The sequence below is a fragment of the Triturus cristatus genome, chromosome 3_2 (genome assembly GCF_964204655.1).
Source record: "Triturus cristatus chromosome 3_2, aTriCri1.1, whole genome shotgun sequence".
NCBI lineage: Eukaryota > Metazoa > Chordata > Amphibia > Caudata > Salamandridae > Triturus > Triturus cristatus.
The window spans coordinates 97,210,766-98,232,025 of record NC_140584.1 but is presented as its reverse complement, the minus strand read 5'-3'; the positions used below and the strand labels follow the sequence as shown (position 1 = coordinate 98,232,025).

Sequence of the window (1,021,260 nt, the reverse complement as noted above, 5' to 3'; positions counted from 1 at the left end):
GGAAGGCTGCTGGACCGGATAAAATTCCACTTGATCTCTATAAGGTCCTAGGCAAACAAATTCTACCTTATCTACTGGACCTGTTTCTGGGGGTTCAATACCACTCACTTCCACCGGAGTCATGGAAATATACCAACATAGCTATTTTTCTGAAAAAAGGCAAACCCCCACATAATCCATCGTCCTATAGACCTATATCTCTGATAAACTCTGACTCAAAATTATATGCTAAAATTTTAGCTAATCGGCTGAGTGGGATCATTGAACATCTTGTCTCCCCATGGCAACATGGCTTTATCCCAGGCAGGGGTACCACGGACCATACGCGGAGAGCCATCACCCTGTTTAATATCATGGGCAGCACGGGGGGCGAGATGTCGTTGATCCTTCTCGACGCCGAGAAGGCTTTTGACCGCGTATCATGGAGTTTTCTTTGGAATATCCTGGATTCTAACAACTTTGGGAATAAGTTCGTCAGAGCTATAAAATCCCTGTATATTGATCCTAAAGCAAAAGTCTCCATTGGCGGTGCTGAGTCAGATTTTGTTGATATACAGAGAGGCACGAGGCAAGGATGTCCCTGCTCTCCTATATTATTTTCTCTTTATATTAACCCATTAATTGTCAAACTGCTTTCTTCACCCGTTATTCGGCCTATTGATATTGGTGTGTCATCAACGAAAGTATTGGCCTATGCCGACGATGTGGCCATTTTAACGACAAATCCTGTTGAGGCCATTCAGGAAATCGAATCAATCACTCAGTCCTTTGGGCTCTTTTCAGGCTATTCCCTCAACAAGGATAAAACAATGGTTCTGTGCACAAATAATACGGTCTTTGATAGCCCCCTAAGAGTGAAACAAGCTACTTATTTAGATATATGTCTCTCTTCTGATGTAAGCGAAATTGATCATCTTAACTATACTCCCTTGATTAATAAAATTAAGGTCGACCTTAGGAGAATAGATAACTTACATCTATCTATAATTGGCAGGGCCAATTATTTAAAAATGAATATTTTCCCAAGAATACTCTATCTGTTTCGTGCAATACCGCTTTTACCTGGAGACAGCTTTATTAAGATCATTGATTCCTCCATGTCTAAGTTTATTTGGAGCTTTGGAAAGATTAGAAGAGCCCTACCATTTTTAACTTTGCCCCAGAGGAGAGGCGGGCTTGGTATTCCCAGTTTAAAATTATACTTATGGGCAACTTTTCTTCAACAAATGGCTCCATTATTTAGGTATAAAACTAACATCTTGCCTAGTATGGAATATCATATCCCTTCTATTTATGAGCTGAGTCTTGGTAATAACTGTCGAGGTTTATTTTTAAGACAGGTTGAGCAACTATACTATAAAAAAATTAAATTAAGGGTAGTCACGGATGCTTGGAAGGTTTGGAAATCTGTAGCTAAATACTTAGCGATTCCAAAATATTCGAAATACACCCCCTTATGGCGCAGTGCAATTATACCTATTAGTCTTAATGATTCTACCACCCGTAGGTGGGAACTTTTAGGTATTAATACATTGGATGATTTCTTTGGCAATGATATTACTCTGTCATTTGGACGGTTACAACAGAAATTTAATGTTCCTTCCACTGACTTTTTGAAATATCTGCAGGTGTTTACAAGCATTCGTGACCGGATTCCCAGTATTAAATTGGATGATATTAAGCTGCTCTCTATTATTGGGAAACATTTCACTAGGATTGGCACATTTTATCAATTGCTGAACCAAAGTACTCCAGATGATTTAGAACGGGTTGAACAGGCCTGGGCTATAAGATTAGCTAATCCAAATGTTGATGTTGATTTTTGCCTGGTTCTTTCAGATGAGCTTTTTATTCCCTCGAATCTTAAAGCCCAATATTACAGGGTCCTTTATAACCTCTATTTTACCCCCGCTAAGCTATTTTCTTGGGGTCTTCGGGCTGATGATTGCTGTCCGAGATGTAATCAACCCCAAGCAAATTTAGTACATATGTTTGCAAGTTGTTCCAAATTAGATTTATTAAAAGGTTCGTTCATGGGCTTTTGGAACCGAATATTTGGTCATCATATTCAAGATTCAATAACTCTTTATTTATTGGGGCATGATGATTCGCTCGGTCATAATACGGAAGAACAAAGGATACTTTTTTTGGGTACTGCTATTTTTCGTATTATTTTAGCCGCACGGTGGAAAGATACAGAGTCACCTACTTTTCAGATGTGGCTTAGCCGATTTTTAGCAACATATAAACAAGAGCTCTTAATTTATAGTTCTAGAGGTAAAAAAGCTCGGCTTCTTGGGGCCCAGATCTGGGCTCCTATTTCTAAATGGTATTTAAAACATAGATCTAATGATCCACCTCTCTTGAACTAAATAAGCTGTCTGCTTGGCTTTCTACTTGCTTATCTGTTTGTTTAAATTTTTATTTGAATCCCCATTTCAGATCTGTTATTGTGTTTCTATGTACTGTTTTGACTTATTATGCTGTATGAATTTTGCTCGAATAAAATAAAAAAAAAAAAAAAAAAAAAAAGGAAATTTCCTGATTTTTTTTCGTTAATTGAACATTTTATAGCATACGTGAACAAGTATTTTCAATTCGATCAAAGACACTGAGGTGAGGATGCCTTCTCTTCTTTGCTTTATTTGAATAACAGTCGTAACATAACCATAGAGAAATAAATGTACAGACGGTCACTGACTACAGTACCCAAGATACATGGAGAACAAGCACTGAAATACAAGCACGGCCCAGTGGCCTCAAAAGTTAATTGTGAGAGGGGGAGCAGGAGGTGAGCCTGCGAGTGGTGCGCACGCGCGCGTTGGGGAGAACAGTCTGCTCTTTTTCAAAGCACATACTCGTGCTTGTGGCGCGCCCCTGCGCGCTCTCACAAGGTGTATGCAGCCACAAGCACGAGTATGTGTTTCGAAAAAGGCAGAATGACGGCTAAAGGTCTCCTATGCAGCGCATGCATGCTGCGTAGGCGAGACCTAAAAAAAAATATATATACTAGCAGGGAGAGCGGGAAGGAGAAGCAAATCAATCAATCTGCTTATTCGGAGCATTCCCCCATTAAACCACTCATTCATATAATAATTTACAATCCATGGTAATATATAAAACGTCCAGAAGATACAAAAGAATCTTAAGAACCATTAGAATTTTAGTCCAAAAGATGATAAAACCAAGTTGCCAATACATCTCCTTTGCTAATACAGTACTTCCTTCTTACATTCCATACAGACATAGGATATTTTACATTGCTTGAAACAAGGGGTTCCTTAGGATCATATTCTTAGAGCCGCTTCAGAGCGCAACAGTCCTAAATTACGTCAAATCGGTGCATCTATTTCTTAGGAGAATGGGAATAAGCTTTACAGCAAAACATTAGTTGGCCACTGTAGTGTCCTCCCCCACCCGGTAACATGCAAATGACCACACCACACACGCAGCTCTTTAGTACACATCTTTATTCTTCAGAGTGCAACTGTTAACTGCACACAATGTCTCACCAACTTTATTAACCACACCAAGACACACCCAACCAATTGTATCATTCTCCTACTGAGTCCACCAGGGACCAGAAGGGTCTTGCTATTCATATTCACAAGACACTAGATCTCCCCCTTCGTTAAATAAAAAGTAAAAATATTACACATATACATTATATTTCCTCAATGAGTCGCTGAGGTGCTCAAACCAATCTTCCGGATGTCGTTGTGTTAGGTTGTTGAGGCGTAGGAGAGAGACTTACCTCGGGTACAAGTGATGCAGAGGCAGGTGTATGAGTTGGGCTCTCCAGACTCTCTGGTGGACATTCCTCACTTCTAACATCTGGAGCTGAGAAACATCGAGGCAGGCCCTTGAAATATGATGAGTCTCTTGGGGTGAACTTTCTGGAACGTCCAAAGGTCACTGTAGGAAAGTAGGATCATTCCAGCATAGATACCCCCACTTTTTGCCTGCTGTCAGTGTGTTTTGACAGTAGTTTGCAGGATCCTGCTAATCAGGACACCAGTGGCAGTGCTCTGTCCTCTAAAATCTCTGGTAAGTACTTTGTACCCCACACAATCGGCATACTGGGGTACCATTATAAGTCCCTTGCATATGGTACTGAGGTACTCTGGGCATTGGTACACCAGGGGTCTCCTATGGGCTGCAGCATGTATTATGCCACCCATAGCTTGCACCTTTCACTTTGGATATAAGGTTCACCTTATAGCCCGGTCACTGCACTACTAACCTATAAGTCACCCCTAAGGTAGGCCCTTCAGTCCAAGGGCAGTGTGCATGGTTCTAAGTGTGTGAGTACCCCTGCAAGAGCAGAGGTACCCCTACAAACCCCGGACTCCTTTCTCTGGCCTTAGTAAGTGCAGGACAGACATTACAAGGGATGTAGTGGACACTGACAAGTTGAGATGTCCAACTACATTATGGCTGCCCGAACCTGGTTATGTTTAGTATCAAACATGTTGGAATCATGCAACTATACCGATTTCAGTGTTATTTGCATGATACAATTTACTGGGTTTCCTTAGAGGACCCCCATACCTATCTGTTGAGCCTTACCAGGTCTGCCTGACAGCCCTGCGAAGGAAAAGTGTGACCACCTCTCCTTTAGAATTAGGTAGGGTGGGGTCGCTTCCAAGCACCACCAGGCTACATTGAAGGACGCATTTGGTGCCGTCCATGCATGTAATGGTATGAGGCACCTGAAGGGCGTGAGGGATCACAGGACGCCGTAGTACGGAACACGTGCTTTTTTCAGTTCAAAAAGATTTTATTGATAAAAAATAGAAAGTGTCACAACATGTTACAACATAATAAATGTACGTCATACAAAAGAAAATCCAGAATGTTATTAATGAATCAGGTTAAAGAATAAAATTAAGGGTAGTAAAGCATCAAAAGCAATAATACAGAATACTTGAAAAACAATTGAATGAGGAACGGTTGGGGTTATTTAGGGGGGTTCCGGGACTTCTTGTTGGGACGGACGCAATTGAAAAGAATGACTAGCACATGCATCTAAATAGGTGGTAATAGGAGACCATAATTCCAATCTTTTTGACATCAAGTGGATAAGGTATACAAAGGAAGTGTCCAACCTGTGATTATGATAAACAGCATACCACCATGTCCTATAAGAAATTTTTGAGAAATCTTTCCAATTAGCTGTGATTTGCTGTAACGCAACTGCTAATAATAAATCGACAATTTTAACATTGACCGCAATATTCTCCCAGCAAGAGGACAGGCTTCCTAAGAAAACATGAGTATAGGCAAAAGGAAATGTAGTGCCAAAAATCAAATTGATTTGAGACTAGACCGCTTCCAAAAAGCATATACAATAGAACAAGAAAATAACATGTGAAGAACACGTGCTTTTTTAATGTGCTCTTCTTAGTGGAAAAATAGTCAGGATTTTACATGTGAGGACAATTCTAAAAAAAAAATAATAATAAAAATAAAAGGTAACACAAGGCGCAGGAGATGGTTCCTCTCCTGGGTTTGGAATCCTGTCCATGAAGGTCGGGTTATGCCTGTTGTCCGAGTCTCTCTCTCTGTCTCTTTCTCTTGAACTCTCGATGGGCCGGGTAAAACAAAAATAAACAGGCTGGGGTCAGTCAATGGCCTTGTGGGTTATTGCTTTAATAGTGCTACCGCCACCAATCCCTGCGTGCTGGAAGAGGAATGTGTGGGTTTCTTTAAGGCGTTAACTACCTGTCACCCAAGTGTCCTGCCTCCCCGTACCTCCTCACCATCCCCACCAAAACGAACTCCTGATGGTTACTCGCCTTAAGCCACGGTCTGTCTCCAGGACCATGGCGTCGGGACCCAGGGCGTCTTCTCCCCTTTTCGGCCCACCGGGTTTCGTCGCAGTATACAGCACACTCCTCTGGCTCTGCCTCTTCTGCTCCCCTCCGACTTTGTCTTCCTCCGGCTCGCGGCTTTGCTCCACGTACTCCGTCCGTCTCCGTCCGTAGCTGTCTGTCTCCTCTTCCCCTCCGGCGTCTTTTGAGTCTCTCTCTTCTGCATTCGTCAGAGGCCCCTCCCCACTCACTTAGGCCGATTCTAGACCGCTGCTTGCTTCCAGTACAGGTGAACTCGGCTCGTTCTTCCCCCACTTCTGGTCCGCCTCAGTGCCGTCCTCCTTACAACGCATAAATCAGTTGTGCTCAGTTCTGGAGACCTTGGCTCCCGCAATGGCATGAAACCACCTAAAAGACAGGGGAATGTCCACCCACTGTCTAGCTCCTCCCAAAGGGAGGTGCCCAGAGTTCCTTGAGGTGGCCACTTGATTCTGCCATGTTGAATCTTGGCCCTGGGAGCATCTAACTGGCTAGGACAGCTGAGTAGTGTCTCTGACCCCCTCTGATAGGTGGGTCACCATCGAAGAAGTCCTTCCCCTTTTTAGGGGTACTTAAGGGCTCCCCTGAGGGTGGGCCCTTAGATTTGTCCCCACAACAACTTCTGGAAATGACTGCCTGTTGCTGAAGATTGTTCAAAGAGTCTTCTGCTGGTGGACACTGGAACTCTGATGTTTTTCAAGTCAAGACCCACGACAAGACTGCTCCCAGTAGGAAGAATCCTGCTGCACCTTCACCCTGTGCTTCTCCAAAGATCTGCAACTCCATGGCCGTGCATCCTCTGCAACACAGGTGGGGGTTTGTTTGTTTTCCAGAGGACTAACCAATCTTCCTTGCAAGTGGAGAGACCTTAATTCCTCTCCAGCCAACGTGGACCGCCTCCCTGAGCACCGCGTCTGTTGAGTGTTACCAAGGCTTGTTGGCTCTCTTAACGAAAGACCTTCATGCTCCAAGTAGCCCCTGCCTCCAAGCACCTCGTCCTGCCTGCAACCTATGCATCGTGTGCCTTCATCTCCATTGTGCTGCTGGGGCTTCCTTGCGAACTTCTGTGCCTGCTGCCAGAGGGTCCTCGAAGGGGGCTCCACCAATTCCTGCTGGCTCTCCATCGTTCTGAGGGCCGTTCCTGACTTACCCGTGCTGGGTTAGTCCCTCAGACCTTGCTGGTCTGCAACCAAGCATCTCCCTCCGCTAACCATTGTTTGCGGTTGCCAAGGCTTGTTGGTGGTCCTGCCGGCCACTGACCCTCCTGCACACTTCAAAGGGTGTGGGACAGCTCTTAAAAGGCTTGTGCACTCCTACAATGTCACCTGGTCTCCACAGCTTCTGTTACTTCTACTCAGTGCTACATCAAGAACCCTCAACCAGGGCTGGCATTATCCTCCATTGCCCCCTGGTCAACTCCAGGCGGTTTGGACTCTGTCCTCTCTGCTTTCAGGTTCTTCGCGTCTAGATTCTTCATCCTGATTCCACCGGCCTGGTCCACGAGATGATGTAGCTCCTGTACTTCCACAACCCTCCATTGGCGTCTACTGGGGTTTCTGACACAATTCACCCCTATGCACCCGGGCTCTCTAGCGTCGGATTCTGTATCTTCTGGGTATCCATGGGTGGGGTGACTCTTCAAACTTCCTTGAGCTAAGTGGTTTCTTTGGGGTCCTTTGCAAAGGGTCCTAGAACCCAAAATTTCCAACCACCGCTTCCCGTGTGTTGTCCTGTGGATGTCTGACCCAGTGTAACCACTCTGCACCAGGTCGCATTGTGGTCCCTGGCTACTCACCTTGGATGGTTCCTTGCTTCCCCTGGGTTTCAACCTTGAGTACTAATCCTGTTTTGGTACTCATCCCGCATCCCAATATTTTAGTTGGGCCCTATGTGTTTTTCTATGCTACTTACCTGTTTTCTATGTGTTCTTTGTGTGTAATTGATATCTCCGGGTAGGAGATATATCAAGTTAGTGTCTAGTGTGTAGTAATAAATATAAAGTATTTTTCTACTCATCTGATGTGGTTCTTTTTTGTGTGAAAAGCTTACTGACCGACTATAGTGGTACATGCTACTGCTTTACACCCTCCTGGATAAGCCTTAGCTGCTCTCCACAGCTATCCCTTGAGAGCTTTGGTTTTCAGGGACCTAAACACTATTACTAAGGGTTGCCTGGACTCAGTGCACAGTGTCTCACCATGGGTAGACACTATATACTGAGCCACCCTCCTACTGTCATCATATTTCCTTTGCTTGTCATAACCCTAAGTGGATCTGCATTAAATGGAGCGTCAGACTTGTGTTTCCTTTTTTGTTTGACTAGTACCTGGTCTCCTTACTTGAAAAGCATGTCCTGAACACATCAGTGTTTGTCAGCATAGGTCTTCATTCTTGACTTGTGAAAGGAATCGTTGTACAGATCTTGTCAGCATTTGTCGACCTATTAGTGTTCCATTGTGCACATTTTGTTCCTATGTCTCTCCCAAACATCAAGGTGGTGGGGCTTTCACCTGCTGTGGAATGGGGAGTTGACATGTAAGCATGAAGGGCTGAACATAAAGCTGACTTGAGGTCACTTCCTTCAAGCGCAGCACGCTAAACTACTCTTTTTAGCGTTCCCATGAATCGTATGACAACACCATTAGCCTGTGACATGAGAGGTGTACTTGGTGTACTTTTTGATGTTTAACATTCATATTAGTGAGAAAGTCCTTAAACTCCCAGCTATTGAAATGTGGTCCATTCTCAAACTTAAGGATGGAGGCAACACCCCATGTTGCAAAAATGTCATTTAATGTCTCAATTACTTTCTCATCTGTGGTTAATGATAGGTCTTCCACAAGGGGAAATCGTGAGTGCTCATCATTGACTACCATGAGATGATGTCCATTGTTCAGGGGTCCAAAGAAATCAACTGCAATCCACTCCAACACTTGCTTCGGAAGATCGGACATAACTAATGGCTGTTGTGTTTTTTTGGGAGAATAGCAGTTACACAAATGACAGGCCTTTAATCCTCTTTCAACTCTTTCACCAAAGCAAGGAAACCACACTCTTTCTCAGGGAGCACTTTTAGTGGTGACAAAGCCACAATGACCCTTGTGTGCTAATTCAGTGACTTGTCTCAGATTCTCGGGAATGACAAATCTTGAATCTTTGAATGTAATGCCTTCTTAAGTAACAGAAAGTTCTTGTCACTCATTTTTGAAATTTTGATATTCAAAGTCATCCGTAATAGATGGAGTATGTTTCCTCCAGGATTACTGTACAGTAATGTCCTTGAGGGCAAGCATATCTCGATCAGTGTTCGTAGCAGCAAGGATTTGTTCTACAGACATAGCTGCAGGCACACTTGACTACAGAGTTAATATATGTCTCAGCCACCTTAGACATTGTACTGTGACACTGCAATGGCACTCGTGAAAAATAGTCAGACGGATTTTGATCTTTCCCTGGCCAATGCACAAAAGTGTAATCATACTCTCGCAGTTGCAGCCCCCACCTCTCGATGCGAGGGGGCAACTTGGCTTTTGGATTTCGAAAAATGGTGAGCAACGCCTGTTGATCAGTGACAAGGGTGAAGGGTTTTCCATATGGAAATGCATGGAAGTGTTCACAAGCCCACACTACAGCTAGGCTTTCTTTCTCAGGTTGTGAATAAGCATGTTCACTCTGCAACAGGCTCTTGGGGCAGATTTACAAAAAAGTCACGCAACGCAGCCCCCCGCGAGGCTGCATTGCGCAACAGGGAGGGAGCAGGAGAGCGCCATATCTTCAAAGATAAGGCTCTCTCCTCACATTTCCCTTGTGCCAGTGCTGATTACAGCTGCCGTGTGCCATGCACACACCTTAGCTCCGCAGCTCTAGGGTGTGTGCATGAGTCCAGCATAGGTTTTGTACAGGAAGGGTACCCTTCCTGAACAAAATACTATTTGAGACACAAGAGAACGTTTTTCCCACTTTGCATGCTTGCAGCACAGTGCAGCACGCATGCAAAGTCAGAAAAGAGAGGAGAAATGAAAGTATTTCTCCTTCCTTGTGCCTAGTTTAAAAGGGCGCAGTTTTCTCATGCTAAATCCAATCTACTGTTTTTAGTAAATTGGGTTTAGCGTGAGAAACCTTGGGTGGTTGCATGGGAACACCCATCCCTCACCCTTGGTACGCCCCCATGGCACAAAGTAACGCGAAGCAGCGCAATGGGCTGCTCCGCATTACTTTTACGTTATTTCCAGCGCTCTACAAGTTTAGCGCTGGAAAGTAAATGACACAAAAAAAAGATATTGCGGCATTTTGCATCACTTTTGTGATGCAAACAGAGAGCAAAAGCTTAGTAAATCTACCCTTTGGTCGCATATGCCACAATGTGTCTCTGAACATTGTTGTGTCCATTTTGCTGGGCAAGAATCGCACCCAGCCCCACTGGGCTTGCATCTACAACAATCTCAGTATGTAGTTTTGGATAAAAATAGGCCTTTTCAGTCGCTTTCTCAATTGCATGTTTGATTTTCTTAAAGCTCTGATCACATTCATGTGACTACTTGAACAGATCGTTCCGTTTTGTTAACTTTCTCCATGGGGCACTGACTGGCAAAGTCACGGATGCACCTGGAACAGTAACTGGCTATGCCGAGGAAAGATCGCAGCATGTTCACATCCTGTTTGGGACAAGTAGATGATAAGGCTTGCACTGTAGCGGCTATCCACAAATGGGAGCTTAGGGGGAAAAAAAGGAGGACAGGTCGCCCCCCACTCAATAGCTACAACTCAACAACAGACCTGTTTTCAACTTGATATGTGAACACCAACACGATGTGCACCATATACTTTTAAAGGAACCACATAAGTTTACGTGTCCATGCAGAGAATTCAAATTATACTTCTGCCATTCAATTGCCTAAATCACTATTTATACTTAATTGTGATATGTGCTGTCTACTGATGCAGGATTTCCCTCAACATGTATGTGTATGGGGAAAGAAATCAAGAGAAAGAGGAAAAAAGGTGAGGAAAAGTAGACAGTGCCTCATGGGAGCAACACCAAGGAAGGTAACAGGCTGGTACTCGCCTGCAGCCTCAGGTTCTCATCATCAGCAACTGTCTACTTGAAAATTATGAAAAATTGTGAGGAAAAGTGAACCAAGTGTGTTAAAATAAATTTAACAAGTGACCCGTAAAAAGAAAGACCGGGGTCTGACATAGAAACCCGGAGTGTCTCACTTTAAAAATGGGCTAGGCACACTGGCTGTATTAATTTATTCCTTGCTGTGTGTCCACTATGTTAAAAAAAAAAATGATAACGGGTCGGCTGCGCAGCCTGTAGTAGTTAACCCGTTCCTCATACAAATCTTGCTCTTAAATATTTGTCGTGATCGGCAAAACGCCACAGTGTACCTAAAGAAAAGAGGATACCGTCCTACCGATCTTGCAGAAGGTTGCGGCCACAATTCGGTCCCTACTGTTTTCCCGCCCGGCAAGCTCCTTATCTCGCCAGGAGAGCGTGTCGGGCTCTGCGTAAGTCCCGCCCCATTTCCGGTTATGTTCCTTGTGTACCGGGGCTAGAGCTATCGCGGTGGCCATCTTAGAATGTCTATAAAATAATGGGTCTTGCAGGGGCTCATATCATATGTATAAAGAATTGAACAGTGGCAGCGAGTCCTCATCTAACCAAAGATCCATGCCGTGCTCAAAATGAGTCCCGTCCTATTTCAGATTGTATTCCTTGTGTACCGGGGCTGAGGCTAAAGCGGCGGCCATCTTGAAATGACTATATTAACCTGTTCTCACAAGAGCTCATGTCCTTAATATAGAATGCAATAATGGTAGAAACTCGAAGTATGATGTTTATGTTAAACAAAGTGATATATAAAAATTGTACTCATTAAATGGAGTATATTTTTGATGATTTATTCAGTCTGAAAAACCATTTCATTAATCAATTGGCTTTGCATACAGATATGCAACCCTCAGGGAGTCTGTAGATGATCAACAAAACAAACGAAGTATGTAAGGAGGTTAGTATCAAAAGGGGGCCATCATTGAACAAACCAAATCACCTTGCATCAGTCTTTCACTATCTGTATTTGCCTAAAAAGGTACCACTTTGTTCCACTCTATATGATCATTCAGCCCTTCTTGGTCCGCCCCCTCTTCGTAGATCCAACGGGCTTCCTTCATGATGAGTCTATTCTCCAGATTGTACTGATCGCCTAGTACCTTTTCTAGTACTACCCATCGTATATCTCTGGGTCGGTGTTTCTGGGTGACAAAGTGTTGGACCAATTTTGTCGTAAGTTTGCCTGACTTGAGAGTACTTAGATGTTCTTGAATTCTGACCTTAATTTTGCGTGTCGTTCGGCCAATATAATGCAAGTTGCACGGACACGTTATCCTGTAAATTACATTAGTCGTGTTGCAGTTGCTAAACCTATTCAGATGCCAGATATTCCCATGCGCTAAGATAACTCTCTTAGTGGGCACAGTGAGGTCACATACTGAACATCCCCCACAGGGGTAATGCCCCGAAGGTACACTCGATTCTCTGGGTTCCTGCATTACATGTGTGTGGACCAACCGGTCTCGAAGATTTGTAGACCGTTTAAAAGCAAACCTTGGTTGAGGCATTTTCATGTACATAGGGAATGAGCTTTTATTTCTTTTTCACTTTCTCTATACAGATTGACTTATTGCAGTAAAAGGAGCTGTTAGGCAAACACAAACCGGGATTGCAGGTATGCCGAATTGAGGCAACCAGTCGGTAACTACATTGCATATGTCTTTTTGATACCCTAAAGAGAGAGTTGTGAATTGGATGTGTGTCCAGGTATGTGTTGATGAAACATGGTGTGTTGTCATTTGCAGGTATACATAACGGTGGAAAATGGTGCAGTGGGGATGCTGACCCTAGCCCTGATGAAATTGCCATAAAATCTACAAGGCAATGAAACATGTTGGTTTTATTTTGAGCAGACATGTTGAGGGAAATCCTGCATCAGTAGACAGCACATATCACAATTAAGTATAAATAGTGATTTAGGCAATTGAATGGCAGAAGTATAATTTGTATTCTCTGCATGGACACGTAAAGTTATGTGGTTCCTTTAAAAGTATATGGTGCACATCGTGTTGGTGTTCACATATCAAGTTGAAAACAGATCTGTTGTTGAGTTGTTGCACTGCAACGGATCAGGTGTCATCATCTCCTTTTCATAGAAAATATGCCCAAAGAATTGGAGTCTTGTTTTGTGAAACGCACAGTTTTCTGCTTTCAATGTGAGACCTGTTTCAGCAATTAAATGACTTACTTGTGTTTGTCATGTTCCTTTCAAATGGCCCCAAATACCAGTATATCATCACTGTAATTAAAAGAATGTGTGACCGGCTGTATTATTTGGCAAATGACATCCTGTAATAGTTCTGCAGCTGACGACACCCCAAAAATTAGACTTTTATATCTGATCAAACCAACATAGGTTGAAAAAGGTAGTAATGTACCTGCAGTTTCCTTCTAGTTCTAGTTGATGAGACCCCTTGTTCAGATCAAGGCAGGAAAAGACTTTGTCACTACTCTGTTACACAATAATGTCTGCATTGTGGTGACATGGAAGTTGTTCCCTCTCAATTGCCTTGTTAGCAAAGCGCATCAACACAAATGCGCACAGCTACACGGTCAGACACCGGCCATGTTAGCGGCAACAGGCGCGTTACACGGCACAGACGCAGAGTGACACTGAACCTACCCTGGATTCATGAGGGAATAGGTATACAGAATGAAAACACTAACATACAGGAACCATACAATGCTGATATCGATGACATTAGTCACAGAAGAATATGACTAAATACTACGTCCTGATGAAGTCCACGGAAGTTGGACGAAACGCTTTGGCTGTTTTATCAATACCGATGTGAAGAATAAAGGATTTGGGGATTTACACCAATTGGATGGACAAAATCATTTTGGAATTCTTATTTGGTGGTGCACTTCACATTTGTGACAAATGTGCGCAGCCTCCATTGTACATTTTTGGCACTACCACTATTGGCGAAACCTATGGCTTGGGATTAGGAGAGAGTTCAATGATATCATGCTTCAACAGCATTTCAAGTTCTTTCCCAACAGCTTCATGTAGATGGAAAGCACTTTGATGATGTCATTGAGAAACAGGACGAATGTCCTCCTTAATCTGAAGTTGCATTGTCATTGTCTTAAGCTTTCCTAGTCCATGAAACAACAATGGGAACTGACTCATTATTTAAGCATCAACATTCAGTTTATAATTGATAGAGATTAGCCCCATGTCAGCAGCAGTACTGAAACTGAGTAAACATGCACTTGACGAAGTACCTTGAAGAGCATAAATTGGCACTTGTACTTTCATTTTTTATGTTGTATGATTGCTGCAAATGATCCTTGACTTTGCAATGGCGTGGAGGCAGCCCACTTGTATACTTTACTCTTAGAAAGTGTGGGACAGGGCGCTGGAGGCAGTTCGTTGTATTTTTCTGCCAGCATGATGTTTATCGGTGCATCACTGTCGATGATAAAAGGTATGGAGCAACCATTCACCTTAAGTGTGATCTTAGGGCACTGTCCAAATGAATTTGGTTGTTTCACGTGGCAATATCTCTTGGACTTGGGCACTTTTCTACATGCAGCCAAACCTACATGTGCATATCTTTCAGCGGTTAAAATAACCCCACAGCCACCGTCTTCACTGTCGCTTGACAATGAAATTGAAGAATCTTCAGAAGACAACTTTAATGACGATTGACATCGTTTATTTTCCACTTGCCTCAGTTGTTGTCACAGTTTGGCCTTGTGGGCATGGCTAGAATGTTTCTGGAATTTTTTGGCATCCATTTTCTCTTCTGGACGGGATGCAGTTGGTTTCTCTTTTGCTTTGCAAACCGTTATGAAATGGTTTTCTTTCCCACAGCCTTGGCATACTTGTCCAATGTCAGCACATTTACCTTCGTGTCGGAAGGAGAATCCACATCAGAAACACAATTTATTTTCCCTCTGAGACATCACTTTATGGCGCTCGACCTGGTGTCTCTGCTTACTTTTCATGTTCAATGCTGATTCGCTCTGGGCTATTCCACCTTCCATATCAGCAGCTTGTCGATCTGCACTTCCTCTGCTCTCACAGCCATGAGTACCTTTTCTAGCCTGAGCATCTCTCTCAGCACATATAAGTCCAAGATTAGTCGATGGTTGTCTGTCCGACTCGTTCAGATGACGTCTTCTTCATCATTGAATTTGTTGAACTTGCAATGCTTGATGAGGGTATGAAGTCTTTCAACAAACTCATCTATTGTTTCACCAGCTTGCTGTCTTGCCTGGTTGAAAATGTACCTTTCATAGTTGACATTCGGCATTGGATCGAACTTTGTTTCTAATGCCTCCTTAATTTGATGCTAAGATATTCCATCAGATTGTGGTATTTTCTTTATCACTTCTTTCACTCCTTCACCTGCAGGGTTCTTTAAGTATATGATGACCATTTTGTCATCTGCTTCTTCTAGCACATGAATGAAATCATCAAATGTTTCGATCCATGTAGTCCATCTGATGCCAATATTCTGCTTTTTGGTGGTATTGAATGAAAGCGGTGGTTTGAGGAAGGCAGCAGCATTGTAGCCAGTGGTGGACCTTACTGCCGTTGAGAGAGGGGCCTGCTCCACCGACGTCTGCTGCCCAGTTGGACCTGCACCTCCTGTAAGCACTTGCCACGTGCTTACATTGTTATTATCACAGGCGATCTGATGTCTTATGGCCTCTGTTTCATCTTTGGCGGTGAGTGATGGGTTTTGTCTCTTGCATATGGTTGTCATAGTTCTCAACCTTCTGCATTGTACCCAGTCTTCACTGCCATTAGTATTTCTTTGCACCTGGAGGCTTCTGCTTTTGGCGCGCATTTGCATCTGTTACAGCTGTCTTCAGTGCCTTTCTATACCTTGGTGTTGCTGCTGTTATCGTTAACGTTCTGTACATATGATGGCTCTGTGACATGTTGTGGTGCAGTACCTCTTCTTCTGGCCTTACTAGCAGCTTCCGGGCTGACTGTGAATAGGCTTCCCCATGGGGCCTTTGCCTTCTTCAAAAGTCTTGCACTGGCTTGAGTGGCACTTTAACTCCACATACGCCAACAGTAGACTGCTTCACTTCTATGGAGGGGCACGGGGCATACACAAGCAGTTTCCTGGACCCTGGCAAACTCTCAGGGAGAGCAGTCTTGTTTCTTTGGGGCACATATCACCTATTCGTCCCTAGTTGTAGCATCCTCCCCTGCCCGGTAGAATTCAAATAACCATACCACACACGGAGCTCTCTGATGCCCATCTTTATTCTTCAGAGGGCAACCATTAACTGCATGCACTGCACCATAAACTATATTAACCACTGCTAGACACACCCAACAATTATGTCATTTTCCCATGGAGTGTAAATAGTGAGGTGTGCTGTTCCTAAAGGGAAACAGGGATGGAGTATCTCCTATAAGGAGCAAGGGCCCTCACACACCCGGGAGAGTGTTATGCTTCATCATAGGGCAGCTCCTCGTTGGGCCGGTGCTGCAATGCCCAACAGGCGCCACAGGGGGACTCTGCCAGAGATCTTTTACCCTGTATTCCTGGTCGTGGATGAAGCGGGTGTGTGTAGGGCGTGGATGTATATACAAGTGTGAGTAGTGTGTAGGAGATGTGTGAGTTTAAAAATAACTATGGGAACCAGCTGGACAAACTTTAATTAGGGGGTTCCATGTCATGATTGAAAACCGTACTGCTTGCATGGGAAGACTCTAATAGTCTAATCAAGCATTTGAGTGAGAATAGGGGTCAACATGTTGCATGCCTGATGTTGTCTTAAAGATCGTGTCATTTCATCAGGACCTAAATAAACTATTAACTACTCATCGGGGGTGGTTCACATCTAGATATGAGAATAGGAAACTGTTATAAAGAAGCAAGCGAAACAGGATGACTTGTAGACTCTTCTTTATTCGTACCTTTCACCATCACAGGTTCCAGTCAGCTGGAGTCAGCTGTGGAATGTTCAGTACAATACAGGTTGGCATGGACCAACAGGGGAGGAGGTAGAGGGGTGGCGGGGCGTACCAAGTGCAGATTATAACACATCTCCTTACATGGGGAAGGGAAAGAAGGGAGTAAGGAAAGAGGATAGGGGGAAACAAAGGCAGTCTGGGCACTACCTTGGATATGAAGATAACTATACCATACCAGAAGAATATAACATTAGAACAAGGCAATTACACAGTACAGTAGTCTTTAGTCCACCTATGTGTAGACCTGGACCTTAGTGATCTTCTAGGTACAGCAAAATCCCTCTCATCCCCTTGAGCAACAACCTGAGGAACAACACCCTGCCGGTGAGGGATAATTCTTTCCAAGCTCCAAGTTTGGCCATTGGCAAGTTGAATTACATTTCTGCCCACATTAGTTACCCTCATGGGTTCTGAGAACCTTGTAGCCTCCCTTCTTCGTGGTTTAGGTAGGTCTACACGAACCCAATCGCCCACTCTGAAAGTGCGCGCTTTAACATGTTTCATCTCATCATACCTGTTTTTATATTTAGACTGATGAACACTTATTCTTTTGTCAACCTCGTTCCGGTCTACACCACAGGTGTATGATCTTTTCCAAGGAGGCGAGAGTCTGGTTTTGGGGACTCTTCCCTTCAAGGAGCTGAAAGGGGAAACTCCGGTGACTGAATTAGGGGTTGAGCGATAGGCCCAAAATGCATCTTGCAATGCTTCTTTTGCAGAGATTCCTAAAACCTCTGCTCGCTGCAGACATTCTTTCACTAATCGGTTCATACGTTCCACCAACCCGTTGGCCCGAGGACAATATAGTGCCGTTTTATGATGAGTAATGCCCATTTCTGAAAGGAACTCTCTCATGCTTTCTGATGTAAATTGTACCCAGTTGTCAGTTACCAGGATGTCAGGGATACCTTCATCGAAGAATTCATCCTTAAGGAAATTAATTAGTACCTTGGTGTCTATTTGGTGTACACACTTGTAAACTACGCAACAGGTGTGGTAGTCCACCATGACTAGTATGAACCGTTCATTTAACGTTTTGAGATTCAGGGGACCAAAAATGTCGAGGGCTAGTTTTGACCACGGCCGATCTGGCACAACCACCGGAGACAGTGGGGGGTCTCCGTGCTTGATGAATTTTGTCAGAGCGGCTACACTCGAGACAATCCCGTTCTGTGTGCTCAGCCATGGTATCCATCCCCAGCCACCAATAGTCCAACCTGATCTTATTTTTAGTGAGGCTGCGCCCTAGGTGACAGATGTGGGCAAGGTCCACAATTTTCTGTCTAAACTTTACAGGTGGAACGATCTTTTCACCCCTACAAACCGTTCCCTCTTGAATGCTCAGCTCCAATTTCACATCCCAGTAGCCGCTCAATGGTGTGGCAACTTCTATCTTATCATTAGGCCAACCATTGACTATGAGATCTTTGAGTGCCTTCATTTCATCTGAATGTAAGCACTCGTTTCATTTCTCTTTGTTAAGGCAAGTCAGCTTAAGTATTATTTCATCAGAATCCACTACGGTTTCACAATCATCAACCTTAGGTGGTGAGCGAGACAGAAAATCCGCCACAACATTTTTATTACCTGGAAAATACTTAACAGTGAAATTGTACCCCTCCAGTCCCAGGATCCATCTCGCGATCCTTGGTGTAGTTTTCACAGACCCTTTTGTGGTGAATGCATACAATAGGAGCTTGTGATCATTCTTCACAGTGAAGGGATACCCCTTACAAAGAAATGGAAATGTTTAATGGCCCAAGCACGCGCGAGTGCCTCTTTCTTCATCACGGAGTAGTTGGCTTCTGCTCCTTTAAGGGCGCGAGAAGTAAAGACGACCACTTGCTCATTGCCATTGACAACTTGGGTAAGACTGGCGCCTAACCCTTTATTACTTGCGTCAGTGCACAGCAAAGTGGTTTTGGTGGGATCAAATCTGCCCAAAGATGGGGCGGTGGCAATACTCTCCTTCACTGTGATGAATGCTGACTGACACTCTTCATTCCACACTAAAGGGGTTCTTGCTTTTAGCAATGTTCTCAAAGGCTCCACTATACTAGCATAGTTACGGACAAATTTAGCATAGTACTCAGATAAACCCAAGAATGATTTGAGATCTTCGACACCTGTGGAAAGCCGCAGTGCCCTGAATAACTTCAACCAAATCTACCTTGGGCTTTATTTCATCATGAGAAATAGCGCGCCCTAAGTACTCTACCGATCCCACCCCTATGCGACACTTTTCTTTCTTCAAGGTTAGACCTGCTGCCTCAAGTTCGATTAGTACATTTCTCAGAATAGTGTTGTGCTCCTCCAAATCTTTCCCATAAATAAGAATATCGTCCTGGAAGCATAGCGTACATGGGAGGTCCTTCAATACATGTTGCATGATCCTTTGGAAGGCAGCGGCTGCTGAGGCCAACCCAAAGGGCATGCGAATATACTGGAACACCCCAAGAGGTGTTATGAATGAGGTTAAGTGATGGGAGTCAGGGTGCAGCTCCACCTGGTGGTAAGCCGATGATAGGTCGAACACACTAAAACAACTTGCACCTTTGATGAGGGTAAGAACTTCATGTATCCGGGGCAAGGGATGCCTATCCACCCAAATGTTCTTGTTCAAATCTCTCAGGTCAACACATAACCTGATCTCCTTGCTGGACGATTTGGTGGTAAGAACTATGGGGGCCAACCATTGTGAACTTTCTATTGGTTAAATAACCCCTTGTGACAACAGTCTATCTAACTCAGCTCGTAGGGGTGCCTGCATCATGTGTGGTATGGGCCTGACTTTGTGGGTCACTGGTCGAGCATTGGCTTTGAGCTTGATGGAGTACTGGTAGTTTTTTAACAGCCCTAACTTATCTGTAAAGACTTTGGGAAATCGTTACACACTTCAGCGCCCCCTACTGACGGATCTACTAATAGAACTTGGTCAGGACTGTTGGGGTCTAGCTTAATACCCAGTTCTCTCTGGTGCTTCCACCTCTATTGTTGGATCCTTTCTGTGTGATATATATGTTTCCAACTGTGCTTCTCCCTTTAAATCCTATGTTCATGGTGGTCCTACCTATCAAGGGTATGGGGTCACTATTGTACCCCCTGGATGGATGTCAGGGGGTTGCATGTCTTGTTGCGATTAGGGAAACATTTTTGAGAAAACCTCAGCTTGCACTAAAGTATAGGATGAGCAAGAATACGCAAAAACAGTGACCTCTCTCTTGTCTAAAGTGACAGTACATGACGGAAATTCTGCATTTTTATCAGGGTCATTGAGTTGAAAGACATGTTTGGTTTCTTGGGGAGGCTCTTGCTCAATGGACATTACTGCTTTTGAACGTTGATCTCGGCAAACCCTAGCCAAGTGCTCCCTTCTACCACACTTGTGACATGTGATTGTTCTGGCTTGACAACCTACGAAATTGGCTAAATGACTTGGGGTGCCACACCGGTAACACTTTTGGTGCCTGCTGGAAGAACATTGGGTACTTTACTTTTGCTCTCTTTGCTGACCTCCTGTTTACTTATAGCATTAACCTCAGCATGTTTGTTCCCATCCTCCTTCATAGCTGCCATGTAATCTGCAGTGTGCTCAATCCCCACTGCTATCTCTATAGCCTGTTTAAGGTCTGGGTTGGCAACTAATGGCCTCTCCTTTATTTTAGTGTTGTTCGTGCACCTTACCAACTGATCTCTGATGAGGGAATCTTGTAGTGTTTCAAACTCACATGTGTTTGCTAAACCTTTCAAGGCCACTATGTACGTCTTAACTTTCTCATTCTTACCCTGTACTCTCGAAAAGAATTTATGCCTTTCCAATACCACATGAATAGTTTTACCAAAATGCTTTTCTATTCTGTTAACTGCAACCAAGTACACATTGTCATCATCATCGCTTTCAGTATCTGCTTCTGCAGATGTTGTAATGTTTTCATAAGTTTTCCACCCCTCAATACCTAAATTATGTAGTAGAGTATGTAGTTTGCGCACAGAAGAGAATTTTTCTCACCCTATTGCGATTAAGTAAGACTCCATTAGTCCAAACCATTGTTTCCACGGTAAAAGAGGCTCTCCAACTTCGTTATGGAAAGGAGGAAAGGAGGTGGTTGGGACGTATTTGAAGTGGCCATGTTCATTCCTGCTTTGTGTGGCTATGTTAACTTGGAAGACACTGTGCATGAAAATAAAAGACAGTAGACACACTCAGTCCAACACAGCAAAGAAAGTTTCTTCCCTGTGATGGTGTACAAGCACAAGCTGTGCCCGTCAGCGTGAAGAATTTGCAGTACTGGGAGGAACTTCGCAACGATGAGACACCCAACAAGAATCAGTCTAGGAGTGTGAGGCAGACTGCGAAGCACAGTGTCCAGTTAGGCTAGCAGGGTTAGGAAGATAATGGTGATAGCTGTGCCTGTCAGCATGTGGAAGGCAAAGACAGACAAGAGAGTGTGATGGCCGTCGTGTAATGAACTGCAACTCCTGTAGAAATTGCTGTGTCTGTCAGCGTGTAGCAACGGTGACAAGCGTGTTAAACCTCTTTTAAAATTGAGGCCTCTGTTAGCTGGACGGAGATGTCCATTCGACTGAGAATGGTGATATAATAAAGGGGAACCAGGCGTAAGAGGAAAGGGACCAGGCACGCAAGAGTTAATCTCACCTGCCTCCTCTCTAAGGAACGCCACAGAGGCCGTCCTAGCGCTGCTCCGCCTCAGAAATATCCGTGGGGAAGACGGAAGCAGCTTTCAATGCGGATCGAATACCAGAGCCTGACGGTTACTTGAGAAGGCTGCGCAGCATAACGGTGGGAAAGCAGAAGCAGCGTCCGATGATTGAAGTCACCGGGGCCTGCTGGTCACATGAGGAAGTTGAGTCGTGCGACCTCCACTCCGCACTATTCTCCACAGCAGCAGTCTCGTGAGGAAGGTGTGCCGTGCGACCTCCACCCCGCTCTCTTCCTCACAGCGGCAGCGGATGAGACCACATGCCTTGCAGGCACACCACGGACGCTTCCTCAACACTGCGCATTCAATGTGCTCTCCCCAAGATCCTTGTCAGAATGGTTCCTCACAACGGCAGTCTTGTGAGGAAGTTGTGCCGTGCGACCTCCACTCTGCTCAGTTCCTCACAGCAGTAGCGGATACGATCACATGCCCTGCAGGCACACCACTGACGCTTCCTCATCCACTGCGCATTCAAAGTGCTCTCTCCAAGATCCTTGTCAGAACGGGGGCAAACTCAACTCCACACGTCCACAACAAGATACGCTTCAGTACCACCACGCTACAGATGACATGAACAAGCTTCACAGTAGTTCAACACCGCAATTCTCTATGATTCTTCTTCATAAGGGTGAAAACGACCAGTATATATACTCGCTCCGAAGCAAGTAGTCAACACTTCGTGCAGTAATTATCCAAGTGGAAGCAGCAGTTCAGGTAAGACAAAAAAACTTACTTATTCTCTGTAAAGCTTCCTGGTATCAGCTGTAACTGGATTACGTATTGGGGGTGATGGTGAACCGTCCCCACATGGTTGTCCGTCGCCAGTGTTATAAAGAAGCAAGCGAAACAGGATGACTTGTAGACTCTTCTTTATTCGTACCTTTCACCATCACAGGTTCCAGTCAGCTGGAGTCAACTGTGGAATGTTCAGTACAACACAGGTTGGAATGGACCAACAGGGGAGGAGGGAGAGGGGTGGTGGGGCATACCAAGTGCAGATTATAACAGAAACCATGCCCTCACCGGATACACCAACAGCAATAAGGGTCCTCCCGAGTAGGGCCCTAGGTAGAAAGAGGGGAAGCAAAAAAAAGGGGGGGAGGGGAAGGGGGATTGGTTTTAAGGGAAGGCAAAGGGTGTATGTTAATCAACATGGACAGTAAAAAAACAGATTCTTAAACAGACAGACAGTGTGTGGGTGCTTCAACCGGTCCTATTGAGCATATGGAGAGTCATAGATCCGGTGCAGTTTCAAGAGTAAAACAACAACAAAACATATCAAGTGTCAGCACACCACCCTGTGTCTCTGTGGCAGTCATGTTTCTCTCACACCTTGTTCATGCTCAGATATTTTCTATACGTTTATTTATATAGAGAACCACCCGTTAAGGAATACTCCTTCTTGCCAAGCTGTAAACAATCAGCGCAATGCGTGGTGAATATGCTTAAGGTAATAAGGGTAAAGTGCGAGTATGCTCGTGCCCCCGCATCGATAGCCCCGACATCCATTAAGCAAGGGTGGTTAGTGTCCAGTGTTGTCTCCAGTGGGCTAAATGAAGGTCCCTGTTCGGGAGCTTCGCTATAGTATAACAAACGTACAAGGGATGAACTGTTGGAAGAGCTGAAGGCTCTGGAGTCTCAGCATGCCTACTAGTGTCCCCACAGACTCCTGCAAGTTAAGAGAAAAGCGCGTAGTGAGAGTCCTGTGCGGCATCAAGTGGGGGTAGAAAGAGGGACGAGAATGAAGACATGGGGTGACCCTAGAGAATACTCACATCCGTCTGGTTGCGCAATTGTCCGTCAACCTACCCTTTGTGGATTCCAGAGCGGAGTGGAGTCTTGGGGTCCTCCGTGGTTAAGGAAGGTATGCTCAACCGGAAGGTGATGTAACGGAGTGTTGCGTATTCCGGAGGAGTGCTAGTGCTTAACTGGGCAGGGATGCTGGTCACAAGCTGTGTGCAGCGCGGACGCCATTTTGAGAGGGAAGTAACTCACTGGTAGTAATAGGGTACAGAGTATTTGGCCAGGTTCCAAAATACCTCTGTGCATCGATCGGTCATTGCGCCGGTGTCGGTACCGATGCAAGTGCCGGTATTTGAACGGCTACATGGTCTTCCAGACTATTCAAGACATGGTCGGTTAGTTATGCCAGGACAAAAAGAAGAAGGGGGGATGGGTTGGTGGAGCTCAAGGGTACTTTGTACCACGGTTTCCAGACTCGTGAAGCGAGTCTCAAGATCAGCACTAGCCTAGTGGCGTGTTGCGCAGGGGCCATGATGGAATAGTCTGTATTGTCATCATAGTTCGTGAATGGGTTACATGTCCTGATGTATGTGGGCCAAGGCAGAAAGGTATGCTAAGAAGAACAGATGCTGGCCTGTCGTTCCTATAGTGGTCAAATGAAGAGAGTGTGATCATCTCTGGCCATATGGAGGTAATACTCATAAGAGGATCAATCCACCAGTGTGGAGTCAGGAGGGGCTGGATAGGACCTGCTCCTCCAGCCCCATGAGGAATGTACATAGTGAATTTTTTTTATATTTTTGATCATTACTTTGGGAACCAGCGCTTCTTGTTAGACGGAGCAGGATTATTTTGCTATGGTGGCCCTCAGAGGAAGTAGTGCTAACCAGAGCCAACAGAATTTATCGTTTGAGCTTGCTCCAAGGTATATCATTGTTTAAAACTGTCAAATTCGTTGACAGGTGGAAAATCCAGCATTGTTCTCTGCGAAACAGGTCAGCTTTTTTTATGAGTATGTGGGTTTCTAGGAGTATCCAGTTCAAATTGTCTGGTGAATGGCCCTACTCTGTATTGGGAACTCATCTTAGTGGTGTCTTTTCTACATCTAACATTACTGCAGTGTTCTGTTATTCCTGTCTTGAACTGTCTGGTAGTCATGCCAAAATATTGTTTGGAGCATAGACAAATGATCATATATATGCAGTTTCTTGTGTTGCAGATGTTGTGGGTTGTCTGGGACCATGTGCTGGTAGCAGTCAACTGGATTTCTTTTGAAAAGCTTGTCATGTGGCACACACTACACGACCCACATGGATAATGTCCCTTAACAGGTGGGAGACCCCCACAGTGTAATATGTGCTGTCCTAATGAGGCTTTTTGGTCTTGTGTGTACAATGTTACCTTTCTGGTTGGTAGAGTGCTTGAAGGCAAACCATGGTAATGCCAGAGGCAGGCTCTCTGTGTCTAGTATAGGCCAATATTTCTTTATGCTTTTCTTAATCTCAGTAGAGTTAGGAGTGAAAGATGTTACACATCTGAGAGCATTATCCACTGGTCAGTTCCTTGTTTCCAGGAGGGCCTCCCTGTTATTATTCTTAGCTCTTTTGTATGTTTGTTCCACCACTCTGGTGGGATATCCCCGATTGATCAGGTTGGTAGTGAGGGCATTTGCCTGTTCTTTGTAGTCACTGATTGTTCTGCAATTACGGCGTAGCCGTAAAAACTGTCCAAACTGTAGATTGTCCCTGAGATGTTTCGGGTGGTGGCTATCATATCTAAGGAGGCTGTTACAGTCAGTTTGTTTTCTGTAGGTGGTGGTGTGTGGTCTTCCTTTCTTGATGGATATCAGTAGGTCTAGGAATGGGATGTGTGACCCTGAGATATTACTAGTGAATCTCAGAAATGGGTTTAGTGTGTTTACCCAATCACAAAATTGCTTGCAGTTGTCCAGATTGCCTCGCCATAAGAAGAGGATATCTTCGATGTAGGCTTGCCAGATGATAATGTTGGTGAAAAAGGGGTTCTCTTCAGTGAGGATGTCAAGTGTTTCAAAATGTGCCATGAATAAACAGGCAAGACTAGGGGCAAAGGTGCTGCCCATCAATGTTCCCTGATTTTGGTGGTACAGTTGGTCCTGGAACTGAACTTTTTTTCTTTCAGAGCCAGGGTGGCACACTCCATAATAAAGCTCACAGGAGTCGGGGATGTCCAGTTCTGTGTGAGTAGGGTCTGTTCAATAATTAAAATAAAATAAAATAAATAATTTCTAGGGTTGCGGCTTGAGGGATATTAGTGCAGAGGGCTTCTACATCTAGGTGACTAATAGATCAATAGAAATACCCTCCTCTAGGTTCTGCAGTAAATTAAGAACGTCCTTGGTGTCCTGCAAGAATGAGGGTGTCTTGGATACTAATGGCCGTTGGAAGTGGTCACAGAATGAATATATACTATTACTTTGTATGCGCTACATCGCATGCTTTTACAACGCATTAAATACAACGACCTCGTTGTTACAACGCGAGCCATTACATCACAAGTCATTTCAACGATTTGCTGTAGGGGGCATGCTGGATTTAGGAATAGTATAGTTTACTATTCCTACTCCAGTTTGCAGAACAACAGGTAAGGTGTTGGATATTTAATCCAACACCAGTGCGCTCCCTACAGCAAGTCGTGGAAATGACTTGCGATGTAATGGCTCGCATTGTAAAGATGACATTGTAAAAGCATGCAATGTAACGCATGTGATCTTATGGCAGTTTCACCCAAAGAACTGCAACAAGGGTTCCAGCAAAGACCCTATGCCTGATACTATTGGTCTGCCTTGAGGGGGCAGGCTACCTTTAAGTATCCTGGGCAGAGTATAAAAGTATGGAATCTTGTGGTCTTCTTTGATCAGAAACTCAGATTATTTTTTTGCTGATCCAGCCTTGGGTTTCAACAGAGAAGACTAATGACCCAATTTGGGTTTTGAGTCTTTTGGTTGGGTCAGTTGTGATGGGAGTATAGTAACAGGTATTGGCCAGTTGGCATAGGCAATCTGTCACATAGTCATCAGTGTTCATGATGGCAGTGGCTCCTCCCTTATCTGCTGGTTTTATGGTAATAGAGGTGTCATTGCCCAGGGTTTTCATGGCCAGAGACGCCAATTTTGACATGTTGTTAAAATTAGTTTGTTTCGGGAGGTATTGATCTCCTTCAGAACAGCTTGTTCAAAGGTCATCACTTCGTGGGGGACCATCCCTGAGTTTGGAGTGAAGGTGGAGGGGTTGTGTAGCCCTGTGTCAAACTTCTCCATCTCAGGTTTGTCTTGGAAGAACGCATGAAGACGTATCTTCCAGAAAAAGCCATGCAGTTCTTGGGTTGTCTGGTATTGGGCGTCACTAGGAGTTGGCACAAAACCCAGACATTTCTCTTGGACCGTAATTTCTGTTGAGGTTAGTGATCTCAAAGAGAGATTAACTATTAGTTTTTCTTTGTCTGTCTGCATGTTTTTCGTGATGTTTCTGCTGTTGTCTCCTGCCACTGTACATGGTTTTTTTGATGACCTCTTCTACTTCCTCTCCCTCTGCCTAAAAAAGGCTGGTAAAATGGTTGGGGATATGCTTGTGGCGGTTGTTGTTGGTACATTTGGTAATGGTGATTGTTAGACCTGGCATTTCTTGGTGTGATTACCCCCTGACTTTTTGCCTCTACCCCCTCTATTTTTGATGCTGTGATGGATTTCCTTTTACTGGCTTAGATGCTTTGGGCACTTTGACACTGATCAGCAGTGGCAAAGTGCAAGTGCTCCCTGTGTTAAGTGTAATGGTAATTGGTTGTTGATAATTGGCATGTTTGTCTTACTACTAAAGTGCCTAGTAAAGTGCACTATGTGTGCCAGGGCTGGTAATACAAATGCAACTAATGGGCCTACAGCACTAATTGGGCCACCCACATAAGTAGCCTTGAAAAGAGATCTCAGGCCTGCCACTGCAGTGCCTGTGCGCAGTCTGTTAAACTGCCTTGTCCTGACAAGTGCAGCCACTTGCCAGGCCTTACCCTTCCCTTTTTATGCACATCAGACACCCCTATGGTAGGCCCAAGGTCCCCCCTGGGCAGGGTGCACTGTGTGTGAAAAGTTGGACATGTACTAAGGTGTGTACCATGTCCTGACAGTGGAAAACTGCCAATTTTGTTTTTCACTGTTGCAAGGCCATGTTGCCCATAGGACAGAATGGGAAAGGCTGTATAATATGCTTCCAGCCTATCTTACCATAGGCTTCAGATAGAGAGTTGAAGTTTAGTGTGCCTGAACTCACAATTTAATAACATCTTTTTGTGAAGGTGTTTAGAAACCACACTTTTAGAAGTGGCTGGTTTTCTTGTTCTAACAATTCTGTGTGTCTCTGCCTGGTTGTGAATTGACTGTCTGGATTTGAATGTGATAGGATCTGGGAAATGTCTTGACCCAGGGGAGGGGTAGGTGAGACAGCAACAGGCTGACCTGCATCTGGCGTGTAGGAGGGAGGAGTAGCCCCTGCAGGTGAAGAGGCCTGGGCTGCCGCCATAAAACAATGGCTCTATCTCCTGCTGAGTGATTGAGGAACCAGACCGCCACTATCAATGGAAGAAGGTGCCACTGGCAGGGCAACTCCCAGAACTGATTTAGACAGGCGTCAGTGCCCCTTAACACAAAGACTTCAAAGACATTTAGGGGTATAACTAAGAGAGCTGAAACCCCTGAACATTGGACTGATCAAGACTGAAAAGGATTGAAACTACTTCGCGGTCAGGAGGAACCTCTGCCAAGGAAGAACAGCTGAAGAGACTGAAGAGAAGGACTGACCCTTGCTGTGTGTTCTGGGGCTGGCCTGTAGTTTGCATATTTAACTAAGGAGAGGCTAAGGGACTTTGCTGTGTGCTGTGTCCCCCTGCTTGAAAGGACTTTGCTGTGTGCTATGTCCTGAAGTGACGTGTCTCCAAGGGCCCGAGGAGAGCTGGCTTCCTGTTGTGGAAACTCAGGAACATAAACATTTCCAAGTGTGTCTCAGTGACGATGTGGGCGTGTGCTTCTTGCAGCCTGAGACCGTCGTAAGAACTGCCCCGTGATCATGTGCACCCGGAGCCCAAGTGAGTCTCAGCGACGCTGTGTGCGTGTGCTTCATGCAGCCTGAGACCTTCGTGAGGATTGCCCTGTGATCGTGTGCACCCAGGGCTCAATTGAATCTCTGCGACGCTGTGTGCGTGTGCCCTGTTGCAGCCTGAGACCTTTGTGAGAAATTGCCCCGTGTGTCCCGGAGCAGTCTTGTTCTCTGCTTCGATCGACAGCGTGACCAGAAGTGCTGCGATCGTCATTGCCATCGGCCGAGACCAGCCTCCCCAGAGGAGTTGTGAAAAGTCACTGCCGCCGGCCCGAGCATGACTTCGCCAAGGAGAGACCTCGAACCATCACCGTTGGGTGTCCGAGTTCTACTGCCCAAGATCAACTAAGTCACACCGGAGGCCCAAGCCGCAAGGAGAGGAGAGGAGAGTGAGATCGCACCCCCCAGGTAATGCTCAGCGAGCGTGCTTGTGTCGCTGCCTGGGGCGGGGCGCGGGCTACAAGAGAAACGCTCTTGGCCTTTCCCATCTTTGTAGCACGAGGCTCCGCTTGCCGAGGAGTGGCAGTACCGTGCCAGAGTGTGGAGCTGCACTTTGTTTTCCATCATAACAGTGTTGGGGGCATATTTTGGCAGTAGCTGACCGCGAGTCAGTAAGTGTGGCATAGAGACCATCCAGAGCACCGCGATCGGTGCCGAAGTACATTATTTTTGCATTACGAACTGCCTGATTGTTGCCTTACGAATTGTATTCTTTTTGCATTACGAACTGCCAGATCGTTGCATTACGAATTGAATTATATTTGCATTACGAACTGCCTGACTGTTGCATTATGAACTGCATAGCATTGCATTAGGACTGCATTGGATCATGGAGAATTGCTCATTAATACTGCAACAACCTACAAGTGCTTGCTGGCCTAATAACCGGCAAGGTGAAATATTACAAATACGCATATGTTGGATTTTTTTATTGGGTGGTCTCATAGTATATCTTTTTTTTATATAAACATATAATTGGTTTTATGAAACTTGTGTGGAGTCCATTTGTGGTGTTATCACTGTGTTACCGAGAGCGTGGTTGCAAATACTTTACACATTTGCCTTGGAGATAAGCCTGGCTGCCGAGGGGGTGAGCAGGGGCTATCTGAGAAAGTGACCTTTCTTTCCCTGACTTAGAAGCAAGGGTCTCTATCTGGACTAAGGTATCTACCTCAGCCAACTAGAGACCCCCAGTTCTAACAGTGATGCCATCTCATTGGTGGGCCCTGATACAGGGGTGGCTCATAGCCCATTAGAGGAGGCGGCAGTTGGCCTTGATGGGTTTGGCAAAAGTTGCTGCTATTCCTGCTTCCTTGGCTGGAGTTGCTGCTAAATGACGAATTCTGTCTGTGTGAAGAGCTGCTCTCGTCAGAGGATAAGGATTCCTCTCCTCCTATGAAGTCTTCTCGTAGGTACGGGTAGACTTTTGCATTTTCAGACTTTTTGTTTTTTTTGATAAACAAATTTTTATTGTGTTTTGCGGCATAAAGGACAATATCAAGAATGATATACAGCAGTGCATTGAACATGGCATCAGTAACTTCAATCCGGGAAGCATCAACAAGCGATTGTAAAGACCCCCCCTTCCTCCCCCATCCCCCGTCCCCACCCTTTGTGCCCCCACCCTTCAAAACAGGCCCCCCAGCCATTTCCCCCATATCTTGCGGAATTTGTTGGGGCAGCCCCGTGCAGCGTATAACGACCGCTCCTGGGCCGCGCACCAATCCACCCCTCTACTCCAGGTAGCCCTTTTGGGCGGGTCTGGCTGTGACCACACGGCCGCTATATCCCTCTTAGCCACCATAAGGGCAGTAGTGAGGAAATACTTCTCGTTACGGGACCCATCCATCCCGTCCGTGATGCCCAGCAGGGCCATTCTAGGCTCATGGGGAACCTCTCATCCCAGGACCTCCGCTAGTTCGGCTTCAATCGCTGCCCAATAGGCCTCCAGGCGGGAACAAGACCACACCATATGGAAGAAGTCCGCCGGAGCTACCCCACAGCGAGCGCAGGAGGCATCCACGCGGAGGCCCGCACGATATAGGCGGTCCGGGATCAGATAAGCAGTGTGGAGGTAATAGAGTTGGGTGAGCCGCAGCCTAGCGGAGGAGGTAAGCGACCGAGGGGCCATAAGGGCGTCCCTCCAGTCCGCATCATCCAGGGGTCCCACCCAGGCCTCCCATCGCTGTTTTAGCCCGCTCCAGTCTACCGGGGTATTGTTAATCAGGGATTTATAAATGCGGGATATACCCCCCTTCCCCAGATACCCTAACATCACCTGAGCCTCAGGTGGGCTATGGGAAGGCAATCTGGAGTCTAGAGGGACGTGGGCCCGGACCGCATGGCACAATTGAAGGTAGTGGTAAAATTGAGAAGGCTGCAGCGAGAAGCGGGCCTGGAGCTCCTGGAAGGAACACATGTGGCTCCCACGCCATATATCGCCCAGACAGGAGATACCGAGAAGATCCCACTGCCGAAAGCCCGCTAGTCCCACCACCTCCCGAAGCCATGTCCCTTGCCAAAGCGGAGTGAGTTGCGTGAACGTCCCCGACCATCTGGTGTGCCTCAAGGCTGCGCGCCACGCGAGAAAGGGGCCCGCACAGAGCATGTTGTGGATAAGGGAGAACCCGAGGCATTGCACCTCGAGTCGATAAGCCGGGTCGCCCCAACCACCCGAGAACCAGTCATGGATCACCAATAGCTGGGTGGCCAGATAATAGAGGTATAGGTTAGTCATGCTCATGCCGCCGTCATAGGAGGGAACCCTGCATCGATCTAAGGCCAGCCGAGGCCTACCGCCGCCCCAGAGGAATTTGGTCACCATCTTATCCAGGTCCCGGAACCACGGGCGCGGAAAGGGGCACGGAGTGTTTTGTAGCATGTACAGAAACTTGGGGAGGATCATCATCTTATATAGGGCGACTCTCCCTAGCGGATTCAATGGGAGGGACTGCCACCGGAGCATATCTGATCTGGTCTTGTTGACTACAGGAGCCACATTGAGGGCCCAGCAGAGTTCCGGAAGGAGGGTGACCCAGATCCCCAGGTACTTAAAGGAGAGTCTCCGGAGGGGAATATCCGATTGCCAGTCGAAACAGTCCCATGACGGGTGTAGCGGGACTAGAACGGATTTTTTAGGGTTCAGATGAAGACCCGACGCTTGGCCAAACCGACGGAGAATCCTGCGGACCTGGGGCCCCGAGGTCGCCGGATCAGAAAGATAGAGGAGGACGTCGTCTGCGTAGAGGGTAATCTTATCGGGGGCCACACCCGGCCAGTCCCATCCGCGAAGAACGGGATCAGAACGAATCAGCACCGCCAGGGGTTCCATAGCCAGAGCGAAAAGGAGGGGCGAGAGCGGACATCCCTGGCGCGTCCCCGGCCCTATGGGAAACGGGCGAGATAGAGCCCCATTGACTAACACACGGGCCCGCGGGCTCGCGTACAGGACCGCTACCATGGCACGGAACCGGGGACCGAAACCCATATGCTCCAGGACGTCACCTAAGTACGCCCATCCCACTGAGTCGAAGGCCTTTTCAAAGTCGACCAACAGGAGGGCCAGATAGGGGGAAAGGCGGCCGCGGTGCGCCATCGCGAGGTGCAAGCGCCGCAGGCAGTGTCTGGTCCCCCGATCCGGCATAAATCCACATTGATCCGGGTGGACCAGGGAGGCAAGAGACGGGCGCAACCGCTGCGCGAGGACCGTGGCATAGATTTTGAGTTCGGTGTTGATAAGGGATATCGGCCGGTAGTCGGAGCAGGACCGCGAGGGGGGCTGTGTCTTGGGGAGGACAACTATGGTTGCTGTGTCTGTTTCGGGCCGGAATGAGCCCGTCTCCACCACGTCCGCAAAGAGGTCCCGAAGCCTCGAGGCCAGAGTCTCACGATAGTGAGCGTAGTATTCCTGGGGGAACCCGTCGGGTCCTGGGGTCTTCCCAGGCGCCAGGCGGCCGATCGCCTCTTCAATCTACTGCAGCTCGATAGGCGAGTCGAGGGTATTTTCAGACTTTTTAATGTCTTTCTGTAATTTATTGACTTTTTGTTTCAACAAATGCTCTTTACTTTCATTGATTTCACTGTTCATTTCTGCTAATTTAGCCTTGGAGGTTAAAATTTGGATAGTGGTTTTTAATCCACTTTCTGCCATATTGATCTTAATGGTTAGTGCGCCCACCAGTCTTTTAGCTGTATTTGTAATCAGTATTAGCCAGTCCCTGGTGCATTTCCATGCTACCAGGGACCAGTCTTTTCTTGAAAATGGGATCCTCAAGAAAGATGAGCGGCATGTTGGTGACTATCAGGCCACAAGGGGCTATATTTTCCGGAAGATACTCTGTCATCAGTATTCCATGCGGGGATACTTTGATTAGTTGTTTTTTGAGAGATAATAGAGATGGTTCTTTCAGGATCTCATTGAGCATGGCGTCGTCAAAAGCCAGTCATGGATGTTTGTCCATGTTGATAGGGCATGGGTGACAAGTTTAGGGGGGCAAAGGAGTGAAGGGGAAAGAAGAGGCAAGACCAGAAGGCCAAAGTCCTGGTGGTCTAAAGGGCGCTAGTAAGCTGCTTATAAATCTGATCCCACGGCTGTGCAGCTGTACTAAATAGAACACATCTGTGGAAACTAGCAGAAATCGCTGTTAGCATGAGTTGAAGCCATTTTGGTTATGGAAGCCATATTAGTTAGCCATGTGCTCGCCATGTGCTTCTCCCGTCTTCACGGTTGCCTGCCCTTGTATTCTGCTTGAGTCATCAGTTACAGTTAACTCCTTCAGCACTGAGCTAGAGCAATGTATGATCAGAAAGGCCTGTAGCTGCTTAAAAGCACCTGTCGCAGACTTAACTGTCAGGCTATTTTAACTAATGTCAGCAACTATGTAACTCCTCCCACTCTGTTTACTAAGTGATTCTCATGTACCCTTATATGTGAAATGCTATTCGTGTGTACACTTGTACTGCCTCTTTTTGAACCTCCATGCTTACACTGCAACTATCACAGTATATAAGCACCATGCTGTCTGTACTCCTTGGACTTCCTCATACAGTGGCCTGAGGGTACCGTATTGATGTAGTCTCCCTCATGAGAGGTTAATAAATCTATTTCCTTTGATATTACAGCTTCCGTTCCAATCTCTATTTTGTTAGTCTAAGGACTTAAGGACAAAGAAGGGTGAACCTGAAAAGGCTCACCCCCACAAATTGGCGCCCAACGTAGGGCTCATCAGGAGACGCGGTCGCTCAAAAGAATAGTCTCGATGGAGGATCGGAATCTCGCTGAGGATGTACACTGCACGATGAGACCCTTGTCTTTGCAGACCAAAGTGCTTTTCCGATTTTCCTGATTTGACCCTCCAGGTGGTGACCGGTCCCTGACTGAGATCCTTTAGGCGTTCGTCTCAAAGTGACCATTAGGTCGATTCAGAACATGGCAGTTGGAAGCTGAAGACTTTTGTTTGGTAAGGTTGCGATGCGACACTCCTGTTTTGGATTAGCTTGGCCAAGAGTCTGGTTTGTATGTTTGTTTGCTGCAGCAAATAAAGGCAGGTAATGAGGAGATTTTTCTCTACTTTTGGATAATTCTCAGGATAAATACGCTTTGATTATAATACCATATTGCATTGTAATATCTTTGGCATGCCCGCTCCTAGCACACTTCGTAGAATGTGTTGCTGTCTTGGTGGTAGCAATATGGATTTAGAAAGAACTCAGCTGATTCCCCTAGAGGGAATACCTAAATAGGCTTATGTACATTAAATATGGTATTTCTTCTATAATGTATAGTACACTGTGGAACAAATACACTAAAAAGGATCCTGATCTACGCACTTAGTAAAATTAATAAATGGTGATACAGAGCGCTTTTGAGTGTTCCGCCAGCTCCATTGGCAATTCAGTGTATTTTGGAAAAGGTCTGGGGCTAGAGCCTGTCTTTTTTAACATGGCTCAGTCTTTGGGCTGTTTACTTGTCTTGGTGCAGTCTCTGTTCTATATTTTTGAGAGTCCTTTTATTTGTAAATATGATTTACAATTGGTATTTACAAATGGTTTGGTTTGAGTGCAGTCTGTGGGCTGCCTCTTGCTTTTGTCCTAAGTGTTGATTGTTTTTTTTTTTTAGTGTCTATGTGGTTTGTGGACTGACACCGGTGGTGATGCTTGTGAAGTACTTTTTAAGTGAGTAGCCACTGTATTTTGTGTGTTTGAATGTCTTGCCTTAGCAAGCAGTGTTGTGTGTTCTGAGTGTGTGGCCCCCTTCTTGAAAATGTCTGGAATGAGCTCAATTTGGTTTGTTGTCGTCATTGTGTTCTGCAGATGACATTGGAAGAATTCCACTTTAAAATTCAAAGGATAAATTATATAACATATGCTAAATTGCTGCACGCTACTATTAATAGTAAAGCAGTAACAAAGTATAGATGTCTGAAACTTCAATTATTATATCGCCCCAGTGGTAAAACACAAAACTAGAATTAACACTCAATAGGAAAAAAATAGGCCTCACAGAGAAAGAAAAAATGAATTTGTGTGTTTTACACAACTAGGAATTAATTCAAAATGTTACAGCATTATCCTTAGATACATTATATTAAATATTAAAAGGCATTCACATTATCTGAGTAATTAGTTGCTGCTAAAATAAAAGCGCCTCTTGTACCACATTGCAAAACAGTAGATTTTGACTGGCTTGGAATGCCTGGGTTTTAAATAGACTGAACCGTGCTCATTCCCGGTGCTAGAAAGAGAGCTTTTAAACAGCTGTTCAAAGCGGTCTGTCCGAAGGAAGCTGTCTGTCAGAACAGACGGAGGTAATCCATGGTTTACAAACTTTTTGAGGACATTAGAATACAGAAAAGGGTTTTTCTCCTGAAAAAGCGTAAAAGTTGATGCCTGCTGGTTGTGAAACACAGCTGAGTAAATAACACATGGCTCACAAGCTACACTCCAACTAGTTAAAATATGTTTTTGCACCAAATTAAAAAGGTGAATGTTAGTTTCTCAAGCAATGACAATATTACTGTCTCTTAGTGACAAACTTAAAATATGATTCCTATTATGGCCTACTGGCTGCAGTCTGAAATGCACTTACAAGTTATGCAAAGAGTATCTGTACAGACATGAAAATTACATTGCGCGCCTTAAGGCACGATCGTTTTGAGCGAATTATGGCATTCTGAAAACTGAAATTTTGAGCAAGTTCTTTAGGTGCTAGAACTCACATTTCACAGGAATAAAAACAAAAATAAGACAGCAAAAGTGCATCTTTCCTTTAAATTATCAGCACACAGGCACGGAGCAGGAATGCTTTTCAGCTGTGCTTCTCCAGAGGTACTTTGAATTGTAAAGGCCGCATGGAATAGCCTTTCTCAGAAAGAGGACAACAGGTTTAAGGGTCTGAGGCCAAGTTCTGTATTTAGAATTGACCCGCACTACTGAATGCAAAATGTCCACGCAGGGAGCCACTGTGACGGTGTGTAGTTTCTACATTACACTATGAAAGCTTGTAACGTTGAAGAGTAGTTTAATAAACTGATTTCTTTGTATTAATTAAATTTCCTGATTCTAACATTGTAGGGTAAAACACTACAGGTAATGTAAATTTTGCTCTAATGATGTCTGAGGCTATAATGTGCCTAGGGAAATTAGGGTAAAATTAATTCTCAATTCATGTTAATAATATTTAGGATATCGTCATTAGTAATTTAACTACATTTAAGAAATGGAAGAATTTACTTAGTTATTTCAATGAACTTATGGCATTGATTAAGCCTTCCTGGAACAAGATTGGACACCACAGATCTGTTTTAGGTAACATTAGATAAAGGAAATATTGCATATTCTGTTAGGAGCACATGGGGATATCACTGTGATCTTGAGAAATAATACAAGTGTAGGAGATATGCAGGTGGGGTTTATCCTATTGAATAACATTATCAAGGGGCAGCAGCGGCTGTAGGCCATGTGCAGAGAATAGCTCTCTCATTCATACAGAAATACTGGTTTTCACTCCAAAAAGTTTGCATTAATGTGCTATTATGTTACACAGCTCAATAAGCTAAAGAAATTGGTAGTTGGTTATTAATGTTTTCTAGTTAGCTCAATGTGCTATTTACCTCCTACAAGTCTGTTTGTGCCCAACTGCCAAAAAGGGGGGTAAATATTGTCGACAGGAGGTCACCTGTTTAGGTGACCTACTGTCGAATGGGGGAAAGGAGGCTAGCTCCTGGGCAAATTAAGGGTAAGCAAATGTATGTGCTCTCTCTCTCTCTTTTTCTCACTCTCTCTTGAGCTGTCTAGGAGCGGCTATGAGACAATTGGTTGGGCTCGCTTTAGTCATTCATTTCACAAGATGCTGTGAATATGTTCTTAAATAAATAGAGACAAAAGCACCTCACCAGTGCATGCCTAATTGGCTATTCAGTAATACTGTTTTAAAATTGCTAAGATTAAAAAAATGAATACATAAATATGCCATGTTACTGCCCAGCCTGTCTGATGAAATTATGAAAGGATGAATAGAATAGATTGATGTTCCCTTATTGACCTTTAAGGGGAACTATATGTGGGTAATTTTTGTTCTAAAATTCTCAGGTGATAACACCATTATTGTTTGTTATTGTCAAGCGCTATACAGTTTTGCAAAGGCATTACTAGTCTCTTATTAGTTAGTCTGTGTAATTGAGCTGACAGCCCTTATTAGAGCTGGTGAATAGGTTTTTTATCTGAAAAAGATGTTACATAGTCCAGATTGTGAAAAGTAGAATGCACAAGGTTTCACAATGTTAGGAAAGACGTCTGTGTGATCCTCACCAAACATTTTGAAGGAAAATATTGCTTTATAGGAGTTTGTTTGCCACAACCGGTTCTGCTGGAGAAATTCATGTACCACTATGTTGAGGTTTTGTTAGTTATTTATGTAGTAAGGATCCCTGTTAAATTAGCAGTTTTTAGATTTTTCCGCCGTGCCTATAACATGAGAGCATGGTTCTAAGCGTAAAATGTAGGTGTTTTTACATAAGAAAAATAATTTTAGAAGTTTCTGCAGTCCTGTACAAGTAGTGGAAGGTTCATAAGTAGACTTCCTTGGCTGCTTGGCATTGGGAGAAACAAATGAAATCGTGTAACGTTTTACTCTTGTCAGTTCACCAAAAAGTTCCTTTTATACTCGCTAATAGGTCCATGGTGTTTTTCTTTTTTTTTTTTACTCTCAGATAGATGAAGTGGTTCTTGGGTGCTCTGCTAATGTATGGGGCGCCCCAAGACTAAAGAAGTTTTCTGAAATAGAGTATCCTCTCTGTTGATAGATTATTTGTATGCCTTTTCTAAACATATTTTGTTCTGACCACCAATAAATATCTGCTGCCTTGCAACCATTGCCAGAGGGGCCCGGACATCAAATCCAGCCTGGGGAGTCAGCGGCGATCTAGCTTGGAGCCGAGGTAAAGGGAACCAGCACAGGCGTTGCTGGCAACTAGGACTGCAGTGAAGGTAGAAGGCCGGAAGCACTGGGCTCATTAAAACGGCGTGAAGTGTGACCCCTACCACTGTCTTGGGTGAAAGACGGGGTCACAAATCAGAACGGAAAATTGATCCTTTTGCCTTGTTCCAGTTTTTGATGCCCAGCTGAGAGAGTCACAGACCGACAAGGACGGCAAGGAGACTTTGTTTGAGGTGACCCCCTTTGAAACAAGGGTTGCTTCAGATACTCCAGCAGCAGGCCTCTTCGTCCTGGTCCCTAAGTAAATGCAAGTCTGCACCTCTGTTTGTTGATCAGGAGGTGCCTGGGCATACTGGGTACAATCTGTGGCCCCGACAAAAGAGCAGTGTGCCAGAGGAGCAACACAGGAGTTAGAGAAGGACTTGAGTTCAGGGTACCGGTGCTGTGCCTTTGCTGCCTGTTACAATAAAGTGAAGAAAACTGGTGCACTGTCTGAGACACTGGACAGGATCGTTGAGGGTGTTTGCCCTGCAAGGGGATTGCCCTATACTGAAAGAAGTAGGTTTTCTTATTCAATCTGGGCTGTGATTGTTTTCCTGAGTTGCAAGTTGTGCAGCTTCACCGTGGGAGAAGTGAACAATAAGAGCCTGCCTGTGAGGCTCAGACGGACACAGGGAGAAGACTCCCCTCTGGCTGGTTGTAGAGCGGCTTCTATTCTTCAAGTACTTTTTAGCAATGTGCCCCTTTGGTCGTCCCATTTTTGAGGAGGAACAGCCCTTTGCGGCTCCTCGTCCTAATTCCCATGGCCCCGTTTGGTCCTCCTGGTCCCCTGAAACGAAAATTGTTTTTGTAATAATTTGTGTATTCTCTTTAACATTTGTATTTGGAATACTGTTTTTTCTGCAAGAGAAACGTTTTTTGCAGACTTTGATAAATACTACTCCGCTCCCCCCGAATATATCATTGGTACCCTAGCCCTCATAATGAAGAACACTGGAAGGTTTATTATTTTTTTTTAATGTAAACCTTGTATCCAAAATGTGCTGTTGGCTATTTCCAATCTGCCTAAAACAACCACTGAAATTCATCCCGATATAGGAACTTGGACTTTAATTGGCTGGTCAGGTTAGGGAAATTGTTTGTTACTTGGGGATGGAAACTGTTGACAATTCTATGTATATTCTTTGCGATCCTACTGTCATGCTGTCTATGCATACAATGTGGCCCGATGCTTTGTTCCCTTTGTGTCTCTACTTGTATACCTACCAAGCGCAACGTCAAGAATGTGAACGCCCAATACGTATTAGACCAAGAAGTTAGCAATATGATGAGAATAAATGTGTAAGATATTTTCTATATTCCTTCTAGATCATAGAGATGTCTTCAGCTAATGCTAAAAGGGTCATCTGTGGAAACTAGCAGAAATCGCTGTTAGCATTAGCTGAAGCCATTTTTGGTTATGGAAGCCATATTAGTTAGCCATGTGCTCGCCATGTGCTTCTCCTGTCTTCACTGTTGCCTGCCCTTGTATTCTGATTGAGTCATCAGTTACAGTTAACTTCTTCAGCACTGAGCCAGAGCAATGTATGATCAGAAAGGCCTGTAGCTGCTAGAACTGATGTCAACAACTATGCAACTCCTCCCACTCTGTTGACTAAGTGATTCTCATGTACCCTTATATGTGAAATTCTATTCGTGTGTACACTCGTACCGCCTCTTTTTGAACCTCCATACTTACACTGCAATTATCACAGTAGATAAGCACCATGGTTTCTGTACTCCTTGGACTACCTCATACAGTGGCCTGAGGGTACCGTATTGATGTAGTCTCCCTCATGAGAGGTTTATAAATCTATTTCCTTTGATATTACAGCTTCCGTGCCAATCTCTATTTTGTAAGTCTAAGGACTTAAGGACAAAGAAGGGCGAACCCCTGCACTGGTGGGCCCCTGAAAAGGCTCACCCAATCAAATCAAGGAAGGGGGGATCAGGGCGATAAAGGTCCAGCACATGAGCCCCAAGGTATGAACTGTAAATAGTGAGGTGTGCTGTTCCTAAAGGGAGACAGGGGTGGAGTAGCTCCTATAAGTAGCAAGGGCCCTCACATCCCCGGAGAGTGTCATGCTTCATCATAGGGCAGCTCCTTGTTGGGCCGGCACTGTAATGCCCAACGGGCATCTTTTAACCTGTATTCCTGGCCTTGAATGAAGCGGGGGGTGTAGGGCGTGTGATGTATATACAAGTGTGAGTAGTGTGTAGGAGACGTGTGAGTTTAAAAATAAGTTTGGGAACCAGCTGGACTAACTTTAATCAGCGGGGCTCAATGTCATGATTAAAAACCTTGCGGCTCGCATGGGGAGTTCCTATTAGTCTCATCAAGCATTTCAGTGAGAATAGCGGTCGCCATGTTTCATGCCTCATGTTGACTTAAAGATCGTGGGATTTCATCATGACCTAAAGAAACTACTAAGTACTCATCAGGGGGTGGTTCACATCTAGGTGTAAGACTAAGAAACCATGCCCTCACCAGATACACTAACAGCAACAAGGGTCCTCCTGGGTAGGGCCCTAGGTAGAAAGAGGGGGAACAAAAAGGGTGGGAGGGGAAAAGGGGGTTGATTTTAAGGGGAGGCAAAGGGTGTATGTTAATATATCAACATGGAGCCCATTGGCATTTGCTGCTTAGTAAATACAGATTCTTAAACTGACCGACAGTGTGTGGGTGCTTCAATCGGTCCTATTGAGTATATGAAGAGTCATATATCCGGTGCAGTTTTAAGAGTAAAACAACATCAAAACATATCAAGTGCGGGGGGCGTGGCCTGGCAGCCAAGATGGTGGATGTGTGCTAGGCGAGCTCCGTCCAGCCTGAACATTCTTCCTTAATTTATCCTGTCCTCCGATCCTCTACTCACATCTGGTTCGTGTCCCTGGTGGGGCGCACTTGGGGGCTGTGATCTGCACCTATTCTAGCCCCGCATCTCAGCGTGGTGAGCCGCTGTGGCGGTGGCCTGGGGTTTGGCCCGGGAGAGGCAGAGCGGCGCCGTAACCTGAAGTGGTGGCTGGCGCACGAGGAGCGACGTTCTTGGGGCTTTGGATGGTCTGCCGAGCCGATGACCGTGGGCTTGCAGCGGCAGCTTGAATGGTGAGGGTGTCGGGCGATGGCCGCGGCCTCTGGACATCTTCCGCGCGAGCCTAGCGCGAGGCTGCCCCCCTTTCCCCCGCTCTACTGCTGGGATTGTGGCAGACTTATCGGCGGCCTTCTCGGGCCACGGGGGGACATGGAACTGTGCGGTCAGCGGTCTCATCCGGCCACGGGGGACGCCGAACGAGGGGGGTGCTGTGTGCCGTGCCCGGTGACCGCCTAGCTGCCTTGAGACGGGAGTTGGGCCCGTACCCCTGAGCTACTGGACGCCTGGAAGGCCGCTCTCGACCTAGCTCTGTGGCGCTGTGCTCTCGCTCCGGTGGCCATATCGGGTCGCACGTGGTAGCGGTGTGGGCAGCTGGTGAGACCGCTGGAGGTGGTGGTGGTCCTTGGCTGTAGCCTGGTGCCCTATAGAAAGGAAGGCGGAAACTTCAGGGGCCCTGGGGAAAGTGTGAGTGACCCACTGGAACCCGGTCCTTGAACCCTGCTAGCAGCGGCCATTATTATCGGTGAGACTGTGGGGGAACCTGGTAGCGGCAGGACAGCCCCTCTACCCTGGGAGATCGCTTTCTAAACCAGTCTACCGGATCCTGGTCATCCCTTGGGGCCCCCTCCGCTCGTCGCTTTTCACTCGAGGCCTGCTGTGTTCCCGTGCTCGGTGGCCAGGTCGGGTCACGCGGGGTCCAGATTCACAGCACGGGGGTCCTCTCTGCCTTGCGTATCCTCGTACCTGGAGGATTGAGTAGGCCAGCTACGTGCACAGGAGTGTGACGCTGTCCCCCATACGCAGGTGGGCCTGTGGTCCTCGGGTGCAGCGGCCTGGCAAGCTGGTGCTGGGTGGCCTAGGGATAGGAGGGCCCAGTGGACACTATGACGAGGGACAAGACGAGTGATTGGTCGGCCAAACAGAGCAAGCTCGACAAATATACTGGCCCTGGGGCTGTCGCTGTGGTGCCTGGAGGGACGCAGGGAGCTGTGTCTTACATACCAGATAATGCTGCGCTTATGGCTGCTATCGCGCAGTCCAGATATGTCCATGATGCTAAAACCGGCGCGGTCGGCTCTGATGTTATGCTCCTCCGCCAAGACTTGTGGAACGCTGTGGCCCACATCACGGAGACCGAAACACGGACTCTGGAGTGGAGGACGAAGTTGCCATTCTGCAGAAGCGGGTGGCCACCCTTGAGACAACCGAGTGGGCCTGGAGGATGCAGAGGGTCGGGGCAGGCGTAATAACCTCCACTTTGTTGGTTTTCCAGAGGGGTGTGAGGGGGGACATGGAGCAGTTCCTTACACAATGGCTGGAGAGCTGGCTTCCCCCGGAGTCCCTGTCCCGCTGCTTCGTGATAGAGCGTGCCCATAGGGCTCTTATGCAGAAACCTCTGCCTGGGGCCCGTCTGACGTTACAACAAACAAATGATGGACGGAATGCTGACAATGCAGACATTCTCCCCCAGTCAAAAGATCTGGGTTAAATCCATCGTTTTTTTGCCCACTACGCCACCCCAGTTTAGACATGGCCATATGCAAATCAGTCTTGACCCTGTGCCTCATGGGAACAGTCCAGCCTGAACTGCCAAGCCATGTCTTCCCTGGACCGGAATCAAGCATCCTAGGACCGGTTTCTGGCTATCAGCCGTCATCAGCCAGGATAGCTTGACTCCAGTGGCGTAGTGAGCACGGGTCCCACGTCTGGGAATACCCATCCCACTTAGGGCGAAAAGCGTTACAACAAACAAATGATGGACGGAATGCTGACAATGCAGACATTCTCCCCCAGTCAAAAGATCTGGGTTAAATCCATCGTTTTTTTGCCCACTACGCCACCCCAGTTTAGACATGGCCATATGCAAATCAGTCTTGACCCTGTGCCTCATGGGAACAGTCCAGCCTGAACTGCCAAGCCATGTCTTCCCTGGACCGGAATCAAGCATCCTAGGACCGGTTTCTGGCTATCAGCCGTCATCAGCCAGGATAGCTTGACTCCAGTGGCGTAGTGAGCACGGGTCCCACGTCTGGGAATACCCATCCCACTTAGGGCGAAAAGCGTTACAACAAACAAATGATGGACGGAATGCTGACAATGCAGACATTCTACCCGTCTGAGGCCAGTCATCGCAAAGTTGCTGAACTACCATGATCGAAATGTTATTCTTAAACAGGCCAGGGCCAAAGAACCTTTGCTATTTGACAATGCACACATTTTGATCTTTCCCGACGACACAAAGCTGGTCCAACAACGGAGACAGTCCTTTTTGGCGGCCAAGGCTCGACATCGTGATCTCAAGCTTCCATACGCCCTGCTGTATCCGGCCCGGTTGCGGGTGGTGTATTGATCCCGGACCCATTTCTTTGACTCGCCGGAGGAGGTGTTTCAGTGGACAGATGAGACAGTACGGCTGCGTCTTCATATACGGAGTTGGCGGGAATCAGACTCTTCCTCCAGTGAGGCAGCTCGTAATCAGCCTCATTCGAAGCTTAAAGATCACAGACATTCTAGATCCAGCCGTCGATCCCGCTCCTGCAGTGCATCATCCCAGGCTAGATCGGCCTCCCGACAGACTACACCGGCCTCCTAACCAGCAGGGAAGTTCGCAGTCCTTTGTAATTTAGACATGGCTGCTTGGATCGGAGATGTTTAAGTGAGGGCCGGCTTCTCTGTTGGGCTTCCAGCGGAGAGGGTGCCTGCCGATTTTGGGCTGTAATTTGGGCATCCATTCGTCGAGGTGTGCCGGGACTCCCCGTTGGGGTCCGCAGGCGGCACCCGCCGTGACAGATGCTTCATTGTTGTTGAAGTATAGGGTGAGGGGTTTGTTGAGTTGTTTATGTTTCTGTCAACATGTCACACTTCACTGTAGTATTTTTAGGCCTCTATGCTCGCACCACATACTTTCTTTTGCACCCGTCTATTCCATCGGGTCCTCCATGGCCGACCCACTTAATGGCGCCTGGGTATCTTCCGGGATTCTCAAGGTCGTAAGCTGGAATGTCAGGGGAGTATTTGATAAAATCAAGCAAGGGGCTATTCTCCAACATGCTAAGAGGGCCCATGCTGATATACTCATGCTACAGGAAACACATCTTATGGGCTCGAAAGCGCTCTGCCTCCAGCGTTATCGTTATGCTCAGGTGTTCCATTCCGGGTTTGTGCGGGGGTCATGAGGGGTGGCGATTTTGATTCACCACAGAGTCCTCTACACACATATTAAGACGTGGGTGGACACCTAGGGGCGCTACCTATATCTGCAGGGCACGGTCAGGGAGGAACCTCTGGTGCTGGGCTGTGCCTATGCCCCTCGTCCGCTTTAATGGGGACTAGTAGAGTGGCTTATGTCCCTATGGGCAGACATTCCGGATGGCCTATCCGTGATAGGGGGCGACTGGAACGGCGTGCTGGATGTGGCCTGGGATTGTTGGAGGCCCGGGGAGGGTACGGTTGCTTGCCAAGTTGCGAAACTTTCCTTGTTAGTGTTTGGGCTTGATTGGGTGGACCCCTGGCGCCGGATGCACGGAAAGGTCCAGGGATATACATATCTCTCTGCGGTTCACAATTCCTATTCTCGTCTCGACTATCTGTTTGTACCCCAGGCGGTTGCTGCTAGGGTGGTGGAGGCGGATATTCTTCCGAGAGGTCTTTCCGACCACTCGCTCATTACTCTTACGCTACAGATGGGCTGGGCAAAATGGCCCTTCCACTGGTGCCTCTCGATGTGGAACCTTCAGAAGGCAGACTACAGGGAGTCCCTGGAGAGCACGCTTGATCAATACCTGACGCTTAATGTGGGGTCGGTTTCAGAGGCCGCACCTCTGTGGGAGGCAATGAAACCCACCGTCCGGGGTGTAGACATTTCTTTTCGCACGGCAGCCCGTAGGACTCGGAGGGAGGCTCTGCTCCAAGCAGAGGCGAATATTGTAGACCTTGATCATCGTAGTCGAAGCTTGGGGGGTAATCAAATACTGCAACAGCTGCTACTGGCGCAACAGAACTATGCAGCCCTTCTCATGGATGAGGCTTGCCTTACCTGGCTGGCAACGTGCAGCAGGGTCTACCAATGGGGGGATAAATCTAGCAAGATGCTTCGCAGGCTCTGTCAGGGAATGTTCCATTCCCAGCCCCTCCCTGGGCCCGAATAGACGGCCTCTAACAGACTCCTTGGATATTGCTGAAAGCTTTTCTACATATTTCGCGGAGCTATATACCCCCAGAGAATGCCTCCACGAAGACGAGATAGGCCGGGTCCTGGATGACCTCCCGCTTCGGGCTCTGTCCGATCAGGCGAGTGCGGAGCTTGATCTCCCGCTCATGGAGGAGGAATTGGGTGCAGCCCTGGGAGACCTCAACTCAGGTAAGGCTCCAGGGCCTAATGGGTTCCCTGTGAGTTCTTTAAGAGATGTTTCCTGCAACTAGGACCCCATTACCTTAAGGTGGTGGAGGAGTCCCGTGAGCAGGGTTGTCTTCCTCGGGATTGGAGACATGCGGAGGTGGTGGTGTTCCATAAACCCGGCAGACCCGGACCAGCATGCTTCGGATTGTCCCATCTCGCTCCTGAACGTAGAAGCTAAAATATTGATCAAGGCACTGGCCAACCATTTGCGGTCCCACATTACCACCTTGGTGCACCCCGACCTATCCGGTTCATGCCCCAGAGGGCGACCCAACATAATATTCGCCGTGCACAGGTAGCTGTTGCGGCCATCCGGGGGCGTTGTGACTGGGTGGTGCTCTTGCTGGCGGATAAGGACCGGGCATTTGATTCCCTTATTTGGGTGTACGTATTCACGCTGCTACGTAGATTAAATCTTGGACCGCACTTTTGTCCTACCTGTCCCTACTCTATACTGATCTTACTGCATCGGTATGTGTAGCTGGCTCTACTTCCTCCACCTTTTCTCTTAGACGGGGTACCTGGCAAGGCTGCCCGCTGTCTCCCTACTTGTTTGCATTGGCGGTAGAACCGTTGGCCGCCTGGGTACGCATGGATGCGCAGGTGACCGACTTTGAGTGGGCGCACGGATTGTCAGATCGTATTGCATTATATGCCGATGATGTGTTATTCTTTCTCACAGACGTTGATCGGACAGGCCCGCGGCTGCTTCGTATTATGCAGATTTTTGGGGAATCATCGGATCTCTATTTGAATCCCAGCAAATCGACCTTATGGCTTCTTGGCGACACATTGGGTTTGGGCGCCTGGGCCTCGTCGGTTCGGGTTGCTACCAGCGGGATGAAGTATCATGGAGTATTCCTATCGTACTCATCCACAGTGGCATGGGAGAGGAACTTGGCTGCGGTCTGGGCACGGGTCCGGGAGGATCTTAAGACATGGTCTCACATGCCGTTGTCTATCTATGGTCGATCGGCCATCTTCAAGATGGTCTCGCTTCCCCGTTTACTGTACCAGCTGCAGAGTCACCCCTACCCGGTTCCCCCTAGATGGTTCAGGCAGGTTAATGCAGCCTTGGGCCAATTTTTATGGGCAGGAGGTGCGGTAAGAGTTGCCTTACGGACATGTTTCCTCTCTACGTATTGTGGAGGTCTGGCAACCTCTGACATACTGTCCTATTACATGGCCTCACATCTACTTGTCCTAAATGAGTCGTGGTATGGGGGTAGAGATGACCCCGCTTATGCTGTAGAGCGGCGCCTTATGGGGGATCTCTCCGTTCACACGATTCTATACTCAGCACCGGTATGTAGATCCCTGCCGTCAGCGACCCAGGTGGTGTTCCAAATTTGGCGACAGGCCTTGCCGTGGTTGGGGTGGTGGAATACGCTGACTCTGGAGACCCCCTTATGGAAAAATGGCCGCCTGCCACAACTAGCCACTTTGTCAGGGTTTTGTGACTGGGACAATCTCGGTATCTCTACCCTGGGGGACGTAATGCGGGGGCTAATCCTGAAGTCCTTTCAAGACCTACAAAACGATTTTCAAATACCTAAAACCCAATTTTATAAATACTACCAGTTTCGACATGCCCTCTACCCTAGTCTGGATAGCCTGGAGTCACTGGCGGAGTTCAGCCCGATAGAAGCCAAGGTATTTATGGGGGACCTTCGGGACCACAAAATATCTAAGATCTATCAGTCCCTGGTAACTCACTGCTCCCCTACACTGCAGAAGCTTAGAGGGGCCTGGGAGGGGGATGTTGGCTCGCTTGATGAGGAAGACTGTACGGAGGCCCTGGCCTTCCCGCGGGTGGCGGCCATAGCGGTACACCTATGCCTTGTCCAGTTTAAATATCTTCATCGGGTTTACTTTATGCGGGTCCGGTTGTGGAGAGCGGGACTTGTGGCCTCCCCGGTATGCCTTAGATGCGAGCGAGAGGAGGGGATCCTGATGCATACGATCTGGCACTGTCTCTCCTTGGCATGGGTCTAGAGAGGGGTGGTGTCCTGCCTCTCTAAGGTGCTGGGACATGCCCCAGTCGCCGAAGTTAGTGTTTTTACATGTCATGGATGGGATTGGGGGCAATATTTATAAATGCCATCTTATGTTGCTGGGGTTCACTTTGGCGAAGACAGTGTCGGTATGGAAGAAGGGCCTGGACTTCAGTATGGGCTTGGAGCTTCCTATTTTCATGGCAAGAGGGTGCCAGCAGAAACATTTTAAAATCTGGAAGCGGTGGGCAGATTATCGGGGCTTGCTGCTGGAGCCGGTCGATGCAACGGGGCTCCTCCATCCAGTTTAAAATCACCCTGCTGGTGCAAGATGTAATTTATTGCATTTATGTGTACTGTTGCGAGTGGTTGTGGGGCAAGGCCACGGCTAGGTTGTGTCTAGGAGGCTGTTAGTGCGAATGGGGGGGGGGGGGTGGGTTGTTGGGGGGGGTTTACATATAGTTTCTTTCATCTGTATCGCTCTTTCTTTATCCTTGCTCTTATTATTGAAAAGTCAAAGTCATGATGCTTTGTACTTATTGTGCAGATGTCTCTGGGTTACAGAGCCCTGCTCTATATGTGTCATTTGATGAATAAAATGTTTTTTGTTTTTTTAAACATATCAAGTGCCAGCACACAACCCTGTGTCTCTGTGGCAGATAATATTTGAACATGAACAAGATGTGAGAGAAACGTGACCTCCCTGTGTCTCCCCTTGCCTCGCCCTGTTCACGTCGGGTTTGTGGAGGAAGAATGGGGGGAGTCGAGACCCTGACCTCCAGAGGCTGCAAGCCTGTTTGGGATCCCCTCATCTTCGACTTTGATTAATCTGAGGACCTCCTGAATAAGAGGCTGTAGTTGTGGTGGCCCCAGCACAACTGACCCTCATCGGTAGAGAGGTCAGGCAAGCACTGAGGCTGTAGTCAGCTGCTGCAGAGTGAGAGCCCCGACCCCTGTGGAAGCGTCCTAGCTAGGTCTGTGTGGGGCTTGCTTGAGCAGCTGGTGAGGTCCAGCTTCCACACTCCACGTGGGTGGAGGAGCGTCGCTCACTGCTTTCTCGCAGTGCGAGAAGCAGAAACATAAAATGTTATAAATACCATTTTATGTTTCTACTTCTCGCACTGTGAGAATGCAGAAGAAGGGTTAGGTTGAGGACGGGCAGATGGGTGGGTCAGGAAGGAGTGGCTAGCCCAATGTTTTGTGCACTGACCAAACCAGTTATGAGCACTCCCCCCTTTTCTCCATGTAGGCTGCATGCAGCCTGCATGGAGAAAACGGCCTCCCCATAGACGCCTGTATGGACGGCGTCCTAGCCAATCACAACGCTGCCATTGCAGCATTGTGATTGGCTTAGGGGAGGAGAGGGAGGGGTCCTGCTTCTGCTTCCTGTTAGCAGAGAGAGAGCAGGAAACGTGACGTGGTACCGGAGGCAAAGGTAAGTTTAAAAAAAACTTTTATTATATTACCACCCTCCCCGCGCGAAGAACTAACTGCCAGCATGAACATCAGCACGCACAATTGCGCCACCCTTTCGTGCTTTGTTACCTCTATTTACAACTGTGACACAGGAGTTTACATCAGTCTTCAAATAACCTCGGTGCCTTTTGTGCGATAGAAGATTATAGAAGGAAACAGGAAGTGGGTGATTTCTCACACTGTGCAGCCCAGCTTCCACCTAGCCTCCGACACAGCTATTTGCTCTGCTACTTTGGTGAGTTTATATTTTGCTAGAATACCCACAACTCCTGCATGAAATTGCTGCTAATGCAATAAGGTGAAAGAGGCTTTGTGTAACTTTCGGGCACACGTAAAACATACCTATCCCTAGCTCAGGCTTGCTTGGTTTACAATCACAATCTCTGATATTTTAGAAAATCAGTGCCTGTAAGGAGAGCTTGAAGCTCCCTCTTCTTAATGGCTCATGTCAGAGCGCAGAACATGATTAGGAAATAGAAAGCAAGAATAAAAGGCCAACTTTCATTGAATGTAAGAAACAACAAAATCTTGTGATCATCGCCGGCTTCTGCCCACCAAACTGGTCAAGAAGCCTCAACTCAAACCGCTTCAGCTAGCCAAGCCTTCGGCAAAACAGCTGCCCAAAGGCCTCAGCAGAATCAACAGACAAAACCAACATTGAGGCCTCACACCAAACCGGGCAAAACAATTCGAAAATATTTTAGCCCTGACAATGCAAACCAGGGCATAGTAGTGACACCTCTAAAAAACTTGATAGGCGCACCTCAATCTTGGAGATCCTTCAGTGATACTGCAATAACCTGGGACTTGGATTCAGAAAATATGCTTCTGTCCTCATGGCTCCAAGGGCCCATGGCTGATCTAGAGTTTCCCAGAGACCTTAATGTCATTGAATCCCTCCCTCTACCATGCTCCCAAAAAAGATGCTACCCCTGTCTCCTGAAATTAAGGTACCGAGGCATTTGGGGCAGTAGAGGGACAGCATCTTATTTTTCGACCAAGAGTCTACAGACCAACCACACAAAACCAACAGTCACAGGATCTGACAAGAAGAAATATTGTCAAGCATGGAAGTCTCCCCTTACATAGCTCATTGGAACTGATAGCCACTATCACACAGGCATGACATCAAATCCCCTTGGGTCAGCATTTATAGCACAGGAAGAAGGAGTAGGCTGCCATGAATACACGGAATTGGGGTCGAATTGCAGTCCAAAAGGACAGCAACTAACCCAGCCAATTCACATGAAGGACCAAAAGACTAGAAACCTGATACCAGGAAGCCCCTAATTAAAAGCCGAACCTCAGACAAGCAAAGCTTACCTGGAGAACAGTACAGGGCAGAAATACCAAACACTAAAGGTCTTGACTGGAACAGGTTCCTCAAAACACACTCTGCAATAACAGCTGCAACTACCATGAACACTGACAAATTAAACATACAGATATCAGTTCTTCAAACACTGGCTTCGTACACAATGTCAACTGACTCCAAGCTGGAAAGACTGAACTCTCTGATAACAAGAGCCCAACATGCTGTGAAGGAGGGACAGGAGCTCTGTAGCTTGCACCAGCTGTGGAGAAACTGAGTTATATGATGTAATGAAAAATCTTATGGCGGAGATAAAACATACAGTCTATCCTTAGGAGAAACAAGAGCTGATGTTAAATGCTCTCCCTCCACTGCAAGTAAAGGATCACAAAGCTAACATCATAACAGTGTGCCCAAGGCCAACCATCACACCAGCACGCACCCCAAATCAAATAGTATTAACTGCTCTCCAGTCAGAGGCTGGCACTGAAGAAATCAAATCTCCTTGCGAAAGCACTCTTCCAGAAAATCAGTTTCATTCAATACTCTCTAGGAAAAACAAAAAAGGCTGAGGAAACTCAATAAACATCTCCCAAATCAGTTGCCCCTTACAAATAAGTTGACTGGCACCAAAAAACTTTAAGCAACAGAAAGCCCTCAAATCTACCCGCTCTTCAAACTGGAAACTAGTGCCCAACTCTTGGAGCAACTGGAAACCTCTACAAAGCATAGTGAAGTAGGCAATGTAGGCAAAAGTGTGGTCGAAACCATTCTGCGCCCAGCAAATAAATACCTTATGAGTAATGTACCCCAGGAGCCTACGAGTCTGCAGTGCCTGCCCGGCCAGGTCCCACAACTGCAAACAACCAACACACCAAGTATGAGCGAAGGACCTCCCCCACTGACTCAAAATGAATGCACGCACAAGTTTCTGGAACATACAGACAGGCAAAATAATACCCTGTCAAGTCCTTTCGTCCCAGGCAGCAACAGTCTAATTGGGGCACCCAGGGTATGTGCCAATAGAGAACAGGATAGGGCAACAGTCAACTAGACCCCAGAAATACAAATACCCGACAAGGGACCAGCAGACAACACAATATCCCAACAGGGACACCAGGGTGCCACCCACAACAGACGACCTACCACAGAAGAGAATCCTCATGGAGATTAAATACAAATGTATCAAAAACAACTGACTGCACAAATGCAAGCTCCCAATAGGAGGCCAGGGGGGAATGCAATGCCTGAGCTGGCACACTGGGAGCAGGAGTACATGACACTCTCAACTAATGATAAGAGTTAACATGAGGTTAAAAGTCAAACCTCTCAAAAACAGCAAACAAAACAAGAACAAACTGACCGCCCAGACCCACATACCCAAGCGGGCTAAACAAATATTCAAGCATTGCTGGAATTACTTGTCATCGTAAAAGAAAACCTTGGGTGAAACTCAACACATCAACAAAAACCAATCTGGCTCTATGCCGTCAATGCCCCAACCTCAACTCTCACCCAAGGGCAGACAATTTATAAACCAGATCCTACTCTTTTGCCCCCAAAACCAGGCCCTTTAGTCTTCTGCCCCATGTACAATCCCCGTGGCCCCTAGGACATACTAAACAGGTCAAACATAATCAAAATTTGTTCGGCCCTTCAAGGCCTGGAAAAGATTAATACCAAAGACTCGGCGCCTTGAGCCGGCGAGAAAAGAGAGCCCACCGAAATGCGCTTCCATGACTCCACCATTGCTGGTCTTATACTTAACCACAGTGCACAACTGGAAGAATGGGGAATTACCCTGCGACAGGGAGCACCAGAAAACTATCCATATTTGCTGAACTTTCAGCCAACTACGCACCCACAAAACGATTACCAGTGCCAGAGAAAAAGGCATTCTGTACCAATAGGTGCGAAAGGACCCTAAGTCACTGCACAGCAATCTTGGCATAATTTGAAAACCACCACTCCCTCAATGCTCGTAGTTAGATATATCAGCCAAAATACAGCTTGCAACCCAAATACTGATTGGCTCAAGGAAGCTCACACACGTTCCTAGCACTACGGAAGCCTTCTGCAGAAGAGCTGTGACTCTTCACGTTTTCAGGCTGAACAGTGTTTGGGTAGTCAGAAAACCACTTCTCCACATGGGGCCTCTGGACAGAAACGTGCGAATGTTATCATATTTGTTACTTCATTTATGCAGCAGTTTTAAAAGCCCTGCAAAGTTCCTTGTATATTCAGCAGTTTGGGGCCACAATAAAAGTGTCAAGATAACTCTGGTGATTAATGTACCTGCTGGAGAGAGATGGGAGTTTTGTGTAGTGGCAGTTTTGACTTATCTAAGGTTGTGCAGATAGTTAATATGCCTGCTGCAAAGAATGTGTACCATGCGCATCAAAGAACTGTATTTTTTGTGCATAGCCAAGAGGGTTACTGCTAATCGAGCACAGTGAGCTTTGAACTGCCATCAAACAGCTGCAAGCAAACTGCATGGTATGAGTTAGAAAGTAATTTTTTTTCCAAGTCTTTCATTATCCTGATGCTGCTAAAAAGATTTTTATACAGAAATACATTCTTATTATTAAACTCAACCCTATCCACTGTGTTATGTTCTGAATCCTGAGTGTGTGCTTCTCCAGACCAAGCACTCTTAAAAAATGCTTATCAGAATGGATGACATGTGCTTCCTACACCTTGCAGTCCCCTTTTCCTTATGCAACATGTTCTATACACTGATTTACACACGTATGATTCATTGTCTCTGTATGTGTGTGATGTAAAGTGCTCCAACACCCTACCTACACTGGTATGAGAGTTGCTATATAACAAAGGAAATACACGTGACAGAAGGGCTAAGGAGAGATGAGAGGCACTGTTGAAGGGTAATAGTGAGGGAATCATTGAGGAGCCCCAACAAACATTGTCGTATTCTAGAGCACAGTAAGGTCATCATTTACTATGCTTTAAATGCTAATACAATTGAATATACAATGACAAATGTATTGTAGAATGCACAATTTTTTCCCAAATTTTGTTGGGGGGAGACCCCCCAAAGTCTCCTTTTGTAATGGTCAGACTCGCTCGCTGCACTCACTATGAACCATACAGGGGCTGGTCTCACAAAATTTCCAGGGGCTGCTTTGGGTTCCCTGTCCAGCCCTGGCAGGAGCCTTGTGCTGCTAAATAGACCACTATATGTGTACATGCCAATAGACCTGATTCAGGCGGTCTCCCGTCTGAAATTGCCTCTGCTTCAATAGAGGTGAATGGGGGAAATACATTCTCCTGAATATTTTTCTTAAGTCTCCCACTTTCCTCTTCTAAAACGTTGGCAGGTATGTGTCTGCATTTATGTGAACAATCTTTCTCAGTTCTTACGTATCTAAAGTAAATACAGAAATCATTTGGGAAATGTAGAATCTGACCTGCGGATTCAACTTTCTGAAATACAACCAAACATTTAAAAGTTCATTGCTGAGACGCAGCACCAACTTTCCAATTACATGTTTAGTTTTTTGCATATTTTTTCAATATGAAATGATTAACTCTTTAGTAATTTGAGCATGTGTTTGGTATGTACTTGTTTGTGTATTTTTTGCAAATTACTGTTTTAATGTTTGAAGTTTAAATTGTACAAATTGCTTGGGGGCCCCCTGCTTCCAGTAGTGTTTCTGTGGGGGTCCTCAGAAAAGTTTGGAAATCACTGCCTTAGATCATTAGATCATTTGATATAACATGCCTCCAAGAGACCTGGAGCTTCAGAGAAACTCCATTGAATAGCTACACAGAATGCCATCATAAAAGGTGGAGCCAAAGACAGGCTTAAAGTTGGGCTAAGCATCTATGCGTCTCTTAACAAAGACCTAAATGCAACCGAAGTCAGAACAGATTCTGCCTTCATGCAAGCTCTACAGATCAACAACTGAAATCAGATGCACAAGTGAAAAAGGTTTTATTAGTGAATGTTTACCTGAACCCAAAGGAGGCCCGAAAGTAAAAGGCAATTGCATCCCTGGAACACACAATTCTAGAATTAAACAGTCACTATCATAGCGATCAATGGATATTAGCTAGCCACTTTAATTTAAACCTGGCAAACCACTGAAGGAGAAGGAAGAAAGCTCATGTCCTAGACACCCATCAAACTCTGGTGGCAATAATCAAAATATTCTGATTCAAAAGTGATTCCATTGCAATATTAACTTCAATATAAATGTGTGAGAGGGTCTATGGATGGCTCTGAAAGTGCGATCATTTGTAGACGTTAGGAATTCTTGCATTATTAATCGTAATGCTTTATGGTTGCTATGATTGTGGTCAATTACCACCACAACTCTCATCATTGCCCATATATGGACATCTAACACTGTATAGTCCATTCTGCTTGTTCATACTATTAAAGATTTGCTTACCCTTTACATCAGAGCTAGAGCGACCCTTACAAGACCTTAGTCATAGGGACAGCGTTACTCTGCTTAATTGGATTGCAAGGCTCACCAGTGTTTGATTGGGAATCAATCTAATCTCGTCTTCTGCCTTTGTACTGGAATGTTCAGCGTCGCATAGCAGCTCATATGTAAAATTAAAATCTCTGCCAATATCAATGAACCTCTTTCCATATTTGTTTTATGTGGTGATATATTGTTTCAAATTGTGTGCGCCCTGTCACAGAGAGTAAATTCATTCCTAAAATACCAAATGAGTTGAGTCATGAGATCTTGATTTTACTCTTTAGCAGCTTCTTTACCCAGCTTGCTAAGCACCTGGAGGGTTTTCCCATTTCTGAAGAAACAGCTGTGATACTTAAGTTTGTGTAGCCAGATCTAAAAACCTGCTCGGTACACTAAGGGGCCGATACGATGCGGTCCGTGAAGGTTCAGGGCCCCTCGGTTTCATTTCCGACCGCCTCATTATGATGGGGTGGTCAGAAAGAAAACTGGACGGTCATTCCGGCTGGTCTGTAAAAAGCTCGGACAGCCTGTTGGCCAGTCAGAAGCCAGTCAGTTATCTCAAGGGTAGGCCTTTCTGCCCTTGAGATTGCGATGCACGGTTTCTGGCATGGCTTCCATGCCGGCCTGTCTGACATGGAAACCATGTCGGAAACGTATTTGGGGGCTTCCAGCATAGGGCGCCCCCTATTGATCCCTGCACCTTGTGGCAGGCACATTGTGCAGGGATGAACTGCACCTCCCTTTCCACAATGGGAGATTGTGTTATGGCTGGTGTACGGCTGTAACACGAGCTCCCATCGAAATGAGTTGGTCGGGACTGCCGACTGGGTGTCGGTCGGTCTCAAGACCGAGTCGGTGTTGCACGGAAGCAATTCTGCCCGACATCAAAATAAGCCCCTAGGTCTCTTGTAAAATACATATATTGAGCTACATTCCACAAAATGATGCTCAGGGGCTCTGTCTGTTTGGTCTGTGAATACTCACTATATTCACTTGGTTTCTGGGTTGCACCCAATATATACATTGAAAAAATCCCTGGTGCCTAGGGTGCTGTCTGCCCCGCCCCCTGGGGGGCAGATCAGGAGCTACTGCCCTATCTGCCTTCTGGGGGGCAGAAAGGACTGATCTGGCCCAAAATATGGGGGGGAGCAAAAGCCCTTGCCCAAGGGGCCACTTTCCCCTCCCTGGTGCCTAGTGGATTGATTCCTGAGGTGACCACCAAGCAGGGATCCACTAGGGATACTAGGGTACCATTGGAAAGGGCAGATTCTCCCCTTTCCAATGATACCCCTCCTGTCTGCCTCGTTGCTCAAGGGGCTGATATAGCCCCCGAGCACTGAGGCAGTGAAACTGAAAATGAGTTTTAGTTTCTCTGAAATGACATCAGTGTGACGTGCACATCAATCATCATTTCAGGAAAACTATCAAAACACCCTCTGGAGCTGAGGAAGCTCTTCCCCAACTCCCAAGGGTGTTTTGACTGTAAGGAAATCCCTCTGGCGCCCGCACCATCTGCCATGTGCGAGGACGGCCAGGAGCCACTCTACTCACATGAACACTCTGGCATCGGACAGCTCATGGCCATCCGACACACCAACCAGGTTAGGCGAAGCGTTCGTATATTAGCCAAAGCAGTACGCCTGAAATGCAAGCCTCTGACAACTGTCGCTTTAGAATTCATGTTCTAAATTTCATGTGCACTTTGGAATTGTTCTTTCTCACTTTTTGCATTGCAGGTGAAGAGGCATTCTTTAGGCAAAATAATGTCTATGTTTTAGCAGCTAAGACAGGAGAGAAGAAGTTACAATCGTATGAATCGAAGGCGATAAAGGAAAGACGTGGGTTTCACATGGGAGAAAGTCTGGGAATCAAGGATGAATTGTTGCAAAAGATGTACATGGAGAACACAGTGGAAAAGTTTGATCGTGACTGTACTCATCATAGGATTCGTGCAAAGCTGTGCATCATGGGAATCTACCTGTGGATAACTGGTTGTTGGAACTCGGGAAAGTCCCCACATCTGCCTAGCCGTTAGGGAGGGAGCATCTCAGAGCGAGCTCTTTCTGTTGTGATATTGGCTTTATGCTATCTGGCCCATCTTGACAGTGGAGAGACTTCTTAGGAAGACTCCACAACTGACACCTTGTTTCCTCTTTACTTGAATTGTTTATGTATTAACAAAGGGATGCCATTTTAGTGATAGAGTAGGGATAGATTTAATGCTCTTAATGCACCAACCCTCGATGCAGGGAAATTTGGACTCATGCTTCCTGAACATCTGCATCCTCTTTCTTGAACTAATAGTTCTGCTTATGTTGCTCCGCCTGAATTGGGCTGATAGACTTGGCTTTATGCTGTTTCCTTTGTATTTCCATACACTCCTAGTGAGGTGCATTTATGTCCAACTATTTTTGGTGTTGTAATAAATCAAACTAACCTTTCTAAATCGTCCTTTGCTTATTATGTATTCGGAAGTAGTGGCTTAAACTGATTGTGTAATAATGATTTTCTTCCCATGACACTTTTATACTGCTAAAAAGATCAATCAGAAAGTGTCTCTAGAAAAGTCCAAAATTAATTTATGGGCTCCCTTTCAATGTGCATACCTGGGTTGAATAGTTTGTATCCAAGGAGTTGGGTTCAGATTAACCCAGGGCCCGCACTAAAAGAAACAAAACATCTATCCAAGCTTTAATTACTCCTCACAAACTGGGTTAGTGTATGCAGGTATACACATCTGGTGCTGATTTTGTAGGTGCCAGTTTACATATCAATGGATCTGAGTAATCAGTGGCAGTATGCATGTGTCTGTGTGGGCGTATGCATGTGAGGTTGTGGAATCATCTGTGGTTGTGTGCATTCATGCGTTTGCATGTGTGTTTGTGTGTGTTTCAGATTGTCTGTATACATGTCTGCGTGTCTGTGGCTTAGAGAATGCATGAATTTGAACATATATTTGTGGGTCTGTGTACATGTGTGCGCCTCTGTGGCTTTGTCTTATTTGCTATCTGCTGTCCTTTGTGAGTGTGCGTGTCTGGGTTTTGAGAGTGCATGTCTGGAGTTACCCCTTGCTCAGCTTCACAGACTCATGTATATACATCTGTATTTGAGTTTGCATATGCACCCATCTGTGTGTCCGAGCTTGTGTGGACATGGGTGCGAAGTTATCTGTCTCTTAGTGTGTGCGTCAAAATGTATCTGTGGGCCGGGTATACATAGCACTGGAGTTATCATCCTCAGAGTTTTAGACATGGGCCTGTCTATTGGTGTGTGTCGGTGTACTGTGACTCTTGGGTAGCGATACAGTCTTAATCTTGAACACTCGTATCAGCATGGTACTAAACCAGAATATGTTAGGACTGAAGTTAGAATAGTGAAATGGCCCATTTTGACATTTTGGCATAGAGTTTAATCGAATCGTAAATGTAAGGCAAGAGATACTTCGTTTTGAGATTTCCTTGTCAAGACTTGTGCTTGTTGACGCGTTTGTAGTCAAGATTATGGCCTGAAATCATGTGATGAAGCACAGCTGGTTTAAGATTTCTATTTGGACAAACTCACTGTGAAAGAGATGTATTCCTCAAACTAGGTTCAAATGCTGACTTATTGGGAGACATAGAAACTAGGGTGACCAACTGGCATGGGCGCAAATTCAGGGCTATGATCGTAAAAATTCAAGACAAAGGGCCAATATTCAGGACACAAATTCTGAACAGAACACGACACAAAGGACAGGGTTTTGAAGTATGTGGTAGGAGGTGGCGCCTACAATGGGTGTGCGTGTCGTATAGTTTCCATGTGCGCCGGACGGTGCCACAGGAGGGGGTCAACCCTGAACCCCCTGGATGAAAGACCAGAGGTCATACACAAAACAACAAGCCTGTGTACACATCAACAATATCAACAGAACAGTTCTCTGTATCGTGTCTTCTCTCAGAATGTCAAAACAGTATTAAAAGATACAGTAAGTAAAGGGTGAATAGTCATGAGAGTTGTTACGCTTCTTTAATCCAGAAAGGTTGCCAGCCAACATGTGTTTCGCCTGGGGAAGTACCCCAAGACTTCTTCAGAGTTTATGGCAAGGATGAAAAGAGATTATAATCTCTCTTCCGGCTGGTCGAGGGAAATGAGTATTCTTCAGTCAAAAATGTAGGCCGAGGCAGAGACCAAGAGTTGGAGCCGGAAGAATTAGGCTGTCTGAAAGAGGGGCGGCGCGCTGAATCGGTGCGTCCTATCCGCGCACCGGGAAAATTCAAAATTTAAAACAAGTGAGTGCACCTGTAACAGCCAGCGTGCTGTGTACGTCGAGTATGCAGATGAGGAGACTGGAAGGTTAAAATTCAGGACAAAACTTCAGAACAAAAGGTATGTTTTACAGACACATCAGTACCATTGTGAGATGTAAAGTGGCACACATAAGACCTGCAGTGCTGGTCTAGAGTGCAGTCCTCCGTGGGGCCAGCTTTATGTGTCAGATCGCTTCAGGTATTCCATGTTTGTTCAGCTGGTGATGAGTGGTTTAGGGACTGGTACAGTACTGACTGATGGATAAGACCCATAGCGGACAGGTCTTGTGTGAGGGTAAGAGCATGAAGCAAGAAAAGAGAGTTATTAACCAGCCTGCATGAGCTATAATTGGCTGCAGACGGCTGAGCGTTATGGAATTAGTGTGGGTTAGGATAGTTATATAGGAGTTGACATTACTATACAATGCCCTGGCTAGCCATATATCAGCCCTCCTTATTTTACCTGTAAATGGGAAAATAGTATACTACTTGGCTTGTTTATATTCTGTGAGCTGTAACTGCAGATTCTCATTGATGCCCAGAAGTGTGCTACAGACTAGAAACTGTATACGCTGTTGAGGCACTATTGTAGGGCGGAAGGAGGCACTGTCTTTTACATACAGAACATTTTCTATTGAATGGAATCAAAATGCCAACATGCAGTCTTACTGATAAAACTATATAGCGCACAGAGACTAGTTTGTGGAAATGTAGTTTCGGCAAATATGTACCATTTGAACTTCACCAAGTAAAGTGTCTTGATTGTTTTGACCCTATTAAAACTCTGTTTCCAACACACTTCTGATTTACAAACAAGTGGTCCATTTGTGGTTTCCTAACTGCTGATATGTTTTGTATAGTTCATTTACAGATATTTAGAAGTTGTGTGTTACAAACAAACTGACAGCTTACAACTTTTGTTTTCGCACCCCAAGAAAATTTGCTAGAACATGGTGCATTCTACAACACATTTGTCATTCTATATTCAATTGTATTAACTTCTAAAGCATAGTAAATGATGACCTTACTGTGCACCAGGCTACGACAATCTTTGATGGGGCTCGCCGATGATTCCCTCACTATCAACAAAAGTGCTTCTCTCTCACATGTATTTCATGTGTTTTATATCGACTCTCATACCAGTGTAAGGTGCCAGAGCACTTTACATCACACACACACACACATACAGAGACAAAGAATCATAAGTGTGTAAATCAGTGTATAGAAAATGTTACATACGGCAACGTGGACTATAAGTTGTAGGATGCACGCCACCCATACTGGTAGGCATTTTGTAAAAGTGCTTGATCTGAAGAAGCACAAACTCAGGTTCCAGAACATTACATAGTAGTTAGCATTGACTTTAATGATAAGAATTTATTTCTACCCAAACAAACCTTTTTTTAGCAACATCAGGATAATAAAAAACTAGGAAAAAAACATAACTTTGTAACCTGTACCACGCAGCTTGCATGCAGCTCTTTGATGGCAGTTCATCGCTCACTGTGCTAGATTACATATGTAACTTATGAACTGCATGGTAACAAAAAATCTCAGTGACAAAAGCAGTAACCCACTGAACTGTGCACATAAAATACTATTCATTGATATGGATGGTACACATTCTTTGCAGCAGGCATAATAACCCTCTGTGCTACCTTGGAGGATTCAACACTGCCACTAAACAAAACTCCCATCTCTCTCCAGCAGACAACTTAGTCACCGGAGTAATCATGACACTTTTATTGTTGCCTGAAAACTGATGGATATACAAGGAACTCTGCAGTGCCAGCCCCCAGTAACAAAACCGCCCTCCCCCCCATCCTTCCAGCCTCCCAGGGAAACGCTTGATGCTGATTCCGGCCTTGCTACCACCCTTCAATGGCGCCCCTCATCTTCACATAGACCCTCTCTCATGTGTATTTAATTTCTTTTATAGTGCTACTCATCTAAAGTATGTACGGCAGGGTTTTGGGGTGCCTTACATCACACACATATTATATAGAGACAATGACTCATAAATGTGAAAGTCAATGTATAGGAAATGTTACTTAAGACAATGAGGGCTAAGAGGTGTAAGAGTCAGATGTCATTCGTACTGGTAGGCAGTGGCGTAGCGTGGGTGGGGCCACAGGGGCAGTTGCCCCGGGTGCAATATTCTTAGGGGTGCAACATTTTTAAAGAAAAAGAATTGTGGTGGAAGGGACTCGAGTCACTTTGGTGCTGTTGTCTGCAAGTGCAGGTTATGTTGTCTTGCTTTTCTTTCCCCGCAGAAGGGCTGCATGGAGCCGTGCCCTCATGCATCTCTCATGGCCTCGGGCAGGTGGAGGGCTGCTCGTGCTGCTTCCCGGTGGCATGGGAGCAGCGCCACCCAGTGGCACAACAGCAGAACGTCTCTTGTGGTACCACGGTGCCGTTCAATGAATTAGTTTCTGCTTTTTGCCAGGTAGAAGGAGCCTTTCAAGTCCGAGTTCCATGCCTGCTGCCAGATGTTATCTGTCTGATTGGGATGGCGGGTTGAGTCACCCGGGTGTGGGGCATCCATTCATTGTTGCATCCATCATTCAGTCTTTCACCATTCATTCTGTCCTTCCAGCTGTGTGCCCATCTATATCTAAACCTTTTCAACCATTTCCAAACCTATCCATCATCTATCCTTCCATCCATCATTTCACTCATCCATCCCTCCATCCACCCTTTCACTCATCATCCATCCATCCTTTCACCATATCCATCTTTTCACCCATCCATCCATACTTCCACCCATCCATCCATTCACTCACCCATCCTACCATTTACCCTTTCACCCATCCAGCCATCCTTTTACTTTGTCATCCATCCATTCACCCCATCACTCATACGTCCATTCGTCCATCCATTCACCATTTCACTCATCCATTCATCCTTTCTTGCAGCTCTCCACCCTCCCTTTCACTCATCTAAGCATTCTTTCACTCATCGATTCTGACATCCTTCTTTTCATTCATCCATACACCAATTCACCCATCCATCCTGTCAATCATCCATCTGTACTTTCTCTCATCCATTCACCCTTTCTTTCTCCTTCCCCTATCACTTAACCATCCCTTCACCCATCCATCCACCCATCCATCCAGCCACTCATTCATCCACTCATGAATCCATCCATTGACCCTATCACTTACCCATCCTTTCACTCATCCATTCTTTTTCTCACCCATCTTTTAACTCATCCATCGATCCTTTTGTCCATCTACCTTCCCTTTCACTCACTCATCCATCCTGAAATCCACCCTTTCACTCATCCATTTATTCACCCTTTCACTTGTCAATTCATCAATGCATCCATCACTTCACTCATCCCTCCACCCATTCACTCGCCCAGCATCCACCCTTTCACTCATACATCCATCCTTTCACTCATCCATCCACCCTTTTACCCATCCATCCACCTTTCCACCCCTACATCCACAATTCCACCCATATATCTATTTATTTACCCTTTCTCTCACCCATTTTACACTCACTCATCCATCCATCCTTTCTCTCATTATCCATCCATTCACCTGTTCACTCATCCATTCATCCTTTTACTAATCCATCGAGCCATTCACCCATTCCTTCACTTACTCACCCACCTTTTCACATTAATTATGAGCTGAGCCTTTGTCTGCAGAGCTGCAGACAGAAGAGGCCCATCAAGAACTCCACCCTCACTGTAGTTCCTAAAGCAAATGATGGGGTGGAGGAGGGTTCACTATGCCCCTGAACATAGGCAATCAGAAAACTTTAAAGTCATGAGTCTTGCATGATGCACAGTGCCAGGATGTGAGGTGACTGTGACATGATGTCGTTTCCAGGGCTTTAAGTGAGTTGAAAACACGTGGGGATTTCTCCAAAGGGTGTGTCCGATGTTATTAAGGGTGTGGCTTAAAACACATATGCTGAAAATCTGTGCTTAGCATAGTGTGCTGCCTGACAGGTATTCTGCTACTTCTGTTTTCGCTTCAAGATATATAATGCATCAAGTAACATTATACCTACAACAAGACAGAACTATTGGCTTTGCCAATGGTTGTTAGTTGCAAAAATTAAAAAAGCAGCAACTATGGCTTCATTGTATATAATATTAAAAATGATTCAGTTCTAAAATGATGAGACTGTGAAAGAACTATAACCCCTTCTTTTTAAGTTCTTTTGCTGGCTTCTTTTCATGAACTGGATTCTGTAGGTTTCTTCCATCTGGTGAGGTGCATCATTTTTCTTTATGTACTGTTAAAACAGAATGCCCTGCCATAGACCCAGGCAGGAGGAGGCCACCACATGCTGAAACAGCCCAAACTGGCCCATCGTCATTCTGTACCGCATACAGAATGACACTGGGCGGGTTGGGGCTGCTCTTGTGCTCTGAGAGTGCGAGGCGGCCGCAGCAGGGACGGAGGCTTCTTGCAGGGGAACAGCAGTGCTGCTTCCTTCAAACCCGAAAATTACAGACAAAAGGCGTCCGTAAAAGGATCATCACGGACAACGGATGTGAGATCCAAATAGCGGACGGTCCGTGCAATTTACACCCTAATAGGAACTGATTTATAGGTGGGCGGCTAATATGACAAAAAATAGAAATGCCTCTTCCGCCCTCTTGCCCCATCTCCTATTTCATCCAGAAATGTGTGGATCACAGCTTTTCCGACAGCACATCGGTCTCTGGATCTATTGGTGGAAAACCCTTTAGGCCATCTGTGGTTGATGGGAATGCGGTGTTAGCGATGCAACGCTATTAGGTAGGGTCACCAGATTATGTAAACAACAAGCATTTGCAATGCAATAGGTCTCGCATTTACGCAAGTTTGAGCTATTGACATTGCAAATGACAATGCCTTTTATTTTTGTTTTCATTTTTTAAACATAAATAAAAGGCATTGTCATTTACAATGCCAATAGCTTTAACTCACTTAAATGCGAGACCTATTGCATTGCAAATGCTTCTTACTTATGGCAGGTCCAGGATTCCAAGTTCTGCAGTGCCATCAGGTGCACAGATGCCAATGTCGTATGCATTCGCCATTATGGGAGTTCTGGCCAACTTTCCCCCCCCCCCTCATAGGTGGGCCAACGAGTCATCTGGGAGGACTTTGCTTCTCCTCAATCTTTTTGGGTCCTGCTTAATAGACAGGGCAGGCACTGTCTCTTGTCAGACATATTGTGGACTTGGAGCCCACCCATTGCTTTCCATGGAATGGATTTCCTGTCACTCTTATTTGCCTGCTTCTAATTTGTGTTCTAGCTCGTCCATATTGTCTTTGTCCTTCCTATAAAGCATAGCTTCTTTATCATCTCTATTGATTAGCTGGCTTTGATGCTTCGGTCATTCGATTTTCAAGTACTGCTTTTTTTGGGGGGATAAGCTGTCCATTGGAGTGCATGTGTTTTCCTGCTGTCTCCCTCATGGACTTCTCTCCCCTTGCACTCCATGTTGCTTTCTGTTCCTGCATACTCGTCACCGTCCCCTTGCATGCTGCGTTCAATCTTGTATCTCCTTGCCCCTCGCATCTCCCCTGTCCACTACACCTTGTCTCTTGCGTGTTCCTTCTACTCCTCACCCTCCCAGCTGCTTTCTGCCACTCATGCTCTCCTCTCTCACCTGTTGCTTCTCCTCCCAGCCCCACCCTCCATTTTTCCATTCCACCCACATCCTTCTTGTTGCTTCCCTCACCCCGGTATACTTTACATTAAAAAAAACTTGCCTCATTTTGTAGGCGCATGCATGTATAGAATAGTGCCTTTGTTTAACCATGTGCCATAGCATGGCTAAAAAGCACTTGCAAAGCTAGGAGGCCCCAAAAGCAAGATCTATTGGCTTTGTCAATGGTTGTTTCAATCTCGGAGACTGAATATTCCTGTTTTGTTCAGGCCTCTTTCTGTCGGTTGGTAAGAGCTAATCAGGGATGTCGTCTGCAGTGAACCACTTTGTGATCTTGGACAAATCCCTATATCTAGCAGTGCTTTAGTAGAATCACTGCAGATTTTAAACAGAACTTTCCTGATGCCGCCCCCTCGCAAGAAAATATTGACCTGAAAAGCTAAATGAAATAATTTAATACTGTTGAGGGGTCTTGAGAGAAGTCAGACGAAGGCCCAGTTTTTATTACCACTTGCGTATTCCTTCGAGGTGCCCATTCCGCAGTTTCTAGCACTGAATTTTATAAACCGCACCCCTCACAGTTAAACTTTGCATCTGTCAAATTGGAGAAAAATTGCCCTGAGTTACAGTACCCGCTTGTTCAATAAGAAAAAGAGCATTTTAGCTCAGCTTTAAAAGTTTATTTCTTGCAAAAGAAAATCTCCAGTAAGATATACTGAGGGTAATAAACATGGCGACCAGTACAATGGAGTTCTTTGTAAGGAGTAAATGTACTAAGTGCGCGAGATAATGAAGCTCTTTATACACTCTTTAGGAGTGACATGAAATATTGATATGTACGTATTGTATAATAACATTCGTGGACACCCACGTCATCAAATGGATCGTTGTGCAAACAATAGATCTGAAGGGAGAGGTTCACGCGACCCCCTTCCTGTACCACAGCTTTGATCTGCGATGGGCTCTCACTGTAGGAGAAATGCCATTAACTGTAAATATCACCCCCGCCTATGCTGCTCTACCCTGTTTGAGGAAATACCGCTGGGTGTTCACAGTTCATTGAAACGCTGGAAAAATAGAACGAGGCAAGATGCATGCTGGGTAAAATGAAGTCAGAAGGGAAGATAGTAATTTACCAAGAAACGAACTTGGTAACAAATGGAAAGAATATTAGACAAGTTCAATAATAATATATGTACTGAACTGATTGGAAAGCCTAACTAGGAAGAAGGAAACTAGGTAGTAGATGGAACAAGGGAGGTAGGCCGGGCTGGCGCGCAGTGCATGCGCGTGCACGCATGGCGGCGTGCTTTCACTTTAAACTTCGTTTAAAGTGAAAGCACGCCGTGTTTAAAGTGGAAGCACTCGTGTTCAACACGATGGCGGTGGGCTGTCCACTATCCTTACATGCACGCGCATGCTGTTAGGTTTGGACAAATGGCGAGAGCAGCCATCTTTCGGAGAAGAGATTCCAAAAGGTATTCGCAATAGCGAGGGCAGCGCATGCGCTGCTTTCGCTAGGCGAGACCTAAAAAACCAGGACAGTCCACAAACATAGAAGTAGGACTATAATTGTGCATCTACTTATGGGCACAGGAAGACAATTGACAGTACAGACAAACATAGAAAGGACAGATAATAGGTACTGCAGCAAATTAAAAACTGCTTTTGCACTTAGTATTAACTGTTTGAACTAAAGTGCTTTCTGATAAGGGCTAATCATTAATTCTGCACCAAATTACATGAATACTTTCGTCCCTATCTACTATCTCCATTCTACGAAAACCAGGGCATGCACTGAAATTTCATAAGAAAACAGGTCCGGCTCCGCAAATTCCAGGAGGCGAGGTCACATTAACTATAGTGACTTCACTTATTGTCATGGAAGGACTACACACATTCCATAAACCATTTTGTTAATCTTTATCTAGCTGAAGAAAGACATTAGAAAGGTCTCAAGTTGCCTATTTTTTGTTGCAGATTTTTATAGCGTGAATTCGACCCGAAGGTATTGGAGCGCTTTACATGAGCACCGGTCACGTTACACAAGGACACATTCATATATTTCTTCTTTTAGGCACGGGAGATTAAGTGATTTGCCCAGAATCACAGGATGTGGACGCGACCCCGAGCCTCGAACCTTGGTTTCCAGCACCAAAGTCGGCAGTTCTAGCCGTGAGACCACATCCTCTCCCTTATGAGTAGATCATTGAGCCTGTTGGCATTCTGGGACTTGTAGTCTTGGCTGCACCTATAAAAGGCACACACACAGCTGAGAGTGACAAAAGCAAATTATAAAACCAAGACTTTATAAAAGTACAGACGTGCCTACAACATATAACGTGGAGAGATGCACAATGATCCATAAAAACTATATATTTGCCTTTGCTACAATATGGAACCAAAAATAAAACAGTCAAGGTTTCTTTTTGATGGTGAGATAGCATTAAAGTTGTGCCCATGGCCCACAATCAAACTAGAATAGCATAAACATCGTTTCCATTAAATAGACTCTCTCCTCATTCCCAGATGTTGTGACCAACCTAAGGGGATAGCTCAAAAGCTTGGGTGTCAACTGAGGGTCTTTTTAAATTCTGATGTGCCCCTATTTACATTTACAGTGTGCTTAAATGACACTGCATCACACTACGAGTCTTTAAAACGATCGCCTCCAGGCTGAATAGCTCAGAGCAGTGGCCAGTATGAATTGTGAACACATTTGTCTCTTGCCCCCCCCCCCCCCTCGCCTAAATTACATATTCACAGGGCTTTAAGTAGTCCCTCCGGGTCTCAATAATTTAAAACGGGCATTGAAACAGGTCTCTTTCGGCCCTGTATTTATGTCCTTAACTCTCCCAGTAAAAACAGCGATTAACTTCTGAACGAGTGTAAAATGCGTTGAGGTAAATCACGTCGTTGCTGCTTATATTTCACATGCTTTGCTTAATTGAGCTGGGGAACCATGTTCAAGTCCCTGCATCGGCTCAACATCCTGTGATTCTGGGCAAATCACTAAATCTCCCCGTGCCTAACAAATACATGAATGTGTCAAGCTTGTGCTATAAAAAAACTGTAAAACAAATCTTACATTCCCTATGAGTGGTTTTTTTCAAGCTGTTGTATTGCGTGTTTTTAGGTAGCATTTTACTCCTGTTTAGCACATAATTTGAATTGAGTCGCATTCAGGTGTTTATAATTGGATACAACTGAGTTGTGACTGAATGCAGTGTGAGTTTCTCTTAGTGCCTGTCGGTGGGGCAAAAAAGGTGTACAGAATATGTGATCATCCAATCCTTGGCCTCTCTGTAAAGCCCATAGAGCAATGGGCACATATGCCATTTGCAGTTGGGGTTCTATGCAAATGTGTGGGTGGGGTGGCACTCTATGGGAATTATAGTATATATGTTAAACCTTGCCCTAAATTATATAGGCCTCTAGAGCTTTAAGTGGCCCAGGTCCTGCCAGTGTTCAGCACCGGCAGTTGTAACAAACATTGGTAGATGCATTAGGTTTCGCCTATGTGATAAATAAGCTGTTTTTTGTTGTAAGTTGTAGCTTGGTGAGTAGTTGTACAATATAAGTTACAAAATGTCTGTTAAAGTGTTCTGACTTGTTTATGTACAAAAAGGCTATGTAGTGTGCTGTTACTAGTGGTATAGTGCGGATAGGGGATAGCACATTTGTGATAAATGAAATGGAAGAGGGAAATAATAGAATTAATTGATGTAATAACAATATTAAGTGTTTAGAGGAGTTCTGACAACTGTTGGGTCCTGTGCCACTGCAACTGCTGCACCATTCAAATTACGCCCCTAGTGTAAGGGTTCGCAGGATCTTCTGCAGGAGCGTCAGGAATCAGAAGAGTAAGTCTCCGTCCTCCCCTACGGCCTTCCGTCTCTATCAAACCCTAGAGAACCGGATGGCACGCCAGGGGAAAACAGGGTAACAAAACAAGGGAAGGAGGGTGTGACTTTAGAGGTGTGGCAGGTTGGCGCCAATGACGTGGTTCTTCTCTGTGCGTGCTGTAATAGAAAATTCTACTTTAAACTACATATCACCTTATGCATTTCCCAGCCAGAGACAAGTCCCTAATCCACATACCACGGGGATCTTGTTTAGCATAAGAGATGTCACCTCCACTGGATTTGTAAGGGACTAAGGACGGGGGGCAGGCGTGGAGCAAACCAACTTCTACTTCGTATACCCTATAAGACAAACAATTCAGTGAATGGTCTACCTAGAACATTAACGATGATACACAATTCTTATCGACCTCTTACTCACTAGGAATATATACAAATGCGTCCCTCTATTTCCACATGGAATGTAATAGCGAAAGGTGTAGTGTGAATAGGATAACTCCTAGGGAGAAAGACAAAACAATAATAATTATATTCGCCCACCCAGTGCTAAATTCTTAAGTGCAAGAAAAAAGAGTAGCGCACAGCGCTGTTACCGTGCTTCAGAAGAACTCTGGTCACTATGGCGTGGTCCACGCTAGCGTCCCCTATGGATAAGTCGGTCTTCTGTTTCAAGGGGAGACCAGCACCACTGAAGAGAGGTGGGTGAAGGGCTGAACCGGTGCAAAGAGGGGAAGGAAGTGTGTGGACTCAACTGAAGATATGATACAACTTGGGCGTAATGATCCGTAGAGGAGTTTGGGAACACTTATCCTTAGTGAGGGGAACCGAGGGCACAGTGCGTGGGATATACTTGTGTCTACACCCAACCACCACCCAGGAGTGAGCACCCCCACGACACAGCTGCCCTGGGGAAGGAAGATTACTGGCACTCACTCTGAAATCCGCCGCAATTGGCGGGAATCAAAAAACATGCTACTTAAGCAGAGGCGAGCCTCCAGATGGTCGAGGGGCTCGCGAATCACCGCGGTATGCTTCGTGAGCAAAAGCGGGCCTCCAGATGACAGAGAGGCTCGCGAATCACGGCAGTAAAGTCTCTTCAGAAATACACAGAACACACGGGCAGAACCCGAGAAGGCTCAGCGCTGACTAGCGCGACAACGGAAACAGGAAGTACAATCCGGAAGTCAGGCAAGCTAAGCGAGGACGGAAACCAGGCATCCAGCTAGAACGCTAAGCGCGTTCGTACGCGTCTTAGGTCCTTATATACTGGACCGTCTATCGATCCGGATCACGGGGCATGACAGCACACTCCCCCCACAGCGGTCCCCCCCCGCTTTGGGCTTGTTGGGATACTTCAAATGAAACTGGCGAACTAGACGAGGGGCGTGCACATTAGAGACCGGTTCCCACGTACGTTCCTCTACTCCGTATCCCTTCCAATGTATGAGATATTGGAGTGTATTCCGCACCACACGGGAATCTACAATGGATTCCACCTCATACTCAGAATCATCTGAAAGAGAGACCGGAGCCGGACGTCGTGGGAGTCGGGTACCAGGTTCAACGGGTTTCACCAAGGAAACATGGAACACGGGGTGTATCTTCATAGAAGCAGGTAGTTCCAATTTCAAGGCCACTGGGTTTATTACACTGTGTACCGTGTACGGGCCTATGTAAGTAGGGTTGAACTTGCGTGGACCACGAAGTGCCAGATGTTTAGTGGAAAGCCACACCTTATCCCCTGGTTCATAAATGGGTTCTAACCTTCGATGTTGATCGGCCCCTTCCTTATATCTTGTTTTTGCTGCGTCTAGGTTCACTAGAGTGTTCCTTTGTATGTCCTGTAGACGAGATAGAAGCTCATTAGCCGATGGGGTAGGGCCGTCCGGGGAAACCCCTGTGGGTAACAACTTGGGATGAAACCCGTTAGCACAATAGAATGGTGAGTAGCCAGTCGAGGAATGGGGGTTGTTGTTGTAAGCGATTTCTGCCACCCACACCCATTCATCCCATTCCCCTGGGTCCTGTAGGGCCTGAGTTCTTATGTATTGCTCAAAACATTGATTGACCCTTTCGGTCTGCCCATCTGACTGCGGGTGATGACTCGAGGACAACCTGACGTCTATCCCAAGTAATGAGCACAAACCCCTCCAGAATCGTGCTACAAACTGGGCCCCCCTATCAGATATTAAAACAGAAGGACACCCATGTAGCCTGACGATCTCACGTAAAAACACTGACGCAAGTTCACTGGCAGTAGGTAACCCACGCAAAGGGACAAAATGAGCGGTTTTAGAAAACATATCCACCACCACTAGCAAGGTATTATGCTGAGTTTGGGTCATGGGCAGCTCCACAATGAAATCAAGGGACACGGTATGCCAGGGTCCAGGAGGAACAGGGAGAGGCAAGAGCAAACCCACGGGGTTTTGGCGGGAGATTTTAGCTTGGGCACATATATGGCACGTCTTGATGTACCTCACTATGTCTTTCAGCATGCTTGGCCACCAGAATCGCTCACGTATTGCTTGTGTGGTCTTTTTGATCCCGGGATGGCCTGCCAAGGAATGTGAATGGTACCAATCCAATACCTGGTGTTGCAGTTCCTCAGTGGGCAAGACCACACCCCCTTGTACACATACACATCCATCTTGAATGGTAGTTTCTTGAGTTCCTACGATGTCCTTCATCCCTGATGACATCTGGTGTTGCCGAACCTTGGCGAAAAACCTTTCTTCAGTAAGTATCCCCCCTACAATAGCCGCACTGGGAACAATGGTCGGGGTGTCTATGGGCAGATCTGGTTGATGAAAACCTAGGCGAGACAATGTATCCGCCTTCCCATTCTTCCGTCCCGGACGGTAGTGAATACAAAAATCGTATTCGCAAAAGAATTGCGACCAACGTAATTGTCGCATAGACAAGGCCTTGGCAGACTTCAAATATTGGAGGTTACGGTGATCAGTTAGGACCGTTGTTTGATGCCTAGCCCCCAATAAATACTGACGCCATTCCTCGAAGGCCTTTTTGATCGCAAGAAGCTCTTTTTCACCCACAGCGTAGTTGTATTCTGCTGGGGTGAACTTATGTGAAAAATAGGCCACAGGGTGAGTTAGGCCGCTAACGGGGTCTGTTTGACTGAGAATCCCCCCTACAGCCACTTGCGAAGCATCGACCTCCACAACAAAGGGTAAGGCAGGATCCGGATGGTGAAGAACGGGGGCTCTGGTGAAGGCTAAACGCAACCGTCGAAAGGCATCTTCAGATTCCCTAGACCAGGTATAACTGACACCCTTCTTCAAGAGAGCCGTGAGTGGTGATGCCAATTCCGAAAAATCTTTGATGAACCTTCTATAAAAATTGGCAAAACCCAAAAACCTCTAACTCCTTGACAGTATTGGGCGCCGGCCAAGAAAGAACTGCCTTCACCTTACCGGGATCCATAGCCAGACCCCATGGAGACACAACAAAACCGAGAAAGGGCACTTCTTGCGTGTGAAAGGTGCACTTCTCTAATTTACAATACAACCTGTTGTCATGGAGGCGTTCTAAAACCTTCCGTACATGCAACACATGATCAGACAAGGAAACCGAGTAAATCAAGAGATCATCTATATAAGCTATTACAAACTCCTCCAGCATGTCTCTCAGCACTTCATTTATAAAAAATTGAAATGCTGCGGGAGCATTGCAAAGCCCAAAGGGCATAACCAGATACTCGTACAACCCGTATTTGGTGCAAAAGGCTGTTTTCCATTCATCTACCTCCTTGACTCGCACAAGATGATAGGCTCCACGTAGGTCTAGTTTCGTGAAGTATTGTGCGCCTCGTACCTTGTCAAGGAGGGAGGAAATGAGGGGCAACGGGTAGCGATTCTTTATGGTAACCTGATTAAGCCGTCTATAATCAATGCAGCATCTCAAACCCCCCTCCCGCTTGGGAATGAAAAACAAGGAAGAAGAGGCTGGAGAACGCGAGGTTCTGATGAACCCTTTTTCTAGCATGTCGTCCAGGTACTGTCTTAGATAGACGTTTTCCTTTTCCGTTAGCGAGTATACCCGACTGCACGGAATTCTAGCTCCCGCCTCCAAGTCTATACGGCAGTCATATGCTCTGTGAGGGGGTAGGATTTCTGCCTCTCGTGGATCGAATACAGCCTTCAGATCGTTGTAGCATGTGGGTAACTTGGGCAACTGTTCCAATGTCTCCGAGGCACTATGTCCCAGAGTACCTGCTATCACTGCCTCCTGCCCTTGGGTAGGTCGGAACGCTAGGGTGGAATTCTCCCAATCAATGATGGGATTGTGGAGCTTTAACCATGGGATCCCTAATAAAACAGGAATATGCGGGGAACGGATCAGATCGAAGGATAGGTCTTCCTGGTGATGGGGTTCAATACTCATGTGTAGCTGTTCTGTTTGATGTGTTACAGGCCCTGAGCTAAGAGGTCTGCCATCAATAGCGGTAACCCTATTGATGACGTCTTTCTTTATACATGGTATGAGATTGGTCTTAGCCCAATCAACATCCATATAATTCCCTGAAGCCCCAGAATCGATCATGATTCGTACATGAAGACCCTGATGCTCATGTGCGATATAAGCTGGGACGTAAAAGTGTGAGGTGGAAGCTATGTCCTGATCAACAGGGGAGACCGCATAACCTGTACGGCCCGGGAGCCTGGCCTCAAACGACCCCGGACCCTCTAGTTTCCCTGTCGGTTGATAGTGCTTGGCTTGACCGGGCAGGCCCTTACAAAATGGCCGGCTTTACCACAATACATGCAGAGTTTCTCTGCTCGTCTTCTTTGTCTCTCTTCGAGTGTCAAAGGGCCTCGCACCATGCCTATTTGCATAGGCTCACTCTCATCCACAGACTTGGGTAAATCGCTCTTTTTCTCCTTGGAAAGGACATACCGAGGTTCACCCTTTCCTCTTTCGTGTTTTCGCTCTCTTAGCCTATGATCAATTTGGACTACCAAATCTATAAGGTCAGAACAAGAGTCGGGTAAATCTACTATTTGGGATAACGCGTCCTTTATGTCATCCCGCAACCCTCGGTAGAAGAGCGTACCACGCTTTTCCTCTGGCCAATTGGCCTCCACCACTAATCTCTGGAATGAAGTTATGTATTGAACCAACTCATGACTGCCTTGCTTCAAGGCCAACAGCTCGGTATCCGCCGCATGAGTATACATGTGGCGATCAAATAATTTACGGAATTCCCTCCTAAAGGCTCCGTAATTATACAACAATGGGTCGTCTCTATCTACTAGGGGTATCGCCCAATCCGCTGCGGACCCGCTCAAATAGGATATGGCAAAGGCTACCCTGGACTGCTCCGCAGGAAAGCAGTTCGCCTTGCACGAAAAGTGCAGCTGGCATTGGCTGAGGAAAGCGGCACATCTCGCCGCGTCTCCTGCAAAGCGCTCAGGTGGAGCTAGAGGAATGGACTGGGGAGTAGTGACTTGAATCACGGGTTGTTGGTTGGTGCTTCTCTCTCCCGCAGAGGCCACTCTCTGTTGACCCTGTAAAGTATCTACTCTGGCCGCCAAGGCCTGAGTTTCGGCCTGCAAATTGCCTATCATGTTGGCTACATCTGCCAACGTTACTGTTCCCAGGTCCATGACGCTCGGGCAGAACACACTGTTAGGCTTAGCGTTCTGTAAGGGTTCGCAGGATCTTCTGCAGGAGCGTCAGGAATCAGAAGAGTAAGTCTCCGTCCTCCCCTACGGCCTTCCGTCTCTATCAAACCCTAGAGAACCGGATGGCACGCCAGGGGAAAACAGGGTAACAAAACAAGGGAAGGAGGGTGTGACTTCAGAGGTGTGGCAGGTTGGCGCCAATGACGTGGTTCTTCTCTGTGCGTGCTGTAATAGAAAATTCTACTTTAAACTACATATCACCTTATGCATTTCCCAGCCAGAGACAAGTCCCTAATCCACATACCACGGGGATCTTGTTTAGCATAAGAGATGTCACCTCCACTGGATTTGTAAGGGACTAAGGACGGGGGGCAGGCGTGGAGCAAACCAACTTCTACTTCGTATACCCTATAAGACAAACAATTCAGTGAATGGTCTACCTAGAACATTAACGATGATACACAATTCTTATCGACCTCTTACTCACTAGGAATATATACAAATGCGTCCCTCTATTTCCACATGGAATGTAATAGCGAAAGGTGTAGTGTGAATAGGATAACTCCTAGGGAGAAAGACAAAACAATAATAATTATATTCGCCCACCCAGTGCTAAATTCTTAAGTGCAAGAAAAAAGAGTAGCGCACAGCGCTGTTACCGTGCTTCAGAAGAACTCTGGTCACTATGGCGTGGTCCACGCTAGCGTCCCCTATGGATAAGTCGGTCTTCTGTTTCAAGGGGAGACCAGCACCACTGAAGAGAGGTGGGTGAAGGGCTGAACCGGTGCAAAGAGGGGAAGGAAGTGTGTGGACTCAACTGAAGATATGATACAACTTGGGCGTAATGATCCGTAGAGGAGTTTGGGAACACTTATCCTTAGTGAGGGGAACCGAGGGCACAGTGCGTGGGATATACTTGTGTCTACACCCAACCACCACCCAGGAGTGAGCACCCCCACGACACAGCTGCCCTGGGGAAGGAAGATTACTGGCACTCACTCTGAAATCCGCCGCAATTGGCGGGAATCAAAAAACATGCTACTTAAGCAGAGGCGAGCCTCCAGATGGTCGAGGGGCTCGCGAATCACCGCGGTATGCTTCGTGAGCAAAAGCGGGCCTCCAGATGACAGAGAGGCTCGCGAATCACGGCAGTAAAGTCTCTTCAGAAATACACAGAACACACGGGCAGAACCCGAGAAGGCTCAGCGCTGACTAGCGCGACAACGGAAACAGGAAGTACAATCCGGAAGTCAGGCAAGCTAAGCGAGGACGGAAACCAGGCATCCAGCTAGAACGCTAAGCGCGTTCGTACGCGTCTTAGGTCCTTATATACTGGACCGTCTATCGATCCGGATCACGGGGCATGACACCTAGTGCCGGCAAGATAACTGCATTTGTGACTGCCTGTTTAGTAGGGACTATGTGGTGTTTAGAGGAGTTATGACAACTTTTGGCCCCTAGTGCCACTGCATCTGCTGCAACATTCACATCATGACCCTATTGCCTGTAAGGTAACAACTTGTGACTGCTTCTTTAGTAGTTAATTATAGCAGTATTTGTTGTAGAGGAGTTCTGACAACTTTTGTCCCCGGTGCCACTGCACCTGCAGCACCATTGAAATCATGGCCCTAGCGCCTGCTAGATAACTGCACGTGTGCTTGCCTTTTTAGTAGAAAAATGTAACAATATTCTGCATTTAGTGGGGCCACTAGAGCTTTTGGGTCCAGTGCCACTGCTCCTGCTGCACCATTCAAATCAAGCCCCTTTTAACTGCAAGATAACTGAAATTGTGTCTGCCTGTATAGTAGTAAAATATAGCAATGTTAGGTGCTTAGAGGAGTTTTGACAACTGTTGGACCCGGTGCCACTTCCCCTGATGCACCATTGAAATCTTGTCTACAAGGTAACTGCACTTGTGACTGCCTGTTTAGTAGTAAAATATAACAATGTTATGTGTTTAGTGGGTTGACCCAAGCTTTTGGTCCTGGTGCTACTGCACCTGCTGCACCATTTAAATCAAGACCCTTTTCACTGCAAGGCAACTGCAAATGTGACTGGCTATTTAGTAGTCAAATATAGTAATATTATGTGTTTGGAGGAATTTTTTTTAACTTTTGGGCCTGGTGCTACTGCACCTGCTGCACCATTCAAATCATGACCCTGTTGTCTGCAAGGTAACTGCACATGTGGCTGCCTAAAATATAGCACAGCTCTTGTATATTAACTTTATTTTTAACGTGCAATGTTTATTACAACATTTAGAATTTGATCATAATGACCAAATCAATTAAGTTTAAAAAACACAATCCAATAATGCCAACAAAGTGTAAACGGAAGATACAGAGGCATGAATAGGACATGCCACACATGTTCAAAGGCTAAAGCATCTGCTTTACACAACTAAGTAATAAAAAACAAGCATCCCAGCATACTGTTAGAAGCTGTCTACCTTTTCCGTAGGAAGAGATCTTATCTTGATAGTGAATGGGGCTTAAACATTGTGAAGTGCTTTGGTAGAAGTATTGTTAATGCGTGCAGCCAGGGGAAATTAACAAAGTCACGCATTGCTGTAGTCGTGTCACAACCATGATGCAACTCCAGAAATGCATGGGGCCAGCCTATCCCTGTGGCACTGCATCACCCTTACGCCTGCCATCAGGCATGCGTAAGATACTGATGCAGTGCCGTTCTTGATGAGTGCCAGGGTGTTGGCGCAGCTGGAGATCCATCGGTGGCGGTTGCGCACAGCGGTGTCGTTGTCTGTAATCGCTGGCATAGGGGTGGTGCTGAGGGAGTTGACGAGACATTCTTTGGTGGCCTTGATCCAGCTGCGAGGGGGGCGATGATGGTGGTGGTGTATGGTGGGCATCGTAAAGACGTGATGTATACAATGTGATGGTCGGTCCAGTGGTGTGGCTGTAGTTGAAGTTCCCGCTGGCGGAAGAGACGTACTCAACTGTGTGTCCTGCTATGTGCTTGCTGCGGTAACTAGCTGCTTGTCTGATGTTGGGGAGCTACCCCAGGAGGGGGCAGTGTTCTGGCCACTGGGGTTGTTCAGGTGGAACTTGACTTCACCCAGTAGGATGTCGTCAGTATGGGAGAGCCTGGGGTGCAATGAGATCTACAATGGTATTGGAGAATGGGGGTCCATGGCCCGGGGGGCCTGCAGAGGATGTTGCCGCACAGGATGGGCTTGGGGTTGGTCAGGATCTGGAAGTTGAGGTGTTCCATGGTCACCGTTAGGTCATTAGAGTGTGTGGCCAGTCGGAGTGTGCTTCTGTAGGTGATGGCAATGCCTCCTCTTGGACCGTTGGGTGGTCCTTGCGGGTGATTTAGTAGCCATCAGTGATGGCGATGTCCGGTCTGGAACAGAGGTTGGTCCTGGCAGGCGATGTGGCATCCAGGGTTGATGGCGAGGAGGGTGCTGGCGTTGTAGCGGTGGAGTGTCCAAGAGGAAGGGTGCTTGGTGCTGAGCGCGTTCCAGGGGCAGACGGACGCAGACGGGCTTGCTTATGGCTTGCCTTTGGCAGGGGAGACGTCCATTACAACGCATGCATTACATCGTAGCCTTTACAACGCAACCCCAACAATGCAGGTGCATTTACATCGCATTCCATTACAACGCATTGTGAGGTCAGTAATGGGATATTTTTAAGTTTAAGGGTGGGTATGGGTTTCAGGTGTCGGAGATGAAATTTTAAGTGTTTTATGGGGTAAAATTTGACATTTGGGGAGTGTTTTGGGGTCAATTATGAAAACTGGGGTGTGCATTTGGGTCAAATATGTGTTTTGGGGGCTCAAAGATGAATTGATGAATTTTTGGGTTCAGGGTTTGCTTTGGGGTGCAAGGGTTAGTTTTAGGGTTCCCCTCACTGATGTGGGCATAGTAATATTTACATCTCCGCTATCCAACACCTTCCTTACTGTTGCAATATGCCTAGTATTACTATGCATTGTAATGGAGTGCAATGTAATGGTATGATTCATAACTTCATATATACCTTTGGCACACAAGTGGTATGCCCGCTGCGCATGGCTGCACAGCAGCCGCTATTGAGAAGTGCTGCGGGGGGACTGGACAGCTGAGAGGTGGGAAATGCCGGAAAGGACACTGGATTGGGCGTGGACGCAGGGGTGTGTGTGTGAGCGGGTGTTGTAAATATTTAAATGAGAGAAATCTTACCTCGAGGCCGGGTCCCGTGTCTTCGCTGCTCCTTCTCTCTTAAGTCTGCTTCCAGGAACAGGAAGTAAGCAGCCAGGCTCCCTCTCCTAAGCCAATCACAACGGTGCAATGCGGCGTTGAGATTGGTCATTGGTGCCGGGACAAGGTGTTCAGCCAGTGGCTAGAGGGGTGGGCATGTTCTCCATGCAGGCTGTAATGCAGCCTGCATTGCGAACAGGACAGTGCGCATGAATGAGTGGGCCGACCAAACAGTCATTGCGCACTTGAGTGGGCATGCCACTCTGTTCCTGCCCTGGTCCGTGAGTGGAGCAGCCCTACCCATGCTCCTGACCGCAAAGGAAACATAGTACGAATACATCAGGAAGTTAACATCATGTGATGATTTTTCCTCTTCTTGCACTGCTTGAAAGCAGTGGGGTGACGCTCTTCCGCCATAGTGGATGAGCTGCCACTGTGGGTGCGTCATCTACAGGTGCAAAGCCTGGGCGACTCGACTCCCGGGCCTCCTCCGCTACGCATCCCACCTTCTCCTTACCTGGACATTGACACCGTGGTGCAATTCGCACACTCTCTCCAAATCTGTGACTCAGCCAGCAGGTGCCTCAGCCAGGTGGGATTTCACAAGCCTGGGTACAGCAGTTGCCGATAAGTCCCCCTGGTGAACCTCCCGAAGCAGTTGATGCAGCAGGGCCTCCCTTAGGCGGGAAGTTGCAGCACTCCCGCCACACAAGTTTATCGCAGCTCAGGGGCCTCACCCTCCACAGCGTCCGGCCAGCGCAACATCATCCGGCCTGTGATGGAGAGAGGCACCGCACACCATTGCTAATCTCCTCCATGCACCCCAGTGTAGTGCTGGATCTTACTATGTGATGCAGACCTCCCTACATTGGTGCGCAGGAGCGCCTCTACCATTCACAGCTCCAAGGGGCTCAAGGTAGTATTCTCACACGGGTCAGCAACGTGTCTCCATACGACCTGCCAGACTTCACCACCAGGTACAGGCGATCACCGCACCTCAATTTCTACCGCCACAGTTCATAGACTCCACAGCTCCTCCGCATCCCACTCCAGGCTCCAGACGCAGGTCCAGCAAGGCATCCATGCTCCAGATGCAGGTCCACTGAGGAATCCAGGTTCCAGACGCAGGTCCAGCAAGGAATCCAGGCTCCAGACGCAGGTCCAGCGAGGCATCCAGGCTCCAGGCGCAGGTCCAGCGAGGCATCCAGGCTCCAGGCGCAGGCCCAGCGAAGCATCCAGGCTCCAGGTGCAGGTTCAACGAGGCATCCAAGCTTTCATTCTGGTCATCCTGGATGTTGGGTGGCTTGAGGTGGTTGTTTATGTGTGCTGCGCTTGGCCCTGGCTACTCCATTCTGCATTTCATTGTTTTTTTGTCTATTTTCTATTGGAGGTTGCCTGATAGGCTATTTTTTCCGATAGGGGTAAAAAACTCACGTTGGGCTGACTAACGTGCGTTTTTTTGCTGCTAATGGTCCTTTCGTTGGTTTACGCCCGCTAACGCTGGAATTCCTTTCGCCATCACGCTAATAATAGCAGCAGTTTTCGCCGCCGATCCCTGAAGCTATCGCCATGTAGCGACAGCTTGTAAATACGTCACTAACATGGAGATAGTTTTCAGCGGTACACGGCGGTAAGAAAACTGCGGCTAACTAACGTTAGCAATAGTTTTTGCCAGCCCTTGTACATATGGCCCTTAGTGACAAAGTTAAGAATTATCCTGGAAGCGATGGGAACCTAAACATACAACCCTGCCAGGTCATCGGGGAAGCCAAACAGTGCTGTCAAGTACAATCAATTGCAATTAAGGTGATTGTAGAGCACAATCTAGGTAAGAAATATTATCAATGCAGCATGTATATATTGAACACCCAGCAGACTTAGTGTACAGTTTGGCTGACCGATATGGAGTGTACGACTTGAAAATTATATATGTGATCCAAACATTCTGTGGCGGCGGAGGTCAATCATTATCACTAAGTCAGATATCTTCAGTGGCACCCCCTCCCATGGTGGCCCGCTTTGTATATTTAAAGGCTGAGGTGGCATCTGTGAAGAGGTGCAATTTACCTTCAAAGGAGATTTGCAATTTCGCTGGAAAGAGGAGGCCATATGGTATGTCAGCTTTCTGGAGGAGTCGTAAAACGGGAATGAATTTGCGGGGTTTCACCTGTACTGATAGTGTGAAATTTGGATAAAAGGAGATATTGTTTGTTTGAAGTTGTATGGATCCTCGCTCTCGGGCCAGTCTCAGGATTGCGCCGCGTTCACGGTAATTCAGTAATCGAGTGATTATTGGCCTAGCTGGTTTACCCGGGGTCGATCTTCGTTCCAGAGCACGGTGAGCGCGTTCCACAACAAAGACCTCGTTGAAGAGTTCTTTAAGCAGATCCTCAACAAAGTCTTCCATTTTAGAGATTGCTGTTGATTCAAGGTGTCCCCTAATCTGAAGGTTGCTGCGTCGCAAGCTAGGTCCTGGTTTTTAGCTTTGACGAGTTCTAGGACTTAGTCCATTTGTAGCAAGGGTTCTTTGGACTCAGGTTGCATGTGGTCGAGGTCAGAGATGCGCTTTTCAAGGTGATCCAGTCTGTCATCGTATTTATCGATGCGTTGGTTGACACTGTCTAAACAGCTGGTGAGTAGATCTAGTTTGGCGTCTATAACCTCCAGGCTTGTCTGGACGTCAATTAAGATTTCCCTGAGACCAGCTTCTTGTTGATTGTCATCTTCGGATGGATTTGGCGGGGTCTCAGAATGGAGATCCTGGTTCACCTGCCTGGTGAGAATCCTTCTATCGAACAAGAGCTTGAATTGTTTTGTGTCATGTTTGACCATGATCGAGATGCCCAGGGACCTTGCCATGGGTGCATTCTCCACGGTGGACAGCAAGGGAAGATAAGTGAGGTAGAGCCGGTGAAAGTAATGTCACTGCAATGCACCAACCTCCAGGCTCCGATCAGAAGATAGTCCACTAAGCTCCTCTGAGTTAACCATGCGCTCTCTGCAAGGCGCAATAGAGAAACCAAGCGCCCTAGGGGCATCCAGTGTAAGTCACTGCGAGTTGCCTCACAAGTCATGGAATGTATACGTAGTTGAGCAATACAGCCCTCCCCCCAGGGACACGTGGCAGTGGGGGGAGACATGGAGAGTTCTATAGCAGGATTCGCCCACTGGGCCACATGAGTTCATGGTATATCAAGGAGTAAGGTGCCAAAGTCTAAATTACGGATCCCCAATGATAATGAGTGGTGGGGATAGCTTGCTGCAGTCTGAGCATGAATTTAATATTTTTAGCCTATCGGCGGTGGAGCCACCAGTCTTTTCCTTGGTGCCCTAAATAGAGGATAGAGGAGGTGCTAGGCAATGATCCCCACCTGGACCAAATCGGCCGCAATCGGGAGCACAGGTCCACCAGCCTCCACTCAGCGTGATGTCCACCTCGACCAGGCCGCAACCACGAGGTGCCTCAGGCAGCAGCAAGCGTGCAATGTGGGCTCCTCTCCAAGTCTGGCTGCGGCAGAGCCATGCAGCCACAACTGCCAATTGGGGCTGAAATCAGTAGTCTGTATGGCTGCAGGAGGAGCCGGTCGGGCCCAGGTGGGGGAGCAGAGGGCAGCAGCTGGTATGCGACGGCAATCGTTTACTGGATTGGGGGCACCTCGATTTCTCAGAACATGTCCCCCTTGCTCTTCTCTGGCTCTTGTGGTAGGCCATGTCCCGGTGTCAGCAGGCCTTAGTTTGGACCTTGCCGCTGCGGGTTCCAGCAGCCCCCTGGAGCCCACAAATTGCACCCGCTGGGCCCATTGACGATCAATGTCACAGTGTGGACTTGCTTCTGTCAGGGTAGCTCGTCTTGTAACAGATTTCTGCCGGATTTGGCATTCAGCCTGCAGGGCCACTCAAGGGAGCAGCCATTTTGCAGCTTGGCTAAACGCCCCCCTATTCTGAGGTTCTTTGAAGTTCTGTTAGAGGTGTTTCTGGGCCAGCAGATAATCTGTAAGGCCCAGCTAAAAGAATGTAGGACCGACTCGGGGTGACTGAGTAAAGGCTGAGGGACTCTCAGGGATTGCAGGTGTTCTCTCTGGGCATGCTACAGGTTTCTGGGAAAACACCCAGAGCCAATGAGGGCAGATAAGTGGTGTTTAAGGAAACTCTGTGAGTAAATGAGAACAAGATGAGGATCTCAAATGATGTGCTAGGGTCCCTCAGGGATGACTGGTGTGTTAGAAGGTAGGCAGAGGGCCAATTGGGTTCATCTATTGATAAATTGCTTTGTTAGAATGCTGCCTGGGGCCGCTGAGTGCCTGCTGCAAGCATCTGAAAACATGCAAATAGTTTCTGAGAGAAATCAATTGCGTCTAATGACTAGCTGGGGTTTATAAATGTGCTTTGAGGTCTAGCCAGTGGGATCTAGTGTCAAAATTGGTGTTGGAAGGCTAGTTGAACCATAAACTTTATGAGGGCAATATGGGAAGATGTAAGAGTTGGTCTGGAGTATCTGGGATGGGGCAAGATGTTTGGCAGGTGGCAACGAGTGTCAAATAGGAGAAAAAGGTCCGTGGAGCATGGTTGAGGGATCACCAAAGGCCCTCTGGGAGTGCATGAGTACATGCTGAGAGTTTCTGAGCCCTTATGCCAAAGGAAATTGAAGGACCAGCTGGCTGTGTATGATAGACATTGAGCTGGTGATCTCTGAGAACTTCCTAGAGATGATTAAGAGGCAGCTAGGGGGCAACAACACTCTCTAAAGGAGACTGTCAATGTTTAAAGATCAGCTGGAGGCATTTGAAGCAGGGTCTTAACAGGGTTCCATGGGGAAGCCAGAATATTTTTCTACAGATCCAGTGCTTCTGATGGTTCAGGTCTGTGATGAACTTCCAGATATAAAAATATAGCAAGAGGTTAAAAAATTGAAAAGCTCCTTTTCTCCAGACTTGGGCCTGTGCTTTAAAGGAATGTGCAATAAAGAGCACATGTTGCTTAGAATGTATCTCTGCTGGGCTCTGCTGAAGCCTGGATGCTTTCAGTTTCACCTTCCACACTTAGTGTTCAAGGGGCCATCCAGTATTATCAAGAGAAAAAAACCTATTATCTTTGCCAAGTCCTTAATCTCTAACAATCACCAACAGTAGCCATTGAAGAACATTTGGTTGATGATGTCAGCTATACTTTTTAAATATGGTGACGTCAGTCCAGGACGGCCCCTTAAAAGTGAAATGAAAAGCAAGAACAGATTTAAGTGACATGACATGTATTTGCAGGGACTTCTCTGCAGACTCCCTTTTCACCTCTAGCTATATCAGTTTTTGTGGTTGCTGTTCTTTGCAGTACCTTAAAGAGTTTCCACTAGCTGGAGAAAACTAACTAACGCAAGGAAATTCATGAATTGCCGGTGATATAAGATGCCAGATTGAGGCCTATATTTTTTGCCCAAAATGCCTTGGGATGCCCATGAATACTGACCTCCTTCTCAAGTGCAAATGCAGGTGGCTCTTTATGGACCTCAATGCTGACCAAATTTACACTTGGAACTTGGAACCAGACACACTGATGCATCACAATTCTGAAATCCTAAACCTCCTGAGATCTACATTTCTGCTGCTTGATCTAGATGAGAATGGAGGGATCACCAGAACAACAAACTCCTAACGCCGACATTAGCCTCAAATACCTGTGTGTAAACACCACCCTTTGAACCTAAAGCAAGGCAATGACTAATAGAATAATCTAGTTCCAGGTACAGGTGAGATATTGAAAATATGGGAGCAAAAGCTAAACAAACGAGTTCCAAACAGCCAGAGATTCATGAGTTGGAGTACAAATATGAGTCCTCACAGTTCAGGGTAAACTGTTGCATAGGCAAAGAGGCATAGACGTGAATTGGCTAAGTAGCACCTAAGAAATGTGACCACCATGATAGATTGGAAAGTATAAATAAATCTTTGCAGGACTTCCCTGCTCTGGGCTGCTGGTGGGTGACCTGCTTGGCTGCTGTGTCCCTCACACTGCCTGTCTACTGTAGGGTGCTCTCTTGTTGGTGGGCCTTCTTGTACAGTTCCGGAGAGTTGTTACAGTCCTGCGAGCCATAGCTGCTGCTCGAGCTGATTCCTTGAATTCAACACTTTTCACCTGGATGTCTATTGATTGAGCACTACTCATCATGTGTTCTGTAACGGATCAGGTTTGTTGTCTGGAACCCATTTTCATCTTTGCGCTATGTGCTTGTGTGTGGCTGCCATCTTAGTTTGGGCTTTCTCATTGCTTTGCTTCTGGTCACACAATTGACTGCTAGATTTTAAGAATCACAATTTAAATCTGGCACATTTCTCTTCATTTACTGGACATCACAGGTACTGTTTTTTATTGTTAACTTTATTTGTTTACATTTTATAACCATTTTGTGAAACTTCTGGGGCACTCCATCTCCCTTTAACATCGTGGACACTTATCAATATCCTGTTCAGAAGGCTCCATTTTTACAGAATCTCTGTAAACTGCCTATTACTTGGAGCCAATGCTTCTGCATTTTTGAAAATTATTTAGTAGTCATTGATGCCACAAAGTTTAAAGCGACGAGAAAGGCAGCTTTATTATTTAGTCAGTTGGGTTAAGAAGGGCAACAGGTATTTGATAATTTACCTGCCTTGGCAGCACCTGGAGGGGATGGTGTTGCTTGGGATGTCATGACTGCAGAATATATTTTCTGAACAACCTAGTGCACTTCTTGAAAGATTTAACTTCTTTAGAGGCTGACAAAAGCACTGAGGAAATTATTTCTAGTCTCAGGTTCCTGGCTTCAACATGTCACTTAGGCGATTTGCTAGACGCTTACATTAGAGACTAGTTTGTCTTCTCTGGACATTCTAAGAAGATCCAGGAACGATTGCTGAGTTGCAGGGACCCAACACTTTTTGCTGTGATTGATGTTGCCAAGGCCATTGAATGGTCTATGGTCTCCAGATAATTCATTGCTGTAGAATAATCGAATAATTCACATATTAATGTCTATCAGTGTTTTTAGGAACACCATTTTAATGCCTTATCTTTGACAGACAGGTCTGCTATAAATGCTTTAAAAAAAGGGCAACCTATTTGTTATAGACGTGGTTCTAAATCCCATTCAGGGATTTATGATAAATATCTGGCTATGGGCAAACATTCTAACAGGTATAAAAAGGTTGGTCTCTTTCGGGCTTTTGTAAGGGTGGTAAGCTGTCTTTTAAAATTGATAGTGTGGATGTTGAAGTGGATGATTGCACCAATGATTGTGCTATCAACAGTGTGAGTAGTAATGTTAAGGGACCTTGGTGTGAGGTCAACATTAGAAATATGTACCTCAACATGATGGTTGACTCAGATACCCCTATAATTATGTTATCTGATGTATGCTTTTATCAACATTAGAATAAGGATGTTACTCTTCAAAAACCTCATGTGCACCCCAAAGCTTTTGGGTAGCAAGACATTGATTGTTGGGGTACTTTCTTGTCTCTGTTACATGTCTGGGAAGGACCACATATACGTTGTTGTTTCGAACTTTTATTTATAATAAACTTAAGCTCTACTTACCATTCCTGCGTACATCCCTACTTCCACAATGGGGTCAGTGAGACTTGCTTGGCTTAGGCTGTCAGGCACCTGTGCATTTGAGCTTTTAATGTACTTGGCTGTCTGACATAGTGAGTGTCTGTCAGTCTGACCTTTGTTCAGCCTGACAGACACTCATCATGCTTAGAAAATGGAGGGAGGTGGAGCACCTCTGCCGATAATGATGGACTGCCTCTGTCGGGTACCCTCATGAGAAAAAAGTTAAATCAGATTTTGGATGTTTGTGTGTGAAGACATTCCTAAATGTCTTCTTCTCTCAACATTGTCCACCTCCACCTACACCTTTGCTTGCATCTTCATGTCAAATCAAGTGGGCGATTGCCTTAATCTCATGGTTTGGGGAAAGCTAAAGTAATTACAACTCTATCTGTGTCACCATGATCCCACAGACTGTTTCAGAATGCTGTTTGTATCAGAGAGGTTTTTGTGTCGAAAGCCTGCAAGTCTAAAGCTCTGCGGTATCAGGTTACATGCCCCAACCCTCTCTCCTTTGCTCGTGTGGAAGCAGTATTTGGATCTTGGCCACACCCACCTGTTCCACAGAAAATTCAAGTACCAAAACAAGGTAGTGGTCATAGGTTTGATCCTATTTTTTCCAATCTGAGTTATATAGTCGTGAATTTTCTATGGTCTGACAACTCTGCGGTACCTTTTCCTGTTCCTAAGTGCAATCCTCCTTCTAAATCTGTCTCTGGACTTAGAATCAGGTCAAGGAAAGGGGCTAAGGTTACCTCCATTAGCTTCACTAAAGCCCTGGCTATTAGCCCTCCTAAGCTTGCTAACTGCATTACCACAGTGAACACACAGGTAGAAGATTGGACATCTGTGCTTTGGACCTTGTCACACAATTGGCTGAAAGAATAGTTCGCAGAGCCAAGCCCACAACGGACTGGTTCAATGAAGAACTAGCTCTGCTTGAAAAGCAATGCAAACTCTGTGAGTGCATGTGGCGTGAGGATTTTGATGAGGTTAGCAAGGCCAATTATCACTATGCTTAAAAAACATATAATTGTATTAGACAAGTGAGGTGGGAATTCTATACTAATAAAATTGAAGGGGCCCGGAATTCACTGCGAGAAATGTTCTCTCCTGTCAAGTCTACGTTTTTGATGGACCATGTCTCAGCTCACAGGCGTCCCACGGAGGAGGGCTGCAATGCTCTTGCCACCTTTTTTCGAGACAGAGTAGCATCCATCTATTGCTCTTTTCCGGAGATTTCTAGAAATGCTCTGTGTCTACAGGTCTGGTTTGAACATTCACAGGATCACTCAGGATTGCTTCAGTTTAAACCTATTGAATTTGATGATTTACAGCCTCTGATGCACTCCATAAAATCTGCCTCTACTCTTGACGTGGCCTCTCCTGCTATCCTGGAACTGGGAGCTGAGGAGTTTCTACCAGTGCTGGGAAATCTCATTAATAACTTTGCGGCTTGGCTACTGCTGATCCTTCCCAGACAGGCTTCAATGGGCTCTGCATGAATTCCACTGGCTTCCGATGAAGAAGCATCTGTCCTTCAAGACTCTCTCCTATTGTTACAGGGCCTTTAACAAAGTAGCTGCCATCTATCTTCACCGCTTCATCAAACCCTACAATCCCCTGAGGTGTCTGAGGTCTTCAGTGGCTCTGTCGGCTGAAGTCCCCATAGTTAAGGAAGCTTGTATTGTGGCGGCTTTTGTTTAGCTTTCTGGCTCCCAAGCTATGGAATTCTCTTCCACTGCACCTCAGAAAATTTAAGACAGAGCTTTTATTCCAGAGAAAGCTCCAAACGTGTATTTTTAGATAGTTCCCAGGTTTCCAGTGTCTCTTTCCAGTAGCTAGACCTTATTAGGGCTGGGACACTTCTGATGAAGTAGCCATGTGCTTTATAAATTGTTTTATTATTATTTATTGTTATATTATTACATTGTTTGCTACTAAAATTGGAATGTGATTGTATGATACTTTAGTATCATGTGCGCCAACTGCAAGAGAGCTATAATCAATAAAAAATAAAGTTGCAGTTCCAAAAGGGCACAACCGATTACTATAGCTGATGAGCGATGGCCAGTTAAACAATGTGCCTACTCCATATAACACTAGCACTGTGGATTTCAAGTGCTGATACAGCCGCTGCGCCAAAACTTATCAGCATGCGGTTTCCACACTGTGTCTGTGGCAGGCTTTATCGTTAGATGTTTCTGAGATAAATTATTTTCCATGCAACAAATGAGAGTTTATAACTGACATCATATTTGGAAAGGGTGCTAGCTGGTTAAATAGTTCAATGTGCTACCTGCTTGCCAGAATGTTTTATCCCAGCAGGCCTGACAGGCTATAATCTTTCTGCAAGGAATAAAAGTATACAACTGAGTTAGTTAATGTAAGATATAAAGTACCACCTGTTGTGCATTATAAGGATATTGCAAGTCACCAAGGAGTCCCGTGACCATATAGAGGAACAAAGCCTAAGGCAAAGTTCCTTGATAAGGTTATGGAACTCCGAGGTGACTCGTAACATCCTTGTTTTATATGGCATGGAGTACTTTATTGCTTATAATACATGGTCACACCATCACCCATCCTACAAAATGCTTACATCCATGGCATGTTGCTCTTTCATGTGAAAGAGTTAGGGTATTTCTAAAGAATAAAATAAGAATCTTTAGTCTAAAATTAAGCCCATCAAAAAGCATTTAGAAATGTATGCAAAGATATATTATAATCAGTCAGGCGAGTACAGATTAAAATTAAAAAAATGCTGTAGCTCAGAATGTGCAGAAACATGTAGAGAGAATCCATCTTTTCTATCATTACCTAAAGAAGGTAACAATAAACATGTTTCCATAAAAATCTCCTTTCTTATTACCATTGTTCCTCTAGATAAACACAGCCATGTTTTGTTTTTAAAACTGCAGATTTAACTATGCTCTGTGACCTGCCTTTTTCTGGGACGAATTCAATGTGGCTTAAGAACTTAACAGTAATAAGTTATTACAATTGAGCGGCTTAGTCATTTTTTCATTACAGATGACTAGGTGTGTTACAAGTAACCTGTAATAAGGAAATTACAGAGTGTCTTTTTTATAGAGATTGCAGGTTTCTACGTATTATATATGTGATTAAGTACCCTCACTACTACATTATAAGGATTTTGCAAGTCACTGAGGAGTTCTATAACGATGCAGAGGAACAAGCCTGAAGGCCGACTTCCTTTAAGAGGTCATGGAACTCTGAGGTGACTTGAAGTATCCTTCAATGTAAGGCAGAGGGTATTTTATTCCTTATAATACACCATCACCCTTCCCACAAACTGCTTAAATCTTTGGTCTTTCCTTTTTTATATGAAGGAGATAGCATGGTTTCAGACAAGAATTAAAGCACAAAATGTAGTGTGAAATTAAATACACTAAAAAGCAGCTAGTAACTCTAACTCTAACATAGTCCGCCGTGCAGGTTTCAAATAGTAGCATGCGCTGAGCACTGACATCCTATAATGACACAATGGATCGTTATAATGCAGTGCATATTTCTCAGTCTCCTTACTTGACGTCTGATAATGGCAACAATATAAACACAGTCTATCTTGCAGATCCATAAAATCTAAAAAAAAAAAAACTCTTGGCATCGCCAACAGAGGGAATGAGATTGGGAACATATAAGAAAAACTAACAACAAAATATAGGGTCACACAGAGGTAATCAGTGCTACCATCATTCTGGAAACCACAAAAATGCACGTCTATCTGTCATACATCCTCATACACCACATTGCTAGGCACTGTGTGCCATAACACGATAATCACACCTCGTGGTCATCATGAAGGAATTGTAAACACTTCCCACATAGGCTCAAAGCAAAGACAACACACTTCTAACAACACACCCACACAGTGGAGCAAACCGCACATCTGGATAAGTGCGTCCACTCCCCACACAGGGGTAGTAAACACTAAAGAAATATCATAATACAGTACAGGACTACAGTCCAATGTCTTTCTGATCTGCAAAGGAGGCAAGTTACTAGAGGCCGACAAGCAGCGGCGGCTCCTCCGCAATGGCAGAGGAGCGTTGCCCCACTGCCTGGCTCAGAGCCAGATAATGAAAAATAAAACGATGTTCTAGCAAAATTTTATTTTTCATTGCCGGCACTGAGCCAGCACTGTAGGGAGGGGCAGGGTGGAGGCATGGGTGGGGGAAGAGTAGTGCTATCATCACTCTATAAGCGTGCATATGTGTTTTGGCCGGCCATCTCACCAAAACACACATGCGCACTTAGGTTTCTCCAGCCCGGCTGCTCAATGCAGCTGGGCTGGAGAAAACCCACAGACTCCCTGACCTGAGAGGAGTGTTTTTTCAGCCTGCTCAGGTCAAGCCCCGCGCTACTCTACAGCACGATGATTGGATGGGCTGCTGTGACCATGAAGAGGAGAGGAGGCGTAACGTGACACGGGAGGCGCCGGCGGCTTCAGGTACGTTTTTTAAAAATTATTATATTACTACCCCCGTGTGACGCGACCCCCCCTGTTCCCTCCACCCGCCTCACCACCCTTTGTTTGTGGTGGCCGCCACTGTGGACAAGCTACATAATTTATGTAGAGAGGAGCCAGAGTGGAGGCAGTGGTCTGAGCCTAAGTACGGGTCGAGCATTTGAAAGAGTTGTGTAAATCGTTCACGAGATTACAACACCAATATATAAACACTCATTAAAGTTCAAAAATAGTTAATTTTCTTTACATATGCGACGGTTTCAGTTTAATATATTGAATTAGCTCACTGTGTGATAGATTTAAAAAAGAACGCTCTGAAAATGTTGAAACAGTAGACATCTACAAGACATGCATTATCTATTATTTATGGAGTAATATTAGTCAGTTAAATCATATGAAAAAAGATTTATACGTATGGCGCACTTTTTTTTTTTACTAAACCACTTTTTTGTGGTCTCAAATTTGGCAGCTGAGCAAACGGTAGCACAATGAAGCAGAAATGATTTGCTCAAGATCACACAACTTGTTGGTTTTGGAACCTGTGCTTTAAGTTCAATTGACCAGGTCAGAGTCTCCCTCCAACCAAATCACGTAATAATGCTTTTGTTTCTAGTTTTCACTTAGAGGGACAATGCTTTAGCATTGTTGCTTTGAAGAGAAGACTTGTAAAAATTACATAATGGAAATCTTGCTAGAAACAATTTGGGCGCTTCACTTCAAAAGTATATGCATTACAAAAGGAGTCTGTCTTGTTCTCCCAAGTACAAAGTAAAATTCAAGGAAACAGCTTCCCTGGCTTAACAAACAAAACTATTTCAGAAGAAGATCTGAACCCCAGTAGGGACAACAAGCTTTGAGTTGGCTAGACTGGCCATGGTACTCCTATGGAGGTTGTTCTCTGTTCCCGGGCTACCATTTGGACAGATCTGTAAGGGCAGCATGGCTGATTGGCATGATTTATTTATGCCAAAGTGGGTTGAAGCAGCCGCTGTTCATTTAACGGGTGATATATTGTGTTATTTTTCTTCACAAAATTGTATTAGAAAGGCGAGAGAGAGCGGACAATGCACTAGCACGACTCTGCTGACAAAATGGCACCTAGAGCCGGGGCAAAGCCACATATGGCTCCAGCCATGCTTGATAGTCAACAAATTATAGGTAGTGATGAAGTATTGCTGGCGTGCAGGTGATATGTGCTAGCCTTTCAATCAGTTTGTGGAATCCAAAACCAGAATTCATTTTTAGGTCAAACTTACCAGACAGTACAGCTGTCGAGTTACAAAGACATATTGTGTGCTTACCAGGAACATAGAGGGGCTTGCAAGCCTCCCAGTGCTTACCATTGGTTGGGTTTATTGTCACTCTTATTTGTCTAAATCTCGTTTGATGGTTTGGCTTGTCCATAATTTGTTTATCGTTCCCATGGAGCTTGGCCAATTTACATGTGTCCTTCCACTGCTCACTTTTATGGAGCTATTTTTTTCTTGCATGCTTCATTGCCTATTTTCTTCCCCTGTGCACTCCCTCACCCATTCTTTCCCCTAGGCGCCACATTGCTCTCTCTTTCACGTTTGTTTTTTTCCACCCCCCCCCTACCCCTCCCCCAGTGTTGCTTCCACTTACCCATGCCCTATTGCTTCTTTCACCCACTTTTGTTAAAAAAGACGCCTTTACACATTAATTTTTCTTTTTATACACTGATCAAATTCTGATCAGTAAATAAAAAGAAAAAAGAGAGCCTGTGCCATTTTGTAAGTGAGAAACTGTGGCCAGCTGTGTCATAGGCATTTTAAAAAAATCTTATTTTGTCCTGCTGCTCAGACTCGGGGATATTGTACAGCAATGATAAAATCATTTGACAAAGCCAATAAATCCCAAAGGGGAGACATATTGGCTGTGCCAATGCTTGCTAGAAAGAGTCTACAATTGCTTTCACTTGGCTTTGCTGGAAAGCTAGGTGATAGCTAAACAGTGCTTATGAATACTATAAGTACTGTGGCATGATCAGTACTGAATTTGTTACAAAAATAAATAAATAAGTGCAAGGACCCAAAGCTTTTACTGAAGACTACTGGCAACACTGCCAAATGCTGGGGTAGGTGAATACCAAGGATCCATAGTCTTGATTCCAATCCATGTATCTTTCTTCCACCACCACCTACACTTTCTCTTTATCTTGCTGCTGCAGGTTCCTTTTCATTCCTGCTTTCTTCCTTTAATCTATTTCTTTCCCCAGCTTCTCTTCTTACTTCTTTCTGCCTTGTCTGCCTTTCTCACTTTTAATCCGGTCCAAGTCTGATGTTGAAAAATAAAGTTGTGGTCAACAAAAATGAGTGCCTGTGCCCACCACCTGCAACCACTGGCAGACTAGAGAAGCAACTAGCAGCACTGTCTAGAGGACTGAGAATGAGAAAATACCACTGGGACCAGAGAAGCAGCTAGAAGCACTATCTAGAGGACTAACGAGGAATTACATCTGGGACCAGAGAAGCAGGTAGCAGCACTTAATGAAAAGGTTGTAAAAACGTTGTTCAAATTATTAATCGCGATTTGGCGATGGTGTTTTTGTAAATGTGAATAAAAGAAAGCAACAATAACACATATCTTCCTTAACACATGACGCATGTGCTACGGGTGCTAAGCTGTTAAACTCTGAATGCTGAAGAACAGTTTGCAAATGTATGAGCCTTCTCAACACTTTGCTTATGTATTTCAGGAAATGTCTTCTTCCTGATGTAGGAAGAGTCTAACATAATTTGAAGGAACAAATGCCACAAATACAAATGGCAAATGCCATGATTGATTGATTGAAGGAATCACCGAGTAGTAAATAAGAAAATCAGTCAATACAAGAACGAAAAAAAGAAATTGAAAGCGTTTTCTGGTGGATACATCTTCCTGAATATTCCTCATCTTTAGAGTATTCCTCAGGAGACAGACTGGTCCAGAAAATGTTTTTCCAGCAGCAGTTCTCCAGCATTATAAGGTTGTGCCATGAGGCTCCAGCTGACACCACTGATGCATAACAGGCCCAACCTGCACAGATGTCAGTTCCTGTTTTTCTGCATCACATCCATTTGGTTCAGAACTCTATTTCAGTGCCTCATTGACAATATTTATTTTTCTCAGAGCCTAAGTGAAATGTCTTCTCAGAAGGTTCCAGGGATCAAGCCCTACCTACAATGCTAAAACTAAGTGTCTTTATCACAGACACATGAAATCTACATGCATGGTCTTTCATGTGACTGTGGTGCTGCAGCCTGCAATTCGTGATCAATGATGCAGCAAAACACCATCAGGGGGTGCAATGTCAAGTTATTTCTAGTCAACGCGTGGAGGGACATGCCAACGCCAACCTGTGTGAGGTAATGATCTCCCAAGTGAACCATCCACAAAAAAAAATCCACAAAAAGCAGTGCAGGAAGGAGTAATCACCTTTATTCACGAGGAGATGGTTCTGCATCCAAGACCATTTGGAATCACAAATACCAGGCTTTTTCTCGTCCTCAGAGCTGATTCAGAAGCTGCAGAAAATTGAGTCAGAATTTCCGACTCTTGCTGTTGACCCCATCTGGGTTGAGGCCTTCCATCAGGCCAATGTTTGACATCTTTAGGACGACTCTAGTACCCTCTGAGTGACACTTCAAGGCCAGACTCCTCCAAGCTTGACGAATCTGACAGCTCTGACAGCTTTCACTCAGTGCCTAAAAATAAGACTCAGACCATGGCACCATCCACGTTTCTCCAGCACCGTCCACAAAGTTGTCCCTTGAGTGGCTCTATCTGCTGCTTTAAGCGTGATTTCCAGATCTGCCCTCCACGTTAGTAGATGTTATCTAGGGGAGAACTTGCCTTGAATAACAATCTCTTGCTACTTCCTGAAAAATTGCCTGAATTAAGGTGTTGTTCGGCTCTGATGCCACGGTTGATAAGGACTATGACCACACAGAAAATGATGATTTGGATGCAGACAAACTGCTCTCTCCTTCTTTACCAGATGTAGGTGTTTATCTTAACTTGCAGAATGCCTGTGGCCTAGATGCTGCTCCTGAAGGGTCATCACTGGTCCTACGGAGCTCGACAGGTAAATATGCTCCTAAATTTCTAAAGGGATTGTGCCACCGGAACGTCACTTTTCACAACGTTCCAGTGGCACAATGCCCTGCACCATATTTACAAAGTGGCGTAAAGCCACTTAGCGTGGCTTAACCCCACTTTGTAAATTTGGAACTCGTTCACACAGTTTACTACGTGAAAGGGGCATGCAATGGGTGTTGCTGTGGGCGTTCCACCACAACACCCATTGCTTTTTGACGCTTCCCCAGATTTACAAGGATCTGTAAATCTGAGGGATGTCCAAAAACTAACGCCATGCAAAAACAGGCGTTAGATTAGTGCAACACGAAAAAATACTTTTATTTCTCCTTGTTTTTGCTTTTTCTAGGTGTGCTGCATTCTGCAACACACATACAGAAAGAGCAAAACAGCTTTAGTGATTGTTTATGTGCGGGACGGGACACCTTCATAGACAAACAATCATTCCCTGCAATGCAGGCGCCCTTGCACTATGGCACAAGGGTGTCTGTGTTGGCGCTAGGTAGCTATTTTTATTTCCAGCCCAAAGGAAAACACAGGGGTGTGCCGTATTGTTTTTAATACAGTGCATCCTTGCGTTTTTGAAATGACGTGGCACTGCCGCATTTCCTTGTAGGTATAACCTATAGTCCTTTACAGCAGTGGTGCTTAAAGCTGTAGAGATTCAAGATATAATAGTGCCCTCAGAGGTCTTAGGTCTAACATTTTGACTGAAATCTTACAGTCCATGTCTTCATCCGTAGAGCCTTTGCTACTGTTTAATAAGGCTTACTAGGAACCACTTGAGAGCAGACCTTCTTGGCCTCAGCAGTCCACAGACAGATTGCCAGACAACATAGGCCCACTCAGGTGTGACCCAAAATTCTGGACCTCACATTCATCGATGTGATTCAAGAATAATTTTCTGAAAAGTAATCCCAGGGGGGCGTGGCCAAAATGGCGTATGGGTGAAACGTGTTTCTAGGTCTCTCTGTCCTCTACATCTATCCATCTTGCATGCCTGACTGCACACTGGTGTAATCCACCCTGATCAATGAGCTCCATTGGGGCAAGCAAATGAGCACCGGCGGAGCAAGTAGAGAAGCCAGCTAGCCTATGCTGCCGCATCCATGGCCGATGAGTGCAGGGAGAGGAGAGTGGCCTGCGGCAAAATGGCGGTGCGTCAGCCTGGAATCAAGTTAGTCATGACTAGCGCTGGCAGACCTAGATTCACCCTCCAGTCATATCGCTGAAGTGACCGGCGTGGGCCCCCCCTGTGCTGCTGGCCCCCAGAGGCAGTGAGTCCTGAGTGCACCTAATAGCTCCTGATCAGCCCAGTGTGCCCCTCATCACTCCAAGACCTTCCCCAGCTGCTTGGTGGGAGGCAGACTGTTGGTACATACTCCCAAAGGCCCTGAGATAACGGGCATAGTGGCCCGCCATCGAACTGCCGCATCGTATACCCCTCCACAACCAAACTGGGCCCTGAAACTGCAGCTGTGAATGACTTCCGACTGAGGTCCCTGCAACAACCAGAGACTGGCATGGCCTAGCTTGACCCAGCATCAGCCCCTCCCATGCGGCTGGGACCTAGGGGAAACTGCCCTTGGACTACGGCCCTGGGACCTTGCAGAGGATCATCTGGGGGTTCCCCCTTAGAGAGCTGGACTGCTGCAAGGACTAGGGCACCCCCCATGCTGGGCGGCCATGGGGTGAGCCAGATCCCTGGGCCCTCCCTGCTCTGCAGTGTTGCAGCACCGCACTTACCAGACCTGGGTCCTACCTAATCAGGGGTCTCCCAGACACTGGCGAGGAAGCTTGGACTCTCTGCCTGTCTTGCCTCGCACCACGTACCTCCCCGTGGCCCAGAGGACAGACTCAGGAACCAGGAGCCACACACACCTCTTTTCCACCTTGTGGTGGTGCACCTGCAATTGGACTGGGGTGCGGGGACCGGGCCCTAACCATTGCATCCAGACCAGTCTTCACTGTTCCCGATCTCAACTTGGGACCCATCCCGGGCCGGCCCTGCACCATGCTTGCCCCCACGAGAACGGTCCACACTCATAGGCAGAAAGGATGCAGGATGCCATAGAGACTATTTCTGCCTTGTTACACTTCCTCCAACAGACAGATTCCATATGTCATTGCAAGGCAACTAGTCACAAGTGCGCAAGGACGACCCTCAACAGCCTAGCGGCCTGCAGACCTCATCAGCTGGTGACTCCACAGCATAGCAACTTTGCAACTGAGCACCCCATCGGCTATGGCTCCTTGAGATTGTGAGGGGAGAGGAGAGTGGCCTGCGGCAAAATGGCGGTGCGTCAGCCTGGAATCGAGTCAGTCATGACTAGCGCTGGTAGACCTTGATTCACACTCTTGTCATATCGCTGAAGTGACCGGTGTGGGCCCCCCCTGTGCTGCTGGCCCCCAGAGGCAGTGAGTCCTGAGTGCACCCAATAGCTCCTGATCAGCCCAGTGTGCCCCTCATCACTCCAAGACCTTCCCCAGCTACTTGGTGGGAGGAAGACTGCTGGTGCATACTCCCAAAGGCCCTGAGACAACGGGCATAGTGGCCCGCCATCGAACTGCCGCATCGTATACCCCTCCACAACCAAACTGGGCCCTGAAACTGCAGCTGTGAATGACCTCCGACTGAGGTCCCTGCAACAACCAGAGACTGGCACAGCCTAGCTTGGCCCAGCATCGGCCCCTCCCATGCGGCTGGGACCTAGGGGAAACTGCCCTTGGACTACGGCCCTGGGACCTTGCAGAGGATCATCTGGGGGTTTCCCCTTAGAGAGCTGGACTGCTGCAAGGACTAGGGCACCCCCCATGCTGGGCGGCCATGGGGTGAGCCAGATCCCTGGGCCCTCCCTGCTCTGCAGTGTTGCCGCACCGCACTTACCAGACCTGAGCCCTACCCCATCAGGGGTCTCCCAGACACTGGCGAGGAAGCTTGGACTCTCTGCCTGTCTTGCCTCGCACCACTTACCTCCCGGTGGCCCAGAGGACAGACTCAGGAACCAGGAGCCACACGCCTCTTTTCCACTGTGCGGTGGTGCACCTGCAATTGGACTGGGGTGCGGGGACTGGGCCCTAACCATTGCATCCAGACCAGTCCTCACCATTCCCAATCTCAACTTGGGACCCCTCCCTGGCCGGTCCTGCACCATGCTTGCCCCCATGAGAACAGTCCACACTCATACGCAGAAAGGATGCAGGATGCCATAGAGAGTATTTCTGCCTTGTGACACTTCCTCCAACAGACAGATTCCATATGTCATTGCAAGGCAACTAGTCACAAGTGAGCAAGGATGACCATCAACAGCCTAGCGGCCTGCAGACCTCATCAGCTGGTGACTCCACAGCATAGCAACTTTGCCACTGAGCAGCCCATCGGCTATGGCTCCTTGAGATTGGGATTGTTAATGGACCTCTCCCTCACCTTCTGGGGCAGATGTCTCATCAGCAATAGGAGCTATGGCCACTGGACGGGGAAACAGGGATCGCACATTGAAGGACATGCTCACTAAACCTTCTGGATCGCAGACAAGAGATCTTTCACCACCTCCAGGCTCGGAAACCATGCCAGATAGCGGTCAGTCGGACTCCTCGGTCACCCGCCTCTTCAAGGAGGCCCTTTTTCCTTCACTTCCTTCACTTTTGGATGATCTCCAGACCAACCAAGAACGATCTCTCAAACGACCTTAAGGAGGTTCACCGGGACCTCTACAGCCTGGGCGACAGCATTTCCTTATTAAGTAAGCCGTGATGAGGAGATCGAGCAGTTACAGCATTCGACTCAGGGACCTACAGCTTGACCTGCAAGCTTACGCCAAAAAGTTTGAAAAACGGTGTGGCGCTACAATATCTGTATTAGAGGCATACCTACTGGGATTAAAGGAACTGCTATAATCCTGTTTTTCACGGAGCACTTCCATACCCTCCTGGAGGTTACATCAGAGATAAACATCAGACTTGATAGAGCACATAGAGCGGAGCCCAAGAGATCGGACTCAGCACCACCAGCGGACATATTAGTTTATGTGCATGATTTTCCAATAACGGAACGCATCTTTCATGCAGCTAGAAATCGACACCCAAAGCAGTTCTAAAGTTCTAAGCCAATACTTTAGCAGGATTTAGCTGCTTCATTCTACCCTGCAGAAATGCAGAGAATGTCACCCTGTCACTGTTCACCTTAGAAACGCAGGCATTACATACTTGTGGGGGCACCCCTTCCGGCTTGTCTTCTGACTGAATGGCAAACTCCCAAAAATGTGATTCTTTGAGGACACCTGCCAGCTGCTGGGGATTGCTGATGTACCATCTGATCCATCCCAGACTAGTCAGCGCAAGCAAGGGGCCCAGAAACGTCAACGATGGAAGGGCGCAAGGGCCCATCCATGGTGCTCCGTTCTGACCCGGCGACTATGGCTAGAATGCGGCAGGCGATATTAGAGACACTCTCCGGAGACTATGCTGGTGCATCCATTAAGGCTTTCGGTTTTTCAAGTAATTATGGGAAAGCGTAAACTCACAGCTGTTGCATCAGGCAGAAAAAATAAAAATGCCAGATTGAGCGCTCCCTTAACAAACTACTTAAATACCACTATGGGCTTAATTAACAGCGAGATTGTCAATGTTGAGGAGCGTCTAGCAGCTACCAAAACAGCCCTCACTGCAGTAACCACAGGGACAGTATCGAGCGAAAAAATACCAGAGTCTGGTACAGAGATAAATCCTCAACAAAAAGATATAATAGCCAAAATACATAATCCCAATACAGCGCCTTGCGTATCCACAATACCACTTGAATTAACTGTCCTAACTGAGACCACCGACCCATTGATCACCTTAGTGAATAAAAGAAAACAGCCACTAAAAGGAAAAATGAAAGTTCCCTGTAAGCAGCCTCAATCTTAATCCAAGAGACAGAGTAAAGGCATACGGATTCCACAAGTATTGAATGTCAGACTAATCTGGAAATTGTATTTGAAAAACTATATGGGAATATTGACTTAATTGAAAGGAACTTGATTTCAGAAATAACAATAATTAAGACCGATGTAGCTAAGACCTAAAAAATAATTACAGATTCGATATTAACAGAAAACCGCTCCAGTAAATCTGGTCCAAATACCACATCTGTCACTGAACACAAGGAAACATTTACTTTTAATGACACTTTTCCGGGAATACAACCATCGGGTGGCAGGGAGAACATTGCGGAACTTATGACCACAAAAACTAGGCATGCGGTGTTTAACCGGTGTTTAACCCTGGGTCGCAAAATTCCAGCAATACAAAAATTACTATAATAAAGAACAAAAACATGGACAAAACTCATTTTCTCTCGCAAACCACAAGAACCCACCAGAGATCTCTTCATTTGCCACCTGAGGCAACACCTTACACCATTGATCTTAAAAATGTCCCGGAGCTGAGGTAGGGGGTTGAAGAGGGCTCCGGAGACTGATAAATAAGACTGTATGTTGATTTACCAATCACTGCTACTATAACCCAAACACCTTGCCCAAAATATTATCATGGCAGAAAGAGTATCTTGGGTTGGGAATCTGCCAAAAGATTGCCAAGGAGACTGTGTTGTCGTTTTTTTTTAGAAACTTAGAAATTGTTAGATCGCTGTTTGAGGAGTTATATAGCAGAGGGATAATGCTAATGCAGCCTCAGAAAGAAGTCATTAGCCCAGCCCCCTTTGGGTTCTTTCATAAACCAGGTATTGAACATCTAAGCCACCCTGTAATCAGATGAGCACTGGAGGATAGCCCGACACCAATTACTTTGTCAATCAGATTTTTACCCCTTAGGAGATGCAGCGATTTAGATTGACTACCTCGTGATGCTGAATATAATCCTCACTCTACTGAAACAAATCAAATTTTAAAATCAACCCAAAATTAGGAATTTAAGACCTTGATGGTGTTTTTTTTTTTTTTCTAACGGAGTTTTATATAGAACATTTTAGGCATTGATAAGAGATTGAGTGATGAAGCTTGGTTGGATGCGTTAAGCTATTGTCAAATCATTTGCATGCAAGAAACCTGGCATACTAAACCCTTCGTTATCGATGGTTTCACAACAATTGACACGCAAGTTATCCCCCATCGAAATGGAAGGGCAAAGGGGGTTTAGTAGTCTTAATTTCCGTCACATGCCTATTGATCTTTAAGATAGCTTATATTGATTCACCGTATTTTCAATGTTTGTGGTTTGTATCTGCGGATAACCAGTGTTTCGTAATAATCAATTTTTATAACAATGTATTTGATAATACTAGAAACCAAGTTATACTGACCCTTGAGAAGGAGCTTGATTTATTTCTAAAAAATACTAGAAGTGATTGTTTTTTCATTTGGTCTGGCGATTTTAATAGTAAGAAATGTGGAATCCTAGACGGAAAATATTGTGGATACGGGAACGAGTCCGGCGAAAGTTACTCCCATTTCCCACAGAACACGTATGGTGAAACTATAAAAGGGGCCATGTATAAAAATAACCTCGAATTATTGGACCAGTTTATCCCAGAGGGACAACCCAGGTTACCAACCTATGAAGGTCATGGTCAGGGTTCAATCATTGATCACATATTAATCTCTGTATCTGGGAGGGATCAAATTGTGAAAATGGAGGTACTAAAAACTGTTTTAGTGACCATCATCCAAATTTTAAATGAGACTTCTCAGAAAGGGCCCAGTTTAGCACCCTTTATATCAACGCAGGGAGAGAATGGTCTGGAGTGAATCCTAATGAGTTTATAGATTAACTGAAGCATGACTGTAAAAATGAAATAGAGATTTGTACTAAGGGGGACTCCACCGACCATCAGATTATCAGGGCTTTTTGCAATATTACTTCGGCGATATCAGGGGGTCTGAAAAGCAGGAGTAAAAAGAACACTTAGAAGAAAACTAGCTGGTTTGACCCACAATGTACAAAGGCAAACAAATCCTTAAAATGCCTTAAAAACCAGGCCCAGAGATAGTGTACTTATTAGCACACAGAGAATGATATACAAAGAATCCATTATAACAAGCATTGGAATAGCCAATGGGTCTCGCCTTTGGGACCTTATAAGTGTTTAACCATGCAACAGTTAATGTTGTTGCACCAAGGATATTGTGCTGCATAACTAAATACTTATAAGGTCCCAAAAGCGAGACCAATTGGCTATGCCAATGCTTGTTTTATATAGTTATTACCCCAGGTCCCCAGTGATCCTTGGGACTCCCTTGTTAAAAGGTAAACTCTATATAGATAGTTAGACTAAGGCAGCAGCTTCAACAGCACGCATTCCAAAATGTTACTTCCAGCATACAATACATGGTATTGCAACTGCATTACTGGGCCTTTGCTGATTTCTGTATGCTCCCGATTTTTATACAAAATTTCGACTGTAACCCCGACTGAGGCAACAACAGACCACATATTGTAAAGTATATAGAGAGAGACTTTTGGGGCAGAAGTCTATATATCTGTCTCAATGCTTCAGGGTTGACATTATCTGAGAATTCCCTGCACTGAATTAATGAGTAATCCCATGATGGGAGCTAGTTTGGAGAGCAGGGTATGGAACTCTCTATTTTTTTACTCCATGGTTTCTAGGAGAACAGATGCTCTATCAACAAGCTTCACGTCTCAAGGAACAGGGCCACACAAAAAAGAAAGTTGCATTTTTGGGAGTTCAACAGTGAAAAACTGTGAGGTGAACCAAGAATTTAATATGCGATTACAAGTTCATGAAGGTTTGGATGTATGTATACTCAAGCATAAGGCTAGGGGATGTTGCTGAATTGCAAACAATAGCTTCTATGTTCATTTATGTTGTTTTGCTCAGATTGAACAGTCAATTAAGACTACATTTAGCGATCTGTGTGTGGCAGATAGGCGATGTGTGTGATACTCAATTTTACAGTTTCACCGTAAAGAAGAACAATATCACGGTAGAAGATTTCAAAACCTCGCAATGGCGGAAGGAAAAAAAATGAAAGAACTGCGCACAAACCGAATGAGGTTAATGAGTCAATACAATCAACCAATAACTGGGCTAAAAGAAACAACACTGATGCAAGCTGTAACGGTAATTAGAAGACCTTCCTTAACAGCTTTTATGAAAGTAGGTAAGAAATGTGGTCTAAAATCATCTTTATTGAGAACCACTCAATAATATTAAATCCGAAAGTATTACTGCTACTGGTTGTGGAAATACTGATTGACAATGTAAAATCCTGTGTCAAAATAACAACAATAAAAAAAGGTAATACACATTTTTCCCTGACTGCTGCTTTAAACTGAAAATGCACCGGTTATTATGAGAGTTAGAGAGGCACTGCTCCATCGCTACAATACATATCAGTTTCCAGTAATTAATCTCTCTTAAACTGCCTATGCACTCCCACCCACACAGAAATAGTACTGTGACTTCCTCATTTCTATCTATGTTTGCATCTGTTTCTCACTAGAGCTAGGGGCTGCACACGCTTACCCTGACACAGTAGTACTCCTTTAACATACTGGATGCTACGCTTGCCCCGTCTCACACCGCCCTGTGAAGCCCCCAGAGACACTCGGATGTAACCCCACCCTCTCGCAGATGCTGGACTGCGGGGACAGCACACATGGACCTTGGAATGACAGGGAGTGCATGCATGCCTCTTACGCTGAATAAGAAAACACGGCTCGCCTACCCCGCCTGCCCCGAGTGGAATCCCTTTCTGAAAAAAATCCACCATAGAAACATTAACCCTGACGACACCTTATAAGAGGCTGGCATGTGGAGAGAACGCTGTGATCGCCCGCCCATCGCTCTCTTCCCGTCAGACACACGATAGGCTTGGAGCCACGAGAGGCACTTGGGAAAGGTCTAGCCGTATACGAGGGCTCCTGCTGTAGGTTTTTTTGTTTGTTGCAGTTTTATATAGCGCAAACTCGACCCGAAGGTAATGGAGCACTTTACACGAGCACCAATTATGTTACACAAGGATACATTAATTTTTGGTATGCACCGGGAGATTAAGTAATTTGTCCAGAATCTCAGGATGTTGAGCCTACTAAAGCATCCATCAACTCCTGATTACAGGTTACTAAAGGACTTGTAATGCAGTCTGTTCTCTAGGAGTGTTTTGCCATCAAGTCCAATGGAACAGTATTTGAAATGTGCTGCATCACCACATGCCGCCGGAGCTTAACGCAGGAACTTTTAACCACAGCGGGCAGCACCTCATCTGTTACTCACTATGTAGTGAAATGTGTGACAGGGCTGGGTGGCAAAATTAAGGGTGGGTTTTTGGCAACATTTTAAATGAGGGCGGTCGCTCTACACGCATGGCGTTGACATTCTAAGCACTGACTCTTTAGGCTAGAACCAAAATCGTTCATAGTGATGATATGAATGTCACAGGTTCAAATCCAGGCACGGCCATCCCACCCTTTCATCCAGTCAAGGTCAACCAAAAACAAGCATTGGCTGCGCGGCCCGTGAAAGTGACACGGCCGCGCGGCCCGCAAAAGTGAAAGTGATCGCGATTGCGATGAAGCGCAGCGAGTTAAGCGATCTGTGGTGGGGGAGGGGGAGAAGCGATCAACGGAGGAAAGACAGATGGCGGCTGCTCACGTGCACGCAAGCTTTAGGCCACCAAAAGCCTGTGGCAGCACTTTGAAATCCCACCTACTAAATGTCTCGCAGTGCAGCGCATGCGCTGGCTCAGGCGAGACCTAAAAAAGAAAGGAGATATCCAAGATCATGCCTGGGAAAAACTCAACCAGGCGGCAAACACAAAGGATGCTTCCTCATTCTGGAAGACGATTAATCACCCTCATTTTAAAGAACACAATGCAGCTAAAATTGAGACCCTGGTACAGCCGTCAGAGTGGGTAAGCTATTTTAGTCAGGTTTTTAAACCAGAAGATGAGCCTACTACTTTTTTTTGCAAATGATTTTTATTAATTTTGACATAATGATATCATTAACATCTGCATGATAACATAATCCAACATTGACATTATAATAGCAATGAATTGAATGTCTTAGGTGGGTTACCCGGAGAATCCAGTTCAATAACAAATAAAGTCCGCCTTGTCATCTGTATCGCCACATTTTTCCGTGAACCGGATCATTTACCAACTGTTACATGAGTCATAATAGTAAAAGGAAAAACCAGTCATTATTGCACAGATCAGTTCCAAAATTAAATCTACAAACAACAATGTGAAATGATCATGAAAGAAAAAACTAAGAACTAAAGGTCGATCTCTATATGTAGGCACAGGTCAAAGTGTGTATACGAGTGTAGCACTGTGGCAAGAATTACGTATGCAGCTGGGTGGTCACAGCAGCCCACCCCGAGGGAGTGGGCTGGGTGTGCGGATAGCGAGGGAGGGAGGGGAAGAGTAGGAGAGGGGGAGAGGAAGGCCGGAGGGATGGAGGAGGAGATGCGAACAAAAAGAGGGGGAGGCCGAAAGCGTCCTGAATCCGGGCAGGCGTGTAGTTATGTGTATATATACGAGAGTGCGAGTGCCACGAGGTTGAGGAGGACAGAGCCCTGTGTTGATGTCCGGGATTCAGGGGGCGGGCGCGACGCAGACAGCCTGGTCTTGATTAGTGTCAGATACTCCTGCCATTGAGCAGTGCTCAATCTCGTGTGCGCCGACGCCCGTGCCATCACTGTCATCTGGTTCGTATGTTCCAACACTAGCGCCCCTTGGAGGTGGCGTAGCCATGAGTGTATGTTGGGGCCCAGATGCGCCTTCCATGCCATGGCTATTGTACATTTGGCGAGAGCCAGGGCTAGATCTAGGAACTTTTTCAGGCCCTTACGAGAAGCTGTGCGCCTCGTGATGCCCAGTAGGAAATGAGTGGGCTGTGCCTCCACTTGGGTGGCAGCTGCCTCCGTGAGAATAGTGGCTACCTCGGCCCAGTACATCTGAATAACTGCGCATGTCCATACATATATGTAAATGTGGCCCCCGAGTCCTGGCACCTGGGGCATCTATCCACTGTTGTTGGGTCCATACGTGCTAACCTATGGGGGTGTGAGGTATGTATGATGCAAATAATTAAATTGAGTGCACTTCAACCTAGAATTAGTCGATATGATTTTCGGGTGTCCTGAGCATTGCGACCATTGTTTGTCAGCAATAGTTGTGGCCAGCTCTGTGTCCCAGTGCACGCGTAGTGCCGTAAGTGAGGGTGGGTCGTCCATTCTAAAAGAGGATGAACATCCTACTTTGGCAGAAAATTCAAACTTAGATGGTAACCAGATACCCATAGAAAGTACACATTTTTTTAGATTTGAAACCCCCAATTTAGTTTATCACAATACAGGAGGTCGTACTGGCCCTTGATAGATGTGCAAATGGAAAGGCACCAGGCCCCGATGGAGTACCAATAGAAATGTTTTAAACTGATACAGATCTCTGGGCCCCACTCTTACAAAACGTTTTTGACACTATAGCGGGCGGCCTAGTGCCAAGAAACTGGACGGAGAGTATAATCGTGCCAATTTTCAAAAAAGGTGATAGAAGTAATGCCAAATGTTATCCCCCTATTTCCCTCCTCGACACAACCTCCAAACTGATGGGTAAAATTCTTTTGGAGAGGTTGGAAGCATGAGCAGATGAAAATTAAATCCTCTCTGATTCCCAGTATAGCTTTAGAAGAGAGATAGGGACAATTGAACAGTGCGTAAACTTACACCTTATAATCAGAAAATATACAATTGTTAAAAACAAGTCATCTACATCTCTGTTTTGTCGATCTCACTAGAGCCGTCGACTTGGTAAACCATGCAAATCTATGGCAAACATTGACTCACATGGGAGCACCAAATGACATCATTTTATATCTCTCACAAATATACAGTTGATTGAGCACTAGAGTTCATTATGGAACAGAAGGAGAATGCACAAATATCTTCCGGGTAACATGGGTAATTAGGCAGGGTTGTGAACTTGCTCCACTCCTTTTCTCCTTATACATCAATGGAGTAGATGAAACCTTGCAAAAACTAAATGCTGATGCCCCTAGAGCAGGCAAACGTGATATACCCACTTTGCTCTATGCAGACGATGCAGTTCTGTTACCAAGAACTGCAAATGGGCTGCAGACCTTAATCGAGAAGTTTGCTGACTATATGCAGGAGAAGAATTTGACATTGAATTTGAAAAATACCTTCACAATGGTGTGTGGGAGGGGAAAAACAAAGACTAGGTCCCACCACAGAAATAATGTCCCTATCGCAGTAACAAACTCTTTTGTTTACCTAGGACTAACATTTACAGCAAATGGACATTGGGGAGCCCATATTGAACATTGTAAATTAAAATGTATTTGGATAATGGAAACAATGTTTAGATTTTCAAAGAAAATGGGTAATAAACCCATTAGGGAAATCATGTCACTGTACAAAAGAAAGTGTCTTTCAGTACCATGTTACGGTGCTGCGCTATGGGGAGTAACAAACCATTCCATACTCCAGACCTAAGAAAATAACTTTTTACTGAGATTGTTAGCTGTTCCAAATTCCACCCCCATATATAGTGTACACAAAGAGCTGGGTGCTCCATATATTAAGGATTTTATGAGCCTGGCAAGTATAAATACCTGGTATGGAATATAGAATAAGGAGGGTACAAAATTTCCCCGGGACATTGTCAAGGATTGCCTTGTACTAGAACATGGGAAGAAGATACTGTGGCTGATGTACATTAGTAATCTTTTAAATGAATGTGCTGAAAATGTTGATTTTAACAACCCCCTCAAATACTTGAGTATAGTAAAAATGATTTGAAAACTGCCATTATAGAATCTAGGAGCAAGTCAAGGGAAGCTGAAGCAAATTCAAAACAGATGATTAAGGGACTTAAAGATAAGACACTAGGGATAGGGATCAACATTATTTAATCCCATTTACAAAGACAGGACACAGAGTTTACCTCACTAGCTTAAGAATGGGAGTAGCCCATTTTTAATTGCATTTCCAGCTATGGGGAAGTAGACTGGAAATCTCCCAAAGTGTCTTTTTGATGGAAAGTCAGGCCAATCAACCTTGCATTTCATTTTATTCTGTGACTTCTACAGAGATCTAATGAAATGTATATTATGACCATTGTTTCTTAGGAGAGACTGTATACATACAAAAATAATTTTGAGTAGATCTGTAATTTAGCAAATATTAGAGTCTGTAATGCAGTGGCAGTCTATATCCAGCGGGCGATTAGAGTAAGGAAAAATAATTCACATCTCGAGGCCCTCAGATACGAAGAGGATAGGAGGCATATTGACAGTTGATAACTCAGGACACGAGAAATGCCCTAGATTGTATTTTTTGCACATGACACTTTAAGTATAAAGTTTATTGGGATTGCTATTGGAACTCAATCACACTTTACTGCACTCCCCTGTGATGAAATGTGAACATGTTTTGTTTGTTTTTAAGGTTGTATATCTTGCATATGACACTTTATATATAATGTTTATCAGGTCTGCAACTGGAACTTAAATGCACTTTATTGTATTCCCTTGTAAATGAAATGTGAAAATGCTTCTTTTGACTTTTTAACTGGAATTTAAATGCACTTTATCGTAATCCTTTATTATGAAATGTGAGATTGCTATTGTTTTTAGTATGCTTTTATGGTTTGTATTTTTTTCCACAACAAATTGTATTAATTTTGGAAGGTACAAAGTGGGCAGAGCCGTCACAGGCAGTACATATATTATATATGACATATAGTACCTGGTTGTAATATTCGAAAACAGCTTGTCCTGCAGAAAACCAGGCCGAATGTGTAATAAACTACACCGAACACCCCCAAAGAATCGTAATTGCGTATTAATAAAAAAACCCTGTTTGTAAATAGTCAGTTTCGCCAGACTATGAAAGTGGATAGCTACCCACCAATCATTCAGTGGGATCGGGAGAGTCTGGATGTGGTAATGCGGATAAATCAATGCCTCTATATGTTGCCCAGGCGGACCAGATTTTTCTGTGCTTCTATGGGCATCCCCTCGCTTGAAAGACCACGATTTCAGCCGCCATACACCTATCCATTGCTTTCTTCCACCCCGCTTTGCTGGGTGGGGACGTTGCCTTCCAATTCTGTGCAATATCTCTTTTAGCAAGGGTGAAGCTCAGGAACAGAAGGTGCTGCTTGTAGCGGTTCCCCCCGATCTCATCTGTGCAATGAAGGAGCAGTAGTCTGGGGTCGAGTGGAATGGTCCTGGCCAGAAACTGTCCTAGACAAGACGTCACGCGCGTTCAGAATGGTTGTATCCCTGTACAGCTCTACACAGTATGGAGGAAGGAACCCTCTTCATTGTTGCAGCGAAGGCAATGAGGGGACTGGATAGCAAAACCAAAGGAAATGATGGACGGAGTGTTGAACATTGCAAGCACTCACCCCAAGTCAACTGATCTGGGTTTAATCCATCACCGTTCTTTCGCCCACTCTGCCACCCCAGTTCAGACATGGCCATATGCAAATCAGTCTGACCCTGTGCCTCATGGGAACAGTCCAGCCCGAACTGCCAAGCCATGTCTTCCCTGGACCGGAAACAAGCTTCCTAGGACCGGTTTCTGGCATTTCAGCCATCTTCAGCCAGGCTTGCTTGAATCCAGTGGCAGAGTGAGCAAGGGACTCACGTCTGAGCATACCCTGCCAACTTATGGCGAACAAAGCAAAACCAAAGGAAATGATGGACGGAGTGTTGAACATTGCAAGCACTCACCCCCAGTCAACTGATCTGGGTTTAATCCATCACCGTTCTTTAGCCCACTCTGCCACTCCAGTTCAGACATGGCCATATGCAAATCAGTCTGACCCTGTGCCTCATGGGAACAGTCCAGCCCGAACTGCCAAGCCATGCCTTCCCTGGACCGGAAACAAGCTTCCTAGGACCGGTTTCTGGCATTTCAGCCATCTTCAGCCAGGCTTGCTTGAATCCAGTGGCAAAGTGAGCAAGGGACTCACGTCTGAGCATACCCTGCTAACTTATGGCAAACAAAGCGGTACAAAAGGGGGTGGTGATGGACGGAGCATCGGAACCAATCAAACACTCACACCCAGTCAAAAGATCTGGGTTTGATCCATCACCGTTCTTTAGCCCACTCTGCCACCCCAGTTCAGACATGGTTTGTGCCTCATGGGAACATTCCAGCCCGAACTGCCAAGCCATGCCTTCCCTGGACCGGAAACAAGCTTCCTAGGACCGGTTTCTGGCATTTCAGCCGTCTTCAGCCAGGCTTGCTTGAATCCAGTGGCAAAGTGAGCAAGGGACTCACGTCTGAGCATACCCTGCCAACTTATGGCGAACAAAGCGGTACAAAAGGGGGTGGTGATGGACGGAGCATCAGAACCAATCAAACACTCACACCCAGTCAACAGATCTGGGTTTGATCCATCACCGTTCTTTAGCCCACTCTGCCACCCCATGTTCAGACATGGCCATATGCAAATCAGTCTGACCCTGTGCCTCGTGGGAACATTCCAGCCCGAACTGCCAAGCCATGCCTTCCCTGGACCGGAAACAAGCTTCCCAGGACCGGTTTCTGGCTTTTCAGCCGTCTTCAGCCAGGCTTGCTTGAATCCAGTGGCAAAGTGAGCAAGGGACTCACGTCTGAGCATACACTGCCAACTTATGGCGAACAAAGCGGTACAAAAGGGGGTGGTGATGGACGGAGCATCAGAACCAATCAAACACTCACACCCAGTCAACAGATCTGGGTTTGATCCATCACCGTTCTTTAGCCCACTCTGCGACCCCAGTTCAGACATGGCCATATGCAAATCAGTCTGACCCTGTGCCTTTGTTGCCAAAGTTCTTGTTTATCACAATGTATGTTGTACACATTTATTTGCTAATAATCTTTATGTTTATGCTTTCTTTCATTATTTACTTATTCATCAGTTTATTTCATACTTTGAAACCTTTTAATAATGTTACTTTTCTGCACCCTTTTTAGGCCTTGCGCCTAGCGGTGCAGTGCGTAGAACTGCTCGCGCAGCGCGAGACCTTTAGTATCTGAAAAACTGGGTTTTCAAGCTGACCTAGGAATCGAACACACGCTCGTGAGTGTGCTTTTCCTTATGTGCGACGCGATTGGCCTTTGCGTGCGTCTTTTTCTAACAGACTGCACGCAATAGGCCAAAGGCGGGCGCATTGCTCCGCCCATGGCCTATTGGTGTCTATTACGTGCTTGGTGTGCGTAATAGGCACCAATAGGCCATGTGGTTTCAATTATCGTGCCCAGACACGGGCGAGATAATTGAAACCACGTGTGTCGCAGTGTGTCACTGTGGTGCGCGCGCACCACTCGCGGGCCTGTTTTGTACAATAGCGATCGGTTTTGCGATCGCTTTCACTGCCACTTGTTTTCTTCTTACCGAAGCAAAGGGAAAGGTGACTGCAGGTGAAGGGGGGTGAAAACGAAGCCGTTGTTTTCTTCTTCCTGACGGCGCCCAGAAATCTGCCAAAACGCCGTGTTCAGTGCTTCGAGTGAAAAATGGCACGACTAAACTGGCCAAGCCATGGGGAGCGCTCCCGGGCTCTACATGGAGCGGTCTCAGAGCCGCATCAGCCTGTCGGCTTCCTTCGAGGCCCTGTCCATCTACTTCCCCTGCATGAACTCGTTTGATGAGGAAGATGGGGGTCAGTCTTTGCAATGTAATGTCTCACTCATCATCACCGTGGCTCCGAAGCCTGCGTCATGATGGTCAGTCTGTGGTTTGTGATGTCTCACACATCACCTCTCACAGGCAGCGCCCTTTGAAGACAAGACCATGTCCTGCAATGTCTCACTCATCCCCCCTTTCAAAACACCTAGATTTTGGAGACCAGTCGATGTCTTGCAATATGTCACTCGCGACCCTCACACACCTGCCTGGGATTAGAAGCTATACAACATGCCTTGTAATGTCCCATCCGTCATCTCCCCCAAAACAACTGCAGTTTTTGGGGCCACATCTTGAAACGTGTCACTCTCACAGCCCTTTCACTCAAACATACGATTTTTTGAGGCCATTCAATCGTCTATAGCGTCTCGCTCACAACCCTTTCTCGCGCACACCTGTAATCTCGTGGTCAGACATTGTTTTGGAATACCTCACACATAACCCTGTCTCCAAACACATCGCTTTTGGGGGCGCTTGCAGCCAGGTCTTGCCACACCTCACTGACCAACCAAACTCCTGAACACAAGCATTCTTAGAGGCCAGTCCATGTCCATACTTTGCGAAATGCTGCCCTCTCGCCCAACAGCGAGGGGGAGAGGAGTTGGCCTAACGGCTAGGGCGCTCGACCTCGGACCTGGGGAACTGGGTTTGAGTCTCGGTAATGACGCTGAACATCCTGTGATTCTGGCCAAATCACTTAATCTCCCCGTGCCTAACAAAGAATGAATGTGTGTCCTAATGAAACGTAACTGATGCTATGTAAAGCGCTCTGATACCGGATTGGATTCGGGTCAAGTTCGCGCTATATAAAACTCTGCAAAAAAACGAACAAATAAAACCAGCCTGGGGTTTGAATAACCGTCTACACCTGGCAATATCTCACCTTTTGCCCTCTCTTCTAGTCACCGGATTTTAAAGGCAAGGCCATGTCTCACTCACCACAGATCTCCACAAAAGCCCGGGGTCTGGACAGTAGCAGAGCTAGGATGCCATTGGAACTGGTTCAAGCAAGGAAAATGCTCCCTTTAACTGCCGCTGGGCAGTTAATACAGCAATAGGTGGGGTCGGATGAGCCCCGGTGCCACTGCATCTGCTGCACCAATAGTAGTTACGCCCCAGGGGGTTGGAACCCAATCCATCTGTTGCACCGTCTCACTCTCCGCCCTTTCTCTCTCTCGCTTTAAATGTCTGCTCCCTGTCCTATATGCTGAATTTCTTACAATCCGATTTAACGTGTGTGCGGCATTACGGTTTTGGAGGCTGAGCGAATAAACACAGACAAACACACAGCCCACTGAACACCTGTGGCGAGGTTGCATCTGTGGTGGCTGGAGTGCGTGCAACAAAGAAGTGGCCACAATCGCGCGCACGAAACACGCACACCTCCTTTAGTGCACTTGCAGGCATCTGGAAGTGGGGGGTATGCGCGGGTTTGGTAACGCAGGTGCGTAACGCGGCGAGTGTTGGCTAATATAGGCTTGCACCCCCCCCCCCGCAACCTGTGAGCCCCGTGTTGGCAAGTAGAAAATTGCGTGACAGCCTCGTATTTGAAACAGAGTGTGACGTGAAACGCGATTTATCCCGCTGTTTTTTGTTTAAATGGACCATCTGGTTAGGATTAGCCGGTCTGATACCAGCACAGTGTGCAGAATAAGCAGCTACACCTTGAATTTCGAACAATTATTTGAAAATATCACTAGATGAATTGTACTGTTTCTGTGACACTTCAAGAACGGCGATGGAGGCCATCATATGGTCCGGATGCCGTGCCGCCGCTCGCCATCATTCATCCACGTATTTTCTTTATGTTGATTTTCTGTTAACCCTTTCAGAGGACCAATAAAAGAAAAATCCAATTTGCGGTGCACAATGAAAACAAAAATGCAGTGATTGAACGCAGGACCAGAACGCTCAAATAGCTTATTGGGACTAACGGTGTAATATTTATAGAAAGTACTGGAATGTCAGCTTTCTTGAAAGCCAGATTGATGCTAACACAGCCTCAGAATGATGTGTGCCCGAGTGCGTCGCATGTAGCGCTCCGATGTATTTACTTGGGTGTTTGCAAAGCTACTGTTTACTTACGAAATAAATTCTGTTTTTCTCTGAAATGTGATGTTTTTTATATAGGTTTAAAAAAAAACAGTGCTTGATTTGTCCCCCCCCCCCCCCAAAAAAAACATCAGTGGAGAGGCCCTAAGGTTTGCTTTGGACCCTGCCTTTGGTGATGCTGAAAGCCGTGGCTGCCGACTATCAAGGTTGTCTAGTCTTGATTCCATCTACGACTTCTACTTCCACCGCCCTACATTTCCTGTTTCCTTGTCTCACTCCTGTAAGACCTTTTTAAGCTCTCCTTTCTCCCTTTGTTACTGTTATGATTTCTTTCTCTTTCAACCTTCCTTGTCTTCCTTTTTCTCTCTTATTCTGGACCAAAGTCTGATGATGACAAATTACAACAAGTATTTGCAATGCAATCGGTCTCGCAGTATTTAAAGTTTGAGCTACTGGCGTTGCAAATAATGATGCAACGCCAATAGCTCAAACTTTCAGTAATGCGAGACCCATTGCATTGCAAATGCTTGTTCTATTTGCCTTCTCTTCTACTTTCCTTTTTGTAATTCGTTTTCTCTCTTCTCTCTCATATTACTTATTATTTACATGCTATCATATAAAGTTTTTCATATACTGTATAACTGATTACATTGTTTTTTCCTCTAAACTGTATAACTTACTATGCTTTACAATTGTTTATTTTGAGGTACGTTCTTCAATAAATCTAATTTTAAACTTAAAAAAGAAGGCAATGCCAAGAATGTTTGCCCCATCTTGTTGTCACGTCTTCCCCCCCTAATTAGTCTTTCATGAATTCCTACACAGCTCTGAGGTAGGATGAGATTCTGCATGGCAAGGCAAGGCAAGGCTGTGTGTGGGCACAGAAAAAGACTGAGAAAGAGTACCCACTCTTCACTCTTGACATCATTCAGCTTCCAGAAACTATTATAGCTTTATTGGGCAAGCTGGGTAGGATAACCAAAAGTACTTGCTTTGCCTTCCTCCATGCTCATTTTCTGGTCTGGACAGAAAGTTATATTTCAAGGATGGGTTATGAACTCTTTGGCTGGAAGCCATTGTGTAGGAATTGCTGCTGAGGGAGATTTGCACATTGGTTTGAGGTGAAAGTTATGCACAAATTTGACATCCCTTTTTTAATAAGCCCATTATTTGTTTCTGATAACACATGCTCTTCATACAAATACTATGGCCATTGGTCTTCAAGCAAACAAGACAGCTTTGTTGTCTGTCAGCAATCACCAACTGACTGCTACGTTCACTCCAATAAACAACTGACCCTTATCCCAGCTTGTATTCCAGGTTGTGATTGTAGGGGATCCACATAGCTTGATCACTGCAGAAATCAAATAGAACCAAATATTTTTAAAATGTATTTTATTAAAGAAATGCAAGTGTTTCTTTTTTGTCCCCACTCAAGTGGACTTACAAAAACACTGTACAACAATTAGAATAAAAACATAAATGGAAAAAAGAGAACAAGAGCAAGTTGAAATGTAAACATTCTAATAAGGCTTTCTGGAAACGGCGACAGTCTTGCATTGTTTTTTTTTTATTCAACGGCTCGCAGTAGAGCATATAACAGCTGAAAGACAAATCCAAACCTTTGGGGGCAAAACTGGAAAAAAATCACCTCCAACATGGTTTGATGATGAAACATAAATCCATTAACATGATCGGTGTAAGCTGAAGATTGACGGGGCTGGCCAGTGTTGTAAGAGAGTAGTCCCAAACAAGGTGAATTCAAAGTGATGCCAAACTTTGAAAATCATGGCAGCCATTTTGAAAAGGACATTGCCATTCAGATAAAGACGTTATGTGCGTACATCACATGAGATGTGTGCAGCAGTACATCCTCAAATGAAGAAAATGTTACACTTCAATTGCATTTAGGAACATTATTGTTTTTCTTATAATAATACCTGCCAATGCCAGGTCCGCAGACCTCAGATACGACAGGTGGGTGTGCACTTTAACAGCGGTTGCCATATTTGGCGCAAGTGAACAAACACGAGTGACATCAATCAAAACTGAGAAACCAGCAGGAAACAAATGCAATATATACATACAGAAGACAACAACATATAAAGGAACCTCAACGTATTGTTAGTGTTCCGATGAGAGCATGTAACTCACAGAATGTTATTCTGGTTCTGCTTCATTTCAGAATTATTCTTTACATTGTACAATATATAAAAATACTGAGTACCAAAAAAAACAAAAAAAGAAATTCACAGTGTCTAAAGGCAGTGATTACCATCTAGGTCACATTATATTAGTTGTACCGTCAAGTTCAATTGCATAGGAAGGGTTATGGCACGCTCACAATATCGCACACGTGTCTCCACGCTCTTTACATGTGAAAACTATTCTTATACCAACCAAACTGCATTTCGGCTCCTCATATTTTCCTCAACTATGAAACCATTCAGATGAATATGAATATTGATTAGCGCTCACTACATTATTCCTCATCTCTGGTGATTTGAAATATCCTTGCGTGGACGATAGTGGGAGGCTGGCACTAATCACCATGTTTGGCTACTCGATCATATCACTGCTTGATCAGTTTGAATGAGTGAGATCATTTCTAAAGCACCCACCAATCTTGGTTCTGAGAACTGAATAGCATGCGTTTTCTGACCCACAGTTAGTTCCCGTATCAGAATTTCAAGAGAAATATTTTGCTGCCTGGAATGTTTCCTGGAAGTTTGATAGGTAAAATTAAATAAATTTGAGCCAAAGCAATAGAGTATCATTTTGGTGATCAGCAATAGCAATACTCTCCCTCTGTCAGAGGAGAAGTGGAACAGCAGTGAGTGCAACAATACTCGACCTTTTTTTTAAATTCAAAATAACACTGGTTCCTAAAACAGTACAGAATGTATGTCTCACCTTCATTTACATTATCCTATACCAATTGGCTTCAGATGCCTGGTTGCCAGTAAAAAATGACCAGGAATGCATAAGTTAGGTTTTGTGATCTCTTCCTAAAGGGCAATGAAGTGTATTTAAAAATCCCTTTAAAAATGGCTTCAGATTACCTGTTAATAAGAAGTGTCTAAAAGCATATAATGAGTGTGATAGTGGTCAACAAGCTACCAAGCTGCATTGGCCCTCGTTGGAAGATTTTAATAATAACATTAGACAGGGCCAAAAATACATATGAGTATCTTTAACACATGGTATGGCAATAAAAGATGTGAGTTCACATAGAATATGTCCCTTCTACTATCTCACGGTAGGATAAAAAATAGATGTGATCTGGTTGCGTACTATGGAACCTGGAGACCTTACATTTAATCCTATCTTAAGCTTTGTGATCTTGTCCAGTCTCTTGATATCCCAGTGCCTCTGCTCTGCAATCTTTACATGTATGTGAGCTCTCTGCTGTGTTCTTCTCCCTGCTGCATTCACTGCACCGAGGGACAAGGCACTTTGTAAGCAGGTAAGGAAAATAAAAACAGAAGTGGGTAGAAAGTGCCGGGAGGGGGGAGTAAACCATGTAAAATAAAAAAGAGGTTGTATTAGTTTTTTTTTAAAGCAGCACAAAAGGGAGATGGGCTTCTAATGGCTTTAAAAAAAGCCTGCTTCCTTCCCTGTATGCTGTGCCTCAAAACAGAGAGGAAGGGTGTTTAACTTTCTGGGGAAGCATACCTAAAAAAAAAAAAACACGGAGAGAAACACAGCCAGGAAGCCGTTAGGGAGGGAATTCACCGCAAACACTGGCACTAAACATGAGTTAGTGTCTGTCCCACTGTGAAAAGTCAAAGAACTGTCTTTAATGACTGGATGTACACATAAATAACCAGAATTGTACTATTAGGCCGTAGACAACAAGGGTACATTTTGAGTTCTATTTTCATGGTGCAATTGCTTGTTCTCGTTCTCTGGGAACTCTTTTATTATTGCTATCCCTGAATAGGAAGTCATAACATGTGGATTACATCAGCCGAATACCATAGGCAAAAGACTACATGCAATAAAGGCCTTTCCAAACTTTAATTTTGTTCTCCTCATGCAAACAAAAAAATGCATGTTGAGGGACTGGCAGAGCGACTAGTGGCTCATACTGAATAATACTAAGGATTTCGTTTAGCAAAGCAAACATCCAATTGACTAATTTATGCTAATTTCCTAGTGTGTTCACAGCAGTTCATATCATGTTTTGTGGTGCCTTTCTGTGCGCCACTTAAGCTTAAAACCAGGCACAAATTACTTTCACCCACAATTTCTCGAATATTGTGCTTGGCCACGAATTTTTGCCCTGCAATTTTCTCTAGGTAATGGAGAAATCTATGTGTTAAGGGGAAACACATGGTTTTACCAGTTGCATTAAATGTTACCGCGTGTTATTCTCCATTATCAAGAAGAAACTCAGAGGGGGGCATAAAAACTGACTCAATATCATACAATAATAGTACATTCATTGGCAGTTTTGCATTATATTTCCCCCACTCTTGGAAGGAGGCTGTTTATTTCTTGTTACTATCACATTCTAGTAGAGCACCATTTTTTTCAGCGAGATCAGAAGGATCCTATGATGCGCCTATACAAACCTTCGCATAGACATTTCCTACTGTTCTCGTAGATGTACTAGTCTTTCTGTAAGATGCCCATCAGAATGCACATGGTATAAGAAGTAGGAGGACAAAAAAATCGTACAAGTGTGAGTTACGTACTATGAATGGTATCACAGTTCATGTTTATATGCTAGAAAGGCATTGATCAATACTTGTCCAAAACTTCAAACAAAGAGCATAATTTGAGCGGCATAAGGCATGGTGTAAGCCTAGGTGCAGGTACACAGTTCACCAGAAAATTAATTAAAAAAGAACCTATGTGGAATATAAGCCTAGGATAGATGTATGCATACTCCCTAAAATACGCTTAGAATTTACTCAAATTCCATCTGTAAAAGCCTAGGGTCTAATCTATACATGCAAGTTCATATGCAGAGAACTGTGTGCGTAGTTTTGCAATGTTGGAAATAAGTGCACAACTCACAAAAAACTGGCAAGTTCCTCATATGTCAGTGAATGCCTATGAATTCCATAATTTACTGATAGTTAGTGTTTTAAAGATATGTTGATCATTCTTAGGTAGGACCTAGGCAATGCGCCTTCCTGAAGGATCTATAAATTTAGTACTGCAATACGTGCTGTAACATGCAAGAGCAAGCTTTGGGAATGCCAAGACAATTAAGACCTGGCAAATACTTGTCTGACACTCCAGTAGGAACTCCCTCTTTGCTTCCATCATATTTCTTTAGACTACAGAAACTCCAGTCAAACCGAACACTATCTGCAGCAGGAGAGACGATGTAGCCTTACGAGTAGAGCAGTCAACCTCGAATCTGGGAACTGGGTTTGAGTCTCGGCACTGACGCTCAACATCCTGTGGTTCTAGGCAAATTACTTAATCTCCCTATGCCCTAAATATATGAATGTGTCTGTCTGTAATTCAACTGGTGCTCTGTAAAGCACTCTTATACCTTCGGGTCTAGTTTCCGCAATATGAAACTCTAAAAAAATATATATTTTTTTAAAGCAGGGAGTGCCAGCTGTACCCTAAAAAACAACTTTGCAAATTGATACGGTGTGCTAAAAGTCCTATTTTTCATAAACACCAACTAACTACAGCATACAGTACCGAGGTTTCACAGTTCTGCCATTTGATAGCGCCATTCCTTCTGGCAGGAAGAACTAAAATTGTTACTCCTGATACTGACAGACTGAAAAACTAGAACTATTGCCATCATATTAACTAGTGACCAACATTTAAATCACGTTTAATACAAAACACCAGATTGTGGGTTTGAAATACCAAGCGCAGTTTATTATGTTATTTTAATTTAATATGGCGCACGAATCGCCCACGGAGAAGTATCTCAGCGCTGTATACAGACGCAGGCGGAATAGAACTCTAAGTTGAAATAAAGCTGTCTTGAGCAGTTTCCTGAATTTGATATGGTCAGTACTTTAAAGGAAGTATACTGCCAACCTGGCCCCACTTATGAGACGCGAACATGCACACTCTAGAGTGGTTTAAAAACACTGCTTCTCTTTTCACAGAAACAAAACTACCTGCTGAGTGAATACATAACATTCCTGTAAAGTTCAAGGAGCATGAGCATATCTCAAAAATAACTTTAATGGTAATTATGGGAGTGAAGGTTCTTTTGCCTTTTTACCTTTTTGCCTTGAAATAGTTTGTAGTTAAAGTGACAGCACCTTATCAATTTGACTGCTGTCTATCACCAAGAGTCCCAAATACAGCCTTCATCAAACTACACCACTGTAAGATTTTGAGGGGGTATGCAGCTAACCGTTCCTCAGAACTTGACGGAGTGAGGCTGGATACGAAAGGGATGCAAACGGATACAAATGTTCTGAAAATGTGTGTCTGAGCAAGCCAGAGAAAACATCCACTTTTAGTGGGTGACTTTTCTAAGGAAAACTTTTTTTTGTTAAGTTTCTCTTGTAAGTGAAGAGGGAACCTTTACAAACTGAGCGAAGTGCAAATTTGACCATATTCACTCAACTCTGCGAAATCTACTTATAAATATATATTTTTTTCAAATAGCATTCCATCAACTGCTCCTTTCAATGCAATAACCCCTGTTACGCAAGAATGGTGGGGGGAGCCTACTGTGATGTTGATATTTCTGGTTTATATTCTCGTTTCCCTTCCTTCTGCAATGAACTCTCACAAAGTTCTTCAAGACACTTTGCCTTTGATCACTAAAGCAGTTCTTCTGAACGTCTTCGTCATATAAAAAAAAAACCTCCTGCCTGACAGATGCCTGGTATTTATAGTGCTTTGTATTCGGTGGAGCGTACCCACATTCTTCAGAATTTCCGCTTATAGCCATTTTATTTGCCTGTAGCATAAAGTAGTAAGGAAGGATATCAGTCGATTACACAGAAGGCATCTATTATTATCAGTAATCGTCCCATTTAACATGACTGCTACATGTCGCTTCATATATACAAAATAGAGTTATATGGGTATGGTGGATTTGTTGCTCCTGACTATTGATGCAACAAGATGGGAATAAAGACCATATGCCTTTGGAATCAAATGTGCTGGCACTAAGGAATTGATTAACGTGTTCCTCTTCTCTCTATGCGTGGGTCTGAAATGTGGAACAGAGTGCTCAATGGCTATGTTGGGGTGAGGAAAGGGACTTTTTCCTCTAGATACCAGGCAGGGGAACTGGGGGACAGATATCATTTAGTAAGCTTCTGCATGGCCAACTGAAAAAAAAGACTGATTCTAAAGGTGGCCTAAAAACCATCCATACGAACAAGATTGAGGAGCTATGTATAGTTGTATACCTCAAAAGCCAGATTTACAAAGACTGTGGGAGGTTTGCATTACTTTTTTTGCCGCAGACCAGATGGAAAGAGTAGTGGTGGTATTTACTTTCCAATGCAAATCATGATTTGTGTTGGATTGTAACAAAAAGTAACGCAAAGCGCTGCCTTGCATTAATATGCGGCAAGGGGCGTTCCACGGGTGATGTCTGGGCTTTCCGAGGCAAACACCCATAGGTTTTTATGCAAATCTCCATCTACGAAGAACTGTAGACAGGAATTTGTGCCAAAATCCTCAGTCTCCTTAAGGCAGGCGTAATGAGGAGATATGTTTTCATTTCTCCTCGTTTTAAACTCTATGCACAAGAGTTGCATTTAACAGCCCATGTACAAAGTGTAAATGCTTTGAAACGTAGTTTGTGTACTGGAAGGGACGCACTCCTGTACAAAAACTATGCTTATTAAAACACAGACCCCCTTAAACTATGTTGCAAGGGTGTCTGCGTGGAGCATGGCAACCAAAAGTGTGCCAGCACAGGAAAAGAGCAGAACAGTTCTACATCTTAGTATGTTCTGCTCTGTTTGGTTCACGCAAAGCAGCAACTGTACTTGCTGCACTGCATTGCATGATTTTTCAGTATATCTATAACTTGAAATTCTTCAGTATCGTGTAAACAACCAGTGCTTCCAGAATGCAAAGTTAAGGCAGTAGCCTTAGGGCACCATTATTTGATGGTGCCAAATTACAAGAGAAAGCCATACAAAATGATCTATTTCTCAGGGAATAGAGGAGTGATTCAAAAACAAAAAATCATCCTTGCCTAGAGTGCTGTTCATCCTTGCACAATTACCCTAATGGCATTTGCCAGCTGAAGGTGACAGCCTGGTAAATATTTGATCACCACTTGGTAACCTTTTTGAGGCCTGGCAACATTTGATACCCCGGAGACAATCACTCCGAAAGGCAGGGGTATGACCATAAAACGCATTGCCTCCTGACTCCTTCAGTTTTTTTGTAAGGGTGATTATTATTTTCCTCACCCCATTATCTCATTATTGGTACCTTGTTAAAAGCGCTATCTTACGCAACCACCAGGGGAACACAGAGCAGAATTTGTCTCCACCTTAGCTGATACTGCGGTATAGGCAAGAGATAAATAATTATATGAGTGAAAAATGTCCATGTGTTCCTAAACACATCTTACTCTAAACATGACTTAAAAATATCTACATTGTGCCTATGCATTGGAGTACTGCTCTTCTATGAAGGGGGCACCAGTACGCATTTCATGAAAGCCACTACAGTCTACTCTCTAAAAAGAAGTTCCCTCATGCTGCAGGTTTGGAAGCTGAAAAGTTGCATCTCTCTTCAGGCCTTCTGAACATGCCACTTTTCAGTAAATTATGGGAAACAAACCATCTCACTGCTAACCTGTGATGTGAACTCTGTTTTCTGGCCATGAAGATGGTGAGGTTTTAAGAGTTTTTTTGTCTACACCCCATTCCACTACTGCACAGATCAGGATAGGGCGGGTTGCAATCACCAACAACCTGAAGGACAAGAGCATCAAACCTGCATCTGACAACTTCTATCCACTCCACACTTCTCCAATTTGTCCACCATTATATAATATGCACGTGGATTGGGACGCTGAGAACTAAAATCCCATGGACTAAATGAAAAACACTGGAGAATAAATGCAATGTTCCAGTGTTAATACCACACTGACTTCTATCAAAAAATAGATACAATGATCTGATAGCATACCATTTTGTAACCGGGCAGTAAAATAGATCACCTTTGAGGATTGACCAGATCCCCACCAGTTTTTTTTTTGCCCAACCAGCAGACTAGACTTCCTTGGTTTTAAATGCCTACCTTGGAGATTTATTTACTGTACGGCAATCCTTATTTTGAAACTAACTTTCAGGAAAGTGAATTAGGGGATTACATCTTGACTACTTTATGATAGCTACGATAAAAGTGAATATGGCATTTTGCACGGAACAGCCCAAAAGGCTGAGAGGGTTGAATCTATGTCAGAACCCTAGACACTGGCACATGACCTTAATAGAGGGTAACCGACTGATATAAAAGTGATCATTACATTGGTCCATGGCATTCCAAGGGGTAGAACTAAAAAGACCTTATGGCCTTTCTCCTCAGTCAACATACAAAGTTTCTCTGTCTAGAGAGTATACAAACTACACATTATTGCCAGCTCACTGCCAGTATCATATATTACAAAATGTCCAAGGAACTGGAGAGGCTGCTGAGAAATGTGATGAAACATATGGTGCTATCTCTCAAAATACAGGTGCATTTTGGGAAACCACTTCTCGAGATGGGTTTTTCTTTATTGTACTTTTTTTGGTAAAAAGGTGTACTTAACCAGACCAAAGACTTTCCTTCACATTAATTTTGTTCAGGATTACAAAAAAAAACACAAAACATTTTTCATTCATAGTGGCCCACAACCAACTATTCTAGCTCAAGTTTAGGCACATCTTTTATGGTTAAGCATGGCCATGAGACAAATTTTACAAACAATCAGCACAGTTAGCTGTGTTGAAACATTGCAGTTTGTCATGAGCAGCGGATTGACCCTATGTGACCCATATCACCTTGGCCAGGTGTCTGTCGGTGGTGCTTTATTTACATTCACGTGTGAAAAAATATATGTCCTGCCTAGAACAGTCACTAACTGATCACATGTATTTTTCACACAGCCTGACAAGATGGCGTGGGTCCCCATTATGGACAAAAGAGTCCTTCTGTGGGGTCGAAGAGGCACAATCATTATGCCAGCCCTTGTATTACTGCCAGAAAAGAAGAAAAAATCCTGGCCTATGTACATTAGCATGAAGGCAGGCCATTAAATGAAGCCTGGATTTAAAGTGCAGCCATGCTGTGACCGGAGAATCTTCTGAAGTGAAAATCAGCAGTCTTAGTCAAAAGCAATCAAGGGATATACACTGAATGCATGCCAGTATCTTGAATAGCATTCAAATGCAATGATCACCGCTATTTGCTGCTCAGTGAGTTACTGCTGGAAACTGGTCTACAAATGGCAAAAACAATTCCCTCAATGTAAAGACTTGGAAAAAGACAAGACAATGGTTAGCAAAAACACATACGCTTCTATTCATTAAAGAGTTTCTGTGGATTGACATAACTGAATTGCTTTAGGATTATTTTTAGGAGGGCATAGCAACTGATGTAAAAACTGCAGTTATGTTTGTCAGGCTTCCTGATAAGGGAGGCAATGACATAGTAGACCACATGAACAGATAACATGTGGCATTACAATATTTGTGTTTTCCCTTCGTAATCCCAAAGAAAGCTCAATGATGAACACTAGCCTTTCTCATACAATGTACCTACAGACCATACCTATGTTCTAACAACTTTGACCCACCCACCAAATGAAGGCCCTATGGCTTTCTTTAGAGTCAAGCATCAATAAGGGATGCAAAGAATGAAATTCTACATTGGTTCTGAAACCTGTCAGCACTATCATCAACACATCTTTCTTTTAGTACTGGGTAAACATATTTATTGTCTACAAGGTCAAATAAATCGAATGGAATTTGTAGGGAAAATGAAGAAGCAATTGTATCGTTTGGAAGACATACCGAATGCTTGAGTGATGGACCAACAGTGGACTAGTGTGCAATAAAAATGATGCTGAAAACAGGTTATAAACAGTGCTGCATTCCTTCTCGTGGTATGGGCGCTAATATGATCTATGCAGGAAATATTGGTATGTCAAGAATAGATAATAACAAAATGTAAAGAATGGTGATAAGACTATGGATCCATAGATTTCCACTCTTTTCTACTGGAAGAAATTGTAAAATGATAGAACAAACATCATACCCATCCGCATACTTTAATTGACAGCAATGGAGCTCTACCAGTAGAAACAAAACTGTTTCTTTCGGTAGAAATAGTAGCATTTGTTCTTTTGTCTTTTATCTCTCATTGAAGTAGAACTGAACACTGACAAGGAAGGATTGTAGGCTAATTGGGTATTGTTGTTAGGCTGTGAAAACTGAATTAGAAAGTTAATTCAACAAACTTGTTAAAATATCAGTCAAGCTAATAGCATGAAGGGAGTCTCAGCAGCCTATCATGCAGGGTGTAGGCCATTCGATGTACCGCTATTTTATTTGCCTTTGTCTTATAAACAACGCACTTCCGTACATTTATGGGACCCAACGGAAGAGACTCCAGTTGACAAACCTCTCATCTGGGCTTCTTCAAAAGATTGACCCATGAGGTTTCAGTCCACATCCAAGGGTCGTGTAGCATAGCTTCAAGACAATGTAGGGATTTTCCATCCGCCAGACAAACTTACTTGTTCCATGACCAAGTTAGGGTGACTTGTCCATCCAGGATTTCATAAACGTCTACACAGAAATAAATCTGTTTCAGTAGATCCTTTCGATGGTAATATCCCAACTATACAGGAGATGTAATGATCTGAGAAGAACTGGGAATGTAGGCTCAATGTATGATAGCAACGTCATGAGAAAGGGCCAGATATGGTCCACAAACCCAACTGCGCTAACAGTATGAATGAAAAAAAATAATCCATTGCTTGAGGGGGTCTGTCCTCAGCTGTTGGTAAAGGTTCGTCCTGGAGAGGTCTCTGGCATGTAGTCATATTTGTTCATTGTTGTGGGGTAATATGTTGTGGTGTACACATTAGTCTGCTGCAAGGGGTAGAAATTGGACCTTTCATCTGGGATTAAATTGTTCTTGTTTAAAGTCTGGAAAAGGAAATAAAAACAAGCATGTTAGGGTTTTGCATTACCATAGAAGCTCTTCATTTTTAAAAACTTGATACACTTCCAGCATACCCACCCTTGAGAAATAAGTGAGAAGCCTGTTTTCAAACCCTTTCATTCCCTGAATTTTTGATAGCCAAAAGGTTTGTGGATGTCCTTTTCCCAAAGAATGAATTAATACATCAAAAGTATTGTGAACATTACCTCAGAAATGATGGTTTAAGCAACAGGGCTGTTAATTTATTATATAACATCGGATGCACAGCATAAAACAGCAAGACTGGATTAGGATCAAAAGATAGGCAATCTCAACCAAGAAAGTGTAAGTTAACACGTTTTCTACTCTTTGCCTTATCTCTCTATTGCCAATTAATATTAAGCCGTCACATGATTATTTCCTTACCATAATTTTAGAAAGCATGCATTTTGCTCATAATAACTTATTTTGCAGTGAAATGCAACCACTAATTGCAAAAGTGATTAGAGTTTTGAGGGAGCTAACGCTGATCAAGGAGTGTGTCTGTTGTATCTAGTAGATTTTTGCAAGAAACCATATACAATCTAGCTGATGGGTGAATCCTTCTTTAGTGTCTAGCATCACCAACAACTAAAATTAAAGAAATACTACACGTTCCAGAATTCTTCTTTGGAGTTCGGTCTATTCGGTCACAATTAGTTGCGCCTTCAAGACTAGACACTGAGGAAAGATTGTATTACATTTTGACGATCTAGGATGTTCCATGAATGCAACGAGGAGAGTCAAGGTACAAATGGCAGAAAGCGAAGGAAGGAAGGGCCAGGAGGCACTTCACATGAAGTTGGGGCAACGAATATTTAAATTACAGAAAAAAAATAGAAAACAATATTTACTTCACGAAAGTGTGGGGAATATTAAATAAGCACTCTCAAGTATAACAAGAAAACTATTTCTACCACAGTTACCAGCAAAATTATTAAACCAAAATAATTGGAAACAAAAGAAATGCAAACAGGAACCAACAGTACCAACATAATACATACCTATGCTCCAGCCCCATATATTTAGGAGCCAGCTATACAGAAATTGAAGTTAAAGTATGAATGGGATACAGGACACGGCTAAGTATGGTTGGCTGAGGAGGAATGATCAAATGACCTCAATATAGAACATCTTTGGCAAAAGCCTGGCACTTCCCACAAAGCAAGTCTATTCCTGCGTACCAAAAAGAGAGAGAAATAGGCATTTGTGCTGTCCGATAGGTGAGAGCTAAACAAATGTATATGTGATTCAGGAGGAGAGTTGGGTGCTAGCGAGAAGGTAGAGAGTAAAATTAATTCAAAGAGTACAAGGTGCACACAAAGGTTACATTTGCCCCTATTAAAAAATTGAATAAACAGAGGCAGGAAGTGGTAAAAGATGAGAATATAGGGATTCTGCCAACCTAATAGCAGACTAAACCATACAGCTATGCTGTGAATTGCCTTACCACAAGTGCAAAATTGCTCACTGTCTGGTGTGAAAAGGCATTTAACCAGCCTCAGATGTCACGCTTACAAAATTTACCGGTATTACTTATTGACATTAGAAAGCCAATAAGGTGAATCGACCACGCTACGATCTGAACTGGTGAAGTGCAGGTTAGACAGCTATCATGTCCAAGTGCCTAGTTCACTGAGCTACCGGACGGATGTGCATGATATAAGTATTTAAAATAATTTAATAAAATACAATTTTGAACTCACAAACTCCATCACTTGTCCACCATTTTATGTTAAAAATAAATAGCACTTTCAAAGGCTCCCAATCGCACCTGTACAGTTATTTTTTTGCAAAGGACATTAGAGTTTATGCAAAACACCCAAAATATTGAAAGCATTCAGGTATTTCAATAACTTCTTTCCATGTCATGCCGTAAAAGTGTGATAATCCAGCTGAAGGGCAGAGATGAAAGGCAGGCGGGAAGTGGCGTGCTCATCATGGCGGGGGACTGAAATCTCTTCAGATATTGCCAGGGGAGGACCAAAGAACGAGTGCCACCACGACCTGACTGATTTAACCCCAACAGGAATTAATTCTGACCCCGTAAACTGTACCGCCATCTTACAGAGAAGATCCATAAGCGATGCAAATGGTGAAAATTGCTCGAGGTTACAGAAGTATTTGACACCAGTAAAAAACACAGCCAGCTTAATGAGATTTCTTGTATCTATGAGCATTTCGAGTGTGTCTGCTATCAAGTTTAATTAGAGCGGAGTGGTCAGAAGTGTCCATTGGCTCCCGCTGCTGGGACATCCATCCAAGCTCGTTCCACACGGTCCAATCACGTTTTCCAAGAAGCACTCTTGCAGCCATGCTGGGAGACATTGATGGCAGATAATGCAAGCACCTGAAATCAATTCAATCTCAGCAATCTGCACAACGACTCATCAGGCACAGAATACTGGATTTCATTCCAGGGTCTGGCAGCTCAAGCTGTCTGTGTCTCAGACTACATGGGCACATCTGGAGTTAAGTGCAATCAAATTAGATGTTTCCAAATTTCGGAGTTGAAAACAGTAAAAATATACAAAGCTGCGAGCTAAACTTTTTTGGGGGAATCCTATCATGTTTTAATCTTTTTTGAGGATAATAAGTTGAAAGGCTAGCGCTTTAAATTTTTTGTGGCACTGCTTACTTTAGGAAAAAAATAAACTTTCAAATTATGCTTCTTGTTGCCATTCGATGGACTGTATTATCGGAGTGCAATGAGGGCGCAAAGGGCCTTTGCGCTCGCTTTGCGCTCCCCCAGGGCACTTTGCTATTACAGAAGGGGCTGCAGAAACTTGTGCAACCCTTTCTGTAATACTGATACATCAGAGGGAGTTCCCTCATATGCATGGGGGTGTTGGACTCATGCAAAAGAGGTAATCACCTTGTCTCGGCGCCATATTACAGATTCGGGCACATGGGCAAAGAAGCTGTCAGGAGGCGCTTTGTCAGTTCGCCCCCTGATGGCAGTCCTCTGGAGGGCGGAAAGCGAGTCCCATGGACTCCAGAGACATCACCTTGCAAGTGGGTTCAGTCACTCACAGCACCCGCCTGCAAGGGAATCTCTAATCCCCCTTTAAAGTGCAGGGCCAGTTGCCACCTGCACAGTTAAACACAGAGCGGCTTCAAAGCAGCCGATCCGTTTTTCACCTGAATGCACTGCCCCCAGGGCAGCACGAGTTTGCGGCTGCCCCAGGGTCAGTGCATTCACTGTATTATAGTGCATTTTCCTGGTTAGCGCTGGGAGCACCTTTTGAGAGGTGCGCCCAGCGGCAACCAGGAAAATGCACTGCATACGTAATACGGCCCCAGGTGCCTACGTTTTTCCTCTGAGTTAGGTTTTTATCATGGAAATACTTCAATTCACAAGTCATTGGTCCACATATAAACACGTTGGTTGGGATAATGTGATTGGGTTGTGTTACGTACAAACAACTGTTTTTCACCAAGTGTCTTCCTTTAGTCACCTCCTTTCTGCATACGGCTCATTATGCTTGTTGTTTTCCCTTTTCTTGCTAGTTATTCTTTTAACGGGAGACCCTCTTTATCCCACAGATTGTGAAGTTCTTTCTACTTTTATTTCCATCTCTTTTCAAACTCCTGACGTATTTCCCCGGTCTGTCTAGTTCTAACCCTCTTCTTGTCCTGGTCAACACTCCCTCCATTCACACCATTGTCTCTACTTTGATCTCACTTTGCACTTGGGACTCTTTTTACTCGCACTCATATTTACCGTCTTCCTCTGCGCAACTAGTGTATTGTCTCTGCCGGATGACCTCTGCCTTTTGGTTTGTACTTTTTAAGTCTCAGTTACAGACCGTGTGGAAAGACCTTTTGTTTCGAATACATTACAAATAGAGTGACCTTTCTTGCAGCTCCATGCTCGTGATTGGATGGCATTATTATCTATCTCACTTTCATGTTCCAGATTCCTTGGCTTTCCTCCTTATTCTTGTATTTGTACCACCCCAGAGCATTTTGCTCTCAGTATCCTAAATGGATGATGTATCCGTCCTCTGCTCACGTCAGATCTTGCTTTGCAGTGCATGGGGGAGCCTGATATTCTTCTGCTCTCTCCCTGCTCTGCATCCTTCCTGATACTCATCTCTTCCTTCCCCCTCACTTCCTCACCTAGCACCCTCTTGCTCCTTTTTGAAAACTTTTTGCGTCCGCCTACTATTGGCAGGTGGTGGTCTTAAAAAGTTGTTATGTCCATTCCAAGATGGCTGCCTGCACATGTGTGACTGGCATTTCCAAAAAATGTTTTTTTTCTTTTTATCAAAATAGACTAAAAGATGGCCACTCATCATGTGCTCTCTTCTCTCTGCACAGAGCTACTATGACCGTGCCTTACTACTATGTTATTACTTTGAGCGGGGAAGTGGAGGACAGGGGTGCAGACTTTACCCTCTTTCTGCACTTTTAAGCTATGTTTGAGGAAGGCGGGGCCGGCAACGGCCCCGCCGCCATTATGGTGGTCGGCCGTGCCCCCGTATCTTTCCCGTTCCGTTGGCCCCCGCATTGGCTGGGGGCCGTGCCCCGGAAGCGAGCGGATCGCTTCCGGGTCATGGAAGACTCCACCGTGCCCCGGAAGTGATCGGATCACTTCTGGGGCGCGGGTGATCCCCTCACCAGGAACCAGTTTCAGCTGGTGGATGTGCGGTAGAATAAAGCCGGGGGGAGCGCGAAGGGCAGTCTCTTTGCTCTCTGCTCCCCTCGGCAGCACACCCGTCGCGTGTGCCTCCTCCCTCGGGAGGACCTTTAACCTTTTTTCTCTTGTGTTTCAGCTTCGTCGCCGACGGACTTGCTGGACCTGGGTTTCGCTTTTGTTGAATTTTTTCCCGCTTACAGATGCAGTGGAGCGGCGAGCGGGAGAGCGGCGCCGGCCGTTGCGGCGTTTCAAAGATTTCAGACGGCGGGATCCGGTGAAGGCTCGCAGAGGGTCCTGGTTAATCGGCGGGTCTCGTGCGCATCGCGGAGGACTCCTGAGGAGGCGTTTTCAGAGAGCTGCGTCGCAGAGCGGATCAGAGGGTGCCCGAGGACACGGACAGGGTCTGCATTCCGGCACTGCTAGGGGCCGAGCGGGTTCGAGCCGATTGCTCACCTGCCTTACTGGGCTAGCCAGTAGTGAGGCCCTGGTAGCGTGGGTGCTGTGGCCGGTCGTGTTCCTCCGACGAGGTAGTATCTTGGTAATGGAAATATATGACTTTGCATAGGTTTAATGACTTCTCCAACTGTTCTGTTGCAGTGCAGAGAAAGCCTGAAGCTTTCATAAACGTATTGGGTCTTGTTAAATCCAATCTTATATCCCTGGCATGTGAAGAAACTGTATTTGAGAGCGGAGAACAGAGCTCGGCATGCTATCTAGGTGAACACTGCGTTTGCACAGGCTTAATATTTAAGTGTTTAGCCGTTTGTAATAGCAACAGAAATGAGTCATATGAGGTCCCAGAAGGACGTGACATGTTATGGAAGAAAGACTTGCCAGGCATTCCTCAAGTTCGTCTCCTTTTGCTGGAGGCTTTTATTGCTTTGTTATGTGATTTCCTATGCGTATCCTGGCGCCCATTAATATCCCGGCAGACGGCCTATGCTAAACTCCTTCCCACAGGGTTCCTTCTAATAGTTCAATAGCACCACATTTTACTGTCTTTCTGGAGAATAAACTGTGCAACTTAATTTCGTCTGTGGCTTTAAAGAGTGACCCAGCTAATAATCTGTAGCTGACGAGCGTAATTTAAACAGGAGCCGTAGCTCAGTGGCACTGTTGTCAGCCTTTGGTGTTGCAGGTCCCTAAAAAGCAAGGGTCCAATCCCCAGCAGTGGAGGCACGGTCATCTCTGACGGGCGAAATCTAGAGCGATTGTTAATACAAAGTCGGGCGGCAGAACTCGGTTGAGTCCTCGGCTCCTTGGCCACACTCAACCTCCAGGCACCCCGTGCTGGTTTCTCCGAATGGCCTCGTTTTCCAAGGCTATCCCCGATTGGGAGTGTCTGAGACACTGACTCTTAATCAACAATCCAGCATAGAAAGTTGCTGGCGGCGCGCCAGTGACAGTGTATTAATACGCCTTTGTGTAGGTCCTAAACCTAACAATGCCATTTTATGTGTGTGGTGAAAGACGTTCTGGTGACGCAGCACAGATGTTTTCTACCGCGAGTATTTCAAGTAGCAGCCCGTATGTTCCTAAAACGGGCATACGTGGCATGCTCATTTTTGGAAAATGTTCACTGGCAGGGCGCAGCGTTTGCTTCAACCCTCGACAGTTTCGTGAGAGGTCGCAGCCCCGGTGTCCGTCATCCTCTCATCAGTGGCCCTGGGTGCATTCACGGCGGTTTCTTTACAAGCTGTGAATGTCTGACTTTAAATATTTTCTATTGCGTCCTGTGTGTATGATTTCTGGGAATTGAGTTGTATGTAGCAAGCCTCTCCTTCTAAAATGTCTTAAATAAGGATTGGAGTGTATAAATGCTGGACTTATAAAAATATCATATGGAACCTTAGATTTAGTGTTTGAATTCTGGAATTTAGTGTAGCTTTACCGATTGCAAATGCAGGACTGCCTCAGGAAGCAAACTAGGCTCGGTCAGCGCATGCAATTACATACATTGATCTTGGATAGTCAACATAACTCTCAGTTTTGAATTCCGGTACCAGCAGCATATACTATGCTGCAGTTGCAGAGAAACATGTTGTGCTCATGTTGCAGGTGTTGGGTTTGAGTAAATTGAAAATGAGCATGCTATGTGCGTTAAATTAACTCGCAATCTGCAGAAACACTTTGGCATGCGTGCTTGTGATCTTTGTAAAGCTTGGCATGAAACATGCATCTGTAAATTAGATGTATGCTTTCATTGATAGATTTCTACTAAATCAGAACTTAGCAAAGTTCTTAGTAAGGTGATTATTTAACCTCAGCAGAATGTGTTTGGAGGCGCTGGGGGATGGGAGAGATGTACCATGCAGTACCGGCCTCAGTGTTTAGTGCTTGACCTGCGGGCTGGGAAGTGACCATGATTTGCATGTGTTAACACCTGCGTGATTGCTAATTAACGTAGTCGGGAAGCAAACCTTTGTGTTGTTCATGTTGTGCTTTACTCTCCTGGTTTGTGCTTAGATAAAGGGAAGGTTTAATCGCAAGCTCTGCAAGGGTGGCCATACAATTTCGACTACAGCACAATAAGCTTATTGGTGGCCCCAGATGCCATTGTAGGGAGGATTTCGAGCTGCTTATAAGTGTAGCTCTTCAATTAAAGGAAAGCCTGATGTTAATAATTTTAAACGTGTAAAGAGCGGCAACTGGTGGGGTAAGAGAAACGTCCAGTCTTATATAAGTACTTACCTACACCTACTTCCTCCATGAGTAAACAGTCTTTTGAATACTGTTATTGCACCTACGTATTCGCATACATCACATAGTGGAAAGAAGGTTTTTCACCTGGTTTGCCACGAGTGTCTTCTCTAGGGTCCATCGTTCCTCATATTATTGAACTGGCTCTATGCTAAGTGCTCCCACTTTAAATACCAATTACATTGGTGCAACGGGTACAACAAAGGGTGCCATAAGTGTTCTAAAATTGTAGAGTGGGGCCCGGTGGTTTAGGGGACTATAGTGGCCTGTGTTTGACCTCAGGGCCACAGTGTCAGATCCCTATGGGTCCATCCAGCCTTATTGCATTCAGAGATGGATAAAATGAGTACCATTGAGTTGGGTAGCAATAACCGTCTCTGATTCAGCAACAAGAGATCTTGGACCTTTGCAAATACATGTTAGCTTACGTAACATTTGGGCACCCGAATGCCAGCCAGTGGCATACGTGCACATGTTTCTATGCAGGAATTACTTAGATACTCGCCATGAGAAGTTTTAATGGTAATACTGTGCATGCAAGCTACATATTACATAGGCAACAATGTTATATGGTTGATCACGTGAGGCAGCCACGACTAAATCTCACGCCGCCTGGTGCTAGAAGCCCACGTTCAGCCAGCGATCACACTTCCTACCTCTGAGAAACTCTCCGGTCTGTGCCTTAGCTGTATCCCATGGGTTTACAAACAAAGTGATAGGATTAGATCCATCACTTTATCATATTACTGTTATGTTTCAGAGAGAATGCGTTTTTGACGCCAATACGGGAATACGCTCAGATTCTGGCATTCCATGAGCTGTGGTCATACAAGAAACTTTAGTTGAGCACGACCTTTAATAAAACTGGTGCTATGCTAAGCACTCTCAGCGGACAGGCTAATGTTAATGCACTTGGGGCTATGCTAGGCCTCATTGAAAAGTATGATTTCAAGGTACTGCACAGTACGTTATTTTCTGAATAGGAAATTAGGAGCAAAAGGTTGGCGCTCCCATGATGGCTTGTGACATCATGCATGAAAAAGTGTCCTTTGGTCGCGTCACAGGGAATGCAAGTAGGGATTTGGCATGGGTAGGTTACAATTGAGTTTGGGCCCCTTTACAAAAATGCGAGTGGGAGATGTCGCGACATAGTATGTAATATCAGTACGTTCCATGCCTTGCTGTCACGCAGTATTGAGTACTTAGGCACGCGTGTGCGGTTACACTTACAAGTAAGGGACGGCCGAAAAGCTCCCAGACACCCATTGCAACAATTTAGAAACCCGTTAGGTCGCAAGGAGGGTGCAGCAATATATGCTGGTGGTTGTCACATGGTACTGGTGCACCCATGTGCTCTACCTGTAGGTATGTATACTGCTAGGTTATGGGGTCATACAATAGCTCTGCACCCACGTGCCAGCACACTGGTTCATGGGATATCGGTGTTGTGCCACTCGCTACCGGTCCGCCCTCTATACCTGATCACGCATTAGAGGCCTATGGTTTGTCACGCGGTATCTCTGCACTCGGGTCTGCGATACACTGTACCTATCGCTCGCGGCTTGTGCGTTGATAGTGTGTGGGATGCCTATGATATCCTGCATTTGTTTGGTGTCACACATTGTATCACTATCTTTTACAAGAACACTAATCATCTGTGTTTGATTTTTCATTTATGTATGGCTGGATCCATGACGGTTACATGGGAGGCGCTCCACACCACAATGACTGCAAGATGTGGGCAGGCAGGTGGACCGAAAGATCCAGGACTGGAGTGGCCTGTCACGCAGGAAGGGAGACAGCGACACCTCATCACGAAGAAGACACAACCACGACGAAAGTCGATTCTCTGGACGCCAAGTTGGAACGTTAGGCATGTGTTTTCAGCCATTCATATGTCTCCCGTCTAAGTAACCTTTTTATTGCAGGAAATGGGACGGCCCACGCAAAGCGCTTAGGTTTCGGGGGCTCCTTTTTTGGGGCACGGGGGGCTGCGTTTTGACAGGTTCAGGGAGCAGATAAGTCACATGCTTGCTTCCATGGGCACTCCCCCCGACGCTATCAGTTTACATTTTGGTGGTAACGACTTGGTGCACCTAAATAGGAGGATCCTGATTTAAACAGTACTGTCAGAGTCAGCATGGCTGGCCAGGCGCTGCCCAGGTGCGCCTATTGTGTGGTCACACAGGATACCAAGGTTTCAGTGGTGGGAAGGGGAATCAGGGGGGGCTCTTCATCACTCGGTTCAGAGTTTCAATAATGAATAGACAAGCTGTTTAGGGCACCGAGATTACAAGTGATTGCTCAGGGGTGCATAAAAGGGGGACGTCTGCTACTGGCGAGATGGGTTCACCTCTATAGATTGGGGAACGAGATATTCCTGGGCAACATTTTAGCTTGGCTGGACCAATTTCAATGGTGAGTATGACCTTGGGTTTTTGGGGGGGGCCTGATAGTCGGTCAACTATGCAGGCCTGTGCGGTAAGGTCATCGGTTGGACAGACTAAATTGACTAATCTTTTGGGGCACCTTATTAAGTGGGGCGCCCAGAGGGGAGGGACATGTGGCTCTCACCAGACTCCAGGGGCAGTTACAACCGGTTGGTTGCAACGGTGCGGGGACAAACGGGGGTTATGCTTTCCATTGGCTGGTTGGCCACCCCGCACGCGGGCGTAAGTAAGCTGCGCTGTCTGCATGGCCCCTTTATGGAGTAAGTCTTGAACGTATGGGGGTTGCCTGGAAGGAACTACTTCCGGGTCAGCTGGGCCCCCTGCGCATGCGCACCTTGGTTGGGGGGCGCGGGACAAATATGGAGTAAGTCTTGAACGAATGGGGGTTGCCTGGAAGGAAGTGCTTCCGGGTCAGCTGGGCCCCCTGCGCATGCGCACTCTGGTTAGGGTGCGCGGGACAATTTGGATTAAAGGGGGAGGGGCCAGCGTGTTGACCTTGCCGTAGGCCCAAAAGGAATACGCAGAAATGTGATCAGCAATATGTTTAGACTAGGATAGGAACATTATGTATTAGAGCTTGGTTAAAGCTAGGAATTAATCAAATGTACCGAATCCTGTCTTGTCATTTAATTTCTGCGTAATTATATATTTGTGTGCAATTATGTGTGTTTGTTAATAAAATACGATCGGGGGTCGACGACCCCCTATTCCAAACAAAAATGATTGTATTGGTTTCTGTCACAACAGAAGGGAGGAGGGGGCGGTAGGCCGTACCGGACCATAGAGGAAGGCAGGGTCGGCATCGGCCCCGCCGCCATTATGGTGGTCGGCCGTGTCCCCGTATCTTTCCCGTTCCGTTGGCCCCCGCATTGGCTGGGGGCTGTGCCCCGGAAGCGATCGGATCGCTTCCGGGTCATGGAAGACTCCGCCGTGCCCCGGAAGTGATCGGATCACTTCCGGGGCGCGGGTGATCCCCTCACCAGGAACCAGTTTCAGCCGGTGGATGTGCGGTAGAATAAAGCCGGGGGGAGCGCGAAGGGCAGTCTCTTTGCTCTCCGCTCCCCTCGGCAGCACACCCGTCGCGTGTGTCTCCTCCCTCGGGAGGACCTTTAACCTTTTTCCCCCACCCACCATCCCTGAGATAGATGTTTGTTGAAGTGAAATAGGTTAGTGTGTTTTTTCCACAGGGTGTCAATTACGAAGAAAATTTGGATGTAAATGCCTTTTTGTCGTGTTTTAGGCGGTATTTCAGGTCAGGCGGTAAGGTCATCGGTTGGACAGACTAAATTGACTAATCTTTTGGGGCGCCTTATTAAGTGGGGCGCCCAGAGGGGAGGGACATGTGGCTCTCACCAGACTCCAGGAGAAGTTACAACCGGTTGGTTGCAACGGTGCGGGGACAAACGGGGGTACGCTTTCCATTGGCTGGTTGGCCACCCCGCACGCGGGCGTAAGTAAGCTGTGCTGTCTGCATGGCCCCTTTATGGAGTAAGTCTTGAACGTATAGGGGTTGCCTGGAAGGAACTACTTCCGGGTCAGCTGGGCCCCCTGCGCATGCGCACCCTGGTTGGGGGGCGTGGGACAAATATGGAGTAAGTCTTGAACGTATGGGGGTTGCCTGGAAGGAAGTGCTTACGGGTCAGCTGGGCCCCTTGCGCATGCGCACTCTGGTTAGGGTGCGCGGGACAATTTGGATTAAAGGGGGAGGGGCCAGCGTGTTGACCTTGCCGTAGGCCCAAAAGGAATACGCAGAAATGTGATCAGCAATATGTTTAGACTAGGATAGGAACATTATGTATTAGAGCTTGGTTAAAGCTAGGAATGAATCAAATGTACCGAATCCTGTCTTGTCATTTCATTTCTGCGTAATTATATATTTGTGTGCAAATATGTGTGTTTGTTAATAAAATACGATCAGGGGTCGACGACCCCCTATTCCAAACAAAAATGATTATATTGGTTTTTGTCACAATAGAAGGGAGGAGGGGGCGGTAGGCCGTACCGGACCATATTTATTTTTAGCAGTCTGTGTTATTTATCACCCAGAACGAACGTTTCTTGTTTTTTGGGGGGGTAATTTTTTTTTTAATCCTTATACATTTTGCAGGACAAAATCTGCAATATATACACATTCATTTAGTAATTATATTTAAATATCGCCTTCCAAGTAGGCGAAGGGCAAAATGGGAAGTTAATCCAGCAGTGTGATGCCACAAGAGGGTTCAGACAAGAATGTTGCTGGCCACAGGTCTTTGCAAAGCGTATTCAAACCATCATTAGCAAGGGTCCTCAAAGTAACTTGAGAGGCGCATGCAGTCCAGGGCTGCTTTTTTTTAATCATCCATCCACATATTTTGCTAGGAATAACTTGATGATAAATACTATGAGTCTGAACCGTTGTCTTTGGTTGGTACCCAAAAAGGGGAACGCTGAAAATGTATCCGCGTATCCTAATCTTGGAATGAAAAATGTAAATAAACTGCAATTAAAAGTAGATACATAATCTTTAATAGCCAAGTCATGCCTGTGCCCACCAGCAAATTGTTCAAGTGATCTTGCTTATTGTCTCCTCCTGACAATCTTCCGCACTCTTTCACTCAAACAGAACAGTGCTCTTTCCTCTATTTTCTCTAAAAAGAGATTTCTTACACTGCGCAACCTTTCAACCCCTTCCATTTTAACTATGCAGTATACTAGTAGCATTAGCTTTTTTCCTATTTATTTAAGATGCTCTAGGCATGGAGCTCACACTGTTCTGTGCCATTTGATTGCCGTCCACCACCCATGCATGACACTTCTGGGCCTTTGTCAGGGAGGGAAGAGGTGCCCTTGGATATGGAGAGTAAGATTGAGAAAGATGGCTCATGTCTGGTAGTGAGCTTCAAGGTTGTCTGTGACTAAATTTTGGTAAATCAGAGAGAGGTGATCACATTTTGACCCAGCTATGTGGGATGGTTGTAGCCCTGTAGGTAGCTGATAATAATACCCTGCAGTAGTGTGAAGAGTGACAATAACGACAAACCTCTCCCTATGAATTAATTAATATATTAGTGGTACATCCTAAATTAGAAACAACATCATTGTCCCACAAGCCAATATGTTTTTTCATGTTTTATTTTATCAAAAAAGCTATTTTTTTATAATTTTATATATAAATTCATTTGTATAAAATTCTATACTGTATACAATACAAGTAGAACAGCTCCACAACAACATGACACACGATATGCAAAAACAATATGACACCACCCAACACACAAACCCCAAACATACCATACATAGCTCAAATGAAAAAGACAACAATACACACAACAAACTATACACACAAAAAGTTACAAAACATGCAATTTATAAATCATTTCAAAACAACAAACAGCGCCGACGCGTGTTTCGGGATGGAACTTTTGCCAACAGTTCCTTCGTCAGGGCGCAGAAGATACAATTCACTGGGTGGTCAGATACCTTCCATAAGTCATAGACATATATTTATAATGTGGTGTGAGGGGCTCCTTGTCATAATATATTCATGCGTATACACATAATACGGTTACTGCGGCAATGCAGATGCAAAACCTCAGGCAGGGTCTAGTTGTCATAATAACGTCATTAATGTTGGGGATACGAAGAGTTAAAAAACAAACAGAATAAAGCAGTGAAGAGGCTTCTAGCTGCAATACCAAGGTTCTCGAAGTTTCATGGACGTAGAAAGCGCTGGATAAAGACCACAATAAAATCCAGTGAGTAGGGTCGAATTAAACTAACAGATGATGTGGGCAACCTGAATTAAGGACGTCCCGGATGATTCATGGCCAAAACTTAAAAATCCTTCTTGGCCACACAACAGGGGGGGGTCTCGGCCTCCGTCAGAGCCAGAAGGGTGAAGTGTGTAAATCAAGGTGTGAGTAAAGCACCCAACCTGGTGAGTGAAGAGTTGATAATCAGTCGCAAGTAGTGACACATATATACACATATGGGACCTGGGCTTCAATAACCACATGTAAGCACTAGAATATATGATGATTTAGAACAATGTAGTTCCCCGCAAGCGCTTCGCCCAACAGACCAGGAATGTGAGGCTGGTCTTGACCAAGTTAGCGCAAACCTGGGAATGCAACTCAGCCAGGGGAGGTAAGTGGGGAAACCACTGCTACAATAACTTTACTGAAATGTCAGAGGCATAGATTTTTAATTCAACTATCTTCAATGGTGAAGACATGGCAAGTTTTATCAAGTCTCGTCGGGATAGACAATATAACTTTCCAAATGGAAAACATTTAAAACTCGCAACAATGCTTGGAAAGTGTATCCTAGTCATAGCTGCACTGGGCAATCAGAATAAAGCTGGCCATTGCGAAAGGTTCGTCTTTCTTTGCTGCTGCGCGATTAATATTATTTTCGCTATTTTATCAATGTGAAATCTGAATACATTTTCTATTTGAATTTCAATGGCCATGCTTGATACACCTGTTGTAAAGTTGTAAACTCACCCACATGCGCACTCAAGCACACGTGAAAGAATCGCTTTCCCTTCCTTCTTCTTGCACTCAAGTACTCCCATCCACATATTCGACTTAGAAAAGTAATAAGACCCTTGAGGAGTGAGTTAATACTTTCCAGCCTCAGCGGCAAAAAGAAATTTGGCGGGAAGACGGGGGAGAACGAATGAGCAATAAGGGAAAACACTCCAGTTAGCTACAGTGATTTTCTCAACGCAGAGAACTAAAGAAATTCCATCGACATTACCCTCAAATCCAATTATCTAAGAAAGTGAATTGTGTCGATGCTTAGCTCTTTGTTAGTATTTATCTAATTTATTGCAAACTTGGTTTTGTGCCTTGGGCATTCCACGCCGAACGACACAACGGAATCTCGCGAGGTAAACAAAAGCCACTGCTCTCACACAGCGGGGGCGCACTGCATGAATGTTCTTGCCTACGCCTTGCAGCTTTGTGCTCAGGCTGCGGAAGTTTCCCTGATACATGTATGCGGAGTGCATCAAAGGAGGCAACAAAAAGACACCGAACGCGGGCTGAGGAAAACAGGAAATTCTACAGAACACGTTAAAACGTAATTTTCCCAGAGATGGCTCTTCAGCATGCCCTTCAGTATGGGCAGAAGACGGTCACAGAGTCCCGTGACTGTGAGAGAAGACTGCGCGAGAGCAGCAGAGCACAGCACTCACACATGCGCACTCTGTGTCCGAGTATAAAGCATATTGGGGCCTGGATGCTACAGTGAAGGGCGAGGCACGGCCATTGCTGGCTGTACCTGCCCTTGGTGCTGTGTTAAGTTTCACCCAGCCTCTGACCTGGCTGGGACTGGACATTGGTAGAATGTCAGCCCCTGGGTGCAGGAGTTAGAGATGCATTCATGCAGGTTATGCAGAGGTTGTCACAGGACTGGGTGTGACTCTTGCACAGACACCGCAACCCTACTGCTATCTGGCAGCACAGTTCTTGCAAGCATGGCAGGCCTTGGAACAGCTGGGCCCAGGCCAGAGCCGGACTGGCCATAGCGGGAACCGGGCGTTTCCCAGGCTAGGGTGATGGCCGGTTTTGGGCCCCTGGGGGGCCGTTTTTGTTACAGGGGTGATGTAGCGTTTAAAAGTTTGAGAATTGTAGGGGTGCGTCATATTCACGGTTAGTCGGCACCCGTATATAACCAAATGTGTACTCAGGGATTTCGTGTGCAATGTATTACAACTGTATAACCTATATCGATTTTAAGTAGAAGTGCTAGCTATGTACAAGCACATGGTAAACGTATTAGAGAAATGTATAGTGTTTAGCTACGGGAAATGCAATGTGGTGTTAGAAATGTGTACCCCAGACTTCGTGTCTGTAGGTTGTTTAGGTTGACCACACATGAAAGAAAGACGTAAATGTCAATACTGTGATTGAAACCTGCTTGTGTAACCGAAGTAGTGGCCAGAATTCGCATATATCGTTGAGGCGAAAGGCCTGGTATTTTCTTATGTTAGCCAAGGGCAATAGGCCAAAAAGGATTTATTCCAGTAGAGGTTTTAGGCTGTAGTAAATTGCAACTTAAAAGATGTGAAGAATGTCTGCTTTGCATGATCTCACCCCAGGTGCAAGGACAGTTGCTCGTTAGTAGAGAAGCTCTTTGTTCATAATTTGAATTATGTAGAGAAAGCCAGACATGGGAGTGTATTGGAATGTGCCAATCGTAACTCCTAGTGCGGATGGCGTCTGGGACTCAAGGCCAAGCGATGGACGATGGAACTGGACAGCGCTCTGTGGAAAAGTACTGAAAGACGACCCCGGAAGGAGAGGAGGCGCAAAGGGCGTGTTCGGAGACTTGGGGTACTGTATTAGGGACAGCGCCCCGAGGGTGGAGGCAGAGCAGAGCGGGGCAGCCCAAAGCAGAGGACGGCTAGGCGAAGAGATAGAGGGGGCAACTTAGACCAAGCTCTCTAAGTGAGGACTTCTTATGAAGTTTCACTCTGACACCTTTTATTCTGATGAGGGTCTCAAGGGATTGCTATGTAGGGATATCACCTAGTACAGAGTAGGGACAGAGATGGTATGGTTCAGTGTCCCTAGTATCGACATTTGCTTGGTAGTGTTCTACCTCATGCTTTTAGAGATTGTACTTTTAGTTATTCTTAGCCGGATGCGGATTCTTCGTAGAGTAGCATTTGTTTTAGTGCCTATGTACTTGTTGTGCCTCGTGTTGAGGACTTTGTATCTCCAAATCTTTATGTTGATAATAAAAACCAGAGAGCCAAGAGATTAAGTTTCGAGTCTTTGATTACGGAAAATTGCAGACTGTAATTGTGATAACGGTAATTTTCCCTCCATGCTATCAGGCAAGTAAAAAGTTCCATCTGACCAGAGTGGGTTCCAGTAGATAATTACGAGATACTAAAATAGGCCGGAGCAGTTGGTAGCAAACGAGGATGGTTCCTTACTGATAGCGAGGGAAGATTAGATAAGGATAAGTGACCCTTGAGGCCCAAGAGACGATAAGTGATGCTGAATCATCAGATGGCGAGCAGCAGACGGCGGCAGATGAGCATCGACGGCGAGTAGCAGCGCGGCAGAAAGCAGCAGTTCCAGGAGTGAGTATGAACATAATGAGATGTTGTAGATTGCGGTGTTGATTTGTTGTGTGATGTCTTGCGGAGTTGTTGTGTATGTCGTGTGATTGTGAGATCAGGCTGTGAGCGCGCGCAGCCCGGGAATTGTGGTGTAGAAGACACCTGAGATAGATTTTGTTGACCACCCAAAGGAGATCGTGAGGTACCATCGATCACCTGGACCGAGATAGGGGGAGCGAATGCGTGTGTGTATGGCAACTTAACGCTGGTCGTGGGTTGTGGTGAGCAGATCGGAGTGTTAGTAACCTATCAGAGGCGTTTTTGTCTGGCCGGACGGGGGCAGACGGGCGCCAATCGAGGTCAACAAGGTCGAGAGACTGTGGACGGACAGTCAGAGGCTGTGGACGGACAGCCAGAGAAATAACTTAATTGGTTATTTCAGTGTATGAATGGGACGTGAGTAAGCGTGAAACGAGTTTGGAGAAGGGAACTGCTGCGAACGAAGGAAGGTGACGTCAGAGGGTGTCGCGCTGTGATAGGCCGGTTGGCGTGAGTCGCGCTGTTATTGGAGGATTTGAGAATAAGAAGTAAATAGAGCGCGAGATCGAATTTGCTCATTATGAAGTGTCTTAGGGCTTTGCGAGAGTTGTGTAGAGGTGATAGGCATGTGGTTGTCCGCGGGGGAGAAGAAGCTCCTCCCGAGGATACACCGGCACATTACATGGCACAGAATGTGGGGTTACATACTATCGTTTGGATCGAGAATTGGCACAAGGTTACACAAGGTGAAGGGGAATTAGCTTTCCCGAGGTACGGCTCATTTAGATTAGCGGTGCTGTACCAACTGAAGACGGTGATGGGGTCCTTAAAACCCTTGCCAAGACCAGCACAGTTTGAAGCATTACATGCGTGGATCCGAGCAGCGCATGATAAGGAAAAGGGAAGAAGTCAGGAGAGGATGAGGAAGTCGATTAGGGCGTTTCAGGATGCCAGATGGGACGCAGCAGAGAAAAGATGGAGAGTGCAGACAATTGAGGAAGCGAAACTGTATCCCGCGATAATGGAGGAGACAGGGATAAGGAATGGGAAAGCACAGAAAGAGGATAGTGATTCTGATGATGATATATTGCAAAGATTGCTAGACGAGAGACCACCCCCTTATAACCCGGATGAGGCAGATGATAGGTGGAGCGAGAGAGAGGAAACTAGAAGGGTAACGATCCAGCCCGAGACCCGAGTGGAAGGGTTGGTCTCGTTTGAAACAGCGAGTTCACAGGGTCAGTCGGGGACCAGCCGAAGGATTGAAGGAGAGATGAGGTTACCGGATGCATTGAGGGTACCGGTCACCATTGGACCGATTGTGTCTATATACAGCCCGGAATCAGAGGCGAGAGAGAGGTCCGAACGAGAGGCAGAGAGAACTAGGCGAGAAAGTGGGGAAAGTGAGTTGGAAGGGGCAACGGCCCGACCTCCAAGCCCTGTGCAGTGGAGTACACCATTAGCAGCGGTGTCGGACACATCTAGGGGCGAAGAGGACGAGAGACCGGTGAGGCCGAGGACTCCGATGGAGTCGAGACCAGATTTAGGGTCATGGGTATCACCCAAGAAGCAAATGAGCTGGAATATGGGCCGAGCGGGGACAACCCCAGTTGCCTTTAAGAGCCACTCTGCTCCCATAGAACTACCAGAGGAAAGGAGAGAGCAGGAACCGGAATGCGAGTATGGTGAGGGACGTGGAGCAAGTTGTCAGGTGTTGAAAGGAGCCTTGAAGGCAGGAATGATAGATGTAGTAAGACTTAAGGCAGAGGCGGATGAAATAATATATGGGAATCTACCTCTGGAGAGAGTATTGACCTATACTCCCGATGAATTGCTTTTTGTGGCAAAGGATGTGACTCGTAAAGCACGAATGGCACATGAGAAACTGGCGGGTTTGGCTAGAGAATATGGGGTGGATCTATCCAAGACTAGAGCATTGCAAGGGAGCCATAGGATGCATTGTACCGAGCGGGAATTGGAAGAGAAAAGGGTTGTTGGTCTAAGGTCACATACCAAGGAATTGATTGTAGCTATGAGAATATGGTTGATGCTTGACAAATGGCAAGAGAAATGGGCTAGGAAAAAGAATTCTAGGGGAGCGAAAGGAGGGAGCTCTGAAGGAGATTTGCAGGAGGTAAAGATCCTTCCGTTGAGAGAGGTGGCGAATGGAGGATATGTGCATGTACCATGGAGCAGGGGGGATTTGGCATCATTTACGAATGATTTTCCCAGGCTCAGGGAGAAGCCTGCAGAGTGGTACAAGCAAGTTGAGCGTTTCGTTAAGATTTCGAAGGTGTTGTGGATAGATCTGAACACCTTATTCGATATCGTAGTTCCGGGAGATCTGTGGAACGCATGTAAAATTGCTGTTGATTGGCCGGACTATGAGCCTGATAGGAACATAGTTACTAATGGTCCGTCGCCCGTGGTAATGAGGCTGTACGATAAGGTAATTACCTGGTTGAAATCGAAGGTTTCACCCCAAGATATCGATTGGGTGAAGATAGACAGGACAGTGCAGGAGCCCAAGGAGACAGTACATGAATTCTATGAGAGACTTTTGAAAGCTTTTAAGCAGTACAGTGGGTTAGATGAGCTGGAAACAAAGGACATGGGACAGTTTGTGTCTAAGTTCGTGCTGGGTTTGAAGCCCGAGGTCAGTCTTATGATACAGCAGCATTTGATCTGTTGGCAGAATAAGCCCGTAGACGAGATCTTGCGGTACGCCAGGTACTGCACCGATGAGATTGAGTCAAAGCACAAGAAGATGAAGGATAACTTATTGCTCATTCAGATGCATGCGGCTCAGGGACCGCCGAATGGGGGTCCAGTGGGGCGAAGACAGGGAAATTATCAGACAGGGAATCAGAATATGCAGGGTCAGGGAAGGCCGAGACCCGTAGACCCTAGGACAGGAATAGATGTAGCGATCTTGAAGAAGACGACTGCTTGTCACCAGTGTCACCAGGTGGGACACTGGAGGCGCGAGTGTCCCTTGAACCCCTATAATCAGCCGCAGATGGAGGGAGGAATGGGTCAGGTCCCTGGGGCGGAACAGGTACAGACGGTGACTGTACCGAGAACGATGCAAGGGGGGACAGGCGTCTCGCAGGTGCAGGTTCCCCAGCCACCCAGGATGCAGAACATACAGCAGGGAGCTCGGACTTATTTGCAGATGCCCATGTTCGAAGTGGAAGAGGAGAGGGATGCAGATTTGCTGGCGCAGTTAAGTTTGGGTCAGGACGATGATTGCCTGCTCAGGGCCATACTAGAAGTAGATCAGAAGGGACCCTTTGTGGAAGCCGAACTCGATGGACGCCCTACTACCTTTTTGGTAGATACGGGGGCTACCAGGTCAACCATAAGATCAGCAGTAGTTCCGGGGGTAGCCCTCTCGGGAGAAAGCATACAAGTGGTTGGAGTGGCGAATAAGAGATTAGTTAGCCCCTTGACAGAACCGATTCCCGTCAGGATAGGAAACTTTAGGGATCGACATCAGTTCGTGGTGTGCGATTCTAGTCCTGTTTGTCTGTTGGGAAGAGATTTATTGTGTAAGCTCAATTGCACAATTTACTGTACCCCGAGGGGAGTAGAGGTACAGACCAGAGATGACGACGCGACCTTTAAGGTTGCAAATCAGCAGGGGTGCGTGGAAGTGTACCCGGCTCTGACAGTGGAGGAGCTTCCACAGGACTTGAGGGAGTCAGTTGCGACCGATGTGTGGGATCTAAGCGGAGAGGAGATCGGCTTAGTCAGGGGAGTGGAACCAGTGAAGATACAGGTTAAGCCAAACGCGGAATTCCCGAGAACCCCTCAGTATAAACTATCGCCTGAGACGATTGCTGGGATCAAACCTGTGATTGAGTCTATGATTAGGCAGGGAATACTGGTGGAGATCATGGGTAGTCCATGTAATTCACCCATTATGGGACTGCAGAAACCGAGTGGGAAGTTCAGGATAGTGCAAGACCTGCGGAAAATAAACGACATAGTTGTTCCATGTTGTCCAGTGGTACCGAATCCGTCTGTGATACTGTTCCAGATCCCATGCGAAGCTGGATGGTTCACAGTGATTGACTTGTGTCAGGCATTCTTTTCGATTCCCCTACATGAAGAGAGTAGATTTCTTTTTGCCTTTAGGCTAGAAAATCGTATATTAACATGGTGCCGTATCCCACAGGGGTATACGGAGAGCCCATCGATTTTCAATCAGCTGTTAAAGAAGAATCTGGAAGGTCTTGTGTTGCCGAAAAACTCTGTTTTGGTGCAGTACATTGACGACCTGCTTGTCGCGTCAGAGACAGAAGACGCTTGCAGGATCGATACCATTGCGTTGTTGAATTTCCTGGGAGAGAACGGTCACAAGGTGTCTCCAAACAAGCTGCAATACTGTTTACCTGAGGTACAGTATTTGGGGCACAGAATTGAAAAGGGTAAAAGGAAGGTGTCTCCAGATCGCATTGATGCGATTTTGAGAATGCCAGTTCCCTCGACGCAGAGGGAAGTTAGAATGTTTTTGGGAATGGTGGGTTATTGCCGCCAGTGGATCCCAAACTTTTCCTTTGAAGCGAAGCCTTTACAGCGGCTGACGCGAAAGGATGTAAGTGATCCGGTACCATGGGACGATGACTGTTTGAAATCATTTCTGAGGCTGAGAGAAGCCTTATGTAGCGCTCCTGCGTTGGGAATGCCGGATTATAACAAGGCATTTGCATTGTTCTGCTGCGAAAGAGAAGGTTGCGCATTAGCAGTGTTAACCCAGAATCATGGAGGTGTCCGTAGACCAGTTGCTTATTTCTCAGCTACTCTAGATCCAGTAGCTTCTGCGTTGCCCGGATGTCTCAGATCCGTTGCGGCAACAGGTGTCAGCATCGAGAGATGTGAGAGCATTGTGATGGGTCATCCACTTACTGTACATGTGCCACATTCTGTTGAATTGTTGATGACTAGGACTAAAACACAGCACCTCACGAATAATAGGCTGACTCGTTATGAGCAAGTTATTCTTGCAGCAGATAATGTGACATTGAAGAGGTGTGCTGTTTTAAATCCTGCTACACTGTTACCTGTTCTAAAAATAGATGATAATGAAGATTGTGAGGACCATGATTGTCTCGATGTGACTGAACTATGCACCAAACCGAGACCCGACATTGTCGACGAACCGCTCCCGGTGTCAGATGAGATTTTCTTCGTGGACGGTTCATGTTTAAGAGACAGTGTCGGCCGATTGAGAGCAGCGTTTGCTGTATGCACCATTACGGGTGTGGTTGAAGCCGCTTGTTTAGAAGGAGTACACTCCGCGCAGGTGGCTGAGCTCATTGCTCTGACTCGTGCCTGTTTGGCAGCCGACAAGATCCGTGTAACTATTTACACGGACAGCCAGTACGGGTTTGGTGTGGTTCATGACTTCGGACAGCTATGGTCCCAGAGAGGGTTTATGACGTCTTCAGGTTCTCCTATAAGAAATGGTGATTATGTGCGGAAATTGTTAAAAGCATTGCAAGGTCCTGATGAAATTGCTGTTGTTAAATGTGCAGCCCACACGAAGGGAAGCGACTTTGTCTCGTTGGGAAATAACTATGCAGACGAAGTAGCTCGATTTTGTGCAGAGCAGGGATGCAACTTTACTGAGACCCACATTGAGAAAACTGGGGAGGAGGTGGTGTACGGTCAGATGTTAGCAATGGCTGACACATGGGAGGAACTGAAGCAGCTTCAGGAAGGGGTCTCAGATCAGGAACGGGACAGCTGGATACGAGCTGGATGTGAGAAGGGAGATGTGGATATATGGGTTTCGAATGATGGACGAGCAGTGTTGCCGGAAAGTTTGTTGAATCCCATGGCGAGGTTGATACATGGTGCTGTACATCTGGGTAGGGATGCCATGATGAGAGTGTTTCGTCAGACTTGGTACAATCCGAAGTTTCGTGCCGTGGCCGAAACTGTGTGCCAGAGATGTGTCACTTGCCAACAGATGAATGTGGGGAAGAGAACTGCTGTGACATTGAGCCACATAGGGAGGTCAGGGGGACCTTTCAATAGGATGCAGTTGGATTTTGTCGAAATGCCGAAGTGTAATGGGTTGAGGTACATATTAGTGATAGTATGTGTCTTTTCCAGGTGGGTGGAGGCGTACCCTACACGCAGATGTGACACACTCACAGTAGCGAAACTCTTATTGAGAGAACTCATTCCAAGGTACGGGTTCCCGACGTCCTTTGAATCGGACAGAGGAACCCATTTTCACAGCGAAGTTATGAAATTGCTTTGTGCTGCTTTGAATATAGATCAGAAGTTACATTGTAGCTATAGACCAGAGGCTTCAGGGATAGTGGAACAGGTGAATGGAACTCTGAAGGCTCGGATGGCGAAAGTGTGTTCATCTACGTCTCTGAAATGGCCTGACGCATTACCTTTGGTCCTTATGAGCCTTCGAAGTGTGCCTGATAGAAGAACTGGGTTGTCACCCCATGAAATCCTCATGGGAAGAGCGATGCGTTTGCCTGCAATACCTGCCACTGCTCTGATAAATATCACTGATGATATGATCCTGGACTATTGTAAAGGCCTTGCTGACGTGGTCCGTTCTGTGTCTCAGCAGGTGCAGACAGCAACGGTTCCAGCTGCGAGTGACAGGTGCCACGACTTGGACCCAGGCGATTGGGTCCTGGTCCGAAAGCACGTGAGGAAGAGTTGTTTGGATGCTAGGTGGCGTGGCCCTTTCCAAGTAATCCTTGTTACGAACACTGCTGTCAAGTGCGGAGGGTTACCGAACTGGGTGCATGCTTCTCATACCCGCAGAGTTCCAGCACCCTTGGAAGATACAGCCCCTCTCGAGAACCAAGATCTCAGTGAGCCGACAGAATCGCCAGAGAGGGCCAGTCAAGCTGTAAGGGTTGCTGAAGCGGCCGATGGTGCACTGAATCGAGTTGGGGAAGAGCGTGAAAGAAGTACTGACCCAGAAACCGGCGAAGGAGCGAGAGGTGCAGTGGGTAGTACAGAATCGAGTTCTGCCGAAGAAGAGGAAGGCAGTGCACAGGGTATCGGAGAGAAGACTGGGGGAGCCACCGAAGCGGAAAGGGTTTGGCCCGCAAAGCAGAATCGGGTAAACCTGAGGTTGGCCCCAGACACCGACCTTGCACCAGTTTCGGAAGAACCAGAAGAAGAATCGGGAGACGAGGGAAATCCTCAAGGTGGTGTGAGAAGGTCCAAGAGAACTCGAGTGCCAAGTCGGAAGTACGCTTCCCCGGAGTGGGCATACCAAGTGACTGATGCCAGAGTTACCGAGCACGGGAAGATTGAGGTCGATGACATTGGTCAACAGTGTCCCGCTCCAGAGGGTGGAAGTGTTGCTGAAAGTTCCGGGATTGGAGATCGAAGGGATTCTGACGATTCATATCCCAAGTCCGCCCTTCCTGAGTACCATTCGAGGTATGATCTTGGACAATTTGGAGTTCCCGACGTTCACGACTGTGCCAGATCCACAAGAACTGATCATCCTTAAGCTCGAAATATTGCAGGGAGTCCTGGAGCTGTTGGGACCAGCGCTTATGTTAGATTGATTTGAGAAAGGTTGCCAGCTAAAAAGAAGATTACCTAGAGCCGAGCGGAAGAAGAACAAAATTAGGGATTTTTCCGTTGTAGAACGAAGAAAGTTAGGGAGGGTTGCCTAAATTCACGAAAGAGATATTAATGAGAAAGAGACTTATCCTTTCAGAGACTGCATTGGACATTGAGCATATTCCGAAGATGGCAGATCCTGTAAACCCACATCGTAGGGCTAAACTGATAATAGGCACATTGATCGGAGTTGTAGTAGTCACCATATTTGCGGTAGTGATCAGTTCCTACATGGTGGCTCACAGGCAAGAGGGGAAGGTTCAGGGAGCACCCACACCTATTACCCCAGGGCATAGTGGTGTTAGTATTAGCGAACAGGAATCATCGGAATTGAGAGATGTTCGCAGACTTCACATGGATTTGTCAAAGGGTGATTTTAAGCTTAACGCGTATGCAAGGTTGCTGTATGAGTATGTTGATGCGATGGATGTGAAGGATTGTTATGTGTGCATGCAGTTGCCTGCTTCAGTGGATGAGGGTATCAAGTATCATCATCTCCCATTGACTTATGGGATTTCTTGTAGCATATGGCTCAGTTTATTTTACGACAGGAGACAGTTCGAGTATTTCTTCTCAAATTTTGACACGGTACTTCCCGAGGTGCCAGCAATCAAGCATTTGAATAGATATGATCTGGATAAGAAAGAGGACAGACTCCTGAAATATTTTAGACCGACTGTGAAACTGGATACGGCGCATGCTCACAGGAATAACCTGACGTGTGCGTTATCAGAGATAGAGAAGAAATTCATAGACCAAGTAGAGGACAGGTATAGAAAGTTGACCGAGACACGACACACCGGAGATAGCCCAGTAGATTGGACGGACGAGGAGAGAGCTCACAGATCTAAGGGAAGTTATGGACCAATAGCATTGGATGAGGCACAGAGAGGGAATTTGTGTATTGCACGGCCTCAATCCAAGACGGAGAAGGTCGCAGTAGGACATAGCATTTGTTCTCAGACTTTTACAATGGAAGCTTATGCTAAGAATTTTATGCAAGGTCCGGTAGAAGTAATCCCGACAGTGTATTATGTTTGTGGGACGAATGCTTATGTCAGACTACCCGACAATTGGTATGGAGTATGCTATTTGGCTATCATATTCCCGAAGATTTATCACACAAGGGACTTGGAGTTGTTAGAGACGAAGCGACCGCCCAGGAAACGTAGGGCTACAAATGCCGGTGCAGTGATTGGGGATATATTCGGAGCAATGATACCTAGTATGGGTGTGGTGTTGAATGATGTGAAGATCCGAAGGTTGGCGACTGTAGTTGATGAGTTGTCTATGAACACGGCGAGATCTTTGATATTGGTGGCTGGAGAGATGTTGTCGATCCGGAATATGGTTTTGCAGAATCGCCTTGCTTTAGATGTGTTGTTAGCCAAAGCAGGCGGAGTCTGCAAATTATTGAAAGTTCAGGAATGCTGCACGTATATTCCAGACAACTCGAAGGAGATAGGGAAGTACATAGACAACATAACGACTGTTCACAAGGAGATTACGGATCTAACGGAGGTGAATGTGTGGGAGAAGATTGGATTAGGATTTGGAAGAGTGGGAACTTGGTTTGCGAATCTGGGAAGTGGATTTCTAGGTTCAGTGTTGAAACCAATTATTATTGCCGTGGTTTGTGTGATCTGTTTGTGGGGATGTGTGAAGGCATGGAAGTGGTATCAAGGAGGCAAGGTTGAAAGAGCTTTAAAGGCAAACGAGAGGAGGTTGGCAAAGCTCCAGGAGCAGCAATATGAGAGTCTTAAGAAACTGGAGGGAGTCCGACATGGAAATGTTATGACTAGCACGGTTTAAATCAGTTCTGAAGAAGGAAATGTAATGGTGTGATGACGGATGTCATCAAAGGGGGGAACTGATGTAGCGTTTAAAAGTTTGAGAATTGTAGGGGTGCGTCATATTCACGGTTAGTCGGCACCCGTATATAACCAAATGTGTACTCAGGGATTTCGTGTGCAATGTATTACAACTGTATAACCTATATCGATTTTAAGTAGAAGTGCTAGCTATGTACAAGCACATGGTAAACGTATTAGAGAAATGTATAGTGTTTAGCTACGGGAAATGCAATGTGGTGTTAGAAATGTGTACCCCAGACTTCGTGTCTGTAGGTTGTTTAGGTTGACCACACATGAAAGAAAGACGTAAATGTCAATACTGTGATTGAAACCTGCTTGTGTAACCGAAGTAGTGGCCAGAATTCGCATATATCGTTGAGGCGAAAGGCCTGGTATTTTCTTATGTTAGCCAAGGGCAATAGGCCAAAAAGGATTTATTCCAGTAGAGGTTTTAGGCTGTAGTAAATTGCAACTTAAAAGATGTGAAGAATGTCTGCTTTGCATGATCTCACCCCAGGTGCAAGGACAGTTGCTCGTTAGTAGAGAAGCTCTTTGTTCATAATTTGAATTATGTAGAGAAAGCCAGACATGGGAGTGTATTGGAATGTGCCAATCGTAACTCCTAGTGCGGATGGCGTCTGGGACTCAAGGCCAAGCGATGGACGATGGAACTGGACAGCGCTCTGTGGAAAAGTACTGAAAGACGACCCCGGAAGGAGAGGAGGCGCAAAGGGCGTGTTCGGAGACTTGGGGTACTGTATTAGGGACAGCGCCCCGAGGGTGGAGGCAGAGCAGAGCGGGGCAGCCCAAAGCAGAGGACGGCTAGGCGAAGAGATAGAGGGGGCAACTTAGACCAAGCTCTCTAAGTGAGGACTTCTTATGAAGTTTCACTCTGACACCTTTTATTCTGATGAGGGTCTCAAGGGATTGCTATGTAGGGATATCACCTAGTACAGAGTAGGGACAGAGATGGTATGGTTCAGTGTCCCTAGTATCGACATTTGCTTGGTAGTGTTCTACCTCATGCTTTTAGAGATTGTACTTTTAGTTATTCTTAGCCGGATGCGGATTCTTCGTAGAGTAGCATTTGTTTTAGTGCCTATGTACTTGTTGTGCCTCGTGTTGAGGACTTTGTATCTCCAAATCTTTATGTTGATAATAAAAACCAGAGAGCCAAGAGATTAAGTTTCGAGTCTTTGATTACGGAAAATTGCAGACTGTAATTGTGATAACGGTAATTTTCCCTCCATGCTATCAGGCAAGTAAAAAGTTCCATCTGACCAGAGTGGGTTCCAGTAGATAATTACGAGATACTAAAATAGGCCGGAGCAGTGGTCGGCAATATCGCCCCCCCCCCCCGTAACAAAATCGGCCGAAATGGGCCTTGCAAACTGCTCGGCTGCACTCCCCCTCAACCCATCAGGCGCGGCTGAGCAGTTTGCCAGGGCCGGTTTCTGTTCTCAGTCTGGCCCTGGCCCGGAGCGCTAATATTCCGAGGGGCACAGTAGGGCCCCAATCCTAACCAATGTCCTCTGCTTGGAATTAGATAAGATATCCCCTGTATTATATATGATAAACTGAATTACCGCGCCATATACTCCCTCACCGCCCCCCATATCAATAATCCTAATTTCCTTTTCCTAAATCCCTTCACAGCGTATAAACTATATTCCAAATTATAAACATTGAGAAACTTAGAACGCCACATCTCAAAGGGCGGGGCCTCTTGCTCTAACCACAAAGAAGCAATTGTCAGCCGAGCAACCTCCGTGGCCATAAAGATTAAATTCCGGTGCTTATATAATAGCTGCCCCTCCCCGACCTCCTCCCCTCTTTGTAATCAGCTCTTAATGTACCTCAGCGTAATTGTTAGCACCCCATCAGCCCCCTGCCCTCCTTCCATCTTCCTCACACGTCCTGCCATCGCACCTACCGCAAAGAACCCCCGCCCCCACAACAAACACCACATTTTCGTTCAGCCCAGGCGCTGTCCCATTCAGTCCGATTTAGGGCCGATGCTGATTGCCAGCCCAAGGTGAGCACACTACAGAAGAGGGAAGGGAAAGAAAAGCACAATAGGTGAAAAGGGCTAGACCAAAAGAAACCCATTCCCCTCTTTTCCTTCTATGCTCCTTTGCAATCGCCTCCTGCTCTTCCATAGCAGATTACAGAGTTCCACTTATAGAACATTCATGGTTTAGGCTTTACTGTTAAATATAGATTTTATCTTGATACTGTGACAAAATACTACAATGCATAATTTTCACGTTCTCTACGTTATTGTAGAACTTGAGTTTATTTTTAATGGAAATATAAAAATGAAGAAAATAAAACACATTTTTCCCACATAGTTTTATCATCCATTAAAAGGCAGAGGAAAAATGAGTGCATGCTTTAGCTGTGTGTAATGGCTGTAGGAACGATGCATGTTTTCTGTGACATGAATTCTGAGTAGCAAAATGTAGGGCCCAAGCAAGAGCATAAGGAAGGACCCGTGCTCTCCTACTGCCTCAGCATACAGATAAACAGCCTACATGCGCCATTCCTGGCGCCACCGAGCACAAGGAGGGGCTGCACAGATTTCCATGTGCTGTACGATGGATACAGGGGACACCAATCATAATAGAGGAGTATTTACATAGTGTTGCAGATCATCACTCTGCACCCTTACTAATATGCATAGTGGGTCACAGGGCTGGCTTTAGCGCTGGTGGCGCCCTGTGCGGTAACCTGTCTTGGCGCTCCCCCATTGACCTCCTTCGCAAGGGGCTCCCTCACCACCACCCTCCAAGAGACCCTCTTTCACATGCATTTCATTTGTTTTATAGCGCTATTCATACAAATGTAGCGTGTCAGAGCACTTTACATCACACACACATTATAGAGACACAATGAGTCATATGTGGATAAGTCCGTCTATAGGATATGTTGCATAAAACAACGACATTACACGGTGTAGGAATCACATGATCCATACAAGTAAGCAGTATAATTAAAAGAGTGTTGGGTCTGGAGAAACCCAAACTCAAGATTTAAAACCTACGACAGTGGTTGGGTTGGCTTTACTAATAAAAATGTATTCCTACCTAAAGGAACCTTTTTAGCAACATAAGCATAATGAAAGACTAGGGAAAAAACATAACGTTCTAACCTATACCATACAGTTTGCATGCAGCTTTTTGATGACAGCTCATAGCTCACTGTGCTATATTAGGGTTGGGACTTATGAACTGCAAGTAGCAAAAGGATCTCTGTGACTAAAGCAGTAACCCACTGAGCTAGCCAAATAAAATACAGTTCTGTGATCCTCATGGTACAAGTTATTTGCAGCAGGCATATTAACCTTCTGTGCTACTTTATGATGGGTCAAAACTGCCACTAGAAAAAAATGACATCTCTCTCCAGCAGGAACATTAATCACTAGAGTTATCTTGATATTTTTTATTGTGGCCTGAAAACTGCTAGGCCCACAAGGAACATCGCAGCAGGTGCTTTTAAACGCATACGTTATTAATAAGCACAGCGCCAGGTCCGACTGCACCAGTTGCACCGCCCTAAAGCCAGCCCTGGTTGGTCATTTGATTATGAAATCAGAAATGAGCCCATTAATTTGAATATTCTTCTTAGATCTTGCCTTCAGAGAGCTAGAAGTGTCTATCGTGGAAAGACCTATTGTGTATAATACCAATACTTTGTATCAGCACATGGCTTATCATTAGTTGTGTTTCTTATAAATCTCATTTGACTGCTTCTCATTTGATGGCTTTTTAGGTAGAGCTTACCATAGACCACAATATGTCTGATAGCAAAAGACATATTGTGGGCTTCCGAAGAACATACAGGGGCTTGAGCATTGCTTACCACTGGTTGGCTTTCCTATCACTCATTTGCCTGCTTCTTCTTCATATCCTAGCTTATCAATCTTGGGCTTGTCCCTGCCATGGGGCATTGACTCTTTACCATCTCTTTGACTGGCTGGCTGCTATGATTCCAGGTCTTGTTTATAAGGAACTACTTTTTAGGTCTCGCCTGGCTATCGCGTAAGCAATTGCGCAGCGAGACTTATGTAGGGGCTTCAGAAAATGCTCCCAAAGGCTTCCCAGGCGGATCGGGTGGCGGTTACGCACACAACCACGCGCATTCCATTTGCCACCAGCTACTTCCTGCGCGTGCGCCGCCCCACGCATTCAGAGAGATTTAGTAAGGGGCACAAGACCTTAGGAATGCGGTTTATGGCCACTGCATGTGAGGCATTCAAGCGCGAAGCTGGCATCTGGCATCGGACTTGAAAGCAGCAGACTGCTTTCGCCAGCGCGCGCTCGGCCTCACTTCCTGCATCCCCACTTACAACAATTAACTTTCGTTATAACTCACACCCCATATGCTCGTTCCCTCCCACCCTTCCTTTGATGTCCACTTTTCTTGTTGTTTACAAACCACGCCACACACTGCTGCACGCCACACATTGCTGCACGCCACACACTGCCACACGCCACACACTGCTGCGCACACTGCTGCATTACAGACTGCTGCATTACACACTGCTGCACGCCGCATACTGCTGCATGCCGCACGCCGCACACTGCTGCATGCCGCACACTGCTGCACACCTCACACTGCTACACGAAACACTGCTGCACGCCTCACACTGCTGCACGCCTCACACTGCTGCACGCCTCACACTGCTGCACGCCGCACACTGCTGCACGCCGCACACTGCTGCACGCCGCACACTGCTACATGCCGCACACTGCTACATGCCGCACACTGCTACATGCCGCACACTGCTGCACGCCGCACACTGCTGCACGCCTCACACTGCTACACGAAACACTGCTGCACGCCTCACACTGCTGCACGCCACACACTGCTGCACGCCACACACTGCTGCATGCCTCACACTGCTGCACGCCTCACACTGCTGCACGCCTCACACTGCTGCACGCCGCACACTGCTGCACGTCTCACACTGCTGCACGTCACACTGCTGCACGCCACACACTGCTACACGCCACACACTGCTGCACGCCACACACTGCTGCACGCCACACACTGCTACACGCCGCACACTGCTGCACGCCGCACACTGCTACACGAAACACTGCTGCACGCCTCACACTGCTGCACGCCTCACACTGCTGCATGCCACACACTGCTGCATGCTGCTGCATGCCACACACTGCTGCACGCCACACACTGCTGCACGCCACACACTGCTGCACGCAGCACACTGCTGCACGCCGCACACTGCTGCACGCCGCACACTGCTACACGAAACACTGCTGCATGCCACACACTGCTGCACGCCACACACTGCTGCATGCCACACACTGCTGCACACCACACACTGCTGCACGCCGCACAATGCTACACGAAACACTGCTGCATGCCACACGCTGCTGCACGGCACACACTGCTGCACGCCGCACACAGCTGCACGCCACACACTGCTGCACACTGCTGCATTACTCATTGCTGCATGCTGCACGACACTGCTGCACGCCGCACACTGCTGCACGCCGCACACTGCTGCACGCCGCTGCATGCCACACAGTGCTGCATGCCTCACACTGCTACACGAAACACTGCTGCACGCCACACACTGCTGCACGCCGCACACTGCTGCACGCCGCACACTGCTGCACGCCACACACTGCTGCACGCCACACACTGCTGCACGCCGCACACTGCAGCACGCCGGACACTGCAGCATGCCGGACACTGCTGCATGCCGCACACTGCTGCACGCCACACACTGCTGCACTCCACACACTGCTTTTACGCGAGTTTATGCTACTGACATTGTAAATGACAATGCCTTTTATTTGTTTTAAAACCAAAACATAAATATAAGGCATTGTAATTTTACAATGCCAATAGCTCAAACTCTTATAAATGCGAGACCTATTGCATTGCAAATGCTTGTTTTGTTTTGGTTTGAACACTCCATGAGACTGCATGTCTTTTCAAGTTCTATCCCAGTGTGCTTTTCTCTCTGTACGCATTACTCTTGCTTGCCCATATGCTTCTCTCCTCCCACTCGAACTTATGCTGTGCTCTCTCACCAATGTGTGCTTTTACACCTGCTGCAGCCCCAGCTGCTATCTTTCGTTTCTGTTGCTTCTCCCTCTGCCTGCTGTGTCACATCTCCCTCTGCCTGCTGTGTTGCTTCACCCTCCCCACCCACTCTCACAAAAGTAGTCATCCTTTTTTATCTTTTTCAAGCACGTTCACGGTGTGTTTTAAACCTGTTCTTCCACACAATTTTTTTTATTAACAGATCCTTCCCAAATCAGTAAAGAAAAAGGAAAAAACACAAAGCCTGCAACATGTTGCAGGCATGCATGTGTCTTACATGCCTGCACACACCCACAAAAGAAACCAATAAATGTGACATAGCCCTTTTTATCTTATAACCATGCTGAACAGCAGCTGCAATGCTGTACAGCATTGCTAAAAAAGATTGGCAAAGCCAATAAGACAGACTTATGGCTTTGCCAGTGCTGGTTTTCATGTTGTTGCTGTTGAGGAGCATGATTTCTTTACCATCTCTCTCTTTGAAGGAGTTGTATACTTCCACTTCTTGCATTTAGGGAACTACTGTTTTCTTTTTCTTTGAACACTCTACGGGAGGTGTTTCCTCACTCCCCTCTCTCCCCGTGTGCTTCTTTATCCCTCATCTCCCTATCCCCCTGAACTTTCTGTTGCTTCTCATCCCATAATTCATTTGTTTCTTCCCTGTCAATCCACGTCAAAATTGGATTATTTTCATCCCTCATAGACCCTCTTTTTCTTACCCGCCCCACCTCATCCAATTCCTAAAAAATATTATATACATACATATATACACACACACACACGTATATATAGGCTGCTCCTGCTGTGTGTGTGGTCTGCCATGCATTGCTGCTGCCTGAGTGCTTCCTCAACCTGTGGGTAACTTTGTAGCAACATATTTTCGCACATGCCCAGCCGTGGAGGGAGCACCACCGCTAGGATTGGCAAAGCGGGCTAGGAGCTGGAAATATGTGCAGTTCCACATGGGGCAAGCTGGGCCAGGAATTCAGACTGCGCACACAGCGGGGCCCATTGGAGGGCTATGCATTTTGGACCCAGAGGACACGGCACCCATCAGGGCAAGATTGCTGCACTACATTTCCCAGAATTCCAGAGGGGCCTGTGAACTAATCATGTTGTGGCTTATTGAAGCAGCCTATCAGAAGGCAGTTTAGGCAATAATTGTAGTGTGGCCCAAACGCTGTTTTAATCTGTGGGACTGAGCCTAAGAAGAAGGAGGTTTCTGAAATGAGTCAGGCTGCTCCTGCTGTGTGTGTGGTCTGCCGTGCATTGCTGCTGCCCGAGTGCTTCCTCAACCTGTGGGTAACTTTGCAGATATATATATTTATTTTTTTAATTTATTACTCCAAGATAGGCATCCGCCACATTGGAATAGTAAATGTTTAAAAAGGGTTGCCACAGCTCCAGGATATACAAGTGTCTACGTGTGGTGATGATTCGTGAGTAGGATTACATCATTCCACTGGCAACAGCCATACAGTTAAAAAAAAAAAGGCCAGTGTAGTGTCATGACACATATGTGCACTTGATTGGTGATGGATGGGCACATACACGTCATCACACTGGGGCTGGCTATTTTTAGGTCTGGCTTGACAGCACAATTGCCAAAACAACCTATTGTTATCAATTCTTTAAAGTAAACATAGATTGTGTTTTGGTTCCACACAAAGGAGTATTTCTTTATCACCTCAAGCTGTTGGTTGTTTGGTGTAACATTTTAATTCCTAATGAGTGTAAGCTTTGTAATGTCTGAGATTATATTGTATTTTTATATATAAAAAGTGCATTGATTTATGATACATTTAATGTTGTATCTTATAGATACATTCCAGACAGAAAACAATAATATCTTTCTTTGTCCAGTGCAGAAGGCTTTTTTAATTATAACCGAAAATTCAATGCAGACCTATTGGCTTTGCCACTGCTGGTTTCCGATGATACTGAATGACCAGAATTGGTACCATTAACTGGGAAAGTTGAAAGGTTTGCTAATGACTTTCAAAGAAGAGACCTATGAGCTTTGCCAATACTGGTTTTGTACTAGGCTGTGGAATATTTCATTGACTTTCAGTCTAGCTTTAATTGCAATGTTTTCACTTAGTGCATTCTCGGCAAGGTTCTATGACATCCTAAAGATTGGAACAGTGCTTAATTTGAGCTAGTGGTTTATGGTGCTGGGCACTGGAACTTAATCGGCAACACCGATAGTTAAGACAGGATTCTTAATCTTAAAATGAACACACAAACAGTAGTTTAATAATTCCAGTTACATTGAAAATGACTAATACCTGTTGCACCAGCCATTCTTATAGGTTGGGGCCTGGAATGGACCGAAATGTCAGACTTATAGGAGTGTGATGGTTTGTAGTTGTGTTGGTACTGTCATTGCCAGTGCTGACAGGGGCGATGATGTAATTAGCAGTGGGTTCCTGATGCGGGCTCTGGCACTTATTTTCTCCTCAAATTAAGCCCTGCAAAATGTATTCATATCTCAAAGAAGGAGGCAATCAGACAGGTAATGGCCTTGGCCACTTGGCAGTGCTGTAGGCTGAGTTGCATGCAAATGTTTCAGGGACATGGATTCTTTTGTGAATGAGGAGCTCCCTGGTGCTGAAAAATTAGAGGGGCCCACATGAAGTTAATAACCTAGGGCCCCACAAACGCTTCTGACTTGCCTGGGCCTTAACACAGAATTCAAGGAGCTTGAAGGGCGCAGAAAAATATGTTAGAAAAACAGGCAGGCATGTCTTGCTTTGCGGTTACAATTAAAATAATTTGTGTTTTGAGAGCAAAATATAGGATATCTATTTAGGAAGCAGTGCAAGTATGCTAGGAGGGTCTTTGCACAGAAGATTGCTTTAAAGATGGTCTATGTGTAACCCAGGTGGAATAGAAGCAGGCGCACACAGAGACATATTAGAAGTTTATTGATGAAGATGGTTTTCAAACACTGTAAAAGCCAGGAGAGAGATGAAGATAGGTACTATATTATGGTATAAGGCAGTAAATGGGCAGACAGGATGTAATATCTTTTTGGGCTAAAAATTCCAACATATAGAACAGCTTTCTAACAAAGCCTTCTAGCAAACAGGATATTAGTGTTTCACAAGCTACAAACAATGAAACCATTGGCACACATTTCTCCTGCAGCTGGTCAATGTGATGTTTTATATGAGCTGCTGTCCACACCGTTTGCATTTATTATTTTCTCTATCAAAGCTGCATACCCAATAGCGCAACGTGCTGAAATATGCTGCGCTCATAGGTTGAGAACAATTCTTTTATATTGAGAAAAGAGTTTTCACTAAATTGCTAAAGTCTGTTTCAGCACACCTTAAACAGACTCGAGCGAGCGTTTCCAAAAATAAAGGCAATGGACAACAAAAAACGCCAACGACACGGCAAAAAAACTTTTTATGTGACATATCTAGTTCTTAAGTAATTTACAGGAACACCTTGTGTTTCATATGCTCCAAAATGCGACATGTTTTAAAAACTGTCACGTTATTTTTCAGTCACTGAAGTAATCGCTTTAATTTTTTCTGCATGAGCTGTGCAGCACGTCAGGGCTGATCCACGTCGCCACTGAAGTGCAGCCATCAACAAACAGAGACACCTCCAGGAGGCGAGGATACACCTGCCACCCCCCACCCCAAGCTACAATTATCACCGTGACAGACGCTCTCCGCTTAGTGACAGGCTGATGAATATGAAATGGGAGGGGGGTGGTTGGAGGCTAATGCAGATATTTATGCATCCCCGCACTCCATCTTTTTAAAATCTCTTCAGCTTCTGATACTAGACGAGGGCCGAGACAAAAAGGGCAAAAAATAGAATCATGTATTTGAACTAAAAAAAGATGACATGACAAAATAACCTCAGAAGCAGGTCCAGTGGTGAGCAGGGGCATGGCCGTAATGCAGGTAATTTAGTGACAGCCAGAGGTGTGGCGCGCCCTCTCCTTACCTTCCACTGTGCGATTCAAACAGCTGGAATCAGTGAAGGCCAGACAGTTCAACTTGAAGTTAAATGGGTGGGAGAGGCCTTGAGTGGGGGCGGAGTTTAAGCCCATCACAGGCGGGCCAACCATGGAGAGGGTGAGCGGCCAAGGAGAGGGGCTGATGCTTACAACCTGCACTGCTCATGCAGAACTTCAAATTCTCTCCCCCAAAAACAAATTACAAAGGCTCCGAGACTGCTGCTGATGCCCTGGGGATCAAACTCTGATCAATGTTGGCTGCGGAGAGTCTCTAGACGAGGGCACAAGTCCTACAAAAAAGAAGTGGGAGGACTAACCGAGTTAGGCACAATGCAAGTGACATCATGGCACGTGACATCACAGTGCTACATTTCAGGAAGTGGCATTGCAGCCCATGACCTCATAGGAAGTGACATCACAAAAAGGGACATCAGATCTTAACACCTCACACATATATTTAGCAGGTCTGTCATGAGTACATTTGAGCGCATTATGAGATTTAACACAGCAGGCTTTGCATTGGAGTTGTGCCAAAAATGTGACGCAACACTGGCGCAAAATCTGGGCCCCAATTTATAAACATTTTTTTTAACTCTGCTGCAAAGAAATTGGCAGTAAGGAGAAGCAGTAAATCTGTTCTACCTAATTGGTTGCAAAGTCTCCATTTTATAATATCTTATGGGCTTAAAGAGGAACCTGCTGCAAAAATCTTTGTGTGCCCAGTAAATATCAGGGAACAATAATAACGATAAGATAACACTGGAGGTTAAGCATTTGCTGGATAGTTCTGTGCTCTGTCTAGTCCCATTTGTTTTAAATCAAAGTAGCACCAAGGGTTTGTCTCCTGCACAACACATCATCCAACGTGCAGATGACAGATTTATATTTTATATAGCTAGATAAGAGGTTTACTACTTTTAACAGAGATCTTTTTGTTATTGGAAATCATAAATTGTAATCCTTCTAATAAGGAACAGTGAGCTAGGAAGGACATGTGACTCCCACAGCTCATAACCCTCACTGCCTTATGTAACACATCCTGTACATTAATTTGCACAAGTGATTTATTGTCAATGTATAAAGTCTACGTGTGATGTACGGCCCTCTGACTGTCTGCATTGGGATGAGTAGTGCTATAAAGAAATAAAACGAAATAGTGATATTTAAATTGTTATTTGTGTAAATACTAGGACAGGTTAACAAATTCGACATTTTTACAATGCATGCTCATGTCTTATATACAGGGTCTGAACAAAGTCTAACCATGTCTCAAGTACTTGTGAAGTGATAACAGGCTGCGTGCCTTTGTTTTCCCTCCATTGCATTTGCATCTGGGTGTAAGGCACCAGATTGCTCCCAGCGAGGATAGAATAAAAGGAGGCCTGATGGCCCCTTAACTTCGGCCTTTAACTTCAGCCTTTGTTTTGGGCCCATGCAGCTCAAATTTTAAATGAAGCCCCTCACCGCCTACATATTGCTGCTGGAAAAGGAAAGCAACGTGCAGCCGCTGCTGAATGTGCCCAGCGTAGGAAAATCACACCGGGACAAGTTCAGCATATTTCAGTGGGGCCTAACTTCTTGGCAGCGTAGACAGCGTCCTCCCCGTGAAAGAAGTGGGTGGACGCCATTTACCAGTGTGCACCCCCGACTTGTGCCCTGCTTCACACAATGAGCTATAAACCTGGTATCTGCCTGAGTTTCCAGCTAACTGTGTGATATCGGCTCATCGCCAGAGGATAGTGTGAAGATAACTGATATCACGTGACACACGGTGGCGCAGTTTGAGTTGGCAGGTCTGGAAATCAGTTCCTCCTCTTCAGGGCAATTCTGTTCCTCCTTTGGTACCAGAAGATGGAAACAAAATCCCAGGGCAATATACAATATTTATAATACTAAAGCACTCGACAATACCCCTGATGAGCATCCAAAATTCCACAAGTTACTTTGTGCTGTGCTAGAAATGCCTTCTAAAGCTAGTAATACTCTATGTTAAGTATTGAGATCTAGACAAGGTGCCCCAGGTGAGGCCATACTAGTGAAGTCTACTTTGTACACTGTTTTTTTAGGTGTTTTATATGTCACTGAGATGCCGCCTTATGCCAGCGTCAGAAGCCCCATACACTGCTAGCATGCAGGCACACTACAGGTGCAGCTCAGTTCACGGAGTTTGCATGATGCATTAAGGGGTACGATGTAGGAGAGGATTCTCACTCTCTGAACCCCTCCTGATGACCCCCGATCTTCTCCGTTCAATAGTTAGCAGATTAGCACTGAAACTGGCTACTCACCAAAAAAGCGCTTCGCGCTTCAACCTCATCAAGGGTGGCAAGCGCTACCCCTCCCCTATCCTTCTCAATCCATATAACAGACTAACATAGCCACTGCTCAAATTACTTTCATATTCCACTATAGTAAATCACCACTAATCCTTTATTGGTTCTGGAGTAGCATGCTACTAGCCGAAAAAGCGCTTTGACACCATGTCACAGTAAGTAAGCGCTATATAAATGCAATTACAGAACTAGAGACACATTGAGGTGAGGATCAGTTTCAGCCTGACAGTCCTCGGAGTGCAAGACCTCTAGTCAAGGCCCACGCGTTGCAAGCAGCCTTTGCCAAAGGCTGGGCCACGGTGGGGACTGGTCTCATCTGAGGCCGGACGTGCTTACTGCCGCTCATTTTTTTGGGCTGAAAACTAAGCATAATGTTTCTTCTGGCCAGAGCCTGGCACCTCCCCTGGGATCACTTGAGGCCCCCCTAGGGGGGCCCGCCCCCCAGTTTGAAGACCTCTGCCTTGGGTGAGGGGAGGGATGTGATGCTGCAGCCCCTCTGTTCTTGTTCTTTTAGATCTGAGATTTCCTTCCACTCATCTTCTACCAGGTGTGCGTTGGACAGAAAAAGTGAATTGTTGCTGCATGCGCTCTCCCCATGTGAGAGAAGCTTGCAGGGCTGTCCTGCCACATAGTTGCCTGTTCAGTGTGTCATGGAAGCTTGCACAGCTGCTGCCAAACTGAACCTCGTGTGTGTGAGTGTAAGAGACGATACTTGGTTCAATATTTTGACTGCACAAATCCATAACAATTGTTTTTCTCAGTGCTTGGTATCACTGCAATGGTACGTTCCCGGACTCTTCCACCTCCCCCTCCCCCCCCCCCCCTCCCCACACACACCCCAACTGCTGGAGCATGTACAGCAAATGGCAAAAGCTGTTTGTTACACCAACTGTCGACCAATCACCATGCAGAGGAACGACACTATAAAATGACTCCCAACGCTGTTAATAAAGAATAGAGGGGAAACAAAACACACTTCTATGAAGGATGTTGAAAAAATGATCTTTAACTCCCTATACGAAAAACTCGTTTAGCAGAAGAATGTTCGCGCACCACCTCATAACATAGTGAAGAGAACCCCAATTAGGCGCTGGCATCCCAGTGAAAGGATTTTAAAAATAATTCGAAGGTGCACCAATATATTGTACACGTAATGGTTCTTTCTGTCTTAGGATTTCAAGGAAGGGGGTAAGATGCCTTTGTGTTACCAGAAGCGCGCCCGTACATGATGTCCGCTCCCGCCAGATTTACAGAACTGTTCTCGTTCCGGCTGAAGACCTCAGCTAAATCTTCCACTAAGCCGCGCCGCAAGAGCGCCGTTCCAGGGGAGAGGAACACTTTATAACTTTCTTTATTGGACCGCGTTTTTCATCGGCTCCTGACTAATGTCTTAACTTTATGGCCCGCCACCGCGGCCGTCGTTCATTTCAGAGAGCGCCATTGAAACCACTGTTAACGACGCGTCACCTCACACGAGCATCGTACCATGACCGCCTGCGCAGGAGGGCTCCGATTCCAACAGCAGCCCATCAGGACAAATGAGTGGTTTATCATTTGGAGAACGTTTGTGCACGGGAGGGCAGTCTGGTGTACAGAAGCCGAAAAGGCAGAGTTTTTGTAACCTAGATTACAGTCTGTATTTTTATAAACTACGTTGAGGAGGTCATGTGTCTAACAGATGCTGCCACCCAAAAACAACCCTACAAATAAACGTACAACAGGACCCATTAGGCAGAGGATTTCACGCAAGTATTACAAAAACAGAACACACTAGTTAGGACTCCCCACACAAATGTAACCTATAATAGATCTTTTTCATGCCCACGGACAACATGCTTAAACCATTTCCATTGCCCGGGCAAAATGGCCAGGTCTAGCAGCTTAGATGCTTCATAAGCAATTGCTAAATCCCTCCGCTTTCACCTTACAACTCAGAATCATGCTCCCAGGACTCAATGAATAAAACATAACCACCAAGCCGTGACACTTGCAGAATGCAGTACCCATAACACGTCATCACTTGCTGAAACAGACTTGGGTTTGCGAAAGAAACCTTGGAGTCAATTTTACGTCATCCCAGACTGTTGAAAGTACTATAACGCCATACCCTTGTGTTAATGCGATTTCCATAGCGCATGGTCTGCAACATAATATATCACGCCTCAAGATTACCTATATACCATACATGTTATTTGCACCTGTGTTTCACATGCTTTACTGCACAATCATCTTTCAACCCACCATTTGGGCATGCTCGTACATAAAATAAATATAGAAGACAAATTTCCTCCAAGTTGCTTTATTATTGGAATCCAGATTATTGTAATTAATTGCAGACCATCGACAAGTAGAATCTCTGGTGATTAATGTGGGAAAGGTTTGAGCATTCTATTAAGAGATCTTATCACTCTATCTAGTCTGTAAGATGGATGGCGTGCGATGTATAGTATTTCTTTGATATGTAGCCATATGATTTCTTGCAACTCTTCTGCTCTGACCAGATGAGCGCCACATGTGTAAGTGAAACCAATTCCTCGAGGTTCTAGCCTATCAATCAATTGGAGTTCAGCACAACCTATGCCATTTGAACTATAGTAACTGGTCAGGTGACTTTGTGGCATCATCTGCCTCAGATGGGAATTTCGAGCAACCTCTCTTTGCAGTCTTCTGTTTATGTATTTTCCTGCACTAATGGCAAGCCTGCTTAGGAATCTCTGGGTGAGAAGCATACAAGATGAACTGTCCAATAGGTAAGTGGGGGTGTGGGGAGGGCATACAAATACCACAAACTTTGGATAGTGAGGTCTTGGTGGAAGATCACAATGTTTTGCGAATGATAGATGTACACAACTGACAGTATTCAAATGTGTCCTAATTAGTGTTGAAAAATTGCCACCCAAGAATGAGGGAGAGCCATGCTCATCCTTCAGTGAACACCCTTCATGTGCTCCCTAGTCCTTCGAGTCGCGATTGCTTTCACGTAAGGGTTGAGAGAGCTCATGGATGACTTAAATTAGAGTCGGTGCACAAAATAGCACATCTCGGATGCCGTCAGCCCCGAAGAACATCAATATACAGGGCGACCACAGGTCCTTAACTGGCTGTGGATTGATGGAGGGAGCTTTAAGGAGCTGGGGAAAGTAGGCCCATCGTGGCACTATTAATTATTTAATGATCCACGCCCCTCCTGAAGCCGACAGCAAACTGAAGTCTGTGTCTTCTTTCCCACCAGCCACTAGAAGTCACTGTTGCTGCTGCATTTCTTTCATCCTAGTGTAATCTTTCTGAAGCTGAACTATTCTAAATTTGATTCAGCTCTTACATTTCCTAATACAAATATGCCATCTTTCTTTCATACATGAAACTAAAAGAGGTGGTGTTGCAAGTTGGCCAAATACAGTCTTCTGAATAATCCATACCAAACACAAAAAATTCACAAATGCCACAGAATAGTAAAAGGAATGGAGCTTAAGTCAAATGTCCCTAAATTTAATAATTCTCAAGAAGAACAAAAAGTTACAAAATTGTCAAAAGAATACATTTGGGGAGGATTAGCCAATTTCTGTAAATTTCATAATTCTCGATAAGAAGAGAAGGTTGTGGACATGCTCCGAATCATATATGTGTGAAATGTTGCAGAATTCTGACGTTCCATTTGGTTAGTAGGTGATCCACTGAATGAGGTGAGCAGAGGTGTGGTCAAATTCCGCCAAAGCATGCATCCGTTTAATTTCTCCCATTATCCCAACTGGCTGAACCTACTTATCCTTTCTGGCGCATTTAGAAAACTATGACAGGGAGTCACACTTCACTTGCAGGTGTCCTACCTTGAATTCCATGGGTGTGTACTTCTCGTTTTTGGGCGTGGTGTTGCCTTTATAGTGCAGGTGGTTCGGGGTGGCCGGGTGGATGACCGTGGACTCCTGGGACTGCCTCTGGCACCTCTGGCAATACACGTAAATCACAAAGGTGAGCAGGCTCGAGCCGAAAAAGCAAGAGACTCCGGTGGCGATGAGGTGGATCAGGCTGAACCCTGCAGGGAGAGAGTCAGCACCACATGGTCACAAAAAGACACAGAGGGCACCAGTTTACAAGAGAGAATTTCGCTTTTGGTTAAGAGTAACATCAAACTATTTTGGAAGAAACATACAACTGCGTTTGACAAATCCATTTTTAATTTGACTTCTAATTTATTCAGAGCCCACACTTTCAGTGTTCCATGTGAAAAATAAAGAAAACAGAGGACGCAGATTACAGAAGGACTGCGTTTTGTTCATTATGAGCCTACGAAATGGGGGACTGTCATTTAAGAATTGTTGGGATTGGGAGAATGTAGTATATATGAAAAATGGTACTCCAATTGGATACCAATTATGGATTGATTTCCTTCTGGCGCAAAAAATCCTTTCAGGTGTCAAAATTATTGACTAGCTAAATTAAATACTCTAAACCCAAAACAGATTAATTCATCATTGGCATCCCTCTTTGCTTTGTTTAAAGACCATTCACATGTTACTAGACATTTCTAATTACAACACACATTTTCAATTATTCTTCATTTCTTTGCTAGTTAATAAAAATATTATACACCGCTCTCATAGAGGGCCAGTAGCATGAATGAGTGAATTGTAAATCCAGTAATTCACTGATATGATGTAGTAACTGTGGGTAACCGAACCAGTTAACCACAGCTGCATCATAAAGAAATTGCAGGCAGATATGACAGGGTTCTTCAAAAGCCTGTCCTGAGCTGTGCTGGAAAAACAAGTTACTTACCTCCGGTAACGCCTTATCTGGAGGAGACTATCTATCCACAGATTCCTTACCTTAGAATATTCCCCAGGCATCAGACTGGATGCAGACATTTTTGAGCAGTACCCCTGTGGGCTGGTAGGTGGTGTCGTTTGGCTCCACGTCAGCGTCATCTATGCTAGATGGGACGTGTGCGGTGCCTTTATAGGTGCCATCCCAGCGTGTGGATATGAGTTTCATTTTGAGACTCTCCACAACAGAAGCATGGACCCATAAAGAATGCTGACAAACTGGTGTGCATTATATAGTACCTCAGGTGGGAGACCCTACTGAATCAGTTCACAGAGTGAGGAGAATGGGAGGGTCAGTAAGAAATTTGCGGCTAGATAATCTCTACCAGATAAGGCGCTACCAAATGTAAGTAATTTTTTCATCTTATAGTGACTTCTAGCTGCATATTCCTTACCTTAGAATAGATACCAAAGCAATACCTCTCAGGAAGTGGGTCTGCACACACATTAAACCAAAATGTCCCGCAGGACAGAACGGGCAAACTGCCTGTCACGATGCACCTGACCATCCAGGCAGTAGCGCTTGGTAAACATGTGCAAGGATATCCACGTTGCGCCTTGCAGATACAGAGGACAGGGACTCTGCAAGCGAAACAGTGGTTGAAGGCTTGGCTCTGGTAGAAGAGCCTGCAAGCCCTCAGGGGATTGCTTTTTGGCTAATGAATAGCAGATCTTGATGCAGAGTACTATCCATCATGAGATGGTCCATTTCTGCACTGACTTCCCTTTCTTAGCTCCAATATATCCTACAAAGAGTTGAACATGCAACCAGAACTCTCTTGTTCGATCAGTGTAGAACGACAACGATCTTTTTGGTTCCAGGTGGTGGAGTCACTCCTCTTCCTTAGAAGGGCGAGGCGGAGCAAAGAAGGAAGGCAATGTGATGTTTAGACGTACATGAAAATATGTCACAACCTTTGGAAAGAAGGAGACACTGGTCCTCAGAACCAGCTTGTTTTGGTAAAAGTTGGTATAAGGAGGGTGTACAGAGAGGGACCGCAGTTCGTGGACCCTCCTGGCTGAAGTTCTGGCCACTAGAAAGGCCGTATTGATATTCAGCAAGTGAAGTGGGTAGTTGTGTGTAATGGCTCAAAGGGAGCAAACATGAAGAAGGTAAGATTCCACTGGGTCATGATGAATAGCCTGGAGGAGGAACACCTGTTGTAGTCCTTTGAGGAAACTAGTCACAATGTTTGACCTGAACAAATAAGTTTGGTCCGGCAACTGCAAGAATGCTGAACTGACAGACAGATAACCTTTAACAGTGCACAGTAGAGCGCTGCTGGCCAAATAAAGAACTAAGAGACAAACAAGGGATAATGGTGCAGAAAGATGGTTCAATGTTTCTGGATGCACACCATCCCACAAATTTGTCCCAATGGCAGGCGTTTAAGTATCTTGGTGGAAGGATGCCTGGCTGCTAGAATAACATCACAAACTTTGGAATGAAGGTCGAAAGCTGTCAACTGTCACAGCTCTAACTCCATGGGTGCAGCTGGATGGTGCGCAGAGACGGGTGCAGAACCCTCTCAAGCTGTTGCAATACAAAATCCTAACAAAGGGGCATCCTGATACCAACCAGGATACCAATTTCTCCGTGCCCAATCTGGAACCACAAGAATGACTTGGGCCAGGTCGTTCCTGATCTTCTTGAGAACTGTGGGCAGAAGTGGTATTAGCAGAAAGGCGTACAGGAAGCCAGAGCTCCATTTGAGACTAAAAGCGTTTACAGAGCGAGAACCGCCTTGAAAACCTCAGCTTACAAAACTGCTGACCTTGCGCTTTCTCAGCGGTGGCCAACCGATCTAACCAAGGAACTTCCCACTCTTTAAAGAGACTTTGCACCACCTCTCGGCGAAGACATCATTTGTGATGTGCTAGGCATCGGCGCCTGAGTTTGCCTGCCCTAGTAATCAGAGTACGTCAGGTGTTGAACTTCCAAGGAAATGCCCTGACATTCCAGCCATGTCCATAGGCGCAGGGCCTCTTGACAAAAGGGTCCACAATCCCACTTCACCATGTTTGTTGCAGTACCACATGGCGGGTGTGTTGTCCGTAAACACCTACACTAGCCTTCCCTTCATCAAAGGAAGATACTCTTTCACTGCCAACTGATTGAAGCCCAGACTCCGCCAGGGACCAGGGTGCCCTGATTTCCACCTTTCTCAGATTTCCGCCCCAACCCAGGAGTGACGCATCTGTCACGACTGTCAGCTCTGGGTGGGGAAGGGCAAGGGGTCTGCTGCTTATTCGATCACGGTCCCTAAGCCACCACGGCAGGTCTTTTGCAATTTCCTCCAAGATCTGGACGAGGTTGGAGAGTTTCCCCTGATGCTGTGCCCAGTGGAACTTCAGGTTCCACTGCAGAACCCTTATTTGCCAACTGGCATGTTTTACAACATGGATGCAGGACGCTATGAGGCCCAACAGCCTCAGAGTCAGTCTCCCCAAAATCTAGGATAGAGGCAGAAACATCAGAGTCATAGCCAGAATATCCTGGACTCGCCGTTCAGGAGGATAGGGCCAAAACTGTAGTGTGACCAGAATGACACCGATGAAAGTGAGCTTCTGAGTGGGAGTGAGGTGTGACTTCGGTACGTTGATAGTAAACCCCAGCAGATGCAGGAGGTCCACCAGAGTCTAGAGGTGGGAGACTACTGCCTTGGGTGAGCCCACCTTCAACAGCCAATCGTCAACCCCTGACCACAGCAGATGTGCTGTAACTTCTGCCAACACTTTGCTCACCATGAACCGCAGGCAGTGCCTGTGCTGGCAGGACGGCCTGCAAGTCCCACGCCACCATGCATTCTACAGGGTCCAGAGCAGACAGGATTTCAGCTAACGTGAGCATTTTGAACTTTTCGTTTTTCAGGAAGAGGTTGAAAAGATACAAGTCTAGGAAGGCCTACGTTCTTTTTGGACACTAGAAAATAGCATGCATAAAAACCACAACCTACGTTTGATGTTGGCAACCTCTCAACGGCTACTTTGGCTGAAAGAGCCAACACTTCCTGACAGATTAAAAAGAGGTGGTCCTCCATCAGTTGGTTGTAAGTAGGTGGCATGGGAGGAAGGGTTTCCAGAAAAGGGATGGAGTAGCTCTTCTGGAGTATCTGCAAAACTCACTCTTCGTATGCTATCGACTTACAGTGGGACAAGTGATGGTGAATCCTGCCTCTCACTGGGTGCCCATGCTGGTGTAAGGGCAATCTAAAGGGATTTGAAGGCTGTGATGGGTGGTGGGCTGACCCGATCTCTGGTTGGTGGTCCCACGTGATCTGCTGGAACCGCGTCCATGGTCACAAAAGGGCAGGGAACCCTGTTGGCCTTCATAACTGGGCAGGAAAGGACACTGTTGGTAGCCCCTACCGTAGCCACGGATTGGGCGAAATACTGACTGGGGTGGGTGAGGGGTTATGGATAGGCTATATGGATCTGACCGTAACTCCACTAGCCCTGAATCACACTGGTGCGGAGTCTGCCTTCTCACCAAAAAGGTGAGAGCCATCTAAGAGCATGTCCTTAATCGAGGCTTGGACATCCCCTGAGAAGCCAGTGGTTCTCAGCCAGAAATGGTGTCTTAGTTCCACTGACAATGAAATTGTTCTGCCCAGCGAGTCGGTCGTGTCTGATGGTGAACTACGCTGCTTATCGCCTACCAGCAATTGCTTGAGTATGGCTTGGATCTCCTCCGAAACTAATGACAGCACTTGCCCTATCGATTCGCCATACAATTTGCTGCTTTCAGCCCAAAAGGCATGCAGTGTTCATGGACCGCTGTGCTAGGATGGTGAAAGAGAAAATCATCTTACCAAAGGTAAATAACTTGGGACCGAGAGAAAAGGCCTCGTTATGTATGGTTCCACACCATTACTATGCCCCATGCGGAGCAGTTGAACAGGGGGAGATGATTTTGGGGAGTCATACATAACACAAAATTAAAGATTGGAGAAAAGTGAATTAATGTGATGTTTTTCACCTCTGGGTTTTGAGTGATGTCATAGACAACTCTAGCTTTGCTCTCATTGTCTATGTGATGTCACGCAGAACCCCTCTGGGAAAAACATCCTAGTAAATCACTATTCCCCATCTATAAATCTGTATACTACCACCGTCCGTTAAGTGTGCACATAGGTTAGCACTGTAAATTTTATACAATTGTACTATTTACAATAATGTTAACATGACTAAATGATTTCCTGTAAGAGGATGCAACTCAGAGTTTTATCCTGTCTAAAGAAACGTAGATTTTTTATAGCACAATAGTGTTACTTTTGAAAGGCCCACTGAAAGGAAATCAATTTAATTAAGGTGCATTTTGGTCCACGTTTTCCTATCCTACTCATCTTCACTTTTGTGTGCTCTGAAAGAAAATACCCAGTCTCTTTTTACATACCACTTCATAGAAGAGGTTAGCCTGGTTGCACCCATTCTCAATGTTGGTACATAAGTGAACTGTGGCACTAAGCATTTTATTCAATCTCACACAATTTATTCAAGTATGGAAGCCAGGATTACAACTCAGGTTTTCAGAATCCACCGCCATCAGTCTAGTGACCAGCTCCTATCTGTCACCTTGGTTTGGAAATGCATCATGTTAACAATGTAAGAGATAGGATGTGGCCTAACGGCTAGGGTGGTCGACTTCAAATCTGGTGAACCGGGTTTGAGTCTCGGCAACGATGCTCAACGTCCTGTGATTCTGGGCAAATCACTTACTTTCCCCGTGCCTAACAAAAATGAATGTGTCCTTGTATATAACGCAACTGATGCTCATGTAAAGCGCTCTGATAGCCGATACCTTCTGGTCAAGTTTGCGCTATATAAAACTCTGCAAAAAAAAAAATAATGGTCTGCCACCAAATATAGGGCAAGTAAGACTAAATATGAAAGCCTACGCAGAAGTTGGTGGAATCAAAATCATCTAATCACGTCATCAGGTGAAAGACGTGGATGTACATTTTGACATGGTATCATGTAACTTGGCCAGTCCTTTTTTTGAGCTTGAGTGATTATTACCTTCTCCTTGCTTGTGAAGCCCCTGCATAATACTTATTTGTGTATAGCAAATACAAATGGTTTTTAGATTGTTGCTGAGCGTAACCTGGTTAAAGAGATCAGGGAACTCAAGCACCTATATTAAAAACGACTTGTCAAGATTCATACAAATTTGTTTTAATGGCTATGCCTGAGTTAGAATCGGGGTCTCTTGGTTTGAGAGTCAGTAGAAGGTGCCCTAGACCCTATCTCATTTACAGTACTAAGTGTTTAATTCGTAAAGCAAAGTAAAGTGCCAGGGCTCAAAGATTTCTCACAAAGCTACGGTCGGTGCAACCAAGTATCAGGGATACAGAATATCAAGGCTGTCAACTTTTAGTTTTACCTCATGCTTTTCATCCACCACCATTCACTCTGTGTCCCTTCTCTTTTCCGCTCGTGGTTTCAACTTTTGCCACCGTCTTTCTTTCCTTCTCTTCTCCCATTTTCTGCATTTCTCTCTCCATTGTTCTGGGGCAAAGTCTGATAACTCCTGGTCCCCAAATATGATGCCAGTGGACCCCACTTGAAACCACCAGCTCAAATGAAGCACTGACTGTACAGGACGGGTGTTACAATCTCCCTCAGCCCAGTCCAGGATAGACTTGTGCAGGGACTCTTTTTCCTGCACACGTTGCAGAGCCGTTGCACTCGTGCCGCGGTGGGATTTGTGCGGGTCCTGCTCATTAGCTAAAAAAGCTGCCGCCAGTAATTTCCTCAACACCTGTTAGAGGTTGGTGAAGCTCTACTTCTCAGATGCCTCTAATCCTACCAAGGCTCGTTGTGACAGCATTTAATTGCCAACACGTTTTCACATTACATCCTCCACTGACAGAAGCCGCAATGCAATCAGTGTCGGGGCCGCAAGCTGTCTGGTGGAGTTAAATAAGTTTGCGCGTTCTGCTCTCCCAACCCACTTCCTTTCACCCTCCGAACTGAAACGAGCTGATGTGTCAGGCTGACAGCAGCGAAATGAGGCATGGAAGCAATACACCTTGGTGATTGCAAAAGTATGTTCCTGCCGCAGGGAGCGGCATGCCTGGGCTGCTGCACGCCAAGATGTTGTGCTACACTGCTCTAAATGCCTACAATGGGCTCTGGAGTTCTAGCTTTGAGGCTCGCAAAAATGTATGCCCAGGACAGCCAACATTAAAACTCAACAGCTAAATTTGCAGATAATTTTGAACGTTTATGTAATGAGTATCCTGGAACCCTGATGTGGTAGCTTCTCTCGTGGACTAGATTTCTTTTTTCTATTACCCCTTCTTCATTTTTGGTTTTCCTGGTGTGTGTTTCCCACTTAATTTATGTGTTTAAAAAATGCCGGATTTCCCCTTTCAAAGTCATTGGGATGCTAGTTTCTGACATAGATATTACCACATGAACCACCTCCCCTGAGAGGATGTACAGTGGCTTCGCCAAAGCTTGTGGTAAATAATATTGCCTTGGCTAGCTATAATGTCCCACAACCTCCTATAGGGACAATAAAAGATGCCTATTGTCCATTTTGGTTGATAAGATAGTTAGGGACTAGCAGAGGAACTTGAGGAGGAGGATGGCGCGGGGTCCCATTCCAGACGAATGAACTCTGGAGCCTCTAGTGGTCACTCACTGAACCAGACTGCGACTGTCGGGTTAATTTCTTGAACACCATTTCCACAACCACCATTAAGAAAACGACCACTTCAGTCTATGTTTTCAATGATAGCGGTTTCCTCACGCACAGACCTCTATCTATGTTGGGCAAAGGTCCACTTGAACCAACATTCAAACAACTACCATATCAAATAACACACCAAACACCAATGACCCATCAGCAGGCTCCCTGATTCAGCATAAAGCTTAGGAATATATATATATATTCATTTAGGAGTGTAAACAACATTTTGTTTTTCACAAAATGTGGATTTACATCTGTAAATTTGCTGACACGTAATATTACATTAACATAACACCCTTTCTTACAATTGTTTACAAAATGGGAAGCACAGAGGCCAAAAATCAATAAATCCATAGGAAAGGAGACAAATTTGTAACAACATAGATCCTGAAAAACAAATTCCAGATTTCCAAATTTTTACCATGAAAATCCGTGGACAATTTATAGACAAGAAGAATATTCTTAACATGAAGGAGTGTTACTAAACTGGCCTCCAACTGTCATTTCCTTACCAGAGGGGGAATCTAGCCTAGTAAGGCTCACTTTCTCTACCACATATTGAGTACAACTTTGCCTCAAATTCTTTGGATTGAATACTTCAATTGTTTTACGCTGAGAAAGTAAGCGGACGCATTCTTTATGTCCATCTGAAAGTGCTACTTTAATGTCCCACTTTTGGATGGGTTTGGGTTCACGACTTAAACAATCCAAAAAGACAATGAAGAGAGCTAACAAAAGAATTCGGTAGTGACCATAAGATCTAAAATGTAGTCATTGAGTAGAATCATTCATTTACCTTTAAAGAAATATTTTCTAAAACTGCTATAAAAACAGGCACAATCTAAGGAAAAAAGTAATTCGTGAACATTTTGTGAAAAGGCATGTTTCCATATTTTGATGGTTGCCTGGGAGTTAATGGAAGTGATGTTGGCAAAGGCATACTTTTCATACCTTTATGGTGAATTATTGGTGTAAAAAAAAAAACTTTTAAAAGTTCTGTATGTAAAACCGTTCCCACATCTTGTAGCATAGTCCATAACATATCATTCTGGACACCTGCTAACAATCAGAGACTCCTAATACCCACTTGTGCCACTGTGCACTTCACAGCTCACTCTGGGGTTCAATCACAGCCTTACATTTTTCAGGGGTGAATTCTTGAAGAGTGTGGTATATTTTGAGCAAATCTTCGAAGGAAATTTGAACTTACCAAGGAGGACTGGATATTGTGTATTTCCTGAATATGAGATTGTATTTAAATTCAACACCTACCTGGACAAAGACACCGTGTTTACAGGTTACATAATGGGACACTGACCAATCACATGGACACAAAGGTGTAAACCTCAGCTACAGTCAAAACGCCTTCTGTCTGTGTCTCCAGCCAACACACCCGCTGTAATATCCTAATGCACTTACATATCCTCACTTGACACTACAATTGACTCCTTGTTAGTTGTACTCTTGACACCTTTCTTGCACCCACCTTTCCTCATCACGCTCCACACAACTGGCAAGTATTTCCATGTCTTACCGCTTTATTACATTAGGGCCCTAATGCAGTGAGATACTTAATCCGAACCCACTGCTCCTCAACATTTCTTGAACACCAACACCAAGCTCTGTACTGATTCACTAAACCTATTTCCAGATGGAAGTCAGACTTGCGCCTGATAATGGTGATACTTACCATTGTGTGCTTTACACTTGACTCCGAAAGTGTGAACTATGCATAAATGCATGCGACAAGTGGTAACAGGGGTTAGACATGTGGGGATTCCCAGTATCAAGTGGGCACTCACAAATTCATAACTCTGTGGGTATTCAAAAACATTTTGCAATGTACTTTCCCTACCTATCCATGTAACTAACTTACACCCAGAGGGCACAGGCCTCTCTGATGCCAAAAGTGTAGGAAAGTGCCCCAATGGCTTGTGTTTTCACAATGCACATGAAGGACAAAGTGTCAGCCATTTTAAGACATGCCAACCCTTTGCCTGCAGAAGTTAGTGAAGCAGCTAAAACACTGTGCCCTTGATTAGGAGTGGTCCGAAGATTACAGACCTCTGAGTAAACCCAGTGTTTGTGCAGGGGTCAGATTTACAAGTTGGGTGGTGTTTACCGCATCCAGTAATGACGGATGCCCCTAATAGCTCATCCTTTGTTAAATTTTGGCAAGTCAAATCTTCTGGAATCTAGAAGGGAAACAGTGTACGGTATTTACAGTACCATTTGGATTTTTGTGTGGTAAGCATTAAAATACGCATGCTATCTCCCACAAACTCATAATTGCTGCTATTTATCCCCCCAAATAAATAACTTATTAGGGATATCGTTATTGATCAGGCGTGATAAAGAGCGCCTAGATTCCAACAAACTCTTAATCAGGGCCTAAATAGCTCAATTACCACCATGCATGTGTATGTAAAAGATATGCCCTAATTTACAACAGTTTTTGCGAATAGGCCCCTTTGTCACCCAACCCTTTCATGTACTGAGAAGCTGATCTGCCACATCCTTGATGTCTCGAATTCCACGTTTTACCCTGATCTACTGTTATACAAGACAGGGAGAGGACTACCAATCATTTCCGCTCATGCATCCATGACGATATACCTTTTTAAAGGATGGGCATGTGCTCTGGAGAAAGGTGTACTTTAGTGGTGGAAAGTCCGGCATGGGCTTACACACTTCTAAATTTAAGCCCCAGCTCTGTAGACTAAATGAAATTCTGGGCAAATCAAGGTCTCCCTCCATCTCTCTAAGTCACCTATGGCCTGGCTAGAAAGTATTCCACATGCCCCTTCACTTCATTTCGAATATACATCCATGGGCATCCGTGAAGCGATTTCCAAGTAGTACATATTCGTCGAGCCACTGGTACAATGGTCTCGCAGTGACACGTTGGCACGCGGTTCTCCATTTATTCATGTTGATACAATGGGTCCCTTTTCTTCTGAAACAAAGACCCATTGTGAGCACGAATATCATTGTGCGGGGAATTTTCTTGGGATCACACTGAATAGAATTGAATTCCTCTGCTCTTCAGAAATATTTCCAACAGTTAATGTTGTGTCCTGCACTCGTTGGCACTCCCCTATCATTGCCATCAGCATTTTAAAGGTGAGGGCCTGCTGCGCAGCCAGCCCCCATTGTGCACTCTCAGCTCTGCCAGCTCACGCTTTGATTGGCGCCTGTGGCTGAAGATGATCGACGAGCCGGCTCCGCTCCTGGTCACAGTTTGAGCATTTCTCTGCAAGCTGCCAGTGAGGGGGATCACTCTGCCCGGCTGTCGAATGATGTATGGCTCAATCGTGGTATAGATTTATCAGCTGGGACCACGTCTGTCACTATTCAGACATCCTGGTAGAAGATCGAGTTTTTCCTGAAGCATTAAGGGGCCCGCTAACCCTAGGAAGAAAGGGAAAGGGCCCACTGGAGAGCACATGGAGAGCCGAAGGAGCGCACAGTCTAACTTTGCAGTAGGGAAGGGCTCAATGATGAAGAGAAGCTAGGACAGTGGCATCCATCAAATCTGCACTGCCATTTATTTTTGCTCTTCATCTTCCTCGCGCCCTGGCTTGTTTTTAGCATTGAAAAATTCTTCTTCCCCTCCTGCCTCCCTCCGTGTTGTCTCTTGAAAACCCCCTGCTCGGTCTTGACACCTACCGCTCATAGCTAAATAAGAATGTCTGTACCTAAATGTTTTGAGCTGCGCTGTTACTTGTATACTTTTTCTTGACAGAAAACGGAATAAACAAATTTACAAATATATATATATATATATTTTCCTTCCACACAATCCTCGTTTGACATGCGACGCCTTTGGTATTGGTACACATTTGAGTTAGTGGGGCCTAGAGCAACTCTGTGTTTATCCCCTTCCCCTGCCACCCCTACCTACTTTAGTGCGGTGCGCTGTTCCTCCATTTGCAGGGTGCACTGATTGGCTATTGCATATTGCAGTGCCTCTCCCCAGTACACTTGCAGGGACCTCTCCTGTACACTACCTGATCAGTCCACTCTGGATCACCAACACCAGCCATGTACGATGTTCCCTTCAGGCTGCAGAACATACCTTTTTTTTTTCTTCGTTAAGTCCTCATATAAAGTCCATAGTATTGTATAAGCATCCTCTCGGTACTAGCAGCCCAATTGCTTATATCTTGGGGTCTGATCTCAGCAGATGTACTATGGGACTGTCTGATCTCAAGAACATGCCTTGAAACTCATTTATTCATTAACCCATATTATCAAGCAGTTATTCTACAGGAAAATAATTAAAAGGCCCATTCAAAAAGATATTTATTCCAAGAGACTTCAATTATAGGGAATTTCAGGAGTACTCCAGAAAACCTCCGATTGTCTCGGCTTTCCAGGAATACTCAATATGTAGATAGTTACACATGCAGAAGTGTAACACCTATAAAGTGTTCCTTGAGTAGGTATAACTCAAAAGTGCATTGCACTTTAAATCATTTTGTTTCTCTAATGGGGAAGTATTTTTTCTCTCAGGAAAAGCTTTTACCAATTTATCTTATAACCTCACCATTTCTGCCTTAGGTAGGGTCTTATACACGTTCTTGTCAGGAGTAATTCCTGATCAGGTCCAATGTGGGAACATGACTTTCACAAGTTTGTCAAAACCCGTTAACTCACAACTTTGCTGGTGTTTCCCCAGTTAGGCAATCATCCCCACTCTAGAAAGCCCTCCCCCTCAGATCAGTTTTACCCATATGCCAAATGACACCATTTTGTGAATGCCAGAAATTAGCTTACCCGCACAAATGAAAAAACAAAGGTGCACCTTTTCTTTGGTGTGCTAGCGGTGCGCATTTTGGCTCAAGTGTCAATTTAGAAAATCTCCACAATTCTCAGGCAGGAGATGTACACATGGTATATTCAGTTACAAAGAAAAAAATGCATCATTTTCGCGTTTTTCAAAGTCTCAAATTCTAAGTAAAGTTAAAGCAATTCCCTTCTTTGAGTTGAAGCCTTGGACTTTCCAATCTATTTGTCCTTAAATGATCAGGCCATGGAAGTAGCAATACACTGAACAGCCCTGCTAAGAAATGGCTGAAACACTGAGGCTCGGTTTTCAGTCATCAAATGAAAAAAACATTTAGCCAGGCCATCAATATTTCTGCTAGACAGTTCAGCAGAAAGTGTCGCTTTGAAACGCTGCTGAAGATGGAAGAGGTGGGGGAGGGAGGGCTGGCGTGGGACCACCAGATCTATTTTTTTGACATTGAGAATTAGGTGATATGACATCCTGGCAATCTGGCCCAGACAATTAGACTCCCCTGGGCTGGGAGCTCGCCGCTGCATGGGAAGCTGCAGATTAATGCTTGTCGCCGGAGGTGTCTTGAATTAAATCAGAGGCAGATTCATAAAGAGGAAGATTAAAATACAAAATGTAGTTCACTCTACCTCCACAGTGCACGCTTTCATCAATGCTGGATGCCGGCAAGATCACTGAGCACAGGAGGGAAAAAAGAAAGTTATTCTTCTGAGAAGCCACTTTTTAATCACCATATAATCATTCAATATTTTTTGTTATTTAGCATTTGCTGCTACATCAGTGATACTGCAAGTAAAAATAAAAATGCACTCTATTGTGTAGTATAAAAAATACAAGCCCTCTGACACAGTCGCCTTTAGAATGCCACTGTTGTAGGATCATGGCAGGTTTGTGGATGTTGCCCAAAATCACTGAAGCAAAAAGGATGGGCAAAGTGAACATTTCCATACTAACTGGTTTTCCTTCTGACTTGATTGGCAGTTAAAATGTATCAATGCACCGCTGCAACAAGGGGCTGTTTTGTGTGTAGTTGGTAATTAAGAATGTGTATTTTCATATGCATTTTCTTTGGTGCGAACAATGACAATTGTGAAACAGTGAGCAGACACTAAAATGAAAGTTCTGCCTCTTGTCATCAAGCAGCAGGAAATGTCTTTTTTTCTGAGGGAGGATAAAAGATTTGTACCTTTTCTTTATTAATATATTGTTTTTGCTTATTAAAGTGGTACAGCATTTTCAATGTCATAATTACGGTGCACTGACCAAAACCATTTTCAAGAGAAACCTTATGGGATGAAGTTGCTGAATAGTGCAACATATGAGGGGGACAGTCACCTTCACTGTTCTTTACCGCTCTTTTTGAACACCTGTAACAAGTTTTTTCATTGGCTACAAAAAAATGGATTAGTATGCATTTAAAAAGAACAGTTGTGCCTTCCATTATTCTTCCAGGGTTACAGGCCTTGCGAGTTGGGGTTGTACATACCAGGGATTTCATTGTACAGGCACTCTCGGTACTGGGTACTGTTTCCGTTGCACTGGGAGGGGCCAGGGTTGTGGAACTCACAGTAGCGGCTTCTGTACTGAATCCCTTCCTCGTTGCACAGTGTCCATTCGGACCACGCTGCCCAACCACCTATAAAGAGAATTGAGATGAATAAGGACATGGAAACACCAATACACAAGCGACCAATGCAACATGACCACACAAGGTGGCATCGGCCTAGTCATTACAACGTTGTAAATTGCAGGCTCTTTCTGAATTGAGATACATACTTCAAGGCGCTGTGAAGTAAGGGCTGCCTCCTGATTTTGTATATGCTGTAAAACGCGTTTCTCTGTATTTGCTGGCAGGCAATCACTTCAACACACCAAAATACTAAATATGGCTTTCACGGTCTACCTTTATTCTTACTCCCAATGGCCAACAAGCGGTTAACATTAATAATAAACTGGGGTCTTAGACCGCACCACAAAGTACTTTTTCACTTAATACTTTTAATAAAAAGTGTTCATGTTACCCAAATGAATAATGATTGTTTAATCAATATTGAAATTACAGAAGGCGGAGTAACCCATCGATATTTAAAGCTATGATGTGTAAGTTTACTCTTTGCATCTCTATTCAAGAAACCACCAACTGGTGGAAACACATTCTCCACCCAGACAGGCACATTTTAAAACTCACCACCTCCTCGAGTAAGGAGTACTGACGAACATCTCGATTCCCGGATAGCACAAGAAACATGGCTTTTTTCCCTAGACTATGCCCACTTAAGTTTATGATCTATGCTAATAAATTGGAAAGTAGGTATGGGCAACTGCATCCATCCTGACTCTCTGCAACATTACATGCTTAAGTACTGCTACAAAGGCTGCTCCATGTTTGGAGCATGTCCCTGAACCTTAATGCACCTCACCTGCCTCCTCTCACATAGAGCATTCTCCAATAAACACCCTTCCAATCACTCCGACTGAGTATTGATGACAATCAAAGCGCTTTCCAGCCTTCCCGGAGTTATTAACCCATTTTCAATACAATGCAACATCCATTCACCGAGCTGCAATATGAAACATTGGTATCTATTTATGAGTTTGAAATTATGACACCACACATCTACTTTACTCAAAAGTCTCTAACACTCTTATTTCTTTTTCTATTTTTTCCTGGCTATGAAATCAGACAAGGGAAAGAGGTGAGAGCTTCACCTGTTTTCATTAGCAGCAAATACATATTTTATAGGTGTGGGCCTCCAATATGCTTTTCTTTAGAAACATTATTCAATATATAATTAATAGGTATAGGATTTTAGTAGGTAAAGCTTTGGAACCATCTTTATTAGTTTCCTGTTACATTTTGGTCATTATGGTGATTTTTGTTTGACATGCTTGACCATCTTCGTTGTTCTTCTCAATGTTTGCCAACCACCAGCCCCCAATGGGCCCGACTTTAATAACCTATGATTACATTCTGAAACTGCTGTAATTTTACCTTAAACCCTTGAAATTAAATTTTCTTTTACAGCAGCTGCAATATGTAAAGATATTTGGGTACACATATTTAATGAAGAGCACTGCATAAGACTAAGAACATGAGAATACGCTTTATCTTCTGATTAGCTTCAAGAAGACTGACACAAAAGTCACGACATATTTAAACCAAGGTGCAAACATGTATCAAAATATATAGAGTGAATCACGATATCTCCACCAGTTCAAAATGTTTAAAGTTTAATGTCTAAAATGGTCATAATGTAGTGAGATAAGATTAAAGCCTTGAGCTGTTGAAGGCTGAAACGTAGCAAATGTGGCAGCAGAAAAAGAGAAAAAGTATGCAAAAGTTCAAGTGCCCCATCCGCTCCACCTGTAGTGTTCAGTAGAGTCTTTGGGCCAGATGTACGACCATGTTATTTTGCGAGTAGCAAATTGCGCTCAATTGTGAGTCGCAATTTGCGACTCACAAAATGACATGTACAACAGTGTCAGAGACACTGTTTGCGATTCCCAATGGGGTCGCACATTGCATGCATCATCAATATTCATGAGGCACTCGCAATTTGCGGCCCCATTGAGAATGGCTGGCCCTCCCAGGTATGGTGGCCTGCTGGGCTCAACAGACCTCCATGTGTGGGATTGCCTTTAAATAAAGCAGTTTTTTTCTTTTAAGTGCAGCCCGTTTTCCTTAAAGGAAAACAGGATGCATTAAAAAAAAAAAAATGAAACGTTTGCCTGCCCCTAAAAAATATTTCCCCCCTGCATTTGCAAAGGGGAAGGGGTCCCCTGGGAACCCCTTCCCTTGAAGAGGGCAGTAAATTGTGAGTGTTTGTCGCTCGCAAAACATTCGTACATGGCTTGTGAGGTCGCTATTAGGAAGGGAATGCCCCTTCCTAATAGGAAGTCGCAAAATAGTGTTAGTACATGACCCAGTGGAGTTTTGCGTGCGCAAACGGGTCACAAACCCGTTTGCTTATGCAATTTTCGGTCACACATCTGGCCCTTTGAACTGGTGTTGCCAACATGCAGAAGTAGGAGGGACACTCTCACTTATGACAGCAGTGCAGACCTGAGGCAGAATTTTTTATTTTCAAATTTTTACATGGGTCACATTACAAAAATGTACCAAGCGGCTCTCCTGAACATAATAAAAATTGCAAGTAGGACTTGGTCAGATATGCAGATATCCCAACAAGGATATCTGCATATCTGACCAAGTCCTACTTGCAAAAGTGATAGATTTCACACCTTTCCTGATGCTTATAGCGAAAGGTAATTTTTGTTTCCCAAGGAACCAATTACGGGAAATCCGTTATATCTAAACTGAGCTCTTTGGTTAATTTCAAGTGTTAAATTAGCTGTTTGAAGAGACAAAATGGGGCAATGTCTGCTGCCTTCCTCCCAGAGGCAGAGTAGAGCCAGATTATTAAGGCGTCTAAAGATTAAGCCTAAGATTGTATCTGGACCTGTTTTGCAGTTGGAAGCCAATGTAAGGAGGTGATACCTTCTGAGATCCTTTCAGTCCTCTGACATTTAGAATCAGATGCCCAGCTGCATTTTTAACATCTTGCAGTATTGGAAAGCCCCTCATTAAAGAATTAATGTTGCCAATTTTGGAATATATAAGCCCTCCAACAACCATCATATGGTGTTTCTTAGGAGTAAAGAGGTAAGCGAAACAGCTCAGGATTGTCCTCATGTGCCTTGATTTTAGGTTACCACCAAAAAGAATGACCTCTGTTTTTAGTCCTGGCGCTAGCCATGATCTTTTTGATTTTACTCAAATTCTATGTATAATAAACTTACTTTTACGGGAATTCAGCCAGTCCCTTTTATCCATTGGTCTGTTATTGTGTCATTCACATTATTCTTTCGCCAACTACAGCACACACCACGGGGCTATGGATCAGCCCACTTCAGCCGTTGACTAACATCACTTTGAGTGACAGCAGTCTCCCCTTTCATAAGGAGCACATCCAAACACAAAGTATTTCTCTTAAGTATTGGGAATCACTTCGGAAATTTGTTCTTTTTGAGACAAAAAATATTATTGTTTTTAGTTAATTTCTTTTTTTAATTCACAAGGGCCCCACAGCTTTCCCAACAATGAACAAAATAAACATTGACAAAGCCAAAAGGCTGGTGCTAACCCCAGACCCACTGGCTTTGCAGTGCTGGTTACTCCATTGAGCTTACTGCCACTATTGCTTATTCAGAAGGCCGTCTCTTCTAATCATGAACCTAAGGCATCAAAGGCGCAATATGGTCCTTTAACACGCAAGTACATTTGCATTTAATTTGCACAGGAGTGGCAGCACATAGTTTTGTCTTTGACAATTTGCCCAGACTGGTTTAATAAAAGTATTGAAAAGTAAAGATGCAACCTCTTGTGGGTCTCTAGACCTTAACCTTTGCCAACTGAAATGGACCTAGTTTGACACAATGGGCTTTACCTGTCAAAAAAAGATCTGGGCCACCGTATTGCTGGGTTAGAAATATTGGCTTCAGTTTGCCACCAGTTTCAAAAGCAGGGGATTATATCAGACCTCCAAGGTCCAGCTTTCCTGATGGTGGTAATGAAGTAATACACCCACGTTAGCTTAAGTCAAGAAGACATACACTTGTTTAGCACAAAGTATGAAGCCAATCATGGTGAAAATAGACTCCGTTTTGAATATTTTCGTGATACTGGAGGGGAAGGTGGATGGAATCCATCAGAGGTTGTAGATAGCAGCCAGGGAGAGGAAGAGGTTCTTTTGGGGAGGAGGCTCACTGATGGGCTGGCCAAGTTTGCATTGATTTGGCTCTTTCGTGCATTTGTTTTCAAACATATGTCTTTATGAAAATTTGCCAGTTTTGAGCACTCTAGTATTCACGATTTGGAATATATTTTTTTAGTATATTGCAGCAGAGAGGGGTGGTGGAAAATTGGCAAAGTGCTAAACCAAAGCTTGATGTTTCAATAATGGCAAGGGATGCGACTTGCCTCCACAGCCGGGGAAAACACAGCCAGGTTTGGAATACTTGAAGTTATTCCGACATGCTGATTTTGCAACTAGAAATGTTCCTAAAAGCTGGATTTGTTAAAATCTGGTTGCTTAAAGCAGAAGATTATGTACAAGTGCATGACACCCTTGATGTGTCAATCTAAGACAAAAAAAACACAATGATAAGCACTTAATTTTCAGAATAGTTGGAGTGAAGCAAATATTCAGTGTGCTGATAAGCCTGTATCTGTTACCAGTTATTACAGCGACAACTTGGATGATGAACCTATTCAATGGATTTTGTAATAGAACACGTTCAGCTTATTGGGTGGAAGGAGATTTCAGTTTAGTACTCGATTACATATTACACCCTGGATACACTTTTTCTTACAAATGTAAAGAGATGGTTGCCACCTACTGTAAAATCTAAGACGCATTAATGCAATTAATCTAAGATTTCAGCCTGACAGAATGATTTTGGGTTTACGATCCACTATCTCTAGTCAGGGACACATAAATTACTCTCTTGAATAGAATCCATAAATCAGTGATTGTTGCTGGCAAATCTCGAGTGTCTTTGATATGGAAAAGAGCGATTTTAACGAAGACTTGCTAGAGATAACTGTAGGGACTGTCTTCCATGCTTATTGCCCTCTAGGTTTAAACAAAGTTGTGAAAAAAGGTGCATACCTGAATGAGGAAATTCCTGCATGATACCTCATTGTTTTACACTCATATGGCACATGCAAATTCATATATGCAACAGTATTTCCACCACCCTATTCAGAGAAACTCCGCAACTCGCAGCATACTCTCAGTGCAGAATATATTGGAGTTTGTGGGCCATATTTGGACCTGGATTACCATATTGCGGACCAGCAACCCGCAGCATACTGACTATTGGTGAACTTTCCAAATAGTGGGTCTAGTTGGATCTACAAATATTGGAGTCTTACGTTTCCACCATTGAGCTTATTCTTTCTCTGAATAGGGTGGACTTGTGGCTTGTGCTAATTAAGAGCAACATTGTGCATATTTTGGGAATTGAGATACGAAGCCCTGATGAAGTCGTAACTATGACAACACGTGTGCTGGCTATTGTGAATAACCATTTGAATTGCAATACAGTGGTTGTGAAGAACAAGACTAAAGTAACAACATCTGTCGGAGACTACATTATTACGAAATACTGCTGCAAATATGAATTTTATGTGTGTCATATGGGTGCATATATATGTCTTTATAGAACCTCAAGAAAGGCTCTAATTTGTGAATGTTGGGTGAACATTCTTACCTTGTGAGCACTGCATTTACTTGGTGTGTGTTTAAACAATTTGTAGTACTTCTCTAGTGAGCGCTGTAGAACCCCTTTTCACCCTTTTTTCGGTAAAAGGATACCTCATTGTCATATTAGGGATGAAACAAATTTGCCCCTTGGGTCTGTAACATGTTCTTCATATTTACACAGAAATGGGATACAAAGCAAAAATATCGATTTTTCCAAGATCACACAATTTGATTAAGTGGGGAACCACCTGGATCTCAGGCCTACTGGTTCCCCCCACTGTTGTCTTCCTTAGTGGACCACCTGTTGTGGATAAAATGGTAGATCTTACTGGTTGAATGTATACTGTCATGCCATTTCGCCAAATGTTTGTTAATTAGATTGTGTATATATGAACTTTTCCAAGTTTAATCCATGGCAGAGTTTAAGTTAGGCACATGTACTATTTAAGTGTGTATAAAGTGAATGTGGCTGATGGAATTCAGTTTTTGGAGTTTGACATTTTTGCAATAAATTGGCTTCATGTTACCCAAGAATTGGCAAATCTGCTGACTTTTGCCAAAATCCATACTTTCTACCACAAGAACTCCATCAATTTGACAGGTTTGTAAATGCATTAAGGGCCTGATCAAGAGTTAGATGGAAGCACAAATAAGACTGCGCTGCACCCTTATTACACGTGCATTAAACACTATGGCACTTGTATTAAGGCGGATGGGATATCCGTCACTTTTCTGATGAAGTAACCTGTCAGCCAAACTCTATATCAGGCCCTTGATTTTCCAACACTCTGTATTATTGTCCTTATATAGTTTTATTGTGACAGATTCTTGAATATTGTATTTATTCCGTTTTGCATTTAAAATTGTTGACTGTAAAATGCTACTCCGACAGTAACTGTGGTGAAAAAATACTCCAAGCTCTATAAATGCATTAACAGGTTTTTAACTCTAAACATTATGTTGTTTTTTGGGTTAGGATAAAGACATCTTTACTAATGATTTTCATCTGCTAAAAGCACTCACCAAATGTACAAATCGAGAGGCAACCAATTGATTCCTCAGAGCGTGCAGGCACTGACAGATCTGTCTGTCTTTTCTTATGGACCAGGGACCTCTGCACGATAGCCAAAATCCTATTCCTTTTCAACTGTTTGAACGGTATCTACTGGTAGCAAGATTCTGTACCGACGTCTCTTCTCATTTCCACTACCGAATATAAGGCCCGGTCGCTGCACAGAATCTCGTTAACAGTGTATCTATCACTTGTCACAGAGTTTCAAGAGTCCTACTGTGCTAGACTGGGACTTAAATGAAACTGCATCCTCTACCTTCACACGGGTATGTGTTACAGAGAGCTTCTTCAGTATGGAGCCCAATGCAGATGTCTCCTCCGTTGGATGGTGCTGGGTTGGTACAAGTCCGGGTACGTTGATAGTGTCCTCCGCCACAGGTGGTTGAACACTGGGACCACGAAGACCAGCAAGACCAGGATCCTTTTACTAAAAAGCAATGATTTCAAAAACAGGGACAAATGTTAAAATGCATATCAGGGTCTTCTACAAAGATCATGTTCAATGCTGCTCAGTCAAAGTGTGTTACTCAATATTTCTATGTCTTCGGCAAAGATTATTTGTTCACTTATTGATTCCAGTCACGGCTCCTGAGCCACAGGTTCCCCAGAATTTTTTCTATTGGAAATATTTACTTTATTTAAGGTTATGGGAGTATGAACTATACCTTTGATATAGTTAAAAAATGTATATACATATGTGTATATAATATGTATGATTGGTTGACGTATAACCGTGCCAGTGGGGAGGTCCCTCTTCCAATTCCTTGGACATCCCCTAGTAACTGGAGAGAGCTACCTTCCCGGCACCATTTTGTAATTGGAATACACTCCGGGCCCTCACTTCAGAGTCACTGTCACCCTGATTTCCGGATAGACACAAGGCTGAAACTGGAAACTTTTCCATCGTGACTCATGACGGCCGGGAGACGTCATGAGCATGGAAGAGGTTAAATATATGTATTATATTTGTTTACATTTTGTGTATTTATTTGTAAAGTTCTTTTGTTTTTTTAACAAACCTCAGTGATCATTTTGGTGATACATACTATGTTTGATATGTTCATATCATTATGAAAACATTTTTGCTGCTCTTTGGATGTATTGCCATAGGCATTCCAAGATGGCGCCTGTTTACCATTGTTTGGTACTATTAGTGGCTGTCAACACTGTCTATTACTGTGTATTTATTTAATGTGTACTGCACTGTTCAATCACTACCCATGAGCACTGACGCAGGGCTGAAACACGTAGGGTAATTTTTTCATCTCTCTCTCTCTCTCTCTCTCTCTCTCTCTCTCTCTCTCTCTCTCTCTCTCTCTCTCTCTCTCTATATATCTATATCTATATCTATATATATATATATATATATATATATATATAATCTACTGGCGGTCGCCAGTAGATAGTTCGGACCGTGTTTCCATAGGAAATCTCAAAATTCTATTTTGAATAACTTTGGCGCCGGTTGACGAATCTTCGCGAAATTTTCAAAACTAATGGGGCGCTCCGCTCAGCTCCTACCCTGAAAGTCTCGGGGTGATTCGTCAAGCGGGGATCGAGAAAAAAGGGGGGGTCCCAAAATGAGTTTTCCCCATGCATTTTTCCATAGGACCTTTAGTCGAAGGTACAGCCCGAACGGCTGAACAGAATTACTTTAAATTTGGCAGAGAGGTAGTCCTCAAGTCAGGGAAGTGCCTTTTGCAGGTCTGGTGTCAAGCTGTTCAGTATTTCCTGAGAAAATAGCATTTAAAAGCATATACATATCTATACGCGCGCACACGATGCTGTGCGCGAGCGAAATTCTGATTGGTTGTTAGATGTCAGTCAACATTCGAATCGGTCGAAATCAGGAAGTGTCGGCCGCCATTTTGTCTCTCGCACTGAAAAGGAAAGGGGGAAAAAATGTGGAAGACGGGAAAAGGGGGCAGGGAAGAGAGTTCCTGACCCCCTAGCCTTTGTCAGGGGGTAACAGAAGGACCCCCCAGGGGGAAAAAAACATTTAATTTTTTTTTAAAAAATCGCGGGTTGCGCGCACGGTGCACACACATTAAATAAAATTTAAAAGAAAAAATATATTAAGAAATACATAACTTAGCATTTAAAAAAACGAACAAATTCACTTAAAAAACCATAGGTTTCACACACGTTATAGTTAGGAATTAGCATTTAAAAAACCTTGCAAATTCACTTAAAAAACCATAGATTTCACACAGGTTATAGTTAGGTGGATATTTCTCTCGTAAAAAACCAATGAAATTCCCCCGTTATAGTTAGTTCAGATAACTATAACTCGCGCGACCGCCACTCTATCACAAGGATGATATCATCAGTGATGCCACTGACCATGTCTTGAGTGATGTAATATGTGACGTCATCAGCAGTGGATTGCGGGCGCGCGAGTTATAGTTATCTGAACTAACTATAACGGGGGAATTTCATTGGTTTTTTACGAGAGAAATATCCACCTAACTATAACCTGTGTGAAACCTATGGTTTTTTAAGTGAATTTTATATATATATATATATTTACTCTAACCTACTACCTTACCTATTCACTTACTTGACATCACAGCATTACTTCAGTGGATCTGAAATTATACCAAATCTGACATTTTGGATCAGAAATAAATGTGATCTGAAATTGTGGATCCGTAATTTTTGGGGTATATGCACCATATACAGTATAACACGCCAACCTCTAGTTAATTATGAATGGTGCTGTTTTAAACTGAAATGTTTTATTTAATATGTAACATCACAGGTTTGAAGTCATTTAAAAGGCAGACTTGAATTTTGGGCAGTCTATCTTCCTTGCACTCATGTGAACAGAAAGAATACTGATCAAAGCTCAATGAACTTATGTCCTATTTCTCATTTAGCTAGAGAGATCATCAGAAAAAAACCTAACTGGGTAAATTCGCAGGTAGGCCGGTGACAACGTCTGTAATGTTTCAGCTTGTGCTTTTAAGTCTTTTCTAATTTTTAAATAGCCAATTTAATATATTATTGGGTATCATTTAAAATCATGAAGGAATGCATTTTTAAGAATCAAAAGACAAAAGTGTGTTCTCGTATTGTGCATCAGTTCTAACAGAGTGAACATTTCACATGTCTTTTGCTTAGGACTGCCCCTTTTCACAAAACAGCACAATGCGCTCTCTACATCTGTCTTTCTATCTGTTGAGCAATTGCGCTTTGGTGTGGTAGATTAATGCCACACAGTGTTTGCCAATCATGCTGACACTACAGCGGTCTCTTACTCCATCCTAAAGTTCCTCCTTTTTCCTGAACTGTGTGGAGACAAACGTCTCAAGCTCCCACAGTTACTTCTCATGCATAAAACAGAAAATTAGCCTTCTGGTCGGTTCATGTTGTACACCATTGTCACTCTGCTCCCTCATTACTGGCACTATTTCATCTCGCCAGCCCAGATCTTAGACTAGCAACAGGTCTTTCCTTTGTATTGAACGCTGTGTTTAAGGGGCGTTAAGTGAATATTGGCAGACACATCTCTTTTTTTATTTGCATTGAAAAAACGATTTCCTTTGCAGACAATTCTAAAGCAAGATTCTGAATAATTTTCCTGGAAACCAGAATGTTGAAATATGGGAAATTATTGTGCAGGATTTAAAAAAAGGTACATGCTACTGAGCAATCAGGTTCCTCCTTTTCTTACATTTTGGAGTCCACTGACTAGTTAAATAGGACAGTTTTTCAATTTACTGTCTTCTCATGCTGTGATCCTTCCCTTACACTTGCCGAAGCTCCTCGAAGGTGTCTTGAGACTCACAATTCAACTATATCACCCTTGCGCCTGGTGGTGTTGCTCAAATAGTCCCACTTTTCACGATGAGTGAACAGACTTTTTCTAGCCATTCCATTCTGGCTGAGCACCATCTCAGTAGATAATCGAGGTGAAAGCGTGGTCAATGTTTGAGCGGAAGGCTCATGGGAACACCTTGTGCTAATGTGCCCAGGTGGTGTACTTTTTTGCTCTCCGTCAGTCCCAGCATGGACGTCAGAAAGACTGTTCCAGAAGACAGAATGACTATCTAATGAGCTCTTAAAGCAGGCCGGACTCGCTTTAAAGAAATGACAGATCCCAAGGAAGCTGTTGTTAAAGTACAAGGCAAGAATGTGGTCCCAGGTCCCTGATTAAATTTAAACAAGGACTCTCTATCCTCATCATTATACAGAATTGTGGTGTAAGTAGAACAGTCTTCTACTTTTCTGTTTGTTATAATGTGCCTTTTCATGGCCACTACAGAAGATTTATTTTAGTGTACAGATAATAATTGTCCTTTGCGATTTTCTAAAACTAACAGACTGTGTTACAAAAATAGAAAATAACAAAAAACCTATACAGTCTCCTAACATGCTAGCTACTCCGTGTACTCGGAGTTGGAAGGAAAAGGCTGAGAAGCAAAACACAGATAGAAAAAACATTTGTTATGCGGTTTAGGAATTTTAAGTCTGGGTTGTGAAAAAGGAATTAAATTGCACACAAATAATAAGGGCTGATTCAAAAACTGCACTTTTGAGTAAGTTTACAGTTTTGAGTAAGTTTACTAATTTTTGGTATTCACAAACTGCACTTTTGCAGAAACTTACACTTTTGTATTAAGCCCAGCACTACATATGGCCAACCACAGGTACTGTAACGTTATCCAACATATAATAATGGAGGTAGGGACGTAGAATCCCATTGGAAATAATGTTACGTTTAATTCCTATATCTTTTTGGTAGAATCAATGCTTTCACCGAGTCAGAATGTTTTACAAGAAGGTGGAAAATGGATGTGGATTTGGCCCATTATTTCTCCCAGAAGAGGGAAAATTGAGTCCATGTTTTATTTCCCATTTTGGAAATTAATTTGTTATTTCAAGATTTAGATGCGTGCATACCAGTTGAAATTGGACCTTCGCATCCTCAATGGTATGCCAGTGTCTAAATCTGGGGAGTTGATAATGAGGGACAAAGTGTCTGGGAGTGTCAGAAGAAGGTACGAGTTCCTCAGGAGCTGACTGTAGTGGAGTAATGGGATGGCTGTAAGTAGTGAAGGTGGGTGGTGCAGCCCGGGTTTGAGAGAGAAGGTCAGTAGTTGTGGGGGTCCACTGACAGGAGCACACATTAGTAATGTAGTTTCAGGATTACACATGGGTGATGGGGCTAGCAGAAACCACTAGCATAATATACTATGTAAGGATCTGCCGTGGGCATGAACATGCTTATGGGGCATTGGTTATGTTTTGATTCATTGAAATTAAATGAAGGATCACGACATTAAAAGCAGGATCACAGGTATCAATGGACGGCAGGATCACAGGTGTCAATGGACAGCAGGATCACTGGTGTCAATAGACAGCAGAGTTGGAGATCAGTTTCCAAATTCCAACAGATGACACTCCAGAGTAAGAAAGGGATTCCTGGCTCAGTGGGAGATCCTACAAGCAGCATACAGGAGCAGGATGAAGGGTGACTGTTTCATGTGGAGGTCATACAGCAGATGGAGGGGGACAAAAAGCGGCTCATAATGATCAGTGCTTATACAGCAACAGGTCATTGGCAAGGCAACATGCAAGTAAGGAGCAGGCTAGCACGTAGGTAAAACAACAAGGCTATCGTCAAAATGAGTGATAATTGTAAGGCTTCTTGCTTTCCCTTCATACTTCACTACTGCACTCAGAGATAAACCTCCTGTCGATGGCAATGGGTGCTATCGAAACCCCAGCGTTCTGCTAGTATCTCTGGCTTGCCTTTGTTCTTAGCACTGTGATACCTCTATGTACACACACACCCTACAAATACACTTTCGTTCATTCGGGATAAAAAGATGCACATTGATTTGTAGCACCCGTGCAAATAAAAGGAAGATATACTAGATTCCTACTGAACTCATAGGGCCCAAGGCAAACATAGGTGTTTGCCAGTGAGCTCCCTCAATCTTGATCTTTGCCACATTGGCCATCATTCTCAAGTGTGCTCCACTTATGGGTATAGTGTAGTCCATGCTGTTAAAACACAATTGTAGCTCTTCATGCAACTGTTTTTCATGCTAATAGACTGTGACCACATCAGATAAATGAGCCTCAGAGTGAACGACAAGAGTGCAATAGTTACATGGAAGGTTTTGAAGTTGTAAACGACTACATGCAAACTCAAGTCTGTACAAACTATTTATCAGCTCACTTTGAAAGGGTTAGACGAGGGAGTCCTTTAAGGCTCAAGTTGCTCTAGTGCTAATAAAGTTAGGGTTTTTACAGGTCTAGGTAATCATAGAAAAACAAACATTCTGTGAACATATGGCCACTATACACTTGCCAAAGGCTCCATTTCATTCCATATCTTTCCATATGGAGGATCTAAATACTACATTACTGTATCCCTTTAGTAGCATCAGCACTTTCATCTATTCAAAATGTGTTGGACAGATACATACCTTCACCAGGGTTATCAAGCTTTAAATAAACAATGCAAATAGACTACCCAAAAAGCACTTTAGGCTTTGCAAGGGTTTGAAAAGCGACAGATCAATATTATTCCAATATAATATAATGTAATACAATGCCTAGCATAATGACCTACTCGCATCACATCCTGTATAGTAGCCGCCTTACTTTCTTGTAATTTCAACCAAGAACTTTGAAGATGCGTCTGTGATACATGAGACCCCATAGGAACCATAATCACAACCCCTGATCTGAATTCTTTTCAATTCCTAAACAAACTGGTTGAAATTACACTCATATCGCTCAAACTCTGTATAAAGGGGCCTTGTAAAAGAAGGAAGGCGAGACATAGGAAAGGATATATGCAAGAGTCAATCAAAATCTGTGAGAACAGTAGAGCTCGCTCACCTGGACAGGGCTGTAAATTGCAGTCTTGATATTCCGATGCTGACCCTACACAAGGCAAGCCGCCATTTTTCGGTTCTGGGTTTGTGCATGTTCTCTTCCGGCTCTTAAACCCCACCTCACAGTCTTTGGAGCAGGACGACCAGGCACCCCATGAAGACCAGCCACCACTGATGATGCGAGTTGGGGACTTTCCGGATCTCAAGAGATCTTCTACAAGAGCTAGAGACACAGCAGAAATCAATGAGATTCGCCAATGGAGCCACAGATCACATTACTATTACTGGAAACTAACACTGCACCTTATTAGTACCTATTAAGAAAGACAGAGGGGTAAAAGCAACATATCCTGAACATGTAATCAATTAGTGAGGTAACAGATTTATTGTAATCAACACTAGTGTGGATGTCGTGTCCTAAAAAAGAGAAAACTCAATACTCATATTAAAAAGTTACAGTCTACCGAAGATGTGTAAGCAACTTTTTAAAGATCACTTTGGATTTTCATTTCTTTAAAAATGCGCTGAGAATTGCCAGACAAAATGATTTGCCCCTCAGGCTTTTTTCTAAATCGAAATATGCGTTTGCCCCCCCCCCCCCCCCCCCTCCCCCAATTGTCCTCACAATGACGCTGTGAGTTAGTCTATGGGATTCTGTCTTTGTGTATTGACACAGGTGTGCTGGTTTATGGTAAATCTGCGTGTATTTGATTTGCCCAAATAAATTAGTCATGCCTGAGTTGACTTAACACAGGGCACTGCACATCTCTTTGTTGTATTCCAGTACTTAAGAAAGGCAATCATTGTTTTTTTGGATGTAGCTCACGGGGTAATTATTCATCTCTTGTAGGTTCTGGTGTGCAATATTGTGCCTATGTTTTTTATTCAAGTGTTTTCTCTAGTGGAACATGGAACACTTTAGAGCGCTTTCGTACATTGTTACAGAGTAGGACAATTATTATCCCAGTGATTACTTGGACATGAATCAAGCAGATTATAAGGCACTGAAGGAGCAAAGTGAAAGGCATTAGTGTGGGTAGCTTAGGTGTATTCCTATGGCACTTCACAGAGATCTCCTCGAAAGAAGTAGGTGTTCTCGGGAGTGGTGGATGGGTGTAGTAGAGGGAAAATGGGGAAAAATAAAATGTTAGCTTTGTGTATAGATACAAATTGTATTCATAACATCATACAACTCTGAAGTCCTAAAAAGTTTAGTTTCAATCGCTTCATGAAGACGAAGGCGTTCAGATGCCACCTTAAAGTGCAGGGTGAGGGTGTTCCACGGCTCTGGGTCCTGCGCGTTCTAGACTCTAGCCCCATGTTGTTGCTCTTTGACTTTTTTGTTTGTGGAATCTGTGAGACATGGTTGAACCGCAGCCCTGGTTTACTACTTAAGTCTTCAAAAAGAAAGCAAGATTCCCCTCACTGCCCACTGGTGGACGTCAAAGATGCTCAGGTGGGTGAGGGGCCATCTTGCTTTTCCAGTCCTAGATCTTTTGTGGAGCCTGTGAGAAGATGGAGCACTAAACACCGATTGTAAAGAGGTTTCCACTAATTTGAATGGCCGCTTACTGATATAGACCCTAAAGTACTGACATTTAGTCGGTGTTTCTTGTCTGCTACACTTAGCCGCTATTGCAACTAGGGGACTGCTAGATTAAACGACCTTTCCGGGATGCCACTATTCACTAATGAGGTGGGAAATGGAGGATTAGAACACGGTTATCCAAGTTGCGGTATGCTTGAAGAACATTCTTTATTGCATAAAGAAAATCAAACTAAGGAGGACAGAATGGTTCCGCAAAGGAAATAATGTTTGCCTGGGCACAGCCCTGGTCCTTGGCCAAAGAGTTAAAGAAAAACCTAGCTGTAAACCCCGAGATTAAGAGCATGAATACAAAATAACAGTGGCGACTGCTAACTGGAATCAGCAGTGGGGTTGAGTGAAGGGGGAAGGCGCGGGGTGGGGGGGTTATAAGATTGGGCTAAAAAAATAAAATAATCACTTACCACCTGGCCGGCCGGTCACTGCCACCTCTCCTGCGTCCCCTTCCTGGCTTCTTGGGGGAAACAGGAAGCAGGAAATACCAGGGCTACGACACTCCCTGCTGCAATGGAGCATTGTCATTGGTCTGAGCGCCACGACACAGCGCTCAACCAGGGGCTGGAGGAGTGGGCATGTTCTCCACACAGGCTGTAATGCAGACTGCATGAAGAACATGCTATGTACGCATGACTGTCTCGGGTCAATCACTCATGCTCACATAAGGAGTGCAAACTACTCCTCCCCCTACTCTGAGAGCAGCCCCGCCCCACAAAGACGACAACAGGAACAATAAACAATAAGACAGCAAAAAGCAGCGGAGCGACGCTCCTCCAACTTAGCGGAGGAGCCGCCAATGCAAAATAACATCAAATGGACTTAATAGCTGATTACTGTGCATATGGTTTACTGTTGTATTAATTATGCATGACTACCCTAGAACCAGATGCAAAAGGTGGAAAGAATTCAAAATGATTCTATTAAGGTTTTATATCAGATATAAAGATTACCAAGGCTGCAGTCCAAGACACTACCCTAGATAATTGCACCAGCTGCCTCCCCAGCGTGGCTGTTGTGCGCACACAAATAAACCTGGGGTCCAGCCGCACCTTCCAGTCTGCAATCCAAGTTCAAATGAAAGAACACAGAAGCAGATATCTCAGGCCACTGTGTGAACATCTTTGGAATGCCTTTGATCTCCCACTGAGGCCACACTGAAGCATCTCTCATGTGGACGTTAAAACATCAGTCTTCAAGGATGAATTTGGACCATGAATTTGTCACAGAAAGGCCAAGCCATCATCCCCGTTATAGAGGGACCGGGAATGGCCTTGACTAGAACAACAGCCACGGCTTCCTAAACAACGGGCACTATTTCAGATTCTTATTCTGATGTGGTAGCGCCTCATGAGAAGAATGTGCAAGAGATGTGAGAATGCTATGAACAAGTGTAGGCAGCCAGTAGCTACACTCTAGCCCTAGAACCAGACTCATACCATCTGCAAACTGGAACTAGATACCCAACCCACTTCACAGACACCCGACAAAAAACACCACATCGCAATAAATTCTCATCAACACCTCACTGTCATATTCATATGGGGATTTAGAGGAGAACCCACCAGGGTCTGTGAAGGAAACCACAGAGCCATCCCTTTACACAAACAATAAAAATTACATTGCTAAACTGATTTGTTTTTAATATTGTATTTACTGAGATGAGGTTTGGTTTGGTTTAAAGTGGTCTGATTATGGCCACTGGGCCCATTAAGTTAATGGTTTATGTTGGAGGTCAAAATGTCATGAAAAGACCTGTCTAGCTGAATCAAGTCTTCGCGGTAAGGTCATTTAGCCTGTAGCAGTGACATTTCAGGTCTGCACGGGATGTTTCCGCATGACAGAGAACTGCATACACATCTGAGCTTTCATGCAAGCCATACCCACCTTTCCAGGAATCCTACTAGGTTGAACAGTTCTGCTTTCGGGAAGAGAATCTGGTTTGCACAAGTGTGCTTCATTTAAGTTGCAAACAACGTATACACAATGGCATACATTAACACAAGTCTTAGTCCGAGATCAGCAAGGCCAGATTAAATGCACTCTGCTACGGAATTTACCCTTCGGCCACGTTCACACAATAAGTGGAGCTGCTGTCCTCTCACCAATAGGCAATCCAGTAATGCTCATTCATTTTTCTATAATTGAAAGAGTATATCTAAAAGAGAATATTAGGGGGGAAAGTAGAAACTCTTCAATCTTACACCTGAGGAAATGACACTAACGGACTTAGGAAGATATTAACTTCCATATTAAATATTCAATTTTGCAGATACAGTGTGTAGTTAGTTTTCTGCAGGAACACTGAAATCAATTTCTGCCACTGTTGTCTAATACTAACAGTTTACTTACTATAAAACCCATAAACCCGCAATTAGTTATGCAAATGGCGATGTTGCTTTTTGTATGCTTGTACGCAGGGCCGGCTTCAGGGCCGTGCAACCAGTGCAGCCAAACCTGGCGCTAAGTTCGGGGGTTGGGGGATGGAAGGGGGTTCGATGAGTTTGGGGGGCTGTGTCTAGAAATAACTTATGAGTTTAAAAGCATAAAAGCAACTACTGCAAGGTTCCTTGTGTGTCCAGCAGATTTCAGGCTACGATAAAAATGTCTAGATAACGCTGGTGATTAATGTTGGTTCTGGAGAGAGATTGCAGTTTTGTCTAGTGGCACTTTTAACTCATCATAATGTAGCACCGGGGGTTACCCTTCCTGCTGCAAATCACATGTACCCGTAGATCACAGAACTGATTTATGTGCATAGCTCATTGGGTTACTGTTTTTAACTCAGAGATCCTTTTGCTACTTGCAGTTCATAAGTTACAACCCTGATATAGCACAGTGATCTAGGAACTGTCATCAAAGAGCCAACTGCATGATATAGGTTAGAAAGGTATGATTTTTCCCCCAGTCTTCCATTATCCCAATGTTGCTCAGAAAGGGTTGCTTGGATGGAAATGCATTGTCATTAATAAGGACAACCTCAACCACCATGGCATGTTTTAAATTTTAAAGTTTCTGCTTCTTCAGACCAAACATTAACAAATATACTGCCTACGCGTATGGATGACGTGATTCCCACACCTTGTAATCCTCATTATTTTATGCAACTTTTCCTACGCAGTGATTTACTCACATATGATTCATTGTCTCTGCGTAGTTTGTGTGCTCAGACATCCTACACTGGTATGAATAGCGCTATAAAACAAGTTACTAAGAAAGATGCATCTTTTGTGTTTTAGGAAAATGTAGGCACCAAAAAGGTTCCTTTTTAGGTCTCGCCTGACCCAGCGCATGCGCTGGTCTGGCGAGACTTATTGAGAGGGCTCCAAAAAGTGCTACCAGGCCAGCCTAGAGCCACAGTGCATGTGCGCGGGCGCGCGCGCCGCGTTTTACCGCAATTACTTTCACTTTCGCGGCCGCAAGGCCGCCTTGATGTTGATCACGATCGCAATCGCGATCACTTTCACTTTCGCGGCAGCAAGGCCGCTTGGCATTGCCAATAGGTCTCGCTTTTGGGACCTTATAAGTATTTAGTTACGCAACTGTTGCATGGCTAAACACTTATAAGGTCCCAAAGGCGAGACCTATTGGCTATGCCAATGCTTGTTAGGTCTCTCCCAGAGGCAGGTTTTAACCGAAGAGCCTTTTGGCCGGCGCCATTACCCAGCCTTGTTGGCATTCAAAGGAGAAAGGCCGAAGGGCTGACTTAACTTCAAATATAGTGCATCTACTGTCAGAGTACATACTCGATCCTTACACACTCGATCCAAATTTGTAGCAGAGCAGCAAACCTGCTCTGCCTTTAGGAGCGTCACAATGCATCTGTCATCTTTGACGAGTACTTAAAAGTCATATCAAATTTTAGGAAGAAATATGGACTATGAATTGAATTTCTGCACAAACACAGGAATAGTGAAGAAAAAGGCTCATGAGCTTCCATTGGTTCGTCAGTTGACTCCCATTGTACTGTGACTCTTTGATGCTATATTGGGCAAAGAACATGACCCCGCATCCATGCACCAGAGTCGTCGATCACTATTGATAGACTGATGTCTTTTTGTTGCAAATGCATCTGCTAGGTCTACAGACAACCTGAGATGTACCTGAAGGAGGGAGTTCACCGGAAGCCAGTCACAATGAGGAAAGAAAAAACACTCAGTAAGTCAATCAGTGCAAATCGGGGTAGGCCTGGAGTGGCGGCAGTGAAAAGAGAACAGAGACGTAGATAAAGATTTCAATCGGAGCTGTAATTGAGAAAGGTTCCTAGAACTAGGAACGCCAGCTAATGGAAAAGCCTAAAAACACTCTGACTGTAATTCCAATCCAAAGTGAAGGCGTAGTTCGTCTGGTGAGACAGCTCACGGAAGGAAGACGGAAGCATTTACTGATCTCTAGGTATCCAGTAGCTGGTAGCCCGAGCAGTTGTCGATGGACAGCCCACACGTCAATCAGCTTGTATCAAAAGATAGACGGTCACATGAGCATGTTCTATATTTGGAAATACCGAGGGGCAGAACACATACGTTCCAGTAAGCATAGCCAGTGTTCAGGAGTCAATACATCTCTTTTCAACCATGAACGACCATCATACATGAAAAGGTGCGCACAGAGCAAGATTAAAAACCACAGTAATTTCAGTTACATTCCTAACCAGAGTGCGGGGCAATCCTTCAGCCTGAGACACTGCACCATGACGATGCGGAATCAAATGCAGCATTTGAATACCGTCCTGATTGTATAGACTGGAGATTGGTTCAACAACCCTTTTAAAAACAAATAACAGACTGTCTTCTGACATTTCTCTTGACTCAGTTCTAGGCAAGCAACCGCAAGCTAGTCGAGAGACCATTGAGTGCGCTTGGGCTCTGCTCATCATCAGCCACTTTGGGGCTATTATTCATCTATACATGACAATAGCTACCTACTGCACACTATAAAGGCCTAATGGACCCTGGTATGGGCATAGCACTACGGAATTCAACAGACCAACAACGGCTTCCTATTCGACAGTTTGTTGTGTATTACCGCACACCCCAGATCTCCTTTTTCACAATCACATATAGCCCATTGCCCTGTATAGGAACATTAATAAACTTTATATATATATCTATTCCTCTGTTGTTGTTTAACTGAAGAGAAGAAAGACTCCCGACAGTCAGTTCATCAGTGAGGCAAAGAGGGCCAAGAATTTACTTTTAAAGTACTTCGGCCTTCGGTTCACATCCCACACCCTACACTCCACCACCTAACAGGGCAGACAGTACAAGACATTCCTAATTTTAGTCTCTAGTCACCACAGAATCTTAGCACTCTGCTCAAACAAACTCCCTTGAGGTATCTTCTGAACACTCCTTACTTACTCAGGAGAAGATGTAGCTCCTGGTGTACCCCAATAATAGACGGCTACAAAGATGTCTTTAAGGTGTGTTTTAAGCACCGTACAAAAGAGCCACCATTCACACACTGACACACTGATCAGCTCAGTTACCATCCTAAATCAAGGAAACGTACAGTCAGTTTCACAAACCGCAGAGCCATCACTGGGACAAAACCGTGACTCTGTCTTTTTCCTCCCAAACTGCAGCTCGTGGGGGTCGGCCAGCTGCGCACGGCAGGTGTAGCGGAAGCGCTGTTCCTGTCGGGCTCCATTTTGGGTCACGTTGACAGGCATCCATGGAGTCCAAGGGGTATTCCTCCGAACTTCAGGGCAGTTCTCTGGGTTACAGGTCCTAAACTCCTATAAGAAATAAAGACTAATTTTCAATGTAATTGTCTCAAAATATTACAGAAAATATTTTGCCTACCTGCTTAGTCTGAAACAAAGGAATTGGAGATTAAGCATTGGGAGGAATTAATTAACTTACAATTATAATAGTTCAATATCTTAGAATTCCTGCACTATTCCTTCTTTCAGTCTAAACTCTTTTTAGGCCATCCAAAAGATTTACAAATAACTTAAATATAACATATTAAACAATCTGGTCCAAACTTCGCCGTCACTGAAATTCAGACAAATTAATAGTTCTTCTGTTGAATGATATATATTCTAAATTTACCTAAACATGCTGATTTCATCTCTATATGCTTTTCTGTTAGTACCAGAGAGGGCTTATGAAGAGAAAACAAGAACTGGGGGATTCGACCAGACCCAGGTTTTTGGCTTGAATCCACCTTTGTAATGGACCACTTCTGTGTAAAAATATATTTAGATGAAACTGGCATGCATAATATAGAAAGTATAATTATCTGGGAGGGTCTTTTCTCACACTTGACTTAATGGATACCATAATGAGATGCTGTGCCTAACACGTGCACCGCTTGTTTCTAAGAGGATGTAAATTATATTCTTCAATTTATAGAAGTAGTTTAATTAACACCGTACACTGACTACAAGAACAATACTTCCATCTGGTTTATTGTCCACTGAAATGTACAATGCATCTTTGCTTCCAAACATCTTTATAATATGTCATTTGAAACTTCCAATATTTCCATGTTACTTTGACTGTACAGCACAGCTGTTTAAATATCTTAGAAGGCTTATGACAGTGGCTACCTCTTTGCATAAATATGCCACCAATTCATTTGTTGCAAGTTCACCTAGTGCAATGTAACTTACTACTGGTTGTAACATAGGATTCCTTTATGCTATTAATCTCGAACTGCAACAACAACAAGGTGATGGATAGAGTGCTGAATTTATCTCAGCCACTGGCAAACACTTGGGGCTGCAATCCAGTCCATCATTTTTTACCCACCGTGCCACTCTAGACAATGGCTAGCCAAATGCAAACGAGTACCGACCCTGCTCTCTTTGGGAAATGTATGTCCTGAACTGCCAGACGGGGTCCCCTCCGGAAGGAACCACAAGCAACACTAGACCAGTTTCAGCTTACTTCGGGCTCATCAGTGACATACAGCTTGAGTCATATTGCACAGTGAGCACTATGCCCAGGTAGGGGTATACCCGTCGAACCTAGGGCATAAACTGCAACAGCATCAAGGTGATGGACAGAATGCTGAATCAATCTCAGTCACTAGCAATTGTTCAGAGCTGCATTGCAGTCCATCATTTTTCGTCTGCCATGCCACTGTACAAAAGGCCTGCCTTATGCAAATCACACTTGGACAGTTCTACATTGCTATTGATGGTCTGTTTATCAACGGTATGCATGGGCCATATGGGGAATCAAACTTTCTTTGTTGAGTATTGTCTTCTTCCTGTGCAGTTCTCATGTCTTCTCACAAACATCTTGGGAAACAAGTACTGTCTGTTCAAACGGTTTTCATTTAGTGTGACAATAAAAATGTAATGGCTTCACTAGGTAGCGAGAGAGGAGAATCACTCTGCCTCTGGAAATGTAAAGGCTGAGTGATAGATTCCTTTGCATATGGAATGGTGTCAAAAGTGAGGACTGCGCTAAAAAAAAAGGCGGCTTCGGAGAAGGAATGTGGGAATGGATAATTTCCACGGAACAACAAACAAAGACAGGATTCAGTTAGGCTGTTTTTAGAAGACGTTAAGTATTATATAATAATTGTTTTATCTACCAAAAAGCCATTCTTTTCGGCTATTCAGAAACAAAATGAAAGACCCCACTTTAAAGTCTCTGGCAGGTCTGTGCAGTCTCCAGTTTGAAGGATCGCGTCACTGAGACGCCTGTCAGTTCTATCAACTCTGCCGACTCATAGTGCACTGAAATGAGTCTGAAGGGCAAGAGAGATCTACTGGGAAGGCCAAAATCCCATGCTTCAGCCATACTGTTTGGTTCTGCTAAATAGTAAAAAAGGTAACTCACCAGACTTGCATTGTTCCAGAGTACTCTCTTAAGGTATTTTACTTAACAAAAAAGGGGTAGCTTGGCAGGTTAGTTACCAGTGCATGAGACACTTGCGTGTAAACTTAAGGTCAGGGATTTGAATTCTGCTAAGCAAAATGGGGCATTCATCCTTACAGGAAAATGACTGATCTTACTATAAAGTAAATCCTTCAGAACTGGCCATTAACTGATGGCAGTCATTCTGAGTACGAAGGTCTGGCAAGATTAGAAATGTGGCAAATTTAAAAATCTCCCACGCTAAGAAGTTTGAATGAGTATCGCCCATCCGGAAAGAGTTAACATTTTCCTTCTTGGGTGGATAGTTTGTCAAATACCAAGCAGAGCAGTTCCCAAGAAGGACTTCCAGGTCCTTTTAGCTAGTGAAAAGGTGGCAACACAGACACCCTACCCCCGAAGCGTGATGGGAACCATCTGGAAAATGTTTTGTGGGCCCTGGACCAACAAATGAGGTCATTGAGAGAATGTATACTGAGCGTGATCATTTAATTCATATTCTGAATGGTTAGGCTGGTATAACATGATTCAGGGGGTAAATACAAACATTTGGCGTCTGATTTACAGTTGGGTGGCACTAGAAAGTTCTCTAAAATCCGGAGCGAGTGCTAAATCCAGTGGAGAATTAACTAATTGAAATTTCCTCATGAAAAGGATGGATTGATAGAAGAAATTCAGCTAAGCAATTGTCATCAAGGTTTGGCATTCATTACCACCCGACTCCAAATCAGTCCACTGGCCAATACAACAGTATAAGGCCATCCCGGTCACTTATTACAGATGAGATATTGCAGTGTAATATATGGATGACAGAAACACTTTTTTAATAACCTGCAAATAGTTTCCTACCAATGGAATTGCAATAACCTTGTGCCCTCAGCTTGAATGCTTCAATTACCTTTTGTAACTTTATTGATTCTATGCCATTTATATTGGAGAGCACAGACCAAACACAAACCATCAGGGCATGTACAAGGCAGGCTTTAGGTTTGAAAATGTTGACTGTATTCCTGGTTTGTTTCAGTTAATCACTATGCCCTGGCCACCAGAGGCTTAGTTTATTGGCTTTCATTTCCTATAACCCCAACGCTTGTGAATGTTGTCCATCTTTATATTTCGCAGTATTTACCACTCCGACGTATTTGGATAGATTTCTAGTTAAAATCTATGATGGGAGTGTTAACAGGAGAACTCTGAACCTACACACCCAAGAAGACAATCATGCCGATGACAAGTGCTCTATACCTGGGAAGTCCTGAATTGGCCTTTTTATTTTAGCAAATTCCTCCTATTGTGCAAAGTATAATTCTGACTCGTTGCCCAGTCTTCCTTTCACTTGATACCTCGGCGATTTGAAATTAAGGATGTGAAGTTTTGTCAGTACATGACAGAAGAGTTACTAGAATGACTACTTCAGGCCCATAGGAATACACTGCAAGTTATGCTTCAGGCCTGAATGCTTTAAGTAGCCAGGAGTAAATCTTAATGATTCATTGAATAACTAGGGGAAGTCAATTTTATGAAGGATACAGAACTAGTCATTTAGCTTTTTAGGCCAAGGTATTTGTCAGACTGGCTCGCTTGTTTGCGGCATGCGTTGTCTTTCTGGTTTACACAACTGAAATCATCTTTCTAAGCTGTCGAACAAATTATATGGCTCACCACGCGTGTCACCACTCAGATGCAGCATCCTTCTACCTTTGCTCCAAGCATCTAGCATTGTAGGAATATGCCAATAAATAGTATTTGCGATCTGATGAATGTAGGTTTGCCATCGCCGCCAGTCGTGCGGTAGTAAGGGGTTCCCTGCAACCTGCTTGTATGACCCATACCCAACGTTCTTAAACGAACAAGGCAGGCAAAGGCTCTGCTTTCCCAGAGCAGATCCAAGCTTCACTACCCAAAAGACTCAGTTAAAACACAGCTGGCTGGGACCAGAATTCAGAGGGGTTGAATTAGGATTTGTTCAGGACAGGAAATGCCACCAATTGGCCACTATTGTTTTAGATCAAAGGCCTCTGGCTACGAGTAGTAGTTGGGTTAATGGGCACCAGAGGAGTAAAGTGGGACTAGACCAATAAAAGGTGCTTGGAAGGGAAGTTAACATCTGGAAGCATACATAAAAAGCGTTTTTCACAAGGCTTACAGAAGAGCAGAGCTTAGTTTGAGCAAAAACAGAACTACCAGATCAGTCCCATGCTGCTGCCCTAGCCGAAATAATGTAAGCATGGTAAGTTTCCTTTCATTACCTTGACTCTTTTTTACCCTGAAATGTCATTCACTACTTATAACGAAAGTGGAAGTTGTTCTGGTAGGAAATTATCTAATGTCATGAGGATGCCTCATTATGTAAACTAGAAAGAGCAAGGGTCTCTGGAAACCGTGAATAGTATGGGGCACACAAGGAGGGGGTGAGGGCAGCTGGTAACACAAGGCAAGTCAATTTTCTCTTGTGCCTTCAAAGCACCAAGCTACCAAGTGCTTCACCTCTCACCCTTGCATATGCAGGATACCCCTCTATTTGGGGGTCTGAGCTTTGACCTGACTAGTGCTCACCTGACTGTTTCTCTTCTACCTTTGAAAGCCTCAGAGGGGCTTGGGGCATGAACTCCTGCTCAAACTCTGACCTTCATCAGCCTTGCGGGATAAAGTGGAATCTGTGTCCTAGCCCTTTTGACATGCTTTAACTCATTCAGCAGCATCTCTGCCTGACACGTGTCACTATATGGATTATTGGGCCTTATCTGATTACCCCTCTTTTTGGTGTTCAGACACACAGCATTCCACTGTTTGTGGCTAAGTGGATTACTCCTTATTATAATTATAAATTGAGCATCTGATTCTCACATATCCTCACCCGTCAAACCTCCAGGCTCTATGACCCATAACACAATAACCACACCTCAGTGGTTATCACACATGGCATGATAACACTTCCCATACAGACTCAAAATAAAATACATCCCCTCCCCCCAAAATGCACAACCTACACAGTGTACCTTGCTGTGCATTTTTTTAAGCACTTCAGCACCCCACATATGGGTAGTAAGTGCTATTCAAACGCTACTTTACAATAAAATCTCAAGATGCACCCAGTAAATGAACCCCTGCACGTCAGCCTGCGCTCATATGCAGCAATGCACCAGAAGAGCTGTAACACTGCCTCAATTCTCAATTCCAATAATCCTCAGTAACATGATCTTTCTATTAAACAAAGCAACCCTGTGACTCAAACTCTCTGCTGAAGCCCATCTCTAAACTATCCTGCAAGTCTGATGAAATCACAGTAATGGCAGAGCTTTTCCAGGATCTTCCCCATGAAGCCAGCTTCTGGAGGAACCTCCCTGTGCGAGCAAGGCAACCCACAAGATTTAAAAGTGGCCCTTCACAATAGAAAGGTGAACTACCAGGACCACAGTCTGCTGCGACCCATTCTGTGTCTGCGCTAAGAAGCGGTTCCTGTGGTAATAATAAGATAAACAAAAATACATTAGCAAACTTTGAGGTGGAGCTTGTCCGACTCAATAGGAAAGTCCTCTTTTCTTCAGGATTTGGAGCAACTCCATCTTTTGGAGATCATTCAGCGGCAAGGACTCTGAGGTGGGACAATTGCTCCTTCACTTGAGGAAGAGACTGATATAAGATGTGAGCACCCATAAACTTGCCTCAAGCCCACACACTCCACCAGAGCACCGGAGCACACAGCTCTTGGAGAATAAAGCACATGGCCACTGGCTCAGCAAATCATTGATACACAAACTGACTGCAGAGGTAACCCAAGACTACTATCTAGGTTTTATTTAAATATTAAAGTGAGTTGGTTAGCCATGGTGCTCACTAAAAAAGGCAGGCGAACACCAAAACTTCTTCAAGGAGAGTGCACATTTAGAATTATGAAGTCTGTGCAATGTATATCTGCTTCATGGGATACAAGCACTCCAAGCAGAAAAAAAGACAAGTACCCTGTTGTGCTTTCCTAGATCCAGATGTCTTGTCTGACTAACTCCCTGAGGATGTAATTGTTTGAAAAACAGAGTATCGCCCAGAAAAACAGCGGAAATAATTGAATTGCAAACTGGGCAGGCTTAGCTAAAGAAATCAGAATATTCTTAATAAGCAACACGCTGAAATACAGGAAACACAAAGGGAATCATCCTGATATTCTTTTGCACAATTATGTAAATTAGACCGCAAAGGGTGCAGTATATTAACAAGAAGCTGATTTGTATACAGTTGGAAGTCTGTAAATTTAGCAAACCGTGAAAAATACAATGTTCACATTGTGAGAAAACCCGGGTTTGCGCTCGGGTAGCTCAAGCAGTTTTGGAGGGTATACAGAAGAAGATGCTCCAGAAGATGGGGGTCTGACCTGGTGAGATTTGTCTGCATCTAGGGCCTAGTGGTCTGATTTGATGTGCCAAATCTTGGTGAAGTTCCAGGTGTGCATTTTATTGGGTGCAATGGCACTTGGCAGTCAGTCATTTGTTCTCTGCTCTCGGCCCCTTCTCCCACCAGCAACTCTGAGGTTAGTTGCACTAGATCCCACAGAGCATTTCCTAGACCTGAGCTAAAGTTTATTTACACTTGCAATATGTGAGAAATGTGCTTTATGTTAAGTTTAAAAAAACAACCCGTTACACAATTTTGTGTAATGTTTTGGATGTGGGAGACTAATTCGAACAGAAAATGTCGAAGCCAAGAGAGAGAGAGATTTTCTATTAAAACCAGTCTCTGGTTGGTATCTTGCACTTATTGTATGAGGTGTGGGCTGGAAAAAAAATTCACAAAACATATATGCAAACTATCCAACCATATTTAGACAAAATCGCCTTACTTTGCAGAATTTCCTCCAACTTTCACACACAAAATTATGCAATTTCACACACTTAATTTCTACCTAAATCCCAGACAAGCCAGGTCACCAGCTTCCCGCGGTTTTCATATTTATACTTTTGTTGGTATGGCACTTACAATATACTTGTTCTTACCTATATGTGCTATTGGTTCGTGTCTGTTTATTAAAAAAAAAAAACAATTTACCAGACGCGGAGGAAATTCAGAGGCTGCTTTGGTGACATATGCACAGCACGCGCATCGCCTAAGGTATACAAACGTAAACAACCTCCATAAAGCAGTATTCTGTTAGTATGTCTCATTTGTCACGCTTGTCAGAGCTGTTTTACCCCTGGGCATCGGATAACTACTTCTTGCTTCCAATATCAGCATCAGGAGGATTCCTTTGTTTTCACCTCTGCGCTAAGACACATTGTTGTTTGGAATATTTAACCACTGCTAGCGAAGCATACAATCAACTGAGCATTGCATTTACATCAGGGAGTTCAATCACAAGAAGCAGCGATGAACAATAATACGCACCACGGTACATCCTAGGCACGTGTTCCCATTTTCACAAGACCGCTGTCGCGAATGAATCCCTCCGCCGCAGTTGGCGCTGCATTTGGTCCACGGGCCCCATGAGGACCAGAAGATCGGCAGCGGGCACGGATTCTTCTCATTGCAGAATCTGGAAGACAAAAGACCTGGTTTAGGGGACTGCTTTAAGTGCATCATACATGTGTGAAATGAAGTGCAGATGCCTACGGCTCAAAGCTACTTCCTTCCAGGCAAACAAGGTCATTAGCTGAAACGGAATGGCAAGGTCTGTGGAGATCCTGATGAAGCAGTGATATCCCTCAAACATTAGGGAAATACAGGGGTAGTCAAGAAGAGCAGCTGCCACCACTGGATCCTCTTGTTGCACGTGTACCCCAAAATATTGGTATGCCTATGATCTCCCTGAGGGACCTCAAAACTGTCTAGCTATAGCCAAGTGCCTGGTGCGCTCTCTTGGGCTCATCTCTTCTCTCTCCATCAGCTCCAAACGTTAGCAACAATGATCACAACTTGATAGTTTTTTGGGGCCCTTTTTAGATTTTCAAGTATGTCACTTCTTAAGAATTAACCCTTTCTGTTACTGCTAGTAGCTTAATGTTTGTTATCCTTCTTCCTCTACACCTGTGTCTGAAGATGGACAAGCCGCTGGAAGCTGAAGGCAGTCACCCATCACCCTCTAAACAGAAGATGTGGGACACTCAAAGAGGTGCCATTTATATTATGAAGGAATTTGAGCCTCCTACCATTCCGTCAAAGGTCCTGGTTTAGTTGGGTGTCTCCAGATTTATAAGAAAAAATACCTTTCTATGCTCCTGCTTAACAATGCTCCACTTCATTGTGATTAATGCGTAAATTAACTACCACATATTTTCTCTTCTAAACCTCCCTCCTATCTGTTCCCAGATATTACGTCCGTGATGGAGATCCAACGCCTTCCTTCTGGTTCCTTGCTCACCCACTCAGGACCCAGTTTTTAGAGCTTCTAAGTACGGTGGGAACCCACCAGGAACACCCTTAACAAGTTCTACCTAACCTTTCTAACAGAAATAAAAATAATACTATTAAATGTAGACATGTTACCATTTATTATGTCACAAAGCACCTGGATAACTTTCAGAGTACGGATATTTGGTCCGTTCTTACTAGCACTCCGGCGTTGCCTCTCACAACCTAAAGCCTAGTGATATGCTCATACTAATCTATTTCATTGAAAGTTTTATATGGCGCATACATGACCCTTGCGGGTATCAGAGCGCTTTACAGGTGTTCAGAAAGCAGAAACAAATACAACAACAACAAAAATAATAATTGAAAACGTTACAGGATATATTGCATTCCCAGCTGATCGAGGATTCCTTTGAATGAAATAATATTCAATGAATTTGTCATTGGTATAATTCCTTCAGGAATGTTGTTTGTTGATTACTACAGCAGCGCCTGGAAGTGGATTGGGGGCTGGTGTTGGTTATTCCTTCACAGTTAAGCCACTCCACTCCTGCCCGGCCTTATAGAGTAGCCAACACCCTATCTACTTGAGACTCAACAGCATCAGCCATCTTCTGATGATTTTGCAAATCGTGCTACCTTCACCGTCTAGCAGCCTTCGCCGTTTATCATTGTTTATGGCAAAGCAAAAACACTGAACGGGCTACATCTCACATTTCTAGCCTCAATCGCTAAGAGGCACCATCCGATGAACCTCCAGAGAGCAGCACGCCAACGGTGTATTTGAGTTATCTTGCACTAACCACTAAGACAATGTTTTACAATAGCTTTTACTGAAGATCCCTTACCATTAAAATCAGGGCTTCATTTCAAGATGACACAATACATTATTTTAAATCAGCCTTCAGAGTTGGTCTTCACATGAAGGAGCAAAGTCATTTATTTTAAAAGGGATTCCTTGTATTACAATGGTGATAATAATGGAGCCGAGTAAAAAGGCTCAAAAATGGCTGATACGCATAATCACAATAAGTCATTCTGTACAGTTCGAAGTTCAAGAGAGTAATGGTTGACACATCTGTATTATATTCGCCCCACACCCCATGAAACCTATCACATACAAAGTAAACGGAGCAATTTTTGACCACCACTCATCATAGATCACTCACACCCAACCACCCTGTCTGATTTTGCTAATAAAACTATGAGAAAACATAAGACAGTAAAATCAGCTTTTTTGGAAGGTGCACAAGATGGTGACACTTCTGATCGCACCATGAAAAGTTGGGCCAGAGCAAAAATTCCTCATTATGGTACACCGGCCAATGAGCAAGTGGAGAGGCAGGGAAGTACAGTCTACCCCTTCCCAGTTTAACATATACTTGCTTTCAGCCAGTGCTGCATGGTTCCAGAGATCAGCACAAGGGCTGTCTCGGGATAAATAGGAAACTTGGCCATGGTAGCTGGGACTGCTCCATTTTCAACTTTGCAATTACAATGGAAACTAGATTAGGTCAAGGTAGAGTTGTTGACATGTTGAGGTTTCTTATTTTTTAGGAAAGTGAATTGAATGATATGAAAAACTGTGCACTGCCCAATTTGCTGTGTCAAAATCCTACATTCCGACTGGCTGCTAACTAGTCAGTCTTTATGATGAAGAGGGTGAGTTTAGATTGTGACACTTTCCTTGACATATATAGATGACGGAGGGGAACTATGAAAGTCCCTCCATTTGTCTGTCTGCTGGGATGAAGGTTTCATATTGCAATGAGTGCCCGTTTACTTCTTTTGCCAGTTAGCGGAGAACACTCCCGCTGTCCCCAAAACCATGGAAAGCTCTTGCGTGCCATTCTAGCCAGCATGAATCTGTGTTGGCATCATGGGAAGAAGGTGGTGTTACTGGTGGAGGTTTTGAGTACGTGGAAGGGTTTGTCCGCAGCATGGGAGGAAAGAGGCACCCGTTCGACAATGTAATCGGTCTCCTAGCTCTCTAGATCCAGTGAAAGGAGCAGTAAAGTGGAGATTCCAGATAGTTAGTGGCCCGGAGTGTAGTAGGGTCATGTGCAGCTCCTCAAATCCTCCGGACGTTCTTCCAGATTATCAATTAACTGAAGTTGCCCTCTCTGTTGGTCAATACTGCCTTATTAGTGCACGATGTTGAGAACAAGCTTCAGTAGACGAAGGTCTGAGGAAAAGAAGGTATGAAAGGGAAATGAGTGACAGCTGCCAAGAAGACAGAGAATGAATGAATTACTGCATTTATATAGCAGATTCTGGGGTGGCTGGGGACTGGCAGAAGTACAAAACCCTTACAGGCTACATAAGGCCCCAGAGTATCCATAGACTGATGTCGCTATGCAACAATGGCACCAACATCCACAGAGTCACCAATTTAAATTTTATGATTTTATTTATTTGAAGAGTTTTATATAGCACTGACTAGACCCGGAGGTATCAGAGCGCTTTACATGTGGATCAGTGAGTTACAGGTTACATCTGTTACAATAGCATAGTCAAACATAGGACAAAAAAGCAAAGTTACGGTAATTCGTCAGAGGGGAGGGGGAGAAAGGAGACAGAGCAGGGAGATGGGGAGAAACTGTGTCCAATGTCCGGCTGGGTAGGTGACGGTCGAGGGGGTGAACCAGGGCCAATCTCCTCTATAGCTGTCTAGGCAGCTCTACTGGGCATCAGCCATATTGCTCGGACTCCGCCGTCAGGGTAATGAACAGAGATTAGTCTGAAAAAGGCAAATTCAAACGAGGAAGCATCACACACAAGAAAACAAGGCCAACAGACTAATGCAGCTACAAAAGACCAAGAAGGTTATATCGTGAAAGAAGACTGCAAGGTGGAAAAAATCGCACTAGAGCAAAATCAAGACCTGCATCAGTGTTCATTAAACGCTAACAGCCAGAGGAGAAGGATAGGAAGGTCTCCGGAACGACCTATAGTAAAGTTAGATAGATCGATGAGGACCTGTTTGGGGCATCAGGCGAGCAAGAGAGGTTACATCCTCTGCAAAAAGTGTGTCTCTGCAGGAGATGGGAAACAGAAAAAGTGCAGGCAGTATAAATATTTTGGAAGATAGTACGTATAGTACGTACTGAGAGCGCAAAAGTGTTTAGTATGCATCTGTACATGAAGGTAAAAAACACTCCACAACTCCCAAAGAGAGGTGAAGACACAACAGAAGAAAAGAACTCTCAAGTAGAGAGATCACAAAATCAAAGAAGAACTGGTACAACAAACCCTGAATGAGCTAGATGCATAAATATGTTCTGTGCAGGAAAAAAGAGAAACCTTCGAAGAAAAGAACAGTCAAGAAGATGAACCAAGTTCCTGAGGAACCACTCCAGAACAAAAGGAAAACAAAGGGTCAAAGACCCTCGTTAAAATAGCCACACAACAGCCAACGCAGAGAACAAGTTGTCTAAGGTGAGGCCTGAGGGTTGAAGAATAAAGGGATAGACAGAGTCCATGTCATCAGCTGACCTCAAACAGCGGTTCGTGTGGTAAGAAGAAGGGACGAGGTAGGTCCCCAAAGCAATAAGATAGGATGTAGCAGCTGAAGAGACCAAGGGCGGTGGTCCAAGACAGCAGGCCCTGGAATTGCTCAACTCACAGGATGAGTCAGAGCAACTGCACAATCCAAAAACAAACCATCAGGAAAAGGGGAGGAAGAAAACGTCGTCACAGTTCCACAAATGATATGACATATATATTATCTTGGGCCCCTATTGGTGCATCTTGCACTGCTTTAGCGGGGTGCTGTTGATATTCCGGATGGGCTGGCCTGGTCGCTCCTTTCCTGGGTGCTTGTTGTGCTTGTAAGTTTAAAATAAATAAATAAACAGGACCCCATACAATCCAATGCAATACAACATTATATAGTGTTGTATTGCATTGGATTGTATAAAGCCCTGTCTAAGATTATTATTTCTTTTTTTTACCAACAGCACAACGCCTCTCAAAACACTACTAGGGAAAGATAAGCGTGTTAGTAACACTTATGATTCCTAAGGATGTTACAAAGTTCATTGCTAGATTGGAAACCAAAATCAGCCCTGGCAAAAATGCTGCTCCATACTGTTATAGCCCACGATTAGTATAGGATCATCGTGCATGGTTGAACCTTGGAAGCCCATCCTGCTCTGGAAGCAGCCCCCTAGGGTGCAGCCCACTATGAAAATGCTGCAGTGGCAGAACGACCTGTCAGGCCCTGAAGAAGCTCACCGAAAGATAATGGCTGGCAGAGTCCTTAAGATGGTCTGTCAGCCAGACAGATGCAGTAATGTACAAACCATTCAAAAGGAGACTTGGAGGTAAGTGAACTCGTGAATCGCTGCTCCTGGAGAGAAGTTTCAAATAAATACCTACACAAGCAGTATACATCCTTTGAAAACATATATCAGAGTTGCTTATAGCAGAAAAGGTGCCCCTTAGTGAGAGCACGAAAGATGTATGAAACTTTTGGTCGTCACCAGGGCCGAACATGCCTTTCATTCCACTGGGCATTTCCCCGGTGGGCTGGATACACTAGAGGCTGTGTTTTTGGACAGGGGGCCACTCCTGGTGTCTCTGTCACTGTCATCGGCTCTCCAAGATGAATTGCAGCAGGCAGAAGGCTCTCCAAGATGAATTGCAGCAGAGAAAGGGGGAAGAAGCTACAGAGAAAACGATCATAGAGAGACAAAAGAGAGAAAATGGATGGACAGAAAGAGAGCTTGTGTGAGGCGATGAAGGGAGCGGGCCTGGCTTGAGGATTTTAGCCGGGGCTGCTTTCGGTTCCCCAGTCTGGCCCTGGTCATCACAATAATGGAAGGCAGTTGCTGGGTGAAGGACAACATGCGTAACTTCCCTGCTCCCTACACATTAAAAATACAGGTAATTTTCGAGATCAATCACGCCCAGTGGGAAAACTTTTATTGTTCAGATGGACTCTTTTGTGTCCAGCAGGGTAGGTAAATGCACTACTGGTTCATGCCCTTGAAACAATGCTAGGCAAACAGTTTTTTTAACAAACTTTGTCAAGACACAAGATTTAGCAACAGGCAAAAATGGAGCAAATTTATTTTGCAAAATGTTTGCTGTTAACAGAGAAAGGAATGGCAGAGATATAATCCATATCCATTTAACTGAGATTTCACTCCTTTTTGAAAATGTACGCAGCAGCGTGGTGCCTGTTCACCGATAGCTTTTAAGACACCTCATCAACAGCATGAAGCGCTACATACATGCAACTGCAAATCAATGTAAATTAATTTACTCTGGTTTCAAATGTCTATTACGGGATTGAGCTTGAGACCCAAGGCTGCTCTGTCCATCTTTATTGTAACCTGCAGAAGGGAAGCATGCTGAATTTACTCCTACCGTCTTTCGGGTAATGTTGCTTTGAAAAATGAGCAAACTAGGTTTCTCATTATTTCCTCATTTTCTAAACTGCAAAAACTGAGGAATGTCCGTTTAGGTACATTTTGTCCATTTCGAGACTTCATCAAATGCAATTATGGCTTCCCATTCAGACCTGCAGAGTACATGGCCAGGCACTCACACCTTCCAAAGCAACACAATCTAGACATACCATCTAACATTTTCATACCTGCCAACTCACACGGTGCCACAGTGTGACACACGATATCGGCTCCCATCACACAGTCTCCTGGTGAGGAGCCGATTATCATACTGTGGCAGGGAAAACAAGCTGAAAACCACAGTAGATATCCAGCTCGTTTACCGAAGCTTTGACCTGATGACGTCCATTAAGGGGTGTGAAAACACCCCAGGACATCGGCACCAGCCTCAGCAAGCTTTTTATCTGGTTTTAGAGGAGGATGATTGGGGGTGGGGCGGTGGCAAAAGTGCATCTCAGGTGCTTTGGCTGCACAAGGCCACACCCCTCCAAGGCCCCATCCCCTCCTCACACTCTGAAGTTTCTGTCTTAGTTGACAGATATGCATTTTGTTGCACAACCTAAATGAACAGAGATCTGACAGGCACACAACGGATCATTGATAACACATGCCGCCTTCAAGAAGACCAAACCGTGGAAATACTGTTGTTTAAAGGTCTAGGGATCTCTTACCGTTCTTCCCTGCTCTGTCCCACGCAGACTCTGCCCCCAAATTGTGGGGCCGGATTACTGCAAGATCGTTGTCGCACCTGGAAGCCGATACCGCAACTTGTGCTGCACTGAGCCCAGGATGACCAGGATGTCCAGGCTCCATTCCTTCGGGAGAAAATGAAAGGGTGCAATGTTTAGCCATCAATCTCTCTGAGCAGTGGGGCTTTCTAGTACAGCAAGATGAAGAGACGCGGACTAGTGAGAAACGTTGTGCTGCTATGTCTGACAGGGCCAGTAAATCTTACCATCAACCACGGCAAATAGGGCACGTAAACTGCGGCTACCATTCCCTGTCACCCAAGTACTTTCATGGCTCGCGCACTATATCTAATCTTGGATTTTTTAAAAATTTGTACAAAGTGTATATGGGAAACAAATAACTTGGCACATACATCAGCCATGTGAAAATCCCAAATTTACCCTGAACAGTACATTACTGTGGATCAGTCTTCTACAGGAAAACATACAAATTCTAGATATGTTTTGAATGAACTACTGTTTAGCCCCTTAATACTAGCTAATAGTGAAGCTGCATTTCTAAAGCGAGGAAGGTTGAAAATACCAGATGAGGTCTGAGGAATGCATCACATATTTCGGAAGTTTAGATTTTTATGAACTAACACAACAGATTGACAGTAGACCTACTTTCATTCCTCTTACCTCATAGGTTACTTTGAAACCTGCAGCAATGTCCGCTACTGTCGTTGCTGGTGACATGTACTTAACTGGTGGTCACCTTCCTGAAAAGATTGTATGACGTTTTCCAGTTCAACAGAATAGGTGAGCCCTAGAGAAGAGTTCTGGAGTGGTGTCTATCAACATGCAGAAAGGAATATCTCATCTATCATCAGCTATCTCTAAAGGGGATACATGATAGCCTTGTATACCACCCAAAAATCAAAAGCGATAAATATTGTAGTGCACACATATAACCAAATGTGGCTCAACACAGGTTGACTTGACTTGTAACCACTGACAATTTTCTGTGTCCACTTGGTTTAATTTATTTGACTTACGACAGATATTCCCTAGGAACTAATTTGGAAAATTGTAAATTACATATTCAAGATGCAGCGTCGGGTAGTACCTGGAAATATATTAGAATAATGACCTAACCATTGTCCCTTTGACCTGTATATCAATTAAAATGGAGTTAAAGCCATGGGAATCGCTGCTATAAAACCACAATACTTTCCAATGCAAAATCTTAGAAAAATGTATACTATTGTACTGGATGAAGCCCTCCATATTGCTATTTGATGTGTGACACATTTTTCCAATATTAGAACTCAAATTCCCATGATGCAATCCTTTTTGGAATTAAAATAATTAGTCTTGAACACTATTTCACTTGAACTGTTGGGTGCAAGTTCCTCACTCCAATTTTGGTCATCCGCCGCTTTCAATTCAGGAACAACCAGGGAGAAAAAGGACTCGAGATATCTCAATGGATTAAAAAATACATACATATGTAAATTATTTATAATGTTGGTGCTTTGCTGATGTGATATTAGTGTATCCAATCAAACAATTTACACGAGTGGTCCACAATGCAAATTCCCTAACGCCTAAAAACTCTCGAAATCCACAAATTTCAGCAGTCTAAATTTGTTACTTACACCCTAACTTGATTATTGTTATCAGGAACGAAATAAAAAAATTATCTTTGCCCTTAGTGCCAGGAAAATAGGTTGCATTCAAACACCAAGTATCTCTGCTGATCATACTAAGAAAAAAAAAACCTTGCCTGACAAGGACAAGATGCTAGCGAGACAAGAGATCCCCACCACAGACCCTCACTAACAAATAATAAACTAAAGCCAGCTTTCTCCAATCACTCTTAACGTAACCCCTGAGCACTATGGGCTCATTATCTAGTGAAATCTAAGTCATAATCTATCTTTGAATGTAAGGTATCTTTCATCCAGTGCATTATATATACACACTACGCTATTGATAGAGCCCTGGAGACATAATAAAGTGAACATTGCACTATTTCGTATTATGGTGGTTTTAACTAATCCACCAATAGAGGCAAAGAAAAATGAGTTGCTTATTCTCTTCCGCAACCAACCAACACTTGTTCTGAAGACACTTCTAACATAGTGTGGTAGGTGAGACTAAGCTGCTTATAATGCTAGGAGTAGCCTTGGAATGCACTCGTCCACCAAAATTTCTACTCAAGGGAGCGGTCTTATTTCGATTATCCGATAGTTTTCTGTTCTTAAATAAGTAGCACAAATTTTATTTCACCTTCGATATGTTCAATACCTATCAAAACCTGTTTTACTTCAATTCAAGACTATAAACACTACACAACTGAACCACAGTAATATGGATCTCAGATTAAATAGAAATAGCCACTCTACTGAATTTATAGGGGAAATCGATGGGGGAGGGCACTACTTTTGGAACGCAGCACCACTGCCTCTGGAATACTCAACATATCCTTCAGAGCACACTTAAACTACTTAATTTTCAAAATAGCTCTAAAAATGTCGTTTCCCACACAAGCTTTTCACTTAAACTAGGTAATACTGGATAGACATTACACTGTGTCTTGTATGGACTCTTGCTGCCGAAGTCCATGCCATACTATCCATAATCTGAACTTTAATAACTACCTGTCCCTTTTTTTTCTCCTTCCACCTCCATTCCAGACCCATACTCAATATGCCTCTTCACCGAAACACAGATGGACCATTCGTCTTGTGTTCATATTTATCCAGTATCACCAGTGGCACAAATTCAAACCATCACACAAACATGCCCAGTGCTTGGGGTCACCAGATTATTTCTTAGTTAACTAAGAACTCTAAGGTCGGTGCACTACGACATACGTGTGGCTACACATCTTATGTTATATTTTGTAAACGTCTTCAGGCCTATGTGTTTCTCTATTAAATTTTAAAAAATAGAGTTTCAAAGTCAACAATAACTCTTCAACTGTTTTTCTGGAACCATTTGGCAAGCCCTTATCGGAGCCTCCATGAGCGCAAACGGAGGAAGAATGCATCAAAATCAGATGGCTTATCAAGTTTCCATCAAATATTTCTATTTGCCATAATTTCATATGTATTTACATTTTTATTTATTATGCCAATATGCCACTTTACAGCCACTTTGCAGTGTCATGCTTACAACCTCAAATCAGCCGTGCAAGCTCTAGTGATCCCAGATTAGACTATGGGAGTGCAACCCTATGTGGTTTGCAGAGATCCAGTTTGGCCCCACAAAGGGCATCCCTCAATTCGGCTGCAAGGCTCATCACTGGTTCCAAAAGAAACAACCAAATCACTCCTGATCTGACGGCACTACACTGGCTCCCTCATGAGGCAAGAATACAGATGAAAATTGCTTGCATGACAAATAAAGCCTTGCACTTCAACACACCACAGTATATAGCCGATAAACTGGAAGTGTCAGGTGGTGTCAGATTGTCAAGAAGCACCAGCACCTTAATATTGAAACTTCAAAAGTTTCAGAAAAAGAAAACCTACAGCTGTACTTTCTGCAGACTAGCACCTAGAATTCAGAACTCCTTGTCCCCTGAAGTCAGGCTGAATGCTTCAAGCACATCCTTCAAAAAAGAAGTCAAACTGTTTTTAATGAGTAAAACTCTACCCTCAACTCAACGATCTGACACGGTTCACCAGCCTGGGTCTGCACTCACAGTTACGCCCTGATGTTAAACTCACTCGTTCTTATCCTGATCTGTAACGGGTAGTGACAGCATTTATGTTTTTTGGTTGTGTTATTTCCTACTTACATTTATGTTTCTAGGTTATCCTTCTTTCTACTTGCTGTAATATTTGCAAAGTGCTCTGATACCCTTCCAGTGTCTAGTTCGAGCTATAGAAAACTTTATAAATAAATAAAAATATGTTTGACTCAAAAAGGTGATGGTTATTGTTTGGAGTCTAAATGTTACTTTTGATGTTAACGAGTTAAGGATTGTTCCTGAATTAACAGCCACCAATTGTAAAGCAACATAGCTGTATGTTCTGCAATTACTAAGGATAGACAGCACAAGTAAGTAGTGCAAACATAGATAATCAGAGGGTACAGTGTATGTCAGTAGCCCACATCAGGACCTAATTGTCTGGCATCTGTTTTTGCTGTCTTCGTGGTTTTCTGAAGTCAAATTATTGTTTGTACAAGTATGTTTTGGGTGGTTTTCTGAAGAATATGTGGTTTGACTAAGATCCTTCTGATGAGCAGACAGGAGATCCATAGCTATGGCCCTTTTATTCCCAGGATTGTACCCCCATCTTGTAGTTTATTTAATTTTGATTTGGAGGTGGTTTATTCTTTGGCTGATTGGCACTAACTATTTGATGTCCTTTTGCATGTATTCCGGGCCCTTCTTCCAGATCTCTTTGTGCATCATGCATGGAAACGTTAATATGCTCCTGGATTCTGCCAATCGCCACTGGGACACTTTTAAGACACGTTTGATAGGATCCATTTTGTTCCATTTAAGGGCTAGCTATGCAGACTGAGTTTGCTCTTCCTGTACGCATTGTCTGCTGTCAATGGGTTATTCGGTAAGCCAGACACACTACAGAAACACAACTGGGAAATTTTACTCATGATCCAGTTAGTTCCTCTCTGTGCTCAGGTTGCTGCAGCAGTACAGCTTTGCAGAACAGTAATCATTGATAATCCAAGTCATATTGTAGTAGAGATTAAAGAAGTCGCTGGATCTACTCTTGTGCCATGCTAATAGTATTATGCTTCTTTCGGTTCTCCCAATATTTCCATTTCAGTTTTGATGCTGTAAAGAGACGGAAAGCCACCACAATTCAGCGATAAAAAGGTGTGTATCCTTGTGATAGTGGAAGTGGGGCAGGGGCTGCTCCTCCTAAACATCGGAGGAGCGTCACCCCACCTGCTGAGAGCGCAGACAGTAAACAGAAATAAATAAAATGGCATGTCAATACCATTTTATTTTGCCATCGTTCACACGTGAAGGTGGGGGCAGGGCTGAATCCTGCAAATGCAGGATGGCTGCACTGGTCTACAGTGCACATGTCGGATTGGCTGGCTGTCTTGCGACGGCCAGCCTGACATGTGCACTGTAGTCCCAGCATCCAAGAGCTGTAAAATAGCCTGGGGATTGCTGCCACAGGGCCAAAGCCTCAAAATGAGCGCTGGGTTAGCCTGCTCCAACCAATCCTGGAGCTGCTCTCATGCTGGAAACAACATGAGAGCAGCTCCAGGATTGGTTGGATTCACGTTCCACGAGCAGGAAGTAAGTAAGTCCTGCTCGTGGACACCAGGATCCAGCAGATGTGACACACTGGACGGTACAGAGGCCTGCAAGTGCAACATATATGGTGAATGTTTGGGGCATCGTGCCCCACCATATTTTAATGTTGCCAGTCGTGACTGAAGTGGGGGCTAGGTATCATCCGCATATAATAGGAATTATGAATATCGGAGTCACTTACTTGAGCCCACTGGCTCATATATATGTGGAAAGGTGATGGGATGGTGAAGAGTACTAACGACAACCAAACTTTTGGGGTTATCTGTCTCTGCCTATGCTGTCCTTTCTTTCTAGGTCATTTAGCGCTACAAACATTAACACTTTACAACCATATTCCATATGTTCATCAGTGAACATGTGGAAGCATCTCCAGGTGGTTCCAAGGCCAAAGTAATAAAATCAAATATTACATTTCAAGGATCTGGGAATCAGGGTCGTGAAGGAAAGGAAAAGGAACGTGTGAAAAATGTACAGGTACTGTGGACCAGCTAAGGTTCTGACATTTAGTGTGAACTTGGGCAAGTCGTTATCCTTTCTTAGCATACGGTAAACCTAGAAATGTAAGTTTGGCTGTGACTCTATGGGTCATCATGTTCAACAGCCTGTTGTACTGTGGGAACTTTTCCTGTTCTGGTATAATTATTTCAAACTGACCTTGTTTAAACGATTTACTTGTTTATTTAAGACATTCAGAGTCTGACTTAGAGTTAGGTAGTACTGAACATTCCTCCAATTTCTAGTGTGTATGCTAAATTCTTTTGGGAAACCATCAGCGACATTTCCACCTCCACTACTCTATTACTTTAGTGTTAGAGATTCCACCAAGGGGTTCGTCTCTGCATTTACCATTTCTTCCATAAATTGGACGATTTTCCATTACAATCAAATTCTCAATCAGCCCTTGATCAAATGTAAACCATTCCCTGGTTTGGATATCAGGGCAGTTATAAATAAAATAATGCGATTTGGAACTAAAAAGAGCCATTTAACACATTAAGCGATTAGCTAAGCGCGTCAACGTTCAGGTGGATATTTAGGAGAGGCCCCGCATCAAAGAGCTTGCAGGGGTTGTGATGAATATTTAGTGAACCTGACTGCCTTTGCTTCTGGTTTTTATATCCTCGTTCTTCTGTCATTTGCTGTTCCCTTTAGTAAGGAAACCCTCGCCTTGCTTTGGTACATCTCTAAACCTGTAATGTTTTGAAAGTAGGGCATTGGCGAGGCTTGTCTTTTCATAACATTGACTGGGTGTGGGGTTACCTTGAGCTCATAACTAATGGCCTTTCATCGATCAATACCTTTTAGAAGCACTTCTGAGCGCCACTTAGAGCTGTTGTAACCAAGACTCGGAGACGGAAAGCGCAGTCTGCGAGGTACGCAGCAATTAAGGTCACAAGTGCCAAGAACAGAGGTGCACATTTGTAACCCTTATTATTGCACCCAAGCTAAAACCACTTGAGACTTTAAACAGAGACATCATATGTATCCCAGTTAATAATTGATAAACTCTGAAGATTAAGAATTCCCCTTGTCCAACCCCGCTTGATCCTGAGATTCCAGTAGGGATTTTAAACCCTTCACAACCCACGTATACATTATTTATTTCTTCCCTTGCGTTTTCTGTAAATATTCTTTTATGGCGATGCGATTCCTGAAATAAATAGGTCTGCCAGACTCGGACTGAAGAAGGAAGCGTGCGTGTGGGTCACTGGGAGGTTTCAGAGTGGGCTCTGCTTTCAACCGTGAAAATTGACCAAGTGTCCCCTTTGGGCTCCTGGTTCTCTAGAGATGAGCTGCAAGCAAGTCAGAGGATCACAATCAGGGACTGCGCTGAACAGAGACATGGGAGATCCGTAGTGTATAAGAACCCACTTAACCATTACCCGACAGCTCGCCAAGTAAAAGTATTAAAATACTTAATATATTTACACAAGAGTTTAATAAAATCAGATGGACTTCGTTTTCATGGCAAAAGCTAATAGGCGTGTTTGCTAGTGTCGGTTGCCAGTATGCGCCAGGAGAATGTGAAATCAGTATGTGCACATCAGTGAAATGGGAACTCAGTGCAATGGTTTAGGACGTGGGTTCAGATACAGCAGTAAAAATAATTTCTTTAACATCACACAGTAACCAACAATGGATCAGAAATTAAATCCGCACTGTGTAACTCGGGCAAGCGAATCTGTAGCATGTAGGGCAAACTAAAGACCACGATTGCCAATGGTCCCAGACACCATACCGAAGGTGGACCCCAAACCCACCTCCAGACCACACATAAAACCTATGCACACTACAAAGGCAGTAAAAAAAAGTACCACACCAATGTCCCTTTTTTGGTCCTCCCTCACATGTCAGTCTCCTCTTGTGCAGTATTTCCTTAACGCGTCTTCTCCTGAGATGGGCTTCTGCTCTGATTGCTTCAGCTTTGACTCCCTCTCACACCTTCTAGATGCAGGCCTGCCACAAGCCCCCTGTTCAGGACATTGTTTATTACTGCACCTTCTACCAATGCTTGTCTTGTATGACCCTACTTGGTTATGCTTATCTAATACAAACCTCTTCTACAATATTTGAGATGTTTGTTATTGCAGGTACCTGCAGTGCTTTAAATGGGCCGGTACTCACATGTACTGAGTATCGGCACTTCTTATTTTTATCACTCTGAGTACCGGCACTTCTCTACTGCCGAGGAGAGTACCGGCACTTCTTATTTTTATCACTCTGAGTACCGGCACTTCTCCACTGTCGAGGAGAGTACCAGTACTCATGAAAGGTTAGGTGCTTTGGCTGCTAGGGGTGGTAGCCTCATTCCTTGGCACTTCTGTAGTGCGGAGCTCACGCTGAACTATTTGGGGTGGGCTTATTTGCATGATAATCCGGGTGTTCACCATCACGCTGTGTTACAAGGAATAGAGGCAACCCAGTGACAGGCCATGATGAAGGCCATGGGAGGTAAGGAGGCTAAAATGGCTTTAATCCCTCCTGTTTCTTTTGTGTGAGTGTCTGCTTATGTTTGTCTGTTTACCTGCTTGCCTGTGCGTGTTTTGTGTGAGAGAAACGCGAGAGAAATATTGCAACACGAGGAAATGTTAAAATATCACTGTGTTTGGTTTTCAGTTTGTATAATGAATTAACCTGTTTTGGGTATAGAAACGAATTTCTCATGTGTTTTGGTATATGGTGCAACTAGTATTTACGTCAATAAGCATCGGCATGTCTTGCCTTTAGCCCCGCTCCTAGCCCCGCCCTCTCACCACATTTAAATGAGTACCTGCACTATTTTGTCCTCATTTAAAGCACTAGGTACCTGTGATAAACGCATTGCTGGTACAAACCTCTGCTAATAATGCATTCATAACACAAGAATCGGTTCTGGATGTCAGCCTATCAGAAACTCTGCTGATGAGGCCTATGTGTTTTAAATCTAGGTCAATAACACCTGTTTTTTTATGAACCTTGCACAGACCACCATCCTTTTAAAGATTCTGATAACCAGTGCTTAATTTATAAAGAAGTAAGTGCCAAGGTCGACATCAGGAGGCGACTGCAGCTTGCCCGACCAATTGCCCCTGCCAGAGCAGCCAATGATAGTACCAACACAGCTACAAACCATTCCACTCCCCCAAGTGTGACAATGCAGCCTATTCCAGGCTCCCAAAGCTCTAAGAATGGTTTGGGCGCCAAATATTAGTGATTTTTAATGTGTATTGAATTATTAAATAACTTTTGTTGTGGTTATCCCTAGATAAGACAAACAGTGCCACCATGTGGCAGACTGTCATAAATGCCAGTGCTAACAATTAAGTGCCAGTGCCGAGCATCAGAAACCACCAGCACAAATTAAGCACTGTGATAAGACTATCTGCCTTTATAGATACACCTTTGGTTTTAGTGACAATGGCACTGCCAGAGAGACAGAAATTCAGTCTTCATGCCCGCTGGCTTCCCACTCTTTCTGAAACAATCGGCCATGATGCCAGCGTGTTTTATTTATTTATTGGGAGTTTTATAAAGTGCACAAATGGCACAAGGATATCAGAGTGCAGTACAATATACAAGGAAATTACGGGTTGAATTGAGAACAGTTCAAGGATAAATACAATGTGGGAAAATCTGTACATGCGTTAGATGGAGAGAGAGGGAGAGAATCAGTTCAACACACTGGAGGAGTTCAGGGATAACGACTGGTCAGTTCATTAGATATCTTTCAAGCAAAAGGGATTTAAAGCTCTTCTTGAAATAAGCAAGAGTTCTGATGGTGTGAGGGTTATTTTGTAAAGTTCACATGCACCGATGGACACTGAATTTAGACCACTTGCCCATTTCACAAAGGACTGCCAAAGACCACCAGATAGTAATGAAATCTGACTGGAACTGACCTAAGCAGCTTTATAAATGGTGATTGAGGGTTTTCCTAACTCCTGCCAACCTGGTGAACCACCCTGTTCCTTTCTTTCTGCACCAGTACCTCGGAGCCATCAACATTTTCCGGCACAGTACTCCTACCCTTCCCAGAAGTTCAAGATAGCACAGAAGATACCCCTATTAAGCCTTCATGGTCAACAGGAGGTAGTTAAATTGTTGCATTTTCTGTGCAGCTTTCACTCATGCCAGGTTGATTTTGTACTGTTTTCATGACAGTCTGCTAGTGCTCTACATTAAAGTGATTCTTCCTGGTGAATGATGCGCCCAACACAGGGACGGCACAAAAACATGTTAAGAAAGCTCAGAACCCAATTGGTTGAAGGACCAATTGGGTTCTGTGCTTTCTCCAAATCCGATAAATGTCAAACTCGCATAGGACAACATCTAAATGTTAACTTACCTGGAGCAATTCGCAATCTCGATCCGGGATCCCTCACAGGCACGGCCTCCACAGCGCGGAAGTGGCCTGTCGCATAACCTTGAGCGACACATACACGATCCTGTACTCGCACCATCTGAATGCTCGCAGGGTTGCCACGGAGACCATGGCCCAAAACCTCCATCTGTCGTCAGGTTTCTTACCTAATTAAAACAAAATACCGTCACTCGGACCTTCTGATCTTGATTGACAGCAGAGGAGTCACAAGACAGAGACAGGAGAAGTCTGGTACACCGAGATGTCTCCTAGCATCTCGAAGGACCTTAGCAAATTAAATACGTTGATTATTCTATTTTCACACATTTGTTCCTATTGTGCCAAGGTCTGATGTCTATGCAGAGGTATTATTTTAATAATGATTTGTCCAAATAAATTGGAACTTTGGAATAGTTGAATAGCAGGAGGCAATGGACGTTAAAGACTCCCTGAAGACTGTACATTGACTTTCTGACATTAGCTGAATCTGTGCATGACCATGTACAACAGTGCTGGAGAGAGGATGACAACCTGTCAGGTCCCTATTCCAGGATCCATAACACCAAGCCTGTAATCCCATTAAAAAGAGAGGGATTATGGTGTGACCTTTTAATATTTCCACCTTGAGACTGAGGCACTATCGCTTCCCATGGGGTATTCCAAATGCCAGATACACTTTGTATGAAGGAGTGTCTCCTCGAGTTACTTTTGATGAGTAGGGCGCCGACCTTGTGACTGTCACCTCTACATTTTTACTTTCCATTAACTCAGTTTCACCTGATGGTTTCCCAGCATGGCAAGGTTTATTATCTGGAGAAAAACAGGATCCGTTTCTTCTTTGAGACTGCAAACCTGACACTTATCTCCTCTTCGCTCAGACTAACTGCTGTGGTGGCACTGGTCAAATCACGAACACAAATTCAACAATTTGTTATCACAAAGAAAGGCATCAACCCTTTTCTGGGTGCTTTATTAACTGTCTGCCCTTAGGAAAGGACCAAAGTGCGGTATCCGGTGCCCACATTGTGTCAAAATGACTTGGGGAAACAGATGGAAGACCATATTTAAAATGGTGTTATTGCACGTATATGCCACTAAAACAAATAAAAAAAGCATTGGTAAAGGCAACAGGAATGGCATTTGCTGTCAGTCGTTTTGCTTTGTTAAGGATTTTGTAAAACGTTATTGTTGGTGGAGCTGCTTACCCTTCTCTTATAAAAATCTATCTATCTATCTATCTATCTATCTATCTATCTATCTATCGATCGATCTACATATATATATATATATATACACACACACACATACACACACGCGCACAAACACACATTAGCTAGAAGCAAAATATTTTTTTGTATCAAAAAGCACACATTTTCATAGTAGTCCTTGGCTATGAAGGGATCTATTTTGTGTCTGAGATGGAGCAGGATGCCATCACTCACAGTGATTGGCTGACTCTCTGTACCATTAGGCATGTTGTAGTGGGTGGAAGAAAAATGTTAATAACACCACAACAAAGCCAATGGCTGAAGAGGGCTGTCTGAAAGCCTGCATAAGTATATTATATATATGATTTTAGCAAAATCAAAAGTTTTTTACTAACACTAAGCTGAATAAAAAAAACATGCAGTAGCCTAAACATAGCTGTCACATGCTTAAAATAAATATTTTTAAATAAAAAAAACAATATTCACTGAAGACACCGTTTTGCCAGAGATATTTATTAAGTAATAGGCCTTCCAGTTGTGCCATGCATATAATTTAACTTGGCACCCAAAGTGCAGGCAAAATAAAGAGTGCGCAGTTGCATTTAATATAGAAAATAAAGTAAAACAAACTGTGAGACAGATGCGTCACTGAAAGGAAAGGAACACATTTCAATGTACATGAACACCGTGCAGAAATGTTGTGCAGTCAATCAAAGTGAAAGTGGCCAATGTGCAAAGTGGGCGGACACTGTCTGTGTGGTGGGCAGAACCAAAATGCAAATGACAATTTAACAGAACAATGGATGAAGCCCAATGACCAAAAGCCACAATGTATGTACGAATTTGTAGAAAAACAATCTACAGAGATGGCTAAAGTGATCTCAAAGGCAAGTCCTAAAAAACAAAATCTAGAAAAACATCACCAAAAAGGTCACGGCTAGCATAAATTGCAGGTAAGTAAACAATTAAATAAATAAAACGAATTTCGTAGCGCGCGCTGCATTGCAAAATGCGATGCAGCGCGCACTACGAAATTCATTTTATTTATTTAATTGTTTACTTACCTGCAAATATCCATATTCCGGTTTTTAGAACCCCCCACCCTGCCCCTCCCCCGCCCCGCCTTACCGCCCCACGGAACTCCCTCCACGGGCCGCGGCTGTTCCCCACGCATGTTCTTTTCCTTGAATGCAGATTTTCACTGGGCAAAATCTGTGTACTTATGCAGAAAAAGAGTGCTTTTATTGCACTTTTTGCAGTGCAGGAAAACGTATGCTCAATACAGCAGGACTGAGTTGGTTCAGTGGCTTAACAAAGGCCCACGCAGTGGGGGGGGACCCAAGCTCCAGGGATATACTCTCGTGCCAAGCTCCAGGGGGGGTCCCTCAGCACAATACTCTAGTTGGTGAGCTCCTGATTGAGTCCGGAGGGGGGGACCTCCACGTCCCTTGCAGGGGGGACCCTCAAGTTTCGTTACGCCAGTGAGTTAGTTATGATAACAACACCTTAATCCAGGCTATAGACCACATTTGTTTATTAAGAAAAGTTACAACAAAGGCAGTAGGCCTGACTGGTTTATTGTGAACAGCATATTTTAAAGCCAATAAGTCTTTAAAGGTGTGTGGTCATTACAACATTACACTATTTAAAGCATGCAGACCAGTATATATATATTTTTTTTTTATAGGCACCTCACAGATTACACAGTATGCCAGGATTTTAGTGTTGGTTACCCCATGTTACAAACCCTCTGGATAGAAGATCTGTACTTTGAAAATCCTTGTCGTATTTTTAGGAAGAGATGTATATTGTAATTTCATGACTGTATACTGATAGTGTGGAAGCTTAAACTTAATACTTACTGTGGGCCTGAGTTGATTTTGATAACAATCCAGTGATTAAGGTTATAGGCCCGATTGGTTTATTGGAAAAATGTTATGTCAAAGACCATAGGTCTTTCAAGGATATTTCTATTATGAAAATGTACAACCAAAGCAGTAGGAGTGACTTATTTATCATATGTTAAAGTCAATAAGCTGTTGAGAGTGGATTGTTATTTGCAATGTTAAAGCCAGTTGACTTGCATTGTGTTGCATGGATTCTCACAAATTACTGTATTAGGCAAGTGCTGTGGTCGTTTAATCCTCCAGTTAGCTCATTTCTGCCATTGGCTCTATTGTTCTGCGAGTAACAGCATTTGCCTGTTCACGTGTGCACAGCTATCGGAAGATAATTGAGGTTCACTCATTTACTTCTAGATTCAATCAATCAAGATTTGTAAAGCACCGCAAATCAACCATGAGGGTCTCTAGGTGCAGGAGGTGGTAGCTGCTTCGTGGTGATCTGTTCATTCGAATAGCCAGGTCTTAAGTCCTTTACTGAATTGCTGTAGCACTGGAGTGGTCCTGAGGTGCAGAGGAAGGACAGAGGCTTTGGCCGCCATGTTTGAGAAGAAGTGTCTTTCACTGTTGCCTTGGCAAATTCGAGGGATGTCTGAGAGGAAGAGGGAATTGGATCATAGGTGTCTGGTTGGTTGGTGGAAGGTCAAGCATTTGTTGATGTCTCGCTGGTCCCTGGTTGTGCAGGGCCTTGAATGCATGGGACAACATCTTGAACTGGCATACCTACTGGATTGGGAGTCAGGGTAGATCCTTGAGATGGGGCTTTGATGTGGGTGCTTCTGGGGAGGTCAAGGATGGGTCTTGCAGATGAATTTTGTATTGTCTGTAGTCTCTTCAAGAGGTGTGTGGTGATTCCTTTGTAGAATTTGTTGCCGTAGTCTAGCCAACTGGTGACAAGGGCCTGCATGATGTTCTTTCTGATGCTGACTTGGAGCCACCTGAAGATCTTTCTAGGCTTGCGTAGGATGTGGAAGCAGGTGGATGAGACTGTATTTACCTGTTCTTCATGGATAGCTTGCTGTCCAGGATGATGGCGAGGTTGCGGGGGTGGTCTATTCAGGACGGGGGAAGGGTTGCGTTCTGCAGGCCACCATGCGTCGTTCCATGGTGAGGTGTTGTTCCCAAAGATGAGTACTTCCATCTTATCCGTCTTAAATTTATTTTTCTTTATAGGTCACTTTTTTATAGGTCCCCTTTCATTTCTTTCCTGCTTCTCCTGTTGACGTGTCCTACAGCTCCCCCAGACTGGCCTACTGGGCTGCTCACTTGCTGTTCATTTCATTTGCAGTGTGCTGCATCCTGTTCGACCACTATTCTAAATTGAGGTGCTACTATGGAATAGTATTGTAATTATATGTATCATTGTTTTACTGTATCAAGATGGCCACCATGTTTAGATGCATTATGTTTGCAGCCTTGGAACAGTACAGCAATGATACACTATACATTTAACTTTCTAATATGGCTGCCCAGTGTGAGGTTTACTGATTGTATTAAAAAAAGAGCTTCCCTTTTGTGTTAATTCAAAGTTATCCAACAATGGGATTATGTATAATATATTATGAACCCAAGACAAGAAATCTACAGACTATAGCACCATAAAACTAGGGTATGACATATTTATTAAAAACTTTCAAATTGTATTACAGTATTATATCCAGGACTGCTTAATATCTTGCAGTCTCCATCAATAAATGGAATTCACATAATCACAACCATAATTATTCATTCACAATAGTACACATTTAACACTTCTAATCAATAATTGCACATAATTAAATCTGACATAAAGTAAAACACTTGATTGAAAAAGACAATACAATAAAAGTAAAAAATATAAAAACAGCAAATACAATTGTGTCCTGTTGTCGACGCGTTTCGGTGCAATATATAATGTACAACACCTTCTTCAGGACCAACACTTTAAAACAGCTCTCACTATCGAATAAAATCAATCTATAAAAAAAGGGGATACATACAATTAAATTACATATTTGTGCTTATAGTACTGTGTCTTTTCTTTGGTTCAAAATATTTAATTGTGGATGACTAAATCAACCAATATATTGTGCTGTGTTGCATCCAATGCTTTGTAAAATAAGTACCGAAAAACCGTACTTCATGTTTATCTACATTATACGAGCTAAATGCAGAAATACCTAAAGTTACCACCCCACAGGACACTACTAATGGTCGTGGTAGAATCTCAGTGCTTATATTAGAAGGTCTCTTGGAGTACGTTTTCTAGTTATTTATAAAAGAGACTCATAGGGCATACTCCATCTGCTAATCGTCTCACACCTGCCAGTTAGTCAGGGACGTATAGATCATATTACCCTTTATTCAAATCATATATAGTAATTATACTTACACAGAAATGGGGCTTCACAATCGTTATCTTAGATAGCCATGGGGGAGTGTCTCAATTCACTTCAACCTGATTTACCGAAACAAATGCAAATACTTTAAGCATTTTTATAGTGATTACATTTCTCATATTTATGTCGATACTTCCTTTTTAAGTTGCTTAGCAATTAAGATAATAATAATTTTAATCTTGAAGTCACCGCTTACCCTATTGTCACACTTGTATTTTCTAACGATGATTCCTCAATTCTTATCTGTGTTTGTACGTGCAAAGCGATTAATGATTCATAGAACCTATTGGGATACAATATTTAGAGGCTAATATTAGTGTCCATATAGCGATGGAACCTAATTGTTAAAATTTTATTTAAAGAATTTTTTTTTTGTGAAATAAGCATTATAAATTCAGCTCACCGTTTGAACAGTAATAAAGATTTATATCATTCTTTGCTTTTCCAATTGTTTTCCATGTGGTACGATCCTTTTAAATTGCTTCTCACAGTGTCAATGGTTCTCTTGCTATTATTCAATTCAAGCAGAGGCCAGTACCTAGGATTTAAAATGAGATATCCTTACCTCATACGTAATTATTAGTATTTCGCTATTTTGTAAACGCCCCTATTGAGAAGGCCGAGTTCTACACTTTTTAATGTCACCAGCTCCTCTTAGCCAAACAGATCGCTTATAGCGCTGGGGGTCCTCTTTCTGAATCGCATGCTTATCTATCAATACCATTTATAATTTTGTTTAGGGGCCTTCTCATTTTAAAGTCTCCTCCCGCTCCCAAACAACAGGGGTTCCACCTTTTACAAAGTACGCCATATAGTCTGTACCGAAGGGGGTCACGTTACTATACGTAAAATTTCGTTCCATAAAATCATATTCTAATTTCTCAATTTGTATTGTCGTTCATGCTATCTCGTTCAAAGTGATGGTATTATGCTATAGATGGTATCTATGCGCTAATCTATAGAATGCACAGCTAGAGTATTAAATATCATACTATAATCTAAGCCACCACAACGGTTTTTGTTTTACAAAACGGATAATGACTTTATTTTCGCAGCAGCCTTAATAATAATGAAAAGCAGCTGCATTTGTTATGCTTGAAATTCCCTCAGACGTAAAATGTTCAGCTTTATATTAAGAGGTAGCGCTCGAGCCAACTCATTTGGAAAATTATTTACTTTGAAAGCGTTAAATATACGTATTGCAGTCGTAGTGAGAAGCAGCTGCATTCGTTATACATGAAATTCCCTCAAGCGTAAAGTATAAAGCTTTATATTAAGAGGTTGCGCTCGAACCAACTCATTGGGAAAACTATTTTCTTTAAACCGCTGAAAATACGTATTGCTGCACCATCAATATTGGGGACGCTACCACTTCTTGTCACAGACGATCCCCCATTGCTTACCTTGTTCGGACACGTAGCGTCACGTCTAACGGGGTTCTCAGATGCTTGTTGCACGGGCAACAGCGTCACATCCTTTCTTTTTATACACTGCAATGCACGTAATTACGTATACGTGCGGCCATTTTGGTAGTTCCTTAGGTCCCTGTCTGAATTCCATGAGCTTTATTAAATCCTACAAAGTACACATCAGAACCAGGGAATAACATTTTGTTTAAAGCTCTCCATTTTTATTATGTTATATGAAACAATTTTGACCTATCACTATTCCGCTGCAAACTAAGTAATTTCACAGTTGGTGTTACATTATTTATTAAAATCTCTTAGTGAAAGACCCTTTTGTTGTTGACATACAGCATACAGATGCCGATGTTCCCATAAGGTTTCCATAGTGCACAATTGTGCAGAACAAAGATGTTCGTATGTTTAGAAATATTAGAACATAACCATCTGAGGGTAAAATCGAGATGGTATATTAGAGTCATATGGGCCATTTTGAATAAACTCCTTCTTTTATTTAGCAATCTTGACTAGTTCGGTTTTCAAGATACACAATATTTTACACTGCAAACTAAAAAATGTGGTATATCTTTTGATTTGTCCCTGACAGAAGGGATACATAGGAGAAACTAGTAGAGAGATAAGGTTTCGCCTAACTGAACATAGATCAGCCATTAAGAATGGCAAGAAGAATGCTCCGTTGGTAGAACATTGGCAAGAAATGAAACATAAGGAAGATGATCTAAAATGGTTCATCCTAGAGAAGATGAAAATGTCAATAAGAGGAGGGGATATTGACAAAAAAAGAAAACAAAGAGAACAATTCTTTATGTCCAAATTTAAAACTTATCACCAGGGTTTAAACAATAGAGAGGAATGGGAAAGAATTATCAGGTAATTGAGTATACAACGATGTAGTGTATTGAACATGACAAAATACATCCTCCAATTGAACCTGGAAATAAAAAAACAATAAATGAAAATTTCTTCAATGATAGTTATATCTCTAGAGAGTGTGTCTGTATATACATAGCTGCTTCTTGTATGAACTCCTATAAGCAGTAAATGATAGTGTGATTTATATATGACTGACTGAGAGATAAATGTGCCCAATGAACTTGAGAATTTACATTTGGTGCTAACTTTGACTATAATTATCGACTATTGATTATGCAGTAAGAGAGCAGTCGACATAGCTTTATTCAATATAAGACGTTGGATTATCTTGTATTCCGATGTACTAATAACAAAAACTGATCTGTTAATGCTGCCAGATAAAATACGGTGAGGCATCAAGATAAACGATACACACCCGTGACCTAAATAATCTAAGCATACCACCAAACATAAGACGGTGTAAAATATTGTGTATCCTGAAAACCGAACTAGTCAAGATTGCTAAATGAAAGAAGGAGTTTATTCAAAATGGCCCATATGACTCTAATATACCATCTCGATTTTACCCTCAGATGGTTATGTTCGAATATTCTAAACATACGAGCATCTTTGTTCTGCACAATTGTGCACTATGGAAACCTTATGGGAACATCGGCATCTGTATGCTGTATGTCAACAACAAAAGGGTCTTTCACTAAGAGATTTTAATAAATAATGTAACACTAACTGTGAAATTACTTAGTTTGCAGCGGAATAGTGATAGGTCAAAATTGTTTCATATAATATAATAAAAATGGAGAGCTTTAAACAAAATGTTATTCCCTGGTTCTGATGTGTACTTTGTAGGATTTCATAAAGCTCGTGGAATTCAGTCAGGGACCTAAGGAACTACCAAAATGGCCGCACGTATACGTAATTACGTGCATTGCAGTGTATAAAAAGAAAGGATGTGGCGCTGTTGCCCGTGCAACAAGCATCTGAGAACCCCGTTAGACGTGACGCTACGTGTCCGAACAAGGTAAGCAATGGGGGATCGTCTGTGACAAGAAGTGGTAGCGTCCCCAATATTGATGGTGCAGCAATACGTATTTTCAGCGGTTTAAAGAAAATAGTTTTCCCAATGAGTTGGTTCGAGCGCAACCACCTTAATATAAAGCTTTATACTTTACGCTTGAGGGAATTTCATGTATAACGAATGCAGCTGCTTCTCACTACGACTGCAATACGTATATTTAACGCTTTCAAAGTAAATAATTTTCCAAATGAGCTGGCTCGAGCGCTACCTCTTAATATAAAGCTGAACATTTTACGTCTGAGGGAATTTCACGCATAACAAATGCAGCTGCTTTTCATTATTATTAAGGCTGCTGCGAAAATAAAGTCTTTATCCGTTTTGTAAAACAAAAACCGTTGTGGTGGCTTAGATTATAGTATGATATTTAATACTCTAGCTGTGCATTCTATAGATTAGCGCATAGATACCATCTATAGCATAATACCATCACTTTGAACGAGATAGCATGAACGACAATACAAATTGAGAAATTAGAATATGATTTTATGGAACGAAATTTTACGTATAGTAACGTGACCCCCTTCGGTACAGACTATATGGCGTACTTTGTAAAAGGCGGAACCCCTGTTGTTTGGGAGCGGGAGGAGACTTTAAAATGAGAAGGCCCCTAAACAAAATTATAAATGGTATTGATAGATACGCATGCGATTCAGAAAGAGGACCCCCAGCGCTATAAGCGATCTGTTTGGCTAAGAGGAGCTGGTGACATTAAAAAGTGTAGAACTCGGCCTTCTCAATAGGGGCGTTTACAAAATAGCGAAATACTAATAATTACGTATGAGGTAAGGATATCTCGTTTTAAATCCTAGGTACTGGCCTCTGCTTGAATTGAATAATAGCAAGAGAACCATTGACACTGTGAGAAGCAATTTAAAAGGATCGTACCACATGGAAAACAATTGGAAAAGCAAAGAATGATATAAATCTTTATTACTGTTCAAACGGTGAGCTGAATTTATAATGCTTATTTCACACAAAAAAAAATTCTTTAAATAAAATTTTAACAATTAGGTTCCATCGCTATATGGACACTAATATTAGCCTCTAAATATTGTATCCCCAATAGGGTCTATGAATCATTAATCGCTTTGCATGTACAAACACAGATAAGAATTGAGGAATCATCGTTAGAAAATACAAGTGTGACAATAGGGTAAGCGGTGACTTCAAGATTAAAATTATTATTATCTTAATTGCTAAGCAACTTAAAAAGGAAGTATCAACATAAATATGAGAAATTTAATCACTATAAAAATGCTTAAAGTATTTGCATTTGTTTCGGGTTGAAGTGAATTGAGACACTCCCCCATGGCTATCTAAGATAACGATTGTGAAGCCCCATTTCTGTGTAAGTATAATTACTATATATGATTTGAATAAAGGGTAATATGATATATACGTCCTTGACTAACTGGCAGGTGTGAGACGATTAGCAGATGGAGTATGCCCTATGAGTCTCTTTTATAACTAACTAGAAAACGTACTCCAAGAGACCTTCTAATATAAGCACTGAGATTCTACCACGACCATTAGTAGTGTCCTGTGGGGTGGTAACTTTAGGTATTTCTGCATTTAGCTCGTATAATGTAGATAAACATGAAGTACGTTTTTTCGGTACTTATTTTACAAAGCATTGGATGCAACACAGCACAATGTATTGGTTGATTTAGTCATCCACAATTAAATATTTTGAACCAAAGAAAAGGCACAGTACTATAAGCACAAATATGTAATTTAATTGTATGTATCCCCCTTTTTTTATAGATTGATTTTATTCGATAGTGAGAGCTGTTTTAAAGTGTTGGTCCTGAAGAAGGTGTTGTACATTATATATTGCACCGAAACGCGTCGACAAGAGGACACAATTGTATTTGCTGTTTTTATATTTTTTACTTTTATTGTATTGTCTTTTTCAATCAAGTGTTTTACTTTATGTCAGATTTATTTATGTGCAATTATTGATTAGAAGTGTTAAATGTGTACTATTGTGAATGAATAATTATGGTTGTCATTATGTGAATTCCATTTATTGATGGAGATTGCAAGATATTAAGCAGTCCTGGATATAATACTGTAATACAATTTGAAAATTTTTAATAAATATGCCATACCCTAGTTTTATGGTGCTATAGTCTGTTGATTTCTTGTCTTGGGTTCATAATATATTATACATAATCCCATTGTTGGATAACTTTGAATTAACACAAAAGGGAAGCTCTTTCTTTGAATATTTTACGTACCCGGTCCCTTTTGGTCAAACCTGGGAAACTCTCTCTCTTTGTACCCAGGTTTACTGATTGGCCATATAGGAATGGTATTATGTATAGTCTATCAGTGCTTTTAGGGGTCCAAAATGGCCAACACACATCTTCACAAGATGGTAGCTATCTGAAACATTAAAATAACAATACACTCTTTACAATACCACTACAAGACAGCCAAATGCTGTTCTCTATAATTGTATTTTGTATTGCAAGGCTCACCAAGATTAGATGGTGGCATGTTTTCTTTTTTCTACATTTAGAAAAAGACATCTTCCACATGCTTGTTGAGTTTCTGTATGTGTTTCATTGCAGATGAGTAATTGGGTGAATGCAAGAATGAATGGGTAAATCAATGGGTGTGCTAGTGCAAACATGAATGACAAAGTACATGCAGGATGACTTTAGTGCCTACATATATCAGTCTCTGAAGAAGCACTCTCAGTTTTAAGCCAGAACTGTTGGCATTTCAGTGCCGTACAATTTTAAAAATGGTAAATTGAAGTTGCGTCCTTGCCCAATGTTCCTTATCCTGCAACTAGATTCTGTAGGAACTATTTGTAACTAGATTTTTATGAAACATCCAACCCGGCAGACACCAAATCAAAAACACAAAATCAGTTTATAAGTGACGTCATATGGTTCAAAGGCCTTCACACAAATGTAAATGTATGTTAATAACAAACAGCGAAACCATTGGATGTAAGCCAACTTCATAAAGAGAGAACGATGGGCATACAGGGCCAGACTGGCCAATTATCTTAATGGACATTCTCTGGTGGACTAGAGCCATTAGAGGCAGGTTTATGAAGACCCATGAATGACAGCTGGTGTCTGTCACTCTCTACAGCAGGGTTGGCTTTAAGTTGTTGTGACCGGTGCCGCTGCACTGGGAGCCAAGGTCAAGAGGGCTCCCTCTGCATGACAGTCTGAACTGAGATAACAGCAGCCTGCAGAGAGCTTTGTGTGTGCTGCATATTACAAAGGCATGAAAATGGTGGTTAATGCATTTGCGGGAAAGATCTATGATTTGTCTAGTCACAGTTTTGACTCAATATAGTAGCATAGAGGGTTATATACCCGCAGCAAAGCACAATGTATGACATGCAGATCACCGATTCATATTTTATGGTGATAGCTCAGTGGGTTACTACTTTTGTCATAGAGATCCTTTTGTTACTTGCAGGTCATAAGTAACAATCCTTCTAATATGGTACATTGAGGTATGAACTAGCATTAATGTGCTGCATACATATTAAAAAGGCATAGCTTTAGATCCTTGTTGTTTTTTCCTCTCAATCTTTTGTTATTCTAAGTTTGCTCAAAAGTGTTCATTTGGGGAGCAATTCAATTGTATTAGTATATCGCCCTAATCATTGTGTTATGTTTATGGGGCAGATTTACTAACACTTTAAGCCTGGTTTGTATCACAAAAGAGATGCAAATCTGGTGCAATGTGTTCTTTTGGGGTTTACTTTCCAGCTCAAATCCTGAATTGTGTTGGTCATTGGCCCTTAAATAATAGAAAGAAGCACTATGCGTTACTTTACGTCAAGGAGGCATACCGTGGGTGTTACATGAACGTTACCGTGCAGTTGCCCATGGATTTCAATGCTAATCCCAATTTATTACTTTTGGTAGAGAGAGATTGGCATACAAAAATTCTGTATCCTCGAGGCAGGTGGAAAGTTGGAGAAATGATTTATTTTCTCCAAACCTTTTTAACTTTGCATGTGAGCTGCACCGTACCACATACAAGGTAGTAAAGTGTTAAACGTTGTCAAAGAAGGGAATTTTGTGATGGAGAGGTACTCTTCTAGTATAACACCTAAGTTTAACATCATGTAAACACCCCTGCACTATGAGGCAAGAGTGTGTGCATTGGTGCCAGGCAGGTTAAGGTACGCCAGAGGTAGAGGAGAGAGTAACAACACCGTATTGTAGAAGATATGGTGCTGTTTTGCTCTTTCCTTTCCATGCAACACAGCACGCCACCTTTGGTTAGTGTGCATCGTAAAAACTTAATCGGACTCTTCATTGCTCAAAAGCAAGCACTCTTAACATATAATGCCTACCAGTATGGATTACATGTGGCTCCTACACCACATACTCCTCACTATCTTAAGTAACATTGATTTACACACTCATTGTCTCTGTATATGTATGTGATACGATACAAAGAGATCTTACAGTCCACATAGGAAAGAGTAACTGTATAAAATAAACCAATATGAAAGAGGGATTAAGGAGCATTTAGGGGTACGATTGGAGGGTGGTAGTGTGGCAATCTGTGAAGGATGTCTTAGGGAGGGAAGCCCCAACAACGTTTATCGCTTCAGGCACCACTAACACTAAAGACAGACCCGCTCAAGCTTTGAGGGGTTTAATGCAGCCAGCAAAAAGGGGGGTGTATAGGAAGAGAGAGGGAAAGAGGAACAGAAGTGAGGAAAAGAGTGGAAGGAAAGAGAGGGAGGAAAGGGAGAGAAGAGAAACGGAAAGTCAGACAGAGTGGATGGATGAAAAGATAAGTAAAGGTAGGAGCGGGCTGGTTTGAACTTTTTCGCCACTTTTAGTTCTCGGTCCGGGGATGTGGACTCATGCTCAGCAAGCCATACAACTGGAGGGACATGTCATACATTCACTCACAGATGCAACATTCTTCTCCCTCCGTACAACACATGGCAAAACTGAGGTGGTCTATGGACACGATCATGCGTAATAAATGAATGCCACACAGCGGCAGACATGATGCCCACTTACCGGACAGTCAGTGATATTCTGGGTCCATAGACTCATGTTGGAGCTGTCCTCTAGGGTGGTGCACCGGTTCTGCTTGCTATCCCAACCACAGTATGGGTCTCTGGAGCCAAGGCAGATGCTGTTGGGAAAAACATTATTTTACTGGACTGTCTAATTTCTATTCATTTCAGGTCAGGTTTATACATGCCACATAAATCATTCAGCAGAGTCAAGGATATCAACGTCTTTCTGAAGTCACAGGCCAGGGGGTGGGAGGGGTGGAGAGATACAGAAAACTTGATCTCGTTTTGTTTTCAATTACTGACCAGTCAACAGAAAGGAACACAAATTAGGTTGGGTGGGGTGGGGAGGTGGTAGTAACTAACTCAGCCTCGAGCTGTAGAATACCTTGCTTGATAGTTCCCACTCTGGCCAGCGTTTGCATTAAACAAGACAAGCACAAGGAGGTGGGGGCAGTCACTTGGTTCTGCTGGGCCGTCTCGTGAATGGAGATGATAGCCATAGAGCGGGGTGGTCTCTCGGGAGCGGGGGAGGACTTAAGGGAGCATAGATGGTGTCTCTGGAATGGGTAGTCTCTTGGGAGCAGGGGTTGTCTCTCGGGAGCAGAAGTGTACTCTCAGGAGCAGGGTGGTCTCTCTTCAGCAAGGGTGGACTCATGTGAATGGAGGTGGATTGCAGGTGGCGGTTTGCTGTGTTTGGAACCAATGATCTATAATTCCCTGATGACTTCACTGCCGTCAGCCACTTTACCCATGCTCATATCTCTGCTATTTAAGAGACAGCTTTTGCTGTCAGTCTGTACTCTGTTGGAAAGTGAGCCCGCTCCCAGATGTGGCTTGGAAGAGTTAGCATAGTAAGCTGTTCTTTGGGAGAGATCCCCATAAGATGTTACCAAGAGTACACAAAGTGTGTGAGTTTGTCATGTTCTCTATTTATAACTAACTATGCCTTGGAACAGCCTGTGCCTGTTCTAAGTTGTATTGTATTGTAGTGCAACATTAATATAGTGCTGAATACTTCAATGCGGGGCACTGAAATGCATGCCGTCATGAGCAGCATGCTAAGCCTTGTAGGGTCTGGCGCTAGAAGCGAGTTTTTCTTGTTTTGACCTATGTGGGACGTGTTTAATGTCGTGCATAATGGCCATGAGATGCAGCGCTTAGCGTTGTAATGGATGAAGACAGGGGAGAGAGAGATGCAGAGTTTATGGTTTCGCACCTCCCTCATTATGTGCAATGTAAAAGCCAGCAGATGTTTGGTGCTGTCCTCTGATTGGACAAGGATACAGTAAGAGCTGTGCCCTGTATGGATGAGCTCTAGTCAAGCAATGCCCTTGTTGAGATTGCAACAAGTCCAACAGGTAGAAGATGCTAATTTTCATGGGTGGGAGTTGGGTATGGAGGACAGTGACATCCATGGGGAGAGCCAAGGTAGGTGTCTGGCTTGGGTCCAAGAGTCGAGGAAAGAGCCGAGCCATCAAAAGATCCATATCATGCAACAAACATCATGTTAAAATATGTCAAAGTCTTTCACATAAAAAAGGCAATATTTTTCAGTGTGGCAATTGTGTACATGCGATTATATCCATGAACTAAGTGCTATTTATCGAAAGTAATATTTTTTAAACATGAAACATTGACGGAAAGCCCCATCCCCTTATGACATTGCCACGAGTTACACAAAACGTGTACGTTTGTCATGTTCTCCATTTATGTAGCCTGAATTGTTATTGAACGACATTCAAGATCATTTTATATTAACCATATATAGGTAAGGTTTTGCGTAGCGCAGATTCTTTACTTAGTTGCACCAATGTGTGCTCAAGCCTGGTGGGGAACATGCACAGGCTCCCAAAGCCTGTCTGAGCGCCAAACCACGGCGCTCAGACCAATCACATTGGCTAGGGAAGCCTGTTTGTGCTTCCTGCTTCAAGCAGGAACAGAAGAGGAGGACGCGAGGTGGCGGTCCGGAAACAAGGTAAGTAATATATATATTTTTTTATTCTATCCACACTCCCCGCCCTGGCCCAGTGGTTAATTTGTAAAATAAAAAGTGCCGGGTCTCTCCTCAGGAGGCAGCACTAACAGGAGAAATGTACTGGGGCCAACTGCCTCCTGACGAGAGCCCCGGCACTTATTATTCTAGAGAGGACTTGGCTTAATGGCTACAGCTGCTGATTTCGGAGCTGGGGAACTCGGTTAGAGTCTTGGCGTGGCCCAACATCCTGTGAAACTGTGGAAAATCACCTGCATTCCTAATGAGTGTGTCCTTAACTGGTGCTATAAGCTCCGGTGCTGAGGATTAGGTGCCGGTGCTGAGCACCGGAAAGCACCTGCTCAAATTAAGCACTGCCCTGGCCCCACCCGTGCTACTTGTTGGCAGCTGCCACGCTTTGCACATTGAGCAGTTCAGGGGCTGTAGGGTTGCATTCTTGTCGCTTTCATTTAAGGTCAAAGCTAATCAATCATGGTTATTCAATTCGAGTTAGTATATGGAGGTCAATAAATACAATTATTACACATTAAATCAAACTGATACTATACACACACTTATGTATTTGTGTGCCTTCATAAGATTTAAAGGGATGGTTTTCTCTCTGAAATGTTTCCATATTCACTGAAGATCAAACACAGTGACTGAACACGCCTGCACTGTGCTAGACTCCTTAAAGCTCTTTATGCTAAGGAGAAACTCTGTAGGTGCAAGGGACCTCTAAATTTCTGTTAATTATTTAATTGTGTTTGGTGTTAAATGTCTCCTAAAATCGGTCTTTTTCTCAAGACAGCCGAGCCAGCAGAAACATTAACATAAAACGGCATGTTCGGACTTCCCTTCCTCTGTCGGCTTGCTAAGCTTGACAAGCAGGCCTATTATAGGAGAGTTTCAACACCTCAGTGACCGTAATTAAAGAATTAGCAAAGCAAAAATCCTTTCAGCTCCTGCAGAGTTTTCTCCTTAGGATCAGGGTCACTGAAATTATGCGATTCTGCGTACACTGCTTTTTTTCACAATTATAGATCTGCTGCATTTGCTACATAACCCATCAACCATTGCATGATCTACAGATATTTACCCCCAAAAAATTGTTTCTAGCTCCATTGGATCAAAAGTTACTAAAAACGTTGCGACATATGTTCACATGCAGTGGAAGGCCATTCGGAGAGATTAACTGATCATCTTTAAGTTGTTTATTTCTATATTTGGTTGTTAAACTGATACTGATGAGGTGAAATTCTTGCCCAAACAGTATCACGTGAGAAAAGTACAAAATGATGAACTAATACAAGAATAAATGTACTGCATTATCTGCATAATTTTCCTTTTCTTATCACATAATTTAGTCAATCCTACTGCTTAATTTGATGCTCTCTGCCACATAATTCTAGTGGCCCTCTTTAGGATACAACACTGCAAGGAGACAGACGAGTTGCACTATAGCTTCAGAGAGACATGTTTTTTTTTCTCCTACTGTCTAATCTTTATTTTCCACTTCGAAATCTGGGGGCGGGGATATTGTCCCCTGAGTACCCCCACTTCAAAATCTTGTGGGAATGAATTCCTCCCCCCATGGCTCCTAAGTCCATGGCCCAAACGTTAAGTCCCTTGAAAAACAGCAACTGAAAGCAGTGTACCCTGTGACAGAAGCTAGTCAGATGTGCCCTGTGGGAGACACAGAGAGCGCTGCTCTGCCTGAGACCGCACCTGGGCAGAGCTGTTCCGTGGAGCAGACAGCATCTTGCCACAGCTCTGCTCTGTATGAGTCAGCTACTAATCAGTGCTATGGTATGAATGAGACAGCGCCTAGTCAGAGATCTGCTCTAAGGCGGCGCCTTCTCAAATTTGTACCACCTACGAGACATCACTTAGTCAGAGTTATGCTCTTTGTGTGTCTGCCCCTAATTAGCTTTGTCATGTATCAGGCAGCACCAAGTTAGAGATGTGCCCTCTATGTGACTGCACCTTGTAAGAGATGTGCTCTCCTGCGTAAGAGACAGAACGAGTCAGGACTGTGCTCTTCTGTGTAAGAGACAGCACTAGTCAGTACTGTACTCTTCTGCGTAAGAGACAGCACTAGTCAGAGATGTGCTCTTCTGCGTAAGAGACAGCATCTAGTCAGAGATGTGCTCTTCTGTGTAAGAGACAGCACAAGTCAGGACTGTACTCTTCTGCGTAAGAGACAGCACTAGTCAGAGATGTGCTCTTCTGCGTAAGAGACAGAACGAGTCAGGACTGTGCTCTTCTGTGTAAGAGACAGCACTAGTCAGTACTGTACTCTTCTGCGTAAGAGACAGCACTAGTCAGAGATGTGCTCTTCTGCGTAAGAGACAGCATCTAGTCAGAGATGTGCTCTTCTGTGTAAGAGACAGCACAAGTCAGGACTGTACTCTTCTGCGTAAGAGACAGCACTAGTCAGAGATGTGCTCTTCTGCGTAAGAGACAGCACAAGTCAGGACTGTACTCTTCTGCGTAAGAGACAGCACTAGTCAGAGATGTACCGTGTGTTAGGCAGCATCTAGTCAGAAGTCAGTGCCATGTAGGAAGGAGACAGCACCAAGTGGGAGCTGCGCTCTGAATGTGGCTGCACCTGAGAGAAGCGCTTGTCTGTGTAAGAGACAGCACCTAGTCAGAGCGCTGACAGCCATGCATGAGAACCACCTAGTCAGTGCAGGTCCCTTTAAGACCTCTGCATAGAGCCGAGAAAACAAATGTCACCTCAATAACAAAGGTGGCAACACGCAAAGCAAAAATATCACTCATGCAGTCTCTAGATTAAAAAGCTGTCCACATTCTGCTCCCAGAGCCAGAAGAAATTGCATTTCAGATTTCGCCCATGAACACCCGTCATTGAGATACCCTTGCGCACCCCGGAAACCATCCGTCAGGCCAAATGTTGCACAAAGCAGCCTGTGTGAAGAGGTTTTCTGTCACTCAGCGCATCGGCAGCGGTTAGACAAGCGGAATTAACCAATGGTGTAACAACAAGGCCCATCTATTAACCCTGGCAGCCTGCGGAACAATGGCCACCTTGTTGTGCGACAAACTAACCCGAGATTGACAGGGGCACGGTTTCTATTTTCCTGACTAATCTGTATGAGAGCAGATGTTTATGTTCTCTTTAAATACACATTTTCCAGCAAAATGTGTTTCCATCTTGTGGGAAAATTGCAATTGACCAGCAACAAATGATTTATATCGAATCCATTTCCTGGCCCTTTGGACCTCAATACCATGGGCAGAACTCAGACCACTGTCCAATTGTGCCAGGTTTCGTTGCATCTTTCATTAACCAGGATAATTACCTTTGTTTTTTTATATGTGTATATATATTTTTTTTAAACATGTTTGTGTGTGTGTGTGTGTGTGTGTGTGTGTATATATATATATTTTTTTTTTCACTGAAAAAAACAAAGGTTACAGGAACATTATAGTTAGGTTCACTTTTTACCCAAACATACCTTAGAAATCCAGCAGTTATAGTTATACTTATACTTAAGTTACAACACTAAAACTCGTGGCCTAAATTTACTTAACTGCACAAGATATAGTTTCTTCAGATAAATAGAAGTATAACTGCTGAATTTATAGTTTTGTGTGGGTAAAACGTGGACCTAACTGTAACGTCCCTGTAACCTTAATTTTTTTCAGTGAATTTGTATGTTTTTTTTTAACAAAGTGATAGATAATTGGATTTGCGTGTACCCGCAGAGGATCTGCGTCCCTAGATATACAAAGTCTTATTTCTTTAATAACTTCAAAACTACAGAACAGATTTACACCAAATTACAAAAAAGGCCTATAGCCTTGTCTAAAAATTGCAACATCCCCGAAGACATTGTATGGGCAAAAATCGTTTCCACCTCCCCCTTTTTCTCAGCCCCCACTTCACGAATCACCACAAAACTTTCGTTGCAGAAGTAGGCCACTTTTTGGAGAAAATTTTGTGAAGACACATCAAACGGTGCCTAAGTTATTAGCAAATGAAAAAATGCTTTGTCTATGGGCAAAGTTGGTACTAACTAGAACTACCTACTGGTTATTGCTAGTTATATATATATACATGAAAATACACGATCCTGACACGCTTCTCACAGCATTAACCAGGTACGGACCACAACATGCCTTTTAAGGTTGAATGTGCAGGTTTATTCCATCCACGAACAGCTACATATCAAACAGCAAGTGCTCTGCATATATATATATATATTCACTGAAAAATACAAAGGTTATTGGGACATTATAGTTAGGCGCATATGACACTTGTACAAAGCCATAGAAATTCTGTAGCTATAGTTACCCGAGCTAACTATAACTTACACACCCGCAATGCACTGCTTATGACCTCGCATATTACATCACTCATGACATGGTCAGTGGCATCACTGATGACAGCATCCAGTGATTGTGAGTGTTTTCTAAAAGTTTTTGAGTGATCAAGATATATAGTAAAATACTACAAATGTTAAATTAGTAAACTTTGTGTACTGCTTATGAGTGATACTATTTCTAACAAATATTATGTGTTTGACTGTGTGTATCCATGTGTGTGTAGGTGTCTGAGTGGTTCTATGGGTGTGTGAGTGGCTGTATGGGTGAGTGATTGTGGCTGTGTGGGTTAGTAGGTGCGTCAGTGGTGTGTAGGTGAGTGGGTGTATCAGTAGTGATTGGTGAGTGGGAGGTATGTGAGAGGCTGTATAGGTGAGTGATGGGGTGTGTGATTAGGTGTTATGGATGAATGAGTGTGTGCTTGCGTTAGTGACTGTATAGGTGAGTGAGTTGATGTGTTAGTATATGTATGAGTAAATGAGTGGGTGTGTAAGTAACAGTTGTATGATGGAACTGCACTATGCATTTACCACGCATGCCTTTACACCACAGTCAGTATCCTGACTGCGACATTACCACACGTTTGTTTACCATGCAAATCGCTACAACAACTTGCTTTGCGGCAGTGCTGGACTTTGGAATAGTATAAATTACTCCAGTGGGTGTATCGGTAGGGAATGTGTTTGACCTAAAATCCAACATCAGCCCAACACTGCGTGCCCTAAAATAAGTCGTTTTAACAACTTGTGGGATAAAGGAACGTGTGGTAACATTGCAGTAAGGGTAGTGAATGCATTGTAATGGCAGGCATGGTTCTGTCTTCCCTGTAAAGGATGTTTCACATGAATAACTGTATGGGTGAGTAAGTGGCTGTATGGTTGAGTGAGTAGGTGTGTGAGTAGCTGTATGGGTGACTGACTCAGTGTGTGAGTGGCTGTATGAGTGAGTGAGTGGGGGTATGAGTGGCTGTATGTGTGAGTTAGTGGTTGTGTGAGTGGCTGTATGAGTTGGTAGATGTGTGAGTGCCTCTATAGCTCATTGAGTCGGTGTGTGAGTGCCTCTATGGATCAGTGAATGGGTGTGTGAGCGCTTGTGCGGGTCTGTGAATGGGTATGTGAGGGGTTGTGTGGGAGTGGGCGTATGAGTCGTTATATGGGGGTGTAAGTGGGTGTGTGAGTGGTTCCGTGGATGATGTCATCAGTGATGTCATTTAAGATGGCATCAGTAATTCCATCAGTAATGTCACTGGCCATATCATGAGTGATGTTTTATGTGAGGTCATAAGCGGTGCATTGCTGGGGAGTAAGTTATAGTTAGCTCAGGTAACCTGAAGGACTATGTTCGCTGGCTTGTCCATCCCGTAGCACTAGACCTTCCACCACAAGACATTCTGCTGGATCGTACACACAGGGCGGGCCGACCTGCCAGCTCCCCAGGCATGCCCCAGGATATTTTCCTGTGCCTGCACTACTGTAAACAGAAAGAGGCAATTATGGAGGCAGTGCAAGATCGCAATGCCATGGACTTTGTGGGAATCCAGGTCTGGCTCTGCCAAGATCTCTCACCCATCACACTGCAGTGGCAATGGTGAATTAGACCACTCACCGAAATTCTACAGGAGAAAGAGATCCCCCTCCAATGGAGACACCTATTTCGCTTAACGCTTGACTGGGAGAATGAGAAACGTGTGTATGTACCATAGAGGATGCAAAGAAATTGATGGAGGTTGACACACAGTCAACTGGCTTGAGACAATTCACACGAGCGAAACAGAAAAAGTCAGTCAAACCATCAGAGATGGAAAACCATAGGAGAGAGCGACCTTGCTACATCAACTCCAAAGCGTACAGGGAAACTCTGATAACTCCCTCCTGGCAAGCTCCACTCTATGCCATTGCACTCTACACTATTCCACTGTATGCAACTCCATAACACTCCACTGTACACCCACTCCACAGCACACTATTACCTGTATGACACTACACTCTACCCCTACACTCTACCCCACTCCACTGTACAACACTCCACTCTATGCTATTCCACTCTATAATATTCCATTCTATGCCACTACACTGTACCTCACTCCACTCTACTCCATGTACGCCACTCCACTCTATGCCACTCAAGTATATGTCACTCCAATCCATTCTATTCCAGTGACCGCCACAACACTGTACCTGACCCCACTCTACAACAGTCCAATCTACAACACTCCACTGTAAGTCACCCTACTCTAAGCTATTCCATTATATGCCATTCCACTCTAACACACTACAGCGCACTCCACTGCACTGTACACCACTCACTGTAATTCCACTCTATTCTGCTTAACTGTATGATACTCCAATCTATGACACTCTAATGTACTCTGCTACACTATACGCCAATACACTCTGTACTATTCTACTGTACTGCATTCTACTGTATGACAATCCACTTATGCTATTCCACTGTATCCCACTCCAATATACACAATTCCACGGTACGCCAATCTTCTTAATGTTATGGCACTCCAGTCTACACCACTCTACTCTACCACAATCAACTCTACGCTATTGCACTGCACATCAATCCATTCTATGTCACTACACTATATGCCACTCCACTCTACACTAATCCCCTCTACGTTACCACTCTACCCTTTTCCACCGTACAACACTTAATTCTATGCCACTCTACTATACGCTATACCACTATCTGCCACTCCACTCTGTCACTACACTGTTTCGCCAGTAATATTCACTATTCCACTCTACACCACTCATATATGCGCCACTCCACTTTACACTATTCCACGTTATGCCACTCCACTCTAGAACACTCCACCTTATGCCACTCCATACTACGATATTACGCTGTACGTCACTACACACTGCACTGTACCCCGTTCCACTCTATAACAGTATACAACACTCCACTTTATGCCACTACACTGTACGCCACTCCGGTCTATGCTATTCCACTGTATACCACTATGCTGTACCTCACTCCACTCTATTGTACCCCACGCCACTGTATGCTATTCCAGTCTATTCCACTCCACTCTACCCCACTCCAGTGTACACTCTTCTACTGTATGCCACACCACTCCACTCTACGCTATTCCACTACATGCCACTACAGTCTCTGCAGCTCCACTGTACCCCATTCTACACTATTCCACTGTTCACCAATCTACTCTACAGCTATGTGCTTGGTGGAGGGGGTCCTAAACACACAACAAACGTGAATGTGAGACAATCATAGCAATATTCATTTGTTTTTAATATACTGCTTCACTCCACTGTTTTGCCACCTCAAAGAGCTTAACGACCAGGTATTACTTTAACCGAATGTAATAATCCTCAATTTGCTGACCTTTGAAGGATGTAAGCCTGAGTTAGATCTGTTGAATTCTGAATGGGAGACCTGCAGAGCACAGCAGAGGTCTACGGCAACCGTTTAACTCACTCAGCCATCTTCTTGCCTCGGAATTACACAGAAGACATGCAATAATTTGTTGTGTTCCCCTAATGCGGCAATAGAAAGAGAGGCTGGATAAAACGTGAGTGAAGTAAATTTACGAGGCAGAGGCTTTCATTTGACCTCTATAGTGGCAGCGGGCCACTCCGTGTGTACAGCCTTCAAGCAAGGAGCAATATGCCCGACAAACTCTAAGAATGAACTGTACAATAATAGTTAAGGGAGAGGTTTTTATGAGTATGGGAAACTTCTCATTTATAAACGTGTTTCTTTTTCTTTCTTTCTATTTTGTTTAGATGTTACTATCTCATTGTGTACTTGAAAACCCTATGTTTAGGAACATCAGGCAAGTGACTTTACTTTAAGGCTTAGATATTTTAATGTAATGTTTGAGGTATTTTTTTTTTTTTTTTTTGAGTTTTATATAACGCGAACTAGATCCGAAGATATCAGGTATCAGAGCGGTTTACAGGAGCACCAGTTTCGTTACAAATGGACACATTCATTTTTGGCAGGGGGAGATTAAGTGATTTGCCCAGAATCACAAGATGCCTAGCGTCCCTGCCGAGACTCGAACCCGGTTCCCCAGCTTCGAGGTCGACTGCCCTACACGTAAGGCTACAAACTGATTTCTAATCTGTTCTTTTGTTTCATTGTCTCCTATGAAAACAGTTAAACTGATTAAAGATTTTACGATAAAATCGTCTACGCATAGTTAGATAAAATATAAACCTGCCTCTTCTATAAAGTATAAATGTTTTCTTTGCTTTAGAATAATTGAAAACATCAATACATTTATTTTTACCCAGTGTAGCATCGCAAACAATCAGCAGCAAAAGGCATTCCAAAATGTTCCTGTATTTGCGTCATTCACCGGATAGTCCTTTTAACACAAATCATGCCCCATTCACCATCCATCAAAGCCACAATCCTCATGCCATGCAAAGAGAGAGTCACATTTTTCTGGAAGGAAGAAATAGAATGCAATCTGGCCTCCTACAGAAAGGGGGCGCTGTAGCACTACAGGAACTGTGCACGCATGTGTTACGCCGAAGTGATAGGGGGAGGAGGGGGGAGGAGGGGGGGGGGGGGGTGCGAGTCCCATACACCATTGCAGCTACTGAAAGTGAAGGGAGTTGGTTGGACTAACAGAAAAACAAATAAATAGCGTAAACATACGTCTGTTTGCAAATGGCGGCAGACCTCAAAGACATGCAGAGGCATTCATTGCTAGCCCAAAGGTCAAGTGTATTATTCTATATTTTCTATGGTCTTTTCACTAGGACCCAGCTTCAAAATAATTTTCCTATTTGAGGAAGAATTAAAAGTAAATACACCTCCAGTCTCGCCAATGGCCCCATAGATTCTATCCATAGAACAAAAAAACATAGTGAAAATGAATCCAGTAGGAACTATATTTAACTTTTCAATGCGAACTAGGACTAAGGACTAAGAAAATATAGCTTGGAAACACACAATCGCTGCTCAGATAGTCAAACATTTTCTTTGTGACATGGAGAGGCAAACACAATAAACAAACCTGCCTTGCTAACTAAAACCTGACAAATAAAGCTGTCCATGCACAGGAATACCAGTGCACACAAACGTCAAAATGAATGAAATTTGACATTGCCAAATAACAAAGGTTCAAGGTTATTTTCTTTGTCACAATGAAACCTGTTTTGATGCCGACAGAGCCTATTAAAGCTGAATAAAAGCCTGGCTCGAGGAATGAATCTGCTAAGAAAATGTTGTTTTGCACATCAAGGCCTGCCTTTAGCACTTTTTTTTTACTGTAGAGGACGTGAATGCCTAGGGTTACTATTATCACCATGCATTTCTGTGATCACACGAGTTTACATCAACTTTTAGTGCTTGATGTCAGAAGCGCTGCTTAAAACCTCCAGAACCATAAAGAAAATATTTAGCCGGAAATAAACTAAACCCCCCTCTTCCGACAGCCAAATATTGAAGCACTGAATCTATTCCCTCAGAGTTTGTAATCCCTACCTCCCTCCCATTCACGTCTTTGTTAAAACTTCAAATAAATTTCAGAAATGTCACTGAAATGGCAGCCGTGCCCCAAGGGGGGAAATCCATTTTGGGAAGCTAATAAGGTTTGCAATGGGGGATGGGCATCTTGGAGCGATGAATGACATGCCGGCCTCAGACATCAAGTAATAGGAGATGTGAAGGGTTCTCATGCAGAAATCTTTGTAATCATACTAGCCCACGTGACTAGCAGCTCAGGAAAATTTCAGCCCCAAAGGCCCAGCAGCAAACAGTCAAAGGGATGGAGCTGGCCAGAATGGTCCCCATGCAATTTCCCTCACAAGCAAACACCATGGGTCTTGGGCAATCATCCTTTGCCCAGGTTGTGCGCGAGGCATATGAATGCCATAGACGTAGCGGCGAGCATGCTTATGAGGCGGCTAAAGGAAACCAATGAAAGCTGCTGGAAAAAACGATCATGGATGGTGTCAATGGTGTCCGCCCGCATGTGTGCAAGAGTGAATGAGGCATGCTAACTCTCTTTGGCAGAGAGAGTTTTTAATGGGTAGTTCGCCAGGTCCCCAAATCACATTTTTTATATAGCGAACATGCAAATGAACAGAATGCACATTTATTGCTTGATTTTTAACCATCAGTCTGAATCCAGATCTAGTTGATAACTCTCGGGGTTAATACAGTGCTGCCGCTATACCCCATCGTCCATAGCACCCATTTCCCATTCCCATTCCCATTTGGTTCTCGGCCGTTATTAATTAATGCCCCGGGTACTTACCAGCAATCTTCATTACTCCGAGTTCTAGTCTTTCTCGCCACAGTAATTCACATGAGCTTTAGACCTGGGGGCCATATTGGAGGGATGGGAGACTAGTAAGATAACTTTTTACTTTGAGATTCTGTAGGAGCCTAAAGCTCGTGAATTACCGTGGCAAGGAAGATGGACGAGGAAGTAGTGTTTTGTGTGTCACGGTTGTTGTCCTATGCCTAGTGCTGCTGATTTATGTGTCGGGAAGGACCAAATTATCGGGCAGGGTTTACTAAATTATGTGGTAAAACAAGGGAAATTAGGTAGTGTAATATGGCCGATTTTGTGAGGTAATGCCTCGTTTTCATATTCTTACACGTTACCACTATCTGGGCAACTTTTTCACCTCATTAGTAGCAGTCTTGCACCCAAATACAGAAACAAGCACCAGAAAGGTGACCACGCAACATTTCCAAAGGGCCTTCCACTGGACATCATCACATGTTGCCACGTTTTTAGCAACATTTGACCCATCTAAGCTAGAAACAATTTTTTTTGTTAAAATCTGCAGTCTATGCAACACATTATGGGTTATGGATTATGTGGCAACTGTGACAAATCCTTAATGTGGAAATTGGCGAAGTCGCAAAATCGTATAATTCCAATGGCCCTGCAGTTGCCCTAGTGGTTCTGACAGCACTCTGATCTCAAGCAGGTAGACGCCCTCAAAATTCTGTGGCTATTCCCTATATTTTATTTGGGCTAAACATGTTATATTGATTTTGCATATAGAAGGTAAAAAGGTAAAACAAGATGGCACATCATTAGTTTGCTTTAGAAAATTGTACAGCGTTTGATCAAGGCAATGACAATCAGGGGACACAGAATAATTATACAGATCAACACCACCACCCCTTTTTTTTAATCAAGATCTTAAGCTAATTGGCCCAGCCACTTCCCGCAGATTTGACCATGATTATGGGGGCAACCTCTTGCCTCGTAGACTGGCTTTTCTTGCTGTGCACACCAATCCACTCCGTGGCGCCAGGAATGATCACTCAGCTCTCATGCCTCAAGTGACCTCAAGGAAACAAAGCAGTATCAGCAAAGGGGAAAGGGGAACCTCCCAACCCAGGACCTCGGTTAGCTCCCTAATCACTGCCTCCCTCCAAACTTCATCCTCATTGGGGCCTATCCAACATTCCCACTGGGTTCTGAGATGGTCAAGTGTGCCAGGAGCATTGACAATCAGGGTGCGGTAGATCTTGGAGATTCCACCCCGGCCCAGGTCCCCATAAAGAGCTTGGCTTCTAACGGGCTAAACTCTGGAAGAGTTTCAGTCAGCAGGATGTGAGACTGAAGAGCATGCCGTAATTGAAGGTATTTATATAGTTGGGTATGGGAAAGGTGATTTGGAGTTCTTGGAATGATTGCATGTGTGTCCCTGACCAAACGTTGCACAGTTAAGAGATACCAATAAGGTCCCATCTCCCAAAGCTCTGCAATGATGTCCCCTCTCTTAGCCAAGTGCCATGCCAAAGAAGTGTTTGTTGTGTAAGTTTGGCGTTCCAGTGCTTGAGACGGAGGGCAGCCCTCCAGGCTAGAAGAGCCGTGTTGGTCACATGAGGCATAGAATTAGGGACAGGAGAACCATATAACATGGCTTGTATTCGATGGAAGCACAACAGGGATAACTACAATTGATAAGCAGGATTTGACCTCCCTCATCGAACCAATCATGAATGAGTAGAAGGTGAGAGTCTAAGTAGTAGAGATAACGATTGGCTATCCCTAGGCCACCGTCATATGGACCTCGTTGACAACATGTGTAGGCAAGGCGTGGTCGGGACCCATGCCACAGGAAGGAGACTGCAGTCCTATCCAAAGCCCGAAATCATGGCTGTGGTATGTGAAGTCACAAATATTTAAATATGTATAAGAACCGTGGTAAAATCATAATTTTATATAAAACTATGCGGCCCATTATGTTCAGTGGTAGGGATTACAATTTAACAAGGTCTGTTTTAGCCTTCCGTGTCAAAGATTGGAGATTGTGGCACCAAGTGAGTTCAGGATTTAAGGCAACCCCAGATGGCCAGGTATTTCAAACTGAGACGATGGATAGGAATATTTGTTTGCCAATCAAAGCAGTCCCTGGACAGAGCCGGGGGAACCAATACCGATTTGGAGGGATTCATTTTTAAATGATTAGGATCAAGAGATACACGCAAATCTTGCATTTGAAGTCTGAAGCTGACTCGCTCGGACGCTACGGCACATACACTTTCAGTTGGAATTACTCTCCCAGGGTTTTATTGTGCCGTCGCATTATCAAATACATGCGAACGACACACAAGTTTACTTCTGCTATTTGTGCGACCACTTCTCTGGAGGACGAACCGGGTTGTCTAACATTAAAGAGGAGCGCCGATTGGTAAACACAATTTCCAGGCAATCTTAGCCCATAGCGGGCACTGGGAAGTTAACATTACAGTCTGGAGGACCGCACCAGCAAACAGGACAGACTGTTGAAGATAGCCTTGATAAAGTCGTTGGGAAATTTCCCCCAAGCGACTAAACACGTGTTGGCTAAAGCTCTGCAGAAGTCACACAAGCATGGAATAAACCCATGAAACCAAGAAAGGAAGTCTTCTTTTTGCTATTTATATCATATATGTAATAGAATTTGTCTGAAAACTGTTTGCATGTGCCTCTTGATCCTAAGAATTTTTGCTCAGTGTTCGGATTGAAATTTTGGGGGATTTGGGTGTATCTTTCCATCATTTGAGAGCACTGCGGGTGAGAACCCCCAGAGGTAAACTTAGAAGTGATGACTGTATGAGTGCCCTAAACCTATTAAACACTCACTGAACAAATCTTTGGATTAATTTTAAGGCGTGATGCCTCTCCAAACCACTGCAGAAGGCGGAGACAGCGAGGGCCACTCATGGCGGGATGCGCTAGGAAAAGGATGGCATCGTCTGCTTATAAGTCTATGCAGTCGTGGTGGCTGGCACTCCACATACATCCCTGCAACTGAGGATCAGTACGGACAAGTTGCACTAGTAGCTTGATTGTGAGCACATAAAGAAGGGGGGTAGGGGGCAGCTCTGCCTGGTTCCCCGGTCAATGGGAAAGGCACCGGAAAGAACACCATTGATCTGAACCCACGCCATAGGGTTGAAGTATAGGGCCTGAGCCAAGGAGAAAAAAAAAAAAAATCGGGGTTCAATCCGAGCCCAGGCCAGCACCATCTGGAGGTAGCCCCAGTCCAGCAAATCAAACGCCTTTTCAAAATCAATAAATAGTAAGGGTAAGTCCTGAGGCAGATGATGACGATGGGCCAGGGCCACGTGAAGCTGCTGGAGGCAATGTCTTGTGCTGCGGACTGGCATGAAGTGGCATTGGTCTGGATGTATTATTGTGTGAAGGACTTGTTTGATGCAGTCTGGCAAAGCTATTGACCTCCCAGTTAATGAGGGATATTGGACGGTAATCGGCACACACTGTAGAAGGGGGTTGCATTTTGGGGATCACCACAATCGTGGTAGAATCTATCTCTGGGGAAAGTTGCCTTTTTGACCCACCTCGTTATAGATAGATAATATAGATAGATAATAGGTGAGGAGTTGGGATCTCGCAGAATGTAGTGTAGTACTTTGTGGGAGAAGCCAAAGGGACAGGGAATTTTCCCAGGAGCTATATTTGTAGGGCTGCCCACACCTCCACAGTCGTGAAGGACTTGTCCAACAAATGAGTTTCAGTCAGAGATAGACACGGGCGAGAAAGCAGAAGTCCCTCTGTGCCTGGTTAGGGGTGGGCGGGCGGGTGGGTGGTCCTGCTCGAGGGCAGGGGGGAGTGGCTTTCCCACTGTTGTGGGTACTGACTGTTTGGTCGGCCCTGGAGCCGACCAAACAGTCAGAACAAACAACAGTGGGTAAGCCACTCCCCCCCTGCCCTCAAGCAGGACCGCCCACTCTCCCTTTCTCTCTATGTTGAGAAAATGTCCCGGCTGGGGCGCTCGCCTGCTGCGCCTACCAGCATTGTAATTGGCTCGTGTTGCGTTGCTGTAGGGGAGGGAAGCTGCCTGCTGGCTGCTTCCTGCAGCAGGAACACGCGGAGGACCCACCAGTACAACGTGGCCGGCCGCGTTTTGGAGCGGAGACGGTGGGGAGGTACGTATTTTCACTGTTTAATTCCCCGCTGGTGACACCCCCCCCACCCCTCCCTCGAGCATGCCACTACTCGCTAAGGTCCCATGAACACCAGTACAGAGAATGAGAGCTTGGCTTTGGGCAAGAGGGACCAGGCAAATTCACAATCCGATTTGTTGACGAGATCCCGCTCCTGTCACAAAAAATGATGCAGACATGAACCTGAAAAGAAACACAAAAGGCAGCATGCTACCCGACATAACATCCCACATGGTGGGTTGCTTTTCTCTCTTCCGCAGTGGAACCCTCCCCTGCGCACGTTTAGCAGGGTATTGGTCTCGAGACATCACGCTGAAGGGCCTGTGATCTCTCAAGTGTTCGGTTCCCAGAGTTCAGTTACTGGTGGTCCTGCGGAGGCACGGCCGCTTTCAAATTTTAATTTACTTTGAAATCTTTTTTTAATAAGATTACATAAAGAAAGAAAACAGGTTGACATCATTGAAAAAATGTTTTAGAATGTACGTATTCACCATAACGCTCCTCCTCTCAAACTCTCTGCACAGAGCACATTCGATTTATATGAAAGGATTCTCAAATCAATTTTAGAATGTACGTTTTTTTCTCATTTAAAATTAATGACTTATTCAATATAAAGTTCCTCACAAACGATCTACACGGAGCGCATTCGATTTATGAAACGATTCTCACTAGGCCACATCCAGATCTCTGTATCTCATCTGCTCCTCTCCTCATGCCCAGTAATGTTGTTCAAACATAAAAAAATACTTATTAGGAAAGACACTCACATATTCTTAAATTGTGCTTTTTTAACCCAAGTGACAGAAGGGATGAATCTACGACTCTCGCCTCAGGAAACCTGTAGCTCGAACCCTGCATCATTTCGGTAGTCGCCTCAATCTACTCTTGTGCTTCTGGGGATCTGGCTTCTCTTGATGGACCTGGTTCTGCTGATGAGGTCTGGCCTGAGGCTGTGATTAGTGCAATATGGGCCTCATTTATGGGATTTGGGCTTAGGGTAGTGCAGCAAGGCACCTTACTGCACTGCTCTAGGACAGAAGTGAAAGGGCAGGAATGCACCGTACTTAAGCACTATGGTGCATTCCTGTTTACTCTTACTGCACTTGCATCGTTTCAGCATCTGAGCGCCAATGTAGGGGAGTGTTTTTTAGTCATTTGTGACAGTTCAGATGCGTCTGAGGATGCGTCGCAGGACGTAGAGTGCGACGAAGGAGGTGGTTGAAGATAGAGTGCTATGGGATATGGGTGCATTTTTGGCAGGTAGATACGGTTAGCAGCCCTTTAGTATGATGGTTTTATTTAAGTTTTCTGGAGAGGTGCAGGAGTGCACAGGGAGAGGACGGAGACGAACAGATTATTATAAGGTCCCAAGTAGAGCAAGGGACAGAGCGATGGATACGAGATAAAGTTAAAGGCAAAAGTGAAACAGATAGGAGAGGGAAAGACACAGTAACTGATGCAGAAGGGCCACAGAGAGCAAAGGATCTAGGTGTGGTGGATAAAGGCAAAGGGGGTTGCGAGGGAAAATAATATATACAGAGGAGTGATCTGTAAGGGCACGTGGAGAGGCAAAGACACAGAGGTGTGATGTATAAGGGCAAAGGGAGAGCAAAGACACCGAAGAGTGATATGTAAGGGGTCTGAGAGAGAAGAGACAGACAGGAGTGATATGCAAATCACAAGAAGAGGAAAACAAACAGAGGAGTGATATGTAATGACACGGGGAGAGCAAAAACACACAGTAGTGATATGTAAGGGCACATGGAGAGGCAAAGGCACAGATGAGAGCTATGTAAGGACACGTGCAAAGGAAAGACACACAGGAGTGATATGTAAGGGCACAGGGGGAGCAAACATACAGATGAGTGATATGTAAGGGCACTGGGAGAGCAAAGACACAGAGGAGTGATATGTAAGGGCACAGGGAGAGCAAAGAGACATATACTGAATAAGCAGCTACCTATGTTATATGACATGTCTTTAGTAATGTAATAAATGCTTTTTCACAATTTCTTTATTAACCTTCCTGCTTTCTCAAATTTGCTTGAAAATGCACCATTTGTCCACTCTTTTTTCAAAATTTTCTCGGGGGGAACCCCCCCCAAACCCTCCGTAGGTAGTTCCTGCTCGCTCGCTACGCTCGCTCGCTGCGGTGCATTAGGACAATAATTTTACGTCTCACCACTTTCAAATGTCACCAGCCGCCACTGAGTCTGGGGTGGGTAAAAATGCCATGTCTATTTGTGAGCGACTGTGGTGTGTGGCCGATGTGTGCGTAAATTGTTGATGCCTTGGGTTCCATATCCTTCAAGCATTTCAGAGGCCAAGATTAGTGGTCTAATCAGAGAGGTGATATGCCCCACAGCACCTAGAAATGGAAGGAGGCCCAGTGGCATTGATTTCCCCAAGAGGATAGGCCAAACAGTCATCCGCAATTGGAGAGTGAAAACCACTCCTCCCCCTGGCCCCTGCTCTGATCAGCCCCGGCCCTCCTAACACCTATGACTGGAAGAATAACATTCACCTATTATCATTTTATTTAACAGATAAAGGAATGCCCTTTGGTGTGTCGAAATATTGGGTGCTGCACGCCTCCTTAAACCCCTCCCTCAAAGTCGGCCGGCCACAGCCCTTCTGTGCCTAGCAGTAGTGAGGCACTTGACCAGAACAGCATGATAAATCAGGCTGCTCGAATCCTCCTCCACCTTCTCCAATACAATGCATGTGACACTTCCGGATTGAGTCTTCAATCATGCAGACAGCTCCTGAAATATTGCATCCTTAAAAAACTGAAGAGAGCGGCAGACCAGCTTTTCCTTGTCACAGTATATTGGGTAGCATTCAAATTACCTTGTCATTGCATGCAAAATTAATGTTAAGAAGAACAACTTTAAAATCCGCAAGCACTATGCTATCTGTTAACACCTACACCTAAAAACTATTGCGCATAATCAGAGTCAAAGCTCCTTAAACTGCTCGTGACTTCAGCACTGTAGTACTCTGTTTTGATGTGGTATGTGTATTTGTGTAGTATAAGACTCACTCGGTGGTCATCCCGGCGCTCAATCAAAGTCGTATGAGCCAAGCCAGGTCTAGGTGAAGAGCCAGGTCTTCAGTTTCTTGTGGAATTCAAGAACTGAGGGCAGCTCTGATGTGCAGGGGCAAGTCGTTGTAGAAATTAGGAGCCAGACAGGTGAAGGCACGACTGCCGCATCTGGTTCTGTGTCTGCAGGGGGTGTGTGCGAGTAGCAGTCCTTCTCAGTGGAGGTGTCTGCTAGGTTTGTGGAAGTTCATGCACATGTTGAAGATGGTGGGGCCAATATTGTGTAAGGCTGTATAGTTGTGTGTGAGGAGTTTGAAGAGTGCTCGTTTGTGAATTGGGAGTCAGTGGAGCTTCTTGAAATGCCGGGGATGTAAGTGCAAGGTGGGAGTTTGAGGGTGAGCCTGTCCCCTGAGTTTTATGTGGTCTGGACTCTTCTGGTCAGTTGAGCGCTGATTCCAACATAGAGTCCCCTGACGTAATCCACATGGTGTCACATAAAATGCTACCAGTAGAATTCATCACACAACATTTCCTAATTTCTGTTGTTTTATCAAAGCAACAATTACGTCACTTTAACAGAGATTTTCTTTTAAATTATTTTATTTTTAGGTGTAACTCAATGAAAGTTGCATGCAGCATTCATTCATGCCATCCTTTTTGGAGATCTAAGAAAAGAGGCATGTGTGCGACAAGGATTTCCAATTGTTTGAGCCAGCGAGGCATAGATGTGTCACGCTTTAGGAATGGAGCTTAGCTTCTGCACTTTGCTCATGATCCACTGCTGTTTTCATCTGTGCCACTATTAGAAAGCAATTCTGTCTATACAGAAACAACCACTCGAGCCAGAAATGTGCTTTAACAGTCTGTAATGTAATGTAGCTATGGCATAGCCTGCATTCACCAATTATTTGGTTTCTTAGTACCAGTGGTGGCCATCACAGATTGGGGTTAGGGGGCAGGATGGAATATGCGGGGGGAAGCGGATGCTAAAAAAAAGTAAAGAAAAAAACGTACCTTCTCGCCGCTTCCTCACTGCGTCTCCCTCCGTCGTACCTCTGCTCCAGCTGCAACAAGAAACACACCCAGGCTCCCCAAAGCCAATCACAACGCTGCAGTGTTGTGATTGGTCGGAGCATCGTGGTTCGGCACTCAGCCAGGGAATTGGGGCCTGGGCATATTCTTCACGCAGGTTGTAATGCGGCCAACGTGGATAACATTCAAATTGTGCATGACTGTTTGGCCCGCCCCAGAGGGCCGACCAAACAGCCATGCCCACTTGGAGTGGGCAAACCCCTCGCCCTGCTCCTGTCATGAGAGCAGCCCTGCCCCGCAAAGCTGCAGGACAAAATAAAATAATAATAATAATAATAACGCAAGTTATTATCATTTTATTTTCCCTTTTTTGCACTGCTGAAAAGCAGTGGGGTGACACTCCTCTGCCTTAGCGGAGGAGTTACCACTTCTTAGTGCTCTGAGGCTGAGCTCGTCCGTTTTTTGAGGGTGACTAAAACTCACACGACTGACTAGAGGTGTAGCATATGGCAAGGGGCTGCTTGGTGGGTATGCAAGTGTGTGTAGCTATATTCGCCTTTCTGTGTGCCCTTGTATGTTTGCGTAGAGAAGTGTTAGCATGTCTGTTGTCGATGTGCATAGCGCCTCTAGAAGTGTTGGTCCGAGTGTACCTGGAAGCCTGTACCGCTCATACCCGGTGTGACTTTAAGCATGTGTCTATATATGTTGTGGGTCTCTGTGCATTCACTGTATGATAATAAAAAAAAACAATTGGCTTGGGCAGTGCTTGTTTAAAGCAGGCTGCCTCCACACTCCCCAAGAGTAGAGTGGTGCACTTTACTTTAACTTCAGGCTTGAAACATCAATAAAAACAAACTAGAAAGTAGCAGGGGAAGGCAACTAGAATGTATTTCACTGCTGCATATTGATTTTCTGACACAAATACCCTATTTGTTGAAAGGTTCTTAAATTGTGCTCGGAGAAACATCCGAACGACTGAGCTATGAAGCTGCCGCCTTATTAAAGAATAACGTCCGTATATCTAAAGAAACATGCGGCAGCGACGTTTCGGAAATTACACGGCTACCTTAAGCATTATTTAACGCGTTATTTACGATGCTTCGGTCCCCAAGCTGGTGCACACGTGTCCCTCGTTCATCTGACGTGCTCTGCAAGCAGTCTCATAATATACACTAAAATGTCACCGTGGGGTGACAGTGCAATATCTTCCCGGCACGAGGGGTGGTTAGGGAGTGCTGTGCAGATGCCATATTCTGTAAATTACAACTCATTTTCATAACCCTTCAACAGAAGTGACACGTTTCCTTCGGAGAGCTTGTGCACGACACCACATAGCCAGATTTTTTTTTATCCTGCTCCTGACGTCTAGCACAAGCTGGCATTATATACTACAGAGCAGCTGCTCTTAATATGCACTGGGATTAAGTGGTTTGTGACAGGTTTTCATGCATGACAAAGACTGGCCTTCCGGGTGTCACCATATTTAGCATCCAGACCTACACTAGGCAAATAAGTAAATTCAAAGGTTAGCACAACTCCCTCTGTGGACACACCAGATCTTTTCAAGAGGCACAGGGGCAGTTGAAGTCACACTTAATCCAGGCCAGCGATGTAGGAGCAGGGAGGGCAGTACTAGGCCTGTTCGGTTGCTACCGCAGTAGGATGGGGGATTAAACAGGGCATTCTTTGGAAATTTCTTTCTTTGGGGGGGGGGGGGGGGGGGGGGCGGAGGGGGGATTTTAGATAGTGCAAAATCGACCCGAAATCATACAGCTTCGAGGTCCACCGCTCTAGACGTTAGGCATGGTTGACCGACTTCAATCCAGGAAGACAGGATATTCATGATAATTACTAACTATACAAATGGCTCGAATTTTAATTAAAATTAAATAGCATTCAAATTTAAGCTGGTTAAACGAAGGAAAATTTGGAATGGATCGGATCCTCTGGCACTCGTTTTGGGCATGGCTGTAGTAGAGAAATTTCCTAACAATGCTCTAGTCTACTGCATTATTTACAGCGGAACTGTGATTTTGCGCTCTCAAAACTGTTGAAGAATCACAAATCCACTGCAGAATGATAATATATAATTCGATAATTCACGCTGCACTTGGCCACTGATATTTAAAAAGCTAGTTATCCACCAAGTGCCTCCCAGGACCTACTCTAAATTCAGGAGGACAAATTATGGTAGGCCTGAAATGCATCCATCTTCTGGTAACAACCAGTCATATTCAGAAAAGTTGGACGAGGCCCTAACAGAGAGACAAACTTAGCTGTAGGATTGGAACCTATGTGGGCACTATCATTTACCAATGGTGGCCTAGTACCCCCAACACTTTTGTACTTCAATTGGATAGTCAAGTTACTTCCTTTGGGAACCTGACTCACTCTCAAGGGATAGTGAAGTCAGGCAGTCCAGGCTTATGCCAGGACGTAGTAGTAGTTATGAACTCTGATACAACATTGCACAGTAAATAAAGCATAATAAATTAAATGTCCAGCCGGTGTTGTAATTTCAAAGAAAAATAGGACTTTTACCAACAAGACATAAAAGAGTAGTTAAAGCTGAAATAAACCGAGAAAATAATAGTTTTCAACAGTTGAGGAGGGCTACATACGACCCTGAATGTAGCCCTGTTGGCGTGGTTATCATCAGTGGCGTAGCTAGACGTTGTGCCGTCCGTGGCGGTCACTACATTTGCCGCCAAGCGGCGGCAGGTGAGAGTGGGGGGGGGAAACCCACTGCCCCCAAAACTCATGCCACCCATGGCGGACCCTCCCATCCTTGCTACGCCACTGGTTCTTATATGACGGAGTGTTTGAGGTCAGGGAGACTTGCAGGAATTTACTACAGAATTAGTAAATAGTGGGTAGCTACTGGGGCAGAGATGTAGGACAGCAGGCCACAAAGTAATAGGCTTGCTACCTTGTGTCTGGCAAGCTAGTTTGAGTGTTTCTGGCACAAAGTACAATCAGGACAACTCAGTGGGTTTAACACCCTGCTGCTTAATTTCCAGTTAAACAATCCAAAAGCATACATTTCCCAAAATCTACCACTCTGACAAAACAAGGGTTTCAGCCACGTCAAGACTGGTGGTTTCCAGTTCAATGGGACAACTGAGGATCCGTGTTGTTGGTGTCCAGTCAGGCATGGTTCTAACAGAGACCAGTTAAGGTCTTATCGGTTTTCAAGTCTTTGACAGCATTTTCAAATCGGACAGATGTAGCACTGGATCTGAACCCACTATCAAATACCATGGGAGTGCCAAATTGTAAGGGGCTGTATCTATCTCTACATACAGTCAGAATTTTTCAACAGCAGGAGCACCGTGAGACTGTGTCGAAAAACTCGGCCCAAAGCCTTAGCCAGTCACAACTGGGAACTTGAAAATTAACAATAGGGTTCCATCATTTCTCCGGAAGCTACTGAGATAGTTCAAACTTTCCTGGACTGCAGGCCACCAGCTACCACAAAATGAACACAGTTACAATGACAGGGGTGAAGAGAAAAGACAAATCTGTCCCTCTGGGCTTGAATGGGGAACAAACCAGCAGGCTTAGGGTACTAGTCAAAACAGGACGAATCCAGGCCCACTGCCTTAGGTGATGATCTTCATTTGTTTTGAAGACCATGGGCAGATGGGCACAATTCTCTCGGCTGAGGAGCCTTCCACATGCCAGTCAGTCATTCTGGGCCTTGTGCAGATCTTCCCGTCAGAGAAGGGTTCTGTCCTCTCCATGCTGGACAGTACAACTTACCTTCTGCTAGTGGGTCACAGCAGCAATGGTCCTCAAGCATCGTAGGGTTATCCTCTGCCTTAAGGAGGTCAGCCACTTTCAAAGGCTCTGTTCCTGACAAATGTCTCTCCCAACTTGAGTAAAGGGCTCCCTATGTGTCCAGAAGAAGTCTGAGGTACTGATGAAGTATTGGCTCATTGTAGACAGTATTTTGGGAGCCGAAGGGTCGCTTTACAGAATGAATCCCACCACCATTCATGAGGAAGCACACTTTGAGCTATCCTGCATGAAAATATCTATTGTGCAGAGCATTTCACAGGACAACAAATGGATCCCACCTATCTCTCTCACAGTCTTCTGGTCGAACAGAGTGACATACACAAACACAAATCTTACACTAGCAAATCACTTACAGGGGGCTTTGACAGCACTTGCAATGACAGGGCTAGTAGACAGCCTGCCAGCAAGGGGCAGAAGCAAAATGGACCGTGTCCCAGAAGTATTATCCATTGTCACCACCACTAGTCATCTCATTGCATGGTAAGAGGAGGCAGGGAGGTGCTCTCACTATAGGTAGAGTATACTTTAGCATATTAACTTCCAGTAGAGCTAAACTCTAGTACAGTGAGTCTCTTTTTGAAGTACAGCACCTCCTAGGGGCCCTTACATTACAGACTCCACTCCTGGCAAAACAAAGCGGGTCCGAAAAAGCAGTCTGGGGAGGCAGCACAACTTTTCCAAGTCATCTGTTCCAACAACTTCCACGTTCAATCCCACACCTTCCAGGGGGCACATTAGAAAACCAAATACCCACCTCGGTCCACAGCCCCCATAAGCCATGCATGCAAGCCCCCCTAAGCCTAGCAGCAAACCTTAATTAGCATTATTGCAGCCATTAGCCATCAAATACAAATAGATTCATTTTTATAAAATACCCACATGGTGAAAACTCACTAAACCGAAGGTCTATTTCGTAGCACACAAACAGTTCAAGTGCAAAGAGAACCCAAGAGACACCATCTCTGGTGGCTGTGGACATGCCCACCCACACCACAACTTCATCCATAGGGCACTTTAAAAGTGGCATGAGATTACTGTATACATTAGTTAGCGCATTAAAATATTGCTAAAGCTAACTGTAACGAAACATGTGCATCAAATCAAATGAACAGTGGAAAGAGAAGGCATTCTCACATCACATTCATCTATATATAGGAAACAGATTTCACACTGACTGTTGTGTAGCAATAGAGAGGCCCAATGGTGTTGGTGGGGCAGAACTGCCCTGCTTCACTACATAGATTAGAAAATAACCGATTTCTGGCCATTTCTCCATCTTGGACGAAATCTTGATCGACCTTGGCAAAACTGAATATGTGATTTGAGGGGTAGTCCCAATCCCGTCACGCAGCTGCACATTTACTTACACATCATTATACCACAGTAAGGATTTTCTAAGACCTACGTTTAGTAAATTGCGTAGTTTAAAACGTCTTACTCCTAGAAATTCATGCAAATTCATGTATCTGTTCTACCTACCTATGTCAGGAGGAACGCAAGAATATATTCACAAAAAAAGCTTTTTGCCTTGGGCCCACGTGGATTCATATCAATCCGTCAACCACTTTTCCATTTGGGACTTTGCCTTTACATATCATTGTTATCAGTGGTGTTGGTCCAATTAGTTCAACTAAAATGTACCAATACTACAACTCCCAGAATTCTCTCAGATTTAAAAGCAAGGTCCTGGAATGAAAAAGTGGCGTCACCCGATCCTAAATGCAATTTGACTCAAAACACATAGCATGCATTTGATCAGCCAGCACCTTTCACATGTTTCAGCTCACTAATCTGTACATAACTCAAACCAATCTAGCTCAGCTGCGGGAGGGACACATTATGAACACGGTAGCAAGAGGGCCATGTGGGCTGTAATTCTCTCTCTCACCACTGGTGGGTTTTTAAAATATTCTGCTAATCAGGGTTCAGCGGTTCTTCCGGGCTCCAGTGCCACTGCACCTGCTGCTCCACTGATAACTACACCCTTAACGGTTGCAATGCATGTGGTTGAGGCGCTAATGCGCTCCCCTTGGCCGCGAGAACCGCTTCTCGCGCCACCGCCTGCGTCGCGTGCCGCGCACGTGGAGCCTTCCCATGACCCCGAGTTGATGAGACGTTCTGTAACCGAATCCTGAAATAAGCCAACGTGGCAGCGCTGCGGTTTGGCTCGCGCCCGCCACTCTGTCTTCCCAGCCGCGCACCTGATGCGCTGGGATCCAGTTCAGCGCCATTTACCCGCGCGCCATTTACAAGCGAAAGTGACACTATCGGTCCGCCCGTGCGTCAAAGCTATAATTTGACATCACTCAGAGGGAACTGGACCTTTTCCTTTTAATAGCAGCCTGCCAAGAATATCCAAGGCCTAAAACAAACAGATGCCCTTCCATTCGCCGGGAAATACAATACTCAATCATCTGATAACGCGCTGCAAAGAAACCTATTATGTGAAATGGAGAGTTACAAAAATTCACGCGTGAGGAAACAGCCTTTGCATACCGAGTCACAATCATTTCCTTTGTTTGCACTTGCAAACAGCTTTTGTTTTAATAAGGGGGCTCGTACAACTTACTTCAAAATACTATTTTGCAGCCAAGGGATTTATTAATGTGAGAGTGCATTGTCTCGGTACTTTCAATTGTCTGCCCTCAGGGCATATTTCCCAACTTGGCCTAGACAACCAAGAACAGCCAGGGACTTTGTGCTAAAAAACGTGTTTGTGTTAATAGAAAGGTACCTAGGTAATTAGGATTTGGTTGCCAAATAAAATAAAACTTTGCCAACGCCTATAGCCTTGTCACTGTATATGAGTGGAGTCAGAGCATACTGTAACATGCCCCAGTGGGTGAACTTCCAGAAAGTCGTATTTCTACTGTGCCATGATGCTCTTTTCACTTGTCCTAGAGCAAACGGCAGATTTCGAAGCAGCAACTAGTCTATGCCTGAACTCACAATTTAGTCTTGTGTTTAGAAATGTAGAGCCCTTCATGGTTTCAAAGATTTGTATTTTTTTTTTAAGTTTTCTTTAAAAAATACCATATGGGAACAACACCTCGCCCAAGCCTGAACTCACAATTTAGTCTTGTGTTTACGAATGTAGAGCCTTCTGTGGTTTCAAAGCTTTTTTAAAAAACGTTTTCTTTAAAACAATTCCTATATCCTAACTTGCAGTAATAAAAACAAAACTATCTTGGAAGGCATGGCCAAAATGAAGATTAGAAGGCTGTTTTTTTTGTTTCTCGCTCCTGAATACTGAACACATAAAATCTTGATAAAGAATTGGCATCTGACCCCCGACGATAGAGGTGGGCGAGCCAACAAATTAACTGGGAGAGCCGAGCCTAGCTTGCCAAGGTTCTGGCTGGGCTCAGGGAGCCCGTGCACCAGCTGAGTCATAAAATATTTGAGACCTAAATCATGCAAAAAACATGACGTGAAGATATAATAGTGTCTTCAAAATTAAAAAAAGGTATTTGTTCACATGCAGAAGCATTGACTTTAACACAGGAGATTATTTTGTATAGCGCACACCATGAACTTAAATATTGGAAGGTGCTCTCGAAAAGAAAATGAGGCTCTCTAAAATAAATTTTCTTGCCTAGGATCACACAATTTCCTCAAAGATGGCTACCTCTTTCTCTCCGTTTTTACAGCAAAGGTTTAAACCTTCCTTTTAAGATTATGTGCATGATGGCAGAGCATGGGCGGCAGGCAGAAGCAACATTAAACCTCGCTCATTTTAGGCTCGAGGTTCCAAGAGGACCTCGAGCCGAGCCAGAGAAAGGCCTCTTGCTCAAGCCTTCAGTGGGTCGCCGACCTCAACTCGACAACTGCAGCATCTGAGAGGTGGTGCTCCTGAGAAGAAGACCCGCTAATAACTGCTGACATAGCGAAATCAAAAAGCACAAATTGCCTTTGCAGCCCCTGGTACTGAAAAGAAATACATAATGCAGATGGACGTTTGTGTAAGAGCAGAATGCCATGCTCACAGTGAAGTAAGACAATGGCTAAAGATGGCTGAACCATCGCTCCATGTTGTATGCTGTACTGTGTGGAACAAAAATGTGAATGAAACAACACATTAATGGATGAAGAGGGCTGGCAGAAAGCCACCATAAATAAATGCTATATGATATACTTTTAGTAAATTCAAAAGTTGTTGGTTAACTTTTGACCTAAAAAGACGTGTCCGAGCAACAAGGCAAGGCTGAGCCCTAATCTGCTGCACAACCTGGCCTTACCATTCTTAGGCTACCCAGTTATAGCATTAATTGGAAAGTGGCAGGGGGCAACCTTTTAGCTTCAGTTTGCTGAACATATTGTGGGTGGAGCCTAAGGCAGCTAATGAGCTACTGATCCAGATTCCAAATTCTGGTTTTGAACACTCAGACAATATGGCGACCCTAGTGAGGCAGACACCAGAGTACTTTCAGAAGACATGTCAGGGTGGGGTAATAAACTAGTTAGGAGAACACTGACCATTAATAATACAGAATAATGTGCAGAATAAAGGTGGAAGAATATTACCAACACTGATGGGTCATCAACTCGGATGTGTTCTGCATATATGGAATTGGCAAAAACAATATAGTCAGTGGTTAGAGGCGGCAGAATAGTCACTGACCTGATGTGGCTGGTCCACCAGTGATGGTGTCTCACTAAATGGAAATGGAAGGATAACACGGAGACAAAGATGTGTTTGCATATGAATGAGGGTCCAAATAACTTCAATTTAAATCCGATGAACAAGGTGTACATATGTATGATCTCGAGCCACTCACAAATATGATAGTGTCAGGAGGCAAGTGAGGGACAGTTACTGCCACTGACAAAGTCTGCGGAAACAGAATTTCTGAGCTTTATGACACCTAATGTATGCTTGCTTGGAAAAGTGGTGACTAAGAAAAAGGGAAAACGGTCTTAAAATCCATATTTTTTGGGCCAGTGCTTAAGAGGCGGTTGACAATTTAGGCCGTGTTACCATATAGAAAGCAGTTCAGAAATGTACGCTCCAAATGGTGACGACTGATTTGAAGAGGACAGATGCTGGATCAGGGACAAACATGGAATGGGACACATTTTTGCATTGTCTACTTACCCTTTGACCCTTTCCATCCGGGATGTGGTAATAATTGGGGGGTAAGATTCCGAAATAGCATATTTTACAGAAAAATGGTCAATTGCAAATTAGATTTTGTGAGGAAAGGTCGGAAGGAACGTTCCCTATTTTTAATAAATAATATGAAGAGTAAAAATATGGAAACTGACTAATTTTTTCACCTCCATAATATAAGCAAAAGGCCTGTAACCTTAATTATTAATACAAACTCTATCTTCAAATGTATAAAAAAGGACACATTTGTGAGAAATGTCAGAGAAGGTCTAATATCGGCCCCCTGTAACAAAAGCAGCTGCAGTGTTTTCCATGCACCCCCTCACCAGCGCGGCCTGTGGTCCGACTCAGTTGCCAGTGGCGGTTTGCTTCCCAGTCCAGCCTTGGTCAGGAGCAAAGCCAACCTAGCATGTAAGTAGTCAAATATCTACTGTGTCCATTGAAGGTGATCAGCTGTATCTTTCTGTGCGCAAGCGTGCATGTTAAAAAGGTGTACGCAGTCTTGCAGATGTGACAAGCAAAGGTCTCAATTAAATTTAGACTAAACTTGAGAATTAAAAAGAAAAGGGAACAGGGTGCCTGATTTGTCTGAGGTTGTGACCACAATCCATGCAGCAACTGAAGCCATCAGTGACACCTGAGACAGTGCACACATTCCAACACATACACACTGGGCTGCTAAATGTCTCATAGCTCCACAGGCCACTCCTATGCTCCTTTGCTTGTGGTGTATGGCCCTGCCACAGCAGTCGTGGCCCGTGCAGGTAAGAGCGGTGGGGGGATTGGGGGTGGGGGATTTCAACAGACGACGAGGGAAAATTATTTATTTAATTTTCCCTTGTGGTAGTCGGTTGAGATCCCCCCTCCACCCCCCCAACCCGGCCCCACCGCTCTTACCTGCATGGGCCACGGCTGTGCCACAGACAGAAGTGCTTCTTACTCTTTATAGGGTTTTAAGATTGAATTAAACCTATGAAGGCGAGGTATTGAGCTAATGGAACAAAAGGGTTTGTGGAGCCAGTGCATAGTGCTTCCTCTGCTCACCACTAGAGACTATTTCCAATTTTATTGGATCATATTTGGATGGTGGACTTTGCCTTAGTTCTCCTACACATGCCTTTTGACCGTCACACCAGCTCTTGAAGAGCTCTATTCAGTGGAGTAACAAAACTTGAGGGAGCCCCTCTGCAAAGTACATGCAGCCCCTGCCACATGCGCTAGATCCAGTCCGGAGCTCAGGCCTGGGACCTGCCAGTGCCAGAAGGGGGAGGGGGGGTGTAGCTCGTGGCCCCACCGCACTGCGGAGACTGCAGGAGCTTTTGTTACACCACCGGCCCCATTACATGCACTGCTACTGGCAAAAAACACACACAATTCCTTTTTTTTTTTTATCAGCAGCCTGAGTTTATGAAGACAGGAAGAGATTTTAACCCACCTAGCCCTTTGGCAGAGTCCACATTGGTTTATTAAATCCTCCGAACCATCTACTTAAGGGCAGATGCGTGCTGCCAATGGATTGCTTGCGTGTTGCTTTCCCCTGTGTAGGAACATACACTTCCTGGTTATCATGAGGCAGGACATGGGATGGAATCGGCCCTGGTGGATATTTACGATCCGCTCTTGCGGGTCAGAGAAGTGATAGAGAGAAGGTCCCAATCGGTTTCACACAATGGCTGTGATTGATACTGTGGATCCCCCTCTCTTGCTAGATGGAATTGGAGAGGTTGTCTCTTCGCCAGAAGACCAGGACTGCAAAGACCTACTGTTTATTTGGCAGAGAACAGCTAGTCCAGTTAGGTAATTTCTGCCCCACATGCATAGTGTTGTTTTAGAGATGTTCAGGGCCCAGGGCAAATCCTAATTTAGGAGCCCCTGTTCAGAACAACTTTGAATTTGATCAATATTTTTACGCTAATTCAGACTAGCATGATAGCAAGCAAAATGTCATAACTGAGGTCACGCAAAGACATTTGAAATATGCTCTAACAGGGCCCCAAAAATACTAAGGATGACCCTGGGCATAAAGACATAGGCAGAGAAGAAAGAGGATGACATACATACAAGGCCGGACTGGCCATACCGGGCATTGGGCGTTTCCCCAGGAGGCTGTAAGGGTGGGGGCTGGTTTTGTTACTGGGGTAGTTTTTGTAGCTGTGCAGCAGTTTTGAAAACACCAGTGCAAAGTTGAAAGTGTCACAATAACTCTGGAGATTAATGTATCTGCTGGCGAGAGATGGGAATTTTGTCTAGTGGCAGCTTTGTCTCATCAAGGTAGCGCAGAGGGTTTAAATGCCTGCTGCAAAGGACATATACCATGCGGATCAACAGTATTTTACGTGCATAGCATTTTGTAGATTACTGCTTTGTCACAGAGACCCTTTTGTTACTGTGCAGTTCATAAATTACATTCATAATCTAGCACAGTGAGCTATGAAGTGTCAAAAAGATGTATGCAAGCTACACAGTACAGCTTAGAAAGTAATGTCCCCCACACTCCCTCACGTCTTTCATTAGCCCAATTTTGCCCCAATTTTCTTGGGGGGAGAACCCCCCCATACCCTCTTTGTAGTGGTCAGGTTCCTTTGCTGCACTCACTGTGCACCGTACAGGGGCTGGTCTCATAAAATTTGCCAGGGCTGCTTTGGGTTCCCAGTCCGGCCCTGCATACATAAATAGACAGAGGTCAGATCAAGAGAACATTCTCTTCCCCAGGGGGGCCCTTTGAAGGCGAGGGACCCTGAGCGATCGCACACTTTGTCAGTGCCTCAAATTGTCTCTGCAGTTGCTTCCTAGGGATGAGGCATCGACTCAGGGCCGGCTCTAAGGCAGTGTTACCGTTGCCACTGCACCGGGTGCTGACCTCAGGGGGTGCCAAATCTGCAAGTTTATTTTGTTTTTAAAAGCACCTGGTGCCGTGTTCCTTGCCTCCAGCAATTTCCAGGCAACAATAAAAATGTCAAGATAACTCCAGTGATTAATGTTCTTCCTGGAGAGAGATAGGAGTTTTTGTCTAGTTGAGGTTTTGACTGATCATAAAATAGCACAAAGGGTTAATACGGCTGCTGCAATGAATGTGCACCAAGAAGATCACAAAGTGTGTATAATGTAAATAGGTCTTTTTTAAGAGACATCCTTTTGTTACTTTTGTTACTTGCAGTTTCTAAGTGAAAATCCTAATATAGAAAAGTGAATTATTAACTGTCAAAGAACTTCATGCATACTGCAAAGTTTAGTTTAAAGCAAAGGTTGTTGCAAAAGGGTTCATTTTGGTGGAAATGGATTCTTATTATTAAAGAGAATCCTGAACTATGGTGTTCTGTTTGCAGTTCTGACTTTGTGCTTCTCCAGACCAATCATTCCTACACTATACTACCTACTAAGATGGATGACATGGCACTCCTACACTTTGTAGTCCTCTGGCTTATGCAACATTTCCAATACACTGATTTACACAGTATGACTGATTGTCTCTGTGTAATGTGTGTGTGATGCAAAGTGCTCTAACACCCTACACCGTTATGAGTGGCTCAATATGACTAATTAAATGCATCTGAAAGAGAGTGGTTATGGAGACTTGAGGGGCACTGTTAAAAGGTGTCGGTGAGGCAATCTGTGGTGGAGGTGGCCACCAACTCCACCGCAGATGGGGGGGCCCCAACAAACACTGTTGCACCAGGTGCCACTAGCGCTAAAGCCGGCCCTGCATCGACTATCAGATGGATGCAGATGTCAACTCGCTAACTGTGCAGTTGGAGAAAGGGAAAGTAGAGTTCAAAATGGAACTTCTAACAGACACTTGGTCTGGAATGAGGGAGCACAGGACCAAATGGGAACCTTGGTTTTGGTTATGGATAATCCGATAAAGTCTTATTTTGATTGGCCTGCCTCTTTCGAGGCTTAACGTTCCATCTATGGAACAGTGAAAATAATCTAAACTTCTGATTTGATTCCAAACCCTCCCTACATAAACAAATTGCAGAAGTAGTAAATAACTGCTAGCCTCTACTCACAGTGGTCAAGAGCATCACTCCCTACCTGAAAACACAAAATACAACAGCTATTATTGAAGGCCGACTACTCTTTGACCTGGGTTACAGAAATTTGTCGTTCAGTTAACTCCCCTCTACCCTATCACCAGAATCCAAGACTGGCTCGACCTAAAACACAATGTCTAAAATATAGACACCGATGGTCATGATCACTCAAGCAAGAAAGGTCAAATATAGATACATGCAGAAAAACATCAAAGAAACTCGTGCACAAGTAAACACACACGCAGATAGATCAAAGACACGTAAACGACAAAAGTGCAGAAATCGGCAGCAGCAGCTCGCGCAGGTAAGCGCGGTGGGGCTGGGTGGGTGGTGGGGATTCCGAAATACAACAGAAAATTAATTATTTATTTAGTGTTCCCTCGTGGTCGTCTGTCGAATACCCCCATCCCAGACAGATCTGCTGCCTACTTTGGAACTGGGAACCCGGTTCCAGTCTCAGCGTCGGCTCAACATCCTATGATTCTGTAAATCACTTAATCTCCCTGTGCTTGAAAAATGAATGTGGCTTTGTGTATTGTAACTGGCACTCCTTGAAAGCGCTCCAATATCTTCGGTTCGAGTTCACGCTATAAAAAACGGCAAAAAATAAAAGCGAAAAATAGTGCATCGCTGTGTACAGGCAGGGCAGGACGGGTCTTTTTATTTGTTTACCCCAGTGGGCTGGACTATTTGAAGGCCGGCTTTTTTGTTACCAGCGTTGCTGCTGGTACCTGCCACTTTATTGCAGGAGCCACAGCTGGGGTATAAGCAAAGAGAGAGAAAGGAAGGTGAGGGAGAGAGGAGGAAAACAGGGAGCACGAGGAGGGGCCAGAGATAGAGAGGTGGAAAGGAGGGAGACTTAAATGGATGGCAAGATAGCGAATGGGGAAGGAGTGAGGGCGCAGGTTCGGACATTTTTTCCAGGGCTGCTTTTGGTTCACATTCCGGCCCACGGTCCAGGGCATAATAGCACAGTGTGATGTTTACAAACAGAAACTCTCCACCGTGGCCCCCTCAGCTGCGAACGGCCTTCACTCCAGCCTGCTCGGGCCCAGTTAAATAACTGTCAGGGAACCGCTGCTGACGCAGCAAATTTTTTTGTACTACTCAAATAACCGTTTGTTTGAGGGGAGGAGACTGGGAGTGAGAACGATTCCAGGCATTTAGTTATCGTGACTGTAAATCAGCGCTCGGCCCCGGGCTATAATAAGCACTGCTAAGTCTGAAAGGAGCCCAGTCATACAAGAGCTCTTTTAATGGCCGCGGGGCGCGCATTCTCATTTAGGAGAAAGAGTTCCACGCCACCAGAGAGGCGCGGCAGGGCCCGGGCGACCGCCAGTGGAGTTGTTAGATTAGCAAAAGTGCTGAAACTGGACTTCGTTTGACAGCTGTCAAAAAAGTTACGAGAGCAGCAAAAACTATGTGCGGGTGGGGGGAGGGGGACAACCTCGCGCCTAGTCTAGAGTTATTTCTTGACATGTGGTATATATAGCGAGGCTGTGGACGTACTTGATAAACAACAGCCCAGGCACATCTTTAGGTGGGAGAAGTAACAACCTTCTCCAAAATGTCAAACCTGGGGAAAAAAAATGAAAAACAGGTTTAAAGCGGTCACTCAATTGGCTGAGCGAATCCTTCTCAGGTCGCATTCATGAATACTATAAACGTGGGTTACTTATACAGGCACCCATCGATAAATAAATATGTCCATACTAACCACACATTACACTTGGATAATTGAAAAGGTGTAACCTGACGTTTCCTATTTGTTTAGCCCCTTTCCTTCCTCACCACTCTGCGCCTTTTGTGTACCAGCTTCTGGAACTCCAAGATCTTCCTTGATTGCCCCAACGACTATCTCAGCCATACTACAAATTCTCACTATTGCTATACTGCTCGGTCCATAACCCCCTTCCAGCCCGTCCCTCATTTACCCTTCATTGTGCCTCTCAACTCGCATACCTTTCCAAACCCCTCTCCATTCCCTCTCCTATATCTAGGCAGTGCTTAATTTGTAAAAGAATAAGTGCCATGGCCCGAGGCATTGCTGAGACGCCTACGGCCAGTGTCATTCAATGTCAGCGTGCCAAATACTGAGGCTTTATAGTCCTGATTCCGCCTCATGTCTCTTTGATCCTACCACCAAACACTCCCTGCCCCTTTCTTTCTCTTTTGCAGGTTACTACATTCTCCCTTTTCACATTTTTATTTCCATCTTTCGCTTTCTCTTCTGTCTGGCTTTTGTGTTTTCCACTTTCTTGCTCCTGGTGAAAGTTTGGTGAGGGAAAAAAAAGCCAGCCCCAAAACGGGTGCCAGTGGACCTCACTTGCAACCACCAGCTCTAATTAAGCACTGACCCTACTGGCTTTGTGTTCTCTGCTCCTATGTTCTCTCCGCAACCCCTCGTGCCCTTATCTCTCCTGTACCCCCTCGCTCTCAGCCATCCTTTCCTCTCTATGCCGCGTCCCCACATTTATGTTATATCCAATGTTTTAAGTTGGATGAAAAGTGTAGGAAGCTCTCAAAATAGAGAATAGCCAAATAAGCACAACTAGCCTTCCTTTCTAAGAGGCATGGCCTACTTAGCTAATGGTGTGGCTTAAAACAAGTAAACTAGAATTCCATGCTTCACAGAGCATGCAGCATGACCAATAACTGTATGCCTCTCTATGAGATCTCTATTATTGCATCCAGATATATAACACCACAACCAATGCAAAACAAGCCGGACCTATTGGTTTTGCCAGTGCTTGTTAGCAGCAGCAGATTAATGAATAACAATAATATTACTGTGAATAATTAGAAACAAAAATATTTCAATTCTGAAAATATGAGCCTGTAAATTAACATTAGTAAGGTCTATGGAAAGGACATGTAGATAGATGCCTGAAAAGGAGTGCACTTTAGCGCCAGATCTGGTCTGCTTGGCTGCCGGGCCACTTTCCTTTCCATATTTTTGGAATGAGTTTTGCATATTGCATACACTTGCTAACTAAAACAAATTAAACAAACATGCCATCTTGCCAAAACCAGATCAATAGGCTTTGCATTACTTCTTTTTAGGGCTGGGTTTTGACAGCACAGCTGTCAAAATGACCTACTGCTAACAATACACAGAGTGGGTTTTGGGTCCACCCCTTTCAATGATTAGCTTTCCTCAATGAGTCTTTGTCTATGACTTCATGGCTCAGCCCAATGGTGCATTCAACTCTTAACTAATACTATTAGTTGTTTGGGTGTATCCTTACTCCTCCACGGGAGGGGTTGCACCCAATGGCCTGAGGGACTACTTTACAACAGTATCCTTCCCAGGCTCTAAATAGCAGCCAGGTGGAGTGGTATGTCCGAGTGGGATACTAGTCCACTTGATCACGACTGGCCCAGTGTTGGATGCGGGAACATGGTACACAATTCGGTCTGAATTTACAATCCCCTAAAATCTTATGGGGCTATAGCTGTAATAATAGCTAGGCTTCTGTCTCACCCCTGTCCGACCATATTTTGACAGCACAGGGTGGCGGGGGGAGAGTCATATAAAGCTCCTCCTTACCGGGGTATATTTTTCCCATTCCCTCCACTACCCTCTCAACCCCCCTCTCCCACCACCTCCCAGCATCTGTCCCAGACTCACATTTACCTCTTGCTTTGAGCAGGTGGCAACTGTTAGCGTTAACTCCACAGGACAGAGAAAATTGTGTGGAATTCTGCCTGGTAAAACCAGGCCCTAATAGTTATTTTCAATTAAGCGTGGATTAACTTGTAACTGTATGGTACCAGTGGCGGCTCCTTGAGGGAGTGCTGCAGGGCGGTGGGCGGTGGAAGGGCAGGGTGGGGGGTAGTAAACTCCGGAATTGGGTAGAACGGAGTGGAGTAAAGAAATAAATAAATAAAACGAATTACATAGCGTGCTGCATTGCCTATTTGGCGTTGCAGCGCGCACAATGTAATTAGTTTTTATTTATTTCTTTCTTTACTCAAGTCTATTCAGGCCAATTCCGGAGTTTACTACCCCCCACCCTGCCCCTTCCCCGCCCCACCCCGGCCCACCGCCTTGAAGCACACACCCTTGAAGAGCCGCCACTGTATGGTACTGGTGGGTGTTACCATATGGTAACATGAAGTAAGTGTGTCTGTGTGTGTCTGTGGGCGGAGTTTGCTCCCCGACAGTACTATGCAACTTGTAATGAGGGCCTCTGTCAGTTCCTGCTTTCTACCTCCAGTGTGTGGCACTCTAATGTGCTATTGCCACCTGCTTTGGAACTTTAAACCCAAACCTATTGGATTAGCAAATGCTTGTTTCTTCTTCTCTAATCTTGCGTGTTCTTCCTTTTTCTATGCTACCACTCTCCTCCCACTTCAATGCCTCCAAATAGTCATTATTTTCACTTCTCACAAGTCCACCATCAGCACTGTTCCTGGCTCTCGAGATCGTTCCTCTATTCTCCACATAACCTGAATTCCCTGTAGCGCTCTGGGGATAAACGCAAATTCAGCACTCCTGTCGTAACTGCACCAGTAAGCACCTTCTCAAAAGCATTTCCAAGAAAAATATGCAGGGAAATGCTTCTCAGCCCTAAACTTGTTTATTTCACTAAAATCTTTTTTGCTGTCAGTGTTCGTGCTAATCACGACCAGTACTAGTGGCCCAGTGCCCATCAGTGTTAGGGTCCCCAAGAACCATCGGTGCCAGGGCCATCAAGGAACCAACAGTGTCAGGTCTCCTGAAACCATTAGACCCCTGGTACCTGAAACCATCAATACTGGCCCTCCCCAAGAGCAATCACTGCCAAGAGACCACCCCCTCCCGAATACATCCATCAGTGTTGGGGAACCGCAAGAGCCATGAGTACTGGGGCCCCAAGAACCATCAGAGCCAGGGCTCTCAGTAACCATCAGTGCTATGGCTCCAGGAAACATCGGTGCTAGGACCCAGAGTAACCACTGGTGTCAGAATCCAGAGGGACAATCAGTGCAGGCAGTGGCGGCTCCTCCGCTAAGGTGGAGGAGCGTCGCCCCACTGCCTCAGAGCAGGAAAAGAAACGAAAAAATAAAATGATGATAACTAATGTTATTAATATTTTATTTTGTTCTCCTGCTGCTGCAGCTTGCATGAGGGGGCGGGGCTGAAGAGCAGGGGAGGAGTGGTGTAACTCTCCTAAGTGCTCAATGACTGTTTGGTCGGCCCAAATCAGTCATGCGCACTTCCCCCCTTCTCCGTGCAGGCTGCATTACAGCCTGCATAGAGAACATGCCCACCCCTACAGCCCCTGGCTGAGCGCCGTGTCACGGTGCTCAGACCAATAACAACACTGCATTGCAGTGTTGTGATTTGCTGCGGGGTCCCTGGTGCTTCATGTTTCTAAGAAGATGCCAGGAAGGGGACACAGGAGAGGCATAGGCAGCAGACAAGCCTGCCGGCCGGGAGGTAAGTGATTAAATTTTTTTCCACCTAGCAAAGAGGTAATCTATGTCCTTTTCAATTTTGACCAGATTTAAGAGGGGTATTTTCTTCAGATCCTTCACTATCTTTATCCCGAGATATTTAAACTCCCCACTCTTAGGGCCTCGCCTATATGCTGTATTCCAACACATAATTTCTGTTTTATCCGAGTTAACTAAATATCCCGACAATAAGCCGAACTCCTGTAACAATATCTCGATCCGGGGGATGGCAATGTTGGGGTCACTGGTGTAGATGATGATATCATCGGCGTAGAGTGCGATTTTACAATGGTAGTCCTGTGATTCAAATGGACTTATATCATTGTCCAGCCTAATCATCTGTGCCAAAGGTTCAATGTATATATTGAACAAAAGAGGAGACGGAGGACATCCCTGCCTTGTTCCTCTCCTTATTTCAAAACTAGGGATCAAAGAACCATTTAGCAAGATTTTCGCCGATGCCCCAGCATAGCAATTTTTTAGGGTCTGGACAAATATCGGGCCTATACCTGCTGTCTCTAACGCTCCCCATAGGTAACTCCAACATACTCGATCAAAAGCCTTAGCAGTTTCTAAGGCCACTACCGCTAAGGGATCACCTCTAATCTCTGCCAAGTCAATATTCCCAATTAAAATTTGGGTTTGTTCCTGGATAGATCTCCGACCATAAAGCCTTTCTGGTCGATGTTTATTAGGCTTGGTGCCAATTTTGCCAGCCTCCCTGCTAATATGCCGATAAAAACCTTATAGTCGGCATTCAGCAGGGAGATTGGTCGATAGGAGTCTGCCGCCAGGGGATCTTTCCCTGGTTTCAATATTAAGACTATTATGGCCTCTTTCCAACATCTGGGGACCACTCCAGAGGTACGGTAGACTGAAATAAAAAGTGTATGGAGAATTGGCAGGAGTTCATCTACTAACAATTTATAGACCTCATTGGGGAGAGAATCAAGCATGGCTGCTTTTTTGTTTTTTGCCCTCTTAATTTGAGCCCTTATCTCCTCAATAGAGATAGGCGCTTCTAACAGATCTTTAGCGGCTTCAGTTAACACAGGTAGGGACTTATCCCTTAACCATGAACTAATTGCTTCAGTGGAAGGAGTTATGTCCTCACTGTACAGCTTTGAAAAAAGGGACCGAAGACATTCCTGCATTTCTACTTGCTTACTAGATTTAGTACCCCCACTGTCTATGATAAGTTTGTTTATATCATTTTTTGCCCGATCCACCCTAGCTTTCCAGGCCAGTAATGCTCCGGCTCTTAACCCATATTCGAAGTTCTCCATATTCCGTACTCGCCACTGGGCCTTGCATTTCTCATCTAAAAATATCCTGAGATTCTTTCGAGCATTCTCAAGTTCTTTTTCTAGTTCGTCCAAATCCCTAGTATTCTCATGATTAATACGATTCCTTTCTTTTTCAAGGGCAGATATTCTTAACTCATACTCAGGAGTAAAGGTGCATGGTCTGAAAGGTGACTTGGAGGGATGGAGATATTGAGGATCCTGTCCAGGGCCTCTTTATTTATCAAGACATAATCTATCCTGGCAGAATGGTGATACTTTTGACTATGAAAAGTAAAGCCCTGTGCACTACCCATCTTAGATCTCCAAACATCCACCAAGTTGATATTTAATAGGAGGTATTTCATGACCCTTCGAGATCTTGGAGAGCCGATGGTATGACTCTGATTAGACCTGTCCTTGACCGGGTCAAGCCGAACATTGAAATCACCTCCCACAATGAGGGGGGGGGTACTGAGATAAGATTATCCTATAATTTAACCAGGAAGGAGGGATCGTCCACGTTGGGACCATGGAAGGAAGAACAGGTCAACTTTTCCCCTCCAAAATCCAACTGGGCAATAATCCATCTTCCTGTTTGATCTGTTAAGACTGATTTTATTTCACAGGAAAGTCCCCTTTTAACCAAGATTGCCACCCCGCGGCAGTTCACTGATTGTTGAGAGTGACAGAAAGATTGTATCCACGGGAGTTTGGAGAAAATACTCTTAGACTCTTCTTGGTTTAGGTGAGTTTCCTGCAATAAACAAACCTGAACTGGTAACATCTCTAAATACTTAAAAATCAATCTTTGTCTTCTAGGACATCTTAAACCATTTATGTTCCATGAAATAACTTGAATCTTACTACCCCCCTTTTCTTTTATCCTTCCGAGGTGGATTCTCTACTTAACAGATAGCACTTACAATTTGATCTAAATAACCGGTGAGATGAGATTTTTTTTTTCTTCTTTTTTACCATTTTTCCTGCCACACTGTGCCCCACTCCCCCCACGCCCTCCCTCCCACCCTCCCTTCCCTAACCCTTCGTGATCCCCTAACCGCCTTACACCCTTAAAACGTGTACGCCTCAAAGTTTTAAAAACTGCTCTGTCAAACTGGTACAAAATGAGGCGAATTCTGGGTATAGGCTATTTTTCCAACTTTGCTCCAATATGGGATTCACCGGGGACTCCAGAATGTTTGAAGGATAGCCTAGCGGCCCCTATAAGGAAGGCTGGCTTGTGGAAATGGTCGGACTTGGTTGATTTAGAGGGGGTATTCCCATGGGAGCTGTTAGAGGTCAAGATTGGCCCCACCCTTTCAAGGTTCAAATACCTCCAGTTAAGATCATGGTACGAGGCAGAAGTGAGTGAAATTAAAGGGAATTGGGACCTGGAGCAATTACTTCAAGATCCGCATCCAAGGAAAAAGAAATATCTCTTTGGTATGCAAACTTGCTGGAAGCGGAGGATAGAGAGATCCCGCCCCAAGCATTGGTGTAGAGCCCTCTTCCCCAAGCCTACCCCATAGAAGCCCGTTTTGAATCCTCTCTTAAATTACTCTACAGATTTATAAAGCCTGCTAGGCTAAAAAAAAAATCACTTTTTTGTGCTGAACAGGCTTTATTACACCTCGGCCAAAATTGCCAGGTTTGCCCCGGTTCCGACCCCACAATGCCCCAGATGCAAAAGTGACAAAGCTGACGATATTCATATGTTTTTTGAGTGTATAGAATTGTGTCTATTTTGGATGAATGTGGGGGATATCTTGACATCCATTTTTGACATAGAATTAGAAGTTGATGCAAACCTTGTGATTTTTGGTTCAAATGATCTTATTAGGGAAGCATTGTCGCAATTAGAAATGGGATTATTACTATATCTTATTATTCTGGCTAGAAGGGAGATCTGTCTAAGGTGGAAAGATCCGATTCCCCCCAACAGAGAAAACTGGGTAAAAGCTGCGCTGAACATGGCTTGTTTGGACCAGGGAGATAGGACAGAAGTAGATGGAAACATCTGGTCTCCCCTTTTAGTGTGGGGAGGCCGTCTGCAACTGATCAACCGGTAGAGCTATAGTGGCCGAATCCTGGTCCAATGATTACACCTATCCTCAACAGCGTGGGGAAGCCCAAGGGGGGCAGAGACCTATGCAGTGAGCCGAAGGGCGCCTAGATCCTTAATTCTCAGCTTGTAAAATCTGCCTTGGTTTAAAGGTGAGATAAGGACAAAAAAAAAAAAAAAAAAGGTTTTTGCATACCTTTGATGTTGGGGAAGCTGCTGGACCGTTGTCAATCTAAAATGAGCATTGGTAAAGCCAGTATGTCTTACAATGGCTGCCAGCCTTTATAATTTGCCAAAGCCAGTTTTCTCTTATAATTGGCTTTTCATAGATTTATAGGTGTGGAGGTTGCCTGGACCTTGTCAATCGAAAAAAAACCATATTGGCTAAAAGCAGTTTTTGGGTCGCAAAAAGTACACAATCAATCAATCATTTGCAATCAATCTATCATTTGTAAAGCGCACTACATATCCGCGAGGGTCTCAAGGTGCTGGGGGGGGGAGGGGGGCGCTACTGATCGAACAGCCAGGTCTTGAGTATCCTCCTCAAGGTCAGCGGTCAGCAGGTCTTGGGGCTGTCGCCGGCTCAGTGGGAGGGCGTTCCATGTCTTGGAGGCGAGGTGGGAGAAGGATCTCCTGCCGGTGGTTGTTCTTCGGATGCGCGGGACGGTGGCAAGTGAGAGGTCGGCGGAGCATAGCTGGCGGTTGGGGATGTAGAAGGAGAGCCGTCTGTTGAGGTAGGCTGGGCAGGTCTTGTGGAGTGCTTTGTGTGCGTGGATGAGGAGCTTGAAGGATATCCTCTTGTTGACAGGGAGCCAGTGCAGGTTTCTCAAGTGGGGGGTGATGTGGCCATGTCGTGGTACGTCGAGGATCAGTCGCGCCGAGGTGTTTTGGATGCGTTATAGTAGTTTGATGAGCTTGGTCGGGGCTCCCGCGTAGAGGGCATTTCCGTAGTCGAGTCTGCTGCTGACGAGGGCCTGGGTGACTGTCTTTCTTGTATCTGTTGGGATCTATCTGTAGATCTTGCGGAGCATGCGGAGGGTGTTGAAGCAGTAGGAGGAGACGGCGTTGACTTGCTTGGCCATTGAGAGCGTTGAGTCGAGGATGATTCCCAGGTTGCGTGCGTGGTCGGTGGGTGTCGAGGCTGCCCCCAGTGCCGTCGGCCACCAGGAGTCATCCCAGGCTGAGGGGTTGGAGCCGAGGATGAGGACCTCCGTCTTGTCCGAGTTCAGCTTCAGGTGGCTGATCTTCATCCAGTCGGCGATGGCCTTCATTCCTTCGTGGAGGTTGGCTTTGGCGGTGATGGGGTCCTTGGTGAGGGAGAGGATCAGTTGAGTGGCGTCTGCATAGGAGATTGTTGAGGTCGTGCTGTCGGGCGACGTGTGCGAGCGGGGCCATGTAAATGTTGAACAGTGTCGGGCTGAGGGAGGATTCCTGGGGTACGCCGCAGATGATCTCGGAGGCTTTGGAACGGAATGGGGGAGGCGGAAGCTCTGGGTTCTGCCAGAGAGGAAGGAGGTGGTCCATTTCAGAGCCTTGTCTCGGATCGCTGCGGCGTGGAGGCGTGCGCGTAGTGTGTGGTGGTAGACGGTGTCGAAGGCGGCGGAGAGGTCTAGGAGGATGAGTGCTGCGGTCTCACCGTTGTCCAGCAGGGTCCTGATGTCGTCGGCGGCGATGAGGGCAGTCTCAGTGCTGTGGTTGTTGCCATAATAGTGCCTTAATAGTGCCATAATAGTGCCTAGCATTGAAGGGAACTACTTTTTATATCAATGTTCTCCTTTTAAATGCAGAATGCAGTTAATCAGAGTGAAGTTAGTGGATGGCTAAAGTGGGATGACCCATTGCCTCATGTTGTATGCTGTAGTTAGCAGAAGAAAAATGATTACAGCAGCAGACCAATGGATGAAGACGACTGACTGACAGCCCTTCTGAGTACATTATACATATTATTTTAGTAAAATCAAAAGGCCTTGGCTAATGCCAGACTGAACAACTTATCATTTACATTTGCTGTAAGATAATATAGAGGGCGCCTTTTCCTCGTCCTCATGAGTAACACAGCCACAGCGTTCCACAAAATCTCACTACTTGTCATGTTCATGAGATTTTAACAGGCACAACCAAATGCCACATTTTGGCATGTCGTGGTCAATCACAAAAAGATGCAGCAGAAGTAATGTTTGCAAGTGCAAACTAAAGGAGGCAAAATGCAACTGGCTGAAGTCATCAGGGCAAAAGATAGCAAAACTCAACTGTTGATGAGTGTTCCAGTTGCCTCAGTACAAGGCTATGGTTGTGCGAAGTTGCTCCATTATTTGTAAAGTCTGACTTGACAGCGAGGTAGTGCAACTGTATGCAGACCTACAGTTACTAATTCTTTAACATATACATAAAGTGGGCTTTAGCTAGGCCTACAGCAATGCTTCTCTTTCATCTCATGCTACTGGCCGTTAGGGGTATCATTCCGCAAGTCAATGCAAGTCATACCTATTGGTTTTGCAATTGCTGGTTTCTTCTTTCCACCCTATGTGAAGGGTTATAGAAAAATGCACAATTTGGCGATATCTGGACATTTTTTCTCTGTCGCATCTGCATGAAAGCTGTGACTTTTTAAGCAATTTATCACGTGTACCTCCTTATTTGGGACTGCCAAAATGATTCTCCATGAGCTGAAACAGGTCGTGTTCTTCGCAATGGGGCAACATCCTTTGTACTCTCTTAGATGTAAAGCCTCAGTTACTACTGCGCTGGAGCCCAAAGAAGGTTAAATAATCGGCCCCAAACTCTCTACCCCACTAAAGCCTTATGCTTCACACAGTCCGTTGACACATTCAGGTCCAGCTACGCCTCCTTTCCTCAAATCACATATGTGGTATGAGAAGTGATCTCAATATCCACACCATAGGATGGAATCTGTAAATAGGTCTCTTCATTTGGGCTTTCAAGAAAGGAGTCAGATTTAAAAACAAGTGGGATACAGAAGTGAGTGTGCAACGGTCAGGCCCCCGCTGTGACCCTTGGAAATATGCCAAACCCCATCCCCTACATGCACATAAGAAAAGCAGTACCCAGCCATGCTGAATAGGGTCTGGCGAGACACCAAGCGGCTACCTACACGTCCGTAGCTGATGTGGCTCAAGCAGAGGGTGAGAAGACCCCCACCATCACTGCAGCACACCCTGCAGAGACAACCCGAACACCTATCGACACCACACAGGTTTGGACGTTATGCTGCAAGGTCCACCATAGCCTCCCACCTCCAGACCCTAGTCATAGAGAAACCCTATATTAACTCCTCACCACACTAACTATAAGCGCTGGGATGCCTCATGGTAACCGTGCGCGGTACAAAATTCAATAATAATAATAATAATAACTTTCTGAGCATCCCTTCCACAAAGACCGGTGTGGGGTCCATCAACAACAAACGCAGCACTACAACCTTAAGAGACCTAGTAATTGTTAAGCATGCACCGTGTTACTTTACCTGCTCAAAGGGCCTTGAACATTTCTGGTTCATGCCGTCAACAGGGACACATTGCAATATTCCAGGCATGCATCAAAAACGGGTTGTTTACCCTTCTAGAGCACTGCGGAGTGCGCGGAAGCCATATCAATCAAAATCATGATCCATTTTATTCAGTTTTCCTTGATATCGTCTTACAGTGTTTGTGTTTAGCTTTTATCACACAGCACTTCGCAGTAGGCGGGTAGTTAAAGCTTTAACAACTCTTTAAAAATATAAAGACATGAGCAGTGCATTGAGGAAAGATGTGGTGATCGAGGTGTGTGACTTTTGTAGTGGGGTGAGAGGTGGAGGATGATAAATGCATTAAGGTAGGGCATATGTATGCAGGGATCAGATAAAACAATATTTCAGCACTGACTGCTATTTTTGCAGGCACTAAAGATGGCTATCAGACCAAAATGCATATTTCCCAAGAGGGACCAATTTCAATTTTAAATACTTGTTTAAGGCTATAATAATGCAAGTTGGACTTAGCCAGTGTTTGTCCAGGCGTCATTTCGTGGGCTCGGAGCTTCCATTCCATTAGAGCCGTAAACATGCTCAAGGGACCCCACTGTCAATGTGGTTGGAGGTCAGCACCACATGAGTGTCAGCACCGCAGAAACAAGATACTCCAGTCGGTAGCGTGCATGCTGCAGAGTTGTTTGGGTTCTGATGGTTACACAGGTGTGAATCCAGGTATGTTTGGCTCAGACGTTTATGCCTCAGAGGCGGATAAAATTAATACTATTCGTCAGGATAATCCTAATATTATGCATTTTGTGGCATATAGTGAGACCTTAGCTACAAAGTAGCAGAGAGCTGTGCACAATTGGGCTATCAGAGTAGCTAGTTCTTATGATGGGGCAGCAGGGAGAGCAGGTTATAGGATCAAGGGGGCAAGTTTAGTGGTGAAGGGTCCTGTGCTGAGGCTTTCAATGAGGGTTGGGCATCACGGGATGGGGAGAGATAGAGGAAAAGGAGTAGCTAGGTTTGGAAGAGGGGGGGGGGACCTCTTCAAGGGTGGGCCAGCATCCCGGTAGTAACCCTGGTTATCCAGAAGTCAAGGCCCAGGTGACAATTTATTTGTGCACTATATACGTATTTATGAAAACACGGTTTTCATCAGCCTCCAGTGCTCTTCATTATGCAGACATCACAAACTCAAAACAAATAAAACAAATAATAAAGGAAAAATGTGTTTAAAAAAAGTTAGCCCTCAAAAAAGTGAGTAAATATAACCTGAAATGTACAAGCCTGGTAACGCACCCTACAGTGTCTTATAAACATAGGGATGCTTAAGGGCTGCACATGTTGTACATGTGCAAAAACAAACATAGCCCACAGTTTATAAAATGTAATTTCAGAGCATCGCTCTGAATCTTGCAAGCAATGTACACCCGCTTTCCGAACACCTCCGGGCCAATAATGGACATACAACGGTGAATACAATGAGCATATGTTCTCCAGTGATTTGTGGTATCTAAAGCTGTGAAGAAGTAAATAAGAGCGATAAATTTGCTTACCCTTCTGTTCTGTACATTGAACACCTCTCCAGGGGAATCTTTAGCACTCCATTAGTCAGGCCCACAAAGAGTGATCTGTCACTGTGAAGAATTTGCAGGTTTCTGATTGGCTCTCGATGACCGCTGGGCAGAATTTGCATTTCCTCTAAGTAACAGCTCCTCAGGCTCTTGTTAGTGGTAGAGAGCGCCTTTAAGACCGAGCCATACTCTGAGGGGATAAGAGGGGGAAGCGCGTCAATCTCTTTTATCATGATTGAGTTTTGTGCCTTGCACACAGGAAAAAAATCTTCAGCTAATTTACATTTCTGGATAAATCACATATTTTTCATTCTTGTTTGCTCTATGAAAGGGCCTTTCCCCCACAGGAAGTCACCACCTTATGGGTAAGGGCTTGAAGTGTAAACTACAACCTCAAAATAGGAATCTGAACTGATTTATCATCAATTTCCACTGAAGCAGTTATGGAGCAAGGGTTGGGGGAACGGGGCTGTGTTAAGCCCACTCCAAATACGCCTTATGGCACCACCACGAATGGCCTCAAGCGGTTGCCAGATTTCTACACTTGGCCTAAATAAATGCTGCGTTACGAAAATCCTTGCAGAGGAGATGTACAGGAGGAGAACGGCAACACTGCACTGCAAGAATCCCCTTTCTGCCACTCCTCCATCAATACTACTTAATAGGTTCTTGGATGTGACACAGTGCTAGTTCAAGAAGCCTTGCAGAGCAGTGAAGGCTAATGACTACATACTAAGCAAGCAAAGGACAATCCATTTGGAACTCTGGGGAGTCTGGTCAATTATGTATTTTTAATGGCTGCCATTTGACTAGAACATCACTTCTGCAGCACCACAGGGCATTTTGTATTTATAAAACTAGCAAGCATCTGTGCAGCTTAAAATTAACAAGATAAAAGATACCAGCTTAAAACTGTGAGAGATATCGGTTAGTCAAGCAACAATTCAAGATATTGCACATGCTCAGCGAGGACACTCAAGGCTGCTGGCTGGCGCACCGAGATTTAACCACCATTGCTGCGATTCTTACCTGTTCCAATGTACATCACATGGTATAGGGTGTCCTTCCCCTGCACAATGTCGACCACTAGCTTGGAAAAGCGAAGGTTGTCCTGGGTGACGAGGGGGTCGACTGAGACAGGCTGGACCACGTCGTTCATGAGGAACAAACGTTGGGCGTCCTGAAGGCTTCTCTCCGTCAGGTTCTCGTTGGGGCTGTCATCGTTCAGGATGCCGCACTGAGGACAGACAATGGACCACATTAGAATTTGCACTGTTTGGTTCACACTTTCACAAAACGGATACACTCTTCGTGCCACAAACACACCCTTTTGAAGAGAGCAATGTTGCCCAAACAACTCCCAGTTAGTGTACAAGGATTGCCCACACCGGGTGAAGGGTGCAGCCATGGAGTAGCAACAGAAACTTTTGGATGAACCATCACCACAGAAAACAATCAATACGTACCACTAGGTGGATATTTTTCAAGTGCTTAGCATTTAAGCAGATAACTGAAATCGTGCGGCTGGAGAAACTGTGAATATATGGGGATCAGATGATTTGGTCATATGGCGAACCTAAAGTTAGAACTAAGGTCTCTTGGTTTCACAGTGAACAGCTTAGCCACTGGGCCACACAATGATCATTTTGTCTGCATTTAGAATGTGCTTAATATTTTTCTGACTTTTTATTTCCATTTACATGACTTAGTATTTCATCTCAGTGGAGGAGTTTGATTGGCAAATAATTTAAGCATAACTTTATTTTCATACAAATTATTTTATTACTCAATATCATATATAAACAAATTAAAATCATCTCACAAAAATAAATAACTTCGGCCCAGAATACATGAATAATCCATCTAGCACTTAAATCTCTAATCAATGGTCCCACAAAGATGTGCAATCGCTTTAAGTGTCTCTGGGTCTTGGACCTAGTTTGATTAGAAAGTTTAGTAGAATTTAAACAATTTGCCATGATTAAATATTAAAATCCTTAATATTCACATTATTAAATCACAAACAAGAAAAAAGCAGCAGCGCTTTACCAGTAAGTACAAACTGTCATCAGAAAAGATAGGTTGCATCTGGTTACAACAAACTCTACTACTCGCTCTGGGCGGTGTGAGCTTAGCTCAGGTCTAAATATACTGGTGAAACCCTTTTTTCTGATGGCTGTGCCTTAGTATTTGTTTTGGGCCTGCAACTTTTGGATAACTCTGTACAGTGGACCAGTAAATAAATTAGTTATGTCAGTGTCACCAGGGGTATGGCATAGGTGGGTGAGCCAAGCGAGAATAAAGCCTTCTCCGCCAACTCTCGTGGTGTGGCCCAACCGTTGACCCATGGGAACTGGTGAGCCTAAGTTTTATTTTTTGTTTTATGAAGATTTATATAGCACAAACTCAACCCAAAGGTATTGAAATACGTTACAGGAGCACAGGTTACACAAGGACACATACGTTTGTTTTGCAGGCACAGGGAGATTAAGGGATTTGCCCAAATCGCAGGATGTTGAGCCGACTCTGAACCTAGTCCCCCTCTTCAAAATCAGCAGCTTTGCTGTTAGGCTACATCCTCTTCCCTAAATAGCAGACATCCAAGCAAGACACATTACGTTTACTGCTGTAATGCAGTTTTTTAAAATGCACAAACTGCTAATTGCAGCTCATTTGAAAGTATACATCACTCCAGAGTAGCTTATAAAGCATTTCTACATACAAAGTTAAAGTTCAGTTATGTCCCAGTGAGGACCTGTAAAACAATGGGATATTAATCAATCATTCAGGATTTGTATGGCGCAGTTGCTTCACCCGTGAGGGTCTTCAGGCGCTGTGGGGTCATGCTGCTGCCTGTTCCTATTGGTTGAACATCCAGGTGTTGAGGTACTTCCTTAAGTGTTGGAGCGATGCTGAACCACTGAGATGCAGGGGGAGGGTGTTCCAGGTCTTAGCCGCCAGGTGGGAGAAGGAGCAGCCTCTGTTGTTTGCTCGGTGGATGCGCTGGGTAGCTGCTAGGGAGAGGGATGTGGAACAGAGATCCCAGGTAGGTTGGTGGAAATTCACTTGTTTGTTGAGGTGCACCAGTCCTTTGTTGTGTAGCGTCTTCTAAGCATGGGTGAGCAGCTTTATCTGGCATCTCTTCACAACTGGTAGCCAATGGAATTTCCTGAGGTAAGGGGTGATGTGCGTCTGTCTGAGGAGATCGAGGAAGAGCCTGGCGTGCGTGTTCTGGATTGTCTGAAGTTTCCTAATGAGTTCCATGGCGAGTCCTACGTAGAGGGAGTTGCCGTAGACGAGTCTGGTGGTGACAAGAGCTTGCTTGACAGCTCACCTGGTGTTTGGTGGGAGCTATTTGAAGACCTTCCTGAGCAATCAGAGGATGAGGAAGCAAGTGGGGGGGGGGGACAGCTGGCCTGCTTCTTCATGTATAGCTGGCTGTGGAAGATGATGCAGAGGTTGCAAGTGAGTTCGGAAGGTTTGGGGGTAGGGCCACCATTCATTAATCCACAGGGTGTCCTTGCCTTTCCTGAAGATGAGAACTTCTGACTTGTCTGTGTTGAGTGTGAGACAGTTGTTGTTCATCCAGATGGCCACATCCTTCATGCATCTTTGGAATCGGTCTTTGATGGTCGTTGGGTCGTTTGTCAGAGAAAGGATGAGTAGAGTGTTGTCGGGATAGGAGATTGTGGCTCCTAAAGATGTTGGCCAGGGCTGTCATGTATATGTTGAAGAGGGCTGGGCTGAGGGATAAGTCTTGAGGTACACCGCAGGTGATGTTCTTAGGGAGCAAGAAGTAGGGAGGGACAATGATTTTCTGCATCCTTCCTGTGAAGTAGGAAGTCATTCACTTGAAGGTTACTCCTTCGATTCCGATCTGGTGGTGATCAGTGTGTGGTGGGCTGCTGAGAGGTCAAGGAGGATGAGGGCTACTGTATCTCCATTGTCTAGCAGCATTCTGATGTCGCCTGTGGCTGCGATTAGAGCGGTCTTGGTTCTGTGGTTTGCTCTGAAGCTGGCTTAAGAGGGCCCAGAAGGTTGTGGTTCTCCAGATGTCTGGTTAGATGGAAATTGATAGATTTCTCAATGACGTTGGCTCGGAAAGGGAGCAGGGAGATGGGAGATGGGTCGGTAGTTCTTGGTTTCTCCTCAGTCCGCGGGTGATTTCTTAAGCAATGGCTTCATGTCTGCATGTTTCCATTTCTAGGGGAAGTGGACCATGGGGATCGAGGACCTTGGTGAGTTCTTTGCCGATGGGTTGATTGCGGAGGTTGAAAGTGTGGTGTGGGCAGGGGTCTGCTGGAGCTCCAGAGTAGATAGATCTCATGAGGGACGCAGTTTCCTTCTCAGTGATAGTGTTCCATCAGGTGAGCTAGTGTGGGTGGGTGTCAGTTGGCGTAAGAAGGTTGATGTCCTCCTTGACGGTGTGGTTGAGGTGTGAAGTCTTTGTAGATGGTGCTGATTTTATTGTGGAAAAAGTCCAAGAGAGTGTCGCTCAGGGCTTGCGAGGGTGTGATGGTGTTTTTGGATGCCGAGGGGTTGGTTAACTCCTTGACTATGTTGAACAGTTCTTTGCTGGTGTTGGAGCTGTCATTGATGTGGGTGGCTAAGGTGGTCTTCTTGGTGTTTTTCAGGAGGTGGCGGTATAGTTAAGGATATCTTTGAATTGTTTTCGGTCCCCAAGGGTCTTACTGGTGCGCTATCTTCTTTTCTTCTGTCTGCAGACAGATTTCTCGGTTTTCAGTTCTGCATGAACCTGTTGGGGTGTCGTGTTTGTTTCTTGGAGTTGGTGCATTCCTTGATGCAATTTCGTCAGTGCTTGCTGTGATCCAGTTTGCAAAGTTTTCTGCCACTTCTTCTGTGTCTATGGCGGTGGTGGGTAGGAGGGAGTTGAGGGAGTTGGTCCATTGTTGCTTTGATACCTTTGACCAGCAGGACCGTATTTCACAGGCAGTGGATGTGCGCAGTTGTTGTTGTACAGGCTTTAAGTCTCGAAGTTCGTCCAAGGTGAAACGCTGGCGGCCCGTGGGGGTTAGGGCTCTGTCACTGGGTGTGATGCAGGTGGGTGCTTCTATTTTTATTTACGATTCTTAAGAGTCCTACTCACCAGGCAGCATTAACAGCCCACTTGTGTGCTGCTCATTTCATCTGTGGTGTGCTGCATCCTATGTAGCCACTTCCTCAAACCAAACCATTCTAGAATGCTGCTGCCCACAGTCAATAATTGTTTTACCTTTACAAGATGGCCAACATGTTGGCCTTAAATGTGGCAGCGATGCTGGAACTTTAAAGCAATGATAGATTATGTACAATACTACTGCAAGACCGGTATCTGCTGCTATGTTTAGTTTTATTATTTCAAGCATAACCCTGCCGTGTTTAGAAGGGAGCATATTTTCTTTTCTTTTACTTGTATTCTTTTAACTTATTTTACATGCGTTGTTGAGTCTGTGTGTTTTTTATTGTGGTTGTTCCAGGGGGGAGAATACAAGAATGAGTCAGTGGATGGATGAATGGAGGCACACGTGCAAGGATGAGTGACAGAGCATGTTTGATTGCTTATTGAATGCCTAAACCCATCAATGACACAAAAGGCACTGTCACTCTTAAACCAGACCTACTGGCATTGCCAATGCTTGTTTGAATTTGAAGAGACGTTTTCATGACATTTGCTGCTTCTTTAGCATGCCAATTATATTGATGGCTTGGCTCTGACTATTCTCTCCCTGTTAATTTGCTGGCTTTCTCGTCTCTAATTTAAGGCCTAATGCTCGGAAGGAGGTCAAGATGGAAACTGTCAGCACAACACAAAATAAATCGCTTCTTTAATGGTGATATTAAGCCAAATTTACCAAAGCCTCAGGTTACACTCCGTAGAGTGCTGCTGCAAGGGTGTTTTCACTACAGTATTTAGGTAACATCACACAACATAATTTAACATCAAATAACATCACATAATGCCACAACGTATCACATTAACATCACATAGCATCACTCTATATAATGTGATATTATTTACCGTCAAAAAGTAGAAGAAACAAATGACGCAATAAAACAATACTAGGTACTTAAAGAAATTGCACAAAATAGAAGCTATAATCTGATAGTTCCAGTAAGATCCCAGCCCTGCTGCATGTACCTGGAAGTTCGGCATGGGGTTTATGGTTGGCAGCCATGCTGACCTAGGGTTCTCCTGGTAACGGAAAGGTCCATTGAAGGCCTGGGTAATGGCACTGAGGTTGAAGGCACACACTGCCGACGCGGCAATACTGTTCCTATAAGAAAGTTAAGAAACCAATCCTGCTGTTATTGCATAAGTAACATCTGCGTAATACAGATCTAAAGTCCATTAAAATAAGAATAGAAGAATGTTGGCGGATATAAATTATTAGCAACAAAAGCTAAGGTTAGTAACTATACATATTTCAAAGCTGTAAATTCACACTGTGCCACCTTGTGTCAAACCATGTTGAGTACCTCCACACATCGGTCCGATATCTCACAATAGTAGGGAAAACAAGCTGGAAACCACTCCTCAGTGGCGGCTGGCACAGGTAAGAACGGTGTGGCAGGGCGGGTTGGGTGGGAATCCGGTAGGTCGACATGCGACGGGATTAGTAAAATTAAATAAAACCATTTACCTTGCACTTGCCGCATCGGCAATGAAGCGAACGCAAGGTAAGTGGTTTTAATTTGTTTTGTTATTTAATTTTAATAATCACATCGTATGTCGCCCTTCCAGACCCCGACCCCGCCCCACTGTTTCCACCGCTCTTACCTGTGGCGACCGCACTGCACACAGTCGGTTTTATGCTCTTCTTTGGGGACTCCAGGACATCGGCACCTGCCTCCGCAAGATTTTATTTTTTTATTTTTTGGAGGGGGAAGGCAGGTGGTGGGAGTGGTAGAACTGCTTCTTCGGTAATTTTCTGCATGAGGCCCCACCCCCTCTAATACGCCACCCCTTTACACAGAGTCAAATATTTTTGTAAGTTAGCAGGCCTGATATTTTAAGAGGACAAACGAATTTGCTAAGGTTTTCACTATAACGTTTCTAGGAGCCTGAGCCACTGAATTGGAGGCAGACCCAGGGGCGTAAAACAGGCCCCCGCATCCTTCGCGGTGCAGGGGGCCCCCGAGCTGCAGGGGGCCCCCTCAGCCCAGTAGAGCTCTGGATTAAATCCGGAGTGGGGGCCCCTCCATGTACCCTGCAGGGGGGGACCCCCTGAGCTTTCGTTGTGCCACTGGGCAGACCTGCACTTACATTACTGTCCTCATGCACCCTTGCAGTTGCGTCCCAGTGCAGTCTGGGAAAAGATAACCCTATGCTTGCTTTTGAAAAGATTCATAAGTGGGGTGTGGAGGGCCCCTCACAGCCCCAGTACCACTGTACCACTACCTGCTTCAGCACTGATAGTTATGCTCCTGCATCTGCGTTGTTCTTAGAGTCAGGGCCGGACTGGGAACAGCACCAGCCCTGGCAGTTCACTGCTCGACTGGCCCTGGGACCTGGGAGGGGGGGAGTGGGCTAGCAAGAAGCACCACTCCTGCTTTTCTTACAGAGGGCTGATATTGCAGCACTGCTGCAAAAGCTGCCCCCAATGACAAAGCGACACCAAAGGGGATGATGGACTGAGCGTTTGAGCAAATCAAACACTCACCCCCAGTCAACTGATCTGGGTTTAATCAGTCATCATTCTTTAGCTCACTCCACCACCCAAGTTCAGACATGGCCATATGCAAATCAGTCTGACCCTGTGCCTCATGGGAACAGTCCAGCCCGAACTGCCAAGCCATGTCTTCCCTGGACTGGAAACAAGCATCCTGGGACCGGTTTCAGGTTCATAACCCTCATCAGCCAGGCTCTCTTGAATCCAGTGGCAAAGTGAGCAAGGGACCCACGTCTGGGCATACCCTGCCAACTTAGGGCGAACAAAGCGATACCAAAGGGGATGATGGACGGAGCGTTTGAGCAAATCAACACTCCTAGGATGCTTGTTTCCAGTCCAGGGAGTACCTGGCTTGACAGTTCGGGCTGGACTGTTCCCATGAGGCACAGGGTCAAGACTGATTTGCATATGGCTGGGTTCAAACTGGAACTGCATGGTGAGCAAAACAACAATGGATTTAGGCCCAGATCTCTGTACTGGGGTGAATGTATGACATTGTTCTGAATTCTGTCCATCAACTGTTGTTTTTGCATTTGTCACCCCGAGTGGGAAGGGTATGCCCAGATGTGTGTCCCTTGCTCTCCATGCCACTGGAATCAAGCTATCCTGGCTGAAGAGGGGTGAAACCCCGAAATCGGTCCTAGGATGCTTGTTTCCAGTCCAGGGAGGACCTGGCTTGGCAGTTCGGACTGGACTGTTCCCATGCGGCACAGGGTCAAGACTGATTTGCATATGGCAGGGTTCAAACTGGAACGGCAAAAAAACGATGGATTTAGGCCCAGATCTCTGTAATGGGGTGAATGTATGACATTGTTCTGCATTCTGTCCATCAACTGTTGTTTTTGCATTTGTCACCCCGAGTGGGAAGGGTATGCCCAGACGTGGTTCCCTTGCTCTCCATGCCACTGAAATCAAGCTATCCTCATTGAAGAGGGGTGAAACCCCGAAACCGGTCCTAGGATGTTTGTTTCCAGTCCAGGGAGGACCTGGCTTGGCAGTTCGGGCTGGACTGTTCCCATGAGGCACAGGGTCAAGACTGATTTGCATATGGCTGGGTTCAAACTGGAACGGTATGGTGAGCAAAAAAACAATGGATTTAGGCCCAGATCTCTGCACTGGGGAGAATGTATGACATTGTTCTGCATTCTGTCCATCAACTGTTGTTTTTGCATTTGTCACCCCAATGACAAAAGCAGCCCAGTGGGCACAAAAACGACCCCCCACCCTGCCGGGGAAATGCCTGGTGCCCGCTACGACCTGTCCGGCCCTGCTTACAGCAATGCACCGTAAAATAGGACTCCAAGTAACAGATTGCACTGTTAGCAGTTTAAAAAATGTTGAACACGAACACCTTCAAGACTGCTTTTCAAGACGACAGAAAGCTGAGTCGACCAATTCCTGAATGCAGTCAGCACATATAGGTTTATAGAACAGTTGATAACAGTGCTCCGCCCCCAGCCCACAGTGGCAAATAGGACAAATCAGCAGAATGTCCCTTCGGGACAGAAGGCTCATGACATTAATCATGCACTTTATTTGGTGTTTCATGTTTTCTGTAAACCAAAGCTCAGTGTCTACTAATAACACCCATAAATCACATTTATGTTCTGCTATTATTTCCATGTTCACAGGTAGCAACCTGGGCAATTTATACATCACTGTCAAGGTATCGCTGGAAGCAAGGTTCAGGGAAATTGTATACATTCATCTACATGAAGTCGCTATGAACATAACTAGAAATTCGTGTTTTTCACTAAAGGAAATGAAAATGAATGTCAGAGAAGTAGATAAACATGCACTTACCTGACCATGGGGAATACAAAGCTAAGCCTTTTTACTGTATGCGATCCACTTCAGAACAGACCCGGGGTATAAGGCTTTGGAGGCACAAGAGGTAAAAGTTGTGCTTTAAAGGCCTGGGACTGATATCACAGGAGATAAATGTGTCATGGTACCAGTACCAACTGGAACAAGATGAAAGCAAATGTAAAACCATGACGGAGTAGCGTTTATTGCAGTTTTATATAGCGCGAACTCCACACAAAGATATTGGATCACTGTGCATGAGCACCGGTTAAATTACACAAGATCACATTCATGTTTTGAGGCACAGGGCGAAGTGATGTGCCCAGAATCACAGGATTTTGAGCACACCGAGATTCAATCATGGTTCTCAAATACGAAATTCTGCAGTTCTGGTTGTAACGCCACAGTCAACCCTGCAGCTGGACAGACATGGAGATTAGGACGCACAGCGTCATTAAACGGAGCCTTGCTGGTGGTCGTGTACGACAACTTGTATTTTGCTGCTTCTGTCATTGCATACAGATATATAATACTGACAAAGCAAGTAACCTTACACCTACAGCAAGCCAGGGCTATTGGCTTTGCCAATGGTTGTTGTTTGTGTAAGATAAATCAGCAACAACTACGGCTTCCTTGTATATAACTTTGAAAATGCTTGCGTTCTGAAATGATGGGACTGAAAGAACTATAACGAGTCTCCTTGAAGTTACCTCAAAAGAAGTGACGAGTGGCACTTGCAGAGGTAAGATTTCTTTTTTTTCACCCTGAGGGCAACAAACGCGTCTGATTGTTATTGCAACACATTACACGAATGGGGAAAAAAATGCCTAGCTAATAATTAAAGGAGTGTGTGTACTGCCTCCAGTAAGAGATCCAGTTCCGGTGGGCAGTGCCAAAAGTGGACATGGCGTCAACAAGGAGGGACTAAAAAGCCTCCTTAACAATAGAATGCCAGCGTTTAGCCGAAGCTATGACGCGAACCAATGGGAAGAAGGGGCGGGGCTTCAAGACCCCCTCCGCAACTGTATTGATTTCAAGAAGCTCTCGAATGCCGAGAGCAGTGCATGCGCGCTGCTGTCGAGAGCAGTGCATGCGCGCTGCTATCGCCAGCCGAGACCTAAAAAGTGGTGAACTCAGCTCTTAATTTGTGCTGGTGGTTGCATCAAAATTAATTTCTTGGGACCCTGTTTGATTTCTCATCATCAGACTTTGATCCAGAGCAAGAGAAGGGCAGAAGATGGAGATAGAAGGTGGAAAAGAAAGATAGGATATCAATAGTAAAGGGAGAAAGAAGGGCTGAAAAACAACGCACAGGAAAGATAAGGAGACAGAAATTGCAGGGTGGCGGAAGAAAGACATGAGGCGGAATCGAGAATTAGCAGCTTTGATATTCGGCAACTCCAGCATTAGGCAAATACTTTGGGCTCTAACGCTTACGTTGACATAGTGAGCACTGCATGCACTGAAGTAGAAGGCATTGAGATTATAGGGCTCACCTGGTGGGTGTTCACTGAGGTGTTGAGTAAAAATGTTTGACTGTTTACAGTGATGCACCACGCCGACACAGACTCAGTGGTTGGCAAGACTTTTCCGGGGGCCATGTTAGCTCTCAGGATAGAGCTTTTAAATGTGAGCTATAAGAGCCCCATGCTCCTCATGCGACCACCTACTATTGTAACTCCATGGTTACAATATATTGGCCGACTGTGAACATGTACAGCTGCTATTGGCTTACAGGCAGCCACTAATGCTAGACCTCAGCGTAGTGTTTGGCACCATGTCCTATGGCCTTCTAAAAGAGGGGCTATGGAACTGTGGTGTTTGAGTTATTGCCCTGAGGTGGCTAGCCTTTTTTTTTCACAATCGCACCTTCCAGGTGGCCCAAAAGCCTTTCTCAACCGAAGTGCTACCTTTGTCTCAGGGGGTGCCTCAGGGCTCCAGGCTGAGCCCGACTTTGTTCAATCTCTCCATGCGCCCCCTGGCAGAGGTCATCAAGCGAGACAATGTTACCATTGTGTCTTATTCTAATGACATACAGTTCAAGGTCACTCTTTAGTAGGATGAAGGAGGTGCCGCTGAGCAATTTAGATATTGCTTATTATAATTGGCAGACTGGATGGATAGGACCTTTTTCAAGCTCAATGCTAATAAAACAGAGTTCCTTATTTATTGTTGGGAAAATTCCTTCTGTTAGGTCCTCCGGTTATTGGCGAGATGCTTTGGGCCTCATTCTAGCCCCCAGGTCTAAAGTTAAAAATGTGGGGTTTTGGTTTGATTCCAACTTGACCTCCTGTATGGCTTGGAAATGTTTCAGTACGCTTAAGATTTTGAAGAAGATCATTGATCTCCTCCCTATAGCCGCCAGGAAAACCATTGTGCAGACCCTGATAACATCCCAATTGGACTAATGTAACATACTACATTGGACAGACTGTAAAAGCTGCACAGATCCATAACGCGGCAGCTCGGTTATTGCTAAATCTTCCTAGATCAGCCCACCTTTAGCCATGCTTCATTGGCTCCATTTGAGTAAAAGAATCTCTTTCGAAGCAATGTCCTTCTGTCACAAAATTTTTAATGGCAATGGCCCCCACTATTTGTCTTCTTGGTGAAAATGTATCAGCCTGGCTGGAGCCTTAGGTTGACTGGTGCATTGTTGGCGGCTGTCCCCAGGGTAAGAAGAACCCGATGAGTGGCTGTGCCTTTGGGTTTAGAGCCTCGAAATTATGGAACATGTTACCGTTCCATCTTAGGTCTGAGGCTTTTGAAATACTTTTTGTAAAATGTTGAAAACTTGGCTGTTTCAGTCACTATAATCTGGACGACAATTGACCAATGTCTGTTCTCCGTTGCGAGGTTGTAACTAGAATTTAATCTGTTCCTCCTTTTGTCAGGCTAGTGTGGTGTAGCTGCTACAGGACGTTCTCTAGCGTGGGGATGTCCCATTTGGAGCAATCAAGCGCTTTATAAATCCTATCATTATTAATGTTATAGTTACATGATCTGAGGGGTGGGGTCTAAGCCTCATTAACAGGAAGGAAGGCAGTTTAGGGGGTTGTTCTTGCAGCCACATGCTCTGCAACAGATAGCAGCAGCAGACTTCTTCTTAGTCTACATGGGTCGGGATCAAGCCAAATTGTCTGTAACCACATCAACTGATGGAAAAGTATATTGTGTTTATTTCCTGAAAATATTGCAAGGCTCCTGTACCTGTGGACTGGCCATGGCCAACCCTGCCTCAGTGCATTGTAGAAGGAAACAGAGGCACCACCAGCCAAATCCCGGGACTTAGAAATGAGCCGCCTATCTATCTGTTTTTATCTAACCAACAATTGTCTCCATTGAAAAGCTTGATGTATGTTCAATGAAATAGCATATTACCCTCAGAAACCTAGAGGAGACACCATATAGGACAGCTAAATGCAAAATATTAGATGCATTCTTCAAACTTGTAATGAATAATATTTCATCCTGAATAGGGGAAAGTAAGAAGGATTGTCTGTTTGTTTATGTTCCCAATTGTCTATCTGCAAAGGTGTCGCCCCACAAACATATTCCATCATCTTAGGTTAGCTGATTTCAGTCTGAGTACCAGACAACTTCAAAATTGTTTTGCACAACTTACTTATGTTTAAAGTAGTGAAAGGTCATATTTGAATCTATGGTATCATTTTAATTAAGTGATTGATTGCTACAACCATGCACCACGTTAGAGAGCAAGTTCATGGATGCCGGTGGAACTGAAAACAACTTGTGGATTGAAGTTCAGGGTCCGCCAGCACAAGCAGTCGATACCCTACTTGCCACTTGGTGGGCATCAGTCCTGTGGATATGAAGGGAGCAATGGAGAAAGCGAGTACCCGTAACTTACTCCCAGGTAATGCGAGTGCTGCTGTAATTGACTTTTTCACCTCACTTGATGTCAGCCAGATTTATATCAGAGGCCAACATTATGGGAAACTGCAATAGAACTTACGCTGCAGAGTGTGGTTGGATATGCATATGGCAGACCATGGCTCTAGCAGTCCAAGAGTTCTGGTGCTTCAGCACCTCTTTCCCCTTACTGCACATATATCTATCTGCAATATCCCCGCCAGGTTTCATTCAGTACGTCTGCCAGAGTCCGAGATCAGCTTGCTATAGCACCAAGGACTAGGACTTGGTCAATGCTTCTGGTGGCAAAGTGAGCAGCAGAACCAAAAGAAGGAAGTAACACAGCCACAAATTTTCAGATCAGCATTGTCTGGTTCCAGACCACCTCATAGATTGCACTACTGTTGCAGGGGTCCTGGCAGCTTGTTGGTTGTTTATTTCTGATCATTGTAATTTACCTTTGACTCTGGTGCCATGGGCTGACCGGAGGAGGTCAAGAGAAGAAGGGCTTCAAAAGTGTGTAGCCACACATTTTCAAACAGATTAGAGCCATGCATCGAAGTGTAGACAAGTCTGGCCGGATACTCTTTGCCTAGGTTGTTTTGCATTTCCATACCCTATTGGGTGTCTACCTGGAATTGCTAGGAACATAATATTTCCACAATTGTCAACTTAGAGAAAGTTTCACTTTCAAAAATCTGTAAAACATTCTACTTTACTGATTGACTTTTTTGTTTCTACAGAAAAGCCAGTATGAGACTCCATGTCATCTATTACATTTTGTGCTTTCTGCATGGCTATTCTAAAGTTATCATAGTGGGATCTACTAGGCGCGATTCTCTATCCTTCATGGCCCACTGCTGGGATTGCTTATTAGAATCAGTATGCTAATACCATAGAGAATTTTTTTAATTTACATTTATGAATTACATGAATATGTAGCTCAAATGAGTTTAGTGCCCAAGCTGGGTTTTGGCCAAGCAATATTACTTATTAATATATTATATTGTAAGTTTGTTAAGCAAAAAATGTGCAGGCGCTCAGTGGATCCAGGTTATCCACATGCTTTCTAATCCTTTTAGAAACTTCTTCCCCTAAGGATTTTCTTGAGGGAATTTAAATTTATTTAGTGCCTAGAGTCTATGATTTTGGATAGGTGGATTATCTCTTACTACTTTGTCTACCTATGAAAGAATTTTCATTGCCATTTGCATTTATCATAGAGTACCAATAAGTTAAATTGTATGATGGATTTGTAGAGTGCTTCTGGTCACCCATAAGGGTCCAGGCGCTAACAGAAAGATGGAAATGTATATACCAGACAATGTGTGGCGGTGAAATCAAGATGCCGTAGTGAATTTTCAAGGGAGCTTCCACAATGCTTTGTTGCGCGTTTCGGGTGACATCATCTTGGCAGACTCAAACTTCCATTTTCACAAGTGCCCCATAATTGTACAAATCCACCTTACAATGTAACTTCTTTGCCTCTATGCTTAAAAATAAAACGCAAATATAAATTCTTCAGTACTGCTTATTATTAGTCCATATCCATCTGAAAGTCTAAAGCTGTCAAGCACACACAGAATCCCCCGTAGAAACAATTAAGGCATCCTACTTGGGTGCGTGAAAAAATCTACCTCTCTTCTTCTTCCTGCTTTTGATTCATCCAGGAAAGAATTAGCATCATGCCATTTTACATCGCCAACAAGTCCTTGATTAAATCTGAACTCCGTTGACTTAATTTGGATTCCATCAATGGCTGGAAGGTTTATTTTCTGATCCGCTTTCCTGGTGAATCATTCATCTTTTGGAAAGATTGAACATTCCTTAATTGCAATATGTTCCCCCACCCAAATCTATTTATAACTTCCTGTCATACCAGCCAACCCTCAGCACACGCCAACTCATGAATAACTGCTTGCATGGTGAATGCCTGTGATGTGCTTTTTCAGTTCAGTAGAGTATGTCAGTGTGAGTCACTCACTGATTCTACAGCAGGGAACATGCTAGAGTTTCAAGGTTTTCTAATAGAACCCATGGCTATTTAAAAGGAAAGTAATAGAGGGTTTAAAGGTTGAAAGGAGAGCAGAAGTAGAGGAAGGATGGACTAAGATCAGAAGGATCAGAAGAAGGGAGGCGGAAGAGAACAAGGAAGAAGACGATCAGAGAATGTAGCAAGAAAGGAAAGTGGGTATAAAATAGATGACAGAATGTTTTAGTGGACAGAATGAAGTCAATCCTACAGTGCATCCATTAAACCACAAGGTTTCAACAGGAATTCGCGGTACATGCCCTTCACTTGAGGTCCTCAAGCCACATCTCGACCTCGGTCAGCGACTGTTCAATGAAACGCATGAATTGAGTTAGGTGGTCTCATCTCGCCATTGTGAGTGGGGTATCCATTCCACAGAATAGGACAATCAAGGTTACATCTAAATGAGTACAAGTGATAGATCCATCCCAGCCATTTCAACAGAGCTGAGGGGCAGATGTCAGCAGCATTTCTGAACTGGATGGGTGCCTATGAAACAAAAAGGTTTCTTATTGCATGGAGTGTTTTTTTCAGCTTCGCAAATGTTCTGGATTCACATTGTGCGCATTGTTCTGCCATCTAGTGGTGGGGTCTACACTTGTCTCTTTGTAGTCTCTTCCTTGTTTTTGAGTGGAAGTCAAGTTGCTGCATGACCTCTTGAAAGGTGCCCTTGTATCGGAGTGCCCCTATAGCGTCTGCTGGGTCACTGTCCTGTTCATGTGCTGTGGTGTCTCTTTCACTGTCTCTCCAAAAAGACGGTCCCCTGTAAAGGGCATGTTAATAATGGAAGTGTGTACTTCCTGTTTAAATCCTCATATTTGTTGCCAGGCATGCTGGCATTGGATTGTGGCAATGCATAGTTGCCTACTGGCCAGGCCTGCCGTTTCAAGTGAGGATTTCAGACAGGTTTTGGTAATGATCTTGCCCTCTTCTTGAACTCTTCAGGCAGATGTTGCATGAGTTCTACCATTTCCTCCCATTGTTGGTGAGCATACCGGTTTAGCAGCATGTTGAAACTAGCTATGCACCACTCACTGTGCTGCCACTAATCTCTCTATGTTTATGCCCACCATGTTCACCCTCTTGCTCTCCCCTTGTCCAGTGTGGAAACTGGTGAGGTGTGGAATTTGCTCTCTTTTGAGCTGCTGCTACAATGAGAGTCAGCTGGGACATTACTCCTGATGTGAGGGTGGTCCCTGATGGAGAACCGGTATTTCTTTTCCACCCTTGGGGTGATTGATGGTCTTTGCAGCCTCATACATGTCTTGCCAGTCGTCTGTTAACTCTCCTGCTTGTGATGAATTGTTTTTGAGGAGCTATTCTTCATTTTTCTCAAAATGGAAAAGCTCCTCCTCAATCTCCTCCAGGGGTTCTGGTGTGAGTTGTGGTTCCTGTTCCAGTTCCAGAATCTTCTGCTCTGGCTGTTGTTTGCCGAGTTGAGGCTTCAGAGAGATCTTAAATCGTTTCAGAGTTGTCAAAGTCTCTCTTTTCTTGTATGAGGGATTTCAGTGCAGCCTCAAGGTGCCTCTTTTTTTGCTCAACATCAGAAGATCTTTCTGTTCCATATCAACCGTTTCGCTCTTTTTCTTTGAAATCAGCATGTTCTTGCCTGAAGGAGTCTTGTCCCTCCTATGCTATAGATCCTCCTTCGAGGTCTAGGCTGATTCAGAGGGTTTGCCTCCAGTGGTATCCTCTGACTTCATTCTGTGGAGCTCATTTGACTTCTGCCTGCTTTCTGGAGCTGAAGTTTTCGGCACTGATGACGGTTTTGCATTCTTCAAGTCTCAGATTTTTTGCTCAATTGCCGAGCACCTTTGTGGTGTTACTTTGCACTTCATCTCAATGTCGGCTTGTTTCTCTTCATTGACTGTTACTTACATACCTCTTTGAGGTCTTCAACAGGGGCCACCTATGTGTTCTTAAGTCTGGCTTCTTCTTTGCACAACATCCCCAGATCTTTTAAGGATTCTTGTCTTCCCTGGGACGAGGTCATGACATAGTATGCCCCGCTTTGCTTCTTTCTTACCCTGATGGTCTTGAATTGGAATTCTGCGCATGCTGCACACCCCTCCAAATGATGGTCGGTTGGAGACAGATGTTGCAGACCTTGTGGTTGCCTTTCCGTGTGTACTTATGGTGGTGCGGGTGGCAAAATCTAAAGGGTGTGTGCTCCATACCCCTCTTTCATACTCCCACTTATGTGATCGTAGTGAGTATAGCCCATCTCATCTCTTCTGTGTTCCTAAATGTCTTTCTGTTTTTCCTCCTCCCATGATTTCCTTCATGAGGACTCCCGTCTTTGACAGTCTTTCCGTGTTTTTAGTGAAACCGATCCTCGGTAATATGGTTTCTTCCTCCTTGACTCCTGCACTTTTCGAAAACGAAACAGTGGGAGAAAGAATTTTAAGATTGCGACCACGTTGAAAAACTTCCAAGGTGTGCATCTGATGTCACACAAGGAGTATCATAGCACCAAATGGTTGTTGACTTGATGAAGACGCCCACTCCCTAAAAAAAACCACACACAATAAAAAGTCTACAACGAGACAATTCTGGACCCAACCAGTAGACTGCAGATTCATGCACAAGATGCGAATACAGAAAAGATTTGTGCTGCAAAATTATTCATCCCGAATGCTGCTGCTGGGCACAGGATGACTTGGCCTGTAAGGGAAACCCACTGTCAGCAAGGGCGTCTAGAAACCCTACTCCTGTTGGTTAAAGCTGCAGCAAAAAATAAAACACACAAAAGAATTGGCAGCTTATGGTTCTCTGTTACATGAAAGTGAAACAACATTGCAACAGAGGGAGTGATTTAGAGCAGTTGTGTCAGACCTTGCAGATCAGCGTAAGGTGTGGATGACAGATAGCTGAATTGTGGCAAACGCCACCTTCAATCTGTGTGCCTCATTCCTTGAAGGTGCTGATATATGTCAACAGTAGATGATTTTCTTGACTAGCTCACCTATCCCTTCTTAGCCGGCACGAGCATTGAAGAGATATCCATGCCAGGCAGTGAGCAAAAACTCTGAATACCACGAACACCAAAAGGAAGAAGCTCTGCAACCAAAAGAACGCAAGGATAGCTCTATTTAAAAACAGAGGGCGGAAATCCATACTCTACTGAAGGGATAACCTTGTGCAAGGGCTGCGGTGCCCTCTTCACCTGTATAATTTACGGTGTAAACTTGGCATACGGAAATTCAAATAGATCTCTAGGTACACCACTGCATACCCAGTAGTGCCACAAAGACAGAAATGGGTGAGATGCTAACTTCATTGTAGCTCTTGCAGTGCCATCTGGCTTATCAGAGATTGATACATTTGGAGGTCTGGCTATCAGGGCCGGTCCTAGGATTTTCGGGGCTCTGGGCAAAAGGGAATGCGCGAGGCCCCTGAAATCTACATACGTGACACCTTCTGATCTCAGGGAAGCTGCTTTGTGCAGACTCCACCTAGGCCGCAGCTCCTTCTCTCAGCTACCCTCAATCACCTCTTTTACAGCCCAATTGGGACTGAAGGTATGAGAATTGCTTGGGGTCTGAGTTAAACCTGTATGGGCTAAAGTGCTGACAATGGGCGCCCTGCAGAATCTCTGAATGGGCAGCCCGAGAGGTGTCCCCCTCTCCTAGGCCTTCCCACACCATTCCTTTTAGAGGCCCCAGGAGGGGGGCCCACTCCCATGAGCCTAATTGTAAAGAGACACATTTCTTTCACTTTGATCGGCAGGGGTACAGGAGGACTGGAGGGGTGTTGCCATTGTGCGGGGCCCCAACTGGTTGTCAGAGTGCGAGGCCCTGGGCAGCTGCCCACACTGCCCATGCCTAGCGCCGGCCCTGCTGGGTGTAGATCCAACACTGTGAGTGATGTTCAAGGCCAGACTTGCTGTAGTGGGCACTGGGCGTTTCCAGGGTGGGGCCCTGTTTTAGGCCCCTGGGGCCGTTTTTGTTACCAGGGGCCAGTTTTGTAAAGCGGCACAACGATTTTCACTAGCACGTTTTTAAGAACTGTTCAAAAGCTTTTTTCTGAAACAGAATACCAATATTGTCTCATAGACTTTTTCCTATGAACATTTACAGATTTGATGTGTTTTTGCCTCCATGTGTTGTATTTAAGGACTACTTCAGATTAGTTTTTTGAGGGTTTTAGTCCATCTAGGCAACTACTGCCCTTAGAAGTGCATTAGGCCACTGTAATTGACCACCAGAACTTGGCAGGACTTAAGGACCACTTTAAAGGAGAGCTTGCAATTAGTTTGGAAATGCATTGATAAGCAATCAGGCCAGTAATACAGGTAGGGCTAATTTGCAATGGATTTCAGCTTTCTTTCCCATGGAATTTCTGCAGAGATTACCTGCCATTTTTGTGGCATTTTAGGATAAGGGGAAATAAAGGCCTCTTAATACAGTAATTGGAGTCCTCACCAAGGAACTTGATGAAACTATATAGCAAATTACGTCTGGTGACTAGCTTCTACTCAAGAACACCGGGGTCTCTTAGAAAGAGATATTAAGATTGCCTTAGAAGCTTTTCAAAATTAATAGCCGGCAAATAAATAAACGGAAAAAAAATGTACAGGAAGAACTTCGTTCACACTAAATACCACAACAACATGCAGAGCGAGAATATGTATCCAGTTCGGTGCTGTGGGACATGGACCGAAAAAAAACCTGACCACTTGCCTCATACATAGCACCGTAAATATACAAATAAAAATGCAGTGGGATTCCTGGGCACCGCCCATCCTTCCCGGATATTTTTCTAGTGTAAAATAACTCCCGCGAGCCTATTTATACAGGGGGAGACACTTGTTGTGATGACAGCCGACAGCTACTTTGCAAAGGGCTTCAACTGTAATGTAAACATCACATTAAATCCCGAATCCTCCACTCCTCCCTGCCATTAAGGAGACAGAAATATCATTTTCTATAACCAAAGCACGACAAAGTTAAAAATATAAACAAACGCACCGCAGGGCGTGGGATTTACTTGCCTCACAGCCCAGGCCTCCTCCCAAATGACGCAGTAGTAATTTCAGCGCAGCCCAGGAGGGCTTTATTGCCTTTTCGCTGTTGGGTGTATAATATCAAGGGTATAATTGTGCTTTGCTCGGTTGAAAAACATCCTAAGCGGCCATGAACTGGTCGTCCAAGGGTCATTTCTGTTTTGGAGGCACATGGCCGCGCTGTCACCAGACACTGCGGAAGCTGATTGGTCAAGCGGTTGGACTTTAAACAACGATGCAATGGGGGCAAACTACAGCTAAACAGGCGGGGAGGAGGAAAGAACGTGAAAAGGTGGAAATGAGATGCGTGAATGTGGTGAGAGAGAGAGTGAGTGTGTGTGTGTGTTTGTTAGTGTGTTTGTTATCTACACCAGGTGTGTCCAACAAGTAGCTCGTGAGCTACAACAAGCTCTCCATCTACCAGTGTGCAGCCCAGCCTACTACTATGGAAGCTTCTGCTTGATCGAGTTATTATACACACGCCAAAAATAAAAACCATTTATTAAAGACAAAAATGTGTGTATTTTCAGAATTCAAACTAATGTTTTGAGAAAAATAGCGGAATGTTCAAAGTGTATTTAAGGCCATTATTTGAGTTGTGGAGATTATTACTCATACTTTTTACCTTGGTGCCAGGGGGATTGTTACTATGGTTTGTATGTAGTGCCCATGCAATATTTCAGTTCAAATTGTCAACGCCTTTTTCCATTACTGCTGGAAACCCTGCCTAATGCACCAATGTGATCATCGCTGACAATCTTGGATGGGGTGTTCACTTTTACATCACTAGTATTGGTAGCTCGGGATGAATTTCACTGAACGTAAGCAGCTCTTGTTACAGAAAAGGTTGGAGACCTTTTATCTACACACACTTCCTGTCCCCAGATATGTATGGGCAAACCTGCAGTTCTGATTCTGAATGTATTCTTGTAGAAGCAAGCCGGAAAGGTACTGAGCATGCGCAGCTATCCCAGTTGTGCCTCTGGAAGGGCTTCGTTACTGTCCCTACATGCATACAGTAGGCCCCTCTATACCAGTGTCACGCAAAAAGGCTTCAGGGGACTGGATCCATGTCAGATTTTCAGGATACCCACATATCGTCTTGTATTGCAGAATAGGTAAGGCTAGTGCTTTAAATGGGCAGGCACTGTCCGGTACTGAGTACCTTCATTTCTTTAATTTTAAAGGGAGCGTAACTGCACTTCTCAGCACAGCTGCAATGCAGTTAATGGTACAGTACCAGCGCCTCTCAGGAGCACAGAGATACTCCTAACTGTGAGTGCCTGCACTTCTATTTTCCAGTTAAAGCACTAGTGATAGCGTTTCCTACAAGTGACATGGCCATGCGGGTCAATGATTTGCATTTGGCTCATGGATGCCATTTCGGAGTCTATGGTTATAAGGATGTGGATTGTCCTACAAGAGGGGAGTTGGGTAAGATGATAAATTCACATATAGTGAATCTTGACACTCATTTGCATATATCTTATTTATTTAGAAAATCTGTCATGGATCCAGACTCCTGAAACTAAGGGGATACTCAGCCTTCAGAACAGACTAAATTCTCTGGGGACTTAATGAAGCTCTCATTCATATAGGCAGGTTATCACAAAGCTTTAGTGTTCCAAGAACCCTTAACTAGGAATATGCATGTCCATGAAATTTACTATGTCTATGCACGCTATAGCTAACTGTTGAAGCTAAATGCTACTGGTTCTTTAGATTGCATGATGTTCTATATGTTTACATTTTGTATAGTGTATTGCAATTGCATTTATATAGCGCTTACTGCCCCTGACGACGCATCAAAGCGCTTTTTCGGCAAGTAGCACACTACTCCGGAACTCATAAAGGATTAGTGGTGAATTAGTATATGGAAATGTGAAAGTAATTTGAGTGGGCGATATGGTAGTCAGTTATTTGAATTCAGAAGAACAGCATCACAGTCTGTGTGATTTTGTAGATCCATGTTTTAGGGCTCTCTGGTAGCAGGTCACCTGGTGTTATCCCCCCCCACCCCTCTTTCTTAACTGTGTTTGGATCCCTCTTGGAAAGTGCACCTGTTAATCAGAAGAGAATTTAGGAAAGAAAGTGAGCACTTGACCGACAAACAGCGGAGAGGACATTCCAAGGTCAACAAATGATTTGCATAAATGTAGGCTCTAAAATGTTGATGTGATTATACACGTTTATGAACCACAATGGAAAAATTCAAGTGAACTATACTTGTTGGCCACATTTTTGCTTTAAAGGAAACAGTTCATTCACAATGAGTTTTACTTCGAGAAACATCAACAGCTGGTGAATTACTGCCATTCCCTTAAAATTAGCGTTTTTGAAGATTTGCCAGAAATGCATGACCAGTAGTGTCATTTGTGATCAGTCCCTCCCTGATAAAAACCTCCTCAAAAGTTATTCTCTTCCTCTCATGAACTTCTCTTCTTTATCTGCAGCCTCTTTTGGTATGCAAGGTAGCAACCAAAAACTCATTGTTGGGGGAGGAAGAAACTCAGCGCTAATTAAAGGTTTTGGTTTTCAGTTCCAGTGAAAGGATGTTTGGAGTCGCAGTAGGGTTAATTTGTGAAACAATAAGTGCCAGGGGCCTCACCAGAAGGGTCCGGCAGCTTGCACCATCTATTGCCTCTGCCAATTACAGTACCACCACAACTACTAACCATCACACCCCTACAAGTGTGGCAATGCATACTATTAAATACCCTTAAAGCTATGAGAATGACTTGGCTGACATTTATTAATGATTGTTAATGTATATTAAATTAATGAACAGCTGTTATGCTCAAACACAAATTTGGCAGACAGTGTCACCATGTTGCAGACTGTCTCAAGCGCCGGCGCTAAGAACTAAGTGCCGGGGCTGAGAATCGGAAACCACTGGTTCAAATTAAGCACTGAGTCGCAGGCAAAATGGTGCTTTACTGTTTTGACCCAGTCTGCTTGGTAGTAAAAATAAAAAGTCATTTTTGAGGCAATGTTTTGCAATCTAGATCGATCTTGTGGCCAGGATTGGACTGGGACAGAAAATAGACACTGGAACCAAAATAAAAGGCCCCCCCTTAGAGAATTACATAGCTAAAAAGTGGCCCATTTGTGCAAATTAGGGCAGTTTTGAACTTGTAAAAACTCGCTGTATAGGTGGTTTGCAAGGTATGGAATTCCGCATGGATTTGAGCTTCCTGCAAGCAATGCTGGCTTTAACAGCAGGAAACTCAAAAGTCATAAATCTGGACCACACACTGACCTGTCAGACCAGCCTATCGGGCATTGTCTGATTGCCCCGTTGGCCAGTCTGATCCTGCTTGTGGCCATTAGTTGTAGTGCCACAAGAAAGGTACCTCCAGTAGTCTAATGAACCAATGACCATCCCTTTAACAAGTCTGGGGTAAATGTCTTGACAACCTATAGTAACAGTTTCAGTTTAGTTTTCATTTTAAGTTTTGCTACATGTACTAGTGCAGGGGTCTCCAACCTTTTCTGTAACAAGAGCTACTTATGTTCTGTGAAATTTATCCCGAGCTACCAATACTAGTGATGTAAAAGCGAACACTCCATCCAAGATTGTCAGCAATGATCACATTGGTGCATTAGGCAGGGTTCCCAGCAGTAATGGAAAAAGGTGTTGACAATTTGAACTGAAATATTGCATGGGCACTACATACAAACCATAGACACAATCCCCCTGGCACCAAGGTATAAATATGAGTAATAATCTCCACAACTCGAATAATGGCTTTAAATACTTTTTGAACACTCAGCTGTTTTCCTCTGGACATCAGTTTATGAGTTCTGAAAATACACACATTTACGTCTTGAATACATGCTTTTTAATTGTGGTATGTATATAACAACTCGACCAAGCAACAGCTTTCATATTAGTGGGCTGGGCTGCACACAGGAGAGCTATTCACAGGTTGATAGAGAGCTACTGGTAGCTCGAGAGCTGCTCGTTGGAGACACTAGTACTAGTGGTAGGGTAACATTTGAACCAATTTCATATCAACCGTCACTGCATTGCACAGCTGATATTTGTAGATAACATGCATATCAGTTTCATTCCCTTCCATGAATCTTGGCAAATTACTTCATCAGGTTTCCAACTGATATAGTGTTTAATTGTGATAGCCCTTCCTTTCCCAGTTCCTAAGCCCAGTTTGCATGCAATGTTTTATTTAGTATCCCCAACATTCTTTATGCACTATTCAAATCAATATGTAATGGCTCTGCCATGGGATCCCTCAGAATGCACATATGTTCGGTTCTGTACAATTCACTGCTAGCCCTATAGCGCAACGTCTAGAGATCTCTCACAAGGAATCTCTATGCGTGTTCCTCTTGATTCACTTGGGGTGCACGGTATATAGAGGATCTATTGATGTGTATCTCATGTAGAGGGAAAAAATGCAAAATATCGTCACAAACTGACGTCAAAAAGAGCACAAGATGGAACCTTGACGTTCTTAAAGCCTTAAGTGCAATAGACAAGAGTGCAATTTCTGAGAGCACTTCCGGCCTTATGTTGTAAAGGTAATACTTCCAGTAGTGGACTTAACCACAGAAGTAAAAATGTTCTTGAAGGAGGGTGTGGTGCTAGTACATCACAGTAAATCGGTGGTACTGGCACCATCAAAACAAGCTATGGCAAAGCCACAAGAGCTCACCTTCTTTTTTTTTTAAACCGTTTATTGCAATCTCAAGAATATACAAGTATGGGCCTACAACCTTCCGGCCGGCCGCTAGAATGACAGGAGCATATGACATACGTTCAAAAACACTTGGCCTTGCAGAGAAGCAGAATCAGGAGGTATCAACGTCGTGGGCCACATCACTCTGACCCCACAATACGGTTTCATTTTATACAAACAACACGAAAAATCACACCCGCAAGGCAACCCGCAATCGAAAGTAAGAGCACGTGCTCCCCAAATGGGGGACCCCAGCCATTCACAGGAGTCTAAAGAGGGGAAGGGGAACAGATCGAGGACTGGAGGAACTCTGTGCCCGGGGCTGGGGAAAGGAGTCAACTAAGGGGACGGGGTTGGTGAGGCAGTAGGCAGCAGTGGTGGCGCGCAGATACCCCCGCGGTAGGCGTTCCAGGGGCCCCATACTTTCACCCATGCCCCAGGCTTACCCCTCGCCACATACACCACCTTTTCTCGGAACATGCACCAATCCATGTGTTCTTTCCAGGCCGACACCGCCGGGGGCCTCTGGGATCCCCACAGTTGAGCAAAAGAGCTCACCTTCTTAAGCTATTGGCTTTGTCAACACTTTTTGCTAACACCGGCAGCATCGGCAAAAAGGAAAATGCTTCTTTGCCGATACTTTGCAGCATCAACAAATAAAAGGCAGGATCATGTAGGCGCTGCTAGTTGCTGTCATTCCGCTGGCACATGCATGCGTGATCACATATGCGCAGACATGCAAGACCACGCATGCACTCTGCTGCACCTTGAGACCCATGTGGGTGAGTATTCACGCTTAAAAAGACTGACTAATTGAGAAGCTAAGGCCGTATTGTGTATTTAGAGCCAATTTCTATTCATTGAAACACGTCACATGTGATTTCCCAGAGAAATTCTTTCCATGATATCTAGAAGCCATGAATGGACATATGCTGTATGTTCAAACTATTAACATTTTTCTAAGATAGTCCTGCCTCTTGGTCTTCTCAAGTCCACTGATGTCATCGAAAAGGAATCCTCCTAGAAGTTACTGTCAATGAGACTGCAAGCTGTCAGTGTGATAGAAAGATGCTACTAACAAGATCAGATCAGCGCAGAAACATATCCGAGGTGCTGTCTGGCACGCCATTGGATGATTATGTATTGCATTTGCTTTCCACAGTTGATGGACACTTTTAGAGTGCCAATTTACAGGCAGATTGAGCATTATGAAACACATTCAGCATCTCCAGGATAAGCACACCTGCACAAAACCATCTTCAGTCAAACAGCACAGCCACCACAAATATTTCATTATTAATACTGCCACGCGGTAATGGAAAAAAGATTGATAGAACAGCCCAGAGGTGCTCTTGTTTTATGGCCTACCAATACTTCTAGGACCTAAGCACTGAATGAGTCTCAATGCGAGAACATACTGCAGGCAAGGACAGTGTAGGCGTGTTTTTTGGATGATAAACTACTTTCAATTCATTGCAGCGGGGACATTTGATTTGTTCTGCAGCAGAGCCGCGCCAGTCCTCTCAACCAATATGGCATGGATGCCAACTTGCCCTTAGCTTGCTACTGGTGGCTTTGGGAATTTAGCTCCAAGTATTATTTTGTGTTGGATCAAATTTCTTCACTAGAGTTGGATCTCTTTCCAACTCGAGTTTAGCACATTTATTGGAACCTGCCAGCAGCGATTAAGGGCTGTAGCAAGTATTCATCATTTTGCCTTCAATGAGTCGCAAGTCGAAGCTTTTGACTACTACAGTGACATTAGTCTAACCAATTAAGTACAATCACATTAATAAGTAAAATCTATAAGAGCAAAGACAACAAGTTTTTTACACTTGCATCGTGCTATACTGAAACAGATGGTGACCGTGTCGTGGCTTTTGGCAATGTACAGTTCCCAGAATTTACTTGGACCTTTCTTGTGGCTACAGGCAACAAAAGTAATATCACCTAAGCAATCCCAAACAAGACTTCATCTGCTTCCACCGCACAACCTAACTCGGTAAATATTATTTACCACGCAAGCAATACAATGCTTGCTGTTACAACGCAGTCATTACAACGACCCCGTTGTTACATCGCACACCATTACAAGGCAAGTTGGAACAACGACTTGCTGTAGGGGGCAGAAGGTGTTGGATTCGAAATCCAACACCTTCCCTCCTGTTGCACAGACTGGAGTTGGAATAGTAAATTATACTATTCCAAAATCCAGCGCCCCCCCCTACAGCAAGTCGCTGTTCCAACTTGCGTTGTAATGGTATGCGACACAACAACATGGTCGTTGTAATGACCGCGTTGTAATGGCATGAATTGTAAACGCATGCGATGTAACGTGGCCTATTCCCTAACTCTCCTTTTTATTAGCTGACAAGCACTCCATCTTTGGGAACTAGAGCTTCAAAACTTAGCCAAATTCCCCCGCTAAATGCTTTTGATGTAATTCAAATAATTGGGGAGAGGATGTGGCCTAACTGCTAGTGCAGTCGACCTCGAAGCTGGGGAACCGAGTTCGAATCTCAGGGACGCTCAACACCCTCAGATTCTGAGCAAATCACTTAATCTCCCCATGCCTAACAAAAATTAATGCATCCATCTGTAACGTATCTAGTGCTCATGTAAAGCGCTCTGATACCTTGGGGGTCGAGTTTACTCTATAAATAAAATAAAAATTCACCCATGCTTCCTCTCCATAGCTGGTTCCCTAGCTTTGTAACACTAGCCTAACATTCAGGACCTGTTGGAATTTTGAAACGGCATGTAGTTTCCTGTTTGAGTGCCCACTCCCCCTCTACTTACGTGCATGTGTGTGCAGTCTGCTTGAGTGTACCTTCTGCTCTCATATTAATTTCACATTATTAGGCTCTACAGACTCTACTCTCCGAGGGAGTCCTCACTCCTTTTCATTATGTCCCTAAAAACTGTTCACATTATACTGACTGCTCAGAGGCATTGCTTCACCAAGATGCCAAGGGTATTGGAAATTACGTAATAGCCCTAGGACTACTGATGTCACACCCTCATAACATCTTGACTGCCTCCCATTCCTACTCTTACTGAGGGCCTAGGGCAGCGACAAGGAGCAGAAAATACACAAAGTAAAATGGCCGACATATGGCTGCCTATTTTCTGTGTCACTGTCTTTAACACTTCAAAAATGAGTGGTGACAAGGGCACTGCCATGCATACCAAAAGGGCAAGCCAGTGGATAGAAGTTGCTACCCCAGGCTGTGCCAAAATGGCACCCATCCCTCCTCCCTCCCTGGGTTCCGTAACAAACCTAACAAGATTCCATGTCCCAAGAGAGCAAAGGAATTAAATAAATTAAATGCATCAATCGACGTGAAAAACAATCTAGCATCTGAAAGCGTTTAAAATATTTTTCATAAAACTGTGTATGGACAGTGGGGTTGTATGACATTAGAACACATTCTTGATTTCCAGAACACCAATTTTAAGCATCCGTTCTCTACCGCACAAATTACGCACGGTTCATCATTGCTCGGTACTCATGGGGGTGAGCTATCACGTTCACGTGTCTGTCTAAATTAGAATTCACTGCCGGTAGTGCATTCAGCTAAATCAGTCACAAAACATTTCTCTTTTACCATCGAGGGATAAGTTGTCAAATGCTTCATGTTTCCAGGACTCATTATGAGCGTGGCAAGCGCATATGTTATGCTCACTTGCAGGTGAAGCTGTGAAATGTCTTTCCTGTCACTATTTATGTATGTTTCCACAGGAGCTCAGCTTTAGGAATGACGACTTCCCCTCTGAACCCTCAACTAGATTAAAATAACCCAAGATCTGTCTTAGATCTGAAACTGAATCAAAATTCCGGTCTACCTTTCAGTGGAAGGCATAATACAGCGGACTCTGGCAAAATAGAGGTTAGAAAGATGGTGTATGCACATATATTATTAGGAGACTGAGAAGCAGCCTAACATAAGCATGACAACTATTCCCTTCCTAGAGCTGTAGTGAATGGCTCAAATTTTACACCCAGTGACAACATATGGAGATGACTCCTGTGGTAAGAATTTGCATTACCGGGACTTAATTTGGTACAGAAACATAATAATATAGCTCAGTAAATAAGAGGCAGAATCCGTGGTATTAGAGGTTCGGAATGGGCTTTATTCCAATGATCGATTATAATCGGTTGCTCCAAGTTCCGTCACCACGAAGGTTCAGGAAGTGAAGTACATACTTTATTGACAAGAAATGACTTTTATAGAACATACATTACAATGAAGCGAATACGGTAGGCGTAACAATTGATAAGGAAAATGACGATTCACATGCGTAACCGAAAATGGGTGTAATAAGGAGTAAAAAGGAACATAATTGGTTATGATGTCATATATAGGTGGATCTATAAGATAATACTTGGCATAGATGCGCGCGCAGCAGCATGACGTGTGAGTGACGTGCAACTAGGGGGTGAAGGGGACTTGACATTTAGCTCTACATGTGGAGACGAAAAGTCTGGGGGGTCAAGTCAACCTAATCCCAAATCATATCTAACATCCTATGTTTAAAGAACTATGTTATCCACAAAAGAAGGACTCTCGGACAGAATCTATTCTATACTGCCTGTGCGTGCGTGTACAAGCGTCTAAGTGTCTATATGAGATGCAAGGGGCAGAAACCTTCCATGGTAACAGGGCTATGAATTACTTGCATAGAGACAGAGAAGCCGAGCCTTTGCTCGGTAGCTGGAAGAATGTTTACTTAAACTACCAGACAGGAATGCATCGGCTGAGGAACGAAGCAGATAACTCGAAGGTGAAATACAGTTCTTGGCAGAGAATAGGCTGATGTCAGGCTTCGTGAGCCGCGCAGAGAATGAGACAAAGTTCATGGTCACAGATGCAGGCTCAGACTGGAGTTTTCAGAGACAGAAGGCAAGAAGAGTTTGAAGACAGAATCAGGGCCTACTTGCCTGGACTGTAAAATGGCATAAGTGAACCATATAAAGCCGGTGGCTTTTCATACTTAGGAATGAAATATCCGACCTATTCATGGCGGATCTGACAGAGGACATGTTGACGGTGGACGCACATGTGTTTGCGTCTTCAGAACTAGAACTGGAGGGAACATACATGTACTTGTGATTCATACATGGAACCGTTGGGGTCCAAGATAGGGGACATAACTGATCAGAAAAATCCATATTTCCACATTCCCTCCTTGTCCCCTACTTGCCCGTTAAGAGATATCAATCTTCATCAATCCATTGATCTGTTCATATAACATCATTTGTTCTTCTTTCTTCTTCCGTGACGAATGAAATCTTGGTGGTGGAATACACGATGTGGCACACAGACCACAGATCGCTGGTCCACATTGTAGACATAGACAGCAACTGAATAGTATGAGAAGGCCAATACCTAGGAAGGATAGAACTCTCCATCCCCAGGCTGATATCACACTCCAAAACCAACTGGACCAAGTCCAAGTGCCTGGGTTCTGGTGTATCTGGCTTACAATCTTATGAAGGCGAGTTATAGCTTTATATACAGATGGCGAATTTTCTGGTATGAATACGCAGCAGCTTGATCCGATGACCCTACAAGCTCCGCCCCTATCAGCCAGGATGACGTCAAGGACAAGACGGTTTTGAAGCACAACAATCCGCATAGCAGACTGCTCTTCTGTTAAATTGCCTAAAGCGGAAATAGTTTCATTCACTACTGCTTCAAGGGTTCTAGTTAATCTACGTATCAGTTTACTATTAGTAACAGTACCTATATAGGGAAAGATGCCTTTATTAAAATCTACATACTTGTCCCATGCCGTCTCAGTATAATCGACAATTGGGAGATCTCTCCGCTTTCTGTTGTGTACTAAATGAATATTTCTATAATAATCAGGAGGTGCTAGGAAAACAGGTGGCAAAAGAAATGCAATGTAGCAGGTACCATCCCAATCTAGAGGTAGACGCATATATGCAGTCTGACCACATATAAAGTAGGAGTGGCGATAAGCTCTAAATGAAGATTTGCCTTGATCACTGAATTCTACTATAGTAGTGCATTTACTATGGCCCATATGTAGGGAACCAACTTTTCTTACACATAATTCACCCTTCGCTGGGAATACTGACATTGTCGGTAAAACTAGTTCAACTTCGGATTCGACATTTAGAATCATGAGATTAGGTGTAAAATTACCTAATCCATATACTTCATTTTCTAGATCAGTTCCTGTTCCTTTGGGGCGACCCTCCTTGTCAGGGTAACAGACTTTGAATAAAACTAGGTTCAGATTTCCCCATACCCAATGGTCTTGATAAACTGCTGTGTCTGAGTCTATGGAATTGATTAAACTAAACCATGCTCCACAGGAGCCATTATGTGTAAACGGATGTGGAAAGAAAGGCAGGACTCCTTCATAATTCTGATAGGGAGGGAGCCGGCCACACACCCAACAATTAGTAGTATTAATAGTCTGATGGGAATGATGTAACATACTAATGAAAGTGTTATTGCGCAGCGCAAGTCTATAGGACAATTCATGCGGGGGTAGGTCACTAAAAGAATGTTCAGCAGTAACATTGTAAACGTTTCTGGCAATAGGGTAATATATGTGCAACAATATACTTGCAGTAATTATTAAAAGACTTAAGAAAAACAATGTTAATAATGTCACTATGCAATGACTACGCAGTGATTTACAATACGCCTGTCGTTTCAACATTTTTCGCGATTCTCCATGATTCAGGTCTAAGGGATACATGTCGGAGACAGATTCAACCGCTTCACCTTGGAGAGGACTTAAACAATCAAATCGTCCGACGGTCTAGGCCTGAGTTTTATTTTATAAAGTTCCTGACTGTTGGCCTCAGCCAAAGGTAGTTTGGAGTCAATGGGTGAAGGCACACGAGGTGGGCTATTCACATCCGAAGGAAGTCCATGAAATTTCTTGATATGACTTGAATGAATCCATCCTTTTCTGCCTTCAATCTTCACGGCTGTTCTTGTGGTCAGCAGGACCAACTTGGGTGACTTCCACCTGGGCTCCAGCTGAGTCTTTCGGTCGAAGTTCCTCACAAGAACGAGGTCCCCCGGAACTACGTCAAGGGGTTTCACCTCAGTGTTGTCGGGAAAGGCTGCAGCTACCTGTGAACGACAAGATTGTAGTGCAGACATCAAGGAAGCCAAGTAATCTGTCAGCATATTACAGTCAATATCAGTTATTTTGCGTGGCATAGGCGTCCCCCACATATTTGGTGGTCTGCCGAAGATCACTTCATACGGGGATAGCCCTGTTCGAGAGTGTGCTACCATTCTCGTGTAAAAGAGTGCAACTGGTAGTGCTACTACCCAGTCGACACCTTTCTCCCTGCATATTTTGGACAATCTAATTTTCAGGGTCTGATTATGTCTTTCTACGAGACCTGCTGCCTCAGGGTGTCGGACACAGTGGAATTTCCACTGATAACCTAACAGGAGTGAAACATGTTTCATTAGTTCGGATGAGAACGGCTGGCCGTTATCTGAGTGAACAACACGTGGTAAACCGTATCGTGGGAAGAATTCTCGAACCAACTGTTTGGCAGTAGTCGGGGCAGTGTAATCTGAAACCGGGTATGCCTCCGTCCAACGGGAAAGAGCACAAACAACTACGAGGACGTATTTGAATCCTCGACATCGTTCCATCTGGATATAATCCATCTGGAGGACTTCGAAAGGGTGATCAGGAGGATGAAATCCACCCTGTTCTACGGGAACGCTTTTTCCTGGGTTGAACTGGCAACAGATCATACAGGTACGGACCTTTTGTTTGGCTGCTGCTCGTAAATGTTTATTGAACCAAATGTGTTGAATGCTATCTAGCATAGCTTTTTCTCCTAGATGTGCTGGACTATGTATAGTGTTAATTATAACTTGGACCATTGAATCAGGAAGGAACCACACAGACTTTTCCTTCATCATCCATCCTTGGTCCGTTTGGATCCCTCCCAATTCGGTCCATTTCTTTATTTCATCTGGTGTAGCATGTGTCTGGATGTCAATTACGTCAAAAGTAGGATCTTTAACTGTCATACAATGTGTCGGCATCGGGACTATTGTCTTTGTCATGTCGGAGGTTTGAGTTTGAGCAGTCTGTTTAGCTGTTCTGTCTGCTAGATCATTGCCTTGAGAAATGATATCAGTAACCTTCGTATGAGCCTTACATTTCATAATTGATATTGCAGTGGGTAGATGTATTGCATCTAATAAGGCATGAATGAGGGGTCCGTGCTGAATGTGGGCACCGTGGGAAGTTAAATAACCTCTCTCTCGCCACAGCACGCCGAAGTCATGTACAACTCCGAATGCATAACGTGAATCAGTGTATATGTTGACTTTTTTATTCGTGGCTTGAATACAGGCTTGTGTCAGAGCGATGAGCTCTGCGGCTTGAGCTGACAAAGTATTTATACGATTTGTTTCAATGACTTCAGTATCTGTTGTGACTGCGTAAGCAGCCACTAACTCTCCTGTACTTGTTCTCATACATGAACCATCTACATACAATGTCAGGTCTGGATCTGACAATGGGACATCGGTTAAGTCTTGTCTGGGTTTCGTCGTTATAGTAATAACTTCAATACAGTCATGGGCTAGTGGGTCTGTTCCGGTTACTGGCAAAAGTGTGGCAGGATTCAATGTGTTACAGCGTCTGATTTCTATGTGTGGCTGAAACAATGTAAGTTCGTACCCTGTAAGTCGCGCTATAGTCAAGTGTTGTGTTTGCGTTCTATTTACAAGAACCTCTACTGCATGTGGTACTTGAACTGTCAATGGATGTCCTAACACTATGGCATCGCTTTGTCTGATTGCTAAAGCTGTCGCTGCTACTGATTTTAGGCATGCAGGCAAAGCCTGAGCTACGGGATCTAATGTACTAGAAAAATAAGCACATGGTTTGTGTGCTCCTGCTTGTTCCTGAGTGAGTACTGACAAGGCAGTACCTTCGCGTTCTGTAACAAAGAGTGTAAACTGTTTTCTGTAACATGGCGTTGCTAAAACAGGTGCTTGGCATAAGGCTTTCTTTAGGCTTTCAAAAGCTTGTGTATGTTCCTGAGTCCAAGGGAGAACAGTCGATGTGGCTGCCTCCTGTGTTGTCAACTGAATGAGTGGTTTTGCTAGAAATGCATACTGAGGGATCCACTGCCTACAATATGAAGTGAGGCCTATGAAAGCCCGTACCTCCTTTTGTGTCTTGGGTATTGGCATGTTAGCTATTAACTGAATGCGGTCGGGTGTAAGCTGCCTTCCCTCCTTGGACAGCGAGTGTCCAAGATAAACAACTCGCTGGACACAGAATTGCAGCTTAGAAGGGGACACCTTGTGCCCCTTTTCGGCTAGAAATTGTAAAACTGTCAGTGATGCTTTTTCACATTCCGGTTCGCTTCTCGCGGTGATCAGCAGATCATCGACATATTGAAGCAGAGCAGTGTTAACTGGCATGTGGATACTGTCAAGTTCTCGTTTCAGTGCTTGGCTATAGATGCTGGGACTTTCTGTAAATCCTTGAGGTGCGCGTGAGAATTTAAAGCTACGTCCATTTAAACTAAATCCGAACAAATATTGGCTTTCCGGATCTATTGGGACGCTGAAAAAGGCATTCTTGAGATCAATTACAGTAAAGAATGTTGCTTCGGAATCAATAGCTGTCAATAATGACGAGATATCAGGGACCACAGGGAATTGTGGCACAATGCATTTGTTTAATTCGCGCAGATCAATAACCAATCGATATACTGGCGGGGCCTTTGGATCTGTTCGTTTAAGAATCGGAATTATTGGTGAATTACATACATTGGAGTCTGTTTCCACAACTACTCCTTGGGCAATGAGCTCGTCAATGATTTGCAGCAAAGCCACTACAGCATCTGGTGGTAACTTGTATTGTCGCATTCGTGGTAGTACCACTCCTGCCTTTAATGTGACTCGATATGGTGTAATATTCATGCAACCAACATCAGTAGGGCCTTGTGCCCATAGATGTGTGGGTAAAGTCTGCAGTCGGGGATCCATGTCTCTAGATACATAGTGACCTTTAAAATCACGTAAAAACAATCTTACTCCTTCCGGAGAACAACATATTATGGCTCCTAGAGCTTTCAGTGTTTTTATTCCTAACAGATTTTCTGGACATGATTTAGTAAGCAATAAATCTGTAGTTCGGGTCAAAGGTCCTATCGTAAGTGGAAGAGGTTGTGACACTTCATTAACAATAGGTTTTCCTGAAAAACCAAGGGAAATATTCTGAGAGCCTGAGAGGGGTGCCCCTGGAACTTCACTACGTTTTATGGTTGTTCGACTTGCCCCTGTATCGAGTAAAAATTTTCTGTCTTGGCCTAATAATTCACTATGTACATAAGGTCCTTCTTGATCTACAGGGATCTCGATAAGGGGTAAGTCAACTTCCCTCTCTAGGCTGGTTCATGCGTATCGTTGGTAATCAGGATAGTCATACTGTGCGGTCTGGTACAGTTGTCGTGTCGTGGTTTGTGTGGCAGCAACAGGCAGCGCTGGTGCAGCTGGCACGAACTGTACAGACTGTGGTGGAGCTGGCATGGACTGTGCATGCTGCGAGGCTCCTTGTTCATTCTGATCCTGTCTAGGTGGCCGTGGTCTTTCTTTTGTATTACCTATGGCGATATTATGTTTCAAAACTGGACAATCGTGTACGTAATGACCTGGCTTTTTACAATAATTGCATGTCCCTTTTACAGGTCCTGCTGAATCACCGGAATGTGTCATACCCTTTTTATGTCCTTCAGCTGGAACTGTCTGAGAAACTAGCATTTTCATTTTCGTGTCTTTCATGCGTCTGTGTTCATGTTCTTGTTCCTCTCTAATTCTATTGTGATGGTACTGTAACATTTGTAACATTTGTGATGGAGTGTTACCTTGCCAGGTACTCTCGAATTTTAATACTCTATTCTTTACTTGGGGCAGGGCATTTTCTACTAATTTTGTTACAAACAGATGCGGGTATGATTCGCTACTTGCTTTTATGCCACTATTTATACCAAAACATTTTTCAAATCGGGCATAGTAATCACTAGTGTCTTCATCTTGCTTCTGCTTACAGGCTGAAATTGTACCCCAATCTTCCTTTTTCGTAGTTAATAAACGTGGCAGTACCTGTACTAATAAACCTGGTAGCGCTTTAGTTTTATCCCCAAGTCCTGCTCCTGCAGTTCGGGCCTTTTCTTCCGCTTCTAATACTGACCATTCTATCTTTTGGTCTCCTACCTCCCACTCTTTTTCCCTGAGTTTTTCATAAATGCCAGCAGGCATCAATACCTTTAATATTGTCATAATGTCGGGATAGGTATACTCTCCCATGAGTAACATGTCTTTAATTTCTCGGTGAAAACCCGCTGGATCTTTGTCATGACTGGGTACCACTTTCTTCATTTCTAACAATTCTATTTTCGATATAGGCGTATATACAAATACGCGTTTAAACTCATTGTCCTCGCCTTTTATTGGGTGCACTTCTCGTAAAGGATTCTGTCTATCCATGTAATACGTGGTTCTTTCCTTGATGGGCAATGAGACACGTTCTGAACATACAAAAAGAATATACTGCTTTCTTGATTCTAGAATTTCTTTAATTAATTTAGTACCTGAACCTCTCCATCTATTCATGAGTAATTCAGTCAATATATCAGGCAAGGGACCAGGGTCCGAATGCTGACTCTGATATAGTATGAGGAGTTGTTGAATCATATAAATCCCAGCTAACCGCTGTTCATCTGGGGTGAGATTCAAAAATGTGCGTGCTACTGTATCATCACTATATTTTCCGGGACTGTCCACCCAATGGACAGCTGACCTAGCTAAATCTTGTTCATCCATAGAATCGAGAAAATGATAACCCCTTCGTTCTCGGAGTAATTTGTCGGCGGCTTGGAACGAATGCTCGTTAGACCTTATATTAATTATAGGTATTTGGAAATTCCTGTTATTATCTGGACATATCGGACGTATCGGGTCAATAAGGCATCTATTACTATTACAAGATCTTCCTCTACCTACATAGGCTATGGTGTCTGACTGTCCTGCGGGCAGTCCTGACCCTTCGTCCTCGCTTTGTTCGAACTGGTCTACCGCTAATCTTTCTTCGTGTAGGCGTTCTATTTCTTTACGGATCTTTCGGCACATGGCTATTATACAATTTTGCTTATCATGTCTACCTTCTGATATATTCTGGCTCCATCTGGTAAGAATTTGCATTGCTTCCGGGTCTACCCCCGGTCGGTCTTGATTTCTGATCACACAATTTATGAGGAAACGTAACAGTTCCCCCTGTATCTCCACTTTCTGGTATTCCATAGCTCTGTTAATACATTCTGAATCTTGCCCTGTTTGGACAAAATGATATATTTTATCTAGATGCGCAGTCATTCCTGGTAACTTCCCTAAATACACTGCGGCTCGTCTGATACGCAATGATGCCAGGGTCATTTCGTCCTCTTTGCCGGGCACAGGGTCATATCTACAATCTACAAGAAGTTCCTTAAGCGTACGGGCATTTATGAGTTTGGGGGTACGTGAATGTGCTGACTCTTGAAAGGTAAGTTTATTTATTCTGGGTGGCGTAGAAAAAATATTGGTAGCACCTCCCGTAGCCCCATCTGGGGTGTCGGGTGTGAAAGGATTCGTTGAACGCGACACAGCAACTATAGGTGTGGACACAGCTATAGAAGTATCTGTAGGGACAGATGTAGAAACAGATGTGCTTGCCGGAACTCGTTGCTGTAGAGATACGGGTACTGGATCTTGGCGTTGAACCTCCCTGGTATGCAGTCTATGTGGGGCGGAATTAGCATATTCGGGAGCTGCGTCATCTAAATATGAGGAAAGAAAAACATCTTCTGCGGTTCTAGGATGCCCCTTAGGATGTACCTTTATTGGGAATAATGGGGGTGGCAAGTCTTTCGGTATCTCTGGAGTAGCCTTAGGTAATCCTTCGGCCAGAAGGGGATACATACCATTCATAAGGGCATTTCTTTGTCTGTCTACTTGTTCTGATTTCACTCGGATACCTTCCTCAATTAATAGATTTTCTCGAACTTTATTTGAACTCTCTTTATTCTTCTCCTCCTGTCGGAGTGCTTTTTCTGTACGTCTATGAGATTCTTTACGCCATAACTCAACGGCATCTTTCTGTGACTGTCTGACTTTCCTTTTCCATAACTCTTCCTCGACTTTCATGATGCACTCTGCATCCCAGGTCCCCGCTGCGGGCCACCTCTGACTTTCTGGTAATTCCTTGGTGTAGTCTACCCATAAATCAAGAAATAATATAGCGTCTAAGCCATGTTTATGATACATGAAGTACCCTGGAGTGTCCCTAGGAGGAATAGGAACGGCTTCTTCGAGTACCCCTTTTCTTGTAGTGATCTGTCTTAGTTTCGAAAAGAACGGCATATTGAGAACTGATCTGATACTTGATTTTGAACAAACTTAATACAGTAAACACGATAATGAACAGTCATTCACACCACAATATGCAGAACGTACTTAAAACATTTAACATTTAACATTTACCTGAGCACTCAATAATGATGACGGTCTAAGGAAAACTTAAACACAAAAACATAATACTCGACTTTAACTGATTTATATACTTGATATACTAGATATACTGCTAAACAGTACAGATACACTGCTGAAACAGTGCAGACCGGATTTGTGTACCCAAACCCGTCTTGACCGGCACAACCTATGTGCACGTCAGAAATGCCTCCCCAGTAATGGTACTCACCGGGTAGCTTCGGAAACGGAAGGCCTCGGAAACTGAACTGAACTTGAACCGGACTGGACTCGACTCGACTCGTCGGAAACTGGACTCGACTTCGGACTTCGGGAACTGGTGGGCCTCTGTGTACCTCGGATCTTGCTCTCTCAGCTAGGCTCTGGTCGGGATACTTCGCACTTCTCACCGCCTCGTCTGGGTGTTGATCGCAGCCTCAGTCGCCCCCGCTTGACCGGAGGGAGATACAGGAAATCCTGCTGGTACGCGTTATTGTCCGTCCAGCTGTGGCAGGAGACCGTGCCTGCAACTCACCGCCGGCGCGTGAGATGAGAAAGTGTCCCTGTTCGGGCGCCATTCATGTGGTAAGAATTTGCATTACCGGGACTTAATTTGGTACAGAAACATAATAATATAGCTCAGTAAATAAGAGGCAGAATCCGTGGTATTAGAGGTTCGGAATGGGCTTTATTCCAATGATCGATTATAATCGGTTGCTCCAAGTTCCGTCACCACGAAGGTTCAGGAAGTGAAGTACATACTTTATTGACAAGAAATGACTTTTATAGAACATACATTACAATGAAGCGAATACGGTAGGCGTAACAATTGATAAGGAAAATGACGATTCACATGCGTAACCGAAAATGGGTGTAATAAGGAGTAAAAAGGAACATAATTGGTTATGATGTCATATATAGGTGGATCTATAAGATAATACTTGGCATAGATGCGCGCGCAGCAGCATGACGTGTGAGTGACGTGCAACTAGGGGGTGAAGGGGACTTGACATTTAGCTCTACATGTGGAGACGAAAAGTCTGGGGGGTCAAGTCAACCTAATCCCAAATCATATCTAACATCCTATGTTTAAAGAACTATGTTATCCACAAAAGAAGGACTCTCGGACAGAATCTATTCTATACTGCCTGTGCGTGCGTGTACAAGCGTCTAAGTGTCTATATGAGATGCAAGGGGCAGAAACCTTCCATGGTAACAGGGCTATGAATTACTTGCATAGAGACAGAGAAGCCGAGCCTTTGCTCGGTAGCTGGAAGAATGTTTACTTAAACTACCAGACAGGAATGCATCGGCTGAGGAACGAAGCAGATAACTCGAAGGTGAAATACAGTTCTTGGCAGAGAATAGGCTGATGTCAGGCTTCGTGAGCCGCGCAGAGAATGAGACAAAGTTCATGGTCACAGATGCAGGCTCAGACTGGAGTTTTCAGAGACAGAAGGCAAGAAGAGTTTGAAGACAGAATCAGGGCCTACTTGCCTGGACTGTAAAATGGCATAAGTGAACCATATAAAGCCGGTGGCTTTTCATACTTAGGAATGAAATATCCGACCTATTCATGGCGGATCTGACAGAGGACATGTTGACGGTGGACGCACATGTGTTTGCGTCTTCAGAACTAGAACTGGAGGGAACATACATGTACTTGTGATTCATACATGGAACCGTTGGGGTCCAAGATAGGGGACATAACTGATCAGAAAAATCCATATTTCCACACTCCAAGAACTTGGAAAACAGGTCTGCACAAGAAGTGCGACAAAGTTCTGGAACCCTTTTGTGATGTAACATGCGCCAGTGACTTTGGGACCATGAGAGGTGACACTACCAGAAAACAAAGTGATCCAAAAGACTGGAGTCCAACTTAGAAGCCAGCCTTTTGAAAAAGAACGCCTCAACGAAGTGCCCCTTCAGAAAGTGACCTGGGAAAGTACCACCAAATCGCGAGCTAACCAAACCCATCATGGCCAACTAGGACATCCTTCCATCCACACTAGACACCTTCTGGTTTGCCACACACACATTTTTCACTCTTCTGAGGGCAGACACTAAAGACAATTTTGTTTTTGTATAATGCAAATTACAGACAGATGCCCTAACTCTAAGGACTCTTCACTGATAGAGATGGGTGAGCTGAGGCACAGGCTTTGCTATCAAATCTACCAGCGTCTGACGTCTTGCAAGGGCAAAATCCCTCACCTTTGCAGGCCTCACCTGATGTCAGGGCATTTCGCATCATGCTGTTTACATAGGCGACAGCAAGTAGGTCCTACAATCGGCATCCTAGTGTGAGAGTCTGTGAACCCAACAATGCTGGCATGTTGCAGATCAACACAGGGAGACTTTGGTCCTGGTGCTCACATTGGAAAATTGATCGGAGGTTGATTCTTAGGAAGATGTTGAGCTAGCAGGAAGACCCATCTGGGAACAGCCAATAGGAGTGAGCAAGTGTTGTTCCAAGGAGAGGTCAAGAGCCCATCCTCCAGTGAAAAAAAAAGACATACAGAGATGGGGGAATGGGATCGAACCTGGAGCAGGGGATATATAGAACCCACAGTTGAAGCACTCCGGAAAAGCATCGGGACCTCAGTTTCACTTTAACATTCTCTCTCCTCGGGCAAGGGACCTCTCAAGGGTTGAGTAACCTCTCAGACAGGTAATGTAGTCGTGGTGGGGAGGAAGATCAACATTGGAATATCAGGAGTTACAGTGATGTCCCCATTCTCTTTCATCAGGACTTCTGGGACAGACCTGGAGGAACTAATTCAGTCAGGGGCAGACAGCCATACACATTACAGACCTTTTTTCATCCCTTTTCTTGGATTTGAGACTCATGTCTCTACTCTTTAAAAATTCTGGTGTATGAAGTATTATTTCAAACCTGTGTATGAAGTATTTAGGCAACAAAGAGAAAGGCTTCCAGATGAACAAAGGTTGAGATTTCCTATTTAAGCCCTTTCACAATAAAATTAAAATAAACAAGGAAGATTGCCAATTGGGTGGAAAATGAAGCAATAAGGTTCCTGGTAAAGAGAGGCAGAGGGGCTTAAAGATGTGTATACACCCAGCATGACAGCACAGTGACCGGTCGAGGCCACGTCGTGGGCCAACCAGAACCTGGAAATGTATCAAATACTTGCTAAGCAACATTTAATAAGGATAACACATTTGTGTTAATAGTTAATTTACCTTCATGGTGCATGATTTACGAATAATGTTCTTCCACGAGAACACGAGTCTTTCAAATAATTAGGCCCTCTTTTGGTTATTCATTATGGTTAATGGCTCAAAGCAGAGCCCATTTGTTCCATGCTCTCAATAACAGGGCTGACCATTATTCTGGAGTAGGGCAAGGAAAGACCTTTGCACAACCAGAAATTTATAATAAAAAAAGTTATAAAAGTTATAAAAGTGAAAAAAGCCTCAAAGAGAAGAATAAAAACAGAGCAACTTACACATTGGTAGTGAAGACCCCATAGATCATGTCTTGCTCTGGAAGGTAGAAAGTGCTCTGCAGCTCATTGTAGTAAAATGGGATCTCGCCCGAGCGTGAGCAGTTCAACCGGGCTTTCATGAAGGTTGTCCATGTGTCCTCCAATAGGAATCTGCCTCCAAAGTCATTCTTGCACACCCGGGCCACCCGAGAGTACACAGTCTTCCCACAGTCGTGCTCCACAGCATTCTCCCGGAAGAAGAAGTATGTGAACAAGCCAATGTCATAGGCAGCTACAAAGTTCGGTTCTGCAAAAAAAAAAAAAGAAAAACAATTGGACAAATGATATGCTGTATTGATAATATAAAATTGTTAAATATATCTAGGGCTTCCTAGTATGGACAGGTTGTGTCCTAGTGTTGTAAATGTTATTAGAAAATTGGAAATGTGAGCGCTCCGTTGAAGATAAAGGCCCACTCCCTTGTTAAAGTCCCTCACCTTGACTCAGGCCTTTAACACTGGAGCGGACCTTTAATGGTTGGTAGAGCCCGCTATGTCGGACTCCAAGGCTATATTAGAACAATGGTATGTTGGGCGCTCCATTGTAGACAATAAAGTGGCTCAGGGTGAATTTTTGATGGTAGACACCTCCTGCTCCAATATTCCAAAGTATTTCTTACTGTATTTTCCCGTTTATTTTTTTTGTAACCCTCAGTGGCAGATATTAAGTAGCTCCATCCCTGCACATGAATTATTCACAGTGTATCAGTGGCTGCAAAAGCCTTCCAACCCTTGACAAAAACCAAACACCACAATAACACTAGTAGCACGATCAGCAAACAATTTCAGAGGAGGTGCCTACTGTGATAGAAAGGGCCATCACTTCAGTAAGGCGGGGTCAGGTAGCAGCTGTAGGGGGCCATCTACTGGTGGTGGCAAATTACAATGAAAGGCCCCAAAAATTACATGCTTTTCAGCGTACGGGGAATGCTCCAGTTTGTAAATCTTGTTTTGCATGAGCCGCTAAAACTATTGTGCTATTGTTCATGACAGAGAGCCTTTCTCTAATTTCAGTTTCCAAAGAGAGGTGTCCAACAAGCTTGTCATTTTCTCATATTGGACATATACAATACTTATAGTTTTTTTAACTACAAAAACTTCCTGAATCTTCTTTGATCTTCAATTTTTTTGTTAGTTGTTACCAAGGGAACGACCTCCCTTTCCACTTGAGGAATACCACCGATCTCTTGGCATTTAGGTAGAGATTAAAAACTTGGCTCTTTGACAGGTAAAATTTGTCCATAGCATTCATTGATCAAAGTACAGTAACTAGCATTAGGACACCCTTGGGTAACTGCTGCGCTTTAGAAATAGCTATAACATAACATAACATAACATTTCAAATAATTTGCCATGTAAAGAAAGGTAATTTTATTCACAAAGAAACTTTCTCCACAAAAACATAAAAGAATAAGTATAGAAAAAACTCAGTTAGACAGAAAGAATTCTTACTTTATCAGGTTATATAATATATACTTGACAGGAACCCATTTGTTAAGGTCATATAATGCCAAGCATGGGCATCTGGTGGCATTTACAAATCAGAATACCTTGGGTTGTCGGGTTTACTGTTCATCAGAACTCCTTGAAACGCATTATAGGATCATCTACTCTGGTCTGTTATATTTATTCTCTCTGTGCAAATTGATTTTACACACACCATATACTTGTTACTACAGTGGGTGTAAAATGCAGCAACGCACCTGATTATGAACTGCCAGAGAAGGCAGTCTGTTTGTCATGGCCTAAAGCAACTTGACTAGCTGGCAGTAAATACAAGCATTAACAATGCCAATAGGTATAGCTTTAAAGGAATATGCATTGCAACATGAAGCATTAGAAGTAAATAGCATGGGAAAGAAAATGTATTTGTGTGGAAGCAAAAAACTGCAGAATAATGTTGGCTTAGGATAAAAGGTCGGAGATAGTTGCCCAGTAAAGCCATATCTAAAAATCCATGTAGGTTAATGAATATCCTCCCATTTGTGCTGCTGCCAGACATAAACAAATTATTTAGTTATCTAAGAAACGTTAATAGCAATACAATGTAATGTGTGTGCCCCCGAAAGTTCAAGCTACGGCAGCCGGAAAAATAAAATGATCGCAACTGTGTGAAGGCCAGCACTTTTTTGTCGAAGCATGCAAATTCTGCCCAATCAATACATGTACTCCTGGCTCCCAACATGTGGGTGGCGCTAAAGCCCCTCTCCGGGTGATGCTCACATAATTATCTGGTGACAGTTTGGCTGCCAAGCCAGGCCATAAAAAGGGTCAACTTTAAAGTCATGAAGGTTACCTTTAGAGCCATTCACAAAAAGGGGCTTTGCTACCTCTGTAGCAGACTTAGTGAATATATATTTTAGTCAGAGAGCTTTGCGGCTCAAACCAGAGATTTTTAGGCTTTTCCAGAGTTCGAAAGGCTAGGAGGGGCAACAGCTCCTTCTCTCTACTGGCAGCTAGGCTGTGGCATGGTCTGCCAAAAGAATTGAGCCCTATTCAAGAATGGTCCAAAGACCTTCCTTATTGTGAAGCTTAATACTAGGAATAGTTTGCCATGCTGGCTAGCACTGGGGCGCTTCCTTCGGAGCACCTGTTGCACTGTAAAGATAGCAGTTCATTCATGTCTGGCACTGTATTGAGCATTAGTCTCAGGTTGACGTTTTTCTAACCACCCAATGAGTCTCCAAGCATGATAGTGTATTTAGATAATGAAACAATCAAAATATACTGCCATGCTCAACACAGCCATGTGTTTAATTAGAATTCTTTCCAGGAAAGGTGAATCTGAACTCACCAATTTAATTGTAATCATTGCCATTGTTAGCTAAACCACAAAGGCAAGTTGATTAACCCTCATGTCTACGCTTCAAATAATGTTTGCAAGAAACCCAATTTTCGCCATAATCTAATTGGCCAATTTTCATTTTTTTTTTTAAAATGAGAGATAACCAAATAATGCAGTGCATAATACAAAGTTACCGGTTATGTATAGTGCACACACAAGCTGAAGAATAGTCCAATGCCATGCCCAGCGGGTACTGTAGGATGAGGTGCTGGACTTAGAATGTGATCCTAGGCCATGCCCTAGACCTGTCCCTACTGGGAAGAGCTACCACTCTCCCCTGTATGTACTGGTGGCTGTAGCAGTGAAACTGGGAAAGGCAGAATGCAAGCCTAGAGGGAGTAGGGGTAAGGGTGCAGACACAGAAAATGTTCACTGAGTTCTGCAGGCAGAGGTACAAAGCACACGACTGAGCCTATGGGGTCCAGCGGAAACAGCACTGGGCAGTGCCACAGGCAATGTCCCAACATGTGCTCTGGTTAGGGGATATTGGGCCATATCCTCCACCTTTCACCCAATGGTGAACAAATCTCCACATCATACTGAATAGGTTTTTGGAAATTGAAGACAGGCAAAAAAATACAACTTATAACAATATAGAGTCTGCTCCTTTTATGAGCCAATCATGACAATTTTTAAAAACTTGATACATTCATGCTGCCAAATCAGTCACAGGGGTCCTTAAAAAAGGGGCAGCCACAAAATAGGTGAAGTAGAAATTCTTGGACTGTCAATGGGTGATGCCTTGTGCCCAGGACCCGTTCAGTGGTATGCAGCATGAAACACAACTGAAGGAGTAAGCTGGGCACAGCCACAGAACATGCTCTACTGGTACAGGGTGCTTGGATGCCAGCACAGGATGGAGCCAACACTCTTTCCTAGTACCCACTGGGCAAGGCACAGGCTATGTATGCCCTACAGACACTTGGTTGTGGTACAAAGGGGCAAAGCCCACTGTGCATGATGTCTTGATTTAAGGGTCCACTGAGCACCGTTCCAGACATAATGTGGAAGTCTGGACACAGTGTGTGGCCTTCGGTCATTCTTAGTTCACACTTCCTATGTACGCAGAGCCTACTGTACACGTCTTTCAGTACCCTTAAACCCTATTGTTTCTCTTTTGATTGGTTAGTAGACACATGGGAACATTTTCTAGTTCACCCTTTTGAATTAAAGGAGCAACCAAAATTGTTCATGTTTCCGATTCGTCAGTGGATTCAAGAAACTTGTTACCCTTACTTTAGAGAACATATCTTAATAACCACAAGACCGATGTACCTATTATTACAACAGGCACTTAGAAGTTAACTGTACTCGTATTCAACCCACGTCTGGCCATCATTCCAGTGTTATGTATGAAGCCTGACCTATAACTTCCCTATTTGAATTAAAATAAATAAATATATGTTTTGGGCCCCCCGGACCACTTTGTACAAAACTGGATGAATTACCCGTGGTTTACATTTACTCTAGAAACTTTTTTGCAGACGCATCAGAAGGAGCCAAATTTATTATGCCCAATCAAAACATTATTTTCCCATAAACTATAACGATAGCTATTGTTAAGTCATTGGTAAGGCTGTAATCTATACAATTACACATACGTGTAAAACTACTGCATGTCTGACCATGCATTTTGCATGAAACAAATCCCTTTGTATTATTGGGTGAGACAAAAAATCTTGAGTTTCATACCTCTGCATATGCCAATGATGGGCCTACCTGTTTCTGAGGCAACCACTGACACGTAACAGCTCTCAACCCTATGTACATTGCTTTCAACCCATAAAAGACATAAATAGGTTACATATGTGAACATTATTTGTTTCAAGCAGACGCTAATAATTACCGTTGAGCCACTTTGAGTTGTACTGCGCTGTTCTAAGAGGAGGAACACTTCCGAGGCTGCGGTAGATGGCGGGATCCCGTCCAGAAAAGTCAATCACCGTCGCGGCGTAGAGTTCACCCCGCAACGTAATCACAGCCGTCGAGTTGTGCCTTGGGTCATACGGGCACCGTGCCACACCATTTATCTTGTCGATTGTTCTGCTGAGATTCCCTACCTGCATTTCAACAGAGAGAGGACACTGCTAACACAAGCGGCTTCTGTTAGACATATGGGGACACAAACCTTTTCATGGGGATCAGTCTTGTCAAACCAGGCAAACGGCGCGATTGTTGATTGCAATCAATAACGACAAATTGCTTTCGATGGTGTAATGAAATGACACACAAGGGATCATTTCTGTCAAGAAGGTCTAGGGAGCAGAGCAATCTAGAGGGATACCGCATGTTAATGTGACAGGAAATTGAATTATAATGGATTTAGCAAATGCAAACCAAGGTGCAGGAGCCAGAGTTGTCAAAGTAACTGCATACATCAATTTGCTTCTTGCAACCTGTAAACGTGTTCAAGTCACTCATTCCAATGGATAAATCCAAAGTAAACCAGGAGGTGATGTGCCCCATTTATTATGAGTGATATGGCACTGTAAATACACTTCAATTACAGCTATTTGGCAATGTCTTAATATGTAAACTCATGAAGCAATACACTTTAGAGGACTGTAGAGGACACAAAACACTTTTGGTAAATTTCCCCATGTCTATTCATATTAAATTATTTGAGTGTTGAATGCTTAAGCAGAATTTTCCCACTGCAGGCATGTAACATGTTCCGTGACATAGCTTTGAAAGTGGCTCACAGCTCTGTTATTTTCCCGTGTCTCTGCTGTATCAGTCAAAAAACAAACAGAACATGTTCGTTTTTATTTCTTACTTGATTGTTTATAAATTCACTTCCATAGCATATGCGCCATGAAACAGAATCCTGCTCATCTGTTGATCAAACTTTTCTTTACAACTGAGTCTTCCTTTAGTTTCTGTAAATGGTTAACTTTTTTAAGTGAAAGTGTCTTAATTCACCAGTAGACTTCCGAAGATTACTTGAGTGCTTTAACTGTTTACTCTTAAAGTGGCCGTTGTCTCTCCACTAAGAGCCGGTCCTCAGTAAAACAGCAAAATCACATAAATAAATATTTTATTTGACAAATTAAGTTCTTCACATTTGTATAGAACTAGCCGGTTGTAAGTGATTTCATATAAACTATTTAATGCAATACCATTACTGAGAAACCGTTTTATTTAAATTGTTTAATGGGAATTTTCTGTTGGATGACACTTACCATGTCATAGAAACCAATTTATAGAATGTCTTTTCTGTCAAAATTAGCTTAGATACTTATTTTTTAAGGTGTAAATGGAATGGCTGTAGGTCTTACTTTCCCAAACATTTCTGTGGAACGTATTTATTTTAATCCTTTAAATCAGGGGACATTATTTTTTATTTATATCTTTTACACTATCAAACAGTTACTTTGGATAGTTTTAATTCGTTGAACCCACACTGCCCCTAAATACCATTAATCTCTTCCCGCCAAAAATACCTCCCCATGCATAAACTCCACCCATCCCTGACCCTTAAACTCCATTGATCCCTGAACGCTAAAAGCCCTTTCTAATTCTAAACTCCACCTATCCCTCAACCATAAAAAAAACCCACACCACACCTAAACTATGGGGAGAGGAGTTGGCCTAACTGCTAGGGCGTCCGGCCTTGAATCTGGGGAACTGGGTTCGAGTCTCAGCAATGACGCTAAACATCCTGTGATTCTGGACAAATCACTTAATCTCCCCGTGCCTAACAAAAAATGAATGTGTCCTCATGTAATGCAACTGGTGCTATGTAAAGCGCTCTGATACCCGATTCGGGTCAAGTTCGCGCTATATAAAACACTGTTAAAAAAAAAAACATCTCTGACCCGTAAACTTCACCAATCCCTGAACCCTTAAAACCCTTTCTACTCCTAAACTCCACCCTTTTCTAAACCCTCAAAATCCTTTGATGCCTAAACACATCATACACACCACTCATCCCTGAACCCTGGAAACCCCTCACCACCCATAAACTCCACATATACATAAACCTTAAAAAAACCCTTACCATCCTAAACTCCACCCATGCCTAATCGCTAAAAAATCCTCGCCACCCCTTAACTTTACCCATCTCTAATCTCTAAAAAACACTCATCGCCCCTACACATCACCCATCTCTGAACCCAAGAATCCCTCACTTCCCTCTAATCTTCACCCAAGTGTGTGATTTTGGATGTTTCTTAAACTCATCTTTCCTTTAAAATGTGATTTATTTGTATTTCCTTAAAATTGTCTTTCCTTAAAATTGTTTTTTCATGATTTGGTTTTTTCCAATGTGGTTTCTCAGTTTTCACTTTTCCATTAATTCCCTTACATCAGTACCAGCCACCATTGTCTTTGCACTGTAGCACTATTTCTACCTGGGTGCCCTTTGGTGAGGATCTAGGAAGGCCATCAAACGGACCTATATCTCTTGCAGTCTTGCAGTGCAGGTATCATCTACGTTTAGTTATTGATAAACATAATGGTACTCATTTTGTCAACCTCAGAAGTGTGAAATGCTGGCCTGCAGACATTTAAAGGTCAGGCAAAATTTCTAAACCTGCATCATAAAACCACTGACCTCTGCATGTAAAATTGTGTAAATTGGAAAGAAATAAAAATTCTACCCTTCACCTAAAAATTAAAACATGGTTAAGAATGGCAATTGCAAACAGGCATTGGCAAAGCCAACAGGGCTCACCTTTGAGACCTATTGGCTTTTCCAAAGCCTTTTGTTCATGCTGTACAGCATCTGCAAATATGGTCATGCTATATAACATGGATAAAGTGGAAAGAAAAGTGTGATGACATGGCATGTCATTTTTCAGACGTGCAGAGGCATCATGATGTATGCACATGCATGCATGGTGATACATTTGCACAATGCAGGCATCAATTTATTTAATTTATCGATCAAAGTTGAATCAGTAAATAGAAAAACATTTAGATTAAGTAGCGCAAAAATACTTTTATTTATAAAGCAGAAGGGCAGGAAGCAATTTGCCCTACACAAAAAGAAAATCCACCCCCCTACTCCACTCGCTACCAAGGTTGTGGTAGTGGGTGTTGGGGAGGAAGGGAAAAGAAGCACACAAGATAGGGAGCTACAAGGAGGGTGGGGTAGACGCACATGAGGGAAAGAAAGAAGAAGGACAAGGGTTGAAGGGAGAAGCACATGGGCGAGAACAACACATAGTGCTGTGTGGGAGACAACCACACAGACAAGTCAGAGCAACATAGAGCTTGGGGAGAAGCACAGAGAGCGAGAGCAACATGGAACACTGAGGGAGAAGAGCACATGAGGGAGACATCTGGAAAACACATGCACTCTAATGAAGTCCTTAATCAAATAGAAAAAATTGTTCCCTAAAAGTGAGCAGTGTAAAGACACAAGTAAAGAGGCTAAGCTCCAGCGGAGGAATACAGACAAGATGCACAAGGCAAGCAATCTACTTAAAATCAAGAAAATGAGCGACAAATAAAGCAAACCAACGGACTGCTTAAAGTCCACTGTTAGTTCTTGGTAAACTGACAATAGGTCTCTTGCAACGAGACAGCGTGAACTGTCTGGTAGGCTGAACCTTAAAGGAAAGCACCAAAAACTGGAAAAATGGAGCAAAGTGCATTCTAATTGCAAAACTCACATTTTCAGTGAAGAGTATGGAAAGACATTTCAAGAAAACAACACTTTGTTCAACTCTCTGCCATTCGGTTTGTTTAGTGCACATGTACAGTTTTGTTCAATTAGTACGGTCCATCAGCTGTGACTGATTGATGCTTGTTGTGAATTGTTCATGAGGGCACAGCACACCTATTTCGTTTCACAAGTAACCCGATCACCTCCCAACTTGCACCAGACAGTGGCTTATTTCTTCAAAATTTCACAGCAGACGGATAATAATTGACGTGGAAATCCATATTCATTCCATGAGCTTTGCAATTACACTCAATGGCCGCGTGGTTTAAATGAAAACACATTTACTACAAAATACTTTAGAACATTTTTACAATTGCTGTTTTGTGTTCCTTCAGAGAACAAGCACGCTCGCTCCAGCGGAGTCCATTAATGTACATACCCCCAACAGACGAAAGAACCCTCTTTTGAGTAAACTGGATCACGTGAACAGTACATTTTATTGCAGGGTTTTAATAATTTGTGACCTACAATTTACCTTCGATTTTTCACCTTGCAAACCCTCTCCATCTCGTTTAATTAAAGAAAAGCTTGAGAACTTGCCTTCTCAGGACCACATTCTGAGCAAACGGCTGTATTGCCTCCAGTAGGGGGCACTATTGAGAACTCCGTAACCAACTCTCGGATGCGTACAACGTTGGCTATGTTAAGGAGCGGGAAAGAGACAACTGAACTTTATTTTTCTCTCATCTCTTCATCCACACATTCTTTTGAAAATGCATGTTTGCACAGATGTTCGTCCTCAAATGTAAAAGTGTAGTCCAAAGATGTTCACTGGTCAATAACTGCCCCTGGCCATGATTTGCTATCCCGCTAGCACCTTCTCTCGACTACAACCCTGTCTGATCACACTCTGACCGTTTGGATCAACGACCATTAGGCCCCCAAACCCTGTACATTATCTTAGTTGCTATCAATTGATTTGCAGATTTCACAGCTGGGAAAAAACTGATGCACTCTAGAGGCAATTTTTGCCCTGTGCTATTTTATTTATTTATTTACGAACGGTGCCTTTCCATGCCTTAGCTCCCTCTCCCCACCCTGCCGACAGACATTTTCCCACCTGCATCGGCAACGATATTTATTTACACGGTGTAGAGCAGGAGGAAAAATGGCGATCAGCAGGAAAGACACGAACAAAGGCTGCACCCACTATCAATCTACACAACCAACTTGACAAGTGCCTCCTACACAAGGCAGGTAAGTTAGGCATGTCCGTCTCACTCACATAAGCTGTCAACTTCCTCCAGCTCCTTCATTTGTCTACAAGTTAGGGGCCATCAAGCCTTTGCCCGACTCATATTGACAACTGCATTTTCCATAGCAGCCTAAAACTTACTCGAACCATGGTAGGGTGGGCAGTTGTTGAATATCCTCACACAGCACAGCTGACAAACATCTTTCCTACAGCAGTAGAACATTTGTCTTGTCCCAGTCTTCCTGTAAAAGAGAAATCTGTGACCGTATGGTGTAAAGGGTGCACTGCCCTTTAAATGGGTGCACAGGGCGCAGACCGGGCCAGTGCACCCTATTAAAGTGCTGCCCCCACAGCAGCTGCTAACGTTTGACTGCTCAGGGGGCAGTGCATTAGTGAATGGTGTATCAGCTGTTTGAAGCACTTGCTCTGCCTTTCAGAGCGCTGGCTGCCACACTATTGCCTTACAAAGGAAGTCAGAGATCCCCCCTGCTGGCGGGTGCAGTGAGTGACTGAGCCGCCAGTAGTGGGATGCCCGAGGGGTCACTGCAACCACTTTTACCCACTTTCAGTGACCCCCCACATGGGGTGCACGGTCTGTTTGCCACCTCATATGTGGCTCACAATCAGTGCACCATTTGACAGGTTCTTGCGCCTTTGAAATAGGACAAGAGTGCAATGGCAAAGTGTTCCATTATTTGCATATGGTGATACCCCCCTTTAAATTAGGTATTACCTCCTTAACCTCTTCAATGCCTATGACGAGCTGGTCTCGTCATGGGCCGCGGTTGCGCTGTGCCCATGACCCCGCCCGCTAATTCAACGGCCGGCAAAGGGCGGGGAAAGGGGCGGGCACTGAAGGGGTTAAGATGGTGCATGCTCACATATAGTGCCAGTAAGATCTGTATTACAGAAGTTGCTGCAAAAGGGTCTGTGGTCCCTTCTGGGATATCAAAGTGCCCTGGGGTGCAGAAAGCGGGCACACAAGCCTACTGTGACCCCGGGCACTCTGTGTAATATCGCCCCTAGAGTCTTACTCCTACTTTAATTTTACTCCAAGTTTCCTTTGGAATGTAATCTTAAAACATGCCTCACCATTCCCAATGTTTATTTACAGATTCAAGGCAAACATGTTCTCGATACTCTTTAGGAAAAATGATTCATGGCAGGTATCTCATGAATCGTTTGATTAGTCACTGGTAATCGCAATACTCCGGTTTTGCCTTCCTCAATCCGGTCCTTACTAATAATACGAGGTGTTGGCACTTCCCTGATACGCACCCCACTGTCCATTTAAAAACAAAAAACCTGCCCAAGATCCTCTTAGAGGGAGACTCCACTCCCTCCAGGGCTACCACTCAGCCACCCACCATCCACCAACTTCTAAGTAGAGTACCCTAGTTCCAAATGCGGCCATAAATTCATTCATGGTATGTTTTGGGGATGCAAAGATTGCGTTAAGGAATCCGAGTAAGCAAGTTACCTCCTAATCCACTTCCTTTTCTCAATCTTTACTAATATGAGGATGTACCCGTGAAAACATATGCTGTCAAGGGTAAACAGCCACCAGGACAATGAGGACAGAGCACACAGAAGCTTTAAATGAAATAAACTACAAAAAATAAAGATGACCATTGAGGCCTTTGTAGCAATGCAGGAGAGAGCACATAGCAACCACATTTAACACCTCCAAAACCCACTTCCAGCCAAGAAGCAGATCCACCTGTTGGAAAAAATCCTGAGACAATGGGCACAGGTAACCAGAGAACCCAAGCGTATCCAATCTACGTGCCCCTAGAAACAAGCCCTTGAAGCAAAGGCTTTGCAGCGGGCATTTTATAAAGGTTGAAAAAATGAACACTGTTAAGCAGAATAAATCAAGGGTGAATCCCATACTGCAGATGAACAATTGAGGATGGGGACAAAAAGAAAAACGTTAGCACCCTAATTGCCAAGAATAAATCTCCACCACATCACCTCAATGTTCACGAAAAGCCCAAATGTCAGCCCATTGGACCCAAAGGTTGGAAGAAGACAGACCTAGAGAAAGTACTTCCTTTAGAAGCTGTATGATTAGGGTAGGGTAACAATCAATCAAACAAACAATTGCATTGTCTGATCTCCTTACTCTCACACAAAGAACTGAAAGAAGACCAATGATGAATATAAGCATTCAAATAGGCAAGATGCTGGGAGACTTGATGCTCCAGGGACGAAGCATGAGAGAAACCTAAATGCCAGAGCCCCGAATCTTTAAACCTTCAGACCAAAAGTTGATGCTTCCAGGGGTGTGGGGAAAAGGGAGAGAATCTACTCCTTATGCACCCAGCTATTTGAATATTGTTGGGGACAGGGGCAACAAGGTATTAACTTTTTTGAGGTAAGGAGGTTGAGCAATGGAGCATCAAAGCGCTTGCATACAGCTTCAGAGGCTTGCCAGAAGAGACAAAAAAGTTGAGACAAATGAAAGATTCAAATCAAGGAGTCTGCCAATCAGATGACTACTTCCCTGATATGTACCATTTCGACGATAGTAGACGATCTTCTCCCCAGGAGCAAATCTGCAATGCTACTACCACGAGAGATCTCAACCTTGTCCCTTTCTGAAGACTGATGCACTGTGTAGTTGGTGTGGACTTCACCGACTACCACCGGAGAGAAAGAACAAAGGTCCAGAGGACAAGGTGAATGGCAGCTAATTTTTGTGGTTTGAAATCTAGTTAAATCTTTCTTCAACCACCACCCCAGAGAGTTCAGAGGCTCTCCAGTGTTGTTCCCCAGCCAAATCCCAAGACTTCTTTTGGGAGAATAACAAGGGTCATGAGAAGGACCATGGGGACTCCCCTTACTTAACATGCTCCTGTGAGACATCCACCATTGCAGCTCTCTGTGAAACGCCATTGTAAGGTAGATAGACCGAGGTATCCAGTATGAGAGTTGAAGGCTTCCAATGCAAAGACATGCCGGGGGAGTTCCCCAAGGTGAAATCTTTTCCATGGTAGTACAATCACTACAGCTGAAAAGACAGAACATCACAAAGAGACTTTAACAATTGTAACTTCAGAAAGAGAATGATATTATGATTGAGATACCCACTGTGTTTCCGTGGACACAGGACTATTCTCAAGCTGGCACTCTGTGCAAGAAGGAGGACTCATAGGTGAGAGCCGAATTTGACAGCTCGAGCCTCTGGGAGGAATACACTCCTCATTTCAATACAGAATCTAGCCCTGGAGAATTTTAGATCCTGAAAGGGAAGTAGTTGATACTTCGAGAGGTTAATAAGAAACCCATGTCGACATAACAGACTGCACACCTGGGAAGGTGCAATCTGTACCCCCATTGCGGAACCTGCATGCACCATTTAATCATCTAGATATGGATTGAAGCAATCTCATCATCAGGGGTGGTTTCTCCATTACGGCTCTAGGGGTTGTGGCCCAATTAAATTCCTACACATTGCTGCACAAATATTAAATAGATGTATTTATTTAGAGATACAATCGTATCTCTATACAAATCGATGTATTTAAATCTGAGCTGACTGTCCCAGGCTGCGTGCCCTGCCTCGCTCTGAAGCAGGAGATGGAAGCCAGGCAGAAAAAACAACTTTCTGAACTGTGGTGCACGACGCAGGGCTTACTGTTCTAAAGGTCCACTTTGCCATTGTAGTCTATGGTAGTATCCACTATAGGCCAGGAACGCTTTCTGCCTCATAGTTTCGGGTGTCGGAGTCTCCAGCTGTTCGTCATTCACTCCTACCTTTCCCATTCGTCACACGTATGTCTGGATGCAAGCACGTGTGACTTGATGCCTTGTTCTCGGTAATAGTAAGTGTTATAATGGTAATCTTGTGTTATGTATATTGTGCTGAGACCCATTGTCACGCTGACCCCCCACCCCCCCTGCTGTGACACCCCAGGCCTATGTGTGCAGGTCACTGGACCCTTTAGAAGTAGAACTGCTGTATTTGTACCCCCGCGAAATCGATCCAAAAGACGGGCAGGGTTTTTGTTGCCTTGCGAAGTTGATCCACATATCCGAGTCAAGCGGGAAGGGATAAATATTTGCTTATAGCAAAGACAGTTATCTCCTGTATGCCGATAAACCTGTCCCTATCTTCATGCCCTAAATATTAATGCCAAAAACATGGATTCTTTAGAAACAATGAATGTTAAAATCGTTAATGCATTGGCAGCAATTTAGTTCCTCTCTTATTTCACGTGTTTTACTTAATCTTGCATTACCCAGTGTTAGCTATTTTATCATGTTGTGTTTCTGTTTTTTTTCCTCGCATCTTATTACCATTTCATAGTGCATACTTTGAGCCGTGCCAGGTGTTTATGAGGGGCTTTGATTGAGAGCTCTGAAGCTAAGGCTGAAGCCACAGCAAAGTGCATGTCAGAGGTTTGGCATCTCTACAAAGCACACAGAACAATGGTCATGTATTCCAGTTGCAATTGAAATTCTGTGGAAATATGTGTGAAGGGTGTTGACAGATGTCAAAATATTTACAAGGCAAAACGCAAAAGGAAATAAATTGCTTAAATTTGAGTGAGTGCAGTGTATGTTTGGAAGTGGTGAAGTGAGGAAGATGAGAGGAAGTGCATTCAGGAAAGAGTGAAAAGAGAATACTGGAGAGGAAAGACAGGCGGTTGAAGATGTGCAGATGAACGAGATATGCAGAGAAAAAGGGCATACATATCTAACAAAGTGCACATAACTGAACTCCAAAACTCCTTTCATAGGCCTCAATAGTATTTAACTCACAGACTCACAATTTCAGAATTGAAATATTTTCAATGTTAATTATTTATAACAAATCATTGTTATTACTCATTTATCAATCACAGCTAACAACCATTGACAAAGCCAATCATACAGACAGGTTTTATGTGTATATCAGTTGTTGTGGTATACACCTGGATGCAATAACATCTGTGAATAACAGACATTTGTTTTACATGTTCACTTTTAGAGAGCCCCCACCTTTTTCATCCCACTGAAAGACCTGTCTGCTAATATTTCTATGCAACTGATAGCAGCTGTGAGTGCTTTTCAAAGCCTGGTTAGAGCATTTTCTTTCAAAGTCTGGGCGTGTCAATAAGAGTTTATTCTCGTGTAAAATATATGAGCTGCAACAACCATTAGACAGTAGCAGAGATATATGATTAGCAGTACAGTGAATATCAAAGGATAGTACAGTTCTACCATTTTACAATAAGCATGAATAAATACATGAATATAAAATGCATGATAAAATTGTACGTACTCCTACGATGCCTATCTAGATGTACTTAAGTGTACCTAGCATGTGAGTAGGTGTGAAACCAAGAATCCCTCTAGGATTTAGTCGAACCCCATTACCTGGAGTGTGAGAATGTAGGAACCCTTCTTGGACTCGAGTTGGACACCTCTCGAGGGATGTTCAGCCTTGCTTTATCACTAAACTAATTTGCTTTAAAATGCATCAACTCCCAATCTTTTTTCAATTTGTTCTCGCCAGGAGGACCCACCCTTGACCCCACGTTTGTCAATTGAGATGGATCGTACCGCTTGCTACATAAAAGTCAGACCCAACTTTTAAACCCACCACTTTCAAATGTCACCAGCTGCCACTGCTCTTCATAGTGGAGAATACCCAACAGAGGAGCGAAGACCTTGGTAAAGTACGTGGAGATGATTTCAGGCTGAAAGGCAGGACCTGTTATTGCAAATGAAGGTCCCCCACAGCAAATTGCAGATATTGATAATAAGCAAGTTAAAAGGGTACATGCAGATAAATGTCTAAGTCCAAAAAAGACACAAAGGGGCATATTTACAAGGGGATATTGCCACCAGAAAGTCACTTTGTGTTACGTTCTAGTGCCAATATCCTCTTCTCCTTATTTACAAAGCAGCCTTAAGTCACTTAAAATGGATTAACGCTGCCTTGTAAATAAGGCACCTTTTCACGCTTCATTTAGCGTGAAATGGCTGCTGCAGTGGGCGTTCTGCCGCAGCACCCATTGCTTTTTAACGCTGCCCCATATTTACAAGGCTGGGGCAGCGCCAAAAACGAAGACAAGGAAATACCTGGTTTTAGACTGGTGATGCGAGGAGAAATTATTAGTTTCTCCTTGTTTTTTGCTCTTTTCATGTGTGCTCCATTCTGCAGCACACAAAGAAAGAGCAAATCGGCTTTCAAGATTGTTTATGAGCAGGAAGGTGTCCCTTGCTGCACATAAACAATCGCCCCTGCAGTGGAGGCACCCTTGCAACATGGTGCAAGAGTGCCTGCGCTGGCACTAGGCAGCATTAGGAGCGCATCCATGGGTTTTAAAAATGTCGTAGTGCGGCGTTACCAATTTTAGCTTTGCACCGCACTCTGACATTATTTGTAAATACGCCCAAAATTTTCTTGAAAAACTAGAGGTATGATGTGCTGTAAACGGTCCATCTTAAAAGGAACGGTACTAGGAAGAGTGCCTTCATTTCCAGAAATTTCTGCGAGCTGTTTTGAACTGCTAATCTTTTGCTGCCAGTTGGTGGATTGGAAACTTGAAGTAGAAAGAGATTCTGAGAATGATCAGGTGCTGAGGGAAAGGAAAATGGACATGCTTTCTCTGGTCTCCCGCCCCCCTGTAATTTTTCAGACCAAGTCTTCCATTAACTCCTTTACTTTTTCTCTACATGGAGAGCGACAGCAAGCAGCTGAACTAGGTGGCTTCTCTCTGTGCTTACTATGTTTCTCTATGGTAGCAAACACTTAAGGACAAACAAATTAATTGTTTTTAAGAATATGTAGCGGAAGTGTGCCATATCTTCTCCTGACCAATCACAAAAGGTCCAATTAAAATGCCATCCCATCTTGTGTTATACATTAAGCTATGAATACAGCAATAAAGTTAAAGACCTATCCAAAGATGGTGCCTGAGACATTATCATGTGTTCCTCTTCTTAAGGAACATCTAATAAGCAACACCTCAGGCAGCAGGTGAGACCAAGGCACTGACCGAGTGGGGTACAAACCATTGAAATGTAGGTGCGTGCATGTTGAGAAAAGGAGAAATTCTATCAGGCCACTTGAATGCTGCTGGAGAAGCCATAACATATTCCTGCGATGTGTCCTTGCGGAAAAGTGTATGGTACTCAGAAGGTTGTCAGCATCAAATCCTTTTGCGGTCTGTATCATACCAAGACAAGAACCTGACCAAATCAGTGAGTTTAGAAAGTTCTGCTCACCAACAAAGACAGGGCAAACTGTGCTAGAAAAAACTTATTTCTGCCACATATATTGAATAAAAGGGAGATATACTAGTGAACATAAGAAGGGGTATACGTTAAAATGTGACACATTCCTTTCTTTCTGTTTTGATGTGGGTGATAGCTCCTCGACCATGCAGGGTCCACCAATGTCTTAGTCCAAATCTAAAAATCAACACCATCCACCCCCTCCCCTCCCACCCCCCAAGTCTTTGCATTGGCTGCTAGTGGTAAAATGTATGAACTAAGTGACTGTGCCATACACTGTGGTTTTCCACAATAGTGCCCCTTAACATCCGCAGCATTTTATCTTGATGACTATTGCCTGCTCTTCAACTTAATATTCCTAGGACAAAGATGAAACACATAGGTGGTTGTGCATTCTCAGTACTGACAGCAGAACTATGGAATGTGCTCCCTTTTCATGTTAATGCTATAATTGATCACTTTTAGTTGATGAAAACCCAAAACAACTGACTTTTTCAACAACAAATTCACAGCTTGTTGATTGTGTTTGCTAACCTTGACTTTAGTCTTTTCAGAAACCATGCCTAGGCTCCTTTAGATTGAGGGAGATTAGTGACTATATGGAGGATTACGATGTGTTACTAACTCATGGCCATGAAAAATGGCATAACCACTCCAACCGGTATCTATGGCAACAAGTCACAATTCATCAACCCGAAAGTGCCAGTTGGAAGAGGCTACAAGCATAACAAAATCCATAAAACAGCCTTAGGATTCAGAGCTAGAAAGGAAACAACTTACCTGTCTACTGGAGCAGACTGGTGAAAAAGCATTGGTTCCACACGTAAACACCTTCTTTCCATTAACAATCAACACCCGCACATAATTCTGGCACTCCTCCTGCAGAGATAAACGACAAACAAACAGTCACCCTCAGCAACAAAGCTGTGGTTGAACTTCTCCACACTCACTTTGGCGACAGAGACAGAAATGACCATGAATGGCCTACACAAGCCAGAAGATCTTTTGTTGCAAATAGATATTACAGGAAATAAATGTAATAGACAGTTTGCACAATTGTTTATGACCATTGCCAGTATTCGATTGATAGGTATCACCGTAGAGACCAGATGTAATGGTTTACTAATGCTAGTTGTATAAATGTAGATCTTTCCTTGTACAAGGGCTTCAATGAATAGGATGTCACAAAATACAGTACATTAAAAAGAAAAAACAATAATAATTATTAAATAAAGGAAATAATAATGGAATGCTGGCTTTGTATTATAATCAGCAGCAAAGTGCATGCTTCTGGATTGTTTAAAGTGTTTAGAAAGCAGCAAGAATATGCCTGATAATCTTGAGGAGTGCTCCTATCCTCAAAGACTGTAGGATGTTGATTATGGTCAATGGAAGGGTGGGGGTCGACTTTTGATTAACACGGTTTTAATCCAAAGTTCTTAACAAACCGTAAGCAGTGGCTAACTGTAAGGAAATGCCTCTTTTTGCATAGTCACACCCAAAGATTTGGACTTATCCTATTTGTTTTTCGACTCTGAGAATGCACTGAAGCATGCTAACCAGACCTCAGTGCCAGTGTTCTAACCCCTTACTAAGTGTATGTTGAATAAGCTACCCTCCCTCCCCCATTGGCATAAGCTGACTTACTTATAAGTCCCTAGAATATGGTACCAAGGGTACCCAGGGAGTGTAAGACAGTGCCCCCTCTCTCCCCACCCAGAGCTGCAGCAGTGGTTGTGCCACCTTGAATGACACCAAGTACAAAATGTCTCCCAGCTTGCCACTGCAGCCTTGAAGAGCAGTTTTAGACTGAGCTGCTAGTTTGACTTTGTCATTTAAACCTGCGACAAGGCCCCTATTTCCTGATATATGCAAATCTCCCCTAAGGAAAGCCTATGGATCCCTGAGGCAGGGAGCTGTGTATTATTGAGTAGGGCATATAGTTTTTATGTGTCCTTACAGCAAAAATTCCAAATTGTTGTTTTTGCTGTGGAAATATTAGTATCCCTGTTGGTTGAACACTCACCCCGGCTAACTTCTGAATGAGATTACTAAAATGGGTACTTCAAGGTATCAAATTAATCATGGCATTGAACCCGATTTGATGCATAAGTAAAATTTCATGTCTCTGTTATGACAAAACAACTTTTAGAAAGTTGCTGCCAGGGGCCAAACATGGTCACTGGCCACCAGACAGCCTTCTGCCCTCCTGGGGAGTAGTGTGAATGACCCCGGGTGTGGTGATGACAATTAAGTGCTGATGCTGAGCACCGGAAACCACCACCTCAAATTAAGCACAGCACAAACCAGTTATGGTTCGTGTGTGTCCTTATATGCTATTTCTAGCATATAAGGACACACGTTATCTGTTTTTTAGGGTAATATGAGATTTGGGGATCATTTTAAGGTGAATGGTTTTATTCTGCCTAGAGAAAAGATGGTCATTTATATACTTTCAAGTACTTATTAAGTCTATTGACGAAACATATATTCGCTAAACTGGAAATATCCAAAAAGTTAGAGTGAATCAACTCTAATAAAGAAGAATTGGAACACCATTGGTTTTTGGACTATTAATTATGGACTAAAATTAGGATTATGTGCTCCAGGTCATTTATTTAGTTTATCCTACCTTATGGCTTTGGAGAAATGCTTTTATACATAAGTGCTTTATTTTGTGGGGAAAAACAAAATGATACAATTTAAACAGAAATTGTATGAAAATATTAGTTCATTTCAAGTTATACAACTATACTTTTTGCTGATTCAGTTGGTATTTTTGTGATACAATTCTTGGATTAATTGTTTACAGCATGTTGCAGCTTATCTCATTTGATCTAATTGCAAGGTTCACCAAGGAAAATAGTAGGGGTGATCTTTACGCCAGGGCCTTCTTTCTCTGGGGGTTGTGTTTTACTGTATGCTTTTCTTCTGCTTGACCAACAAGGCAGTGTGAATAGAAACAAAATGACAGTGAATGTTAGTGTGAGTTATAGTCACTTATTAAACATCAGTGGCCTCTTGGCGCTGAAGAGTACAGAAAACAGGGTACAGATAATGTGCAAGCTGATCTGTTTGTGCACAAGAGTAAGTTTTTAAGAACTTTCTGAAACGGACATCTCGAGTTTTACTTCGGATATAGGGGAAAACATGTGTAAGTGTCTGGGTGTACTTGAGCACTATTGTGCATTTTGTCTTCTTTTTAGGTTTTTCATGGATGATAAAAACAATATATTAGATGAAAGCTATTCCAAAAATGAACAGTGCAAAAGAGAACACTTTTTGAACTGTGTGAATTGTATACACTTTGTGACTGCCTCACTACTTGAGGGATTTGGCCTTGTCCTTAATACGTATTGTATTTAATCCACCAGGCCGCTGTTGATCTCTACATGTGCTAGATATGATGGTCTGGCCTACCAACATTTCTTATTCTACTCTGAACCTATGAAAAAAGCTTTGCACAACCATTTCGCGGAGCTATGTCACTTTCTTTTTAGCCTTCGTGTCTGGTGCTGGGCGCCATCTTGGGGGTAGTGTGGAGCGAGTGTGCCACTTGTGGGAGCGCTCTAGCGCTCTTTTGTAACACAGGTGAGCCCTACTTAAGGCGAGCTAGGTAGTAGCTCGACCTGGAGAGAGGGAGTAGCACGCACGCGCGCTATTCTGCTGAAATTTACACTATCAGCGCTGCTGTAACTTTTAAACAATTGCTTTTGCATTTTGCTTTTTAAATTGTATTTACCTTGTTTTTAGATTCTTCTTTGTGTGCCTTCTCACTTGCACTCTAAATTGGGCCCCCCACCGCGCTTTTCGCGGAGCTATGTCACTTTCTTTTTAGCCTTCGTGTCTGGTGCTGGGCGCCATCTTGGGGGTAGTGTGGAGCGAGTGTGCCACTTGTGGGAGCGCTCTAGCGCTCTTTTGTAACACAGGTGAGCCCTACTTAAGGCGAGCTAGGTAGTAGCTCGACCTGGAGAGAGGGAGTAGCACGCACGCGCGCTATTCTGCTGAAATTTACACTATCAGCGCTGCTGTAACTTTTAAACAATTGCTTTTGCATTTTGCTTTTTAAATTGTATTTACCTTGTTTTTAGATTCTTCTTTGTGTGCCTTCTCACTTGCACTCTAAATTGGGCCCCCCACCGCGCTTTTCGCGGAGCTATGTCACTTTCTTTTTAGCCTTCGTGTCTGGTGCTGGGCGCCATCTTGGGGGTAGTGTGGAGCGAGTGTGCCACTTGTGGGAGCGCTCTAGCGCTCTTTTGTAACACAGGTGAGCCCTACTTAAGGCGAGCTAGGTAGTAGCTCGACCTGGAGAGAGGGAGTAGCACGCACGCGCGCTATTCTGCTGAAATTTACACTATCAGCGCTGCTGTAACTTTTAAACAATTGCTTTTGCATTTTGCTTTTTAAATTGTATTTACCTTGTTTTTAGATTCTTCTTTGTGTGCCTTCTCACTTGCACTCTAAATTGGGCCCCCCACCGCGCTTTTCGCGGAGCTAGGTCACTTTCTTTTTAGCCTTCGTGTCTGGTGCTGGGCGCCATCTTGGGGGTAGTGTGGAGCGAGTGTGCCACTTGTGGGAGCGCTCTAGCGCTCTTTTGTAACACAGGTGAGCCCTACTTAAAGCTCGCCTCCTGCGCGCAGCGGTGACGCGCAGCGGGAGCGCCGGACTCTCGCCGGAGTCAAGCCAGAGTCCTGCCCGTCAGCGTCCCGGAAGCGGGCGGAGCGGCGGGTGGGACTCTACCATCAGGGATGATTTCCCCGGGGTCTCTTCTGCGCTATTCCTCTGGCGATCTTCGCTCATTCCGTCCTCTCGGCAATGGTTGTCGTACAGTATTCCCGGGCCGTTATCATGGGAAAACCCGCTGCCCGGCTTGTGGCTGGCGCCCGACCCGCTCGCTCTTCTCACGGCCGAGCACCAATGGCTCTAGTATGGGCTTCGGGTGTATGCTACTGAACACCAGGTCAGCCTGCAAACATGCGCAGGACATCTATGAGCTTCTGGATGTAGATAAACCACTATGTCTCATGCTCACTGAGACATGGTGGGGCGACTTCTCTAACCCTGATGTCGTCCTGGCAATCCCGCCCGAATATAACATCTTCAGAAAGGATAGAGCCATGGGTAGGGGAGGCGGAGTAGCGCTAGTGGTCCGGAAAGGAACTCCTTGCGAGATCCTGCCAGCTATTGACATTCGTGGCTCGGAAAGCCTAGCCTTTTCTATCACTCTGTCCCCCCACCAATCCTTTAAGGGATTGCTTGTTTATAGACCGCCTGGCTCCCCCGGCACCTTTTTTGAAGATCTGGATATGGTGCTGGTGGAGCTGGCCCTGAAAGCCGAACATTTCATCGTGGCTGGCGATTTCAACTTCCGGATGGATGATTCATCCGACCCGGCGGCCGCCAAACTTTCGGAGGCACTGACCCCGCTGGGGCTCATTCCCTATTTTCAGGAGCCTACGCATGAGAAGGGGCATACCCTCGATCAGGTCTTTTCGTCTGTGCCTCTCGAGGGTATTGAGATCACTCCTGTCTTATGGTCTGACCACTTCCTTGCAAAATTTGTGATCAAGGGCATAGTTAAATCTGCGGCTATTCCGGTACATCATCAGGGTCGTGTCTATAGGCCTCTCCATTGCGTTACCCTGGAGATGCTGGCCCAGGCAGCTGAGGCCCATCCCTGTCTTCTTTCAGGTGATCTAGACAGGGATCCGCAGACCTTGCATGATTGGCTACTGGATAGGCTCAATGATCTTGCCCCGGAAGTAACATCACGCTCGACACCAAAACGGGTCTCTGCGCCTTGGTTTACCGCTGCACTGTCGGCTACGCGGCAGCAGTGCAAGGTAGCCGAAAGAGCCTGGCGGGCACATTATGACACTGTTGCCAAGTTGGCATACAAAACGGTGGTTAAGGCTTACCACCGGGACATCCGTTTAGGAAAAAAAGCTTATTTAGCCAGGAGAATCGATGCGGCTTCAAACTCTTGCAAAGAGATTTTCTCTATTGTGAGAGAATTCACCTCCTCTTGGTCTAACGCCTCGGACCAAAAACCATCTGGTACCTGGGCCACGGACCTTGCAGATTTTTTTACGAGCAAGATCCTACGCATTCAGGAGTCATTCCTTGCACCAGTGTCTGCCGGCCAGGCTGAACTTGACATCACCATACTGCCACAGGCCGGGCCAGGGGCGACGTTGAGTGTGTTTCCCTCCATCTCTGCTCCGGACTCCCTGGCTCTTATGGGCAATTTAAAATCGGGTTCTCCTCTTGACCCATGCCCTGCTAAATTTTTGGCGAAAGTGGCGGAGGTGATCAACCCGTTGGCCAATCCGCTTTTAAATCTTTCACTGAGGCTTGGTGTCGTCCCGCAGTCCTGGAAGCAGGCGATGGTGATTCCATTGCTCAAAAAATCTGGTTTGGATCCGAAGGCCCCGGTTAATTATAGGCCCATCTCTTTGCTGCCGGCCCTTACGAAGATGCTGGAAAAGCACGTCCATGGCGTGCTTTCCAACTTTGTTGAATCTAATGGGATCCTGCACGCCACCCAATCGGGCTTTCGTCCCCATCACAGTACTGAGACTGCGCTCCTGGAGGTCTCGGAAACCATTAAAGGGGTTCTGGACTCCGGGGGCAAAGTCATGCTGGTGATGTTAGATCTGTCGGCGGCATTCGACACCGTTCCCCATGTTGGTCTTCTCGCTAGACTTTTCGAGATAGGCCTGCGGGGGACGGTGTTCGACTGGTTTTCTTCTTTTCTAGCCGGCCGCCGGCAGTCGATCTGGGCCCCGCCGGATTCCGCCGTGATGCCGCCTCTGGGAGTCGGGGTCCCTCAGGGCTCTATTTTAAGCCCGACCCTCTTTAACATCATTATGACCCCATTGGCGGCGTTGGTGGAGTCGCATGGTGCCCAGATCGTATCCTATGCGGACGACACCCAGCTCCTCTTCTCTTGTAAGAGAGGAGGCGACTTTGATGGGGAGAGCATTCGGGATTGCCTTGGGGCTGTTTTTCATTGGTTCCATCTAAACAGCCTTAAGTGCAATTCCGACAAGTCCGAAGTACTTTTCTTTGGGTGTGATACAGAACCAGACTGGCAGGCCTGGTGGCCACGGGATATGTTCCCTCCGTCCTGTTCCTCTCAGGTTGCTAAGAATCTGGGGGTGAAGATGGATAACAGGCTTACCTTGAAATCCCAGATCCTGGGGGTGTCGGGCATTTGCTTTGGCGTCCTCAGGATGCTGCGGAGGTTTCTTCCTCTGTTATCCATGGAACACAGGACGCTGACTGTCCAGGCTCTGATTGGGTCCAGGTTGGATTATTCCAACGCTCTCTACCTGGGCCTTCCAGAGTACTTGTTGCAGCGGCTTCAAGTGGTACAGAATGCCGCTGCAAGGGCAATCTTTGGCCTTAGCAGGCGATCCAGGGCCTCGGGCCTGCTGGCAACTTTACACTGGCTTCCTATTCGTAAGAGGATCGCTTTTAAGGCGCTGACCTTGGCCTATAAAGCTCTTCACAAGGAGGGAGCCAAGTACCTCCAAAAGAGACTGGTTTTTTACCATCCAACCAGGTCTCTGAGGTCGGAAGCCCTGCATTTTGCTGTCGTCCCCCGGGTCAAGAAAGCGCGCCTCGGAGGCCGCTCGTTTGGATTGCTGGCTTCTCAGCTGTGGAACTCTTTACCACTGGCCCTGCGGGGAGCCAGCAGCCTATTAGCTTTTAGGAAAGGCCTTAAAACCTGGTTGTTTTCTCAGTAGCTGGTTCTCCGTGAATCTTTGGCCCATTCTTCTGTTAGTTCTATTTGGTGTTATGTTTTTTATGTTGCAGTATTATCTCTTTCTCCATTAAAGTGCCGGGACACTCTTTTTGAGTAGCCGTGCGCTATAGAAATGAATAAATAACATAACATAACATAACATAACATTTTGTTGAGAGTAACATTTGGTGACTTCATTTGTTGAGTGACAGGCCATATATTGGATAATTTTGCTATATTTTCATACTATACAACTGTCTTGTTACTTCTGATTCTGCCTGATCATAGTGTTTTATGTTACTGACGGTTGCATAGAGCCTACCAATGTTCGGTTCTGTTATGCTGGGCTCCCTCTGTTGTGTGGTTTAAGTTGTGTTGTTTTGATGCCCTGCAATGTTATGTTACCTTCTGCTCTGTCCAGTTATATTATGTTCTATTGTGCCCCATTGTCTTACCAGGATCTTTATAGCTGCTCCTATCTTTTGTAGGTTTTGAACCACATTCTTAATCTGGGCACTGTTTGTCGTTTTTGGCTTCTCATTAATCAAACACACTTGATGTGAAAACAAAATATATTCTGTGCTTCATGGCTGGCTATCCTCTGTTGTCTGATTTGGTTTCCTGTTATCGTTATATCTTTACAACAGCATCGGTCTTGGAAATTCACCATTCTCTAACACATCATTGTGAGTTTATAAGGGGTGGCAGGGAGATACTTTGTGTTACTTAATTCATGATCAGTCACCTGTAATGAAGATCAGTCCATGATTGTGCTTTGTGTGCCTTTACTGCTTCCTTTTTGGCAGTACATGACTAAAACCGAAGATCATAGGGTGCTGCTACATTTTGACTTGAAAACAGTGAGGCCATCTACATCGCTGGAAGCTCTGGGTTTTAAAAGCAGCAAATGAACTATTTAAGCTTCCAACTTTTTCTGTCCGAACGTGGCGCGGGGAGTTCCCTTGGCCTCTTCAGCTGGAGGGAGTTCGAAACACATCATCAGGCATCTTTGTTTTATACCATCGTGTCCCAGTGTCTATAAAAGATCCTAGTATGCGGGATTCAGCGTTTTTGCCCCTTGAATGTCTCTCTGATCTGATTCCTTCCATATTTAGGTGGTCCAAAGCCTCTAACTTGGCTCACAAAAGGTCTCTTCTACTGTCTTCCCCTTTCTGATGTTTTTGATCAAGTGGCGCCTGCAGGGTTTTGCCCAAATTTCTCGGAATTTGTCTGGTGCCATTTAATATATATACATACAAATGGTAAAAAACAGACAAAAATATACTAGTGACAATCAGAGAAGATTTATCCAGCAGAAATGTGTTCTGCACAGAACTAGACCATACAGAAATAGGGGTCTGGGCATCCATACCTCAGGACCATGTTTAAGCCAGGTGAAGGACCACTGGGTCAGGCTGCATGCAGTAAGAATAATGAAGGTTCCTGGTTGATGAGCCTTGTCTAGCACAGACCAACCAACTGTGCAAATCTAAGATCAAGACCCAACAGGATGTATAATCCTTCCTTCTAGAATTCCTCTGAGAAATGGCGTGTCCTCCTACATCAAAAGCAATTAGTGTCATGCTCCAACACGACATTCACATTCCAAAGGTGACAAAGGTGATTGAACACTGTGCCAATCGTTTTTCTCACATCCCACCCCTCCCCACCCTCGTCCACAATAAACTGGAATTTTACTCTAACACTGCAAAGTTATTCTTGGAAATTATCAATTCTGAAATTGAATTTATTTCAGGTCACATAAAAAAAACAAAATGCTGTATTCAAAAATAAGAGTTTAACTCATTTGGTTTTCATTGAAAATATTAGACCTTCTAGGCGACAAAATATTCTCAGAAACGTGATACTCCATGCGGTTACTAATTTCATGGTTATGATTTTAGACGAACCGGGTAGTTATTGATTATTTGCTGGCTTGGCTCCTGTTCTTGTATTCTGGATGTTTTGGATCAATTAGGCAAAGATCCCTAAAGGTCTAGTCATATTTTAGTGCAATCATGCGCAAGTGCCACTAGAGGAAAGTAATAAAGTGTATCGATCTGCTCCACTCTATGCCTCTTACACCTATATGCCCTTAAACCCACCCATTTTGTTTCATCTGTGTATCTGTCTCACTTTCCTATTTTTCGTCTCCACTTGCGCAGCAGCTCTTGCAGAATCTCACACCCAGACATGCAGGCTAAAGTGGGTGAGAACAGAGAATATGCTTTCAAACAAATGATAACATTTTCATGGTATTTTAGGCTGCAAAATGTTTCAGTCTGTTTATACTCGAGGTTCAAGAAATTATTGTCTCTGTTCAAGGTGCCCATCATGTCCCCCATTGATTCAGCCCCTGCTGGTACTAAAACCAAGGCTACAGGTACAGGTACCTACTTTAGAGTGAGTTAACACGAAATCTTAGAGGGGCCAGGAGGATCCCCTGAGAAATGGTAAATTACCAGAGAGAGAGTCAGAAATGCTGCCCCTGATTTCTCTTGTAGTTTTTAATTCCCAATCCCCATCCCCCCAGTATTTTACAGGGAGGCTGGATCTGCATTCCGCAGTCAGCATTCATGTGAAATCTTAGAGATCCAGTGGATTTTGTCATCTTGATTCACCTGACAGCTTATTCGGTAACTCCTGTTACCAGACAAATCAGGATTACCAGGGTAATTGGGATCCGCCCGAGTGCATATATGGTTTTAACCGCGGAGAAAACAACCTTGAAGGCGTTTCTTTAAACTGTCAGTACAAGTATACAAAATATAATATTTTACCAGCTGAAGTGGAAATTACCAGTAGTACGCCACAGTTTGCACTGACGATCAGTGCAAAAATGACCTTTGCAATAACCAACTTGTGGAAAAGCACAATTTTAGCACCAGTCCGTTGCAGCAAATTGCATTTCTGTGGGTGGCAGTTGATGCAGATTTCTTAAAAGTGCAAGCAAATTTGCAAAGAGATTTCAGTCAACCAACCACTGCTAAAATAATATCTGCATACTCGAACGATGATAATTTTTTTGAGCTCTGTTTGGTCAATAACCTTTTTCCTTTGGTTGATCAATAAAAAAAAATTGCACCGGTTCAAAGTTCATGCGTCTACCGTATGGGAATTTTTGTGTTACCAAAATGTCATCATGCCCTTCATACTATACATAGAAGAGACATTATGACCCCTTGCTAGAGTGAGAAGAAGAGAGTGTGTGTTACACCTCGAAATTGAAAGGGGAAGAGACATCACACCCAACGGTAAGGGGGGTCACAGGCAAAAACATGAACCCTTTGCTGCCACAGTGAACGCCCTTTTAGAGCCTATGGCTGTCGAGCATCTTTAAAGAAGACAAATACACTGTAAAATGCACTGTTTGATCACATATTTTCCAAATTGATCTTGAGGGAAGAACCGTAGTAATTCATGTTGAGGACTGACACTCGCTTCCCAGGATTGCTGCGCTCCACCTTTGGGCGCAGTCCATGCAGGCAGTAAGTAAGTGCCGCACCAGTTGTTGAAGTGGTGGCATCAGTGGTGGACCAACTGGTGCTGCTGGCGGAACTGAGTGATAGCCTACTAAGGAACATTTTGAGCACCTCCACTTGTCTTTTTACGTGTTAAGCGGTGGTGACACACCACCATGCCCCAGACACCTTAGACATGCCTGAAGTCGGATGTCTAGGAGTTAAAGTAGTTATTTTCGTTCCTCATAGTCTGATCTCAATTTGAACACGCAGAGTCTGCAAGTTTCACCCATCTCTTCCTCCCCTGTGATGAGTGCTTCTGAAGGCAGGCCCACCATTATTCAGTCTAGGTCAGCGTTGTTGAAGTGCCATTTGCACCAGACAATGAGATTGCAATTCATCGATATGCAGATGACTACCAACTGTGCCTAAGGATGTTTTACAAGTATGGCATGACTTAACAAATGTGGCTCCTATAGTTTAAAACTGGAAAAAAACCTTTGCATGAAAGCCAAACTGTAAAAGAATTGCAGCTACTGTGTTTGGAGAGCTCAAAGATATTCAAACGAGGCTCAACACTCCCAGCCCTCTTGAATTCTCACTGAAATTAATTAATTTGGCTGAGTCACAGTGCTGGACTGTGGAAACCCTTAACCTGCATGACCACACGCCTGATTTCACTGGGAAAACACCAGTGAGTTGCTCAGTGTTGTTTAATACCCAGCAGTCTTCCATCAAGCTGTATCCTACTTGCAGGTCCACCCAAGTTCACTGGCCTTCAAAGGTGTACATCGCCTACAACATCGAGACAGACAACTATAGGGCAGACATACTGTCACATTACTCTCATCTTGTAAACCTAGAGTGGCTCCTGCTTAAGTCAAGGATAACTTTTATGCAGTTCTGGATTACCAGATAGGCAAAGTAGGCACCGCTTTATGGGCCCCACTCCTTTTTGGGGGCACTGTGACAACGGATCAAAATTATATTGATTTGATCTTGAAAGAAAATTACAATCAAGCTTTCTTAAATTGTTTCCAATTTATTTTTGTTTAATAACATTAATAATCGTTAATGTTTAGTTTTGTGTAATAAAATTAGTTTATTAAAATTGTTGGTTGGTAAAATTGAAAACTTAGTAGGAGAGGGGCTCCCGAAATTTCGACTGCCTACGGGCCTCCATAGAGTTTAATCCGGCACTGAGTCTATAGTTCCCAGTCAAACATACAAAGCACTCCACCTGAACCAGATACCTCATCCGCATACAGAACTAAGGCTAACTGTCAGGGCCGGAGAAACTTGAAGAAGATCCAGGATGTTATTGAACATTGCTCTGGCCTCTAACTCAAAAGGGCCAACCAGGATGTCACCTGTTTCTGGCTAATACTACGGTTGTCACTACCGAAAATCCTCAGACTGTTGCCCAAGTAATACATACATTAAAACTTATCTACTTATGCTGGCTGGTCCTGGTGCCAGTTATACAACAAACAAATACACTCAGGTTTCTCATTGCGAGTGGTCGCGTATGCTCACGACCGCTTGCACTGTGCAAGATGCCGTTTGCAATGATTGCACAGTGTGGACAAGCATCCGGCACTGTGCAATCAGTGCGAACAGCATTTTGCACAGTGCACTACGCAGTTCGCGTAGCTTGCATAGTGCACTTCACGTAGCTACGCGTAGCACTACTACACAAACTACGCCTTAATCCCTAAAAGCACAATGTACAGTGATGTTTAATATTGTAGTTGCACTTATGTAGCATTTACATGTACTATTTGGAAGCCTCGAGCCTTTAGCATTACATAGCACATCATATCCGTGACATGGCGCCAAAGATGGAAGATAAGAGTTTTTGAAAGCAGGAAATCTAAGCATGCCAGACTTTTTACTGTCGTAATATTATGATTAGGGATGTATGAAAATATGGATATTCCAAGGCGAGAGGCAAGGACTGGCCATACTATCCTAACACTGTGGATATTCACAACCTTCCATGCAGCATGTGGCCCTTCGCTTAAAGCAAAAAAGATGTATAAAAAGAATGCAGGCTGAGTCTAATAAACATCCAAATTCATATTTCGAGAGGATATATAGGAACAATGCAGGTGGGGAACAAAACAAAGTTAAACATGCCAGGGCACCTTTCTGCCACATTTACTCATGCCGGTTGTCTACTGTTAGCGATACCAAAGGGGATGATGGACGGAGCGTTTGAGAAAATCAAACACTCACCCCCAGTCAACTGATCTGGGTTTAATCCCTCATCATTCTTTAGCTCACTCCACCACCTCAGTTCAGACACAGGCTATCTTGAATCCAGTGGCAAAGTGAGCAAGGGACCCACGTCTGGGCATATCCTGCCAACTAAGGGCGAACAAAGCGACACCAAAGGGGATGACAGGCTATCTTGAATCCAGTGGCAAAGTGAGCAAGGGACCCATGTTTGGGCATACCATGCCAACTTAGGGCGAACAAAGCGATACCAAAGGGGTTGTCTACTGTTTGGCAGTCCCTGGCACTAGGGTTCAGGGTGGCAGGAGCCTGCATAGATTTTGACATGTACAACTTTTTGATACTTCAGAATTCCCAAATACTAGGAAATCTATTCAAATTATCAGAGGAACCAGAACAATGAACAGATTTCCACTCTTAAATGCTTCTATGTACATCTGTCCTGGTATGTGTTGGGAGAAAGCCACGTAGTCAAATTGATATGATTTTATGGGCATATAAAGCTGAATGGACTATAGAATTCCTTAAAAACATGTCTGTTTGATCTCTAATATTAATGTACTGTGACCTGTGTTGGATGATCCAGCACCGAAAGATCCACTCAGGGATGATTTGTGCGCTTAATAAATCCATATAACCAGCAGCGGCTGCTGTCAATCTGACTTGAGGGGGCAGCGCAGGGGTGAAAATAAAAAATATTTGAAGTTTAAACACTTATCTTTCGCTGACAACCTGCGTTCTTCTTCTCCCTCGCCAGTTCGCAATCTTCTGCTCCCTCGTCCTCACTTTATGCCACGCCTGCTACTCCAGGAACTACAATCCCCTGGAGCACAGGCTTCCAGACCCCACCCAATCCCCGCACTTCTCCCAGCATAAGAGAAGCACTGGGATAGGGTGGATTGGGCCTGTTTACCGACCTGTGAGGAATGGGATCCTGAGCACTGGATATATCTCCCAGGACCAGCCTGGAGATATCAAAATGGGCATGTAGGTTTAGCCGGCCAAAGATGGCCGGCCAAACCTACATGCGCACTTTCAGTGCCTACTACCACTCCTCCCAACAGCTGACTCAGAAACAGTGCCCTGCCAGTGCTTAATTTGTAAAATGTTAAGTGCCAGGGCTCTGACCAGGAGGCCACTGCAGCTTGCACCACCCATCGCCCCTGTCAACGCCGCCCAAACAACTACTAACCATCTCTCTCGCATGTAAATGCGACAGTTCAGATTATTCCAGGTCCCCAAAGCTAAAGGAGGCAAGTATTGGTAATTTTTTAATGTATATTGTTTTCTTAAACAACTTTTATACTGCTCATCTCTGAATTACATGAGCAGCGCCACCTTGTGGAAGACTGCACTAAGTGTGGTGTTGACGATTAGGTGACGGTTCGCTCCAGCTCAAATTAAGCACTGGACCCTGCTCCGCCCCAGGCGCAAACTAAAAGTGAAAAATAAAATGACAATGAAATATTTTTATTGTCATTTTATTTGTTTTTGCATTTCACTAGTGGGGCGACGCTCCTCAGCCATAGCGGAGGAGCCGCCCCAGCATATGACATAACAGACATTCTTTCAGTTTAAAACCTTAGATTATACTTATTGAACCATTTCTTCAGAATAGTATAATTATGTTATAATTGCCTCTTCCTTCCCACCATTACTGCCATGAGTAGATGCAGGATGCACAAAAATAGATGACAGTTTTCTGCATGGAGTTCCCTCCACCCCATTATACCTCCTGTTTGCAGAAAGTAATGATTGTAGGGTATTTATGCAGTAGCTATTTATAGCAAAAGTGGGAGGAGCTATGAAGTGTTCGTTATGAAATGTAAATTTAAATTAAGTGCTACACAAAAAGCTTTTCAATGAGCCATACTGAGACACAGACACACATTGCAAAGCTCCTTTGCCATTTGCTGACAAAATATATGTTTATTTCTATACAATATTAAACATATTATGTATTACGTTGAAATAAAAAAATAAATAAAAGGTTTATAAGCACCTATAATACAAATTGCACAGCTAAATTTTAAAAAAAACCTTTCTTTTATACTTGACAGCGATCAAACGTGCCTGAAGATTATGTTAACCTTTATAACCTACAACCAAAAAGAACATCAATGATCGCGCTGATCTTTGACTTCATAGAAAAATAAAAATCCGATGTAAATATTTTCTGCAGTCTGAATAGATTTTTTCACCAAACAGAAGGATACGGGTAAGATCTTATTAACCTGCCAAAAACTATGACATTTTCACTTTACTTATGAATACTATTTGGTAAATGTATTGCATATTATTCCCTGTCAAAAGAGCAATTTTAAATTGAGTAGCATAAAAAATCATATCAAGGGTATTTATCTGCAAGTAAGTGAAATAACTGGTGAACAACTGATAAATGAACAATTAAGATCCCGAATTTCCGTCCAAATCTTAGCCCAATCCCAGATGTAATGCCTATATAACTGAGTAACAGACTCATCCTATGAAACGTACAGTGACAATGCCTTTTACCAATCAGAACGTGCAACCTCAGATCAGGAAGTTATGTTAACTCAGCAGAAGGCACTTCAGGGGTGCAACTAGAGCCATATTTCCGGCGGGGGGGCTTAAACATCCAGCAATGTAGAGCCAAATTTCGGGGGGCTAATACTTGCAGCAATGTGCCCTTGTAGAATGCAACTGGTGCTAATGCAAAAGTGCCTCAATACCCACGGGTGGAGTTTGAGCTGTATAAAACTTCAGAAAAACAAAGACTAAGGCAACTTTTCAAGAAATGCATTCACACACTGTGGCAGCAAAATTAATTAGTAACTTTAAGGAATAGCCAGAGTGGAGATGCAGGGGCTCTAGGAATGGTTGAAAAAACATCAAAGCCTTGTTTTCAAGTAAATGGTTTTTAAAGACCTGTGAAATACTCAGGTGTGGCTGTATTAAGACACCAGGCCAGCCAGCCCACAACAGCTCAAGAACTGTGTGTGTGTGGGGAAGCTGCCTCAGTCTGGGCTGTTACACACGGGAGGGGGGCTGAGGTGCTTTGAGCCCTATAGGCACGCCTGAGTCACTGTAAGGATCAGAGTTTTAAAACTGTTTTATTAGTTAACAGAATGACCATGGAAGAGGGTACCTAGACCAAATATAATTTGATTCTTGAGTTTGTTTTTTTTCTCTCCCACAATTATTCTGTGTAGTTAATTTAAGAACACCGTAAATTATATGTTAGTTTTTAGATCAACTTGCCTGCCAGGCACAATGTACGAGCAATAGCTCTGAATCTGTCTTGTCTCGATATCAGTCATTAAGCAAGAGAAACATTTATAGAGAACCGTATTCTGAAGTAAAGCTTACTTAAGATGATTTTGTCTGGAGCTATAATTGTACTAGAAGAAAATGTGTGCTGTCTGCTTTTCATCGGATAATGACACTGCCAATGTAGGGTAATTTTCTACCAAATTGTTTACTGAAAATCAAAGAGGAGACACAAGAGCATACATTCCCTAAACAAAGAAATATCTGATACTTTAGAGTTGAAATCTAATGGCGCAGCTTGTTGTCTTGTTAGTCTCCTAAAATAATTCAACTCAATGATAGAACATAAAAAAGGGGAGAAAACCCTTCCATAGTCACGAATGGGGCAAAAAGAAGACGGGGATGTATGGACACTGAGAGGCTCAAGGGCTTGGCTGCTGCCCGTAAATCCTTAAAGATCTACATGGCCATGTCTGCTCTGTCTCCGAAAAGACAGTGCCATCAAATGGCTTGTCCATGAGGGAAGCCTGGACATCACTGGCAAAGCCAGAAGTTCTCAGCCAGGCATAGCATCGAACATCCACCATTGATGTCATCGCTCTGCCCAGTGAGTCGGTTGTGTCAAGCTCACAACGAATGCTGAACTTTGCATCATCTCTCCCATCTGACACTGCTTAGGAGAGGATGGCCCGGGCTTCCTCCTGAACCTGTGGCAACACCTACGCAACCGTTTCCTACAGGAAGTGGAACTAACAGCCCAATAGGGATTCGGTATTCACTGACCGCAATGCAAGGCTGGCAGAAGAAGAATGTTTCTTAACCCAATTATCCAGCCTCTTGGATTCTATGCCCAGAGTGTGGAAGGAAATGCGCCGGGTGATGTAGAGGCTTGGACCACCAAGCTCTCAGGGTAGGGTGGTTGGCGAGGAAACTTGGGTCACCCAGTGCAGAGAGATAGCAGCGGGCGATTGTCCTATTCACAGGAGCCCCTCTGCAGGGCTTGGACCAGGTTCCTAGTAGGACATCAGTCCAAGCCTGATTAAACATTGGAGCAGTTCTGAAGAAGAGACACCCGGCTGCAGGACATTTGACAAGATGTTAGTCTTGACTGCCAGGACCTCAGTTGCCCTTAGCACCACCATAACATATGAAGCTCCCTCCTCTGTAGCCACTGTAGGGGAGAAAGACTAGAATCTGGAGAAGTGTCCAGTCCACTGGCCTCATCCATTTCCTCATACAAGTCCATTTACTGCTCTGGCTGGTCTTGTAAAGGGTCCAACAACCCCTCCCAATCTTCCTTCATTCCTAGCCATTCAGAATAGGGCTGGGGAACTGACCTAGGACCATAGGGTTCTGCCAGCGTTGGAAGGTGCCGATCTAGCTTCGGGTTGTCAGGGATGAGAATGAGGCTGACGCCACCGGTGGGTGCTGGTGGCATTGGAAGTCTTGGCATGGGGACCGGAACCGGGGAAGGTCACAGTGGCCCAACTGGCATCAGTCCGGATCCATTACCGGATCCATGGGGGTTTATCGGCATCGGGGCCCCCAGCTCGGAAACCGATGAAGCCCCCTCTGAGCCTACGGGGCCCTATCGGCTGCCGGTAGGGTCAGGCCACCTCAATATGAGGAATGAGAAACATGGCGCCATAGAATTGTTTAAGGTGGGCGGGGTGCTCCGGATACCGGAAAGGCAGAGAAAAAGAGTCGAGCCGACCCAGGTGCAGGTTCAATCTAACGAGGCCTAGAACGCTGAGACTCCTCTGTCGTGTCAGCCACCTGAGAAGGAGAAGTCGAAGCATGCTTTGACTTGTTGTGTTTCTTATGCCTCTTACCTGACCTACCCAATGACTTTGAATGGGAGGAAAAAGACTTGGGACTTCTGGAGCGGTGCCCAGGCCTTCCTCTCGACAGGGACTGAGAACGAGACCTCCAGGGTGAACGATGCAGTGCCCAGTGCCAGGCCACAAGCAGTTTAAGGACCACTCTCTCAAAGCTTTCGGGGCCAAAGCCAGGCAGTTGGAGTATGACGAGTCATGGTCACGCTGCAGGCACCAAAGACAAACCAGGTGTGGATCTGTTACTGACATGGCGCATTGACAGGCGCTGCATGGCTTGAATCCAGAAGTCTTCTTGGACAGCCTACACGCCAAAAAATGTTCAACAAAACATTGAAAAAAAGCCTGTCAAAATGCGACAGCTGGTAGCTCTCTTCATGAATCTGCGTTAACCGGCACGGAAAGAAAAGAACTGACATAAGCGTGCTGAGGTGGAACTGCTATAGGTGATGTGGACGTCACAACGGCGGTGACGCCGACGTCAAGCAGAGCTGACAGATGCCACCTACCGGCACGCCAGGGTGATGCTCAAAGAAAAAATGTCCAGATCCAGTCTGATGTCTGGGAAATCCAAAGGTAAGGAAGGGGTAGCTAGATGTCTCTATCAGATACAGTATTGTAGGTGCAGTCAAGAAACATCAGGCTTACTGGCTTTCTCAGGGTGTCAGCTCAACAATTAATAGGAAAATGACATGTTCAAAACACAATACAATTAATATTAAAACATTTCAGGATGGTACTGTCTTTCAGTAACATTCAAGAATATGTGCGATGATTCACTGTTAATACTGTTATTGCTAATAAAATATTTAATACTCACTTCAACACAGTGTACAAGTCTTTCTTCTACTTTTACACCTGCGGCCAAACAGTCTTCAGACCTAAAACAAAGGTCAATCTACCCCAGGGCTATAAAGCAGCTCAGGGAGTTATTATAGAAAAAGGCATTGAATTGTTCTCTAGGCCCAGCTGGGCAAATACCTTACATCATTACAGAAGTTACACTATAGGCAAATAGAAATGGGAACATTTCTAACTGAATGCCCAACTAAATTGTAAGGCAGCACAGGCCATAAACAATTTATTTTAAGGTTGCATTGGTGACAAGCTACTTGTGTGCACATACCAGCCTGAGTTAAATAGTAGTTCCTCTAGCTCAACCCACATGTATATACATGCATGTGCAACCAGCCCAGGGCTCTTAACCCAGTGGTGCAGCAGCTGACCTTATTTTAAAACGTGGGCACAAGCAGTTAGTACTCAAATCAATTTTATCCGAGGTTACAGTAATTGAGACTCAGTAAGACTCACAGCAGATCCAAATAAATGTGTGTTTCACAAAGCAAAAAATCTACAGGGGCTGAATGGGTCGGAGTCCATTCCTCACATTTGGTTTACTAATAAGTGAGAGGGTGAGTTAACCACAGCAGGATGCAGGCTTTACATATTAAAAGAGAATACCGTTTAAAAAATATTTATTTCATCAAATATTTTCTGCATCTATGGAACTTGGCGGGAAAAGTATGTTAAGTTCTTATGATTTGAAGTGTTGGGCACTTTGTGTTGCTTCTTCAAGGAATTCATTATTCAAGGCAGAGTTTAATTTTTGTGATGTGGGTTAAGATTCTAGGCTGATCTGTTCAAATTCAAAATGACAAAAGCCAAACCTTTGAATGAAAAAGTGAGAAACGCAATACAGTCAATGTAATTTGCAATAAATTTAAAGACAAACATTTGAAACTTTATATTTCTTCAAAAATATTTTTGCAGATATTTATGCAAGTGGTAATGTTTCCTAACCCAAAACTACCCCTGATCCATCACTTACTAAATCCCTAACCACCAACCATAAGCCTAACCCTTTCTACACTTCCAATCCCATGTATAACCCCAACCACCAGCTATATATACGCTTACCTTAAAGCTAATCCTAATATTATCCTTGCTAAGAGCCAGATTAAATGTCATATTTTAAAATGTTTTTCAAACCTTTAAATGTTAAATATCCAACTTTTCGTATTTCTCAATATTTAATTCAAACTTTAGAACCTCATAGCTGTGAAGGTCTGAGATAGCTTATGTGTGACATTTTTATAATTTAAGTGTAATTATGAGTGACATTCAACGACTATGAGTGACACTTTCTCGCAAGCAAACATCAAACAATGAAGATGAGGGAAACATATAAATATCAGAAATGACACCCATGTGAGCAACAAGAAACTCTAGGAAGATCTTAAAACTGCTGTAAAGCACCAGAAATGGAAGGGCACTAACAAACATAACCCACTGAATGTCTGTCCACATAGCTGCCAAGATTTCAGGTTGCATATGTGTGACATGTCCACAGTTTCAGTGTTGTTACGAGTCACATTCTACTGCCTAATGTGTTACGCCTCGAGTGACACTTTCTCATCAGCAAAACCAAGCAAAAAAGTCAATATAAAATGCTAAATATCTTAAATTGCCACCTTTAGAGCAATAAGCAGCACTAGCCTGACTACATGGTCCATTCAATCATCACTAACAAAGAATCAGCATGATCCAAACCAAGTTCATCCTCACACCATTAACAGTATCAGAAATAGCCATCCCACACCATATGTTCACACCTTGTACACATCCAGCAGATCTACCCTTACTCAATATGCTCTAACCCTATTTAAATAAATCAGCCCAGTCATTTCATAGCCATTCTAGCACCATTCCCATCCACCAGCACCAGTGTGGCCCAGTCAAGTCCATCTTAGCCCCATTAACAACCATTAGGACCAGCCTTTGTCAAGCCCAGCCAGTTCCAACCATTCTCCCTCTTGTACATCAGCCAGAATCAGCCTTAAAAAGGGCTGCCACCTGGCCCGATCAGTATTTTAATGCCCTGAACCCGCACAATAAGGAAAATCATTTTAAGTCATTATTTTATTCCCTCTTAGTACATATTTAAAATGGCAAACATAAGAACAAATGACTTTAAAATGTCTTCAGGAGCTACTTAATTGTCAGTCACTGCCAATTAAAGTAAAAAAAATAATCAGAAAAGTAGTTTTAATAATGTACAGGGACGGTTTTATATCAATCCTGTTTACTATGTTCAGGCCTTTGCTGAATCTTGAAATAAGAATGAATATAATATTATTTTCTGTGAAAGGTGGCAACACTTCTGGCATAGCCCAATCTCAGTTTAACTCCATTCACTGCCCTTTTAACTCACCTGTGCCAGAGTCACAAGTTCTGGCCCTTTTCCTCACTGTCAGGCTGAGCCAGGGTGTTTTTGTGTGGCCGACAGAGCTGGGGAGATCTGGTGGTGCAGATGACAGCACCAGGAATTATGCCTCAGGCGATTGTCGACGAGGCTGAGACAGAGCCACACACATAGGTCACAGCCAGGCGGCCTCAGGCTGTATTATTTCAAAAACACTCGCTGTTTACTGTTTAGCTCACGGCATGGCAGAGCCACAGCCACAGCCAGCACCAGATCATACACCAGCCGCACGGCACAGCCAGCAACGGGCTGCACAGAGCTTGGCAGCTCTCCTGAAGTAAAGAGATGGAACGGGGAGCACATTTTTAAGCATTATAGCATTAGCAGCATGAGCAACTAGCATAGTAAAGCTCAACACTCCAGGCACTTACTTCTGCAGAAAGAGCGAGGTGAGTAGGGTGACCAACTGGCATTGGTGCAAATTCAGGACGGGGAGTGTAAAAATTCAGAACAAAGGGTCAAAATTCAGGACACATTCAGGACAGGAGGTCAAAATTCAGGACAAAACTTCAGGACAATAGGTAAGTTTTACAGACACATCAGAGGAGGTCGCACAATAGTATATCAGTAAGCCCAGCCATATCCAAACATATTCAACCATTTGCAAACCTATCCATCATGTATCCTTCCATCTATCATTTCCTTCATCCATTCTTTCACTCATCAATCCATTATCCATCATCCACCCTTTCACCCTATCCATCGGTACACTCATCCATCCACTCTTCTACCCATCCATCCAGCCATTTACCCTTTCACCCATCCAGCCATCCTTTCACTTACTCATCCATCCACCCAGTCACTCATCCTTCCACCCATCCACCCTTTCAGACATCCATCCATCCTCCCTTTCTCTCTCTATCGACCCTTTCACTTAGCCATCCTTCCTTCCATCCATCCACCCACCCATCCATCTACTCATACACTCATGAATCCATCCATTGACCCTATCACTCATCCATCCTTTCTCATCCATCTATCCTTTCACTCCTTCACTCATCTATTCATCCTTTTGTCCATCTACCCTCCCTTTCACTCACTCATCCATCCTTACACCCACCCTTTCACTCATCCGTCCATCCATTCACCCTTGAACTTATCAATTCATCAATCTGTCAATCATTTCACTCATCCATTCACCCACTCACTCATCATCCACCTTTTCACTCATCCATCCACCCTTTTACCCATCCAGCTACCCTTCCATCCATACATTCAGCTATTTACCTTTTCTCTCATCCATCCCTCCACTCACTCATCAATCCATCCTCTCTCATTATCCATCTATTCAATCTTTCATTCGTCCATTCACCCTTTCACTAATTCATCCAGCCATCCCTTCACTTACTCACTCGCCCAACTTTTCATATTAATTTTGAGCTGAGCCTTTTTGAGAAGAGGCCCATCAAGAACTTCACCCTCGCTGAAGGAGCCATTCCAGGACTGGGACAGAAGCCACCCAGGGCGGAGACGGGATCCACCACAGGGGGGGACAGGAGCCATCACAGGCGGGGGGGGGGGCAGGGGTCACCACATGGGGGACAGGAGCCATCACTGGGGGGGGGGGGGTAGGAGCCATCACAGGAGGGGGAACAGGATCTACCAGGGTGGGCACAGGGGTGGGCATGCAGTATTCTAGTATCATCTTGGTCTCTTCCAGGGTGGGGTGGGGATCCTCACCCCCTCCTGGACAGGACAATGAGAAGACAGGCTCTCTTTCCAAAATGTTAGTTTTGCCATCCCCCACTGTGATGTACAGTACTTAAAGGAGATACTCCAAGAGAACTGATGCAACTGATTGTCCTCCATACTTTGTTAATCAGTGTGGGTGCGATTACGCCATTTCTTATTTATTACATCATATAGACTGCATGTTTGAAGAACCGAGGTTTGCTTACAATTTAGTGACAGTAATTAAGCTCTGTGAAGAGAATCATGTGCTGCCTGGTGTAATCAGGGCCGGTTCTAGGATGTTTGGGGTCCTGGGCAGAAAGGGAATGTGTGAGACCCCTCTAAATTGCAGAGACATGACGCATTCAGGGCTGTTTGCATCTGAATAGATGCCCCTGATCCTGAAGCTGCAGCCCCTCCCTCTCAGTCACCTTCAAGCACCTCTTAACAGCTCATCGAGGGCGGAAGGTGTGAGGGTAGCCATCCCGCTGTGCCTCTCCAATGCTGCTGGGGATCTGAGCTTTGGTGCTGCATCGGAGTCAAGAAGGGAGGTGGGTGAAAGCTGTGCCGGCTTAGGGTGTTGCGACCGGTGCCTGGTTAAAATTACGGACAAATGGCGTCCGTTAAAGAATCCTTCACGGACAACGGACAGACGGCCGAAATTACGGACTGTCCGTGAAATTTACGGACGGTTGGTCACCCTAGAGGTGAGCACAGCAGTTGAATTCGGTAACACGAGTCAACTAGCCGCAACGACTCGGACTACTCCCACCAGCGAGCCCCGGGGCAACAAATTGTACAGAACGCTTGGGCAATCATGATTGATGATTCCGGGCTGCTGGTCATGTGTGCTCTGGGCTTCAGCTGCACCGTCATGCTACGCTGCAAGCAGCCAAATTCAGATTTGCCGCTGCGGGCAGCAGCCAAAACTTAATATCACACCTGTGCACGCTCGCGCCGTGCACGGCAGGACCAAACCACCTATTATTGTGAGTGTCTGATAACTCACATGATCTCAGTAGTAGCCATTGGCCGGGCAGAGTGTGACTCCTGTGACGACGTCACTTGTAATGATGCGGTCGAGTGAAACCAACAATTGTTGGTTACATTGTAGCAGCATCCACCCTACGAGCAGCTGAGCCAACCCCCAAGCCTGAACCGTTTAAAGAGAATACACAGAATAGAAGACTAACCCGGTCGGTCGCTGTAAATTAGAAACACATCTTAATAAATGTAGACTGAGGGCCCTATTGATGTGTAAATCTACTCCTGCACCTAGGTTTAAGTCTACACTGTTTTGCCGTTTACCATTTCTGAGTGTAGATTCACATTTAAGTGTAAACTCTACCCCTCAGTTCAGAAGGTGGAAACACCTAAGATTGAATTTACGAGTGTAAATTTACTACTAGTAAGCCTAATTCTGCTTAGAAAAGATATGGAAGGGGCATGTGGGCTGCATATAGGTTTGTGAAAATCATTTTGTAGTAAGTCAGTAATACAGCCGTAGTACAGCTTCATATACCACAAAATTCAGTTTGTGCGCTTTTCTCATGTGCATTAATTCATAAGAACGACAACAACAGGAGCCTTATTAAGCTTACCATTTTGCTGGCCTACATAAATAATCTATTGCTCACTCTAACACCTAAATGCATTACATTAGGACAACCACTAATCACAAGTGATTTGCAACATCAGCACGGCAACTACTTTCAAATCAGATGACTCCACGTCTGCCTCGCTCTCAAAAGGAGCATATCTAGACAAAGAGTACCGTCATGGGCCACCCTATTTGTGCTCATAGTGGCATGGGTCCTCGACAGCTACTCAGTGCTTAATTTGAGACAGTGGTTTCCAGTGCTCAGCACCAGCATTTAACCATCAATCATTCACAATAGTGCTTTTCATGAGCACCAGTTCAAGACACATTCATTTACGGGGAGATTAAGTGATTTGCCCAGAATCACAGGATGTTGAGCTGACAGCAGAGACTCAAACCTGGTTCCCCAGCTCCGAAGTCGCCAGTTCAGGCCATTACGCCACACCCCTCCCCAACTTTCATGGTTTGCAGTTGGTTCTGTTTTAGACGGCGCTAACAGGAGAAATGGGCTTGTGCAAGCTGCTTCCAGACGTGAGCCCTGGCACTTTTTTTTTTTTTTACAAATTAACCACTGTCTGCTACTGAAAATTATCCTTGGATTGTGTGTTTTCCAGGCACTCTGCACGCCTTTCTTCATTCATTAAGATGATTTACTTTAGGTCATGTGACTAAAATGGAATCGAAACCGTCATGTCTGCCCACCCACTCTCTAGAAGGTTCTAAGCAACGGCTGGTCATTTAGAGCTATTTCCTTTTCTTATTAGAGAAACAGCCTTCCCAGTTTGACAGCTCCAAAGCCCCCTGTCTGAAACAAGCCTATTAAATACCTAATGTTTGGCAAATCATTCACGGTGACCCCCGGATGACCTCCCCTACTTGTTCTCTGCATGCTACACTGCTGTGTGTAACTCTGGGTGATGCGCCCGGATTCCATGCGCTGCCACAGGAATGACCTACTGTATCGCTGGTATAATACATTCCAGGGGATGGTGCCTCGATTTCTGTCACCCAATGCAAATCACAGCTTTAACTGCATTCGCCTTACAGTGGCCCCCTGATAGCCGTTTCATGTTCCCATGCACCCCTTTATCCTCGCAGTTTTGTGCACCTGGTTGTTTTGCCTGCTTCTTCAAGCTGGCTCCGTTGATATTTGTATGTCATATTACATTACTGTGAGAAGCTTGCATCCTCTGATCTTAATTGATCACTTTGGTCACAGGCGTAACAGTTTGTTTTACACAAGTAGCTGACACCCTAATGAATTGTCGGATTGAGGCGTGAGATCCCAAATTATCTCTACAGGTCTTTGATCAGTGGTGAGCCGTTCTCAAGTGTTGCTTTGTGTAAATGCTGTGCGTTTTGTAAGGAAAACCTTGAGAAACACTATGAAATAGACGCCATCACACGATTACTGCAGATCAGCAAGGTGGAGATGCTACATTCAGTCAGTGAAGGGTCTTTTTGATGCAGACATGAATATTGCAGTCTGTGGCTAGGGTTGGGGGGATGTGAAGATGGTGGGGAGTGGAAAAGGTCAGGAGTAAGAATGCGGGCATGCAGGCGGTCTAAAATAGACATGGGGACATTGGCTGGTGAGCTGCTCAGGTGAGCAGGAAAGGATTGACAGAGAAGGATGGATGAGGATGAATGGAGGATGTAAACAGTGAGGAGAAGCAGCAGCAGGGCTTAATTTGTAAAAATAAATAAATGCCAGAGCCCTCGTCAGGAGGCCACCGCAGCGTGCACCGTCCGTTGCCCTTGACATCGTTGCCAATGACAATCCCAACACAACTACTAACCATCATACTTTTGACAATTCAGACTATTCCAGGTCCCCAAGGCTATAGGAATAGCTTAGGATGCAGGTATTAATCATTTTAATGTATATTGTACTAATAAATAACTGCTATTGTGATCATTAGTAAATTGGCCAAACAGCACCACTATGTGGCAGACTTTCAAAAGTGCCAGTGTTGACAATTTAGTGCCGCGCCGAGCACCGGAAACCAGCAGCTCAAATTGAGCACTGGGATTGTGGGGGTACCATGAAGTGATGCTGGGGGTAAGCGGGAACTGCGGTTAGACTTGGACAGCTTAGAGAGAACGGTGACCAGTGAAAGGCAAGTTGCCTGACATGCAAGTGGAGCAGAACACCACAAAGAAGATTTGCAGGTCATTGCGACGTCATGCATGTTTCTGTGTTATCAGTAATGTGTCACGAAACACGGCAAATAGAAACCAAAAGGGAAATGTAGAGATTGTACAACGAGGTCATAAACTTGAGCATGCCCCACAGACGTGCAGCAGGCCAACACATCATGTATTGTTTCTTCTATGTCTAGAAAGGCAACAGTGCGCTAGCCAATTTCACACATCCTATTGCTTTAGATAAAAATTTGCATCACCAATTTCCGACCCAGCCCTTCTCTGCTTATTTCAGATGAATTATTAGCAGACCCTCTTCTACAGCCTCCTATAGAGGGGGACGAGTCACCAAACTATCAGGGACAGCTAAGCCAGAGCCGAGGCAAAGTTCTGGCTCAGATCTTAGAGCCCCGTGCACCAGCCGAGCCCTGAAAATATGTGTTATGTAAATCATACAACAAACCAGGTAAAATATGATGAAGTCTCTTAAAAAAGGGAAAAAAATGCATTTCTTTAAAATGTGGAAGCTTTGACATTAATAGGGCACATTGTATCAATTCATGGAATAATACTTATTAAAAGTGATACTTTTGTACAACTGGTAGTCTGAACTCACATACTTGAAAGTGATTTATCCAGGTTTTCTGGTTTCAGTCAGTACAAATCAGTCTGTAAAAGGGTATTTTTGGTCTTTTCTTATTTTAAGGCTTTGTGTTTAATACTTAGTACATTTTTCGGCACTTTTCAAAATATAGCTCAAACTCACCCCAAAAGTATATATTTTTGTTTTACATGAGCACCAGTTACATTACAAAACATCACATGCATTGCTTATAGGCATGGGGATATTAAGTGATTTGGCCAGAATCACATGATGTTGAATCGACACAGACTCGAACCTGGTTCCCGAGTTCCATAGTCTGCAGCTCGGACCATACTGCCACATCGTGGGTAGAGAGAGGGAGGGAGGCAGGCAGGCAGAAGCAACATGAAAGCTCAGCTCGTTATGTGGTCGAGGTTCCAACAGGACCTCGAGCAGAGCCAGGCTTCAGGCTCAAGCTTTCATGGCTCGCCCACGGCTATACTCCTTGTGTCTTATCTCATCCGCTTCTTTAACATCTCCTCATGGTGTCTAATGGTGTCTAATGCCCACATTCTGTTTTTATTCCCAGAAAGACCACCATTCTCTGCTTTTTCAAGGGATGCCTGCCGCTTCAGTCCTTAAAGCCAACTTCTTACCAGACGATACAACTAGGAGTAGGTTCAAGCTCCGCTCCGCCTTCTGAAGGGCCTGTCTTTGACATTTGCCTCTATCCTCTACATACTATCATCTGATTAAAACTTCTGTTTAGGAAATTCGTAATGTCGAAAGTGAAAATGCCATGCCATTATGCTACACAAGAAAAAAAACTTGTTATAGCCAAGATGCTGGTGCATGGAAATATGAACAAATTAATGGCACATTGTTTTTTTTCTAGTTCAAGCCATACTGCTATGTATTTAATAATAAATAGTATATTTTTTTGCCTCCGCTTTACTGTTGCCTCCTAATAAGAGCCCCTTGGAACTTCTGTTTTTATACACTCTATAACGATTGCAAATATATACATTAATTGCTAGTTTAATTGGTGTCATGCGAGTCAATGAATAAACTACAATTAAATTGATTACCTTTTAGGAGATGAAAGCAAGCTGATCTTGTCTATGGGGTGAGTAAAAAGAGCCATAATTGGGTGAGATGGTTTTGTTAACTGATGGAATCAAGTCACTATCAATGTTGTGATGGCCAGTAAAGGGAGGTTGGTGCCTAAAAATGAGCCCCCCAAATGAAAGGGGACGAATGAACAATATAATGGAGACTTACCAATTCCACTGACAGATACACCCATTGGGAAGTTATACCAATTTGACTATCTTGTAAAATTGTAAAGCACATTATCAAGGCCTTAGTTTTGGGTTGAGAGCTAAACGTGTTTTTGTGCCACTGTGGATGACTTTGGCGTTTGAACCATCAACCCGCTCTATTTACTCGGGTGGTTCTTCCTATAAAATGCTCAGTCTTGTGTGCGTTTATCTTCTACACTGCTTGCAGCCCATTTACTGACTGAATGAGCAAACTTGCTTTTGATTAGGCAGAACATGGCACATGCCACATACAGGATGAACTTTCTTCAACACAGATTTAACTCAGCTCTTACAGGTCACTGCAGGGGGCCACTCAGGATGTTTTTTGTTTAGGTAAAAGTAAAAACTGTTGTTTTGCATTCACTTCTAGCTGAGGTGATGTGCTATGATGCTCGAGCTGCGTAGAGAGCGCCTTCGGCACGCCACGCACGCAGCAGTCGTCTCACAAGAGAGACGGCGAGGGGAAATAAGTGGCACAACAAACAAGTGCTGTGGTACGTGGTGGAGTGACAATGTGCCAGATCAGGAGTAATTATGGTCTTTGTGAGTTCTGTGAGCCGAGCGGAGCAGCTGCAGGCAGCAGGGGACTGACTGTTCATCAACTGCTGTTTGAGGAAGAGGGAGAGCAGCACAGACCACTGACACCAGGTTTGTGTGAAAAGGTTTGTGTGAAAAAAGCAGCTTTATTGAAACAGGTGCACATAACAAAACAACCTGGGTTTTCGCTTACAAAACTAGAGCCTCACTATACAACTTTGCTCACCTATCTTAAGCTACCTTCCTCCACTAAAATCTCCCTCCCCTGAACAACAACTTAATACAGTAATTGTGTACCTGCTGCTGAACCGTAACTGTGACCTTTAAACTCCCCAATCCCTTTCTTCTACTATAATTCCCTACTCAGCTAGACTTCCTACAGAAGCTTTAACTTCCTGGCACATCCAGGCATGAACATTCCTACCCCCTCCCTCTCAGCCTGATTTGCAGCTGTCAACAAGAATAAACTTTGTTAAATGATGGCAACTTCTCTGCCAACCGCCTATGCACCTGCTTCAAAGAAACAACCCTTAGTAATAAAGAACCCGCTGCACACCTGTCCGAATGAAGCCAGCCCGACATAAGGGCCCCAAAAAACCAGCCACCCCCCCAAAAAAAAATACCCAGGATCAAGTTGCGGGTAGGCGATGCAAAAGCAATCACTAGCTAAGTCTTAGGCCCTGTGTCACCAAGACAAAATGGTGGCTGCAACCACAAAATGCCCGGTTAAAAACCCCTCGAGCTTCAAAAGTAGCTCAAACCTGCAAAAACCCCTGAGCAGGCATCAGACTGCTCCACTCTCCCAAATTACCAGGGGGGCAGACCTCCCTTTGGTCAGTTGCCCCCCAAATTTGAATTTTAGATGACACAAAAGAAGACTCCCGTCCTTGTCAGGTGTGATCCTGACTCCTACTGAGGTGTGTTTTGACAGTAGAGAAGTATTGATTCTGCAAAAACAGTTGGTGGAAAAAGCCAGCCTTTTTGCAGCATCCATCATTGTTCGGCTTCAAGGTTTACAGAGTACTCGCCAGAAGACATCACATGCCAGTTTACATGAATGGATGTTAACTGAGGGTAGTGGAGTAGAAGGGCTGCGAATGTTGTAGATGAGCTCTCTGATAGCTTCGAGAGTGATGTAGGAGCACTGTCTGCTGCCACAAACCCCCGGGGAGTTGTAGAATGACAGATAGTGGCAGTCTAACTTCAAAAACTCGTGCCGCCCATGGTGCACCGCCCGCCATACCCTTGCTATTCCACTGCATTTAAGTGACATGAAATCTAGAGCTGCATCGCGAGACTTAAGGTCGTTGACAAAAGACGGAGCCCAGTCAAGGACTGACCTGCGATATTGCCAAGTATAACCGATCCTTCCACTGTGTGGTCTGCAGCATTCTCAAACCAGCTTATGTGAGCCTAATACAGGTTTCTGAATCGAGCCATATATATTTTTCATCCATCCATCCATCACGCAATGCAATTGTACACTATTTACCTAGCAACAAATATGCTGGCGGGTTAGCTTATAATGCAGAAATTATTCACTGTTTGTAAAGAATAATGTAATGCTTGTTTACTCTAGTTTTTAGGTCTCGGCTGGCGTGGGCTGCGCACATGCGCAGTCTCGCTGGCGAGATTGAATGTTTAGGGTATTTTCTGTAAATGGCTTTAAGCCCCGCCCCTCTTTCCCATTGGCCGGCGTCACCGTTTATGCTAAACGGTGGCCAGCCATTGGGAAAGAGCTCTTTGTGACGTTCACTTTTGGCTTTTTGAGCCGTCCCACTTGGACTGGCTCGTCTGCCTTCAGTGCGTCGCAAAAGGTTTCTTATCTTTATGGGGCCATGTGTTTCAAACACATGGCCTCATGAAGACAAGAAATCGGCTGCAGCGCGGTCCTCTTTCACTTTTGGACCGCGCAAGCTGTTTGCGAAGCACTTTACAGTCCATACAGTGCGTGTTGTGACATGTTCCACAACATCCACGTATGGGCGTTATTTTATTTGCTTTGATTAGGAGGGGCACACATTTTTGTTTCAACGGGGGCGCTGTCTGATAAGCTAGGACATTAATACACACCTGACAGTAAGTGCTGGGTGGGCCCCGCTGGCTGGTGAGCAGGCCCCGCCCCTCACCAGACAGTATCAGTCATGTAATATTGACTGGTGCATGTGGGTCTCAGACACTGGATACCTCTGCCCATGTTCTGAGCCACATCCTCCTTAACCCCTCCCTCATGCCACCCCCCTTTGCAGGCAGCATACTGCCCCACTTCCCACTCAGCCCAGACCCCCCTCCCCCTTCCAGACGTGCTCACTGTCAACCCTGGGTTTTTAGCGCATTCCTGTGTCTCTGTACGTTTTGTGTTTTGTCCCTTCTCTTTCTCTGTCTCTCTCTCCCTGACACCTTCTCTGTCCTTCCCTCCTCTCTCATGCCTTGACTATCTCCTCTCGCCACCTTGTCCCTCCTCTCCCCTCTGTGTCTCGCCTCTCACTTTTTGTTTCTACTATTTTAGATCTCCTTTGTGATAGGCTGTTTCTCCGCACCCTCTCTGTCAATCTAGCTGCCTCACTCATGTCAGTCTCTGTTCGGTGTCTGTCACATTCCCTCCTCTCTCTCTCTCTTCAGGTATTCTTCCCTGCCCACACCCTTTCTATCTTGTTCTGTTCATAATATCCCCCTTTACTAGGATGCCTCTCTCATCTCTGCTCGCGCATACACCATGTCATCTCTTTGTCCCTCTGTCTCTCTTTGCTGTTGGTCCCGGCTCTCTCTTCCCTGTTGTTGCTGTCTTTGTCATCCATGTGGGTTCCACAGCCTCTCCTGGTCTGTCTTTTGTCCCCTCTCTCACTCATCAAGCCCTCTGACTCTCTTTTCGCCTCTGACTCGTTCTCTGGCCTCTGTTGTTCCTCTACGCTCTTCTGTCCTTCTTGCAGCCTCTCTCGTCTCTGACACCACGGCCCTCTCCTCTGCCCCCGTCTCACGGTCTTTCTCCACCTCCATTGAGTCTGCAGCACTCCCCCCTCCCCACTCTCTTTCCATCCCGTCTCCCCTCTGCCGTTACTGCATCCGCACAACCTCTTGCTGCCTCCCCTACCTCTTGTTCTCAGATGCCCTCAGACAGCAGAGAACCCTCCCTCCCCCTCCAGGGTCACTGAAACTCACTCCTTCACCCCTCCCGCCCCAGACGGAAGAAGCAAGGAGTAGACATCAGTGACACTCACGGTGAAGGATGTCTGCAGCACTCGTCTGTGCAGCAGAGTCCTCAGGCGCTGCTGAAATGCGGCTTAGGGGATTAATGCACCTGCTGCAGAGACCTGTGCGTAATCTGCGCGGTACGAGTTCCACACACCGGCAGGACAGGGACAGATCTGTGTGTCTGGTTTACAGAGATTAGGGTCAAATCCGAGCGAGGTAGCTCAAGGAGTTAATGCGCCCACTGCAAAGCACTCCCTGTGTTTTAAGTGCATGCGTGTGGTGCTTCTGATCACGTGCCTGAGTGGCAGGAGTAAGACGGCTGAGCGAGTCGATGCATCCGGGCCATGTTGGATGCAAACGTGTGTGTGTGCGTGAAATGCCTGTTACACGTTGTAACCCGTCATGCAGCTTTCTGGATTAAAACAACTGACTCAATCTTTCATCCTCCCGAGGCCATCAAAAGAGTGCCTCTGCTGTTGCTAGTTGTAACATATGTTACAGGCAGCAGCATTAAGACACCCTACCGGGGTCTAGGCGCTATACTGAACACATACCTTCAATGACCATCACCGAGGGATGACAGGGGAGCAGTCTTTGCAAACGGCTGACACTGCTGTGTTTGTGCCAGCCGACCTTTGGAGTTGACAATGGTTGTCTAATTGGCAAAGCTCTTGGATATTGTGTGTTCTCGTTGAATTTCTTCTGTAAAGCATAGTAAATTATTCTGTGGCGCTTTCCCCAGTCAATAATGGGGTATTACGGTAATCTGAGACAGATGAAAGGCATGCTGTGCACCTGGGCTGGTCCAGAAACTGGTCCACGCCTGCATCCGCGCGTGCGGCTGGGATGACGGATGCAGGCAGCATCCTCGCTGCATCAGAGTCGTCACCCGGGGTTCCCACCAGCCAACGTCCCCTCGTCGGCTCCAAAGGAGTCCAGGTGTGGGTGGTCTTAGGCACTTCTACCACCCCCTCAGCCACACAGCCGCAGCCCCCCCTACCCACTCCACCCCACCCTCTGCCATCAGCTGTAAGAGTGCGCTCAGAGACAGGTCATGAAATATTCAAAACACATGACAAGCTTAGGGGGAAGATGGATTGCCCTCGGGATGGCATGGTCGGAGGGGGCGCACCCCAGTCTACCAAGCAGAGGTATCAGCACCTGCTCCCACCCCTGCCCCATCCCTACACACACCTCTAGCGCCGCAGATCGAGATAAATAAATAAATATATATATAACGCCCACTTGAGCAGGTGTCAGAAGGTTTATTAGGAGTGCTTCGCAAACTGGTTGTGCACGCTGGCAGTTGTCATGCCTTTGAGGAAGTGCTACGGCACGAAACGCGTCAGGCTGGACATTTAGACTTAGCTGTACCCCTCCTTTTTCCCTGCAGCAAGCTTCCATTAAAACATTGAGCATATTCTTCCTGTGTGGGCTCTCCCGTTTCGTGGCAACTTTATGATGGATATATAACGGTCAGCCAGGGCCGTGGGAGGAGCCCTGCTGGTGGAGCGTACCCGAGGTAACGCCAACCGGCGGGATCTACAATCGGGACAGGAGTCGCTGATGGAAGCGGGTACGTGTCTGCTGGGTGAAAGAAGGTGATAACAGCTGCCCACTTGGACTTCTATTCATTTTATTTCTGCCGCGATGCACAACAACTCACGGAAGTAAGACTGGGGCACTACCGATACCAGAAGGCTGTGCGAGCAGCAACGCCCACTTGAGCAGGTGTCAGAAGGTTTATTAGGAGTGCCTCGCAAACTGGTTGTGCACGCTGGCAGTTGTCATGCCTTTGAGGAAGTGCTACGGCACGAAACGCGTCAGGCTGGACATTTAGACTTAGCTGTACCCCTCCTTTTTCCCTGCAGCAAGCTTCCATTAAAACATTGAGCATATTCTTCCTGTGTGGGCTCTCCCGTTTCGTGGCAACTTTATGATGGATATATAACGGTCAGCCAGGGCCGTGGGAGGAGCCCTGCTGGTGGAGCGGACCCGAGGTAACGCCAACCGGCGGGATCTACAATCGGGACAGGAGTCGCTGATGGAAGCGGGTACGTGTCTGCTGGGTGAAAGAAGGTGATAACAGCTGCCCACTTGGACTTCTATTCATTTTATTTCTGCCGCGATGCACAACAACTCACGGAAGTAAGACTGGGGCACTACCGATACCAGAAGGCTGTGCGAGCAGCAACGCCCACTTGAGCAGGTGTCAGAAGGTTTATTAGGAGTGCCTCGCAAACTGGTTGTGCACGCTGGCAGTTGTCATGCCTTTGAGGAAGTGCTACGGCACGAAACGCGTCAGGCTGGACATTTAGACTTAGCTGTACCCCTCCTTTTTCCCTGCAGCAAGCTTCCATTAAAACATTGAGCATATTCTTCCTGTGTGGGCTCTCCCGTTTCGTGGCAACTTTATGATGGATATATATATATATAGATGCATGGATATATATATATATAGATGCAGCGATAGAATGACCCAAGGACACAGCGGGGATTCTTTCAGGAGCCCTTTATTCACAGGTTACACAGCGTGATGCATTTCGGCTATTGAAGCCTTCCTCAGACGCTGACTGCAACCGGATGGAGCCGACTCCCTCCTTCAAATATTGCCACGGTGCTCCCATTGGTGGGAGAGCAGCTGACCCTGATTGAAGCAGCTGTAGTCAGATGCGAGACCACAGCTCCCAGAATGCAACAGATGGATAAATCCAATACCAGGGACATTACAACTGAATGTTGATGCTGCAAATACCATGTGAAGGGGGGGCCCATGTAGTGGCAGGTACCATCCGCATTAGAGAGTGTCCAGGGCGCCCTCGAGTCCCCTACGCCCCAGCCACTAATACAGAGCAGACCAGGCCGTGGAAAACGCGACAATAAGCTTTTTCCCCCGTGTAGTCACAGTCTGCCTCCTGGCAGCAGCCACATGAATGGTCCGTCTTCGTGGCGGTCCCAGGTAAACCAATCCCTTGGTAACAACAAAGTTCTGTGCCAGTGACACCCGGGACTCTTGGTGGAGCGGGTCCTTGTACCGCGTTTCTGGCCTACGCGGAAAACATCAAAAGAAGATCAAACGAGGAGGAATGACCCAAGGACACAGCGGGGATTCTTTCAGGAGCCCTTTATTCACAGGTTACACAGCGTGATGCATTTCGGCTATTGAAGCCTTCCTCAGACGCTGACTGCAACCGGATGGAGCCGACTCCCTCCTTCAAATATTGCCACGGTGCTCCCATTGGTGGGAGAGCAGCTGACCCTGATTGAAGCAGCTGTAGTCAGATGCGAGACCACAGCTCCCAGAATGCAACAGATGGATAAATCCAATACCAGGGACATTACAACTGAATGTTGATGCTGCAAATACCATGTGAAGGGGGGGCCCATGTAGTGGCAGGTACCATCCGCATTAGAGAGTGTCCAGGGCGCCCTCGAGTCCCCTACGCCCCAGCCACTAATACAGAGCAGACCAGGCCGTGGAAAACGCGACAATAAGCTTTTTCCCCCGTGTAGTCACAGTCTGCCTCCTGGCAGCAGCCACATGAATGGTCCGTCTTCGTGGCGGTCCCAGGTAAACCAATCCCTTGGTAACAACAAAGTTCTGTGCCAGTGACACCCGGGACTCTTGGTGGAGCGGGTCCTTGTACCGCGTTTCTGGCCTACGCGGAAAACATCAAAAGAAGATCAAACGAGGAGGAATGACCCAAGGACACAGCGGGGATTCTTTCAGGAGCCCTTTATTCACAGGTTACACAGCGTGATGCATTTCGGCTATTGAAGCCTTCCTCAGACGCTGACTGCAACCGGATGGAGCCGACTCCCTCCTTCAAATATTGCCACGGTGCTCCCATTGGTGGGAGAGCAGCTGACCCTGATTGAAGCAGCTGTAGTCAGATGCGAGACCACAGCTCCCAGAATGCAACAGATGGATAAATCCAATACCAGGGACATTACAACTGAATGTTGATGCTGCAAATACCATGTGAAGGGGGGGCCCATGTAGTGGCAGGTACCATCCGCATTAGAGAGTGTCCAGGGCGCCCTCGAGTCCCCTACGCCCCAGCCACTAATACAGAGCAGACCAGGCCGTGGAAAACGCGACAATAAGCTTTTTCCCCCGTGTAGTCACAGTCTGCCTCCTGGCAGCAGCCACATGAATGGTCCGTCTTCGTGGCGGTCCCAGGTAAACCAATCCCTTGGTAACAACAAAGTTCTGTGCCAGTGACACCCGGGACTCTTGGTGGAGCGGGTCCTTGTACCGCGTTTCTGGCCTACGCGGAAAACATCAAAAGAAGATCAAACGAGGAGGAATGACCCAAGGACACAGCGGGGATTCTTTCAGGAGCCCTTTATTCACAGGTTACACAGCGTGATGCATTTCGGCTATTGAAGCCTTCCTCAGACGCTGTCTGCAACCGGATGGAGCCGACTCCCTCCTTCAAATATTGCCACGGTGCTCCCATTGGTGGGAGAGCAGCTGACCCTGATTGAAGCAGCTGTAGTCAGATGCGAGACCACAGCTCCCAGAATGCAACAGATGGATAAATCCAATACCAGGGACATTACAACTGAATGTTGATGCTGCAAATACCATGTGAAGGGGGGGCCCATGTAGTGGCAGGTACCATCCGCATTAGAGAGTGTCCAGGGCGCCCTCGAGTCCCCTACGCCCCAGCCACTAATACAGAGCAGACCAGGCCGTGGAAAACGCGACAATAAGCTTTTTCCCCCGTGTAGTCACAGTCTGCCTCCTGGCAGCAGCCACATGAATGGTCCGTCTTCGTGGCGGTCCCAGGTAAACCAATCCCTTGGTAACAACAAAGTTCTGTGCCAGTGACACCCGGGACTCTTGGTGGAGCGGGTCCTTGTACCGCGTTTCTGGCCTACGCGGAAAACATCAAAAGAAGATCAAACGAGGAGGAATGACCCAAGGACACAGCGGGGATTCTTTCAGGAGCCCTTTATTCACAGGTTACACAGCGTGATGCATTTCGGCTATTGAAGCCTTCCTCAGACGCTGACTGCAACCGGATGGAGCCGACTCCCTCCTTCAAATATTGCCACGGTGCTCCCATTGGTGGGAGAGCAGCTGACCCTGATTGAAGCAGCTGTAGTCAGATGCGAGACCACAGCTCCCAGAATGCAACAGATGGATAAATCCAATACCAGGGACATTACAACTGAATGTTGATGCTGCAAATACCATGTGAAGGGGGGGCCCATGTAGTGGCAGGTACCATCCGCATTAGAGAGTGTCCAGGGCGCCCTCGAGTCCCCTACGCCCCAGCCACTAATACAGAGCAGACCAGGCCGTGGAAAACGCGACAATAAGCTTTTTCCCCCGTGTAGTCACAGTCTGCCTCCTGGCAGCAGCCACATGAATGGTCCGTCTTCGTGGCGGTCCCAGGTAAACCAATCCCTTGGTAACAACAAAGTTCTGTGCCAGTGACACCCGGGACTCTTGGTGGAGCGGGTCCTTGTACCGCGTTTCTGGCCTACGCGGAAAACATCAAAAGAAGATCAAACGAGGAGGAATGACCCAAGGACACAGCGGGGATTCTTTCAGGAGCCCTTTATTCACAGGTTACACAGCGTGATGCATTTCGGCTATTGAAGCCTTCCTCAGACGCTGACTGCAACCGGATGGAGCCGACTCCCTCCTTCAAATATTGCCACGGTGCTCCCATTGGTGGGAGAGCAGCTGACCCTGATTGAAGCAGCTGTAGTCAGATGCGAGACCACAGCTCCCAGAATGCAACAGATGGATAAATCCAATACCAGGGACATTACAACTGAATGTTGATGCTGCAAATACCATGTGAAGGGGGGGCCCATGTAGTGGCAGGTACCATCCGCATTAGAGAGTGTCCAGGGCGCCCTCGAGTCCCCTACGCCCCAGCCACTAATACAGAGCAGACCAGGCCGTGGAAAACGCGACAATAAGCTTTTTCCCCCGTGTAGTCACAGTCTGCCTCCTGGCAGCAGCCACATGAATGGTCCGTCTTCGTGGCGGTCCCAGGTAAACCAATCCCTTGGTAACAACAAAGTTCTGTGCCAGTGACACCCGGGACTCTTGGTGGAGCGGGTCCTTGTACCGCGTTTCTGGCCTACGCGGAAAACATCAAAAGAAGATCAAACGAGGAGGAATGACCCAAGGACACAGCGGGGATTCTTTCAGGAGCCCTTTATTCACAGGTTACACAGCGTGATGCATTTCGGCTATTGAAGCCTTCCTCAGACGCTGACTGCAACCGGATGGAGCCGACTCCCTCCTTCAAATATTGCCACGGTGCTCCCATTGGTGGGAGAGCAGCTGACCCTGATTGAAGCAGCTGTAGTCAGATGCGAGACCACAGCTCCCAGAATGCAACAGATGGATAAATCCAATACCAGGGACATTACAACTGAATGTTGATGCTGCAAATACCATGTGAAGGGGGGGCCCATGTAGTGGCAGGTACCATCCGCATTAGAGAGTGTCCAGGGCGCCCTCGAGTCCCCTACGCCCCAGCCACTAATACAGAGCAGACCAGGCCGTGGAAAACGCGACAATAAGCTTTTGCCCCCGTGTAGTCACAGTCTGCCTCCTGGCAGCAGCCACATGAATGGTCCATCTTCGTGGCGGTCCCAGGTAAACCAATCCCTTGGTAACAACAAAGTTCTGTGCCAGTGACACCCGGGACTCTTGGTGGAGCAGGTCCTTGTACCGCGTTTCTGGCCTACGCGGAAAACATCAAAAGAAGATCAAACGAGGAGGAATGACCCAAGGACACAGCGGGGATTCTTTCAGGAGCCCTTTATTCACAGGTTACACAGCGTGATGCATTTCGGCTATTGAAGCCTTCCTCAGACGCTGACTGCAACAGGATGGAGCCGACTCCCTCCTTCAAATATTGCCACGGTGCTCCCATTGGTGGGAGAGCAGCTGACCCTGATTGAAGCAGCTGTAGTCAGATGCGAGACCACAGCTCCCAGAATGCAACAGATGGATAAATCCAATACCAGGGACATTACAACTGAATGTTGATGCTGCAAATACCATGTGAAGGGGGGGCCCATGTAGTGGCAGGTACCATCCGCATTAGAGAGTGTCCAGGGCGCCCTCGAGTCCCCTACGCCCCAGCCACTAATACAGAGCAGACCAGGCCGTGGAAAACGCGACAATAAGCTTTTTCCCCCGTGTAGTCACTGTCTGCCTCCTGGCAGCAGCCACATGAATGGTCCGTCTTCGTGGCGGTCCCAGGTAAACCAATCCCTTGGTAACAACAAAGTTCTGTGCCAGTGACACCCGGGACTCTTGGTGGAGCGGGTCCTTGTACCGCGTTTCTGGCCTACGCGGAAAACATCAAAAGAAGATCAAACGAGGAGGAATGACCCAAGGACACAGCGGGGATTCTTTCAGGAGCCCTTTATTCACAGGTTACACAGCGTGATGCATTTCGGCTATTGAAGCCTTCCTCAGACGCTGACTGCAACCGGATGGAGCCGACTCCCTCCTTCAAATATTGCCACGGTGCTCCCATTGGTGGGAGAGCAGCTGACCCTGATTGAAGCAGCTGTAGTCAGATGCGAGACCACAGCTCCCAGAATGCAACAGATGGATAAATCCAATACCAGGGACATTACAACTGAATGTTGATGCTGCAAATACCATGTGAAGGGGGGGCCCATGTAGTGGCAGGTACCATCCGCATTAGAGTGTGTCCAGGGCGCCCTCGAGTCCCCTACGCCCCAGCCACTAATACAGAGCAGACCAGGCAGTGGAAAACGCGACAATAAGCTTTTTCCCCCATGTAGTCACAGTCTGCCTCCTGGCATACACACACACACACACACACACACACACCACCAAAACGAGCATCTATAATCCAGTTGAAGATTAAACATTAAGTACATATGGAGAAGGCAGACCCCCCTCCCGAGGGCTGTACCTCAACCCCCCCCCCTCCCGAACACACACACATTGCACGGGGCTCCTACCCAGCTCTGCAGCACGGACTGTAGCGGTGCAGTATGGATGCGCCTTGTCTCCCTCTCTCCGGCATCTCCGGCTGCAGAAACAGGGATGTGCGAAGCACAGGCAGCCTCGCCCCGGGCCCCCAGCCCCCACCCGCCGCCTCACAGCTGAGCCTCAGCCCGACACCCCTCTCATCCTCCATCCACGCTGTCCCTCCCGCCTCCCACCCCGAGGGTCATCATTGCATATGCCATGCCTCCGAAGAGGACCACGGCGGCCGACCCATTGTGGATGGCTAAAAAGGTCCATCTATACTGGCCAACTTCTCGCGAGCTGTAACTTTATACATCACGTTGAAAAATAGGAATTCTTCGCCTCGGCTTGTGCTGTGGCAGCAATCATTACTATCGTTGTTGCACCTCAAATATTTGCCACTTCCATTGACCCCTGCAGAGATTCATTTCCAGGGAGCACTCCATACACACAGTATGTTAACATTTGATGGGAATTCAGTCCAGAGAGTACTCCATTTACCTAATAAATTCATTTGGTGACCCTATTTGGGACCTCGTTGCCCACACCCAATTGTGCTCGCATGCTTCCAGTCCTGAGCTTTTAACCTATGATAAGGTCAACACATCATCAACTCTTATAAAGCCAGAGTCCTGGACCTTCCTTTCTGGTGCACACCATTTCTATTGAGAATTATTTGTCTTTGACTAGTCTCTTTATTTTCGGAGTCCAGAGTCAGCTTATTTAAACTTGTATAGATGCACTCTTCATTTTGTCTTTTAAGCACAGTGCAATCAATTTTTAGCACAAACGTAAGCAATTTGCATTTATATGGTTATGTAAATTAAGTTGGTCACTGCACTACTCACATAAATGTTTTGTGGAGTAATGGCTGATCTTACGTTGCATTCAGAGCATAATAAGTCCACAATAAACCATTTTTGTACCTATTCTGTTACTAGCATTCCCTACACCCTCTATCATTTTCAACCCTCTGCTCAACCTTATGCCATAGTGTGGCCATCAAACCATATAACCAACAAGCATTAAAAATGCAATAGGTCTCGCCTTTGATTAAGTTAAAGCCATTTGCTTTGCTAATGGTATTGTATAGCAAAGCAAATGGCTTTAACTTAATCAAAGGCGAGACCTATTGCATTTTCAATGCTTGTTTAATCTAGTTTCTGTACACATACATCCATTTAAACGGATTCAATCTTCTCTGCAGCCACGCACTTAGCTACATTTAATCAGAGCCTGAGGCTATTACGCAGTCAATTGCATCATTTCGATGTATTTTGCAGACCTATTACTGCATTGTCATATTTACGTGTGTGGGATGTTATGCACAATTTTTCTACATCTATTAAGTAATAGAACTCAAAAATGTATCTTGGGGTAATGGGTGAAATGATCAGTTACAGGACGCAGCATCCTCGAACTCTGCCAATCAAATGCTAAAACTGAAGAAATGTCCCTAATACACAAGGAGAAAATTCTGCTGCATCAGGAACTTTTATTTTTGTTTCTTAGAACAAGCCTCCACTTCGACAGCCTGTATCTGAGACAAAAAAAAGCTGATTGGACTGAACGACATGGAGGTCCGACTGGCAGGGATTTGTTTGCTGAAAATGATCGAGTGTTGGCAGGAACAATTAGGACGAAAAGTCAGTGTGGTGGAACCTTTGCTAGAGGCTGTGATTGAAAAAAATGTGTGACCCACTAGCACATAAATGATAGATGCGTAACACATGCCCCTAAGTGAGTAGTGTTAGCGCGCTTTATTATTGGCTCAGGAGATGGCGTCTCTGCATGAGGGAGCGGAGCAGGTATGCCTCTTGGCGGAAGAGAGATAACTGTTTCAGGAGAATAAAGGGGGGCAACGCCCATAACCTCTGCCACAGATGTCTTTGTGAACAATTAGCATAACTCTAATGTTAGTCCACAAAATTCTAAAGTGAACTGGTGTTTGCATGGTACATGCCCCCCAGCATGAGCGAGAGACATGAATGGCATTGTTTTGACTACTGAAAGGAACAAAAAACCTATTGTCTGATCCCCAGTGGAGGACGGGGTAATTCTAGAGACTTGTTGGGCCTTATGAGGTCTATGCAGATGATTAAGGGGCACTAAATGCTTCACAGATACGAAGTCATCCAGTGGATACCATCTGCAGCTTCTTGACCATCAGCATAAATCCAATCTGGAAAGGCCGGATCAGAAAATCCCTTGACCGTCAGGATGAAGCCAATCTGGAAGGGCAAAACAATCCCAAGTTCTCCTTGCTCATCCCAGCCCAACAAATTTGCAACTTCCTTGACAATGTATACTGGTTCTATGGCAGAATCTCCATCAACCTCTAAGTTAGCATCATTTGGTTTCCAACAGGCCCTTTTACAGTAGATGGTATGAGAGTTCTCATGTGTGTGGGCATTTTTCAGAAGAACTAAGTTATGTCCCAACAAATATATGCCAAAGTCCCAACGTCAGTATGTGTATGAAGTAAGTGGTGCCCAGAACTGTGAATGCCAAAATGGAATTATGGGAATGGATTATCATAACACAACTTGAGTTTAGGAGGGGCATGGATGAGCAGTTGGGATACCACTAAGAACCAGGTGCACAAGGCAAACACCCAATGTTATTCCTTTTTGGAAAACCACATTGTAGGGTTGTGTGCCACCTTGAGGTAAATTCTTGTACTGAGGAACAAGACTCCAGGGTGAAACCCCACAGCTATGCCAGGTTGACACAATGAGGCCACACCTACCAGCACATTTACAAGTAAGAACCACCTTTCGATTCTAATGATCCTTTTCTAGACCGCAAGGTAAGACAAATTGTCTGGGACATGACCCTGTAATAAAGGAGATCCTCTTGTTTTCTGCTTCTGTGAATCAAAGTCCTGATAATCATATCACGCATGCCAGTCCTGAAGATGTCTAGCCAGTTGAGCAACTAGTGCTCTACAGTCCTAGATGAAAAGAATCCACTTCCGTGAACATCAAGTCACACACTTTCTTGGAATTGGGGATGGACACTGCACTGCCCGATTAGCTTTGCGTCAGTTCCACAATCCTCACCCCCCTCCAGCGATGCAAAATGGCATGCCTTGTTCCGTGCCCGGTAGGTTTGGTGGAGTTCGCAGAAAAGCTGCGGCGGCTGAAGGTGGTTATTTAATGGAAAGCAGAGTACCGAAGTGTTTGAGTGGGCATTATGGAACAGCTTACCCCAAGAAGAACAGAGTGGTGAGCGGGAGCAGAGAAAATCGAGATGGCAACAACCGGTGTGAGGTCTGTTGAGTGGTTAAGTTTGGACACTTTGTGAGAAAAGACAGAAACTGGTAGGTGCCATGCCTCCCCTACCTGGTAGAAGGGGGGTGGGGCAGACATTAGTTATATCGCTCATATCCTCTATCACAGGGGGCTTCCGATTGAATAGAGGATCACTGGGAGAAGAAGTTCCGATGGATTTGGTGCAAAGGAAGGTCTGGAACCTCCCCCCTGCACTCAGAGGAGCCTATGGGATTGCTGTTAGTGGCCTCTACTGCTAGGTCATGATGTTCTTGGCAGTTCTTGGCTGTTAGCGAACAGCGACTTTTGCCTCCTTTTGCCTACATTATCACAGATCTGGTTCTAGTGCACACCTGGCATTCCTTCACTCAAATTGTAAGTGGGTACATGTGCAAGGTGCATAGTAAGGGTGTGCTGTGGAAGTGAACCAAACTGCGAACTTTGGCTAAATACAGGTTATCGTTATCCAAGCTAGCCCTACCTCAGAGAAGCCTGGCACAGCTTATGCCACCAAAGGGTCCTAAATCCAGAGGCATGAAGAACAGCAAGCAGCAGTCAATTGTCTCTTAATCCACCTCGAGTTCCTTCACTCTGCATCAAAATATGAGGCAGTCAAGTGAAGCAGCATCATCCACTCTAACCGCTCCATCTGCTCCATCCACCCTATTGCCCTCTGCGCAGTTGCCACAGGTTTTGGGCACAGGTATTCACTCTTCAGATCCGATTGTGGCAAATGGGGGCAATTCAGAGATTGGACTGATAATAGCAGATACCACAAAGGAAAGTGAGATTGAGGCTGACAATTCCAGACATGATTCCCGAACCTGAGGATCAAGGGGATACCAATAGACTACAAGTCTCACTAAGGAAACTGTCTACCTCTTCCAGCATGGTACTAAGCAATGAGTCTATTGCAGATAATAGTGTATGTTCAACAAGCCTGGAGATAAAGTTGAATATAGTGAGATATATATTGGGGAGAGGAGTTGGCCTAACGGCTAGGGCGGTCGACCTCGAATCTGGGGAACCAGATTCGAGTCTCAGCAATGACGCTGAACATCCTGTCATTCTGGGCAAATCATTTAATCTCCCTGTGCCTAACAAAACAAGCATTTGCAATGCAATAGGTTTCGCATTTGCTAGAGTTTGAGCTATTGGCATTGTAAATTACAATGCTTTTCATTTATGTGTGGGTTTTGAAAACAAATAAATAAAAGGCATTGTCATTACAAGGCCAATAGCTTAAACTCGAGCAAATGCGAGACCTATTGCATAGCAAATGCTTGTTTTTCAAAAACCGGCAGTCAAGCGGAACAGGAACTCTCTGGTGGCCAGAGTGCTCCAAATATAATGTGGTGTTTCCTTTGAGTGAAATCTGAAAATCCTTGATATATACGAAAAACTCGCGCTAAATTGAATCACTTTGTCTTGCATCTTGGCGATGACAGGAAACAACTTGCAGCCCGGAGCTATTAGCTGGATACCTCCAGAGCTTGGAATCCTATTAAGATGTAGGCTGCAGCTGGAAACAGATGGCAGTCTAAAGTGTGAAACGTCACACCCGATCTCCAGGCCACGCTCAGAATGTAGATGCTGTGACGAGCGAAACGTCGCTGGCGCCTCACGTTCCACTGAGCATCGGTGAGATCTCGTTTTCATGCAGCACTTGAAATGAAAGCGCCAGTAAACATTAATATGAAATCAAGGCCAAGTCAGGGAGGTGAACTGCCGAGGTGTAAGGTTTCATTTTCGGTTTGTTCCATTAAAAAACATTCTAATTTGTAAATGGACATTGCACCGAGCCAAATGAAATTCGTCAGGCAGAAAATATGCGTAGTGAAAAAAGAACACGTGCCTTGACGTCCTACGAACCCCTTAAGCAGAACAAGACAAGCCCGGCGGAGCGTGGCGCACGCGCTTGGCGGGGGAGCGGAGCTATTAGCTGGATACCTCCAGAGCTTGGAATGCTTATAAGATGTAGGCTGCAGCTGGAAACAGATGGCAGTCTAAAGTGTGAAACGTCACACCCGATCTCCAGGCCACGCTCAGAATGTAGATGCTGTGACGAGCGAAACGTCGCTGGCGCCTCACGTTCCACTGAGCATCGGTGAGATCTCGTTTTCATGCAGCACTTGAAATGAAAGCGCCAGTAAACATTAATATCAAATCAAGGCCAAGTCAGGGAGGTGAACTGCCGAGGTTTAAGTTTTCATTTTCGGTTTGTTTCATTAAAAAAAATTCTAATTTGTAAATGGACATTGCACCGAGCCAAATGAAATGCGTCAGGCAGAAAATATGCGTAGTGAAAAAAGAACACGTGCCTTGACCTACGAACCAAGAAGAAAAAAATTATGCGCGCGCTTGCCTTGAAGTACGGGAAACACACAAAGTCTGTAAATATCAGCGCTCTGAAAAAAATATTAAGCTGACGAGGAGGGAGTGGGAGGGGATTCACTGAAAGTGACACGGCAGTGAAAGGAAAACAAACAAGACAAGCCCGGCGGAGCGTGGCGCACGCGCTTGGCGGGGCGGAGGAGCGCATTCCAGGCGGGGGAGCGGACCCTTTGAAGTGCTCCCAAAAAGCAGATTGTATGGCGGCACGATGCGCGTGATTGTGCGCGTGCTAGCCATGCAATCCGCTTTTTGGGAGCACTTTTCAAACCCGCTTACAATAGTCTCGCTTTGCGATCGCTTACGCGATAGCAAGGCGAGACCTAAAAATCAATGTGTCCTCATGTAACGCAACTGGAGCTATGTAAAGCGCTCTGATACCCGATACCGGGTCTAGTTCGCGGTATATAAAGCTCCGTAAAAAAAAAAATTGTATTAGGTTCAACTGGGCAAGGGATTATATCAGACATCACTGTTAACCCACTGGATACTGTCCATTCCTTTACTGAAGGTAGTCTTGAAGGCATGTTTGTTAAGGGAGGAAGCTTCGGTCAATAATATCAATATTTTGTCAGTGTGTGTGAGCGGAGCTGTATTTCAGACATGCAAAACAACAACATCAAGTGAAGTAGGCACGGGGGTTCAAAGTACTATAGTAGGCCACATGGTGTCTAACATGAAAACCCAAAGCCTGGTAGCCAAGCAACTGACAAAACCTCTCCCTTGGAAAGCACTTGGAGGCTGTCTGGAAATGGATGCTTCTAGCCCTTTGATCCTTTGATCTTGTTGCTTAGAGGTGTACTTGGTGAAATTAAATATTCGAGGAAACAGCAGATGGACCTGGCAAATGAAATTAAACAGTGCATGGGCAACATAAAGGAACAAATAGCACAATTTGTATATGATGTGAAATACTAGAACATCAGGTTGCGAGGACAAGCTACAGGAAGTCTCCTCTCAGAGAATGCAGTTGGAGAAAGATCAGGTCCCTGTATGAATCATTCAAGATGATCAAATTTGAGAATTGTGGGGGTGCCTGCGAGAAAGGAGGCCAGCATAGGTCCGACTGCATTTGTTGAATCTTTAATTACATCTCATGTCCTCCCAGAATCATCCCTGGGTCTGTTTAAAATGTGGGTTCATACTGTGCCATCACATATCCCGCCTAACGTCAAATACCCTTGCACTTTGTTAATCAACTTCACAGACTATAGGATTGAAGAAAGGGTCTTGGCCGAGGGCATTAAATAATCGACTCTTTCGGGGCAAAATTAGTTCACTTTTCGGATGTTTTCCGATATGACTCTTGAAACAGTGGGATGGAGCGGGAATTAAAAAATATGATCTAATTATTTCAGTCTGCTAGCGGCCAGGCTTCCCTGATTTAAGTTGCAAAACCGAAAGTTTTATTTTAAGTATGTTTTCATTTATTTCTCAGATAGCAGAAGCACAATCTTTTGTTTTAGAGATAAGACAGAGGGCGTCGATTGGTTGGTTAGACTGAATCCTGGGGGTAAGCATCTTTCACTACAGATTTTGTCTAGTTATTGGTTGGGCAGTGCTTGATAGAGAGTGCAAGGAGGGGAGGGGGGCTTTGCTGGGAACTGGAAGCAAACAACACCCTGTCATGGTGTAGGTCCCCTGAGGGCTTGGGGGAGGGAGTGCTTGCGGTGGGAGGAGGGGTATGGCTCCCACTATAGCAGTGGGGGGGGGAGGCGGGAGTGCAGGGGGTGGCAGAATGGGGTGCTGGGGAAACAGGAAAAATAAACGGGGTACAGGTTCGGATGCCCAATTTTGAGACTGTTGAAGAACAGTCTTGTGAATTTTGTAAGATACCCCAATCCGGATGAGCCAGAGGAATTGCTATGAAGTTAGTGGTATGGACATTAGGTGGTGCCAGTCTGGATTATGACAGTACATTATAATGAACTTTACAGAATATGCACTTTAATGTGGGTCTAAATTAGATGCACTTTAAAGTATGTCTTTTATGAGGTTGATGAGAATTATGAAATGTATATTCTGTACTTTGGTGCTTGTGGTATGTATGTTAAGCACTTTCAATGTAGGCTTGCGGGCCATTATACGAAGCTTGGTGCTGAATTGCATGTCCGCATATAGGAGGTTGGAGATATCAAAGCTATGGGCAGATGGATTATTAGTGTTAATTTTCTCTTAAGCGGTTGATATGGTGAGGTTGTTTTTGCTTAATATCAATGGATTAAATAATGGGAGGAAAAAACAGACGGTTGAGACCTGGATTAAAAAGCCACTAATTTACAGTAATTTTCTGACAAGAAACCCATATATTCACCTTAATGGGTTAGCTAAGTTTGATATGTAAACATAGGCTTGTTTGAAATGCTTTTCCTTGGGGGTGCAGCACATAGAGGGGTAGCAACTTATATTAACAAAAATGATAAAGCAAAGATTCACATATGGCAAGCAGATACAGAAGGTTGTGGTGTTGGGTGAATTGCACGATTCATTTGCTACGGGTAGCATAAATTAATTTATATGCCCCAATAGAAGATGACCCAGCTCCCCTTAACAGGTTGTTTCAATCATTAGTTACGGTTGATAGAGAAATAATTATTGTTAATTATTTGCAAGAGCTAGGTTTAGATACTACTAAGAGTAAAAAGACAGCAAAAACCAAAGATAGCAAAAACGCTTGTGGAATATCAGAGCATTTAAATGGAATATACTTGTTTCCCAGCCAGATATAAAACAGTCCACCCATCTACCTAGAAGATGAGAATTGGATTGGGGCTTCTAAAATGGGGATTGAGAGCTTTTTTGAAAGAAAAAGGGTACTGCTGCAGAGAATATGGTATGGGATACCATGAAGGCTTCTATGCGAGCTCATGTGATTTCTAGAGATATTGGTAGATTTAAAACTGAGGAAGAGGAAGAAATTAGACAAGCTAACTGGGTGATTTGTGAGTAAAATAGATTTCAAGTGAATGGATCACATGAGAACAGGAAAGTATTAGAACAGTGGTTCTTAACCTGTGGTCCAGGGACCCCTGTGTGTCCACGGAGCCTACTCGGGGGTCCACAAATGCTTAGAAAAATGAATATTAAAAGATTCATGAAGTGTATATAAATAAAGAAGCAAAATGTACAGTTGGACATTTTAAAATGTTTTGTAAACGTGAAGGGATTAAACCTAGAGGCTAAACATGTCATTAGTATCCTCCAAATGACCCTTGGGAGCAGTAGAAGTGAATCAAACTGATTATAGTGTGGGCGCCGAGTGGCCTCAATTGAAGTTAAATAAATGTTTAATCATTTGTGTATTTGTTTGATGAATGCTTGTTTTCGTATTTGTTGTGCATTGTTTTGTGGTTCAAATCATCGAAAATGCTTACGCTGAGGTCCCAGACTATTGGTAATGACATGGTGGGGATCCCGGTATTCCAATAATGATTCAGTAGAGCTCCCCGGCTTCCGGTAATCATTAAATGGGGGGATCCTCAGAAGTCAAAAGGTTAAGAACCGCTACATTAGAAGAACCAAAAAACATCCTTTGGGAACATTATTCGGCTTAATTGTAGAATTATGTGCAAAACTCCACTTATTTGCAAAAGATTTATGAAGAGAGTGATTTTCTGGGGAGGTTTATGGCACGGTAGGCTTAGTACTGGGGTTTCTAGTAACTATCAGTGATGTGTAATGTCCTAGAACAGGGCCAGGCTGTATTTCTGAGGAAGAGATCAATGCCATTTTTTAGATCATTTTAACAATAGTGACAGGATGTCTCCTAGTGTTCATATGTCTGAATTAAATCATTTTTTAGATCTTATTTCGATACCAGCACTGTCAGAGGAAGATCGGTGGATCATGGATAGCTCATTGTCCCTGCAAGAATGAGAGGAATTTGTGAAAGTCTTCCATGGGGTAAAGTATGTGGTCCGGACGTGTTCTCCTCTAAATGTTATAAGGTATTTGCAGAATTTTAAATCCCTATTTGCTGGAAGCCGCTATCTCTATTTTAAAAGGAAGACTGCCACCTCCTCTTTTAATTTAGGGAATGTGGTTAGTTTTCTTAAAAAAGGAAAAGACCCAATGGATCCAAATTCCTATTACACTTTTAAATACTGATTATAAAATCATAATGAAGTGGCTAGTGAATAGATTTTAAAAAGTAACATCCCAACTGATCCACTGAGATCAAAATGTTCTTTTATAGTGGGACGGCAGCTCTGCACAAACACCAATTATTTAGTAGAAGCTTAAGCAATGTTTGCCACAAATACAATTCCGGCTGTGATTTTTTTTATTGGATGCAGAAAAGGTGTTCGATCTAGTGGTCTGAGAAACTCTTCTTTGTTTATTAGGGAGATTTCCTGAGATTATGGGGTTTATGAAGAAGATGTATTATAATGCCAAAGACAAATTGATTCTATAACCTGTCAGAAATTGGGACATTTAAGGTCCAGTGCAGAAGGAGGCAAGGCTGTTTCTTTTTGCTTTTTGATTCAACCATTAGCATTAGCTATCCAAAACGATAATATAATTCAGGCACCCATTTCTCAAATGGCTAAAATTAAGATATATGCCGGCAATATTATGTTATTGTTGACTGAAGAAAGAAGTGCAGAAGAGTTCACATTTTTGGAGGCTATAAAAATCAACAAATCTAAGATGGATATTATCTAAAGTAATTCTTCGACAGAGGATTTGTTGCCAGAGCTTTGGAATTGTGTACATGCTACTTAGAGGTTTTTTAATACAGAAGACATGGGAAAACTTTTCTATATAAATTATCAGCCTCGTTTGGTATAAAGGAAGTTGTAATAAAAATGGCAGACCTCCCTCAATTTAATATTCTACATGCAGCCCTCCCATGTAGAATACATTCTAGTTTTTTTTAAATATGTCAACTGTATGAGCTCGTCCTTTCTGTGATGTAATTCTTCTTCAAGGTTAGCACTAAGCACTCTAGCAGGAGCACATAGGAAGGTAGGTTGGCTCTTCCAAGCTTGAAGTCATTTTATTTTGTCCATTTTGAACAATATGTATTTAGGTTTAGCAAGACTTGCACTTTACATAGCCATCTACAGAATGATTTGATAGACATGATGCTGGAAGAAATCAAACTAGAGATATTTGAAGGCTAACCAAATCCCCCCCAAAAAAGTGAGGTGTGAGTTGTTACAAGGGTTTTTTTCAAAAAGAAGAGGACAATTCTATAGAAGGTATGATATCCCTTATGTTAAATCAGAAACTTAGTTGGATCAACTTGAATGAGATAATGGGGGTACCAGGGCGCCTGCAATCGCAGCTAGGTGGAGAGTCAACAGTTTTGTGAAATTAGATGCTTTTTTGGTCAATGATAAGTGAAAAACCAGGGCGAGATTAAATCACAGGTTAGTAGTGATAAACTTGGTTGTAGTGATCCTATAGGGCTCTGTAAGGCTGTCTACAGTATATCGACCCTAATACCATTTTAGTTAGAAAGGAGTTGGTAATTAACTTAATTAATACCCCAGATATGAAGAAATTAGAGTTTTGGAATAAATATTTGCTATCAACTGAGAAAGTGGGTGGGATTGGTAGCATTTCTGCTAAATGGTTAAAAGAGGAGAATGTGGTATTGACCCAAGATGTTTGCCAGAGAATTAACGAGCTACATTTTTCCACTTTGAGGGGGCGTAACTTCCTTAAGAAGCAATCTGTCTTAAAATGTTTGATATATAGGACTTAAATTAATGGGGTGTGATCTAATAAGGGTTTTAGGTGTGATATGGCAGGTGGCGGAGGATGATAACATATTATATGGAACTGTACTAAACTAGGTACGTTTTTGAGAAGTATCTTTAGATTTTTAGAGAAACCGTTTCAGATACAAATTCCTCCAAATTCTACATGTGCAGTTGTAGGCTACTGCCCAATGCCAGGCACTGCAGCGAGGCATCAGAAACCGATATTTATTTTGATGATGGTGGTGATATCATTGCTCCTACAGAGACGGAGATCTAAGCTTGTACCCTACTTTTTAGACTAGTTAGAGAAACTGAAAATGGTCAGAGAGAGAATGTGTTTTCTGCCAGGTGAGGTAATATTAGGAAATTTCATAAAGTGTGAGACCTTTTCTGTGACAAAATAAGGACTGAAAAGGGTTGAATTTATTTTTTAGGGTGGGAGGTTTGGAAAAACGGGAGTCTTTTAGATCACGAAAAATGTCTGCTGTTATGAATTTATTTATGGGTTGGTTGTATTTATAGTAAAAATTAATGTTCAATCAAGAGCAAAGGGTATTTAAGTGGCTTTGATACATTTGAATTGTTTGTTTTTATGAAACGCTTTACTGTGGTGACAAAAAAAAAAAAAGAGGCATTATCTGAATGCGAAGCCTTGCAGTATAATTTGGACCACAAGAACAAATAGAGGAATAGGGGCATGCGGGAGAAATTTACTGGTAATGAAATGGGCTCTTCTTTTGCCATGGAATAACTGACACATGAAAAACAGGGGAAACTGTTAAAAATAAATAATTCCTATCTTTAAAAGCAATGCAAATAGACTGAAATACATTGGGTGTGTTGGAGGGCCGGGCCTGAACTTTGTTATGGTCACAATCCACCCACCTTCTATTAATGTTTGTTTTTCTTCTTTTATATTAATATTAATGCATTCATATACTTCCCTATTTGCCTGTTGGGTGGGCAGGGACGTAGAAATAAATCACAACAAAATATTGCATTTTCTCAGTTTGTATTTAACATAATTAATCTTACTCCCAAACTTTTCACATACTTTTCTTGTACATCCTGCTTTTAAAAACAATAACGGCAGCATTCAGGAGTCACCATGTGACCTTATGAAATAAACAGGAGTAAGAAAAGAACTACAGTCCTTATATATTAATATCTGGTAACAAAATACTGATCACAATTTGTGACCAGCATTTTTAAGATCAGTAAAGATTTTTAAGAACTGACTTATTTACTAACAAGTGGGTTCTTAAAAATCTGAATCATAGTGGGTCAGAATCGGACACACATCATGCATATTAATGAGGTAGGCCACAAATTCTGACTCACTGTAAATTGTTGTCACCACAAGGATGGGAGCCTGTTGAGGTCAGTATACCATCATGACTGATTGCTTTTATAAAGCAATCTTTGTTATTAAAATGTAGCTTGCTTTCCTTAAAGGAAAATGTTCTGCACTTTAAAAAAAAAAAGAAAAAGAAAAAGGGGTTACCGTTACCTTTCAGTAGTCAATAAAACATTCATATTTGATGACTTATTTTGTCACAAAACACTAATACATACAATAAAGAATCAGTATTAGGGAGGGATGCTCAAGATATATGCCCCTTCCAACTACCGATTTGGTATGGTTTCCTAAGCCCACTTAGCGTTTCAGGTACCTGTTTCCAAAAATTATATAAAATATATTATAATAAATGGATTTAGTACATTTGAAAAACACATTTATTGGCCGCAAACCATGGGATCTACCGAATCGCAGGATTTGCAAAAAGTCAATATGTTTGTACATTTGGGCCATAGTTCGGCTCGTCTACACTGTGCAAGTACAACGATCCCCCTCAAGATTAACTTCCTTCATATGCAGCATGGACAGCAACGACCACCCCAAAACAGTGACTTTGTTTAGCCGCAATGAGAAGTCTTTTTGTGTTCTTTGGGATCCATTATCATTCTTTAGCCCAATCATATTCCTTTCTTCTAACAAGGACACATTTTAAAGGATAATATTAATCCCCATTATTCAGACACAATTTACTGGGCTTATCCTCAAAATCAATCATCCGACCAGATGTGTCCCAATGAGCACATAAGAAAATGACTGTAACAAATACTTTAGCGAGACAAGTTGGTTCACTAAGGGATGAAGGGTGCATGTGTCAGGAATTTATGAGGTGCTGACACATGCACGGACTTTAATCAGACACACAGTCACAACACTGGTTGCAAAAGGGTCTAGTCTCCTGAATCACAAATTATAAGCATATAAAGCCAAACGTGGTCCTTCAAGAGATTTAATTATTGAATTCAGCTGCTTGCTATCAAGTGGACAAACTTTAAGCTGCCTCAGAGTAAAATCATGTTCCTCTTTTAGATAAGTTTAGTTAGAGCATCCAAAACTTGACTGCATGCCTTGAGGCAAAACTCCTAATGGTCTTGCCACATTTGCCCCAAATGTTCATTTGAAAAGACTGTGTGGCTCGTGTATACCACAGGGAAGGTTTAGTTGGTTTCTTTCTCCTTTAAAGGCCTAGTAATGATATCCAGACTTAAACTATAAATCAAGGAATTGCGTTCACAGACCTGGCAAGTGTCACGCATCTCGTGTTAGACTAATGCAATTAGGTAACTTGACTTCCCACAAATTACTACAATGATGGAGATCAGTTATTGAAATCAACTGACCAAAGTAGCCGAGTATGTTTTCACTGTGCTTAACTGGCTCCTCAGTTTCCATACTGAGCTGACACCATGGAAATATCAGGCATGGCCCAAACTTGAAGCTGAGGTATCTTGCCCAGTAGGGCTGTCTCCTTCTGGTGAGTTAGAATTTCACTCTTCATCAAAACATTTTTTTTAAACTAAAATATTGAATGCACATTTCTTCTCAGGGATGTAACAAATCTAAAAACATGGCATGCTGTGGTGAAAAAAGAATAGTTCTAAAATGCAATAAACAACAAAGGCAATGTGGCAGGGCGCACAGGCTTTACTTATTGGCTGCTATCAACATTACGCATATAGAACACAGGTACAGCGTCTGCTCATATTGCCTAATTTTTATCATCATGTTTTTGTATCGTTGGTATGGGGTTTCAATTTGCTTTATAGTACCTTAAAAAACTAGTTAGAGGGAACCAAATCAACCACTTGGACATGTATACATGACAGCATCTGAGAAAAGAAGTAATTCTGAACGTGGCAGAGTTGCACGACATTTCCACCCTGTCAACAGACACTTACAGCAATGCTGCACAACCTCCTCTGCTCAAGTAAAAGGCAGGCTTGACATATGGCACCAGGTTCATTGTGTAATAGACAACAGCTTCTGTACTTCATTGAGAAATGCTAGACCTTACATTATGCACCATTGGATTCTTGGTCGGCCATGTTTTATCTTCAACCGTTTTGAACAGTGCCATAACTTCTTGGGTGGGGGCTGTTGACCCCTGGATGGCGCAGAGAGAAATTGTTCTGGAACAGTTTGGAAACGATGCAGTCTCTCACTTTCCAGCTGCCGAAAATCTTCTTGTGTCAAAAATGCATTGTATCCGGGGAGCTGCTGGGTGAATTTCATCACCATCACCGTAGTTACATTGTTGTCACAGCGTATTATACCGACACATGCCCTCCTCAGTCATTGAAAGGAAAGCAAGTCTGGTATGGCCAGCATCCAGGAACTTGCTGTGTTGGGGCTGGGAATGAAGCAATCAATCCAAGAGCTCCGCCTCAACAACACTGTGGTCTGGGGACGCCACCATGCTGGCCTCTGAATGGTCACAAATTATCCTTCTTCCAGCAGCGCATTACGTCAAAGTTCACACCGGGCAGGCCCAATAAACGAACTGCGGGTGCCCTAACGACTGCCTTTTATGCGCTTAACATATGTCAGGCTGTTATTCTAAAATATTGAGGCTTTCAATACTGTAGCGGGTATCAGGATTTTGTTGTATTTGTTTCTCAAAGCATGTGATATAATGACTTGGAACTGTAGTGTCTTTGTGAGGGGCACAACTTACCTCAGTCTTCCCTTTACTTTGACAGGACCTCCTGGTGTCGTCGTCTGAGCTCCATTCTGTTGCCTAGGGAACAGAGAAATGCACATGGTCATGTGATGCTGCGGTGAATTTCCACTTTTTGGCCACCCTCCCTATCTGTGAGGGCCTTCAGGCGTAGCAAACTAAATTTAAGCTAGGCATCACGTTTTATTTAAGACATTGCGGTAATAAGCAAGACATGATCCTCCAATTCTTCCGATGCCATCAGCGTAGTAACAAACATTTATCAGACCGCTGTGTGGAAAAAGAAGCTCTAAACAGGATAACACAGAGACACGCTTGTTAATTTGAATCCCAATAGAACACCCAATTATAATTCAAGTGGTGAACACAGTCTCAATCCCATACAAACTAGTTCAATTTTTAAGGTAGGAAGTCTGTTTTCCATTGTAACTTTGAAGAACCTAAGTGTTTATAGCATTTTATGAAGCTGGTTTATTTAGTAAACACAAAAGTGATTAGGGAGAGAGCAGGTTACTACAAAAAAAAAGGATTTCTACCCACCTGTTTTGTTTAGGATTTTGCACAATTCTATTTTCAAGAATTCAAAATAGGTGGAATCATTTTGTAACTGGTAGAAAGTGCCTTGAATTTTTTAAGTGACTCTAGCAGGCACGCTGCGCTAACAGAAACTAGAAAATTGCATGTTAGACTCATCACTCCACATTGTCAGACCCAGACCAGGATTTTTACTAGTATCCTGTGAGAGCCATACTCTAGTTGACCACGCCAGGCAACATCTTGGATGTTGGATTTTATCACTAACCCCCATTTAAAGAGACAGATTATTTATAGATACCCGTCTTTGAAGCATAGTGAACTTTCAGAAATCTTAGATTATATTGTATTTCAAAGTTTACATGAAAACGTTCTGGGCAACAGTGAGTGGACGTTCGAAGATTACAACTTTTAAAATTTGCTTGATCAATGTTTGAGAGCAAATTCAATTCTTCCACCAGTTCAAATACGGTTATTAGAACAATGGAGAAATTAAACACTCTGTAAATGTGGTGTGGATTACATACATATATACAACACATCAGTGCTCCATTTTTTACCTGCCATATCTCAAACAGAGTAGAGCACTTCAATCATTGTTGAAAGACGTAAAAAGAGAAGTCTGTATTAGGGTCACAAAAGCAGGTTCAAAAGGACATTATATTTCCATTATTTCACTATTTTTTTTATATGAAAATCCAGCAGATATAAGATGACGTTTTCCAAAAGAGAAATTTCATATCAAAGCGTCCGATCAAGCTATGAACCGGGGACGAAACCAAGAAACGATTATGGATTGTGATGTTTAGATTACCTTATGCCTTGCAATAGAAAAACTTCCTGAGAGGCGGAATGATCCACTAAACAGCCAACAGGATGAGGTGAGAAATGGACATGCCTCTAGGTTTAGTCAAGACGTGATTTATTCACTCTCAAAGCATTGGCAGAATTAGCAGAAGAGCACTGGCAGCCCTTGGGATCCAGACTCCCATCCAATCCTGCGCTGCCCTGCTGAACATGCAGGAAAAATGCCCTGCTCAGACCAGGGAGTCTGTGGGGTTTCTCCAGCGGTTGGAGAAAACCTAAGTGCGCATGTGTGTTTTGGTCGGCCTGAGAAGGCCGGCAAAAACACATATGCGCACTTAGGGGAGTGGAGTGCACTAGCACTCCTCATCCCTCCCACGCGTAAGCCCCGCCCCTCCCAAAACCGCTGGCTAAGAACCGGCGGCAAATGTAAAATAAAACGATGCAAGAGCATAGTTTTATTTTTACATTTGCTCACTCTGAGCCGGGCAGTGGGATGGCGATCCTCCGCCATTGCGGAGGAGCAGCCATAGCAGATCGAAAAAGCCTAAACGCTTCTGTCTAGTCCCACACACTGCAGGCTGTTTGGTTTACAGCTTCATGTTGTTTGGCCAGTCCAGGACCCAGCAGCAGAAGCGGTAGCAACATGGAGTCCACCTGCTCACCTATGGCACAGTGATTGTGTCCACGAGGCACAAGACTGTTACACGCGGTATAAACATGCCTTTTTACCATGAAGAGAAAAGTCAGAAAACCCTATTCCCAGATACTGAAAAATTTGTAAAAAAATAAACATAAAAAAGGTTCGGGCATCTGCTACAGATTTTTACATTATGTCCTCAATTTAAACGTCTGCCACGAAGGATTACTTAAATTGCCCGGGGGTGCTAATTAGCTTGCTGTGTATTTAGCGCCATGTTGCATATATAGAAGGTGGTGTTATTTTGTTTTATTTCTTTTTGCTTCAGGCTGGGCGCATTATTGGAGCACCAAGCAACAATGTTAATGTTTTACACACAAATTGCGGACAATGGGCTTTGCTTCCACAAAACACAGACTGTCATAAATCTAAAACTAAACCGAACAAAATAACAAGCATTTGCAATGGGGATAAAGGCATCACGGTGCAATTTAGCTCCACCAAAGCAGTTTCAATAGCTTACTTAGCCCATATGAACAACAAACACCTTGCATTTAGAACTCTAGCTACTGTAAAACAAGAATGCTTAGTTTTGATGGCCGGATGGTAAAACCCTTAAAAAACATGAAAACAAAGAAGTAACTATTCTCTTTCCTGTTCCACCCCTGTCCCTTAGAACCAACACTATATAACGTGGAAAGATTCACCCGACCCTGCTCAACTTGTGACAAGTGGAAAACACACAGAACCAATTGTTCAAGCAATTTCTGCTATTCACTCATTGGTGAAACTTCCCCTTTGTAACTTAGCAGACACTGACAAGGCGAGATAAAAGCATATATTATTGTTTATCTGGTTTAATCACTACCAACAAGACCAACAGAATTACAAAGGCCTGAAATGCCAATAATGCAGCTCTTCATGCCAAGGTTTACATAAAGCATGTTTCAAAATGGATGGCAGTCAAATAGCCTATAGTCCTGTTATTTGCCATTTGGCCAACCAATGACACTTCAGACCCGTCCCATCAGGTCCAGATGGTGTGAGGGATGAGTTTCTACCGACGGTGGTAGCTCAATGTGTGACAACCCTGAAAAGTATTTAATATCGCCCACCTCCATAATGCACGATTTATAAATTAAATAAACCCATCACTCTCTGACATAGACACTTATTTTCGATCAGGGACTTTAGCAGAAACATCAGGAGAGATTCATCTAGTTTGAAAAGAACTTCCTTTTCCATGAGAAATGATGGCCTGGCACATTCGGTCGCAAAAGAGGATGCTTCCTCTACTGCCTTGGACAGTCTTTCCCTGCTGAAGGATGGCAAGGCAGACGTAAGCTAGTCACAAACGGAAGCAGTGATTGGGAGAGAAGTGCAGTTAGGTGCTGCTTCCTGGTACAAGAGTAGTATTGGTGGTATGTCTTTATTTTAGTTTTATTAGTACATTGTCACATTATATGGATTCCACCAAACCATGGACAGAGCACGGTGCAGTCAGAACTGGAAACAGATCTGAACAGTGCAAGGATGGAAGCCGCCAGGATATAGCTGTAGACAGCAAAGATGCCATGGGCCTTGATGCAAGCAAGAAAATGCCCCCTTTGACTGCTGTTGGAGTAGTAAAATGCAACAATAATCAGGGTTTGATGGGCATGTCAGGGCTCCGGTGGCACTGTACCTGCAACACCAATTGTAGCTACGACCTAGGTATATAGATACAACAAGGCTTAAAGAGTAATTACGGCTGCATTTGACAATGCGATAAACCAGGGTACTGAAGAATCATACAGTGCGAAAAAAGAAATACACACAGTTTGATCCCAAATAAATGATTGCAGGAAGGTTCAAGGAAGATTGAATGATAAGGTCAAAAACCAACAAGTTCACCGTGAAAGGTATTCCCTAGCAGCAATAAGAACATATTGACATCAGTATGATGGGGACATACTGGCACGCTAAATACGCCTAGTATCGCTGAAGTAAAGCAGATAAAGAAGAGGGTTTTAAATCACTAGGAGATAGACAATACATCTCTGAAGAGAATGGTAAAGAGTGATGCAGATGTTTCCAACGTGCACGTTCTTAAGTAAGGATATAACAATTTGCATAGATAATATGAAGGAGGAAAATCCAGATTCGTAATATGCTCTAGCTTGGCAAGAGACCTTCTCCATTTGATTGAGAATGGGTGAGAGCTTTCAAAGATTTTGATATCCCAATTCTATGAGAGTGCTGCCTGGCGGGGGTGGTCAAGTAAAGAAGACACAGCTTACTACAAGGACTTTTGTTGCCCTGTTAGGCAGAGGCTCAGCTTGCAATGCAATGCCTAATTTATAATACTTTGCTTGAAACTATCCCACTTTGACAGAGAGTGGTGAAAGGATATCACAGGGTCTTATAAAAGTCTTATCGAAAGGGTTTTCTGCCACCCACTCACCTTCCATGGGCTCTATAAAAGTATGCCAAACACTACAGCTTCTGGAAACCTTCTTTAAGAGGCCATTCCTCTTCTAGAAATGAAGCCACGCATGGATTATGTTTCCCCACAAGCAACGTTCTTGTGGCTGAGGCCCTGCGAAGGTCCCCACAGCCATGGAGTGGCCACTGGAAGGACTGAGATATGAGTGCATTTATTAAATTTTTTTGTTAGGCTCTAATACTGCCGAAAGACTACTAGTTGTTTTCTGGAGGAGTGGCATATGAGGAGAGTTACTGTGGCTTTCATTAGGTTGGACACAGACTGGTACATAGAGTGGAATGATCCATGATTGGGAGGAATATGTCAGCTGTGGGAGTGGGTGAGGTTATCTGCAGTGTCTGGTGTTGCTTGGGTGATTTCTTGAGGCTACAAGAAGGCACTAGATAGGAGGATTCTTAGTCCATGGGTGTCTAGGTACTGAAGTCCAGAGAGTGCAATCCTGTGTATGCTGGGTTCCTCCCCCTAAAAGGAATGGTACAACTAAGGCAGGAGATAGAAACTAAGTAATAGTAAAAGTAGAGGTAGTGTTACACTTCGAATCACCGTTTCTGCAGGTGAAAAGCATATGATTTTCGAAGAGTAAGCTCACAAATTATTTTAATGTATTCCTCCTTTTACGCACATTTGTTTATGCGATCATTGAGGTAGACATAATGGCGCCTAGACTTCACCATCACCAGGAAGCAGGACACTCTAAAAAGGAGACAGGTCTGTGACACAGGAGAAACGGCCCATTATAAATCACCAGGAGAAATAAGATGATTATACTGTGCCAGGAGAAATAGCCATCAAGAAACAAGGGCCAAAGATTTATGCATTTTAATCAGGTCATATGGACCTTCTGAGAGTTCTTATAACGTATGTAATCATGCTTTAGCACATGCATTACTCCAGTTTTTACGTGCCAGATAATCTATATGATAGATACCGAACCCCAAAGACTTCCTTCTCTCTCCCATATTAGCATTCCATTTAATTGTGCTGCAATTCTTCTGCTAGTATTCCTGCCTGACAATTTCTTCTGCTCGTGATCATGTCCGAATATTGTGCTCCTGCCAGTAAATACACTATTAACACAGTAAATGTACTTATAATCATACCACTCACACAATCTTTAGCTATTACCCATGGCTCAGGCATAGAGATGCGAGTAGGAATATTTCTAACAAAGGTATTGTGCCAGTAATAATGGCCTGCTAGCAAAGTCATTGTGCCTGTAATCAATTGACTTCCCTGCAGGATTTGTGTCTGTAATTACTGCTCCCAGCACGAGTCACAAGAGCCATCATTCCCCCAGAATATAATCTATTTCCGCAATCATTGTCCCCACCAATGTCTTTTTGCCAGTATTCAGTTACTCCATAAAGATTTTTGCCATTCTTATGCGTGACCCTGAAGATGACTTATGGATAATGGCCAATTCAGCTGCTCCACTCCAAAAGAGGTAGTCAAATATAGATTATTATGTCTAGTCTGGGCAGCGCATGTGCTGCGCTGCGAGGCATGCTGTATGCACATGAAGTTCCGCCCTCTCTCCGCCCATATTTTTCATTGTCTTTGTCCTTTGTAAAGGCTGGCTTCTGATTCAGTAATTGGCTTGTTAGTCCCTCTCTAGTACCGCCTTGTCTTCATTTGTAAGCTCCCATGAGGACTGGCCCTAATACTTCGGTTGTTACACCGTCTGTGTTATTTACTCTGTAAGCACTATTTTCTTTACTGGGTTTTGCTCTACTGGAGGCACGACGTGCTTTCCTTATATTCAGCGTGCCATGTGTGCTTTCACTTTCCAAGCAGCCGGGGACAATGGCGCCCGCTTGTTTGCAATGCCATAGGTCTTGCATTGAGGAGAGTTTGAGCTATTGGCATTGTAAATGACAATAGCTTCTACTATCGCAAATGCGACACCTATTGCTTTACAAATATTTTTTTTGTGGGTTATTTACCAGTTCCCCTTTACTGCAATTGCACTTAATATAGGCCACGGCCCTTTCTTTAGAACCGTCTCGTCTAAAGAAAGGGGCGTCACCTCTTAAGTGCAAGCGCAGCATGGGCTCTTGGAAACAAATAATTGCAATTCAATAGGTCCCGCGTTTGCGATAATTTAAGCTATTAACATTTACAGTGCCAATAGCTCAAATTCTATCAAATGCGAGACCTACTGCATTGCAAATGCTTGTTTAGGTCGAGCCTAGCAGTGCGCATTCGCGCTACTCCACGAGGCTTCTTGTGTCTACTCCGTGTGGGTCTGACTCCTACCACACATTGGATTGGCTTTGGCGTGTGTCTCTCAATAATGAAAGCACGCAATTGGCTAAAGGAGGGTGCATGTCCCACCTCGTTTGTAATGTTCACTCCCACCGTGTTTTGCCTCGGGAGCAGGCAGCGGCGTGCAGGGTGGCAGCTGCATTCCTCGTGGGTCAGGTTACTATCTACACACAACGTGCCGTGCTTTCTCTTACAATCTGGGGGCTGCCTGCTTTTGCATATGTTATTTTTTTTGTTTTTGCGCACTGTGCTTTTCACAAGCGCTACTGCCTACTTGTTAACAGTAGTCCACTTATAAGATCCCAAAGGCTAGACCTATTGGCTATGCCAATGCTTGTTTTAGACTTGTGACTGCTCTATTTCATTTTTAATACTAAATGACATTCTAACATGGGTAATGAAAAGCAGATTTCTACCTCGGGATTCTGTCAATTTTCAAAGACATAAATGGCCATTGTTACATACCAATGACTCGTAAACCCATCATCTTGCTTCCATCTGAGATGTCACTGGCTTCCAGGCAAAAGTCAATGACTCCAAAAACTGAGCCACTGAAAAGATCTTATTAATCTTTAAGAAATATATTTAGAGTTTCCCGCTATTTAAAAAGTTAAGAGGAGTCCACACTCAGCAATGTCCACGTGATTTCTCAAACTAAACTATAAGGTATTTACCAGAAATCTCAAATTGCTTTCGCTGCTTTTAATAGCATCTTTTATGCGACCTACTGTGGGCATAACCTGCAATAAGTCTACAGAAATAAGGCAGTGGACAGCTGTGAAGGGTATAGTGGTAACATAGTGATGATGGTCTTAACATGTTCAGAGATTTGAGTACAGTTTAGGTATAGCTTTGGTTCAAATGAAAAGAAATCAGTAAAACAATCAGTGGAATTAACACGTCTAAACATTTGGGCAATATTAATTGGAATGTTATATTAGTAGTTGTACTACAGAGTTCTGCGTGAAAGTGTTTAATTTATTAGTATGCCGCGGATTGTCAACCTTCATTAGGATTCACAAATGTAAACAGCCTATCTACATCATTGTCTTTTTTCTCTTGAACGCATGTGTGTTAGGGAGCACACGTCCACCTCATTGACCATATTCCCTGGGACTCGCATGTACTGAGTTGCCCATCCATATCAGGGTCTTCCCTTCCCTGTGACTCAACGACACTCTGCTGTTTCGCCACTTCACTGAGATCCATCCCTAGGTATAGCAAGCACTGAATGGCCCATCACCTCCTTGATTTTCTTCTCTGGTGGCACTGAGGGTCCCACCACTACCTTGGCACCCTTGTCTCTGTTGCCCACCCTACTGTATTTATCTGAGTTCATTGAGAACCTTTGGCAGGAAACTATACACTTGAGGTCACAGGTTTCCACCATGCCAAGCTAGATTAACCATTTCATCCTTCCCAAGGTAGATAAAAAGTAGCAATGTTGAGTTGTAATAATATTAATCAAGTTATTAACGCCAAAGAAACAATTCACTGTACGGTGTGCAATATAAAGAGATGCTCCTAATTGCACTCCTAGTCTGGTCAAGTTGCACAACTTGCGGTAGGGGTCAGCCACAAATTGCCCAAAGCCTAAATTTGCTCCTTGATTGGAAGGAGCTGCATTTATTCATCTGGTGTATAGCTACCATTTAACTAGTGTTTTTTCTTACTTTTAACACAGGCACTAATTAAATTCTAAATTATGTACTGGAAATAGGAGTGGGGTGGGCGCACACCGCGTCACACTGCAGCACTCGGTTTGCCCCGATGCATCATAATAAATGCAGTGCATGGTAACAGCACTGGCTGCACCAACAAGGGTGAAAAACTAAAGCCTGACAACAAAGAAAGTGTTGTCATGCACTGCATTTGTTATGATGCATTGGGGCAAACTGAGTGCTGGAGTGTGAGGAAGTGTGCGCCCAACCCCCTCCTATATGTACTGGAAATAGTTCACTTTAGGACTTGGTCTCTGAAACCTGCCTTCATGAATATACTGGACTGCAATTATAATCCACGATGGCTAGACAATTGTTGCCATAAACAAATTTGAGCGTGAAGAAAGAAAGATATTCTGCTGTGTGAGACTCGAGCCGGGGATTACTGTCAGAGTTTTGATTCTGAAGTAGGATTCACCCTACTTGCCGTTAATTACCAAAGAACCTGGGAATATTTCTTTAGAGGACTATCTTGTGCCAACCTCTTTTAAAATAATTAATTTGATCAAGAAGGTAGTATTTGTGGGAGAATATACTTGTAATGTTAGAGAGGAGATGAGGTTTAGTGTCAGAGATCCTACATGGGAACCTGGGAACTCAAGTTTGAATCTTGGTCTCAGCACTTGACTCAATGTTGTGTGATTCTGGTCAAATCACTTCATCTCTCTGTACATACAAAACTAAATATAATGTGTGTAAGCTGTATTTGTGAAACCCCCACTTGATGTACACAATTTTGAAGAATGTGTCCCAACCCCTCACTACTGTACAGTGCTCTGTTACTTTATAGTTGGGTTCAGCCTACATCAATAACAGTGCATACGTACATACATGATGTTCAAGCAGGGGTGTAGCTATCAAAAGTGCAGCAGGTGTAGTGTATGTTTCCCACTTGATCCCAAAGGGATGGGAGCAATTTTCCTCACTTGCATGTGGCCCATTATGCCCTTGGTACCCCCACTGTGTTAAATGTTTGGTTAACTGACCCTGAGGGGTAAACAGTCCTGAATCCCACTCTCATAATCTGCCACTTTTCATTTTAGTAGTTTCATGAGGGAGAAACTACACTTTTAATTTGTTGCTGAACGCAACCATGAGTAAACCATGTTCACTGATCACATAACCTTTTCCATAGTTAATGACCGCAGACAAGAAGATGGATGGCTCCTGGTGATACCAGGAGAGGGAACAGACTGTTAATATCGGATAGGTTTGTGTGGGCCTGTGTTTACTGACAACTTCCAATGATAGTTTCACCTCCCTTGGACTTGTGAAAATTGAAAAAAGGGTCTCAAGAAGGCCGGGGGGGGGGGGGGGTGAGAAAAGAGGGGAAGGGGCGAAGGTATTGATTTTCTTTTCTATTTCCTTCTACTGCTAAAGGTATGGAAATAGTTCATTACCTCCTCGTTAGCCTTCCTCAGTGCATGACTAACAAAGTGAGCTTCAGCTCCACACCAGAACCCTCCAAAGCAAAAAGAGTCAGCCTCCCATGCCTCCCATCCCTTCCCAATATGGCCAACCCATTACACTTCATGACCACTGTAAGAGGAGGGCCGGCCCAACCCCAAAGCCTGTTTTTTTAGTTCTGCGCATGTCTCTCCAGATGTGTCAGGTAAGTGGTGACTGCAGTAGCAGGTACGTGGGTCTCGGGTTGGAGGTCCTGCTCTAGCAGACCCTAGGATCTTGGACTCTCTTTTCCCCCCTTTACCCCGGTGTGTTCTGTATGTAGCAGGCTAGGCTCTGCTCCAGCGGGCCGAGGGTTTCCAAGGGGGATGGGATGGCCCGGGTACTGTTTGGGATGGTGGCCGGCGCCCTGCTGTGCCTCCACTGTGTGGGATTATGTCTGAATGTCCCTTTACCCTGTGCCTGGTTTTGTCCCCGTCCGCCTGCCTTTCGTGGTGCTGCAGCGGGCAGCGGTTGTGCTTGTCTCATTCCCTGCGCCAGGGTTGGTTTGGGGGGTGAGATCCGGTACAGTGGAGCGGTGTCACTACATGGCCTAGACTGGTCAGTCACAGCTCCTTTTTTGTCTCACCGCCCGCCTGCCCCTCGTGACTCTGCAGCAGGCGGCGGCTCGACTTTCCTTTTTTTCCCTCCCTGAGGGGTGTACGGCCATCAGGGTTAGCTCCAGGGCGCCTTTTTACACTCTGCTGTTTGCACGCTGTGAACGCGGCCTCGACGCCCGCCTTCCCCTCGCAGCACTCCGGCGGGTGGAGGCTGTTCAGCGTGGTTTCTGTATTCCCCGCTAGCACCGCAGCAGGTGGCGGCTGTTTTGTGCCTGTCTGGGGTATCGATGTGGGGCTCTGTCTCGCTCTAGGATGGGTGAGTTTCCTACCTGGCTCCTGCTGCTCTCGCATCCCACCTGCCCTTCGAGGTGCTGCGGCGGCGGTGCTGCGTGGCTTTTGCCGTGTCCGCGGCGTGGGGCTCTCTCCTGTAGGCTGTGACCTCTACTGCGCTCCCCGGCCCCTCTGGCTTACCTGCCTTCCTCCCTGCGCCTCTCCTGTGAATCTTCCTTGGGGGCGGGGTGCCCCTTTCGGCAGCATTGTGGTCCGTCCGCCGGGGGCGGGTCTGGTCTCGTCCGGTTTCCCACGCAGCTGTTTTCTCTCGGGGCTGGGTTTTTCTGTCCCGGTGCTGGTTGGTCGCACTTTCGGCTCTGTTCCACGGACGGCTGGTGGGCTCGGTTGGCATGGACACTTAGCACTGGTTGTAAAGGAGGGTGGGTCCCGATTCTCTCACTGGAGCTTCTGCATTTTTGCCCTCCTTTTCTGTTACGCCCTGGGACTGAGCCGGTGCGTTCTGTGCTTGTCCTGCCTCTGCCATGCCTCCATTTTCCGCGCAGCCCCCCCCCCCGGTCCATGTTGGCGCGCTTTTGGCCTGGGGCCGCTCGCTTCTACCGTTGCCTCTGTTGCCTGATTAGTTAGGGACTTGGGCGCTTACACTCTCTGTTAAGTGTTCTATTCCTGGTTTTTCGCTGTCTCCCTGGTGTGTGTATATGGCCTGTTGGGAGTTCTCGCTTCGGCTTGGCTCATCTGCGGCTGTCCCATTTTCCCGAAATGAGTCACTCTGGCCTAATGGTTAAGGTCTTGGACTCTTCCTCTGAAGATAAGGTGTTCGATCCCTGGTCTTTCTATGTCACTGTTTGCTCGTCTAAAGTGTGGGCAATGGTATTTCCTTCAGTAAGGTTGGGAACTTTTTTTTAAAGAGTTGCTGTACTCACTTTGCTCCTTGTTTTTTAGTTCATGACAGGGTGTCGGTGCGGTTTCCAGATTTGGCACTTCGTCCCCCGCATACTGCTATGGTTGCAATGTGGTTACGTTTTTGTTATTCCCTGCTGGTCATGTCTATCTGTTTTGATGATGCAGTTTCTACTTCTCTGGGTCCGGCATCGAGGAGGCGTTTGCGCGCCCTTCCGTGCTGTACATGACCCTGCATTGGGGCCTTCCAGGTGTTTCACCAATCTGGTTTTCTTCAATGTTGGCCTCTGCGGGTCCCATTGGGTTGTTCTATCCATTTTTTCAAGGGGTTCTCTGGTTGCCTTGGGTGGCGTTCACCTGTTCTGTTATGTGGCGCATGTGGCGTTGGGTTGCGGGGCCTCAGCTTCATTGTTTGCTGTTTTGTCCCTGTCTCCTTCCTCCCTTACGGGCTTTTGGCCTGTGGCCCTTTCGTCCTGTTGGCTCCTGTTCCCGCCGTTGTTGTGCTGTCCCGGTCAGTTCCTAGGTGGTGTCCTCCGGGGGTTCCAGGGGCTGTGGTCTGCGGCGTCTCTGATTAGGGCGGGCTGCGGTTGGCGCCTGTCCGGCCTTCGCTGGGCTGCATGGGTGGTCGCCTGGTGTTTCCTTGCTGGCTATTGATGCTCCTGGCGGGCTCGCTGTCTCGGCGGGCGGCTCCTGCGCCCCTTTTCTGATGGCTTCCTGATGTCACTATGCTTCTCCTCGCCTCCTGGGGGTCGGGGTTTTGTTGTGGTCCTTCTGTCGCCTCTCCTCTCGTCCTGACTGGCACGGTTCCTTGGCTCCTGCCCTCTGCCTGCCCGCTCCGGTTGTCGGTTCTTGGGCTCCCCTGCTCCTGTCCTTGGTGCTGTGGCTCTTTGGTTGCTATGCTTACTTTGGGTGGTGCCTGCTTGGTCGGGTCGGGGGTTCAGCTCCTGACTCTGGCTGGTGGGGTGTGCATTCTGCCCTTTTTTGTTGCGGGGTCGCTTTTGGCGGTCTCGCTGGTCCTTCTGTGATGGGTCCTGTTCATCGGATTAAGCTTGGCCCCCCCGTTGCTCCGGTTGGGGTTGTCTGCCTTGGTAGGGGCCTTCCTCGAGTCGTGTTTTGGGTCTTGTTGACTGGCGGTGTTTCACCCCTGTCTGTCCATTGCGGATCCTCCCCTTCCTGTTGGGCTTGGTTCCTCTGGCCCTTCCTTGGTTCTTTTTGCCCCAGCCCCTTCCCGCTCTTTCTCTTGGTGTGGCTAGGTACCTCCTTCCTGAGTTTTGGCGACTTTTGCCCGGTTTTCCAATCTGGCTTCTGTTTGCCATTTCTTGGCTTCTCTGGGGTTTTCCCCTGCCTTGCTGGGGCTTGTTTGTTGACACTCTGGTGGGTTTGTCCCCTGCCTCGTGCTCCGGGGTGTTTGCAGGGTTCGCCCCTGTTGGCTTTTGGCACTTTAGTGCTGTACTTGCCTGGGTCGTTTTGGCTCCGACCGTTCCACCCTGTATGCTCATGTTCTCATCGGCTCTCATTCGGTGATTTGTGGGGCGAGCCCCTTTAGTGCCTGGTTGGGAGTTCTCCTGGGTACGTCTGGTGCTATCTGCTTCCTTTGGGTCCCCGGGGTTGGCTCTTCGGCCTTGTCGTCCGGGCTCCCGGCTTTGCGCTTTCCTGGGGTCCTTTTACTAACAGGGATTCTGGGCTTGTTTGGCCTGGCCTGGCCAGGGCTTTTTTCCTGTTGGTGGTGCTCGCCTGGGTGCAGCTCCGTTGGAGTCTGCTTCTGCGGTGGTTGTCTTGGGCCCTGTTGTTCGTTGGTCCTTGTTTTTTGCCTATGGGGGCACGGGTTTTGTGTCCTGCCCCTGCTTTCTCTTTCCCTTGCTGGTTTTTGTTTCCTGCTGGGCTGTTGGGTGTCCGGGGGTGCTGGGACTCCTGGTTCTCATCTCCCTGGCAGGGTCCCTGCGCTTCCGGTGTGGTTTGTCACTGGTTTTGGGGTCTCGGGCCTTTTGGCTCTGGTGGCTCCCTGGGAGTCTTGGAGTGGCACAGACTTGTTTTCGCCCTGCCCTTCTGTCCTTCTCGCCTTTGGCGCCACCTCTCGCTGGACAGGTGTTCTGAGCCTGCCGATTTGTGTTTCTGCCTGTGGCTTTTTCGTCCTGTGCACTCCTGTTCCTGTCGGTTCTTCGTTGTCAGGCTGGGCCTGGTTGTTGGCTGACTGAATGTATGGCCGCCTGGGTGCTCGCTTCGGCGGTTCGCTTCCTTCTTGTGGTACATTCCTGGGTCAGTTTGCTTGGTCCCTGTGCGGGGCGGTCTCGGACCGCCGCGCTGCATCTTCCTTCCTTCCGGACGTGGGCGGACATCTGGGTTTTACGCTTTTCGCTGTTGGCCGGTTGGGTTCCCTCCAGGTCTCTTCGGTGTCGTTTCCGGCGCCTTCCTGGGTCCGTTTTGCCTTGTGCCTGCCTGGGTTCTCTCCCTGGGGTCGCGGTACCTTTTGGGGGGTCCTTTGTGTGACTGAGGTATATCCCCCTCCTGTTTCTCTTCTTGCGGCTCTTGCCAGTCTGTTTGGTTACATCTGGTTCCGCTGCCCCGTTCCTCTGGTTCGGCTCTCTCGCGGGTGGTGGTCACCCTTGTGGGGTTGCTGTGTTTGTCGGACAGCGTCTCTCTTTCTGCTGTGGCTTTTTTGTTGGGTCGCTGTGGTGGGGATGCCCTCTGTTCAATTGGTTCCTCTCTCTGGACTTTTGCTCCCCTCTCGCTTTTGGGCTGTCCTGGTGTGTTTGGTCCGGCGTGCGCTTTTCTGTTCTGGGCCCTGTTTCCTGTGGCCTTTGGCTCCGTGCGGTCTGTTCCCGTGCCTTTCTCTGTCCTCCTTCGGCTTTTGCTTGGGGCGGTTTTCCTGGCGCCTCTTTGTGTCTCTGGGGTACGGGTTTTTAACCTTCCCGGTGTCTTTCGGTCCCGGGCTGGTTCTTCCTAATCGTGGATGCCTCTCTCCTGGGTGGACTTTCCACTCGTACTGGTCTGTTGGGTTTGCCCTCTTTCGTGGGCATCCCCTTCTGGTCTGTTGGTTTCTTGTGAGTTTCCATGAAGCCGCTTGGCTTTGGTATGTGCTCACTTTGTTGGTCATGTGGCGAGGAAGACTAACGAGAAGGTAATGCCCTGATTACTTGCCGGTAATCTTCATTACTCCGAGATAGTCTTCCTCGCCGCATGAGTTCCTATCCCTCCCTCCCTGTCTGGCTATCGGCTTCATGTTTGGGCTTGGTAGTTTCAGGCTTTGGGGTTGGGCCGGCCCTCCTATTATAATGGTCATGGAGTGTAATGGGTCGGCCATACTGGGAAGGGATGGGAGGCATGGGAGTCTGACTTTTTTTGCTTTGGAGGGTTCTGGTGTGGAGCTGAAGCTCACTTCGTTAGTCATGCGGCGAGGAAGACTATCTCGGAGTAATGAAAATTACCGGTAAGTAATTGGGGCAATCCAAGTGTTTCACTACATGCCTGGTTTTGCTTTTTAACTTTGAGTGCTGGCTCCGTGCATTTTGATGTAGAGCTCTCCGCCTGATGGGGTGTACCTCTAGGAAGCACATGCTACATTTAAGTTGTACCACTGTGAACTACTTTGCAATCACTAGGGTTTAACTAATCGGACTGGTGATCTTTTAAAATTAAGCATGCATTTAGGGGTTGCTACTTTAAACATCAGGTTGTTTGTGTCTCATGTAAATCATGGATTATTAACACGCGGCAGCCCTGAGATTTCAATAAGGACATTTAAAAATAGAATGACTGGTATGATGTCATCAGTTGAGGGCACAGAATTTGTGACATCACTTCCACTATGATTATGAATTCATTAATCTGCCTGTATCCTCTTCAATCAACATCATTTAAATGCTTTAATAAACATCTACACATAAAATCTATATTTTCTTATTAGAAACATAAACTGCGTTGGTCTCTGAATATTTATTAGCACTGGTAATGTGGGAATGTTAATGCAACAGAGCCCCAGAACATCTGCCAATGGAGGTATAAAGAGAGAGTGGCAAATTAAAGAGCTGAAAGCACTATGAAATATATTGCAACAGGACATGGCAATCAGATGTGCATACATTAGGATTAAGCTGTGAAGACGTGTCTAAATTATAGAAAATACTACAATTAGAAATACTGAATTTATATTAAAATTTTAAATTGGCATAAATGAAGATATATTTGATGAGGTGCCCATTCATCGTAATGGTACATAAGAAAGTTGCTAACGTGATGAAAAAAAGTAATTTATTCGGTAATAACCACGTAAATTATAGCAACATTTCACTGCATAGAGCCTTCCACTGAGTTCCTTGTGTCCTTTTAGAATGAGATACGATGTTAGGAAGTACTGTGATGGTGACGGACCTAGAATGGTAATAGCTAAAATCAACGTGCATAGGGAAAGTGGCGTGGTCAGGCTTCCTGCAGTCAACTACAATAGTTCTTTGAGAAACAAATAACAGAAAAATTAGAAAAGTGAGAAATATCATTATAGAAAAACAGAAGAACGCAATGAAAATAGAGATCGAAAATGGAAAGAAAACGGGACAGAGAGAGAAAAAAGACATGGGCAGACAGAGGGAAAGAGGGAGAAGAACTCTATAAATCACACAAAAGTTCTTTGTGGCTTTCACTCAATCATGCAACACATTTGTGGAGTGAAAAGATGTCATCGCCTCCCCCCCTTTCTCTCCCTTTTTAGGGACATTCTTATAGAGCAGCCACCCCCTTTTCCTTCAGTTCATTGGCAGATGTGACAGGACTCCAAAACAGACCCCCTTCAATGTCCTGTCACAATGATCTTTGGAATAGAAAGCTCACAATCCTTCCCAATGGACTGGCCCATATTCACTCCAAAAATCAATTTACAACGCCGGCAGCCCCCTTTGTGTTTCTGCATTAGGCCAGCTGATTGTATTTTCCCCTCATTTTTCTGCCTTCGAGTTCCCCCATTGTCGTGCCCATTTACGGCAGCCACCCTTTGGCGATGTCAAGTCGCATGGGTGGGGGGAGGGGACTTTTCCACCACCTACTTGTAAGTTTCCGTTCTCAGAAAGTCTCGATGAGCCTCGCACAATCCACTGAACCTTTTGTGCAAGCTTATAAAACGGGCTTTAACACACAGCAACATCCTAAATAAATGTCCTGGGCTTTTGAAGCCTCCTATGAAGTATAACTGGGAACAAGCAAAACTTCAAATGCAAATATAAAGAACATATTTTAAAGATATGATGTATCTTGTGGAGGAACTAGCTCCGTATAACGTGCATCTGGATTTGATATGAAATTCTAAAGCAATTACCAGATCTTTAGCAAAAAGCCTTAGTGATTTTTTAGTTTATCAACATTTCCTGTTAACTGGGGCTCTATCTAGAAATTGCTTTACCCGGTCTTTATTAGAAGTTAAGCCCTGGAACACAAAGTGAAGAAACCGGATGGTAGAGTTCCCGCTTGGGGAAACAGAAACAAAGAGTTTTAGGTGGCAGTGTACTGCTCTTGGCCCATTTTATCACTTATTTCAATTAAATGTAATTAATCGAAGAGCAAATTTATTTGTTGGCTCTACTAACGGTGCCTAGCCCTGAAAGAACACCGGGGCAATAAAGTAGATTCCCAGTTGCAGACAGCAGTTCCGAGATGAAACATTGCCGAAAGTTATATGTTTCACAGAGGTAGTGACCCATGTTTACAAAGGTATGAACAGGAATTGGTTCTGAAAGCACTACCTACCCAACAACAGTGTGGGTAGATCAGCGTCTGGGTGTTAACCCGTATACTGTCAGACTTAAGTTTATAAGACATTATTCCAGTGCTTAATTTGTAACAAAGTAAGTGTCAGGGAAGGAGGGGGGACCCAGGCTATTGTTCTAAGCTTCACAATTCGTGCTTAAATATGTTTCTTGAAGCACATTTCGGGTATGGACACAGACCAGACCAGGTGGATAAACAGGTAAAAGGGCCTGACATATGTGAGGGTAGATTTGGTCCTAAAAGGTTGTATTTGTGTTTAACATGTTGTTGTTATTCTATATAAAAGTGCGTGAGTACAGTGAGACTCTCCCGCTCGCACTCCAGTTCCAGAGAAATTCACATTGAAACTTGGGAAGCGATATTCTTTGTATTCCAACTTCCCTGACCCACACCTCTTTTGGTTTAGGTGGTGTAGAAGTGTGGTGATGATCTGCCCGTTAGCACTACAATAATTGTGGGCTGTAAGAGATTCCGCACTAGGAATTTTGATGTTTTTTACAAGAATACACAGACATTGAGTATTGAACCATGCACTGATGGGTTCTGACTTGGTGTTGAGCTGTATCATGTGTGTGTATGGAAAAATGCATTGGTTGTATTCATTTAGGTTGTTTGTCATTTCGGGATAATTCGCAGTTGGTTACTTAGGAAGTGGCAAGTAAGGTCATTATATTTTGGATGAATGTATCCCCATCCCCCTTAGCTAAAACTATATGGTAGAGGTAGATAAGTAAGGAGTACTCCAGAGGAAGGCCGAATGACCTAGTTGGGCAATTGAGAACTGCCGAAACATGTCAGCAAAAGAGCAGATAAGAGGATGAAAGGACACTAATACCCCCATTTCATCACCAGCACTGATTTATAATCCTATCCAGGGAGCCCAATAATAAAGAGAGTCTAGGACGTCCCAGAGGTAGTTTTAATCACGTTTTTTGTTCTGCAGATTAGATCCCTTTATATCTGTGTATTGTCTCTCAGAAATCCCTTTGCTCGATCCCTGACATTGGTCTGCGCAGGGATGTTGTAGTACGCCCAATGATTAAACATTCCACTATTAGTGGGTAAAGGCATTTTTAAAGAACCTTGCGTTTTTCCTATGTGACATTCTCGAGTCTATAAAGTCCTCCTTTCCTCTTTTGTGTGTATACGTAGGGTTGTCAACAAAGGGAGGACGGAAAAGGAGAAGTACCTCTCTCCCCTACTGTGTGTGTATGAATTTGTGTCTATAGTAACAAGCATTTGTATGTTCATAATGAAAATCTGTTTTGTCTTCAGTTTTTGAAAGATGATGTATGGGAAGATTGAGTGTGTGTTAGATATGAGGGTGATAGCTGTTCTGTGAACCAAGAAGCTGTACTTATTTTTTGTATTTATTTGTTAGCCGCCATAGCATGTCGAACAGAAATGCATTTGTTGTCAGGGTAATCTGTGTTTGATGTTTTTGGTGTTTGAAGGACTTACAATGATGGCATAGACAAGTAAACATAATAATAAAGTATATAAAAACATTCCAAGCATCTATAAAAGGTTGTATCAATGCACACCTGCAAGATGTTAGATGCTGATTGTCCAAGTGTGCTTGAACTGAATGTAACTGCTTTCATCAGTTACCTTCTACTTTTCCAAGATTCATTTTATCGCTGTCATACGTCATACAGGTTTGATTTTGCAGTGATTTTAAAGAGAGTGGGACAGTGGTAGTTTGGGACTGCACCCATATTGATTTTAGAAATGTGCTGGATAGCACTAGCTTCAAACTAAGTTTCATGAGGCTTATCGCACTGTGGCAGTATCAGATGAAGGCTCACCTATGTCAAATAGGGGGACGTTTATCTCAGAAGTTACTGAGAAAGCAACAGGCTGGGAGGTAATGGAGAGTTTGCCACTGATGTGGTATTCTGAGCCCATACCCATAATTACTATAAGGCAAGTCAGGATGGTGAACAGTACTAGCCGCTCCTTCCAGAGCGAGTTGAACTCTAGTAGTAGAACAGTTGCTATTTTAAAAAAACACAGGAGGGCACTCAAGTGCTCATGAAGGATTCATGCCTTACTCCAAGCAAAAATAACTTGCACATAGTCATAGAAACATGAAATTGCAGCCCCAGGAGAAAGATTTGACACCTGATGAGGCTTACTCAGTATTGGTACTGGGCCAGAAGAGGTTAGACACATCTATATAATTGACCACAAAACCCAGTAGAAAGAGGGCAGAGGAATAAACTGGGTAGGGCTGCATCATGCAGGATAGCATATGGCAGCTTCTGGAGAGATATGGACATCTACTTAACCCTTTGTAAGTATTACTTGCACAGCGCTAGCGCTGTACTTGCGAAATCTCTTGTGAACAAAAAACCTCCTTCCCCCACCCCTCCCTCATGTTGCCTTCCTATCCTGCCCTTCTCCAGATATCTGTTGTTTGGGCCCCCATCTAATCAGCACTCCTCCACCCTTGTTCCGCCATGCCACAGAAAACAAAAAACACTGGCGAAGCCCTGTAGCTCATGCATATGCAAGAGCTGTTTGGCTTATTTCCCCTGAAGTTTCCACCCATTATTAATAGCGGCTCAATTTTGATCAGGGCCAGTGTTTGCTATGGAGGCAAGAGGGCAAGGGCTGCTGCACTTGTGTCTTGCATTGGCTGGAAGAGTCATGTGCTGCTGGGCTCTCGCGAGTGTTCAATAAGAACAGTGAAATGGACAAGTTATAGGTTTACTCCATTCTATCCACACCTGCGCTTGCCCGGTAGACGCCTGTTTGTGAAGAAGGATGTTTCACATCTTCTATTTCAGTATGCCTGGAATAGAACCTGTGTTGGTGTTCCAGCTTGGCTTCCTAGAAAGTTAGTTGTTTACGGCAAAGTTGCAGAATGTGTTGTTTTTTTCAATACAGGGTATAACAGGTGTCTATGAAAGCTCTGGTTTGAATACTTGCACTAGCAAGGCCCTGTGGACAATAATATATTGTAATTGTGTAAATATGTGGCTACAGAGCTTTTACATTCTATATGATCCTCAAATCAGTTCTCAATGCAGGGTTTTATTTGAGCATCACTGCTTCTCACACTACCTTCGTCCTACTTTCACCACTCATTCTCCGCCCTTCCCTTTATGAGGATTGGTGGAGCGCCTTTGTTAGGTGTGTTGCCAAGCGAACATTGATTTTTTTCATTTTGCTGAGGCTATTGCAAGGCCCATAGTGGCCAGGTTTTCTTAACTGACTCTTCAGAGAAATGAGGGCATAGCCTCTATTAATGAAATCTCCTTTGTCGGTGTTCTGTTTGCTTAAGCAGCTTCTGGAATGAGCCCGAGGATGTATTGTTTCTCAGTGAACGTGTTTTGTGTGAAGTCTCTGACAAATTATGGGATTAGGAGTCACACTACTCACCTTTTCCAGGTACCTGCAGGTGTATTTATAATTAGGTCATGTGATCTAAATTTTAAAATATTTTGTAGAAATGCTAACATTTTGTATGTATGTTTTTGGGCTTTTGTGTTTTACCTTCAATGTGAAAGTTGTTAGCTTTGCATCTTTTCTCCTCTGCAGGTGCAGTTTCAAGGCTTCATTAGTTAGAGAAAGACATTTTGTGTACTGTAGAGATAGCGAGGTGCAGTAAGAAATCTTTGGCAAGAAGGAGACGTGCTAACGAAGTAGGAGACTGACAGCCATGGCTGCAACGAACGCTCAAGTTGTCCTGATGTTCCAATCGGAAGGTGGGAAAATGAAAGGATGTTGCCAATGTCTACCATGAAGACGATTGAATTTTACAGGAGATAATGATGAAGATTTTGTATGTGGTAATAGGTGTTTTTTTTCATTTTTTTTTTTAAATCAGTCCCTCCCCCTCTCTCCTTCCTCTGTCCAGGTTACCAACAGAAATAGAGCTAGTTCTTACTTTTAGAAGAATACGGCATTAACCATAATATAAGAACTACATTTCATCATCAAATACACTTTACATCAGCATTTCTTATCCACATCGTAAATCAGTCAGTTATAATTTATAAGCTTGCATCCTCTTAAAAGATACTTCATTTGTTCTCGAGGAGGCCATCTCGTCCGCCCCTGTCATCCCGAGACTGCCACACTGTCCGAGACACAGTTTGTCTCATTAATTCCATGCTCATCTCCCTCACGAATCCACCTTCTCAGTGGCGCCCAGATTTCCATCCCTCTTTTCCGTACTCTGTGCCCTCTCCGTGCACATACTGCTGATTCCCACTGATATACCGGCAGGAATCTGCCCATCCACTGTTGACTATTTGGCGGGGCTAAGTCCAGCCAGTGAGGGGCTAAGCAGAGTCTCAATACTGTCATAGCGATGTATACCTATGCATGTCCCGGTAGTGCAATATCACCCACCCCTAGCACTATCAACTGCGGTGACATGCCTATCTGGCGCCCCATTTGCAGTTCTGGAATGCCGCAAACATCTCTTTTATGAGTATCAAGACTGGGGTAAGATTCGAACATATGTATAATATCAGCTGCTTGGCAGCTACAGCGAGGGCAATGTGACCCAGCCGAACTTCCCCACTTAGCAATCTTAGCCAGAGTAATGTACAGGTTAAACCATGTTTTAAAGAATTGCATCTGTAGGTTGGCTTCTATGAATGATGTCTGGGTTAAATGTAGTGAATATTCGGATTCTCCAGATCCCACTTGTAGGAGTTCATGCCAGCGATCATAATGCCTGGTTAGATCATCCGGCATTGTCTCATTTAACATTTTATACATCATACCTAGCGAGGTTGCCCCTTTCAGCAGCACCTCCATCATTGTCACCCTGGCGAAGCTGCACCGAACCGAGCCTTTCTAGCCAAGAAATCTCTGATATGGAGACATTTTAAAAATTGGCTGTTCTCCACCCCATACCTATCCTTGATCAGATCGAACTGTACTATCCCGCCTCATCCATAACATTACCAACCGTCCTCACTCTTTTTTCATACCAGCATTTCCTATGTCCATCATTAAAAATACCAGGGAGTGACTCATTATTATAGATAGGGGTATAGACATTCACATGGACCAAATCAAGTTTTTTTCCGGACCGCAGTCCAAACCTTGAATGCACAGACCACAGTCTTAAACTTAACCCTTTTAAAATAGTTGAATTCGGTGTGGCGCAGGAGACACCCTCTAGCTTCTGTTTCGAATAGTAACTCATATATTGAAATGGGGACCACCCTCTCTGGACTTGCTCTTTCCCCATTTAGTAGCAAGGCCATCCTCTGTAGTATCGAAGCCCAATGATATAGCTGGAAATTAGGGGAAGCCCAACCACCTCTATCCCTTGGAAGAGTTAGAAATGTCAACGCTCTCCGAGGGCAACAATTGGCCCAGAGGAATCTGGAAACCAACTGGTTTAGGGTCTTAAACCAACCACTGTCTATGATTAATGGAATGGCCCTAAAAAAATACAAATTTGGGGGCAAAAATAGCATTTTAATGACATTATTTCTCCCAACCAGTATAAGTTTCAGGTTGTCTAACCGGGCAAAATCCGGTTTGAGCTCTGGGAGTAGTGGACCTAAATTTGCTTCGACAATTTTTGTCACGTCTGTCATAATTTCCACCCCAAGATACATCGCTTTCCGAACTACCCGCTGATCGTTCAGCTGTACCACACTGCTGATCACAATTTGGGTTCTATTTTGGTTAAGCCGGTAGCCTGAGATATGTCCAAAGACGTTGGCTTCCCTTTCAAATTCTACTAGCGCATCCTCAGGGATAGGAGTGACAATCGCTAAATCGTCGGCATAAGCCAAGATCTTTGTGTCCCCCCCCGTTACTGTGTATCGCTAAGATGTTATTATTCCCTTCGATCTTTCTGATTAGCGGGTCAATGTATAAAGCAAACAGTAGGGGGGAGCAGGGGCAGCCCTGGTGAGTCCCCCGGCTGATCATAACTGGGTCAGACATTTCCCCCATTACCGCTACTCTGGCCACTGGGTTAATGTACATCATTGCAATGGCATTAATAAAGCCCCTGCCTAGCCCTCTGTTCTCCAAGTTTGCCCACAAAAAAGGCCAGGAACCCCTATTGAAAGATTTCTCTGCATCCAGCAAAATTAGCGCCACAGGGTCTCTGGCAATCGCTACAGCATCAAAGAGCGTAATAGCCCGTTGAATATGATCGATGGTGCTGCAGCCCGGGACAAACCCAAGCTGGACTAGGGAAATCAATTTCTTTATTACCCCCGCAAGTTGCCTAGCTAAGATTTTAGCATACACTTTTACTACGCTATTTACAAGCGTGATTGGGCGCTAGGACCCCAGCTCCTCGACCGGCTTGCCCTTTTTGGGAAATACGACTATATTAGCCGATCTCCATGAGTCTGGTGCCCTCTAACCCAATTGAGCCTCTAAAAATTCTTCATTCATAAATTCATGTAGGCATGGAGCTAGTTTCTTATAAAATTCCCCAGGAATAGAGTCTGTTCCTACCGCCTTCCCTATTGAAAGCGATTGATTTTCACCCCTTACTTTTTCCTCCGTAATAGGGACCTCTGGCACTTCCCTTTCTTCAAGCGCTAAACTCTCCCCTGGTAATCCCGCCAGATAATCCTCTATTTCTTTTTCCCCATAGTTGGCTTGCTCGGTATATAGCTGCTGATTGTTGGAATGCATCCCGTATATCCGCAGGTTCAGAAACTAAGCCAATCAAAGGATCCTCAATTTCCTCAATCCCCCCCGAACTACCAGCTGTCTTGTGTGCAGCGCAAGCAGATGTCCCACTCTCTCATTACATTCGAACATTTTAGTACGCCAGGCCATGTATTTCCCTGCCACTTTTTTCGGCGAGATATCAAATATTGCCAATATTACTAGAGCCACTCTTGTTTGTGCCTGATCAATGTCTCCCCTATTTGTGATTACCCCACCAGCTGTCTTTCGGCCTCTAGTAGCTCCCATACAATTCCTGCACATGCTGTTTTTCCTTCCTCTGAGATGCTCAACTATATCTTGATGTTTCCCCCCTCCTCCCTGCTTTTAGGGCATCCCAAACCACATCCATCCTCGCACTTCCCTAATTCTCGGCTAGAAATCTTGGGATATAATTCCTCATATGTTCGATGTATTCTACGTCCTAGAGGAGTGCTCTATCAAAGGTCCAGCGTGATATCGGGGATGTTGGTGTTTGTATTGAAACTTCGAAAACCAGCGGGTTGTGGTCAGACATGACACGAGGGAATATGGAAATACAACATGTTGACATTACCCCAGAGACACAAATAAATAGTCCAGTCTTGCATGCGCCTGATTTGAGGCGGAGAAGAGAGTATATCCCGGGTCCTGGGGTTCTTGGGTGGCCCATACATCTGATAACCCATGCGTCATACATAAATAAGCTAGAGATTTAAAGACCTTGGGTTTACGGGCATGATATGATCTTTCCCCTAACTTAATGTTACTGGAATTCATACTGATATTGAAGTCCCCACAAATTATTAAGGGGAGAGGCCAGCCGACTAGCTCAGTGTTCAACCAGACGAACAAGGCAGGGTCATCCAATAAAGAACCATACACTGAGCAGAGCGTGAAAAAGCTATTGTCAATACAGCATTGAGTAATAACCTATCTGCCCATTTTAGCCGATTTCGAACGCGGGAATCTTATTGTAACTTTGCGAGCCATAATCGCAACCCCTCATGTACGTGGTGTTCCCTGTGATGTGCTAGAAATAAGATGATATCCTGCGAGTTCTGCCACCCTCTGTCTGCCTGGCTCTATATGTGTCTCCTACAGGCACACTTTGTCTGCCTTCAAATATTGTATTATTTTAAGATCTATGAAGTCACACGAGTTCAAATTCGTATATATTATATCATTAACTCCAAATAAACGGAATTTAAATACAGATGAAAACATACCCCATTGCGTCATCACCTCAAGAGCTGTTCCCCTTGAATGTTTGTCTTGGACGCTCATTGAGAAATAACACATTGTGTGTTTTTTGTGCCTTTAAGTCAATGACCAGTGCCTGCTATCCATCATAAATCAATTTGCTTCAACATGAATTTTAAGCCAATTATGGTATTTTATGACTGCAGCTTCGGAGCGATGCTGAGAACGAACAGCACAAACGTATTCCCAGCAGAGTGCAGTTTGAAAAAAGGTTTCTCTTTCTCAGCCCAACATCGAAAGAAATTGACTTTAGGTGAAAACCAAATCTAGCTGGATCCAGTAATTACTTATTCTTAGGAAGTTATTTTTCAGTTAACTAAACCTGCATTATTAGTATGGATCTCACCTTACCCAGATTTGCAGAAAACCTAAGTTTAGGATATTGAGGAAATGTTGATTTCAGGGTGCCATTTAAGGAAGAGTGCTGAGAAGTGCCGGTACTCTCCCATTGAATGTATTGCAGCAGTGCTGAGAAGTGCCGGTACCATTTGAATGAATTGCAGCAGTGCTGAGAGGTGCCGGTGCTCTCCCATTGAATGAATTGCAGCAGTGCTGAGAAGTGCCAGTACTCTCCCATTGAATGAATTGCAGCAGTGCTGAGAAGTGCCAGTACTCTCCCATTGAATGTATTGCAGCAGTGCTGAGAAGTGCCGGTACTATTTGAATGAATTGCAGCAGTGCTGAGAAGTGCCGGTACTCTCCCATTGAATGTATTGCAGCAGTGCTGAGAAGTGCCGGTACTCTCCCATTAAATGAATTGCAGCAGTGCTGAGAAGTGCCGGTACTCTCCCATTGAATGAATTGCAGCAGTGCTGAGAAGTGCCGGTACTCTCCCATTGAATGTATTGCAGCAGTGATGAGAAGTGCCGGTACTATTTGAATGAATTGCAGCAGTGCTGAGACGTGCCGATACTCTCCCATTGAATGTATTGCAGCCGTGGTGAGAAGTGCCGGTACTCTCCCTTTGAAATTAAAGAAGTGCAGGTACTCAGTACCGTTTAAAGCACTGGTACTGTTGAGTTGCCTAATATTAAACATTCATTATCTGCCAATACAGCCAATGAGACCTCCCACTTTCCAGACCCTTTGTGAAGAACGAGCTCTCTATAGAAACACCTTTTATATAGGTTTCCCATTGTATGCGCACAGGCCCACAACACCGAGCATGCGCAGGCCATTGGCTCAAAACCTAGCACTGCCTGAAAGTCAATCTCACCGTAGGGGTCGGTTAACAACCAGGCAATAATACTAGCCTTGTTTGCCACCTATGCTTCATCACTCACTCAGAGGCAGTGTTAAATAATTGACCAGCTTCACAGCAAAGGATTAATGTTGTTTATGTCTCCACTATCTCTCCACACACCCTCATTCCAGAAAGGCCCCTGGTCCTGGCCTTGACTGTTTGGATTAGTCCTTGGAAAGACTCGAGTCCAGGCCTGCCCCTGCTCCAAACACCTGGCTCTCTATCGATGTTTAACTATAAAGCAAACACAAACCCACTCAGCCGCAGCCCCTCCTTGACAGCGAGTCACGCCATGGGGGATGCCAGTCACGGGCGAGGCAGGCCCCTGCACGCGGAGGGCAGCTCAGGCCCTGGTCAGCCGGCCGGGCGCACCGACTTTTATCTCACTAGTCAATCGGACGAGCTGTGACTCCCGTCCCAGCCCCGGGCGGTGCTAATCCTGCAGCATTAGTTCCGCAGGGGTGCTCCGAGTTACAGGATTTGTAAAATGGCGTATCAGGTAAACACCAGCAGCAAAGAGCGGTGAATAATTTACTCGCCCATTCTACAGTGTTTAACTGCCAACATTTCACCGGATATGTTTGTGGAAGTTTTGTTTAAATTATTTAGTTAATTATTAGATCTTTCTGAAACAGGTGTGTCAAACTTCGCTCCATGCTACATTTTCAGACCATCCATGTGAAATGCCTTCACATAAAAGAAATCTTAATAAAAATAATTTAGATAGCGGTCATCCTGAAAATCAGGCACGGATGCAAAACCTCTTGGGCGTAAGCTGGATCCCCTAGTCTAAAATAACTGCTCATGGTGCATTCACAGACATGGGTTTTGCCTGTCTTGTGAGTCAAATTGATTATTACATCTTTCAACATAATATTCACCAGGTATAAACACTGCTGTATTTAATTCCCAGTCTGTTTCTATTATATTAATCCTTTATATAAAGCACATCGCGAAAGGAACTGTCCTTTTTGACCAGCAGCGGCGCGTGCAGGTTAGAGTGGTGAGGCTGGGTTGGGGGGTATTCAACAGACGACCACGAGGGAAATTAAATAAATAATTCATCTTTCCTTATCGTCGTCTGTCGGAATCCCCCCCCCCCCCACCCAGCCCCACCGCTCTTACCGGCACGGGAAGCTGCTGCTTTTGACCCTGGTAATAGACACAAATAAAGAGACTGCGCAAAAGAACATTGCCCACCTAGACAATCTATTTACCGGCATGCTACAGCTTCAGTGCCTTTACTTAGTTAGCCTCCAGCTTTATGCAAGTGAGATGGACATTTAAACATACTTGGCATCGATGAACGCGGCCAGCAACACTCACAAACCTCAGAGTGCTCCTAAACATGGATGAGATCCTTTCCATGTGATCCCTCACTGGGCTACTCCCTGCCCTACATCCGGGGCAGGGGATGGGTTGCTTCTTAGCTCCATGCCATCGGAACTCCATATTTCCTGCCCTATGTTGCTTTCAGTTGTTCAAGGAAAACAACCCATGACTACAAGTTTCAGAAACCACTAGGTTGTCCAGCAAGATACCATGGCTGGAAACACAATGCTAAAAAGCTAAAATGGTGGTGTTCCTACTACAAACACAGGATTGAGGCTAGAGTGAACGTTGGTTCAGAAGCCCAAACTAAATTGATACTCTACAGAACTGCATGGGGATACTTTACATAATCAATGACTACTATGAAAATCTGCATTGGATTCGATCTCAGGAACAACGTTGGACCTCCTTGGGCTAGAGACTTGTACAAAGCGTGCTACCCTGAGAACATAGCTGACGAGGACGGTATCTGGCCATCTAAGGGTCCCTGGACCGATATCCCATCCCTGGTAGATGTGTCCAGATGCAGAATTTCTTTTTTAACTCTACTTCAGAATTGATGTGGCACCCATGAAAACGCAGTGCCTTCCAGCCCCACTTTTGTGTTAAATGTCGGTCAATTTCTTCTTTTCTTTGCTTGGCACCATTAGACATTAGGTGTGTGTTAAGTTTGTGAATCACTGGAAAGTCATGCTCAGTGTTCTGAGGGTCTTGAGTGGGGAGGCTGAAGAGCCAGTTGCTGAAGATCAACGGCAGCAAGAATGCTTTAAAGTTGATCATAAATTTTATTAGAACATTGGAATGTTGGAAGCTCCATTGAAAACAATGGAGTGCTCCGGGCTTATAATGGCTGGTATAAGCCCGGAGCTCCAACATTCCAATGCTTCTTTGTTCACAGATCTGGCTGTGAACAAAGGCTTCAGGGAGCCTGAGGGGATTTTAATCCCCTCGTGCTCCCTGAAGGCTTTGTTTTATTTGTTAGAACATTCTGCCCTCTAGTGGCAGAATGTCCTAATAGGCTTATAGCCCTCAGGGCTATACCGGCTATTAAAGTCCCGCTGCTTTGTTAACGTCCCTCGCCTTCGGCTCGGGCCTTTAACGATGCAGCGGGCCTTTAATAGCCGGTATAGCCCGCTAAGGCGGGCTATAAGGCTATAATAAACGTACTGCTTTAACCATATAAGCCATGCAGCGAGATTACAACACATTACATTTGAGAGAATGGGTACATGAAGAGGGAGCGATAGAGAAAATGATTTAAGCGACTACTCCATACTCTATTTTGGAGTGGAGCCGTTACATAGCATTCATATAGTAAGTCATTGGAGAGGGGAGGGGGGCGTTTGTTTTTCCAATGAAGCACAAATATTTCCTCTCTTAGCTCCAACTCATCCAATAAGAGCTAATTTGTAGGCAGGCCCGATGGTCTCCGACCAAGCCTGGTTTTGCTTAATGGCATGGTTGATTGATCAGTGCTTTATGTGTAAAAAAATAAATGCTGGTCTCCAAACCTTTCCTGAGAAGGCAATGTGAGTCGGAGGATGGTATGCCCCACTGGAAAGTGCCGTGCCACTACCTAGGGAACCTTCAACTACTTCTTTATGTTGCCCCCCAGGCCAGGAAACGGAGGGAATAATCCAACTTTTAGTTTACTAGAAGAAGGCCTTCAATACACTTAAATGGTGAAAGATCAATGATTTGGCTGTCTTTCTACTATTTCTATGTCCGTAATAAATTACCTCAGCCATTAGCACTGCCCACACATCTGTGAAGTCATTGCTGTCAGCAGTGCTTGCCACATGGTGGAAATGTTATGTTATTTTAATTTATGCAGCGCACAGCTACTCGGAAGTGTCCCGGCGCTAACAACAGAAAGGCGGCCTAAAAACACAGACGTCCATTAAAACAGCAGAGTCTTCAGGGACTTCCTAAACAGACGAGGATCACAGATAGCCCTCAAAGTCAGAGGAAGTGAATTCCAGGCAAGGCAGGCTCTACGGGCAAACGAGTTGCCCCCCAACCGTTGACGCTTAAATTTGGGGACCTGCATCAACAGCAAAGAGGACGACCTCAGCTGTCTCCTAGGAATGTAAAAGGAGAATCTGTCCTGCAAATACAAGGGGCCTAAACCATAAAGGGCCTGTTGCACGATAGACAGCATTTTGAATTTGAGTCGTGATTCCACAGGAAGCCAATGAAGTAACCGAAGCTGTGCCCGAGCACTATGCCTGGGAGACAGCCCCCCTAGAAGTCTGGCAGCCGAATTTTGGACCACCTGCAATTTCTTTACAAGGTAGCCCGGGCTGCCCACTAGGAGGGCATTCGCGTAATCCAGGCGGGAGAGAATCAGTGCACGCACCACCGTCTCTCTGTCCCTGTATGGCAGCAAGGGAAGAAACTTCTTCAGACTCCTCGGCAACCCAAAACATGTGCCGGCTAGTTTTTTTACATACGATGCAAAGTTCAAGTTCTCGTCGAACCAGACGCCGAGATTTTTTACGGCCCCATTAATCACTGGGGGACATGGAAAGCCCGAGGGCCAGAGACTTGCTCTAAACTCAGCAGAAAAAGAGCCGAACAACAGGACCTCCGACTTTGCCTCATTGCATTTCAGCTGTGCATTAGCCAACCACTGAAAGACAGAGGACAGACACTGATGAGGTCTAGCCACCGAGTCGTCTTCCTTGTTCCAAGTGAACAGCAGCTGGGTATCATCAGCATAGGCCATCACTTTAGCCCCCAGAGACTCCGCCAGAAAAATCAGCGGAGTCACATAGATGTTAAAGAACAGAGGGCTAAGTGACGACCCTTGTGGTACCCCCGTGGTAACCCTCAAGGGTACCGAGGCACACGGAGGGAGCCAAACCTGCTGCATCCTTCCCTCCAAAAAGGAGCTGATCCAAAGCAGAGCTCTCCCAGATACACCAATATCCGAGAGGCGGTCAAGAAGCATGGCATGGGGCACCGTGTCGAACGCCGCCGAGAGATCAAGCAGTATCAGTGCAGCTCTCCCGCCGGCATCCAGACACTCCCGAATCGACTCCGAAACCTCCAACAGAGCAGATTCGGTACTGTAGGAGGCACGGAATCCAGATTGCGCCGGATGGAGCACACCCGCTTCCTCGACGAAATTAGTCAGTTGGGACGTGACCGCCTTCTCGCAAACTTTGGCCAAACTAGGCAGAAGCGAGATGGGACGATAGTTTTCTGGGAACAAAGGATCAAGGGATGGTTTTTTAAGAAGAGGCAAAATTAAAGCATATTTCCATGCCGTGGTCACATGCGCTTCCCTTAATGAATGATTAACCAGGAGATTAACCTCTAAATTGATGGTATCAGCCACATCCGAAAGTAGTCTAGCAACGCACGGGTCGTTAGGCGAGCCAGACTTGAGGGCTTTAAGAATTCTGAGGGAGCAAGTCAAGTCAATGGGACAAAACTCAGAGAAGCTGGAAGTCGGAGAAGCCCTAGGCAGGAAAGGAGCCTGCTCAGGACTACCAGACCTCCTCGAGGGCCGAAATGTCTCCTGGATGCTAATAATTTTATCCCTAAAAAAAGATGCCAAGGTATTACACTAGGCTTCCGAGACAGGGGCTACTGCCACCTGAGCACTAGGGGCTAGGAAACTCTGCACTATGGCAAAGATCTCTTTAGAGTTGTTATTAGCGCGTTCAATACGGGCTGCATAATACAGACCCTTGGCCTCCCCTATCTCTCTGTAGTAAAGTTTTTGTATTCGTGCCAAGCCACCACATCATGCCATGGAAGAAAAGCAATGCTCATGCACTGCGTTATAAATTCTGGCTACTTACTTACAAAGCTGATTGCATTATATTGCTATTTGTGGACTTAAGAGGAGGTGTAGGGAAGTGGAATATTATGTGGTATAGCTGGGTAGCCTTATCATGTAATATTATCACAATACCAAAAAACCGGTCTTTGGATTTACACTAATAAATCCTTAGCTTAGTCCTGGTAGAGTGGCAAAGAGCAGTCAGGCTTAACCAGAGGAACATGTGTTAAGCATTTGAGTACCAACATAGATGATAAGTAATTGAGTAGGCCTGGGTGGAGTTCTGCTACGGAGAACGCCGCAGTGTGCCCAAAAAACTACACCACGCTACTCGAAGTTCCGGAAGTGGCGAAGTGCAGTACGTCGCGCTGCCTGAGCTGATTTCAAGCAGCAGGAGCTTGTCCCACGCTGTAAAATCAGCATGAACAGCACTATCCGTCTCGCCAGAGGGCACTGCTTCTTTTGACCACTTGAGTAGATATTCTACTCGAGCAGCAGCTTCCTCAACGCAAGTGGCAGATTTCTCAATGCGAGCATTGAGAAATCTAGCCTGGAGGTCTAGCACTCAATTTTTCTCACTCGCTAGCTTAACTTTGGTGAGCAACGGGCGAGAAAAACACTGTTCCGCATAGCTTCATGGAGTTTGCCAAACTCCGCACTCCATGCAAAAACTCTGCGAATTCCGCCGACGGAGTAGAATTCTTAGCCCACCTGTATATTTTACATGACTCAAGAGAAATCCGACACCAATTTACAAAAATAGAGTGCTTTTATATTTTAATTTAGATACCAAAACGAATGGAATATCGTACATATAACCGGAGTTATAGATTTTTGAAGCAATATTAAATCAGTGGAGGGAAACACATAGACAAGATAACATTGCGGGTGCATGCCAAGCCACCCGGGGCACAAGAATTGTGTAAGTGTGAGAAGACAGGTTGTTTGATATTAAGCATGACATTTTAGTGGTACCCTAATGGAGCTGCCAATCTCGAGAGTGCCCGGTTGGCAGCCCATGTTGCCGGTAACACTTATAGTAGTTTACAATGGGGAATGCTACTATAGGGACATATAGGTTTGCGCTTATATGTTCACATCTTTAGTATAATGCACCTTGCCTCCTGGTTTGAGGAGGCCTACCTTAGGGGTGCCTTACATATATTAGAGGCAGGGCATTTGACTGTGCTACACATGGTGAGGGCACAGTCGAGTTCGGGCAGTTTGCACTGCTCCTGCAGTTTGCAATGACAGGCCTGCTGTCTGTAATTTGCATGGGTCACCCAGGGTGGGTGTAAACCGTGCTGCAACCCTGGGGACCACTTTGCCACCAATGCCCTGGGTACCCATGGTAGCTTATACTAGGGTCTTATAAGGGGGGAAAGTCTTTGCCAATTTTGAATTACCAAGTCGAACATAACAGTTTCAGGAGTGAGCACAGGCACTGGGGTCTGAGCAACAGACTCCAGTCAGCCTCATAACCTTCAGCATTTAGAACAAAGAGTGGGATGTGACCATACAAAAAGGGTCTCTTTCCTACAGGAGAACTTTTGAAATGCATATATTTAGGAGTCTGTCTAGTTCGAGTACCGTTGGTTATAATTTCCATCTTCTCCGCAAATTTGCAAGTCCTCATGTTATAAATGTAAATTTTCTTATCGTGCCATCCCTTTCTTTTTTTGATTTTTCAAATGGATTGTCAACACAATTATTGCCCCAGACACATTTGGCCTACTGGCAAAGTGGGCCAGAAAAGGAGAGTTGCGTTTAGAAAAAATTCTGCCTTTGAAAGGTCAGGTGGCATGTTGTGAGCAGGAGACAAAGTCCCAAAAGGCTGATTGTAACAATCTGAGCTACAGGCTGGACTTCTTTCACTTTGTTTGTCGCAGTAAATGCATGCACAGTTATCTTCTGAGCACCAAAGTTCAGTTGTGAGGCATGGTGACCTCAAGCACAGTCCTCTTTATATAAAAGACTTTATACAAACATTTCCCAGAAACCCTGGATGGACTGGAAACACATCAAATACTTGGAGGAACTAGATGACACACAGTGGGAGGAAGCTTCCTGGTTGGTGAGAGGTGGACATCAGAGCTGGGTTCAGCCTGATGCAGTCTAAGATATTACACAGGATGTACTACACATGTTCGCCCTAAAAACAAATGGGGAAGCCAATGACATGTCTCTGCAATCGACACTGAGGACAAGTTGGAGATTACTTGTGTGCTTGTTGAATGTGCCCCAGGATAAAATGATCATGGGACAATGTTAAAATCAAGCTTTTAGCAATAAGTGAAATCAATACTCCCCAGGACCCCAAAAGTGGGCTCCTAAGGATCTGGGGAAGGATACAGGGCAAACTGGCATCACCCAAGTGCACTATATTTTTCTGTGACATAGGTCTGATGGTGTCTCACCAAGATGTTGTCAGATTAATGGTAAATGCAAGACCACCCTTAGATAGATGGTCAGTGAATAAGGACTAGTGATGACTGTCAAAAAGTGGGTACAGGAAGCAATGAATTTTAAAAATCTGGGGAAAAAGGCAAGTGTATAGTAGACGTAACAGAAGAAAGTAAGGCCAATAGATGGGACCGACAACACAAAAGGGTTAGCGAGAAATATTTTGTACAGAGGAACACTACTGTTTGGTTAATGAGAAAAGGGTAATTTTCATAGTACACTGTTTTAAACGTTATGATCTGTCCATTAGACATGCCAAATTTGTATCAACAACAGTTATAAACGTTAGCTGTGTTTCAAAATGGAAAATAAAAAAAAGAATTAAAAAAGAGACTTCAGCAATGAGTGGCAGATCAATTCTCCACCTGCTGTTTTTACCCGTGTAGGTGCCGGTTCCATGACAAATATTGGTGTTGATAGAAGGAGCGCTCAGGCTACTGGGAGCATCAGGCATGCTTGCAGATGTGTTATCAAAAAGGAGTATGCTGTTTTTGAACTAGGGAGAGGAGGTGTAGGAAGGTCGTACCCTGTTCCAATGGTGGGAACAGGGGGTACTCCTATTTGGGAAATAGGGCCCTCACACACCCAAGAGTGTCATGCTTCATCATAGGGCATGCTCCTCGTCAGGATGGCACTGCAATGCCTGACGGGCACCCTATGAGGGTCTCTTTGTCGGAGATCTTTTGTCCCAAGCCGTAAGGTGCAGTGTGGGTGAGGGGCCAGATGGTGTAGATGGGCTAATGTGGTGCAAGTGTGAAAAGGATTAAAAATGGTGGCCAGTAGTACTCCGGAACAACAATTTTAATCAGGTGAGCCCACTGGTCCCTTTTAAAAATCTGATAATGAAGGCCACTTAGGGAGTAATGTCCAGTAGTGATCTACACCATCTGGCCCCTCACCCACACTGCACCTTACTGCTATATCGGCATGCTCCCGACACCAGAATAGCGTGTTTCATTTGTGGGTTGGCTTTTTTGCTTCTTAAACTTCTTTTTGACAACACGAGCCCTCCCGTAGTGAATTCCTTTCCCACTCTGTTTCTCTAATTCTATAAAAAGGTATGGTGTTTAGTGTCCATTTTGTCACGTTGGCATTTGTTTAGTGCTCAACAGCATTATGCCATAATATCACATTCTCTTTTGGACAGCATTTCTTGCGCGCCTTCCTGAAAATGCCTGAAATTATTTACAAAGGTTTGTTGGTGTTTGGCTGTTAAGGTATTTAAGTTTGTGTAGAAGTGGTTTGAATAGGTTATTATGAAAGTGAAATCGGTTTGACTTTGGAAGATCTTTTTTTTTTTTAACAACAGATTTCATTGATTTTCCATAGTACCAGATGGGTGAAGCCCAGCAAGCAAAGTGCATTTGAAATACATACTGCAAGGTCTCTAGGTACTGTACATTACCCACCCCTAAGATCTGCGGAACATCAGAGCAAAGAAAACACCCCACCCACCACCCCCCCAAGCGCACACCACACATACTTTAGAAACATTATATGCACATATCGTAGAGATTCCTGTGTAGCACCAACACTTTAAACTGGTACATCGCTCCCCACCAGCTGTTCTATAGTTTCCCGGGTGGCTGGCTGCGCCATCAATGACAAATCAATACCCCTGTACTTGGCCCACCTAGCCCAGATCTTCCCATACTTCTGCGGGCAACCCCTCACCTGGAACACAGCAACCTTTGCCGACATGCACCTATCCATGGCCGTAGTTTTACTGGGCGGGACGTATCTTTCCAGTGTTGTGCTATGTCCCTCTTTGCTAATGTTGGACCGAGAAACAGTAAGTGTCTTTTGTACCTGTTCCTCCCGATGTTTTCCGTGCTGTGTAAAAACGTCAGTCTGAGGTCTGTCGGGATGTCCCATGTCAGAACGCGTCCCATGCAAGACAGCACGCCAGACCAGAAGAGCTGGACCTTGGAAGATCTTTGTAACGATCCTCTTATGGGCCTGCTGAAGACGCATTATGAATTTATTTATTTTTCTCCTTTGCGTTGTGTGCTTGTCCTTTGCTTGACTGGAGTAAAGTGATTTCCGTATTTGTGTGACAATCCAGGTAGATAATTTTGTGATGTAACTTGAGGCTGTGGTGCATATGTACTGCTTGTATCGTGGTGATCGTAGGGTGCGTGGCAGGGCTTGAACAGCTATATGGATTTCGGGTTCTTGTGCGCATTTTGCTGTAATGTTGTGGCCTGTGTGTACTGTTTGAGGGTGACCGTTGTAGGCGTGGTTAGAACAGCGGTGTGTTATAATATTGGCAAGCGGAAAATGCTGTAGAATATCGGATGAAGCAGATTACAGCATATCAGAACCCTTTTGGGTGCATATTGACAAGGGTTTTTAAATGTACTGACTGTGTTGTGTCTTTTGGTTGTCTGTTACATGTACATCCTAAATATTCTGTAAACCAGAGCCACTGTATTGGCACATGCGATGTTAAACAAAATCACCTCAGGGGTGTGAGTAATCACTCCTGTAGGTGTGAAGTAATAAACATGGCAGGCACTTTAAGCACGTTCATAGTTAATAATCGCAGCATTGTTAGAAGAGGTAAAACTATCTGTATGACTCGGGCATGATTTAGAAATGACATTGCAATATCTTAACATTACTGTTATCATGTTTTATCTATCGAAATTTGGTGAAAACAGCTGGTTTAAGGAATGAAAGCCCAAAGAGAGGTAACACAAACTTAATTGGCATATATCAAACTGCAGCACTATGACTCATCACAAATGGTAATTCATTTGTGAGGGAACTTTTATATTCAGAGCAACTGAGGCTGCAATTTTAAGCAAAATATCTGTTGGAAAACGGCACTGGGTTGCTTTAAAAATGCCTGTCTTTGTATAGAATTTGAGGCAAAAATTTGTTTAGACTGGGAATTTTGTGGCTCAAGCTTCCGCCAGTAGAGTGAACTCCAACTCGTTCCCCACGACTTCCCTGATAGAGAGCTGAAACACCCTGAGACTTTGGAGAAGCAGATTTTTTCCCAGGCTAGCCTTGGCATCCAATCAGTCAATACCAGTTGCTTGCTGGGGTGGTATACCCATGCTTTATGGGACGTGGTTATCTTTTCAGTTGTCCCTGAGGAATTTTGGGATGATTTGGCTCAAACCATTAAGGATGGTCGGGACACCGCAAAGTAGATTTTTCCTTTGTGGGCTGGACAATACGGACTGCTTACGCAGAGCAGTTGGCACTAGCGTGATACTTGAGAGGCACCCTTGAATGCGATTCATATGCTTCTCTGGAGACTTGCAAGCCTCTTTAATGGACATGCCATTTGATGGGTATTGCCTGTATGTCAAGAAGACTGTGTCAGTGGTAGATTGCTGTAAAGAAAACCGGGCTGTGGCATGTTACCTAGATCTTTCTACACTCGCAAAACATTATTCATCAGTTTTGCCCCTTTCATGGCTTCTGCAGAGAATTCACGTACTGCCAAGGTCATCTGCCCAACACAAGCAGCCAGTCTTTTCAGGAGCAGGGATCAAGCAGGCAAAGCCCAGGCCATCAAAGGTAGCAAACTTCCCAGTCCTCTGCTTCTCTGGCATCCACCTCCAAGCCTCTATAGCACACAAACGCCAGTTTAGGAGGCAGGATAAGACATTTTCTCCCCAAGTGGTAAAGGAGAATATCCAACAGGTGGGTCCTGCAGGAAGCCCAGCCAGGCTATGCCCTACCATTCATTTTAGACCCACCGCACCTCCCACCTATATCGGAGCATCTTTCGTAAGAGCCCCTTTTCATTTTGCTCCAAGAAGTGCAAACTCTTTTACCCAAGGGTGACTTGGAGTGCCTTCCAGCCCGAAAATAGAAACTAATTGGTACTCTCACTAAGTTATCTAGGAGGCACAGAGCGGGTGCTCCGAACACATAAAATCTCTAATTTCGAAAGAGATTGAAGAACTCTGCAAAGCGAACTCCCAAGTCAGAAATGAGACTTTAAAGGTGCTAGACTCGCATCACCTCTGGGAAGTAACTTTACCTCATACCGCTTACAAACTGGCAATGAACAAGCAAAACTATTGTCGCGTTTGCAAGATGAGGAGTGCGTCAGAAAGCGCAAAAACACTTGACTATGTATAAACACATACAAATTGCCAACCCCACAGAGCTATCTGTTTGAAACAATTAAAGGTATCCCCAAATCCATGTTTTTAGCATTGAGGCTCGGCCTACCACCCGCAAGCGATACACTGCCACTATGGGGTCCCAAACCCAAGTTCGCTGCTATTCAGGCTGTGCTTGTGGTCTGAAGAATCCCTTCTGCATACATTATGCATATGCCCCACTTTGCAATTCGCACGTAGAAAGCCTTGGCGTAACATCTTCAAAGGCCTGCTTTAATGGTAACAAGGGTCTAGTGCTTACAACATATTGCCACGTGTTCTGTGCTATACACACATGCACTGTGCTCAACTTATACCACATTTCCCGGGTTTTACATGTATTTGTGCTCACTGCAGGGGACTTTGTTCGACCTCATGGTAACAGGTCCAAATCCCAGAAAATTCACTCAGCCTTTCATCCTTTCTGAGGTCGAGAAAATTAGTACTATAGAGTTGGGTAACCAACAGACGTCTGTTATTCAGCACCAAGATGCCCCTTTGCGGGTGAAAGTGCGCTTTACAAATACACGTTATGTTATGTTACCATGATGAACTGCCCCATCTGACAATAAAAACTATAACAAAAAAGCATTAGAACAGGCAGGGAAAAATTGACAGCATTGTATAAACCAAAAAACTAGAACACATTTTTGATGTTAATTCTGGTTTTTATTAGGGTACTTCAGTTGTATATATTGTTTTCTAGGTTATATATAAGGTGACAAAAATGGTTATAACACTTTTTTTATTATAACTTATAACTTTTAAACATGCTGCACAACATTTACAATGCTCTACAACACATATTAAAAACGTTAACAAAGCCAATAGCTCTGTCTAAACACTTATAAGGCCAAAGGCAAGACCTATTGGCTATGCCAATGCTTGTTGATAATACTGTCGAACCGGGGCATGTGTGCTGGACCTCTAATAAACGCCCCCAGTCCATCGCTTGTGCATAAGCTTGCAGATGTGACTGAAGCTGCACACGGGTTCTGATCCTGCACACCCATTGCTCAGAATTTAACAGCTTTGATTTATAGAAGGCCAGTTTTCTCAAACATATTCAGTACAAAGGCTATGGAAGCTTCCACCAACACTCCTTAAAGCTGCGGAACTGTATTAGATTAAATTTCTGTGAAGAGCTGTGTTTCCTCCATTTAATTGTGCTTCATTGGCTCCTGATGGATGTAGTCTGCCATGCCGCAGCTGCATCACTCATAGGAGAGGTAGTCCATTTGGATTTCACTAGATCCCTTAATTTTTATTGCAATGATAGTGCCAGAAGTGGGGAAATGTTTACAACTCAGCTACTTTTTTTAAGAAGTCCAAACGTCTAGACCTGCCTGAAGAAACTAGCTCCATACACTTCCAAGAACAAATCCACAATCTTGAGTAATTCAAAAATAGATGCTTGAACTGCTTCCCACGATTATTGTTGAGATGTATTTCTGAGGTGAAGGACCTGCCTCCCTGAACAAAAGATGCTGGCAGCACCCAGATGAGTTCAGGCAGGATCCAAGCAGATCCCTCCAATGGGAGGAGGTGCCTGTCCTTTACACCCAGGCCTCTGTGAAAACCACACTTCCTTTCTTATGCATTCTGAGCTATCCTCTCTGCACGCCGCCATAAGCCGGCGCATACTGCAACTGTTCTCAAACCATGTGATGCTAGACAGAATGCCCTGATCCATCCGTGTGAATGGGTACACTATCTAAACAGTTCAAACAAAATAATATACGTGAGGTTAAGGCAAGGTTAAAGGGAAGCGACTCAAAATGAATATGCATGGCACTTATTTGCATAATGTGCATGTAGATTAAGGTTATTTGCATACCCATTGGGCAACATAAGCTCCTGTGGGCTCGGCATAATCAGGTCCCTCAAATGTCTCGTTTGTACGATGTTCCAATGTTGAATAGCACAAGCCTGATATGATAAGGGTAGCACCGGGCCGCCATTTTGTTAACAACGTTTGGATTTCACCAGTTGTCATAACGCTCTATTCATTCTCCGGATAAATAATTTTTTTTTCTAAACGTCCTCCTTATGAAAAGTAAGTTTATTGCTTTTGCCTCAGGAGTGCAAGGGAACAGCCATCAGCTTTCATTCACAGAGAGAAAACACATACCAGGCGGGGACTTCGCAGAATAGCATGCCAATATGTCAGCCTTATCTGCGAGTGTCTGAAGTGGCTAATTAAATCTTCAATATTTGACTCCAACTCCGAATGTTTGCTGACAAACTCCAAGCCCTCTGTGGGTACGCCACTGTTTGTATTCCTGGTCCGGAATACTAAAATGTTATCTATACTGGGAGCACACACTAGCCTCAGACTCAGAAGAAGTGCTTCTCATTTCACAGGCTGGTGTGAGCGCCGTGTGAACCTCTGCAAGACTCGAGGTTTCAACTACCTGCCATTTTAGGTTTCTGAATGGCCCTTTTCACCAGCTGACTGCTGCGTGTCCCTCTAGCCACATAGCACTGAGAAAGAAAGTGTGATGTATTTTTAATTGTGCGTGATACACAATGCACTGGGCTTCCAAATTAGATCTGTCAGAAATAGCCTGTGGATTTAGTCTCCTCACCACTCCTGATATATATTTATTTTGTAAAGCGCTAGCACAACCAAAATGCTGAAATGGGATAAGAGTGGGTAGAGGAAATAGCAAACCGTATTAAAAAAGTAAATGAAGAAAAAAAGTTTGGCGAGATCCTGGTGAGTCTGCACAAACCTCTGATGTTCACCTCTACACAAAGAGGTAAAGCAAGAGACATCCAAAAAGAAAGAGAACTTGGTAGAGACCTACAGCAACCCACATAAATTATAACATAAAAAAGATTTCCCCAATTATTTTTTAAGAATATTATGACAAGTTTTTATATAATGCATCGTACCACACTTCTGCTGTTTTTAGTCATTGTAGCTAATAGGCGCTATTATTATCTACGTAATTGATACTCAATTTACTAGTCAGTTGGATTGGAAATCTGTGTTGGCCTTAGTGGGTTTTAAACTTGTGACATGCAAATCACATCAGATGTCAGCTTGAGTGTTTACCTCAAGGAGCCATTTTGCTTGCTAGTATAAAAGTCTCTCACAGACTGAGGCATAATGCAATAACCCAATCAGTCTGGAATCCCACAGTTTGGTTCAGGGAGGAAGGCTGAATAAGAACTCGTGACTTCTGATTTCACTGATAAACACCTAACCACTATATTATGTTGCCTCTGAGTCTTGTGTAGCGTGATACAATCAAACTGGCTAAGGACTTCAAATTAGAATTTGCAGGCCTCTCGCAATGATATCCGCATCCACAAGGGGTTGACTCCACATCCAACAATGAACTGAAATTCCTCCCAACGAACACCATTACATTACTAAAAGCAAAAATAACCGTTGGTCTAAACAACAAGTGTGATCTGGGAAAAAACACCACCTCACAGTGAAGTAACATCCCCACCAACTCCCAAACCCCAGCTGTTCCTCCAGTCACTTATTGGCTGCATCTTCGCCTTTAACTCATACAGATCTACTCTGAAAGTGGTTCGACTTATGAGATATGCCACATGCATACACACGTGTGTGTTCAAACCAGGTGTAATTATTATTCAAGTGCCCATATCAGAGCTGCACAACTATGATCAGTAGTGTCATGCTTGCGTCGATCAGTCCCATGGTGCCAGTGATGGGCAGTAAAGACTAAATATGGACTGCAAGCTTTGAATCCTGAGGACGCGAGTCACAATGAACACAATAAGGAATGGGACCCCCTTCTTGCTTTATCTGTGAGAAGGTCGAGTCAAAACTGCTTGCTAACACTAAGGGTATTGGCAACCCATTGAGCTCAACACATATCTACCGGCTCGGCATAGGCCTTTGAGTGGCGGCATCTTGATAATAATGAGGAGATGGTTACGGTGCATCAGAAAGAGTCAGTGTTGGGGTGGAGGAAGCAGATCCAAGCACAGTAAGAGGGCACTCAGTGGTGCAAGCTACTGATGATGCGATGCAATGGCAATTACACTTAGGTACTGGTAGGCACAACAGGGACTTCCATGGAATCCAGCAGAAAAAAAACAGGTGGTCCTATTATATGCAAACAAGGGTGGTTAAGCCAGCAAGAATGGGTGATGCGGTGTTGAACAATCCTGGGCCATTAAAACCAGCTTGGGATAAACAAGAAAGACGTCAAAAGAAGAGCCTCAAGGGAATATAGCGCATGAAGCAGGCAGTCATTCGGATGCAAGTCCGGAGGGCAGCTTTTTCCACACCGAGGAGTGGGCTCTGCAGGGCGCCCAAATGGCTCACATAGTGCCTAACAGCTTTACAAACTACACTAAAGGAGAAACTTGACTACAGCTCAGCCTCTTCTTGATGGGTCACACATTGTTAAGAAGCATGAAAAGACGAGGGCGCTAGCTCTGTGAAGCATAATGTGCATGAATGGTTGGCTCATTTAAATGATCTGTTATGAGGCAACGCTATCATGTTCCTGCTCATTGGAAATGTAATCAGGAATGTGGATCCAGTGGTTAGATGTTCTCAGCCCCTTACCAACATGCCACATTGTCCTTTTCGTCACCTACTCTCCACAGACCCCTGCACACCTGCACTATGTAATGCACCTTCGCTTGTGATTATGATGCTCCTGGCATAACAAAGATATGTGCTGAACTCTCTGTTGACCTGGTGCCATCTATGACCATGCAATATCAAATCCCTCAAAGTGCCTGAAACATTCACTGAGTTGAAACTGGGCAATGCGGGCTCCGTTTGCTTTAGAGGGTCTTTGACAGTGCCTGAGACAATCACATTTTTTTCACGGTGGTAAAAGTTGAATCAATGCCTTTCTGTACTTCCTATTGTTAACACCTGGTGTTTGATTTGAAAACAGGCCAGAGTATGACCCATTTCTATATCATCACTGCCTGACATTTTATGGTCGATGAGCCCATAAATGAATAAAGCTGCTTCAAATCAGGGCAGCAGTCTGAGGGCAGCCATTTAACAATTGAGATCGGGCCAGCGGCCTGACCGCACAGGCCGCACAGACCATCAATCTGCGCCTGCAACCCGCATTGTGTCTTGGACCAAGATGGATGCTTTGAGACTGAATCCACATGGCGGCTTGAATTTGCAACACAGCCAACCCCAGGTCTCTGGCAGCTGCTATGCCGGTCGACTTACCCATGGCCTGTTACTTACTGGCAAAAAGCATCATTTAGCGCCATTGCAGTGGATAGCCTTTAACTGTGACATTTCATCTCTAACATATCCCTCTCCCAAGGACACTCCCACCATCCGGCCCCCTTCCATGCACCGCTGTATGCTGGACAAATGCAGACTACATAGGTTAGGGAAGGTAAGATGGCGGACATCAGTCTCTGAATTAAAGTTTAGTTTCGGTTACACACACTCATTTCAGTAGAAAATGTCTTGCACAGCTAAACACATCAGACTCTTTAAAGATAGGTTGTGAAAACGCATTTCTCCAACAAATGGATTAATTTACAAGGGGATTTCTTTCTCTAGATAATTATTCTTCCCCATATCTCAATCCATACTTTCAACAGTGGCGGTGGATGGCAGCAAACCGAATAGCATAAAGGGGCTCTATCAATCTTTAGTCTAATTATATTTAAACTAAATTGATTACGTGGCCTCCAATTTACATTAGGCTTACCCACAATTTATTTTGCAGTTTAATAGAGCGCAAACTTGGACTAAGGGCATTAGAACGCTTTACATGAGGTATAGAATATATTAAACTTTTATTTTGAGAAGACTAGGTGATTTGCCCTGACTCACAGGTTTTTGAGCCGGGGCTCAAACCCGGTTCCAAAGTTCGGCAGCTTTGTTTGTTAGGCCACACCTCCACACAATTATAACCTACCTACTCTTCTCTCTTCACCTGAATCCCCTCTAGCCAAAACCCACCAACACTGGATGGATTCTTCCAATGTAACTATAATTTTAGAAATTCACAAGCTACAACACTCTCCTCCCTAACTATGCTCGTTCTCTGCAATTTCGTTTTTCTAGCCTGGCAGGAGCCCTAAACGATTTGAAACACCAATCCCAGCATTTATCTTCTCACGTGACCATACCTAGTAATGTTGAGCTTTATGAACTGTATTGCATTCTATTGTATTGTATGCCTCACCGGAAGAGTCTGTCCTGACTAAGCCACATACTTGACCCTGCATCATGGACCCATCTTCCACGCCAGTTGCTCTCCTGTGTAGGACAGGATGATATTTTTTTTTGTTGCAAATTGTGACTCGTGCTGGAAACTCCTAAAATCTCCGGATTCCATGCATTTTGAGCTAGCCGAGATTTCCCCACATGAGCCACTTTTACAAACTGATTGAGTTTACTTTTTCCACCGGAATCAGTTTATTCAATAAATCAATCAATCAATCAGGGTTTTATATAGCGCGCTACTCACCTATGAGGGTCTTAAGGTGCTGGGGGGAGGGGGGGCAGCTCCGGATCAGTTGAAGAGCCAGGTCTTGAGCTCCTTCCTGAACGTGTGCAGGGTCGGGGAGCGTCTGATGTTCACAGGGAGCTCGTTCCAGATGTCGGCTGCGATGTGGGAGAAGGCTCTCTTGCCTGTTCTGTTTCTAAGGATGCGGGGGATCTCTGCCAGGGCGAGGTCGGCGGATAGGAGGTTCCTCTTGGGGGCGTGGAAGGATAATCTCTTCTTAAGATATTTGGGTCCGATGTTGTTGAGTGATTTGTAGGCGTGGGTGAGGAGTTTGAAGGTGACCCTATTCTCGACGGGGAGCAAGTGGAGGTCTCGTAGGTGTCGGGTCATGTGTTTGTGACGTGGTGTCCCGAAGATGAGTCTGGCTGCGGCGTTCTAGATGGTTTGGAGTTTGTGTAGAAGGGTTCTGTTGATACTGGCGTATAGGGCATTGTCGTAGTCCAGTGTGCTGGTTATGAGTGCGTGGGTGACGTTTCTTCTACAGTCGGTGGGGATCCATTTGAAGATCTTGCGGATGATGCGTAGGCAGTTGAAACTGGTGAAGGTGACGGCGTTAATCTGGCGGTTCATGGAGGGGGAGGAGTCAAGGATGATGCCGAGGATTTGTGCGTGGTCAGTGGGGATGGGTGGGCTCCCGAGGGCGGCGGGTCACCATGTGTTGTCCCAGGCGGAGGTGCAGGGTCCGAGGATGAGGACCTCGGTCTTCTCAGAGATGAGCTTCAAACAGCTGTCTTTCATCCAGACTTCCATATTCTTCATTCCTTCCTGGAAACAGAGTCTGGTGTCTTCAGGCTTCTTCGTGAGTGAGAGGATGACCTGGGTGTCGTCGGCGTGGGATACAATGCTGAGCCCATGCTGTCTGATGATGAAGGGCCATGTGGATGTTGAAGAGCGTGGGGCTGAGCAACATTATAGCTTACGACTTCAATCTGAACTTCAAAATCATTGCCTCTTCTATTTTCAGGGTGTCTTCTCAACCAGAAAACACAAATTCCTGAAAAATAGAATATGAAGTCATCAATAAGTGAAGCTGTACTCCTATCTCTAGGCTGCAAAGAAATGTAACAGGCTGAGTCTGGGATTCCCTGCATAGTGTTAAAAGCCTGTGTGAAAACTGGAAGGCAACAGCTTTCCAACTGTAGGCTTAGCTGTCAATAGTGCAGCAGGTGCAGTGATACCAGGGCGCAGAGGTGTTAAGGTTCCAGTGTGCCCAAATTATGGCTTTATATTACTAGCCAAGTAGAGGACCTGGGCACGTTTTTGTTGCACTAGACCCCAAAACGTCCTTGCAACTCCACAGTTTCTAACAATATACTTTTAACACTCCACAAGTAATCCTGGATTCCTTATTGACATAATAAAAAGGGGTGAAGAGGGGGTATGGCTGTGAAATCAACATCTGCTCTAACAAGAACAGAAAGTCTATATCTGCCCCATAAAGCACAAACTTGAAGTTTAAATAGTTTTCAGGTATAAATTTATACTTGCTTGATTAACAGAGTCATGCAAAGATGGAGGTGCCCTCTACTCACTGGATTACATCTACTCTCATTGCCTTTAGTTTGCCAAACATATCCTTATTGCAGTTCCTGACAGTACGGCCATAACAGTCCAAGTGATAAATGGTCCAACATGGTGTCCTGTGTACAGTCCTTTTTTCACATTTGTTTACTGATCATACCATTCTTTACCTGTTTACATTTGGAAGACAGTGGGAATGGACGTCGTTTCTTCAAAATGCCTGGGGTAGCAGAAGTGTCATCACATGCCAGGTAACCCGCGCCTGATGTCGCAGAAGGTGACATCACACAAATCTTACCTGGTGACATCACAGGAAGTGATATCACTTGCCCTTTGACCTACTCTGATGATGTCACAGGAAGTGACATTGCAAGGCATTTGATCTGATGACATCATAAGAAGGAACACTTTCTGACCTTTGGCTTGGTGCTATCCGAGGAAGTGATGCATCTAACTTTTGGTTACTTACATCACACACAAATCTCTACAGATACAAGCGACAAACCCGGAAAACAGACATACTTAAAAACCTATTGAAAATGAAGCTAATTACATTGTTTCAGGTAGTAGCTTCAGATATACAATTAAGATAATGCAGCATTGATTAACAATCTATCAAATATTGTACAACAATGGAAAATACGCTAGTCACGTTGAAATCAGCCATTGTCAATATCAAATAACTTATAAAATGGGAAGGTTGATGGGTCTGTAATGTTCAAAACATGTTCACTTTATCATTTATTTTAGAAACGATGACTACCATGTAATTAAATCTCAGTCTTGGAACGTAGATAACAATGTTATTTAATGCAGATCAAGTGTTCCCAGCAACCTTCCTTTCCATGACATGGTATACAGTCTTCTAAACCTGTGAAGCCATTGAATCTTTCCAGGTCTGCTAATATAAATTTTTTCTACAGAAAACATGCACATCACTGGTATAGAACATGTGTTGATCAATAATATGCTTGTTCTGTATTAGCATACCTTACTAGCAACAAACATCTTGACTAATATCCAGAATGCCCAAAGGCATGAATGCTTGCTTTACAAATGCAGATGTTACAGTCCGCATTTAAAACTGACTCCACTGATCACTTCTCCTGAAGCAAAACATTCTACATTCTCAAAATCCATCTCTCTTTCACACATGCACGCGCGCACACACAAATCACACAATGAGACAATGAATCACACGTGTGTACAAAAGTGTATAGAAAATGTTACATAAGGCAAAGGAGACTACGAGGTGTAGGATTTGCTTGCCCTCCACACTTTTTAAGTGTGCCTGGTCTGGAGAATCACAAACTCAGGATTCAAAACATAACACCATGGTTATGGTTGACTTTAATAATAAGAATTTATTTCTACCAAAACAAACCTTTCTTAGCAACATCAGGATATAAAGACTGGGAAAAAAACATAACATAACAATGACCGGCACCACCACAAGGGGAGTCGGAGAATCGAGACTCTCATCGGGTCTCACTCTCACATGACCTCACCTGCCCACAGCCTGCCCGAGGTCAAACCATCTGGCTCAGTCAGAGCGTGACACTTAACTAAAGCAAGTCACTCACAGCCTGGTCCCGAACTTGCGTTGATTCTAGTCACTCTAGAGTCTTGACACCCAGCACCCACACAGCAGAGACGAGTCTGACTTGACTCCAGGGCCGCACTGCATCAGTGTGTAATAGTTTCTGCCAGGGCAGTCATCCTTGGTAGCATTTTCGTTCTACCAGATTGATGGTCCTGGGACCGAGTCAAGGGTCCCAAATACGGAGCTACACATACCACACCAGACACCACGTTCTCAACTAGGGTAGGGTGCAGCAGGTGCACGCTTGCACTTACACACACGTGCTGCCAGCTGCAGCATGTATAGTTAGTCACTGTCCAATCATGCCCAACCATGCTGCACACGCATCATGCTCATTCACTCAGCTTCCTGTGCCAGCCCCGCAGCAGATAAATACAATGTATGAAATCAAGGGCTGAATCGGCTGGCCAGGGTCACCATCACAACAAGTGAGAAGAGTTCTTTCTTCCACCCAGGCCTAACTTGCAGGCCATCACGATGTCTCTGCAGGCAGAGCTTCGGCACAGCAGTGCAATCGAGCGCTGGCCACACTGCAGCTGATCTTATGCCACCAGTGCACTTGCCAAGACTGACAATGATGCAGGAGTCACAAGAGAGGTGGCAGGGGTCGCAATGGGTGGCTTAGGGGTCACAGCTGAGATCCCGGGTGACCGCTAATTGACGTCCATAACAGTGGGGCTTCTTATATCAAATGTATAAGTTAAGAGCTACTTTATATGTCGTACTGGTATATGTAATATTTGCTGTCATAACTTGCAAGTCTCAGCTTTGCTTCATTAAGAGTTTAAAATTAGTGGAGTACAAAATTTGTGTCATATCCTTTTGGTTAATAACACAAAATGTCCAAAACATTGTGCGAAATTACGTGAAATGGAAATCTGACATTTAGTGCTATATTTTAGGTGTTTATTTTGGATGGGAGGACGCAGTCCATGCAAAAAAAAATAAGTGGAAGAAAACAAGTGTTGCAAACAAGTGCTGTTTGCGTTCTGGTCGTTCGCATTGTTCTTATAGTACCACAATTGGATTTTTCTCCAGCCTTTAATTAAGCGATCAGGTGTAATAGCGTAATTTTGCCTAACAAGCTTAACGCCAATTAAAGGCCAGGTGAGTGCGCCCCTGTAGAATGTGAGGAGTGGTACGATCCAAATAAAATTCAACAACAGGCCTGACACCGAAAAGGTCAGGAAGTTGCTAGTGTAGGAAGAGAATGGAAATATTTCATCCAATACCTTCATCACCTCTGAAGAAATTCAATTTGAACTACAAGACCCCTTCAAAGAGGCCAAAGCAGCCAATTTGAAATATATGACTTCAATCAGGTTATTCAGTGAGAAGGCCCAAGTAAGTCTGAACACTAAGATAGGGCCCAAATCACTGAGAGGTCAAAAGTGAAGGTCAAGAGACTTATCGACAAATCTAATACAAAGCAACAATCCTCACACAAGATCATTTTTTCCTGCCTATACATTTATGGACAGGCTTCATGGTGCTCCGGGCAGTCAACTTAAAGTGGACCTGTCAGCTGTCAAACTTTATATCCTGCAGAGTCAGCTTCCAGTGAATAACCACGGTCATGGAGCAGCGTGGAGCTTGATATGCATCTGCAGGCGGCTTCCTCTCACATGCATCACATGCACTTATATCGCAAAGACTCCATTCATCTCCCGGTGAGCATGGAAAGCAATACGAACCCCCTGCCTGCCGTCCATAGGCAGGAATGCACAGCTGGCACAAGACTGCAATCTAAACTCATGTACAAATCTACCCAAGGGGGCAAATGACAGATTTTATTTCAAAAGAGGGAGTTTCAACTCTTTCCTCGCTCTTTCTCTAAAAGAAATAGTTACATTGTGTTTACTTCGATTTGTTTTGTAGCTTGCACTGTTTTATGAATAGGGCTTTCTAGTAGGGCTGCCTCCAGATATTCATCTAGTTAGGTTTCAAGAATTTTGCAATATTTTTTACAAGTTATCACAATGTTGAGCTGCATTTCTTCCCCACAGTGGTGTAGCAAGGGTGCCATGGAACGTATTGATGCAAGCATGGGAAATGGTCCCCACTAGAGCCTCCTGGAGAAATAAAACACAGCATTAATTTGGACATAGTGGCACCTCTCAACCTTGGGCCCAGTCCCATTCCACCTGGTAGCTGTGTCACTTCTTCTTCAGATGCAAAGAAGCCTTGTAAAGGAACTGGGAGCCTTGTTGCTCGAGTTTGCATTTGTTTGGGCTTGTTTGGAATTTCAGGGTCCACAGGTCCTAAATCAAGAGTGAATGTACGCCTAAGAGAAGATAACCATCAAAGTTTACAATAAGCCCACCCTCGGTCAATAGTGTAGAAAAATAACCCCAAGGTCAACTCAAACTTAAAAACAGCTTAACGAATGTGTGCTTAAATAGGTGGGAGACATTGGATGTCCCCCCTGTCTAGTGGTTGGTCACAGGTTGTTGGGGCAGAACTGGCCCCATGCATGACTCACCTTGTACCCTTGCTTCCCGCTCCCCATAATGAGTTTCTTTTGGTTTTGATTTTTGACTCAACCCACATGACAACCATTCATATATGCTGAAGGCTCCCTTGTGACGTAGATTACCATCCGGAGCACAGCTCTGTGGTTTAGAGGGGCACATTATGTGCCAGCAGAAACATAATCACGGTGGGTATGGTCTTTTTACCCGTTCTGGTGTAGAAGAGTGCCTACTGGCCTCTCCTGCTCAATGTGGTATGCTAGTCCCAGGCAACCAGGTTCTTCGCTTCATCCATGATGGACAGGTCTATTGCATGTGTGCCTACATAATGTGCATATAGTAGGGTGAATGTGAAGCATGACACACCACTTGGTAGCAGTGATGGATGGTACGGAATGGCTGCAGGGTTTTTTTTGGAAATGGTAGCAGGGTGGGTGGAAGTGGCAGTGCCGGGTGGGGTTGGGGGGGGGGCTTGGGGGGGTTAGGAAAGAAGAGAAAAAAAACTTACCTCGGGTCGCTGTTGCCTTCCGACATCTCTCCTGCAATGCAGGACCCAGGAAGACCACAGCCTCCCAGAATCCCCTGATCAAACACAATGCTACCTTCCAGCAGCGTTGTGATCGTTCTGAGCACCGTGGTTTGGCTCTCAGACAGGGGCTTGGATGCTGTGCTTGTTTTACACCCAGGCTGTATAGTACAGCCTGTGGAGAACATGCAGTGTGCATGGCGGTTCAGCCGGCCTGAGACGACCAGCCAAACCACCATGCACACTTAAGGTGCAGCCACCATGCCTCCTCCGGCCTGGACATCAGAGGAGGCCAGTCCCACCCTGCTCTAACAGCCTGGCTGACTGCAGTGCAACTTCAATACTAAAAATAAAATGATGATAACGTTTAGTTATTATCGTTTTATTTTTCATTTGCACTGCTTTAAAGTAGTGGGGCGACGCACCTCCGCCTTAGCGGAGGAGCCACCCCTGCCTGGTAGTTCCTGTCCCACATTTATACTAATGTTGGACAAATAGTTGTGCATTCCATAGGTCAAGCTCTGGGACCAGTTTTGGACAGGTCTTGCCTTTTGCTTTGCCTCTCAGACTGTTCCAGCCCTAGTCTTTATCTTCAGGTGTTAGAAGGAAGGTGAAAAGGAGGTGAGAGTCTTCAATCATAGCCAACCGAAAAGAAAAAAACAGGCGCAAACTGAGCAGTGGACTCCCTACTTGGCTTTATTTTTCAAATGTTTTCTTGGTTTTAAACTTAGTTAATCAGCGAGACAGCTAAAGGTCGAGAGGTTTGTAAATGTCATGAGAACATTCAGACGGCAAAATAGGAACATTTAACACGTGTTACATATTAAGTATTTTTTATATTACATTCTTATTTAGGGGTAGTTAACTTGAAAATACAATGCTTAGGGTCAGTGCATTTATGCGGTTCTTTGGCGACAACATTCATTGCATAGTTATCGATTTTCTTTTACATTTGAAAAATTTCAAAATAATTTACATATTTCGCAAGAAAATGTTGTTTCTTTTTCAAATGGAGGAAAATGGTACTGCCAGAAAATGTGCCGCATACTTTGCACATTTGCTGCACAATCTAGATAACCTCACCGCAGAATCCTAGTAGTTCCGACATTGATAAAACTTCATAAACTCTGCCACAATGATGATGAAAGCTATATTTCACAGGGAACCAGGAAAGGTTTAACATAGTTCACAACTCTGAAATATGAGTTTTTGCAGCACTGCATTTTGTGCCATAAAGCATTAAAATATGTCAAATGACTATGTTCTTATGAAATCCCTGTGGAAATAATTGTAGTAAAAAACACATGTTGTTTGTAATGAGTGTACTAATAAATAGCTTCACTCATTTATTACTATAGGTCAAAGGTGAAATTCATTGTTATTATCACAGTACTGAGAAAACAATGCTTATTGTCTTACAGATTCCATTCCACAATCAAATTACGGATATAACAGCTGGAACTTTAAGTATAAATCGCAGTTATTGTCATTGTACTTCACTGCATGAATACAATCCATTGTACTTTGCATATAGTTATAACTACTGCACATGAAAAAAAGAAACGGCACGGCATAAGCTATGCATGTAAACCTCCCGAGGGCAATATGGTCTTTGTTACCATTGTTGGGGGAGGGGCAACATGACCCACTCCAAGTTTCACCTTCATTTTTAACCCTTCCCCACTCTCAACAAGGGCAATACAGAACTTATTACACTTCTAGGCACGATTTCTATTTTTGACTTTTGCTTTTTTTGTTATTGTTTAATATTATTATTATTTTTTTTTTACAAAAGTCGTCGTTTGCACATAAACCATTCTGAGATCATCCCTATAGGAATAGATTTTCTATTGTGAAACGGTCTGAAAAATAAATAAAGTGGCAGCCCGAGCCTTTCATTCCCTAACCTGCATTCATGGTTATGAATTACAACTTTATGGAAAAAGTACGGCATCAGAGCACTGAATAAAATCCCCCCCCCCCTAATTTTTATTTTTTTAAATCAAGATGCTGACAATTTACTTGTCTGACAGATGTCTGCGGTTACAACCATTTAGTATCTGTTTGTAGCGGTAAACAAATGGCACCCGGATAGCAAATGATTATTACTGTGCAATAATTGCGGTTAAACGTCTTTTCTAGACATTCAGAGCCAGACTCACAAGAACCTCAAGGGACCTAACAAAAGAGAACCTTTCATTCACAATCCACAGGAGGAGGAAACCGTAATCAACTAAACAATAAAAAACACATTCAGAACAAAAACAACAAGCACATAAAGTGTGTTCTAGGGAGGTCCCTGACGTTTTCCAGTTTTTAAATATTACTGCTGACACAACAAAATACCCGATAAATAATGCAAATGAAATATGGAAAATGACAGTAGGGATCAAAATACACAAAGTGAGAACTGCTGTGTTTCTTGGTTTTGTGCCGCAGAACATTTATTTTCTGAAATAGTTCATCATGTCTAATGACATTTTCTGTCCAGGACATTAATTGCCAGATGTTTTTCAGGCTCACATAGAACACCAGGAAACAGGCAATTTTCTAAATAGACCTCCCACCCTCAAAAATACAGACCTAGACACACACTGGTCCCCACCACACTTCCTCCTTCAAACTCATCAAACTTGAAACAATCATTGTCAAATTCAACAGTTTTTGCCTACAGGAGGTATTGCCTTTGGAAATGTTTTTAGCCATGTTGTACAACAGCACGGCTTCTGTGAAGCATGGCTAAAATAAAAAATAAAAAAAAGCAGTATGATGCAGCCAACACAGACTGCATAATATTGCTTTTGCAATTGCTGGTGGGAGAGAGGGCAGGGCGCGAGGCAACACAGAGGGAGGACCTGTGTGGGGGGACACACAGAGAATGGAGGGTATGGTGAAAAAAATGTGCTACAACGTGGCCAGTTACGACCATGTTACAGTGCCTTTTTAGGTCTCGTGACGTAAGCAGCGCATGCGCTGCCCTCGTCTTACGCGGCTTCTGGGAATTGATACGATTCCAGAAGTCGTCTCGCGGCTCCGCCTCCAATTTTCATTGGTGCGCGTTGTTTTGCGTCATGGTTGATGCAAAACACAGTGTAATGATTGCACCGGAGGCAATCATTTCACTGAGGTTTGCCACCCTGTCCCCTTTTGGCCCCGCCCAACGGGATTCGATCGTTTACTTGCGGAGGGACATCGCTCCTTCAATTACTCTGCAAGCACTATTTACATGTTAGCATGTCGGGAAAACACAAGCGAGTCAAACTTCTTTCCGTGTCAGCTTTTGGCTCGTGGAAAAGCGAGCGCGCCTAGTTTTTTTTGTTGGTGTACGAATTTTACATTCCGAGACATCCAAATGTTGATGTTACAAGCCTGAATTAAAAAACGTGAAATCAACAAAATGTCAATGGCTGTTTTACGTATCCATATTACAGTATCTTTATACTTCCAGTACAGCCTCTGCAGTTGCTCCTAGCAACCAGATAGCATTCTTAAATATTTTCATAAATGTTGTTCACTACATGTTGTTATTGCTGTTTGACAGTTAAGCTTTTTAATCTTCATTCACACTTATGCGAAGATCTACTTGTATAGAGAAGCAAATGCGAACAGCTAAGAAGCAGGTGGTTTGAAGGCACCCAGTGGCTGGTGTGGTTGGTTACTAGATTTTGTTTCTAATTAAAAGGTATTGGCTTCGAAGTCGCTGTCAATGCTTAAGCTTGCTGGGGTTTAAAGAGTTTGGAAGTACACAGCTTGCCACATTTTGGTGTTATAGCAATGGGAATGCTGTTTCCTGTACGGAGCTTGTGGTAGTTTGATGACTTTGTATTTATTTTGTTGAAACGCGCACCGTGTAACTTGGCATTAGCATTGGCATACTACTCACTCTCTACTACTCACTCTCTACTACTTTCTACTACTCACTCTCCACTATTCACTCTCTACTACTCTCTACTACTCACTCTCTACTACTCAAAATCTATTCTACTCTCTACTACTCTCTACTCACTCTCTACTACTCTCTACTAGTCACTCTCTCCTACTCACTCTCTATTACTTTCTACTACTCACTCTCCACTATTCACTCTCTACTACTCACTCTCTACTACTATACTACTCACTCTCTACCACTCACTCTCTACTACTCTCTACTCCTCTCTACTCTCTACTACTCTCTACTCACTCTCAACTCACTCTCTACTACACGCTACTACTCACTCTCTACTGCTCACTCTTTACTACTCTCTGCTACTCACTCTCTGCTACTCACTCTACTACTCTCTACTACTCACTCTCTACTCTCTACCCACTCTCTACTGCTCTCTACTCTCTACTACTCTCTACTCACTCTCTACTACTCGCTACTACTCACTCTCGACTGCTCACTCTTTACTACTCTCTACTGCTCACTCTCTACTACTCTACTACTCTCTACTACTCTCTACTGCTCACTCTTTACTACTCTCTACTACTCACTACTGCCCACTCTTTACTACTCTCTACTACTCACTCAACTACTCTCTCTCTACTACTCTCTACTCACTCTCTACTACACTATACTCAATCTCTACTACACTCTACTCACACTCTACTACACTCTACTCACTCTCTACTACACTCTACTCACTCTCTACTACTCACTCTCTACTGCTCACTCTCTACTGCTCACTCTCTACTGCTCACTCTCTACTACTCTCTACTACTCTCTACTACTCTCTACTACTCTCTACTACTCTCTACTACTCTCTACTACTCACTCTACTACTCACTCTACTACTCACTATGTACTACTCACTCTTTACTACTCTCTACTACTCACTCTCTACTACTCCCTACTACTCACTCTCTACTACTCACTCTCTACTACTCACTCTCTACTACTCACTCTCTACTACTCACTCTCTACTACTCACTCTATTACACACTACTACACACTCTACTACACTCTCTACTACACTCTCTACTACACTCTCTACTACACTCTCTACTACACTCTCTACTACACTCTCTACTACACTCTCTACTACTGACTCTCTACTACTCACGCTCTACTACTCACTCTCTACTCACTCTCTACTACTCACTCTACTCTCTACTCACTCTCTACTCACTCTCTACTACTCACTCTCTACTACTCACTCTCTACTGCTCACTCTCTACTACTCACTCAACCACTCTCTACTACTCACTCGACCACTCTCTACTACTCACTCTCTACTACTCTCTACTCTCTACTACTCACTATCTGCTACTCACTCTCTACTACTCTCTACTACTCACTCTATTACACTCTACTACATACTCTACTACACACTCTACTACACACTCTACTACTCACTCTCTACTACTCACTCTCAACTACTCACTCTCAACTCACTCTCTACTACACGCTACTACTCACTCTCTACTGCTGACTCTTTACTACTCTCTGCTACTCACTCTTTGCTACTCTCTACTACTCACTCTCTACTCTCTACCCACTCTCTACTGCTCTCTACTCTCTACTACTCACTCTCTACTACTCGCTACTACTCACTCTCTACTGCTCACTCTTTACTACTCTCTACTGCTCACTCTCTACTACTCTCTCTACTACTCTCTACTGCTCACTCTTTACTACTCTCTACTACTCACTACTGCCCACTCTTTACTACTCTCTACTACTCACTCAACTACTCTCTCTCTACTACTCTCTACTCACTCTCTACTACACTCTACTCACTCTCTACTACACTCTACTCACTCTCTACTACTCACTCTCTATTACTCACTCTGTACTGCTCACTCTCTACTACTCTCTACTACTCACTCTACTACTCACTATGTACTACTCACTTTACTACTCTCTACTACTCACTCTCTACTACTTCCTACTACTCACTCTCTACTACTCACTCTCTACTACTCACTCTACTACTCACTCTCTGCTACTCACTCTACTACTCTCTACTACTCACTCTCTACTCTCTACCCACTCCCTACTGCTCTCTACTCTCTACTATTCTCTACTACTCGCTACTACTCACTCTCTACTGCTCACTCTTTACTACTCTCTACTGCTCACTCTCTACTACTCTCTCTACTACTCTCTCTACTACTCTCTACTACTCTCTACTACTCTCTACTACTCTCTACTACTCTCTACTACTCTCTACTGCTCTCTACTACTCACTACTGCCCACTCTTTACTACTCTCTACTACTCACTCAACTACTCTCTCTCTACTACTCTCTACTCACTCTCTACTACACTCTACTCACTCTCTACTACACTCTACTCACTCTCTACTGCTCTCTACCACTCACTCTACTACTCACTATGTACAACTCACTCTTTACTACTCCCTACTACTCACTCTCTACTACTCCCTACTACTCACTCTCTACTACTCACTCTATTACACACTACTACACTCTCTACTACACTCTCTACTACACTCTCTACTACACTCTCTACTACACTCTCTACTACTCACGCTCTACTACTCACGCTCTACTACTCACGCTCTACTACTCACGCTCTACTACTCACGCTCTACTACTCACGCTCTACTCACTCTCTACTACTCACTCTACTCTCTACTCACTCTCTACTCACTCTCTACTACTCACTACTACTCACTCTCAACTGCTCACTCTCTACTACTCACTCAACCACTCTCTACTACTCACTCGACCACTCTCTACTACTCACTCTCTACTACTCTCTACTACTCTCTACTGCTCACTCTTTACTACTCTCTACTACTCACTACTGCCCACTCTTTACTACTCTCTACTACTCACTCAACTACTCTCTCTCTACTACTCTCTACTACTCACTCTATTACACTCTACTACACACTCTACTGCACACTCTACTACACACTCTACTACACACTCTACTACACACTCTCTACTACTCACTCTCTACTACTCACTCTCAACTCACTCTCTATTACACGCTACTACTCACTCTCTACTGCTCACTCTTTACTACTCTCTGCTACTCACTCTCTGCTATTCACTCTCTGCTACTCTCTACTACTCACTCTCTACTCTCTACCCACTCTCTACTGCTCTCTACTCTCTACTACTCTCTACTCACTCTCTACTACTCGCTACTACTCACTCTCTACTGCTCACTCTTTACTACTCTCTACTGCTCACTCTCTACTACTCTCTACTACTCACTACTGCCCACTCTTTACTACTCTCTACTACTCACTCAACTACTCTCTCTCTACTACTCTCTACTCACTCTCTACTACACTCTACTCACTCTCTACTACACTCTACTCACTCTTTACTACACTCTACTCACTCTCTACTACACTCTACTCACTCTCTACTACTCACTCTCTACTACTCTCTACTGCTCACTCTCTACTGCTCACTCTCTACTACCTCTACTACTCACTCTACTACTCACTATGTACTACTCACTTTACTACTCTCTACTACTCACTCTCTACTACTCCCTACTACTCACTCCCTACTACTCACTCTCTACTACTCACTCTCTACTACTCACTCTCTGCTACTCACTCTACTGCTCTCTACTACTCACTCTACTCTCTACCCACTCTCTACTGCTCTCTACTCTCTACTACTCTCTACTATTCGCTACTACTCACTCTCTACTGCTCACTCTCTACTACTCTCTCTACTACTCTCTCTACTACTCTCTACTGCTCTCTACTACTCACTACTGCCCACTCTTTACTACTCTCTACTACTCACTCAACTACTCTCTCTCTACTACTCTCTACTCACTCTACTACACTCTACTCACTCTCTACTACACTCTACTCACTCTCTACTGCTCACTCTCTACTACTCTCTACTACTCACTCTACTACTCACTATGTACAACTCACTCTTTACTACTCTCTACTACTCACTCTCTACTACTCCCTACTACTCACTCTCTACTACTCACTCTCTACTACTCACTCTATTACACACTACTACACTCTCTACTACACTCTCTACTACACTCTCTACTACACTCTCTACTACACTCTCTACTACTCACGCTCTACTACTCACGCTCTACTACTCACGCTCTACTCACTCTCTACTACTCACTCTACTCTCTACTCACTCTCTACTCACTCTCTACTACTCACTAATACTCACTCTCAACTGCTCACTCTCTACTACTCACTCAACCACTCTACTACTCACTCGACCACTCTCTACTACTCACTCTCTACTACTCTCTACTACTCTCTACTGCTCACTCTTTACTACTCTCTCCTGCTCACTCAACTACTCTCTCTCTACTACTCTCTATTCACTCTCTACTACACTCTACTCACTCTCTACTACACTCTACTCACTCTCTACTACACTCTACTCACTCTCTACTACTCACTCTACTACTCACTATGTACTACTCACTCTTTACTACTCTCTACTACTCACTCTCTACTACTCCCTACTACTCACTCTCTACTACTCACTCTCTACTACTCACTCTCTACTACTCACTCTATTACACACTACTACACACTCTACTACACACTCTACTACACACTCTACTACTCACTCTCTACTCACTCTACTCTCTACTCACTCTCTACTGCTCACTCTCTACTACTCACTCAACCACTCTTTACTACTCACTCTCTAGTACTCACTCTATTACACACTACTACACTCTCTACTACACTCTCTACTACACTCTCTACTACACTCTCTACTCACTCTCTACTACTCACGCTCTACTACTCACGCTCTACTACTCACGCTCTACTACTCACTCTACTCTCTACTCACTCTCTACTCACTCTCTACTACTCACTACTACTCACTCTCAACTGCTCACTCTCTACTACTCACTCAACCACTCTCTACTACTCACTCGACCACTCTCTACTACTCACTCTCTACTACTCTCTACTACTCTCTACTGCTCACTCTTTACTACTCTCTACTACTCACTACTGCCCACTCTTTACTACTCTCTCCTACTCACTCAACTACTCTCTCTCTACTACTCTCTACTCACTCTCTACTACACTCTACTCACTCTCTACTACACTCTACTCACTCTCTACTACTCACTCTACTACTCACTATGTACTACTCACTCTTTACTACTCTCTACTACTCACTCTCTACTACTCCCTACTACTCACTCTACTACTCACTCTACTACTCACTCTCTACTACTCACTCTATTACACACTACTACACACTCTACTACACACTCTACTACACTCTCTACTACACTCTCTACTACACTCTCTACTACACTCTCTACTACACTCTCTACTACACTCTCTACTACACTCTCTACTACTCACTCTCTACTCACTCTACTCTCTACTCACTCTACTCTCTACTCACTCTACTCTCTACTCACTCTCTACTGCTCACTCCTCACTCAACCACTCTCTACTACTCACTCGACCACTCTCTACTACTCACTCTCTACTACTCTCTACTCTCTACTACTCACTATCTGCTACTCACTCTCTACTACTCTCTACTACTCACTCTATTACACTCTACTACTCACTCTACTACACACTCTACTACACACTCTACTACACACTCTACTACACACTCTCTACTACTCACTCTCTACTCACTCTCTACTACTCGTTACTACTCACTCTCTACTGCTCACTCTTTACTACTCTCTACTCACTCTCTACTGCTCACTCTCTACTACTCACTCAACCACTCTCTACTACTCACTCGACCACTCTCTACTACTCACTCTCTACTACTCTCTACTACTCACTATCTGCTACTCACTCTCTACTACTCTCTACTACTCACTCTATTACACTCTACTACACACTCTACTACACACTCTACTACACACTCTCTACTCACTCTCTACTACTCACTCGCTACTCACTCTCTACTACTCGCTACTCACTCTCTACTACTCTACTCTCTACTCACTCTCTACTACTCACTCTCTACTACTCTACTGCTCACTCTCTACTACTCTTTACTACTCACTCTCTACTACTCACTCTCTACTAACTCTACTACAAACTCTCTACTGCTCACTCTCTACTGCTCACTCTCTACTACTCTCTACCTCTACCACTTTACCTCTAACTCTCTACCTCTACCTCTCTCTACGCGCACACATATGCACATATATATATGCATATGCAGTTGTATATATGTATGTGTATATATATACATACTTATATAAACATATATATACATCAGCATATCTATATAAATACAAATACAAATGCATGCATACATATACATATATGCATACATATGCATGTTATGTACATGAAAGTTTGAAAAACACTAATAAAAGCAAAGCTAAAAAACAACCTAATTACAAACAGAATTGCTTTAACTTAAACGAGGGCGAGGCCTATTGCATTTTCAATGCTTGCTTTTTGTTACCGTGTTGGGTGGGGGCAACAGGGACAAAAGAAGGAGGGTAACAGGGCCAACTGGGACAACACAGGAAGGACAGGTGGCAGGGGCAACATAGACAACAGTGAAGGGTGTAGGAGGGGCAAAGCATGTGCTAGTGGCAACATGAACAATGGAGGGGGGTGCGAGACTGGGCAGATTACAGGGTTGGGTCCTCTGTTGGAGATGAGGAGCATCGTCCTACTTAAAAGCCCCCCAAAGCCCCAGAGATGATAAATAAAATGGTAATTTATTAGCATTTCATTTTTCATCCACCCGTCCCGAAAAGAGCGTCGGGGCGAGGCCTGCTGAGTGACAGCAGCAGGGAGGAGAGTGGGCTGTCTGTGCACTGTTTTAAGTGTGCATGTCTTTTTGGCCGGCCGTCTTGCAACAGCCAGCCACACATGCGCACTTTAAACATCTCTAACCTGGTTAAAGGAAGTGCGGGGCTCTAGTGCGCTGGATAGTGCAGAGTGTGGCCGCTTCCTCAAATCAAGCCCCTGCTCTCAAGCTGTAGGCAGTGCCAGCATCCAGTTCCAGTGAAAGAAAAGGTCTGGAGAGTAGGATGGCGTGTTCGGTAAGTGTTTTAAAATATTATTTGTGCACACACACCCTCTACCCTGTAGATGCCAGCCGCCACAGCCCGGCTGGGGGCAAAATGGGAAACAGATAGAAGGGGTAATAAGGCAACTGGGACAGGGGACAGTGGTGGGAGGGGCAATGTGGGTGCGAGGGGCAACACGGATTAAGGAGGGTGGGTGATATGGGCAAAACGGGCAACTGAGGGACGTGGGTGAAGGACAGGCAACACAGACAATAGAGGGAGGGTGGGTGGGTGGGGGGCAAAACAGACAACGGAGGAAAGGTGGGTGGGCCTTTATGGAGCAACACGGACAACAGAGGGGGGACAGGTAGGAGGAGGCAACACAGACAAAGGAGCGGGTGGGAGGAGGCAACACAAACAACGGAGGTCGGTTGGGAGGAGGCACGAAAGACAACAGAAGGCAGGTGGGAAGGTGCAACATAGACAACGGAGGGCAGGTGGGAAGGTGCAACACAGGAAATGGAGGGTGCATCGGAGGGGACAAACCAGACAACGGAGGGCGGGTTGGACGGAGCAACACAAACAATGGAGGTTGGGTGGGAGGGCTGCAACAAAGACAACAAAGGGCAGGTGGGAGGGGGGAAACAGACAACGGAGGGCTGGTAGGAGCCAGAAACAGACAACAGAGGGCAGGTAGAAGGGGGAAACAGACAACGGAGGGCAGGTGGGAGAGGCCAACACAGACAACAGAGGGTTTGTGGGTGGGGCAACACAGACAATGGGGAGAGGGTGGGAGGACATACAACACAAACAACAGAGAGTGGGTGAGAGGGGCCAACACAGACAAGGAGAGTGGGTGGAAGGTGGCAACACAGACCAGGAGGGCGGGTGGGAGGGGCAACACAGACATGGAGCGTGGGTGGGAGTGGGCTACACAGTCAAGGAGGGTGGGTGGGAGGGGGCAACAGACAACAGAGTGCAGGTGTGTGGAAGGGGACCACAAAGACAATGGAGGATGGGTGGGTGGGAGGGGACCACAAAGACAATGGAGGATGGGTGGGTGGGAGGGGACCGCAAAGACAACGGAGGGTGGGTGGGTGGGTGGGGACCGCAAAGACAACGGAGGGTGGGTGGGTGGGTGGGGACCGCAAAGACAACGGAGGGTGGGTGGGTGGGTGGGGACCGCAAAGACAACGGAGGGTGGGTGGGTGGGTGGGGACCGCAAAGACAACGGAGGGTGGGTGGGTGGGTGGGGACCACAAAGACAACGGAGGGTGGGTGGGTGGGTGGGGACCACAAAAACAACGGAGGGTGGGTGGGTGGGAGGGGACCACAAAGACAAAGGAGGGTGGTTGGGTGTCAGGGGGCTACAAACAACAGAGGGTGAGCGGGTGGGAGGGAGCAACACAGGCAACGGAGGCAGGCAGGTAGGAGGGGCAACAGAGGCAGGCAGGTGGGAGGGGCAACAGAGGCAACAGTGGTGGACGGGTGGTAGGGGACAACACAGGCAGCGGAGGGCGGGTATGAGTAGGCAACACAGACAATGGAGGGCGGGTAGGGGAGGGACAACACAAACAAGGGAGGGTGGATGTGAGGGGCCAATACAGACACGGAGGGTTGGTGGAAGGGGCCAATACAGACGAGGGTGGGTGGGAGGGACCAACACCGAAAAGGAGGGTGGGTGGGAGGGAGGGGCAGCACAAAGAGGGAGGGCTGGTTGGAGGGGCTACACAGACAAGGAGGGCGGGTGGGAGGGGGCAACATATACAATGGAGGGAAAGCAGGTGTGTGGAATGGGGCAACACAGACAATGGAGGAGGGCAGATTTGTAGGAGGGGCAACACAGACAATGGAGGGAGGGCAGGTGTGTAGGAGGGGCATCACAGACAACGGACGGTGGGTGTGTGGGAGCGGCAACAAACAACAGAGTGCAGGTGTGTGGAAGGGGACAACAAAGATAACGGAGGATTACAACAAAGATAACCTGGGAGGTGACAACAAGGAAAACGCAGGTTGGGTGGAGGGGTGGGGGCAACAAACAACAGATGGGGACAACAAACAATGGAGGGTGGGTGGGGGCAACAAAGGCAACAGAGGCAGGCAGGTGGGAGGGAGGGGCACAGCAAACAACGGCAGGCGGGTAGGTGTGAGGGTCACAGTGAACAACAGAGGGTGGGTTGGTGGGAGGGTCTCACAGTGAACAACGGAGGGCAGGTGGGTGTGGCATGGGAACAACAGAGGGCGGGTGGGTGTGGTATGCGAACAACAGATGGTGGGTGGGGCACGCGAACAACAGATGGTGGGTGGGTGGGGCACGTGAATAACAGAGGGCCAGTAGCTGGGGCACTGTGAACAACAGAGGGCAGGCGGGTGGGATGGGACAGGGCACCGCAAACAACAGAGGGCTGGTGGGGGTGAGGGGTTCCGCAAAAAACAGAGGGTGGGAGGGAGGGGTACCGCAAAAAACAGATGTTGGTAAGGAGGGGTACCGCAAACAACAGAGGGTGGGAGGGAGGGGTACTGCAAACAACAAAGGGTGGGAGGGAGGGGTACCGCAAACAACAGAGGGTGGGAGGGAGGGGCACTGCAAACAACGGAGGGCGGGTGGGAGGTCAGGGCACTGCAAACAACAGAGGGCAGGTGGGAGGTCAGGGCACTGCAAACAACAGAGGGTGGGTGGGAGGTCAGGGCACTGCAAACAACAGAGGGTGGGTGGGAGGGAGGGAGGGGCACCGCAAACAACAGAGCGCGGGTGGGTGGGAGGGCACAGGGAACAACAGATGGAGGGCAGGTGGGTGGGAGGGGCACAGGGAACAACAGACGGAGGGTGGGTGGGTGGGTGCAAGGGGTGCAGCGAACAACAGAGGGATGGAGCACAGCAAACAAAAGAGGGATGGAGCACAGCAAACGGAGGGCGGGTGGGTGGTTCACCTGAAGCAACAGAGTACAGGTGGATGCCAGTGGCATTACAAACAACAGAGGGCAGGTGGGTGGCAGGGGCACCGCAAACAATGGAGGCCAAGTGGGTCGGATGGGCACAGCAAACAATGGAGGGAGGGTGGGTGGGTAGGATGGACACAGCAAACAACAGAGGGATGGAGCACAGCGAACAACAGATGGGAGGGGTGCAGCGAATAACAGAAGGAGGGCATGTGGGCGGGAGGGGCACAGCAGACAATGGAAGGAGGGCAGGGGGGTGGGAGGGGTGCAGCGAACAATGGAAGGTTAGGGGTGCAGCGAACAATGGAAGGTTAGGGCGCAGCGAACAACGGAAGGAGGGTGGGTGGGCGGGGCACAGCGACAAATAGAAGGAGGGCGGGTGGGTGGGAGGGGCACAGCGAACAACAGAGGGAGGGCGGGTGAGTGGGAGGGGCACAGCGAACAACAGAGGGAGGGCCAGTGGGTGGGAGGGGCACAGCGAACAACGGAATGAGGGCGGTTGGGAGGGATGCAGCGAACAACGGAAGGAGGGAGGGTGGGAGGGGTGCAGCGAACAACGGAAGGAGGGAGGGTGGGAGGGGTGCAGCAAACAACGGAAGGAGGGAGGGTGGGAGGGATGCAGCGAACAACTGAAGGAGGGAGGGTGGAAGGGGTGCAGTGAACAACAGTAGGAGGGTGGGTGGGAGGGGTGCAGCGAACAACGGAAGATGGGCGGGTGGGTGTTAGGGGTGCAGCGAACAACAGAAGAAGGGCGGGTGGAAGGACAGGGGTGCAGCGAACAACGGAAGGATGGTGGCTGGGTGGGAGGGGTGCAGCAAACAACGGAAAGAGGGCGGGTGGGTGGGAGGGGTGCAGCGAACAACGGAAGTAGGGTCGGTGGGTGGGAGGCATGCACAGAACAACGGAAGGAGGGTGGGTGGGGGGGAGGGGTGCAGCGAACAACATAGGGAGGGCGGGCCAGATGGGAGGGGTGCAGCAAACAATGGAGGGAGGGTGGATCAGTGGGTGGTAGGGGCGCAGCAAACAACGGGGGGGACAGGTGGGTGGGTGGTAGGGGCGCAGCAAACAACAGATGGTAGGGGTGCAGCAAACAACGGAGGGACGGGGCACAGCAAACTAAAGCGGGTGGGTTGGAGATGCGCAGCAAACAATGGAGGGAGGGCGGGCGGATGGGAGGGGCACAGCAAACAATAAAGGGAGGGCAGGCGGATGGGAGGGATGCAGCGAACAATGGAGGAAGGGCGGCTGTGAGGGGCACAGTGAACAATGGAGGGAAAAGGAAGCAGCGAACAATGGAGGGATAGGGGCACGGCAAACAACGGAGGGAGGGCGGGCAGGTGTATGGGAGAGGCACAACAAACAATGGAAGAAGGGTGGCTGGGTGTGAGGGGAGCAACGGAAGGAGGGCGGGTGGGTGGGAGGGGCGCGACGAACAACAGAAGGAAGGCGGGTGGGTGGGAGGGGCGCAACAAACAACGGAAGGAGGGGTGACTATTATTGATATTAAGGCTCAAGGAATATGCCAGAAAAGGGCATTTTTAGTGGTCTTACAAGACCTGTCAAGTAGCACACATTGTGTGCTAATTTGCATCTTACATGATTGAAGCAAACGAGAGACAGGAGAAGAGCTAGACAGAGCAGGGTGGATAGGACCTGCATCATGCATGCAAAGAAGGTTGCAACCACTGCCCACCGCAGGAGGGATTACTGAATAATATGGCAGAAACCCAACAGTAGTTTGCCGTTCAAGAAATCTTGACATTTGCAGCTCACCAGTTACAGACTTGACTGCAACCATCATTCCTGGAGGACATCACACCAATGGACTGACCATGCTACTGACATGCAGTTGTGTACTGAACTGTCACACCACACTTTTTTGCAGGAGACCCATCATGATGTGGATTGCTGAGAGTCTGAGTGGAAATTAGTCTGCATGGAGAACTGCGCCAAATACAGCAGGGCTCTTCAGAATTCATTCTTCTTGATGCCCTCTGCATTTTGCAACGAAAGCAGTTCTATTTTAGATAATTACTCAGGCTAATAGAATAGCAGCTAAACTTCCACAATATCTCAGCAGCTGCTGCAGTTCCCCTGGCCACCACTGCTCCTTAGTTCGGCCGTAAATTATAGCTAAAACCATAGTTATATCAACAGAAATGTGTGCTGTGATCACGTTTTTTACGTTATCAGCAAGGATTTACAACGCTGGTATATATGTGGGAGAGGCATTCAGCATGTGTTTTTGGATAGTTAAGCCAAGCTGATGAATGCTGCTCATGTGAGGTTTTCAAGAAAGTGCTGTTTGAGGTGCCTGTTCAAGGCAGAGATGGATAGGTACCAGCAAAGCAATCCATATCTTCAGTGCATTTTCAAACAAGGATTGCTTGAGAGTGGAAATATTCTAAACCTTTGAGTGTTCAACTTGAGTAAACATTGAATTCTTAGAACTCGGTTTGTGCCAGACATTTGGAGTTTGCGTATGAGGTATTCAATTTTTTCAGGTGGAATGCTTTCTAGGTAATTTGTTCAGTCTTATTTGGTGATCGGCATTCCAATGAAAGCCATCTCACAGATGTGGTGTGCGGAGGTTTTTTTTGTTGGCGATTAGGCAGGCTGTTGCATGGAGTATCGCTTTGAAGATAGCGAGGCAAGATCTGGACAGAAGAGTTTAGCAACATCATACCCTATGCAGTGAATAAGGTTTCAATAGCCACCCTCCATTTTGTTTAGGAAGAAAGGTTCTGAGATGATAAAGATGTCAGTCAAGTAATTTGACTGATACAATTGCTTTAGGTGTGAGGACCATGTCTGCTAAACAAGATAAGAGAGAGGAAGGAGCAATTAGGCTCGACCGTTTCCCCAAATTACTTTTAAAAACCCAAAAGATCACGCTAAATATAGTCTCAAAATACCAGCATCCTGTTAGTCACGGAAGATGTCTCACTTGAGGAAAAACCTGATAGTTTTATTTAAAGAACATCACCCACCTACCTAGTTGGTGGCAAGCGTAATCATCGGGTTTCCACATCGAGTGCCTCCTAGGAGTGCTTCCACGCCTTATTACAGCAGAGCGGGATTTTCTGCGGGCTGAATCGGTGAATTTAATTGAGTGTAAGTCTTAAAACTGCCTCCAGGATACTTAGTCAAATCACAAAAATTTTAAGAGACAGTTTCTGCGGCAGGGTTAAAATCGAGGGTGGATGTGAAAGAGAAAGAAGGATCTTACACATCACAAAAAAAGTGAAATTGTCTACATGTTTCAGCCAATCAAATCTATGTCAAAAGGCTTTCTTCAGGACCAGTGCTGGTCTTTTGAGACTATATTTAGCTTCTAAGGACCATGTCCTCAAGATGACTTGCTGAGTCAATGGGAAGCTTCTAGGAGGCAGAGGGAGAAATTCAGTCTTCTGTATGTTCAAATGTAGTTTTACATTTGTTATCCAGTTTTAATTTTCCCTAAGGGAGGAGGTTAAAGTGTTTAAGGCTGTGAGACTAAGCATTCATTCTCAATGAATAGTTGGGAATCATACATATACTGTAGAAAAGAGATACATTGTTTTCGTAAGAAATTACATTGTGGCTCCAGATAAGGACTTTAAAGTAGGGAGCAAGAGTGAAGCCATTCCGGACTACTCATGGGACTTTAATGGGATTTGAGAAGGGATTTCCTATTTTGATGCCTTGTGTTAGAAATGGAATCTGATCGCATTGAGCCTGGTTTCTTCAATAGCCATTCTCTTGCCTAGACTTTTTAGGAGATGTATATGGTTGAGGAAAGATGTGAGAGTTCCTTTATCTATACCCTAGTGGAGATTGAAATCTCCCAGGAAACTCTAGTTACAAGAGCAGATGAGTTGATACATTATGTAATCAAGAAGGCCTCATTGAATTTCGGTTTACTACCAGGAGGGGCGTTTGGCATCAGATCTGTATGCACTATGATGGTTACTTCCACAATGAGGTGTTTGGACATAGAGGAGTTGCATACGCTTACCATTTTGTACTTCAGGCACTCTCTCTGCTTATAGGCAACCCCCTCAGCACCCAATTAATCTGCTTTGTTCTTGGCAAGGATGTATCCTGTGGTAAAATAACATTAAAAGGTAGAGAATTTTATGTCCCACTGTTAATAAAACATTAAACATTAGTCTGGAGAACGGGTTGCACCAAGTTTCAGTGAGTGCAATAGTGTCAGTACTGTGTTCCCCAATGGAAGCTGATGAGGATGTGTCACTGGAGCCATGGTCCATGAACCTGCAAACCAGGAGGCAGCTTTGACATGGCGGTTAAGTACTAAGTTGCTGGTGTGAGAGGAGATAATACTTCTGAGGGTACTTGAGCAAACTGACCTTTGATTCTAATTAGAGTGTAGTGGGAGATAGTTACATATTGGGCGCGGAGTGAGTTGCGTCTTCTGAGGTTGTAGAATAAACAGAAGTTTGGCGGTGGTCAACATAGTATTTCATCCTTCTAAAGTTCATCTTGTGAGTACTGGAGTACTGTGTAACATCTAACACCTGCAACTAACACTTCTTACTACCGCGCCAAGAAACGGGAAAACATCATTACTAAATCACCAAGTGAAAAAAACAGTTCTATGTGCAAAATGAAAGAACAGCAATGTTCACAAAACACTAGAAACTCCAAAATAAGCAAAGGTTGACGGCCCCTTTCAAACACATGCTGCCTTTGAACAATACTAATCGGGGAGTTTCTTAGAGGATGTGGGGAAATTCGCAGAAAACTGGTACAGATTGCCAATAGTCTGTTCTTTTCATTGTGTAATACTTGCTTAATCTTCCAGGGCAGGTCTGCCATTGATGTGTACGCCACACACACAAAGAAGCGCGAACCTTGAGTGAGCAACTTGCCTTTCCACAACAGCATTTACGAGTGACCCACCAAACGGCAAGCACAATAGAGTCCTAAATAAAGCCAAACAAAGGCACAACGACGGCCATTTTAAACCAGAAGGCAAGGCAGTTTGCACGTATAAATCCTGTTAGCACAGGCAGCATTGATATTCCCATGGGCTGCAATTTGTTCTTGTGGCATATACGCTTAGAGTGTGGAAATTTGAAGACCTAAGTTTTTAACTCAGTTAATTTACTTTTCAGACGTATTTATTCCTATTTGAATCACCTTCTCCTTGGGCCTCATTTAGCTTAGTTTCGAAATTGGGAGTAATCAAAAACATAACTAGCTTTGTTTATAAAACACCCCTCTAGATTAAAAAATGATCAAATCAAAATAAATTTAGCAATGGCTGCCTTTAAAGCAGGACTTTCAGATGGTATGCACACAGGCCGCCTACATAACAGCCTAGCATGTCCATAAAAAAGATCCGCTCTCTTAATTCAACGCCTCAACAATACAAATGTATTCCACTCCCTTTGCTTCTGTGGTTGAACTCTCATTGATGGCTCAGTGCACTTGATGCCTGCGCGCTTTTGTTTCCTTGAACTTTGGGGTTTTTGTCTCTTTAGGATCTCTGCAACAAAGGATACCAAAAGGCACCGCTTTGTATGCTCTCGGCTTAAAGGAAGGACACCACATAAACAATGGCCCGCAGCCTTGCTAAGAGTTAATAAAACGTAACGCATCAGGAATGTCGCAGCGCCCTAATGTATCAAAGAAAGATCACCCACCAGTGGTAAAGAGGCGCTGCGGCTTTGAACTTTGGTCCCTTTCAAAATCAATATCACACCTTTTCAATGAAAGACCTTTGGTCCTATTATCCCAACTCACAGACCGCTCAGTTTGTTAGCGAGAAGTGCAGCTTTAACGATCAACCGCAACACGTTACGGCAGTTGGAATGGTCTAGTGTGGTCATTTTTAGGTCAATTGTCACCCGATTAATAGAACAATTATGCCTTCTCATGCTTTTGTTCTCCTAATCCCAAATTTCATGAAATGTAGACAAATTTATTGATCAGCGTAAATCAATAGAAAAATTTGTGAGACTCATGAAAATTCGAGAAACAATGAACAAACGCACACAAAAACACAATTAAAAAAGTCCACATACAGCAGCCTCTTCTCAAGCAGAAATAAAACGAGTAGTGCCAGAGCACAGCTAAAGGATTTTGATGGCATAGGATGTGTTCTAGTGGCTGACTAAGTTGCAGGAGCGGCTCCTCTATGGTGAGAGGCAATGCGCCTCTCACCTTCTGTTCCTTTCTCCTTCCACCTGTTCATGCTTATCATACCCACACCCTTATTATTTATCAAGCTGTTTCGCAACTTGCCTATCAATGCTACTATCGGTTCCTACTTCCTCTCCTTATTTTAGTATGTTCTTCCAGCACTCCCACTGTCCTCATTTCTTCCGCATGCAACTCTGCTTCTTTCCTCATTTGTTTGGAGTTTTCAGGGTGCTTCTTGAGTATCACCACTGTTCCATGTTGCTGGTGACACTCCCCCCCCCCTCTCCTTTCCTTGTTTATTCTGCAAGTATCCCTCGGTTTTACATACTTCTCCAGTATTTTTTGCATTGTATTGCTTCTTGTGTCAATTCCTCAATGAGCACAGACTTCCCATTAATAGATCAGCCGTGCTCTAGAGAAATGGAGGAGAGACTATTCTAATAAGCTCGCTTTTACCCATTATTTTTGGGGGCAATAATCTGTTAAAGCCTATTCACTTTGGCCTAGTAAATTTTTATTGACATGCGGGACTGTGTCCTGGACGCTGTAGATGGCACTTGACTTATCAATATATTTTACGCCCAATAACGATTGGGTTGGTTATAGGCTAATTTGCAGATGTCCTCATATCTTACCTAAAACTTAAATTTGTCATTTAGATTCTTATTGAGTGCTTGCAGTTTCGATATGTATGTGCACAGAAGAACATGAAGGTAATTTTACCAGAATTACACATTTGTGGGTGGAAAAGTCGATTTAGAAATCAAAGCAGCTTGCTCTACCAACTAGTATCTTGGCACTTGACCAAAGTTTCCTTTTGAGTTCTCTGCATAAAGATGCACTAGCATCACTTCCTGTTGTGACTACAAGCACAAGACACCTATGTCGGAAGTTCCTTCCTGCGGTGTCTACTGTGTGCGAGTACTGTGGGGATGTGGGGCATAGATTAGGGTGCCACTTGCTGAAGGGGGGTACTGTATCTAGAGACTATGAACCATCACTCTGTAGGTTTCCTCTAGCCACCTCCCACCTACCTTAGTGTATCTCCCCTGATGGTATTTTACAGAATACTGAGGAAATGAAGTATTTCACGAGTTTTTGTTTAGAGCTGTGAGTAAAGCTAAGATTTTTAGGCAATACATTAGGACAATTGTATTGTAAAAGTAACTGTGTGGCCCCGTCTTCAAAATGGGCCCACGATCTTCTTCCAACCACTCCAAATGTACTTGTTATGCCTGCTGATGGATTAATATTAAAACATTAACGAGATTTGCTTTGTGGTTTCAGTCCAATTCAAAGCGCCAGAGGTGTAACATTAGCCACCGCAGCCCCGGAGGTCCTAGGGACCTGAGCTCCAGACCCCCGACCCCCTGTATCCCCTCCCCCCAGCACAGTACACTGTGATGGGACCAAAGTGGTAGGTCCTGGGCAGGGAGGGGCCTCCGGGTACTTTTCAGGGGGTCCTCCCAAGTTTCGTGGTTTTGCCACTGCAGAGCACCAGAAATACATTTTATCGTATTTTATGTTTTGCGCCTTTGTATCATGCTTTACTACTACGTGTATGGCCCCGTACTGTTTTCGGAAGCAGTAAAGCACTAGAGTACTTGATCGAAGACTAAGTGGGCAGTGTTTCATTTTGTTTAGAAATGAGTCATATTGGATAATGATCGAGGAGCATTACATCGAAGGATACCTCTGGCAAAGGACATTGCCAGCTGAAGAGGGTATTGTATCCGGCAACTTACTCCCGCCTTCAGTGCGCGCATAAGGCTTCCCTTGGGTGCCGTTGGAGGAGCCTTTTAGGGAGCTACCATCAACAATTTAAAACACGGTGCTAAACAAAAAGTCACACTATATAATTTATTAAACTAGTCACAAAAAAAGAAACCTTAAACCATCAGCCATATTAAAAATTATAAACAGGGGGTTAACAACCCAGCAGCTGTAGTACAGAAACTTGGAAGTGATGAAAAGGTAAAAAAAAAACAAGCAACTCAATTTGGACAATTTTTGCTATGAAACAAGCATTTGCTTCTTGAAAATATAAATGTAAAGAATACATTATCCATATTTCTTTAACTACTCTATTTATGATTGTATGTCAATATACAGTAACAATGTGCATCAAATGTCGTCCTTGAACTTATATCATACACTATGCTTTCGATCATACAAAGAACAGCTGGCAGGGGCAAGCTTAACATAGTTATCAGGGCGAGTTGTCTGCCTTGGAGGTGGCGCCGGAGATGGAATCCATAACATGGAGACCAGCTTTTCAAAGCATTTCCGGCACTTGACCAGGGCCTGTTGCCAATTGTCTATCACATTTCATATAAGTTGTAAATGGAAGCCAGGTAGCCTCGAATGTATCCATCCGGTCTTGTATCGATGCAGTCAGCCTCCCGAGTGCGTCAATGGACCACACCTGGCCCTACGATACAGACGGGCGGTGTGGTGGACTGTTTCTAAAATTGTGCAAAAGCATACGGACCGCCACCAGTAGGCGAGTGATGAGTTTACCCATTGGAGTAGTTAGCGGGTATACATTGGTCACCACAGGGTCACCTAGTAATAGTGTTTAAGGTTGTGATGGGAGAGTAATCCCTACTATTGCCCTGATGTTAGAGATGACGGTGGACCAATTGGCTGAACGTGGGTGTAGGACCACCACATGTGATATAAGGTGGACCCCTCATCACAAGTCTTGGGGCTGCTGAATATCACATAAAGCCACTTTGGGGTGAGCAGCGTGTGGGCATCCACTGTATGTGGTGTGCAGATGGAGGATGTGACGGCTATTTTCCAAACTGTATTCCATGTGTCTGACGGTATTTCCCTGCCTAGGTCAACCTCCCAACCACTGATGTACCTATATTTATTGTTGGGCCAATGTCTGATATTACGGATTGCAGTGATGGGATACCATTTCGGAGCACCCTGCTGTCAAACACTGTCTCCAGTGGAGTTTTTTCCCCAGTGTTACCTTGTCCCTCACCATCCCTAAGACGCCCAATGAAGAAGTTCAGTGATTCTGTAATCGTCAGTTCGTGCAAAGTGCCACCTCTCCTGCACTTCCTCACACGTCAGTAGCTCCCTACATATTACACGTTTTAAAGTTTAAGGCAAATCCGTTTTAGTTTCTGCTACGTGAAACTTTAAACAAGTTGCTAAATCAAGGTGCTTTTTTAAACAATGTGATGTATGGACAGGGATTGCTTTATTTCTTTTTCAAACACTCAAAGACAAACACAAAAGAATTCAGAATTGGTAAATCTATTCTATATGTTTAGCAATGGTTCCACAAACCATTCTGATGCAAAATGGTTTTGTAGCATGTAATTGAGCAAATTGTATTGCTGTTTCTGAAATGTAGTCTCTCATGATTGTCAGCTCACGATTGTCTACTCAGGGATCATTGGTACTGCATATGAACAGTGGTTAATTTGTAATGGAATAAGTGCCAGGGACCTCGACAGGACGCCACAGCAGCTTGCACCACCCAATGCCCCTGCCAGTGCTGCCACTAATGGTAGCAACACAACTACTAACCCCCCCCCTACAAGTGTGATGAGGCAGATTATTCCAGGCCCTCAAAGCTATAAAAATGGTGTGGGCGTAAGGTATGTCATTTTAAAGTATATTTAATTAATAAATAACTGTGGTGGTGCTCATCTCTTAATTAGACAAACAGAGGCATCATGTGGCAGACTGCCATATGTGCCGGTATGGACAATTAAGTGCCCGTGCCGAGCACCAGAAATCACCTGCTCAAATTAAGCATTGCATATTTAATTTTAGAATTAATTTGCTAATTTCCTGGGTCATAGCAAAATGAAGGGCATCACTATCATGTTATGTTGTGAACATTTACCAGTTTGGATATGTTGCTAGCAACTCTTGTCTCCCATTCTTTTGCTTACAGTGCCAAGTCTGGACCACACTCTCCAGGCCCCATGCACAACACCAAATCTCAGCACTAACTGAGGTCACTTCAACCAAAACCATTCTTCCATACATGCACTACTGACGTTTTACTACTCACTTGACACTTTAGCGTTATAACACTGCTAATGCACTTCTGTACAAAATGAGACAAAATACGTTGCTAAAAGACATGAAGGTGCAACATGCAAGGAGTCACCAATGCATTTAGGGCAAAGAAACACCACTGTGGATTGACTGAAAAAGTCACTAACACCCTGTAGTCAATGAAACTAAAGCCATAAACCACAGCCCACCCCAAATCTGTTTGAGAAGACTAAGTAGTTGCCTAGGCTACTACCATTAGGGAGGGGGCAACTGACTATTGCCTAGGGAAAGGGCAGCTGACTATTGCCACCCCTTCCTTGGGAAAATCAGTTGAGCTCCTCTGTCTTTAAAAAACATGTCTTAAAGTTAAAAAACGAACAAAAAAAACCTACTATGACACGATCAGCATTATCTGCGCCATAGCACATTTTTTATTTTAACTTTTAGCGTGGACGAAGGAGAGGGATTGCAGCAACATGTATTCAGTATGAGTCCATGTTGGAAAGAAAGAAATAAAAAGAGTACCTGCACTGCAGGAGCCTACAGTGGAAGGACATTCTTAATCAGAAGCATTGCTTGGTCCAGGCTCCATCGCAGGACAAAGACTTGAATCCCAGGAGCAAGACAGAGGCGAGGAGAAATGGCTGGTCAATTGTAAGCAAGGGAACAAGAGTGGTATAGGAGCCACGTGGGAGCCAGCCAATAGAAGTAAAGTGAGATGCAAGTCACAGGGAAGCCAGCCAATGGTAAGTAAAGGTCAGTAATGGGGTGGCTCTAAGACCCTTAAAGATTATTATTTTTTAAATAAAAGAGATTTTGCAAGCACAGCGCAAGCGTTGAGCAGGCGAAAGGTGTGCTTCAGGTCTCTGTGATAATGATGTATTGAATGACATTCCAAACCCAAAGAAAAAAAGCAAGAGGAACTTAAAAATTAACGTTGTCACGCCAAAGACTCTCCGAGTTAAACAAAAAACCTTTTGTCTAAATTTAACTATCACAGTGGTTGTTTGAGGAATATTGGGTTGTTATGTAAAGTGTTGTTTGTTTGTTTATTATGTAATTGTGGGATTATGGGTGATGTAGTCATGTAGTAAGGAAGGGTAGTACATGTTGCTTTAATTTATGTTTTTGCTGGAGTCGAATTCGTTGAAGGTGGGGCAGGTGAACCATGTGATATGAGTGGATTATAGGTGGGGCCACTAACGTTGTGAATAAAACCAGGGACGATGGGAAATCGCATTTAGTTGTAAACGTGCCAGGCATGAGGAGATAACGCTGCCGTTTAAATTGCAAGCTGTTTAGAGGTAAACATTGGGGAGAGGAATTACTCCATACTAAAGTTGGAAGTGAGAACTGGTCTGATGGAAACAAGAGGAAAACGGGTAGACTGTTCGGAATATGGGATATTGCAACACAAAGCGTGCTAAATTAGTAAGGGCTTTCCCAGCCTGAGGGCGAGAGTAACATCGAGGTTCATGTGCTTGTAGGTGTCTGTGGGTGGGAAATTGGGGTTAGAAGGGAGCGTGTCTAATATCATGTTTTTGAGGGAGGAGGGAGAAACACGAAGTATTGTATAGTTTAAAACGTAACATTTAATGTAGTTTTGTTTTGGGTGGTTTGTTAAACGTTTGGGATTAATAAATGTTTTTTTAAACCATTTTAGATACCCCTGAAGAAGGTCTCATATGACCGAAATGCATTGGGTTAACTGTATAACAAAGTGAAATTAAGTTGATACGTGCCTGCGAATAGGCCTGGATGGGCAATTCTTGCGCAAATGAAAATGCTTGAAAAGATAAAACTTTGTATTTTTGACGCGACGGACAAAAATGGATTTATATGGCAAATAAATGGGATTAATTTTGAGAACTTTATCGAGTACGTGGTTATGTGGTTCACAAACGTGTATCAGGCTGTACAACTCTTTTGACACGCAAATGAGCGTGCCATATATTTTGATGAAACCTAAAAATAGCCTCTTTTGGAAGAGGTTTAGCTCAGAAGTGTAAAGAACTCCAAACATAAATTGCACACCTTTACATAGCAACGAAACACCGATCCAGAATTTTTCATCATAGCCCAACAGCCCCAGAGGCAGAGTGATGCACAAAGAACACCTGCACATAGAACAGATGTTTTAACCACAAAGTGCAAAGCAATAAAAGCAAGCAAATAAAAATACCATCATTTCAGTTGATTCTGAATAGCACATAAACATCTCATCAGTGCCAGACATTAGTGAATGATGATGACCTGAGGAAGAAGATGCGGCCCATCTAAACCAAGCTATGTTAAGTTCCATTCCATTTACAGATGGGTGCTTTACAGACAAATTATTTCATAATTAGTATATCTATCTATCTATCTATCTATCTATATCTATATTCACTGAAAAAACCATAGGTTTCACACATGTTATAGTTAGCGGAAATTTTACTGATAAAAAACCAATGAAATTCCCCCGTTATAGTTAGTGCAGGCAACTATAACTCACGCGACCGCAATCTTCTGCTGATGCTAATACTGTATTTAGACACTTATTTGCCCATGTCTTCTTCCATACATTTTTAGCTATACATATATTACAAATATTTTTTTTCATAAAGACACATATGTCATCAGCAGAAGATTGCGGTCGCGTGAGTTATAGTTGCCTGCACTAACTATAACGGGGGAATTTCATTGGTTTTTTATCAGTAAAATTTCCGCTAACTATAACATGTGTGAAACCTATGGGTTTTTCAGTGAATTTGCAAGGTTTTTTAAATGCTAATTCCTAACTATAACGTGTGTGAAACCTATGGTTTTTTCAGTGAATTTGTACGGTTTTTTAAATGCTAAGTTACTTTACGCCATTCGTGGCGTGCGCGCCCACTTAACGCAGTTTGTTCCGGAGCCGCACAAACATTAGTTAATAAAACAAAGTAAGTCAGCCTCTCCTACCCTTCCCAACACGTTCTTTACCATGGACCTGATCCACAAAGGTAAACTTACACTTGTGGGCAAGTTTACGATTGTCTGGCTTTCACAAAGGAATTTACTAGCAGTATCTTTACATCTACATAAAATGGCCTATGTTTTTATGTGCGAACCCTCCACACTTGGAAAGATCCTACTCGTAAATCCCTTTGTGAATAGCAAATAAATCGTAAACTTACACGAAAGCCCTATGAGAACTTCTCATTCGCCTCAATTACCTGCACATCTTTAACTCCACTACCACCACCTGCCTGTCCTCACCTCAGGTCGAGGTACACACTAGAAACCTACCCCATCAGACTGACCATTCACTACTACCATGATTCAAACCACCAAGCTTCATCGGAGCTCCGCTGTTGCCATACTGTAACCCTCTAAGATTTCTCAAGAGAGAAAAATCTAAGTAGTAAACGTAGAAATCTACTGAGGGTTTGTGGAAGATGGGCTCAGTACGATCCAGAGCTTTCCCTCGGTTGCTTTGAAAGCGTGTAGCCTTTAGTGTTTGCAGCCGTCACGTTCCAGCCGTGGACCTAGTTCTCCAAAAAGCCATTTGTATTTATCACAGCCCGCTGACAGCAATGAGAAGCGGCGATGAATTTTAACAACCAAGATGAAGGACCACAGGCGAGCTGCACTTTACAAATTAGTTTTGAGTTGACAAATTAGCTTTGTAAACCACATCAAGAGACAGCCACACTGGGGAGCTTGTACTAAAAGTAAGGTGAAAAAAAAGTATGAGGGGATCAATAGTGGAGGAAACGGCGTACCCTCCTAATGAGTCATTAGGCCCTTCATGAAAATGTATGAAGACGTAAAGATTCTTGCGTCGCTGAGAGAATTCTGATAAGCTACACCACGAATCACGGTTCCTTTCTTTTCTCATTACCCTTGTCTCTATCCTCATCCAACAAAATACTTGTGGCAGCCTCGCTGCAACCTCCTAAGATTTTAAGCAAATTGTATTTGGAACATAACAACAAATCATTCCAACCGAAACGCTTGAAGAACCTCCTACCAGAGAAGACCACCACATCTATAGGACACAACTAATGAAAGATCAGGAAAGAGCAAGACCTACACAGTTAGTTTTTCCACAACTCTGTGACCACCTTAACACAGTATGATCAAGTGAACTTCGTACTTCCTAAAAAACAAAAAGTTTTCCATATTGAATAGCCCATGATAGTCTGCTGTTTTCCATCAGAACATTTTAAAAATCAAGTTTTTTAAATAAAAAAAATAGCAAAACCTAGCTTTCTCCTCTGTAAATACTAAAGTAAAAACAAAAGGAAAAAGCAGAAACACATTTTCAGTTTCAAACCTTGCAATACAAAGCCCAAGGGAATTTTGCGGAATCTTGTAGCTTCTTGGTGAGCTCTAGACTGGGTATACCATTTTATGGCTTTGGATAGCAAAGGGGTGCCACAGTTGGACTTAAGTGGGCAAATGTTTAGTTTTACAGATGCAAATCCACTTTTGGCATTCAGAATGTATCATGGTAATTCTGGTTCATGGTAATGTCAAAAACAGGAGCGGTGCCCCACTGTTTTCTCGCAGTGCGAGAAGCCAAAACATAAAATGGTAATAACTTTAAGTTATTACCATTTTCTGTTTGCTTTGTAGGTAGCCGGGTGGGCGGGGCTTCTCTGGTCTCCGAGCAGGGCAGTGGAGGAGTGGTTTGCCCACTCCTGAGTGCGCAAAGACTGTTTGGTCGGCCCTCTCAGGCTGCCCAAACCAGTCATGCGCACTCCCTTGCATGGAGAACATGCCAACCCCACCAGCCCCTGTCTGGGCGCCGTCCTGACCAATCACAATTCTGCATCCAGCATTGTGATTGGCTTAGGTGAGGGAGCCTGGCTGCCTACTTCCTATTCCTGTTGAAGACAGGAGAGCAGGAGAAGAGAAAACGCTGGACCCTGCGGAAAGGTATGTTTATATATATATATATTCACTGAAAAAACCATAGGTTTCACACACGTTATAGTTAGGAATTAGCATTTAAAAAACCTTGCAAATTCACTGAAAAAACCATAGGTTTCACACATGTTATAGTTAGCGGAAATTTTACTGATAAAAAACCAGTGAAATTCCCCCGTTATAGTTAGTGCAGGCAACTATAACTCACGCGACCGCAATCCTCTGCTGATGCTAATACTGTATTTAGACACTTATTTGCCCATGTCTTCTTCCATACATTTTTAGCTATACATATATTACAAATATTTTTTTTTCATAAAGACACATATGTCATCAGCAGAAGATTGCGGTCGCGTGAGTTATAGTTGCCTGCACTAACTATAACGGGGGAATTTCACTGGTTTTTTATCAGTAAAATTTCCGCTAACTATAACATGTGTGAAACCTATGGTTTTTTCAGTGAATTTGCAAGGTTTTTTAAATGCTAATTCCTAACTATAACGTGTGTGAAACCTATGGTTTTTTCAGTGAATTTGTACGGTTTTTTAAATGCTAAGTTACTTTACGCCATTCGTGGCGTGCGCGCCCACTTAACGCAGTTCGTTCCGTGCGCGCACGGTGCGCTTCGCGCACCGTGCGCGCACAGTAAGCACGCGGTGCTTACTGTGCTTACGGTGCTTATAAGCCATGCACAAATGGTGCCCTTCGGGCACCATTTGCACACGGGGTGGAGAGAGTGTGGATAATTTTTTCTTTTATTATTTTTGTTAAAAATATTGTGGTTTTTCACACCTCTGATAAGCTCTGCACATTTGGTGGCCTGCGGCCACCAAAAGCACAGGGGGTGGGGAGAGTATGGATAGTGTTTTTTTTTTTTACATTTTTTACCGTACGCGTACGGTAAGCGTAATCGGCAAAATTAGCGAAAAAATAAAAATGGCATTTTTGGCCTTGGGGGGTCTTGGGGGACTCCCTCAACATGGCTATGTGTGTGTGAGCTGTCAAAACAGCTCCTTTACATGTGTATTGGTTTTATTTAACAACCTAACTCTCAGTGCGAGAGAGAAAATGGCGGCCGCCGCTTCCTGGTTTCGGCCGATTCGAATGTTTACTAAGATCTAAGAGCCAATCAGAATCGCGCTCGCGCACGCCACCGTACGCGTACGGTAAGCTTACGGTAAGCGTACCGTAAGCTGGCTCAGATATATATATTGATTTAAAGGCTATTTTCTCAGAATCTACTGAACAGATTTACACCAAACCTACAAAAGGCACTTCCTTGACCTGAGGACTACCTCTCTGCCAAATTTCAAGTAATTCTGTTCAGCCGTTCGGGCTGTAGCCCTGTCTAAATGTCCTATGGAAAAATGCATGGGAAAAACGCGTTTTGGGACCCCCCTTTTATCTCAGCCCCCGCTTGACGAATCCTCCCGAGACTTTCAGGGTAGGAGCGGAGCGTAGCGCCCCACCTATTTTGAGAAATTCGCGAGGATTCGTCGACCGGCGCAAAAGTTATTCAAAATAGAAGGTTGCGGATTTCCTATGGAAAAGGGGTCCTAACTATAACTACCTACTGGCGACCGCCAGTAGGTAATATATATATATATATATATATTTTATAATTATGACCCCCATCCCCGCGGAACCCCTCCCCTGTGACCGCTCACCACCCGCGAGCCATGCCGGCCACTACCGGTCAAAAAAACACAAATTTAGAACTTCTCCTGGGGCCCTTTGGCTATTTCAGCCTACAAAGAGTTTGCGTGGAGTCAGCTGTGGATTTTAAAAAAGTTCCACATTTAACTCAAAACTAAAGTGGAATCAAAATGGAGTAAATTACCAATTTTTTTGATAGGATAAAACCCCATAAGTTTATTTCTTGAACCGAAAATGAGAGATCGATGGGCTCAGGCAAACAGTTTGAAAACCATCCTGATCAAACCAAGCTTCCGCATAGAAAACAGTGTAAACACATTGGACAAATATCCACAAGCGATATTCAAATATGCATTGTGGATGAACTTGGAATAAAACAGTCAGAAATATGCTCAATTTACCTTGAGCCTGGAATGTGGGCAGTATATTTTTGAAACATTAAAGGAATTAACACCATTGCACGGCCGCTTAGTCCTCTTTTGATTTCATTAACTCCATGTTGGTGCAAGTGAAAGGACATAGTACACTCCGTCTCCTGAACCATGGCTACCGTGCAGCCTAATTCTGGTACTGCACTCATGTCCCACAAAAGCACTGCTCCGCAGAGCCAGACTGGTCGTTGCAGCCCATGGAGGACGTTTTTGTCATTGGGGGACGGTTTTGCAGAAATGCTGCAATATCGGCCCCCTGTAACACAAGCGGGAGCGGTGTTTCTTACTAGAACCCTCCCTCCCATGTCCCGCCCTCCCCTCAGCCCGCCCGCCCGCCCTCCGCGTCCAGGGCCAGTCGAGCAACATCAATCCGCCAGGGCTGGTTGCTGTTCCCAGTCCGGCCCTGCTGCTCTGTGTTATTCACTGGATGTCACAGTGCCTGTCTTTAGTTATCTGTGGATCTCAGAACCATCCACATTGTGAAAAGACTTTTCTAGATATTGTTATTCATTACAATTACGTCACACGAGGGAAAAACTAAATTTGCTTTCCTCTATGTTATGTGCTATGTTACGTTATATGTTTTGTAGAGCGCACAGCTGCCCCAGCTAAGGGGCGTTCCTTACTGCGCTGTAACAGTAGTCCCTGTTTATTCCTAGCCATTTTGCAGATTTGTTTCTATTTGACTCATTTGTGACCAATATACAATGTATAACTGTATGAGGTGCCACCTCACCACCTCAAAGGCTTGAAGTTTAACATTCGTTGTCTAATTGATGTCACTGAGAACTACCCAGTGAAAAACAACCCCTGTTATTGCCAGTTATCAATCTGTAATTCTATCTCTTCTGCAATGCTTATGATGGCAGATTGCCCCTATTTGGTTCATATGCTTTACTATCAGGGCCATTTAAATTCTCAGTTCTGCAGCTGCAGTGTTTCCCCACATACTCATGGACTTGCCACATTTGCCACATAATCTAACATCTTTTGCTTAATTTGCATATTTTACAAAGTAAATTGTTTCTAGTGCAAACGACTCAAAAGTTACTGAGGAAAGACTGCCACATGCACACAGTGGTATATTCTTTCAAAGGTCAACAGATCACTTTTCAGTTGATGACTGCTGTTTTCGGGTGTTAAACTGGTACTAGAAATGTGCAACGTGCCCAGATAATACTACTAGTTAGAATGATAAAACAGCAAAACAATACTGCTACAGACTAAGCCATATTATGCTGTAATATTTGCCTTTTCGTGAACCATAATGTTGTCAGCCATGCTGCATTACTTGGTCCTCCACTACCGCATAATTCCAGTGGCTCTGCTAATGCCGTCACAATGCCCCCAGTCCAGTTTCATCTGCACCACTTAAGATTTTACAGCCAATGCATTTTGTTATGCGGAAGACATTCGGAAACTTCATTGGCTGCCAGTGGCTAAACGTATTAAGTTCAAGGCACTGTGCCTGGCCTATAAAGCACTGAATAATTTAGGACCTGTATCTCTGGAAAGCCTTTTTTTCTGGTACCACCCTGGCAGACATTTAAGGTCCACCAATGCCAGATTGATGTTGGTACGAAGGATTCGAACCTCGAGCTGGGGAGGTCAGAGCATAGGACATGGGACAGCTATACTGTGGAACACGCTCCCGGTGAATATAAGAGCTGCCAACTCTCTTGCCTCCTTCAGAAAAGAACTGAAAACCTGGTTGTTTTTAAATTAATTTACTTCTTCCTTCCCTTCTTTTGGGGCTTATGGTCAGGTTCAGCGCCAAGACACCCCTTGGTAATCGTGCGCTTTATAAGTTATATTAACATAACATAACATGTCTACTCAGGCACAAAATTCTGCTGTGTCCTGTTCAGGTTTTAGTCGCACCACATAGAATGTCATCTTTTTTTTTTCATTCATTTTATCTATACACATCATTGTGTACTGCTACTTCAACTAATAAAGCTTTGATTTAAGAACCAGATGATGCATAATTGTACACACTCCTTGAGGTAGTTGTGTGTTTTTTGAGGTAAAGATTAGCTGTAACAATTCCTAGGTAAAGCTGGTGTGCCTCATTTTTGTAAACGGCCAGCCAAGTTACAGGAAATAACACCGAGACAGGGACTCACAACTCAGAGTTTCGCAGGTGGCAGGATTTACTGTGGGGGGAGATGCGGGGCTCAGGACTAAACGAGCTGTTGTTGAGGAGGAATTGCTGTTTGCTGAAATCAACAACTTCCAGGCCACAGATTTACTGAAAGCTTGGCGCGTTTCCGAACTTCGGGGACGAGACTTGCACATACCCTGATCTATAATGCTGAAAGCCTAATAAAAATGTCAGCTCTGTGGTACCTAAATCTGCTTTTCACCACTTGCTAAAACAGTGCTGCCTCTCAAATCATAAACAGTCACATAAATCCCTGCAATGAAAGGAGCGAAAAGATGGCGCTGCTCTCACCAGAGGCCCAGGGAGCCATCTTCTCTGGTTGAGCCAACGTGATATATGGAGACAACAATACATGTGCAGTATTCTAGGGAACTTACTGGGATGGCGCAAGCATGTTAGCTTAACATCTGACAGGTGGCGATCTTTGCGGGCACTGGTGCAAAACACCAATATGCATTGGCGGTTACATTTTAAACAAGCATTTGCAATGCAATCGGTCTCGCTTTTGGGACCTGATATGTATTTAGCTATGCAGCGCATTAGCCTGGGTGCTGAAACATCTAATGTTCTTTAACACTGCGGGAAAATAAGCACCAAACTGCATGACATGCCAGATATGGGCACACATGGAGAGAGATATTGCCTTTCAGCGGGAAATGGTATAGTCCAAAGCAGGGCCTTCAATGGTCATATCACTGAAAATACAAGATTTAAAAAAAATATTATTGTCTACGGGTGCTCATGGAAGATAATTTCTATGGACTGGAATCTAGAGAATACTAAAGTGATTCTGGTATTTTACTGACCTCTGTTGGTCGTTTTCTATCAAGAAAGTTAAATAGAGGCAGTTGCCAGAAAAAGAAAAAAAGAAAGTCCCTAAGCAGAGAGCAATTCTGGTATTTTACTGACCTCTGCTGGTCGTTTTCTATCAAGACAGTTACATGGAGGCGGCTGAACAGAAAAAACAGTCCCTAAGCGGATGCAGACAAGTCCTAGGGCTGATCTCCAGAGCCTACAAAGTACATACACATATAAGTATATACTAAAGTATATACAAGAGGTCTCGAATGCTCGACCTAAAAATATGGTGGGACGCGATGGTGCCAAACTCACCATATATGATGCCGCATTTCTCCCCGGTGTTCCACGAGCAGGAATGGAAGGACTTCCTTCCTGCTCAGTAGAACGCAAATCCAAGCAATCCTGGGGCTGCTCTCAGTGTGAGAGCAGCTCCAGGATTGGTGGGAGAAGGCTACCCCAACGCTCATTTTGAGACTGGGGGCCTGTGCCAGCTATCCCCCGGTTGTTGCTGGGTCTACAGTGCGCATGTCGGGCTGGCCACAGTAACCAGCCAGCCAATCTGATGTGCATGAAAGGGGCAGCAGTAATTCTGCAATAGCAGGATTCAGCCCCACCCCCTGCCTCATGCTCACGCTGTATACAGCGCGAGCTGGTGGCAAAAAAAAATGCCATTATTATGCCATTTTATGTATGTGTGTTTGCCTGCTGCGCTCGCAGCAGGCAGGCAATGCCCCTCGGCTCTCGTGGAGGCCAATAAAGGTGGTAGCCTTGTCTGTTTTGTCTAACCTCATTATTTGCCTAATATGTTTCGATCCTTTATGCACCTCCTTCATTAAGATGTGTGCTGTGTCAGGAATACAAGATGGTGCAATACTATAAGCAGGGCCAGACTGGCCGTAGTGTGCACCAGGCATTTCCTCGGTGGGCCGCTAGGGTGGGGGCCAGTTCTGGACCCTGGGTGGCCGTTTTTGTTACCAGGGGCTGGTTTTGCAGCTTAGCTGCAAAATACGGCCCAGTGTAACAAAAGCAGAAGAGGTGAGATGGCAGTGGTGCTTTCCACTAGCACCCCGCCCCAACCCAACCCCAAGGGGGGCGGCTGAGCTGTTTGCCAAGGCCGGTTTCGGTTACCAGTCCGGCTGTGACTAAAAGGCACTGTTTCCCATACCACATCGTCACTTAGGAAGCTGATAAATTCAGGGAGTTGTAGTTTATTTTATTTACATAACTGAATTTAAGAACAAGATTACAATGAGGTAAAGGGAATGTCAAAAGCCCACGCTACAAGTCACCACTAAAAACAGACTAGCAGAAAAGGGAGTTTCTGTCTTGATTTGGTGAATGAGGAATGGGGGTATTTTCCATGCAGCATTATCACGTGCAAAATTACTATCGGTGATTTTGAGGATATATTGGCCAGGCCAAAGATTGAATAGCCCCCTTCAGAAAGGTGCCGCAGTTGGAAGAGGCCTGCAGACGAGGTGCGGAAACACAGGTGTCCCATATTATCATTCATTCCACTGGGGACGACTTAAAATAACAAGGTAATTTCACAACCCAGATTAATGACCCTCTTGGATATAGTAATAGGAAATGACTGCTTCCGTATCTCTGTTGCACCTGTAATGAAGGCTTTAGAATCGAACCATTGCGTCCCTGCAACATAGACACATATTGCCACCCTTTCAGTGAGTCTGAAAACCTTTGTTTATGGATGTTGTCTACACCTCAATTACAGTTAAAAAAAGATTTTTTAAAATATGAGCAATTTACCTCAGTAGGGGAAGCCAATTTCCTTAAACTCTAGAGTTCAACCTTTTAATGCACAAGCTGTGGTCGCATGCATTGGTTTATGTAATGCTGGAGTCAGTTTTAGTGCAGAACAAAGTCTGTACGTGAAAAATATATGACCGTGAACTTGGAGGGGGGAGCATTATGTGCCCTCAAATAGCTGTAGGTCCTTTCTTGGGGTCAACTTATCAAAGGAAATTCAACTTTGCAGCCGCCCGGCATTCCCAGGGGAGAGCAGAAACCGGAGGCCATGTTGGAGAAGAAATGGAATGGCATCCCTTTAATCCGAGATGGACAACACATGAAAAGACTTCCTCATTCAACCCACTGACCTCACCAAAGCAGGGATTTATTTGAGGTGTTATTCAGACGCTATATTGGAGTGCGCACAGCAGTGGAAGGAAATAAAAAGCACATAACCTAGACGGTGCAAGCGCAGAACTGATATGGTTTGACTTAACAGCGAATGTCATCAAGCAAGGATGACCAGACATCCCATTTCCCCGCATATTAGTTTTTTTCGCATCTGTCCCTGGGAATTTTCCGTAGCACAAGCTCCAGTTTCTAAAGAAAGTAGACCAAAAACTGAGGGAAGCAAGTCTTCAAGTGTAGTAGCGGCCGGCACAGGTAAGAAGGGCGGGGTGCTGGCGGGGAAGTCGACATACGACAGGATAAGCTAAATAAAATTTTAAAAAATTAAAACCACTTACTTTGCGCTCGCCGCTCGGCAATGCGGCGAATGCAAGGTAAGTGGTTTTATTTTATTCTTTTTAATTTAATTTAACTTATCCCATTGTATGTCGACTTCCCTGACCCCCATCCTGCCCTACCGATCTTACCTGTGCCGGCCGCCACTATTCATGTGTACCTTTTCAGGATTAGTTAGAATACCGGATCAGAAATTAATCTAATTAACACAGACAATACTGTGTGTAAACTTTGCATTTAATTTCTCATGAGGCCTCACTGTGGTCTGTTTTCTGTGGTGGGTGAGCGCTGCCAGTTAAGTCATTCTGTGCACCAGGGTGGCTACAATATTGTAATTTCCGGTCTGCAAAATCTGGCCACCCTGCATCAATCCCATTGTAACCCAGCCATTTCAATCGATTCTGGAAGGATGGTGTAATTCAAGAGAAAAATTAAGACATAAACATACCTGAAGAAGAGAGACATTGGCAAGGCTGAGTCTGAAGAGGTAGTTCCTGAGAAAAAACAAAAAAGAACAAAAAGGGTTAAAAGAAGGTAGGGCCAAATTTGCCACAACCCGTTAGCTAAACCCACATATAATGATGCCAAGAAACCAGCACAATTCACAGAGCCATGACAGACTATATTTGCCAACCACCTTCCTCTTCTTGAATGACAGTTGATATAGTTCAGTGGGTTGAGGGCCCACTGCAGTGTCTGGGGTGTCATCTGCAATTAGCAGATTTGAAACCAAGCAAGGCCATTCAGCCATGTATCTTTCCAATGCCAATATCATGGGCCTAAATGTTAAATAATAACATCTATGAGTTGAGTTTCAAGAAATAATCCACTTTGGAATATGCACTAAATAGAATTTCAATATTATGAATAATAAACATCAAAAATATTCAATTACAGGTGCTGGACTTTCATGGGCATCTCTTTTGGAGCACAAAAAGGTCCCAAGTGTTTAGATCTTGGTAGTAGTGATGGTGAACAACACTGAGTGATGGGGAAGGACCTCCATCTATAACACCCCTTTCGACTCACTTCAATATTCATTCCAGTAGGTAGGGGATATCAGAGCAAAACCAAAGATCGCCCATAACATGCTCTGGGGACGTCCTCACAAATAGGCTAAAAAGAAAAAACAATGTAGGAAAGAGTTCTGTTTGCAGGAGTCCAATCTTGTGAGACTTATAACCCCCCCATGATATTGGAATAAAAAGAATCAAAGGCCACCAGAAGACCTGAAAGTAGGGCTAAACACGCTCTGTACAAATATCGTTGTCTCTCTGTAGATATATATTTTATTCACATTTTATTTTTTCAGATCAATTTTTACATAAGCATACTGAGCCACCGCTCACCACCTACAGTTCTGCAGAATGATGCAAGCACAACTATGCAACTTTTTTGTTTATTTCTCTCATTCCTTTTTTGTGGAAAATAAAATAGTTTTGATAATCACTGAAACCAAACCTGGCTGAGTGACGTGCACCTGGATATAAACAAACCCCAACTTCCACCCAACATCACTTGGATTCACTCTGGATATCAACCTTCCCCCATGGAGCAGACTTTCAGCCAAACAAAGACGTTTTGGTGTCAATTCTCTGCACTTGTGAAAGTGAAACAATTGCTCACAGAAAGCGACTACAGAACTGCTGTTCAAGCCCTGGTACCTTTGCATCTGGATGGTGGCAATACCCTGCTTCATGACCTCCCATGATCCATACTGGTCCCTCTTTTGGGCATCCTACACAGTGCAGCACGTCTCATCCCGAGGCTGAACACACAACCCCACAACTGATGTAACTCTCCTGGCTCACTTTGCTGGCTGACATCTTTAAAACCAGTTGCATCATACTCAAAACCATCACCTCCACATATCTGGCTGGCAAGCTCACCATCTCCTGGGGTCCTTGGAACACCAGCCAGGACACCATCAGACAGGAGACAAAGTGCAAAAAGAACTAGATAAAAATCATGCCTTCTCCATCTATCTACCCAGGGTCTGGATCAGCATCACACTCAAACCCTGCTCCAACTGAGAGGACGCTGCACTTCTTTAAAGAACACTACACCACTGTAACAGTCCACTCCTGTTTCCAGTACTGAGCTACATCTACCATCACTTATTGATTGCATCTTAACATCTGATATTGTACAGCAGCGCCACACCACAATTTGGTGAAATTTCATACAACAAAAAAACACATACATCTGCAGATTTTTCCACAAGTTTGGCTTCAAACATTTGGATTTGTTAGATTTGTTTAACAATGTAAAAAAATACTTTTCGCATGAATTTTTAAGAGTTATATTTAAAAAAAAGTTACTGTAATCATTAATGTGTCTAAAATCTAATAGAGGATATATTCAGAACGTTGGTGAATTTTGAACATCCCGACTGTGTCTCCGCATGCAGTCAGCATGCTGTACTCCTCTTCTACGGCAGGATTTCCCGCCTTTGGACCACAAACCATTAGGCAACCTCAACATGAATACCAAGACATTTTCTCATTCTGTGTCATGATTGACACTTACGACAAAAGACCAGACAAACAGGAAAGACTGAGATTCTGTACTCAACAAAATTGAAGCAAGATGGTTGTGAAATAAATGTATGGGTTTAGGAAAAAGCACAAACAACGCTCTGTTAATGGTTGAGGTGCTGGAATCAAGCCTTGCAATCAATCATCCATTGGCGGCTCCTCCGCCAAGGAGGCGGAGCGCCGCCCAATTGTTGCAAAGCAGTGAAAGAAGAAACAAATACAATTATAACTCAAGGCTATTATCATTGGATTTGTTCCTGCTGCGCAGCTTTGCAGGGTGGGTGGGCTGCTCTGCTCTCAGAGCAGGGGAGGAGTGGTTTGCCGACTCCTAAGTGCACATGGCTGTTTGGCCGGCCCTCTTGGGCTGGCCAAACAGTCATGCGCACTTCACATGTTCTCCATGCGGGCTGCATTACAGCATGCGTGGAGAACATGCCCAGGCCCATATTCCCTGGCTGAGCGCCGATCCACGGCGCTCAGACCAATCACAACGGTGCATTGCAGCGTTGTGATTGGCTTAGGGGAGGGAGCCTGGCTGCTTCCTCTTCCGGACCGGAGAGGAGAGACCGAGACGATGTGGGAGCGAGCAGGTGAGCAGTGATGAGGTAAGTGTTTTTCTTTTTATCTTTTTTTTCCATTCAACCACCCCCCGCCCACCCCACCACTCCGTGCCAGCCGCTACTGCATGTGACATATGAGGGCCACTGGAATTATTTGATTCCGAGGCTGCTGTGTGCATAATTACAGATTTACTTTATATCCAAAACAATCCACAATCTGCTGCATAATTTGTAGACTTCAGTAACAAATAATGTTTTTCGTTCGAATGGATCAAAAGTTACTTAAAAAGAGCCACATGTGTTGATTTGCTATGGCAGGCACTTTGCAAAGTCTAACTGGACACCTTTCATTTTCTGACTGCTGTATCTCGGGTATTAATCTGGTGTCAATGAGGCGAAACGTTTGCCCAGGGAGGATTCATGTGTGTTAAAATGACCAAATAATGAAATAATCCTGTCACTGAAATTGCTGCATTAGAATGCATTTGCCTTTTCATTCCGCATAATTTTGTCAATCCTGCCACACTGTTTGGTTCTCCATTGCCATATAATTCCAGTAGTCCAGTCTATAGTCTAGCACTTTTCAAGGGGAAAAAAACAAGAGTTCAAGGTAATCCATGGTACCAGTCTGCCGTTTAAATCTCAGGATTAACCACGCCCGCCAAAAATAATATTTAAAAAAGGTGGTAGTACGGAAACAAAAGAACATTCTGGCACTTTGCTTGAACCATGAACCCCCTTAATCAGAGCTGATACCAACGGGATGTCAAAGGTCATTGTGAGGTGAGATACATTTGAATGCCAAAGATGCCCTATTCGTAAATCCTTAGCACTCTTTGCCTCCAGTTCCTGTGCATTTTTGCCCCTGCTCTTGTAAAGAGTCTTCGCAATGACTACTATCTGTTGAATGACTTCTTGAAAATGAAAAAGATGGACCCCGCCGTCTTACCATGTAGATGAGGATCCTAGACTCACCATGTCAATGGAGCCGAACACTATTCATCTCCTCTGCTTCCACTACAACCATCTAATGTCAGGGCTTTCAATCCAAATATCCAGAGTATGAGCAGCACTGTGGTAATGAAGGCAGAGATTTAAGTATTAGATGCGGCGAACCACACAGGAGTCTTATTTGAAGTTTTTGGGATGTGGCTGATGCTGCCTAACATCCCTGGCACTGTTGGGCATAACTTATAGAGCCACTGCTGATCCGCAATAGCTACATGTTATAGAGGGTAGTGCATTAATCTTCTTTGAGAATACTGTTTAACTCTGCTAGTGCAGTCTGTCCAAGAAAGGACCCAACTCCCAGCTTCAATATTGTTGTAGCCCAGGATGGTGCTTTCTTTTTGGATTTTCATTGGGGGGGGGGGGGGAGGTGGACACGTAAACCCTAGCAAACACTTACATTAGCAAAAGGGAGGCCTACTGGCATTGCCAATGCTTGTTTTAACTTGTCACCAGACTACAAATGGCATGGTTTATCTGCAATTTGAATGCTTGGATAGATATGGACTTGGGCATCACCGCTGGTAATCTGAGCACACGGGCCCAAGAGGTTGTATGCAGGTTGGACACCAATACAGTGACAAACACTAGATATGTGGCATTTACAGAGTTAGAGAATGCATGACCATGCCACTTTGTTGTTTCTTCCCCATCATAAGTTAGGAAGATGCGTCCACATTTACACTAACACCTTTGCTCAGGTGGTCCAAACAAATAAATCTTCTCAATAGCAGAAGATGTGTATGGCCACTTGCTGTGAAGCATACTCCCCAGCCACGTTGACTACTGGTAAGAACAAAGTGGGAGATATGCTAAGAATGCTGATTTGCTGGAGAATATCAAACTAGGCAAATGTTTCACAATTGATTCAGTGCGGAGAGCCTGCTGACCTAAGGTCTCAACCATAAGGACAAACAAACACTGAAGGTTCATTTTTAGGGTAGAATACTTCAGCTTAGATTCCTGGACAGGGGATGCTGCTTTCAGGGGGTTTCTGACTGTAGGATGGTATTTGTTTCCTTGGCGTCTTACCATCTGTCCATTAGTTCCATGCATTTATGTCCCTCCTATGCAAGCCCATTTGTCATGTTATGTTAATCTGATTTGTAAAGCGTACGGCTACTCAGTATAGTGTTCCGGCGCTCAGGCCAAGAGCAACAGAACATGACTCCTATATTGGCAACCTGAAGAGCCATGTCTTAAGTTTCCTCTTGAGGCAGCAAGATTACCGGTCTCCTGAAAGCTTGTTCCAGTGTAGAGACCCCAAGTAGGAAAAGGATCTCCCGCTTATTCTACGGCGATTGATCCAGGGCACTCTTGCAAGGCACGCGGAGGAAGAACACAAGGTATATGCTGGAATATATTCGCTGTTCCTCTCTCTGAGGTAGACAGCGCCCATATCATGCATGGCCTTGTGTATTTACACCAGGGCCTTAAAGACAATCCTCTTTTTTTATAGGGAGCCAGTGGAGGGTCCTTAAATGAGAGGATAGGTGAGACCTGGGTGGGAGTCTGAGTAGCAGTCTAGCCGCTGACGTATGCACCACCTGAAGTCTATTACGAGGAAAGTCAGGGAGACCAAGAAAGAGGGCATTTCCATAATCTAGTCTCATCATGATCAGGGCCTGAACCACCTTGCTACCTGCAGACTCCGATAGAAGAGGTAAAACATTTTTTAGCACTGCCTATGGTTTTCACTGAGATTTGAAGGGGACCAGGCTGAGACGCATCACTTGGCCAGCAGGTTCCTACCAGATTGTGGGGGACATCTCTGAAAACCACGAACTTGGTTTTGTCTGAAGTGCATCTTAATTGGTGCTGGTCCAGCCACTGAAACAACCTAGTGAGGCAACAGGAGATGAGCTCCCCATCCAGTTCACTTCCCTTCTCACAAGTGAAGAGCATATGAGATGACTTTGTAACCCAGGGACTAAGATAGTATGGCCAAGAGCGTAAGGTATATATTAAACAAGGTAGGGCTAAGGGCCGAGCCCTGGGGTACACCCACAGTCAGGGTTCTGGCTTGCGAGGTGTAAAGGGGCAGCCATACTTCCAGAGTACGCTTATCCGAGAAAGACGTCAGCCAGTTCAAGGCTGAATGTCTGAACCCTATCTCCTGAAGACACTCCAGCAGCTTAGAGTGGGGTACAGTATCACGAGGATCAGCATGACCTTGCCTCCCTTGTCTAGGGTGTTCCTTACATGTTCAACTACTTTCAGAAGCACAGTCTCCGTCCTGAAGTGAGGTCGAAAGCCGGATTGACTGGGGTGTAATATTTTATTATCCTCCAAGTAGAGGGAGAGTTGGCAATTGACTTCCTTACCCAGTCTCCTCTATATCCTCACAATCCCATGCGGAGTGTCAGTGACATGTTAACATGCAATTAGATTGGTGACCATTGCAGGGAAGCACTCTCATTTGCTATACAAGCAGTATGACAGTGCCATGTACCTTGATAAAATAATTCCCTTACTGACAAGCTTTATTGGTAAAGAGTATATTGATGAGGCAGGCAAGTTCCTCAAGGGTTTACAATAAAGAACAAATCTCAATTTTAGATCCTTTGCCTGGTAGGCAAGTAGGTTTCGACTTGTGCGCAGAGGTACATGTTCATCCTTATGCATAGGTCTTCCTTGCCATTCACAACGCTGAGGTCATAAAACAATATGGCCTGGGTTAGCCCATCCACTATATTTTGCAGACCACATTAAATACATGAACTGTGGTACAGTAAAAACATGGCAAACATTTGTAAAATAATGCAGCCGAACACTACATTCCCTTCATTACATTTTTATGCCAGGCTACAGACAGCTTTGGCTATCTGCATGACGTTATGTCATCAATTCTTCAAACAAAAGTACAAGATGAGCAGCTCAAGAGTGAGCTTCATGCCAGGCTCCTTCAGCCATTGGCTTTCATTTGTTTTTCATGGTATGGCATTGGTTGGACGGGCTGTCCATTAGGGTAATGACATTGTGTGGCTTATTCCACTGTTCCGCTTGTGTTCCTCTGAGGTTTTGATGATGGGGCATCAGGAACTTGTTTTGTTGGACTGGTGATGTGACAAGAGTACAACTTTTAATTGATAATTAGTGTTTGTTCTTTCATGTGTTCCCATGCTGCTAAATTGCATTTTAATTGCTATTTACTGCTTGTGTGCTTAGGAAGTGCTTGCCGTTTGGATAACTTAGTGTGTCATAAAGACATAGTGCTATTCATTAATCACTCTTGTGAAATAATTTATTTTACATTGCCATCATGAAAATGTGTTGGATTTATAGCTTTTTTTGGGGTTCAAAAAGTAAAGGTGTGCACAGAAACAGGTTTTATTAGACATACAATCACATTTTTACCCTTTGTCAAAAGTATCTACTGTGCAATATGTTGCTGTGTATGCCTTTTAAGTTCACTGCTTATGAGGCAAACGTCACCTTCGGATTCCTTTTTATTGCACTCTTCTTTGAGGGTACACCATACAGCATAACTACTAATGCAGACCTGCTCCCACCTTTCATGTGTAGTTGTCCAAGGTATTGTATCACTATCAGATCTATTTCTAGGCAGGGTCGGATTGGTAACGCGGGTACTCGGGCAATGCCCGAGGGGCCGGTGTCCAGATCCAGCTGTGGGCTACTTTTTTTAGCAGTCTGGGGAGTGATTTGGGTGATTTCTGCATAGTTTGGACACCGCCAGCGGCCAGTGGGTGCCTAAGTGGCCTTTCTGAAGGTAGATGGGCGTCCATTACGGGCAGAGGTGTCACTCCCTTTCTATCGCTGGGCCGGCCCATTAATATAGGCATATTGAGCAGGGGCAGGGGGCCTGAGCAGAAGTGGTCTCACTTGTTTTCAGTGTGTTTCACCAGTGTAAACTAATCCGTGCATTTTTTTAAATAAAATTTCGCCGAAGCAGTGGTTTGCGAAAGACAATATGCAAATGTGGGCCACTTTTTTTAGCGTGCCCGGGACGATTTTTAATTCCAATCCAACCCTGTTTCTAGGACAGCCAGGGTAACGCAAAGAAAGTCGACCAACTATTAACCAACACAAAGTCAGACCTATTGGTTTTGCCAGACCTCGTTTTAATATTGTTAAATGCAAGACCATGTCAGCATTTGAAAATCAAAGCAAAACATAGTTTCATAGTTTGCCCATGCGCAAAAGCCAACTAAACAAAACAAATGAGAAAGCTTGTTTTGTTAATTGAAAAATATTTTACAATAATAAGCTGTGTATGCTGTAACCGCTGTTTAATTTAATGGAAGCCTTTCCCCTGATACAGGCATAGTATAAATTCTACTCACAGAGCATAAAATCACACAAATCATACTGCCAGTCCGCCAGAATGTTTGATATAATGTAAAACGGATGATCCGTGGCATCCTGCCACAGTATAAACGTTTGAGCATTCCTTTCAGCCTCTCATCTGAAACCAGAGAATGAAAGCGAACATCTCTTTCAAGGTGATAACAGCGAAGGCAGAGGCCTGCTTCTTATCCGCGCCAGCAGGCTGCACTGAAAGCAAAGGTTTAGTTATAGAGCCATCTCCCCATTATAGATACAGCATTCTGAGAATGATATGTACAGCTACTGATATTCCAAAATTCCAAGGGTTTTATAGCCTGGTATGAAGAGATCCCATGGCAAACCATTTTTAGAGCAAAAATAAACCGAGTTTATAGGGAGTGTAAATTCAGCCCACCATAGTGCACCGAAGCCCACACCTGTGTGCCAGTGCTTTAGGAGCAGGGGCTTGACCCCCTCTCCTGATCTATCTCTAATAAATGCAATGTGATAGAAGCAGCATCTTCCACTGCGGAAGTAAAAGCAGTGAGTGGCAGACATCTTGGTTTGGTATTATTTTTCATAAAATACAATGTTAGGAAACTATGAGGAAACTTTAACTACCATTACCAGCCCGTCTAAAAAGTGCATGAAAGAAGTAGCAAGGGAGGCATGCTACAATCCTACTCCAAACTGGCTCCTCCTGTGTGTCGCACACATTAGGGACAGTTTACCTCTTCTTCTAGCTTGGGTTACATGGTTTGTGAGCAGCCACGGAACTCCTATACCGATTTCGAATCTGGAAATTTAAAAAATAAAATGATTTATTTATATTTTATTAGAACTTATTATTTATTGGAACGTTCAGAAAAAACGAATGCCCCTGCTGGTCAAACAGCTAAATCCTGCTTGACGTTAAGTTTCAATGTTCTATTCCTTGAGTTTCAGTACGATTATACTAGTTCCTCTGTTCTGCTCCTCTGTGGAAGTATACTTTACCATGTGTTTTTTAATGTTGAAGTCGAATAGTTTATTTTAGGGCTACAGTGAAGTGGGAGGGACTCCTTCCAAATGTTAATCTTCTATAGTGACAGCTCATTCACAGGAAGAGCAACAGGTATTTAGAGGAAAAAGCCAAAGGGCATAAAAAATCCTCGGGCACGAGGAGGAACACACGAATCTGAACCGATTGATGAACATAGGCAGCGGATACCAAAAGGGGTACACCGAAAAGGAATAACAGGAGGACTGAAAGCAAGAACAAAAGAGGAAAAAACTGAAAGTAACACAAAGGACCTACAAGGTGTCAAAAAGCCCAGGAGACAATAAGTACCCGAAGCATTGCGACGCGCTTTTACCACACTTGAAAATTACTTCATAGGCCAATGAACCCCACCATTTAATGGTAGGAGAAAACATGAGCAGGTAAGCCAGGGCAGAAAGAGACCCACCAACAGTCTACCAGGCGAGGGTTCTCCAAATACCTTACTTGACAAATCACCAGTGGTTTTTTCGAAGGAGTAGCAATTTTTTTGAAGTCTGCCTTTTGTTTTGTCAAGGGTGAGTTGGTGATGTCTGGTCCTCTGCCTGGAATTGCTTTAGCAACAGTCCCATATCACACAAGTCCTCAATGAAAGCTTGGTTGTGTGGTGCAGTTTTTTTTCTCGTAAATATGAAGTTGTCGAATTTGCTACATAAACATTCATCTGCTGCGTAAAATGCAGATTTTAACAGAAAGTATTGTTTTAAGCTCAAATATAACATAAGATATGTTTATTTGTAAAGTGCGAGTTCACACTTGGTCCTCTTGACGCTCTTATAACAAATGACTAATATTACCCAACACAATGGCACTCATTTTATCGACCTCAGTAGGATGGAAGGCTGAGTGGAATCGCTGGAATGCTAAGCTGTGACAAACCTGACCAAGAGATCAAACAAGGATTCCTGGAGAGGAATTTTCCAAAGTTAATTGTTCAGTGTTGATTGCTGTAATCGACCAAATAAAGTGGACCAGATTGTGTAAACATCTCCATTTGATCAACCAAGAGGGCGGGGGGGGGGGGGGTGGAAGAGCGAGGTTGAGGGGATTGGTTATGCACATCTGGTTTGATCTGAATAATAAAATACAAATCTTACATTTTTCTTCCACTATTCACACAACTTCATATTCACATAATTGGAACTGTTTTCAAACCTGGTTATTGCAACAGGACTCTCCCACTTTTGAGGTATTATATTTTGATTTTTAAGAGTCTCATAGAAAGACAGATAATGCAAAATTTACCATTCTGCTCTGCAGTGATCTTTTTAATAAAAAAAGATCAGCTTCCAGAGGCTTAGTAGTGTGAATATAGTGTAAACCCAAATAATGAAGCCAAGCTTTAAATCAAAAGGGGTTTAGTCTGAAAAAATGAGACACGCCTTTTATTACGCATAGCGTGTAGCCTTGTGTTCTAATAAGTACACCTCAGCATGTGTTTTACACTATCTATTTTATTCTGGGATGTAGAAAGGACGGTGTTAATAAGTGGCTTTCCTCTGCTGCTTGGCAGTACAAGATTATTAATTGGGGGTATAAATACTCAATATAGGGTCGGCCGTACGTGCCTAGTTTTCTTTCTAATGAAACTTTAATATTTTCGAAGCCTCAGTCTGCAATTATTTTTGTAGGAGTGTTTAAAAATCAAAACAACTCTACAATAACCTTACACATTGTGTTGCACAATTTGCGCTTAATGACATGAATGAATGGTCTTTATTGTTCGATTAATTAAAATCATTACAATATACATAACTGCAAGTATTAGAGCAGAAAACACAATAAGAGATTAAAAGATAAAGAGTTCGCTAAAATGTTAAAACTCGAAGCAGCAGTGATCCAATCCAGAACAATGGTACTAATGCATTAAAGTGACAGCAGCGCCTAGAGTCCCGGTCTTCTCGCCATTTAGGTGTGCCCTTTGGCCAAGTATTTAAGAATGATTCTCTATGCAAAATTAATAAAACCTTTGCAGGAACAGTCTGAGCATTGATTTCGAATAAGAACCTTTTAAAAGAACATAAAAGGGTGGTGTCTCGTTTGAGTGCAGGAGGTGCAGAGTGCAGGAGTAGACTCATCTCGTGTGCTTGTGCGTAAGCTTCAGATTTGAAGCATAGTGGGTTCTTTGTGTATCTTAAGTTACTTTGGTTAACCCTCTGAGAGTCGCATAATTTTCGTTTCCATGATGCATAATGTATTCAACTATGCGAGACAACACTGAATAACTACTGTACACCCATATAATAAGGATGCAACTGAGTTGAAGGCTGCAACCAACCATTCTTCACTCCCCTATGGGACTGAAGAGAGTTCAAGGGTCACAGCACCCCTGCACAATGGTACATGCCGGGGCTCACTGCCACTGCTGCCAGGCAGTGTGCGGCCATGCTGACGAGTCCACCTTAATAGTGGGGTCCCGTAAACTCTTCCTCCTGCCCTCACAATTTTTCCCCTTCTGATAGCCCTTGTCCTGCCTGTGTAAGGCCATTTTGTAGCCACCGGCTTGTTCCGATATTCAATCAATCGCTACTAACCTGCAAATATGATTTTTCAGCAGATGCTGTTAAGAAGGAGTACAGTGAGATAGATCCTTGGAGTTGGAGGCTGAGTGACATCTGATTCTCGGATGGCAGCAGGGCAGAGTAACGCGACGTGTCACTTGGCTATTTCTGGCGTCATCATGTCACCGCTACGTTGTAATGTATGACTTACTTTTTTATTGTTTACATTTGTTCTAGACAAACATAGCAGAGGATCTGTTAATTGTTTCTACTTAATATTTTATTATTACTTGTACATTGTGGAAAAAGAAGGCTTTTCTTTTTTATTTAAATGAATATGGCTGTAAACTACTGGTATAGATTAACAAAAATATAATACAATAAAGATCTGGGTCCAACAGTGACAGAGCTGCACAGGGCTGACACAACACTAGAGCAACAGTAGGTAACTACCTAACAGCACCTCCATAAAATGCCACAAGAGGGGCCAAGACTGAAACAAATTGCTTCCCAAATGGCCTTGTTGCTAAGAGAGGTGTATGCCCAAACTGAAAAATGTCATTTTGCCTAGGGCTTTGAAAATCCTTACATCTGAGCTTATGTATATGTATGTATATGGCATTTCTATAGCACAAACCTAGCCAAGAAGCAGCGGAGCACTGAATATCCAGTTACCACTGGATACATGTGCCCAAGATTAGCATCTCCTTAGCCATTTTTTAACTGCCCGTACATTCTGGGTTTATTTGCCATTACTCTGATTTTGCAACATCCGCTTCAGCTCACATGGTGACAAAGGAGGGCTGCATAACACACTGCCTTCTCTTTGTTCTACAGGCATAGATTACACCGCTGTCCAAGGTCGCCTGCACTTCCTTCCTTATGCACGCTGGCATTAAATTGTTTCCTGTGCTGGGAGGTACAGCTATTTGTTTACATTATGCTATGAACTCCCTGGACTGCTTATAAATCACTATTCCAGACAACAGACAATTACTTTGCTGACAGCTCGAATTGATGGGGGTGAGGGCAATGTTCAAAGAGAGAGACAAGGTAAAGGACACAGAGAAGCTGATGATTTGTAAAGTGTTCAAAGTGAAACAAACTTTTCTTCTGAGTAACAACTCAGTGAATGAATGCCCATGGAATAATGTCTACGGTTCAGTAGCAGACAAGTCCTAAATATTGGAGTTGGACTGAACAGCATTCTTAAGTATTCGTCTCTCTACTGAGTATTTGTTCAACTATGGAGCCTAACAAGGATCATGATAGTTTATTTTGTAAAACGTAGACATTCTCACACATGTGTGGATTCCTTCTTTTATACGTCAGTAGCGCTTGTTCTGTAAATATATTGCATTGTAGTTGCATTTATATAGCACTTCTTACCCATGGCGATTTGAGGATGGGTAGCATATTTCTCCTCAGGAATGCTTTATTTGTTGGGCTACAGGCCTGATTTAGAGTTTGGAAGGCAGGTTATTCAGTCAAAAAAGTGATAGATATCCCGTCCGCCTTATTACAAGTGCATTATATCCTATGGTACTTATAAGATGGTGGTCGGGATTACCGTCACATTTGTGACGGAGTACCCATCTTCAAAACTCTAAATCAGACCCTATGTCTGTAATTCTCTAGTGTCTAGTGTAGATTCTGTGCAGGAGGGCGATAGTGATGCTCGGATCTTGTTTTTGCCCCAGTGCCTATATATGAATTTAAAGCAAAAAAGAGTGAAGGCTTGGATGCCTATGCAAAAGAGATGGGGTCATGAAATTGCGCATGCTAGTATATATGTTGCATTCACCACTGCAATGCAGGAAAAGTGGTACCAATAAATAATATGGGGAGTAAACCCAGGAGCGACAATAGTTCAACCCAAGGGGCACTGTTAGGTCACCAGTAAAATGCTAGATTTGATCAACCCAAGATCAAGAGAACCCAAGTACTAAAGGTAGTTGTTTTTGGGTCTGACCTTTTAGACAGCATATGCGTTGCCTGTTGCGAGATGTATGGTTAACTTCAGCCCGTCAACTTCTTACCATTGGTTGGCTTCATTGTCGCTCTCATTTGCTTGCTTCTTATTCGTTAGCATGTGTGGGCTTTCCCTTTCTCATCTTATGCTTGTCTGGCTCCTGAGGCATGGACGCATTACTGTGTCCTTACACAGTCTGCTTTTCAGGAATTACTGTTTTCTTTTGTTTAAGCACTCTATGATTCCCGGTGCAGATTTTCCAGCTGTCTCTCTAGTGTGCTTCTCTTTAGGGACAGACTGGCCGTAGCGGGCACCGGGCGTTTTCCCGGTGCACGTTTTCCAGCTATTTCCCTAGCGTGCTTCTCTTTCCCTTTCTTCATTGCTCTCTTTTGCCCACGTGATTCTTGCCATCCTGTGGTGTGCTTGCCCTTGTATGCTTCCAGCGCCGGTGTTGCTTTCTCACCCATGTGGTTCTACCCCTACCAGCTCCAAATGCTCTCTTTCTTTCTCACTTATATGCATTCCTCCCCTGCCCTCCATGCTACACGCTGCTCTCCCTCTCGCCTGTTTGTATTACACACGCGCTGTGTGTTGCTTTCCCTCATTACATTCACTGGGTTGCTTTTAAACCCTGGGGTTGTTTCCATGTTGCTTCCAAGCCCCCCACTACTCTGCCAGTGTTGTTTCCCCCCACCCGCTTTGCCCTTGTGTTGCTCACCCTACCAACTTTCCAAACAAAGAAAATGCTTTTGCACTTTTTTCTTCTTTTTATCTTTGCCAATCCGAGTTGGACATATTACAAGATACAGTAGCTTCTATGCATGCATCAGACCAGTGGACACTTGCTTGGAACAATGTATGAGGCACCCACATTCTTCTGGTGCTTCAGGCAGCTGCCATTTTAAGACCCTGTACCTTAACACCTTGATGTGGCGCTGAAAACCTATTCAGACCGACGTCACAAGAAATCTTGTTCTACTGTTGCTTACCTCAAAAATTCCTCCATTAGTATTTAGTGATCTAATTCGCATTCCAGAACATGTGACACCCGATATTGGACATGTTGCTTTTTTTCAGGTCATTCTGGTATATTATCCTGTACTGTTTTTGAAAAGGAAGGATTCATTTGGAACTTTCACTTTAAACCTTTCGTCTTTTCGTATTGTTGTGAGAGGTGCTTTGTGAGGGAGATAGAGAGGCCTTAGGTCCAGGCGTTCCTTTTTTAGGTCTCGCTGAGCCAGTGCATGTGCTGCTCTTCGAGAAATTTAGTGTGTGGGATTTCAAAGTGCTGCCACAGGCTTTTGGTGGCCTAGCTCTTGCGTTCACGCGAGCGTTCACGCACGCAGCCGCCATCTGTCTTGATTGTGATCACTTTCGCGGGCCGCGCGGCCGTGTCACTTTCACAGCCGCGCGGCCAATGCTTGTTTTTATATAGCGAATGGTTCGTTAATCTGATCCTAGAAAATGCTATAATGCATTAAAAATAATACCGCACTTGGCACGTGCTTATACCATGTACGTCTTTTGAAAACATCCAGTGCTTCATGACGAGCACAAGGGTGAGTGGGCACGCACCCCCACACACACAACACGTGTGGCATTGTATCGTGTAAAGGCCCCTTTGACATTTCCTCCAAGAAGCCCTTTCCGTGGTTACATCTGTCTGTATACAGCCCGTGACATCATTCCTATTACTCCCCCCCCATCCATTCCTAGATCCCGTGGAAACCTCTCCAACCCCCCGAGACTGTGCGCGTGACTGCCGCACCTGCCATCTTGTTCTTTATTTTGACAATGCTTTACAGGACCCCAATCCTATACAGCACTGCCAAAAGTAATTGGCAAAGCCCATAGGTCTCAACTGCAAGACTTATTGGCTTTCCCAATGCTTGTTTTTTTTGTTTGGTTTGCAGACTCATAGTCCCTGCCTCTTCACTGCACTCCTGACCCAACAGAGCGTAGGTTTGCGGCAGGTATTTCCAATGCTTTTTTTGTTGTTGATTCTGGTTTTTATTTTTTCTCTCATTTCTTCGGCATTTGTGGGTCTCCCCAACGCCCCTCTGTGATGTGCTCGCTCCTCTGTGGTCCCACATTGCGTTGCTGCTTCCCTCACGCCAATCTGCTCTTCTACCTCCGTGCTCTAATGTGCTCCGCCTCTCACCAATTTGCTTCCCCCCTGCCCTCCGTGTTACTTCCATGTCCCTGAGTTGCTTCAGGCCCCACTAACACCCTGTGTCCCCCAGCCTATGCTGCTTCGCCCTTCCTCTTTGTCCACGTAATACTTCAGTGCCCGCACTCACTTTTCAAGAAAGAAAAAAAAATACTTTGGTGCATTTTTTGTGCTATTTGTCAATCTTAGTTGAATCAACAAACAAAAAGAAAAAAAAGCGACTGTCATTAGATGAAATATCCTGGATTTACCATAAAAGTCCTGTTTTTTCCAAGGACCGTCCCAGCGTCCCAACACATTTGACTAAAAGAAAAACATGTCTCATTTTACCTGAGAGCCGTTTGCTTCACACTCCTGTTAAATACTGCTACGCTGCAGACCAGTGCATCAGCAGATTAGCTTATGACTATGGTGATTCAGCATGAAAGGGTCAGAGGTAATGTGATCATGCACAACATTTTAACTAATGTGAATCCTCAGAGTTCCACCGACCGATCTTCTACAATCACAGTGAAGACAGAAGTTAACCCTATTGATGCAAGGACCCTTCTCATTATGCAGCACAGCAGTATTTAAGGGAAGTGAAGGAGAGATCCTTTTTCTGTGACTCATCACATCACATGAGTGAAAGGGAGCAAGAGGGAGAGATGTTATTTAGTCATAAAACAATGTATTTTTGAATGTTAGCCTTAATCATGCTTTGTACATTCCTAATAGCTACAATGATACTGTTCTTTCAGGCACAATCTACCAATGGACCCTTTTGATGAAATAAATGTCTGTCGGATTTCCACCCTGGATTTGCAACACTTTGACAGAACCTTACAGATATTAGGAATACGTGTCTGCAACATATCAGATTCAGGGCCCCCAGAAATATGTCTTTGTGATCCTCCCCCTCATGATACCTTCTGTTGCTGCGAAAGACTCCTCAAACCACAGGCCAGTCTCTAATCTTCTCAAACAAGCCACAAGAGAGCAATGTCAACCAGTAACTTCCAGAGTTCACAGGTAGACAACTTTCAATCTGGATTCAAGGCAGTCAGAAACATGATTCAGTCTTATCAGATAGCACAATACACCTACTCACCCAGTCCGGTGAGAATCAATTGATGATATTTACCCTGCTGGCTTAATCAGCAGCATATGATACAACAGACAGACAAAAACAAATATTCCATCTTTATGAATGAGTGGGAATTAGCAAAACAATCAAGGAGTTGCTAAAAGACTTCTATACAGACTGAGCAATAATTTTGAATTGGCAGAAGCAGTATATCATAAAAAAGCATTGGCATAGCCAATAGGTCTCGCCTTTGGGACCTTCTAAGTGTTTAGCCATGCAACAGTTGATGTTGTTGCACCAAGGATATTGTGCTGGATAACTAAACACTTATAATGTCCCAAAGGCGAGACCTATTGGCTATGCCAATGCTTGTTGTGCTTTACTGTTGGCTTCACTTAATAAATAGCCCGTGGTTGTTACTGAGCATTCATTGGTGGGTTTCACTTTCAAGTCTATGGATTGGCCACCTTCCTCTAACGAAAACATGCCTTTACCCAGAACTACCATACCCAAAATTATCGATTAACCAAATGAAATTGATTACAAAGAATGACAAATTGTCCTAAGTGTGTTAACACTTTATGGGCAAAATTTGACAACTGGATTATTGTGAAAAATAAAAATGAAAAAAAATCTAGGAAAATGTACATAATGATCACTGTTACATCCACCCTGCAAGTTCAAACAGCCACGTGGCCATCTTTGAAAAACAGCAAGGCTGCAAAATAGATCTAGGAATTTCCTTGTTTTCCAAAAGCGCTGCATAGGTCTAACGCAAATGTACTCAACAGCAGGCAGCACGCAGAGGAAGCGTTTATTTAGAAAATATTACATTCCCGAGGCTTCCCGTAGACAGACGTTAATGACATGGAGTCCCCCTGGGTTCCTTATTAGAAGCTTCCCGTCCCTGGCAGTAGAGCTGGGGGGAGGCCAAGGAACTGACATAGAAAAAAAGTACAGAAGGAGAGGCCCTCTAAATGGGGTGCATAATTAATGCGTAAATATCATTTGTGGTAAATGAATAATATATAATACGATTGCTGTTTTGGGCACATTGAAGTACATAGGCTCCCATCTCGACATTGTTACGATCTTTTCACACCATATTTACTTCAGCAACCGGTTAATAATTCATGGTTGTTCAGATTGCTAGTCTCCACAGCATGCTTTCCCAGGCAAGGCTGCCCTGCCAGGCTTCATAATGACCTCTGAAGGGAAAAACACCCACACAAGCTATCCAGAGGCCACGGGCTCCTGGAGCGCTGAGATCTAGAGAGAGATTAAGCTGGTTCAATATTTGAAACATTATTTATTTATCTGTGAGCCCCCGGGGGACTTCCTGCCGCAGAAATAGACTAATCCGTCGAGGCAGGACAACCAGACCAACAATACATAAGGCCTGGCAGCAAAAACTGTAAGAATGTCAGATGTGTGAAAGTAAAAAGGAAAATAACCTATGCACCAATCTAGTGATTCCTTGGAAAACATGGAGATAACATACATTTAGGATGGAAGCAATACCTGCAAGAAGGGTTACTATCTTTTTGTTTCTCAGCTGCATAAGTGATAAGCTGTATATGCACACAGAAGGCAGCGCGTAGCAGTAGTGGCAAGGAAGACCCACTTTGTACTTTGCACATGCCTCAGCCATAACCCGAAGGGACCAATTTTAGATGAGCGCACCGTGTTGTTATCTCTATTACTACAAATTTGGTTTTTTGTGCCCCAGGAGAAACAAATTTCGTTTGCATCTGAGCTGATATCTCAAAATACAAGTTTATCTTTGCAAAGATGGTTCCCAGGAATAGCTTAGAAAACTGCCTTCCCTTCCAGATCATAAACAGGGCGGACTGGGAACCAAAAGCAGCCTAACTTTTGTTTTTTATTTTTGTCTCTCGGTTTCCCTTCTCTTTATTTTATTTTTTCTCCTCAGCTCCACTGTGACAGCGGCCATAAACCCTGGGATGCTGGAGGGAGTGACTGAGGTGGCTGTGGGCCTTAGAACTTGACTCCAAAGGCTCCAACCACACTATGAAATGCCCAATGGGGTAGATGGTTCATCCGTCAATTACCATAAAGCATGAAGCCTCCATTTTAGAGAGAGGGATGTAAACATTTATTTGCTGAGCACTAAACGTGATGACTGTTTTGCAAATCCATGTGGACGAGACATAGGTTTACTCGGGTACCTGTTACATTTTGCTCATACTTCAGGGACACTGTAAAGCTTACTGAACGTTCCTAATCAAAGAGTAATGTCACAAAATAATATATTCATCAGTAATTGGGTGAATACAATGTGAATGGGGAATGTGTATAGTAGCATAGTGTCTGCAAAAGCCAGTGTAACTGCAATTTAATTTACTAGTCAACTATGGTGGGGATATTTTCACAGCGATTGAGTTACCTTTAATCTCTCCAATTTGCCAAAAGATATCAGCAAAAGTTAAATCTGAAAGAGAAGTTTGTTTGTTAGACTGCGCAAGCTTGATCTCTTATCACGCCCCCTTTCCTTTTCTCTTTTCTTTAACATAGAACTTTTCTTTCATACAATTGTTTAGGACCGTTGAGTTCTTATCAGACAACTCTAATCATAAAAACAGCTTTATACTTTGCCAAAAATAGTAAACAACTCAGAGTTAACATCACACAATTTTTGAAACTTCACAAAGCCTGCCCCCGTTGCAGCATTGTACCCACACTGTGCTCCCATTGGTTCAGCTCTCCCTGGTAGTCGATGACATGCCACTGTTCCTTTGATGGCATACTTGATGTCTCTGTGGCGTTTGAAACTGTCCACCATCCATCCTTCCTGCACAGACTAAATGAATGGATTGCCATGTAGTCGATTGTTACTTATCTTACAAAGTGTCAGAAAAAAGTATCTTGGACCTGTACCACTCTCAAGGGCAATTAGGTAATCCTTAGGATGAGTACTCCGGTATTTACTCGGACGGTTTCAAATCCACTTGAGTTCCAACACAAAGTTGCTGCTGAGTACGCTGAGAATCCACCCCCCGAACAAGTCGCAAAAGTGATTGCCACTCTTGTGCTCTTCACCCTAACTCTCTTCGTAGATTTATCGTTCCTTGCTCAGTGTCATTTTGAGTTTTTCGGTAGTCTGAGTTGCTTACAGCCCGAATCAGCTTGTCACCACTGTGGGCATCTACTTAGTGGGCCACAACAATTCACACAAGTCCTTTTCTCTAATTAAACAATATTGTCCTGGAAAGTCAGTAAGTAGTGGGCAAAGGTGTTGACTTGTCTTGTGGGGAGTTGGTGGTGTGACTGCAGGGAGTCTTGTTTTCGTATCAAGCTCTGAGGCCTGCAGAGTGGTAAGATGCAGGACTTACAATACCCATTGGAGATATAGCCACAGTTGTGCGGCTAGTGGCCATTTCGGCTCAGTGATGAGTTGAGCTTTTCTATTTATGTACCTTTGTTGAGATATTTTGGCCAGAAGAACACCTCAATATAGGATAATGTAGCAGATTTCGGAACCCGTTTCTTTATCTATTGCGGATAACATTGCCCTTAATTTAAAATACAAAATTTTAGTAAATCTCCCAGGGGACGGAGTGGAATTCTATAATCTCCACAATCAGATATTAAAAGAATTGTCGTACAAAGAATAGAAGTCTTGATTTTAGCCTTGGATCTGGCCCATTTTTGTTTTGTTTTGTGCATCATTCAGTGACAAAGGACTATCTATTTCAAACCTAGATCTCAGATTGTTGAGGAAAGTATTCTTTGCTGAAAGACTATTAATTACAAATTAAGGGTGAAGATCACTTTACGTGCATACTATGCCAAATGACGATTACAATAAATGTGGATACTCGTAATCTATCTATAACAATGGAAATACTTAGGTCAAGTAAATCAGTCTGTAATGAACTTCTCTGACATCCTGAAATTGCACAAAATCTATAGCATACTTATTAAAGAAAGCTTAAATAAGTTGTTGAGCCCCAGAAACGTCAGGGGATGCGGTCACACTTTGGCTCCCCTACAAATGCACAATGAAGGCAAGGCTGGATCGCCCACTAAACTAACTGACTCTCTCCCTGTAATAACACCAAAGATTCAGAAGCATCCCAAAATTTGATTAAGACATAACTCCGACTAATCCTCCCTTGGTTACACTACGCCAAGATTTCATTGAAGAAAGACCCCTGGATGAAGAACCAAAGACAGGACAATTCAAAGATGATGATTTACTCCAGAATATAAGGCTGAGAGGCCTATCTATTATCAACAGTATACTATTAGGATTGAAGCTTCAAATCGCCCCCTTAATAAAAAATGGTGGTTGGCTGAGAAGAATCAGCTCCTCTTCAGGAACTTGTACCATTTCTCGAACTGGTAGAACAACCCTTATTGTCTTAAATGTCTGCTATAAATAAAACATGCTAGCAGTATTAAAACTGCTAGAATCACAGGCTGAAACAAAATATCATACGTTTGCCAGCCAATTTAGGAGGTCATTATGGGATGAAAAAAAATGGAAACCTATTATGTGTACCTCAAAAAGACACTATTTACTCATCAAAGGGTGAGTGTGCAGTACAAACTAAATGATTTGTCTCGTAAATAAGAGTTACGTTGGGAATAACCAGGTAGATAAGGTAGCCTAACCAAGCGTTCCTACAAAAAAAAACGCTGCAACGCATCTTCACACACCCAGAATTCCTCCCAAAAGGTCCAAGCAACAATCTCTCTTGTCCAATGCAAACTGGATTATGCAAATGGTGTATATCCCAGCTCATCTTTCTCAACTATGAGAAGATTACAGAGAATTCAGAACTTTGCTGCTAGCCTAGATGTGAAGCCACATGCACACATCTCCCCTGCCTTGAGGGCCCTACACTGGTTACAGGTTTCCAGAAGGTACCTCCTTCCACTTGGTTTGTATCACCCCTAAGCAATACATGACAAAGGATCACTTTTCATCAGGGAGAAAATCACCAAATACATACAGCATAAAACCTTCTCTCTTTATCTGTTCAAGCAGCCAAAAATGGAATATGTTAACCACAAACATAAGATCCACTCACAACCATCTCAGCTCCAGAAGATTAGTCAAGAGCTGGCTCTTCTCTACACAACCACTATACTCACAATACAACACAATGTACGACAAGAGTATGTACAAGACAATAAAACCCATGTTGTAAGTATGTGTGTGTATATACATATACACACACACATATATATATACATACACACACACACATACACACATACATATATATATATTTATATATATATATATATTCACTGAAAAAACCATAGGTTTCACACACGTTATAGTTATGAATTAGCATTTAAAAAACCTTGCAAATTCACTTAAAAAACCATAGGTTTCACACATGTTATAGTTAGCTGGACATTTCACTCGTAAAAAACCAATGAAATTCCCCCGTTATAGTTAGTGCAGGCAACTATAACTCACGCGACCGCAATCCTCTGCTGAGGACGTCAGATATTACATCACTGATTACATATGTGTCTTTCTGAAAAATAAATATTTGTAATATATGTATAGCTAAAGATTAATGGAAGAAGACATGGGTAAATAAGTGTCTAAATACAGTGATGTAATATCTGACGTCATCAGCAGAGGATTGTGGTCGCATGAGTTATAGTTGCCTGCACTAACTATAACGGGGGAATTTCATTGGTTTTTTACGAGTGAAATGTCCAGCTAACTATAACATGTGTGAAACCTATGGTTTTTTAAGTGAATTTGCAAGGTTTTTTAAATGCTAATTCGTAACTATAACGTGTGTGAAACCTATGGTTTTTTCAGTGAATATATAAACATATAAATATAATCTGCATATCTATATAAATATAAATTCATGCAAACATATACATATATGCATACATATGCATGGTATGTACATGAAAGTTTGAAAAACTCTAATACAAGCAAAGCTAAAAAGCCACCTAATTACAAACAGAATTGCTTTAACTTAAACGAGGGCGAGACCTATTGCATTTTCAATGCTTGTTTACTTTGATTCCATCAAGAAGGCATTCAGATGTGTCCCACATTTTCCATAAATTCTGAATGGTAGCACTCTAGTTGCTCATTAGATCACTGTAGTAAAGCTACTGCTCACCAGGGAAGTCTGCTGCTGGTATTGAAAGTGCATGTTTCAGTCTGCATGTCAGAATTTTTTAATGCAATAGAAGAGGATTTGATAAGTCACTCAAAATGTGCCCTAATTTTTCTTTTTTCCTCACTAATCATAATTTCTATGGCAAAATGAACCTCCTCATTGTGTTCCTTTTAAATTAAACTACTCACTCTCTACTACTCACTCGCTACTACTTTCTACTACTCACTCTCTACTACTCACTTTCTACTACTCTCTACTACTCTACTACTCTCTACTACTCACTCTCTACTACTCACTCTCTACTACTCACTCTCTACTACTCACTCTCTACTACTCACTCTCTACTACTCTCTACCACTCACTTTCTACTACTCTACTACTCGCTCTCGACTACTCTCTACTACTCTCTCTCTACTACTCTCTCTCTCTACTACTCCCTCTCTACTACTCCCTCTCTACTACTCCCTCTCTACTACTCCCTCTCTACTACTCCCTCTCTACTACTCTCTCTCTACTACTCACTCTCTACTACTCACTCTCTACTACTCACTCTACTACTCACTCTACTACTCACTCTACTACTCTCTACTACTCACTCTACTACTCTCTACTACTCTCTACTACTCACTCTCTACTACTCTCTACTACTCTCTACTACTCACTCTACTACTCACTCTACTACTCACTCTACTACTCACTCTACTACTCACTCTACTACTCACTCTACTACTCTCTACCACTCATTCTCTACTACTCTCTACCACTCACTCTCTACTACTCACTCTACTAATCTCTCTGCTACTCACTTTCTACTACTCTCTACTACTCACTCTCTACTACTCATTCTCTACTACTCACTCTCTACTACTCACTCTCTACTACTCTCTCTACTACTCTCTCTACTACTCACCCTCTACTACTTTCTACTATTCTCTCTACTACTCTCTCTACTACACACTCTCTACTACTTACTCTACTACTCACTCTACTACTCACTCTACTACTCACTCTACTACTCACTCTCTACTTCTCAACTACTCTCTACTACTCACTCTCTACTACTCACTCTCTACTACTCACTCTCTACTACTCTCTACTACTCACTCTCTCTACTACTCTCTCTCTACTACTCTCTCTCTACTACTCTCTCTCTACTACTCTCTCTCTACTACTCTCTCTCTACTACTCTCTCTCTACTACTCTCTCTCTACTACTCTCGACTACTCTCTACTACTCACTCTCTACTACTCTCTACTACTCACTCTACTACTCATTCTCTACTACTCATTCTCTACTACTCTCTCTCTGCTACTCAGTCTCCACTACTCACTCTCTACTACTCTCTACTACTCACTCTCTAATACTCACTCTCTACTACTCCCTCTACTACTCCCTCTCTACTACTCTCTACTACTCCCCCTCTACTACTCACTGTCTACTACTCTCTACTACTCTCTACTTCTCACTCGCTTCTACTCTCTACTACTCACTCTCTACTACTCACTACTACTCACTCCTACTCACTCTCTGCTACTCTCTCTACTACTCTCTCTACTACTCTCTCTCTACTCTCTATTACTCATCCTCTACTCTCTACCTCTCTACCTTTCTCTACCTCTCTCTCTACTACTCTCTACCTCTCTACCTCTACCTCTCTACCTCTACCTCTCTACCTCTCTACCTCTACCTCTCTACCTCTCTACCTCTCTCTACACGCACACATATGCACATATATGCATTTATATATATGTATGTGTATATATATGTATATACATACATATATAAACATGTATATAATCTGCATATCTATATAAATACAAATATAAATGCATGCATACATATACAGATATGCATGTTATTTACATGAAATTTTGAAAAACACTAATAAAAGCAAAGCTAAAAAGCCACCTAATTACAAACAGAATTGCTTTAACTTAAACGAGGGGAGACCTATTGCATTTTCAATGCTTGTTTACTTTGGTTCCATCAAGAAGGCATTCAGATGTGTCACACATTTGCCATAAATTCAGAATGTTAGCACTCTAGTTGCTCATTAGATCACTGTAGTAAAGCTACTGCTCACCAGGGAAGTCTGCTGCTGGTATTGAAAGTGCATGTTTCAATCTGCATGTCAGAATTCTTTAATGAAATAGAAGAGGATTTGAGAAGTCACTCAAAATGTGCCCTAATTTGTCTTTCTGCAGCACTAATCATACATTCTATGGCAAAATGAACCCTCTCATTTTGTTCCTTTTTAAATTAAATGTTTTAAATGTTACCACTTTATTCCAATCAAGATGGCTTCAGGTGTGCCATACCTTTGTCATAAGTAAGACTGTTAGCGCTCTAGTTGTTCTTTGGAACACTCTGGGAAGCTGCAGTAGAACACAAAGGAATCAACTGACAGTCTCTGCCCTTGTTGGATGTACATGTTTTACTGAGAATGTCAGACTTCATTCTCACACGACTGAGAAAGATAATGTGAATTTACAGAAAATATGCTCTCAGTTTAGCTTATAGATCACCTTCCAAACCTCTGTGGAAAAGCATGTGAAAATAGTTTTCTCTCAAACATGATTCATGATATCCCAGCAGAAGGCTTTTTCACATGGTAAAATCACCTTAGAACATACTACAATTCCTTAAATGAGTATGGTACCATCAACAAATGATTTATAATGTAACTAAAGTCTTAAAACCTTCTATTAACTGCAATGCTTTTTAATGACGTGCTATCATGTATATTGGTCCCAAGATGGCTGCCAACACTTCTTGGATGAAGTGCTGACAGCCAATCAGATCTCACAATGAGATGTGTGGTTAGGCTCCGCCCAGATATGTATATGATTTTACTTTTGATTTTCTCAGGAACTACTGAATGGATTTACACCATATATGCAAAAGGCACATGCCTGACCTGAGGACTGCCTCTTTGCCAAATTTCAAGTAATTCTGTTCAGCCGTTCTGGCTGTAGCTGTGTCTAAAGGTCCTATGGAAAAATGCATGGGGAAAATGCGTTTTGGGACCCCCCTTTTTTCTCGGCCCCCGCTTGATGAATCACCCCGAGACTTTCAGGGTAGGAGTGGAACGGAGCGCCCCATTAGTTTTGAAAATTTCGCGAGGATTCGTCAACCGGCGCCAAAGTTATTCAAAATAGAATTTTGAGATTTCCTATGGAAACTAGGTTGTAACTATAACTATCTACTGGCGACCGCCAGTAGATAATATATACATACATATATCTATGTTGTATGAAACAATCCTGCATGCACAATGAATGCATCTTAACCACGCATTACTTTACAACACAAATCCTTGGCACTAGCATGACCGCGGAGCAGTGGGGGACTCCAAGCCCCAGGAAGCCTTGCTCTCTGCCCAGGAGGAGGAGATGCCCAATGCGCAGAAAAGTGCCAACACCCTCCCACGGCACAGGACACCAGCACGACCGCGGGAGTAGTGGAGGACTCCAAGCCCCAGGAAACCTTGCTCTCTCCCTTGCTCTCTGCCCAGGAGGAGGGGCTGCCCGATGCGCTGAAAAGCGTCAATGACCTCCCATGGTGCGGGACGTGTGTGGGCCACGCCCGGGTGAAGCCAGGGCCAAGGGCAGGCCCATCCTTGCCCGTCATTGCCAGGAAGATGCAGGGCAGGGCCAATGCCCTTGGTTTGTGATCTTGGCATCTTTGGAAATAACTGATCCTACTTCACCGAACTGTGAGTTGCTGCAAGCTCTTCTTTGTACTCTGTGTGGCTGTGTTGCCCATCTAGACTGTTCGTGCTGCCCACTAAGTGGTTCCCGAGGAAGCCAAGTTCTGCACCTTTCCAACTGGTTGCTACTATCAATTGACATTGTTTTATGTGTTTGCATCTTGACTGTGGTACCAATACAATTGCTAGCATCTTGGCCCCTGGTGGTGGTAGGTGGGGTTTGTGGCCCACTGGGACCCTAGGGCTTTAGTGACTGAGTGGCTGGCAGTGCAGTCATTGACAGCTATGGCTAGCCGGTCTACAACTACTTCAACACTTTAAATTTCCTCTTTGCATCTCTTCCGCATTCATGGGCAAAAAGAAGTCGGCTCTAAGCAGGAGTGGGGAAGTTCAGCCTAAAAAGATGAAGGCTAAACAAGTCCGCAAGTCGGCAGGAAGCAATTGCGTCCTGGACCGGAATGATGAACTTTTAGTCGAATGTGAAGATATACTCACCCCTCCCATCTCACTGGATCTGGTCGAAACTGATGCTCACTCAAAAAACTCTAGATTGAGCTCACACAAAGCCATTCCCCAAATGTTTAATAAATCCATCACACACGGAATTAATTTGACTCCCATTGGCCAAACACCAGTGCTGCCCAATATAAATGAAATCGTCCCTCGACTGCTCGCAACTTCATCTACCACTTCTGTCCCAGCCCTGGACCCACACCCTCTAGACACAAACCCAAATCTCATTTTAACAAATCGATTTTCACCACCTGAAAATCTAGACCCGATTCAAGCAGGGGCATCGAGGCCGCAGGGGGGCGTAGTTGCCTAGGGCATCGGGGTAGACAAGGAGATAAGGGTTGGTGACAGTGCTGGCCTAGGTGACCTGATCCCTTCTGAACGACCAGCTAATATTGATGTTGCTACATCGAGAATTATAGCAGACCTAATGATTGAAGTCAAATTGCTGTAATCGGCTGTTCAGATCGTTACCAAAAAAGTCACTTCTCTTCTAACTAAGGGTGACCCAGAAGTCTGTCTTCCGAAGCAGATCTCTACCCTGCATGCACAGCCATCACCGCTTATTTATAATCTACACCCCCCAGTTGCAGACTCACACCTACAAGTATGCCAATATCCTCTAAGGGCTCCAACCATACGTACTCCAGGGATACCAGATTCCCATGTGGTCCGAAATGATATACACATGACACGGACTCAAGCCACTTATGGTGAACCACCCCAACAGGGCTTTGCTTCATCTACCAACCACTTCCTGCTAACACATAGAACTGACCGAGTTACAAAAAACTCCATAAACCATCGTGATCAGATTCGGTTGCCCCCTAAATGTGTATATCTAACCGGTGTACAAAGAATTCCTCCTCATGTCAAATACGAAGGTGAAGACTCATTAGTCAATAAATCAATACACTGGATCTGCCATGTAAGGGGTTGCCGCTCACTAATATGGGATGACATACTACGAGCGAAAAGGCTAATCCACTCCAACATCCACACAGACTGTATAGAATTACTTTTGGCTGATGGAAATGTGGCCCTCATCTTGATAGCCCTAGAAGCCAGAGTGAACTCCCTGAATCCAACTGGCATCCAGCTCAAGTATCGACCCCCTCAACCCTCCTTGCCGTCGACTTCACATCCCCCAGGCTCTGACTCCATTTTAGCTATAAATGATTGACTCACTCAGCACAATACTTCTGCCTGCACTAAGTCACAGACGGCAAGTTCCCACTATACTGTAATAGCGACACCACATGATATCGATTACATAGATCCCCCTTGGAAGCCCCCCAAACTAATGCTTCTGAAAATGTAAACGAGCTATGGCTTGTTAAGGAAAGGCCTGGGGAAGGGACTCCGCATCCGCCACTTACTCGGGTTAAGGCACAACAAGGGGTAGCATCCACTAGCATGCTACCTATCTCCACAAAAGAGGTAGCGAATCCTAGTAGTCTCAATCTGGTTTCATGGAATGTGGCAGGGTTGGGGCCGAAAATCTCCCTTATACATTGGATCCAATTCATCGAGATGTTCGATATTTGTATCCTGCAAGAAACCTCTGTATACATCCCTGGTTACCTAACGTTTCATCGCCCTGCACGTCAACAATCTAGGCCATCTGTCTGGGGGTCTGAAGATTTGGGTGATAATCACGCTCCAATGCACAGTACGAGAGTTTTCGTCTAACAGTCCTGATATTTTAGCTATCCAGTTCAGGAGATTGAATGGTACTGCAATTGATCTTTTTAATGTTTATGCATGAGGAACCAGAGCAGGTAAAAGGTCAACCACCCTCCAAGAGTTGGAGGAACCACTGGATAATAGGGCCCCTCAGCCACTACTGGTTGTAGCTGGCAACTTCAAAGCTACCTTTGAACCCCTAGAGAAGGAGGATATATGTGGGGGTAGAGAGGAAGAGGAGACATGGCTAGTCCCTCAGCTTGATTTACCGCCTATAAAATAATGGTCGCAAGAAGCGCTCCAGTTCTACGCTCTCACCCTCGAATTTGGCCTTAGGGCAGCAAATGGCCATACAAAATCAGATAAAAAAGGGGCTAATAGATTTAACCAAACTACTAATCTAAGTCACATAGACTTCTTCTTTCTGGATGTGAGATTGTGACCAAGTTTGGTTGACATGACTGTGGGCCACACCACAGACAGCGACCACAATCCCCTGGAATTGTACTTAGATTCCCCATGGGACATCCCCCAGAATCCCTCAAACTTTATCCTTGTGTCTAGGGAGGTCCATCCAACGAACAACAACCGGCGGCTAAAAAGGTCGCAGGTTGCCATGGACGAAAACAAACTCAAAACTATTAAGTCTAATCTCTTGGAAAGCACTGCGGACTTACATAGATTATCCATCCATCAGGGAGGGCTGGACAAGATCCCGGCCTGTCATGACCTTTTATTTAATAAACTGGCCGCCTTCTTTTTTAGAACCAAGGCACCACCACCAGAAAAGCAAGAAGCCTAGGCCACCGTTTTTCTGGTTCAATACAGAGTGCAGGAGCCTCCGTAAACAACTATCCCATGCTATTAGAACCAACAATGTGATGGAGACACGGGAAGTGAGCAATGCTTACAAGCTTGCTCAGTCTAGAGCTAAAAGGCAATGGGACCAGACCAGGTGGGACCAAATTAGCGAGGCCTGCTCTAAAAAAGATTCCATGCACTTTTGGCTCCTAGTAACCAGGGGGATGCTAGTAGACCTCTGCCGCCAACTAACAATATTTCAACATCAGCATGGGTCGACCATTTTTCGTCACTCTTCTCTGGGCCTTGTGTCGCTGACAAGGATGACTAACAATGGGAGAGTCCATCTTACTGCCACTGACTTCTTTTCGAGAGACAAAACCATGTCCAGTGTTAACTGTAAGAGTCAAAGCCCCTGGTCCGGATGGTATTCCTGGTGATGTTTTGGTTAATGGCCCAGAGAATTGAGCATCCTACATCTCGGCCCTAGCCTACGGGATTGCAGCAGGGGCCCAAGTTCCATCTTCATGGAAAGAGCAGAGTAATTCCTGTATACAAGAAGGGCGATAGATCTGTACCCACCAGCTATAGGCCCATCAGCCTCATAGATTGTATTCAGAAGGTCTTTGCATGTGCACTCCTTCTGAAAATACAGGCCTGGATCACCGACCAGAATATTCTGTCTGTATATCAAGCTGGGTTCAGACAAAAAAACAGTACCATCGACCAGGCATTTGTATTCCTTCTTCTGACCTGGAAAAAGGTGACCATTGGACAAGGAAGTCTCTATGTAGTTTTCATTGATTTAAGGTCAGCTTTTGACCTTGTCCCAAGAGACAAGCTCTGGATGACTCTAAAAGAGATGGCCCTTCCTCCCATGATTTTAGCCCTTGCCTTCATGATTCCAACTACGCTAGGGTTCGCTGGGTCAATCAAGGGCAACTCACCGATCAAATTAAAGTCAACAGGGGGGGTCCGGCAAGGTTGTGTACTTGCACCTACACTCTTTTCACTATTTATAAACAGAGTAGTCCAGTACCTTTCTGAGGTCCCCGCAGATACCCCCAACCCTATGTGGCGACAAAGTGGTCACTCTGCTGTTCGCTGACGACACCTTTCTATTCTCCAAGACCCCCAGTGGACTACAATTGCTTTTAGATAGGTTCAAGGCGTTCTGTGACTCTCGGGGCCTGGATGTCAACACTTCCAAGACAAAGCTCCTAATGCAAGTCAGTTAAAGGGAAGTTAACACTGGGCGGGGTCTTGCTGGAGAGAGTGAGCAACATTGACTATCTGGCGATGACTCTTGCCGACGATATGTCCTGGAAGCCCCAGATAGTGAAGCACACCCTGCATCTCAGATGGATAAAGGGGCTCTGACTAATGAGCACAGGTCCTCTCATAGCAAACTGGTAGCAGCACCTCTCCACATATATGACTGTAAGGCAATAAGTTCAGTATTGTATGGAGCTGAACTGTGGGGATGAGAAGTTAGATGGTATGATGACAACTGAGAATATGTTTTTGAGGGCCCTAGTCTCGCTCCCGCAGAGTACCCCTCTTCACCCATTAAGGTTGTACCTGGGACGGGCTACTGCTGTCAAGAAGGCCAAGCTACGCCCCCTGTTATTCAGGCTCTGCCTAAAATCAACGCCCGAGCTATCTCCATACGCTGCTGCCCTATCTGCAGGCCCTTGATCGTTTCAAGAAGATCCCCTGGCTTCAGGAAGTGAAATGTTTGCTCACTGCAATCGTCCTAGAGAGCTTGTGGGATTCTAGGGATTGCAATCAGCTGCCCACCAAGGAACTTCTAAAAAACACTATTGGTATTGGGTGGCCCAGTTATCCCTCTCATTCCCGTCCTGGGGCCATTTAACCACAGAGTTTATGGAGTTCAAACAGATTGCTTTATACGAATCTTACCTGGATGCTATTATGATCCCCCTGGATAGGAAGCTGTTCATGCAATTTAGATTCGGTTCACTCCCAGTGAACGCTCTGAGAGCCTCCAGGCGCACATCATCTAACGATTCACAATATTGCCCAGGGTGTCCCTGTACCGTGGAATCGATTGGTCCTATTTTTTTTGCCTGCCCTATGAACCAACGGCCGAGAGCCAAATGGCTCGCCCTGGTTTGCAAACGCTTTGGTATCCAGTGCCATTTAGAGGCACTGCGCATTTTAAAGTCTGGCGCTAGTAGTCTGTGCAGTTGCAAAGTTTCTTGCCATTATGTGGGCTATTAGAAGGTCTGTCCTCAAACTGCAAAATTGTTTTTCTGGAGATTGTAAAAAAATATATACATATAAAAAAAAAGAGAAACTTTAATGCATTTTAAATGGACATTTTATTCTTTTAAATACCAATTCGTGGTCTAATTGTGTAAGTCGTGTTTTAACTGGTTTATTTTTTACCACAATGCCTACAGTTAACTTTTTACGGTGGATCCTATTATTCACTACTCTTTCGAGATCGGCCCCCATTGCATTTAGTACCTCACTGTCTTGTTACTTGCATTTTAGGGGGAAATGTTACGTAATTGTGTATCCATTTTAATCGCTCGTCGATGTATTTCGTCCATGTATTTAATAACTTTTAATTATGAATTGTTTGCACTTGCACTTTTATCGTCACAGACCGAAATAAAGTTTATGATGAAGTCCTTACAGTGACTTGCCTTACAGAAAGCGCTGGACTGAGGAACTATTAATATTTACTATTCCAACTCCAGTCTGTGCAAAAGTAGGGAAAGCGTTGGACTTTAAAGTCACCCAAGACATGTCGTTGTAATTTATATATGTGTTTGTGTATATATATATAAGTAGACTGAGGACTGATAAAGAATACACTCTGATTATGAAGATATATTTTAGCTGTGCAACAAGTATACATGAATAATTAAGGAACTTATACTTAGAAAACGGAGACTCTACTAATGGGAGAACTTTTTCCAAAATACAAGGCAAGAAGTGAGATTAGCTACTTAACTGAGCCCTGAAGAAGCGCAGTGTGCGCGAAACACGTGTTGGCTTTACTGTGATACTTGTATGTAAATCTGAACACAAAGGAAAAAGAAGGCATCACTGTGATTCTTATATGTAAATCTCTACAAAGAAAAGAAGAATAAACATCAGAAGATGAATACATAAGAAGACTCATATATTGTTTCTTTGCTTGTAATATGAAACTATCTCAGATTTGTTTGTGTTGAATATATATATACACACATATATATATATATATATATATATATATATATATATATATATATATATATATGTGTGTGTGTGTGTGTGTGTGCAATATGCATACATGTATACACCCTTGAGCACATATAGAAGTATTTATCTATAGTGAAATCATTATACATATGAGACATATGGGTCTATACTTTGTATAGAGATGGCACTGTCATCTGTATGTACTTGTGAACATGTCCACATATATGTATGAAGGCATGTTTTTTATGCCTATATATATATTGATTTTAAAAAAATAAAACTAAACATAACTTCCCAATATACATTTAATATACATTGCACCCTTCAGTATCTCATTGCACGTAGAAAATATACAGTAGTAGCAATACTTTATAAAACACATTGCAAAATATTAAAAAGCACATTAGAAATCTGCTACTTATACATGCAGATGAGTGTCCGCCTATAGGTTTCTGCTCCTTTTTAGGTTATTTTAGGATAATACATATACATCATATTAGAGTATGCAAATATGATTAGAGGGAAAAGTAACTATAATTGAAGTGTATAACAATATATTTTGATGTATAAATTATTTTAATAAATAAAAAATATATTAAAAAAAATATTAAAAAGTCTACGTATACAGTCTATGTATACGCACAACATACATGGGTATGTCTGAACATATAACTATTATTACCTGCATGTACCTATGGACTGGATGCAGATATAGAGGGATTTATTCCTTGTATATCAATATTAATAAGTATAATGCATGTATATGTGTGTGTATGTTTAATAGAATAGTATACCCATACTTAGATCAAGATGTGTGGGTATGTCTGTATACACATATATGTATTTTGTTTTAGTTCTAGCAAAAAACTGAAAAAAATGAATGTATATATAAGAATAAATCTCTGTATTTGGCATTACATTTATATGTCAAAGTACTTAAATACATCTTATTTACATAACATATAGGTGGAGGATTGCGTATATATGACTTTATGCTTCTCTCTGTGAAAAACGCCTATGTCACAGTATGTAAATCTGATTATAAGCAAGGTAGCACTAAGAGCATTACAATATAAAAGGCTATCTAACATACATTTGTTTCTTTTCATATATATATGTGGGTATTCGTGTATACACGTGTATGTGTGAGTGTGTGTTTGTGTGTGTGTTTCTGCATATACAGTGCATGTATTCTTAGACATAATAAATATACTTGTCAAGGTATGGTGAGGAGGTTATTGTTATTCATGTGTCCTTGTACATGGTACTATGGTTTCAGATTTAAGCACATACATTAATATAAGGGGATTCAAGGAGTGGGAAAGCTCTCTTTATATACTTAGCCTTTCAGTCATTTGTTAAAAAAATGACAAAAACATTTCTATTCCCTTCAACATTTATCCCATCCCTCCACTCATCCCAAACGTTTTTGACTACTGTGAACTCCCAAACATCATTTTAGCCAATTCACCCAACTAACAGTTCCAATAGAAATGTATAACTTCCCTTCTCTAATCCACGTGAATGACTTTATCCCTACTCGTAATACTACTAACACACAAGGATTTCAAAACATAAACTTAAAAAACTTACCACAGCTAATCAAAAGGAAGCACGTATTCATAATTTATTAACCATTTAACTCTAATCTTGGGTTCCAAAGCAGTGTGCTACTCGCCACAAAACACTTAAAACCTTGTTATAGGTAGCAAGTGCTATATACATTTACAATAAGTGACAAAACTACAGAGGAATAAATCCCCAAGTTGGTTCTAGAAATATATATGTACAAACAAATGTTTTCTTTGAGGTACATGAGATGAGTCACCTACAGAAATTACAGAGGTAGTGCTGGTTCGGCTGTTCTAAGAATTATTTACCTCAATCCCACAAGCTACTGCTGAACAGAAAGAAAGAAGAAATGTGCCTGCTAAAGAATGTTAAATTGTTTCCAATATATAGGAACAAACCATGACTTCTACAGACATAGCTTTAAACAACAAAATTAAAAAGTAGAAAGAAAAGGTTTACCCATAAGGAATCCCTTAAATTCAAAATTGCAGGGCCTGATGTCTATAGAAACTCCTTGGATGGAGAAATTTGCAAAGTCGCTAGAAAATTAAGCTCAAAACCCTTGTACGTGTGTTCCACGTGCTCTAATCTTGTGCAACATGTCTTATTATAAATGTAATCTATTACTTTCAAATAGGACAAGGACTGTACATACAATATGAAATTGCATTGCTGACCATTTGTTTTATTAATTATCATTACGCTGGTATAATGTTTTGAATAATACACAGACAAAATAGGTGGTTCCTAGGTATGTATGTTCACCACTCAGATAGTCTTAGGGGAAGGGGTTCAATTAATTTCCAATTAAAAAAGATTATTACAGTTGAGAAAAAAATGGAAGGTGACGGCAAAGGAGCTCAATAAAAAACAGACCATAATTCTTTTAATTGCTTTGCTACTCCAACAGAGTTGGTTGAATCAGCGAAAAGCCAAATAGTGACACTATCACATTTTATTAGATTGATAGTAGAGATTACCAAAATTATACCCTCGTAAAATTCTCAACAATGTGAAGGCTTGACGGATAGGATTTGGCTACCAAGTATGATGAATACTAACATACAGGTCCAACCTGATAAGATGGGCCTTTTGTTCAGCTAATTTCCTGTTAAGCAGGAACATGCTTGGACTCCAGGGCATACACCATTTAATTGATAAGATGAAAGAAATTAAGGCAGCTATTGTATGCCTCCAATAGACTTTGGGGAGGGAACATTTTACTCTGAAAAATATTATTCTTTTTTTGCTGCTGTGCGACTCGTTTCCTCTGGTAATTCTAGAGAGCGTTTGGCAATATTGTTAAGCAATGAAAAATGTACCCTTATCTAATATGAATTTAAGCTGGCTAAGTATTTAAGGGATCACGGGTAAGGTTATTAAATTATTAATGCAAATGCCCTCAAGGAAATGTTACTGCTCAGTATGTATATTCCACTGGGAACTGAACAGGACTATGTAATGAAGAAAATTATGGCATTTGTAGAAGATATCTATTCACAGAGTCGGTTTCCTAATTTAACAGTTGTGGGTGATTTTAATGTCAAAATTACAGTACAGGTTGCAAACATCATATCAAAGTTCAATTTGCACAGTTCAATACCTTCTTTACCCGCCCGGTCCATCCCGGCTGAGTGCCGTTGCTTGGAGAGCATGGCTAAGCTTGCCTAGGTTGTCACTTCCGGTCAGGGAGGCTTGACTTCCCACCCGATCCACCTCAAAAGACAGATGGGCACGAGACCGCGCAGCTGATGCGTGACGCGTAACGTGACCGCGTCGCAGGCACGCCAAAGGCAAGCCCGTCTGCACCAGTCCGCACCCGACCGGGCCCGGGGTCAGAACCCCTGGTCCTGTGGGGTCACAAGGGAATATTGGGTACTCAGCAGAGGAACTACGAAGACTATCGAAATCGATCGACATACTATGCAAACATACCATAAATGTAGATAGCGAGGAAGCGAAATGCAATCACTGTAACATGACCGTAACATTTAAAACGAATCATAACAAGGAGGAGAAGCTACACCTAGCATTACTAAACTGTAGGTCACTAGCTAAACATAAATATGAGATCCATGACCTTCTAAGAGAACAAGCACTGGATGCTCTTTTCTTGACCAAGACTTGGCTCAGTGAGTGCTCCACCCCAGGTGCTCTGGACGCAATCCCCGATGGATATATGATAGAAAGGCAGAACTGTGATGGTTCAAGAGGTAGCGGTATTGCTATAATCTACACGTCCACACCGAAGTGTAAGATAATAAAAGCGGATTTAGAAGACAGTGAGGTTTTCTTATTTACCCTAGCAGCAACGGAAGATAATACCATAGCTGGCCTTCTAATTTACTGCCCGCCAGGTCCACCATCGAAATTTATTACGAGCCTGGAAAAAATGGTAGTACACCCAGTTCTCCGACACAAAAACGTTTTGGTACTGGGTGATCTGAATATACATTTCGATAATAATCAGAACCAAGATGCTAATACTATATGTAAGGACCTATTGACTTAACTTAGCACAGAAAGTAGAGACACCAACGCACCAAGGGGGACACATTCTGGATCCCATTTTTTTCAAATATCATGGAGATAGAGGTTGACACACCTTGGCCATTCCCTGATCAGACCACTATCTTATCCAGTTTACAGTACCCTCCCACAGAAAGAGGCAAGAACAACAGACCAAGGAGATTACCACTAGGAAATAGAATAATTTCAACCCAACTTCCTTCACCCAGGCGCTGTTGGGAAAAAAGTCTACTCTACATATAGACATTAATCTAGCCAATACTAACCTGGAAACTTGGATTATAGAGGCACTAGATAGGACAGCACCTTGGAGCACCAGAATCCCTAAGAGACAAAAGGAAACGGCACCTTAATTCAATGATGAACTGAAAATGGCCAAGAAAAAATGTAAAACGCTCGAGCGTATGGAGGAAGGAGTATTGCAGTAGGGCCAAAGAAAATTACAAAAAGGAACTAAAACAACACCATGCACTAGTCAAGGAATCCAGAAGTATTTTCCATACTGAAAGAATTGAAGGGGCCAGCAACTCCTCCACAGAAATGTTCACCATACTTAAGTCTCTCAGAACACATGTAACTAGAGACGACTATCGCCTCTACTGAGAGCTGCAACAAGGTAGCAGAATTCTTAGCGAATAAAGTGACTAAGATATACGACACCTTACCGGTAGAAGCACAGCAGGGTATAGGCCTGACATACGGAAGCCAGACAAATTTTGCAGGGGTGACGCTGGATACCTTTGAGATTCTGGAAATAGATGAACTTACAGCTTTAGCAAAAGGAATCAAATCCGGCTCCCCTCTGGATCCAGCCCGACCTAAGATCTTATCCAACGCTCCTTCCAAACTGGCATTGACCCCACAAAATGGAAGCAGGCCATTGTCAAGCCACTAAAAAAGAAACCATCATTAGATCAAACTATATTAGAAAATCTCCGCCCTATCTCACTACTGCCATTCGTGGCTAAGATTGCAGAGAAGGTTACAAACAAACAGTTGGTAGAGCATATAAATAGGAATGACCTTTTGCATCCCTCCCAATCAGGTTTCAGGTGTGCTCACTCCACTGAGTCAGCGCTACTCATGGCCTCTGAAACTCTGAGAAAATATGCAGACGAAGGACAAACAGCCGCACTGATCCTGTTAGATCTCAGTGCGGCGTTTGATACCGTCTCCCACAAACTGCTCCTCCACAGGCTAGAGACGTGTGGCATCAAACATAGTGCTCTGAACTGATTAGCATCGTTCCTCTCTTCACGGAGCTTCCAGGTTACACAACAAACATATCGATCCAAAAGTATTCCCCTGTCCCAGGGGGTACCACAGGGCTCAATCCTGAGCCCCACTCTCTTCAATATTTACGTGAGACCACTAGCAGAGAGAGTGGTGAAACATGAGGTGTCGATTGTCTCTTACGCAGATGACACGCAGCTTATTGTTTTGCTATCACAGAACAAGGACCAGGCAGCTGTGCGTTTCTCTGAATGTTTAAAAGAAGTAGCACACTGGATGTCAAATCAGTGCCTCAAACTAAATGACAATAAAACGGAGGTACTGATTGTAGGCAAGATGCCATCCATATGGTCCACTGCGTGGTGGCCTGATTCACTAGGCCAAATACCCACCCCAAAAGCAGAAGTAAAGAACCTCGGGGTATGGTTCGACTCAGAATTGACATTTGAGAGCCAAATCGGGAAGGTAGCGGGAAAATGTTACGGCGCCATGAAAATTCTGCAGAAAGTCCTGGATCTCCTACCATCTAATGCCAGGAAGACCACTGTACATTCAGGAATAACCTCCCAACTGGACTATGGGAATGTACTATATCTGGAGCCACAAAGAAGGATCTGGCCAACTTGCAGAGGGTACAGAATGCGGCAGCTCATCTGGTACTCGGCCTGCCAAGAAGATCCAACGCTAAGAAAACCCCGACAGCTCTCCATTGGTTGCCAGTGGAAAAGAGAGTCGTGTTTAAGGCGATGTGCCAATGTCACCGAATTCTACTAAAGAAAGGCCCAAGATATCTGCAACCTCTAATCACCAAATACATACCAGGGCGCAGCTTTAGATCACTGGACAAGGACCTGGTGACTGTACCGAGAATTTTCAGAGCTAGAATGGGTGAACACTCATTTAGGTACCGCGCCGCAAAAATATGGAATAGCCTACCTATGAACTTAAGAAGAGAACCATGCGAAAATAAATTTCGTAAGCAACTAAAGACCTGGCTATTTGTGCAACCGCTTCAAGGATAAGTCACGGTTGGCCTTACATCACGGCCGAACGTGCAGTTAGCAACCGCTTCTCCTGGAGTTCTCTCGAAGCGCGGATACACACCGGTGGTGTAACCAGGCGCTGGACAAATGAATAAAATAAATAAATAAATACATACTGATCAAAACCTGTTGTGGAATCTTCCACATGCTGCAGGTTTTAATTTAAGGGGCAAATACTGGCCCCAGCCTTGTAAGTATGCACTTTTTCTTTTTAAACAGCAGGTTATGTAGGGAGGTTCCAGTAATCTCGACATGTGTAAACAAATCTACTTCCAATACTACAAGTTACCTCTTGGTCAATTACGTTTTTTTCCAAAAAAGCAAAATGTGAAAATTTTGCAAACATACCTTAGAAATCATTGTATTGTATATTTTCACTGTGCATAGAAAATCATGTCCAGGAAGACTGGTGAGGTTCTGTGGAGTAACAGAAGTTGATCTGAGGACTCAAAGTTAGGGAATTGAGATGTACTCCAAAAGCCTTGGTTCATATCAATCATTTAGTAAATCCAATTATCACTAAAACCATAAACAGTGGCTCAGATAAGATAAAATAAGTTGGAGAGTATATTAGATCATTAAAAAAGTTAGTAACTATAAGTCATCAAAAATCAAAAGGAAATGTAAAATCTATTGGTCATCTATCCCTATAACTATCAAAAATTTTAAAATGTAACTTAACTTCATAACAAAGTTGTAAACTTTAGTTCTAGTGAAATTAATTTTAACATGAGGTGAGAGTTAATATAAGAAATGTTAAATATAAATAAGGCTTCCAGTTTTCCGTTTTTACAGATTTTTACAGATAACCACAGACAGAAAACAATGTCATTTCCGTCTGTACTTATTTTTGAAAGAGAATAAATAGAGAAAATCGGACTTCTTTTAAGTGACTATCCGTGCTGTCTTTCATGAATTATAGCCCCTGAGCAGATGGACAGCACTGGAAATTAAAAAACAAGATGGGGAGAGGAGTTGGGCTAGGGCGGTCGACCTCGAATCTGGGGAACCGGGTTTGAGTCTCGGCAATGACGCTGAACATCCTGTGATTCTGGGCAAATCACTTAATCTCCCCGTGCCTATCAAAAAAGCATCCTCATGTAACGTAACTGGTGCTATGTAAAGCGCTCTGATACCTGATTGGATTTGGGTCAAGTTCGTGCTATATAAAACTCTGCAAAAAAAAAAAAAAAAAAAGATGACATTTCTTTAACCACTTCGCCGCGGCAGGAATTCCGCCGCGGCGCTGGGGGGGGGGTTTGGGGGCAGCGCGGTGGCGCTGTGCTCGTGACGGAACCACTCCGTCACGAGCCACGGTTGAGCTGTGCTCATGACAGAGTGGTTCCGTCATGTCTCCGCCCACTGCGCTAATCGCCCGCACAGGCGGGGAATTAGCGCCGCGTGGGCAGAGCGGCCGCCAACGGCCACAGCATGACGGAACCACTCCGTCATGAGCACAGCGCAACCGTGGCTCATGACGGAGTGGTTCCGTCATGAGCGGGGAAGGGGTTAACTAATGGCATATGTCAACATACATTTGTGGATTAATGTTATATTTACCAGTGGATGTAATATTTGGCAGCTTACATAGCTAAAAAATGGCAGACATCAAAGTATGACTGCCTGTCTATCAGTTAAATATGGAAAAATACAGTTTTACAACTTCATTTGTCTGCAAAACACAAAATAAATATGGATAAATATAATTAAAATGGCCCAAAATTAAATATGGATGAATCCAGAAGCAAACGTACCGTAAACTGAGAGCCCTAAATATGAAACACAGGCAGACATGTCAGAACTGCCTCGCCAAGCCCCAGTGAAACCTCTGTGGGGTAATAGAAGTTGATCTGAGCGTTAAAAATTAGGGAATTTAGATGTACTCCAAAAGGCTAGGTTCATGTCAATCATTTAGTAAATCCAACTAGCACTAAAACCATAAACAGATTAAATAATTTGGAGGTGCTCTCCTTGATATGCGACACCAATGAAATCTACCATAGGGTTACAGCTTTCCTCCGGAGATGACTGTATGAGATCAAAAAACCATTTCCAGACTATCCTACATTTAAAAATGGGCAAAAAAAATAACATTGCCCCTCCAAGTCCTCCAATGGCTCATAATTGTCGGGCGTCTCCTTAAACCTGATCTACATTGTGCAATGAGCAAAGAATGGCGCAGGGCCCGCTTTTGCTGCAATACAGGCTTCAAACCTACCAACAGAAAGTTACATAAGATGAGAATCTGGCTTTCCTCATAATCAGGCCCAAAGTGTGCAACAATGTGTACGGGTCTTACAGCATCCAGGAGTCACACAAGTGAGACCAACATGCTTTACACATGTAAAACACAATTCAACGCAATGCATTTTTTGCACAAAGCATTAAGAAATCTTTGACTTTGATACATCTGTATACAATAGGACAGGTAAAAAACGGTGACCTGCTGCCTAATCTTTGGAGGGATGCTGAGGGTATGCATTTCATAGTCGTGAAAAAGCCCAACCCGCATTGCAGTAGCACCTTGGAAAGTATCTCACAGGCAGAAGATTCAGTGAGTAGACATCCAGGAGAAATGCCTCTTGTTCCAAGATGTCAGCAGAATCATTCACATCAAAGGCATCAGCTTGGCATATTTGAAACATGGTGTGCTGCAACAAAAGGCATGGCCTTCACATAGATAGAGGTAAGTACCACTGTAATACATGCTGCAATAGTGGCATTAAAGCACTCACTAAGCAAAAATATAAAGTCAGAAATCTGAAAGAATGGTGGCAATTATCTTTCAACCAAGTTGTTAAACTACTCATCACAAGACCAATGATCCAAGGCTTATGTTCATAATACAGCGAGAGAAGCATTTAAGACTCCCTCATAGATGAGCCATATTTAGGCCTCAGCTACAAAAGGAAATCTCAATACTTACAGTGGGTTTTGGGTTATCAGATTGCTTATCAGTGGTTGGCTTTCTTACTTATCTTGTTTGCTTGCTTCTTTTAATACAATGTCTTTCTCTAGTTTATCCCTTCCCTGGAGCACTGCCTCTTTTTCATCTTTTAATTGGATAATTTTTTAAAGCGGGAAATATTGGCTTTGCTAATGCTTGTTGTGAAAAGTCAGCAACTCAACAGGACATTTGTTTGAAGAGAGAGGAGGAAGGAAACATGCAGGTATTATTCAATGGGAATTAAGGGATCACCAAAGTGAAAAAGGTTAAGGAATATGCACCTCACGGTCTGAGGCCATAACTTAAGGATAAAGCAACTGGCTCTTAGAATATGAACTTGAGAAGTCAAAAACATCCTATTTTAGAGAGTGATAATAAAGCTGAATGTCTAACCAAGTGCTGCATATTGACACTACTTCAATGTAATGCTGGCAGACAAACATACCTAAATGAGCTCAATTACACATAATAAAAAAAGCTACCAGTTTTATCTGTTTACTGACCCACAATCCAAGGTCAGCCTGAGACAGAAAATAGGGCCAGGCGTCAAAATAAAAATGCCCCCGCCCCCCAACTTTGCAAATCAGATTGCTAAAAAAGTGTCCCACATTTGCAGTTCCTCCACTGTTTGGAACCTGTAAAGATCTACTGTACAGGTGTTTTAGAAGGTATGGGAGATTGCATGCCTTTGTGCGTGCTACAGGGAGTGTTTGTGGTAATACCTGGAAATTCAACAGTAAAAACTGGCCCACGGGACTATAAAACAGGCCCACAAGCAGGCAAAACACGGGCCGCACACTGACCTGTCAGACCAGTCCTTCTGGTGCTGCCTGACTGCCCTATAGTCCAGTCAAACCTGCCATGATATACCTTTGAATCTCAATATGTTTCAGCAGCATTTGGTTTTGTAAATTGTTGCTATGCTAGGAAATCTCATGGATTATATACTCGTTTAAATGGAAGCAGAGCGAACACAAGTACATATTTAAAATGTTAATCTTTACCAGTGTTACATCCCTGAAAGAGTGGCTCTGATAAGGGTGCAGCCCGTCCCCTGCCAAAGAGGCGGGGCGGGCCAGAGGAGGGAGTTGGGAAGGGGTCAGGGGAAAAAATATTAAAAAATGTAAACTTACCTGATCGCCGCCACCTCCGCCGTCCACTCCATTCTGCTTCTGCAACAGGCTCCCAGACTGCACTGCGGCCAATCATGATACGGCAGGAAAGCAGCGTCAGGATTGGCCTGAGCACTATGACTTTGCACTCCCAGGCAGACTGGGAGCCTGTGCCTGCTTTCTTCAGCCTCAGCAACGCAGCTGGGGCTGGAGAAAGCTTCACTGCACATGAGATGTTTGGCCGGCCTGAAATGCCTCGTGCGCAGTGAAGGGGCACTACCCCTCCCCCACCACAGTGTCATCCCCCTGGACCCACCCACAAGATTTTGTCAGCGTCCTGAGGGCAGGTCCAAGGGGATTAAAATAAAACAATAATAAAACAGGTTAGAAACCCGTTTTGTTATCATTTTATTTGCAGGTGGTCGCAGGGGGGCGGTGCTCCTCCGCCATAATGGAGGGGCCACCGCTGCTCCGATATATATTCCTTATTTGACCACGTGGGTGCCGCCATTTTAACAGGCGTGACTTCCTATATGCAGCCACATGAATTTCAAGCCGGGAAGGAGCTTATGATTCACTTTCTCTGTGACGACGCAATGCGCATCTTGAAGAATCTCTTCTCTCACGGGGACCTCCTCTAACATTCATGCTATTCAATCTGTAAAATGTTCAGAGATTGCGGGGGCACTGCATACTTTTCTTATTCGTTCCTTAAATATGTACTAATGTGTAAAACAGTGCATTCATAATCCCTCTGCAATGCACTAAATGGAATCCCTAAACTCTTTTCCAAAAATGATCCTGCGCTCTTGATGAGCTCTGTGAATTTGGTCTGGTTGTTGGGGGAGAGCTGGGACGCTCTGGCAAGCAAGCCTTGTTTCCTGCAAGCCTCTTTCTGCTATTAATCACTAGCAGGCGCCATGTTCCTATGGTCAACTGCCTTTTGTGACCCCATCAAACTCTTGTCTGTTATATCAAGGTCAGCAATCCCAGGGGATTCAACTTGTGTGCAGTCTGTCGGCTTTCCCAGGTCATTATCACTATTGATCCCACTAAAGAGGCTGGGCAATGTGACAGGTTTGCAGAGCGTGGCGCTTTTCGGTTATTTTTTACTCTCTTTTCAGCAATTTTCAATTGTTTTCTTCTTTTTCTAACCCCATAATCCCAACTGCTTTCATCGTACAGGTGCAGGACAGCATTCGCGTTTGAGCCCAGAGCCCCATAAGTCATTTATAGTACATAACAGATGTTCTATTCCAATTGGCTCCCAAGACCCTTCTGTCCAACACAACTATAATTAGTCACAAAAAACGCACATCTGAAGGAAAAACGTACTGTGGGTGTTACTGGAACACCATGACCTTCACTATCAGCCAAAGCTTCAAGCATTTCACTGCCTCCCTTGACATCGGTTTTGTAAGTCGTTTCAATCAGTTTGGGATACAAGGGGGTGTTCTCAAACCTACCTAAAAATGTTGCACAAAACATTTTAGTTCTATGGACTGAACAGAACACATTCAGACTTTTTTTTATTTCTTTTTAAGTTTGGCTTGAAAATGTAGCTGGCTGCAAGAGCTATTGTTACCAATTAATTAAAATGTACATAGAGTGGGCTTTTGCTCCACTCAGGGGACTGCTGCTCTCTTACATTATGGTATTGGCTGTTCGGTGCATCAGTCCACCTCCCACGGAGGGGCCGGCATTGGAATGCATAAAGGACTATTTTAAATCACAAAAATACACTGAATCATCTCATTAAATTCTTTGACTCATAGATACTTTGTGTACAGAAAGCAATCGTTTTGTTTTTCATTGCAGCAGGTTTTCTTTAACATTTTAGGAGTCAAAATGCAAGCCAGAATTAAGGGTTTTGCCAATGCTTGTTTATTCTGTGAGGCCTTTCACAGGGTGGATCGGTTCCCAAAGGACAGAGTATCTCGGTACACGTTTTGTGTTTTGATCGGATTTTCATTCGTCAGGCAAAAATCTTTAAATGGGAATGTTCACTTCATTATTTTATATTAGAAATTCAAGAAAAAAAGAAATACCAAGCTCACCATAGATATAGGATTAGCGAAAAAGATATTGAACGCCTTTTGACCTTTATCTAAATTAAAGGTAGTGAACTCACAAAAAGAATCCACATTCTTTTGAAAACAAATACAAATTTATTGAAAGGCATGAGCCTCCAGTATGTAAAGAAGCTGGTATGGTATGCTTACTCATAAATAGCTGTAATTAGATGGAAGAATTTAGAGGGGTCCCATAAAACAGAAAGTAGCAATTTCAACCCCTAGCATCACTCCAAATAACGCCTCTGTTGCTCTCTCTCTCTCTCTCTCTCTCTCTCTCTCTCTCCCTCTCTCTCTCTCTCTCTCTCTCCCCCCCCCCCCCCTCGTGGAGACAATAAACATGGCCCAATACTACTTGTCATTTAGAGCAACTGCACTGATGAATGCACATGCATACGTTATTACCACAGTACAGTGAATCTGACATGAGAACAACACTGGTTACTTCCTCACAGATTGCATGTTACAATTATTGTACAGAAGATAAACAACTCTCTAAATAGTTAAGACACCTCTTCCATGTAATTTTACCTTGCTACACAAATGGAACCCTGGCATCTTGGTTTGGGTTAAATACCATTAAAACATATATACAGGAAAATATCCCATAGCATAAATTACACCTGCAGAAACTCAGACTGTGATATGTTACTTCCTCCCATTGTAAGGGTGGGGAGGGACAGCATTTGCATACATACTATAGGTTGCATGTTTGTGGTGCTATTATTGCACAAAATTTAGTAGTGTAAAATCCTGTATTTCGCAGGGATGCTTGAAAACATGCAGAAATAATGGGTCCCTGGAAAATAAGGGTTTCATCATCTTAATGACAACCCTTCAAAACATTCTGCAGAGCTTTTCCATTGTTCAGACCACTAGTATTATGTATCACTGTGTGGGAAGTGCGATAAAATCTTAATTATATGATAAACACAGCAGTCAAAGAATCATGTAGGTCCACTGACTCGGACCATTATTTTTATAAAGATCTATTCATGATAGATCAGCCTTATAGATGTCCCGCAAAAGATCTTTGCGAGGTTAATTTTAATCCATCTGCAGGATTGGATTGATGAGCATTCGGTAATGAGCCCATTCCAGGCGGGATTTAGGAAAAACACGTCCACCATGGATCAGATCTTCCGTCTATCTCTTTTATTCTGGAAGACGGTTACGCTGGAGGGCGGCAGCCTCTACATGGTGTTTGTGGACCTACGCGCCACCTTCGATCTAGTCCCACGCCAGAAATTGTGGTCTGTGCTCTATGAGTTGGGTATACCGCATCATCTTTTGCACATTTTGATGAGGCTCCATGAAGCAAATTTTGCCCGGGTAAGGTGCGGGAAGGATGGAGCCTTGACAACACGGTTCCCCGTTGACAGGGGGGTAAGGCAGAGGTGCGTTCTGGCACCGACCCTGTTCTGCCTCTATGTCAACGGAGTGATCACTCATTTGAATACAGTTCGAAACACTGATGCCCCAAAGCTGGCGGGAAATCGGGTGCCTGCAATTATGTTTGCAGACGACACCCTCCTGCTCTCAAAATCCCCAATGGGGATTCAACGCATACTGGACGGATTTGAGTCCTTTTGCCTTGAGCGGGGATTGGAGATCAATGCACTAAAAACTAAATGTATGATTCTCAATCCACCAGCGACTATTCGCCCCAGTCCAAAAATAGGCACTACAAGACTGGAGTGGGTCCAGATATTTGATTACTTAGGGGTAACTATCACTGAGAGTATGACGTGGCCCCCCCAGCAAACCAAGTCCCAACTGAAATTGGCACAGTTGGCAGGGGGCATTCTAAAGCTTGCTAACAAGTCGACCATAAAGCCAATAGGACCACCACTAAAGATTTATAAAACACAAGCCAGGGGTGCGGTGATGTATGGGGGTGAACTATGGGGTCATGTTTGTAAGTCTGACATTAGCATGACTGAAAATAAATTCCTAAGAAAACTATTGGCCCTACCATCCAGCACCCCACTCCTCCCATTGAGGTTAGATCTGGGTATAAGACCGATCGCCCACGAGCTTGGCATCAAACCCTTAAGGTTTTGGCGTAGGCTCTGGGCAGCTCCTGAGTTATCAAATTACAGGCTGGAATTGGCAGAAATACTATGTATGCCCAAGATATGGAAAATACCCTGACTTATGTATGTTAAGAGCGAATGTGGTAGGTTGGGCATACCTGCCTTATGGGACGACCCTTTGAATGGTTGTAACGCGATCTCTCGCAAACACCTCTCTAGATTGTTTTATGATAGTAAGTTGGATTCTCTCCTCCATAATCAAGAGGTGGGCACTCTCACAGAATCTTTTTTAAAGATTAAACATGTATACAATTTTGAACTTTTTTAGATGACATCTACCTCATTTTAGCCAGGAAACTGTATCTGCAATGGAGATATGGAACCCTACCGCTTAGAGCATTTACGACCAGGTGGTCTACCTCTTCTCCAATGAATTGTCCCGGTTGCAATTGTGATAATGAAAATGAACTTCATGTTTTATTTTTTTGCCCGGCTTGTAGTAAGCCTAGAAGGTATTGGCTCGTACCTTTGTGTAAAAATCTGGGGTTCGCTCATTGCATGAATGCATTTCGAATACTTAAATCAGATGTGACGAGATCTACTGTATTCGCTGTTTCAAAATTCCTGGCTGCTGTGTACTTTAAGCGACGAGTACTACTGAAAACTGCATACATCGTTAATCTGGATGTACAGTTTCTTTTCCACATTTTTAACTGTTTTTAATATTATAACTAGTTTTGGGGTTTATTTTATATATGTTCTTCTTTTATGGCTATTATGCCGAAATAAAGATTTTACAGCAGCAACAGATAAACAAAATCTAAACATTACGATTCCAGCCAGTGTTCATGGTTAGCTTCACCTAGAAGAGAATTATTTTAACAATCTGTCTTGTACATGAAGAATGTGTTTTCAACAAAGCTAAAATTCTGCATTCTTAACGCCTTAATTAAGTGTTGTTCTCTTCTTTTTACTGCAGAAAACCAAGCAAAGTAGCCAGTATTTCCTGTTCAAATTTCAGTAAACAGGAGAAGAAACAAGCATTGGAATAGCCAATAGGTCTCGCCTTTGGGACCTTATAAGTGTTTAGTTATCCAGCACAATATCCTTGGTGCAACAACATCAACTGTTGCATGGCTAAACACTTATAAGGGCCAAAGGCGAGACCTATTGGCTTTGCCAATGCTTGTCCTTTCTGGTGATAAGTTGGTACCGCAAACTTTCAAATGATTAATAAAAACCTCCTTCCAATTAACCCACATGAGTAGGAGTTCTCCAGAAGATCGTAAAAAAAATGGGGGGAGGCGAGGTAATATTCTGCATGATAAAAAAAAATATGTTCAATCAGTAAACATCCAACAGTGCAGAAGTAATAGTAATATGTTGAAGAGTAGAAATGCAGAGATCAGTTACAGTAGGTAACGCATGATAATGCAGTAACCTCCCAACAGTGCAGCATCAAGAAAAACGTCAAAAGTAGCAATGGAGAGCTGAATCTTTAATATCAATATTAACAAAGAGTTAGTATTCATTATCTAAGGGTTTTGAAAAACAGCTGTCACGAATCTGCATGAGGCGCGACAGAGCCAAGAACACACAGAGGCGCCTGCAGACGTCTCAGCTGCGAAGGTGCAAGCACTGTTCCAGATCTCGACGCTGGTTTTCCAAGAACACCCAGTTACGTGTCAGCTGTGAAGGAGAGGGTGCTGTACACCACACGAAATGCGGAGCACGCATAGTAAAATAGAGAAACTAGGAAAGGCGACAGAGGGTACAACACGTCGGTTGCCAGGAAACCTCTGAGACACTGATAATAATGCTGAAATGTCAGCATGCCGGCAACAGGATAGCACAAATCCAAACTCCGCGTAGACCTCTTCGGAGCGTTCAGAGTTGAGAATTCCAAGGATGCAGATGGTTGTCTGGGAAACAATCTTGACGCCGACAAACGGTTTCCAATGGAAACACAAGAGCTCTCTGAGGACGATCCACACGCGCGAGGTAAACTAGAACAAGTCCGCGAGTGGTGCGCGCGCGCCACAGCGAGACATCTTTTTTGCATTATTGCGCACGCATCTGTGCATGATAATTGAAAACAGATGTGGCCTCTGCGGCTAACCGCAAGCAATAGGCCATGGGCGGAGCAAAGGCGGGACATGCGCCCGCCTTTGACCAATTGCGTGCTGTCTTTCTTAGAAAGACGCACGCAAAACCCAATAGCTTATGACACAAAAAAAAACACACGCACGAGCGTGTGGTTAGCTTTCAGAAGCCCTTACATAAAGTCTCGCAGGGCAGCGCAGGCACGCTGCTACAGGCTCGACCTAAAAACAACCAGAAAACCGAGGCCCAAATTACATATCCTGCCCCCGCCAATTTTCTGGTACTCAATAGCTACTCTTCGCTATCCATTGAGTCTTCCTCTGAGTTGTCATCCAGAAGTTTAGTGCATAGTGCAACTTAGCCTCCAATAGGTTGCGTTGTATCAGAGTCTCCTCTGCCACCGACCACTCCGAAACATTTCGGGCCCACGATGCATCCTCGGGTGCCCTAATCCCCATCCATGTAATAGTTATCCACCCCCTCACCAGTACCAGGGCTAACTGCAGGAACCGGTAGGTCATATTGTGCCTTTTGAGGCGAGCCAGAAGGCCCAGTAGACAAAACTGCAGTGTGTGTGCACAGGCCATCACCATGGCCCAACCCAGCCTATCCACTACCCTAACACAGAAGTCTCTCACCTTAGCGCAACCCCACGCCAGGTGCATAAAATGGACGTTCATGGTTCTGTAATGAGGACATGCAGATGTGCACTTCAGATAAATTCTGTGCATTCCTGCCGGGGACATAAAAGTACAATGCACGAAATTGAAATGTATTAATTTAAACCAGGCATTACTGAACGCAGACCTCAATAATGCACATATACTGGCCCAGTCCATGTACGAGAAAGAGGTCCCCAGGTTCCCCTCCCATTCCCGCCACATTCTCCTTGTCCCATTAACCATATCAGCCAGCAGCGCCTTATAAAACAATGAGAAAAACTGTCACCTATCCCCCAGAGTCAACAACACACCCAGTACAGTCACACCATCATAATGAAGAAACTGCCCAGGTCCCAATCCGAACTGGGTCCACGCATCTTCAAAGGATATAAATACGTAAAGCAACATGTACTTCTGATTCATAGCACGCAACTTCTGCTTGAACCCCAGAAACTACTTTTCTGCACTTGAAATTTCTTGGTGTAGTCAGGAAAAATGGCAATGGCATGATTGTCAAAGTTGGGAACATTCCTTTCTCTAGCTGCACGTAGGATACAGTCTCTTTCCCTATAATTCAATATTTTAGTAATAATAGAACGAGGGAGGGCCCCAGGAGGCAGGGACGGCACCAGAGCACAAAAAGGTGTCCCCACCACAAAGATCTCTGAGAGACCCGGAGGCCTCAGCTGCTGCCTAATCCACTGTTCCAGAAAGTTTTCTGCTGAAGGACCCTCCACCCGCTCCGGGAAACCCAGGTAACAGAGGTTATATCTGTGAGTGTCTTCAACCCTGACCTCCAGATCCCTTGTGACTGTCACCATCTGCTGCCTAAGAGTGGATACCCCACCCTGAAGCAACTCATTGTTAATCTCAGCAGTCATAACCTTGTTTGCCACTTTAAGCAAATCTGCACGAAGCAAATTCACATCTATGGAAATTGTCTCTAACTTGTGCTCCAATGTCATGTGAGATCCGTATATGGATGCTATTAGTTCAGCGGACAAGGGCTCCTCCTCTTGCTCTGGGGAGGGAGCCCTCAAGTCTGCTCCTCCCTGTCTGACCAACAACTGGGACGGCTGGCAGAGAGTGGCATATTGCATGATGGTGTCGGAGGATGGCGTTTTCGTGTGCTTTTCCTTACCCATAGTAGCTTAATCTCACAGCTGTGCAACACCCCGCAGTTCCAGCGTAGTCCCCCTACAATGCCCAGGGCGTGGAACTGCAGGTCATTCTGTCTGTCCAACACAGCCCAAGGCCACCACCAAGTATCTGCGTACCTAATAAGCTTCAGTGCAGTCCCCAGTTCTCCAGGAACAGCGACAGCACCACTAATACATCAGACAGTTCATGCCAATCCAGTTCCATAGCCCAGCGCCTGTGAATATTAAGTCACCAGGGGATGTCCCACCACTGAAGGGGCCTCCTCTGGGCACTCCTCTCCTGCCACCCTGGCCGGACTCACCTCCGTACACTTGGGCACTTCATAGGTCACCACAGGAAGGCCTCCTATGATATGCACTGGAGATGACCTGCAGCCACGTGCCTCCAAACTCCAGCACCAACTCTGATGCCGCCAGACCACAGGTCAACCCACATGCTCCTCCACACTAGGATCTCCTTAGGGCTGCTGCAGAGCCAAGCTGGCCCGAGGTGCGACTCTTGCCACTCTCCACTCTATCACACAAATCCAGGCAGAAAACTCAGAGTAGGCCATCTCAGGGGTCCACTCTGCATCTCCAGCATCTCTCCAGGCAGATTCCCGCTGCAGGCTCAGACGATCATCAGCACGTGTGCTTATGTCCCCCAGAGCAAATCTATGCCCCTGCACCTTACTAAAACCAATCTGGGACACCCCCCAGCTCAGGAAGGTTGATTTTTGGCATCTCTGCAGCATTCTCGCTGTGCCCCTAAGCTATCAATGGGAAGCAGAGAGGGTCTTGTCTTCCTTGCAGCAGGCGGCCTTCTCCAGCGGTGCCCCGCAGGATTGCCGCCTACTGTAGTAAACACAGGGCCTACTCCCCGCTCCTTGTTGGCCTCCAGTGGAGACCCTTGCTGTCCACCAGGCCTCCCAGGAGTTCTCTACAGCCTGCTGGTCACCACAGTGCAGAGGCCTGCCCTGTCCCTGGGGACCAATCCTTCCTGCTCCGCAAACTGCTGATCCTGCCGATCGTTGCGGAAAAGCAGGCAATAGTCCCCCAGACACCGGGGAGTCTCAAAAGGCCTGTGCTCTCTCCTCTGCCTCAGAGATCTCCCACACCAGTGCCCTTGTTGCACCTCTCGAGCTGTGGCCAGGGATCATCCACGCCCCACAGGCCTAGCTAGGCCGCAACAGAGTGGTAGCCCTCGTCTTCCTCCCAGGAGGGTGCCGTCAACCCACTCCGCAAGCGGTCTGCTCCAGACACCATGACTAGCCAAATTAAAGAGCCTAAGTAATGCTCAGGTGCTCAGGATTTTGCAGAACTATGGATGGTGATCCGAGAGCAGCAGGCACTACGTCCTGTCGGCCATCTTGCCAGACTCCAGCCCCTTGCCCACATAGAGTTGACAGTTTCACACCTAAATTTCTCCTTCTAGTTTTCTTTAATTGATGCCATTGAAGTTTTGGTAGAAGTAGAAAAGTCTGATCATACCACAATAAGGGCCAGGAAAATAAACGTTTTCACAAGCCATGTGAGAGAAATGCCATGGTCAAAATTTAAGAGGTTAAGCTTGGAAAATCTATCCTGGTAAATCTTGATAGCCATATTGGGCCTCATGCAGTTACCATATCTTAATTCCTCAGGAGTCAATAGAAGGTTGTTGAGAGGTTAAAGGTGGAGCAAAGGCTTAGCCCTGTGATGTCATGAATAGTTGTGGTCACTTCTGCAACCCCTAGCATTTGTTTAAATCGATATCCATTAGAAGGTGGAGTGCAGGACCCTCTGCTAATCCTCAGATCCTTCACCAAGCTTATCGTGAAACCATCTACTTGCCTTCAAGCTAGGAGGAAACTGAGAACCTTAAAAGTTACCTACTTGATATTGGCTAACACAAAATACCCTGTGTGAGGATACAGATATCAGAATGCTCTACTAAGACAAGTGACACAAACTACCCTCGATCTTCACTTCTGAAATTTGTCCGAGAACCATGGAACTTTTTTTATGTTTTCCATTTGCAATAGGTCATATTGGTCACATCTCAGAAGTGATCCAAACAGATGCAACAAAACAAAGAGACTGCATCTGTACCAGGGCCAATTTTACATCCCATCTGGATTTTATTGTGTGCATATAATGGATTTTACTATCCATTAATTAACACTCTATTTGTGAATTGGTTTAAAGTAAATTGCTGGAGCTTTGTACAATAAAATTGTAACTGACGATTTTTTTGTCAAGCAAAGCTATTTAATTTTTTTTAATGTACTGTGTAGATATATTCAGTAAAATGGTTTGGTGGATTAATATTCCTCTTGCTCTGATGTGTATTCACCATACAGTGTATTCACCAAATAGGCCAGAGATTAAACCTTAAGCCACTGTTGATTCAGCCTTTCATCCTTAAAAGTGATAACCCTTTCTGTGCTGTAAATATAACAGTAATGGTTGTAACTTATAAGGAGAGATGGGAATGGTGGACTTTCCCCATGAGGCTAAGATCCTTCTTTGCTCTGCACCCTGAATAAATAATGGACTTAATCTGAAATGCATGAGGCTACGAATAAAGGGGCCAAACACAGCCAAATTCTGGAATTCCTGTTTTTGAAGATTGTTAGAGATGCAGGAAAGAGGAACGGGAACTGCGGATTTGTTCTCTATACTGTAAGTATAATGTAGAAAATAAATCAACTTAAGAATTTTGGCGCTGAAGTTAGAACAGCCGGTCTCGTTGACAAACTCCCTTCAAACAAACCGAGGGTGACTGGAAGGCTTCTGGCTACTGACTTTATTTAAAAGGACAACCCCACTTATGCCTTCTGGAACATAGCACGACTCTAGTCCACGTGGCACATTAACACCAACTGGACACATTTATAAAGGAAAGCGGTGCACGATACATTTACTAATGAAAGAGCTACAGAGGACACGTTTTACGCTGAAATAAACAGAAAACTGGAATCTGGAGTTTTTCCTCCATTGAGTTATTTAATCAAGGACAGTAAAGCATATGTACATTTGATGAAGAAGCAAAACAAGCGCGTGTCCAGTCCCCAACGCAGGGAGGGAGCTCTTGTGCAAATATTATTCTTGCAGCCCTGCCAAGCCTGCTGGCTGCCTGCTTTGACGATCGCAGAAGAGTCGCCCGCATTCATTCATGGGTCCGGATAGGGCTTCTGTGTGCCAGGTTCCACCCGTGTCCACGCTCTCCGTCCTGCCTTGAACTTGCCCACCCAATCCGGTGCCAAGCCCAGCAGCTAGTACCACCATGCCAGCACTTACACGGGTCACTGCCGGGCTCAGCGTCATTATAGCTCCTACCGCAATGCATACGTCTCTATGCCACGCATTTGTTTTGGAGGGAAAGTGGGTACATTAAGCGAAAGATATGGTCTGTTTACACTGCGCTGTGCATAACAACTAGAACTGATCTGAACTACTTATATCTGATGAGGAATAATTTAGCACAGAGGTGTCCAACATAGGTCCAGGAGGGACAGGTTTGTGCCACGTTTCTAGGATATTCACACAAGATAGATGTACATACAATTAATTTAAATGGTACGCATTTAAATGGCCGTAGTTATCCTGCAGATATGACATGGAGATGGCTGTTCTGGCAAATGTTTTACACCCTATATTTGGCAGCTACAAGTGTGGGCAGTCTGATTATTGCTTTGCCAGAGAGACCCAGAAATGTCCCACATTAATGTGACTAGTGCGTCTGGTACCTTATCTGAAACTAGCAACGGAGGAATCAGGACTTCATGGACTTCTGACAAGCGACAAAAGGGCATCATTTCCTTTGGCAATGAAAACTTACACTTTGGCTATGAAAATAAACTTCTGAGCCAAAGGCAAGATGCCCTCTAACCTGCATGTTTCATTGTAGTTTCAATGGAAGTTAAGGGTACCCCAATTCCAGCACGTATAATTGATAAAAGATATTTTATTACTAAATCTCTTATTTAAATGAACAGAAAATGTGTCTGCTGCTCAGTCTGGATTATTGTGTCCACCCCCATGACTTCGTTTCAGTTTTGTAGCAATGTAGAGGGCTCCCTGCTAGCCAATGGGGTCAAGCCTTTGGCACACTGCTTCAGGAACAGTGACACATGAACACCTCCAGGGGGCAGCAGATATCACCTCCCATTCTCCCCACTTATCTGTTTCCTGAGACCAAGAAAGTAGAAATGCATTGAGAAAGAGGAAAAATAGAAAGGAAGGAATGATCATGGCACACACAAGGTTAGTCCTTACACGTTGTTTGATTGGCCAACCACACTCAGTGACTGAAGACAATGTCATGAACTTTTCACTAGGAAAGGAAGCCGTTTATCTGCTCAAGGCCTTGAATATCTTATGACAATGAAATTCCATAACCGTGAATAGAGAGCTGAAAAACAACACCATCTGAAGCACCGCTCACCTGCAGGGGAAACATTTACAAAGCGGCAACCCGCTACTAATGAAACAGTGGGAACCTTACCTTGCGCCCACGATGAGCTGGTTCCTGTTGACATCCAGGGCCAGTTGGGAAAAGTCATGTACACCAGGAAATGTGAAGTTTGACACCCAGGGCTTCAGCTCTACGGAAGGAAAGGAACATGCGTTCAGGGGGGCGCTTGGGCAAACTAATTAGCATAGACAAATTTACAGAGAGTATACAGATCTACCACAGGAAAAATGACAAAAAATCAATGTGCTAATGTTGTCCTTAGAAGCCCCAGAGATGTGTCAAGCTCAAACTTGTTGGATTGAATTGCATCCATCACACTTGAATTTAGCAGGCCTGATGGGAGGACATGTCCGGGGCTAGCACTCCAGTGAACGTAATCTGTTTTGATCACCTGTCGGAGCGATGTGTGCACGCTCTGCCTACTGCGCATCCTTTACGCTCAGATGGCTAACAAATTAGGCACATTCCTTGCTTTGGTGTCTGGCCCTCAAACAGAGTAACCCATTGACAGCCCTTTGTATGACATCGCTGCTGTGATGGGAATGGATGCAGGTAAGGTTGATTGACAGTTTTCAAAAGGTAGATGTATCATTTCCTATTTGCCCCTCAGGTTGTGGCTGCTGCTGCTATACTGTTACAGAGGCGTATGAGGCTTCATTTCATTCCGTTCCCATCAGATCCTCTACCCAGCAGCACAGCACAGAAAGTGCTCTGGAATGTTGAGTAGAAGAATATCATAGCACACTAATATAGTAGACAAAATATCGAAAGGTGAGCGCATACAGAGAACTATATATTTACTATTCTCAACTCCATATCTATGCACCTTGACTGTATATATATCTATCTACTGGTGTTCACCAGTAAGCAGTTATAGTTAGGACCTAGTTTCCATAGGAGAAGTGTTTTTTGACTTGCCTATATCTTTGGCACCGGTTGACAAATCTTTACGAACTTTTCAAAACAAAGTGTCAAGTTGAGTCTTGTTGTGCATGGAAAGTTTCAGGGTGATCCACAAGCAGGGGAAGAGAAAAAGGTGGTTAAAAAAATCTGTGTTTCTCATTTTAATTCCCATAGAGATTTTAGACACAACTACAGCACGGACTGCTGGAGGGAATTACACCAAATTTGGCAAAAAGGTAGCTTTTGGTCCAGACAGCGCTCTTTACATTATTTGGTGTAAATCCATTCACTTGTTTGAGATAATAACAAAATTGTAATTTGTATATCTATAGTTGCAACTAATTTGTGACAATTCGCAAATTGACGTGCCAATAGGGATGCTGTGATCAGCTGACTGCAACCTGAGCAGAAAGTTGTGGCTGCCATAATGGTACCCGGTCCCCAAGGGAGAATGTAACAATTAAGTGGTATAAGGGGTCAGGGTAGAAGTACATTGACCCCATGGGTGGCATATAGGGCTGTTTGTGGGACCTCTTATGTGTAAATCACATTAGAAAATGTTTTTTTCCATGTGCGATTTTTGTGGGTGCATCAGGACGGTAAGTACAGCCCCCTCATGTAACTTTGCAATGAATTCGCAAATATTGCCGTCAAAATAAAAAATATATAATTTCAAATACTCAGTCAGACAGTAATGTACTGATTCAGAGATATATTCACACTGTTACACCCATTCACAGATCCACTCAGAGAATCTTGCACCAACTCCAAGACCCACTCAGATACTCATGCACCCATTCATAGACCCACTCAAACATTCATGCACTCACTCACAGACTCACTCAGACACTTGCACAACCTCTCACACGCCCACTCAGATGTACACCCACCCACTCAGCTGCCCTCTGACACTCATGCACCCACTCACACAGCCAGTCACACACCCACTAACAGACCCACTCAGAAACTCACACATCCACTAAGAGACCCACTGAGAGACTCATGCAGCCACTCACAGACATACTCCCACCAACTCACAGACATACTCAGACACTCACCCATCCACTGACACACACCTAGAGACTCATGCACCATCTCACACACCCATTCAAAGAGTAACATACCCACTCACAGACCCACTCTGAGACTCAAGCATGTGCACCAAGTGACGGACCCACTCAGAGACCCATGCACACACTCAGAGACACACTGATACACTCATGTACCCAGTCACAGAACCACTCAGACACTGATGCATGCACTCACAGACCCACTCAGTGACTCATACGCCTTCTCACCGACCCACTGAGACACTTATACACTCACTCACACACTCACTCTCAAAGGATACAGGTTACAGCTAGGAAATATTTTTTTTAAACCTAAGAAAGTCTAAAAAACAAAACAAATGTTACAGGAATGTTACAGTTAGGAAAAAACATTAAACAACCATAGAAATTCACTAAAAAACAAAGGTTATAGGGACATGATAGATAGAAATTGAAATTACATACAACCTTTGAAATTTGCAGAAAAAAAGGTTACAGTGACATTATAGTCAGGAAATAGTATTAAAAAAACTTTAAAAATTCACTGAAAAACCAAATGTTACAGTGATGTTCTAGTTAGGTTCAGATTTCACTCATACAAACCCCGTGAAATTCAGTGTCTATAGTTACTTGAGCTAACTATAGCTTCTGCCCTGCAATGCACTGCTTACGACCTTGCATATTACATCACTCATGACATGGTCAGTGACATCACTGATGACATCATTGTGACAACATCCACAGAACCACTCACACCCCTATAGAACCTCACATACACTCACTCACACACCCACACAACCACTCACTCACCCATACAAGTACTTACACAACCACTCACTCATCAATAGAGCCACTCACACACCCACTCACTCACCCATTCAGTCACTCACACAACCACTCACTCGCCATACAGCTACTCATACAACCAGTCACTCACCCATACAGCCACTCACACAGCCACACACTCACCCATACAGCTACTAATACACCCAGTTATTAATCTATACAGTTACTCATACACCCACTCACTCACACAGACAGCCTCTAGCACAGCCACTCAATCACCTATACAAGCTACTCACACTCTCACTTATACACCCATACAACCACTCACACACCCACCCACTGACACACTCGTACAGCCACTCACTCACCCACTGATATACACAGTAACGCAGCCAGCACATAATATATGTTAGAAGTTGTATCACTCATTAGTAGTACCCCTAGTAAACTAATTTATCTTAGTATATATGTTTAACAATCAAACTCTTAGAAAAAACACTCACTGAATGATGTCATCAGTGATGTCAACTTTAATATGAGCTTTATTCGGTTCTTTGACTAAAAACCATAAAAGTAAGATAGCAGAAAGTAAGCAATACAGAAACAAATTGGTATGGAGTATACCAAGCATACACAAGAGAAAAAAAACATGCAAAATTAAAAACAGCAAACTTAGACTGCATCAAAAGAAGCATTAAAAAAGGTTTATAAAAGGATTATATATAAAACTGAACCCATCTTGTAAAAGTCAACCATTATGTGACAGATTAAATAATTAATCACAAGTTTCCCTCATTCTCGTGGCAGCTTTATAAAACAGACCACATTTAAAACAACTTCTTCTGAAAGCCATTGTAGGTACAAACGGGCCAGTCATACTTGGGAGAAATTCATTATTTTTAGTAATTGATTAATGTACGTCTTCTTAGGGATCTCATAAAACTTGCAGAACATTATGAAATGCAAGGTATTCTGTGGAGACAAATTATCGCAGCTGCAGGACTTAAGTGGTTGGTCCCTAATAGCCCCTTAGGGAATACTAGTAAAAAGTGGAAGCGCTCTAGCCTGAATCTGGTTAGCAGAAAACGATCATACCTGCTTTTTACCTTTAAGAGATATGGCTCAGTGAATGGAACAGATTTCAACAGGAGGTCGACACGCACACAAGGTTTCAGTAGGGCTTCCTCTTTTCGGTCACTGACCATGTAATGAATGATGCAATATTTGAAGTCATAAGCAGTCCATCGTGGGAGCGTAAGTTTTAGTTAGCTCAGGTAACTATAACCGCTGAATTCCACTGGTTTTATATGAGTGAAAGCTAAGCCTCACTAGAACGCCTCTGTAACCTTTGGGTATTTTTCAGTGAATTTCTATGTTTTTTAAAATTCAATTTCTTGACTATAACGTCCTTGTAACCTTTGGTTTTTTTAAGTGGGTTTGGAAGTATTTAAATTGTATTTCCTACCTGTAACCACTAACCCGTGACACTGAGTCTGTGAGTGAGTGCATGAGTGTCTCAGTGGGTGTATGAGTGTCTGAGTAGGTTTGTAAGTGGGTGTGAGAGTATGAGTGCAAGTTGGTATAGGAGTGTCTGAGTGGGTCTGTCAGTGGAAGTGTGAGTCTCTGAGAGGACCTGTGAGTTGGTGCATGAGTCTCTGAGTAGATCTGTAAATGGGTGAGAGAGTACGAGGAAGGTTTATTAATTTTATTTCCTAACTGTAACCTTCTAGAGTGAGTGCATTAGAGTCTCAATGGGTGTGTGAGTGACTTAGTGGGACTGGGAGTGGCTGCATAAGTGTCTCACTGGGTGTCTGAGTGTCTGAGTGAGTGTCTGGGTGAGACTGTGAAAGGGTGTGAGAGTGTCTATGTGGGTTTGCTAATGCCTTCATGTGTGTGAGTCAGTCTGTGAGTGCATGAGTGTCTGAGCGGGTCTGAGTGGGTATGTGAGTGGTTCTGTGGATGATGTCATCAGTGATGTAATTTGAGATGTCATGAGTGATGCCATTGACCATGACATGAACAATGTAATATGTGAGATCATAAGCAGTGCATTGCAGGGACATAAGTTATAACTGCTGAATTTCACTGGTTTTGTACAAGTGAAATCTAAGCCTAACTATAACACTCCTGTACAACAACTCTGTAACCTTTGTTTTATTCAGTGAATTTCTAAGGTTTTGTTTTTTAATATATTGCCTAACTGTAAGGTCCCTGTAACCTTTGGTTATTTTTTAGGGAATTTCTAAATTTAAAAGGAGTACTATTTCTTAACTATAACGTCCCTGTAAACTTTGTTCTTTTTAAGTGAATTTCTAAGGTTTTTTTTTACATTTAATTTCCTTAGTGTAACTTGTAATCTTTGAGTGTGAGTGTGTGAGTGAGTGTCTTAGAGGATGTGTGAGTGGGTGTGTGAGTGAGTGCATGAATGTCTCAATGGCTTTGTGAGTAACTGAGTGGGCCTGGGAGTGGCTGCATAAGTGTCTCACTGGGTGAGTGAGTGGGTGCATGAGTGTGATTAAGTGCATGACTCACTGAGTGGCTCAATGACTTAGTGCATGAATTCCTCAGTGGGTGTGTGAATCAGAGTGGGTCTGTAAGTAGGTGTGTGAGTCTGCGAGTGGGTCTCTGAGTGAGTACATGAGTCTCTGACTGGGTCTGTGAGTGAGTGCATGAGTCTCTGAGTCGGTCTGAGTGAATGGATGAGTCTGTAAATGGGTCTGTGAGTCTCTGAGTGGGACGGTGACTGGGTATATGAGTGTCTCAGTGGGTCTGTGAGTGGGTGCATGAGTCACTGAGTGGGTCTGTGTGGTGAATGCATTAGTTTCTCAGTGGGCCTGTGATTGGGTGAGTGAGTCTGAGTGGGTCTGTGGGAGTGCATGAGTCTTTATGTGGTGTGTGAGTGTCTGAATGGGGGTGTGAGTGGGTGCATGGGTCTGTGAGGGGGTGCATGAGACTGTTAGGGGGTGCATGAGACTGTGAGGGGGTGTACAAATGTCTCATTGGGTCTGTGAGTGGGTGCATGAGTTTGTGAGTGGGTACATGAGTCTGTGAGTGGGTGTGTGTGTCTGTGTGTGTCTGAGTGCTCTGTCTTGCCCTCTCCTGACCTGTTTTGCCTTTTCTGCTTGCTTTTCTGCCCTCAGTTTTTCCTTTCCTGAAGCAGAGTCCCAAGATAGCTGCCAACACTTCCTGTTTGAAGTGTTGGCAGCCAATCCGAGTTCTGCAGATGTTTGCACAAGCTTATCATTATTAGCGAAGTACTTGCAATGGTAGATATACACATTTGGTTTTCCTTTAATTTCTTAACAACTACCAAACAGATTTACCTTAAATAACTGAGATCCGTAAATCCAAGCCTACCTTTCTGCCAAATTCAGTGTAATTCTGTTCAGTGGTTCAGTCATGTTCACATCTACTATGGGAATTAACACGGGAAACACACTTTTTTTGACCACCTATATTTTTCTCATCCCCCACTTGATGTATCATCCTGAAACGTTCCATGCACAACAAGACCCAACTTGACAATTTAGTTGGAAAATTTCGTGAAAATGTATCAAACAGCACCAAAGATAAAGGCAAGTCAAAAAAAGCTTTTCCTATGGAAACATGAGCCTAACTATAAGTAAGTAATGGTGCCTACCAGTGGGTAATACATATATCGATTACACTCCACATATAGACAATCTCATCGACCCAAAGACGCCGGTGCCATCAAAGGGCTGTGGAACCCGTAATTATGAATTTTCACCAAAGAAATCCATTGAGGCACTCCTACACAATGTATAATCGGTGCTTATCAAGATATCCGCGATAACGCGTTTCAGCTATTCAAATATTCAGGATTCACACCCAGAGGACCTCTGACCCCCTCAGTAAATGACCATGTCCTAAAAAAAGTACTTCAAACTCACTTCCTGATGCCTGCACCCAGTTTAGTGACAGCTTCTTACCTCAGGTACACAAATTATCATTCACATCTATTTAAAGAAAAATGTCACTATACTCACATGACCTAAAAGTTGTCAAGACATCAAAGATTGAAACTTTTCCCCTTATGTAACATGAATAAAAAGAACTATCAGCAGCAGTTTTCGATGGGTGTCAAGAAACTAAAGCAGTTCTAGTACAGCATATCACCAAAGCGAAGTACCGGTTTTAGATCTTTAAAATGATGAAATGGAAGAAAGTAATGATTAGGCTTGTTTTTAGGTCTCGCCTGACCCAGCGCTTGCGCTGGTCTGGCGAGACTTAAAGTAAGGGCTTCAAAAAATGCTACCGCTGGCCACAGCTTGTAGTGCATGTGCGCAGGCGCGCGCTTGAGCAGATTACTACTGTAGACGCACCACTCGCGCACATTCACTGCAAGCTGTGGCCAGCGGTCATTTCTCGAAGCGGGCGCTTGCTTTTTTTACTGTGTATTACTTCTATGTAGTAATGGCGGCACTCGTGCTTTAGCTTAAACATCTTAGGCTAAAGTCGGGTGCTGAGATTGCTTCAAAAGTAAAGAAATAGATAATTCTTTACTTTTGAAGCAATCTCGGCACCCAACTTTAGCTTAAGATGTTTAAGCTAAAGCACGGGTGCCGCCATTACTACAGAACAGTAATAAACAGAAACAAGCATTGGCATAGCCAATAGGTCTCGCTTTTGTGACCTTATAAGTATTTAGTTATGCAACTGTTGCATGGCTAAACACTTATAAGGTCCCAAAGGCGAGACCTATTGGCTATGCCAATGCTTGGTTTCATTTTTGTCCCTCTCACTCACTCTGTGGCCCCTCACCCGCTCAAGTCTCTTACACTGTCACCCCCTCCTTCGCTTCTGCCTCATCCCGTTGCCCCTCCCCACCCTGCTCTCTTTCACCCCTGCTACCCTTCATTCACCCTACCCTTTCCCCTCTTCCCACCCATCCATCTCACCCCATTCCGTCTCCTGTCTCCCCTTCCTCCTTTCTTACCACCTTGCCCCTCTTATATCCCGCCTTCCCTTGCTTCCGTGCACAGAAGGGGTGGGGGCGTCTTCCTTCCATCAGCTTGCTGGAGATGTTACCATGGTAACAGCACAGGAAAAAATTATACCTTTTCTGCTGATTCACTGAGTGATACTAGAACCCACGGCCTGGAACTAAGTCCGGGTTAGAGACTGGTCCGGGAGAGGAGGCAGCCCGGAAGGCTAATGCTCCCGCTGCACGGCTCGGTGCGTACCGAGCGGATCGCCGAAATCACACCCCAGCAAGATCGCTCAGTGAGTTAGGCGCTTAAGTGCGCAGATATAAGTGCCTTCCATCATGAAAGACAAAACGGTGAATACTGCCTGCTGCTAAAATCGGCTTGCAGCCCCGGTAACTGTAGGACAGTTCACGACCTGCATTCATCCCTTTACTCTTATCGTGACAGAGCCCTTGTTGTGATGGAACTGGGGTCGTCTCAGCCCACCCCCAAGCAGGCCGATTTGTTTAGGGGTGAGACTGATCCCCATGCCTTTCTCGCCTCGAAAGGAGCTCTCTCTCGCTCTGTCTCTCTCATTTTATGTCCTCTTTCCAGTGCTTTAAATGGGAAAAAATAAGTGCAGGTACTCATTAAAATGAGCTAACGGTGTAGTGAGTGGGCGGGGCTAGGGGCGGGTCTAAGGGCAAGACATAATAATACTTAACAACTTCCATAATAGTTGCAGCACACACCAAAACACGATAGATGTGTTTATATAAACAAAGCAGGTTAACTCATTACACAAAATTAAAGAGAAATGCGATAATATGTTAACATTTCCTTTTTTTGCAATAGTTGCACCTTCTTAATGCCATACTGTTAATTGATGTTGTTTGGCACAATACTATATATTTTTGAGCACGTGAGTAGGAAGAAACTGAAAATACCCCCACTTCAAACCAAAAATCTTATGGCACCAAGCAAATGAAGCAAATCATCATGACCCTCCCCAGAAGATATCTCTTCCATCGATCTATCCATTCATCCTACTATTTACCTGCTGATGTCCACCATTTACCCTTTACATTCTGTCGTCTATTCAGTTTTTCATCCACCATTCAGATTTTTACCATTCCGTCTGTCCACAGGGTGACCCCTGTGACCTCACAGGCGGTCGCTCCTTCCTCGCTGCACATTGGTCATCCCGCCTCCCGCCTGACCCTCCCTACCGGCTCCTACTTAAGGGGTCCCTGTCGGTACACTTACTGTGACCCCTGTGACCTCACAGGCGGTCGCTCCTTCCTCGCTGCTCTGCCGCTCGCCTGCCTGCTGCCTCACCTGCTGCCTCACCTGCTGCCAGACCGCTGACGGTTACCACTGACCTCTTCTTCTCCGCAGCCCTCCGCTTCTGCCCACAGTCCGCTTCCGCTTCTTCTGCCTTCCCGCTCCTCATTTCTCACCGGCCCCGCTGCCCCGGTCACCTCCCTGCTTTCCCGCCGCTGCCCCGGAGCCCCGCCTTCCCTCCTCGCACATTGGTCATCCCGCCTCCCGCCTGACCCTCCCTACCGGCTCCTACTTATGACGCCCCCTCAGCGACCGCGCAGCAGACGCGCGCAGCGGGAGCGCCTAGTGAGCGCCGAAGGTGCGCCAAAGGTAAGCCCGTCTGCGCCCGTCCGCGCCTGGCCCGCACCCAGCGCCAGACCCCCTGGCCCCCGCGTCCGCCACCCCCCCGCAGGACCTACGATGCCGCCACACTCATCGCACTCAACACCGCCCGAACCCCCGGGTGCCACCAAGCATCCCCGCGACACACCCATGGACCCTTCGCCTGCCGATCCTGCAAATTCTCCTGCCTCCGCACCGGCACCGCACCCACCAAGACGGACAACAGCAACCACCTGAAGTGCATCCTGCTCAACACCCGCTCCGTCCACAGACACGCCATGGAACTCTGGAACCTCCTCGACACCGCATCTTCAGACATCGCCTTCCTCACGGAAACCTGGATGAACGCCTCCTCAGTCCCCGACATCGCCATAGCCATCCCGGACGGCTACAAGATCATCAGGAAGGATCGCGTCAACCAGACCGGAGGGGGCATCGCCATCGTTCACAAAAGTACCATCCGCATCTCGACTGACTCCATCGACACATTCAACGCCGCCGAATACCTGCACTTCCAGATTCACACTGACCCCAAGACCACACTCAGAGGCACCCTCATCTACAGACCCCCTGGACCGCGTACACAGTTCTGCGAAGACATCACGGACTTCATCAGCCCTCACGCCCTCCCCTCCGCCGACTACATCCTCCTAGGAGACCTCAACTTCCACCTGGAGAACAACAACGACTGCAACACCACCGCCCTGCTGGACAACCTCGCCAACCTCGGACTCCAGCAACTGGTCAACACCCCCACCCACTACGCCGGCCACACGCTTGACCCCCTCTTCTCATCCAGCAAGCACGTCACCTTCAGCCACACCACCGGACTTCACTGGACTGACCACAGCTGCGTCCACTTCAGCTTCCAAAAGAACACGATCCGCCAACACCCGAGGCAGGTTCCCCACAGAAACTGGAGCAAGATCACAGTCGACCAGCTCACCACCTCCCTCAGCCAGAACCCACCAGGCAGAACAACGGACTCTAACACAGCTGCCCTCGACCTCACACAGTGGCTGACCTCCTGTGCCGATGACCTCGCCCCGATGAAGAACCCACCCACCAGACCCAGAAGCAAGAAGGCCCCCTGGTTCACCGACGAACACAAGGACTCTAAGAAGACCTGCTGCACCCTCGAGAAGGCCTGGCTCATCGACAAAACAGCCGACAACATGACCGCCCTCAAACTCGCCACCCGGAGACACCACAAGCTCATCCGCACCACCAAGAAGACATCCCTGAAGGAGCGACTGGACAAGAACGCCCATGACAGCAAGGAGCTCTTCAACATCGTCAAAGAGTTCTCCAACCCCAGCACCGGCAACAACGACATCACTCCTTCACAGGACCTCTGTGACTCCCTCGCCTCGTACTTCCACCGCAAGATCGCCGACATCCACATCAGCTTCGGCGCTCCACCCCCGCACCCATCGGTCGAACCAACACACCTTGCTGCCCCCCTCCAGACATGGACCAAGGTGACCCCCGAAGACACGGCAAGCATGATGAACACCATCCACTCCAGATCGCCGACCGACCCGTGCCCCCACCATGTCTTCAACAAGGCCGCCGCTACCATCGCACCCTACCTCCGAAACATCATCAACACCTCCTTTGACACAGCCACCTTCCCGGAGAGCTGGAAGCACACCGAGCTCAGCGCACTGCTGAAGAAACCAACAGCGGACCCGACCGACCTCAAGAACTTCCGCCCCATCTCGCTCCTTCCCTTCCCCGCCAAGGTCATCGAGAAGATCGCCAACAAGCAACTAGCCGCCTTCCTCGAGACGAACGGATCCCTCGACCCATCGCAGTTCGGATTCAGAGCGAACCACAGCACCGAGACCGCCCTCATCGCAGCCACCGACGACATCCGAGCCCTGCTCGACAACGGCGAAACAGCGGCACTCATCCTCCTAGACCTCTCCGCAGCATTTGACACCGTCTGCCACCGCACCCTAGTCCAACGCCTTAACGACACTGGCATCCAAGGAAATGCCCTGGAATGGATCATCTCCTACCTCTCCGGCAGAACACAGAGAGTACGCCTCCCTCCGTTCCGCTCTGAAGCCACCGAAGTCATCTGCGGCGTCCCGCAAGGATCATCGCTCAGCCCCACCCTCTTCAACGTCTACATGAAACCCCTCGCTGCCATCGCACGCCAACACAACCTCAACATCATTTCCTACGCCGACGACACCCAACTGATTCTCTCCCTCACCAGAGACCCCGACACCGCCAAAGTCTGCCTACACGAAGGAATGAAAGACGTCGCCGAATGGATGAACATCAGCCGCCTGAAGCTGAACACGGACAAGACAGAAGTCCTCATCCTGGGACCATCGCCCTCCGCATGGGACGACTCCTGGTGGCCCCCGGCACTAGGCACCGCACCCAAACCAACGGACCACGCACGCAACTTGGGCGTCATCCTGGACGCCTCCCTATTGATGACCAGACAAGTCAACACCGTCTCCTCAGCTTGCTTCCACAACCTTCGCATGCTCCGCAAGATCTTCCGATGGATCCCGATCGAGACCAGGAAGACGGTCACCCAGGCCCTCGTCACCAGCAGACTAGACTACGGAAACACCTTCTACGCCGGTACAACAGCCAAGCTTCAGAAACGACTTCAACGTATCCAGAACGCCTCCGCCCGACTCATCCTGGACGTCCCCCGACGCTGCCACATCTCGAGCCACCTAAGAGACCTGCACTGGCTCCCTGTCAACAAGAGGATCACGTTCAGACTCCTCACCCACGCACACAAATCCCTCCACGACCTGGGCCCAAGATACCTCAACGACCGACTGACCTTCTACACGCCCACCCGCCAGCTACGATCCGCGAACCTCGCCCTCGCCGTCGTCCCTCGCATCCAGAGAACCACCGCCGGAGGAAGATCCTTCTCCTACCTGGCGGCTAAGACATGGAACTCCCTGCCCGTCCACCTGCGACTGACCCGGGACCACCTTGCCTTCAGGAGGCAGCTCAAGACCTGGCTGTTCGAGCAGTAGCAGCCCCCCTCCCCCAAGCGCCTTGAGACCCTTCCGGGTGAGTAGTGCGCGATACAAATTTCTTGATTGATTGATTGATTGAAACCTATCCATCCATCCATCTTTGAACCTATCCATTCATCCTTTCACTCATCCATCTCTTTATCCACCCTTTCACTCATCCATCAATCCTTTTGCTCATCTATCCATCAACCCTATCACTCCTTTATACCATCCACCCTTTCATTCCATCCACCCTTTCACTCAATCCCTCATTTCACTCATACATCCTCCCTCCCTTTCATTCATCTATCCAATCTTTCACTTATCCACCCATCATCCGCCCTTTTATCCAATCGTCCACCCTCTTTCACCCATACATCCATTCACTCATCCATCCACTCATCCATCCATTCATCCATCTATACATCCACCCTTTCTCACTCATCCATCCACTAACTCACCCACCAGTCCTCTCTAATACGTTATTCATGAACCTTTGTCGCCGCAGACATGTACACACAAAGTGCCACCCATTTTCTTTAAAATACCTCCCGAGAGTGTCTTGATTCTCTCTTGCTTTTTTCTTACAAAAAACAGGCATACAAATGCAGGCAAACACACAAACATAAGCAGACACACAAAAGACTCCGGTATGTTAAAAGCCATGTTATAGTCTTCACCATGGCTTTTTTAATTGCCACTGCCAGGGGACTGCCATGATTCCTGTGTTTGCGCAAATGCAGAGGATAGTGTGAATGTGGTTGACAGCACAGGGCCTGAATGGACCCCAGAGCTGCCCAGGTTTCAGATTGCTATGGGTGACATTTTCATGTTTTCATTGTAATTATGAGTGACATTTCAACGACTAAGAGTGACACTTTCCTGCGAGCAAAATTAAGCAATGAAGACGAGGGAATCATATAAATATCAGAAATGACACTCATTTGAGTTTAGCTGCTAATGTTTCAGATTGCTTATGTGTGACATTTCCATAGATTCGGTGGATTTACGAGAGTCAGGCAACAAGTAGATGTGTAACACTTAGAGTGGCACTTTCTTGCTACCAAATTCATGGAATTAAGTCAATGGAAATAGACAAATATCAGAAATCACACTCATTTGAGCAACAAGGAAGTCAAACTCTGCAGCAGGTGCTTTTGAAGCTATTTTTTTTTTTTTTTTTTAAATCAGCACCCTCCACCCCAACCTCAGCTTCAGGTGCGGCCAAACCACACGTAACAAAGGGATCTCTGTGACAAAAACAGCAACTCACTGAGCTATCCACATACAATACAGTACAACACAATATGCTTTTTTGAAGGAGGCATGTTAACCCTCTACACTACTTACTGGTGAGAGTGAAAACTGCCAGTAGAGAAACCTCTGACCTCTCTCCCGCGGGAACAATAATCACATGACTTGTCTCTGACTTAGCAAGTCTAACTGTGCTGGGAAAAGAAAGGCTGCTGCTTCGTAGTGTCGCTGTCAAGCAGGGATGTGAAATACTTTGCGCTACTAATAAATCAGCAAAACTGCTAGTTTAGACAGAACATAGCGCATTTTCAGCACAGACAGACCACTCTAGTTTGCACATTTGCAAGGCCCTATGCCGTGCTGGAGCCCCCTAATCATTTCCGTAACAAACATTTTAACTGTCAGCAGCAGGAAATTATTAAATTAATATCGGACTTAGCTGAATCTCTTTACAGCTGTCAGAACGATCCACCGAGGAGCTGCTGGCTGGCACCGCGGGGCTCTCTAGCCTGTCTCTTCTTCAGAGTCAGACAGCGAGCCCTGCTGCAGTGTCTCATCTAGAAAGCCTATGTACAGACAGGGTCATTGAGGCTTTTGGCGTTAGGAAGGTAGGTGCCAGTGCAGAAAGCAGTTAGATTAGCGCTCCAGGGGTCTCTTCGATCGCATTGTCTGGGCATTAACCCTCTGATCAAGAGAAAGTACAGGAAGTCTGAGAATCCACCGCCCTTGCCACTGATCACATTTCTATGATAAAAGTATTACCCTGCACTGACTTTTCACTACCTGAAGTGCTACGCTTCGAAAATCACACGCTAGCAAGTAAAATGAATTTCGACCCTGCTCTGTCAAGCACAGGGTGATGGTGAGCAGCGCACATTATTCAAATGAGCCCTGCTGAAGAGCTCAGCAGGGGCTCAGATCGGGGCTACAGAAGCGGCGTCTTGGCTGCCAGACAGTTCCACTCCTGCTCATTAGCACTCTCAGCCAGTGAGCCTACCTCTCATGAGTACCGGTACTCTCCTGGGCAGTAGAGAAGTGCTGGTACTCAGAGTGACAAATCTAAGAAGTGCCGGTACTCAGTACCGGTGAGTACCGGCCCATTTAAAGCACTGCCTCTTTCCCGTTGTTTCTCACTCCCCTCACTCTTCCTCTCTGCATGTTTTGCCCTATCATTTCCTCCTCTTTCTGTCCCTTTATTTATTTCTTCTCCCCTTCTCTCTCACCCTCTGTCATTATATCTCTCTTCTTCCCAGGCCCGGTTCCAGACTTCTGGATCTGGCGGGCTACCAGGGAGCAGGGGTGCGCCATGAAGATTCATGGAGGAACATGCATAATCAAACGAGAATCGTTCGTAACATATGCTGTTTTATGCTCGGAAATCTATCCCATTTTGACAAGTCTAGAAATGTACTTATCTTTGTAATGTTGAGTCTCATGTATAGGACCACTAACCATGTCGTATTCTCGGGGGGCGGCCTCCTGCTCTTACCTGCGGTCGTGTGGCCCCCCTTCAATGCGGCCGTGAGCTACGCCACTGCACCCACTAGGAGTAGGCCTGCCCCACTATCACTGCAGTGTATCAGCTAAGAAGGCAATGCGGCACACCACAAAAGTACAATGACACCCTGAGTCAATCGTTTCTTCAGGTGTTGTCCATCAATTGTAGACTTCATGCAAAGAAAAACATCATTATCCGTTCTTGATAAGACTTTATATGTTGCGTTTATTGATTGGTAATCAAACAGATATCCAATGTTCAGAGCGCAGCCGACGCGCGTTTCGCCCAAAGGGCTTTCTCAAGGCTGCATGCATACAAAGAAAGAAAGAAAGAAAGAAAATATGTACAGATACGCAACAAGTACTTTACTCACTGCAGTGTATGACCTGTTAGCTATGGGGTGCTATGGCACCACGCCTATCCATAAATGATGAAAATCAAGTTTTTTAAAACTTTTGAATCACAATTAGAACGTCCTTTCAACAATGGTCTCAAAACGTGTTTCACAGAAATTATTCCAAGCCTATGAGTTAATTACTTTCCATAAATCGTGAAAATTACACTAGCTACGCGAATTACAGATTTCAATTAACGATATGACGAAAAGGTTTTATAGAATACTACAGCATAATGCAGTAAGCTATAGTGGCAGTTAAAAAGGGACATTTTACTATTAAAAAAATTGTAACATAAAAAATGCATGTCACGTAACATATTATAGAGTTTGTCTAACATTTACAAACTATCACACGCTTAAAATCATGTCAAAGGAACCCTTCACCGGCGTTATAGAACTGGAGGTCTGCAGCTTATAAACTTTGCTCATGTGCCATCTCCTTGCATATTCAGCTGTGGAAAACTGTATACTCTACTCTCGCTCAGTGCTGAGTGACAGCAAAGACACCCAAGCATTGGCATAGCCAATAGGTCTCGCCTTTGGGACCTTATAAGTGTTTAGCCATGCAACAGTTGCATAACTAAATACTTATAAGGTCTCAAAAGCGAGACCTATTGGCTATGCAAAGTGGCCCTGCGGCCGCTAAAGTGAGAGTGATCGCGATCAAGATCACACATCAAAGCGGCCGAGAAAGTGAAAGTAATTGGGGAAAAGCGTGGCACGCGCGCCCGTGTACATGCACTGTAGCTCTAGGCTGGCCTGGTAGCACTTTTTGGAGCCCTCTCAATAAGTCTCGCCAGACCAGCGCATGCGCTGGGTCAGTCGAGACCTAACAATTGGCACCGCCCAACAACATGCGGAGATGCCCTTCCTAACAGGCAAATGTCCTGTGACTGCCAGGTATTCAGAAGGGGAAACACATTGCAAGTCAAAATTGATAAGAAGTTCCTGTGGAACAACTACCAACCCTGCCTTGACTATGTGGAAAAACTGAAAAGGACTTCCCTGAGGAAGCTGGTACAAAGTCCACTTCATTAACTATCTGGGGCACATGAAACTGATCCTTTAATACATATATGTAAATTTGGGTAAAGAATTGTACATGCATTCTAACCAATGTATATTTGAAGCAATAACGTACATTTGAACCTACGATTGCCCAATTGCACCAAATAATGTATGTGTGTAGACCAACGAATGTACATTCATAAATCACATGGTCCACCAGAATCACATTAACCGGATTCAACTTGTCATAAATATGTCAGGTGCATGTCCTTGACTAAACTGCTTATTGTATTCTATGTCGCTCCGCCTAATTACTGTCACTCAACGAATTGATCAGGATTTAGGGGTATTACAGATACAGACTGCAATTACACACATAATTGTGCTATACAAAATCACCAACTCTGCCTTTCATTCTAAAGTGGGTAGATAAAGTGCCACAAAATGGGTAATATTAACATCTGTTAATTGTATATCACATAGAAATGCCAGAATTGTAGTATTTATAGCTATATATACAAAAAACTAGTTATTTTGTATTTAACTAATCTTTACGACTATGCAGCAAGTTAGAAACTGTCTCGAAGCAGGAAGAAAATAAACCGAACCACTTCTAAGTACATATGTTCTAATTGTATGTACATTTTAAATTTCCTTTTCTTGGAAAGGTAAAATCTGTTCCAGATTGTTTGTGCTGTGTCTCTGGTTTTGTCACTGAAGTAGCTTGTGAGAGGATCGTCTCTTTACACTAGAGGGGAAGTGCAAAAGCATTGGCATAGCCAATAGGTCTCGCCTTTGGGACATAAGTGTTTAGTTATCCAGCACAATATCCTTGGTGCAACAACATCAACTGTTGCATGGCTAAACACTTATAAGGTCCCAAAGGCGAGACCTATTGGCTATGCCAATGCTTGTTATTTTTAGGTCTGGATTAACAGCACAGATGTCTGTTGACATATTGTTAACAATGCTTTAAAATACATACAGTGGGATTTAGCTCCACCTGGGGGAGTAGTACTCCTCTAGGTAATACACCACATGCTTTTGGATGTTTGGTGCATCATTTCGTGCCTTATTAAGTGTTTTTATTGCTATGCATGAGGGGCTATTTTAAATCTCGAAAATACACAGTACCAGCACACATTCCATTATTTTTCTAATAGTGGCACTGTAGACAGAAAGCAATGGTTTTTGTTTTGCTTTTTCACCGCTACAAGCTTTTTCAGATGTTTTAAAAAGACTCAAACTACAAGCCAGACCTATTGGTTTTGCCAATACCTGTAGTTCTCGGAAATTCACTTAAACTATTTTTGTTTCTCATTTTTGCAATTATTTAAAATAGGACAATTATTCATTTTCAGGTGTACACTGCGTGTTCAGTCGTGGTATGCTTTTAGGCCAGAAAGGTGGTAAACTTCATAACGACCTATTTTACTAGATTAGTACCTTTCCATTACATCACCACAGCCACAGGTGTGTAGAATCTCAAGAAGCAGAGTTCCAGGGCAGTCACAAACTTTTCTTGCTATTCTTTACCCTTTATGTGCCCATCCAATCCACTACCACACAATCCACTTTGTACCTAATGTGAGCTACTCAGTTTCTTATTTTAGGCTACCTCTGCACCCCTAAGTAAGTTCTCCCCACCCACCGCATGCAAGTCTCCACCTTGCTGAGCAGTACTCTGCGTGACACATGGGCCTGTCTTACCTCTCATCTAAGCCCACTCTCTCGGCCCTCCACCAATATTTATGCAGGCGCAATGGTCTCTGCAAAGTACAAATATTTCATCTGGCCTCTTTCCAATTTTTGTCCCGTCTGTTTCCAAATTCAAAGCTGAGATTTTTAACGACCTCCTTTTAATCAGATTAAGGAAAAGCCAATAGTGTTGGTCTTGATAATTGAGTACAGGCTTGTTGAGATTTGGATTTATAAAAATCCGATGTTAAGGAAAAGTAGTACAAAATGTACTGTGCGTGAGAACATCGCCTCAGATAAGCAATGAGAACCCATGCGCACAAAGTTCAAAGAGGGGGTGGCTGCAGTAAGGGGAAGAATGCTGCAAAGATCCGGGCACTGGTTTATCCTGCAATGGGTCGGAAAAAAAAGTGGTGACTCCCCATTTTTCATCACGAGCTACTTAGTATAAAAAAAACTAACTTGCATAATGAAATGCAGAATGTGGTCCTAAAAATACTCCATAAGAATACAGAGATATGTGTGCCTTGTTTTGGAGAATTAAAAGAGGGTCTTTTGTGATTCGCTGGAGAAGACCAGAACCATGTTCTGATTGGTCACTGATTAATTGATCAACTTTCCATTGACAGCCTTTCAGCACTCACATAGAAGAGATGCCCCCCAAACAGCAAGCATTGGCAAGGACAAAAGGTCTTGCATTGATTTACTAATAATTGTAAACACAGGAGTTCACAAATACTGTTTGCATGGATTGTATGCACAAATGCTGTTTATCACATTAAAGCCTGTCCGACTGGCATTGCCAATGGTGGGAAAAATAGCTTTCTGAAAAGAATGCTTTGTAGGAGATAAAGAACTGAATGTGACAAACAGCACAGCACATTTATTTTTCAGATTCAGAATATCCCCTGTACATTCTAATGGAAACACTAGCTGGAAGGCACAATGATACATCACCATCTGATAGCACGAGGTCAGAGAGTAATATTCCTCTGGGTGGATAAAAAAGACAAATATCACACATTTAACAATAATTGCTACAAAAAAGTCATCCAGACAGCTGCTAGCCGGACCTAAAAAGGGAAAGCTTACTGTAGCTAGGTAGGCTACCATTACGAAACACAAAACATTTATAATAGTCATGTACTAACCTTTCATGTATTTTGTCATTCACGGACATACTACTTTGGGGGTCATTTACAATACGTGGGCAGCGGCATAGCAAGAGAGGGGGCGGTTAGCTAAGCCACTATACATGGGAAGCTGTAAAAAAATCAGGTAAAATGTGTATTACAGTGCATTCAATTCTAATTTTGTTTTAAGGAAAAAAAATTACATTCCATTTGTAATAGTACCAGAGCACAAGCAAAAAATCTGCTGCTAATTGTACAACAATAATTGCGGAAAAAAGACAGACACAATTTATTTCTAAATGTACAGTAATGCCATGATAACTGGTTGTGGTGACCGAATTACCGAACTACGCAAAACATCCAATATTCTGTGAAGGACTCCATTAACAGGATAGTGCTAATTTCTTCCAAATGGCAACGCAGCCAACTCAATTGTCAGAAATAGCAGAATGTAGTTCTGAATTTGCTTCTACTGGTGTCCAAATAAGGTGAACTTTTCTGTGTTGCCCAACATCACAAAGGGCCTTATTGCGCCTTTTCTGAAATCACCTGATAACTCCTCCCCAGACTTCTCATTTTTGGGTTCAGGGAAGAGTAATATTAACTGGTAGCAAGAGTTATAAGGTTTCAGGGAATAGTAATATTTAACAGTGCTAAGGGTTTTTAGAGTTCAGGGATGATTAGCGTTAAGAAGCGATAAGGGTTTTTAGGGTTCAAGGAAGGTCCCATTAAGGGGTAGGAGGGGGTTTTAAGGGTTCAGGTAAAGGTAGGGGTAGTAAGGAGTGTTTAGGGCTTGGCAAAGGATGGTGTTAAGAATTAGGAGTTTTTAAGGTTTAAGAATTAGTAGCAATAAGCTGTAGTAACGTTTTCTGGTTCAGGCAAGTGTAGTGTTAAGGGGTAGTATGGAGTCTTAAAGTCTTTAGGGATGGATAGCATTAGGTTTAAATAAGGATTTTAGGGTTCAAGTATGGGTATCTGTCAGGGATGATAAAGGATTTTTAGGGTTCAGGAATGGGTAGCTATAAGGGGTGGTAAGAGTTTTTAGGGTTCATGGAAGGATACTATTAGGTTGTTGTAAGGAGTTTTTAGTAGTTCGGGAAGGGCTGCGTTAAGAGGTACAAAGGGTTTTTAAGGTTTATGGATGGTCAATGTTATTGAGATCGCAGAAAAATAACACTGGGGTGGGAAAGTTTTAAGGGTTCAGGGAAGGGTAGCATTAGAGGGCAGTAAGGTGTTTTTAGCATTATGGGAAGGGTAATTTAAAATTACTATCTTTCAAAATTAATGTATCAAATATTACATTTTAAGTAAATTAACTATAATAGTAATGTAACGTTTCTTTTTTTTAAAAAAATACATTAAAATTTGTAATTACATTCAATTTTGAGAGTCAGGGAACTTCAAAACATCTCTCCAGCTCATAAATCTTAAAACTAGGAATTGGAAAGATAAAACACCATTCTCTCAAGGAGTGCAATGTTAAGGTTTCTCTGAAGTTGATGGTGGAAAGGGAAGGGGGGAGGTAGCTGGGACGGCAATTGAGCAACATATTCCTCCTGACTGCCTTCCTCCCATCTGTCCTGACGCCAAAGAACCACAACCATATTTATCTGATTACCTATGAAACATATAGCATTGATCTGGCATTTGTTTGACCATAAAAAAAGGCAAGCTCTGTTGTAACATAATAGCTAAGCGATACCAAAGGGAATGATGGACGCAGCGCTTGAGCAAATCAAACACTCACCCCCAGTCAACTGATCTGGGTTTAATCCATCATCATTCTTTAGCTCACTCCACCACCCCAGTTCAGACAAGGCCATATGCAAATCAGTCTGACCCTGTGCCTCATGGGAACAGTCCAGCCCGAACTGCCAAGCCATGTCTTCCCTGGACCGGAAACAAGCATCCTTGGACCGGTTTCGGGTTCATAACCCTCATCAGCCAGGCTATCTTGAATCCAGTGGCAAAGTGAGCAAGGGACCCACGTCTGGGCATACCCTGCCAACTTAGGGCGAACAAAGCGATACCAAAGGGGATGATGGACGGAGCGCTTGAGCAAATCAAACACTCACCCCCAGTCAACTGATCTGGGTTTAATCCATCATCATTCTTTAGCTCACTCCCCCACCCCAGTTCAGACAAGGCCATATGCGAATCAGTCTGACCCTGTGCCTCATGGGAACAGGCCAGCCCGAACTGCCAAGCCATGTCTTCCCTGGGCCGGAAATAAGCATCCTGGGACCGGTTTCGGGTTCATAACCCTCATCAGCCAGGCTATCTTGAATCCAGTGGCAAAGTGAGCAAGGGACCCACGTCTGGGCATACCCTGCCAACTTAGGGCGAACAAAGCGATACCAAAGGGGATGATGGATGAAGCGCTTGAGCAAATCAAACATTCACCCCAGTCAACTGATCTGGGTTTAATCCATCATCATTCTTTAGCTCACTCCACCACCCCAGTTCAGACAAGGCCATATGCAAATCAGTCTGACCCTGTGCCTCATGGGAACAGTCCAGCCCGAACTGCCAAGCCATGTTCTGCATTCTGTCCATCAATTGTTGTTTTTGCATTTGTCACCCCGAGTGGGACGGGTATGCTCAGACGTGAGTCCCGTGCTCTCCATGCCACTGGAATCAAGCTATCCTGGCTGAAGAGGGGTGAAACCCCGAAACCGGTCCTAGGATGCTTGGTTCCAGTCCAGGGAGGACCTGGCTTGGCAGTTCGGGCTGTACTGTTCCCATGGGGCACAGGGTCAAGACTGATTTGCATATGGCTTGGTTCAAACTGGAATGGCATGATGAGCGAAAAAACGATGGATTTAGGCCCAGATCTCTGTTCTGGGGTGAATGTATGACATTGTTCTGCATTCTGTCCATCAACTGTTATTTTTGCATTTTTTATTTTTGTAACATAATAGCTAGACTTGATAAAGAACTTTGACTCGCACAACTTGATAAACAAATTACAGCTCATGTAAGGTAAGCACTTTCTATGGAAGCACACACGTTCTGCCCAATCAAAATAACTACTGTTGTCCACCAACATGCGTGTGGCCAAAGTCTCTCTCTACAGTACTCCTGAAAGCTCTTTATTAGGTTGATCACAATGTTAATGTTAATGTTATAGGGAATTTGTAAAGCGCACGGCTTCTCCAAGGAGTGTCCCGGCGCTAAGAGGTCCCCCTTTGAAAAGAGAGACAGTTTGCACTCATAATCCTGCAAAGCTATATTACTGAAGGAACAGCCAGGTCTTAAGTTGGCGTCTGAAGCTAAGAAGCTCTCGCTCTTGTCTGAGGGCGAGAGGCAGCGAGTTCCATAGTCTTTCCACTACCACCTGGAAGGAACGTCCCCCCTTTCTGATCCGGGTGAATTTTGGCACCAATAACAGATGTTGGGCTGATGACCTCAACGTCCTGGCTGGAATATAGGGCGTAATTCTCTTTCTGATGTACTGAGCCCGCTGTTATGGAGAGCCTTAAAGGCCAGCACCAGAGACTTAAAGTCTATCCTATTTTTCACTGAAAGCCAGTGTAAGTTTTTTAAATGACTCGCCATGTGGGTCCTAGGCCCTACCAAAGAGACCGCTCTGGCTGCCGCATTTTGAACAACCTGTAGGCGGCCCAATAAATAATTTGGGATGCTCAGGTATACTACATTGGCATAATCCAGCCTTGACATAATCAAGGCTTGGACTACTGTCTTCCTATGGGACAATGGCAACAGTACTAGGAAGTTCCTCATCATTTTTAAAAGTCTGAAGCACGTGCCAGCCACAGATTGAACCTGCAACTTCATGGAAAGATCCGAGTCAAGCATGACTCCGAGATTCTTCACAGTGGTGACAGGACTGGCTGGTGGAGGCTGGTCCTGAGGCCACCAATTCCGCCATTCATCACCACGGGTGTGTGCGAAAAAGATAATTTCAGTTTTGGCGGAATTGCATGACAGTTGGTTTTGTCGAAAACAATCAAACACTTTGGTGAGGCATCGATGTATTAAAATTTCATTTAGCGGCTCATCCTTTTCATACGTGAACAACAATTGGGAGTCATTGGCATAGGTTATAACTTTAGCCCCATGTTTCTCCGCTAGGGGTGCAAATGGTGCCATATAAATATTAAGAAGGAGTTGGGCTCAAAACAGAGCGCTGAGGCACTCAAACATTCAGCGATGGAATATCCGCTGAGAAATGTGGGGACCAGACAGATTGCTGACGGCCTTCCAAAAAAGAAGAAAACCACCTGAAAACCGTGCCCCCAAAGCCACATTCACTGAGTCTCTGTAGGAGTCGTCCATGGGGCACGGTATCAAAAGCCGCCGAGAGGTCCAGCATTATTAATAATGCCTTCCCTCCTCTGTCAAGGGTGGATTTGATACTTTCGGTGACTTCTAATAAGGCCGTTTCAGTACTATAATTTGCTCTAAACCCCGATTGGCTGGGATGAAGAGCATTTGTGGCCTCAATGAAGTTAGGAATAACCCCATTCACATACTTCTCCAATGCCTTGGCAAAGAAAGGAAGCAGTGTTATAGGCCTGTAGTTGCTTACTACTGCTGGGTTAGCTAAGGGTTTCTTCAAAAGAGGGAGAATATTACCCTGTTTCCACTTTGCTGGGACCTTTCCTTCCAACAGGGAAAGGTTCAGAACTTGATTAACAGCTGAATTCAGAACCTCAGCGACAAATGCTACAATTTTCGCAGGGCACGGATCCGAGGGAGACCCAGATTTAAGCGCCTTCATGATGGTAAGTGAGGTACCCAGGGAAACAGGAGGAAAATCCAAGAGTATTTCCTGTGACAGCTGTGATGCAAGGCCAGACCTAAAAAGGTCCATTCAAAATTCCAGAATATGGAATGACCACTTATTTGCAGGCTTTTTTTTTTTAGTGGAAATATTTTTTTAGAGCACATGTTCCAATATGGAGGAGAGGATGTGTTTCATGCTCAAATATAGCGCCATAACAGTTACACATTTCGCCTATTTAAGCAAAAATCTTGTTTAATTACACAAAAGCAAGCTATGCACATGCCAGACTCATATCCAATATCTAACATCCATCTCAGACCCGGGTATGGTACAGGATGTGATTAAATGACTCGCATAGGTAATCATGATCGCCATCTCAGTTTATTAAACTATGCACCCATGATAGGAAACTATACATAGAAGATGTATTAGGAGAATTAGGACTATTTAGGACTTACAGTCACAGATAGGGAACACTAAAAAGCACCAATCAACTTAGTAACGCAAAAGGAAATTCCTGCATCTCTACATTCTGGTGTGATTGGAACTAAAGTATTGCTTGTGTAGCTAGGGGGGTTTATGATCTATCTGAATAAACATTTCCTCTTACTACACAGCAGCCCATACTCTCTTATATAAACTCCAGAGATTATTTTCCTTTAATTACAGAGCACTCTCCTCCCCTCCCCCCGTCACCCTCCCCAATCACCCAGCATTTTCTTTTTTGGCTTCAGGGTATGCAAAAAGGGCGTGAAAAAGCCACCATGTTGGACGTTTTTCAGACGGAAAAGACTTCCAGTTCAAACACTGCTGCCTTCAGCAATCAGAATGCACCTTTCCAAGGAACATTTGCAATTCGCGTGTCCTTAAGCAAGTATCCTAGGAGAGAAAGAAAACTGGCACTGTGGTGAAGCCATGTCAGCCTTCCAGCTTGCACCCATAGTCATCAGACACACCTAAGGTTGGATATTGCAGCCTGGAAACGGTAAGAGATCACACAGACAGCAGTGCATGTCTTGTGGGACTTGAGAGGAAACCGCAGCAGCCAACAGGCTCCTGCAGCTCTTAGTAGTTCTTGCAGACCATACTCAGTCCTCTCTGTCTCCTAGTTGTAAAAGCACCTGTGTGGCGCCTTATAAGAACCATTTGCAATAGTTCTCGCATTTGCGAGGGTTTGAGCTATTGGCATTGTAAATGACAATGCCTTTCATGTATCTGTTCTGATAATTAACACATAGATAAAAGGCATTTTCATTTACAATGCCAATAGCTCAAACTCTTTGAAATGCAATAGGTCTGGCATTTACAAGAAGCGGCCTCCATTATCCCAGGCCGCTTGGAAAGTGAAAGCGTGCATGGTGCGATGAATGTTGTAGGAAAGCATGTCGTGCCTGAAGTATGAGCAACTCATTAAAGAAAATAGTGCTTAGAGACAAATTATGACATACCGTGTAACAACAGAAGTAAAAGGGCCAGTCCTCATGAAAGGTTACAAATGAAGACAAGATGGTTCTAAGGAGGGATTAACAAACCTATTTGGACGTTCTCCCCCCTACACTTTTTGGCCCCATTTGGACTACTAGCTGCTGGCTTGTTGACTCACAGTGCACTGAGGCCTGTTAACAAGGCCCCAGTGCCAGTGTTCTGACCCATTACAAAAGATATGTTGAATTGGATGACCCCAATTGACAAGCACTGACTTACGTCTAAGACCCTAATATATGGTACCAAGGGAACCAAGGGCAAGTAGGGCAGAATGTCCACCCAGGACTGCAGCACTGGTTGTGCCACCCTGAGTGTGACAATAAGACAAAATGGCTACCATCCTGCCTCTGCAGACTGGAAGGGCCGTGTTAACATTATGAATGGCAAGCCACCACTTCTCTTAATATTATATGCAAGTCTCCCTTAAAGAAGGCATATAGAGTGGCCGGGGGCTGTATAGTGTTCAGCAGGATATATAGGTTTATATATGTCTTAGAGCAGCAAAAACCTTAAAGTTGTTTTTTTGCTGAGGAAAAGTTAGTGGACCCATTGGCTAACACAGGTTTACAGTCTGGCATCCCAGTCTGGCTAACTTCTGACAGGAACTACCTAATGGGGTAGTGTTAGGTATCAAATTAATCATGGTATTAAATCCAACTTGATTCCCAAGTCAAAATTATAGTCACTATTAAATTTATGCAACTTTTAGAATGCTGCCACTCTGCCCCAGTTGGTCCAGTGGCTTTGCACAGGCCATGGCGAACAGACAGCCTTCTGTCCACATGAGGAGATGAGTGAATGACTCACAGGCTTAGGAGCAAAGGTAGATGCTGCAGAGTGAGGTGTGACCTCCTCCCCCAGGAAGGCTACTCAGGTGTCAGTCCAAAAGGCAAGCTTCAAAGGAGAAGCCCCCTCTGAAGGGCAGCCAGTGACAACACTCCCGAGCAGGATACCTTTTATTCATGTAGTCAAACTGGAGACAGAAACAGAGAGGGAAATCCCATCCCCAAACTGGTTTTCCCGTTGGCTTGTAGCACTCAGGTAGCCACACCTCTGGGGTGCGCTACCAAGCGCCTCACAGTTGAGGAAAGGTTCAGACTTCTTGAGAGTAGCAAGAATATTGCACTATGGGATTGCACAATGCCACACATTGCTGGAACTGTGTCACCAAAGAGAAGAGAACCTGCTATCCCCCTGGCTTGTGAACACGTCGTCCCCTCAAGGCACTGTTCCTGGACAAAATGGGCAAATCAGTTCATGTTGGAGGAAGGACCAAAGGAGGACTGCCCTGCTGCCCTTGAAACTGAACGATGAGAGGCAGTACCATCAGAAGGACTGTACATGCTGCACTTTGGTCTAGTGAAGTTTGGACTGTGCTTGTAGCTCCTGGCTCAGTGAAAAGTTGATCCCCAGCACCGGAGTGAAACTGCGACTCCAAAGGTCAGTCGGCTGGCCTCCTGGACCAGCATCAGAGACATCAAAGCAGAGGAAGCCCAAACAGTCAAAGCAGTAGCCACTTTGGAGGTATCAGAGCTGACCACAGACAGGTGCAGCTAGAAACAGATAATGAGATATCCAAAAGTTGCACCTGAGTCTGCTAGACCCGGGAGTGCTATCAAAGTCCAGATTTGTCACCCAAGAGGGACTCTAGCTCCCACCAGGGATATTCGATGTGACTATTGTGTTCCAAGATCGCAGTAGACCAGCCGCAGCTGGTCTTCTACTGTCACAAAGACGTCGTCGTGGGACACCTAGGTCCATGGTCAAAGTTGCCCCACCTCACCCATGGACCGAGGAATCACATGCAATTCACCCCATTGATTGCACCGCTCCGGGAGCATCATTGAGCATCTTTTCGGCCTGAAACCCCAGCACCAGGACCACTCTATTGTCGTCTATGGTGGTCATTTTTTAAAGGCTGAAATTGGACTGAAAAAGGCTCTGGTGGCCAGGTAACTGTCCAAAGTAATCTTACTGGACTGCTATACCTCCACCCTGTTGGATTTGGTCGCGCAAGCCAGGCCATAATCGCCGAAGTAACTGTTTCAAACTTTTCAAAAGTTTGCAAAGTTTTTGTTGACCAATGCTTGTTTGCAGTTGCATTAAAAGTTATTTAATGTTTTAGAAATCCATACCCCGGAACCCTGCAGTGGACTTTGATGATCAAGGACCCTAAAGATCCATAAAAATACATTGTATTTATATACATTGCTGTTGTGTCTCTTTCTTGTGTGACTTTCTTATTCTGTTGTTTTGTGCTGTTAAATGCTTTACACTAAGTTGCTTTGTTAGGCCTTGCTGCTGGAAGCCACAGCTACCTAGGGTTGAGTTTAAGGTTTGCAAATGACCCTGACTGGACCCAAGTTCGTTTTTGCGATTGTATTCCATGATAAGGCTTCACAGCCATAACAAAGAATACACCCAAATCCTCACAATTCTGAACGTGTGTCAACTCATATTTTCACATCTATAGCCTGAACAAAGAAAGTTGTGAATTATGCCAGAATTGCCATCCTAAGTCATAAAAATATTATAAGATTAGCTGTGTCTTACTCTAGGCATAGCTCTGATTTACTCATAAATTTCCAAGGCAAAGACATGATCACTTATTTTTCAATCAGAGGCCATGAGGAAGTCTCACCTAAGCTAGGAGTAAGCAACAAGTACTCACAAAAAGAGTATTGTAAATCAGGCCTGGAAACCCACATGTAAGACATAAATAAGAAAACTACTAGCAGATAAAGCTTCTGAACCGGGACCACTTTACCTATTCTGGTTCACTATCGGAGAAGTAGTGCAAGTACTCAATCTGTTCCACTTACAATACTGCTATAATATGACCTTTGGCAAGCCAAGCAAAGATAAGCAGCTGCAGTTTGTTAAATATTTATCATTACCTATTCCTCTGGCACTACAGCTTCAGCGGTAACCAAATCTGAGACTCCAAAGAGGGCACAGAGGCATGCCACGCGTGAACCTCATGATATTTTTCTGCAAACAGGCTCTTTTCCCATCTCAGTTTCTATGCTCTCTGTCCTGTAAGAAATGTAAGAAATGTAATGCCTCTATCACAAGCTAATTATTATTTACACTATCCAGTCCCCAAAGTAAGCAGAACTAACAGAAACTGAGCTCCACTTCTTTCATTGTTAGTTTTATATTGTTCCATCACTTTTTCAACTTGGTGATTTTTTTCTGCAATTCATCAATACTTTGTTTTATTTTACAGTTTTTTATTTTACTTTACACTCTCTGAAAATAATTGTTTCACTTAGACTTCTAATGAGCTGGAAGGAATTTATAATGTAAACTGCTTTGACCAGTCCACTTCCTCTCAGCCTCCTCTACCCCCTTGCACTTATCCTCAGCCAGTCACAGATCCACTAATTTTTACATCCTCGACATCAAGACACACACCTTTTAAAATGTCTGATTCCATAGGCCGTAGATCCAGCTGGAAATGGTTGAAAGCTGAATTCATGATAGTAGAGGAAACCAAAAGTGAGTTACAAAAATAAACTGCCACGTGTCACATTGTGCAATAGGCAAACATCAATAACTAACTTGGGTGGAAACAGTAGGTCAGTCATTATACGTTCCTAATACCTAATCTGCAGAATTGATCAATATCTTGATGGAAGGTAACTAGAATGTGGCCTTTGTCCACTACAGAACTGTTTGTAGACCTGTGCTTCCCAACGACAAGGTCAATTCCAGTGTCTTTTATTCATATTTTTTTGCTCACAAGGGCATACGGCTTTGGCTTTTGGTCCCTCCATTTCTGAGTCTTTGGCTGAAGAGGTTTACCACCAACCTGCACCAATCCCATTTAACATGATTTCCTCTTTGACGGGCTAGTCATCTGTTTATAGCAAATCACTGTGCTGGCTCCCGCGATGATCTCCGTACACCTAAACTAATGAAAGAAGTCGAACCAATCATCTTCGCCCACTAATACCTGCTATGGGCCCGCTGAGCCACATCAGCTCACCTCTAGCACAGATCATACAGACCTTGCGTGAGGCACACAGCCTTTTTCTTGCCAAAACTTTGCTTTGAAAGGGAAGATTGAAACCTATGTGCTACCATGTTCATAATATAGTCATCTAACACACATTTAGTAGTGTCTTGATTAGATGGAAATAGAACAGCTTGCATACCAGGGTCTACGATGGACGCTCAACTCCGGAACATTCATCCACTCTAGCTCTATGTTAATGAAAACTACTTTACACGCCTCAAGAGCATCAAAGCTTGCTTTTTCTCCATCTAGCGTTATGATTTTCAGGTGCTGCACTAAGATTACACCCAAGGCACAGCGATGAAATGTAATTTTGTAGTTAATGCAGGTTCTGCAAATCAATGCAACTTTTGCAGAACCAAATGCCACAACAATACCATAACTGGAAATACAAGGATCACGTAACATCCAACTCAGCTTTTTCCCTGCCCTTATGACATATATAAATGTAGGTGTAATGAAAGCTGTGCTTAAGTTGAGCCAGTGGTTTCCGGTGCTCGGCACCTGCACTTAATCGTCAACTGTAGCACCTATGACAATGTGGCACGTGGTGGTGTTGTTTGTCTAATTTAGAGATGAGCACAACAAAAGTTCTTTATTAAATCAATATATATTAAAAATGACTAATACCTGCTGCCTAATCCATTATTATAGCTTTGGGGGCCTGGATAGGTCTGATTGCCACATTGGCGGGAGTGTGATAGTGAGTAGTTGTATTGTAACTGTAATTGACAGCCCTGGCGCCGGCATTGGGTGGTGCAAGCCCCAGTTAACTCCTGACGAGGACTCTGGCACTTATTTATTTTGGTGCAAATTAAGCACAAATTAAAAGGGATAAACCTGGTGTCTCTGTATCGGAGAACTTTGAGAAAGATACTCTGTGCTTCCCACAAGAGTCTGCTGGTTGCAAGACTTTTAATATTCAAAGAAACGGACACCGTGCTAGAAACTAAACTAAGCTTTACCCTTTTAATCATCAAAAGAGGGAAAAATCATGCATACCAAAATTCGAAAACACAAATGATATGGAGAAAAAAAATTATGGCAGTCCTCAACAAGACACAGAAAATCTGAAATGATAAAGAGCAAATATTCTGCACCAAGCCTTCAACAACACTGCATGTAGGTCTGGCCTTTAGCATATGTGAGAGGGGTCTGAGACGGGGCGCAGACCTTTCGAGGGGCTCAGGACCTGTCTGTTGCAGTCCTCTTCCGAGAAGGCTCCAAAGAAAAGCGTATTCAAACACTGTTTCTGGAGGCTGATGGTGCACGTGTCAGCATTTTGACTTTTTTTGTCATGGCTCTTCTTTGTTTTGCCTTCCTCACCTTTCCCCACCCCTCCCATTTCTTTTCAACCCGCAGTTCAAAAGGACGAATGGGAGGTAATGAAAAGATGTGGATCCGCCAACTGCACTCTCTGACCAAAGGCCAGCTCTGGTCACAAAATCTTGGCCTCCATACTATGTCACCTAGACAAGACAATAATATGCTATTAGTATGTGTTGTAGACTGCCCGTTCCTGTAAAGTGATCCCCTTTCTCTCCATACCCCCTCCCCACACTCCCTGCTGCATTGCTGCCCTAAGCCTCTGACTTGCGGCACGCGCCTGCAAACAATTCCGCCATAAATAGAGCGAGTACAATTAAATTGGATCCCAATCCTTAGCATAACCTTCCTTGGGGGATTTTCAGGGCCGCTTTGGGTTTGATGGATGATAATGCATTCTTCCATCAATACACACCAGGAAGAGCATCCATTAGTGGCCAGCTCCACTTTAGAAGGGGGTGTTGGGTGGAACGTCAAAGAAATTCAAGGGGAATAAATCACTGTATTATCATTCAACCGCGCAAGCATCGGCCGTCTCTGGCTTAAATACGGGCAAACACTTAATAGCTCCCGCGGGAACCTCATTACTTTGGTTTGGCCCCATTTCAAAAGTTAATATTTCATATTAACCACCCTTGCACAGAAAGCCGTGGTAAGGCTACATTGGCTGTGATTATGGAGCAGAGAATCATTTTGCGGAAATTTTAATTTCCAAGTGGGGAGCCTTTCTTTCGTGGGTGGGGTGGACTGATTCATTACTAGAGGAATGCTTCATGTGTACAAAGATTTCATTAAGGAGAGTACCATATTTGACAGGACGTCTGCAGCAATCCTATGCACTGCCTGATGCATTAAGTGCAGAGGAAAGAGGTAAGGTTTTTAGACAGGTAAACCTTTGCCAAGACAAGTGCTTGCCCTAGGCCAGGGGTGTTCAACCGAAGTCCATGAGCCCGCTTCCGTATTGAGCGAACCGCCCTCTCCGGCTTTTGTTGTGTGCACTGAGCACAGACAGGGCCAAAATGCCTCACTATGAGACAAAAAGCACAGTATCCCATACCCAGGAGCGGCTCCTCGGCTATGTCATTTTATTATTTATTTCCAGTCCGGCGAGGTGGGGCCATGATTAAGGGTCACACAGCAGGGGGAGACAGAGTGGTAGGCACTGAAAATGCATATGTCGGTTTTGCCGGTCTTCTTTGGACGGCCAAACCGACATGCGCACTTGGATATCTCCAGGATGTCCCTTGGATATATCCTAGTGCTCAGGGGCACAGATTCCCAGTCCCTGCTGGTGCGCAAAACCTGGCCTGTTCCGTCCAATCCCAGTGCTTGCGTGGCGCGGTGGGGGAGCAGAAGATCACAGCATCTGGCAGGAAAGGTAAGTTTCTATTTTTTTTCTCCCCCCCACCTCAGATTGGCAGCAGCCGCTGCTGCCCCTACCGCAGGTATGACCACACTGCGGGGGAGGTGCTGCAGTGAAAGACAGACCAGAGGTTTCAAGGTGCCAGTTCACCCTTCACTACAGGTGGCAGACAGTCTCAGTTTGAAGAGGGTACAGGTGCACCTCTGCAAGTGGGTAAACCCACCAGTGGGGTTGGGGTGGCTTCCTGGTAGTCCCTGGGATCACCAAGTCCCTTGCCAAAACCAACTGCACCCAACTTTACAGGTGCCACACGGCGAATGAGCCTCCCAATAGTCTCTTTGGCCCTAAACCTGCATTAGTCTCATCAGGTGTAGTGGGCGCTATACAAATGCAATTAGCAATATAGCACGCACACAGAGGCAAAGGCGGGGCTCTCATTTGCACAGAAATTACCTCATGCAAATAAATAACTGTCCCCTTGAGATCATACAGGTGCAAAATAGGAGCCATCGTGATTGGTGTTGCAGAAAGGGCTGCACAGATGTCTTTGGTCCCTTCCGTAAGACAGCATTGCCCCGGGACACAAAAACGGGCACTAATGTCCATTTTCCCCCGACTCTTCAGTAATATGGTAGGATTCATGCAGATTTTCAGGATAACCACTGACTGTGGTCAGTGCCCGACTACTGCAAGACACTTAGTGCTATCCATGGTTTTGCATTTGGACTATATAAATGAGCTCAATTTACATGCAAATTTATCTTTTGTGGATATCCTGAAAATTGACCATGCTGGACCAAATCTAGACACTCCTGTCCTAGATAGAGTTGTCTAGTTATCATTAATCATGTGAAGGCACACACGATTGATCACTTTGATTCCTCCCTTCATTACAAACCTAAGTACATTCATTTCTAACACCTATTCAAGTCCATTTCGAACTCTTCAAGGCTGGTCCTAGCGAATAGCGTGTGGCATTATGCACGCTTCTGAAAACATTGTGTTGTATCGTTAAATGTGAGGTAGATCTGCACAGCACATTTGCATTCTGAAGATGAATTAATAAATAAGTTAAAAACATGTAGTAGCACTGGGATGTTTCCCTCAAAGTTAAAGATCAGTTTACGGGAAACCATGAGGAATTTACTGTGGTGGCACCCGTTTCACACTGCTTAAGAGGTTATTGATGTCTAATGGGGGCAAGCCTAGTTAAGGTATTGGACTTCAGCCTAAGTTTCCACCTGGTGGTGAGAGACATACCGCTGACAGCCACAATTTTGCCACCACACAACGACAACATGTGTGCTTGTGTGTGCGTGTGTGTATCTCCTATGAAATCAATAAACCTCTCCATGGATTCTGGAGACAGGATATAGGGGAAAAGCTGTTATCTCCCTCATACAGTACATGTTAATTTTGGGTACTCACATTTAATCCATTATCCTGACAAAGCACCGGACCTGTGTGTTGGTAAACCATTTTGCCCGAGGTTTCCAGTGTTAGTAACTTGGTGGCAAGACGTGAGTCAATGTTGAGGGCCTAGTCACACTGCCCTGAGTTATGAAGCGCTTAAACAGTGCTACTGTAGGATCTGGGTTATGGAACGAGAGACAAACCACTTCCGTCAAGGAATCGAATTTCAAGACTATATGCTTGACAAATATGCTGGTGCAGGTGGAAATGTGTCAGACATTCTTTAACCGATTCTGGATTTACAGTGTTCATAGCCATGGCTGAATCGCTCATGTATATTTGTAAAACTAAAAGGCTGCATCGCCCATCACTAAAGCACCAAAAGGATTTTATTTTACTTTAGCCTTCACAATATTTTGTGGCACTGGCCAACTTGCTTACTCCACCGTTTTTTTCTTATTCATAAAAAGGAGCGTTATTTTTTATTTTGTTCTGAGGCACAAAACGCACATTTATATGATGCCAGATGCAATACAGTGTCACAAACACAATCTTTGCATGTGCTCTCATGTGGCTTTCGTTAATGACGTGGAGCTGCTGTGGGACTTTCATGGTTTGGAGCAGGACTAAGGGAATCTCTTGGGCTCAATGTGCAGCACTGTGACATGTTGCCATTGACAGGGCCAATGGTGTACACTCGAAATAAATTCACACATTTCCCCTCACTGCTTGCCGTTCTGAATGTCACTATTAATAGATAAGTAAAATGAATGATATTGTTATTTAAAAAGCTCCACCTACGTGTGTATGGTGACCACTTTAAAAATGTAATTGTCTTACAATTATTTTTTACGTCTGGTGTTAGCCAAAACTTACTTACATGAGCATTTAGCCAACCCTCTTTTTCCATTGGTCTCTTTAGGTGCCATTCACTTTGTCCTTCCGTTCGCTACAACTTAGGGCAATGGCCCATCCCACTTCTGCCAATTTGCTAAATTCACCGTGGATGACGGCAGTTTGGCATTTGACAAGGAGCGCACCTGCACCAAAGGTAGTTCCCTTCAGTGCCACAGATATATTAATTACATGGGGAGACGCCAAGATCAGGAGCCGGTCGGCCTTTGCTGTGTTTTTCGTAATTTATCAGTTAATTCCTAAATAGACTTTTTGTGGAACTCCGGTTGCTCCTCACTCAGTTTTCACTCTGTCCTCTTGAAGACACGCATATGAGGCTCTAACTAAACCCCCTCCCTCTCCCTTTGTTCGGGTCGACATTCTTTCTACAGTCTGGATCAAAGTGATTATGGAAGCCGGTTTGAAACCAGGGTATTATACATGGCACTAAGAGAACACTATCCCACCTGAGAAAGCAGTCTGAGGTATATTTAAAAACATTTTTTAGTATATTAAATATTTTTCAAACAGTCGACCTCACTGCACTCACATTTTTGTATCTGGAACTGCAGAACATGGGGCCTTTGATGTGAAACAACCACCAAACCAGCACACGGCTAGAAGACAGACTGAGTGTTTGGTCTCCCACATTGCACTGCCTAACCTGTTCGTGAGAACAATAACCTCGCAAAGAAGCCCCTATGAAAGGATAAAAAACTGAAGCCCAGGGCAGGAACAAAGCCGAGGGAAACTAACCCGAGATGCTATCGTGCCAGTGTGACCCACATTTAAGGACAGCCTTTTTATCTGCACTGCTAGCTACTTAAATAGGTACTGAGACTACAGAAACCCAAACAAGGAGGCTAATACATGCCTCGTCTTTCTTCTGAATCAAACACTGGCCTTCTCCATCAAAAAAGGTTGTTAACAAATGGCTCTATTCATGAACATGTTCAGCGTTGTAAGGATCCACTGGCTCCCCCTCTCAGCTTCTAGGTAAGTGCGCTGCTCGATACATTTTCTCTATGCTATTAGGAAGCCAGGGACAATTTGTGCTATATTCGATAGTTGGTGTTTAACCGGTGCATTGGGTGCTTGGTGACACATTAGCAGCAGTTGTGCTTTGGCTGAGCATTTACAAAGTAGTATGTGAAAAGTGATGGGAATAAATACGATTACGATTAATATTATTGCGTTAAAGTCAGGCCTGCCAACGCACACAGTGCTGCTGTGTGTCACACAATATCGGCTCCTTTCACACTGTCACTTGGTGAGGAGCAGATATCACTCAGGGACAAGGAAAATGAGCTGTTGGAAACCACTGCACGGAGGGGATTTCCTAGCTCGTCTTTCAAGGTTTTGGACAGCCATGTCCATTAGGCATTAAGGGGTGAAAACACCGCAGGACTTCGGTCCCAGCTTTAGAAAGCCTTTTTTTCCGAGGAGGGGTTAGAAGGGGGGAAAGAGGGAAAAGGGCATCTTGGGTACTACTCAGCATGAGGCCCCACCCCCTCTTCACAGTATTTTCTTTTTTTGTTGGCAGGTCTGTTAAGTGTGCCATAGACCTTACTAGGGAAGTCCTTCTGCTTCTCTTTCCATTTCCTTGGTTGAGCGCACTTGGTACAAGCTAGATTACGGTTTAAATTTCTTTGACACCGGATGAGTTGGCTCATATCATGTTTCTTAAAATACGGGGGCTTCTCTAATTGGCAGTGGTTTGCACCCTGTCCAACTATGGACCCTTATTTTAGACAGGATAAGGTAGTTACACACTCAAGATAAACCCTGCTCACCCCCTTGGTAGCTTGGCACAAGCAGTCAGGCCTATCTCAGAGGCAATGTGTAAAGCATTTGTACATTTATACACAGTAACACAGTGAAAACACTACAAAAGGACACCACACCAGTTTAGACAAATAACCAAGACTTATCTTAATAAAACAAGACTAAAAACGACAAAAATCTAACCTACACAAATAAAGATATCACTTTTAAAAGGTTTGAAATAGTTCAAGCAAACACAATAAGATGATGGACGGAGCTCTGAAACTTTTCAGGCACTCACACCTAGTCACTATTAGATCTGGGTTGAATCCATCATTGTTGTTTTGCTCACTTTGCCACCCCAGATCAGACCCAGCCATATGCAAATCAGTTTTAAACTGTTCTCAAGGTAACAGTTCAGCACAAACTGCCAAGCCAGGTCTTCCCTGAACCGGAAACAAGAATCCTGGTACCGGTTTCAGGGTAACACCCCTCATCAGCCAGGCTAGCTTGAATCCAGTGTCAAAGTGAGCAGTAAAATCATGTCTGGACATTCCCTTCCCCCTTAGGGCGACAAAAGCGAAAGGAACAAATAATGGACATAATGCTGAACAATGCAAACATTCACCCCCAGTCACAAGGATCTAGGTTTAATCCATCAATCTTATGCTCACCACGCCAACCTAGTTTAGACCCAGCCATATGAAAATCAGCCTTGACCCTGGTTCCTCATGGGAACAGTCCAGCCCTAACTGCCAAGCTCTAAGTTGACAGGGTATGCCCAGATATGGGTCCCTTGCTCACTTTGCCACTGGATTCAAGCTGTGAGGGTTACCTTGGGCCTACCTTAGGGGTGCCTTACATGTAGTAAAAAGGAAGGTTTTGACCTGGCAAGTGGGTGCACTTGCCAGGTCAACATGGCAGTTTAAAACTGCAGTCACAGAGCCTGAGTGGCAGGTCTGAGACATGGTTGTAGGGCTACTCATGTGGGTGACACAATCAGTGCTGCAGGCCCACTAGTAGCATTTGAATTACATGCCCTTGGCGCACAGAGTGCACTTTACTAAGGTCTGACCAGTAAATCTAATATGCCAATCATGGATAACCAAACTTAATCATAAATTGCAGAGGGAGCACTTGCACTTTAGCACTGATCAGCAGTGGTGAAGTGCTAGAGTTCTAAAACTATTCATGCACATGCAAAACAATGTAAAATGTACTGTGAAGATTAATGTTGTGGACAGGTCATACTGTACTGGTTCTCCTCTATAACCAGCATCAATATGAAAAAAGGACTATCTTGACACTCCTAAGCTTGTGATTTCACCCTTTTCCTCTTAGCACAAGCACTTTTTTCCCCGACTCCTTACCTTTGAGCAACTTTTTTGTTTCCAACTCGTGTGGTAATGTCTTTACTGTTTTACTTGCATTCAATGTTGAAAAAATGTAAAAAATTAATTCATTCAACAGAAAATTGTGGGTGTAGTTTGTATACAGATTTTGTGTATTTGCATATAATTGTTCTTCTTCCTTCCAGGGTGTGAATTTGTCAAATATTTTTTGTTTTATTAGTATTCATTACTAGTGGTTGACCAACTAGGCAACCCTTATATGATTCAATTTCCCTCATTTTTGCGTTTTCCTTAAAGTCAGTCTAGGACCAATTGTTTTTCATATTATACTATACCTAGGTCTTTTCGACTATGATTGGGTTACCCCATTAATTTGTAAGAGTTCTAAAACTAGCAAAAACGAAATGCAGCACACAGTCAAAAACAGGAGGTCAGAAGCAAAAAAGACAGAGGAAAAACACACCAAAGATGCCAGGTCTAACAACTTAAGTGCTACATTTAAAATGTTGTTCACACAGTTGCAAGCCATGCTAATGTGTTTATTTTTGTACTTCTTTTTCCATTTTTGTTGCTGATGGTTTGTGGCTGCATACCATGCAGTCATTCTATTTATGTTACCGTCGGTTGGTGGGTGCAGCGTACCATGATGGAGTCTATATTTCTGTTTCTGATGGTTGGTGAGTGGATCCCAAGCTAGTGCTTCTATTTGTGTTGTAAACGGTTTGAAGGAACATATCAAGGTGGAGTTTCCATTTCTGTTGCTGATGGTTTGTGGAAGTATATCAAACTAGTGCTTATGTTTCTGTTGAATATAGGTTATGAGTCATACCAAGCTCCTGGTTCCTTCTCTGCTGCTGACGGATCACAGAAGTATACTACACTAATGTCTCAGTTTCTGGGGTTGACAGTTTTAGGAAGCATATCATGCCAGTGCTTCTATTATTGTTGCTCACAGTTTTTGGGAGTAAACCACGCTAATGATTATTTCTGTCGCTGATAGTTTGTTAGTACATACTAAGCTGGTGCTTCCATTTCAGTCATTGATGACTAATTATTTGACCTGAGTGATGGCAGTGCTCAATTTGTAAAAGAATACGTGCGGAGGCTCTCGTCAGGCGGCCACTGTAGCTTGCACCACACATTGCCCCTGCCAGCTGCCAATGACAGTACAAACACAGCTACTAACCATCACACTCTTACAAAGATGACAATGCATACTGTCCCAGGCCCCCATAGCAATAAGAATAGCTTATGAGGCAGGTATTAGTCATTGTAAATGTAAATTGAACTAATAAACAGCTGCTGGTGGGCTCGTACTTAAATTATCCAGACAGCGCCACCATGTGGGAGACTGTGATAAGCCCCAGTGCTGGTAATTAAGTGCTGGTGCCAAGCACTGGAAACCACTGGCTCAAATTAAGCACTGAGTGATTGGCAGTTCCTGGTTGGTAGGTACTAGACATGTAGCTTCTAGAGAAACAAGACCCGTGCTTCACCATGCCTTATTCACAGCGCATCCGACTTGGATGGAAGACTTACTGACAATTAGGTTTTTTGTTGTTGGTTTTTTTCACTCTAAAAAAACATTTTTATTGAAACATCAACATAAAAACATACAACAAAAATCAGGTGCAGTGCAGTGATCAACATTCCCAGATAGTCGTAATAAGACTGTACAATAATCAAAGCATAGTGCAGGGTCCACACTGCAGTCACATGTTATGTATTTCCATAGTATTCCACACATTAAATGTCCTTGTTATCAATCAGCTCCAAGGGGGCTCACTAAAAAGGGTACATAACAAACCCCTACTTTCATTCCATGGGCCCTAGATTCTCGTCCATTTATGCGGGCTGCCCCTGCTTTCGTAAATTACCCTCTCGGCTTGCATGCACCAATCCGTATCGACTCCCAGTCAGTGTATCGAAATGGGACCCCTCCCTTCCAAGTTCTGGCTATATTGCATTTTGCTACCATGCAGCCCAAAGAAACCCATAGCCTCTCAGATCGGGACAAGTCTGTGGCATCCCAGATATTTAAAAGACAGAGTCGGGGGCTTTGTTATAGGTTTAGCCTACAAAAAAATGCTGCTGTCAAAATACCTCTTGTGGATCTTAGAAAAACATACATTAGAGCCAGTTCTTTGCTTACCATTGGTTGTTTTTCTTGTCACTCATTTGCTTACTTCTTACTGAATGGCTTTTCTGCCTCACCTTGTGATTGTCACTCTCCAGGAGCACAGCTTCTTCACCATCCTTTTGACTGGATGACTTATAACCTTTCACTGCTCACATTCAGGCAATTTGTTTTATTTTTCTTCTTTCACTTCATGAGAGTGCATATCTCTTCTTCCTCTCTCTCATATGATTCTGCTTCCCCCTCAAAATCTGCTCCCGACATTGATGGAGCAAGAGACTTGCTCGGAAGCGATCCTCTCAAATAACTCTTAACACTGTGTTAATCATGTTTGTAAAGATTAATATGCACCACATTCCATATAATTAGCTTAGAGGAAGCTTGCGTATGTGTCTTACTAACAAGTAACCCGAGTGAAACTTAAAATGGCTGCTAACGCAGAAATTTGTACTGAGCATGCGTCAACTGTATCTACGCAGGATGACGGACTAAAAGTTGGAGGGAGTTTTCTGCTTCTGTGCACTTGCTTCTAAAATGGCCGCTTGAAAGCTCACATCCTAAGCATCTGCCTTTCTGAAACTAAAACATGCTATTTACTAAATGTTAATGCAGGGAAACCTATTATAAGTAAATGGGATTACAGTAGCGATAAGTGGTATACAGTGAAATCATTTTATTTTGATTTTAACATGTTTCTTTTTGACCTCTCTATTAGTTCGTATTTGGGCCTCGAGTGATGCTAAAGTCTATACTTCATGTGACTCCTCACGCAGGCTCAGTGACAACCAGCCAGAAGCCATGAGGGTGTGCTTGGATCCCGTCCAAGACCGCGTACGCAACATGTTCTGGGAAAGTGATGGACATCCTGCAGGATGAACAAGACAACTGTTGTATGTATTCTTTTTATTGATAAAGATGTGAAATGCGGGTGGGAAATAAAGCTTGGGAAAATAAATTAAGGGGCGGGCCACTGAACAACAAACTAGAAAATTGTTAAAACTTAGCATGGTGTGATGATCATTCCCCCTTTGCCTGTCCAATCAAAATTAGGAGTTCCATAAATGTGAAACATATAGGGGTGGTACATGCCATTAGAAAAGTATAATTGAGGTAGTTTAGTTAGTTAGATATGCTCGTGTTGCTGCGATGCTGAGAGACCGGGATGCTGTCCGAGAGCTGATCAAATACTGAAGAAGAATCGAATTGCAGAACTTGGAGCCAAAATCTAATTAATTAAAAGAAGATCGCTGAAGAATTGAGGAGAGAAATAAGGCAAAGAATTAGAAGAAGATCGCGGAAGAATCGAGGAGGAAGATAGTGTCGGAGAGGGGTGCGACGCAGGCGTCGGATCTAGAAGAGGTCCTCTATCCTGTCCCTGAAACCTGTCCTGAAACCTTTGTCACCTGAGCTGTCCCAGGGGACCCTTCCAGCTCCTTGGCCAAGGGGTCGGTTTCCACACCATTCTAGGTAATGATAATTATGTCTAGTATGTCATTGTACTTCCCTCTCTATTTTTTCCTCTCCAGGTACTGTCATTGCAATAATATTGTTTAGATGATTTTACTGACTTATTTGATAGATTGATTTTCCTTCCTTGGAGAAGACGGTGTACGAATTGTACTTTGCTTTGGCTCACATGAATTTAACAAGATAAACATTTAAACTCTTCCTGAGTCTGTGGTTATTTAAAGTATTCAATTTACGTCATTTCACCTTAAACTAGCTATAACTAAAAAGGTCCATTGACCAGAGGAAAGTACTTTTTGATTCAGAAAAGATATTTTTAGAAAATGTTACGGTAAATTAAACTTAAAAAGCATATCACAACAAATTGACCCCAGCGGTACTTTACCAGCTTATGTGAATGTTTGTTTATGGGCCCAGGTGAGAATGTTTGTGAGTATCTCTAGTTAGTAACCCGCTGGATCAAATGCTCCATGTCACTCCCTCTTTCTCCAACCCACAGCTAGTCAACACTTATCCAACCCCTCTTAGCCTTTTTTCAATTTTTTTATTATATTCTCCCTCGCTTCAAACGCTTCTTTTGGTCCTCTGCCCCTGACCGCTCCCCACTGCTTCTCTCATCCCATGTGGGATTGTCCCCTGAAGCACTCCTCCATTGTTCCCCTGACTCCACTCTTCCCATCACGTCCTTGATAAAAAAAAAAGGTTTAAAATTTTTTGGAGGGCCAAACTTTGACCATTTGCTTTTGGACATCTCCTATATTTCGAATATGCTTTAGTGCATGGTGATGCACATACATCATCACGATGGCCCAACGTTGTGTCATGATATTTACATGCGGTACAAAAGGGGGTGGTGATGGACGGAGCATCAGAACCAATCAAACACTCACACCCAGTCAACAGATCTGGGTTTGATCCATCACCGTTCTTTAGCCCACTCTGCCACTCCAGTTCAGACATGGCCATATGCAAATCAGTCTGACCCTGTGCCTCATGGGAACAGTCCAGCCTGAACTGCCAAGCCATGCCTTCCCTGGACCGGAAACAAGCTTCCTAGGACCGGTTTCTGGCATTTCAGCCGTCTTCAGCCAGGCTTGCTTGAATCCAGTGGCAAAGTGAGCAAGGGACTCACGTCTGAGCATACCCTGCCAACTTATGGCGAACAAAGCGGTACAAAAGGGGGTGGTGATGGACGGAGCATCAGAACCAATCAAACACTCACACCCAGTCAACAGATCTGGGTTTGATTCAAGCAAGCCTGGCTGAAGACGGCTGAAATGCCAGAAACCGGTCCTAGGAAGCTTGTTTCCGGTCCAGGGAAGGCATGGCTTGGCAGTTCGGGCTGGACTATTCCCATGAGGCACAGGGTCAGACTGATTTGCATATGGCCATGTCTGAACTTGGGTGGCAGAGTGGGCTAAAGAACGGTGATGGATTAAACCCAGATCAGTTGACTGGGGGTGAGTGTTTGATTGGTTCTGATGCTCCGTCCATCACCACCCCCTTTTGTACCGCATGATATTTACATGTGCATGCGCACATACAAGTTATTGTGCTGTTTTCCATTTCCTTTGTTTTTGTCCTAGCTGTAACATTGGCAATGAACATTTCTTTTTGCCAATTCTGGAGGGCCCAAGAGAGGCCATTTCGTTTTGGACTTCTCCTTTATTTCAAATGTGCTTTTGTGCACTCTAAATTAAATTTGTTCCTTTGCAATTTACCATCTTGGAATTGTAAAAATAAAACAGCAGCCACATCATGATGTATTCATGCATGCATGGTGATGCACATACATCATCACAATAGCCCAATGTTGTGTCATGACATATATAGGTGCGTGGGTCTTGAAGCATGTGCACATACAAGTTATTGTGCTTTTTTCTATATCCTTTATTTTGCTGCAACATCGGCAAAAAGTATTTCTTTTTGCCAATGCTGAAGAGCATCTTCAAAATGCATTGACAAAGCAAATACCTTAAAAAGGTAAGACCCGTTGGCTTAGCCAAAGCTCATTTCGTTTTATGCTCTCTGATCACCCTAGGTGAGTAAGGCACAACTGCATTTACACTCTACCACACCATGAATGATATAGCATAGTAGAAGCAAGGGATCAAAATGTACATGATACTCGATTTTTACCAGACCTACTGAGACATGCTGCTTTTACAACATACAAGTACTGAGCAACCAAGTTAATAACTTGAGCCTAACCAATGTAGACATTTTACGTTCTTGTACCCTTTGGCTATAACTGAATGGCTCAAAGGAAAGTTTTTTTTTCTGCATGTGCTATATGAATGACAAATCTCACTTACTGAATTTTAGTGGTACTTTGATGTTCAGTATTTTCGAGAAGTAAGGAGTAAAGGTTACTGGTTGTTTGGACATTTCAAGTTAATAGTACTTCTGTATACCTGCAGCAATATTAGCCTTCACAGCAATTCCAGTACACCAGTTGTAGATGTTTTAATGCTGGATACAGTCAAGACATAGGTTTTAGACAGTAACCCATATGTCTTGCAGCACCAGAAACAATGCTCATCGTCCAGCAGCACATTCTGCTGGTTAAAAACATCAACCGAAACCAGTAGACAGATGGGACTCTGACAATGGGAATTTTCTTTACAGAAGTTTATTAAAGGTCCAAAAACCATATACTACTATCTACAGTTAGTAGAGAGTATTTGTAAATGATCAAGTGGAATTGACACCAGGGCGGCTTTTCAAGGGACATTAGAAGACCAGCCCCACCTTCCAAAGCAATATCTTGACATGAACACAAAGGACGGCGGTTACGGCTACGGAAGCAGCTGCAGAAAAAGTCCTATAACCATGAATCAGGAACAAGAGGCACAGAATCCTGATGAAGATAGCTTCATTGGTTTTGCACTAGACATCTGCCTGGCGTCGCGCGGCAATAACCGCCTGTTCCGCCGCTCACGTCTAAATATGCAGCGCAAACTCATCTGCCGCATAATGAAAAGCATGAATCTTCAAGACCAATTGTCAGATTAAAAAAAAGAGAAAAACACAGTTTGTTTACCCACTAAACCTGACCAAGACAAAGGATGGATAATGGATGAGCGGAGAAATTTACAGCGAACATTTGTGAGAACATTCTGGCAATAGGTACTTGTGCACCGAGAGAATTAAGCTTACCTACTTAAATTAAGCAACCCATCATGGCATGCTGGCATGCACTTGTATTTGCACAAGAGTTATTCTCCCTCAGTAAAATGCGAGCTCAGTCCTATGAAGCAATAAACAACAGAAGTCTATTTCTTCATTCGGAAGGCATGGGAGCTGCCAGGACGCTATTATGTAGATTTACGGGCTTTGCTAATTTGCTTTAATCCAATTAAACTGCAAAGCATGACTTATACAAAATCAGACAACGAACCTTTATGCTTTGAAAGCTGTGATTACAATAAATAGGCCCCCTCCCTCAGAACTGAGGGGACGAGGGAATCGTGAAAGGTCAGCCAGAAACCTGTTGAAATCATTCCCCCTCCTTAGAGGATCCGCGCGCTAAAGGTCGCGGCGTAGTCTGCCCAACTCTCGCGGGAGACGACCAAGCGACAGACCGAGGCGGGAGGATCCCCAACAAAGCCTCAGGAAAGCAAAAATATCAATAAGGTCTCCCGGCCAGACAACAAAATGAATAAATTAGCTCTTCAAGTTTACTGAGAAGAAACAAGAACCACTAGCTCAGGAATACAGAAATTATTCCAGTTTAAGCAAAGAATTTGAAGCAGAGTTTCACCAGTAGTTGCATCACACAAAGAAAACAGGAGTGCTTCACACATTGTGTATTTAGAGTTATTCAAACAATGGACTGTCACAGATTATTCCTCTCCAGTCCATCTTAGATGTGAGACCAGGCCAACCACGGAGGGTGGGCACCTATCCAATTGTCACACCGCACTCATTACCAAAGGCACTCCTGTGTTCAGCCTAGCTGTATGCTAAATTGTGATGTCTGGCGACTTTCATCTTCACATTTGGTTTTTATGTACAAGCTTCACAATTTGTACAGCTCACAATGTTATTAAAAAAGGTGTGTGAGGGGGTGCTTCAGCGTTCCGTTGAAGCAGAGGGACCAGTCTTCATTGCAGTGATAACCTGCAAGCCGTGAAAACTTACCCCTGTGTGTCCTCCGAGACATCCACAGCTCCCTGCCTCATCCACTTCCATTAAAGACCCCCAGCCCGCAGCCCAGGTTCTTTGCTCTTCGAACCACCCCCATTAGGGACCATTCCCAGGCATCTAAATCTTCCCTCCTCCTCAGCCCTCACCAGGACAGGTTAGAGGTTGTGACAGGTCTTAAAACGCCCTGATCCCAATAGTTAAAATCCCTTGCCTGCTTCTTCTCCTGCTGTACCATGAGCAGGATATCAACAGATGAGAAAATGCCCATTTGTGAGGGACTGTGGGCGGGGACACTACATAGACCAAGTCTGAAAATGTTGTTCTATTTCCCAGATGCGAAGCTTCCAAATTGTGTTTATTCACACACTAAAGTTTTACTTTTACCTGCTGCTAGTCTTATCATTAAGTCACACCCGAAGAACTAAAGACTATCGCTCTGATCATGATCAAGCAAAGGATTTACTTCCTTTTCGGGCTTGGTTGTAGATCTTGCAGACATCCTAACTGTCACTCATATTCTTCAGTGTTCATGATTAGCTTCTGGCTACCTTTGTATGTGGAGAACATTGAGGTCCTACTCTAGCAACTAAATGGGTGAGTCATTGGTTGAAACAGAACTCTGACAAAACAGGGGTGGCGAGTGTGGGTGGCAGTGATGACATCTAGATTTAAACTTTCTATGTGACCAACCTACATCTCATAATGCTTTGAATGGATCTCCTATTATTCCAAACAAGAGCTCCAATGTTATCATGCTAAGATTATCGCAATTCAATTTATGCAAAGCCCCAAATACTGTCTATCAAATCCAGAAGTTTCATAGCTAAGCAGCAAAGCTTTGCTTACATCTACAAAAATACGTAAACATCAACACTTAAAAAAACTCTGACTTTCAGAGGAAGAAAGGGTCAACTGCTAACACCCAGGGCCAATGAATGCTTCTGGGACACTGGGCCTCAACACCTCTTAAATTGGCCATATACTCCAGCCTCTAGTAGAACCTCAGATGCAATAATGCAAATCTGATCAGCCTTCCAAAGTACAAGCGAAGAGAAAATTCTGGACAACCATCAGGGTTCAGGACAAACTTGAAATACTGTCCACCAAAGGTTGAGAGTTTTAGAAAATGTTGTTGCCCGTAAAAAGATACTGGAAGCCAACCTATTTAATGAATGGTACAAACCATATTCAAAACATAACGGAACTGCCAAACCCTCACAGGGACCAGGCCCATTCTTCCACCATATTTTGCACCAACTAGGGACACCAAGTTAAACTAGACCAATGATGCCAATGACATGACTGTTTTACAGCATATGGTGCTATGAAGGGGCTTTTTGCACCATGCTTAGTGTGCTATATATGAATTAAATAAATAAATATCAGATCAGGCAGCAAAAGTTCTACCGATGATCTTCCCATTTGCCTCCCACAATACAAAAACAATAAAAAATAAAGGAAAGGCCCATCATCTATTCACACCAGCCATAATACTGAAATGCCTGCCTTTTTTCTGCTGGCTGTATACATGTGATCAGGCAAAATGGCGTCACTCACAGTGCTAGACACCAATGTATGAAGTTGACTTACGCGTTGCTTCATGACGTATGCTGTGAAGAGAATGACATTAACAGTCCAACAGATGATGAGGGTTTACCAGGTGTGCCTGTATGTATGTAAATGTGTAAGAATTTTTATTATTTTTTTGAAAACATGAGGCTGGCAAAAAAAAACAAAGCAGTTTCTAGTCCGCACCTTAATATAACTCTTATGGTGGGAGCTCTATAAGGAACAACACTTGAAATAATAATCTGCTATATATATCCTACAGTTTAGATCAACTCACCAAGTCTTCCTGAGAGACTTTTAGAGTCAACAACCTATTGACTAACCTCACAGCTTCCTCACAAAATAGTCCCACCCCCATTATGTAAACGGTGGTAGCATACCACTGAGAACTAATTTGATGACCACTGAATGACAGGTACTGTTTATTTTCTAAAGGTAGCAACTATCGGGCTCAGTGCTCCACCAGTCTTTCAGATCTGTTTCCTTCCACCCGGACATACCTCACTGGTCTTCTGCCATGAACAGTACAAATGTATTCGGGCAATTACTGCCACCCACAGGCATTCTATTCAACCTGAATGTTTCCATCAGGCCTCGCGTCTCCTCTTGATTACTTCTGGGCTACTAACTCCCTCTTCAATTCGTATTTTCTTTGATCTTTCTGGATCTTTGAACATGGTTGATAACTTCACTTAGCCAATCACAGTCTCCACATGATGTTTCAGCCACAGTTCCCTCTAATGTTCCTCCAATCCACTCCGATGTTTGCTTCTCGGATGGTAACACCTTTGATTCGCTCTTGTTAATAGACGGTATTCTTTTCTCAGCTTCTCCTACATGGTGCTCTGACTCCTTATATACACATGTCTAGATTTGACTGAAACCTCTATGTGGCTGTCATGCACCGTCATCTGTTCAAATGCCTGCGTGTGTCGTTTATAGTCCTCGACACACTCACTTTCTCAGATTTCACTCTTCCTTGCTTTAACTTTTTACTCTAAATTTAGGATCAGTAACACACCAATCCACTATATATAACTGACAGCCGCATAGTATAGAGGCCAATGTCTCTCTCACCCTTTTATGCCTTACCTCCTCCCAAATCAACCTTATCTGATTCTTGCTCCGCGTTATTCTTCAATTGTCTTGTCCACTACCCTGCCATACGTTTTCTGACTGGATAGGAGAGTTTTTCTGTGCATTATTAAAAATAAGCAATTGTTCTCCTGTTCTTTTTTCAGGGTGTTAAAGGACCTTGCCTGCTTTTTCTTCCTTCATTTTATCGATTCCTAACTTATTCTGAGTGAGCTGCCTCTCACATGATTCTTGAAACTCTTTACTGTTCTTCTAGTTTTCAGTTGCCCACCTTTCTTCTGATCCCTCCAATTTTTCAGTAAGTATCTTAGTACATAGACATAAAAACTTTTTTGTATCCATCTTTTTTCTTACCTATTCACCCTTTGTTTCACCTCCACGGTTTGCTTTCTCTGTTGATCAAACATCTGTTTAAAAATCCCTGCATGTACATACTGTTGATCACTAAACAATAAAAGTATTATGGGCCACCAATTTCAACGATTTGTATCCATGGCTAATAAGGGTTTTGAAGTAACCATACTGTAGTTTTCTCAGTAGTAACTTCATCTACATAATACAAATTTAAATGTTCGTCCCTTCTTTTGAAAATTTGCTATATGGAAATTAAAAAAAGAAAAATCTAAAAAAATCATTCCACAGCATTTAGCCAGCCCAGTTTATTTTTTATCTGCAGATGATTTATCACCCAACACTATTTCACGTTCAGGCTCTGCGATGGCCTGTTAAAAGATGGCAATAAACATCACAGTTCTCACAACAATAAACGTATTTTATTCAGTACCATCGCAAACTTGTAAACCAGTTTTCTCAAACGACAATCATCAGGAACCTGGACCAATGTGCTATAGAATTATGCAAAATAAATAATAATGCGACACACATAGTGTATCTTCACTGAGAAAAGCGATCCGAGTCAGATTTTCGGACAGACAGGAAGGGCCTCATTCGGTGCAGTGCAGAAAGTGATCAAGAATTGGAAAGGCCAATAGGTCTCATCTTTTTGACATGCTGACTTTGGCAATGCTTTTTGTTGATTTTGTGTAGCATTCAGCATTTGCAAAAAGAAATGCATTTTGCCGAAGAAAAAAAAAGAGAGTATTCAGATGTACGTGCATATAGGCGTTGTAGTGTGGGGGTAATGGGGGCCCAACACTTTAATAAAGGACCACATACACTAGCATATGGTTGGTGGTCTTCCAAACAAACCATGCCCAGAGCCCTGGGCTATTTATTCACTTATACAGAGTGTACGCCAGATGCGCTCAATTTACTTATGTGGACGGGGTGGGTATGTTTTCCGCCTATGCCATGCAATATAATGCTGTTGCCCGAACTTCCTGCAACACTACACTTCTCCTTCACCATCACATAACACATACCTAAAACTTACAGAACCCTCAGCGTCATGCCACTCTAGTCTAAACAGCAACAGCCAATGGCTTTTGAGGGACTTTCTTGAAATGGGACACATTCCCAGTGATGTATGCAGTGCCCCGCTGGGTGGTTATTCTCGTCCCTTTCACTTCAGTGACAGTCCATGGGGAGGGCTCAAACAGCAGCCAGAGCTTTCCTCCAGGATGGGGGTCCTTGACCAACATGTGGTCTCCTACTCTGATGTGGCTCCTTTTAGCACGCCGCCTCTGCGAGGCATACTCATTTGTTGCTGGCTCTCCTAGAGTCGGACAGGTTCGGGGGATTTTGGGTCTCTTCCAACTCGGGGTGATGTGGCATGGTGTCAACCATTGTCCTCCCGAAACACAATTTGCTTGGAGAGATGCTGGTCTAGGAGTGTGGTGTGAGTTGGTACTCCCGTATGAACTGGTACAAGGCACACTTAAGATTGTCAGCTTTGGCCACCACAATCTGAATCACCTTTGTGAGCGTTCTCATGAGGCGCTCTACCTCACCGTTGGCTCGGGGCCAGCGAGGGGTTATGCGGCGGTTCTTGGTGTTCCTGGAGCGCAAGTACTCAGACAGCTCCGAGCCGTTGAAGGGGTGGCCCATTATCCGTGGAAATCTCTCCAAACAGGCCCTGGGTGGCCACGAGCTTCTCCAGCTTCAGGATCACCTCTGAGGCGGACGTGGTTGTCACAATTTTGACCTCCGGATCGAGGGAACAAAACATCTACCACCACATAAATGTGGTTCCCATTGGGGAGGCTTCCAAAGTCGGCACTGACTCTTTGCCACAGGTCACTGGGACCTTCTTCGGTGATAACTGGCGAGGGGTGGTCTGGCTGACTTGTAGAAAGGTGACGGGGCAATTGCGCAAAACCGCCTCCACCGTCTGGTCGAGACCGAGGATTCAGACTTTGCTCCTGAGCCTGTTCTTGGACTTTACAATGCCTTGGTGTGCTCTATGCATGAGGCTGGCTGCTTTCTATGTTAGAGTCCTTGCAGCACCAATTGTGGGCCTCGCTACAGACTGCCCTCAAAGTTGACAGATAATTTTTGACGGGCGTTATGTAGCACCTTCAGGATAGATCTGGCCTCCTCGGGGCAGAAGAGAGAGGGTGTCTGAAGCGATTGCCAATTCCCAGTTGTGGTGGCCTTTATTGTCATCAGCACACAGCTGTCCAGCTGAGTGGCCTCTATCATTTCCTCTAAAGACATTGGGAGCGGTCTGGAGCGGTCCACAAAGAATCTGACTTATTCTTTGGTTGCCAAGGCTTTGGTTGTCTCTGGAGGAGTGGCTGGTCGAGCACACCGGAACAGAAAATGAGGTGGGTTCTGGGTACCTGTTTGATACTCAATAGTGAATTGGAACTCTTGCAGCTGCAGAATCCACTTTTCTATTCTTGGGGGGAGTGGGGGCTTTGATGATGATCCATAGAAGAGCAGAATCAGTGGCTTGTGTTCTGCGATGATGGTGAAGGGATGGCCGTACAGGGAGATGTAGAAATGTCAGCAGCCCCACAAGACGGCAATTGCTTTGCGCTCAATTTGGGAATAACTTTGTTCTGTGGGTTTGAGCGTATGGCTGGAGTATGCTACCGGGGCCCATTCTCCACAGTTCTGCTGTTGGGCCAACACATCCACCAGTCCCATGTGGCTGGCATCCACCACCAGCGGAGATTCCTTGACTGGGTCGAAGTAGAAAAGAGTGGTGTCAGCTTACAGTGTGGCTTTGGTTTGGTGGAATGCTGCTTCTTGCTTGGATCCCCACACCCAAAGGCTAGATGACTTAGTGAGCTCTTGAAGCAGGCCAGTGATGCCTGCCAGATTCTGCATGAAAAGCCCACAATACGTCTAACAATCCCCAGGAAGCTACGATTCGGACACCGAGGAGGGAGCAGGGTCATCTTGTATGTTCTTTTCCTTGTCAGGGTTGGGGCAAATGCCTTTATCAGAGAAGCGATATCCAAAGAAGCTGTTGTCCTTTTGAAAAAAGTAACACTTTCACTGTGAAGCAAAAGCCCTCGTTCTTTGAGTCGTGTGAAGATGGCATGGAGGCGAGTCAGGGGTTCACCCAGGGTGGGAGCGTACACAAGGATGTTGTCGCTTACATTCAGCACACTGAGCTGGCCTTGTAGGACATTCCTCATGATGTTCTGGAAGACTGCACCTGTGCTGGAAATGCCGAAGTTTAGCTGGGGGTACCTCCACAGGCCAGCATGGGTGGAGAATGTAATGATGGGGCGGGAGTCCAGATACAGCGGGATCTGGTGGCATCCAGGCTGCAGGTCCATTTTAGAGAACCACTTGGATCCTGACAGCTCCCCAATGATGTCATCTGTGGATGGTGTAAGATGACGCTCACGCTTTATTACCTGGTTGGGGACCCTCAGTGTCCAAGCAAATGCGGACTGCATCTGTCTGTTTGGGTTTCTTTGCCACCACGATGTAGAAGACCCAAGGTGTGGGGTCTTTAACAAGCTTAATGATGCCTGCTTTCTCTAGCATCTTTAGTTTAGCTTCAACTTTGGTATGGAGATGGAAAGCAATCCACCGATGCTGGAGTGCCACACTCGCGACAGACTCATCAATATGTAGCTGGATGGCCGGCCCTTTCAGCAACAGATCCCTTCGAATAAAGGTGCAAACTCTTGCAACAGGCGGTCGAGGTCATGGGAGTGCACACTTAAGGAGAACTGTATTAGGTTCAATTCTTGAGCTGTGCTAAAACTGAGGAGGAACCCAGATCCTTTCTGTGATACATACACCTTTACTCTCTCCCGGGTCGTGTCATGGGAGAGATCAGCGTGTCACATGCCATGGAGCCTCAATGGTGAGTGGTTGCCAAAGGCATTCACCTGCACCTTGTTGTGGTGAAGCGAAGGGAGATTGAGAAGGCTGTGATATACATTTGAGGCCATCAGACTGATGGAGGTGCTAGTGCCAATGAGGGCAGAGAAGGTGTCTTGCTCTGTCACGTGGCATGGGCGGCTGCCTAGCGAATGGGCTTGAGAGTGTCAATTGTTCTTAAAACATGGACCACGGTTGCGTCGTCATTATCCATATCACTTACAGAGAGGAAGTTCGGGTGCAATTCCACAATGCAGACTGCCTTCATCTGAGCTGTGGGTCGTCATCCTTGAGAGGAGTGGCAGACTTTGGAGAAATGGTTTAGCTTGCCACACACACTGCAATTCTTGCTGCTGGTGGGGTAGCCACCTGCCTGAGGGAATAGGCTACCACATCAGCCACATATGTGGGTCTTCGTTCCTGGCTTAGTGGAGCCTGTAGATAGCTTGGATGACTCAGGTTTCAGAGTACGCAACCTTTGTTGGACGGCGTTGACAGGCTCCTCCATGATGGGAGGGGATGTGTTTGGGTCCATGAGGGCTGCACGAGCCTGGGAAAGTTCCTTGGAATGGCCTTGCATTAGAATGTCTCATGGGCATGTTAGGCTCTTGGTGGATTCTTTTGCAAAGCTTTGAGGACTTGCACCCTTGGATGAACTGGGCTCACACTTTGTTGTCCTCATTCAGCAGGGTGCAAGTGCTGGCAAGCTCCCTTAGTCGGCTGTGGAAGACATCAACCGATTTGTCTGGCTTTTTCCAGGCTTGGCGCAGTAGGAAACTCTCATAGTCAGGGTTTGCATATGGTTCAAAGAGCACCGGGATGGCATCTTTCAGGGTGACATAGTTACTTGGAGGACCAGCTTCAACAATGGTCTTGGTGATCTTGTGGATGTCAGCACCACCCAGATGCAGAAGAATGGGGCATCTGTGGCCTGCAGGCATCTCAACTGTTTCAAAGTACTTCTCTAGACGCTCCACCCACGCCTTCCATCAAGCAGCCTGAAAGGGTGGAGACCCTGTGTAAGTGAAAGGTTCCAGAGAAGGGATGGACACCATGAGGGCGGTGGAGGTAAGTGCTGCAAGAAGATGGTCCACAAGTGCTAGGGACCAAGTCCAAGCTCCCCCAGGGTGGGCAGCAGGGAGGAAGAGTGCAGGAGCCACATGCTGAAACAAAGCAGGTAGGCAAGCATTAGAGGCAACGAGGAGGAGGAGGTCCAGAGGATCCAGACAGGGCACGTGGCAGGCAACTCACACTCATGGGAAGTATGTGAGACACAGGGAACACCAATGGCCAGCACGCCAGCAGCAAAAACCAGGATGGAGGTGCCACTATCCTCTCTGGGGCCCACCGGGTCTGTAGTAGGAGGCAAAGTCCACAGGCCCACCGGGCCAGAGGAGCTAGGAGGACGCTGCAGGGTGGCGCCGGCTGACAAGGAGAGAGAGACAGGCCGACAGAAGCTGAAGCGAGGCAGTACTGCTGCTGGAGATGCTTCTCAGACCATAGTGAGCAGGTCAGGCTTGCGCTGTCATGCGCGAGTGCGTAGGCCACCAGACTCTGCGATGAGGTGGCAGGCATAAAGGAGGCAGCTGACCTCAGGCAGCATTGATGGCTGAAGGTCTGGCACGGGACAGCGCTGGTCAAGGCAGCACAGCAGACTGCAGCGGATGGGCTAGTGAGAGTGAAGAGGCGGCACACATGGGAGGCACAGGCCTCTCATTGCCAGTGTAGTGTGGGGGTAAGAGGGCACAACCCTTCAATAAAGGACCACATATACTGGCCTATGGTTGGTGGTCTTCCAAACAGACCACGCCGGAGCACCGGGCTATTCATTCACTTGTCAGGGGGCTAGGCATGTTTTCCCATGCGCCATGCACAATAATGGTGTTGCCCAAACATTCCTGCAACACTACAGCCTGTCATCAAGCTTTGGCAGCTCAAGCTATGAAGTGTGTGTGAGCATGCATCACCACTCATGCACGCACATATGTCAAGATGTGCCAGCCACTTTTTTATTTTTAGGCTTTAGTGTGGACACTACTTGGAGTGGTATATAAAAAAGAGAAATTGAACCACAGAAAAATAGCAGCCCAACAGAAAACAGCAGATGCTAGCCCTAAAAAAATAGTTTTTGTTTTAATTGGATACAACACGAGGGGCGGCGGATGGTTGAGCAATGGAGGAGCAAATGGGGAGAAGCAGGGGGAGAAGTCAACATAAAAGCAGAAATAGGGAGTGGGTGGGGCGCAATGGGAGGCTTGAGACAAAGGATTTAAAAAAACAAGCAAAAAAATAAAGATGGGGCCCTGAGAAGCAATGTACAGGCAGGGGAGCAGGAAGCAGCCTGGGGCGAGATGGGAAGCGGATACTTTGGGGTGGGGAGAGCACACAATGGAGAGAGCAATAAAACACATGCACTCATATTGAGTGTTAGAGGATAAAGAAAACAATTGCGCTGGAATCTGATTTGAAAAGTTACAAGTCATTCAATCAAAAGTATAGGACATAACCTATGCTCCAGTGGAGGGACAAACTAAAAAGGAGGAAGGAAACCCATTGAATAAGAAGCAACCAAATGAGTTACAAAAAAGTCAACCAGTGGTGAACAAAAGGATTGACCAAAAACCCATAGTAGGTTTTGGAACGTTCCGCAAGAGGTCTTTCCAGACTGGCAAACACAATTTGTAGGCCAAACCTACAATTCAGACAGAAGCTTTTCTTTTGCACCTGATTTTACACCTTACAACCTATTCTGGGATGAATGTAAATAGGGCTCACTATTGAGTCGTGCACACACATAACTTTGTGGTAGGATCAACACATATGCAAAACTGGGCACAGAAAACATTTGCAAATTATTCCCCAATTATTGCCATAGACGTTATAATTAAGGCTTCCAGCTCTCCGTTTTCTACTGATTTTTACAGGTAAATGCAGACAGAAAACAACATATTTCCTGTCTGTATTTATTTTTAAAAGGGGAAAAATACAGAAAATTGAGCTTTTTGTGAGTGACTCTTTCTTGTCCTTCATGATTTCCAGACCAACTGCTAAGCTGATAGACACTATGGAGATTTAAAAACAGGATACAATTCCCCTGAATACAGGCATATGTTAACATATATTTGTATACAAGGCTAAATATTTACTTTCTGGTGTAGTGTGTGTTATATTTAGCTGCTTAATTTGCTAAAACAGGACATGCATTAAAGTATGACTGCATGTTTATCGGTTAAATAAATATGGAAATATACCATTGTATGACCCCATTTATTCTCAAAACATAAAATAAAATTGGATTAATACCTATAAAATGGCCCAAAAATAAATATGGATAAATACAGACAGAAATGTTTAAAAAAAAAAAAAACATAAAACAGGTAGCGCTAGTTATAATCAGGCATTACACCAGAGAGAGAATGCAGAAATGCTGTTTTTGTGCCCCATGGAATCTCCAAACTAGGAATGAAGCCGAAAGCATACGAGTCAGTGATGAGTAATTTAGAGTAAAAACAGGAGTTTGAGAGGGTGTGGGCTGTTAAGACTTCTTAACAAGGAGATGACACCAACTGGGACGCACGTTTGTGATCATGGGCAATTGTGAATGTCTGACCTCTTTGAGACGGGTACAGGGTAAAAGAACAACCTGAACCGTGACTAAGAAGCAGGAAGTGAAGTACTCAGACAGGCAGCAAGCTAACACAGGACACAGTGAACACCATGCTTGACTACCATGATAAAAATTGTTCTCACCTTCGAAGGTAATGGTGGGGTGCTCTCTCCGGAAACACCGCTGCTCTGGATCTGCGTCAGGAGCACCGGGCACATTCTGTGATACTGAAAGGTGGAATCCCAGAATTAGGAGTCTTGATAAACACCTGGATATGGCCTTCAGCCTTGACATGGCCATAGCGCAGGGCTTGGCTGCAATTCTAGCTTCCAAGCTAGTGCTCCCGGCTAGAGTTCCTGAAATAAAGAGCAAACCGATTTTGAGATCACACAAATCCATGCAGTCTGCCAAATATTCTTTTCTTTCTGTGCAAATTCGTATTTTAGAAGTATAGATATTCGTAAGGAAATGATGAACAACATAAAACATTCCTTTTCTTTTTCACGCTCTTTTGCTAACTTCTTTACCAACAGACGGTCTATTTTGAGGGAAAATTGGAAGATTAAGCAACAATTTGTTTACAGTGTATGGTTGGCAGGACCAGGAAAATCAGTCATATAAGGATGATAACATAACCTCAGCACAATAGTAAAACCGCCTGGTTTAAAGTTGAAATTATTATTGATAGGCAGCTTTACTGCCAGCATGCCACAGGCCATGCTTCCACCAGCAATGCCAAGCCAAGTCTGTTGCCGTGCCTCAAATTCACGAAATTATACATATGTTTTCTTCAATTGTAGTGTAAAAAGGGAGGCCATCGGCATGTTTCCACTAATGGGACACTCACTGACTGACTGTGAGAATAAATAGGCAATGGGATGAGAAAAAAATCACAGTAGTGGTAACATTTTCTGGGGCAGTGTTGGTAATTACGCGGTGTAATCACTTCCATCGTCTACAATAGTACATCAAAAATACTTTTTGGTAGCAGCGGCCTGTGCAGGTAAGAGCGGTGGGGCCAGGTTAATTTTCCCTCGTCGTTGTCTGTTGAATCACCCCCAACCAGGCCCACCGCTCTTACCTGCACGGGCCGCTGCTGCTATTTGATTCCTCTCCAGTGCCTACTCCAATTCAGAAGATGCTATTGCTTTGATGGTGGGTCTGCTGCCCCCTTGGCTTGTCTTTCCCAGCCGACTTCAACTCCACATAGTGCTCTTCCCTCAAGAAGGCCATGCAGTCCACAATTTCCGATGTAGAGATTGCATGGCTGGCCCAGGAAAAGTTAGTTAACTGTATTCAAGATTTGGCATGGCACAATCTAATGGACCAATCAGTAAATAAGGGGCAAACCTCTATGGACTATAAGAGAGTTAACAGTAAAATGGTTAAGTTGAAAGATCACTTTAGTATTCAATCAGATGCATCCTGAACTTCATTGATTGGAGCCTTTTACAGATCTATGTGGTAGGAAGCCCTGAGGGGTGTCACAAAAGTAGAACTGTGTCAGCACTGAATCATGGGCAAAGCACTTTGAGACCAAAGCAATGTTGGCCTACACAAACATTTGAAAGACATATTCAAGAATTATTCAAGACCACCAATTGTTCAAGACCACAACTTGATAGAAGAAGCCACAGCCATAGAATATCCTGGCAACCATAAAACCCCACCTTGGGAACAGCTGAAAAATAGGCTGTGAGATATAAATTCGAAGAGGATCTTTTCTCCACAGTGGATCTCGAACACACACACACACACACACCCAAACACACCATGCATCAGCTATATTTTTGATCTGCAAGAGCAATTTTAGAATAAGATAAACTTCAATATTTGATGTTGTAACCAATGTTTTCTACTCCACAGGGAAGGACATATCGCATTTATAGGGAAACGAAAACCAGATCAGGACATTCAGTTTCAGAATAGACGCAAAAAAAATCCTTTGTGAATCAGATTTCAGGTACAAGTCTCTTGGCTCACAATGATTCTCACTTTGATTGCGTTTCAAGGAAGCCAGTTATGGGAAAATGTGCTTTCGTCATCACCACCATTAAACATATACTAATTAATGGCAGATGGGAACCCCCAAGCTAATACAAATAACATATTAATCCAATGCTACACTTCAGGAATGGGGCTGGCTTTCCTCGTCTATTTAAAAGAACCATGTCCTATAAGCAAGAGAGAGAAGAAGGAAGAGAAAGATGGAAAAACAGTTAACAAGGCAGATGCAAGTAGGAAATAGAACTCACACTAGTGAAATAAATGGACAGGGAAGTATCGGTGGTGGATAAAGGAGGCATGAGGTGGAATCAAGACTACATAGCTTTGGTATTCAGCACCCTGACATTTAATAGCACCAGTTGTCGGCTTCTGGGCAAAACTTTGGAACCCAGCATTCACTCTTTCACAAACTAAGCTCTGACCATACCCAGGGGGTGTACGGCAGGCCCCAGTTGTACCTGCAGTGCAGAAGGGCCCACAGTCATTCAGAGAGTCCCCCTCCCCCATTCTGGGGGACCCATTAAGCCCAAGGTCAATGAATATCTGTGGGATATGAGGGTTTCATGGGCCTATCATTAAATTCTGCAGTGGGGGGGCAGGGTGGGGCAATAACGTTGTATTACGTCATTGACTGTAACTCTCTACCCATTGACCCGTCGGCATTCTAGCTTGAGGAGAGGCATCGACTGCACTCGGTCTGACCCTTCCAGTAGAATCTTTTTTCTGTGTTTATTTAAAGTCTAGCCAATTAAATTATGCACCTGGATACCACCGTGCTCGCAGATTTAGATTTGCTGCGCTGTACCTAAACATGTATTCAAGTCCAGTTTTGTCTACTTGCACTTATTGGTCACCATCATTTCAGATTCCTTAACAAACTGATGTAGGCAAAAGGAGTGCAGCTGTGGTACCAGGTTCAGGAGTGTGAGTGGCTCACTGCACCCCTATTTTATCTGACCCATTTCACGTAACCAGGTGGGTCTACATTCCTTGCAGAGTACGATGCTGGTAGGTAGCAGGGCTCGAGTCGGGGCACCACGCGGGTGGACGGCGTCCCCCCCACTTATTTTACCGGGAGCTCGATAACTCGAGCAAATGGAGCCACACAATCACTCTTTGGCCTCTCTAGGGCGAGATCAGAGCTCATTCAGAACGCTGCTCACGCGCTGGCTTCTCTGATGCAATGGCATTTAAGGGGTGACCGAGGGGAGGCAATAAGTCTGATGGTGCAAGCCACCTTTCGTGACGTTACTTCCTGTCATGACGTCAGCGCCCACCCCCCACTTTTTTTTTAGGACTTGTGCCCTGCAGGTAAGGTAGATTGTGTATAACCAAGGAACTACTGGGCGTTTTAGCATTGTGAAAGGGTGAAATATATGCCCACTCAGAAGTCCTGCTACATTTCCAAATGAACCTTGGACAGCTAACATGGCTCTCTAAACTGAAGCTGCCAACAAAAGTAAACACGAGGCGCAACCAAAAAGAAAGCTGGCAAAACACCGACTTAAAATGTTATTGTAAACGCGACTTAAATTATTACTCCATCTGACGTGCAGCCTCAACAAAGGTGGCTTCCAGTTGTCACCCTCATTGCATGTGTTGAAAGAGCTGTAACATTAGCAATCTTGTCTGACAGAAAGTGTAATTCTTCACAGCTAATTGGTCACATGAATCAGCCACTAAGAAACACTGAAATTCAGGGAGGCAAGACCAAGAACAGTGCAGCAAAACCTTTTAGTTGTACAATTGTGTCAGGAAAGAGGTTTCAAATCAAATCACACAAAAAAGTAAAATAAAATATAAATGAATGAGTCGCACAATGAAAAGAAAAAAACGTCAATAGGTTTTTGCTTAGTTGCACTTTGTCCTGCTTCTATTATGTTTGAGAATTTAAATCTTCCTACAGTCGTACACAGTGTTGTGTTCTGTGGTAGCAAGGCCCAACCGGAAATTAGATATGTTGAGTAAGTTACATTCCCGCAATTTAGTGGGTTCTGGAATCCTCGAGTGGCACTTCAATGGCAGCCAGAGATGCCTTTTATTGACTATGTTAAAAAATCACGGATTGACAATAGGTCTGATTTGCACCATGAGTCCTACCTGTCGCACTGAAAAAAAAAGAAAAAAAAATAGCTTTCAGTATATAAAGAACCTTTGAAATGCAACATTTAATTTTTGATGATTTAGTGCCACTTTTGAAATGTAAAATTGTCCCTCTTACAATGTAATGCAAGCACTCCATAGAAGGGAGAATGATATACCACACAGTCAATAGCATATGGCGACCGATATACAGGTGGAGCAAAAACGCACTTTATGTATATTTTAAAGAATTGTTAACAATATAGGTGATTTTAATGCACCCTCAAGCCAGACCTAAAAAAGGTGCACAATCGATTATGGTATGCACTTGGTGTTTCAATTGTACGTTTGTAAGCAAGATGTGATCACTTGCTAGTCAAACATGAGGACGAACTAATGGCGTTGAACTTTGGGGCCTATGGCTGGGCATTTTCCAAAAATGAGGTTACAATAGTTTCGATAAAAAATAAAAACAAAAACAGTAAATGAAACCATTACATTTCACATTTGGGGTCTAGCAGGTGAACTCTGCACAAATTCCGGGCAAGAGCCAAGCCCCAGTACCTATTTGACAGTCATCATAATACTCAATTAGAAAAATTTGTTTTAAAACTGCCCTTGCTAACCCAGATTTTTGTGACCTTAAATACAAGCTCGATCCATCACCTTGAGAAGGCTGAGTCGTCCATTTTGTGATTCCTACTTTGTGATTTTCAGGTTGCATTTAGACCTCAAAGGGAAACTCCGACCTTGCTGGCCAATCATGTTCAGTTGCGGTAGATATACCAGTAATGTTACATTCTCTGTACCCAAGTGCCTAATTGTTGCCGGTGGTCGGCACTGGCACTTAACCCCTTCAGTGCCACGCCCTTTCCCCCTCCTGTGCCGGGCGTTGCACTAGTGGGTGGGGTTCATGACGAGATAGTCTCGTCATGGGCACAGCGCAACCGTGCTCCATGACGAGACTATCTCGTCATGGGCACTGAAGAGGTTAATTCTCAACAACAGCACTAATGACAGCCCATTACATGGTTGTACTGTCTGTCTAATTTTGAGATGAGCACAACAAAAGTGCTTAATAATCCAATATATCTCAAAAATGAATAATATCACACGCATTTCTCATAGTTTTGGGTGGACTAGAATAGTCTGAATTGTCACCCTTGTAGGAGTGTGATGGTTGGCAGGTGTGTTGGTAGTGTCAATGGCAGCGCTGGCAGGAGCAATGGGTGGTGCAAGCTGCAGTGGCCTCCCGAAAAGGGCTCTGGCACTTACTTACAAATCAAGCACTTCGGTACCCGCAGTCCGATTCGTTAGTCACGTGCCTAAAAAGATCACATTGAATCTACAAGAAACTGAGTTATCTGATTCAAAGTGCATTGGGCCTATCTCAAAAAGCCTTCATTGCTTTCGTCCAAAAACTAGATGAATGTTATACTATAAAACACATAATACTGATTGTGAAAAATTATATAGAACTTCAAGAGTGAGCCAATACTGAATTTGTAAAAAAAAAAAAAAAAGAAAACACATAACTGCAGGGGCCCACAGTTTATTTCAGGAACCTGCATCAGGCACTGTCAAATGACCAGGTGTTGAATACCTAGGCTGCCTAGTTTTTAACCTACCAGACACCTCTTTCTTCCTCCACCCTGCACTACCTGTATTTTCATCTCACTCTTGCACATGTTTTTCATCCATGTTTTCTTCCTTTGACAATCTTTTTCTTATTCTCCTTCTTTCTCCCTATCCCACCTTTCTCTCTCTTCCTTTGGGTCAAAGTTTGATGTTCTCCTCCTGCTTCCTTACTTTGTGCATGCTACGTAAGATCTTCAAGTGCTACCCCTACACACGAGATGCACCATGACACAGGCCCTCATCACCAGCCAACTGGACTATGGCAAGCAAAGCCTTCTACATAAGAATCGCCGCACACCTCCAACAGAGACTTCAGGCCATACAGAACGCCGCAGACAGACTCATTCTCAGTCTTCCCTGCCGAACCCACATCACACCTCAGACAACTCCACTGGCTCCGGTACAGAAGAGATGCCAATTCAAGCGGATGACCCACACACACAAGGCTCTACACAACCAAGGGCCCGCATACATAAACCACCGTCTGAACTTCCACCAACCGTCAAGAAGACTACGCTCCGCCTCCCTTTCACTTGCCCATATTCCCTGCATCTGCCGAAGCAGAAGTGGAGGACGTTCCTTCTCCTACAGCGCAGCAAAGACCTGGAACAGCCTCTTGTCGCATCTGCGGACCATCACCTCACTTCCGGAATTCCGATTGGCCCGCAAGATCTGGCTGGTGGAATAAGCCTACGGAACCTGCAAACACCTGGATACCCTAGCGGGTGATTAGCGATGCTTTATAAATCCTGATTGTATCTGGTTCTTAAAAACTAGCGCTGAGCCACAACTTTCAACCAGCTGCACAAATTATGCACTGTGTAAGACCATGAGGTGGCACCCACTAGCCACATTTGACACACTGATCAAAGTGTTTAGTATGCGCTACAAATCATTTAGCCAAGCTCATTTTGAAATAGTTCAGGTGAGTATTTTACTCTTTCAGTACGCCTTTACTTATATTCATTAATACCTTGGAGCACGAAGGACCACCTTGTGGTATAAGGTTGGCCTTATTTTGATCATTATTAAAAAACAATGTAATCTAAATGCTAATGACTTGGTGAATCGCTTAGCTATTTTTAGTCCCCTCTGGAAGGGAAAAGTGCCTGAACTAATTGTGGCACATCTGATAAATTCTCCTTTATAAGTCCAGCTTCTACTTATATCGTGTTAGCAGCACAGAAAATAACTGGAGAACTGGTGGAGGATCGGTTTGTTTTTGTAGGGGACAAGTGTTGGCAGCGTTGATGTGTTTCAACAGTTTCATTCCAAGATCAGACCTGATGCCAGTTAAGTGCTCTCTGTCCACTGTGTGAAGAGTGGGGGAAATGGGCTCCTTTGGTTTAAAGGATGTGGGGAGCCCCCCACTCCTTACACTATTAAAGAGGATCTTTTAATTCCTTGTCTGCAAAGACCTCTTCCCCGTTAGTCTATCTTCTCCTCTGGGGTGTTCCATTTCCTCACCTGACATGATCCCACTCACTGTGCTCACCCAATCTGCTTCCCATTATCACTTTTTAGTGCTCATGTCCTACGTCACTTTCCTCTCATGGCCCTTGTCGCTGTCTTGCTCTGGAGCCTCACCACACTGATGCCTTAGCACTGTCTCTGGCCTAGTCTCCATCATTCTTCCCTCTAACTTCCTGATAAAATAACCTCCCTATCTAGATTTCATCATCCTCCAACATTGCCCAAGCGCACTTGGTGTGGGCCTCTGTACACTGATGCACAAATGGTGCACTGAATTGACCCAGGTCATATCATCTGCATAAAGGTGACAAGGCACTGCTTGTGTTGCTAGATCTGTTGATACTTTGTACCAAGGGGCGCTCCTTTGAAAAGACCTGATTTGCGCGGTTCTATAAAGGCTTGAATCTGTGATTCAGTGTGGGGCCCAGGACCATAATGTGCATTTGGCTACTTTGAGATCCCCCTTTGGTGAAGGTCCATTTGATGTACTCCAAGGGTTAACATGGTTTCCTACTTTATTCAATGTTAAATTGCTGAAAGGTCTGCAAAGAATGGCACACCAGGGGTCGTGACCATCAGTCAAACACGGTGGTTGCCTGAGGTTGGATCTCCGGCCAGGGGCATGCATTTCTCCCCTTCTATTAGCCTCTGGACTTGCTCTCTTTAGAAATTGGGCCCTGCATAAGCTAGTGATGCTGCGTAGCACCCAGGGATCTCTCCAGCCCTGTAAGTTCTCAGACTGCCAGAGCAGATAGCGAGGTGGCGCGGCCGCGGTGAGGAGGCCTGCATACGGCTGCGCCTGCTGCAAGCAGGTTGGCTTCCAGGACCGGAGCTGCAGGCCCACTGACTAAGTGGCTATTCCTGCCTCCCCTGGTGCCTTAAACGGCAAGAAAAGCAGTGTGGCTGTGGAATTGTAGCTGGTGCAAGGATGCTCAGGTCATGGTTTGGCTGCTCCTGGGCTCCCACGGAAGGCCCTACTGCCGAGCCAAGGGCATATCTGGGGTTCCCCCCCAGTAAGTCCACCAGTAAGCAAGTAGTCAGCAGAGACAATAGAAGGTGAATGCAGCAAATCGCTGATGCCGGCGTGGCTGTGTCAGGTCCGCCATCTTGAAGCTGGCCCCTGGCCGTGCGCTGGACCCCTGCGGACTGCTAACACAGAGGCTTGCCTTACACCACCTCTCCTCCTCCTGGGCCTTAAACAGATGCACATGGATCCCCTGGCTTGCACCTGGATCCGCAAAGCTGTACAGAACATCAGAGCCAAAGTCCTCCTTCCTAGCAGCACCCCTGCAGGAACATCACCACTAAGCGGAGGTGGACCCCTGGGACTTCACGGGGTTCGTCATTTTGGAGGACAGACCCAAGTGATGGCAAAAGATCTGTCCAACCTCAAACAGGAAGCACGTATGCCCTCCCCGCGACCTCCTTAGGGGCTTACAGCATCTGGCACTGCACATTTGCCACCAAGCCCTGGAGTTTTGGGTAGCGCCCATACACTATGGCCATGACGGAAGGTAGGGATAATAAGGACACCTCCAGTAAATCCATGTTACAGCAGGCCTCTATCCACCAGCCAACAGGGGACTCCTCAAAACTTGTTGACACTTCCACAGGTGATAATGATTGGAGCGCCACTTGAAGGACTCAAATATCACAATAGACTTTCTTCTGGCAGTATTCCAAGACTTTAAGGATGAAATCCTCATGCTCAAGTTGGATCTATGTGGCAACTTACAGAAGCTAACCAGGGAGGTCTCTGAATTGGGCTCCAGAGTGGAAGAGGCAGAGAAAGGCCTACACAGACAGGTAGACGATTGTGATAAACTACAACAATGGATGCTCCTATTAGAACACCACCACCAGCAACTCCAAGATAAATGTGGATCCGGAGAATAGATCACTCCAGAACAACATCCACAGCAATCCCCTTGGAAGTTCAACCCACAGACCTACCCTTGGAAGTTCAACCCACAGACCTACCCACGCATGTCAAGACCTTTTCAGGGCAGTCCTGGATGACCCAGCTCTCTCTGCGTGTCTGCTTAGGCAGAATGCACAGAGTAGCCCTGATGTGCCCCGCTGGCGCCTCACCACCACTAAAAACATTTAAAAACAGCCAGACTTCATGATTAATAAAAAAGTGCTATATTTTGCATGATAAGAACTTCGATACAGTTCAGGGAGAAGGGTTTTTGGGATATCCAATAGCTAATTTCAGATTCTGCTATCAGGACTGCAAATGCTAATAGGAACAAGTATTGACAAAGTCAATACATATTGCCTTTGAGACCTATTGACTCTGTCAGTGCCTTCTGTTCATGCTAGATACCGTATAGCATGAACAAAAGGGAAAAAAGGAGTGATGACGCGGCCACATAATTTTGCCTGCACAAACTCACATAAGTGACAACGTATGCCTACTTAAATAATGTGTGTGACTCTTTTTTTGTTTGTTTTACAGTAAATGAGCAACGCTCCAGGGGAGGGGCAAACACATGATGGAAACAAGGGAAACCACTGAATAGGAAGAAAGCAACTGCGAGTTGCATTTAAGCCAAACAATGGCAAGCAAAGTGAAGACTGTATGTTCCAGGGAAGCCGACAAAGACCTTCCTCAACCAGATAGTGGTGGTGCTTGGTAGGCTCTACTCAAAACGCTTCAAAACTGCAAATCCAGAAGTATTTTGCCATCATCTGCTTTCATGTGACTTGAGGACCCCCTGCCCACATTCGCAATACATCCTCGGAACAGCCAAGAGATCACACTAGTAGCCAGAGTATGAGCCCAGGAGCCTTGGCAATAACAAGAGACAAAACTGTGCTGGCTGCTCCATTCGAGACACACCTGCTCCAACACACAACTCGGAATTCATCTTATCCTGTCCTCCCATTGACATCCATTGGCATTGCCTGAACACAGTGCTGCTGATATTGGTCTCTAGCCTATCATCTGCTGCCGAGCACGCACTATGGAGCTCCATAGATTTCTCTTTCTTGGGAGCCAATGGCCATCTAGTAGCAGGGCGAGCAGAGTCTACTCATGAAAAAACATTGTTGACCTGCTGGTTATGGTTTACAGCACAATTAACATATGTATTTGTAAAGTACACTTTCACCCGTAGGCATCTTGGCGCTGAATAACAGATGTTTATTGTGACCCAACTCAATGGTACTCATTTTATCGACCTTAGATGGATGAAAAGCTGAGAGGATTTGAACCTGTGTGAGGTCAAACACAAGCCCCTGCAGTGGATGCATTAGTCCATTGAGCCACCAGACCTGGCTTGACTGTGCTGTTACCTTCCGTCCCTCCTCCTTGCCCCTTCCGCTAGCTTTTCACACAACTCCCTCCCCGCAGCTCTCCCTCTTCCCCAGGCTGACACTAACATCAATCCTTAATAGCAGGGACACTGTTTTTCCTGCAAAGCAGCAGAGAACTTTCACAACATGGAGGAATTCTCAAATTTACCATAAGGCTAATTTACTGCATAGGTAAGGGAGGAAGTGGTTTGCTCTTCAAATGTTATAATTGATCTTGTGTTCTTATTATCTGTAGGCAGATGCATATATGTGAAAAATGTGAACGAAAAGGAAATTTATGACAATAGGGTCAAAAGTTGGGAACGCACACAAACCGGAGACCTTCAACGTCATAAAAGTTTTTTCACCTCAGTAATTTGCCACCTGTGGGATCGAGGGGGTGGGGGGGTGGGGGAGAAAAAAATACATACCACTGCCTTCAAGGAGTTAGCATTCTCGAGTCACAGCCCCTTTAGAGACTGATAGGCTAAGAAAATACGTTTTTCTCAGTAGCCTGCCACACTATGAGAGGACAGGGAACACAGATTTCACCTTGCCATTAGGTAGGGTGACCAGATTTTCAGAATGAAAAACCGGGACAGGCAGAGACATAGAAATAGGACTAAATGTCCTACTAGGTCTCAAGGTTTGTTATATCCAAATATATCTATATATATATTATATATAATATATAATATATATATATATATATATATATATATATATATATATATATATATATAAAAAATTTATATATATATATAATATATCTATAGATATATTTGGATATAACAATCTATATATATAAAAATATATAATTTGTGTCCTCTTAAAAAAATCATTTTCACATTACCTCCCGTTCTGCAAAGGGCTTCAGGGTCCAGCTGCTGGTGGACCTGGCCTTGCCCTATGCCGCCTGCAGCCTGGATTCACGCCTCATTAAATCCTGCTGTGCTGCTTAAATGAGGCAAAGCAGCACAGCAGGAGAGTTTAAAGAAGTGAACTTGTCTCCGTTTCTAAGAAGGCCGGTGGACATGTGAGCCTGCATAACATTGTGATTAACGTGCAGGTTCACCCGACCCTCCATTAAAAACCGGGACATTTCTTTAAATACCCCAGGCACACCACAAAAACCGGCACATTTCTTCAATTTGGAGAAAAGTGTCGGGACACTTCTCCAAAAACCCGGACTGTCCGGAGAAATCCGGGACGTCTGGTCACCCTATCATTAGGTCGACATTGTGGTGTCCTAGGTGGCTGGCCACACGGTACTAATAATGACACGGGCACTGTGATGATGGAATAACGGCAGTGTGATCATGTGGGCCCAACTCCCTTTCATTGACTGCCGGCAGTGGTCGAAGTGGGCGGGATCAGAATGGCACGGTGTGCCCCTACTTCTTTAATTCAATTCCCCTACTGTTTTATTTTAAGCATGTCTCCCAGGATGGCAAGACACAGCCAAGGCCTACAAACACGCCCCGGTGTTCGTGGCTGTTCGGGACGGGCCGGTGGGCAGAGAAGTAAAGGGACTCTGTCTTTTTCTTCTTGCCCAGAGAAGACAAGGACAGTGTCCACTTCTGGTCTAGCGCTGGCAGCTGCTCCCCCCCCCCCCCTTCTCTCTTTATTTCTTTCTCTCTGTGTAGCTCCTCCTTTCCTACTGAGACAGCGACTTCAAGAAACGGTTCTCACACTCTTTCGTCCTTTCGTTAGTTTGTTCCTCTGTGAAATGGATCCAAAAACAGAAACACACTTTTGCTGGAAATGTCGTCTTTTTCTGATGTTTTTCTATTCCAAAGGTCAGCCTCGGGGATAAAAGGTTCACAATATGAAAAATAAATAAATAACTAAATAAAACAAGACAGAGTGTTCGCAAAGTGGCCAGATTGATTTTATTCACACCCAAACACATTAGCGTCACTTTACAAAGTTTGCCAGTGAAGTGCTAATTTTGTTTTCTTGTCTTTCTTTGAACAGCATTGTGTCCAGCCCCCCCACACCCCCAGTGGGGACGTGCACCAATACTGAAGGTACTGCAATGCATAAATGATGGGTGGATTTGGAAAACAAAATGCATACTGAGGCTCTGTGTTCACGGATGTAGTCTTTTTAAACCATGCTACTTATGTTTTGTAAGGATATATAAGCAATGCATATTGACAGGTGAACGACCTTCACCCCGCATCCGTAACCCCGCATGCTGTCACAACGCGGTCATAACAACGACCACGTTGTGACAACGCATACCATTACCCCGCAAGTCTTTACAACGACTTGCAGAGGGGGGAGAAGGTGTTGGATTTAAAATCCAACACCTTCCCTACAGTCCACACAGACTGGAGTTGGAATAGTAAATTTTACTATTCCAACATCCAGCGCCCCCCTCCGCAAGTCGTTGTAACGACTTGCGGGGTAATGGTATGCGTTGTCACAACGCGGTTGTTGTTACGACCGCGTTGTGACAGCATGCGGGGTAATAGTATGTGGGGTGAAGAGACATATTCTATTGACATGGGTCCCTTCCGGGTCCTGTAGTCATGTCCTTAACCTTTCAGGCTAAAGCATTCACTGATTTCTGAATAAGTGTAAATCCGTTGAGGTAACCATATTGTTAATGCGCACATTTCACATGCTTTACTTAATCTTGCATTCCCTATGAGTGTTTGCTTTTTCCAGGATGTTATTTACTTGTTTTTAGGCAGCATATTGCTGTCTAGTGCGTAATTTGAATGGAGTCGTATCCAGGTATTTATAGCGGGGCACAATTGGGTTGCAGTTTAAGGCAGTACGTGTTTCTCTCAGCGTGGCAGTATGGTGTTCAGTGGGGGAGAGGATGTGGCACTATCGTCAGAGCTGCCAAATTTGGGCCTGGGCATCCAGGTTCAGCCTTCATGACCAGTCCCCCAGGCCACTCTCCTGACGGAGCACATTCCCATGCTAGACCTTGGAGGCCTCGCAAGACCTTAGAAGGCCTGGTGTCTTCGCACCAGCAGGTAGACCCTAGCGGTGGCAAGTGTGGGCCTGTCCACCACAAATCATACTGAAGTTAACCTCCAGTCTTGCGGATAGGCCTATGAAGCAGCACACCCTAGATCAACAGTGACTCTGTCACTGAAGTCACAGGACTCTTGAGTACGGCTGGCTCTAGGGCGCTGCGGCTGGTGTGACTGCACCGGGCATTGACTTTGGGTAAGGGCGTCGTGTTTGCAAGTATATTATGATTTAAAAAGCACTTGCTGCCTCCTTCCTGGACGCCAGTAATTTTTGGCAACAATAAAAATGTCATGAGAACTCTGGTGATGAATGTTCTTCTTGAGAGAGATCTGAGTTTTGTCTAGTGGAAGTTTTGACTGATGGAAAGGTAGCACCGAGGGTTAATGTGTCTGCTGCAAAGAACATGTATCATGCAGTTCACCAAATGTACATAATGTAAATAGGTCAGTGGGTTACTGCTTTTGTCAGAGAGATCCTTTTGTTACTAGCAGTTTATAAGATAAAATCCTATCATAGAACAGTGAGCTGTTAACTGTCATCTAAGAGCTGCATGCAAAGTACAAGGTATAAATGATAGCATTATATTTCCCCCCCAGTCTTTGATTATCCTAATGTTGCAAAATGTTTTCATTTGGATAGATATCAATTCTGATTATTAAAGAGAACCCCAACCTTGGTATTACGTTTTAAATTCTGAGTTTGTGTTTCTCCAGACCAATCACTATTAAACTTTACCGCCTACTGGTATGTTTATCATGTGACTCCTACACCTTCTAGTCCTTTGTCTTTTGTGACATTTCCTATACAGTGATTTACATACGTATAATTGATTGTTTCTCTGTAAAGTGTGTGATGTAAGGTTCTCTGACTCCCTACACTGGTATGCGTGGCTCTGTAAATCAAATTAAATGCATCTGAAAGAGAGTGTGGTTATGGAGACTTGAGGGGCACTGTTAAAGGTTGGTAGTGAGGGAATCCGCGGGGGAGGTGGTCATTGGCGGGCACAAACAAACATTGTTGCACAAGGCGCCACCAGCGCTAAAGCCGGCCCTGCCCTTGAGGTCAGTCCGCCTCATCTATTAGTACCTCCATTGGCCTGGTTTCAGCAGTAGTAGCTGCAACTCACCAGGGATCGGCAATGCATGATTTGTACTCACACCAAACTAAGTTTGCAAACTTCACAGTCCCTCTGCTTCATGGACAAGCACTTTTAATATGTGCTACCTGCTTTGGGGTCACTGGAATTATGTATGTATGTATGCAGCAAAGGAGGACAACATTATGCTACAGTGTTGACTAAATTATGTAGCAAAAAAAAGGCTGCAGCGTAATGCAGTATATTTTCTGGTACTTTATTATTTTGACAACTTTACAAATTCTAACAGTCTTTGGAAAAATTTTGCCTTATTAGTACCAGTGTAACATACAAATGCAGCAGTAAGAAAGGTGATCAGTCAACCTTTGCAAAGGGCCGTCCACTGCGCAGCAACACAGGTCACATTTTTTAGTAACTTTTGATCTGTTTGAGCTACAATTTATCAATTAAAATGGTCAGATTATGCAGCAGATGTTGTATTATGTCGCAAATATGGCAGAACCATAATTATATAGAAAACATTTGCAAACTAGGATATTTTGCAATTCATGCTTGAAGTGCTCTTGTGGAAAAAGGTAGGAGAGGTGCTGTCACAAACTCCGTTGCTCGGAGACAAATGGCTTGTGCTTCCACTTTTTAAGAGTATTTGGGACATTCTGTGATTGGAAACATACCCACATTGTGAATTTATTTTAATGTCAATAATTCATATTAAACCTTAAATAATCATGTGTACCCATTTGTTGAATTAAATAACGTAATAAGCTGTATTGCCAAACAAATACAAAAAATGGGGATTTTTGCGCATTCTGGCCACACCTCTGACTCCGTCCACTGATCAAATTATCTGGTTATTTCCGCCCTCGGATTCTCCGCCCAGAGTTTCCCTACTTTTTTCCCCTTACTTTGACCACTGACTGTGGGTACGTGTGCATTACAACCCTCTTGGCGAAGTGACCAACCTGTGAGATGTCCTCAAACACTACGGACACTACAGACCCAATACATCAGCTTTACAAGGGATTGGAGGATTTTATAGAAACTCCCGTTGACACCTTGTCATCTACCTCCCTAAGTCTCTTGCCAGATCCCATGAAGCCTTCCTCTTACATCACACCTCCCTACACTTCAAACTAAGGCCATCTACCCACAATGCACTATATATCTGTCTCTTGATATGTCAGCGTCTTGGGGTCCATCCACAAGGATGTTCTAAAATTCTATCTAGCCTGTGCCCTTCTTTCTCCATTCCTGGCCCTTCTTCACATCTTCCTCTTGTTGCACTGTGAGGCAAACCTGGGGTGGCATTGGGCGCCATACAAATTTTTATGAAAACCTTACCTGTCCCCAATACAACAGGACAAGGAAATGATATTGCACTCCCTTAAAGCCTGGCCATGGAACACTGGATAGCCTATACACAACATATGTGCACTTTGAAGGTCCATAGTACATCCATGTATAGCACTTAGGGTGTCACACACAATAGCAAACATCTGTTTTCATTGATTCAAACTATTAACATGTGCTCAATAAAGTATGTAGGAATCTAAAATCGTTCCTAACTTCCAAAACTATTCAGAGAGCTTGAATTGTTCAAAGGTTTGTCATACACAAATCTCACTATACAAATGTGTATACAAAAAACTGGCATTTATTTATCGTGTGTCCCATAACATAAAACTACATACTTACAACTGACACATGCCGATTGTCAGAAAAAGCAATATCATTGTAAAATTAGGCCCTGAGTTAAATGTCGACAAAGAAATATATACAATCCCAAATAAACTGGGTGATAGAACATGTCAGTTTTGCTCTAGTTCACAGCATACTTGGGGAGGTCACTAAACATTTTTGGTGACACTATTTCATTTCCTTGCTGGGAAATTAGGGCAATGCTTTCCCCAAATGCTTTTTACCACTGTATCATGAAGACAGAATTCTGCAGTGTTATGTGACTAGAATGTTTCCCTACGTTTAATGTGTAGTGTTTTGTTGTTATAGTGATGTAGTCTGTTTTTTGTTGTGCTGCTGTGTTTTGTGATCTTGCGTTTCACCATGGGTGTTGTGTTGCGTTCTCCTTTCTTGTGATATGCCAGGTTATCCTTTATTTGTGTTACATGGCTTTGTGTATGTAATTAGTCAATAGAGGCTGCTGCAGTCCCAGCCAAAAGCAACCCATCCTTTAACCTCTTCAGTGCCCATGACGAGATAGTCTCGTCATGGAGCACGGTCGCGCTGTGCCCATGACGAGACTATCTCGTCATGAACCCCACCCACTAATGTAACGCCCGGCACAGGAGGGGGAAAGGGCGTGGCACAGAAGGGGTTAACGTTCCCGTGACAAACAACAATTCACTACTGTCTAAGCTGATAGAATGGAGCTGCTCCAGCTCACTAACTACTTAAGACACCCAAAACTGTAGCTGAGATCGGCACTTAACCGCACTCTCAGTGCTCACTTTGTATGATACAGCCTTGATGTCAAAGACTTTTCAACAGGTTACTCTCGGACCAGACCCAGGAGCGGCCGGTATTCTGGAGGAGCGGGGGGGGGGGGCGTTGATGGTGAGGGGGGACACTAGGGGTCGCAAGGGGGGTTAAAATATTTATTTTAACTTACCTGCAGCTGTCCCCGTCGTGTTCTTTTGCTCCTCTTCACCTCTTCAGGAAGGGACAGACTCCTGGAATGCCCTGCGGCCAATCCTAAAGCTGCTCTCGCGCATGAGAGCAGCTTCAGGATTGGCCTGAGCGCCCTCGATTTGCGCTCCAGGACAGGCTGCGTGCCCGCTCTATCCAGCCCTGCTGCGTTGCTGGGTTTGGGAGAGCTTTCACTGTGCATGATGGTTATATCGGCCTAAGATACCCGGCCAAACCATCATGCGCAGTGATGGGAGTGCCCTACCACTCCCCTCAGTGCCTGTCACTACCAGGCCCCACCCCCAAGACCCGTCAGGAAAGGGAAAAAAAAAAGTGTTGTGTTCTTTTTCCTTTCCTTCCGTTTTTGAGAGGGGGGCCAACACTCCTCTGCCACAGCGGAGGAGCCGCCGCTGACCAGCCACAGAGTTTGTGCTTGTTGTGTTAAAGGAGATACTTTAATAATTTTGTTATTTCTGAGTTTACCCTTAAGATGATCGCCTGTAAATCCATCTACAGTGCAGGAGAAGATCACTGCTATGTATAGTCGTGTATAGAGCACTTTCACCATGTGGAATTCAGGGCAACCCTACAGCATGAATCCATTGCTCCCTTAAACCATGAACGACCCTTGAGCTCCTTTGCCTATATTGAAATTGACTTCTAGATTGGGGATGTCTTAAAAGAGTTGTGGTGTCCTTGCATTGCTGAGACTCTTACCTACAGACTTAGTTAGGTTCTCACTCTCGTCTCTTGGAGTCCATCACGGTCCAAGACCAGGCCACCAAGGCTAACTCGGTGCCCACTAATTGTGCGTAGGTTGCCCTCTGCTTTGCGCACTCCTTACATATGCACATTGCATTAGAATGGAGTATGACTCAAGTCCATAACTCTGGGCATAGCCCATCGTTTGAATAGGGTGTCTGGAAGGACGAGGGGTGCACCCCGAGCCAAGAGGGGAGTCCAAGCAGGAAATGGGGAGACACCCACAGTGCTCATGACTTTCCAGTAAGGAGAGGGAAATGAATCTCTCCTAGAAAAGGAGAAACTGACAGAGCGCTTCAAGTTGCCCAGGCAGGAGGGAAAATGGATCACTCCTAGTTGCTGGAGGGCAGATTTCTATTCTGGCGTGGTCAAATCCTGCTCTATTCACATTGTCGCAAGTCTATGAGATCTCATTACTGAATTTGAATTGTCAGTCTTTATGGAGCAGCGAACTCAAGGCTGTCCTTGTTTAACCTTTGGCTCCAGATAGACACGGCTTGGAACATGATTGCAAGTAGACAATTGGACTCAACTGCTACCTGTAGTCTGTATTTTAGCCCTACAAGGAAACAAGTATGGGAGGATGGAGGTTCTTTTCCCTATGAATTGAGCATGATTGCTTGTGAGTGGTGATAAGGATTTCTCAGACCCACAATGCGCACACTAAAGACATTCAAACTGGGGACAAGCTGGTGAGAAAAAAAGATGGCTCCCCGTCATCATCGGCACCCACTTCTTAAAAATGTGGGTCAAAAGAACATTCGAGGATACGCTGATACTATCAAAGAGATCACTATGAGAGATGGGAGGTCTTGGTTTTTGGCAGAGGAATGGGGAGGGTCACTTCACATCCTACACACTGTGCATGAGGAAACGTGGGAAGCTGTCAGACATACCCGGTGCATAAGATCACCATTGGCACGAAAACACATGATGAATATGCAAATCCCAGGGCAATTTTACTCTTGGCCCCTGTAAGCCCCACAGAAGTGAAATTAACCACCGCCTTTAGTTCCCACCACCACCCCACATACAAGACAAGCATTAATGTTGGCCACAACCTGCCCACACACACAGACTGAGATACAAGGCACCATTTTAATCTTTTTTATTAAGGGAGGATGGAGATACTGTTTTCATTGCCCTAACCTCATCCACAGGGAAGCAGATTGTGTGGCTAAAGAGCAGCTAAACCCACAGTAAACAAAAGCAAGATAAAGTTCTCACATTCCTCCCCAGTTGTCCTGACACAAAACATCACTCCCAGCTCAATCACCATCCACTTTGTAACTGCAACAAACAGAGCCGCTTGGAGGCAGCCCCACTGTAAACAAAGATCGTTCAGAATTGGTCCCTTTCGTCTCTCAGATCAGGCAAAACGCAAGCTTTACACTGTCAAATGATGGCGTTTAAGATTCAAATGCTATCATCAGAGCACCAAAGTTGAAGAAACGGTGTCTTGGTTAATTCTCCTTTCCCTGCTTACAATTTTTCCTGAATCTAATTTTGTTTCCTGTATATATAATTTCCCCATGGTGTGCACTTTTCGTGCTTTTCACAGCTCTAAACAGCTTCTAGTGCTTGTACACTGTGTTCTTATCGCAGTATGGAAAAAAGTGGCGGGAAAAAGGGGGTTTCATCAAAAGTCACAATGAATCCAACCTTAGGTAGTTCTAGAAAAATTGAAATAATGATTATTCAGTGGCTAACAATGAAGAACTTCTTTATGCTTCTGTGTACATGGAAACCTCAATCTATGTTACAAAACTGTGAATGACAAACCTGAAGTACAACTTATCGCTAATGAAACTGGCCAACATCGAAGGCATGCTTGTACTACGCAGTGGATAGCACTAAGAAGTTCATAAGTCTTTCCGGCCATCCTCAAAATCCGAAAGTATGGTCCAAGCTTTTGGTCTCCACCCACTCCCTTTCCCCAATGTGATCAACTCGGTGAATTGCTGCACTACCCCCGACTCAGTTCTTTTAAAAGGGTACACCATGTAGCTTTGAGGTGTCCAGTTTTATGCATCCATAGACCACTACCACTTCAGCATTGGGCAGTCTCGGTTGATGCCAGCTGCAAGAGAAAATGGAGCGCAAACTGCTTGTTGTAATACTAACACATTTTAACATGCTAGCTAACCTCTCCCTGAAAGACAAAATCTCCATTTACCAATCGACGTGTATATTGCAATTCACTGGCCGGAGTTATATGCTGCAGGATTGGATCTTTAGTTTCTTCACTTAAGTACAACCAATGGAAATTCATTGCATGCTCCATATTACTCCAGTTTCCTAGTCACTTTAAAAACATGCCTTCTATCCAGTTTCACTTTCTGCATCTGCCACCATCAAACCAGGAAGGATTATGACTCACCTAAAGATAAGCAACAGAGCAAGTGGCTCCACTCACCCTTTGACCCTGTGACTCCTCATTCGCCCCCAACAGCTGCTTATTTGCTGCTGAAGGTCTAGGGAGGATCATAGTGAAAACAAACTAAAGTGCAGAGGGATCTTAGAGTCTTGTTTGCTTACTTTACTCTTCCTGACACTGCCTTCAGGCCCTCTAACATCATGGATGCCAAGGTTATACACAATATAGTGATGTACATTAGAGTCGGAATGGGGGACCCAGCAAATTGTTCATGGCATTACATGGAAAAAATAGATAATTTGGCAACATAGAAATGGACACAAGACTATCTAGAAGAAATATCCAACTGGATCAATGATATATCAACAAACATTCAATTTAAAGCAAGTTGCAACAGTCGGGACGCTACTTTCTTGCCCGTAACCATTAAGCAGGAAGATAAACACATCTATATAAAATAACACACTGATACAAATTTCTTGCTAGACTTCAGCAGTCCTCATCCATTTAACCTCCATGAATCTCCGCAACTAGGAATGAACTGCACAAAAATGAAGACTAACATGGCAAATGTAGATGAACTAAGAACATTCAAAACAAGCACTGACAACGCCAATTGATCGCATCTCGTGGCTTTTTGAATGCAGGAGTATTGGCTTCACCAATAGTATTTGCAAATTCTTTCCACCATCAGCAAAAAGAGCAGACGCATAGTTATTGATGATGCTAAAGATCATCTTAATATCTATTTATATGATATCATGCATGCACGCACATATGTCGTGAGGCAGTGGCCATTTTTAGAAAATAATTACCATTTCAAGACTGCCCTTAGAGTAGTAAATGGAAAAAAATACAGGGCGTTTTAAAAAAGGAGCGCCCAGGCATCAAATTACAGCTGCTGGGCCCATCTAAACCAGGACGTGTGAGGCAACAAAGGAGGTGGACTGATGTTCTGGCAGAGAAGCAACACCAGTGTCAGCGAGCGGAAAGGGGGCGTGGGAGGCATGGGAGAGTAATGGCTAAAAAGCAGACTGGGATGGGAATCAACAGAGAGAGTGCAGTGCAAGGTTTCAAGTCATCGATTCAAAACATGGTGAAGAAGAAATTTTCCAGAAGTGAGAATAAATATGGGGCAAAATCAGAAATACGGAAGCAAGGAAATCAGATGGGCAAGCAAGCCATTTACTCAAGAGCAAGAGTTTGCCATTGCAGCTTTGTGATTGGCTTAGGGGAGGAGAGGGAGGCTGCCTGCTTCCTGTGAGGAGCAGAGATGATGCAGGACCGGATCGGGCCTGCTAAGGTAAGTTATTTATTTGTTTATAATAAAAATTAAACCTCCCCCCCCCTGCAATGCCACCCCACCCATGAGTCATGACAGCCGCGACTGGCTCTGGGCGCTCCTTTCTTGAGGAGGGTGCCATGAAGAAATTAGTAGTGCAAGTTGGGTGTGCAGCAGGCTCCGGGGAGCCCCCGGTGGCGGTCCACGGTGCGCGGAGACGATATCTCTCCACAGCTGCAAGTCCTTGGCCGAAGGCCGTGCCGCCATGCAATCAAGCCAGATCCTGCTAGCGCTCTCCCAGACGTCATCTAACGCTGGGCAGCTATAGGAATCGGTAGAGGATCTTCAGGAGTGCAGTTGGGATCAGACAGGATAACCGGATGCCGCTTGCGAGTTAATATAATTAGATGACCCGGGCCGGCATCCTCCACTGCTAGCCACGCCCCCGGCAACAATTATTTATATTACAGGGTTGTATGGAGAGGGCATCCAAAGATTTACTTTTAAAAAAATCTGACAAATTGAATGAATTCATAATCGCCTGCTGGTTAGTTTGCAGTGCACAGTGGTTGGGAGTGCTACACAATGACACTCGAGAGACAGGCAAAAATGCTATTCTTCTTAGAACATCATTCATGTAAAATATATAAAAAACTGTTTTACATATCAAACAAACCTTACAGAGAGACATCAAACCAAACTGACAAGACTGTGAATGTCTTCGTCTAATATGAATTACGGGTGATTAACATTGCTATATGGTGTGTGCTGCTTACACGACCGTGCATCACTAGGTCATCAGACCATACATTGAATGAGTAATATAAATAGAGGAATAAATATCCCATCTAAGAATTCAATAGAATTCAAGGAAACATACCTAGTACCACTCTGATTTATAGTGGAAAACATGTGTGTATTGCATGTCCATTGCTACGTGAAGATGGAAATTTGCGCAGATTAATTCATGACAGCACTCATTCATAAATAAGAGCTGTATGCATCATGTATCAGGAACACGAGTCAACCACTACATTGCGAATCTAACTAAATTATGAAGCAAATCTAAGTTATTCACGGCCTCAGCCCAGCCTCTGCGGATCAGCTCTAGTTAGGACTTCTATGCAAATGGCGTCCTCGCCAAATCTCTTCTGAATCAATTATTACGCGATTAATTTACACATGTCCACCTGGGGTGCCCGGGCAGAGCCCGTGCCTCATGTTAAGAAGTTCCAAAAGAGCGGTAATGAATTCCAGGGGATGACTGAGACAGATTTCTACTTAGTGGAGGTGCGACCTCGTTGCATTAATGTCGCGGCCGCGTGAAGCTCCCTCAAGAAAAATGGCAGGCAGGGTCATTACGTGGGAGCAGACGAGCCTTCAATCACTCTCCGAAATTAGCAAGGTGCAATAAAACATTAATAGAAAAAAAGCAGGCGAAAAACAAAAAAATCCTTAATGTGCCAGGTTATTACCATTTTTTGATGGATGGGTAATTTAAATCTAATGCTTAATTCTAAGCAATGCTGTTTTATGAACGCTGGAATAAAATCAGAATAACTTCATTAGCTATTGTTAATTCTGGAAATATCCGGTGGTATAAAAGCAATTATGTTGTTCTTTGAAGTAGGTATAGAAAAGGGCGACAAGCTCAGCGTTTGCGTGACAAATTTACTGCAGGGAGAATTCTATTTTTCTTTGGAAGTATTTCAAATGAGTCGGTGGTTGTAAAGTAATTACATCCATCTTTACGGGTTACCTTGGCTAGGTAAGCACGAGGCTCTTCTTTGTTGTAAGAGTATCACTGATATGAGACTAAAGATGGCTGACCGGAAGATCTCTGGATATAAACATGGAGGTTTCTGTCAATCGAAACTCAGTGTAAAAAATACATTTTATAATAATACCATCAAAAGGGGAGGAGCTCTCTAATTGGCCCGTGTCCTTTCGTTTGTGTAAAAAAATTACACTTAAGCCTTCGCCAAGCTGTATATAAAGGCTGTGACTACATCTTATAGAATATGAGAATAAGTAGATAGGTCTCACCAAAGGCAGCACCCGTGTTGCCTACGCAAGACCTTATGTTAGCTTACAAGGGGCTCAGAGGCAGCCCATTGTTTTCCATTGGTTGTCTTCATTGGCCCTCATTTGCTTTATTGTTATTGGTCAGTTTTTGTAGGCTTCCCTCCTCTGTGTGTGTTTTGCACCTCCATTAGGTCATGGACGCATTACTTGTGCCATTCCATTGCACATTTTTTCAGGTGCTACTTTTTTCCGTTCAAGCACTTTACAAGAGTTCATGTTTTTCAGCTGTGTCCCTTGTGTACTTCTCCCCAATTAGGTTTCCTCTGTCCTTCCCGCTGCCCAATCTCTTTGCTCCCAGACCTTTCCTACCACTCTTGTTGTCCGTCTGCTTGCCACCAAGCCATCCCGCCCGCCATACCTTGTCCCTAGCCCCTCTTGACAGTCATCCATTTGCTTGCACCCAGCCCCACCTGACCACCCTCTTGTCTGTCTGCTGGTCCACAGCCCCTCAACTCCCACCCTCTGTTGCCCATCTGCTTGCCCCAGCCATTCCCTCCCACCCTCGGTTGTTCATACTTGCCCTAGTTGTTCCCTCTGACCCTCTGTTTGTATGCTTGCCCCCAAAACCCCCAGCACTGCCTCCACTGTCCATGTGCTCCCCCTACCTGCCCCTTGCTTCCTCCGTTCATGTTGTCTTCTGCCCTCCATCGAAGTCGCTTTCCTCCTTACCTCTGTGTTATCTCGGGGAGCAGTAAAAAAAAACGCGGATGCTGTCAGCGCAGGCCACGTCACAGCGCTTTTAAAAAATGTCTCAGCCACCCGTGTCCTTGTCTCCAGTCCACCCTCCCTCTGTCTTGTCTCCCGCCTACCCTTCATTAGTGTTGCTTCAGCAAGCTATAAAATAAAGTGCTATGATGTGGACAGTGCAGCTCACATCATAGCACTTTTTAAAAAATTACTTTTAGTGATGTTGCACAGCAGGTGCGCTGCTTGCTGTACAACATGCCTACAAAAAATTTGACAAAGCCAATGGCTCTTGCAAGCGAGACCTATTGGCTTTGCAAATGCTTGTTTTTATATAGTGCTTCGTATCTCCATTTTGCTGTTTGTAAGCACTGTATGTAACAAGTGATGCTATTACCCAAGGCAATGTATTTAATTTTCTGACCCTGGAAGGCGGGAAGGGCAAGTGGGCCTGCACATCGCACCACACACCGTCAGCGAATGCTCAACTCAGTGAGCCACCAGGCATGTATAGATATCATTACATTCAATCACTTTCATCTCCCCATGCATAAATTAATCGAAAAAGTGAATTTGGTTTCAAAAGCAGCAGTATTGCCAAGGCATCTAAATTCTCAATCAATAGGCATGACCTTCAAATCATAACCAGTCCCAGTAGAGCCATTAATTCTGATGCAGTTGCATATCAGGCAATCATCTTTTTTTGTTCAAACATTGCATTTTAGTCTAAAACCGGAATTTCACTCCTGTTAACTACTGGACCTTGAACTATTGGACTACAGAAAACACTAAAAACAATTACCCACTCCTTAGATAGTTCAATTCCGCTTGTCTCAGCACAATTACACAGATTAAAACTGCGTTCCAGACCATCCTCCCAAAAACTAACGTTTCTTCCCAGACAAAATCTTTTACACAGTACTGGGTATTCTGAAGCTTATGGGTGCTTTGCAAATGGAAAGCTAGGCGCACTATGTAGACATTTGCTAAGCTGCTAATATAACTTACTGAGTTAAACAACAACTGCTGACATCTGTATGTGTTTTCAATTAGTGATGGTTACTCTGTTGAAGGTCACAAAATGTCATGTGTGTATCAATCCATTCATATGCCTGTTCCAGGCTTTTATCATCATGCTAATACATAGCAGATGACTTTTGTTTGTACTGATTTATGATTCCACTTTTCAGGTCACACACTTTACTCACTAAGCTTTCTTTATATCAAAGGGAGCATTTATTTCTCTTTTTGTCAACGAAATTCAGGGGCATATTTACAATGAGGTGGCGGAGCGCAGAGTTAGCCTCCTTGGCTTAATGCCACCCTCCGCCACTTTGAAATGCAGGGTTGCAGAATACGCTGCAGCATTGCGTTTCCCCCTGCGCTGGCACTAATTTAGCTGTCTAGCACCAAAAAAAAATAAAGAAGTCAGGACTTTGGTAAAAATCCTGTTATTTTTCCAAAGTCCCCACAAAAAATGTAATTTATAAAAACAATCTACTAATTCTTCCTTTATTGGCTCTGTGCTGCTGCTGGGTGAATAAAAGGTGGGTGAGCAACAGGTCAGGAGCCAGGAAAGGTGGTAATTACCTCTTTAGCCTGCCTGATAACACCGCTTGCCCCATTTCTGTGGAAATAGCATGTGTCCCGTGAAGTGCATGCCAGAGACGGGATCTGCAGGTATGTGCATGATCCCTTCTCTTTGTACTACCTTCCTCCCTGCAGTCGCCTACCTCCTGTGGACCCTGCTCCTGCGCCCTTGGACCTGTACCCCTGCCCAGCATTGATGCACTCCGTCACTTGGTTACCCTCCCTCCATAACTCCATGACTCCCCTTCACCTCTCCCCCACTGCCCTTTGTCTCCTATATTCTCTATTCTCAACTCAGTGGGTCCCATCTTCTTTAGTGGCGAAGCACAAAACTATGGGGCCTCCCTACATTATGTGATGGGGATTATAAGTCTCCCATATCTCACATATATTCATTAACCTTGGCCTGAAGGGGGGATCTTGAATTATTGGGGGCCCCTGGAGGGTTTTGGCCCCTGTGCCACAAGGACTGCAGACTCCTGCTTTACGCCTCTGCCCCTACATTTGACCCTCCCTTGACTCCTTGGATCCTCAGAGACTCTTCTAGTATCCATTGGCTCCCGGCCCACTTTGCCTCCTCCAATCCCCACACTCCTTGCTGTCCTGTGCACTGCAAGGGGTTGTCTTTTGTGGAGAGAGCAGAGCTTTCAAATTGTAATCTGCACTCTGTGGCATCAGATATCCTCCTGTTATGTGGTGAAGGACTGACTGCTAGGGACTCTGCCTGGTCACCGACTGACTTGTCAGAGTATCAGGGGGTGACAGACTGCTGGCAAGTGGTATTTTTGTGGCAGGCAAATTTTCTGCCTACTGCAAAAGTACTGCAATTTTGTGGGTTTTGGGCCAAAAAAGTTCATTCTCTTTTGCTGCACTCTAATACCTGTGGTTGAACTCTTATTGTAAGTGAAGGACTAAAAATGACATAACATAGACATCCTCCAGGATCTAAGAAATTTCATGTGGAAGAAGGTACCACCAATTTGTTCAAAGTCACACATGATGAAAAGTGAAAACGCATTCTGGATGCACCAAAGATAAAAGGGAGCTCTACGATTTGATGGACATAATATCCGTATTTGGCAGAGGAAACAATGATGAAGAGTGCCAAGTTGAACTGGGTCAAGAAGGATTTCATTGAAATATGGGTCTGAGCTAGGCTGCTTTATCCAACCAAGCTGAGGGCGACCTCCAAGGGCAACCACTATTTCTTCTAGGTTTCTTCAGAGGCACTCATGGCTGCAGTCCAACAAGGTGGAGGTGGATCACAGAAATGCAAATAAAATGGCGTATTATGGAAGGGTAACATGGGAGCTTGTTTCTCATTCAAGTAGCATAGAATGTATACGACCACTATATCGAATGCGTTAGATCCCATCACAGTAATATCACATGTAAACCTAATCACTACATGGCAAGATAAGTCTATGTAAGAACAATAATTAAACGTCTACCTTCATATAAATGCAGATTGATATTGTTGCCCTGTGGGCAAGGTCAAAACCAAAAAACAGGAGTGCAGGGGGCGTTGCCAAACACTGTGTAAGACAGAGTTTGGAAAGAGAGGACCCACAGCTGGCTATCACATTATAACTGGATTGGTTGCTACACCAGGGAACATTCAAGAGGTACCCCAACAGATGGAATCCCTACAAATTATATAGTGAACCTATAGGGTTTAATTTTGGTTTGATTGTAGGTAGCCATACAGCTGGGGTCGGTAGGCGAAGAGTAAAACTGGGAGAGATGCGTTATGTTACATTATCGATCTTCACACAAGAATATTAGAAGTGTTTTAAAAAAAAAAAAAATATTCCTTGTAGTTTGGGGAAAAATAACAAAATATAGGGGCAGTCTGCACAAAAATGCAATTGAATTCACAAACCACAAAGGGCCTCATTGGTTCACGTAGTCAGACTTCTGAAAAATATGGACTACAGCTGTACAGAAAGCGAGAGAGGCTAATGTTATTAAGGGTCTGTTGTTCTTCTGTCTGGTTTTTATTCAAATGGCGTGCCAAGGTTCCTCTAAGGTATCCCTGCGAGGGGCACATTTTTAGAAAGGATTTTGCTTAGGATATTGCTTTTACTCTTTTAACCTGTTGTGCTTGCCAGGGCGTACACAGCAAACAAACTGGAAGCCCGGTGGATACACACGATTTCCACAGGCAACACAAGCCTAAATTGAATGGAGTATAAAAGTGAATCGAGGCCAACTTATTAGAGGATCAAAATGGTTTCACACTGGCTTCTGAAAGAAAGCAAGATGGCGGACATGGAAGTGTTGAAGTCGGGAGGTTCTCCTAAGGCAGTCGGAAGTGTTCCCAAATCATTGTTTTACTAGTGAATTGGATGTAAAAGAAGCAGCATAGGCAGTTATACATGGAAAAGGACGAACAGATACATACATAAATACATAATTCAGTGCTATGAAGTGGCAGCAAAGCAATATGCTACCGCTCTGCCAAACGCTGTAATAACACAGATGTGGGCCAGTGGCATTGCAATGGTGCAATGAGCACAATGCAAGGAAAGAGGAGCCCCCCATCCGCTAAAAGACCACCTTAATTGGGTGCACCTGCTGCACCACTGAGAGCAATGCCCGTGACGTAGGCAGCAAGGCACTGCCAGTCACTCCATTTCTGTGCCTACACCTGCAACAGAAAACACTACATCGTCTCTATCTTCACAAGTGCTTTCTATGCACAGTTGCCTCCTGCAACTTTCCCAGGGCCCTTTGATTTCGTGCGCCATGATTGGTTCCAGCACATCTGCTAGCATTGGTATTAAATGCATTTTCATTCTCTGTGAGCTTCGCCATGCCCGCATCATGACCTCTTCCTGTCACAAAGACTTTCTGGTGGCAATGCTAGACACTTCAGGTCACTGCCACTGGAAATTAGAATACCCCATCAATATCCAAGTTGCTCAAACTCTTGAGACGTGGCTCATGAGGGTTCTTTTTCATCCTTGGGTTCTCCATTTGTCACAGTTTTTCTATATTTCATTCCCACTTTCTTTATTTTCTGCCTTTGTCTCTCTTGCTCTGGGTCAAACTCTGATGAGGACAAATAAACACAACCCCAACAATTAGGGCTGGTGCGGGGCACCGTATGGAACCTAAGCATGAATGTTGACAAAATGTAGTGGTTTCTGCTGGTTATACATTTCCCTACACATCCCAGTAGCCCACCCATCCCCCAAACTCTTTGCCATTCTTTCACCAACTTTGAGGACATCTTGTGCGATAACCCCTAGATCCTACTCCTCCATTTAGACCGCAACGCTTATCATGCACTGCCCCTCAAGATGCCCGCTTTACAATAGTCACAATTAAAATGTATGTCACCGCTGCCCCAAACACACAAAGTTCTTATTATTTAAATATATTTTTATATCGTACCACGCATTTCATCTTTTCTGCCGGTAACATACCTATGAGAGGTCTTTAGAAAGATCCACAAACGAACTAACCTACTGGTGTCTCTAGCATGGATAGAAGAGCAGAGAACTGGTCCCTGGGACTCCCCACTTCTCACAACCTTTTCCTCAGTGTGCATTCCATTTTACAAGCACTCATTGAACCTACGCGGTTTCCGTGACTGGCTAACATGCCAATGCTGAATCAGCATGGTTTCAAGTGGTCTCTGTGGAACAGTATGAAAGGCATAACACAGTCCCACCATGAACCAAATCGCTGTGTTGAAGAAAGAGCACGCAGTGGGTTTGGTAACATCCACAGTGTTTCCAGTTCTAGTTAGGACAGGTCAAGCACATCTACCACTGTATTTAATTTGTCAAGGGGAGGAGGCATCTCTCTACCTTCTAACGACGAAAACAGTGGTAGGTACCTTTGTTCTTTGCCACTATGCACAATCAGGAGCAATAGTGGGTAAGTTGGCTTCGTTACTCCTTTGCTGTGAGTGGATAGAGTTATATGGCAGGCCAGACAGTGATTTTGTGAATAGGCCCAGTAACAGTAAGTCGGTCTCATGTCCACGTGCTCCTGAGTTGAGTTTCCTCAAGTGTTTTGTCGAAACTGTGGAATCGTTGGAAAATCTTTAATTCTTCACAAGCAATGGACAGTTTCTGATGTGATAAGGTAGTGGATGTCAGTGTATAGAATTCAGGAGTATAACACTCTGGATACGTATTCTGCTATTAATAACGATATCAGGATTAAGTACGTTGCTTATGCTGACATCGCCGAGGTTCATTTCAGACTAGAGACTGGTCCGCTCAGTCATTAATACTTGACAAATTGTCTTATGTAAATTGAGGCCTAGGCACAAGTAAACAGATTATGGGCCAAATTTGACAAAAGATAACATAATACCTTTGCCATAAATATTGCAAGCCTAGTTGGATAATCCTAACGTTCCTGAGCGCAAGGTAAAATACCTTGGGGTTATTATAGATTTGAAGTTTTTCACACAAACCCTTTATAGGTTATACCTAAACACACATGCACATATCTTTGTATTAAATGCAGATATCCAATGTCACTTTTCACGCTGCGTTACAAAGTCTCTGCTCTGTGTACATGAGTTCAATCCATCGAGAAGAGTCGGTGTATGTGACCTCTCCAAGTAGTGGAAAATTTCAAACTATAAAATGCCTACACATAGTACTTGAAAGTAAATTCTAAATTACAGTATATAGATCAAACCACCTCCATCAATTCAATTTAAGAAACTTCATTCGGTTTGTACCATGTTAAAAAAAACATAAAAGCGTCATGACAGTTGTACAATATTAAAGTATGAATGCATATAAAATTTCATATAAGATAAACGTTTTAAACATTTAATAAAAATATACAATGAATATTCCTATTAAAGCAACAGCCCTGTTTAAATGGAGCCTGCCATACTCAGGATAATTACACTAAGCTATTAAAATATAAAAAAATAAAGCAATACACGGTCAAGTCATATTACATATTACACAATCAGAAATCATCCGCCATGGGGGACCGTGGTCAAATAGGCTAAAACATGTTGCTTTCGCTATTAGATAGTGTGTTCCTATTGCACAGCACCTTAAAGAGAAACATGACTACCCGATGACAAAGTAAATCATGCTTGAGCTCATACAAATATTGATAGGCCTCCTGATAGTATAAAAATCTTCCATTCATAAAAGGCAGTTTCAGATATTTTTTCCTTCATGACTGATAAACTTTACAAAAAAGTGCGATGTGCAAGGTCGATTGTTCCGATCTATTATCACTTGAGCATTTTTGGTTTAAAGAGCCCCACCCTTCGTTCCTTGGAAAAGAGACCATTGGGTGAAAAATAAGTAGTCAAAATGGAGTTAAAAGAAATCTGTGGTGAGTTTTTTGGACTAGCGTAAGATACTTTTTGCACCCGGACTGAACACTCATTGGCAGGTATCTTCCCACAGAGGCCTTAGAACAATCCGACTGAGCCCTTTCCTCATGGCAAATTGTAAGGATGTGCTCCTTGAGGCATTTTTTAGGGTAGCCAGTAATATCCTCCGGGTGAGCCGAAAGGTCCCCATCTGTCTGACCAAGCCCTCCCAGAGTGTGCTTTATATGCTTCAGCCAGGGGATTTTACTTGCCTTATTGAGACCCATACAATCGTTAATAATAGATGGATATTGGATGTTCCTTAAAATGTCATTTGTGTCAGCTCAGGCTTCTAACCTCTCTTAAAGAACCCTCCGCAATAATTATCCAGATAAATTGAGTAGAGATTTTGGTTGATAACATTTCGGGTCCTGTCTTGATCCCTTCTTTAAGATTGGTATAATATATAAACATGCCACTTGTCCTGCTCTGGCTGCATTTAAAACCTTAGTCATAAACGGATTCCACTAGGTTCTCCCATTTTTTCTCTTGCAATTCTTTCTTCCTATCTCTTAATTGCCAATTTATATTTTAATCTAGCAACCTGGACTACTATGGGATCCCTAGGATGCTGGTGTAGGAGGTTGATAAGAGTGTTTCGTTCCTTAGTGCCTTGATGGTTAAACCAAGCTGTTTTTTGACTCTTTTGTCGTCTTGATTTCTGGGTCAGTAATTGGCTAATGGATAGCGAGATAGAATTATGAGCTTCCGTTGTCGTTTTAAGATTATTGACTTTTGTCATAAAATGCTCCATGTTCCTAGCTGATAAGACAGCTAATAATAACTAGAGGGGTTGATCCCTGCCCATTTCATTTTAATGCCATTCAGGCGAATGGGAGCAATATTATTGATTTTATCAGCCTCAGGGTTTAGGAGAGATCTAATTTTTAATTTCATAATGATTGGGTTTATGGTCGCTTATGCAATTTACACCCACCTGGAAGTCCTGTAGAAGTATTCTATCGCTATCCAAAATAAGGAAGTAGTCAATGATGCTGTTGCAGCCTCTCCCTATGAAGGTTGGTTGCTGAAATTGGGAATTCAATCTACAGGGTTCTACAATTTTCAAATTATATTTTAATATTGTATCATTTAGTGCTATACCACAAGGGTAGTGATTAAAATGGGCCATATCATCCCCCCTACAATCAGTAAGCCCACACACCTGCTTAGACGGGTAAAAACATGGTGACCTATTAAAATACACTGCCCAAACAACATTATAGTCCCTGCTGGACTGGTCAATAACATATTCAAAATCTAGATCAAGAGCCTTCAGAACATCAACCCATAAAGACTCAAAGACATTGTTATAAAAATGTATACCCAAAATGTCCGGATTGCCCTCAAAAGTAAACAAAACAAATTGATAATAAGGAGATGATAAAAGGCTTTTTGTGGGTTTTAATGCAGGTTTGGTGGAAAATAATGTAACCAAACCCGCCTTGGCCCTGTGCATATTAGAAGGTGTTGCAGTGGTATAAAAGGACAAAAAGCCACCAAAATCCATTAAGTTTGTCAGCCAGATTTCTTGGATACAGACAATATGAGCCTTTTTAGCATATATTACCCAGTCCTCTTGCCCAGTTTTTTTTTTTGCCAAACCTGCGATATTCCAGAAGACGATGACAAGTTCTTTGTTCGACTTGGCAAGATCCAAGCGTTGCCCCCCACCCCACTCCAAGGGCAAGGTGTAGTGGGGAGGTTAACCAGAGATGGGGATTTGACCTAAATGTCAATCCAGTTGATCCAGATGAACAATGGGCAGACATCTGTTAGTAGTGGGAACAGGCTCTTTGGAAATCAGAGGAGCTGCGAACATTCTACATGGAGGTTTATAGAAGAGACCTAACGGAAGTCCCTCAATTGTCGTGACAGAAAATAAGAAATTTGGAGCCTGTTCAAGATAACTTTGGCCATTAGCTTCTCTTTAAAGTTGACAACAATGCAATCGTTAGTATCCGGTTTTATATTGTTACCAACCCATGCAACTCTTCAGACCAGGATAATCTGACTATGTAACACCGCCGGGCCCTCCAGCCTGCCACTGACCCAGTGCACCACTTTGTTTTTCAGCTTGTCATGATTCTCACTTATATTTTGCCTCGGGGGCAACTCCTCTTAGCACCATTACAAGGAAGTTGCTTGAGGAGGTGGTTGCAATATTGGGAGTTTCAGGGGCTGAGCCCCTTCTCTAACGTTTGAAGCACTTTGCAAGCTATGGCTATTGGAACTCTCCCTGGGTTCCCTCAGCGCAACTAGAGTGGGGTCAGAGGTTGTCCCCGGAACAGTTTGCAATTGTTGTCCTACTACTTGTGATCCACCTAGGGGTATTGAACTCAGAGTCGAATCTGCTGGACCAAGGGATACCGGCCCAGCAGATCTGCTTTCTGCAAGAGCCAATTTCAGATTCAAAAGGTTTTCTTCTATTTTCTCTAATCGCACTAGGATGGGACTTGAAGCAGCCAAAACCGAGGTGTAAACACCTTTGGAAAGTTCCTCTACTATCTATGCTATATGACCCCCTCCATTTGGCAAGTTGTTCATATCTGCCCATTGCTCTGGCATAGGCGGACATGTTGAGGACCCCAGGCACTGTCTTTTAGATCTATTGCCCCCATCTTCTCTTTTCTTTGTAGTTTTCCCTTTGCCTAAAGTTTGATTGAAAGGTAGGGGGAGGTTATGGGATGTGGGATTTCTAGCAGATCATTATGTGTTATAGTAGAAGTAACAGATGAAGTAATTGGAACCAGGGCAACATCCTGATGGTTATCCGACAGGGGCTGAGCCAACTCATTATTGTCCATTATGGCATCGCTAGATTCCTGGGGGACATAAGCAGTGGGTGGAGATGACAGGGATAGGTGTCTCTGAGCTAAAGCAATTTCTTTGTTTAACACCTCCACTGCCTGTTGCAAGAAACTGACCAAAGTTGTACGTGGTGTAGGGACAGGAGGGGATTGTTTGTGTTTCCCCCTTACATGGCCTCCATCAGGGCCGGACTGGCCATAGCGGGCAACGGACGTTTCCCTGGTAGGCCGCTAGGGTGGGGGCCGGTTTTGGCCCCCTGGGGGGCCGTTTTTGTTATTGGGGGTCGGCAATATCGGCCCCCTGTAACAAAATCTGCCGAAAACAGCCCTCGCAAACTGCTCGGCTGCACTGCCCCTCATCCCAGGGGGAGCCGGCTGAGCAGTTTGCCAGGGCCCGTTTCTGTTTCCAGTCCGGCTCTGGCCTCCATTGGTTCTCAATACTACAAGTAGAAAAACAGCTTAAATAATGGGCGAAACAGGGATGGCCCAGCCTCTTCGGGCGAAGATGGGCCCGGGCACACGACCAGGTGTGTCCCGCATGCATCCAGTGATGGGGGCTACAGGGTGCTCTTTTAGCACGTTTGAAGATTTTACCTGTCCCCCTGGGCTCCCGGTGTGCTGAAGGACAGAGTCCCACCTCAGCCAGGCATGCAGGCAACAAATGCGGGCGGTGCAGCAGGCACGGAACGCGGCAAGGAAAGTGTCCTATGCTGCGTGCTACAGGGCGCGCTTTTAGCGTGTGTGAAGATTATCCCCGCCCCTCTGGGCAAGCGGAGTGCTGTGGGAGAGAGTCCCACCCCAGCCGGACGTGCAGGCAACAAATGCAGGTGGTGCGGCAGGTACAGAACCCGCCAGGAAAGCATCCCCTACATCAAAACTGGCCTAAATTCAAGGGAAGATTTGAAAACATTTCAAGAAATTGCTATCATTATCGACAAATTCTAAATGAAATCAGTAGGAAGAGCACTTGCAAGGGTCTAGACCTAGATTTTCAGATTGAGCAAGAACACTGTATTGCATCTAGATTCTTAAAATGACAACAAAACATTTCCAGATGTACAACGGACTGTAAAACATTGCTGATATCGCAGGGCAGATTATAGGTGGAATTCTAGTTTCTTCGGTCACTAGCTCAAATCTCATATGGCAACAAAAACACTGCTAGACGAGTTCCCTGAATTCAATGGGAGATTACAAAATTAACACCATATCTCCTAATAATTTCCAGTAATATGTTTAATACTCCAGAGATGAAGCGATTACCAGAAATTTAGATCATTACAAGGTCATGATTTATAAGGTCTTGTGCTATTAACGTTCACTAACGATTGGGCAAGTAAATAAGGTACTGCACAAATGCCTGTGAAATAGAGCAAGATATCAGTATCTCACAGGATTACAAAAGTTAATTGTCTGAATGTGGAAGACCATCTTAGAACTAGATCTCTGAAATGTTTGGATCTGGCTGAATGAGTTTAGGAGAAAATATCTCAGTACAGTTTCATGCCTAATAGTTGGGTGGACTCAGTTCAATGAGATGGAACATCTATGTCAGACCTTCCCTGATCTCTTCCCTCACAGACTGCGTCTTGATTTTCTGGGGTTTAAGCTATACTGGCTGATAAATTAAGATACCTCCATCAATAGGTATGCATAAAATGCTGGATTACACCTCTAATTGTGTTTCTTAAAGGACACCGGCCATTGAGGAGAGCTATCGTAGTGTTGTTTAAAATCAGGTGTCTGCATATTTGTCAAAGATGAATCCCCAAATGGTGGAACATTTATTTGCCCCTCCTTCTCAAGTACCAAGATAAAAGTGGATGTTTAACCTGACATCTTTTGGAATTGTTGCCACCAGTTGACAATTGCTTGCATTTTCCTTCTAATTTGATGTCTTACTTGTAAACAAACTACTAGGTCTGATACTGACCAGCTTTATGTTTTGAGGAATCTAATCATGGGTATTTGCCCCAGTTATTTCCTGACCGCTGTTAAATTCTAAACGTCATCATGAGTGGATGTTGGGAAGGATTTTGACTTAATTCCCTCAACATGATCACAATTGAAAGCCATACAACATGCAGCTGCCAGATGTATTTCTAGGTTTTGTAATTGCAATGAAACAACACCAATTCTATTCAACTCATGCTAGCTTCTCTTACAATCAACTCTATAGCTTCTCATGTATTGAAACTAAAGATACCAGTTATCTAGCTGTAGAATTTGCCATCTTGGGTGTTTTTTGCTCTAGGTGGAGCACTTCCTATATTTATTCATTCTTATATGAATGTTGTGTACTTTATGTTATGCAGATTATTTGAAAAGCGATTGTGTCATCATAAAGGGTCACCTCAAAAGGGTAGAAAGAGGTTTCATATGTTTCTTTCAATGAGCCAGGAATATGAATCACCCTTCCAGTATACTTTTGTACAACACTGAAAGTTTATCTTTTTTTAATTGAAGGATAAACCATATCCCACTGACTTTACATCATAACCTTTTGGAGGTCTCATCATCAGCAGTGCCAACCACCACAGGAGGCCTGCTATTGTGTTTTTGGGCCAGTCCCTTTCATGGAAGGCTGTCTAACACCCCCCCCCCTGCTCCGCCAACACACTTCTGCCCCATCAAAGTGCAACGATTTCGAAAAATAATTGAACATGTTTCTTCGCCAGTAACTGGTGCAAGAAAGTCAGATCCGAGAGCAGTGTTTCATGGTCTGAGTTCAAAAACAGCTATTTTTTTTAGGGCTTGAGCCTCTTGATGGAGTAAGCCAGGGCAGACAGCATAAAATGAGTTAGCATAGCCCTGAAAAGATAATGCTATAGCACTATTTCAAGATATGAGGAACACTGTTTTTGCCAAATGGTGAAGGTACTTGCTAATCTTGATCACCTATGAGATCTGTTTCACTTGGAAGAGGCACTGATCAAGCCAAAACCTATTCCATAAATATTGTAAAAGAAAGTCCAAGGCTTTTCTTTCTAAATGGGAAGTGGGAGGTACTGGCTTCAACAGAGTTGACCAATCAAGACGTGGAAAAATGATGACCACAGAGTCAACCACCTTGATCGCTGTTATGGTCCCATACAATGCCAACATTGTCTCATCTTCGCATAAATGTCAGTGAAGCCCTCTTGGATGAGCCGCGCCGTCCCACTTCCTCAAGATGCTTAATCAGTAGTCGAAGCTCAACTTTATGTTGGGGGCCACGTGTGGCAGCATTTTATCCTCGTGGATTCTCTAGATGCTGGTGTTTGGTCGTCCCATTTCTTTTCCACCATCATCAATGTAGGTCATTAACTGTCTCCATCTCTTGCACTAGTGTTACTCGTGTCTGTTTGACTCTATTTCATAGCAAATAAGGACCGACACAGTATGGTGAATATAATGGACACGGTTTGGTCTTACTCTTCTAAGTGACTTACTACTAGTATTTCTGGACACGCTGAAACAATTAGTTGATTGGAGTAAGACAAATCCTATATGCTCATACAGCCATGTATTGGTCCATTTTTCATGCAATTGTAAATTCAGTGCCTTCTGGAAATAAACTAAATGAAGCAATTATCTTGCCCAGTGCACTACCTAGAAGAACAAATCTTCCCTCCCTTGCATTCGCACCAGTAATTTGCGCTTGCCTAACTGGTAGTTAGGACCGCGAGGCCTGTCAGACAGCGGCACTCGAGTCCAAATCCATCTGCATAGCTTGATATGAATAACAGCGATTAGCCTGGTCGCCTGGAACATTCTCTGCGGGGTATGAGACGCCACATAAAAGGCCAACATAAGCCTGCCTAATATTAGTAATGGTTCCTTGTGAAGACTCAATCACACGACAACTCTTCGCCCTTCCGCTCCAGTGACGGCAAAGCCTGCAGACTGCACAGTGTTGGGAGCTGAAGACCAACAGGAGCTGTGGCGGAGACCAGCCATGGCTATGCAATGTCTTAATAAAGGCTTCTGCTGCCAAGGAAGGTTGAGGAACCCACATCCGCTGGCAGTAATGTTTAATTACTGAAACACAAAATGTCTGCCTCTACTTTGGCTTCTTAGAGAAGGGGGTATTGCCTCCTGGCCACTATTTAGGCCATCAGTGTGTATGTAGGGGCTGTAGGACAATCAGGAAGATTGCACCAGTATTAGGCAATATGACACTAGTGTAATTTTGCACTGTCTTTTGCACCAACCAAAATGTGCAGAAAGAGCACTTGTACTGATTGAGCTAGGCAAAAAGAGAATTTTGAACTAGTCAGTTAGTGGAAATGTCATTTTTGCACCAGTCCTAAATGTTGGTGTGAAAGTGCACAGATACAAGTTTCCCAAGACTGGTGTAATCTATGTAATCAGACTCTGGTGTATTGACCTTGCTTTAGCAGCCTGCACACATACACTACTTGTTTTTGTGCAAATCATCCACCTCTCAGTTTCATGGCCCTTATCCCCTAGTGCAGTGATACTCAAAGTAGGGCCCGGGACAGCATGCTCTTTCCATGTGGCCCCTGGTTGGCCCGGGACAGCATGCTCTTTCCATGTGGCCCCTGGTTGAACGGCAGCACTAGACTGCTGTTCACTTTACAAAGCACTAATACTCGTAAAGATATCAAATAAATGGGAAGCATTTATTTACATTCAAACTGAAGTAAAACAAAAGAAGTACAGAAGCTGTCCTGCACCACTTAACTTTAAGAATACTTTCATTTTTAAAGACATTTTACAACAAACGTGTAAAAATAAGGTAAAGTCCCTTCGGAAATTCAAAAAGTGTATTTCATTAACCTACAGAAGCGTTTCACCTTAGTATATCAGATTATAAAACTGCAATCCGCTTTTTTTTTTTACGGGACAGTTTTCAAACATGAATTTAGAAAAATTCATGCTTTCCCCCTCTACCCTGACAACAATGCCAATAGGCAAAGTGAAATAAAAATAATTGCCCAGGATCACACAGTTTGGTCAAGTGTGGAAGATGGAATTGATCCCAGGTGCAACTCACCCACTAGATAGATGCACATGTGACGTTTCCCCTACGCTAACTTTACACCTCCCATGTCCCGCCCGCCACCATGTTGGCATTAATGCGGCCCTCGGTCACACCACAGATGAACTTTTTGGCGCTAGGGAAAATGTTGGCGAGTACCCATACCCTAGTGCTTAGAACAGGTTACCTCCTACCATTCACAATTTTAATAAACAGTGCGATTGTTTTCATTATTTTGACACGATCTGAGCCTGTGGCTCTCCGTCGGTTCTTTGAATATCCATGTCTGGGGAGCCTGTGAGTGCTTGTGTTTTGTGCTTGTGTTTTTACAGCTGCTGGTGGTTGCTAAGGCGAATAGGAGGCTTGCTACATGGATCAGTCCTCAGCCGTTTAGGATCAAACTGCAGGGCTTCTGATCTCTTTTAAGGCCCTAAATAACCGTGTGGTGTTACAATAAAAATAATTAATAGCGAGAAGCAGAATCAAGTGTCAACACAGCCTGAAGTTCACGTTTATAGAGAGCGGCGCAGTTCATTGCAAACATGCTTCTGTGCTGCCTGGTTACAGCTTTTGTGTCCCAGGCAGACAAGGGTCCTTCTAGGCGCCGGGGAGTCTCTGGGGGTTCATTCACCACTCTCCTCTGCGCCCATAAACCTCATTTACCACTGCAAGAAGTGGAATTATGCTGTCGTAATTCCTAAATCCGGATCCATACAATCCGCATTGCCTGTATTCTTCCGACCGCCAATTCATTTCGTGGCTGACGAAAATCTACTTCCGTTGTGGATTTTCTGCTGTTTCCGTTTAGGAATGGTTACATAAAAAGCCCTAAAAAGACTTGAGTAAATGAGCAAATACGGTGTAAAACTGTTCAAAACAGAAAAATTTATATTTGGCTATAAAATTAAGGGCGTTCTCCACATATTAAATCGTATTGCGCGTTGAGTAAAAAATAAAAGTGTGCAAATGCACAATTGCCATTGGTACTCCTGCAGACAGTGCAAACTCTGCAAAGGTAATCGTAGATGTGTACTAATGGACATTAACGACTTGCACGGTGTCACGACAAATTCTTCAAGAATCTGAGAAGCATGAAAAGATGGGCCTCCCCACAAATCCAAGCGCATAATGCAGGCAGTACAGCGGGGGGGCCAACCCCTTCAGGACCCCCCCCCCCCCAATCCATTTTGCGCTAAGCCACTAAGCAAATTGTACGATGAAACGTATGATGCGTGGATTTCCTCCAATTTGTTGTGAAGCGGATCATACAAATTTGTTGAGGTTTCTTCCAGGGGCCTATCAGGACCCTGCAGCCCCCAACCCTTCAGGGCCATTCTGCTCAATGCCAATGAATCTCTGTGCGATATTGGAGATTCAGGGGTTCCTCTTCACATTTTGCAGGGGGATTTTCCCACGAGTCCATCATTCAACCAAATTCCTCCATCAATGGTTAATATTATTGCAAACCAAGCTGAAAAACAATTACAAAGGCCGCTAATTCTTTGTAGTGCATTTTGCAAAAAAAGAAAGAAAAAACTGGTACAATACAAACTAATTCACAGGTAGCACAGTTTTTCCAGATGAATTTACTCTCCATTTGTTATTTTGCTTCAAATCATCTTGCAAACGACAATTTCGAATCTCCCTCCAAACATGTACTTCTTTATTACCCATTTCTTAACCATTTTATCAAGCCTTTTCAAAACAGGCAGCACAGGTATGGAAGATGACGCATACTAATGCATTCATCTTTGCGGCTGGCACAGTAGCTCAGTGGAGTATTGCATCAGATGTTAAAACTGCAAGCAAACACGAGACTTCGCCTTCCCTCCTTCTTCAGTCGATAAAAAACACCATTATCTTGGAAACTTGCAACACAGGGTGAGCAGTAGCAGGGTGCAAGACACTGGTATCAAGTGCTAATAAAATACCCATTAAAAATAATTTTAGACCAGAGTGATTCTGCATTTTGATGTGGGAGTTATTTATGGCTCATATCTCGTAATCCCAGTATTTACCCTCCAAATAATGGTGTTGAACACCAAAAGACTGCGTTAACGAGAACTCCATGCTGCAATAAAACATTCAGAGACTGTTTGTAAATACCCCCTCAAATATAGCCCCTTTCCTGGCATGGCACAAAAAGTTTCTTTTTGCCTCCCTGAAGAAGCAAAGTTATTGCAGCAAAACAAAGCATGCCCTTTTACAGGGTTCCAAGACGCCCGCTAGGCATTTGACCGTTATACAGAAGTTTTCACAGTGTGCAAACATCTCAACATGAAAGAATAGGGCAACCCTCAGGAAGACCTTTACCTTGTCGGTGATGCTGTCCATGAAAAGGCGGTAAATTTTCCTGCGTGCCAGAAACTATCACGAGCAGGGAGCCATGGATCCTCTTAGGCTCGCGGGCAGATGCTGTTTAGCCCTCATTGTCAAAGCAGCATCTCATCTCCCAAGTCCCAGATTTAAGCTAATTTATCCAATTTTTTTGAAGGCATAACCCATGGAATGCGTGAATCAGTGTCCATCCTACCCTCGCCACGTCACTAATGACCGTTAACTTTGTTTTCAGTCAGCGATTGCTACGGATGCAGTGTGCATACACAGACAATAATCCCTCAGACGGTCCTTGTTAATTTACCATGCATAATTTGTGTGAACGCTTCAGCTCAACAGAATAACGCCAAAGTGACTCGCTAACGCGCGAAGATAAAGCACTTCCACTCAGACGGTAACATGGATGTGGGCCGTTCTCGGGAGAGGAGTTAAAGAGTAGGCTTTGTTCCAACTTGGAGAAAATGGTACAATTCTTTTAAAATATGGAAACTGTGTCTTTGAGAGATCCGGCATCACCATGAATATGTAAAATACAAACTCCCAGTGGGTGTGAAATAAGTCTTTAGAAAAACTTTGTCTAGTCTGCGAAAGTTTTTAAAGCGCCAGACAAATTTGGACAGGGGGTGTTAAAAAAAAAAAACATGAAAAGTTTTTTTTAAAAAGATGCTTCATGCTGAATCCATTAGTCAAAGAGGGTCACCCATTAAGTGAGTCGAGACAAAAATGCAAGATTTTGCAATGACTTCAGGGACTTCCAAGCAACAGTTTTGCGTCCAGGCCTCTCAAAAGTCCAGTTTGAAGAATCTTTGGAATGAAATCTTCCCAAAAGTGCAACATTTAAAAGAGGGCCATTCTATATCCGAAGATAAAACCGATCCAATTTCTCCATTTCGATTTTTTTATTTGAGAGTTTTATATTAAGTAATAGTAATAAATTGATAAGATAGCCGAAGAATAAAAGTGCATTAACAATAACCAGTTCTACCAGGTGGAGATTATGGCTTATTTTTACAAGTGATTCTCACTGGATCAACATGCTGACCTTTGGGGTGGGGGCATCTGCTCTACCACTACAAATATTCTAGTTGATCAAAATTGTCTTTATTGGTATCTAAAAAGACGATTGTGTTCTATTGAAAATTAACAATAAAATCACTTTTTTTACAGAATAATCTGGATTAGTTTTATATAGCACTTCAGATCTCACTTTTGCAATGCTGATTATTATTTACTGTTTAATTACAAGGATTACCGTAGAACGGGCGCGGCCTCATGGGTTTCGGAACACTATACGGAAATAGAACATTTGGTAATACAGAAACAGTTGATTGCTGCACACAGCAAGAGAGAAAAAGGACAGTGTTTGTTTCATCTTATAAATAAGTATTAAAAGCTCAATACACACAATTTCAGCCTACAGAGTACAACCCACAATAAATATTAAATGTTACAACATGCGGCAGTAAAACCAGGAGCCTCATTATGTGTGATAAAACTATTGCCTGGTTTAATGGTACTCAATTTACTGACTTCCAAAGGAGGGAAGGCTGATTTGCCCTTGCTGGGATTCAAACTTGTGCTCTGAAAGGCACAACAGATGTCAGCTATAATCATTTAACTCACTGAGCCAACTTGTTCGAACTTTAATGTATGGTTCTGTGCCTAAAAACCATGTGCTACAAGTGACTCTAGTAAAATGTTTTGTATCTGACCAAATGGAATATCACCCAGGACTGAGTTTTGCAAAAAAATCTTAACTGCAGAAGCATACTGCACACAAAATAGTCATTTACCAATTCAAACTTGCCACATGCAAAGAAAAGCATCACAATCTTCGCCTTTGACAAGTCCCTACGCTTAGGCTTTTTGCCAAAATGAAATGTATACTGTTTCAGTGAAGAACAAAGTCCAGGACTTCTGCACAGCTCGTCAGGCTGAATAAAGGGTTTCAGCCACAAGTTTTGTGTTGATTATGGAAGCAGTCTTGTAATATTGAGTGCTGTGTAATGCTTTGGATCATTGCACGTTTCTGCGATCTCCTCACTGCAGTGTTCTGCCGCTGTTATGGAGCTTCATCAGGACACCTTGCGGTCACCATCAGGACATATTTGCATCCTAGGAAGGATACTGGGTTAGATCACCACTCCAAGAGGTTGGGCAGAAACTACTGCAAAGAAGGATGGTTTGTCACGGGTCAAAGCTTCTTTCTCTGTTGAGAGAGAAGTTTGGAAATGCTTGCTTCAAGAAAGATGCTAGATAAATCCCGTTGGATGCCAATATTGGTCAGATGCGGTAGGCTCCTGGTCTATAGGTGGTGGGCACTAATTCTACAGTTTTTATTTCTTCCCACCTTAGTGCAACTTTTGATTGGATTGATCTAAAACATTCAGGATTCTGAGAGTTCTATCAGTTATTTGGAGGTGTGTTTGGTGGCTAGTCATGATTGGATGGCTGCAAGTTGTGTAAAGATTAGTGGGGATGAAAAAGAAGGTTACCATCAAGGATGGTGTGGACACAACAGGGGCTTGAGCTTTGGCCCATGTATTTGTAGCCACCCCGGTTTCAGCTGAACAGATGAAACCTAGGCATCACAACAGAAGAGCAAGTCAGATGGAACTTATTCTCTACACTCGAGTACCTTGACTGTGCAGATAACCTAGCCTTACTCTCTCACACAACAGCATAGGCAGGAAGAGACATCTTGCCTGCACATCTATGCACAGCATAGCGGGCCAGACAATCAACAAAAAGAAATCAGAAGTCATCAAATTGAACAGCCCAAACCCTTCACCTATCAAGGTGGATGGAGAGGGCATATTCATCACCAAAGAGTTATTCACCTAGGCAGTACAGTCAGATATGATGGAGGGGCACAAAGAGCCATCAAGAGCAGAGGGAGCAAGGCCAGGAATGCCTTCAGGATGCTGGACAATGTGTGGAGGTCATCTCAGCACAGCACCAACACCAAGTCAAGGCTTTACCCGAGTTGTGTAATGCCAACACTCTTGTATAGATCCACATAATCGCAGATGACAAAAAGTGACATCACCAAACTGTCAGCCTTCCACACCAGTAACCTGGGAAGAATCTTGTGCATTTTCTGGTCACGAACCATCTCCACCCAGGAAATGCTCACCAGATGCAAGCTAGAGAGCATGGACACCACTGTTGTGAAAAATAGATGGAGATGGATTGGGCACACCATCAGAAGGGAACAAAACTCCATCACAAAAACATCTCTCCACCTTACCCCAGAAAGCAAATGGAACATAATCAATCCAAAGAACATCTGGAGGCGAAATGTGGCAGCAGAAATGAAGATCCTGAACCAAAGCTGGGTTACTGTACAGAAACTTGCCAAAGGCAGACAGAACTGGAAGTCCTTTGTTGCTGCCCCACATGCCAGTCAATATAAAGGGCAGCCAGTAAGTATATTGGCATCGCATTGGATATGACCATTCACATCATCCTCAATATTTTGTTTAACTTAAAAAAAAAAAAATTATTGCAGATCCTCAGAAAAGTTCTGCCACTCCTCCCTAGTCTTAAGAAAGTCGTAATGGTAAGAGCTGTGTTCTATCCAGGTTGAACTATGAGAAAAGAGTGTACGTCAGCTTGCCAGAACCTGCAAGAAGCACTACAGCAGATTGAAAACATGGCACTGAAACTATTGTTGAGTGCGATCATAGGGCCTAGGGGGGACAATCCCTTCAAGGGCTCCCAAGTCAAATCCCGAACCCTCTGTCTTATTCATCAGGCCTTTTAGAAAGGTGGCCCTACTTTTCTCTCAAACTTGTTGGTGGCACACCCTCCTTCAAAGCATCCGAGATCGAAATTGCAGACTAAATTTCAGATTCCTCAATTCAAGAGTGATATATGCGGGGATCTGCTCCGTCTTTTCATGTGAAATGGGGTTCCTCTGGCTCTTCATGCCTCATTTGTTCCCACAGATGCTTCAGGAAATATCCAAAGATTTACTTAATCTGCTGAGGTAACTACCTGTTGGCAAGTGCTTTGTTTTTCTGCGCTACTGCGTCTGTCGGTTTTTAGTCTGTCTCTATGTCCGTGGGTCCCTAGTTTCATGATACATTTGGTGACATTGAGATCTTCAAATAAATACATTTCATTTTGATGCATCTGTACAGTATCAACCTTCTGCTACCTAATGCGGATTCCTGCAGTAGTGCACTTTGGAATTCATTGAACAGCAACTTTCAATTAATTCAGTGGTGTCTGAACTTCACACTACAGAATTGGTGCTGCACATTCTTATTATTGCAGCCCTTAAGGGATGTTAGGAGCATTGGAATGCTGAACCTTTTGCATTAGTCCAGTATTTGCAACTTTAAGTTACTGTAGCATTACCTCAGTAACTATATTTTGCAACCGTTTTCTGGTATTTTAATAATTGCACTGTTGTGATCATATCAATGCAGCAATATATTTCACTTATTTCATACTGCTGCACACCTTGCTTTGTGCGCATTGCTTGGGCTTCTATTGGCCGGTAGAAACCCGGAGCATCAACATTCAAATGTTTGTTCACAGATTTTGCTGTGAACAAAGGCCTCATGGAGCCAGGGGGGATTTCAACCCCCTTGGGCTCCGTGAGGCCTTTGTTTTACAAATTAGAACATTCTGTCCTCTAGGGGCAAAATGTTCTAATAGCCTTAGAGCACTCTGTAGCGGGCTCTACTGGCCGTTAAAGGCCCTCTCTCTTGTTTAAAGCCCTCGCCTTCGGCTCGGGCCTTTAACGCTGGAGCAAGCCTTTAATGGCCGGTAGAGCCCGCTACGCTGGGCTCCAAGACTATAATAAGTAAAAGAAAAAAAAATAGTAGTACTAAGAAGCGATGCAAAAATCCAATAGTAGTGCAAGAGCTTGGTGCTCATCCGTGGTACACACAGTGAACAAATATGTCAAAAGTGTACAAAGAACAGCTCCAGTTGACCAAAAATGCACTATTTTAAGGAAATACAGGTATGGCACTATACACTTGATTGTAAATTCATAGAGCAGTGGTTCATGGGGCATAAAGTCAATAACGTTTCAAACCTATATAAAGGAAGGGTCATCATCAGGACTGAGAAGATCAACGGAGGACCCACATGGCCTGGAGAGAAACCAGAGGTCCTCCATTAAATTCAGCAACAAGCCAATGTTCGATGATGGACAGGTAGAGAGCATAGGAGCCTGCACTCAGCAGTTAATGTCAAAATTAATTCATAAGGTCACACATGCAACATCACGGATTGTGCAAATGATGCAAAAAAGGGTTTCTACAGCCACAACAATAAAGTTTCCAGGTCAGACTGACCACAAAAAACAGGGCCAATGTTGGGATGGACTCTTTTAGCACGGAGTCAAGAGAGCTCGCTGCCGACTGCTCGCTGGACGAGAATCACTGGCACCAAAGATGTTGTGTGGGGCTGGTCATCGGAGCCTCGGGTTCTCTTCCAACCAGACAGCAGCGAGTACTCCTGACTACATTTGTGTGCATGTTAGACATATTTATACACTGTGCATTCTGCCATTAGTATGACCTTGCAGCACTAGGAGGGGTTCGTTCCCTTTATGCCCCAATTTGGAGAATTCCTTCACATACCAGGGTCTGACTTGGTTTGTAACATCGGTTGTGTACTTGTGGTTTTTCTGTTTTTTACATTAGGTGTGTTTTAATAACTGATGGTTTGGTGGGTTATGAGTAAGGCTCCCTGTTTTCCGTTTTTACTGATTTTTACAGATAAATACAGACAGAAAACATGTATTTTTAAATGTAGATAAAAATGAAAATTGGGTTGCTTTTTGAGTAATTCTAAATGCTGTCTGCCATGACTGCCAGGCCAATAGCTGTGTGAATTGATAGGTGAGGGGTTACACAAGAAAATTCTAGTACAGAGGATTTAACACCAGTAGATATGCACAAAGTTGATACTGAAACGTGCATATTTTCATATAAGTGCATTGATTTATCTTCTGCGGGTGTTCATATCGCTGAAATCTGTCCAGGCATTCAAGCAGGAGTGCATATTTACCGGTTAAGTAAACGTGGAAATAATCTAATTTCATCTTCATTTTTCCACAAAACCCAAAATAAATATTGATAAATACAGATAAAATTTGCAAAAAAATAAATGTGGATAAATACAGACGGAAATGTCAAAAAATAAATACTATAAAACCGGGAGCCCTTGTTATGAGGTTTAACGGTGTGGCGGGACATCCTGCCAAAACATATCGGTGTTTTCTTTATTGTCTGCACCATTGTGGAATGTTTCCCATGAGTGCCCTGTAGAGTTGGTAGAGGTGCTGAGAATCCATTATTTCCTTCTAATAGCCTGCCTGGGCATTTTGGGTGGCTGACTGTAAAGAGTTCTGTTAAGCCTGTTCTTTTGTTGGTTGACATTCAGAGTATTGGGCAGGGTGTTCTATTGCAAGTGGTGCACCATTCTGACAGACAACTTCCCAGAAAACGGTTGGCTTCAGTATCCAAACCAGCAGCAGCGGTCCGTGGAGGGAGTTCCGTGGGGCGGAAAGGCGGGGAGGGGCAGGGTGGGGGGTACTAAACACCGGAATATGGATAATTGGAGGTAAGTAAACAATTAAAAAAATAAAACGAATTTCGTAGCGCGCGCTGCACCGCGTTTTGTGATGCAGGGCGCGCTACGAAATTCGTTTTATTTATTTAACTGTTTACTTACCTTCAATTATCCATGTTCCGGTGTTTAGTACCCCCCACCCTGCCCCTGCCCCGCCCCACGGAACTCCCTCCACGGGCCGCTGCTGCAAACCAGTCATTGAACATACGGTTTCATTTTCTTATTTAACTTCTTTGGTTTGTAGACAACCCCCACCTTTAAGACAGTGACCAAAAAGAGGCAATAAACCCACCAGTCCGGAATTCAGGGACCTCTGGAGATCCATAATTGCTATCACAGCTCCTTCGCCCCACCGTTCATCCTTCCTGAACGACTTTCCTTCCTCTCCAGCCCCAAGCACCACATGCATGAAATCTGGTCTAATCATTGTAGGGAATGCCCAGGAGGAAGGCTGCCTTCCCCTGGAAACCGCTGGAGCCCTATTAATCGCTTTAGTTCGAATTTTTTATGCTTCCTAAATGGCATCCTCTTGTTTGCCGGTGACAGCGCGATTATTTCCAGAGCACATTTGCATAGCTCTTCCATTATGGCCACGCCATGGTCGGAGATGTCATTACCGTATCACCTGGGGGGGAGACTTCAATTAAAATGTTTGCGCGTCACTCAGAATCACGGTTAAAGGCGCGAAAATGAGGTTTTCCTCAAGGACGTCGTCACCCGCGAATGACCCGGTCTGCCCAGATCATTAGGACATTCAGATGTAAATTAAGGAATTTCAGACAATTGCCTTTGTGTGGGCAAGGCTTGCAGTTTATATTAGCTGCGTCCTATAAACAGACACAAAGACAGACAAAGAGAAGCAGCGCCCAACAGACCTTCCTCTGGGCGCTGACCGGATAAAAACCGCGCCAGGCCCCCTCTGCGCGGAGACTGCAGTCCGTCTCCTGCTGCTTCCGCGCACCTCCAGCTCCGCGTGCCCATTACAAATAGTTGCACTGTCTGAGAACTCTGCCTCAGGGGCGATGCAATGGGCCTCAAGGCTGGAGCTGCCGACTTTGGAGCTGGGGACCCGGGTTCGAGCCTCCCTGTCGGCTCAACATCCTGTGATTCTGGGCAAATCGCTTAATCTGCCCGTGCCTACCAAAAATATGAATGCATGCTTGTGTAACGTAACCGGTGCTCATGTAAAGCGCTCCAATACCTTCGGGTCGAGCTCGTGCTATAAATATCTGCACATAAAAAAGAAAAAGAAAAAAATTGCACTCATGTCTTCTATAACAGCTGTTACAGACGTGTGTCTTTTGGGAGCACTTACAGACATAGAAAATAATAATGTTTGCTGTTTATAGAATGCACACGATAACCTGATTTTTCCATCGGTACACATAACCACTGTTATTATTCCGCTCAGCTGTATTCCTTGTGTGAACCTCAGGAGGTGTCCTCTACTCCAAGATCTGTCTCCTCACATGGTGTGGGGCGAGCCCAAATGTCACACGGCATCTATGCCCTTCGAATGGGCATCCGACGAAGAGACAATAATATCTCTGAGTGAAGGGCCCAAGTACCTACAAACCTTGAACTGTCTTCCATCCCCACTATGCCCCCCTGACAGAAACTCAGACCTGGTACAGCCAAATGCCAAAGAAAGCAACATGGTGGAAAAGCCACCACAGTCCAGGGAGCTCACCTTTGGAATGCATGGACCCTCATCTGAGACTATCCTCCAAGTGAGGCCCCTCTTACGATTGCCCCGGTAACTGCGCACACAGTCCCAGCACTACTAAGGCATTACTCCACCTTATCCAGCAAATTCTAATTTAGGCAGCTAGAATCGGGAATACAACTATGTAATCTGTTTCTGCACCGAATCCCTCAGATATTAGCAGGTATTTTTTCTCTCGGACACTTTGCCTCCTTCAAGCAGGTGAAATGTTCAGTGAAAACTCAGGAGCCACCTTATTCCCGAGGAATGTTTGCATCAGTTGTACTTCCGCTATGGATGCGATCTACTGTTAATGGCTGCATTGGATTACTGGGGCACTTGTGATCACTGGCGTAACGAAACCTGAGGGGGCCCCCTGCAAGGTACGTGGAGGGGCCCCACTGGACTCAATCAGGAGCTTTCCGGCCAGAGTATTGTGCTGAGAGAGCCCCCGCACCACGGGAGCTGTGGGGCCTGTGTTACGCCACTGTTTGTAATGAGGGCCTTAGTATCATTCACAAAGACCTAAATATGAACCTATTAAAAGTGTTCATTTGCTTATGATCTAAAGCAATCCCACTTTTTTTTTTGGCTTAGGGACTCCACCCCCTTAGCCAATAATTCCTTTCCATTATTCCCACCTACCAAAGATGTGCAGGCATTTTCTCTGTTACCTCGCTGTCTATATACAACGGTGTGGCAGTAACATGATTCTATATCCTTGCCATTGTGTGGTACAAAGTGGCCTCTGGAGACACGATACAAAGAAAATAAATAAATGAATGAATAAAGAAATATTGGACAAAAAGTATCTATGAGAAATGCAATGAGCTACCTCTTATGCTTTCAGATTCTTTGAATCACTTAATTTCAACCAAGCGGTTGGTACCTTTCAAGGTACATTTTCATTCAATGGTTTTCGATTACTTGAATTCCATCCACTGAAATGCTTTGAATTTAATGACTTCGGAACTTTTACATTCCACGCTTTCAAATCCCTTGAATCCCATGCATTCAGATGTTTGTAGTCCATGCCTTGACGGCTTTGAAGTCCAGTTTTAGGTCGAGCCTAGCAGCAGCACGCATGCACTGCTTGCTCTGTGAGGCATGCTGTATTAGGATATGCACTAGCAGCCCTGCCCACTCTCCGCCCAGATTTGACATTGGCTTTGAGTCATTATCCTTCTTAAATGGTGGATTCTTATTCGTAAATGGGTTGGTTAGTCCCGCCTTGGTACTGCCTTGTCTCCATTTCTTACTGCCCATAACAACTGGATCTTATACTTGGCTCGTTACACGGCCTGCTTTATCTATGGGGTGAGCACTATTTTTGTTAATGGCACAGATGGGGACAATGGTGGCTGCTTTTTTGGTATTTGCATAATGAGCGTGGCGCCTGCTTTAGGGACACCCCGATCATTTAAAATTGTAATTTTATTTAACTTTCATGTTGAGCGCAGCGTCCACTTCTGGGACACCGCGCTCTGTTGAATTTTTTTTTTTAACTTTCATAGTGAGCGCTGTACCCGCTTCAGGGACACAGCTCTCTGTTTATTTTTTTTAAAACTTTAACATTGAGCGCGACGCCCGCTTCTAGGACACCGCACTCTGTGTTAAAGTTAAAAAAAAAAGAAGAAACCGAGCGTGGGGTCCTTGAAGCGGCGCCGCGCTCAGTTTTAAACTTAAACAAACATTTGCAATGCAATAGGTCTCACATTTACGCAAGTTTAAGCTATTGGCATTGTATTTGACAATACCTTTTATTTATGTTTTAAAAAACAAAACAAAAATAATAGGCATTGTCATTTACAATGCCAATAGCTTAAACTTGAGTAAATGCGAGACCTATTGCATTGCAAATGCTTGTTTTGTTTTGCTTTCGATGCTGTCAGATGCTTTGAATTCAATTAATTGATATGTTCTGAACTCCATCCACTGAGCTGGTTTGAAGTCCATCCATTGAGATGTTTGAATTGCATCCATTGAGATGCCTTGAATTTCAGACATGGAGATGCTTTTAATTGTATTCGGGCTAGCAAGTGCTATATAAATGCAAACCTTTTTTTCCCTCTTTTATCCCTCTACTATTGTTCTCAATGCAAATAACTGACTAACATATCTACCACTCAAAACACTTTCATATTTCCTTATACTAATTCTCCACTAATCCTTTATGGGTTCCGAAGTAGTGAATTAATGGCCGAAAAAAGCACTTCAACACCCCATCAAGGTTAGCAAATGCTATATAAATGCAAACCTTTATCCCTCTTCTATCCCTCCACTAGCCTTCTCAATCCAAATAACTGACTAACATACCCACTGCTCAAATCACTTTCATATTTCACTATACTAATTCACCACTAATCCTTTATGGGTTTGGAGAAGTGTGCTACTCCCCGAAAAAGCGCTTCAACGCCTCATCAGTGGCGCACTATATAAATGCAATTACAATACAATGCATTGAAATGCTTTAAATTCCATGTTTTCAAATGTTTTGAATTCAATGTTTTAATATGTTTTGGGGCGGGTGACTTCCCACCGCAAAGAACAATCATAGCCTTTGTCATGGTGTACACTCAAAGTCATCCAAATAACCTGAGCTCAATCCCTAGTAGTTCAGACGAAGAGCAGACAGGCTTAACTTAGGCCAAAGTGTTTAGTATTTATGTAGTACCAAAATAGTAATAAAGTCAAAATGCAAAACAAATCCCAAAGTTAATTAGAAAAACAGAATAAAACTTAGTAAAGAAAACAACACAAAAATCCGACAAGGGGAATTAGAGGTATGAATTTAAAAAATGTTTTAGGAAGACATAGCGCCAAAAAGCACAAAGCATCAATGATAGTCACTGGTTATGGTAGACTGGGCCCCAAGTGAAATTTGAGGCTGACTGCGATGAAGCTCGTGTCGGATACAACAACATCGTGACCAATGATTTTACCTCCTGACTCCGTGCTTTACATCTGAATCTGCCACAAGAATACAACTCTAAATCCTCCCAAGGATCTCAGGGGAGGCACTTAGAGATCCATCGACTGTTAGGCAGAGACCAACAGCAAAGTCCAATCCAAGTCCTGTTTCCACTGGTCACCTGAGTACTTCCAAGAAGAGTCTTCTTGTAGCTTGTTTTGTCCCTGTAGCTTGAACAGGAGGTCAACCTTATGAACTTGAAGTCCACCTCTATGTCCTGGGTACAAGAGGGAGCAGGCCCAGTCCTTCAGTCAGGAGCAGCTCCTCCATTAGGGTGGAGGAGCATCACCCCACTAAATAAAAATGCCCCAGGGATGAAAAATAAAATGGTAATAAAGCTAATTTATTACCATTTTATTTTTCACTAACCTACATCCCAAGCATGTCAGGTTGGTGCAGGGCCATTGCTGCTGAGTGGCAGCAGCAGGGAGGACTGATGGGCTGGGCACTTAAGTTTAAAGTCTGCATGTCACTTTGGCCAGATGTCTTGCAAAGGCCAGCCAGCCATGCACACTTTAAACCTCTCCAACCCAGCTGTCTTAGACAGTTGGTGGAGATTAAGCACAGGCCTACAGTGCCCTTGGGAGCACGGTGAGCCCGTTCCATCAAATCCTGGCGCTTCTCAGGCTGGTTAACAGCATGGGAGCAGCGTCTTGACTGATTAGGGGAGTTGGCTGGGGCCCTCGCTGGATGAGAGAAGAATACCAGGATTGGAGCGAGGACGTGCAGCAAGGTAAGTGAATGTTTAATTTTACATGTACTTATTTAATGTACACTTATTTGCCGACCTACATTACTTTAAAAGTTTAACATTCTAACTTTAAAACTATAATGTAATGCATGTCTGCAATTTAATTAATGTTAATTGCATTCATGCACCCACCCATTTGCCTGGCCCACCACATTCAGTAGTTGGCAGCCACCACTGCCTTCACTGCTCCCCTCAGGTCACAGGCAGCATGTCTAGTCCTCTTCTGATGCTTCACAGGTCAAAGAAGTGTTCAGGAGAGGGTGCCTGGAGGTGCTACATTCATGCTTGACACTAGCTAGTGGGTGGGAATGACCCCTGTGCAAGCTGTAATCAATGGGATAAACATTTCTAAGGCCAACACTTTGAGTATTTTGCAGATTGCAAACATTTGCAGCGACACTAAATGTGGCCTCTGAGGGTTGGGGGGGGGGGGGGGAGGAGTGTACTGTTGTAATCCTAGTGTCCTTAAAACACAAAAAAGGTGATGGGAGGCTGCTTGCAGTAAGTCTAACAACTGGCAATGGCTCGTTGTAGCACTCCAATCCATCATTATTTTGCTCACCATGACACATGAGTTTGGATCCAGCCATATGAAAATCAGTTTTGACACTTTTCCTTATTGAAACAGTCCAGCCTGAACTGCCAAGCCAAGTCCTTCTCTCACCGAACACAAGCAACCCAGGACCGAGTTTGCCCTCTCACCACATCTCATACTAAGGTCCAGTTCGAAGCAGCCATTATATCCACAATAAACAACAGACACGAGTCTGGCAGGACAAAATCAGAGTCCTTGTGCAATCAGGTAGTGGATCCACAAGATTTGCCTTGGCATTCTGGTCACTCCCCTTTCAAGTGTGCCCCAAAGCTATATCTAATCCTACGGACAGAAAGCTGGTAGGACAACAATACCAGAGTTTTTCAGCAACGAGACAATGGATTAACATGAATTGTCTTCGCATCCTGTTCTTTCCCCTTTCAAGTCTACCCCAAGTGTTATAAATAACCCAGTCGATCTGTCAAGCAGGATTTGACACTCAAGCAAATTTTGACACTGTAGTGTCAAAAAGAATGCCCACAGCCTGCATTTTCGGAGGAGTCATCTCTGCCTATTTAGGTCAGCATATTGCCTGCTCCTGGGAAGTATTTAACACCTCTTTACTGTTAATTATTGGCTGAGGAAGCTGGAGAGCAAATTAGACTCTAGGAAATTCAGGCAGGGAAAATGTAACTTTCTAAAATGTACTTTTCCTTAATATTTATCACAATTCTGATTTCACCATTTCATTGTATTTTTCAAGAACAATTAAAATAGTTGTTTAATTATTTTTCTAGCCAGTGTTAGTACTACAGTGAAATAATTTTAATCTGTACTCTGGTTTACTAAATAGGACAGCTACCACTGCCACAGTGAAAATGGCTTTTGGGTGCTTGTCACTGTAAAGGCAAGTTAACATTACATTTCTACTTTTACATACCACCAACTAGGCCAACAGCAAGTTAACATTAAATTTCAACTTTTAAATATGAGCAGGTACAAGGCCTACATAGAGTGACTTATTAATATGTAAAAGGAATGTTTTGACCTGTCAAATTGATTTATTTTTACAAGTTGAATTGCAGTTTTTACACTGTACTAGTAAGACTACAATGTTAGGCCTGGTGCCATGTTTGCACTTACACTGTAGTGGAAAGCACAACAGATGCTGCTGACAGCTAGTGGCATTTAACTTACAGGCCTTGGGTATACTGGGTACCATATACTAGGTAAATCTAGGTAAGTTGAATATTCCAATTAGGAGCATGCCAATTCGACCATGTTAAAATGGGGAACACAGATACTTTACTACTGGATAGCAGGAATGAAGTGCACAGAGTTCTACAGCTGGTGAAAAATGTGCACAGAGTTCTGGACTTGTAGGGAAGTTAAATATGCAAATTAGGAGAATGCCAGTTTCACCATGTTACAAGAGGGAGGACAAGTGCTTTACTACTGGATAACAGGGGTAAAGTGCACAACAGCCAGTTTAAAAAAAATAAGGTCCAGCAATAGGTGGGGAATCCGGGGTGACCACGTACAAAAGACAGAGTTCCTCCTGACTTCTATACTAGCAGCACTTTCAAATGCTTTGTGTTCCAAGATTAAATCACTTGGACATTATTGATGTTCCCAAAAATGTGAGATTAACAACTTGCATTATGCACTCTCCATTTTACTGAACAGACTTTACTAGCGATATTTTTTCTGATCCATGCTCTCCCCTTCTGCCTTCTTCAGTTACCCCTCAAAGCGCTGATGCAGCCATGGCCGGCTTTAGCACTGGTGGTGCCCGGTGCAGTATTTGTTTTGGTGCCCCCACACCCCATGACCGCCTCCTCAGTTCCCTCACTACCACCAGGAAAAAGTGCCCCTCTTGTCTTAGTTATTGCTGAACACAGTGCCCACCCGATGAGGCCAGCGCCCCCTCCGTGGGCCAGTGCCCTGTGCAACCGCACTGGTCGCACTGCCCTAAAGCCAGCCCTGGATGCAGCCTTAGTGTGGCTGCACAAGCAACCAGATGAAGTAATCCCGAGGCATGACTTTCCCACACCTTCCAAGCATACACGGTCATGTGCTTGCGATTACTCCACCAACGGAGCCACAAAGTGATAAGAAAATGTAATCTGACATTCAATTATTTTTCAGCATCACGAGCCAAATCTAAATCATCTGAAGATTGTATGGGCTGAAAGAGGATGAAAAAGGGAATAACAGGAATATTGCATTTAGCCATTCTCTGTATCCAGAGCTACATGCACAGTTTTGCACACAGACAGAACTTCATCAAATATCAGAATTTTAAAGAAAACAAAATGCCATGATGTCAGGTTACATCTATGAAAATTCAACTGTACTAAATATTTAAATGACTGGAGATTACCTCATTGAAAATTGTATTTTACGGTTAAACAAAGACTGGAAAAGTAAATGAAAGATTGAAGCGTTATGTATAACACCGGCCAGGCCAGTTCCCTGAAAATCCCTGTTGAAGGTATGCAACAAATAATTTTGTGGAAGGCCAGTCATGGTGGCTCACCTATTCAATTTTATACTATAGACATGCATAGTGCCAATACACTGTTAGCAACACAGTGGGAATTCACTGGCCTTGGCAAGCAGGGCACATAAAGTGCCTGGCTGTAAACTGCAGACCTGCCGACTCACACAGCACCGCTGCGTGTCACAGGATATACACACTCTAGACCAGTGATCGAAGTGGGGGGAAAAAAGTAGAGGAACTGTGGACGGAGAATCAGAGGGCGGGAATAACCCGAGTTGAGTCAGTGGGCGAAGTCAGAGGTATGGCCAGAAAGAGCAAATCATTCTTATTTTTAGTATTTGTTTGGGATTTCACTACCCAGTTACTGATTATTACGTTACTTAATACAACCCATAGATACACGTTTATTTAAGGTTTAATATGAGTTATTGACATTAAAATACATTCACAAAGTGAGATTCATTTCCAATCACAGAATGTCCCAAATACGCTTAAAAGTGTAATCGCAAGCCATTTGTCTCCGAGCCATGGAGTTTCTGACATCAGCACTTCTCCTCCCTCTTTCCACGAGAGCAGTTCAAACATGAATGACAAAATATCCTAATTTGCAAATGTTTTCTATATAATCATGGCTCTGCAATGTTAGCCACACATTGCATCATCTGCAGCATAATTTGACAATTTTAACTAATAATTTGTTTGTAGCTCAAACAGATCAAAAGTTACTAAAAAATGTGACTTGTGTTTCCACGAAGTGGGCAGCCCTTTGCAAAGGTTGACTGATCACCTTTCTCACTGCTGCATTTGTTTGTTACACTGGTACTAATTAGGCAAAATCTTTGCAGAGACTGTTCGCATGTGAAAAAATGTCAAAATATTGAAGTATCAGAAAATATACGGCATTACGCTGCAGCCTTTTTTTTTGCTGCATAATTTAGTCAACACTGCAGCATATTTTTGTCCTCTGTTGCTGCATAATTCCAGTGGCCCCTAAGCAGGCCGCACATGTTAAAAGTGCTTGTGCATGAAGCAGCGAGACCGTGAAGTTTGTAAACTTAGTTTGGCGTGCGTGCAAATCCTGCATTGCAGACCCATGGTAAGTTGCAGCTACTACTGCTAAAGCAAGGCCAATGGAGGAACCAATGGGCGAGGCGGACTGTCCTCAAGGGCAGGGATGGCTTTATCGCTAGTGGAGCCTTGTGCCCCCAGCGACTCCCTCCAACACAGATTCCCTCACTACCACCCTTTAACAGTGCCCCTCAAGTCTCCATAACCACACTCTGGCTGAGATGCATTTAATTCGATTTACAGCGCCACTGATACCAGTGTAGGGTGTCAGAGCACTTTACATCACACACATTACACAGAGACAATCAATCATACGTGTGTAAATCACTGTATAGGAAATGTTACATAAGACAAAGGACTTCAAGGTGTAGGAGTCATATAACAACCATACTAGTAGTCAGTATAGTATAATAGTGATTGGTCTGGAGAAACACAAACTCTGAATTTAGAACGTAATAACATGGTTGGGGGTTCTCTTTAATAACCAGAATTGTTTGCTATCCAAATGAACCCTTTTTTGCAACATTAGGACAATCAAAGACTGGGGAAAAACCATAATGCTCTAATTTATACCTTGCAGTTTGCTTGCAGCTCTTAGATGACAGTTAATAGCTCACTGTTCTGTTAGGATTTTGACTTATAAACTGCAAGTAACAAAAGTATCTCACTGACAATAGCAGTAGCCCACTGACCTATTTACTTTATGTGCACTTTGTGATCTGCATGGTACATGTGCTTTGCAGCAGGCACATTAAACTCTCTGCACTACCTTTCCACAAGTCAAAACTTCCACTTGACAAAACTCCATCTCCCTCTAGGAAGAACATTCATCACCAGAGTTATCATGACATTTTAATTTTTGCTGAAAATTGCTGGAGGACAGGAAGGAGGTAGAAAGTGCTTTTAGAAACATAATATACTTGCAAAAGTGACCCCCTCTCCTGAAGTCAACACCCGGTGCGATCGCACCGGTCGCACCACTCTAGAGCCACCCTGCTCAAGGGTCCTGTGACCTCAGTGACAGAGTCACTGTTGCTCTAGGGTGTGATGCGTCATAGGCCTGCTGGCAAGACTGGAGCTGAACTTCAGCATGAATTGTGGTTGTCAAGCCTTCAAGGTTAACCCACCCTTGCCACCTCTAGGGCCACCTGCTGGTTCCAATGACACCAGGGCTTCTAAGGTCTTGCAGGACCTTCTAAGGTGTAGCATGGGAATGTGCTCCCTTAGGAGAGTGGTCTGGGGGACTGGTCATGAAGGCTGAACCTGGCTCCCCAGTTCCAAATTTGGCAGCTCCTAGTGCCACATCCTCTCCCCCACTGAACACCAAACTGCCCCACTGAGAGAAACTCTCACTGCCTTCAACTACAACCCAATTGTGCCCCGCTATAAACACCAGGATGCAATTCAAATTACGCACAAGAGTAAAATGCTGCCTGAAAAGAAAAAAAAGCAATGCATCCTGGAAAAAGCAAACACTCATAGGGAATGCAAGATTAAATAAAGCATGTGAAATGTAAGCAGAAACATGACCTTATTGGTTTTACATTCATTATTCACAAATTCATGAGTGTTTTTGCCTTAAAAAGTTAAGGACATATCTACAGGGCCTGGAAGGGACCCGTTTCAATGTCCATTGCTTATATCCTTACAAAACGTAAGCAGTATAGTTTAACAAGACCACATCCTTGAACACAGAGCCGTGGTACGCAAATTGTTTTCTAATCCATCCATCAAGAATATATTGCACAGTACCTCCAGCAATGGTGCACTTGCCCACCCAGGGAAAACAATGTTCAAAGAAAGACAAGAAAACAAAAGTAGCGCCTCACTGGCAAACCCTGTAAAGTGGCGCTAATGTGTTTGGGTATGAATAAAATCAATCTGGCCACTTTGCCACCACTCTATCGTGCTTTATTTTTGTTATCTTTCACATTTTGAACTTTTTATTTCTCTCCATCCCAAGGCTGCACTTTGGAATAGAAACATGTCCGAAAAATAAGACATTTCTAGTAAAAGTGTTTTACTTTTTAGGATGCATTTCACAGGGGAACAATTACACGAAAGGAGAGGAAAGAGGGTGTAATAACCTTTTCTTGAAGTCAAAGGTTTTCAGTAAGTGAGGAGGAACAAGATAGAAACAGAGGGAGGAAGAGTAAGAAACCGGGGGGTGGTAGCTGACCACGGCAGAGCAGAAGAAATGGACACTGCACTTGTCTTCTCTGGGCAAGAAGGAAGAGACAGGCCTTTTCCTTCTCTGCCCGCACGGCCAGGAACGCCAAGCCTTATCTATAGACCTTGGCGATTTCTGCTGTCCTGGGATGCGAGTTTAAAATAAAAAAGTAGGGGAACGGAATCCATTAAATTATAAAAGTAGGGGCACGCCGTGCCCTGCCGATCCCGCCCACTTCTACCACTGCTCTAGACACATTCACAGGGCCGAAGGCCGATAGAACAGAGTGAGCGCCATTAAGTAAGTTGGAACCCCCAGATAAAGGAGTTTCTTGCTCGTTTTGGAGTCCCTGCAGGCATGCGGGCCTCTGCTCGGATACTGCCCTGGACAAAACAAAAGTTGTCACCCCTTTCCCACGCTCATCTTTAATTGTAATTGCTTTGGGAAAATGGGAGGGGGAGGTGGGGGGGGGGAGGAGAAAAACAGACTTCACAACAATAGTTAACACACTTTTCTTTAGAGGCAGGTTGGAGGGAGATGGCTGCAGACTGCTCCGGCGCCCCTCGCTCATGGTAAAGACTGCCCCCGTTTGCAGGGTTAAATTTGGTTACTGAATTTTTTACTACTTCTGAGAAGAGGCAAGTTGGCCCTTTTGGGAGGGTATGAGTGGCAGGCTGCCCTGCCAGGGAAGGGCCCAAAGTCATCCTCCTCTTCCATGGCCAGGGCCCCTCCGATGTTAGTCCATGGTGACCGAGGCATCATTGTCAGACCCTAAGCCCCACCCCATTTCCAGACCCCCCTCACCAAGGCTCTGCCTTCTCTTTCTCACATGATGGAAATCTGTTAAAGGTCGACAGGTTTGAAACTGTATGGCTTTTAAAAGTATTTTTCATACTGATCGTCTGGGACTGTATCAAGGACCCTGAGTTTGCCAGCCCTACTAGCCATACCACCTAACCAGATTTGTGTGAGTAATATTGGAGGATTTCAGTTTCGGAAGCGTCCATCTCTGTTTAAAATCAATACGCAAACGTTTATTGAAATACAACAGACAGCGTGCAAAATGCACCACTTGACGCAATGTTGCACTGTTCCACCAGTGTCAATCAAATTGTCCATGCAAACATTTCACAAAAACACACCATATAATCCAAACATGTTGCTGCACAATTGCACCAATACTTCTGAAACCAGTGAAATATATACAAGCCCTTCTTTTCCCAAGAGCCTCGCGGGATATGTATTTGCAAAAATAAAATGTAAACAAAAAGTAATACGGCACTGTTATTTCTATTATTTGTGAAATAACAGATATTTGTCCTGTAACTCTTTATTTTAGAAAATGTTGCTTGCGTAGAGCAAAGGCTCCCAATTGTATCCCTAGTTTTTTTCCCCCTGAGTGATACCCAGAGAGCAGAGCTTTTGGCAGTGCAAAATTTCTACTTTAAAACCCTTTCTCAAATACTTGTGAAACGTTTAACTTTAGCTAAATATTGCGTACCTGGTATAATAATAATGAATACGCTTCCTGGACTATTTTGTGGGGAGTTGCACTTTCCCTGAATACACTAGGACTGGAGTTGGAATAGAAAAGGTGCATTCTGAGCCCCCGTGAAACCCGCTGCTGCAGTGTGTGCACACTTCAGGGCAAGTATCTCAGACGTGCTTCAGATTTGTGCACTTCTGGGAGAAGAGCTTGTATTTTGAACCTCAAGCACTTCGTAGTGCCACAAGAAGACAAAACAGTTGTAAGATGGTATAACTTATGTCCTGGGTGACAAAACATTCTGTATTCCTTTCAGACCCATGGTATCCAACGTTGGCGAAGGAGAGCTTGGTTAAAGGCAGATTTTTGGGATAAATATGTTAAAGAGATCAATTTTTTTTATTTTTATTTTACAGAGTTTTATATAGGGTGAACTTGACCCAAATCGGGCATCAAAGCGCTTTACATAGCACCAGTTGCATTACATGAGGACACATTCAATTTTGTTAGGCACGGGGAGATTAAGTGGGTGGCCTAGAATCACAGGATGTTCAGTGTCATTGCCGAGACTGGAACCCAGTTCCCCAGATTTGACGTGGCCGCCCTAGCCGTTAGGCCAACTCCTCATTTTCTACTCATTGTATGTAAATATTTGCCATGTGGCTATCGTAAAAACCTTGCATCAATCCAACCCTCCTGCACCTAAGAAGGAGTGATTTCACCATGTTAGGGTGAAGAGATGGCCATCAGGCGAATGCCTAACATTCAGGTTTTGGTGAGTCACAGGCAACGTTGGGGTCAGTTTTAATTTAGCTTTAAAGACTCGACTAAGGAGAGCAGACACATTTTCCTAGTATCAAATATTTATCTTATATAGAAACAAATGCACTTAGAACTGGTCACAAAATAATGGTCGCAATTTGTGAGCAGAATTTTTGTGACCACTTTGGTAACTGGCGAACCAACCTATGTATTAATGCTACTTCACACATTTCTGATTCACAGTGGCTTACAATTCTACCTACCTCATGAATATTAAAGAGGTAGGTCATCCATTGTGAGCCACTATGAATCGCAACCACCACAGGGATGGTGGCCTGCTGGGATAAACAGACCACCATGTATGTCTGTGATTGCTTTTTAATAAAGCAATTTTTTTTAATGCAGCCATTTCCCTTAAAAAGAGAACAATGACATCCTACAGCCTTTCCTTTCACTTTCATTGTACCGCAGCAAAATTGTCACATAGTTCACTTTAAAAACTACATTCACTTTGCAGTCAGAGAAAGAAAAGTAAACACCAATCCCCATGTTCAAAAACATAAGCAGCAGTTTGCCAGAAGCCATAGACTGACGTCTGACCTCTGTCTTCAAAGTACAGCAAATGTGACAAGATAAATACAAAAGGTATAGGCATCTTAATTTATTGCTCTTTCCAGACCCACCTAGAATAGGTTGGGGACCCAACAGTGGGTCGCGACCCACAGTTCAGAAATAACTGCATTAGGGGAATTCTCCTTTGGCATACATGGCAATTAATTTTTGTGCCTTAAAGTGAACCAATGTGCCCTGAGGTGAAGAAAACTTTGCTTTTCTAGGCATGTACGAGATAAAAAATTGAATGCGATAAAAGGTTTGCCGATTATCAGAGATAAACTAGTCAATTAGCCTGAGGTGAGATATATATTTTTCTGAGTTGATACATGGAGCGATTGACATGGTCACAAAGCAATGGTGGAAAGAGGATTATCCAAACAAGGCAGCGGGTGGTTTAATGGGGTTCATCCAAAGCCCACTCCATGAATGTTGGAAACAAGATGTCTTGTGCTGTCAAGCCAGAACTAAAAATCGTCTCTTCAGCTCTATTTACTTCCTGTTGCTGGCTGTACCTTCATAATGCCTGGAGGGACTAATGCAGGGGTACCAAATTGCATGCCAGGGATAACAGTGCTTTCCCTGCCCGGCCCTAGTGGCGTAACATAGGCCAACACGGTGCGGGGGGACCCCGAGGTCCACGGGGGGCCCCCTAACCACAGTTCCCTTGCCTGAGAGCCTCTGGCTGCGTTCGGAGGTTAGCCCTCCATTTATGTTCCAGGGGGTGGGGGGGGGCTCAAGATTCGTTACGCCACTGCCTGGCAACCTTGCTTTCCCAGTGGCAAAATGTGGTCCTGGAATTCTCTTTTTATCCTTCCTCCGCCACAGGTAGTATGTATGTATGTAGTGTGAAATGAGAGGGTAAATCTGAAGACCAAACAGGAGCTTTCAGCAAGGCTGGACTGCCCATGAAGCACACACATAAACACCCGATAGGCTGGGGAGAAGGACGCTTCTTCCACAGTAAGTTCCTAAAGGGAATATTTCATTTTCCGGTAGATTCACCTGTAGGACCTGGCGATTTTTAGCCCTTATATTTGGGAAATTGTGTTGTTCAAGTAATCATGTAGCTCCATTTAAAAACTACATTTTAGAACAGTTGGGGGGAGGGTCTACACTTGGAGGGGGGGGGCAACGTTTCTTAGAGGGAAAAGCTAGCTTGCAGAACTTGGCTTTTAGCTTGCAGTTTCTAAGTGCTAATATTGAAGGTGGGGTGGGTATGGGGTGGGTGGATGGTGGAAGATGGTTGGGGGAGAGAGGGAGAGGGAGGGAGAGGGAGGGTAGCCAGGTGAGCCTCATCTCCGACCGACTTTCTACTATTTCCAGGTGCTGTGTTGCTACTTCGTTCCGCTGATCAGAGCTGCTATATTTAGGAAATTAAGCATTCATAAGGCCCCACGCAGATGGTAATCAAGACCATTTTAGAGAGGTGCCAAAAGATGACAGCATTAAGCAAAGCAATGTATATATTTCTCGCGCTGGATGAAAGCTAAACCATCCACTGAGAAATTAAAATACAGCTGTAAGATGCCATTAAGGGGCCTCCGTTGTGTCTTTTGCACAGCAGCGCCTCGCAGCCCTCCCATGGCAGAAGCAGAGATCGCTAGAAACCAAACTCCATTTGCGGCGGAAGGGGTGTGAAAGTGACTTAATAGCACGTCAGTGATAAGAAATCAGAGCTCGTTTCAAGCGCACGCGTCTCCATTCATGGCTTTTTGTAGCCTGCATACAAAAAACACATACAAGATTTCCACGCCTTACGTTGTCTGCTGAAAAGAGTGCTCTTCATGTGTGGAAGACAGAAACAAGGTGGGAGCAGAAAAAATAATTTCGTTTTTGCTCAAGTACAGGGGTGTAGCTATCAATGGTGCAGCAGGTACAGTGGCACCATTGCCCATGAGTCTGAGGAGGCCCCTGCACCCCAGTTACAGCTGTTTTCACTACAAAAACAGTAGATTGGGGGGGGGCAATTTTTCTTGCTTGCATTAGGGCCCGTTACCCTTGCTATGGCACTGCTCTGACTTAACTGTGGGCGCAGGCGTGTTGTGGGGCGTCAAAAAAGGATAACTGCTACAGAATCACCCACTACTGATTCGCCACCACAAGTTATATGTCACATATGAGGTACCCAATCACATCACGATTGGTACCGTCAATGACATTTATGAATACACTTTGAAGATTAAACAGTGTCAAAGGTAAGTGGCTTGGATAGGCCTGAGAGAATAAGATTTAAGATGTCAAAAGGCTTCTCTTACTGGTGACAATACATATTACACAAGAGCACAAAGTCAGCAATAGCAGCTCTTTAGTTATGGGTGAGTTGGTCAGTCCATAGGAAAAGTGATTTTATTACCTAATATCTTTGGCTAAGTTTAATTAATTTGAATGACGCTTTAAAACAAGCATTAGGGAAGCAAATAGGTTTCGCGTTTGTACTGCATACTGTTGGATTTACCAACGTGTACAGCGAGCAAGTCAAGACAAAAGCTTCAAAAGAATGGATGCTACAGAAAATATGGCAACCCTTTTTTCTCTGTAGAATCCATTTCTCAGATTCTGTTATCAGCACCTGCTCCCTAGTGCGCCGGGGCTGGTCACAGGCAGTGAAACAGTCCCTCGTGCATTCAATAGAGGGGGAAGCACACACCTAAACAGCTAGTAACAAAAAAAGTGTGGCACCAGAATACTCTTGTGGGCTGATCCACGTTTGATTGACAATGTCGCAATCCAATGGCTGAAGGTTCTGTGGTAAAATAAGCCCATAGACATTAGGCAGACTCAAAGCGTCTTAACATATAGAATACATTATGTTTGCACTGATCAGTGCAAATACCACAGATGTCAAAGCTAAAAAGAACATACACATAAGCTTCAGCCTAGACAGTTTTGTTATTATTGATCAAGAGGGATGGCTGTTTGTTGAGGGCCGCATTTTCTATTCAGAATACCATAGGCATTATGTTTCGTTGCTACAAAAAATGCTGGGCGGAATTACAACAAAATTACAATAAATTTGGGATTATAGTATGCAATCAGGTAAGAGCATTTGTTTGCTTAACTGTACAGTTGCTCATCAGTTTTAGAAGAATCAAACTAAATTACAGAACTAGCACAGTTGGTTTCATGAACTTTTTTCATAAAATTAAATTTCAATTTGAAAACAAAAGGAGATTGGTGGATAACAGCTGGTTCTTTTATCCCAGCTGCCATTTCCCGGCTTTACATTTCGTGTTATGAATAAAACGTATGTGGAGCCATGTGGCAGCAGTGTAATCCAGTGTTTTGAATGGGCAAGTGCTGTCTGGTACGGATTACGTGCACTTCCTAAATTTGAAAGTGCGTACATGCACTTATTCTCACGAGTGCAATACATTTAATGGGAGAGTATCCGCACTTCCCAGTAGCAAGCAGCTACTCTTAGATAGTGAGTACCTGCTCTTCTAAATTTCCATTTCAAGCACTGGTGTAATCATTACTCATCCAGTGGGAGTGCTTGGCGAGCCACAGAAGGGAGGAATTGTTAGTGTTTTTTTCCCATTAAAATCCCTTAAGTATGCCAGCCGGTCAGAAACTCAACGTTCATGTTACAAGCAGATATTCACATGTTTTCACACCCTTTAGGGTGAAATGGGGTTAATGTACCAAACCTCGGTCAGTAACCCCAGTTCTGTAATAGAATGAGGATGTACTGCACAAAGGGCATGAAAGCGTGCCAAGCTTGGTGATCAGTTGTTGCTCTAGGTACAGTCACAAAAATATTGTGTTATATTGCTTAAAAGTTTGACCCCGTATAACAAATGTTCACAAAATCTTCCTCAAATAAAATGTCCATCAAAAATCGACGTTGCAGAGTTGCATGAAGATTAGGGAGACCCCTATATGGGCTTGGGGTAACAAGCACTGGTTTTGGCCAAGGACACTGACCTTTAGCAGTCAGAGGGCAGTGATACTGGACATAAGCATGGCCATAGACCAGTCGCTATCCAATTTCCACTGGGATCATATCAAATGGTTAATGGCTTTTTGGGGTACTGCACCAAGAAAGTACTGAGACTGTGGAACAGTCCACATGACCAAAGTTGATGTGCACATTGCCTCTGCAGTACCATTGGGGTAAAGTTAAATGGTGTACTGGTGATAGTATCTGACTGCCACACTCCAAGTCATTCAAACCAATGTCTGCGGTCCTGCTGCTCTCACCTACAAATCAATGATTTCAGGTGTGCTAGTCTAATTAGTCAAATAGTTGCAAAACAAGACTACAACACCCAGAATGCATTAAGCTACAACATGAGAGCCCAGGGCATGACACAGTGCATGAAATAACCCTGAGGGAGATGGCCCTACTTCTGTCAATAAAGTCCTTGTGACCAAGGACACTCAAGGCTATTTTACTAATGACCGCTTGCGTGGGCATACATTGTGGCTTTTGGCCATGCCCAGAGCTCTGTGCTCATTGGACAAGACTGCAGACCATGTGGCTGAACGTCAAACTTTGTTCCCTGTTTATACTGGAGATAGGGGTATGGGACACTCACATTGCCAGAGTGTAGTTGTCAATGGGTCCTGGAACAGATATGGTGTAGCCAGTGGCCTTACCCTCCTCACATCATATACACTCCTCCCTCTCACATGCCAGGGTTTGTGCAAATGACAGCCAAGCTCTTTCGGAGGAAGGCAACTGGCATACAAGCAGCACTGAAGATCGATGAGGCCACCCACACAGAATCCACTCACTCTCTAAAGCCAATTATATTCTGGTACACTCAATCATCAAATAATTAGAAAAAAGACGTTCACTGTAAAATCGCTTCAGCTTCCACTCCAATGAACAAAGACTGCCATTATAGAATGACAGCCTTGACTGTAATAAAACATGATCACCATGTCATGCGTTTACAGATGTGCACATTGGTGTAATGAGTAAAATGGGCGAACTCCATGGGCCTCATTACTAGTCCCTCCGAAGTTCCAATTGCACCAGTAACAGAAGTTACCAGAGCCATCGGAATTACAAGATCAGCCGGAACACTGATATGTCCGTTGCTGAATCAGACTACAATCGTCAGGTGAGACTCGGAGGGTAAATGAGGAATTACTGTGGAAATCCAAACAGGATGTTTCAATTTTTCTGGTAATTCCTCTTTTCTAATGGGGCTTCCAGGATCCCACTTCTAAATCATTGGTCTTCTCCCCAATGGGCGGAGACAGCGGACATAACAATGGGAACCTCCAAATAAGAATGAGTGTGAGTGTTGTAAATGTGAAGCTTCCTCTAGCTTATTGCTCTGTGACACTTTTTAGGTTTTGCTTGCGCTGTGTTTGAGAAATCTATTGTTTTTAATATAAACTTAAAAGGGCCTTCTCGCTTTCCTGGCTTCTCATTGGTTTCTGTTCATGCCACTTATCTTTCCTCCATTTCTATTGGCTGAATCATATTTTCCTGCATTTAACAATGCTTGTTCCTAGTCTGCTTCTCTTATCAGTTTCCCACTGCCAAAATACTGTTAACATGCACATTGGTGGAACTATATTTTCATAAAGTTTTGCCTTTTACTCTTGATGCATATTTATAGCACAATTTATCACCCAAAGAGATTGAGTGATTTGCATAGAATCACAGGATGTTGCGCGGCAGCGCCGCAGAGACTCGGACTAGGATCCCCAGCTCTCGAGTCAGCAGCTCTGGCCACTCTTTCCTTCTCCTGGACGATGATTGATGAAAACAGCTCTTTATCCATAACATAGGCGAAACCGATGCATTACCAATGCTTGTTCTTTTTAGTGTTACTGCAACAGTTGCCAAACGTCTTTCTAACGTGTTCTTACTCTAAAACATAACAGAAACTAGAGACTTGTCGGTATACTAACAGAGTATTGCATGGAATGACATCAACGCTATTTCCATGGACCTAATCAATTCATTTATATTTAACATATCCGCTTGATAAATAATACTTATTTAATGGGATTATTATACAACTTCATTTCACTTCAGCATTTACGTGGTTATTAATTTCACAACTTATTACCCTGCCTCAATTTGTCAATCATAAAGTATTCACTTTATTAGACTATTTCTGATCTTTAAGGGCGTGTGTGTACTATGCCAAACCAAACCGTTTCCCGACTCCTGTGGAAGGGTGAGGTCGAGGCAATAATTGGCCCACTCGTGAGCCATCCTCCTTCAATCCACCAATCCCGTTTCACGACACTGCCTGTCATGAAGCGACTCTCAAGCCTATATAAAAGGGCGGCGCGAGCGTTATCGGCATCCGGCAGGTGCTCCCCCACGAACCCATACCGAAACGAAATAAACCCGTCCTGCTAGATTTGCAATTAGCAAACAAATGAGCCGCGCCTAGGAAATAATACATGCTAATACTTAATATGTATGTTATGAAAAATATTTACATATCGTTAATTAACTTCAATAAGCCGAAGAACCAAATCCCTCATAAAAGAGATGCGTTATTTTCACCAATAATGGGGGAGGGGGCAGATGGAGAGAGGCACCGACTCTTATATAAATCTCTAATGATGGAGCACCCTGGTGGCCAAGAGTCAGCAGCTTACACTGAAGGGGAGTACGTCACTTTCTAGTGCATTCTGTGCACGTATGTATCTTAAATCAGTGGCAAAATAATAACCTCCTTCTTTCTGTCTTTTATCTTGCTGCCAATACAAATCCTCTGTTCTGGAATTCTCTGGGTTTTTTAAAATATAAAGTTCTTAATAACCACTCACAATTTATGATAAAATGATTGCTCTCGAAATACCTAAATAATTAAGCCCTCACTCGTATTAATTTTGGATAATGACTCGACTTGAGCAAACATTTTTTACTAGCACGTTTCACCTGGTTTGCATCACAAACATGAACCAAACCTGGTGAAAAGCATTGTTTTTGGATTTACTTTCTAGCGCAAATCCTGAATTGTGCTGGAAATAGCCCTAATGTAACACAAAGTAGCACTATGCACTACTTTGTGTCCAGGAGGCGTACCATGGGTGGCACATGGCTGTTCCCATGCCCCCCACCCATAGACTGTGATGCTAATGCCTATCTTCTAACTATGCTAGAATGGGATTTGCATAAAAAATGATGCCTGCGTTTGAAAGGCATAAAATTGGAGAACATTTTTTTTTTTTTTTTTTTTAGAGTTTTATATAGTGCAAACTCAACCCTAAGATATCAGGTATCAGATCGCTTTACATGAGCACCAGTTTCGTTATAGATGGACACATTCATTTTTGTTAGGCATGGAGAGATTATGGGCCAGATGTACGACCATTGGCAATTGCTAGTCGCAAATTGCTCCAAATGGCTAGTCGCAATTTGTGAGTCGCAATTGCCAATGTACAACAGTGTCTGAGACACTTCTTGCGATTCCCAATGGGGTCGCAAATTGCATGCCTCATGCATATTAATGAGGCTGTTGCAATGTGCGACCCCATTGGGAATGGCTGTCACTCCTAGGGATGGTGGCCTGCTGGTGTCTGCTGACCAGGGCCGGACTGGGAACCACAACCGGCCCCAGCAAAGTGCTCAGCCACATCCCCCCCCCCCCACCCTCCGGTGGGGGGGGGGGTGCCGCCGAGCTTTTTCTCAGGGACGGTTTTCGTATGATTTTGCAGCTATGCTGCAAAAACGGCCCTGTAACAAAAACGCCCCCCACCCGTGCGGCGCACAAGGGATTGCCCGGTGCCCGCTACGGCCAGTCTGGCCCTGCTGCTGACCTCCATGTCCGGGACTGCTTATAAATAATAACGTTTTCTTATGTTTTAAATGAACCCTGTTTTCCTTAAAAAAATAGGCTGAAAAATGTCCTATAAAATGTGTTTTTTTGTTGTTTTTTTAATGGAAATTTTGCACAGGGATACATTTTTATGGAATGGACAAATCTGACATCTTTGAGAAGTTGAAAGTTTGTGACGTTTAAAAAAAACACAGAAAAATGTTTTTGTTTAATTTTTTAGAGGCACGTTGTGGTCCCTGGGACCACTGCTTGCTCTGAAAAAATGTTTGCGCACCCATTCACAAAGGGGAAGGGGTCCCCTTGGGACCCCTACCTGTTTGAAAATGGTTTACCACCCTCAGGGTGGTAAACTGCGAGTGTTTTGCGACCACAATTGCAGTCGCAAAACATTCTTACATAGGGTTCAGACTCGCTATTAGGAAGGGATGCCCTCCGAACGCCCCTTCCTAATAGTGAGTCGCTAACCCTATTTAATCAGCGACTTGCAAAAATAGTGCTAGTACATGGCCCACAGGTTTTTTTCATGCGCAAATGGGTTTGCGCATGCAAAAATCTGTTATATATCTGGCCCTATGTGATTAGTACTGAATCACAGGATGTTGAGCGTTCCTGCTGAGACTTGAACCCGGTTCCCCGGCTTCGAGGTCGACTGCTCTAGCCGTAACGCTACATCCTCTCCCCCTCCTTTGCTTCAAATCTTTCTAAATTTGCATATGTGTTGCATACAAAGCCATAAAGTGTTAAACTTTGCCAAAGGATAAAGGTTTGTGCTAGAAAGGTATGAAGCTAGTATAAAACCTATGCTTGACATCACAAACACACACGCACTCTTGCACTATCGTTTAACGTTCTGTGCATTGGCAAAAGGAAGCCTAGGTACACCAGCATTAAAGAAAAGAGCAATAGCACCATATATTCCTAGATACAGTGCTGTCGTGCTTTCTTCTTTTCACACAATGCATTGCAGCAACTTTAGTTACTGCGCTGCGTGAAAACATTGTAAATCTGTCACTTCGTTTCTCAAAACCAAGCACTCTTAACATATAATGGTTAACAGTATGGATGGCATCTAACTCCTACACACTGTAGCCCCTTCACAGCCCAAGTGACATTCCCTATATATATGAATGTACATGCTTGTATGACTCATTGTCGCTGTAGAATATATTTTTGATGTAAAGCGCTCTGACACCCTAAACTGGGATAAGTAGTGCTATAAAATGAATACATGTGAGAGCGGGACTGAGGAGAGATCAGGGGCGCCGCTGGACTGTTATAGTGAATGAACTGTGAAGAAGGTGGTCATGGGGCTGGAAGGTGCCAACAAAGATGGCTGCCCTGGACACCACCAACACTGAAGCCGGGTCTGGTGGTCAGTGAAAGCGAAGCTGCCTTATTGCTAGTTGGGTGTCCTGAAAGCTTTTGGGAGTAGAGGTGAATTTTCATTGGCGTCATTAAAGTACTTTCGTTGTGCATAATACATTGGAAGAGAAGAGAACAATAGAGGCGAGGAGACTCTTCTACTCCACACACACCGTTTCCCAAAAAGCTGTCTCATGTGGACTGGCTACTGTATTTTTACACCTATGGCTTGGTTAGAAAGGATAATAAAGTTCAGGATACACACAATGTATGAACCTAGCTTTTGCTAACCAGATGATTTTTCTAGTGTGTGAAATCCTACTGAAACAAGTTGTTTCAAGAGAAAAAAGCCAAAACCTATTTTTTGTTGAAGAGCGGTTATCCCCAAAATTCTTTTGGATGAAAAATGTCCTATAAAAATGTGTTTTTTGTTGTTTTTTTAATGACAATTTTGCACAAGGATAAAGTTTTGTGGAATAGACAAATCTGACATCTTTGAGAAGTTGAAAGTTTGTGACGTTCACAACTTCGCCTGAGGAATTTTAACTTTGCACCCGCCTAAAGTTAATCTATAGTGCCAAGTAAGGCACCACGAGAATAATGTTTGGCTTCTTGACACACGTCTACCCCATCTTGCTCCTGTTGAACTCCAAGCGTTTTTCCAGTCCTACAGAAACTCTACTTCCTGTAGAGAAGAGAGTGCTTCCTATATCGTCCGCAGCCAATCCCAGATCACCACATGGCATTGTTCACCTTACGGGACTCAAGCTTTATTACTAAACTTTTCCAAGAGCACTTCAGCCTTGTAAAGCTCACGCTCACCCAAGGTTATCTTTTCACTGAATAACAGAAGTTTATTGTTACCCAACTCAATGGTACTCATTATATTGACCTCAGAGGAGGAAAGGCTGAGAGGACCCACCAAGATTTTAACCTGTGAGCATAAGGTCGAACATAGGCCCCTACAGTGGATGCATTAGATTAGTCTACTAAGCCACCAGACCCGGCATACATTTCTGTGGGTGTAACATAGACCCAATAAACCTTCTCTATGAAGGACACCCTTCCTATCAGGGGGCCTGTGAGCAGCCCCTGATGATCCCCATCAGCGAGCTGGCCCGACTGCTCAGGGCTGGCAGCATGTAGTGGGAATTTAAGAGGACCCTAAACACATTTGGCATGAGGTAGTGCTTTAATCTGTGACAGTAGCCCAGTGCTACTCATTTTTGTGGAGAGACATTTATTTTTCATCATAAGAGTTTGACCTTAAATAAGAGACAGGCAGAAAAAGAGAAGCGAAGAAGGAAAGGAAAGTATGGAAAACCTTAACAAATTTAGGAAACCGTGGTAAAAAAAAAACCCTGCAAGAGTGGAATGGAGGGAGAGCGAGTTTATGGCGGTGGATGAAAGAAGCTTAATGTTGATTAAAGAATAGACTGCATTAGTAGTTCGCAATCCAGATCTTCTGCAGCTCTGACAACAGACAACCCTTCTATTTGCCACTCTCTGCCTCAACTTCATCCTAACTCACCTCCCTTTATACCTTACCTATCATTTGACCTTACCCATTTTCCCTGCATTTTGAACTCCTATTCTCTAGCTCATTCTTAAACCTTAGTTGTTCCTTCCATTCCTCCATCTTTTTTTCTCTAGCAACTTCTTCCTCTTTCTATTGTTCTGTATCTTTCTGATTCTCACTTTCCTTTCTGTAACTCATTTATCTCCCTACTTTCCCCCTTCCACTTCATCTCCTTCACTATACTGGTCTGTTTACCTCCGTTTCTCTCTCCCCTCCCATTTCTCCTACTCAGAAGAGTAGGTCACTGTCTAGCCAGAGAAGTGTAGGCCCAAAGAGAGAAGAGGAGAAGCAGGACAGGAGAATAGAATTAAGATGGAAACTTTTCAGATTTCTCTCAAGATTGGTGACAGCTTTGAATTTCTCTGTTGCAGAGAGAATATAGTTGTGAAGTGCAATTTGTGATTTTGAATATCCAACAACTATATGTTTTTTGCAAGCTTCATCTGTATCTGTCTTCTTTTAATATTGTGTAGTAGCCCGTCACACATCCACTGAACACCCAGGACTGCAGCATGCTATAGTAATTCACAGGGATTCATAAAAGGCACAAACAAATGGCTGGTAAAACTAGCAAAAACTAAATACAAGATGAGTTGTCAAGTGGGATTACATCCAGGACTGCAGTATAACCCCCTAAAGCACTAGGGATACAAACCCTCAGGGTGACTTCACCTACGTGCCTTGCTTGGCCCAAGGTTTTTGTATAACTTGTATGGTAGCTACTCCAAGTAAAAATTCAGCACCTCTTCATCAAATCTTTCAAGTGGGGGAGGGGCATCATTTTGCATTATGCCACCGGTTAATCACAAGGATTGCAAAACGGTACAAAAGCGTTCGAAAGCAGGAATATAGTGGTGGCAAATGCTTTTTCCATCTACCCTAAGAAAGAAGTTCTGCCATTGTAGACTTCTTTGCTAGCTTTAGGAAAATAGTTGTGGTTGACAGGATTGGACAAGCCTAAAGGGCAACCTGGCAAACCTGAAGGGCTGGCCTGACAAGTCAGTGTGTGGGCCAGTTGTGTGTCCATTTGGGCGTATTTAAGGTCTGGTAGGCCTATTTTTACTGTTGATTTTTTTTATATTACCAGAAATATTGCTTTCAGCAAGCATGTGAGAAGTTGGCCTGGTATATGATGTTCACTAGTTAAAGTGACCACCTTGTACCATGCCAAGCAACCCTTATGGTGTGGTTGTAAGTCAACCTTTTCAGACTAGCTGCCCTAGTGGTAGCGTAGGCTAAGCAGTCTTTGAGGCTAAACTCGTTAAAGCGTGTTAAGCAGGCTGTTTTACCAAATGTAACCCCCCTTTATACCAATGAAAGGACACCACACAGATATATATTCAAAATATATATGTATTTATTTCTCAAAGTATCCCCTAGACTCTTTATGAGCAGAGGAGCACAAATCGTTAAACAAGACAACGTTATAATATACAGAAGTTGCACTTTATATGGATGGGCCCTGGTGGCCACTCAAACCATATACTAAAATAGTGGTATAAGTATCACTGACAGGAAAGGGAAAAGGCCTAGGGCCTCTAGAATTGCTGGGCCTACAAGGAGCTAACTTCAGTTAGTGACCAGGAGGTCCACGGGTCGCGTGTGCAGTGAGGAAAGTCACACGCGTGCTCCCATAGGTTTTCAATGGGTGCGTAAAAGTTAAAAAGTTACTGCAGAAAGGGTCTTCTGGATGGACTACGATCTCAAGATTCAAAACACAGACACTAGAGATGTTTCTCTACACTTGGGCACCGAAGTGCCAGCTTTACCTCACCCACAGGAAGCGGGTGCATAGGTCTTGAAGTGCGTCGGGTTTCTTCTATCGATTCAATGGAGCCTGATGACAAAGATGCTGCAGGCGGTCGGTCCAGAAGAGCTGCGTTGGATCCAAGGGTGGATCGGAGTTGTAGAAGACCTGAAAGCAGAGGGGACAGTGTTCACAGTCACTAGCCAGTGACCGGCGTGGCACCAGGTAGGTACCAGGCGATGTCGGGTGCAAACAGGCGAAGAGGTGTAGCTTGTCTCCGCAGCCACGTGGTCCCTGAAGGTTGACGACGTCCAGGAGTCGGTTCACGAGCTGTCCCACGCAGGCTCTCGCTGTCGGCGGTGTCGGCGACTCGAAAGAAGCAAAGAAGCCTTGGCAAAGGCAGGAGTCGTGGAAAGAGAGGAAAGCTGATTGTTCTGACCAGCAAGGTCAGAGGGGCTGCTCTTTTGGAGAGCAGCTAGGGCCAGTCTGGAGCAACCAGACCAGCATCGTTGATTTCAAAGTTCGTCGCCAAAATGGCCACTAGCCAACGGGCCAGGGACCGGGCAGGCGCGTCGAGATGCAAAGTGCAGAGGGGCCCCACGCAGATCGTGGAGATGCTGGAGGGCTCACTTTGGTGCAGATGCTGCTCGGTGGTTGGGCTTCTCAGGACCCAAAGCACAACTTGGAGGGAGCCTCTGGTGTCGCGCTTGCAGCTTGTCGTCGGTCTTCCAAGATGGCTGGCTCCACGTGTCTCAGTGCCTCCACGGGTTCCTTCTTTGCAGGGACTGTGGATCGGGCGGTGAGAGGTCTGGAGGTCCAGGTCTTGTTGGGCTCTGGGCTCCGGCGGGAGGCGGCGGCAAAGCAGACGTTGGATAGCTGGTTGGTGCTTGCGTTAGCAAGATGGTCACTCCCTGACCATAGGGGAGATTTCCTTCAGTCCTCTGTGCAGCAGAGCGTCAAAGTTCCCGTCTTCTTCTTTGTAGTAAGTTGATTCCAGGATGTCTGAAGTCTTAGGACACAGCTCCTACCTTTAAGTGGATTCTAGGGGCCGGACTACCTGCTAGGTCCCTCCCTAAGGGTGGGACCAGGAAGGGGGGTGGTTACACCCCCAATCCTTTGTCCAGCTCGCCCCAGGTCCGGGGCTGGTGTGCCCCAGGCCCGGATTGAACTGGCATATGCACCGAGGCTCCTTGTGAGCCTCAGGCATGTCTGGTTTCTTTCAAGCCCTACCTGACCAATACACAAAATCCTGTCTGGGGTGGTGCTCGCACCTCCCCTGGCAGGAAACCCTTTGTCCACGTCTCCCAAGCTGGAAGGACTCCCAGCAGCAGGAGGGCAGACTTGTGTCTGTGGTGGCAGCATCCATTTTGTGGAGCTGAGGCTATGTCTGATTTTACCCGGGTTTCAGGTACTGTACATGTCGTGTCCCTCTAGAAGGGTGGAATGCTAACCCCTTCGCCAGAATTGGCGAGGGGTTAGTATTCCAATTCGTATGACACCTTACTCGACATGTTTTGATAAAGCCAAACCAAAGATAGTATTTAACCGCGAGGTTCATAATGCACTTAAGAGTATATGGTATGACGATATCTGGAAACGGTAGAAGGAAGTTGTTCCCACCACTGCAGACAGGCTCAGCTCATGCCAGAGCACCATCTCACATGGAACCAAGCACTCTGCCTTCAGGATTGTTAAGGCCTGCCATAGGAGTGACTTATAGGTTAACATGTGTCCCATTTAAGGTTAGGTATAGGTATACTACACCTAAGTAAGAGGTGGTTACACCAACTTACCCCAGCTGAGTGATCGGCCAGTTGTGTCAAATTTGTTAGGCCAAGCCTGGGGTGGCATAATACATGCTTCAGCCCCTGGCGGCCTTAGATACACCAATGCCCTGGGTACCTAGTGTACACTGGTACAGGGGCTCACAGGGTGATCCACTTCCAATTGGTTATGCACCTAGGGTGCATAGTGTCAATTTAGTTAGAGAGAACAGCAGGCTGGGGGTCTGATTAGCAGGCCCACAGCCTCAATATGCCAAAAACCAGTGAAGCAAAAAGCAAAAATTTGGGGTGACCATAGGATAGCAGACCCTACTCTCCTACAAAGCACAAAGGCATGCAGTCTCCCACACCTTGTAAAACACCTGTATAGTGAATAGCTATCTGATTCACTGATGAGAGCCACTTATTTTGAAGCCCACGCCTATTTTCTCTCCCATTCCAAACCTGGGGGCCACCAATATTGGTTGCTGGACACACGAGCCGCGAGCTCAGAGATTCTAGATATACAAGTTCTTGATTACAGTACATGTTTGTGCATCAGTTCCGGTTGTTGACTGTGTCTACAGGCGAAGTGATAATGCGCTGCAGATGAATATACCAATTATGAGACTTGACGTAACAGCGTCCTCCCAGTCCTCTTTCAGGACAGTAAGACATTACAGGTTTAACATGTTCTCTTACACTGATGGGTTTTAACGTACCGTAAAACTGTGAAGATGGTTTTCTTTGCTAGATTTGTTCTTATTTACTTGATATCCCGAGTTAATGAGCACCACCAATATGGGGGACAAATTTTTCCTAGGGTTTGAATCCTACTAATAGCCTATGTCAGAAGTTGACATGTGAGGCAAGCACTTTCATATAGGTTACTGGCCTGACTTGCCCCAGGCTTGGTGTACAGCCAGGCATCTGCATTATAGAAAGGCAAGGCATTAATCAGTAATCAGTCAATCTGAAAGGACCCAAGGGCAGCCAGACACACAAGGATGTAGTTGAAAGCCTGCTCTTGCTAATGAGACCATTGCAATATTATCACTCAAGCATTAGAAGAATAAACTCAGAAAATGTGCTACACTGGCTAAAAGAAGTTTTTTTTTCATGCACAATACAAGCTTTCCTTCCCTTTGTTTTAAAAAGTTTCATTGGAGTCATGTTTATCTAAGGTATTAAGTGAGCGTGAAAACAATTGCAAAAACAACAGTTGATGGACAGAATGCAGAACAATGTCATACATTCACCCCAGTACAGAGATCTGGGCCTAAATCCATCGTTTTTTTGCTCACCATGCCATTCCAGTTTGAACCCAGCCATATGCAAAACAGTCTTGACCCTGTGCCTCATGGGAACAGTCCACCCCAAACTGCCAAGCCAGGTCCTCCCTGGACTGGAAACAAACATCCTAGGACCGGTTTCGGGGTTTCGCCCCTCTTCAGCCAGGATAGCTTGATTCCAGTGGCATGGAGAGCACGGGACCCACGTCTGGGCATACCCGTACCACGTACCACTCGGGGTGGCAAATGCAAAAACAACAGTTGATGGACAGAATGCAGAACAATGTCGAACATTCACCCCAGTACAGAGATCTGGGCCTAAATCCATCGTTTTTTTGCTCACCATGCCATTCCAGTTTGAAACCAGCCATATGCAAATCAGTCTTGACCCTGTGCCTCATGGGAATAGTCCAGCCAGAACTGCCAAGTCAGGTCCTCCCTGGACTGGAAACAAGCATCCTAGGACCGGTTTCGGGGTATCACCCCTCTTCAGCCAGGATTGCTTGATTCCAGTGGCAAGGAGAGCACGGAACCCACGTCTGGGCATACCCGTACCACTCGGGGTGACAAATGCAAAAACAACAGTTAAGTGAGCGTGATCCAGGAGAACACATGTCCTTGTTTTTTTTAATTTACAAAAACGGTTCCCATATGTTTTGTTAAAAAAGAAAGATCCCTGGGCAGTTAATGCCGACCCTCCGGTACCTCAATAGTTACGGGAGGAGGGAGGTGCTGTTCTGTGCCGCAGAGGAGGAACAGAGAGCAAGAAAAAAACAACAACAAGCCTTCTCACCTGGGTGCCTACTACCGGAGATAAAAGTAAATGTGCGCAACTGGGTAATCAGCAAACGTAAAGGTTGCTTGGGAGCCAGTATGGCCTTTAATTGATGTAACGACTTGAAGCTTGCTGTTGACAAAGATGTATTCTTTCTGAGATGTAAGAGTGTTCCCCCTAAGTTCTACACTGTATCCTTTAAATCGATACTTACAAACAATAGCTACAGTCTACCTATTACTAACAAATATACTTTGAAAGCACTTGTTTCATAAATATTTTTTTACATTTTGCAGCGGTCTATCTTATATTTCGTTAAATACAATTGCACAAACAATGACTACACAGGGCTTTCTGGCACAGGTTTGGGATTGGTAGTACTCTAAATACACAAGTTATTATTCTCCCTGTGTCAAACATGATTCAATTATGGGACCCTCAGGGTTCACACACAGATATCCGGTCTGTAAATTGTTCATAAAAACTTTTCAACAATAACAAAATCGTAGAACCAGATATTGAAGTTTATATTCTCTTCTCTTTAATTGTATTCACTTAATTTTCTCCACAAAAGGAGTCTGTCAGAACGGGAAGGGCCCGTATTTCAGAGTACGCAAGGCTCCTGCAGGGCTGCCGAGTTTAACAGTTTTAGGACGTGGAATCTGCGCATGCGTAAAGGACTGCGCGGTGATGTCAGCGCTGAGGAATGCTGTGTGCGCTTGGCTGCTTGAGAAAAGAACTCGGCTTCTCATCAGCGCGGGCCTTGAATATTCAGAGCGGGTTTTCACGCTGCACACAATCATTTTTTCCCCCTTTCGCCAAGCCCAAGCTTTTGTAAGAGCACATGAACCGCCAAAGAGCTTTTATCTTCTAACGAGGAGAAGTTACACGAGGTGAAAGTGAGAGACAATAATAAAAATTGCAAGAATATTGATTTTAGATAAAAAATAAAAAATGCAGGTTTCAAGAAAGGGTCGCATTCCTGGGTTAGTATGACGATGAAGTCAGAACAAACATGGTAAAAGGGGCCACGAGGAAGGCTTTCACCGAGATGCCTTTCTGTTCCTCTCGGGCTCCTTTCTTCAGACTCCTTTCAGACATTGCCCCATTCAGCTGCAGCCATGAAAGGACCTCAGCTAAAAGGGGAGTTTAGGAACAACTCCTTTTGCAACAAAATATTATACTTTATGGGAAGTTTTAAACATAAAACCGTTAAAAAAACCAAAAACTTTTTCCTGACTGCTTTTTGGCGACTCTAGCCTATATCCTTTCTAAAGCAGTTTTAGCCGGGGGTGTTAGGGAGGGAGAAGGCTTTGGGGTGCAGGCTCTCAGCTTTCTCATGGGGTGGCATCAGCTTTCCCAGGGGGATCTCCCGGTAGCATAGTAACCAGCGATTCATTTGACCCTCTGTCTGATGAGCGGAGAGGTCTCTTCTGCCAACATATATCGGAAAATCCAAAAACGAAAGGTTTGAAACAAACTAAGATTGTAGCAGTTTAAGTAACTATATTCTCAGATGTGAGATTTCATTCCAATAAATTGGGTTATGCAGACGGAGCATTAATAGGACTCAGCGGCGGCTCCTCCGCTATGGCGGAGGAGCGTTGCCTCCCCTTCCAGCAGTGAAAAATAATAGAAAACGATAATAAACCCTGGTTTATTATCATTTTATTTCTTATCTTGGGTGTGGAGCCAGGGGGCATAACAGGCACCCATGCGGAGTGGTATGCACTGTTATCAGTGTGCATGACCTCTGGGCCCGCCAAACAGTCATGCACACTGTGCATGCAGCCTGGGTGGAGAACATGCACAGTGCATGCGCTGCATTACAGCCTGGGTGGAGAACATGCCCAGGCCCCCAGTCCACTGAATTGCAGCATTGTGATTGGCTCAGGGGAGCCTCAGTGCTTGCCAATCACAACTGCATTGCAGCGTCGTGATAGGCAATGGGGAGCATGAGTGCTTTCTGCTTCCTGACAAAGCAGAGGGACAACGAGCGAAGCAGCAATAAGGTAAGTTAAAAAAAAAAATACTACCCCCCCTGCCCCAGCCACCCCAGCCCCGATTCAAGCCAACCGCCACTGACAGGCCTTAGCTCTAAGGTGCAAGGTTCTTCCTCATGGAGTTTGTGATGAGGAGCTTCTGATGAATTGAGATTCCCCATGTGGCACTTTTTATTTCCCTTATCTATCCACAAGGCAGAATCCTTCCATTTCACAAGATGTTGTGCTCGGTAACTTCTCTGCCCTCACTATCCTGCTAGCATTAATTCTGACTCTAGACTCTGTCCAGCACACCTTTGCTAAATCATCCTGCTAAAAAAAAAAAAAAAAAAAAAAAACCACCATGCATTGTGCACATATTCTGGTTTTCAGGCTGCTAGAAACACTTGCATGTAAACTCAATCATATCCGAGCTAAGAGATGAAGCTTCCTTTGATGTATTCCATGATGGTCCCAATGCGAGAAGTTGGAAGAGGGTGTGGCATTACAGCCAGAGCTGCTGACTTTGGAACTGGAGAACCGAGACGAGTCTCAGCGTTGGCTCAACATCCCAAGATGCTGGGCAAATCATTTATTCGGTCTGTGCCTCAAAAAAGAAAATGAATGAATGAAAATGACCTTGTGCAATGTAACTGGGGCACATGAAAGCTGCTCCAATTTTTTCGGATCAAGTTTTCAGAAACAAAAAAAATAGGACATCCTAATACTTGAACTTGAAACAGGCATCACTCCCCCACTTCTTTCCACACTTGGTTCGCCACCATCTCACCTGACAGTCACATATACCTTGTCACTGCTACTTGCTATGGTGTAAATCTCTTCAGTGGTTAGAGAAATGAGCACTTAAACAGTGTGTTGAGGCAGGCTTGAAACTGCTAAAAAGTTAGTCAGTGGATGGGTCCCTGAACTATCCATCTGTGGATGCATATTTTAAAACTAAAGGAATATGACTGCATGTTAGAGCTTTTTCTCAGATAATTCATTTTGGGTTTTGGAACCCATACCTAAAACTGTGGACCCGAAGGCTCTGACAAAGTGGCTGCAACAGTGATAAGTCTGTTGCAGCCGTCATTACAGGATGCGAAGCTCGATCCCTTATCCTGAATAAAAAAGTTAAGGAACCTTAAGTGGGCAGGGGTAGCATCTCCTGCCTCGCACCCCTCATATCCCCCACTTCAGTTTAGATACAGGAGGACTGAAAGGGATCCCTCCCTTAGAGAAGAATAAACAATACATTTTGACATAGGATTGATGAACCCTAGAGCAGCTACAAGGTCTGTGAACCCACTTTCAAGCACCCCTGACAAAGGCCATCATTGAACCACGTTGGACCTCCTCTCAGTTTCTTGAACCCCAGTTCAGAAAGGCACAATCGCACCAACTTGTAGGCCCAGGGTAAATCTCCATAAGTCACACACAAACCCCATCCCATCCCAAAAAAAGTGCAGTAGGGGGTTGGCCTTCAGCCAGTACCTGTAGCCAACTACAGCTGCGCACACACCAATAGCAGCCACGGGTTGGGGTTGTTATGGCTTTGAAACTAAATTGAAAAACTCAATAAAATGGACAGTTATCATTAACTACACAGACCATAACTCAGGCCCTGCTTAAGTCCTCACAATACTTATTCCAATAACTAAGAGAAATTAATGATCTAACATCATAAAATAATATATATTCAGACAGAGAAAGGGGACTGTATTCATAAGGATGTCATCCTTAATTTCAATGGTAAGGACAAATATAATGTCACCCGTGATTCCATCAAGGCCATTTGTGATTTGATTTGTCAGGTTATGTTGAAGGTTCTAAGCAGTGTATTCAGTGGGCGAGTTGGGTTTGTTGGTGGGCGACACGAGTTATTGTTTATGTAGTGAACCATATATAGCAAAACACACAAGATGATGGACGGAATGTTGCACATTGGCAAAACATTCACCCCCAGTCACAGATCTGGGCTTAATCCATCGTTATTTTGCTCACCACGCCACCCCAGTTCAGACATGGCCATATGCAAATCAGTCTTGACCCTGTGCCTTATGGGAACAGTCCAGCCCGAACTGCCAGGCTATGTCTTCCCTGGACCGGAATCAAGCATCCTAGGACCGGTTTCGGGGTTTCACCCCTCTTCAGCCAGGATAGCTCGACTCCAGTGGCGTAGTGAGCACGGGACCCACGTCTGGGCATACCCTTCCCACATAGGGAGAACAGCAAAACACACAAGATGATGGACGGAATATTGCACATTGGCAAAACATTCACCCCCAGTCACAGATCTGGGTTGAATCCATCGTTATTTTGCTCACCACGCCACCCCAGATCAGGCTTTGCAGTTCGGGCTGGGCTGTTCCCATGAGGCGCAGGGTCAGACTGATTTGCATATGGCCATGTCTGAACTGGGGTGGCAGAGTGGGCTAAAGAAGGGTGATGGATCAAACCCAGATCTGTTGACTGGGTGTGAGTGTTTGATTGGTTCTGATGCTCCGTCCATCACCACCCCCTTTTGTACCGCTGTGAACCATATATAGCCAATTTCAAAAGTTTCACACTTAGTTTGTACTCAGAACTACACTTAACTTTGTTTTTGAAGAGTATTCATCGGTATGTTTTTAGTCATGCATTAAGGGCTCATGAGTAGAAGAAAGTATAACTTACACTTAAGAAACTTTCTATATCCAAGGGATGCTAATTAGAAATGCATCAGAAAAACCTAGAAAGGTATCTCAGAGGAGAATTTCAAATGACAAGGATATTTAGTTCACATCTTTTTGTTTTACCAGCGAGTTATAGGTATGATCCACTTGAGACTGAAAGAGAAGACACAAATAAACACATAGTTTGACATTTTTAATTTGAAGCATTCATTTTGAAAATAAACTTTGAAATTCAGACTTTGACTTTACCATTACAACGGCTTGGCTCTAGCCTCAAATTTGGCTTGTGTTGAACAGTAAATCTGTCCTTTTGAAATATTGCAGAAACAAAATGGAAGTTATGGCCAGTTCCGGGTTATAAAAAAAAAGTTTAATAAACTATTTCTTAAAGCTGTGATAAAGTTATTTGTTTTTTCTTAAACAGGCTTGTTTTAAGGTTTTCTTGTGACATCTGCCATTGCCCGTGGAAATGGTGGTCACATTTTTACTTTAAAAGTAAAAATGAGAAAATCATTTATAAAAGTATAAACAAAGAAACACTTTCTCTTAAAAAAAAAAAAAAATTGTATTTAAATGTAAATGTGTGTCATTTGAAAATTGTTTCAAAGCTTAGCATCTACAGGAAAAGAGATTGAGTATTAACAATGTTACAAATTTCAGGTTTATCAATTATTTATTTATAAAGTTTTATATAGCGCGAACATGATCCCGAAGGATATCAGAGCGCTTTATAATTGGACGGAAGGAAGGTACTAAATGCAGTATCGACAACAGATAAGAATACCAAAACAGAACAATCACAAAACAAAAGGGGTCAAAAGAGAGTAATACAATAACTGGTACATAGCAAGCTAAGAGGGTAGCAAAAGATATGTTAAAGAATAATAGCACCCAGTGCTGGTCATAAGGTTGCAGGTCCAGTGACTTAGAGCAGATGATCCTAACCCATTTAAGGTAAGAACGTTTCCCCCTAATTGTTTCAAACAAGATTTATTTCAAACTTTACACCTAGATTCTATCACATGTTGCAGTAACAACTACATCTTTCTCTTGACTTGCCATCCAAAAACCACTTTCAGCAGGCATTGATCTCTTAGATTACTGAGGAAGATGGGGAAAAACTAGCAAACTGAGGTTCGTTCCTTTCTCTAGTAGTACAATTGACTCCGACCTTACCATTCTTGAATTAAAAGGGATGGATTCTGGTTGGCTATGCATAGAAGTAGCCAATCAGCAAGGCTAGTCGTAAATTGTTCATTTGTTCCTATGACCGCCAATGCTGCATCTTCTGAGTTTGTGAATTCCTTTCCGGTAAATGACTGTCAACTTAGATTATTGGACCAAGGTGCTTTGAACCTCAAGGCAGAGCAACCTTTCACAAAGCTTCATTAGGTCTGTATATCATGACTGTGTTTCTCAATAGAAGCACTTCGACACCGTCTGCCACCGCACCCTACGCACGTGCCTCCACGACGCAGGGATCCGAGACAAGGCCCTGGACTGGACCACCTCCTTCCTCTCCGGCAGAACTCAGAGAGTCCGCCTCCCCCCGTTCCGGTCCGAAGCCTCAGAGATCATCTGCGGCGTCCCGCAGGGATCCTCACTCAACCAGACGCTGTTCAACGTCTACATGGCACTACTCGCACGCATCGCCCGACAGCACGACCTCAACATAATCTCCTACGCCGACGACACGCAGCTGATCCTCTCCCTCACCAAGGACCCCTTCACCGCTAAATCCAACCTCCACCAGGGAATGAAGGCTGTTGCCGACTGGATGGAGGAAAGCCGACTTAAGCTGAATACAGACAAGACGGAGATCCTCATCCTCGGGCCCAAACCCTCAGCATGGGATGACTCCTGGTGGCCCACATCACTGGGGACACCCCCGGCTCCTACCAACCATGCACGCAACCTGGGAGTCATCCTCGATTCGAAACTCACCATGACCAAACAAGTCAACGCAGTCTCCTCTACCTGCTTCAACACCCTCTGCATGCTCCGCAAGATCTACAGATGGATCCCGACAGACACGAGGAAAACAGTCACCCAGGCCATAGTCAGCAGCAGACTCGACTACGGAAACGCCCTCTACGCCGGAGCCCCGACCAAGCTCATCAACAGAATGCAAAGAATCCAGAACGCCTCTGCACGCCTGATCGTCGACGTCCTGCGCAGCGACCACATCACCCCCCACCTGAGGAACCTGCACTGGCTCCCCGTCGACAGAAGAGTCTCCTTCAAGCTCATGATCCACGCACACAAGACACTCCACAAAACCGGCCCAGCCTATCGCAACAGTCGACTCCACTTCTACGTACCCAACAGGAATCTGCGCTCTGCCGACCACGCCCTGGCCACGGTCCCGCGCATCTGTAGAACCACATCCGGAGGCAGGTCCTTCTCCCACCGCGCCGCCAAGACCTGGAGCACCCTCCCCCTCAACCTACGACAAACCGAAGACCTGCTGACCTTCAGGACACGACTCAAGACCTGGCTTTTCGACCAGTAGCAGCAGCACCCCCCCACCCCACCCTCAGCGCCTTGAAACCCTTGCGGGTAAGTAGTGCGCTTTACAAATTAACTGATTGATTGATTTGATTGGTTGTGCGGTCCAATTCAGAATTAAAACAAACAGAAGTACACTATGGAGAACAGAGAGACCCACAAACATTAACTCTAGGAAGCAACACCCTAGGGTAGCCACTTATCCAGTAAAATCATGCAAATTAAATGGTTACATCATGTTTAGAAATAATCAGCTGGTTAAGACTTGAATCTTCACTATGCCTAGAACCGAAACTCCAATGCGGGGTTTCCAGGAAGGCTTCTCGTATGGAGCTCGTATATGTTTAGCCCAACTTTGATTATCAGGTTCCCTTCCATCTTAAAATTATTTCCCATAACATATGGGATGAAGCCCAGGAGGTCTTCGCCTCTAACTGTGGGTGAAGCCACAAAGTCATGCAGCTACCCTCACTGGCACTATTCTTCTCTTCCTTCGCTCTACTTTCAGGCAGACCACAGATGCTGCATTACTATCTTTTGCTTTGGGGAAAATACTGTGGATAACTAAGAAATCTTCTGCAATACTTTTTAAATGATTTAACTCCACTTGACTATAAATCTAGTCCTGCACTTATGTGCATCAGGCTTTCTGTGGAGGCGCTCAAGTGTCCTGCTTTCCTCTTCTATAGGACCTTGAACCATCATAATCCTACAGTTTATATCATAACCACTCTTTTAATCTGGTGCCACCCAACTTGGTTCATTACACTGCAGGTTCTTTTTTTTTTTAGGTTTGACATGCAATGACATGTGTGCCATACATGGAGAGGATATTGTATTCCACAAACACTCTATGGTGTTTTGGCTCACCCTCCTTCATCTATTGGCTTCTTTGGCCTAGGAACCTTGAGCTATTGGCTTGAGACATGGTCAACCACATCAGTCTAGGGGATTCATTTAGTCTCACCTTCATTCTGTTGGCTGTTTGGAGGTATCCTACTATCTCCTCTGAAATGAAAGAGCTCCTATTTTATATTTGAAAATGACACTGTCACCATACTTTTAATTAATCCATGCATTGTATAAGGAAAGCAATGCTTTTAAGGTCAAAGCTTGCTAGACAGCGCAGCTGTCTCGTATGCAAAGTCATCCTGGGGACAATCTGAAAACTTCCTTTGGAATAGATTTCGTCAAAGGCTTACCATTGGCTTTGTGGTTTGTAACTCACAGTTGCTTGCTTTCTATTTTCTGGCTTTATTTGTTTTCGGTTGTCCATATTTAGTTAGTCCCACCCATGGAACATGTCCTGTTTACATTGCTCCTTGGATTCTTCCTCGAGTGCTCGCTTTCTGTAAACAGGCCTTTAAATGTTGTTCTATCTTGTCATATTTGCTGTGTATTCAAAGACAGAGCTCAAATGTCTGACTCTGTCTTCCAGCATGCTTGATGTTTACTTATCTTTCTATGACTTCAAAGTGAGAGAATATATGTGACAATCATGCGTGGTACCCATGTGAGAGGAAAGGCTATAGGAGGTAACTTTTTTCTAGTACACAACACAATGTAAATGCCTGAATATGAACTGTGCAAATATTTCAGAATATTTCCGAATTAGTAAAGCACAAATTAAGCAATTTTTTTGTAACTCTCAAGTGTGGGGGAAAACAAATATTTTAGTACAACGCTTGGTCAGACTGGGGACGCTTGGTCAGACTCTTCCTGCCTGCATTATCTATCACAGGACCTGATACCTCCCTACAGGACAACCGCGATCAGGGGGCTCCGCGGCAGGAGCCGCGTCGGGAGAGCGCGCCATCCGGTGATTAAAGCCCGCTACCGCCTCCCACGGCGCGGGTCGCTTGGTCAGACTCTTCCTGCCCCTATTATCTATCACAGGACCTGCTACCTCCGTACTGGACTATCGCAACCAGGGGGCTCCGCGGCAGGAGCCGCGTTGGGAGAGCGCGACATCCGGCACTTAAAGCCTGCTACAGCCTCCCGCAGCGCGGGAAGCATACGGGTGGCACCCAGGCGAAGCCCGGGCCAAGCGCGGGCCCGTCCTTGCCTGTCGAAGACCCGAGAAGACTGGGCTGGGCCCACCCGAGAAGACTGGGCTGGGCCCACCCTCTGACGACCAACATAAGAGAGGGGGTGCTGAACGCCAGTCAGTAAAGGTACTGTCTATCACTTCCCATAGCCCACTGTATAATCTATAATGGCTAAACGTCCTAAACGTAAGGAGGCTCGCACTTCCCCAGGGGGACCGGGAGGTTTAGCGGGGACACTGGATGCCTTTTTGACTCGAGCAAAATCTGTTTTAATTCATGAAATTCAAATTACGGAAAAAAGACTGTCGCTGGATACTTTGGCAAATCATAAGAGGTCGTCATTGGGGAGATAAGAGGGGCTAAATCCCCTGCTAGTGCCCTTATAGATCCTGCACATTTACAAACCGAGATTACCCCCAAGGATACTCATGAGGGGGGGCCAGTTGCTGTGACTGATGGAGTTAACACGCATATCCCTGGAGATATTGTAGAAACAGGGGAGGTGATGTGGGCAGGAGATAATGCTATGCCAGCACAAGAGTCGTCCGCACCCCCAGAGCTTTTATGTACTGGTTCTCTAGTTTCCCAGCTTTTTCCTGAAGTACTGGAGCAAAAGGGTCCCAGGTTAAGAGAGATGGTGACTAGATCTAAGAAGCACTCAAGAGCTAGCCCAAGAGGGGGAAGGGCGGACCTGGGATTAATAACTAATAACAAACCACCAGCCAAACGATCGAGGAGTGTTGCCCCACAAAGACCAAAGCAGAAGCTGAAGCAAGTTACCCCCAAATTTCCCCAAGAGAATCTTACGGACACAGGAGTGCAATCTAGAGTTTCTTGGATTCGGGTTGCAGTTATGATTACTGGAGAAAATTAGAGTAATTGGTGACAGTTTTGTTGGATCCCTTAATCCGTCAATTACGGTTGATTGAAGAGAAAATTGAAGCGGTTGTTCAGTTGAATAGGGGGTCTGCAAATTCAGCTAAATTAGGGGAGTGTTGTTGTAACCATCGAGCAGCGTCCGTACCATTTGTGGACCAGGGGTCAGTGGGAGGGGTGGAACTGGGGATAAGGACCCTAGTAACCCCAACTTGCCCTGACCCTAGGCTCTCTCAAAGACTTGGGAAGGGTAAGGAAAAAGTAAATAACTTTGCTCAATTAAATATTGCAGGTGCCTGCCCTGAAATGCGATCTGAGCCTGTAAGGAACTTAATGGATAGGGAGGCAGGACAAGTTGTTGCAGAGAGGGTGAGGAGGCAGCACATTTTACCAAGGGGCCCTGAAACTCAACCCCCGAGGGGTGGGGAAGACAGGTTGTTGGTCCCTCATAGCGTTGAGCTCACAGTTATAGATCTCCCACCGGCATGCTGTCCATACACAGTGGTACTGACAGGTGTACTCGGGCTTGACAATATTCATGAGGAGACCACCCCCCAGTTGATTAATAAAGTGGCGCACTGGATGTGCAAGTATGCTGGATTCAATATTAAAGAGCATCGGCATATCCTTATGGCGAGGCGAGTCGCCTGGATGGGGAAGTCAAGGAAAGCCTTCCTAGGAGACTGTGTTATTGTCACATTCAGATATCCAACACTGGCCCATAGTATCCTCTTGTATTCAACCGGTGTATTTACCACAGAGTCCAGCATTAAACCTTTGCCCCTGGGATATTTTTATAGACCAGGGCCCAGTATTAATCATGTTCAATGTTGTGCGGGAAAGGGACAGGGATACGATTGTGCTGCTGGGTTTGGGGCATCCTCAAACACATATGTTTCACTGAGGGATTTGAATAACATCGATCGACTCCCACACAGGGTGGATCAGGGGAGGAGTCAGCGAGAGGCATTTGGTTAACCCTGGGGTAGCAGAGAGGAGTTTCGAATCCATTACAGGGATATTAATGTTACCCCCGGCTGTGTCCAGTGAAGTGGATAATGGGGAGATAAACCTGGTGGAGGTATCTGCAAGCCCGCTGAGTAGCAGTGGGCCTACCGTTTTAAATGCAGGGAGTAGTGGAGGAGACTTAAAGGTCATTTCATGGAACATAGCGGGTTTATCAAGCAAATTTGGTGATGAGCAGTGGCTCACCTTTGTGAGGGAGTTCCATATAAAAATACATATAAAAAAAAAAAGAAAACCAAATTGAAAATGTGTTGTCTGTTATGGCAGTGTGCTACCACACCATGCATACTCCACTCTATGCAATTCCACTCTACTCCACACTACGACACTGTATTCCCCTCTATGCTACGCCACTCTATGCCACTCCATGACACTCTACGCTACTCTACACCACTCTACTGAACACCACTTTACTCTGCTCTATGCCCCTCTACTGTATGCCACTCCGCTCTATGCCCCTCTACTTACAATATTCCATTCTCCAACATTCTACTCCACTTGATGGCACTATACTCCACTTTACCACACTCCACTCTATGCCGCTTCACAGCACTCTATGCCACTCAACGACACTAAACTCTACAACACTCCACTTTACGCCACACTACTCCACGCTAAGTTACTCCATGCCACTCTCCTTCATGCCACAAATGTTTAACCATGCTGAACAGGAGCCATACTCTGATGCTCACTCCATTCCACTCCACTGTAGGCCACTCCACTCCACTCTACAATACTCTACTCCACTCTGAAACATTCTACACCACTTTACTCTATGCCACTCCACTCTTCACTACTCTATGACACTCTATGACACTCCACCCTCCAACACTATACACCACTTCACACCATGCCACTACATGCTACAAACCTCCACTCTGCCACTTTACTCCATTTTATGCTACTCCACGTTACTCCACTCTACAGCACTTTACTTCACTCTGTGCTATGCCACTTTGTGCTATGCCACTCCACTGTACTTTATGCCACGCCACTCTACTCCACTCAGCAGTACTCCACTCTATGACACTCCATGCCACTGTATGCCACCTTACCCTAGGCCACTAATGCTATGCCAGCACAAGAGTCGTCCGCACCCCCAGAGCTTTTATGTACTGGTTCTCTAGTTTCCCAGCTTTTTCCTGAAGTACTGGAGCAAAAGGGTCCCAGGTTAAGAGAGATGGTGACTAGATCTAAGAAGCACTCAAGAGCTAGCCCAAGAGGGGGAAGGGCGGACCTGGGATTAATAACTAATAACAAACCACCAGCCAAACGATCGAGGAGTGTTGCCCCACAAAGACCAAAGCAGAAGCTGAAGCAAGTTACCCCCAAATTTCCCCAAGAGAATCTTACGGACACAGGAGTGCAATCTAGAGTTTCTTGGATTCGGGTTGCAGTTATGATTACTGGAGAAAATTAGAGTAATTGGTGACAGTTTTGTTGGATCCCTTAATCCGTCAATTACGGTTGATTGAAGAGAAAATTGAAGCGGTTGTTCAGTTGAATAGGGGGTCTGCAAATTCAGCTAAATTAGGGGAGTGTTGTTGTAACCATCGAGCAGCGTCCGTACCATTTGTGGACCAGGGGTCAGTGGGAGGGGTGGAACTGGGGATAAGGACCCCAACCCTAGTAACCCCAACTTGCCCTGACCCTAGGCTCTCTCAAAGACTTGGGAAGGGTAAGGAAAAAGTAAATAACTTTGCTCAATTAAATATTGCAGGTGCCTGCCCTGAAATGCGATCTGAGCCTGTAAGGAACTTAATGGATAGGGAGGCAGGACAAGTTGTTGCAGAGAGGGTGAGGAGGCAGCACATTTTACCAAGGGGCCCTGAAACTCAACCCCCGAGGGGTGGGGAAGACAGGTTGTTGGTCCCTCATAGCGTTGAGCTCACAGTTATAGATCTCCCACCGGCATGCTGTCCATACACAGTGGTACTGACAGGTGTACTCGGGCTTGACAATATTCATGAGGAGACCACCCCCCAGTTGATTAATAAAGTGGCGCACTGGATGTGCAAGTATGCTGGATTCAATATTAAAGAGCATCGGCATATCCTTATGGCGAGGCGAGTCGCCTGGATGGGGAAGTCAAGGAAAGCCTTCCTAGGAGACTGTGTTATTGTCACATTCAGATATCCAACACTGGCCCATAGTATCCTCTTGTATTCAACCGGTGTATTTACCACAGAGTCCAGCATTAAACCTTTGCCCCTGGGATATTTTTATAGACCAGGGCCCAGTATTAATCATGTTCAATGTTGTGCGGGAAAGGGACAGGGATACGATTGTGCTGCTGGGTTTGGGGCATCCTCAAACACATATGTTTCACTGAGGGATTTGAATGACATCGATCGACTCCCACACAGGGTGGATCAGGGGAGGAGTCAGCGAGAGGCATTTGGTTAACCCTGGGGTAGCAGAGAGGAGTTTCGAATCCATTACAGGGATATTAATGTTACCCCCGGCTGTGTCCAGTGAAGTGGATAATGGGGAGATAAACCTGGTGGAGGTATCTGCAAGCCCGCTGAGTAGCAGTGGGCCTACCGTTTTAAATGCAGGGAGTAGTGGAGGAGACTTAAAGGTCATTTCATGGAACATAGCGGGTTTATCAAGCAAATTTGGTGATGAGCAGTGGCTCACCTTTGTGAGGGAGTTCCATATAAAAATACATATAAAAAAAAAAAGAAAACCAAATTGAAAATGTGTTGTCTGTTATGGCAGTGTGCTACCACACCATGCATACTCCACTCTATGCAATTCCACTCTACTCCACACTACGACACTGTATTCCCCTCTATGCTACGCCACTCTATGCCACTCCATGACACTCTACGCTACTCTACACCACTCTACTGAACACCACTTTACTCTGCTCTATGCCCCTCTACTGTATGCCACTCCGCTCTATGCCCCTCTACTTACAATATTCCATTCTCCAACATTCTACTCCACTTGATGGCACTATACTCCACTTTACCACACTCCACTCTATGCCGCTTCACAGCACTCTATGCCACTCAACGACACTAAACTCTACAACACTCCACTTTACGCCACACTACTCCACGCTAAGTTACTCCATGCCACTCTCCTTCATGCCACAAATGTTTAACCATGCTGAACAGGAGCCATACTCTGATGCTCACTCCATTCCACTCCACTGTAGGCCACTCCACTCCACTCTACAATACTCTACTCCACTCTGAAACATTCTACACCACTTTACTCTACGCCACTCCACTCTTCACTACTCTATGACACTCCACCCTCCAACACTATACACCACTTCACACCATGCCACTACATGCTACACACCTCCACTCTGCCACTTTACTCCATTTTATGCTACTCCACGTTACTCCACTCTACAGCACTTTACTTCACTCTGTGCTATGCCACTTTGTGCTATGCCACTCCACTGTACTTTATGCCACGCCACTCTACTCCACTCAGCAGTACTCCACTCTATGACACTCCATGCCACTGTATGCCACCTTACCCTAGGCCACTCTATGACACCCCACCCCCCTCTACGACACTACACTCCATGATAACCCAGTCTATGCACTTTACTCCATTCTACTCTATGACACTTCACTCTGTGACCCTCCACTTTTACACTTTACTCCATTCTATGGCATTGCACCCCACTAAACTTTACTCCCATCTATGCTAAGCCACTCTACGCCCCTCCACACTACTCTATGTTATGTTATTTGGGAACTTATATGAGCGCACATACACCAACAGGTCTCTTGGCGCTAGTGCCACTTCACTCTAGGCCACTCCATGACACTCTACTCTATTCCACTCTTCTTTTCAATACTCTACTCCATGCCACTCCACGACTCTCCATTCTAGGGCGCTCCACTTCACGCTATGCCACTCCACTCTACTTCAATCTATGCCACTCTACTCTATGACCTTCTATGCCACTCCACTCTATGACACTCTACAGCACTCCTCTTATGCCCTTCCACTTTAGAATACTCTACTCCACAACACTTTAGTCCATTCTATGCAATGACACTCTATGCCCCTCTTCTCCACTCTCTGGCAATCCACTCTACCCCCTTCCCCTCTATGCCCCTCCATTTTACACCCGCCACTCTTCATCACTCCACTCTACTGCATGTCACTCCACCCTAATCCACGACACTCCACTCTGTGACTCTCCACTCTATGCCACACCATGCTACTCCCCTCTATGCCACTCCACTTTCCTCTATGCCACAATGTTTAGACATGCTGAACAGCAGCCACGCTGGTGTACAACATGGCTAAAACACATTTGCAAAGCCAATAGCTTTTGCATAGGCAAGACCTACTGGCTATGCCAATGCTTGTTTAAATACTATGCTCTGCAGCAGATATTTTGTACTGCTTTGATCAGTTTTAAATGCCTGCGTCAAACCCATAAGCTTTCACAATGCTTGTTTTCTCCCCCTCTTATTCACCATTCTTGTCGGTTGCTTTGGGGTTATCACTTCAAATCTTTTAAAGTGATGGGGAATGTAATCAGTGTTCTTGCCATCCTGGTCGTCTTGCTATAGAGGCTGGCTGCTTTCACTAGTAAGCGCCTGTGAAGCTTGTACTCTAATGGCACGTCTGCCGCCCCAGGATGCTTTGCTTCTCTTTTTGTGCCTAACAAGGGCCAGCACTGTCCTGCTGGGCCACCTACCATTCTGTTCTGGTGGTTTACTGTTATGCTCCACTCCATCCTCGGCCGTCAGATCTGCTCTGTGTAATAATATTCATGCTACACAACATGGAGCCCACCACCCTGGACGTTCTCCGAGTTGGTCTCTATAAGCAAACACTTATCTCTTCCAAATGATAGAGATTTTTGAGAGAAAGAATCACACCCTTTATCCCGCAAGAAATGAGACTCGACAGGAAGCACTGGGAAACTGACCCAAAGCAAAATAAAATAAAGAGGAAGCAGACAAAAACAGTGCATTTCATTCTCTTTGTCTTTTTATATCATAATTCTGCTTCAGCACTCAGGTGTAATAAGGATAAAAAAAATGTCTTTAATCCTTTGGGAAATAAGACCGCACTAATTCATTATCACACACCCTGCAAGATACCTGCAGTTAACAGGTTTCTAATGCCGCTACCTGTGAAGAGAACTCCCTTTCATATGATGACTTGAAAGATTTGTACAATACCCTAATCCTTTTAGCATGATGAAAAGGCATTGACAGCGGCTTATGACTAATCAACAACCTTCCTGCACGCGGTCCCCAAGGAAGATCAGCGCTTTCCTGAAAAATCACAAACAAAGCTGCATAATTCAATCCAATTTGCTTTCAACTGAAAAGACACTCTGGCAAATTGGAAACTAAGAATGCTAATTTAGTTTAGAACCAAGAAAATGTCTGATTCCATAGACACTACAATTCAGATTAGTTTTAGGGATTATGTTTGATCTGATCAGGCCATAATCAGTATCGGCTTAAATGAAAGCGGTATTGTGTGTGGAGTCTATTTTACTGTGTTTTAGAGCATTGCGTGATCGAAAAGAAACTGGTCAAATCCGGTCTTAGTGTCTCACACCGGAACCCTGTTCTACCCCTTTGACGACTCTGCATCCAGTGGGGTCTCCTCTGCTAAGGCAGAGGAGCGTCGCCCCACTGTTTTTTTCATCAGTCTAAGAAAAAATGCAATTAAAATAACTCTGTTATTATCATTTTATTGTTTCGTTTTTGGTGTACAGCAGCTAAGCTTTGTGAGGCGGGGCCGAAAGAGCATCCGAAGAGTGGTTTGGCCGACCAGAACAGTCATGAGCACTTTCACTCTTCTCCACACAGGCTGCATTACAACCTGGGTGGAGAACATGCCCTGGCCCCAATGTCCTGTCTGAACACTGAGCCACGGCACTCAGACGAATCACAACACTGCTTGCAGCACTGTGATTGGCTCAGGGGAGCCTGGATGCTTCTAGGCGGCTTCCTGTTCCCGTCAGTCGGAGGAGGAGAGACGCGACTAGGAGGAGAGGCAAGGAATACGCGGCAAGCAGGTAGGTTGAATTATTTATTTTATTTTACCTCTTCCAACCACCCTTCTCCCCCGCTCTGCCGGACCTCTCCACCTCAGACCGGTGCCGCATGCCTCTGTCTGCACAGCAGAACACCGAATGGTATAACATCGTTAAACCATTTATCAAATTCACCTGAAATGGGCTGACTTGGTCCTCCTCCAAGTGAAGCTTAGTGACCTACTGGCTTTGGGAATGCCTTTTGGTGAAGCTGTAGAGCATCAGCAGGATGCTTTGCAACATGGTCAAAAACAAAATAAGCAAAACAAAAAAGCTTGATGAAGCAGCTGCCACATCATTTTGAAGGCATGCGCATGCATTATGACGTGTGCATATATGTTATTGCACAAGCCCACACTTACAAAATGATGCAGTACCATTTTTTTAATTTACCAATCTAATATTGATTGGTACATAAAAACAGTGAAGTAGATGTAGCATGAGAGTACTTTTTAGGTCTCGCCTAGGCAGCACGCATGCACTGCCTTAGGAGATGACCTTTTGGAATCTGTCAGCTCTTTTCAAGCACTCGTGCTTATGGCGGCATCCACCTTGCAGAAGCGAGCAGCGGCGCGCAGGGGCCATCTGTTTCCAATTAGCGTGGCCACGCACGCGTCTGCTCGCTCCCGCAAGGTGAATGCCGCCACAAGCACGAGTGCTTGAAAAGAGCTGACTGATTCCCATTTCTCTATTTTCCTTCATCTTGATCCCTTCTACACTCATCTTTGTCCGTACTCTCTTCCTTTCTCACTTTCTTTGTCCCCTTGCTTTTCTTTACCCTTCCTCTTGCCCGTTTTTTCACTTCACTGTCACTGTCTTCCCTTTGTTGGCATTCCCCTCTCTCTTTCCATTTCTGTCTCTCTCCCTGCCACTTTTTACCCAATATCTGTTTCTCTCTTGTTAGCTCTACCACTTGAACCATGTCCCTTGTGTGGGCAGATCCTACTCCCTCTGCACCATCTCAATTATATGTGGTCACAGTCCCTCTGAGCTGTCACTTTGATATCTTCTCTACCAGTCCTTAAGGAAGGGATTCCTACCACGACCTCAGGCATCCTTTACCCGTTCACATCCTCTAAATACTTGGTGGCAGCCTCTTGCACAAAGATAAAGCCTGGCAATGTCACACTTTGTTGACACACCAGTGATGTCTTTGTGCAAAAGAACCGAGAGGCACAGTGGCTTACTGGGAAATTGACAAATGTCTGCTCTAGAGTGTGCCTCAAGATCTGATGTTCCTGATGTTCTGATGTTCCTGGGCACAGTCAGCACCACCCTACCAACCTTTCAGGCTGTAGCTTGTCAAGGCATCTCCCACTTTCCCTAGAGGCCGGTGCGCCACTTAAGGAGTTTCCAGTCTCTGCTTTTAGAGAGTCAGCGACAGAGAGAAGGGTTGAAACAGGGGGTCCACGCACCTTCTCCGCCCAGACCCACTGGGCCCCTCACTGCCCTTCTGCCCACTGCCCCGTCCTTCCTGCTCCCATGCGTGAAAAGGCGGTGAGCATATGCGGACACATTTCTGATTTGCAACACTTGGGGCTGTGCTTAACGTCATTGTTCGGAAGCAACGTGTAACCGGAGCGAAAAGAAGATGGGTGAGTGAGAAGCAGAAAACGAGCAACGTAAGTGGCGTGGGCTCGCGGAGATCCAGAGGGCTCTGCGATTACAAAGCAGTTCTGTTGTCTGTCAGTGTTGTTCCAAACAGAAATCCTGCATCTCTCCTCAGCGCTCACAGGCTGGCACCCGTTCAGCAGTTACGTAATGAGAGCAGGGATTAATGGTGGTGTGTGCACAGTGTGGCGAATGACGACAGCCCTCCAGCTCAGATCGGCTGCCCTTTGTTCCTCTCTGGTTTTCTTTGCTGTGCCTATGTAACTGTTCTGACCGGGGTGTTTACTATAACAAGCATTGGCATAGTCAATAGGTCTCGACATTGGGACCTTGTAAGTGTTTAGTTATCCAGCACAATATCCTTGGTGCAACAACATCAACTGTTGCATGGCTAAACACTTATAAGGTCCCAAAGGTGAGACCTATTGGCTATGCCAATGCTTGTTTAAGGGTAGGGACCTATAGCAATTTGCTGCCTGGTCCTCCTTAACCATATATATATAAATAGATAATAAAACATGAAATATATATTTTTTATACTGCAGGGGTAGGTGACAACAGAGAAGCAGGTGGAGGGAAGCAACGAAGAGTGGGTGGGTAAATGGCAAGCAGCACATGAGGGAGAAGAACACAGGAGCGGGTGGAGTGGCACTTGAGGAAAAAAGGTGTGTGATGGGGAGTTTGACAGGGAAAAATGGACATGAGACAGAGCTTGCAACACGAAATAGACTGCAACACAGAGTTCAGGGCAGCTATTTGGTGGAAGAGAAGCAAGAGAGCTGTAAAACACGTGCACTGATAATTCCAGTTACATCTTGGAACTGGCTATCAATGCTTGGTGTTGACTATTTGTTTCGGTTGATAGATTCAATTTATGACTATAATATTTCTTGTTTTTTTCCCGTTGGATATTTTTTACCGATATCCACCCAAAAAATCAATATGCCGCCACTAGGTCAAGTGAAAAAAATTCTTATTACCACTAGAGTTGTCAGAAGCCAGTGTATTCCCTAAAAATCCAAACATTTACACCCAGCAGGATCATATATCTCTGTGGCTCTTTTTAGAGTCGCCTCAATTTACTAAATCAGTTGTGAATATTTCTGTATATTTAGGGACTTTCATGCATGCAACCCTCGGATCACAAATATAGTTTTAGAAGACAAGGTCTTACACTATACAATTTAAGTTATTCTACATTAATTCCTTGGCATTTGCTACCATTTTCAACAATAGTCTCAATGCTATGGAACCCTACGAAATCATCATCGTGAAAAATAGGGCCGCAAATAAAGCAAACTGTTAAGAAGCACCTTTACTGTGTAATTCTCACTTGGCCACTCAACATCATGAAATAGTCTGAATAACACGCGACTACTGCGTAATTCTACTTGCTAGACAAGAGACAAAATGTCGCCCAACAGCAAAAGATTCAAGAAAATATGGCCAGAATATCATTAGAAAAAGTGACCTCATATCACGCATGGTCTGTGGCCATCACACTGGCTTTAATTGAAGTTCAACCTCTGATTACTTCCAAACTCTTCAGCTGCATCAAGAAATCTTTGTACAGCACAACACCCAAAAAGATCAAAAACTCAATCAATGCTCATGGATAGTGTCATTAGAATTCCCACGCGTCTCACAAGGACTGTCCGAAATGCCATTATGGTGACTTCTGGCAGTGGTTCAACACCAATTTGTAGACTATTGCCCCCACCCTGGCACTTGAAGAAATGCATTATAAAATGTTGCAGGGCACATGGTGGGGCAGATGTATTTTTTCCACTACTGTGTGGCTTTTCGTATCAAAAATGGGCAGTGCGGTACATCCTATTCCATCACATATGCCACACCATATTGCATCAGTGGACAAAGATCGAGATTTGGCATCTTTCTAAATCCTTCTTCTACTGAAGAAGAGCTTTGGTGGGTATGGGGGATGACGACTTCTAACCACTTTGGGGCTTCCACTACAATTCTTTCCAGGTCATGACAGACTGTAATTATGTAGCTACAGAATGCATTACTAATCACTGGTGCCCATAGCGCTCAACAGGCACACTGCCAGAGGACAACATTCATGAGCTAATGATTCCAAGAAGTATTTTGGACCAGCCAATTAAATATTTCATCTGATTTCAGGATAAACTGATTCACAGTCAAACGTTGGGCAGAGAGATCTTCATGGACAATCATTAATGCCGCCCTTCACCAGCAAAACTGCCTTAGTCGCGAGAACCGGGGCAGGATTCCAATCAGCAATTTACAATGCACTAATCTTTTGTCCACTTTACTGCAATTTGGATTTCTCCTCATTGTACAGTCAGAGCAGATCCCCAACAATCAACCTTTTCCATACTATCTGAACACTATTACAACAGACAGCGTAGGTTATTTTGTTGAAAGTCAAAATCGTGTGCCAATGCAAGAACAGTAAAACTTTGTGCAAGATCAATTCTCGAGTCAGCAAACACGCTGATGGAAAAGCAAGCACATTGGAAGATTTAGCCAATTTCAAACATGCAAAGAAAAATATTATTTTTTAAAATAAACTCCAGAATTTATGACTTCGGGATCTAGGTGAGGTCTGTGCGCGTGCCATGGTTCTTTCATAGGTCCTCATAACTAGTCCTCTGTGTGGGTTTTGAACAGTGAAAGTGTAAATATTTGACTGGGGAGGTGTTTATGCAGGATAGGGGATCCGAGGTTATTTTATGAGGCTATGAATCAAGTACCACCAAGCTAAGACCTCTAGATTCATTTAGGAAATCACTGGCTGGTGTTCTTTCCTTGTTAATTTGGCTCTCGGGCTCTTCTTTTATTGCTCTTGAGTGTTATTCCTTTTAATGGTGTTTGCAGACATCAAAAACTTATTAATAACAATCATTAACATAATGTACCCTACACAGGGCCTATAAAAAAACAGGTTTTGCCTAACTCAATGGCATTTATGCAACAGAATTGGAAAGATTAAGATCTTAGTCACTCTGACTGGTTACCAATGGATTTCAGAATCAGGGGCCCTAACCCATTGAGCTGCCTAGCCTCACTTACCAATACAATCTTTTGTCAATGTTTTGAAAACACGTATATAACATGACGTTAAAACACAATTGTCCACCTGCAAAGATTTGCAACTTAACCAATAGACTACTTATCCTCCACGCCTCTGAAGTGAGAAATTCAGCTCTGTCTGGGAACCTTTCTGATGTAAATGGGCAAGAGGAACCAGTAGTGGCTGCTACCAGATGGGCCTCTCCCCTGTCCTCTTCATCTTCCTTCTTCCTGTCCCCAGTCCCGGCTGGCAGCAGAAAGCACCCAGGCACACAGACTCCCCTGATCCAATCACAATGCTGCAATGCACTGTCATGATTGGGCTGAGTGCCGGGGTTCGGTACTCAAATGGGGAGGGGGGACAGGGAGCCTGTGCATGCTCCTCACCAGGCTGTGTAATGCAGCCTGGTGGGGAACATGCAAAGTGTGCATGACTGTTTGGCCAGCCCAAGAGGGCCAGTCAAACAGTCATGAGCACTTACGGACCGCAAACCACTCCTTCCCCTGCTCTGGCCAGCCCCGCCCCGCCCCGTCACTGACTGCAATACCTTTTGAGCAGTGGGGCAATGTTCCTCAGCCTTAGCGAAGTTGCCACCACTGAGAGGAACATCCAAGTAATCAATGCAGAGGGTATTCTTCATACTGAAAATTTTACAGTTTTTTCCACTCACCCGAAAAAGGTAATTATTGCCAAAATGGCACTTCCCTCTAGAATATGGTGCATAGTGTTGTGCTCTCTTTTCTGCTGGTGCCACTTGGTTGTAAAAACAATATGTTACATTCCGTAAACTGCCAAAATGTCCAGATTTGGATAAAATAAATATGTTTTAAATACACTGAGCAAAGACACCCCCTTGCCTTCTCTGTCATCAGGACCATGTGTCCCCGTATTCCCTTGTAGGCATTCTCCTACGGTCATGTCTAATAGCAAAGCATGCACAGGATTTGGCATTTCTGATGAGGATCTACCTTGAGGAAAGACAACAAGCCAATTATTTATATCATATTTTTCTGCCTCATGCCTTTTATTTAACATCATCCTATACTTCCGGCCTCCTTACCTCAGTTTTGCAATTTTCTTTTCCTGCCTACTCTCTGCCTTTGTCACTGTGTTCCTACGTTTCGCATTCTCGCTCTTTATCCCTTATCCGCTTTTCTCTCTCTTGTTCTGTGGCAAAGTCTGACGATGAAAAATAAATCCATGACCTTAAAAATCAGTCCTGGTCCACATCATCTGCACAGATTATGGGCTGCTTATTTTACCTCCACATCTCATTTCAAGCTTTCAGGTTGTGTGAAATGATTTTGCATGCCGTGCTACACAGAATAAACTCTGGCACGCCTTATTCACAATTCCACAATTCCACACCTTCAAACTTTACATTCAAGATCCAATTGAAAATCCTTCCCTGTGATTTGATTCACTTTCAACAACAGATTCCAGGCTTGAGATCTGATTGCCTTTCTCTGCCATTGGTCCTTCAACTCCATCTCATGTCCAAAAATGGGCTCAGATTCTTAGTTCGGAGTCCAAAGACGCGCAATGCTCTTGAACAAAAATTAGAAATGTGCACTATATGATTACAAATATTCAATAAAAATCATATTTTAAGGCCTTATGTTGTGTTACTCCCAGTTTACTGGGCTAACACCCGGTACAATGCCTCAGCCCAAAAAGGTAGACACAACCTTTTCAGAGAAAATAAGATCAGTCTGCCACTCCACCCTCAATGAGTTAAGCTCGAGTAGAAAGGAGTGATTGGAGTCACACAAACTCGTGAGAGAGTATCTCATTCACTGGTGGTGTACATAAAACCCTGAAATCAGCACACACACAAAATAATTGACACTGCAGTACACCGCTGTTTCTTGTGTAATATCAGTCTACAAATCATGTACATCAGAATGATTGTAACAATTATAAACAGCTCAGGAACAATTATGCAAATCATGGAAAATGTCAAATATACCCGCTCATATTTCGTCACACATCCCTGTACTACAAGTTTTATCTAAGTTGGCTGGAAACCAACCCCCCAAGGGCAAGGTTGGGTACATTTTACATCATAAGCTAATTTGCCAACAAGCCAAAATGCTAAGTTATGTCATGCCTCCCTGTGTATTCTATAGTGCCTCCATACACGTCGGCGATTCATTTAAATTGTCTGCGCTGAATTTTCTGTTCTTTGGGCCTCCTTCCCTTGGCACCCATGAAGCATCCTCCTTTTGAATCGTTGTGAACCATTTTATCTCATTATCTTTTGAATATATTGAGAGACAAAAAGTCGAACAGGCCCATGTGTGTTTTTCTTCTGTGCTTTATTCCTCACATATGCAGTTGTTAACTAAATGTATGTATACCAGTTTTTTGCTCCCACAGAACAATTTGTTTTAATGTACCAAATACTGAACTGTTGTCTGGGTGACATTTTCTATTCAAGCTAGTAACCCAAGTATAAAAAGTACGCAAGAAAGTATAAGCAGAGGGGGAAAAAAAAATACACGAAATACTTGAACCTCAATAATCCGGATTTACTCGAAATAAACTCGTGTAAAAAACATAAAAAGGGCCAGCTGTGTATATTTCTTGCAAGCATTGCTTTGAAGGCGTCCAACACCAGCTCTCACTGCGCCTGCATCTGACCTCAGTGTGAGCATGCTGGCTTTGCTCTTTGAAGTTCAATAATATACTTTAAAAAGGATTCTTACAGGCTCACAATTGATCCTTAATTTGCAGTCTTTGTTTTTTCCAAAGTTAACCCTTTAGGCACTACTGCACCATACACACTGCAGACAAAGGCACGGGCATGAATAAGTGAAATGGCACCACTGAAAAATCTTTTACTGAGAAAAGTTTTTTACTTATATTTTTAACTCCCAAAGTTTGCGGTTTCATTTTAGGTCTCTTTGAAACATGAAGGTGTCCAACGCCCAATCCTGACATTGTATCTTATTTTGGGTCAAGCTGAGCATCTGTGATCCAATAGCAAAGCTGCTTTCACGGCCAGTTTTTTGCTACTAAGATGCACTATTTGCCCTTCCTGCACTTACGCTATTACCTCCTCTTGTCAGGTGAGCTTTCTAGTAAAAAAAAACAGACCCAACCTCAAATCCCAATTCCTAATCTGTTCATCTTTTCATTCTGTCTAAATTCATGGATTACAGATACATTTTAATGCATAGGCATAGTGAGTATCTGTCCAGGACCGCCATCTTCTAAGGAGCTCCATGGTAAAGTGATCTTTCTCAGTTTCTCTCACTCGTTCTCACTTTTATTGATTTCTCTCACAACCTTCCACCTGCTCTTTTCCTGCCTCTAACACCACTCTGTATCTCTATACCAATATAGAGGGCAGTTGTGGCCGTCATGGCTCGCGGGTGGGGGGGCGGGCATGAGGGACGGGGGGTCATGCAGGGGGAGTCATGATTGCGGGAGGGAGCACAAATTGAAGAAAAAAATCACTTACATTGCCGCCATGGGTCCCGCGTCTCTGCTCCAGCTCTCCTGCTCCGACTTCAGGAACAGGAAGCAGGCCGCCAGGCTTCTTCCCGTAAACCAATCACAATGGTGCAATGCAGCATTGTGATTGGTCTGAGCGTGCTGTGTTGGGATGGGCAGGTTTCTCCATACAGGCTGTAATGCAGCCTGCATGGAGAAGTGAGAAAGTGCGCACGACTGGTTTGGGCGGCCCGAGAGGGCCAACCAAACAGATACTGCACACTTAGGAGTGGGCATACCACTCCTCGCCTGCCCTGCTCGTTAGCAGAACAGCTACGCCCACCCGCAATTGAAACATAAAATGAAAACTGAAAGTTAATATCATTTTATGTTTTTGCTTCTAGCACTGCTTGAATGTAGTGGAGTAAACTTCCTCCGCCATAGCAGAGGAGCCGCCCCTGATGGAGGGAAGGAAAGGAGGGAAAGGTGCTAGGAATAAAGTTATGAGGGAGAGAAAAGCCACAGTAAATTAAACTGAGGTAAGAAAAGAAGAATAACTAGTCAGAGTGGAATAAGGAGAAACATGAGAAAGAAGAGAACTGAATCACGAAGACAAGAAAGAAATGGTACAGGCCAAAAGGGTGGAAGGAAGTAAAAGGCTTAAAAGAAGATAGAGTAAGTAAAGTGGGGTGGTGAAAGGAAAGTGGCAATGGGAAAGATGGGAACGAGAAAAAAAGAAACAAAAAAATAAGAAATAAAACATTGATGATATTGAATTCAAGAAGCAGAGAGATTGTGACGAGTAGTGGAGAGGAAAAGAGAAGGCTAAATAATGAGAGAAGGAGAAAGAAAGACCAGAGCGAGCGAGTGACTTATTTCACCATCACTTGTCAACCATTATTACTTGCTTTTACAGCTTGACTTAATTTTCTGTTTCTTGTTTTGCAAACAAAACCGTTTAGCCACAGTAAGTTAGAACAGTTATCTGCCCAAGAGCACAGACACTATCACTGCTGAGCATCTTGAACAAACAGCCAGCAGACAACAAGGCAAGCTTGGATCTATAACACAAAGGCTGGGAATCTTGCATATAAATCTATTCCAGTTGAATGCCCGTATCCTGACCTGCTCCAAAAAAAAGGCAAAATGACAATAAATAGATAGCTAGATAAATTCTTAACTCGGTTAAAATAAATAGAAACCATGAAAGATACATAAAAACATTGTAAAATCACAATAAAGGCATAAAAACTCAATCACGGTACCGGATAAAAACCAAAGAACAAATTACACAGGACAATAAATAAATAAGTCAAGAGGGCAAAGTATGTCCAGTGAACCTCATTGTACCAAAAATCTGTCGAAGGGGAAGAGACAAAGGGCGAAGTGTATCATCAGAATGCAATAAACAGTGACACACCAACCATCACCCCTAGAGTGCAGGTAAAAAAAAGAAGAAATAATTATGGTCAGGCCCCTCGGATTTTGACAACCCTACTTAAACAAGCATTTGCAATGCAATTGGTCTTGCAATTGTGAGATTTTGAGCTATTGGCATTATAAATGACAATGCCTTTTATTTAGGTTTTTAAAAAACCTGCAGTAATAAAAGGCATTGTCATTTACAATACCAATAGGTCAAAGTTTCTAAAATGTGAGACCTATTGCATTTCAAATGCTTGTTGATGCGCTTTCACGATAATAGTGGCCATGCCCCTTTCTTTAGACGAGCCATGTCTAAAGAATGGTCCGCGGCTGCTATTAAAGTGAAAGCGCAGTATGCTGCGCTTTAACCAAAAAAAGCATTTGTTTGTCAAGTTGGCAGACAAATGCTTTTTTTTTGCAAAGAAACTCTGAATGTGCTGAAAGTTACTGGAAAGCATGTAGTGCCTGCAGTAGGAGAAACGCATTAAAGAAAATAGTGCTCACAGACTAAATAAGAGTACTGTGTAACAACCGAAATAAAATAGGCAGTCCTCATGGGAGGTTATAAATGAAGACAAGGAGGGACTCACAAGCCTACTAACGAATCAGAAGCCAGCGGGGTGTGTAAATAAGCTGGGGCGACCCACAGCTGTGTGTTCAGACTTACTATATCTCAGCCAGGGAATTGCTTTCAAGTTATCCAGAGAGAAAATCCCTGATTATCAACCCATTAAATGTTGGCTCACTTACGCCAGATTGAAATCCAGCATAGTAGATGCCCGAGTTTGATGGTTGAGGTTTATCATAAACGGCAAATGTTGAGGAACTTTGCTGGACCACTATTAAAACACCAGGCAACCTTATTTTCCTGCAGCTTGATGGGGCCACAAGCCCAGTACCCCAAATGTCACTGTCCTAACATGTTGTGGAGACGCACTCAACTTTGTAAATATGGATCAAAGCTTTTATGGGTTTCCTGCCGACCCGTAAGTTGAAGTCTAGTATCGACCCACATAACCTGGCTAGTGTAAATCTTTTCAAAAGACAAGAGAGTCCGGAGGAGGTCCTGTCATCAAACGAAATGTCTAAATAAGTAAAGGAGCAGACTGGAGTGATCTTGGTTTTAACACAACAATGACTTGGTTTTGGCAGGTATGACACCTGTAGCCATCGCAAAAGATTTAGAGATGTCCACGGAGAGATCTAGACCCTTCATAAACTCAACAAAGGAATCAAGAAGCAGTTGAAGGCCTACTGCCGTCCTTGACATAAGGATGGCATCATCTGTGTATAAAAGAAAGGGTAGTGGCCAGCAGCCCACATGAGGGGGGGGGGGTCACATTCTGCTCTCAACAATGCTGCCTCTAGATCATCGATGTACATAGTAAACAAAAACTCCTAACTCCTCAGGTGATGGGGAAACGTTAGGTGCATGAGCCATACTCTCAAAATCTAATTGAGGCAGACATATCCAAACAGATGTCTGCCAAAAAGAAGACAAGGGCTGGCTCAACTTTGAACAATTCACCCAATCAAAACATGATGAGAGATCTATAAACCCCCCAAAAGGGGTACTCCTTTTGGCAACTGTGTATTTCTGAATTAAAGGGTAGAAGCTCAAACATTGGTAAATGGTGTCCAAACCAGGCCTAAACCCATACAGTGTGTCGGTGATAATGCTCTTCTCTTTGGCCCACACAGACAGCCATTTTAAAACCTCCTGGCCCAAGACCTTGACAGTGGTATCAATAAGAGATATGGGCCTATAGCATCTTGAATCCGCTCGGTCACCCTTCTTAAATACTGAAACAATAAAGGATTGAGACCAAGAACCTGGAGGGCTAATTGACACAGCAGCATTTAAGATGTTCTTCAAGGAGGGTGCCCAGATAATTACATCACTCCTAGAAAGGTCAGCTGGGACGCCGTCTAGACCAGAGGCCTTATTACAGGCTAAGCATCTGATAGCAAAAGTAACTTTAGTATTAGGAGAGGTAAGAGGTGCTCATGGCCTTAATACCAGTGTTTGGAACTAATAACTCTGACCTAGCCTCAAAGGAATAAGTTTGAGAAAAGTTGTAGTACCATTTATCTTTAGATATCACAATGGACAAGGTAGGGGTGGCTTTGTCAGCCAAAAAAGGATGGTTGATAACTATCCAGAATGCTGCACAATCAATAGAGTCACTATCATTAACTAGCTGGTCCCATACATTATCCTTGAGGGATTCAATTCTCTCCTTCCAAACCCTCTTACAGTGGGTTATTAGACCCTGGATTTCTCCCTCTGTTTCTTGGACATTTAATAGCTTTCATAAAAGTATGATGGGCTTTACTGAATGCCTTGTTAAACCACAGAGGCCTGCTCGAGACTGAAGAACATCAACTGGGAACAGTAAGGGCAAGTCTCACACCTGTGCAGAGTGCAGAAAAAGTAGTTAGAATGTCTTTAGGGCGTAAATCAGAATTAATACAACGTTCTAACTCGGAACGCAAATGCCAAAACAAAATCCCTCCGAACTTCTCCGGAATTATTTTGGTCCACCTCAGGTGACTACTCTGATCTGAAGGGATCACAAATTTCAGGGAAAAAGCCAGAGATGGAGATCACTGTCACTGATATTTTAAGACTAACACCAGGAAGTTATGATCACTCCAAACAGTCCATTTGGTGTGGAAATCAACTAAAAGACTGGTAAGTGAAAGAGAAATCAGAATATGCTGCACAACTGATCTGCCCCTCTTCCTACATAGGTGGGAGCTACCAGAGTGCTAGTTATAACCAAATTCTGGGAATAAATCACCAAGTTCACCTGGCCTTCTTAAGAAGAATTTTCGAAGTGAGGGGATGGTGAACCATCTCCACCTGAGAAATCCTGAAAAACAAAACAGGGTCCTGAGCAAGGATGGATGTTAAAGTTGCCCATACCCATGATTGAAGTATTCCTTGTTAAATCTACACACAGGATAGCTACGGAGTTGTTAAATTTCTTTATAACAGTGCCCAAATTGGAGATAACATCCGAGTGGGGAGAATGACCATTCGGATTACAGATGTTTACAATTCACATCAAGCATTTATCTAAGAAAGTGAGTAGGACCACCCCTACATAGAGGCAGTCTGTCTCCACCTCAGGCATGGCAGAATTTCATGCTAATGAGATTACAAAGCACAGCCTGGTCTTGTTTCATCCCCAGGGAGATGGTTTCGCTGGCCGAAACAATTGGCCAAAACCATCCAAGAAAAGGATGGTTTTGAGGAGCCTAGTTTCCTGGAGAGCGAAAATATGAAATGATTTCATGAGATCAAGCCAATTTGCGTCCTTAATCCTAGCTTCTAAAGCCCTGCTTTGTTCCATGAGAAAAACCCAATCTGATAACTAGTGTGAGGCACTGTAGTATAACCCACAGCCTCCTCGCCCATCTTTATTAAGTCATCCAAAAGCTTAAAGAGAGGTAGTCAATCTACCCCCTCAAGAGTGTCAAGGATCTCAAACCTGTTGTAGGAGGTAAAAAGGGCAATGTTCTCCCAGAAAACTTACTATGAGACACTTTAAGATCGTGAGACTCATGGAGATGACAGGAACCACTCACACCAGGGCCAGAGGAGTTAAAAAGTGCAGACTGATCTCTGTTGGGCTTAATGTATGTAGCTTGGGAATCTTGGAACGCACGGGGATAATGGGAGCCAATAGAACTAAAGGCCCCAACAAGCACAACCCAATAGATGATCCTTCTATACTTTGGGAAGAAGCTAAGATTCTGCCAGCAGCCCACCTGTTATTAAAATTCACCACAATGCAATCACCCTTGAACATCTTGGGGCCTCAACCAACACACCCCACTCTTCGGGCCATATTTATCTGTGTATTAATGTTGGCATTGGCCCCTGCCCGTGTGGAAAACCAATGAGATACTTTGTTTTTAAGCTGGGTTGAACCCCTTGTGAATGTTTGATCTGATTTGATTTGGGGCACCTCCACTGAAATCACCACATAGGGAGTAAAATCGGGCGAACGGTCTAGAAAGTAATCCCAAGGGGAAACCTGCCCGGGGATCATCCCAGACGAGTGCTCGATGTGGACCCTAGTGTGGGTAGGCGGGGACGTCTCGATATTAACAGATGAGACGGGAAAGATCTATTAGGTTTGCCAGAATTGGATTTAACAAAACTGAGGTTCCCAACCAATTGGGTACCCCTTGTCTTGTGGGTAATAAAGTGGAGGCAGGACACATAGGGGTAGTCTTTGTGAGCTTAGAGGCTGCGTGAAGAGGTAGGGGCAGTCAATTCCCATTGGCAAGGACATCAAGTGTTAAAGCCCCAGAGCCCGAACAGCCGATCATGTGAGAGTGCTGGGCGTTAACACAGGTGTGATTAGTACAAGACTCTCTGACCAAAAGCTTTTCCATTAGGCCATAATTGATTACAATAAGATCCAACACCCTTGTATTTAAAGAAAGGACAACATCTTTTACTGTTTTAAGTTCGGTTCTAAGAAGCACAACCGTGCTCCTGATAACATCCAAACAATCAGCAATAACCGTATCCAAACCAACTTGCGACCGGGCTTTGGATCCATTTGAATCAATTGGTACAGTTGCAATTAGCTAGAGGTAATGGGATAACCCAAGAGTCATGAACAGCTGGTGCCACATCCGATAAGGGGCGATTAACGATGGAGAGTGAGAGTAAGATAGGCACGATAGCAGTGTCCAAGGACCTCAGCTCCTTCTCCAAGTTGGTATCAACACTAGGAAGATCTTTATCACATGGGCGGTCACTTGATGAATTACCCATCCCCTTGTAAAACTGAGTAACCTTAGTTTTCACTCTCCTGGATACGGGTGTGGCAGGGATCGATCTCTCACTATTGAGCATTTCTTCAACCTCGACAATCAGTTCATCTTTTATTGAAGGGCAAGTTCTCTGCTGTATGATGCTTTGCCGATTTGGGTTCCTTCGCAACACCTAGAGAAGCATCTGTCGCTTTCCATTTGCACATGTCACTTAAGAGAGGTGCAAATAATAAAAGGGACAAAATCTCATCCCAAGACACCAGTCAGTCAATAACACAAGCCAGGGCTGGAGGTAAAAACAGACCCTGAATAGAAAGACAGTACCATGAAAAACAGGCTTACCAGTCAATGTCTGGCCGGTGTAACAAGCAGATCCAAGGAGTGGTGGCCCTGCCTCTTCCTGACGTCGATGGGTGCAGGACGGGCCTGCCCTTGGCCCGGGCACTGTCTACGCATGTCCGGCACAGTGTGATGTCCAGTGACACTATATAGCGCCACTGGGCTGCCACAGGAGCGGCAGATGATAAGTGCAGCCTCCTTTAGCCTGCGGAGACTCATAGTCCCTAGGAGCTGACGCTCCAGTGCGGCGGGACCTCCAGTGCTGCTAAATAGTACTGCTGGGCTGCCACAGGTGCTGCAGATGATAAGGGCCGTTTCCTATAGCATGCTGGCACTCGTAGTCCCCATGAGCTGACTCTCCCATGTAGCGGGACCTCCAGTGGGGGTAGAGGATGTAGCCTTACAGCTAGAGCGGTCGACCTCGAAGGTGGCGAACCGGGTTCGAGTCTCAGCAACGACGCTCAACATCCTGTGATTGTGGACAAATCACTTAATCTCCTCGTGCCTAACAAAAATGGATGTGTCCATCTGTAACGAAACTGGTGCTCGTGTAATGCGCTCTTATACCCAATATCCTCGGGTCTAGTTTGCGCTATATAAAACTAAAAAAATAAATAAAAGAATATATATATATATATATATATATATATATATATATATATATATATATATATATATATATATATATATATATATATATATATATATATATATATATGTATATAGTGATGCTGGGATCCCGCAGGTGCTGCAGATAAGGGCTGCCTACTTTAGCCTGCTGGGATGCATATAACCCAGGCGCTGATTCTCCCCAGATCTCTTCTCAGTTTCTCTCACTCATTCTCACTTTTATTGATTTCTGTCTTACACCCTTTCTCCCGCTCTTTTCCTGCCTCTATCACAACTCTGTATTTCTATACCCAGTATCGAGGGAAGAAAAGATGGAAAAGGAGACACAGATAAAATTATGAGGGAGAGAAGAGCATGGTGTCATGTTTCATCATAGGGGTCTTCCCGTCCCTCTACGGGGCGGGGCGTGCTACGACCAATAGATATATGGGAGCACTATTGTTTGGTGAAGGAATAAACTATGTGTAGGCTATGTGCTAAGTGATAGTGAGAGTGGTAGGGTTAGTGAGTGATTACAAAAAATTAAAAATTGGCCCAGTAGGGAGTATTAAATTAATATACACCCCCCCACGCAACCCCATTTTTAACATTCTCAGCTACGGAATTGAATAACATTTGTTTTTTCCACTAGCCAGAGGATTTTTAATTTTTTGTAATCACTCACTAACCCTACCACTCTCACTTAGCACATAGCCTACACATAGTTTATTCCTTCACCAAACAACAGTGCTCCCATATATCTATTGGTCGTAGCACGCCCCGCCCCGTAGAGGGACGGGAAGACCCCTATGATGAAGCATGACACCATGGGATTCATAGTGTGTGAGGGGTATTTTAAAAACACTTAGTGCTTTTCCATGACATCTCATGAAGCACTGCTTTATTTTCACAATTTAAAAAAGTAATATAAAAATAAAAATAATTTCTAAATCACTATAGGGTAGAATCACATTGTTTATAAAAAGATTGACAGCAGGAAGGTTCTACCGATAATCCTCTGTACTCCCTCTTTTTGTTAATTTTTCTGGAGAGAAGAGCCACAGAAAATTAAACGGAGGTAAGGAAAGAAGGATGAGAAGTCAGAGAGGAATAAGGAAAAACATGGGGAAGGAGAGAAATTAATCACAAAGATGAGAAAAAATTAGTACAAATGATGGGAAGGAACCGGAGGAAGAATGAAGCAGGAAAGAGACCGGGCAAAAGGGTGAAAGTAAGTAAGGTAAGAGGCTTAAAAAAAGATAGAACAACTTAAGTGGGGTTGTGACAGGAAAGTGACGTGGGGAAAAATGGGAACGAGAAAAAAGAAAGAAAAAAAAACATTGATGATGTTGAATTCAAGAAGCAGAGATATTATGAGGAAGGAGAGGGGAGGAACAGAGAAGGTGAAATAATGTGAGAAGGAGCCAGAAAGACAAAGAGTTAGTGACGTATTTCACCATCACTTGTCAACCATTATTACTTGCTTTTACAGCTTGACTAAATTTTCAGTTTCTTGTTTTGCAAACAAAACCGTTTAGCCACAGTAATTTAGAACGGTTTCTGCCCAAGAGCACAGACACTATCACTGCTGTGCATCTTGAACAAACAGCTAGCCCGATAGCAAGGCAAGGTTGGATTTATAACACAGAGCCAGGAAAAGTGCATATAAATCTATTCCAGTCGAATGCCGGTATCCTGACCTCCCCCCCAGAAAAAGGCAAATTGACAATAATAATGAAATGCCCTGGCAGAACAATGCATTGTTATGTACTGTGCTTGTAAAATATGTTGGCAGCAACGTTCCTGGTTAATTGGTTTCATCTTATTAAACTAAAACCCTATTTGTAAAAGCCGGGTCGCTCTATGTACAAGCCAAACATTTACACAAAAGCCAATTTAGCATTTCACAGCGGGAACTAAGCTACAGTAAGCAAGAGATCCTATTAGAGTAAAAGCACATAATTCTTTCAGCAGCCATAAGCTGGATAGATTTCCTTCGGAAACCTCACTTCCCAATAATCCACATGCAGGTAAGCCAACAAAACCAGACACAGAAACTTGGAAACAGACACAGATCAGCAAACCGACACAAACCAAGTCACAAATGCAGCACCTGCAAAACGTAATCTAAAATATGACCACCAGAGGAATCACAAATGGGACCAGAAAACGGCAAGATAAGGCATGGACACAATGTCAATCGAGCACACCCACACATACGAAAACAGAGTTGAAAATGTAAAATAACAAAGGGACTCAAAACAGAAGCGCCCCAAAACACACACCACACAAAGGTTCCCCTAAAACAATCAGACAAAAAACAGACCGAAATCCCTAGTGAATGGCAATCAACAAGACCACTACAGCACACAAATTAACCATTCCCAATGCATCCACATTCCCAGTGAGAGAGAACGTTTATATGGTGCTAACCATTACCGAACAAAGACTCGCCTAAAACCTCTCGCTTAAAGACGCAAGAGCATCTCTTGCTAAGGTCCAATTTCACCTGTTTTATATAGGTTCTTGCTTTCCTTTAGGTTATGGTTCCTCTACACTTGCATTCTGTGAATGTGATTAAGTCTTTCTTGTTGAGTGAAGTTTCTGTTGCAATTTTGCATTGGACTTTAATGTGTTAAATGCTGTCCAGAGTAATGTACTGAAGGGAAAGTAGTCACGTCTTTAACTGTGAAGCCCTCTGATACCCTATGGGGTCAAGTTTGTGCTATACAAAGCACTGAATAAATAATGCAAGTAAAACAAACAATCATAGACTAACATCACTGTGCCAGTCTTTTGAGATCGTGAGTGGGACCGCCCAATTTAGGACCATGAGGGAAGATATTTGCACCTAATTTCAACACCACACATCAGTAAGAGCACCATCGTGAATATGAGGACACTGCCACACACAACACACCCCAGTGACAGCCTCAGCAGCACAATAAGTATCTCTCATCTCTGCCTACTGCTACGATTTGTAATAGCTGCAAAACCAATCCCCGTTTATTCATAATAACCATAACTACAAGTTTGCAGTCAAAGGGGCACCAAGCACAAGTGGAACACATGAGGTAACATGCCCCTACCTACAAAAACTCAAACATTTGGAGCAAGAATTACTCACACAAGACCCTCTTGATCAGGCACCGCAATTAAAGTAGGGGTGCATGCACATGGGGTTTGAGACAAGTCACAAGACCTAATCCACCATAGCAGGAGCCTCTTTTTGGACCAACCTATCACCAGGTTTTTTAAACTCCAAACTCAGTCAATGTGCTGTGGGTAACTGGATGTTGTGCTATATAATGCAAAGATTAACATAGCATGGAAGCACTACACAAGGGACCACAAATAAATAAACAGTGAATATAAGTAGAGACGTGACATATTTTTAGCATCTCAGTACAGCGAAGACACCATGGTTCATGAGTGGTGTAGTCAGGAGGGCCAGACAGCTTTGACCTCCATATCACATAAGTAGGTAATTTTGGGGGAGAATTCAAAAACAGACAGACCCCCAAACACAGAGGTTTGTAAAGGAACAGGGCAGCAGAAATGAACTCATACCTTGTTATTTTTGGCAGACAGCATTCCATGCTATTTCCTCACTTTTCCTTCAATGAAATCAAGTACCCCAATCAGTAAGCATGTTTTTAGGGACTCAAAGGCAATATAAAGTAGTAAAGTGCTACAATCCACAAGCACAAATAATACCCATAAAAGCTGGAAATTTGGCTGGCTAATTGTGCAACCACAGGAACCAGAAGCAGTAAATTTGATTCTCTAGTTTCCTTCCACACGGAGCAAATTGATTCACTCCGCTGTGCCTCTGTATCATGATAAACAAAAATTACTGAACATGTAAATAAAATAGGCACAAGCTTTTGTAAAGTTTTTTCCTCTTATCTTAGCTAAATCAAAGCCGTTTCCAAGGATATAAATGTATAGAAACAACCAACTATACAGCTTGACTGTCAATGCTCTCAAAAGGGCTGATACCGAAAGGGATCATAACAGTTCAATAAATTCTTTGCAGAGAGAACTCGGAAGTGAACTCTACTTAATTGATGTTGTTTTATTAATCAGCATTTTAATGTACTAATTATTATAGCTAATGTAATACATGATTGTGTGGGTTTATGGTGATTTGCAATGGTTTTAGTAACCAAGACACAAAGATTTGAATTGGAATAAGCTTTAGAAATAATGGATACATAAATAAATGAACAAATACACAGTGCGTCAGCGCAACAGAAAACTACGGCCCACTTCCCTTCTTGAACTTGCTTCTGTACTACAGTCTGAGGCGTGGTCCACCGCCATGATATCTGGAATGACTGTCATCAGGCCTTTTCTCTCATCTCTACTCCCCCAACCTTCAGTTAGTCCCCTTTCTCCTGAATAGACCCTCTGTATGACCTGCCAACGAACTGCCACGGCCCCTCTATCCACAAACCAAGAGACCGGGATTTGCCAGGGGATAAGGTCTTCAGTGCGCTGTGGCCCCTCCTCCCAGCCATCTGGCTTCGATCCCATCATCCTCTTTTCTGGGCACCTCTTCAGGTGCTCCTTTTGTTGCAGACTCCAAGGCTGCCTGTACTGCAAAGGACTGGCAAAGGTTAGACTACAAACTGGGTAAGACACTCCGCTATTCTCCTTTGATTCCTCTCTCCCATCACCCATTGGTACTGGTCACTCATGAGTCTTGATGCAGATTTCAGTCACCGTAGATTTGGTCTCTGACCAGATGATGGGTGTACCAGATGTAGGATGGCAGGGGCTGATTTTCTTCACTTGGTGTGGTGCTTCGGGCCAGTGAAGACCCTTTGGTGTGAGGTGGACGCTACAATCTCGTTCATGATAGGGCAAGCCCTAACCCTGACCCCACTTTTGGTACTTCTGGGACATGTTGGACAGCTCAAACCTGGCTTCAGGAAATATGAAGCACTTACGTTGTTACTGGCTAAACGCAGAGTCGCCTGTCATCGGGGGTGGGGGAGGGCACCGAAATTCAAGTAGTGGCTTAATGATATCATCTACTGCAGAGGCAGCTGGCAGGGAACAGGGGACGCAGGGGGACAAAGATTTTTTTTTAAACCACTTACCCTTTGACTGCCTCAGTCTCTCCTTAGCTTTGGTGCCTTCTTATGCTGCCTTCTTCTCAGCTTGGGTGGAGGCAGTAAGCATGCAGTCTCCCTCCCCTAAGGCAATCACAACAATGCAATGCAGTGTTGTGATTGGTCTGAGCACCGTGGTTCGGTGCTCAGATGGCCTGGACATGTTCCCCACCAGGCTGGGTAATGCAGCATGGTGGGGAACTTGCAAAGTGTGCATGACTGTTTGGTCGGCCCAAGACGGCCAGCCAAACAGTCATGCACACTTAACATGTGCCACCACTCCTCCCCCTGTGACCCCAGCCCCGCATCCCCCAACCTAGCCCATAGTGAAAAATAAAATATTAACAGGGTTATTGTCATTTTATTTTTCCTTTCTTCTGCTCTGAGAGCGGTGAGGCGACGCTCCTTTGCCTTAGTGGTAGAGCTGCCCCTGACCTACAATAATGAGCAAATGTCTTTATATGCTGAGCCACTCCGTCCCACATGCCAACCTCACGATCTCACGATATTTGGGAGTCACTTCATACATATTTGGTTCTGCATGCCTCTCTGACAGACTCTTCTGATGAAATTACTGGTGGTGAGCACGGAGACCCCGCCAGGAGGGATGAAGGTGCCACCCAGCTTTCACCCTGCCGCCTTCCTCCTCTGGAGGACCCTAACATGCTCCATGGTGCTATTTACCTCATATTGTACTGTCTGTCATCTCTCTGTTTTATGGGGGTGGGTAGACCTGTTTTTGTTTTCCTTCTGATTTGTACGGGGGGAGGGTTTGGAGTCGGATAACCGCACTTCACATGTAATGAATTTATGGCGCAGCCGTTGATGTTACTGTTTTAATCTTTAATAAAATTCAATAAATATATATATATTTTTTTTTAACGAAACCCAGAGAATAGCTTGAAAGTGATCAAAATCATGAAATAGTGAGATAGATAGCTTCAACATTCCCCAACCCCAGTGACGTTCTGTGGCTGGCTAGGTTACTTTCAAAGTCTCCATGTTGTATGGGCTTGTAGGGAAAAAAGAGGAAACAATTCAGGCCGGCGAAATTTTGTTTACACCATTTATTTATTATTATTTTTTAAATATACTTGATTTTCGATAATGGTGTACAGTAAATTATATCTATTGTTTAACTTAGAAGTTTTTAACATACCAAGTTTTATCTGTTTACATGACATAGTTATATCAAACATATATACAAGTGTACATCTTACAGAATGATTTTTGTTTACATTCCTTTGTTTTGCCTATGGTGTGAATCAAGGTGGTTTATTGTTCTGGAGGTCTTTCAGTTTTGTGAGTGTCTCTGCTCAATCTGCTAAATCTTCAGTTAATTTGTCACCTCTCCTTGTGTCTTTCATATGTTGTTTATCTTCTATAGCCCATTCAATTAAGCATTTTTCCACGCCTTTTATTTGGGGGCCATGCGGCTTACCCAGTGTATTGCTATGTGCCTATTAGGCAGCACTGTACCCAGGAAGGCGAACCTCATTTTCATCCTATAGTTGTTCTTTTTGGGAAATATCCCTAACAAACATTGCTTAATGGATTTTGGGGGCAGAGCCCAAATCGTTGTCCCCAAGCTCTCCATCACTGCCTCTCACAATTTTGCTACACAGCGACACTCCCAGCTCATAGGAAGAAAGGCTGCCCCAGCAGGATCGCATCTATTGCATGCCGACACACTACCCGCAAAAAATATGTTGAGGTTTTTTTTTTTATGTATAAAATAGGTTTTGTGCAGATAGTGAAATTCTGTTAGTTTGAAGCACACACTTGGTGAAATTAATGTAACTAGTTTGCAGGCTTTATTCCTGTATGAATCAGTAAAGGGTTCTAGGAAGTCATGTAACCATTTCCCCGGTGCAAGCCTCATATCCCCACCCATATCTTGTGGCACTGCTACACATTATATAGTGATTAGTGTCCTATCCCCTGCCAAGTTAAGGATCTTCATCGTTGTTTTAGTTCCTGGAGGTTCTTTAGAGAATGTTGTGCAGATCATTCCAGTTACCTCCATCAATCATGCATGGTTTAGAAACTGGCCAGTGCCTACTCCCAAGTAACTGTGGGAGGAGAACTCCGCTCTGCCCGCGGAGTGTACGAAGTTTTGCCTACTCCGCGTTCCGCGAAGAACGCGGAGTAGGCAAAACTCAGCACACTTCGCCGCCCGCCTCCACCCCCCCTATTAATAATATAACTTAAAAGTACATTAAAGCAAATTAATAAGACTTACCTTTTAACCGCGGCGTCCCTGGGCTGTCCTTCTCCTCTTCTTTGGCATTAGAAATACTGATAAGAAAACTGCGCATGCGTGCACGCCCGAGCATGCACATTTCTCGTAAGAAATGCGCATGCGCGGTCTTGCGCGCATGCGCAGTTTTCTTATCAGTATTTCTAATGCCGAAGAAGAGGAGAAGGGCAGCCCAGGGACGCCGCGGTTTAAAGGTAAGTCTTTTAAACTTGCTTTAATGTACTTTTTAAGTTATATATTAATAGGGAGGTGGAGGCGGGCAGCATAGCGGACCTACGCGGAGTTCCACGGTGTTGGTTGCCAACTCCGTGGCACTCCGCGTAGCTTTGCTACGCGAACTCCGCCCAGGCATACTCCCAAGCAGGGCACAAATCCGGAAACAACAGAAGTGGGGGACTAATTCAGTTAAGTAGTATGCAAGTGACATCATGGTGTGTGACATTACAGCACATGACATCACAATTATTATACCATTGTTGCAAGGGAGAGGATTTCTTCAAGTAAAACCTGCACTGATGTACTTGCAATTACTAAATTGCCCTTGGAATATTTTTAACATCGCTAACTTTCTGGTTGCCGCGGCCCGGTCAAGGAAAAAACTTGACGTATAGCTTAGTTTATGATTTTAGTGATATATGTATCTGTCTGGATGAATTTTTACAATGTTGTTGTTATATTGTATTTGCGCTTAATTAATAATATTTTGTATTGTGATGTACTTTTGTGATTTTAATTAATCGATTAAAGTGGTTTTGACTGACTGACTGACTGACTGACGTCACAAGAAGTGACCTCAAAGGAAGTGACCTAAAAGGAAGTAGCATCACAACCCACAACCTCACGGAAAGTGCCATCACAAGTGGGGACATCAGATCTTTAGACCTCACACATATTTAGCAGGTCTGACATGAGTGCATTTAAGCGCATTACGAGATTTAGCCGATTTGATTTTGTGTCTGGCTTGTGCCAAAAAAGTGATGCAACCCTGTCGCAAAATCTGGACATCAGCTTACATTTATTTTTTTTAAACCTCTGCTGCAATGAAATTGGCAACAAGGAGTAATGTGACAGTAAATCTGTTTAGCTCAATTGGTTGCAAAGTCTTCATTTTAAAATATATTTCAGGGTTAAGGCACCTGCTGCAGGGATCTTTGTGTGCCCAGTGAATCTCAGGAAATCATAATATTTATAATAGCAAAATCAATCTGGACATTGACGCATTTGTTTGAGAGATCTGTGTTTTGTCTAGACCCGGTTTTGAATCAAAGTAGCATAGAGGGTTAATTGGTCTACTGCTAAGCACACTATGTAACATGCAGATGACAGATGTATATTTTATGTAGATGTGTAACTGGGTTACTGCTTTTAACACAGAGATCCTTTTGTTACTTGCAGTTCCTAAATTGTAATCCTAATATAGAACAGTGAGCTATGAAGGACATGCGACTCCTACAACTTGTTACCCTCACTGTCTTTATGTAACACATCCTGTACATTGATTTACACTCATCATTTATTGTCATGTGTATGTGTGATGTAAAGCTCGGACACCTGGCATCGCAATGAGTAGCGCTATAAAAAAAGTAAAACAAAATAGTGGTATTTGAGTTGTTATTTGTGCAAATACTGGGACAGACCAACACATCTGACATTCTGACAGTGCATTTGTATCTCTTATATACAGGGTCTGAACAATGTCAAAAGCATGCCACTTGTGAAGTGTAAACAAACTGTGTGCCTTTGTTTCCCCTCCATTGCATTTGCATTTAGGTGTGAGGCTCCAGATAGCTTCCAGCCAGGATACATGAATAAATTGATGCAGGGTGGCCCCTTAACCTACCTTTGTTTTAGACTCTGCTGGAATTTAAAACAACAAAGCCCTCTTGCCACCAGCACGTTGCGGCTCGAAATGAAAGCAGACAACGTGCAGGCACTGCTGAATGTGTCCTAGCGTCTGGAAATGACACCAGGGCCAGTTCAGTATAGTTCAGTGGGGCTCAGCTTCTTGGCAGGGGGGACGGTGTCAATCCTGTAAAAATAATGGGTAGACGCCTTCCATCCAGAGTGTACCCTAGGCCCCTAGGCTTGTGCCCTGCTCCCAAGGAATCTTGTGCTTTTTCAAACATGAGGAACTGTCGGTTTAGGAATAAGTCCCCCTCCCCACCCCCCATCCCCGTCCACCATCACCTCTGGCCATCTAGGATTTAAGACATACAAAGACATCAACAAAATATGTTAGGAGGCCAAAGGGAAATATGGTGGCTTAATCTTTTGTCATTTTATCAATTTGTATTATGCTTTTCATGCAAAACGCCTTCATGCCTTAGATTTCATTTGGGTAAATATCCTATCACAGGAGCAAGAAAAGCTTGTGAACAAAAACAATGGGAGTGGCTGTTGTTCACTTCACGTGCTTGTTTGCTCAATTTTCTTACGCTGAAATGCATCCTCATGTTCAAAATTGACAAGAGGATGCAATCCGTTCTAGAAACCCGCAGAAAATACTGCACCAGTATTTTGCATAATAACATGTAATTTTTATGGCATTTTGAGTAATTTCTGCAAAGATAATTATGCAAATTGCATGTAGCCAGGACCTTGTTGGATTGCGTATCCTAGCCTGTTGCTTGGCACTATTCCCCTATGTGCCAATGAGAAGAAGATTGGGCAGATCAAGAAAGCAACCTTTTTATCTCCAGCTCGATGTTTTTCAATGTGTCTGCTAATTGAAAGAGTGTGTATAGGTATTACGCACGGTCATTAGCGTGGCTTAAAGTACCTGTTAAGACCAACATGCATATCTGCAGTGCTTAATTTGCAAATAGTGCCCGGGCCCTTCTCAGGAGACCACTGGAGCTTGCACCACCCATTGCCCCTGCCAGTGCTACCTGCAATACCAACACACCAAGAAACCATCACACTTGTACAAGTGTGACACTTCAGGCTATTCCAGGCATCTCAATACAATAAGAATGGTATAGACCACATTTTTTTAAATGTAAAATAGAACATTGGAATGTTGAGAACTCCATTTCAGACAATGGAGTAGCTCCATACTTAAATTTTGTTGCACTGTTCTTTATTCCCCTCTTCTTATACAATATCAACGATGAACCCTTCTTTGAATGCTATGTCTTGTAAAGCGCTGTGATACCCTGGGTCTAGTAAGTGCTATACAAAACCTCAAATAAATAAATAAATGGTTGGTATAAGCCCAGAGCGCCAACTTTTCAATGCTTGTCTTTCTGTTTCTCCCAATTTAATTCAGAACATTCTACCCTCACCGGGTGGAATGTCCTACTAGCCTTAAAACCTTTCTGCCTTGGGCTCTACTGGTTGTTAAAGGCCGTCACCCTCGTTATGGGCACTTGCCTGTGGCTCAGCCTACAACTTGGGTTCAGGGCCTTAAAAACCGGTACAGCCCTCAGTAGTGGGCTATAAGGCTAAATTGAATTATTAAACACTGTGTTTTGTGCGTATCTCAAAATTAGGCAAACAGTGCCACCAAATGGTGGACTGTCATAAGTGCCCTGTTGAGAATTAAGTGCTGGTGCTGAGCACCGGAATCCACCAGCTCAAATTAAGTACTGAATATATGGTTACACTTCTCACTCTATTCAGACTATTAATGCCTAGCTGCTATCATTAAAAACTCAGAATATTGATGTTACTCAATGTTACTCAAGAATGATCCTTTTCAGGTCTGGCTTGACAAAGCAGCTGTCACCTGACCTTACGTGATCATCCTTAAAATGAGCTTTTAGGGAGGGGGTTTATGTTTTGATTGGGCAGAAGTTGTGCGCTTACATGAAAAAAGTGCTTGCCATCCAAGCATCTGTGATTATTTTGCTTGTAGACAGGGGGGGGGGGGGGGGGGGGCGCGTAATGATGATCAGGTCCCGAAGTAAATTTATATATATATATATATATATATATATATATATATATATATATATATATATATAAAATCTACTGGCGGTCGCCAGTAGATAGTTATAGTTAGGACCACGTTTCCATAGGAAATCCGCAACATTCTATTTGGAATAACTTTTGCGCCGGTCTACGAATCCTCGCGAAATTTTCAAAATAGGTGGGGCGCTATGCTCCGCTCCTACCCTGAAAGTCTCGGGGGGATTCCTCAAGCGGGGGCTGAGATACAAGGGGGGTCCCAAAACGCGTTTTTCCCATGCATTTTTCCATAGGACCTTTAGACACAGCTACAGCCCGAACGGCTGAACAGAGTTCTTTGAAATTTGGCAGAGAGGTAGTCTACAGGTCAAGGAAGTGCCTTTTGTAGGTCTGGTGTAAATCTGTTCAGTAGTTCCTGAGAAAATAGCATTTAAATCAATATATATATCTGTGGCAGCTTACCGTGCGCTTACGGTAAGCTTACCGTACGCGTACGGTGACGTGCGCGAGCGCAATTCTGATTGGACGTTAGATCTTAGTAAACATTCTAATCGGTCGAAACCAGGAAGCGGCGGCCGCCATTTTCTCTCTCGCACTCTGACAGGGGGTTGAAAAACAAAGCGCAAAAACATGTAAAGGGGCTGTTTAGACAGCTCCCAAGCACCTAGTCATGTCGAGGGCGTCCTCAACGATCCCCCAAGTGAAAAAAGGCAATATTAATTTTTTCGAAAATTTCACCGATTACGCTTACCGTACGCGTACGGTAAAAAAAAATTAAAAAAAAAAATATATCCACACTCTCCCCACCCCGTGAGCAAATTTGTGCATGGCATATAACCTACAAGCAAAACATATATTTTACCTATCACAACGATGCTCATCATATGTCCTCCATGTGCGCACGGTGCGCGAAGCGCATCGTGCGTTCATGGCCCATCTAGCGTAACGTGGCCACGCGGTGCGCAAAGCGCACTGCGTGCTCACCGTGCGCGCACGGAACGAACTGCGTTAAGTGGGCGCGCACGCCACGAATGGCGTAAAGTAACTTAGCATTTAAAAAACCGTACAAATTCACTGAAAAAACCATAGGTTTCACACACGTTATAGTTAGGAATTAGCATTTAAAAAACCTTGCAAATTCACTGAAAAAAACATAGGTTTCACACATGTTATAGTTAGCTGGACATTTTACTGATAAAAAACCAATGAAATTCCCCCGTTATAGTTACTGTAGGCAACTATAACTCACGCGACCGTAATCCTCTGCTGATGACATATGTGTCTTTATGAAAAAAAAATATTTGTAATATATGTATAGCTAAAATTTAATGGAAGAAGACATGGGCAAATAAGTGTCTAAATACAGTATTAGCATCAGCAGAGGATTGCGTTCGCGTGAGTTATAGTTGCCTGCACTAACTATAACGGGGGAATTTCATTGGTTTTTTATCAGTAAAATGTCCAGCTAACTATAACATGTGTGAAACCTATGGTTTTTTCAGTGAATTTGCAAGGTTTTTTAAATGCTAATTCCTAACTATAACGTGTGTGAAACCTATGGTTTTTTCAGTGAATATATATATATATATATATATATATATATATATATATATATATATATATATATTCACTGAAAAAACCATAGGTTTCACACATGTTATAGTTAGCGGAAATTTTACTGATAAAAAACCAATGAAATTCCCCCGTTATAGTTAGTGCAGGCAACTATAACTCACGCGACCGCAATCCTCTGCTGATGCTAATACAGTATTTAGACACTTATTTGCCCATGTCTTCTTCCATACATTTTTAGCTATACATATATTACAAAATTTTTTTTCATAAAGACACATATGTCATCAGCAGAAGATTGCGGTCGCGTGAGTTATAGTTGCCTGCACTAACTATAACGGGGGAATTTCATTGGTTTTTTATCAGTAAAATTTCCGCTAACTATAACATGTGTGAAACCTATGGTTTTTTCAGTGAATTTGCAAGGTTTTTTAAATGCTAATTCCTAACTATAACGTGTGTGAAACCTATGGTTTTTTCAGTGAATTTGTACGGTTTTTTAAATGCTAAGTTACTTTACGCCATTCGTGGCGTGCGCGCCCACTTAACGCAGTTCGTTCCGTGCGCGCACGGTGCGCTTCGCACACCGTGCGCGCACAGTGAGCACGCGGTGCGCTTCGCGCACCGCGCGCCCACTTTACGCAGTTAGTGCCGTGCACGCACGGTGGGCACGCGGTGCGATGACAAAGCAAGAAAGCACGTCAACAAATCTGTTTCTGCTTTCCTCCGTGACTATGGTATGGGTGCCATTTACCACAACAACTTGCGTTATGACATGCAAGACATTTATAGAGGAGATGGTGTGCACTTCAATGATGAAGGGAACAGTCTTCCTCTTGAACCTTAGACTCTGCATCGGTACTTACTTGTAGGTACCACTAAAAAATCATTTCATAAACACAACGGCTCTTTTTAGAGCCCCCTAATATCTAAACACTTAAATCTGTTTTTCAATTTTTTTATTTTTTTTTCTACCGTACGCTTACCGTAAGCTTACCGTACGCGTACCCCGTGATTTTTTTTAAAATCAATAAATGTTTTCTTTGTACTTTTCTGTCCTTCTTTGACCCCCTTACAAATGTTAGGGGGTCTGTAACTCTCCTCATTGCCCCCTTTCCTTGTTTTCACTCTTTTTTTTCAGAGTGAAATACACAAAATGGCGGCCGCCGCTTCCTGGTTTCGACCGATTCGAATGTTTACTAAGATCTAAGAGCCAATCAGAATCGCGCTCGCGCACGCCACCGTACGCTTACCGTAAGCGTACGGTAAGCGTACCGTAAGCGGGCTCAGATATATATATTGATTTAAAGGCTATTTTCTCAGAATCTACTGAACAGATTTACACCAAACCTACAAAAGGCACTTCCTTGACCTAGGGACTACCTCTCTGCCAAATTTTGAGTAATTCTGTTCAGCCGTTCGGGCTGTAGCTCGTTCTAAAGGTCCTATGGAAAAATGCATGGGAAAAACGCGTTTTGGGACCCCCCTTTTATCTCAGCCCCCGCTTGACGGATCCCCCCGAGACTTTCAGGGTAGGAGCGGAGCGTAGCGCCCCACCTATTTTGAGAAATTCGCGAGGATTCGTCGACCGGCGCCAAAGTTATTCAAAATAGAATGTTGAGGTTTTCCTATGGAAACGTGGTCCTAACTATAACTACCTACTGGCGACCGCCAGTAGGTAATATATATATATATATATATATATAAAGTATTGAACCAGTATAGGTCTTTATCGCTGATCTTGAGAGGCCTGCTGTTACACTAGTTGGTAGCAGACAAGAATCAAATGTTTTTATCAATCATCTTTGTATATTACTGCTCCTACAGATTATAGTTGTTTTTCTTGATGACCACAATTCTAATCTATTTTACAGTAAACATTCCCATGTTCAAATACGGACTCACAAAATTAAAAGTCACCCACTTGGTGGATTTCTGTTCAAACACATGTAATTATCACAACATTCCTTTTAAGTACCTACAACTGCTAAATACAGTAACATTTTAATCCTGAATTATAGAAAAGATTTACGCTCTTTTTTAACATTCATCCCTATAGGTTTAAGACTGCTTAGGCAAAATATCCAATTTGCCTGAAAGTGGCAAGGTTTCTTTTCTACGTCCCCACCTCTCACATCTTCCCCCAGTTTATCTAGAGCAAAACATCTAAAGCTGTTCAAACTACCTCGATGAAATTCACGAAAGACAGAAGCACACTGCATGTCTAAATGTTTAATTGGTTGTGAGTGTTCCCTAACTCTTTCTTTCAACTGTCTAACTGAGCTGCCACCATACTATTTAGGAAAATCACATTTAATCACATATGTCTTTACATCTAATCTCAAAAGTTTTCAAATCCAGTGAACTCCCACTAAAGTATATAGTCAATATTCTGATCTTATTAAATGCTTGACTGCAGGGTTTGCAATTCTTACAGCAGTTTAAAAAAATGGCTCCTTGTTACCATGTCACCACTATTCACCAATCTGGATAACTTAATAGCCAGATTTTATGATAACTCAGGTCTAATCAAATATCTGAATGTGGTCACTGTGTTTTTTAAGTATAGGATGTTTTAAAATCAGACAGCAGAACTTCTTTTGATCGTTTCTTCTTGTGATCAATAATGTAGGCCAATAACTGTTGAAACTCACAGCAGAAGGGAGTTTACGAAAGGAAAGAATTCACCCACTGGTAGCTGCATTTGTGCATGCATAACAAGGCTAATGTTTTGTTAGGAGTGTTTAGGTATAGTCTGCATGACTATTTAAAGCACAGGCAGGCACGCATGAGTTAATACTTGTTGCAATCTAAATTATACGAAGAAAACAAATAAATACACATAATACCAGAAAAAACAAGAATATCTAGATCTACAAATTGAAATGGAATCAACATCCTAAAATCGAATTATGTGGCACAATCTAAACTGTTTATATTCTTATCCGGTATTACCGACAACAAAATTAACTGAAATGTTTCAATTAGTTGTATAGTGATGAAAAGCTGCACCAGCTGTGGTGCGTTTTGAACCTGTGGCTTGTGGGTTTCTAGGTGGGAGCTCAGCTCACTGAGTTACAACTTCAGGTGTTTACTCAGGTAGATGTATCGAGAGAACATTGAACTAGAACTTCCACCAGCCTACCTTTTCCGTAAAAGCGCTACATTCCGACGAGCGGACAGCTCATCTGATTGTGCAGACACTATCTTCGTATCTGGTGCTGCTGAAACTATCAGCAGTAAAGTGTCTGCGATAGCTCTCGTGCACAGGTCTTTTATCAGAGACACGCTTTAGCATTCCTGCCGGGCGCTCTCTTCCAAGCAGCCGACCATTTTGTGCCTCTGGCAGAACATACTCGGCAGCAGGGCAATCACACCAAAGTAACTCGCCCCGAGGTGTTTAATGCAAACAAACAAAAAATGTGATTAAGCTATCCATGCTTCCTTTTGTATCTACGAAGGCCACTTTCGCACTCATTATTCCGAATATGTCTCTAAAGCGTAATGAGGGGCCGACGTCATAGGCGGCCAATCACAGGGCAGATAAAGTTCCTGACTCCGGCCGCACACTGAGGTAAATGTTGGACTACACACGACGCTTGAGAAGCGTTTTCAAATCTCAGAGCTGCTAATGGCCGCGAGAGAGCACAATGGCGCGAAAGGGGAGAGCTATTGTTAGCTGAAGTGCCAGAAAAAAAGGAGGCTTAACCACTTACTACCAGATTTCGGTCAAATAGCGTATTACAAAAATCTAAAATTAAGAAGGAATTGAACTTACTGCGGCTGCATCACGGGGTTGTCGCCGACGAGGCCGTGCTTGGTGTTAATCCTGGGGTAACCTGCAGAGAAACAGTAGAAAGGCCTTAGACTCCCAGCGGACAAGTACAATGCACATCTCGGCTGCGGCACACAGGGCCTAGCAGACTTGGACATAAAGGAAAAGTATAGGCATTGTGCACCGAGGGAGCGCCGCTCACACCCGCCCATTTTGCGTGCATTTTCCTTACACTTACTCTCAATAGATTATTTTACTGTATATATCACTGGGTGGAGTTGTTTTGCATTATTCAGTTATAATATCTAACGATAAAGGTGTACACAAGCGAGCCAATGTACCAGATTCAGGTGGGAGAGACTCCCAATTTTCTAAAACACAAAATTGCTTTATTTTGGATATTTCACGCCTGAAATGGCCTCTGTTCTATTAAACGTCACTGGGTAAAATGCATTCTCCCGATTATTTGTTTATCTCACACTTTCCGATTCTAAAAGGTTGGCATGTATGAAGATGCCATACTGTGTCGGGTGTCAAAACCACCCCAATCATTAATGCACATCCCACATCAGTGGCGGCTCCTCCGCTAACGCGGAGGTTCGTCGCCCCACTGCTTTTTAGCACTGAAATAAAGGGAAAATCTAATGATAACTTGTGTTAATAAAATGGTAATAACTTGCGTTATTATTTTATTTTGTCCTACTGCAGCAGTTTTGGAGGGCGGGGCTGCTCTGACTACAGGAGGAGTGGTGAGCACACTGGATAAGTGTGCATGAATGTTTGGCCGGCCGTCACAGGCTTTCCAAACATTCATGCACACTTTGCATGTTCTCCACACAGGCTGCATTACAGCCTTTGTGGAGAACATACCCAGGGCCCCAGTCAGCTTCTGAGCACTGAACCATGGCGCTCAGACCAATCACAATGCTGCATTGCAGCGTTGTGATTTGCTGTGGGGAGCCTGGGTGTGCTCCCTGTTCCAGCCAGAGCGAGGGACCACGGAGGAGCGATGCAGCAATAAGGTACGTTTTTGTGTGTTCTTTCTACACCCCCCCCCCCCTTTCCCCCCCTCTCTCACCCCTGATCCATGCCGGCCGCTATTGCACACGGTGAAACTTCAGTTAAAAATTAAAGCCCAGTTGTGTAAGGAAAAAAATCCCATCTTCAGCAGACACTTTCACAAGCCTGGTGTTACATCAGGTATGATACTTATGAAAAGCATTGGTGTTACAGTGGTCAACGTTTTAGAAGCATGCATATACTTCTGCAGTTCTTAATTTGTGCCTGTAGTTGCCAAAAACGGGCACCGGGACTCATTTCTGGGACTACGACATATTTTTCCACATCAGGTTTTGACGAAGAGCAAGAAGGGAAAAGGCGAAAGAAGGGAATATAGGAAAAGTGCAACAGAAGGAGAAAGAAGGGATAAATGGGAAGCCTCAAGCGTGTGAGATAGGAGATCTGAAGTGTACGGTGGAGGAAGAAAGGGGGGTGACGTGGAATCAAGCCTAGGTAACCCTGCTATTCCACAACCCTTGCATTTGGCATTGTTGGCAGAGGGCTCCGAAGTGAAACTTTGGGCCTATAAACTTTTTTTAACCTATTAATTAAGCAATGTTCTAGTGGGGTAGTAACAGTAATTCTAAGCATTGAAAGCAAACTTTTAAAAATGTAAAATTAGTTACAGGACCACAAGTCAGTGAATGAGCACTTTGGCCGCTCAGATGACTCAGCTGGATCAAAGGTCCCCTATTGAGTGCAAGTGGTGAAAGTATACAGCAGTCTATATTGGTAACAAGATGAAGAAAAATGTATTTTCCATCTGTACATATACAGCATGTGGAGACATTTTAAGAGTCAATCCCTAAATTAGCCAAATTAATCCTGCGATTTACTTAGGACAATGGGACACACACACAAACCCACCAACGTACCACCATTGATTCACAAGTAGGGACAATGAGAAGTGGCAGACATTCTGAGACTGGCTATCCCACTCCACACTGAACTGTAAAAATCCCGAAAATGCTTTTGGATGCAGTAGTGATTTTACAGGAACTCCTTTATAGTCACCTTTACAACGTTCAGTCCTTTGTGCAGCTTAATACACCAGCCATGCACAGCTGAGGGCTGGGCTGTGGTGAGGCATTTTCCTTTGATCTCAGAATTTAACGGGAAAAGTGTACAGCATATACTGTACCATGCAGATTTTGGTGCAGTAAGCACCAAAAATCTGCATTTAATCCGCCAGAAACTCGTAATAGGTGCTATTTACAACACCAGATAAATAACGTACATGGTTTGTTATTTATCTGCTGCAATAAAAAGTAACTGGATTGCAGAAAACCCTCCTGAACATTACTACCACAATAATGGCACTCCCGAACAATACACATAGTAGTAATACCTCTGAACATTAATTCGAAACTATACATGCACAGTGCTGGCACTTTTGAAATAACCGCTGAATATCTAAATTATACAGTATTAGCCCTTTTGAACAGTACCGACTGATTGCTAAGGGTGCAACCCTAGCACGTCTAAGCAGGGAGGAAGTTCAAAGCCATAGGCAGATATAGCACTTTGTCATTAATCCATAGCTTATATTTGTTTCAGATAGAAAATCCTTAGAATCATAGCATAATGTTAGCTCAGTCTCTAATCCTTGAAATGATAATGTAATTGTTGAATTGCATAACATGCATATAAAGTTTTAATCAACAGTATAGATTTAATAAAAACCCAAGCAAGGCAAGTAGTAGTCCGCACAGATTGTGGTATCCCTCACAGGTGTGTGCCCTCGGGAAGGCTCCCAAAGCACGATGGGAGCAGTCCTTTAATTTTTGTTTTTCCAGTCTTCGTTTTTGAAGTAAATATTGGGCATTTTTAGTTCGAGCCTAGGCAGCACATGCACTGCTCCGTGAGGCATGCTGTATTCAGGTATGGACTTGAAGCTCCGCTCACTCTCCGCCCATATTTTTCATTGACTTGTGTCATTGTCCTTTGGAAACTGTGGCTTTTCATTTGTCAATAGGGTTAGTAGTCCCTCCTTATCTCATTGTCTCATTTCGTAACCTCCCATGGCGACACCTCCAGTTACATGTATTGTTACTAGGTAGGCTTTAATTACAGCCTCAGAGCACTATTTCATTAAATGGCAGGATACGCTCTCACAACTCTTTATTTTTTTCCCCATAGCACGTGGCAGCCGAGCCTTTGGTTTATTTGTGGCACTGAACAAAGCTGCATGTTTGTTTTTTACCATTAATTTTTTTTTTTTTTTAACTGCCCTATGCTGCACTTTCACTTTAATGGCGTCAGCGCCACTTTCCTTAGACTCAGCTCATCTAAGGAAAGGGGCATGGCTGACATTAAAGTGAAAGCGCAGCATGGGGCGCTTTTACAAACAAGCATTTGCAATGCTATAGGTATCGCATTTACGAGAGTTACGTAAATGCGAGACCTATTGGATTGCAAAGGCTTGTTCAATGAGGTAATCTTTCTTTCCAACTTGTCATTCAAGCTCCTCAGATGTGATAAACCTTTAGATGATGGTAATATACAAATAACAAAGTGCTCTGGGGTTTTACAGAAGGAACACAACTAGGATACGTTTTAATGCTGCTGCACCACAGTCTATAGTCACGTCATGAAGTTCCCGGGTCTGGCAAGTAGAGAGAAGCAGAAACGCCCACTTTTATAAACACTTCATGTGTATAAAAAGTTGTTTTTGCACAGTCCTCTCCCACCTCCATCAGGCTGATTAAACCCAGAAGCTGAGGTCCTGGAGGAGTGAGGTCATCCCAGATGGAGAGAGCTTAGCTGCAGTGACGCTCAAAGGTAGTGTTGCTACAGGCGGACAATACAGTCACGTCCAAAACCAGAATTCATTTACTAACAGAAGAGGTACAGCTAGACGTCAAATGGACTCCTGTTCTGCCGTATCAAGGCGTTAAGCGAGGGATTTTCTTATTCAATTAATTCGCAAAGAAGAGCAACAGCGCTGGCGCTTTTTAAAAAAAATGCCAACGAACAATTTCCATTTTCATTGTTGGGTGCTCTTTGCAGACCGTGGTTAATTGGGTTAGTGTCTCCTCGTCAGCGGACCTCAACCAGCATTGTTGGTCTGTCTATGGTGCCTGTGCTCAAACAGTGACGACAGACTCAAAATGCGGTCCCCTCGTAGCACTGGCTGGGATCACGGACAATGGCCACCAGAAAGCGGAAAGAAAAAAGGAAGAACAGACAAAAAAACCTTAACAAAATGACAAAACACGCAGCAGAGCAAGGGCTTTCAGTGCATCAACAAAAGGTGGCACCATAAAAAGCAACAGAAAAAATGCATTATGTGAAAATCTCTACCTTATGACCGAGAAACTGGTTATCTTAAGTAAAAAAAAAACAAGAAAACAAATATCACAGTTTTTTTGCTTTTTAATTACTGGCTAAATTTCTACAGCCAAAAGAGATCAAAACGCTTTTGGATTACGCACTTACAGCTGAGAAGTAAGTGGTCAAAGGTTTGAAACGTGTTCGTGCCAACACATCTGCCTCTCTCATTTGGGCAGAAAAAAATAAAAAGTACTGAAATGGACAATTAGAAAAACAATTAAGACAGAGAAAGTGGCCCCTGGACAGATAAAAACATAGAAATGGAATGACTACATGCTTGCTTTCTAAAGATTTTTTATTAAGTGCAGAGGATTGCTTATGATATTTTTTTATGTGGAACATGAAATATAGAAACTAGGGATTGGGGCGATTTCAAGCTTGCTGACCGGCAAAGGCCTCCATATGTTTTTTGCTCTTTATTACTTTGCATCACTGTAAAGTAGCATCTGCAATACAAGTATACACCTGGCGACGGCCCATGTATCCATTTTGTCAGGACACCATATATCAAACCCTGGACTTTTCTTCCTTAGTTAGTATGCTAGTCCAATTGATTCTATGGAAGTAAACATATAGTTAATATTTTTCCTTTTCCACCAATTTCTATTCGTTTTGGGGGAAAAAGCAAATATAGAAATAAAAAGCAAAATTTAGTTTATTCAGTCTTTCCCCTATACGTTTCCCTAATGTTGATTTCGATTGATTTCAATCTTGTGTCATTATATTTAGTGATTATTTTTATATTGGTGTAAGATTCTGGTTCTTCAAGCTATGGGGTGCTGTACCAAGTTTTGCTACAATAGGACTGTGATGAGATTAGGTTAATCAATATAAAGTAGCCAGTCTTAATTTCATCTATGGTCTGGGCCACTGGAATTATGCAATATTGAAGCTGTGGCGTTTTGTGCATAATTATAAATTTGTCACTTTGTCATATAATCCATCATCTTGCTGCATATTCTGTAAATAATAATTAAAAAAATATTTCTATCTGAAGCAGATCAAAAGTTACTAAAACAGGGCAACACGTGTTGATGTGCAGTGGAAGACCGTTTGCAAAAGATACTGGTCATCGTTCTTTAGCTTATTGCTGTATTTGAACGTCAAACTTGTACTAAGGAGGTAAAATCTATGCCCTGATCGTGTTAAAAGATGTACAAATGAAAAACTAAAGAGGTAATACTGAAAAAACAAAAGTACTGCCTTACGCATCTTAATTTGCCCACCCGACGTCCCCAGGCAAACATCCAGAGGAGGTCTAGTTTCTGGGGGAAAATCCACCGGAGAGGTCCATTGAAGACCTATTGTCCTTGTGCGTGGGTTCTTTCTATCCCTAAGTAATGTTGTATCATTGTGCACCTCTTCTCATGTTTTTATGACTTCAAGAAGCACAACGTCCCATTCCTTGGCTTTCTCCCCACTAGTGACACCCTTTCTTTTCTCCAGTTGTAGGGACGCTGCCTCAAACCTGGCCCATTGTATGACATCCTCTCTCGCCTCTTTAAATGTAGGCGCTTTCACTCTCTTCCAGTGCACGGCTATAGCTCTTTCGACCAGTAACGGTGTCAAATCTAAGAATTGACAGCAACGTTTTGGTTTCTGAGAGCAGGGCATTAAGATCAGTTAGTAATGTAGCAAGAATGGTGCAGGCAAGGAAATAGGCTACTTTGGCTGCTGTTGGGGGCAGTAAAATACAGTCATGAGTACACACTGCCAACACAGTTCCAATGGTAGTCTCTCTAGTCAGTGGTGGCCATCACGGATCGGGTGTGGGTTGGGGAGCAGGGGTGAGGAGGTTAAAAAGAAACAACAAAAAACGTACCTGAATGTTGGGTCTCTCCTCTGCTGTCCCTACGTCGTCTCTCCAGGTCGGAACAGGGAAGCAAGAAGAACCCATCTCCTAGGCTCCCCAAAGCCAATCACAACGCTGCAATGCAGCGTTGTGATTGGTCTGACGACCGCGGTTCGGCGTTCAGCCAGGAAATGGAGGCCTGGGCATGAAGAACATGCAAAGTGCGCATGACTGTTTGGCTGGCCCGCCAAACAGTCATGCAAAGGTAGGGAGTGCAAACCACTCCTCCCCTGCTCTTTAAGCAGAGCAGGCCTGCCGCAAAGCTACAGCAGCAGGGAAACATAAAATGATAACTCGTTATTATCATTTTAGGTTTCCTTTATTTCACTGCTGCAAAGCAGAGGGGCAGCGCTCCTTCGCCTTAGTGGAGAAGCCGCCACTGTCTCTAGCTCACTTTCTTGCAGCCCTGTCAACACCATTTTAGTATAATAGAATTTAGACATAGCAGGAGATGTGTTAGACCCGTTGCGGTTAGGCTGCCTAACAGTAAAGTTAATTATCTGGTGTCTGTAGACACCCCCCATTCTGTGGACAGGAGTTTGAGCTTCATCTCACGTCATTCCATGCAAGGTTCGTTAGCATGATGGGCCCAATTGTTTTCCTCTGTAAAGTAATTGTAACATGAATATTTGCAGCTTGAAGCAGTGTTTTCTCCATTTAGTTAAACGCTACTTTATTAACAAGGGATTTGTGAAATGTTAACACTGTGCTGCAATTATAAAATGTGTGAATGTACATATATTAGTATGCTTCCTTAAAATAACATATTTTATTCGGTCACATCTATTTCCCCAGGCCTCTCATATTTATGATGAGATTATGCCACTGAACTAAGCAGTAAAAGGACGATCCTTCATTTTGCAGGAAAGAAGGTTTTTTTCTAGCTCAAAAGACTAAAGTTATACCCTTTTCAAGAGAGTTGGAAGAATACTTGTATTTAGTTTGCCAGTCAAACTCCCCCTGTCTTAAAATGTTCACGCATTCGCTGGACGCAGTAGCAATGAGGAGGCTTAAAGGGGAGATTCCTTTAAGACTTAGTGACGCCACAGACACATCATTATGCTGTCCGTGGAGACTGTACGTAGTTGCCCTGTTTTATATAGTCTAAAGGAGCTCGTGAGAGACAGAGAGAGAAGAATAGAGAGAGATACTGAAAGGGATGGGGAGCGAGAGAGACCTCTCACTAGCCACCGTCCAGCACATCCGAAGAACTACCACCGGCGGGAGATCCTTCTCCCACCTCGCCGCCAAAACATGGAACACCCTCCCACTCAGCCTACGACAGACCCAAGACCTGCCACCTTCAGGAGAACACTTAAGACCTGGCTGTTCGATCAGTAGCAGACCCCCCCCCCTCTCCCCCCCAGCGCCTTGAAACCCTCACGGGTATGTAGTGCGCTTAACAAATGACTGCCTCTTTCTCAATCAATCAATCTATCAAAGTAAGAGACATCCATAGAGGGACTGAAAAAGGGAGGAGGAGAGATAGCCGCAGGAAAGAGACAAAATGAAAGAGGCGGAGGGGAAAATGAGAGCGAGACAGTGGGAATGAGAGATCAAGAGCGACCTTTCACCAACTAAAGTTACCAAGCCCACTCTACCCCTCCCTACACACAGCCCAGAAGAGGAAAGAATTCACCGCTGGAAGCCAAGCGAGAGGCATCTGTTTTACCTTTGCTTCAACACAAAGTATTTCAAGAGTCGCTCTGTTGGGTGTGTGATGGGGTGAGTGGACAGCAGGGAAGCTACAGAGCTTTCTGCCGGGGCTGCTAACCTCAGTTGTGAACAGTGTTATTTCCAGCAGCCCCCCCCCCCCACCCCCCTTGGTTCACGATTACGGTGTTGGCCATTCATAAAAACGGACAGTCCTACCGCTGAGTCCACCTTTGTCTTTTGATGTCGCCCTAAGGTTGCTTTGTTAAAGTCATGTATTTTGTTTTTAAGTATGCAGCATTTGATATCTTAAAGTATGCATCATATAGGCGGGTTGGTATGCTGAATTTAATCTCACAGTCTATTTAGTTTTGTTTTTCTCTTTTTAGATGTAGCTTGACAGCTAAGCCTAGAGAGATTTCTGGCTCAGTCTGCAGGACAGAGCCAGGGTGGAGAGCCAAAAGCAGCCCTGGCCAAAACGTTCAAACCAGCCCCACTCCCTTCATTATTCCGCACAGTCTCTGCCTTACAAGCCGTGCATTCTCTCTTTCTCAGTCTCCCCTCGACTCTCTGATCCTTCCTCTTTACCTTCCCCTGCCCTCCCTCTACTTCTCTCTCTCTTGAACCCTCCCGTGCTTGCTGCAGTTCACCTCAGAGGAGCAGAGGACCTAGGCTTTCGAAGTCTGCCTCCAAGGGCTCCAGCACAACGGGAAATGCTCGGTGGAATAAAAGGCCTGTCTGGCCCAGCCCTGTTTGAGGAGTAATTCTCTCTTACCTCATGCTACTCCCTGTTGGTGTATCACTCCGACTCATTGCAGTGCATGATGAAATAGTTTACATCTCCAAAGTAAACGAAATCGTCACATATTACATTTTTTCAACTCGGATGAAATGTACAAATAAAACGATTTTCTTTTCCTTTAGCAGGTTTCCTTATGTTTTATTTAGAACAGTGGCGGCAAGCATGTCCCGAGGGTGGTGAGGCGGGGGGGGTGTAAAAAAAAGACACTTACCTCTTCTAGTAGCAGGACGTCCTCTTCGAACCATCTCTCCTCGCAGGCTCCCGACTCCCAAGCCAATCCCGGCACTGCTCCCATGCAGCATGAAAGCAGCACTAGGATTGGTGGGAGCGGCCTCTATCAGCGCTCTTAAGAGCACTGGAGACCTTTGCTTTCTATAGCACAGCTGTTTTAAGACAGCTGAGATAGCGAGGTTTAAAATGTGCATGCCTGGCTGGCCGTCGCAAGACGGCCGGCCACAGTGACATGCGCATTTTAGACTTGAGAGCACAAAGCTCCACACAGCCACTCAGCAGCAATGGCCCGCCCGTCCTGACGCTCCGTTTGGGATGGGTCAGTTGATGAAAAATAAAATGGCAATAAACAAACTTTAATTCCATTCCATTTTTCAGCTCTGGCCTAGGGCTTTTGCTTAGAGAAGCTGCCGCTGATTTAGAACTCAAAAGGCAAACCAGACCCATTGGCTTTGCTAGTGCTTAATATGAGCCGGTCGTTGCTTGTGGTACCACCGGCTCTTACTTTTGGGCACTGGATCTTTACAAGTGCCGACAGAAGCAAGGCCATCAAGTTTGGGATCAGTTTTTTATTTATTTAAATGAACTGCAATCATTAAACCTGCCAAGCGGGCGCCATATCTCCACAGCATCATTTTGCAACATTACACGTCACAAAATGGCACGAGGCGTCGCAGAAATATCACGAGCACTTTCTGGCACTGGAAAGCACCGCCGGCCCCCACACCCACCTCCCACTGGATGATGCATCTGAGAAGGATAAGCTGGAGCAGGCCATATACCCAAGCGCGTGCACGTCTCTGTCCCTTATGCTCTGTGCCTGTCAGTTGTTGTTATGCTCTGTGCTGCGGTCCCTCTACGCTGCCTCTGCCCCAACTGGGTCTGTCTGGCGCGCTGTTGATGTGTTTTCCAAGAACTATTGCCAACCACCTTTCTGTGTAATGCGTCTTAGACCAAATAACTTTTAGCCTGATAAGAGTCTCCATTTCATGCACTAAAGACACCCCCTGAGCAATTTACTAATCCCACTGTGGGTACTGAAGTCACATGTCCTATTCATAAAGATGAACCACTTTGTAAATGCGGAAGGTGGGCGAGTCAGCAGCCATTAGAAGGCGGCCACCCTTCTCTGTGGTTGAGGAACAGGCACTGAAGGTCACGGAAGGGCTGGGCCCTTCTCACAAACCTGGTATTAGCTGGCAAAACGCCCTCCATGCTTTCAATACTATAGAAGCATCATAACTAGGGCCAGTGGAATTATGCAAAACTGTGGCTGTTACATTTTCCACATAATGCATTTGCCATACTTTCTACGTAATCCATCATCTTGTGCATAATTTGCAGATTTTACAAAACAAAATATTCTAGCTCAAACGGAGCAAATATTACTAAAATATCTGTGAAATGCGTTGCTGCATAGTGGCTGGCCGCCCTTAGTGTGCTGGTGGCGGTATTTAGATGCTACACTGATACTAATACGGTGAAACCTTTGTCTGTACAGTGTTAACAAGTATAGACATAAGACAATAGTAAAGCAATACAGCCCCAAAATGTGCTGCATCATGCCGCACAATGTGCCTTTTCTTGTGCATAATTTAGTTAACCATGCCCATTGTTTGGTCTTTCTGTGATGCAGGATTCCAGTGGCAATGATTATAGCTCCGCATTTTACCAATCATGACCATGAGCGCTATAAAGAAGTGTGTGACATTCAAAAGCCCTATGGGCAGTGCTTAATTTGAGCTCGGGTTTGCAGGTTGGGCCCACTGGCACTCATTTTATGGACCAGGACTTATTTTTCATCATCAGACTTCAATTCAGAACAAGAGACAAAAAGGCGTGTAAGGGGGAAAGAAGGAGGATGTGAAAGACAGAAAACCAATAACACTGGGAGAAATGATGGGTGAAAAAGAATCTACAATGTTGAAATAAAAGAGCAGGGAGTTTAGGATGGTGGGCAAAAAGAAAATAAGGTGAAGTGGGGACTGGAAAGCTTTGTTATTTGGCAATACTGACCTTCAGAAGCACACACTGCAGGCTTCTGAGGAAAACTTTAAGCCCCTGCACATATCCTTTTATAAATTAAGCACAGTCTTGGGCCACTGTCATTATGCGTCAGAGTAGGACCAAATTATGCGTCCGTGTTGAACAAATAATGCGACTAGGAATGACAAATTAGGAGGTACATTTTGTGATGGCATTACTTCATTACGTTGTCAGTATTTGAGAAAAGAGTTCACTTTTTTAGTAACGAATTAATACCCAAATACAGCAATAAGCAACTTGAAGATGGCCAGCCAAACTTATCAAAAAGTGTGCCGGCGCCCCCGTACCCTTTTGATCTGTTTGAGTTAGAAACAATTTTTATTGTTAAAATCTGCAAATTATGCAGAATATTATGGATTAAGTGGCAAATGCGGCAAATCCATAGTTATGCGAAAATAGCCACATCCACAGAATCACAAAATTCAAGTGGCCCTAGCACAGTCCAGACAGTAGGGAGCCCTCTATTCCTTGAAGCCCATCTTTGGGGTGCAAGCAGTAGGTATGAATGTTGGGTGAGCCCCAAGTAAACTGGTGAGGCTGATCTCAGGATAAATAAATCACACATGAGAATTTTTAAAAGGTGTGTTTGTTCTTTGAAAAACACATTGGATGCAATAAGACAGCTGTCTTTCCACTGAAATCCAGGATTGTACTTATTGGATATTGTTGTGCAACTGGTGCCTGCCAGCTGCTTTCAATGCAGTCCTGGGGAGAGGTTGACCTCATATCTGGGGAACCGGGTTAGAGTCTCAGCAACGACGCTCCACATCCTGTGATTCTGGGCAAATCACTTAATCTTCCCGTGCCTAACAAAACAAGCATTTGCAATGCAATCGGTCTCGCCTATGGGACCTTATAGTATTTAGCTATGCAGCACATTAGCCTGGGTGATGATACATCTACTGTTCTTTAACATGGAGGGAAAGTAAGCACCAAACTGCGTGACATGCCAGGTATGGGAACACATTGAGAGAAATATTGCCTTTCAGCGGGAACTGCTATAATCCAAAGCTCTGTTTTTAATATAAAATCAGGGCCTTCCGTGGTCATAATCACTGAAAATATAAGATTTGAAAAAAATATTATTGTCTATGGGTGCTCGTGGAAGACAATTTCTATGGACTGGAATCTAGAGAATGCTAAAGTGATAATGGTATTTTACTGACCTCTGCTGGTCGTTTTCTATCAAGACAGTTAAATAGAGGCAGTTGAACAGAAAAAAAGTCCCTAAGCGGAAACAGACAAGTCCTAGGGCTTATCTCCAGAGAACCACAAAGTACATACTCATATAAGTATATACTAAAGTATATACTTGCATATACAAGAGGTCTTGAATGCTCGACCTAAAAAATGAACGTGTCCGTCTGTAACAAAACTGGTGCTCATGTAAAGTACTCTGATACCCGATACCTTCAGGTCAAGATTGCACTATATAAAACTACGAGAGAGAAAAAAATTCATAGCAGGCGATTGTTGTGGACACACGTCGTAAATAACCTGGAGACATGCAGGGTTCGACTGGGAGAGAAAATTGGTCCGGGATCCAATTCAGAAGTAGTCACCACCACTAGTGAATTAGATAGCTAAAAAATGTTTGCAATATGGGGCAGTTTGGAAATTTTAAAAGCACACTGTACATGTGTTTTGCAGGGTATGAAAGACAGCATAGATTTGAGCTTGCTGCAGGCAATATTTGTGAAAATATCAAAGAAGTCAACAGATAAAACTGCCCACCACATCATAAAATATGAAAATCCAAAATAATGACCAACACACTGACCTGTCATACCAGCCCTCTGGCGCTGCTTGATTGCCCTATTGGTCAGTCCGATCCTGGAGACACGATGACATTCATATGGGTCAGGTATGGGTAACCCTTTCAGTAAACATTGGTGGGCATTGTGCAGCAAAATGGACTCCTTGAACCCTTGTTTCCAAATACGACCTACATGTACCCCTCTTGCATTACAATTGGCTTGAGGAAGCAGCCATTAAGGCTGTGCCAGTGGTGGAAGTGGGCGTCAGGCTCCTAAGAAGAATTTTGGGCATCAGCACTTATTTTATTTATTATACAAATTAAGCACTCATCTTTGCCATTCTCTTGATTTTTTGTGTTCCATTCAATATATATATGCTATATTCTTTTTACACGGCCAATAAATAAACGGGGAAAACAATCCGGGGCGCAATTGGTGCATCTTATGGCCTAAAATTACACATATAAATTAATAATTACAAAGAAAACAATGGGAACAGTTAAGTTTCATGGTCATCAGTTTTCAGAAAACCCATTTGTTGGTACTGCTGCTAAAACAAAACAAAAAAATCCTCGCCACCAGAAAACATCAAAAGTAAATGCCTTAATTTGATTGGCAAAAACACTCCTCAGGTTCTCTTAATCAGAAATGTATTTTATGATTCTCCAGTTATCTTCTGAAGTAAATGCCTTAATTTAGTAAGCTGAAAGACTTTTCTCTCCAGCAGTATCTTCCTTGATCTGATCTGATAGGCTGAAAGAAAGGTCTCAGTTTCTTTTCAATTGTAAATGCCTTAATTCAGCTGGCTGAACGGTACGGCTGTTGCAGGACCTGTTTGGTCGTAATATGTCAAGATTATCTACTAGAGTGTTTTGAGGGTGCTAGGATGTTATAGCTTGGCCTTAATATGTATCTTATGGAACCAGAAATGGTCGAGTGTAGTATAGTCCGTGGCTGGCCTAAGTATGTTAATACTACGTCTAGGAAGCAATGTGTAGCCCATTCTTGGAAATTGATTGTCAACAGGGCACAGGTTTCAAGCCAAAGTAACAGGTAAGATCAAGCAGCCATTCTAGCACCTCGATGGGACAAGTAACACAGAAGTGTTTTTTGGACAATATGCTCCTCTCCATTCATTGGGCAGGCATTTCTCAGCCCAACCAGAGGTAAATATTGAATGACACCAAAAAGCGGAGCGAGGCAGTGGCCTATTCCATCTAACAGAAGGAGGAAAACTAACTCTAGAAACACCAAGAACCATAAATGTTTGAGAAGTGGACTTTAGAAAAACACAGGTCATTTTTCTAATAAAAATCGCAGACTACCCATATCTACACAAGGTTCTCTTATTCGCTAATATTCCATCATCGTTTGAATGACTTTCATCTTTCGAGCTGGAACTTATGTGCACTGTAGCTTATGCAGGGCCGGACTGGCCGTGGTGGGCACGGGCTATCCCCCGGCGGCCACACGGGTGGGGGCTATTTTTTCACAGGGCAGTTATTGCAGCATAGCTGCAAAATCGGCCCTGTAACAAAATCGTCAGCGAAACCGGCCCTGGCAAAGAGCTCAGCGACACTCACACACCACCCAGGGTGGGGGGGGGGGGCCGAGCACTTTGCCAGGGCCAGTTTTGGTTCCCAGTCCGGCCCTGAGCTTATGGCTGGGAGCCAATAGCGATAAGGAGGAGTCTTCCTCAAACAACTTGTGAGGCAAACTTTTACACAACAGCATGCAACCATTGGCCCCTAGAAGATGCAGGAATCCTCCAAAAAGATTCCAATAGCCCTGTGGGGCAGGGGTGATGGGGAGAAACAAATGCAGCAAAATTAAACAGAAGCTATCTGCCCAATCATTAACTTGAGATTCAAATTCAAACCGTGGGCTAAAATGAACCAAATATGATGTCTTAGTTGATAGTATGACAGCACTTGGCAGTTTTATAGAGATATTTGTCTCACAGTCCTTATCCAAGCTATTTTTCACATTTGTTTGAGCCTCAGCCGATGGGAACAATTCAAAATCACAATAGAACTACTGTTCACACCTGCAAGACCGGTGCAAAGATTGCTGGTTCCAAAGGTTGTGGCATTTTAGTACCTCGTTTCCCTGCAATGGAGCCGCGGTTGACGCTCAAGGTGCTGTTTGGCACCTCTAATTTCAGGTGCACCCTAGGAGTCTGTGGAAACGTGTAATATTTTACTAAGCATAAGCTATAGCCATTTTGGCTGTGGTGTCCATTTTGTTTCCTTCGTAATTTTTTCGTCCTCTGCTGTTCGCCTTTTCACTCTGCTTGTGCCATCTATGTAAGTTGACCTCCTGACATGGCTAAGTTATGTATATGCTGGGGGTTTGTAGCTGCCAGTCTTAGATGTTATCTGTAGACTGTTTACTGCTGCCATAAGCATTCCTGCTCCCCCTCCCTATTTGCTGGCCAAGTGGTTATCTATCTGCCCTTGTTTGCTGATAGCTAATTCTAAACTTGTTCTTTCCATTTCTGTCCACATGATTACATTGCAGAAAAACAGTATATAAGGACGATGGTCTGTGAGTTCAGTGTACTACCTCCTGCAACACTTGAGAGTGTTGTGTGGACGTGGTCCCACTCATTAGTGATGAATAAACTTGTTATTTTATTTCAACTCCAGTACCGATCTCTTTTTGTTAGTCTTTGGAACCCGTGGACGAGAGGGTGATCCTGCACCAGTGTAACCCTAAAAAGGAACATTTCCACGAGTCTACCGTGTCTTTCTTGGACACAGAACCATCCACCCAGGCCAGTCACAATAATCACAAATGTCTTAACTTTTTCCAAAAGCTTGGGTTGGAAACTAGGTGATTCAATATGAGGTAGAGACTTGGTTTCCAGTTTCCTAAAAAGAAGCCCCACCCCACATCCGATTCTGTAATTAATTCACTGATTCTGGGACATCGAGATCAGACACCCTAAGATTCTCAAGCTAAGAATAAGACACTTTATCTTAGATACATTTAGACGAAGACAGGTTTCAATATACATTCCACAGTGCACATTGCCTTGCAAAATACACCATCCACATATTCTGCCTGCTGTCAGGTGAGCTACATCTATAATGTGTCAATGTTGTGCATGCTGCGTTTCTCATCCAGCGCAGTCTGACCCAAAACTGTGTCTTGCTGTTGATCATTATAGGGTCTTGTGGGATCTTCATGACACCCATGGTCTGATGTCATGCGCAGAGTATTCTGTGGGATAATGGATTGTGGTGGGGAGGTTCTGGTAGTAACTGGTAAAGCTGATCTCAGGATTCAACCCTCTACTTTCTACCTCTGCGTGTCCAGTTTGTCATTGGTGAGCTTAGAGGAGGGCTCTGCACTTTTGTGGAAGACGTAGCAGGTTCCAATATAGAAGAGGGAAAATAAAACAAAAACTCTATGAAAGAAGTTAACAAAATACAAAAATACATAAAAAAGTGAAAAATGATGGAATGGCCTTCTGGTGTCTACAAAAACTGACATGCATTGGTAAAGCCAACATGTCTGACCTTGGCAAGCCTGCAGAGCTTTGCATTTATTCATCTTTCAATCATATGCAATATCATTAAAGTTTATAATAATACAAAATAAAAAAAAGACCACAGTCTAAAGGTGGTCTGCATATATGTTTGCAAAAAATGGATTGAAAGGATGACTCATTAAATCTTTTTTTTTAATACATGAAGTGAAAGCAGAAATGAAAGTGTAGCTTGGCCTGCCAGCCCTCGCACTGAAGTGCACTACTTTTAGCAAAATTGTGTTGCATATAGTGAAGAAAGACAACAGCTGAAGTTGGTTGACCCACTGTCCTATGCAAATAGGATATGGTGGACAGAAGCAAAATATGAAACTTGAGCATACCAAAGGGTGAAGAAGGGTAACCGAAATGCCATTGTGTCTATATACCTATGTATTGTTATAACTTTTTTTTGTAAAACATTAGGTTAATGAGACTGCAAAAGGTGGCTCAAGTTCTGATCTAAAAAGTACCAAAATACATGAAAATAAAGGAATCATAAAACAGGGAAATACATGCATAAAATATTTTTGTATACATTTGCAGTGGTTCCTGAGCAAACGTCCCATTTAATTTTAGGGTTTTAACACAAGGAACCGCAGCCTCTGCACACACAAACATTCCATTGCGGTTCCGGCTCAGCAGAATACAGACCAAGTAATTATGGAGTTGAACGGGCTCCTCTACAGTGGCATAGTGTTTTCATTCAAAGGGGAATTTATCAGCTTTCCTACTCCAAGCTCTAGGAGTAATGTAAAGTAAACAATCTGAAGAAAGAACCTGTGTGATCTTGGAAGCTAACTAATTTTCCACCAGTATCTATTAGGTTTCACAAATTGCCTAAACATACAGAATTATTTCTTGGATAAGCATTCTCAGAAAGATCCTTATTTGACAAGAAAAATAAGAAATTGTGAACTAGAGTACCTGAGCTGTTATTAGGAAAAGTATTGCATACAGTTTATTTGAAAAACATTTAGTTTGAAAAACATTTACTTTAAAAGCATTTACTTAAGAATAATCAAACTTTGACTTTATCACAGCTTGATCTTTAGCTAGGCTTGTCTTTAGTGCCCAAGTTGGGAATATGTCATAACAAAGAACATCAAGAAAAAAAGTTTATGGATAAGAGTCAGCAAAACTATTGCAAGAAACGGGAACAGCAAAAATAAAACTTTTTTTAAAAAAAAATTTGCATGCTGATCGGTATAGAGCTACAAAAACGGCTCAAAATCTTTGCAGTTGTACCTCAAAGGAACTTGCATATTTTGAGATTTGGGCACTTTGTATGTCTGTTTTTGGTAAACCTAGATCTAGCAAGAACTCCATGAACTTCCCACTAACTGGGCAACTCATGAGGTTCGTGTGGTTCTCATTGGATTTCATTTTGCTAGGGAGAACCACACAAAGTGTTCGAGCCAGTCAGTTCTCGGTTCCTGGGCCTTTCTATAGTCCATGGCCAGTCCCCTCAAAACGAAAAAAATAAAAATCACCCAGTTTCTACAAAATAAAAAATCAAATAAAAAAATCACACAGTCGTAGCCTTTATCAGAGAATACTTCCATAGCACATGGACAAAATGAATTCAGCTCAATAATTTCATTTGTAAATACCTTTGATGCCAGTGGTAACAAATTAAGCAATTGTCATTTATTTTTACAGTGTAAAAGGTTTAAAAAGGTAGGATTTGGGTTAAGATAAAGGTAAGGATTAGTGTTTAGATTAGGCAGGATTAGAGTTTTTGAGAGGATTAGGTTTAGGTAAGAGATTACTGTGGTAAGGAATAGGGCTAGTCATAGGCTAAATAACACAATCCAAAAAGTTAAAGTGATGGCCATCACAACTTTTTCCAGGCAAATCTTTTCAAAGTAAGTATAAAATAAATAATAAATTAACAATTTTGAAATAAAGCCCTCAAACCCAGATAATATCAGGAGCATATTTAAACAAATGAATACGGAAAGTTCGATCTACAGGACAGAAAGCAACTACAGAATTTGGATCTCAAAATACAACAACCGACTATAATCAGATATGAAAATCAACCTTGTCACACTTCTACAGATGTCAAAACATTTGAGAGAGCTTCCAGACTATAAGGCTCATAGTCATTTTAATAAAAACACATTACTACCATTTCAAATTAAAAAACCTTTGGCAAAGCCGATCAGTCTCACCTTTTGGTTTTGCCAATGGTTTTCGCTGATGTTAGGCAGCATCAGCAACAAAATAAAAAATAAAAAAACAAGCGTGATGACTGACCCACCACTGGCAGCTCGTATGACCGAGCTGCCAGTGGCGGCTCAGTCAGCAGGCATATTTTATTTATTTATTAGTTTTCTAGAGCGTTCAATTACCCAAGGGTGTCCTGGAGCTACCAAACTAATACACTCTATACAGCAACTCACATACATGGCTGCAGGCAAAGGGTCTGCAAACAAATGGGGTTTTAGAGCCCTGCGAAATTTTAAGAGGTTTGGCCCCAGGCGTAAATCTGTTCAAAGACTGAGCTGCAACCACAGAAAAAGCCCATCCACCCAATATTGCTCTTCGGTATTTAGGTACAGTGATCCGACAGGCCATGGTTGAGCGAAGCAGTAATGGGGGAATGTATTTTCTTTAAACATATCAGATATATACGAAAACAATTCTACTGGATAAAGGGCCTTATGAACTGGGAGCCAGTTTAACTGTAAAGACGAGACGCTGTCAAACGTACTCCTCTGAAAAATGAACCTAACTAACGCATTCTGTATAAAGTCACCTGGAAGTCCCACATAGAGAGCATTGCAATAGTGCAGTTTGCTTGAAATCAATGCTTGTACTAACAACTGTCGAGAATGTTGAGGAATATAAAAGGGAGGATCTTCTTTACTTGTTTGATTAGTAGGAAGCACATAGACATTAACTTATTAATTGGATACTCAAATGAGAGTTTACTATCAAATAGCGTGCCCAGGTTGGGGGCACCGAATGCTGGTTCCCGACATTCTCCTAACAATTTGGGCCACCTCACAGAGGACCAAATCAAGGGATTACCAAATATCAGGCCCTCAGCTTTATCTGAAGTAAGCCAGAGAGAATTGGTATTCATCCAGCGAGCTACCTTGATCAAAAGCCTTTGAACTTCTCCTGGAGTTGGGAAATGTTGCCCTCCATGCGGATGATTATTTTGGTATCATCCACATAACCATAGAATTGAAAGCCAAAACACACAATCAAATCTGCCTTGGAAACAACATATATTTTAAAAAAGAATGGAACTGAGAGCAGACCCCTGAGGAACACCACAGGCAACATCTTTAAAATCGGACAGAAAAGTTGCCATCTGGACTGTCAGAGTTCCATTTTCAAGAAGAATACAAATCATGTGAGTGGATTGTCTCTCAGGCTAATGTAAGATGACATATGCACTTTTGTGCAGCAACATGCATGCATCCATTTTTAAGATATATCTACTGATCCAAGATGGGGGGCGCCATTTGGATCACACATTTTTAAAAAAGAGTCATTTTTGTTGTGTGAAAGCTGGATTCTGTTACAGTTTTTATCAAGAAAACATGTGAGAAGTGGGGCAAAAAAAATTAAAAGAATACAGCAACGCCCTGGGTCAGAAAGCACAGTATTGCTAGTTTAAGAACCAGTGCCTAATCTATGCTGGTAGTTGCCGGTGGTGGATAACAGCACTCATTTTAGGGAGCCTGGTCTTATTTTTCATGTTCAATTTTGACTGACAGCCAGAGAAAGAAAGTAAAAAACAAAAGAGAAAGAAGGAGTAAGAGACAGGAAAACAGTGACAAAAGGAACAATTAGGTAATAAAATGGAAATTAAAGAATGAGATCAGTGCTTAACTTGAGCCAGTCATTTCCAGTGCTCAGCACCAGCACTTAATTGTCAACACCGGTGCTGGCTGGCTAATTTAGAGATGACCACAGCAATGATGAATTATTAATTGGGGCGTGGCTTGGCACAGATTGAGTAGGCAGCCCAAACCGGTGCTCCAGACAGTGAAGCTCCATCCGGTGTCATCCTGACACCTTATACCAGACTCGGGGCTCAGCTTTAGCCCTACGGAACCCCTGATGACTGGGGATGCTGCCAGAGTGCCATGAATAGCTATCCGAATGAAGATGGTGAGACTGGCTGAACGGATTGGAGTGGCCAGCGGCAGAGACAAAATGGCGATCGAGACTCCCCGCTAGGCCACGGACTGCATATCCCTCGAGAGACCCCACATATGTAATCAGGGAGACAATAGTGGCCCGGGGACCAAGGCAGCCAGACTTGTGAAGCCAGAAAGGCCAAGTGGGAAGCAGACGAGGATGAAAGTACAGACGTAGAGTGGCAGTCCTGTGGCAGGGCCAGCTACGATGAAGTAAAGGAGCATCTTTGGATGCGGTCAGCAATAAGGCGGGGGGCCTCTGCTCATACTACAGGTGATTAGCTCCTGAAAACGTCTCTGGGCATCCAGCGTCCCAGGGAGGCACACGCCTTGGGCCACAGTCGGCGGCACAGCACCAGTGCCCGAGGCTGCAAGAAGCCCTCCTGCTGCCGCCCCCATGAAGTACCCAGGATAGTGTCACCCAGTGGGACTGCGGGCTGACCGTGGGACGCGCCTCGGGCTGCGATCAGCAGTGCAGCATGGCCGCTTGGGGCTCCGGGCTGGCCCCCCCCCACCCAGATCAGAGCAGAGGAGATGGATGAAAGGCCTGGTCAGAAACAGTGCGGTGCTCCGTGACTGTAACAGTTAGCCTAGCAGGGCCAGAAAGGATAGATAGACTGCAGGTGGGATTGAAGGGGCTGGAGATGGGGGGGTGGCCCTTGGCATGATCGTCTGCGGTGAGGTGGTGAAGAGGGAAGAGCCTTGGCCAGCGCTACAGCATTGAGGCCTGCGGCGGCCCGGGAGACCCCGCTCCCGAGTCAGCCTCCTAGGTCCTGAACCGTACTCCTGGGCAGCCAGCGTAACGAGGAGAGGCCGCACCTCCGGCAGTGATCACCAGTGCGGCACAGGCACCTGGTGCCGAGAGAGGACCTCCATCCCCTCCCCCCTAAGAGGTACCCTGAGTGGGGCCCCCCAGAGGGCTGTGGGTTGCCTGGGGGCCGTGCCGCAGGCCATGATTGGCAGTGCAGCGCTGGCACCTGGGGCTGCGGCCTGACCCTTCCTCCACTCTCGCTTGGTGCAGAACAGTCGGAGGAGAGGCCGAGTCAACTAGTGGGTAGTATGAAACAAGTACCGTGTTCTGAGGCCTGCACTTCGGCTCTAACACCTGGAGCTGCTGGAGGGGGCTTCCCTACTCCTGTCAAGAGGCACTAGACTCTGGGGCCAAGCTGGAGCAGCCTGCGTGGCAAAGGGAAACCGGTCCTTGGGCCGCGATCAGCGGTATGGCCTGCCCCCAAGAATATTAGAATCGGAGACCCTCCCTTCCGGACCAATTCAGAAGCACAAGGGGAGTGGAACTTTGGGCCGTGGCTGGTGATGAAAATAGACTAAGGTTCCTGTAGACGCGAAAGGGCTCTGGTTTTCACGCTGAGCTGGGGATGCCCAACGCACCATAGAGGTGACCTAACCTCTAAATTAAGAAGTGTGGAACGAAGAGGAGAAGCATGTGACTGAACCTCCTGGCCAGTGACCAGCCCTGGCCTGGGGAGAACAAGGTTAAGGGGGTGCCTCATTCCAGAACACGACTGCAGAGACCCCTAATAAGACAGGCACAGTAGATAGGGAGATTTTGTGGGCAGGACGAAGACCACCCGCATATAAATACCCTGCCATGGCGTCAGAGAGATTGAGAGCAAGAGTACAGGGCTTCAACGACTGTGAGCAAATGGATTTTGATTGGTTCAGGTGATAGCCTGGTGGGTGACAAGGCTGGTCTGGACAAGGGTAGCGAGACCAATGGGGGGCAGGATGAGAGACAGGAGGTGGGGGCTGCTCATGCCTACGGCTGAGCAGCAGAATAGGGGTTGCACCACAATGATCTCCGTGGCTGTCACCATGGGGAAAGCGACCTGCAGGAAAGATCAGGATAATAATGGAATGCTACAGGAAGAAGCGGGGAGGACCATGCAGACGAACGAAAACCGAACCTTACAGCCTGAAGGACTGGGGGACCTACACTTCAGGATATTTTGCAGTCCATCACAGTCTAGAGCAGTGGTGGAGACCAAAATAGATACCCTGGGAGAAGTCTTGAGCCTCCTAAGAGATGATCACTGCCAACTAGCTGACTTACGAGGTAAATAAGAGGAGAATTTAGGTGTCCCTGTGGCAGATAGAGACTGGGCAAATATGCTGGAGCGTACCACCAAGTTGTTTAAAAACAACACTTAAATAAAAGGCATTGTCATTTACAATAGCAATAGCTCAAACTCTTGTAAATGCGAGGCCTATTGCATTGCAAATACTTGTTTATTTACCAATCCATCTTGGATTGGCAAACAGAAAAAAAGCGCTTGCATCATTTTGTAGGAGCACTCATGCTTTGTGTGTGTGCGCCTACAAAATGACAGTGCCGGCCATGTATGACTTTTTTTCTTTTTTTTAAAAATCATGCTGCACAGCTAGAACCATTGCTAAAGACAATGCCAGCTAGGACAATTGGCAAAGACAATAGGTACCAGAGGCGAGACTTAGGACTTATTGGCTTTGCCAATGCTTGTTCAGTCTCTCCTCAAACGACTTTTGGTTGAAAACTGATGCCATTTTGGTAGCAGGTCCCCCAGGCCATATTTAATCCCTTTCTCTAAAACACATGGGGGAAGGCAGGTAAATCTTCCTACGAGTAATGGAACCATCTGCTGTTATGCCGGTATCCACAAAGCTAAATTGACTGGTGCGGACGTTGCTGGACAGAAATGAGAAAATGATAGCTCCATAAGAGATTAAACATCGTATGCAGAGTGTTTCCGCACCAGCTGGACACCAGCCTTTCAAAGGCAATTGTGCTCCATGAAGGTTAGGAGAGCAGAAATGGAAGCACTCCAATTACCACATTATGGGTAATCCAGTTAAACATTCTTGGCACTGCTCGAGCCCTCATTTGCAAAGTCTTTGTAGGAGAGGACATTGTGCACAGGAATGCCCTTCATCTCACTGAACATTCATTCTGCAACATCATAGCGCCTACTGTGATAATGTGTCGCCAGACAACCTGCTTATGAGAGCGTGGGATGTCCTTGATGCGTCTACCTTTAACTTCCAGCCTACCCAAAAGCAGTAATTTTCATGAATCAAATCCAAGAAGAGGTCCAGGGTGCACAGAATATGGACTACTCATTCGCAAATAGATTTTGACGTCCATCTAGTTGGAACATTGCCTTCCCTGGACCTACTTACTATACAGCACCGCCATTACTGTCACAGCACTATGAAACCTCTTGTGCCTGATGGACTCTTTAGGTCTGGCTTGATAGAGCATTAGCTACTTGTCACCAATGTATTATCAACAAGAAGACATGGGCCGAGGTAGCCCTTTGCATGCAACAACTTCATTATATTATTAAAACGAAACTGAATCACTCATGGTTCCTAATTAAATTAATTTACTTAATTTGGCCTCTACTACTCCTCAGATCCATGGCCTCACCACCTTTGATGTGAACAATTTTTCTTTACTCCTGAACCTCCCTGTAAAATGTCATAACGTGACCCCTAGTTCTAGAGTCATACATTCCCTCCAGATATAGTCTCCCAGTTTCTGGATTTCCAAACAAGAGATTCTGAAATATTTGTACTATATGTTCACACACACTACAAATAAAACTATGCACCCATATCCTTCCACCTCCTATTAGCAGTGGCGGCTGCTACTTAATGGGGGTGGCGGGGCAGGGGTGAGGGGGTAAATAAATATAAAATAAAAAAACACTTACCTGCAGGCTGGCCGGCAACTCTCGGTCCTCTTAGGCTCTTAGCTAGACTCCAGGAGCAGGAACCAGGAAGAACACAGGCTCCCAGACTCCCTTAGCCAATCACAACGCTCCGTTACAGCAATGTTGTGATTGGTCCGAGCGCCGTGGTTCGGCAGGCAGAGAGGGACTGGGAGACTGTGCACGTTCTCCAAGACAGCCGGCCAAACAGTCATGTGTACTCAAGAGAGTACCCACCACTCCTCCCCTGTTCCTGTAACAGGCCAGCCCCGCCCCGAACTAGCTGAGCTGAGCCACGACAGAAAAATAAAGTGATAATAATCAGTTATTACTATTTTAGTTTTCCTTTTTGAACTGCTCACAAAGCAGTGGGGGGACGCTCCTCCACCTTAGCGGAGGAGCCGCCACTGCCTAGTAGAGAATTGTTGGTGAATCCCCAACTCCATCTGTGGAGCCCTTCCACGCACTGTCTGTAGTTTGTTTTCTCCGTCTATAGAAATAGGCTCCAGATAAAGACACTAGGCTCATCCGAGTCCTCTTCAAAGAGTTGTGCAGTTTTAAAACAATTAGCTTACTTGTGCTGGCCAAACTTCAACCTAGGCACCTACAGAATCCATCACATCTCCCTGATTTATTTATGTGGCTTTATCAGGGCCGCTGTAAATATGTGATTCCCTGTGGCATCTTCTGCATAATTGTGGGTCTAACACGCTTGCCACATAATCCACCATCTGCTTTATCATTTGGAGATTTCAACAAAAAAACATTTCTTATCTAAAAGTATTAAAAGTTACTAAAAACAAATGTACTGCATGTGGTGCCGCACAATGACAGTCCCTTTGCAAAGGCTAACTCGTCACTTTTAATGGCTGAATTCTAACATGGAATGTGCGCATTATGCTGCATAATTTCTAATTTCTAGCCACATAGTTTAGTTAACCCTGCTGCATCCTTGGGTCCCCACTGCTTTATATTCCAGTGGGCCTCGAGCTTCCAGGGCCATTAGGGCAGTACATAATATGTAGGTGCACGATGTGGGGAATTGGTGGAGACCAAGGGCATGACACTTGGAGGTTACTTATAATGTAGTTATTTGGGAGGATGTTAGCCCTTATAAAAGGGTAGTGGCTTCTCCTCATGGAGGTCATGGCATGTGGAGTGGCAGTGTGCTCAGCCACTCCAATGAGGAGCCGCTGCAGGAAGATGCCACAAATAGCATGGGCAACCCAATAACCACTTAGGAGCCAGGGTTTCAATCTATAAAGTAAATGCTGGTAAGGGGATACTTCATAATATTATTTGGACATAGATTAACTTGGGGGTTTTAACCGATTTCTGATTTCATGCACATGATTAATGTATGCTGGGTTTTCAATTCTGAATGTACACTACAATTTTGATTTATGAACATACAAACAATAAAAGTGTTTTGTTAGAACTGCTTTGTGTACGCCTGTTTCTCTTTTTCCTACCATTTTATTTGTTTAATCAATTTTGCAGACCTCTGGATTTATTCCCTTTGACAGCCAATGTCCAAATAATATTATAAATCATCCTCTTGCTAGCATTTACCTTCTAGATAGTTTCAGGAAGTTGGGCAGAGTGTGCAGCATCTCCTGAGAGAAGCCTCGGCTGTTGCACACACCGACCCTGGCCGGACATCACTAGACGCTTGTAAGAAGTAATTACAAGTGATTGGTGATGCTAATTTGTTATTACATGTGTGTTGTCACCTTAGAATGCATATTTAATATGACAATAATTCCTCCTTTTTATAGGGATATTCGTGTTCCCACTTATACTCCAGCATATAACACAGATGAGTAAAGCAACAAGAACGTGCTGCTGGGATAGGTTAAGACTAAGTTATGCTAATTTGTTCAAAAACAGTTCACAAGGCTTCTAAAATAATGTATTTAAAAGCTAAAGGTACATCCCATTCGAGGATATACCATTTTAATTGAACACAATTTGTTTAATCAAAAAATAATACTTACAATACTTCCTACACTTCTGAGACACTCTTTGTGGGTGAGTACACGGATAGCAGGTTTTACTATTAATAGCTTGTTGATATAATGTACATCTGCAGCATTTTAGCATTGCAGATAAAAGGTATTTCTATTACCCAAGTTACTGGTACTCTATTAAGCAAACACAAAAGGATGGAAAGTCGTGCTAGCCTTACCAGGATTCGCTCTTTGTGACCTGTAGATCACCAAAAGACATGGCTACTCGTTTTGTTATCCTCCGAGGCTGTCAATCAAACTTACCCTCTGGAACTTGAACCTACAGCTTTCAGGTTACATATAGATATCCTCAGGGCTAGCCAAATTTATTGAACCCTAAAGGCCTGTTGCTGGCCCTAGAACGTCTCTTCTGGATGCTGATTTTCAATATTATAATCCCACTCCGAGTGTGTCACTCAAAATGGTGTGAATGGATTGGACACGGAGCTTTGATACTCTGCCCTAATTGGAGGGGGCGGTGCCAAAGTCAGAGATGCCAGGGCGGAAACAAGACCAAAGTGGCACATCAGAAACATCTGTTGTACATCCCGTGTTTCTTGACGGTAGGCGAAAGAAGCTTCATAAAATACATTTGACAGGCCACGGGAGACAGTGAGTGTATTTCTGTGCCAAGTAGCCGCGGCTGGTACAGGTCTTGCGTAAACACTACATTTTTCACATAGTTGTGCTATAACCGGCTCGGCAACAGTTCATCATAATGGAACGTTTTGTGAGTCCTTTTAGAAAGAGAACACACAAATACAAAAAAGACCTTTCAATATAATTCTAAATATTAAACGTTAAAGTAAAGATTTTGATACCACGTAAAAATCAAATATATTTTGATTTTGACAGATGCAGCTATTGTTTATTCACCCCCAAATGGATTTTCTTTTCCAATGGATTCGCTGCATTTTTCAACATGAACCTCAAATGAGCAACCCTTTCCCTCGCAGCAGTGATGAGTTGGCTCTCCCCAGGGCTCAACCTGCCCCCCAAACCCGGGAAATGTATTACCTCGTAACCCTTTATCACAACGCGCCTGCGACGTTGACATCTTTTTTAAGCTGTGGACGTCTTTGTCATCAAACCGAGGAGAGATGTCCGCTATCTGTCGCTCTGGGTACCGCGCCAGGCCATCTGGAGCGGACGGATATGGCTCCGGCCTGCGCCTGGTTAGGCCCAGGTCCAGTAACGATGAAGTGATTTAACGGAATCCAGGCCCCTTTATTGGGGAACCTGGCATTCCTGCAAACCGGTGATTTCAGACATTTCGACGCGACGCGTGGCCTTTTCGGGGCAATTTGTCGGAACGCCCAAATAAACACAAGAAATATGAATTTGGATGGGTCCCTAATTAAAAGCAGATTTTATAGACGCCTTCTGCCACCGGTTCTAACTTGGCGGCAACCGTGGGTAGGCGATGTCAGTCGCTGACTGTGAACAGGCAGGGACGGAGCCAGCTGAAGAGGGGGCAGTGGGCGTGGCTTGGCAACTCAGGCAGGACACAGCCAACAGCTGCATCGTCTCCCACACAGGCACCTGGCTCCGGGAAGCGATCACGGATGACACTGGGCAAAGTTACTTTTGAAAGTGAAGGATGCACTTGTCTTATCTGTCCTTGCATAGACTGTTGCATGTTTGTCCCAGTATATAACAAGCCTTGGCAAAGCCAATAAGCGCGGTACTGGCTGCCAGCCTTTTCTACTGTGCAAAATGCGCGTTTTGTTTTTTCATCGTTTTTGTGCATTTCTATGTTCTTGAGGGTGCTGCTGTGGGAAAATAATCTTTTAGTAGAGGTGGTGGAAGTTGGAGGCAATTCAACAGTTCTTGATCCCTTTTGGACAACACAAAACATACAAATGAAGCTTCCCGGTGCTCACATCCAGGTCAACTCATTGATATGCAGGTGATGTCACATGTGACATCACACATACATCAAAAAGACCGGGTAAATATTCCCTTTCTCCTCCCGGTCTTTCACCTGGATAGAGCCTCGATGCTGCGCCACGAGATGGGCCTCGGGCAGCTATCACTGACTTTAGGTCCTCTGGACCATCCTTTTTTTCACTAGGTGGAAAGGAAGTGGGATGCAAGGTGGGAAGAGCTGCCTAGGTCCTCCCATCATTCCTTGAACTCTGCCAATCGGAGAAATGAACCAGGAGGTGAAGAGTGGAAAAGCAGGGGCTAGGATTGTTCCTAGTCCCTCAGTGGCGTAGCTAGGCCCATTGCCACTGTGTCGGTCCCTGCGCTAGGCCGCCCACGAGCTCCAAATGTAAGAGCTGGGGGGGGGGGGTGCTGGTGATTCCTGCACCTGCCGCCCTGTGAGCTATGGCCACAGGTGGGGGGGGTTGATGCCCCCAAAACTTGTGCCGCCTGGGGCACAAAACCCCCCGTGGCTATGCCACCTTCAGTCCCTCCCCTTCCGGTCTCGCCTCCTAGCTCATTTATTCGGTTGTTGTGGCAAGCTCCTTTTTAGGTCTCGCCTGGCGAAAGCAGCGCATGCGTTGCCCTCGCCATGGAGAGGACCTTTTGGAATCGATTCAGCCAAAGCTGAATGCATGTGCGTCCAAATGGACACCGATGGCTGCTCTCGCTATCCTCAAAGCTAATCATGCATGCTTAGGGACAAAAAAATGCACGGGCATGTGGACAGTCCGATGCCATCTTTGTGCGCAAGCGCGTGCATTTTTTTGTCCCTACGCGTGCATGGCGGCGTGCTTTCGCTTTCCCAGACAGGCTGAACGGCCCGGCGGCAGTGTTGAGGAATCCACCAGGGCGCGCGCAGCCACCGTTCGACTCCAGAAGCTGGCGCGAGGCTTCCCGCGAGCATTGCTTGTTCTATAGCTTGTGCTCTGGTCCTATGGCAGCAAGTCAATCAATTTTTTTTTAATTGTGCTTGTATACCATCTAAAGGCTTGCAGAACTGCAGGAAATCGAGCATTGTTCTGACAGTCCTGGAACATTGACGAAGCCCCCGGGCTCCACTAACGCTGCGCCTCCTATACAGTTATAGATGCTGCGCGCGCTCAGTACCCAGCGGGAGCTCGCACAGCTTTCAACAGTTCTTGCTGGCACACGCCCTCTAGTGGCCCGGTGTGGGAGAAGAGCTCGCGCGTGGAGGCTGCTGGAGTGCGAGTCGGGCGCGCGGGCAAAGAGTTGCTGGCGGAGCAAGGAGTTGTGCGGGGACTACTCGGGCAGCCGAAAGGGAGCCGGAGCCTCAGGAGGACACGCAGGTGGAATGACGGGGTGCAGGGGCACCTCCCGCTGCCGCCAGCAACCTTGGTGTGGGCGCTAGCTGCGATCCTAGGGACTTTACTTGGACTTGTGGCTACTGTGCGGGAAGGCGAGACCTACACAAGAGCTGCGACCCCTGCGGATGGGACAGATCTGGGTGCTGGGGGCAGTCAGATCCCCTGTTTATTGTGCTTTTGGTTGATGGTCGCCGGTGCAGCAGAGAACCAGTGGCATGGGACGTCGTCTGCCCCTGTAGGACTAACTGTGCCCCTGCCAAGCTAGGGTGGTGCACAGGGACAGGGTGCATCTGTAGTTTAAGGGGAGTGTGTTCATGTAGAGGCCCGTGGCGTGGGTGAACCCTTCCCAATCAGTGCATGCAACAGTGAGCAGACTTGGCAAACTCCTCACCTGTGACTCGGAAGCTCTCTGGCAGCAGGCGCACTGGCACGGCACATGGTATCAGCAGCAACTTCAGGTTGGTGCCCAAGGCTACCGATTTTCCTCGCCCCGAAACTGCCCCCTGGTCTCCCCCCTGGTCTGGATCAGGATATCTATGCTTCCATTCCTGTGCCCTTTCAGCTGCCATCACATCCTTTGCTGTAAAATTCTGAAGCTACCCTCTTCCCTACCCAATACCATGAGGGTGCCCTCGCCTCCCTGGTGTATCACATGAAGGCGCCCACTCCCGTTGTAGGTGCCCTCATCCTTGTTCGACCACGTGTGGGTGCCCTGTGCCCTTCTCTCCCCAGAGTGCCCGCCCTCACCCCTGCTCTGTCGGCTTGCTGCAGTTGCCCTGTCCCATGCATCCGACCTCTGGTCTGTCTCCTGTGGGCATATATGCGGTGTCTTTACTCGAGATCTGGCCTTTCAGTTGTCCCGTTCTCTGCTTCGGATCTGTGTATTTTTGCGGTCAGTAGGGGGGTGCACTGGCTCCCTGTAAGAGCACCAATTCAGAGCCGGTGAACGCTTTAAATGGGCAGGTACAGAGTTTCTGCACTTTACTTCTAAAGGGAGAGCACCTGCCCTTCTCAGCAGAGCTGTAATAGTTTCAGTGGAAGGGTACCGGCACTCTCCAGTATCACACGGGTATTCTGGAACAGTGAGTACACACGCTTCTATATTTCCATTTCAAGTTCTGAAACCGGAGCACACCCGAAGCTAATGTCAAATCTACCCCAAGCCCACTGACACTCACTCATTCTCGGGCAGTCTCCAGGGAATCTTGGCAAAGCTCGCCCTCGGGACCACCTGTGACCTTCCAGTGCCGGTCGCTGCGCAGACACTGCCTGATAAACATACTTCCCGTGGCAGGTCGACTGGGACAGGCCTTATCCCAGTCTCCGCAGCGGGGAATTGCCAGTAAACATTACAGCAGAACTGGGGGGGGGGGGGGGGGGGGTCGCTCCAAACACATCTCTTTCTAGAGATGCAGTGGTGCCCTGCAGTTTCAAAGTTTGGAGCCAGGGCACCAGCCGCCTAATCCTGACCCTCCCCTCACCTGAAGTGTTTGACACTGGGCAGATCTCTGTATTTCCCAGTTCCACCGCTTCCTTATAAACGTGAGGGCTGGGAGCACTTAAGCTGAAGAAGCCTTGCTGAAATGAAGTTAAGTTCACATTTACCTCCATGCCTAGTCGCAAAGTGACCCCAGACTCTACTCAGCTCGGGTTCCGTTGCTGAATAGCAGCCTAGCAGGGGCGCGTGTGAGTCAGGGTGGTTCTCCCCCGAGGCAGGTAATGTGTCACCTGTAATTTGTAAATACGTCACTCTCACCCTGAGTAACCGTAGAAGCCATAAATTTGATTACCTACTACCTTGTTACTCTAAACCTTCTCATGTATCCCTCCTCGCTCGGATGTAAAGCGCCCTGACACCTCTGGTGATGTAAGCGCTATATCAAATCGCATAAATAAATGTGCAATATTGATGTGTGCATTACTCCTTAGAATTGTCCCAGTTGACTTGCTATGACTAATAAAGTACATTTGAATTGCATTTCATGGAGGCCCTGTAATCCACCCTTCCCTCGGAGTGTTCTCTGGGGCTCGTTAAAAACACACACCTGAAGCAAGCACCAGCACTTGATGTGCGGGTGAGTAGGGGTCGGTAACCGGTACAAGTTTCCTCGTGTGCCCGGTGAGGAGGCGGCAGATCTCTCGCCCCTGCACGGTGTGACCCAGGGGATGGCTCTGGAGTTTGTGTGGTTGTTGCAGCGCCAGTACCGGGTGCGGCCCCCGCCTCTCCCGCCGCCTGTAACACGACCCACCTGGAATGAAAAGCGGAGATCTGGCCGAGAACACGCTGCAAAACCAAAGGAAATGATGGACGGAGTGTTGAACATTGCAAGCACTCACCCCCAGTCAACTGATCTGGGTTTAATCCATCACCGTTCTTTAGCCCATTCTGCCAAACATGTTTTTAATGCCGGTGCTGGAAAGCGTGAGCAAACCCGACCACGCTGAGTGAGCACAGCTCGTTTAAAGTGAGCGAGGGTCCCGATGGACAGCCGCGCCTCTGCCCCTCTCTTCCAGCACTGGGTGGGCCTCAGATCTCAAGCTGTCCCGTGACAGGGCGATTAACTAACACAGTCTTATGCTTTTTAATATAATGTATGCCATTGGTAGTTTTGATTTATAATCCTCTAAAACCCAGAACTGCAAGTACCAGAATGCAGTGCAACACTTATGGCTCTGACAGTGAAGCTGTAAGAGCCAAATCCCCGTGCACGTAAGCTTGCGCCCTTCCTCAGCCGCATGTTTCGCGACTCTCTTGCGGCGGGTTCCCTTCCGGCCGACCAGCGCTTGGCCACTATAGTCGTTATCCCCAAGGAGGGCAAGCCGCGAGACCGCTGTACTTCTTACCGGCCTATTTCACTGCTCAATGCGGAGCCTAAAATCCTGGCGAAAGTCCTGGCCAATCGATTGTTGAGTGTCGTGTGCGACCTTATACATCCGGACCAATGCGGCTTTATCCCGCACCGCAACACCGCTCTTAACTTGCGGCGTCTTCACGGTGCCCTTGCCAGGGCGGAGTTCCTCTCCGAACCGGCCGTGCTGGTTTCTTTGGATGCCACGATGGCCTTTGACACTATTGAGTGGCCATTCCTCTGGGCCGTCTTGGATAAATTCGGCTTTGGAGAGGGATTTATTGGCTGGGTGAGGCTCCTTTACACGGGACCCATGGCTCAAGTGGTGGTGAATGGGCGGGTCTCTCGGCCCTTTGCCCTTGGCAGGGGCACGAGGCAGGGGTGCCCGTTGTCCCCGTTGCTTTTTGCTCTCGCCCTGGAGCCACTCGCTGCCTGGCTCCGTTGGGAGCCCTCGCTTAGAGGGATCCGGTGGGGCCCGGGCTTTGAAGATCGGGTCTCGCTGTATGCGGACGACATTCTCCTGTATCTCACCTCACCACGGCAGTCGCTCAACGTCCTCTTTGACGTTCTGACCTCCTTTGGGAACAATTCGGGTCTCACGATCAATTGGTCTAAATCCTGCGTTTATCCCATCTCTGGTGGTCCTCCTCTCCTGCCGCCTCGGCTCCCGATTCAAATATCTCTGAGCGGCTTTAAGTACCTGGGGATATACGTTTCGCTGGACCCGGCGGCTCGCTATGAGCAGAATCTCCTGCGTCCACTTCGGCGACTGCGGGAGGACACGGCCCGGTGGTGCAGGCTGCCCCTGTCCCCGCTGGGTCGGGCCGCGCTGTTCAAAATGATGTCCCTTCCCAGGTTCCTCTATGCACTCCAGAACTCCTTCGACGTTATCCCAGTGGCCTACTTTCGGGAGGTGGAGAGCCTGCAGAGGAGACTGGTGTGGGACGGGCGGGCGCGTATTGCTCTTGCCAAGCTCACTCTCCCCTGGTATGACGGGGGCATCGCGCTTCCTGACATTCGCAGGTACTATTGGGCCTCGCAGCTATCTGCCATTAACCACGCCACGTATGCGCCCGGCTTGAATCCGGCGTATGAGATGGACAAGTTCCTGCTTCCCGGCGGGAACTACAACAGGGCACTTTATTCCCGCCTGGCTGGCCGGACCCTTACGGGTCCTACTAAGATTGCTGTGCGGACCTGGAGGGCGGCCACGGCGGCCATGGGCTGGAGTGAGCGATTAACATGTGCTACTCCCTTGTTTGCCTCCGACCGCCTGGGCAGCTTGTGGACCACGAAGGGGTTTGACCAGTGGGACACGATTGGTATCAGCAAAGTGGGAGACCTGTGGCACAAGGGCGCGGTCAAGACTTTCGCGGTGCTCCAGGCAGAATACGAGCTGACCGACAGGGAGTTCTTCCGCTACGCCCAGGTTCGACACGCCCTGCTCTCGGTCTTCGGGGAGGGGACCAAGATCCCTGTTTCCTCGCCCCTCGAGGACCGCATACTTGACGGACATGTCCCTGATAGTACTATTTCTTTAATTTATAAAAAATTAATTAATCACCGGGCGGACCTTTTTGTGCGCCTTCGGGAGGCTTGGACTGGGGATGGGGTGGAATTGGACGACGAAGATTGGCAGTCTGCACTGTCGTCCCCCAAGGAGGTTGCCATTCCGGCTCGTCTCCGGTTGGTACAGCTCAAGATTCTCCACCGGGTGTATGTGACGGGTCCGCGCTTGGTCTCGATGGGATTTTCCGACGACGGGCTCTGTAAGCGAGGCTGTGGGCTCAGCGCCACCTTTCTTCATATCCTTTGGGAGTGCCGCGAGGTGGCGGACTACTGGCGCCGGGTCCACACGGTAATGGGACAGGTTACTGGGGTTGTGCTGCTGCCGGAGGTGCGTCGCTGTGTCCTGAATGTGTGGGAGCCCAATGACTACAGCGCGGCTCAGACTCGGTGGGCGGCCCTAGGGAACATGATTGCCAAGAGGGACATAGCGCAACTTTGGGGCGCTCAACGGCCGCCCACCGTGTCAGTATGGAAGGAGAATATGGACTGGTGTATGTTTAGGGAGAAGACAGTGTATGTGGCCCGTGGCAAGCCGGGGGCATGGGGTAGCATTTGGGGGCAATGGAACGCGTATCGCGGAGGCATCTGTACGCCCCCCCTGGTAGACACTGATATCGCCATGTCCCCCTGACCCTTGATGGCTCCTGGCGCCTTTTGGAACAACTACATATGGACGTTCATCTCCCTTGACCCCCTCCCCCCCCCCCCTCCGTCCCCGGCCTCCCGGTACTCCTCTCTTTAGCGGATTGCTCAATTGTCCTGACGGGAGTTTCCCGGGGGGAGCCTGATCCGCACTGGTTTCCCTCATAACTCGCCTTTTGTTTTTTATTGTTTTTCCTTTTGTTTTTGTGATTGTTGGACTTACGCTTCCTGTTCCTCGAGAACTATCTGGAGCCACTGCGGGGCAGCGCCCTGGGAACTGATTGCAGCCTTGATATGTGTAGATTTCCTTCTGTACCTAGCGGCCGGCCCGGGTGGTTGTAGGCCCGTACTTGTAACCGAATTATTGTTCAATAAAAACTTTTTCAAAAAAAAAAAAAAAAAAAAAAAAATCCCCATGCACGTGCTCCTTGTTTACAGTGTGTGCTCTCCCGAAGCCGGACTCAGTCATCGCATCCCGTGTGTCGCGGCATGTGATCTTTACAAGCGCAGCTGTGTGCTGCCCTCAGATGGCTTTGTAGCCCTCCGAAGAAAGGGTCGTTGGGGTCCCCGAACCCAGTGCCTTGTGCGATGCTTGCGCTTATTTGTATTTACTGCAACAAAGGGTTTCAAAGCCTACTGGGTCTCATTGCTGGGTGTAAAGTGTGCACTATGTCTTGGGTTGCTTTACACAGTGTGTGGTTTTGGCACCCCACCCGTGCATGCTTTCAGTGTCTCCTGAGTGTACAGCCGGATCCTGCCGTGGGATCTACGCCTTTGATGAGTTTTGCTTAACTCGCTGAGTGTCGCACGTGTAACTTTAATGACACTTCGCACCCAGAGAGTGAGCTGTTTACTCCCTCACCTTGGGTTCATTTTACTTTGACAGCCAGTCGGTTCTCCCATGGCCGCGGGTGCAGCTTCTGATGCTGCTGCGTCACTGAGGGTAGCTAGGACAATTTTAGGTAACTATGATGACAGGAATCGGGGGAGGGTAGGTATCCGCCGTGCAGCAGGTGTAGTGGCACCAATGCCCGCTGCACCCCATATATGACTATTGTATTACTCTACCGATCAAGGGAGGGGGAGGGGCATTAGCCCTGTTTGCATTAGCACAGTGGTTCTTGTGGTGGTGACAGGCGAGGGCTGACAGAACGAGAAGGCTGAAGAAATGTAACCGGGTGGTCTTGCTGTGCCCCCATCTCTGCTGCCGGCATGTGCCCTTAACACCCACCCCCGTCTGGAATCGAGGTTCAAGCCCAGGCGCACAATCGTGAGGCGCCCTAGGACTCTCCTTAAACATTTGGGTGCAGTCACCACCCGGGTGCATGCATGACCCTGGCACTGCCTGTGTTTACGTTAAGAGCCTGGTGTGCTCTGACGTACGTCCCACTTTGCTCTGATCAGGAGGTGCGCTAGTTCCTCTTTGCTCAAGCTTTGTCTAGACTTTTTCTTTCTTTTACTCTCTCGTTTTGAAACACCCGCCTTCTAATGCAGTCACCGGTCAAAGGCAGCTTGCAGCTGTCTCTTCCTGCTGCGCTGTCTCCCTCTTGGCTGTTCCCAAAGCCAGCTTGTATCCCTTGGCAGACACGTGGGGGCGAAGGGCACTTCACCAAATGAACTTTTTAGGTCTCGGCTGTCGAAAGCAGCGTGTTGTAATCGAAGAAAGTAATCTCCATACACAGTTGAGATATCACAATGTAGATGTTTTATTCAGAGCGTAGGCATAGCGTTGGTATCCCCCTAACAGCCAGCATACAACTGGAAGTCTAGGAACACCGCTATGATGCTACCCATAGCAACACTAGAACACAAAGTAGAATCCCCCATTTAAAGTGCCATAACATACATAACATCATGTAGTAGTATCCAAACATAACATATCCTCTTCCCTTTATCTCTTCTTTCCATAACAGTGGAATACATAGTTAACACTACAATAAACAAAACCCATATCTACTTGTCCCCACATACATAATCTTGTAAATACCTTGGTGGGCATCTAGATCTCTGTGATACAACTCTATTATTGATAGTATCACCTTGATCTCCCATGACAACAGAAGGCTGATTACCACACATCTCTTTGTCACTGATTAGAAGATAAGGGTTAAGATCACTAGCTTGCCTACATTCAACATCCCTGTCCAAACCGATGTTTCTTTTGTACAAAGCAACCCTCCTTAAATTCCAATTCTCCCCATTACATAATGTAACATGCCTACTATGTACATTTTTCACCTTATACGGGCCACAAAATTTTGTAAACCCAGCCCCTATACGTCCTGGTTTGACCTTAACCCAATCATTGGGCTTAATAGATGTTTCAAGTGGAATTGCCTCACACTCCTCTAATTTGTCATAGTTTAAGCTGGCCAAACCAATGCACTCTTTCATCCATGCTGGAATTAATTTGGTACTGGCAGTACGCCCTCTCATAACAACAAACGGAACCTTCCCAGACACAGAGTTTGCTGTGGTGCGATAAGCCCACACCAAATCATTTACCATAGCCTTCACATCCCTCCTATTTATTATTGCCATTTGGATGACCCCCTTTACCATGCGATTGGCCCTTTCCACCACACCATTCCCTTGTGGGTTATAAAAAGATGTCCTTGTGTGTACTATCCCACACGATTTTAAATATGATGTCATCTCTGCAGAAGTTAGCTGTGTACCATTATCAGTGATTAATTTAACCGGGTATCCTTCTTCCTTAAAAATGTTAGATAAGACCTTGATGGTACTGCTTGTGGTAATCTCTTTTACAAATTCTACAATCAACCACTTAGACATCACATCAATTACAACTACTCCAAATCTCAACTCTGAACCTAATCCAATAAATGGACCAATAAAGTCTAGGCATACCGTATGCCAAGGTAAATCAGGAACATCAATTTTGCCTAGATCACATTGGTTACCTACCTTTAATCTTTTTTCGCTCTCCACACATTCAACACACCTCTCAACCCAACCAGACACCTGTTGGTCCATTGCAGGCCACCAAAAGTGTTCCCTTAACCTTTTCTTTGTGAGGGTTTGGCCCATATGGCCTTCATGAGCCAATTTAAACAGAGCAAACCTCAAATCTTGTGGAGGTATGAATTTATCATCCTTCATAATAATGTTTCCTTCCTTATCAAATATAGATAATTCCTTCAAAACTTTCAGGAAAGGTCTCACACCCATCGGAATAGTACTCTCCCTTCTACTCCCTTTAACAATTAGTTCTTTAACCGCTTGAAGAACCTCATCCTTTAGCATATTCGCATTCCATCGGTCCTTAACTATCGCTCTACCACACAGCTCTACCAACTCATCCACTGTTGCAACTGCACCTTCACATTGAAATGCTTCCACTCTTACTTTATCTACCTCATCCCACGGTAATGGTAGTCTAGATAAACCATCAGCTTGACTATTCCTCCATCCCGCGATATACTCAACTTTGTACATATACTTCTGTAAATGTGCGGCCAATCTGGCCAATCTTGCTGACCCTTTACCTGCCCCACCAGGGGATAAGATCTTAACCAATGGTTTGTGATCGGTCTGTAAGGTAAACTGAAACCCCTATAAGTACATGCGAAAATATTCAACTCCCCATGCCGCCGCCAAGGCTTCCCTTCCAATCACTGAGTAATTTCTCTCAGAATCAGTAAGTGTCCTCGAAGCAAATGCTACAGTCTTAAGGCCAGATGTGTGAATTTGTGCCAATACAGCCCCTATACCTACTGCACTAGCATCTACAGTAAGGATCGACCTTAATTTAGTGTCAAATGGAATCAAAATTCCTGCCTCACAAATTTCTTTTTTAATCTTCTCAAAAGTCTCTTGTTGCTCCATGTCCCACACAAATTTGAACCCCTTCCTGAGGAGTATTTTAATTTTTTCTGTTTTTTCAGCAAAGTTGTGTACAAATTTTGCATAGTACTCTATGAGTCCTAAAAATGATCTAAGTTTATCTTTGTCTGTGGGTGATGGGGCCCTCCTTATTGCCTCCAAAAGATCACGTTTTGGTTTAACCCCCTCACTGGATAAAGTATACTCTAGATACTGTACCTCTTCTATGGCAAATTTACATTTCTCTTTTTGAAGTGTTAGACCAGCATTATCCATTTTACACAACACTTCTTTTAAAACAAGATCATGGCATTCTTTCGTCTCCAAATACTAAGACATCATCCCGAAAATAAACAACGTTCTTTATATTCTTCAAAACTGCCCCCATCATTCGTTGAAACACCCCAGCAGCAGACGCCAAACCGAACGGCATTCTTGTGAATTGAAATATGCCTTCCGTAGTAATGAATGCCATTAGTGGTTTTGACTCTGTATGCAACTTAATTTGATGATACGCACTGCGTAGGTCTAGTTTTGAAAAATATCTTTCCCCTTTTAACAATAGGATAAGTTCATTTATGTTTGGTAACGGATAGTTATCAACCACAATATTTTGGTTGAGTGTGCGCAAGTCCACACAGAACCTGTAACTGCCGTCAGGTTTGCCCGTGATGACAACAGGTGAAATCCAACTTGACGTTTCAATTTGTTCTATTATACCTTGTTCCACCATCTCACACAACATTCGTTTAACCTCCTCCCTAGCAATAATAGGAACTTTCCTGACCTTATGCTGCATTGGTATTACATTAGGTTTAAGTATAATCTTATGAACATAACCCTTGAGTTCGCCAATTTCATCTGAAACCACATTACTCATTCCCTCTACAATTGTGTCTGTTGTGATTTCATCAACCACCATCACCTGGTTTACAGCCCTTGGATTAATAACTATGTGTAGATCGTATTGGTGTGCCCATCCCAATATTGGTGGACCACTGTGTGCCACATATACCTTGCCTTTTACACATCTATCATGGAAAGTAATGTCTACAAACATATATCCTATGATATCTATTTTCTCCCCTTGGTACCCTCCCGGATTGATATCCTTAGGGAGTAACTTTTCGTTCGGCCAATTCTGTTCAAACAATATACGAGGAATGATTGTCCAACACGACCCCGAATCAACCATTAATTCTACTTCTTTTCCATATATTGCAAACATGGCTTTGGGTCTTACCCTTCTTCCAACTGGGTCTGTTATATTTTCATCATCAGGCACCTCCTTCGATCACGGGTCTCAGTCTTTAAATACAATGGGGAAGGCAAACAACATTCACCTTCGAGTAGGCGTCAGGACCGGGCAGGTTTCCAGTGCCGTCACCTGAGCAACCCGTGAGTATGACTCGAGACTACCCAGATCACTACGTAAGCAAAATCTCCTGCTCTACAAACGGCTATGATGTAAGTTAAATCTAACGCCTCACTTTTGTTCCTTTTACCCTTTGGGTATTTCCTGCTGTTATGCTTTCTTTCCAACTTACAGCCCTAGATGGTGTGGGCCTCCTACGCCGCTTTTTAAACTCAAGGAGCGACTCCAGCTCCTACTTTAGGTAAGATTACCATAAATGCACCTTTCTGTGTTGAGACTACGATTCGAGTAGGACATACAAGACACGTGTCTACTTGACGCTCCCAGTGGATGACACGCCGGGTAAGCCCGTTGCACAGCCAGGTTGGAGGTGTCTGGGCCCCGCGGGGTACAGCAGTTTACCTATCGAACCTCTAGCTGGGTTCTGTGACCGCCACCGGGGCCCGGGACCAACCACATCGTGACTGGCATGGGACCACACCCACGTCTCCTCGCTCCTATAGAAATCTGAGACTAGCCTGGGCTTCAGGGTGCACGACATTATGACTGTCTCATTGTAAAAGTGTGATCTCTCAGGATCACTATGTACTTATGCGGACCGACAAGGCCAGTCCGCATATGTTTTAACTTCTGCATTTCTCCTTCTTTTATCTTCCCTTTGATCTAGGTCTAATTCAAAGGGGGCATAACTTACCTCTCCCTGCAGACACCACCTGTTTAGGAGACACTAACCCCCCCCTTTATTGCCGAGTGGGAGGGCGATATTTTACCCCCCGCCACTACACATAGTCTGGGCACCTCTCCCCACACTATTCACCTCTACTGGTCCTGATGAAGCGCCCCGGATCATTTTGACCACCACTAGGCGCGAAACATGTCGACCAATTGACCTGTACCTTTAGTTACTACTAAACACATCACGTTTTAATTAGTAACACTTTTGCCACGTATTTTAATGTACCAAGGGTACCTTCTTATTAAACTAGCTTCCCTGGTAACCCTTAGGTATTTTTATTCCTGCACACACCACTAGCACCACTGACCTTGGTACTTCCCCTCCACATACCCGCATGCACCAAACGGCAGCGCTCTTAAAAGATCTCCGCTAAAGAGACCCTTCGGGGGACCCGTAGGGCATTGCACCGCCGGCCCGACGAGGAGCACCGCCCGATGATGAAGCATGACATCCCTCGGGATGTGTGAGGGCAACACGAGACACTCATGCTGTCTCCCCCCATCCTAAGTACCCCACCCTAGACCTCTATCATATAGATCCTTCTCTTTACTTTCTCTCTGTTGAGGTACGGTCTGGGTTGATTCTCAATCAGACCGACCCTGGAACAGTGCCTTACAGTAATTACCCAATTGACTTTTCGGAGCACAGGCACTGGACCACTAACCTGCTCCTGGTCCCCCCCTCCCTCCCTCTTTTTCGGATACAGTATTTAGCACGGCGGATCAGCCGAGGGACCCTCTCTTTCACCTGTCTTTCCCCTTTTTTTCTTCTTCCTCTCCTTTCTTTCTTCTTCCTCTCCCACTCCCTTTTTCCACTCCCTGAACCTTACTCTCCCCGAGACATGTCTTTTTCAACCCTGGGGGAGAATCTAGGCCTCAGCTACGGTGAGGACATTGTGGCTGAAATCCTGAGAACTCCATCACTCTTAGATGGTGATGGCAACACAGCAGGGACCAGCGCACAAGGCGACTGGAATACCCTTACTTCTCTCAAAAAACTTCAGGTTAAGACCGCTCTTCACGGCTCTATTATGACCGAATACCTCAGAGCAAACTCAGCACCTAACGGATTGTTGGTCCGCACGGCACCAAGGATCTTTTTGGAAGACCTTATATTCAGACGCGAATGGAGCCAAATTGCATGGAAATGCACTCGAGATTGGATCATTTTGATCATCAGTACCGCAAAACGCTTGTCGGATGCCTTGATTGTCAAGATTAATATAGCTGAGAACGGCCTAAAAACCAGTATCAGCCTTTCTGCATATAAAACTCGCTTAGCAGAAATAAACTCAGAAATCTCTGACCATCGAGATTACCTGCTTAACCAGAAGATAAACAAACTACAAAAGGACCTGAAGAGATTCGATAGGGAGAAAATCTATCCCTATACAAAAGAGGATTTCCAACCCACAGAGACCGACACAATCTCTGACGATGGATCATCCACGTCCAACCGTTCAGGTCATTCTTCGGGTAGCAACTCGAGTAACAATAGCTGGGGTCGTCGTTCCAACCCACAGGGTCTATTACCACCACCACTAGGGCCACCACCTTTTTATGGTTTTCCGCCCCAACCATTCCCACAACACGGACCCATGTGGTACCCACCATACAACCCACTACAACAGGGTTTTCAGCAACCGTTCCTCCATAACCCTCCTCCACCTTTTCAGAACAGAGGCAGGGGCAGAGGCAGAGGAAGAAGAAGAGGGAACAAACAGGTACATTGGCAAGATCCGGACAACCAACAGAGAACAACGAGAAGCATGGCACAACACCAACAAAAAAACTGATCGTCAACCTGTCTTCGAGACCTCTGAGCACCGACGAGACCACAGCCTTGGAACTAGGACTTGGGTTTGTGCCCACCCCACAGGAGGATAACTTCAGAACCAACGAGGAACTGCATCAACTGTTTCGTAAAGTGAGACTGAGGGCCTTTTTCAAAGATAACCAAACACAGACCGAGGACGACACTGGCTTGAGACCTCCGTCGAAATTCACCCCCAGCGCTGGTATGGTCCCACACGAGGTCCTCACTTTCGAAAAAGCTGTCCTCAAGGAGGTTAACCGACTAGAACCTCCTAACGCCTTCAACAACTTCCCCAAAAAACTACGGAGGGCGGTGACCACCCTTCAGAATGATGATTCCATCATAATAAAACCTGCGGACAAAGGGGGAGCCACTGTGATCCTCGACATACAAGATTATGAGAAGGAGTGTTTGCGCCAACTCAACAACACTGAGTACTACGAGATCCTAGAGACCGATCCTACTTCAAGGCTACTGAATCAAATCAGGACCATGGTCAACGAAGCAGCCACAGAGGGATGGATCACCTCTAAAGAAGCAGCTTTTCTGGTGAATTCGTCCCCTAGGATGCCCTACTTCTACCTTCTACCTAAAATTCATAAGGGGGTTACCCCTTGCCCCGGCCGTCCGATCGTGTCAGGGATAGGCTCCCTTCTGGAACCCTTGAGTCAGTTCAGTGACTTCTTTTTGCGCCCTTTGGTCCAGGCCACTCCAGCTTACCTCAAAGACACCAGAGATGTGCTCAACCTCATCCAAACCATCAATGATGAAAACACTGAGGAAATCAACTTACTGCTCACATTGGACGTGGAAGCACTGTATACGAATATCCCGCAGGAAGCAACCATCGAAGTGGTAAGCAGTCTGTTACATAACTCAGAACTTCCAACTTCGACACCAGCAAGCTTCATCTCGGCCCTCATTACCCTTGCTCTCACTAACAACTATTTTATGTACAAAACCACCATCTACCACCAGGTACAAGGGACCAGCATGGGGAGCACCTTTGCGCCGAGCTTGGCGGGACTGTACATGTCACATTTTGAGGCCAACCACATCTTCACAGACGCCAACCCATTTCATCGACATATGGTCACTTGGAAACGGTATATAGATGATGTGCTGATCCTATGGAGAGGACAGGCATCTAAGACAATGAAATTCTTCGAGTGGATCAACAATCTGGACCCCCATTTACGCTTCACCATGACTTCCAGTGACGAGAAAATCCCCTTCCTGGACTTATTGATCCAACTAGAAAATGGGACACTTCACACCAGCACGTACAAAAAAGAGACTGACTGCAACAGCCTCCTGAGCTTTAAGAGCCACCACCCTAAAGCTCTACGGGAGAATTTACCCTATGGCCAATTTCTCAGGATCAGGCGAAATTGCAGCAAACTACAGGATTTTGAGAGACAAGCCTACACCCTATCTGACAATCTGGCGAAGAGGCACTATCCAGCAAAAATAATTAACCAAGCTAAAAAACGGGCTAGAAACAACACTCGTGAGGGCCTCCTGGAAACAAGAGAGCCCGAGACCAACAACGTGATCACCTGCGTCACAACCTTTACCCCCCTCTCCAACAAAATTAAAAAAATCATCAACCGCAACTGGAAAATCATCAATAGTGATACACTTAACATCCCAGCACCTCGGTTTGCCTTCAAAAGAACCAGCAATTTGAGAGACCAACTGATCAATACACGGCCACGCCAGAAACCAGCGAGAATAGAGAACACTCTCTGGGATTTGCCAGCAGTTAAGGGGCACTACCCGTGTGGCTCATGCAGTGCTTGCACCACGACACGACACACGAAAGTCTTAGAAATTGGCGAGCTGAAGTGGGAACAAAGGAAGCACACGAATTGTAACACCACAAATTGTGTATACTTGATCTCGTGTCCCTGCGAACTTTACTATGTAGGCATGACCACCAGACCCATCAAAACTAGGATCAGCGAACACAAAAGTACCATCAGACGAGCGCGCGCAGCCACAAAACTGACGAACCACTTTCTGGAAAAAGGACACCCGTGCGAAGCGATCCAGTGGACCATTCTGGAATCCAACAATAACTGGAGTAGTGAGTCGCTCTTTAGGCGTGAACAACGCTGGGTGCACCGTCTGCACACAGACACCCAGGGGCTTAATGACGATATCCCATGGACTGAGCTCTAACATTGACACTGTTGTGTGCATGTACTATGTGTAAACCGTTCTACACCAGCCTGAAGCAACATAACTGAATAATTAATGTGTCACGTTAGCTTTTAGCTGCATTGCTCAATTGAAAACATTAGCCTGCAACGGATGTGAACTTTTACACCTTTAACACCCGTGAGCTAGTTCACATATGCCCCCGCCCACATACCACCACCTCCTCGACCCGGGCAATCTTACAGGATGGGCAGACACTGTCACACCCATGTTTTGCCACTTTTTTGTGATCTGGTTTTTGGCTCCTGGCTTTACATTTCGTAAACAAGGCCTGCATGCGCTAGTAACTAACACACACCACGCATGCGCCAAAAGCACCTCCTCACGCATGCACAAGAGAACACTGGAAACATCTTACTTCACCGCGCATGCGCAGCTCCGGCCTCTCATGACCTTCCGTGCCGTCAGAACCGGAAACAGGCACCTCCTTCGATCACGGGTCTCAGTCTTTAAATACAATGGGGAAGGCAAACAACATTCACCTTCGAGTAGGCGTCAGGACCGGGCAGGTTTCCAGTGCCGTCACCTGAGCAACCCGTGAGTATGACTCGAGACTACCCAGATCACTACGTAAGCAAAATCTCCTGCTCTACAAACGGCTATGATGTAAGTTAAATCTAACGCCTCACTTTTGTTCCTTTTACCCTTTGGGTATTTCCTGCTGTTATGCTTTCTTTCCAACTTACAGCCCTAGATGGTGTGGGCCTCCTACGCCGCTTTTTAAACTCAAGGGGCGACTCCAGCTCCTACTTTAGGTAAGATTACCATAAATGCACCTTTCTGTGTTGAGACTACGATTCGAGTAGGACATACAAGACACGTGTCTACTTGACGCTCCCAGTGGATGACACGCCGGGTAAGCCCGTTGCACAGCCAGGTTGGAGGTGTCTGGGCCCCGCGGGGTACAGCAGTTTACCTATCGAACCTCTAGCTGGGTTCTGTGACCGCCACCGGGGCCCGGGACCAACCACATCGTGACTGGCATGGGACCACACCCACGTCTCCTCGCTCCTATAGAAATCTGAGACTAGCCTGGGCTTCAGGGTGCACGACATTATGACTGTCTCATTGTAAAAGTGTGATCTCTCAGGATCACTATGTACTTATGCGGACCGACAAGGCCAGTCCGCATATGTTTTAACTTCTGCATTTCTCCTTCTTTTATCTTCCCTTTGATCTAGGTCTAATTCAAAGGGGGCATAACTTACCTCTCCCTGCAGACACCACCTGTTTAGGAGACACTAACCCCCCCCTTTATTGCCGAGTGGGAGGGCGATATTTTACCCCCCGCCACTACACATAGTCTGGGCACCTCTCCCCACACTATTCACCTCTACTGGTCCTGATGAAGCGCCCCGGATCATTTTGACCACCACTAGGCGCGAAACATGTCGACCAATTGACCTGTACCTTTAGTTACTACTAAACACATCACGTTTTAATTAGTAACACTTTTGCCACGTATTTTAATGTACCAAGGGTACCTTCTTATTAAACTAGCTTCCCTGGTAACCCTTAGGTATTTTTATTCCTGCACACACCACTAGCACCACTGACCTTGGTACTTCCCCTCCACATACCCGCATGCACCAAACGGCAGCGCTCTTAAAAGATCTCCGCTAAAGAGACCCTTCGGGGACCCGTAGGGCATTGCACCGCCGGCCCGACGAGGAGCACCGCCCGATGATGAAGCATGACATCCCTCGGGATGTGTGAGGGCAACACGAGACACTCATGCTGTCTCCCCCCATCCTAAGTACCCCACCCTAGACCTCTATCATATAGATCCTTCTCTTTACTTTCTCTCTGTTGAGGTACGGTCTGGGTTGATTCTCAATCAGACCGACCCTGGAACAGTGCCTTACAGTAATTACCCAATTGACTTTTCGGAGCACAGGCACTGGACCACTAACCTGCTCCTGGTCCCCCCCTCCCTCTTTTTCGGATACAATATTTTCATCATCTACACGCAAAATTGTATTCACACCTTCAACCTCACATACCGATGTTATATTTCCTACCTCACTTTGTACTATTGATATTTTAGGTTTGTATGTTTTACACATGTTGTAAAAATGGCCCTTACGACCACATTTCTTACACTCCTTATCAATGGCATAACATCTCTTATAGTCACTTGTGTGGTATGTACTACCGCACCTAGTACACATTCTCTCATGTGTCTTAGTATTTTCCAAACTAATACTGGAATTATTGCCATATTTCATTCCGGATACCCCCTTCCTTTCATTACTTTCGTTACTTTTGCTAGAGCTCAACGCTGCTACATCATCTTTACCTATACATGTTACAGCTGTAGTATTCTCTTTTTTCTTTTCCAATTCTTTCATACACAACTCCAATTGCTCCACTACTTTAGCTATGTCAATAGCATTTGTGAGTGTAGGGTTCTTTGCAGCCCATAGTCTTTCCTGCATTTCTTTGTTGCAACATTGTACAATAAATTGGTCCCTAATCATCTCTTCCCTCATGCCCCCAAACTGACAATCTAGGGATAACTCACGTAAGCGTGTTACAAATTGGTCAATAGTTTCATCGTGCCTCTGTGGTTGTGTATAAAATGTATGCCTACACATAACTATGTTTCTTTCTTTAGCATATTGTTTCCTTAATCTTTCTTTTGCTTCTAAGTAAACATTTGATATCGCCCTTCCTTCCACATCCACCCCAGCAGGTAGAAATTTAAATGCATGTTGGCCCTCCTTTCCTAACGTGCTCAATAATAAGGCTTTTTTTCTTGAAGCACTTAAGTCTTTACCATCCAGTGCCTCAATATAATTTTCAAATATCTCTATCCATTCTTCCCACTCTATTGGAGGATCACCAGGTTGTTGGAGGAATAAGGGTGGTGCTATTACATTAATGCTTTCCATATCTCAATGTAATAATTAGCTGCTCACAATCTATAATCAAAGTTGTTGCAATATCTCCAACGTTTCTTTCTCTAAATGGCTCTATTGCCCAATGTCTCAATACAAGTATGCTACTGTTTTTTTTTTTTAAAAAGAAAAACGAAAATCAACCAAAATCACTATAAAAAAACTGTAGTCTAACTTAATCCATAGCGCTGAATGTTAATTTCTCTTCCGGTTGTTATTGCGAAGAGTGCGCTCAATGTTAATTTCTCTTCCGGTTGTTATTGCGACGAGTGTGAAGCCATTCGTCTATTTCATTCGGAAGAGTTGGTTTCCATAGTAACGATACACCTCAACCAATATGGCCGCTGTTTGCGTCAATACGCCGCCGTCAATTACGTGTTGACGCCTCTAACGTCAGCACGCTCGCGTTCCGATTGTTCATCCACTTCGCTCGTGAAATGGCAGACGTCAAAGAGTGACCGCGCAATGCTGTTTTCATCCAAAAAGATAACCGTTTGTCATACCATCCGTTGATGTCTCAAATAATCACAAAGGTATAACACATCACCTTCTTGAAATTATGTTCGCAGCTTCCGATGTCACCAACTACTAGTCGCGTTTAGGACTCACAATATTCTCTCGTTTTCGGATTATCCTCTTTGACACACAAACCCGAATTGTTGCTTCCCCAGCAACCACAGGTTTCCCTTTCTCAAAACACTTATCGCTGTCCAAGTGTTCCTCTCGTTTTATTCCTTGGCCAATAACTCCATTTAAAAAAAAAATAATTTTCTGTGTTAGGTCGATTCCTAAACACCTTTGTGGGTCCTTTTCACCAACGTACCATTTACTCCACGCTCTTGCTTCTGCTTCTCACTTGCTGGCTAAACATCGCCATTTGTTGTAATCGAAGAAAGTAATCTCCATACACAGTTGAGATATCACAATGTAGATGTTTTCTTCAGAGCGTAGGAATAGCGTTGGTATCCCCCTAACAGCCAGCATACAACTGGAAGTCTAGGAACACCGCTATGATGCTTCCCATAGCAACGCTAGAACACAAAGTAGAATCCCCCATTTAAAGTGCCATAACATACATAACATCATGTAGTAATATCCAAACATAACACAGCGCATGCTCTGCTCTCGGCATTCGAGAGCTTCTTGGAATCAATACAGATTCCGAAGCTCTCGGAGGTGGAATTGAAGCCCCGTCCATCTTTTTAATTGGCCTGCGTCATCTTCAATGCAAAACCCTGGCTTCTCATTATAAAGGAGGCTTCTTAGTCCCTCCTTGTTGCCGCCTTGTCTCCTTTTGGCCACACCCACCGGGATATGATCTTTTACCGGCGGCGTGACTCTCTCTCCCTCATTAGGTGGGACGCACTTTTTTTTTTGTCTTGAGTTGCGGTGTAGATACATGGTGGGAAAACGTTCCCCTGCTATGGCCACGCTTGGTTGGATGTATGCAGTACACTTCTCACTGAAGATAGGTAAGGATTTCTTCAGTTTTGTCCCACGGACAGGCCTCAGGCTCAGTTAAGGATAACATGCTGGGCTGGTACTGACGGATTCTGTTCTATCGGATGCCGTCCCAGGCATTTACCGGATGTCGGCCTGTCTTCTGCGTCATGTGATGCCAGAAAGCAAACAAATAGACAAACACTCCCCGTCTCCCCCCGCCCCTCTCTCTCTCTCTGAATGCAGAGTTGTATGTAGGTTTTTTGCCAACTTTTATAGGATCATGGGCGGTGGCTTTAACGTGTAATGGCCCTCGGTGACATGCTAGGTGATGCCGCTAGGCCACCATGCAAAGGAACAGGGCTTACTAGCTGCTGTATGTGCCCAACTGTATGTGTAGCACCGACTCAGTTGCAGTGTGTTGGGTTGGGCGATTGCCATAGAAGTGCTCCAGTTTTCCACCACTACGCTCTGACAGTGCGCCTTGATGCCTGCGTGGAATTCATGGCTACATCATCCCGGCCGCTGATATGGGTGGGGGTTACGGGTATCCTTCTGTGCTAGCGAAGGTCAGGTCTCCCCGAGCACAGTAAGTAAGCCAGGATCCGATATAATAATAGCTGTGGTGCATTGGGGGATAATGCCACCTCGGTGAAAGAGGAGCTTACTTGATCCTTGAGGAAGCGGCTATGGCCGTCAGACACTAGCTAGCAATGGGTTCGTTAGCTGGCCCATAACTGTCCCGGAAGAGCTAACCCTGCCGTGCTTGGCAGCATCACCAGACTCAGGACTGACCTCTGTGGGACATCCTGAGGTGAGGTTATGGTTTGGGAATCAACGGAAATAACTTCACGAATGGAACTCTGTGGGCAGAAGGGGGGGGTGGACTCAAGAGCAGAGGCTTCAGAAGCTGCAGCGCCGCAGGTCGGTACAAATGCCCATGTTGCACTTAAGTTGCCGTTTTATCAGTCCTGTGTGCTGCATCGGCCTCCGGCCTTGTCCATTGACTTCCCAGAGGCCCCCTTCTGACACTCACGATGTCAGCTCTTTTCTTCTTTTTGGCGGACAGTAGCGCTTTTCCTCTTTCTATTTCTATTATCTCATTTCCTGCCTTCTCTCTGTCCCATACTTTTCTTGTGCCGACCTCCCCTTCCTTGGCAGGCATGTGCCTCTTTGCCTTCCCTTTGTATGAGACCTTTTTTAGCCACCATGGCACCTCCAGCTTAGCTGTAACTTATGCCATCAGTATCTGTGCTCCTGTTCCCTGCTTCCAAGCACTGGCCTTCTGTATACATCTCACACATGATTTGTATCCATCACCCGTTCACCTCTTTACAGAACTCAGCATAATAAAACACATGTCTCTTAGAAAAGCCAGGACTGGATGAAACAAGCATTGAAAATGCAATAGGTCTCGCCTTTGATTAAGTTAAAGCCATTTGCTTTGCTAGTGGTATTGTATAGCAAAGCAAATGGCTTTAACTTAATAAAAGGCGAAACCTATTGCATTTTTAATGCTTGTTCTCACAATGCGACTTTCAATGAAAAGCATGGGAGAGATGGTGCAGTGCCTATCTGCAGCGAAGGAGACCACACCATTTGGATTTTCTCTTGGCTTCAGTAAAGGCAAACTAAGACTTGTTCCTTGCTAGGATAGATGCTGCTTACCTGAGCACATACACAGAGCTCACAGTCTTCCTCTCTCTTCTTAGGAGCATTGTGAGAAGAAGGAGCTGAGTGTTCCCTTTTTTTATTCAACAACAGGTCAATTGTGTAGATTACTCAAGGCCCTAAAGAAACTAATTGTTGAAATAAAAAAAGTTGTGAATGCAAGTTGGGGAGAAAAGAACAAGCATTGGCATAGCCAATTGGTCTCGCTTTTGGTATCTTGTAAGTGGGTTGTTAGCTAGCGTAGTTTTTAATAGAAAACTATCTTATACAAGGGTCAAATGTTACTAAAAATGCAATGATGTGTTGCTGCACAGTAGATGTCCCTTCACATAGGTTTACTTGTCACTAATGAAGTGAAACCTTTTTCCACACAGTGTTAACGTGCAAAAAATGATAAAGTAATACTGTCCCACATTGCTCTGCAACATTTAGTCAACCCCACTGCATAATCTGATTCTCCCATGTTGCATAATTCCCTGATTATAGTGCTGCTGCTGTTCCGGTCCTAAACTGATAAGAGAGAAGGATGATATAAAGAAAGAAGAGAGTGAGGTGGGCGGAAGTAGAGGGGCAATTGAGCGGGACAACAAGATGAAGTGGAGAGAAAGGATGGTGAAGTCGGAAGACAGGAGGGTGACACCAGCAGAAAGGAGGGTGAGGTATAGAGCAGATCAAACCTATACGTTAAAACCTCCAGAAATGCACAGGTAATATTAGTAGTCAGGGCCTGGCAGCAGGTATGGTATGCAATGGTTGTCTTGGCGTGCACGTGAAGTTGAAAGTCTTGTCCAGACACGATCAATAAGTCAAGCAGAGCGGCTCTCACGGGCTGCTGGCATTAGCATGAGAAAATAGCCAGGGCACCCACTCCGACAGACCAAGTGAACAGCGCCGCAACACACAGAGCACTCCTACGTGCAGTATGGCACTGGAAACAGATTCATGTTTACAGTCTACACCATGAGCACACACAGCTGCAGCCCAACACTTGTGGTATCCACAGGAATGGGCCAAAGCCAAGCACACCCTCTCCCCAAACAGCTCTGAAACCGGTAATACACCAAGCTACGGTGAAGAGGAAAAACAGATGTAGAGTGCAGTTTGCGGCCTTCATAGTTAGACACTACATTCAAATACCTGCCACCAAAACACGAACAGAAGTTCAAAAACGTTTTAAAACGAATGCAATGACAGGCTTTCCACTCCAAAGGCACCGGGGAATTTTTAAACTGGAAACCTGAACGTCTGATGAGTTTTCCCCCATTTCATTAACTAGGGCTGTCAGGATGATACACTTCAGGAGGAGTAAATACCTGAGTGCTGGCTGGACCCCAGAAAGCTCTGAGGTACTCTAACCAGGCCCAGGCCGGTTTCCATAGCAACCGGTCACCACTTCAGGACCTGGGCCCAGCTCATGCTTCAATGTGCAAGCCGTCTCGTAGGTGGCAATTAGGAAGCAAATTAGTAATAAATACAATTTGATGACAGTAAACCACTTTATTTGCCGACTTGAAAATTACTTTTTACAATTATTATAATCACTATGCTAGTAATCAAATTATTTTATTGGTGCACTTACCTGACGCTGTGAACAGAACTTTTCTGGTGCCACGCAGATAACGACCTGCCGTTATACTGTGGGAGCCCTATGAGCCCGGACAATTCAGGACAGACAGACAGAGAGGACTCAGCCATGTGACTGTTAGTAAGTGGCAGCACCATGGACAAACATATCCTGGTGTGCTGTGCCCTCTGGTGTCCAGGACCTCTCTGCCCCACATGGACCTGGGACGAGTGTCTCAAGTAGGATGTGAGAGGCTCCAGCCGGGAAGCATCCGCCGTCAAACCTCAACAGTGGGCAGATGCTCACCAGATATGTGCAGTGAGGGGAGCATACCAGGAAGCAGCTGCAAGTAGAGAGCAGAGCCGCCTGCCTCTGCAACCCTGTGGCAGAGTGCCAGTGCAGTATAAGCGGGGGTGGGGGGGGAGTTTGAAGGCAGCCGGGTGTGCACTCACCAGCGATGCCACAGGCCCGATGCCAGTGTAACTAGAAGCAGCAGCTGAGTGAGGTATACCTCACTCCAGCCACTGACCCACTTACTTTGCCAATACAGGCCGCCAAACTATTCACACTCTCAGGCTCAGCATCAGCTGCATACTGGCTGCTGAGCGGTTGCTGCAGTCCATGATGTTGGGGTCCTGTCGCGGGTACTGCTGTCTTTCTTTTAGGCAAATTTTACTGCAGTGCAAGCATCGCTGGGAGCCATGGCTGGCAGCCTCCCACAATTTACATTCGGTTTTAAAATGAAAGCGGTCTTTAAAGTCAAAACATGTCTTTCGACAGCACTTCTTTGAAAAGCAGGTCCTACTACAGTTTCAAGAAGCTCACATCTAAGATGTATGTGCAACAGAAGACCGTCCTGACCTGGAACCCGCCATTGTTTAATTGAAAGCGCGGGATGCGGCGGCGCTTTCAAAAACAAAGACAATGTTTTGAAGGCGGCCGACATTGTTTACAGGAAAGCATGACTGAGATTAAGTAGAGTGTGCGCTGGAAGCCATGGATGTGTAAGGGAGGAGGGACAATGGCACATGGAGGAAGCGTGCACAATGGCACCCGCTTCCTGATCCATGAACAGTGGCGTCCGTGCAGCAGGGGGAGACAGTGGGAAAACGGATTATATTTCAAAGTTATAGTGCGGCTGGGACAGAGTGCTGCCTTTCGGACCATGCACCGGAGAGCATGGAGGATTGTGCCTCCCCCCCTGTGTTTGCTGGGGTTAAGTGGTGCGACGGGTATCAATGGAAACATGGATACAAATATTTCCAATGCAGTTTTATAGTTGCGAAGTTGAATTGTGGAATAGTATTTTGCCGACTTATGCCTCTCGACTGTGTTGACGATTCCGGTCCTCACATCGGCGGCGAGAGCTTCAAGAGAAGACACTACTTCTAGTCTACTGCACTGTGACCGGGATAGGCCGTTTTATTATACCACATCTGCTGAGGGTATCTAAGAGATTCGTAGTGTTAAAACACAAAGGCGTCAAAGCGATCCACAGAGAGATTAAATTACTGTGACCAAGGCTATTTCTACAAGAAAACTGTTCAATTATGTTAGGTATTTTATAAGGGGGCCAGTTATAGGTAGATAACGATATAGGCTGCAGCGCAGCTTCGTGGGTAGGGGGCTGTTTGGGGTGTGACACCATGAATAAATGCATTTGTGGTTCGATTCAGGTCTGCGGTGTCCGTGTCGGCGTTTCTGATGGTGCAACAAGAATAAAAGAGCAGTGACCTTTGATTTAAAAAGAGGGAGGTTGTTTATAAAGTAAATAACGTTAGAGTACCACTCACTAGTGAGCCCGTTCAACTGGACGAGATGCTCTCTCAAGGCTCTTCCTCCACTACAGGTTTTGATCAGGAACAATTCAACACGCTCTTCAGCATTGCACTTCTCCAGTAAAACCGAAACTTTAGAGTCACGAGATGCCGAACTCCACCTCCAGCCAGCGCCTTTGCAGCAAACTCAAAAACAACATTGGGCAAGAATAAAGGAGGAGGATCTGGTTTCAATGTTCATGCAACTGCTGGTGTGCGCGCGCGGTTGCGAGCTGCAGCATATGTGTCCAATTATCGCGCCCGAGTCTGGGCACGATAATTGGAAACATATGCTGCTGCTGTGTATAACCGCAAGCATTAGGCCGTGGGCGTGCACATGGGCGGGACAAAAAGAAGCTTTGGCCAACTGCTAGCACACGCGCGAGAGTGTACGAGCGTGTGGTGGATTTCGGAAAGACCTTACTTAAGGTCGAGCCGAGCAGCGCATGCGCGTTGCGCTAGGCTCGACCTAAAAAGGAGTTACTCGGTACTCACTTGTATCGCACAAATAATATACCATACAAACACTTTTCTCGTCATATCATCAAAAATATATTTTTTAGTTTGTTGAAAAAGCCATAACACCTAAATATAACAATCGAGCTGCAGTTCACAGTGATTTTGCACTGTGTATTGACTGTGCATCACTTGATAATGAAAAGCTAATGAATAGTAATTTGGAGTGCACTGAAATATAACAGAAGGATCTGTATTCTGAGGTAGGGTTATTTGTACCGCTACGAATTCTGAGCTGCCCACAATGCCAGGTTCTACTGAGGAGGTTGTTTCAAACCGTATTGTTTTGGACATTGAAAACAGCAAGGCAAAAATATTTTAAAATGTAAATGCTAATAGTGAATATCCTACCATTCTACTTTTCCATGCTACTTTTAATTGAAATGGCATCCCACAAGTGTGGGTGGACCTAGTTCCTGGAGAGGAAATGCTCAAGAATACGAACATTAAAAATATAAGAAAGAAGCTTGGAATTTGGTTAATTTTTGGGATGGGGCAGCTGTAGCTATATGGGGCCGGATTCAGCCAGCACCCAAGGAATCATTTGTCCCCAAACATTTCAGAAAATTAGACACCCAAGGATGTCCAGGGTGGCATGTTTAGCATTGATGCCACCAAGTTTTCTTATCCATAAGCTCTTACAAATATCAAACTTCAATAAAAAACAAGCATTGGCATAGCCAACAGGTCTCGCCTTTGGGACCTTATAAGTGTTTAGCCATGCAACAGTTGCATGACTAAATACTTATAAGGTCCCAAAAGCGAGACCTATTGGCTATGCCAAGCGGCCGTGCGGCCACGAAAGTGATCGCGATTAAACATCAAAGCGGCCGCGAAAGTGAAAGTAATCGCGGGCAAGCGCGCGCGCGCTCCCGCGCACATGCACTGTAGCTCTAGGCTGGCCTAGTAGCACTTTTTAGAGCCCTCTCATAAGTCTCGCCAGACCAGCGCATGCGCTGGGTCAGGCGAGACCTAAAAAAGGAAAACGTCATAATATTTTTTGTTACCGAACATTCAGGTATTTATAGGAACAGCAGAGTCCTAACAATCAGCATTGTCACACTTCTACTGATCGAAAGAACATCACAGCTATTGGTAGGCCAATTGTTATGGACACAAAAGGACCAAAGATGTGACTATATGAAGTCAATTTAGTGTCCATGTGGTCTCCACATGGTAAAGGTTTTGGCCTATTTCCGTCCAGTGCAATAAGCCCACCCACACATGTAGAATGGGTTTACATAAAAAGAATTGTTGAAACTGCTGGAAGGACTTTTGTCATTTGCCAGTATTTCTGGAGTGTTCTGTCACAAAAAAGTGAAGAAATTGTATTTTTCCCATGTACTTAAGTTTGCAGTGTGTACTGGCTAGTAAAACATGCTGGGAATCGTGCAAACCATATCACTCTGGATTCCCCATGGTCTCTAATTTTCAGAAATGTATGAAGTTGGTAGGTGTCCCTGGGTGCCAGCCGACCACAGGCCCAAATACTGCAGGCATTTGCTATGGAAGCTACCACAATAAAAAACATTCTCTGGTTTCTACTGTGCATATTCCTCTCCAGATCAATTTAAAATGTACACATCTGCTATTCCCATAATTAGGAAAGCCAGGGGAACACTCACATACTCTACAGACCCTGGGGATCACAGGTATTGGTCTCGCCTTGACAGAGAGATGTTACAGTGTGATGGAGACTAAAAGGAATCCCCATGTTTTGTAAAAAGTGCTAACATTTTGAGCAAATTTATGTTTGACATGTTACCCCAGCCAGCTATTTAGGACAAGAGAGGCCTGGCAAAAAGCGATAGAAACCTTAGGGAATGCGGATGTTGAAAATATATAGTTATGATATGCTTCTGTAGTACCCAGAACTGATACCTGTGGCCAAAACACAGATACCCTAAACCAGCATTTCGCTTTTGGTTGCTTTAGAAATTTCACAGTGTACAAGTCTAGACTAACAGGTTAGTATTTGGGGCAGTTTATCATTTGAGAGGCACCCTAAACCCATTGTCCGATACTCTAAACTCAGGACGCCCAGGTAAGCACAGATGTGGGTCAAGCATTGGCAGGAATACCTTTCAATGTGAGGATGTAAGGAAAAACTGCTGAAAATGTCGAATACATTTCCGCACAACCTAATCAAGAGATGGCTTACATCTGTCAATATCGTAGGTTGTACAGAATTAGAGTACATATATGTATTCCTGGGTTTCATATCTCTCATCATCTCAACAGTACACCACAAACAGTGATTCTGCAAAAAAATCCGTGATTTGCACTAATATTACACAATTGATTATGAAGAATATACCCCCTAAAAAAACACTTGTACATTTGGTGTTTCCAGACAGAGGACACTAAATGCAGCATTACTTTGATCAGCGTTCCTGTATTTATGTTTATCCATTTGCGAAATGTTAATCAAATATGTTAAAAACATCTAAAATGTATCTACAAGATATCCACCTTTTCAATTAGATTTTCAGGGTTCAACAAGATATTTATGCAGAGGTTGGGGAAATAAATGGCCCTGAAGGTGCTGAAAAAGTGTAGTTTCTATGGATTTACAAGTAGTCTGAGGCACACATCTGTTTGAAAAACCTTAAACTGTCACGGGGGTCTGCAAACACCTTGACCATGAAAGGGTCATGCATAGTCTGTTCATCTAGTGCACCTTTGTTTACACAAGAAGTACACTTCACTGAATGAAAGAGTCAACACTTCCTCAGCATTTAAAAGGTGCAGACATCTTTCAACACCTAATTATGCATGTAACAATATCTAGCTTTTTATATAGCCAGTCAGTCAAAAATAGTTTATTAGTTAATAAAAAAAACATAAACATGAAGACATACATAAATTTATCAAAAGCGGGAAACGAAGTTTAAGAAATCCCCTATAGGGGCACAGGCAAAAATGCAAAGTACTACCCTGTCTTTAATTTGAATAGGACCCCATTGCCCATAAAAAACATTTTAATCGAGCACAGTGCGATGAAAAGCTTTGAATGGTAAAAGGCTGCAATGCATAGTAGACAGAGACATGGATCCCAAAGGTAAAAAAATTAGCAGAAATGTGCAAAGTGCAGTGGGGCAATACTAATACCCACAGTACCAAAATCCCAGATGTGATATCAATATGACGAGATCAGATATCATCATAATTCATCCAATTAGTTAATTGTTTTAAAGCCTGCTGGGGCTCTTATGAACTCACCAACTGGGATGGAGGGTGTCAAACCTCTCCCAGTTTTACACATGATGCTACCTAGAACAACCCAGCCGACAAACCTGCACCATTTCCTGGCTTGGGCTAGTGAACCCTGCTCAAGAGGAACTTTTGCTCTTCTCAGGTTCTTGAAAATATCAAAAAATGACACCAACCGAATGCTTAATATGAGATTTTGCGGTTTAAGCACTCTATAACCACCCACCTGCATGTTCTTGTTCCCAGGGAGATGAAACCCTTGCGCAGCAGGGCCCTTCAGTGAACGAGTGGGTGCGGGCAAAGGCAGATGACGTGTAACAATGGTTCTCTTCCCCATGGCATGGCCAACAGCTCTTCTTCTTTAACTGACCCTCGACCCCGCCATTTAGGGGTGAAATCCAGAGTGGAGAACAACCCAAACCTTATGGCCACAAACCTGCTCTTAATCATGGCAGAATCTGCTGCCTGGAAGTGTAACTTCTCCTTGTGTGCCTCATATGTACTTAGCACCAACCACCTATGTGCTGCTTAGCCAGGGCCCTTTGGTCCTCCAGCTGACTTTTTAATTGGATACATCTAGTCAAAGTAAAAAAAAAAAAAAAACTTCCTTGCATATATTTGTCAACCGCCATAGCTCACCGAGGGACAGGCTTTCAATTCCATCCTGTAGATACTTTTTATAGCAAACGTTTCCTCTCAGCAGATTTATTTCTGACTATACCTAGTGCACCATGGTGTTTTGGGGGAATTTCTCATTTTGTGGCAGCATTTTACGAAAGCCCCCTGCTTGATTAAGAATTGCTTTTTTAAGGGAAATTCAAGTCTAACTTTAGCAGGCGATGCCAAACTTGGACGGCAAAAAATGTGTTTATAGGGCTGGGTTTTAAGTTTTTCCAGGAGGTATGCATTGTGGCCAAGTATTATCTCGTTTCCATACGATAACGTCCAAGTGGCTTGAGAGTATAGTCCCACAGTCCTTTAGCTAGAGATTGAAAGACAAATGTTAGGGCAGTTGCTTTCCCTTTAATGGCTTCATTTTGAGAAGCAAAATATACCATTGAATCCAACTTAACACTAGGTATGTGAATGTCTCATCTATTGGGGACCCTTTTAACAACCACTTGGTGGTGCTCTGGGTTACAGAGATTACCTTTGTCTTCTTGAGGATAATCTCAAGCAAATTGTGACTCATACCACACATCTGCACTAAGTGCTACAAGCAACAGGTTTCGAAATACCCAGTTTACCTTGGTACTCAAGCTAACAAGCTTGGAAGAAAAGAAGTCTGAGTTGGTTTACAGTGATTTGAACTTCTGAACTGCAGATCCCCACATTTCTCAGCAGCAAGTACATTGTTCACTGAGGTGCCCTGCCAGCCATCATGTCATTGCAAACTTGATAATGTTGAACCATTTAGATAGAGGGGTCAACGCGACGCATGTTAGTAAGTGAATAAAACATTAGATTAACTATGCATGTTCAGACCGCAGACAAAACGGCTAACGTATCGAGAGCCTGAGGAATGAAAGTCTACTTGGAGGACATCATTTGTCGTAGTTTGAGATCTCCTATATTTTCACAAACATATTGTTCTGCAATCAGAAAATGCTTCCTTTGTCAGCAATGCCTGTGAGCCACAAAAGCATAGTTAGCTGTTGGACAGAGATTCAGTACGCAAATTCTATTAATTACCTGGTGCCTATTTCATATAGATTGATCATTGGCACCAGTCATTGAATTTCAACTTAACTAAAAATACATTGCATAATCTATATATACTTAGTTACATATATTTCTATACCGTTTACTATCATTTGCATAGTGCCGCATTGCTTTTTAGAATCCGAGTTCCTTTAAGTTTCTGGGATGCTTGTAGACAAAAATCAAATTTGTCCGTTAATAAAAGTATTTTTCTTGTTGTCTAGAAGTGGGTCATAGTAGCCATTAGGAATCAAGGTTAGGCTAGACTAGTATATTGTTCACTGATGGATTATATAGGATAATACTGGGTAGGTCCGGTTATGAATTCATTTTTTACGGCGCATTAAGGAGTATAGATGTTTTTGATATGATTATGCTGCTTGTTTCATTCTACTGAAGTGTTGGTTTGTCCTTTACTGACATTTGTGTGGCTATGTTCAAGACCTCATTGGCCATTTTATTATTTTAGAGTTTTGTACACCGTAACATGTGTCTATTTAGTTATTTCAGAGTAATGCCAGAAAGCACTCAAAGCATGTAGAAAGGGCCATAGAGTCTGATCGAATGGCTAATGATCATGTTGGATGTTCTACACTGCAAGCAATGAACCCATGACCGTTCAGTTACAAGCAAGTCTTAATGTGTCAGTTTTCCAAAGCTTGCTGAATCTCTAGCAATTGTGTCGGATCCCAGATTGGGGTTGAGGCTCTTCCACATTGTAGGTCCCTAGATTCCTACGGCTCTGCCTCCATGTTTAATCCCCTTGGTTGATCAAAAAGATGGCCACCCGGCAGAGATTTCAGGTAGTCATGGAGTGAAGTGCTGCCACCTGCAAGTATTCCAGTTCCTTTCCCCCATATATTCTGTGGGGAGGGCAGAGTACTTAAAATTTGATCCTTGCATTGAATTGCTTTGATGGAGTTTTGATGTAATTGGTTGTGGATGGTGTTCAATTAGTCAATCAATCAATTAATTTCACTTCTTCTGGGCGCTGACTTCATTCTGACACAGAAGAGCCTTTGAGATTCTTGGAGCAGAATAGTTAATGTGATGATGCTTGGGGATATTCCAAATGATGGTTAAAGGGAAGTTATTATTAAGATGTGTACCTCGTGACAAACTCTGTAGTTTAGTCAGATGTATACCTTTAAATATTGGGTCTAACTTGCTATGATTTTGTACATGTGCCCTCAAGCAAATGTTACCCTCATTTCCCCTCCGCCCATCAAAATCCTGCCAGTGATTGAACAAACATAACTATAGTTCTAATTATATTTAAATGCAAGTTAGTCTTTATTTCCATATTTTATTGGACTGCTGATTAAATTCCGTAGCCTCGTGGAGACATTATCATTTTTGCCCTGGTTGGTACGTTCCCACTGCTCTCATGAAAATTATGACATGTTTAAATGGCCCTGATGTAGTGCGCTATCAAAACCATTTAAGTAATTCTGAGTTGTACACACACACACACAACACTAATGAAGTCTGCTTTCTTGGGGACTGACGGGAATGCGGAGCATAGACAAAAAAAAATAGTCAATGTGGCTGAAAATGTAGTGGCAGCAGGAAAAAATTGCCTTCCTCGCCTCATACGAGCAAATTGCTAAATATTCCACCCAAGGTACCATTTATAAGCAAATAACAAGAGGAATGTGCTTCAAAGAGCAGAGTAGAATCCGATTATTTAACAAAAACTGCCCGTCAGGGATCGAAGAGTAAGTAAACATCCGAAGAGTGTCCCTAGGAGAGGAGGTTTTAGATTTAAATTACAAAATCCATTCAGAAGAATAATTGCTTCTGTGTACGGGGATGTGTCGAGTTCTTCTGAAAACATTTATAGCACGAAAAATGCAGATAGTCTATTTGCCAGGTGCAACGCAATGACAGCTTAATACCGCCCGCAGATTTAAAAGAAAAAAAAAGTATCTTGATTTTATTTCACTCATGCTCTTTTTCCATTGTAGGTGCAGTTGATATAAAGCTTTGTGCTCTAGCTCAAATGATTCCCAGGCCGAAAGTCCAGCAGCTACTGCACTTACAAACATAAATTCTTCACTTTAAATAGGAAAGGAATTTTAACATTGTGGACCTTATTATAGAACAAAGGACCTGAAGTACAGAGACTGCATTCACAAAAAGTGGTTGCAAATAGTGCACTAACTTTCTTCGAATGCAATCTTATTTTGCAAAGCAGACTACATTATATATGTCACCTCACAAATTACTGAATTGCAGCATTCTGCGGAACAGCCCGACTAATTAATATTCATTAGGCTGATCGCAATTTGTTTTTTACATCCGATCCAAAGCTCAGAAATTGTGGGCCTTGTGTAGATTAGTGCACACCATTTCCCCCACACAATACTCGCTGCACAGCACCTTTCTATCACACTTCTACTTATTTACTTTCTCAATAAAACAAGCTAGAGAGACTATTTGGAACCTCACATGCGCACAACCTGGCATCAAAGCTGTATGGCTGTCAAAGAGCTTCCAACTCAACAGCACTGCCCCACTCCTCTCAAAACACCAACATACTTCCAACCATTTGTCTAAAGTTATGTCAAATTTATAATATTGTCACACAAACAACATTGCAACATAGGTGCGCACCTGGCAAGCGATGCTTCCTAGAAATCATTTGCCAAGTGACAATCAAGCGCAACTAAAATGAGACCCTTCCATTCACAAAACAATGGTCTTTATCTGGCGGAATCTTTAACATTAGCAATGGAATAGAAATCACAGACATGGACAAAAAGAGTGCTAAGTTTTAGAAAGCATTTTGGTGCCTTGCTAATGAGCAGATGCCACTGTACAAATGCTGATAACATACCATACAAACAATAAGCTGATCCCTGATAACCAAATGTTTTGTTCTGCTTTGAGGCTGCACCAAAACTGGGTTTGGGCTTAGATCAGTAAGGACAAGCCATCAATCAGATAAAAAACAACAAAAATGCCAATACTGATACTTTTCTTTCTATACGCTTCTAATTGCGAGGTAACATATTAAATGAAAACAACATGAACCTTTGGACCACTGTTTCCGTCAATTTAATCAAGTTGGAAACAAGACAGCACTTTCCACCTAGAAAACGGAATATATAAGGAAAACGATCGGAACAGCGATCGAAACAACTAAAATATTAAAAGACACGCTTTAACCCTCAGAAGACACGCATAATGTAAGTAATGAATGACAGCATTTGAGTGAATGTGAGACCATATTAGTATTTAGCATTTGATGGTGATTCTCTTTTTGTCTGTGTGGTTGTGTCTTTTCAGACTCAGACAACTACTGGGTTCTAGATCGGCTGATCTATCCATCACTAGACTGAGGTAAAGAAATTCAGACCACTGGTTGTTTTTTGCAAGTAGAGAATTTGGGTATCTAGTAACACTGAAAAAGTTTTTTGTTTGTGTTTCAGTCTACAGGTCCTGATGAGAGCCCCGGTATTGGAAGGGGTTCGAAACGCGTAGACCTTGGTTTTGGCCATAAGAATTAGAAATTGTTTTGAAAGTATCATACATAGTGACGACTCTGTTTAGTACTATTCTATGGCCGTTATGAAAAAAGAATTTTTAGAATTGGTTAAATGCAGTTTTTGATTGATGAGAGCATGTGTGTGTTGGACTGTTCAGTTTGATATGGGTAGTGAATGAGTGAAGATATGAAACGAATGGCTAGAATGGATGGAGTGTGGAAAGAATGAGAATGTAATTTATACAAAGTTGCAGTCATTTTTTGTATATGTGTTTGAAGTTTTGATAAATCACAAAACTTTTGGTGTATATAAAAAAGAATCAAAAAATGTATTGATTAAATTGACGGAAACAGTGGTCCAAAGGTTCATGTTGTTTTCATTCAATATGTTACCTCGCAATTAGAAGCGTATAGAAAAAAAAGTATCAGTATTGGCATTTTTGTTGTTTTTTAATTGTTCTGCTCTGAAGCACACTGTTTCTGGAATAACTTTCCGCTCTTTTTTAAGTTTCGCCTGCACAGCACTTGCGCTGTGCTTGTGAAATCTATTGTGTTTAATATAAATCCTAAAAGGGGCTTATATTCCGCTCTCCTCCCGCCCTTACTTTTTTATTGGTTCGCGTGCTTGCTACTTACTTTTCCTTTGCTTCTATTGGCTGTCGCACACTATTTACTGTTGTTCCGCATGTGTTTGGTCTCATCAGTGACCAAAGGCCCATGTACTCCGTTTCATCCGCGCAACTTTTTTGTTATACCACCTGTCTACCAGAGACCTTTCAAGGCATGGGCAAAGTGGGCTCTGGCCCATGCAACATCTATAAAAAAAAGTTACTTTTAGATCAAAACAGGACATTACATATGAGAAATGGGAGGGTGATGGAGAGAATATTTTTAGTAATATTAGTCAGCAGCTGCTGTGTTACAATATTGAAAACACACATTACTATGCCTGAATATTAGATGTAAACACAACTTGTAATTGGATGAGTGTGCTTGTGTACCGTCAGTGACCTGGCCAGAGAGGGCATATAAGAGCTGGTATTGGATCATAGATTCAAAACTGTTCCGAACCGGGCCCCCAAAATATGTTTGGCCTTGGGTCCCCCAAATCCTTAAGATGTCCCTGATCTCTACAGGCGGTGATATCATAGTGAAGAGCAATTGTTATGAAAAGCGAGAACACGCTTCTCTGATGTAGGTGTGCGTGTCACTGCAAAGGGTTAAGAGACACACTTAGTTCACCTCAGTGTGCAAGTCATTACAAGTCGAAGTACGGCTTTCTAGTTGTTATGCCATTTCTGCACATGCGGTGACACCATGAAGTTAAGCGACATTGAGGAAAGAATTCCCTTCCTTCCGGCAGGGGACACGAAGGAGAAGCAGCCAGCTGAAAAGCCCCTCAGTGATCAACAAATATTGCAGTGCAAAGAACAAAAGCATGGGCTACAGAAGACACACGTTTCAACTCCACGCACTACAGCTCACACTGAGGTAAGTCACGCTGATGCAAAGCCAATATTCCAATCGGCTAGAATATGAGGCACGCACTGTATACACCAGTGCCTCGTGCTCTGCCTAAATGTGAAGGATATGGACACAAAATAATCTAATTTGCGAAAGCAGATCTTAATTTCGCCGTCACCAAATGTAATAATTTCTTCTTCTATTGAAAAAATGTGGGATCTGTAAACTGTTCCAGAGGCACAGAAACTGTGGCAAGCTTCACCTCTGGTTTAATATGCAACTGGTGCACCAATGGAAGCTACGCTCTTGCTTAGCGATTCTTTCACTGTAAACACCGCACTTGTTGTTTTACTTAATTCTACTTCCCCCTTATTTACTCTGTCCACTGTAATTCGTACTACCTCGCCTGGTCTCAACACCATATCCATGATGCCGACAAAGGTCAGTGTTCTAGTCCTCCAATGTGCACCTCGGCTGAAAAGCACGTTCTGTTTGTTAAGCCCTCTGTTTTTAATGCAGCGAATTCACACATGCATTACTATTTCCAAACACTTTCTCAACTGCTCACCAAGCTATAACTTACAACAATAAAACAGCTTAATATTAATCACATAGGTGAAAGATAATGCCTTTACCAATGCTTGTTATGGTCTGTTTTGACAGCTAGTGCCGCTAGACAATTATGTGAGCTTCTCTAGAGAGGAGGTTTGGGTCTGCCCATATGGTGGGAGTCTCGAGTACATGCTTTGGGCAGAAGTTGTGTGATTCCACAAAAAAAGTTATTGCTCTCCACAAAGCTGTGATCAATTTGTTTATTTACCAGCTGCCTGAGCTTGAACGTTTGGGGGCACAGAGGTAACACTGTAATGTTAGTAAAGTGTCTTAGATAACTAGACAATGGATGGTATTTTTCTCTGGCAGCAGGAAAGAGGGTAGCCATTAACAGTTATGGATGTTTAGGTCTTGCTTGATAGCATAACTTTTCACCTGACCTTTTAACTTTCACCAATATTATTCTACAGTTCTTTGCTTCCACTCAAATATATATATCCACTCCAGTGCTATTTACTGGTTATGCTTCATATCCCCATACTATTTTACAGAACAAGGGAACCCAAATGAATTAAGACAAGGACCTTGGGCAATTTCATGTTATAGAGAACAGTGGTCCCTATTCAGGAGTAATACAATAATTCACCATTTCATGAAGGAAGCTGTACTAGGCACCATAAATCAGCATCAATTCAACCAACTTCTTTTTTAACGTCGTCACTGCGACACGAATTTCAATCCTCACTCAGCATAAACTAGAGAAATGTCACCACCTCTGCATGAAATTCAATCCACATTGTTCACGCAACTCCAAGCACTTAAGTCACAAACGTTATGCTGAAAACATGCCTAGTATTGTGTCAAATGTGGTTAAAATTCTTCCTTTCCATTTTTTATTCCCCTTTTTCTCCCCTTGCTCCTTTTTTGTATGTAAAGAATTGTAAAAAAGGTGTGATATATTATCAAGACAGCAGTGCATTATTTGTTTGTCCTGAAGATGATGCCCTATATTTAATGTGGCATCGAAACGTCGTCGACACCCAAACACCCTATGCACTAGACTCAAGCTATAACACATTGTGCAATGGTGTTAAATGATTAATTTGTGTCTGTCTATACTGAGAACAACTGTACAGACCCATTTTGGCTTGCCTTTTGGCCAATTCTGTGTTCATTGTTCTGTCTTGTGTTCTGTTGGTCACGGCTGTGCCCACTTGTCATTTGAATGTTTTATTTGATACTACTTTTGAAAAATACTATGAAAATAAATTCTTGTCCGGCTGGACAAAAGACATACATTCTATCTAAGTGTATGGTTATCTATCACACTGTATTACTCCTGAATAGGGACCACTGTTCTCTATAACATCATATCCCCATACAGCATTCATTTAAAGCCAGACCTGTTGGCATTGCCAGTGCTTGTTTTGAGATATGAGCCTGTTGGAAAACCACTCCCACACTAGAAGGGGTGGTGGTGGTCTTCCGGACACACTGTGGTAGCTTGGCTCGAGTGGTCAGGAATCAGGCTCCGTGCTAAGCATACAACATACCCAAACAATAACCATGCGCGCATCCGTTCCAAAAACGACTCTACACCGTAAAAATTATGAAAATATCTTTCTTTATCTTTTTCTCTTAGTTGCTGATTGGGAAAATAAATAAGTCAATCACAATATACAAATCTTAAATAGTGCCGGTCAAATAAATACTGTCTGAAGATTCAATAAATAGGGATGATCATAAATACAAGGGACATAAATATAAGTGCAGGTAATACAGGCAATTAAATATTCTGAGGCAATAAATACTGTACCAACAAATATTGTGCACCAACAAGTTCTGTGGACCAATAAATACAGTGAAGCAATAAATAGGTTAAACACAATAAATACAGTGCCCCCAATAAATAATTAAAAGTATACAGCAACACTCATGTAATCAGGTCACTTTTCAATTCCTAAGGGCTGATTTGGCCCAGGCACAGCTTGTAGGGTTGTGGAAGGCTTGAGGGGGTCTACTCCCTGGCTGGGTCAAGGCTGAGGCCTAAACTGAGGTAGATAAAAGGGGGGAAATACCAGAGACCTGGCTCTCTCTCTCCACACAACCTCTCTAGATTAGTCCCAGTTCACCCCTGGCACAGTCAGGTTGGTTCCAGCACCTCCCTAGCCCCTTAGAGCAGTCTCTCAGGTCTCCACAGGGCCTTAGGCGCCCTCTACTCCACTTACTGCCCTTTTTCTGATGCTCCGACGCCGCTGGAGTCGGGTCGATGCCGTGAGGCGGTTCCAGCTCGATGTCGGCGGCCTCGGCACAATGTCAGTTCTTTGACGACGCCGGCGGCGGCTCCGGTCTCGACGTCAGCGGCCTCGGTTCGATCTCGACCTCCGATTCGACGGCGTCGGGCAGTCTCTACTCGATGTCGACTTCGGGCGGCTCCGGTCCGATGGCGCTCTCGGCTTCGATGACGTCGGCCGGCCTGGCCTGGATGTCGACTTCCGGCGACTCCGGGGTGCGATCCTCACCCCCGACCTCCGGTGCTCCTCCTCTCAGGTTCCGGGCGACTCCGGAGTGCGATCCTCACTCCCGACCTCCGGTACACTTCACCTCGGTCTCCGACGACTCCGGAGGGCGGACTTCACTCCTCCGATGACGCCGCTCACTCGACCTCGGTTAACTTCCTCCTCGACCTTTGGTATTCCTCACGACCTCTGACGGCGCCCTCTCTCGACCTCTGGCGGCTCCGGGTACGACGTCTGCTTTTCCAGTCAGCGCCGCTTCTCCACCTCGGGCTCCAGGTCTTAGGCTACTCGACGTCGGACTTCAGGGAAACCAGCTTCCAGGTCAGGATCTTGCTGTTCTCTTGTTTCTAAGGCCTGTTCCTGCTGTCCAGGTCCTCAGGATGGTTTTTCTGACTTCTTCCCACACAGGGCTCTAGGCTGGGCTCCGTCAGTAGGGACTAGTATCAAGGGTGGGTTTATGGACCCCACTCCAGGCACAAGTTTCCACCCCTGCTGCTTCACTCCTTCCTCCTTCACGTTTGTGCTGCTCACTCTTCACCAGTCAGGTGCCAACTGCCAGCTCCAACTGCCAACTCTCTGTCTTAGCTTCCCAACATTCTAAACCGCCTCCAACGGTCACAGGGTTCTGGAATGTTCTGGAAGGTGCTAGTAGGTTCCAGTGGATGCTGGTGATGTCACAGGTGGCCACCATTTTGTGCTCCAGGCCCTCAGACAGAAGTTTCAGGGGTAGATCAAATGGCTCCCTGAATCTGCAGCAACACGAAAAAGTCTGGTGGTTCCCAAAAAGGAAAAATTCAAACAGGGTTTGAGGCACAAGTGGGACAAAATAAATAATGATGAGGAGGGACCACCCAAAGGGCTGACAGGTCTAACACGCGTCCCCCCCAGCTGAAAGTGGGGAGAGCTACCCAACCCCTTGGGAGTTCTCATCACTAAGGCGGAAATACCTTGAGAGACCGTCTGCATTGGCGTGGTCCACTCCAGGCCGATGTTCCACCTGAAAGTCCATTCCCTGTAGGGAAATAGACCACCTCAACAACTTGGGATTCTCCCCCTTCATTTGCATCAGCCAACGAAGGGGTCTGTGGTCGGTCTGAACTAGGAAGTGCGAGCCAAACAGGTATGGCCGCAACTTCTTCAGAGCCCATACCACTGCAAAGGCTTCACGCTCTATTGCACTCCACTTCTGTTCCCTGGGAAGTAGTCTCCGGGATAGGAAGACCACGGGTTGATCCAGCCCCTCTTCGTTGAGTTGCGATAACACTGCCCCAATGCCATGTTCTGATGCATCTGTCTGGACAATGAACTCCTTGGAAAAGTCTGGGGCCCTTAAGACCGGGGCCTCGCACATGGCTTTCTTCAATCTCTCAAAGGCTTGTTGACAAGCCTCCGTCCAGACTACCCGTCGAGGTTGTTTCTTGGACGTGAGCTCCGTGAGGGGGGCTACGATGGTACCGTATCCCTTCACGAAGCGACGGTAGTATCCCGTGAGGCCCAAAAATGCTCGGACCTCAGTCTGAGTCTTGGGGGGTTCCCAGGCCATGATGGCCTCGATCTTTGCCTGGAGGGGTTGCACCGCTCCCCTACCCACCAAGTGTCCAAGGTACACTACCGACCCCTGCCCGATCTGGCACTTGCTGGCCTTGATCGTCAATCCAGCTTGTCTCAGGGCCTGGAGAACAGCTTGCAGGTGACGCAAGTGATCCTCCCAGCTGTTACTGAAGACGGCTATGTCATCCAGATAAGCAGCAGAGAAACTCTCCATTCCGGTGAGGATCTGGTTTACCAGGCGCTGAAACGTGGCAGGTGCGTTCTTGAGCCCAAAGGGCATCACACAGAACTGGTAGTGGCCATTGGGCGTGGAGAAGGCTGACCTTTCCCTTGCTCCATCAGTCAAAGAGATCTGCCAGTACCCTGAAGTAAGGTCAAAGGTACTCAGATATTGGGCAGCTCCCAGCCGGTCAATCAATTCATCCGCCCTAGGGATCGGATGAGCATCAGTTTTGGTCACTGAATTCAGTCCCCGATAGTCCACACAGAACCTCAGTTCTGGTTGGGCACCCGGTGGTGCAGCTTTTGGTACTAACACCACCGGACTGGACCAGGGGCTGCTAGAAGGTTCGATCACTCCCAGCTCCAGCATCTTAGTGACTTCACTATGAATGCTGGCCTTCACCTTGTCTGACATCCGGTAGATCTTGGACTTCACAGGTGGGCTGTCTCCTGTGTCCACGTCATGGACGCACAGGTGAGTCCTACCCGGGACAAGGGAGAACAACGAAGAGTACTGCCCCAGGACCTGGCGACAGTCCTCCTGTTGTTCAGGAGTTAGAGATGGGGAGAGAATCACTCCCTCCACCGACCCATCCTTCTCTTGAGACGCAAACAGATCAGGGAGAGGCTCGCTTTCCACGTCCTCTCCTCCGTCAGTCACCATCATCAAGATGACTTCGGGCCTCTCGTGGTGGGGTTTGAGGCGGTTAGCATGCAGCACACGCAGGGGCTGACGAGGGGTCTTCAGGTCCACCAAGTAGGTAGCCTTACCCTTCTTCTCCAACACCTCAAAGGGTCCTGACCAGCGATCCTGGAGGGCACTAAGCTCTCCTGGTTCGATCACCCACACCTTCTGGCCAGGCTCCAACTCCACCGGGTGAGCATTGTGGTCATACCACGCCTTCATCACTGCTTGGCTGGCTTCCAAGTTGTCAGAAGCTTGCTTCCACAACTTAGCCATTTGGCTCCGGAAAGCCAGCATGTAGCTCACCACATCCTGGGGAAGCTTTCTGGGAGTTCTTTCCCATCCGTCTCTCACCAGGTTGAGAGGTCCACGTACAGGGTGCCCATACAGAAGCTCGAAGGGGCTGAAGCCCACTCCCTTCTGTGGCACTTCCCTGTAGGAAAAAAGTAAACAGGGTAGGAGGACGTCCCATTTCCTCCGCAGGCTTTCAGGCAGACTTCTGATCATGCCCTTCAAGGTTTTGTTAAACCTCTCCACCAGACCATTTGTCTGGGGGTGGTAAGGAGTGGTGAACCGGTATGTCACTCCACACTCCTTCCACATTGCCCGCATATACGCTGACATGAAGTTGGTCCCCCTGTCGGACACAACTTCCTTGGGAAAACCCACTCGGGTAAAGATTCCCATCAGGGCCCTAGCCACAACAGGTGCTGTTATGGTCCTCAGAGGTATTGCCTCTGGGTACCGTGTGGCATGATCCACTAGAACCAGGATAAACCTGTGACCAGCTGTAGTTGGTGGATCTAACGGACCCACAATGTCGATGCCCACCCTTTCAAAGGGGGTGCTAACGACAGGAAGTGGTTCCAGGGGAGCTTTCAGCTTCACCCCTGTTTTCCCACTGGCTTGGCAAGACACACATGTCCGGCAGTAGGTATCGGACGACACTTTCATCTGAGGCCAATAAAAGTGTGGGACAAGACGGGCGAAGGTCTTGTCTTGCCCCAAGTGTCCTGCCAATGGTATCTCGTGAGCCAACTCCAGAAGGAAGGCTCGATAACGTTGAGGGACTACCAAGGCTCGTGACGATCCATGTAGGGGTGCCTTGGGTTCACTGTAGAGGAGGCCATCCTCCCAGTAAACACTGTAGTTCCCTTCAACGTTCCCTGCTGCCTGGGCTTCGGCCTGTCGCCTCAGCCCCTCAAGGGTAGGGCACTCCCTCTGGCCCTGGCAGAATTCCTCCCTGGACGGGCCTCCCTCCACGTGCCACTCGGCCGGGATGGGTAGGTCCTCCAGGTTGGTAACGTCCCCCACCGCAGACTCCTGGTCCACCACCTCCGGTGGCCTATCCGTCCTACGGGGTGGGGACGCCGAGGCAGGCTCCTCCTGTCCTCGGTTCTTCCCTTGACTGGCAGCTGGCTGGGCCTTTGTTCCAGGCTCCAGCCGAAATGAACTCCCTCTTCGGGTAGTCGCGGACCTTGTGCTAACACAGGCCCAGTCAGGTGTACCCAGCATCTCGGTGTGAGTCCGGTATTCCACCTCCTTCCAAGCGTTGTGCTCCATGTCATTCCCCAGCAGACAATCGACTGGCACGGCAGGGCTTACGGCAACTCGAAGTGAACCTGCAACCCCCCCCCATTCAAAGGGAACCTCGGCCACTGGATAGTGGCCGGTTCTGCCGTCAGCCATCGCGACTGGGTGGAGTACATCGGGAATTACCTGCTCTGGAGACACCAGTTGACTACGTACCATAGTCATACTGGCTCCTGTGTCTCTCAGAGCCTCCCCTCTTTGGCCGTTGATGGTGACCCATTGCCCATACTTTGCGGTATTTGCGGGCACCTGGATCTTAGGAACCATCTCCCGTTCTCCCAGGGACACTAAAGTGACACCCGCCCACTCCCTTCCCTTAGTTAAGGGCATCTCCTCCCCGAGCACTACACTAGCTACTCCGGGGGTCTTTCCTCCAGTGGGAGGGGGTGGTCGTTTCAAGCACCTCGGATCTCCTTTATAGTGTCCAACGCCACCGCACTCATAGCAATGGACAACCCTTGGCTGCTGACTCTGGCCAGGATTAGGGTTTCTGGGCGGGTTAGCCTTAGGGGTGAATCCTGTTCCCTTCCCTTGGAAGTTATTTTGGGGGCCTTTGGAGAACTCCTTTTTCTTTTCCCCTCCCTCTTTCTTCTGGGGGGCGCCCTGTCCGGCCTTTTGAGTATCCCCTCCAGCCCCCCTTGTGGACACCCGGGTACTAGCCCAAATGTCCGCCTCCTCAGCAAGCTTCCGGGGATTGGTCAGCTTGCTATCCACCAGGTGTTGCCGCAGTTCAGGGAAACATTTCTCGAGCAGGTGTTCCTTCAGTACCAGGTCAAACAGCCCCTCGTAGTTCCTCACTTCACTGCCCTGAATCCAACCTTCCAGTGCCTTCTTTGCATAGTCCAGGAAGTCCACCCAATTCTGCGTGCCCAGTTTGTGACTACCCCTGAACTTCTGTCTGTACTTTTCAGGTGTTAGTCCAAACTTTCTGATGAGCGCCAGTTTCATGGTGGGGTAGTGGGTCTGCTCATCCTCCTCGAGGGCCAATAAAGCATCCCTACCAGCTGGAGGCATGTACTTGTACAATCCCCCTCCCCAGTACTTCTCTGGAACCCCATGGGCCCTCAACGAGACCTCATAGGCCGCTAGCCACTTGGCGATGTCGTCGCCCACTCCATAGCTAGCTACTATGTCCTTTGGCAGGTATGGTTTAGGTTCCCTGGTGATCCCTTGGGTTTGGCTGCCACCATTAGGAACAGGTTGTGCCCCGATTCTCAAGATCTGAAGATCTATTTCTTTCAGTCGCAATTCATGGGCCATCCTCTGCTCCTCCTTCTCTTTCTCCAGCCTTGCTAAGTCCCATGTGAGCTGTCTTTTCTCCCTCCGGTCTGTTAACTCCACCTCAGACAAGCCACCGCTAGAGGCACTGCTGCCCTTCCTAGAAATGGTTCTGGGCCCTGTTGACAGGTTCCCCACCTCAGGTTGGTACATCTCAGCCCCCTCGGGGTCAGGCTCTCCATCCCTGTCTTCCTCCTCAGCCTTGCTTTCTCGGCGTGCCTCCCCCCAAGCCCTTAAGCTGGTTTGGAGTGCACCCTTCTTTGCTCCTGGGGGACAGTACACCCCTTCCCGCTGGCAAAACTCCCTGAGTTGGGCCACAGTGTACGTTTCTAGATTTTCTAGTACAAACTCCATCTTGCCCACTCAGGTTAGAGGACAGGTTTTTGTGCAGTAACTATGCAGGGGGGTACCTTTAATAATACCTCCTCCCACCACCAGAGTAAATTTGGAAAAAACAAAAACCCACAATTAGGAAGGCCGCTTTTGAGAAAACTCCCGGTGTAGGCCTATGGACTACCCACAGTTATTGTTGAGTATGCGTAGGCACAGCTCTATCCCACCGCTGCCACCAATTTATGTTGGAAAACCACTCCCACACTAGAAGGGGTGGTGGTGGTCTTCCGGACACACTGTGGTAGCTTGGCTCGAGTGGTCAGGAATCAGGCTCCGTGCTAAGCATACAACATACCCAAACAATAACCATGCGCGCATCCGTTCCAAAAACGACTCTACACCGTAAAAATTATGAAAATATCTTTCTTTATCTTTTTCTCTTAGTTGCTGATTGGGAAAATAAATAAGTCAATCACAATATACAAATCTTAAATAGTGCCGGTCAAATAAATACTGTCTGAAGATTCAATAAATAGGGATGATCATAAATACAAGGGACATAAATATAAGTGCAGGTAATACAGGCAATTAAATATTCTGAGGCAATAAATACTGTACCAACAAATATTGTGCACCAACAAGTTCTGTGGACCAATAAATACAGTGAAGCAATAAATAGGTTAAACACAATAAATACAGTGCCCCCAATAAATAATTAAAAGTATACAGCAACACTCATGTAATCAGATCACTTTTCAATTCCTAAGGGCTGATTTGGCCCAGGCACAGCTTGTAGGGTTGTGGAAGGCTTGAGGGGGTCTACTCCCTGGCTGGGTCAAGGCTGAGGCCTAAACTGAGGTAGATAAAAGGGGGGAAATACCAGAGACCTGGCTCTCTCTCTCCACACAACCTCTCTAGATTAGTCCCAGTTCACCCCTGGCACAGTCAGGTTGGTTCCAGCACCTCCCTAGCCCCTTAGAGCAGTCTCTCAGGTCTCCACAGGGCCTTAGGCGCCCTCTACTCCACTTACTGCCCTTTTTCTGATGCTCCGACGCCGCTGGAGTCGGGTCGATGCCGTGAGGCGGTTCCAGCTCGATGTCGGCGGCCTCGGCACAATGTCAGTTCTTTGACGACGCCGGCGGCGGCTCCGGTCTCGACGTCAGCGGCCTCGGTTCGATCTCGACCTCCGATTCGACGGCGTCGGGCAGTCTCTACTCGATGTCGACTTCGGGCGGCTCCGGTCCGATGGCGCTCTCGGCTTCGATGACGTCGGCCGGCCTGGCCTGGATGTCGACTTCCGGCGACTCCGGGGTGCGATCCTCACCCCCGACCTCCGGTGCTCCTCCTCTCAGGTTCCGGGCGACTCCGGAGTGCGATCCTCACTCCCGACCTCCGGTACACTTCACCTCGGTCTCCGACGACTCCGGAGGGCGGACTTCACTCCTCCGATGACGCCGCTCACTCGACCTCGGTTAACTTCCTCCTCGACCTTTGGTATTCCTCACGACCTCTGACGGCGCCCTCTCTCGACCTCTGGCGGCTCCGGGTACGACGTCTGCTTTTCCAGTCAGCGCCGCTTCTCCACCTCGGGCTCCAGGTCTTAGGCTACTCGACGTCGGACTTCAGGGAAACCAGCTTCCAGGTCAGGATCTTGCTGTTCTCTTGTTTCTAAGGCCTGTTCCTGCTGTCCAGGTCCTCAGGATGGTTTTTCTGACTTCTTCCCACACAGGGCTCTAGGCTGGGCTCCGTCAGTAGGGACTAGTATCAAGGGTGGGTTTATGGACCCCACTCCAGGCACAAGTTTCCACCCCTGCTGCTTCACTCCTTCCTCCTTCACGTTTGTGCTGCTCACTCTTCACCAGTCAGGTGCCAACTGCCAGCTCCAACTGCCAACTCTCTGTCTTAGCTTCCCAACATTCTAAACCGCCTCCAACGGTCACAGGGTTCTGGAATGTTCTGGAAGGTGCTAGTAGGTTCCAGTGGATGCTGGTGATGTCACAGGTGGCCACCATTTTGTGCTCCAGGCCCTCAGACAGAAGTTTCAGGGGTAGATAAAATGGCTCCCTGAATCTGCAGCAACACGAAAAAGTCTGGTGGTTCCCAAAAAGGAAAAATTCAAACAGGGTTTGAGGCACAAGTGGGACAAAATAAATAATGATGAGGAGGGACCACCCAAAGGGCTGACAGGTCTAACAGAGCCAAAATGCATTGCTTTCAGTGTTCAATTCAGTCCAACCCTCCCTTCTTGGGAGAGGTAAAGGGGACCAGGCAAGTGCATGCTGTCCTTAGTAGTTACATTTATGTTAGGGGAAGAAGGAGACACTTGAGGCAAGTCCCGCTCCTTGGGCCGCATGCCGAGTCCCACCAGTGCAAACTTAAGATCACCACGAGAGCCGAGTCAAAGACTGTCTATTTTAGATGAAGGTAAACACTGGTGCATAATTTTTAAGCCACCATGGATCGCTTTTCACATTCTCGTATTAATAATGTACCACTTACTCTAGGTCAACATTGCACAACTGCATATTTTCCCTCAAAGGGAGGAATACGTTCATGCATGCCCTGGTACATTTTATATCTGTTAACAACAGACAGGGGGAAAAGGACAAGAAAGGATGGGACGTTCTTCCTGGGCAGTCAACATTTTTTTTAAAATTAAAAGCACCATCCACTGTTGAATATAATGGAGGGGCTGCCCATCCGCGAATGATAAATTTATGTTTGAAGAGAAAAGGTGTTATACTCTTTTTCTATGAGCGTTACTTGGAATTATTAAAACTGAAAAAAGGGGGTGTTTACTAACATATGCATAATCTTCTGGAGAATGAGCAAGGGCACAAACTAAGGCATACTGCTGCAATGAGTGGTAGGTCATTAGTCTGTAGTAATGCTCATTTACTAACATTTTAGCTCGCCCCTCTCCATTCCCTTTACTCTCTCATCCATTCTTTACCCCATTCTTTGTGACCATTTAAACAAGAAATACTTAATACACTGGCATTTTTGTTCAGTGGTTGTACACATCTTGTTGAGATGGGCATGGTAGGGGTTACTTTGTGTGAAAGGTCCGCATGGATGGTTCCCTTTACAGATGGACGTTGGCTAGTACGTGTTGGCTGAAGGTCAGATTGCGGCAGTGGAAGGCTATTTAAATTGGTCTGATCATAGAAAGAGGGCATACATAGTGCCTGTAGTTTAGGTGTTCTCAAAAAATGGTAAATTAATGATTCCCAATCCAATGTATTAGTAATGTTTGTATGCTAAAATGTAGATGTATTTATTGTTAATACAGGTCTGTGAGCCTTGTCTCACCCCAAAAGATGCAGGGTACAACTCCTGGCAGATGACCGACAGTTCTCCCGGTGTAGGGAATGCCCAAGCATGGAGAATCTGTCTATTGTAGAGAAGCAGGAGTGGTTGTGTCTGGTTTCAGCACATGCTGCGAGTGCTGAGGATCCTCTGAAGTGCTCTCCGCTGCCTTGGAGAATTTGAGTACACAACAGCAACATCGGGAGGATCCTGAAGGAGGTCTGTTGTGGTTGGGAATCAACGTTCACAGGAGGACTCTTGTAGGGTCTCGACCATTGAGTTTAGGAAGACAACTAGGAGGGGGCCCCACATAGACGTTCAGCAAAAAAGAGACACCCAGAGGAGGGTTCTGCAGAAACCGGCCAGGTAGTAGAGAACAAAAGAAGGGAACTAACTGGTTGGCGAAGTTACTCTTCATGAGACAGGGTGAGAAAAATGGAGAAACCGACTCAAGGATGACAGCTCCTTCTGTTTTCTTTCTTCCGCAGACAAGTGTTTTTAAGAAATGGGAATGGATCCATAAGACCTTCGGTTGGTTGGTGGGGGAGGAAGAGCAACAGGCTGGGAAAATTCGAGGGCAACAGCTTCTTATTTTCTTCATCCCCAGGAAGACCTTGGGCCATTTAAGGAATCAAACCTCAAGATGTAAAGTCACACGCCAGTCTACCAATCTGATTCTTCTGATTGTATAGGAGTTGGAAGATACCAGTGTGATATAATACTGCCATCTATGACAACTTAGGAAAAATGAGAAATAAGAAAAATTACATTATAGTTGGAACTTTGCTCGCCACCTGAATATATATATTATTTAATAAAGAGGGAACAGAGGTCACCCCAAGATGTTGGTGCTCATGTTATTTATTGAAGTACTTGCAGAGAAGTTTGGAAGTGAGCACCATTGTCCTCAAAAAGAAGCACCTGGACTCGGTCTCTGGTATTTGTTGCACCTACAAATGGATTAACATACATTTCAAGTTAGGTTGCTTGACAGCCTTGTCTGTCATGATCCATCAACAGGAGTGGAGGCACTGAAATGTATTATACATGGACACAGTTGGACTCATAAGTCTCATCGACAAGGCCGTATACATTCACCGAGGCGAGAGCATAAGACTGCCCTATTCAGTTTACCGGAGCCGAATATACTTCATGCATATGAACCGCTGCAGCTGTTGGGTTGTGAAAGGCTTTTATGGGTAGTTCGGGAATCCCAGCTTAGCAAGGTCTTGATGTGCAAGTGAGACCAGGGTGGTGACTGTAGAAAGCGTCCTGATGGGAAAGTCCCTGTAAGTATTCGCATTCTCTCATGTCCATAATTTTCCACAAATAAGTTTAAAAGAATGGGGCTAAAATCTCAAATTCCAACGGAGGATGTGTCAAAACTCTCACACCACAATAATTGTCTATACACAGGATTAATCTCGAACAGGCAAATGTGGGTGTGATTAAAACCAAGGTTAAAGTCTAATAATTGAGGATGGAATTGCAGAAATAACATCTAGAAATACAATACGGATAATGAGTGGTGTCTGATTGAGTGTTGACAATATATTCTTGTAGGCTGGATAATCGTGTCCAGGGCCGGACTGGGAACCAAAACCGGCCCTGGCAAAGTGCTCGGCCGCCCCCCCACCCGGGGGTTGGGGGTGCGGCCGAGCTCTTTGCCAGGGCCGGTTTTCGGCCGATCTTGTTATTGGGCTGATTTTCCCGCTATGCTGCAAAAACAGCCCTTTAACAAAAGCGGCCCCCAGGGGCCCAAAACCAGCTCCCACCCTTGCAACCCACCGGGGGAGTGCCCGGTGACCGCTACGGCCAGTCCGACTGATTGTGTCTACATCACGGTCCCCTCCCATCCAGGTGACAATCCTGGAACTGTTTAAATTAATTTGATATTACCCAAGGGAGGAGTTACAGGTCCTTGAAATAAGTGACAAATCAGACAGCACAGTAGCCTTATCCATTTATTGGGATGCTTTGCTATACCATAATTAGGTATTCCTATACCATAATTGATGTTATGATTTAAAGAGCAATCTCTCTCAGTGCATTGAGAATTTGCTAGACAAAAGACGGGAGCCCTCTGGAAAGCCCCGCCTGCCTGATATCATCTGATGTCATACCCTCACTGCTCTGCATCAAGTCTCATTAGAGCATTATTGTGATGTATTGAACAAGAACCGCAAGGGCATAGCTTTTTGCCCCTCCGCGCACTTTGGACTTGCAGAATGGGCCGCAGGCATTTGTGCAGTCCCTTCTCTAATATAAATTGCACGCATACATATTTTGTATACATTTTGCACTTATGTGATCCCCAGTGGGCGTTCCCTCATTTGCAAGAGACTTTGCCCCTGTGTCCACACTGTTTTACTGAGATGGGCTCAGGAGCACACATGCCAGCAGGGGGCAAAAAAGCGGTGCAGAGCGAGTGCACCGCCCAGAATGCGTCCCTAGGAAGGGGGTGCTATAGCGTCACTTGGATCTACAGGCATATCACCCAGAGGTTGGTGCACTGACATCAAGACTCCTGCGGGCCATCGCTGCTCCCTATTGAAGATGGGGCTGGGATCACAAGAACTTAAAGAAGCAGAGGTTTGTAGTAGCCGCTTTACTACTGTTTCCCCCAGATACCTCCTCCCACCCCCAACGCCGGCACCGCCGTGAACTGTCAAGAGTTCATATCTGTGTTGGGGAGAAAATGTTTTCCACATTAAGGGTGCAGTTTTGATTTGTGCTCAGCACACCCGATTAAGGGTGCTCCGTGGAGCAGGTCAGGACAGTGCACCCGATTGCCAATAAACCCCCTAGCTGGAAAATTTGGGAAGAGGATCATTGGGTTTGCCTCCACCCAGTGGCACAACATTATACGACTGAGCTGTTTTTGGTATATTCGCGACGTTCTCTGACCGAAACGTCACCCCAGGAGCACCTACAAAACCTACTTATACCCAAGTAAAACCAAAACACGTGTATTACAAACCCGTTGTAGCGCGCACCAGCACTTTATCACAACATTATTCCCCAGGTTGCGGGGGAGAAGTGGGGGAGCTGCAGGACCTCCCCCGGCACTGTGCACAGGCGGCGAGCCCCTGGCCCGGGAGCTCCTGACTGTGTCAGGAAGGATCCCTACATGTACTTTGCAGGGCGGCCCCCCCTCATGTTTGGGTTCGTTACACCGCTGCCATCACCTGTGCACTGCCCCCACCTATGCAAATAAGCATCTCCTAGCCAGGATCTCAGAAAACGTAACGGGTATTTCTGAGAGTGCAGGGTAGAGAAGGGAGGTGTTTTGCAGCGAGTTTTCCTATAATCACTTTTTTCCGATGAAACTCTGCGCTCTCGCTTAGGAGCTGTCCTAATTGTGTTAAAACGATGTGAAGCTCGAATTATTGACAGATTGTATTGGAACGCATTGTGATTGCATTTATAAAGCGCTTTATACCCACAACAAGATATAGAAATGTGTTGCTGGTGTTCCAAACCCATTTCGAAATACAATATCCCGTCCTCACAACACACATCCGGGTCCTACACTTTCTGAATTCCTTGCTCGTTGGATGACTGACAGCCTGGCACATAGGTGAATTCAGTCAATTTGCTTCATCACTCTGGCTCAGCTAGGTCGTTCATCCACCAGGCCAATAAAAAATATTGATGCTTTTAAGCCTATGCGCTACACCTCCAAGCACAAGCCAAGTGCCAAACTAGTTAATCGAATTTCTTAAGCTGGATCTAATACTATTAGGAAGCTTGTTCAGGGAACACGGCCAACCCCTCATGGATACATTACAATTCTGTAGTTATGGAAGATGTATTAAGGAAAGAAACAATGAGTACCTCAAACTGAGATCTAAAACATTTCTCCGTACACATAACTGTCCACATCATTCAGAAATGCTCCCTATTTTTAAACACCATGTTCTGGTGCATAAATATAAACTACAATGCAGAATGAGAGGCAGTGGCAAAACACAAAATGGCACCGCCTCTGCAAGGCTGGGTGAGAGACCCCTACAAAGTCACCTAGGCTGACTAACTTCAGTCGTCGAATCCCCCCGACCCGACACAGCTGCCCAACTGCTCTTACCTGCACGGGCCGTGGCTGCCTTGGACTCATCCCAAACATCTTTTAATACTATGATCTCCCTAACCCCTTTCTAGAGTGTTGGAAAACGAGGCAGCATCTGTGAGGCCTGCACAAATAACATGACTACATTTGTCCTTCACTGGGAACCAAACACCCAATTGTAGCGCCTGACTCTCAGAGGGTAGCGTTGCAGAGCAGTCTGAGGCTTACTCAAGGGAGGTGCTGTGTGCTAGTAATCTCCATTTGCAAGTGTGCAGAAATAACAATCAATAATTGATGGTCCAGTCTGTACTTTGCTTTATAAAAGTAAGAGTACATTTATTAAACACACACACTACTCAATACTATGCACCAATTTACAAATATGCATAAGTTGTTGGAATTACTTTGTGACATTGCATAACATCTCCACCCCTCCCGTAGGGGGGTGAGGTCTAGTACCACCACTCCCATGTATGCACATCATCTTGCCCCAATGCAGTTAGTTGAACATAACCTGGAGCGAGGGCCCTGCGCACTGGCACCATCCCAGTGGCGACCCACCCCATTACGTCAACAAGCATTTCAAATAGGTAACCCTGCCTTGGTGACACACAACCCTGACTGAGCATTTCCTAATGACCATGAAGTATACACCTCTACATCTTAATGGCTAGCAGTCGGCGTTCTTCACCTAAGCGCAGCAGCAAGAATACATGTTGACGCATCACTTTAGCTTGACAGAACTCATCACCTTTGTGGATCATTAGAATGCATTGCAATTACAGCCCCTAAAGGCATCACAGATGAAATCACAGGATTATGCATATACAGCCAGACACCCTAGCAGGAATGTCTGGCAACATAACCCCACTTTGATTATGACTTCACCACACACAAGTACTTCACATTACACATGTGACCTTCAGTCTCTCTAAAAGAAATAACGTTGGTAAATGCACTACGGGTGCAATTACACCTCTTCACCTCCAGGGGATGCCCTTCTTCAGACATCCCCAACCCAGCCTTTCACTTCTTGATGCACTTCTCAATGCACTCCCATCTGTAGAACAAAAGTTCCAGCCCAGAAGATGATGCAATGTTGGCTGCGCCCCTGAGGGGTTGTTTCTTTTAAGTCCCCAAGACACTTAGGGTGGGACTTTTCTTCATGCTGGGGGGAGACTGCGTTCCTCCTGCAGATCCCCCAGCACCTCTGCACTCACTTGGTGGTGACCCCGTCCTCCTGGGGCCACCACGAGCAGAGAAAAAGCAGTTTTTTCCTTGCTGGCCGGTCCAGGCCTGCAAGGCATTATGGGGTGATTCCTCTTTTGCAGTGAATATTAGATGAGCGGCTCTCCTGCTGTGCCGGGGAGAGCCGCGCTTGGGGTGCTGGTGGTCTTCTGCTGCGTTATTGCCTTGTTGGAGGGTTTGGTCCCAATCGGACCCCCAGGGGACGTCACACAGCCTGGGGAGCCCACCCCGGCTGCTCCTCCCGCAGTGAGTTTTCCCCACGGCTCGTGGAGCCCACCCCCGGTCGCTTTTCTTCTTGCGGGGCCCAGTCCCACCAGGCCCCCTGCATTGCCAAATCGTTGGAGGGCCGATTCTTCACGGGGGGTTTGTGCAACGGCGTGCCCCCATTCGCTCTCATTTCGGTGGGGGCCAGGGTGGGCTCCTGCCACCCCATGGGCCATTCTTCATGGGAAGCGCGACGGCGCTCCCTGCCTTATTTTCGCGGGGTGGGGCGCGACGGCTCTCCCCGCCACCATCTTCGGCGGGAGCCAGGGTGGGCTCCTGGCCCCCTTACAGGCCATCTTCACGGGGAGCGCGACGGTGCATACTGGCTTCCCTTCTTCTGGGGGCAGCCCCCGGGACCTGACCCACCCCGGGGCACTTCTGGGACAGCGGAGGAGCCCCACGCGCTTTGTCATCGATCCTGAGGGGTCAAAGGTTGCCTACCTTCTGGGGGGCATATCTCGGCCTCAGCCACTGGGAACACTCTCCTTCACCCTCTGGGTCTCTGAGAGGGGGGATTCAGCAGGGAGCTGTCTTCACTGGCTCCCTGCCCCAGCCTTTTGCCTGCTCTCCTCCTGGGCCTCTCTTCTCCCTGCGCAGAGGCCCCTGCTTCTGCACACTGGTCCTGTACTCTTCTCCTGGCTCTGTTCAGGATCCTGGGGGCAGTAATGGGGTTCCGCATTCCAACTGCCCATTGCGCCAGGCTCCAGAACCTTCTGCCTCAGCAGACCACAACCCAGAGAGAGCTTCTCTTCCTGTGCAAGCAGTTTTTAAAAGTGGAGTAGGGGGCTGGCAGGAAGTCTCCGTTTGTCCTATCAAACAGCGACACATCACTTCACTGCCCCTGCTCCCTCCTTCCTGCCCAGCCTCTGGGTTTGTTCAAAATGCCGTCGTCCAGGGTCTCTGGCCACATGGTCTGTGAAAAAGCCCCTTCCCCCCTCGCTGCCTTCCCTCCTTGGTGCAACCTGGTGCCTGGCACCCAGTGATAGATGCTGATGGATGAGCCTGCAGCTCCACCCATCTTCTCCTCCTTGGAGAGGAGGCCTTAGCTCGTGGAAGAAAGGTTATCAATCCAGCCTGCTGAGGGCAGTCCCCAGCCAGGTCCTGGTTATGGCAGACTCAGAGAAATATGACATTTCTGGATGACCCAAAAGCAGTACAAATATGACTTTGCACTCTGCAGAATACTTCTTCTCACACCCGTTACAGTGCGGGTCTGGAATCTGTAAGCCTTAGGAAAGTTAATCTAGCCCATGGGCTCCACATCCCAATAAGGGAATAATGAAGTGAAAACCACAGTAAAACACACTGACTTTCCCTGGCATGTTTCTTTCCAGTGTATAAAGCCTATTCCATGTCACCACCCCATTCTGCATAAGTCCTTCCACTCGAGTCTATCTGCACCTGCTCCTTGGCTGCGGACGCTAGGAATCTCCCCTGCGCAGCCCCTACATGTATGCACATGCATGTACACGTGTCTGCATGTAACCAGCCTGGTGTCCCTTACTGCAGCTGCTGCACAGTGTCCTGGTCAAGCCAGGGGGACACCAGTAAAATCCCCATGCAGTCTCTTTCATTAGGAGTTCACTGTGGGGAGTCGCAACTTATGAGGCTTCCCCACAGTAAAAGATCACAATTAGGTGCTCAATAAGCGAAAAATCCGGGCGGCCCTTAGTGTCAGAGCCACCTTCTAACATAGAGACTCTTCCCTCCTCCATCGCTCCTTTTTACTCATTCCAAACCACATTTTACCACTATGCTCTCCAAAATAACACTTTCTAGACTTGTCCCTCTTCCCCCCCATTATCCTATTCAATCCAACTAACAGACTCACATGTCCACCACTCATATTAACTCATATTTCCTTATGCTCAGTGCTTTAAATGGGCCGGTACTGTCCAGTACGGAGTAAAAGCACTTTTTAGGTCTTGCGCCTAGCGTTGCAGTGCTAGACCTCTTGTACGTGCTTCATAAAGCTGACCACGTGCTCTTGCGTGTGGTTTTGCTCTCGCAGGCTGCAATTGGCTTTAGCGTGCTTTTAAAAAAAAATGCAGCACGCAATTGGGCAAAGGCGGGCGCATGTCCCGCCTTTGCTCCGCCCATTCCCATCGGTCTCTATTACGCGCATCAGCGCGGCACAGACAACAGGCTCCCTCGCCACCGCTCCTCTGTGGTGCGCGCGCACCACTGGTTACACCGACCCCTGCCTGGCTGTGCGTGTGTGATCCGGCGGTCCCATAAAACGCGCCCGCGGTAAAGCCGTGACCAAAATCCTTGCCTGAGGTAGATGCTTTGTTTAAGATGCAAAGGATCGAACCCAAATGGTGCCACAGTGACACGAAAATTACACTAATAAACCCTCCAGAGCAAATCTCAACATGATGACATCCGACGAGGGTTAAGCCACATACAAAATGTAATTTTCTCGGAAAGTGCACATTCGCCGCGCTTGGTATACTTATTTATTTTTTTGTCTGCGCTTTCACTTTCCTATTTGGGAGTTTGCGACTCAGCGCGGCGCCCGCTTCAGGGACGCCGCGCTTGATATATTCATTTATTTATTTGCTCCCGCAAGTCCCAGTGGGGATGGAGGTGAACGAAGTGTTGAATTGGCCACACAGGCCAGGCCCATGCTGCCGCCAAGGAGCTGCTGCAGCAGCACATGCAAACGGCTCCTACCTTTCGCTGTGGCCACTCCCGCTGAGGTTCGCTTCACAAGACTCCACCGTGGCCCCCTTCAGGGATCACACACAGGTCACTCTGCCGTCCTCGACGCAGGTTTTTTCCTAGAAGGCTGCGGGGGGCGCAGCCACTCACCCGGCCGTCCCAGCCGCCCTCCTCCTAGGCCACAACCAGGCCCGCACCACAACAGGTCGCACAATGGCATCACCCCAAGCCAGGGCCCAGCGCAAGGCACAGTCAGCTGTGTGCCGTAGAACCACAAGCGATCCGGGCCAGCCACCTTGCCCAACGATTCAAGGGCCACGGCCGATCTTTAGCACCAGGCAGCCGCCAGTCCCCAGCCTCTGCCCCCAGGCCAAGGGGCAGCCGAAACGCCACTCCCCAGCCCCAGACCAAGGCAAGGCGAACAGGACGCCGGGCTCCAGTACTCCGCAGCTGATCACCACAGCGCTTCACTGATCAGCACGTGAGGTTCCAAACCACCCGGCAGCAGGATCATGTATATCTCCCTGAAGTGGCAGGCATACACTGGAATGTTGATGGATTGTGCTCACACGCGGCACCATTTCAACAGTGCCGGATTAAGCCCCGTAACTCTCCTAGGCAGTCCAAATTTCAGAGTCCCTCTCTCAAATTATCTCCTAATACCCAAGGCACCATAATTTTTAGGTCCAACCTAGCACTGCTGGAGAGTGCTCAGAAAACACAAGGGAAAGCCTACACAAACAGGCTGGCTGCTCAAAAAGTTGTGGCACCGAGACTCGTGAGTCCCCTCAGAGTCTTCATCCGCACACGGGAAATGGCCATGGAGCGCCCCCATTGTGGGAGCCAGGGACATTCAGCTGCCACTCGCCAGCCAGCCAGTTGCCACGGAGACCGGTGTAATCCACTTTCTCTCCCCGCTTTTGATTGGAAACGCCATATACTCCTGGTGGGTCGAGGAGTTGCCATCAAAGGAAAAGTAATCGCCAGGTAAGTGGCCTATAGTCTATTGATCCCCCTTCTCATTACACTTTGAATTTGAACCCGCGGCGGATAGAGAAATGCACATGTTTTATTTATTACCGAGCGCGGGAACACCACGCTCGGTTTGCAGCCTCCCGGTGTATATATAGCAGACCTGTGCCGCAAGACGCCCGCGAACAGTAGGGATGGCGCTCAGGAGGTCGGCACAACAGCGGCACAGTGAGTACAGGCGAGGGGGGAGGACCTCGGTAGGGTGAGGGGGGCCGATGTTACCACCATGCACTGGGGGCGGGGCTAGTGTCATAGGCGCTCAGGAGGCTCAGAGTGAGTACATGCCGGGGGTGGGAGGGGGTGCTAGTTTCACAAGTGCTCAGGACATCGACAGAGCAGCAGTACAATGAGTGAAGATGGGGGTACTTACAAGGGGGTGAGGTTTGCGGATTTTACGACTGGGCAGTGGGGGCGCCGGTATAGTTTTAATAGGGCCAAGAAATCCCAGCACCCGTCAAACCGGCAGAGTAATCTTGAACAAGAACTCTTCGCGATCGGTTTCTCTTTCCACCCACCACAGAGATCTGCGGGAGCGTGTTTCACTCTTACACAAGTGGGCATGTGTCATTTACACAGTACACACAGTTTACCCATTGGTTTGTGTATTCTCTACTTTGTGTTTGTTTAGGTGACTGCTTATTTTTGTCGGTAGGGCAAAGTGGTAGGTGGTGCGTCGGGCCGTTGGGGGGGGGGGCCCTCATTGTGCTTTTCAGGGGGGCCCTCTCAAGTTTCGTTACGCCACTGCCTCTCGCTGTTTGTTATTTGTAAACAAACTCCGAGGCAGGGACCCGAGCGCCGACCTGAGTGTGACACAGAAGTATACATGCTAATTTGTACTAGAGTAACCATGCACACCGGTTAGTCCTGGTGTTCACCACCTGTCCAGCTTTCCAGAGACGGTCTACTGAACGCAGAGGGAGGCATGTTTCATGTGTTCCATGGAGGACGGGTTAGCAGCCCTTAAGAAAAAGCAATTTAATTAATGCAGCTGATAACTGGGTATAAACGTTTCTTTAATCCTCCATTTCTGCTCTTTTGTATTGGTGAGCACTGCCAATTAACCCCTTCGATGCTCATGACGGAGCGGTTCCGTCATGAGCATCGGTTGGGCTGTGCTTATGACGGAACCGCTCCGTCATGAGCACAGCCCCTGGGGGAAGCGCTGGCGCTCCCCCCCCTGGGGCATCAATCCTGCCCCCACAGAGGGGGATGGCAGCGGAAGAGTTTCTGCTGCCACCCCCGAGCCCCCCCACGCTTCCCCATGACGTGCCGACGTCATCAGGAAGCGTTGGACGCGCTGGAATTCATCTCTTCCAGCGCGTTCAACGGAGCAGGTAGGTTTTTCGCTCCGGTGTGGCGGGGGGGGGGGGGAGGGGGAATTGGGATGCCTTGAGGCATCGGGGGAGAGGAAAGAGTATTTCCTCTCCCCTGATGTCTCAATGCTGGGCATTCCTGCTCCACGATCATGCACAGCGTCGCGATCGTGGAGCAGGGATGCCCCACTAGACACCAGGGATGTGTTTTTGTGTGTTAGGAAGCGACCCCTTAGGCAAGTGTCACTTCCTGGGGATGATTATTGTTGTTAAGACTTTTCTGCCCCCCTTGGGGGCAGATCGGTCTTATAAGTAGCCGTTTCTGCTCCCAGAGGGGGCAGAAAAGCCCACTAGACACCAGGGATGTCTTTTTTAGTATTAGGAAGTGACCCCTTGGGCAAGGGTCGCTTCCTGGGGGCAAAACAATTTAATAAGACTTTTCTGCCCCCCCTGGGGGCAGATCGTTTTTTTATTTAGCCGTTTGTGCTCCCAGGGGGGGCAGAAAAGCCCACTAGACACCAGGGATGTCTTTTTTAGTGTTAGGAAGTGACCCCTTGGGCAAGGGTCCCTTCCTGCGGGCGAAACATTTAATTCAGACTTTTCTGCCCCCCCTGGGGGCAGATCGGTCGCATAAGTCACCGTTTCTGCTCCCAGGGGGGGGCAGAAAAGCCCACTAGACACCAGGGATGTCTTTTCTAGTTTTAGGAAGCGACCCCTTGGGCAAGGGTCGCTTCCTGGGGGCCAAAAAATGTATTAAGACATTTCTGCCCCCCCCTGGGGGCAGATCGGTTGATTATGTAGCAGTTTCTGCTCCCAGGGGGGGGGCAGAAAAGCCCACTAGACACCAGGGATGTTATTTTTTGAGAAAAGGAAGCGATCCCTTGGGCAGGGGTCGCTTCCTGGGGGCCCAATTATTTATCAAGACTTTTCTGCCCCCCCTGGGGGCAGATCGGTCTTGTGTGTAGCCGTTTCTGGTCCCAGGGTGGGCAGAAAAGCCCACTAGACACCAGGGAATTACTTTAAATAAAAATGGAAGTGACCCCTTGGGCAAGGGTTGCTTCCAGCGGGCAATTTTTTATATGATGTATTTGGACCCCCCACCCTCGACAGATTAGCCTTTTTTTTTTACAATGTAAATGTGTTTGCCGATAAAAAAATGTCAGTTGTTTATGGATGATGCGTTTTTGGCAGAGATTGTTGAGCAGACTAATTTGTATGCCGAACAGTTTTTGAGGGACAACAGTGCCAGTCTTAAGCCACACTCTAGAGCTACCCGGTGGACTCCCACAAATCTTGAAGAGATGAAGAAGTTCTTGGGTTTAACTTTTTTGATGGGCTTGCTAAGGAAGCCATCAATGTCTTCATATTGGTCTAGCAGTCCCTTGATGGCAACGTCTATTTTTCCGGCAGTCATGAGTCGTGACAGGTATTTGCTTCTGCTTCGGATGATGCATTTTGTTGATAATGGTTTAGCCTTGCCACGAGATCACCCCGAGTGTGACCGTCTTTTTAAGATTAGGCCTGTCCTTGATCACTTTGTTGATCGATTTTCTGAGATTTATGCTCCTGGGAAAGAAATTGCAGTGGATGAGTCTTTGGTGTTGTTCAAGGGCCGCATGGTTTTTAGGCAATACATTCCTAATAAGAGGGCACACTATGGAATAAAGCTGTATATGCTGTGTGACAGTAGGACTGGATATGTCTCTAATTTCAGGGTGTACACCGGTAAGGAATCCAGGATTAACCCCCCTGGTTGTCCGTCCACTTTTGGAGTGACTGAGAAAATTGTTTGGGAACTTGGTAGAGGATTTTTTAACAAAGGCCACCATTTATATGTAGATAACTTCTACACTGGTGTGCGGCTGTTCAGGGAATTGGCCAAAGTGGACACCGTTGCTTGTGGCACAATCCGCTCTAACCGTAAAGGTTTCCCAAAAGAACTTCTTTGTCAAAAGCTTGTGCGGGGACAGTGCAGTGCGTTGCGTTGCGAGGAGCTTCTTGCTGTAAAGTTTTCAGACAGGAGAGATGTCTACATGCTGACTACCATCCATGATGAAAGCACTGCACCTGTGACTGTTTGGGGTCAGGTCGCTGAAGCGCGCAAACCTGTGTGCATTTTAGACTGTAATAGGCACATGGGTGGTGTTGACAGAGTAGATCAGAGGTTGGAACCTTACACTGCTCTTCGTAAGGCTTACATTTGGTACAAGAAGTTGGCTATCCATCTTTTCCACTTGGCAATGTTTAATGCTTTTGTTGTGTTCCAGGATTCTTGCCCTGAGTCAAAGATGACTTTTGCTAAGTTTCAGGAGTCTGTAATAGGCAGCCTTGTTGTAGTGGAACAGGCAAGTGTTACTAGAGTTGGAGTGGTGGATGTTGCTAGATTGAAAGATCGCCACTTTCCTGATCACATTCCTCCCACACCCTCAAAAGATTTTCCCAGTAGGAGATGTAGAGTCTGTTGGCGAAGAAGTACGCGGAAGGAGAGTCGTATGTACTGCCCCGACTGTCCTTCTCAACCTGGACTGTGTGTCCCTGCTTGTTTTAGTGCGTACCACACGCAAAATAATTTTTGGGAGCATTCATGAGTGGTAAAGTGAACTGCCTGGTCTGTATTCTTTGGAAAATTTGATTCTGTTTCAAGGTTGGTGTTAGTGCAATGTATTTAGTTGCTGATTTTGTGTTTGAAGATTTGTATCTATTTGCGATTTGTTTGTGTTTTTATTTTTTTCTAAAAAAATCCTAAATGTGATGGCGGTGTGTGTAGGCTGGCGCTTGGCTGTTGGTGTGTGTGGACTGGCACTTGGTTGGTGGTGTCCGTGGAATGGTGCTTGGCTTGCGGTGTGCGTGGACTGGCGGTGTGCATGGACTGGCAGTGTGCGTGGACTGGTGCTTGGCTGGTGGTGTGCGTGGACTGGAGCTTGGCTGGCGGTGTGCGTGGAATGGTGCTTGGCTGGCGGTGTGCGTGGACTGGTACTTGGCTTGTGGTGTGCGTGGACTGGTGGTGTGTGCGGACTGGTGCTTGGCTGGTGGTGTCCGTGGACTGGAGCTTGGCTGGTGGTGTGCGTGGATTGGCGATTGGCTGGCGGTGTGCCTGGACTGGCGATTGGCTGGCGGTGTGCCTGGACTGGCGCTTGGCTAGCGGTGTGCGTGGACTGGTGTTTGGCTAGCGGTGCGCGTGGACTGGCGCTCTGCTAGCGGTGTGTGTGGACTGGCGCTCGGCTGGCTGTGTGTGAGTAGTCACTTTCTGCTGGTCACTACACACACTGCTAGCTGAGTGCCACTCCACGCAATCCATCAGCCTGTGTAGTTGCTGTGATTGTGGGCGTGTGAAAGTGATGGGCCCTTGAATGGCGCTGTGTGCTGGTGTGAGTTTTGTTATGTGAGGGCCCCCGGCTGGCGGTGTGAATGGTTTTGTATGTCTCACACGTATGAAAGGTGTATGAATGGCCTGTAAAGAGGTTGGTGCCTTGTCGTGGCTTTACAGCTCACGAGCTGTGAGTCAATGGTTCAGTTTCTCGCCCTTTCAATTATTAACAGTGCATTTCATTTTTGTGAAATCACTTGCTAATACAATTGTATCTACTGAACCATCACTCACCCTCGTGCCAAATCCAACCAGTATGTGTGTGTGCTTGAGGATTAGATGGCTGTGCAGTAATATTTATCTTTCTGAAGCAGGGTGTACCTTGTCCCTTTTTTGTGAATTTTGTAATGTGTTGCTTTTGTGCCTGGTGGTGCGAATGGTCTTGTTTGTATCACGTATGAAAGGTGTGTGAATGGCCTGTAAAGTGGTTGGTGCCTTGACGTGGCTTTACAGCTCACGAGCTGCGAGTCATTGGTTTGGTTTTTTGTGAATTTAATTATTGACAGTGCATTTCATTTTTGTGAAATGTCTTGTTAATAAAATTTAATACACTGAACCAGGACTCGCCCTCGTGCCAAATCCAACCAGTATGTGTGTGTGTTTGAGGAATAGATGGTTGTGCAGGAATCTTTGTCTTTAGTTTCTCTGCCAAGGTGTACTTTTCATGTAAGAATAACCCACCAACTGTAGATATTGTCGAAAACCCATGGGAGTTCATGGTGATGTCTCTCTTGTGAATTCAAAAAGTTTTTTTATCCCCAATGTCCTGCAAACCTCAAAATGTCTGCCATATTTTCATTGCAATATTGTTCCAAAATTCTCACGCTGTAGGAACAAAGCCATAGTTATGTTTAAACAATCTGGTTTTGCAAGGGGGGTCACTTTGGTTTTTGGCCCGGTGCTCGGCGGCCATCTAGGGAAACCTACCAAACCCACGCATTTCTGAAAACTAGACACCCGGCGGCTTCCAGGGAGGTATGGCTTGCGTGGATCCCCCAACATTTCCTTACCCAGAATCCCCTGCAAACCTCAATTTTAGCTGAAAAAAATCACTTTTTTCACACATTTTGGTGTGGGAAAGTTGTGGCATCACCGGGCTCACACAAATTTACCACCACCCAACATTCCCCCAGGTCTCCCGGTAAAAATGGTGCCTCACTTGTGTGGGAGGCCCAAGTACCCGCGGCAGGCAAGGGCCCAAAACGTAGTGAGGCGAAATCCACATTGCCTATCAAAAAAATGTTTGGGCCCTTGCCTGGTGCGGGTAAGGAAACGTTGGGGGATCCACGCAAGCCATACCTCCCTGGAAGCCGCCGGGTGTCTAGTTTTCAGAAATGCGTGGGTTTGGTAGGTTTCCCTAGATGGCCGCCGTCCTCTGCAAGATTGCCTTTTGAAAAGTTTTGTATTCATTTCGCTACTGCCAAGAAAAATAACACTACGTGTTTTCTCCAAAGAACATTTTATACAGAAACATTTTCTTAGCGTTAATAAAAAATGATATATGTGACATACATTATTGCAAAAGTCACAATCTCTAAGCAAAGTTTAAAATATTAAACATTAGCAAAGTTGCAGCATTTTTCATAGAACTTCGTGAAGGTTGCAAAAAAGTAAACTCTGCACAAACCAATAGCCTCCAATGCCTGGAAATACTGATTCAGGAAGCTATTGGCAATTCAGGTATCCTTCCCGGGATATCTGTACATGGCCCAGTTGTTTCCAGCTTCTGTTATTGTCCTTGTGAACTGTGCAGTAACTACAGGGGTATGCCAGAAGGAATAGAAATTGTGCGCAGAACCATATGTGTTGATCCATATAGTGCTGTGACACATTGAAGGGATAATGAAGGATAGACGCACACAATGGTATCACGCGAGGTATGCTGTATTGAGGTAGGGACCTAAAGCTCCGCCCACTCCACCCACATTTTTAATTGGCTTGTGTCATTGTCCACTGTAAACTGTGGCTGTTCATTGTTCAAAAGGCTTAGAAGTCCCTAGTTAGTACTGCCTTGTCTCATTTTGTAATCTCCCATGGTGACACCCCCTGTTACGTGTGTTGTTGCACGGTAGGGTTTAATTACAGCCTCCAAGCACTTTTATCTGTTTTAAGCACACACATAAATAAAAGGTATTTTCATTTACAATGCCATTAGCTCAAACTCTCATAAATGCGAGACCTATTGCATTGCAAATGCTTGTTTATTTTGAGAGGGAGAGTACCGCCACTTCTCAAAAACAAGCAGATACTCTGATATGGAGTACCTGCACTTCTATTTTCCCATGTCAAGCACTGTCGATACTTATCCACCACTAACCCTTTTGGGTTCTGGAGTAGCGTGCTACTCACCAAAAAGTGCTTCAATGCCTCGTCAGGGGTTTTAAGCACTATTTAAATACAATTACAATACAACACAATAAAAAATGCCTTGGGCTAACGGCAGCACCGGCTTAAGCACTGGTGGCGCCCAGTGCGACAATGTTTTTTGGCACCCCCAAAGACCACCTCAGTCACGGATACCCCCACTACCACCCTTTAACAGTCTCCATAACCTTTCTCTCAGATGCATTTAATTAATTTTATAGCGTCACTCATAAAAGTGAAGGGTGTCAAAGCATTTTAGATAACACACGCATTACACAGTGACAATCAATCGTAGGTCTGTAAATCGGTGTATAGTAAATGTTGTTGAAGAGTACTTAGTCTGGAGAAGCACAAACTGTGAATTTAAAATGTAACACAATGGATTGGGGCTCTCTTTAATAGCAAGAACTGATTTGTAGCCAAAATTAACTCTTTTTGCAACATTACAATAATGAAAGTCTGGGGAAAAAAATCCATAGTTCCAATTTATACCATGAAGTCTTCACGCAGTTCTTTGATTACAGTTAATAGCTCGCTGTAAACTGGAACTAACAAAAGGAAGTCTCTGACAAAAGCAGTAGACCATTGACCTGTTTACATTATATTCACTTTGTATTAACCCTCTGCGCTACCTTCAAAACTTCCACGAGTCAAAACTTCTAGTAAGACAAAACTCCGATCTAACCTGGAAGAACAGGCCAGGAACGCAGCAGCAGGTGCTTTTAAGCAAACAGGCACCCCCATGTGAAGTCAGCACCCGGTGCGGTGCCTGGCTAACGGGGGAGCCATTTTGTTCAGGATCCCTCTGGAAGCTAGGTCATGAAATCAGTTTCTGGAGCACAATCGGCCCAGAGTCATGTACAACACCTTCGGACAAACCTCACTTTGTAATTAGAAGCATTTGCTGGGATATCCAAGCTCATACTGACAAATGCTGCGCGAAACAACAAATTCCAGAAAGCACTGTGCTTGAGGCTAAAAAGCGAAAACAAAATGTCACCAGTAGCGGCCCGTGCAGGTAAGAGCGGTGGAGCTGGGTTTGGTGGTGGTGGGGGGGGGGGGGGGGGGGGATTCGACAGACTACCACGAGGGAAAATTAACAAAAATAATTATTTTCCTTGTAGTCTGTCAAAATCCCCTCCACCCCAGCCCCCTCCTGCCCCCCTCTACCCCGCCAGGCCCCACCACCCCGGCGCTCTTACCTGCACGGGTAGCTGCTGAGTGTCATACATGATTTAGGGGAGATGGGGGGGGGGTCCATGGCTTGCTCTGTTCAGGTTTAAAAATGTTCACGACTTCGGTTGCCGTTGGCAGTGAGAAAGAAAGCATTACGCTTTTTGGAGACCCTGCTGTGTAGTAAAAGCCCGCGCTCTGCTCTATTTTCAACTCCCCACTTAGGCCCCTGCTCCTCATTACAGCAGTTTATTAACCTTTTCCGCGTCCTTAATAAAAAATGCCTTTTACTGCCTATTTGAGGGGATCCGGCGACTTGTTTTTAAGGAGTAGAGGGAAAGGATCGACAGAGCATGAAGCTGCTTAATTGCCTCACAGTTAGCAGCGCTGATGTACTGAAATTAAATGCCTTTTCCAAGGCAATCTCTTTATATTTGTAATTATTGTTCGATGATGCATCAGGTCCCGTTCACCTGCGAGTGCAGGCCAAAGAAGAACTAACGTGTGGGATTAACGTGCTTGCGTCATAGGAACGGAGGCAAAGGAATCTGCGACACGTCTGAGCTCATACTACAAAATTAAGTCCGCTACATGGCACATTCAGGTTTTCCTTCAATAGTAATTCATTTAAATGTGCAGAGTTTACCAACCTCTGAATTAGGAAGGCTGAATGAGCGCTGCCAGGATTCAAGCTGTGACATCAATCAATCAATCATTTGTAAAGCGCACAACATACCCACGAGGGTCTCAAGGCGCTGGGGGGGGGCGCTACTGATCGAACAGCCAGGTCTTGAGCATCCTCCTGAAGGTCAGCAGGTCTTGGGTCTGTCGTAGGCTCAGTGGGAGGGTGTTCCATGTCTTGGCGGCGAGGTGGGAGAAGGATCTCCTGCCGGTGGTTTTTCTTCGGATGCGCAGGACGGTGGCGAGTGAGAGGTCGGCGGAGCGTAGCTGGTGGTTGGGGATGTAGAAGGAGAGCTGTCTGTTGAGGTAGGCTGGGCCGGTCTTGTGGAGTGCCTGTGTGCGTGGATGAGGAGCTTGAAGGATATCCTCTTGCTGACGTGGAGCCAGTGCAGGTCCCTCAGGTGGGGGGGTGATGTGGCTGTGGCGTGGTACGTCGAGGATCAGTCGTGTCGAGCCGTTTTGGATGCGTTGTAGTCATTTGATGAGCTTGGTCGGGGCTCCCGCGTACAGGGCGTTTCCGTAGTCGAGTCTGCTGCTGACGAGGGCCTGGGTGACTGTCTTTCTTGTATCTGTCGGGATCCATCTGTAGATCTTGCGGAGCATGCGGAGGGTGTTAAAGCAGGAGGAGGAGACGGCATTGACCAGCTTGGTCATTGAGAGCATTTAGTCGAGGATGATTCCCAGGTTGCGTGCGTGGTCGGTGGGTGTCGGGGCTGCTCCCAGTGCCGCCGGCCACCAGGAGTCGTCCCAGGCTGAAGGGTTGGAGCCGAGGATGAGGACCTCCGCCTTCTCCGAGTTCAGCTTCAGACGGCTGGTCTTCATCCAGTCGGTGACGGCCTTCATTCATTCGTGGAGGTTGGCTTTGGCGGTGATGGGGTCCTTGGTGAGGGAGAGGATCAGTTGAGTGTCGTCGGCGTAGGAGATTATGTTGAGGTCGTGGTGTCGGGCGACGTGTGCAAGCGAGGCCATGTAACTGTTGAACAGTGTCGGGCTGAGGGAGTATCCCTGGGGTACGCCGCAGATGATCTCGGAGGCTTCGAAACGGAATGGGGGAGGCGGACTCTCTGGGTTCTGCCATAGAGGAAGGAGGTGGTCCATTCCAGCGCCTTGTCTCGGATCCCTGCGGCGTGGAAGCGTGCGCGTAGTGTGCGGTGGCAGACGGTGTCGAAGGCGGCGGAGAGGTCTAGGAGGATAAGTGCTGTGGTCTCGCCGTTGTCCAGCAGGGTCCTTATGTCGTCAGTGGCGGCGATGAGGGCGGTCTCGGTGCTGTGGTTGCTGCGGAACCCTGACTGGGAAGGGTCCAGGATTCTGTTTTCTTTGAAGTATCGGGTTAGCTGTCTGTTGACGATTTTCTCGATGACCTTGGCCGGGAAGGGGAGCAGAGAGATGGGCCGGAAGTTCTCAATGGCACAAGAGACTGCAGCGGCGAGCGTTTAAATTGCAAAACCGTCTTATGCGTCTGGAATGATGGTGAAGTGGAAGTTGTGTCACGTTTCCTGCTTTTAGGGCCAATCCAGATGCCCCTGCTCAAAGTGCCGGAGTCAGACACCTCGAACCGCTTATAAATATATGTATTTTAGGAATTTCAACCCCTTTATCATGCAGCACTAGGACACAAACTATTTGTGATAAATATATGGACTATTGGAACGATCCTCTTAGAAGACTCTATTTATCACCATCGTCTTAAAACGTCGCTGCGGAAATATACTTACCAAAAACATCTGGACTTCTGACATACAATTGCCTTGAAAAAGTCTATGTTTAGACGAAACACGTGTTGGCAAAATCCTTGCTGGGAATACCAAATAAATAAAACCAACAAGTTGAACACAGAATATATGGACTTTTGTGACTATTTACATCTTATGTGTTGAGAAAGGATATCATTGGTCTGTTTTGAACCATTTCTAGACAATTATGTTCAATATATAACTGGTTTTGACTACATATATCCACTAAAATTTGGATAGTTGTACTTCTCTGAGAGTGCTGTAATAAGCTCTATGTCTTGTATATATGCATACACATTAGTCCTCTAATGTGTAATTAGCACCTTTGGTAGTGGGTGATTTGAGCTTAAAGCACTCAACCTCACTGAAAAATGGGTATACTATTGATTCACACAAAAGATGGACTATACCTAAATGCTCCAATTTTGAGGTGCGGTAATTTTCCCATAGGGGACCACTACTACCTCATTGAATCTATGGCTGTAAAGGCGCAATTCAGGAGCCCATCACCTGATATTTTATGTAGAAGAAGGATGGGAGCATACTGCCTCACACCCCAGTACTCGATTTGCCCCAGTGCATCATGGTTAATGTAGTGCATGATATCACTTATTTCAGTAATAGTCTTTAATTTGACACCGATGGTGGGGCCGCCTTTTTGTTCTCTACTGATGAGGGAATGAATCCAGAAACATGTCTAGATTAACAGCACAGGCTGCACCAACAAGGGTGGAAAATTAAAGATTACTATTGGAGTAAGTGTTAACATGCACTGCATTTACCATATTGCCCCCCTGCTGTGTTGGACAGAAGCAAAATGCAAAAGACAATTGAACAGACCAATGGATGAAAAAAGCATCTTGAAGCCCCTCTATGTATAAATAGCTGCATTTTTTTTAAAGGTTTGTGTTCAGCATTCAGCTCTTTCACACGGAGCAAATCTACACACAATATAGTTCCCATCAATGCCTAGGACAACTATGGCAATGTGAGCTTTTAGAGACTAAAAACTACTTTATCTTTTAGTCAATGTTTATTTTTATATTGGCAAGGGCCCATCAGCTCCCCTGACAATGAAGTTGTACCCAAACCATGAAAAATAAGACAAACATTGACAAAGGCAAAAGGCAAGCATCCAACGTGAGACTTATTAGTTTTGCCAATGCTTATAATTTGCAATTTTTTTTATTATGAGGTTGGCGAGAGAGGTAAATGTGTGTCTGGGCCAGACCAAAAAAGGAAGAAAAGGGTTGATAATTTATACCACAATGGTATCCACTGTGACAGGATTGGAAAATGCCCCCTTTGAGATAAGTATCAGTGCACATGGAATGCTGACCAAGAACAGATGCATACATTCTTAGATTCTGCCAAGTTTAGTCAAAATATGCACATCAATTCCTGATTACTTGTCCAACATTTTTTTAAACTCTGAATTAATATTTTTCTATTCAGCCTTTTTTATTTTGAGATTTCTCTTTTACTGACGATTGTAAAATTATACAATGATCAAAACGTAGGTGCTCCAATGAGGAAGGCCCAAAAGGCATTACCTTGTGACACATCTGATGTTTTCGATGCCACTGGATTTGTGCTCTTTGTGTTGTGATAAACTGTGGTTTAACACAGTACAATTGTTTAGCTAGCACATAGGTTCTATGTTGGTGCACAGTGTATAGAGTGGGCAGATGTGTTGTGTAGCACTGGATCCAAGTTGTTACACTCTCTTTCCCCTTGTCTTGGTATTTTGGGTAGGGTTCAATGTGTATCAGAGGTCTGTGTTGTGCCTAGGCAGAAGGTTTTGCGTACCACTAGGTCTGTGTTGCAAGTTATGAATAGGAGCGGATTTTAACTACCTAAGATCATGGCCGCACTGGCCGGAGCGGGCACTGGGTGTTTCCCGGGTAGGCCGGAGGGGTGGGGACGTTTTTTTGGCTGTGGGGGCTGGTTTTGTCACTCGGGGACGGTTTTGAGCAGGGCTGCAATATCAGCCCCCAGTAACAAAAGCAGGAGCTTCGGGAAGGTTCAAGTACAAGCTCCACCAACATGTACATACATGTACAAAGCAATTTAGATCAGAACGTTCTGAACAAGAGAACAATCATTTAGGAATTAATTTGCAGTAACATTTTACAATCAATAAAGGCATATTGGAAACAAGCATTAGCTAAAATTAAGAATAGCCTCTTAACCCATGAATAAGAAGCTCTGTAACTTCCTGGGGCTTGAAACTAAACCTTCTGTAGCTCAGTAGGCTACCCCCATTGACCAGACACCAAAGTATAGACAGCAGACCAGAAACCAACGTATAGAAAGACCATTGTCCAGCACTGCCTTGTGGTGCCATCACAAATGGCCACAAAAGGGCACCCAATTGCAATGACCTAAGATATGGCCTTGTTGTGAGAGGATAGGAGGCGCCCTAATCCCAGAAATCCTTACACCAACGCGGATTGAACATTTTCCAACTCATCTTTGTGAGACCTAGATACGGGACAAAACGAACACTGTTCTGTCCTTAATGAATAGCCCAGTGTATTGGGCCTCGCTGTCTTGTTATGAGGCTTCACCAAATTCACATCACAAGCAATCCCTTTCCAGGAATTAACATCAGGAACATATATGACAAGCAATAAAAGGTGCTCTCAGTGAAAGCTTTCCAGAGCTGGCTTTGTACAGAAGGTTTCAGGGCAGAATAGGGTAAGAATGTTGGAATGGCTCACTTTTCAAGGTTCCCACAATTTTCGCGAAAAAGGATTCAAAAACACAAAACGATCTATGCCTCTTCATAAGTAAAGTCTTCTGAGGAAATCTAGGCTAAAACCAAACCTACTTCTGAAAGGTACATGATACTATAACAATGTCAAGGGAATGCATTAACTTGTTAATTATATGTTAACCATGCACTATATAATGCCAGTGTAATAGCCCAGTATTGGCAGGTCTTTGTTGATCGAGCCTATCAGTTTTTATATTTGCATAGCACATACCAACAGTTACTTCTGGGAGTTTTTCTGGGCACCATGGCAGTGACCAGAGCAGGGAGAACAAAGTCTTGAGTTTGTAACTTGACAATGGCATGCCTGCTGATGGCGGAATGCTAGGGAAGCTTTCGACGAATTGACCTGCAGAACCAACACAAGCATTGGCAAAGCCAGTAGGTCACGCCTATGCAAGAGTTATTGGCTATGCCAATATGTTTTAGGCATGTTGTACACCAGTGTGGCTGCTGTTCAGCATGGCTAAAAGTGAGTGGGGCAAAGAAAAAAAGAGGAGTGGAGTGTCAAAGTGGATTAGGGTGGAGTGTTATGGAATGGCATTGAGAGTCGTAGAGTTGGTGTAGAGTAGCATGGAGTGTAATGGAGGGGCATAGAGTTGGGTTGTGTAAAGTGTTGTTAAGTTTCCTGGAATGAAAAGGCATAGAGTAGAGTAGAGTTGAGTGGCATGGAGTAGAATAGAGTGTCAGAGTGGAGTAGAGTGCTGTAGAGTGGAGTTGCATAGAGTGTCGTGGTGTAATGTAGAGCAGAGTGGAGTGGCGTAGAGGGTGATGCATGGAGTAGACTGTTATAGAGCAGATCAGATTGTAGAAGAGTGGAGTGGCATAGAGTGGTGTAGTGTAGGAGAGTGAAATGGCAGAGTGGAGTAGAGTGTTGTAGAGTGGACTGGAATAGAGTGGAGTAGCGGAGTGGAGCAAAGTGACACAGAGTGGTGTAGAGGGAGTTGGGTACAGCATCGTAGAGTGGAATAGTGCCATAGAGTCACATATAGTATAGAGAGTGTTGTAGAATGGAGTGGCATAGAGTGGAAAAGATTGGCATAGTGGAGTACAGTTTAATGTAGTGAAGCGTCAGAGTGGAGTATAGTGAAGTGGAGTGTCAGAGTGGACTAGAGTGAAGTAGAGTAAAGTACAGTGGCACAGAGTAGATGGGCTAGAGTGCATTGTTTTTGATGAAAGTGGCATAGAGTGCAGTGGCATGGAGTGCAGTGGTGCATGTAAAAAGCAGTGAGGGGTAGAGTGCATTACAAAGAGCAGAGTGGTGTAGAGTAGAGAGGCATTGAGAGAAGTGGGGTAGAGTGGAGTGGTGCAGAGTAGAGTGCAGTGACAGAGTGGAGTGGCGTTGTGTAAAGAGATGAAGAGAAGAGTGTGATGGCGTAGAGTGCTGGAGAGTAGAGTAGAGAGGGTGAAGTGGAGTATGCATGGTGTGGTAGCACACTGCCATTACAGAAAATACACCTTCAATTGAATTGACCAATACATTTGCACTGGCATACAATTGAATCGATAAAAGGTATACTGCTCACAAATGATAATGTGTTGAAATGTCATCACCTAGTATATGGATTTGTTTTGATCATATTCAAATATTTGTTTCCATCACACTTAAGAATTACCAAAAAGTGTGCTTCATTTGTGCTTTCCATATTCTGAAATATCTGAACAGTTTATTTACAGACATTAAAAATTTGTTTTGTGCTAGAAAAAAATAACATTATACAGTAGGATTGTCACATACTTCCTCTCACTTTGAAGTCAGAGAAATAAAAGTAAACACTAAGCTCCCTGGAAGACAGAGCCTAACACTTGACCTCTGGCTGTGAATACACAGCAAATGTGACAATATAAGAACAAGATAAAGGCCTGTTTACAGAAATATAGTGCTGTGGAGGAATACAGTAAATGGAATTTGGGCAAGGGAGGGATGGAACTCAAGCTGGACAGCCTAAAACAAATACATGAACGTGTTAGACAAGAGTGGGATGTTGGGCAGGCTGCAAATTATTGCGGTGCAAACTAGACTGATACAAATTGAGCAGGACCAAGGCTGATTTGCATGTGGTTTCTTGTAGTGGCACAGTGCACATAAAAACGATGTGCTGGAATGTATACAGGACCAACTGCCAGTGGCTGAGATTAATTCAAGCATTTCACGCCTCACGGTTTTGCTTTTCTGTGTGCATCCGATTTAGGACAACGTAGTAGATTGTGTGCCATTTCCAAAATGCAGGGTAGTGTTCAATTTCAGCTGTACATCCAAAAAAAGATGCCGGGTGCTTGTCACAAAGTGAAAGCAGCCAAACATTTTAAATAGCACAGAGATAACTCCTGCAAATGTCATGGCTGTCAAATTGTCAACAGAAGCTAAATATATTTGCACATGAAAAACTTACTTCTGGCATTTCAACTAATAACATATAATCTAGTCCTATAAAGGACATTCTGGTTTTGTAACTGCTACATGGAACTCAGGGTAATTGCATCAGAGCTGTTCTGCTGTTGAAATTGAGACCCAGTGTTCTGTTTCACGTTTTGGAAAACAGGAACAGATAACTGACTCGCTTAAAAACTGAAGTTTTAAAAATTTGACTGGGCTATCAGTACGCACAAGTCGGTCTCTGTGCTACCAACTGTGAAACAGAACCTCGTCAAAATAATCCAAGCTCTATATACCCAGCTTAGAATCAAATAAACGCTATCAACCCTTATCGTCCAAATTTTATAACATCAAAGTTATGTGGCTGATCCATAAATAAAGGGACCCAGAGACTTGCACAGGCATGAATACTAACTAATTTGCGTATAATATACAAATACGTAAATGCTATTAAACTGTAACCCCAAAAGTATATCATTTAATGTTTTTATGAAGCTGTCCACCCAAGTAGTAGATCATGTGTTGCAACATTGCTTGAATGACAATGTTTTGTACTAGCACACTGCGAGTTGAAACACTGCGGATAGTTCTGTTCTGCCTATTTGTATAGCGCACTAATCACCCGTGAGGGTATTCAGGCGCTTGCACAGTTTAAGTGAAGACTGCAAAATTGAAGCAGCTTGTTGCATGAAGATACTAGTTCTCATGTTATGTCTATTTCTATGTTTCTACAGATATGGGCAACTAGGTTAAATATTAGGAGTGAGGTCCTAGGGAAATCCAAAGATTTTGGAGTAGACGCCTCGCCCACTAGATAGTGGCATGCATCATCATCGGCTCCTATCCGCACCCTGGTAGGATGGTGCCACCAAGGATGAGTATAATATAAATCGTTAGTGGATTATAAAAGCAGGGATCCAGAAGAAAAATAGTAAAAATACTTAAGAGTATAGCCAAGTGATTCCCTTTATTTGTTGGGTACTCTAGGCACTAATAAAAAAAAGGGTTTCGTGGGGTCTACATGAGTTGCAATGTCTCAATTGCCCCGGTTATATGCCAACATGTTTTGGCCAGCATTTAAACCCCATACGGGTCTGAGGCCTCCGTCATGGCTGTTAGCATACAAATTTAATTTGCTGCCTCCTTTCTCCCGGCAGGAAACACAACTTTGCTCCTGCCCGGCGGAAGCACATAAAAAAGCTGCTTTTGCCCGGGCAGGAGCAAGGGAATGAGGTCAGCAGGGCCTTGTGGGTCCACTGTGGCCCCAACTACTGTCCGGGGGAAGAAGGGGGGGTACGGACAGGTGTCTGTGTATACAGACATACTTAGACATGACATTTGCTTTTGCCAGAATATGGCGAGGAGGTTGTTATAAGCAGATCCATTGATATGGGGGAGGGGGGTGGGAACACAAGCTTCTTTGTATACATAGCCACAGTGTACAGGAGTTTATCAGACCATGCAAATATTGCTGCTTGTACATACATATATATACATATATATAAATATATACTTATATACACACACATACATATATTACCTACTGGCGGTCGCCAGTAGGTAGTTATAGTTAGGACCTATTTTCCATAGGAAATCCGCAACATTCTATTTGGAATAACTTTGGCGCTCAATGACGAATCTTCGCAAAATTTTCAAAACTTTTGGCCAGCTCCGGTCCGCTTCCATCCTGAAAGTCTCAGGATGATTCGTGTAGCGGGGGCTGGGAAAAAAGGGGGCGCCCAAAACATGTTTTCCCCATGCAATTTCCCATAGGACCTTTAGCCGCGGCTACAGTCCGAACTGCTGAACGGAATTACACCAAATTTGGCAGAAAGGTAGACCTTGGTTCAGAGTCGTGCCTTTTGCTTAAATGGTGTAAATCCGTTCAGAAGTTCCTGAGACAATCAAAAGTAAAATCACATATAATATCTGGGCGGAGCCTAACCACACATCTCATCGTGAGATCTGATTGGCTGTCAGCACTTCATCCAAGAATTTCAGTAAAACATGTACATCCAACAAGGGCAGAGACTGTCAGTTGATTCCTTTGTGTTCTATTGCAGCTTCCCAGAGTGTTCCAAAGAACAGCTAGAGCGCTAACAGTCATACTTATGATAAACGTATGGCACACCTGAAACCATCTTGATTGGAATAAAGTGGTAACTCTTAAAACATTTAATGTAAAAAGGAACAAAATGAGGGGTTCATTTTGCCATAGAAAGTATGATTAGTGCTGCAGAAAGAAAAATTAGGGCACATTTTGAGTGACTTCTCAAAGCCTCTTCTATTTCATTAAAAAATTCTGACATGCAGACTGAAACATGCACTTTCAATACCAGCAGCAGACTTCCCTGGTGAGCAGTAGCTTTACTACAGTGATCTAATGAGCAACTAGAGTGCTAACATTCTGAATTTATGGCAAATGTGTGACACATCTGAATGCCTTCTTGATGGAATCAAAGTAAAAAACTGAAAGTATGCCTACTGAGGAGACTGTAGTAAATGAGGAAATTAGGAAACTTCATAACAAATAAGTCTCCCAAGATGGCCACCAGAGACAAAAGAGCCCAAATGTAGCCCAAGTATAGCCCAATGACAGAATGTCCCAGAGTTATTAAAGAACAACTAGAGCGCTAACAGTCTTACTTATGACAAAAGTATGGCACACCTGAAGCCATCTTGATTGGAATAAAGTGGTAACACTTAAAACATTTAATTTGCAAAGGAACAAAATGAGGGGGTTCATTTTGCCATAGAAATTATGATTAGTGCTGCAGAAAGAAAAATTAGGGCACATTTTGACTTCTCAAATCCTCTTCTATTTCATTAAAAAATTCTGACATGCAGACTGAAACATGCACTTTGAATACCAGCAGCGGACTTCCCTGGTGAGCAGTAGCTTACTACATTGATCTAATGAGGAACTAGAGTGCTACCATTCGGAATTTATGGCAAATGTGTGACACATCTGAATGCCTTCTTGATGGACCCAAAGTAAACAAGCATTGAAAATGCAATAGGTCTCGCCCTCGTTTAGGTTAAAGCAATTCTGTTTGTAATTAGGTGGCTTTTTAGCTTTGCTTTTATTAGTGTTTTTCAAACTTGAATGTACATAACATGCATATATGTATATGTATGCATGCATTTATATTTGTATTTATATAGATATGCAGTTTGTATGTATGTTTATATATGTATACATATATACACATACATATATAAAAATGCATATGCATATATATATATGCACATATATATGTGCATATGTGTGCATGTAGAGAGAGGTAGAGAGGTAGAGGTGTAGAGGTAGAGAGGTAGAGGTAGAGAGGTAGAGAGGTAGAGAGGTGGAGGTAGAGAGGTAGAGAGTAGTAGAGAGAGGTAGAGAGAGGTAGAGAGAGGTAGAGAGAGGTAGAGAGAGGTAGAGAGAGTAGGGGATGAGTAATAGAGAGTGAGTAGTAGAGAGTAGTAGAGAGTGTGTAGTAGAGAGTAGTAGAACGTGGGAAATAGAGTGTAAGTAGTAGAGAGTAGTAGAGCATGAGTAGTAGAGTGAGTAGTAGAGAGTAGTAGAGAGTGAGTAGTAGAGAGTGAGTAGTAGAGAGTGAGTAGTAGAGAGTAGTAGAGAGTGAGTAGTGGAGAGTGAGTAGCAGAGAGAGAGTAGTAGAGAGTAGTAGAGAGAGAGTAGCAGAGAGTGGGTAGTAGAGAGTGAGTAGTAGAGAGAGAGTAGTAGAGAGTGAGTAGTAGAGAGTGAGTAGTAGAGAGTGAGTAGTAGAGAGAGAGAGTAGTAGGGAGTAGTAGAGTAGTAGAGAGTGGGTAGTAGAGAGTGAGTAGTAGAGAGTAGTGGAGTAGTAGAGAATGAGTAGTAGAGTGAGTAGTAGAGAGTAGTAGAGAGTAGTAGTGAGTGAGTAGTAGAGAATAGTAGAGAGTGAGTAGTAGAGATTGAATAGTAGAGTGAGTAGTAGAGAGTAGTAGAGAGAGCAGCAGAGAGTGAGTAGTAGAGAGTGAGTAGTAGAGGGTGAATAGTAGAGAGTGAGTAGTAGAGAGAGAGTAGTAGAGAGTAGTAGAGAGTGAGTAGTAGAGTGAGTAGTATAGAGAGAGTAGTAGGGAGTAGGAGAGAGTAGTAGAGAGTGAGTAGTAGAGAGAGTAGTAGAGAGTGAGTAGTAGAGAGTAGTGGGGTAATAGAGAGTGAGTAGTAGAGTGAGTAGTAGAGAGCAAGTAGTGGAGAGTGTGTAGTGGGGAGTGAGTAGTAGAGAGTGAATAGTAGAGAGAGTAGTAGAGAGAGTAGTAGAGAGTAGTAGAGTAGTAGAGAGTGAGTAGTAGAGAGTAATAGAGAGCGAGTAGTAGAGTGTGAGTAGTGGAGAATGAGTAGTAGAGTAGTAGAGAGTGAGTAGTAGAGAGAGAGTAGTAGATAGTGAGTAGTAGAGAGTAGTAGAGTGAGTAGTAGAAAATGAGTAGTAGAGAGAGAGTAGTAGAGAGTAGTAGAGAGTGAGTAGTAGAGAGAGTAGTAGTAGAGTAGTAGAGAGTCAGTAATAGAGAGTGAGTAGTAGAGAGTAGTAGAGTGTGAGCAGTAGAGAGGGAGTAGTGGAGAGTGAGTAGTAGAGAGTGAGTGGTAGAGAGTGAGTGGTAGAGAGTGAGTAGTAGAGAGTAGTAGAGTGAGTAGTAGAGAGTGAGTGGTAGAGAGAGAGTAGTAGAGAGTGAGTAGTAGAGTAGTAGAGAGTGAGTGGTAGAGAGTAGTAGAGAGTAGTAGAGATGAGTAGTAGAGAGTAGTAGAGAATGAGTAGTAGAATAGTAGTAGAGAGTAGTAGAGAGTGAGTAGTAGAGAGTGAGTAGTAGACAGTGAGTAGTTTAATTTAAAAGGAACACAATGAGGGGGTCCATTTTGCCATAGAAATTATGATTAGTGCTGCAGAAAGAAAAATTAGGGCACATTTTGACTTCTCAAATCCCCTTCTATTTCATTAAAAAATTCTGAGAGGCAGACTGAAACATGCACTTTGAATACCAGCAGCAGACTTCCCTGGTGAGCAGTAGCTTTACTACCGTGATCTAATGAGGAACTAGAGTGCTACCATTCAGAATTGATGGCAAATGTGTGACACATCTGAATGCCTTCTTGATGGACCCAAAGTAAACAAGCATTGAAAATGCAATAGGTCTCGCCCTCGTTTAGGTTAAAGCAATTCTGTTTGTAATTAGGTGGCTTTTTAGCTTTGCTTTTATTAGTGTTTTTCAAACTTTAATGTACATAACATGCATATATGTATATGTATGCATGCATTTATATTTGTATATATAGAGATATGCAGTTTGTATGTATGTTTATATATGTATACATATATACACATACATATATAAAAATGCATATGCATATATATATATGCACATATATATGTGCATATGTGTGCATGTAGAGAGAGGTAGAGGTGTAGAGGTAGAGAGGTAGAGAGGTAGAGGTAGAGAGGTAGAGAGGTAGAGAGGTAGAGAGGTAGAGAGGTGGAGGTAGAGAGGTAGAGGTAGTAGAGAGTAGTAGAGAGAGGTAGAGAGAGGTAGAGAGAGGTAGAGAGAGGTAGAGAGAGTAGAGGATGAGTAATAGAGCGTAGAGAGAGAGTAGTAGAGAGAGTAGCAGAGAGTGAGTAGGAGAGAGTAGTAGAGTGAGTAGTAGAGTGAGTAGTAGAGAGTTAGTAGAGAGTAGTAGAGAGTGAGTAGTAGAGAGTAGTAGAGCATGAGTAGTAGAGTGAGTAGTAGAGAGTGAGTAGTAGAGAGTGAGTAGTAGAGAGTGAGTAGTAGAGAGTAGTAGCGAGTGAGTAGTAGAGAGTGAGTAGTAGAGTAGTAGAGAGTGAGTGGTAGAGAGTAGAAAAAGTAGTAGAGAGTGAGTAGTAGAGAGTGAGTAGTAGAGAGTGAGTAGTAGAGAGTGAATAGTAGAGAGTGAATAGTAGAGAGTGAGTAGTAGAGAGTGAGTGGTAGAGAGTAGTAGAAAGTAGTAGAGTGAGTAGTAGAGAGTAGTAGAGAGTGAGTAGTAGAGAGTGAATAGTAGAGTGAGTAGTAGAGAGTGAGTAGTAGAGAGCAGTAGAGCATGAGTAGTAGAGAGTGAGTAGTAGAGAGTGAGTAGTAGAGTAGTAGCGAGTGAGTAGTAGCGAGTGAGTAGTAGAGAGTAGTAGAGAGTAGAGAGTGAGTAGTAGAGAGAGAGTAGTAGAGAGAGAGTAGGAGAGAGAGAGTAGTAGAGAGTAGTAGAGAGTGAGTAGTAGAGTAGTAGAGAGTAGTCAGTCAGTGTCAGTCAGTGTCAGTCAGTTTCAGTCAATCAGTGTCAGTCAGTGTCAATCAGTCAGTGTCAGTCAGTCAGTGTCAGTGATTCAGTGTCAGCTAGAGCAGCTCTGCTGACCTGGTTCTCTAGCTCTAAAGCAGCTCTGCTGCCCTGGTTCTCTCTCTCTAAAGCAGCTCTGCTGACCTGGTTTCTCTGGCTCTACAGCAGGTCTGCTGACCTGGTTCTCTGGCTCTAGAGCAGCTCTGCTGACCTAGTTCTTAGGCTACAGAGCAGCTCTGCTGATCTGGTTCTATGGCTCTAAAGCAGTTCTGCTGACCTGGTTCTCTGGCTCTAGAGCAGCCCTACTGACCTGGTTCTCTCCCTCTAGAGCAGCTCTGCTGACCTGGTTCTCTCCCTCTAAAGCAGCTCTACTGACATGGTTTCTCTGTCTCTACAGTAGCTCTGCTGACCTGGTTCTCTGGCTCTAGAGCAGCTCTGCTGACCTGGTTCTCTGGCTCTAGAGCAGCTCTGCTGACCTGTTCTCTGGCTCTAAAGCAGCTCTGCTGACCTGGTTCTATGGCTCTAAAGCAGTTCTGCTGGCCTGGTTCTCTGGCTCTAAAGCAGCTCTGCTGACCTGGTTCTCTCCCTCTACAGCAGCTCTGCTGACCTGGTTCTCTGGCTCTAGAGCAGCTCTGCTGACCTAGTTCTTAGGCTCTAGAGCAGCTCTGCTGACCTAGTTCTTAGGCTCTAGAGCAGCTCTGCTGACCTGGTTCTCTGGATCTACAGCAGCTCTGCTGACCTGGTTTTCTGCACTCACGATGCACGCACCCGACTTCGCGAAAATATATTTAAAAACAATATAAGTTTATTATAAGTACAAATATATTATTTTTATAAATATCTTACATAATCTCTTGCCCTAATATGTATATTAAAGACACATACATATCATTTGGAACATAATTTTTTTTTACAGGAGTCGCACACCCATCGCACCCCAGCACGTATATGATGTCACGCCGTACCCGCAACCGCGCAAACATCTCGTACCGTAATGTGCATGTGTCGTGAATACGTGGGAGCAGGAGTCACGGACTGGTCGCATACCAATCGCGCACATCACAGGATATTAAATGTATATGATGTAACTGAAAAACACGCAGCCGTTGCACACCATATGCGGATCCTTCATGACTTTTCTAAAATGGCGGCTAGAATGTGCGCACCCACCGTGATGTGTACACTTTGAGTGCGCGACTCCGAAAAAAATTGGATTGAAAATAATATAAATATATTAAAATGAAAACAAGAAAATTAATCATTATTTCAGTTTTTATTTTTGTGCAATTTTCAGAAAAATATATAATGTTATTTAATGAATAACATTTATAAATAAACAGTTAAAAAACTGTAGAAAATCAGTACAAAAAAATAGGTATAACTACTATCGCACTTAAAAATTAGCATTTAAAAAACCTTTGAAATTCACTAAAAAAAGCATAGGTTTCAGAGAAGTTGTAGTTAGAAATTAGCATTTAAAAAAGCTTTGCAATTCACTGAAAAAAACATAGGTTTTAGAGACGTTATAGTTAGAAATTAGCATTTAAAAAAACCTTAGAAATTCACAGAAAAAACCATAGGTTTCAGGGGTGTTATAGGTAGCTGGCCATTTCACTCGTACAAAACAATAGAAATTCCTCCGGTATAGTTAGTTCTGCTAACTATAACTCGCGCGCCCGCAATGCACTGCTGTTGATGTCACATATTGCATCATTCATGACATGGTCAGTGACATCACTGATGACATCTCAAATGACATCACTGATGACATCATCCACGTGACAATCTGATACACCTCATCATACACTAGTATAACATTTCATCACTCACTGTAAAATACGGAGTACCATATTTGCATATTTGAAACCATTGACACACCAATACCAGTTACTACATACCCACTCACTGATTCCTAAGTCGACACACACAACTACCCATTCAACAACAGAATCATTTATACATGCAGTCACTAATTAATAGAACACTATCAAATGCACTTATACACATATATAGACATTGACACATCAGCAGTCATCTTAGTCGGTTTTGCAGTCATCCTACTCACTCATGAAAAATTTTTATCGCACTTACATTTACTCACTTACACAATTATCCAACAACACCTCATTTATTCAAACACATAGTAACTCATAGTTAATATGTTAAAAAAGCACCATTACAGCTATACACTCATTCATATAGTTACTCTCACAATCACTGACTCTTAAACATACTTATTTATATACACCAACTCTCACATACAATGCCTTTTATTTTTTTACTTTGTTGAAGATGTACAACTAAAACATATATTTGCTCACCAACACACAAATAAATACACTCAGTCACCCAAACAACTGTTTCCACATGCACTCTTAAACATATACACCTAGTCAATCAACCATTCACACATCTATGCATAGAGTTACACACACCCCATCCAACCACACACAAACTCAGTGTCCCATACAAATACTCACCCAACTAATCAATAACTAATATACACACTCATGTAGTTAGTGACCAACTGATGCAGCATGTTATACAACAACAGAGACAGTGCTGCACACATTCACATAGTTTAGTTACTAATCCATGTATTAAGTGAGACACTTTTAATTACTCACTTAAAAAGACAGTCAGGCAGCTACTAACTCCTCCATCCAGACAGTTATATATCCACTCAATCTTCAATACAGATTGGTATATATATAATACATATTTAAATTTCAAACTAAACCACAATCACTGAATGATGTCATCAGTGATGTCATTTGAGATGTCATCAGTGATGTCACTGACCATGTCATGAATGATGCAATATGTGACATCATCAGCAGAACATACCTTCAATTACAAATTTATCAATTGTCATGTGTGTTTATTTGAATATCTAGGAATGCATATAACTACAGATTTGGTGTGTGGGCATGTCTTTATATATGTGTATGTTAATTTCAGTTATTTGTTTTATAAAAAACAATAAAACATACGTTTTCCCTTTACCTCGCTCTGACTCATTCCACACCTTTCTGACTACTATGAACTTTCAAACATCCTTTTCAAACTTCCCCCTCCTTTTTAACTGACTCGCAGAACAAACACACGTCTACTACTCCCAATAGCAACTTACAACTTCCTGTTTCTACTCCACTCCCTTTACTCTATCTGTAGCAGTCTAATTGTTAGTTAATAAGACTGCCTCCTTTGCCCGGAAGGCATCCACACATTGTAACACTCTCTGGCCAGGCGTGGCCAGAGAGGATAAAATAAACGGGCCGAGGTCGCACGGGACTTCCGGCCCAGACTACAGCCCACGAGTGTATGTGTGATTATTAAGCTCACAGCCCAGCAGGCCAAATCAACCAAGGCCGTCGCACACTTCCACACTATCCACAATCATAAAACTCAGAAAAGCACAATAACTCAAGAGCACAAACTTAAACTTACCACAGCTGAAAAAAATAAGCTATTAACACATTCTATTTAAGACTAATCTCGGGTTCCGGAGTGAGTGCTACCCGCCCCATAGAGCTTCAGGGGTAGGAGGCGCTGTTGAAACACAATTTACAATTACAATTTTTATTGTCCCTTGAATTTAATTTGCAAAGAATTGTTAATTCACCAATTCCCCCAAAAATTCTGATCAATTTTGTTTGTAGGTCACGTTCCTGTTTGTGGTCTTCCCCCTTTTCTGTTTACGTATGTGCGTTTTGCATCCTGCATGCTCTATGGCTGTTCCCTTCAGTTTTCTTGCATTTGCCCTCCTTTAAGCCTTATTTATTCACATTCCCGGCTGTCACTTGTTCTAGCTGGCAAGCAAACGCTTTCGGCTGCTTTACTTTCCCAGACATTCTTTAGCCTGACTGATGTGCTTCTGCTCGTGTTTGATATTCTGTTTATTAGTCAGATGATCCACTTTATTGCCTACTTGTTTTTCTGGATCATTGGTAATCCTGCCAGTAACAGACTACGTAAAATCTGCTTCATCAAGGACAGCATAGCTCTGTTTCAATGTACACAGTTTAGTTTAGGACGAATCTAGAATTTAGAAATAAATCGCCACAATATAGGGTGGCTGCTCCTTCTCTGTGGCAGCCGCAAAACTCTGGAACTCTTTGCCCCTTCCCATTTCCAAGGCGGACTCGCTTCCGGTCTTTAGGAAGCTCTTAAAGAACTGGTTATTTGCCTCCTAGTGGGTTGTTGGTGCTGTCCCTTCTCCCTGTTCGCTTAGTGCCTTAACACCAGCTGATATCAGTGCGTTTTATAAATCCTATCCTATCCTATCCTAGATCAGCTTCTTTGCTCTTTGATCTTGCACAAAGGCCTAGGAGGGCTCGACCAGCAATATACACTGACCACAGAAACTTTACAATATTTTTATCATTTGAGCATGCCAAAGCTTGCTAAAAGGGGCAACAGTTGGGGCAGTAGTCTACTGCGAACACTCACTGGGACGCCTTTGGAAGGTCCATGTAAAGATGGAAACCAGGGATATTGGACGAGTGTCACATACAGAGTCCAGGGCCAGGTACCGGCCTGCCCATTATGGTTGCTACGCTACTTACTGTGGATGAGGTGATGAGTTTAGCTTTCGTATCTAGAGTAGCAATGGATGTCTGCATGGCTATGCATTGGGTTATGGTCACAGTGATGTGCTGGTATCAGAGGTCTTCTGAGTGACCACACTTAAGACAGCAAAGACTATGTGTCTGCATTGGGTGAGCGGAAATTATGTTCATTCATTTCCTGGTAACAGGAGGGACAGCGTCAAAATGAAGTAGGGGGTAGGGGACAGTTTGCATGTGTGTCTGGTCGCACTGATGCAATGGAAGCATAAATGCTCCTAGAATCTTGAACATGACAAATAGAGCATTTCTGGTACCAGATGTGTACATCATGCAGCTGTATGGCCCAGAGCGCATAAGCTGGAGGTCAGTGGGATAATCAGAATATGTGCAGAATAACAGCCTGCCCCATTAGCCTGAACTATGGATTGGTCCTACTGTAGAACGCAGTTAATAGAAGGAGGGGCTAGGTAGCTATGCCAGGGACGTTTTGGCTCTCCAGTTCTAGACAGAGATCAAGTTTGTCTTCAAGCTGTGCATTTTAATTTGCTTGATCATTTCAGGCATACAGCGGATTATCTTGGGGTTTAAAGTTGGATTTGTGTATCGGTCCCACAGAACCACTGTCCCACCAGAGTATATGGGTGGCACAGCCATCTATAGAATTCAGACTTCCATTCCCAAGATGATTGCCTTAGTCATTTACCACCGGATTTCTTTACAAAGCCTTGCAAAACGTCCCTGGTACCCTGTCAAGCCAGGAATTTGCCTGGAGCCAGATTTGTGAAGACCTCCGTAGCCTACAGAATAAAAAAATAAAAAAATGAACTCATTCAACTCATGAAAGCCTTCCAAACTTTGCGACCAACAGTAAAAAGGTCTCAGCTGCGTCTTCAGAAAAAGTTCCCAAGACGTGCAATTTCAGTCACTGTGGGCCAGATGTACAGAAATTATGAAATGCGATTTCCAAATTCTAATTCTTACCGAATCCCAATTAGAAAAAATCTCAATTCCTAATGTTAGAATTTTTTTTACTGTTAAACAGCAATTCCTAGTGGGTCGCAAATCGATCTACCTCATGAATATAAATGTTATGTAAAAAGTTATTTATTGAGCGCAAATACACCGGGCGGTTTCTTGGCACTAAGTAGGGGCGGTTGCATTCACAAGACAGTGAGCTCAATTATATGCCTGGGAGAATAACCAAGTTTTGAGTAGTTTTCTGAACTAGGCATAAGAGGTGGACATACGCAGTTCAAAGGGAAGGGGGTTCCAAAATTGAGGAGACAGGACCGTGAATCTGAGGCCCCCATTTTTCTTACGTTTGAAGGAGTTGAGGGTCAACAGGTTCTTGTTAGAAGAGCGTAGGTCGCGAGAGGGGACATACCACTGTATCTTTGAAGCGATAAAAGCAGGGCCGCGTCCTGAGAGGGCTTTATAAATGATGCAGCCTAACTTGAAGAGACAGCGTTGGGATAAAGGAAGCCAATGGAAGCTCTTCAACAATGGTCTAACATGATGGTGCTTAGGCTGACCAAGGATTAACCTGGCCGCTTGATTCTGCACCAATTGCAGATGATGTAATTGGTATGCTGGTATACCAGCATACAGGGAGTTTGCGTAATCAATATGCAAAATTACCAGGGCAAGGACGACCTGGGTAAGGGCCTCGTGGTCAAGAATCTGCTGATCTTCCGGATTCTTCGCAGATGGAAAAAACAAGCGGAGACCACTGAGCTGATCTGGGCCTTCATAGTTAGATTATTACTGATCACAATTCCCAGGCTTTTGATAGAGCTGGCTGGGAGTGGGTTGCAGTTTGCGACCCATTCGCAATGATAGTTACCACAGGGATAGTGACCTGCAGGGATCAGCAGACAACCATGTCTGTGATTGCTTTTAAATAAAGTATTTTTTTTTAAATGCAGACCATGCATTAAAAAAAAGAAGAAAATTAAACTTCTAAGTTTCATTATGTATGACTAGGCGTGCATAAAAAAATATTTTTGTTCACATTCTCAAAGGGGAAAGGGTCCCCTAGAACTCTGCCAGTTTGCAAATGGGTTACCACATCCTTCGAGGGGTCTGTAAAATACCGAAATGCTATCACAAAACATTAATAAACATAACTGTGAATAAGTATTTGACCTAAACACACCCTTTCCAAATACTGATTCACAAATCCAAATTGAATCGCAATTTGCCTTTTGTACATTAAAATAAGCTTTTTTACAGTCTCAAACAGCCCAATTCAGCAACCTAAAAAAAGGTTTGTTACATATGACCCTTTGTAAAAAAAAAACAAGATGGCAGACAAGAGGCACAGATTCCTGAGGTTCCTTGAATGGACCTAGCAAGACATCACTATGCCTATAGTATGGCGCACCTGAGCTAATACCACCTTCTTTCATGAAATTTTGTAGGCCTGCTATCATGCATCCAATTAAACTTTCAAATACTATAAATATAAACCATAAACCAACCATCTCTTTTGTGCAGCCACATTTCAGTACACACATAATTAGCCGCAACACGTTTTGGAAAAGGCACTGCATAAAAAGGCAATTTATCTTATTAAAAAGAGAAAAAAATCAGCGTCTTCCCGCCATCTGGCACCTTCTACAAAAAAAGGGTTACTGAGCAAAAACAAACGCTTCAATAATTTAATTTGAAAGGATGGAAGGGAAAGTGTTCCCTATGAAAAGGCCAATAAACTGAATAACTGCACCAGATTAAAGTACGTGACATTTGGCTCGCGTGTTACCTTTAAGGCTAGCCCCATTTCCTTATTGGTCCTTTCCTTTTTAAATGGTTTAGGAACAGAAGCCTTGAATGTCTCAAGCTCCAGCGTTTCATCCTCTGTAAATCACTGTAATAGGTTCTCTGTTTCAATTTCACTTGCTGAGCATCTGAGAAAAATGTTATGCTTTTATGTTCACTGAAAAGGTGTGCCAGCCGTTTAAATGATTTATGCATTTTAATTTTCATTTTACTTTGGCACATTCTGAAGCCCGATTTCAATGCAGTAGAGAAATCCTGTAGAGGCGTGGCCAGTCGGAGGTCCAGTTCCGGCTACTGATTGTTTTTCATCGGCCTTCAAAAAATTTCGATTGGTAATTTGCATACTAAGCATGGATTGCTGACCACGCAAGCATAAGTCCAAGGGCAGACATTCTGAATTAATGCATTATTGACACATGTTTTGCATTTCAGAACTCAGAAAAAACATACCCTGCCCCCAGACATAACTAGACAACAAGGTTACTCGTAATGACCACTTCACCGAGTTTCTAGAACACGAGGGCAGAGGAGTGCACATGTATGACGTAGGACGTGCTGGTCTCTTGGGATAACCATGCTAGGAAGCGGTTTTCCAGCAGTCAAGGGAAAATCGCTGTTTGTGCCAAAATCACATTTTTCCATCGCTACGAAAATAGCCCCAAGGCCCAGGTCAGCCCTAGTCACAGTTTTCTCATACTCTCTTCCCATGAACTCCAGTGCTCTCAAAACGTTACTCGCTGTATTGTATCCCAAGAGGGAGTGGCGTAAATCGTTTAGCAATATTGGCTGAGATGATAGCATTAGGTTGATCATTCAAAGAAGGCACGGGTAGGGTATTTACTGTCGTCCGTCATATACCTCCTATTCCGAGCATTTGTTAAAAAAAAATAATAATAATAATATTCCTGTCTTACAAGAGGAACTGGTGTATTTCACGTGTACTGAAATATATTGTGCATTTTCCCCACAGACACATTTTGGAGCATCACACCTGCCAAAATTGAACCTGAGAAAATGTGCTGCACGAACGAGGAAAATCTTACTCCAGACCACCTCCTGATGAGATTTCTCAATGTGGGCAGTCACCGATGGCCAGTAGCGCTTGTGTTGAGAAACCTTCTGTTCACATTGAGGAAGCTGTCGTTCAAGTAGAACATCTACTTGAGTGACAGAAAGAAGCAGCACCTTCTTGCGCTGCGCAGTTGATTGTAAAGTAGCCCTATACTAAGGTTTGAGATCAAAGTGTTCATAAATAGGTCACACTTTCTCCTACATCACAGCCAAAAACTGTAACGAACTACCTCTACACATCAGGATCAGCACTCCACTCCTCAACTACCGTAAGAAGCTAATGGTCTGGATGTTCAACTAGGAGTGCCTCTACACCTACACTGCGACGCATGAATACCCTCATGGGTGATAAGGTGCTCCATTCAAATTAACATAACAGAACAGAACAGATAATGGGGCAGTCTAAACATACAACTCCCCCATTCCATATTTTTGTGAATTAAAGTTTTTTTAAATCAAATTTTTTAAAACATTGAACGCATATAGTCACCATTTTAATTATCTCAAATTATGAATACTCCTAACTTATTTTTTATGAACCTGTTTGTTTTTAGAACTTGTGACATGTCCATATGTCACTCAGTTAAGTAACAAAACTGCTGTAAGATTAAATGACACGTAGATTTACACTACATAGGTTTCTACCAACTCTTCCCTCCTCCAGTTAAACAAAGGCTAGGGTGTCAGGAACTCTCTACCCTGCCCCCTTTTCACGTTCTCCACCTTTATTTTTCACTGTCACACACAAAATGGCATCCGACACTTCCTGATTTCGACCGATTGGAATGTTGACTGACATCTAACCACCAATCAGAATTACGCTCGCGGGCATTTGGTGCGCGCATATAGATATTTATGTACTTTAACTGCAATTTTCTCAGGAACAACTGAACAGATTGACACCATAGATGCAAAAGGCACATGCCTGACCTGAGGACTACCTCTTTGCCAAATTTCATGTAATTCTGTTCAGCCGGTCGGGCTGTACCTTCGACTAAAGGTCCTATGGGAAAATGCATGGGGAAAACGTGTTTTGGGACCCTCCTTTTTTCTCAGCCCCCGCTTGACGAATCACCCCGAGACTTTCAGGGTAGGAGCTGAGCGGAGCGCCCCATTAGTTTTGAAAATTTCACGAAGATAAGTCAACCGGCGCCAAAGTTATTCAAAATAGAATTTTCAGATTTCCTATGGGAACTCGGTCCTAACTATAACTATCTACTGGTGACCGCCAGTAGATAATATATATATATATATATATACACACATATATATATATATATATATATATACCATGAAAAAAACAAAGCTTAAGGATAAGTTATAGTTCGAAAAACTTTATTTCTTCTTTGTATGCAAACCCAACTGAAACTGCACAAACATTAGAAATACTAAAGTCATACTTATAACTGTATAATTTACACACCACTTTCAAATCACTATGTCATAGTTATAACTTACATTTATAATTTATGCATCACCGTCAAATTACTATAAGTCGCGCACCTCGGTACACAGTTTTGTCATCTCACTTGCCACACTACATTGCCCATAACTTACCCCGCTCACTGCACTAGTTATATCCTTTCATATTACATAAGTTATAGTGTGTGAAATCATAGCATTAATAACAACACTTACTTTCCACATCTGAAATCACAGGATTTGTCAGAACACCGTGCACGGTAGAGTGGTGAGTTATAGTTAATGTAGTGTGGAGAGTGAGGCAACAACACTGTGGACGGAGGTGTACACAACAGTTTTTGTATACTTTAGTGTGTCGCCCAAGGTGGGAGAGGTATGCCCAGACGCTGGTCCTGTGCACACTGTCACTAGAACCAAGCTGTACCTGGCTGATGAGCCCATTACTAGCGCGAAACCAGTCCTGGGTTGCATGTGTTCTGGTTCAGGAAGGGCTTGGCAGTTCAGGCTGGATTGGTCCGACTGGAGCAGGGTCAAGTCTGATTTGCATTCAGCTGGGTCCAAACTGAGATGACATGGTGTGCAAAATAACGATGGATTGGATGCGGCCAGAGTAATTAACAGTGGCTGAGATTAATGCAAGCATTCCATCTATCACGTTTTTGTATACTGTAGTATTTAACTTTTATAAATGCAGTCATTATCCAATCACCTAATGACTTTTCATCGCTTTGTACCACGAAATTCAGCAACATTTCACAAAGACTACTGCAACAACAGATATCACTAAAATGAATAACTTTAACAATTCTTACTCTATTTAACTCTTTTACCCAAAAGGACCACCCTTGCACCATAATGCCTAATCCAACTAAATTATATGTAAATCCGTTCAGCCGTTTTCATGCTACGTCCAATACAAAATTCTGGCGGCCAGTTTTAGACCCCTGGAGGGGCGTTTTTGTTATCAGGTGCCGGTTTTATTGGCCCCCTGTAACAAAAGCAGCTGCAGTGTTTTCCAGCCACAACCCTCCCACCCCCCACCACCAACACAGCCAGTCCGCTACAATTGCCAGGTCCGGTTTGCGTTTCCAGTCCGGCCCAGAGCATGAGGTGGTGGGCCAACCCTACTGTGATTGACAGGCTGTCTTGCCCGGAGTGATAGCATTTTGCCTGACCTCAAATATGCAGCTGCTTAAAAAGGTAGTGCACATCAGTGGCAAGGCTGCTGTGTCTGGGCTGCTGGGCCACTCCTTTATTTTTAGATTTGCCAATTTTCTTTGCATGTTATATATGTTGATCAGTTTTCCTCTGTCTCGTTTGTTCTGTCATTTGATATAAATGCATGGCAATTACTCTGCGGAAAAGGTGTTCTAGGATTGAGCAATACTTTTTTGATTCTTATGATCTCTCATCTTTTGAAAATTGCCTTTCGGTTGCAAAACCTAGAACTCCCTGTAAAACAAATGCAATCTTGGTGCCTCCCAGTGGATCAAACACGGGAAACGGTTGCAGAGAGATTGGGTCCTCTGTGCTCAATGGTTCCCAAAGTAGAGCTAACAAGGGACCCATCCAGTAGTGTTAACAGGGCATGTTGTCGTAATGTTAGCTTGAGGTGCATCTAAGGAGAGCTGTGACAGTCATTTAAGCATCACTTAACTGCTGTCTCTTGATTAGTGCTCAGAAAACACAAGAATATCAATTCATGTGAGCCAGGTCCTTTTTTTTATTTTTTTACTCTTTTTCACCTTTCCATTCAAGAGGACACAGGAGTTTTCTAACATGATGGACATCACCTAGCCATGGTTTCATATTTACAAGAAAATGAGAGAGGGATGAAGGGTTGGATGGAGCAACGAAGAACAGGGAGTCGTGGGATCATCCCTTTAGTGGGTCAGCTTTCAGAAGTGAAGACCAGCTTGACAGAGCAGACAAGCAAGGAAAGAGGCCAAGAGCACCCAGGAGCCCCCTCCGCCCAATCATAACAAGTGAAAGTGCGGCATGTAGCTGCCAATAGCGGAATAGGTCACTAAGGGAATCCAGTCTTTTGCACTAGTCTCCAGCTCGAGGCCCATGGCGGTAAGAACGGTGAGGCCGAGGGGGATTTTGACAGACGATGACAAGGGAAAATTATTTATTTATTTAAGTTTCCCTCGTCGTCGACTGTCGAAATCCCACCCAGCCCCACCACTCTTAACTGCACGGACCGCAGCTGCTAGTCACACCATTCCCTTCATATGCAAAGTGGAAATAAAGCATGGATCAAGTTCAGGCAGACTCAATGACAAAAAAGGATAAAGGAGGGTGCTGGGTTAATGGCTGCACCATGGCCTAGTGACCCACTTCTGGTGAATCTAGGTCAGCTGCCAAGACCTACTTTGGCTGTCCCAGGGACTTTGCACATTCTCAGGAAAGCAGCCAATCTCCCCAACCCAAGTCACATGTTAATTCTTTCACCCGCCCACCTTTGCCTTAGTAGGACTACTTGCACTGTGCAGAGTGAAACACGAGCACCACAAACCTTTGACGATAGAAGCTGTAAACAGATCAATATAATTACACGTTTCTCACAACACAACAAATGAAGTAAAAGATTTGCCAAAAGCGAGAGCTTGTAAGGTCTGTGTAACCTTAACTTCAGCTCTGCTGAAAGTCGTATGCTCCAGGTGACAGGTCCTTCCGGCCTAGACAGCAGAGCTATCATTCAAGATACAAAGATAACCGACACCAGAGCAGAACTGTCACATAGGTTACACAAATGTCACACTCTCAAACTTTTGGCAGCCCCTTGTCCCTTTAGTTACACTGATGGTGAAACAAAACCATGTCATCTCACACAAATATCCCAAGCTCGAGCTTCTGTTTACATAAATCATATATGTTACACTGTAATAATGCCCAAGTTACTCGAAAACATTGCTAAAATGTGAACATGCCCTACAGCTTGGAGAGGTGGAAAAAAAGGCCAGAACGTTTTGCCATTTACATCTTTTTGTAAGTGGACTTTCCCTCTAGTAATGTTAGGGCTGTGATTTACAATTGCCCTCCTGTCTTGATGCAGTCTGCAACTGTTGCCATCCATCTATCTCTGGACCTCAAAACATTGTTGTTAATCTACTACATATGTAGCTTGTTTTGGTTTTCAGGTATGAAAATCTGATCCCCCCTACCACTGCCCTTCTATGAGTCCCTTTCTCATTACCTTTTCCTTAGACAGTCTGGAAGAGGGGCAAATCCTATTGAAACCCTCCAACAAATACACAGAACCGCAGAGAGGGTTTGGGCTCAATCACCCATATGATACTGGGGACTGACTCCCACTGACTGTGCTCAATGGTGACAGATTAATACTCTAGTGAACATTTCAAATTCTCTACCAAAGTGCAATGGTTTTGGGGGTTGTGGGGTGCTACTGAGAAGTGCTGGCCCCGGGTGGAGGGGCGGTGGTGCTAGTGTCAAGCATCGCTGGTGCATTTATTACAGGGGGCTGATATTGCAGCAATGCTGCAAAACTGTCCCCCACGGGCCAAAAACTGTCCGCCACCCTTCCGGCCCACTGGGAAAACGCCTGGTGCCCACTATGGCCAGTCCGGTCCTGTACCCTAGAGATATAGGAGGTGTGTCCTCTACTGCCGATTGGCAGCAGAGGACAGGAGCAGTGGCTGTCTAGATGCTCCAGAGGGCGCATATCACTTTGGCCGGTTGTCTTGCACCGGACGAAGTGAATTGCACACTTTGAAGCTCATTACCCAGCTGTTTAAGCACAGGCCTTCAGGGCCTGAAGGAGCATCCAGCCTTCTGGCTCCATCCAATCCTGGCGCTTCTCTAATGCTGGTTAACAGCATGAGATATGCACCAGGATTAGTTACGGGAGTTGTCTGGGCGCCTATGCTGCAGTGGACAAGAAGAATGGGAGGAGTGAGGACGTGCAAGCCAGGTAAGTGACTTATTTTTCTTTTTTTCAAATTTTGCTTCTCTGACTGCGAACAGAGGCTCCCCCCAGTTCCCATAGTTGACAGCCGCCACTGGTAAATGTAAGTGTGTGAAAGTATGTGTATGTGAAAGGGTGGGTGTGAGTATATGCATGCAGGTGTTAAAGTGGATGGGTGTAAGTGATTATGTGCGCATGCATTCCGCAATCCCCCCCCCCCAACTCCTGATTTCCCACGTTGTTAAATTAACCAGTCGCCACTAGTACTACAACTTTTTCTCAAAATGCACCACAAAGAGAGCTTTAGCCCTAAGGGTGCATAGACCGTTTACTTTCTGAATCTCTCGATCTGTCTCTCTCAAGAGAATGAGTGGGCGCAATCAAGACCAAAAGAGAATTAACCTCTTCAGCGCTGCGCGGATTCCCGCGCGGTGCTGAAAGTTCTGAGCGCGGGCGGGGCCATGACGGAACGGTTCCGTCATAAGCACAGCCCAACCGACGTGCATGACGGAACCGTTCCGTCATCGGCGTCGAAGAGGTTAACAAGGGAACACAAAAACAAGAGCACAAAATAAACAGAAATTTACAGAACGCATTTGAGGGAGAGTGCAAGGGAACATCAGAGACCATAAGAGAGGAAACAAGTGCGGGAGAGAGTCCAACCCCTAAAACAGAATACATAATAAACATTGAGACAGCCGCCACACATTGTCAGATCCCACGACAGTCAACGAAATAAGGAATGAAGTGGCGCTCCAACAAATTACACAAAAATCTATGATGTCTTTCTCTTCCAACCACATCTGTAGGCAGAGCACAACCTTCACATAACCTCTGCGGCTTGAATAATGGAACTTGGCAAGGCTTTGCAATTTCATGCCAAAAAAGCAGGCTATGCTTGGCCTTGTGGTATCCCGGGCTTCATTAAGGCATAGCAAAACACTATTCCCTTTTTGGTGTTTTGTGCATGGTTAAGAACATGAAAATGTATATTTTAGTTACTTATGTGTGTCACTATATGTGTGGTAAAACTGGATTCAGCAATCCACGTCAAACGGTGGTTGCTGCTGCCTTACCAAGTGTTATCGATGGTAACTATCATCCTGATGGTTTCTACGAAATATTTGAAAACAGACTGACAGAAGATTAAAATCTACACTGGTCTGCTGTACTCGTACATGCTTCGTATACTAATATCCGATCACGTTTCTCCATCCTAAATACAAATTCAGCAAGTGGCAAATTGATATTTTTTTTCTAGGATGCTCTTTTGACAAAGCCACAAATACATTAAATGGCACATCTCGCAAAAATATACATGTAAAAAAATATACATATATAAATATACATATAAACATGTAAAAATATAAAGTCATCACAGAACGCTAGACAAAAATGGACAGGTGATAAAGACGGGAAAACAATATTTACACTGGAGAATCAATATAACAGGAAAGTACTAACAATATTCACTGAGTGACTTCTGATCCATTTGAGATCTAAAATGGGGTGCGAATGTGACTGGTCTACCACCAAAGAACTACAAAAGTAAAACATACAATTGTTTTTATTGCATGTAAGCAAGGGAGGATTTGAAGTTGGTTCTAAAACAGTGTCCAATAATGGACTAAGAGGGCTGGAAACATGCCGGATCTTTAGGATAATCAAAGACTATGTAAATGATTTCCATTTGGGTTCATTATATGTAAATGTATCGTACGGGGTAGCCTGAAACTCTGGTATAGCTCCGTCTCTAATGGATCAATGTACGACTCCCAGGTTAAAACAAACACTGACAAAGACAGTAGTTCTTCTGTTGGCTACAAGACTTTTGATTTGGCAAAGGCCGTCTTATTTTGTCACTCTTTATGTAAAACGTTACAGTCAAGGAGCTGCTGGGCTCTTGTCAGTATTATAAACAAACATTATCTGAAAGCAAACATGTTTTGATCTCAAAAAGCACTTATTGCCATAGTGCTCCTGGGCACTTGAGGGAACTACTTTGTGTGTGGATGTGTTCCACTTGCAAGAGCAGAATAGTACTCACAGTTAAGTTAGTTAATGGCTAAAGTGGACTGGCCCATTTCCCCATGCTGGGGGTGTGAATGACAACAGACCTATGGCTGAAGATGGCTGGCTGAAAGCCCCCCCATTAGCAATGATATATAAAAATATAATAAAATCAAAAAGTCGTAGCTAATGCTATACCTAAAAGTACTGATTTTACACACTTGAACTCTCTTAGCTGTTTGTCACTGTCACGATTTGGGCTCCTGGGTAGATGAACTATGTAAAAAGGCTTCTATCTGCCCCACTATGCCAGGAGATGCCTCTCACAGCAATTTGATAATTTTCTAATAGTGACATATGCACTCCTTAACACCCTGATCCGCCCTAATGATTGGAAAAATAATTTAGTACTTTTAATGCATCTTCAGTTTATTACAAAACCTCACACGCCCTGCACCAGCCATGGAAGACACACAAGAAATGTAATTTTCACTCCCTGATATTGCGGACAACTTTTTTTCGACACCATCCCAATCTTCTCTCCCACATACAGCTCTCTCGCCAGGAAACTATTGGCGTTTTTGTACATTTATATGAAGGTGCATCATTAAGTACATGAAGAATGTGGATTTACTCTTGATTATACATGTACACACTGATATAGCGATATTGTCTTTCAAACTAATTTCCAATGAGAAGTGTGCTTTCTTAGCTCTTGTTAGCTAGGCCTGAATTTAGGCCCAGTTGCCATCATTTTCAAAATGGATGTCTTCCCCCTCCCCACTTCACTATTCCATTATTTCTGCAGCATGCAGTCAAGCAGAGTCAGGTTTGTTTATTCCATAGACATCGCTCTTGCTGTTCTCCATGAAAAACTATTCGGCATGGTCACAATACTGAATCATTTTCAAGGACCTTCTGCTGGCTCACTGTACCATATTCACTCATAACAGTGTGCTGTTCATGTAACTAGCTTGTCCTGACATCTCCAGATGGCATTAGCATAGCATGGGCAGAATCAATTTCCACATAGTGGGACAGTGCTCAGCTTTTAAGGCAATATAACATTTAGTAAAACTGTGCTTTAGTTTTCTAATAATGTAATACTTTTGCTCATGATGAATCTGCACTTTCTTTTCTGTTCTATGAAACGATTATCTAAACCCCTGATTTTGGGGGTGATCCAGAAGACTTTCGGTTGCTACTAGGGATACTTTCCATTTCTTTACTGATTTGCTGCTCACTTAGTACTTACAATATGACATTACAGTATAATGTGCAAATCAGTGAAAAATTCTAAGAGCCTTCATGGCATTGACTTATACTTGTGAATTTATGATCTCTGGATAGAATCTTTAGAATTTTTTCTAAGAAATCTCTTGCATTTTATTCCTGATCTAGAACTCAATTATTGAGTAGGCCCTTTATTGATTTTATTTTTTATTTGTTGGGGGGTACCTCATCTAGGGCACACTGCCTCATGAAATTGAGGTTTAACACCATCTGATTCATCAACCCGTGGGAATTCTGTTGAGTTGCAGTTTTGGGGGTGTAATATATCCGGTGTCCCATGCACCCACAAATTCAGAAGCCAATCATACAACTCAAGCTGCCTTGGCATGGTACAACTGGCCGTCAAGAAGTAATTGGTCTTTTTAGAAGGGCCTGATTACCAAAGTTGATGTATAAACTCGTCTTGTAATTCATTTGTAGACAGATGTGTGATATCACTCGTGCTAAAGATGGTTGAAAGCAGTACGAATGCTGGGTGCTCGTCTTTAGGGGCTGTTTGATTTATTTACAAAGTTTTGTAACATGGTCACATTGCTGTTACTTCGGGATGGCTGGGAACATAGAACAAAGGACAGTAATGTTGAGAGTCAATGTGAAGAATAGGGGGGATTCCAACTGGATAAGAAGGATTACCTAGGAAGTATTCTTTGACCTCTACTCAAGAGTATACTTAGATTAACGTTAGTCTGAAAAATCCCATTTTCAGGAATTTTCTGAAGTGCATATGGTTGGGTTTTACCCTGAAGACGGGATTCAGTTTGTATGAGAGTTACGGTCCATGAAGTCTCAAAGAACTTCAAGGTTTTTGCTGTTTAAGCCTCTTTATCCAAACATGTCTAAATTATGTTTTCTAACTGGGCTGTAATGACGGGTCATTTTAGTAATTATTGGGGTCTTTGCCCCAGAAGCCCTTGCCAACTGGTAATAAGATTTTAAATTTCATTCTTGGCTCCACTAGGAGATAATGGAGGAAGTATTTTGAGCACCGCTTTCACGTGGTCCCACTTCCTGAGACAGTCTGGCACACTGATTATTCACCGTTTACAGTCTGTCTTCTGTAAGTTCCTTAGCAAGGCCAGTATGTATCTTGTTACATTTGTCAAGGCAAGTCATTACCAAAACTCATATTAGCTCTGCTCCAGTTTGCATTGGAGGAGAGGGAGGATTTTCAGCAGAATGGGTAGCTGGATGTTAATGGCATTAACTACTGCAGATTTCATGACGGTAAAGGAAAGATTGCTGGTAAAGATTACCCTTTGGATTTTTACTAGCTAAAAAGCAATTGAAGGTGCCCCAAGGCTGGACAACCATTCAAAATGGCAGGATTGGTGAGTTCGCTATTGTTGCTGTTAAGAAGAAAGCATTGATTAGGCTACTGATTTCAGTAGCTAGTACTGGAAGCAATAGTGTCAAAAGACTGTGGCACGGCGGTTCCACTGGCAAATTGGAAGCTTTTTCTTTTTTCTTTTATAGGCAAGGGGGAGGGTACACCCTTACTTTCATACATTTTGAGTTTGAGGGATTAAAGAGGGCTCCAGTTTGGCCCACATACGTAGCACTCTAGTTTTGCCTTCATACAGTCCCAGATGTTTTCTATTTTTGATTTGAAAAATAGAAGATGATAATTACAATTGGGTTTATCACGTTGTGTTGCGTAGCTCTTTGCAAATATTAAAGATTTCCTTTATCCATTGCTGAGGAGTTGGGAACAGAAAGCTTTTGGTACTCCCTATAACCAGTGGTGGCCGCAAGCTGGATTAATCAGCGCAGTGGGGGAAAATAAAAATAAATAAATAAAAACTTACCTGAATACTGTCGTCCACCGCCTCGCCGACACTTAAACTCATGCCGCCGATGTGAAGATTATCACACAGGCTCCCAGAGTGGCCTGTGCAATTCCAGACGGTATTCTCATGCTGACGGAAGCGTAGGGATTAGTTGGAGGGTCCTGGTTCTACGCTCCAGCAGGGTTTGGGAGCCTGTGCTCCTGAGCCCTGCGGATATCTCCAAGCAAGAGCTTGGAGATATCCAAGTGCGCATGTAGGTTTGGCCGGCCGTGGACGGCCGGCTAAACCTAGATGCGCACTGGTAGTGCCCTGACCCACCACTCCTCTTGCTGCCGGAAGCCCCGCCCTCAGGACCAGGTGGCAGCTCCGGAGTAAAATGTAATGACAATAAAGCAGTTTTATGAACTGCTTTATTATAATTTTTTCATTTTTACGTTTTTCTGCTGGTTCCAGCAGTGGGGCGACACTCCTCCGCCATAGCGGAGGAGCCGGTCCTGCCTAACCCAAAAATAGCGCCTTTATATATTTCGCATTATATCTTGTCAGTTTCAGACTAAGTTTGAACCACTTTTGTTCAAGGTTGTGGTTGCCTCTTTCTAGTTCTGTCCATTCCCTTTTAAGCCACATATTGTGGCTTTGGGGCATGATGTTCAGAAGGTAGCAGATTATCCATTGGGGTTGCTGGCTTATGATTGCTTGGTCTTCAAATTTTGTTTTGAGGTTTGGTGTTATGATTGTGTGTGAGGTCGTTTAATAACAAGCTGCTGTGGGATGGGAAGTAGGGCTTGTGTGTGCCAAGTATTTCTCTGCAGCACAGCTCTTGAGAAGGCAGTATTGCTTGACTGTCTTCCCTTGTGTTCTTATGATTATTTTGCAACCTGTTGAAGAAGGTTGTTGAAGATTGTCAGTGAATTTGTGCCAAACCATAATTCTCGGAGCTCACTTAGATTGCAGTCATTGCGGTTAATAGTGCCATGTACCCTTGCATGAACATTGTCAATTTGCGGTTGTAAAGCACAAATTTGCTCTCCTAAATTATTTTATTCATATATAATTTTACACCATATGGTGTAATATTAATTGGGTGTATATCTGTTCCCAGGGGCGATGGAGGAGTGTTGCTGGTCAGCAAAAATAACAACCACAAATATTCATCTTGGATACAGTCAGAGCTTTACTCGTCTCCAGGGCTGGGGAAAATCCCTACCCAGAGTGTAAACATGGAGGAAACTCACCTATGATCTAAGAGATAGCAGACAGGGGGCCAGATGTAGGACCATGTCATTTAGCGACTCGCAAATTGCGCTGAATTGCGAGTTACTAAATGCCATGTATAACAGTGTCTGAGACATTGTTAGCGATTCCTAATGGGGTCGCAAATTGCATGCCTCATGCATATTAATGAGGCACTCGCAATTTGCGACCCCATTAGGAATGGCTTGCCCTCCTAGGTATGGTGGCCTGCTGGGCTCAGCAGACCTCCATGTCTGGAACTGCTTTTAAATAAAGCAGTTTTAAAAAAAAAAATGTATGCAGCTCATTTGCCTTAAAGGAAAACTCGAAGCATTTAAAAAAAGAAAAATGAAACGTTTTAGTTTCATTTTTTTTAAGGGCAGGTAGTGTTCCCTGGTAGCACTGCCTGCTCCTAAAAAATATTTTCCCCTGCATTCGCAAAGGGGAAGGGGTCACATGGGGACCCCTTCCCATTTGCAAGCGCTTTACCATCCTCTTGTAGAGGACGGAAAATTGCAAGTGTTTTGCAACCGCAATTGCGTTTGCAAAACATTCTTACATAGGCCTCTGACTCGCTATTACGAAGGGACTCCCTTGGAACGCCCCTTCCTAATAGCGACTCACAAAAAGTCGTGACTCACTAATTAGGGATTGTACATGGCCCTATTAGATATAGCATGCGCAAACGGGTCGCAAACCCATTTGCGCATGCAAAATAGGGTCGTACATCTGGCCGAGGGTTTCTTCAAAAACGTTAGCAAATGCACTTTTACAAAGCATTACTACATATGCAAATATTAACACATGTAAGCACGTGTAAAAGTTCAGAAATTTGCACACGCCTGGAAAACTGAAAGCCACTGCTTCCCAGGAACATTTATAGATTGTTTAAAAAATGTGAAATTCGACTCAAAATGCACGTTTAAATAAAAAAACAAATTCAGAAATTATTTTGTGAATCGGCCCTCTGGCCTCGGCATAGCCTACTGACTGCTATGACACGGTTGAGCACCTAGGACTTATGATTTTCAGTAGACTCAATATACTGCCAGCTTTTCCTTCCGGTTCAGTGCTCTGGAACAGACACATACACTACCTACGTTCTGTGGCTGCTGCAAGCCTTCCAATAAGCAGAGTTTGCCACACAATAGTCCCATTCTCACTGGCTTGCTAACATACCTGGAGCAATATGCAGAGCCACGAGACAAGCATCACGCTTCACTCTCAATAAAATTCAACAGATAGCTGTGCAGATGAAACACAAAAGTGATTTATGCTGCATAAAAGATCAAGGCAGATCAGTGTGTGCGGCGGAATAGCCATGAAAAGGTTTCCATAAAACTAATTAATCATCTTATCGGGTCAGATGGTTGTGGCATAAATATGACTGCGGTTACTTTATCTCTTAATTTCTCTTTATTAGTGTGACGGGTTATTTCAGACATATCACAAGGTCCGCTCACAAAAGGACGCTCATGAGCTACTAAAACAAGCATTTGCAATGCAATGGGTCTCGCAATTGTGAGATTTTGAGCTATAGGCTTTGTAAATGACAATACCTTTTATTTATGTTTTCAAAAACCTGCAATAATAAAAGGCATTGCCATTTATAATACAAGTAGGTTAAAGTTTCTAAAATGCGAGACCTATTGCATTGCAAATGCTTGTTTAGGATTATAAATGTGATGGGTGGTTTGCGCTGTGGGAGGGGCTGATCGGTGTAAAGAAAGATAAAAAATATATATATATAATCTATACACACACAGACGTGCTAGACTTAGTCTATCTATCTATCTATCTATCTATCTATCTACCTATCTAATTGTCTTTCTATCTATGGAACGTTCTGTAAAATTAGTTTTGACTAACCGCACAAGTCAGGCAGCCGTATGGATATGAAATCATTTCATATATCTGTTTGTGAACTCCCACGAGCTCAAACGCCTGAGCTAAAAACATAGTCCCCCTACAGCCAGACCCCAACATTGTAAGTCACCAGCCATTAAACAAACATGGCCTGTACTGCCTGGGTGAAAGACATGGCCCTCAGTGGCACTGAGTCACGCTCGCTGGCCCGGGACATGGCAAGCCACACGCAATTATATTGTGCCATTTACAGAATCTTAGGATGCATAGTCACGGTAACCCATGGCAGCCGTCATTCAGCATCTGGTTGCTGTTGCTCTGTTCACCCCCTGCACAGCCGATTGTGGAATGCCTTGAAAAGATAACCTTTGGAGGCATTTGGGATTTTTTCAAATTATTGTAATGAATTTATTTCCAGGGAAACTTAGGCAACCTGCGCAAGATCACACTACATACAGTAGATGTTGGGACTTAAACATTGTTATCCGCTTTCAGAAGAGGCTGTTATACCACTTCTGCCCTGGAATGAAGGAGGTGCTCTGTGCCACATCAACCGTCAGCTATTTTATAGCTTATGGCATAAACAATCATTGGAATGCACGGTTATACGTTGTGTGGATCGGTGTAGTAATTGCATTGGTAAATCTAAACGTGCTGTTTATCATCAATGAAATCATTGTACATTCCTTATAGCACGGGAAACTTGTATTCATTGACACAGGTAGCACCGGTAGCCTCTTTTTCCCTGTAAGCTAATCCAACACTGGTTTAGGAGGAGCAGCAGGCCCTTTAAATCTGCCCCGTGCCCTCGCAGGAGGGCACGTCGGGCTGGGGAAGAGAGGGGGCGGTTCTGGATGGCGAGGGAGCGCAGCCGGGGATCAGGAATGTCTTGCACAGTGGTCCGCTTCCAATTAAGAGCCGCCTGGTGGGGGCTGGGCTGCTGGCACCCAAGGATAGGGAGGCGAGAAATGCAGAGACGCTGAACTAGGGGTGCCAAATCCGTCTACGGGACTCAGGGCTTCCAGTCCTCGGAATTTAGTTAACCAATCGACCCATTCAGGGAATTTTAGGCATAATGTGTTTCCGTTTACTCAAAAGCAGTAACCTACATGATAACCTTCTTTCTGTTTACTGTGGGATGAGAAGAGTGAGTGTGAAAATATTTATACAAACACCCTTCTCGCACAGGTCACATGCTTAAACCAGCGTGCACAGAAAGGCAACGAAATGAGTGCCAGTAATTTGGTTAGTAACTATCTTAAGCGCCCAAATACTTTTTAATTTGCATTATGTGCAATACTTGGCCAATGCCATAAGGTAAAGCGCACTGCTGAGGCTGCTGCAATCGCAAAGGCAGATGCATGTGTATATTTGCATCGCGCTTTCACTTTAAGTGAAAGTGCGATGCAAAAATAAACACACAGCTGCCTTTAACAGAGGCGAGTGAAAGAAAATAGTGCTCACCCACCAGATAAAGACCACCGTGTAATCTCCGCGAGTAAACAATCGAGTCTGGGTGGGCCGTCCCAAAAGGAGACAGGCCGGTAACAAAAATGCCTCACTTTCATCCGGAGGCCAGCGTTTAACATAAATGATGACGCAAGCCAATAAGATTGATGGGCGGGGATTCAAGTCCCCTTCCGAAATCATCTCGATCACAATAAGCCGCGAAGAGCGCATGCACGCTCCAGCGCTAGGTCTGCGAGACCAAAAAGGGATATGACTTTGTTATACGTTACATTGTGTTAAAAGGAGAGTTTTCTGTGTCTAAATCAACAGTATGAGACACAGCTTCTGATCTTGTGAAGTCTGCTACAGGAGTGAAGCGCACCTCATGTGGTTTGGGGGGGGGAATCAAGAACTGGGACTGTCTGAAGTCTAAAGTTGAAGCTGATCTTGGGAATCATCAGAACTCTCCTCTCTCTCCCTCCCCTCCCAACCCCCCCCCCCCCTCCAGTCAAGCGGCTCATCAACTGGACCATACGACTAATACCCTGGCAAGCTTACTCATGTACTCATCATGTGTTGTAGCTGCTCAGGGTTAGTCATCATTTGAACGAGGTGGTCAGAATCCTAATTGCACTTTCCTCACATGACCAAACTATGTGATCCAAGGCAAGTCCCTTTACCCCCTTGAACGCCTATACCATTATCTGTGAAAATTATCAGAAACTTGCTGCATAAAATCATACACCACCAAAGATTCCAAGCACTGGAAAGGCCAATGGGCCTGGGTTTTGGGAGGGGAAGTGTTTTGTAATAGTTGGATAACACTGTATGGTGCATCCAGCTGTCCGACAAAGAAAATCCAATGAAGAAGCAATATTTTAGTTACATCAGTATTGAAATCGGGCACAGGAGCCCCATGCTAATCAGACTGCAGAAACAGAGCAAGCTGTATCTTCAAAGGAAGAGTATTATAACAAGAAATCAGAAGATGAAGTTTGTGCTGTAAGTGGATAACTTAAAAGGCATACAGAGCAAAATATCACAAAACAGCTGTGTTTGGCAAAGGGCCAGTGCTTTTGTTGCAGCTTTAAAAAAGCCTATGTGATGCCGCATTTTCATTTTTGGAAATAAATGCCTTATGCCAATAGCATGTTATCATGAGAGCAAAGCAAAATAAATGAACACACACGGGATCTTAGTGAATGACACCGTTTTTAAGGAAGGCTAAAGCATCTAAACAGAAAAGCATATCCTATGCAAATTAATTATACACCAGCATGTAAAACAAGGCTATATCAGTGAAGTAAATACATCAAGGACTACAGTCGGGCTCTAGTGTAACAAAGGACAACATTGATGCTTCATTATCAAAATGGAATAGGAACAAAAATGACACAATATAACCATCCAAAAATGCTATGGCATTCATGAACACCCTATCAAAGCAATCAAAAACCACGAAGAGCTCATAAAAGCCAAAGGCTGAAAGAGACTTACCAAAGCATATTCTTTTTTTACTTCGTATTGTGCTTTATGAAGAATTGATAACATAAGGTCGTCCAAACCAGATGTCTGTAGCAAGACCTGAAAAGAAGCAGTGCCATAGGTTGCAATCATGAACAATAGTTACGCTGATGGACAACTCAACAAACTACAGTACGTCCAAAACGTTTCTGCCACACTGGTCCTCAACATTCCCTGATGCAGCCACACCATGCAACACCTCTGACAACTCCACTGGCTTCCAGTCAACAAAAGTGTCACTTTCAAGCTTCTCATTTACGCATACGAAGCCCTACACAATGAAAGACCTGCGTACCTGAACCAATGCCTCACATTCCACGTGCCCACCAGACAACTCTGATCCAACCATCTCACCCTCGCCTCCATCTCCAGGATCCACAAGTCCAGAACGGGAGGATGGTCATTCTCCTACCTGGCCACCAAGACATGAAACTCCCCGCCCCTGCACCTCAGGCAATCAGTGTCACTGACCCAGTTCAGGAAGGACCTCAAGACCTGGCTCTTTGAAAGATCCGCCACCCAGGGCGACCAGCAGCATTCCCCCCACCCTCAGCGACTTGAGACCCTCACTGGTGATTTACAAGCCCTTGATTGATTGACAGGAGTCAGTGGAGTTACCCAAATGAGATACAACAGTGCTGTATTTGCCAAAAATGAGAACTGCTCTTTCAACAGCATTTGGATTCAGATGCAGTTCTTTGCTAATGTAACTAGGTGCCCCCGCCCAGCCCCCTCTGAGCCTAATATGCTCACCTACTTTATGCACGAGCCAAGAAGGGCTGGAACCATAGCGTCTGTTAAATAAATAAAGGATTACTGTAGACGACCTCTTACTAATATTTTATATGGAAAAGCATAATCTGAAGGGCATTATTCATCATGAGTTGTGATCTCTTGGCTCTACGAACATCAGCAGGGCACAAGCTGAAATCATTAATGGCCTTTTGAGTCTTGACAGTGCTGCAGGTGGTGCCTTGGGCATCTGACCTCCGTTGGAAGATTAACCTTATTGAAACTAGGTCTGGTTTACCCCAGAGGGTGCACAGATTGTAGATGGTGATGGCTCTCTTCGCGCAAAAACCTGGAACAGGACAACCCGCCTGGGCTTTGCCCTAAGCATGAAAGCCCTGCGTGCTCCCAATTTTGGTAGGTAAAGAAATCGAGGCAAAGGGATAAGATGGTATTTTTAGATTGCAGTTTAAAATAGTGCAGATATTGGTAGAAAGAGACAATGGAGTGATTTGCAGTCTCATGAAGGGGTCCAGCTCAGATTAGATTACAGAAGGGGAGAAGGGAGGCAAGGATGGACATATCTAAGTGGGAAAGGGTTTTGCAGATTGCAGGCTTTTACATATATAGATTTTGTACATTCAGATGTTGAGGCACAGGCAGATGAAGCGATTGGCCAGTAATCATACAATGTATTATTTAGAAGAAGGACTGAAGTCAAATGTATAGCCCAGGTCTCCAGATTCCGAGGTCAACAACAAAGTTAATTACCCAGGGCTATTGCCTTTGCTAATGTTCATACAGTTTGGCGAAGTGAAGAAGCCAGGCTAACCGATAAAGTAACTAGACAATTTGTAGGGTTAACATTAACCACTTACGGGGGAGCTTGCCATTATTGGAGGATAACCATTTTTTTTGTTGTTTTTAATCAAAATCAATGGCACTCATATTATTGATCACAAAAGGTTGAAATGCTGAGTGGTCTCATCAAGATTTGGGTCTGGGACCAACCACTTGTAACTATGCTCACTCCAGTGCAGCTCTCTGCCATGGCTCCTCACAAGATAGCAACTTTCTCTTATGCTTTCTCTCAATAGAAATCCATGGCAAGCACAGATCTCTAAGGTCATGGCTCTAAAAACTAACATTACCAATGGATAGCAAAAAATATAGGACATCTAAGACCAAGTTACTAGGGATAACGCCAGGTTTTTAAGACGTTCCTATATGGCAGCAGAGTGGTTAATTAGTAAAACAATAAGTGCTGGGGCTCTCGTCGGTAGGCAGCTTGCACAAGCCCATTTCTCCTGTTAGCGCCACCTAAACCAGAACCAACTACTAACCATGAAAAAGGGAAGAGGATGGGGCGTAATGGCCAGAGCTGCCGACTTCGGAATTGGGGAGCCAGGTTCAAGTCTCGTGTCAGCTCAACATCCTGTGATTCTGGACAAATCACGTACTCTCCCTGAAAATAAATGTGTCCTTAACTGGTGCTCGTGAAAAGCACCGTTGTTGGTCCTTAAGTGCTAGTGCTGAGCACCTGAAATCACTGGCTCAAAATAGGCACTGTGGCAGCAGCTGGTTATTAGTGTGAAGACTAAGTAGAGAGAGCCACTTTTTAGCAAAAGTTACCAAAAGGGGGCGACCACAGATACAGGTACCCTGGAACCGGGGAATCATAAATAAGGCTCCCTGTTTTCCGTTTTTAAGGATTTTTACAGATAAATACAGACAGAAAGCAACGTGTTTTCTGTCTGCATTTATTTTTAAAAGTGGATAAATATTGAAATATTGTGCTTCTTTTAAGTAACTCTCCGTGCTGTCTTTCATGAATTATAGGCCAGCAGCTGAGCAGATGGACAGCATGGGAAATTCAAAAACAGGATGACATTTCTTTAAATAAGGGCATTTGTCAACATACATTTATGGTATAATGCTAGTATTATCCACTGGAGGTATTGTTATGTAATATTTGGCAGCTTAAATAGCTAAAACACGAGAGACATCAAAGTATGAGTGCACGTCTATCAGTTAAATAAATATGGCACTGTACAGTTAAACAACTTCATTTATATGCAAAACACAAAATAAAAATGGATAAATACAGATAAAATGGCCAAAAAATAAATATGGATAAATACAGACGGAAATGTAGAAAAAAAAATTACCATAAAACCGGGAGCCCTAATCATAAACGAGCAAGCTTCCGAGGTCCTTAAAGTAAGACTAGGTCTGTAATCATGAAACTATCGGTGTAGTTACAGAGCACCAACGGAATGGCGAGCTCGGAAACTTAAGCAGAGAGCTTTAAAAGTATCCTGCTTGGCAATGTCAGGCCAATGCAGATTTTCAAGGCAGGGAAATGCAGAGGAAGTTGAAGTGCAAGTGGAGTAGCCAATTTTGGAGGTGCTGCCATTTTTGCATCAGAAACATGGAACATCACTAAAACAGAGTTACAATAGACCAAACAACTAAGTATAGTCACCTGGATTACCAAAGTATCCATATGTGTGGGGAGAACAAAATTTGCGGAAGTCTCAAAAGAAGGAAACAAGACTAAGATACTTTGTTGACTTGCACAGTAAAGGAAAGATCAGTGTAAAAAATGGAAACCACGGTTCTGGACCCAAGAGACCAGAACACAGCACAACTGTATAGGCCAAAAGCCTTCAGGTAGTACCTTAGGTAAATTATGACAAGACTCCAAAAGAACGTCTGTCTTTTCAGTGTTCATTTTAAGCCAGTTATTCGCCATCCACTGGGCCACATTAAACGTACAACAATGAAAGCTCTGGGAAGAGTTATGAATATTGCCTTCAAGCAAGATCAAGATTTGTGTGTCGCCAGCATAGTTCATAAATTTAAACTCAAGAACATAAATAAGCTTGACCAGAATACAAATGTAAACTAAACAGGTTAGGCTGAATGAGTAGCCCTGAGGAACGCCATATGAAATATCTTCAAATTCTGAGATACAGAAAGCTAGATGGACCTTTTGAGCTCTATCTGGAAAATGGGCTTCGATCCATGCCAATGCCGAACCCTAGACCCTAGATCACTCGAGTTGATACAGTAAGGGCATGGGAGACTGTGTCAAAGGCGGCCGATAAATCTAGCAATACCAGGCCAAAGATTGGCTCCAATCTGCTAGTAGTCAAGGATCAAATTTAAGGTGTAGCCAAGATGTTATTCTCTCCAAGAAAAAAGAAAGCTGCTTGTTGATAGCCTTTTCCAAACTGTTTTACTGGGAAAAAAAAGCAGTGAAATGGGCGATAATTATTAAAGGGGGAGGGGGGAGGAGTGTCAGCCATAGGTTTCTTTTAAAGGCTGTAGAAATCCCACTTGCATGTTTCCACGCTTTAGATACAGTTGCCCAAGAAATAGATCTCTTACAAATTGTCAAAAGCGATGGCAGAATTGGTGAGGGGCCATTTTGGATAATGGATGGAGGACAAGTTGTCAGGGACATTGTATTTAGCGGTGCGGAGAGCCACTCCAAACTGGGCATGCTCTTGCCAAGTTGAGAGGAACGCGGGCTCGCTGCATGAACAGAGATGCCTATTTTGACTGTCAAATTTCTTTTCGGTTGCCATATCCCCTTTGTTTTCGCAGTTTGATAATCAAACTAAATACATTTAATTGCCCTGGAATCATGAAGTCCATTTCCCGAGAAAATCCTTGAGCAATGCTACACCATATAATTACAGTCTTGCTAATAAGCATCACAGTGAGCCAGCTCGGAGTCAGTTCCTTTTGGTAGGTTTGTTCCTTTGCTGTGTTTCATTAGATTTTAATCAGCATACAGCACCCTAATGTGTCCTCTCGCGACACAGCGGCACCAGTGAAAAATAGCTGGATTGCTTAGTTTATTATCTTGCATATCAATTAAAATCCGTTTGTAGAGCAGATCTATTATGCATGCTACCCCCTGCCCCCCAAAGCCTTCCGCACATACCCCCTCGCGCTCGTAACAACCACGCATTAGGCTAAACATTTGTGCTTGATTTTTCTTTTTTTGATGCAGCAGCTTGTTAGTTGGAGGCCAACACAAAAGAAAGCCTAGTACAAGGCCACTGGAATTATGTGGCAGGGAAGGGCAAAATTATGAATCGGGTGCGACTAAAACATGCTGCAAAAAAAGGAGAACTATGCGTGTAATACAGCACATTTTGAGATATTATTTCTTCATTATGCCATCATTTTTACATTTATTAACACTACCTGGCCACAGGTGCACCTCATTAGTACAAGTTTCCCCCCAAATTTGGCAATAAGCAACAGAAAAGTGACCAGTTAACTTTTGCAAACCTGGAGCTGCGTTTTTTAATCCAAACTTTTTAAATCAGTTTGAACTAGAAACAAATAATTTATTTTGTTAAAATCTGTAGATTATGTAGCACATGGTGGATTATATGGCACATGCGGCAAATCCATAATTAGGAGGCAAATGCCACAGCAGCAAAATCTTATAACTCTAGTGGACCTGGCCTAGCATGAGCCAGAAATTCTATAGTCCAGCAGACAAATATTACAGCAGCCTTGAGGACGGAGGAGACCTACCGGTGATATGTGGTCACAAAATGGCGACATACCAATCAGGGTCGCGTTCTGGTCACTTCACACCAAACTGGAACCTTTCATACCATTAGAAGGTGTAGCCAGGGCCCTTCTTAATTTAGTGTTTAACAAGGCTTCTCCCAATATTCAATAGAGTGTCCTTACAAATAATGCATGTGATGTGGCAACCATGGTTGGGGCACAGAACACAAAAATTAATGAACCTACGTAATTTTCCTTAAAAGGAGACTTCTTTCACACTTTGAAGTAGGCCGAACCAACCCTCATTAGTGCTTTGGTTTATAGTTTATACCAAATATATTTGCAACTTAGAATAAATAGCGCTATTTCCAATCAATTGAAAAACAAATATTACCACTTCCTGTGTAGACTCGTGATTAGAACGCTTTAGTAGATGCGACATCTCTCCATTTTGAGTGGGTTATTTCATCACTACACTTTCTTCCCGGAGTTTTATATTGCGCTAACTTGACCCAAAGGAGTCAAGGTATCAGAGCGCTTTACATGAGCACCAGTTGCGTTACAGACGTACGCGTTCATTTTTAGGTCTCGCCTACGAATGCAGCGCATGCGCTGCTTCGCCTTTGCGAGACTATTGTTGCCGGTTTGGTGCGCGAAGGGAGACAAAACAAATGCGCACCTGGACAGGTGATGTGCACGCGCATGGCGTCTCACGTCTCCTGTCCCCGCGTAGAGCTGGCGTTCTACACAGCGCGCGCATGGCGAGCTTTCACTTTCCCTCCCTCCCTCCCTCCCCCCCCCCCCCCCCCCTCCCGTCGGCTCCAGATAATCTTGGAAGCTCCCGGGGAATTAGTTTTGTTTTCTCCACCCCTCCACCTGCAGCTGTGAATGCCCCCGCTGCGGCACTGCCCCACTACACTGTATGAAGGTCATCATACTGTGGCCCCGCACCCCTCCAGGGATCTTACCAACCCATGTAGGAACAAGACTGCACAACGCTAAGCCTACTGCTACACATCTCTCCTCCAGGCCCTCCGGTGTGCAGTGACTGTCCCCGCCTGGCTTGCTCTGCAGTTATACAGGTCTCTCAGCTCCCCGTCGCCTGCTCTCTACTCAAAGACCCTACACGGTCTTGCTGTACCCTGCCTTTGTGGGTGTTTGTAACTATAGGTGTGTTTATATAGTGCTTCATGACCATGACGAGCACTATATCCCCCTGGAGCAGTGGCAGTGTGGGGAAGGACGCTGAGGGACTCCCGCTGGAACAGACACACGTGGAAAGCTCAACTCGCCGAACTTGTATTTACCTGCCAGCCTGAGACGGTAATGGCTGCACCCACCTTAGGTTAGAGTCCGCTCCGGTACCGGGACCTTCCAAGGGGGCGGGCCTGCTCCGGTGCCACACCACCTCCTCACCAGACCGGTTACCAGGGTCGGCCTGGTTGGTTCAGCAGGTCTCGGAGAGCAGAGGCCGGTCCGTGAAAAGTCCTGGTTACAACAATATTTGACTATTTGTGCAGCTCATTGAATTCAGCGGTATCCTGGAGGCACTACAGACACTACCCGACTCCCCTCGAGGCAGACTTGACAGATGCGGATCTGAGGAATTCCAACATATACTTGTCATTTAGGGTGAGTGCACGTGTCCAGCCCTGGGGGAGGGGAGGCAATCCGAGAGGGAAATCCAAAATAGGACAAGGGGACAAGAACACTCTTGAAAGCCAACAAAACATCCAGACACCCGACTGAAGAACAGTGTATTCACATTTGTATTTTTAAAGAGGCAAAGACAAAATATTGTATGCCTCTGTTGTGCGCTGCTCTAGTGTCTACTGCGGGAGGCAGAAGAGCATTTTGGGAGATGTAGTCCTGTGTGTGCTTCTTCTATGGAGCGAAAATAAACAACCCTATCCCGCCAATGCGTGTCGCCCTTCGCTGGCTCCCCTTAGAAGCCATGGTCATGTATAGGAGAAATGCATTTATCACCCACCAGGCATAAATCCGCTCCTCACTACCTGGTGAACACACTGAAGCCTTCGGGAGGCAGTGGGCGAAATGCTGAAGCCATGCTGTTAGCGCATTCAATCTTTAAGGGACTACTCATGGCGCAATCCAATCGTTCTCGGCTTGTGCGACCAGAATATGGAACTCAACCCCCCCTGCTGCCAATATCTAAGCTCCCCCTACAACCTCTAACAATCTGTGTCAGTGCCTTTGTAGCGATCGAAATGAGTAAAGATCCCTATGTTAATACCTGCCACTTTGTGCCTTATATAATGACCGTAACCAGCAATTGCTTGCAACTTTGTATCCTTTGTACTGAAACCCGTTTTATTGAAAAAGCGCTCTAACCCCTCCAGGTATTGCCCATACTACATAAGAATGCAAAATAAATAAATACATTTCGCAAGTGAGGGTTAGTGCTATGAGTTATCTGTACTGATTGAAGCACAATGCAGTATCCCGTGTTGCGAACTAGCTACACAGAGGCGCAGTTCATAATTGTGGTATCTGCACGCATTCCTGTACATCAGAGTGACGTGGCACCAGTTAAAAAGTAAGATTAACCTGTTATAACGAGGACTTTTGAAGCCTCCCTTCAGTCCTAAGAGGCGCCCCCCATCCTTTTATTTACTTATAATCAGGGCTTCTTGCAGGGCCGGACTGGGAACCAAAACCGGCCCTGGCAAAGTGTTCGGCCACCCCCTGACCCACCTCGCGGTGGGTTGGGGGTGTCGCCGAGCTCTTTGCCAGGGCCGGTTTTCGGCCGATTTTGTGCCAGGGCCGTTTTTGCAGCTATGCTGTAATAACGGCCCTGTAACAAAAACGGCCCCCAGGGGCCCAAAACCGGCCCCCACCCGTGCGGCGCACCAGGGGATTGCCCGGTGCCCGCTATGGCCAGTCCGGCCCTGGCTTCTTGAGTTCCATGACTGTGACCTCGTCGCTTTTGCCACATAATTGTGGAATGCCACATTTACCACATAACCCACTACCTGCTGTGTAATATGCGGGTTGCAGCAAAGAAACGTTTCTAGTTGAACGAAATCTGAACCTGTTAAGCACTGCGCATTTCACTTCAGCGCCTGGATACCCTCGCAGGTGTTTAGTGGCTAGTTCAAATTCATATACTATAACAAATGCAGCTCACGACAGGTTATGAAAGATTATGGCGCCTTTCAGCTGTTGCTCGCTGTGTTTAGGCATTAAAAATGAGCGAATTCTTAGATAATGTGAGTGCGACAGTCTGGGCAAGGGTCTTCAGCTATAATGAGTAAGGGAAAATGTAAACATTTAAATGCAGTTCAAACAAGGTGAAAAGAATGATTTATGCCCTGTCATGAAACTTTCCACCTTCCACTTTTCTTTCAGTGTTCTCAAAGCAGCACTTATCAGGATGCGATAAAGGTTTTGCCGAATCGGAAATATCCTGCGCCTGTTTTTATGGTCGGAGTCGGGGATCTTTTATGGTAAAGTGTCTTGTAATGAGACCTAAAGATAATGTGCGTATAATCAACAACGTTCACCTGTGCCAAAAAGGACTGTGCTTCTAAAATATTTTAAGTTGTGAACTCAGAGTTAATCTAAAGCTGAAAACAATTTGTAAAACCCCCTGGGAACCACAGAATATAAAATACACCTCCTTTATTACAGGGACGTGTATATAGTTTTCTGCTCATGCAACGTTGTATGTGTTACACAAACCATTTTATTCGGGATATCATTCAGGACAGTGCAGAACTAAAGGGTGTCGCTGTGCGTCCGTAGCAGACTCGGCCATTCCTGCAGTGATTGACACTTTGCACAAGATGCGCTGTGACTGTCCATAGGTTTTACTTAGCCTATGTATTCTCTATGGGCGTGGGACCCCTTTTGCAGCAATGTGGATTTAGAAGGTTAAAGTAGTGAGATAATGTCACAGAATGTGCTGCATAATGTACTTTTAACAGCAGAATATTCTGAATGACGTGCTCTCTCTTGAAGCATAATGAAGTCAGTCCTAGTGCCTACCGGTTCTTCCTGTACAACATCAGTGTAGGGGGTCTTTCAGGACCGCCACACATACACTGCTTACTGTATAATGGAAATGTCCCATCATGCACCTGTTAACTGTAAGCAGCTAACATTCAGCTCTGACAATGATACAACACCATGAGCCTAGCAACAAATATATATAATCACTGCATGTCCAGCATCAGCAGACACACCCATTAACCAGCACTGTGATATGTCTAACTTCACTCATTCATTCATTCAGCAGGATTTATATAGCACGGGGCTACCCAACTGGCCTCCCAGAGCTGGTAATAAACCTGCGCTACGGTTCTTTTTAGCATGTCTAATGATTGAAATAGGTAGGTTTTCAACTTTTTGTGTTAAGCCTTTGCCTCTTTGATGAAGGGGGCTCAAATTCATTTTCGGGCGTGTCGGTTATTTTAAGGTTTTCAGCAGCTCATCCACACTCAGAAGTACTGTGGCCACGAGCAATAAGGATTTGCTTCTTAATAACCAAAGACAAAAGCAGCAAAACTCACTGATATCTGGCAGGTCACCTGGCAAAACCAGGAGGGCAGGCTCCCAACTTGCCTTCTCTTTCCAGCACCAAAGCATCTCTCAGCACCACCTCAGCAGCACTCAGCACCACCTGAGCACCACCTCTATCTACAGTTCATTCACCACTTCCTGCACAAACTATCCATCCCTTTTTAGTTTCCTTTCTTTCTTTTCAGCTCTCACCATTTTCTATTACCAGATCACATAATTCCTGTACACAAATACACTACACACCGCACACTTCCACAACTGACTATTCCAATTCAACCCACATAATTCCACTCCAAACCACATACATTCACTCCACTCCAAAACAAAACACATTTTACAAAGTCAATAGCTCTAACTAAAAAATGCGAGACCTATGGCATTGCAAATGCTTGTTTTGTTAGCCACGGGGAGATTAAGTGGTTTGCTCAGAATCACAGGATGTTGAGCGTCGTTGCAAAGACTCCAACCCGGTTCCCCAGATTCGAGGTGGACCGCCCTAACAGTTAGGCTACATCCTCTCCCCAAACTTACGCCTAATACGATGGATGCAAAGGTAATACTAGGAGTAACTTTTTAATAGCGCTTCGTGTCACACTTTTGCCCTTTGTAAGTACTGTAAGAAACAGGTGTTACTATCATACAATCTAATGGCACGCATTTTTCTGACCTCGAAAGGCTGAAATGACGTTGCCCAGATTCTAAATGTTCAACTGAGGATCACAGAAAATGTTATGGGCAAGCTTTTAACTTGCTGAACCAGCATAAAAGCATATGAATTGGACTCTGTGCTCCATTTCCTATCAAACAATTGTTTCACTTGCGGATTACCGGTCTACCATCTCAGAGTTCACTGGATGCCTTTAACACAAGCCACGTTACCCTTAAATTATTTTACATAGGGAGATTGTTAACATTTTGGCAACTATCTTGTTCTTACAGTTGCTCCTATTTAGATTACAGAAACTATACCATAAGCAGCTAAATTTGCAATTATGTCAAATCTTCAAATATTGGTATATGGACTTAAAATACACAATTTAATTAATTTCCCATAATAAAGCAGCTTATAAAAACGCAGCTTTAAGCCTCTCATGCTGCAGGAAGCATCCTTAAATCTTACTGAAGAGAGTTTAGTGTTTGAAGAAAGTGATCAAGCATTTATAAATTTGGAAAGGATAACTGTCACTGCCCTTACACAATGTACAGAAAAAACTAAAAGGAAGAAGAAAGCGTTTCTATTTGTTCTGAACGTAATCTCTTATCAAAATATGAACATACTCACCTTTTAGGTTAAAATTGTGTCGTTTTCAATAGTTGTTGAAGTTTCTAAAATGGGATTTTCAGCAGTTAAGTGTGTTTCTATCCAAAATACTAGACTGATTTAACGACCGTGCGATAGGTCGAAGAAAATAAAAAAAAACAACAGAACAAGACGACCATTAGCATTAACACCAAGAACATAAAAAATTATTTAAAAAAAAAATCAAAAATTAAAAAGAGCGAGAATGAAGATTAAGGCAATAAAGACCGTGATGACGAAAATGACAGTGGCGAACAAGAAACCGTTGAAAACTAAAAGGAAGGTGAAGAAGAAGACTATCAGCAATTGAGACAGGCAATAATTAGGAATCGGTTAAAAGGATTCAGAACATCGTGGCTAAAAGAAATGGGGGGTACAGTGTTAGACCTTTCAAGACTTCTAAATCTGGGTTGTACAATTGATGGTGTCCCATTGCAGAACTAACTGATGGCCTCTACAGCCATTCTCTATGTCCAACACAGGCAGGCCTGACCAGCCCAGGATATGATATTCAGTGACCGCATTTGAAGACCATGCTCTGCTCGCCCATGCAACCGCAGGCAGAACATTGAAGCGTCAACATTCTTTGAAGTCTAAGCAGCCGGACGCCTGCGAAGGGAACATGTCACTGCTGCTCTGATGCTCACAAATAAATCATCGCACCATGTATGCCTGGGAACATGTTGGGTCTGATTTAGAGTTTTGCAGATGCAGGATATCCGCCAAAAAGCAGCAGATGTCCCATCTGACCCAATTACAGTGTTTAGACATCTTTATGCTCTAAATGGGACAGACAGGACCTGCTGCTTTTTGGCAGATTTCCCACATCCACAAAACTGTAAATCAGACCCTTGGGCTTTTACAAACAGCAAGTACCATGATTATTGGGGGTGCGATGGCAATGGTGGAGGGTGCTATACACATGCAGATAGGGTGGCCTAAATTATATTTGTTGGAGGGACACTAAGCTACCATTCCGCTGACACCTATTATCTTTCTAATACCCGCAGTCCATAAGATTGGTTACAGCACAGGGTTCTCCATTCTGAGATCTTTGTTTAGGTTTATGCAGTGCTTTATTAGGGAAAAACATAAGTGCCATGTCGCAAAGCTTTTCTCTGGAATCTGCTGGTGGTCCGGTGAAATATGGTGAATGCCAAATAGCAAAGACCCTGATTCCACCTTGTGTCTCTTTCTTCCACCTCTCACTTTTGAAGGCTTTTTTTCACCAGACCTACTCACTTTGCCAAATTTTTCCAATCTTTCGCTTTCTCCTATTTTTTCTTATTTTGCTTTACTCTCACGTTCGGAGTCATAATATGATGACAAAAAATAAGTTGTGGTACCCAGATATAGCGCCGATGCCAACTACAGCTACACATTAGGCACTGCACCCGACCCCGAGGGACCTTTATTTAGTGGTACAAAGAGGACATTTTTGTAGGTTGCATATCCAGGCTGGTATATACGAAACAGCTCTTTTCTGAGGGAAATGTATCTTCGTTTCACGTTTCCTATAATCAGTATGCAAGTCAATGCAAGCATAATGATATTTAAAGTCAAACCAGAACTGGCTAAAAACACTTGACTGGTATGGAGCGGCTATAAATGGACCTACGAATCCTTATGCTAATGTTGTGCCAGTCTGGCATAGTGAAGGGAGAAAGAAGTCACTTAGTGAAGAATTCCGTGGTCGGGTATCTGCACCTAAGGGTGGCAATGACTGACAAGCCCATGCCACTTTTATTTTTACTTTCAGTGGGGAGAGAGTCCTGAAGAGAAGCAGATATAATGACGACTAGAGGAGGTGAGATGATCAGTAGGCCCTGAGGTGGCAGCGTCAACCTGCAGTCTCCTAAGACATCAATACATTCAAGCAATATTTATTAACATCATAATATTTTAGCAACAACTTGTAAAATGTAAATAATTTCAGAATGTATTTTAAACTGTGCAGTAACCGGACTCCGTGGCAACAGGGTGTCTGTTCCAATTTGCGCAGGGCATCCCAGAAACATCCAAGAGCTGAGGTGAACCACTTCACAAGATAAATTCCTCCTCCCAGGAAATTCCCTAGAAGGCCCACAATTCATGTGCGTTTTTTTTGTTAGAGTTCCCCTTTACAAGCAACAATGCAAGGAAGGGCATTCGTGGATCAATTGTGTTTTTCAAGTTCTACTAATATTTTGGGGTTATGTATTCGACTTTAAAGAAATTTGGGAGGGGGGAGGGAACAATACAGAGAATGGAACAGATGACTGGGCAGAAAGGTAACAAAACGGTGATCAGATTTGACTTGTGGGTGTCCACCTAATACAAACTCTGGGTTTGAAAACTTCCTAAAAATATCTAGGAAACGAGTTTTGGAAAACTCAATACTAAGCAAAAATGTGTTTTTCTGCAATCTTAACCCCGTTTGACCTTTCCGCAAGTTTGCTACCACTTTTGACAGATTCTGCCAAAGCAAATTGCTTAATTTGTAAAAAAAGAAAAATGCCAGGGCTCTTTTCAGGAGGCAAATGCAACTTGCCCCACACATTGCCCTTTTGATACTGTCAATGATAGTAACAACACAACTACTAACCATCACACTCTTACAACTGTGACAATTTGGACTATATCAGGCCCCCAAAGCTATAAGAATGGCTTGGGCGGCAGGCAATAGTAATTTTCAATGAATATTAAAATAATAATTAACTGTTGATGTGGTTATCTGTACTTTAGCTAGACAGCGCCACCATGTGGCAGACTGCAATAAGCTCTGGTGTTGACAATTAAGTGCCAGCGCTGAGCACCCGAAACCACCGGCTCAAATTAAGTGCTGGTTTGACATCACTTGAAAGCTAGTGAGCGAGGCAGGAACACTGACAGATGACGGCTTCCAAGAAAGAAGCAACAATTTGAACACCCACCCGGATTTCACAAGCACGACACAGCATGGCCTTCCTACTGAAAACGTCAGACATAAATAACTCTCTGAAAATCCAAAACGATGCTGCTAATGGAGTGGGAGTATATGAACCAGGCTTCTGAGCTCATGGCACTTACTCATAGCTGCATGGCTTGCAGCATTCAGACACGGCTGTTAACACTAGGGTTGTGCACAATTTGTGTAATTTGCTTTTGCATATCTATGCAAACTTTCACAATTATTATGCTAAACTCTGTGCAATTATGTGAAATGAAAACATAGCATATAGAGCTATATTATAACGCACAATGAAACGGACACAAGGATGCCTTTGTCACACAAAAAAAATTGCGCCGAAAACATAACTACAGTGAATGAGAGCCACTTGCATTCTGGTCAAAGTGCTCTCATGCTATAATTTTGCTGTGTTTAGGCGTAAAGGAATCATTTTGGAAATGTTGTGTGTTACAAGCTTAATGAGTAATTCCTGAAACTACGCACATTACACTGACATAATAATAGAAAATTCCAAGGGTAGTCAACACTTGACATGTCCATAATCTACTATCACAACAGGATGATAACCTGTAGCAGAGAAGGTACTACATGAAAGCAAATATTCACTGTACTGTTCCCCAGTGTGGGAGAACTCTCAAACCCCTTATAGTACAGTGAGGATGTAGAAACCTACCATACCCTGTTATACATGTAGATGTCAAAGTAGCAAGTTACTATTAAAGAATGTAACTATTTAAGTGACTGTAACATAGAAGTTGAAGTGTGTCACATACAGACCTCAGTCTTGAGGCTCACCTTTGCACAGGTAATGCCAGAATAGTATAGAGACATCCCTAACCAGGCCGGATTGGGCACCAAAATGAGTCCTGGCAAAAATTTTCAAACCAGCCCACACTGTAGGAGGTGGCAACAAGAGTGGAACTAGGTGCACGGTTGTTTCACCCAGCCCACCCTGCTATGAAGCCCCTTAGCCTGTGCCTACAGGGGGAAAACCAGAGTGGCTGAATGGCCAGGCCGGTCCTGGTTCCCACCTTTCAGGGAGGGATACAACAAGGAACTGCAAGGCAGCCAACCAGACCATGCCCTTCTCATGTAATGGTATTGTTGCATTTTTAATAGCACTTGGCATCCTCTTGTTCAGATCCCAAAAAGCTCTCTGGTTGGTTAAGTATGCAGGAAACTCTCTTTGTTGTGTATGGTTGCAGAAGGTGCTAGGAGAATGTGATCTAAATCTGTACCAAACTGGAATAGTTTCACAAAATTTCATGTAGCTTTCGCGAAATAGCACATTATTTTTCATACCTCACTAACAAATGCCAGACGAGATACCAGCAAAAAAGTGATTTAACAACAAAATATCTCCCATAGCACATTATGTGCCTGAACAGCTCTCCCACAACATATTTCTGCTTGAACTAGTCCACAGAGCCAAAAATCGGTGTAAAATTTGACATATGTAAAATTCGTAGAATTTCACAACATTCTCAGCCATTATAAAAACTCTGCATGGGCATAGTGTGGTCTTTGAGTAGTGTGATGTGGTGTCATTTGTTTTTAGCTACTGACCTTACTTATTCGTGTGCAGTAGGAAGGAACATAATTACAATAACACACTGTGATAGAAATCTGCTGAAATAGGAGAGAGTTACATTTTATATCTCTTTCCATCCATATATTTTTGGGACACATAGCCGATTGCAATTAAACCGATTGTGAATGTTATGCATAAACCTTCAGGCTACCTTACTACCAACCACTGCCCAGTTTCTTTATAGTCTCTCAAAATCAAGCCACCAATTTGGTGATTTAGATATGCTTTTTTCTAGAAATGGTGTTTACATGTGCACTGGAGACGAGTGATTGATTTGCAGTTTTAGCAAAAAACACTAAACCAAGATAGTGGACAACGTAAAAGGTTACCATGTCATCAGGGACAAAATGTTCCAGACCAGGGCCTGTTATTTTACATCAATTTTATTTGCACAACATACTTAGTTAAAAGTAAAAATAAATGGGAGAATAAAATCAGAGGCAGCGAGAGTTACTGGCCAGATAGTCAAGTTGTCAGGTCTTTTAAAAACTCAGACAAGATATCACATGCAAGGTGAGAGGATGTTCAGTTCACAGCCTTTTCAGCTGCAGTCGAAATAGTGCCATGCCCAAAAGAGGAAACAACCATTACAACGCTGTCATTACAACGCACTACCTTTACAACACAGTCATTACAACGCAGCATCCTTCACATCGCATGCCATTACAACGCATACCATTACAACGCATGCCACTACAACGCATTATAAGGTAAGTAATGGGAAATAGTAATGTTTACCCCTACACTATCCAATACTTAACCTACTGTTGCACTCACTGGAGTGGGAATAGTAATTTTTACCCCTACACTATCGAACACTTACACTACTGTTGCCCTAAACGTATTATACGTTGTAATGGTATGCATTGTAATGGAATGTGTTGTAAGTGTAGTTTCTAAAAATGCGCTGTGAGGGCATGCGTTGTAAAATCATGCGCTGTAATGGATGTTGCGATGTAAAAAACACATTGTAAAGGCATGTTAAGGCATGTGTTTTAAAAGTTTGCGTTGCCCATTGCCTATTTGCCCAAAGGTGTAATTTAAAGGTTTTCAGCTGATCTTAACCAAGGCAACAGCTCCCCAGTACTTATTACTGAATGCAGAGTACTAATGACGTTTTCCCTGATGACATGGAACCATCTGGTAACCTTAAAGTAGCTACCATATTCCGAATCAGGTAAAAAAACAAAAAGTGACTCTCCCAAAATTTCTTTTCCAAGGAACTGCAGGAAAAGAACGTCACAATGCCACAAGTTTATGGCATCGACAACAAGCATTTGCATTGCAATAGGTCTCGCAATTACGCGAGTTTGAGCTATTGGCATTCTAAACGACAATGCCTTTTTTGTTTTGCTTATTAAAACATAAATAAAAGGCATTGTCATTTACAATGCCAACAGCTTAAACTCGCGTAACTGCGAGACCTATTGCATTGCAAATGCTTGTTTTAAACACTGCCATCTGGGAAACACTGTAAACAGGATTCTTACTGAGAGGCAAAATTTACTGTTAGATGGACAGGCTACCCAACAGCTCACTTCAAATCGTCACAAAACAGACTACCAGACTGCTAAGAATGTTGATTACTACCAGCGACTTAAAATCTTAACTCGAGCAAGTCAAATGCGGAGATCGCAACAGAGAAGTAGAATTTAGTCTACTGGATTTGATGCAGGGGAAAGGAACTCCCTCATTTCTCTGTGGTGGGATAAGAAGGCTGTACACACCAGCACCATGATGTACGCCTCCGAGGCAGGCCTCTCACAAGTATTGCCCAAGTGCGGCAAAACTATAACAAGAGCAGCTCCAACTCACGTGACGTATGATTTCAGAACTAACGTTCCAGTTTAAAAATGTGCAAGTAGCATTTACGTGAACACAAAAAAGTAACGTAAGAAGGAGAACGCTATGAGGCGCTCTTGCTTTAGCATGGCCAGGAGACTGTCGAAACAATGAGCACTGACGTACCAGAGAATCGAAACTCTCAAACCTTTGAAAGCTCTATATCAAATGTGCAAGTGGAAAAAAGTAGAATTTTGGGACCGAAAGAATCCCCAGACATTGAGTTGTCAAACAAGCTGCTTGTGCAAGAGCGTCCATACATCCTTTGGAAACATTTTGTTCTGAGGGAAAGAAAACAAGAGAGGGGCGCTCAGGAGACAGCAGCAAAGGGAAATGGTTAAGAGTGAAGGAGGGGTGGGTAGATGAGGGTCGGACAGGACAGCGAGATCTCTCAACAGAACATCGGGAGGGGCTGATTGGGGGATGGGGGAAGAACAGGCTGCTGTGTGCGTTCGGGACAGAAATGAAAATAAATACAATTAAAGGCACGCCTAAAGTGAATGTGGTGCCGTTCATTTACAAATGCGCGTGCTCGTGTGTGGCAATAGTGCAGGAGCATCTTGAACACTATGCTGGTGATGGGAGGGGGTCAAGTAGAAGCCGGAAGCTTTTGCTTCAGTAGCCATAAGCCAGGGGAAGAGATGTTGCTTAGGGAGGAGGAAAACAAGGCTGGCTTAAAAAAACAAGACAAGCCCGGCGGAGCGTGGCGCGCGCTCTTGGCGGGTGGCGGGGGAGCGCATTCCAGGTGGGGGAGCGGACCCTTTGAAGTACGATGCCAAAAGCGGATTGCATGGCGGCACGATGCGCGTGATTGTGCGCGTGCTCGCCATGCAATCCGCTTTTGGGAGTACTTTTAAAAGCCCCTTACTATAGTCTCGCTTTGCGATCGCTTACGTGATAGCAAGGCGAGACCTAAAAAGCACCCCAACGAGCATCCAGACAAAGAAGGCCTGGAAGAACCCATGCATGAGTGAATACCCCTAATCTAGGGGTAGAAAAACAGTAACACCATGCTCCCATCCATGCACTTTAGAAGTCCGCACCGCTCACTTGATGGTCTGGAACACGCTTTGAGGCCTCAACATCGGGTGGGAAAGTGCTCCAAGAATGCTGCTATAAAATACAAAACAGTAGAATGCACAATTTCTTGGCAAGAAGCTCTGGAAGGAGATTCCAAATTGTATGTTATCAAGGTTTTAGCTCTGAACAGACCCAGATTGTAGTACTTTTGCATTCTCCATGCTTTTTATTTCTAAAGTTTTATACAGCATGAACATGACCCAAGAGGGTATCCAAGCGCTTTTCAAATAGTCATGAACAAATGAGAAGGAGACAAGTAAAGCCAAACATCAACATGGTTGTGACACATAGAGGCAATCACCTCTGAGCAGGTGAAGGAGGACCAGTATTTAATAAAGCCAAAAGGTCTAAATACAAGAGCATAGATAAGCAATAAAACATTTTTGTTGAATACAACAAAATGTTCAGGAACGATACAGGAAGTAGCAACGCCAAGCTGGGAGAGGAAGCCGGAACTGAGCCAGGCTGACATGACAATAGACAATGGCTAATTTCTAGTTCAGAAAAATATTCATCAGTAAAGCTTTCACTTATTTTTTTAAAAGCACTGTTGAGGGATTCAGTCTGGTTTCAGGAGGCAGGGAGTTCCAGATTCTCTAAACAATACAACAGAAGACAGGGTTATACGTTTTCTTTCTTTGAAACGTTTGTGGTTTCAGCAGCACCTTGTGAGTAAGAACTTAAACTCATTGAAGTGGCACTCAAATCTTGGTCTTCAATTGAGATTCCAATATATTGAGGAGTGCAAGCAACCAGCATGGAAAGTCCAGTCGAACATTAACAAATGGTTTCTTATTCATCCATTTATGGTTTAAATCTTTTATTGAATTTTATCTACATACAATACGTTCCGTGTTGCAAGAGCTGAATTGCAGCCATTTTCTCGTTGAATACAGTCATACCTGGGCCACCGTAGCAGATGAGGAACGTAATAAAATTAGACGAAACATGACATAAAATGTAAAGTAAACCTATTGTAACCCCTGCCCCGACCCCGTTCCTTGTCCACCAAAGAATTGCATATGTTCAGTGGTTGAGCCTCGTAGTTGGAGCATGGGCCTTACTTCCCGGTCCTTTGTTGTTCAGAGAGCCGCAGGAGGCAGAGATACCTTGGACAGGTGATTTCCCTGAATTCGGTGGAAAGAAGGGACAAAAAGGGTTGCCAAAGCTCATCAAACGTGGAACCCTTCCCTGCCATTGTCAATGTCAGCTTCTCCATCCCCAGGACCTGCCACAAACGGTGCATTCAGCCTGTGAAAGTAGGGGGTTGTGAGGTGCGCCAATGAGTTAGTATGTTTTGTACTGCTGAACCCAGCGCTATTGCCGTCAGCCAGCCTCGTTGGGATTTGAGTGGATAAGTCAAGGGGTGTGGGAGGCCCAGAAGGACATAAGCTGGGAAGCGTGGTATTTGCATGTCTAAGTGTTTGTCTACCTCATCCAGTACCTGAATCCAGTATGCCTGAATGCGTGTACAATCCCATAGCAGGTGTACTAATGTGCCCACCCTCCCGCAGCCCCGCCAGCAAGTAGCTTCCTGAGTGGGATCTATTGAGTGAAGCCGTTCCGGGGTATAGTACCAGAAGGTAACTAATTTGGTAAGAGTTTCTGTCAGCCCCATGTGATACGCCAAGTGGCGGGCCCTGTAATATACCCCCCACCCATTTTTTGTGGTTGAGTGTTCTGCCCAAGTCCCTTTCCTACCTCGCGCGGCTAGCGTTGTAGAAGTAATTTTTTCGGGCTAATAGTATTTTGTATAGGTCCGAGGTGAGTTTTTTGTCAGAGGTGAGTTTTTTGTCAGAGGTGTGAGTGATAAGCCACTTCTCATAAGTGGACAGGAGCCTACTGGCGAATGGCTTCACCTGGGTGTGAAGAACCCAACATCGAATGTGACAATATCGGAGCCTTTCAGTTTCAGGGAGCCCATAGTCCAATTTGAGTTGGTGAAACGGTATAATTACGTCCAAGTCGAATAGGTAGCCCAACACGCGACATCCCGAGGATCTCCACCGAGTGAGGGTTGCTGCGTCCATGCTCGGCTCGAAGTCAGGGTTCTCAAACAAAGGGGTAAGTGGCGAGGGAACGGTGGTGAAATTGTGTTTAGTGTTAGAATGGTCCCACGTTTCAAAAATGACCCAGGTAATATGGGACGCATAGAGGTTGGGTGGTCTATGTGTTCTCCGGAGGAAGGGGATTCCCTGCAGAGGTCTGGCAGCCACTGTCTGGGCCTGAAATAACCAGTGCTTCTCCGACTCCAGCCAGCTCCACTCAACCAGGTGGCGCAGCTTGGCAGCTTGGAAATAAAGGAGATCAAGGATACCAAGATCCCCTCTCTCCGAGGGGAGCATCATCAGTGCCTGCTTCATCCTAGGTTTGCGGCCGTTCCAAATAAATCGTGCAAGTTTGGATTGTGTCTTTTTTATCCACTCCGATGTGGGTCGGAGAGGTAAGGTGTGGAACAGGTATAAAATCTGAGGGAGGATGGTCATCTTGACCACCGCTATTTTACCAAACCAGGAGAGCGGATAGTGCTTACATTGAGTCAGTTCCTTACGGATTTTCTGCCACAGCCCTGTGTAATTGATGGCAACCGTGTCTGATATGCAGGGAGCTAGCTGAATCCCCAGGTATGGAATCGCACCGACTGCCCATTGAATGGAATGGCGGTCTTGGAGGTGCGCGCGGGTAGAGGGCACAAGGGAGAGGTCAAGTGCAACCGATTTGCCCATATTCATCTTAAACCCGGATGCCAGCGCAAAGACTTCTAATTCTGCGAGGCATGCTGATGATGCTAGGAGTGGGTTCGATAATGAGATCAGGACGTTGTCAGCATACAGGCTGACCATGTGAGTGTAGCCTCCGAATTTGATCCCTGTGATCTCTGGGTGAAAACGGAGGTGGTGGGCCAATGGCTCCATATAAAATGCAAAGAGGAGTGGCGACAGGGGGCACCCCTGTCACGTACCTCTCTCTAGGGAATCGAGAGGACGTGTGCCCATTGATCCGAAGTGTAGCTGTTGGGAACTTATAGCAGTTGAGGATGTAAGTCCCAAACTTCTCCCCCAATCCCACTCGAGCAAGGACCTGTTCTAAGTACGGCCAGTGGACCCGATCGAAGGCCTTCTCGGCATCGATGGTGAGCATCATGCACTCCCCTTGCGTCCGGGAGGCCTTCTCAATAAGGTGAAGGACCCGTTTTGTGTTGTCACTTGTCTGACGCTGGGGAATAAAACCTGCCTGGTCCGGGTCAATCAGCCCTGGCATGTAAGGCAAGAGGCGAGGCGCCAGTATCCCCGTGTATAACTTGAGATCAATGTTAAGGAGGGAAATGGGGCGATAGGGTCCGTAGGTGGTCTTGTCCTTTCCTGATTTCGGGATGACCACTAAGGGTGGGCGACAATTTCCGTTCCGCTCACAGAAAATGCGAAATTTTGACATTTTCGCGTTCCACGAGGGAACGGAAATATGCAGGGCAGGATTCATTCTGGCACGATGCTCCTGTCATTTTAAACTTCAACAGGAAGCACAAACAGATTTAAAGCAGGTGCCCGAGTTGAAGGTCACTTTCAGTAATGCATTAATCAGCACAAAAGATTTGTGAGCACGGTGGAGGCTAGGCAGGTGTGCTTTCTCGCCATATCTAACGTCAGCAGTTTGCTGTAACCATTGATGGAGGTCTGTGCATCCATGGGTTTCTCAAGGGCAATCCCCGTGTAGTTCCTGACACCAGGAGGTTCTGTCTCCTCATCTGCTGCTCTGGTCGGTCTCTGACCCTTTATAAACAAGAGGCATGTGAACTGCATAGAAGCCCCGCCCCACACTGGCGGTGTGCAACGTCTTCCCGCCCTTTCCCCCACTATGATGGACAGCTCACTCGATGGACGCCGGCGCCCATCGGCGCGGTGGTAAAGTTACAGACACACATGGTTGCTGGAGACAACTCTTCTGGCCCTTTACGCAGCTGTAGTGTAAGAAAAGCACTATACATTTACCCAACGAGGTAGCACTTACTGATTAGCCAGTAGAAAGTACTCCAGTTGAGTAGAGGTATTGCACAAAACGGTGGCATCTTCTTGGATAAATATGCAGGACAGGATTCATTCTGGCACGATGCTCCTGTCACAAAAATTAAACCTCAACAGGAAGCACTTACAGATATAAATAAAGCAGGTGCCCGAGTTGAAGGTCAAATTCAGTGACGCATTAATCAGCACAAAATCTCCGCGATCACGCGAATGTTCGCGTGATCGCGGAGATTTTTTGCCGTTTCGCGATATTTTGCGAAAGGCACTTTCGCAAATTCCACCCACCCTTAATGACCACTATGGAAGCTTCGAGCATTTCTGCTGGGATCGCATGGGGTTCAGCAAACAAGTTAAAAAGCTTAGTTAACACTGGGGCCAACAGGGTACAGAACGTTTTATAAAATATGGCGGAAAAGCCGTCGGACCCGGGGTCTTGGCGGGTTTGAGCCACGAGATAGCTGCGATGACCTCCTCTATCCTGATGTCGCTGTCCAGGTGATCAGCCTGGGATTTCGTCAGGGTGGGCAAGCCGTCGGACGCGAGAAAGGCGGCACTGTCCGCTAAAGACAGAGAGGCGCTGGCATAAAGGCGGGCGTAAAAGTCTCGGAATGCCTCAGCGATCTCAGAATCTTCGGACACTCGCCGCCCGTCTCCCCGTTCAATCTCCCGGACTCCCTGCTTTTGACGGGTCTCTCGTAGTTTATGGGCGAGGAGGTGACTACACCTATCTCCTCCTGTGTAGTATGCATGTCACAGTCAGAGGGCTGCGAACTCCGCTCTGTCCTGATCTAGCGCGGCGAGCTGATGCAGCATAGCTTTTAGTTGGCGCCAGACCAGAGGTGCCCAGGTTCGCTGATGTATCTGTTTTAGTTCTTTCGTTTTTCCGGGTAAGGTCATCCCTCTTACGTCTGCGCTCTACATTATCCGCAGCTGAGACGGCGACTAGTTCCCCGTGTATAACCGCTTTAAGTGCTGCCTATTGTGTGGAGCGGGAGGTGTCGTTATTCGCATTATGAGAAAGGTAGTCTTTTATGGAGCACTGTACCCGTTCTACTACTGCGGTGCGGTGTAGGAGGGTGTCATGGAGGCACCATAACCGAGGGGGTCGCTGCATGGGAGGGAGAGTAAAGGCTGCGATGACTGGTGCATGGTCAGATAAGGAGGCTACGCCTATCTCCACGTCCGTAGCCAGCGTGTGCAGAGATGTGGATGCCAGCAGATAATCTAATCTAGCGTATGTTTTATGCGCATTAGAATAATAAGAATATTCATGGCTATGAGGGTGGAAGCAGCGCCACATGTCGATGACGCCTAAATCGTGCAGTCGGGTCAGACCTGCTGTGGATAATGCGCCTGTCTGGTTAGTGCGCTGACATGATCTGTCTGCGTTGTTATCAAGGACAATGTTCAAGTCACCCCCCAGAAGAATCATACGTTCTTTTGTGGCTGTTACCTCAGTGAGCACTGTGTGTAAAAACTTTTCCTGTCCTTTGTTAGGGCCATAAACTGAGCCAATGGTAAACGTGAAGCAGCCTAGAGCAAAACGATAGGTGAGGAGCCGTCCTTTGATTTCAGCTTCCTTATGGAGAATTTCCCCCTGAAACCGCTGGGTGACCAGAATGGCCACCCCAGCTGATTTGGTGGGGCCTGAGGAAAACAGCTGGGTCGGGAACCTATGGGATTTGAGGCGATGGCAGTCTTTTGACAATAAATGCGTTTCTCCTCCAAGTCAGCGACCCTCTCTGCGATGCTGTCCATCTCTCTGCGGACATCTTTGATTTCCGCTGTAAGGTCCCGTTTGAGGGTTTGCAGGTTCTCATGTAGGCAACAAACAGGGATTCCAGAAATGCTTTCGTAATCGGCTCACTACTGTCGCCATCTGTGAGCGTGGACTGCTCGGAGCCTGCTGCTGTGTCGCCCATTTGGTGATCGCCCTGGGCTTTCGCGAAGAGGTCTTTGAGGGTTTTATCTCTTCGCCCTCGGGAGGAGGACATGCTGTGTCCCAGCCGGAGTGCAGCACAGGCACTGGTGGGCCTTGTGCGAGCCCACCCGGGGGGAGATGCGGCGAGGATGGGCCCCGGTGTGGTTCTGGTACCCGCCCAGATGCACTGTTGACTGACTACTCCTTGGTCGGGGGGCGGCGGTGGGCTCCGTCTAACAGGTGCTAGAGAGTCTCACTGGCCTCCCCGGTCGAATTGGTGGGCCTCACTCCCTCGTTGGCACGCTATGTGTCCTTTGGCAGGTGTGGCTCCAGGATCCCTCGCCAGCTCTGGTTGTATGTTACTCGGGGGACTCGACGGCTCAACCCAGGCTGCCCACAAATGCAGCTCCTGCAGTTATGCCCCTAATGCCTCCTCTCCAGACTGCTCCACTATGTTCGGCCTCACGCCCGGTGTCGAGGGTTGACGAGTTGCAGTGATTTCCTAAGCCTATCCCAAGGGCGCAGAGTCCTCCTCCATTGAGCCCCGGGTGGCGGTTGACCTTCTGCGCCTCAGCACCTTACTTCCCCAGTGGCGAACCTCACCGTGAGTGTCCTTGTCGCCGCCTGTTGCGCGGGTGCCTCCAATCGGCCACCGGGACTTCAATTCACCGGTAGGCCACGTCGCAAGATGGCGGGCCCCGCCTCGCCGCTGTAGAGTCAGCCTCTGTGGGAGCCTGTGAATCTCTCTGGGGGCGCCAGGCGTGCGCAAAGTCCCGTTGCTCATCTCCGCCTGTCTCCACACTCTCCCTGCAGTTAGCACCTGCTGCTGTTCTCCTCCCCAGGGTGGTCACTTGCCTGTCAGATGGTGAGGCGGGAGGGTCCCAGCCGGATCGTGGGACCCTCAACCAGCCCCGGAATCACCGGCTCTCTGCTGTGAGGTCTCAAAATGGCAGGCCGGCGCTGCACCTCTTCGGGGTCTGCAGCGCGGGGAGCTGGTCCGCTGTCTCAGCTGCGTGGGGTGGGCAAAAACCCCCACGTTCTCTGGATTGTGAGGGGTGGCGGCTCAGCCTTCCTTCCGGGTGCTCGCGGCGCGTCAGGCCGGCCCCGGGTCTCTGCTTTCGGCCGCCCCTGCTCCAGGGCCACGCCTCCTCGTGACCAGGCTGCTGCCCTGCAGGCCCACTCACTGCAACGTGGAATCAAGCACAGGGAGCCGAATATGCACCGAAAGACAGCTCTCGTGGCATGCACCGCGGCGACCGGCACCTGTAGGCTCAGGTCTGTGGTTGTCCGACAGCTAAATACGGCCAAACGCCGGTGCTATGTTGGGCCATCGGCAGAAGAGACAGAACAGCAAGTCTGCCCAAGCCGCCATCTTTGCCACGCCCCCCTTATTCATCCATTTACGGCATATGTGTCAAGTGGTAAAAAAAATAAGGAGAGAAAATACTGATAGAATAAAATACTTTGATTCAAAGCTGCAAGTTCTATGATTCAAATTGAATCAGCTTCCTTGCATTGATAACAAAGAAAAGCATCTCAAACTGGATACAATAAATACCATTTGTAACTGGCACATGGAAATTTCTATCAGAAAAAAAGCTAAATTCCGTTTTAAAGTGGTATTAGGCCAAAGAAAATCAAACTATGTTGTGCAATTTCCTCAAAAAAGACACTGCAGACAGCAAGTGGTTTTCAGAGCATATGACTGGTAGGTGTGTAAATAAAGCAAGCATGAGCAGTTGCCTCAGACACCCAAGCACCCAACTTCAGCACACCGCAGCGCACCTGCATGGGGTGACAGCCAGTGAAAAATGTCTATGTAAACTCGATACACCACAAAACCTAATAACACATGGAAGCATGCAAAGGGAGTGCCGAACAGTATAAAAGGGCCCTGTGTTCCAGAAGGAATCCATTGTATTCCACTGAAAGGAACAGGCTTGCATCAACCATTTCTTTTTAACTATAGGAGAGGATTTTATCAGGGTGCCCAACGTTGGTCAAAGAGAGCCAGAGTTCAGTGATTACACCCTCTCAAATCAGTAAAGCTGGGTAGGTAGTAATCACTCTACATAGCCCAGTAATCTTGATCGAATTTGAGCCCGATATTGCGCACGAGGGACGTCAGAAATCTGGTTGGTGCTTCTCGTCGGTGATATGATAACAAAAAAACTTTAAAAAAAGACAGCACAAGCACTGACTGTGTAACTGATGCTCATTTGATTGATGTATATACATGTATCTCGTGTGGTTATCCTGAAAATTAGCCCTCATGGATCTCCCTTTGATATGCAAAGTGACTTACAGAACCGGTGCTACAATCAGAATTAAAAGTAGATGCTGTCAGGGTAGCAACAAACACCCACAATCAGCAGCCTAGAGGCAACTGGTGACATAAAAGAATACCACACATCAAGAACAGATGCAGTTCTTGCAATGTGACCAATGGCTTAAAGGACTTGTTAGCGACCTGAGGAAGGCACTGTACTATAGGTTAAAATTCATCGCCAGGTCAGACATTTTGCTGTATCCCTACACAGTATTCAAGGAATGTCTTTGTCACTTATCTACTTGTTTATGTGAAGCTAAGTGGTGACCAGTGTTATTGTCGAAGTGAGAAGGCTATTCTCACTGTTCTCACCAGCTGTGGAACACTCATGAAAGTCTAATGAGAACTTCCAGATGCCACCAATGAACAAACATGGCTACAGGAAGCAAACTGCTTACTCGCCCTCGAGTGGTGATCTCACCAGAGTTGGGGCACCTTGGCATGGTGCAGGAGAAGAAAATGGTACAGATGGCACAAATGCTGGCCCAAATGAACGGTACACAGACAATAATTTTGTTTTCTTTGCAGTTTTATATACCGTGATCATGACCCAAAGGTATTGAAGCTCTTTACATGAGGATCAGTAATGTTACACAAGGACAAATTCATTTTTGGTAGGCAAGGGGAGAATACATGATTTGCCCAGAATCACAGGTTTTTGACCAGAAGTGACTCGAACCTTGTTCCCAAGCTCCAAAGTCCGCAGCTCTGGCTGTTAAGCCACAAGACTTCTAATATGGCATCCTTTCCACAGGGACATGGGCAGCAACTGTTGCTGTGGTCTTGCACTGAGGTACCATTGGCACTGTCCCTGCTACCGCTGGCCTCAGTGGACAAGAAGGCAGCAGCAGGGAGAAAGTAAACAAGGCTCACAGTCCCTTTACCTATCAGTAGTTTTGCTTTTTCTGGCACCCCCACGGCCAATAGGAAGATGTTGAAAGCAACAGCTTCCCTGATATCATTAGGGATCAAAAGGAGTTTTAATTTACTTCCATTCCATTATACTTTGTTGAATCGACGCCCATGTCTTCGTATGTTTTACAGATCATATTTACTCTTGAAGTCTTCCTCGCCTTCCCCTGATCAAAGTTAACATATAAGAAACGAGGTTCTGTATCCGGAGATCTGTCCCACTATCCACATTGTAGCTAATGAGGTATTTATCTGTATTGTTTCCCAAATCCTCCCTGTAGCTGGAGGGAAATGCAATGTTCATCTCAATGCTTTGGCTTATCTAGACACAGCCGGCCAAAAACAGTATGACTATCACCCAAGATAGTCATTGATGATGTAATCGCAAACATTCTGTAAGAGACAAGGCTTCAGATACATCACACTTCAAGGCACTGTCCTGCAAACTAGTAAGGAGCTCACGAACTGACCAGGCACCAGTAGGAAGAGCAGACCGAGCAAGAGTAGGAAGAGAGGAAAAGAGCTGAGAGTCAGCAGGGTGATGGTTTAAGGAAGAACCGTGGGGACAAAGAAGGAAAAGATTCTGATCACAGACAAAGAAGGGACAAATCGGGGTGCCATGGAGTAAGAGAATATAACTGTCTTGGGTTATGGGAGAAAAAGAACTGACTGGCAATAATAATGGAAGAATGAAGAGATTGGGTTCATGGAGGATAAAAAATTAACAAAATGGGAATATGGCGATGACGGATAGATGGGAGTTATGCATGATGAAGGATTACCAGAACTGCAGAATGAAACAAAAAGAAAAATCTATCCAAGGCCAAAGACCAAGAATAGGTAATAAATTGGGATCATGAGGGAGGAGAAAGCGGGGTGTAGGCTAGGAAGGAGACAGACAACACCATGGTAAGACAGAAGGTCTTAGATGGATAATAGCAGAAGGAGGCAGGGGAAGAAGAATTCATATAAAACACAAAGGTTCACCCATGAAAGTTGCCAATGCTGCACACAATAGCAGTTTGCAGATAGCCGAGTATAGAGTAACTAGCCCAAGCTAAACGGAAAGGGCCTGAACAGGAGAATCAAAATCCCTAAAAAGGAACAGAAGAGGAATGATTGGTTAACATTGAAAGATGAGGAAACAAACGTAGGTGTCAGGAGAGAGAAGACTGGCCACAATAAGGTCCAAGAAAAAGGAATAGAAGAAGGTCATGTTGGAAGAAGGAACAAACCAGTGTCATGAGAAGAAAAGGGACTGAGCAGTGTGAATTGTGGAAGATGGGCTGACTATGGGGTTCACCCTGCTCGGCTACCTTCATAGCTTTAACTTCAGATTGCTCTATTAAGAGTTCTTATCCTGTCAGAATTATTGATTCTTCAATATTCTCGTGCCTGCAGTTTCATGCAGGCCAGATGCACATACAAAGCTGCCTTTCTGCGACAATGATACAGGGTTCAACGGTGCCGGTTTCTCTGCTAAGACGGAGGTGCTTCGCCCCACTGCTTTTCAGCAGTGTAAATAAAGGAAAAATAAAATGATAACCATGTTATCAAAATTTTATTTTGTCATTGTGCTGCACATTTGGGGGTGTTGCTGCTCTGCTCACAGAGCAGGGGCAGGAGTGGTAGGCACTCTGTAAGTGTGCATGAATGTTTTGCCGGCCATCTTGGGCGGGCCAAACAGTCGTCCACAGTTTGCATGTTCTCCACCCAGGCTGTACTACAGCCTGGGTGGAGAACATGCCCAGGCTCCCTGTCCCCGTCTGAGCGCCAAACCACGGCACTCTGACCATTGTAATTGGCTTAGAGGAGCATGGGGCCTTCCTATTCCAGCCAGACGCCGAGAGACGAAGGAGGAGAGACGCAGCGAGGAGGTATATTTATTTTTGTTTACCCCTCCCCGCCACCTCAGAACCGTGCACCACAGTCTCATCTCAAAATCGACTGTGCATAATTTGTGGACTTCACTATATGACAAAACTTAAGAAATAAATGATTTGTAGCAGTTTCGGGTTTATAAATTGGATCTGCTGCTAGGGATATTAATTTAATTTATTAAATGAGAAACCAATGTTTATTAAGCTAGCTGAAAACAAAGGATTGAATTTAGCAAGAATTAAAGCTATAACTCACAGCTAGTTCTTTCAAGCCAACTCTACCAATGAGAGCATGATCATAACTGGAGAAACTTGAACAAAAAAATCCAATGTCCACAGGGAAATAATAGAATTTAAGGAGGGCTTTTGGAAGTGGATTCTGCACAATTTCTTAGCTCATGGAAAAAGCGACAACTCACAAATACGACATTGATATGTGTTTCTAGAATGAGCAAAAAAAATTCAAAATAGAGTCCACCTTAGCATGGACTACCTGCTGTGGTCGATTTTAGATTCCATATTCATTCAACGCCAGACCGCTTTGCTGAGATTCCCAACAAGTACTTCGATTGGAATGGACATTTAATGTCCGCCACTGGGACACCAAGCCACGTTGGACTGAAGATCTCAGCTCACAAAGGAAACTGGTCACGTGCCAGGCAGACACGACATTTCATCGACCGTGCACCGGTGGAGTTGACCCAGTAAGCTAGAGGTGAAATCCTCCTTAACCTCGTGCCAAACAGTTAAGAAAGCCTGTCCCCCGCACAATTAATTAGAAAAATGAAAATCCTGTGTAAAGCAATGTCACCCGGAAGGAATGCCTCGAAAGCACTCTGCAACCGAGGTTGGCTCGGGCCCAGGGCGGAACGGCACGGATGCACAGAAATAGAAGCTGACGTGTCCAGATGGACGTCACCGTTAGGGCTGTTGGCCATTAAACTGATGAACAATTAATCCCTGCAGAAACCGTCCAATATGACCCTGCGGCCTACAAATAAATGAAGGCTTTTCTGTTGGCAGACCTCCAATAAGGAATGAGATGGATTTGGTCAGCCACACATACATCGTGGTGCTATAAGCTCTCTAGTTCCCCAGGTCCCTGGGTAAGTAGCTTATCCGCTATTCGCTATTACTTAGCATTCTGGGACTTGTAGTATTGAAATTTCTTTAGGGTAAACATGATTACAAGACCCATGTAAATCTCGACTGGGTGAGTTGCTATTGTGTGCTCCAGGGAAACATGAGAGTTTAGTGTTCATGAGCAAAATGTTAATTTTCTAAGTAATTAGAAAAAGGTGGTGTGGGGGTTACGCCAGGTGAGCCATACCTGCCAAGTGGCTCATGTCAAACAATGCCTTCAGCCTAGCCTAGCTTTTTACCACTGTATGCTGGAGTTTTTTAGTACATGAGTACTGCAAATACAACAGGTTTGGGGTGCAAAGTACCCAGCCTTGCCAAGTTTTCCAGGTCCATGTATGATGTGCTGCTCTCAGTCCATGTTTTCTCTCTTTGAATTCTGGAACCTGTAGTCTTGTATATTTCATTACAAAACAAGATTACATGTGCCAGACTTCAAAGGAAAAACCACAGAAGGCAGCAGCATATCACGCATGGATCTGGAAAACTTGGTAGCTATGACAAATGATGTTTTTTTTTAAAAAAGGTACAAATAAATACAAATTAGTTCAAAGTGTTACATGCATGTGACAAATGCCTTCTGGATAGCTACTGAGAGTGCTAGAAATGTGGAAATGACCCTGTAGTGTTACTCCCTTATAGTTGGTTCCATGTCGTTAGAAGCAGCTGTGTCTAGCCTTGTGGCCACACTGCATGCTGGGAATTGCCAGTCCTGGCTTTTTCTTGGAATTCTGTGACTTGTAGTCCTGGTTTTATACTGGGATAAATAAGACGACAAGTCCTAGAATTCTGCGAAAAAGCAGTACTGGACTAACTATTCATGCATGGAGCTGGGAACCTTGGCAGCTACATTTGTACAATAGGAGTATCAGCTAAAAATCATGGAAGGCAAAGTGATGCGGCACGCAAAACCAGACTTGTTAAAAACGTAGAAATTCCATCTTGGTCTTTCCCATATCTTTTTTCCCAGAAAAAAGTTCCTAGAAGCCTTCTCCCAAGAAACTAAGGCACATATAGCTTCTGTGGCTGTGCATCTTTCCACGCCTCGGCAATTATCTGAAACAAAACTGGAGGCCAGCGGTGCTGTTTTAAACAGTACCTGGGAAACCAAATATAGACTCATTCTAAGATGTTCATCAATCACAGGAGAAACTCAAAAAAGAAGCACACAAATGGATTTTCAAAGAGGACTTCAAACGTCAGTAGAATAAACAAGAATGACATGAAACCAGCACTCACCAAGGACATGAATATTAATGTGCCTGTATGAAACTAGCTTCCAAGCCTCTCTTAAACTGGCTTAGAAGGAACATTTCAACCCCATGAACCAAACAAGCATTTACAATGCAATGGTCTCGGCATTGGTAAAGTTAGAGCTATTGGCATTGCTCATGACATTATTTTTGTTTATGTTTTTCTTTTTAAAACATGTAGAGAAACGGCATTGTTATTTACAATGTCAATAGCTTAATCACTCTCAAATGCGAGACCTATTGCATTTGCACCCACACACAGAGCCACCTACACACACACTGATTAAGCTATTGACATTGTAAATAACAATGCCGTTTCTCTACATGTTTTAAAAACAAAAACATAAACAAAAATAATGTCATGAGAAATGCCAATAGCTCTAACTTTAACAATGCCGAGACCGTTGCATTGTAAATGTTTTTTCTTCTTCTCTGGGTAAGAAGGAAAAGACAGAGTCCTGTTACTTCTCTGCCGCCCATCCTCGAACGCCAGGAACGCCGAGCTTTATTTATAGGCGATGGTAATTTCTTGCGTCCCGGGACGCATTTTCAAAATAAAAAAGTAGGGGAACGGAATCCCTGGAATTGAAGAAGTAGGGTGACGCCGAGAGAAATGCGTTTGTTTTTCAACGCGATGCAGAAGTTCCTTTTATTAGAAAGGACAGTGGATCATAGAGTTTATTTGCAATAATATAAGGGAGTTGCTGCTATTTACAATATTGACAACACACATACCTGTCCCTGAATATTGGATGGAAATACGTTTAGAATTTGGACCAGTCTGCACGTGCAGTGTCATGGCCTCAGGAGGGCACGAAAAAGCTGAAACTGGATCATAAATTCTTCACGTTGGGGGCCCCAAAAATATGTTTGTCCCAAAGCCCCCAAAATCCTTACTCGGAACACTCGGAAACACCTACTGCAGTCTGCCTCATCAACAATCACCTGCTTTACACCTGAAGCAGATAACAGTGCTATACAACTTTTGAATGAGCGTTGGCTGAAAGAAGTCGCCACAGTATGGATTTAACAGTGCTGTGTGCTCAAGAAGACCCATGTATAGCACACAAGTGAGCTAGGCTAAATTGCAAACTGTAGGCATGTTTGTGAAAATCTGCTTAACTAGCTTCTTGTGTTCCCCAACGGAATTCAACCATTCGACCTTTATCTCATTCAATATACTTTGTGGGGTATATGTAATGCTAGAATTAGAAGATGGTATTTATTACAAGCAAAAATACAAATCTCAAAATATTTTTATTTTAAAAAGCATCTTTCGTTCAAATAACAATGCATTAAAGCAGCAAGTCACGATAGAGTTCCGATAAAAAAAAGTTCACACAAGGTTGCCTTTCATTTATTCCAGGACAGTGAAAGGTTTTAACGCAGCCATGTGTTGGCCTGAGGTACTACTAATTCTATAGAGATCGGATACTTCCATTGGATCATCAGAAATCACATTCGATCAATTTCACGTCCAATTGTAGAATTATTGCAAAGGCACCTTGCACTGAATAAACAGATACTGTCAACACTAACGGCATAAAGAACGATCAACAATGCGGTTGTTAGATTGGCTGTTAAAATTGTCAATGTGGCGTAAAAACAATACATTTTGCGATTTAAAATCGGGTGTACTTTATACCATCAACTAATGCAATGTAAGTGTTCTAAAAACCCAGACTGAACGCCACCTTTGTGTACTACCTACCACTTAAAATCTAAGTTATTACAATGCAAGTCAGTGACCATATACAACCCCAGCTGTCACAAAATATTGGAATGCATGTTTTAAACCTCGAGTACTGAGAGGCAATTGTTGGAACGTGTGAGTTTAAACAAATGGCCAACTCCCAGCACGGAATAACGGGACATTTAAAGAAGTACCGCTGTTTTTTATATGCTTACTAATGAAGTCCCACTGGTTTACTCTTCCCCTTGCCTGGCAACAAGGCATGCAAAAACACATCCGAGGCGCACACCCAGCAGTGACCGGCACTCCGTTGTGCCCTCCCACACGACCCTGCAGGAGCACTATTGCGGGCTGAGGTGTGGGTGTCAGAGGGGATTCTCAGCACTGGCTGCGGGAAAGTCCGTGGCCTGTCCCGGCTCAGCTCAGAGCCCTCTCCCCGCTGCACCACAGAGACACTGCCCACCCCAGCAGCCCATGCCATGCTGCACCCTGCTTCTGCTTACCTCTCCAAACCTGAGCGAGGCAGGCGAGACCCAGGAGCAAGGGCGCGGACGAGGCCATGGTGACCCACGGTAGATGGGAGGCGGCTCCCGGCCGGAGGTTCTGGGGACGGTGGAGTCAAGGTTGAGCCGGAGGCACCAGGGTTACACTTAGGGGCAAGCTATGAGGAATGGCGACACTGACACTGCACTGGGTGACCACCGGGAGGGAGGGGCCGTGGCGGGGAGAGCGAGGAGGGGCCCTTGCCCACCAGCCTCCAGGCAGCAGCTGGATAGAAAGAGACGGAAGGGGAAGAGGCTGCGAAAGACAGAGGAAAGTGATCTAATGAGGAGACAGCCAGCGGGTGGAGGGACTGATGGGAAGAGGGAGGGAGCCAGCGTGGAGCCTGTGTACAATATGTGGAGGGAGGGGGGGATGCTACAACGAGGTGAGGCACAACAATGAGACGAGTGGCACCAGACAAGCCGCTTTGACTCCTACTCCAAGACTCTCTGGTACAACATGGTGCCTGCCATGCTGCTGCCGTCCGCCTCCGATTGCCGACCACCTAAAGAAATCAGTCCCAGCGCCGCCGCCTTTCTCCGAGGCGAAGCAGAAATGCCTCGGAGAAAGGCAGCGGTGTTTCCGGATTTGGGGGCGTGTTTTGCTTTTCTCTCCTCTTGCCATTGGCTGGAGGAGATAATTAGAAAAGTTGAAAAAAACACGCCCCCAAATCCGAAAAGGACGGGGCCTGTTCGGAGTGACGGACCTCTTCTCCAATGGCTGGCCAGCATTCAAGAGGCCAGCCAATGGAGAAGAGGGGAGAAGAGGGGCGGGTTCAAGCCCCTCTTCTCCAAGTCATTACGTCTCGCGAGCGAGACTGCGCAAGCCCAGCCTTCGCTAGCCGAGACCTAAAAAGGCTCAGTGTTGAAAAAAATACAGCCGAAAATCATAACCACTCATTTTAAAGACGGGAGAGGTAGGCCATTGCACAAGATGTGACCTACACAAGCGTGTGAGGAGAGAAGGGGGGGGCTTGGCCCCTTTGCTCCGATAAAAAATGTACACTGATGACAAGCATGATATAAAGGCTGTATTTGAGGGGGGAATGGAGACAAAGTAACAATTTAATTTAACATTGAAGCCTTAAAACATATTTTTCAAGAAATCAGCAGGTAGGCAGCTTCGAAAACAACCGCTTTTAGGATGTCTTATGGTCTGAAATCCCTTTGGTTATTCGCCCGTGGAAGGAGATAGTGCAATTTAAGTAAACAGAGATAACTCGATTTGAAGTCTCGCCTACACACTGCTTTAGCATACACTTAAAATGGGCTGTGGATCAGCCCACTTCTTGTATTCCTCCTTTATCAGCCAATGGCTTGAATCATTTTCAGGCACATAACAGATCCTTTCACATGCGATTGGCTCCCTCACCTCCTACCAGCTGTTCCTGTGACTTGACACTGCAGTCCATGAGGGACTATGGTCCCTGCTTCTATCTCTCACTCACTTTTCCCTGCTGTCACCCGTGCTATGGCTTCCGTTTCAAGCCCCACTCTTTACTTGTGCACTCCTCCATGTCCTCTCCCGCCATAGTGATCAGGAGGCTTACCCCCGAACAGTGCGGGTGATAAATCAGAACAAAACAATCAAAGATGGACACGCGGTGATGGCCATCTTTCAATGATTTTGTTATTCTTTATCAAAAAATACATTCCAAGGTAGAGGGCTTTTTTGTTACTCTTTGTAAAATAAAAGACAAAGATTGCTGCCACTTCATTGCACATGCATGCACAGGGGCCATCTTTGGTTGAGTTTTTTTTACCATAATCAATGGCAAAACTCAAACAGACACTAGCAAAGAAAGTAGCTCTGCGCTCTACTGTCACGGGCAAGATCTACTGGCTTTGTCAATACTTGTGTTTTTTCTTCGTTCAGAAGTAGAAACATACAGGCGCACTCAGCCAGGTGAGCCACCAACACCTACATAGATTAGAGTAGCACAAGCACACAACAGTAAAAAATACCAGGAGTTAAAGTGAGGTGATGCCCCCGCTTGTCCCGGTTGTATGATACAACCATGCATGCCTAAACAACGCGGTCCGAACCACAATTGCATCTTTACAGTGCATGCCTTTACCACACATGCCTTTACAACAAATTTCATTGTAAAGGCATGATTGGTGAAGGAATATGCATGGTAAAGTTCAAACCCCAGCCCTAAAACCAGATACCCCAGTCCTGCAATCCACCTTGCCCCAGCCCTAAGAACTACCTCGTCTCCCCACCCTAAGCTCAGCCCCCTGCCCAAAAAACAACCCCAAACCCAGCCCCCTCCCACTCTGAGCCCTAAAACTGACCCCAAGCGCTGAAACCTTCCTCTTCTCCTCTGCCCTGAGCCATAAAACCTGCCCTCAGTCATAAAAACGACTCAGCCCTAAGCCCTAAAACTGGCCCCAGCCCTAAAAACTACCCCTCTAAATCCCGGTCCCAGTCCCACTTACCTGGCCGCGTCCTGGTCCTTCCTCTCCCGAGCTTTTCTGTTCCTCTCCCCACCCATCCACTCTACATCCAGACCACTGACTGCCTTAACCACGCATATGTGTGGTTCAGGCATAAGCGTGGTTCAGGTATAAGCGTGGTTCAGGCATAAGCGTGGTTCAGGCATAAGCGTGGTCCGCTTACGTTGAAATGACCAGCGTTGTAAATGTCGTTTCCCGCCCGGCCCATCACAGATATACCAGGAACAATGATGGTGTAAAGTGGACTGGGTTCAGTCACTCACTCAGCAGGGAATGGAGCCATGTGCATGGATTGGGGCCTGAGCTCTCTAAGCAGATGGAGAGAATGGGGGCAGTGCATAATTAGCGAAAAACATAAGTGCTGGCACTCAAAATTTTCTTTAGGAGACTAGCACTGCCAAATGTCAATGCAGCAGAATGCCAAGGCGGCCTGATTTTGATTCTAACTCATTCCAGTTTCTTCCACCATCCTCTCTCTTTATATCACTCTTGCAGATTCTTTTACATTCTTACTTTCTTCTTTTAGCACTATCAATATCTTACCCCTTCTTTGCCTTTTGTTTGCTTTACCCTTTCTTGTTCTGGGCAAAGTCTTATGATGAAAAATAGGTTTTGGTGCCAACCACCTTCAACCACCACCACAAAATAAACACTGAGAAAGGATAGTTGACAAGCCGCACAAGTACTTCATCCTTTGACACAAGAGTTTTACGCTGCTAAAAACAAGGCTTCTAAAGCTGCTTTTTTCTAAAGCTTGCAATGGCAAAAAAGGATGAGAAGTTGGGTCTACTTTGCACACTCTTACTAATTCCCTTCATCCGTTGGTGTGTATATCATATGCTTCCGAGATAGAGAATCCGATTTAGTTGATTATAGGTCCCTTCTTGGGTGCTGCATGCATGCCGCAGTGCCCTTCAGTCCCTCAGTTTTCAGATATGAGTTTGTCTGTCTAGAGCTGAAAAGTTGAATTTTAAATCAAATGTATTTATTTGAATGCAATGTGTGATCAAATACTTCTAAAATGAGATTCATTGGTTTCCAGAGTATAGATTATTTGTCCCAATGATCATAAAAACCAATGACATTTAACATATCAATTTCTAATCGGAAAAGCCATTCCATTGAGTGGTGTTTCTAATCCTATTATTTATGTTGACCATCTGAATACCTAGCCAATCTCGCTTTTGTGACTTCCGCACATATGCAGTCCTTGGGGCAAAACCATACATTTCCCCTGCCCTTTATAAATAATAGAGAACATTGCAATCATTAAAAAAATATATAAAATGTTTAACCTAGTAATATTGTAGAACTGGTCTAGGGTCATACAATATGTTTCAAAACGAGAAAGTTGTATTCAAAAGAAAGAAACTTTATGCAAACTGGGCCTTTTCTTACCTCTCCCCTAATGTGGCCAAGATTACTAAAACCATGCGCAGGCATTCTTATGCTACTTTTCACTACAAGGTGAAGTCAAACTTCCCATGATTAGCACTGAAGAATCTACGGATTTCTCTTCCTGCGGGGGAAATCGTTTCCCTCCCCCATTAACACGAAGGAGTGATCAGAAGTGAAAGCCGTGTCTTTGTCCAAGTGACACCTAGCGCCTGCCTCTGGGGTGCGCTTAGTGACCGCACAGCACTACCCGCCAAGAGGTGTGCTAACAGGAGACCTGCCACCTTTTGGCCATGCCCCTTGTATTCAAGGGAGAGCGAGGGTACTGGCAAGCAGCTACGGTTGACAATATAAAAACGTGCACAGATTCCCTTTATAAAGTGGGTTAAAGCAAATGTGCACATTTTTAGCTCGCACAATTGCAAGTGCATAAACACATTTTTGTGAACAAGGCTCGTTGTTTTTGCCATCACTGCAATGATTATCTGCGACAAACGTGAAAATATAACACGTTTAATTTAATTTAATTTTTTTAAAATAATTCTGGACTTGTTAAACTAATAGAATTCGTAGACGACATTCATCCATTTCGCTTATTCCGGTTTAAAATGTGTTTTTCTTCCTGAACGTCGCATCTATGCAAACTGTGCTTTTATCTCCAGACAGAGCTTCCAAGCGCCTTAAAGACAAGAGAATACATTGCCGTAGTGGCTAGAGGCATCTCACTTCACTTGCTGTGCAATGGATGAAGCAGTGCAATAAAAATAAAGACTGACTTGGCAAAGGGCAGGCAGGACTTGCAGGGGACTGAAACATGAACAAATGTTGCTTCAATTTAACTGCCGTCTCCCGGAGATGTAAAGAGACAAACTGCTTCAGAAAACGCCCCTTCCCATCCTCAGCCTGATGCGATTGCTTTAACATCTGGCCATGTCGTTGAACAACTTTAGCAGAATCCCCCTAATCGATTTATACAGCACGCACTAGACAACCATTAATCAAAGACAGGGGAAGGAAAGAACAGGAGGGTGCCACGAGGAAGATATGCAAAGAAGGGACACTTGTGAGACACAGCAACCCATTTGTGGTAAATCCATATGAACATAAATTAATACTTACTGACTAGTGTGCTGCAGACTATAACCTCAGCACCAGTGAGATCTAAAATGCTTTCAGTGCCAATTTCCATGTGCACAAAATGAAAGACCATATTTCACTGGGTTTTAGGCCCCACTTGAACGGCGCTTGCACCATTCATGGCAAGCATATTGTATTCTATGTTTACTTTGATGGTTTTTGGGTCTGAATCCTTCAGCTTCTTTTGCTGTGGAATCTTCAGCCATGTATTTCAGATAAGGTCAGTTACATTCTAGTACAGCCCGCAGAAGCAAGGCAGTCTCAGGGTTCTCTTTTGGCTCTTTGGGGGTGTCCATCCAACTCCTGTTGTTGAAGACTTATTGTGTATATAACCAACATTTAGAGAAAGTTTTGGGCCAGTCCACTGCTTAGCATTGGTTAAATCCTTGTAATCCCACTTGCTTGCTTCTTATTTACAGGATTTCTTTTATTTTGAGATTGAGCCTACTGTCTGTTGTGAGGCATATTGTGCCTTACCCAGAACACAGAGGGTCTTGGAGCCCGCCAATTGCTTGCCGTTGGTTGGCTTTCCTTGTCACTCATTTGCCTGCTTCTTATTCATGCACCTGCTTGTCAATCTTCTGTCTGTCTCTCCCATGAAGCATTGCCTCTTTCCCATTGCTCCGATTGGCTGGCATACTGGCACATCTTCTTCCATTGCTTGCTGTTCAATCACACTTTTTTCCCCTTTGTGTTGAGCACTCCATGAGAGTGCATATATTTTAAAGCCGCCTCCCTCATGTACTTTATCCCCCTGCATTCCTCTGTCACCCACACACTCTCTCTAGCACACACCCTTGTGCTTTACTCCATTGCCTCCCTCCTCCTGCGCTCTCTCGGTTGCTTCTCCGTCCCTCCTGCCCATCCTCATGTTGCTTAGATCATCTCTTCCGCTCTTTATGTGTTGGTTTTGTGTCGGCAATGGATAAAAACCATTGGCTAAGAGAATAGTTCACAATGGCAAGACCTATTCTTGTTTTGCATCTGTCCCTCCCCTGGACCATAGCTTCTCTATAATCATTTTGACTGGATGACATCTATCTTTCTTGGGCTCCATATGAGGGCATTACGTTTTTTTATCTTTTGGATTTCAGCACTCTGCAACTTCATGCGTTTTCGTGCTCTCTCTTTACCTTGTGCTGATCCCCTTCTCATATCCGTGGCCCCGCACACTTCGAGATGATGCCCCCCTCACCCATCCAATGTTCCCTTGCCACTAACAAACCCGCTTGGCTTTTTCTATTCCCTCCACCTCATAGGTTGCATTCTGCCACCTCCCTTCCCTACTGCTCCTGCAATTTGCTGCTGGGTTTCTCCTTTCTACATTTTTTTTCATGCCACAGAAGAGTGCATGCATGGTCATGCATGCCTATAAAAAGTCCTCATGCTGGTGTTCCTGTAGTACCTGATACAAGCAAGCACATGTGGTTGGTGGCACATGCATGCATACAAATTATACTGGGTCTTTGTTTTAGCTGATTTTGTTTTTGTTCCAGCAGCAGCAATAACAATTCCCTTTACCTTTTTTCGGAATCATTTGGTACAGCCAAAAGGCGAAACCTGTTGGCTTTGCTTTTTTTTACCTGCATCATCCATTTTTTTAGATCCTGTCCCTGCACTCGTTCTCCAGTATGCCACAAGCATTGGCAATGCAATAACATTTTGTACAAACATGAAACCTACAGGCTTTGCCAATACTGGTTTATACACTGCATTCATCCGTCAGCACTTCCCACGGAGTTAGACTTGCAGACCTGGCAGAATATTGGAATAATTATTGAACAGCGATTTCCCTCTCCCCTTAATCCGGCTTCTTCTTGTGCTCCCACCATCTGCCTCCATGGCTCCTACTTCTCTTCTAACCCTCCTGCCACCTGAACCTTGAGTTTCCACTATCACTCAGCTGTCCCTGTTCCCTCACACCCTTCTTCTGCAGCTGGGTGTGCTACTGCCACCAGCCCTTTTACATCCAGCAACGCTGCCGGCCCCAGCTCTCTCGCATTCTCCGCCTCACTCGGTCGCTCAAGTCAGCGATGAACAGGCGTTGCGCTGATGGTAAATGGCGTCTATGCCCAAAAGAATCCAGTGAGGCAAGGACAGTGTCTGATGCAATGATGCTCTACTTCCCAGGGGACAGCTTCATTGGACCTTCCTCCTGCACCATCACGGTGTCCTGTTGTCCTTAGTTCTGCGCTTTTTTCATAGTCATTTGACATTTTGTCCAGCTTTGTTCATGATCCATTGACTGAACAATTTGTTGTATTCCTTTATGGTGAGTTTAGGTTTTCTGTCATGAAGTGGGAGAGTACGGGAGCTATTAGTGTGCAGTTTGACAGGTGGAAATTACATTTCCGCCTCCTCTAATGGTAGGGTTTCTATGCTTTTGTGGGTTTCTTGGAGCATTGTTTATAAAACGTTTATGAGTGACTATAGAAGGATTAGGACAGGACTACATAGGCTTTTTGATTTTTGACAGAGGCATTGTTAAACCATGAGATTGGTTGACCAGCAGGAGCCAGGCAGCAATCAAGGGGTGTATTTCCCCTTTGTGGAATCCAGGATCAAGCACATCATGGTGATAAAATGGCTGACAGTCGACAAGCCTAGTCTAACTCCCACCTGCTCTTTACTGAATCAGATTCCTCCCTCTGACCCTGTATGCAACCTAAACAAATTGTTGGACTTCGCTTTGCATGTCTATTAGAAATAATTATCTTCTACATAGCAAAACAATCCTAATGAGCATATTCACCATACTTTGGCATTCACGGGAAAAGACAATGACGGAAGTGGCACCAATATATATTTGTAAACAGATGGTGATGGGCGTATTTATGGGAAATTGATGGGCATTTAATGTGATGCATATTTTTAAGGAGAACATGTATGGAGATGTTCATGGAACACAAATATCCATAGATGCTGTGACACTCTTTACAAAAACTATAAATTACCTTAAATGAAACGTATGCTGTCATTGTATATTGAGGCAATGTGATATCGATACTGTATTTAGCAGTGCATCTCAGGTAATAACATCAATTTAGGAAGAGTTTTCTGAGACAATGTCAGAGAGACGGAATTCCAGGCTACTCAGGCAGGGATCTCAGAGATCCTATCAATGTTGGCCTATCATAGGTTGGACGAAGCATAGCTTCTGACGGAAAGTGAAGGGAAGGATTAGAGCAGTGGGGTGGATTGCAAGAGGCCAGGTATGTTTCTTATTACATTTGGGACAGGGAGTAGAGGCCATCTTATTTAAGGCTCTCTCAGTACTCCACTCCCCCTTGGAGGAAAGGGCAGATGATTTTGGGGGCCATAGATAACATATTAGATCGGTGAAAAGTAAATTTTATTGATCTTTTTCACTTCGGTGGTCTGAGTGCCATTCTAGACAACTCGAGCTTCACCCTCTGTCTGTCCAATGTAACCCAAAACCCCTCAGTGAAAAAAAAAAATCACAGTTTTCACTGTTGCCTATTTATAAGTACATTTATTACCTACTGGCAGTCCCCAGTAGGTAGTTATAGTTAGGAACATGCTTCTATAGAAAAAGAGTTTTTTGACTTGCCTATATCTTTGACGTAGTTTTCATGAAATGTTCCCAAAAAGTGTGCCAGTGATTATTGTTGCACATGGAAAGTTTTGGAGAAACAAGGGAGGTAAAAAAAAGTGTGTTTCACATGTTATTTCCCATTGGAGCTCTGAATACTACTACAGACCAAACTGCTGGACGGAACTATAAAACATTTGGCAGGTAGGTGGATTATGGTTCACAGATCACACTTTCAGTTATCTGATGAAAATCAGTTCAGTAGTTGTTAAGAAATTTAAGAAAACACAATAAGGACATCTGTGGCTATAACGTCCTTGTAACCTTTGGTCTTTTAAGTGAATTTGAAGGGTTTTTAAAATTTTATTTCCTAACCGTAACCACTAACCTTTGACACCGAGTGAGTGCATGAGTGCCTCAGTGGGTGTAGGATTGTCACCCTTTCCTGCTCACATTACAATTGATATACATGTTAAACAACACCCAAACCTTTGCAGCTTACCTGATATGGCCTGGGATGCATAAGTCACCCATGTCCCTACCAGGAGGGCAACGTCGGAGTTCACTAGGGGTCCATTGCTACACCTCATATGGATCTACTTTCAACAACATCTCTAAGTATGTCACTGAAAGAATTAAGTGCTGCATACTGATGATATGAAGAAGGTAGAAGACTGCATAAAGAAAGATGACAAAAGGCTGGTCAGTTGAGCGAAGATGTCAGGATTTACAAGGATAAAAAAAAATTAGGGGCGCTTTAGAAAAGTTGCAAATGAACTTACATTCTCAAAAGCTAACTGATTTATAACAAGATGTCAGGTTGCTTCCTGCAGATTGTAAGGATGTGGCCAATGCTCTAAGTGTCCAGGGGTTTCCCAGGACTGAGCCTCGGCAGGGTAATTATTGCAAGCACTGGCTGTGTGAGATCTATTGACTCTGTCAATGTTTTTTGCCATGTTGCACGTTACTTTAAATGTATCTGAAGTGCTTTAAAGCTTATGGACCAGTATAATGGAGCTATGTAAGCTATCAAGTAACTTGATGCCTCAATATTTCAGTTTTCTGTTGGCTATTGAGGCTCAATTGTTGATTTTGTCATGCATAGGAGTCTATTTCACGTGTATTAGACTGTGCCCTTTGTTGCATAGGCCATGCCTCTTGTGGATGTTTGTTAGAATCTCCGCACCCAGCCTTTTTTATCCCACCTCAAGCACTTAATATGAAAGTGCAGCAAATATGGCAACACCTCTATCAACCCGATTCATTTGGCCTCCAAAGACAGGAAAGGTTCGATGAGATAAGTGAACAAGCATTTTCAATACAATAGGTCTCGCATTTGCAAGCGTTTAAGTTATTGGCATTGTAAATGACAATGCCTTTTATTTATACGTTTTTTAAAAGCAACACATTTATAAAAAGCGTAGTTATTTTTAATGTTAATAGCTCAAACTCTTGCTAATGCGTGACCACTTGAATGTTGGCCGCGCCCCTTCCTTTAGATGCTGCTCCCGTATTCAACTTACAGTCAGCAGCTTCTAAAGAAAGGGGCAAGGCCAACATTAAAGTGAATGCGCGTATGGGGTGATTTCACCCAAAGTTAAAACATTTATTAAATTTAGCGTGGCTGCTAAAGTCAAAGTTGCCCATAATGTTAATGAAACAAATAAGTGTGCCGCTAATGTGACAGTGGCCCGCGCTGTAAAAAAAAAAAAAAAAAAAAATGTGCGTGGCCGCTAAAGTGAAAGCGGACCCTGCCATAAAAGAAATAATTAAATAAGCGCTGTCGCTTTAGTTAAAACAGACCGCACTCTAATTTAATTAAATACATCACTAAAAGCATGCTGCGATGTCGAGGGTGTAATAGGGGAACATCATTGAGGAAAATAGTGCTCACCGACTTATAAAGCAGACCGTGTAACAACACAAGTAATAGGTCCAGTCGTTATGGGAGATTACAAATGCAGAAAAGGCGGTACCAAGGAGGGACTATTAAGCCTATTTACAAATGAAAAGCAACGATCTCGCAAGGACAGTAAGAGGAGCCAATTAAAAGAGTAGCATGAAATGGGCGGAGCTTCTATGCCTAACCTTAATACAGCATGCCTCGCAGAGCAGCACAAGCGCTGCCCAGGCTCGCCCTAAAAATGGTGTCTGTCTACCAATCTGAATAGAAAGTAGGAGTAAAGAGCCAGCCAAGCACAAGACCAGCAGCCTAGCATGGCGAGGAAATTAATTTGTGGAGAAATTAATGAAATAACATAAAAGGGAAAGAACAGTCAAATATATTAAAAAGTATATTCAAGCTTAACATGGGAAGTTATAACTGCATGAACAAAACTTTAGGTGCAGGACAACCTCTAGTGTGTGGTCATAGAGGGCACTAAACAAAACCGGAATCTTGAAGTCATCACGTCGGTTCACACACCTTGGGGTCACGATTGCTAGGGTATTTTTACAGATTTGCAAAATCTTTTTCCGCACTTGCAATTCACCTCAGTGCACAATAATTGTCATCTAGGACTGCCAATGAAGGCACCACTTTATAGAATCCGTAATAATCGGATGTTTACACTTATATATTGTTTATACTTATATAATGGGCATAGCAGGTAAAGCTTCCAACTATGGGATTTGGAGACCTACTTTTGAGTCCCAGCTTAAGTGCTTGACTCAACATTGTGTAATTCTGGGCAAATAACTTCATTTCCATATGCCTACAAAAGGTAGAATGTCATGTGTGAAATGTATTTGTAGAATCCCCACCTCATATAAATGATCTTGTACGTAGTCTCCTAACACCCCATGTAGAGCGCTCGGTTACTTAGTTGCTAGGCTAGTGCTACATAAATACCTACAGATACAAACATGGAATCGCAGCTGTTAAAAATCAACAAGGCAGGAATATTACCTATAGTTGTAAGTTGAGAAGATGTATGGGAAAATAGGAGATCGGATGGGAGGGAGGATCCAATGGGTTGGCCAATGGTAATGCTGAGAACAACCACAAAATGTTTCACGAATGTGCACATTTATGTTTAAAAAGTACCACAACCATCCCTATAATTCTATGGGTGGATTGCTCCACGCAGAAAACTATTTCTATGTGCATGGAAAAAACACACACAGGGAGAAAGAAAAAAGAAATACTAACGGACATTTCCCTGAACCCTAAACTTGTGATTTTCTCATATCCAGATAACCTGCAGATTTTTTTTTTAAGACGACAAGACTCTTAAAAATTTGAAAGAGAATAGTAAGGATTAAAAAACAGACGTATCTCCTGGAATGACAACCAATTATGCCTCCTAGACTCCTTCTGGGGTTTGACAGGCAAGGGAGGTGAGGAGGTGAAATCCTGCATGATAAATGACAAGGCAGATGAAGAATGTGTCTAATGGGAATTATGAACAGAATTCAGAAAAGCACTTGCAGACAGGCCTACCTAAGGTGGCTCCTCACAAAATTAAGCCGCAATTACATCTTGACATGTGCTCTTATTTGCACTCAGTGATAAAAACAAGCACAGACAGTGCCTTTATGACCGATTGGTTATGCCAATGCTTTTTGCTGATGCTATTCAGCATCAACAAAATAATGCTTTTTTTAAATTCTGAGCAGCAATGCAAAAAAAAAATGTCTGGGCCTTCCTTCAATGACATCACAGTGCGATAACATATGTAGGCGCGTCCATCAACGGGTATCTGCACTCAAATTGCCTGATGGGACCACCCGAAAATGACAGCTGCTGGGCAAACCTTATAAAATTAATTCCCCACCACTTTTTGTTTTTTATTCCATGAACCCCGAGGTAGGGTTAGGAAGCAACGGAGGAGCAGGTGGGGGGAGGGGGAGTAAACAGAGGGGGATGTGAGGAGCAATTGAGAAGGAAATAAAGTATATCAAAAGCAGTGTTGGAAAAAGCAATGGATGATCTGGTTTGGGTAATGGTTGGTGCACCAAGGAGAGTGTGTATGTAGGAAGGAATTCACGGAGAAGCAGCACACAAGGCAGTACTGAAAGAAAACGAAAACAATAATTTCCCAAATGTGAGCAATGGAAGGATACAAGTTATCCAATCAAAAGGATGGCAAATAAGCTATGTTCCAAAGGAGGGACAAACACAAGAACAGGAAGGAAAATCATTGAATAATAATAGGCAAGCACATGAGATTGACGAGGGGAAAAAAGCCAGGTGTAAGCAATGGGCTTTTTCAAAATCCACTGTATTTGTATCGGCCACAAAAGCCGTAAATAGCAGACAGCTTAAAGCCACCTGTAGACAAGGCCTAACAAACACTGGCAAAACCAGTAGGCCTAGATTGCATTTTGAGTACGGACTAAAACAGTAAAGAAAAGTATTCTGAAGTGAAGAACAAAACTAAATTAAAAGATTGCGTTCTGTATAGAATGATTCTTTGAGATAAATAATTTAATGTGAGATGATTTAGAAATGTAAGAATCCCTGGTGCACCGCCAATCATGCAGAACTGGAGTGATACATCAAAAAGCCAATAGCAAGATAGAAGAATACTATTTCATGCCCTTCGGCAAACATTGCTTCCAAGTAGTTTTCTGGGTGGATATTGAAGGACTCGCTGTATTTGATGATCGTGATCAGGACTTGACCAGGTATTTATTGGCTATACACCAGTCTCTGGAGTGGGCTGAATTACTCAGTTATCTTCTCAATCAATGTATTCATTTTGAAGTGGGCGGCCTCTCTCTAGTTAAGCCAGGCCAGCAAGTACAAACATTTGGCAATTTCAGTAAGACACATGAGGTTCCTGAGAATATTAGGAAAAGACATTTAGACACCAATTATGGCTAACGCGAATGTGCCTGACAAAAAATAATCAGAAATCAAACAATTATCTAATCTGGTGAAGCACAAGTCCACGCAATAACTATTGGGTTGCAATTTCCCGCTTAATCGGATTTTCCCAAGGTGTTTTTGTTAGCCATGACAAAGAAATATTTATGGATTAAAAGGTTATATACTTGGGGAAAGAGCAATCGACGCAGAAACACCTTAAGGGTCTGCAGCTGCCTCTTCCACGGTGTTTGTACAAAGATTGTTCAAGTAGAAAGTCCCAGCTTCACTATTTTTGGCCTGTATGTTCCAGGGGCAGAGGGGCTCTTGTGCAAGACTAGGTCACCCTTTTAGATGAGGTGCCCAAAGGCAGGCAGCTTGTGGAGACATCAATGAAGATCCGTTTCAACATCAAAGTCAGAAATGATGGAGATATTCTGAAAACATGAATGAGAAGGTGTCATGCTGAATAACAGTTTACACATAAGGTGGCCAGATTTTGAAAAACAAAAACTGGGCCAGTCCAAAACAAATAAAAATAGAGGTTGGGCTCCAATACTGCACTGACTGAGGGACCCAGAATGACAATTGACAACATGCTACTGGGGGAATTAAAAGAAACGTTTACTCACGGTATTGTCTGTGTTAACTGAATTGCTTTCTAATTAGGCTGATAATTAATTATGCACTGAACACTTGAAAATGTGCCTCCCTATGAGCTCAGTCAACCCTCTCTGAAAGCTGGAACAAACTAAGGAGGTTATTATGATGGCGGAAGGACCGCTACTGCCAGCCGTGAGGTGGTGATCCATCCGCCATCAAACGTGGATTTACCGCCCGCCGATTAGGATAGTGGGCGGATCCAGACTGCGACCGTGGCAGATGCAAAGAATGTCTGCCACGGAACCGCCACAGGCAATCGTACCGATTGCCAGGCGGAGTGGTTTGCATCCATAAAATGGTGGCGGTGCCTAGCAGGCACCGTCCACCATATTACGATGCAGGCTTGATCCAGCCTTTCCATGACGGCGAAACCGTCATGGAAAGGCTGGCGGAGATTGGTTTCGTGGTGAGGTGTTTGTGCACTGGGACCCCACTACATTTCAGTGCACTAAGTGGCAGGCACCATGTGGGGCCTGCCATTTAGTGCAGTGATATGGACAACATGCATTTTCAACATTGCGGCAATGTTAAAATGCAAGATGCATACTAATTTGGTGTGCGGAACAGCCACATGCATTGCGGATGGTCCCGATCACCACCATGATGACGGACGGACTCCAGTCCTTCAGCCATCATAATCGGCCCCTAAGTTTACTAACATTTTCAGAGACAAATAGTGTAAACACTGGGCTGTCATGGCAAATCCTAGCTATAAACACTGCACTCACTGCCATAGAAGGACAACACTAGCGCATCCCACAAACTTATCAGATAGAGAATATGTTAGAAAGATGAATAATATCAGTTTTTTAGAGACTGCAAACTTTGTACAATTTAAAAAAAAGGTGCCTAACCAAGAGAAAACATTAAAGATCTCAAGTTACCCCATGAATGTCTGGTCACCCTATGAATGAAACAATATCCGAGTCAGAGGTTAAATGGGTCACGCCCAGTCAGCTTGAGCCTTTATATGATGAACCCCAAATTAAAGGTCTTTCTTCTCCTTCCCCTTTTCTACACAGACATTCTTTTTTCCTCTCTCCTCCCAACAATCTACCACAGAATTATAATCTTTCAGCTCACAATTCCTTCACAGACATGCTGCCACCCCCACACCCTCCTTTCTATCGCCTGCGCTCACCCAATTATACTTTCCCTCTTCAACTCCCTCCTTACCTCTCCTACTCCCGCCATCCAGTGCCCAAGGACGGCTAGCCATGGGGCAAGCAAGAAAGCATTTGTAGATCATCCATTTTCCTGTTCACCTCCTTTCTCTCTCCTGGTTCTTCCTTTTAACCTCTTGCGCCTCCCCGACTCCCAGAGCTATTGTGTGGCTTTGTGGCAGCATAAAGTGCTTTACATCTAACAAATATAACTAAATAAGGACTAACACACAATAATAAAGCCACATTTTACAGACTCATTTGTGAATAACAAATTCTGGAAAAGTAATCAAACTCCATCAATAATATCATAGGGTTACAGCAGGCTGAGATTCAGTAGATTTTCAGAATTTTCTTTAAGATCCAATGCTTCCTAGACCTTTCCTTTTGGAATATTCAGGAGGCAGTACTCTCACAACGTACAAAAAGAGCATGAGAGGAGAGGAAATGGTTCAACCACATTGTTCACAGTGAGGAAAGAACAGGTCAGGGACGCAGTCTAAGAGGTAGTGCTAAGGGGTTTATGAGTAATCGCAGGCTGCAAAAACAGAGACTCAAAAATACAGATTGAGAGGATCTTAATCTTATACAAACATCTTCCTAAAAACATTCTAACCTGTTTAGGTCTAATCTACCAGACAGCTTTTTGCTGTCTGTAGGCAAAAGTCTCTTATGTACCATACGGAAAGCTTACAGTGTGCTTAGAGCCCACCCTTACTTCTTATTCGATTGTGCCTTCTTCTTCTTGTGTTTGTCCATCTAATGGAGCATAGCCTCTTTACCATTCTTTTGGCTGGCTGACTTGTATCCTTTCACTGCTCACCTTTAGGGAACTACTTTTTTACTTTTTCTTTAAGGACGCCATGAGAGAGCATTTGCTTTCAAGACCTCTCCCTCGTGTGCTGTTTGCTCTCCATATCCCTGAGAGAGGCCTACTGCCCCCTTCTAAGCCACTAGGACTCCCCCTGGTGAGCTCTTTGTCCCAAACTGGCCCTCTTCGCATGTGCTGTGTGCTGCACCCCTCAGTCTCCGACGTTGTCCATTGCTTACTCCTCCTTGGCTTTTAATTATTCTTTCCCCATCCATTGATTCCCTTTGCAGCTGCTGCTTGCTGCTGGGCCGTTCCACGTATAAAAACCATTTCAGTGCAGATAAAAATACATATTTTGTAATCACTGCTCAGGGTTAATATGGGTGCGTTCTAAGTGGCTCACATGCCAATCAGTAGGTATCGTATGCCTTCTGAATGATGCAACGTTTAGTGGTGTTATAAAGCGTACACACTGTGTGTGCATAACCATGTCTTTTTTCCTATTTATATCTTTTCTTTTATTGGCAAAAAGCATTTTTATTTTTACCAATGCTGTGCAGCATTTCTAAAAAGCATTGGCAATAGTGCGAGTGGGTAATATACTATTCTTACAGTCATTTCTAGTCAGCTCCGCTCACTAAAAAGAAGCTTAATGCCTTGGACCCTAGAAAGCAGGAAAAGACGGCTACACACTGATTGTTCTCAGATAAGTTATTTTTGGTATGCCAATTCTTCATATCTTTGTCTCTGCGAATCTGAGCTTGAGTTCTCAGATTCGTCTTGGGCTTGGACCCCCACCCCTCCCGTCATCCTTTGTTCTGGATTCTGTGGTTCATGTGGGTAGTTCAGTGGTACCCTTATAACTTGGCAACCGCGTTTACAGAGCATCTCCTCTTGGGATGGAGAGATTGTGATGCCATGCCCTCACACAAGTCTTAGCACATGTACTGGGTTAGCTACAGACAGGATGGATGGCGCTTGTTCTGCGTGGAGCCACAATTGAACACACATGTATAATGGTAGCAATATGTTGCCTGGAATGTCCAAGAAAAAGTAACTTAGATGTTGTCCTATAGTAGATGCACACGCAGTGAATCACTTCTCTTCGTTAACTTGCTCTCTGTGCTCGCTGCTGTTGGTTAGCTGCTCTGCTCTTACTGGATCAGTACCACAGCCGTCGTTTTTAGGGAATAGACTGTGTGGTGCCTACTCAGCTCTACATGCTGCTGCTCTAGCCATCTATCACTCTGGCAGCATTCACCCAACTAAACTGCCTGTTGAGATTACCGAGTAGCCAGGTGCCTAAATCCATCTCTGAAGCCCTCGTTCTCCATTTTATTCTCCTGACTGCTTCAGTTCTGCTAAACAGCGTGGAATCAAATCACTGCATTTCTGCCTACATACATCCTCCTGGCAGCATCATCTTAAATATATCGCTCTAGGAGCATTGACTTAAAGTTACTAAGAAATATTTACTTGGATCCTCCTGTCTGCCAGATATATGGATCTCCTTGGGATCAGCTGCAGCAAACAAGCGATGGTTGAAATCAAATCGTAGTCTTCAGCAGTCTGTCGATCTAAAATTAACTAACCACGGAGGTTTTGGAAGGCAAGCACAGAGTCAGAGCCTAATTTAAAACAAAAAAACTCCCAGCATGTTGATACTCGAGTCTTTGATTTTAAGTATTTATGCAGAATAGCAAAACAGAATGGAATGGTCAAATCTGTTCAACGGGATAAAACCTCAGTACACCTATGTGCATGTCCTAAACAGAAGGAGAAAATGATTTACTTATTTTAATTTGTACAGGATGGCTTACATCTGGTAGTCTCCTCAGAGGGCAATTAATGGTTAAATAAAAGGGTAAGCGGCCACAGGATTATAGGCGAGAGAAGAGGAAATTCCGCAAGATTGCTTAGTGAGTAGAGAGAAAACCCTTTGGTATGCCACCAAGGACAAGCAGTAGAGCAACTCCCGGCATCTCACTGGATTCTGGTGCTGGGGGCTGAGTTTCCAAGAGAGCAGGTGATAGCTATAATAGAAACTCGTAAGGAAATAAAGGCTGTTAAAATATATGTGAAGAATCTCATTCAATAACACCCCTTCTCCCTCTCTCCTCCGTGCCCACAAAAAAATCTAGAGAGGACCTATCTCAAATAGGACAATATTTCTAACTTCCCGAGTACGTTACTATTTGTCACATGACAAGGATATATCTTCCATTACCTATAGCAGGTAGTTTTTCTGAAATCCCTACACGCCCTTTGCTGAGCCCAGCACACTTTAAATAATTAGAAAAAGAAAGGGAAACAAACAAAAACGTAAAAGTCTCAATTCAGAGCAGAGCAATTTATCTAAATTGTCAGTGTTGTCTCTTTTTTTGGCAATTGCTCTTTGTGAAAGGCTGGGTCCAGACTTTGTCGGGTAGTTAGGAGAGGTTATGTCACATCTTCACTTACCAGACGAAAGATAAAAGGACCGAAATGGACAGGTGCCTTGAAGTGAGTTCAAGCAATATTTGAACCTTAAAGGATTCCTAGGACTGGCCCATTGTCAACACCATCCTCTTTGCTGCTGAGGAACTGTTAGAGGGGCGAAGAGTTCGAACTACAGACATAACATAGCTTTAAGGGATCAATCTACTTATTCTTCCTGCTCCAGCTTTCAAGATCCCGGAGACCAAAGGTAGCAAGGGCAATGTCAGATGTACCAATGTTACTGCTGTCAAACTGGTCCAGTGGCAAAGTAACCTAATGCATCCACCAAGCGGTCTAGGTTTCTTATAAGGACCCACGTTCAGATTCCAGCAGATTAGATTTTCTGTGTCACTGACAGAATATTGTGTGCAAAAAGATCATAAATATGGTGTCAAAAATATCAGTCTCATATATAGGGCCCTATTACGAGGTCCTACAGACTGCCACCGACAGGCCAATCGGTGGCGGTCCACCCGGCATCCAGGGCCGCTGTCCAATTACGATGCCAGCAGTAGTAGACTGCAGACGGGGGGGGGGGGGGGTGGGGAGAACCCCGCCTACAACAGGATCGGAGATGTCAGAACAGCAGTTGGACAGGTAATCCCTGAATGACGCCAGGCACCACTGTTGGGATTTCGATGTCCCTTGCTCTCCACCTTTTCATGGCGGTCTGACCTCCATGAAAAGGTAGATGGAAAGCAAGTTTGGGAGCCCCCCCTTGGCCCCCAAACTAGCTTTCCGTTATGGGGCCCAAGGGGGCACCTCTGGTGCCTTCCAAAACCTTCACGCACCCTGTGCCAGACACCACATAGTGCAGGGATGTTTCTAAGCATGCCTTTTTGCATTGAGGCTTGTGCTGCAGGCCTTTTCCAGGTGGCAGCACATTCCTCGATGCAGAAAGGCATGTTTACGACCACCTACACAGCGGTCAGATCGTAATTCGGAGGTCGGGACAGCCCCCTACTTGTCAGGTGATCCCGAACCCAGCGTCCGATTGCCATTGTAATCAGCCCCATATTGAGGTCCTATACTTGTAATGTAAAACACAAAAATATTGTGGCAAATATATACTCTATAAAAATATCGACCAAAAACAAAACAAAAATATAGTTTTTTAGTAAATACTGAATTTAAAAGTGTATTTAAAACATTCAACTTACTAAACGTAATATGCTTTTAATTTCATAATTTAAAGTACATATTATACATATAAGTCTATATATATTCACGTAGATTTGAACAAATCAATAAACAATTTAAAATATTCTTATTGTCAGTATTAACAGTAAATTAAACCAACAAATATATATATATATATATATATACACACACACACACACACATACACACACCAACATGAATGTTTAACCTAAATAAAATATTAAGCTAAGCATGCAAAAAAATCATACTGTACACTAACTTTATAAACAAAAACAATTTGTTTAACATACATTAATATTTCAACAACTGTTTCTAAATATAAAAAAAATAAATTAAAATACAATATATATTTATATATAATACACACAAATAAAACATTTATTAACTAAATATAGTAAAAACACATGTACACGTAACGCATATTTCATAATGTAAGCAAAAACAAGATAATATTAAACATCCCCTGCAATAAACAGTAGAGAAAAAGTTGGACTTCAGAGAGCTTAGATTTACTATTCCCACACCATTCTAAGCAACAGTAAGGAAAGAGTTGAGATTTTGAAAGAATCACATATAACAAAAGTTCAGATCATTTATTAAAACTATTTTAATAGATAATCAAGCACAACATATTATATTACATATAAAATATGAATACTATATGAATTAAAAAAAGAGGGGTTAGATCTGCCATTCCCACTCAAACCAAGCAACAGTAGCAAAAACATTGGACTTCAGAGGGGTTAGATTTACTTTTCCCATCCAATCTAAGCATCAGTAAGGAAAGCGTTTGACTTTGGAAGGGTTATACTTACTATTCCCACTCCACTCTAAGCAACGGTAGGGAAAACATTAGACTTGGGAGGGGTTCGATTTACTATTCACACTCCAATTTAAATAACAGTAGGGAACGTAGTTGGACTTCAGAGGGGGTAGATTCTCACTCCAAGCTAAGCAGCAGTAGAGAAGGTTTTAGACTTCGGAGTGGTTAGATTTACTATTTCCACTCCAGTCAACGCAATAGTAAGGAAAGTGTTGGACTTTGTAAGAGTTATATACAAAAATAAAAGTTCAAATCATTTATAAAAACTATTTTAAAACATAAATGATAGCACATAGGAAATACAATATTTATTTCAAAAATCACAATTTACAATTGTAAAAAAAACATTTAAATATACATGTAGACAAAATGCATTTCAAAATACAATGTCACAATTAAACAATAAACATATTCATAAATAATCTAATAAGCAACTTACCATTAAAGTTAAATGAATTATAATTTAACTTCCCATCTTATACCCCTACGAGCCCAACAACGCTCTACTAAAATAAAACATGCTATTTTTGATAAAATTTAAATATATGTTAACATAATAAAACAATTAAACAACATAATTAATCAGTTAAATAATTTACAATACACTAATACTTACCATTAAATTTAAATTATAAAAGAATTCTTTCCACTCAATTCCCCTGCAATTTACTATAATATAGCAGTATCATTATTGATAAAACTAATGTATACATTGAAATTAACCAAATTAATTAAAAATATAAAAAAACAATTCATGTATTTAATAATCAATTACATTGACTAAAAGAATACTTACTATTAAAATTAACTTCCTACCCTATTCTCCTACAAACCCAGCAACCAGCCACTAAACTTAAAATTACTAATTTCAATTAGATGTAAATTACTAAAACACTTAAATTAACAAACAATATTTTTAATAATAAACATACTAACAAAACTACCACCTTAAACTAATTTGGTAACTAAAACACATTAAATAAATAAATAAATAAAAAAATGTACACCTACAATCAATTTTAAAAATGTTTTTTTTAAAAAACAATATTTCTTACCAAATAAACGATATTCTTGACAACGGCATTCTGTATGGCAATATTCTTCCAGTAACAATATTTGTTTCACTATATTTATGCATCACAATATTTTAAACTCAATATTTTGTCAAAATCCCAGATTTTCATAATTTTGAAGTTGACAAAATGAGTACCTTTGAGTTTGTTAACTATAAACATCTTTTTACCAGCACCAATAATTCTGTTTGGTTGTTGTGCACCTTTCATCTAGATCGATCATTAAATTATAATTGACATCCATGATGAGAAACCTTTTCCGTCTCCATATAAGACAAGTTTCGGTATTTAAGAATGTGGCTGGCCAATGAAACCATCCAAAGATACACAGGCGAGCTACAGCCTATGCGATATTTAAAGTGTATTGCTTGTTGTTGAATAGGACACTCAATGCCTTTCCAGGCTTTTTCAAGTTCAATAAATGAAGTTAGTAGTGGAAAAAAAAAACGATTTCATTAAAAGATAAGGTCTGTCGAGGAGATTGTGTGGAAAGACCAGACAATACACACCTTGCGATATACGTTTCCCTGGCTAAGAACATCTTCAGCATCTCCGCATCTCCGCTTGTTATGCGAGCAGGTTTCCACAGAAGCGTAACACCCTAGCGTATATTTAGGAGACTTCTGCCTGTGATAAAATCACTGGGGTTTGCCCAACAAAAATTGAGACGGGTTATTACCTTTAAAGGGTAATGGACTGGAGCAAATTAAAAACATATGCATGACCCTATTCCAGAAACCTACATACTATATTTAGCTGATTTGAAGGATTTCTAAAGCAGAAAACTGTAGGGGCGGCTCCTCCGCTAAGGTGGAGGAATGTCGCCCCACTGCTCTATGAGCAGAATAAAAAAAATGATAATAAAGTTATTATCGTTTTATTTTATGCTAGTCCGGGGCTCAATTAGGGCAGGGCTGGTTAGTGGCACAGTGGGAGGAGTGGTTGGCCAGACTGTCAGGCGCACTATGCATGTTCTCCACCCAGGCTGCATTACATAGGCACTCAGACCAATCACAATGCTGCAGGGGAGTCTGGGTGCTTTCCGGTTCTGGGACTCATTAGGGAAAGAAGCAGCCGGTGGAAGAGGAATATGGGATTTTATTTGTATTTTGTCACCCCCCCCCCCACTCCTCCGCCCTCCTCCGCCCTCATTCCCTGCCAGCCACTACTGGAGAACTTTGAGGAATGGGGAGGTCACACTTTTCCAACCCAGGCGCAACAACGGAGCCTTTCACCCGTTTAAAGAAATAACATGAATTCTCTAGCTTCCCCTTGCATTGCACAGATCCTTCGTTTTGATACACACTGCACAACTGGTCAGTATCATCAGTACAAGAGAAGTGCCCATCTCTTTCAAGGAAAATGATGCCATTTGCTGACCTTTTTCCTATTTTTCTAAGACATCATGTTGAACACCTTTGCCTCACCAAAGCCACCAAATGATGAACTTTCCACTTGACATAAATTGAAGGTATCCCACGAAATTAAATCATAGAACAAACAGTTTTTGTTTATTTTTCCTCTTTGTCAAATGTCAATAAAATCCTCCTTTTGGTTTTTATGCAGGCTGATTTAGTTTCCATAGGGCTGAATTTCTGCTAGGACATGCTCAATTGAAGGTCCACCAGGAGCATACGGGTCAATTCCACCCATTCTGGCATGTCGTATTCATCATTGTTGAACCACTGTGCGCACTGATGCCTGAAGAATGCTTGCATTAGTTTTCAATGGCAGGGGATCCAAAAGAATGTTGAGCAAGGTAGCAACATGAAATCGGTATTAGTATCTTTATGGTTAATTTAGTGTTTGGCATTGGTGACTGCCAGATGTAATACTACAATTTAAAGCAGTAGAACACTCAGTTGATCAGGATATGTGTTTAATCTTCCCTTCAGTTTTCAACTCCCTTGATGTGGTATTTTAAATTGCATTATAAAATGTTGTATCGTCATTCAGAAATGGGACTCACACTCTGAAAGGATTAGGATGGAATACAAATGACAGAAATCCCATATTGAAATGTTCATACAACATGTAGGGGCTTATTACGATGTCGGTAGGAGTTGCCTCTGACGACACCGTCTCGGACTTAGGACCGACCGACCTGAGGCTGCGTTCCGACCTCCGGATTACGATGCGACCGAAAACTGTTGAGTCAGATTCACACTGTTCTCTATGTGAGTTTGTGTCACTGCCGTAAACTGGCCATAATACAGCCTCTTATAGAAAAATGGGTGTGTGTGTAAAACCCTCCAAACTGTGGTAGGCACCCCATGGTGCCTGTCACACAGTACAGGGTTCTACAAGGGGGTACCCCCTCGACCACCGACCGTAGACCGCGGAGGTAAGGGGGCCCTGATAGGGGCCCCCAAAGTCGCTGTCCGCCAGCCTTTCCCTGTTGGAAAGGCCGGCACAGAAAGGCTGGGGGAGACCAACATCGAAATCTCGACTGCAGATATGCTGTCCGTAGGGGATTGCAGTGTTGATCTGACCGGCTGGAAGATTCTGCGAGCCACACGAAACAGAGTCTGAATGACCGTCCAGTTTACGTTCCGACTGCCAACATTGTAATCAGGCGGTCGGACCGCAAACTGACCGAGTCAGTCAGAAATCCTCCGACCGCATTCTGAAATTCTCCGACTAGCGGTCAGTGGCTTTCCGACCGACATCGTAATCGGCACTGTGGTATTTTGGAAAATAGCCATATAAAATTACAATGTAGGATTACTGCTACCAAAAATAGAAAAAAATTCAACACGCCTTTTTCAAACCTTGATGTATCTAGCTATAAATAGCGGAGCACTGCCTAATTTGAGCAGAGGGTGGTCAGGACTCAGTGTGCCTGAATTCATGTTAGAGCACTGGGTTGTTCTGGAGGTTCCGGCATTCATTAGATGATTGACCCGTCATTCATTTTACATGAAGCAACAACTGCTACTGCAGCAACATTTATACTTGCTACAATGGCAAAGGTGATGCGGTGGCACTGCCACATGAGAACTCCCCGCACCCCCTGCACTCTCCAGAGCAGACCAAGAGCCTCTGCACTGTCTCCCAGTGCCAGATTTGAGCAAGGCGGTCAAAGCCAGTGGACTTATTTGTGTGTGCCTCCTGCTGAATCATTCTGCAATATGGGGCCAGCCTGGATGTTCTGGCATTGGCAAGGCCAGATTAAGAACACAAGCAGAAACAAAGAACTTCCTTCCTTTGCCCTGGCTGGCAGGTAAGCATTTTTTAACAAATAGGGTCCAGAGGGATACTCCAGAACTCCAAGAGAGTAGAGAGAGATCCTTTCAAGATTGAAAAGAAAGGGGATACAAACTCCCATTTGAATACTCTTAACTTAAATAGCATCCTCCCTTGTAAATACATTATGAGGAGAGAGAGATCATTCTATACGCCACCGCTTCTTAGAAGTGGGAAGTGGAGAAAGCCTCTTTTTTATATATAACCCTCACGCACTGGCACTTTCTAATTAGGGTCATATGACCACAACATCCCGCTTGCCCCTTCCCATAGATTTAAATTATTCCCACTCACCCCACAAATAAAGGGCATACCTTCGGGTAAGCAAGGTTTTTTTTATTATATGTAAAACCCTCTCCTAAAATACCCAAGACTTCTCCCCTGGAACATGGTAGAGCCCACCCTGCCCTGTAGGAGTCAGGGTGAACTCGATGATGAAGCATGGTACTACTAGAGTGGGTGTGGAATATATATATATATATATACACACATATACACACACACATATATATATTATCTACTGGCGGTAGCCAGTAGATAGTTATAGTTAGGACCGGGTTTCCATAGGAAATCTGAAAATTCTATTTTGAATAACTTTGGCGCCGGTTGACGAATCCTCGCGAATTTTTCAAAATAAGTGGGGCGCTCCGCTCAGCTCCTACCCTGAAAGTCTCGGGGGGATTCGTGAAGCAGGGGCTGAGAAAAAAGGGTGGTCCCAAAACGCGTTTTCCCCATGCATTTTTCCATAGGGACCTTTAGTCCAAGGTACAGCCCGAACGGCTGAACAGAATTACTTGAAATTTGGCATAGAGGTAGTCCTCAGGTCAGGGATGTGCCTTTTGGATATCTGGAGTCAATCTGTTCAGTAGTTCCTGAGAAAATTGCAGTTAAATGTACATATATATCTATAAGCGCGCACCGTGCGCGTACGGTAAGCATACCGTACGCGCACGGTATAGTTAGCTGGACATTTCTCTCGTAAAAAAACAATGAAATTCCCCCGTTATAGTTAGTGCAGGCAACTATAACTCACGCGACCGCAATCCTCTGCTGATGACGTCAGATATTACATCACTGATTACATATGTGTCTTTCTGAAAAATAAATATTTGTAATATATGTATAGCTAAAGATTAATGGAAGAAGACATGGGTAAATAGGTGTCTAAATACAGTGATGTAATATCTGACGTCATCAGCAGAGGATTGCGGTCGCGTGAGTTATAGTTGCCTGCACTAACTATAACGGGGGAATTTCATTGTTTTTTTACAAGAGAAATGTCCAGCTAACTATAACATGTGTGAAACCTATGGTTTTTTAAGTGAATTTGCAAGGTTTTTTAAATGCTAATTCCTAACTATAACGTGTGTGAAACCTATGGTTTTTTAAGTGAATATATATATATATATGTCATGTGATCAAGGTTCATTTTTCGAACCGAAACGCGTCAGACCGAACGAGCTAAATAAACTACACTATCTGGCACTTAATTGTGGTCCGTCTCCGTCTTTGGCGCGAAGCAGCAGAGGGACGGAGTACTTTGATATATACACACACATACACACACACACACACACAATGAGATAATGAGGCTTTCTCCTCTTCCCACCTCTAGTTGCAATGAAGTATAGAATTGTCACTCTCTCCTAATACTGTGTTATTTACAAGGCAGGATACTATTTAAGTTAGCAGGTAAGCTGTCCAGGCCTTTCTCATTGCACTCTCATCCTTGTGGAATGTTTTCCACTGAAGATGCAAAAATACAAGTACCAGAATGCACCACAGACAGGCACACCGTAGAATCAATCCATTGCTGGATATATGTGCAATGCTGCTTATTTTAAACAAATACTCAGTACTTTCAGTCTCCGAGAATGAATGGCTGTGTAAAGCAAAAATTGTCTTCAGTTTCAGGTATATGTTCTATTCAGTCTATATAGCACTAGACTCAACTCTTTCCACTGAGAAACAGTCCAGCAGAACAGTAACTGACAAGGGCATATCTCATTCTAAAGCGTTGTATAGTTCGAGACATCGGACCTTAAAAAATGATGGAACATGTGTGGGAGTCTTCTAAAGTCATAGGGCCCCATTATTATGGTGGGCGGACTTTGTCCTCCTGCCATACCCTCGGGAAACGGGACCGCCCGCTGAGGGTGCGACGGTCCCGCACTCCCGATTAGGATGCGCCTCAGCAACATTCCGGCGGGCGGTGCAGAGAGCACCGAACGCCGCAAGGCCACAAAGGCAGGTTGTGCGTGTCAATGCACAACGTGACATGCACCGTGCAGTGCCTGCCACGTTGTTCATTGAAAGGCAAGGGGGTACCATAGGTACCCCCCCATGTATGCCCCCACCCCCCAGAGTCCCTGGGGGCCCGTAACGGGCCCCCGCAAGCAGACTTCGCATGCCTTTCCGTGGCGGCCATGCCGCCACGGAAAGGCATGTTCCCACCAACATTGTAATATGGCTGGCGGTGTCTAACAGACACCGCCACCATATTGAACCCTTTTACGCCCGGTCAACTTGACGACCTGGCGGAAAAGCGGCGGACGGTCTTTCCGTCCGCTGCGGACCCCCCAGCCATTGTAATATGGCGGGGGGTCTTTGCTGCACGGATGGCAGGTGGATCGTCCCTGCCGGCCCGGCGGGGGCAATCCGCCCGCCATCCTAATGGGGCCCATAGTGTCTCCTCAGGATAACTGCTTCTGTAAGAAGATGTGTAATGTAACCATGACTACGCCATCTATAGGATATGGGCGATACACAAGATCCACAGTACATGACAACTTCTGCTCCCTCACGCGAAGGAATCTGTGATTGGTTTGAGGAGGTAATTTCAAACCGCCAACAGTGCAAGAAGATGAATCAAATGGGCTGCGGTGCTGGGCAAAAAACACATCATCACAACAAACATGAATTAGTACCTCTAGTGAAACAAAACAGTTTCATGATAAAGAGGGAATCTGTCTTTCCAACCTGTGTGAATTTAGGTACTTTAGGTGTTTGTTGTTTGCTGCAGACAAAAGACCTTCACTCAGCTACCAAGTGGGGGCATTTATATTATTATGGCAAGATAAACAGTTTATTAAATACCTGAAGTCAGCAATCAACAGCTGAACGGCATCAGTTAGATTTTAGAGTGGCCAATGTGGATTTTCACCATGTGTGCAGCAAATTAAATAGATATTGACTAGTTTGAGATGGAAACAAATGCTTGTGTTAAAAATTGTAAATAAACGTACAGTGGAATATCGGGCAAGTGGAGTAAATTCATTTTTATGGGGAAAATAGTGCTGTATATGGCTTTCTCAGTGTCTCTGTACATTCATTGTGGATGTGGTTAGTCACTCAGGCATGAGCACTAGTGCAGTTTTGTACCAACCACCAGCTGCCAACATGGCATATGAACAAACGGACAGGTGAAAACCTCACTTTTCACTGCATGGTTAGCACAAAATGTACTGAAAAATGTCACTTGTGCAAAATTGATCGACAGAGGTGGAAATGACATAATCCTTCCCTAGGTACAACTAGGATTCTTTGGCATGACAAATTTGCCTCTAAAGCTCCTCAGTCCTAAGGGCCGGGTCTAGGGTGTTGCGATCGGTGCCACCGCACTGGGTGCTGACTTGGGGTGCCATGTTCATTGCTTTAAAAGCACCTGATGCCGCGTACTTTGTCCCCACAATAAAAATGACAACTCAAGTGATTAAAATGTTCTTCCAGGAGAGAGTCCGGACCTTTGTCTAGTGAAAGTTTTGACTGATCATAGGGCAGAGGTTTAACATGCCTGCTGCAAAGAACGTGTCCCATTAACATCACAACAAAGTGCATATAATATAAATCGGTCAATGGGTTACCGATTTTGTCAGAGATCCTTTTCTTACTTACAGTTTATAAGTTAAAATCTTAATATAGAGCAGTGAGCTATTAACTGCCATCAAAAGCTGCATGCAAACTTCAAGGAAAATATTAGAGCTATATATTTTTTGCTCAGACTTTCCTTGTCCTAATAGTACAAAAGGGGTTAATTGGAGTATAAATCAATTCTTAAAGAAAACCCCTAAAAATGGTGGATTGTTGGTAGCCATTTGCGCTGTCTCGCGACAGTTCGCGCCCGCAGTAACGTCATGCGTCGCGCGATCACGTCTTTCTTCTCGCGATCATGCACCGCGAGACAAGTGAAAACAAGATGGCCGCGCCCACGAGCAACCGCATGGGTAAGTTGGCGAGCCGCGACCACGCAAAAAATACCGCGAACGGGCGGGAAAAAAACTTCCGCATCTTTGCGATATTTCCGCGTGTTTGCAAAGATTTTTAACATTTTCGCGATAATTTGCAAAAGAGAATTTCTCAAGTTCCGCCCGCCCCTACTATACTTCCTACCAGTATGGATGACATGTGACTCCTACCCCTTGCAGTCCTATGTCTTATGTAACATTTCCTATATACAGATTATCACAGCGATGATTGAATGTCTCTGTGCAATGCGTGTTTGATGTAAAGTTTTCTGATATCTTAAACTGGCATGAGTGGCGCTATAAAACTAAATTAAGAGACATTGGTTATGGAGACTTGAGGGGCACTGTCAAATGGTGGCAGTGAGGGAATCTGTGGTGGAGGTGGTCATGGGGGGGCGCCAACAAACATTGACGCACAGGGCGCCACCAGTGCTAAAGCCGGCCCATTGGAGGAACCCAGGACCTGATATTAAATTGTTCCTGATTGCTATAATACAAGATAAAAAGCAGATATCTTCGTGCTGTAATTATAAGTGACCGCTAATCATTCTCCAAATCATTTTACATAGAGCATACTCTTTCTATACATTATTCTATAGTACCTTAAGATAGGGCATGACATTTTATATTACGAACATTTTATCAGGATTTGAATACAAATCAAGGTACAATCAATAAAGAGCAGTAGAAAAAAAGTGAGGTGAATTTTATAGTGGTATATATACAGTGGGAACAAAAACCAGCCATGGCAATTACGTCAGACCTGGGAGGGGGGGGGGGGTTGGTGGTGGGAAACACTGCTGCAGCGCTAGTGCTTTTGTTACAGGGGTCGATTTTTCAGCCCTGCTGCAAAACCGGCCCCCAGTAACAAAAAGAAACGGGCACCACCAGTCCAAAACTGGTCACCACCCTTCGAACCCACTGGGAAAACACCCTGTGCCCGCTACACACAGTGCAGCCCTGAATGGTACTTGTATACATTTATATGTCTGTCGACAACACCCTGAATGCCTTGAGAGTAGGGTTGCTCTGGGTGACACTGTTCCAAACTTTCTAGCCTGCCAAATGGCCTTGGACTCAGGGAAGACATATATTAATTATAACTTAACAGCAGAAGACATTTCTTCCCTTTCTGTAGGACTAGTATAAGTGCTTAGTTTGAAAAACAAATTAAATGCCAGGGAACTTCTTGGAAGGTTACTGCATCCTGCACCATGCACTGCCCCTGCCAGCGCTTCCAATGACAGTAACAACATAACACCAAACTATTGCACTCCTACAAGTATGACAATTCAGAATATTTCAGGCCACACAAAGCTATAATAATGGCGTGGGAGGCTGGTATTATTCATTTTCAATGCCATTTGACTTAATAAATATGGTGGTTGTGCACATTTCACACCATACAACCATGTGGTGAACTGTCTCTGGAGCCGGTGCTGACAAAAAAGAGCCGGTGCGGAGCACCAGAAACCACTGTCTCAAATTAAGCACTGACTAGTATTGGTCAGAAGACAGCTATTGGCCATCTGTAAGTGCCTTCTGACCACTAGAGGGAGCAAAGATGTGTCTTCTCTTGAACAGGGAAGTCTTCTTCAGGGACTGCTTTTATATGTGTGTGGTTTACCAGCACACATACAAAAGCAGGGTCCTTTTCACCTGGCAGAGCAATATCTTACGTACCAAGGCACTACAGTGCTTGATTTGTAAAAGAATGAGTGGCGGTACCCCAAGGTCTGCTCAGAAGGCCATGGAAAGTGCTATTAAATGTCACCACACCCAATACCAAGGCTGCCTACCCTTGAATAGACTTCATGCCCCTTTACTCCACTACCAAACACTCCCTGGCCCTCTAGCTCACTCTTGCAGGTTCCTGCTTTCTCTCTTTGTGACTGATTTCCATCTTTCCACTTTGTTTTTCTGTCTCTTGCTCGTGGAAAATGTCTGTTTGGAACAGTATGTGGCAGTTTCCAAAAATAAGTGCTTGTAGGCCCCACAGCCAACCCCAGCTAAAGTTAAACACTGCTAACACAACAAAATGATAGGAGATCAAAAGTTCTCATTTTCCTCTCAGCATTGAGACAGCTTGATCCTCACATGATAATGTAAAGACTCAGAGAACAAATAAAATATCCAGCCGTATATCACGGGAAAGCCGGTGTAGGGCACATTATGGCGTTTTCAGCCACAAAGCCAGTTTTTGAAAAGTGTACATGTAGCACTTCCTTGGTCATCATGATTCAGTTGTGGCTGTTTTTCAGCAGTATTATCAGAGAGTGATCTGTGCTGCTGCCTCTGGTGATTTAAACCCTGAAAGGCAGCCAGCAAGCCCCATCTGTCTGAAGCGCCTCATTCAAAGGCATCTTTTTCTAGGCTCATATGTGGAAAGAAGACATCTAGGGCACAGGGCAGCATCAGAGACTTTGTGACCCCAGCTCAGAAAGATCCCTTAAAGAATATCCTGCGAATTATGGAAAAGTGCAGCGGGGTCTTTTTGACGCCTATCCCTTTGAGCAACATTCATGCAAGTTTCATAGGGACCGACACAAGTTTTGCTTGCAAGATTCATAAGCAAAGTTTTAAAAAGTACTCAAGGCCAGCTTCGAATATTTTGTTGCTGTCTTTAAGATCTTCTATTCCAGGTGTGACTGACACCGCTGACTTAGATTTCCCCAGACACACTCTGTAGCTTTTTTTAGTTAGATATGTAACTTTTTTGTGGACTGAGACAGAAAAAGTGATTCGTACTCCTATCTCCAGGCTACAGTACTGATGTATTCCCTCAGGGGAATATACCGTCAAAACATGCTGTACACAGCTCTTCAATAAAAGCCGCAAGACACACTTTTTTTTTATATCGTGCATGGACGTGACTTTTTAGCATCCTTATTTGAGCCATAGCAAAGGAAAAGGGGTGGGGTGGAGAATACAGCAAACCAGGAACATACAATGATTTAGCAGTGGTTTAGTCCATATGCTCCTCAGCAGAAGACTGGGTTTTAGACCGCCACAATACTTTCTAAAGTGCCCTAAATGCATACAATCGACCAGAGACAGCTCCTATAAATAAAATATGAATGACGTATTATCCAATATATAGTCCTGGTTAGGTCGAGCCTGGGCAGTGCATGCGCTGCTCTGCGAGGCATGCTGTATTAGAGTATGCACTTGAAGCTCCGCACACTCTCCGCCCATATTCTTCATTGGCTTGTATATTTGTCCTTTGTAAATGCTGGCTTCTGATTCGGTAATCAGCTGTATAGTCCCCTCTTGTCTTCATTTGTAACCTCGCATGAGGACTGACCCTTTTACTTCCGTTACATCGTCTGTGTCATTTAGTCTGTACGCACTATTTCTTTAGTGAGTTTAGTCTTACTGCAGGCACAACGTGCTTTGCAGCAACATTCAGCACGCCATGCACGCTTTCCCTTTCCAAGCAGCCGGGACAATTGCGGTCGCTTCTTTGGAATGCCATAGGTCTCGCATTAAGGAGCGTTTGAGCTATTGGCACTGTAAATAACAATAGCTAAAACTCTCGAAATGCGACTCCTATTGCCTTACAAATTTTTTGGGTGGGTTGTTTCCAAGCGCCCCATGCCGCACTTGCACTTAATAGAGGCCACGCCCCTTTCTTTAGATGTGACTCATCTAAACAAAGGGGCATGGCCTCTAATAAGTGCAAGCGCAGCATGGGGTGCTTGGATACAAACAATATTTGCAATTCAATAGGTTTTGCAGTTGCGAGAATTTAAGCTATTGACATTGACTGTGCCAATATCTCAAAGTCTTGTAAATGCAAGACTTATTGCATTGCAAATGCTTGTTTATATTCTAGAGCGAACGTATGTTGGCATTTGGTTCCCACTTTGGGATGAATAGGTGGAATACATCTAGGAGCACTGGAATAACACAAGTCTGAAACCATTGCGTTCCCACATTCATTTGGCATATGGAAGATTATGTGCATGTGCCACATAGTCCTCCATATGGCGAAATGTTTGCAGAGTTCAAACAAAGTGAGCATATGTTACTGAAGACATTGTGCTGAGTGCAACAGTGCAGAAGTGAACAGGTCATCTTTAACCATCTGAAAGCTGTAGTCAGGAATTAAAAAAAAGATCAGGATATTCCCAGACTGTGTGAATATCTGCTAAGGAGGGCGTGGCAGGCTTGGGCTTTTGTCAGGCACAGTGGGAGGAGTTATTCAATTTTTTAAATTAGTTTTTGGCCTACTTCTGGTGCAAATCTATGCTTTTATCAAGGTGTTTTCAAAGCCGTAGGTATTTCAAGATGGCACTCAGAATGTATACAAATCTCACACAATGTGTCTCTTTGTACGTTTTGATTCCTTGAATCAATGTTCCGCCTAACGTAACACTTTTATAGTAAATATGTAACAGATATTTTGTGTTGAAAAGAGGTGCTTCCAGAGGCATCGGAGCCTGAAGGCAGGTTCAAAATCCTAGCTGGGATGTCCAGAATCTGTTGTTGCAAGATGGCTCAACAAGGAGGCCAGTTTCCTGTCAAATGTAACAATGTAACATTGTATATGATTTATACGGGCTGTTTTACTCTAGGAGGTAGGGAGGTCGATGCGAACACATTCCTATCTCTGTGCTTTTATACAAGAGAAAAAAATATCAATAATTGATGGTGGATAGCATATTGAACAGGCCTGTCAAATGTACTAACTTTACTTTCTGGGTATTATATAAGGCAATTGAAATACCATGTGTATCATTGCATGATGAAACATCAAAAGGCCACATAATTATGCTATCAAATGGGCAGCATAATATGCCATTCTTTACCACAGTGTGTATATATACATTATATATATCCATGTTGAATAAGTTGCTAAACCGCCCTTCATAATTTAATCTTCCACCACACTTAGGGGTCCATTAGCATGTCGGGCGGATCGTCACTGCCCGCATGGCGGTGGCGATCCGTCCGACATTTGTGCCTGCCCGCATGCCGATTCCCCCCCACCATATTACTCTGGCGGGGGGACACCGGCGGACGGAAAGATTGCCTACTGGGCGGAAATGCAGTTAATATGGTGGCGGTGTCTGGTAGACACCGCCATCCATATTAGTATGCAGGCGGGGACATGCGTTGGCGCCACGGAAAGGCATGCAGTCTCCGACATTGGGGGCCCGTAGCGGGCCCCCAGGGATTCTGGGGGGGTAGGGGTGCACATGGGGTGTACTATACCCCCTGCATTTCAATGTACAACGTGGCAGGCACTGTGCGGTGCCGGTCACATTTTGCATTGAAATGCACAACTTGCTTTTGTGGCATTGCAGCGGGCGGTGCTGACGCAATGTTACAAATGCGGGATGCGCTCGCCAGTGTAGCGGGTGCATCCTAATTGTAGGGGCGGGACCGTCGCAAGCATTGCGGGTGGTCCCGTTTCCCGGGGGTATGGCGGGCGGACACATACTAATGACGCCCTTAATTTTAGTTACCTTTACCATATTCATTTAGGAAAGAGAGCGCTCCGGGATGGACTTTGGAATAAAGAAGCTGTCGGGATCATATATATGTATAGATATATTTTGATGTGGGTCAAACCTTGGAGGTGTACATTTTATAATGTTTTTTGGGGGGGGGGGGGTTAGCCCTTGCTGAAATCAGGAATAGTGCATTAATTTTTAGCGCTGTGGATAAGAGAATATTTGGGCAGCTGGAGCAATCTCTGTACACTGAAAAAGGGCATTTTTGAGCTTCTTTCAGTTATTTGACTAGGAGTGACCCTACGGGCTATTGCTTTACCCTTCCCCCACCTTATGTAAAAACTGACTCCGATTTTAACTTTCAAACACAATTGAATTAATTTACATAGTCTGTAGTTTTCTTGAAACTTTGGCATGGATCGAACCTTCCTGGACCAATGTAGGACACTCCCCTAATCTAACCCTTGCACTATGATTTCTGACTTGTGAAACCGCGGATGTGTGATTTCTTTTATTTGCGTCCAACTTAATATTAAGGTGCCATTGTTTCCGTTTTGGGGTACTATAACTTCAGTACCATGTTATACTGTTATTTAAATTTTGAAAAACATCTTACTATAAGATTTCTCATTTTAGTTCGGTGTTGATAATTCCCGTACCTTGATATTGGTTCAGCTCTTATTCTGTGATTTAAGATTAGTTTGCGAGCAGCGCCTTATGGAGATTCTATAATTTAAGAATAATAGAGCTTAAGCTCTGTGATTTCTATTTTATTTTTACTCGGTGTAGCTTCAGCTACATGAGTTCTGTCTTTTGTGGATGAAATGCCCTTGCTGTCTGATTTCTTTGCTTTCGAGTTGGTGTTCACTGCGTTGGGTGACTTTATTTGTGAACTGAATATGTATTCTGAGGAAAACACACCCTCTCCTGCAACATCATTTTAAAATACAAATAGAATATTTTGAGTTGAATACAGGTCACCAGCAGAAAAGTGGAACTTGGATACCAGCATTATTATAATTTGTATAAATTCTACAGTATGGGCAGCTTACCACTGCCTGCATAAACCTTTCAAAAGCCTCAGTTTGGATACTGACACAAGAACAGAGCCACCAAACCAAAGATGGCAACCAAGACTTCAAAATAGTCACATAAAAGCGTAATCTATCCGGAGTCTGCACATTGAGAGTGTAGTGTACACCACTAATGTATTTTGCAATGAGTTTGAATAATTATATTAATAATACAAACAACAACAACTGTTTTACTAATAGCAATGGTTATAATAATAACAACAACAAAAATATCCCCCAACATCACCTGTGAATCTGGTCTCCTCTGGGGAAGAGAGGCTGGTTTAGCATTCAGGCCTCTTGAAACATAAAGCAATAAATATATACAGTGCAAAGATCAGCTGCGGACTGGAAGGGGGCAGCGCGTATGGAAAGGGTAATAATTACCTTTTGTAACAGTTACTAAGATCACACTTGCAAGAAAGCAGTAGTTTCTTCAAATACGCCTGACTACACTACTATCCCATACTACTGCCAGAATGGGTGCTATGAAAGTGCCAATTAGTGGTACAATTACAAAATTCACACTCTGGACACGAAAGGTGTTCACTAACCAGGCCTATTGGCTTTATCTACGATGGTTGGGTCTTGTGTGAGAAAAGGGAGTACCGCAGCCTGGTGGAGTGTGCCTATGCCGCACCCAGCAGATGCTCTGGCTCTCATGCGGATTCAGCATGCAAAGCAAATTCCACTAAAGTGATCAATCCCACTAACAAAATGGATCCACATAGTAGCAGCTTCCGGTGGGTGAAGGGCTGAGTCAGCACTGGAGGGGCAAGAAACTGCGACTCAACTATTTGTGCAGATGCGCTAGCTGAGCACCAAAGTGCTGGAATTTGAAGAAAAAGGTCTCTTCACGTGCTGAAAAACAGGCTCTGCCAAATTAAGGGGCATTCAGTTCACCAGCATCTGGAGATGGAATGGCGGAGCTGGTCCTGCCAGAATTCAAATCCTTGACCTCCCGGTCATACGTAGATGTCCGCTATCAAGAGCTCAACAAACGGCTCTATCTTTCTGTATTCACCTCTTTTTAAATTATTTCTTAAATCTGAACAGAGTTTTTTATGATTTAATAAAACAGCTATCGAATCACATAACATATTAAATTAAAACTTGCAAAGAAAACTGCATGCTGACTCTTATTTTAAGAGAGGTAGCAAAAGCAAAAACGTTTTTGCTCATGGAAAAAAAATCAGAGTGTTAATGGACTGTGAGGTTAGCAAGCGTGAACGCCACAAGGCTTTTTCCTGTGAGAGTCTCTTCGATGGGCTTGGATCCCAAACATTTCCTGAGACTAGTTGTACCATGCCCTGTCCTATATGTCAATGACACCTGAAAATCCAGGTAGGTTAACTAAACACTTCCTGTGATAGATCCAGTTCACAAAACATTTCCTGTGATAAATGAGATTACCACTCTCTATTATATAAATTTCGCCTTAAAACCCAGGTCCGATTCACAAAACATTTCCTGTGAGGAGATGCACCTTATTCCAGGGGTTGGTGGTATCTTATTTCTATAGTTACAGAGTAAGCGATTCTTACTCGAGTAAATAAACTGTGTGAATCTCAAAACTCTTATATTCTTTTCTATGTATGCATTGTTTACCCATATATTATCTTGTGCTATAATATTACTAAGTTGCTATAGCCTTAAAACATAGCCTAATGCTCTCGATAGATCCCTGTATATGTGTCCAGCTGTTACTTTATGCTTCTAACCCTTGAGTTGATCAGCTGTCCTTGCAGAAGCAGTGGTCTGAAGGTTGGCAAGCAGTAGACAAACGGTTCGCCTCGTTCTAGTGCCTCTGAGGAGTAGACAAAATAATGTTGAAATGCAAATAATGTGGATTCATCTACAACATGGGTACTCACAAACTTTCTCTCGGGGGCCAAATTTACAGTGTGGTTTGTGGCCGAGGGCCGCACCGGTGGGGGCGGGGTCAGAGGGGGAGGGGCGGGGCTAAAGCAAAAAGAAATTGTCACCATGAGGTTGAACACAGGTCCCTGCAGCAGACGCCTTCGTCCACTGAGCCACCAGACCTGGCATACACACATCCCTCTCCCTCTCTCTCCCTCCCTCTCTCCCTCCCTCCCTCTCGCCCTCCCTCTCCCCCTCCCCATCTCCCCCTCCCCCTCCCTCCCTCCCCCTCTCTCCCTCCCTCCCCCTCCCTCCCTCTCCCTCCCTCTCTATCTCCCTCCCCCTCTCCCTCCCTCTGTCTCCCTCCCTCTGTCTCCCTCCCTCTGTCTCCCTCCCTCTGTCTCCCTCCCTCCGTCTCCCTCCCTCCGTCTCCCTCCCTCCGTCTCCCTCCCTCCGTCTCCCTCCCTCCGTCTCCCTCCCTCCGTCTCCCTCCATCTCCCTCCCTCTCCCTCCGTCTCCGTCTCCCTCCCTCCGTCTCCCTCCCTCTCCCTCCATCTCTCTCCCTCCGTCTCCCTCCCTCTCCCTCCATCTCTCTCACTCCATCTCCCTCCATCTCCCTCCCTAGGTCTCCCTCCCTGTCTCCATCTCCCTCCCTCCATCTCCCTCCCACCATCCCTCTCCCTCCGTCTCCCTCTGTCTCCCTCCCTCTCCCTCCATCTCCCTCCATCTCCCTCCATCTCCCTCCCTCCCTCCGTCTCCCTCCCTCCCTCCCTCCCTCCCTCCCTCCGTCTCCCTCCCTCCCTCCGTCTGTCTCTCTCTCTCCCTCCCTCTCTCTGTCTCTCTCTGTCTCCCTTCCTCTCCCTCCCTCTGCCTCCCTCCCTCTCCCTCTGTCTCCCTCCCCCAGACTGCGCCTCTGTGCCCCTCTCTGTCACCCTCTGTCTCCCTCTCCCTGTCTCCCTCTCCCTGTCTCCCTCTCCTCCCTCCGTCACCCTCTGTCATCTCACCCCTGTGTGTGTCAGCCCTCCGCCCAGGCTGAGACAGCTTCCCAGCGCGCACACACACAGCCGCACTGAGACAGCTTCCCAGCGCGCACACACAGCCGCACCGAGTACTTCACAGGTCTTTAAAAGACCATTTACATGTTAATAAAGCTTTGTTGTATTTCATCTCTTAGGCCCCTGCATCTCCACTTTGACAATCACTTGAATCCCCCGGGCCCCCACAGAGCAGAGTCTCAGAGTCCCAGCTGCTGCAACCGGCAGTGTTTGCTAACACAATTTAATTTTTTTTTTAAAAACACAGGTAGGATGTCTGCAAGGTCCGCGGCCACCAAGGAAGGCTTGCCGGGCCGCTGGCGGCCCGCGGGCCGTACTATGAGTAACCGTGATCTACAATATAGCCAGGGCCGGACTGGGAACTAAAACTGGCCCTGGCAAAGTGCTCGGCCGGCGCCCCGGGGGGTTGGGGGTGCGGCCGAGCTGTTTGTCAGAGGCCGGTTTCGGACGATTTTGTTACAGGGCTGCTATTGCAGCTATGCTGCAAAAACGTCCCTGTAACAAAAATGGCCCCCACCCTGGCGGCCCACCGGGGAAACGCCCAGTGCCCGCTAAGGCCAGTCCAGCCCTGAATATGGCATCCTCAGATTGCATGCGGTATCAAAAAGCATCCTCTATATTCCTAAAAACATGCATGAAAAAAATTGCACTTCATTTATATCGCCTAACTGATGCCTCTCCTTGTGCCAGGACCCTTACTTTGCATGCCTCCTCTCTCAGAGTACAGCCTAATGCAAGCCCCATTAATGCACGTTTGCCTTATTCTTCATCTTTGTACGCCTCCAAAATGCCCACATCTCATTACAGGGATCACAATCTCTGCTTCTTTGATACCATATACCTGCAATCTAGCAATGCGTAATCTCTGGTAATCTCACCAATCATTTGTAGAAACTCACGTACCCCACCCCCTCACCCAAAACCAATGATCACATTTCACCCTATCAATTTAATTTACCACGAAGAAACTGGAGCAAACCCACCGGCTGGGCTTCTTCAGAGCAGAAGACTAACCCCAGCACCACTGGATCAACCACTAACCTTGGGTTCTGGAGCAGAAGGCTGCCGGCGCAAAGCTCTTCAATGCCTTATCGGGGGTAGTAAGCGCTATGCAATTACAATAAATGTATGCAGTTATTATTCCTGGAAATTCATGAGTAATACACCCAACACTCTAGAGTAAAAATACGGATAATGATTTGTAAATCTGGAATAAACCTTCAGGTGGACTCAACTTGCACACAAGATATGAATAAAACAATTCTTTGAGAAAAAACAATGCAAATCAAACGATCCTCCTCTACTCAGTTTTTCTCGACACTGTAAATGGGCATCACAAGACAAAGACAATTTTTGACAAATAAAACTCCATGGCTTCGGCAATACAACGGTTTTAATTTTACACCCGTTCAACTTGAATTATTGAGGGGAACAAAAAAGGCACGTTCGCCCACACACAATATGTGGCGACCCCGCATGCACTGGCAAAGCGGAAAAAAAGGATTAACCATGATGCATTGTGGATGCAAGAGCTTTGAAGTTAATAACCAGTATTTGTTCTACAGTTCTGGCTAGACATTCAGGTCACAGGAGCAGATTACTGGGGAGTCGCACTGTGGAGAAAAAAAAAACACACACACACAAATGCGCTCTGTGGAATAGTCACTTCGATGAAATAATCCCTCACTGCTGCGAGTTAGGAAATTGGGTGTTACACTGTACACGCCGGAAAGAAATGTAGCTGTGCTGGCAGGGCACAACTCATGAATGGCGCCAAATATGCGGCAATCTCTGCCATTTCAAACAGGTATTGTGGAGTCATTTGATAATATGGCAGCCTACGCAATTCTAGAACAGACAGGACTTCAGTAATGACACCTTTTAATAGGTTTCTTGTAGAAACCACACTGTCTCCCATGGGTGTGTAACCTTGTGGTCTTCCTCCAGAGGCAAGGGGGCTCAGGACTGGGGTGTAGGGGCATGTTATTGGAATTTGTAAAGCTCACACTCTTTATTAGGGCGGCCTTGTAGCGCTTTTGACAGCATGATGATTCTCCAATATAGTTCCGAGGTTTCCATTGCGCTGAACGTGTGACATGTTCTGGGTGTCGTTTTTGCTCCTGTTCTCAGAGTAGGAATTCAGGTCTTGTTCAGTTTGGCCCCACGTATCTCAACAACCACATAAACTTCCACACACATCCAGACACCTCTGCTCAGCTGGACTCCTACTTGCACTAACTCACTGCAGATGCAGAACCCGCCGTGCCTTCTCCTACTTTGCACCTAAAGCTTGGACCTACTTACCCCTACACATCAGAGCCTCCTACTCGGTTCTTGAATTGCACAAGGAATTGAAAACCAGACTTCGCCTAGCCCCAGCTTTCATTCGCCCCGTACAGCTCCAGCATCAATGCCAGGATTCACTCCTGGGTGAGTTGTATGCTAAACAAATACACATAATATGGCAGAACATTCTGCTATATGTGTTCGATTGTGGTGTGCAAGGGCATAAGGCTAGAGGGCTTTACTACGTAAACTTTGTAGATGGTAGACATGTTCAATGCTCCAGTCTTAGGACACAGACTTTCCCAGTCCTCTTTGCCTCTCCCAGTTTCACACAGCAGAGTCCAATTTATTGTAAATGATGCATACACGGAGCATCGCATACCGGCCAGTAAACATAGAAGGAGGTCTGTGAAGGTGCACATAGCTCACATGAGCCCAGTGCCAATGATGGCCCCTGCTTTGAGATATTAGCTCCTATGATAGTGCTATGTTAGGACAATACATAAACAAAGATATAAACTTGTCTTTTTACCCTATCCTACATCTTCAACAATCACCTACAACAAGGGTACCAGAAAGTATCTTTCACGATGTCTGATTGGGTAGTTCAACCTACTGTGGCATCATTTTCCAGAAGTATCCTCTCATGTGGTGCGCCATCTGCACACTGTAAAATAGGTCTGTGTGGCAGGTGATCTAGACATCTGAATTACCATAGCCTCTAGGTCTCCATATACCCTTAGGTATAGTCCTAGCCTATAATCATCAGTGTGTGGAAGAATAGATTTGGCTACAGCCCGCTGGCCTACCTGAGATCTGAGACAAGTGAGGGACATGGGAGGAAGGTTGAACTTCATAGGAATAAGAAAAGGAACAGATGAGCACCCATGGTTAGGGAGAGGATATGGCCTTATGGCTAGAGTGGTGGACCTCACCACTGGGGAACCAGGTTCTAGTCTCGGCAGGGACACTCAACATCCTGTGATTCTGGGCAAATGACTGAATCTCCCCATACCTAACAAAAAATGAATGTGTCCTTCTGCAAGCAACTGGTGCTCATGTAAAGCGCTCGGATTCCTTCGGGTCAAGTTTGCACTATAAAAAACTCCAGGGACAAAAAGAAAAAAGGTCCCAGAGTCCCACAATAATGTGTAATCTTACTATTAAAGATGGATTCCGGTGAAACGTTCCCACTCCTGCTCCCTTTCTTACATTTAGGAGACCTCAGTGTCCCACTGCTCCCACTTTGAGGAATGCGGTCCATGATAAGATGCATTTGTGATTGCCGCCAAAACAGACGAAGGTGTAAAGACAGTTTGTATTGAGGCACCTGGCATCCCTGGTGAATGTTAAATCCCTAGGGGTAGGCTGCAATAATGTCTAAACTCCTGTCTGCACGACTGGGGGGCTGTTGTTTAGTCTGGGAAGTGTCTGAATTGTTTACTTGATAACACCTGCGCAATCTTTCGGGGCTCACCTGCAACCATGGGATTAGGAGACACAGTGATGCAAAGAGACACAAGGAGGTCTAGACATTGATAGGGGCAAAGGAGGCACTGACACGGAGAGTGGCAGGAAGGCACAGACAGAGGGGGGCTGAAAAGTACAGACACTGGGGGAAACAGAAGTACAGACACTGGGGGAAGCAGGGAAGTACAGACACTGGGGAAGGCAGAGAAGCATATTAACACAGACAGGGAAGTTATAGATCAAAGAACGTCGACGTGGGAGACTAGAAGCCTGCACATTAACAAAAGGGACGTTTCTATACTGAGGGACACAACAAGGACTCTGGGGATAGAGAGACACACAATCACCAAATCCAGGACAGTGACAGACATTGAAACTATTTTTGGAGCGCTACCATCAATGTTACATCAATGACCGCATAGGGACTGTGAAAAACCCAAGTGCCACACAAAGAACACGTGTAGCAAATCAGCCACACCCAAGCAACAGGAGGGGGTAATGGTGTATTATGTTGGCAGTGGTTCATTTATGAATATTTTGGGAGTGTGTGGCACCTCCTAGCACCCCTACTTCCATCGTATACAGAGACAGACACAAGAGACATGGACAAGGACAGGACTGTCTCCTCCACGAGGCAAGGTGAGGCTAGTGCCTGAAAGTGTAATCTCCACTCGCCACCTTGCTAAAAGAAAATAGAAGACATTGCTTTTTCTAAGCAAATACTGAACGCTCCCATGGCAAAATGCTTATTTACTGGGAGTGCAGAAAACCCTTACATCTTTCCTGGACAAGTGATACGTGGACACCGCATCCCACAAGTAGAACTGCATCCTTCAATAAACCAAAAAAGTGCCTAAAGGCAATACCAGTGGCCGACTTATGGTCTAAACAACAGATACACATAAAACAATATCAGCACCTGTGTTCTTATATTATTGTTAGATGCTGGAACGCCATTTATACTTCTGTCAGGTGACCTCCGAGTTCACTGGTTTTAGCCACTTCCCACTAGTCAGTGGTAACACTTTGTAGAGCTTGGTGGAGAAACAAGTATTTTGAGGCTATTCATGAAACATATTTTGAAACAGAAGCACTCTTGCTTTAATAAAAAATGAAGCCTTGAGAAGTTCAGCTCACTATAGTTCACATGGTCGGCCGTGAACCTCAGCTACCCTATGCTCTCCCATGAGTAAATGGGTATGTGGGATATGTACAGTATTTCATTGCTGTTAACGATCATTTAGGAAAAGAAAGCAAGCCTATTTTGCTCAGACTCTCTTTAAGTGTGACTGGCTTTGGAGGAGAGAAAGGAGTCCCTTCCAACTTCCTGCTCATATCTCAGTTCTCAGCCGCCTCCTCTCTGGTTGTCAAACAACAAGAAATACATTCAGCACCTCTTAGTAGCTTGCAAATGACTCGAATTCATAACAAAAGGTATTCTTATTTTTTTGCAAATGGCACCCGCAGAAAAGGGACCTTAAAAACGTGCTTGCCTGTTTCTGTGGGCAGAAGAACCTTCTTGCATTTTCAGCATCAGACGCCACCTCTAAGACATGCTTAGAAACCATTCATATCTGTGGTGCAGATACCTGTGTAAACAGCACATGCTTCTTGGTTTCGGTCATATTTTAGCACTGTGCGCTACTACTCGCAAATGTGGTGCCCTGACGTCAGATTTTACCCTTCTGCCTCATCTTCCATAGGTAAAATGTGAAGTACCAGAAAGCATGGAGGAATGGCTGAGGCAAAAGAAAGCTGGCCTTAGCAGTACTTACCAACGTAGTGGAGATGGAGTGTGGTGGCTGCTCGCCGAGGAGCATTCTGGGCTACGTACTAGGCACCAGGGGCGTAGGGTTGTCAGCAGGATTGAGGGGTTGCAAGTTTCAGATTTCCCAACGATTACGCTGCCATATATTGTTAAAATATATTGTGCGACAAGCAAGGTGCATGAAAGGGGCCTAAGGGGCAGTGGAAGGAGAGAGAAATGTGTATTTGTTGGGGCACTAGGTTAGAGAAAACACAATATTTTGTAAAATATAAAAAAGGTTTAGGACTTTCAAAACAGAGGGAGAGAGTGTGTGTGTGTGAGTGAGAGAGAGAGTTTTGGTCTGTGTGTATGTAAAAATTCCTGGTAAAATCCAACAGACACTTCACAATACCCGACTGAAAGCACATGTACCCAAATGTAAGTTTATTGGGGGGGGTCGTACCACTCCAACCCCCCCCCCCCAACGCACCCCCCTCCCGCTGCTACACCCCTGCTGGGCACCTGCACAGTGGGTCATTATGAGGAAGACACCAATCTGAGGCCAATTAATCATAGACTGCATCTCTCTTGTCATTTACACGGCTGGACTGGAAACCAAAATCAATCCTAGGAAAAATGTGCAAACCAAACCTACGAGGCAGGAGGCCGCAACCAGAATGATGCCATGGGGGCATGGTTGGGTCATGGAAGCCCATCCCGCTGGGAAACAGCGCCATAGCCTGCCACCCAGAGGCAAAATGCCAGAGTGGCACAATGGTAAATCCGGCTCTAGTTATGTCTAGCTGAATATGACAAGCAAGTGCTGCTAACTACTCACCTAGGGGCCCTAGACAGGTGAGCATAAGGGTCTGAAGATGCAAAGTAGGTGGTGTGGATGGGTAGAGAGTGCAGCTGTCCTGTCACCATTACACAGTAGGTGGTAAAGAGAGCAATGGGAATAGAGCCCTTGACCACAAGACGCACAAAATGGAGGCGGGGTGTGAAGGAAAGAGGCGTACGGGCAAAACGGAGGCCCTCATGTTTCAATGAGCTTACTTTCTAAACATTCAGGAATGTTAAATGAAATCAAAACAGAGTCTGCAGTTTCATGTAACTTGTTTCATTGCTTTTGGCATTTTCTCTTGGAATAGGAACATTCGTCTCCATTGTTGATTTTTCTCCCCGTAGACATTTACCGTTTCCACAGCATTTTTTGAAGATTTAGCCTGCTTCTTGTCAGACTATTTCGAAGAAAGGCGTGCCCTTCCCTGGGACAACACTGCCAATTATATGTAATTACAGTAGTAAAAAAAAAGGATTTTGTCGTCAAAATAACAATAAAGCCTGCCCTGCTCAGAAACTGGGTCGCTGACTGTCTAAGGGACCATTCAGCACTAGAACAATGGACAGCCATCATCCTGGGCTACATTGACAACGCTCCACCATGAACACCTATTGTTGGTGGCTGGAGTATGTGATTGGCTGTACCCGTGTCACGTGCTTGAACCCTCAAGCGCACTCTTCTCACAATATATTCATAGTTACTAATGCAAAATGTTACAGCTAACTTTAACAGCAGCTGTGACATGCCAGACACAACAAGGCCCAGACACAGACATTTCCCAGCATTCCTACGAAGGGCCCTACGGCATGAGGTTTATCCCATCGCACTCCCTCCATTAGCACATGCACAGTCGAGCACACACACGTCAACATGAATCTAACTCAACAGTATGCCAACATAAATATTCATGACGCCCACCACTGCTTCGCGCCATTTACTGGTTCGATAGCAGGTGTGGCATGGGCGCCTTGTTTAATGAGTGGGAAACCCGCGCAGCAGTTTTAACATCCAGAGTCGCTTTTCAATTTTTTTAATATCTTTATATGTTTATTTATTTATTCTTGGTGTGTTTGTTTAGTGCGCACAAGGCCACAAAAAGTGGCCAAGTAGGTAACAGGGATAACTGTAGTAATTCAAGTTCAGAATATTAATACATCCCCAAGAATATACAGCACTTGTATTGATTACACAGTACATGTGTAGATAACAATATGGATCAGTGAAAGCGATATATATGTCTGCATCGTTTTAATCTGGGTTCCAAAAGCACCAAGAAGTTTTCAGGTGCACCCTGTGCTTATAAATAATGCAATTGAAATACATATAGTGATTGCAGTGGAGAAGCATTCGTAGGACCAAGAAACTCTCAGTTGATAATGTAAGGGTAGTGCATTAATAGGGCCCAGATATGGCATGACTCAACTAGGGGGCATTTTAGGTATTTTTTAAAGATAGCATTGTATTATCATTCCCAAGATAAATAAATTTTCTAATGTTAGCGTCATTTGAGCAGTGCTTGACCAGCAGTGCTCAGTAACCTTCAGCAGCATTCTGAACAGAATGCGGAGATTGGCTCCTCCAATGAGGAAGGTTAGAAAGCTGGTTCTGTTTACTGCTCGTCAGTGTATTAAGTTCATTGACAGTCTGAAGTGAAGACACGGTACTGATAGGGATGGTGGGCTTGTGTATCTGCCTGTAATGGCTGAAATAAGAGAGTATACACCCAATAGCTGACCTGGTAGCTTCACGTCCGGTCATGTACTGGAGCCGACTATGGAGCACTCCTGAACTTGTCAACTTCCGGGAGGAACTGAAATCAATTTTGAGGCTCCCAAAGGCAGGCGCCATCCCGTGGCTTGCCTACGTTAAAAAATCCTTGAGGGCAATTGGGAGAGAAGATCTTTGGAATACACCCGAGGAGCTATGCCCTGCCCTACCAAAAAAGTATTTGGCCAAAGCCTTAGAGGAACACAATTTGATGCAGATTTTACGGATAGAGAATAGAACTAATCTGACTTCGGTATTCCTCGAGGCGAAAATTGGATATAGCTTTGAGCCTGCATTGGATCTGATCCATCCGTTAATTGCCAAGAAACTATACATGCAGTTTAGACACGGATCACTCCCTCTATATTCTAGGACGAACAAGTGGGCTGGTTCTAGTAGGCAGCCTTGTCCTGGTTGTGGTGTTGACGAAGAGACAGAGGTGCAGGTTATATTTTTCTGCTCGGCTTACATAAACCCCCGCAGAAAATGGATCATTCAGCTCGCCAAAAACCTGGGGGTTAGAAACTATAGAGATCTGCTTAGGCTGCTGAAATATGACCCATCGCCTGTATTTGTCACAGTGATCGCCAAATTCCTATTTTCAGTGTGGTTGACCAGAAGCGTTTAATATCAAGTTGAGGTATTTCTTTGCACCACCTTCTTAACCTTAGTGATAAATCTCTTGTTTTGGTTTAGGTGTATATTTATATTTTTTTTAAGCCATACTTTTAATGCTGGTTTTCTTACCACTTTTATTGTTTTATACCATTGTGATGTATGCACTTTTATGGCTGATAGCCGAAATAAAGTTTCTGACTGACTGACTGACTGACTGAATGTAAGGGTAGTGCATTAATAGGGCTCAGATATGGCATGCCTCTCAACTAGGGGGCATTTTAGGTATTTTTTAAAGATAGCATTGTATTATCATTCCAAAGATAAATACATTTTCTAATGTTAGCGTCATTTGAGCAGTGCTTGACCAGCAGTGCTCAGTAACCTTCAGCAGCATTCTGAACAGAATGCGGAGATTGGCTCCTCCAATGAGGAAGGTTAGAAAGCTGGTTCTGTTTACTGCTCGTCAGTGTATTATGTTCATTGACAGTCTGAAGTGAAGACACAGTACTGATAGGGATGGTGGGCTTGTGTATCTGCCTGTAAAGTCTGAAATAAGAGAGTGGGGTGTTCACAGCTGTTAACTGCCCTTTCCCATTTTGTACCACACATACATTTGCAGGGATGGCAGCTCACGGAGATAGCCAACCTCACAGCTATAAATGTCCTTAGGTGGGGGCATTAACTATTGTCAAAACACCGAGGAGAGGGCAAGAATTCTTTAAGTCGTCCACAGAAGGAACCGTGACTATTTTAACTTAAAAACATAAAATAGCAAAAAAGTAAACAAATACATTTTTTTAAGTCCTTATCACTTTTCTGACAGTTTTGGTAACCTAAGCATACTGCTCAATACCAGCTTGGTGCGTTCCAAGAAGTGGAGCGTCAGTTTATCAAAAGAAATGCAAGGAGCATTATGAAGCAGAAATGAATGAATGAATGAATGAATGAAGGAAAACTTATAATGCGCGACTAAAGTCCAAAGGCATCAAGGCGCCTAACACAAAAAGATCAAACAGACCAGGAACCAAAACTACGGGTAAGCCTTGGCAAAGAGCCACGTCTTTAATGCCTTCCTAAACGTGGGGACAGTATATTGAGTTTTAATTTCAGTGGGGCAGGTATTCCACAGTTTTGGGGCTAAAGACGAGAAGGCCCTCCCTCCCCATTTGACTCTTCGAGAACGGGGAACTGACAGCAGATTCTTTCTCGAAGAGCGAAGGTTTCTGCCCGGGACATATGGTACCAGCAGGTCCTTCACCCCCTCAGCCCCCACGCCAGATAGAGCACCGTAGGTCATGCAAAGGATCTTAAAAACGATCCTATCTTGGATCGGGAGCCAATGCAGACTCTTCCTTGCAACGGTAGCTGAAGAAGTCCTAGCAGCATTGAGCACAAATTTGGCTGCCGCATTCTGGGCTGTTTGCAAACGTGCCACAAGGCCCTTATTAATGCCGGCGTAGAGAGCATTGCAGTAATCAAACCGTGAGGCGACCAATGCAACAACAATCTGTTTGCGGGCATGCGGAGCCAAATAATGTCTGATTTTCCTCAAGATCCTGATAATACCCCAACAGGTATCAACGGTCCTGTTAACCTGCTGCGACATGGAGAGGGTGGGATCGATCAAAACCCCCAGATTACGAGCCAGGTCCGTGGGTCCAGGGCACGCTCCGAGAGAAGGGGGCCACCACTCAGAGGACCAGATGTCCCTGTTTCCACTAAAAATAAGAACCTCGGTTTTTTCCCCGTTCAGCTTTAGTGAATTGTGAATCATCCACTGAGAAACTGCCTCCATGCAGTTCCTAAAGCTGAGAGCGGAGGTACTGCCCGAGTGGGAAAGGGACACCATAATCTGGGTGTCGTCAGCATATGATACCACCTCCATCCCATGAGATCTTATTAACTTGGCAAGTGGGGCCACATAGATGTTAAAAAGGGTAGGACTTAAGGCCGACCGCTGAGGGACCCCACATTGGACAGGTAGGGATGGAGATAGGTATTCACCCAATTTGACCCTCTGTTCCCTCTGGTCAAGGAAGGAGGCCAAAAGGCTCAAGGCCAAACCTTCCACCCCTATCTCCCTAAGGCGAGATATTAAGACTGAGGGAGATAGGGTATCGAAGGCGGCTGTCAAGTCCAGCAAGACCAGAAGAGCGGTATGGCCCTGATCAACCTCCTTACGGATGTTATTGAGCACTACCGTAAGAGCTGACTCCGTACTGTGATGTCTCCGGAACCCATGCTGGGAGTGATCAAGACAGCCCGAAAGGTCCAAAAATGCCGTCAGATGCTCATTGAGATGGGTTTCGAGCATCTTTGCAGGAGCAGGAAGCAGTGAAATCGGGCGAAAATTTTTAAGGGTTTCAGGATCTAGAGTTGGCTTCTTTAGGAGAGGCTTAACCACAGCACTTTTCCACGAAGAGGGAAAAGTGCCCTCCTGTATTGCCCGGTTCATGATACTCAGGAACGGGGGCAAAAGAGTTTCCCGACATTCCTTAAAAACTTTAAGAGGACAGGGGTCCAGAGGGGACCCTGACCTGGTCTTGCTTAGAAGCAAGTCTAGCTGTTGAAGGGAGAGCAGTGGAAAGTTGGACAGATACGCAGAAGGGGCCACCCTTCCATCACCCACATCAGGTATGACCAAAGGGAGGGGAGACAACGCAGCCCTTTGCAATTCAAGGGCAGAGTAGATATCGGCAATTTTGGAATGGAAAAATTGGGCGATCTTATCGCAGAAATCCTGGGAGCTGGAGATAGGGTCGGGCACTTGCAGGGTGCACAGAGAAGCTGCAATTTTAAAGAGTTCTCTGGGGGAGGTGAGGGAGGTAGTCAGATTGGAAAAGTACTCCTGTTTTGCTTTAATAACCTCCGCTTTATATCCCTTAAGGAGGAGTTTATGTTTTTCCCTCTCCTGATAGTCCCAGCTCGCCCTCCACAGCCTTTCCTGCCTCCAAAATAGTATAATAATTTGTGGGAGAAGTGGCAAGGTGACAAAACTGCCAACTGTGTCACCATGACATGGAACTCTAATCACAGTTTCCTTTCTTGGAAAAATGTGTGACTTCCACAGCAAACCATCCTCTCACTTTCACCAGTTCCCTTATTGTAACACTTTAGAACCAATGAATGACTAACAAGTGATCGCCTGGTAAAGCCAACTGTTTTAACAAGCATTTTGAGTCCCGACTGAAATATTTTCAAGAGGCTACTGAAAGTTAGAAAAATCCATACAAAACAAGTTTGAAAAATGACAGCATTTCCTAAACAGTGCATCTATGGGATAAATGATTTGATAATTCAGTATACTTTTGAAAAGTGAAATTGTGTCTAATACATCTCAATAAACTGCACTCTGTTGGATTGATACACAAACCGCCAAAAGAGAGAGGCGAGAGGGTAATCGTCCTCTGGGCTGAAGCTAAATCCTGCTCCATGTATTTTGTAAACAAATGGAACAGTAGGTATTCAGATAGATGCAGTGTCTAGCTGGGTCTAACTCTAAACCCAACTGGTGAGCTCTACTGCTCTCAGTTGCTCCATGGGCAAACCCGCGGGCAAGGGAAGAGCCAAAAAATGAGGATACCTCAATTCATCCTTTCACCCTTGTAGCCACCAGCTGACATCCACCAGTTCCCCTTTACATTCTATCATTCATTCTTTCATCCATCATTCAATCTTTCACCATTTTAACCATATATCTATCCGTGCACTCATCCTTTGACTTACTGGTCCATCAATAAAGCCTTTCGTCCAACAATTGATCCTTTTTTACCATCTAGCACCTCAGATTTGCATTTACAGTGCCAGCCTTTCACACGTCCACCCACCTGTCCTGCCACCCAATCATTCATCCATCCACCTATCTGTCCTATCACTCTTTATATCTTTCTTTCACTTTTCCTTCCTTTCAACAATCATACCCTTTTCTATTAACCCATGTTTCTGTCTTCCTTTGAGTGTTAATTTTGGGCTTTGTCAGCCCAGTTTCAGACAGAAAAGGCCAATAAGGAACCCAACACCCCCTATAGCTGCTGAGCGAGGGGAGAGGGGGGGGGGGGGTTACGACCTCCCTGTCTGCAGCAGTGTGGAACGGCTCAGGGGTTTGGGAGGGCCCAAGGCCTCCAGTTCTGGTGAATTGTGGAACTGCTTTGTAGCACAACTTGAAACATCATGTTCGTTTAACCAGCTTTAAGTCAGCCTTAAAAACATACCCATCGTCACCGACTCTAGGTTTGTCTTGCATGTGCATTTGTTTTGTTTGTTAACAATGCTGCTTGTGAATGTTTAGAGGCTTCAGAGTTGGGCTCCTCCTAAGCAGGACATGCGATGAACCAATGGAAACATCCAATGTCTTGGGGTTTATTTGCCGACCGAGGTCTCCCATTCTGCGCGGGTGACAGACGTCCGCCGGAAAAAGGCTCTTTCTGGTTACGCCTCATCCATCTTTGCGAGCTCTTTTGTTCGCACCACAGTCCATTTACCCCACTGCCATTACCGACAACGGCTTGGAAATGCGTCGTCACACTAAAAGAGCACGGCGCAAAAATGTGCATTATGCATTCAGCTGACAGAGCAGGGCGCCTGGAGCGTCCGCGGTCTTTATCGGGAAACCCAATGGTTATTTCGCTTCTCAATGGAAACACTTTCTCTTGTTTCTTTACCGTAAATACTCGAATATGTTCGCACGCATATTCTTGATGCAACCTCTTCCCCGTTGCGCACAGTAAGTACAAGTCCCAAAATCTCTAGGGAAGCACTGACACCCTATGCGGTTCAGTGCGTCTATGGGACGTCTGGAGACTGCAATTTTGGGTTCCTAAGAGCTGAGTGAGGGCTTTGAAGCTACGACAAAGTAGAATTCTAAAAGGATTAGTCCATAAGGTCAAAGAGACCCTATCAAGGGTGGGCCTGTGATTCAGCCAAAAAAGACCATAAGCGGGCCCTGGTTCAAGCAAAGAAAATGACCCATTTGACTGATGTTAGGGGATGGGGGGGGGGGGGGGAGTAAAATAGAACAGTAATCAGGGCTCAGTGGGCCCCTCAATGCTGTAGGCCCCGAGGCCACTGCACCTGCTGCACCAATGACAGCTAACAACCTACAGAGGGCACATTATAAGTGCCGTCTGACCTTATGATGGCCTAGGTTACCTCATATCTGAAAATGTTCCCATGCCAACACCTAGCAGGTTGAACACACAGACACACACATATATATCTTCTCGCAGCCCTTCAGCAAGAGAGTTCACCCCAGCTGCTGGGATTTCCGCACTTTTACTGTCACTAGAAGTTAAAGTAAGCACTCTGCAGCCCAAATTACAGGCACCGGAAGCCTCACACCTCGAGGAACTATCAATGGGTAGGGGGGGGGGCAACACATTGAGTTGACAGGTACACTATTTTTAATCTTCAATCGAAAGACAAAAATTTCGCCTGCTACATGGCATCCTCCGAACGCACTTTTCCAAGCAAGCTTTTGTTCAATGCTGCCCCCTAATGGTTGAAAAGTCAACAGCGTTCTCCGGCGCATCCCTCCAGAGCAGGTCTTTGTTCTCAATGGGACGCTCCTTTCAAAGGCCTCCATAAATAAGGGAGTGTCATCGCCGTGGCGGTTACTGCTCAGTTCACAAAGCGTCAGAATAGATGGCAGTAACATCTGTGAGCACCCTTGGAATATTAAACGGTGGTGTGAAAAACCATGTTTCCTCTCTAGACTGCACCTGAATGGGGGAGGGGGTCCAGCTTGATTCTAGCGTGGGGGTGACTTTTGTCTCGTCTGGCACAGACAATAAGATAAACCAAGTCAGCACACTGCTAACATCCGTTTCTTATAATTACAAAATGCATACCAAGGAACAATCCCTCGACAACGGAGCAAGCCCCTTCTACGGTCGCCCACCGATCCTCCACCCAGGATTTTCATTCTTAGAAGAGGCCAGCAGCCGCCAGCGTGCAATATTCACATTTTTATTGATTGTTGCTCCACTTTCCATAACAGAAGCTACAAAGGAGGCGGGGACAGCATTCGTGCAAGTCCCTAGCAGCAGAAAGCTACACCATATCATTCAATACCATGTAACCCCCTACTCGCCCCACAACCAGTAAGGTGAAAAATCCAAGCATCACACAAAGAACAACTGCAGCACATGAACCACACCCATTCAGCAGGGAAGAGGCAAGGGTGTGGTATGGAATCGGTGGTGCATTTTCAGACACACTGTCGCAAATGTATTAGTAAAGCTTGGTGTGGTAGCACACTGTCATATACACACAGCACATTTCCCGAGAAATGGACCCTATATCTGCACAGACACGCAGTCTTACCTATAAAACTATATACTAAAGAGAATGTGTGGAAATTGGGCTTCATCAAATGTTTATCTTTTGGCATCACCAAGGGGCCTAGATTTGGTTTCATCGTATTAAAATATGTATTTCCACCCCAATGCAGAATTACAAAGAAGTGTCTCATTTGTGCTTTCCTAAATGTTGAGATATTTTGAAAAATATGTACAGTTCATTCACAGGTATTCAAATTGTGTTGTGTGTTATGAAACAACTGACACCTTGTAGCCTTTCCTTTCACACTCCCTGTACCCTAGCAAGACTGTCAGATAGTTCACTTTATACGATCATCTCACGTGCAGTCAGAGAAAGAGAGGTAAACACCAATCTGCATGTAAAAAGAATAGGCAGCAATTTGTCAGACGACAAAGCATAACATTTTACACCCATCTCTGAACGCACAGCAAATGTGACAAATCAAAAACTAAATGTATACATATCTCTTTTGCTCACTCATCTTCTGACTCCAGAATGGTTATTTGGGGAATTGCTACACCTCACCCCTCTACTTAGAGCGCATATACTTTTATGTGTATCCCATAGACTGTTAAACATCACAGAGCAGTGATAATGTTTAGAAAACAAAACAAACAAAAAACCTTTGTGCCAATCAAAGGGTGCACACGTCGCAATTAATTCAATGCCAATAAAACGCTTACACGTTTTGCCACTTGCCTCTCGTGCCAAGGGCATTCCAACAAGATAACTCTCTCTCAGTTTCTTGTTTAGCCTGCGCACCAGGCGCGAATGGCGCCACACCTCATTAAAAAGACCCCTGAAGTTCACCCCTCCCCAAGACGGGCACACTCTGATTCCACACAAAGAAGGTGTGTGGAGGTTCGTGCACGAGCAGCCAGCCTCGCTTTGATTAGAGAGCGTGGCCGGAAACACCCACGCTCAGGAGGGCCGCCCCTCCAGCTGCGCGGCGGCGCGAGACTGACGGGCCCACCTTGCAGCTGGCAGGCCGCGTGCTGCTGGACTTCCACACACCGCTGCCGCCCGCGGGGGTGGTTTACTCAGGGAGCAGTCTGGGCTCCTCACCTTCCCCGCCCCCACCACATTCCTCCGCTGACAGCCCGGGGTCACCCGAGGTCAGCTCTGCCGATTACACACATCCAGCACGGGAAGGTGGGGCAGCAGACAAAGGGCACGGCCCGGGGGGCAGGCTGCCCGCCCGCAGCCCTAGACTGCACGGGATTGCACTATCTCCCCGACATTGACAGCCTTCACTCACACCGGGACTTTAAGAAAACTGAGACGTGGCTTCCTTCCCTTGCCCTCCACACATTAACCCCACACGTCTCCCATCTACCACCCTGCACGGTAGAGGAAACGAGTAAATCCGCCAAGCTTAAATCGGGGCCTAGCTGACTGTCTTGTACACCGCTCAAAACTACTGGTTGGATCATTTCTAAATATTTTGCTCGTTCTTCTAGCAGAGAGAGCAGCTGGACATGTGAAAATACAACACTGAGATGCTTTGTGGCATGGTAAACACATAAGAATACAAATACCGTCATTTACCCAGGAGCACACCTAGCCATGGTTACAACTTTTGTACCATATATGCCAGTGGAGCCAGGAGTGATCCGCCCCCCCCCCCCCCCCCCAAGTACCACAGTGCACAGTTTAGCCAGACCGTTCTATCTCCATGCACAAAGGGTTTTTACCAAACCACAGTACATGGAAAACTAGCTTGCCACCTCCAGTATAAAGTGCTGCCAGCCACCACACCTGGCCCTTAGGAAGTCACATTGGTCTACACAACCCTCGTACCAGAGCTGGCCTAGGGCATGGGCGAGCTGGGCCCAGTGGGGGGCTACCTGACGTAATGTTATGCAAACAGCAGCCCCACCATCCCACTTAGTCTCAATTGGGTCCCATTAAAGAGTGTGTAATCACCCCTTATTATACCTAGGCTTAATTGTTAGCACCCCAACAGCCCCCTGCCCTCCCCCATCTTCCACACACCTCCTGCTGGAACAGCCTAACTACATTTTGGAAGCATTGTTTTTTGCACTCTTATACCTAAATGTTTTCTGCGCATTTTTGTGACAGCCTATCTTGTAGTGTGTGTAATGCAAGTTAAAACAACGACTTGCACATTCTCAGTGCTTTCTGTCACACACTGAGACCTCAGAACACTAAAACACACAAGTCGCTAGTCCCCACTGCACCACCCAGAATTCAATTCCATGGCTCTCTGTTTCATACACAAACACGAGCCGTGATAACATTAACCAACTGAGGTTTCATAACATAAAATAGCGCATCTCCCAATGATCAGTTCAACCTGTGTGTATTTTCCATTAAAAGGTGTGCGTTATTTCATATGCAGTTACCCAAAGGTAAAAGACCACGCCTCCATTGCGCACAGGGTCACAGTTCCCATACCTTTTTAATGCACTTGAATTGCTGACAGCCTCTGCTCACTCTGGCTACTCACACGTTTCATCAACTAATCGTCACACAGGGAAGCGTCACCTAAGGGCATTTATTCTCCATTCCTAGATCTACCACTTCTGTTACAGGCCAGCCTTAAACACGCAGGGCTGATTCACAAAGGGACTTCCGACTCCTAAAGTTAAGAGTGCGGAGTTTTTGGATCTCCTCACTAAAGTAGTGAGAATCCGCCCCCAGAGCGGGAACTCTGCATTCATAACTTCTTGAGTCGTAAGTCCCTTTGTGCATCGAGTCCACATTAGACCACACGGTGCTGTGACCACACACTCTGGAACCCCCTATCCTTTCCACGCCATTCACCCTCAATCGAAAATAAAGTCGTTTCTTGTCACGGTTATTATTTGGTCAATGCATGGTGCGCAAAGAAGCATCTATTGAGGGGGTGAGAATTAGAAGATATTTTGAAATATATCTAGAAATGCGCACATGGTCCAAGAGCCTGAGGATATGTACCCTAAACCAGGGGGCTTCGTTGCTTAGGGAAGCACAGCATGTCTAGAAATGGGAAGAGACTGCCTCTAAAACGGAGGCAGGTGGCCACAGTAATTAGATAAAATGGGCGGGTTTCCTGAATTAAAAAAGCTACAATGTAACCGTCCCCAGAGGTCTGGCTACCGGCCAGCAGGCTGTGGCGTGCGCCTCGCAGCCCTGCCGGGGTTTTGTTGGCCAAAGAAGCAGCTGTACGTGAAGTACTGTGGTACCCTCCCTTTCTCAAGCGGTCTTGTATCATCTGCTCCGAAGCCGCTCGCGAGACACAATACCAGGTGTGTCTAATCAACTCCTGCCCGCGCCTCCACCATAGAACGTGCCTCCTGCCGGAAATATCTGACGTCAGGATCTGACGTCAACCGCGTACCCTCGCAGGGCTGCTTAGGATACACTCTAGGTAACCTGTCCATGTGGTTAATTGCCTTATCATACGGTACCGGCATCAGCTTAACACTGTGCCGCATATATTTTTAAAATAAGCACGCACCTGCCTAAGAATTATAACTTATAACCCCCGGCTCCAGCCACCTCAAATGATGTGCCTTTAATCCCCGTGGCAACCTGCTCCCAAACCCGAATCCTCTAACCCCATGTCAGCACCTGCCGCAGTGAGATTCTCTCTGACAGTGTAACCCCTGAGACACCCTGCCCTTGAACTCACGCCATCGCTTGCACCACTTCCACATAATGTGCCCTCCGTGCACTGCTGTGACCTGTACACCATTACAGTATAGCCTAACCCCTGCCATCGCCGGCCCCTTATAACCCCCCCCCCCCCCAATTACCCGTTCCTATCCCACACACCGCCTCTTATAATGCCTGGCACAACCAGCCCTGCAATGTCTACCCCAAATCCTGTTATCGCCTGCCCCCCTACGTCTGAAACCCTCTAGCCCAGGCCAGCCGGTGTCCATCCCGAGCACCGTACTTTTTAATTCCAGCCATTCCGTGCCTCACCACAGTCTCCAAATTCTTACTCTAATATGTGCCCGCAGTTATTGCTACCACCTCGCACTACACGCCCTGTAATCCATGCCCTCCAATAGCGTTCACCTGTGTCTTTCGATCTCACCAGCCCCACACGCACTACTCTCTAAATCCAGCCCCCTGGCCTGTGCCCCTCCACTTTATCCTTCATTTCAACGCCTCCATATTAGCGACCCTCCCACCCCGGCCATCTCCTGCCCCCTCATACAGTACCCTACACTACAATGTGTTGTCGTCCATCCCTAAATAGGATGCCTCCAAACTAGCTGTGCCCTATGCATTTACCGTCTCTGCCCTATGCATTTACCGCATAATACATCACATATATTAAGTTGAATAACCGGCATACTGTCACCGCGCGCCCTTTGTTTACCCCTCCCATCACACCTCCCGTCACCCAGTAACTGAAATCCCAGAGGGCCAGATGTGGGCCCAGCAGGGCCAAGGCTCGTCTTGGCGACAAAAAAAAACAACAAACAAACTGAGGATGAAGCGTTCTCGCGTTAACCCCTGCGTGCACTCTGTGCTATAAGAGACATTCTGCCCCCCTCCCCCCACACACTCACAACAAAGCCCCTCTCAGCCTGCCTTAAAGAGGGAGCAACAACACACACACTCGAGACCCACTCAGTCATTACCGCAAGGGCTGTAAATAAAGCACCCAGCTGTGCCGAACATCTGCAGCCATCAAACACCAGCCACATGCGACGCATCAGCACAACCCCTCTGCAAACAACAGTTCGAAAGCACATTTTACAAGTCTGGTTATGTTTTAAATGGTTTCAGGCACTCTTCACCCCCACACACCAATGTATCTGCACTTCCAAGACTAAACATGGAGCTGTTCACAAAGTGACGGTGACCTTTGACTTGTTCTGTGTTTTTAATCTCGGGTCTGTTTAAGGTAGGTGTTGTAAACTTTGAGAGAATCCGGTGCAGTGTGAGCGAGGGCTCTGTGCAGCCTCTGACTGCCTCCTCTGTGCGTTTGATCTCCACCGGGACGTGAGCGGAGAATTAATGGGCCAGCGACCACCACAAAGAGAGGAAATTACCATGTGAAAAAAATACCCATGAATGTCCCCAAACTCCGGTCCATCCCCCCTCCCCACCTAGCAAAAATAAGGGGGCTTCGGATACACCCCCAGATCCATTCATTTTCAACACGGGTCTTTCTGCACCCAACTCCAAATGAATTGAAGGACAGGCGAAATGTGTTTGAATGCTGGACAATTTCTAATTTCCAACGACATATATTAATTTTCCTTGCTGGAAGAAAACATTGGAGGAGGGGGTGAAGAGGGTCTTTGCATCTACATTCTGCCTAACAGTAGACATGTTTATAGTTCGGAACCAGCGGAAAAAAACGTACCAATTTTACCAGTTAATTTAAAGCCTGAGGTATGTGTATTGGATGTGAAGAGGCGGTGGGTGTAACGTGGCTTGGATTGAGAGGTGCACCCCCCCCCCCCTTTTTACCCCCGCCCGCAACTAGATTTCGAGGTGATGGGGCAGTCTATTTGCAATTTTTAAATTCCAGGGATGTTCATATCTGGTCCGTTTTTTGTATTTTTTTTAAACCCTGCTGCAAGCTGACATGGTGCAAGGAGAGGATTACGTGACTCCCGTAGTTTGTCTCACACTTTTCACGATCCAATTTATTAATTAACAGTAAGGGAAGACTTGAGGGAAGAGGAGCGTGATTCTTGTTATTTCCCTACAAGATATGTTACCCAACTTTGCAGACACTCACTTTCCACCTATTCTGTGTGTCACAACTGGCTTCGCAGAACCCCCCCCCCCCCCCATGCTCATTTTAGGCACCCCACTTAAGTTACTGTCACAAACACAACCACCGTACACACGCATACCCCCACACAGTCCAACCAGCCACTTTTTCACTTTAAATTAATCCCAGATTAAGCAACACATATTTTACTACCTCCCCTCCGCGCCCGCACCCCAACACACACACCTTGGAGACGTACGTCCCCACCACGCTCGGGCAGTCGACTCAATCCTTCTGGGAACCAGAATGATTGCAGCACTATAGCTCCCTGAGCTGCACTTGCAGTGCCGGTTGCCCGCCTAGATGCACTTGCACTGCCGGCTGCACGCGGAGCTGCACTTGCACTGCAGGCTGCACGCGGGGCTGCACTTGCACTGCAGGCTGCACGCGGGGCTGCACTTGCACTGCAGGCTGCACGCGGGGCTGCACTTGTACTGCAGGCTGCACGCGGGGCTGCACTCCCACTGGCGCTTCTCAGTTGGCTGCACACGTCGCTGCGCTTGCACTGCCGCCTGCTCAGTTAAACTGCTTCCAGTGCTGCACTAGACAAGGAACCCACAAACGCCATTCTCACCAACCGTGGGGGCCATCCCTCCAGTAAGATACATAAACAGAGCACAAACTTTGTGAACTTACTGTTTTGGGGGGTGCTCTCGGATGCTAATTTTGCACAAAACTTGAGAGAAGGTAGCTGAATGCTCCCCAAACTTTAAGTTGCACCTTGTGTTGAATCCTTGTGGTGCTGCACAGACTGTAGCCCGCTGTCAAGAGGTCCCCCGCTGCACGAAAGACACTCCCTGCTGCAAAGTCTCCCCCTTGGGCAACGAAGGGATTCCAGCTGCCAAGGGAAGGTGCCCGGCTGCAAAGCGTAGGTGTCCTGCTGCAGAGTATGGAGGGTCCCGCTGCACACACGTAAAGCCCGGGTGCCTGTCTGCCGCACAAAGCGCGTCCAGTTTGCCACTAGAGGGTGGCCTGCTGGGTAGCGGAGGGCGTCTCGCGTCTCCTCATCCTCGGTCAGTGGCCCCCATTGTAGCAGGCTCAGCCCCGACCTGCCTCCGGAGTTTGGAATCTCAGTCCTCTGCTTTCAGCAGCGCCGGCTCCCGCGCCTCCCCTCTCCATCCCAGCGCCTCCCATTCGAGCAATAGCTCCTCCCGGCTCCTCCTCCCCACAGAGCGCAGCTCCCCCTCCTGGCTGGCTGCAGCAGCAGCTCATCCCGTGCCCGCCACACCCCCGGGAATACCGACCGTACTCTTTAACAAAGCTCCTCCTACCTTGCCCGGCAGCTAGCTCCTCACCGGTGAGTGAATGCACCTGCAGTAGGTAGCGTAGCCAGGATGGCATGGGCATATATTAATGACTGCTGCTGAGGTGGTAAAATACAGCATTTATTAGGATGCACTGGGCCCCGGTGCCACTGCACCTGCTGCACCAAACGGCAGCCACGCCCTCTGCGCCTGATGCGGTGCTCACGGTAGTACCGGTTCATCAAGCGCCTCACCCAGCTGGTGTACTTTCCATCTCACCACTCCCTGTCATTGCAGCTCCAGCTCTCCGTGACGCTGCCAAGTGGCCCCTGTCATGTGTGCCACATTCAGCAGCTCACGCCCTCCCAGCCTGCAGCGCTGAGCTTAACGTTAATTATCTTCATGTGTTTAACAGTGAACGGGACACTACAAGTAACACAAACGCACCGTCTTGCTGGCTAAGAGGGCGGGACCGGTTGAATGTGTCGCGCATGCCAGGGAGGCACTCTTTGAAGCTGTGCACCGGCGCCCCATCCTCCCCTGTAGAATCCGTTTTCTACCCCCCTGGGCAGTCCCTTAGAAGACACTGCCTTCTCGAAGGCATCAAAGTCAGCAACCTCGTCTCTCACAGCACATGTAAAGCCCCCCGTCTGCCTCAGCCCTTGGTAACTATTGCTTCTTCCAGACCAAGCCCACCTCCAGGGCCCACCTCACTTGCTGGCCCAACTGCACGGGGGCTCCAAACGACCGACCTGCGCCTTCTCCTCGTGGCAGGGCGGCTCCCCCAATAACATAGAAAGAATGCCTGGGGCTCTGCTGCAAGCCAGGAAAAGGGTCCCTTTGACTCCTTTTGGGAAAGTGAAATGCAGCAATAATCACGGGCCAGTGGTCCCAACATGGCTCAGGGCCCCAGTGCCACTGCACCTGTCGCAACCATGGTAGCTACGCCCTTGTGCTCCTCCCAGATACAGAACACATCAGTGACCTCTTCACCGACCCAGGGCTGCTGTCACCACTTTACTCCCACCCAAATGACACCTTTCCTCTAGTCCCATTCTGACAGCGCAAGCCCCGCCTGCTGCTATAGGTAGTACCAGCTCTCGAGGCGAGAACCTACCAGAGGGGAGCCAGAGTGTCCAAGAAGCACCCACCACACCTGTCCCTGCATCCACTCTGGGACTCACCACTTCCCCCAAACAGTGCTTCAAATGAGCAGGTACTGTCTGGTACCGACTACCTGTTCTTCCTAAAATTAAAAGAGACTTCTCAGCAGGAGTGCAATACTTTTAAAGGGAGAGTACTGGTACTTCTGAGTAGTAGTGTGACCAACTGGCATGGGCACAAATTTAGGACGGTAAGTGTAAACATTCAGGACAAAGGGTCAAAAAATTCACAGACACATCAGAGGAGGTTGCGCAATAGTATATAAGTAAGTAAATAGACAACCACTTAAGTACAAGTAAAAATAAGATTATATTAGACGAAGCCCGACACTCCACCTATTCAAAAAGGATTTCAAGACCCGGCTCTTCGGATGACCACCGAGCTGCTCCCCCCCCCCCTCCCCCCCGCGCCTTAAGACCCTCACGGCTAAAACCCTGATTGATTGATTGATTAGGTTGAAACAATCGTCCACTTCACATTTTTTCACTATGCACACACCTTTGAGCAACTGTGCAGGTCTTTTGTGATATTTCATATGGTAATAATCTATTTATATGGTTACTGCACTGGGTTGTCCAGTCTGATATTTTGTTTATAACTCATGGTCCTGAGCAGGCATCTTTGGTGAGAGAAGTGGCCAGGAAGATCTGCTTGGCTACACTTTGTTACTAGCATCTCATATCTAAGTGCCATTATGAGATGTAAAGAGACACGCATAGGTGAACTAAAGAGAGGATTACTGTGATTAACCCACTATAGGGAACACATTATGTGTGTTTCAGCAAGTGGAACATAAATATGGAATCTGACTTTGATTATGAGTGCTTTGCAGAAAGTTGCACTATCTGACGGAAGTCACAAAGGTGCTTCACTGTCGATACACTATTACATAGTTTATTTTTGACAAATTGCCTATTGCTGCAAACACAATATACATCTCATGCACAGCTCATGGCATTATGAGGCTCTCCCTCAAACCTTACACCTAAAACAAAACATGCAAACATTTACAATTACTAGTGTAACATTCAAGTAGCAGTTGGGTGTCACTCAGAATGTCATGTGCATGATGTATAGAACCCACATATCAGCACACAGCAAATACAGAATAGTCACACATTTGCAAGGGGATAGTCAGAAAATGTGAATACCTCCCACTTTGAACTAAAGCTCTTATGGCACCAAGAAAGCAAAGTAAGTCATCACACCCCTCCCCAGAAGAGCTCTCTTGTCCAAGGATCTAGCCATTCATCCTTCCATCAAACCCCTGATATCCACCATTTCACATTTACATTCTGTCATCCATTAATTCTTTCATCCATCATTAAGTCTTTCACCATTTTTTCTGTCCTGCCATCTGTATGCCCATCCATATCCAAACCTATTCAACCATCTGCAAAGCTATTCATCATCTATCCTTCCATCCATCATTTCACTCATCCACCCCGCCATTCACCCTTTCACTCATCCACTTAAGCACCCTTTTACTCAATCCATCCTTTCACACATCCACTCACCCCATCCATCCATTCACTCATCCATCCAACCATTTACCCTTTCACCCATCCATCCAGCCATCCTTTCACTTACTCATACATCCACCCAGTCACTCATCCGTCTACCCATTCACCCTTTCACCCATCCATCCATCCATCCATCCATCTATCCATCCATCCATCCATCCATCCATCCACCCTTTCTTCTAGCTCTCCACCCTTCACTCATTTATGCATTCTTTCACTCATCCATCCTTACATTCTTTTTTTCACTCATCCATTCACCCATCCATTCTGCCAATCATCCATCCATACTTTCTTTCATCCATCCTCCCTTTAGCAATCCAGTCCCCTTTCATTTGGCCATCCATCCTTCCATCCGCCCTTCACCCATCCACCCACCCACCCACCCACCCATCCATCTGCTCATCCACTCATGAATCCATTCATTGACCCTATAACTCACCCATCCATCCTTTCTCTCATCCACCATTCCACTCCTCTATCATCCTTTTTTCCATCTACCCTCCCTTTCACTCACTCATCCATCCTTAGATCCACCCTTTCACTCATCCATCCACCCTTTCACTTATCAATTCTCCAACCCATCCATCATTTCACTCATCCATCCACCCTTTCACTCATCCATCCATACTTTCACTCATCCATCCACCCGTTTACCCATCCATCTACCCTTTCACTCATCCATCCACCCGTTTACCCATCCATCTACTCTTCCACCCACACATCCATCTGTTTGCCCTCATCCATCCTTCCAATCACTCATCCTTTCTCTCATTATCCGCCTATTCACCCTTTCACCCATCCTTTCACTCATCCATTCAGCCTTTCACTCATCCATCCAGCCATTCACCCATTCCTTCACTTACTTACTCACCAACCTTTTCACTTTAATTATGAGCTGAGCCTTTGTCTGTAGAGTTGCAGACAGACGAGGCCCATCAAGAATGCCATCCTGCTGTAGGTCCTACAGCAAGGGTTGGGGTGAGGGGGGTCATTTTGCTCCTGCACATAGGCAATCTGACAACTTGGAAGTCATGAGTCATGCACGATGCACAGTATCAGGATGCGACGTGATTGTGACATGGGCTTTAAGTTAGGTGAAACAACTTGGGGGTCTCTCCAAAGTGAGTGTGTGTTGGATAAAATTATGGGCATGGCTCAAAACACATAAGCTAAAAATTTGTGATTAGCATAGTGTGCTGCCCTACTGGTATTCTGCTACTTTGGTTATTGCATCCAGATATATAATTCATTACACCCAGAACAAGCCAGGACTATTGGCTTTGTCAAGGGGTGTTAGTTGCATAAAATAAAAAAGCAGCAACGATGGCTTCATTGTATATTATATTGAAAATGCTTCAGCTCTGACATTATGAGACTGTGAAAGAACTATAACCTCTTTTTGTCGGCTTTGTTTCATGAACTGGCACATAGCAGGATGGGCATTTTTGTACATTTGTTATGTACATTTCTTCCATCTGACAGAATGTCCTGCCCTAGACAGAGGCTGGTGGAGGCCCATCACACTCTGTAACAGCCGAGGGTGGCCCATTGTCATTCTGTATGTGACATTCAGCCGGCATACAGAATGACAACGGGCTGGGTGGGGCTGCTCTTGTGCTCTGAGGATGAGTGCGAGGCGGCACCACCAGGGAGCTGCGGCTACTTGCAGGGGAACAGTGCTATTCTCCAATGCCCAAAATTATGGGCAAAAGGCATCCGTAAAAGGGATCGTCACAGACTTGAGGTCCAAATCACAGACGGTCCGCGAAATTTACAGACGGTTGGTCACCATACTGAGTAGTAAGCGGTTATTTGCTCCTCAAAATTTCCATTTCAAGCACTTTCCCTGACCTTTTCCCCCTGTGGCTCTGGGAGGGCTAAATGCGCCTTTTGCAAATTGAACATCGGGAGTTTTACATTGCGTTTCTTTCATTCTTGCGGTCTCTATCCCCAAGGATCTGCAAAGAGGAAAAAGGTTAAGAAGAGGGATGCTTTGTGTCAGAAAAGATGTTGTTCTAACTCCCTTTAAAGGTTAATGGTAAAAAAATGTGAATAAGGTATAAGGATGGGGAAAAAGCCTAAAGAAAATAAACTCCCTGGTCTTAGTCCCGAGAAAGGCCTCCATGAGAAGGGCCAGGTAGGATATATAAAAAATTAAACCCATCTCTGTTCGGCTATGTTGGATCAATCCTGTTGCCAGTTTTTCAGAATTTCTATAACAGAGGTCAAACGCACTGAATAAATAGGATGCACAAGGGTAATTCTGTGTAAGGTCCGGAGGCTCGGATTATGCTCTATATGGTCACGCCATCTTCGGTCACAACCAGATTTGGTAATCGAGTTGGACGCCAACGGTGAAGCCTGGGGGGCTCAATGCGAGGACATATCCACAGGCGGAAGATGGTCCTCAGAAGAACAACAGCTTCATATAAATTGTCTGGAGCTGATGGCAGGTTCCTTTGCAGTGAAATGCTGGACCAAGGACAAAATTCATTGCTGTGTCCTTTTAAAGAGGGACAATGTTGCAGCGGTCCGATATGTCAACCACCTAGGTGGGAGAGGTCAAAAGTTTTATCATTGGTGAAAATAAAGTGGAGAAAGAACAGAGATCCAGAGATCCCAGGCCAGATCCGACAAAACTTTCGACCTCATTCCATCTAGGTGGATGACGTATCGGACCACTGTAACGTTGTCCATCTTTAAAAGGACAAAGCACTGCATCTTGTCCTTGGTCCAGCATTTCACTGCAAAGGACGCTGCCATCAGCTGCAGACAGTTTATATGAAGCTGTCGTTCTTCTGAGGACCATCTTCTGCCTGTGGATATGTCCTCGCATCAAGCCCCCCAGTCTACACCACTGGGATCTGACTTAATTACCAAATCTGTCTGCGCGCCGAAGATGGGGCGGCCATATAGAGCCTTATCCGAGCCTCCAAGTCGTTAATAGAATTGAAACTTTCCTTTACGATAGCTAGGACATTTTTCTTTATGGATTACCAGTATACCATTTTATGCTGTTGTAGAGTATATTAATTTATAAGCTTTTAATTGCCTGAAATCCACAGTTTGCTAGAAGCATGTTGTTCCTTGAGAATTACAGAAAACAAAGACTGTGACATAATTCATTCAAATTGTGGGTTTAAAGCTAATTCTAATTGTGCAATGAACAAAGCTAAATGTTTAAAAACATACATAGTTAAGGCACAGTCAGAACTCACAAGTTTCCAGGACAGGTTGAGATGCCACAGCCATAGGAGAGTGCATTGGTGGCAGGTGAGTAACCATGGACCCTGATGAAAGGTTTATACCCCACATTTTCTTCTATATTGATTTTGGTAACCTATCATTGTTTAGCCAAAGCTGTTGCAGGTTAGTCAAGACAGAACATAGTCAGAGAGTTTCCAAAAGTAACATTTCTTCCTCAACATGCAGTAGAGGATTTTTCTGCTAAAACATTAAAAACCATATTAAAAAGTTCACCACCTTAGACAGGCAGACTATTCTTGTCTTCATTAAAAATCTGTCATATATTTGTCAGCAACAACGCTGTCAAACATTTAATTAAAATACATTAATGGCTCATTACAAATGACTAACTAGTCCAGAGTGGGCAAAAATGAAACATCGTGTTTTAATTGACATCTCTCAAATTATGAAAAAACAATATGACCAAATATTGGGAAACAAAAGATAAGTTTTCACTTTTGGCGTCAGAGTTGAGTTTGAGAAAAATATTTGTTCTTTGGAAATACCCGACCGTTGGGTGGAGCTTGCTGCCAACAATAAAGGCGTCTCACCTTTGAAGGTCTGAAGAAGGAAGCGTGCCAGAGCAGTTTCACAAACTATTCACATACACGGCCATCTTCAAATGCGGTATATACTAATTGGAGGGAGAACGCATCTTCCTCCGTTATGTCCTTAAATTGCCAGGAATCATCCATTTTCACTAAAAAACTATGGGAATGGAATATTAAGAGTCCCCCTTCATTTATGCTAGTTTTTTTCTATAGAGTATTCCCTCACTCATGAAACTTGAGATTACTGTTGGTGCTTATTTGGCTGTCATGCCATTTTACTGACTCCTGCTGCCGCATGATATACAGAAGTTTGCTGGGATTGTTTGATGAAGTCATGGTTGATTAGAGAAGGAATACAATGAGAGGAAAAAGACTAGCTTGGAGCTCAGTTTGATGCTTCCTTCAATGCGATGGTGATTATAATTACTGATCCATTAATTCTTGTTACTGTACTATGTATACTACACCTTTCAGATGTACTTATTTCTGGTTTAAGCACAGGATCAATGAGGATCCCCTACATTTATTTTCTCTTTTTCTTCCTTTCTTTGCAGTCAGTAACTTTTATATGTCAACATTTAAGCATATTCAACATCTGACATATAGTGAGGCTTTAGCATCCATTGAAGTTGCAGGGATATCTTGCAATGTTGTCATAGCGGAGGGGGAAGACTTTTCAGTTGGTGCAGCCGTTAAAGTTTAACGGCTACACCAACTGAAAAGTCTTCCCCCTCCGCTATGACAGCATTGCATTATATCCCTGCAACTTCAATGGATACTTTACTTAAAGAACTTTTTGATATTAAGAATTCAAAAACGTCAGTGAATAATGCAGTATTGGTGAATACACAGGAAGTACACTCTTTTAGGTGTGAGGTTGCTCAATTTCATTCCAATATGCAGCTCATAGAGAATTCCCTTGCTGAGGTCGAATCTCAAATTGATGAATTACCTCATCATGGTCATGACATATGGTCTCTCCAACAAAAGATAATTAATTTGGAAGACCGCAGTAGGAGGACCAATATTAGAATTATTGTTCTTCCAGAGCAGTTGAAGAAAGTCGACATGCTGCAATTTCTTACTATTCTGATTCCCAATCTGAGAAAGCTTACTTTATCCCCACAGCTTGAATTCCAATGTGCCCACGGGGTATGCTCCAAAAACACCCCCACGATATTTCCATGCAGAGTACCATTCATATTGTCCTTTTTGTAGATATTATTCTGGCCCGAGAAAACATCTTATTAAACCTTTGTTATTCCAACTTGGTTTTGCACAAAGTCGACTAGCTTTTATGTATTTGCAATCGCTTTCGAACTTGTGTATTTGTGCTGTATTGTCTCGGTTTTCATTGGCTGTAATAAATTGTAGGAACCAGTCGTAGAAACATTAATGATTATGCAGGGGACCTATGTTTTTATCCATGTCTGCTTTTAATCTGTGTTTTCACCCTTTTGAATGATTTTTAAACTAGAAACTGTCCTATTTTGTAGATTTTATGATTCACTATGTGATTTCGAATAAAACTTTTTTTGACTTGACGTGGCTATTAATGACTTTTCGTTGAATGTTTTTACTAAACTTTTATATGAGTATGTTGATACTATGGATGCAAGAGATTGTTATGTGTGTATGCAATTACCCTTGTCTGTGTTGTAAGGGGTTACTTATCACCATCTTCCTTTAACATATGGAATTTCTTGTAGTGTACTGAAAAGTTTATTCTATGGCAAGGAGCAGTTTCAATATTTTTATTCCAATTATGATTTTGTGTTTTCGGAAGTTCCTGTTAAAAAGAACATGAATATAGTGTATTCTTCAAAGAATACTGAATATATGGGAGAATTGTTTCATACGACTAAGCCAATTGATACTGTATATGAGCATAGAAATAACTTAACGTGTAGTCTACATAGTGTAGAAATAGAATTTATTAATAGAGTAGAGGATAGACGGGAATAATTTAAGAGGAAATCTTTAGAGCAGAAATATAAAATACCTCCTTGGGGTCACATGGAGGGTGATTACAAAAAAGGTGAGACATGCTGCAATGACTCTAGGCTGGCATCACAAGGGAAGCTTTGCTTACTAAGACAAAGGACTGAATATAATAAATATTATATTGGTTCCAGTAAATGTGAACACACCTTCCTAATTTCGGGGCATTGGGGATTAAGAGGTGGTACTGATGCAGTTTTTCTAGGAGTATATTTCCTGTGTTGTAAGAATGCTTATTATAGGTTGCCTAAACATTGGTGTGGATGGTTTTATGTTGGAATTGTTTTCCCTAAAATACACCACGTGGATGACCATCAAACCAATGAAAAGAAACTAACACAGATTAAAAGAGGGATAAGTCCTGCAGAAATTGTGGGTGATATTTGGTGCATTAATACCTTCGGTGGGGGGAAATTGTCTACAGTAGTTGATCGTTTATCAACGGATACTGCTGGTGGGTTCTTGATGATCGATACTGAAATAGTTGCGATTAGATCTATGGTTTTACAAAGCCGTCTTGCCCTGGATGTTTTATTGGCAAAAGAGGGCAGAGTCTGTAGCATGCTGAAAATTCAACAATGTTGCACTTATATCCCTGACAAAAGCAGAGACTTACGGGGATATATCAGTAATATTACTAATTTGCAAAGTGATTTCACAGAACTAAAAGTTGATGGTGCTTGAGAGAAACTTTGTAAGGGTTTTTCCTCAGTGGGAAATTGGTTTGCAGCACTGGGTAACAGCATAGTAGGGCAAATACTAACACCAATAATTGCTGTTGCTATTGGCATAATTATCATAGTGCGGAAGTATAGATGTTGTAAATGCAAAGAAGAAGAATCAAAACAAAGAGGTAAGAAGAGAAAAAGAGATTATATAGAGTTAGAAGATAGAAAGGGGGCCTATTATGAAGTGTTAAGGGATGTTCAAGATGTTAGGCTAAAACAGATTTAAAAAGTGCATTCTAAGATAATCAGATTGTAATCAGATTAATGAAGATTGTGTGATGGTTTGATTTGCCATCAGAGGATGGATTGATGGAGCACGATTATTTAAGTATGATTCTGCTTGGTCAAATACTACTCGTTGCATGTGAAAAATACTAAATGTACTTAAGAAAAATAACTAACACTGTGTCTCGTTGTACACTGAGAGTTTAAAACTGCTTTGTAAAAGCATGCAGAAGGGTTGCAAACTGGGTTTGAGCTTGAGTCACTCGTGACAGAGAGAGAAGAGAACTTAATGTGTATAGTCACCAGCCTTGATAAAATGTTCATTGTCAAACAGGGCGATTTTTAATTTACCTTTTCACCAGATTGTTAGAGGATTCTGTACTTGTCATAAACTTGAGATGCTTAAATAAAACTTGTTGGAAAAAGCATCTAAAAGAAACAATCTATCATCAACATCATAGTGTGCAACTGATATTATTTCAACATTTATTAATTTTGTGACCACAACTTACCACACTACCTTTATGAAGTATAGCTGGTAAGTAAAACATTAGCTAACCATTGGTTCTTTAGTTTAAGAGATACAATGTCATTAAAATTAGATTATTGAAGAAAGTTTTATTGATGCATTTAGTTTTGAAAAATAGATAAATGTGTTAAAGCTGTTTTTAGATAAAGCCTAGGCAGCGCATGCGCTGTGTTTTCCGAGACATCCTGTAATCAATCTTCGGGCTTTCAGCCTGCCCATTGGCTTTTCATTGGTTACTTCAATTATCCTGTACATAGTCTTCCTTTCTATTGGCTAATATGTCTTTTTAGTTCCTCCCCTTTTTTGTTCGTTACAGTCCAGAGAGCAGCGCCTAACTTATGATAACGTTCCACTGTTCTGTTGAAGTGTTTGGTCTTGAAACTATTTTCTTTGTTCTCTGCTCATGTTGAATGTACATGTATGTTTTGTTTGCAGCTCCTCCTTGCTTGAGCGAGCACTTCCTACAACTGTTCGTGTTTTGTTTGGCTTGATCAGCTGATTGGAGGAAAGGCCTTTCCTGCTTTTTAATGTGAGCGTAAAAAAATGTTGTTTAGTTTTTATTCTGGAGGCCGCGTGCCTTTCCTTTGATCAGCCTGGAGGCTATCAGCACGGCATCCACGTCATGGTCGCCGCACCTCATGTTTCAGCATGGTGGCTGCATGCATGACTTTACTTTTATCTACATGGCTCACGCTTGTTTTGGTTGCTTCCCATCATCGTTGCTTTTTCCTTCATTACTTGTCACCCCATCACTCCCACGTTGTTGCTCATTGCTGCAGTTTTTCTACTCACTTCTTTGTTCTTTGCCCCCTAAATATTCAGTATTATCATATAAAATGCACCAAAGTGCTTCATTCCATTTTTGGGTGATGGTTGACGATGTAGGATATGTTTGAGTGTACGTGTGCCGTGTTCTGATGTGCTGAACTCTCAGCACAGATGGAGTGAGCCGGTTTGTAAACAATTGCGCTGTCAACCTTGTCTCAGTTTCCTGCCTCTGCCTCCCAGCACTGAAACTATACCAAGGCGTCCTCATACTGACGTAAGTTCCAAGCTGCCTTTCTGTGAACTGCCAGATACTCTTCATTGGGGAGCCCTGCCTTGCTCGGATTACGAGCCAGGTAACTAAGGTTTCTAAGAAGTCAAAGTTAAGCAAGCCCGATAAGTAAGTCCAGAACATCAGTGTTTAGTAGCATGGGGGTCAATGTCACCAAGTTGACTGTTATCTAGGGCATAATGGGAAGGAGCCTCGTTGAAGTTTGGGCCTATATTTACAATATTGAAAACTAGACTGGACGCCTACAAAGCTGCATGTGTTGGGTGAAGGTAAGGGGCGTATAGCTGCTGCTTGTACTGTGTTTGCCAGGAACAACAAGGTAAAGCTATTCTTTTTCACTAACCTTTTAAACCACCATTCTTTGAAACTGCTGTCATTTTGTAGGAAATGCTGGTACATGCTCTCCCGTCCTCTGTGATACCGCTGTGCTTTATCTGGGAAAATAACACTTTATTTATTACCTGCAGTATAAAACGTCATTCATGGCCCTGCTACCCCCGGGGGTTGGTAACGGGCCTGCATTGTGGACTGCTATACAGCACTTATAACTTCCTGACTGCAGTAAAATTTGACAGCTGGGACTGGCTTTCTAGTACGGGGCTGTATGACTCTTTATATCAATTGAAGGAACAATACTGATTTGAGGTCCTGCAAATATGTCATGTTTTCTGTGGCAAGACACATGTCGTTTTTTTCCCCCCCGGAGTTTTATATAGCGCAAACATGACCCGAAGGTATCAGATATCAGAGCACTTTACATGAGCTCCAGTTGCACAAGGACACATTCATTTTTGTGGTAGGCACGGGGAGATTAAGTGATTTGCCCAGAATCACAGGATGTTGAGCGTCGTTGCCGAGACTCGAACCCGGCTCCTGAGATTTTAGGTCGATCGCCCTAGCCGTTAGGGTACATCCTCTTCCCTTTCAACCTGACTCCACCTTTTAAAAGACACACAGTCCTGCTCATAATACTGATAAACTGGTGGGGGCTCATTGTAGGTGTTTATATGGTGTGACATGGCATTTTTGCATCATTTAGTATGTGCTTGATAGCATGCTTTAATGTTTGACACTGTTTACTGGACATGCTCTAACCTCTCTTGCATGTAGGGAAATAATTCAACAACTTTTTATAATGTGAGATGTAGTAAACCTGTGGTTTAGAGTTTTTACCTTTAATTATTGGCCACAGCAGCTTCGGTGTCCATTTTGATTTAAACTTATAAATACGGTATGCGATCAAATGATATTTTCCCTTCCTAGTACGACAGGAACCTGTTTATTCCGTTCTCTGCAGTTGTCCTTCTTTTGGGCCTTTGTGTAAGTTATGTGGTCTCTGGCTGTCAAATTTACTCACCCGCCGATCATGTGTTGGGGTCAGTTGTTTGGGGCTAAATCAAGTAGTGAAAGGGGATTGAATTAGAGCAAATGCAAGTCATTTTTACAGCATTTTAGTCTGAAAGTGTACCTTTTGGCCCCCTCTTTATTTATTTTCTCTCACTTCGACAGTGTTCATGGTGAGCAGCTCTTACTGAGATACATATTCTAGTACTCTGTGTCAGTGGCTCACATCACATCTGTTTCCTGATCGATAGGTTGACTGCAGTCAAAGTACCCTGAAGTTAACAAACTATCCACAAATCCTTTGCACAGTGCAGACACTCCTATAATCCAGGCACATTGCTTCAGCCTGGTTTACTGTAATGTCATGGGTTGGTCACTCTAGTGGTATAGAGCTATTAACGTCCTTAAGGTCAAATAGGAACTGGGCAATTTTATAACAAGCTTTCACGAGGGTTTTGGATTGTTTGAGGAATGCATCTGATGACACACAAGCCTTCCCAGTGTTTATCATAATGCCACCTGGGAATAAAAAGTGCACAGCAGAGGTGAAGTCACAGGTGAGGGCATATCCGGGGCAAAGAGCAAGTGTTACATACTCTCAGATTCACCAATTCAGTCTCTGGTTTCCTCTGTCTCCCCATAAAAATACACAAGTTCATACTGCATACATCCACTATACACAACACATTTTCACATCTCATAATAACATGCCACACAATTCAACTAACTTTGGAAACACTATTCACATGGAACTCATTTGAAAAATGATACAAATTGCTACAGATCTTTTCTGTGTGGACTTAATCTAAGTAAGCTTTTAAGTTTGAACTTTTTTCATGACAGAAAAGTCCTGTCTTGATTAAATCAAAATAAATATTATTACGAAAGGAGTGATATGCCAGTACCTTGTTCTACTTCGATTCAGCCGAACCAAGTTTTTCTTTTTCTTTTAGAGAAACAATTGTGTAGTATAAAACATTTATCAAATATGTGAATCATAGAAGGATTTTGTTGGAAAGGAAGAAAAATAGAGATAAGTAAGCCCCAAGTGAAAGACAACCAGAACCAGACCAGAAGAGAACATAGTATGGGATGACATGACAAATACACAGTATATTGGTTCAATAGATATTAAATAGGTTCTATCATAGGATACCAAGCTGAAATCTTTGAATATGTGCAAAAAAGGTATTATATTCAGAGCTCATCTTACAAAATCATGCACTCTTCCACCTATTTATGAAGGTTGGTCAGTGGGAATTGGTTTCTTGTCCTCCCACTTTCAGCCTATCCTGAGGCATTTCAATGCTTTGATTGTGGACTATTCATGCACTGGAATCTGAATTATTGAGAAATGGCTATTCATGCCTTCAAAAACAGAATGATAATTTACTTAAATGTTGTTTTTTGTCTTTGTGAGCACAGATAGCTATAATCACAATAAAACTTGTTTGTGGAAGCTCTTATGAACACTCCTCAGGATTGTTAGGAGTTGCACCTTGTGTGATTCATAGCATGAGTTAACTTTTGAACGTCCAATGAGCTCCAGCAATGCCTGATGTCATTTGATCTGTGCATCTTTAGACCTACTTTATTGCAGGAATGTTGCAGGTTATCTAATTCCACAACTTATGTTCCTTGAGTTGAGTTTGAGTTACTTGGGTTAACTCCTTGAGTTGAGTTTGAGTTTCTTATGAGATAGCGCCTATAGAAACATATGACATTAGATGGTGTGAGATAAACATCAAACAGATGATTTTCTCCCGGACGGCCTTGACACATTACCACTTGCTACATCCCTCTATGTAAATCGTAATGGAAAACAGGCAACATCCTCCACAAGTGAAAGAAACAAGCCATCATATTTAGCAAGCTGAGTTCACATATAACTTTATATATTTAAACAAATTATCCTAGCTACCTATGCCACAGGCTTAACATGTCCCAAGCCCCGAAGTTTCACCCCTTGTAGGCTTGAGACATGCAGCAAAGAAAGTTAAACACATCTGATCGTATTTACTGCTATGACTGTCATCTTGGAATGACTTAAAGAAGCTTAATGGTTCCCAAGCTTATGGAGTAAATTATGTTGGATAATGAACATCTGATGAATGAGAGGCTTGTAAGAACATAAATGTTAAGGTGAAGGTAACATGCTAATTTTGGCTAATGAGAATTTTGTGTGCAGATTCTAATGGCTTACTATTTATCCAGGCAGATACAGCTCACCCGTCGGACACCCTGTGCTCACCTCTGGTAGGCAAATGACACACGGACACAAGCATGTGATTTAAGAAGTTCACAAGCTGGAATCTGCAATAAATGTATTTTGAGTCTTATTCATCTAGTGGTAAAGGGGGGGAATCTCTTTATCTGGCACATGCATCAACAACGCCATTTGCGATTCCTTATTAGCGAAAAATAAGGATTCGCTAATAAGGAATAGCAAAAGGCTATGCATGTAGAAATCGCTTAAAAAATAGCGATTTCTAAACATTCCTTAATTGCGACTCGCATCTTGCAGTCACAATTAAGGAATACCTCCCCATTCATTCCTATGGGCCTAGAGGCCCAAAGGAATGAATGGGAAGACATTCTTAATTTGCGATTCTCAATTAGAGAGTCGCAAATTGAGAATGCAATTTCAAGGGTGCCAGGGTGTCAAAAGGACACCCTGTTGCACCCCTGAAATCTGCATATGAGTACATCTTGCATATACACATGCCCCAAGGGCATGTGTGTGTGTAAAATGGAACTTTGAAAAATGCACTTTAGTGCATTTTTCAAAGTTTTGTGAATCTTCCGCAAGCTCTGGAAAACTGTCATGTGTGAGTGAGGCACATCCTGGTTTTGCAATACTAGTTCCGGGTACTGCTAATTTCACAACGTTTAAAACGTGGAACTATTGAAATGTAACACATAATTTGTGACTTTTTTGTTGTATTTTAATTACCCATACTTTCAATTAAGCTATTATCAAAAAAATGTGTGCAAGGGCCATGGCTTTTTTTTCAGATTCACAAAACATGGAATGAAAATACCACTTCTGCAACCGCGCAAGAGCTGTGAAACCAGAAAAGGATTCGCAGAATGAAAGTCTTGTGGGGATGTCCCGAGGGTATGCAAATCCTTAATAGCCAAAAAAGAAGGGACAGTTCTGGTTGGTTACACACTAAAATGAAGTCAAATATAAGTTCCAGTCCTTAAGAAACTAGTTACCATCCTTGTGCGCAAACCATTTTGTTTCCAACAGTGCATTGAGAATGACACCCTGAAGAGAAACATCAGCTTTTTGTGCAAGGAAAATTTCCCAACAAAAAATCCAGTCAAGAAACAGAATGCTCCAAATCACAGACTCCATCAACCCAGTTTTTACTGAACGTGGTTGAAATGCCAATCACATCAAGAGGAAGTGAGTATCTAGCCTAGTGTGAAAAGTCTTCCCTCTCCATGAAGTGAAAATAAGGTGAATTGTTGCAAAGTCACCTGCACTTTGTGTAACAAGATATGCATCAGGGCCAAAGTGGTCTTTTTTCATTTGGAACCATAAACCATCTCAAAGCTATTCATCCAAATGAGTTTCCCCATGCTGCAGTAGAGTGGAAAAGACAAGAAGAGGGAGAAGAGAAAGAAAGAGCACTTGTTGATGTCCTGCAAGCACAGGAAGAATATAGTGATCCTAGGCTGAAGTTGTTTGTAACTGTGAAAATGTGCCTCTATTTGTGTAATGACCCCATTTGTGTGGACTGATGCTACTAGCAAGGCCCCAGTGCATGCTGCCTGACCTCTAAAACGTGATCAAATTGACCTTCTACTAATTGTTCTATTCAACATTCCTATAAGGCAATGGTATACGATGTCCCAAAATACATACATGACATGGAAATTTAAACGTCACCTATGGACTATAGCACTGCTGTGCTATCCATTAATGTGACAAGTAGTAGTAGGACCAAGCTCATTACCCAACTCTCTGAGAGAGACCAACCTACATTAGGCAAGGTGCATAGTTTATGATGTCACCAGATCTCCGTGATGGCAATCTTTGAGCATATTAAACCAGGAGCTATTGTGCATTATATATTTATATCTATCATATATCATGGGAAGTTGGTTATTCATTGTTCTATGCACGTGGTCACAATATGAGACTATAGAAAAAGGTATTCCCCGGTTAATTTAAGGTCCAAGAGGGGGGAAAAATTGAGAATATTGGATTATATGCCTCTTAACCGACCTATCTTATTTTAGTGGGTAGAAAACTCTCAAAAATCAATGTAACAGACACCACAATGTTCCCCATAAATACAATGTCTTTACAACATAGATGCTTTTTCTTTGTTTTTATTATTTAGTCAGAAGCAAACAAAGTTTTTTTTGTATCAAAAATATATATTCATATAGCATTTTCAATTTTTTCTTTTTTTGTTTTGTGCTTTACATAAATTCTGAAGACAAATGAATATACGTGATCAATAAATGTGAACACCAATTAGATTATTATCTAAAGCAAAACAATGCTTAAATCATTAGCAGTGCCCCTCAAAGAACAACAAAAAATATATACATAAACATCTTGCTGGCTAATCTCGCATACCAACATCCATACCACATGCCACAAAATACACAAAAAAAGGATTATAAAACATATATATTGCAACTGGAAAGGTCTTCTTTTGATTATTGTTATCAAAGTATTATTCTGATGTCAGTTTTTTCAGACTGAATTTCTTTTTTCCATTAGGTTTGAGTTGATCCATAAGAGTTCGTTTTCCAGTTGTGAGATAGTTGGTCTGGTCTACGTACGTTTCGGTGATAGTATAACTAGGATCACCTTCCTCAGGACCATCAAAGAATTAAAACCGTAGAGGGGCTACTTTTATTCTGAAAATGCAAAACCACTGTATGTCAGATATAGGGAACATTGAGGTACTTAATGTATTCTTTAAAAACGACTGTTATTGTCTATTTCTTCTAATATGCTGGTACATGCAAGTCTCAGGGAAGCAAAGGGGAAAGAACCATTTGAAGTGGGAAAATGAAAAATTCTATATAACCCTTCTACAAAGTGACGAACTGTGCAATTCATTATGAAAAAAGCCATAGAGATCTTGGTGGTGTGCCTATAAGTTAGAACAAGCAAAGAGCCAATCACCTTGTGTTAGAGATAGAAGAACAGGATTAACTCCGGAGTACCTGTTTGAGCATAGAATATATGCATAATGAAATCGCTGTACTGGTTCCTCTGGAGTAGCTATTTAGTAAAGCTAGAGCCGTTGTTTGCACTCTCTGAAATAGGCTAGAGAGGAGAATAAAGAAACTAATTGACAAGAGGGTCTTATGAGACAGATACATTTGGCTAAACAAAGCAGGGTAAATGTTGTCTCTTACTATGCCTGCTTGGAAGTATTCAGAGTCAGGAAGTCTTGTCTTGGTTAAATTTTGTCCTGTGTGACCCGTAATAACCTTGCACATATGGTGTCTCTTAAATAAGAGTGTAGCTACAAAGGGAAAGCATATAGGCAAAGGTTCGTATGTGCATTAACATTTATCACTGGCTGTGTACACAACAAGTCTATTATTGTTCTTACCTCTCAGAGGGGTACAATACGCCAGACAAGAGGGTTTTCTATTTTGTATTGGGGTATCTGTTGTCCACGTTTACCTCATACATGATGTTCAATGTATTGGTTCTAGAAGATAGATTTAGCAGCGTTACAAAAAAGTTTCAGTTGGTTTTCAGGCCTTATTTGGACAGTAACACATTCGAAAGTTAGAGATAATTATTTTAGAAAATTTCTGACAAAGGAAATCTCTTTATGTTGCCAAATGATTTATTGAGTTTTAATAGTCGCACTAAGCTTGCCTAAATATTTGCTAGTTCGGTATGGCCATAGTTGATATTATATTAAGATGATATATATCTGGCACTTGTTTGGACAGAGAGAAAGGCTCGTCCTTATTTTTTAAAAAAGGGAAGGATCAAATCGATATTTTAGGCTAATTAAATTTTTCGACACGAAAAAGCAAAGGCGTTTTAAATTTAAACTAGGCTTGAACTCTACTGGGTCTAAAAAAGGAAAACAAACGCTTGCTGAGGTAAAACAACAATTTAAAGCATGGAGAAAATCTGAAAAGTCGCTACAAATTGATTTGAAACAAGGCGAGAAAGGGTCTTCTTGTACTGTGGCTCAATATAAATTAAACGGACAGAGTAAAACTAGTTTCGTTACGATTAGTGACAAAGTAAAACTAGTTTCGTTACGATTAGTGAACCTAACAAACGGTATCAGCGTGGATAGTATCCTCTTACCTTTCGTGATTCAGTGGAGCGTAACCCTCTTGTTGCCCGATGCCAAGTTTGTGGCGGATGATTGCAGACGCGTTTAAATGTCTGCCGATTGTAGCGTAGTCTCGCGATATTTTCAGCATAACCGGTACTATCCTCCTAAGAGCATTGTAGCCGTGGGTGACATGTTGGAATGGGTCTATCACAGGCGAAATAAGATCTTGTGGCACCAGCAGTTATAAGAGACCAACAATAATTTAGCTTGGGTGACACGTTGGAAAAGGCAACTCTCTGCGAGCAGAGTTAACAGTGAGAGTATCTTACTGCGATGTATGCTAAGTCTACGGCGCTTGTATTCAAAGTTTAGGAGTATGCACATAGAGTCTGTATATTGTGTTGCATGAATTGCGAGGACAAAGTCATCGTAATTGACAGAGAGAGTACTATATTGCTACCTGTTATAATTATCAAGACACGTAAACAGTGGAGATACAAGTAGTTTAATGCTCTCAACCACTGTTTTGAATAGATGGAGAAACGCAAAGCCGTAGGATTTAGATATTCGTATTGGCTGTGAAATGGTCTCGTGGGTTTATGAATGTGCCTGTCTGAGAATGAAACGAAACAGGCGCCATCTTGGAAAAGTGAAATATGCTAATTTATTTTCCATGACGAATTTGTAGTTTGTGTTCTAATTATCTGTAATACAGAGATTGACCTAAATGGGCATAATCTATGAATTCTTAAGCTCAAAAGTGCCTCCTAAGTGTAAATTAGTATATGGTTATTTATTTTCATATAAGCGCCAATCCATGAAGTCTTGGTCAATAAGGAAGCCTGCTTGTGGGGTTCTAAAATTAATGAGGACGATTAAGGCTGATGTTATAGGCCAATTTATCGAGGGAGAAACATACATGTTACACTGTATCTAAATACCACACCACTGTTGCTTACCTTTTAAGCCAAAGCATAGCATTAAAGCTAATGACAATAATGTTAGTATGGGCAGATGTACCAGAGATTCAAGAGGTCACTAGCCATGTGATGTCTTCATTAAGGCCTTGGTTTACTTTATCCAACGAGAAAATCCAAAATGTTTCACGTTGTTTGCGGGTTTTGGTTGGATCTTTACCTGGTATGAATCTCACTCGTTCCAAAATTAACCAACGAAGGTCTGTTTCTGTATGTAGATTTTCTACGAAATGTCTGACTAGAGGTGCTTGTAGTTTGCCTGTTCTTATGGCAGATTTATGTTCAGACAAACGTATGCGAAATTCTCTTGATGTTTCACCTACATATGCTAGGTCGCAAGGACATAGTATCATGTAGATTATATTGGAACTCCTGCAGTTGGTCATGGTTTTTACATTTCCTTTTCTGGTTCTGTAAGACCAGGTCTTGGTGGTGATGGCTGATGCACATGCATGACAATTTCCACAGCTGTAGTTGCCTATTGGTGGAGGTAAACCATCCATAGTGGTTTGTATGGTTTTTCCCTGAGGTTGTTCTCTGCTGTGTACTAGTTTATCTCTCAGGTTAGGGTTTCTTCTGAATGCTACCAACGGTTTCTGTGTGGGTTCTTCATCACTAGCATTGAGAATTTTCCAATTTTTATCTAGTACCTGTTTAATCTTGTAGTTCAGATTGGAATGGTCTATGACACAGACTAACTTGTCTTGTGTAGGTTTTGGTTCGTTATTGAAGAGAGTATCTCTGTTATGGTATTTGGCTCTCTTGAGTGATTGTTTTATGAGTCTTTTAGGATAGCCCCGAAGGAGGAGACGCTCTTGTAGCTGTTCTGCATGTATCATGTAATCTTTCATGCTAGTGCAGTTCCTCCTGATTCTCAAAAATTCTCCGAATGGAATCGAGTCTTTTTGGCATGGTGGATGGTAACTGCTGTGATCTAAAATCATGTTTTTTGCGGTAGGTTTTCTGTACAAGCTAACTGAAAGCTGTCCTTCTCTGCCCATAATCCATATATCTAAAAACTCTACTTTGTCAGATGAATAGTGACAAGTAAATTTGAGATTGTTATCACTAGAATTGAGCCAGGATATGAATTCTAATAGATCTGGTTCTGTGCCTGACCAGATGAAAAAAATATCATCTATGAACCTACGCCACTGTGTGACATTTTCAAAAAATGGCGCCGCCTCATTATAGATGTGTTTCCTCTCATACTCCCCCATGTAGATATTGGCTACACTGGGGGCACATGAAGCCCCCATGCTGGTCCCTTTAATTTGATGGAAGATATCTTGTTTAAATTCAAAATAGTTATGTTGTAATACTATTTGTAAACACTCTAGAATAAAAGCATCTGGTCTTTCCCCAGGGACTCTAGCCAGGAGGGCTGCCACTGCCTCTATAGCTAGGTCCTGAGGAATGTTAGTATATAGAGACTCTATATCTAGAGTGACAAGAAATTGCGTTTTCTGGTCAAAGGGTATGTTTTCCAGTGTTGATATCATGTGCCCTGTATCTTTGATGTATGAAGCATACTGTGTGGTAAGGGGGCAAAGAAAAATGTCAACATATTGTGATAGGGGCTCCGTGCATGAGTTAATGGAGGAAACTATTGGTCTTAACGGAGGATCTTGGATATTTTTATGGGTTTTCGGTATCCCGTATAGAGCAGGTGTAACTGTGTTTGTTTTGTTGAGGAAATCTAGTTCTTTTTGGCAAATATAGCCATCTATGAAGGCTTTAGTTGTAATGTTATTGATAGTGTCCTTTAGGCAGGTGATCGCTCTCATGTTAGATGGCTGATAATGTTCAGATATAGCTAACATGGATTTAACTTTATCAGTGTAAAGAGTGGTATCCATGATAACGATTCCTCCTGCTTTATCACAAGGTTTAATAGTGATAAGCGAGTTATTCTGTAAGGATTTAAAGGCCTCTCTTTCTTTGACGGTTAGATTGGGTGCCGGTTTGGGGATGTATTTAGTTATTCTCTTTATCTCTTTTACGACTGTTTTTTCAAAAATGGCCACTTCCGGGCCAACCATGTCCAGAGTTGGGGTAAAGTTGGATGGGGGTTTGCAGCCTGAATAGTTGATGTCTTGTTCATCTAGATTTACTGTAGAGAAGTATTTTTTCAATCTTATTTTTCGAAAAAACGAAAAAATGTCTTTGTTCAATCTGAACGAGTTAAGTGGCGTGCTAGGTACAAACGAGAGACCTTTGCTGAGAAGTTTAGTTTCTTCTATGGACAGCTCATGTTTGGACAAATTAAAGATGGGAATTTGTTCATGTATGGAATATGTTGTCATTTCCAATACTGATGATTCCTTGTCCTCATATATGGCTGCTGATGTGGATGGTCTTGTGGTTGATAATGATTTCTCGCCGGTCTCGAGAATCTTGACCTTGTCCTGCCCCTGCCTCTCGATAAAAAAGGAGACGATTGTTGGCCTCTTTGGTGTTGTTCTGAAAAATGACCTCTTTGGTTTCTGTCATTATAATTGGGGTCTTCTCCTACATTGTGTCCCTCCACATCTGAATCAGACGAGTTAGTGTCTTCGAAGGTCACAATTTTATTTCTTCTATCAGGTCGTTGATTGTATTGTCCTAGTTGTTGCGGACCTTCTTGGTAATAGTTACTCGAGAGGTAAGGGTATATTTTCTCCTGTGAGAACCACCTAATGTCTTTTTTCAGTTTATTGGTTTTTTTCTTTATTAGATAATCATCAAACTCTTGCATTTCTTGGATGATATTATCCAACTTAATTTTTGCACCCTCTAAGGCGGAGCTAGCTTTCAATTTTTCCTCCAATTCCAAAATTTCTTGGTTTAGTGGACTTATCATTTCTCGTACAGTCTCAATGATAAGAAGCATCCAGTCTCTGGAGCACCGTTGGCGATGAGTGACCAGCGCTCCAGAAACTGGCGTACCTCGATGAAAAGTGCTGGCACATTTCTAACCCTCAGGCCTGAGGGAATTACTCCAGATTTTAGGTATTCTAACATGAAAAAAGCGTGGGACTCCATCCTCTTTGCCTTTTTTTTGAGATTTAACAGTTTCATCCATTCTGAGTTACTACTACTCGTTGTGGTAGGGTTGGTATTGCTACTACCTGCTATTTGTCCTATCATGGCTGCAAAGTCATCATCAGAGAAACCAAATGTTTTGAGGCCTTCCATGATGTGACACTGGGGTCTGTGAGGAAACAGCACCTAATTCTATGCTAAGGACAGGCTCCAATGTTACTCGGTAAAACCAGAAGTAAAAGGTAATAAGTTGAAAAAGATTAGAGAAGAAAGAAGACTGAGACTAGATATGTAGAGAATGAGTATTCACAAGGTACCTGCGATAAAAAATCGCAAATAAGAGACTATAGAAAAAGGTATTCCCCGGTTAATTTAAGGTCCAAGAGGGGGAAAAAATTGAGAATATTGGATTATATGCCTCTTAACCGACCTATCTTATTTTAGTGGGTAGAAAACTCTCAAAAATCAATGTAACAGACACCACAATGTTCCCCATAAATACAATGTCTTTACAACATAGATGCTTTTTCTTTGTTTTTATTATTTAGTCAGAAGCAAACAAAGTTTTTTTTGTATCAAAAATATATATTCATATAGCATTTTCAATTTTTTCTTTTTTTGTTTTGTGCTTTACATAAATTCTGAAGACAAATGAATATACGTGATCAATAAATGTGAACACCAATTAGATTATTATCTAAAGCAAAACAATGCTTAAATCATTAGCAGTGCCCCTCAAAGAACAACAAAAAATATATACATAAACATCTTGCTGGCTAATCTCGCATACCAACATCCATACCACATGCCACAAAATACACAAAAAAAGGATTATAAAACATATATATTGCAACTGGAAAGGTCTTCTTTTGATTATTGTTATCAAAGTATTATTCTGATGTCAGTTTTTTCAGACTGAATTTCTTTTTTCCATTAGGTTTGAGTTGATCCATAAGAGTTCGTTTTCCAGTTGTGAGATAGTTGGTCTGGTCTACGTACGTTTCGGTGATAGTATAACTAGGATCGCCTTCCTCAGGACCATCAAAGAATTAAAACCGTAGAGGGGCTACTTTTATTCTGAAAATGCAAAACCACTGTATGTCAGATATAGGGAACATTGAGGTACTTAATGTATTCTTTAAAAACGACTGTTATTGTCTATTTCTTCTAATATGCTGGTACATGCAAGTCTCAGGGAAGCAAAGGGGAAAGAACCATTTGAAGTGGGAAAATGAAAAATTCTATATAACCCTTCTACAAAGTGACGAACTGTGCAATTCATTATGAAAAAAAGCCATAGAGATCTTGGTGGTGTGCCTATAAGTTAGAACAAGCAAAGAGCCAATCACCTTGTGTTAGAGATAGAAGAACAGGATTAACTCCGGAGTACCTGTTTGAGCATAGAATATATGCATAATGAAATCGCTGTACTGGTTCCTCTGGAGTAGCTATTTAGTAAAGCTAGAGCCGTTGTTTGCACTCTCTGAAATAGGCTAGAGACGAGAATAAAGAAACTAATTGACAAGAGGGTGTTATGAGACAGATAAATTTGGCTAAACAAAGCAGGGTAAATGTTGTCTCTTACTATGCCTGCTTGGAAGTATTCAGAGTCAGGAAGTCTTGTCTTGGTTAAATTTTGTCCTGTGTGACCCGTAATAACCTTGAACATATGGTGTCTCTTAAATAAGAGTGTAGCTACAAAGGGAAAGCATATAGGCAAAGGTCCGTATGTGCATTAACATTTATCACTGGCTGTGTACACAACAAGTCTATTATTGTTCTTACCTCTCAGAGGGGTACAATACGCCAGACAAGAGGGTTTTCTATTTTGTATTGGGGTATCTGTTGTCCACGTTTACCTCATACATGATGTTCAATGTATTGGTTCTAGAAGATAGATTTAGCAGCGTTACAAAAAAGTTTCAGTTGGTTTTCAGGCCTTATTTGGACAGTAACACATTCGAAAGTTAGAGATAATTATTTTAGAAAATTTCTGACAAAGGAAATCTCTTTATGTGGTCACAATATGAACTTAAACATTGTGGGAAATGGCCGCTATGAACAATGCTCATATCATGGAGCCGAAACATGTCGGGATTATGGTGTTCTACCATGTGATGTGAAGGATCAATAAAACAATTTGATGCAGCACAAAGTAATAAGGTGGCTTTTTATTTTGAGAAGGTTCTTTGGGAGCCGCGCTTCTTTTTTTCTTTCTCGGCAGGATCCGCGCTCCCCGTGCGGATTTTTCAGATTGTTTTTTTATTTTTATTTGGGCCCTGTGGGTACGTGTGGGACCCCCTAAGCAGGCCTCGGGGGTCAGGGTGTTTCTACCCTGCCCCTTTTTTGCGTTTTGCCCACTTGTTTTGCTGATTTCTTGTGCCTCGTTTCTACCGACGCACAAGATGGCTGCCAACACTTCCTGGTTTGGAGTGTTGACAGCCAATTAGCATACAGCTCGTGATCAGGAGGGTGCGCGGATCCTCCGCGGCCATAGATATATATATGTTTTTACTTTTGATTTTCTCAGCAACTACTGAACGGATTTACACCATTTAACAAAAAGGGTTCTTTCTGAACCAAGAACTACTACCTCTTTGCCAAATTTGGTGTAATTCCGTTCAGCAGTTCGGGCTGTAGCCCCGGCTATAGGTTCCTATGAGAAATTGCATGGGGAAAACATGTTTTGGGACCCCCTTTTTTATTGGCCCCTGCTTAACGAATCACCCCGAAACTTTCAAGATAGGAGCGGACCGGAGCGCCCCACGAGTTTTTAATATTTCACGAAGATTCGTCAACTGGCGCCAAAGTTATTGGAAATAGAATGTTGTGAATTTCCTATGGAAAATAGGTCCTAACTATAACTATCTACTGGCGACTGCCTGTAGATAATATATATATATATGCCACATAGAGATTTGAATAATACGCACTCTCAGGAAATGCTGGTTGCAGAGTTTATTGCATAAAGGTTACGCGTTTCGACAGACTCGCTGTCTTCATCACACAGTGAGTAAACAGAAAAAGTTCCTATACATAGCCTCTTGTAAACATGGAAAAAGACTTGTGGCTGTGTATACTGTGAAAACACAGTGAGTCTGTGGCGGCTATCTTAAAATGATAAACATTTCATGAGAGAGTTTCCCCTTAATTAAAGAGTACATGGCAGACAATCACAATTTTGTGTTGTATCACAAATAAATAATCATAATGCAAATGTAGTGACATACCAAATACACAATGTGAACAGATAACGTATGTATCAGCTTGAATCAAAAGTAGATCATAATGCAGACTATCATGCGTCTATAGCACGGGATCACAAGAAGTGTACTTGAAGGACACACATTGTGTAGGTTGGACAAAGCCCAATATATACGCTGAGGATCTAATTTGCAGGTGAACGTGCGTCCTAAATATGGTACTGCAGGTCAACTGATACGCATGTGCAAGTAAGTGTATCATAAAACACCCAAATAAAGAGCATAGAGGTGCATTCCTAATTGTACCTAGAGGCCCCCAAAAAGGTAAAACACGCCCAGAACCCCAGCACAGAAACTTACGTGTCATACGGATGGTCTATTAATGCCAATTGGTTATGCAACTGACAGACAAGAAGCCTCAGAATACAACTATCCATGCTAGAGGGCATCCACAAGGAGTGTTGTGGAAATGTCAGTCCCCTAGTGGGGTGGTGCATGAAGCGTAGGTGCTAGGGGGTGCTAGAGAAGAAGTGGAAAGCACTATGTAATGCATAGTGGGATGTACCTAGCCAAAGTGGCTAGTGAATAACAAATGTATATAGCCGAGTGGTATAGCCTCTTGCGAGAGATGCTAACATTCAAGTTATGAAAAGGTATAGTACCAAATCATAAGTGCGCCAATAGTACATATGAGCAGGTTATCTGTTAAAACAGTTTGAACTCAGTCTAATAAATACATGCGGCCTAGACTGTACCAGAGACATAAAGCAAATATACATGGCATGCCAATTAGAAATACAAGGTAGAAGCAAGTGATAAGATAAGAAAAGTCTTATCTGAGTGAAGAGTGCCCGGAAGCGAGGAAGAAAAGGGTAATGAGCCCGTGCAAGAAGTGTCCTTCCCAAGGCGGAGGGTCCCTTCCTTTCCTCCTGTGAAGATATAAAAGAAAGGAAAATCAGGGTTAAAACAATCATACAATATACACATCATGATATGCATAATATCATACTTTATACAGGTCTAATGTAACACATCATGGAAAGATGAGAGAGAAAAGATAACAACTCCCAGATTATACTCTAACCCTCATGTAAGTGTGTGTTAAGTTCCTCATCTAGATTGTGTCCCCTAGGATATTTGGTTTCAAGTTCTAGAATCCATTTGGGCTTGCGTTTGCGAAGCATGAGAACTCCATTGCCACCCCTGGGGCTCATGTGTACTTGCTCGATGATGAAAAAACTTAAGAGAGAGCTATTCGAGAGATGATACTGTTGAAAGTGTCTAGCCACCGGGTAGTGCATGTCCCTGTTGTTTATGGCCCACATATGCTCAAGTACCCTCCTTTTTAGCCATTAAGGTGGTACTGCCTATGTATCTAATTCCACAAGGGCAGTCCAGAGCATATACAACGAAAGTCGTAGTACATGTCAAAAATTGTGTGATGGGTTTCTTTTTCATTCTCCCTGGTATAGAGAATTCTTGCAATGTCCCCAAGGGAAGAAGCCCTTGAGATTGTGGTCACCTAGGTGTTGGAATTGGGTGATATCGTTGTGGACCAATATGTCCTGCAAGCTGTGGCCTTTTTTGTAGGTAATTCTGGGACGAGTATGAATGGAATTGTCAATGACGGAGTCACTGGTTAATATCACCCAGTGCTGTGTGGGGATCTTGTGTATCTGTTGGGAGTTCCTGTTGTATGTGGTGATCACCCTGGTGTCTTGTAGTTCTCAGATGTTGGTGTTGCACACATCCTGATCATGTTCGTCCCAGAATGATATACAATCAAACACTAATAAGTATCGAGATTCTAGTTGCCTAAGCTTGCCTTTGCGATTCATTGCCATTCCGGAGTTCTGAATGAAGAGTTGTTTATTGTGTCTGGATAACATGTTTCGGCATATGGACAGCAAACTCTCTGACCATTGTTATGTATCAAATATTCTAATAATATTCTTTTACATATTAAATGTCAATGAATTTAGATATCACTCAGTGTATGCTGCTCGCATATTTGCTACATACATAGGGGTTCAATTAAATACACCTGATCATGAGATAAAAATGTCATTACAAATAGATATGGACAACATCATTCTGTGATAGGCTTCATCTCATCTTTTTATTAGCATGAATATTATTGCACATTCTATATTCGCACATCCCAGTAAAATAATAAATGTTTCCCACTTGCACAAACTGCTGCATACATTTAAATGCAATTAGACATGATAATTATGTCATTGCACATGGATATAGGCAACATACTGTTAACTGAGTTATGTCTTACTTAAAATCCACAGCTGAAGGGTTTTGGTGAGTGCCAGTCTTGTTTTGAGTGTGGTCACGTGGAGATTATTATTGCTTACACTGGTTCCTTTGCCAATGACTACCCTTCAGAGGTAGATGACCCTAGCCATAATATGCTGTTTTATTATATTTCTTATTGGCAGACTTGGCTCACAAAAAGAAAAAAGGAATCAAAAAGCTAAATACACATCTTATCGTGTATGAAGCTAAAACCAACCCAACTGTCCATAAATACCAAAACAACACCAAAAAAGGCGAAATCAGTGATCATTATCCTTCATAGTCTTTCACTGGATTATATATCATTCTTTACTGTTATCAAGACAACAAGTTTTCTTACTAAAGTAGTACTTTCTAATTGCTTTCCTCTAATGTTTTAACATGGGTGGAACCGTCTTCCAACTGTTTTGCTATATTCAATCTCTCTATACAATACAGACCCCCCAGGATATTGTGTCATGAATTAGACACATTTGCAGCACAAGTATGGACATTTTGTGGCATTTTTGCTGCACTTTATTTAGTTATTCTTTCAGCACTAAATACAGAGATCTTATTTCATGAGGTATATTACAATATGAAAGTTTATACCAATGCTTTGTGTGTAATATTCATGCAGTCAGGTCTATATACTGTATGTCGCATGTAGTATTTATGTTCATATTACTTTCACCTTGAGCACTGTGCAGTCATTACTTATGGATTTGTACATACTTTGTGGGGAATACAATTGTAGTTCTTTCCAATGAGAAGGCCTATGTGTATTTTGTTTATTTACAAGAACCTGTATGATTGTTTCTTTAGGTTTTGGACATGTATTTGAAATTCTTCTGAGCAGCCCAAATGTAGCCCGATATCATACTGCTGATTGTAATGTAAAAACAATAATGCCTGGATAGTTTGCTCTGAGGAGGATTGATGTCTGGTTGCCAAAATAAATTAGTGAATGGTGTTGCTCCTTTCAGCAACTGAAGAACTGGTCACACAGTCCTTCTACACAGCTGTCAGTTGTGAAAGGACTGGAATGCGGTCAGCCATCCCACACCGAATAGAAGTCAGTGTCAATCACCCCTAAAACTGATGTCTATACTCATTATGGGCCTACATGTTCAAAGTAGAGGTGAAGCTCCTGATCAGGAACGTCGCTCAGGAATGGCAATATGTACTTTGGGTAGGATGCAGAGTCATGCAGGATTGAAAAGGCATACTTGTTTCAAGAATCCAATGAATGGTTCGGCCTCCCCCAAGTACTTTCTCACCTTTTCAAGGGAATTTTCAGATGCTTCATTAAGCTGGGCTATTCTCTGTTTTTTCTGAGTCAATTTAACCCCTGCAGTAGTCCCCAGAAATGGTCACAGTGACTCCAGAGTGAGGACTGAATTGTTTGTGAGGTTCATGTGGAGGTCCTCTAGATAATTATACACCCTCATTGTCACTGCCGTCTGACTCTGGAATAAGTCCACCAGACTTACAGTGTTTTGACATTTTTCTGCCACAATGTTCAATTAAACTTTAAAAATAGTTTCTGTCACTGTTCAGAATCCTCTGTTAATTTTCAAGGAAATCTGGGGGAGACTTGCTGAGTTGTATCTCATACTCAACAAATCCAACATAATCATGAAAGTGCTTGCAGTGGTACTGGAAGCAGAAAAAACAAGAATTCCAGTGGGTAGTGCAAGTGTTGTGTGCCATCAGTACTTTCATCCAATAGTTCTCAGCAAGGTCTTGCAGGTACCTTTGCTTTCTGTTACCGACCATGTAGAAGACTAACAAGAAGCACAGCAGGAAATAATTTATCTCCACAAAAGGTGCTGGAATGACTCCGGAACAAGGTTCATGACATGTGCCAAGCAGATGATATGTATAAAGATTTCTCAGCATAGTGTTGTAAGCCATGAGCATGTATGTCTCATTGTCTGTATTAAAAGAAATACCGTTTGAAAAGCTATATTGTAATCTGTGAGCACCCCCACAACTGCTTGCGCTACACTCCCATGGTTGCACTGCAACAGAAACACTGTGTCAGCTAGTGGGTGTGGATTTGACGGCCAAGCTGTGAAGAGATTACTGCTAATAAATCATTCAACACACATCATCCTTTGACATGAGTTTTTTTTAAATCAAATATAACCTTGATCCTCTGATCTGGCAATAGTTTTTTCAGATCATTCTTAGCCCCTACATATCTCTTTAGAAGATAACATTCTTGAAGCTGGTGACTTCCAGGTATCGCTGCACCATTGCGTAATAGCACGTGGAAAAACTTGCCCAGCACAGGGTGGTCAGTTTTGCTCTGTGGAATGTTCAGTGCTGTGCAGACATTGACCAACTCACTTATTATTTCCTGGTTTGAGGCACTGGTAGCTATACACTTTATGAAAAGCGAGTTCAGCCATCGGATGGACACGTTTCATTGAAGAGTAAGGGTCCAGAGAATCTACACATCCCTTAAAGTGATTTTGGGATTGCAAATGCATATCCATTGTGTGTTTGCGGACACGGTCCACCACTACATTGCACACCCTGCAAAACAGCATTCCACAGTCAGCATGCATTAAGTCACTGTACCCTCTTACCCGATCTGCTGCTGTTACCTGAGTAGCTAGATGTGATCGATTCTTCATAGCCTTCACAGGCTGCATAAACTTCGCCATCCTGCGTTCGTTGTGGTGGCTCGTTGCTCCCTAGGAAGCTGGAAGATCTTACAGATAAGTGGGCACTTGTCAGTCTACTAGGCAAGTATGAGTCATCTTTGGGGGTTGTGGCACAGTCACTGACTCACCTGCTAATATATTTGGTGTTAATCGAAAGGAACAAAGGCACTGCACTTGTTAAACAGGAAGCTAAGAAAATATTGGGGAGCAGTCATTTAAAAAATGCACTAAACTCTGATGCACTTGCAAATAAAAGACAAAAAGGAAAACTTGATGAAACAAAGCCGCACTGGATAGCGGCAGTCCTCAAATGGAGTTAAGCAAACACAGTACTAAAACAGCATTGTTAGTTGCAAAGAAAGGAAAACTTGAAACCTTTTGAAGCAAAGTTGCATACATGGAGTTTAAATACAAACAAGAAGGTAGAAGTCTTTCGCAGTGAGATGGCACCCTTGTTTGGTCCCTCTAGTCAAGTTTGAGTCATCTTTGGGGAGTGTGGTGCAGTCACTGGACTGGGTTAAAAAATATTCAGGACATCATTATGATGTCGGGTGGACTTACGTCTGCCCGACACCGTTGCGGTCTGGGGATTGACCGACCTCTGGTCGGCGGTCCCAACACCGCGATTACAATGCAACGACACATGGTGCGGTCGCAAGCTCCCATTTCTCTCGGAAACCGGCCTCAGCACAAGCTCCCATGGAGATATGAAAGCTTCTGTTAATCCCTGCACTGCATAGCAGGTGCCTCCCGCCACCCAACTGGAAGCCACTGAGGAACGGGGCCCTTCAAGGGGCCCTTAAGGTTGCTTTCCGACAGGCTTTTCATTTTGGAAAGCCCGACATGAAAAGCCTGTCAGAAACCGACATCATAATCCAGAAGGCAGAAATGCCATCCATAGGGGATTATGAAAGGTCTACGACTGGCCAACAGGCTCCTTGAGCCCATGGAAGCCAGTCTGACAGACCGGCCAGTTTACACTCTGACCACCTACATTATAATTGGACGGTCGGACAGCAAACCCACCATATCGGTTGGTAAGCCTCCTATGAACGGTCGGAGGCTTAATGACCGACATCGTAATTGGCCCCTTAGTGTTATTTGATGCGTCCCAAAGGAAAAAAAGGCAATGTAATTTCTGATCAAAAATATGAGAAAAGTTGGAGACATATCAATTTCCAAATGCACCAAACTCTGCTCTAAAGCACTTGCAATAAAAGAAAATAAAGGAAAACTCCTTGAAACAAACCCACAATGGAAAATGTAAATCCTCAAATGGAGTTGAGCAAACACAGTGTTAAAACACCACGGTTGAGGGAGTGGCGTCGACGCCAACCAAGATGGTGGTGTAACTCCGGAGCTCTGCACCGGTGCCTCACACGAAGCTCCGTTTTGACCGGAGACTGCAGCTTTTCTGGAGAAAGGATGTAGGTTTGTGTGCTCTCATCCTAATGGGAAGCTCCTGGACACTCTGCCTGCCATTTTGCTTCTGTTTTCATGCATTAAAATTGCGAGCCATTTTTTTTCCTCATTACGGCCGCCATTTTGTTTCAAAAGGCATCAGGATGATTTTTCTCTCTTCTCTTTAAAATTGCTTAGCTGCTTCTCTCTAGAAGCGCTCATTGCCAGATATTTTAGTTGGGCAGATACATTTGCTATCACTATTACTCTCCTTGGTGCTATTTCAGCTCTGTTGGACAAGACAATATGACGATTCTGTCAGCGACCGCCATTTTGTAACTCCTTCTCTTGCACCTAATAACCAACATCTATTTTTCCACGAAGCGTTTGGTGACCGTTGCATCAAATTGAATAAGCGAGCTTTTCTTTTCTTCATTAACCACCTTGAAGCTCTTGTCTTGTTCATAAGACATGTGTGCTCTGCTCTTCAACGACAGTCTTACAATCCTGTTCCTTGAATATCCTATGCACTGTTGCTCTTTCTGTACTGCAAGAAACTATGATCATTTTCAGACTTCCTAATTTTAAATGCTTTGACGCCTTTATCAGTGTTTTCACATTCACTTTACATATACAAAATAATTTCAGGTAATAAGAAGGTTGACCTTGCGATTCTTTATCCACATTGGACTTGCTTTTATCCTCACAAATCACTTAACTTTGCTGCTCAAAGCTAATATCATTTATGAACTTCTCCTGCTTTTTCTATAGGGAAATTAAGAAACCTTAAGCTTACTACGTCTTCTAAATCCATTGTGCATTCAGACTCTGATTCGACTCTCTACGACATGGAAGACGGTTCTCCTCAAAAATCTGATCATCCATCAGACACTATTCCAAAGTCAAATTACCTACGATTTCTACCAAATGACCGAAAAAGGATCCACCTTCTCCAGTGAACTCATCTTCAGCATCCATGGATTTAATTCTTGAGGAAATTTGCGCTTTGAAGCCTTTCATGGAGGAAACCACTAAAACTCTGCAACATCTGGATGATAAATTGTCTTCATTGGAATCTCGTATGCTCGTTGTGGAACAAGAAACAGACTCTCTTCAAACCTCTTGTTCTCGCATTTCAATTCTAGAGTCGGAAATATCTCTACTTAAGAAACAGTCGGAGGATTTAGAAAATCACAATCGCAGAAACAACCTTCAAATTTATGTTCTTCCAAAAAATATCGATGGCTCTAATCCAATCATTTTCTTTCAAACCTTCCTGCCTAAGCTGCTGGATTTGTCTTCTGCTACTTCTTTTAACATTCAAAGAGCTCAAAGATTTCTGCTAAACCTCGTGGAGTCACCATGTTTTTCTTGCAGTATACAGACCTTTTGCAAGTCTTGTCTGTAGTCAAGCCCAAAAAAATGATTTTTTGGGAGGGTCGTCGACTATTTTTCTCTCAAGATGTAGCCAAGGTCACAGCTGATCGCTGCAAGCAATATCTCGATCTTTGACCACAACTACGCTCTATAAACGCCAGATTTGGATTAGTTCATCCCTGCATCTTCAAGGTCACCTATAAGGAAAAGACTACTACATTCAATGATCCAGCTATTTTGCAGGAGTTCCTCCGTCAACATGGTGCTGTTGAGGAAATATGAATTTTGTGATCAGTTATGTCCCCTATCGTAGACCCCAACGGCTCCATGTGCATGCTATAAGTACATGTATGTTCCCTCCAGTTCCAGTTATGAAGACGCAAATACATGTGCGTCCACCGTCAACATGTCCTCTTTCAGATCCGCCATGAATGGGTCAGATATTCCATTCCTAAGTATGAAAGGCCACCGACTTTATGTGGTTCACTTTCCACATTTTACAGATTCAGGCGAGTAGGCCCTGAATTCTGCCATCAAGCGTTTTCCTGCCTTCTGCCTCTGAAAGCTCCAGTCCGAGCCTGCATCTGTATCCATGAACTTTGTCCTACTCCCTGCGCGGCTAACGGTGCCTGATCCAGCCTGTTGCCTGCCAAAAACTGTATTTCACCTTCAAGATTATCTGCTCCGCTCCTCATCCGATGCATTCCTGTCTAGTAGTTTAGGTAAACATTCTTCCAGCTACCGTGCAAAGGGCCAGGCCTCACTGTCCTCATGCAAGTAATTCATAGCCCCTGTTACCATGGAAGATTCCTGCCCCCTCGCATCTCATGTAGACACTTAGACGCTTGTACACGCACTAACAGTCAGTATAGAATAGATTTCATCATAGAGACCTTTCCTTTTGGATAATACAGTTCTTTAAACATAAGATATTAGATATGATTTGGGATTAGGTTGACATGACCCCCCAGACTTCTGTCTCCACATGTAGAGCTAAATGTCAAGTCCCCTTCACCCTCTAGTTGCACGTCAATCACACGTCATGCGGCTGCGCGCACATCTCTGTCAAATATTTCTGCTGACATTGCAGGATTCTCTTATGGATCCACCCACTTGTGACATCATGTTTAATGACGTATTTAGTTACGCTTATGTTTACGCCTTTTTTCATTACGTATGTGTATCATTATCTGTACTATCAGTTGTTACGCCTCTTGCATCTGTCTTAATGTAATACTTTTCATATAAATATCATTACTTGTCAATAATGTATTGCCTTCCCTTCCTGAACCTTCGTGGTGATGGAATTTGAAGCCTACAGTTCGAACTGTAATTCCTTTGTAGAGGAATAAAGCCTTTTAGAACCTCTAATACCACGGATTCTGCCTCTTATTTTTACTGAGTTATTCTTACTAGACTTTACCGCATAAAAAATAGTACCGGTAATGAAATATTTACCACATAAATTGGCGCCCGAACAGGGACACTTTCTCATCTCACGCGCCGGAGGTGCGTTGCAGGCCCGGTCTCCTGCCACAGCTGAACGGACAAAAACGCGTACCTGCAGGATTTCCTGTATCTCCCTCCGGCCAAGCGGGGGCGACTGAGGCTGCGATCAACACCCAGACGAGGCGGTGAGAAGTGCGAAGTATCCCGACCAGAGCCTAGCTGAGAGAGCAAGATCCGAGGTATACAGAGGCCCACCAGGTTCCGAAGTTCCGAGTCCAGTCGAGTCGAGTCCAGTCCGGTCCAGTTTCAGTTCAGTTCCGAGGCCTTCCGTTCCGCGCTACCCGGTGAGTACCATTGCCGGGGAGGCATTTAAACGTGCACATAGTCTGTGCCGGTCAAGACGGGTTTGGGTACACAAATCCGGTCTGCACTGTTTCAGCAGTGTATCTGTACTGTTTAGCAGTATATTTAGTATGTCTTGCATATAATTAAGTATTATCTAGTGTTAGTATTATGTCAGTAACTAGTTTTCTATTAGTTATCATCGTTCGTTAAAACTGTTAAATGTTAAATGTTTCAATACGTTCTACATATTGTGGTGTGAATGATTGTTCATTATTGTATTTATTGTATTAAGTGTGTTCAAGTAATAAGGTCTAAAAATGCCGCTCTTTTCAAAACTAAGACAGATTAAAACCAGAAAAGGGGTACTCGAAGAAGCTGTTCCCATTCCACCTAGGGACACCCCAGGATACTTTATGTATCATAAGCATGGCCTAGATGCCGTGTTATTTCTTGATTTATGGGTGGACTACACCAAGGATTTATCAGAGAGTCAGAGATGGCCCGCAGCGGGGACCTGGGATGCAGATTGCATCATGAGAGTAGAAGAAGAATTATGGAAAAAGAAAGCCAGACAGTCACAGAAGGATGCCATTGAATTATGGCGTAAAGAATCATATAGACGTACAGAAAAAGCGCTCAGACAGGAAGAGAAAGGTAGGGAGAATTCGAATAAAACCTGAGAAAATTTATTAATTGAGGAAGGTACCCGAGTAAAAGCAGAACAAGTAGACAGACAACGAAACACTCTTATGAATGGTATGTATCCTCTTTTGGCCGAAGGGTTACCTCAGGCCACCCCGGAAATACCGAAAAACTTGACACCCCCATTGCTCCCGATAAAAGCACATCCTAAAACAGCAAAAGACGTTTTCCTTTCCTCCTATTTAGATGACGTAGCTCCCGAGTATGCTAATACCATACCACACACACCGCTTGCTGATGGTGTTCAACGTCAAGATCATCCGTCTGTATCCCCGCAACAACAAACTCCTACGCCCATTCCCACAGGTCCGTCCGTTCCTACCGTTTTTCCCGCATCTACAATTTCTATCTTACGTCCAACGAATCCTTTCTTGCCCAGCACCTCAGATGGTGCTACAGGAGGTACGACAGACATGTGTGCCACACCGCCGCGAAATAAACAGACCCTTAGAGATTTAGCACTCCAACGTACACCCCAACTAGCGACATCCGACATGTTTAAAGAACATCTTGTGGATTGTAGATACGATCCAGTGCCAGGTAAACAGGACAGATTGCTACTATCATCACTACGTATACGACGAGCTACATTATATTTAATGACGATACCAGGAATGGTTGAACACCTAGACAATATATATCACTTTGTCCAAACAGGCAGCTCCACAACAGACCGTAGCACCACCACAAGCGCAGCCTATTGCTGCCACACAAGCAACAACGCAACAGATGTACCAGTATGCACAAAATGACTATCCCGATTATCAGCGATACACATGAAATAGCCTAGAGAGGGAAGTTGGCTTACCCCTTATCGAGGTTCCTGTAGATCAAGAGGGACCTTATGTACATAGTGAACTATTAGGGGAAGACAGAAAGTTTTTACTTGATACAGGGGCAAGCAGAACAACTATACGACGCAGTGAAGTTCCAGGGGCACCCCTCTCAGGCTCACAGAATATTTCCCTTGGATTCTCAGGAAAGCCTATCATTAATGAAGTAACGCAACCCCTTCCACTTACGGTTGGTCCATTGACACGTACTACAGTTTTATTGCTTACTAAATCATGTCCAGAAAATTTGTTAGGTATAAAAACATTGAAAGCTCTAGGAGCTATAATATGTTGTTCTCCGGAAGGAGTACGATTATTTTTACGTGACTTTAAAGGTCACTACGTGTCCAGAGACATGGATCACCGGCTGCAGAATTTACCTACACATCTATGGGCACAAGGCCCAACTGATGTTGGTTGCATGAACATTACACCATATCGAGTCATACTAAAAACAGGAGTAGTACTACCACGAATGCGACAATACAAGTTACCACCAGATGCTGTTGTGGCTTTGCTACAAATCATTGACGAGCTTATTGCACAAGGAGTGGTTGTAGAAACCGACTCCAATGTATGTAATTCCCCGATAATTCCGATTCTTAAAAGAACGGATCCGAAAGCATCACCAGTATATCGATTGGTTATTGATCTGCGCGAATTAAATAAATGTATTGTACCACAATACCCTGTGGTCCCAGATATCTCTTCATTACTAACCGCTATTGACTCAGAAGCAACGTTCTTTACTGTAATTGATCTCAAGAATGCTTTCTTTAGCGTCCCAATAGATCCGGAAAGTCAATATTTGTTCGGATTCAGTTTAAATGGACGAAGTTTTAAATTCACACGCGCTCCTCAAGGATTCACAGAAAGCCCCAGCATCTATAGCCAAGCACTGAAACGAGAACTTGACAGTATCCACATGCCAGTTAACACTGCCTTGCTTCAATATGTCGATGATCTGCTGATCACCGCCCGAAGCGAACCTGAATGTGAAAAAGCGTCACTGACGGTTTTGAAATTTCTGGCCGACAAGGGGCACAAGGTGTCCCCTTCTAAGCTGCAATTCTGTGTCCAGCGAGTTGTTTACCTTGGGCACTCGCTGTCCAAGGAGGGAAGACAGCTTACACCTGATCGCATCCAGTTAATCGCTAACATGCCACCACCCAAGACACAAAAGGAGGTGCGGGCTTTTATAGGTCTCACTTCATACTGTAGGCAGTGGATCCCTCAATATGCATTTCTAGCAAAACCACTCATCCAGTTGACAACACAGGAGGCAGCCACATCGACTGTCCTCCCTTGGACTCAAGAACATACACATGCCTTTGAAAGCTTAAAGAAAGCTTTATGCCAAGCACCTGTTTTAGCAACACCATGTTACAGTAAACAGTTTACACTCTTTGTTACAGAACGCGAAGGTACTGCCTTGTCAGTACTCACTCAGGAACAAGCAGGATCACACAAACCATGTGCTTATTTCTCTAGTACATTAGATCCAGTAGCTCAGGCTCTTCCTACGTGCCTGAAATCGGTGGCAGCAACAGCTTTAGCAATCAGACAAAGCGATGCCATAGTATTAGGACATCAATTGACAGTACAAGTACCACACGCAGTAGAGGTTCTCTTGAACCGCACACAAACACAACACTTGACTATAGCGAGACTCACCGGTTATGAATTGACATTGTTTCAGCCACACATAGAAATCAGACGTTGTAATACGTTAAATCCTGCCACACTGTTGCCAGTAAACGGAACAGATCCATTAGCACATGATTGTATTGAAGTCATTACTATCACGACGAAACCCAGACAAGACTTGACAGACATCCCTTTATCAGATCCAGACCTGACATTGTATGTAGATGGTTCATGTATGAGAACAAGTACAGGAGAGTTAGTGGCCGCGTACGCAGTCACAACAGACACTGAAGTCATTGAAACAAATTGTATTAACACTTTGTCAGCTCAAGCAGCAGAGCTCATCGCTCTGACACAAGCCTGTATTCAAGCCAAAAATAAGAAAGTCAACATATACACAGATTCACGTTATGCATTCGGAGTCGTCCATGACTTCGGCGTGCTGTGGCGAGAGAGAGGTTATTTAACTTCTCACGGTGCCCACATCCAACACGGACCCCTCATTCAAGCCCTATTAGACGCGATTCATCTACCTACTGCAATATCGATTATGAAATGCAAAGCCCATACAAAAGTTACCGATATCATTTCTCAGGGTAATGACCTAGCTGACAGAACAGCTAAACAGACTGCTCAGAATCAGACCCATACAACGGACACGACAAAGACAATAGTTCCGACACCAACACATTGCATGACAGTTAAGGATCCCGCCCTTGATGTAATTGACATACAGACACATGCTACACCAGAAGAAATAAAGAAATGGACTGAATTAGGAGGGATCCAAACGAATCAAGGATGGATGACGAAGGAAAAATCTATATGGTTTCTTCCCGACTCCATGGTTCAAGTCATCATTAACACAATACATAGTCCAGCGCACCTAGGAGAAAAAGCTATGCTAGACAGTATTCAACACATTTGGTTCAACAAACACTTGCGAGCAGCAGCCAAACAGAAAGTACGTACCTGTATGATATGTTGTCAGTTTAATCCAGGTAAAAGCATCCCCGTAGAGCAGGGTGGATTTCAACCTCCCGATCATGCTTTTGAAGTCCTCCAGATGGATTATATCCAGATGGAACGATGTCGAGGATTCAAATATGTTCTCGTAGTTGTCTGTGCTCTTTCCCGTTGGACAGAAGCCTACCCGGTTTCAGATTACACTGCCCCGACTACTGCCAAACAGCTAGTTCGAGAATTCTTCCCACGATTCGGTTTACCACGTGTTGTATACTCAGATAACGGCCAGCCATTCTCATCCGAACTAATGAAACACGTTTCACTTCTGTTAGGTTACCAATGGAAATTCCACTGTGTCCGACATCCCGAGGCAGCAGGTCTCGTGGAACGCCATAATCAAACTCTGAAAATCAGATTGTCCAAAATATGTAGAGAAAAAGGTGTCGATTGGATAGTAGCCTTACCAGTTGCGCTCTTTTACATGAGAATGATAGCACATTCTCGAACAGGGCTATCCCCGTACGAGGTGATCTTCGGTAGACCACCAAATATGTGGGGGACGCCTATACCTCGCAAAATCACTGATGTTGACTGTAATATGCTGACAGATTACCTGGCTTCCTTGATGTCTGCACTACAATCTTGTCGTTCACAGGTAGCTGCAGCTTTTCCCGATAACACTGAGGTGAAGCCCCATGACGTGGTTCCAGGTGATCTGGTTCTGGTGCGGAATTTCGACCGGAAGACCCAACTGGAGCCTAGGTGGAAATCGCCTAAACTCGTTCTGCTAACAACAAGGACAGCCGTGAAGATCGAGGGACGTAAAGGGTGGTTGCACTCGAGTCATATCAAGAAATTTTATGGACTACCGTCCGATGTGAACACTCAGCCCTGCATTCCCTCACAGACAGACTCAAAGCTTCCCTTGGTTGAACAAACAAAAACCGAACTTTATAAACTGAAGCTAAGGTCTAGCAAGTCAGGCAATTTGATTGTTTAAGTCCTCTCCAAGGTGAATCGGTTGAATTTGTCTCTGACATGTATCCTCTAGACCGGAATAGAGAAAGAAATCGACAGATGCAGCTTAAAAAGCATGCGTATTGTAAATCACTTCGTAGTCATTGCACAGTAACATTATTAATTTTGTTTTTTCTAAGTCTTCTGATCATCATTTCTAGTGTATTGCTACACATGTACTACCCTATTTCTAAGCATGCTTACAATGTTACTGCTGAACATTCTTTTAGCGAACTACCTCCGCATGAGTTGTCTTATAGATTTGCGCTGCGCAACAACACTTTCATTAGTATGTTACATCATTCCCATCAGACCAGCAATGCTACAAATTGTTGGATATGTGGCCGACTCCCTCCCTATCAGAACTATAAGGGAGTTTTGCCCCTCTTTCCGTACCCATTCACTCATAATGGCTCCTGTGGAGCATGGTTTAGTTTGATCAATTCTCTAGATTCAAATTCAGTAGTGTATCAAGACAACTGGGTATGGGGAAACCTGAACCTAGTTTTGCTTAAAGTCTGCTACCCTAACAAGGAGGGACTTCCCAAAAGAACAGGAACTGATCTAGAAAATGAAGTATATGGATTAGGTAATTTTACACTTAACCTCCTGATTCTGAATGTTAAATCCGAAGCTACGCCAATCTTGCCCGCTATGTCAGTATTCCCAGTTAAAGGGGAATTATGTGTAAAAAAGAATGGTTCCATACACATGGGCCATAGTAAATGCACCACTGTAATAAAATTCAGTGATCAAGGCAAGTCCACGTTTAGAGCTTCCCGTCATTCCTACTTCATATGTGGCCAGACTGCATATATACGTCTACCTCTAGATTGGGATGGTACCTGTTACATAGCATTCCTTCTGCCACCTGTCTTCCTAGCCCCTCCTGACTATCACAGAAATACCCATTTAGTACACAATAGGCAGCAGAGAGATCTCCCGATTGTCGATTACACTGAAACGGCATGGGAGCAATACACCGATTTCAATAAAGGTTTCTTTCCCTATATAGGTACAGTCACTAATAGTAAACTGATACGTAGATTAACTAGAACCCTTGAAGCAGTAGTGAACGAGACTACTTCCGCCTTAGGCAATTTAACAGAAGAGCAGTCTGCTATGCGGATTGTTGTGCTTCAAAATCGTCTTGTCCTTGACGTCATCCTGGCCGATAGGGGCGGAGCTTGTAGGGTCATCGGATCAAGTTGCTGTGTTTTCATACCAGAAAACTCGCCGTCAGTATATAAAGCCATAACTCGCCTTCATAAGATTATAAGCCAGATACACCAGAGTCCAGGCACCTGGACTTGGTCCGGTTGGTTCTGGAGCGTGTTGTCAGCCTGGGGATGGAGGATCCTATCCTTCCTAGGTATTGGCTTCCTCATACTATTCAGTTGCTGCTTATGTCTACAATGTGGGCCAGCGATTTGTGGTCTGTGTGCCACATCGTGTATCCCGCATCCAAGTTTTCGTTCAAGATCCCGGAAGAAGAAAGAAGAACAAATGATGCTATATGAACAGATCGATGGATTGATGAAGATTGATATCTCCTGAGGGTCCGTAGGGGACAAGGAGGGAATGAGGAAATATGAATTTTGTGATCAGTTATGTCCCCTATCGTAGACCCCAACGGCTCCATGTGCATGCTATAAGTACATGTATGTTCCCTCCAGTTCCAGTTATGAAGACGCAAATACATGTGCGTCCACCGTCAACATGTCCTCTTTCAGATCCGCCATGAATGGGTCAGATATTCCATTCCTAAGTATGAAAGGCCACCGACTTTATGTGGTTCACTTTCCACATTTTACAGATTCAGGCGAGTAGGCCCTGAATTCTGCCATCAAGCCTTTTCCTGCCTTCTGCCTCTGAAAGCTCCAGTCCGAGCCTGCATCTGTATCCATGAACTTTGTCCTACTCCCTGCGCGGCTAACGGTGCCTGATCCAGCCTGTTGCCTGCCAAAAACTGTATTTCACCTTCAAGATTATCTGCTCCGCTCCTCATCCGATGCATTCCTGTCTAGTAGTTTAGGTAAACATTCTTCCAGCTACCGTGCAAAGGGCCAGGCCTCACTTTCCTCATGCAAGTAATTCATAGCCCCTGTTACCATGGAAGATTCCTGCCCCCTCGCATCTCATGTAGACACTTAGACGCTTGTACACGCACTAACAGTCAGTATAGAATAGATTTCATCATAGAGACCTTTCCTTTTGGATAATACAGTTCTTTAAACATAAGATATTAGATATGATTTGGGATTAGGTTGACATGACCCCCCAGACTTCTGTCTCCACATGTAGAGCTAAATGTCAAGTCCCCTTCACCCTCTAGCTGCACGTCAATCACACGTCATGCGGCTGCGCGCGCATCTCTGCCAAATATTTCTGCTGACATTGCAGGATTCTCTTATGGATCCACCCACTTGTGACATCATGTTTAATGACGTATTTAGTTACGCCTATGTTTACGCCTTTTTTCATTACGTATGTGTATCATTATCTGTACTATCAGTTGTTACGCCTCTTGCATCTGTCTTAATGTAATACTTTTCATATAAATATCATTACTTGTCAATAATGTATTGCCTTCCCTTCCTGAACCTTCGTGGTGATGGAATTTGAAGCCTACAGCTCGAACTGTAATTCCTTTGTAGAGGAATAAAGCCTTTTAGAACCTCTAATACCACGGATTCTGCCTCTTATTTTTACTGAGTTATTCTTACTAGACTTTACCGCATAAAAAATAGTACAGGTAATGAAATATTTACCACACTGTGGCTATGGACACTTCAAAATCTATTTGACTTCATATTTTGACTCGTCTTGTCTGACTGTTTGTTACTTATGTAATTCCTTGATTTTTGTTTTAGTCTTATTTTTGTAATGTACTCTGCTTCATGGTGTCATATTTATTCTCTCTCTCTGTTATGCTTTTTCGAATGTATTTCCTATTCATATCACTTTCTTTCCGTTTTGTTTTATACAGGTATAGTTATTTCCCGTCATTTGCTTCCCCTGTGGTCTCTACTATACGTTGATGTCTTATCTTCACTCCTTCTGAGGTTCGGTGGAGTTCCGATGGTGTTCGTTGTCATCTTCTGGTGTTACCTTCCCCCACTTCATTTTGTGTTGTAGCTTTGTCTTTCAGCCGTCATTTGTATGACATATGCTGTCTTTTTGTCCTATTTTATGACTTGGGCTGTCTTCTCGTTTTCTGTTATGTTCTACCCTTCACCTCAGATTCTCTGTATCATTACTCTATTTCTCTTCTTTCTCCCTGACTTTCTCACTTTTGTCCCCTCTTCCCTTTCTGCGTTACTTAATCAATGCTCTTATTTCTACACTCTCATTCTTTCATGTTTTCTCAATGTTAAAATTGATTACATCAGTGTATGCATGATGTTTGCTTATATTTTTACCTTCCGGTTACATTCAGAGTTACTACTTGGAACAATAAGGGATTAAGTAATCCCATTAATCGACAACGGGTGTTAACCCATTTGGCTAAGTTAACAAGCATTTGCAATGCAATAGATCTCGCATTGATACCAGTTTGAGCTATTGACATTGTAAATGACAATGCCTTTTAGTTTTGTTTTCATTTTTAAAACATAAATAAATGGCATTGTTATTCATAATGCCAATAGCTTAAACTCTTGTAAATACGAGACATATTGCATTGCATTTATGATATAAGGCATTGTCATGTACAATACCAATAGCTTAAACTTGCGGAAATGCGAGACCTATTGCATTGCAAATTGGCTTGGCAGAGGCTTTGTATAATAAACAACATTTCCTTTAGTAGGCATAATAAACATGTGAATGGCAGTTTAGTGGGAGAGTGTGGAAAGGAGAGTGATATTAACAGAGAGACAGAAATGAGCAGAGAGAAAGAGTGTGAAGGGAAGAAAAAAATTAATTGTAAGAGAGAGCGAAAGGGGGAGGGGCAGATGAGAGAGAGATAAGAAGTAAAGAAAGATCAAGGTGAAGGGATGAGAGAACAGACAGGAAAGAAAAAAGAAAGGCGGGGTGGTAGAACAGACAGCTGTGAGAAATGGGTGTGGGGGCAGAGAGGGTAAATATGGGTGTAAGAAAGAGAGAAAAATTGACGTGATGCTACTCTGCATGCTGGTACATATGCTTTCCATGCGGCACTGTCCGAGGTAAAAGGCAGCCACGGGCAGATTTAGTGCAATACCTTGCGACAGGGACCGTGATCTGACGATTCCGACAGCGTATGCACGTCCCACAGGCGCGGGTGCTCACAGAGCAGGCCGTCAGGTGCCACAGCGGGAAGACGTGCACAGCCACCTCTGCCCCGCGAACAATGAAGCTTTTGTGGGGGACCGAAGGCAGCTGCCGTGTTACATCACCTGCTGTGCTCGATTCTAGGTACAGTGGTGTGTTTGTATGGGAGCCCTTCCACTCTAAGCTTCGCCTTCAAGGGAAGAAACACCATGAAGTCGTTAGTTGCTTTAGAGCCACGAAAGTTGTTTTGTGTCGATGATAAAATAAAAGTGTCACTACATATATCTTTAGGAGTAACTTGCATAAGTTAGAAGTCTGATGGGCGCATTGTGAGTAAAGTGGACGCAATTCTTACAGTAAGGTTCGAATATCTAAAAACTAAAGCCATATTTGGCCTGTCCGCTTCAAGTTCATTTCACAATGAAAACTGAACACAGTCATACACGCGTTGCTCAAGCGTATTAGGCCTAAAAATGAATAGATGTCGCAAGAGATTAAAAAAACACCCAGGTATGTTTAGAAAAATATAGCACGGTCTTGCTTCAACTGTGAAGAGTCAGGCCTGTGCAGGGGACAATTTCAAATCCGAATATTTGTCGACTCCACATAAATACCAGCCTTCATTTGAAGGTGAGTTTAGGACTATAGTACGAAGGCGGCTGGCGAGGGAAGGAGAACAGTGCCTATCGAGGCGCACCTGAGCAGCGGCTGATGCCACCCCATGAGTGATCTCCGACAGCACGGGCAGAGCCCCTTCGTGCTCCTCTCCCAGGCTAGCCGGGCCCGAGAGGTGCTGCCGGCAGTGGCAGAGGGAGCTAACTGTCGGGAAATGTAGGCCAGAGGAGCTGGAGTGAAGAAAAAGAAGCTCAATAGTTCAATTCAAGGTCTCTGCAACCGAAGAGGGTGGGCTCAAAGTAAAATGAAGTCCCCCCAGCAGACTGTGGTTAGGACCCCTTGAGTCTCCCAGATCTTACAGATATTCATTGGCACTTGGGTGAATGTAGGGGTGAGGTGGGAGGGCTGAAAGGAAGAAGGGGACCATAAGTGTTGCTGCAGGGGCCTGTGTTATGCCCTTGGTTGTGCCCTACCAAAACTCTTCCGAGGTGGTACCTTGGCAGCACAGAGGTGTCAGGAAGGAAAGTGCACTTTTACATTTACAGATTACAGTAGCACCTCCTCCATTTACTATGGCACCGTAGCACTTGCCTGGATCTGGGAATTGTTGGGTTAAATCATTTAAAGAGTCTAGTTTACTGATCGATTTTATAGCGCTGCACGGCGCCTTAAAGTTACTTTAAGGAGCTGTGCTTGTCTGGGTGAAGTGAAGCACTGGGAAGAGTTTTTAGGGGCAAGGCATGAAGTGCAGCGGGATGCAAAGTGTGGCCTACACCCGGCACACCATACCCACTACTCCCTGCTCCCGGTTTTAATCAGAAGCCAGTGTGTGCAAGTGCGTTCACAAGAGTTTCACACGAGGTTGCGTGTATCCAACTCTCCAGACCCCTTCTTTTTGTATAAGGTGCAATGAAAAACAAAGCAATGCCTACCGCCTAGGCACGCTGCCATAAAAGCAACTACTCGTAAAAGAATATTCAAAAACTGTATAATGCTCTATAATCCGGGGCATTTGTAAAGCCGGATTGGAAACCGAAACCAGTGCAGGCAAAAATATTCAACCCGGCCCTGGCTGTAAGGGTCCAGAGCTACACCAGGGCCATGGGGCGGGGCTTAGTAGTGTGATGGCCTTGGAACCAGCCTCTTAACCCGCAGGCCACCGGGGACAATGCCAGAGTGGCCAGTCCGACCCGACCCTTTATATACCACAAACTCCTCGAAGTGCGTACATGCTCTCGTTAATAGGCCTGTTGTGTACACTCTGACGTCACCAGGAGACCCCTCTGACGTCACAGGGCCTCCGGCAGATGCAGCGTCTTAAGCATCTGCTGGAGTGCAATGGCGCTTGACTCCTCTGTACGTCAAGAAGGGTGCGTGGGCTCTGCTTACTGCTGTGAAGCCTCTCGTGTTTCCGCCAGGACACTTCACAGCCATTAGCTGATAAGGAAGTGTTTAATGAGACATCTGCTTTGTTGTCCTAGAGCTCTGCGCCTGGGATCCAGGGAAGAGGTCCTTCCCCCTCCCCACCATCAGTCACTCCGGGAAGCTGTGTTTTAAGGTTCGAGTACATGCTTTGTGTTGACGTTACTGCTTCAGTTTGTTGTTTGTTGTCAGTTTTGCTGTCCAAGCACCCTGAGAATCTATTGGTGTGAGTGGTGCAGGTCCGTGCTTCAGACACTTAACAGCTCATCTTTTCCTGCGATTTCAGAAGCAAGAATTGTGTCCTATTCTTGGACTCCCCCTTTCATCTTAAATATTAGCTCCCAGTTTGGCACGTGGTGCATCTGCTCTGTTCAAATTTGAAGCGCTCTGACACTACTGTTAGTGCAGCACAGTTATATAACAAGCGATGAACTAATTAGAAACAGATGGCCCCTCTAAAGATAAGAAATTGCTTCACAACAGCTGTGAAGCAGGTGATCAAGTCCGGATGGGCCGGACGAAAAGTGGAAAGGGCTCAGTTCCAATTGGAGGCCAGCGTTTTACATAAACGATGATGCCAGCCAATGAAATTTAGGGGTGGGGCTTCAAGTCCCCCTCTGAAATCTCCTTGATCACAAGAGGTCTCGCAGATCGAGCAGCGCGTTGCGCTGTAACACTACACGAGACCTAAAAAACGACATTGCATTACTCCAAGAATTACATATATCTGATACCGAAGCTTCTAAGCTGAAAAAATGCTGGGTTCGCAATGTATTTTCTTCCCCGGCTATTGGTAAGAAAAATGGTGTTTTGATACTCATTCATAAAAAATGTCATGTTTCAGTTGTTCAGCAAGAATCTGATTCTGATGGTCGTTGGGTTATTGTTAAATTGCTCATAGATAAAATACCGTTAGTTATCTTGAATGTATATGGTCCAGTCTCTGCTGATAAAGTATTTTGGACACAGATTTCTGATAAATTACTTTTGTTTGACGATGATTATATTGTTTTTGGTGGTGACTGTAATCGAATTCATGATCCCATATTAGACAGACACTCCCCAGTTAAATTTGTAAGCACTAAAATGCATTCACAATTTACCGCCACCATATGCCGGAAATCTCTAGTTGATATCTGGTGGCTATATCACCCATACCTTCGAGAATACAGTTACTACTCCCCCCCACTTCACTCACAATCTCGTATTGACTACCTCTTTTTAAGTAAATCCTTAGCTCAACATGTCCTTCAATCTGCGATAGGTTCTATTTTAATATCTGATCATGCTTCGGTTTTTGTTGATTTTGATCTGATACCTTTTGTCCCACCTGCTGGCAGATGGCATTTTAATAATTCATTACTCGTAGATCCTAATTTCTAAACTCAATTCAGTTCTTTTACTTCCAAAACTTTTGCTATTAATACAACCCCGGAGTCCTCCCCTATAATGATTTGGGATTCATTTAGGGCAGCCGCGAGAGGTTTCATAATGAACTTTGTCTCACAAAAGAAAAAAAGTTTTGAAAAACAAACTACTCAACTACTCTCCAAAATTAAACAATTGGAATATAATTATTATCACTCCAATACTGAATCTTCTTTAAAAGATCTTATTGATGATAAGCTTAACTTTACTAGACTATCCACGGATGCTGCTTCCCCCTACCTTTTGAAAAGTAGCTCTCGTTATTATGGAGGTCAAAATAAAATGGGTAAGTTACTGGCTAATTCTAATTACTTAAAAATAAGGCGAGACAGAACTAGAATAAAATCTTTACAGAGTTCTGATGGAACTTCACTATTTAAAGACAACAATATCCTAAATGAATTTGTTTCCTTTTATAAAAAACGATATACTCCTGAGTCTCAACCACTTCAATCAGATATATCCTCTTATTTTCATTCTATTAATTCTCCTCCTTCCCAACATATTGATTTTGATTCGCTGGAAACTGATATAATTCTGACAGAAATTACTCATGCTGTCTCAGTATTACGAAGAGGTAAGGCCCCTGGACCTGATGGGTTCACTGTAGAATTTTATGAGCACTTCTCTAAACTTCTCCTTCCAAATCTTCTCCTATTTAGCTCCTTTCTCACAAACGGTTCATCTCAGGGCACTTTTGAAGAAGCCATGATATGTTTAATACCGAAAGACAATAAAGATCCCTCCTTGTGTTTCTTCCCCGGCTATAGGTAAGAAAAATGGTGTTTTGATACTCATTCATAAAAAATGTCTTGTTTCAGTTGTTCAGCAAGAATCTGATTCTGATGGTCGTTGGGTTATTGTTAAATTGCTCCTAAATAAAATACCGTTAGTTATCTTTAATGCATATGGTCCAGTCTCTGCTGATAAAGTATTTTGGACACAGATTTCTGATAAATTACTTTTGTTTGACGATGATTATATTGTTTTTGGTGGTGACTGTAATCAAGTTCATGATCCCATATTAGACAGACACTCCCCAGTTAAATTTGTAAACACTAAAATGCATTCACAATTTACCACCACCATACGCCGGAAATCTCTAGTTGATATTTGACGGCTATGTCACTCAGACCTTCAAGAATACAGTTGTTACTCGCCCCACTTCACTCACAATCTCGTAATGACTACCTCTTTTTAAATAAATCTTTAGCTCAACATGTCCTTCAATCTGCGATAGGTTCTATTTTAATATCCGATCATGCTCCGGTTTTTGTTGATTTTAATCTGATACCTTTTGTCCCACGTGCTGACAGATGGCGTTTTAATAATTAATTACTCGTAGATCCTAATTTCTCTAGCCAATTCAGTTCTTTTACTTCCAAATATTTTGCTATTAATACAACTCCGGAGTCCTCCCCTATAATGATTTGGGATTCATTTAAGGCAGCCGCGAGAGGTTTCATAATGAACTTTGTCTCACAAAAGAAAAAAAGTTTTGAAAAACAAACTACTCAACTAGTCTCCAAAATTAAACAATTGGAATATAATTATTATCACTCCAATACTGAATCTTCTTTAAAAGATCTTATTGATGCTAAGCTTAACTTTAATAGACTATTCACAGATGCTGCTTCCTCCTACTTTTTGAAAAGTAGCTCTCTTTATTATGGAGGTCAAAATAAAATGGGTAAGTTACTGGCTTATTACTTAAAAATAAGGAGAGACAGAACTAGAATAGAATCTTTGCAGAGTTCTGATGGAACTTCACTTTTAAAGACGACGATATCCTAAATGAATTTGTTTCCTTTTATAAAAAACAATATACTCCTGAGTCTCAACCACTTCAATCAGATTTATCCTCTTATTTTCATTCTATGAATTCTCCTCCTTCCCAACATATTGATTTTGATTAGCTGGAAACTGATATCACTCTGACAGAAATTACTCATGCTGTCTCAGTATTACGAAGAGGTAAGGCCCCTGGACCTGATGGGTTCACTGTAGAATGTTATGAGCACTTCTCTAAACTTCTCCTTCCAAATCTTCTCCTCCTATTTAGCTCCTTTCTCACAAACGGTTCATCTCAAGGCACTTCAAGAAGCCATGATATGCTTAATCCCAAAAGACAATAAAGATCCCTTCTTGTGTAAAAATTATTGTCCCATTTCTTTAGTCAATACAGAGATTACACAAAAAAAGGCATACAGCAGCAGACCAAGGTCAAGCACATTGGATCCAATCAGTTTCATATATATTTCTTCAGCCAGGTGCAAACACTTCCAACATCCGATGCTGTAGGATGTCATGTACTAAGAAAATCCACAGGAAGAAAGGAAGGTGCACTCTCCGAACAGTCAATCAAGAAGCATATGTTATCCCAAAAATCTTCTCTTTATTGATATAATTCGGTTAAAAACCAGCACACAGCCAGCGCGTTTTGTTTATGAGAACTTCGTCAGGGCATTTTGCTAATAATCCATGTCCTAAAGTGAGGTAACTTTCGGGCACACGAAGAAATCCTCTATTAAGACCTTCGAAAAGTCAAATACGATCATGTATCGATGAAAAACCTCATGAGATACTTTTGAAGGGTCTCAAAAGGAAAGTGCAAGCCGGTGAACCCCAGATACTGTTCATCAAGAATTTGATAAAAGTGCAGTGTTTAGCGCTCAACTTGAGCGATGATACCTGATGCGTATGTCCGTCAGACGGGGGGGGGGGGAATTTTAGCACTGCGTATTGACCCCATCTTACCTGAACTTATTGGACCAGAACAATCTGGCTTTGTTAAGGGTCGATTTTCCTCCGACAATTCCAGAGTCTTTTTCAACTTTCTTAGCAAGGCCTCTTCTTTGGAATATCCTCTTGCTGCCTTAGCTCTAGATGCTGAAAAAGCATTTGATAGGATTGGATGGGATTTTATGTTTCATGCTTTAAAATGGATAGGTTTCCCTTCCAACTTGATTTCCTTAATTTCTTTGTTATATTCTGGCCCTAGAGCTTCTATTTTCGCTAATGGTAACGTCTCAGATAACTTTTCTCTCTCTAGAGGGGTATAACAGTGATGTCCCTTATCACCTTTGTTATTCGTAGTGGCATTGAAACCATTTTTAACTAAAATTAGACAGGACACACATATTACTGGTTTCCAACTAGGCCCACATCATGTTAAAATGTCTGTTTACACGGACGATATCCTTTTATATTGTTCTAACCCGGATACCTCTCTTCCTCCCTTTCCCCACCAGGTTGATATTTTTCTCGGTTATCAGGTTACCGCCGTAATCGGGATAAATGAGAAGTAGTGCCCCTTAATGATTTATGTCTTAAACATCACTTTCTTCATACAGGATTTTCCTGGCAACCCTCTAAGTTAAAATATTTAGGTACATGGTTCTCTTCGACTATTTCCAGACTCTAAAATTAATTTTTATCACATTATCAAAACGTTTAATAACAACATCACAAGATGGCACCCTCTTTTTCTCACTTGGTGGGGAAGATTGGACTTGATTAAGATTATGCTCTCTCCTTTAATTCTATATACTCTCTCTATGATTCCTGTGCACATTCCCGGATACTATTTTAAGAAAAATGAGTCATCTTTAAAAAAAATTCTTTGGAAAGACAATCCCTCTAGAATAGCCTTGTCCTCTCTAAAAAAAAGACAAACATAATGGAGGTCTTAAATTCCCTGATTTTAAATCTTATCACTATGCCTTTTCTCTAAACCAAGTTTCCCGTTGGCTTTCTTCTAACTTCCCTGCGCATCTCCCAGTATGGATATCAATAGAAAAATTTCTCGTCTCCCCTTTTGACTTTCATGAGGCACTTGCCTCCACTAATAATATCTCATCCTTACGCTCTTCCGTTATTTCTCACACTCGTAAACTTTTAGTTTCTCTTTTACCTTCTTCTTATCCTTCCACTACTTCACTATCTCATCAACCCATTTGGCAAATAAATTATTACGTATCAAAAACCGTACCATTTATTGGAAATCGTGGAGATCCAAAGGTTTAATTTGGATCTCTCAACTCTTGAATAATACTGAACTCTTATCCTCGTTCGCACTGGCACCGCCGTGATGTTCGTTTATTCATCCTTCTCAATGCGATGCTTATCCAACTGGTATTCAGTCCTTTCTTCAGTTACTTTGGAGAATACGTATCGAAGCACTCTTTGATTCTGAAGTCCTTCTTGGACACATGGGAGACACTATCCTGTTTTGATATTTAGCCTATTATGTGGTACCATTTGTACGCATACATTTTATTGGATGATTCAGCAGTTTTTAGATATCTGTATCATTGACTGAGGTCATGTGGTGTTTGTCATTGGAGTTCGTTACCGCTTATCTGATTACCTCATTTTGATGTGTTCCCTTTGACACTCCAATTGTTATTTCTCTTCTGTTGTGCAAGACACGCACTCAGCTGTGTTGGAATTTTCATCGTTTTGGTCCGTTTTTTTGTTCATGCTATTAGCTTCAGCCCTGAAGAGTCGTGGGATTACCTTCCCTGACGAAACACGTGTCGGCTGGTCATGTTTCCGAAAGGAATAAAGAACATCTTTTATGACTGTTGATTTTGGTTCATTTTGCTTTCATTGCCTTAATATCTATTTGATTTAATATATATGTGTGCACAGGATTAGATTGCACTGAACTCTTATCCTTTACTGAACTTAAAACTAAATTCTCTCTTCCCAACTCCTTTAAATCACAATATAACCTTCTACATCCCTCTCTTAATCACTATCTCCTCATACTTCCAACTACCTCCAGTCTTCCTGTAGCTTGTTCTACAGTTTTTCCCTTATTAGATACCTCCCCCTCAGTGTCTTTTATTTACAAATGTTTATTATTACCTCCAGAAAGACACAAGTCGAAGACTGAAATGGCATGGGAAAAAGATTTAGTACAGTGCTGGCCAGCCTCCATTTGGGATAAATTGTGGCTTAAAATCCATAAAATATCAAGAGCTTCCAATACTACTGAAACCATTTTTTTTGTTTTTCAACGCCTTTTATGTTCCCCTGCAACATTAGCATCTTTTTCTCTGGATACCCCTTCCAACTGCTGGTCTTGTCCCTGTTCTAACGCTGATTTAAAACACATGCTATTCGAATGCCCTAACATTCTTCAGGTCTGGCAATCAGTTTGGTTCCAAATTAATAAGATTTTTAGAGTTAATGTTCCCTTTTTATTACCCTAAATTTTCTTAGGCTCATTGACATCTCATTGGCCTTAGTCACCATCTAGTTTTAAGTTATTAGATTTATTAATAGCCATAGCCTTCCATTTAATAACCTCAAACCGGAAACAAGCGGATAAAGTTACTTTTAAAGCTTGGTGGAATGCCATATGTTTTCATCATAGACAACACTAATAATGTCACCCCTATTTCTCTAGCAATTAAAAGAGATCTTTTATGGCTTCCTCTCACTACATACTTATCCTGGTCCGCTTCTTCAAATGTTTCTATTGTTAATGTTGTAAATTCATCGGATGATGTCCGGAAACCACCGTGATACACCATGTTGTCTTGTTCCCAAAATATTAAGATAATATTATTCTATGCCTATGTATTTATTTTGCAATATTTATCCATTAAGTATTTAATATGCCTACAGTGTTTAACTTCATATTTCGTTTTTTATTAATCTTTGTAATGACATATTACATTGCTTTTCCCTTCCCCCTTCCTTTCCCCCCAACCGTTATTTTTCCTATCCCTTTATATAATTCTGATGTTTCCTAAGCTTTATTATGTTTATTGTACTGTTGTTCTTTGTTCTACAATTTTCAATAAACTCAAACTTAAAAAACACTATGGTCAGTTGGAAAGAAAGGGAAACTCAAAACCTTTTGAAGCAAAGTTGCATACATGGAATTTAAATGCCTACGGGAAGACAGAAGTCCTTTGCAGTGAGATGGCACACTTGCTTGGTTCCTTCAAGCAAGTTTGAGTTGTCTGTGGAGGACGGTGGGGGAGGTAGATTGGTTGGGGCAACAAAAAAACATATGGCAAAAATGATATAAAATAGCAACCAAGTCTGTGCTAAAGTATCTGCAAAGTGAAAAAAATTCTGAAGGCAACTGAAAGGGAGCCACAGTGGAATACTTTACATTTTTTCAAATGAGATTGCATGAACAAGGAGAAAGTACAAAGAAAGGCAGGATTAGCCACCTGCAAAGAAAGGGAAACCTAAAACCTTTTTAAACAAATTTGTACAAGCATAAATTAAATAAAGGCACACATAAGCCCGGCTTTTGCAGTCGGGGGGGAAAAATAATAAAATCAGGCAACAGTGCTTAAAGGGAAGGTGCATTGCTGTAGAATAATCCAACGACATATGGAAAAAGGCAGAGTAAAGGTGTATATGGAAAATCCAAAAGTTGCTGCAAACCACCCTCAACAAAAATAAACACGGAAATTCAAGCGCTATGCTAGCCGGTGGCTCCAAGGAATGAAAAACATCAAACAGTTTGGAACAGACCCACCAATGCAGATTTAAAGCAGAACAATCCCCGGAAGAGAAAAAAAACATAAAACTATGTCAATTCCAGTTCTTGGGAAAAATGTTCAAAAAAATGACAAACACAGTTTAAACAGGATTGGAGTGGACGCATCCGAACCCAAGATATAAAAAGGATGAAACATGAATGCATGAGCTCCAAATCGCAAGCGCCCTCAAAAAAATTACAAAGAAAATTGTATATGAAATGCCTTTTGACCAAATACCATAAATCATATGTACTCAAAAACCCCACACCCTAATATTTCCCCACCAGGGTCACCTGTGGTGCCCCGGCCGAGGAAATGGAAGCACACTACGTGGTGCAGGAGGCCGGGACAGGGTTATCCTACCTGTTGGTGTCCCCCTGGCCTCAAGGTGCAGGCTCCTCTTGTTGTCGTGTGGTCCCGGTGGCAGGTGGGAGTAGGGCCTCCAACATAACATGAAGAATGAAACCTGACCCTGCGAGTACTACACAGGATATACCCCGACCGCTCAGTCCACTGCCCCAAATGTGGTTATGCAGACGCTCATTTCCTACATATGACATGGGATTGTCCGAAATTGGTAGTATACTGGGAGTCGGTGATAGTTAGTTTACAAACGGTTACAGGATGGTCTATCCCTCACTCAGTTAAGGAGATACTATTGGGACTTATCCCTAGACCTAAGGGGAAAAAACGTTCTCGGAGATTCCTGCAATTAGGGTTAGTACTAGCCAAACAAAGGATAGCAATCAGGTGGATGAGCCCGACGCCCCCCACGCTAGAGAGCTGGGCAAAAGACTTGCACGAATGGACATTGGCAGAGTTACTCAGAATGAGAAAAATTAGGAGAGATGAAAAGCTAGAAGACGATGCAAGTGCTTGGAATGCCATGATATTAGATTTCCCTGCGCAAGGATTTCCACAGCAAAAAGGGTGGGGGGGGGGGGCGGGGATGAGCCAGGTTGATGCAGAAGACGTAATAACACACAGGAGCCACCTGGAGCCCTAAGATGAAGCAGATATATAGCATTTATGAGAAGTAGTCTGACATTGGACACCTAGGGGTCTATTAGTATGTCAGGCGGATCGCCACTGCCTGCATGGCGGTGGCGATCCGCCCAACATAATCCCCCGCCCACCTCCCATTTCCCCCCTGCCATATTATGATGACGGGGGTACCGCGGTGGACGGGAAGACCGTCCGCCGCTTTTCCGCCCGGTCGACAAATAGCCCGGGCGGAAAAGGGTTGCATATGGTGGCGGTGTCTGCTAGACACCGCCATCCATTTTACCATGGCAGTGGGAAGCAGCCTTTCTGTGGTGGGGAAGGCATTGGGCCACCAGGGTGTTGGGGGGTGCACATGGGGGTACCTATGGTACCCCCTGCATTTGCATGCACAAGGTGGCAGGCACCGCATGGTGCCTGCCACGATGTGCATGCAAATGCGTGACATGCATATATTGCATTGTGGCGGGTGCTGCTTCCAGCACCGCCCGCCACAATGCAATGTATGCGGGATGCCACCGCCACCGTGGCGGTGGCATCCTAATTGCCAGTGTGGAAACGCCACACCACTGGCGGCCAATCCCAGCACCGCTAGGGTGGTGGGCGGACGAAAGTCTGCCTGGCATCCTAATAGGCCCTCAAGTGTGGGAAGGATACTTATTCAATGACCCGTAAGGTGGGAGGGGAGGGGGGATCTGTTTCTTGTTATGATGTTTAGTTTTATGGTAACATTGTATTTACCAGGATCCAGTGATGTGTCTCATTAATGTATGGGTGGCATTGCAAATATGCCATGTCTTAGAACACACTGTATAGGTATTATTGTTATATGTTCCTGTGATGTATAACTGCTGCCATGATTTTACTGTGATTCTGGAACTTCGAAAACTGCAATAAAAATATTTTTTTTAAACCACAAAAACAACATGAAGAATGAACAACAGGCAGGTGAGGAGTAAATCAACAGTGGCACTGACCACTGGATCAATACAAGGAGGGTCGCAAAATTCAAATATTGCAGGCCCATTTGTAGAAAGAGTTGGCTTTTTTTACAAAACCGCTGTTTTTGCAATTTGTTTGTGAATCGCAATATCATAAAATCCTGTAGGGTTTGAAAATAGCAGTCAATAACATTGTGTTACCATACTAATCACCAGTATAATATCTCGACTTGGAAGCACCAGATCCCCTGTAGAATATCCTTTAGCCTTATAGAAATCAACCTCCAATAATCAAGGATGATAGGGCACGAGGTAAACATATAGATATTATCCACCACTAAATTACAGCCCCTGGGCAGTTTGTATTTGATTAGTAGTTTCTGCTACGAAGTTTACATGGAGTATAATAAACAGAATATCTCATATTAAATGGATGTATTTTATACTTACAGCTATCACCACCTTATAATTAGGCTGTCCTGTTTTCAGTGTATATTTTTTGTGAATTTCAGTCATGTTTTCTCGATGCTTTCCAACCCTTTTGAAATCAGTGCTTCTCAGTGCTTATACAGATGCCTAACCTCAAAAATAGACTAAAACTGTGAGTTTTTCAGTGTTTACAAAACATGTTTTTTTGTTCTGATCTTTATATAGCACATATCCAATTTAAGGCAGTAGGGTGCAAAATTCAAATGTTTCGAAACACAAATTCCTGGACACAGTTGGGGGCCATTCACCTGCTCCTTACTGTATATTATCACATTGTAGGGGTGGCCAACCTAGCCAAAAGTTTCCCTTTCAGTGGGGTTCTATCAGTTATTACAGGTTTAAACCTAAAAAAGGATAGGCTACTTATAATCAATGCTAAAGATTCCCCCATCTCAACCTCTGTAATTGGGTTGATCATTTCCGAGTCTGTGTATCTGCACGTTTGTATTATTATGTGAGAGCATTTGCAGAAACATACCATATTTGTCCAGCACTCCAAATGCTCTCACTTCCCCTTCCCTTTATCCAGAAATCTGCTCTCATTCAAATCCCACTTGCTTACAGAAGAGAGGGTTTGTCATAGGATTATTCAGTACTCACACTGCTCTCCACTGAAGGCTATGGAAGTGTGCCTATAAAAAAGAGCACCAGTGCTGGTCATTTCCTGAAATCTTGTAGCAGGTTTAGGAAAGACAGACCCCACTGTGTTGTAGTTTGATCCATGGTTTTGTCTGTCTCCGGAGGGTCCCTACCCCTTTTTAAAGAATCCTTATTTGCCTAATTTGTTCCCTATTTGGTGGTTGATGAGTTGAGGACGGCATACATCCTCTTGTGGTTTACCCCTTCCCAGATTGAAATGCTGGTTTTATTCTTTGCAATTTTCCCCTACACAACCTACCACAGGAACTAACATATTGGAGCACAGGCCTTCTGGTGCACCGCTGGCACAGTGTGTCTCCTGGGGAGGCTTCTGTGTTTGTGCCAAGCAAGCCAAGTAAGAGGGGCATCATCATCACAACATAGAAATTGCATCCAAAATTAAATTACTGATTTACTACATGAAAGCTAAACATTCCTACTCTATAGTGGCATATGCCATGTCATGAGGGATCAAGTTCCTGCTTGCAAAGAGCATCCGATGGGGCCCATCCTTTTATTACTGAGCTAGAGAGACAACTAGTACCATGCCAGAGGCATCTGTTGGAAGTGTGGAAGGTTTGGAATAGTCAGAACAGTTCAAACAGAGCGTCAGAAATAACTTCTTGAGGACAGAAGATCTAATTTCTAGTTCGAACTCAAGGACAACAGTTTAGGCATTATTTTCTTTAATAGGGCTATGAAAGGTTCTTGCAGGGAAGAAAAATGAAGAATAAACTTTTAGAACAACCCACAATCCTAACTACACACATAAATACGTCTTTGTTCTGTGTTGTAGAATGGATTCTATGGCTTCAGGTTTCTTTATTTGTGGTTTAACTACCTGCAAACTATTTTATACCACAAGTATTGAACTTATTATTAGACGGGTTGCATTTGGCAGGGTTAGCTGTAAACCCAGTGGATTTAAGGGACTGAATGAATTGAAACTGGCCATAGTGGGTGGAGCAGACTGTTTTATGGTGGTCACTAAGTCAAAGGGGAACCTACTAATGACCATGGTGAGATTGAAAGTGCTAATAAAGATGACACTTTCTAATCATTCAATTAAGCTATCTACCTAGGCATACGGTAAGCTTCACATGTGAAGATATTTTTACCTGTTGAAAGTTTCTACAGAACCTTCTAAAATCATTTGGCTTAGGTACCAGGACAATAGGTGACGTTTACTCACTGTATGAGGACTCTGTAATATTGAATAATAACATGATCACTATCTCACTTTCACTGCTTGTCTTCAAGGTTATTCTTTCCTAAAGAGGTTTCTCTGTTCGATGTTCTATCAATAAGGTATGCCACAGAAAAGTAGCAAATACACATCCTTGTGGTTCCAGGAGGTTTTCGTAGAGTTTGATTTCCTGGGTGCTACACTTCTGTTCTTTGTTTTGAATGTTTCATGGGATAGGGGACTGTACTGAGACATGTTTTTTTCTATCTGTTTCAGAGTCAACAATGTCATCTAAGCTGAGCATATCAGGATCCTCAAATTAATGTAGACGGAAATATGATAAAGCTGGAATGCGGAATTCCTCTTGGTATGTGATAGGTGATATGTGTAGGAAGCTGTCTCTGTATATACTATACCAAAGTAAAGTATAGGGTGCACAGAGTCCTGTGGAACCCCAAGGGTAGGCAGAGGTAAAAGTAGATAATACCTTACTCTCTATTTCTGGTAGTGTGGGCGAGCAGTAAGGCTTTATCACAGGGTAGTGTTACGCAGTTATTATACACACTCAGGCAAGAAATGCCCCGATTACTTACCGGTAATCTTCATTACTCCGAGTTAGTCTTCCTCGCCACATGACTAACGAAGTGAGCTTCAGCTCCACAACAGAACCCTCCAAAGCAAAAGTTAGCCTCCCATGCCTCCCATCCCTTCCCAATATGGCCGACCCCTACCCCTATGGCCACTACAAGAGGCGGGCCGGCCCAACCCCAAAGCCTGAAACTACCAAGCCAAGCATGAAGCCAATAGCCAGACAGGGAGGGAGGGACGGGAACTCATGTGGCGAGGAAGACTAACTCGGAGTAATGAAGATTACCAGTAAGTAATCGGGGCATTACCTTCTCGTTAGTCATCCTCGCCACATGACTAACGAAGTGAGCACATACCCAAGCCAAACGGCTTCATGGTATAAAACAAAACACCACCAAGGCGATAAAAGGTTAACAAAACAACTTTAATCCAACGTGTAATGAAAACCACAGAAGAAACACAGCCTAACAAAGGAGAAATCAAGGGGCGGCAGAACCCGCACTCAGAACAGCCCCCGCAAAATCCCTAGGAAGAGAGCCACCCAGGACCACCCGGTAGTGCTCCATGAACATGTGGGGAGAGGACCACGTAGCCACCCGGCAAATCTCCTCAGTTGACACAACCTTAAATGAGGCCCAAGACACCGAGACACCCCGGGTGGAACGCCCCTGGACAGACTCCGGGAGGTCAGACCCCTGGGAGTCGTAAGCCAGTAGGATAGCCTGCTTCAGCCAGCGTCTGAGAGTGGAAACCGAAGGCTTGTGACCCGAACGCACCTGGCCAAAGGTCACAAACAAGCTGTCACACTGACAAAAAGAGGAGGTTCAAACCAAGTAAATTTCCACCGCACGACGGACATCCAATAAGGACAGGGGAACACCCACCGACGGGGAAAAGGAAGGCAAGGACACCTCATGAGAGCGGTTAGCCAGGAAGGGAATTTTAGGCAGAAAACGGGGATCATGGCGCAGGACCAGCCGGTCCGGGAGGACCCTCAAGAATGTGGGAGACCGAAGAAAAGACCCCAGTTCGCCCATGCGGCCAGCCGAGACAATGGCGACCAAGAAAACCACCTTGAAGGTGAGGAACTTCGGATCCACTGACTGAAGAGGCTCAAAGGGGGGACCCTGCAGAGCCCGCAGCACCAAAGAAAGGTCCCAAGGAGGAGACAGGCAAACAGCCCGAGGCCGTCTCAGTGAAAAGCTGCGCAGCAAGCGGGCCACCAAAGACTCCTGGAGGTCCAGGTCCGGACTGCGGAAGACCCGCAGGGCAGCCCACTGAGCCCTCAGAGTGGAGGTAGCCAACCCCAGGGAAAAACCCTCTGCCAAGAAATCCAGAACCCTCATTGGATCCACCGACACAGGGTCAGAACCCAGCAGGTGGCACCAACGGGAAAAAGAGGACCAGTGACGAGAATAGGACATCAAGGTCGAAGACCTCCAGGACCCCTGCAACAAAGCAACCACCCCCGGGGAACACCCCTGGGCCAACAAGGTCACCCGCTCAACAGCCAAGCCTGCAGATGGAGCCGGCGTAACACCGCCCCGGGAAGAGGAGGTCCCCGCAAGGGGAACGGGCGATCCGGAATCGGCCAGCAAGACCGAATCACCAGTTCGCCCAGGAGAGGATACCAGGAGTGGCGCACCCAACCGGGAACCACCAAGAGCACCAGGGCCCGGTCCAAGCGGATCTTGCAAAGGACCCGAGGAATCAAGGGAAAAGGAGGGAAGGCATAAAAGAGACCCCGAGGCCACGGGAAGGACAGAGCATCTACCCTCCAGACCCCCGGACATGGATGGAGAGCGCAGAAGCAGGGTAGGAGGGCATTGTCCGACTCCGCGAACAAGTCCACCAGAGGAAGGCCAAACAGGCCCACCAGAAGCCGAAAGACCGCAGGCGACAGGGAGACGGCACCCAATGGCGCGAACACCCGACTGAGACAGTCCGACACCACATTCTCTGACCCCGGGAGATAGACAGCCCTGAGAGACAAGACCGCACCCTCCGCCCAGGACAACAGCTCCCGGGACAGCAACCACAGGGAGCACGCCCGGCAACCCCCCTGGTGGTTGATGTAACACCTCACCACCTGGTTGTCTGTCCGAACCAAAACATGATGACCACGGAGAGAGGGAGTAAAGTCCCGGCAAGCTAGCAGGACCGCCTTCAACTCGCGGTAGTTGGAGGGCCAGCGGGACAGAAGAGGACCCCACCGACCCTGAACAGACCAGTGCCCCAAGGTCGCCCCCAGCCCAAGTGACTGGCATCGGTTGTGACAACCCGGGACGGGGAGATCAGAAAGGGAAGACCTTCCGAGAGATGGGACGCCACAAGCCACCAGCCCAGGTCGGACCGGATCTGGGGAGACACCGGAACCAGAACCTCGTAATCCTCCGAGGGGGGGTCCCAAAGAGACAGCAGGTGA

General features: G+C 44.4%; 1 protein-coding gene across 2 annotated transcripts; it reads right to left on the bottom strand.

Moving 5' to 3' along the window:
* Positions 1-124,429: 124,429 nt before the first annotated feature.
* On the bottom strand, positions 124,430-959,041 carry SEMA5B (semaphorin 5B). Of its 2 annotated transcripts, XM_085647318.1 has the most exons (24): positions 958,598-959,041; positions 864,428-864,514; positions 731,896-731,956; positions 604,015-604,227; positions 547,941-548,040; positions 492,256-492,301; positions 404,441-404,503; positions 348,981-349,079; positions 335,951-336,164; positions 331,222-331,507; positions 295,255-295,390; positions 290,145-290,352; positions 289,098-289,305; positions 241,523-241,640; positions 227,628-227,809; positions 217,492-217,635; positions 210,444-210,591; positions 202,744-202,969; positions 195,637-195,855; positions 189,035-189,205; positions 181,925-182,074; positions 181,068-181,112; positions 167,945-168,150; positions 124,430-125,326 (listed from the first exon to the last, which is right to left on the bottom strand). In XM_085647318.1, exons 4-24 carry the CDS (start codon positions 604,169-604,171, stop codon positions 125,171-125,173), a joined length of 3,282 nt encoding a protein of 1,093 aa, XP_085503444.1. In that variant the 5' UTR covers positions 604,172-604,227; positions 731,896-731,956; positions 864,428-864,514; positions 958,598-959,041; the 3' UTR covers positions 124,430-125,170. The 2 variants fall into 2 exon arrangements, with proteins under 2 accessions (XP_085503444.1, XP_085503445.1); XM_085647319.1 differs by lacking the exon at positions 864,428-864,514 and having other exon boundaries at positions 958,598-958,720.
* Between the last annotated feature and the right edge of the window lie 62,219 nt (positions 959,042-1,021,260).

What these genes read in the sequence shown, in the direction of transcription:
- SEMA5B (XM_085647318.1), bottom strand. Translation starts at nt 604,171, where the DNA reads ATGGCCATGTCAAGGCTGAAGGCCATATCCAGGTGTTTATCAAGACTC. An exon ending in TGTGATGTACATTGGAACAG is followed by an intron (nt 289,306 to 290,144) that starts GTAAGAATCGCA and finishes TTATCCCCTCAG; the next exon opens with AGTATGGCTCGGTCTTAAAG. An exon ending in ACACACCCATGGAATTCAAG is followed by an intron (nt 125,327 to 167,944) that starts GTAGGACACCTG and finishes TTCCTTTTCCAG; the next exon opens with ACTTTAAACAAGAACAATTT.